The 1,128,925-nt window shown below is 33.1% G+C and overlaps 48 protein-coding genes, 6 long non-coding RNA genes, 1 other non-coding gene and 2 pseudogenes across 109 annotated transcripts; 28 read left to right on the forward strand and 29 right to left on the reverse strand.

Moving 5' to 3' along the window:
- The first annotated feature begins 424 nt into the window (after nucleotides 1-424).
- Nucleotides 425-43,503, forward strand: LOC125054119 (UDP-glucosyltransferase 2-like). 4 transcript variants are annotated; one of them, XM_047655836.1, is made up of 9 exons: nucleotides 425-971; nucleotides 3,527-3,670; nucleotides 3,901-3,988; nucleotides 4,117-4,309; nucleotides 4,895-5,092; nucleotides 9,534-9,753; nucleotides 9,859-10,078; nucleotides 10,696-10,915; nucleotides 11,237-11,820. In XM_047655836.1, exons 2-9 carry the CDS (start codon nucleotides 3,527-3,529, stop codon nucleotides 11,511-11,513), a joined length of 1,560 nt encoding a protein of 519 aa, XP_047511792.1. In that variant the 5' UTR covers nucleotides 425-971; the 3' UTR covers nucleotides 11,514-11,820. The 4 variants fall into 4 exon arrangements, with proteins under 4 accessions (XP_047511792.1, XP_047511794.1, XP_047511793.1 ...); XM_047655838.1 differs by lacking the exons at nucleotides 10,696-10,915; nucleotides 11,237-11,820 and adding exons at nucleotides 42,380-42,599; nucleotides 42,914-43,503 and having other exon boundaries at nucleotides 843-971; XM_047655837.1 differs by lacking the exons at nucleotides 9,859-10,078; nucleotides 10,696-10,915; nucleotides 11,237-11,820 and adding exons at nucleotides 41,655-41,874; nucleotides 42,380-42,599; nucleotides 42,914-43,503 and having other exon boundaries at nucleotides 845-971.
- Nucleotides 13,072-51,593, forward strand: LOC125054112 (UDP-glucosyltransferase 2-like). Of its 19 annotated transcripts, none has more exons than XM_047655812.1 (10): nucleotides 13,072-13,373; nucleotides 20,112-20,138; nucleotides 46,318-46,467; nucleotides 46,800-46,887; nucleotides 47,665-47,857; nucleotides 48,718-48,915; nucleotides 49,306-49,525; nucleotides 49,884-50,103; nucleotides 50,302-50,521; nucleotides 50,980-51,593. In XM_047655812.1, exons 3-10 carry the CDS (start codon nucleotides 46,321-46,323, stop codon nucleotides 51,248-51,250), a joined length of 1,557 nt encoding a protein of 518 aa, XP_047511768.1. In that variant the 5' UTR covers nucleotides 13,072-13,373; nucleotides 20,112-20,138; nucleotides 46,318-46,320; the 3' UTR covers nucleotides 51,251-51,593. The 19 variants fall into 19 exon arrangements, with proteins under 19 accessions (XP_047511768.1, XP_047511765.1, XP_047511762.1 ...); XM_047655817.1 differs by lacking the exons at nucleotides 13,072-13,373; nucleotides 46,318-46,467; nucleotides 46,800-46,887; ... (4 more) ...; nucleotides 50,302-50,521; nucleotides 50,980-51,593 and adding exons at nucleotides 22,147-22,296; nucleotides 22,530-22,617; nucleotides 23,340-23,347; ... (4 more) ...; nucleotides 33,399-33,618; nucleotides 34,124-34,733 and having other exon boundaries at nucleotides 19,920-20,138; XM_047655816.1 differs by lacking the exons at nucleotides 13,072-13,373; nucleotides 46,318-46,467; nucleotides 46,800-46,887; ... (4 more) ...; nucleotides 50,302-50,521; nucleotides 50,980-51,593 and adding exons at nucleotides 22,147-22,296; nucleotides 22,530-22,617; nucleotides 23,340-23,347; ... (4 more) ...; nucleotides 33,399-33,618; nucleotides 34,124-34,733 and having other exon boundaries at nucleotides 19,922-20,138.
- Nucleotides 51,594-52,224: 631 nt separating this feature from the next.
- On the forward strand, nucleotides 52,225-60,443 carry LOC125054117 (UDP-glucosyltransferase 2-like). Its single transcript, XM_047655830.1, has 9 exons — nucleotides 52,225-52,339; nucleotides 53,604-53,747; nucleotides 54,421-54,508; nucleotides 55,680-55,872; nucleotides 56,771-56,968; nucleotides 57,329-57,548; nucleotides 58,272-58,491; nucleotides 59,406-59,625; nucleotides 59,939-60,443. Exons 2-9 carry the CDS (start codon nucleotides 53,604-53,606, stop codon nucleotides 60,213-60,215), a joined length of 1,560 nt encoding a protein of 519 aa, XP_047511786.1. The 5' UTR covers nucleotides 52,225-52,339; the 3' UTR covers nucleotides 60,216-60,443.
- A 1,269-nt stretch (nucleotides 60,444-61,712) lies between these two features.
- LOC125054120 (UDP-glucosyltransferase 2-like) lies at nucleotides 61,713-70,112 on the forward strand. Its single transcript, XM_047655839.1, has 9 exons — nucleotides 61,713-61,835; nucleotides 65,412-65,555; nucleotides 66,287-66,374; nucleotides 66,503-66,695; nucleotides 67,288-67,485; nucleotides 67,829-68,048; nucleotides 68,154-68,373; nucleotides 68,989-69,208; nucleotides 69,523-70,112. Exons 2-9 carry the CDS (start codon nucleotides 65,412-65,414, stop codon nucleotides 69,797-69,799), a joined length of 1,560 nt encoding a protein of 519 aa, XP_047511795.1. The 5' UTR covers nucleotides 61,713-61,835; the 3' UTR covers nucleotides 69,800-70,112.
- Nucleotides 70,113-70,971: 859 nt separating this feature from the next.
- On the forward strand, nucleotides 70,972-78,105 carry LOC125054110 (UDP-glucosyltransferase 2-like). 5 transcript variants are annotated; one of them, XM_047655802.1, is made up of 9 exons: nucleotides 70,972-71,082; nucleotides 72,785-72,934; nucleotides 73,267-73,354; nucleotides 74,134-74,326; nucleotides 75,219-75,416; nucleotides 75,807-76,026; nucleotides 76,385-76,604; nucleotides 76,794-77,013; nucleotides 77,491-78,105. In XM_047655802.1, exons 2-9 carry the CDS (start codon nucleotides 72,788-72,790, stop codon nucleotides 77,759-77,761), a joined length of 1,557 nt encoding a protein of 518 aa, XP_047511758.1. In that variant the 5' UTR covers nucleotides 70,972-71,082; nucleotides 72,785-72,787; the 3' UTR covers nucleotides 77,762-78,105. The 5 variants fall into 5 exon arrangements, with proteins under 5 accessions (XP_047511758.1, XP_047511757.1, XP_047511756.1 ...); XM_047655801.1 differs by lacking the exon at nucleotides 70,972-71,082 and adding an exon at nucleotides 71,591-71,973; XM_047655800.1 differs by lacking the exon at nucleotides 70,972-71,082 and adding an exon at nucleotides 71,591-71,947.
- A 623-nt stretch (nucleotides 78,106-78,728) lies between these two features.
- On the forward strand, nucleotides 78,729-86,263 carry LOC125054116 (UDP-glucosyltransferase 2-like). Of its 2 annotated transcripts, none has more exons than XM_047655829.1 (9): nucleotides 78,729-78,852; nucleotides 80,097-80,240; nucleotides 80,438-80,525; nucleotides 81,092-81,284; nucleotides 82,173-82,370; nucleotides 82,721-82,940; nucleotides 83,656-83,875; nucleotides 85,160-85,379; nucleotides 85,698-86,263. In XM_047655829.1, exons 2-9 carry the CDS (start codon nucleotides 80,097-80,099, stop codon nucleotides 85,972-85,974), a joined length of 1,560 nt encoding a protein of 519 aa, XP_047511785.1. In that variant the 5' UTR covers nucleotides 78,729-78,852; the 3' UTR covers nucleotides 85,975-86,263. The 2 variants fall into 2 exon arrangements, with proteins under 2 accessions (XP_047511785.1, XP_047511784.1); XM_047655828.1 differs by lacking the exon at nucleotides 78,729-78,852 and adding an exon at nucleotides 79,468-79,884.
- On the reverse strand, nucleotides 86,207-100,174 carry LOC125054123 (UDP-glucosyltransferase 2-like). The gene is made up of 8 exons (XM_047655841.1): nucleotides 99,985-100,174; nucleotides 98,089-98,176; nucleotides 97,098-97,290; nucleotides 91,954-92,145; nucleotides 91,606-91,825; nucleotides 90,049-90,268; nucleotides 89,397-89,616; nucleotides 86,207-86,549 (listed from the first exon to the last, which is right to left on the reverse strand). Exons 1-8 carry the CDS (start codon nucleotides 100,123-100,125, stop codon nucleotides 86,279-86,281), a joined length of 1,545 nt encoding a protein of 514 aa, XP_047511797.1. The 5' UTR covers nucleotides 100,126-100,174; the 3' UTR covers nucleotides 86,207-86,278.
- A 1,393-nt stretch (nucleotides 100,175-101,567) lies between these two features.
- Nucleotides 101,568-103,367, forward strand: LOC125054124 (sucrose-6-phosphate hydrolase-like). The gene has a single exon (XM_047655842.1). The coding sequence runs from the start codon at nucleotides 101,861-101,863 to the stop codon at nucleotides 103,316-103,318; it is 1,458 nt and encodes a 485-aa protein (XP_047511798.1). The 5' UTR covers nucleotides 101,568-101,860; the 3' UTR covers nucleotides 103,319-103,367.
- A 196-nt stretch (nucleotides 103,368-103,563) lies between these two features.
- Nucleotides 103,564-105,076, reverse strand: LOC125054075 (sucrose-6-phosphate hydrolase-like). The gene has a single exon (XM_047655751.1). The coding sequence runs from the start codon at nucleotides 104,773-104,775 to the stop codon at nucleotides 103,564-103,566; it is 1,212 nt and encodes a 403-aa protein (XP_047511707.1). The 5' UTR covers nucleotides 104,776-105,076.
- A 419-nt stretch (nucleotides 105,077-105,495) lies between these two features.
- LOC125054115 (UDP-glucosyltransferase 2-like) lies at nucleotides 105,496-124,625 on the reverse strand. The gene is made up of 8 exons (XM_047655827.1): nucleotides 124,121-124,625; nucleotides 119,141-119,252; nucleotides 117,186-117,369; nucleotides 116,045-116,239; nucleotides 115,106-115,328; nucleotides 111,708-111,927; nucleotides 111,235-111,457; nucleotides 105,496-105,869 (listed from the first exon to the last, which is right to left on the reverse strand). Exons 1-8 carry the CDS (start codon nucleotides 124,265-124,267, stop codon nucleotides 105,605-105,607), a joined length of 1,569 nt encoding a protein of 522 aa, XP_047511783.1. The 5' UTR covers nucleotides 124,268-124,625; the 3' UTR covers nucleotides 105,496-105,604.
- A 3,336-nt stretch (nucleotides 124,626-127,961) lies between these two features.
- LOC125054114 (UDP-glucosyltransferase 2-like) lies at nucleotides 127,962-142,435 on the reverse strand. 2 transcript variants are annotated; one of them, XM_047655825.1, is made up of 10 exons: nucleotides 142,347-142,435; nucleotides 139,629-139,778; nucleotides 137,390-137,492; nucleotides 136,296-136,479; nucleotides 134,918-135,112; nucleotides 134,045-134,267; nucleotides 133,137-133,356; nucleotides 132,591-132,813; nucleotides 131,528-131,802; nucleotides 127,962-128,523 (listed from the first exon to the last, which is right to left on the reverse strand). In XM_047655825.1, exons 2-9 carry the CDS (start codon nucleotides 139,776-139,778, stop codon nucleotides 131,529-131,531), a joined length of 1,572 nt encoding a protein of 523 aa, XP_047511781.1. In that variant the 5' UTR covers nucleotides 142,347-142,435; the 3' UTR covers nucleotides 127,962-128,523; nucleotide 131,528. The 2 variants fall into 2 exon arrangements, with proteins under 2 accessions (XP_047511781.1, XP_047511780.1); XM_047655824.1 differs by lacking the exon at nucleotides 142,347-142,435 and adding an exon at nucleotides 140,786-140,855.
- A 13,798-nt stretch (nucleotides 142,436-156,233) lies between these two features.
- Nucleotides 156,234-167,451, reverse strand: LOC125054175 (apyrase-like). The gene is made up of 11 exons (XM_047655912.1): nucleotides 167,221-167,451; nucleotides 166,490-166,712; nucleotides 165,858-166,055; nucleotides 165,208-165,338; nucleotides 163,972-164,119; nucleotides 163,510-163,639; nucleotides 162,674-162,828; nucleotides 161,201-161,291; nucleotides 159,308-159,454; nucleotides 158,656-158,822; nucleotides 156,234-156,503 (listed from the first exon to the last, which is right to left on the reverse strand). Exons 1-11 carry the CDS (start codon nucleotides 167,310-167,312, stop codon nucleotides 156,360-156,362), a joined length of 1,626 nt encoding a protein of 541 aa, XP_047511868.1. The 5' UTR covers nucleotides 167,313-167,451; the 3' UTR covers nucleotides 156,234-156,359.
- Nucleotides 167,452-211,904: 44,453 nt separating this feature from the next.
- LOC125054076 lies at nucleotides 211,905-212,891 on the forward strand. Its single transcript, XM_047655752.1, has one exon. It carries the CDS (start codon nucleotides 211,905-211,907, stop codon nucleotides 212,889-212,891), a length of 987 nt encoding a protein of 328 aa, XP_047511708.1.
- Nucleotides 212,892-241,133: 28,242 nt separating this feature from the next.
- Nucleotides 241,134-260,270, reverse strand: LOC125054106 (synaptic vesicle glycoprotein 2B-like). Of its 4 annotated transcripts, none has more exons than XM_047655795.1 (10): nucleotides 260,151-260,270; nucleotides 259,205-259,429; nucleotides 258,525-258,687; nucleotides 257,896-258,080; nucleotides 257,056-257,240; nucleotides 244,731-244,897; nucleotides 243,087-243,246; nucleotides 242,320-242,594; nucleotides 241,904-242,031; nucleotides 241,134-241,215 (listed from the first exon to the last, which is right to left on the reverse strand). In XM_047655795.1, the coding sequence occupies exons 1-10, from the start codon at nucleotides 260,179-260,181 to the stop codon at nucleotides 241,151-241,153; spliced, it is 1,584 nt and encodes a 527-aa protein (XP_047511751.1). In that variant the 5' UTR covers nucleotides 260,182-260,270; the 3' UTR covers nucleotides 241,134-241,150. The 4 variants fall into 4 exon arrangements, with proteins under 4 accessions (XP_047511751.1, XP_047511750.1, XP_047511748.1 ...); XM_047655794.1 differs by lacking the exon at nucleotides 244,731-244,897 and adding an exon at nucleotides 256,312-256,478 and having other exon boundaries at nucleotides 260,151-260,269; XM_047655792.1 differs by lacking the exons at nucleotides 257,056-257,240; nucleotides 257,896-258,080; nucleotides 258,525-258,687; nucleotides 259,205-259,429; nucleotides 260,151-260,270 and adding exons at nucleotides 245,606-245,790; nucleotides 247,232-247,416; nucleotides 248,030-248,192; nucleotides 248,705-248,929; nucleotides 249,450-249,602.
- A 17,448-nt stretch (nucleotides 260,271-277,718) lies between these two features.
- On the forward strand, nucleotides 277,719-278,283 carry LOC125054190. The gene is made up of 2 exons (XR_007117675.1): nucleotides 277,719-277,970; nucleotides 278,043-278,283. It is a non-coding gene; the product is annotated as an uncharacterized LOC125054190 (long non-coding RNA).
- A 7,184-nt stretch (nucleotides 278,284-285,467) lies between these two features.
- Nucleotides 285,468-336,885, reverse strand: LOC125053606. The gene is made up of 9 exons (XM_047655032.1): nucleotides 336,694-336,885; nucleotides 311,488-311,591; nucleotides 310,685-310,844; nucleotides 304,096-304,207; nucleotides 302,473-302,552; nucleotides 301,977-302,110; nucleotides 298,759-298,961; nucleotides 292,855-292,951; nucleotides 285,468-286,454 (listed from the first exon to the last, which is right to left on the reverse strand). Exons 2-9 carry the CDS (start codon nucleotides 311,558-311,560, stop codon nucleotides 286,342-286,344), a joined length of 972 nt encoding a protein of 323 aa, XP_047510988.1. The 5' UTR covers nucleotides 311,561-311,591; nucleotides 336,694-336,885; the 3' UTR covers nucleotides 285,468-286,341.
- A 15,180-nt stretch (nucleotides 336,886-352,065) lies between these two features.
- Nucleotides 352,066-356,452, reverse strand: LOC125053608 (glutathione S-transferase 1-like). Its single transcript, XM_047655035.1, has 6 exons — nucleotides 356,320-356,452; nucleotides 355,822-355,977; nucleotides 355,188-355,246; nucleotides 353,756-353,897; nucleotides 352,662-352,852; nucleotides 352,066-352,272 (listed from the first exon to the last, which is right to left on the reverse strand). Exons 2-6 carry the CDS (start codon nucleotides 355,960-355,962, stop codon nucleotides 352,158-352,160), a joined length of 648 nt encoding a protein of 215 aa, XP_047510991.1. The 5' UTR covers nucleotides 355,963-355,977; nucleotides 356,320-356,452; the 3' UTR covers nucleotides 352,066-352,157.
- A 2,499-nt stretch (nucleotides 356,453-358,951) lies between these two features.
- Nucleotides 358,952-359,062, forward strand: LOC125054244 (annotated as a pseudogene).
- A 3,573-nt stretch (nucleotides 359,063-362,635) lies between these two features.
- On the reverse strand, nucleotides 362,636-365,948 carry LOC125053607 (glutathione S-transferase 1-like). Its single transcript, XM_047655034.1, has 6 exons — nucleotides 365,828-365,948; nucleotides 364,993-365,148; nucleotides 364,601-364,659; nucleotides 363,834-363,975; nucleotides 363,233-363,423; nucleotides 362,636-362,842 (listed from the first exon to the last, which is right to left on the reverse strand). Exons 1-6 carry the CDS (start codon nucleotides 365,828-365,830, stop codon nucleotides 362,728-362,730), a joined length of 666 nt encoding a protein of 221 aa, XP_047510990.1. The 5' UTR covers nucleotides 365,831-365,948; the 3' UTR covers nucleotides 362,636-362,727.
- Nucleotides 365,949-370,278: 4,330 nt separating this feature from the next.
- Nucleotides 370,279-375,086, reverse strand: LOC125053609 (glutathione S-transferase 1-like). Its single transcript, XM_047655036.1, has 6 exons — nucleotides 374,966-375,086; nucleotides 373,618-373,773; nucleotides 373,203-373,261; nucleotides 372,114-372,255; nucleotides 371,278-371,468; nucleotides 370,279-370,690 (listed from the first exon to the last, which is right to left on the reverse strand). The coding sequence occupies exons 2-6, from the start codon at nucleotides 373,756-373,758 to the stop codon at nucleotides 370,576-370,578; spliced, it is 648 nt and encodes a 215-aa protein (XP_047510992.1). The 5' UTR covers nucleotides 373,759-373,773; nucleotides 374,966-375,086; the 3' UTR covers nucleotides 370,279-370,575.
- Nucleotides 375,087-378,561: 3,475 nt separating this feature from the next.
- On the reverse strand, nucleotides 378,562-383,099 carry LOC125054077 (glutathione S-transferase 1-like). The gene is made up of 6 exons (XM_047655753.1): nucleotides 382,988-383,099; nucleotides 381,578-381,721; nucleotides 381,232-381,347; nucleotides 380,200-380,341; nucleotides 379,364-379,554; nucleotides 378,562-378,708 (listed from the first exon to the last, which is right to left on the reverse strand). The coding sequence occupies exons 2-6, from the start codon at nucleotides 381,704-381,706 to the stop codon at nucleotides 378,579-378,581; spliced, it is 708 nt and encodes a 235-aa protein (XP_047511709.1). The 5' UTR covers nucleotides 381,707-381,721; nucleotides 382,988-383,099; the 3' UTR covers nucleotides 378,562-378,578.
- Nucleotides 383,100-384,708: 1,609 nt separating this feature from the next.
- Nucleotides 384,709-425,243, reverse strand: LOC125054078 (annotated as a pseudogene).
- On the forward strand, nucleotides 415,102-415,220 carry LOC125054243. The gene has a single exon (XR_007117687.1). It is a non-coding gene; the product is annotated as a 5S ribosomal RNA (ribosomal RNA).
- A 6,554-nt stretch (nucleotides 425,244-431,797) lies between the features above and the next one.
- On the reverse strand, nucleotides 431,798-572,251 carry LOC125053603 (atrial natriuretic peptide receptor 1-like). 3 transcript variants are annotated; one of them, XM_047655027.1, is made up of 21 exons: nucleotides 572,159-572,251; nucleotides 547,043-547,294; nucleotides 544,740-544,929; nucleotides 522,338-522,521; nucleotides 520,946-521,151; nucleotides 467,966-468,080; nucleotides 467,154-467,301; nucleotides 466,008-466,206; nucleotides 465,059-465,150; nucleotides 457,698-457,836; nucleotides 455,519-455,600; nucleotides 448,365-448,488; nucleotides 446,926-447,252; nucleotides 444,805-444,964; nucleotides 443,727-443,885; nucleotides 439,882-440,047; nucleotides 438,596-438,745; nucleotides 437,511-437,703; nucleotides 436,616-436,790; nucleotides 434,719-434,909; nucleotides 431,798-433,280 (listed from the first exon to the last, which is right to left on the reverse strand). In XM_047655027.1, the coding sequence occupies exons 2-21, from the start codon at nucleotides 547,223-547,225 to the stop codon at nucleotides 432,675-432,677; spliced, it is 3,789 nt and encodes a 1,262-aa protein (XP_047510983.1). In that variant the 5' UTR covers nucleotides 547,226-547,294; nucleotides 572,159-572,251; the 3' UTR covers nucleotides 431,798-432,674. The 3 variants fall into 3 exon arrangements, with proteins under 3 accessions (XP_047510983.1, XP_047510982.1, XP_047510984.1); XM_047655026.1 differs by lacking the exons at nucleotides 520,946-521,151; nucleotides 522,338-522,521; nucleotides 544,740-544,929; nucleotides 547,043-547,294; nucleotides 572,159-572,251 and adding exons at nucleotides 476,081-476,291; nucleotides 483,822-484,015; nucleotides 484,222-485,086; nucleotides 514,425-514,572; XM_047655028.1 differs by lacking the exons at nucleotides 522,338-522,521; nucleotides 544,740-544,929; nucleotides 547,043-547,294; nucleotides 572,159-572,251 and adding an exon at nucleotides 476,081-476,291 and having other exon boundaries at nucleotides 520,946-520,965.
- A 7,323-nt stretch (nucleotides 572,252-579,574) lies between these two features.
- LOC125054214 (F-box/LRR-repeat protein 7-like) lies at nucleotides 579,575-649,873 on the reverse strand. Its single transcript, XM_047655974.1, has 8 exons — nucleotides 649,669-649,873; nucleotides 593,456-593,677; nucleotides 592,581-592,772; nucleotides 591,656-591,800; nucleotides 589,420-589,605; nucleotides 585,973-586,118; nucleotides 581,150-581,323; nucleotides 579,575-580,233 (listed from the first exon to the last, which is right to left on the reverse strand). Exons 2-8 carry the CDS (start codon nucleotides 593,669-593,671, stop codon nucleotides 580,021-580,023), a joined length of 1,272 nt encoding a protein of 423 aa, XP_047511930.1. The 5' UTR covers nucleotides 593,672-593,677; nucleotides 649,669-649,873; the 3' UTR covers nucleotides 579,575-580,020.
- On the forward strand, nucleotides 640,420-645,697 carry LOC125054215. The gene is made up of 2 exons (XR_007117681.1): nucleotides 640,420-644,849; nucleotides 645,192-645,697. It is a non-coding gene; the product is annotated as an uncharacterized LOC125054215 (long non-coding RNA).
- A 14,468-nt stretch (nucleotides 649,874-664,341) lies between the features above and the next one.
- On the reverse strand, nucleotides 664,342-666,908 carry LOC125053857 (3-hydroxyacyl-CoA dehydrogenase type-2-like). Its single transcript, XM_047655451.1, has 5 exons — nucleotides 666,741-666,908; nucleotides 666,504-666,668; nucleotides 665,971-666,135; nucleotides 664,869-665,106; nucleotides 664,342-664,603 (listed from the first exon to the last, which is right to left on the reverse strand). The coding sequence occupies exons 1-5, from the start codon at nucleotides 666,747-666,749 to the stop codon at nucleotides 664,410-664,412; spliced, it is 771 nt and encodes a 256-aa protein (XP_047511407.1). The 5' UTR covers nucleotides 666,750-666,908; the 3' UTR covers nucleotides 664,342-664,409.
- A 343-nt stretch (nucleotides 666,909-667,251) lies between these two features.
- Nucleotides 667,252-669,945, forward strand: LOC125053856. Its single transcript, XM_047655450.1, has 2 exons — nucleotides 667,252-667,669; nucleotides 667,812-669,945. The coding sequence occupies exons 1-2, from the start codon at nucleotides 667,568-667,570 to the stop codon at nucleotides 668,931-668,933; spliced, it is 1,224 nt and encodes a 407-aa protein (XP_047511406.1). The 5' UTR covers nucleotides 667,252-667,567; the 3' UTR covers nucleotides 668,934-669,945.
- Nucleotides 669,775-670,525, reverse strand: LOC125053858 (mitochondrial import inner membrane translocase subunit Tim16). Its single transcript, XM_047655452.1, has one exon. The coding sequence runs from the start codon at nucleotides 670,403-670,405 to the stop codon at nucleotides 670,025-670,027; it is 381 nt and encodes a 126-aa protein (XP_047511408.1). The 5' UTR covers nucleotides 670,406-670,525; the 3' UTR covers nucleotides 669,775-670,024.
- A 3,016-nt stretch (nucleotides 670,526-673,541) lies between these two features.
- LOC125053955 (zinc finger CCHC domain-containing protein 10) lies at nucleotides 673,542-675,351 on the forward strand. The gene is made up of 3 exons (XM_047655588.1): nucleotides 673,542-673,776; nucleotides 673,844-674,008; nucleotides 674,356-675,351. The coding sequence occupies exons 1-3, from the start codon at nucleotides 673,733-673,735 to the stop codon at nucleotides 674,555-674,557; spliced, it is 411 nt and encodes a 136-aa protein (XP_047511544.1). The 5' UTR covers nucleotides 673,542-673,732; the 3' UTR covers nucleotides 674,558-675,351.
- Nucleotides 675,352-676,561: 1,210 nt separating this feature from the next.
- Nucleotides 676,562-689,627, reverse strand: LOC125053736 (DNA replication licensing factor Mcm2). Of its 2 annotated transcripts, XM_047655256.1 has the most exons (16): nucleotides 689,391-689,627; nucleotides 689,037-689,200; nucleotides 688,624-688,790; nucleotides 688,083-688,272; nucleotides 685,971-686,103; nucleotides 685,332-685,691; nucleotides 684,614-684,817; nucleotides 683,205-683,436; nucleotides 682,780-682,871; nucleotides 682,356-682,441; nucleotides 681,133-681,300; nucleotides 680,163-680,324; nucleotides 679,155-679,302; nucleotides 677,783-677,882; nucleotides 677,199-677,338; nucleotides 676,562-677,074 (listed from the first exon to the last, which is right to left on the reverse strand). In XM_047655256.1, exons 1-16 carry the CDS (start codon nucleotides 689,391-689,393, stop codon nucleotides 676,787-676,789), a joined length of 2,637 nt encoding a protein of 878 aa, XP_047511212.1. In that variant the 5' UTR covers nucleotides 689,394-689,627; the 3' UTR covers nucleotides 676,562-676,786. The 2 variants fall into 2 exon arrangements, with proteins under 2 accessions (XP_047511212.1, XP_047511213.1); XM_047655257.1 differs by lacking the exons at nucleotides 689,037-689,200; nucleotides 689,391-689,627 and adding an exon at nucleotides 688,518-688,525 and having other exon boundaries at nucleotides 676,564-677,074; nucleotides 688,624-688,733.
- Nucleotides 686,174-687,502, forward strand: LOC125053737. The gene is made up of 2 exons (XR_007117619.1): nucleotides 686,174-687,247; nucleotides 687,367-687,502. It is a non-coding gene; the product is annotated as an uncharacterized LOC125053737 (long non-coding RNA).
- A 70-nt stretch (nucleotides 689,628-689,697) lies between the features above and the next one.
- Nucleotides 689,698-704,474, forward strand: LOC125053734 (eukaryotic translation initiation factor 2-alpha kinase). Of its 3 annotated transcripts, none has more exons than XM_047655254.1 (15): nucleotides 689,698-690,020; nucleotides 690,367-690,484; nucleotides 690,902-691,052; nucleotides 691,861-692,038; nucleotides 692,822-692,981; nucleotides 694,059-694,199; nucleotides 695,059-695,245; nucleotides 697,090-697,549; nucleotides 698,412-698,552; nucleotides 698,945-699,109; nucleotides 699,664-699,916; nucleotides 700,788-700,949; nucleotides 701,940-702,156; nucleotides 703,621-703,814; nucleotides 704,055-704,474. In XM_047655254.1, exons 1-15 carry the CDS (start codon nucleotides 689,875-689,877, stop codon nucleotides 704,190-704,192), a joined length of 2,811 nt encoding a protein of 936 aa, XP_047511210.1. In that variant the 5' UTR covers nucleotides 689,698-689,874; the 3' UTR covers nucleotides 704,193-704,474. The 3 variants fall into 3 exon arrangements, with proteins under 3 accessions (XP_047511210.1, XP_047511209.1, XP_047511211.1); XM_047655253.1 differs by having other exon boundaries at nucleotides 689,699-690,020; nucleotides 698,945-699,115; XM_047655255.1 differs by lacking the exons at nucleotides 689,698-690,020; nucleotides 690,367-690,484; nucleotides 690,902-691,052 and having other exon boundaries at nucleotides 691,995-692,086; nucleotides 698,945-699,115.
- Nucleotides 704,475-706,623: 2,149 nt separating this feature from the next.
- Nucleotides 706,624-712,795, forward strand: LOC125054203 (regucalcin-like). 2 transcript variants are annotated; one of them, XM_047655953.1, is made up of 6 exons: nucleotides 706,632-706,874; nucleotides 707,257-707,440; nucleotides 708,891-709,088; nucleotides 709,343-709,558; nucleotides 711,888-712,015; nucleotides 712,528-712,795. In XM_047655953.1, the coding sequence occupies exons 1-6, from the start codon at nucleotides 706,758-706,760 to the stop codon at nucleotides 712,774-712,776; spliced, it is 1,092 nt and encodes a 363-aa protein (XP_047511909.1). In that variant the 5' UTR covers nucleotides 706,632-706,757; the 3' UTR covers nucleotides 712,777-712,795. The 2 variants fall into 2 exon arrangements, with proteins under 2 accessions (XP_047511910.1, XP_047511909.1); XM_047655954.1 differs by lacking the exon at nucleotides 711,888-712,015 and having other exon boundaries at nucleotides 706,624-706,874.
- Nucleotides 712,796-719,791: 6,996 nt separating this feature from the next.
- Nucleotides 719,792-720,988, forward strand: LOC125054079 (putative nuclease HARBI1). The gene is made up of 2 exons (XM_047655754.1): nucleotides 719,792-720,312; nucleotides 720,448-720,988. The coding sequence occupies exons 1-2, from the start codon at nucleotides 720,095-720,097 to the stop codon at nucleotides 720,986-720,988; spliced, it is 759 nt and encodes a 252-aa protein (XP_047511710.1). The 5' UTR covers nucleotides 719,792-720,094.
- Nucleotides 720,989-720,990: 2 nt separating this feature from the next.
- Nucleotides 720,991-722,490, forward strand: LOC125054018 (putative nuclease HARBI1). The gene is made up of 2 exons (XM_047655668.1): nucleotides 720,991-721,420; nucleotides 721,556-722,490. The coding sequence occupies exons 1-2, from the start codon at nucleotides 721,203-721,205 to the stop codon at nucleotides 722,439-722,441; spliced, it is 1,104 nt and encodes a 367-aa protein (XP_047511624.1). The 5' UTR covers nucleotides 720,991-721,202; the 3' UTR covers nucleotides 722,442-722,490.
- Nucleotides 722,491-722,578: 88 nt separating this feature from the next.
- LOC125054019 lies at nucleotides 722,579-723,821 on the reverse strand. The gene is made up of 2 exons (XM_047655669.1): nucleotides 723,387-723,821; nucleotides 722,579-723,276 (listed from the first exon to the last, which is right to left on the reverse strand). The coding sequence occupies exons 1-2, from the start codon at nucleotides 723,667-723,669 to the stop codon at nucleotides 722,579-722,581; spliced, it is 981 nt and encodes a 326-aa protein (XP_047511625.1). The 5' UTR covers nucleotides 723,670-723,821.
- An 865-nt stretch (nucleotides 723,822-724,686) lies between these two features.
- Nucleotides 724,687-738,275, reverse strand: LOC125054105 (biotin--protein ligase). 2 transcript variants are annotated; one of them, XM_047655789.1, is made up of 15 exons: nucleotides 737,868-738,275; nucleotides 737,530-737,789; nucleotides 737,206-737,359; nucleotides 736,378-737,125; nucleotides 735,458-735,653; nucleotides 734,310-734,434; nucleotides 733,410-733,436; nucleotides 732,130-732,262; nucleotides 730,844-731,020; nucleotides 728,904-729,089; nucleotides 728,129-728,314; nucleotides 727,567-727,673; nucleotides 727,011-727,111; nucleotides 726,201-726,417; nucleotides 724,687-725,070 (listed from the first exon to the last, which is right to left on the reverse strand). In XM_047655789.1, the coding sequence occupies exons 1-15, from the start codon at nucleotides 738,001-738,003 to the stop codon at nucleotides 724,899-724,901; spliced, it is 2,925 nt and encodes a 974-aa protein (XP_047511745.1). In that variant the 5' UTR covers nucleotides 738,004-738,275; the 3' UTR covers nucleotides 724,687-724,898. The 2 variants fall into 2 exon arrangements, with proteins under 2 accessions (XP_047511745.1, XP_047511746.1); XM_047655790.1 differs by lacking the exon at nucleotides 733,410-733,436.
- Nucleotides 738,276-744,819: 6,544 nt separating this feature from the next.
- LOC125053842 lies at nucleotides 744,820-745,026 on the reverse strand. Its single transcript, XR_007117625.1, has 2 exons — nucleotides 744,986-745,026; nucleotides 744,820-744,906 (listed from the first exon to the last, which is right to left on the reverse strand). It is a non-coding gene; the product is annotated as an uncharacterized LOC125053842 (long non-coding RNA).
- Nucleotides 745,027-745,249: 223 nt separating this feature from the next.
- LOC125053846 (microtubule-associated proteins 1A/1B light chain 3B-like) lies at nucleotides 745,250-757,504 on the forward strand. 3 transcript variants are annotated; one of them, XM_047655436.1, is made up of 8 exons: nucleotides 745,250-745,428; nucleotides 747,544-747,599; nucleotides 748,173-748,307; nucleotides 749,122-749,260; nucleotides 750,294-750,355; nucleotides 750,758-750,892; nucleotides 751,678-751,821; nucleotides 757,110-757,504. In XM_047655436.1, the coding sequence occupies exons 1-7, from the start codon at nucleotides 745,347-745,349 to the stop codon at nucleotides 751,807-751,809; spliced, it is 741 nt and encodes a 246-aa protein (XP_047511392.1). In that variant the 5' UTR covers nucleotides 745,250-745,346; the 3' UTR covers nucleotides 751,810-751,821; nucleotides 757,110-757,504. The 3 variants fall into 3 exon arrangements, with proteins under 3 accessions (XP_047511392.1, XP_047511393.1, XP_047511394.1); XM_047655437.1 differs by having other exon boundaries at nucleotides 751,678-751,817; XM_047655438.1 differs by lacking the exon at nucleotides 745,250-745,428 and adding an exon at nucleotides 745,759-745,777.
- On the reverse strand, nucleotides 757,083-764,903 carry LOC125053847 (mediator of RNA polymerase II transcription subunit 29). The gene is made up of 5 exons (XM_047655439.1): nucleotides 764,538-764,903; nucleotides 764,298-764,359; nucleotides 763,581-763,665; nucleotides 759,226-759,321; nucleotides 757,083-758,000 (listed from the first exon to the last, which is right to left on the reverse strand). Exons 1-5 carry the CDS (start codon nucleotides 764,745-764,747, stop codon nucleotides 757,884-757,886), a joined length of 570 nt encoding a protein of 189 aa, XP_047511395.1. The 5' UTR covers nucleotides 764,748-764,903; the 3' UTR covers nucleotides 757,083-757,883.
- Nucleotides 764,904-764,999: 96 nt separating this feature from the next.
- Nucleotides 765,000-768,218, forward strand: LOC125053845 (DNA repair protein RAD51 homolog 3). Its single transcript, XM_047655435.1, has 6 exons — nucleotides 765,000-765,231; nucleotides 765,309-765,439; nucleotides 765,737-765,843; nucleotides 766,142-766,308; nucleotides 767,202-767,330; nucleotides 767,988-768,218. The coding sequence occupies exons 1-6, from the start codon at nucleotides 765,187-765,189 to the stop codon at nucleotides 768,195-768,197; spliced, it is 789 nt and encodes a 262-aa protein (XP_047511391.1). The 5' UTR covers nucleotides 765,000-765,186; the 3' UTR covers nucleotides 768,198-768,218.
- Nucleotides 768,219-768,849: 631 nt separating this feature from the next.
- LOC125053843 (annexin B9) lies at nucleotides 768,850-781,327 on the reverse strand. Of its 6 annotated transcripts, none has more exons than XR_007117627.1 (9): nucleotides 781,191-781,327; nucleotides 780,927-780,968; nucleotides 779,050-779,226; nucleotides 776,662-776,866; nucleotides 773,806-774,035; nucleotides 773,127-773,223; nucleotides 770,854-771,035; nucleotides 769,339-769,462; nucleotides 768,850-769,066 (listed from the first exon to the last, which is right to left on the reverse strand). XR_007117627.1 is itself a non-coding variant. In XM_047655433.1 (8 exons), exons 2-8 carry the CDS (start codon nucleotides 780,954-780,956, stop codon nucleotides 769,016-769,018), a joined length of 972 nt encoding a protein of 323 aa, XP_047511389.1. In that variant the 5' UTR covers nucleotides 780,957-780,968; nucleotides 781,191-781,327; the 3' UTR covers nucleotides 768,850-769,015. The 6 variants fall into 6 exon arrangements, 4 of the variants coding, with proteins under 4 accessions (XP_047511389.1, XP_047511388.1, XP_047511387.1 ...); XR_007117626.1 differs by having other exon boundaries at nucleotides 768,850-769,197; XM_047655433.1 differs by lacking the exon at nucleotides 769,339-769,462.
- Nucleotides 781,328-783,435: 2,108 nt separating this feature from the next.
- LOC125053757 (protein Pixie) lies at nucleotides 783,436-789,099 on the reverse strand. Its single transcript, XM_047655292.1, has 12 exons — nucleotides 788,977-789,099; nucleotides 788,533-788,747; nucleotides 788,223-788,438; nucleotides 787,924-788,131; nucleotides 787,319-787,505; nucleotides 787,019-787,140; nucleotides 786,664-786,764; nucleotides 786,362-786,539; nucleotides 785,265-785,386; nucleotides 784,578-784,774; nucleotides 784,033-784,267; nucleotides 783,436-783,598 (listed from the first exon to the last, which is right to left on the reverse strand). Exons 2-12 carry the CDS (start codon nucleotides 788,743-788,745, stop codon nucleotides 783,551-783,553), a joined length of 1,827 nt encoding a protein of 608 aa, XP_047511248.1. The 5' UTR covers nucleotides 788,746-788,747; nucleotides 788,977-789,099; the 3' UTR covers nucleotides 783,436-783,550.
- A 58-nt stretch (nucleotides 789,100-789,157) lies between these two features.
- Nucleotides 789,158-790,752, forward strand: LOC125054066 (PF03932 family protein CutC). 2 transcript variants are annotated; one of them, XM_047655741.1, is made up of 3 exons: nucleotides 789,158-789,277; nucleotides 789,722-789,924; nucleotides 790,164-790,752. In XM_047655741.1, the coding sequence occupies exons 1-3, from the start codon at nucleotides 789,196-789,198 to the stop codon at nucleotides 790,734-790,736; spliced, it is 858 nt and encodes a 285-aa protein (XP_047511697.1). In that variant the 5' UTR covers nucleotides 789,158-789,195; the 3' UTR covers nucleotides 790,737-790,752. The 2 variants fall into 2 exon arrangements, with proteins under 2 accessions (XP_047511697.1, XP_047511698.1); XM_047655742.1 differs by lacking the exon at nucleotides 789,158-789,277 and adding an exon at nucleotides 789,284-789,409.
- Nucleotides 790,753-793,868: 3,116 nt separating this feature from the next.
- On the reverse strand, nucleotides 793,869-868,127 carry LOC125053948. Of its 2 annotated transcripts, none has more exons than XM_047655583.1 (8): nucleotides 868,013-868,127; nucleotides 817,188-817,396; nucleotides 808,999-809,198; nucleotides 801,849-802,024; nucleotides 800,804-800,910; nucleotides 799,679-799,866; nucleotides 795,776-795,888; nucleotides 793,869-794,642 (listed from the first exon to the last, which is right to left on the reverse strand). In XM_047655583.1, exons 2-8 carry the CDS (start codon nucleotides 817,364-817,366, stop codon nucleotides 794,418-794,420), a joined length of 1,188 nt encoding a protein of 395 aa, XP_047511539.1. In that variant the 5' UTR covers nucleotides 817,367-817,396; nucleotides 868,013-868,127; the 3' UTR covers nucleotides 793,869-794,417. The 2 variants fall into 2 exon arrangements, with proteins under 2 accessions (XP_047511539.1, XP_047511540.1); XM_047655584.1 differs by lacking the exon at nucleotides 868,013-868,127 and adding an exon at nucleotides 854,116-854,223.
- Nucleotides 812,972-813,377, forward strand: LOC125053949. Its single transcript, XR_007117642.1, has 2 exons — nucleotides 812,972-813,058; nucleotides 813,303-813,377. It is a non-coding gene; the product is annotated as an uncharacterized LOC125053949 (long non-coding RNA).
- Nucleotides 868,128-876,576: 8,449 nt separating the features above from the next.
- On the forward strand, nucleotides 876,577-890,269 carry LOC125053913. Of its 3 annotated transcripts, none has more exons than XM_047655535.1 (3): nucleotides 876,577-876,688; nucleotides 886,707-886,902; nucleotides 889,938-890,269. In XM_047655535.1, exons 1-3 carry the CDS (start codon nucleotides 876,637-876,639, stop codon nucleotides 890,071-890,073), a joined length of 384 nt encoding a protein of 127 aa, XP_047511491.1. In that variant the 5' UTR covers nucleotides 876,577-876,636; the 3' UTR covers nucleotides 890,074-890,269. The 3 variants fall into 3 exon arrangements, with proteins under 3 accessions (XP_047511491.1, XP_047511489.1, XP_047511490.1); XM_047655533.1 differs by lacking the exon at nucleotides 876,577-876,688 and adding an exon at nucleotides 880,650-881,128; XM_047655534.1 differs by lacking the exon at nucleotides 876,577-876,688 and adding an exon at nucleotides 882,191-882,548.
- Nucleotides 890,270-897,892: 7,623 nt separating this feature from the next.
- On the forward strand, nucleotides 897,893-933,772 carry LOC125054046. Of its 2 annotated transcripts, none has more exons than XM_047655713.1 (6): nucleotides 897,893-898,045; nucleotides 924,851-924,975; nucleotides 930,923-930,972; nucleotides 931,558-931,738; nucleotides 932,290-932,520; nucleotides 932,704-933,772. In XM_047655713.1, the coding sequence occupies exons 1-6, from the start codon at nucleotides 898,018-898,020 to the stop codon at nucleotides 933,709-933,711; spliced, it is 1,623 nt and encodes a 540-aa protein (XP_047511669.1). In that variant the 5' UTR covers nucleotides 897,893-898,017; the 3' UTR covers nucleotides 933,712-933,772. The 2 variants fall into 2 exon arrangements, with proteins under 2 accessions (XP_047511669.1, XP_047511670.1); XM_047655714.1 differs by having other exon boundaries at nucleotides 932,293-932,520.
- On the reverse strand, nucleotides 907,002-907,484 carry LOC125054047. Its single transcript, XR_007117658.1, has 2 exons — nucleotides 907,334-907,484; nucleotides 907,002-907,178 (listed from the first exon to the last, which is right to left on the reverse strand). It is a non-coding gene; the product is annotated as an uncharacterized LOC125054047 (long non-coding RNA).
- Nucleotides 933,773-949,989: 16,217 nt separating the features above from the next.
- LOC125054230 (atrial natriuretic peptide receptor 2-like) lies at nucleotides 949,990-980,930 on the reverse strand. The gene is made up of 8 exons (XM_047655996.1): nucleotides 980,822-980,930; nucleotides 958,437-958,579; nucleotides 956,846-956,990; nucleotides 956,081-956,230; nucleotides 952,219-952,411; nucleotides 951,304-951,478; nucleotides 950,899-951,089; nucleotides 949,990-950,815 (listed from the first exon to the last, which is right to left on the reverse strand). The coding sequence occupies exons 2-8, from the start codon at nucleotides 958,570-958,572 to the stop codon at nucleotides 950,327-950,329; spliced, it is 1,479 nt and encodes a 492-aa protein (XP_047511952.1). The 5' UTR covers nucleotides 958,573-958,579; nucleotides 980,822-980,930; the 3' UTR covers nucleotides 949,990-950,326.
- A 6,413-nt stretch (nucleotides 980,931-987,343) lies between these two features.
- LOC125053828 (semaphorin-5B) lies at nucleotides 987,344-1,041,307 on the reverse strand. The gene is made up of 20 exons (XM_047655402.1): nucleotides 1,040,901-1,041,307; nucleotides 1,027,617-1,027,717; nucleotides 1,023,887-1,023,989; nucleotides 1,009,164-1,009,371; nucleotides 1,006,190-1,006,344; nucleotides 1,004,185-1,004,341; nucleotides 1,001,415-1,001,614; nucleotides 999,988-1,000,149; nucleotides 999,398-999,689; nucleotides 998,474-998,684; nucleotides 997,508-997,660; nucleotides 996,733-996,936; nucleotides 995,969-996,208; nucleotides 992,936-993,012; nucleotides 992,498-992,714; nucleotides 991,813-991,971; nucleotides 991,278-991,421; nucleotides 990,582-990,701; nucleotides 989,898-990,031; nucleotides 987,344-989,407 (listed from the first exon to the last, which is right to left on the reverse strand). Exons 2-20 carry the CDS (start codon nucleotides 1,027,714-1,027,716, stop codon nucleotides 989,180-989,182), a joined length of 3,264 nt encoding a protein of 1,087 aa, XP_047511358.1. The 5' UTR covers nucleotide 1,027,717; nucleotides 1,040,901-1,041,307; the 3' UTR covers nucleotides 987,344-989,179.
- A 28,809-nt stretch (nucleotides 1,041,308-1,070,116) lies between these two features.
- LOC125053833 (venom protease-like) lies at nucleotides 1,070,117-1,079,071 on the forward strand. Its single transcript, XM_047655411.1, has 8 exons — nucleotides 1,070,117-1,070,237; nucleotides 1,070,826-1,070,926; nucleotides 1,075,927-1,076,063; nucleotides 1,076,221-1,076,351; nucleotides 1,076,733-1,076,901; nucleotides 1,077,621-1,077,865; nucleotides 1,078,350-1,078,510; nucleotides 1,078,863-1,079,071. The coding sequence occupies exons 1-8, from the start codon at nucleotides 1,070,180-1,070,182 to the stop codon at nucleotides 1,079,022-1,079,024; spliced, it is 1,164 nt and encodes a 387-aa protein (XP_047511367.1). The 5' UTR covers nucleotides 1,070,117-1,070,179; the 3' UTR covers nucleotides 1,079,025-1,079,071.
- On the reverse strand, nucleotides 1,079,059-1,087,236 carry LOC125053829 (cysteine sulfinic acid decarboxylase). Its single transcript, XM_047655403.1, has 8 exons — nucleotides 1,087,055-1,087,236; nucleotides 1,084,706-1,084,893; nucleotides 1,083,611-1,083,833; nucleotides 1,083,052-1,083,303; nucleotides 1,081,979-1,082,043; nucleotides 1,081,182-1,081,371; nucleotides 1,080,193-1,080,426; nucleotides 1,079,059-1,079,501 (listed from the first exon to the last, which is right to left on the reverse strand). The coding sequence occupies exons 1-8, from the start codon at nucleotides 1,087,157-1,087,159 to the stop codon at nucleotides 1,079,310-1,079,312; spliced, it is 1,449 nt and encodes a 482-aa protein (XP_047511359.1). The 5' UTR covers nucleotides 1,087,160-1,087,236; the 3' UTR covers nucleotides 1,079,059-1,079,309.
- A 1,543-nt stretch (nucleotides 1,087,237-1,088,779) lies between these two features.
- LOC125053827 (adenylate cyclase type 10-like) lies at nucleotides 1,088,780-1,095,315 on the forward strand. Its single transcript, XM_047655401.1, has 5 exons — nucleotides 1,088,780-1,089,084; nucleotides 1,089,394-1,089,545; nucleotides 1,089,745-1,094,446; nucleotides 1,094,514-1,094,678; nucleotides 1,094,962-1,095,315. Exons 1-5 carry the CDS (start codon nucleotides 1,088,938-1,088,940, stop codon nucleotides 1,095,151-1,095,153), a joined length of 5,358 nt encoding a protein of 1,785 aa, XP_047511357.1. The 5' UTR covers nucleotides 1,088,780-1,088,937; the 3' UTR covers nucleotides 1,095,154-1,095,315.
- On the reverse strand, nucleotides 1,089,873-1,127,485 carry LOC125053830. Of its 6 annotated transcripts, XM_047655405.1 has the most exons (12): nucleotides 1,126,813-1,127,485; nucleotides 1,126,363-1,126,535; nucleotides 1,125,876-1,125,971; nucleotides 1,122,108-1,122,199; nucleotides 1,113,664-1,113,773; nucleotides 1,112,193-1,112,204; nucleotides 1,110,617-1,110,800; nucleotides 1,107,912-1,107,989; nucleotides 1,106,278-1,106,435; nucleotides 1,105,542-1,105,664; nucleotides 1,103,972-1,104,178; nucleotides 1,102,424-1,102,529 (listed from the first exon to the last, which is right to left on the reverse strand). In XM_047655405.1, the coding sequence occupies exons 1-11, from the start codon at nucleotides 1,126,978-1,126,980 to the stop codon at nucleotides 1,103,987-1,103,989; spliced, it is 1,386 nt and encodes a 461-aa protein (XP_047511361.1). In that variant the 5' UTR covers nucleotides 1,126,981-1,127,485; the 3' UTR covers nucleotides 1,102,424-1,102,529; nucleotides 1,103,972-1,103,986. The 6 variants fall into 6 exon arrangements, with proteins under 6 accessions (XP_047511364.1, XP_047511363.1, XP_047511361.1 ...); XM_047655408.1 differs by lacking the exons at nucleotides 1,102,424-1,102,529; nucleotides 1,103,972-1,104,178 and adding an exon at nucleotides 1,089,873-1,089,960; XM_047655407.1 differs by lacking the exon at nucleotides 1,103,972-1,104,178 and having other exon boundaries at nucleotides 1,099,275-1,102,529.
- On the forward strand, nucleotides 1,095,503-1,099,282 carry LOC125053832 (guanine deaminase). The gene is made up of 8 exons (XM_047655410.1): nucleotides 1,095,503-1,095,990; nucleotides 1,096,301-1,096,555; nucleotides 1,096,626-1,096,844; nucleotides 1,097,410-1,097,517; nucleotides 1,097,633-1,097,740; nucleotides 1,097,824-1,097,989; nucleotides 1,098,413-1,098,556; nucleotides 1,098,833-1,099,282. The coding sequence occupies exons 1-8, from the start codon at nucleotides 1,095,895-1,095,897 to the stop codon at nucleotides 1,099,060-1,099,062; spliced, it is 1,326 nt and encodes a 441-aa protein (XP_047511366.1). The 5' UTR covers nucleotides 1,095,503-1,095,894; the 3' UTR covers nucleotides 1,099,063-1,099,282.
- Nucleotides 1,127,486-1,128,925: the final 1,440 nt, after the last annotated feature.

Below are 1,128,925 nucleotides of genomic sequence, written 5' to 3' on the forward strand. Positions count from 1 at the left end.
AGCAAAATGGACGATCAAATTTTTTTCTGGTTAGATTTGATTTAATTTTTCAAGTAAATAAGTAAAGCATTCTTTAGACATTCTAAAATAACCATAACACACCCCATCTTCTTTTAGTACTTTCGCTTCGTTTTTCTTATACTTCGTCATCGATGGCAATTGTTATAGCTGCCAATTCAAATTGTGAAAATTGCATTATTACTTAAGCGTCAAGTCTATCGACAGATGAAATCACTAGCTGACAAAAACAGATATAGTCGTGCAAACACGTACGTGCGTACATCCAAACAGCCCGGTGTAACATGAATCACTGTCCAGGCCGGCGCACGGTGGCCGTGTCCCGGCCGAGGCCCGGCCCGGTCGCGACACGGTGTACCGTGAATCATCCTTAAATAGGGCGTGCCACTTCCTATATCCAGTCAACTAGTTGTAGGCACGGAACATTTCTTTAGCACGTGCACCCCTCCCCTTCTAGTTAAACGAGTTGGTAGTTTGGAATGTTCTTTCGCAGCGTTTTTCAGCTGTAGAATTAAATTATGCTCGCCAATTATGAGTGTAATACCCTGATGTAATATGGTAGATTTTTTTTTCTCGCTGTTGGCCTTAAGGGCCTTTCAGCTCAGCTCGGTTCTCTCTTTTTTAGATTGAATTTGAAGGCAGGCCTGGTCATCTGTGGGAGGGACAAAAAGGTGTGAATGGTGTACTGGAGTGTTTTGACGAAAGGGCTGCAAGTGAATCAGGGGTGTCAGGGCCAGTAGATCATTTGAGAAAAGAAGTCTCAGATGTCCATCGTAAATTTTTAGTTCTATTATTTTAGTGCACTTTTTGGTAATTCGAAGTATACGCCGTATTGTATTAAATTGTATATCATAATGAGGTAGGCCTATAACAACAATAAAATAATGTAGATAAGAAAACGACAAGTGAGTATCGTCAGTGATTCATATTTACCTCTCCGGTGCGGACGCAAAGTAAGTACAATTTAGGCATATTATTAACACTTGATTCACATATATCATACGAAGATAAGTTTATAATCCTTTTGATTATTGTAAAAATTCCTATATATTTTCCAAACTAATTATTTTTGGTCTATGATAGATAAAACCCGGTTTTAGATATACATTTACCAGTTTTTGTGTTTATTCAAATCTTACTTTTTGTACAAAAAGTTTGTAATGGATTTAATTGAATTTCGTACATATTACGTGTTATCTCACTTTTATAATGCATTATTTGAATTTAAATAATATGATAATAAAACAATGCTTAATCTATGTAACACGTTAAAATTATAGTATAGACAACAGGCTTTGCTACGTAATAATATGTAGGCGTGATTAATAATACTTAAAAAAAATTGCACTATAATTATATTTACCATATTATTCATTACTCTTCTTATGTATGAACCAGCTTCGATCAAGTGCTCAACGCATACTTGTGTTTAGCACATAGGTGCTGGGTGCATGATCCGGCGAGTGCTCCTGGATCTTTTTTAAATTGTTAATATAAAAATTCACATAAATCACCTATTTTATACTATTTTGATCATTGGTTTATACAAGAGTTTTTATTATATATTATACGACATATTTTGCATTATAGATAAGATGCATTTTTTTATAGTAGAGGCGGTTTCACTCTTATTCTCTCTGTGTCGATACAAAGATTATGTATATAGAAAAGCATAGACTTCATTGCATGGTTTTGTTCGATTTTATACTTGTGCGTTAAGTGTTTTGCAGTATTTAATCGCGATGTTTCACGACTCTTAAATGGTTTTATAATAACCATACAAACGTTAGATAAACAAAAATGTGATTTATCAAATAAACTTATAAATTTTATTAGACCTATTATATGTAACATAGAGTTACTACTTTACTTGCAATATAAAACATATAATAAATGAAAAAAAACACACTTACGTTACGAGTTTCTGAAAAATAATTATAATAAAATATGTCCATTTAATTACCTTACCCAATCTATCTGTTTATATTATTTATTCTCATTTGTAAAGTAAGTATAACATTAATTTGTTAACCACAATTCATTCTTATTCTAATAATTATATTAAATTATAGACGTCGATGACCACAAACTCCAATACAATTATTATTTTTTATTCTTGATAACCTTCAATAGACGTCTTTCATAATATATCGATATAGGTTTTATGTTGCTAATTGTCTACACATGAAAAAATATATAACTATTTTAACCTTCCGATTCCCAGAACCAACATTGGGTTTCGTGAGCCAAGGTAGAACACATACCTACTTGGATTCTGTCACTAATGTTGACCCTTTTTCGCACTCTTCTACTGGTTCATTTAAGAATAAGTTAAAACTATTAATGTCTAAGGGTCTGTTTCACAATGTACCATACATTAAGTACATAAGTACCAAATAGCTATGCAACAATAAATTATTTGGAAGATAAATTGTGCTATTTGACATTAATCGAACTCATAACTTATGATGGACTTTATGTGACGAATAGCGCTATCTGACAGTCGTGAAACGCAACAATAGTGTTTATCCTACCAATCTATATATATAAAAATGAAACCCGTTTTCCGCTGTCACGACATAACATGAAAACGGCTTGACCGATTTGTCTGATTTTTTTTATAATATACCTTGAAGTACGAGGATGGTTCTTACGGAGAAAAATTAAAAAAAATTGAGTGAAAAAGTCTAAAAACAACACTTTTCTATATTCCCATACAAAATATTCGTGATAATACTTAAAAGTCAATTTGAACTTTAATATCATAGCATAAAGTTCAAGTGTTAGTGGAGGGGTTCCGGGAAGGTAAATTTTTATTTTTTGACATAATGTATTTGTTGTCTTATCAATTTTCTTTTTTTTATCTTACTAGCTAGACCGGTGTCCCGAATAGCAGAATAAGTATTTTAAACAAATAAAGAATCGACTGTTAGGCGGTACGATGTTCGCCAGGCCAGGTAGTAAGTAATAAATAGCTAATTTGGAACTTATGTAGAACTTATCCGTACATTGTGAAACAGACCCTTAGCCTCGTATCTTCCTTGTTTATTTTAGCTACTAGATTGTAGTTCTCCTAATTTATAAATTTGCTGTCATGTTTTGTCTTGCTTTGCTTTGATTATATTTTTACTTTTTGTGGATATGTCCAATGTGTTTATTTTATGTTTTATTTTTATTTTATCTTAACTGTATAGAGATGTATCTGTTTAGTTTCCTAAATAAATAACAAACAATTTTACGTACAAAGGGGTTAAAGAGGTAGGTACAACGCAGAACTTCAACAGATATTTTTTAGTGTTCATATTATAATTATGTACATAAATATCATTAAAGTAAACAAGATATAGTACGATAGCGTCGATGTGGAAAAATAATATATAGATAATCTTTAAGTATAATCAGTAGGTACTATCAAACTTGGGTATCAATCACTATCAATACCATCTTATACATATAAAAAGGGTACTTGTTATAATTTATATATTCAAAGATATACTAATAATTTCAGATGTGGGTGTTAACATTTCTTCTCATTACACTAAGTGTAACTTGCAATGGCTATAGGATTCTTGTTGCGTTCGCGATGCCCTCAAGGAGTCATTCCATACTCGGTGATGGTATTGTAAACACATTAGCAAAAGCAAATCATGAGGTAAAGTATTAAATATTGTAGCATAGCATGTTGAAGTAGAAAACTCGACTATATTGCAATTGCATTGTTATATACTGCTGTACAGTATACACGGCTAAATATAATGTGCAGGCACCGTGCCTGAAGGCATGCTCGTGCTATATATAAATTATGTTAAATAATTGTAAATTTATAATAATACATAAATTGAATCCGGTTAAAAAGTTTTTTCTTTATTACTCTATTTTCAGGTTACTTATATAACACCATTCCCCAAAAATAAGCCTTTAGCCAATATCAGAGAGATTGATATCAGCGATAATCTTCAGATATCTGAAGGTAAGCACGTTTTTAACTTACCATAAATCTCGCTATAATTGTTGCATGTAATTTTTCTAACAATTTTAACTACGCACCACTAGTTATTTCTTTTGTTATAAATTTTAAAAATAAAAACATTATTACAGATGACGTAAGCAATATACAAGCAATAATGGATAAAAAAAAGGATATGCAAAATCTAACTGACTTCATTACTACAATCACGGAAGTGAATTCAAAGGCCATTCAACATCCAAACGTATACAAGGTCCTCACCGATCCAAAAGAGGAATTCGATGTTATTATTGTAGAATGGTTATTTTCTGAGCTACTGGCTGGGTGAGAACCATTTTTCTTCGAATTTATATTACATTATAAGTTCTCGCGCAGTGTTGCTTCAGCGTGCGACTTTCATATAACATTCACTCAAACGGTAAAGGAAAACATCGAGGATACAATAAGTTTACGGTGTGTGTCAAGCAGAAAAGATACAGAAATCTGAGGCCAGGCCTAAAAAGGTTTTAGCGCTACTGGTTTTATAAGTACATAAACAAAATACAAGAAAACTCATCAATTATATTAGAAATTAGAAATAGACAAGGAACAAATAATATTATCTATATTATATAGCTGAAATTAAAAATGCAAATTTGCATAACCTAAATATGAACTTCAAATTTTAACCTCACGAAGAGTATATTAAACAAATATCTTGTAAAGAAAATTATAATACAACTTAGGCATCATTGTCTATATTTGATTTGCAAAAATATTACAAACATTTTATTTATTAGGTTTAATTCTATTTTATCAGATAAGACAAAGATAATACGTGATAATAAAACACTCGTTTGATTGTATTTTAAATTAGATTTTATGCAACAAAAATTACTTATTGAAAATATTATGTAATTTTGTTTCCAGACTCTCAGCAGTTTTTAACTGTCCATTCATCTGGTTATCACCAACAGATCCCCATTCAAAAATTTTGAAATTGGTTGATGACATCGCTAACCCGGCCTACAATCCCGACGTGATTTCTTCCAACTACCCACCATTTTCATTTACTCAGCGAGTAAAGGAATTAGCTTTCATGTTGTTCGGATTAGGACTGGAACATTTGTAAGTACAGTTTTGTTTTCGGTCGTAGCCAAAATTCATAAAATCGTATTTAAAGTTGTTCATCATTTCGATGAGGAACCGAGATTGTCAAAATTTTAAAAGTTAACGATCGTCTTATATGTAAAATACTCAGAAACACCACCGATAGGTACACTTTATAAGCGGTACGATACCAGAACTCAAGTAACGTCCGCACGCCACGGCGGTAGACAGTCGACTGACCCCCACTAGTGTGCTTCGGTATACTACATCCCTTCCTTATTAAAATTTATAAAAACTTATCAAATGATTCGAAAATTAACTTTAATTTTGTTTCTTTTACATTTTAGGATGATAAGTCATTAATCTTCATTTTCGTTACCTCGTCGTCTGCGTGGTGGTTAATGATTTGTCACTCACCATTTTCAACCCTCTTAAGGTGGACAATATTTCTGCGGTATTCTTTGCTCGTTGAATTATTTCTTACCCTAATGTCTCCACCGTTACATCTGTTACCGTGTGAGACTCTGGACCACAATTAGGAGCCAATTTATTTTCTCTTATCATATTTTGAAGTCTAGATTTTCCCCAATTCCCAAATGACTATCCGCCGCTTTTCTCTTCATCAGCATATTCCTTTCCTTTTTCTTTATTCTCCCTATCTCTGTCTATAAAATCTGAATATATGACTTTATGTTCCATGTCTGTAGCCATGAGAATTTTATCTTGAAACTGTCTAGCTGTCTGTCTAAAAGAAGAGTTCAGCCGGGGTTTTTCCTATTACTGTATGAGGGGTGCTGTTGTACATTACAAGGTTTTCTAGAAGGTCCTCTTTCCAATCCTTTTTCCCAAACTTTTTTTACTTAACCTGTGGTCAATAGGGTATTGTATTGTAAATTACAATTCCGCACTCCTTACAAAACGCTTTGAAATTGTCACTTGTAAATTGATTGCCACTATCGGAAGTTAGGGTTGCAGGATATCCCAATCGAGCAGTAATGTTCTTCATAATTTTAATCTCCTTATACCTACTGTAGTAGTCTACTAGTATAAGTAGGTAATCGTTTGATGGCAATGGTCCCAAAAGTATACCGCCACATCAAGACAAGGCTCACTTGGAAGGTCTCGTCTTTTAGTTGGATGAGGTTTAGGTGATGAAACCAGCGTACCTTTACAGGTTTTAACACGACTTTCAGCATCCCTATCAATTTTAGGCCACCAAACCTTTGTTCTTAGACGACCTTTCATGGCAACAAAGCCAGGATGTCCTTGGTGAGCAGCCTCAAGAACTCGATCACGAAGTTGTTTAGGAATAATAAGTTTATTCCCTCTGAGGGCTTTATTACCTTATAACACTCACTTATAACACTCATTCCACTTATCTTTAAAAAACACCAGTTCTTAATGCTATTATTTCCCTGTCTGTTGCACTGGCTGTTTCAATTTCAACAAGTGGAACAGCTATCGGTCTGCTGTATTCTACAATTGCATTTATGTAGTTTTCATTGTCGAATGGAACTGGGTAGGCAGATTGACAAAGGCGTGAAATAGGGTCTGCGATGTTCTCTTTCCCTGATCGGTAGACTACTTTATACTTGTAAGCCTGCAGCCGCAGAACCCATCGTTTCGATGCGTGCGGCTTGGATCTGTTACCGAAGATAGTTTCCAAAGCCTTGTGGTCACTTATGGTCTCAAACTCTTTGCCCAGTAGATGAATCTTAAAATGTTCTACTGCCCATACCAGAGCCAGGGCTTCTTTCTCCGTTTGACAGTATCTCTTCTCGCAATCAGTAAGAATTTTATTGCCGAACGCAATTATCCGAGGTCCATGACGATCAATGTGTACGAGCACCGCTCCAAGACCAACTGGAGATGCATCTGCTATTATTTGCGTTCTATCCATCAGGTTGTAGTAGCCAAGTGTTTTTAAGTTTGACAGTCGTATCTTGAGGCTCTCAAATGAAGCGTCTTGAACGTCTGTCCAGTATTTTTTAATGTAAGTAGATCTACTCAATCTAAGTCTTATTATTTGCCAAAGGAGTTCTGTAAGTGTTGCCAAATTGGGTATCCATTTCCTGACGTAGTTAACGAGTCCAAGAAACTCTGTATCTCTTCAATGTTGGATGGCTTTTTTGAAGCCTGGATTGCTTGAATGTATTTGTCCAATGGCTTTATTCCTTTTTCAGTTAGTATAGATGTCCTTTCCAAGTCGTTTATCGTGTTGCGACTCATCAGATCCATGTACCATAATTTCGTCAGTAAAATTCGCTGTCCCTTCATAACCGAGCAACAAATTCTTCACCCACTTTACAATTGATAGTTAGTTGTGTCATCATCCATATGGAATACATAATCCACTTCATCGGTATCTTGGTTTGTTCCTTTATTAATTTTCAGTCTCTTTGTTCTATTGTATTCGTCATTTCGTGTATGTAATTTCCGTTTATGTACCTTAGTCTTACAATAATCTCTAAAATGGCCAACGATTCCACATATTAACATTTTTTTATCTATGGCTGGCCAATTATTATCAAATGTAAATGCTTGCTGTTGCCGCAACGAATACATGTTTTCACTGAGTTTCGAACCGTACGTAATTTCTTGCATATACCCGGTTAATTTCTGAATTTTCGTATCAAAAGTTTTACTTGATCCTTGCTTATCAAACGAATCAAGCTGTCTGTTAACCGTCTCAGCGTAATAGCAATTGTAATTACTTGTTGAAGTGTTATCGAATCTTTACCTGCCAGCCTTTCTTCCTTAATGCTGAGCTACGGCCCTTTTCTACGATTTGGTCTATTAAGTGTTCATCTTTAGCAGGAAACTGGCATTTAGTTACCAGCTTGAGTTCGCAACCGTAAAAGGAAAGTTTCAAACCTCTTCCCTTCCTCTTGTTAGATAGTCAGTCTAATAATATCCTTCGTAGTATCTGCTTTGTTTTGGTGAAAAATATTCATTTAATTTTTTGTATAGCTATTTCATAAACGTCAGCGCCATCGCTCTCATGGACATGAGCTCCAGGCAAGTTGTAATACACCTCTTGCAATGCAAGCCCACCAACGTGTAATAAAGAAGCTCGCTTTTTAATGCTTGAATCAATATTAGCGGCCAAACATTATGTGTCTAGCGATAAATACTCGGCGCGCCTAAAAGTTGACCCTTTTTCTGCGCGCAGCCATCGAAGCGTACGAACGTGTTCTTCTCAGAACACTTCGATATCGTGGCCTTACGATAACGCTAATAAACTGTTCTTTTCAGAACAATATTATCGTATCTTACGAAAACGTTTAACAACTGTCCTTTTCAGGACATATTATTCTTGTTTCTCGACAAAAACGTTTAACAACTGTCCTTGTCAGGACATATTACCGTGTCTTGCGACAACGATGAAACTGTTCTTTTCAGAACACACGACCGTATCTATTCTGATCTGTTCGTGTCAGAACACATCACTGTATCATTACGACACCGTATTTAATCACCTACAGGTTTATACCCGTATAAATATATCTTCTTTATTTACGAAACATTAATCACGCATACTTCGCACAATAATCTGATCTGAATATCAATGATTATTGTCACTAAACCAAATACGGTCTAATCTAATAAACCTTAATAATAAAAGTAGTCTATCAAATTGACTTTAAAGCATGTACTCGGAATTAGTCTATCTTATTGACTTTAAGAACGTTTTGGCCTATCATATTGACCTTAACGCCATTATCTTAGTCTATCTTATTGACTTTAAGAATGTTTTGGCCTATCATATTGACCTTAACACCATTCTCTTAGTCTATCTTATTGACTTTAAGAACGTTTTGGCCTGTCATATTGACCTTAACACCATTCTCTTAGTCTATCTTATTGACTTTAAGAATGTTTTGGCCTATCATATTGACCTTAACACCATTATCTTAGTCTATCTTATTGACTTTAAGAACGTTTTGGCCTATCATATTGACCTTAACACCATATCTTAGTCTATCTTATTGACTTTAAGAATGTTTTGGCCTGTCATATTGACCTTAACACCATTCTCTTAGTCTATCTTATTGACTTTAAGAACGTTTTGGCCTGTCATATTGACCTTACAAAACATCGATCTTTCATATTGATCTAACCATTGTCATCTACTAATCGTCAAGACCTTTCACATTGGCCGTGATAGCAAAACATGGGTCTCTCAAATTGACCTCACAAAACATCGATATTTCATATTGATCTAACCATTGCTATCTACTAATCGTCAAGACCTTTCATATTGGCCGTGATAGCAAAACATGGGTCTCTCAAATTGACCTCACACAACATCGATCTTTCATATTGATCTAACCATTGTAACTGTAACTAGAAATTTCTCTTTCACACGCGTTCCTTCCTTACATACCATGTTTCCTTATGTCGATTATATTTTCAGCAAAATTTATTGTTAATAATCAGTATTAATTGGTTATTCCAGTACATTAAATCCGATACAGTTTAAAGCTTATGAAGAACTCTTAGTACCAATTATACAAAAACGAGGCAACAAAGTCCCGCGTTTTGAAGATGTGTTGTATAATGGATCACTGATTCTTAGTAACTCTCATTATTCAGTGGGGAGATCTCTTAGGTTGCCTCAAAATGTAATTCCAATTGGAGGATATCATATCAGTCGTGAAGTCAAACCGCTACCAGATGTAAGCATTATTTTGTTACCTAATTGTATCTACTAACAGTTACAGTTCATAAAGACCTTTCTTTTTGAATTATAAGCATAAAAATCTATAATAATATCTTTACAGGATTTGAAGAAACTTTTAGACAATGCGAAAAATGGATTAATTTACTTCAGTATGGGAAGTAACTTGAAGAGTAGGCTAATGCCGGAGGAGCTGAAGAAAAGCCTACTTAAGATGTTTGGCACATTAAAGTATACAGTATTATGGAAATTTGAGGAAAACCTTCCTGGAACTCCAAGTAATGTGCACATCGTACAGTGGGCTCCACAACAGAGTATTTTAGGTGAGATAAATAAAATATTCTGTAAACAGAGTATGTTTTACTATTCATTGTTAATTTAAGTATTTCGTACCGAAACCGAACTCATTTAACTCCGACTGCGGATTGTCCGACCAACGGCTCGCCCTTGTTATTTTTTAGATGTGCGTAACTAAATTCGCATGTTAATTTTATCACAATATCATTGATCCGTATCAGATTTCTAAAAGTCAACGATTGCCAGGCATAGAAGGCAGATCAGGCACCTGATGAAGTAAATTATACTGAAATCTAAGGCCCATAAGAAATGTAGCGCCACTGGATGGATATGTTCATAAAAAATATTATATTTATTAAGCTATGTTAAAGTATTCAAAATTACAAGATATTGTATGAGCATGTAAAGTCTCATGGGTGCCCAGGTGGAATGTTTGTTTGTTTAATTTAAGAATGTTTTTTTGTTGCTAAGATATTACTTTTGGTATCATCTTACTTTTTAGGTGATCAGCCTTCATTATCTCCCAACCCAAAAACAATTGGAAATTTCTCGAAATCAAATTATCGTTTTCGATTAAGACTTATGTTACCCAAGTATGGGTAATTTACTCGATACTTCACATGTATATAAGCTATATTTTCAGCTCATCCAAACTGCATTCTCTTCGTAACTCATGGTGGCCTTCTGTCAACAACTGAGACAATTCACTTTGGAAAACCCATCGTAGCAATTCCAGTTTTCGCGGATCAATTTAACAATGCGAATAATGCAGTTAGGAAAGGATTTGGCATAAAAGTAGATTTGTCTTACACTATGGCTGATAATTTAAAAGTAGCTATAGAAGGCGTTCTCCAGAATCCTAAGTAAGTATCACTATAGCCATTTGCTATGAAAAAAATATCGTTTTTCAGAGTAGTGTCTGATTAAAATACACCTCATTTTTGGTACGAAAATTTTCAATGGTACGCCTAAGTTAGGAAAGAAGTTATCGCATTTTCAACACATTCTTTCTTGAGTTAGTACACAGCGCGAAGTGATCATTAAAATTTGAAGGTTTGTTTTAGGTTCATTAAAAATGTGATATTGTGATCAGTATGGATCAAACTTTTCAGTCGACAATCTTAATTAGTCTTAGATTTCCAGAAATAATGTAACGATTTTTATAAAATACTATTTTTTTTAAGATATGCAGCGAGAGCCAAAGAGCTTTCAATGATTTATCATGATAGACCGGTAACACCAGACAAGGAAATGGTGCACTGGGTCGAACACGTTGTCAAAACTCGTGGTGCCCCTCACTTGAGATCACCAGCATTGGACCTACTTTGGTACCAAAAATTGTATTTAGATCTCTTTGGTCTTTTAATCATACTTAAGGTGTTGTTGTATTATATTTGTAAAAAAATTGTTGGTCTTTTTTTGAAAGACAAAACTAAAGTTAGTAAGAAGAAGAGACAATGATTTGTTTGTGATATTTTATTAAAAATGTATAAATTGTGGAACCTGATTCTTTTTTTAAACCGATTCTTAATATTCATTTTAGAAATGGAATGTCATTTATAAACAAAATCATACCACGTTATTCCGTTTGTGCTTTGTAAAGTAACATTTTCTTACTAGACTTTTGTTAATAAATTTAATTTAGAATCCTTTAAGTTAGCAGTTTTGTACCCTGAATGCAACAAAGTATTATTAAATATAATGTACATGTATATAAAGTACCTTTATTTATAAAACATCATTAAAATAAAAATAAATTATTTTTTAATGAATGTGTTTGTAATTAATTGGTTTTCTTTATCGAGTGATTCCTTAGATAAGTTGATCAGCAATGTCCGCGTGAGGTATCCGATAGCAGGAAATACGACTATAATAGCAGCAAAGAAGTCGGAGTGCGTAAATATGGCGCCCCCCGCATCGTTACCACTTCCTCTATCCAATGAACTAATTCTACGCCTGGGGCTGCCGTGCGAGAGTGGTAGACACGGGACATTTCTTTAGCACGCGCACGATATCTCAAATTCAAAGAGTTCAAAATTAATAAATACTTTGTTAAGGCCTACACAGCTCCCCTTCAAGTTAAATGAATTGGTAGTTTGGAATGTTCTTTCGCAACGTTTTTCAGCTTTAAAATTAAATTATGCTCGCCAACTGTTGGTGTATGCCCTGATGTAATATGGTCGGTTAAGTTGCGGGGCTAGACTTCTCCTGCGCTTTCTTCAGTTAATGTCTAGGCAGGTTTGAGCCGGCAATTATTAATGATAGAGTGGAAAATTATTTTAAATGAGCATATTTTATCAAATCAGCTAGGAAGGTTTCGAGATTCATTCAAAGATTACCACTCATTGATTTACCATGTCTTCTTTAAGCGTTTACCAAAGAATCCATAGGTTCATGGCCGGAGTTTAAGATCTGGTTTGAACGCAGAACCTCAAGGTGTCGCTGAACACAATATGCAACGTGTTGTGTGTGAATTGTAATATGTACAGTGTACACGTGATAAGTTATTTTAGGAAAACATGGTTACTACAACTTAGGATAATGCTAATTTATTTTTTTTCGTTTTTTTCTTCATAGCTCTAAGTCAGATAATAAACAACACAAAACACAAATATTTTGTCAATATACTGTAAATACCATCAGTTATTTATATTTATTTGTTTAAGGATAATACTATCGATTGTAAGATAACGACTATAATACTGACATACTTACTAAGTTATGAGTGATGTTTCATATATTTATGGTTATTTAGTGTAAACCATTAAATATCGATAAATATTAAATAGATTATAATAGCTCTTTACAATAAATCTACGATAGAATTAGTATTAAATACGTATTTAAATAATATAGTCTAAGAAGTTTACGGATGAAACTGAAACAACCTACGAGTTTTAATCACACAAAACCTCAAGAGTGAAAAAAACTACTGTTTTTGCTGTCCCAAGCTGGAGGCAAGTCTAAATGATTTATGAATCATTGAAACGTCAAAAATCATTAAAAAAAAATTAGTTTATCTTCATTAAGTGCGAAGCTCGGTCATATGGCATGCAGACAAAGATTTGATATCGAACAAGACAGTCGCCATTTGGTGGTGATGTGATTCAAATAATAATCAGTGCGACAAGTGTCGGTGATTTAAATTCACAGAGTTAAAATTGAAATTAAATTTTCCATAATTTAAAGTTTTAAAAAGTTCGGTGACATTAGCTGCTAGAACTATTGAATTAACGACATTGGATTGGACTTAGTTTGCATTGGACCTTGTCTTTACCAAAGGACATCACCGACAACATTCAATACACACATGGTAAAGTAGTGAGCCAATAAGTTTATTTATATAGCTAGGTTCCTGCTTAGATACTTTAACTAAAATTACACATGAGTCATTTTGTTTCTAACGCGTCTATATTTAAAACAAGACCATTTATCCAAATTTATAACAGTGACAGATAAACTAGTAGCATTGTATTTTAAATAATTACTAGAACGAAGGGATTGATGAAGCCATTAATGACTACTACTACCTACAGTGTGACAAATAATTCACGTATTTCTACTAGTAATTCTATGTATATTTACGTTATATTTGTCTTAGCGTGATGATGATGGATCATAAACATCAGGTCAATATTTCAATAACCTAAAACTCAATTGTTTGGAGCTCACAGAATAGAATTAGGTAATTCCTTAAAAATAATTAATGGCTTGTGGGATACTTAAAAAGAATGGATATTGATTCTTAATAAGGGGAAAAACTGGCCGTCCTAACACGAGAGAGCATGTAGGTTAGGTATTTCTCGCCGTATTACAAGAGTGCTCTTTGCCCTGACAATCCTTTTTTGGATGCATTTGCCGCCTTACATTGATACGCCGTTTTAATTCACCGTGCAAGTTATTATTGAACACATAGAGATAAACTTTTGGTGCACAGCCTTAGTTCGAGGAGCCAATTTAAGCGTTGATTACCAAATGCTTAGTTGTGATAATTCTTTTATTCTCTACAGAAAATGGCTCTAACACTTCTTGGTTTAACATTACTAGTGATTGGTTTCTGCGAACCTTACAAGATACTGGTTATAAGCCCCATGGCCGGCAAGAGCCATGCTATATTGGGGGATGGTGTCATCAAGCACCTTCTGAAGGCCGGACACCAGGTGATACTCAAAGAGGAGTTCTTTAAATAGTAACTTTTAAGGATATTCAATCACTTTCACTTTCACTTTCACCAATGTGCGTCAAAAAAATCCCAGTTCTGTACCTGTTTCTATATAAGGTATGGCGGTTTTCTCGCGATGTCTTATTTTCGAACGTATGGCTTCTTGGTTGAGAGTCGAATGCAAAAGCCATATGCCATATTCGAAATGTTTACAAAAATAATAATTTTCTATTGAGTATAATAAACAATCCATAGTGGAAAATTTCTTAGTAAACCTTTTATAATGGGCTTAGTTTTTAACAATTTTTACAGGTCTCTTACGTAACAGCGTTTCCTGAAAGCAATTCCCACCCAAACCTTACAATCGTAGATGTCAAGGCTAATAGAGATATAATAAAAGGTATTTTAATATAATCATGTTATAAATTGCTTAGATGAAATTAAAATGTTACTACGCTTCCTTCTTCTTTTTCATTAGTCGCGTTCTTCATTACTGAAGGTCGTGCTGTTGTTGCATTTCTTCCTCTATTCCCTTTGTCCTTCCCTTTTTTGGATTGGAACCCCTGCGTGCTAAAGAAGCTCAGAATCTTTTGGTACCTAACACTCTGAAAAAGGGCGGGTCATCACTTAGTTGTCAGAGAATGGACAAAAACGTCCTTTTCCAGGGAATCCTAAGCATCTGCCCCCAACACCACATTTCAAGCTTCCTACTTTCGGATTTTTGTACAATGTACAATCCAAGTTTCAGCGCCGAGAAATGGGGAACATTAGTGATGTGATTCGACCAGTCTTTTTAGTTTTTACTACGCTTTAAATAAAGGAAAGGTTTTTATTTTAATGCTCGTGTTCTTACAGCAAGTTAAGCTTCCACCAAAATCGATATTAAGATTGGCGATTGGTAAATTAAAAATTATTTGTATTTCTGCAGATGACATGATAAGTTTGGACATGATAATGAATAAAAAAGTCGATCTACAAAATATACAACTTATTGTAAATATGTTCGTTGAAATTGGAAAGCAGACAATAGCGAATAAAAATTTTCAAAATGTCTTGAAAGATAAAAATCAAGAGTTTGATGTAATTATAGCAGAATGGATGTTCACAGAAATATACGCTGGGTAAGCAATTTACGATTCTATTACATATTAAGAAGTGACATGTTCTGTGCGGTCAGGGTAGTTCATCATTCATATCTTGATTTAATTTTGGATCAAGTATCGGAGACATGTTAATTCCCTTACCATGTTAATCATCAGCAACTATGTATGGTTATGACACAGATATGACATCCAGCTTGTGGTACCCAAATACCTTTTTGATATATTTTATCCTCTTTCTAGATTAATGCCTGTTTTTGACTGTCCTTTGATATGGCTATCCACTATTGAACCTCATTGGATGGTATTACAACTTATCGACGAAATTCCAAACCCTGCGTACACGCCCGACAGCCATACAGTTTATGCACCACCTTTCACATTTTGGCAGCGAGTTCAACTTTTATTACACGCAATTCTAGGACGGTATCTACAATATAGGTAATGTTAAGATTTTTATATTTATTGTCATATCACAATATTTAGATCCTTATGATAACATATATACTAATTATATATGTTATGAAATAGAAGAAGCTTCAGTTACATTAGAAGCTTAAATTGATAGTGATGTGAATTTGATGTACAACTTATAGACCAAAACTTAACTCACATTCTGTAAATTTAGTTCGCCGATTTCAAGTACCGAATTCCGCTCTTCCTTCTAACTTAATTTAAACGGTAGATACAACAGTTCTATATCAACTTGCATAAAACAAGAATCTCAAAGTCCGTTTCCATTATTTATCTTTAGAATCTATCACGCAATCAGATTGTGGTTGTTTTTAAAATTAGGATGATAATCTTTTTTAATTTCAGATATGTATATGGACCAGAACAAAAGACATATGAACAATTCATAGTACCTCATATAAGAGATAAGATCAGACCGGTACCATCATTAGATATTCTAAGGTATAATGCGTCCCTTATGTTTGGAAACTCGCATTATTCACTAGGACGAGCCACAAGACTACCTCAAAACTACATTCCTATTGGTGGTTATCACATTGATACTGACACGAAACCTTTACCAAAAGTAAATATGCTTGTAACTTTTCTTTTAGAAGATTAAGTTGGTCAAACATTTTCCCCTACGTACGATGGCATTTATTACAAATACCACTTCAAGGAAATGATTTGCTACTATCTAAATGCCACTATCTATATAGTAAAACAATGACTTGACAGAATTTATAATAGAAATGATAATGAACTATACTTAAATATTATTTCCTTACGTTTCCACATTTTTATCTATATAACGCGTCGTTGCTTTTTTACTTTTGTTAATTTTTAGGTATTTTTATGCATTTATGTTTATGGTGTCGAAAACGTATTCTAACATATTAGCTTATTTGATTAAATGTTAATATTTTCATTATTTAAGGATCTTCAAATAATTATGGATAACGCTAAAAACGGAGTTATTTACTTCAGTATGGGATCAAACCTAAAAAGCAAACATTTCCCCCAAGAATTAAAAGAAGGACTACTTAAGCTTTTTGGAGAATTAAAACAGACTGTTATTTGGAAATTTGAAGAAAAATTAGAGACTCGTCCAAAGAACGTACATATAGTACAATGGGCTCCTCAGCAGAGTATCTTAGGCATGTTTTATTTATTTATTTCATTTACTTCTGCTGCTGCAAATAAAGGGCATCACGACTTCATTTGCGTCTTAATGAGACAATTTCATAATTCCACAACTAGTTTATATCAATTTGTGTCAGATCTTCTCTCCACTTACTGCACACGGCGTTTTGTTAACGTAACAATATTATGTAATTTGTTTCATTTGCAGCGCATCCAAATTGCGTTCTTTTCATTACGCATGGAGGTCTTCTCTCTACAACAGAAGCTATTCATTTTGGGGTTCCTATAATTGGGATCCCAGTATTTGCTGATCAGTTCACGAATATTGAGGTAGCTGTTAACAAAGGCTATGCGAGAAAGACCCCTCTATCTTATTCGATGGTGGATGACTTAAGAGAGAGCATACGTGATTTATTAAACAATCCCAAGTAAGTTTTTACTCAATAAAAATAAAATTGTTACACTATTGATGTTGACATAAAATCAGATGTACCTACTGTCCCAAATTGACTTTTGTGTATAATATTTTTCCTGAAAAAAGAATAAATAAAAACCTTAGATATTAGAATACAATATTTTTGACTCATTGTTTAGCGATTCATTGCTTTCATCTTTTGTATTCTACACGGAACTTTAAGACTAACTGCGTAATTTAAAATATGACACAGTAGGAAACCTAAATATTTAATTATGTAAAAATGCTAATGTATCAGTATAATATTTATTTACTTTAGATATTAGTATTAATAAAGTATGTTTATAATTACTCATGTACTTGATTTTTGTAAATTACCTATACATCTTTTTCAACTCCAACCGATTCTAATATAGCTATTAGTAAAGAAATTGAAACTGTTTTCTAATAATGATTGATTCTTCTAACTCCTTTTCAGATACTCAGCTAAGGCAAAAGAGCTATCTCGTATCTACCACTCCCGTGTGGTGCACCCTAGCGTGGATCTCGTACACTGGACAGAGGAAGTAGTGGTGTCGCAGGGTGCGCTGTATCTTCGCTCTGCTGCGTTGCAAACGCCTCTATACCAGAAAATATATCTGGACTTGGCTGCTTTATTAATTATAATAATTTTAGTTTTTATATATCTTACTCGAAAAGTTTTACGAATATTTACTAAAAAGGCACATAATGACAAGAAAAAAAATTAAGATTTTAGCATAATACAAATAACAGAGATATTTATGACGTAGATTAACATTTCATTGATATTTTAGACACTTATGTGATCTGTCCTTTGTGCCACAAGAAACAATTGTTGTTTCATCTCAGAAAACCCATAAAATTCATGTTACGTTAACAAAAAGACGGTTGTGAGAATGACATAGCGTGTTTGTTGTATTACAAACCATTTTTGTATGTACTTAAAATTTAAATAATACTTAATTGTGTGTTTCGTTGGAAGGCCAGTGTGCTATCTTAAACAGAAATAAATATACGTTTATATAGATATTTTGTTTTATTTATCTTTTTAATATCTTAATCAATACATATACCTAAATGAAAGCAAGTAGCATTAATAGTTTTATTAATATTCGTATGACTGATTTTTCACCTTAAAACTGCGTAAGGTAAGGTAATTTATAATTTAGTTTAGAGTTTTATTTTGCAAGAGGTTTGCAACATAGCCTTAATAGTTATAATAATAAAGACTCGTGGGATCGTTTCAATTATTTTTGAGTTTTTGAGTTAGCAATATGTTGTCATTGATTGATTGATTCTAGCATGCACACGTACGTTTCCAAGGGAAATTTCGCCACTGCTTGCTTCAAAGATTTTTTAAGAGACTCAATGTCACCGTGTCATTTAGAGCTGCGATTCTGTAACTCACTTTTCGAACTCTCACGGCGGTTTTCGCAGCGGCGGTCGCGCTCAAATCCGTCGTGAAGCAGTCATTTTACGATTTGGCATTCTGTTAAGGTGGGAGCTTGTAGTTTATTGCTTATCAGAATGCTGGCTTTAACAGCCTTTGTAGTACAAAAAGCACGAGGCCGCTCCGATCTTTTCTGGTCTTCGACAGAAGAAGTGTTGTTGTATCGGATGATATACGAACATACGGCTGCAATCAAGCTTTTACAAAGAAACTATAGAAACTATGAAAAATGCAAAACGCAAAGCAAAAAGCACAAGTAGGAACGTAAACACAAGCATAAGCAGTATTATATATTTATTATATCTGCTTATTTATATTCAACTATACTAGTAGATAAACGGAGTCCTCAAGAGACCTAAAGGTCTGCAATTTACCGTACTGACCGCTAGATCAATAATAGGTAGGGGTTTAAAAACTGGTTTTTGAACGCAAAACCTCAAGGTCGTGTGTGCATTGTACAATGTACAAGTGATAAGTTATTTTATCAAAACACGGTTACTAACTTAGGATAATGGTAAATGATTTTTTTAGTTTTTTATATTCATTAAGCTCACGAGCTTGCTCATGACAGAAAATAAACAACACAAAACACAAATATTTTCTTAATATACCGTAAATACCATCAGTTATTTATTACTACTTATTTGTCTAAGGATAATGCTATCAATTTTAAGATAACGACTTTTATATAGTATACTGACATACTTACTAATTTATAAGTGATGTTACATATATTTATGGATATTTAGTGTAAACCATTAAATATCCATATATATTAAATAGATTATAATAGTTCTTTAGAATAAATCTACGGTAGAATTAGTATCTATTAAATACGTATTAAAATATTAAAGTCTACGGATAAAACCGAAACAACATTACGAGTTTTAATCACGCAAATCCTCAAGAGTGAGAAAACTACTGTTTTTGCTGTCTCAAGCTGGAGGCAAGTCTAAATGATTTATGAATCATTGATACGTCGAAAAAGATTAAAAAAATTAGTTTATCTTCATTAAGTGCGAAGCTCGGCCATATGCCATGCAGACAAAGATTTGATATCGAACAAGACAGTCGCCATTTGGTGGTGATGTGTTGTGTTGATTCAAATAATAATCAGTGTGACAAGTGTCCTTGATTTAAATTCACTGAGTTAAAATTGAAATTAAATTTTCCATAATTTAAAGTTTTAAAAAGTTCGGTGATATTAGTTGCTAGACCTATTGAATTAACGACCTTGGATTGGACTAAGTTTGGATTGGACCTTGTCTTACCAAAGGACATCACCGACGACATTCAATACACACGTGATAAAGAAGAGGCCCATTGGTGGCTTTATTATTAGGTGAGCCAATAAGTTTATTTATATAGGTAGGTACCTACTTAGATACTTTAAATAACACATGAATCATTTCGCTTGTCACGCGTCTATATTTAAAACAAATTATATGAACCATTTATCATTTAAATTTAAAACAGTGACAGATTAGCATTGTAGTTTAACTAATAACCAGCACGAAGGGATTGATGAAGCCATTGATAACTACTACTACATACTAGAATGAATGGCAAAAAAATATCTGTAACACGTGCTACACAACGTTGTGTATGAGATATGCTAATATAGATTTTCGGGTACGTTAATTTCTTCGCGGGTCGAAGCGAGCATGTTCTAAACGTTTAGAAGTTTGCATTATATGTATTGTTAATGGTATAAGTAATCTACTATATAAAAATAAGTCGGGTTTTCCTTCCTGACGCTATAACTCCAGAACGCACGAACCGATTTCCACGGTTTTGCATTCGTTGGAAAGGTCTCAGGCTCCGTGAGGTTTATAGCAAAGAAAATTCATGAAAAATTTCAACAGAAAAGCGGGATCACCAAACGAAATGTTATATAAAACGAAACGGAGGCGAAACGGAGTTCGCCGAGTTTGCTAGTCCTTTATATGTCTTTTTCACGTATTTCTTCTAGTAATTCAGTGTATATTTACTGTAACATGATGGATCATAAACATCAAGTCAATATTACAATAAGCGAAAACTCAATTGTTTGGAGATCACAGAATAGAATTAGGTAATTCCTTAAAAATAATTAATGGCTTGTGGGATACTTGAAAATAATGGGTATTGATTCTTAATAAGGGGAAAAACTGGCCGCCCTAACACGAGAGAGCACGTAGGTTAGGTATTTCTCGCCGTATTACTAGAGTGCTCTATGTCTTGTATTCATGAATAAACAAAAGTAATAAGGTATTAGACATTAACAGCAGTAATTGGTGTATATTGTTATTGGTATAAAGAAATATTTAAAATTCAGCTTTATCCGTAATTTATATAGATTTCATTAAGGATTATTTATCTCTTTTGTCCCTGACAATCCTTTTTTGGATGGATTTGCCGCCTTACATTGATACGCCGTGCAAGTTATTATTGAACACATCGACGTAGGAAAGCATATTTGCTGTAAGTAGACAAAATACCTAAAGTGACTTTTTACTGCCATTAGAATCAGAAAAAAAACCGCATCGAATGTCACGGGTTCTGTGCCTCTACGATGAAAAAAAAATTACATACGCCGTTGAAAACGCCCGTACTTATATTTATTTAGCAAGATTAAATGCTGTATGTAGACCAAAATCCAGTCATTTTAGACAATTTGTACTTACAGCAAAAGAAAAACTGAATTTTTTTCTTTACAAATACTTACTTTTTCCCATTTAAAAACTTAACGCTACTTACAGCATTTCTGCGGCGTGTGATTTTTACATTCGTTTACTTACAGCAGTTTTTTTTTACCATTTACGACATTTTATTTCAACCAAACATTACATTACCAAATGACCCACTGCATTTCTAGATCTAATCATAATTATAAAACTAATCTTACATCTTGAATTGCAATTGAAAGTACCCAAATACATAAATGTATTGCATACAGCATATTTACCGCCTGTAAATTGATAATATTTCCGCGCGTACATTTTTCTTCCTTAGTTACAGCGTTTTAAAGGTTTGTGATTTAAAAAACTGTTTGCTGTAACTAGCCAAACACGTACTTATAGTAACTTTTGATAAAAAGTTTACATTGCAAATGGCGACTGGCAGTTAAATAAATATATGTTTCAAAAATGGTAGCAATATCATGGATAGGTTCGACACTATTAATTTTTTTCCAAAATTAATTAAGTTTTTTGGCTCTGGTGAACAATTGCAATATGTCTACTTACAGCAAATATGCTTTCCTACGTCGACATAGAGATAAACTTTTGGTGCACAGCCTTAGTTCGAGGAGCCAATTTAAGCGTTGATTACCAAATGCTTAGTGGCGATAATTCTTTTATTCTTTACAGAAAATGGCTCTAACACTTCTTGGTTTAACATTACTAGTGATTGGTTTCTGCGAACCTTACAAAATACTGGTTATTAGTCCCATAGTCAGCAAGAGCCATGCTATATTGGGAGATGGTGTCATCAAGCACCTTCTGAAGGCCGGACACCAGGTAGTAATACTCAACTAGGAGTCCTTTAAATAGTAACATTTAAGGATATTCAATCACTTTAAAAACCAATGTGCGTCGAAAAAATCCCAGTTCTGTACAAGGTCAACACTTCTATTTCAGAATTCGAGTTTCGAAATGTTTACAAAAATAATAATTTTCTATTAAACAATACAAAGTGGAAAATTTCTTAGTAAATCTTTCATATTGGGCTTAGTTTTTAACAATTTTTACAGGTCTCTTACGTAACAGCGTTTCCTGAAAGCAATTCCCACCCAAACCTTACAATCGTAGATGTCAAGGCTAATAGAGATATTATAAAAGGTATTTTAAAATAATCATTTTATAAATTGTTATGCTTTGATGAAATTAAAATCTTACAACGCTTCCTTCTTCTTTTTCTGTTGTCGCGTTTTTCTTTACTGAAGATTGTGCTGTTGTTGCTTATCTTCCTCTATTCCCCTTGTCTTCGGCTAAGCGTCTGTTAGCTAAGGTATGTATCCTTTACTTAGTCGGTCCATCGAGAACAATTTGGAACCCCTGCTTGTTAAAGAAGTTCAGAATCTTTTGCTAACTAACTCTGAAAAAGGGCGGGTCATGACTTTTAGTTGTCTGAGAATGGACAAAGTCGTCCTTTTCGAAGTCCAGGGAATCTTAAGCATCCGCCTCCAACACCACATTTCAATCTTCCTACTTTCGGATGCTTGCACAATCCAAGTTTCAGCCGAGAAATGGGGAACATTAGTGATTCGACCGGTATTTTTAGTTTTTACTACGCTTTAAATAAAGGAAAGGTTTTTAATTAATGCTCGTGTTCTTAAAGCAAGTTAAGCTTCCACCAAAATCGATAAATAAAAACATGTGCACTATTTTACTTAAAATATTATGATTATTAGAATTTTGTTTTGTCTTCATAAAAATGAAAGAGTAAAATGGTACAAATTAACAAACTTATCTACATTTATCGATTAAATTTGACGATTGGTAAATCAAATACAAAGGTATAGGTACGATCATTCGATTTAAAAGTATTTGTATTGCTGCAGATGACATATTAACACGTTCACTGCGTAACAGGCCGATATCAGCCTGCCGCGGTATTTCCGCTGGTGCGGACGAAGAAATCTATGTCCCTCTCGCTGGTGCGTAACGATTATCTCAGGTGTTTGTAAAAATTCGACAGGGACAAATATATATTTCATCTTGCGGTCAAAATTGTAGGTTTTCCCCATCAAAACATAACGGCAGGCTTTTATCGACCTACCACGCACTGACGCTGCTTTGCATCCGCTGAGTGCGGCAGTGGGTCTATTTCAGCCCGCCCACCCAACAGGCAGCTGGCGACCCGATACCGCACAGAGCGCGCGCCCGACCAGTTAGTGTTGTGCTATCTAACTGATCTAACATAGCGTTCGGTATTATCAACGATGGCAAGCAGTACAAGAAAAATACAAATTTTGGAAAATAGAGTAATTCGCCTTGAGGTTATTGACAGTGATAGTGACAGCAGTGAAGAAATATTTTCCACTAAGAAAAATAAAAGTATTTCTGTTTCCAAGACAGGCATACATAAGTAAATAAATAAATTTTTCAGTTCCTTTAGTAGTAAATGTAAATTTACGATTAATTTAACTTGACGATTCAAAAGTGTACTTGGTTACCCACTTGAATAAAGATATTTTGAGTTTGAGTTTGAGTTGAGTTTACGATAATTCTGTTTTATTTTCGATATTTCTCTGTCCCATCACTACTAAAAATATATTCTAGTGCGGTTCAGGTCGATATCGGCCTGCCGCTTTTCCTGCTTTATTTCTCATTTCCTGTTTGCCAGATCCCGGGGCGAATCAAACCTAAGGAAGTTGGGTTCAAGGTCATTCTAACAATATAAAAAAAAAATGTATACATTATGTTTCCACAAAGTTATAGCAATTTAATCTATCCTAGTGCTGTTGGGTCTAGAAAGACCTGCCACGCACCGGCGGAAATATCATTGGGGGCGCATTTTGGCCCGCCGCCGCACCTGATGAAATATTATTATTTTACTTGCCGCAGTGAACGTGTTAAGTTTGGACATGATAATGAATAAAAAAGTCGATCTACAAAATATACAATTTATTGTAAATCTGTATGTTGAACTTGGAAAGCAGACAATAGCAAATAAAAATTTTCAAAATGTTCTGAAAGATAAAAATCAAGAGTTTGATGTAATTATAGCAGAATGGATGTTCACAGAAATATATTCTGGGTAAGCAATTTACTTTAAGCAGTGAGGTCAGGCTAGTTCATCATTCATATCTTGATTTAATCGTGGATAATGAACTCTACAATGCAATATTTTTGAAAGTGTTCAAGAGTAGATAGCGCGTTTTTAACTCGGCAACGTTAAAACATAAATGACTTAAATATGCACTAAAAACAAAAACAGCAGACATTCCAGGTTATATTTTGAAAACTGTTAAAATATAATAATTAATAATAATACTCGTAGATCGTATTCTCAAGTGAATTTTATATCTCCCTAATTGTCGAAATAATTTTAAAACTAATTATAACGGGGTTAGGGGGAATAAATTTGGATCAATTATCGGAGACATGTAAATTCCCTAACCATGTTAATCATCAGCAACTATGTATGGTTATGACACAGATGACACAGACATCCAGCTTGTGGTAATCAAATACCTTTTTTGATATATTTTATCCTCTTTCTAGATTAATGCCGGTTTTTGACTGTCCTTTGATATGGCTATCCACTATTGAACCTCATTGGATGGTATTACAACTTATCGACGAAATTCCAAACCCTGCGTACACCCCCGACAGCCATACAGTTTATGCACCACCTTTCACATTTTGGCAGCGAGTTCAAGAATTATTACACTCAATTTTAGGACGGTATATACAGTATAGGTAATGTTAAGATTTTTATATTTATTGTCATATCACAATATTTAAATCCTTATGATAACATATATAATTATATATGTTATGAAACAAAAGAAGCTTCAGTTACATTAGAAGCTTAAATTGATAGTGATGTGAATTTGATGTACAACTTATAGACCAAAACTTAACTCACATTCTGTAAATTCAGTTCGCCGATTTCAAGTACCGAATTCCGCTCTTCCTTACTCCTCCAACTTAATTTAAACGGTATATACAGTTCTATATCAACTTGCGTAAAACAAGAATCTCATTAATTATCTTTAAAATCTATCACGCAATCAGATTGTGGTTGTTTTTAAAATTAGGATGATAAGCTTTTTTATTTTCAGATATGTATATGGACAAGAACAAAAGATTTATGAACAATTTATAGTACCTCATATAAGAAATAAGACCAGACCGGTACCATCATTAGATGTTCTAAGGTATAATGCGTCCCTTATGTTTGGAAACTCGCATTATTCACTAGGACGAGCCACAAGATTACCTCAAAACTATATTCCTATTGGTGGTTATCACATTGATACTGATACGAAACCTTTACCAAAAGTAAATATGCTTGTAACTTTTCTTTTCAAATTAAGGCCATCAAGGTCAAAAAATTTACTCACTTATGAAGTGGCATTTATTACAATTCTGTTAAGTTTTTATAGGTATTTTTATGCATCTATGTTTATGGTGTCGAAAACGTATTCTATACGTATTTGATTAAATGTTAATATTTTCATTATTTAAGGATCTTCAAATAATTATGGATAACGCTAAAAACGGGGTTATTTACTTCAGTATGGGATCGATGCTAAAAAGCAAACATTTCCCCCAAGAATTAAAAGAAGGACTACTTAAGGTTTTTGGAGAATTAAAACAGACTGTTATTTGGAAATTTGAAGAACAATTAGAGACTAGTCCAAAGAACGTACATATAGTACAATGGGCTCCTCAGCAGAGTATCTTAGGCATGTTATATTTATTTATTTCATTTACTTATGCTGTTTCAAATAAAGTGCATCATGACTTCATTTGCGTCTTAATGAGACAATTCCATAATTACACAAATGATCATATTAATGTATCTCTCCACTTACTGCACGCGGCATTTCGTTAACGTATGCAAACAATATGTAATTTGTTTCATTTGCAGCGCATCCAAATTGCGTTCTTTTCATTACGCATGGAGGTCTTCTCTCAACAACAGAAGCTATTCACTTTGGGGTTCCTATAATTGGGATCCCAGTATTTGCTGATCAGTTCACGAATATTGAGGTAGCTGTTAACAAGGGCTATGCGAGAAAGACCCCTCTATCTTATTCTATGGTAGATGACTTAAGAGAGAGCATACGTGATTTATTAAACAATCCCAAGTAAGTTTTTACTCATTAAAAATAAAATTGTTACACTATTGATATTCACATAAAATCAGATGTAGTGTCCCAAATTTACTTTTGTGTGTAATATTTTTTCTGAAAAAAAAAATTAGAATACAATATTTTTGACTCTTGCACACCTCTTATGTTTCACGATTCATTGTTTTCATCGTTTGTAATCTACACGGAACTTTTAGACTAACTGTGTAATTTAAACTATATGACACAGTAGAAAATTTAAATATTTAATAATGTAAAAATTATAATGTATCAGTTTAATATTTATATACTTTAGGTATTAGTAATATTAAAGTATGTTTACAATTATTCGTGGACCTACTTGATTTTATAACTTACCTGCACATATTTATGCTTAGGCTTTGATTTATTATGAAGTAGGTACGTAGCAGATCTTAGGTTTGATGACCAAAGTCTCAAACATTTGCTTTCTATCTCACAATCGACCTTTTGAATTCTAAAAACCTTACTTAAAAGTAAATGTCTATAAAGAAACGGATTTTTGTAACATACTTACCTATACATATTATTCCACTCCAACGGCTTCTAACATTGCACTATTAGTAAACAAATTTAAAACGCTTAATCATTATTGATTCTCCAAACTCCTTTTCAGATACTCAGCTAAGGCAAAAGAGCTATCTCGTATCTACCACTCCCGTTTGTCGCACCCTAGCGTGGATCTGGTACACTGGACAGAGGAAGTAGTGGTGTCGCAGGGTGCGCTGTATCTTCGCTCTGCTGCGTTGCAAACACCTCTTTACCAGAAATTATACCTGGACTTGGCTTCTTTAGCAATTATAATAATTCTTGTTGTTTTTTATATTACTCGAAAAGTTTTACGGATATTTACTAAAAAGGCACATAATGCCAAGAAAAAAAATTAAGATTTTAGCATTTAGCACTAACTCATTTATAATAATTACAAATAACAGAGATATTAAAAGCGTAGATTTCTATGAAAATTTCATACTTTAGACAATTGTTGTTTCATCTCAGAAAACCCAAAAAAATCATGTTATGTCAACAAAGCAACGGTTGTGAGAATCACATAGCGTGTTTGTTGTCTTACAAACCATTTATGTACTTAAATAATACCGGATGGTGTGTTTCATTGGAAAGCCAGTGTGCTATCTTAAACAGTTAGAAAGAAAGATACTTTAATATAATTTGTTTTATTTATTATGTCCAAAAAGTATTAAACAAATGATGCAGCATTAATATTTTATTAATATTCGTATGACTGATTTTTCACCTTAAAACTGCGTAAAAGGTCAGTAAGTTTAACTTTACTTTGGCCGGGAGAGTCTTCCTCCTGGTGTGGATATCGTGAAAAGCAGTTCTCTTCCTACTTTGCCAAAGAGGACGAGTTGGTTTATTGTACCAACAAAGGTTTGATGGATAAATTTTAGATCTTATACGACCCAGCACAGTGGCGTATTTTCATCAATTCTTATAAAATAAACCTTAAAGCAGTTCTGCTTCACAATGGCGGTATCTATGCTTCCATTATTGACGGTCATTCCGTAAAACTCAAGGTTACCTACAAGAACTTGGAATCGGCTCTTTGCAAATTAAAATATAAAAACCACGGTTGGCAAGTGTGTGGTTATTTCAATATCTTGGGCATGTTGCTTCGACTAAAATGTGGGTTTACCACATTCCCTTGCTTTTTGTGTCTATGGGAGTAGAGACCGAGCAAATCATTGGACCAAATAGTGTTGGCCTCCGAGGGAGCTTTAAGTTGGCGACAAGTACGTCATGCAACTTTCGTGCCTCCTCATAAAGTTCTTCTACCACCGCCTCACATAAAGCTGGGATTAAAGTCACTTCCAAGGGATGGAAATTGCTTCAAATACTTATCATCAAAGTTTCCACGTCTCTCGGAGGAATAAAGTTGTTGAGTTGAAGTTGTTTTTTTTTTTGTTGGACTAGATATAAGACGACTTATGGCTGATCTACAATTCATTACAACCATGACGGACCCTCAAAGAGAACCCTTCTCTAGATTGAATTTAAAGAGGTCAAAAAGGCAATAACAAAGACTCTAACTACAAACAAATCAAGCAATCAGCAAGGTGAACATATTCATTAAGATATTAAGGATATGGAAAAAAGAATGGATAATGGCTACTATTGGACACTTCAGACAGACATTCCAGATGCGTCCCACAAGCGAAAATGTACTAAAAGCAGTCTCACTGGGAAAAAGATATGAGTTAGTGCTTACAAATGAATGTATTTTAGATGAAAAAAAAAGTTTGGATGCGCAGTTATAAATTTAAAAAAAATTTAGTCTTTTATCTTCAGCATACCCAAACCCTTAGGAATTACGCAAAAAAAAACAAAACAGCTCTCAATTTTTATTTTTTGCGGAATTGTGTTATTTATGAGTCATTGATACGTCAAAATGTCTTAAAAAAATATAGTTTATCTTTATGAAGTGTGAAACTAGGTCGAATAGCCTGCAGACAAAAATTTGATATCAAACAAGTCCGTTGCCAGATTAGATTATAGATTCAAATAATCAGCTCGACAACAGTACATGCATTATATGATTTCTCAGAATTAAACATTCCGAGAATTCATATCAATTCAATTGAAATTGATTTTTTTCTTAAATTAAAATTCTGAAAAAGTTGTACCTGTGGTGGCATCAGCTGTTAGTATTTCATAACGACCTTGGATAGGACTTGGATGGATTGCACCTTGTTTTCACCAAAGGACACACTACACACATGATATAGTAGACGTCCGTTGGTGGCATTGTTATTTGGTGAGCCAATAAGTTCTTTAAAAAAATTACTTTAGTTAATACATTTACATGCATATTATTTTAACTAAAACACATATGATTCAATTTGTTTGTTGCACGTCTACATTAAAAAAAAAATATATGGACAAGAACATAGGGTCTAGGGTGTGCCACCTTACATTGACACGTTGTTTTCCTTCAACGTGCAAGTTATTAATTAATTAGTACACATAGAGAGAAACTGATGGTGCATAGCCATAGTTCGAAGAGCCAATATCAGCGTTAAGGACCAAATGCTTAGTTACGATAATACAATATATAATATACTTTCGATCTTTACAGAAAATGGCTCTAAGAGTTCTTGGTTTGATATTACTGGTGAGTGGTTTCTGCGAATCTTACAAAATACTGGTGATAAGTCCCGTAGCTGCCAAGAGCCATGCTATCTTGGGAGATGGTGTCATCAAGCATCTTCTGAAGGCTGGACACCAGGTAATACTTAACGAGCAGTCCTTCAAATCTTAACTTTTGAGGATATTTAATACTTTTTATAGCATTTAAACCCAGTAGTGTACAACTTTTCTGTATATGTTTCGTGATCATTTTTCTTAATAAGCAAGTAGGTGATCAGCCTTTTGTGACTGGCACATGCCTATATTTAGGTCTAAGGTATGACTGTTTTCTGAAGATATTATATTTATCCGTACTTGCGGGTGTTAATTGCGGACATAAAAAGTGAGCTCCGTTATAATTGCACATCCGTGATTCGAACGTATGGCCTCTGGATTGAGAGCCGAACGCACAAGCCCCAAGGTCAACACTGCTGCTAAGGTATTCGAGTTTGGAAATGTTATCAAAAATAATAAATTTTCTATTGAGAGAGATAAACAATCGAGAGAGGAAAATTTCTTACAATGGTATTTGATAGTACTTTTTACAATTTTTCAGATCTCTTACGTAACAGCGTTTCCTGAAAGCATTTCCAACCCAAACCTTACAATCGTAGATGTCAAAGCTAATGCAGATCTTCTAAAAGGTATTTTAATATAATCATGTTGCTTCTATGTTCCTCCTTTCGGATGCCCTGCCCACACGAACCAAGTTTCAGCGCCGTTTAAGGAAATGGGGAACACTAGTGATTTGAACAATCTTTTTTTTAGTTTTTACTAAGCTTTAAATAAAGAAAATAGAGCACTAAAATAAAATTTTTTCGTTCTTAAAATTATATAATTTAATATAATTAGGTAGTAAGTGTTATAAATAAACACTTTCTTTAAAGTAAATATACTATTTGAATTTGTTCCCTTTGGAGTAGACTCTTGGGCCGTGGCGTTTAAGTGCACAGGCGCTAATTAAAGATTTAAGTTAGTGCCTGGTACCCCAGAGCTGTTGCTTTCCTCGCTCAATGAATAAGTACCGCAATACAGAGAGGAAATGCTGGCAGCGTTAAAGGTACACTGCCACAGGGACCAAATTTTTTAAATTTCTTCTAATTTTCTTTTATTAATTTTTAATTATTTTAATTATTACTCTATTCAACTTTAAATATTATAGTATTGCTAATGTCTGTGACTCGACGTAAGGAATATGATTTATACATTTTGTTTTGTCTTCATTTAAACAAAAAAGTGTAAAATGGTTAAAATTAACAAATGTATTAACGATTAGGATTGGCGATTGGTAAAGGCAATACAAAGGTATTTGATCATTGTATTTAAAAGTTTTATATTGTTGCAGATAACATGATAAGCTTAGACATGATAATGAATAAAAAAAACGATTTAGTAAATATGCAATTTATTGTAAGTCTGTTTGTCGAAGTCGGAAAGCAGACAATAGCACATCAAAATTTTCAAAATGTCCTGAAAGATAAAAATCAACAGTTTGATGTAATTATAGCAGAATGGATGTTCGCAGAAATATACGCTGGGTAAGCCATTTACGATTATTTTATTAAGAAGTGACATGTTCCGTGAGGTCACGCTCAGTTCACGAGTCACTCTTTTTCAGTTTCTATAAAAACTATAGTGATTTAATTGTTGATTCATTAGAGTATAATGTGCGTTTTTAACTCGGCAACCTTAAAGCATAAATGCCTTTAATGTGCACTAAAAACAAAAAGAACAGACATTAAAGGTAATATTTTGATAACTCTTAATTTTTTTAGACTTTTGAATCGCTTCGCCCAATACTCTAGCATGGTTTCTGTGCCAAAAGATCCTCTGATACTAATCTCGTATTTAAATTTTTTGGCTAATTAATTAAATGACAATTTGAGTACATGCGAGGCAGATCCAATTTATGACAGCCTCCATGTCTTCAGGCGTAAGATGCAACACAACAACAACAACGATGGGTGCACCATTGTTGTTCCGTCACCAATATTTTTATTGTATAATTTATTTTCTCGTTTATCATACTAATGTTTCCCTTTATGATATGACATCCAGCTTCTGGTAATCTTGAAATATCTTGTTGATAAATTTTATCCTCTTTCTAGATTAATGCCTGTTTTTGACTGTCCATTAATATGGTTATCCACTATTGAACCTCATTGGATGGTATTACAACTTATCGACGAAATTCCAAACCCTGCGTACACGCCCGACAGCCATACAGTTTATGCACCACCTTTTACATTTTGGCAGCGAGTTCAACTATTATTAAAGTCATTTGTTGGACAGTATGTACAATATAGGTAATGTTAAGATTTCTTATATTTATTGTCATATCCCAATTTTTTGGTCCTTATGACATCTATTACACATAAATGTTATGAAACAGAAGAAGCTTAAGAAAAAATTTCAGTGATGTCAATTTGATGTACAACTTTATAGACCAAAACTTAACTCACATTCTGTAAATTTAGTTCGCCGATTTCAAGTACCGGGTTCTGCTCTTCCTTAGAACTTTATTTAAATAATAATAAAGTTCTAATCGGTAGATACAACAGTTCTATATCAACTTGCATAAAACAAGAATCTAAAAGACCGTTCGCATTATTTATATTTAAAATCTATCATGCAATCAGATTTTGGTTGATTTTAGAATTAGGATGATAATCTTTTTTATTTTCAGATATTTATATGGACCAGAACAAAAGATTTATGAACAATTCATAGTACCTCATATAAGAGATAAGATCAGACCGGTACCATCATTAGATGTTCTAAGGTATAATGCGTCCCTTATGTTTGGAAACTCGCATTATTCATTGGGACGAGCCACAAGATTACCTCAAAACTACATTCCTATTGGTGGTTATCACATTGATACTGACACGAAACCTTTACCAAAAGTAAATATGCTTGAAACTTTTATTTTCAAATTAAGGCCATCAAGGTCAAAAAATTTGCTAACTTACGATGGCATTTAATATTAATGCATTAATGCAAATACTAGCTACACAATGACTAGACGGAATTTATAATAGAAATGACTGTGATGTGTCAATAATTTCAATTTTGATACCTTATACTTAAAATTTATTTCCTAAGGTTTCAACATTTTTTCTTTAAAACGCGTCTTTGCGTTTTTACATGTTTACGGTGCCGAAAACGTATTCTTTATGTATTTGATTAAATGTTAATATTTTGTTTATTTCAGGATCTTCAAACAATTATGGATAATGCTAAAAACGGGGTTATTTACTTCAGTATGGGATCGAACCTAAAAAGCAAACATTTCCCCCAAGAATTAAGAAAAGGACTACTTAAGCTTTTTCGAGAATTAAAACAGACTGTTATTTGGAAATTTGAAGAACAATTAGAGACTCATCCAAAGAACGTACATATAGTACAATGGGCTCCTCAGCAGAGTATCTTAGGTATGTTTATTTAATGTATTTCATTCGCGTCTACTGTTTCAAATAAAGGGAATCACGACTTCATTTGAGTCTTAATGAGACAATTTCATAATTCCACAACTAGTTTTTATCAATTTGTGTCAGATCTTCTCTCCACTTAATATACACGGCATTTTGTTAACGTATGCAAACAATATGTAATTTGTTTTATTTGCAGCGCATCCAAATTGCGTTCTTTTCATTACGCATGGAGGTCTTCTCTCTACAACAGAAGCTATTCATTTTGGGGTTCCTATAATTGGGATCCCAGTATTTGCTGATCAGTTCACGAATATTGAGGTAGCTGTTAACAAGGGCTATGCGAGAAAGACCCCTCTATCTTATTCGATGGTAGATGACTTAAGAGAGAGCATACGTGATTTATTAAACAATCCCAAGTAAGTTTTTACTCAATAAAAATAAAATTGTTACATTATTGATATTGACATAAAATCAGATGTACCTACTGTCCCAAATTGACTTTTGTGTATAATATTTTTCATGAAAAAATAATAAATTAAAACCTTAGACATTAGAATACAATATTATTGACATTACATGCCTCTAATGTTTAGCAATACATTATTTTAATCTTTTGTACCTATTCTAAACAGTAACGTTAAGACTAACTGCTTAGTTTAAAATATGACACAGTAGGAAACATAAATATTTAATTATGCAAAAATGCTAATGTATCAGTATAACATTTATTTACTTTAGATATTAGTATTAATAAAGTATGTTTATAATCTAATATTATAAACTCATATACTTGATTTTTGTAAATTACCTATAGGTACATCTTTTTCAACTCAACCTTTTTCAACCGATTCTAATATAGCTATTAGTAAAAAAATTGAAACTGTTTTCTAATAATGATTGATTCTTCTAACTCCTTTTCAGATACTCAGCTAAGGCAAAAGAGCTATCTCGTATCTACCACTCCCGTGTGGTGCACCCTAGCGTGGATCTCGTACACTGGACAGAGGAAGTAGTGGTGTCGCAGGGTGCGCTGTATCTTCGCTCTGCTGCATTGCAAACGCCTCTCTACCAGAAATTATACCTGGACTTGGCTGCTTTAGTAATCTTAATAATTTTAGTTTTTATATATCTTACTCGAAAAGTTTTACGGATATTTACTAAAAAGGCACATAATGACAAGAAAAAAAATTAAGATTTTAGCATAATAATAATATTTAATTATTATATGATAATAGCATAATGATAACAAATAACAGATATATTTATGGCGTAGATTTCTATGATATTTTAGACACTTATGTGATCTGTCCTTTGTGTCACAAGAAACAATTGTTGTTTCATCTCAGAAAACCCAAAAAATTGATGTTATGTCAACAACGCTTTGTTGTTGTCGCAACGGTTGTGAGAATCATATAGTGTGTTTGTTGTCTTACAAACCATTTTTGTACTTAAATAATACCTAATTGTGTGTTTCATTAGAAGGCCATTAATGTGCTATCTCAAACAGAAATAAAGATATACGTTTATATAATAAGTTTTATTCATTGTGTCCAAAAATTATTAAACAAAAGTTTATTACCGTAATCAATACATAAGGAATAAAAGCAAGTAGCATTACATTTTTTTTAATATTCGTATGGCTGTTTTTTCACCTTAAAACTGTGTAAATGGTCAGTGAAGTATAAATTACTTAGTTACGATTAAGCCGCAATGTATAGATCTATATGACGGCGTTATTTCATAATAGCTACTATAATATCATAACCATTTTGTCGTAATGGACTGTGCCCAAGCAATCATTGAAGCAATTGACAAAATTAAACTTTTTTTTTTCTACATGTGTCTTCACTAAGACATCATGGAACATTACGATCTAGCTAAACTTAAGACTAATAAGTAATTTAAGTCTAATCTAATTTATTAAAAAGCCGCCACTTGCCCATCTTTTTATTTAATTATGTTAAATTATTATATTGTAATGCAACGAAGTGTTAATAAATCTATATATATAAAAATGAAACCCGTTTTCCGTTGTCACGACATAACATGAAAATGGCTTGACCGATTTGTCTAATTTTTTTTTATATTATACCTTGAAGTACGAGGATGGTTCTTACGGAGAAAAATTTAAAAAAATTGAGTGAAAAAGTCTAAAAACAACACTTTTCTATATTCCGATACAAAATATTCGTAATAATACTTAAGTCAATTTGAACTTTAATACCATAGCATAAGTTCAAGTGTTAGTGGAGGGGTGTCCGGGAAGGTAAATTTTTATTTTTTGACATAATGTATTTGTTGTCTTATCAATTTTATTTTTTTTATCTTACTAGCTAGACCGGTGTCCCGAATAGCAGAATAAGTATTTTAAACAAATAAAGAATCGAATGTTAGGCGGTACGATGTTCGCCAGGCCAGCTAGTAATAAATAAAATAAATAAACACTAGCCGATAACAGCCGAACATACTAATAATAATTCTTATTATACGCCGTATTAATTGTATTAAATTGTATATCACAATGAGTTAGGCCTATAACATTGATAATCCTGTTACAACGAGACAGCAGTAAAATAAACTCAGAGCTCCTGTCGATAAGAAATAGACAAGTGAGTATCCGTCGATCGACAGTGATGCATATTGACCTCTCCGGTGCGGACGCAAAGTAAGTACAATTTAGGCATATAATTAACACATTGATAATATAATTAACATGATTCACATATATCATATGTAACTATATCATCCTTTTGAATAGTCTTTTATTGTAAAATTCCTATATATTTTCCGTACTAATTATTTTTAGTACATGATAAATAAAATCCGGTTTTAGATCTACAGCTACCAGTTGTTTGTGTTGATTCAATCTTATATTCTTACAAATCGTCAGCGAATCATTGGATTCAGTTTGTAAAGATTGAATTGTTTTGCGTACAAACATAATTATGCTTGAGCTGTTTACCGTGCCGTGTTATCACACTTCTTGAATGTATTATTTGAATTTGAATAATAAAATAACAAAACAATGCTTAATCTAGGTCGAATGTTAAAAATAAGGTATAGACAGCAGGCGTTATTTCTTATTCTGCGTGTTTAGTAATACTTTACACATAATTGCACCATAATTATCAGATTTTTATTAATTACTATTCTTAAGTATGTACAGGCTTCATTGTCTTAGCACATTAAAGAGCCTAATCCGGCGAGGGTTCTTGGACCTTTCTTTAAATATTGCAGGGTTGAGATGTGAGTTTTTATTATGTACGACATTGTTGATGAAAAGTTCAAAGATACATCTTCTTTATAGTCGATGGGATCGATCGATTTAGACTTCGTTGCATGGTTTTGTTAGTTTATAAATTAAGCGTTGAACATTTTTTAGATTATTATCGCAATGTTATACGGCTCTTAAATTGTATTATCATAACCATAAAAACGTTAGATAATAACAGTAAACAAACAAAAAATTTTATTTAACGAATATGCTTATAAATTTTATTGAATCAGTAATGTTAATAATTCATTAAACAATTATAATAGTTAAATATGCCCACTTAATTACCTTACCCGATTCATCTGTTTATATTCTTTATTCTCCGTTGTGAATTATCCCTGCATAAAAATGTAACTTTCTAGTGGAGTTTGTTTTGGTTAACCTTGTTGCAATGTCTTATGGTAATAACAAACAATCGTACGTACAAAGGGGCGGAAAGGTAAATCTTAGAACTTAAATATATATTTTTTACCGTTTATTTAAGTGTTCTTATTATAATTATATACACAAATATCATAACAGTAAACAAGCGATACGATAGCGTAGATGTTGATAAGTGATTATTATCTTATACATTAAGAAAAGGGAATTACAATGCACTCGCATATAATGCATATAATAAATAAAACAAATTTCAGATGTGGGTGCTAACATTTCTTCTCATTACACTAAGTGTAACTTGCAATGGCTATAGGATTCTTGTTGCGTTTCCCATGCCCTCAAGAAGTCATTCCATACTCGGTGATGGTATTGTAAATGTACTAGCAAAAGCAAATCATAAGGTAACTATAAAATATTGTAGCATAGCATGTTGAAGGATTAAACTCGACTATAATGCAGATCGTAACAATCTACGAGGTGTACAAGGCTAAATATAATGTGCAGTCACCGTGCCTTAATGCTCAAGGCTCTAGAGTCTAAGCCAGAATATCTTGATGAAAGACAAATGATATGAAAAGAAATAATAATAATAAAAACTTTATTCATGACAAATAGGTTGTGACAAAATTCATATATCGCTAAATGTTGTGGGTAACTAGATAACAATTAGTCAGTGGTATATGATTGAAACAGTTTTTTGAGAAAAAAAATGAATAATGGTTTTGAAATTCGCGTTGTGATTGGTGGTGTCTGTCACTGGACTAGAGATGCCGGTATCATGCAAAAAGAATTGTCCTGCATTGCATGGGACGGGACGTTATTATAATTATATAATATAAAATATAACTTTTAAAATGATAATATTGTTCCGATATTTTGTTTAGTAAACATAATCGAATTCATGCACTTATAATTTATTGACATGTGTCCTTCGTGAAACGTCAGTCTGTTATTTAATACTAGTTTGTTTATTGATAAAACATATTTACATAATATAATCGTTTTGACAATATAGGGACGTTTAAAAAATAGTTTTTTTTTCCACTGATATATTTTATTTATTGCTCTATTTTCAGGTTACTTATATAACACCATTCCCCAAAAATAAGCCTTTGGCGAATATCAGAGAGATCGATATCAGTGAGAATCTTAACTTATTTCCAGGTAAGCACGCTTCTAACTGGTATTAATATTAAGAACGATTTTTTAAATTGGCTAATAGACCAGTCAGTCAAGACAATTAATTCATAATAATTCCAAAAGTTTTCAAATTTTGATGTAAGGTCGGGAGTGGTATTAAAACAAACTATAAAATTTTGCAACCTGCTCTGCGGTCCGGAACATTGTTAAAAATAAGTTTTGGTCGTAAAAAAATTCCAAAAGTTCTGCAAACTTGGGGAAGTTTTCGATATAATATTTCATATCACGTATAAAATTTGCAACCAACCTAAGTGTACGGAACATTTTTTGTATTAAAAATTAATGTTTTTCTTTATTAAACTGAAGGAAAACGTTCCAAAAGTTCTGCAAATTTGACAGATATATCGAAAATAAAATAAATAACAAAAAATGTTCCGTACACTTAGGTTGGTTGCAAATTTTATACGTGATATGAAATATTATATCGAAAACTTCCCCAAGTTTGCAGAACTTTTGGAATTTTTTTCACGACCATACAGCAAAAATTAATTTAATTGCAATTTTAACAATGTTCCGGACTGCGGACAAGGTTGCAAAATGAGATTTATTGTCGTCCCAATGTACCATTCACTTGACCGAAGTTTGAAAACTTTTGGAATTATTATCAAATTTTCGATTTCGAATGTCTATAATGACTGGCCTATAACCCCTCTGCTGCGGAACAATTCTAATGAAGTGTCAAACCTCACTAACCAAATACTCCGATACCTGGATGTGAATTATTCTTCAAATACGTTTTTGACGTATAACATACTTAGTCCTAATTGTAAACTCTAAATCTTAGTTACTAGTCTATACTTTGCGCGAAGTGTAACAATGCAAAATTGATATCTAAATCTTACCCTAAATCTCGCCATAATTGTTGAGAGTAATTTTCGAACAATATTTAACGACGCACCACTAGTTATTTCTTTTGTTATGATTTTTTTAAATAAAAACATTATTACAGATGACGTTAGCAATATACAAGCAATAATGGATAAAAAAAAGGATGTCCATAATCTAACTGAGATCGTTACTATAATGGCGGAAGTGAATTCAAAGACTATTGAACATCCGACCGTACACAAACTCCTTCACGATCCAAAAGAGGAATTCGATGTTATTATTGTAGAATGGTTATTTTATGAGCTACTTGCTGGGTGAGCACTATTTTCCTTCAAGTTTTTTTTTCTTTCTAGTTTATATTTAATTATTACTTCTCGTGCAGTGTTGGCCTAGTGGTTTCAGTGACCACTGTCAACCTTGAGATTGTAGGTGCGATCCTCGGCTGTGCACCAATGGACTTTCAGTCTATGTGCGCATTTAACATTCACTAGAACGGTGAAGGAAAACATCGTGAGGAAACTTGCTTGCCTTAGAACAAAAAGCTCAACAGTGTGTGTCAAGCACAGCAGGCTGATCACCATCTTACCTATTAGATTGACAAACGATCATGAAACAGATATCTGAGGCCCTGACCTAAAAAGGTTGTAGAGCTACTAGTTTTATAAGTTCTAAAACAATAGGCATGCCTAAAAAATACAAGAAAACAAATCAATTATATTAGAAATAAGCAAGGAAAAATTTAAAAAATTATAAAATTTTACATAGCTATTTACAAATTATCTAACTTAAGTAGAAACTAACAATTTAAACCTCATGAAGTGAGAGCATATTAAAAAAATATCTTATTTTTTTTTTTTAAACTCAACTCAGGCTATCATTGTATATAATTGAATTGCAAATATTAGAACTATTTGATTATGACTTTCTCTCATTTTATTTTTTAAGTCTAATTATATTTTATCAGATAAGACAGAGATGCGATAATAAAACACTCGTTTGATGGTATTTTACATTGGTTTTTATGGATCAATTGCAAAAACTACTTATTGAAAATATTATGTGTACTGCATTTAAATTAATATATTCTATATAGTTATAGTTATATATAAGTAACAAATCCATAAATTGACTGTAAACAACTTTCTAATAAAAATATAATAATGTACTGCGAATGTGTAACATTAGTAAAATATTGCAATTTTGTTTCCAGACTCTCAGCAGTTTTTAATTGTCCATTCATCTGGTTATCACCAACCGATCCCCATTCAAAAATTTTGAAATTGGTTGATGACATCGCTAACCCGGCCTACAATCCCGACGTCATTTCTTCTAATTACCCACCATTTTCATTTATTCAGCGAGTAAAGGAATTAGCTTTCATGTTTGTCGGATTAGGGCTGGAACATTTGTAAGTACAATTTTGTTTTCGGTCGAAGTTAAAATGCATAAAATTGTATTTATGGTTAATCAACAGCTTTTTCGATGAGAGTCCGAGAAATTTACCATTTTTCACAAAATATTACAATTTTTTAATTTAAATTTTAAAAGTAAACGAATTCCATATTGAAATGATTTAGCGTTGTTATAAAAGTTAGACCAAATTTAATACGTTTGATGCGATATTTTTTCCATGTAAAAAATGGTATCCCTGATAACCAACTAACGTGGTACTTCGTTAGTCCATGTTTCAATGTCCGCAATCATGTTTTCAGCAAAATTTATCGTTTTCGTCACTCGTTTATTAATTTAATAATCATTAAATGTTTATTGCAGTACTTTAAATCCAATACAGTATAAAGCTTATGAAAATCTTTTAGTACCAATTATACAGAAACGCGGCAATAAAGTCCCACTATTTGAAGATGTGTTGTATAATGGATCACTGATTCTTAGTAACTCTCATTATTCAGTGGGGAGATCTCTTAGGTTGCCTCAAAATGTTATTCCAATTGGAGGATATCATATCAGTCGTGAAGTCAAACAGCTACCAGATGTAAGTATTTATAAACTACTAACTAACGTACTTTGATAGACATTAAACCTGGTTTACGCCGAGGCAACAACGTGCGACAGTGCCGCAAGCTTCACATTGCGGCATGCGGCACCATGCGGCATGCTACAAATAGAAAGTATTTGCGGCATATGTGGCATACGGCATCCTATTTTACGCCGAGGTTGCCTCGGCGTGCCTGGATAATTTCCAAAGCATTGTGCTGTTTATGGAGTGTTACTGGTCTGGTCTACTTGTTTCATGGAGGGGATACACCATTGAATATGGCTGATCAAGTAACTTGAGCAGCAGCTTATTTAGTTAGTACTTAGTCATGCAGCTAAACAACGGAAGATGGACTAGTTTACGAACAAAAATGAAGGCAGACGATGTTGCCTTATTTACAAACTTTACCAGAATGTCAACTGAGGACTTTCTTTTTAAATTTTTTTTTTTTAAGTCTCAATATTTTTCGTTACACCACTTCATGACCGATAATTCTCACTTTCCAAAACAAATACAAACAAAAACCACCTAGAAACTGTTTTGACGCACAAAAATGTCGCATGGAATCCATTGTGCTCGGATACAAGCTGCGGCAGTCTGCCAAATGACGCAAGGTGTTGCTATGCCGCACGGTTCTTGCCACAATGTGCGACATTTTTAACTTTGTAGCATTTTGTAGCACAGTGTTGCCCCTGTGTAATATAGCCTTAACAGTACATTAAGACATTTTTATTTCAATATAAGCATAAAAATCTATAATAATATCTTTACAGAATTTGAAAAAACTTTTGGACAATGCGAAAAATGGATTAATTTACTTCAGTATGGGAAGTAACTTGAAGAGTAGGCTAATGCCGGAGGAGCTGAAGAAAAGTCTACTTAAGATGTTTGGCACATTAAAGTATACAGTGTTATGGAAATTTGAGGAAAACCTTCCTGGAACTCCAAGTAATGTGCACATCGTACAATGGGCTCCACAACCGAGTATTTTAGGTGAGATAAATAAAATATTATACAGAGTATTATATGTTTTTTCATTGTTTAAATTAAGTATTCCGTACCGAACCTCACGCGTTTCTCAAGCCTCATTCAACTCCGACTGCGGGTTGTCACACCAACGGCTTGTCAGCCATTGTGATTAAAATTCGTATGTTAGTTTTCTAACAATACGTTGACCCATATGAAATTGTAAAAGTCAACGAGTGCCAGGCATTAAAGGCAGATCAGACACCTGATGAAGTAAACTATACAAAAATCTCAGAAATCAGGCCCATACGAAATGTAACGCCACTGGATGGATAAATTTATAAAAAAAAAATATTTTTATAAATATCTGTAAAATTAATAAAAATTACAAGATATTTATGTGCATGTAGTCTCATGGGCGCCCAGGTAGACAGCATGTTTTTTTGTTGCGAAGATACTTTTGGTACATACTATGGGTATATCATGGGTAATTTACTCGTTACTTACATGTTAACATAAGCTTTATTTTCAGCTCATCCAAACTGCGTTCTCTTCGTAACTCATGGTGGTCTTCTCTCAACAACTGAGACAATTCACTTTGGAAAACCCATCGTAGCAATTCCAGTTTTCGCGGATCAATTTAACAATGCGAATAATGCAGTTAGGAAAGGATTTGGCATAAAAGTAGATTTGTCTTACACTATGGCTGATAATTTAAAAGAAGCTATAGAAGGCGTTCTTCAGAATCCTAAGTAAGTGCCACTATAGCTATTTTCTATGAAAAAGATATCGTTTTGCACAGTAGTGTCTGACTAAGACACTCCTCATTTTTGCTAAGAAAATTTTCAATGGTTCGCTTAAGTGAGGAAAGAAGTTATCGCTATTTCAACACCTTTCTTGAGATAGCACCATAGCACGAAGTGATAACTTGAAGATTTATTTAAGGTTCATTGAAAAATGTAATATTATGATCAGTATGGATCAAACTTTTCACTCGATAATCTTATTTATTCTTATATTTCCAGATATAATGTAACGATGTTTATAAAATTCTATTTTTTTTAAGATATGCAGCGAGAGCCAAAGAGCTATCAATGATTTATCATGACAGACCGATTACACCAGACAAGGAAATGGTGCACTGGGTCGAACACGTTGTGAAAACTGGTGGTGCTCCTCACTTGAGATCACCAGCATTGGACCTACCTTGGTATCAAAAATTGTATTTAGACCTCTTTGGTCTTTTAATCATACTTAAGGTGTTGTTGTATTATATTTGTAAAAAAATTGTTGGTCTGTTTTTGAAAGACAAAACTAAAGTAAGTAAGAAGAAGAGACAATGATTTGTTTGTGATTTTTTATTAAAAATGTTATTGTGGAACGTGATTCTTTTTTAAACAAATTCTTAATATTCATTTTAGAAATGGAATGTCATTTCTAAACAAAATCATACCACGTTATTCCGTTTGTGCTTTGTGATTTTCTTACTACCCTTTTGTTAATAAATACGAGTATAATTTAGAATCCTTAAAGTTAGCAGTTTTGTACCCTTAATGCAAAAAAGTATTATTAAAGATAATGTACATGTATATAAAGTACCCTAGGTCTTTATTTCTAAAACATCATTAAAATTAAAATAAATTATTTTTTAATGATTGTGTTTGTAATTAATTGGTTTTCTTTATATCGAATGATTTCTTCGATAAGTCGATCAGCAATGTCCGCATGAGGTATCCGATAGTAGTACATACGACTATAATAGCAGCAAAGAAGTCGAGATAGTACTTCATGTATAGGCTGTTACCGAGTGCGGGAGAGCGTAAATAGGGCGCGAGTTAAGAGTACCAACCCTATTAATATATGCTTTGCTAGCACTAAGCCGAATGTAGGTCGTGCGTCAGCAACGACTAATACTTAGTAAGTAAATCTGAATGTATAAATTCACGAAGACATAGATATTAAGTTGATTATTGTTTAGTTCTTAATTAAGTGCTGTCACTCTGTTGATTTAAATAAATTATTTTTAAACCAAAAGTCCGTTGCCGTTCCTTTACTCGCGCCCTGCGACGTTACAACTTCCACGCGCACGATACCTAGAATTCAAAGAGTTCAAAATGAATAAATACTTTGTTTAGGCCTACTACACAGCTCCCCTTCAAGTTAAACGAGTTAATAGTTGGGAATGTTCTTTCGCAGCGGTTTTCAGCTTTTAAATTAAATTGTGCACGCCAATTGTGGGTGTAATACCCTGATGTGATATGGTTGATTAAGTAGCGGGGCTGGACTTCTCCTGCGCTTTCTTCAGTTAATGTGTAGGCAGGTTTGAGCCGGTCAATTATTAATTATACATTGGAAAATTATTTTAAATGAGCATATTTTATCAAATCAGCTAAGAAGGTTTCGATATTTACTGAAAGATTAGGTACCACGCATTGATTTACCATGTCTTCTTTCAGCTTTTACCAAAGAATCCCATAGGTTCATGGCCGGGATTTAAGATCTGGTTTTTGAACGCAGAAGCTCAAGGTCGAGTGTCGCTGATCACATGAATCATTGCATTGTGGGTGTGTGCATTGAACAATGTACATGTGATGTGATAAGTTATTTTAGGAAAACATGGTTACTAACTTAGGATAATAAGTTAGGTAATTGTTTTTTATATTTATGAAGCTCACGAGGTTGCTCATGGCTCTAAGTCAGAAAATAAACAACACAAAACACAAATATTTTCTCAATATACTATAAATACCATCAGTGATTTATTACTACTTATTTGTCTAAAGATAATGCTATCGATTATAAGATAACGATTTTTATATTTATACTGACATACTAAGTTATAAGTGATGTTTCATATATTAGTGTAAACCATTAAATATCCATAATATATTATTATGCATGCATTAGCATTAAATAACTATAATAAATAGATTATAATAGCTCTTTACAATAAATCTACGATAGAGTTAGTATTGAATACCTACGTATACAACTATACCTACGTTTTATAGTCTAAGAAATTTGCGGATGAAACTGAAACAACAATACGAGTTTTAATCACACAAAACCTCAAGAGTGAAAAAAACTACTGTTTTTGTTGTCCCAAGCTGGAGGCAAGTCTAAATGATTTATGAATCATTTAAACGTCAAAAAACGTTTAAAAAAATTAGTTTATCTTCATTAAGTGCGAAGCTCGGCCATATGGCATGCAGACAAAGATTTGATATCGAACAAGACAGTCGCCATTTGGTGGTGATGTGAATCAAATAATAATCAGTGCGACAAGTGTCCGTGATTTAAATTCACAGAGTCAAAATTGAAATTAAATTTTCCATAATTTAAAGTTTTAATAAGTTCGGTGATATTAGCTGCTAGAACTATTGAATTAACGACATTGGATTGGACTTAGTTTGCATTGGACTTTGTCTTTACCAAAGGACATCACCGACAACATTCAATACACACATGGTAAAGTAGTGAGCCAATAAGTTTATTTATATAGCTAGGTTCCTGCTTAGATACTTTAACTAAAATAACATATGAGTCATTTTGTTTGTTACGCGTCTATATTTAAAACAAGACCATTAATTATTCAAATTTATAACAGTGACAGATAAACTAGTAGCATTGTAGTTTGAATAACTACTAGAATGAAAGGATTGATGAAGTCATTAATGACTACTACTACATACAGTGTGACAAATAATTACCTGTAGCACGTGCTACACAACGTTGTGTATGAGATATACTAATAATAGTTAGATTTTCGGGCACTTCTTCGCGGGTCGAAGCGAGCATGTTCTAAGTTTGCATTATATTGATAATGGTATACCTAAGTACCTAATCCTTCATGTCTTTTTCACGTATTTCTACTAGTAATTCAGTGTATATTTACTGTACATTTGTCTTAGCATGATGATGATGGATCATAAACATCAAGTCAATATTACAATAAGCGAAAACTCAATTGTTTGGAGATCACAGAATAGAATTAGGTAATTCCTTAAAAATAATTAATGGCTTGTGGGATACTTGAAAATAATGGGTATTGATTCTTAATAAGGGGAAAAACTGGCCGCCCTAACACGAGAGAGCACGTAGGTTAGGTATTTCTCGCCGTATTACTAGAGTGCTCTATGTCTTGTATTCATGAATTAACAAAAGTAATAAGGTATTAGACATTAACAGCAGTAATTGGTGTATATTGTTATTGGTATAAAGAAATATTTAAAATTCAGCTTTATCCGTAATTTATATAGATTTCGTTAAGGCTTATTTATCTCTTCTGTCCCTGACACTCCTTGTTTGAATGGATTCGCCGCCTTACATTGATACGCCGTTTTCCTTCACGGTGGAAGTTATCATTGAACACATAAAGATAATTTTTTGGTGCACAGCCTTAGTTCGAGGAGCCAATATAAGCTTTGATTACCAAATGCTTAGTTATGATAATACTTATAATCTTTACAGAAAATGGCTCTTACACTTCTTGGTTTAATATTGCTAGTGATTGGTTTCTGCGAACCTTACAAGATACTGGTTATAAGTCCCATGCCCGGCAAGAGCCATGCTATATTGGGGGATGGTGTCATCAAGCACCTTTTGAAAGCCAGACACCAGGTAATACTCAACGAGTAGTTCTTTTAATAGTAACTTTTAAGGATATTCAATCACTTTAAAAACCAATGTGCGTCGAAAAAATCCCAGTTATGTACCTGTTTCTATATAAGGTATGGCGGTTTTCTCGCGATGTTTTATTTTCGAACGTTTGGCTTCTTGGTTAAGAGTCGAACCCAAAACCCACAAGGTCAACACTGCTGTTTAAGAATTCGAGTTTCGAAATGTTTACAAAAATAATAATTTTCTTTTGAGATTGATGATTAAACAATCCATAGTGGAAAATTTCGTAGTAAATCTTTTATAATGGGCTTAGTTTTTAACAATCTTTACAGGTCTCTTACGTAACAGCGTTTCCTGAAAGCCATTCCCACCCAAACCTTACAATCGTAGATGTCAAGTCTAATAGAGATATTATAAAAGGTATTTTAAAACAATCATGTTATACATTTTTATGCGTTGATGAAATTAAAATCTTACTACGCTTCCTTCTTCTTTTTCTTTAGTCGGGTTCTTAATTACTGAAGGATGTGGTTGTGAATATCTTCCTCTATTCCCCTTGTCTTCGGCTAAGCGTCTGTCAACTAAGGTCTGTAAGGACCTTAACTTGGTCGGTCCATCGAGTAGGGAATTGAGTAACCACAAGCTTCTCTAAGTTATTGTGACACCTGCGTGCTAAAGTAGTTCAGAATCTTATGGTAACTAACACACTGAAAAAGGACGGGTCATCAGTTTCAGTTTAGTAGTCTGAGAATGGACAAAATCGTCCTTTTAGATGTCCAGGGAATCCTAAGCATCCGCCTCCAACACCACATTTCAATCTTCCTTCTTTCCGTTGCTTGCACAATCCAAGTTTCAGAGTCGTGAAATGGGGAACATTAGTGATCCGACCAGTGTTTTTTTTAGTTTATACTACGCTTTAAATAATGGAGAGGTTTCTCATTTTAATGCTCGTGTTCTAAAAAAAGTTATTCTTCCACCAAAATCAATAGATAAAAAAATACTTACGTTAAAGTAAATTGCACTATTTTACTTAAAATATTATGATAATTAGAATTTTGTTTTGTCATCATCAAAATAAAAGTGGAAACTGGTAAAAATTAACAAACTTATCTACATTTAGCGATTAAGATTGGCGATTGGTAAATGAAATACAAAGCTATGCGATAATTTGATTAAAAAGTATTTGTATTGCTGCAGATGACATGATAAGTTTGGACATGATAATGAATAAAAAAGTCGATCTACAAAATGTACAATTTATTGTAAATATGTTTGTTGAAATTGGAAAGCAGACAATAGCAAATAAAAATTTTCAAAATGTCCTGAAAGATAAAAATCAAGAATTTGATGTAATTATAGCAGAATGGATGTTCACAGAAATATACGCTGGGTAAGCAATCTACGATTCTATTAACATATTAAGAAGTGACATGTTCTGTGAGTTCAGGCTAGTTCATCATTCAAATTTTGATTTTATCGTTGATAATGAACTCTACAATGCAATATTTTTTTAAGTGTTCAAGATTTTGGCAACGTTAAAACATAAATGACTTTAATGTACACTAAAAACAAAAACAGCAGACATTCCAGTTTATATTTTGAAAACTGTTAAAATATAATAATCTATATATATAAAAATGAAACCCGTTTTCCGTTGTCACGACATAACATGAAAACGGCTTGACCGATTTGGCCAATTCTTTTTTTATAATATTCTTTGAAGTACGAGGATCTTACGAAGAGAAAAATTAAAAAAATTGAGTGAAAAAGTCTAAAAACAACACTTTTCTATATTCCCATACACAATATTCGTAATAATTCTTATAAGTCAATTTGAACTTTAATACCATATCATAAAGTTCAAGTGTTAGTGGAGGGGTTCCGAGAAGGTAAATTTTTATTTTTTGAGATAATATTATATTTGTTGTCTTATCAACTTTCTTTTTTTATCTTACTAGCTAGACCGGTGTCCCGAATAGCAGAATAAGTATTTAAAAAAAATAAAGAATCGACTGTTAGGCGGTACGATGTTCGCCAGGCCAGCTAGTAAATAATAATACTCGTAGATCGTATTCTGAAGTTGAATTTTATATCTCCCTAATTGTCGAAATTATTTAAAAACTAATTATAATAAGGTTGGGGGGAATAACTTTGGATCAATTATCGGAGACATGTATGGTTATGACACAGATATGACATCCAGCTTGTGGTACTCAAATACCTTTTTGATATATTTTATCCTCTTTCTAGATTAATGCCTGTTTTTGACTGTCCTTTGATATGGCTATCCACTATTGAACCTCATTGGATGGTATTACAACTTATCGACGAAATTCCAAACCCTGCGTACACCCCCGACAGCCATACAGTTTATGCACCACCTTTCACATTTTGGCAGCGAGTTGAACTATTATTACACTCAATTCTAGGACGGTATCTACAATATAGGTAATGTTAAGATTTTTATATTTATTGTCATATCACAATATTTAGATCCTTATGACAACAAAAACACACAACAAAACAACAAAAAAAAAAACAAGCTAAACAGAAGCTTCTTTATGAAGCATTAGAAGCTTAAAATTAATAGTGGTGTCAATTTGATGTACAACTTATAGACCAAAACTTAACTCACATTCTGTAAATTTAGTTCGCCGATTTCAAGTACCGTATTCCGCTCTTCCTTCTAACTTAATTTAAACGGTATATACAGTTCTATATCAACTTGTATAAAACAAGAATCTCAAAGTCCGTTTGTATTATTTATTCTTAAAACCTATCACGCAATCAGATTGTGGTTGTTTTTAAAATTAGGATGATAAGCTTTTTTATTTTCAGATATGTATATGGATCGGAACAAAAGACTTATGAACAATTCATTGTACCTCATATAAGAGATAAGATCAGACTGGTACCATCATTAGATATTCTAAGGTATAATGCGTCCCTTATGTTTGGAAACTCGCATTATTCACTGGGACGAGCCACAAGATTACCTCAAAACTACATTCCTATTGGTGGTTATCACATTGATACTGACACGAAACCTTTACCAAAAGTAAATATGCTTGTTACTTTTCTTTTAGAAGATTAAGTTGGTCAAACATTTTCCCCTACGTACGTACGATTGCATTTATTACAAATACCTCTTCAAGGAAAATTTTTGCTACTATCTGAATGCCACTATCTATAATCTATATAGTAAAACAATGACGTGACAGAATTTATAATAGAAATGATAATGAACTATACTTAAATATTAATTCCTTGCGTTTCAACATTTTTATCTATATAACGCGTCGTTGCTTTTTTACTTTTGTTAATTATTTATAGGTATTTTTATGGATCTATATTTATGGTGTCGAAAACGTATCATATACGTATTTGTTTAAATGTTAATATATTCTTTATTTCAGGATCTTCAAATAATTATGGATAACGCCAAAAATGGGGTTATTTACTTCAGTATGGGATCAAACCTAAAAAGCAAACATTTCCCCCAAGAATTAAAAGAAGGACTACTTAAGCTTTTTGGAGAATTAAAACAGACTGTTATTTGGAAATTTGAAGAACAATTAGAGACTCGTCCAAAGAACGTACATATAGTACAATGGGCTCCTCAGCAGAGTATCTTAGGTATGTTTTTTTAATGTATTTCATTCGCGTCTACTGTTTCAAATGAGAGAATCACGACTTCATTTGCGTCTTAATGAGACAATTTTATAATTCCACAACTAGTTTATATCAATTTGTGTCAGATCTTCTCTCCACTTAATACACACGGCGTTTTATCAACGAATGCAAAAAACAACATGTAATTTGTTTCATTTGCAGCGCATCCAAATTGCGTTCTTTTTATTACGCATGGAGGTCTTCTCTCAACAACAGAAGCTATTCACTTTGGGGTTCCTATAATTGGGATCCCAGTATTTGCTGATCAGTTCACGAATATTGAGGTAGCTGTTAACAAGGGCTATGCGAGAAAGACCCCTCTATCTTATTCGATGGTGGATGACTTAAGAGAGAGCATACGTGATGTATTAAACAATCCCAAGTAAGTTTTTACTCAATAAAAATAAATATTGATACACTATTAATATTCACATAAAATCAGATGTGCTGTCCCAAATCTACTTTTGTGTGATATATTTTTCCTTAAAAGAAAATAAATGAAAACCTTGGACTTATTATTGACATTACACGCCTCTAATGTTAAGCGATACATTATTTTAATCTTTAGTACCTATTCTAAACAGTAACGTTAAGACTACTAACTATGCAGTTATAGTTTAAAATATGACACAGTAGGAAACATAAATATTTAATTATGTTAAAAAGCTAATGTATCAGTATAATATTTATTTAATTTAGATATTAGTATTAATATAGTTAATAAAGTTTTTGTAACTTACCTATACATATTTTTCAACTCCAACCGCTTCTAATATTGAAGTAGATAAACAAATTCAAACTGTTTTCTAATAATGATTGAATCTCCTAACTCCTTTTCAGTTACTCAGCTAAGGCAAAAGAGCTATCTCGTATCTACCACTCCCGTGTGGTGCACCCTAGCGTAGATCTGGTACACTGGACAGAGGAAGTAGTTGTGTCGCAGGGTGCGCTGTATCTTCGTTCTGCTGCGTTACAAACGCCTCTTTACCAGAAATTATACCTGGACTTGGCTGCTTTAGTAATCATAATAATTTTAGCTTTAATATATATTACTCGAAAAGTTTTACGGATATTTACTAAAAAGGCACATAATGACAAGAAAAAAAATTAAGATTTTAGCATAATAATAATGTATTATATGACAATAGCGTAATAATAACAAATAACAGAGATATTTATGGCGTAGATTTCTATTAATATTTCATTGATATTTTAGACACTTATGTGATCTGTCCTTTGTGTCACAAGAAACAATAATTGTTGTTTCATCTCAGAAAACCCAAAAAATTGATGTTATGTCAACAACGCTTTGTTGTTGTCGCAACGGTTGTGAGAATCATATAGTGTATTTGTTGTCTTACAAACCATTTATGTACTTAAATAATACCTAATTGTGTGTTTCATTAGAAGGCCAATGTGCTATCTCAAACAGAAATAAAGATATACGTTTATATAATAAGTTTTATTCATTGTGTCCAAAAATTATTAAACAAAAGTTTATTACCGTAATCAATACATAAGGAATAAAAGCAAGTAGCATTACATTTTTTATGAATATTCGTATGGCTGTTTTTTCACCTTAAAACTGTGTAAATGGTCAGTGAAGTATAAATTACCTAGTTCAAGTGTTTGGAGTTAAAGAAGTGAATTCGTGAATAAGCTTACGATTAAGCCGCAATGTATAGATCTATATGACGGCGTTATTTCATAATAGCTACTATAATATCATAACCATTTTGTCGTAATGGACTGTGCTCAAGCAATCATTGAAGCAATTGACAAAATTAAACTTTTTTTTCTACATGTGTCTTCACTAAGACATCATGGAACATTACGATCTAGCTTAACTTAAGACTAATAAGTAATTTAAGTCTAATCTTATTTATTAAAAAGCCGCCAGTTGCCCATCTTTTTATTTAATTATGTTAAATTATTATATTGTAATGCAACGAAGTGTTAATAAATAATAAATAAACACTAGCCGGTAACAGCCGAACATACTAATAATACTAATAATAATTCTTAATATACGCCGTATTAATTGTATTAAATTGTATATCACAATGAGTTACGGCTATAACATTGATATTCCTGTTACAACGAGACAGCAACAAAATAAACTCGGAGCTCCTGTAGATAAGAAAAAGACAAATGAATATCCGTCAGTGATAAATTTTGACCTCTCCGGTGCGGACGCAATGTAAGTACAATATAGGCATAAAATTAACACTTGATTCACACATATTACACGAAGATTATCCTTTTATTGTAAAATTCCTATACAATATTTTCCATACGAATTATTTTTAGTTCATGATAAATAAAATCCGGTTTTAGATCAACAGTTACCAGTTTTTATGTTGATTCAATTCTTACAAATAACGATTTTTTTAACGTTAGCGAATCATTGGAATCAGTTTGTAAAGATTGAATTGTTTTGCGTACAAACATAATTATGCTTGAGCTGTTTATCGTGCCATGTTATCACACTTCTTGAATGTATTATTTGAATTTGAATAATAAAATAACAAAACAGTGCTTTATCTAGGTTGAGTGTTAAAAATAAGGTATAGACAGCAGGCGTTATTTCTTATTATGCGTGTTTAATAATACTTTACACAAAATTGCACCATAGTTATCAGATTTTTATTAATTACTAGATATTCTTAAGTATGTACCGGCTTCATTGTCTTAGCACATTAAAGAGCCTGATCCGACGAGTGTTCTTGGACCTTTCTTTAAATAATTAATTTGAATATTAATATACATTGCAGGGTTTAGATGTGAGTTTTTATTATGTACGACATTGTTGATGAAAAGTTCAAAGATACATCTTCTTTATAGTAGAAGCGGTTTCACTCTTAATCTATTTGAGTCGATGGGATCGATCGATTTAGACTTCGTTGCAGTTGGTTGGTTTTAGTTGTTTATAAATTTAGCGATGAGCATTTTTTAGATTATTATCGCGATGTTATACGGCTCCTTAATTGTATTATAATAACCATAAAAACGTTAGATGATAACAGTAATTAAACAAAAAATGTTATTTAACGAATATGCTTAGGTATAAATTTTATTGAAACAGTAATGTTAATCATTACTAAAATAATTATAATAGTAAAATATGTCCATTTAATTACCTTACCCGATTCATCTGTTTATATTATTTATTCTCCGTTGTAAATTTTCCCAGCATAAAAACTTAACTTTTTAGTCGAGTTTGTTTTGGTGAACCTTGTCGCAATGTCTTATGGTAATAACAAACAATCTTAGAACTTAAATATATATTTTTTTAACGTTTTTTTTAAGTGTTCATATTATAATTATATACAGAAATATCATAACAGTAAACAATTGATACAATAGTGAAGATGTTGATAAGTGATTATTATCTTATACACTCAAAAAAGGGAATTACAATGTACTCGTTATAATTTACACATAATAAATTAAACAAATTTCAGATGTGGGTGCTAACATTTCTTCTCATTACACTAAGTGTAACTTGCAATGGCTATAGATTTCTTGTTGCGTTTCCCATGCCCACAAGAAGTCATTCTATACTCGGTGATGGTATTGTAAATGTATTAGCAAAAGCAAATCATAAGGTAACTATAAACTATTGTAGCATAGCATATTGAAGGATTAAACTCGGCTATATTGCAGATCGTAACAATCTACGAGGTGTACAAGGCTAAATATGATGTGCAGTCACCGTGCCTTAATGCTCAAGGCTCTAGAGTCTAAGCCAGAATATCTTGATGAAAGACAAATGATATGAAAAGAAATAATAATAATAAAAACTTTATTCATGACAAATAGGTTGTGACAAAATTCATATATCGCTAAATGTTGTGGGTAACTAGATAACAATTAGTCAGTGGTATATGATTGAAACAGTTTTTTGAGAAAAAAAAATTAATAATAGTTTTGAAATTCTTGTTGTGATTGGTGGTGTCTGTCACTGGACTAGAGATCCGAATCATGCAAAAAGAATTGTCCTGCATTGCATGGGACGGGACGTTATTATAATTATATAATATAAAATATAACTTTTAAAATGATAATATTGTTCCGATATTTTGTTTAGTAAACATAATCGAATTCATGCACTTATAATTTATTGACATGTGTCCTTCGTGAAACGTCAGTCTGTTATTTAACACTAGTTTGTTTATTGATATAACATATTTACATAATATAATCGTTTTGACAATATAGGGACGTTTAAAAAATTGTTTTTTTTCCACTGATATATTTTATTTATTGCTCTATTTTCAGGTTACTTATATAACACCATTCCCCAAAAATAAGCCTTTGGCGAATATCAGAGAGATCGATATCAGTGAGAATCTTAACTTATTTCCAGGTAAGCACGCTTTTAACTGTTATTAATACTAAGAACGATTTTTTAAATTGTCTAACCCCTCTGCTGGAACAATTCTGATGAAGTGTCATAGCTCACTAACCGAATTGTCCGGTATCTGGATGTGAAATATTTTTCAAATACGTTTTAGCCCTAATTGTAAACTCTAAACCTTAGTTATAGGTCTACCAGAATCTGATGGCAAAAATTTTTTTTAAAAATTAGCGATTTTCATATGGCAATAAAAGAAAAATTTCATGTGTCAACTGAAATTTCGAGAAATTGTTTTTGGTTTGGCTTCAAATTTCCTTTAAAAAGTGATGAAAATGTCAAAGAAACCTCTTCGATCGCAAGCAAGACATATTGTTTTCAATGTTTATCAAATAATACTTGATCAACAAGATGCAGAACATACATAATCATTGACATTGAGCCATGTGCAAGCGTTGACTGGTTAGTAGGAATGACACGTCTTGATACTTTGGTTTATGGGATTTTTCGTGTGTATTATATTATGTACTTATACTAAACTTTGGTTTATTTCAGGGGTTTCTTATACTACAAATAAACTTGGATAGTTTTGATTTAGAATTGATCAGAAACAAGATAAATGAGTTTTACACTGTTTCTTTCTCTCAAATAGGGATCGATGAATAGCGAAAATCTTGTGAACATGTAATAAAAATTGAAAATCAGTTCATAGAACAAGATCGGTTAATTGAGATGCAGGAGGAAAGGTTTATTATAAATACTACGTTGAAGACTTTTTTTATGGATGTGCAGTATTTGGAACCATTTTCAAGTTCTTAATTAATTAATAAACTCATGAACAGAGTAATTGGAGTTTTCATCTAAATCTCAAACCCGACATTCGCCACATTTTCAAAAATTATCATTGGATAAATTTTTATATATTTTGCATGTATCACACACAGAATCAGCCGCTATAAGGAAAAAAAAGTATCAAAACGTTTTACTCCAATTTCCCCAGTATTGCTAGCGTCAATTTCTTTTTTCCCTTTTTGCCATCAGATCCTGGTAGACCTATACTAGTCTAGACTTTGCGCGAAGTGTAACAATGTAAAATCTAAATCTAAATCTTACACTGAATCGCCATAATTGTTGTGAGTAATTTTTTTTGTTATGAATTTTAAAAATAAAAACATTATTACAGATGACGTTAGCAATATACAAGCAATAATGGATAAAAAAAAGGATATCCATAATCTAACTGAGATCGTTACTATAATGGCGGAAGTGAATTCAAAGACTATTGAACATCCGACCGTACACAAACTCCTTCACGATCCAAAAGAAGAATTCGATGTTATTATTGTAGAATGGTTATTTTATGAGCTACTTGCTGGGTGAGCACTATTTTCCTTCTAGGTTATATTTAATTATAAGTTCTCGTGCAGTGTTGGCCTAGTGGCTTCAGTGACCACTGTCATCCTTGAGATTGTAGGTGCGATCCTCGGCTGTGTACCAATGGACTTTCAGTCTATGTGTGCATTTAACATTCACTAGAACGGTGAGAAAACTTGCTTGTCTTAGAACAAAAAGCTCAAGGGTGTGTGTCAAGCACAGCAGGCTTATCACCAACTAACCTATTAGATTGACAAACGATCATGAAATAGAAACAGAAATCTGAGGCCCAGACCTAAAAAGGTTGTAGCACTACTAGTTTTATAAGTTCTAAAACAACAAGCATGCCTAAAAAATACACGAAAACAAATCATTTATATTAGAAATTAGAAATAAGCAAGGAATAATATAGGTAATCAGCTAAAATTTTAAAATTTTCAGATTTACAAATTTACCCAACTTAAATAGAAACTAAACATTTAAACCTCATGAAGAGACAGCATATTAAAAAAATATCTTATAATTTTTTATTAAACTCAACTCAGCCTGAGTTGAGTTTAATAATTTTAATATCATTGTATATATTTGACTTGCAAATATTAGAACTATTTGATTATGACTTTCTCTCATTTTATTTATTAGGTCTAATTATATTTTATCAGGTAAGACAAAGATGTGATGATAAAACACTCGTTTGATGGTATGGTTTTTATGGAACAATTGCAAAAACTACTTATTGAAAATATTATGTATACTGCATTTAAATTAATATATTCTATATAGTTATAGTTTTATATAAGTACCAAATCCATAAATTAACTGTAAACAACTTTCTAATAAAAATATAATAATGTGCTGCGAATGTGTATTATTAGTAAAGTATTGTAATTTTTTTTCCAGACTCTCAGCAGTTTTTAATTGTCCATTCATCTGGTTATCACCAACAGATCCCCATTCAAAAATTTTGAAATTGGTTGATGACATCGCTAACCCGGCCTACAATCCCGATGTCATTTCTTCCAACTACCCACCATTTTCATTTATTCAGCGAGTAAAGGAATTAGCTTTCATGTTTGTTGGATTAGGGCTGGAACATTTGTAAGTACAATTTTGTTTTCGGTCGAAGTTAAAATGCATAAAATTGTATTTATAATTAATAATCAGCTTTTCGATGAGAGTCCGACAAATTTACTATTTTTCACAAAATATTACAATTTTGTTATTTAAATTTTAAAAATAAACGAATTCCATATTGAAATGATTTAGCGTTTTAAAAGTTAGACCAAATTTGATACGTTTATTGCGATATTTTTTCATGTAAAAAATGGTATCCCTGATAACCAACTGACGTGGTACTTCGTTAGTCCATGTTTCAATGTCCGCAATCATGTTTTCAGCAAAATTTATCGTTTTCGTCACTCTTTTATTAATTTAATAATCATTAAATGTTTATTGCAGTACTTTAAATCCAATACAGTTTAAAGCTTATGAAAATCTTTTAGTGCCAATTATACAAAAACGCGGCAATAAAGTCCCACTATTTGAAGATGTGATGTATAATGGATCACTTATTCTTAGTAACTCTCATTATTCAGTGGGGAGATCTCTTAGGTTGCCTCAAAATGTTATTCCAATTGGAGGATATCATATCAGTCGTGAAGTCAAACCGCTACCAGATGTAAGTATTCATGTAACATAATTGTATCTACTGACATACATAAACAAACGTACTTTGATAGACATTAAACCTGGTTTACGCCGAGGCAACAACGTGCGACAGTGCCGCATCAACAGCTACACATTGCGGGATGCGGCAACTTGCGGCATGCTACTAAAGTATTTGCGGCATATGTGGCATACGGCATCCTATGCATCCAAAGCATTGTGCTGTTTATGGAGTGTTACTGGTCTGGTCTACTTGTTTGATCGAGGGGATACACCATAGAATATGGCTGATCAAGTAGCACCTTACTTCAGAATGGCCCACGGATAGTTTATGAACAAAAATGAAGGCAGACGATGGTGCCTTATTTACAAACTTTACCAGAATGTCAACTGAGGACTTTATTTTTAAATTTTAAATTTTTTAAAGTCTCAATAACTTTCGTTATACCACTTCATGACCGATAATTCTCACTCTTCAAAACAAAAACAACCTAGTAACTGTTTTGACGCACAAAAATGTCGCATGGAATTCATTGTGCTCGGATACAAGCTGCGACAGTCTGCCACATGACGCAAGGTGTTGCTATGCCGCACGGTTCTTGCCACAATGTGCGACATTTTTAACTTTGTAGCATTTTGTAGCACAGTGTTGCCCCTGTGTAATATAGCCTTAACAGTACATTAAGACATTTTTATTTCAATATAAGCATAAAAATCTATAATAATATCTTTACAGAATTTGAAAAAACTTTTGGACAATGCGAAAAATGGATTAATTTACTTCAGTATGGGAAGTAACTTGAAGAGTAGGCTAATGCCAGAGGAGCTGAAGAAAAGCCTACTTAAGATGTTTGGCACATTAAAGTATACAGTGTTATGGAAATTTGAGGAAAACCTTCCTGGAACTCCAAGTAATGTGCACATCGTACAATGGGCTCCACAACCGAGTATTTTAGGTGAGATAAATACATTATTATACAGAGTATGTTTTACCATTCATTGTTAATTTAAGTATTTGTACATAACCTCACGCGTTTCTCAAGCCTCATTCAACTCCGACTGCGGGTTGTCCAACGCTTGTGCTTGGATATGAATTGCTCCAGTATAAATAGGTAATGTGACTGAATCTTTTGGCTGCATCTCCAGACTCGGGGGCGATCATCAACATCCAAGACTGTTTTAATAAAAAGTGGGAACATCGTGATCCATGTGCGGGTTGTCTATCTCCCTAAAATATGGCGAGGGGGCAGATGGCTGGCCATGTTTTTCCATTCCATTCTACGACCTTCATTTGAGAACTGGCACTAATTGTAAAGTGAGAAGGATTTCATATACATTTATTTTTGTTTGACGTTCATAAGTGATTAAATGATTTTGACTTTTGACTTTTAACGGCTTGTCAGCCATTGTGATTCTTTAGATGTGCGCAATTAAAATTAGCATGTTTCTATTAGTTTCTAACATGCTAATTTTAATTTTGTTGACGAGTGCCAGGCATAGAAGGCAGATCAGCACCTGAAGTAAACTAGGTTGTGGTAGAAGTAAACTATACAGAAATCACAGAAATCAGCAATCAGGCCCATCAGAAATGTAACGCCACTGGATGGATATATTTATAAAAAATATTTTATTTATAAATCTCTGTTAAATTTTAAAAAATTACAAGTTATTTTATGTGCATGAAGTCTCATCTCTCATCTCTCTGTCATCTGAGGCGCCCAGGTGGACGGAATGTTTTTTGTTGCGGATATACTTTTGGTACATACAGTAGGTATAGAACGCCTACTTGAGGCGATCAGCCTGCCGTTATAATACCCAAATATGGGTATTTTACTCGATACTTACATGTTAACATAAGCTATATTTTCAGCTCATCCAAACTGCGTTCTCTTCGTAACTCATGGTGGTCTTCTGTCAACAACTGAGACAATTCACTTTGGAAAACCCATCGTAGCAATTCCAGTTTTCGCGGATCAATTTAACAATGCGAATAATGCAGTTAGGAAAGGATTTGGCATAAAAGTAGATTTGTCTTACACTATGGCTGATAATTTAAAAGTTGCTATAGAAGGCGTTATTCAGAATCCTAAGTAAGTGCCACTATAGCTATATTCTATGAAAAAGATATCGTTTTGCACAGTAGTGTCTGACTAAGATACACCTCATTTTTGCTAAGAAAATTTTCAATGGTTCGCTTAAGTGAGGAAAGAAGTTATCGCTATTTCAACACCTTACTTGAGATAGCACCATAGCACGAAGTGATAACTTGAAGATTTATTTAAGGTTCATTGAAAAATGTAATATTATGATCAGTATGGATCAAACTTTTCAGTCGACAATCTTAATTAGTCTTATATTTCCAGATATAATGTAACGATTTTTATAAAATACAATTTTTTTAAGATATGCAGCGAGAGCCAAAGAGCTATCAATGATTTATCATGACAGACCGGTTACACCAGACAAGGAAATGGTGCACTGGGTCGAACACGTTGTGAAAACTCGTGGTGCCCCTCACTTGAGATCACCAGCTTTGGACCTATCTTGGTATCAAAAATTGTATTTAGACCTCTTTGGTCTTTTAATCATACTTAAGGTGTTGTTGTATTATATTTGTAAAAAAATTGTTCGTCTTTTTTTGAACGACAAAACTAAAGTAAGTAAGAAGAAGAGACAATGATTTGTTTGTGATTTTTATAAAAAAATGTATTTGTGGAACGTGATTCTTTTTTAAACCGATTCTTAATATTAATTTTAGGAATGGAATCTCATTTCTAAACAAAATCATGCCACGTTATTCTGTTTGTGCTGTTAAGTAAAATTTTCATGAAAAAAATATATGTAAATATAATGTATACGTACATATATTTAAAGTACCTAGGTCTTTATTTGTAAAACAGTATTAAAATTAAAATAAATTATTTTTTAATGAATGTGTTTGTAATTAATTGGTTTTCTTGATATCGAATGGTTTCTTAGATAAGTTGATCAGCTATGTCCGCGTGAGGTATCCGATAGTAGTAAATACGACTATAATAAGAGCATAGAAGGCGAGATAGTACTTTATGTATAGGGTGTTACTGAGTGCGGGAGAGCGTAAAGGATGATTCACGCTACACCGTGTCTCGACCGGTAGAAGGGGCACGGCCTACCATTAATGATATACTTTTGTATGAAGTAATTCATGCCTGACCGTGGCTCGGCCGTGCCCTTACCGTGCGCCGCCGGGACTCGGCCGGGGCACGGCGTTGTAATGTCGGTGGGTATTGTTTCCCGGCTCCGGCACGGTTCGGCCCCGACACGTCGTAACATGAACGTAGGCGCCCGGGCACCCGCAGAGCAGTCAACGTCAAATCTTAGTGAGGTCTGCAGCTCAACAGCAAAATGGACGATGAAATTTTTTTCTGGTTAGATTTGGTTTTAATTTTTCAAGTAAAGTATAATAAGTATAAGTAATAAGTAAAGCATTCTTTAGACATTCTAAAATAACCATAACACACCCCATCTTCTTTTAGTACTTTCGCTTCGTTTTTCTTATACTTCGTCAACGATGGCAATTGTTATAGCAGCCAATTCAAATTGTGAAAATTGCATTATTACTTAAGCGTCAAGTCTATCGACAGATGAAATCACTAGCTGACAAAAACAGATATAGTCGTGCCAACACGTACGTGCGTACATCCAAACAGCCCGGTGTAACATGAACGAGGCCCGGCCCGGTCGTGACACGGTGTACCGTGAATCATCCTTAAATAGGGCGTGCCACTTCCTATATCCAGTCAACTAGTTGTAGGCACGGAACATTTCTTTAGCACGCGCACCCCTCCCCTTCGAGTTGGTAGTTTGGAATGTTCTTTCGCAGCGTTTTTCAGCTGTAGAATTAAATTATGCTCGCCAATTATGAGTGTAATACCCTGATGTAATATGGTAGATTTTTTTATCTCGCTGTTGGCCTTAAGGGCCTTTCAGCTCAGCTCGGTTCTCTCTTTTTTAGATTGAATTTGAAGGCAGGCCTGGTCATCTGTGGGAGGGACAAAAAGGTGTGAATGGTGTACTGGAGTGTTTTGACGAAAGGGGTGCAAGTAGATCATTTGAGAAAAGAAGTCTCAGATGTCCATCGTAAATTTTTAATTCTATTATTTTAGTGACACTTTCTGGTAATTCGAAGTATACGCCGTATTGTATTAAATTGTATATCATAATGAGGTAGGCCTATAACAACAATAAAATAATGTAGATAAGAAAACGACAAGTGAGTATCGTCAGTGATTCATATTTACCTCTCCGGTGCGGACGCAAAGTAAGTACAATTTAGGCATATTATTAACACTTGATTCACATATATCATACGAAGATAAGTTTATAATCCTTTTGATTATTGTAAAAAATCCTATATATTTTCCAAACTAATTATTTTTGGTCTATGATAGATAAAACCCGGTTTTAGATATACATTTACCAATTTTTGTGTTCATTCAAATCTTACTTTTTGTACAAAAGTTTGTAATGGATTTAATTGTATTGCGTACATATTATTTCCGTGTTATCTCACTTTTATAATGCATTATTTGAATTTAAATAATATGATAATAAAACAATGCTTAATCTATGTAACACGTTAAAATTATAGTATAGACAACAGGCTTTGCTACGTAATAATATGTAGGCGTGTTTAATAATACTTAAAAAAAATTGCACTATAATTATATTTACCATATTATTCATTACTCTTCTTATGTATGAACCAGCTTCGAGCACTTGCTCAACGCATATTTGTGTTTAGCACATAGGTGCATGATCGGCGCATGCATGCGGCGAGTGCTCTTGGATCTTTTTTAAATTGTTAATATAAAAATTCACATAAATCACCTATTTTATACTATTTTGATCATTGGTTTATACAAGAGTTTTTATTATATACGACATATTTAATAAAAACTTTCAAAGATGCATTTTTTTATAGTAGAGGCGGTTTCACTCTTATTCTCTCTGTGTCGATACAAAGATTATGTATATAGAAAAGCATAGACTTCATTGCATGGTTTTGTTCGATTTTACATTTGTGCGTTAAGTGTTTTTCAGTATTTAATCGCGATGTTACACGACTCTTAAATGGTTTTATAATAACCATACAAACGTTAGATAAACCAAAATGTGATTTATCAAATAAACTTATAAATTTTATTAGACCTTTTATATGTTACATAGAGTTACTACTTTACTTGCAATATAAAACATATAATAAATGAAAAAAACACACTTACGTTACGTGTTTCTGAAAAATAATTATAATAAAATATGTCCATTTAATTACCTTACCCAATCTATCTGTTTATATTATTTATTCTCATTTGTAAAGTAAGTATAACATTTGTTAACCACAATTCATTCTTATTCTAATAATTATATTAAATTATAGACGTCGATGACTACAAACTCCAATACAATTATTATTTTTTATTCTTGATAACCTTCAATAGACGTCTTTCATAATATATCGATATAGGTTTTATGTTGCTAATTGTCTACACATGAAAAAATATATAACTATTTTAACCTTCCGATTCCCAGAACCAACATTGGGTTTCGTGAGCCAAGGTAGAACACATACCTACTTGGATTCTGTCACTAATGTTGACCCTTTTTCGCACTCTTCTACTGGTTCATTTAAGAATAAGTTAAAACTATTAATGTCTAAGGGTCTGTTTCACAATGTATGGTTAAGTACCATATAGCTATGCAACAATAAATTATTTGGAAGATAAATTGTGCTATTTGACATTAATCGAACTCATAACTTATGATGGACTTTATGTGACGAATAGCGCTATCTGACAGTCGTGAAACGCAACAATAGTGTTTATCCTACCAATCTATATATATAAAAATGAAACCCGTTTTCCGTTGTCACGACATAACATGAAAACGGCTTGACCGATTTGTCTGATTTTTTTATAATATACTGATATCGTTCTTACGGAGAAAAATTAAAAAAAATTGAGTGAAAAAGTCTAAAAACAACACTTTTCTATATTCCCATACAAAATATTCGTGATAATACTTAAAAGTCAATTTGAACTTTAATATCATAGCATAAAGTTCAAGTGTTAGTGGAGGGGTTCCGGGAAGGTAAATTTTTATTTTTTGACATAATGTATTTGTTGTCTTATCAATTTTCTTTTTTTTATCTTACTAGCTAGACCGGTGTCCCGAATAGCAGAATAAGTATTTTAAACAAATAAAGAATCGACTGTTAGGCGGTACGATGTTCGCCAGGCCAGCTAGTAAGTAATAAATAGCTAATTTGGAACTTATGTAGAACTTATCCGTACATTGTGAAACAGACCCTTAGCCTCGTATCTTCCTTGTTTATTATAGCTACTATATATATAAATTTATAAATTTGCTGTCATGTTTTGTCTTGCTTTGCTTTGATTATATTTTTACTTTTTGTGGATATGTCCAATGTGTTTATTTTATGTTTTATTTTTATTTTATCTTAACTGTATAGAGATGTATCTGTTTAGTTTCCTAAATAAATAACAAACAATTGTACGTACAAAGGGGTTAAAGAGGTACAACGCAGAACTTCAACAGATATTTTTTAGTGTTCATATTATAATTATGTACATAAATATCATTAAAGTAAACAAGATATAGTACGATAGCGTCGATGTGGAAAAGTAATATATAGATAATCTTTAAGTATAATCAGTAGGTACTATCAAACTTGGGTATCAAATTTAGGGAATGCAATCCCGATCCCGCGAGATCTCGTGTCATTTTTCGGGATCAATCCCGAAGCATAATATGACGAGATCCCGTTCGAGATTGACGGGATTGGGAGATACTGATTAATTTAGTGCAGAACATACGTTGCGTTTCATTATTCGAAAGCTAGAAGACCTAGAAACTACTCTCTCAGAAAAGTTGGTCTCTTCGATAAAAAATCTGAAAAATCCGAATAATTTTCAAGATGATTTGGAGCAATGGAAAGGCAATGAGACTTTCCAATTGAATAATCCAACACTGCCAAGCAAATATCTAAATCGAAGAAATCAAAAAATATAATCACACTATTATAGAGATTAATAGAGAGTAGTAGTAGTAGGAACAAGTACAAATTAATATATAGTATTAAACGAAGATCACTTGCCACTTTCTATGATTGCAGAGAATTTAATATGTATAAATTCTACTGTTACACAAACTAATACATTACTTTAAGAGGAATTAGAAGATACTCTCCGAAACGCTAGCTTAGACAAATTAGAGTCAGTAATACAAAAATAAATGGATTTTTTTAATGTAGAGGAACAAGGGGGCAATTTTTGCAGTTTACATAATATAATTGCTTATTCACGTTGTTGCCAACCAGTGTTGAGTTGGAGTAAGCATTCTCAGCAGCTAGGTACATCGCAACGAACATTAGATGCCGGTTATCAGATAGCACTCTTGATACACTTTTTTTAATAAGTAACTTTCAAAATGTACCTGCTACTTTTTAATCTCCTTAAATAATATAATTTTTTTTATTTTGATATGTTAAGTTCGTAAAACTGTTAATTATTGTTATTAGTACTAAAGGCCTTTGTTTTCTTTCAAATAATATTTTGTTTTAATTAACCTCATTATCACAAACAAGCAGTTTTCAACATATTCAGTCATGTGAAATTCACATTTTTTAAAACATGACGAGATCCCGAAAATCTCGGGATCCCGCTGGATTGATATTTCTAATCCCGCGGGATCTCGAATTTACGATCTCGAGTCGGGATTGCATTCCCTAGTATCAATCACTATCAATACCAACTTATACACTTAAAAAGGGTACTTGTTATTATTTATATATTCAAAGATATACTAATAATTTCAGATGTGGGTGTTAACATTTCTTCTCATTACACTAAGTGTAACTTGCAATGGCTATAGGATTCTTGTTGCGTTCGCGATGCCCTCAAGGAGTCATTCCATACTCGGTGATGGTATTGTAAACAGATTAGCAAAAGCAAACCATGAGGTAAGTATTAAATATTGTAGCATAGCATGTTGAAGTAGGAAACTCGACTATATTGCAATTGCATTGTTATATACTGCTGTACAGTATACACGGCTAAATATAATGTGCAGGCACCGTGCCTGTAGGCATGCTCGTGCTCAAGGCCCCAGAGACTGAGCCAGAAGATCTTGATGAAAGACAAATTATATGAAAAGAAATAATAATAATTATTATTCATGACAAATAGGCAAACTTCATATATCGCTAGTCCCCACACTAGGGAGTCTGTGTTGTGAGTAACTAGATAACAATTGGTCAGTAGTACATGGTAGTTGGTACATGTAAAAATAGTTTTTTGCGAATAAGAAAAAAATAAAAATGGGTTTCGTTTTGTTGTAACGATTTGTATTGGTGGTATCTGTCACTGGACTAGAGATGCCGGTAACTTTCAAACATAGTTATCCCGTGTTCCATAGGTCTGGACATTACTATTTATAATATAACATATAAATTTTATTATATTATCGTTCCGATATTTTGTTTAGAAAACATAATGAAATCCCAGGATTCATGCACGAATAATTTTTTAACATATGTCCTTTTATCGGAAATGTCAATATGTAATTTAACACTAATTTGTTTATTAGCATTGCATACATTTAGATATTATTAGACTATTTATTTCTAATACAGGGACGTTAAAAATTTTTTTTTGTTCCAATGATATATTTTGTGTATTTCTCTATTTTCAGGTTACTTATATAACACCATTCCCCAAAAATAAGCCTTTAGCCAATATCAGAGAGATCGATATCAGCGATAATCTTCAGATATCTGAAGGTAAGCACGTTTTTAACTTACCATAAATCTCGCTATAATTGTTGCATGTAATTTTTCTAACAATTTTAACGACGCACCACTAGTTATTTCTTTTGTTATGAATTTTAAAAATAAAAACATTATTACAGATGACGTAAGCAATATACAAGCAATAATGGATAAAAAAAAGGATATGCAAAATCTAACTGACTTCATTACTACAATCACGGAAGTGAATTCAAAGGCCATTGAACATCCAAACGTATACAAGGTCCTCACCGATCCAAAAGAGGAATTCGATGTTATTATTGTAGAATGGTTATTTTCTGAGCTACTGGCTGGGTGAGAACCATTTTTCTTCGAATTTATATTACATTATAAGTTCTCGCGCAGTGTTGCTTCAGCGTGCGACTTTCATATAACATTCACTCGAACGGTAAAGGAAAACATCGTGAGGATACAATAAGTTTACGGTGTGTGTCAAGCAGAAAAGATACAGAAATCTGAGGCCCAGACCTAAAAAGGTTTTAGCGCTACTGGTTTTATAAGTTCATAAACAAAATACAAGAAAACACATCAATTATATTATTATATTAGAAATAGACAAGGAACAATTACTAATATTATCGATATTATACAGCTGAAATTAAAAATGCAAATTTGCATAACCTAAATATGAACTTTAAATTTTAACCTCACGAAGAGCATATTAAACAAATATCTTGTAAAGAAAATTATTATACAACTTAGGCATCATTGTATATATTTGATATGCAAAAATATTACAAACATTTTATTTATTAGGTTTAATTCTATTTTATCAGATAAGACAAAGATAATACGTGATAATAAAACACTCGTTTGATTGTATTTTAAATTAGATTTTATGCAACAAAAATTACTTATTGAAAATATTACGTAATTTTGTTTCCAGACTCTCAGCAGTTTTTAATTGTCCATTCATCTGGTTATCACCAACAGATCCCCATTCAAAAATTTTGAAATTGGTTGATGATATCGCTAACCCGGCCTACAATCCCGACATCATTTCTTCCAACTATCCACCATTTTCATTTACTCAGCGAGTAAAGGAATTAGCTTTCATGTTGTTCGGATTAGGACTGGAACATTTGTAAGTACAGTTTTGTTTTCGGTCGTAGCCAAAATTCATAAAATCGTATTTACAGTTGTTCATCATTTCGATGAGGAACCGAGATTGTCAAAATTTTAAAAATTAACGATCGTCTTCTATATAAAATTTAAAAGTAAAGGAGTTCCATATTAAAATGATTCAGCGTTGTTACAAAATTTAGACAAAATTTAATACCTACTTTGTTGCGATATTTTTTCCATTTAAAAAAATGGTATCCCTGATAACCAACAAACGTGGTACTCCTTTAGTCCACGTTTTACATCCACGATTATATTTTCAGCAAAATTTATTGTTAATAATCAGTATTAATTGGTTATTCCAGTACCTTAAATCCGATACAGTTTAAAGCTTATCAAGAACTCTTAGTACCAATTATACAAAAACGAGGCAACAAAGTCCCGCGTTTTGAAGATGTGTTGTATAATGGATCACTGATTCTTAGTAACTCTCATTATTCAGTGGGGAGATCTCTTAGGTTGCCTCAAAATGTTATTCCAATTGGAGGATATCATATCAGTCGTGAAGTCAAACCGCTACCAGATGTAAGCATTCTTTTGTTACCTAATTGTATCTACTAACAGTTACAGTTCACAAAGACCTTTCTTTTTGAATTATAAGCATAAAAATCTATAATAATATCTTTACAGGATTTGAAGAAACTTTTAGACAATGCGAAAAATGGATTAATTTACTTCAGTATGGGAAGTAACTTGAAGAGTAGGCTAATGCCGGAGGAGCTGAAGAAAAGCCTACTTAAGATGTTTGGCACATTAAAGTATACAGTATTATGGAAATTTGAGGAAAACCTTCCTGGAACTCCAAGTAATGTGCACATCGTACAGTGGGCTCCACAACAGAGTATTTTAGGTGAGATAAATAAAATATTCTGTAAACAGAGTATGTTTTACCATTCATTGTTAATTTAAGTATTTCGTACCGAAACCGACCTCATTTAACTCCGACTGCGGATTGTCCGACCAACGGCTCGCCCTTGTTATTTTTTAGATGTGCGTAACTAAATTCGCATGTTAATTTTATCACAATATCATTGATCCGTATCAGATTTCTAAAAGTCAACGAGTACCAGGCATAGAAGGCAGATCAGGCACCTGATGAAGTAAATTATACAGAAATCTAAGGCCCATAAGAAATGTAGCGCCACTGGATGGATATGTTCATAAAAAATATTATATTTATTAAGCTATGTTAAAGTATTCAAAATTACAAGATATTGTATGAGCATGTAAAGTCTCATGGGCGCCCAGGTGGAATGTTTGTTTGTTTAATTTAAGAATGTTTTTTTGTTGCGAAGATATTACTTTTGATATCATCTTACTTTTTAGGTGATCAGCCTTCATTATCTCCCAACCCAAACAATTGAAAATTTCTCGAAATCTAATTATCGTTTTCAATTAAGGGTAATTACCCAAATATGGGTAATTTACTCGATACTTTACATGTTAACATAAGCTTTATTTTCAGCTCATCCAAACTGCGTTCTCTTCGTAACTCATGGTGGTCTTCTCTCAACAACTGAGACAATTCACTTTGGAAAACCCATCGTAGCAATTCCAGTTTTCGCGGATCAATTTAACAATGCGAATAATGCAGTTAGGAAAGGATTTGGCATAAAAGTAGATTTGTCTTACACTATGGCTGATAATTTAAAAGAAGCTATAGAAGGCGTTCTTCAGAATCCTAAGTAAGTGCCACTATAGCTATTTTCTATGGAAAAGATATCGTTTTGCACAGTAGTGTCTGACTAAGACACTCCTCATTTTTGCTAAGAAAATTTTCAATGGTTCGCTTAAGTGAGGAAAGAAGTTATCGCTATTTCAACACCTTTCTTGAGATAGCACCATAGCACGAAGTGATAACTTGAAGATTTATTTAAGGTTCATTGAAAAATGTAATATTATGATCAGTATGGATCAAACTTTTCACTCGATAATCTTATTTATTCTTATATTTCCAGATATAATGTAACGATGTTTATAAAATTATATTTTTTTTAAGATATGCAGCGAGAGCCAAAGAGCTATCAATGATTTATCATGACAGACCGGTTACACCAGACAAGGAAATGGTGCACTGGGTCGAACACGTTGTGAAAACTGGTGGTGCCCCTCACTTGAGATCACCAGCATTGGACCTACCTTGGTATCAAAAATTGTATTTAGACCTCTTTGGTCTTTTAATCATACTTAAGGTGTTGTTGTATTATATTTGTAAAAAAATTGTTGGTCTGTTTTTGAAAGACAAAACTAAAGTAAGTAAGAAGAAGAGACAATGATTTGTTTGTGATTTTTTATTAAAAATGTTATTGTGGAACGTGATTCTTTTTTAAACAAATTCTTAATATTCATTTTAGAAATGGAATGTCATTTCTAAACAAAATCATACCACGTTATTCCGTTTGTGCTTTGTGATTTTCTTACTACCCTTTTGTTAATAAATACGAGTATAATTTAGAATCCTTAAAGTTAGCAGTTTTGTACCCTTAATGCAAAAAAGTATTATTAAAGATAATGTACATGTATATAAAGTACCCTAGGTCTTTATTTCTAAAACATCATTAAAATTAAAATAAATTATTTTTTAATGATTGTGTTTGTAATTAATTGGTTTTCTTTATATCGAATGATTTCTTCGATAAGTCGATCAGCAATGTCCGCATGAGGTATCCGATAGTAGTACATACGACTATAATAGCAGCAAAGAAGTCGAGATAGTACTTCATGTATAGGTTGTTACCGAGTGCGGGAGAGCGTAAATAGGGCGCGAGTTAAGAGTACCAACCCTATTAATATATGCTTTGCTAGCACTAAGCCGAATGTAGGTCGTGCGTCAGCAACGACTAATACTTAGTAAGTAAATCTGAATGTATAAATTCACGAAGACATAGATATTAAGTTGATTATTGTTTAGTTCTTAATTAAGTGCTGTCACTCTGTTGATTTAAATAAATTATTTTTAAACCAAAAGTCCGTTGCCGTTCCTTTACTCGCGCCCTGCGACGTTACAACTTCCACGCGCACGATACCTAGAATTCAAAGAGTTCAAAATGAATAAATACTTTGTTTAGGCCTACTACACAGCTCCCCTTCAAGTTAAACGAGTTAATAGTTGGGAATGTTCTTTCGCAGCGGTTTTCAGCTTTTAAATTAAATTGTGCACGCCAATTGTGGGTGTAATACCCTGATGTGATATGGTTGATTAAGTAGCGGGGCTGGACTTCTCCTGCGCTTTCTTCAGTTAATGTGTAGGCAGGTTTGAGCCGGTCAATTATTAATTATACATTGGAAAATTATTTTAAATGAGCATATTTTATCAAATCAGCTAAGAAGGTTTCGTGATTTACTGAAAGATTAGGTACCACGCATTGATTTTTTACCAAAGAATCCCATAGGTTCATGGCCGGGATTTAAGATCTGGTTTTTGAACGCAGAAGCTCAAGGTCGAGTGTCGCTGATCACATGAATCATTGCATTGTGGGTGTGTGCATTGAACAATGTACATGTGATGTGATAAGTTATTTTAGGAAAACATGGTTACTAACTTAGGATAATAAGTTAGGTAATTGTTTTTTATATTTATGAAGCTCACGAGGTTGCTCATGGCTCTAAGTCAGAAAATAAACAACACAAAACACAAATATTTTCTCAATATACTATAAATACCATCAGTGATTTATTACTACTTATTTGTCTAAAGATAATGCTATCGATTATAAGATAACGATTTTTATATTTATACTGACATACTAAGTTATAAGTGATGTTTCATATATTAGTGTAAACCATTAAATATCCATAATATATTATTATGCATGCATTAGCATTAAATAACTATAATAAATAGATTATAATAGCTCTTTACAATAAATCTACGATAGAGTTAGTATTTAATACCTACGTATACAACTATACCTACGTTTTATAGTCTAAGAAATTTGCGGATGAAACTGAAACAACAATACGAGTTTTAATCACACAAAACCTCAAGAGTGAAAAAAACTACTGTTTTTGTTGTCCCAAGCTGGAGGCAAGTCTAAATGATTTATGAATCATTTAAACGTCAAAAAACGTTTAAAAAAATGTAGTTTATCTTCATTAAGTGCGAAGCTCGGTCATATGGTATGCAGACAAAGATTTGATATCGAACAAGACAGTCGCCATTTGGTGGTGATGTGATTCAAATAATAATCAGTGCGACAAGTGTCCGTGATTTAAATTCTCAGAGTTAAAATTGAAATTAAATTTTCCATAATTTGTTTAAAATGTTTTAATAAGTTCGGTGACATTATCTGCTAGAACTATTGAATTATCGACCTTGGATTGGACTTAGTTTGGATTGGACCTTGTTTTTACCAAAGGACATCACCGACGACATTCAATACACGCATGGTAAAGTAGAGGCCCATTGGTGGCTTTATTATTAAGTGAACCAATAAGTTTATTTATATTGGTAGGTACCTACTTAGATACTTTAACTAAAATTACACATGAATCATTTTGATTGTTATGCGGCTTTATTTAAAAGAAGACCATTTATCCAAATTTATAACAGTGACAGATAAACTAGTAGCATTGTATTTTGAATAATTACTAGAACGAAGGGATTGATGAAGCCATTAATGACTACTACTACCTACAGTGTGACAAATAATTCACGTATTTCTACTAGTGATTCTGTGTATATTTACGTTATATTTGTCTTAGCGTGATGATGATGGATCATAAACATCAGGTCAATATTTCAATAACCTAAAACTCAATTGTTTGGAGTTCACAGAATAGAATTAGGTAATTTCTTAAAAATAATTAATGGCTTGTGGGATACTTGAAAATAATGGGTATTGATTCTTAATAAGGGGAAAAACTGGCCGCCCTAACACGAGAGCACGTAGGTTAGGTATTTCTCGCCGTATTACTAGAGTGCTCTATGTCTTGTATTCATGAATAAACAAAAGTTATAAGGTATTAGACATTAACAGCAGTAATTGGTGTATATTGTTATTGGTATAAAGAAATATTTAAAATTCAGCTTTATCCGTAATTTATATAGATTTCGTTAAGGCTTATTTATCTCTTCTGTCCCTGACACTCCTTGTTTGAATGGATTCGCCGCCTTACATTGATACGCCGTTTTCCTTCACGGTGGAAGTTATCATTGAACACATAAAGATAATTTTTTGTTGCACAGCCTTAGTTCGAGGAGCCAATATAAGCGTTGATTACCAAATGCTTAATTATGATAATACTTATAATCTTTACAGAAAATGGCTCTTACACTTCTTGGTTTAATATTGCTAGTGATTGGTTTCTGCGAACCTTACAAGATACTGGTTATAAGTCCCATGCCCGGCAAGAGCCATGCTATATTGGGGGATGGTGTCATCAAGCACCTTTTGAAGGCCGGACACCAGGTAATACTCAACGAGCAGTTCTTTTAATAGTAACTTTTAAGGATATTCAATCACTTTTAAAAACAATGTGCGTCGAAAAAATCCCAGTTATGTTCCTGTTTCTATATAAGGTATGGCGGTTTTCTCGCGATGTTTTATTTTCGAACGTATGGCTTCTTGGTTAAGAGTCGAACCCAAAACCCACAAGGTCAACACTGCTGTTTAAGAATTCGAGTTTCGAAATGTTTACAAAAATAATAATTTTCTTTTGAGATTGATGATTAAACAATCCATAGTGGAAAATTTCGTAGTAAATCTTTTATAATGGGCTTAGTTTTTAACAATCTTTACAGGTCTCTTACGTAACAGCGTTTCCTGAAAGCAATTCCCACCCAAACCTTACAATCGTAGATGTCAAGGCTAATAGAGATATTATAAAAGGTATTTTAAAACAATCATGTTATACATTTTTATGCGTTGATGAAATTAAAATCTTACTACGCTTCCTTCTTCTTTTTCTTTAGTCGGGTTCTTAATTACTGAAGGATGTGGTTGTGAATATCTTCCTCTATTCCCCTTGTCTTCGGCTAAGCGTCTGTCAACTAAGGTCTGTAAGGACCTTAACTTGGTCGGTCCATCGAGTAGGGAATTGAGTAACCACAAGCTTCTCTAAGTTATTGTGACACCTGCGTGCTAAAGTAGTTCAGAATCTTATGGTAACTAACACACTGAAAAAGGACGGGTCATCAGATTCAGTTTAGTAGTCTGAGAATGGACAAAATCGTCCTTTTAGATGTCCAGGGAATCCGAAGCATCCGCCTCCAACACCACATTTCAATCTTCCTTCTTTCCGTTGCTTGCACAATCCAAGTTTCAGAGTCGTGAAATGGGGAACATTAGTGATCCGACCAGTGTTTTTTTTAGTTTATACTACGCTTTAAATAATGGAGAGGTTTCTCATTTTAATGCTCGTGTTCTAAAAAAAGTTAAGCTTCCACCAAAATCAATAGATAAAAAAATAATTACGTTAAAGTAAATTGCACTATTTTACTTAAAATATTATGATAATTAGAATTTTGTTTTGTCATCATCAAAATAAAAGTGGAAACTGGTAAAAATTAACAAACTTATCTACATTTAGCGATTAAGATTGGCGATTGGTAAATGAAATACAAAGGTATGCGATAATTCGATTAAAAAGTATAATTGTATTGCTGCAGATGACATGATAAGTTTGGACATGATAATGAATAAAAAAGTCGATCTACAAAATGTACAATTTATTGTAAATATGTTTGTTGAAATTGGAAAGCAGACAATAGCAAATAAAAATTTTCAAAATGTCCTGAAAGATAAAAATCAAGAATTTGATGTAATTATAGCAGAATGGATGTTCACAGAAATATACGCTGGGTAAGCAATTTACGATTCTATTACATATTAAGAAGTGACATGTTCTGTGAGGTCAGGCTAGTCCGCTAGCTACATCATTCAAATTTTGATTTTATCGTTGATACACGTAATGAACTCTACAATGCAATATTTTTTTAAAGTGTTCAAGATTTGGGCAACGTTAAAACATAAATGACTTTAATGTGCACTAAAAACAAAAACAGCAGATATTCCAGGTTATATTTTGAAAACTGTTAAAATATAATAATCTATATATATAAAAATGAAACCCGTTTTCCGTTGTCACGACATAACATGAAAACGGCTTGACCGATTTGGCCAATTCTTTTTTTATAATATTCTTTGAAGTACGAGGATGGTTCTTACGAAGAGAAAAATTAAATAAATTGAGTGAAAAAGTCTAAAAACAACACTTTTCTATATTCCCATACACAATATTCGTAATAATTCTTATAAGTCAATTTGAACTTTAATACCATATCATAAAGTTCAAGTGTAAGTGGAGGGGTTCCGGGAAGGTTAATTTTTATTTTTTGAGATAATATTATATTTGTTGTCTTATCAACTTTCTTTTTTTATCTTACTAGCTAGACCGGTTTAAAAAAAATAAAGAATCGACTGTTAGGCGGTACGATGTTCGCCAGGCCAGCTAGTAGATAATAATACTCGTAGATCGTATTCTGAAGTTGAATTTTATATCTCCCTAATTGTCGAAATTATTTTAAAACTAATTATAATAAGGTTGGGGGGAATAACTTTGGATCAATTATCGGAGACATGTGAATTCCCTAACCATGTTAATCATCAGCAACTATGTATGGTTATGACACAGATATGACATCCAGCTTGTGGTAATCAAATACCTTTTTGATATATTTTATCCTCTTTCTAGATTAATGCCTGTTTTTGACTGTCCTTTGATATGGCTATCCACTATTGAACCTCATTGGATGGTATTACAACTTATCGACGAAATTCCAAACCCTGCGTACACCCCCGACAGCCATACAGTTTATGCACCACCTTTCACATTTTGGCAGCGAGTTGAACTATTATTACACTCAATTCTAGGACGGTATCTACAATATAGGTAATGTTAAGATTTTTATATTTATTGTCATATCACAATATTTAGATCCTTATGACAACAAAAACACACAACAAAACAACAAAAAAAAAAACAAGCTAAACAGAAGCTTCTTTATGAAGCATTAGAAGCTTAAAATTAATAGTGGTGTCAATTTGATGTACAACTTATAGACCAAAACTTAACTCACATTCTGTAAATTTAGTTCGCCGATTTCAAGTACCGTATTCCGCTCTTCCTTCTAACTTAATTTAAACGGTATATACAGTTCTATATCAACTTGTATAAAACAAGAATCTCAAAGTCCGTTTGTATTATTTATTCTTAAAACCTATCACGCAATCAGATTGTGGTTGTTTTTAAAATTAGGATGATAAGCTTTTTTATTTTCAGATATGTATATGGATCGGAACAAAAGACTTATGAACAATTCATTGTACCTCATATAAGAGATAAGATCAGACCGGTACCATCATTAGATGTTCTAAGGTATAATGCGTCCCTTATGTTTGGAAACTCGCATTATTCACTGGGACGAGCCACAAGATTACCTCAAAACTACATTCCTATTGGTGGTTATCACATTGATACTGACACGAAACCTTTACCAAAAGTAAATATGCTTGTAACTTTTCTTTTAGAAGATTAAGTTGGTCAAACATTTTCCCCTACGTACGTACGATTGCATTTATTACAAATACCACTTCAAGGAAATTATTTGCTACTATCTGAATGCCACTATCTATAATCTATATAGTAAAACAATGACTTGACAGAATTTATAATAGAAATGATAATGAACTATACTTAAATATTAATTCCTTGCGTTTCAACATTTTTATCTATATAACGCGTCGTTGCTTTTTTACTTTTGTTAATTATTTATAGGTATTTTTATGGATCTATATTTATGGTGTCGAAAACGTATCATATACGTATTTGATTAAATGTTAATATATTCTTTATTTCAGGATCTTCAAATAATTATGGATAACGCCAAAAATGGGGTTATTTACTTCAGTATGGGATCAAACCTAAAAAGCAAACATTTCCCCCAAGAATTAAAAGAAGGACTACTTAAGCTTTTTGGAGAATTAAAACAGACTGTTATTTGGAAATTTGAAGAACAATTAGAGACTCGTCCAAAGAACGTACATATAGTACAATGGGCTCCTCAACAGAGTATCTTAGGTATGTTTTTTTATGTATTTCATTTGCTTCTAATGTTTCCAATAAAAGGGAATTACGACTTCATTTGCGTCTTAATGAGACAATTTTATAATTCCACAACTAGTTTATATCAATTTGTGTCAGATCTTCTCTCCACTTAATACACACGGCGTTTTGTACTGCAAATAACATGTGATGTTTCATTTGCAGCGCATCCAAATTGCGTTCTTTTCATTACGCATGGAGGTCTTCTTTCAACAACAGAAGCTATTCACTTTGGGGTTCCCATAATTGGGATCCCAGTATTTGCTGATCAGTTCACGAATATTGAGGTAGCTGTTAACAAGGGCTATGCGAGAAAGACCCCTCTATCTTATTCGATGGTGGATGAATTAAGAGAGAGCATACGTGATGTATTAAACAATCCCAAGTAAGTTTTTACTCAATAAAAATAAAATTGTTACACTATTGATATTGACATAAAATCAGATGTACCTACTGTCCCAAATTGACTTTTGTGTATAATATTTTTCCTGAAAAAAGAATAAATAAAAACCTTAGATATTAGAATACAATATTTTTGACTCTTGCACACCTCTAATGTTTAGCGATTCATTGTTTTCATCTTTTGTATTCTACACGGAACTTTAAGACTAACTGCGTAATTTAAAATATGACACAGTAGGAAACCTAAATATTTAATTATGTAAAAATGCTAATGTATCAGTATAATATTTATTTACTTTAGATATTAGTATTAATAAAGTATGTTTATAATTACTCATGTACTTGATTTTTGTAAATTACCTATACATCTTTTTCAACTCCAACCGATTCTAATATAGCTATTAGTAAAGAAATTGAAATTGTTTTCTAATAATGATTGATTCTTCTAACTCCTTTTCAGATACTCAGCTAAGGCAAAAGAGCTATCTCGTATCTACCACTCCCGTGTGGTGCACCCTAGCGTGGATCTCGTACACTGGACAGAGGAAGTAGTGGTGTCGCAGGGTGCGCTGTATCTTCGCTCTGCTGCGTTACAAACGCCTCTTTACCAGAAATTATACCTGGACTTGGCTGCTTTAGTAATCATAATAATTTTAGCTTTAATATATATTACTCGAAAAGTTTTACGGATATTTACTAAAAAGGCACATAATGACAAGAAAAAAAATTAAGATTTTAGCATAATAATAATGTATTATATGACAATAGCGTAATAATAACAAATAACAGAGATATTTATGGCGTAGATTTCTATTAATATTTCATTGATATTTTAGACACTTATGTGATCTGTCCTTTGTGTCACAAGAAACAATTGTTGTTTCATCTCAGAAAACCCAAAAAATTCATGTTATATCAACAACGCTTTGTTGTTATCGCAACGGTTCTGAGAATCACATAGCGTGTTTGTTGTCTTAAAAAACCATTTTTATACTTAAATAATATCTACCTAATTGTGTCTTTCATTAGAAGGCCAATGTGCTATCTCAAACAGAAATAAAGATATACGTTTATACAATAAGTTTTATTCATTGTGTCCAAAAATTATTAAACAAAAGTTTATTACCGTAATCAATACATAAGGAATAAAAGCAAGTAGCATTACATTTTTTATGAATATTCGTATGGCTGTTTTTTCACCTTAAAACTGTGTAAATGGTCAGTGAAGTATAAATTACCTAGTTCAAGTGTTTGGAGTTAAAGAAGTGAATTCGTGAATAAGCTTACGATTAAGCCGCAATGTATAGATCTATATGACGGCGTTATTTCATAATAGCTACTATAATATCATAACCATTTTGTCGTAATGGACTGTGCTCAAGCAATCATTGAAGCAATTGACAAAATTAAACTTTTTTTTCTACATGTGTCTTCACTAAGACATCATGGAACATTACGATCTAGCTTAACTTAAGACTAATAAGTAATTTAAGTCTAATCTTATTTATTAAAAAGCCGCCAGTTGCCCATCTTTTTATTTAATTATGTTAAATTATTATATTGTAATGCAACGAAGTGTTAATAAATAATAAATAAACACTAGCCGGTAACAGCCGAACATACTAATAATACTAATAATAATTCTTAATATACGCCGTATTAATTGTATTAAATTGTATATCACAATGAGTTACGGCTATAACATTGATATTCCTGTTACAACGAGACAGCAACAAAATAAACTCGGAGCTCCTGTAGATAAGAAAAAGACAAATGAATATCCGTCAGTGATAAATTTTGACCTCTCCGGTGCGGACGCAATGTAAGTACAATATAGGCATAAAATTAACACTTGATTCACATGATTACACGAAGAAATTTATTATCCTTTTATTGTAAAATTCCTATATAATATTTTCCATACGAATTATTTTTAGTTCATGATAAATAAAATCCGGTTTTAGATCAACAGTTACCAGTTTTTTATGTTGATTCAATTCTCTTACAAATCGTTAGCGAATCATTGGATTCAGTGTAAAGATTGAATTGTTTTGCGTACAAACATAATTATGCTCGAGCTGTTTCCGTGTTAACACACTTCTTGAATGTATTATTTGTATTTTAATAATACAATAACAAAACAATGCTTATTCTAGGTTGAATGTTAAAAATATGGTATAGACAGCAGCCGTTATTTCTTACTATGCGTGTTTAATAATACTTTACACAAAATTGCACCATAATTAATATATTTACCCTATTATTAATTACTATTCTTTAGTATGTTCCGGCTTCGATAATTGTCTTAGCATTATAGCCTGATCCGGCGAGTGTTCTTGGACCTTTCTATAAATAATTAATTTGAAAATTAATATATATTGCAGGGTTTAGATGTAACTTTTTATTATGTACGACATTGTTGATGAAGAGTTTCAAAGATACATCTTTTTTATAGTAGAAGCGGTTTCACTCTTAATCTATTTGAGTCGATGGGATCGATCGATTTAGACTTCGTTGCATGGTTTTAGTTGTTTATAAATTTAGCGATGAGCATTTTTTAGATTATTATCGCGTTGTTATACGGCTCTTAAATTGTATTATAATAACCATAAAAACGTTAGATGATAACAGTAATTAAACAAAAAATGTTATTTAACGAATATGCTTATAAATTTTATTGAAACAGTAATGTTAATCATTACTAAAATAATTATAATAGTAAAATATGTCCATTTAATTACCTTACTCGATTCATCTGTTTATATTCTTTATTCTCCGTTGTATATTGTCCCCGCATAAAAACGTAACTTTCTAGTGGAGTTTGTTTTGGTGAACCTTGTCGCAAAGTCTTATGGTAATAACAAACAATCTTAGAACTTAAATATATTTTTTTTTTAACGTTTTTTTTAAGTGTTCATATTATAATTATATACAGAAATATCATAACAGTAAACAAGTGATACAATAGTGAAGATGTTGATAAGTGATTATTATTTTATACAGTCAAAAAAGGGAATTACAATGTACTCGTTATAATTTACATATAATAAATAAAACAAATTTCAGATGTGGGTGCTAACATTTCTTCTCATTACACTATGTGTAACTTGCAATGGCTATAGGATTCTTGTTGCGTTTCCCATGCCCTCAAGAAGTCATTCCATACTCGGTGATGGTATTGTAAATGTATTAGCAAAAGCAAATCATAAGGTAACTATAAAATATTGTAGCATATTGAAGGATTAAACTCGACTATATTGCGGATCGTAACAACGTCAGTCTGTTATTTAATACTAATTTGTTTATTGATATTGCATACATACATAGAATCGTTTTGACAATATAGGGATGTTTAAAAAAATTGTTTTTGTTCCAATGATATATATTATTAATTACTCTATTTTCAGGTTACTTATATAACTCCATTCCCCAAAGATAAGCCTTTGGCCAATATCAGAGAGATCGATATCAGTGAGAATCTTAACTTATTTCCAGGTAAGCACGCTTCTAACTGGTATTAATATTAAAAACGTATATATATATACTAGTGGACCCGACAGACGTTGTCCTGCATGATATTTCAGGCGATTAGTAAAGAAAAGTATGAAAGTACCGACTGCAGCGCCATCTGGCGGGCTGATTTGTGAATCTAAACCATTCCCAGATCCCCTTGAACATACACAAAAAAATTCATCAAAATCGGTCCAGTCGTTTGAGAGAAGTTCAGTGACATACACACTCACAGAAGAATTATATATATATAAAGATAAACGTATATTTTTAAATTGTTCTTAACCCCTCTGCTGTGGAACAATTCTGATGAAGTGTCAAAGCTCACTAAACGAATACTCCGGTACCTGGATGTGAAATATTGTTCAAATACGTTTTTGACGTATCACATACTTAGTTCTAATTGTAAACTCTAAACCTTAGTTACTAGTCTAGACTTTGCGCGAAGTGTAACAATGTAAAATCTAAATCTGAATCTTACACTGAATCGCCATAATTGTTGAGAGTAATTTTTTTTGTTATGAATTTTAAAAATAAAAACATCATTACAGATGATGTTAGCAATATACAAGCAATAATGGATAAAAAAAAGGATATCCATAATCTAACTGAAATCGTTACTATAATGGCGGAAGTGAATTCAAAGACTATTGAACATCCAACCGTACACAAACTCCTTCACGATCCAAAAGAGGAATTCGATGTTATTATTGTAGAATGGTTATTTTATGAGCTACTTGCTGGGTGAGCACTATTTTCCTTCTAGGTTATATTTAATTATAAGTTCTCGTGCAGTGTTGGCCTAGTGGCTTCAGTGACCACTGTCATCCTTGAGATTGTAGGTGCGATCCTCGGCTGTGTACCAATGGACTTTCAGTCTATGTGTGCATTTAACATTCACTAGAACGGTGAAGGAAAACATCGTGAGAAAACTTGCTTGTCTTAGAACAAAAGCTCAAGGGTGTGTGTCAAGCACAGCAGGCTTATCACCAACTAACCTATTAGATTGACAAACGATCATGAAATAGAAACAGAAATCTGAGGCCCAGACCTAAAAAGGTTGTAGCACTACTAGTTTTATAAGTTCTAAAACAACAAGCATGCCTAAAAAAATACACGAAAACAAATCATTTATATTAGAAATCAGAAATAAGCAAGGAATAATATAGGTAATCAGCTAAAATTTTAAAATATTCAGATTTACAAATTTACCCAACTTTAATAGAAACTAAAAATTTAAACCTCATGAAGAGACAACATATTAAAAAAATATCTTATAATTTTTTATTAAACTCAACTCAGGCTATCATTGTATATATTTGACTTGCAAATATTAGAACTATTTGATTATGACTTTCTCTCATTTTATTTATTAGGTCTAATTATATTTTATCAGGTAAGACAAAGATGTGATGATAACACTCGTTTGATGGTATGGTTTTTATGGAACAATTGCAAAAACTACTTATTGAAAATATTATGTATACTGCATTTAAATTAATATATTCTGTATAGTTATAGTTTTACATAAGTACCAAATCCATAAATTAACTGTTAACAACTTTCTAATAAAAATATAATAATGTGCTGCGAATGTGTAACATTAGTAAAGTATTGTAATTATTTTTCCAGACTCTCAGCAGTTTTTAATTGTCCATTCATCTGGTTATCACCAACAGATCCCCATTCAAAAATTTTGAAATTGGTTGATGACATCGCTAACCCGGCCTACAATCCCGACGTCATTTCTTCTAATTACCCACCATTTTCATTTATTCAGCGAGTAAAGGAATTAGCTTTCATGTTTGTCGGATTAGGGCTGGAACATTTGTAAGTACAATTTTGTTTTCGGTCGAAGTTAAAATGCATAAAATTGTATTTATAATTAATCATCAGCTTTTCGATGAGAGTCCTAGAAATTTAAATTTTTTCACAATATATTAAAAAAAAAAAATTTAAATTTTAAAAGTAAACGAATTCCAAATTGAAATGATTTAGCGTTGTTATAAAAATTAGACCAAATTTAATACGCTTGTTGCGATATTTTTTCCATGTAAAAAATGGTATCCCTGATAACCAACTAACGTGGGACTTCGTTAGTCCATGTTTCATGTTTCAGCAAAATTTATCGTTTTCGTCACTCGTTTATTTATTTAATAATCATTAAATGTTTATTGCAGTACTTTAAATCCGATACAGTTTAAAGCTTATGAAAATCTTTTAGTACCAATTATACAAAAACGCGGTAATAAAGTCCCACTATTTGAAGATGTGTTGTATAATGGATCACTGATTCTTAGTAACTCTCATTATTCAGTGGGGAGATCTCTTAGGTTGCCTCAAAATGTTATTCCAATTGGAGGATATCATATCAGTCGTGAAGTCAAACCGCTACCAGATGTAAGTATTGATGTTACCTAATTGTATCTACTGACATACATAAACTAACGTACTTTGATGGACATTAAACCTGGTTTACGCCCAGGCAACAAAGTGCGACAGTGCCGCAAGCTACACATGCGGCACCTTGCGGCATGCTACTAATGGAAAGTATTTGCGGCATATGTGGCATACGGCATCCTATGCATCCAAAGCATTGTGCTGTTTATGGAGTGTTACTGGTCTGGTCTACTTGTTTGATCGAGGGGATACACCATAGAATATGGCTGATCAAGTAGCACCTTACTTCAGAATGGCCCACGGATAGTTTATGAACAAAAATGAAGGCAGACGATGGTGCCTTATTTACAAACTTTACCAGAATGTCAACTGAGGACTTTATTTTTAAATTTTAAATTTTTTAAAGTCTCAATAACTTTCGTTATACCACTTCATGACCGATAATTCTCACTTTCCAAAACAAAAACAACCTAGTAACTGTTTTGACGCACAAAAATGTCGCATGGAATTCATTGTGCTCGGATACAAGCTGCGACAGTCTGCCACATGACGCAAGGTGTTGCTATGCCGCACGGTTCTTGCCACAATGTGCGACATTTTTAACTTTGTAGCATTTTGTAGCACAGTGTTGCCCCTGTGTAATATAGCCTTAACAGTACATTAAGACATTTTTATTTCAATATAAGCATAAAAATCTATAATAATATCTTTACAGAATTTGAAAAAACTTTTAGACAATGCGAAAAATGGATTAATTTACTTCAGTATGGGAAGTAACTTGAAGAGTAGGCTAATGCCGGAGGAGCTGAAGAAAAGTCTACTTAAGATGTTTGGCACATTAAAGTATACAGTGTTATGGAAATTTGAGGAAAACCTCCCTGGCACTCCAAGTAATGTGCACATCGTACAATGGGCTCCACAACCGAGTATTTTAGGTGAGATAAATAAATTATTATACAGAATATGTTTTACTATTCATTGTTAATTTAAGTATTTGTACCGAACCTCACGCGTTTCTCAAGCCTCATTCAACTTCGACTGCGGGTTGTCCGACCAACGCTTGTGCTTGGATATGAATTGCTCCAGTATAAATAGGTTATGTGACTGAATCTCTCGGCTGCATTTCCAGACTCTGGGGCGATCGTCAACATCCACGACTGTTTTAATGTAAAGTGGGAACAAACCGTGATCCATGTGGTATCAAATTATTTCAGTATAAATAGTATTATTATTTTCTTATGTAGCCAAGTTCACATTTTAAGGATCGTCATGCTCGCTTTAATGTCATTCCTTGTGGCGGGGCGTCCATGCGTCAAGTTGTCTCTCTCCCTAAAATATGGCGAGGGGGCAGATGACTGACCATGCGTCATACTCGTGAACGGGTGCTACTTGTGGTGTCTTGTCGTACTTGAATAATTCGTGTATGCGGTGATGTTAGTTATTTCGACTATGTATTTGCGTATTGTTCCCACGACAATGTAAGTGCTCCTATTTCAACATGCCTCCTGCTGATAGAGGACAAGTCTTTGTTTTTAATTAATGTTATTATTATTAATTACTTAAGATGTCATGTAATGGTCGCAGCTCCTTACAAACGTTGCCAGTTCTTCACTTCCATTCTACGACCTTGATTTGAGAACTGGCACTAAATGTAGAGTTAGAAGGATTTCATATACATGTCTTTTTGTTTGACGTTCATAAGTGTACCTACATTGTGTTACATATATGATTAAATGATTTTGACTTTTAACGGCTTGTCAGCCATTGTGATTCTTTAGATGTGCGCAATTAAAATTAGCATGTTAGTTTTCTAACAATACCGTTGACGAGTGCCAGGCATAGAAGGCAGATCAGCACCTGAAGTAAAGTAGGTTGTGGTAGAAGTAAACTATACAGAAATCACAGAAATCAGCAATCAGGCCCATCAGAAATGTAACGCCATTGGATGGATAATAGATATACATATTTATAAAAAATATTATATTTTTCAATCTCTGTTAAATTATTACAAATTACAAGATATTTTATGTGCATGGTATCTCATCTCTCATCTCTCTCTCATCTGAGGCGCCCAGGTGGACAGAATGTTTTTTGTTGCGGATATACTTTTGGTACATACAGTATAGAACGCCTACTGGAGGCGATCAGCCTGCCGTTATAATACCCAAATATGGGTATTTTACTCGATACTTACATGTTAACATAAGCTATATTTTCAGCTCATCCAAACTGCGTTCTCTTCGTAACTCATGGTGGTCTTCTGTCAACAACTGAGACAATTCACTTTGGAAAACCCATCGTAGCAATTCCAGTTTTCGCGGATCAATTTAACAATGCGAATAATGCAGTTAGGAAAGGATTTGGCATAAAAGTAGATTTGTCTTACACTATGGCTGATAATTTAAAAGTTGCTATAGAAGGCGTTCTTCAGAATCCTAAGTAAGTACACTATAGCTATTTGCTCTGAAGAAGATATCGTTTTTCACAGTAGTGTCTGATTAAAATACACCTCATTTTTGCTAAGAAAATATTCAATGGTACGCCTAAGTGAGGAAAGAAGTTATCGCTGTTTCAATACCTTCTTTCTTCACTTAGCACACAGCGCGAAGTGATAATTAAAATTTGAAGGTTTGTTTTAGGTTCATTAAAAATTTCATATTGTGATCAGTATGGACCTAACTTTTCAGTCGACAGACTTAATTAGTTTTATATTTCCAGATGTAATTAACTATGTTTATAAAATACAATTTTTTTAAGATATGCAGCGAGAGCCAAAGAGCTATCAATGATTTATCATGACAGACCGGTTACACCAGACAAGGAAATGGTGCACTGGGTCGAACACGTTGTCAAAACTCGTGGTGCTCCTCACTTGAGATCACCAGCATTGGACCTACCTTGGTATCAAAAATTGTATATAGACCTCTTTGGTCTTTTAATCATACTTAAGGTGTTGTTGTATTATATTTGTAAAAAAATTGTTGGTCTTTTTTTGAAAGACAAAACTAAAGTAAGTAAGAAGAAGAGACAATGATTTGTTTGTTTTATTATTAAAAAATGTATTTGTTGAACCTGATTTTTTAAAACAAATTCTTACTTCTCATTTCAAAAATGGAATCTCATTTCTAAACAAAATCAAGCCTTTGCTTTGTAAAGTAAAATTCTCTTACTACATTCATTTGTTAATAAATATAATTTAGAACTCTTTAAGTTAGCAGTTTTGTACCCTTAATGCAACGAAGTATTATATATAATAAAAATGTCTATACAGTACCTAGGTCTTTATTTGTAAAATTTCATTAAAATTAAAGTATTTTTTTAAATGAACGTGTTTGTAATTAATTGGTTTTCTTGATATCGAGTGATTTCTTAGATAAGTTGATCAGCAATGTCCGCATGAGGTATCCGATAGCAGTAAATACGACTATAATAGCAGCAAAGAAATCGAGATAGTACTTCTGGTATAGGGGTATACCAAGTGCGGGGGAGCGTAAATAGGGCGCGCCCCGTGACGTCACAACCTCCTCTATCCAGTGAACCAATTCTACGCCAGGTGCAGCCGTGCGAGAGTGGTAGATACGGGACATTTCTTTTGCACGCACACGATATCTGAAATTCAAAATTAATTAATAATTTGTTAATGCTTAGAAGTTTATCATGCCAATTGTATATAAGAAACGAACACTATGCACTATGCATATAATAAAAACTTGGTTGTCTTAATAATTTTTCATTCTAAGCATGATAGTGATTATATGACCATTTCTGATAGATTGAAAGGTTTTCGGGTTCCTCACGACATGTTCCATCACCGTAATATCGGGTTAAAGTCACGTGCATAGTTAAAATAATTGTAGTACTCGAAAACATGAAAGCAGAATATTGTGTATTGAAAAGTTTTTAGATAATAGTCTAGTCGACAAGTTGAAAATGGAACAAAATAGAGATACTACTCTTAAAATTATGTGCGATAGCTCATTGGATCCGGAATGACGTCTAGAAAAATGTGCTAAAAGCGTGTATTAGCACATAAAAAATTGCAAAAGTTATAGACAATTAAAGATGAAAAAAAAATGGCATTTAGTTTTTTGCCAATATTTAATAAAGTATTAATATTTAAGAAATTTCAAATAAAGATTCTGCTAACTCCCGGAACTCTATCTCCATTATTTATAATTTTAATTTAACGCTGAAAATAGGTCTGCGGGTGACATTTTTAGGATTCGCGCGTGACGTCAAAAGCGACTACGGCACATTAATTAATTTATTTAAGGCATTGAATATTTTTTTTAAATTTGAAAAAATTATCGTGTGTTCTGAACACTATAATTAATTTATTCCCGTTGAAAATTTTACTTAAAGTTAATTTTTCAACAAGTTAAATAATTGTTAACTCACGAAATTTTCTCGAACGACCGTCTTAATTGTAAGTGAAAAAAAATGTTTAAATAATGGTCGTAAAAATATTTCGCTTCGTAGAGCCTTTCTTACATACATACTTAACAAGATCGTGCCATAAAAGTTAAAAAAATATTTATACTTTGTTTATAACATTTTTTTTACTTAAACAAAAACTTAAAAATCCATGTAATGTTGTTAAAAAATTTTTTTTTTTCTAAATCATCATATAATCGTTTTTTTATTAATACAAGGTATTTATTGATTTGCAAAAAAAAAAATTCCCTCCATTTGTTGATAAATTTTTTTTAAACAAATTGATTAAATCAATATGTTTTTTAAAAATTTTAACACAACTTTATTACATTAAAAATTTTATGATTTTAAAAAAAAAATTTTTTCCTTAATAACAATTTTTAATTGTTTATAATCGTTTTTTTTAATTTTCTATTGTTTAAATAATTAGTTAAGAAATTTTTTTTTTCTAATAATCATAATTGACAGTCCTCTATAAAGTAACAGATTTTTTTTTAAATCAACAATTCTATTGTTTATTAACTTACCAATTTGTTATAAACAAATATTCAACTTTTTTTTATTTTTTTTCTAAAACTTCTAAGATTAACAAAAACAACCATATATAACAAAGTATAGAAAAAATTTTTTTGTAAATTTTTTGATTATCGTGAATATTACTTTTATTTAAAATTAAAAAATTTTTTTTAGTTAATAAACAATAGAATTGTTGATTAAAAAAAAAAATTCTGTTACTTTATAGAGGACTGTCAATTATGATTATTAGAAAAAAAAATTCTTAACTAATTATTTAAACAATAGAAAATTAAAAAAAAAAACGATTATAAACAATTAAAAATTGTTATTAAGGAAAAAATTTTTTTTTTAAATCATAAAATTTTTAATGTAATAAAGTTGTGTTAAATTTTTTTATAAAAATATTGATTTAATCAATTTGTTTAAAAAAAATTTATCAACAAATGGCGGGAATTTTTTTTGCAAATCAATAAATACCTTGTATTAATAAAAAAACGATTATATGATGATTTAGAAAAAAAAATTTTAACAACATTACATGGATTTTTAAGTTTTTGTTTAAGTAAAAAAAATGTTATAAACAAAGTATAAATATTTTTTTAACTTTTATGGCACGATCTTGTTAAGTATGTATGTAAGAAAGTCTCTACGAAGCGAAATATTTTTACGACCATTATTTAAACATTTTTTTTCACTTACAATTAAGACGGTCGTTCGAGAAAATTTCGTTAGTTAACAATTATTTAACTTGTTGAAAAATTAACTTTAAGTAAAATTTTCAACGGGAATAAATTAATTATAGTGTTCAGAACACACCATAATTTTTTCAAATTTAAAAAAAAATATTCAATGCCTTAAATAAATTAATTAATGTGCCGTAGTCGCTTTTGACGCCACGCGCGAATCCTAAAAATGTCACCCGCAGACCTATTTTCAGCGTTAAATTAAAATTATAAATAATGGAGATAGAGTTCCGGGAGTTAGGAGTTTTTTATTGGAAATTTCCTCCTCTTTCAGAATCTTTATTTGAAATTTCTTAAATATTAATACTTTATTAAATATTGGCAAAAAACTAAATGCCATTTTTTTTTCATCTTTAATTGTCTATAACTTTTGCAATTTTTTATGTGCTAATACACGCTTTTAGCACATTTTTCTAGACGTCATTCCGGATCCAATGAGCTATCGCACATAATTTTAAGAGCAGTATCTCTATTTTGTTCCATTTTCAACTTGTCGACTTGACTATAATATCGATAGTTACCTGGGCATATTTAAATGGTCTAACGCACATAAATTTATTCGTACCATCTATTTGTTTTGTTTTGATATAACTTTACAAATTGATACTTTATACACTCTCTTGCTAAATTGTTTGGTTGAAATCGATCGTATCGAATCTCTTATTTGCGATAAGCCCATTGCACTCTGTTTGATGTTTATTGTTTAGGTACTTGCATACAATTACGTTTAAATACAGTTTAAATAAATAAAACGAGGACTTACTTAGGATTTTCCGTTAATTCCTTAACATCATGAAGTAACTTTTCAACTGGTTGTTCTCCTATATCAAATCGTTTCGCATAACCATTTTTAACCGCTCTATTGACATTTGTGAATTGATCTCCAAACATTGGAATACCAATCAGAGGTATTCCTACACTAAGAATTTCATAAAGCGATAATATTCCACCGTGAGTAATAAATAGAACTGTGTTTGGATGTGCTGTAAAAATATTAGATTATATATCTTATACGACAGTGAAATGACTACATAGTAGTAAAATTAGAAAACTATTTTACATTCCAATCGGCTGTAACACGTCTTTTATTTTACTTTGTCAGACTAACGAGTACTTATGATAATATAATGTAATCTACAAACATTTTAATATTTATAGGTACATTTAATACACTATATTATCTAAACTCATACATAGGGATTGAACTTAATAAACAAAAGGGTTGGTTAAAGCATGCATGGCGTTAAAAGCAAATAGTGGACGCGGTTGCACATAAGAATATTGCTATTAAAATAGGAACTGAAATAACAGTATTTCGATCTATGGCAATAGACTATAGAAAATAAATACATGCTTTTGAATCGCAATCAAACATAAGGTAATACAAATTAGCTACTTCACATAAAAGTTCACACCTAGTATACTCGGTTGTGGTGCCCATTGGACAAAGTGAACATTCTTAGGTACATTCTTCAAAGGATCTTCGTATTTCCATATAACAGTTTGTTTTAATGTGCCAAAGGCGTCTAATAATTCTCTCGTCTTTCCTTCTGGTAGAGTGCTGCTCCGTAACATTGTTCCTAAGCTGAAGTAAATAACTCCGTGTTTTGATGAGTCCATTAGTTTTTGCAGATCCTAAAAAAAAATAGATGTTATGATGTTTCCGTATGTGTATATACACATTGTTCATTAGTAAATAAATGACTTCTAGTCGAGCACTTTTTTCGAGATGACATAAAATAAATAATAGTTTAAAAAAAATAAAAACACGCTTTTAAAGCACATCAAACTAAAAAAGCATGGGTTGCTCGATCAGAGCGCCCCACGCTTTTTCACAATAATACCAGTATTTTTTGTTCATTACCATTTTCAGCCTAAATTAGGAATTGTTTTTCACTTTTTAGTTTGATGTGCTTTAAAAGCGTGTTTTTTATTTTTTTTTAACTATTATTTATTTTTTAGTTAATTTTTTTTTATTTTTTTTTTCGCATTATTGCATTGTCATCGATCTTTGACAGGTGCGCAAAGTTTGAATTAAATCTGTCCGTTAAAAGTGGGTCAAAATCGAGTCCGAAGGAGTCGGTTACATACATACATACATACAGGTGAAGCTAATATAAAGTGTGTAAAAACGAGTGGAGCATGACGTACAGACTCGAGTGGTAACGCAAGTTCGGCTTTGTACATCGAGAGCAAACAACGTATACGGCGAGAGAACGTTGAGGTATTTGCCACCGTGGCTAAATGGTCTGCCCAATCAGATATTAGATTGGCTGACGCCAACCAACATAAAAAGTAAATTAAAAAACTACTTTTATATGCATTTGTCGCGCTCCTAAACAAGACTGCTATGGTTACATTATTACAAACCACAGGTTTTCTAATGTAAAAAAAAAAACATAAATTTTAATAAATTTGACGTGTGTCAAATTTAGATTAGGACATCCATGCATGTTAAATACTTGAAATGAAACCTACCTAAAAGGTGAATGACCTAAATCTTTATGTTAACCTTATAATGTTATCTGTTTATTCAACAGATAATGTAGGGTTAACATAAAGACAATAAGCGACAATAGCTTTGAGATAATAAAGGTCTTTAAACGTTTAATACAAGTACGGGCTACTAAGTGTTGTCTAGGATTTGAGTATTTGCACATTATACTATCCGGACAGTTGACATATGAAATATGTCTTTAGCAGTTTAGAGTCGATTATATATTGAATTAAATGTATGTGCGAAACACAGCTCACAACTGCTTAAGTGTAAACAATATCAGTAATAATAATTAATTTAAACGTTTGTATAATTTCTTTTATTTGACTATTCATTATAGTTAATATCAATCGTTCGGGAACTATAGAAAAAATATCTGGTTTCCAAAATGTTTTTGCAGTAATTACGAACTACAATCTTACTACGGAACATGATAAGTGTGTACATGTCTTTTAGTTATTAATCCACAACATACCTTTGGTAATGGTTCAACCTTCTCTTTTATATGATATCCTCCAATATTCTTATAGGCTTGTGGTAATGAGTGAGGGTCACCTGTGGATATATGACTGTTTCCCAACATAAGTGAAGCATTATATCGCACTTCGTCAAACGTAGGTAATGTTCTTCCTCGAGATTCGACAGCTGACTTAAACGACTGTTCAAACATCTTGTTTTCTATCGCTTTATATGTCCTAAAGTAACAATTGAAGTTAAGTAAAAAAATAATCCCCCTGGAAAAGACCTTAAATAGCTACCTACATTAATCAAAATTCTACTGATTTGAATTTTTTATTTTGCTACCGCAAAAGTTCTAACTTACACTCTATCATAATAGTCTTTGAACAGAAGCCATAAATGTCTTAAGCGGTAATAGAAGGTTGTAGAAAATTCTCTATCCCAAATATATACTGAGTAAGCGGGGTTCAGTCCATCACCAATAAGAGAAAGAATTTCCGAGTGGACCTCCGTAGATGTGGACCATATGAGAGGGCAGTTGAATACCGCTGACAGTCTGAAAGGAAAAAATATAATTGTTCACAAATTCCAAAATTTTGATGAGTTTACAATTCCGTTGTGACCAGGTACTATCAAATTCGTCATAGACAAGAGTCAATTGTTAAAAATATTTCCTGATTTACATTGTAATAAAGCAATAGGTACGCTACACACAAAAAATATCTGTATTCAATGCTATATCTAATTCAAATTCCAACTAATAATATCTTAATTTTTTCCTAGAATTTTAATACATTACTTAAAAAATTATATTTAGTAATTGTAATAAATAACTGTAAAACTCAAAATTAAAAGCATTTCAGAACGTGCCAACAAAATATCGATCCTTATTTTTTTTATATTGAACACAATTTTCAAAAATATTTATTTATTTAGTAAATTTATTAAAAAAATGTATGCTGATATCTCTCATAGTCAAATAAATTAGGTACCAAGTTTGTAATATTTTTCAAGTTTGTAATAATTTTTATGCATATCAGGTATTTACTTGTGAATATATAGCATGAGTTTCTTATTATATCCAGCGAAATTTTATATCAAATTTCACCTTGCGCCTTACCCTGCGCAATATCTATCTATCCGTAAAGTAATGACACATTTTTGTATTAATTACTTAAGTAGCACTCCAGCGTGTTTGAAACTAAACATATGTACGAACATGTATCATTTGAGTATGAGAACGAACATACAGTGTTATCTCTATATAACGACACTCAAGGGACTGTGCCTATTTTGACGTTACAAAGAGTTGCCGTTAAATGGAAAGAAAAATCTGTATTAGAAAAATATTAAATTAAATAAGTATTTGAACGCTATTGCGTTGTCTGTCGTTTTTGTACTGTACCAGTAGTTAGGTTGTATTTATTTTACTTATTTAATTCATATCTTGAGATATTGAGGCATCTTCGTGATAAAGCACATGCAAGCAGGCGGAATTTGTAAATAAAAAGAACGGATTCCTTGGAAAGTTCGGTACGTATGACGAGTACCGACAGTCGAGTTTATTTCTCGCTAGGACAATAAAGCGACAAAACAACGTACACAGCTGCGCAATTTTAACTAATTTCGGCAACTTAAACAGTACTGTTTAGTATTTAATTGCTGTCATTATTGAGGGTGGGTGTAATGCTATGTAGAGTGTATCATTGTATGGAAGACAAATGGAGCTAAACCAACCAAAGCCGAGTGATTTAGACGTCTGTCGAGTGACGTTACATGGAGTTTACTCTGTATTTTTAATAGTCAATACTTTCTTGGAGTCATAAAATATATTATCGTGTCAACGGATACTTAACGGAAATATCTTAAACTTTTTGCTAAGGCCTCAGCAGTTAAGTTGTTAAAATCTCATATTATTCTTATCGTAATGGTTGTGTATAGTAAGGATCTACCCTGTATATTTTAATAATGAAATCATCGCTAAATTAAGAACTAAAGCGCAGCTCCATTGGCAGTGGAAATTTCTTAATGATAATAACGCGTGTTTAGAATTTAAACGTCTTAGGTCAATCATTAAGAACGACATTCGCAAAGCTAACATTAACTATTTACATACCATCTCATTAAATTTGGTTAATAAACCTACGCAATTTTGGCAATATATTCGTTCTCTTAGAAACCCAAAAGCTAAAGAGTCTGCAATTTCTTATAATGATGTTGAATATTATGGTTGTGACGCGGCAGAGGCATTTGCTAGTCACTTTAAATCGGTATTTCTGGCAGATCACCCGAAACTAATTCCAGAAACTGCCAATCATAATCCAAAAGCATACTCTAATCATTTTGATATCAAAAATTTCGAAACAGAAGTTATTATGCGTAGTGTAAATAAACTAAAATCTAATACACCTCCGGGTCCAGATATGATTCCGGCTTATATAATTAAAGGACTGGCAGAATATTTAATATTGCCTATATCGCATATTTTCAATATTATTTTATATTCAGGGGTCTACCCAACGTTATGGAAGACATCCCGCGTGACCCCAGTTCCTAAACCTGATTGTAGAAGCAGAGCTGAAAACTACAGGCCTATCGCGATTCTGTGTACGCTGGCGAAGGTGTTTGAAATGTCCTTACACTCATTAATGTTGCCTAAATGCATTCCCCACATCACTCCTTGCCAGCACGCCTTTCTTCCACGCAGATCAGTTAATACTAATCTATTGACTTTGGCTGACATGGTATCGCGTGAAATTGATAGGCGGTGTCAGGTGGATGTAGTGTATTTGGATTTCCACAAAGCGTTTGATCGAGTAGACAACGACATTCTTCTCCAAAAGCTGGCCGCAATTGGGTGTGGACCTGTTCTGCTTAAGTTTTTTTCTAGTTACCTATCAAATCGTAACCAATATGTTAAATATGGACAATATATTTCGCAGCCTTATCCAACAATTTCTGGTATTAGCCAGGGTTCAAACCTGGGACCGTTGCTATTTTTAATAATGATTAACGACCTTCCAAGCGTTATCAAATATTCCAAAATACTATTATTTGCTGACGACGTTAAGGTCTTTAAAATAATTGAGACTGACAATGATCGTCTGTGTATGCAACTTGATTTGGATGAACTGCTGCATTGGAGTGAATTAAATAAACTCCAATTCAACTATGACAAATGTGAAGTGATGACCTTTAGTGCCTCTCCGAATAAAATACTCTGCGACTATAGCATAGGATCGAAAGTTATTAGGCGCGTAGACAGAGTCCGCGACTTGGGTGTCCTTTTCGTGCCCGATCTTTCATTTGCGGAGCATATTCGGACGATTACGGATGCTGCTTTTAGGAGATTAGGGTTTGTCCTGCGAAATTCGGTTGGTCTGACGGACACTGCCACTAGGGTGCTATATTCATCATTAGTAAGGCCAATTCTCGAAACCAGCTGCGTCATATGGTCCCCTTATGAAAGGTATTATGGGGATATGATTGAACGAGTTCAAAAGAAGTTCCTGAGAAATCTGTATAAAAGAAGATACAATTTCTTTCCTTACCTCTACCCGACAAAGTTCTTGATGGGGGTGTTAGGGTATAATTCATTAGAGCTTCGTAGGGATTTCTCGGTGGTCAGGTTTGGTTTGAGTGTAATTAAGAATGAAACGGAAAGCGCATACTTGCTGGAAGAGATCATGAGGCTATACGTCCCGGACAAATATTACCGCTGCCGGAAACATAACCTTTTCGCTGTGCGTTCGGCTCGCACTGTCCAGCGACAACAAGCGCCCATTCCCCGGCTACTCTCACTGCTTAATGGGTTTCTCGACTCTTCACCGGAGAGCGACCTGTTTGGGAAGCTTATGGGGGTGGTATACTGTGCTTTCAGAGTGTACCTGGAGGGGATAAGGGGGTAATGCGTTGTTAATCTTAATTGTATTTTATTGTATTGTTTATTGTGTTTTTTAGTCTAAGTTTGGCCATTGTGCTGTTATTAAATAAATAAATAAATAAATAAATAAATAGTATTATAGAGATTTTCTATAGAAAGCTTCATTTCTCTAGCTATAACAGTAACAAAGCGTTCTGCCAAGACAATGTTTTTTACTAATGTAGGGAGACCGGTGCTGGGATCGTCGTTAATAGTTCTTCGCTTGAACTCAGCACACCAAAGTGCAACCGTAGAATATGGAGGAGCATAAACACCTAATGTTGCTCTTAAGTCTTGATAAACCAGCTCCGTAGTCAGTGCAGTCAGAGCATTTTATTACAGCGCGAACACACATTTTGTCGATTCTTAAGAACACGTTCAACGTAAGGACGAAAACAAATGACTTCTTTTTGTTAAAAAACTTAAAATTATTAGTTAACACCGAACAGCTCGTATTATTAAAGGTTATAATTTTTTTATATTCAAGGTATCCTTATTGGCACTACAAAATGTAATATACAAGTAGTCTCTTGAAACCAGTTTCTCGTTTACATGCAACAGTATTTAAGAACTAGTTTTTAATATTGTCGAGTCTTAGGGCTAAGGGGGCGTCCATAAATTACGTGAGGTGTTTTTTTGAATTTTCTGTACCTCCCTCCCCCCCTGGTGAGATGTCGTGAGATTTTATTCAACCCCCTCCCCCATCCTCCAATCTCACGTGAGATTTTTCAAAATTTGGGTTTCTTACGTAAACGCGTTGGAACGCGTTATTGTAAAAAGAAAAAAAAATTGCTTCGTGCTTTTATTTAGGACTAAAACAAAATAAGTGAAATGTTGAGAGTTTAGGTATGGAGTTAGCAGGAAGTTGCAGAGATGGCCTTTAGGGTCAACCGTTTTCCTAAATTTTTTTTTCAATCAAAAAAAAAATTGCGTGATATTTGCCAAGACCCCCCCTCTCTCCATCGTAAGATTAAATGAGATTTGACTCGACCCCCTCCCCCCTTAAACACCTCACGTAGTTTATGGACGCCCCCTAAGTATGACTTCCGTATATTGTATTTCGAAAGGTTGATTAAAACCTGCACGGCGTACTGCGAGTGAATCGTCAGTGTCATTATATATTATTATGTTATAGGATTTTATCATAAAGGAGTAATAGCTTGCGCTAAGTCACAGTCTCAAATCGTAATCTACAATACCGAAATATTTATTTGACGAATTCGTAATTGATCTTAATACTCGTATATATAAACACAACACTATCTAAAGCAATAATAATTAATGGTAGCAGGATTCTCAGCGCATTATTGAGACTTCTCAAACGCCTTTTTAATTATTTATAAAAAATAAGATTTTCAAACTATCCTCTAGTTTGCGGCACAAATTACATGTAAATATTGGCCTCTATGACGGCCCTCAAAAGCATTTAGTGTTTTATTTAAAACTACATTTTTTTTACAGTGACTGTCAAACTGAGATTATTTTTGGTAATTCAATAAAAACAAAACCCGCCACTTAGAAGACTTTTTTAATCTAGTAACAAAATGCAGTGGAAAAAAAACATTTTTATTTTACATATAACTTACCCGGAACCGAGTTCTGTGTACAACCATTCTACAACAACGACATCGTATTGTTCTTTAGGGTCATGCATGAAGTGTTGCATTGTTGAACCCTGGAGGGTACCATTAATAAATTTACGAATCACTGATCGGATTATATACATTTCTTGAAGGTCTAATTCCTTATACATAAGCTTTTGAATGTCGAATAGGTGTCCTGGAAATTTAAAAATTACATCTGTACCTGAAGCAGAGAGACCTCTACAGACATCTCTACGCAACGTCAAGGGATCAAAGTTCTCGGAAAGTCAGACTATAAAGTGAGCGATATTTCCGTGAGATTGCCTTCCGTTGGACGGTGAACCCAAAAATCTGTGTCAGGCATTTACACGTAATAGCCTATTTAGTAAATAATATGAATTTGAATTTTTGTACTACTAGAGTCAACTGACTATAGCATTTCTAACTATATAAGATCCTGGTAGACCTATATAAGCGCCTATAGCTATAAAAAAGGGATTGTGTGGTTTTATGAAACCACGGTAAAAGTGAAACTTTTTTTCACATTATAAACATTTAACTAAATTTTTTTTGAATAATATTCCATTAAGCGTATAAAAATCGCTTTATTAATCTTAATTGTATACTTGGAAAATTGGAATAATAATGGGAAATAATAAAAGTAGACTAAGTCTCTCTCGTACTCTATATATGTATCTCGTATTATGTATGTCGTAAGACTGTGTCTTAGAGAGTACGACATACATAATACGAGATACATAATAACATACATAATACTTAACAATTATTTAGATTATATACACTACACGGTCAGCTGCTGCGAACTATAGGCGCCGCCATATTGGCCTTGGCTGTTATGACGAGCGTCTTTCACTTTATCTTCTACTCCGCGGCCGACCGTCACGCGACATGCGACACACAGACGAAAAAGTTTGAGACGATGTAATAAAAGTTTCAAGTTAAGGGTTGTGCATTTTTTTATACGAGTACTTACCAGGAAGTAAGCCAATGTTCTGTGATATATCTACTTGTCGCACTCTTGGCGGTGGATTCTGCATTATAATAGGAGTTACATACGTCACCTGTAAACAAATTACTTGGATATCGCCAACATTTTTAACCATTCGAACCAATAAAGTCCACTATTTTACTACTAACGTAAAGGTATTTAATGATACTATCAAAGTAGATGCACCGACAGACGCAATCTAATGTAAGTACGAAGTCGAGACGGATCTACACAGGTGATACTAACGGTCTCTTACACAATTCAAATTAATTGGAGAAGAAAGCGCTTTTGTGAATACAGTTTGATATTTAATAAATACCACGGTCGAAGTAATCTGACGAAGGCATCGTACTGATAAAACTGGTTTTATAATTTCAATAAAGCACAAATATGTTAATGTCCCATGTGGGCGTCATTACTTCTAGAAACCCAGGTCAATATTCCAAAAGCTTAGTGGTGGTCAGAGTTAGCAAATTAACCTAACTGCCATCGTAAGAAATATTATGTTATATAAAATATAGTATATAATATGCGTGTAATAACACGTTATATACGTAGGGACATTGCTAAACAATGGTCTCAAAATGATGGAGGCAGCCTGGGAAAAAATTGTGAATATCAAGTCAGCCAACGATGCATAAAAATCTAATTCAAGTCCATTAAATCACATGACAAACAGGAATATTGTCAAATTTCGATTCTCCCATCAAAAACAATATAATACAAATTATTCTTTGCCAACGACCGATTGCTTTAAATTGAAACATGAATTTTTATTATACCATTTAGGCTAATATGCTGACGCTTCATTTTCCATAATACCTCAAATTTTGTTTTGTGTGTACACAAACGAGGATACTACAACATGAGTGGTACTATCGAGTAAATAGTCACCAAAATAAATAAATTTACTGCCAACAATACAAAAAATATACAGGTCTCCCATACAGACCATAAAATTCAAAAATCATTTAATCATATGGGTAACACATTGCACACTTATGACTTGTCAGTAAAGAAATACATATTAAGTAATGCTTCTAATTTTACATTTAGTGCCATACAATAATTTTTGTTAAAATTATGCAATTAATGTTGGCGTCGTTAGCGGATGTTCAGTTAAAATAATTACAAGAAATTATATGTATGTAGAAGAATAAATAATATGTAATCATTACTAGAACTTTGACCTCTGTCAATGCATATGACATGTAACTTATTTAGTTTTTGTTTAATAATAGAATTTGTACGCGTAGAATAAAATATTGTTTATTTGCACTTGTGGATTTTAATCGATAAGTATATATAAGTCTTATCACGTACATTATTGAGAGTCAACACCCTGTTTATTGAAATGTTATTTCTTTGCCCATACAATTAAATATATGATATTAATTTCACAATTTTAATATATATGGTAATATTAAAAATATGAAATGAAAAATATATGTGAAAAATACTTTTTATATTTCTTGGAAAAATGCAAGACTAAGGGTCTGTTTCACAATGTACGGATAAGTTCTACATAAGTTCCAAATTAGCTATTTATTACGTATTGGTAGGATAAGCACTATTGTTGCGTTTCACGACTGTCAGATAGCGCTATTCGTCACATTAAGTCCATCATAAGCTATGAGTCCGATGAATGCAAATAGCACAATTTATCTTCCAAATAATTTATGTGTTGCATAGCTATTTGGTACTTTATCCATACATTGTGAAACAGACCCTAAGATGTGACACTAACGTTTTGTTTCATTTTATATTAGAGAATAGAGAAAGATGGAAACAATATACATATTCCTCACAGAGAAAACGGCCGGCCCAGCCCTATTAATTCAGAATAAAAATATTTTATAGTTCTATTTTTAAAAAACAAACCTCATGTCCAGCATTGCTTAAATAACGAATATAGCCTTCACCTAATATCGAATGACTCTTTCCAGGAACTGGAAAAAATAACAGTATTTTAAAACCATCACAAACACAAAACAAAACAAGTAAAGTCACTATTTTGTACATTATTGTACGACTGATCTGAACAGACTGTGATTTGTATAGCCACGGTTATTAAACAATCGAATATAGCTTAAGATTAATAGGGGTTGCCTACATTGCAAAAAATATTTCTTTTTGAGTTTTGCTGTTGTGCTGTGTGATTTCTGTTAAACCACATATGGAATTTTATATTCGCTTATCTAAACCTGTGTTGCTATTAACAGCAACTCAAAATCCGCTGAGTTCAAAGTCGACCCATTACATTTTATTACTTCGGTAACAAAAAAAAATATTAATTTATATGATTTTCTTTCAATTTTTCATATATTTTTATGTAAAAATTTCTTTATATTACTTTCACGATTCAAAAGAATGATGGATTTTATCAGATTTGATACGATCTTTTATTTTTATTTATTTGTTTATCAACAGAATGCATATATCGTCCAAAGGTATATGATAACAATATAATATGAAAAGTATTTTCTTTATCCTAGCAAAATTGATAGACACTCTTTCTATCATAAATTCGCTATTTACTCACGAAGTTAAAATGTCAAACGGAGATACGTCACTGATCACGTGACATGAGCTATCACAAGGCTTACTTACATAATTTCGGAATCTCGGCAGCCTTTATTTATTTTTATTTTTTTAAAGTTATACTTCTTTAGGCGCTTTATGAAAAATTTATGAGAGTGAAATTTTACGATGCGCGCGCACCGTGACACCAAATTAACACAATGAAGTTGCCCACGGAAGAAGCTACGGCATTGGACATAATTTAAAAACAACATTCGAATAATAATGGAATTTATGTAACACTCAATGTAAGAGAATAATAATAAATATTTATTTATTTAATTTTTCAAATGTAAACTGAACTTTATTGACTATAATGACTTCTTTGCCAGTCTTTGATTATTTAATTGTAATTAATTATTTACATGCAATCACAAACTACTTTTAATAATGCCAAAGAAGTATAATTTCTTACGCGCGTAGATAAGTACACGCACCCTTTTTTTTATTTGTTCTGTATTTTGTAATAATACAAAATAAAGCTGGATTTATATAACATAATATTCCATTTTCTCAGTTTAACATGTCAATGCAATTTAAAAATCATGCAGAAAAATAGATAAATACATAGTTATTTTGGCTAATAACGCAAGCTGGCTTCGCTAATCGGCGCATCAATTGGTTGTCATTGACGGAGCATGTTCCAACCTCAAACCCGTAAACGTATGGGTTCTACAGGGTTGTCCTCGATCCAGTTTTTTATCCCTGGTATTTTTATGTCACATCAAAGTGTTCAGGTCAAATAATTATTAACCTTAGCTTGAAAAATGGAGAGATCTGTTATTATGTTTATGGAGTGCACCAATCGACTCTAGTTTCTACGTGTCATTCCTCGTACAGTTAAGGAAAATAACCTTAACCTAAAGAAATAATTTATCAAGTACCCAAAAACATAAACCCAGTAGGTGTAAAGTGTTCTATGATGAAAATATATAGGGTCAAAACCTCATAAGGATTTCTAGCGCCACAAGTATGTAACGACAGTATAATAATAAAAATGCTTTAAATAATATCGCACTTATGCAAGATTAATATCTCTTCGATAAAACATGGCAGGAGACGATCTTTTTACGCCAACTGCCAAATAAAACACTTGAGATTTAATCAATATTGACGATATTGGGAGATAATCAAAACCATATAAATAAGAAATTTTTGATAGCTCCCTAAAACAAAAATGGCGCGTGCTGAGTTTCTTTTAGTCGCCTGTTTATTCGTAATTGCCTCTTCCTTATCTATTAGGCATAATGAAAGTGCTATCGAGGATTTGGAAGAATATATAGAAGTTAAAAAAGCGGAAATCGGACCTCGTTATCGATTACAGTACCATGTTTCACCACCAGTAGGGTGGATGAACGATCCCAACGGCTTCTCTTACTACAAAGGAGAATTTCATCTCTTTTATCAATTTTACCCTTATGACAGTGTGTGGGGTCCTATGCATTGGGGGCATTTCTCAAGCCCAGACCTTGTTCATTGGAATCAACTTCCTACTGCTCTAATTCCTGAAAATGAGATGTGTTTTTCTGGAAGTGCTGTTGTCGATGGCGATACTTTCACTCTTATCTACACTGGAAGAGAGGTAATTGAAGAAGAACCTTTATTTAAAGAAAGTCAATTCCTTGCATTTAGTGATAATGGTGTAAACTTCCATAAATATGAGAATAATCCCGTTTTAACGAGTAAAATTCCAGACTTCCGAGATCCGAAAGTGTGGAAATATGGAAATGATTGGTATATGGTAGTTGGTACTAAAACTTCAGATGAGTATGGAAAAGTTGAGCTTTATTCTTCTAAGGATCTTATAAGTTGGGAGTTTTTGTCCGTGATAGGAGAATCTACTGGTGAAATGGGTTATATGTGGGAGTGCCCCGATTTCTTCAATTTAGGTGGAAAGTTCATATTGCTGATGTCTCCTCAGGGAGTTCAACCACAGGGAGACCGTTATAAGAATACTTACCAGACAGGCTACATAATAGGAAGTTTTAATTACGACACATTTGAATTTATTCCTGAGGTAGGTTTCCAAGAAATCGATTTTGGCCATGATTTTTACGCCAGTCAAACGACAGAGCATAATGGTAAACGTTATTTAGTAGCATGGTTTAGTATGTGGGATGTGGAACACCCAGAAGATCTTGATGGATGGGCTGGAGCAATGACAATCATCAGGGAACTGAATTTAGTTGGAGATCGAATAACCGTAAAACCTATAGAGGAAATGTTGACACTACGACAGGAATCTATTAAAACGGGGGCTTTTGCTACCGATGAAGTACTAACTTTACCAAAGGCATCAGAATTGGTTATTGAAGGAGACTTAAACGAAAAAATCGAGTTGTTAATCGAAGGTACCGAAGGAGGAGGCAAGGTCTGGCTACGTTGGGACCCTGAAGTTGGTAAAGTTGTTGTGGATAGAGGCTCTGAAGATATAAGACAAGTAGAGTGGTTACCTATAGGAGAACAAATCTGGAGAGTATTTTTGGACACCAGTAGTTTGGAGCTGTTCTGTGGCGAGGGAGAGGTCGTTTTTAGTAGCAGAGTGTATGCAGATGGTGAATGGAAAATATCAAACTTAAGTCCGCAATCTTTATTAGTAGATGCTTACAGTTTAGCTAGAAGTGTGTCAGTTTAAGTGAATTATGATCTCAATTTCAATTAATAAAATGTAAATGCAAGAATTAGCATGTTGTGACTACTTATTATTTTACATGTTAAAATCTCAGATCAAATAGTGATAAAATGTTGTGTCTTCATACATCATTTTCATAAAAAAATGAACGTTCCACAGTATCCTAAAACTGTTTGTAGATGTGTAATTGTGTGTAAATCAAAATTTCGTTATTCAATTTGTCATTATGTCTACTATACGTATCGTAATTAATTACATTTCTCCCGTGGATCAAGCAGACTCCCAAAAGCCGCCATGTCCCAGTGCTGCAATTCTGACACCGAAATAATAACCAATTCTGATGCCTTTGGTAAAGTTAGTACTTCATCGGTAGCAAAAGCCCCCGTTTTAATAGATTCCTGTCGTAGTGTCAACATTTCCTCTATAGGTTTTACGGTTATTCGATCTCCAACTAAATTCAGTTCCCTGATGATTGTCATTGCTCCAGCCCATCCATCAAGATCTTCTGGGTGTTCCACATCCCACATACTAAACCATGCTACTAAATAACGTTTACCATTATGCTCTGTCGTTTGACTGGCGTAAAAATCATGGCCAAAATCGATTTCTTGGAAACCTACCTCAGGAATAAATTCAAATGTGTCGTAATTAAAACTTCCTATTATGTAGCCTGTCTGGTAAGTATTCTTATAACGGTCTCCCTGTGGTTGAACTCCCTGAGGAGACATCAGCAATATGAACTTTCCACCTAAATTGAAGAAATCGGGGCACTCCCACATATAACCCATTTCACCAGTAGATTCTCCTATCACGGACAAAAACTCCCAACTTATAAGATCCTTAGAAGAATAAAGCTCAACTTTTCCATACTCATCTGAAGTTTTAGTACCAACTACCATATACCAATCATTTCCATATTTCCACACTTTCGGATCTCGGAAGTCTGGAATTTTACTCGTTAAAACGGGATTATTCTCATATTTATGGAAGTTTACACCATTATCACTAAATGCAAGGAATTGACTTTCTTTAAATAAAGGTTCTTCTTCAATTACCTCTCTTCCAGTGTAGATAAGAGTGAAAGTATCGCCATCGACAACAGCACTTCCAGAAAAACACATCTCATTTTCAGGAATTAGAGCAGTAGGAAGTTGATTCCAATGAACAAGGTCTGGGCTTGAGAAATGCCCCCAATGCATAGGACCCCACACACTGTCATAAGGGTAAAATTGATAAAAGAGATGAAATTCTCCTTTGTAGTAAGAGAAGCCGTTGGGATCGTTCATCCACCCTACTGGTGGTGAAACATGGTACTGTAATCGATAACGAGGTCCGATTTCCGCTTTTTTAACTTCTATATATTCTTCCAAATCCTCGATAGCACTTTCATTATGCCTAATAGATAAGGAAGAGGCAATTACGAATAAACAGGCGACTAAAAGAAACTCAGCACGCGCCATTTTTGTTTTAGGGAGCTATCAAAAATTTCTTATTTATATGGTTTTGATTATCTCCCAATATCGTCAATATTGATTAAATCTCAAGTGTTTTATTTGGCAGTTGGCGTAAAAAGATCGTCTCCTGCCATGTTTTATCGAAGAGATATTAATCTTGCATAAGTGCGATATTATTTAAAGCATTTTTATTATTATACTGTCGTTACATACTTGTGGCGCTAGAAATCCTTATGAGGTTTTGACCCTATATATTTTCATCATAGAACACTTTACACCTACTGGGTTTATGTTTTTGGGTACTTGATAAATTATTTCTTTAGGTTAAGGTTATTTTCCTTAACTGTACGAGGAATGACACGTAGAAACTAGAGTCGATTGGTGCACTCCATAAACATAATAACAGATCTCTCCATTTTTCAAGCTAAGGTTAATAATTATTTGACCTGAACACTTTGATGTGACATAAAAATACCAGGGATAAAAAACTGGATCGAGGACAACCCTGTAGAACCCATACGTTTACCATAAATAAGTTGTTTGTACCGAATTAAGAAAAATGTGGAACAAACATTTTTTATTCTATTGTGATAGGCTTTCAACATAATACTTAGAATAATATCAATATGAGATTTAAAAAAATGGATAATTTAAATAATATTTAAAGTTATCTCGCACTAAAAAATAAGATTAATACATATTAGCTTTAATTAAAACTTAACATAATAAAGGTGCAAGCAGTATACAAGTCACTTTATTTACATAGAGAACCCCATAAAAGTTTATTAGTTACATTACTATAGTACAATCCCTATTTTCATACCTTTTGCACAACTTACGTCACCTTCTCTTTCTTTCTTTCCTTGACCAAAGAGATTAATCGTTTAATACCTGATACAAAAATTAATTGTAGTACTATGATTATAACAATGAGATCTAGATAAAGTTTCTTATAGAATGGTACGAATAATGCTGGTGATCTTAAATGAGGAGCACCTCTCGTGGCAATCACATACTCTATCCAGTACACCAGTTCCTGCGCTGGAGATTGTTGTCGATTGTGGTAAATTGCTGATAACTCTTTAGCTCTTCTTTTGTATCTAAAAATCATATATATATTTATCTTTACTATAATTGTAAGTGTTAATATTGCGGAGAGGAACTTATTCTCATAAATTATTTGACATAATATTTACAGGATTTCCATAATTTACCCGAAGCTAAATAATGTATTTAAAACTTCTTTGTACTTTACAAAAACAGGTAAGTACATATTATTTTTATGTAAAAAAGAATAAACGAATTTATAAATATATGCGATTATAAAGCTAATTAATTTTTAAAGTTGGTTAAATCCTAATGTCTACAACAAGTACAGGTTGAATTTGGAATCATATAGTCTGTCTATTTTTAGGAAAATGTACTCTTTATTTCTTTAATTTAAAATTTTACAAATATATGAAAGAATATTACATTGATGATTTTAACCGTAAATCTTTATAGGATCTTCGTTACCTATTGTGTCACTATGTGTACACCGTAATCTTATTGTTCTTAACGATAAGATTTCCTCCTCGTATCAAAGTAGTCATTTTAGACATAGTAGATAATCTGATTACAAAGATCAAAACAGCTAAATATATATAGTAAATTATATACTACTAGCTGACCTGGCGAACATCGTACCGCCTAACTGTCGATTCTTTATTTTTATAAAATACTTATTCTGCTATTCGGGACACCGGTCTAGCTAAGATAAAAAAAAGAAATTTGATAAGACAACAAATACATTATGTCAAAAAAGAACCCCTCCAGTAACACTTGAACTTTATGATATGGTATTAAAGTTGAAATTGACTTTTAAGTATTATTACGAATATTATGTATGGGAATATAGAAAAGTGTAGTTTTTAGACATTTTCACTCAATTTTTTTAATTTTTCTCTCCGTAAGAACCATCCTCGTACTTTAAAGAATATTATAAAAAAAGAATTGGCCAAATCGGTCAAGCCGTTTTCATGTTATGTCGTGACAACGGAAAACGGGTTTCATTTTTATATATATAGATTACGTGGCATTCGTCTTTGTTACTGTGTTTAAAAATAATTACGTACAAAAGATAAGTATCACGTATATTACATAAAACACCGACGGGTTAATACAGCAAAGGCCTTATGAAAAAAGGGAATTTTGATTTGAAATAATCCATTAAAAACTTTGATAAAATTACAAATATTTATTAAAAAAAATATCATATCTGTAACTATAACATATCAAACGAAATTAAGTTTTAAGTTATTTATTTGGGAAATACAAATATTTTTTAACCTTGAGTTAGAGAACTTATCCTTAGGGCCAGTTTTTTGATCCGTAGTAAAAAATGGTTTTACCATTTGTTACATTAACTATAGTTAAATGAATAACCATTGGTAAAATCGTAAACGCGTTTTTCAATGCCTTTTTTAACTATAGTTAATCTTAACAATTTGTCAATTTGTTGCCAGTGCAATGAGCAATGACATCCCAAAAAATATGGTTCTTTTTTGTGGGGAACATTTATTTTGTATGACAACACTAGACATATTGAGTGAATGAAATCCATTTTTGCCATTTTCATTCGTTATTTGCGCTTTGAAGAGTTTGAAGTGTCAAATTAATCTAAATAACACGATATAAATAAAGTTGTTTTTCTGTGTTTTAATACGGTTTACACTTTATGTCCGCAAACAGCCAACGGTCAAATAAGTAAGTAAAGGGTTTTTCAACAAGAACTTTGTTTTCTAAAACAAAATAAAACAAATAATTTAGAGGAAAATGAATAAAATTTTTATTGTATTACAAAGAGAAAAGTTTGGCAATTATGAATGAAAAATGATATCTGGCAAATGTCCACCACGACCACGCTGACAGATGTTGATTCTTTCATCAAAATTTTTAATCACTTTTTGGCAAAATGGAGGGTCTATTTCGTTAATGACATCACGGATTTTGAGTTTTAAGGCTGCAATCGATTCGATTGGCTCCGTATAGACTCTGTCTTTAACATAGCCCCACAAAAAATAATCCAGTGGTGTTAAATCACACGATCTGGCTGGCCACTTAACAGCTGAATTTCGCGAAATTATGCGCTCAGGAAATTTGGTTTGCAATAAATTGATCGTTTCATTGGCTGTGTGACATGTGGCACCGTCCTGTTGAAACCACATTTCAGTGATATCCATGTCATCAATAATAGGCCAAAATTTAGTGGTTAACATCTCGCGATACCGTGATCCATTGACTGTTACCGCATTTCCAGCCTCATCTTCGAAAAAAAACGGCCCAATCACGCCTCCAGACCACATAGTGCACCACACAGTAACACGTTGAGTATGCAAAGCCTTCTCAATAATTGCTTTAGGATTTTCAGAAGCCCAAATGCGACAATTTTGCTTGTTGACGTACCCTGACAAATGAAAATGGGCTTCGTCTGAAAAAATGATTTTTTCAGAAAAACCAGCAGGTTGTTCCTGAATGAACTGAGCGAATCTGCGGCGATTTGAATGGTCGATCAGCTTTAATTCCTGCACCAGTTAAATCTTGTAAGGCTTCAAAGCCAAATCCTTTCGCAAAATTCGCCATGTTGTGCTTTTGGATAACCCCAATTGTTGAGAACGTCGTGAAATTGACAAATTTTGATCTTCTTCAACACTGTGGCTCACGGTGGCGATGTTTTCTGTTGAACGACCCGGTCGAACACGTGTTGGTGTTGGCACATTTTGTACCGAGCCTGTCGACTCAAATTTCGCGACCAAATTCTTAACAGCGGTCTCAGAAGGACGATTATGCTGGCCGAAAATATCACGAATTTTACGAAATGTAACTTTAACAAAACCACCATTTTTATAGTGGATTTGAATTATTTTAATGCGATTTTCGAGCGAAATTGAATTCATTGTAATAATTGCCAAAGCACCTGCTACGAATACCGCCAAAAACTAAATGTCAAAACTATCACGTTCTCGGTGTTGCCACAATTGAAAAACAAACTTCTTGTTGAAATACCCTATACAAACATATTTTCGTGTTATTTATTCCGGTTTATCTTGTGTTTCGTAATAGAAAGTAATACATTTATGTTTTGTTAAAGGGACCAACCATACTGCTAACTTCGCCAAAAAAGAAACTGCCAAACTGGTGATGCTTCTCAAGGATTACACAGTCGTAACCTGCAAACAACTGATCACTGCAGCAATCTACAAAAAGATGCAGCTTGGAAATCTCTGTGACGTTTTCAACTCAGATGGGTCTAGACACCGAAGTGTTAAATTTAAAATACATTTAATGAAGGTGTAGGCACATATTTATATTTATTCTTGTATAGCTGTGTCCTACAACAAAAGGAAAAAATATTTTAACCCTTTGGAAACAAGGAAGCGGATTATGATCCACACGGATAAAAAAATTGAGTTTTTGAAACAAAGACAAATAAGAGAGGATGATTTGTTCAATTATGCTAAGGAAGAGCATTAAAAACATTTGCTGCACCAATGAGAGGCCCACAAAAAATCCATACTGCATAAAGAGGGGGTGCACCAAAAAGTGATGCAGCAGATGGAAGAAAGGCACAATAAATATATGTAGCAGCAAAAAGAGTTGCATCAAATTGAGGTGAAATGCAAGAAGAAACAATTAGAAAATATTTAATTGCTACTTTCGGGTTTCATATAAATTTTAATAAAAATGGTTTGTATTTAAGTTATAATTAAACAGTTTATTAATCAAGTCAAATGTTTTATTTATAAATTCTTGTAATAAAGTAGGTAGATGCTAACTCACAAATGTAATAAAAGCCCTAAAGAATATCATAGGTCCCTAACTAATGTGTAGCTGTAGTTTTTAGTATAAGTACATACCTACTTGTATGTACTTATAATAATTATAAGTTAATATTATTAGTAATATATAAATAATATTAACTCTAATTCATTATGTATTCTATTGCCTATAATATTAACTTATAATAATTATAAGTTAATATTATAGGCAATAAAACACATAATGAATTAGTAATATACTTAATTATATACTGCTGCGGTTCTGTAGCTAGTAATGAAGCAAAATAGGTTTGTATGAGCTGCTGTCTATATATACTCTTGTTCTTATATTTTATTTAATTATAATAATTATAAGTTAATATTATAGGCAATAAAACACATAATGAATTAGTAATATACTTAATTATATACTGCTGCGGTTCTATAGTTAGTAATGAAGCAAAATAGGTTGGTATGAGCTGCTGTCTATATATACTCTTGTTCATTGGCAGTTTAAGATCATTCCCAATTTCAGTAACAATCCAGAGCACTGTACCCTTCGATAGGGGGTAACAGTGACAAAAATCTACATCATCCCAGGTTTTTAATGGCGGATGACATTGCCTAAATATTTTTGGTCACTCATTAACACATTCTCATATAATATTATCGTCTTCTTCATCGTCTCATTAATTAAAGTATCTCAATATGTTTAAATTCATCATTAGATAGTAATAAACGTATTTATCATAGTTTGATTTCTGTGACAAACAGCTGTTACTATATAAATTACCAGCGGCCATCTTTTTTTTCATTCATCAAAATTCATTTCATCATTCCCTCCGATACTGAGTAGTTAACTTTTTTGACTAATGGTCAGACATTTTACCATTGGAAGCTCTTACCACGGATCAAAAAACGCATTTTGCTGATATTTAACTAATAGTAACGATTTTTTACCAATAGTTGAGTTAACTACGGATCAAAAAACCGGCCCTTAGTGAAACAAGTAACTCCCTGTCAGAAATTTGTTTTCAGTCTGTACATACGAAATGAGCATCTCGTAATACGTTGTTCTATCTAGATTTTAGCACGAATTACTGAAAACATCCAGGATCAAATGGTGTAACTCGAAGAATAATAATAATGTTGTATAACGATCTGTATCGAATCTTTATTTCCTAAGTAATGAATTTTAAAAGCAAGAATGAATTGAGTATGTTATTTTACATTATTCTAATTGCAGTTTTTTTTATTCTTTCAATTTTTCTTCAAGCTTCATATGTTTGTAATATGTTATTCAGATTTATTTGTTTTAAAGTAGATTCAATGCGGAACGCTCGTTTCATTGCATTAAAATAATAATATGTATCAACATGCAACGTTATCGTCCCAACAACTGTGTGTGTTTTCCAATTCACAGATAATTTTTATTTAAAAGGTTATGCTGAATTTTTCATGTCTCACAAAAAACATTTAGGAGGAGTAAAGCCAGGCGTTGAAGTCTCGGACAGAAGTATATTCTACTTAAAAAGCATGCAACAATCAGAAAATTCTCTACTATATGTCTATTATCAAACTGACAAAAGACGGCGCAGAAAGGCGCACCTAAATTGTCTCTGTTTACTGTATTAACACTAGTAGATTAATTAGGGTTAACATTGCTTACGTTGAGTTCCCTTTCATCTCCTCAATAGCTGTAAGCAAGTCTGAGGCCAAGTTTTCTTCCGTCAAATCCACTGTGATGCCAAACCCTTTACTTCTGATAGAGTGCATGTTCTGTACCTGGTCTGCCATAACAGGAATACCAATTACTGGTACTCCAAAATGTAGCGCTTCTATTGTTGATAGCTGTCCTCCATGAGTAATGAAGAATTTCAGGTTTGGGTGCGCTGGAAATGAATACAATAAACCTTAAAACAGAAACTTAAGTTTGGGTTTGTAAAGTGATAATGGTAGATTGGTTTTTATAGAAAACACTCAATGTTGACAAATACTATATTTAATGAACCTTCGGGGTTCGGCTTACGACCGTGGCGTGCATATGTTCAAGGGACCAAGTAATATGACACATATGCACACTTATAAATGTTACAGCAACGCTAGTGTACGTAGTAAGTAGTAAACGTACGCCAAACGTACCTAAAATACTATGTTGTGGCGCCCATTTCACAAAATGTACATTTTCAGAAAAATAATACAAATCATTTTCGAATTTCCAAATGATCGTTTCATTTAATTTGGCCAACATTTCTGCAAGGGAACTCTGCATATTTTTACTCATACCAATACTTTTAAGACTTGAACCCATGCTATAGTATATCACACCATTTTTAGCTTCATCCATTATTTTTTGAATATCCTGTAATACAAGGCTTTAGTTTAAATAGTAAGTAATGCTTACTTTTTCATCAAATTAAAACCGCGATTGGTATCGTGTGAAGTTGTAGGTATTTTATTTATTTATTTATTTATTTAATTATAAGTAATCTTACAGCTAACATACAAAATATTACAAAACAAACACTTATACAGTACAAAAAGCCAAAACAGATTACATAGATATACAATATTATATAAGAAAAATGTAACAAATAAGCGCATCAATAGAAAAAATATATGCAGAGAACTGAAATTTAATATTTAAAACAAAAAATAATACCAAATACAACCTAAACAAAATTCGAGTCTTCCCGCCCCTTCAAATATTTTCTCACATGTTCCTTGGTGAGGTGGAAAATATCAAATTCCTCATAATTAGTGTTATAGTTAGATAAAACCCGAAACATTGGTGAATTATGCAGGTAATTCGAGTTCGTACGAGGCACATGGAACAATTTTGAGTGTCTTGTCGCATATTTAGAAGGAATTTTAAAAGAAATTAACGACAGCAAATAGGGGCTATCGATCCGCCCATTAAGGATACCATGTAAAAAAAGCAGGTCTTGCTGACTTCGCCGACTTTCTAATGAGTCTAAATTAAAATAATTGCAAGAATGCGCATAACTATCGAAGCATTGGTATTTTTTAAAACTAAGAAATTTTACAAACTTTTTTTGTATATTTTCTATTGCTTTTTTATACTTAGTATAATATGGAGACCACATAACACTCGCATACTCCAGCACGCTTCTAACATAAGCAAAATATAAGCTTTTAATGCAATGTATGTTATTAAATGTCTTGCATGACCGCTTGACAAATCCTAGTTGCATATACGCTTTGCCTGTTATGTCATCGATATGTTGTGATAGGCCCATTTTTTCATCTAATAGTATTCCCAGGTCTTTTACTAATTTTACTTGTTTTATTGGGGTGTTATCGATTTTGTAAGTGTATTGAATTTTTTTGTTTTTACGCGAAAAAGTTATCTTATTACATTTGTTTATATTTATTGAAAGTTTATTTTGTTTATAGTATATTTCTAACCTATTAAGATCTTGTTGAATTTGATTACAGTTATCTATTGATTTTATTCTTAAGAAAATTTTTTGGTCATCCGCGAACATAAGATGTTTAGAAAAGTGAAAACAATATTTTATATCGTACAAATAAGCATTAAATAATAATGGGCCAAGTATTGAACCTTGGGGTACTCCTGATGTAATGTTAGTGAACATGCTTTTGTACCCGCATATTACTGTTGCTTGCCGTCTGTTAGTTATGTATGACTTTATCCATCTGTAAAGGTCACCACGTATTCCAAGGGAGAAAAGCTTATGTAACAGGATAATATGATCAACGCGATCAAAAGCTTTTTCTATATCCGTGTAGATAGCGTCAATTTGGTCACCCTCATCCATACCTCTCAGTATATAGTCAGTAAAAATAGTCAAATTAGAAACTGTTGAGCGATTTTTAGTAAAGCCGTGTTGTTGCTCCGGTAGTTGTTTAGTGATTAATGGACTTATAACATTATGTACTAGTTTTTCGAACAGTTTGCTAAAAGAATTAAGGATTGAGATAGGTCGATAATGGTCAATTCTGTTTTTGGAGCCTTTTTTATGAATAGGAACTACATGTGCTTCTTTCCATTTTAAAGGGAATGCACAGAATGTGTTAAGGGACAGATTATATATATGTGATAGTGGTGCTGCAAGTTCCTTACTACATCTTTGTAGGAAAACTGCTGGTATTCCGTCACTACCTGGACCCTTGTTTATATTTAAATTTTTTATAGCTTTAAAGACGTCGTGTTCCGTTATGTGAATGTTATTATATATGATATCTGACTCAGGTAGTTCAGGTAGGTCATAAGTATCGTCAGGAGAGTGGAAGACGCTGTTGAAGAATTTATTAAAACCCTCACAAATCTCAGGCTCCGATTTATATGACTCATCTCCAAGAACTAGCATACTAGGGTACCCAGATTTACATTGCCTCTTGTTTCTTAAGTATGACCACAACGCCTTAGGATTCTTAGCCATGTTATCTTGTACATGCTGTTCATAAGATAGCATGCACTTTTTGGATATACGCTTTTGCCTACTACGTAACAACGAGAACTCGTCATAGTCTCGCGGGTTCTTGTACATTTTCCAACGCCTATGAGCTTTTAGTTTTTCTTTTATGACGTGTATCAGAGACTTAGTGTACCACACGGGGTACTTATTATTGCATTTATTACGGCTTATTGGGACATTGTTTATAATAGTTCTATTCACAATATCATAAAATTTTGTTGTAACTTCATCTATAGTGTCTCCATTAAGATGCTGTGTCCAGTTGACCTCGCTTAGTTCCTGATTAATAGCTTCGTAATTACCGCGATAGAAATTATACTTTTGATATTTTAATGTGGCGGGAAAAAAAAAATTATATCTCTCGTAGTTTTGTCTAAATCGAGAGTATTAATATTAATCAACCTTTTTCTTACTTCTACTCGCAGCAACTACAGCTGGTTTACGAAAATCGTATGTTTGCTGCGTAACTAACGATCTTTATCACTTACGCTCTGTACAATCGGAGAACTCTAGCCGGTGTTACCTTCTTGCATAAATTGCTCAATAACCATATACAGAGCAGTGACCTCTTACAGGATATCAAAATTGTCGTCCCTTACTCATTCCCTGGGTTTAAAATCAACAATATCTTCCAAATTCCTTCTGCCAAAACCAACCTAGGAGTTCAGGCACCTCTCGTTCGAATTCTTCGCGATTTTAACGGATTGACCACAGCTTATCCGGAGCTGGATATATTCGGTAGTGGGCTGATCGGTTTTAGAGAAAGGTGCCTTTCTCGAACCTAATTTCGCTGTTTTGCTGATGATTTTTCTTTTTTTTCTGATTTTACTTTCTCTAAGTGCCAACAAATTTCTGTAATTTTATTTTATTTTGTTGTGTGCTTGTATTATCGTATAGGAATGTTTTAATTGTATTTTTTAATTTTTATTTAATTTTTTTTGTGAAACTTATGCTTACGTTAATCACACACATTTTAGATGTAAGATTTTGTAAAATAATTAGTAGATTTAGTACTGTGTGTGATGTCGTAAGCTTAGTAACTAAATAAATACGCGCCATTAACTATTTTGTGTATACCTTGGGTAAAGGTTCAACTTCAGGTTTAATGTGAAATCCGGCTACATATTTGGCGTTTTGCGGCAATCTAAAGGCGGTCCCAACTGTTGGGTGTGAATTTATTAGCATAAAGGAACCATTATAGATCGCGTCTACATATGACGGCAGAGTCACTTCCCGTTTTTCAGCATACGCCGAAAATATTGAGTAATAAGCAATCTTTTCATTTGGAGTCACGTAAATGCTGAAAATATAGATTTTGTTTAGAGTATATATAGTATTGAATAATTAAAAATCAATAAAAATAAAATTAATTTGGGTCCATGTGGTAGTGTTTCCTCGCTGTATTTCGTTTATTTATTGATTTAATTATAAGTAATCTTACAGCTAATATACATAGTATTATAAAACAAACACTAAGACAGTACAGAAAGCCAAAACAGATTACATAGATAAACAAAAATAAAACAAATAGGTACATCAATAGACAAAACTATATAAAGAAAACTGAAATTTAACATTTAAAACCACGAATAATACTCAGTATTTCGATACTTATTCGTTGAGCGAGGAAAACATCAGCTCTGGGGTCACCTGTACTGACTACCAGGAGCCAACTTAAATATTTAATTAGCGCCTGTGTACTTGAAACCCTCGGCCCAATGGTTTCTAATCCAAAGGCAACAAAATCGAACTTGGAGGAAAGACTCTGATATTTGAGATAGTTTTAATTTTGTTTAGATAGATATATAAAAATATGTGACAATCACACAAGGGAGCAATTTGCCTGCTTAAAAAAATGAGGTCGGGGCTCCATAAAATCTAAATATATGACAAACAAATATGCGCCCAACAAAATACTACATCCAAAGTAGTATGGTAACAACTAAGTATTACAATTGTTATAATAAAGTTTTTATTGCCTTAATAATAAAATGTAAATTAAATAATTATAAATACCCAGCCAATATCTTGCGCTGAATAATAACAGCGAGCTCTCTAAACCTCTGCCAGAAAGTAAAAGGTGTATGATTGTGGGAGAACAAATCGGCGTGGTACGCTGGGCAAGGTAATTCGTCGATTAGTTCCAGTGATTGCCAGTACGCTTCAGTTGTTGAACACCAGATTAGTGGACTCTCAAATATGGATGCAATGCTGAAACATCATCAATGGCGAAATAAGCTTTATCAGTATTCGAACTCATTATTATAATATGAGCTGGAGACAGCGCGTCAGAGGTTGTTCCTATTTAGTTTCATATTTGCTCAAAATAAAAGGTTTGAATATCAGCGCATAGGGATTTCGAATTATCTCATACCTGCCTTGCGATTCTGTAACTCACTTTTCGAACTCTCACAGCGGTTTGTGCAGCGGCGGTCAGTCAGTAATTTTACGATTTGGCATTCTGATAAGGAGGGAGCTTGTAGTTTATTGTTTAGGCTGTCAATGAATCTTGGTGTCGGAGTCTATTTCAAAGAAACGTATCGCTGTAAGTGTGCCTCTATCTATTACGCTTGCATATTCTAGACTAATGTGATTCGTAATTCGTAGCTGCTTATTTTTTGATTTTGACCGGAATTTTGCCAAATCTTCCATTAACTAAATTAGAAGTACAGCCAATTTCATAATATATTATATTCTTTGTTGTAGGTTGGGAGGTTTTATTAGTTTCTGGCGCATATTGGCAAGAGGGCTTTTGCTTCTAAAAATACATGTGCGATATTTAACCACGTTTTTACTGCTTTATGTAATATATAAGTAACATAAAAAAAATCAGTCGCGCTACAACCTCTATAGGTCTTGCCTCAGATGTCTGAATCTGTTTCATGATCATTTTTAAATCTAATAGGCAAGTAGGTGATCAGCCTCCAGTGCCTGACACACGCCGTCGATTTTTTGGGTCATGTCGGTTTCCTCACGATGTTTTCCTTCACCGTTCGAGCAAATGTTAAATGCGCACATAGAAAGGCCATTGGTGCACAGCCGGGGATCGAACCTTCGACCTCAGGTATGGGAGTCGCACGCTGAAGCCACTAGGCCAACACTGCTCTACTATACTACACAAGTTACATACCGGGAACTATAGTTGCTGTTGACTTACCCAGCTACAAAGTTAGAATAGCCCCATTCAACTATTACAGCATCAAACTTTTGCTTCGAATCACTAAATAGCGCTTTAACGTTTGAATTATGTAGAACTTGTTTATGAACTTCAAGCACAAAAGACATGACGAAAACAAGATCTATTTTTTGTCCTACAAGGTCCTTGATGGTAAAGCCATCCTCTGAAAAATAATTGTTATACTTACAGAGCCTTGTCGTAGAAGTACACAGAGTTTGCGTTTTAATCTAAAACCCAAAAACTCCATGATTCAAAGACAAACCCTTTTAGATATAAATATAGTTTAAAAAAACTATAAAACACGCTTTTAAAGCACATCAAACTAAAAAGTGAAAAATAATTCCTAATTTAGGCTGAAAATGGAAAACAAAAAATACTGGTATTATTGTGAAAAAGCGTGGGGCGCTCTGTGCCATATTTTTGACGTGACAACGTCTTATAATTCGATGGAGCCGGCTGCACGCACGAAAAAACATGACTCATGCGGCGTTACCTCGCTCTGAGGCGTTACCTCGCTCTGAGGCGTTACCTTGCTCTGAGGCGTTACCTCGCTCTGAGGTGTTCCATTTAAAATTGACATAATTGTATTATATTTATGCGTACAAATAATTAATGTAACTTGATCAATTCAATTGTGATTTCCATTTACCTCCTTCTCTATATCCATACAAAATACCTATCAAACAAATAAAATTTATTTTTTGGAGTTTACTCCTTAAGAAACGATTTGAGTTATAAGGCCCGGTACGGAAATTTTATGAGGAGTAAAATCAAGTGCAACACGAAAAGTTGAGGCGTTATGTAGAAAGAGACAAATATATATATCTGTAGGATTGAACGTGTAAAAGAATGAGATGGAATAATTACACAGACTTTTCTTTTTGAATTCACGTTTTGACAGCCACGTTACAACATTGTCAGTGTTGACAGGTGTAAAAAATAAAAGTAGATTGTCTGGCGTGCCATAGAGTTTTGTCAATAGTAATGGTCAGTGAAATTAAAACTAAAAAGAATGTTCATTCTTATTCTTCTCTTACTATAAAGGTAACTTTGGTCACAGAAAGAAAATCCTATTTGGGCATAGATGATGTAGGTACGTTTTATTACTACTACAAACATTTATATTATAAAAACATATATTCTTACCACCTTTAGTATGAAAATATGGTCGACAGCCACAGAACATTATCGCCATCTTTGTTCTGCAGTGCATTTGACACAAGCCGAAACTATAAGCCTGGGACAGCAGCTAACACCACAGCTTATAAAGTATGGAATTCTTTCGTGCCGTTTTGTATAGAAATCAAGATTTATTTTAAATAATAGACTCGTTTATTATTATTATTATTTATATTGTCTTGTAACATACTTTATGTAATACATACGCTTTATTTAAGTAATATAAATAATCCGAATAATTACAGATATTTTTGTTTCTCTCATCATTTTAGCAGATGCGTTCATTTACCCTTTTTTTCTATTCGATATATATCATAATTATCGTTCGTAAGGAGTAAACTCCAATCGTGCGTCGTAGCTGACATACACACACTTTTTTTTTGAAAAATGCAACCATCCCATCAATATTTTTTATGACGTTGTCACGTTCAACTATCGTCAGTAAACCGACTTTACAGACAACCGATTTTTTTTTAAACTATATTTATTTTCCACTTTTTAGTCCTAGCAGCAATACGTTTGTCTCGATTTAATCGTATTGCTTTGTGGATAAAAAAAAAATTTCATTGTTTTTTCGAGATAAACCTATGAAATTATTATATTGTCGCTGATTCTTTATAAGTGTACAAAGTTTGAATTAAATCTGTCCGTTTAAAGAGGGTCAAAATCGAGTCCGAAGGAGTCGGTTACATACATACATACTCGTACAGGTGAAGCTAATATAAAGCGTGTAATAAAAGTACAATGTGAATTACCATCATTTAGTGCAGCAGATTTCAGCCGTATACCAATTTCCGAAACATCGATGTCCAACGTAAAGTTTTCACTACGAACTTGATTTCTTGGAAAAGACGTTATATGTACAACCTAAAATATTGATTAAGGAATAAAATCTAAAATAACATCGAATATTATTACATTTCTATTGCTATTTTGATCGTATATATTCCTTTACTAAATTTAATATTGATGGACTTTGAAAGGCCCAAATATAATCCAGACGAGTTCAAGTGCGACAAGAAGGGACGGGTGTACTGGAGTTAAGTGATTAACATACTGCTCTGTTTCGTAATTAAGGTTTTCCTTATTCTAGAAGAATCTATGAATAAATACGTTTATGTACGCAAGATCCGCCCTTTGAGGATTATTATACGATAGGTAAATAAATACGCCGTATATATTACAGCTAAATATAGACATAGAGATATTACTATATTCTAAGTTACAAAACATTAAATTTATAAAGCAACACACCGGCTAACAAATCCAAATTCAAATATACGCTTGCTGTAATCGGAAATCGAATCAACACTTCGAGAATTATATATGTAGGATTTAGGTAGGACATTTTAATAAATTAAATGCCACTTAATTTTCAAATAATAATTCTATTTTAATCACTCCTAATTTACACAGAGTAATTAGAGTAATATGAGTCAGGGATAAGCTCGCAAGATACAACTAGTGCACCGAGCCACGCCAGAGCCGAGACTGCCCGCGTAAGGCCCGCTCCGCCATTTATAACGACAGACTCAGTAGTGGGGAGAGTGGGGAGACTTGAAGAACCGGCTGTGACGTGCTCGATGCAGGTGTTGTTTGCTATAGGCGCGTACGGCGGTACAGGCGCCGACACGGCCATACTGACATGCGTGCGTCCTCGCACGCGCCTCATCCCATATCTCGGTTACATCAGTTACATAAATTAAGGCGCATAATTTTGGTCTGGTTCAAAGCCCTGCAAAACCATAACAATTAGTCATTTCTGCTAGTCCGGAATTTACATTCCCTGTAGCCATAGCCATTGCATAATTTTGGTCTAGCTCAAAGCTCTGCAAAAATAAAACAATTAGTCATTTCTGCTAGTCCGGAATTTACATTCCCTGTAGCCATAGCCACTGCATAATTTTGGTCTAGCTCAAAGCCCTGCAAAATTAAAACAATCCGTATTTTTTTTTAACATGTGCCCTGCAACATTATTGGACCGGCATTAGCCCTTCAATAATATTGGACTGGCAACCCCTTTTTTTTTATCATGTGCCCTGCAACACTATTGGACCGGCCTTAAGCCCTTCAACAATGCTGGACTAGCAACCTATTTTTAACATGTGCCCTGCAACATTATTGGACCGGCATTAGCCCTTCAATAATATTGGACTGGCAACCCCTTTTTTTTATCATGTGCCCTGCAACACTATTGGACCGGCCTTAAGCCCTTCAACAATGCTGGACTAGCAACCTATTTTTAACATGTGCCCTGCAACATTATTGGACCGGCATTAGCCCTTCAATAATATTGGACTGGCAACCCCTTTTTTTTATCATGTGCCCTGCAACACTATTGGACCGGCCTTAAGCCCTTCAATAATGTTGGGCTGGCAACCTTTTCTTTTTCTTTTTTTTTTTTACTTGTGCCCTGCAACATCATTGGACTGGCCTAAGCCCTTCAACAATGTTGGACTGGTAACTTTTTTTTTTCCATAAACATAACAAGCGCCTCTAAAAGGACGGAACTTTTTCCGTTCTACTTCAGTCATTGATTTTGCAAAGTTCGAAATTAATATTTCCCGAATGCTCTGCCAGGTCATTTGATTAGGCTGTATAATTGTGAGGCATGTCGCGGCGCGACCTTTAAAACAGTGAATACCAGCAATAATCAAATCAACGCCTTCTAAATTCTTCTTGTCAATAATTATGTCATTTAAAGTGCACCAATTGGTTATGTCTGAATCGGTTTCATCCGGGTCAAATGGCACCAACATGATAGGTATTGATGAATCCACAGTTGAGAATTTAAACTATCTGCAATTTTCTTAAAAATGGCTTCCATGCCAGTAGAGAAAAGATACAGTTTGCGGTGGTCGGCCACCACCTCTCCACCCACTCTCGAACCGTACGCAGACCTGACTCTTACGCCATCTCTTAAAGAGACAGCTAATAACGACATCTATGATTGCATAAACGTAACCTCGCCGTCACGGTCACCCTGCCGCATCACACGTCCTCGTGTGCTCTCGAAAAGAAAATCCACAGGTCATCAATTCTCAGACTCGGTCATTCTGACCAAATAAAACGAATCATTAGAAATTTGTTAATGACACAAATCATCAATCACTAAAGGTCAGTACCTACACACGGTACCGGACTCAAACGTGTGTAGGTGACTGCGAGTGGCGCGAGACGAGCGTCAGTCTGGTATTGTTTATTGTAATTCTTCATATAGCTCTGGAGGCATCCTTAAATAATTGTTATAATCTTCAGGACATACACGTAGCTCTTCAATCAAGTTTACGTGGCTGTAATCAGAACGGCGATCTAACCAATGTCTAACCCGGTACCTCTTCTTACGTTTTTTTTTCTTTTAATTTTCTTATAAAGCACTGTGAGACTTGCTAAATACAGCCACCGTATCCTTTGTTGCACAGACATCTTTTGGCTCGAACGCTCCTTTATTGCACAGACATCTTTTGGCTCGAACGGTTCGGTGATACAGAACGGCGCGCCTCACTCGATAGATCAATGCTCAATGTGTGGACGAAAGCCTATGCCATGGTTTCACTCGATAGATTAGCTCGATCGAGCAATACCGCACGCGAGCACTGACCTTAAAAACGTGACGTTATATCCACGTTTACACTATCTGTTCTTTACACATAACAGCTAATAAAAATAATCGATGCGAAAATGCTGAAGGTCTATTATGGTCATTATCACGATCTTAACAGAATCAATCAAAATCAACAGAATCAACACCTTGCTTAATTTCAACACACACTGGCGTCACCAAACGCCATGGCAATGTACCTCTATCGAGCACAAGCCACCACTTCGGGGCACGCCTCCCTCGAGCATCCCCACAAAAATGCCTCCATCAAGAATTACACCAGTGCCTCCATCGAGCACTATTAAGCATTGTGTTGACTACCACTAGGCCCAACAGCCTCAACATCTACTTCGTTACATCACAATCATCTATCACAACTTGACCTTCAGACATTTCTCAAAAACGATCATGGGCGTACTTGAACGTCCGTTTAGAGTATAAAGCTTTAATAAGATAGCGATCACCATCAAAGACTTCAGATACTTTGAACGGCCCTTTGTACTTAGAGTTAAGTTTTGTCTGGTTAAGCTCTTCGTTTTTTTTTTTTTTAAACACTATGTCACCCTAACCTTGATCGAGTCAACACACGAGAATCTGCACAGTACTATTTACCCTAGGATATCCTATACCAGTCAAAGACAAGGTCTCGTGTGACCGCCTGCCTCTAAATTTCCAAGAAATCGTTTCTTTCATTCTGAACCCTAATCGTAACAAAATGAAAACTGCTCACCCGAGTGACTCAACCTTCCTAGGGGTGCTGCAACTTTGCACAGATCCACGTGACGCAATTTCAGTTGTAAACGCCAAATGTTGAACACGCGTTTCACATTGTGAAAGATGTGCGAGAACACTCGAAACGACTATTTCCTCGGTAGTCATATTTTTTCATCTTGCCATTATTCGCCATCTTTAGGTTTGGCGTTATTTAAATTTAATAGAAATGGGGCGGCGGTATCCTGACAGTCGTACCTTAAGATAAAAAGCGCCTTAAATTCGGTCCACCATTCCAGGAAAAGCCACTCGTGAAAGGCACGCTGATGCTTGACCTTTCAGAGCCTTGCTCAGGGCGATAACAAGAGAAGCACCTTGCATTTCTTCGCTCTTCCATGCACATTCTCGCTGTGGTAATCCATGTGCGGATTAAAATCGGGTAAATGCATCGCTTCGTTAAGTTGAGGGGTTTTCATGGTCTACAATAACGCCATGAAATTCTGTTTCTGAGCTTCCAACAATCACTGCCATTTTTCGTTGCCGTCACCGCCATGTGGGTCGTGTGGTTACATCCCACTTCTGATGTAGGATTTGGGTAGGACATTTTAATAAATTAAATGCCACTTAATTCTCAAATAATAATTCTATTTTAATCACTCCTAATTTACACAGAGTAATTAGAGTAATATGAGTCAGGGATAAGCTCGCAAGATACAACTAGTGCACCGAGCCACGCCAGAGCCGAGACTGCCCGCGTAAGGCCCGCTCCGCCATTTATAACGACAGACTCAGTAGTGGGGAGAGTGGGGAGACTTGAAGAACCGGCTGTGACGTGCTCGATGCAGGTGTTGTTTGCTATAGGCGCGTACGGCGGTACAGGCGCCGACATATATGTATACTAGCAGACTCGGCCAAGCGTTGCTGTGGCTAAGATTTTTGTTATATTACATAGTAGTAAACTATTCAAGGGAAACGATAGGAGATCACCAGTCATGGGGACCATCATGATTTAATGGTGGTTATGCAATTAAATTGTAGCTTATGTGAATCGTTGGTACTTTCAACACAGCGCCATCTGTTAGAATTGTGACTATTAAATAATAAACAAATATTTTGCAATAAAATAATATTGCGGGTATAAATTGAGATGTAAGCTACCCTATCTTTTAAGTAAGATTAAACTGCACACGGTGTGCAAATTTGATTGAAATCGGTTCGGTAGTTTAGGAGTCCAAAGCGGACAAACAACGTGACACGTAATATATATTAAGATATACAATACACAATGCATCAGTCGATCAATCCAGGTAGGGCAGTTACCTTAAAACACATGTAAGGGTCGCGACTTACCGCTATCTATAAATCCTGAATGTCTAAAAGTTTTAGATTGGACAAACATTAATGTAATTTTAGGGTTACTTACTTCATGCCCAGCCGCCAGAAGATTATCAACGATCGCATATCCAAGGAGACTGTGACTTTTTGAAGGCAACGGGAAGAAAACTAGGACTCGATGAGCCACGAATACACTTGCATATGTTAATAACAGAAATAATGGTTTATAAGCCATACTAAAATGTTGTAATGTATGTATTAACTGAAATATTAGAAACTCAAGCAATCACTACTTTCTTGCACAAATAGGATAAAATTATTATATGAAAACTTTTATATATAATAAATACATGGCGATAATATATCCTAAAGACCTGGCGCGAATGTGGATAAAATTGAGTGGGCAACAAAAGATTACATTTGCATCAAACTAAATTCATATGACCCAGACCTAGACCCACGAGTATAATGATGTAATTGCTTTTATAATTATTTTATAAACATTAAATAATGTATCGGTTTATGCTAAGGGTCTACAATGTACGGATAACTTCTACATAAGTTCCGAATTAGCTATTTATTACTTATTGGTAGGATAAACACAATTGTTGCGTTTCACGACTGTCAGATAGCGCTATTAGTCACATAAAGTCCATCATAAGTTATGAGTCCGATGAATGTCAAATAGCACAATTTATCTTCCAAATAATTTATGTGTTGCATAGCTATTTGGTACTTTATCCATACATTGTGAAACAGACCCTAAATCTGTTATTATTAACTGTCAAGTATAATATTCAACTGTCATGAGTCTAGTTAAAAATATAGTTAGTTAGAAAAAATATAGTAGAATTCCTTAGGATTTTTTATAATTATTTATTACTGTATTTTTTTTTATATAAAAGCAAAGGAATGTAATGGATGAATTAAGTTTAATGATAATTACACGACACTCACCTTTGATAACTTCAAGGATTAACAAGTATTACAGTGAAATTAGTCTCGAGAAATTTTTGCATATGTAGTGGTGTGTATATTACTCAGATCTTAGAGCGCGTTTCCACTATATCGTTCTGGCCTATACAAAAATGTTTCGATATCCTAACATTACTATTTAATATTATACTTATCCCTAGCAACACTCTGATTTTTGTTATCAATAAAAACAAGTTTTTATTTAAAAAAAAAGGTTTTGACTTTATAAAAAAAAGGTGTGTGCGCGATTCACACACGATAGAAGTGAAACTTCAAAGAGGAGAGACCGATATATATTTTTTTTTCCTTTCATCTAGGTTTTTAAAACTCCGGGGGGTCTACGGGGGGGTCAAAATTTATTTTTGGCCTAGGACGCACCGTTTCCGAGATATTTCAATCTAAAGCAAAAAATCGTCACTTGATAGTGGAAAGTGGAAACACGCACAAAACCAGAATAAACCAGTTTACGCTGTCCGCAGGTGCCACGTGCAGTCCGGCGTCAGTCGCTTGGTACTGTTAGAACATAAAGCACACATTTCATTCAAAAATTATAATTATTACGTTAATTGTTAAATTTTGTATTTGTTGATTGTTGTTATTGTTTGTTATTATTGTTATAATATTTGTTGAAGTGTTTAATTTGTGTGTAAGTGTTGCAACTTTATATTGTTAATTAAAAATGGCTCCAGTGTTAAAACATGGTCGAGGCAAGCCTTTGACTTCTCAAACTAAAGAAGTTTTGTACTGTTTGTACAAATATTTCGAAAATGAGTGTAATAACAACCCGAGCAGTATTATGACTCCCACTCAATTAGTTGCTAAATCAACGGGAATTTCAATAGCATCCGTCAGAAAGGTAGTATCAGAAAGCAAATGTCGACCTTCAGATCAGGAAGTAACATTTAAATCTCCTAAAAAGAAACCGAATCGTAAACCTACAATAGTAATCGATAACTTTGATCAGCAAGTTATCAGAAGAACAATTCATGACTTCCACATCACAAATAAAGAAATTCCCACTTTGAAAACTTTGCACGCAAAATTAAAAGAAGATATCGATTATAAAGGTTGTGTCAGCACGTTACGAAAACACGTCATGTCATTAGGTTTTAATTGGAAGCAAACAGAAGATAACCGGAAACTTCTTATGGAAAAACACGAAATTAGATACTTGCGAATTAATTATTTGATGAAAATTGCTGAATATCGTGAACAACGCCGACCAATTGTTTACACCGACGAAACATATATACATACATCACATACCCTCTCGAAATCTTGGTCAGATGGAAGCACTTCAGGTTTGAAGCAACATATATCGAAAGGCAACCGCTTAATCATTGTCCATGCCGGTGGTATGGATGGCTTTATACCAAATGCATTGCTTATGTTTAAAGCCAACCAAAAAAGTGGAGATTACCACGACAATATGAACTATGACAACTATTCAAGGTGGATTCAAACTCAATTAATACCCAACTTACAACCAAATAGTGTTGTTGTTGTTGACAACGCACCATATCATAACTCAATACAAAATCCTGCACCGAATAGTAATTCTAGAAAACAGCAAATGATTGACTGGCTGACATTGCGAAACATTGAGCATTCATCCACGTTGCTTAAGCCTCAATTATATGAACTGATTCTGCAAAACAAGGCGAGATTTGTAGAGTACAAGATAGACGAAATATTACGACAGCACGGTCATACTGTGCTGCGTTTACCACCATACCATCCGGAGTTTAATCCTATAGAAAATATATGGGGGATAGTGAAAACATATGTCGCAAAAAAGAATGTCGCAATGAATATGAAGGTTATAATGTCATTAGCTGAAGAAAAAATGAACGCCATAACTGTAGAGGAATGGAGAAAAGTTTGTCTGCATGCTATTGAGGAGGAAAACAAATATCAGGGTAGAGACGCAGCTTTAGACACAATATCAGAACGAATCATAATTAATTTAAATAATTCATCTGATGAAAGCGAGGATGGGGATGATTGTGATATGCCTGGGGTTGATGAATTATTAGAATAAAACATTTATGGCCGGAGAACACCTAATTCATACACGTCTTCACTGAAGTGAAAACCGGCATTCACTGCTTGTAATATTTGGAACTGGCTTATCTGCCTCATACAGTTCCATAGATTACAATGCAGTGGATACACATTTTCACGTCCGTATTAGTACGTAGTGCGTATGCTCAGACGTGTACGCATTTGGTGTGCTCCAGCCACAAACGTATATTACCTTTAAAAAAATAAAAACTAAAAATAAAATGTTGTTTTTTTTTTTATTTGCTGACCATACACTACTACAAACGCAAAAATTTCTCCAAGCTAATTTACCTGTACTTTATGGTATTTTAATTTAATTAACCGAAGTGTGTATTTTTTTAAGAAAATTAAAACAGTACTACCTGTTAGACACTTAAACGATGTAGAAACAATAAATTGGTCATAATTACGTGGTCGTGCAACAAGCGATATTATAACACATAATTTGTCCTGATGATAGTGGACTTTTTGGTTGTAGTTATGCTTGTATTTTTTAAAATCAAATTTTGTTTATTTATTTTCGCCTTTTGGGTAGTTTATATATATATACAGCCTTTTCTGGTTGTCTGTACTTAGTGCTAATTATACTACTCGTATAAAAATGAATTCTAATTTATATTCACACTTAAAAATGTAAATGAACTTGTGTTAACATTTTGACAGCTAATGTAAATCAGTAATCATTGTTAATTCATGCGTTTGCGTCGCCGTATTAGTATTCCTGCTGTTATTTAATATAGGTATTATTAAAATATTAAACAAAATTTAGTTTTTTTGTTATACAAAGTATCTATAGACCAAAGTCGATAATTTTTGAAACAAAAAAAATAATAGTAGGATGAAAACCATTGGAAAAGGAGGAGAATATTATAAAATGAAAGGAAAAATTATTTACGTAAAAAGTAACTTTTATTCATATGAAAATACACATACCTAATCCATTGAAAGCCAGCTTACATATTGTATAAAAATAAGCATTCATAACTAGTTATTAATTCATATTTAAATTCCTTTTTTATTCTTCAATGTGCGTGATGCACTATTTAATAATGAATTACCAAAAAGTATCGTCTGATGAACTTGCTATATGTTAATGCCATTTTCAAGGTTAATAAATATATTTTGCCACCTTTTAGTTAAATATAAATAAATTATGTCTATCTGAAGTATTTATTGCTATATTCACAAACAGGCACAAATAAAACTACTTGTATTAACGTTATTTGGCCATTGGCCATTGCTCTGACATATATATTTAAAAACGATGCAAATCATCTACGAAATCTAATACTTGATCAGTTAACAGTTGACTTAAAATCTAAAGCATAATTACTCTCTATACAGCGAACTAGCTCCCTACGTGGGATAACTAAATTAAAAAAAAAACAACAGCATCTATAGTATAAAGGCAATAAAATGGAGTTATTCCTTAAAGAGGCAATTTCCAAATATATTACTTTGAAGACTTGGAACAAATTGTAGAAAAATTCACAGATGTAGTAATTAAATCAAGTGAAATAGCAATTCCAAAAATTAAAACCGGCAAGAAAACAAAAATGGTTTGGTGGACCGAAAAACTACAGGTGCTCAAGAAACAGGTTGAGACTAGAAAGAGAAGGATAAGATGTGCCGCAGCACGCAGAAGGCAAGAGGTTGTAGGTGAATACCTTGCATTAAAACAAGAGAATGAAAACCGGATCAAACAAGCCCAAACTGAGAGCTGGAAAAAGTTCTGCGAGAAACAGGAAAGAGAGACAATGTGGGAAGGTATATATAGAGTGATAAGAGGGACAGAGACCAGAGTCCAGGATTTACCACTTCGCAGGGACGGTAGATACATTAGCGAAAGGGAGTCAGCGGAGACCTTGGCAAGAACCTTCTTCCCGGAAGACACTAGTGAGGATGAAACTGAAGACCACAAATTGATAAGAAGAAGAGCAAACACAGTAAATAAAGAGGGACATAACTTAGTCTATGATCCCCCTTTTACAATGACTGAACTCGAAACCGCCGCTCTCAGTTTCAACCCGAGGAAGGCCCCCGGAGAAGATGGCATAACGGCGGACATAAGTTGGCACGCGATAAACGCGGCGCCTAACTTATTCCTCACCGTCCTAAATAAATGCCTGGAGCTAGGGTACTTCCCCAAATTGTGGAAAAAGGCTACAATAATTGTATTGCGCAAACCTGGTAAGACAGATTATACAAACCCGAAGTCTTACAGACCCATAGGCTTACTACCTCTTCTAGGCAAAGTATACGAAAAAATGATAATCGCTCGGCTAAAGTGGCATCTAGTCCCGAAAACCTCGAAAATCCAATACGGATTCATGCCCCAGCGGAGCACTGAAGACGCCCTATATGACGCAGTCACACATATACGCGCAAAGCTGAAACAAAAGAAGATACTAACAATCGTATCACTCGATATAGAGGGCGCATTTGACAGCGCTTGGTGGCCGCAAATTAGAGTCCGACTGGCAGAAGAACAATGCCCATTAAAACTAAGGAAAGTAATGGATAGTTACTTACACGAAAGACAAATAAAATTAACCTACGCTGGACAAACGGTTGAAAAAGTAACTAACAAAGGCTGCGTTCAGGGTTCAATAGGGGGACCAACAATGTGGAATCTAATATTGGACCCGCTCCTACAGGACTTGCGAAATGGTGGTGAGTACGTCCAGGCTTTTGCGGATGACGTCGTTTTGATAGCGGAAGGAGAGACCGGTAGTGAGATCCAGCAGAACCTCAACCTAACATTGAACCGGATACATAGATGGGGTATCCTAAACAAACTGAAGTTTGCGCCACACAAGACCAAAGCCATGGTGGTGACGCGCAAACTGAAGTATGATACCCCACGGCTAAATATGAATAATGTACCGATACAGATGGATAACCACATTCGAATTCTCGGAGTTGATGTGGATGCTAGACTCACGTTTAACAGACATGTGGAGAGGGTATGCCGGAAGGCCATCCAGATATATAAGCAGCTGGCCAAAGCCGCGAAGATCGAATGGGGACTAAACCAGCAAGTTATCGCGACCGCGTACACTGCCGTTATTGAACCAATCGTAATGTATGCGGCCGCGGTGTGGGCTCCCGCGACAAATAAAATCTGTGTACGCAGAAAACTAAATCATCTTCAAAGGGGCTTTGCCCAAAAAGTAGCAAAAACTTATAGGACGACATCATTACACGCAGCAACCCTACTGGCCGGGATACTTCCACTAGACCTCCGTATTCAAGAAGCCGCTGCCTTATACGAGATAAGAAGGGGGGTCAGCACGGAAATACTGGAGGGCGAAGAATTAGAGAGGAGAGTGAAATACGTAGATCTCCCACACCCGGCGAAACAAACAAAACTGGACTACAAGATGCTCACCAATCCGGAAGAAATCGAAGGACACGGCGGCACCCAAATCTATACGGACGGCAGCAAAACAAGTATAGGAGTGGGTGCCGCTTGGACGGAATGGAAAGATGGAATGGAAATAAATAGCAAGATGATTAAGATGGCGCCCCACTGCACAGTTTTTCAAGCTGAATTGACGGCACTACGAAACGCGACTAGCCACATAAATAAAAATAAGCGTGACGCTAAAATATACAGTGATTCTAGGTCAGCATTAGATGCTATTGTGAGTGGACGATCTCTCGATCCCCAGGTAGCCGAGATCCGCCGGAGCCTGGAAGAGTGCCGCAAAAGAGGAACTCATATAAGCCTCTTCTGGGTAAAGGCGCACGTTGGTACGCCAGGGAACGAGAGGGCGGACACGTTAGCAAAAGAAGCGGCGGAAAGACTAAGGTCAAAACCTGAATACGCCGCATACCCCCTGTCATATGTAAAACATCAGATAAGGCAAAAGACTCTAGATGTATGGAATGAACGCTACCTGGGGGGTGAAACAGCTGGAACTACAAAATTATTTATCGCAAATGTTAGAACTGCGTACAAATTAATAAAAGAGAAGCGTTTCACACCCCGGATGGCGCAAATTCTTACAGGGCACGGAGCCTTTGCACATTACCTTCATAGGTTTAAAATTAGGACAAGCCCAGCATGTGACTGCGGCGATGAAGAACAAACAGTAGAACATGTGCTCATACATTGCCCTATTTTCGCATCGTCCAGGCACGACCTGGAGCAACAAATGCAGAAGACTGTAGACCGTAACGGCCTACAGGACATGTTAATAAAGCACAGATCGTGCCTGGAACGGTTCTGCGAAAAAATTGTGGAATATATAAAGGCGGCAAATAAAACCCCAAGAAGGGGTCTCGCGAGGAATTGCGTCCCGGCTCGCCCATGAATATTGTTAACAAAAATATTACAGATGTAGCCGGGGCGTCTTTCGCGAGACGTGTGATGTGCAAAGGTCCCTGGACATAATGGCAGGGGAGTAGAAAAGTGATATATTATATAAAAAAAAAAAAAAAATATATATATATTACTTTGTCTTTTCCTTCTTAACAGGCCGACGCCGACACCGCTTACAAATTATAGGCCGGAGTTTCTTCGTCACGAAGTACACAACTATTATAATCAGAGCTAATAAATCCAAGTAAAGCTTTTTATAAAGGGGTAAAGATAATCCTGGTGATCTCAAGTGGAGTGCGCCTCCGGTTGCAATCACATATTCCACCCAGTAGACCAGATCTTTGCCTGGGGTCACTTGACGGTTGTGGTATATTTCTGATATCTCTTTGGCTTTTGTCGTGTACCTATAATTTAGAAGAAAACGTACAAATATTTTGACGCAAAATAAATACGCCATTTCATCGTATCACACCCCTATCTGGACACACCGACATTATATAATAAAAAGGGTGCGTGTACTTATGTACGCGCGTAAGAAGTTATACTTCTTTGGCATAATTAAAAATAGTTTTTGATTGCATGCAAATAATTAACTACAATTAAATAATCAAAGATTGGAAAATGAGTCATTAAAGCTCAGTTTACATTTCAAAAATTAAATAAATAAATATTTATTAATATTTTTTAATATTGATTTAAATATTCAATTTAAATCACTTCTGATTATAATTCAGACGCACATATAAAATTCGCATTCATATTATGAAAACAAAATGGAAACACGTGTTTTAAATGTAGAAACTCAAAGCTTGTGGTCATACTCAAATAAATATTATAAATATAAATATAAAGTGAACAGAGGCGGCGACATGCATGCCAACATGCGCCACTAACTTCATACTGATAATTTTGTGTAACGGTGCGCGCGCATCGTAAAATTTCACTCTCATCAATTTTTCATAAAGCGCCTAAAGAAGTTTAACTTCAAAAACAAATGTCTACTTTACTATGTACATACAGTACAACGAAAATGATAATATCATAGGTAAATAAAATTGCTTTTATTCAATGAACGCCGTTTACGGTAATATATTATTTTATGTATGTCTTCAAAAAGAACACAATTATAAATAGGGTATGCCACAATTGTAGCCGTTACTATTTTAATTATTAAGTAAAAGTAAATACTTACATTGGATTTGTCTTTATCTCTTGAATCGCAGCTGTTAAATCAGAAATGATGCTATCTTCAGACCACTTTACAGTGATTCCAAAGCCCTTGTTGCTAACTGAATTCATGTTTACATATTGATCACCCATGATAGGAATTCCTATGACTGGGACACCAAAATGTATAGCTTCTGTTGTTGATAGCTGGCCACCGTGTGTAATGAAGAATTTGAGGTTTGGATGAGCTGAAAATATTAAGAATTTTGATGGTACGGTGATGATACGGTGGCTGGATTTGTTTAAACTTATTTTATTGCTGTTTAATGTATTCAATTCAATTCAATTTCTCACTTTCCATTCGAATTCCGAAATAAAGCGCACTTTTATCTGATTGATTTTGTAAATAGATAAATTCAAATCCATGTGATTCAAGCTATATAATCAAGCTATAAAATTAAACATCTTTTTGTTAATTCCCGTTCCCTACATTTTCACATTATCTTTATTCACTACACATATATGGCTAGGACATGATCAAATGTACAATCAGGCCAGGACATATACATACCTAAGATACTCTGTTGCGGTGCCCATTTTACAAGGTGGACATTCTTAGGAACACTTTCTAGGTCATCTTCAACTTTCCATATCACTGTTTCATCTAATTTTGCAAACATTTTTAGTAAACCATTTTTCATTTGCTCACTCATATCAGAACTCTTGAGATGTGAACCCATACTGAAGTATACCACTCCATATTTTGCGTTGTCCATTAACTTTTTCAGGTCCTGTGAAAACATAAATCCCTATAAGTTGAGTTGTAACAGTCAAAACGGTTAAATATTGGAAAAAACAATGTACATTAGATTTAGAACAATATTAAAATTTGATGTGTTTTCGTCACGGTTGAGTAGTATGCTTCTTGCCGATCGCATGACGTCGGGCAAATTCATGCTGCTTAGTTATATTGTACAAAAGTATTGTACGGTAAAATCTTAGGTTTTATTAACCTATCTCCATAAGAAAGTAATAATAATAATAATAATCATTATTCATTTTTCTCACAAAAACTTAGTACATAAACAAGTGACAGTTATATACTATTGTTAGCGGACTAACGCCATCTTGTAGCAGAAACCTATATAAAGCGTGACAACACCGGCGTTGACTCACTTTTATTTCGAGACTCGTGCGGAACGGACTTGTTACTAACCTAACCTCAGTAGATTTTACAAGTCTAAAGTACCTTCACGTTCTAATCTTTTGTGTTTACTAATACTATTATAAGTAAATAATTGTCTTTCTTCTATTTAGGGCCATTGCTAGATTATGTGAGACTGATGCCTGCTAAAGGTAAGAGTACCTGTGTTTCTGGTAAAAGTACATCAAGAAAAGTAAGTCACGCTGACAAACTTAGCGCGATGTAGGAGGAACCTATTTGAAACCCTTGAGCTAGTGTTACTCGTAAGAACTTACCTCTGGCAGTGGCTTAACCTCAGTACTGATATGATATCCAGCAACCAATTTGGCGTTTTGGGGCAGTTTATAAGGAGTTCCTATAGATGGATGGGAAGTAATTAACATCAATGATGCGTTGTAAACCGCCTCCTCAAAGGTAGGCAGCGTTACGCCTCGTTTTCGAGCTATTGACGTTAATGTTGACTCATAGATATCCTTCTCTTTTGGTATAATGTAATAACTGAAACGATTAATTTCGAAATGTAATATATTTTTGTTTTTATTTATGTGGTAGTGGGGCAATTGGGACAGCCCATGGACATTCCATTTTAGTGCGTTCTATTTGGTCAAAAGTGGAAAAACAATCTCCTTGATATCTTTAATAGATCAACTAATTACCCACAAAATTATACAGGGTGGTCAAAAAGTTGTGGATCAAACGCAAATAGGGGATAGATGAGGTCATCAGCTGCAAAAAATTGTTCTACGGGAGGTCTCTAAGCTCAACCCATGCAGAGTTATAATTTAATTTGTGTTTTATAAGAAAATTGACTTTTTACTATTTATAGTTCTTTATTGAGTGTATTGAAGATAATAATTAAGTTATACGATATAATTTTTTTTCAAATCAAAACTTTTTGTTTACTTCGGACCCCACTGTAAAAAAAAATTTACTCTACCGAAAAGTGACCCTGTATTACAAGTTTTGGCGCATTTCATAGGGATTCTGAAAAGGTATTACACATGGCCATGAGTGGCTCTAGTATCAGTATATTGTATTAATTAGAAACGATAGGATACGTCGCAAAAGTATAAAACTGCGGGGAGCATTGATTTATATTTTGTCAAAAAAATTATGAATGTTTTAGTCATTAAATGCATAGTGCATACCTGGATTGTATATATACCTTAACCATGGTATATAGCTCTTCAGTCCTTTGGAACAAATTAAGAGGAAGAGAGTTTGTCGAAAAGAGATCGACATTGTAAGCTGGGTTGCTTGGCCCATCAATCAGTTCTAGGACTTGCCAATGAGCTTCTGTTGAAACGACCCAAATCAGCGGTGCTCCGAATAACGGTGCAATACTGTAATTAAAAATTAGAGAATGTCATTAGACGTTTGTTTAAAGACAAAGTCAAAATTTATTAATTCATTAAAAAAGGAAAGACTCTAATTTAATGTAATTTTAATGTAATTTTTTTTACTAAAGTAGTGTGACTATGTTTGATGTCAAATATGCAATGATATAAATACATATCATGAGTAATGTATAAATATAATATAACCATTGATATATAAAAACCCAAGATGCACAGTCTCGAATAAAAGTAACGCTCGAAAGTGTCCCGAAACACTATTTCTGTCATTTTCTATAACAGTATGTCTATAACAGTATATGTTACAAACATATATTATTGCAAAATCAACCTTACGCGAATTGCTTAAAGTTGTTATTACAACGCATTGTATACGTACTTATAGCAATAAAATTTTACGACCGACCGTGGTCGGTAGGACAAGGTATTGAGTGGAGTCGAACATTACTTTTTTATTTACAACTATTTAACATAATTTTAAATTTATCCGACTTTTCGGGTGCTTTACAGCGTGCGTGGTCACGGTGACTAAAGACAAAAGGTGTTGGATGTGAAATAGTTGGAAATTTATAATAATACATAACTTTAATCCGGTTAAAAAGTTTTTTCTTTAAATTAAAAAATAATTTGTTAGTAAATATATTTGTCAAAAACTACACACAAAAAAGTTCAAAAGTACATAAATTTATTTATAAAAAAAACACAAATAAATAACATCGACTCCACTTATTAGAATTTGAAATGAGTGCACAATTTAGAATGTTGCGCTCATTTTTTGAGGACGTTTTTTAGACGTTGATTGTGCATCTTGGGTTTTTTATATATCAATGAATATAACAGGATTATTTTGGGTAGTTCTTGTCGTGGGGCATCTCTATGATATGGAAACGAAAGGAGAGCCGAGACGCGAGTCAGTTCGCGTTAATTCAATCGTTTAGGGCCTTTTAAAAGAGGCTTGCACTTTTAAAAAACCTCTTGCCTGTTATTAAAAGGCAAGGAAGTCGCGAGCCTTCTAACCTAAGGTGAGGGCCGTTGGCCTGCTGTCTATAAAAAACGACTTAGGTTAAAAATAAAACGGTCAATTTAACTAATTATTTGAGTGTAAAGTTTTCCTAACTTTTTATTTCCTATATATCAATTTGCTAATAAAAAAATTATAGGCGTTACATACCCCGCAACAAATTTGGAGTAGAACCACTCTAAAATGACTCCGTCAAACTTATGTTTTGGGTTTTCAAAAAGTTCTAACACGCCTGGATCTTCAATAACTTGTCTGTGCACTTCACACATAAATCCCATTAGGACAATAGGATCTAATTTCGCTTGCGCAATTTTTCTTATTGTTAGGTCTCCATCTGAAACAATGAAAATATAATTAATATGGTTGGAATATCTGTAATTTGATCGATTAAAAAAGCTGGTCACCACAGAACTAGGTCTAAGTATCTATTTAAAAAAAATTATCATACTTCTGTCCCTAACTATTATGTTGCCGATGTTCGGGTCTAAGATAGAGTCTCACGATGTTGTCCTTCACTTAAAAGGAAATATCCATTGAACCGGAGTTTGAACGCACCATCTTAAGGTTGAGACTCAGACTGGTATCGCTGAATATGCTTAATAAATATTATGCATTATAAATATTCTTAATACTCCTTAGTATTAAGAATATTTATAAACCTATATCGCCTGCATCATCAGCAAACCTTCACGTACATACCACACACAGCCACAGCAAAATTAGGTTTTACGTGTAAGATTTTTTTTATTATTTCCTTTTGTAAATGTTTGAACCTTTTTGTAAATATTATTTATTCCATCTTTGACTTTATGTTTAGTATAATTGATTTTGTTGTGTGTAATTTATGCTAGCTGTTAGTTTACAAACTAAATAAATGAGTGACCATGCTTACTTTAAATTCGGGTAACGTAAAAAGTACGCACTTGGCTTGCGAAGTGATAGTAAATGTAAATTTTGAATAAATTGAATATCTTTTCTTTTGACTTCCATAAGTGTACTTGGTTACCAATATGAATAAAGATATTTTGAGTAATTAAAACATAATGGTATAGTTATGATTTATGAGTATAGTTTCAAGCCTCATAAATAAAAGAAATGTTAATAGTAATCATTAGGTATGAAATTACTAAATTAATCAAATTTAATTTGAGATTTCACCTTCGCTTGTGTGCTTTTTTTGTGCTTCGTGCGTGAGTGGTTAAATCTACGTCATCTTTTTAAAATAATATAAAGACTCTACTTACGCTTGAAAAGAGATTTCTTTATCCTCTCACCTACTTTAGAAACATTTATCTCCAATAAATTTGGTACAGTTATATCTTTTGGGAAATGAGTTATATGCACAACCTGTAATTAAAAAAAAACATTGTAAGAACCGATCTTGAGCCGAAACTTTAAATTAAGAAGATAACACCCCTTAAAAGTAGTTCTTAATTGTATCAATCAATTTATGAAAATACCTGTACAGTTTTATTAGTTTAATTATATCTTAAATGGCCGACGCGTGCTTGCTACAACCATTATAATAAATATATATAAAACTTTTAAGCATTAAGCGATTAATTACTCATATTTTTTTTAGTTATTACGTTTAACTATTACAAAATTAATGAATATTCATAGGAAAATCAGCAACGACATCCCACATCATAAACTTTGCATATTTTGAGGACATAATCGCTTCATCTGCTTGGAAGTTTTTTATTGGTTCTACAAAAATAATATAAAGTCCTAGTTACGGACAATTAGTATTACAAGTAGTAATTATTCTACCCTAAATGAATGTTAATTTTAATTAATATTTACAATAACTAGTAAATCGAGACAAATACAGCCTCAATGGACCGGAAACTCTTAAATTACATAATGTTCGAATCCCAGCATAACTATTTTAACAATATATCTAAATAGTTGACTTTACATTTGGAGGTAAAATATTTGCCTTGCCTTCAATAAAAGAATGCACTTATTCGACAAAAAAACAAAAAGATAACATACATAAACACTTATTGAATAACTGCATTTGACAACCTTTATCTTCGAACATTTCTTACCAAAGATAGTATTTACAGTTGAGTAAACAATCGACAGTTATATAATCGTATAATAAACGTTAATATTATTTGTAGCTGTATTTTTTACTCGCTAAAACAAAACTAAGAAGTTTAATTAATAATTGCCGTTTGACGAAATGCTAGACTTGGCTTGGTAAAACCAATCTATTTCTGTACTTAAACTTGGTATTGCTTACTTTCCTCTAGTATCGTATACCCACGCTGCCCATAGGACATACAATAAAACTATAAAATCAACCATGGATAAAACGCAGGCTATGATCACAGCATAGCCAGTTGTGACCAGAAATATAATGTTTTTAATTATGAAATTGTTAACAGAGAACCTTACAATACCTGAATTGAAGTGAATCCGACTAATATTATAAACGCGAAAGTTTGTAAGTATGGATGGATGTTACTCTTTCACGTAAAAACTACTGAATGGATTTTAATGTAACTTTACAATAATATAACTTATATATCAGAATAACACATAGGCTACAATTTATATAGATATTTTGTAAATTATCCAAAATATCAATTAAGTAGGAAAAAAGCCCACCACAGTATATATCTTATATGTAAGCCATTATAGTCAAAATAGTGAGCCATAAATACAATAAATTGATAATTTATTTAAAATGCACATTTGGTATTAAGAAATTGATTCCTGTTTATTTTCATACTTTTTTTGCTTCTGGTTTACTTATATGTTAGGGTACAACTGTAGGGCTTAGGGATCCATAAAGTTGTTAGGGTCTTAGTTCTCACCCTCAAAATATATTAAGTTATTTAGAGCAGCTTGCTAATGCACACACTAAATTTACTACATAGATACTCCTGACACCTATCTATATAAATGAAAATTTATCGCAAGTATGCTGCTAAGCGCAAAACTCGAAGACGGCTGGGCTATTTTTTTTTGACTGGAGAAAAAATAATAGTTTTATTTTGCACTTAGATTTATATACCGAAAAGCGAAAAGACTCTATGGCATTGAATGTTCCACGTGTCCGTATGTAACTACTAAAAAGGCGAAACGAAGTTCCCGGGGGCAGCTACTTGAATAAAACTAAACATATATAGCCGCATGATCGTTGTTGGTAAACAGCCTTGATCAATCACGATGATATCACGTGATATTATATTTTTGCACTTTGGATACCATCCCTGGGGGAATAAAAGGTATAACAATAGCCGAACGATGGCGCATTGCCCGCGATTGCTATTAGTCAAATGAATAGACGAATTGCGTCTTTTACTAATGATGCTGTTGACTTTGTGATTTCTTTCTCACCACTATCTTTTTTGTAGGTGCTTATGCGCATATAAATCTTGATATCAAGATACTAGAGAGATCTATGGCTGCGCATCTTTGGTCACTCACTTCATATATATATATATATATATATTTATGTATACTCACTTCATGTCCTGCCGCTAAGAGATTGTCGACGACACCATGACCTAAAATACTGTGACTTTTTGCGTGCATAGGGAAGAACACCAACAAACGCAAAGCGTCACTATATGATGTAAATAACAATACACCAAGGAGGAAAATCTTTAACGCCATCTGAAATAATATAATGTATATACAATTTGTACAGAAGTATACAGCAGCAAAAACAGTACAAGCAATAGAGCAGCATAGCTCACAGGGCATAAGACAGAAATAATTTATTATAAAGAAATTACATTTAGTTCTTTAAATTATAAAGTTTTGACGTCGGGTGATGCCCATTAATATTGCAATATTTAATTCATAATTAATGCAAATAATTAAATAGAGATATTTTCTGCGTTGTTTAAAAAGTATGCAATAACTTTTGTAAGAGCAATGAGGTGAATGTTGTTTTTTGTCCTTAAAATTATTAACTGTGTTCGAGGCAGTTAAAATTGGGCCAAATCGCATTGATTTTACCTTGAATGATACCCAACGCATAATATGGTCTTTGGTTCACGCGAGTACTACTTTTACCTTTTACTTAAAGCTTCTTAAACGAATATAACCGCAATTATATTCTATATATAGAAATCGTTTTATATAAAGAATATAAAAAGGTACATACATAAAGTAATAAATTCACGTTAAATAAATTTTATTTAAATATCCAACACGGAACAACACAGAAAGAGAGACCTCTTATTCATAAAAACTTAATATGTCTAATAGCACTGTTATTAATACTCACTTGCGTGATAAACACGTCGTGCGTTTAAAAAAATATGGCACTTCTTTGAAGCAAATATCGTTGACGTGTGTCAGACACAAATGACTGACTATCAAGCCTATATTGCCTATCAAGAAAATCTATCGACGAAACTCAATAATATACTTATGTGGAAATGCGTAATGCCCCATTATTGGTAGTTATGACATTTTGAATTATAAAGCTTTGAACTATATTGGGCTATTGAATCAGAGAAACCACGTGTTTCAACTATGTGTATAAAATTAATCTTCAGTTTGTAATTACATTTCTTATTTCAATTCTATAGTAAATTTGCCTAGTAATCTGACGTATTTTTTAATCGTCGTCATAAATCTACCTAATCCTTATATAAAATCATAGTTTTTACCTCGATTTAGAAAAATTCAAATTACTTTATGTTCCTCACTTAATACGTCCTCAAATGTAAACAAATTGTTGCAACTGAATGCAAATACAAATTATTCGTTTTTACCGATATAAATTTTAAAAGCATTGATAAAGAGGTAAATGCTTCATGTTTTAAATATGAATTCAAGGACTCGAAGGAGCGAGTTTGGAATTCGTCGCGATCCTTGGGGTATGAAAACACAGCTTCACCGTCCGTGAACCAAATTTAAACTAATTAACAATTTAATACATAGTAAATCTCACACTTCATCCTTCTTAGGAAATTCATTCACGATCTCCGCCATTAAGTTGTGGAATACGCTGCCCGACTCCGTACGATTGGCTACCTCTCTATCATCTTTTAAAACTCTTCTGTATAATCATTTCTTAACCTTATCCTATCCTGATCAATCGTGACTTGTATAAATCTTATGTTTCCTTTTACAACACTATTTGCTGTCCATGTATTTGTAAGATTAGCTTTTAAGTTTTTAGTATGTTGTTAATATTTTTTTTTTGTATTACTATAGATTAAGGTACTATGTATATATGTATTTTTTTATATAACATTTGTTTCTGCACTTCTCGCACGAATAATGTTTCTTTTTTTTTTAGTTTTTTCTTTAACTAGGGTTGCCTGGAAGAGATCGCTTATTAGCGATAAGGCCGCCCGTTGCATCCCTTATATTTTTTTTTGTATTGTGTTTGATTTATTGTTTTTTGCAACGAAGTGTTAATAAATAAATAAATAAATTTGTTTTAATGGAAATTTTTGGGATAATGGCACATTTTTCTACCTGATTATCTCGACTTCCAGTTTTATTTTTATTTATCTGTATACATTACAATTGTCTGTTTTAAAATTACAGGAAAAGTTTACGGTATAATGCATTACCGCTGATTCAACGCGTAGGGAATTTACCTAGCTATATCACCTCATAAGTATATTTATCGGTCTTTGTTAGTGCATTGAATATAAGACGTAAATTACATTCGCAAGTTGTTCTACAAAACAAAACAATGGTCAATTTGACTTTGAAAACCAAACTGAATTTAAAACACATTTACCATTAAAAGTTACGTTATACTGACAAAATTGGTACTTCCTTAGACATTTCCATTCTGTTCTTCCACCGTCCGATCTCTTGTATTAAAAAAGTCTTAACTGTGTCTTGTATTCTAAACTTTTTTTTTTCGGAAATTTTTTACGCGTGAATATCATTTGAAAAAATATTTATTCCCTATTCCAAGGAAAAAGCTATCTCGAAAATAAAAGAAAACAAAGATTATCTTTTTGATATTGATTGTATTCTTCCTTGATACTAATTAAAATTGCACTTACATTAAGGTACATCATGAACAAAAAATATAACAGAAGCTTTCATTCTTCCTAAAGGAAAATAGTTATTAGTTACTACAGCATTAAAAAAATCAGTTTATGTACATTTCTTTTTTATTTATTTGCTACAAATGTTACTTATGCGTGCCGTTATATATCGGTTGAATTAACAAGAATGTGAGAAACAACATTAAGTACGTACCTTCTTTAATTTCTCAAATATAATAAAATTAAAAGGAATGCTCTTTTATATTTAACATCTTTTCACTTAACTTGTTTTAACGAAACAAACACATTAACTGTCTACATTTCAAGTAAATGTTGAAAAGTAACAAATTATTGTTGAGCGCCATCTATGAATAGATATAAAAACTACGCTCAAAACTTAAATTTATAAATTTAACGTTTGCTATGTTCGTAGTATTTTGAATAGATGTCACTTTTATAAGTCGTGAAGGATGACCCAAGATGTCATTCATTTAAGCATTATCCTTCTCTAGAAGATTTCTTTCTATAAGCTCTGTGAAATATATATTATTTATGTTAGAACGTCATTTAATAAAAAAAAGGAGATTTAGAATTCGGTGCATATGTATTTTTATTTAAGAAGTTTGTGAATTTTGCTATTAGCTTCGATTTTATAAATTATTAATTTTTAACATTTACGTGTAAAAAATTACTCAATTTGGCCATAGATTTGCAACTCTAATTAAATGGTTGGATATTTGCAATATTTCTTCTAGGGTGACAGTAATAAGAAGTCACCTTGTTTAATTAATCATTATATTTGGTTTTAATTATTAATAATAATATGTTAACAAGGCTCTCTTGTAAAGTTATAGCTTTAGCTTTTAGAAAACTGGAAGGACGATTGAAGATGTATTTGTTGTCTATATCCAAGATTAGGTAATGAATGCAGATTGCAGATGTTTCTAGTAGAACTCCATCATCGGTGGATCCTTATATTTACAACAATTCCTCTCCTGGTGATACAGCAAATAATGAATTCCTCTTCAAATCAAGGAGGAGCATGTTACAAAATTATAAAGGAACTGTTTTAAACAGTTATATTTCTCTTTTACTGTACAATAACTCAATCCCACGTACATTCCGAAACTTAAGAAAGTTAATTATTTTCAAAATATTAAAAAAAAAACACTCGCGACTAGACCCTTAAAATTATCGGCTGTCGTTTGATTATGATTAATGGCCTCATTGGCAAATGCACTGTTTTGATTAGTTTAGTTACGAAAACATGGCTGTATTGTACACATACTATTACTTTCTTTATATTGTGGTTAAATATACGATATACAATATACATATTTAATTCAAATGATTTTTTATTATTATTCTATGACCATTATAGTTTTCTATATTTTTTTTAATTACAATACCTATCGCATTAAAAATCATAAATTAGTTCAATAGAACTCAAGATGAATAATTTATTATATAATAATTGTCATACTTTCATTGCATTTCGGACCAAATTAAGTTGCGGTAAGTTTAAAACTAAGTTTAACCTAATACTCTAGTGTCAACTTGCTCAGAAGTTGGACAGCAAATTATAAATAATTTGACTTCATGTTTTTTTAATATGGTCGAAATTGTTTATTCTGATTTAAATAGTAAAATAGACATCGAGCTAAGATGCCGCCATGATATACCGAATTTAGAATATGCCATGATTTGGAAGAATATCCTTAGATTTTTTACAGGCCGGCAACGCACTCGCGAACCCTCTGGCATTGGGAATGTCCATGGGCGGCGGTTTCACTTAACATTAGGTGAGCCTCCTGCCCATTTGCCCCCTGTTCTATAAAAAATATGTCAAAATCAAATACGCTTTCGCTATACGGGAGTCAACTCTCGACAAAAGCTAAGGGTAATAGTGACAACGCACTGAAGTAGACTTGCAACGAATAGTATATTCGGCACTATACCGAATACTGAATATTCGGCGAGGCCCCTGATCGAATAGCCGAATATTAGGCAAAAGTATTCGGCTGGATTTTAGGGCCAAAAACTTGTACAGACGTGATTGTTTGTCAAAATACATAGAATCCTCCACTTTTCCGATTCAAAAGATGATTATGTACCACCTGTGTTATGTACCAATGACTACTTAAATGATTATAACAGAAACCATATTTCCGTATATATCAATCAATTTTAATTTTTCATTTTACCAATTATTTCTCGGTATTTGGCAATCGGCCTATTAATAATAGTAACCGAATATTCGTTGCAAGTCTACACTGAAGTATTAAGATGTTTTATAACTGTAACATTGTAATTAATAATTATCAAGGAACTACGCGCACACGTTTTGAATTTTCTGAAATAACCACGATCTATAGAGTAAACTTCATTACTGTGTCTTTAACTGCTGGGGCTTATTTTCTCATTATCAGTTTATGGCCAGCAAATGCTTCCCTGTTATAACCCATCAAACCTCTACGTGTCAGCTTTTTGGGAAAATGTAAGGAAGTAAACATGTTTAATGATTAAACAATAAATATAAATATATAACCTCAGTTTATTTCTGTGTCAATGGCTTAGGTATGAAGGGACATTACGTCACCAAACCCTCTTAAAATAAAACTAAACAATTAATGAACATTACCATTAAACAATAAATACTTACATTACTTTAAATGATTACGCTTAAATAAATGCAAACAGAACCTTAGTTATAAAAGTGACTTATTACTGACTAATTTTCATTAATTATGGGCATTAATAAAAATAAATAAGTTAATTTTAATAAGTAAAATAATGTAAGTATATACAATTAATTGTTTAGTTTTATTATAAGAGGGTTTGATAATGTAATGTGCGCTTAATATCTATCGTTTTCATCAATTTATTTAATTTAATGGTGTTTTTGTTATTAATTAAATATATTATAAAATACAAAAACAGCGGGAGTTACACGATCGTGAAATTTACTTATTAGCGAAAAATAGCATTTGTAAGGCATGCATGCATGCAATGCATGTAGCATGGTCGTACTTAGCATGACCGCAAAGCGAAATATTAAAATAAATACAGTTTAAAAAAACTATAAAACACGCTTTTAAAGCACATCAAACTTGTTTTATAGTTTTTTAAACTATATTTATTTTCCACTTTTTAGTCCTAGCAGCAATACGTGTTGTCTCAATTTAATCGTATTGCTTTGTGGACTTAAAAAAAATTTCATTGTTTTTTGAGATAAACCTATGAAATTATTATATTGTCGCGGATTCTTTATAAGTATACTAAGTTTGAATTAAATCTGTCCGTTTAAAGTGGGTCAAAATCGAGTCCGAAGGAGTCGGTTACATACATACATACATACAGGTGAAGCTAATATAAAGCGTGTAATAAGCATACGCATTGGGAAAATTGTGTAAAATTTTCATTGTATCGAAAATGAATAAATGAAAAACTTAAGTTTAATTTCAGTATATTATATATAGATATAATATATTTATATATAGAATAGAGTTACAGAAGAACTCCTAGACCAAGAAAAGGGCATAGGAATGTGGTACCTCTACATATTTTACTCATTTCTGAATTTCAGCATAAATTTACTTTTCAATTAAGAATAAATTTTCTATATTTTGAAGTTTGTCCCAAGTTTTTCTTTGACCGGAATTTTCAACTTCAACCTTATAAAAACAGTCGGTGAGCTTTCAACTTTATATCCTGCAGTGCATTCTGAATTACTCCAGAAACGAGTTTATGAGTAGAATTCTCTTGGGAGTAAAGTTTTCTATAAAGGAAAAACAGATAGACTTAAGATTCCCACTTTAAAATACTTGGAAGTATTTTCTGTTATCTCTTATCGTAGTATGGGAATTATAAACGATTTACGACTATTTACGTACTTAATCTAGACAAACTTAGTGTTAGCACAGATAATTAAAATAAATTACTTAAATTCTGTGATTTCGTAGAATTGTTTGTAGAACTTATAACATCGTAAAACAGCAATAGGTGTATAAAACTGCGTATGTACCGAAATACTATATTCTATCGTGTAACTCAGTTTTTTATTTATTTTATTTATTTATGATTGGACAATTCACACCAATTGACCTAGTCCCATGCTAAGCTGGTGAAGCTTGTGTTATGGGTACTAGGCAACGGATATACATACATATTATACATAGATAGACCTAACACATATAAATAAATATTTAAACACCCAAGACCTAAGCACAACACCAAATGCTCATCACATCGATGTTTGTCTCAGCCGGGGATCGAACCCGGGACCCATGGATTCGCAGTCAGGGGTACTAACCACTAGACCGTTTTTGATAACACAGTCCTGTTCTAATAACTAAACTACCTAAAATAACTCCTGTTATGCAACAGTTGCATAAACTTCAAGTTCAATAATATAATTTTTTGAAAGGGATCGATCATACACGTGTTTAGGGGGTGGCGGTTATTAATTTAAATGAATAGTAAATAGATTTCATCTTATCATTGTCTACAACATTTTGAATAATGTTATAGTTATTATGTATACGCCATATTATCACGTTTTATAAGCTTAATAATAGTTTAAGCGCAGGGTATACGACATAACACTTGAGGAGGCAGTTAATGTAATTAACTTCTAAGATAACGAAGCCGGCAACTAAGTAGACCTAATCCTATGATTAAAGTGACATCTTTTGCTCCACTACGCGAGTGATTTATTTTGCTTCAATTCCTTCATTTTGCTATCAATATTAGTACTTGATAGTCTAGAACTACTATATGGCAGTACTATTTACGTAACTCGTTTGAGTGCCTTAACAATGGTTAAAAAAATTCAAAATCATCTATTCATTTACTACATTAACTACAGTCATATAGTTGTATGTTGTTATGTATTGCCATTCTTAATAAAATGAAGTTTGTGTAATTAAAATGAAGCATACAGAATTTCATAATTTAACTTTACGATCTTTATGGAAATCTATATATATAAAAGAAAGTGGTGTTTGTTACAACACTTAAACACAAATATCGGATAAGTTATCGAATAACAATAAATTAATTAATTAATTTTACGAATTCAAAAACCATGATGTGCCATCTGTTGACAAAACTACGCATCATTTTACGTCGAATTCGTGTCAATTCAAGAAATTCCGATCTTGAGGTGAATGAGGAGATGCATAACCATGCTTTGATCCTGATCAAAAGATGTTGGATATCAGAAAGTGCTTAACATGCAGTATCGCCATATTGACGCTAGAGAGAAGATGCCTAATGTGTAAAACTGCCATTCTTCTTTCGCAATGGCAAGCAATAAAACATTTCTGTATTTGCAAAAGAGTTGTATTAATGTAATACTTAACATTAATGAAATCCTAAAATAAGTTAAAGTAACAACGATATTATAAGGTTGTAGGGCGGAACGAAGTTAGCCAGGTCAGCTAGTTATAATATAAATTTGCGACACTAAAGTGTTGTTGACACATATTAGGTTTGAATGAACAATACATTTCCGTTTTATGCCATGGTTAAACATGTAAAACCCTTAATCACATCGTATATAAGGCTCTGGTACCGTTGTAACTGGATTAAGGTTGTTGATTTTTTATCCTGCATTTTTATGGAATATAAAAAGATAACAAAAGGGCTATATGGTGAAGCTTTTGTACCATATATTTGATTTTATAAAGTTATTATAATTAAATAATTAATTATTCCTTTTTAATGGGGGTAAGAGTCAGAAACGAATGTCACCCCGTACGTCAAAATGTATTAGATTTTGAGTCTTGTATTGATTGTAATGTATTGATTTTAATTTTATATTAAACTAGCTGACCCGACAAACGTTGTCTTGCCATGTATATTATTTCTAGGAAACATTTTTTAATTTAATACAAATAACTATCTACTATAATAAAAAATAGGTGTTGAACGTAGAGTGGTGAAAATATGGATGGGGGTATGTATTGGTATGCTGTATCGTAAAAAAATAAAAACAATAGAAAATTGTCTAAAAAATTCTAATAAAATGTTAGGGGTAGACAACCCTTATCACTTAGGGGTATGAAAAATAGATAGTAGTCGATTCTCAGACCTACTGAATATGCATATAAAATTTGATAAAAAACGGTCAAGCCGTTTCGGAGGAGTACGGTAACTAACACGAGAATTTTATTTATAAGATAAATAGATCTCAAATAATATAACAAATCTGACATAATAAAACAAATCTGACACCATTCTTCATGGTCAAATTGTCAGATTCGTTATAAAGCACAGAAAAATCGAAAAACCGAGCCATCGAATTCTATTCGAAAGAGTAGAAAACTCATGCACAAAAATACTGTTGTATTGGAGTTTTTCAGGAATTTTGATGTGCCTTTGCGTTTTCATTTAATCGTATTCATTAAGGCTTAGGGAAATGTTGGAGAAATATAACCCAACGGTATAACCTAATCTCGTAACATAATATGCATTTTATGTAGGAATTTCACATTTATATCGAAACCAATATACAGTATTTTATTTTATATTCTTCTAGTATCCATATGTATTGATAATTTCCGAGAAGACCGCTCGCTGAAAAAATTACACGAAGCAAATCGTATTACCCACGCTGTGGTTTTGCATCGAAGACTTAAAACTATGGATATTCTATTAATTCGTTCAAATTATGTATCAAGGTCCTGAAATGAGTTGACTCATTCTTAAGAAAAAAGCAAAGTGTATTTTTGAAGTTATACTTCTTGGCGACTTAGGGAAATTGATGAGAGTAATTTTTTACGATGCGCGCGCACACCGTCACAAAAAACCGACACCCTGAAGTTAGCTATAGTCAACATTTTAGTTTTTTCTATTGTTAGTGTCGTTTTTTCTACTAACGTAGAATAAAATTTTTGTAAAGATATTTATCTTGTTACGCCGAAGAAGTATAACTTCTAAGGCGTGTACATAAGTACACACGTATTTTTTATAAATACCGTAACCGCCCAATGGGCTATACGATATCCACGGAGACATATATGTCAATTACGGATGTATTAACCAAAATTTCACTAAACTTTAAACACCTTTATATAAAAATATTTGTACTTGTATATGAAAACAGTTAATTTCTATGCATTTCATGACTGAAAATGTCTAGAAATTTATACCAATGGAACTCATTAAGCAGTCTCCGCACGTAGACAAGTTTGCCGGGAACAGTATGTCTCACTTATAGCCTTGTTCTTGTACCTTTTTCAAGAAATAATCTACACATAAATCGAGTAACGGTTTGTTATTGATTTGTCGTAAGAAATAAAGCAGAATAGGTTATCGTGGCAACACTTTTGTGTTAAAACTGAATAAGTGAATATATATTCCTCATTATTCATAAAAAGTAAAGTAAATCATTTTTGAAGTTATACTTCTTTAGGCGCGTTATGAAAAATTTATGAGAGTGAAATTTTACGATGCGCGCGCACCGAGACACAAAATTATCAGTATGAAGTTGCCTACTAACGGGCGCCGTGCGTGCGCGAGCGAGATGGGAATAAGACAATCTACAAGTAAAAATAAATATAATATGCGTGAAGTTAGCAGCTATGCCAAGAAATTTGAATGACCATAATACCTTTTAAACAAATAAAGGAGTTTTAATTATTTTTTCAAAGAAATTTAGCAATGCTTTTTCACAAAGACCTATTGTTCCTTGATTAAAAGGTTATGAAACATACCTAGTTATTAAATTGAATTAATAATATAATAAAATAACTAAGTATTATTATTAATATTAATTAATAATTGAATAATATACTACATGTTAAATATTTATTATTAATTATTTAATATTAAAAAAAAATAAAGAAAGCCAAAGAAGTATAACTTCTTACGCGCGTACATAAGTACACGCTCCCTTTTTTTTAATAACAACTTTAATGAAACTTAATATGTATATACGAACGAGATACACGTCGTTCTGATATGTATCTTTAATGCCCTTTTGAATTAGTTAAACGCGCTAATATTACGAATTTTAGACGGTATTTGATTAAATAATGGCACACCCTCATACTTAATATACTTCTTCAAATAATTTGTACGCGGCTTCTGCAAGATAAGCAAACTCGCTCGACGAGTATTGTGTGTGTTTGAATTTTTTTAAATAATAGATATTTTTTTTAAATTAAGATACAGGTGCTATAAACATCTTTCTTCTTCTCTTCTTCTTATTAGTCTGTGTTTAAAAATTGTATCTAAATAGTGCCTTTATTCATTTATTTTGTAGTATTTGTATGTTAGAAATTTTGTTATTAAATCATATTTCATCATGGATAAAGACCACGGCGACTCATCTTTTGTAGTAGTCACTCGAGTATTATGAATTTATGTTTGACATCTTAGTATTTTTTTTTTATGTAATAGGAGGCAAACGGGCAGGAGTATATATAGTATATATAGTATAGTATCGGTTCCACGTAGTAATGATTGGCTCCCAAATTTATAAACAGATCTTGTATAAACATATTTTAGTTGATAAAAATACAAAGGGTGAAACTGTTTAATCGAAGAGCGAATTTTGTTTACTGACCACGACATCGACCCTGTTTTAATTAAGCCTTAGTTTAACCGCTAATGTTGTGACCCGCAATTCTGTTTACTGTTTAACATTTGTATAAAATCCGTACGGGTTCGACAGTTATTAGGGTACTTTCGGCTTCTGGCATCTCTTGATTTTCGCTTTTCGCTAATAATTTATTTCAACTCTAAAAATTTAATCAAAGAAATGAATCCACAGAACAATAGTTAATTAATATGCTGGTAGAGGCATCACGCTTATGTAAGATGCATCTATTATGGAAGATGGACACTCTCAATGCCAGAGGGCTCGCGAGTGCGTTGCCGACCTTTTAAGAATTGGTACGCTCTTTTTCGAAGGACCCTAAGTCGAATTGGTTCGGAAATACTTCAGTGGGCAGCTGGTTCCACATAGTAGAGGTGCGCGGCAAAAACTGCCTTAAAAAACGCTAATTATTTTACGACTTTACTTACATGCATGCCACATTTCGAAATGTAATTCCGGCTTAAGAGTAACTAACCAACAGCAAGGTCAAGCCAAGAGTTTTCCATCGCCCCAGGAGGTTGAGGTCTTGGGTTTTTGACAAACTTTACTTAAAGTGGATCTTGTTTATTACATACCACATTGCCATTGCTCTCTGATCAGCGCCTGCGATTTATTTCAAAATAAAATCCAAATGTCGGATGACCATATTGATAACTCTCTGATAATATGTATGATGCATTGATTTTAATATATGAAACGCTCTTAGGATGGATGATTAATAATATTTTGCCAAAATTCGTAGCAGACGCTCCACAGCGTAGAATCAAGGGCAGTACAGTTGGCGTAGCGTATACTTTGGATTCAATTCGAGGTTACACGATAAATCGTAGCGCCAGCTGAATGCGACGAACCGTTCAGCGTAGGCGTGTCGTTTATACGGATAGAATATTATACCACAATAGTTGACCATTCATTTGTTTTGATCGAGCAGCACGAAATAATAAGAAATTGTAAAAGAGTACTCCGAAAGTACTGTGAAGGTGTATTTGGAACTTAAAAACGTTCATATATATATTAGTTCTATTACTTAGCAATTTGGTATTAGTCAACTAAACGATATTATAGTGTAGGTATTGATGTTTTGACGTGACAACGTCTTATAATTCGATGGAGCCGGCTGCACGCACGAAAAAACATGACGCATGCGGCGTTACCTCGCTCTGAGGCGTTCCATTTAAGGCTTGAAGTGCAAGCGAGAGGGCGGAACGAGCGACAAAGAGCCACAATCGGCCTCCGCGTTCCGCAGCTTTTTTCTTAAATACAGGCTTTTGTTCCTAGATCTTCTCTACCACGTTTTTTTTCATTATACGACTAATAATGCGTACTCCAAAAGTAAAATACACGAGACAAGGATAAGTATGTTTGAACGGCGAGCATGAGTCGAGCATTGCGTAATAGGCTGACATTGCTATATTTCTTACATAATATAAAGCTCATCATTAATAGAGCCTATAACTTTACGCTCCGATAACCGTTATTTACGTAATAGTTGTTTATGTGAACGACAAGCGTCCCTTTATAGTTACAACTTTAGTGGCTTCGTACGGTCAGTCGTAAAGATACTGAACATTATGACATGTAACTGTAGGCCCAAATTAAACTTTTTGATGACCACTACTGTACTACAAACTTTATACAAGCATCATCTAAACTACTGCAATACGACAAATACATATTGATTTATATTGTTATTCAGTTTCATAAGTATATGAAATTTAATTTAGTGTTAGCTTTGACATGTATTTGCTTTTGTGCGTCTCCTATACCCTTGACTTTTGAATACATTATACAGTGTAATTACATTGTACATAAAAGCCAAAAACGGATTACACATTCAAACATAAACAAAGCACAGTTTTACCTATCATTCATCTTATATCATTCATATTAAGATCATTCTAATATATATTTAATATAAGGGAAGAATAAAAGAGCCATTATTAATAAAGTATACCAGAGTTTTTAAAAATTATTTTTTAAACATTTTTTAGTTAAGTACATTAAATATATCTATTGGCTGGTAATTTGTGTTATAATCTAGAAGGTATACGATACATGAGTTACGTAAATAGTTTGTATTAGACCGAGGTATTTGAAAAAGTTGAGATATAAAGACAAATTAAAAAAAAATATGGTTATTTGTACCTAAAAGATAATCTCTACAATTACTAATCACATACGAACGAATGATCCTCATTCTTCCCTTATCTCGCCCAATATTCCCTTATCATTTAATTAACTTATTTTACGTGTATATGTCGGTAAGTTATTTCCATTTTGATTAACAACTTGGCCGTCTTGAGTAGCCTATTAGTCTTCTTGAATGCCTCGTTATTTTATAATTTGTAAAGTGTGAATTTTGCTGAGGCTTATTCATTTAAAAAAGTATTTCGACAATATTACGATTTAATTTTTTACAACGTTTTTGTATCTCTACTCAATTACATATATAAAACCACTAGCCGTTTCCCGCCCGCTTTTCTGAGCGAATTAAAATAGGAAATAAATAAAATTTTATGTTTCATAATTTTTTTTTTCATATTTTTATTATTCTTCTTTTTAACTTTCCGCTAAGAAAATTTAAAATTTAAAATGAAATTTTTTAATTGTTTATACCCTCCCCCGCAACCCCCTATGGGGTGAGCTATCGTGAAAATCATTCATAGACTATTTCTACATCTCTTACAGAAAATTTTCATAAAAGTTAAACAGCAATAAAAAATGAAGGAACGTTGGAATTTAAAAATATGTAAAAATAAATAGCCATAAACCATCTAATTTCGCATCGAATGGCAGTAGTTTCATGTCGATACGATCAGTGGTTTAGGCGTGAAGGAGCCTTAAACGAAGACCATTTTTCTTCTATATATAGATTACATACATCCCTCTAACCTGTCAACCATCTATACGATATTGTTAATGAATCCGTTTTAAAATTAATATATAGGGATTCCCCAAACAATGGTTATTAAATGGGGTCGTATAGTGTTAATAATACAACTCTTAAACTTATATAATTAATACAACCGCTTAGTCCAAGCTTTCAAAATGGCGACCTACGTCATCTATGCGACATTACACATTTTATCTACGGTTATACTTTTTATTGTATAATAAAAATCCCGATTCCGATAATTTCACGATATAGAAATATCATGAGTCAGTCAGTTTCTCAGAATAAGTCTGTTGTATACTGTTTAAGATTCGAGTCACGGGCGACCAGTTCTAATTAGACCCCTATTCGAAGTTCGCCAGACACGAGTTTTGCCTTGGCTTCGTGGAGTCCGGATAGATTTCTTAATCAGTTCCTTTTTGACTACATTTTGTGTTTGTTTTATAAAGTGTCTGCAACAATATTTAGATTATATATCATTGTATTTTTTAATAACAACATCATCGACCATTTCAGCCCAGCAGGGCTACTCCGTAAAATCGATAATAATAATAATAATAAAATCGACGGCTTATTGGTCTAGTGGTTAGTACCCCTGACTGCGAATCCAAGGGTTCGATCCCCGGCTGAGACAAACATCGTTGTGATGAGCATTTGGTATTGTGCTTAGGTCTTGGGTGTTTAAATATGTATTTATATGTCTATCTATCTATAATATGTATGTATATCCGTTGCCTAGTACCCATAACACAAGCTTCACCAGCTTAGCATGGGACTAGGTCAATTGGTGTGAATTGGGTCAGATTGCATCCGTTTCATTATTCAATTTTGTTTTATAGACAGTAGTTAAGCCTTCGGTCTGATACATGAAGTTGATTTTTGGATTTGAGACACAATGTTTTCTTTCACTGTACGAGCAAGTGAGATGAGAGTCGCACGCTGAAGCCACTAGAACAACACTGCTCTGTAAAATCGATACCTAATACAAATATAATCGACACTTAGTTAATTATATTAAATAAACTATGTACCTATTTTAATAAATATGACAATTGTAGCTAAATTCGAAATGAAAGTAGTTCTTTTGATATCCCGTATCGCTGATGTATTGTACTATATTATTATACCAGAGGTATGTTATTCTGAAATCACAAAAAAGACCACCGATGATAGTCTTGAACCTTAGACGACAGTCTCTAAATCAATTTCATAATAAGAATCAATCAGATTCAGCTCAAACACTATAATATACAATCAAAGTACGGACTACGTACATTCATAATAGGTTTAATACGAACCATTAATGAAAAAATATTTGTTCAAGAGAAAATGCAATAAAGTGGCCATACAAATTTAACTAGGATACAAAACAAGTGCTAGGTTTTACTGCAGTTTAATTTTAAACTCTTGAACGCTTTGCATCGGATGCAATTTCACGGGACATTGAGGCGGGCTGCAAGTTAAATTAATACCTCCAAACCATTTATCGCTAAGCGATTTTCTTAACATTTTGCATATTAACTATTTGAAACGTATTTTTGTTCTAAAAAGCGATTGAAGTTTACATTCAGTGTCATTACAACCATTTATGAGTGGCTTCGATCACAACATCTGTGAACATTTCATCGTTCGCCTTCTAAAGAAACAATTTACCTCTTCGTGTCTGCTTTACCGCTGTGGTGTCCAGTCGGCAATGAGTTTTAGTGCCTTAAGCTTAAGTTTCCTAGAAAAGCGGTGCCGTTATCTAACGGCCATAATGTAACGTTGGGTGACGTCACCCATACGTTGTCTATAAATAACATCGGAGTAGGTTTTGCCCACTCACTCTGTGCCCATATTTAATAAATACAATGAGTGGAAACGTGACTTGGACGAGCGAAAATGATTGTTTTTTTTTAATTATGTTAAAAAGTAAAGGCGGCTATTATTAACAAGCGTAAAATGAAGGCCGTTAGTTAACGGCACCGCTTTTCTAGGAAACCTAAGCTTTATAGTAGTTTTAAGCGGCCAGTCTTTGCGGTTTGCATTAGACTTTAATATAATGGGTTACTCATCTGTCTTGTAACGTAATGTAATAGGTACAGAGAAGTATTAAAGAAGCTATTCAAGTCTTGCAAGATGTGTCTTTATGAGAGAAACAAGGACTTCTAAATATGTGTTTTTATCGTAAAGAATTAAAAATAATTTAAATTAAGTTAACCCACGTACGTACGAAAGTCATTGTTAGCGCTAAGTCTCAACTTTAAATGTTACCCTTAGAACTTAACAATATATTGAGAACAAAGTATTTACTTATATTTGAAACGTAATTGCTAGAATTAAAACCTAACCAAAAATTATTGTTAGGGTAACATTCTGAGATAACTTGAATTGTTGCGGTCCCAATTAGACATGACTCAGAGTCATCCATTAACTCCTTTAAGAAAATATACACCCCAAACTGAACGAAAGTATCTTCTTATCTTAAAAAAAGTATAAAATAATAATATTTATCATCTGTATAAGTTAATGTAATACACGGCCAGGCAATTCTTTAGTCATTAATTATTTTAGTAATAAGTAAATAAATACAAGGCATTTTTTAAATTTACACTTTTATAAATAATTTTGCAGTTTAATGGCTTCCAAATTACAATATATCCACCGCAATCTTGCAGGTATTCTAATTATTTCTGAATTTCGTACATTTATGTATATATATTTTGTATTTAATTTCTATTGGAAGATCATCAGTTTTCGTTTTCGCAGGCATTCGTTATATGTATCCGTCCATCCTGGTCTCTGATAACGGGGAGTTCTCTCTCTAAGTAACTCATAAAGACGTCACTGTCTATACCAATGATTTCTCTCGGCCCACGATTTTTCGATATCATCTGAAAAATATAAATTTAATGTATAAATTGTTTCATATTAAAGCGATTTCAGTGGCCCATATAAACCGTGTACCTATGATTTGGAAATAACAAAATTGGTATATTGTTTGTAATATTAAGTGTGAAGGTTCAAGATGCCCTTCATCAGAACTCATCTCGTGTGATGTATGTGGGTAGGTAGGTAGGCGGGAGCAGAAATATCACAAGTCCTTGTTACAATAATTACAGTTGTTCAATCAGCACAGGGTTTAATAATCGAAATACACAGTCAAATGAGCAATGTACACTGTACAGTCTAAGCTACACGACATCAACTTAATTATAACACTAGATTAAACTATCACTCGTATGCAAAGCTATTCGTCACAAGCGTGGTGTGCGGGCGCCGTCTTGAACAGTGCGTCAAAATGGCCGCTCTCACAACCATCGACAATGACGCTTCGCTAGGCTGACTTTGACAGCTAAAAGTCAACCTGATATCTGATCACGCCGTCAAGTGAATAGAAAAATAATAAACAAATGGTAATACGACAGATATTTATTTAGTCGTGTAATTATACGTATACCGTTATTGACGCCTTAATTGGCTTGGCGTAGCACACATGATATAAATTATGAATTATATTGAATATATATTATAGATATATATTTTAATTAGTAAAACAGACCATCTATTTGTCTAGCTATGACGAAGAAAGCTCACGCCGTACCGTGCTACAATCTCGGCTTACAAGACAAAGGCAACTTCTACTGTTTCTGAACGTAAAATTGATTTAAAATTCAATTATCGTTAACACCATTATTTCCAAACGATTTCAGTTAAATCCATCGACCACTAAATCCTAAATCACGTATGCAATCACATAATAGGAAATGCAAACCACGAAGCAATACTAAATGCGAGTCAATTTGGTGGATTTAACGAGTATTTCATTTTAGTTAGCCGAGATTGAACCTAACTAGTCTGGGTTTTGGACTAATGTACTATAATTTTGATAACTGCATAGATTAAAGTGGGTTTCCATTTGTAGAAAAAGAGGCAGGACATGATGATATAAGAACATATATACCTACTTTTTTGGATCATTCAATTATTCATTTAAATAAATATTAAATAATTACAATTGACGACTTCTTTCAATACGGCATTTTTTTCTTAACTCTATTACTTTTATATTCTATCTGCATTTTTACTTATTTAATTTGTATTAGGTAAATTTCCGATACGTTAAAACTGTATGAAAATTTCTATATTGCAACTAGATAAGATTGTTTGCTTAGTTTCAATGTAAACTATGTACAGGTTAATAATATATAAAGGTGAAACGAAATATTCCTTCTATTTACTACGCCTGGAATCTAGTCTCAGAATACCAGAGTATAACAATTGCGCCAAATTGATAGTACCTACGTGTTTCGGAATTCAACATCAATGCATATTAAATTAATCTCGAACTAGCCATCCGGTTATTAAACTTATAAAGAATAACGCATGTTTAGTTAAACGTAACCCAACGCTTTTGGAAATTCATCTTTTACCAAAGATAAAGTGATAGAGATAATAAGTCTTAAATCATATAAAATTATTAGTATTTATAGTAAATGGACAATGTTATAGAAAAGTTTGCTGTTTCTGTAATATATAAAAATAATGGAAATTAATATGCATTACTCTTCGTTGTAAACAGTCGATTACATTCCCTGAATAGTGCATTTTAATTAAGTTCCATTAACCGAATGAAACTAAAAATTCGTACAAATAATTAACTTAGTTCTCATTGTTCAATTAGGCTGTAATTGTACTGTTCGCGCATCATTAAACATAATTAACAAGTATCGACATACATAATTTCGTTTATAATGGAACTAACACTAAGCTCCCTTTTCTATGATTTTTGTGATGAAGCATACAAAAATACATACAACCCTTAATTTTCACCCTTCTACGATCAAGCCCTATTTTTTAGATAGATAGTTATTTTTACTGAGCTAAAAAAATGTTTCCTAGAAATAATGTACATGGAAAAACAACGTTTGTCGGGTCAGCTAGTAGTAATACAAATGACAAATGAGTAAAAATAGCTCTTAAGATTTGCGTTCGTTTATAAATTGACACTAAAATAGCTTTGTGTTTGATAAAACATCCACTTACAGTAAACCCATCTCCTCCTTCAGCCAAGAAATTTTGTGACACGATTTTGTACGTCTTATTGGGGTCCAAAGGCTCGTAACGTGGCACTTCACATTCAATACATCGCACAGTCACATTGAGAACTCGCTGATTGAGTGGCCTAGAACCGTCGAAGTTAACGCGAAGACCTGGAAAAAGTAAGAGTAAAAAAAAGTGCGTGCGTACAAAGTACAAATGTCAGAAGTTGAACTTCTTTGTTAATGCAATTCAATTTAAAAAATCATAACGTAAATTAAGCCCTTATTGTGGTCACACAAGTCACCACTTAGTATTAAAGCTTTCATTTGGGCTTTGTATGTATATTCTAAAATAAGAATAGGTATTAATGGATATACCTATTATAACCCGGTGTACAGAAATTGTTTTATGTTTTGACACATGTTTTTTTATTAAGGAAGGCTTTTTACCACGGTTTATTAACGCAGATTATGTCGCGGCTGACATGTTTTTTATATATATCATACCTTGTCTCTCAATATATGCTATTGTATATCAATTCTTACGCCGTGTGACTTACTACAGCGTCATGAGCTCCACGAGCTATATACTATTTTACATTATCTTTATGAAAAAGATTTATATCTATGATGACAGAGATAAGTGATATACTAACCAGAGTATTGCAACATCCTTGCCCCAGGCCAAGGTTGATTAGCCACGCTGTATTCCAACATCTCCAAAACATGGTCTCCACGTAAGTCAAACACCTCAACATTATTCTCAAATGGCATAGACTGTAACATGGCTTCGAACGTTATGTCTGAAAAAAATAAAATAAAATAAGTAATAAAAAAATTAATAAACGAAATTTAAAGTTACTTTACACTACGTTTTAGTTATACGTATATATAGGCTTAATTTACATTATTTTAATATATTTATAATATTTCTACACGCTCTATTATTATTATTTTTTTTTTTTATATAATAGGGGGGCAAACGAGCTTGCGGGACGACCAAAAAGGGTAGTCCACGCAGCCCATAGACACCCATTTTAGTGGGTGCGTTGCCGGCCTTTGAGGGAGGAGTAGGCTCGTTTTTTAAAAATTTGGAGGTCGTATCTCTGAGGGAAGACCCCCCCCCGGGAGCCGATTCCACAGTTCGCTAGTTCGCAAAAGAAAATGCCTTGTGAAGCGGACTGTGGAAGACCTCCAACCATCAAGATGATGCTGGTGAAATTTAGAGGTCGTTCGGCTCGTACGGTGTTGAAAAGAGGCAGGAGGGATCAACCCAAACAATTCTTCCGAACACTCTCCGTAATAAATTTTGTAAAAAACGCAAAGAGACGCAATGTCTCTGCGTAGCGATAGAGAATCAAGCCGATCAGTAAGACATTGGAGATTGACAATTCGACAAGCCCTTCGCTGAATTTGGTCAAAAGGAAGAAGCTGGTATTTGGGAGCACCGGCCCAGAGATGCGAGCAGTATTCCATATGAGGTCGTACTTGAGCTTTGTAGAGCTGCATACGTTGCACCTCAGTGAAATACTGCTTAGCCCTACCCAAAACACCCAGCTTTTTGGAAGCCAGTTTGGCTTTTTCTTCCAGATGACTGCGAAATTGGACTTCTTTCGAAATGCCAACCCCAAGGATACTGAGGCTGTGTGACGAACTAAGGAGAGCGCCTTCAAATTGAGGAGATACGACAAAAGGATCTTTCTTGGCAGAAAACGAACAAACCTGAGTCTTTGTAGGATTAAACTTAACAAGGTTGTTACTACCCCACACAGAAACCTTCTCCAGAATCGACTCAATTTCGAGAACAAGTATGTTGCGACTCTCATCGACTTCAGATCGAGACATGTTCGGATGGCCGGAATATAATGTGTCGATGGTGCTGTCGTCTGCATAGCAATGGATGTTGTCGATATTCAACAGGTCATTGATATGCAGAACGAACAGGGTCGGCGAAAGGACACAACCTTGCGGAACGCCTGCATTGATGGGTCTAGGATTGGAACGCGCTCCGTCAACTAGGACTTTAATGCTACGTCCTACAAGAAAATTTTCCAGCCATCGGCATAAGCCATCGGGCAAACCGTATGACGGTAGTTTCGAAAGAAGCGCCCTATGCCAAACCCTATCAAAGGCCTTAGCTATATCCAAGCTAGCGGCCAATGCCTCTCCCTTACTTTCATATTAATTACTTTACTATTAATGTGGCAAAGAAACATAGTGGTAGTATAGTGTTTATTTATTTTATTGACATTCACAAGTGTAACTACGACCTACTCATATATGATAAATAAATTGATTTTACATGTTATAATAAATAATATAATTATTGTTTTTAATATTGGTTTAAATAATAGCGAAACATGTTACCATACATATAAAATAAAACAATGAAAACCTTGGAACTAAGGCTTCGAGGCACAAATAAACCTGAACAAAAAAATCTAATGATACGTAGTCTATTTAGATACATTATGCCGTGTCATAGGGTATACATTCCAGTAATCAGCAGTCTAGTATAGGCTTTGATCCATAGAGCTTAAGTTAGTTACCTCCGCTGACAATGTCACTCCGAATGGACCCTCTGTTCATAACACAGAAGCGAGCGTAATGCCAATTACTTCCTGTAGCTTTATTCATGACCTGAAAAGGGTCAAGGTTAAATAATTTTAATAGTAATCAGCGTTAAAATTTAATATCTCAATTATAAAATCCATAAACATTAGCAAGCTTTCAAAGCGTAGCAAGCTTTCAAACCTAAGTATTTGCACAAGTCTCTCAAAATAAAGCTTGTATAAATATCATAGTTTTCCGTATTTGTTTTATGTAAGAAATTGTTCCTTCTTTATAGTCTATATACATTTAACATGTCCCGCGAGCAAATAGCTCAGTGGCTGTTTCGTGATCATTTGCTTTTTTCTAAAAGGCAAGTAGGTGATCAGCCTTCTGGGCCTGACACAAGCCGTCGACTTTTTGGGTCTAAAAGATGCCGCTTTCCTCACAATGTTTTCCCTCACCGTACAAGCGAGAATTAAATGCGTACATAGATGTAAAGTCTATTGGTGTAGAGCCAGGTTCGAACTCCAACCTCGAGGATGTGCATTACACGCAAGAATGGGTCAACACTGCTTAGTGTTAAATTTCCATCGACACCATTTTAAAGAAATACAATTTAATAAGTAGGAACACGATTTATACCTGTGTTTTACCTATCGATTAATACCCATAGATAATATAATCGTACGATTATAATAATTTAATATAAAATAAAAAGTAAATACTACCAACGGCTCTTGACCCTCAAGAAATATTTTTTTAAGTTCTCGTATAAAGATTCCTGTCGACGCAGCAATTTTGTATTCCATTAAAAATTTCATTTCATTGTGACAGGGCGTTTAAAATAAGAACTTCGAAATATAATATAATATAATATAATATAATATAATATAATATAATATAATATAATATAATATAATATAATATAATATAATATAATATAATATAATATAATATAATATAATATAATATAATATAATATAATATAATATAATATAATATAATATAATATAATATAATATAATATAATATAATATAATATAATATAATATAATATAATATAATATAATATAATATAATATAATATAATATAATATAATATAATATAATATAATATAATATAATATAATATAATATAATATAATATAATATAATATAATATAATATAATATAATATAATATAATATAATATAATATAATATAATATAAGTTTATACTATTATACTCCGTACATATATTACTAATTGCTAGTAGTTAGTAAGTTTGACTGCAGATCAAAGTGATTTGACAGATTGTATTGGGTTTAAATCCTGGGGATTACCTACATGAAATACAACATCCAAGCAAATCTGTCTCTACGCACATTTATTTCTTCACTATTTTTGCCATCCAAACTCAATAGAGACAGGTCGCCGTAGTCGAAATTTATTAGAGAATATTATTATTATTTAAAATATTTATATGCTTACAGCATGCATAAAAGCATCACAAATTAGGTTTCCTAGATTACATTCTCCACAGCGACAGTCTGCAGAGAGGAATACTTTTGATTCACCGACTTTCCTTTTTGCTAGTTCGTTTATTCTTGGTAAATATTCGTTGATTTTCTCCATTACATCAGGAGCTGAAAGTGAAGAATTAGTTGTTTTTATGATATAGCATTGAAATCACTGTTTCAATGCAATATTCTTTAAAGTAGGGTAACCAGAATGTCGTAATTCATATTTTAATAAATAATTTCAAGAATAAGTAATAATTTTTTATATATTAAGTATATAAATCAGTGGCGCTACAACCTCTTTAGGTTCCTCAGATTTCTGAATCTAAAAGGCAAGTAGGTAATCAGCCTCCAGTGCCTGACACACGCCGTTGACTTTTGGGTCTAAGACGTGTCGGTTTCCTCACGATGTTTTCTCCGTCACTCACATAGAAAGAAAGTCCATTGGTGCATGGCCGTGAATCGAACCTACGACCTCAGGTATGATAGTCACACGCTGAATTTACAAGGCCAACACTGCTCAGTATAGATGCAAGTAATAACTAACATTAATAAGTAATTGATAGCAGTGTAAATAATTTTAAATAACCAACGGGTGTGATCCAATCCCAACAACAAATTTTCAATGGGAACCCTGTGAGATTACCTGTGAGTTATGCCATGCACTGGCTCTGAAGACCGAAAAATAAATGAAACAGGGCCTCAAGGCATGATCTTAAATATACCTTGAATGTCCGGAATAAATTATTAAAAAAATTGATTTATAAACAGTCAATCAATTGTTAAATTATTGGTAAGATGGTTTACCTTCTTTAACTTCCGGTCCTAGATAATGTGGATTTCCGGTCCAATCCGTTATATGACCGGCATCATCGAAAGTTAATTTAATTTCTCCCAGATATTCTGTATGCGCACCCGCTTGTACTATTAATACTTTCTGGAAATTATCACGCTGAATTTTTATACCTCTTGATTTGACGATTAATTATATGCGAGAGGTTGTCTTTCATTTTATTAAATAATTTTAAATCAATAATAATTAACAAAAAAACTATTTTTTTCGTTATTTTGTTTTTTACTTTTATGCCACTTTTAATCTACTTCAATAAAAGAGGACTTCGGAATTCTTTTTACGTATGTTCCCTAAGTACCCTTTTCAAATTAATTGTTTTATTATTCTTTTTTATATTAAAGCTTTTTAAAAACGATAGTGTGTAGTTTCCCATAATTATTATTAAAGTTTTATTAATAATGTCCTATTATACTTACTCGTTTAAGTTCATTTTCAACAGTTAGAGGGTACGGGCCATATGGGACGTAAGAAGAGTTTATAGGTGGTTCTCCATTATATAGAAGTGAGTGGCTATGCCCACCTACAATTATGTCAATGTGAGGTCCCGCACGACGAGCTATCTCTCTGTAAAGAAAATGCAATACATTAAAATTTGCATACTTAATGCAGTACTACACTTTTGTCAACGTGATACTTCAACGTGTCAACTTTTCGTGATCAAACTTCTGTGTTCGATACAAGTAAATTTTTGGATCAAAGACTTATGGCTGTTTTCTCAAACTTTCAAAGTGTAGCCAGCTTTCAAATCATAAGTATTTGCATAACTCTCTCAAAATAAATATTGTATAAATAGCATAGTAATAATAGCATAGCATAACAAGCTGTGTTCTTTCTTTATTATTTAAAGTCAATCGACCAAATAATGTGGCTATTGCATGAACATTTGTTTTTTTCTAAATGGGAAGAAATTGATTAGCCTTCTGATTCTAACACAAGCCGTCGACTTTTTGGGACCAAGGGACACTGCTTTCCTTACTATGTTTTCGAGGTAATATTAAATGCGTACATAGAATATGCGTAATGCGTAATAGAAAGAAAGAAAAATGTATCGGATTTAAACGCACCACCTCAGAATTGAGATTATCACGCTTAACCACTCTCATAAATAATATGTATGATATCCCTTTATCTTTATTAGTATTATAAAGATAAAAAATGGTATTATAACGAATTAACTCAAAAACTATCGATACGATTTACATTAATTAAGTAAATTTATTACCAAAATATCAGGTAATACTGTGCGTTCAGGCCGCTAGTGTAATAGATCCGGGAATGAGCATAAGGTGTTGAAGTTGTTAAATCTTATTAATATATGTATAGGGATTGTTAAAAATAATCTAATATATAAAATTCTCGTGTCGCGGTGTTTGTGGTTAAACTCCTCCGAAACGGCTCGACCGATTCTCATAAAATTTTGTGTGCATATTGGGTATGTCTGAGAATCGGACATCTATTTTTGATCCCCCTAAATGTTAAAGGTCGTCCACCCCTAAATATATTTTTTTTTTTCGATTTTTTTTTCTGTTTTTATTTTTTATGATACAGCATTAAAAAGTACATACAACCCCTAACTTTCACCCCTCAACGATCAACCCCTATTTTTTTATTATAAATGATGCTAGTAATAATATATAATTACGAATACATACTCATCAATATTTATACCACAGTGTGACAAAACGACAATAATATCCACGCCTTGTTGAGTCAACTTCTCAGCTTCCGCTTTTACTGTTTCTACTTCGTCTGTGAATTTTAGTTTTCCAGTCGAGGCTAACTCCTAAAATTAAATTTTATTTACTAACATATCTTTACCTTAAACCCCGGTTAAACCCAGAAATTCCCAATTATTTACAGCTGTAGACTCTTCTACTTTCCTCGAAAATATTTACAGGAATACGTCGCCATAATGTACCTCGGGGCTTATGTGAATCTACTTTTGGGTACTCTACTTTACAGAGGACTTTTACTAAAATTATGATAGCTTCTTGATTAATAGACGAAGTTTTTTATATAGAACTAGTAGACTCGGCTAAACGTTGCTGTGGCTAAGATTTTTGTTACTTATATTACATAGTAGTAAACTATTCAAGAGAAAAGGCAGGAGGACATCATTTTTTGTTTTTATTTTTTGAAAATGAAACATAGCTTATGTCACTCGGGAATAGTGTAGCTTGCCAACGGTGAAATAATTTTTGAAATCGGTCCAGTAGTTTCGGAGCCTATTCATTTCAAACAAACAAAAAATCTAACCTTTCCTCTTTATAATATTAGTATAGATAAATTTTAATATACTTACATGAGTACTTGAAATAATAACACCAATGATACCAATCTTTCTTCCATTCTTCTCCACCACAATACTTGGCTTATATAACCCCTGAATACTGGGCTCCTCATCATCTATTATGTTGGCTGTTACCACTTGATGATCAAGGTTTTTGAGGTAGGGAACCAGTTCCGAAACTCCATGATCGAATTCATGGTTTCCTAGTACCTGGAATATAAGTTTAAGTAGCTCATTCGACCATAGTACTAAAATTTCAGATATTTGTATTATAAAGTTTGTTATTTCAGATAGCTTCTACTGAGTTTTTAAATTATTTCTTATATAAAGTACGGTATTCAGTGAATTACCTATCTACCTCCGTTTCTACTTAATGTATAGACTGATTAGGTTATAATCTTCTGATTGTATGTATTTAATTAAAATCAGCCGATGTTGGCATGCTTAGGATGAAATGTTACCAATGTTATCTTCAAGATCCCTTTAATACTCAAGAAAAGACTAGAAACCATCGCCGGTATAGCGAGTCATTCCGATATTTTTACGTCCGATGACTTTACAATTGTGAAGTAAACATCGCTATCGCTATTAGGTTCCCAGGACAGTTTTTCTGTTAATACTGGTGGAAACTATAAGGTACATACATGAGCATCATGATACACCATATTCATAAAGTCTTTCGTCACGTTCCACTTCAAAAGATTGAACCAGATGGTACCTTGGAAGGTATCACCGCCGTTCAGCACCAGAGAGTTGGGCTGTTTTTGCACTGATTCTCGGATCTTTGTCGCCAGCCTGGCGAAGCCCCCAATGCAAGGTCCTGCAGCTGGATCACAAATCCTACCCGATTGACTAGTCTCAACGAACCTAAAAATATAAGATAGGAATGTCGTACCAGGAATCATGAACTTCATATATCCTTTTGTAGGTTTCCTTACAATATTTATCCTTACTAGGTTATTATAGCACAAGGAAAGAATCAATCGGCAATGCCTAGGCTCAAAAGTAGGGCCTTACTCTGAACTATCTATCTATCTTATCATAATCAAGGTCTGAGTTTGCTGGTATAATTCGCGTAATATAATAAGTTGTCGTAATTATAAGCGAGGAAATGCTGCCAGCATTAAAGGTACACTGCCACAGGGACCAAACTTTTTAAATTTGTTTTGATTTTAATTTAAATTATTTTTAATTATTTCTGTTATTACTTTGTAGGTTAAGAAAATTGTAAATACTGTATACTTGATTGTAAACAAGTTGTCTACTTTAGTATATATAATAAAACAAAAAAATATTTAACACTGTATAAAGGTAACTGTTTTAAAATGTATACAAATACTGAAACGTATCAAAAACATCACGTCTGAAAACTTACCTCGCATGAAAATCATTGTAATGTACAATATTTAATTCATAATCCTGTCCACTCACACAAATAACTAAACCTAAGAGAATTAAAACCAGCATTTTCGCGTAATCCACAACGATTAGTGTGAAATATGGTTGCTTGTGTTGTTATCTTATATCTAGCTTCCATCTGATAAGATAAATTGATATTTAATTTAATTTATGTTAATAATATAGGGACGAGAGAACTAAAATTAAGATTTTCACGATATTTCTTTACTATTTTCTCGAATCCATACGGCCTCGTGATGCATACTCAGGGCACGTTCAGATGACAAGCGCACAAAGCGCGTTTTGATAACGTGAGTTCTCAACTACATACATTTTATTGCGGCCGTACACATGCTAACACGAGTTTTAATATAGCGCGCAATGAACGCTGCGCTAGCGCTCGACTGTTATCAGGGCGCGTGATGCGCGGTTTGAGATCATTGGTTTTCAATGTTTCCGTTCTGAAATATTAATCAGTGAAATAGCGAACCGTTCTACAGTATAGACATTAGACAAGTAGCAACTATTGAGATAATAACTTAAAGAGACGGGCTTGGGAAAAACTCCGGTCCTCATATTCTGTGAAGGAGATAGCAATGAAGAAAAGGAGGAAATTTATGTGATATTTATTTACATTTATATAATCAATAAATGGTTTGGATTGGACCTCTGCGCGACAGCGTTAAGAAATGAGTTAATACTTAAATCAGTTGCGGTACAGATACCGGCAAACTTCTAAAGCATTAAACAAGGGAGTGGGGGAAAGTTTGCGCATCGCGTGACACAAACACCTACTGATTAACCAATCAGGCGATCGACATGTCACTCTCCCGCCGCCACTCACCACCGCCCGCCGTCCCTCCCTCCCATTGAAACCAAAAAATTGCTTCTGCGCAAGGACATTTGTTCAAGATGTTTGCCGGTATCTGTATCTGTGTATCGCTCTTGTCACTAGACATAAATACGCATAGATATAATTTATTTCACTTCTACCCCGCTTACGAATAGGGGTATATAATAAAGGTCACGGAAATCAACGCCAATATGATTTTGGTAAGTCAGCCATTATTGGCGCAGTCCTCGGATGCAATTTAAAACAGTCATTACATTGATAAGCCAATACGTCTTGCGGATAAAATCCAAAATCGTTGTCGTAATAACGAAATTAAATGTTGAGGTCCGTGACATGACTCTGTGCAACCAATCAATAATTAGATTCACTACATGATCTTTAGAATGTAAATTTTTTTCTATGTTACACCTACGACATTTTGCTAATCTGTTAGCACAACTATATCCAGGCAGCGACATCCCCAGGCGAGTTACATCGACCGGTCACCGGACCGACACTGAGTCACGCTGCGACATAGTGGGTCGGGCGTTTTGCCCGGCACAACGATTACAGCCCTGCGATTCTGTAACTCACTTTTCGAACTCACACAGCTGTTTTCGCTCTCAAATCAGTCGTGAAGCAGTCATTTTATGATTTGGCAGTCTGAAAAGGTGGGAGCTTGTAGTTTATTGTTTATCAGAATGCCAAATCATAAAATGACTGCTTCACGACTGATTTGAGAGCGACCGCCGATGCGAAAACCGCTGTGTGAGTTCGAAAAGTGAGTTACAGAATCGCAAGGCAGGTTCGAACGGCTTCGTCTGTTTTTCAAATAAACAAAATTGTGATTCAATGAATAATGCAGCAATATGTTGTGCGTATTATTATTTTACAAATTTTAACAATTCGGCGTTTTACGTTTCACGCTTAAACATTTTACGCAAACATTTATTTTATTAATGATAAAGAATCCTTCCCTTGCACTTAATTTTATAAAATTAGAACTGTGTGAATCACTGATTGTGGTTTTACTAATACATTTTGAATTGGTTGAGTCAGAAGTTATCAAGATTTTACGATTTTTGAATATTTATTATGAGCGGGTTTTATATTAGTGGAATTTGTTCGTTCTAAAACTTTACACTGCTCTCTTATATACATAAGTAATAGCGGATAATCAAGTAATTTTTCTTTCCTAAAATAATTCTCAAATGAAAAAAATTTTTCGATGTCTAATTTTTAAGTCCTAAAAATAAAAACAAATTTTAATTTATTAGGTATTTCTAGTTTTTAAAAAGCTGTGCTTGATGTTTCAAATTGAAACTATTTAAAACATCTGAAGAAGTACTTGTTAATGTTTTAAATTAAAAACCAGCGATCACAGTGAGCGCTTTTCCTGTTAGTTGCCCACGAAGATAGAACACCTTTTTAGAATTTTAAATTGATCCATTGTTAGCCTATAAACATTTAGTCCATCTAAATGATCATAGTCTTCGTAGAATGATGTCCAATTAATTGGGTCGCTATCAAATTGTGGTAATTCAATTGGAGGCAACTTTGATTTTGGATGATCTAATTTCTCCTCAAATATAATACTGTATGGTTGGGTACAGGTCCCTCAAAGCAGTCCTATGTATGCAAAGAAGAATTAATTGGGGATTATGCTTCATTTGCTCTATATTTAATCGAGATGCTAACATATTGAATTCACTACGAAGTGCTTGTATATTACGACATTTTAATTAATATTTATTTTCTCCTTCCTTACTTTTAAAGTTTATCGTCAAATCGTATAATTATTGAATCTTAGAATAATACGAATTTTGCCGTGCTTGCAATAATAATATGGAACTTGGTACAGATTGCGTGGATCAATCGCTTGTTGAACTTTCACCGGCCTTTGTTCTTGTTATTTTATCCATATTATTCCCATATAATAATTCGGCAACCTAGCGTGACGAACAAAATAAAAGATGTGAAAAAAATAATCTGCCTATATATGGGATAAGATACATATAGGGCTCGAAAAGGACCAAAAAGACTGTGTGGGCCTGGGTATCCGGAATCTGTATCCAGGAATCTTTTGGTAAAATAATATGAACTGGTTCGGCTGTCGCGTGTCAGTATATTTAAAATAGAAATCCAAGAATCGATCATCTAAAACAAGCACTTACCAACAACGGTGGTCCTAATCCAAGCACTTGATCCTTATTAATCCTTGTTCGAGTGTCAAAGTCAAAATTGACAATTGTCATCCTGCTTTGATTAACACCGATTTAGCGCAAACACCTACTATTACAAATTAATATATCTAGCTTGCATGTTTAGATGTGTCTGACCCCATATAATCATTTAAATATATATAGTACGACATCGGGAAATTTAATATGTTGACTAAGTATACTTAATATATTTGACTATAATATGTTTTCCTAGTCATTGCTGAATGTTTGGCCGAGTGTTGCCAGTGCGTTACGTTTGTTATAAAAAGGGTTTTAATACATTTAAATGAAGAATTAATTATTATTATTTGCCACCTACCTATAGAAAATACAAAAACACATCTTTAGTGCATTGACTTTTGTTACTGTTTTTTATATTATTAAATATAGAGGTTATTTATTTAATGCTTTATTCAATTATTCATCAAAGCGCTCGTATAATTAAGAATGTTATGAAAGGTGCCTTAAGGTCGTAATAACCGTTTGATCTATCAGTAGCCAATAAATTATGGATACAATATTATGGAAATTTCAGGCGAGGAGACTAGGACAGACTTAAAGTTGACTCCCACTAGATATCAATCATTCACCCACAATATTAAATGTACTAGAAAATTTTGACGAGGTTATTTTATGTGATAAAACAGATGTTAGAACCGTTTATAACTAAAAATGTATATCAAAATATAATATTTCTAATTTGAGAGCGTTTAAATTATTTATTTCCTTCAAGGGTTTCTTGCTGAAGTAACTTTTTTCCTTTTGTTTACCCACCTAGCCCTCTATGTTTCGGGTTTCGGGTTTACCTCATACAATCAAATTTATTATATTTTAATTTTAAATGCTGTAAACATGAATCAGTAATTTGATTTTTTTTTTGAATGAAAGTAGATGCGAGTGAGTGAATTTGTTGCGAGGTCGTTTTTAAATGGTTTTAAAGGGTTAAAATTTACATAGGCCAATACCGCTCACTGGACACTTAGAATGAAATCATAAATGTGACTTGTTCAGAATTCAATACCCTAGTCTACATTAAGTCCAACAAAACTTTCACTTGTAAAAAGTAAAATAATTTTCTCGGAAGTCAATAAGCTAACCACACATTCTGATGCTCATGAACATTATTTTTTTAATATTTAGGAAATTGCTTTTGCCATTTGAATAATAATATTAATACTAATCTTATATAATAAGAAGCTAATAATAATAATAAATCGTTTATTTGCAAAGAGGTTTCAGAGGACATTCAGATTGATTAATTATAAAAAAGGGTGCGTATACTTATGTACGCGCTTAATAAGTTATACTTCTTTGGCATTATTAAAAATAGTTTTTGATTGCATGCAAATAATTAATTACAATTAAATAATCAAAGACTGGAAAAGGAATCATTATAGTCAATAAAGTTCAGTTAACATTTGAAAAATTAAATAAATAAATATTTATTATTATTCTCTTACATTAACTGTAACATAAATTCTATTAGTTTTCGAATTTTGTTTTTAAATTATGTCCAATGCCGTAGCATCTTCCGTGGGCAACTTAATTCTGTTAATTTTGTGTCACGGTGCGCGCGCATCGTAAAATTTCACTCTCATCAATTTTTCATAACGCGCCTAAAGATGTATAACTTCAAAAATCCGCACAAACAGCCATATGAAAACAGTCATGCATATGTCATATTAATTATCATGATGTCATAATAATACGAACAGTTCTTTATAATTGTTGTAAAAATGTATGGTCTAAATACTCTTCCACGCTATAAAGGCACCTTGCCCTTTTAATGTGATTAAATTAATAATAGTCCTATGACTTAGACCTGCACTTTAGGAGGATTCTTACAAGACCGTATTCACTTCTGCTATCTCTGACTTACAAGCCGTGATAAACTATGAGCTTTTATAAATATAGTAAAAAATGTAATAGTAATTATATAGCCAGCCAGTTCTAGTGCCTACGCTTCTTAAACCTACACCAGTCTTAACCTGTACCATATTATCTCCAAAGGCGTATTTTCAACGGTTTAAGTTTTTTTTTTTAATTTTCGCAAATAGAAACTACTACACATAACACATTCCGTCACACCTCACAAGCCAATTAATTATTATTAGTACATAGTATATATGTTTAAATATTTTCTATTAAAAAATTGTAAATATAATTTATTTTTTTTAAACTGTAGATAATTAATAAACAGTTCAAAAATTATAATAAATAATTATTTTGTCATTATTAATGACAAGTAAACGTCTAAGTAATTTCCATTACATGGTAACCCTATTTTCGCTGCCAAAGTAAGTAGGATGCGTAAACATAGCTAATTGAAACTTTAGTTTTAAAACTTCTGCCGAAGAAACTTGCGCAGTTGTAATTAACTCATGAATGATATATTCTGAATTGGGTAGTGCAGGTTGCGCGTGTCAACACAAGTTCCGTATTTCTATTTCATTTAAAAATATTATTTGTGGAAAATAAAGTTCAAATATGTGTTTAAAAGTCATATATTAACACAAAGTAACGAGGACATACATAGTTAAGTGCAAAATCCGTCAAAAATAGACTCAAAATAAACTGTGAACAGAACAATAATTTATAAAATTTATACGCGACTAACTTTGTTCAAAACGACTATATTTTTTATAAAAGTGTGATTTCGGAAGTGTATTATTGTGACTATAGTGACTTGTGACACTATTGTGTTGTGGATTCTTTTTGTTGGTTATGAAAATCTATACCTAAATGACTAACAGAAGATGTATATTATAGTCATTCACGACAAACGTCACTAGAAAATAGCATCTATACCAATATTTCGAAGATACATACAATTAACCAGTTAGCCGATTGCGGAAGTCGTTGCCTCATCAAATAATCCCGAGTTCAAATCGGTGTTTTGTCTTGATCCTCTTTTCTTTTTTCTTTTTCTTTTTTTTTTTTTGTTATTAATTACTGCTAAAAGGATCTGTAAAATGAACTCTCAGAGTCGTGACAACGCATCTGATCGCGAGACTGAGCTCCCCGGTAAACAGAAGCGACTCGCAAATTATAATGTCGAGGAATTTGTCACATTCCGTAGAGAGATAAAAGACATGCTTCGCACATTCCAAAAGGAACAAAGCAAAAAGATGGACGATCTGCACAGACAGCAAAATAACCGCCTCGATTCTTTAGAAAAGTGCATGTCTGAAATATCCACCAAGATGACCACTATTGATACTACGAGTCAGGATATCGAAAAATCTATCGATTTTCTATCGGAGAAAATCGATATATTCCAAACAAAGATAGATAGCCTACAATCGCAATGGAAATCATTGGACTGTCGGGTACAAGTGATCGAAGAACGACAGGATTACATTACACGATCACTAAACAAAACCTGCGTGGAAGTGCGGAATGTTCCTAAAAATGGTCGTAATTCTAAATGCGAGCTATACGAATGTGTTATAAGTCTTTGCAAAAACTTGAATGTCCCGATTGATAACCATGACTTAAGGGACGTCGTGAAGGTGCCCAACCGCAAGGATTCTTCTATATCTAGCCTTGTAGTGGAATTCTCTAACACATTACGCAAAACCGAGATCTTAAGTGCTGTGAAAAAATATTACAAATTACACAACAACAAACCAATATCATCTAATCTTCTCGGTATACCCGGTGACGCGACGTCTATCTATGTATCTGAGTATTTATCACGGAAAACAAAAAGACTGTATCACGTAACCAAAGACTGGGCAAAAGCAAATGACTACAAGTACTGCTGGGTGTCTAATGGACAGGTCTACGTACGCCGTCAAGAAGGAGCCCCTTACAGGCACATCAACTCCGAAGAACAACTCCATCCGACTCAAGGATGACTAGTCTTTCTTGCATTCGCCTATATGATGTATCACACATACCAACACCAAATCATACAAATCAATTCCAGACCTCACTTAATATATTACGCATACTTTTTTTCAAACACACACTCCATACAGCAAGCACTGTCATACCTAATAACAAGCTCCAATCAGCCAACTCCTTTGTTTTATAAAGAGTACTACGTCTTCTACCGGCATATACCATTACTCACACACATAACTATTGCCTCTACTCTCAAAAATATACTGTCCGACCACAACAATTACTCGGGCTATTCCTTTTTACGGATTCATAAATATCTCTCTAACCCACCATCTACTTGTGTCTATAAAATTCGATAGCAATGATTTAATCCAGGCCATTGATGGCACGAAATTCAGCGATAGCGAGCTTTTGTGGCATCCTGAAGACTGCAAAAGTTTCCTCTGCAGGCCCAACCTATCAATCGTATCACAAAATATTCGAAGTATCCAGAAAAACTTCGACGCCTTTACCCTCTTTCTTGCCAGGCTCGGGTTCGATCCAGAGGTCATTGTACTTACCGAATGCTGGATCGATCAACACTTTGACGGACTCTGTTTGAACGGATATATCTGCAAATACTCAACACAATATATTAACAAATGTGATGGTATTGTTATTTTCCATAAGCCGGACATAAACGTCAAGATATCCGAACCTACTTTCTCTGAAAGCAATTGTCTAATCTTGACAATCGATGATGACATAGCAATAGTAACATTATATCGTTCTCCATCCTTTGTAAACATTGACAATTTTTTGGCATCGCTAGATCAAACCTTAAATCAAATTCAAAACAAGTCTACCTACATAGTAGGGGACATAAACATTGATATAAAAGAATCGTCAAGTGATATCAGGAAAGACCAATACTTAAACCTTATAGGTTACCATGGGCTTGCACCTGGCCACACCTTTCCAACACGAGAAGGAAACTGCTTAGATCATGCTCTTGTAAATTCAAGTCTCCTAGCTAAAGTGGCAGTTTGCCCTTCATTAGTGTCAGATCACCTTTGCGTTATTTTAGGAATTAACACCATCCCCATAGCAACACCACAGCCTGAGGCCATTAGAAACAAGACCCGAATCAACTATGAAGGAGCTACAGAAGAACTAAAGCTCACTGACTGGAAACACCTCTATGACATCAAAGAGATAAATAACGCAGTTGAAACCTTTAATGATACCCTAAAGAATGCCATCTCAAAACATACCGTCATACAACCAGCAAGAAACTCCAAAACCATTAGGAAACCATGGATGACCGCTGGTCTTCTAAATTGTGTAAGACGAAGAGACACTCTTCACAAAACCGCTAGAAAACATCCCAAAGATCTTGAACTATTGGATAAATATGTAAAATATCGAAACTTCTGCAATAATCTTCTAAAGAAACTTAAAGAAAACTTCGAAAAAAGCACGATTAGGCAGAACAGACATAACACCAAAAAACTATGGGAGTCAGTAAAAAGTATATGCCACATAGGTTCAAAGGAGTCGCATTCCACTGACCTACTTCAAATAACACCCGATCCTGTGGTAGCTCTAAATAAAGCCAACGACTTTTTTACAAACATAGGCAATAGTTTAGCGGAAAGGACTATCACATACTTACATACATCTGAGGAACAGCTAGCAAAAAATATAGATAAGCCATCCAATCCAAACTCATTTTTCTTACATCCAACAGACGAAGAGGAAATTCGTGCAACTATCAACAAACTTAAGGGTAACTCAGCTGGAGGTTGTGACAACATAGGAAGCGAACTGATAATCAGACTTAAAAACATCCTTGCGGCTCCTATAACCTACCTTTGTAACCTTAGCATTTCGACCAGCACCTTTCCTGAAGCTTGGAAGCTAGCCAATGTAACCCCAATCTGGAAGTCAGGAAACAAAATGGAAGTCTCTAATTACAGACCAATATCCCTTCTTCCAGTCATAGCCAAGATCCTAGAACGAATAGTGAACAAGAGGCTGCTCTCATTTTTAGAAAAGCAATCGCTCATTTCCTACAACCAATTCGGGTTCAGAAAACAAATATCTACTACAGACGCTGTCAGTAATCTTACTGACCATATAAGCGAGAAATTGGATATGGGGCAGGTATGTATAGGTGTCTTCTTAGACCTCGCAAAAGCCTTCGACACGGTCTCACACTGCATTTTGCTGCGAAGAATGGAACTGTTAGGAGTGAGAGGGGTGGCTCTGCAATGGTTTGCATCCTACCTTAAGGATAGGCAACAGCGTGTTAGTCTTAGGGGACACACAAGCCACAAGAAATACGTCAGATTTGGAGTACCACAGGGCAGTGCGCTTGCACCGACCCTCTTTTTAATATATATCAACGACCTGTGCAGTCTGCCACTGGACAACGGAAATATTTATTCATTTGCCGACGATACAGCTATGATATTTCATGCTAAAACTTGGGAACAGGTTTCTGTCTTAGCAGAGAAAGGTATAAATTGCGTCTCCAACTGGCTTCAAAACAATCTGCTTAGTCTAAATCTCAGCAAAACCAAATTTATGTGCTTCAGCATAACAGATCGCTCCCGCCCAACGACCCTACCAGTCATAAAACTCCACACGTGCTATAACCAATATCCATGCCAGTGTCCTGTTCTCGAATACACCGAAAAAATAAAATATCTAGGAATAATAATAGATCGACACCTTACTTGGGAAAAGCACATTGACGCACAGTCTTCTAGGATCAGAAAGCTTATGTTAATATTTAATCGGCTGAAACGAGTAGCGGAGGACGAAGTTATTAGAATAATTTATTTAGCACTTTGTCAGTCCATTCTCACATATTGTATACCGGCATGGGGAGGAGCGGCTGAATCTCTATTGCTTAAGCTGGAACGTGCACAGAGAGCAATCCTTAAAGTTGCCTATCGCAGGCCGTTTAGATACCCCACAGTCAAACTCCACCTAGAAACAAAAACCCTCTCGGTAAGGAAGCTTTACATCTTGGCGACCTGTTCAAGATATCATAGATTTCATGGGCTCACAATTCAGGACACATCTAAGAACAGACGTTTTGCATTCCCAACGCCAAAACGAAGGACTGTATTTGGACAACGCTCCTTTGCATTTAGGGGCCCCTTCCTTTATAACAAATTCTCCAAATCTATGGACTCTGAGATCGTAAAACTATCCAGATACAAATTAGCGAGTCACATAGAAACTACACTAGCCAAATTGGATTTCGAATCCACAGAGGCATTACTACATATCTTGGTATGACTTTGAGGTTTCATAAACACAGACACAGTGCACGATCATAACAACTTTCAGCTACATTCTCAAACACATGCGCAAACTCACCTATTCACACACTCACTCATTCACTTCATACGTAACACTAAATTTATAACTATTATTGGTATTTTTTATTTTTTATTATCATTTTTTCATATCACATTTTTAAACTATTTTTAACATGTATGTACCACGAAATAATTGTCTTCTAGTTACCCACAACACAGGGCCTCCCTAGTGTGGGGACTAGCGATTTCTGATTTCTGTAACAAACCTTTCTGTAATTAATAAAGTTTTTATTATTATTATTATTATTATAATTCAAAGTCAACAGAAGGACTTCGTTTCGACTTTTATTTCAGGTCAGTAGTATTTTGTATGATCATTGTAATTTTTTCATCAAAATTACTTATTGTCATTACTAGACAACAACTATTGTCTTTATAATCTCGTAATTTGAATTACGAATGTCAAGAGGATTATATAATTATTTATTATATGTGATATATAAAAATAAGTCGGGTTTTTCTTACTGACGCTATAACTCCAGAACGCACGAACCGATTTCCATGGTTTTGCATTCGTTGGAAAAGTCTCGGGCTCCGTGTGCTTATAGCAAATAAATTCAGGAAAAATTTCAACAGAAAAGCGGGATCACCAAACGAAATGTTACATAAAACGAAGCCATCTGGTGGCCAAACGGAGTACGCCGAGTTTGCTAGTGTGATATAAAAAAAGGATTGTGTGGTTTTATGAAACCACGGTAAAAGTAAAACTTTTTTTTTCACATTTAACTAAAAAATTTTGGATTAATATTTCATTAAGGGTATAAAAACCACTTTATCAATCTTAATTTTTTACTTGGAAAATTGGAATGATAATGGGAGATAATAAAAGTGGACTAAGTTACAAACTAATATTTTTATTGAACTCTGTGTCTTAGAGAGTACGACATACATAATACTTAACAATTATTTAGATCATATACACATATTAATAACAATTATTTAGATTCTATACACATATTAAATAATAGATTATAAATATAGTCTATAAACTACACGGTCAGCTGCTACGAACTATAGACGCCGCCATATCGGCCTTGGCTGCTATGACGAGCTCCTTTCACTTTATCCCTACTCGGCGGCCGACCGTCACGCGACTTGCAACACACAGACGATAAAAAAAGTTTGAGACGATGTAATAAAAGTTTCACTTTAAAATTATACAATAGGAAATTTCTATAAGTATACAATAGGAAAATGTACGCGCCGTAGTACTTTGAAACAACTTGACTGATTTTGTAACGATTTGCTAGGTATGGTAATTAGGTCGTAAACTATAATATCCCACTGGGTATTTAGGGCATACCATAAACATATAAAATAACTGTATAGTCGCTAATTATAGCGATAAAGATTATTAATTATACTTACAATATCCTAGCCTTGATGAAATATTAAAGCCCAATTGTGATATGAAATACGATGTCTATTACCACGAAGCTATTTGCAAAATTCCGTTGAAGAAATTCCGAGTATTTAATCCGTCTTGAAACCAGTTTATTAACATACCATATAGTACTCGCATATAATAAACTAAATATGTAAGACATGTTTCGTTTACATTAAAGCACTAGAACACTCAACACATTTTTGTAAGCTTTATCCCTTAGCGACAATTACATTTCTTTTTACGTATCGTATTGCAATCGTACGAAATTTGATATCACTGTTGTTTTTCCCTGATTGGGGACCTTTGTTTTTCTTTTATTTCAGAAATACTGAGCGTTGTGTCAATCTTTGTCAGATAATCTTGTTTATTATAATGAGTGTTTCAAATAAAAGCTACAGCGAAGAGATATTATTTTGGCCTTTACTTGAGGTGTCAAATGTTTTACACAGAAATAACCACATACGTGTCTCTGCTAGACGACGTAACACGAGGTTAAATTTCGGTTAAATAATTGTAATGTCGTGAAAGGCATTCATCGACACTTATGTAATAGTAATGCTTAATGAAACACCTGCAGCTTTGCTCCATAACCTATTGGGTAAAAGGGTATATTCTATAAAATATTATTGCTCTCGTATTAAGTGAAGTATCATTAAAATAAATACTTCGCGCGTTATTATCTTGTTCGATTAATTGTATTAGTAAGCTGGTGTAGTTCAACTGCGACAACTTCTACGTTAGTCACTTAGCCTTAGGGCCGATTTTCACTATCTTAGTGTTTAGCAGAGTGCTTTAGGATAGTACTTTAGTTGAAACATGTAAACGCTACTTGCTTCAGTACGGTTCTACTTGACTTTCAAGTTGAAACAAAATAGAATCGCTTTTTATTTTTGTTTCAAGTAATACCCCTCCCGCGCCCGCGCAACCCCCGAGATCTTCCCTCGTTGTGTGTAAACACGTAATTTAGTAAAATCTTTAGGACAGTGCACAAGTGCCGTGAAACGCGTGCGTGTTTTTTGATTTTTAAAGATGGCTAAATGGTCGGAAGATACAACTATCAAATTTGTGTCTGAATATGTTGTTCACGAATGTTTGTGGAACGTTAAAAACAATTTATACAAAAACAAACAGGCTAGGCATTCGGCATACACTGCCTTAAAAGAAGCTATTTTATTTATTATTTATATTTAGTTTATTTATTTCGAATAAAATCTCGTCCTCTATTTGTTCCATAACTACAGTTAGTATTTTGCGTAGAATAGAGCGTATTAGCCGACGTCGTTGCGCGTTCATTGTGGCGCTGTAATGATACTCTACTGGAAGAAATGTAAACGTTCACTCGCAACGCACTAAAGAACTTGCCTTTCAACTTGTACTAAAATACTCTCCTAAACACTAATATAATGTTAATCGGCCCTTATATTTATACTCCTGGTAGTAGTAGTAGTTTGAGATATAAATGATTAAATTTACTTACTTAATATTACATTTACATCTATGCCTTGGAATTGCTTGTGCCATTACTGGAAACATTTCTTTAACTACTTCTGGTAGCATATCGTTGCCAGTAAGCGTCCACACTCATTTCTTTACTCTTTTACCGAAGGACTCCCAACAAGGCAATGGCATCAACAGCGCGAGTGACCTATTTAGAGACGTGAATAAAAAATTATACATGAATTATAACATCTGCTACCAGAAAGACATAAGCCCACAATCTCTTACAGCCATATAAAATCGTATTTACGCTATCAGATGTGATTCAAAGGATACATTTAACGGAATTTGCACTTTATGGCGCCGTAAATCGCGATGCTGTTAAAATACCATTGTGATATCTTTGTTGCTTTATCTATCATTTTAAATCTGAAAACACCGCATATTTTATATTTTTTAATAGCATCGTTAACATTTAATTTGATCTACATTGATCTACTGGCATTGGCGATACAAGACTGACATCTGGTGTTTTGGCGGGAAATAAGTTTTGACGTTTTTCAAGAAATAAAAAAAATTGAAATAAGTAAATCAATTTCGGAAAGTGCTGCAATATTTAGCTGACAGGAAACTAAAACATTCATCACTTTAGAAAACGGAAGTGAAATAAAATATAGAGTATTGGATGTGTACTACAGCAGTTTCACAGATTATTATATAGAGACATGACGGCTCATTGGTCTAGTGGGTAGTAGTAGTCCCGGGTTCGATCCCCGGCTGAGACAAACATCGATGTGATGAGTATTTGGTGTTGTGCTTAGGTCTTGGGTGTTTAAATACCCATTACACAAGCTTCACCAGCTTAGCATGGGACTAGGTCAATTGGTGTGAATTGTCCAATCATATATATCATACATACATACATACCAATTCTTAAAAGGCCGGCAACGCACTCGCGAGCCCTCTGGCTTTGAGAGTGTCCATGGGCGGCGGTATCACTTAACATCAGGTGAGCCTCCTGCCCGTTTGCCCCCCGTTCTATAATAAAAAAATAAAATAAAAACATATATGATAACAAAACGGTAAGACATTAGACAATGCAATATTGGAGATGTCGCCATACTATTGTTCAAATCCTACTGTTTTGAGTTTTCTAACCATAAACATTTAAGGATGTATTTCGAAGACATTAAATTTTTTTTCGTTTCAAAACTACCTCTTAGTAACTCTTATACATAAAATTTTATTTTTAAAACGTAATAGTCTAACTAAAGTTCTCGTCCGCCTTTTCATCACAGCGTAAATACAATTTGTCAGAAAGAGACGAAAAGAGACCTATTTAAAAATTAGTTTATTGAAGTGAAACTTCTTTATCGGGGTTGGAAAAAAAAATAGTGTAACATTTTTTCGTTACGCGTCACATTTTTCTGTTACGCGCCATCTTTTGAAGACGTTGTTAATAACGATAACAATGATAGTAATACTAATAATTCTATTACTAAATTCTGTAAAAATCTTAGTACTACATTGTAGTACAGTAATAAGTTAAAATGAAATAATTGTATTTGTATTCATGTCTATGATAATAAAAGCCTTTTGTTAAACTTTATCTAATTTAACTTTATTTAACCAATTTCTGTAAAGTTGCATATAGTAGATCATTTTTCGAAAAATAAGGTGATAAAGAAGTTTCACTTCTTACGTGTGTACACCTAGTACACGCACACATTTTTTTATTTTTAGTATTTTAGTATTGGTTAAAGTCCAGTTTATTTTACGCAATGAAACAAATTTAATCATAGCTAATTTCTAAAATGTTGGACAATGGACGCTAATGTTGTCACATTCAATAAAATTACATTCAAAATGTTCGAGTTGGCTGTGATTTAGTATTCTGGCTGTACGCCATGAATATGAGCAGCTCAAATAATGCCTAGCTAAATACCGTTATTATGTTCGATAGTGTTGATTCTTGGAGAGGGACTAAGATTACCAAGCGATGGTAAGATGTTTGAACTTGAGACGTTTTTAAAGCAACCTTTCTATTTACTTCTTTGTTTTTCAAGTTTAGTTTAGATTATATATATCAATTAGGTACATGATTAGATATATCCATGTGAGATGGGCAAATCAATTCTTTCCTACGAAACTAGATTTAGGTTAAAAATATTATTATATTTTTTAGGTTATAAACACAAAAATTATTTTTTTTATGAAGTACAAAATTATATATTAAGGAATGCATAGGTCCTTAAAACTCCATCTGTTTCTATCTGGGGATAGACTGTGCCTGAAAAATGTCGTCTATTTTTCGTTTTAAGATAATGCCGTGTTTCTCAGGATATTTACATAGATGCAATCGGCATGGCACGCTGAATTCACACTTCTTACAGGGCTGGACGGGGGCGTTACACGGGGATAAATAATATAGTTTAATAACATAGTAGCTTGATACTTTATAATTATGTAATCCATGCTTACGACTAGATTTGATTGTGAAATAGAACTACTATTTTGGCAAAGCTCTTTATCAATGTCGTACCATTCCACATCCCAAGCAAAGCGGTTGAGGAAAACGTATTCAGATCTTAATGTTGGCATAGCAAATAAAAATCCATTTATTTCCCATAAATGGCTTGAGTATTGCTGACCTTACTGGGGACAGCAAATATTATAATCCTTATTCAGTACTTTTGGACAACAACTTACTCAGCGAATCTTGGGACGCGTAAATCTTATTTGTACATTGAAAAACTATTATTTGTTTTTTCTTTAATATGATCTAGGAAATGAAATATAGATTATGCCAGCTTCCTCACGATGTGTTCCTATACCGTACGAGCCAATGTTAAACGTGCAGATAGAAAGTTCATTGGTGTCACACCCGGGGATCGAACCTTCGACCTCTGGGGTGAGAGTTGCACCCTGATGACAATAGGTCTATTGTCTGGTTATATTGGTTTAATGCATGAATTTACAAGTACATAATAATTTTGTCACGCTCCAAAATAAACTATTACGCAATAATTAATGCATAATGATCATTTATCCGATAATGGATGGAATTTGTAACACATTTTGAAACATTGAGATAACGGCTTAAAATATATCACGGATTATTTTAATTCGTTCTGATACGAAACTATTGAATATCATTATTAAATATCAAATTATACATTAGTTTACTGTCGATTTATATTGTAAAAAAAATTCTTACACGATCAAATTATCATTTTGTTCTTTAATTTAGATTTTTTTTTAAATTTCCCCATAACTAAGCCTTGATTGCTAAATAGAAGTTAAGTATTTGTAAGAAATATTTTCATAAGTGATAACTGATTATATTTGATATTATATTTCTTAAAAATTTCCATTATTTTTTTATATTTATACCCCACCCCACACAAACACAAAAATTTGCTTATTAAAAACAATAATAAAAACAAATTATCTTTTGCTTATTTTATTAAATGGCACCTAAAATGTTAATTAAAATTAATCATATATTAAATGCAAACGTTAATCTTGAAGCCTATTCACGAAATAAGTCAGTAAGCTACATGAAAATATGGCGGCCGTTGGCTGTGTTCCAAAGTGCTTGATGCTGCTTTGAAAGATAGTAAGCTTAACGGAGTAAACTTCAAACCCATATGAAACCGACTGACTAAATCGCTTTTATTTACTGGACTCTTATCAGCTTATGTATTTAAGTAAGTATATTTCAATAGTATTTCTTAATTATATGGTATTGAATTTATTTCCGAACCAATTTGACTTAGGGTAAGAAGAGAGCGCATTTCTTAAAAGGCCGGCAACGCACTTGCGAACATCCTGGCAAAGTGTCCATTAACATAAGGTTAGCCTCCTGCCCTTTGCAGGAGATTTTAAGATTTTTAGATAATATTTGATCTCACTTATTCACGCTCTTTTAACTATTTCGCTTAAACAACATCGTATTGTCTTTTATTGTCATAACCTTTACACACACTATTGTCCTCTATAGAGGACACCGTGAGCCATTTTTGCCAAAACCCTCAATCTTTTAGTCGATACCAACTCCGGGGAAATAAATACGGATAATACAACTTTTTCTACAGTTGTGATACTTTTTGACATTAAACACCTTTTGTCTTCAGTCACCGTGACCACGCACGCTGTTAAGCACGCGAAACGTCGGATAAATTTAAAATTATGTTAAATAATTGTAAATTTATAATAATAAAACATAACTTTAATCCGGTTAAAAAGTTTTTTCTTTAAACAACATCTTTAATATCACTATTTTCTACAACTAGCTGTTGAATATAAAGGAAAATCACATATTACAGAGACGAGATTAAAAGAATGAAATCACAACTGCACAAGATGTTAAGTAGAACAAGTAAACTGAGTAAACAGGGTATACGATTTCTGCCTTTGAATTGATACTTTTAGACAGATATGAATATGGCAGTATTTCTTGCTTTCTGTCTCGCCTCGTTCAGATAACAAGCGGTTCAAAAATGCTTATTCTAAAATGGGCAACGTACGGATTGGCAGTTTTCCAAACTTGGCCATGATCCCCGTTATGTAGCGATTTGCTTGATTGCACATCCGGTTGGAGGTATTTTATTAACGATTTAAAAATTCGAATCAAAACGGTTTAGAAATGTTTTATAATGCCTTAGTAGGAGTCGAATATAAGTGAAAATCGCCTAAACTTATCGAAGAATGTTTTCATTGTCATTTTATTTTCATCATATACAGTATTTACAATTTTCTCTATCTACACAGTAATAATAATAACTAATAAATAATAGTTAAAAAAAACTAGAACACACGCTTTTAAAGCACATCAAACTAAAAAGTGAAAAATAATTCCTAATTTAGGCTGAAAATGGTAATGCGTAAATGTAATAAATGGAAAAAGCGTGAGGCGCTCTGTGCCCTCAGAATTATGGGTTGCTCGATAGACGGAAAATATGGCATTTTTATTTTTTAGTTAATTTTTTTTTATTGTTTTCATTTTTTTTTCGGATTATTGCATTGTCATCGATATTTGACAGGTGCGCAAAGTTTGAATTAAATCTGTCCGTTAAAAGTGGGTCCGAAGGAGTCGGTTACATACATACATACAGGTGAAGCTAATATAAAGCGTGTAAAAATTTATAAATAGAGAGTTAAATCAAATTAAAAAATTTTGGTCCCAGTCGCAGTGTACCTTTAACGCTGGCTGCATTTCCTCTCTGCATTGCGATATTTATTCGTTGAGCGAGGCAGCAGCTCTGGAGTCACCGGTACTATCTAACCGCCAACTTAAATCTTTAATTAGCGCCTGTGCACTTCCACCCCACAGTTCAAGAGTCTCTTTTTCAAAGGGAACAAAATCGAAGTTTGTCGAGTCTACATTCAATAATAAAAAATACATAAACTATCCTGACCTTCTAAAGGTTAGATCGTTTGGTTTTCATAAAAATGATTTTCTTCCGAGCTGAGGCTCGATTCACCCATTCTGCTATGGTGTCAAATATAAGCTGATAAAGCTCCCTATTCTGGTTGCTGTGTCATTTCATTTTTCAGTCATGATTTATTTATTTAACAATTGGTCTTTTACACGCTGAATACCCACCGTCAATACTAAACAATTATTAATAAAGAATAAAAATATTTTTAAAATAACAATTCATCGTATCGAATGTTTTAAACTAGCAATAGAGGTAAAACAATGTTCTGTACATGAAGTTGAGGTATAGGAAAATTTTATCCTTAGTAAGTAAATTTTCTGAAGTATTTGGTTGATGCAGACTAAACAGGATTGAATAATACATTACCATTAAATAATTCATACTAGATGTTTATTCAGTGGTACATAATACATCTCAATATATCCTTAGGGTTTATTTGTTATGCATCGATTTGTTAGGCAATTCAATCAATTACATATTCCGTAAGCTATAAACATAAGAAATATATAAATGCAACAAAATTATGACTTTATTGTGTATGTTAATTTTATTCAGCAGAATAAATACACAATAAATTATGAGCAGTGTTGGCCTAGTGGCTTAAGCGTGTGACTCTCATCCCTGAGGTCGTAAGTTCAATCCCCGGCTGTGCACGAATGGACTTTTATTCTATATGCGCATTTAACATTCACTGGAATGGTGAAGGAAAACATCGTGAGGAAACCGGCTGATGAGTGATGACTTAGAGCCAAAAAATCAACGGCGTGTATCAGGCACTGGAGGCTGATCACCTACTTGCCTATTAGATTGACAAATTATCATGAAACAGATTCAGAAATCTGAGGCCCAGACCTTAAAAGATTGTAGCGCCATTGATTTATTTTTTAATTTTATTCAACATAACGTGTCTTAAAATTATATAATAAAAATGCAGCAATGCAGCATCGGGAATTATTTCCAAAAAAATTGCTCAAATGTTCTATCGAACTCAATATCTATATACTCATAGGATATTCTGTTTAGTGTTACTTAGAAAGTACTAAGGCAGTTCAAGTTTGTACACGGCACCTACAAGGAGTATTTTATGTAAAACTACAAAATAATCGTAGTACTTAGTACGGAGAGGATTCCCATTCCCTTTTTTAAAACAAACAAATCCCTTAACATGATATCAGTTTATTGTAACGGTATCAGATCTTCTGTTCCAGTGATGTTTTCAAACAATATCTCTTATCGCAATAAAAGATGCGATAGGCCTTAACATTTTACACCTTCTCATAATTTTATGATGACGATATTTTTATGGGTTATAAAGTTAAGCGAATGCGGTTAAATATAAACCAATTGTCTCGTTTATTGGTTTCGTCAGGACCTTTACGACCAATAAGGTTTGGGTTGAGGGTTTTGGTTGTTCGACTTGTAACTATGTTAACGTTTTAGGTCAATCGAAGAAGGATATATATGTTATCTGGAATGAGTTGTTTCTTAGAACTTGACCAATAGCTCTATAACTACGCATCACCGTGCTTATGCAAATAAGAAAAGTTCTTTTTTTTATGTTTCGGGAAGCACACGGGCTCACCTGATGTTAAGTGACATCGCCGCCCATGGACACTCGCACTGCCAGAAGGCTCGTAAGCGCGCTGCCGGCCTTTCAAGAATTGGTACGCTCTTTTCTTGAAGGTCCCTAAGTCGAATTAGTTCAGAAATACTTCAGTGGGCAGCAGCTGGTTTGTATTCTGCTGTCTTGTAAGTTTGATCTACGAGTTATTATTAATTCATTAATATTTTATACAAAGTACTATTTATATTACATATACAACGGAATTAGTCAAACCCTGATTCTATATGAACAAATTTCAACCATATTCATGTAACTGGGAAATCCTAGGCTCCTGAAATACAATACAGTTTTCACTACATCAAGAGCTTGGGATACATCTTTTAATGTAATCAGGAACTGAATTATTATTATTATCGTGAATTTTTATAGAAAAATATTTATAAAAATTTTAGGATTTGAGCAAATAAAATTGTAGTTTGATTATAATGAGTTTTACTGGAAAATATAAATCAACGCGTTACATGGATTTGTCAGAGATCAAAACACAGCGAGAGAGGAAGGTGGCGAGATAGAAAACTTACTAGTGTTGCGTTCAATTTGCATCAAAAATCTACATCTATACATTTAAAATATCTGTATTTCAGTCCAAGTTCAAGAGCGTTTTAAGGCACTCGTGTACATTTCCCACATCGGTGCAATCAGCGAGACCATTGGCTGGCTTCCAAGGACAACTCAACCGTTTAGCACAGATTAATTGTTACTACTTTTGCCAAATGCACATTTTCGCTTAGATTTATGGAAACTCCTACTTTTTATTCGAAAGTTATCTACGATTCTTCGATTATATATTCACTGGTAGGGTAATTCACATTAAGTAGCACCGATGTTTTGAAACGTCAATTTTCTGTTTATTTATTTTTTTAAAACTATTGCATAGATTTTATCGCGGGCTTTCGGGAATCAAGAAATTCCGTAACGAAAATAAAAACCTAACACACGATGACGTGATAATATAGGTGCGTCTCACATCGGTCAGGCGTGATCGGTGACGTAGCGCAGGTACGTTAGAGTGGGATAGAACGCATACTGCGTATTCACATCTCTCTGATGAGATCGGTGACGTAGCGTAAGCGCGGCCGGTGCAGCTGGTAGAGTGGTAGATTGAATTAATATCAAAGAAAAAAAAATACTGCGTAAATAAAAAATAAATATTATAATTGCATTAGTTGATAAAAAATGCTATGCAATAGCTATACCGCGGCAGTCCTCGAGTGCCACGTGTTTTTTTATAACATAAGCTTCAAGACTGCGCTTGTGTCTTGTGTCATTAAGAGTATTGCTCTACAGAACTTAATGAAAGTCTATTTATTATCTTACCTAATTCTTAGCTTAAATTGCTTCTAATTTTGAATGCGAATCCTGGTGTAATAAGAATGGATTTAGAAACGGTTAATACTGCGCTGCACATTACGCTGTGTTATGTGTCTCTATTAACTTTCTTATAATCTTATGGCACACGGTGCATATCACTTATCGTGTTATACATTAAAAACAAGTTTTTTACAAACACATTTTTACATACACGTCAAATGTCATTGTTAACATCTGTCAGTAAATTTAAGTGAGCGCAATGCACGGTGGGCTGCGTCTAAATCGTCTACTGCCCAGCTCATACCAATATACAATTAATTATTTTTTAATATAAATAAAATATATTTTTTTTCTAACATGTTTTCCAGCTACCTATTAGGTTTATTTTATCGTTTAAAATATTATCAAGTCAAAGTATTTTGTGTAAGTAGGTTTAAATCTTAATTAAATCTTTATATATATAATTCTTCTGTGAGTGTGTATGTCACTGAACTTCTCTCAAACGACTGGACCGATTTTGATGAAATTTTTTGTGTGTGTTCAAGGGGATCTGGGAATGGTTTAGATTCACAAATCAGCCCGCCAGATGGCGCTGCAGTCGGTACTTTCATACTTTGCTTTACTAATCGCTTGAAATATCATGCAGGACAACGTCTGTCGGGTCCACTAGTATTTTATAAATTAAAGATTTTAAAACTACATGTCACAGGCTACAACAATACACTGTCCCAGCAGTTGACACAATTCAAAGTGTTTTTTTAAATATCGAACGATTTTTCAAATAACACAAGCCATTGTTTTATGTCCGTGTCGTGAACGTGGAATAAGTATATCCTCAACTTTACACCGCAAAACTTTCTAAACAGAATCGCTACCCAGCTCTAATTTATATTGAGGTCAGCGAGGGAAAGTACCTCGTATTTGTTTAATGTTTATCTAACAACGTTAATTTTAAATTAGCCAAATATTTTAACTGTTACTGGGTTCGTAACGTCGTATAATTTGAATGGTGTTCTGAATTAATTTATTTTCATTAAGCATAATGTTTGTATCTAGTCAACAACTTGTGGTGAATGAGTGTATGATGTAATGAACAACATGACCAGGGTTAGCTAGATTATTTCATTCTCAGCTTTCCCTGATGTTATTCCGGCCTTTTAATAATTAGTACACTCTTTTCTTGAAAGACCCTAAGTCGCATTGCTACGGAAATGCGTCCTTATGCAGTTGGTTGCACATAGTAGTGCGTGGTAAACGCCCAGTTGTGGAACGACGGACGTCGAAGTAATACGGGTGGAAGTTCATATTCTGCTTCAACGTCCGATGATGAAACTCTGCGGCCGATAAACCCGGAACACTCTCCATGGTAATTGGGGTAGAATATCCAGAAATAGACATCTCTACGCGACGCCACGAGTCAGGCCGCTCAGAAAGTGATTGGTCCTTAACGATTGAAAACGTTCTAAATTGAATACGGTCAAGTGAAGTTGGAGTTATAAGGAATGATCACGTCAGGGTACCAAGTTAAGAAGTATAAAGATAAAATATATTTATTCTATGAGACAAGCGGATACGATTTTAAACGATCGTTAAATTTCATCTTGGGTGTGCTTTAACATAACTACATCCCCTATCTTCTTAGATGACTCCAAGTCTCCTCATTATTTACGAACTTGAATATCATCAAACATATCTAATATATAAAATTCTCGTGTCGCGGTGTTTGTAGTTAAACTCCTCCGAAACGGCGTGACCGATTCTCAAGAAATTTTGTGTTCATATTGGGTATGTCTGAGAATCGGACAACATCTATTTTTCATCCCCCTAAACGTTAAGGGTAGTCCACTCCTAAATTTTTTTTTAATTTTAAGATAAATTTTTTTATGATACAGCATTAAAAAATACATACAACCCTTAATTTCACCCCTCTACGATCAACCCCTATTTTTTATTATAAATGATAATATACATGGCAAAACGACATTTGCCGGATCAGCTAGTTAAGATATAAAGTTGTATATATAACAGGAAATCATTCGTTCATTTTCTCTATACAAACGTGTTCGCGGATTTCCTCTAGGGATATTGAATGTACGATGTTTTTTCACCAATTAAGTTGCATTAATTATAGTTGCATCTCGACCATGACGAGAACATTAAATATTTTTTTTATCACATTAAGATTCGACTAAGTCATGATAATTTTAATTATTATTTTGTGTTCTTAAAACTCTGTCATATAGAATAGTTTGACCATTTGAAATCTTGGTATTGTTTTATTTTTACTTAAATAAATAAATCAGTGGCGCTACAACCTTTTTAGGTCTTGGCCTAAGATTTCTGAATCTGTTCCATGATATTTTTTTAAATCTAATAGGCAAGTAGGTGACCAGCCTCCAGTGCCTGACACACGCCGTCGAATTTTGGGGCTAAGACATGTCGGTTTCCTCACGATGTTTTCCATCACCATTCGAGCAAATGTTAAATGCGCACATTAAGCGCGCAGAAAGAAAAAGATTGGTGCACAGCCGGGCATTGAACCTACGACCTCAGGTATGAGAGTGGCACGCTGAAGCCACTAGGCCAACTCTGCTTATTTTGACTAGCTTCGACCATAAAAAGTTGTAACTTCGGTCTATTCTATGAGAATGACATAATAGGTACAGAAAATGACGGACAGAGTTATATGTCGAAACGTAGTAGGCGCCGAATGTATCTTGGCCCTAACGACGTTTCAAGGGTTTGGTTCTGAGAAGTTTGTATCCTTAATGCGATCTAGCGGAGTGTTGTAATACTACTGTACAATCTTTAATAATCTATTAATACGTGTAAGACGAAACTTCGACATATTTTTTGTTTAGTTTTCGCTATATGTTATAACAATTAAATGAATGTATAAAATTTAGTTTTTTTTCGTAATACGTATAAAAAGTATCAATTATTTTACCAATAATATTACCTGTACAAAATAAAGTTTGTATTAATAAAGTATTAACCTATTCAGGTAAAATTATTTCCTTAGAAGATTAGTATACATTTTAAAAATATATTACATATTTCCTTATGTCAACTTTAAATGACTTACAGTAGTTTATATGGTATAATTTACATTATATTAAATTTAATATTGATACGCTGGATATGTACGTAAGTACTAATGTAAGTTACGTCAATGTTTGGGTTTCTTTTGCTTTTGAATAATTTTATAAATAAAAGTGCCGCAGTGCAGTCAGTGCGTAGACATGATTTTTTAAGGCGATATTTCGTATCGGTTTTATAAACATTCCTTATTTTGATACAGCTTGTGTCATTCAACGTCAAAATTTGTAATCAGCTCGAGTATTACAGCTTTGCTATATCAATAGTTGGTCTATTTAATTTAATTGTCGTTGTAATTTCAATTCATAGAATTTCCGTCAAAAACTTAAAACAAAACATTTTCCTTCTTATATCTATATTGTTCAATTCCAAAGTGATACAGTACACTTCCATACTACCAAATATTCGATTTATTATATCTATTAATTTCACCTCTAACTTTACGGAAATGCCATATTCATAGTGTAAACTAGTGGATAATCCACTTGCCGTAGTTAAGCCGTTGTGGTCGAAGTGAGGAACGGCTAACTATGTACTAGTGAATTGAGTTAGGGTAGTAAGTGTGAGAATTGGTGCTGTTCTCCTGCTTATATCATAATGGCCGGAAGTTTATTTCTAACTATATACTAGCCTTTGGAATTTCTGTATTGAAAACGTGCTTATTACTTATTTGATTTTAATCAGATAATTTAAAATCTTTAGGGTAAAGAAAAAACTTTTTAATCGGATTAAAGTTATGTATTATTATAATCTTACAATTATTAATATGTGTAAAGGTTATGTCAATAAAAGACAATACTATCTTTAGAGTAGACTTTAGCGCGCTCGCTAACCTGCAACCTCAGACGCTTCTCTGAGGTTGCAGGTTCGATCCTCGGCTGTGAACCAGTCTATGTAACACTCGCTCGTACGGTGAAAGAAAGATCGTAAAGAAACCGGCAAGATTAAAAAAAAATATTACATGTGTCAGAAGGCTGATGAAACGGATGCAATCTGAGGCCAAGAGTTACCATATAGAGTTGGCTGGCTTATTATAGAGATATAAAGAATATTTATTTTTGAGTAACAAATAGGAGAAGTTATATGAAGCACCGTTGGTTCGATGCTTCATATCCAGCGACAGTGGTGATACCAACAACGAAAGATAACTCCAACATGCTTCTATACGAGACGTTTGATAACGCTTGGAAATTTTGATTGTTTGAAATTTTGAAAAGCCCTTAGACCTCATAAAACACGCCTGGATACTTATTTTATTGACACTCATTATATTTGCATATATATTTTTAATAGTAAACTGTGGAAAATACATTTTTATAAACGTTAATTATTTTTTTATGAATTTGTTACCATTATTTAATGCCGTTGTTGAAATATTTTTCTTATAAATATAAAGCATCAGAACGTCCTCATTTATGGCAGTTACAAGACAACACAAGATCTTGAGTAGGTACACCGTTTGCACCTATTATCGAGGCCACACATTGTTTCGAATGTGTATGTTTCTTTTCTTTTTTTTCTTCTGCGGCCTTGTTGGCTATAAATAAATAAATATAGTTGCTAATAAAAGATGGAATAGAGAAAACCCATAAATATGTCACAGTGACCGTAGTTTTATATAGCCGTAAACGTTTTATTATCTTTGACACCTATTCCGACCACGTATTGGACCCTTGTCTCTCCATCAGATTGACTTTAGGGTACCGCATAGTACTCTCATTAATGCGCCGGTAATTCTCAATAATACTATTGGCATTTCGTTTTACTATATTTATTATTAATTAATTATATATTTTTTGGTTTATACTATAAATTTTTGTAAACGTAAGTATCAGTAGAATGAATTTAATGTTCCAGAATTAAAGTTTAGCGCAAAGTGTATTACTTATGTCATTCCAGACAGACCGAATGTCAAAAATGTCTTGGATTTTGATATACAGAAGTCATACTTCACACTTAGTCAGGTTTCTGAATCCTACCGTATAGTTTCTTTGTGAGATTCATCAAAATTACATTATTCGCTTTCTTTATACGTAGTCTATACGTAATGTTTATAAGCAACAAGAAAAATATCAGATGACTAAATAAATATTATTGAAGTTATACTTCTTTAGGCGCGTTATGAAAAATTTATGAGAGTGAAATTTTACGATGCGCGCGCACCGTGACACAAAATTAACAGAATGAAGTTGCCCACGGAAGATGCTACAGCATTGGACATAATTTAAAAACAACATTCGATTAATAATAGAATTTATGTTACACTTAATGTAAGAGAATAATAATAAATAATTATTTATTTAATTTTTCAAATGTAAACTGAACTTCATTCACTATAATGACAATTTTTCCAGTCTTTGATTATTTAATTGTAATTAATTATTTGCATGCAAAAACTATTTTTAATAATGCCAAAGAAGTTCAACTTCTTACACGCGTACATAAGTACACGCACTCTTTTTTTTATTGTTGTCTATATTATACCCGAAATATTATGCTTATTCAATTAAACATCGAACCTGTGGTTGATAGACTTAACTAAACTGGCCATACGTTAATGACGCTAGTGTAAAAATATTGCAAATAAATATACGTAAATCCTTATACCGATTAAACGGTGTTGGACTAATGGATTCAACGTGCGACTCTCATCCCTGAAATCGTAGGTGTGATCCCCGGCTGAGCTCCAATGGACTTTCTGTCTATTTAACACTGGCTCGTACGGTTAAGGAAATTGTGAGGAAACCGGCATCTGACGCCAAAGCTCATACATCGTTGTAGTGCTACTGGATTATTATAATTTGCTAAGACTAATGAACAACAAATATATATTAAGTCAACGTAAAATTGTAAATACCGTTGCTAAGTACTGCTTACAATTTAACGTATTATTATTCGGTAGATTGTAATCTATCGTTTATCTATATGTTTACAATCACGCGAGATGGATCTAGCGGTATTTACAATTTTACGGTGACATCATAACACTTGAAATAAATGTTTTATTATTATTAATACGCCAAGACCTAATACAATACAAATACTTCTAAGTAAACTATGTCGTAACTAGTCGATCGTGTTGATGTAAGCATAATGAGGTGTTAAGCTTTGTATTATATGCATGAGTAGTTGCCATAACATTTGTTTATCGAAGTTCAGTAATTAAGGTGTGAAAAATAATTTTTAATTGCGTCCCAGTGGTACGAAGTACGGTAATTATAAATATAGTTGCAAGCCAGCATAAAATGAGGTCTGTGTCGTTTGTGCGGTTATTTGAATACATAACCTGATTTGGGTTTCAATATACGCATGGTATTTCAGAGATATTGACTATAAGTACAAATCGTAGATTCGAAAGCGAATTAAGTCGTTTTTTATATAAAATATCGCGTATTATTGATAGGACTTTTATTGTAGTAATCTCCGACAAGCAACATAATTCCACTGCTCGCAGTTCCTGCGCTATAACATAACTATACTACGTATAAACATTCATTATTTAATCGGCGTCTGGCACTACACAACGACTTTTTTCAACACTAGAAACATTTAAAGTATTATTCTTTGAAAGAGTTGCGAGGTTCTCCAAGAAGATATCCTTCAAACACTATCAGACATTTAATTACACTAAATCAAACTGATTTTAACAAACAGACTTCAGTTACACACACCAATACAAGCCCACACCCTAAACGCATTCTCCCTCATATTATTGTTAAGTCTGTAAACCTTCTAATTGGTGTTTTGATTTAAAAATTATTCTGTATTATACTTAAGTAAGCTGTAAGGTTTTTCTGAATAAATAAATGTATTAAAATACAGTTTATTTTACATAAAAGAGGTGAGAATGAAATAGAAAAAGCGGGAACACCACGCATGGAGATATTTTAGATAAAGGGTCTATTTTCAAAATGCAAATATCCACGCACACGCATTTAATATTTTATTTGTTTCGCAGTGTTTTGTAAATAAGTTAAGAAGATCAAGGTTTTATCGTATTGGCATAGCCTGTTAGGATAATGTATGTATTTCTGTAAATAAATATTTTTTCATATAAAATTCTTATAAGGTCTTTTCTACTAAGGCATAACGTAATTTCACAATTTCTGATAAGATTCTTTAGCTTGGCTTGATGGTAAGCCGTATAATCTTGAATGCATTTTTATCGAATATATCTATCGAACGCGAACCTTGCGCTGGCAGAATTATGGGTAGTTAATGGCCTCTTAAAAATAATCTCGATAATCGTGCTTTTCTCAGCTATCAAATCTATATATATAAAAGAAAGTCGTGTTTGTTACAACACTTATAACTCGAGAACGGCTGGACCGATTGCCATGGTTTTTGATTTGTTGGATTTGTTTCCGTCCCGAATAGCAGAATAATCAATAAAATGTCGGATAAGTTATCGAATAACAATAAATAAATAAATTAATTTTAAGAATGCAAAAACCATATGGTGCCATCTGTTGACAAAACTACGCATCATTTTACGTCGAATTCGTGTCAGTTCAAGAAATTCCGATCTTGAGGTGAATGAGGAGATGCATAACCATGCTTTGATCCTGATCAAAAGATGTTGGATATCAGAAAGTGCTTAACATGCAGTATCGCCATATTGACGCTAGAGAGAAGATGCCTAATGTGTAAAACTGCCATTCTTCTTTCGCAATGGCAAGCAATAAAACATTTCTGTATTTGCAAAAAAGTTGTATTAATGTAATACTTAACATTAATGAAATCCTAAAATAAGTTAAATTAAAGTAACAACGATATTATAAGGTTGTAGGGCGGAACGAAGTTAGCCAGGTCAGCTAGTAATATATATAAAAATTGTTACTTTTTAATGAATTTTTGGAGATCTCAAAGATATTTAAGCTTCGAAATTCCCTTCTCTTCAAATATATATATATGCGTAGGTCAATATAGGTTAAAATTTATATGAAAATTTATTTTAACAGAGCTTTTTTGTAATACAGATTTACCTAAATTGTATGTAAGCACAAACCGAAACCGAAGTGTTCTTCTAAATATGAGAAGATAATGATCTTAATATCCTTAATCATAAGGCTTACATTTCCATGTGACTTGCCTTAAGTTCCGATTCAAGTCAGACCTAGTTTTTGTTTAATTTTTCATACTAAGTTATGACAATCGTTGCAGAGATTGATATTAAATAAGCTACTATAAGCCAAAACAAAAGCAGAGAATAAAACATTTTAAAAATGCACTTATCAAGCCACATAAACTGACCGTTATTATCTACCGCTGACAACATGAGAGCTGCCTTAATTTCCTCCACGATAGTGCTCCACGTTTCAGCTTTACCGACTATAATTTTTCATTTACTCGCACTGCAACGCTGAATCACAGTATGTTAACTTCGCTTTGAAATTGTCATCTCTTAAATTTACCTTAAAAAAATGATAATATTTTTATTAAAAACTAGCTGGCCTGGCGAACATCGTACCGCCTAACAGTCGATTCTTTATTTGTTTAAAATACTTATTCTGCTATTCGGGACACCGGTCTAGCTAGTAAGATAAAAAAAAGAAAATTGATAAAACAACAAATGCATTATGTCAAAAAATAAAAAATTACCTTCCCGGAACCCCTCCACTAACACTTGAACTTTATGATAATATGGTATTAAAGTTCAAATTGCCTTTAAATATTATTACGAATATTATGTATGGGAATATAGAAAAGTGTTGTTTTTAGACTTATTCACTCAATTTTTTTAAATTTTTCTCTCCGTAAGAACCATCCTCGTACTTCAAGGTATATTATAAAAAAAATCAGACAAATCGGTCAAGCCGTTTTCATGTTATGTCGTGACAACGGAAAACGGGTTTCATTTTTATATATATATATAGATTGAACAGGAATTTATTTCTACATATCTCGGCGAATCTTTACAACGGTGGTTGAAGAACTTTTATTTAAATATGTACTATTTGCGTAACCCAAAGACATAATATACGTGATTCAATTTTATTTATTTATTTATAAAAGCTTGCCAACTCTCAGCACACTGGTACATTAATATAAGAAAAATAAAATACAATATTTAACGTGACAAGCACTTATTAGGCAAACATAACAAATACGAAGAGATAAAAAAACCAAACAATGAAATTATAATAACTAAAGAAAATTAATGAATCTAAAATCGAAATCACGTCTAAACCGGACTTAAAAGTGTATGTGTGTGTAGTAGTGTACGCAATATTTGCAATTGACTCCACTCGCGCTAATTGGGCTCTTCGAGCTTCATTGACTTAATATTTCATATTTATAATTTAGCAAAATTTAAAAAATATATTAGGAAAGTAGTCTTTTTGATCTTCGAACGATGTTTACGGGTTGAATTGAATTTTAAAGTTCATCTGTTGTGTAAAAAGACTGTGGTATGCGTTTAGTAGCCACTTTATTATACATTCTATGCATACTTTATTTCATCTATCCTACAATTTTAGATTCATCAAAAATGTATACAAAAATAAGAGTAGTAATTTACTTTAATACAACATCGTAAGATCGTAAGATTATTAATAAAACACGAGGCTCAGCTAAGTATGAATACGTATTAAAAAAAACATATTGAAGAAGTCCTACTTAGCGCTTTAGTCTCGACTCTGAACTTTGCCCTAAAAGCCTCTCACTTCACTTGTGTTATCACTTCACATTTAAAGAACAAATACATGCGCATTCCCCTTTATCGGCACGCACTTCTTGATTTCATACTAACAGCTGTCACGTCGTATTATTTCAATATTTATGCGGGAAGGCATAATAAATTTCCTATAAAACCTGAGTAGGTACATTCGAAACCCGAAAACAAGCAATTTATAGCGAAAGTTACAATATTTTAAGTCTACTTGTAAGTGAATTATGGCAAACAAGCAGTTGGCACGGAAAAACATTTTCCAACCACCCTAAATGCCCTTTTTGAATATTCCAGACACGTATTTTCTTGTGCAACTACATTTTCAAATGAACGAAAACTCTAACAATATTTTGCTTTGTTCCTAAGCCTTAATAAAGGTGTTCGGTAGCTTAGATCTTTATTGTTTAAGTTGTCGCTGTCAAGACTGAGAATTTAATGTAATGCCCAAAGCTTATCACTGTCATCGGCCCCTACTGAACAACCTTGGTCGTAAAGTAAAATCAGAAGGTGTCTAGTAAATTAAAATTTAATTTAAAATTTATTTCGTATTTTTTGGTTAAAGTTCTTTAACACCATTACGACCGTGAAAGAACTAGCAATAAACTCTCCGCTACTCTTTTTAATCGCCATTAGCTGCATAGCTGCAACCATTACACCATGTTCCATATGACATCCTAAGTAATTAATAATAATAAAATAAATTTAAAACAAAGATTTGTCCTCTATCAGCAGGAGGCAATAGGAGCGCGCACCTACATTCTCGTGGGAACAAGACGGAAATACATAGTCGAAATAACTAACATACACGAATTCAAGTACGACCAGTCACCACAAGTAGCACCCGTTCACGAGTATGACGCATGGCCAGCCATCGGCCACCTCGCCATATTTTAGGTAGAGAGACAACGCGACGCATGGACGCCGCCACAAGCAATGACATTTAAACGAGCATGACGATCCTTACTGAAATAATTCAATACCACATGGATCACGGTTTGTTCCCACTTTACATATCGATAGAAATGGATGGATAGAATAGGTCACAAACGTCTTGTGCACTATCAGATATGTCAAATTTCACACAGAAAATAGTTTGACAGCTTTTGAACTAGTTATAAGTGTGCATACGCGCCTAAGAAAATATCAGATATTTCTCTTGTCAGCCTTAGCCTTGTTTTATCTATGAACTACCACGCAGGACAAACCTTTGTTAACCTTATAAAAAAGGCGACCGTCATGTGAGAAAAATGAAGTTACTATGTCATGTCAGAGTTTCTAGATGTTCGTGTGTGATTCTGCTTTCTTTAAGTTTTGACATAACATTCAAACGAGGACAGAGTGCTTTAATTAAAATGTCAAATGGATTAAACATTTTTATTAATTGTAATCGAAACAATAGCAACTTATTTCCAAGCATACTAAATATTATTTTATTACGATGAAATAAAATAATTAATTTCTTAAGAAACTATTGTTACTAACTTACTAATCAATCGATGGACTGTATTTGTCTGATTAATAAAAATTATTATTATTATTATTATTATTATTATTATTATAGTATATCACATTTATTTATTAAAAGAGATGGACTTTGCTACGCCTTATTAGATCATTATCTGATAGCTCATTAGCTAGTTTGCTCTATAAGAATGAATTTTAACCTTACACAATCTCAACAAAAACAAAAGAGAAACCGCTCACCGCACGACACTAACGTATTAGGAACAATTTATCTTTGGTTTTTATTTAACCTGGAATTTACAATGTGGATCTAATTCCTTGTGGTTTTTCTCGAGATTTCTATTTCTGGTCGAGAGATTTGTACTGTGAGTAAAAATATTCTTTAACATATAAAATAGAATTTCTTATGTACACTGTTTAAATAATACATACGGATAGTTAACTTCAATCATATTGAAGCACTTAGGAAGGTTGATGAGCACAGTTGTTTCACAAATATTTTCTAATATTAATTAGTATTGATTTAATTATTCAATTTAAATCATTTCTGATTATAATTCAGACGCACATATAAAATTCGCACTTGTATAATGAAAATAACTAGGTATATAACCTTTTAACTTGAAAAAATAATTAAAACTCGTTAAAACTCCTTTATTTGTTTAAAAGGTAAATGTCATTATGGTCATTCAAAATTCTTGGCATGCTGCTAACTTCACGCATATTCTATTTCTTTTTACTTGTAGATTGTCTTATTCCCATCTCGTTCGCGCACGCTCGGCGCGCAATAATCACACTGATAATGTTCTGTCTCAGGTGCGCGCGCATCGTAAAATTTCACACTCATCAATTTTTCATAACGCGCCTAAAGAAGTATAACTTCAAAAATAATTGTATATCATGGGAACTTTTTTTATCTTGCCAACAGTTTTTGATAGACAAGATTTTCAAACACGTGGTAACAATTTTATGTAAATTACGTGTATATTCGTTCCCATGTTACGTTGATAAATGGTATATTATTTCTTTATCCACATTTAAAAAGACCGACTTTCGCTAAGACCTAAAACCAGGAAAACTCACTAAACGAACATTAATTCAAAGCTATTACGGCAATAACAAGTATAATGAAGTAGATTCAGTTATGCTGACGTCAGTACGCGGTAATTAGCCATCAAAGTTTGGGCCAAATTGCGGTTATACCCAGTAAGTGCTGTGTTGCCAACGTGATAACAATAAGTGCCTGAAACAGCTTACTGAGAGTTATAGTTCTTAGTCAAAAAGACGTAATAACTGAATGAAACACAAGAAGTATAAAAGTTTCACGTGTGTCTGTGTTTGTATGTCTACATCTACATATATATTTTTATTTTAAATTAATCAATATTTCTTGCCATTGGAATTATTTGTAAATTACCTTAGGGTGTAGATAATATAATAATCGATATGTGTTTTAAAGTATTTTTAATTAGTTCAATCTTCATTAGATAAAAGTCTTGAAATAAATTTTAATAAAGTGCTTAAAGTAAGCTGTAACGTTTCACTGTGGAACAATTGAGTTACCACAATAATATCCATCTTAGATTTAACACGACAGCAGAGCGCTGCGAGGAAATTGCTTTAGCTCGTGTTTACTCTGTAAATTTCACTATTGTGGCTGATTTAATAAAACTCTAGAGAGAAATTTTATCAAAAGTGGAAGAGTAAACGAGCCAAGAACGTAACTTTCTTAGCTAACGTAACACGTAAGTTTGCGGTGATTCTGCAGTGTTTTTTTTAATTAGCAATATTGGTATTTACTTTTACGAATTAGCGAGCTTTTGGCGAGGTCTTTCCTTAGCTCAGGTATCCCTTTCCATAGACCTAGATGACATTCGTTTACTTACGTATTGAGTTATATCAGTATATAATTTACAAACTATTCTAGACACTATATATAAAATGTCTTAGGGACTTTTTATTAAATTAATATTTCACCTGATAAGTTATCAATATTTGCCCATCACTCACTTCATCGATATTGTCATCGTCATGGGCGGGTTAGTGCGCGTTATGTGGGTAAAGAGTAAGTACAAAGGACAGGAATAATTATCGTACAATATTTAAATTAGATTGATTATAACACTACAAATTAGACTTTAGCTCAAATTATAACGAGGAGCATGTTCAAAGCACCGATCACACTTTTAATCAAAATCTACTAGAACCAACGTCTAATCACCAAAATGCTTCACTGAATATTCAATCAGATTGTAGAACTGTCCTCGGTTCCTTTACGCATTGTCTATAGTGAATATGGCGCATCGACTCCACTGGAGGCATTTGGTCTGCTCAGATTGTTTGTAACAATCGTTCTTTTATTCGTTAAGTAATTAAAAATACCAAATAAATGAATTAATGAAATTATGATTCTTATAAGTAATAGAAAAATTTCAATGATCTCTAAATCTCTCGATCTAAAAATCGACGGTAAATAAACTCGACATCATAAGAATTCCCCGATCCATATAAAAACCAATTACGTTAAAATTACTCAGCATATTTAATAATAATAATTTTTATTCATCAGACAAATACAGTCCATTGATTGATTAGTAAGTTAGTAACAATAGTTTCTTAAGATCTATGTTAGTAGAATTAGTAAAAATAAGATAAAAAGTAGTTAAACAAAAACTATCAGGTACAAAGCCCTGCGGAGATGTCGGAGCAGTGTCGTAAATAGGGGCACTCCATTCTCTATATACTAAGTTCGATAGAATTTTAGATTCAATTCCCAATAATTCACTAATTGACCATACATTTTTCAAGAATATTTAAAGGTATTTCATTTTGGTTTCCATTCTGACAGCAAAACGTTAACCTATATCGTGTAAGTGCAACGCGCATCCCCTTTAACTTAAAAACGGATTTAAAAGTTTCACTGAAATCCCAAAGCTTTATTTTGTTTGGTGGGCGTGACAATCCCAATGTAGCTAAAATCTTTGTTATCTTTTATTTACTCTAGTATTCAAGAAAGAAAATTCATTTTACCAGAACGTCTACATCAACTAATAATTGGGGAAGATATGATTTGTGAAACTTTAATGTTAATAACAAATTATCTTATCTGCAAAGATTTTCCCCTTGGTCTTTATAAAATACCCTAGTGTAAAGATAATATAGTAATGGTTATTATTTCATATTATATTTGTAAGGATTGCTGATTTCATTTTTATATCATTAATTTAATTTTTATTTACGTTTATAATATTCGTCTTTTGAAGAACGAAGCATCTTTTATGTTCAATTATCTAACTCTAATTATTAATGCATATAAAGCTAGAATTTACAATAAACTACCTTTTATATACACAGTCAAAGTACCTTTACGCCGTAGTATAGGGTACTGATTAAGCATATATAAATTTTTTTATATTTTTTTATATAAGTCTTTATCTTGCAATCAGTCAGCTAGACTATGAGCAGATGTGTTGAGAGCTGTTAGGCGTTCAAAGCAAAATCTCCATCGAGACTGCTCCTCTCTTTCAACCGTGTCTATCAAGACTTAGGATTTGTCTAATATATATATATGTATATTTGCATATATAAATAAAAATATTATATTTTTAATACTTTAGGAGTAACAATCGTACTGCGTTGTTTATTGAAAATTTTATGGTATCTGAACGTTTTAGTAAATATTATTTTAAATTGATAATCGACCGAACGGAAAGTTAGATCTTTCATTGTCCCATGCTTCTTTAAATCAGTAAACTTAATCGACAGTAAATTTTGTAACTGACTTGTACTTGTTTTTGTTGTTTGTCACTAAATAGTGATTATTTAAATAACAGTACTAGTTGTTATCAATATTTTATAAATTATAAAACAATAAGCAGGGCAACGGGTGGCTCTATCGCTTTCAAACGATCTCTTCGAGGCAACCTGTAATAATTTCATATACGACTGATGACTACGTAATTAGTAGATTAAGATTCTATAAAAATTAAAAATTTTAATAAGGTAGATTATACAAATTATTTATCTATAAAAAAACTTATTCGGTCAGTTGCTACTTGGAACAATCACGATTTTCATGAAATAGCCAGTCGTTGTCAAAATGGCATCTAATTCAAATAACGACAGTTGTACAATGTTACAATTGTTTTCTTTGTCACAAATGGGGGTACTTCAAAGTTATTGCGACTGTTATAACGTAATTGTCATGCCTAATTTCAATTTGAAATACAAGGGTACAAAACATTTTCCATTGAGACACGAATGAATTTATGCTTCCACCGTTTGGTTGCCATGGAAAAATATATATATATTTTTTAATATGGCGTTGGAAAATCTGCGGCTGATAACTGATGCCAATGTATATTTTTTATTAAAGTGAAGTATGTATGTTCTCAGTAATGTAGTCCCAAAAATATAAGACTTTATTCGTAATTAGCGATCATTATATAGGCACCTCTTGAACATATGTACTTTCGTTGAACACGTGAACCGCGAAGTCAAGAGCATAATCATTAATCCCTCTACCAATTAAAAAGCAACTATTAAGTTGACGTCGATGCTTTTGGTAAGCTTAATCGCTTAGCCAATAAAGCGGCCTGTAGGATGCCTCGACACATTTTAACGGATCCGCGTGATCCAATCACCGAAGCGAATAACAAATTAAAATAATTGCTAGCCGCCCGCTAAGGATATAAATACCCATCCACTCACTCCCAGTGAGTTTCCGTCCTGCCCTTCAGGCAATTGACCACCCCGTGACGGCCCAAGCCGAGTTTCGAGTCTCGCAGGCGATTCCCTTGCAGTAGTCGCGGAAGAAATTCCATTCCAGCCAAGCTACGCTCGTCAAAAACAGTCTGAGGTGAGCTGTCCAGGCCTAGGCCAACAGCGAGATTCCATAAAAAAGGCGTTCTTTATAATAGGCCGCATCTAACTAAATATTACGTGGGATAGCGGATACATTATTGTTACGAACGTAATTTACTTTTGTGTTAAAGCATAATATGTATAAATAAACCTTTATTTAAAAAGATTTGTCTTTAAAAAAAAAATCAGTGGCACTACAATCTCTTTAGGTCTTGGCCTCAGATTTCTGAATCTGTTTCACGATCATTTTTACATCTAATAGGCAAGTAGGTGATCAGCCTCCAGTGCCTGACACACGCCGTCGACTTTTTGGGTGTAAGACATGTCGGTTTCCTCACGATGTTTTCCTTCACCGTTCGAGCAAATGCTAAATGCGCACATAGAAACTCCAATGGTGCACAGCCGGGGATCGAACCTACGACCTCAGGTATGAGAGGCGCAGGCTGAAGCCACTAGGCCAACACTGCTCTTACCAAAATAAAATGCCGGGAATCAAAGCTCCATATTAAGCCTATTGAGAAATTAAAGTCATTCATCACAGACTTCTCTGTACATCGTATGTAATCTACGCAGGAAGCACGAAATTTCGACTTACGTTATTTATAGTCTGAGGTAAGTAGCTTCCTTTTCTCGTAACTCATAGTGCGGTAGGGACCGGGTTAATCTCACGTAAATAAGATGTGAAGGGTTAAACGGCTTCGGGTGAGAACTTAAATTACTTTAGGGTTTAATAAAGGTGTGAGTACATGAAGGTGTTTCCTAGACAACTTTTGTTTCATAATAAAACAATTTTTTACCGGATTGAAGTTATGTAAGTTACGTTACAAGTATTTTTTGTGCCTGGTCATGCTGTAAAGCACGCGTCGGTTAAATTTAAAATTATGAAAAATAATTGTAAATACATAACTTCAATCCGGTATAAAATTGTTTTATTATCTATTGTGTGAAAGTTATGTCAATAAAAGACAACTTTTGTTTCATTCATATTACAAAGAGTATATATATTATTTTATAGTCGATATACTCTATAACTAATTCTGATTTTCTTCAGATTGATGACTATTATAAAGTTCATCAGCGAGTGATGTTACCATAGCATATATTTTTCAAAATCACAACAGAGCATTTCTTCTGTATTTCGAAAATCAACATATACATATGTATCAGTTCACTATATTTAATCTATATTGCACAGACATAGGAACTCCGTAGATTACGTTAGATTTGCTCTATGTGTTTATCTTCCACATTAACTAGACTTAAAACTAGAACTCTTCCTAAAATCAATCAGGAACAATACGTAGAACCAATGTATGTGCCACCAACATGTGCTCTGCTAACTTCACAGTTCTTTCAGGTGCAGCTGAGGCAACGGTTAAGTAGCGAAATCAGTTGGTGACTGCTGGTGGAAGACTGTTCGTGACCTCCACTTAGACAGCAGGGCAAGCCTCCAAGATCTGTTCCATGAATACCATGCAAAGTAATTTAAAACCGCAGGCTAAATTGGTGGAAGACGCTAGTCGCAGATAAACTTACATTTAACACCTTCATAGAGCATTTACCAAGCATAAGATGATGTATAATAATAAAGGCATACATCTTCTGCGCCCGACTTTTATTATGATTAAACATTTTCCACAAAGTGAGCTGACATCATATCACACCGTTATAACATTCAATACTTCTTAGAATGCTTTGGTAAAACGTATGTAACGTGTCTATGTTCCTTTTCAATATAGTAACTGAAATCAAATTTTACGAAGGAAAATTTCAAAATGAGAAAGATGTTGGGAAAAGTGAAATTCAATTTTTTGTTCGTGTTCATGGGCAACTTTAAATTAACAGAATGAAGTTGCCCACGGAAGATGCTACTGCATTGGACATGATTTAAAAACAACATTCGAATAATAATAGAATTTATGTTACACTTAATGTAAGAGAATAATAATAAATATTTATTTATTTAATTTTTCAAATGTAAACTGAACTTTATTGACTATAATGACTCCTTTTCAAGTCTTTGATTATTTAATTGTATTTAATTATTTGCATGCAATCAAAAACTATTTTTAATAATGCCAAAGAAGTATAACTTCTTACGCTACTTATAAGTACAGGCACCCTTTTTTTAATGTGTCCTTTTAACTATGTCACCCTCCCCCAATAGATGCTTAAGTTGTGGAATACGCTGCCCGACTCCGTACGATGGGCTACCTCTCTGTCATCTTTTAAAACTCTTCTGTATAATCTTTTCTTAACCTTATCCTATCCTGATCAATCGTGACTTGTATAAATCTTGTATTTCCTTTTACTCACTATTTGCTGTCCATGTATTTGTAAGATTAGCTTTTAAGTTTTTAGTCTGTTGTTAATATTTTTTTTTTGTATTACTTTAGATTAAGGTACTATGTATATATATATTTTTTTTATTTTACATTTGATTCTGCACTTCTCGCACGCATCATGTTTCTTTTTTTTTAGTTTTTCTCTTTAACTAGGGTTGCCTGGAAGAGATCGCTTATTAGCGATAAGGCCGCCCGTTGCATCCTTTATAATTTTTTTGTATTGTGTTTCATTCTTTGTTTTTGCAACGAAGTGTTAATAAATAAAAAACAAAATAAATAAAATGCTTATAGGATATTCTATTCATTCAGATATTCTTTGGCAATTCGTTTAGGATATCCGCCATTGAGTTGTGGAATAGGCTGCCCGACTCCATACGATTGGCTGACATCTTTTAAAACTCTTCTGCATAAACATTTCTTAACCATGTCCTATCCTGCTCAATCTTGTAATTCTTGTATTTCTTATTCTACTGAAGAAAATGATTCTCCTAAATATATAAACAAAAATAAACAAAGGTGACAGTAACTTATAGCGGTGTTGGGTCCATTTATGGTTAAGTGATTTTGTTTTTAATTTTTATTGTGTCGCTTTAATTAAATAACATAAATTATAACTTTGCTAACCGATTTTAAACCCTATATAAGCGCAACAAGTATAAAAATCTATAAATTTTAAAAGAGGTTGTTAATGCCTTTATGACTATTATTATATTATAATTAACTATTAATTCAAACCACACAATAAAGTCTTTTTCGTGCAAGGCAGATGTAAGTGAAACTGGAAAAAACACAGTATTCTATTCTAAGCTTTATATTTCATATCTCTTCGGTGTTATAGGTGCCCACTATCTTTCTTAAGTCGAGATAAGCTACGAAATTGGAAGGTGAATGAAAAATATTCCGCATTTGAAGAACTTCGGGCACGTGAATTAACTAGTAAGATCAAATTACATAAGAATATTCAATTTACCGTTCGCTACAAATATTTTGATTCATTAAATTTAAAATTATAAAATATCAGATATTATCAACAACCATTATGATTTACATAAATCATAATCTAAATCACAAAATATTGATATATTATGTATAGTGTGCAATGTTGTTGAAGTGATAGACATTTTGTTTTATAATCATTTTACTGGAAATGGACTTAAAACTCAACCTACAATTGGATTTACATATAATTAGATAAATAAATAAATTGGTATATTATTTTATATGTATACAAAATTATAATATATTCTAATTATTGATCCAGTCTGTTTTATATTACTTTAATTTGAAGGTACTGTAAATAAAGTGGGAGGGGAGGTATTTTCTTTGCAGAAATAAAATTGATTGATTCTCTAATAGATTATTCAAGGGCTCATTGTTATAATGCTTTTATCTTTGAGGAAAAACGAGGAAACGTCTCAATTTTATCACAATCATTTTTCAATATTTTGCTTTGGGAACAAATTTGTTATTAATTTAACCAAAATTTAATGAAAATAATATGTTTTTTTTTGCATTTCAATCTCATGCACGTCTTATGGCGATCAATGTGGTTTTTCATCAAAAGATAGATTTAAAAAAAAAATCAGTTGCAAACATATTCTTAAATAAATATTGCGTAATATACATATGTTGGCTGGCCTATGCAAGAGGAACACTTTCATTTATATCATACAAAAATAGCTAAATTTCTGTCACATAGACAGCCGCACCAAATTATAGTAGTTCCATTATACAATTGAATTAAATATCGTAAGAATTAGCGCAAAATATCGCGTAAAAAAAACAACAACAAAAGTGACCGCGATTGGAGATAAAATATGTATACTTCTAGAAAAAAAAATAAGCGAAGACAATGCAAACATAAACCTACTGAATTTCACAATTTTGCTTGCCACTTGCTATTGTGGTGACTTTCGGCACTAAATCATTTATAGATTTAATATGATATACGTATATATTAAGGCTTTTCACGACAATTCCCTGCAATGCATACCACACAGAAACGAGTAATCTAGATAAAGTATGTAGAAGTTTCCGAGCATTCCAATGTTTCATTGTAAAATACTGAACCGAGTAAATTTTTGTTCTACTCGTATTGTGAATTCTGTAGTCAACAGTTATTTTAATAAACGGCTTTTTTACATACAAATAAATTCGACTAGGCACGTGTATGTTCATCCATGCGATACTTTCATAGAGTCGAGAGTGGAATTTTTATAGAAAAAATCGTTTTCCAATGGCTGATCTGTCTATCTGCAAGTTACAGTCTTGGCCCAATGATTTAGACAGACATTCCGATAAATGTGTACTGATTTTTGCAAATACTAAATGCAAATGCTTATACATTTATTTAAGATATTACAATGTGAAAATTATAAAACTGTTGCAATATTTTTTGACACTTGTTGATGGTAAAAAACGATAGTATAAAAAATTATGCTATACATTGCAGATTACCTTTCCTATTTTAGTAGAAACCTTATATTAAAAATCTTATAAATCGTGCGTTTGGTTTACGCGAGTTTACATTACATTGTATATACATTTAGGTACATAAAAATAGTTTCCTTTGCTTAACAATAATGGACGCCAGTCTCTCGCTGACTACGATTGATGTTGCCTTCGAAAGGTCTATTTATGTAAATATCGTAATACATTCGTCTACACCTAAAATTAATATGGTAAAATAATATGAATTAAAATAATTACAAAAAAGGGTGCGTGTACTATGTACGCGCGTAAGAAGTTATACTTCTTTGGCATTATTAAAAATAGTTTTTGATTGCATGCAAATAATTAATTACAATTAAATAATCAATGACTGGAAAAGGAGTCATCATAGTCAATAAAGTTCAGTTTACATTTGAAAAATTAAATAAATATTTATTATTATTCTCTTACATTAAGTGTAACATAAATTCTATTATTATTTGAATGTTGTTTTTAAATTATGGCCAATGCCGTAGCATCTTCCATGGGCAACTTCATTCTGTTAATTTTGTGTCACGGTGCGCGCGCATTCATTCACTCTCATCAATTTTTCATAACGCGCCTAAAGAAGTATAACTTCAAAAATGGGTTCCAACTTTTTTGTCCTGCAGTGTAAGCTGTAGCCCGCAGCACTTGTGATAGCGGGATATTTGCACCAATGAAACACCGGCCGGCTTGATTTACGGCATTTTGTCGACAAAAAGTCGAATGGCATTACTTGCGCCCATGTATGTGTCATGCGTGATATACCGTTTTAATGACAAAATATTTATACCAAATCTATGCATTGTTTCAATCTCTTTTGCACTACTATGAATACGAAAATTTATTAAATAATCGATGGAATTCCACTAAAAGCCGCACAATAAAAAATGTGAAGAATCTATCAAAATGTGACCTTGATAAGAACGCAAAGCAAATTTTTAAAGATAAGGAACTGCATATAAAATTTCCATACATGTTTGAGATTTTAGATTAGTTTCATAGAGTAAAAATTATGGGACAAGTGTGCTGTATCGTCTTCTTCGTAAGCGTTTTTATATATTTCCTTATATTAAGTATACCTGCCTCTACTTTCCTTATGTTAAGGAAAGTAGAGGCAGGTATACTATCCGCTGAGTCAATCCAAATTCGCTGACGATTCCACCCTCTCATGTGAAATAAACAAAATCCCTCACGTAGTAAGTATTTTTATTCCTCGCATTCCGTATAACATGTGTCGTATAAAATTATGACTTTTATCTCCGTCCCTTGAATGCTATAAGTCATGAAGCAGGCTTCCGTTAGTATTTTGTCGGGTTAGCCCACACTACTGAACGACATGCAAATAATGTGTCATATCACTATAGAATAAACTTTTTCATATTAATTTATCGAATGAACATGTCTAGTCCTTCAGACGGAATAAAATTCAAAGGTCTTAATAATTTAAATAAAATGAAATCTTAACTAAATGATTACATTTTATTTACATACAAATAACTTTTACTTTTTTTTCCCCAGAACTAACAATAAACTTAAACTGTGAATTAAAACATTCTGGGGCTGGGAGTAAAATGTCAATTGTGCGGAACACAAAGAAGTTATTATTTTCCGTTATTGCACACTCACTCACTTACAAAAATCTATCTGCATTTTCCTGCTGAAAATATTTGTAATATAAAATCTTCTACCGTAATGTCATCAACACTATTTGAGTAAAAATATTGTGAATAATTTTAAGACAAAATAAGTAGATAAAATTAATATTTAAAAAAAATGCGTAGTATGTAGTGTGCGTCAATCGTGCACTGCCACAGGGACCAACTTTTTAAATTGGTTTTGATTTCCTTTTTGAAGAAAATTTATAAATACTACTATACTTGATTGTAAATAAAATAAAATTTTAGTTATATATAAAACATAGTTTATATTTCTGGTTAAAAATCAGTAAAACTTTAACAATGAAAATGTATTTAAATGACATAAATAACAGAATTCGGTGTTTTAATTTAGTGCAATTTACGTTGTAGTTAAAGGTGTTAAAGGAATTTGACGGTTAAGGAGTAAGGACAGAAGTTACTACCTTATTTTATATGAAAATTAATCGAAACACGTCATAAAACGCGTCAACGCGAACTGCAACACGTCACGTGTTGCAGTTCTCGTCAAGCGTTGCGGCGTGCGGACGTGCACATTGCAAGTGAATCATACCTTTCGGATTTAATACCAGTTACAGTGATTCTCAATCATTGCTATCTATTTTACGCTATGTCTAACTTGTGTGGTAGCTGTGGTGTGGAGATCAGGGACGGAGCTTCCTGCTCTGTCTGCAAGTTGGATTTTCACTTTCAGTGTGGAGGCATTACTGAGGTAGGATATCGGAGACTAGGTGACAGAAGATTCACTTGGTGCTGTGCCAATTGTAAAATCTCTGCGCAACCTCAAGCAGTTTCGACATCCGCCTCTACATCACCTCTAGTGAAGATGCCTGTTGAATCGACTATTCTGGAGGAAATCAGAGCTGTTTCCTTAAAACTCGCCCCTTTAGAATCTTTGGTTGAAGATGTCAAATCACTCAGAAAGGAATTATCGGAGCTGAAGTCCTCTTTCAGTGAAATCAATGGAGTCGTCGGTGAGTTCAAAACTAAAATAGAGAATTTTGAATCCCGTCTGTCCAAGGTTGAATCTGACAATCAGAACATCGTAGAACAGTATGGTACTATCCAAACTAGGCTGGATAAGCTGGAGAGCGAAGCGGACGATAACGAACAATGGTCACGAATTAATAATGTCGAGATTAAAGGAGTTCCTCAGAGGGACAAGGAAAACTTACACGATATAGTTAATTCTATTGGTCAATTAATAAACTACACGGTCCAGAAAAATCAAATTAACTTTGTTACTCGCGTGCCAGTGCGAGATAGTACTCAACCAAAGCCAATTATATTGTGCTTCTTAAACCGTTACGCCAAGGAAGATTTCATAGCGGCAGCAAGAACCAAAGCCAAGGACCTAGCCAGATCAAATTCGTCTACAACATGTACCAATCTGGGCCTTAATGGCAATCATAAAATATTTATAAACGACCACCTCACTCCCAAAAACAAAGATCTGCTGAACAAAGCTCGCAAGGTAGCCAAGGATCATAATTTTCAATACATTTGGGTGAAGAGAGCTGTAATTCATATACGGAAGGACAACACCTCACCAATAATTTATATCCGCAATGTAAAAGACATTTCCAAAATAATATAATCATTATTATTTATATTGTTATTCATAAAGTCTTATTACATTTATTTTTCTCTGCACTTAACATGTTGAGAACAGCTGGCGGTGAGTGTGCGATGGTACGGCATGGTACGGTTTTTTTCTCATTCATTGTTAGACTGTGTTGTGGGTTGACTATCGAAACAGGTTTGAATTGCTTTTGCTTATTTGCTAATGGAGTGCATACCAGTAATGATTCTAACGCTATTTATATAAGATCGATTATTTATTATTTCAAGACGTTGCTTACGGCATTTAAGTATATCTATTGTCTCGCTAACGAAAAATATTTATTGAATAGAATTGTACTTATTTTAGTTTGTTTGAATGGCGAGTCGGTGTATTTATTGGTTATGTTGCTTTGTCTATCCTATATGAATGCTTCGATATATATAGGTAAATATATTGTTTTTATTGTCTGTTTCTTCAATGATTAAGTTCAAAAGTCTTATTGGTTACTATCAGAATGCTCGGGGGCTGCGCACTAAAACGAACGTATTTCTGGCTAACTTATTGTTAAATAATTATGATTTTATTGCAATCACTGAAACATGGCTTCTTGACAGTATTTTAAACAGTGAATTATTTGATTCTCGTTACATAATATGGAGACGAGATCGTGATTATGCGCGGACAGCGCAGAAACTAGGTGGAGGAGTATTGTTAGCGGTGCGGAAAGATCTAATGGTTGTTGAGAGGTCGGAGTGGAGGAGCTCAGCAGAGGACATTTGGGTGACAATCACTTTTAAACGTAGGAACCCTTCTATAAACTATAATATACATTTATGTACGGTTTATTTGTGTAATGAAGGAAGCGGCAATTCTTATAAAACACAGTTGTTAAATTTTTCGAATAAATTAGGTGAACTAGTATTGAGCCACCCCTCGGACGTATTTCTTGTAACAGGTGATTTTAATTTCAAGGATGACATCAATTGGATTAGGTCTGAGGGGTCTACTGAATTGATACCTATCGAATACAAATCTGATTATCTGAAAAATTTTATTGATATTATTAATACTTGTAATTTTTGTCAATATAACGCACAATCCAATATTAATCAAAGAATACTGGATCTTATATTCTCTAACTCACCTGTGAATGTTCAAGCGTGTATGTCACCCTTGGTTTCGGAAGATGAACATCATAAATCATTAATTTTAGATATAGAATTTGTTGAAATACATACTCTAGAACAAGTTAAAACCTTAAAATTTTTATATAACCGCGCCGACTTTAATTCTATAACATCAGTTCTCAATTCGATAGACTGGCATTCTTGCTTGTTTAACTGTACTGTAGACGAAGCACTGACTTTATTATACGATAAACTTTATGAGCTACGTGATAAGTTTATTCCGTCCAAATTTGTATCAAAATGTTTGTATCCACCATGGTATAGTTCTGCTCTAATCAAAATACTAAAGGAAAAATATAAATATCACAGTAAGTACAAAATTTATGGTAACATTGCGGATTACTTATCATTCTCAACTCTGCGTGAAAGGGCAATCACAGTAGAAAAGAAGTGCTTTGAGGTATATATAGACAGAATTGAGGCTTCTATAGTTCGCGATCCTCGTACCTTTTGGTCGTATGTAAAATCCAAAAAAATGTCCAACTCTTATCCCAATTTTATGTGCTACAAAACAACTGGTGCTACTGCAGATTCTGGTGTAGGTATTTCTAACCTATTTTCAAGTTATTTTGAGTCTAATTTTCTGAAACCTAATGACACTGTTAAAGTTAATAATTTCCCTGTTCGTTGTACTAGTGCCGTTAGCATCTCTACTGTGTCAGTTACACATGCGAAGGTCGAGAAACTGATTCGTAATTTAGATTTAAGTAAGGGTGGTGGTCCTGATCTCTTGCCCCCAGTCTTTATAGTCAACTGTGCGTCTGGCTTGGTAGTACCCTTGACCATTATATTTCAGCGTTCCCTCTCAGAAGGCATAGTACCGAAGATATGGAAGAGAGCGTATATTACACCTGTATTTAAGAAGGGCGATAGATCCAATGTTGAGAATTACCGCCCTATTTCTAAACTATGTTTATTCGCTAAAATTCTTGAAAAACTTGTTCACAATGATCTATATACGGCGCTTAAACCTTCTTTCGGGTTGGAACAACATGGTTTTCTCAGAAGCAGATCAACCGTCTCGAACCTAATAATAGCTAATGATTTTATTACTGAGGGAATGGACAGTGGTGGTCAAGTTGAAGTGATATACACGGACTATACTAAATGTTTTGATAGAATTGATCATAGTGTTCTGTTATACAAATTATTGGCTGCAGGTATCCATGGTGACCTTTTCAGATGGTTCGCATCCTACATAGATAATCGCTGTCAGGCTGTTGTACTGCAAGGATTCTTGTCTAATTGGGTCTCCATTCCTTCGGGAGTTCCTCAGGGATCGATCTTGGGCCCTTTAATGTTTATTCTGTTCACATTGGATGTGGGTGATTGTTTCCTCAATTCTAAAATATTACTGTTTGCCGATGACATGAAAATCTTTAAGTTTGTGCATAACACGGATGACATTAACCTACTGCAAGCTGATTTGAATAGGTTTGAGCATTATTGTGTCCTAAACAAGTTGGAACTCAATGTGTCTAAATGTCATCACATTAGTTTTGGCCGTAAACCTAGTCCATTGATAGGTAATCTCACCTTCTATAATCAGTCAATTTCTAGACTAGTAGAAGTTAAGGATCTTGGGGTCATCCACGACAATAAATTGCTATTTGATAGACACATTGATAGTGTTGTTTCCAAAGCCTCTAAATCCTTGGGTTTTATCATTAGAACATCAGCTGTATTCAAACATTTAAAAACTATTAAAATATTATATTGTTCTTTTGTGCGTAGTCACCTAGAGTATGCCTCACAAGTCTGGAATCCTCAATACCAGGAATACAAGACTCGTCTCGAAAATATCCAGCGACGTTTCCTTCGTTTTCTTGACTTTAAGGCCCGCCAGCGTTCTGATGGTTACCATCATCGTTGTCAACGTTACCATTTTTTGCCCCTTGAAAATCGAAGGAATATTTCCGATGTCTGTTATTTACTACAGATTGTTAGGGGGTTCGTTGATTGTCCGGAGATGTTAGCAAAGTTCTACTTGCGAACTGACTTGTTATGGTTCAGACACCGCCCCCTTTTCAAAATTCCTCCATTTAATACTAACTATAGAAAAAATACATTTATTATTCGAAGTGCACAGACCTACAACCAATATTCAACCCAGTTTGACATCGATCTTTTCTGTTCTTCCATTGACTCTGTGAGACGCACACTCACATCCAGCTATTTCCATTAGAATTTTCACTAGAATAGTCATACTTAATTACTTAATTTTTTTAATTTACTAAAGCTCTTTAATTGTTTCACAATGAAACTTCTTTATAAATTCATAAATGTTAACTTTATTCCTCCTTTCTCCTTAAGGTATATATAGATTATCTATAGGTGGAGATTTGTAATTAGTACTGACTTTATTTTATTGTAATCATAATTTACATTCTGTTAAAATACTGTAAATCTTCCTAAAATGCAATAAATAAATAAATAAAAAACGGCTAAGTATATAAACAATAAAGCACCGCAGTGTTCAAATACCCTTGCCTAAGTTGAATGTTTGTAGACAAGATTATGTTAGCATTCAAGTTTGTGTATTTCCTAAAGAATATGATAAAACGACTGCCAGTCTGTTAACTTTGTTGCGTGTTGATATTATGTAGCGTATAATTTTATAAATCCTTAACCAATAACATATAGTAAATACGTAAAAATATAATACTCTTATCTCGTTTCAAGTTGTAAATGAAAAATTATTGCCCTTGTATTCGGTTAACAAGTCATATTTTTATATTCAACTGATCAAAATATAAAATGCATTTTTATTATATACATAAATTCAAAAAATACACGGTATTTCAGAGTACAAGCCTTTTAATTTTTTTTGCAAATAACATTATGACAGATTACCATCATTGAACGTGGCCCAGCGTATGTCAATTGTCAGAATGTTTTTTATTAAAAATCATCGAATGCTTTCAGCTAACGATACATAAACATTTAAATTGGTAAATAAGCTATAGTATTTAATTACATAACAATGTAACTTATACAAAAAACCTATGATAAACAATTGTTTAATTTTAAAAATCGTTTGCATTACAATGAAAAAAGAACTCAACAAAACTATCTATCTACCATATCTATGTTTATGAATTTAATTTATCTGGAATAATTTCGTATACCTACATCTTAATAAATATACAACAATAGTTTTCTAATTAAAGTAGATAGTATTAATGTTTAAAATGACCTAATTCAAAATTAATTTGAGCTCAGTTCAGCAAGAACTTGGTTTTCCGAAGCCGCTGTTATTACAAGTTGTGAACTTATGAATGTGGGTTAGGATAATATCGACTCGAAGCGAGTATAGCAGAAAAACTTTAGATTTTGAAATAACAGTAGAATTTTGATACCATATAAATTCGATTAAAAACAGACAATTATATAGTTTATTGGTACCCCTATGTCCAAAAAAACTGGAAGCGTTTGAGATCTGAGTTTATCGACGTATGCTTAAAATGCAGACAGAATGCAGAATAACAAAGAAGTGCTTATGACAGTTAAGAAAAGGAAACTTGAGTATTTCGGACACGTTTTACGTAACTCCAAAAAATATGAGCTCCTTCAACTAATAATACAAGGTAAAGTGGCAGGTAGAAGGAGACCTGGCCGCAGACGCACGTCCTGGTTGAAAAACTTGAGAATGGTTTGGTCAAAGCACCAAGTCATTGTTTAGAAGCGCGGCATCCAAAATTAAAATCGCCATGATGATCGCCAACCTTCGCAAGAAGAAGATTGGTACCCCTTATTGGATGGCAAGTATTATGTAGTCCTATAACTGATATTGGGCAGTAGATATTTTTTGTTTGGTTTACCTACCGTGTCTACTAACCCAACAAATTATTGGGGTATACTTCTATAGGAAATTCAAAATGCATAAGGTAATTTATAACATTTAGAAATTTTTTTACATTAATAATTCTCGTGGTTAGGTTTTTCTCGGTAGTCACGTATGGAGAAATTGCAATATAACTCATGCTCCATTTAAATATAAAAATTGAGATAAATTGCGGAATAAGTATTTTACAAAATATCTTGTGTTCATTCTTAATATAAATTGTATTTATAAAGTCGATAAATTATAGCCACTCCGGTGTAGGCCCACACATTCCCAAAGGCATGCATGCCACTCTCAAACTCCGGACCACACACAATTTACATGCTAATAATGCACGTATTTTGATTTAAATACATAACAATTAGTTTTAGTTCTGCCCAATTATAACACAATTTGTATCAATATTCATTTCCTTTTAAAAGTTACAGCCTTTATCGTATCGTCTATAATTTAATAATGTCACAATACCGTCTATAAAAAACCTCTTTTTCGTCGCTTGTTATCTACACATTAAACTTCGCTGAGTTGCATCGTTTTATACACATATAATAATAATATTTTGTTTATTATTGCCGTCAATTTAATAGTCTCCGAGTTTAGCGGTCAGACTAAGCACGTATTTCAAAATTTCAAACTATAAGGACAAAAATTAACACTACACAATAAAACGCAAATTGTAATTTTAATATCTATTAACAGGGCTTCAATTTTCAGTTACCACTTACATACTATTTTGCTTTTTAATTGCGTTAATAATAAATGGAAATGTTATGTATTACATACCTCTAGGTCCTTTAACGTAGACATTTAAATATACTGAGGCAAGTTCCCTCTCATTGTCATTATTGACAAGCATGTAAACATCAACAATTCGATTCTTTCACTATCCCTTGAGAACACATTAGCAGGTAAGCATATTATCTATATTATATTATTATAGGCCCATAAACGTAATCCCAATACAATACTCGATCATGCAATTAGTACACAAATCATTCGGTGTGACACTGGTGTACTTGCAATATATACAAACGTCTACTAATTACTATGGTAATCAATAAATTAAAATTATTTTTAACTAGAACGAATAATTAATATAGAATTTAAGATCATTATAAACTGTCCTTACAATATATCGCATACATTTACAGCATGGGTTATGTGTCTAAAATAAAAAAGGGTGCGTGTACTTATGTACTCGCGTAAGAAGTTATACTTCTTTGGCATTATTAAAAATAGTTTTTGATTGCAAGCAAATAATTAATTACAATTAAATAATCAAAGACTGGTAAAGGAGTCATTATAGTCTATATAGTTCAGTTTACATTTGAAAAATTAAATAAATAAATATTTATTATTATTCTCTTACATTAAGTGTAATATAAATTCTATTATTGTTCGAATGTTGTTTTTAAATTATGTCCAATGCCGTAGCATCTTCCGTGGGCAACTTCATTCTGTTAATTTCGTGTAACGGTGCGCGCGCAGCGTAAAATTTCACTTCATCAATTTTTCATAACGCGCCTAAAGAAGTATAATTTCAAAAATGCTTCCAAATAGACAATATTTACAACTATGTTTGTATCTGGATAGATATAAAAATATTGATATTTAATAATGCGTCTTATCCGAGGTGTAATATTTGAGTTTGTTTTGGAATGTGTTCTTCACTATTGAATAAAGTAAATTCTGTTTTGCTCTCAAGCACATCAAAATATTTGAAATTGAGAAGACTTGTATAAAAACATAAACCAGAGACAAACACTATTTCTGAATTAGAAAGATCGCAGATTGAACCGCTTCGTTTCTTGTTCATCTTTATTTATATTGGACTTAAAGGAAGCTTTTAGGCAAAACGTTCGTTGTTTTGTTGATAACGTAAATGCCTGTTGGTTATGGTTCCTCTGAAAGTTTTAAACACACACACGGCATCTACTGCCGAGATATATTATCCATAAATTGTTTTGACTTTAACTCCACTAAGCGCCCATAAATCACAATGAAAGGATAATTGAACGCAACCTCAAAAAGTCACCTCCGTGATAACTCAATCAGGCTCACATAATATATTGCTGTGTTAGGGTAACTAATTTTATGAACATTTCTGGCACAGGAGAATAAAATTGTAGTGGTTAAACTGGGTTTGATACAGAATTACAAATACAGTTTCATACTATCTTTATATATTTTAAATGGCGTTCTTAACATGGTTGAATGATGAATCTTGACTGTTTTTCCAGACTCGGGGCCGATCGTCATTATTCATAAGTGTACGAGGACATCGTGTTACCAATACGCGTACAATATTTTGTTTTCTTTTTTATATTTATACAATTATACATATTACAATATTGTTATCATTTTCTCATAGAATCTTGTAGGTATAGGTAAGTAATAAATACCGAAACATTATTATTTTACCTTCATATTTTAATAAATTTATCACTATTATGCGTAGAACATACTGTGTAAATAGAGTGTTTCTAATAAATCTGAGCGGCGCCGCTGATAATATTGCACAATTTATCAAACGCTACTACGATGCACATTCACGATAGTATAATTAATTTATACCCACGCCTATATTTAATATACAACTTTTATAGTCGTGTTATAAATATATTCGCGGAAGGGTTGATCTCGAACCTCGAAGGGGCCTACACAAGACGAAGTCAATCATGAACTGGTACGCCTTTGGATTTTGGTCACCTAAAAATGTAAATTTTGATAACAAAATTTCACTATTGCTAACGAACGAAAAGGACTTAAGAAAAGCTTTGTAACGATGGAAAAAATTACGTACAAAATACGTCAAACAAACAATCCTAAACACACCAAATTTCATCAGCTTGAACGTACCCTTTGTCAAAGAAAATCAAGCAACCGACATAATTTCGTATGTGGTGATACATTAAAATACTTCTTTAATGGATATAAATAAAATGTATTACATTATTCTCACATCTGGACATTGTCAGCGAGTCTCTCTAAAGATAATGAGTATGCAAAATGCCTCATTGATTGAAGTCACTTAAAGCAGAGATTGGATTATTTAGGCATAATTCTATGCAAAAAGCGCTGCCAAGGCTGTATTAAATTAAGGAGTTTCACACTGGTAATAAAGAAGCTCGTTTTTCATAATTAAAAAAGGAGCAACTATGAAATAAGGAACATTCATCAAGTAACTACTTAGTATTCTTTGAACGCGAATACTAACGAAGAAGGAAAACTGCTTCACAACTATTTTATATAGTTTTAAGCATTACAACGTGATTAAAATGTTATTATGCTTGCTATTAAAAGCATATTACAAGAATAAGTTTTTTATGAAAGCTCTGAAATAATAAAGTTCTTATGGTCTTGAGCGCTAGAAACATATTGTAAATTTAGTATCGAGTAGGTATTAATATTATATTTTGTAAAGAATTGATTTTTGTTTGCACTGAACTACTCGTCCTTAATAAATTGGATAGCGTTTTATTTTTGTTTTTTAACATTTGATACTATTTCAAGTTCTAAAGTAACAATATCTTAAAAAAATATTATTATACAACTAAATAACAGAATATAAAAGTAATACGTAATAACCTTAAAAAATATAATATATTATTAAAAGGAGTCCGGTAAGGTTCCGAAGATACTGGCATCCCCTTTGAATAGCTAGACTAATTTTGTCCGAGGTAGCTGCCAGCTTTATTTGCAATTTCCTTAAAAAAACTTATAGCGCTAGGACCCCACGGACCAAGGGCTCGACACCGAATGGGACAAAATCAAATTCGGAGCCTAGACCCCTGTATTTGCATGTTTTAGCTTTTTCAGCCGCTTCACAAGCCGCAGCCGTTGAACAGGTTGCATCCCATACCAACACTCGGCCCATCTTCTATGGAATCAAACTCATACCGTCCGGTCTCTTGCCATCGTCTCTTGCAATACCACTCGGCTCAAGTAGACTTGGCACGTTCACGGTGGCAAGGGACAGGCGTAGGATATCGTTAAGTGCGTCATGTCTCGAGAAGCAGCCTGCACTTTTTTGGCATGACAGTCCGTGATGTCCTAGCTTTTCACCATCACTGCCACAGGGACAGAATATAATATACTGTGCATTTTATTGTACATTGAATATTTGTACTATTTTTATATATTCAATGTACGATGTTGGAATAAGGATATATTTATTAATTGGATTACATCCCCCTAGTTTTTACTTGATAGTATATAAATGATCTGTAACATTTATATATATTTCATTACATAAAAACATTTAAAACGGTCTAAAACAAAAACAGTTATAATTTCCAAACGGTCATCGTAATAATTCTCTATTTGAAATTCTGCCGTTAACTTTGCGACATGTACTGAATCGGAAATAAGCTCGTAACGAAGCATCGGGCAACTTCAGATGATGTACTTATTAAGTTTATGAAATTGGCTATTTGTCACTTTGAGATAATTTCAGCGTAATGTTTAACAGTTAAATAAGTTAAACATTCCATTTTTTTATTTTTCACCAAATTAACTGATTTTAATTTATTTTATATCTATATATATAAAAATGAAACCCGTTTTCCGTTGTCACGACATAACATGAAAACGGCTTGACCGATTTGGCCAATTCTTTTTTTATAATATTCTTTGAAGTACGAGGATGGTTCTTACGGAGAGAAAAATTAAAAAAATTGAGTGAAAAAGTCTAAAAACAACACTTTTCTATATTCCCATACATAATAGTCGTAATAATACCTACTTAAAAGTCAATTTGAACTTTAATACCATATTATCATAAAGTTCAAGTGTTAGTGGAAGGGTTCCGGGAAGGTAAATTTTTATTTTTTGACATAATGTATTTGTTGTCTTATCAACTTTCTTTTTTTATCTTAGCTAGACCGGTGTCCCGAATAGCAGAATAAGTATTTAAAAAAATAAAGAATCGACTGTTAGGCGGTACGATGTTCGCCAGGCTAGCTAGTTATAAATAATGATTTTGTATGCTTACAAGAATTATCAGATATTTTATATTTTCGCATTGTACGAGTATATTTAAGTGATTCGATTTATTGAAGAGCCTTATAATTGCCGCTGAACTTGACTCAGTTTAAGCAATAGCTAGTTTTAGAACTTTATCGATTTAGTGCTATAAATGTAAGATTATCGAACAAACAAAATAAAATTTTAAAACTATCTCACGTTCAGTGGGAGGTCGGAAAATTTATAAACTGCTCCAATTTTTAGCAAAACGTTACCTGAATATTTCGTTCACGAGAGATATTGTCGATATTGTCGATACCATATAAAAAAATAAGCAGCGTAGTACTAGAATTTTAAGTGCCCTAACTTGTAATTCCGGAAAGAAAGTACAAATGAATTTCATTTTTTTCTATAGTCTATATACCAACAATTACTTTTTATAAAAATAATAATCCAGTGGTACGTAACATTGGGCTCAGATTACATAGTACAAGTAGGTGATCAGCCTATGTCTGACATGTGTCGTCAGTTTCTGGATTTGAGACATGCCGGTTCCCTCACGATGTTTTCCTTCTCCATACGAGCGAATGGTAGTATATAGACGGAAAGTACATTGGTGCTCAGCCGGGTTCGAACCTACGAACTACGGATAAGTTGAGGAGGAGATGAGTCGCAAGCTACAGCCACTGGGCCAACCACACTAAAATTTACAGAAAAAGGTAGATGTGGAGTATGGCGTATACCATATATATATATATATATGTATATGTTTTGCATCATGATACTTTGAATTTAAATTAAATATTACCATATTATACCTCTTTCTAAATTCTCATTGAAATTTCGTGAAAATTTTAAATAAACGTACACCCTTAATATCTCATTTATATTTAAAACCTTTCAATTTAAAAACATTGCTCTTAATTTTCAAACCATAAGTTAAACTTGAAACTTACAGAATAATACAAAAGTCTTTTTGTTTGAAACATATTCGTAAAATTGCGAGGAAAATCTCTTGTCTTTTATTAAATTTCGACGAAACAATATCTCGAGTCATGCTTATTTCCACTTTTGTGTCGATATTTCTGACACAAAGTCAGGATTTGAATTTTAACTATTTGAAATAGGTAACTTGTAAACCGCGATTGGAATTTTTAATTTTTATGTATAATGCTTTAACGTTTATTTGATTTAAAGTTTATAGGGATATTTTTATGTTAACTTAAAAAAGCAAATAGCAAACTTTTTAGTTCAATTCTATATACCAATCTATACTAAAATAGAATAACATAAATAGAATTCATGCCTAGCTATGAGGGTTACCACGTGTGATACTTCTTGGTACGGAAAACAGAACTTCTCTTGACTTTTAAATTGTTGTTGCACACTTTATGTATTTTCTGAGAATCACGATAAAGCGAGTTTTCAAGAACAACACGTATAATAATACTTCCACGACATTAGACTAGCGTTCTAATGTACGTAATGTGAGCTTCTAAGGAAAATACTAGCACACAGCGGTAGCGATATTTTTATTTATCAGGAAACAAACAGATACATTAATAAAAACAGAAAGAATTCAAATAAAATATAAAGATTGAGTATTGTATGTATTTACAACAGTTTCACAGAAAAATAAGTATTCATTAAAAATATTGTGAAGCCAAGTAGACAATCACACATAAGAAGACAATAAAAATACAAATATTTATAACGATGCAAAAAGTACAAGGCTTAAGAAAAGTATAAATATTGTTATTGGAACGAAGTTCCTTATCGCGCGTTGTGAAAGGGGGCTAGACGGAAAAAATTCTTACGAAAAGTTGTCACGACACTTTTTTGCTATTTGCTATTGTAATACACCGGTTCTCGTCCGATCACCGAAGTTAAGCAACGTCGGGCGAGGTCAGTACTTGGATGGGTGACCGCCTGGGAACACCTCGTGATGTTGGCTTTTTTTTTTCGTCGTAAGATTGGTGTCGAGAAAATCTATCATACTGTTATGATACCAATTAACATATAAATTAATCGAAAGGAATTTCGTTCCATCCGGGTGTCCCTTGACACCTCTAAAGTTTTTTAATAACATTAGTAAATAGCCCAATACGTTGAAAAGTATAGTTTTCCTATAAGTATCCGCCAACTGGGTTATTGAATATGCTATGAATCGATTTTCAATTTGTTTCTTATTTCTTTTAATTAAACAATTTTTTTCATTTATAAATCATCTTCAGTTTTACAATCACAAACACATAGCCCACACTGTCCCATTTATTCATTGTTAGTATTTTTATTCACAATTTAAAAAGTAAAAACACAACCTTATTTCTAAATTTGATGTATTAGAAAGTAATTAAATTTAGAGCTAAGAATGTGAATGGAATGTGATGTGGCTGAATAAATATTACAATTTCTTTTCGTTATTTTCTTCATTCCCTAGTGGTAGCTATAAATTACAAATTCGCTATACAGAGCCAAAATTTATTTATTTATTTATTACATAAATACATTATATTCCAAATCGCTAGAGGCTTCCGCTTCTCGCATTTACCAGAATTGTGATCAAGCCCTGCGCATAACTATTACTAGCACTCATGTAGTTAAGTACACATGTGATTCTAGAAAACGTTAAAACTTTGGTTGGAAACAAGCAACCTATGAATGTCAGATACGGGTTCGCTGACTGATTGCGATGAATAAAATATAAGACAATAGAGACATAAAAATAAATATTTTATACAGTAGCGTGAGTATGAAAGAAAAATTTATAATTTGTCAATTTCTGTGTATTAATAACGGAGAAACGAATACTTCGGTAGACAAAAGACTCGGTAGACTCGATAGTTTGCATAAGTGTACAAATTGTACCTAAATGAATAATAACTTTTGAATTTGACTCACCCGTAATCTTTAAGGCCGTAAGTGAAATTGTTAAATAGTCTTATCCTTTTTCTGTACATTTTATATGAATATAACACATAACTTTTTAATATAACCGAGCTGCAGTAAACCAGAAGGGGCAGATTGAAGCAGTTGAAAGAGAGACTGTTTTAAAAGCACCTTTTATTGCGCAATCGAAGAGCAATCAGCAATCAATCAGATTTCTGTATATGTTTCATGATCATTTGTTAATCTAATAGGCAAGGCTGATTACCTACAGCCTTCCTGACGCATTCCGTCGACTTTTTGGGTCTCAGGCAAGCCGGTTTCCACACGATGTTTTCCTTCACCGTTTGAGCGAATGTTAAATGCGCATATAAAAAGAAAGTCCATTGGTGCACAGCTGGGGATCGAACCTACGACCTCAGGGATGAGAGTCGCACGCTAAAGCCACTAAGCCAACACTGCTCCTAGGCTAATCACCTACTTGCCTATTAAGAAAAATAAAAGTTTGTAGCGTTACTGGCTTTATTTGTAGTTGTGCAAAAGAGGAAAATATATCATAAAATATTATTACAGTTTTGACTCTGAAATCAATAATCGTTGAAGTATTGCGGTAAATTACAACTTTACGGATTTTAAAGTTATGAATTATTATCAAAGATTAATTAATAGGCTTATAACTTGCAAACAAGTCTATTTCAATTTTGTTTTCGGCAATAATTGGTTTAAAGTTTCCTATATAGTAGACCGAGGCGAATCGGATCACTTTTTCATTGAGGTTGAGTAAATCATACTAAAGTGCTATATAATGTTATTTTTATTGATAAAATCGTAAGAAGTAACAATTACCTATGAAATAAATATTTGAAAACTTAAATCATACATATATTCTCTTAATTAGCTATTAAAAACTAAAAAAAGGAAAATATCCGATTCGCCCCAACTCTCGGGGTGAATCGGATCGTGCACAAAATATAACAAAATTTTAAGGTATAGTGTTAAATAACTTTGGAATCAGTAAAAATATATAATAATAAGATTAATTTTAATTATTGGCCCATAATTCACATATATATTATGGTCCTTTTTTTCTGTTAGCTCGTGAACGGTACTGAAAAACTCTTAGCAGCTTTACGCAAGGTCAACTCTTTGTTCTGGACTTAATTTACAGCCTCTTTCATTTTTTCTTGACACCATTCTCCGGTGGTCATGAAATAAATATGAATCAATAACCTCAAACATTTAATAAATCAGTTTAAAAGTATCATCCAATTCGCCCCCTAAGGATTATCCGATTAGCCCCATAATTAAGACTTTTGAAATAAATATGTTAGACGTTAACCTCTAAGATTATACTTAAAAGCGAATTGGTTCTTCAATATTAACACCTTGCTTAACAATATAAACCAAAGTAGTTAAATTTTAAGACAAATCCGTCATATGACACAAAGAAAACGTAAGTACGTAACCTTAGATGAGCGCCAAATTGCGACACACACAAAAAACCGAGTGGCTGACGACCGGCATTGCCACTGATCCACAAACGCGATCGAAATACTGCTTATGTCGGGAGGTGCTCAGTAAATGGAGAGACACAAAACGCCGGTTGAGTGCGTTCTATGTGAATGTGATATTTGAATTATCAACACATTTCTAATTTTGATCCGATTCGCCCTGTGATCCGATTCGCCTCGGTCTACCCTACAATTAATTTGAAGTTGATTCTATGTAGCTTGTTAAATGTTTCGAGTTTACGATGTTGTTAGAGTAATTTGAGTTTACAAGTAATAAATTATCACACCGATATCCGTTTTTCCTATGCTAAATAAGGAAGTTCGCACTTATTTCTAGTTAAAAAAAACGTGTGTGTTGTACACGCGTTAGAAGTTATACTTCTTTGGCGTAATAATTTTCTTCGAGCAAGTGCTCGTTGAGGGACGTTTTCCTCTTCGAATTGCATTTTTCTTGTACATGGTCACTTCCAATCGAAACGATATAATATGTACTAATGATAATATTTTACAATAAACACTATATTTTTTATCACATTGGAACGGGTTTTCTCGTATAGAAATCATTATTTTGGTTTAAATAACATAAACACGACTCTGAAAAACACTACGCCATGACAGACAATGCAACTTGTCGATAAAACAGAGCAAGCGCCAACTAGCGGCCTAGACTGTTTTACCGACGTTTGAACAGATATTAAGGGTGTCGGTTTTTTGTGATGGTGTGCGAGCGCATTGTACAAATTTACTCTCATAATTTTTATCGTTACGCGCCAAGAGAAGTATAACTTCAAAATCTATACAACAATCTTATTAATAAACGTACTACAAATAGCTATTAAATGTTATTTTTACTAGAACATGTTTAAATTAAGGAAACGACAATAGAATCTCTTGGTAATTGAATAAGTTTAAGAAGAATTCTCAATTTTGTTATAATCTCAAATAGTTAGGATGCAATACTAAGTCAAAGTCAAAGGATAGCTAACTGATAAATGCCGTTTAAAGCAGCTCACTAACACATCCACGATAAATTCCTAAAAGGACCTCTACAGACGCGCCGACGTCGTAACTAAGATGCAAACGCGGGACCGTCTTATACGAAGATGTATGTACCATGTCAGTACAATATACGACATATTTTTTTAGTAAAGTGGTGTATATGTCACCGTAAAATTGTAAAAACCGTTAGATTGTAATCTATCTCGCGAGATTGTAAACTGTCGAAAGATTGTCAACTCAACATACTGCTTGCAATTTAACGTATTATTATTCGGTAGTTATATGAAATTGTTGGGAAGTAAAATTAATCTGTAATTGACCAAAGAAGTTTGAATGATAACTAAGTTAGTGTAGTACAATCTACCGAATACCGATAACCGATAACCGATATATTACAATCTAACGGTTTTTACAATTTTACGTTAACATATACAATATTAACGCTGTATCATGTATGTCACCTGTGCTTTGACTGCGCAAGGACAACGTGACAAATGATGTCCTGACGCCATGGAAGAACTCCCGAACTCGCAAAAAGTTACACTTTTAAGGTGCGTACAGACTATATAACATAACATGTTATACAACATTGCTATACAACATGTTTCAGATAATGTGGACACTGAATGTTATAAAACATGTTATAATAACATGTTATTGATATGTATGCTAGGACGAACCCAACATCTACGTTTTTTGTTTTTCTTTTGTTATTTAAAATGGTTATATAACATTGTTATATTGCATTGTTATTCTAATGTGTACAGTATTGTTTTATGTTATAATGTTGAATAACAAGGTTACATAATGTGGACGTGTTATAAAACACAAGTTATATAATATGTTACATAGTCTGTACGCACCCTAAGAGACTGCAAAGATATTATATTGTAAAAAAGTTATGTTTTTTCAACGGAATACAGACGACCTGGTACAATAGGTATGTGTCCTAAATAAAGCATTACGTTCTAGTTGACATTAAACAATTTCTAAGCTTTCTCAACAAATCAGTATCTGGGCACAGACTTATTAAATAAGTAGGATATTCTATTATTAAATTATTAGATAATAGTACCTTGAAAACCATCAAGCATGCAACAATAATAATTCAAGTAATGAAAAATTATTTTCGGCATTTTATACATATTACCCTGGTATACCATTTACATTTGCGATAACTGCAAGGAACTGGTGCATTAATTTGCAAATTGTTATCATCATATTGTGTAAAAAAAAAAAGTGTGTGTGTGTCAGCTACGACGCACGATTGGAGTTTACTCCTTACGAACGATAAAATGGCGTTAATGTTATGTGGCTGTCCATATATATGTGACCATATTTTCATACTAAAGGTGGTAAGAATATATGTTTTTATAATATAAATGTTTGTAGTAGTAATAAAACGTACCTACATCATCTATGCCCAAATAGGATTTTCTTTCTGTGACCAAAGTTACCTTTATAGTAAGAGAAGAATAAGAATGAACAATCTTTTTAGTTTTAATTTCACTGACCATTACTATTGACACCTGTCAACACTGACAATGTTGTAACGTGGCTGTCAAAACGTGAATTCAAAATAGAAAAGTCTGTGTAATGTATTCCATCTCATTCTTTTACACGTTCAATCTTACAGATATATATGTTTGTCTCTTTCTACATAACGCCTCAACTTTTCGTGTTACACATAACGGCTCAACTTTTCGTGTTACACTTGATTTTACTCCTCATAAAATTTCCGTACCGGGCCTTATAACTCTAATCGTTTCTTAAGGAGTAAACTCCAAAAATTAAATAATAACATCTTATAAATCAATGAACGCCGGCTGCACTCACAAAAAGACATGACTCAATGTCACGTTGCGAATTTTTTAACGTTATTTGAATTAATGAGTATATGTCAATTTATCGGATAAATTAAATTTTAAATTAACTCCTTTGTTTTATACAAAATAATGATAATTAAGTGATATTCATTCTTATGACGTTATCATGTAAAATTATCGTCCCTTAACCCACAGACAACCAAATTTTTTTTAAACTTTATCGTTTCTACTTCTGTTTCACAAATAACATTTTAAACAAGTAGGGAGTTGTGCTTTCTGTGCCTACAGACTAGAAACAATTATGTTTTCACTGGGTATCACCTAGGCCCTACGGGTTATATGCGTTAACCACTAAGCCACAAGGTGATTTTAATAGATGTTATTATTACAGGTAAGTTTTATGTTACAATGAGTTTAGTAGATAGCTATAGTATAAGAGTTTTAAGTGCTTTTATTAATTTCTACTGTACGGACCATTCTGTACAGAAGTTTTCTGTTCGAACCCACAAGAGAGTTTTATCTCCCACTTCATGCATAGCAAAGCAGATATTAACATACAGAATAAACCTTCCTATTCGATCATAATAATAATATAAGCTTTGAATAATGAACACATATCAAATTCATTTTGCTGAAAACTCTACAGTACACACTAATAAATAATATGAAAACACAATAAATACATCTCTGATACAACTGGCAGCTTTTTAATTTGCAATACCAAATAAAAAACTAAATTTTAATGATTAAATAGTACCGAGGAAACGCGAGTCATTGGCCACTTAAACAAAACAAAATTAAAAACGGAATACAAAAATATAAAATCACTAGTTGACCCGGCAAACGTTGTTTTGCCATGACGTATATTATTTCTAGGAAACATTTTTTAGTTCATTAACTATACTACACTAATAAAAAATAGGCGTAGATCGTAGAGGGGTGAAAATAAGGGGTTGTATGTATTTTTGTATGTTGTATCTTAAAAAAATAAAAACAAAATTCAAAATCTTTTCAAAACAAAAAATAAAAACGAACATTGTGACACGAGAATTTTATATACAATAGAGATTAATTGCAAGAGAAAACAAATCGTATATATACAATAATTATGAATAAAACACCTTAAAAAGATTTTTGTTTTATTTCTCAACTTAAGTTTATACTTTTCAATTTAGTTACGATGATAGTTTACATAGAAAAAAAAACAAAATCACATTGATTTTGCATTAACAAAATAATTTTAAAAGACCATAGAATGTAGAAATAAGATTATGAATTACTACGTAACTGCCGATATAATAATGTATATTCCGATTGAATAAATTCGCCACAAAGAATTCAAATCTTTTCAAACGAATATATATTCAATAGGATATTTTTAATTTCTCCCAGAAATTCTAAGAAGTCTTAAAGTGTCGCTTTGAAACGATTTCTACTTTGTGTTTGACAGATCTAAGCGTTGTTATAGACTAGCGGCCTGTCCCGACTACGCACGGTTAGACGATTATTTTTAACATTTAGTAAATATAAAAATGTCGGAGCAATGGCGCTGGTGTCAGCTGACACATTACGTGTCACATTAACAACTTCTAAGTCTTCTAATTATAGACCAGGGTAGATAATTTTTGAAACCAAAAAAAATTACAGTAGGATGAAACCCATTAGAAAAGGAGGGGAATATGATCAAAATGAAAGGAAAAATAAATTACGGTCGATCTGAGGTCGGGAAGGGGAAGAGGGGGGGGGGGAGTTTTAAGGGTAAAAAACGGTTTATCTCGATTTCCGGCAAAACTAAAAGTCCTATCGAAGAAAGTTAAATGGCAAAGTTGTAGGCAATAAAAAGATCTACAACTTTTGTATTTGCAGATTTTTCACATAACCTCAAAATTTAGGTGAAAAATTCAAAAAACCAAGTTTTTGGTTTTTTATTTATATCTTTTTCAAAAAAAAATTTTTTTCTACGAAATTTGGTGAAAACTTACCTTATTATGTCCCAAATATACTGTAAATTATTTGATTAAAATATTTATTTTTTCGCCTCATTTTAACATAATATCAAAAAAGCACCCTAATTTTCAATCGAAAATTCTGACGTCAAAAAGTTCAAAAAGTTTGGGGGCTTTCAGTTCGTTGAAATCTCTACTTTCCTATGGTAAAAAAATATATATACTAATAAACCTTTAATGTATGTGGTGTATTCGATTTGACAATAGATCTACAAATTAACGACTTTTTGATTGTCTATAGTAATAGTAATTCCATAGACAATTTAATATGTCGAAGCAATGGCGTCACTGTCAGCTGCCATTGTATTTTTGTAACAGAGCTCATAAAAAACATCAAAGTCAAATTAGTTCAAAACCGATAATATGTGTGGTTTTTCAATTAGCCAGTATTACTAGATCTACAAATTAACGACTATTTGATAGTTTATAGTAATAGTTATTCCCATAGTAATTATTATTAATATTTAATAATAAAATTCAGGTCGTGCTTTCTCGGTATTGTTACCTAGTTCTCCGTCACTGTCCACTTTGTGTGTCGTCTCTCTTTTCCCGTCGATTGCCTTTGTCATTTCTCTTGCTTTAATCTACTCAAATCGTCATATATATATAAGGAATATTATTAAGGATTTTTTCTAAATGAAAACACAAAATTGTTTCTCTGAAATACAAAGTTTTTATTTTATTTATCACATTTTATAATATAATGCACTTATGGTCTAACTATAATAATTATTCTTACCTGAAATACAAAGAAACGACATTTAATGTTCACTTATCCTTTAATCTATCTTTTTACACTATAATCCACTAAATTAATTTACACGTCATCCGCCATTTTATCGCGTGTCACTCCGACGCGTCAAATTCAAATTAATGAAATATCATTCCATTACATATATAACATAAAATTTAGCGTTGTAATAATAAAGATTTTAGAAATTGGCTCATTAGTTTTGATTTTATTCATAACAAAAGTACAATCTTTTCTTTTGAAATTATTAGTATAGACTATAGACGAATAAGAGAATAGTCATAGTCCAGCTAGAATTATCTTTCTTACAGATCAGCCTTATTACACTGTTTTAGCTAATGTGGTTGTTTGTACCAAAATATATTAATAGAAATCATTGCGTATCGTAAACTTGGTATCTAAAAATATTGTTAATAAATTATGGGGTCAGATTTTGTTTTTAACTTTGGGATATTTTTGTAATGAAGAGTAGAGTAGACACTTGCAAACACAGGGCAGATCGAGTAGCGCCAAATAAAAGCCTTTGAGTAAGTTCAAAGGAAAATACACCTCTCCGGACATACACGTGCTTTAAAGTTTTACCATTATTGACTAGTTCATTTAAAAGTTTTATGTTTAAAATAAATACTAAAAACATGTGATAAACGCATTTCAATCCTATCAAATAGGCATTTAACAAGTAATACAATTGCAAATAATAAATACCAAAATAATCTTCTAGTTTTACGTATTAAAAGTTTAGGAAATCTAGTTCTCGTAGCAATAGGAATAATATTTAATTAGTAGCTATTACAAGTTTTTTTCTCATTATATCAAAACAATATCAATATTTATATTTAAATAACATAGTGGTAACGTAACCAAATTTGCAAAAAATAGTTTCAACGTTTTTTATGACGTAATTTTATGATAAAGCTCTGAAAACCTCATCTCTGATAATCAACTAAAACATATTCAAGCTAACAATAAATTTTAAACCAAGTCAATTTCTAGCATTGTATTTTCACGTAAAATTTGTTCACTCAAAAATGGTTTACACAATATTTTGTGCCAAAAACTAAATAAATCGAAGCAGATTTACATATTATTTTGTTTGGAAAATGTGAAATTGAAAATAAAATTGTTTTGTTCTAGACGATTCTGTATTTCAGAATTGTGCTGTCGTAAACGCGTCGACTTTGCAATATGAATTCTGCATTGATATTCTTAGTTGGTCTGCACAAGCGGTTGACATTTTATAGTTTTAATATATTTTTACAGTATTAGAAATAATATTTTTTAACAAATTCTTTTATTGGTATTAAAATAATACAACTCCGTGGCATATCTACGTTTGTATATATTTTATTGATTATTTTCGATTTTCGTTACTGCATTATGTTCAAAGCACGATTGAGACGCACGCTTGAGAATTGCACTAAGGGTCCCCGCACATGGGCCACCGGCCACAACCACAAAACGCCGCCACTGGCATATTTACTGTAATTTTCATACATTTTATATGGACTCGCCGCACACGGTGGCGCCGGTGGCGGCCACACGCTACAAATCGTCGCAGCTTGCTTCTTGTGGCTCGCACCGGCCACTAAACGCCGACACAAAAAGCCGCCACACGCCACTCGCGCGATTCCGCGCCCCTCTCTCCCTTACCTCAGTTAACCTGAAGTCGACGGTAACGCACGCACGTAGTCTGTGTTTCATATAGGTAGATAAATATGGATATGGAATTATTTATATCAGAGATACAATCCCGTCCTGCGATTTGGGATTCAAAAAGTGATAGTTTTAGTAATAGAGGAGAAAAATTGTAGGCCTGGTAAGAAATCTGCTAATTGTTTGTGGGAAATTTTTCGAATACAACTGCCAAAGAAAAGAACATTGAAGGTAAGTTTAATAAAATAATATAAAACCATATATTTATATTCTATTTTCTTGCCACGGTATTGCTACTTTATTCATAAAATCATCTTTTAACGTATCTCTTGCTCGCTCGTGTTACTGGCCAGCCTGTATTTTGTATATTTTCGAGTCCCACTATTTTCAAAGTGTGACGAAAATTGAAACCATCCCTTTTGCGAATAAAGTTGTGCAAAATGCAACAAGATTTCACAATGTCTTCTGAGAAATGAACAGAAGTGTTTAATAGGCGATGTAATATTCTCCATTTGTTTGCTAGTACGCCGAAGGCCTCAATGCAACGTCTGGCACGGCTTAACCTATAATTGAAAACTTATTGTCTAAGTCCGAATATTTTCCAGAATATGGCGTCATCATATTTTCACTGAGGCCAAATGCTTCATGATGTATAGTTCAATGGTTGTCGATTACCGACCTGTCGTGGTGAGGGGATATTTAATGTCTTTCTGTGTATCCAATAACTACAGTTTCGTCTTCTACGACGACGTCTTTTTATCAAAAGTGGCGCAATTAAACCTTCTTCGTCAGAGTCCATTATGATACTGCAGGCAAGGGTTAAAAAAGGTAGCAGCCACCGACCGCAAGTGTCGACCACCGGCCACAAGTGGCTGTCGCGCGCTTCAGCTACCTTTGTAGCCGCTTCTAGCTTCTCGTGGCGGCGTTTGTGGCTGTGGCGTGTGGCCCGTGTGCGGCGACAGTAACCCATCGAGTAATACAGCATTTTAATTGAAATGTTAAACTATTAGATAAAAATTAATGACTGAAACTGAATTGAAATTTCTAGATTTCCTGTCTTAGAAATCAGAATCGTATTTCTATAAAGTAAGACAAATATTTTTATTATTCATTCATATCAAGACATAATATAATATGCCAAAGAAATATTTCTTAGAAATAAAACATGCCTATATAAAACTAAAATATGTATATGTTAGATACAATTATTTGCGGTCTTGCGTCATAGAATTCGGCAAAACTATGATATTATGTTCTTGAGGGTAGTTGATTATGAATCAGTTGTATGATCGCGTCGTTTTAATAAAAATAAGATGATGTTTTTTAAATTGTTTAAACTGAGTGAAAGTTATACATCTCTTTGCGTTTTTTACAAAGTTTATTACGGAGAGTGTTCGGAAGAATTGTTTGGGTTGATCCCTCCTGCCTCTTTTCAACACCGTACGAGCCGAACGACCTCTAAATTTCACCAGCATCATCTTGATGGTTGGAGGTCTTCCACAGTCCGCTTCACAAGGCATTTTCTTTTGCGAACTAGCGAACTGTGGAATCGGCTCCCGGGGGGGTCTTCCCTCAGAGATACGACCTCCAAATGTTCAAAAAGCGAGCCTACTCCTCCCTCAAAGGCCGGCAACGCACCCACTAAAAATGGGTGTCTATGGGCTGCGTAGACTGCCCTTTTTGGTCGTCCCGCAAGCTCGTTTGCCCCCCTATTATATAAAAAAAAAAAAAACATTTCATTGAATAATACCGGTTACATACTTGGAAGTATCACAATAACATTTTGCGCGCATCAGTCATATAACTACCCACCTAAGAAAAATGGAACACACGTGATCACCGTCAGACTTAAATGCAGTCAGGCGATATCCATTGACATTGGAGACAGCAATTCGTGTAAAATCCAGTTTATTGGGAAACTTAATAGATCTGGAAGGTTTCGATGTTATCAAACTTTTACCTTTGTCAAGAGGAAGACAAAGACGTTTTCGACATAGTTTTGCAAAAGTTCGAAGATTACTTAGATGCGTTTTGCACCAGAGTTGCACTCATAAGATACAAGTTTTATACTCGCAAGCAAGAGGAAGGTGAGTTGTTCAGTAATATGAGACGGCTTTTTAGTAGGCAATAATAGTGGATTTTTACAGATATTTTAGGAAAAGATCGTTTAGTGTGTGGCGTGCGAACAGGAAGGAGGAGAGAGCTTGTAGTTTATTGTTTATCAGAATGCCAAATCCTAAAATGACTGCTTCACGACTGATTTGAGCGCGACCGCCGCTGCGGAAACCGCTGTGAGAGTTCGAAAAGTGAGTTACAGAATCGCAAGGCAGGTGTCAGTAATTTACTTATTTATTTTAAAAAGGCATACTAATTAAATACACTAAAACTTACAGAGAATGCACGACATACAAAAACACAATACATGCATGAACACAGTGATAAGTGTGCACAACATTTAAGGGGAAACATTACTATGATAAAAGGGAAAGAAATTATACAATAAACTAGATTAAGAACGAAAATATAAAAATTTAAGATATTTCTACTTTGCATTTTTATATTGTTATTACTGGTGACGAAACAACAATGGTTGCACCATCTTACGCCTGAAGACATGGAGACCGTTATAAAATGGATCTGCCTTGCAGTCGTTTATCAAGATGTGACGACTTGACAATTGTAAAGGCAAATAAATTGTGTCAGGGTGTCCTGGGAATGTGATGTTAATATTTCAGAACAAATAAATTATTCCATTTCTAAAATGTTGAAAGTACTTCGCGAAACCTTAAATGATATATTATTATGAAACATAGATATATTATTGTGAAATCTTCTGGCAAATTGAAACAACAATTTAATAGAATCGAGACAGAGAATTGCATAGCAACCTTGTTCTGGTGAGGTAATCAAACCAATCTTGGCAGTGCACTTCGTTCCTCAAACATTTGCAGGCTTAGCCCACTACAGCCTTCGGGCGAAATAGGTTTTGTTACATAATTTCCTTGCATAGGAAACAACTAAACTTAATACGCGCTTGTCGCGCAAAACTTTACATTCGGGCATCATATTTGGTGCATTAAGTTAAGAAAACAAACAGTTGCCTAACAACAATTTGAATGACGCACTTATTTATACTTTTAATTATTTTGTAATACATAAGTTTTAAAGTTACGCAGAATTGTATTGCATACAGTATTCAAATCTTGTTCTTTACAAGTTTGTATCCGCAATTATGAAAATAAAAATTTCAAGAACGTATTATTTTTAATTATAATTTAACTTTTCGCCGAATCATAACCCCACCTCTTTTTAATGTTCTAAATAACAAAATTGATTGAAAATTGCAAACATTGAATGTGATCACTTTAGAAAGGTTTTTCTTTAATTTATAGTGTAAATTAATCATTTTTTCTTTTACGAGTTGTGATGCGTTATACCGGATTTTATTAGAGTTGGAGTTCAAATACAAAAGGAAAAGGTATATTTCTTTTTCACGAAATCGTATCTTTTATTTCTCGTACTATTTCTTACTAATAAAAATTGCAATCAATGTGCTCGTTACGTCTTAAACGAACGTTATGGATTGGTACTTAACGATTGGTTAAGAATTTAGCTGCAGTATTTGAGAGCTCTTGTAAAAAACCTAATACTAATGTGACGGTAATTACGAGTTAAGTATTACTTAACTAATGCGGACTTAAAACCTAAAGATTTTACACTAGAATGTAGGAAATTATGTCCAGTGCAATACTGTTACTATTCTATTGTTACTACTTTTAATTATCAATTTAACATGTGGTGGTTATTGTATGTGAAGAGACGGCATCCAGCCATATGGTGCAATGAGCGCAGATTTTATTTATATAAGAAAAAAAAATGTTTACTAGACAAACATTAAATACTTTAAAAATTATATTGTTGCATTTCTAAAAAATATTTGAATAAAATATAATTTCAAAATTTTCATTGCAAGGAAATAAAATTTAAATGCATTTCCCGAGGAATTTTAATCTACAGCTCAGTCGATATTGCATAGATATTGCACAGCGGGGATCCATTCAGGACCTTACCTGGCATATCGATTTTGAGAAGTTCACTTATTAACTTTGAAAGTTAAATTTTGTTCGAGACTATTTGGTATTTTTTACGTTTGACCCAGATGTTACAATAAAAATACGAAATGTTTTACTTGGAATAAAGCTGTTAATAGGTGTAGGTATAGTATATTTAGACCTCCATATAGTTCCAAATAGTTTTAAATATATTTTAAATTAACCATAATAACAGCAACGCGTAGTTTACCGTGACTATCAAAACCAGACTGGATAAGAGATTTAAGTAAATATTTGTATATATATCACGATAGTAAAGATAGTACAATTTAATATAATTTTAAAATAGTTTATTAGTGATAGACTCGGGCATATAGAACACGCCGTAATGTTCCGTTGACTCGACAAAATCACAAGTTGCTCCATTTCCCGAAGGCTGCCGTGATGTGAATCTGTATAAAAGATAAAGGAAAAACTATTTCCACGGCTAATTGCTTTCTCCCTGACTCGACTTACCGCGACTCACTGGGAATATAGAGCAACTTTATATTGATCTGTTGCTCAATACGGAAGCTGTTTAAAATTACCTAGATTGGTAGGATTTTAATAGGGAGATTTGAAAACGTTTAGTGGTAATAATCGTTATCATTTCGTGATTTTGTCTAACAATTGTTCTTGTGTGGCATAATATACTGATAGCCCCAATAGGCCAATACTATTCAATCTTCTTATTCACTGGAAGGTTCTTAATACTATGTCAACGCGCATACTTCATACAATAATTTCGTTGTTTATATAGCGTAAACGTGGGCATAAATGCATAACAGTAATAGAGATTTAAATTGCTATGTATCTACTTGAAACTAAAACAAAATAAATCAATAAATAAAGCGCTACAATCTTTTTAGGTCTGGGCCTCAGATGTCTGAATCTGTGTCATGATCAATTTTTAAATCTAATAGGCAATTAGGTGATTCCAGTGCCTGACACACGCCGTCGACTTTTTCGGTCTAAGACATGTCGGTTTCCTCACGATGTTTTCCTTCACCATTCGAGCAAATGTTAAATGTGCACATAGCAAGAAAGTCCATTGGTGCACACCCGGGGATCGACCTCAGGGATGACCTCGCATGCTGAAGCCAGTAGGCCAACACAGCTCCCAAATAAATAAAATAAGTTTTTTTTAATTCCAAAAAAACTAGTTTATATTTAGATATTTTCAAGTTTAAGCATGCCTAACCCATGTCTGTTTCCTCATGATGTTTGCCTTCCCTGAAGGTACTAGTATTAATTTGTATTACTGCTTAAACATTAAGGAGTACAAAAACTACTAAGAGGTTTAAACTAAAATTAAAACCGCGCACATATAAAGAAAAATCACAACACATTCATACAGTATATTATTCAGTAATGGTTCCAGTATGCGTAAAAATGACTTACATTCTACGGTTTATTATAAGCCTAGTCCACAAATCGTAATAATGATAACAGTATTGATAATAATGATATTAATTCATGCATAATATCTCGTAATATAATCCTACATTAATATCATTTCATTTGATCTATTATGAAAACCTCTTTTATCGGAATAATAGGTTTTATTCGAACAATAAACTTAATGAGAAATTAAAGTTTAACTTCGTTAAATGGAATGAATGAAAACGCTCGTTTTGGAAAAGCGAACGAGAAAATGAAATTTTTTAAAAAGAATTTTAAAACTTGCTTTCCGGAAAATAATGATGTGAAAAAATGTAGTGAGCGTGTCGTACTCTGTAAAATTGCGTTATTTTTGTTATAATAAGTTTCGGCGCGAGAGGAATTTAGGAATTTCATTTTATAACGACGGATTATTTCCACTGTTTTTGTGTAAATTCTATTTCAAGGTTTATTCGAAAAATACATACTAAATAAATTGTACACCACACCTGTACTTTTCCTTCGCACTTTATTAAAATTTATTATTTAACAAAAAATCATATCAAAATACACGAAATCTCCATCATACCGCTAAGTCGCCAGTAATTTATATTTGTTATAATCTCTTCATTGCTACGATTTATTCCTTACCTTAAAAGTTAAGTTGAAGTAAGCTTAATTGGAACGAAGTCCCTTACGGCAGGCTTGGAGGAGATAGGGATTTTGCTGCGCGACCGAACTGAAAAAATTGTGATAGTAAAACCGTAAGAAAAGTCCGTTAAATAAAACCGTTAAATGAGACGTGCGCAGGCGCGACAGTCGTATACACAACTCACAAGCGAGTATTGCGAAATATTTTTTAGTCTGTGTTTCGTCGGAAAGGAGGACACACGCGTGCACGCTTCCCAAAAATGGCAGAAAAAGATAATACGAAAGTTAAGGAAAGAGAGTTTATCGTTGTTTAGCCGTTGAAAAGGTAGTATTGCTTCCCTCATGTTTTGATTTTCGACTATAAATACAGCCGTAAAACAAGCACGGTTATACAGCATTAATTATACAGTTCTAACCAAAAATTGTCTATGAAAGAAAAATAGGTATTCATCTTAACACGCTATGCCATCTTATAGAAAAATCTAATGCTCTTCAGTATTAGTTATATTATAATAAAACAAAATGAAGATTTCATAAAATGTTTATTTATCACCAGTTTTGTTTTCTTTATTAGGGTCGGGAAGAAAATAAACCACGCTCGCTTGACCTGTAAAAATAAATATGAAATATATTTTATATGACAATTTCAATGTCATAAAACCAAATAATTCAAATATCGCTGTCCCTTTTTAATAACGTTTTTCATGATAGACGTTTTATGCAATCAGGTTATATATTGGAAGTTAAGTCAGTATATACGTAATAATTATAAGTAACCAACGTCTTTATATTTATTTATTATAATATATCTACATAAAAAGGAGTATATAGTTGTACCAAGCCATAGAAAGCCATACAAAACAAAAAGCCGTTGCAAAAACCTTTTATCGCTGACATATCCTATTCCTATACAGGGTGTCTGAATAAGGGTTATAATAATCCACTTTCATGTATAATTAAGCGCTGTTAGCTTCATAAAGTGGCAATTAAAATTTAATATTGCGTTTTGTTAAAACATTACGAAGCGAAGTTGGTAGCAATGTTGTACAGTAACAAACACTCTTATTATATCGTCAGTACGTTTGAATGGATTCAGATACTGTTTGGTCGGATATATTATTTTTTTGCTCTGAATTATAGTAAAATATTTATGTAATTTATTTAAAATTAATCGGCCATTTTGATCTCGTACTACTAAACGTGTGAATATTGTGTAATATATAATTAGATTAAAATTAAATATTGTTATTTGTAGTACATTTACAAAAGTTTATATTAAACATATTAACACTTACATAGTGAAGCAACTGATAAAGTTAAGAACGGGGCCATACATCCCTTCTCTAATAGAATAGGAAACAAAATATTTCCCAAAAGTGATCCCAGTCGACCCACTATCATTACTATTGAGAATGTTAGAGCTCTGAAAATAATGATTAACTTCTTTATAATTCATATTTTTCATAACAAAGCGATTATGGCTGTCAGCACGCCTCGGTCTTTAAACTACGAAATGTACTTTAATGATTTCACAGACAGATTATTATTATTGTATGTATCACTGTATAATAATATCTGTTATCGCAAAATAAACGTACATTGCCGAGGATTGAGAGTTGCTAGCAACTAGTGTGTGTTATGCACGCCGTGACGCAATTTAAATGTGATAAAATATTTCTTTAACATACAAAAATTACAAAGAATAACTTACCTTAATTTCGTGGGAAATATCCTTACAACAATATTGGATTGTAACGATCCATTAGCTTGCATAAATGCACAAATAAAAGATATGAGGAAGGCAATTTGTGTTGAAGAGTTCGTATAGTACAAACTGCTTGCGCATGCGGCGCATAATAATTGTACTACAAAGATCAATAGTCTATGTCCTACCCAGTGCACTAAAACACTGGCTACTCCAACAAAAACCAGTCCAGTTATACCCAAAAGCATGGAATTTATATACGTTTCGGAGCCACTCACTTGCTGAAATTAAAAATCTTTGTTTGAGTCCTGCGCCTGAAGCAATTAAAGAGGCATCAAAAACAGAAAAAAAAACATTTCACAAAACAACTTTAAAAAGCTATATGTATAGTATTCTAAAATGTATTTCCAAAACGACTGCTATTATACTTACGTATATAATATACATGGTAAAATTCACTTATTTATTGTAAAATCTTTAATATAATAAATTAGCTCCTCTTATATCTTAGCCGCATTTTATAGAGATAAATAATTGTTAAACTGAATATGTTCTTTAATAATTTAAAAAAAAAATTCTTAAAGAACATATTCAGTGAAGTACGCGTAAAAACCTTGTAATCTAGAGCCTTATTAAAACCCAATAGATTTTTGAACATCGTCTAAGATTATATCCAATTTTAATTTGAATGGATATCAGGTTAATTCTGAAATCATTGGAATTATCCTACTCGAAGGAGTAAACTGTCCGAAAAGGTAAGTTAAAGTTAGTACCGGCTCGCAAATATCTGGGTGTGTAACGTCCGCGTTGCTTATACTCTGATTATTTTTGTAATTTATCATTTCACAGAAGCGCGATGAGTGTCCGTGATCATTATAAAAATGTTCTACAGTCGTTGATATCTGTGGGTACCATAACCGCAGGCAAGTGTATCTGTAAATAAATACTAGTTCTATACGTTGTTAGATTAGATAATTATGTAATAACATAAGACAGTTGTAAGTGGGGACTGAACAAATGAACCGACTTTGTACACAAAACTTTTTACGGTAGAAGAACAGAGTTGCGAGATTTGTTTTTTTACAAGTTATGTTTTATGGTTGTTTGTTTAATTGTTATTGGTTGGTAAAATGTATTAGATATTCGAATGAGTACTGCGTAACATACCACTATACTTCCAATTAAAATTTAGTTCATAAAGTATAGGTAACATCATATTTTCAATAAAAGAACCTCATTTATGAGAAGTTTTTGGGAAGGAACTGGCTTTCTTAAAACAGAATTTTCCTAGCAAAAAACCCCGAACTAATCAAACAAACATAATTTTGGGCAATCATTTAGTCACATTGGACTCAACTTAGGCACAATAATTGTGTGAATTATATCATACTATTTGCACATAGCCACATAAGCGAGTTAAATGAAAATTTAACGGAAATAATAACACACTAGCTGTTTTAAAATTCGTTATAAACAAATTACGCCAAAACCACAGGTGACTAGTATATAAATTATAGTTTGTGTCAGAGTTATTTCAAATACAAACTGTCTTAATTAACCCCATGAGAAATCATTGATTTGTTCCTATTTGATAAACAATATTAATACAATTTTCGCAAAACATGAGAACTACTCCAGAATCAAAGTTCATTTACCTCCATAAAGTCATGAACTTGTAACCTCACTTGTCAGATGGTTTAAGCGATATAACTAACGTTGCTGTTAATGATTCATTCAATGTATGAAACATTAATTCAAGATTAGCTTTACATCTCATACTACATAGTTCCACTATAATCTATATATATAAAAATGAAACCCGTTTTCAGTTGTCACGAACAACATGAAAACGGCTTGACCGATTTGTCTGATTTTTTTTAATAATATACCTTGAAGTACGAGGATGGTTCTTACGGAGAATTTTTTTTTTTTTTAATGAAAACGTCTAAAAACAACACTTTTCTATATTCCCATACAAAATATTCGTAATAATACTCAAAAGTCAATTTGAACTTTAATACCATAGCATAAAGTTCAAGTATTAGTGGAGGGGTTCCGGGAAGGGAAATTTTTATTTTTTGACATAATGTATTTGATGTCTTATCAATTTTCTTTTTTTTATCTTACTAGCTAGACCGGTGTCCCGAATAGCAAAATAGGTATATTAAACAAATAAAGAATCGACTGTTAGGCGGTACGATGTTCGCCAGGCCAGCTAGTTGAAAATATTTTGAAACACAGCTGTACTCCACGTCTCTTTAATAACTTTTAAAGTTTTAATACTTATGAATAAATATGGGAAAAGGTGCTACAAAACTGTTTCGACGGTAATTGAATCGATAAGAAGGTTCTCGGCGTAAGACTTGTACGTATAAATTGTAAATACTAATATGTATTGCGACTGTACACATACTTACGTAGACAAACAAATGAACGTCATGCCACATATTAAAATGAGTCGGTAAACAACTACTTTATCGAAAAGATGCTTCACTTCAAACAAACTGTTCACTATTTGTTTCTTGAAATTGGTTTTTATATCTTTATCTAATTTATTTGGAATGTCACATTTTAAATGTTTTATCTGAAACCATTTAAGTTTTGTTTAATTATATTTAAATTAGTTCTTCCTCATAAATATGATATACCTGTCCAAGATTTGACCTTCCATATTTTAATCTATTGCATTACCTGATGTCCAAAATACTATCAAACTTCACTAGACATAGAAAATTTGATATTTTCCTTTTCCCACATAATAATTGCATAAATAGTTTTTAATCTACATAAAAGGCCGAAAAAGTACATTTTGTAGTTATGTGACGAGATAAATTAATTCCATCAAATACTCGGCCCTCTTACAACATAATTAAACATTAATTCCTAAATTACAGTTTTATGCATAATTATGAGCCTATATGGGAAACTTTATAATGGAAATGGAAAGTTTATCACCTATTTTGCAAACGTAAGTAGAATATATTTAAAAAAAAATCTGTGGCGTCAGAACCTCTTAGGTCTGGTCCTCAGATTCCTGATCATTTTTCAATCTAATAGGCAAGTAGGTGATCAGCCTACAGTGCCTGACACACGCCGTCGACTTTTTGGGTCTAAGACAAGTTGGATTCCTCACGATGTTTTCCTTTACCGTTCGAGCGAACGTTAAATGCGCACTTAGAAAGAAAGTGTATTGGTGCACAGCCGGGAATCAAACCTATGACCTCAGGGATGAGAGTCGCACGCTGAAACCACTAGGCCATAGAATATATTTAGAGAAACATTTTTTACATACAGGGAATGTATCAATAGGTTTCCCCGTATTTTCATGATATATATACTTCAGAACATCCAGTGCCTTTTCGTTATTACCGTCAGAGAGTAAAAATTTTGGACTTTCTGGTAATTTACAATACATGATAAAGGCTAGAAAACTCCATATTGAGCATACATATAGGTAAATGTTCCACGAATGAATTTCTGAAACAAATAAAACTAAATTTATAAATATATTTTTATAATTATGTTAAAAGGTTCTTTGTAAAAAAAATCTTGTGTTTTTATACTAAGAATAGTTTTTAGTTTAGTACAGTGTTTTAGTGTTTCGTTTTAGTTAATTTACTTCGGAGTTGTTAGGAAGATATTCCATTAGCAGGAAGATAGCTCATTTGCATACATTGTCTACACTTGTGATATCAATAAAGTGTTTATTTTATTATTTTGAAATACTGTAATCCAACTAAAGTAGCATACACATTTATTAGAGCAAGTAGGTACGCCTACCCGAAACAGTTATTGTTGAGCTGGAGACCAAAGAGCCTAATACACTAGGTTCCGTCCTGTGATCTTTACAAAATACCAATTTAAAATGACATTTATACCGTACCAAACACCACGTTTTATCTTAGAAATCGATAAAAAATTACACTACCAGATTGGAACAATGATTGCCAGTGTATATCACTGGCAATCTACTACGTACTTTCAATGTAAGGCATTCTTCACTTTAAATAAAATAAATTTAATGTCATGATAAGTAATAGTGGGATGTGACACTGTCCACAACAAAATAGGTTCAAAAGATTTTCCAATATAATTTAAATTTGTGCCTAAATCAAATTATTAGTGCAATAGTTATCTAGGTCATGAACTATTGATAAATCCGTCAATGGGTATCTTAACTAATTTCTAATATTGATTGATTTGCTTCATTTTGATCTCACAAAATATTTTAGATAAGCAGTGTTAACCTTAGAGCTGATTTACATAGGGTCAGTAACTGACTACAAATTCGAGGCAAGTCAGTGCTGACCCGAAAAAAACCCTGTGTAAACTGATTTGAAGTCAGTACAGTGGCTTGAAGTCAGCGCTGACTTGAATATTCGGACACGAATATTTTAAAGTCAGTTGCGACTGACTTGTCTACTGACCCTGTGTAAATCTGCCTTTATAGTCAATGCGTGTAAAATCAAGACACTGAGGTCCAGTCCAACTCTTTCCTTTATATTATTACTCTTTCTTTGATATGCAATTAAAACATGCAATATCAAGAACTGGAATTTCATTGGGCCTAAAGTCGACAATATGTGATATATAATATCAATAAAAATTAAATGTGTGAAGAATTCTAAGGCCAAGCCGCGCTATTGGATTATGGTTATTTGATACACAAATTTAAGTTTAGTATAAATATATAAATTTTCGTTAAATATATTTAATATATTTAAAATTGGCTGGAGCCAAAAATCAGCAGAAGTTGTAGTTTAATAACTTAATTGTGATAATTTAAACTATAAAGCGAGGTTTCATGTACCTACTTCAATACAGTTTTACACTTTTAAATTTAACGAAGATACTGGCGTCGATAGAGCAAATTTTATTATAATGTTCATGAAACTGAAACACGTATGTTATAACTCACCAAAATATCCATTCCATAAACTTATATTTAATTGTGTTTGTGGTAAAATTGCCCAAGACATTAGAGATAACACAATAATCGAAATAGACATGAAGCCACCGAAAAGTAATAAAATTCTGTCTCTCAATTCCTTCTGAATTAACTCTGACAGCATTGTTGATATTGCTGCATATGTTATACTCATACTGAAATAGAAAATATGTAAATACTAGATGTTGCGTCTGTAAACTGAATTTTAGAGTATCTATTAAAGAAAATTACTTTAAACATGCGAACAGAATAATCGCTAGAATTGCTTTTCTAGCCAGGGCAAATTTAAATATTTATCATTTATGTTCAGTACAGGTTGATTATTGACATTATTGGATAGAACATTAGGTACATGTTTTATTAAGTATCAAGGCCATGGAGCACATTTCCACTTCTGTTTTTCTTAATTAGGAGGAAAGTGCTTTCCAACCCAAAACACTTATTCACGCTGGTAATCACTTCCGTAACAAGTAAAAGTAACAAAGACGAAGTTAAAGGAAATTATGTTCAACATTAGGTTAAGAGGCATCTTTTTAGAATTTGCTGTAAAGGTCATACAAAGAGTAGTTAAAAGAAAACCGACTCCGACGACAACATATTCGGGGAATTATCTAGGAAATATTAAAAAAAAATCACTTCCGTAGCTTAGTTGGTTAAGATTCCGTATAACGAGGCACTGAAGGTTGATCACCTATTTTCTTAAAACGTATACATCAGACAGAGGATACATCTGCCCGGGGCCTATATATGTCCTAATAATATACTTACGCGATACCTTGAAGCATTTTCACAATCACAAGCATCCAATATGTCTGACTTGTCCCTTCAAGTAAAGCAGTTATAAATATGCCAAGATTTCCGGTTATTAGAAAAATACGACGACCAAATGTGTCTACTAAGAAGCCAACAAAGAGACTGACTCCAATTTGACCTAAAACATGTTACCTTTATATTCTGAAACTCCCGTTTTTGTGTAATTTTATTATAAAATGTTTCTTACATCAATTTATTATATAATATCAACTAAAACCGGAATTTGAGTCAAATAAAAATGGCATCGTATTTGTTTAATATAGCAATATAACAAAAATTTTGCTTGTTGTTACCACCACACTATAACTATAGTGTTTTTTACGTAAATATAATATATGAAATATTCTAATGTTAGGCAGCAAACTACGATTTTTTAATAAGTGGTTAAAGACAAAAACATTGATGTTGATGCATTGATGCCTCCGGCAGTGCGAGAGCCCAGCTCACAACACAAGAGCTCACAAGCGCGCTGCCGGCCTTTACAGAATTGGCACGCTCTTTTCTTGGACCTAAGTCGAAATACTTCAGTGGGCAGTTTATGTAGATTTCTATAGTTATGGTTAAATTCGTCGTTATAATATCACCATATCATAATTAACAAATAATGCCTAAAGTAATATTAGCACTTACCTACAAATGGCATAGAGTTTAACCATCCCTTTAGCATCATATCCATATTTAAGTCACATTCGGCAATTGGAAGAATAAACGAAGAGGTAGTTACTACAGAAATAGTGGCCATGATGGCGCAAAACGACGCAAATAAAAGTCGCAAATGGAATTTACCAAATTTACATAGAGTTAATGCTTCTTCTAATACTATCATGGGATCAGTCTGCTCTGAGTTTTCTGTAACTGAAAATATATTCTTTAATAGCCGCTTCTGTGGTTTTGCGGCCCCCAATGGCGATTTTTTTTTTCCTCAAAACAAAGTTAGATATAGCTCATGTGTGACCTGTGCTTACCAACGCGAAATATTTTTACTTTAGCCTCAAAACTTATATTGAATAAGTTTCTACCTATAATACGGAGATATCCTATACAGACGTTTTTGGTTTTTTTTCTTAATTGGAAATATTTAAATTTACCGAGAATTTAATCAGGCTTACGCTATACAATACGATAACCAAAAGTATAATTTTAATCCGTAATAATAAGTATCGTAACTATTGCGATACTCGAATATACCTAATTGTATATTCTATTTATTTATAATGATTATTAAACTAGAATACTATATTTAAAATAGATGTATATATGATATAATATTAAGCTAAGCTGTATATAACAATAAAATTATAATAAATAGAACACAAAAATAAATGTGAAGTTTGATCACTACCCTACACTACACGTGCTTACAAAATAAACTTACCTTCATTTTGACTTTCAATATTCAAATTCATTTTAATTTTTAAAAAAACAAAACAACAGTAAGGCAGTGCAAATTATACTGAATCTTGTCTTTTAACTTATTAAATAATAATGTCAATGTTTAACTGATAAAATCATTTGCTTATGTGACGTAACACAGTGTACATTACTAATTACTACTCCACAACGTTACATTTATTTCGTAATTCGTAGATTAGGTAGGGAAATGTATATTATGAAGTGACTAGTAGTCAAACCTGGCCTGAAGTTGAAGTATTGATTGTGATTTTATTTATATATTGAAAACATTGTCTTAAAATTAAAACAAAACATTTAGATAATGAATTTAAATCCTAGTGAACCAACCTTATAGAATTGGTGTGATAAGTTTGTAAGTTCAAGAAAAAAAAAAGAGTAAGGACTAGGACTAAAGAAAAGAAAGAAGTAAGGATAAATGTATTACAATGCTCTTTTGGAACCTGTATTCGTTAGTTTGGTGGTTTTAATTACACAAACCGTCAAGGGTATGTTGAAGATGTTAGTTCAGTGCCATAAAGTAAGTTAAATCGTACGACATTTTCATAAAATTGTACTTTGTAAATCAATCAAATCTAAACTTGATATTTCTAGTATTTGTACGCCAAATACAGAATTAAGATAAACATATTTGTAAATAAATTATACAAGTATTATAACATTGTATAATATGAGACAAAAATTACAAATTAATGTCTGCACATATAATTTATACCTTACCTCTAACCATAGACGAGTATTATAAATACGAAGTATCCTATATCGTATCCTTTGGAATGTGTGATTTAAAAGAAAATAAAATACATTGATTTGAAAAATAAAACCGCGTCGCTTATTTGTGATTATACGTTCTATGAGAGACACTTGGAAGGGAAAAGCACCATAGCAATTCGCAACACGATGGTGCATTTCGTTTGGTTGTCATTGGTCAAACGCAAAGGTGGATCGTGTCGTGTGTCACGTGATCTAATCACATGAGAAAATTATTACATGTCATGTCAATTTTATCTCAAAATTATGTCAAGATTTGACAGCTCGATTGCGTTGATTTTTTATTAAAAATGCATAGTTTACATGAACGACTACGGAAGAACGGAATGTTTTTCTCATAATCTCTGATATAATAGTATATATACTATAGTGAATGGAATTCGAACGATAAATATATTTTTAATTAAGCATAATTACAGCAACGCGTAGTGACTGATAAAATATTAAAGTAAATATTTGTATATATATCACGATAGTAAAGATAGTACAATTTAATATAATAATAAAATAGTTTATTAGTGATAGACTCAGGCATATAGAACACGCCGTAATGTTCCGTTGACTCGACAAAATCACAAGTTGCTCCATTTCCCGAAGGCTGCCGTGATGTGAATCTGTATAAAAATAAAGGAAAAACTATTTCCACGGCTAATTGTGTCACAGCAACTTTATATTGATCTGTTGCTCAATACGGAAACTGTTTAAAATTACCCAGATTTGTAGGATTTAAATAGGTTATGAGATTTGAAAACGTTTAGTGGTAATTATCGTTATCATTTCATGTTTAGTCTAACAATTGTTCTTGTGTGGTAAAATATACTGAGGCTATCAAATAACAATAAAGCAAGTGCTAATCTATCTAGAAAGAAAATTCCATTAGTGCACAGCCGTGGTTCGAACGCAGGATCTTGTAAGGGTCGCACGTTTCCGCCAATAGGCCAATACTATTCAATCTTCTTAATCACTGCAGGGTTCTTAATCACATACTTTATCAACGCGCATACTTCATACAATAATTTCGTTGTTAATATAGCGTAAACGTGGGCAATAACAGCAATAAAGATTTAAATTGCCATGTATCTAGTTTAAACTATTCGCGTTTAAATTTAATATATAAATAGATAAAATAAGTTTCATAATTCCAATAAAACAAATTTATATTTAGATATTTTCAAGTTTAAGCATGCCTAACCCATGTCTGTTTCCACGATGTTTGCCTTCCCTAGTACCTACAGTACTAGTATGAATTTGTATTACTGCTTAAACATTATAAATAAATAAGGAGTACAAAAACTACTAAGGGTAAAAACCCTTGGTGCCTTACATTCTACGATTTTTGTAAGCCTAGTCCAAAAATCGTATTAGTGATAACAGTATTGATAATAATGATATTAATTCATGCATAATATCTCGTAATATAATCCTACATTAATATCATTTCATTTGATCTATTATGAAAACCTCTTTTATCGGAATAATAGGTTTTATTCGAACAATAAACTTAATGAGAAATTAAAGTTTAACTTCGTTAAATGGAATGAATGAAAACGCTCGTTTTGGAAAAGCGAACGAGAACATGAATTTTTTTAAAAATAATTTTAAAAGTTGCTTTCCCGAAAATAATGATGTGAAAAAATGTAGTGAGCGTGTCGTACTCTGTAAAATTGCGTTATTTTTGTTATTATAATAACCGAAACTTATAAGTTTCGGTGCGTGCTCATCGACAAGCCGCCAGGATGCTTATAAGTCAAAATACAGACAACTTCCTTGCGGGCCCGACGAAAGCCATTTATGAACTTAAAACGGGTGCCTTTTACTTTTAGACGTCCATTTAAGCGTACAGTAAAAATTATTATTAATCTCAAATAATATAAGCAAGTGGTACACAATAACCTATTGCGATTTTTTACTGTTTCTAGGATAAAACTAAGCTATATAGAATCTAGATGTGCAGTTGATGATATTTTTGCGACCCGATTGCAAGGTATAAGCATAATAGTATGCTCGATTCTTACATATTAAATACAAACATTTCAGTCTTCCCTGGCCACGTCTGTACGCGATAAACTCAAAAAACTACGGAAGAGAGATAGTTGTTAAAAAATGATTTCCATAAACATTTATTATTTCACAAAAAATCTTGTCAAAATATACGAAATCCTAGTCATACCACTAAGTTGCCAGTAATTTATATTTGTTACTACTGTTATTTCTTACCTTAAAAGTTAAGTAGAAGTAAGATTAATTATTCGTTAATATATTATTATTGATAAAATTTATAAAAGAACCAATCTGATTCTTGAAAAAAAGTATCAATATATCGCTAATCGAACTTTCCCAATTACTGAGTCATAAAATAACTCAGTAATTTTACTATAAAAATAGAAACCGACTCTTTTCAAGTTACTATTATACCTATTTTAAGTTGTTTCAGATCAGTTCATAAAAAAAAAACTTTTATGTGATACTTTAGATTAAGTAAGGTTTCACAAAATCGGTTATCACACGTTGAGCGTTATCAGTTCCTATTTACCTATTTAGAAAAGGTCTAAATGCATTTAATCTGAAGGTATAAATCGGTCACTAAACTGTGTAGCTGAATTGCAATATTTGCATCATTATTTCTATATTCTACGGTTAGAAACGATTCGATGGACGACTATAAATACAGCCGTAAAATAAGCACGGTTATACAGCATTAATTATAAAGTTCTAATCAAAAATTAACTTTGAAAGAAAAATAGGTCTTAACACGGTATGCCATCTAATAGAAAAATTTAATTCTCTTCAGTATTAGTTATATAATAAAACAAAATGAAGATTTCATAAAATGTTTATTTATCACCAGTTTTGTTTTCTTTATTAAGGTCGGGAAGAAAAAAAACCACGCTCGCTTGACCTGTAAAAATAAATATGAAATATATTTTATTTGCCAATTTCCATCTCATAAAACCAAATAATTCAAATATCGCTGTCCCTTTTTAATAACGTTTTTCATGATAGATGTTTTATGCATTCAGATTATATAGGAAGTTAATATAGTATAAACGTAATAATTATAAGTAGCTAACGTCTGGATATTTATTTATTACAATTATATTACAATCTAATATATATACAATTCTCGTGTCACAATGTTCGTTCCCATACTCCTCCGAAACGGCTCGACCCATTCTTATGAATTTTTTTATGCATATTCAGTAAGTCTGAGAATCGGTTACTATCTATCTTTCAAACCCCTAAATTTTAATTTTTTAGATAAAATTTTTTGTTTTTATATTTTTATACAAAAAGACAATACAACCCCAATTAATTTCACAGAAAAACCTTAAAAGTTTTCGTTCCGGAAAACCGAGCAGTCTCTGGGGTCGCATACCAAAATGTTCCATGTATGGTATGTATGGTATGGTATGTACTAAAAAGGTAGGCTAAGTAAAATCACATTAAGGAGAAACGAAGTTCGCGGGGGCAGCTAGTATTTGTATATAAAAAAGGAGTTTATAGTATGTTGGAAACAAAAACTATACATAGTATTTCGGTCCACCGCGTCGAACTTTACAACTTATTAGCCAATAATAACATGTTATTCACGCAACACAACCAAATTAAAACTGTTGGCACTACACGAAGGTGCATTACAACCAAGCCATAGATATAAAACAAGTAGCCGTGGCAAAAACCTTTTATCGCTGACATATCCTATTCCTATACAGGGTGTCTGAATAAGGGTTATAATAATCCACTTTCATGTATAATTAAGCGCTGTTAGCTTCATAAAGTGGCAATTAAAATTTAATATTGCGTTTTGTTAAAACATTACGAAGCGAAGTTGGTAGCAATGTTGTACAGTAACAAATACTCTTATTAAATTGTCAGTAGGTACGTTTGAATGGATTCAGATGCTGTTTGGTGGGATATACTATTTTTTGCTCTGAATTATTATAGTAATATATTTAAAATTAATCGGCCATTTTGATCTAGTACTACTAAAAATGTGTGAATATTGTCTTATATGTAATTGAATTAAAATTATTTATTTATACTTAATTACCTTATTTTTGAAAAAGCTGCTAAAAACAATTAAATATTGTTATTAACAGTACATTTAAAAAAGTTTATATTAACACTCACATAGTGAAGCAACTGATAATGTTAAGAACGGGGCCATACATCCCATATCTAATAGAATAGGAAACAAAATATTTCCCAAAAGTGATCCCAGTCGACCCACTATCATCACTATTGAGAATGTTAGAGCTCTGAAAATAATGAGGTTTTCACTTCTTTATAATTTATATTTTTCATAAAAAAACCATTATTGCTGTCAGCACGCCTCGGTCTTTTAAACTACGAAATGTATTTTAATGCTTTCATAGATTATAATTGTATGTATAACTGTATAATAATATCTGTTTTCGCAAAATAAACATACATTGCCGAGGATCGAACACACCAGGTCACGATTGAGAGTTGCTAGCAACTAGTGTGTGTTATGCACGCCGTGATACAATTTAAATGTGATAAAACATTTCTTTAACATTCAAAAATTACAAAGAATATTTACATGACTTACCTTAATTTCGTAGGAAATATCCTTACAAGAATATTCGATTGTAACGATCCATTAGCTTGCATAAATGCACAAATAAAAGATATGAGGAAGGCAATTTGTGTTGAAGAATTCGTATAGTACAAACTGCTTGCGCATGCGGCGGAGGATAATTGTACTACAAAGATCAATAGTCTATGTCCTACCCAGTGCACTAAAACACTGGCAACTCCAACAAAAACCAGTCCAGTTAAACCCAAAAGCATGGAATTTATATACGTTTCGGAGCCACTCACTTGCTGAAATTAAAAATCCTTGTTTGAGTCCTGCGCCTGAAGCAGTTAAAGAGGCATCAAAAACAGAAAAAAAAAAACATTTCACAAAACAACTTTAAAAAGCTATATAGTATTCTAAAATTTGTAAACTATTTTCACTATTTTCTTGTAAAATATTTAATATATATGTACGGTATCTATACTAATATGCAACAAAGTGTAAATAAATAAATAATATCTATAGAAATAAGAGAAGCTATAGCTCCTCTTATTTCTTTCCCGCATTTTATAAAGATAATATATTTTAAAAGAATTTTTTTAAAGAACATATTCAGTGAAGTAAGCGTAAAAACCTTGTATTCTAGAGCCTTATTAAAACTCAATAGATTTTTGAACATCGTCTAAGATTATATCCAATTTTAATTTTAAAGGATATCAGGTTAATTCTGAAATTATTGGAATTATCCTACTCGAAGGAGTAAACTGTCCAAAAAGGTATGTTAAAGTTACTACCGGCTCACAAATATCTGGGTGTGTTACATCTGCGTTGCTTATACTCTGATTATTTTTGTAATTTATCATTTCACAGAAGCGCGATGAGTGTCCGTGATCATTATAATAATGTTCTACTGTCGTTGATATCTGTGGGTACCATAATCGCAGGCAAGAGTATCTGTAAATAAATACTAGTTCTATACGTTGGTAGATTAGATAATTATGTAATAACCTAAGACAGAAGGTCCCTTATGTGGGGATTGAATAAATTAACCGACTTTGTACAAACAACTTTTTACGGTAGAAGAACAGACTTGCGAGTTTTTTTACAAGTTATGTTTTGATGGCATTTTACATTTATACGAAAAACTTATATTGGTTGGTAAAATGTATTAGATATTCGAATGAGTACTGCGTAACATAACACTACACTTCCAATTCAAAATTTAGTTCATAAAGTATAGGTAACATCATATTTTCAATATAAGAACCTCATTTATGAGAAGTTTTTGGCAAACAGAGCCGTAAACATTTCTTTAATAGCTATTAACGTTTTAATGTTATTTAATATTTATTTATGATTAAATATGGGAAAAGGTGCTACTCTCTAAGCCCTAAGGTTTCACTATCAAGTAGCTACAAATACTGTTTCGACGGTAATTGAATCAACAAGGAGGTTGTCGACGTAAAACTTGTACCTTATAATTAATATATATTGCGAATTTAAACATACTTACGTAGACAAATAAACGAACGTCATGCCACACATTAAAATGAGTCGGTAAACAACTACTTTATCGACCAGATGCTTCACTTCAAACAAACTGTTCACTATTTGTTTCTTGAAATTGAATTTTTTATCTCTATCTAATTTATTTGGAATGCCACATTTTAAATGTTTTATCTGAAACCATAATATTTTTGTTTAAATTTAAATTAGTTCTTCCTATACATAAGTATAATATATTCATATTTTATTTATTTTTAATTATTTTTATTATTACTTTATAGGTTAAGAAAATTGAAAATACTGTATTTGTGTTAAAAAAAAAAATTTAATAAAAAAAGTATAATATATTCTAACACTTCACATTGAAAACTTGACATTTTCTTTTTCCCTAGTTATTATTGCATAGTTAGTGTTTAATCTACATACTTCAATAGCATCAAAAAAGTGTATTTTGTAGTTATGTGATGAGATATAGTATTTCCTTTAAAAAATGCTCGGCTCTCTTATGACATAATTATACTTGAATTCCTAAATTATAGTTTTATGGATAATTATGAACCTATATGGGAAACTTGACTAAGTTTAAATTAGTTTATAACCTAATTTGGAAATGTATATATTATACGTAAAATTTGAATTTGAATTTTGAATTTCAAATTTTAACTGACTAGACGTTTTGTTTGAATCAGTTTTTTTTTTTTTATTAAAATACAAATTAATAATACATTAAGAGAAACATTTAATTACATACGGGGAATGTATCAATAGGTTTTCCCGTATTTTCATGATATATATACTTCAGAACATCCAGTGCCTTGTCGTTATGACCGTCAGAGAGTAAAAATTTCGGACTTTCTGGTAATGTATAATACATGATAAAAGCTATAAAACTCCATATTGAGCATACATATAGGTAAATGTTCCACGAATGAATTTCTGAAACAAATAAAACTTAATTTATAAATATATTACATTTATGTTCAATTATAATATTACAATAAAAGGTATTTTGTCATAATTTCATGTTTTAGGTCATGAACTTTTGATAAATCCTTCACTGGACTTCTTCCTAACTAATTTCTAATATTGATTAATTTGCTTCATTTTGACCTCACATAATATTTTAGATAAGCAGTGTTAACCTAGTAATTAATGTACGTAAAATCAAGACACTGGGGTCCAGCGTTCAAACTCTTTCTTTAATATACTCTTTATTTGATTTTCTTTGATATGCAATTAAAACTTGCAATATCAAGAACTGGAATTTCATTAGGCCTAAAATCGACAATATACTGAGGCCAAGCCTCTTTATGATCTGTAGCGCTATTGGATTATGGTTATTTGATACACAAATTAAGTTTAGTATAAATATATTAATTTTTGTTTAACATAATATCATAACTGGCGTCAAAGACTAGCGGCCATTGCAATGGCATTTAATAACTCAATTGTAATTAATTTAAACTATGAAGCGAGGTTTCATGTAATTAAACACAGTTTTACACTTTTAAATTTAACGAAGATACTCGCGTAGATAAATCAAATTTTATTATAATGTTCAGGAAACTAAAACACCTTTGTTATAACTCACCAAAATATCCATTCCATAAACTTATATTTAATTGTGTTTGTGGTAAAATTGCCCAAGACATAAGAGATAACACAATAATCGAAATAGACGTGAAGCCACCGAAAATTAACAAAATTCTGTCTCTTAATTCCTTCTGAATGAACTCTGACAGCATTGTTGATATTGCTGCATATGTTATACTCATACTGTAATAAAAAATATGTAAATACTAGATGTTGTGGCTGTAAACTGTATTTTAGAGTATCTATTAAAGAAAATTACTTTTAACGTGCGAACAGAATAATCGCTAGAATAGCTTTTCTAGCCAGGGAAAATTTAAATATTTATCATATATGTTCAGTGCGGGTTGATTGTTGACATTACTGAATAGATACGTTGAACTAGTATAACATTAGGTTAAGAGACATCTTTCTGGAATTTGCTGTAAAGGTCATACAAAGAGTAGTTAAAAGAAAACCGAATCCGACGACGACATATTCGTGGAATTATCTAGGAAATATTTAAAAAAATCACTTCCGTAGCTAGTTGGTTAAAATTCAGTATAACTAGGCACTGAAGGTTGATCACCTACTTTAATAAAACAGACATCTGCCCCATGGGGCCTATATATGTCCTAATAATATACTTACGCGATACCTTGAAGCATTTTCACAATCACAAGCATCCAATATGTCTGACTTGTCCCTTCAAGTAAAGCAGTTATGAATATGCCAAGATTTCCGGTTATTAGAAAAATACGACGACCAAATGTGTCTACTAAGAAGCCAACAAAAAGACTGACTCCAATTTGACCTAAAACATGTTAACTTTATATTCTGAAACTCCTGTTTTTGTGTAATTTTATTATTAAATGTTTCTGACATGAATTTATTTTATAATATTAACTAAAACCGGAATTTGAGTCAAATAATAATGGCATCGTTTTTGTTTAAGATAACAAAAATGTTGCTTGTTGTTACCACCAAACTACAGATATAGTGTGGTGTTTTTTACGTAAATATAATATATGAAATATTCTTATGTTTGGCAGCAAACTACGATTTTTTAATAAGTGGTTTAAGACAAAAACATTGATGTTGATGTTGATGCTGAGCTCATAAGAGCTCACAAGCGCGCTGCCGGCCTTTTCAGAACTGGCACGCTCTTTTCTTGGACCTAAGCCGAATTGGTTCGGAAATACTTCAGTGGGCAGTTTATGTAGATTTCTATAGTTATGGTTAAATTCGTCGTTATAATATCGCCATATACCTACTATTCGTATATCATAATTAATAAATAACAGATTAAGTTAAGTAATATTAGCACTTACCTACAAATGGCATAGAGTTTAACCATCCCTTTAGCATCATATCCATTTTTAAGTCACATTCGGCAATTGGTAGAATAAACGAGGAGGTAGTTACTACAGAAATAGCGGCCATGATGGCGCAAAACGACGCAAATAAAAGTCGCAAATGGAATTTACCAAATTTACATAGAGTTAATGCTTCTTCTAATACTATCATGGGATCAGTCTGCTCTGAGTTTTCTGTAACTGAAAATATATTCTTTAATAGCGGCTTCGGTAGTTTTGCGGCCCCCAATGGCGAATAATATTTTTTTCCTTAAAACAAAGTTAGATATAGCTCATATCTGTGACCTGTGCCTACCAACGCGAATTATTTTTACTTTAGCCTGAAAACTTATGTTGGATAAGTTTAAATACCTATGATACGGAGATATCCATTACTGTGTCTGATGCATTTTAATAAATATCTTATACAGACGTTTTTTTGTAGCTTTTACTGTTTTTTCTATACAGACGTTTTTGTTTTTTTTTTCTTAATTGGAAATATTTAAATTTACCGAGAATTTAATCAGGCTTACGCTATACAATACGATAGCAAAAAGTATAATTTTATTCCGTAATAATAAGTATCGTAACTATAGCGATACTCAAATATACCTAATTGTATATTCTATTTATTTATAATGATTATTAAACTAGAATACTATATTTAAAATAGATGTATATGTGATTTAATATTAAGCTAAGCTAAAACATATAAATAATCATTATAAATAAATAGAATATACAAATACTATTTATTTATAATGATTATTAAACTAGAATACTATATTTAAAATAGATGTATATATGATATAATATTAACCTAAGCTGTATATAACAATAAAATTATAATAAATAGAACACAAAAATAAATGTGAAGTTTGATCACTACCCTACACTACACGTGCATACAAAATAAACTTACCTTCATTATGACTTTCAATATTCAAATTCATTTTAATTTTTAAAATAACAAAACAACAGTAAGGCAGTGCAAATTAAACTGACTATTGTCTTACTTTAATCAATAATAATGTCAATGTTTAACTGATAAAATCATTTGCATATGTGACGTAACACAGGTGGCCTTACTCCACAACGTTAAATTTATTTCGTAATTCGCAGATTAGGTAGTGAATTGTATAATTGTATATTATGAAGTGACTAGTAGTCAAACCTTCCTTTTTTATTTGTTTGTTTTAGCTGCTCTTTTTAAATTAAGACTTGCGATACCGTGAAGTTGAAGTATTGATTTCGATTTTATTTCTATATATAAGTAAAAAAATCATTTAATCATATAACATAATGTACACTTACGACTCGTCAGTAAAGAAATATTAATAGTTCTAATTTTACATTTACTGCCAGATTTGAGATCAAGGGCGTAGAACTCTTTTTAATCTCCATTTTTTTTACACAATGTTTGTAAGGAGCTGCAACCATTACACCATGTTCCACATGACATATCAAGTAATTTATATTATAACAAATTAAAAAAAAAAAAGACGTGGTCGTGGTGGACGTATCAGCAGGAGGCATGGTGAAATGGGAACACGCAATTGCATTCTCGTGGGAACAACACGCAAACACATACTCGACATAGTCGTCATTTAAAACATTGACTAAAAATTAGAACAAAACAGTTAGATAATGAATTTAAATCCTAGTGAACCAACCTTATTGAATTACAAATAAGTTTGTAAGTTCAAGAAAAAAAGTGAGTAAGGACTGGGACTAAAGAAAAGAAAGAAGTAAGGACAAATGTCTTACACATGATAAAACATAAAATGTATCATATAAAAAAATCCCATCTTGCGTAAGAGTCTCCTCTATTCCCTTATATTGTTGTCCGTGATTACTTGAGCGTTTTACCGAAGTAATCTATGACATCATCAGGCCACCTTCATCGTGGTGTGCCATCACTTTATTTCCCAAATTAGTATCAACTTCATCTTGTCATTTGTGTCTTCCACATTTGGCCTGTGTCTTTGAGATCTGCCCTTTATATTTAGGGTCTGTTTCACAATGTATGGATAAAGTACCAATACCAGTAGCTATGCAATACATAAATTATTTGAAAGATAAATGGTGCTATTTGACACTTCGTCAAACTCATAACTTATGATGGACTTAATGTGACGATTAGCGCTATCTGACAGCCGTGAAACGCAACAATAGTGTTTATCCTACCAATAAGTAATAAATAGCTAATTTGGAACTTATGTAGAACTTAACCGTACATTGTAAAATAGACCCTTAATATATTATATCGAATATAAAAACATATTTTTTTAATTTTGATACCGATCCGTTCATTGACAAAACGCACCATAAGCTTGTTGAGTAAAACCTTTTAATCATAAGTCAAAAGTTAACTCATTTACTTCTATTCATGAACTTGTTCCCGTTCCAAGATACTGAATTAAAATTTAAGTTTTAATGAATGCTCTTTAGGAACCTGTATTCGTTAGTTCGGTGGTTTTAATTACACAAACCGTCAAGGGTATGTTGAAGATGTTAGTTCAGTGCCATAAAGTCTGTTACATCGTACGACATTTTCATAAGATTGTATATTGTAAATCAATCAAATCTAAACTTTATATTTCTTGTATTTGTACGCCAAATACAGAATTAAGATAAACATTTTTTTAAAGAAATTATATAACTTGAATAACATTGTATACTACGAGACAAAAATTACAAATTAATATCTGCATATATAATTTATACCTTACCTCTAAACATAGACGATAGCCATGCATTATAAATACGATGTATCGGAGATTTCGTCTTGTTACTACATACATTATTTTGTTATGTACTATATTATTTTATTATTTTTTTAATATTTGTATATAGCTAAGCGTAATATTTACACTTGAAAACGTTTTACACATATTTTTTTAAAGCCACGAGAACATACAATTATATTCTATTGTATCCTTAATTCCTTAAACTTAAAAACATGAGAATATCGTGTCGTTTGATTTAAATCTCTGAATAATACTTTTTCAACACATACAGAGAACTTTACATGATCAAGCACCTCTGCAAACATCAAATGAGACCTAAATTAGTTTAGTTCTTGGCTGCAGATGCATAGTTTGCTACCCATCTCATAAATAAATGAACCACATTGACTAAGCTTTATCAAAGAAACAGAGTATTCCAGTAGTAATTTACTTCAAGGGTGGATGATATTAAATTTTAAAATATGTAAGAGCAGTGTTGGCCTACTGGCTCCAGCGTGCGACTCTCATCCCTGAGGTCGTAGGTTCGATCCCCGGCTGTGCACCAATGGACTTTCTTTTTATGTGCGCATTTAACATTCGCTCGCACGGTGAAGGAAAACATCGTGAGGAAACCGACATGTCTTGGTCCCAAAAAGTCGACGGCGTATGTCACGCACAGGAGGCTGATCACCTACTTGCCTATTAGATTTATTCCGAAATCTGAGGCCCAGACCTAATGAGATTGTATCGCCACTAAAATAAAATATGAATTTCAATTAGGTATATTGATATTTTTTTATTTTCTTATTTCTTTTGTATTTAATAATTAGTTTAAGTTCTTAAATACAGACCAAACATGATGATTGAAATAGAATCGAACGCGAATTCTATCCCATACATTAAACAGTTAAATACCATTTCTTATATTAAATCTTAAAAGATAACCAACAAAATTGAATGCAGTTAAATAATATGGTTCCATTATACAACACGCCAACCGCTCGTAACCGGTGGGAAATGTTCCATCACGTTGCAGAACTTATGCGAGCTGCATTACAACTTGGAGTCCCTGTTCCCAACAATATATAACAATAATAATGGCGCTACAACCTCTTTAGGTCTGGGCCTCAGATTTCTGAATCTGTTTCATGATCATTTTTAAATGTTAAGTAGGTGCGTGACACACGCCTCTAAGACATGTCGGTTTCCTCACGATGTTTTCCTTCACCGTTCGACCGAATGTTAAATGCGCACATAGAAAGAAATTCGATTGGTGCACAACCGGGGATCGAACCTACGACCTCAGGGATGAGAGTCGCACGCGGAAGCCACTAGGCCAACACTACCCAACAATATATAGGATGTTTTTGATTTTATATCGTGTAAAGGAGATAGAGCACGATTGACGACTACCGTGACCTATTAAACTTTAAATAAACATTTAAAATATAATAGAAGAGAAGATATCTTTTTTGGTCCAGATCATTGACATTATTTCGGTCATATAAATAACGACATAGCATAAAACAAGTTTCTAATAAGTTTTTGACTCACGGGAGTTATCCCGCTAAGTATGGAATCTGAATCTTTGGGCTTAGATTTTTAAAAAGCAACAGAATTTTATCAGACACCTTTGAGTTTTAGTTCCTTCAAGTATAAATGCAAGATAGATTTAAATATTTACCTAAATCGGTGAAGAGTAAAAGATAAGGTAAGAATATGCTAAACTATAACGTCAACCGCAAACGAGCGAACAAAAAGATTCGTCTACATCTTTGGAATCCTCACAATTTCAATATCACTCGCCTATTTACATGTGAATAACCTGGATGACGCTCACACCGTATCGGGCAAGAGACCGGTAAAAGTACCACGTAAGTTATAACATATTAGCGACTGCTATATATACTCCGTATTAAGGATTCCGTATTGCAACATTACGAGTCTGTAACATAGTGATTAACGTATAACCTGGATTTTCCAGGATAGATTTTCTTCTCCTTCTATTAAGGCATTATTGTGTAGAGGAAGGTGCAGCTCTTCTTCCGGCCTAAAGGGAGGATCCTATACCAGTCTTACCACTAGCCGTGTCTAAGGTCGAGTTGTATATATCTTGAGTCGCCAGTATAACTTTAGAGCGCTTCAGGGCATGTTGTCATCACATGTTGTAACCATAGAATGTAGGTATCGCTACAATTTTTAAGATTTATTTATTATTTATTAACACTTCGTTGCATTAACATAATATAAAAATAACATAATTAAATGAAAAAGAGGGCAACTGGCGGCCTTATCGCTTTCGAGAGATCCCTTCCTGGCAAAAATATGTATTAATGTAGATAATGTAAGCAAGAAGTGAAAAAATAATGCTTATAGTTATTAATACAAAACTTAATTAAAAAAAAAGGGTGCGTGTACTTATGTACGCGCGTAAGAAGTTATACTTCTTTGGCATTATTAAAAATAGTTTGGCTTTGTTCCACCTCCAGTTTTTGATGTTTCACAACGATAAGATGACAACTCTTTTTTTGTATTCAATTTAGTGCACTTACACTGATTCATCAATTGTTTTTTGTCTCTTGTCCTTATATTTGCTAGATTAAATCAGAAAAATTACATGTTTTGATTAAACAATATGGTCATTTTTTTAATCAAAACATTACTCGATAATAATAATACATACGGATAGTTAGCCTCAATTGTATTGAAGCACTTAGGAAGGTTGATGAGCACAGTTTTTTCACAAATATAAATTAGTATTGGTTTAAATATTCAATTTAAATCACTTCTGATTATAATTCAAAAAGCATTGCTAAATTTCTTTGAAAAAATAATTAAAACTCCTTTATTTGTTTAAAAGGTAAATGACAAATGTCATTATGGTCATTCAAAATTCTTGGCATACGAACTTCACGCATATTCTATTTCTTTTTACTTGTAGATTGTCCTATTCCTATCTCGCTCGCGCACGCTATAATCACACTCCTAATTTTGTGTCACAGGTGCGCGCGCATTGTAAAATTTCACTCTCATAAATTTTTCATAACGCGCCTAAAGAAGTATAACTTCAAAAATTACTTCCGCCTGAAATAAATCCATATTCTTCGTTTATCGAATCATAAATAATATTTAAGGGGACCTTTATTGGACTTAACAAAAGCTATACACTTTTTATCCAGGTACGCCATCTTGTAGCAGAAACCTATATAAAGCGTGGCAACACCGGCGTTGACTCACTTTTATTTCGAGACTTCGTGCGGAACGGACTTGTTACTAACCTAACCTCAGTAGATTTTAAAAGTCTGAAGTACCTACAAGTTCTAATCTTTTGTGTTACCTAATAATATAATCAATTTTAACCATATAATCGACGTCACAATGTATACAATATACATATATTATTACCGAACATAGTAACAAATTATTATTATAATTTATTCTATTATCATCGGTGTAATAGAAGGTCACATAAAAACTATACAGTAAATTCCCAAAAGACTCTCGGGCTGTGCAATTTCCCCTCGCGTATACTCAAGCTTTATTTTACAACTAAATGTTCTCCTTTCCTTATAAAACTTATTGTTTTTGGAAATGGTGGAATAGATTTTTAGGTGTATAAACTAATAACTGAAAACAGTATGTATAAAGCGGCAACTTAAAATATATATGTCACCGTAAAATTGTAAACACCGTTAGATTGTAATGTATCTCGCGAGATTATAAACTGTCGAAAGATTGTGAACCTCAACGAACTGCTTACAATTTAACGTATTATTATTCGGTAGTTATATGAAATTGTTGGAAAGTAAAATTAATCTGTAATTGACCAAAGAAGTTTGAATGATAACTAAGTTAGTGTAGTACAATTTACCGAATAATAATACGTTAAATTGTAAGCAGTTCGTTGAGGTTCACAATCTTTCGACAGTTTATAATCTCGCGAGATAGATTACAATCTAACGGTGTTTACAATTTTACGTTAACATATCTATACAAAACACGTTGACGTTTTGACAATGACACTTGAAAAATGACACAATGATGCCAAACAGATTAAGTAGATGTTTTTTTTTAGGAGTTTATGGCCTGGTATCTAGACCTTTAGGCCATGTCTTGAGTATTTTAGTCGGTTTATTATAATTTCACCCTTGTATTTTTGATGAATTTATATAGAGGCACGTAATAGGATCTATTTTTAACATATCACTCAGGCTTGCCTGTTAGACTTAAAAATGATCATGAAAGAGATTGACATGATCTGAGGCCAAGACCTAAAGAGGTTGTAGCGCCACTGATTCATTTTTTTATGCAAACTTAATAAGGATTGTAAGTGTAAGGGGGCCGGGCTGTAAAAGTATTATTAATATTGTCTTTGATTTACATAACCTTTACACATTTAAAGAAAAAACTGTTTAACCGGATTGAAGTTATGTATTATTATAAATTTACAACTATTTAACATAATTTTAAATTTATCCGACGTTTCGCGTGCTTTACAGCGTGCGTGGTCACGGTGACTGAAGACAAAAGATGTTGGATGTCAAAAAGTATCACAGCTGTAGAGAAAGTTGCCTTATCTGTATTTATCACCCCGGAGTTGGTATCGACTAAAAGATGGAGGGTTTTGGCAAAAATGGCTCACGGTGTCCTCTATTTTCGCGGATTGTTTTAAAATTATGTTAAATAGTTGTAAAATTATAATAATACATAACTTCAATCCGGTTAAACAGTTTTTTCTTTAAAAGTATTATTAAGTTTTATACATTAAGCAACAAAATTCATTAAGGGACCTTCAAGAAAACAGCGTACCGATTCCAAAAGGCCCTCAACACTCTTGTGAGACCTCCGACGTATATATCACAGTTTATAAATAATAATAAAAGGCAGAAAAATTAAATTCCATCAAAATGTTGAAGCTCCTAAAAAGCTTAAGGAAACTTTGCAATGTCTCTTTTTAAATAATTGTATTTTACTAATCTTGCACCCTCAACGATTAATTATTCCATTAACGATTTTAATTATAAAGAAATTTTGCATAAAAAGGACCTTTATTACCATGACGCCTCCTTTTTCCTACTACATTATTCATAAGTTTTCGAATGTAATTATGAGTAATTCTAAGTTAAGGGTTAAAGACTTTATTAAAATTCGAAATAAATGTTAAAATCAATATGGGGCTGATTGCCCGTACATACATTGAATTTTATCAATAACTAGCTGACCCGGCTAACTTCGTTCCGCCTTAATAATAATATCGTTGTTATTTTAGTTCAACTTATTTTAGGATTTCATTAAGGTGATAACTTTTTTTGCAAATGGAGAAATGTTTTATTGCTTGCCATTGCAAAAGAAGAATGGCAGTATTACACATTAGGCCTCTTCTCTCTATCGCCAATATTGCGATACTGCATGTTAAAGCACTTTCTGATTTACAACATTTTTTGATGAGGTAACACATGTTTTCGATCAAGATCAAAGCCTGGTTATGCATCTCCTCATTTACTTCAAGTTCGGAATTTCTTGAAGTGACACGAATTCGACGTAAAATGATGCGTAGTTTTGTCAACAAATGTCACCACATGCCGTGTGCATTCGTAAAATTAATTAATTTATTTTTTGTTATTCGATAACTTATCCGATATTTTATTACTTATTCTGCTATTCGGAGTGGAGAAAAATCCATCAAAAAAGACATAACTAACATCGGTCCAGCCGATCTCGAGTTATAAGTGTTGTAACAAACACGACTTTCTTTTATATATATAGATTTCACGTGTAGACACGATGTTAACAATGTGTGCGTTTATCTAATCTTTGCATAAACTAACCTTACTACATAATTTTTCAGGCAATATTGTTAACACATATACTAACAAGAATGACTTTCAATTATCATATTATTATTATTTTCTTCATTAAAATTTGTGAACAAATATGTTTCCAGCTTATAGAATTAAATGCGTTTATCAAAAGGTCGTTGATAACTTGCCATTTTTGATACAAATCGTATAAGTATGAAATCATCGGAAATTCGTCATCAAAGTTCACTTCGACGTCTGTCGTTCATTAACCACCATTATGTGAAACCCGCTGCCAACTGAACCGATCCAATTTGATTTAGGGCCCTTTAAGAAAACAGTGTACCGATTCTTAAAAGGCACTCAACGCACTTGCGAGCCCTCCGGCAGTGTTTGTGCCCATGGGCGACAGTATCACTTAACATCAGGTGAGCCTCCTGCCCATTTACCTACTATATAACATCCTGCATCGACACGAAATTAGTATAAAAGTCTGTATATTATAAGTGTTTCGTACACAAGTAAGTGTCGGTTAGTTGTCTAGGCTAAATCCAGGAACAAAAGCCGATCAAGAGTAAAATTGCTACTATGACCTATTTTATTTTATTAAATCTCGTAGTATGTAGGAAATACAGTTATAATTGTAAACACGTAGTTACAACTGTTTATATATTGAAATATTTTTAATTTAATCAATACTATCGTCCTAATATCGTATAATCGTTCCAAACATAAAATATGAAATGAATTATTACGAAAAATACATAGTCACGATAGTTTAATTTCCTTACAAATTTCTAAGGTTTGCGTTCTTTGATTTTACTACGTCATAGTATTGAAAACGTCACCTCGCCAGTCACGCACCTGTATTATTAAAAAAATCACTTAAATTAATTAAACCCATAGTTTTTCTAACAAATATTTGACAGTTTTTTGAAAACGATCAGTAAGTACGTCGTACTTTTTATGGAAGAGGAATGAAAAACAAGCATTTAGATAGCTGATAAAAATTACTAACTGCAATCCGTGGTGCAACAGCATCCAAAGACAAGGTATGCCTGCCTATGCATATTGGACTAGGTTGACGAAAAAAGCAAGGAAAAATTAACCTCCATCTATCTGGAAAATAGTCTACTGTCGAGAATACACACAAGGATTGTTAATGTCAAATGACTGTTTAATGTTTGTTTTGCCGATAATAAAAACAAATATACATTATCCCTCAAATTCGCTACAAAGTGCCTAAATTGTTCGTTCGTTCTATTTGGAGTTACTCCAACATAATAAATTAATTAGAATACCAAGGACGATACAGCAAGCAGCGTCGACCATAGCTCAATCTCTTATCATCAAGTCCTTTGTCTTTGTAAGATATAAGTCTCAAAATGTTTCATTTAAATGCGTTAATAAGTGTTTATATAATTCGTTTAATACGCATAAAACTATTTGTTATTCTATTGAAGTCCCTAAGATTAAGATAACAAGGGCGGCTGGGAATCAACAGTTGCTTACATAACTGGCGTTCAAGAGGATTCTAAATTTGAATAAAATGAATATTAAGTAATGGCAAACCGTACCTCGAAACAGTCAATAATAAACAATTTAAACAAACATACGAAATGATAAAGTTTCCTCTAAAATACCTGAAAATTCAATCCCCCAATTCCCCCAGTGGGGAGAATGATATTGTAATATTATAAGTTAAAGTACCTAATTGTACTAATTTTATTTTAAAAATCTTTAATATTCTCTAAATATGGTTTAACGATTCTTGATTTATTTAGTTATTATTATACATATACTATAATACATGTATATTGATTGAGACAAAAGTTGTAATATGTAAATGATAGGTGAGACTTTAAATAATTTGAAAATTTTCTGTTAAGTTATATTCCGTGTTTATCGATGTAAACCGATGACATATTTTTTTTATAAACGTTACGAATAATTCCGGGAAATCACCGGGAAACGGTTAAACTTAAACTAAACGGTCTTGCCTCCTTAATGAAGAAACAGATATAAAATTGTGCCCTACTTATCACGAAGTTACCAGACATCTAAGGGTGCGTACAGACTATGTAACATATTATATAACTTGTGTTTTATAACACATCCACATTATGTAACCTTGTTATTCAACATTATAACATAAAACAATACTGTACCCATTAGAATAACAATGCAATATAACCATTTTAAATAACAAAAGAAAAACAAAAAAACGTAGATGCTAGGTTCGTCCTAGCATACATATCAATAACATGTTATTATAACATGTTTTATAACATTCAGTGTCCACATTATCTGAAACATGTTGTATAGCAATGTTGTATAACATGTTATGTTATATAGTCTGTACGCACCTTAACAATAAAATTAAAAACAACTTTTATCATACGAGTTTACGTTTTTATATACGTTCCAAATTGTTGTAAATTATTTCTACTCGCGTAAATACACAATATATTTTAGCTTTATTCGTTTATATGTACACTATTGGACCCGACAATATCCTGTACAAACGTCATAGATACAAAAATTTCTGTATTTTTTGAATAAGACCAACACCAAAAAAGTTCTGCGTATATAATTTCAAATGAAAATGCCATTTAGGAAGGGTTTAATTACAAACACACGTACAGAAAAGTTAAAATAATATTAAGATTGGTTTGTGATTGTTATTATGTTATGTATTCATTCATCTTGTATGATTGAATTATTTAGAAATATGTAAGAGATAGAACCTTTGTTTTCCCATTTTCTTATCTCAACATACTGCCATTTTGAAAAATTTAAACGAATCATCTAATCTTCATGAAATTCGGGCTTAAAAAGAGAGCTTCATTTGAAGGCATTTTCCGTTTTTTTAGGAGTTAAGGTAAATTTGAGGTGGAATAAAGACTCAAGAGGCTCACGATAATGAGGGTAGTTCGCGCTCCGCTGCTCCAAATGTTTACCGCCTAGTTAAGCCTTATCTAACATAGATCTTAAAAAGTAGCTACCTCACTCCGTGCATGGGGAATTTTGTAATCGTCCATGGTAATGATATAACATTTTGGTAAAATTAATTAGAACATGAAAGCATGATTTTGTAACATGTTTGAATTTAGAATGCATAGTATGACGTGTTTGTATCTCCTAGCTGATAAGGGCGTTGCTAAGATAAATGTCAATCTATAAAGTGTCTCATACGTAAATTAGTCGGTTGAAACTACATTTTTACTATACTATTAAGATCTCTCGTTTATTTTAAACAGATTTTCGAATTTTTTTGTTCAATTCCAACAATTTTATTTATTTATTACTGACCCTTTCCTTACTTCAGAACTTTTAAGTTCAGGAAGGTGCTGTTTCTTACAATAATTTCTAAGAGCAGTGTACATTTTCGAGAATGTTTAGCAGGTAGAAAAGGTCCGAGTTACCTTTGGGGACAAATGAACAACTGCCTGAACTACGACTATTATTACAAACAAATGTTCAGTTTGGCCCTCAAATTGTAACATTTCAATGGACTAAATTGCTTTGTTGCATTAAGCTGAATCGAAATAGTGTATTATAGTAGAAAATACACTACAATAATTAGTATATTAGCAAATAAATACTTAAGAAGTGGGGTTGTTGGTTTAGGATATAGGATAAATCCTATAAATCTTCAAACAACATATCTTCTTAATAATTATATCATTGAGCCAACAGGTTAAACTAATAAACTAAAAACTATCAAAAACTTCTGCCGTTTAAAGCTGTAAGATTCACGTAATACCAAGTGGGTCAATTTATTCAGTCTCTACTTAAGGGACCTTCTGTCTCAAGTTATTACGTAACTAGCCAACCTAACAGTATCTTATACTGACTTTATCAATATTATAAATCTTTTATTTTTTTCTTCTTGATTCTAAATTTTAAGCTTCTATGTCTAGTAGAGGTGAGTGACAAAGTTAAAAAAAATGGTCGGTATAGTTCTTAAACTACTGGTTACATACAATCCCTGAACTGCTTCGAGATAAGGATAGTGCACAATCGTGCCGCATTTTTTCTCGACTCGGTGAGCACACGGGACTTCGAGATGATAAAAATAATAAAAAAACACTAGCACTCCGGGAGTGCCGGCAGAAGTGAAAACTTCAATATTAACGTTGTGTTTAATTATAAGTATAAAAGTACTATCATTTATGAGGTAGAATACAATGTTTATTTATTGCGCTATCGTACACAAATATGACAATTTATAATATTATATCGTCATTTAAAAAACAAAAAATTATATAAATTATTATTATTATTATTAGTTATTTTTGTTTTTAAAGCCAAGTAAGAGTTTTTCATCTAGTAATTTATAAAGTACTTACTCATTTTCTTTCACTACTTCATCATCACTTTTTTCATTAATAGATTCACTTTGTTCGATTTCCATAATTTAAACAATTCACATTTACGAATACACAACAGTGTATTTACTACACAACAGTCAAGCAATCAGCTGTCACCATCCTTGGATACGCGTGGGACGCTGTACACTCAGGCACGGTAGAAAGAGTGGGAGATACTAGTTCCTCTCCCTTCCCCTCGATCTTACGCTTTTTCGATCAGCATCACGTGACCCTGACGCAAGTTTGAAAGTTTTTACCCATACAAAAAAGTGCTCAGCGCCGCTAAAGAAGTTTTCACTTCAATAACAGAAAAATCCTTTTACCCGGGAATATCGATTTAAAATATGTGTACCATTAATAGGAATTCCTAATCTACACTAATGTTATAAAGATGAATGATTTAATTGATTCTTTGTTTGAATTCTTATACCATTAAAATCCCACATATCCCTGATCCGTATAAAAACGGAAATAAAAAAATATATCAATCAAAATCCCTATAACACGTACGCTGCGGAAGCTATTGACAATAGAGCAAAGTGATGCCTTTGTCAACATTGTAGTACATCTACTACAGTTTTATTACATTTAATCAAATTAATATCCAGCCATACGAATCCGGAACTGAACGCTGGTGTCTAATATTATGAGGTAGCTGTTTATAATTATCTGTAACTCTTGCTATGACGATTTTCTTTAGTCTATTGCTACAAAGAAATGGCGATGTACTGAAGACTTTCTTTGTCAATGCTACTTCAGAATAAATTAACTCATAACAAATAGTCGTATTAATTTAATTTAATATGTTTTCGTTATTCATATATATAATTAATAATATAACTGAGATAATGAATCGTTAACTTCTATTAGTATTCAACATATTTATAAATTAGTACGGAATTGCATCATACTTTTAAGTTTTAAATAGTTTTGTGTCTAAATTGAATTTAAATTACATATGTGAAAACTCGCGAGTGGACTGGCGTAGCCACTTCTCCAATAATATTTCTAATATATATATCTATATATATATAATGAAAATGGTCTTCGTTTGAGGCTCAATCACGCCTAAACCACTGATCGTATCGACATGAAACTACCACCATTCCGATTACCGAATTCTAACGTTCCTTCATTTTTTTATTGCTGTTTTACTTTTATGAAAATTTATCCATACGGACTTCACCGCGGAAACATTCGGGGAGGCTTCCTAGAACCTCTAAACGTCAAAATCTGTTAAAAACTCGATTTTCGAAATATTTCAATTTTCTTAGCGGGAAGTTAAAAAGAAGAATAATAAAAATATGAAAAAAAATAAAATAATGAAACATAAAATTTATTTTAATTCGTCCAGCAAAGCGGGCGCGAAACGGCTAGTATATATATATATATTATATCTATTCATATTTCTATATATTCATCATATTCAATTCATAGGAATAGGCGAGTGGCGCTTTTGTTGCGTGACGTATTTTAAAATTCTATTGAAATCTTCCACTTCCAATCTGAAGCTTCTTTATATTTTGGGTAACTGCTTGGCCCTTTATCTCTACCCTTTAATAGGTTTGTTGCTCCAGTTCGCATCCGGAGGCTCCGAATACTAGACATAGTCTGGCCATAAACAATGTAACATAAAATCTTTTTTTCAACTTTTTAATTATTTTGAATTTGGAACACGTATATTATTTTAACATCTTCTTTCGATTTTTACGATTTTAAAATTTCGTAGTTTTCCGGCCGTTCGAGGTTATCAACGTTGTGAAAATATACGCCTATATTTCGCAGGGTGTGGTAGCTCCTTAAATGATGTCCTCCGTGCGATCTTAATATCCTCTAATCCACTTGGAGATAATCATCTTCTGGTTTCATCGTATATTTGAAGTATGTAAATATTGTTCTTAGGCTGATGAACTCATGCACTAGTTAATGAAAATGTAATCTTCACTTAATTAAGCTATGCCATCAGTAACTTGCTTTGGAATACAGGGCAAACATTGTTTTCACGTGTTTCCCACGTGTCGACGATAATTAAAGAGGCCTATTGGGACTTGTTTGGTTTGTTTAATATAATTGTATCGACACTGGACTCCGTGAAATCTGCTGAATCGCATATATAGCTCTTCTGAAATACCCTCAAATACACGTTTGCAATAAATAGAAATTCTAATACGATTATCAGATTAATTGTTGACAATTGTTATAGACAAAACAGTTATTATCACGATTGAAAATTATTAAATGTGTAAAACCTGCTTTCGTTTTTCGGATAAATATTGAAATGGAAGTTGTAAGAACCTGTGTAAGAGCAGTGTCGGCCTAATGCGTTGTAGATTGTGCGTTCAAATCACGACTGTGGACTGTATCTTTCCTTCTACGTAAGCAATTTGTTGAGACGACTCATTGGTCTAGTGGTTAGTACCCCTGACTGCGAGTCCATGGGTCCCAGTTCGATCCCCGGCTGAGACGAACATCGATGTAATGAGCATTTGGTGTTGTGCTTAGGTCTTGGGTGTTAAAATATGTATTTATATGTCTATCTATCTATAATATGTATGTATATCCGTTGCCTAGTACCCATAACACAAGCTTCACCAGCTTAGCATGGAACTAGGTCAATTGGTGTGAATTGTCTTTAAAAAAAAATAACTCTTCCACCACCGTTACATCGTAAAAAAATCAGTCTTACAAAACCCAAAACATGTGTCAGACACAGAAAGTAAAGAAACTGATGCGGTCAAGACACATATTGGGTTGTAGCGCCACTGTATTATCTGTGTAACTACTCACACAAGCACATGCAACACGCATGACACAACCGCTTTTGCATTGTACCGGGACCTTAACGGTACGGCTTATATATGGATGTAACTACTCACACAAGCACATGCAACACGCATGACACGCATCGGGACCTTAATTGTACGGCTTATATATGGATTCGTCATTGTGTTAGCGAAATTTACGGAAGATGATTGTAATCCGACCTACCTTTAAAAATTACAATTAGAAAATATGGTGTATTGAACGCAATGGAGCCAACAATAAATTCTTTAAGATTCCGCTTATAGCGAGAAATATGAAATTATTATTTTAATACAAACTCCGCTCATTAGGTCATAATCTAATCCAGCAAAACTCGGTAATCCATTCGGATCTAAGATCCCGCTGATGATGCACAGGGATGTAGTTACATTTTTAATAAATGCTGTTGTCCCGTCCGATTATAGGCCCATAATAAACTTACCCAGTCAAATTGTACTCCTTTAACTAAAGTACTCTTTCTGTCAAATTGTGCTTTCGCTGTGATATGAAGAAACAGTACTGTACTTGAGTTAATACGTTGCAAATAGACTTTTGAAGTGATACTACTTTTGGCGCGTTAGGGAAAAATTATGAGAGTAAATTTTTACGATGCGCGCGCATACCGTCACAAAAAACCGACATCCTGAAGTTAGCTATAGTCAACATTTTAGTTTTTTCTATTGTTAGTGTCGTTTTTTCGACAAAGGTAGAATACAATTTTTGAAAAGATTTTTATCTTGTTACGCCAAAGAAGTATAACTTTTAACGCGTGTATATACACACACTTTTTTATTTTTGTCAATGGCATATTTCTCTATGTTTGTGATATAAAGTAAAATGCTAAACTTAAGATTTAAAACTTTTCGTATAACTGAGAAAAATGAAATTATAATCTTTATATATATAATTCTTCTGTTAGTGTGTATGTCACTGAACTTCTCTCAAACGACTGGACCGATTTTGATGAAATTTTTTGTGTGTGTTCAAGGGGATCTGGGAATGGTTTAGATTCACAAATCAGCCCGCCAGATGGCGCTGCAGTCGGTACTTTCATACTTTGCTTTACTAATTGCTTGAAATATCATGCAGGACAACGTCTGTCGGGTCCACTAGTTTACTTATAAACTAATATGGATATTAATTCTAACGAAATCTGGTAAGCGATCATATTATTTAGTATTTCATATTAGTGTCTTTAAAAGCGGGAATATAAAAATACTTTACCATGCGATATTAAATTATCTCTTGAGCGTACCCCATTAGCATAAATTTTTGACGTGACAACGTCTTATAATTCGATGGAGCCGGCTGCACGCACGAAAAAACATGACTCATGCGGCGTTACCTCGCTCTGAGGCGTTACCTCGCTCTGAGGCGTTACCTCGCTCTGAGGCGTTACCTCGCTCTGAGGCGTTCCATTTATGATTGACATAATTGTATTTATGCGTACAAATAAATGTAACTTGATCAATTCAAATGTGATTTCCATTTACCTCCTTCTCTATATCCATACAAAATACCTATCACACAAATAAAATTTAATTTTTTTTTTTTAAATGCAACCATCCCATCAATATTTTTTTATGACGTTGTCACGTTCAACTATCGTCAGTAAACCGACTTTACAGACAACCGATTTTTTTCTCATACTATAATATTATTCATGGTTGCTTGAAACTTTTAATTAGCAACGAATGTAAAGGAACATAAGATTGGTAATCATTCAAGCTAAAGTTAGCAATTAACGACTAAACTGTTAAATGCCATAAGTAATATACTTATTTCAAACTTGTCGAATTAAACTTCTAAATTATTGCCCCGGTCACTATGATGAGAGATTTTAATCTAGGATTCAGCAGGATCTTAAGCTCTTAATAACCAAACTTATTTAATCAACCCTGCTCTCGGGAATATATAAAGGGTGTAACAAGCAAATGCATATACAATATACGTTACCATACCATATATTGACATGTATAACATCTATTAAAACACATAAATAATCTATAAAAACTACATATTTAAATAATAAGTTGTCTTGTACGAGTATTCGCCTAAACTAGGCCTTACTAATTAACTTTATGTTGAATTTCAACTAACATAGTAATATTAACAATTAAAATAGAAAAATAAAATAAATTAAAATTTGGACCCTGTGCTGCTTTCTCGCTGTATAGCGATACTTATTTGTTAAGCGAGGTAAATACCAACTCCGTGGTCACCGGTACTATGTACCAGGCGCCTGCTTAAATGCTCGGACCTGTGCAATCACCTGCTGACAGATGTCCACAATAAATCCATCTTGTCCCAGTGCCTTTTTAGGGTTTAGGGCTAGTGAGCAGTATTCAGGAGTTCATTTTGTGTAATTAGTAGGTCAGGTGTCTCGTTTTACCCGTCCCTATTTACCATTTCTAATACTGTTCTTGTGTGTTATTTAAGATTAAAGAAAATAAAAGATATACAATTTTAAGGCTACAATTAATCTATAAAGACGGATTGCAGAAATATATACAATATAGATTTTCTCACAGAATTACCTCATATAAAGTTTTAGATATGAAACTCTCAAAGGCGTTAAGTCTGGACTGTCAAGCTTACAACCGAGATGGCTGGGGATTTTGTTCCGTTTAATTAAGAAAATCTAAATTATGTGATGCTTTACACATATACGGTCTTACTAATAAAAAATCACTATACATGCGTTATGACAAGGTGATAGTAATTCAGTGAATAGAGCTTGTACAGGGCATAAACACCTCTTTGACCAATAATCGATGTGTATTGATGAATAACAAAACGACCCTTATTTATTGTTACCCTGGCAACCCGCCGTGTTTGATTGACGTTTGATTTAATAATTTTGATACAACTCATAATTCTAATGTAAGTTGTATTTATTTTATCAACCAAAGCAATTATATACACATTTACTCAATATACTAATAACATTTTATTATTTGCAGCTAATAGAAACTCCAAAACCTCAGACAAAGAGGACTAGAATTTTACATGCGCGTTCTGCAGTACAAAAGTTAGAAGAGTTAGTATCAATGTGATAGAGAAAGGACTATTTCATTCAAAATCCCTCAACGATCATACTTAAATTTTTTAGGCATCTCAAATAGTGGAAAGTGCCAAACTCCGCAACACGGTAGTGTTCCAGTGTTTCCAGGAAGAGCACGAAACAAAACAAAGGCAGATGGCTGAAACACATGAGCTCAAACAGAAGCGACTCGCCGAAGCTCACGAAAGGGCTAGACAGAAGCATCTTCTAAGGCTCAAATTGTTACAGCAGCAATTAAATAAATAATTATATACTTATAAAAAAAATAAAACCCCCGTTTTAAATGAAATATAACTTTTTATTTATTTCAAGTCCTTAACTATCCACACCTATGTAAATAAAACATCCTTAAAAATATGTTTCAATAAAAGCAGCTCTAGCAGCTTGTCTAGCCAGATTGCTTGAGGGCGTCTAGGTTGGCCTTGGTTCTTCTGGAGCATTCTCAGTGTCATCAAACGTAACATCCAGGTCTTCTTTGATATCAATAGCAATATTGTGGAGGATTGCCAGTGCTTCTATATATAATTTGGCATTTTCTAATGACACTGAGAAGCCATCAAGAAGACACCTAAATCGAAAACCCTCCACCTCTAGTACTCTTTTCGACATCAGCTCGCACTCTGTCACAGATCTTCATAACATACTTCTTTGAAAAGCGGTATTTTGTTTTGAAATCGCCATGCGAAAGTAATAACGGATTGCACCGAGTTTGGTATGTTCTTTGACTTTCCTTGGAGGCGGCAAATCTTCAATCGTATGTATTAGCTGCATATCAATATTATCTAAATCTTCTATTTGATCTATAAAATCTATTTTCAACAAACACAAATATCTACTAACTTAAATCTTTCCTTGAACTAAACAGTCAAAAAAATGCTGTCAAACGCGAAATCAGATGAAATTACGCAATTTTTGTCTTATACACCCGTTAAACTAGGCCTCTGCGTTGTATAAGCATTGTACAAGTCTTCATACAAACCAGACACTTGTTATAACAGCAGTATACATCAACCTTGTCAATTCAGACATTATTAGTAACATTTTTCTTATAACAGGCTTATACGATGTGCTTAAATCTTTATTAGTAAGACCGATAAAGTGTAATTCATTCTTTATATCAAACAACTGGGACCTGCTAGCCAAATTTGAAAATGGAAATTAGACATTTTTGAAAGCACTTTCTTTGCTCGTATTCTATTGTTATAGTGGTGGTATATTGTGTGACTATCGTGATGTTTTTCATGTATTTCTGAGGAATTGTATAGTTATAATTTTTTGTATTTGTACTGAATTAGTAAATAATGTTTTATAAACATTCATTTTGTATGGATTTTACTGTCTTTTTATATGCAATAAAGCGAGTTTAACCTCATATTAGAAATATTTTATTTTCGTTTTATTTTAAAACGTCGTCATTATTTTATTTGAGAATACATATTTTAATTAGCTCTAGCATTCATTAAAACTAGCATAAATTATATCACACAATATTTTATAATATTAATTTACGAACATTATACCAATTAGGTAAATTTTCACTGTATTAAATGTACAAGTTTGAGCCACAAAATCCCCGAATATGAAACGTTAGGCACCGGAAATCAGAGCGCTCTATGTTTAATATGGATAAATTATATAAAGTTACATAGTTTATATTTTAATATCTATTTTTTATACTTTATGTAGCTTATTTGCTAATAATTTAATAACACGATGTTCACAAGTAACCTACCTACCTTAAGTTTATTTCAAATCTTCAGACCCACTACTTGCCAGATTTATTCTGTACCCAATTTTGAAGGCGATATACGAAACCCAAAATAAAACGCGATGAATAAAAGAAACAGTAAAAAAATAAAAATTCAAGATGTAAAAACACATACCAAATAAAACGGATTTAATTATCACAATTTATTTTGAACTAGCTGACCCGGCGAACTTTGTCCCACCTTATAGTCTAATAATATCGTGTTAACTTAAAAGTTAAACTTATTTTAGGATTTCATTAAGGTTAGCATTAATACAACTTTTTTTTTGCAAATACAGAAATGTTTTTTTGCTTGCCATTGCGAAAGAAGAATGGCAGTTTACATTTTTTGATGAGGTAACACATGTCTTCGGTCAAGATCAAAGCCTGGTTATACATCTCCTCATTCACCTCAAGATCGCAATTTTTTGAACTGACACGAATTCGATGATAACTTATCCGATATGTTTATACTTATTCTGCTATTCGGAGCGGAGAAAAATCCACAAAAAAAGAGATAATTAACATCGGTCCAGCCGATCTTGAGTTATAAGTGGTGTAACTAACACGACTTTGTTTTGTATATTTAGATTTTAATTTGTATGAGCGTTTTACGTGTTTTAAAATATGTTGACGGGTGTAACAATTTTAAATTGAAATTTCAACGTCGTCTGCTCCTGCTTTCCGTACCACTATCACGTCTTACCAGACGCAATTAGGAACCCCTAATAAATGTTTACGGATCTATGCTTAAAGCGATAACCGGAACAAACGACAAATAAATTGGATGCTATAAGGTTTTTATGTTTATTCATAGTACTAATAACACTAAAAACGTTTCTAGCAATTACGATGTTTTCGAATTTGGGTTTTCAAAAATCAAGTAAAAATGTTTGTGATACCCTTTGCCACTAAAGCATCCTGTATTTTATGTAAATATATTAGTAACAATAACACATTCGTAATTAGATTGTAGTAGATGTAGATAATCCTGGTAATTTTTTATATCGTCTATAGTCGAAAGCAATCTAGTAACCTCGACTCGGTTGAACGTCGACATTATATTCATTATAAAATACATATTACGTAAATTGTAAATTGACTTCTTCTACGCGAGGTGACGTCTTATGTTTCCAGTCAAAGAGTTTTGGGCAGCGAACCACCGCTCTGTTAAATCTACATTTTAAAGTATAAAGCTAAAAATCTAGTAGTCTTCAAGAAAAGAGCGTATTACATCCATGAAGATTGTCGACCTGTAAAATGGCATAGCAATTGATTGGTAACCAATAATAACATTTCACCTAAATTGTTACTATTGGTAAACGTTAATACATTTAACATAATATAATATAATTTATGTTTTTAAAGATGGTACTTTTGGTAATTTGTAAGGTTTTTTTACAATCGCACCAGCCCTCACATTTAATTAGATAATTTCAAGGTCTTGTACGATTGTAAACGATAAAAATTCAAGGTAAATTATGAAAAATTTCCTAACTTCCACAAAAATATACAAAATGTTTATCCGTGGATTTCATACGTAAGCAGGATTTAGCTTATTTTGAATGTTGAGCGTCTTGGGAAATAACTGTTCTCGTAAGAATAATATGTCCTCATCCATATTCTTGAAACTGTATTAACGAATGTTTGTTTTTATTTTTGGCTGGGAATTTCCCGACTAATTTGACGGAAATTAAAATGTATTTGATTTATGTTTCTGGTGGACAATGGAGCCTACGTCCAGAAATGGACCGAATAAAGAGAAATGATGATCTGTCTGGTGATTCCAGCTCTAGCCACATGTTCACGAAGTTTCATCGAGCCTATTGAATTATAGAAACATATACTATTACTAGCGGATCCGGCAAACGTCATACGTCGTTTTGCCATGTATATTATTTATTTATTATTAAAAATAGGGGTTGATCGTAGAGGGGTGAAAATTAGGGGTTGTTTGTATTTTTTAATGCTGTCTCATAAAAAAATAAAAATTTATCTAAAAATTAAAAAATAATAATTTAGGACTACCCTTAATATTTAGGGGGATGAATCATAGATGTTGTCCGATTCTCGGACATACCCAATATGCACACAAAATTTCATGAGAATCGGTCGAGCCGTTTCGGAGGAGTTTAACCACAAACCCCGCGACACGAGAATTTTATATATTAGATTTATGTGACAAAATATTTTTATCGGGCAATGTCGAGCTATATTACAAAAATATCTACTAATATATGCAAAAAATAATACGGTAAGGTGATTAGTCACGTGTATAATCCGCATACTTTATGTTTGTGTCTATTTGACGCCAGTTTCCTTACGATGTTTTTATATCATACAGGGAATTGTGCTCATACAAAGAATCAAATCACAGTCTACTCAAGCAACAAACACACATATATATCCTTCGTTATCTAAAATGATAAAGGAATTTCTCAGTTTAATTATAGAAAGCAAAATATTCTATTACCTTTTCATATTAAATTTTCTAATTACACGAAAACGGAACGCAAAGCGAAAAGCAATAAGTTTTATTAAAATAATATTCAAATTGAAGATCTTCAGAGAAATTGAATTAATAATGGACTAGCTTGTATTTAGGTATAGTATAATAGGTAAAATTTACGTAGATTTTATTATCTGGGCTAAAGTAGAACTACAATTTATTTAAAAAAAAATAACTTCAGCAAGAATTATTTCTTTATTCTTATATTTGATAGAAGACAACAGGCGGACTTTCCTTGCGTAATATTGTTATTTGTCCTGCGTACAATGTTCCCGAAATAGTAAACTAACTGAAGAACCGCGTGTGACTGTGACGACAGAACCGACCAAACGGTGGTTCATTTACTTGTTGACTGTGCTGCTTTTGAAAGGGCCAGGTGCGATCTGGAGCTCGAGACTGGCATGAGGGTATCCCGGGATGGGCTATCCGACATGTTGCTTGAGCACAGATCGCAGACTGGAAAAATTATGCGGCAAGATTGTTAAACATGTCAGTCACAATAATAGATAGCACTAGAGGTAGGCGGGTAGCGCCGGGCAGCTTTTTTCGGAGTAGTTGTCGCCCGGACCCGGCGTTCCTACCCGCATTTCTTCGTATGTGAAGATTTTTGCTGGCGTCGGGACGTGACGACACCATCGCCCACTGGTGAAATAACCTGTCGTAGTGGGAGTGCCATGCTGTTGCTTGGGCTGCAGCTACATGGGCAGGCACGGGGCAGTACCACTGTCTCACAGAAAACCGGCGTGAAGTGATGCAATAGGTTCATCTTATTGTACTCGCGTTTCGTGCGGTGAGTGAGACTCCCGGAGCCCAGGTTTCGATCTCGGAGCAAACGGAGAGAGTTTAACTAATTCCTCTTCCACCCCCTGTAGACATTCACTAATGTTAGGAGACTCCACTCTAACATCAACGAGGATCACCAGCATTTGAGGCTGTCTCTTCGCAGCCAACTTGACTTTGGATTTATTATTATATCTAATTTCTGGCCTGTCTACCAGTATTTATTTTTTCCAAGAAGAATTACTAATCACTATTTATTGATCATCCCTCGTGTGTATAAAGGAAATGTTAATATAAAACAGGATCCGTTTCTAAGCCTAATATAATATAAACAAACTCTCATACTACCAAAAGATTTTGCAGACACATACTTTATGAATTTTGCAAACAACTTTCATAACAGACTAGAAATTATAATTATTAAACTTCAACGAATATAAACGCGGATTTACATTATTATGATAGAATACAACAGGCGTTATTACGTTATTTACATAACACCTGTTATAAAATATATAAATATATAGAAATACACCCAAATGACGTCATTTGGGTCCTTCCTCCAATTAGTTAACGAGAGACTGAAATAAATTATTAAAAATTTTTATTAATTCATATTTTAACCTTAACGCGTAAACTTGTGCTTTCAAAGACGAACAAACTACCCCCAAGAGACCAATTAGAGTAAACTTTATCAAGCCGACTTATTATTAAGTCACGAAATAGACACAAAAATTTAAGGCCCAGACCTAAAAAGGTTGTATCGCTACTGGTTTTCGGGTTAAGGTTCATAACAAACAAAATTCATTTCAAGGATAGCATTTCAGATAACGCCTAGGTGTATTAAATAAAAAATCAATATTTTCAAATACTTTTATTAAAAATTGTATGTATCACATATTATTACATAATAAACATATAAAAAGTCAACTTAAGCACCGATATGTTAAATGATAACACAATATCTCATAAACTATATTTACATTTATTGAATGTAATATAATTATATATAAACATGCTATAACTTATTCCACGAAGTAAATATTTGATCACTTAATAGTATACGACGAATTTCAACTTATTTATAAAGCTTACATATAATTATGTTTATAGAACTCATTCAAAATTAATAGTAAAACAGTTTCGGAAATATATAAAAATAATCATATAATAAAGTAGTGGATGAAAAATAATAGTTCTGAACTCAGAAATGTAAAAGTTTTAAGTAATATTTTATGAAACTGTAAATTAAATTTCTTAATGGATTAAAAACTTATTAAAGCCTTTACTTAACGCTTCCAGTATACGTCAACTGTTAATGTCCGACTATGAGACCTGTGATCGAGTCTTAATATTTTTATTAGTTCTCTTTATATCTATAAAAACTCTTACGGTACGGGGGACGCTGTATGTTTCGGGTCGACATTTTACTTAATCGAGTACTCAGAAAGAAAGCTGCAATAAAAAAATATAAAACACACCTCCCCCCACCTCCCCCCTATCATCTGGCCCATTAACCGGTGCTTAGTGCATTCCTCTAATCCCAATACACATTAAAGGAAGCCGGAATAAATGTAGAATAGAATTGATTTCCAATTGAACTAAGGTATTTGAACATTGAGTCGTAGAATGTGGGACACGCTCGCCATCCCACCGTAATTGTTCAATCGATCGGACAGGTGAAAACGTTTCTTGGGTAATAGGAGATTAATAAGTTAACGAGAAGGTAAATGGTATGACGACTTGTAATTAACTTTTACTAGCGTCTGTATTGCCAATCGTATTATGCGAAAAAATTTTGAGAACCAAAGTGTGAGATGAAATCTTGAATTTTCTGTTTGATGTTTCTAGTTTTGGTTTATATCTACGAGATTGTTTTTAAAGTACACATTTATTACATTAAATAAAAGGCAACTTGTCTCGCAAACATAAACAAATGAAAAACACAGAATAAAGATACAAATAATTGTCTATATACTTAACACTATAATACCGTTACAATAATAGTGCTATTCCGATAGTAAGATATGTGAAGAAGATATTTTAGTGCAGGAAACACTTATTTAACATACATTTATTTACAAAATTAAATAGATCCTGGACGGGACACATAATTCCTAACGCAATCGTTTCTATATGATTCGGTTTCCATGGAAACAGTTTGAAACCTATAAAATAAATACAATGAGAAGTTATGTCATTTTTTTTTTCTTAATGGCTCTGGCACGATTTGTGCATTAGCCAGCGTCAAGTATAGGATTTTTTATAATTCGTGCTTGTCTTTTAGAAATTCGACTGTGTCCTCCATGTACGGTTTAGGCACTCGCCCGGTACCGCACGACCCTCCCAAAGGCCGAGAACAAATTTAAATTAAATTAAAGTTTGCCCTCGAACCGGGAATCGAACCCGGTACCCCTCACCTACATTTGTAGTTGTTGGCTCTTTAATATGAATATAATCACATTATTAAGGTAAGTGAAGTGAGCTAACAAAGTACATAATAGTACTATAACCAATTATTACACACCTGTGACTTCACGACACATGACGCATACACATCGCCAGTTCATCATCAATAATCGTATTTCTCTTTAAATTTTCAAGAGTTATTATTATGCCACGTAGACACGTGAAAGACACCGATATCGAAGAGGCAAAACAAAAAGTATATGACTATTTATGTTTATACTGTTCTATTTTTAAAAGCATTTCTTATCTTAGCTATACAAAACTTTAAATTATTTATTCTGATATGACTAAGTATTCTTAAATACATTATGTCGTAGGCTTTAAACCTTTTATTTGTGTACTTACTCCAATCAATAATCAAAACTTGTAATGCGTTTGAAGTATATTTCGATTATATAGTATCGACAATTAACGTTTTCCATTCACTAGGCAAATTGATGTGTTGTTTATTACAGTTAAAATCATCCGATATGCATTGGTTGTGATTTTTATTAAATACATCCCCTTATTCATAATATAATAAATTACATATTATGTATATGTATGTTTCTTTCCATCTCAGCGTAAACAAAATATGACAGATACGAAATACTACTTCAAGTTTAAAGAGTTCAATTAAACTGATTCAGGTTTTATGAATAAGTGGTTCATAGACTACTAAAAAACAATAGTTGTCACTTGTCTATTACAATATTTGGTATGTTAGAATTATTTTGAATTTAGAATTACGAATGTAGTTCAATTTGAATTTGGAATCCTTCAAACGCACTGTTTACAATAACTTGTTCCCATAAAAATTCTAGCGTTCCGTATCCATTGAATGTATTTTATATCTAACTAGGTCACCTTACGTCATGGTGTCGTGCTCCTAGAACAATTAATAATGACGTCACGAGGAGGCTTATGTAGCTTGTTGTGGTTTTTACGCCGCTTTGCAGCTCAGCCAAGCTTGAACCTGTTGAAGAAAGGTGGTATAAGATTTTTTTACAAAAATAATTTATCGTAAATTAAATTCTTTAACCTATAATGCTACGATTAAAAGAATACCAACAACCGGGATGTAAATATTATCGCTAAGTTCACTTGTCTTGAAATCATAACAAATTAATATTAATAGCATACAATTATTTACTTTTTCTCCGCTCCGATGTATTTATTGTATATTTTATCTATATAATAGGTGGGCTAAAAAGTTCGTAGGTTAACATATAAAATATGATTTGATTAATAGAGTTCCATTCGAGAGCGCTACAATAAATATACCAATGATAAAATATTTGGATACTTTTTTTTTTACGATTTGTCTTTATCCTCAAAATAAGATCAGCGCAAAGTTTCTGTCCAGCGAACATTCTCTTGAGATCTGAGAACAGGAAAAAAGTCGCTGGGGGCCAAAACTTCCAAAAAAAAAATCATGTGTCCAATTCACACGTGGTAGAAGTAAAACCTTCAAAAACAAAGTTTTTATAATTAAAATATGTAAATTAGACTTTTTCTCTATCTAAATGTAGGACCTTTCCTTTAAAAAAAAATATATTTTAATGTTAAATTTTTATATATAATTTTAATATCAATCTTTAATTTGGTATAAACTAAAATAATAAAAGTTTGAAATAAATTCACAAGATCCAACGTGGGAGAAAATGAGATAGGAAGCATTATATAGTGTATAAACTTTTAATTAAGTGTAGTAGGAAATTTTCACTTCAAAAAGTTACTATAACTAATGATTTGTAAATAAAATTTGATAAATAATCTATAATTAAACTACTTACTTGACTTACTTATTTAATTTTCATCAAATCTGTTTTTTTATTTCAGAAAATGTTCTAATACACACTAATTTAAAGTTTATACACTGTATAATGCCTCCTATCTCACTCTCTCTCACGCCAAATCCTATTAATTTATGTGTCTGTCTCTTTTTACTGTCACTTTTTCCGTTGCATCCGGTTTGAAATCACAACGATTCTAAAGAAGTTTCACTTCAAAAATCGGATGTACCTATTACGTATCTACATATTCAAACATTTTTGAATATTATTATGAAATAGGTACGTATTATAAAATAATTTAATTTCATCGCTAATTTTATAACGTTACAAGCAAAACAAATAACATCTAGATTCAGTATGGAAACAAGAAACACTTGTTCCCAAGACATTAAGGCATCCTTATCGCTTAAGTTTTATCGTCGGGTCGGCAACTTTTCACAATGTACCCAGCAAATTATTTTAGTTTCGCGTCTAAACACTGTACGCTTAAAGTATTTGTACACGACAAGCGAGCGAATTCAAAACATTAAATATATATCTGAACACAAAAAGTCTGTTCTCTTATTCATAAAAACTTAATCAGAATAGAATAGAATAGAATAGAATAGAATATGTTTATTTCCCTAGTTCTTATGTTACATTATGTCCACAGGTCGATGGTGTATTCGGCCTGTGGGTGTGTCAGCTACTTACAGACTACATATGTTTGTCTCGGAGAGATCTATATAAGTGTCGTGCAGTGTGTGCTGTGAGCTTGTTAAATTGTACAGAATAAATTTATAATGTTGTTATATATTGTCTTATCCTACTTACAGCTAATTATAATCTATGGGGACGCGGAGCGGTCGTTCGCTTGCTGAGCAGCCGACTCCTGTCTTTTTTTGATACATAGTCTATTTCACCTAATCTAGTATTAGTTAGTAGGGGGTTGTGCTGTCCGTATCCGAGGTAGGCTCCACCAGGGGTCTCTAGATCCTCGATGTGCATCTCACGGAGTCGACGCAGCATATCCTCGTTTAGGTCTTGTGCACGGAGATGCCATGGATCCCAATCTAGCATATCCCAGAGTATCGAGGTTTCTAGGCGTCTTGGGAATTGTCCGCTGGTTTTGAGAGCCATTCGATATTGGCGTTCAATTTTTAGTAAATTGCTCTTACTGTAACGTGAGAGCAATTGTACTACGCCATAATCCAAAATAGGAAGTAGGCAGGCCTGTATTACTGCAAGTTTAACAGTCATATCCGTTTTGGCGTGCCATCCTATGATAGGGGCCAGTGCACCACGAGCCCGTCGCGCCTTCTGCACGACATGATCCGTCTGTTTGCCCATGCTCATTGTCTTGTCGAAGTGTACGCCCAGATATTTGATGCTTCTTTTATATTCAATTATGTCCTCTTTAATTCGGATGGTTCTGCGGTACTTTTTCTTGTGAGTGAACATAGCACACTCCGTTTTGTCCACGTTACATTTTAACCCCCAGCGACGGTAGTAGTCGATGACAGTGTCGGCGGCCCAGCCCGCTCGTTGTGTCGCGGAGTTTGGGTCGGGAGACCTGTTAAGGATGCAAAGATCATCGGCGTATTGGGAGAGCTTGAGTCCGCCGATACGGTCCCGTTGGTCCCAGACGTCGTGTACGTACAGATTGAAAAGGACCGGACCCAGAATAGAGCCCTGGGGAACCCCGTATGGTACCAGTTTTTTGTCACTGTAAGTGGTTCTGAAGCGTCCGTATGTTTTGCGACCGTTAAGGTAATTCTCTATTATTTTGATGATGTTGTTCGGGACGTCAGCTATTTGGAGTTTCTTCGCTAGACCTTCGTGGTTTATTGAGTCAAAGGCCTTCGAAAGATCTGTCAGGACCATGCTTACACTTTCTCTCGCTTCCAGCGCATCCGTAATGAACTTTCCAGTGCGAAGAATCTGTGTGCCTGTTCCTCTGTTCTTGGTAAAGCCATGTTGGAACGGCGGTTGTAGTCTGTCGGCCGTCTGTCGTAAGCGCGACAAGAGTAGGCGTTCGTGTAGTTTACCCATGATGTTTAGAAGAGTGATGGGTCGGTACGATTTGGCGTCACGGTGATTCTTGCCTACTTTGTGAAGGAAGATACACTCCCCGATTTTCCATCTCTTGGGATAATAACCTGTCAGTAACAGGTAGTCAGCTATCACTTTGTACCTGGTGAGGAAAGATTTGCCACCGAGTTTGAGGGCGTCTGCTTTGATTTTGTCTGGGCCAGGAGCCTTCTTATTCTTAAAGCGTCTCAGCGCGAATTTGATTTCCTCTATGGAGGTAGGATCGAGAGGCTGGAACGGTGTGGTCTTCTCTGTGCTTTTATCTTCGTTGTTTATTTCAGCTTCGGTGACGATCGCCGCGTCAACCAGGGCGTCGATGGTTTCTTTCTCACTGTTGCAACCCTCAATGTGAGGGAGTCTCTGTACTGGAGCCTTTAGGTTGCGTTGAATTCGCCACATCTGGGTTCTGTTGTTTTGTGGATCATTTAATCAGACTGCAATGAGACTTTTAAGTAAAGTCTTTCGTCTCATTCTTTCAAATCGTGCTTACGCTGTTATGAAAAGAGACAGATGAGGCCTTGGATAAAACTGTTATTTTTAATAAATATGGGGTAGTATTACAAACGCATGAACTAAACCTTGCATTTAAGGCCAGGGATGCCTTTGTGCAGAGTTAATACTTTTTTGCGATGAACTAGGGTTGTTCCCCTTACCAATAAATGCTTCTCATCTTTAAGAGTCTCATTCATTAGTATTTTAATATTTTCCAACTAATAAACAGAATTTAAGGTTCAATGGGAATTAAGTAAATCACAAATGTAAATAAGCTCAGCCAGTGTTTAAACTTATTAATGATGCGTAATGTTAAATATTAAATTACGAATATTATTGAATGGACGGGATTTAAAAATTTAATATCAGAATAGATGTGTTAGACTTTTTAAACATTGTCGTTTATTTCAGTGTTTAAATATGTATTAAGGCATTTTTATAGGTAAGGTAAAAGGAAACCTGGTCTTAAACCAAGAAATCAAAGAAGTAGGCACAGGTTATAACGGACTTTTCGTAAATCGAATGCAGATTCATATTACCAAGAAAATTATGTAGTATATCTCTGATATATTTTATTACCAGCCCAAACATAATCGGGAGTAACATTTCAACTAGCAAATAAAATTCTATGTCATCTAAGCCGAGAGTCCAAGTTTGTTAAGTGAATTTCTTTTTCTTTCTTGAATGAGAGATGTCTCGTAGTTTCGTCTTTGTCGTTGTATAGAATTACTTATTATATAATAAATTTGAAAACAAAGATTAATTAAGCAGTTTCATATCAAATCCACAGATACGTCTTAATAATGATTACTCAATTTATCTACAGACACACAGTGGGACTTAGATTAAGAACTAAATATTTGCGTTAAGTCCGATTTAGAGGGTACTTCCCACACAATTTGGGACGCGACCATTATACCTAATAGCCAAGCGCATTATATTCTCACTGCTAATTAGAATTTAATTATTTTTCTTGATAAGGGTAATTAGTGTTGCTGAATGTTGTAATTAACACTCGTGTTGTAGTTAACACTTGTTTTATTTGTCGGAGCAATGGCGCTACTTCATATATCATATGTCAGATTGACAGTTCATAAAGACGGACATTAGTTCTGTGACATAATGACAATGCTATTAAATATACAAACATTTTTTTTATTTTTTTTAAAGAACAGGGGGCAAACGGGCAGGAGGCTCATCTGATGTTAAGTGATACGGCCGCCCATGGACACTCTCAATGCCAGAGGGCTCGCGAGTGCGTTGCCGGCCTTTCAAGAATTTGTACGCTCTTTTCTTGAAGGAGATATGATATTGCTTTTCATACTAACAATGACTATGGAATCACCATTACTATTGACTATCAAATAGTCGTTAATTGGTAGATTTAGTAATATTTGCAAATGTAATAATCCTGAAAATATTTACGGTTTTTGACTGATTTGACTTTGACGTTGTTAATTTATGAGCTCTGTGACATATAATGACAGTGGCAGCTGAAATTAGCACCATTAATCCGATACATTTCATTCTTGAAACAAAAGCAGTGATCTCTTTTCGTCACGGCACAGACAGCGTTAGACAGAAAGGGACGAATGAGTGCTTGTTGTGAAGACACGGGTCTACTAGACGGAAACCACTTTTCTTTAAGACCATGTTATGCGTCATGGGCGTTATCATAGAAAAGAAGATGGTAAACCTATTGCCATTTCATTTCAACATAGCTGTGCTTATCACATAATCTATGCAATTACTGTATCATGAGGCATTACGACTCATATTCTTAAAATTTCATAGTAATAACTAATATGTTAATAAAAATAATAAACTATATATGGTGTGTCATAAAACCGTAGTATGTAAAGAAAGGAATGATAAAATGACTTGATTATAAATAAATAAATATATATATCATAAACGTTTTCAGTACAAGTTCAAGCGCTATTTAAATTCAAAAGGTATACAAAGCCTTGTAAAAGCAAGGCTCAAGTTACCACGTAGTTACTAAGTTAAGAGCGCGGAGGGTAATAATCTATGAAAGTTTACTCCAGTTTGTGTAAAGTGAGATGCTTTAGTTTGCTATTTACGTTGACATACAATGCTAATAGTCCAATTAGATGAATTGAATAATGATTAACATTAAAATTAAACGGCCATTTAATAGGCTTTCATACGATGTTATAAAAAACTTACACGAAGAGTGAATTAACTTTATAATCTAAAAATACTACGTCGATCAAACTTCATAATTTTCTTCTTTATTTTTTTTATTTTTTATTATTTTATACCCACTTGTGCAAATAGAAAATGTAGAAAAGTAAGCTTTTAACCACACCTGTAACCTCGACCCTTAGGACGGGCGTCTATAACAGGTTCCTACAGAGGCACTTTGTACCGTAGTTGAAGAGTGAAAACGTGTGGGTACCAACACACATATATCTACCAATTTTTATGCCTAGGTTGAATTTTATTTTCTTTAGTACAAATAAAATTATTATTGTAATGAATGTCGGCTTCGGTAGACAGAAAAATAGTACCCTATTTTTAATCAATCTTTACATAAACTGTTGTACATATTTAAAAAAAATAACTTGTTCCAATTTGCTAAGATGATTGAATTTTGAAAAGTTCAATCATCATGCCGGTCTCACGTCTCAGTCTCACGACGGATCACGTCACGTCATCCGTCGTTCCACAACTGAGCGTTTTTAATACTAGCTGCCCACTGAAGTATTTCCGAACCCATTTGTCTTAGGGTAGGTCCTACTTCAAGCAAAGGGCGTAAAATTTCTTAAAAGATCGGCAACGCACTTGCGCCTTATGGCAGTGTGAGTAGCTGTGGGCGGCGGTATCACTTCACACTGAGCCTCTGGCCCGGCAACACTTTGTTCTATAAATACAGAGTGCTACCGCTAAACGGCCTTCTTCTAGTTTAAGTCACATATCTGCAAGCAAGGATCATCCTTGAGCCTTGTGTCGGTTTTTAGTTCTAATGCCTTCATAATAATTATTAATTATTACCTTGTAATACGTGAACTCTTGTGGTTGCTCTCATGTGCAAAGGAGCTTCCAGGGCACATGTGTAGTTACCAGCGTCTTCAAGTTTGAGTTGAGCCACCTGTTTTAATTACAAATAAAATTATTTCTAAATTTTAAAATTATAATACTGATAATTCCTCCCATCAGGACGAAAAGCGACCAATTTCCATACAACTGTTCATAATAGTTTTCACTAAACTACTTACGAAATACGCGTGTAGCATAAAAGTAGGCAACAATTTTTATAACTTGACAAAACATCTTTTGTAAAATAAGTCACGCCTTAAAGTGAAGGCGAAACTTTTTCCATACATTTTTAAGAAGCTTTTTACCGCATTATGAGTACAATAGGGCAACATTATGGCTGTTATATTTTCCAGTTTCATTCGTAGTTTTAATTTTAAACCGCTTCGTTTTAAAAATATTTTTATTCCTGACTTCCACATCAAAGATCGTAACGGTTTTTTTACGTAGTAGTATTACGTCAAATTTTAAATAATAATTATTAATTTTTATGCTAGTTTACGTGCCTTTCATATTAAGAATTTATTGTATATACGCAACAAACAATTAAGAATATTTAATCTAGTTCAGCTATTCGAAATTTGAATATATTTATTTGGCTTTATTTAAACTGGAAGCCAGCAACGAATGTTAAATTTATTACAATAATATGAAGCTGAAACTGAATTTAAAATATGTTTCAGTGGAAAAGGCTATTAAAGTTTGGATATATTAAGATATCTTATTACTTTTAAACTTACATTGAACTATATATTCCCATTTAAAATGCATTTTATATACTGTATTTTCCATGCGCAAACTTTTTAATTAAAAATGAGTGCAGGTAGAGAGCACAAAAAGTACAAACATGCGACTGTATTACTTTTTCTACGCGAAATATATTTTTGTATTCATTATAATATTTTTAGCGCATCGAGGCAAATTTTGTCTCTTAACAATGGCTTAAAATCGAATGTTCTCATACACTTGGTGATTGAATATGTTTGAAATTCGAAATTTGAATATCTAGACTGAGTTATACTGTAACCGTTACAAAGTTAGAGAGGTTAATTGTGGTTGGATATCGATATTCTCATTGATATATTCTGTTGTGTACAAAATAATACGCATTTTGGATGTTCGAATTTCAAATGTATGGAAAGGAATGGGCTATTTCAGAATCAGTCCTAAATACGGCGGAACGGTTTGCCTTAGCTCACTTAAACAGGCTACATAGCCATGTGAATGCTGTAGCAATCCAACTTCTTGACACGACAGGAATAAGAGTTAAGACGCCGAACGAGAACTAAACCTTTTGAGTTAATAAACCTAGTGTAGTGAATATAAGTGCAAGTGCGGTATCTCGGACACATGAACATAGTGTCAAAATGTTATAGAACACTAAGACTGTTAATGAACATTACCTTAGTTTAAGTTATAGTATTGTAGAAAATTTGGTCAAAATAATATTACTTATTAGCCATAATTATTGTATAGACTAGATTGTAATTCATGTAAAGTCGCACTCTTTTTTTTGTGAACTTTATTGTAAGAAAAAAAAATATTGAGAATATTTTTAAAACTATTTTAGATTATGATTCTGTAAAGCATGATGTCGTCTATACGAGGTACCAATTTTTTTCATACTGTCTTACGTATGTGACAAATTTGGCACAAAAAAGATTTTGCGATGAGACATTATTCATAATATAGTCAAGTTTATTGTTTAATGGGGCTGGGCTTACTTTCGATAGAGCAAAGTGATACCCCCAAAACATAGTACTTTTGTAATAGGAGAAAATGTTAAGACCCCACTTAGCCCAACAAATATATTACACCAACCTGAGTGCCGGGTTTAAATTACAGTCTTGGGTGGTGCAGGGTGTGGCTATAGTGAGAGCGATTAAACCAAAAGGACAAGAATTAAAAACTTTCTTAAAAGTAACTTAGTATGTGTGAAAATAATTAATACCTATGTATTATGAAATCATCTTAAACGGAAAGTAAAGATATTTAGAGGCGCATCAGCGTTTAAATTATTTTATTTTAAGATAAAAACTGTCTTAATTTCAATTCCAAGCTTCGTTTCCTGACAAAAGACCTACTTGCCAAGAAAAAAAAGGAAGAGTTGATGTTTATAACACTAAGAAGTGTTCTTTTAATAAAAAATATGAAATATTTTGAAATGGTTTCTTATTCTTCTGTATTTTTTTTATTCATTTATTTTGACGTGACAACGTCTTATAAATCGATGGAGCCGGCTGCACGCACGAAAAAACATGACTCATGCGGCGGTACCTCGCTCTGAGGCGTTACCTCGCTCTGAGGCGTTCCATTTAAGACTTGAAGTGTAAGCGAGAGCGCGAAGCGACAGAGAGGCACAATCGGACTCCACGCTCTTCAGCGTTCGACATCTGTCTCTCTCCTACTCGAGTGAGCGATTCGTGACGTTGTCACGTTCAACTGTCGTCAGTAAACCGACTTTACAGACAACCGATTTTTTTATAAAATAACTTATTTTGGAGTTATCTAGTCTGCATACTTATCTTTAATTAATAGATAATAATCGCTAAAAGTGTTCCCGCCCTACAGTGTACAGTGCAATCATAATTACGTAAATACTTCAACAATAAGTTACCGTCTCTAATTAACCGTAATTGCTAGTTTGCGTCCACGGCCTAGGACACCGAACTGTTTGTACTCGTACAGACCTTTGTAATGTTGCCATAACTTCTACCTCAAATGTAAATAATGGGAAAACTTCTGATTAAAACATTTTTCACACAAAAAATTAAATCTGAAATATCTTAATTTATCACTTAGTAGTAGATACAAAAGTTTTTTTTTTCAAATTGCCGCGATATCTTTATGCAAATATTCAATAAAGCAATGATTATTAAAAGTCTTTTTTATAAGAAATTTAACTTATAAAAAACAATTTTTCTTTTAATTAATTCTTAATTTCTTTTTAAGGTGATTTCACAAAATTGAGATTTTTTTATATTTAAGTCTAGATAATTAACTTACGGAGGTAGTAACAAAATATTATAAATGTTTCTTTATATCTCTTTCAAACCCAATTTATATGATAAAAAATATTAATGCATATATGCATACTTTTAAAAATTCACTCGAAAAGAACGCTTACAACTAAGGCGATTCTTTATTTCCGTAATTCTATTGGAAGACCATCAACCCCGGGGCCTGGGAAATTGCCTATTCGATTTTATGTCACATATACTTAAATACGTTTTTAATCAGCGTCGTCGGTCGTCTAAATGTCTATATAGTCTAGTCGACAAGTTGAAAATGGAACAAAATAGAGATACTGCTCTTAAAATTATGTGCGATAGCTCATTGGAACCGGAATGACGCCTAGAAAAATGTGCTAAAAGCGTGTATTAGCACATAAAAAATTGCAAAAGTTATAGACAATTAAAGATGAAAAAAAAATGGCATTTAGTTTTTTGCCAATATTTAATAAACTATTAATATTTAAGAAATTTCAAATAAAGATTCTGAAAGAAGAGGAAATTTCCAATAAAATACTCCTAACTCTCGGAACTCTATCTCCATTATTTATAACTTTAATTTAACGCTGAAAATAGGTCTGCGGGTGACATTTTTAGGATTCGCGCGTGGCGTCAAAAGCGACTACGGCACATTAATTAATTTATTTAAGGTATTGAATATTTTTTTTTAAATTTGAAAAAATTATGGTGTGTTCTGAACACTATAATTAATTTATTCCCGTTGAAAATTTTACTTAAAGTTAATTTTTCAACAAGTTAAATAATTGTTAACAAACGAAATTTTCTCGAACGACCGTCTTAATTGTAAGTGAAAAAAAATGTTTAAATAATGGTCGTAAAAATATTTCGCTTCGTAGAGCCTTTCTTACATACATATACATGTCAATTATGACTTTTAGAAAAAAAAAATTTTTTAACTAATTATTTAAACAATAGAAAATTAAAAAAAACGATTATAAATCATTAAAAATTGTTATTTAGGAAAAAAATTTTTTTTAAAAATCATAACATTTTTAATGTAATAAAGTTGTGTTAAAATTTTTTAAAAAAATATTTATTTATTCAATTTGTTAAAAAAAAATTTATCAACAAATGGCGGGAAGTTTTTTTTAGCAAATCAATAAATATCTTGTATTAATAAAAAAACGATTATATGATGATTTAGAAAAACAAAATTTTTTTTAACAACATTACATGGATTTTTAAGTTTTTGTTTAAGTAAAAAAAATGTTATAAACAAAGTATAAATATTTTTTTAACTTTTATGGCACGATCTTGTTAAGTATGTATGTAAGAAAGGCTCTACGAAGCGAAATATTTTTACGACCATTATTTAAACATTTTTTTTCACTTACAATTAAGACGGTCGTTCGAGAAAATTTCGTTTGTTAACAATTATTTAACTTGTTGAAAAATTAACTTTAAGTAAAATTTTCAACGAGAATAAATTAATTATAGTGTTCAGAACACACCATAATTTTTTCAAATTTAAAAAAAAATATTCAATACCTTAAATAAATTAATTAATGTGCCGTAGTCGCTTTTGACGCCACGCGCGAATCCTAAAAATGTCACCCGCAGACCTATTTTCAGCGTTAAATTAAAGTTATAAATAATGGAGATAGAGTTCCGAGAGTTAGGAGTATTTTATTGGAAATTTCCTCTTCTTTCAGAATCTTTATTTGAAATTTCTTAAATATTAATAGTTTATTAAATATTGGCAAAAAACTAAATGCCATTTTTTTTTCATCTTTAATTGTCTATAACTTTTGCAATTTTTTATGTGCTAATACACGCTTTTAGCACATTTTTCTAGGCGTCATTCCGGTTCGAATGAGCTATCGCACATAATTTTAAGAGCAGTATCTCTATTTTGTTCCATTTTCAACTTGTCGACTAGACTAATAGAGGAGTTTATAACTGAATTGCCAAATCTTTGCAAAGGAAGTTTCAGGGTGAAAAATATAATGATATAAAGAACAGATAGACAAATACAACAAACAAACACCTCCTTTCAGAATAATGCTTTTTGGCTATAACTCGATAACTGAGAGGAGCTATCGAATTTCGCTTGGCTTTCAAAAAAATTTACTTTGTTTTTTAGTAATCTATGAATCGATGTATGTTATATGTTATATTTTATTTCTCTTTATCCATCAATGTAAATGGTTTGTTAAAACCGTTTGAACTAGTGAATTAGTGTTAGTGCACGTTAGTATTAAGTGCTAAACAGTGATTGAAAAAAATAGAACACAAGAACAAAGTGTCTTCCCTTTAATAGAGACTGTAAGTAGTGTTATTGGACACTTTCTTATGTTAAATATCCTTTGTAATAAATTAGGTTAGACTTAAATTACTTATTAGTCTTAAGTTAGGCTAGATCGTAATATTCCATGATGTCTTAGTGAAGACACATGTATAAAAAAAAAAACTACCAATGTGTCAGTGTGTCCAGCGCTGGAAAGTTTTTGTTAGTAAAAAAAAATAGTTCAACTTCTTTCTGTACTAGATATTTTAATGCTCAAAATTAAAAGACCGTTGAATTTAAGTATTATTTTTATATTTATTATTGTTACCTACAGTTATATATTTGCGCGATTGCACATATAAGTCTCGTACCGTTTGTAAGGTCAGCCAAGACGAGCTAAGCGAAGCGCAAGTTTCGTTAGTAAAAGCTTTGCCTAACTATTTCTAGTAACTTTACTAGTTAGGCAAAGCTTTTACTTTTCATTTTAAAATCTGACAACTTCTTTTTAGCGCGTGCCATGTTGTTTTCTGTTAGAAACATTGTTCATGAAAATTCTTGGTGCAAAGTAAAATACATCCCAACTTTTATTCATAGCTTACGTACCTGAAGATGACTTGTCAATGTTAGTTGATCAGTTTCCACCAAAACGCCTCCTCGAACCTCATCCAAAGCGGTGGTATTATTACCCCTGTACCAGAAGAGCTCGGGTGTCACGTCTCCAGGGTCCAAATTAAAAACCATACACTTAAGGGATAGAGTTTCTCCAGTTTCTAAAAAGGTCTCTTTGCTGATTTTCATATCTGGTGCTGAAAATAAAACGTATGTAATTCATATATGCTTGTGTAAATAACTTTTAAAATTATTTCTAGCGAACGTACGTGACTTAGTCAGAACTGTTCTTATTTAGTCCCTTTGTAAAAAAATAAATAAATTTAAACAGGAGACGCCCATGTTACTTTCCTTTACTTTTAAATGTATTAAATAATCTCTACAAATATTATAAAGAGGATAGATTTGTATTTAAGTATGTAACGAATTGGTTCAAAAAGTACTGGACTGATTTTAGAATTTTTTTCATTATTAAAAGCTACATTATCACTGATTAATATAAGTTATTTTAATTGTTAGAAAAAATAAGGATCCTAACTAAAATTGCAATAATAAGTAAAAAAAATGCCTATAAAATAACTTTCATCGCACGCGCTGCGAAAATGGTTGATGATAGAACAAAAAATGTTCCACAATATTAAAAAACATAATACCTACAACAAATGTTTAAAGAATAAATGTCCAGCCAGCCGCAAGTTATTGTATTAAATTAAAATTAAGTGTTTAGGATCTAAGCAAATGCGTAGGTAACCCATTAACCTGATGTTTTCCCTACAAACACTTGTTTTCACCTATAAAGTACTGCCAACATTTCTTACTTTGATGAGAGTATTTCTTTAAATTGCCTACTATACCGTATTTTTTAAAATTGACTGTTAAATACAAAATAACTTTTTAAACTTCACCACATTTGAATTGTAAAGAATAATGATTATGAGCTTAAAGTGAATGGAGCTAAAGAAGTAGAGAAATAATTCAATCGCTATTCGCGAGCACACCTGTGGCTCTAAAGTAGGGGGAACTAATTGAAATATATTGTGCGCTATATTTCTTTTCAATTTCACAAAATATGTAAGGATAATAACAAAGTAATAAGCGTTATTTTTCAATCAAATCAAATCAAAATCATTTATTTATATAGTTAACACAGTGTACATTGTGAACGTCAAAAAATTAATATTTATTAAATGCTTCTAATTTGACATTTACTGCCGTTTCTCAAATTAAGAGCGTAGAACGGAAGAAAAGAACTGGCAATAAACTCTCCGCCACTCTTTTTAATCGCCACGTTCTTTTGTTTTACACAATGTTTGTAAAGAGTTGCAACCATTACACCATGTTCCACATAACATCTTAAGTAATTAATAGTTAATTAATAATAATAAAATAAATTAAAAACAAAGATTTGTCCTCTATCAGCAGGAGACATGGTGAAATAGGAGCACGGACTTACATTCTCTGGGAACAACACGCAAATATAAATAACTACTACACGTCGGAAATATCTGCGAACCTCGCTGGTATGGTATGGTCATTAAGCCAGGTTCGCAGATATTTCGATTGAGTAATAACATCACCGCATACACGAATTCAAGTCCGACCAGTCACCACAAGTAGCACCCGTTCACGAGTATGGACTTAACTGGACTGTGTCTTATTCTCCTCAGAATTAAAAAAAAAAACACCTTTATAAGAAGCATTTGAAATCTTCGATACTAGATATCATCAACCAATTATAGATCCACCAGAATCAAATCTTCAACCGTATTTGACGTAACAAATTCAGGTCAAATTCAATTAATGGATTTTAAGAATCAAGAAATGTTATTCATGTGTTACCCCAAGATGTATTAAACATGCAGACAGACAAACTAACTAAACTAGTTAAGACTTGCTTGTTTGAGTAGTGGAGCGGGGTTCAGCCATTTTGTATATTAATTACGTTAAATTATTATGAAGTTCCTCATACAACGATCTTGGGTTTGTATTTTTAGTGCGGGAGAAATTCCCATTATACAATATTAATATTACGAGTATCTAAAGAGTTAATGTAATTTAACGATAGTACATACAGTGCAAATAACCTGGGGACTCTTGGTTCGATTCCCCGGTTATCCAAATTGTTACTGTTTGGTAGAACTATTTATCAAAATGCAACCATTATAAATACAGTATGAAATGGTGGACCATCAAATGTTCTGGCTCCTGGCAATGTCTCCAAACAGGCGTTTCCGTTAGCGTCCGAAATTTAGAAGATGCGAGGTTACCGGATCTACCAGATGCCAGGGCTACATGTGCAGGTGAAATACAAAGTGACTGATGGGGCCAGTCGTTTGTGTGGATACGTTATTGCATTAAATTCTTACAAAACAGAACTGAATTCTAAGGGCCACAGCGATACCGACGGAATTGAAAAAAAAAGTGCGTGCGTACAAAGTACACAATACACATGTCAGAAGTGAAACTTCTTTGTAAATTCATTGTTACTAAGGCAAAAACTCCAATAGATGATCATGTACCAGTATATGATCACTCCATGTATTTATCTATATTCACACTGTATACGTGCTAATGATAATAATATAAATACATAAAAAATCTGCGTTTACTGCACAAGACGTTATGCGACAGAATTGCCATCTAAAGTTCTAATATGTAACTACTAAACGAATACACCAACCAATAGCGTGTATTTTTTCTCGATCTCCCTTACTCTCTCTCTCAATCTTTCTCACTATAGCTCTCTCTCACCTCTCGCTCCATGGCACTGTGCTTGATGCGACTTTCACTCTATCTCACTCTTTCTCGCGATCTTTCTAACTTGCTTGCTCCCTACTCTCGCTCCATGGCTATTTGCTTCATGCTACGTTCGCCCTTTCTCACTCTATCTCAATCGCTCTCTCCCTTTTCTTCGACAAAAACGCTGCATATTTTCGTGACGCTAATATTATTATTATTGCGTTTCATCCGTAAAAAACCTTATGCGCCTAAAGAAGTTTCACTTCAAAAATTTCGTTATGGTTCCTTCAATATTGATAAATGCTATCGCAGCATTAGGATCTCGTGGTATAGAATATCAACATTGAATTTAATACCGCAATAGCTATCGAAGTCATCAGTACCGCTATATCCCTGTTTTAAGTTTACCGTTTGTATCTTAGAATCAAGCATAATTATGATGAAAACTGTTTACTTGTTTAGTGATTAATTACCATGTACTTGAAGTCTAAAAACTCTTAACATAGGGGGATGAGTAGACACATGACACCAATACACTCCAGAATCTTTAGATTTTGCATCTGATAATGATAGCTTCCAAATCTCTCCAGCCAAATCTACTTTGTATCTGAAACATGATAGACATATTATTAAGTATAATTATAGTGTCATAATGTCTATAGTACAATTCATTTACAGTTGCCAGATTCCATTAATTATTTACACGGTTAAAGCGGTATTTTTTTTTAAATATGTAAGCTACCAAAAGAATGAAAGGACGATTTATTAGTAAGATAAGAAACCTATTATAAATATATTAAAGGTTATGAACACATTATAAACCTTGTTAATATAATTTAATATTTATTGATTAATTTATTTCGATTGGCACGAAGATGCTGGGTACAATTTCATAATTAAACCACATGACTGACACTTGCTTGTTGGCCTGAAAATTTGAAATTTAAAGCATGAATATTATGTGCTTACCTTGAATCAGCTGTGTAAGTTATTAAGTTTAACGTCAATAGTTCCAAGTTATTTTCATCTGAGACTTTTAGCCAGGATACCTAAAATAATTATCAAATAAAATAGTCACGTAAATCAAAGAGAATACAGCCCTGCGATTCTGTAACTCACTTCACAACTCACACAGCGGTTTTCGCATCGGCGGTCGCTCTCAAATCAGTCGTGAAGCAGTTATTTTATGATTTGGCATTCCGAAAAGGTGGGAGCTTGTACTTTATTGTTTATCAGAATGTCAAATCATAAAATGACTGCTTCACGACTGATTTGAGAGAGACCGCCGATGCGAAAACCGCTGTGTGAGTTGTGAAGTGAGTTACAGAATCGCAGGGCTGAAATATAATAATACCATTTCATATTATTCAATTAATTGAAATCAAAACTTTACAAAGATTCCCTATGATTACTTTATAATACAAGTAAAGTTTGCACAAACAAATAGAAAGTTGGGAATAGCAGCATGATTTTATACAGCTCAGAAATGTTCGATTTGCAACATCGTATAAAGTTAAAAAACAACGTGCGTCACGGTCGTGTAAGATTACGTATAATTCTCAAACAATTGGGATGTTGTTTACGCCTACATATTATTTCGAATTGCCAGTTTATCTGAATTTGCTACTCTTTTTTGTCGAAGAAGCTAAATAATTTTGGTATTTTATGATATTATTAGTATGCGAAGAACGTCACGTCGAATTTGTTATAGAAAACCTTCGTTCCGTTTCCGGTGACTTTTCGTTAGGTTCAATATTTAAATATTAAATTCAAACAACAATAAATTCGGCGTGTGAAAATGTTAACAGCTTGTTATTTTATAAGTACGTAAACGTATATGTAAAATATACAGTGGGAACTCGAATGAAACAAGACTCCACGCTTCGAAAACAAACCTAAATAAACTTTGTAAGTCTATTTTTTAAATAATCAATACCGAATTTGTTGAATTGTTTTATTAATGGTTTCACAAAACATCCACTAAGAGTTGATTGTTGGGCCTTTTGAATTTTTGACTCTACCAAGGGTTTCATATTTGTATGTGTGATAATGGATAAAAACTTAGTTGCGACGATGAACTATCCAACTTAATTGTCTCTTTTATGCTGTCATTTTTACTAGGTACTGTGGTCGAGATATAGATAAGCTAGTTATTGAATTTCCTAATTAAGTACTGTCACTCTACAAATAAATGTGACAAATTCGAAACTAACAATTCGAATTGAATCAAATCTAGTACTGTTATTAATAAAGAAGTTACGATGTAACACGTATATCAAAGTTTACCTTGCGGCTTCCCCGCACCCTTATTTCTTAATAAATGGACTACACATTACACAACCTGTAGGTCCTGACTTCTCTCTCATCCAAAAAAACAATCTCTTAAGTTTTATATATAAGTACACACTCCGCATATTAATAGGACGTATTTTCTAGTAATTTACTTACATTTTTATTGGAAAATAACCTTGACCCAACTCGAAACAATTAAAGTCCGCTAGACCCACGAAAGCGCAGACACATTAAATTTGCTAAAATATTTTTGGTACTGGGTCTGAATACTAAACAATTTACTGAATATTCAAAACATACCGTCTTGTCTCTCAAAGAGGAGACTTTGCAATCAAAGAGCACGGTTGACCCTGTGTCAGCATCCATGATTGTCTCCGAGCTTAAATCTCCTTCGAACGATGGTGCTTTTAATCTAGAACAATTTTTACAATTTACATGGCTTATTAAAATAAATAAATATGACATTTATCGTACTAACGTAGTATATAGTATTTGGTGGAAAAAGTTGTAGATATATTTTAAGTCCTTTTTGTCTTCATACATTATACATTCTATAATTATAAAATACCTACACTAAACGTCTCAAAAGTATTTATTAAAAAAGCTTAAAGTTTTAGTAGAAATACCGCAACACCATTAGTACGTCCCAAGACTCTCGCGTGCGCTGGGAATCCACACTATATTTACGTAAACGTATTGTTTTAATTAACCATAAATATTGAATTCTTTTTAAACCAGCATTTTACCGAGAATTCTTCAGTAATACAAACTTTCCTAAGTAATATCGTATGAAAAATTGAGACAATTCCTTATCTACATATTTTAAGTTACTAAAACTTAGGCGTTGTATATGGATTTGGAATGAGTTTTGTTTTTGAACAAAAAATAAAGCTGATGTAGATACATTTCTGTTTTTAAAGGACGTGATAAAAACATAACCCACTTAACGATTTTATTTGTACAATGTTTTTACTAAATCACTGTCTTTTTACAGCTAAAAAACTTTGACGTAAAACAATGCCATACACTATTATTAACAAGGTTAATTTACTTTCAGTGACTAGATACTATTAATTAATTGACAATACAGGTATTATATTTGTAAAAGCAAGTAGAGAAGACAAATGTAAAAGGCTTAATGACATAAGCTTAAGACTTTAAATTTACCTCACCAATGCTTTCAAGGGGAAGGTGATTACATTAGTAAAGACCATGCTTCTATAATGGGAAGCACTTCATAGATTTTGAGAAACTAACATAGTACTATAACATAAGAAATAATTTAATTGCTTTTAATCATAATTTGACATTTGCATGCTAGTTTAATTTTAATTGTTCGTCATAATATGTACCACATTCAAAAGGAGTAATTATTATTAATACGATTTCTGTTTTGTAAGGTATTTAATGTTGAAAGTAATCATTTAAACAACCCTTTACTAATACACTGCATGACTTTCGAATTGTGAAAACGAAACAATTATAGGATAAGCTGTTTATGTTGTTTGCTAATGAGAAAACTCCTAATTTAGAGAATGGCTGCGGCTGTTGAAATACATAAATACATACTTTATTATAAATAAACATCAATTCTACCCAGATGTCATTATCATTAACAAATATTTTGAAATAATTAAATTTCTGGCATTACCTTTTTAACTATAATATATTAGGTAAGTACTTCGTCTACTGTCAAATTATGTTTACATAACGTGCGTTTACGTGTGATGTAAATTAATGTACGTACGTGTAAGATGAATACTTTAATAATACTTTTTAAGACGTAATTAGACGGAGAGTGAAATGGGCAGGCCATATTGCAAGATTAAAGATGGATTAACTTCACCGAGTGATTTACGACACATAGAAATATAATTTCATAGACAAAAAGCATAAGTGCTGAAAATCGCAAGCAATAAGCTAATACTATATATTACTAGTTATGCATTATATGCAAATCCTGTATTTATAAATGTGTTGATTGTTCAACAAAATGTATGTCACGTAATAACTGGACTGCATAGCATTTGTTTGCCATTAGATTACGGCACGCTCGCACTGGGATGCCAATTAAACATCTAGGGCTGCGACCAGCAATAGCTGGCAAATAATAATTTACCGCCTGTTGTGTCTTTCCACAGCTATGATTTACATAAAGTTGTTAAATTAACATAATTTTAATCTAAATATTTTCATGTGTTTTAATTTGATACTTTGAAAAGTGTACCATTTGTAAGTCCTCGTACTTGAGTAGTCTTAGTAGATGAAAATACGATTTCTTTAACTTGTTTAAACCTGTGCATCAATAGAATGTTTTATCGCACTTATATGATGAAAGAAATTATCGAAGAAACAAACATGGTGGACACGACAAGCGTCACCAAAGGATGGAGTTAGGTTCCCATACTTGAAAAAAGTCAATGACTCGACGATGGAGCATTTTTTGACGAACATCGTGAGGAAACCAACATGAACTAAAATCAAGGATATCAAGGTGCACTCGGCTAGAGTATACATAATAAAGTTGAATCCCAAAACCTTACAGTTACACAAAAGCTTGGTAATGATAAAGATCTATATCGAATAGCTAATAATCATATCGCGATTAATTCACATAATATATTCATGCTTCCAGTACGCTGAAGATATGGAAGCGATCCGTTAGCATATTAATTGCCTAATGTTAATATGAATTGGAATAAGTTTATCTTAATTAAGTAGGCTATCCAGGTCACTTGATAAATTTATCAATTAGTTAACCGAATTCGCTTAAGCAATTAAAAGCAAATGTGTTACCCCTCAGGTGTGACCGTGTTCACAGTAGAGCATAAATTTATTATTAATAGACATCCAAAACAGACGAAACATAGTTTGCCATATTTAATTAAAATTATAAACCTTTTCTATATGTTCGTGGTTTTAAAAGTAACACCATGTTTTGGTTATATTCTATAGAGAAGGCAACTTTTAAATCCTTACTACACTACAACACACAAAAAGCCCCGTGATTGTGTCTGTAGCAGACATCTGTGTTGCTGCTGATGGTGCTCCAGCCATGGCTGCGATTTCGCCATTGTTGGGCGCTTTCTTCGCATACTTGCACGACATATTTTTACATATTTTTGTAAGTCTATCCAGCTATTTAGCTTTTTAATTTTGCTTACATTGAATCACGTCGGGAGGTCACCAGTTTAGTGTTTGAGGTACACCAAATGAAAACCGAAATAGAATTCACTGTCTTTATTGTCCTCTTACATGGCGGTTTTAGGGCTACTGAATAATCCACGTGCAAGTGGAATTACCAAATAATGATACGTAGACAATATTACAAATGGAATTACGAAATTTCGATATAAAAAATAATTACACCTCTACAAGATCATTGCAAATCGAATCCAAGACCTCTCACCTCAATAAATTACCATTCTTTAACCAATCGATTTAACATGGTGTGAAAATAGTAGGAAATTTACTCACACAATCCTGCTACAATAATATATAATTCTCGCAGTCTCTCGGTCACGACGGCAAATCTTAATTATAATATTTGACTGTGTTTGATATGCAATTAAGTTTACGTAGAACTAATATCAGATCCTGGAGGTGTTTATTTATTTAATACACATGCCATAAATTTAGTAGTACAATGAGACCTGACACAGCTTGAGGTAGAGAAGTCATAGAAATCCTAATTTAAGCTGTAGATATGATCGTAGGTAGCATTACTTTAATAAGCATATTTTAATTATTCCATATTAATTTGCTTGAGCTGATTACTGAAGTTTCAGTGTTAATAGTGGTGTTGAGTTTACCATTGAAAACATTTTTTTTCGTGTTGCAGGATTCAATAGAAGCAGAAGTTTATATTTATTTTGGTGATTAAAAAGGCCTGGATATCAAAGTATAAGGCTAATAGTACAGAAGGTTTGTATAACTTAAATTGCCTTTCCTTTAAGATTATGTTTGGAAACACACTGTTTAAAAAATCTTAATATAGCAGGACCTTACTTGATACGTGACCTTACGGAACCGTACGTGATACAATGTATTAATGTCTGATGAAAAGTAAATGGATGATTATAATTGGACAATTGTTCAATTCACCGGAGATTTAACAAAAACAATGTAAAAGTAAATGTGTCGTCGATCTGTACACAATCCCTCGTTTTAATGTAAATTGTGAAATTTATAAAATAAAGCCGTGAATTCGCATGCAAAATACTTTTCAGCGAAAAACTGAAACGAGCTCTGTTTTATTCAAAGGGGAAACTTTACAAACGTGACATGGATACAAATTAATTTACCGTCTGTTACACCGCATCGTAACATGTGGTATGCGATCGCTGTAAAATCCTGAAATCTTATTAAACATAGTGGCTTCTTTTAAATATTTGCAGCTATCCAATTAATATGGCAATTGCATTTGAGATTTCCGATCAAATTTTTGTAACGCAGCATATAAAATATAAAAACCTTTTTTGTAATTCAAGTACTGGTAGTAAATTTAAATTTAGAAGCATCAATTGTGTCACTAATGTTTATAAATATTAATTGTGTTGTTGACATGTGTACCTACGAGTACATGTATAAATGATATTTTGATTTTGATTGTTACTTGCATAAACCACAGAGAATATTGAATGTACATTGCATAAATGAATTATCACAAGTTTATCTATTTACGACAATTGTATTTTAAATAAAAAATGTCAAATTCAACTCGATTACGATGATCTTAAGAGATTAACGTCACATCGTCATTATACGCAAGAAGTGAAATTCTAACGTAGAGAAAAATTCATATTTTTCATAATGCTCCCGTCTCCGTAGTTCGTAGCACTGTCAAAACTAGGACTATCCTAGATTTGATTTCCGATTGTAGTGCAGAATAGTATCGAAAGGAGTATTCTAGGTCTGAAATTGAAAGCTAGAGTAAAACTAGCAGAGATAAACACGACAAAGATTAGAAATGATAATACTTCTAGTAAAATATTGAAATGAACAGGGCACATTATCTATGTGTATTATCTTCCTCAATCTCAAAATCATACACAGTGTATGATGAGAAGATAATAGACATCAATAATAAAGATACGACGGAATAGTTTCCTCGCTATGACAAAAGAAAACGAGGAAGACAAATAAAAAGATCAGAAGATGATATGCGAAGAGCAGCTGACCCTATGTGGCTACGTAGATCTATAAACAGAGAGGAGTGGAAGCTCTTAGAGGAGGCCTATATCAAAGGACAAGCTGTATAACAGAAATTAACCGGTTTGCCGATTAATTATTATTGTTTATTTTATTTTATTTTTAAGTGTTTAGGTACATACTTCACGTTTTTATGTACTAGTATAAGTAATTACAGCAATTAAGGCTTTTATTATTATTATTAGTATACCTACTGAAAATCGATTATCTAGTTGATAAAAGGGCCTGGGACTAGTGCTAGACAGGCTACTTCTAATTAATTTGCGATATTTGTTTTAAATAAGTGTTGTTTGATGATTTGCTGTTTTAAAAGAGTACCGAGAGTTTTTTACGCCGGCTTTTTCTCTCGGCCTACACCCTCTGTCTTCTTTGCCGATGAGTAGGGATGCCGACAAATTCAAATTTAAAGACGTGGAATAAGTGATACATGTATCTTATATTCCATAATAAACATATTTTATTTTATTTTAATCCTTAAAAAATCATTTTCTTAGGTGTTACGGCACTTCAGACATTTAAAACTAACCTAATTTTGCCCTGGTGTGATAAACACCCGGGTACCATACTGAAAGCTCTTCATTAAACTGGTAAATGAGATAACGTAGGTTTGTATTAATAAAATTAGTCTCATTAGCGCACTAAGCTGATCACTCTATTTGTAGCAGAAACAGCTTCATCGTCGTCGGATTATCATTTAAAAAAAACTTTGCTTACGCATCGTACTTTTTTTAAATATGTGGAACATCTTTGAAATGTCATAAACAGAATAAGTGAATGTTAGCGATGTTCTCTAGTTTAATATTTAAATCTTAAACGTTGATGGGTCTTTATACGGATATATATTATAGCATTAAAAACCACTCACCAATTATCACAACAATGTACTAGTAAAGTCTAGTCACATATAATCAAGTCATATTAAATGTTTGATTTCCTTTTTCAAATGAAGTCGCGAAAGAGAAATGAATAGTACCTAAACCGTCATAAGATACGTTGCTTTTTTCGTCGAATTTTGATTATGAAACGAACCAGTCTACAAGATCTGCGTCTCCGATTGCTGTATTTGTTTCGTTATCATTTGTTTTTTTTCTAATAGGCAAGTGATACGCCTTGTTTGCTTAACGTTCCAGTTTATTTATTTATTTTATTTATTTTTACTAAACAATATCCAAACAATTACATTGTACATAAAAGCCAAAAAACGGAACACATATTCAAACATAAACAAAGCACAGTCTGACCTATATAAACAAAAAATATAACAAAGTATTTATACGTAATATGTATTTATAATAAATTCTAAGTTCTAAGATTCATTGATCATTATAATATATATTTAATATAAAGGAAGAATAACAAAGCCATTATTAATAAAAGATATCAGAGTTTTTTAAATTATTTTTTAAACATTTTTTAGTTACATTAAATATATCTATTTGCTGGTAATTTGTGTTATAATCAGAAGGTATACGATACATGACTGAGTTACGTAAATAGTTGTAGACCGAGGAATTTTAAATAGTTTCTTTATGTTGTTTTCCTTCACCGTACGAGAGAGTGTTAAATGCGCACATAGACAAGAAATCGATTGGTGCACAGTTCGACAAAATTTTGCTAATGCACTATTATCAGAGGGATTCTGATGATTTCCTGGTTCGCTGTTCATAAGTAAACTTACGTATCATGAAAATGTTGTTTGCTTGTTGCGTAGGAGTCGAATATGTAGTTAAGCATCGGAGAGCCAGACTTCCGTCTTGTACCCGGTCGTGTCTTTGTTGTCATTGTATTGCGGAAAACTGTTGGCGGTGGGCTATTTGTTGTAGATGCTTCAGTAGCTCCTGAAAAACTTATTATTTTAAGGGTCTGATTCACAATGTATGGATAAAGTACCAAATAGCTATGCATCCCATAAGTTATTTGGAAGATAAATAGTGCTATTTGACACTTCATCGACTCCTAACTTATGATGGACTTTATGTGACGAATAGCGCTATCTGACAGTCGTGAAACACAACAATATAGTTTATCCTACCAATAAGTAATAAATCGCTAATTTGGAACTTATGCAGAACTTATCCGTACATTGTGAAACAGACCCTTAAACTGGAAGTAATTGCAGGTGAATTCAAGTACCAAAGTAATTTTAAATGCAAAAATTCTATTGTATATTGATGTGGTATGTTTTCTAACAAAGTAAGTATGAAAATTCAGAAGTATCAATAAATCAAAACTATATTCATTAAAAACACTTGGTAAAGCTGATTAAGTAGGCATTCATTGTTGCCATAAAAATGTACTGTTCAGAAAAAATAATATTCTAATTGATAGGAACTTAAAAAATAAAAAATATAAATACAATTATATAGTCGTACCGCCACGGTGGTGGTATATCGTGTACAATGGTAAAGTCTACCATATATCAACATCATATTTGCTTCATTCTGAAGAATATATATTTCTTTAGACCCTATTAATTCTTACCTGTGGTCGGTGTTATTTCAACGGCCGCGTTCGTAAGCAGGCCCATGAGTAACACGGCCGTCGTGCAGTGCATACCGCCGCATCCTACCCGCTCAGCAGGCACTCTGAAATGGAAGGTTTTTTTAAAACATCTATTTATTAATTTCTTTAATATTATAGAACACCTATTTCTATTGTTCCTTGTTAGTTTCAATTATTTATTGACATATATTTTTATTTGCTTAAGACAAATCAGGTCGACAGGATATCTAAGTCTACTAAGTATTTATATATTCCAGCGCCGTAAGAATTACAATAACAATAGCGATATTAGCGCAGTTACAGAAAAAAAATATTGAATCGATCGATTTCATTCAATAAGTAAACAAATCAATACTGTCAGTACCACTATTGAAAATATACACGCACATAAACCGCTTTTGATTTCTAAATTAAAAACTAGGACAAAAAACAACAATCAAATTCAATTTAATAGTAGTAATCAATACCTTTTAAGCTAATTGTAAGCGGGAGTAATGTGTTTGTATTGTCAGCTAAATAAAAGAAATAACATCTACATAAACGTCCATTTTCATTAAGGGAGGTGTGGTCGTAATAAGTTCGTGGCGGCTTTTGTATTTTTACACATTTATAGCGCAGTGCTACGCAGTAATTTGACTAGCGAATTAAATGTAACAAGGTGAAAAGTTTCATCAGCGTTATGGATATTTGATTTATTGAATGAACACTGTCACACTTTCGAAGTAAAGTGAGTTCGTCGTTAGATGAGACATTAAAATAATTTCTTAGAGTTCATTTAGAAGTGGGTGTAAGTACTCGTCATGCTATTCAAATCTTTTAAAATGAAATTAAAGTTGTAAGGATATATAGTTTTATATTAATAAAACAATTATATTTCAACAGAAAATTAAAAACCCATCAAAATATATAAGAATATGAACGATGAATAAAGGATTCGTCATTTTCATTGCCTATTACTCTTACTGTGTCCTATAAAGTAATATTATGCGAATTAATGGACAGCTAGTAAGTTATACATTTGTTAAATGTTACTACTTTGAATATATATAATAAATCTTATTACTTTGAATTTTCATCTATCAGATTGTAATAGTGCTGCCATTAGTTATATAATTCTGTTGGTGTAGTTGAGCAAAACGAAAAAGAATACTTAAATTTCAGGGTCCCCAAATCTAATAATTGTAATGCATAATTTTACTTATAACCGATAAACTTAAACAATAAATAAAGTTTAACTTAAAAAAAACTGAATATCGTAATTACTTTTTAATTAATGTTGTTATGCTGATATTAATATCAATAAATATATATAAAATTGTAGTCTTTAATAAAAGTATACAATTCCTCGCCCTATTCAAGACATTTCGGCCACACGTTAGTAGAAGTTACGAGTTTTTGCGCGTCACATTTGTCCAATGTGGCTACTGCCCCAAGGGACGGCCCAACCCTTTTAACTTATCGAAATGGAACGTTAACAGGGAAAAATTCACTTGCTAAAGTGCGTATTCTGTTAAGCTACGAGCTTTTCTTTAATTAAATACTACGAAAACTTACTTTGGAAAATGAGGTGAAATAATGTGTGCAGACGTATGTGCATTTTTTGTTACTAGAGTAAAAAGCATATAATCACAATAGTTTTATTTGATTTTAAACTTGGCTAAAAACAAATCAATGAAACAGATGCAGAAATGTGCTTGTTCCATGCCCCATATTAAAATAACACAACCTAGTATTTACAATTATTCTAGTAAAATAAATTGAAATATATATTAGTTTTATTTTGTATTCCGATTTCCCGTAAATAAAATATTGTTTCTTCAAAACTGTTCAAATGTTTTCACATACATTTGCATACAACGCGTAATGTACAAATATTCACGTATTTTTTTTTTGTTTAAAGGCATTTAAATCGAATATTAAGAAAAAATGAAATTATGAACGAAATATGTCCGTATAAATCATTATAAATGTCACAGTATAGAAATATAACGTGTGCAATCCCAGCTTTATATGGGGGAATACCCGTGTTATACGAGGGACATAATCGCGTTATAAGAAAATGCTTTATAAGGGTTCATTCCTATTTAAATGTAGAGTTCCATCTAAAATAGTGTATGAATTTTTAATTACATCAGAATAAACATTGAATCATTCCAGAAACTGTATACAATTTGAAAAGCGTATTCTTAAGATTAGAATAATTTAATAAATACGTTATATTACGCTAGTATAAAACGGAAATATTATTTACAGACGAAATTTAAATTGAGTACAGTTCATTAATTTTATCGGAGCGGGAGACGTACACCCAATCAAATAATTCCTAAATTAGTGTCGTTCAAACCAGCAAATTGAATATTTCTCGCAAGATATTCTTAATATAGAAAAATTCGATTTGCAGAGTCTCAATTTCATTTCTTCTTGTTGTGATTCTTGATGAATGAAATTTATATTAATTCTTAGAAACACGATATTATCAGATATATTTTTATGCGATATTTTTTTTTGCAATATTGCAATGATTTGATTATAATGAAGCAATATAATTGAATTGTATAGATATGTCACCGTAAAATTGTAAACACCGTTAGATTATAATCTATCTCGCGAGATTATAAACTGTCGAAAGATTGTGAACCTCAACGAACTGCTTACAATTTAACGTATTATTATTCGGTAGTTATATGAAATTGTTGGGAAGGAAAATTAATCTGTAATTGACCAAAGAAGTTTGAATGATAACTAAGTTAGTGTAGTACAATCTACCGAATAATAATACGTTAAATTGTAAGCAGTAAGCTGAGGTTCACAATCTTTCGACAGTTTATAATCTCGCGAGATAGATTACAATCTAACGGTTTTTACAATTTTACGTTGACATATACACACTTGAAACTATGTCTTTAGTATAAGAGTTATATATTAGGTCCTAACAATATGTGGATTGGCGTTTTGTATGGGAGGAACAATAAGTAGCTGTTTTTAAATAGAATATATTTAATTGCTTGAGAGCAGTGTTGGCCTAGTGGCTTCAGCGTGCGACTCTCATCCCTGAGGTCGTAAGTTCGATCCCCGGCTGTGCCCCAACGGACTTTCTTTCTATGTGCGCATGTAACATTCGCCCGAACGTTGAAGGAAAACATCGTTAGGAAACCGGCTTGCCTTAGACCCAAAAAGCCAATGGCGTGCGTCAGGCACAGAAGGCTGATCACCTACTTGCCTATTAGTTTACCAAATGACCATGAAACAGATACAAAAATCTGAGGCCCAGACCTAAAAAGGTTGTAGCGCTATTGATTTTTTTACATTTAATTGCTATCTATGCACTTTTGCCTTATAGGTAGTCAATTGATCCCTTTACTAAAAAATCTATTCGGAAGGGAATCAATAAAATCTTTAAAGGCGGTTTCGACTGACTCATCCAAATTTCGAAAAATTTCGTTGGTCCGGGGAGTAGGGGATGTCTTAGACATTCCAATTGAAGCTCCTCTAATTTGGTAGCAGTCTGTTGTGCAGTGTATCGTCAGCGTTGTCGTGAAGTAGCAGTTGTCTAGAGCAGTGATTCCCAAAGTGGTCTATATCGACCCCTGGGGGTCTATGACAACCTGCAAGGGGTCTACGTCAGCGAAAAAAATTTGGGGGTCCATGAAATGAAAATGGGGGTCCACGGTAGTGGATCTCAACACATACACTGATTGTACCTATTTACTTACATCATACTATCTTATAATATCTATACATATCAGATAAAAAAAAAATATTTTGAGTAGTTTTAATTTAATTTCAATTAATAAATGTATAGATTAACATGTGTTTTTACTTTAAGTTTTTAACACTAAACTTCACTTCAGTTAGAAATTTACAGGAAATTAATATCTTACCCGGTAGGGGGGTCTACCCAACACGGAAAAACATGGCAAGGGGTCTACGACACAAAGTCAGATGATATTACAAAAAAATGTAGTTACGCCGTAAACTTTAACTTCGACTATCGATTAAAAATTAAGGCAACAGTTTAATTAAATTTTCTTTATTTACGGCAAAGTTGAGGGAGTTGCTGGACTAATTTTAGTTTCGTCCTATACGACTACGTGACCTAAAAGCTTAGGTCAGACCGAAACTAGCTTAGTAAACCGAAATTTCATTAAACCACGCGGCCCGTGTTTAGGTTGTGTGATAATCTGTGTACTTCACAAATAAATTCATTACTCTACGTATTCTTAACTTTTAAAATGAATTTGACGCGTAAACATTTACACTGAATGTTATACATACAAAAACCAGTCTTATTCGGCTTGAGGTCCTTCAAACCATGACGGATAGATTTTTATATATTGATGATACGATAAAGTAATATATCGTGAAAAATACCGACACGCCTAAGATTCAATAATCAACGGTGTGTTTCAGGCACATATTATAATAGGGTTGTACTATTTTTTAATTCGAATTGATAGTTTTACCTATATAACTAAATTATACTTTGATTTTCTCTCGCGGCTCTGCCAGCAGTTAACCCGCAACTGAAAAAGCAACTTCTAAACTTAAACAGAACCAATCTCAAAACAATGATAGGGACAATTACGGGCCATAGTCTCCTTAACAAACATCTTTTTGTCCTAGGCGCGACAGACAGCCCCTTGTGCAGAGGCTGTTTCAGCGCAGAGGAATCAGTCACCCACGTAGTCCTGGAATGCGAGGCTGTAGCTAAACAACGTGCAGAAATCCTCGGAACAGTAAGGTCGCTCCGTGAAGTCTGCGAAGTACCCAGGAGGCTTCTGTACTTTTGGAAGGAGTTAGGCTGGCTTAGTTAGCCAGGACTTTACGCACAACGGAGCTACTAAGAGTCTAATTGCGGAAACTGAGTCCACAAACCAAAACCATAACCATATACTTTGATTCGTTTAAAAAATCTTACAGCCCTGCTGGATATACGCAAAACTAAAATTGAATACAAAAAATAATTGTGAACAATGCTTCATTATAATTCTAACATCGACCGTTTTAATTACGTCAACCACATCTCTCAGAGGAGGCTGCTACGAAACAATGTAGTTTTATTTTGTACAAAAGCACTTTGGATTTCTTTACTATTTATCTCATTGCTACCAGTTTTACCACATGGTTCAATATTACTAAGACTTGCCTTATTCATTTTTATTATGACGAAATGTTTTTAATAAACTTGACATATGGCTGCAAAACTTGGTAATTTACACCTAAAACAAAATACAAAATCGCCACCTATTAGCGAATGGAGCGAATGAGCATAGTTAAAGAAATGAGATATGATACGTCACACAAAAATAAGATTAATTACAAATACAATTGCCTTGAGTCAAGGCTGTAGTGGAAATGCTAGGCTGACCGGAAGTGGACAATAAAGGTAACTTTGTGGGAGGCTAAGGAGAAACAGGTATGGGAAGAAGAGATCAAAAGAATGTCTAGCCCAAACTAGAGACACATAGCACACGATCGAAGGAAATGGACATTTTTGGAGTAGGACTTTATATACCCAATGGGCCATTGTCGAACAAGAGCAAGATTATTACTATAATTTATAATAGTATTGTCTTTGATTAACATAACCTTTACACATTTAAAGAAAATCGCTTTTTACCGGATTAAAATTATGTATTATTATAAATTTACAACTATTTGACATAATAAAGTCACCGTGACCACGCACGCTGTAAAGCACGCGAAACGTCGGATAAATTTAAAATTATGTCAAATAGTTGTAAATTTATAATAATACATAACTTTAATCCGGTAAAAAGCGTTTTTCTTTAAATAATTTATAATGTAAAGTTATATAAAATAAGATTAATTATTACTATATTCTATGCATTTGTTATTTTACTATTGTGACATTTCAATATGTCAATTAAAGCAGGATGGTTTACAATAAGCAGCCGCAAGGTTTGCAGTAAATTAAAATTTTCCTGTAAATAAAGAACTGGCGATCAAAAAGAGCAAGTTTCTTGCCAGTACTTGTCACCCACTCCTCGCCCTTAATTTGGGCACGGGTAGTAGTTTCTTTTTATTTTTTTTTAAATTGTAAAAGTGTATAATATAAACTTGTGTTTATCATATACTATAATCATGACTTTAAATTACATTTATAAAATAAAATCCCCAACGAAGCATTATTAATATAGAAATTGAAATCATGCGTTAAACTTACTATAGTGTTATACGTAAAAAGAATGTGATGTGTAAACAATAAAATTCAGCCGAGTATTTTTGTATATTTTTTTAAGGAAACAACTTCTTGGTGCTACTACGTATTATTTCCATGAAAATCTCAATTGCCTGGAATTGGCATACTCTGACAAAGATCCGAACGAATGAACGAAATAACGAAATTTAATTTCGGTGTAGTTACTTTAATATCCAGTGACTCCCAGAATCAACATTGGGTTCGTGGGCCTCTTCACAGGATGTGTTCTGCCTAGGATTCTGCCACTAACATTGACCCTTTTTCGCACTCCTCTACTGCTTCATTTAGGAATAAGTTAAAACATTTAATGTCTTAAGCCTTGTATCTTCCTTGTTTTTTTTATAGCTGCTAGTTTGTTTGTCGTTCTCCTAATTTATAAATTTTGTGCTGTCATGTTTTGTGCTGTTTAACTTTGTATTGTATGTTTTATCAGTGAAACTTTTTGTGGATATGTCCAATGTGTTTATTTTACTGTATAGAGATGTATCTGTTTAGTTTCCTTAATAAACAAATAAATAGTGTTGATGTTCCAAGCATGTAATAAAGACTAGGACTTGGATCGCTACTAAAAACCTTCACTAAAATTACTTATCTGTAGGTGAATATATGACCTTTAGAGCCACAATATTTACATTTGAATTAACACTGGATATTTATAGATACTTAAAAAAGGGCAAAACAGACAAAGCAATTCATTTCCATGGGTAAAAAGAACATAATCCATACCCATATCCATCAATTTCAAGCTTATAAGCCTCGGTGACATAATGAGTCCTGACAACGCATTTGCTGACCCATTTCGAGTAATCACATATTTTCACACTTATCCGCACAGATTAGAGATAATGTAACTTAAGTATTTTAAAGCAATATTATTTGACGTAAACGCGAATTAGTTGCATTATTAATTAAATATAACCATATAATTCAAATAAAGATATTATGGCACGGGTTTCCCGATTCAAACTCAAACGCTCAGTACATGAAGGCAAATAAATATAATTTTATAATTATTACTATAATTTAACTAGAAATTGAAGCTCGCTGATGATTTTATTTAAATGTGTAGAACACGCGTAACCCAAAGAAATTATTGCTTCTTCGATCGTAATACTCAAATAGGACGTTCGTGCTTTTTATTAGTGTTACTGTTGAGGCTAGAACCCCCGAATGAGCCATCAGGGGGGGGGGGGGGGTTTATATATACATTTTCATGTATATATAAATTAAAACGAAGGAATATGAAAAATATGTAATTTAAAATGTAATAAAATGCGAAAACTTCGATTGTATTAACTTCTTCCTCAGACTTGTTAGGTAAGCATTATTATGTAAATTAATAATTTAAATTCAGTTTAGTATCACAAAGGACCGTATCGGAGCAGCTGTGATCGATGAGTAATGAGAAAAGATGCTATTCTTTTATAACGAGGTTTGATTAAATTATTTAAAATTTTTCTCGCCTCGTTTATTTTTGATCAAGAAGGACTATATTACACGACTACGTGGTCAAATCGTAAATTTTATAATTAAGATTATAAGTAGTGGGTTTTTTAATTTGCGACATGAACATCATTAAATACTTGTCAATTATTTTATTGCGTAGTTATTAAAAGTGGGCTTTTTACAACAAAAGTTTTCTTTTGCACTTGCAGATTTACGTCGTTTTTCATGAAAAATAATATAAATAAATATTTAATGTTGTAGAATATTATTCACTGGGAGTAAATAAATCTTTCTCAACGCTGAGAACATAAAAATAAATCTAATCCGCGAATAACCTAAAGGCATCAAAAAGTATTTTAGAACGGTGACCGGGTTCAAAGTTTTCCGATAAACAACATGTCAAACCGTCGCTTTTCAACCCGTGAATAGCGGCGGTTACTCCTTTGTGATATTTAACTTTAGCAATAACTACAAGACAAACGCGTTCAGGGCCTTTTGGTTTTGAGTTTCTAACTGAGGATTTCCCTACATATGTAAAACATAGCTTTTTATGAATACTTCTTAAAACAAAGAAACAAATACCCTATACTTGTTCAAATGAAATAATATTGCTAATCGTTTATATTCCGTCTGCACCGCATTGGACTGGATATTATGCAACTCCCAATAGCGATTGCCATTACAAAATTGCGAAATGCGTTGCGCGTCGGATATTAAGCGACCTAAATTGAATTTATATACAAAAACGTCTGGTACAAGAAGTTACAGAGTTCCGGCGATGGTCTATATCTTGACTTAATGATAAATTGTACGTGATTTCTCGTGTTGTGATTTCACACATCTTCTGAAACGTAATATAAAAATATTTTTGTAACTAAGTATAAACTTTAGTAACAAACTATTTTTGATATAAAAATTTCGTTTATAAACAAGACAGGTGTCTTCTTTATATATTTGGGTAATTTCAACTCATATAGTATTAGTTTTACTATCAGATGTGTGTACACTAAAACCCATATTTATATAATTATGTCAAAAGTGTATCTTAACTTTTATTCCAACGATATACTTGATCTCTATTTACACATTCTCAGTATGTATTCAAATACACATCTTTAAAATCACAGACGTCACGCTCATCTTCTTCAACTTCTATACTCAATTCTTTTCAATCCGAAAACCCCTTCTTATCTCAAAAATCACTTCAAATTCTTTGGTCCTTCTAACTTTATGTTACGTTCTTCTAATAGATGTTTATTGGAAATTCCATCCCACACTTCATCCTTCTTAGGCAATTCATTTACGATCTCCGCCATTAAGTTGTGGAATACGCTGCCTGACTCCGTACGATTGGCTACCTCTCTGTCATCTTTTAAAACTCTTCTGTATAATCATTTCTTCACCTTATCCTATCCTCATCAATCGTGACTTGTATAATTCTTATGTTTCCTTTTACATCACTATTAGCTTGTGTATTTGTAAGATTAGCTTTTAAGTTTTTAGTTTGTTATTAAATTTTTTTTTGTATTACTTTAGATTAAGGATTCTGCACTTCTCGCACGCATCATGTTTCTTTTTTTTTAGTTTTTCTCTTAACTAGGGTTGCCTGGAAGAGATCGCTTATTAGCGATAAGGCCGCCCGTTGCATCCCTTATAATTTTCATGTATTGTGTTTCTTTTATTTGCAACGAAGTGTAAATAAATAAAATAGCATAAGTTAGCAAACAAAGTCTATTTTAGAACGTAATACTCTATTCAAATACGTCGGAAATGCTAAGTTAAAGTAGTTTACGTTGAATTGAAGCCGACGTGAAAGATGCAAAATAAAATCCATTCACGACTCGATGCATCCGAGAACTTCTCAATGTAGTGTACGCGACAGCTACTTAAATAGATGGTGTAAAATGATCTATAGTCGGACCTTTCATCACCAGTTATTTCAGTCTATTCTTAGATCTTGCTCCATTTATTTGATCGCTCAATGTACCAATGATTTTATGAAAATTTTAAAATTTTAAAATATGGGTAATGGGAAAACAGTCGTGTTCGGATCAATTCGGGTTGGTTATTAAATAATTTAATCCTTCAAGAACAGAGCGTACCAATTCCTAAAAGGCCGGCGACGTACTTGCGAGCTAGAAGGCAATGTGAGTGTGACCACGGGCGGCGGTATCGCTTAAGCCGCATATCGCATCAGATGAGCCCCTTGCCCGTTTGCCTTATATTAATTTTTTTTAATTGATAAAATGTGAACTTGTGGTAATTTATAATATCTAATCAAATTTCACGTAAAATTTACGTAATTCTATACGTCATTTAAAAATTAAGTATATAGTCATTTAAGTACGTGCCCTCTGAGATGAAGCTAAGAAACTCGTCGGGTATTATTTCCCACAACGTTCCCCAACGTTTCCTAAATGATTGGCCTTTATGAGTAGCTTAAGTTTATGATTTCTATTTATTTATCGATAGTTCTTCTACTTCACGAGACATTACAAAAATGCGTATATGTAATGTAATTATGTGTAACCAAATTTTAAATTAAAAGGATTAATTTTTTCTAAAAAGGAAGGACAAGCAAAAGTGGATTCTTATTTTTATAAATGTTTTATATAAATCGACTTTCCCTCATTACTAAGGCCTAGATTCTAAATGACTCATATTACGAAATTTAATTAAAAGATTCGATTTTTAAATTTCGTGTCAGCGGAAATTATGGTCTCTAAGGTTTAGTGCTTAATTTCCGGCCACAACATTATATTTAGCTCTCATGTAAAAACACAAAATTGTTCGGCCACCCGCCTCAGCGAGCTTTGCTGTAATGAAAAGGAAACGAAGCTGAGCGCGAATGTCCCTTGACGATACATCGTTCACTAAAATAGTTTTCAAAAGCTCTTTTATGACGAACTTCATCCCAGCTGAGCAATTTACTGAATGATTCTTTTAGAAGTTTCGTATTTTGTTTTAGGATTTTCAACTTAACGACGCTTATGTCAATAGAAAATTGTGTTATTATATTAATTAACCTCAACACATCTTAAAATACCAAAATATTCAGAAACAAGGAGCCATTAAAAATTAATAGAACTTTACGCGTTTGTCGATCGGTTGCTATAACAACAACCATTCGCATTAATTATTGAACAAATTAATTAGGCCTCAAAGTTATCATCAACCATAAAATTAACACTGTTCGACACGTTCGATTTCAGTTTATGCCAGCATATACACGAAATGGTGCAATAAAATCGCGAAATGTTGCAACTGTTGAAGATAACGCCAACTATAACGGATGGTTTTGGGTTTATAGTCCAAGCGCCGGTTCCTGTCATTGTCAATAGTATTATTTTAAAGCATTTCAATCTCGACTATATTTATCGTGCGGTATAGAAATACATGGCTACTGACATATCTTAAATAGTCTAGTCGACAAGTTAAAAATGGTACAAAATAGAGATACTGCTCTAAAAATTATGTGCGATAGCTCATTGGATCCGGAATGATGTCTAGAAAAATGTGCCAAAAGCATAAAATAAAGAATCTTTTTTTGAAATTTCTTAAATATTAATAGTTTATTAAATATTGGCAAAAAACGAAATGCCATTTTTTTTCATCTTTAATTGTTTATAACTTTTGCCATTTTTGATGTGCTAATACACGCTTTTGGCACATTTTTCTAGACGTAATTCCGGATCCAATGAGCTATGGCACATAATTTTAAGAGCAGTATCTCTATTTTGTACCATTTTCAACTTGTCGACTAGACTAAAACACATTCAGCCATCTTTTAAGTATCTCGTCCATTCTTCACCCTTGATTTGAGAACTGGTAATACATACTTGTAAATGAAGAAGGTAAGTTGCTACCTATATGAAGGAATACAATAATATCGCACTTAGAAATTGATATTTTAACTTTATTTTACATGTTTCCTGTTCCTTTACGGGGTTTCGATTTAGTCTGTTCAAGGCATGAGGTTTAATGACTTTATATTCTTTATTTTTTTTATATTCTTGCATAAGAGGCTTAATTGGCCTATATTGTGTTTTTAATTAAGGAAAGGGTATATATACTATAATAACGAGTCAAATACAACCCTTAATAATTATTTACCGGTTTCAAAAAAAACAATTCTCTAGTCTTATGTCTAACCGCTTTAGATTAGACTAAGAACTAGATATAATCAGTTCCTATCAAATTTATTGTATTATGTTTCCCTAGCAATCTAAACTCCGTTTATAAAAGTCATCAGTAATCACTAACCCTAGGTCTACAACATTTGTCAATAGATACAATTGTATGCAGTTGCAAACATCTGAAAAATATTGTTGCAAACACCAATAACTCTTTGGAAAATACGAAATTGTGCGATATTTCTTTTCCGTTTTTCTAAAAGCCAAATCCTGCTCTTTTTCCTCTATAAACACAGGTACGTTTGTACGTATGTCGTCATTATTTGTTCGTTTAAAGATGCACAAATATACATACCGTCTGAAAGCACTTGACCTTACTGATTTAGGAAGTAGGAGATTACGAGGAAATCTCATTGAAACCTATAAAATCCTCACTGGCCACTATAATGTTCCAGGAATTGAGAAGCTCTTTATTTTAAGTGAAAATACACATTTGAGGGGTAGTTCTTTAAAACTTAAGACCACTCAACACAACACAAATTCCCTAAAGAACTTTCTCCCAAACCGTGTAGTGGCCGACTGGAATAGGCTTCCGGAGAGTTTGATCAGTGCACCATCTGTAAACACCTTTAAAAATAGACTGGATAAGTTTCTCCAAATCCCTTAATACACACGCATCAGCTTATTAAAAGCTGCCAGTGTGTTAAGTAAATAATAATAATAAATAATAATACCGCGTGCCTGATTGAGATGATACTAGATCCGCACACACTTAAATAAAATAGAATAACCAGCTCAGACCTTTTCGGTTTGGACTCCAGATTTGAGTATCTGTTTAGAGATTATATTTTGTACTAATAGCACGCTAAAATTATTCTTTTTACACGCTTTATATTAGCTTCACCTGTATGTATGTATATATGTATGTATGTATGTATGCATGTAACCGACTCCTTTGGACTCGATTTTGACCCACTTTTAACGGACAGATTTAATTCAAACTTTGCGCACCTGTCAAAGATCGATGACAATGCAATAATCCGAAAAAAAAATTAAAAAAAATTAACTAAAAAATAAAAAATTAATAATACAGTAGAACCTCTATAAGTCGAATATCAAGGGAGACGCCAAAAAATTCGAGTTATAGAGTTTTCAACTTATGGAGGATTGGACACCTGACACAAAGCAAGCAAACACGTGTTTCCATGTCATAAATTTATTATTGTATACTCCTAAATGTTTTCTAAGAAACAATAGTGTACTCACATTGTCGGCAAGTTCTTAAAGTCGATAACTTATTTTTGTTCGAACAATAGAGATAATAAATTCCAAATGATCAAGTTGTAAAGGTTGTAAAATAAAACGTTCTTATGTTCGAGATACAGAGGTCAAATTTAATTTTTCGAGTTATAGAGTGAAAATATGTACCAAAATGGCTTGAAGGGACTCGGTGATTATTTCGATTAACAGAGGGTCAAGATTTCCAGTTATGGAGGTTTTGGTGTTTTAAGGGAAGGGAACAAAATATTTTTTCGAGATTTGGAGGTTTTTGACTTATCGAGGTTCGACTTAACGAGGTTCTACTGTAGTTTAAAAAAACTAGAACACACGCTTTTAAAGCACATCAAACTAAAAAGTGAAAAATAATTCTCGGGCGCTCTGTGCCATATTTTTCGTCTATCGACCAACCCACGCTTTTTCACAATAATACCAGTATTTTTTGTTCATTACCATTTTCAGCCTAAATTAGGAATTATTTTTCACTTTTTAGTTTGATGTGCTTTAAAAGCGTGTGTTCTAGTTTTTTTAAACTATTATTTATTTAATGAAAATGTGCCGCACACACCGCCCTGCACCTTTAGGGTTACAGTATGGTAAAAGTACAATTTATCGAACATTTAAATTATTTATATATCACGTTCACTGCGTAACAGGCCGATATCAGCCTGCCGCGGTATTTCCGCTGGTGCGGACGAAGAAATCTATGTCCCTCTCGCTGGTGCGTAACGATTATCTCAGGTGTTTGTAAAAATTCGACAGGGACAAATATATATTTCATCTTGCGGTCAAAATTGTAGGTTTTCCCCATCAAAACATAACGGCAGGCTTTTATCGACCTACCACGCACTGACGGTGCTTTGCATCCGCTGAGTGCGGCAGTGGGCCTATTTCAGCCCGCCCACCCAACAGGCAGCTGGCGACCCGATACCGCACAGAGCGCGCGCCCGGTCAATTAGTGTTGTGCTATCTAACTGATCTAACGTAGCGTTCGATAAAATCAACGATGGCAAGCAATATAAGAAAAATACAAATTTTGGAAAATAGAGTAATAATTCTCCTTGCAGTTATTGACAGTGATAGTGACAGCAGTGAAGAAATATTTTCCACAAAGAAAAATAAAAAGTATTTCTGTTTCCAAGACAGGCATACATAAGTAAAAAAATACATTTTCAATTCTTTTATGACAATTCTGTTTTCTTTTCGATATCCCCTTATTTCTCTGTCCCATCACTACTAAAAATATAATCAAGTGCGGTTCAGGTCGACATCGGCCTGCCGCTTTTCCTGCTTTATTGCTCATTTCCTGTTTGCCAGATCCCGGGGCGAATCAAACCTAAGGAAGTTGGGTTCAAGGTCATTCTAACAATATAAAAAAATATATTATACATTATGTTTCCACAAAGTTATAGCAATTTAATCTATCCTAGTGCTGTTGGGTCTAGAAAGACCTGCCACGCACCGGCAGAAATATCATTGGGGGCGCATTTTGGCCCGCCGCCGCACCTGATTAAGAATTATGATTTTACTTGCTGCAGTGAACGTGATATACTAAAATAAATTGGAATTTAATAACTTTTTTACTTCGATATAAGTCTCCATTGTGTCTCCATAGATTTATTTACATAAACCAACTGACTAGTACCTAGTAGGGCAGTAGTGTATTAGTAGAGTAGATTATTAACTATTTTTTAATAAGGTTGCCTAAAGGTCCCTATTAGCGATAAGATTATCCAATATCCTGATTATTCGTGGTAAAATCAAATAAATAAAAACAAAGGATTGTTGTTTAACAAATTACATCAGTTTTTCTTATATAACGCAGGCTTTATACACACGTATACATATAAATATCGAGTATTCTTTTCAATCACATTACTCACTTCAGCACAAATAAATATTTTTTCACAAACAATATTATACCTCAATTCAATTTTTACGATACTCGCGTCAATATAGCATTTGTTTCACTAAAGAGAAACGAGAAAACCTTTATAGGGCATAGTGAGCGTTGGAATACCCAATCCCTTTTTAGATGCCAATTTACATAATCAAAGTTAACGCTGAAGCGTATTCATATTCGAAATTCAATTCAATTTACTGAAGAAAAATACGATACATTCTGTTCGAAATTCAAATCTTACGGAATCGACACCAGACACCCTAATGTAACAATCTCATTTGAGAGCGCCTTAAAATTGTTTATCTATGCGAAATTAAAATAATATTAATGCTTTAATTTTTGAAGTGAAACTTCTTTATCGGGGTTGGAAAAAAATTTAGTGTAACATTTTTTGGTTACGCGTCACATTTTTCCGTTACGCGCCATCTTTTGAAGTGAAACTTCTTTATCGACGTATGGGAGAAATTTTGTAGCAGGTTACGCCCCATGTTGCTTTTTGAAGTCAAACTTCTTTATCGGCGTTGGAAAAAAATTTACACACATTTGTCACATTTTTCGGTTACGCGCCATCTTTTTCTTGTCCCTACCACGGTTGATCCGAAGAGATTCGAAGCCATTAGTAACAAAAATATATAATAACGATAACAACAATAGTAATACTAATAATTCTATTACAATTAATGAAATTCTGTAATAATCTTAGTACTACATAGTAGTACAGTAATAAGTTAAAATGAAGTAATTGTATTTGTATTCATGTCTATGATAATAAAAGCCTTTTGTTAAACTTTATCTAATTTAACTATATTTAACCAATTTCTGTAAAGTTGCATATAGTAGATCATTTATCGAAAAATAAGGTCAAAAAGAAGTTTTACTTCTTACGTGTGTACACCTAGTACACGCACACATTTTTTGTTACATCAATTTCGTGTTTTACTGTCGCACCCTTCATTTCTGAATCCAATGAGGAGCGTCTCATGTGAATGCTGCAGGCGATCGTCCTCGTAGACGACGGTTTCACGATTCACACACGTCACACAGATTATCATAATTTTATTTGCGTAGATCCTCCCACAGCTCGTTAACACCTACTTCCCTCATGCACCTCGCGGATTAATGTGATAAGGCCTATAACGGCCTTAACTTGGTCGATTCAGGGAGAAGGAGATAACCAAATTGCCTGTGCTGAGTCAAAAACCCGTTGGTAGCAAAGTATCGAAATAATCTTACATCACTTTAAACTGGTTTGAACTGGTTTAGTATGGTTATATTTTGTTTGCAGTCCAATGAAATCCCAAGCATCCAAGTACAACAGGAATTAAACCTTAAAATAAAATCAGAGAGCTTACTATTTTTGCCACGAAAAGAAGAAAATGTATACCAACACTATCAGGAAGTAATAGTTATGAAACTGAGATTAGGTTTACTTATATTTACTTAACCCAGTAGCGATCTGAATATAAAATAAGGATAATTAATCAACACCTAACAAGTTAATCTAGTGAACGCGCCTTTGACAAGGGTAAGGTTTTCATTCAATGATTCGATATGAACAAAGCCACAATTACGCATAGCAAAATTGGACCGAATTTGGTAAACATAATATTAAAGGAGTCTACATTACGTATACATAAATTCATTTTTTCTTCAGTATTTTGTTTAAAGTAATTGAATGAGTACTATATTGTTGAATTTCGGGAAGTGATCTATTGTTTTTTTTGAAGTTATACTTCTTTATGGCCGATTTACATTATCTTAGTGTTTAGGAGAGTGCACCCTTCATTTCTGAATCCAATGAGGAGCGTCTCATGTGAATGCTGCAGGCGATCGTCCTCGTAGACGACGGTTTCACAATCCACACACAGATTATCATAATTTTATTTGCGTAGATCCTCCCACAGCTCGTTAACACCTACTTCCCTCATGCACCTCGCGGATTAATGTGATAAGGCCTATAACGGCCTTAACTTGGTCGATTCAGGGAGAAGGAGATAACCAAATTGCCTGTGCTGAGTCAAAAACCCGTTGGTAGCAAAGTATCGAAATAATCTTACATCACTTTAAACTGGTTTGAACTGGTTTAGTATGGTTATATTTTGTTTGCAGTCCAATGAAATCCCAAGCATCCAAGTACAACAGGAATTAAACCTTAAAATAAAATCAGAGAGCTTACTATTTTTGCCACGAAAAGAAGAAAATGTATACCAACACTATCAGGAAGTAATAGTTATGAAACTGAGATTAGGTTTACTTATATTTACTTAACCCAGTAGCGATCTGAATATAAAATAAGGATAATTAATCAACACCTAACAAGTTAATCTAGTGAACGCGCCTTTGACAAGGGTAAGGTTTTCATTCAATGATTCGATATGAACAAAGCCACAATTACGCATAGCAAAATTGGACCGAATTTGGTAAACATAATATTAAAGGAGTCTACATTACGTATACATAAATTCATTTTTTCTTCAGTATTTTGTTTAAAGTAATTGAATGAGTACTATATTGTTGAATTTCGGGAAGTGATCTATTGTTTTTTTTGAAGTTATACTTCTTTATGGCCGATTTACATTATCTTAGTGTTTAGGAGAGTGCTTTAGTACAACTTGAAAGGCAAGTTCTTTAGCGTAGCGTTTACTAAAGCAAGTAGCGTTTACATGTTTCAACTAAAGTACTATCCTAAAGCACTCTCCTAAACACTAAGATAATGTAAATCGGCCTTTAGGCGCGTTATGAAAAATTTATGAGAGTGAAATTTTACGATGCGCGCGCACCGTGACACGAATTTAACAGAATGAAGTTAGTGGCGCATGTTGGCATGCACGCCGCCTCTGTTATAATATTTATTCACATGCTTTGAGTTTCTACATTTAAAACCCGTGTTTTCATTTTGTTTTCATTATACAAGTGCGAATTTTATATTTGCGTCTGAATTATAATCAGAAGTGATTTAAATTGAATATTTAAAGCAATACTAATATTAATATTAGAAAATAATAATAAATATAATATTAATAAATATTTATTTATTTAATTTTTCAAATGTAAACTGAACTTTTTTGACTATAATGACTCCTTTTCCAGTCTTTGATTATTTAATTGTAATTAATTATCTGCATGCAATCAAAAACTATTTTTAATAATGCCATAGAAGTATTCTCACGCGCGTACATAGGTACACCCACCCTTTTTTGTAATTTTGGTTAATTTATATGTATAAACAATAAAAAATATATTTTGAAAAGTTTATGAAACTCTCATTAACGATAGCGATATTTTGGCCTCAGTTTAAAAAAATATTATATCGATCGATATAGTTAGCGATGATTATGTGATTATGGGACTAGTTTTAATAAAACAATTTATCAGCGTTCTTATTGAAGTAATGTAATATTTTTATCGTATTTCGTTTCCCTCATAGCCTATTCAATATTAATTTGTAAAATTTGTCAGAATGATAGATGTTTTAATAAAAATAGTACGTTTGTAATATGGACTGTTTAATATTAACGACGAATAATATAGCGGTTGAATTTTTAATTTAAAAAAAAATCGGTTGTCTGTAAAGTCGGTTTACTGACGATAGTTGAACGTGACGACGTCACGAATCGCTCACTCAAGTAGGAGAGAGACAGATGTCGAACGCTGAAGAGCGCGGAGTCCGATTGTGCCTCTCTGTCGCTTCGCACTCTCGCTTGCACTTCAAGCCTTAAATGGAACGCCTCAGAGCGAGGTAACGCCTCAGAGCGAGTTAACGCCGCATGAGTCATGTGTTTTCGTGCGTGCAGCCGGCTCCATCGATTTATAAGACGTTGTCACGTCAAAAAGAAAATAAACTTTCACAATAAAGTCACCTTCTTTGTTCACCATCACCAGCCTGTGTTTTGGTTCTTTTATTACAAAATAAAGTATGTAAATTATTTATGTGTGTTTATGTAAAATAAAAAAACATTTTTATTTACAAAAATATTATGATTAGAACTGTTTTAACGATTAAATTATTAACGTTGAAGTAATGCAGTAAAATATCAAAGTATGATTATATAAATATATGAACATTGAACATTTACGTACTATATACGATTAATTTGTGTGTATTATTGCACCGTGCAAAAAGCGATATTGGTAAGAGTTTTAATTTTCGTTACACGAATTTGATGATACTAATTATGCAGGAGTCTTGGGGGACCTTCATTGGAACGACTCCAAGTGATTCTTGCTGCCGGAAACGCGTCTAAGTATTAAAAAAAAATTAAGTTTTGTGTAATGTATTAAAATTTGTAAACAATCCACCATTTTCTACTTTTCTATTGGTTATAAGAGATGTGACATTCTCTTTAAAAAATAGCTTATAACCGTTGTTCTTGTGGTTTTTTCGTTTTGCCAATATTACTAGATCTTCAAATTAACGACTATTTGATAGTCTGTAGTAAAACTGATTTCATAGTCATTAATTGATTTCATTGTTATTAATGTTGGAGCAATGGTGTTAGGGTCAGCTGCCATTGTCAACATATTTTACTTACATCAAAGTCAAATTAGTTCAAAATAGTTAATACTAGTGGTTTATTTGGTTTGTCAGTGTTGCTAGAACTATAAATTAACGACTATTCAACGGTCGATATTAATAATGACCATAACTGTATAGTCATTATTATTAATAGTTGAATTATCATCAACAATTTATCTGCAAGCTCTGTTTTTCTAAAAATTTAGGTCGTGCTTTCTCGTTCTTGTGCCTAGTTCTCCTTCCCCGTCCATTCTGTCAGTCTTACTCTCTTTTCCCGAATTGTCTTTGTCACTCCTTTCGTCTTTAATCTATTTCCGTATCTCACTCTGTCATATACTAGGTATATTCCGGTTTGCTAAATGTTTAACGTGTAATAATTATTTAAGCGTGAAGCGTCTTAGAAATACCAGCGAAGAGTCAATATATCAACTTCAAGAACTAAAAGAATAATTTTCCCCCAAGTTTTCCAAGAAACAAATCTACTTGGAACAAATAAAAACTCAAGCATTTCAAACTGATCCTGGCTTCATTGAAAACTTTAAAACGATGAATGGAAAACTCAGTTGAGTCTTTGTGTCTGACTCATTTTTGCGAAAAGGTTAACCGATGAAGGATATCATAAAATAAAGTCCTTCGGCCATATCTATCTAATTTCTATTTTTTACGGTCACACGGTCATAGATTGTGTGAATTATTTGTGTATAATTTGTTTAACTTTTATTTAAATTGACTGTAATATGTATATATGGATAACCTGGGTCCATAGAGTCACAAACGATCCCGAGAACTCACATTGAACATTAAAAAGAAGAAGATAAGTTACTTGGGACATGTGTTTCGACACGAACGGTACCGACTTCTTCAAGTAATCATGATGGGCAAGGTCGACGGGAAAAGACGCGCTGGCAGAAGGAGGAAGTCGTGGCTCCGCAATATTAGAGAATGGACGGGAGTGACCAGCGTAGAACAGCTGATGCGCTTGGCGAAAAATAAGAAGGAGTTTGACGAGCTGACCGCCAACCTCCAGTAGTGGAGAGGCACTTTAAGAAGAAGTAATATGTATTGTTATAATGAAAAAACACATTTTTAATATATTGCCAAATACAAGAAACGGGCGAAGCTGGAGGTGGGGTTACGTCCCATGGTGTCATATTATGCATACCCGTCGTAATGAAGACCGTACACTTCGTAGTAACTTAGAAATTAAACATAATCTAGTTTTGTAAGAAAATTAACTGCCACCCGTTTGTTAATAAACTACGTTTTATTTTAATTAAATTCGTTTAAAGATTTTATTAGACACTTAATGTGTTTTGTTTGTTTGAAATATTTTAATTTATATGAAATTACATTAAGAATAGAAAATAAATAAATGTAACCTCATAAAATTTTCAAATTATATAGATCTTAATGAGATGTGAGACTTTTGAGGTTTTGTTAAACGTTTAGCTTAAATACTTCTAAAGAGTTAAAATCATGGTTAAGGCGACTTTTAATCCTAAAAAGTCCTATTTTGGTTGTATTCTTAGGGACTTTTAACCTAAATGCACAACCTTGTAAGGTTTATAACTAATTTATAACAACAAAATGTAAAGGTTCACAACCTTAACCTTACCTAACCAACTAAGCTCTTCCGTTCGATTTTCCAATTTACGCTGATAGATTCTTTCTACATGCGCAGTTACCTCACAGTGACACAGCCTTTAGGGGCGGGACCTCATGCGGTAAATAATGATTGCAAAAATTTAATTTTCGCATTTCATCCTAGAAAGTAGTTTTGAAGTAATATATATTTTCTTAACTGAATTAAAAATTACCATACATGGTAATTAATTTGCCAATATTTCCTTCCAGTGGTGGCCTGGAAGACATCGCTCGAAAGCAATACCGCCTGTTACCTTCATTTTTATTAATTTATTCTAATTGTACTGAGTTATTGCAGATTATAATATTTGAAGTTAATAATCTAAATTTGGTAAGCCTTTAATATTTGGAGTGGATTTCCCAGTTCACGTCATCATACTGTCACAATGCTTTATGCTAAAAATTTGGATATACGGCCGTAGCGTGAATGGACATTAGAATTTAGCATACGTACGTTTGGCAACTTAAAAAAATTGTCACAGACAGAAGTCAAATTCATTGGAAAAATCATGTGTGAAGATATAATTCTACTTTGTCTTCACTGTGCTATGATTTTAAAAATAAAGAACAAAAAATCTGAGATGCAACAGTACTCGTCTTGGCCTCAGATATCTGTATTTCTTTATTGTTTTTGACGTGATAACGTCTTTAAAATCATTTTAGTCGGGTGACATGTTCAGAAACTTGTGTCACACCAAAACCTCACGAGCGCGATCGCAGGTATAACGAGAGAGAGACGGACCGATCTCCCGTCTCATCTCGAGCGCTGCCAGTCATTCCGTGAATGTATGAAGAAAAATGTATATCATAGTCGAATAAGTAAACTTGTCATTTTACACCCGAAATTTATCATCAAAAGTGTGAATAAAACGATAGATGTAATTTAAAATTTGAAAATATTGTTATCTTCATTAATTCCTTACTTCCCAAAAACTTATATCACCAATAAGACGTTATCACGTAAACATCTCGATCGTAAACCTACTTTACAAACAACCAATATTATTTTTTTTTTAAACACCGATTGACCTAGTCCTATTCTAAGCTGGTGAAGCTTGTATTATGGGTACTAGGCAACGGATATCAATCTACATACTATAGATATATAGACATATAAATATATATTTAAACACCCAAGACCTAAGCACAACACCAAATGCTCATCACATCGATGTTCGTCTCAACCGGGGATCGAACCCGGGACCCATGGATTCGCAGTCAGGGGTACTAACCACTAGACCAATGAGTCGTCGAAGTTTTCTCCTTCATGTGTAAGTAACACACGCCATAACTTTTGCATCTTAGGCATGGTGATTTTCTCACGACGTTTTCCTTCACTGTACTAGCGAGTGTTAAATCCATTCATGCTCAGCAAGGAAATGAACATTAAAAAAAACTTGGACCACTTCAGTACTTTACATTCTTAGAGGTGTATTATTTAGTAGTCAAACCACATCCGATTCATACATAAAATATTCCTTTTTATATGAGATATAGAGGAATTTCCATGAATTTTCTTTGAACCTCCGATCCCGGTGAACATCTGATCAGCCTTTTATCAAGCCATTAGCATCGGCCGGTCGTGATCGCAATACTAATGCTGCGATTTTACTTTTATTGCTCGACATAAATATTTCCCTAACACAGTACAGTATTGTATATCTACTGTTGATTTAATCGATTTAGAGAATGTTTTTAAAGGAGTAAATAAAGTTTACTAGGCCATTTTTGGGAAGATCAACTGTAATGAAAATCTTTTTTGTTCATATAATTTATTTTGTCTGTTTCATTTTAAATAACTATTCTTGAAACCAAGGATAATCTAGTGGAATCTAATTTCTTTTAAAATCATCGAAATTATTTAATTAAGTTTACCAATAGTACAAAAATATATTTTTAAAACAAAACGAAATATTAAACGAATAAAAAAATTATCAAAAGCAAAAAATAATTTCACTTTTCGTAAGCAACTTTATTTGTTTGCATAGTCAAACGTTTGGAAATTAAATCTTATACAATTTCGTAAAGTTCACGTATTTTTTAATACCACACACATGACTGCTACTAAAATCACTTTCTAGTTTGAATTATTATCTACGTTAATTATTACATAAGTTCTCGTATGTACATTATTGGATGTTGCAGTATAATACTGTATACTTTTAGTTATTATTATTATGTTAGTCAAGAATATTGTATATTTGTGTATTATAAAGTGGAAAATAAATATAGTTTAAAAAAACTATAAAACACGCTTTTAAAGCACATCAAACTAAAAAGTGAAAAATAATTCCTAATTTAGGCTGAAAATGGTAATGAACAAAATATACTGGTATTATTGTGAAAAAGCGTTGGGCGCTCTGTGCCATATTTTTCGTCTATCGAGCCCCACGCTTTTTCACAATAAAACCAGTTTTTTTTAGCTATATTTATTTTCCACTTTTTAGTCCTAGCAGCAATACGTGTTGTCTCAATTTAATCGTAATGCTTTGTGGACTTAAAAAAAATTTCATTGTTTTTTCGAGATAAACCTATGAAATTATTATTTTGTCGCTGATTCTTTATAAGTGTACAAAGTCTGAATTAAATCTGTCCGTTTAAAGTGGGTCAAAATCGAGTCCGAATGAGTCGGTTACATACATACATACATACATACACACAAAAAAAAATTTGAGTATGGACCACAAGAAAAAAACGAAGAATAAATGTCGTAATAATTTTTGTCGATGACCATAGAGTTCTTTAAACTCTCGTTATCTTAATTTAACGGTTAAAGAGTCATATGTTTGACGTATACTTAATTAAATTATAAGCTCTCTTGCTTAAATTCTCTCGTCTATAAAGTATTAGTGGAGAGCCTAATCAAAAATGAAATGTTGTTTATTTTCCCTAATCTTATGGTATATGATTGAGGATTCTCCAAGAATTATTGTTTTGCTGTGTAGTTATATAAACCGCTTTTATCTCTTTGCCTAAATTTTGAAATGGTGAATGTGAAAAAAGAACTATGACACATTCGATATTAATATACGTAAGATAATTAAATGAATTTCTTATTATCCCTGGCTGGATCATACGAGTATCTTCGTCTTCTAGTAATTATGGAAGTGTCGGAATGAATAAAGGAGGAGGAGGATCTTCGAAATCTAGCCTCTAAAATTATTTAGCTATCCAGCATGTTACGTAGAGCGTTTCATATCCGAAATCCTTTTACAACCACTGTAGGGAATATGCAAACTTTTCTTCCTCAGATATAAAATGATTTATTTAATAGAAATAATCAATAATTTTTGTTACCTTATTTGTTCTTCTAACTAAACAAATTTGTGATATTTTATTGTAGTCAAAGTTTTGTCTCTATGCACATTTTAAAGCCGTTAAATACTTTGATAAAAGATTAACAGAAAAAGCATATTCCATAACAGAGATCATAAAATATACTTTTGTTTCACTGCGCAGTTTAATATAGTAAGGTTTGAAATAGGTTTGTCATTTGTTTAAATCGTGTATGTAATTTATTTAAACATCATTATCTAAAGACTAGTCTAACCTTCTTGTTAATAAAAGATGTGACTAAAGTCAATCATTTGTCTCTTTTTGTCACTTTCCTTTTACGTTGCGATGAAGAGAGACAGATAAGTGCTTTTGTGCAAATCGATTTAGATTTTACGAATAAAGAGTACAAGCTTTTAATTTACTCCATTTGATTTGTAACAAAACTGACCGGATCCGGCTTATTTAAGAATCAACGGCACTTTTGATAAGATTTTATATTGATTCTTAATAGCTCATTGCCACAAAATTAAAAATATCTTGTTATTGTTACATACTTAAATGATATGTTAAAATTTTAAGTACTAAATGACTTAACTAATTTTAAAACTAATTCTAATATTTAAACTACCTTAAATATACGTAACAATAAATGAAAAAAAAAATCACTACACTCATCCATGTATGTTTTATTAAAATAAATTTGGTAAAAACTACACAAACATTTATTATATTTTAAACTAAATTAAAAATATTAAAAAGTATTTACCTATAGAAATATAAGCATTATCAAGGTCCCACAAATTAAGGAAAAACTCGGCCATCACACAATTACATGTCATTCCACACACGCAACCACTAATGTGTCATTTAATTAATATAATTAAACTATTCCCAAATTCGCGTACTACTCGAAGTTTGAAGGGCGAAATCGCCTCCATTCAGCGCGTGTTTTCAGCTGGAACGCTGAAAAGGTACTGACTACTGAGATGGCTGTATATGTGACTTTTCACAATAACATAGGTAGTTATTTATCTATTGGCATACAAAGACCGTTTAGTTAGGACAAATTTAAAGTGATGTAAAGAAAATAACGCAATGTATATGCTGATAGCGTAAGGACAACTTTTGCCTTAGAAGATTTATGAATGCTTTAGTGAATTAAAGGCTTTCATTGTAATAGGTTTCATTGAACACTGTCAGAATGTCAATTGAAGGCTAGCTTTTATTTCGTAGCCCTATATTAATTCTAAAACTATTATAATTTTAAATACCTGTCCTATATATTATACATTATAAAAAATATTATTATTAAATATTTACTCTAACGTCTCCTGTAATGCAGTCAGTTTGAATTTGAATAGATTGGGTTAAATATCAGTAATAAATTCAATACCCCTTAATTCACTCGATTTATTTTGAAGACCTGCAACAAACGACATGATATCGGGGTTCGTGTAGGAGGATCTTATCGATCGATTAGTCTTCTTCTAGTACATAGGGCACTAGTTGCTGTTCTTACACGAAAAAAAATGTGTTTTAAATCAAAACATATAAACTTCTATAATTTATCATGGTGAAATATAATATTTATTTATTGATTAGTACTTCGTTGCATTAATAATTAAATAAAAATGAGGGCAACTGGCCTTATCGCTTTCGAACGATCTCTTCCACTTCTTTCACAGACAACCACTGTTTAAAAAAATATATTCAATTAGATAAGGTAATCAAGATATTGTGCGCGTCTTACAATTGAAATCTTCCTTGCTGACAATAAAATATATGCTATATACATTCCCTATAAATCAACGATCTATTTCCATACTCCATTCGAATTGTTTACGAGGGTAAAGGTTGCCCTTGTTTAGCATAAATACTGCCCAAGCCTTTATTAGATAGCCTTGGACGTTTTAATGAAGATGGAACTGCTATATATAGTATGTTAATGGTTTTACTGTCCAGTACTAGGAAAGTACAGAAATAGGAATTTACTCGAACAGGGAAGGAAACAGTGACGAACCCGACGTTCAATTGTTTCTTAGATAATGATTATAAACTGTATGTAAACATTTTCGTTTACCTTAAACTACTTTGTCGAAGCGGTCTTATTAAGTCGCAGCTAGGTGAGGGGTACCGGGTTCGATTCCCGGTTCGAGGGCAAGTTTTAATTTAATTTAAATTTGTTCTCGGCCTTTGGGAGGGTTGTGCGGTACCGGGCGAGTGCTTAAACCGTACATGGAGGGCACGGTCGAATTTCTAAGGCAAGCAGTGAGTATGCTACCTAAGAAAGGAGACTGTGAAGGCTTAGAACGTAGCAATACGTTCTAGGCCGAGGATGGCAAAATTACAAGTGCGAATTATAAAAATCTTATACTTGACGCTGCCTAAAACACAAACTGTGCCAGCGCCAAAAAAAAAAATTTGTAAACATTTTCGTTTACCTTAAACTACTTTGTTACTTATAATTAAATTCAGTATTTATGGATGATTAAAGTATTATCTCTATTAGTAAAACAACATTTTAAATGAAAGTTTAATATTGAAAAAAATCTGAAACAAATAAAAGGGTAAATAATTTAAGTAAAAGCCTTCGTGAGCTCGCTTTAAATCCAACCGCAGCCTGATATCGCACGAACCTTTCACAATTGGTAAAGATTCAACCGCGTTTAACAAACCAATTAGCGAAGTCCTTTATTTGCTGAGTTACCAAGTCAGGCGCCTGCTAGTGACGTTTAATGTCCAAATAAGTCAATGGGAGCAAAATTTAAAAATCTAATTTTGGGGAAAGTTCTGAACACTATTTTGTTCGAGGAGAGATAGAATTTTGTTCGAAATTTGATTTTAAGCCGTGAAGCCACTTGTGAAGTTTTTTATATTACATTTTAGTGTTTAAAATTATAAATATTTAATTTTGATTTTTAGCTACATTAAGTAATTTGTTTAATATAATAACAAATATAAAAAATTGCATATTTAATATTTATTTATACTTTAGACTTGTAGCCTCTACTACATATGAATATGATAGACAGATTTCTGTTTTTTTTATATTTTACCTTAACATAGTTCTGTACTCAAAATTTATCATTCAGCGACTGTCCGAGATAATTTTTTGTTTCGGAATTCGAACTCTAGATATACACAATAAACTTAAAGCACAAAGTAACAAAATAATAATGCGATAATAACATTATGGACATACGGACATGTTTTTAAACGTATTCAGTACATACTATTATAAAGAAAAAACTTAAATATCTTTCGAAAGGCTTAATTAATGTTGGTCTAATAGATAAAAACTTCCATCTTGGCAACTAACGGATATAAACCCGAGTCATGTCAATAATATAAATTAGCATTGACATCTGATAAAAGTTTTATTTAAAGGAATATAAATTGGTCTATATTTTATGTTACTGACACGTTTGTTGCTTATTTAAAAATAGCGCCGAATTAGAATGTTATTATGCACAGTAATCTGTGTCTCACAAACGTCAATGATTTCAGTAAATTGTCATAGAGCTAAATCACATAAATGCCTTTTACATAGAGACTATAACCTTCGCCCATCGACTCTGTTTATTTGAACAAACATCGATTGAACACTGTAATCACAATGGAATTGCATGCGCCATACTCGACAAATAGTGCGTAATTGTACAGTCTGTAGTTGCTTTAGTGTTTCCCCACGTTATACATTTTCTTATTTTATACAGAGCCTTATGCATAAAGTTATTGGACTTTAATCTTATCTTTTTACATTGAGCAAGTAGGATTTTTTAGCACTATATCAATACAGACACTTTTTTTTTCAAGATTTTTTTTTGAAATCGGTAAGTCCTAGATAATGCATAACCTATCTCTTAATCCATTTCCATCTCTTCCTCAGTAATTCAAAGGCATAATTCTAACAAGAAGATTTTAGTAAATCGGACTCCGGCTTGTTATTTGAATAAAACGCTTGTTAAATGTCATGATTATGAAACTGTACAGATTTGTTTTGGATTAAAAACAAGTCTGTAAAGTTTCAGTAATATGACTTTGTCTTTCTTTTATCTGTAAATTATAAAATCGTAACATTAGTCACTATAGGAGGCTTTGAAATTAATAATAACAATAATCTTTATTCATTTTTCTCACAAAAACTTAGTACATAAACAAGTGACAGTTATATACTACGACGTTTTGCCATGTATATCATTTATAATACAAAATAGGGGTTGATCGTAGAGGGGTGAAAATTAGGGGTTGTGTGTATTTTTTAATGCTGTATCATAAAAAAAAATTATCTAAATATTTAAAAAAAAAGTTTAGGAGTGGACTACCTTTAACGTTTAGGGGGAAGAAAAATAGATGTTGTCCGATTCACAGATATACCCAATATGCACAAACACAAAATTTCATGAGAATCGGTCAAGGCGTTTCGGAGGAGTTTAACTACAAACACCGCGACACGAGAAAGTTATATATTAGATAAGTAAATAATTGTCTTTCATCTATTTAGGGAAAATACTAATTTGTGTGAGACTGATGCCTGCTAAAGGTAAGAGTACCTGTGTTACAGGTCATCAGGCCTCCACCACTTCGGATCGACAGAAGGTCTTAAAAAGTAGAGAAAAATTTATTGTGAATAAACAATCATTATTACATAGGCATATATGCTTAGTATACTAAATTGGCAATATAAAAATCTTTTACATACACGAGTAAGACCTACAAATGAATACATTTTTTGTTGTGTTCTTTAAAATTCTAAACGGTTTTAACGAAACCCGAATGCGCAACGTTCGAACAGTCTTAAGGCCGATTTACATTATCTTAGTGTTTAGGAGAGTGCTTTAGTACAACTTGCAAGGCAAGTTCTTTAGTGCTTTAGTGCGTTGCGAGGGAACGTTTACATTTCTTCCAGTAGAGTATCATTACAGCGCCACAATGAACGCGCAACGACGATTCTCGGGGGGTGCGCGGGCGCGGGAAGGTTATCACTCAAAACAAAAATAAAAAGCGATTCTATTTTAATTCAACTTGAAAGTCAAGTAGAACCGTACTAAAGCAAGTAGCGTTTACATGTTTCAACTAAAGTACTATCCTAAAGCTTTCTCCTAAACACTAAGATAATGAAAATCGGCCTTTACTTCTTTATATATGGACACTACTAATTAGTAACGTGTAGCAGTATGATCGAGGGATATGCGACAGGGGTGTGAGAGAGGAGCAAATATTATGCTTACCGAATTATTTTTGTCCTTTTTCTTTCTCTCTCAGCGCTTCCTGCTGAAGAATTTAATTATGTGCCCTTTGCATTTAAAAATTCATTTTACCAAATCGAGTTAGGCCTTTGTTACTAAGGGTATAGTGTAGCGATATATTTATTACTTACTTTGATACTTTACAATCATTATTTTTAATGTCTATATTATAACAAACATCGCCGCCACAAAATTTTTATTTACAACTACCTACTTTTTATGTAACGTCTATTAGGTCAGGCTTTATTAGTAGTTGAGTTACTAAGAATATGGTAGAGAAAGAAAATGTTTATATAGAATTTATATTTAAACAATCTTTATTGATGCGCTGTAAAATTGTTAACCACTTAAAAACTTTGTTTACCATAGTAGCCTAAGTAATAAATATTAATATATAAAAATCTCGTGTTACAATGTTCGTTCCCATACTCCTCCGAAACGGCTCGACCGACTCTTATAATTTTTTTATGCATATTCAGTAAGTCTGAGAATCGGCTACTATCTTTATTTCAAACCCTTAAGTGATAAGGGGTGTAAAAACCATAACCCCAAAAAAATTATTTTTATTTTTAGACACTTTTTTAGTTTTCATTTTTTTATGATACAACATACAAAAATACATACAACCCCTAATTTTCACACTTCTACGATCAACGCCTATTTTTTATTTGGTTATTTAAAACTTATGACTTGAATTCAGAGGTTTATATAGAGAAAAATTCACAGAAAAATCTAGGGTAGCATAGCAAAATGTTCCATGTTGGTATATGTACAAAAAGGATAGGCTAAGTAAAACCATATTAAGGAGAAACAAAGTTTTCGGGGGCAGTTAGTATATTTCTATTTGGAACAAGGCTTTATTCAGTAACAAAGAGTGCCTCAGAGACTGTTTAATATTATCCTGTGATGTACTTGTAATGATGCACCTCAGGCGACTCGGCTCAGATTCATAATTCTGTAGTTAAGTTTATGCAAATTTTCAGCCAAATGTTTAGCAAATTAACTACTTTTTGAGTTGAATTCCTACGAAGTTTGGTATATTAAACCAATAACATCATGTCAATTGTCACAGCTATGACAATCGCCTGTCATATGTCAAGCCAACATTTGACGTTATTTCTATTTCAAATATCGTAGAAATTGTTCTATATCATATCATAATATGAAAAGAGACACTTTAACCAGCAGTGTTTTTGTAGGTTCTAGCGTTTTTGATACGTGGAATTAAATCATAGATATTTTGTAGGAAAAACTCTGTGAGATTTAAATTAACATATACTTTTAGTGACCGGCGTTAAAACATTATGTTTGGAACCTATTTGCTTTCTTTAGTGATTAGGTTTTTAAAGTCAAGGTGCTTTTATAGCGTGACCAAAAATTTAGAACATAAGTTTGACAATTACTTATAAATTACTTAGCTTCTTATCATGACATTTGCATGCCTATTTATATATGGATGATTGTGCAGATTTTTCTTGTTGTTCGATTTTTTTATTTTGTACCACAATCTTGGCAAATAAAGGATTTATTTATTTAGCTATTAAGAAAAACGCATGAGAATATGCATGAACAAAAAAAATCTACGACATCAGATAAATATTAACAATACGGGAAATAAATTTGATTGATTACCCGTATTTTTATATGGACATGACATCGCAACCATGATGAATCCAAATTTTTCTAAAAGGCCGATTGTATTAACACCTAATTCTACATTGGATAACAGCCGAATCGAATAACTTATACTAGATAAATTACTTGAGGATAAGTTCAAAGACGTTTTAACTTTGATTCAAGTAATAATTAACTCCCATAGCAATCAAATATGGGTCTAGGGTACCTGATCCAAATCTTAATACTCTCATATCGAATTTGTACTTTTGCTATGACAAAACATAAGTGACAATTTATTATGGTACTTCGAGTAAAACTTAAATAAAATAATTCCTAATTTAGGCTGAAAATGGTAATGAACAAAAATACTGCTTTTATTTTTCACTTTTTAGTTTGATGTGCTTTAAAAGCGTGTTTTATAGTTTTTTTTAACTATATTTATTTTCCACTTTTTAGTCCTAGCAGCAATACGTGTTGTCTCAATTTAATCGTATTACTTTGTGGACTTAAAAAAAAAATTCATTGTTTTTTCGAGATAAACCTATGAAATTATTATATTGTCGCTGATTCTTTATAAGTGTACAAAGTTTGAATTAAATCTGTCCGTTTAAAGTGGGTCAAAATCGAGTCCGAAGGAGTCGGTGACATACATACATACAGGTGAAGCTAATATAAAGCGTGTAATTAACAATGGAACATTCATTATAACATTTTTAATTATCTTGAGTTCGTTCTATATAAATTGATTAGGGGTATTTAATTAATATAATTAATTAAACGCAAACATTAACGGGAATCACTCAAGTGATGAACTGGCAAGTGAGAGACGTTACTAACGTCTTTAATCAAGGTACCAATCACACTAATTGATTCACAGATCTTTGCGGGCGTTATGAAAGCTAAGTGCATATTGAAGTGCATCTTAAGAAATAAATAATTTCATGACGAACTATTAAAAGATTTTCAGTATGAATATACACAGTGCAAACCAAAAAGTGGAAGTTGTAAACTGGTAAACGCGAAGTCAAAATCATTTATTAATTTAGGTAACGTAATGTACACTTATGAACGTCAATAAAGATAAACATCAAATGCTAAATGCTCTAATTTTACATTTACTGCCAGTTCTCAAATCTTGGCGAAGAACTGGCAATAAACTCTCCGCCACTCTTTTTAATCGCCAAGTTTTTGTTTTACACAATGTTTGTAAGGAGCTGCAACCATCACACCATGTTCCACATGACATCTGAAGTAAATTATAGTTAATTAATAATAAAAAATATTTTTATTTTAAACAAAGATATTTTGTCTATCAGCAGTAGGCATGGTGAAATACTGGCGAACGACTGATCAGTTTAACCTTATTTTTAAAATTGCCTGATTTTTATTACCTAAACCCCTTATTAATTTTTTTTGTACAAGCGAATTTCATTACATAACAGTGCGAACCAAAAAAACTACACAATTGACATTTCGTTCGCTCATGAAAATTTTGTTTTTATTTCAAAATGTATGTTTATGATACATAATCAAACCCTAAACGTAGTAAAAAGAAAACAGATACAATAGGGTAGGTATTTTAAATTTTGAATCGATTTCAAATTATTATAAGTGAATTTGATAAATCTTGGTATATTGTAAATTAGATTCCTGGAGATATATAATAATAGATACGGAAAATGTATTATTATACATTATATTTTTTTTTAAGTTTATGTTTAAATTATGTTCTACACAATTTGATTAAATATAATTTAGTTTATTAAAATAACTTATGCTACTTCCTATTGGAAAATGGAATTTTTAGAAAATTGATTACAATCAATATCGGCAATATAAATCTCAATGTTAGCCCACCACACAGACTTTTCTTACTTCATTCAAATGGATGTTTGTCTCTGACAAAGTACGCAAAAATTTCAATTGTTTACATTTTCGGTAACAATTTTTAATCAACTTACGTATTACGGTTAAAAACAAAGACGTTATTATAAAGCACCGGCAAACGTTTAGCAATTCAATATTGTTAGAACGCGGCAAAGCGAGAAGTGGCCACAGTGTTCCCTGTTATATGAAGCAGGGTTTTACTTGTTATTAGGGTTGACACTAAAATCACTTTTATATAATTTTGTGTCGTATTATTTACATCACGAATCTCATTATATTCACAAAATATTATTATTTGTCTAATAGGCAAGTAGGTAATCAGCTTCCTGTGACACATGCCGTCGAATTTTTGAGTCTATGTCAAGCTGGTCTCCTCCACATAGAAGGAAAGTTCATTGGTACACAGCGGGTGATCGAACCTACGACCTCAGGGATGAGAGTCGCACTCTAAACCCACTAGGCCATGCCTCTCGTTCTAGATGGTAACAAACCTGATATTAATAAAATCTCCGCAAATGGGGCGCTACACTTCTCCTTCTTCTTCTTTTGGTGCCTCTCCATTAGTGAAGCCTGCCCGTCAATCTCGTGAAGCGAGTCTTTTTATGTGCTAGACGCTAGATGCAGCAACTCTTCCGCATTCACAATACCCGTCCACTCCCTAACGTTACGAAGTCATGATTCTTTTCTTCTCCCAAAACACCGTTTACCCTGGCTTTTATCCGTTATAATTTATTGAAGGAGATGGTAGCGGTCATAGTACAACACGTGGTCCAGATACGCAACTTTCCGTAGTTTTATGTTCGCCATAAGATTTTTCGACATCCCAACTCGATTATGAATATGAATATCTCGTCTTTCTCGTCAAAGACCGTCTGGATTCAGCCTATACGAATCATGTGAAGAATACCACATCTTAAATGCTTCTTCCTCTAAGCGCATTACACAGACTCAAAAGAAAAAGTAATTCCTTCTTTTGAAGGATTCTCGATTTAGTAAGGTGATTTTACTTATACAACCTTTATAATATAATATAACAAAGGCGGTATCTTTCAACCCTATTTACTTTGTACAATCAGATGTTACGATATTATAAAATATAATCTTGTGATTTAGAGTGAGCACGTTAGAATATTGAGGTAGTTCCTGCATTCTGTTAATATTCTCATTGCGAGTTTGTACTGAGTTTGGGCTGTTTTAAATAAGACCAGCCCTGCGATTCTGTAACTCACTTCACGAACTCACACAGCGGTTTTCGCATCGGCGGTCGCTCTCAAATCAGTCGTGAAGCAGTCATTTTATGATTTGGCATTCTGATAAACAATAAACTACAAGCTCCCACCTTTTCAGAATGCCAAATCATAAAATGACTGCTTCACGACTGATTTGAGAGCAACCGCCGATGCGAAAACCGCTGTGTGAGTTCGTGAAGTGAGTTACAGAATCGCAGGGCTGTTTCAAAATTTCTAGCGTCTTTGAAATTACTTTTTATTATATGAAATGCTTCGAATTTGAAATGTTGTTTAAAAACTGGATTAATTTTGTAAATAGCGCAAAATTTTCCGTATAAAGTAGTATTTTGTTACATTTTCTAAAGCTAATCTTAATTGAAGCTTATTAGACTTTAAATAAGATTCAGATACCATTAATTTAAATAATTTTATCTTAATCAAATATTATATTTATTATATTTATAATTTAGATTATGACATAATTTTATTATCAAAAATGTTAATTTAAAAAAAATACTTGTTCATGTTCCCCTTCTCACTATTGCAGTAGTGCATATTTATCACTTAAGTATTTTATAGAAGACGTAAAAATTATCATAATGTCTGGTCATCACTAATATAATATAACAAAATAAACAACGTAATTTTTACATAAGAAGTAGGCGTAAGTTGGTGTAAAATCGGACAGCTCTTTGCCACGAGCCAATTACTTCAATACATAATTTCGACTCGAAAAAAACTCGAAAATAGATTACAACTAGAAATTAAAACCGCAAAAACTTGCGGTTTTTAAACGAACCAGCCGACAGATTGTGCTGACATTTTCATTTACTTTCATTAAGCTGTGAAGTGTGAATCGGCTAAACGTGGAGCTAACGAGACACTCAGACGGTATTCAAATTAAGTTTTTATATATTTTAAACTTAAACTTCTTAAAAAGTTGAATTTGTTGTACATGCTTGTATTGAGAAGACGCAGAAGTTTTTCTCTACGAGGGGTGTGTGATTTTTCTTTAATATGACTCGACTGTAGTATAGTTGACATGAAATTTCAGGAAAAATATTAAAGAAACGCTTAAAGCTTTTCATTTTACCTAGCGAAGCTTGTTACGTGTATTGGTCTATTACGTGTCTTGGCCCTTACTCAACGCTGGGTCAAGTGAGTTCAAATCGAAATCAATTTGAATCATATTTAAGATATTCAGATATAAGAAACCATACTGTTCTGAAACACAATGTTATTGTTTCAGAAAGCCTACTTCCAACCAACCTCCAAACCAATGAGGTCGTCAAGGTGTAGTATTAATAGGTGTAAAGGAACGCAGATGAAGACACAATAATAAATAACAATATAACAAGACAAACAGCCGTCGGAAAACTCTTCAGATACGCGTTACAAACGACGCTACAGATAAAGTAAATTCCGTTTGAATAAAATACAGCGTTGAAGACGGCATTAATATTAATGCGGAAGATAATACGCTGTTGACAGTATAATACTTTTTAAATAATAAACTAATGTTAGTCAGTAAACATGACATTATAAGAGAGTCGAGAGAGGTTTAATATAGCTATGGCCATGCCAGAGATTACGTGCGAGTAAAATGCATTTACTTTTAGTAAAAAAAAAACTAAAGACAGCATTGTCCATATTGAAATTAGCCTACTTGTTCCCTGAATAAAAGACTAGTTATGGCCTACAGCTAAAGAAATCTCACTATTCCGGGCGATTTCATTGCCATGGAGAGAAGAAAATGCCGTTTAAAATATGTAACATAAAAGCGGGAAGCACAATATGAAAATATAACATATATATAATATATATATATATACCGTTTTCCTTGAATATGTTATTACTATGTTATAATATAATAAAAACCTTAGCCACAGCAACGCTTGGCCGAGTCTGCTAGTATATATATAGTATATATATATTATATAGTCTTACGGAAATGAAATGAAAAAAATACCTTCAACTTCTCAGTTCGCAAAGTCAACTCACTCTCTAAACATTCATTTACATTGTAAACAAAAGAGCGAGTCGGTTTTATTTTTATATGTAAATTAAGTTTCCCTATAGCATTTTCACACCTTAACATAATCTGGGAACTAGTGAGAATCCATAGACAATGCAATGTAGAACCTCAAACTGCAGGCTCTGTTTGTTCCTTACAAATGCATTTCTGTGGAGGACGTTAAGATCGGGCAACGTCACAGATTAATTAACGTAGATACTCAAAGACACGATCGCATCGGATTTCCGTTGTATTAGAATTAGCCATGCCACTAATAAGTTCTAAATTTAGTATTACGCTTAAGTTTGAGAAAGTTTGTTTTATTGAGGTCCATACTTTAGTATGGACCTCAATAAAACAATATATAGCTTTTTATATTATCTTGTTTTCTTCTTACTTTACCTGAACTTAACACCCATTTCGTTTATTGTCCGACAGTACATTAATTTTCTTTATGAGTATTATGTATATAGTTTATATAGAGAGGTTTTTTAGTTTTTCTTCATAGAGATTTTTCCTCTTCACAATTTTTTTTAGGCCTTATACAAATATCGAGCACAATTTTATCCTGTTTGAATCATACTTAGCAAAAAATAGCATAATATTCATGCACATCGCATTTTTTAATGTAATTAAATTATCGAAAGTTTAAATTAAATACAAAGTCATAACAGCGAGTAGCAGTGAAATTGATTCAAGCTTTTTAATTAAATGAATATGAATATTGAAACAGATGAAAAATTATTTTAATTTTATTTCACAGAGACAATAAATTAAGAGAGCAGAGAAAGCATTAATTAATCTTGGTGCACCTTTTTTCTTATTGCTGTCTTCAAAGATTTATCTTTGCTTACTGTACTTACCTATTTTATTATAGATTTATTTCCTTAGACCATTCTCAGTATGGTTTAGTCGTGCGTCTCCTAATACCGAGACGATTTTGATGGTGAATGACAATATCGTATTAAAACCGTCTTAATATCAATGGATACGTACTTGAATGATTAAATAAACACTAGAAGAAAATTCGGTTTACTCGAAAAAGAGATCCTTAGTCATAAAAATTATGCATTATGCATGAAATATTGTGCCTTCAATATAAGTTGGTACCTGATTTCTGACATTGTTCTACTTTTAGCATCAAAAGTCAAAAATCATTTATTCATGTAGGTAGCACAATGTACACTTATGAACGTCTAAAAAGAAGTACATTAAATGCTTCTAATTTTACATTTACTTCCAGTTCTCAAATCAAGGGCGTAGAACGGAAGAGAAGAACTGGCAATAAACATTCCGGCACTCTGTTTAATCGCCAAGTTTTTTGTTTAACACAACCATTACACCATGTTCTACATGATATCTTAAGTAATAAATAATAATAAAATCACTTAAAAACAAAGATCTGTCTTCTATCAGCAGGAGGCATGGTGAAATAGGAGCACGCACTTACATTCTCGTGGGAACAACACGCAAATACATAGTCGAAATAACAAACAAATGAAACAGCATACACGAATTCAAGTACGACCAGTCCACAACTTATTTTAATCTAAAACTATGTAACACGGCTACTCTTAAGCGTTGCCTAATTAAGAATTAGGCCCCATTCTTATCTATCAAGAATATAATCGTAAACAGCTATAATTAAAAAATCACAAAAGCCAAATCACTTAGCAATGTATTTCAGCACGGAAATGCAATATATTACGAGTCCTCGTTGCGGAATGAGAGACGTTTTAACATGTAAATGACTAGATACTGTTTACTCCTGCTCCCATCTGTCGGTCTGTCATTAGCTTTGCTCTCGTATTTGCTAATGAACTGCACTGAGATCAGCTGGATTTGTACGAATACAATATATGCTAGGTTTGTTAACTATGTCAATTTATGTAGCTTTCGTCTGTTTCTATACGTAATTTCAACAACATCTGTTACCTTCCGTAGTTCTTAAGTCCAAAAGGCGGATAGCATGTTTGTTCGTACGAGAACTATTTTACAACTCGCTTTATATTATGGTACACTTTTCGATTTATATATATCGATAATATAAACATTTCTAGCAGCACAAACGTGTGAATTGTCGGAAAGAAATAATATTCGAATGCTATTTTAGTACCAAATAAGCCCACGTGGCGCTGCTCCAGATTTCATAGATTTTTTGTTTTTGTATGTTTCATATTGTTCGTAAAGGCTTTATTTTGTGTGACATTCAATAAGTAATATATCTATCTAATACTGCTCGGCTTTTTGATAATTATATATGGGCTTAGTAGGTGCAAGTTGTAAGATTTATAAAATTCTACATAATATAGTACAATTTGTTCGAAATTATTCTTGTACATTGATGTAATGTCGCAAAATCCTACCGAAAAGGTAATTTTTAATCCAATTCGCCGACGCTGCATATTAATTATATTCATTAAAAATATTTACGGGAAGCAAAAATGCCGCGATTGGTCCATTAATTATTGGAAAATGTAATAAGGAGCAATGTTGTAATAAATTTATGACCTTATGAAAGCGTAATGAAAAAATTATGAATGTAATATTGCGGTTGTTTGTTTTGGTCGATAAAGTTTTATGGCGCATATATAGATGTATCTTTTTTAACTATTCTCTTTTTTTTCTTTTTTTTGTACCTATATATATCAATAGTTTAGTGTTTTCACTTAAAGTCTACCTAGCTTATATGATTATACTATGATACAAAATTAATGTCGTTTTTCTCTCAAATAGGAAGTTACCTAAATACTGGAGACATTAGGTATTAAAAGTATTAAAATATAATTTTGTATGATATTTTGATGTTTTTTCTCCGAAACTTTACGTTTTCGTTTTTTTTAAATAACAGGAGGCAAACAGGCAGGAGGCTCATCTGATGTTGAGTGATACTGCCGCCCATACACAGTCTCTATGAAAGGGGGATCGCGAGTGCGTTGCCGGCCTTTTAAGAATTGGCAAATTGGTGCGCGGCAAACACTGCCTTAAAAAACACTCAGTTGAGGAACGACGGACGTGATACGGGTGGAATTTCGCATTCTGCCTCGACGTCCGATGATATGCTGCAGGCATGAATCCGAACAACTCCTGTGAACACTCAAGGTGCAGAGAGATCTCACATCTCTACGCCACGCCGATCAAGCTGCTCGGAAACTGGCTGGTCGTCGATAATTCGAGCTTTTACTGGTGAGCTCCTGCTTAGGTGTGGGGCTGAATTTGCGCTTTATACTTTATAAAGCGCAGGCTTGCTCGGAGTAAAGTATGGCTCCTCTCCGATACTAGCTGAGGCTTTGAGAAGAGTGTTTTCAACAGAGGGTGTTTTTTTTAGTGAAAAACGCGCTGACCATCGCTGGCCTTGGCCTTCTAGATACCTCAAGAGCTGGCCGTTAATATTGGTTTCTATTATTTTGGAAAACAGGGATGTTATAGCTATTGGGCGATAGTTGGACGGATCAGAGCGGTTGCCTTTCTTAGGGATGTATTGTAGAAGTATTCCAGCACATCGGGAGTATAGGTACCGGAACAGGCACGTTAGGGCCGCAGCCAACACTGAAGCACGTACCACAATTGGGGGTTGCTATCAGGTTCGTTTCGATGTAATTGAAACAACTGTTTAGGAGGAGTGTAATTTAAAAAACAAAAGATTAAGGTTTTGTTGGAGTAAAATTTGCTATCAACAGTATTTTCTTTAGTTAAATAATCCGTTAAAATTATTTAATACAAAAAAATTTTCCACTAGCTTGTATCATCTCGTTACAGATATAAGAAAAGTAAATTTTTAATCAGTGTATAAATATCTACATTTGTGATATAATAACACGACTTAATCAAATGAAATATTTCAAAATTTCAAACGAGGATGTACCGTACTCTATTAATACCTTTTTCCAACCTATTAGATATTCTTTGATGAGTGATCATACAAGACATATCCTTGTACTTCATTAAACTTCCATTTAATTAAATTTAAGTACGGTTAACAAAATATTAAACGTCCAATTTTTAAGAAAATTATATTTAATATGAAAGTACTGATTTGACTAAATAATTGTTTCGGGAAAGGAGTAGGTTCGTCTGTACGTTGTTTGTGAGAGAGTTGTGGTATAATAAAGGTGGCTGTAATTTTAAATAAAAACGTAAAACATAATATAATGTGCTTATTTATTTAGAATGTAAAATCTATTACATTTACTAAAGTTAAATGCATTATATAAAAAAAAACAAATAAGATATCTTATCCTAATTTGCTTCTGAATATTTCTCCCAATTCTTTGTTTCCGGGAGCATTCTTTGTCTTGTAAAGATCCAACTCTGAACAACGTTTCAACCAGGCATACAGGTGTGGATACCTGAAAAAAAAATGGCATATCTATCAGATTCCGTTCGACCTTGATTTTCAATTATTTTTACATTACGTCTGTAGTCTGAGTAGTCAGCATAATTTACAGCTAAACCAATGATTAATTCTTTATTCAGTATCATCAATGTTGCACTTTAAAAATATGAATATTTAATATTACTAAATGACTACTTAATTTACTCATAGTTCACAGTACTACGCTAACTATGACAGTTAGATGACTTTTTTGAAAATAGAAAAATAAACTAAGCCGCGAAAGAGTTTTTATCCTGAATAAAATAAGATTTTTTAAAATTGGAATTGCTCGTTTTTGTATGTATGTTTTCAATTGAAAGATTGTGTTCTCTATTTCATAGTAGAATTTTCATGTTGACTTACTTCTGAGCATCAATAGGAATCATTTCGTTCAAGCTACTAATATCAGTTACGCAGCAGATATCAGCAATTGTGAACTGTTCTCCTGCCAACCAGGTTTTGGTTGCAAATTTCTCTGTGAACTCGTACGCAGATGTGATCTTTTCTATGGCATCATTGGTCAGTTTTTTACCCCCTTGGAAGACAACTTGAGCCTGGAGTTATTAAGTTATTTATTTAAAAAAGGTTACACCACCTTACCCATTTTTTCCTCCTATAAAGTTCACAAATAAGAGTGTATCATTACATGCATTACAATCTAGCCTATACAATAATTAATATTATGTCGACTTAATTTTCTACAATACTAGTGAATAGTTTTAACAAAGGTAATAATGTTTATTAACAGTCTTAGTGTATACACATATACCATTAAAGTTAACACAAAAGTGATTAAAAATAAGAACATTAACACTGGTATTAAAGCACTATAAACTCTACCGTATTACTACACCGCAAGCAGAACAATTGAAATGCAGTATAACTACTGATACAAACGTAAAAAAAATGTAAACTGTTATGTTTTACAAAATACACAGTTACATCTATTGTAAAGTAAAGATTTACGTTATAATATTTACTTAGCTTTATTTAAGTACTTGATAAAGCTTTGATAACGGAAGGGATATAGCCGATTTATCAATAAAACAAAACTCATTCCAAAAGTAAAAGATTTTTGAGGAATATTGAAGTCAAGAAATTAAATATCTGCCTTGCGATTCTGTAACTCACTTTTCGAACTCACACAGCGGCGGACGCGCTCAAACAATAAACTACAAGCTCCCTCTTATCAGAATGCCAAATCGTAAAATGACTGCTTCACGACTGATTTGAGCGCCACCGCCGCTGCGAAAACCGCTCTGTGAGTTCTAAAAGTGAGTTACAGAATCGCAAGGCAGCAATGTTAACAAATAATAAAGCGAAGTAGTTGTGGTTATTATATGCTCATTAAAATTTTTAGTTATTCGCATTAACAACTGGGAGTCTGTAATCATTTTCATACAAAAAAAAACACTTACGAATGGTAGATGTAAAGATGACGAAGTTATTGTACTTACGAAAGAATACTTGACTGCTGGAAACAAGATACCGCTGTCAAAGTGTAGACGTTGGTCAACAATGGCTCTTAGTTTAGGTTCAGTGGGGTAGAGAGAGTCATCCTTCGCGTATTTGTTTATTAAATACGACGAAATAGCATGACTGAAATTTAAGAAAAAAAAACGTTAAATTTCATTGAATGATTAATACAGTCGCCGTATTAATTAGGCACTATATGACCCATATCTTCTAAATATCTCTAGCGAACAGTGTCTTTGTGATTGTCCAAACGGAACGACAAATCATATCGCACTGTGATTTGACTAAGTATGATATGAGATAATAAAACGAAGACCATTGCTTCGTCTTTTGTTTTACAGTCTCAGTCAACAGCAGAGGCTTTAAACACGAACAATACGTTCGACTCGAGCTGTTATCGTAGTCAAAATGTATCGATTTTCAAACAGAAATGTATGTCCACTTAAGCATCGTACGGTGTTATCGACATATACGAGTACTTGATCAAAGCATGGTTATGATTTTAAAATTGTATTTCTATTATTATAGGAATTATAAACATAACCAAGCTGGCTTTTTGAAGTTATACTTCTTTAGGCGCGTTATGAAAAATTTATAAGAGTGAAATTTTACGATGCGCGCCGTTACACAAAATTAACAGAATGAAGTTGCCCACGAAAGATACTACGGCATTGGACATAATTTAAAAACAACATTCGAATAATAAAAGAATTTATGTTACACTTAATGTAAGAGAATAATAATAAATATTTATTTATTTAATTTTTCAAATGTAAACTGAACTTTATTGACTATAATGACTCCTTTTCCAGTCTTTGATTATTTAATTGTAATTAATTATTTGCATGGAATTAAAAACTATTTTTAATAATGCCAAAGAAGTATAACTTCTTACGCGCGTACATACATGCACCCTTTTTTTGTACAATAACCAGTGATAGAATAAAGTTTGGAATCCAAACATACTGTTCACGAATATTTATTCATCGAAACGGGGATAAAAGCCCTCCCATGCATAAATATGAGCCGTTTTAGCTTTATGCAAAATATTTTTGTTAACTAATTTATCGTAATTGCTTGTTATAATGCCCGGGCGTAATCTCAGAACTGCAAAATTGCAGAATTCGTTTAAAATAGGGATATAATATTTAGTAAGCTAAGTTTGATTCTTTTTTAATTATATCTATGCATATGTGATTATCCTTCCTCTGTGTATAGCAATACATAAGGCTCTAAATATTATTTCTAAGTTTCAAATGCAAAAAATATAAAAAATTATTCAGCCTTTTTTAAAAACAATATATACTATCTACTACGTTTGTTTTCGTGGTTAAAATTTTAAAAAAATATTAACTATAGTACTATCTATAGTCCGCATTTTATAACACTGACTATTATATTTAATATATCTACCTGTCTCCAAGGATGAAATCGTCATCTTTTAACGTAGGCACCGTGTGTTGTGGGTTGATCTGAATATAAGAAGTAGGTCTTTAATTTTATTATTATTTGGTTGTATTTATCAATCACAATCCTTAGCGTGAATGATGTCCCCTTGACATGTGGAGATCTTGAAATGAATTAAAAATTAAAAAAATGTCATGACCACATAATTGCAATGTTTCAAACTTGTGAGCAGTGAACATGAGCGTAAAATAAGGATATTTTTTTCATGGTTCGATATTACCAAATTTTATGAAAACTTTTTTCTTTATTTTCCACTAGCGACCCGTCCCGGCTTCGCAGGGCATTTTTTATATGTTCTGTAATATTGTGGAACATTTTTTTTTTCTATCATCAAACGTTTTAGCAGCGCATGCGATGAAAATATTTAAAAGGCATTTTTTTATACCTTGGGTAACATTATTGTAATTTTAGTTTATATTAATCAGTGATAGTGTAGCATTCAAATGGTGAAAGAATTTTTCCAATCGGTCTAGTACTTTTTGAGCCAATTCGTTACAAACATAGAAACAAATCTTTCCTCTTTATAATATTAGTATAGATGTAAGTCTAGCTTAGTTATGTAAAACATTAAGAATATTACTTTTTTAAACTCCTCTGTATGTTGCTCTCCCTTCATAAAGTTCACGTCAACAAATTGTACTGGCAGCTTCAAGTGTTCAATCACCATCAGGACAGACCTGACAGGAGGGCTCAGGTCGTATTTATACAGTGTGAGGACCATGTTTGATAGTTTTATCTATGAAATACAAAAGGCTCATTATAAACTTGTAAATTACAATATTACCATAAACAGTCGAGATTTAAATAAATTAAATAATATAATAAACAGAGTTTATTTATTATATACTAATTTTCTTTAGAATTTGCGCACAAAACAGCGAATTTTTATATAAGCAACCGGTTTTAGATTAGAATGTTACATTTTATTAAATCTTGAATATACTGACCGATGGCTACTACTAATATTAATATGATGAAATATATAAACTATATAAAAAAATAATTTTAACTTCATCAATCAGTATGGCATGAGTTATTAATATTCTATAATCTTCAAAAAAACCCAATGAATACATACCACTTGTCAAACAGCCGTGAACAAACTAAATTCGTGTTGGCGACGGCCATTCATATCACTAAAGATAAACCGAGGTCATGGCATGTCATGGTGAGATTTAGATTCAACTGTTTATTTAAGCTAATTGCAAGTCATCTATCAGAAGAAATTTTTCAAATTGTAATATACAAACATTGATTTCAAATATGTCATAGTTTATCAGAAATTTCGAACTAAAATTAATAAGTAATCATAAATGGGTGAGGTTCAGTAAGCATTGCCTGCGATTCTGTAACTCAGTTTTCGAACTCTCACAGCGGTTTTCGCAGCGGCGGTCGCGCTCAAATCAGTCGTGATGCAGTCATTTTACGATTTAGAATTTTGATAAACAATAAACTACACGCTCCCTCCGCTTGTCAAGACGTAATATAAAATTGCTTAACAGAATACCATGAGATTCCAAAAATGACGTGAGTGACGTAGGGAGCGTTGTTAGTGCGAGGTGAACTCATGGATTAACAGAATCGCACGGCATATGTCACATTCATACATAGTACGGACTGGAACTTTAAGATCACAAAAATATCAATTAATATATAATGCGAACAACAATACAATTCTATTAGTTCAAGCTCTCCTCAATTTAACGGACGTCTCGGACTTCATCAGAGCTGAATACTGGCCATCGTCTAGTCCCGATCTTAATCCGCTGGTTGATTTATAGTCAGTTTTAAATAGTACGCCTTGCTCTGAACGCCATGATAATTTGGAGTCCCTAACACAATCCGTTTTGGCAGTGAAGAATTTTCCCATGCAAAGAGTGCGTGCTTCTATTGATAACTGGCCTCAACGTTTGAAGGGCTGTATTGCAGTCAATGGAGACCACTTCGAATAAGCTTTTTATATTTTAAATTGTTTTATATTAATGTATTAATAATACACTGTAAAAGTTATAAATGTTATTTGCAATAGAATTTTTCTGTTTTAGTATTTATGGCAATACTAGGTACCTATTATAATTTTGTTATTTTAAATTAAATTTATTTATAATATGCAAATATAGATACAACATTTATTACTAACAAAAGCACACACAAAATAACAATAATCAAAGAAAGTGCGTAATGCGTGTGTGCTGTGGTTGTAATTGGCCCTGGCTCAGCATTATGCTGAGGAGCAGAATGTTCCACAGCGCTGGTCATTCTCCCAGAGACCACAGCAGCTAGTTTGCGCCTCAGTCGCAAAAAAATAAGAAAAGGAACAACTACTTTAGCCAGATGGTCAGCAAAAGCATTTGCTTTTTCTAGTTTAGATCTAGCCTACTTGTTTCTACCTAGTCGTATAGGTGGGTTGATTCAGATTTTTGCACGCCTTCCAGAGAGAGTAGTCGGTGTTAACGACATCAGGTCCTCAATAGTAGCATCTAGATTTTCTTTTATAGCCTGTTTAAGGTGTTTAGCTTAGATGTTTAGTGCTGTTTAGTGTTTTGTCATCGGGATGACGACGATTGTGCCACACTCTACGTAATCTTCTCTTCTCCAGGATCATGTCCTGAATTTCGTGGGGTACAGAAAGCTGTCTGGTCTCTTTCTGAGCCATTCCCTCAGAACTCCTCCAGCATGCATTCTGCACCACTCTCATAAATGCCAAGACTGCACTATCTATTTCCTCCTTACTCTTTAGTGAAATCCGTAATTGTAGGGCGTCCTCAACGAGGTCACAAAACATTTGCCAATATGTTCTCCTGTTATATAGTTTTGGTTTCCGTTGGCACTCCAGAATATTGGTACTAATAGTTAATATCACCGGGATGTGAGTTGAAGAACCATCGAGAAAGCCATCAATGTGTTAAAAGAGTCGTAAGGGACCCTATTTAAGTTCATTAAATAGGAACTTAAAATAGAAAATAACGGTGCATTTAAATCTTTCACAATCAACTATTCTAAAAACAGATAACAATAAACTATTATAATATTTTATTTATCTGAAGATATAACTAATCGAATTATCATTACATTTAATTTATAAACTATTTACTAATTTTTTTCAACAGAAAAATCAAAGATTCTAATTATAAATTTCTAAGGTATCTAATTAATCATCTTCGTCATCACCCTGGACCTCCTTACTTCCTTAGTAAAATTAAGGTTTTTATCAAATTCATGATACTTTTGTGGAATTACCATTGTCACACAAAGTAATCAAGTCCTTGTACATTGCTAAAGCTATCGCAATTGGCTGTTTGTATAACTTCTCTAGTATGATCTCTTGCTCTTTTTTTGGAACGAAGTTCCTTATCGCGCGTTGTGAAAGGGGGCTAGACGGAAAAAATTCTTACGAAAAGTTGTCACGACACTTTTTTGCTATTTGCTATTGTAATACACCGGTTCTCGTCCGATCACCGAAGTTAAGCAACGTCGGGCGAGGTCAGTACTTGGATGGGTGACCGCCTGAGAACACCTCGTGATGTTGGCTTTTTTTTGTAGGGATAAGAAATGAAAATTATTTTTGGAATCATTTAACTAAATTAGTCTTGTTGGAACAAAGTTATCGAGCGTTGCGAAAGGGGGCTAGACGGAATAAATTAAGACCAAAAGTTGTAACGACACTTTTTGCTATAGTTGTTATATTTTACATTTTCGATTTAGCTATCGCCAACGTCCATACCACGTTGAATACACCCGTTCTCGTTCGATCACCGAAGTTAAGCAATGTCGGGCGAGGTCAGTACTTGGATGCCTGGGAACACCTCGTGATGTTGGCTTTTTTTTTTCGTCGTAAGATTGGTGTCGAGAAAATCTATCATACTGTTATGATACCAATTAACATATGAATTAATCGAAAGGAATTTCGTTCCATCCGGGTGTCCCTTGACACCTCTAAAGTTTTTTTTCTTGCTCTGGTGTATTTCAAATTGTTGTCACAAATCAGTTGTCTATAGCTAAAAAAAAGCATATTTAAATGCTAAAACTTCTGGACAGCTCCCTTGAATTTTAACTTCTCTTGTTTCCATTCCAAATAATTTTCTCAGAGTTCGTATATTTTAGCCAGTTGGAAACAAGATACCGCAAATTTGGTCATTTACAAAGATATCAGAGAATTGAGCAATCTTATGGCAAAAGAAGTACGTGGCGGAATTACTACAGCGCACTAAATGGAGAGAGAAATCTCCCAACTTTAATGTTGGGGACCTATGCTGGAGGTGATGTCGAGTGCAGCGGCTGATAAATGGCTTAGATGGAGTGGCCAGAGTGTCAGAGCTTAAAACAGCGGCTGCATAACATGTTCATTGGTCCGGCTGTGCAGGTTGCCGGTACAAGAAGAATAAATGAAGAATGTTGAAAGAGTTTCAAGAGCCGGGAGTATGTTGCGACATTGCGCAAGTTTTATATCAGGCGCATTTTCAAATTATAATTGTAAGGCGACGTGCGCCATCACTTCTGATTGTACCTACTTGACCAGCGAAAGGTCATATAAAGATTTTACATATTTACCGGCCCAGTCATTCCCCAAATGCCCAATACCAGTATGTTTGGGCATCTTACGAGAACTATTTTATAACTCAACTGATGTATTCAGTTCATATAGTGGTGCACTTTTCGATTTATAGATTTATTATGTCGATAAAATAAAAAGTTCTGGCAGCACAAATTAAAATTTTCGAAAAGAAAAAAAAATCGATAGCTATTTTAGTTCCAAAAAATGTGTGCGTGTACTAGTGTTCACACGTAAGAAGTGCTCCAGATTTCATAGATTTTTGTTATTATAACGTAAATGTTCGATTTCATATATGTTTCATATTGTTCGTACAGAAGGCTTTAATTTGTGTGACATTTGATAAGTAATATATATCTACCAAATACAGCCCTGCGATTCTGTAACTCACTTTTCGAACTCACACAGCGGTTTTTTGATAATTATATATGGGCTTATTAGGTTGTAGGATTTATAAAATTCTACATTATATATTACAACTAGCAGACCAGCCAAGTGTTGCTGTGGCTAAGATTTTTGTTATATTACATAGAAGCAAACTATTCAAGGGAAACTGTAGAAGAACACCAGTCATGGGGACCACCATGCTTTTTTGGTTGTTATGCCATTAAATTGTAGCTTATGTGAAACGTTGGTACTTTCAACACAGCGCCGCGCCATCTGATAGAATTGTGACTATCAAATAATAAACAAATATATTGCAATAAAATAATATTGCGGGTATACATTGAGATGTAAGCTATCCTATCTTTTAAGTTGGATCAAATAACACACGGTGTGCAAATTTGATTGATATCGGTTCGGTAGTTTAGGAGTCCATAGCGGACAAACAACGTGACACGTAATTTATATATATTAAGATTTCTTCGAAATTATTCTTGTGAAAAAGGAATCTAGGATTTAATACATTGATGTACTGTCGCAATATCCTGCCGAAAAGGCAATTTTTAATCCAATTCACCGACGGTACATATCAATTATTGGAAAATGTAATAAGGAGCAATCTTGTAATAAATTTATGACCTTATGAAAGGGAATTGCAAAAAATAATGAATGTAATAAATCTTGATGGACCAAAACAAAACAAGGTTATTTGTTTCGGTCGATAAAGTTTGAGTGTTTTTACTCAAACTCTAATCCGATAAATACATGATTAATGTCGTTTTTGTCCCGAATAGGAAGTTACCTAAATACTGGAGACATTGGGTATTAAAATAATTATAATATAATTTTGTATGATATTTTGATGCTATTCCTCCGAAACTAATTAGTTTACGTTTACGTTTTTTTTATATAACAGGAGGCAAACGGGCAGGAGGCTCATCTGCTGTTGTGTGATACTGCCGCCCATGGAAACTCTCAATGACAGAGGGCCCGCGAGTGCGCTGTCGGCTTTTTAAGAATAGTGGTTGTGCGCGGCAATCACTGCCTTTAAACGCATCCACGCTCAGTTGTGGAACAACGGATGATGAGGTGATAGGGGTGGAATTTCGTATTCTGCCTCGACGTCCGATGATGAAAATCAGCTGCAGGTTCATACCTGCTTTGGAGCGGATATGAATCCGAACAACTCCTCTCAACACTCTAAATGGTAAATACGGTTAAAGATGCAGAGAGACCAAACATCTCTAAGCCACGCCGACGATGAAACCGTTCGGAATGTCGACTGGTCGTCGACAATTCGAACTGCTCTTCGTTGAATACGGTAAAGTGGAAGGAGCTGGATTGGGGAGCTCCCGCGGAGAGGTGAGCACAGTACCCCAAGTGGGGCTGAATATGCGCTTTATAAAGTTGCAGGCTCGGAGTAAAGTATGGCCCGTCTCCGATACTCGCTGAGGCTGTGAGCAGAATGTCTTCCAAGAGAGGATTAGTGACAATAGGTGTTTTTTAGTGGAAACCTGGAAACCACCTTTGTGTAAGGTAAACGAGAAGGTCACGACGAAAGCCGTACTGACCATCGCTAATCAGCAAGTGGCCTTCTAGATATCTCAAGAGCTGACCGTTAATATTGGTTTCCATTATTTTGGAGAACAGGGAAGTTATAGCTATTGGACGGATCATGCCGATTGCCGTTTTTAGGGATGTATTGAAGCTGTATTCCAGCACATCGAGAGTAAAGGTACGCACCACAATTGGGGGACGCCATCAGGCCCGTTTAAGTAGAGAAAGCTTAGATTTTGTTGGTTTCCGTTCACTTAATTTACTTATTATATTTTTGTTCGACTTACAATAGGATTGAGGCCCAGATAATTTTGTATATACTTAGGTAACATCTAATGAGATATTATTCCGATTTTTAGGAGTGTAATTTAAAAAACAAATTTAGTATCGTATATAAAGATTAAGGTTTTGTTGAAGTAATATTTGCTATGTACAGTATTTTCTTAAGTTAAATAATCCGTGCAAACTACTTTAAAACAAAAAATAGCTTATATCATATTATTGTTAAAGATATATTTAAAGATAAGTTTTAAATCTTTAGTCAGTGTATAAATATATAAAATTGAGATATTATAATAACACCACTTCATCAGGTGAAATCTTTCAAAATTTCAAACAATGACTTACCGTTCCTTATAATCTTTTTCCAACCTATTAAATAGTCTTTGATGCTTTTCTTTACTTAATTAAATTTCCATTTAATTATATTTTAAGTGCGATTAACAAAATATTAAACGCTCAATTTTTCACAATATTTTTTATTATATTTAAATTGAAAGTACTGAGTTGACGAAATTGTCTAAATAATTGTTTCGGGAAAGGAGTAGGTTCGTCTGTATGTTGTTTGTGAGAGAGTTGTGGTATAATAAAGGTGACTGTAATTTTAAATAAAAACGTAAAACATAATATAATGTTTTTATTTATTTAGAATGTAAAATCTATTACATTTTCTAAATTTAAATGCATTATATAAAAAAATTCAAATAAGATTTCTTATGCTGATTTGCTTCTGAATGTTTCTCCCAATTCTTTGTTTCCCGGAGCATTCTTTTTCTTGTAAATATCCAACTCGGAACAACGTTTAAACCAGGCATACAGGTGTGGATACCTGAAAAAAAAGAAGTTGCATATCTATCAGATTCCGTTTGACCTTGATTTGCAATTCTTATTACGTTACGTCTGAAGTCTGAGCATTCAGCATAATTTACAGATAAACCAATGATTATTTCTTTATTTAGTATCTTCTATGTTGCACTTTAAAAATATGAATATTTAATATTACTAAATGACTACTTAATTTACTCATAGTTCACAGTACTACGCCAACTATGACAGTTAGATGACTTTTTTGAATATAGAAAAATAAACTAAGCCGCGAAAGAGTTTTTATCCTGTATCAAATAAGATTTTTAAAATTGGAATTCATCGTCGTTCAATTGTCTTGCAATTGAAAGATTGTGTTCTCTATTCAATAGTATGAATAGTCATGTTGACTTACTTTTGAGCATCAATAGGAATTATTTCGTTCAAGCTACTAATAGTTGCCACGCAACAGATATCAGCAATTGTAAACTGTTCTCCTGCCAACCAGGTTTTGGTTGCAAATTTGTCTGTGAACTCGTATGCAGATGTAATCTTTTTTATGGCATCATCGGTCAGTTTTTTAGCCCCTAGGATGACAACTGGAACCTGGAGTCATTTAGTTCGTAATTTAGTTAAAAGGTTACACCACATTACTCATATATACAATTTAAACTTTTTCCTCCAATAAATCTAACAAAAAAGGGTGCGACTTTTCATGAATTACAATCTAGCCTATACAATAATTATGGCTAACAAATAATATTATGTTGACTTAATTTTCTACAATACTAGTGAATAGCTTAAACTATGGTAATGTTCATTAACAGTCTTAGTGTTCTATAATGTTTTGACACTATATTCGTGTATCCATACAATTGAAATAGCTAAAAAAATTGAAAAACGTGAAATAATTACGGTCAACACAATAGTGAACATAAATAATAAGTATTTTCATGCAAAAAAAATTACACTTACGAATGGTAGAAGTAATTATGATGAAGTTATTTTGTACTTACGAAAGCATTTCTGATTGCTGGAAACAAGACTCCGCAGTCAAAGTGCAGACGTTGGTCAACAATGGCTCTAAGTTTAGGTTCAGTGGGGTAGAGAGAGTCATCCTTCGCATATTTGGTTATTAAATACGACGAAATAGCATGACTAAAATTAAAAAAAAAACATGTTAAATTTAACTAAAAGATGTAGACTGCATTAATTGCCCTCGTTTAACGTAAATTAATAAATAAAGCTTTTTATAAATTTGACTTTGGGACTGATTTGCTCCAATTCAAACAATTTTTATGACTCAAAACTTAGCGATTTAAAAGAGTAGCGCTCTACGCCCTTGGCTTGCAAATTGGTAGTAAATGTAAATTTACAATTAATTTAACTTTTTTTCTGACGTTCATACTGGTTTACCTATATGAATAAAGTTATTTTGAGCTTTAGTTTGAGTTAGGCACTGTACGACCCATAGGTCCTAAATAGGCGAAACAATGATGTTTGAAGAAAGAACGTAAAACAATGGCCGAATGATTCGGCCTATTTAAAAACTACACATACCGCGTTTGTTTTCATGTTTAGGATTAGTTTTATAAATCTATTTAAATATATAAATAGATTTTTGTCGGTATTATTGAAATATATATTTATACATAGTAATTGAATATGAATTATTGAATATATAAATATATATTGTAATAATACCGACGATTATATTAAATGATTGTTTAGAAAAAACATCAGCTATTTTTAATCATAATCAAATACAGAAAAGCCTATCTACCTGTCTCCAAGGATGAAATCGTCATCTTTCAACGTAGGCACCGTGTGTTGTGGATTGATCTGAATATAATAAGTAGTCATTAAATTATTTTATTATTTGGTTGTATTTATCAATCACAATCCCTAGCGTGAATGATGTCCCCTTGACTTGTGGAGATCTTAAAATGAATAAAAAATAAAAAAATGTCATGACCATATACGAGTAATTGCAATGTTTCAAACTTGTGAGCAGTGAACTTGAGCGTAAAATAAGGATAACTTTTTCATGGTTGGATATTATCAAAATTTATGAAAACGAGGTTTCCAGGTAACAATCACGAGACGATCTTTATCCTCTTTTCTTTATTGTCCATGGAAGTCTAGCTTAGTTATTTAAAAAATTAAAAATATTACTTTCTTATACTCCTCTGTAAATTGCTCTCCCTTCATGAAGTTCACTTCAACAAATTGAACTGGCAGCTTCAAGTGTTCGATCAGCATCAGGACAGACCTGACAGGAGGGCTCAGGTTGTATTTATACAATGTGAGGACCATGTTTGATAGTTTTATCTATGAAATACAATAGGCTTATTATAAACTTGTAAATTACAATATTACCATAAACAGACGAGATTGAAGTAAATTAAACAATCTAATAACAGAGTTTCTTATAAATACTAATTTGCGCACAAACCAGGTACTTTTTTTAAATAAGCAACCGGTTTTAGATTAGTATATATATGTCACCGTAAAATTGTAAACACCGTTAGATTGTAATATATCTCGCGAGATTGTAAACTGTCGAAAGATTGTGAACCTCAACGAACTGCTTACAATTTAAGGTATTATTATTCGGTAGTTATATGAAATTGTTGGGAAGTAAAATTAATCTGTAATTGACCAAAGAAGTTTGAATGATAACTAAGTTAGTGTAGTACAATCTACCGAATAATAATACGTTAAATTGTAAGCAGTACGCTGAGGTTCACAATCTTTCGACAGTTTATAATCTCGCGAGATAGATTACAATCTAACGGTGTTTACAATTTTACGTTAACATATACGTATTACATTTTATTAGATCTTAAAGTTGCTGACTTATATACTAATATTGACCTATATATAATATGATGAAATATATATATAGTTTATATATTTCATCATATTAAATAATTTTAACATCATCAATCAGTGTGGGATGTGTTATAAATATTCTATAATCTTCAAAAAAAACACAATGAATACATACCATTTAGTTAAACCGCCGTAAACAAACTAAATCTGTGTTGGCGACGGCCATTTATATAACAATTTTTGATTTAATCACTAACGATTAACCGACGTCATTGGCAAGAAATTTATAATTAATTGTAATTTTGAAAAGGGTTTCAAATGAGTACTTATAAATTTATCCGAATTTTAGAACGAAAATTAACTCCGCTTGCTTAACTCATGGTCACATTAATTAACATATTTACTTATAAACGAGCTAGGTCTGGATATACATAATTGCTGCCCTCACACTATAAAATGGATTTTTGTTTAATTTTCTGTAATTTGAATTTTTTCTTTGATTAGTAATTGTTTTCTTTTTTGTAATGTTTGTTATGTTTGTGTTGTAATAGGTTATAATCTCTATATATTTGTAAGTCATGTTTGCCTTTAAGTGCTTGTCACACTAAAAATTGTATTTTGTGTTTGTTTTTACCAATGTGCCAGTGTGCCGAGCGTTGGCAAGCTTTTTCTCAATAAAAAAAATTAATAGTACGGACTGGAACTTTCAGGTTCACAAAATATCAATTAATGTATGCGAACAACAATACAATTCTTTTAGAACAGACTCTCTTCAATTTAAAGAATTGATTTGATAACTGAACAGTAGTGGTCCATAAAGTATGCATAATTCATGATGTTAGCAATACAATTTTTTTATGGAATCTCGCTGTTGGCCTTTGGACCTTTACAGCTCAGCTCGGGCTGTTTTGGCGAGCATAGCTCGGCCTGAATGGGCGTTTTTCCCGCCACCAGAGCGAGGGCGTCTCCTGTGAGACTCGATAGTGGTCAATCGCCTGAAAGGCAGGATGGAGGCTCACTGGAGTGAGCGATGTACGCAGTAAAGGTCCTTGGCTTTCCCGGTAGTCCAATTTAAAATTACTAATACTACAGACTATCAAATGGTCTGCTAATTGGTAGATCTAGCAACATTGACAAATCAAATAAACCACAAGTATTAACGGGATTCATTTAATTTGTCTTGGAGGTTATTAAAGTATGTATAATGAAAATGGCAGCTGACACTAATAATCCGCTCCTACATTAATAATAATGACTTTGAAATTACTAATTCTACAGACTAATAGTGGTCTGTTAATTGGTAGATCTAGCAACATTGTCAAATCAAATAAACCACCAGAATTAACGGTTTTGAAATAATTTGACTTTGATATTATAAAAATTATATTGACATGAATGGCAGCTGACACATACGCCATTGCTTCGACATTAATATTAATGACTCTGAAATTACTAGACTATCAAATAGTCGTTATTTTTAGATCTATTATTATTAGCAAATCTAATAAACTAAAGTCTGGCTAATGAAAGAAGATAATTGAATTATTTGAAAACTTTCGGATGGCAACACAGAATGTCATTGAATTTGTTAGGTTAGTATGATTTATTGCCTTGATACTTCATGCAATTACTCATTTTATTTCTATGATATATTTTTTCCGAATAGTCAACAGGTATAATAGCCTAAACATTTAGAAAGTTTCATAATCAATGTGAGGGACAGTGATAACAGCAATGACTCTGATGAATCTATGCATATTGATTTTTTGGATTCTGATTTCGATTATTCCGAATAAAGTTGTGTTAGTTTAGTTTTCCATGCAATGGTAATCATTTTAAGTATCAATAGTAAAAGACTAAATACGTTACTATCAATGTAAAAAATAATAAAATAAAATCAAGTATCGTATTAGGTTTCGTTACTTCTTTCATTAGACAGACTCTACAAGTATTACCAGTTATAAAGTGACTGATTAGACGTTAATTTACGAGCTCTGTGACATATAATGACAATAGCAGTTGATACCAGCGCCATTGCTCCGACGTACATTATGTATTACATATTCACCATTATATACGGTAATTTAAATCCACTTCATACGATCCAATAATAAAATTACAGAACAGCACCCAAAACAGCAGCAGCAGCTTACAAAAAATAACAAGGGTAATTGATCCGAGGGCATGTTTTATTAGTGTCTAACTTCGTTCCGTCTAACAGTCTAATAATATCGTGTTAACTTTAGTTAAACTTAATTTAGGAATTCATTAAGGTATATTATGAATAACATTAAAATACCTTTTTTTTGAAAATACAGTGCGAAAGAAGAATGGCAGTTTTACACATTAGGCCTCTTCTCTCTAGCGCCAATATTGCGATACAGCATGTTAACGCACTTTCTGATATACAACATATTTTGATGAGGTAACACATTCCATCAAGATCAAAGCCTGGTTATGCATCTCCTCAATCACTTCAAGATCGGAATTTCTTGAACTGATACGAATTCGATATAAAATGGTGCGTAATTTTGCCAACAGATGGCACCACATGGTGTTTACATTCGTAAAATTAATTGATTTATTTATTGTTATTCGATAACTTTTCCGATATTTTATTACTTATTCTGCTATTTGGAGATAACTAACATTGGTCCAGCCGATCTTGAGTTTTAAATGGTGTAACTAACACGACTTTGTTCCTTCCTCTACTACAACATACAGGTTCTCACCACGCGGCCAGATTATTAAAATCAGTTAGACAGTTTTAGTTCGTCTCATAGAGATAATTTTTAAGACAATGTACAAATAATATTCAAGCATAATATGATGCTGTTTCAAACATAATTACCAAAAAAATTGCATAATATTCATAGCACATTGCACTTTATTTAATATAATTAAATTATAAGAAGTTTAAATAAAATACAAAGGCATAACAGCGAGTAGCAGAGACATTGATTCAATCTTTTTAATTAAATGAATTTTCAAGCATAATATGATGCTGTTTCAAACATAATTACCAAAAAAATACCATAATATACATAGCACATCGCACTTTTTTTAATATAATTAAATTATAAGAAGTTTAAATAAAATACAAAGGCATAACAGCGAGTAGCAGAGACATTGATTCAATCTTTTTAATTAAATGAATATGATTACTGAAAAAAATATTTTATTTTATTTCACAGGGACAATAAATTAACAGCGCAGAGAAAGCATTATTTAATCTAGGTGCAGCTTTTTTCTTATTTCAGTCTTCAAAGATTTATCTTTGCTTACTATACTTACCTATTTTATTATAGATTTATTTCCTTAGACCATTCTGTATTTATAAAGGATTCCCTATATCCAGTATGTATTAGTCGTGCTAATACCGGGTGAATTTTGATTGTGAATGACAATATTATGAGAAAACCGTCTTAATATACAAATTGGATGAGATGGTTTGTTTACGTACTGATTATCTACTTGTTCGAATGATTTAATAAACATGAGAAGAAAATTCCAACACATTTAGTCCATATGCATGAAATATTGTGGCTTCAATATAAGTTGGTAGATACCTGAATTCTCACACTGTGCTACTTTTAAGTAACACGGCTGCTCTTACTTGAGTATGCAGGCATAATAAAAAAAACGAATTTAATATTGCAGTTGTTTATTTCGGTCGATATAGTTTTATGGTTCATTTATAAATATATCTCTGTCAACTATGCTCATGCTTCATTGAAATATCAATACTTTATTGTTTTACTTAAAGTCTACGTAGCTTATATGATTAGACTATAATATATCAATAATATTGTTTTTATCCCGAATAGGAAGTACAATGACAGAGGGCTCGCGAGTGCGTTGCCGGTCATTTAAGAATTTGTTTAAATATGCAGTACATAGTCATGGAGGGTGGCAAATACTGGCTTAAAAACCTTCAGCTGTGGAATGACGGACGTTGAGGTGATACGGGTAGAATTTCGCATTCTACCTTGACACACCCGATCATGAAACTCAGCTGCAACCCAAACAACTCCTCTAAATAGTCTACCTAGTAAATGCGGTTGAAGATGCTGAGCTGTCGTTGAATACTTTACGGAATGAGCTGGAACTGGGGAGCTTCCACCGAGAGGTGAGAACAATACTCCATGTGAAGCTGAATTTGCGCTTTATAATGTTGCAAGCGGTTGCCCAGAGAAGTATGGCCCGTTTCGATGCTAGCTGAGGCTTGAAGGAGAGTGTCTTCGAAGAGAGTATTAGTAACAGAGTGTGTGTTTTTTTAGCGGAAAACGCGTAAACTTGTGTCTACTTGGATTTCCCGGCCAATTGAAGCAGGAGATCCAGTGCCATAATTTTTCCAGGAGCCCATAGGCTAGAAGTTTTGAGATAAGCGCTTTATAGCGCTTTTACGATGTGTATGATACACGAGAAAGTCATCTGCTGAGCGACCCGACAAAAGAATATCTCAGGAACTGGCCGTTAATAATGGTTTCCATAATTATGGAGAACAGCCTTGCGATTCTGTAACTCACTTTTCGAACTCTCACAGCAGTTAAGGAGGGAGCTTGTAGTTTACTGTTTATCAGAATGCCAAATCGTAAATTACTGCTTCACGACTGATTTGAGCGCAACCGCCGCTGTGAAAACCGCTGTGTGAGTTCGAAAAGTGAGTTACAGAATCGCAAGGCAGGGAGGTTAGAGCTATTGGGCGATAGTTAGACTGATCGAATTGTCTTAATAATTGTTTTGGAAAAGGAGAAGGTTCGTTTGTACGTTGTTTGTGATAGAGTTCCCCAATTCTACCAATACATACACCTACCTTTATTGTATATACCCCTATAATAAAGGTGGTTGTAGTTTTTAAGAAAAACGTTAAACATAATACAATGTGTTTACGTTTTTTTACAGTTAAACTTTTAAGTTTTCTTATGCTAATTTGCTTTTGAATATTTCTCCGATTTCTTTGTTTCCGGGAGCATTCTTTTTCTTGTAAATATCCAACTCTGAACAACGTTCTAACCAGGCATACAGGCGAGGGTACCTGAAAAAAAGAAAAAAGAAATATATATCTATCAGATTCAGTTTGACCTTGATTTTACGTTACGTCTGTAGTCTTAGCAGTCAGCATAATACAGAAAAACTAATAATTTTTTATTCATTAAGGGTCTGTTTCACAATGTATGGATAAAGTACCAAATAGCTATGCATTACATAAATTATTTGGAAGATAAATTGTGCTATTTGACACTTCATCGGACTCATTACTTATGATGGACTTTATGTGACGAATAGCGCTATCTGACAGTCGTAAAATGCAACAATAGTGTTTATCCTACCAATAAGTAATAAATAGCTAATTTGGAACTTATGTAGAACTTATCAGTACATTGTGAAACAGACCCTTAGTATTCTTAATGTTGCATTATAAATATATATATATATATAGTCGCCGTTCAGAGTACTACGCTAACTATGACAGTTAGATGACTTTTTTGAATATAGAACTAAGCCGCGAAAGAGTTTTTATCCTGTACCAAATAAGATTTTTTTAAATTGGAATTTTTGTGGGTGTGTTTTACAACTGAAAGATCTTTTCGGATTCATACTAGAATATTCATGTTAACTTACTTCTGAGCATCAATAGGAACTAAATTGTTTAAGCTACTAATAGTTGCCACGCAGCAGATATCGGCAATTGTGAACTGTTCTCCTGCCAACCAGGTTTTGGTTGCAAATTGCTCTGCAAACTCGTACGCAGATATGATCTTTTCTACTGCATCATCGGTCATTTTTTTACGCCCTTGGAAGACAACTTGACCCTGGAGAGATTTAGTTTTTTATATAGTTAAAAGGTAAAATTAGCCTGAAATACAATTTAAATATCTAAAAAAATGTTTAAGAATCTGATATAATTACCGTATTGGTATTAAAGAACAGTATAAACTCTACCGTATTACTACACTGCATGCAAAACAATTGAAATGCAGTATAAGTGTTGACACAAAAGTAAAAATATATACTGTATATTATCATTTCAAAACTAAAAAATCTTTGAGAAGATATGATAATATAATGATGGTTCCACAGGAGGAAGTATTTCCAAACTAATTCAACTTAGGGTCCCTCAAGAAAAGAACGTATTAATTCTGAAAAGGCCGGCAACGCACTTGCGAGCCTTCTGGCAATGTGACTGTCCATGAGCGGCGGTATCATTCATCATAAACCTCCTGCTCGTTTGCCTCCTTTCACATAAAAAAATAAATATTGAAGTCAACTAATAAAATATATGCAATAGTAGCAAATTGAAAAATTACTCGTTTCAAACACATTTCAACAGGTAATAAAGCGAAGTAGTCGTAATACACTTGTATGAACAATTTTAATAATTCGCGTTAACAACTGGGAGCGCTGTAAGCATTTTCATACAAAATATTTGACGTGATGATGAAGTAATTTTTACTTACGAAACCATATTTGGCTACTGGAAACAAGATACCACTGTCGAAGTGCAGTCGTTGGTCAACAATGGCTCTTAGTTTAGGGTCAGTGGGGTAGAGAGAGTCATCCTTCGCATATTTGTTTATTAAATACAACGAAATAGCATGACTGAAATGAAACAAAATATACATGTTAAATTAGGCACTGTATTAAACAATGATGTTAGAAGAATGAACGTAAAACAAATGGCTCGTTTCGTTTGTTTGTGATTGGCCAAACGGAACGACAAATCATGTCGCACTGTGATTGGACTAAGTATGATATAAGATAATAAAACGAAGACCATTGCTTCGTCTTTCATTTTACAGTCTCAGTCAACGGCTGAGGCTTTAGCACGAACAATACGTTCGACTCGAGCCACTAACGATAGTGATACATTTTGATTTCGTATAAACAAAGGCTTTTTTGGAACTAGACGAACGATCATGTATTTTCGAATGATCATATATGGGAAGTCGATACTTCTGAACTGTCAAAATCTGAAATTAACGTATTGACGTCAACGCATACTTGACCAATCCATGGTTATGTTTTAAAATAATTCTAGTATCGTTTACATAAACATAATCAAGATGGCAAAGAAGAAATAAAAAGTTAGTAATCCAAACATACTGTTCAAAATTATTTATTCATTGAAACGGGCATAAAATCCCCCTATGCATAAACATGAGATGTTTTAGCCTTATGCAACATATTTTTGTTAACTAATTTATCGTAATTGCTTTTTATGATGATGTCCGGGCGTTTTCAATGAACTGCAAATTTTGTTTAAAATAAGGATATATTGTTAAGCTAAGTTTGTTTTTTTTAATTATATGCATATATCCTTCCTCTGTTTTTAACAATATATAGGGCTCTAAATATTATATTCTAAGTTTCAAATGTAAAAAACATCAAAATGATTCGGCCTTATTTTGAAACTACAGATACTATCTACTACCGCGTTTGTCTTCATGGTCATCATAATTTTTTAAAATCTTAACTAAATCTACTACTACTATCTACAGTCCGCATTTTATAACACGGACTATTATTATTATATTTAATCTATCTACCTGTCTCCAAGGATGAAATCGTCATCTATCAACGTTGGCACCGTGTGTTGTGGATTGATCTGAATATAAGAAGTAGATGTTAAAACTAATTTTACAAAAGAACCTTTGGCTCACATTTTTTTTATTTGGCTTTATTAATAAATCGCAATCCGTAGCGTGAATAATGTCGTCTTGACTAGTGGAGATCTTAAAATGAATTATTAATAAAAAAATATCATGACCATATAATTGCAATGTCTCAAACATAAATTAAGCATTTATCGTAAAATAAGGATAATTTTTTCATGGCTCGATATTGCAACATTTTATAGAAAACATGGTTACCAGGTCATAAACGAGGGACTATCTTTAGTCCTCTTTTCTTTATAATCCGTAGAAGTCTTTGTTAGTTATTTAAATAATTTAATAATATTACTTTCTTATACTCCTCTGTAAGTTGCTCTCCCTTCATGAAGTTCACGTCAACAAATTGTACTGGCAGCTTCAAGTGTTCGATCAGCATCAGGACAGCCCTGACAGGAGGGCTCAGGTCGTATTTATACAGTGTGAGGACCATGTTTGGTAGTTTTATCTATGGATACACAATAAGCTCATTATAAAATTGTTTATTGGAATATTATTATCTACCATAAACAGTCACACTTTCCCAACACAAGTGTCTCTGACTACTTACGGGGGCTGTCTCAACTCATGTATTTAATGTAAAATTTGTGATACAATAAACATTTTAATTTTTTTTCATTTTCACATAAGAATATAATACTTTTCTTTAGCATTTGCGACTTTTTGTAAATAAGCAATAGGTTATAGATTTGATTGTTACATTTTATTAGATTGATTAAAGATAGATTAAAGTTACTGACCTTATATACTAATATTGACCTGTATATATTTGCTGACTTACTAACAATTAAGAAAATTATAATAAACTGTACCATTTAATGTATATCACTTATTTAATCACCCTAATCACCTCTAACGAAAAACTCTAGTCCTATCAGAGACAGTCGACATGAACTTCCGATTTTACGTCTTTTTCAAAGACGTAACAAATCGACTGTCATTTTTCAAAGACTTAAGAAATGACAGTCGAGGGAAATCTTACTTTTCATATGCTTTTACTACATTATGCATATAATATTATTTCTCTAAATGGGTACCTACATACAGTCGGCTTGATTTGTAGGTTAATGCATTGAGTATTTTTTTTAAAGTATGTATATAAAAGGACAATCCCACAAGATGTTATTTCTTATATACCAATTAGTTCAATATATCTCATAAAGTTTTTGTTGCAATTGTTCAATGCCTGGCCTGGCCTTGGCGCAATGGAACGTTCCATGAGATCGATAAAATACGAACATTATCTAAATAAAACTCCTTTATTACATAAATGACTAGATAATCTCGAACACGATTGTTAAACTAACTAGACGAACATTTATGTTAATAATGTTTTAATAGGTAAAACATAATAAAGTTAAAATAATAAAAATGGAATGAAAGTACGTAGTTATCACACAATTGTACAAATTATTACGATTTCATTTCTGATTGTGAATGTGATGTAATAATACTATGATAACTAAGATAACATTTTGAACATATATTTATATAGCTTGCGTATTAAAAGTAAATATATTTGACTAAGAACAATTTGATGTGCTTTACAAATATTAAAACTATTTATTTAAATTTAAAATAATTAACTTCGTCAATCAGTAACAAATGTTTTATGTTACAAATAACACAAAAATACATACCACTTAGTCAAAAAGCCGTGAACAAACTAAACTTGTGTCTGCGATGGCAATTCATATAACAGATTTAATCATCATGACAAACTATAAACCAAGGACATGTAGATTATGATTTAACTGGTTATAAAGGCAAGTCATTTATCACAGGTGACATAATGTTTTAAATTGCAATCATTTATGATTTTTTGTACTTGAGTTGAGTTGAGTTTATTATTAGAACGAACTTTGAACGTTTTTTAAAACGATTTCAAAGATAAGAAAATTATTAAAAATCATCATGTGGTTGGGGTTAAGCAGAAATGTCGGGTGCTTAACAGATGTTCACATTCATACCTCGCTGATACAATCGCATGAAGCATCAATGAAGGGTAGTACGGAAGCAAACTGGAGTGAGCGAAGTACGAACTAAAGGTCCACGCCTTGCCCCGGTGAAGGCGGCTTTTTACCCTAATCTGATTTTAATTTTCCTTTGCCTTTTCTTGGCTTTTAAGTTGTTTGAGTTGAGATGAGGCTTAGGCCGCTCTTTGGCGATTTGTGTTTTGGCTTGGCCTTTTGGCGAGAGTACCACCGCTAGCCGAATGTTTTTTCTTCCGGCCGAATCCCTCAGATTCGGAATAAGACTGCGATGACGATTTGTCGACCGTTTCAGCCAGAGCAGACTGGGTCTACGACGATGGAAGAACTGGTTTTCCCGTCTCGTCATCGCTCCCGCTTGGCACTTTAGGAAGTGGTAAGCGTGAGCGCGAGCGAGAGCGAGTGGTTGAAATAGGTTTATCTTTATGAATTTTACGCAATGCCTTCGCATTTTTCTTCGCCTTACGTGGCGAAGTCGGTCAAGGTGACGGCGAGCGCAGACAATCTGCGCTTACGGACTTTAGAACAGCCCGGATAGCGTCAGGAAAACGCATTTGAAAAAAGAGCAACAATTTGTTCAGGTCAGGGGGGAATGTGTACCTAAGCCTAAGTGTGGTGAAGTACCTAAGCTAGTTTGATTTGCCCTACGAGGGAATTATAATGCACATTTATAAATAAAGTAGCGGACCTAACAGACGTTGTCCTGTAACAAGGCTTAAATACAAAAAAAGTGCGTGCGTACAAAGTACACATGTCAGAAGTGAAACTTCTTTGGAAAACCAATTTTTTATAAGTCTTGTCATAGATCATTCATTTAATGAATTTAACTGTCATTAAAATAGAGTAGTGTCGAAAATTAATACCAATTATAATTTTTTTTTAAACTTATTTCTTCGATAGTAAAAATACGTTTCATTTTTATTTACAATTCGTCATTTATGATTTCAAAAAATAATTTTGCATAAAATATAAAATTATTTCATAAATTCTCTTTACGGTATTTTAATTTTAAAAATAACGTAATTCGCCCTTCTCACTCTCTCTCAATCGGTCTCAATCGCTCACTCCCTTTTTTTCGACAAACACGCTGCACATCTTCGTGACACTTATTGCTTTTCATCCGTAAAAATTTACCCTCATGCGCCTAAGGAAGTTTCACTAAAGAATTCCACTCCAACACACAAAAAATTTCATCAAAATCGGTCCATCATTTACAAGTTAAATAACACACGCTCAGAATATTGTTATGTACATATAAATATCAAGGCTTTGTTTGATATAATTACATCACTTCACTTGGTGAAATATTTTAAAATTTCAAACACGGAGGTACCGTTTCTTATTATAATATTATAATATATAATATCATTTTCCAACCTATTAGATATTCTTTGATGCTCATGGGTGATTAAACAATGCCTGTCCTTGTACTTCATTAAACTTCCATTTAATAATATCTTAAGTATGGTACAAAATATTATACGACTTAATTTTAATAAAATTATTTATTTCTCACAAAAACTTACAAAAACTTAGAACATAAGCAAGTGACAGTTATATACTATTATAAATAAATAATTGTCTTACTTCTGTTTAGGGAAAAAAGCTAGTTTTTGTGAGACTGATGCCTGCTAAAGGTAAGTAGAGTAAGTAGAGTAGGGGAGCGTGGGGCTAGTTGTAACAATTTTAACAAATAATTGAATATCATGAAGTGTATTGGCTAAATTACTACTAAATAAACTTTGATCGATACTCTAACTATTTATCTATGAAGTCTAATCGAAATATTATCAAATCTACAGGCAACTATCTCACAATTATTATTTTTTTGAAAAAAGGGAAGTGTTACAACTTACCCCGTGGTTGGGGCTAGTTGTAACATCTGCTGGGGCAAGGAGTAACAACAAAAATGACACCTTCAATTGTTTAATTTTTTCACATCTTGGATCATTTTGCTTTGTATATAACAAAAACTAACTAGATATTTCTATAATGTGTTTTTTTATGAAATAGTTAACTGGAAAAAAAATATAATCAACAAATTAAAGATTTAAGATTTTAACTATCTTTCTTATTCTGTACTGAAATATAAAGTGCCATGTTGACATGATATAAGTACCTTATATCATGTCAACATGCACTTATTATACATCCATGCAGTCTGTGCTCTGTTCACGTAGTTTTTAAAAGGGCCGTAGACTTTTACATCTCCTACAGGTTGCAAATTGTGGGAGCAATGGGAGGGAAACTATAACATGATAACATTGTTTTCTTTGGCTTTTTAGACAACTGCAATATTCACATGTGAGCCATGATTATCGAGCAGTAACAGAACTGGCTCTTTCTTGGTAGGTTTCGCGTCTTTGATAAAATGATCTACAAAAATAAAAAATTCTTTATCAGTCATCCACCCTGAAGAATTACCAGCTCCAATGCGATCTTGAGGTCCACCGCGAATGAACATTTCTGAGTATTTAAGCCGGGGAAAAATTAACATTGGCCGTCAGTAACTTAGAGCAATCTGGGGGCAAATTGTAACATGTTACAACAAACCCCGAGGTTTTGTTACAACTAGCCCCTTGATATAGTTCTTAATATTTATCACGATAACTATTAAATCAACTTAGTAATCTTGAAAACTGTTATACATCATCATAAATAGTTATATTTTAGCATAAAATAAAATACATAAAACTTCAAAGATACGAAAATAGTGAAACTAACCAAAAACTTACGTTAGTAAAATTATAGGTTACCTGTCAACAATAAAGCGTTTGCACACACCCACTCACTGAACCGCCTGGCGGGACCCTGGCTGTGGTAAAGTGGCGTGGCACGTTATAAGTTTAAGATTAGGTAAAATTCAAATTCCTATTAAAAAAGGTCTGTTACTATTTACCCCTGTTACAACAAGCCCCACGCTCCCCTACATGTGTTACAGGTCATTAGGCCTCCACCACTTCGGATCGACAGAAGGTCTTATACAATACAATATATAGTAGAGAAAAGTCTAGTGAGAATAAACAATCATTATTGCAATACTTATAGGAATACACATATAAGGAAACCACATGGGGTATGTGTGTATGCGTAAATTATGTGTATGTGTGTGGGTGTGTGTCTGTGTAATTTTAATTTTAATTAATTTTAAGAAATTGTCTAAACAATTGTTTCAGGAAATAGGTAGGTTCGTGTGCACGTTGTTTGTGAGAGAATTGTGGTATAATCAATTTGAAATAAAAACATAATAGGTATAATTTATTTAAAATATTATTTCTTGTGCAACTTTGCTTCTGTACACTTCTCTCAATTCATTGTTTCCAGGAGCATTCTTTTTCTTGTAAATATCCAACTCTGAACAACGTTTCAACCAGGCATACAGGTGAGGATACCTGAAAAAAAAGAAAATTATAGTAAGTTGCATTACTATCCGATTCATTTCGATGTTTTACATTACGTCTATAGTCTGAGCAGCAGCATAATTAACAGCCAAACCAATGATTCTTTATTAATTAAGTATCCTTAAATTATAAAAATATGTATAATTGTATATTTTGTATGACTGGATGACTATTTAATGTAGTTACCGTTCAGAGTGCTACGGCAACTATGACAGTTAAGGTGCGTATAGACTATATAACATAACATGTTATACAACATTGCTATACAACATGTTTCAGATAATGTGGACACTGAATGTTATAAAACATGTTATAATAACATGTTATTGATATGTATGCTAGGACGAACCCAGCATCTACGTTTTTTTGTTTTTCTTTTGTTATTTAAAATGGTTATATAACATTGTTATATTGCATTGTTATTCTAATGTGTACAGTATTGTTTTATGTTATAATGTTGAATAACAAGGTTACATAATGTGGACGTGTTATAAAACACAAGTTATATAATATGTTACATAGTCTGTACGCACCCTTAGACGACTATTTTAAACATAGAAATAGGAACTAAGCCGCGGAGTTTTTGTTTTATACAAATATACCAAGTGTTCATTATTTCATAGTATAAATCTTCATGTTGACTTACTTCTTAGCATCAATAGGAATTAATTCGTTCAAGCTGCTGATACATGCCACGCAGGAGATATCAGCAACTGTGAACTGTTCTCCTGCCAACCAGGATTTGGTTGCAAATTGGTCTGTGAGCTCGTACGCAGATATGATCTTTTCTACTGCATCATCGGTCAGTTTTTTACCCCCTTGGAAGACAACTTGACTCTGGAGTGATTCAGTTCTTTATTTATTTAAAAGGTTACACCACATTACCCATATATATACAATTTAAATAGCTAAAAAATTTTCAAGAACGTGATATAATTACGGTAAACACAACAGTGAGCTAAAATAAGAATATTAATATTGCTATTAAAGAACTATAAACTCTACCGTATTACTACACTGCATGCAAAACAATTAAAATGTAGTATAAGTATTGTTATAAAAGTTAAAAATATAATATACTGTATATTATCTACATCTACTGTAAGGTTACTATTTACATTATAAGATTTCCTTAGGTTTATGCAAGTACTACATGCGTAGACTTTTTTAACTCTTCCAGGGTTATGGCCTATTTATCAATAAAATAATAGTCATTCCGAAAATGAATGATAGAAGTTGTAACAATTTTCATACATAGTGGTGCCTAGAAAAATCAATCTTTACTTTTTCAAAACTATTTCAACAGGTTATAAAGCGAAATAGTCATGGTAATACATTTGTATGTTTTTTTTAGTATTGCGCGGCAACAACTGGGGGTACTGTAAGATTTTTACTGATACAAAATATGTGACGTACGTGTTAGCGTAATATCTTATCAATCTAACGGTCGAACTAATGATGACTAAGTTATTATATACTTACGAAACCATATTTCAATACTGGAAACAAGATACCACTGTCAAAGTGCAGACGTTGGTCTACAATTGCTCTTTGTTTAGGTTCAGTGGGGTAGAGAGAGTCATCCTTCGCGTATTTGTTTATTAAATACATCGAAATAGCATGACTGAAATTAAAGAAGATGTTAAATTTAACTAAAAATACTATCAATTAGACTTTTTCATATCATTATGTATTGGACGTTAACGTGCACTCTATGAGCCGTAGTAGGTCCTAAATATCTCTGGCGAAAAAATGTTCTTCGGAGGAACTTAAAACAAATGACGACACGATGGCGCGTTTCGTTTGTTTGTAGTCCAAACGGAAACACAAATCATGTCGCGATGTCATTGGACTAAATATGACATAAGGTAATCAAATACAGACGATTGCTATGACTTTCATTTTATAGCCGCAATCTCAAACAGCTGAGGTAGTAGCACGAACAATACGTAAAATCAAACAGATAAGAACAATAATAATAACAGATAAGTATCGATCGACAAAAACAATATAATTCGTTAGGCGTTTTTGAATCTGAACAAACGCATGATCCAAATAAAATTCGTAGGAAATTGTATGGTAAGTCGATACTTAACTGTCGAAATAAGATGTTAACGTATACGCATACTTGACCAAACTATGGTTATGTTTATTCGAGAGCTTCTGAATTCAATCTTAAAGTTTTGAATGCAAATAATTTTTCAACATTTTGTTCTTCAAACTATTATTTTATGGGAATCATAAACTTAATCAATGGCTATATTACAATAACCAGTTATAGAACTTTGTAATTTAAACATACTGTTCTCGAATTATTCATTGAAAAGGACACAAAAGACCTCTATGCAGAAACAAGAGATGTTTTAGCTTAATATACCATTATGTGTAAAACATCGTGACTATTATACTATCTACAGCCCGCTTCTTATAATACGGATGATTATATTTAATGTTCGTTCATAAAAAACATCAGCTATTTTTAATCGTAATGCAAATAAAGAAAAGCCTATCTACCTGTCTCCAAGGATGAAGTCATCATCTATCAATGTAGGCACAGTGTGTTGTGGATTGATCTGAATATAAGAAGTAGATGTTAATACCATTTTACAAAAGAACCATTGGCTCATATTTTTTTATTACTTGGTTTTATTTATAAATCGAAATCTCTAGTGTGAATGATGTCCCCTTGACTTGTGGAGATCTTAAAATATCATGACCATATAATTTCAATGTCTCAAACTTAACTTAAGCATTTATCGTGAAATAATGATTTTCAGGTAAAAAACGCGGGACTATCTTAAGTCCTCTTCTCTTTATTATCCGTATCTATGTTAGTTATTTAAATAATTTAAAAATATTACTCTGTAAATTGCTCTCCCTTCATGAAGTTCACGTCAACAAATTGTACTGGCAGCTTCAAGTGTTCGATCACCATTAGGACAGACCTGGCAGGAGCGCTTACGTCGCATTTATACAGTGTGAGGACCATGTTTGGTAGTTATATCTAAGAAATACAATAAGCACATAATAAAATTGTCAATTGCTATATTACCATAAATAGTCGAGATTAAAATAAATTAATAATAATCAGATCTATTATAAGACTATTATAAATTCTACTTTTCTTTAGCATTTCCACGCAAAGCAGCGACTTATTTGAAATAAGCAACAGGTTATATTTTATTAGATCTCAAAGTTACTGGCATACATAGTTACTAGTGGACCCGACAGACGTTGTCCTGCATGATATTTCAAGCAATTAGTAAAGCAAAGTATGAAAGTACCGACTGCAGCGCCATCTGGCGGGCTGATTTGTGAATCTAAACCATTCCCAGATCCCCTTGAACACACACAAAAAATTTCATCAAAATCGGTCCAGTCGTTTGAGAGAAGTTCAGTGACATACACACTCACAGAAGAATTATATATATATAAAGATATAGATTTGATGACGAGACTAATAATTAAAAACATGATACTAAACTACACTAAATGTATTTTTTTACTTAGTATAATCTAAATAAATAATATTCCGGAATTTATAGGTACATGACAATTACGAAAATCTCTAGTCTAGTTTGGAGGCGACACGAACTTCCGATTTCACGTCTTTGACAAATGACAGTCGAGGGAAAATGTTACTGCTCATAAGCTTTCACTACATAATTTATTTAATAATAATTTTCTTAATGTATACCTACAAACGTCGGCTTGACTGATTTTTATACTGATCTTTTATATTTCGTAAGAATATAAAAGAACAATCCCAATTTCTTATATGCCAATAATTTAATGTCTCTCATTAAGTTGCAATTATTGATTGCCTGGCGAGGGTTTCTACAATATATATTCAATAATACAAACATCATCTAAATAAAACTCCTTTATTAAATAAAGGACAAGATAGTCTCGACAAGGATTATTGAACTCGAAACGAACATTTAAAAAAATAATGTAATTATGTATATGTAATCATTAATAGTTAAAAAAAAACTATTAATTATTACATATAATTACATTATTTGCTTAAACGTTTGTTTCGAGTTTAATACAATACTATTAATTATTTTAAATTAATTATTTTAAAAAAAAATATATATATAATAATAATTAATAGTATTGTATTAAACTGTATATTAAAATAAATTATATTTTAAAAATAATATTCGCTGTGATTAGGAACTATTAAAACTTTTTTATTTAAATTAAATACTTTGAACATCATCAACCAGTAATACATATTCGATGGTAATAACTCCAAAATACATACCACTTAGTCACAAAGCCGTAAATAAACTAAACAAGTGTCAACGCCGGCGCCCGTATTTTTTGATATAATCATAATGACAAACTATAAAGAGCGTGTAGATTAGAACAGATTGAGATTTTACTGTTTTTTTAAGCTAAATGCAAGTCATTTCATCAGGTCACTGTCATGCGTATCAAATAGCAATAATTTATAAGCTATATTGTATGTAAGTTTATTATTAGACATTTTTAAAACGATTTCAAATATGTATAAGTTTATCAGAATGTTAGAAATAAAATTAATAAATCACATTCAACGGACTGAAACTTTTAGGTTAACAAAAATATCAATTAATGTATGCGAACATCAATAGAATTCTATTAGGTCTCTCTTCAATTTAACGAATTATTTTGATCACTGAATAGTAGTGGTTCATGAAGTGTACGTAATTCATCATGTTAGCAATACAATTCTTTTATTTACGACGTAAACACTTTTGTGAAATTGGAAGCCATTTTCATTTCGGAGTGAAAATTTCGAATCGGCAATATTTAAAAAATGGCCCATCGTAGTCAATAATTTCCACTTTTAGTGAATGCAATAAATTTAAGTTTTAATCGAAAACGCACTTACTGTATACATTAATCATTAGGTGTGTAATTTCCAAGATATTTTTTATCGCAATTATCCATTAGTTTTTTTAATAGTCGTATTTAAGTTGTTACCTCATTTATTCCCCAGGTAACTCAAATAGGACAAGCTTCGAAGATACTAACTAAAACCAAAACCTAAGACAGTAAATCGCTGCCTCTTAGTAAAGGTAAAGTTAGGAACTCTTGTCTGGGCATCGCGGTCAGCAAGGAGCAGCATCTGTCGACTTGGGTTTCGGTACAGAGCCTTGCAGAGGCTTGAGGCTGATGATCTTTCACGTTCTTTTTCATATTCTTTTGCCTGGACTGCGTGGAGGACGCATGGTATGGGACTTGGGTCAAGATTCCTGTTCTAGAAACACATAATATCAAAAGCATAAATACTTTACCATTCCCGAGCCTGTATTATATACGTAGAATCTGGCTTATACCAATCTCATTTAGGATATTATGATACCAATACCTCTATTCTTCCAAATGTTGCGTGTTGTAAACGTGTGACATAAAACTTTCTTGAAATAAATTATTACAAACTACTGTCGAATCGTCAATTGTCTAGGTGCTTGCAGCTTGGAGAGAAGGTTAGTAGGTTCTACCCGTATATTTTGTGTCCAGTTTGTGTTTCCACCACACCAACTACTTTCTATTTAAGATCATGTATATGATAAATAAATAAAATAAAAATAAATAATTTGAAACGAAATTTATTTATACTACACAAAACATTAGTCATATTAAAAAAAATGGGTTTCTGGCTAAGATAGGATCTTAGAAAACTCACCCGAGGAAACTATATCCTTCCTGATGGCATTTTAATATAAGTAATAAAAGTTAGTAAGAAAGTAAAGACACTAAAACTACGACAATATTTTTATTGTACAATACTAAACTATAAATTCTGTCCTTTAAATTAAATGGGTGCAGTGCCATCTAGGTAAATAACAAGAAACTGGTCTGTTTTAAAACTGAATGTCATTATAATTTCAATAACTAAATGTAGGTGGCGCTAAAATAGAAAATTATGGTTTAATAAAACTAAATTAGTATTCTGTTAAGTACTACATAATTTTCAATTCTGTGAGTGTATTTTAATTAATCTTCTTTGGAGTTTAATAGGGTATAGTAGCTGTAGGAGCCTTTCAGTATCTGTAACAAGTATTTTGAGTTATATTTTTATATGTGCGTTCAATAGTATTAATGTATTTTAGGAGACGCACTTAGAGTATTAAAATTATCTAATATAAAAAAAATCTACCAAGAAGGACACCAATATATTGTTTATTATATATTTAAATATTTTAAAATATGCTTTCTTTTCTTTTGGTTTTCAAAACTGTGCATGTATGAGATGGGTAGACCGTAGAGGTAGTCTTCTTTTATGGGCTACAGAGAAAATAAATTACTGTGTTGGTAAAATAATATTTGTTAAACCGATCAGGTTTCGGTACCTATTTACTCTAAAGCTGTTTCGCTAGAAATCGAAGCTACATTAACTGTCAATATGATATTACGAAATGTTTGATAAAAATATAATAACAAATTTTACGTCATATTTTACCGTGACGAATGTTGAAAGTGTTAGTCTTGTAAATGGACCAGCGGTAAACACGATTGTTTTATTCATTTGCCCTCCAAGCAATAAAACACTTCGTCTTATCTTCACACCATGAGACCACCAAGCACTTTCGTAAACACCGCCATCTAATTTCAAACTCTAAAACAAAACAGTATCTCATAATAAAGGTGCCTTTAATAGTTCTCCACGTTAAGGTAAATCATTAAAAATATAATAGATGGCTCTGAAGTTAGTAATTTAAAAAATAAATTATCTCAAAATTAAAAAAAAATTAGGGGTGGACTGGACTACCCTTAACATTTAGGGGACTGAAAAATAGATGATGTCCGATTCTCTGACATACCCAATATGCACACATAATTTCATGAGAATCTGTCAAGCCGTTTCGGAGGAGTTTAACTACAAACACCGCGACACGAGAATTTTATCTATTAGATTAAAGTCGTATTTTAATATCCAATTAAATGCAGCAAATTCCCTTGTCTGATAACGTTTATATTGTTACAGTCATAAGCCTCCGACTTTAAAAAATGCGCGAAGACGCAGATTTAATATGTGAAAAATAACCTCACAATTTTCAAAAAGAATTGGAGCACGTCGTTTGGACGATACATTTCTTTGTCGATTTTACTGATCGTAAAACAGCCCCTTCGCAATCAAGTTATCCTTCAATACTTTCCATACCAATACATTGCTTATGTGTAAATGTGAAACTGAAAAATGTTCACTTCCGACTTAAGTATTGAACTTACTCTATATAAAACAGTATTGCTATGCCAGCAATACAAAAACAGCTGAGCAATCAAAGCCATTAAATATTCCGCAATCCATATTCGTTGTACAGTTGTGGTGCCTTCCTGAAAAACAAAATGTATTTATTACTTGCGATGTTGCCTTAATTCGTAAAGCAGTGTTGGCCTAGTGGCTTCAGCGAACTGAGGTCGTAGTTTCGATCCCCGGCTGTGCACTAATGGACTTTCTTTCTATGTGCGAAGGTGTGGTGTGGTGAAGGAAAACATCGTGAGGAAACAGACATGTCTTAGACCCAAAAAGTCGACGGCGTATGTAAGGCACTGGAGGCTGATCACCTACTTGCCTATTAGATTGAAAAATTATCAAGAATCAGATTCAGAAATCTGAGGCCCAGCCCTAAAGAGGTTGTAGCGCTGCTGATTTTTGTTGTTGTCTTAGTTGCTTAACATCGCTTTGAGTAATTCTCGTCGCTCAATACTCCTCACCATCTTGAGCAATCCTTATAACTTGTAATTCTAGCCAATAGGGAAGAGTAACTAGTGACTAGGATTTAGAAATACATTTCCAAATAAAATCAAAACATCACATTGCAGTACTTCGTCTTCCTTGCAAAGTAAACCATCCGCTCTTATCTACATTACCTTTTAGAATCAGAAAGCTTTTTGCCAAATAATAACTTACCGTTGTTAATTGAACTGCACTCGCACAAATCATAAGTGAACAAATGATGACGTATAGAAACATTACTGGAGATAGGAGTGAGTCCAATAATTTTGAATACCTGTGAATTGAAATTGCAACAATGAAACTATTATTTAAATTTGTTAAAGTACTGTCGTAATAGAAAATCGTGGATTACTAAATACAACTGGACTAGGTGTCTAGCACTATAAGTTATTTGAAATTAAGTTAAGTTTTTCACTTAGTGTATCAAAATATATTTGGTGCACATATAAGTAATATGCAATTAAGAACGGCCAACCCGTCTATCTTTTCATACAAACGCTCGTACTTGATTATGGCGTTGTAACAAATATATCTTTGTAAAATGCCTATTAGTTCAAAAGAACTAATAGGCATTTTGTCCACTATATCTAGGTTTCTATTAAAACGCGAAATCAAAATTTTAAGAAACAAATTCAGTACAAACCACCAAAAATCAGCCTTTTTGCACAAATTTTATATAAAGTTTGGGCGTTTATAATGTACTCATAAATTGTAATTGTATTTATTGGAACAACTTTTATGAAATTTCCGCACACTATTTTTCTTTCAATGTTATCGCGTTCTCACTTGCTTGTTAGCCATTTTTATGAATGGCTCGCTATCTATCTATGCTATCTCTTTTCGCTTTACCTCTTGTTACAAAAAGGCCATGCTCGCGTTGCCGTTCGTCGGACGGGAAAGGGCGCTCTTAATTGAAAATCATTATATACTTACTTCACTAAATTGATATGATGATAATGACACTTCTTGATATTTGACACAGCTTCTTCATAGCTTACAACATTCATTCCGTCTCCAAATATCATACTACATTTGACTTTTAAAATCTCAAGTTGACCCGAAAAAAACGTCATCAAAGCAACTGAATTAGAATCATAAGTTGCAACAATACCGCCTCCATAGAAACAGATCAATGTATGCTCGATAACCATTATCCAATAGCCTAGTCCTCTCGACTTATCAAAGGGAGCCCAGGAGCTCATTATCTCTGGATACGGCGCACTTCCATTAATTATTCGTTCTCTATACATCGGAGACGAGAGAAAACTCACTAACGGTGCTAAAATCACAGTAAAAACGGTAGCGGCAACTAAAGACCAATAGAAATACGTCACAAGTCTCGAATACTTCCTATATTCCCGGCTTATATGCTTCGTTGACTTGTCTTTCGATTGACTCAATTCCGTCAAAGATACGAAGTTAATTACATTCCTCCAATCGTTCTGCCAATATACGAAAGTTCCAGCTTTAACAACGCACACGGTACTGAGCATCGATATAGACAAATTTCGTAAAGCCAAATCTAATTTAGACCGAATAAACCACAGCTCGACGAATTGGCTAATCACGAAAAGGGTCGCAAGAATGTGGACAATATTGTAGAAGACTTGTTTTATGCCTCTTTCCGCTTGCCACATACCCCAAGCCCCTAAACCTTTAAGTGTTGGACCTAATAAAGGATGTAAAGGATCTTCGAGCTTTGTAAGCATGTTCAGTATTTTGTTTGCGAAGGTATAAAGAAATGTGCTTAGCGTTTTCGGCCCAAGGCTTTTAAAAAGCTTAGTATAACTTTCGCCGCGTCTTTACCTAAACACATTATTTAAATTTTAAAATAATAAACATAATAGTTCAATGATAGCTTAAGTTATGGGTAATAGATAACAAACGTTACTTTATTTGCAAAGTATTTACTTTATACGAACATATATAAATCTTATGTTTGTAAAACTCCTCTTAAACCGCTGGACCGATTTAAGTAAATTCGAGAATGGTTTAGATTTACAATTATGTTATTTAATACATGTGTACAGGACAACGGGTTCGATAGTATCTTCAATGTCAAATATGAGTATCAGGCTTGACTTGCTAGACTTGTCCATTGCAGACCAAAGAATGTGCAAGTTGCACCTGAATGAAGAGATTCTATAAATATGCGATAAACGTATTTGACAAGCATTAAATTTTTCGATATTGATAAAGAAAATTACTTATAATAGGTTGGGCGGGCACATGTCAATATTTTTACTAGAATTTTTGTTATTTGTACTAAATGGTATGAAATTTAGCGCCTAACGTGTAATTTCCTTACACAAGGTAATTGCCAGTTTGCAATATTGGATAGGTTGTTTTGTTCAAATTGCTAGTCGTAAAAACAGTATTTTGAAATGAAAATAATATGGGATCGGATTGCTACGAAAATTTGTCTGGTTCAACATAGACGCGTTAAGTCAGGTTTTTAGGCATTTGTATCTGATTAGCAATAGTACTATTTTTTGCCATCTTTCACGTGTGTTCTTGAGTTTAAATGCGTAAATCGATTCAAGGAGGTACTCAGTATCGTAGGTTTTACTGAAAGTAATGAGTGGATGCCCCAATCATTATCTGCATCAAATCTGAACACAAAGTCACTGATTTAATCACAAAAATCAAAACAAATATTGACCAAAAAAATATTGTACTAGGTATTTTTATTGATATGAAAAAAGCATTTGACACTGTGAGTCATCAAAAGCTTTTACAAAAATTAAACAATGCTGGTGTCACAGGCACAGCATTGGATATGTTTACATCCTATTTAATAAATAGGTGTCAGGTTGTAAAACTAGGAAATTTCAAGTCTTCAATCCAAAACGTGCCATATGGTTGCCCTCAAGGCTCCATAATAAGTCCCTTGCTATTTTTAATTTATATTAATAACATTAACAAAATAGGGCTCACAGGTCATCTAACATTTTACGCAGACGATACTTGCCTATTTTATTTCGGCGAATCGATTAGTGATTTAATAAATAATGCTCAGAAGGACTTACAGCTACTCAGTGAATGGTTAAAATATAACTTATTAACTATTAACACATCTAAAACATCTCATATGATTTTCGCCGCAAGAAATAAACAGATTTCAGACTACCCACCACTAATAATAAATAATGATGCAATAAAACGCTCAACTCAAGAAAAGTATCTCGGACTAATATTAGATGACCAGCTCTCCTGGAAGTCGCATATCGATCATGTCAAAACAAAACTAATGTCATTGTTAGTTGCACTACGTAAGGTTGCACACTGCATCCCAAAAAAAATACGAACTATTATATACAACTCTTTAGTAAAATCAAATCTTGAATATTTAATTGAAATATGGGGATCAGCCGCGAAAACTAATCTAAATAAATTACAAAGGACCCAAAACAAAATTATAAAAGTTTTATTCCATTATAACCACCTAACTCCAACTAAAATATTATATGAAAAAACAAAAATACTAAATATTAGACAACTATATATATACTACACATGCATCCTAGTAAAGAAAATTATAACAAATTCCATCCAATCAAATATAAAATTACATAAAAAAACAAATACAAACCACTTGAGGAAAAAAAATAAACTTCAACTTATAACACCGCGGACTAATTACGGAAAAACAACAATATTATTCGAAGGAGCACAGTTGTTCAACAACTTACCAGAAGAATTGAAAATGTGCGAAAATATAAATGTTTTCAAAGGAGGTCTAAAAGATTATTTGCAATCAGTAATGTTTCCAACGCCCTAAAGAGACTAATATTATATAATTTTAGAATTAAGTACTACCTACTGTATCTCATTTTAAGCGAACTAATAGTTCTTATGAGTAATAAAGTTCTTTAAACCTAATTAATAAGGCCACACGGTCATATCGTAAGACATGACCGTGTGGCGCAAAAAAAAAGGCAGCAAGACATTAAGACACACACACAAGACACACTCACATTTTATTTTATTGTATACTAGCTGGCCTGGCGAACATCGTACCGCCTAACAGTCGATTCTTTATTTTTTTTAAATACTTATTCTGCTATTCGGGACACCGGTCTAGCTAAGATAAAAAAAAAGAAAGTTGATAAGACAACAAATACATTATGTCAAAAAAATACAAATTTACCTTCCCGGAACCCCTCCACTAACACATGAACTTTATGATATGGTATTAAAGTTCAAATTGACTTTTAAGGATTATTACGAATATTATGTATGGGAATATAGAAAAGTGTTGTTTTAGACTTTTTAACTCAATTTTTTTAATTTTTCTCTCCGTAAGAACCATATCCTCGTACTTCAAAGAATATTATAAAAAAAGAATTGGCCAAATCGGTCAAGCCGTTTTGTCGTGACAACGGAAAACGGGTTTCATTTTTATATATATAGATATTTTGATAACTAAGTTAGACAGGTCATCGCTTAAGCGGAGTAATTAAGAGTCACCGTGAGCCGACTTCGGTTGACACTTAGAAAGAACGCGAATAGTTTTGAGTTGATTTAAAATATTCACTGTAATTTCGGAGTTACGTTATTTCGCTTTTCTTATTTGGTTTACGGAGAAACGTAATTGCTCTAAAAGAAATGCATTTTAAGGCGCATTATCTACTTTGAAACGCTTAGGACATCATTTTTCTCGCCTTTGTCGTCTTTTTATAGTCATTAAAGCAATTTTCAAGAGAGTGTAAATATTTTCTTTACCTCGAGTTCATTGTAACATTAACTTCTTCCAAAGGGTATTTTTTACACATTCAAATGAAAAAAAAAGGTTAATCAAGAGATAACATCGCGTCTGCAAATTTATTTAAATAAGTATTTATTAAATTTAAATAGATACGTTTTGTTTCTCAATGCATGGTACCCGTCCAAATGAAATAATATAACATTATTATAATAATAATAATATACATATTTATTTTTTTATTTTATGCACAGAACAACAATCTAATGAAGAATATGTTATGCAAACTCTTTTCTACTTTAAAACTGATGTTACAATGTTAAAACGAATTTTTATTATATTTTAGGATTCCCTTTGATGACTTTTACTTTAATTAACAATTATGGCTTAAATCATAAAAACGTTAACTGTGTGCTCAGCATATTAATTATCTAATTAGCTAGGGATGAATACGCCTCGTTAAGTTTATTACTGAATATTTGATTGGATCGTAAAAGGGATTTAAGGGCAGATGCAACATCCCTGATAGACATTTTATTAAATTTTTACTACTAATTTATTTAATCACCACAATCTTAAAATTTATATTATCGCTAGGTATTTTAAATTATAACTCGTCGCGTCGCTAGTCGCGTCTGAGTGTCTGTTTATTCGCAACAAATCCAGGAAGGTGTGGGTATACATACATATAAGTTGTCAAGATTTGTCAAGAACGAAGCCGGGCGGGACGCTGTTTAAATTTTTAATTATTGACACAAATTGATGTATATTGCAAATTATAAAGTTCAAATAAGAAAAGATGAAATTGCGTTTCTCTTAAAAGCACAAAGTTTTATTTACAAAACTCGGATTACGTATTTTTTGTTTCCGAAAAGTTAATCTATTTATCCACAACAATTAAATCCTCTCACCTGTAACATAACCTGTCATTAATATCTTAATTCTCATTAAAATAAAACATTTCTTTACATACGTTTTTTAATGACTAATAAATACTATGTAGTTATAAACATGTTGAGCAAAAAAGCGTACCATACTTTTTATGAAGCTGTTCGGGCCATTTACATAGTAATGAAAACTAGAAGCCTGAATTTTCAGTTACCAAACAGGGATTGTATAAACACGGTATATTTCAACGAGTATAGATAGTACTAGTAATATATAATTTGTTATATTGATATCGTCACTATAAGATTTTGACAAGAGGTTAACTAAACCCAAAAATGACAAAGCAACTTCTAAACTTAAACAGACCTAATCTCAAAACAATGATAGGGACAATTACGGGCCATAGTCTCCTTAATAAACATCTTTATGTCCTAGGCGCGACAGACAGCCCCATGTGCAGAAGCTGTTTCAACGCAGAGGAATCACCCACGTAGTCCTGGAATGCGAGGCTGTGGCTAAACAACGTACAGAAATCCTCGGAACAGTGAGGTTGCTCCGTGAAGCCTGCGAAGTGCCCAGGAGACTTCTGTGCTTCTGGAAGGAGCTGGGCTGGCTTAGTTAGCCAGGCCTTTACGTACAATGGACCTATTGAGCGTCTAAGTGCTGAAACTGAGTCCACAAACCATAGAGGTTAGCTAATTACGTAATAAATTAATTAAATAAATACCTTAAGTAGAGACTGAATAAATTGACCGACTTAGCATTACATTGATCTCACAACTTTTTTACTGTAGAACTGCGTTGCGAGACTTGTTTTTTTTAATCTTGTTTTATGTTTTTGAAGGCATATATATGTCTAGCTCTCGTCCTCTCATTGTATATTTACGACATCTAATGCCGCGAAGTTTATTATGCCCGTCTGATTTCGGTATGTATTATTTACTAAGTTTTAATTTGTTCCCAACAGCATTCCGCTCCAGTCTTCTGCTTTTTAACTATAATAATATACTCGCATATAATACAATGACATATAATTTATTACTATAGTAATGTTTTAGTGTGTATTGCTCGTTCTAAGTTCTGCTGTTAAATCTAGTATAAAATTGCGACCATATTTCTAGTGCAGCATAAATTCACTAGATCGTTTTCTCAGAAATGTAAAGGCGAGATTTATTTAATTGCAATTGAAAGAATCCTTTTTAAGGTTGCTCGAACTTTATTTCTTAAAAGAGCAAGAAAATACTGTGAAACGAAAGCAGTTGGTGAGATTCTTCTGATGTAAAATAAATTACAGTGATATCGATACAGATACACACAGTTTTAATAATATTAATTTTCGTTAAAAAGTATGTCTGGAGGAACGATGGTGAGTAATTCTTCCGACCTATAGGGAGGACGATCAACTAGTGTAATCGCTGACTAGTCAACCCGAAGGAACTAGTGGTGGAAAAGTTGTATGTAACTTCGTTACCGCGTTTCAGGAAATGACGCCATCCCAATAATTACTACCAGTAGGATTGTAGGTATCGCTACATCCTATGTAATTTTTAGATTTCTAGACATGAAGCATCTATATTGAAATTGAGTATTGCCTAAAATTATTATTTTTCTACAACAACCTTGATTTTAACTTAAAGTTCACAAATGTCAATAAAACGTGCGAAACTTCGATTCAATTTGAAGTGTCGAATTGTAATTTAACATCTTCAAACTTTGCAAAATTAATTACCGCTTCGAGAGACTTCCCAACTTTACGGCCAAAATTTCAAAATATATATAGTTATGAAACTATTATAAACTTAAGATTTTACCGACTTAAAAGTTAACTGAATAATATTTTAGGTTAAATAATCTTGAATTATCATTGTGAACTGATTGAGATAGTATTTAGTATTCATGGTAGGATTTTACAGACTACCCTGTTTATTCATAAACGTAATTTAAGCTCGAAATTTTTGGTACTTTTTTAATTTATTTATTATTAGAATAATATAATAATACATTAAAAACCGCTGTGGTTTGTATGAATGTAACCATAGTCTTGTTTAGGAACGCAACAAATGCATATAGAAATAGCTTTTCAACTTACTTTTTATGTAGGTACACGTTAGCCTATTCAATAACTGACTGGGTAGTCCATTTATTAGCCGGGGTAGCAAATACCTCAACGTTCTCTCCCCATATATACCTTGTTTGCTCTCGATGTACAGAGCCGAACTTGCGTTTCAGCTCGGGTCTGTCGTCATGCTCAACTCGTGTTTCTGTGTCATCTCCAACCGTGACATCACTTAAACCGTGTTCTTTTCAAAGAAGTATAAAAATACTTCCTAACTAATCGTTTACGCAAAATACTTTTAGTTAGTACGTTTTTAAATAAGATGCTATCAAATAAAGAACGCTTTTGTCTCTGCGCACACACTTGTCCTAGAATATTTCCTGCGACAGAGGCAACAACAAAATTATAGAACACAGAACCTTCACGTAGAATTTACATCTGACAAAAAAAAAACATTTTACGATTATGGTTTAGCTTTAGAAATTCCGCTTTATTAATTAATTTTAGCGCTCTAAAACAACAACAATATATTTATATTTCGTGCGAGGGAAGTTGTCGTGAATGGCCAATTATGTATATAAGCCATGGGATCTGATCGGATTGTCCCTGATATAGGATTAAGAAGATGTATTGACATCTTCGTCCTAACGAAATTGGATGGGTCTTTTATCGTCTGTTAGAAATTGTGTACACAAAGCCTACCTTACACTTTTTGTGTAACCTTTTACGCTGCTCAATACCCTCCATATCACAGTGGTCTATTTAACTTTTATAAATAAATAAACTTGAAAAGGAATTCTAATAAAATAAATTTAGTTTAAAAAAACTAAAAAACACGCAACCATTTTGTTCATTACCATTTTCAGCCTAAATTAGGAATTATTTTTTACTTTTTAGTTTGATGTGCTTTAAAAGCGTGTTTTTTAGTTTTTTTAAAACTATATTTATTTTATTTTCAATTTTTTAGTTAAATAATTTTTATTTTTTTCATTTATTTTTTCGGATTATTGCATTGTCATCGATCTTTGACAGGTGCGCAAAGTTTGAATTAAATCTGTCCGTTAAAAGTGTGTCAAAATCGAGTCCGAAGGAGTCGGTTACATACATACAGGTGAAGCTAATATAAAGCGTGTAAAAAGCGTAGTTTAAATACTTTATAAAACAAAAGACCAAGTATAGCTCTATGTATGTAAATCTGTTTAAGACAGAACGATACAACAGTGTCAGCTTCTGACATCACAAAGGAATAGATTTACAACATATTTCGTACAATAACAGGAATAATATTCAAACGATGTTCCTGTATCTGATTATCGCGATGCATAGGTACTAAATGGGCATACATTTCTATTCAATATCGCGTATTAAATGTAACTTAAAAGTAACTTAAAAAATTTAAAAGTGTTTCAAATTAAAAAAAAGGGTGCGTGTACTTATGTACGCACGTAAGAAGTTATACTTCTTTGGCATTATTAAAAATAGTTTTTGATTGGATGCAAATAATTAATTATATTTAAATAATCAAAGACTGGAAAAGGAGTAATTATAGTCAATAAAGTTCAGTTTACATTTAAAAAATTAAATACTTAAATAAATATTTATTATTATTCTCTTACATTAAGTGTAACATAAATTCTATTATTATTCGAATGTTGATTTTAAATTATGTCCAATGCCGTAGCATCTTCCGTGGGCAACTTCATTCTGTTAATTTTGTGTCACGGTGCGCGCGCATCGTAATATTTCACTCTCATCAATTTTTCATAACGCGCCTAAAGAAGTATGTATAACTTCAAAAATATATGGTCTGAGTTAGAGAGAAAGCGAAGTTCTTCTATTGACAAGAATATTCTAAATATAGAAGCGAAAACTGATCAAGTATTCAATAGTCGTTTTTAAAAGATAGCTTCGTTGTGTATTAAGGTTCTTTCAAACATTCATTTGTTACATAGTATGAAAACGATAGTTGTGAAATTTATTCATTTTATTCATATAATTTACATTAAACTTACCACGTAGTGTAAGAAGTATGGCTTATATGGTAACAAATAATAAATAAAAAGTGTGTGTGTGTCAGATACGACGCACGATTGGAGTTTACTCCTTACGAACGATAAAATGGCGATAATGTTCTGTGGCTGTCGACCATATTTTCATACTAAAGGTGGTAAGAATATATGTTTTTATAATATTATAAATGTTTGTAGTAGTAATAAAACGTACCTGCATCATCTATGCCCAAATAGGATTTTCTTTCTGTGACCAAAGTTACCTTTATAGTAAGAAAAGAATAAGAATGAACAATCTTTTTAGTTTTAATTTCACTGACCATTACTATTGACAAAACTCTATGGCACGCTAGACAACTACTTTTATTTTTTACACCTGTCAACACTGACAATGTTATAACGTGGCTGTCAAAACGTGAATTAAAAATAGAAAAGTCTGTGTAATGTATTCCATCTCATTCTTTTACACGTTCAATCCTACAGATATATATGTTTGTCTCTTTCTACATAACGCCTCAACTTTTCGTGTTACACTTGATTTTACTCCTCATAAAATTTCCGTACCGGGCCTTATAACTGAAATCGTTTCTTAAGGAGTAAACTCCAAAAATGGGGAAGATTGCGTCGAACCAGATTTAAGAAGATTTAAGAATTATGAGAAAGTTTACGAGCTGGAAGAGGGTCGCCAAGGGTTGAGGCCAGTTGAGCATTACTGCAAAGGAACCCAAGACCCATAAGGGTGTACAAATAACATTAAGGATGCGATTCTCATCATCGTACGTTGCGCGCCAAAGAAGTTTTTATATGTGAACCATTACATTATTCGTATAGTGAAGAAAGACATCGTGAGAAATTGACATAATATATACAGTTAAATAAATTTCGTGACTTCAAACAAGTTCTGTTCATTATTACAATAATAGTATTTAAAATTAATATTTGAAGAAAAAGGAACGCGCTCGTGATTTATCTTATTGTTATTGGTCAAATAGAGAGATAGATTGTATCATGTATATGATTGGATACATGAATTATTAATCACGTTTGAAAAAAGTTTTGACCGTCCTATATTAAAATCTCTATATATAAAATTCTCGTGTCACAATGTTCGTTCCCATACTCCTCCGAAACGGCTCGACCGACACACCCTAAAAAAATTTTTTTTTATAATACAACGTACAAAAATACATACAACCCTTAATTTCCACCCCTCTACGATCAACCCCTATTTTTTTATCATAGTAGATATTTATTTTTATTAAACTAATTTTTTTTTTCCCTTAAATAATTTACATAGCAAAACAACGTTTGCCGAGTCAGCTAGTATCTTTATAATCTTCTAGCTAAGCTTGAATGAATTTAAACACAATCTAAGCTTAATTAAACAACAATATATTTAATATTACCACTGTTTTTCTATGTTCTACATGTAACACTGGCATAATGGGTTCGTTTGTGGAAATTGCTTCACTGATGGGATAAATTGCTCTTAAACGCAGCGGCGTGTGCAAGTTAGATTCACCTACATACAGAAGCTGTCTTAAGAAAATGTATGTAAAACTAGCAAAACTACTTTCCTAGCTATGTAAAGTTATACAATAGATTTTGCTACGTAGGACATGCTTATTTGGTTTATATTTTATCGCAGTTATCGCAATTGTATTCTTGTTATATATTTAAAATTGTTATCTGACGTTTAACGTGCTTTATGTTGTTATATTTTAAAAGCTAAGCCCATTGCCACAAATTGAAATATATTTACTTTAAGAAAAAAAATTGTATATTAATTACAAATTCAATCTTATTCATGCTTTTCTAAAGCATTATTTAGAATTTTGATCCGAGACGCAATTACTTAGACTTTTATTCAAATATATTAATACCGTTAAATTTATAATGAAGTAAGAAGGATTTAATATGAAAAGCCTCAACAATGTTTTTCTACAAGTAATTATTTCTAAACGATGTTACGAATGCGGTCAAGGATTCTCAGTCTCCCGATAAAGTATCGGACTGTAAAGCGTGTTCTTATGCTACATGAGAGAGAAGATGTGATTTATGTTTTACTGTATCTATTTGCACATAATTTAATTGAATGCTAAGCTTTGTTGACCTAGTGGCTTGAGTGGGTGGTTCTCAAACGCCCAACGCGTTCGAATCACGTCTGTGCACTAATTTGTCCGTCTATGTGCACATTTAACACTTGCTTGTACGGTGAGAAAAAACATCGTAAGGAAACCACCATGCCTTAGGCCTAAGTATTGACGGCTCGTATCAAGCACAGAAGACTGATCCTCACGAAATAGATTCAGATATTAGTTAATAGTTAATATTTAGTAAACCGAAGACTACAGGTTTACAAATGTTGTTTAGTGAATGTAACAACCGTATATGTATGTAATCAATCTGTTTTCTGTTTCTGTTAGTAAAAATAAAAAAATATCAAATACCTAGAGATTCTAGCACCACTGGTTTTCTAGTAGATGTAGGACTAGATCTAAGACACTTACTTGTGTAAAAAAGGTATAGAAATATTTTACATGAATATTTTCTTTATGCGCATGTATTTCTTTTTACAGAACGGGCACGTTTGGCAGGAATGATGTTAAGTGGTAGCCATGGATGCTCATATTGCTAGGAGGGTTGCGAGTGATTTGCTGATGTTTAAAAATTTGGTACACTTTGGGTCTGTTTCACAATGTATGAATAAAGTACCAAATAGCAATGCAACACATAAATTATTTTGAAGATAAATTGTGCTATTTGACACTTCATCGGACTCATAACTTATAAATTATAATAATATCTCGTTAATAATTACTTATCTATTCTAAATAAAACAAGTTTCAAAGAATCTTTCCTACATTCGTTTGTTTGGAGAACATAATGGTATCTTTATTGATATTTCATTGAACCATTTAATTTGACAAGTAAAAGTAATTTAGTACAAATTTTTAGCGAGCAATTTCCTGGAACACTTGGGATTAATTAAATTTCCGCGAAGTATACAGGCTGTACAAAATGAGGATTGTTAAAAATACAATTTCAATTATAAAGTACATGTGCTTTGCCCCCAAATTCTAAATTTTGTTTCTTTTGGTTGTTTAGAATATGAACAATTTAATAATTCTCCTAGTCCATTCTCCAAGAATCTAAAGTGAGCTATGTAGTATTTATATTTATGTATAAATACTAAACTAATTAAGGAAAAAAAAAAGATTTCGGGTTGGATCCTAAGGGTCTGTTTCTCAATGGAGAAGTTCCAAATTAGCTCTTTATTACTTCTTGGTAGAAAAAACACTATTGTTGCGTTTCACGATTGTTATATAGCGCTATTCGTCACATAAAGTCCATCATAAGTTATGAGTCCGATGAAGTGTCAAATAGCACAATTTATCTTCAAAATAATTTATGTGTTGCATTGCTATTTGGTACTTTATCCATACATTGTGAAACAGACCCAAAGTGTACCAAATTTTTAAACATCAGCAAATCACTCGCAACCCTCCTAGCAATATGAGCATCCATGGCTACCACTTAACATCATTCCTGCCAAACGTGCCCGTTCTGTAAAAAGAAATACATGCGCATAAAGAAAATATTCATGTAAAATATTTCTATACCTTTTTTACACAAGTAAGTGTCTTAGATCTAGTCCTACATCTACTAGAAAACCAGTGGTGCTAGAATCTCTAGGTATTTGATATTTTTTTATTTTTACTAACAGAAACAGAAAACAGATTGATTACATACATATACGGTTGTTACATTCACTAAACAACATTTGTAAACCTGTAGTCTTCGGTTTACTAAATATTAACTATTAACTAATATCTGAATCTATTTCGTGAGGATCAGTCTTCTGTGCTTGATACGAGCCGTCAATACTTAGGCCTAAGGCATGGTGGTTTCCTTACGATGTTTTTTCTCACCGTACAAGCAAGTGTTAAATGTGCACATAGACGGACAAATTAGTGCACAGACGTGATTCGAACGCGTTGGGCGTTTGAGAACCACCCACTCAAGCCACTAGGTCAACAAAGCTTAGCATTCAATTAAATTATGTGCAAATAGATACAGTAAAACATAAATCACATCTCCTCTCTCATGTAGCATAAGAACACGCTTTACAGTCCGATACTTTATCGGGAGACAGAGAATCCTTGACCGCATTCGTAACATCGTTTAGAAATAATTACTTGTAGAAAAACATTGTTGAGGCTTTTCATATTAAATCCTTCTTACTTCATTATAAATTTAACGGTATTAATATATTTGAATAAAAGTCTAAGTAATTGCGTCTCGGATCAAAATTCTAAATAATGCTTTAGAAAAGCATGAATAAGATTGAATTTGTAATTAATATACAATTTTTTTTCTTAAAGTAAATATATTTCAATTTGTGGCTATGGGCTTAGCTTTTAAAATATAACAACATAAAGCACGTTAAACGTCAGATAACAATTTTAAATATATAACAAGAATACAATTGCGATAACTGCGATAAAATATAAACCAAATAAGCATGTCCTACGTAGCAAAATCTATTGTATAACTTTACATAGCTAGGAAAGTAGTTTTGCTAGTTTTACATACATTTTCTTAAGACAGCTTCTGTATGTAGGTGAATCTAACTTGCACACGCCGCTGCGTTTAAGAGCAATTTATCCCATCAGTGAAGCAATTTCCACAAACGAACCCATTATGCCAGTGTTACATGTAGAACATAGAAAAACAGTGGTAATATTAAATATATTGTTGTTTAATTAAGCTTAGATTGTGTTTAAATTCATTCAAGCTTAGCTAGAAGATTATAAAGATACTAGCTGACTCGGCAAACGTTGTTTTGCTATGTAAATTATTTATAGGAAAAAAAAAATTAGTTTAATAAAAATAAATATCTACTATGATAAAAAAATAGGGGTTGATCGTAGAGGGGTGGAAATTAAGGGTTGTATGTATTTTTGTACGTTGTATTATAAAAAAAAAATTTTTTTAGGGTGTGTCGGTCGAGCCGTTTCGGAGGAGTATGGGAACGAACATTGTGACACGAGAATTTTATATATAGAGATTTTAATATAGGACGGTCAAAACTTTTTTCAAACGTGATTAATAATTCATGTATCCAATCATATACATGATACAATCTATCTCTCTATTTGACCAATAACAATAAGATAAATCACGAGCGCGTTCCTTTTTCTTCAAATATTAATTTTAAATACTATTATTGTAATAATGAACAGAACTTGTTTGAAGTCACGAAATTTATTTAACTGTATATATTATGTCAATTTCTCACGATGTCTTTCTTCACTATACGAATAATGTAATGGTTCACATATAAAAACTTCTTTGGCGCGCAACGTACGATGATGAGAATCGCATCCTTAATGTTATTTGTACACCCTTATGGGTCTTGGGTTCCTTTGCTGTAATCCTCAACTGGCCTCAACCCTTGGCGTTCCAGCTCGTAAACTTTCCCATAATTCTTAAATCTTCTTAAATCTGGTTCGACGCAATCTTCCCCATTTTTGGAGTTTACTCCTTAAGAAACGATTTCAGTTATAAGGCCCGGTACGGAAATTTTATGAGGAGTAAAATCAAGTGTAACACGAAAAGTTGAGGCGTTATGTAGAAAGAGACAAACATATATATCTGTAGGATTGAACGTGTAAAAGAATGAGATAGAATACATTACAGAGACTTTTCTATTTTGAATTCACGTTTTGACAGCCACGTTATAACATTGTCAGTGTTGACAGGTGTAAAAAATAAAAGTAGTTGTCTAGCGTGCCATAGAGTTTTGTCAATAGTAATGGTCAGTGAAATTAAAACTAAAAAGATTGTTCATTCTTATTCTTTTCTTACTATAAAGGTAACTTTGGTCACAGAAAGAAAATCCTATTTGGGCATAGATGATGCAGGTACGTTTTATTACTACTACAAACATTTATAATATTATAAAAACATATATTCTTACCACCTTTAGTATGAAAATATGGTCGACAGCCACAGAACATTATCGCCATTTTATCGTTCGTAAGGAGTAAACTCCAATCGTGCGTCGTAGCTGACACACACACACTTTTTATTTATTATTTGTTACCATATTATAAGCCATACTTCTTACACTACGTGGTAAGTTTAATGTAAATTATATGAATAAAATGAATAAATTTCACAACTATCGTTTTCATACTATGTAACAAATGAATGTTTGAAAGAACCTTAATACATAACGAAGCTATCTTTTAAAAACGACTATTGAATACTTGATCAGTTTTCGCTTCTATATTTAGAATATTCTTGTCAATAGAAGAACTTCGCTTTCTCTCTAACTCAGACCATATATTTTTGAAGTTATACATACTTCTTTAGGCACGTTATGAAAAATTGATGAGAGTAAAATATTACGATGCGCGCGCACCGTGACACAAAATTAACAGAATGAAGTTGCCCACGGAAGATGCTACGGCATTGGACATAATTTAAAATCAACATTCGAATAATAATAGAATTTATGTTACACTTAATGTAAGAGAATAATTTTATTTTATTTTTAATTAGTTTATTTTTTCTTAGAAACGAAGTCTATACTTATGAGGGTGTGCAATTGTTTAATCAATTACCCTCTAAAATTCTGTAATATTAGCGTGATTAATCAATTCAACAGGGCATTAAATATACATATTAGAATGAGCCTAATATACTAAAATTGGGATAGCTGATGGCGACGCGTGTCTCGTTTGTATATTTTTATTGTATTAAGTTTCTCATGTAAATAAAAATACATTTTTTGTAATAAGAAATAAAGTTCTTTAAACATTATATTTGTCGACGTAGCTCTAAACCTATAAATAAATAGAGTAGACTAGTCAATAGTCTCGACACTCGATGCGCATAAAAAAGTACTTCATTACTTTGAAAGGCGTATAGAGGTCAGTTAGGTTTTGCCAAAAACAAGACATTTCAACAACATCCTCACTTCTGGAAAAGTTCTATCAAGTACTTCCATGGACTGGTTTTCTAAAAATAGTATTATAATTTGTCTTCAGAAACATCAGTATGGATGTTTCTGAAGCGTTACGAAAAATTTTATGATCATGTGAGGGAAAACTTTCCGACTGAAAGATTGTTACGTTATGTTGATATCCAGAAAATCTGAGTTGTTGATGGATTGCGATGGTACTGAAAACAAGTACAATTACAACTATATTCAAAATTTGTTAATGTTATGCCTATTGCAATAGAATGATGAATTTAGACAATTTCATGTCGATATTAAAAGACAAATATTTTTTTCTGATCTAACAAATACATCATAAAGGACTAATTCAGTTACAACAATAATTTGTTGTCCAAACTATATACCTTGTTTGAAAAAAAAATACGTGTGGCACACGGGGACTGCCGCGGTAAAGCTATTGCATAGCATTTTTTATCAACTTATGCAGTTATAATTATTTATTTATGCAGTATTTGTTTTTCTTTGTTATTAATTCAAGTTTTTTCTTTGATATTATTTCAATCTACCACTCTACCAAAAGACAAAAACGCCTATATAGTCTGTCTCACTCTAACGCGTACCGGCTGCACCGCCCGCGCTTACTCTACGTCACCGAGAGTCAGAGAGATGGGTATGCGCAGTATGCGTTCTGTCCCACTCTAACGCGTATTTGCCGCACCTATATTACGTCATCGTGTGTTAGGTTATTTTCGTTACGTAATTTCTTGATTCGGTCGCCGCGCTCGATGGCCGCGATAAAATCTATGCAATAGCTTAAAAATTGGTTGTAACCCTCATTCTTTGGTTTTTTGAGGCGGCATGATTACAATTATAATATTTAAAAAGTTTGTTCACCTCAGTCAGAACACATTATATGCCGTAATTACGTACGTGAACTTATTACTACAGTTACCATACTACCAGTAGACTTCCTACCAGTAGAATCTTATCAATAATACAAATTTCTAACAAGTAATAAAGACTAGGCCTAGGCATTAATTGCAAGATATATATCTATATATAATGTAATCCTCGTCTGTTATCGTATTTTGTGAGAAAAACAACTTATCGTTTATTCAGTATAAATCAAACATAAGAAAGCTTTGTCAAAACACATTAATTTCTTACCTTACGTGAAACAAACACCGTAAAATAGCTCCGAACTTTTAGATATTTGGGTAAATATATGGTTGACGATATACCTCGACAACAAACATTTTAACGTACATTAATGTCAATATATATAAAGATAAAGAGCATTCGAAGAAATAAGTGGAGATGGATGGGACACACTTTGCGAGGAGCTGAGAAGTGGAGTAAAACTTGGTTCCCAGAAACTGCAAAAAATGAAAAAATTGTGACAAAAGTAATGACGTAAAACTGGTTACAGGCAGGTTTAACTTTAAGAGTAACCTAATTTACTAAAAAAGATATTTAACATAAGTAAGTGTCCAATAACACTACGTACAGTCTCTATTAAGGGGACACTCTGTACTTGTGTACTATTTATTACACTTGCCATGTTTAGCACTTAAAAATAACGTACACTCACACTAATTCGAATGTTTGTTTTTCAATCTTCTCACTAGGCCCACCACGGGTCAGATGACGTTATTCATTGTATGTAATATTATGCAATGACGAATGTTATTTAGTTTTTATAGTAATTTTCAAGTTTTACACTATCATATCGTTTGGGAGATATTCAAAGAAATAAACAAAAGGCACCCAGAATCCGGTTCAAGATTTAATGTCTGGTAAAGAATTATCGGAAAAGGAAGTCTAAACGGCACATTTGCATAAAACATGTTGGTTTTGTTTCAGCTAAGTTACAACTTTCTCATGGTACTGAGATGAATACTTTTCTGCTGTCTGATTTGGAAACATCTCTCGCCTAAACCAATGTCTTTTTAATCTTAATATATATGTCACGTTGTTTGTCCGCTATGGACTCCTTAACTACTGAACCGATTTCAATCAAATTTGCACACCGTGTGCAGTTTGATCTAACTTAAAAGATAGGACAGCTTACATCTTCATTTATACCCGCAATATTACTTTATTGCAAATTATTTGTTGATTACTCGACAATCACAATTCTATCAGATGGCGCTGTATTGAAAGTACCAACGTTTCACATAAGCTACAATTTAATGGCATAACCATCAAAAAAGCATGGTGGTCTCCATGACTGGTGTTCTCTGACAGTTTTCCTTAAATAGTTTACTACTCTGTAATATAACAAAAACCTTAGCCACAGTAACGCTTGGCCGAGTCTGCTAGTTATTTATATGTACCTTTACTAATAGAAATAAAAATATACCTTAAGTGCTTTTTCTGGATTCTGGATTTTATGAAATAAAAATGTTAGTATGAATAAGTAGGTAATATAATGTACATTTATGAATGTACCTAAAAATTCAATTATTCTATAGGTACCTCTCAGCTCTCAAATTTCGAATTTTAGCGTAACACGGCCGAGATGAACTAGCCAGAAATTCGAGTCCATTTTTTTCATCTGAAAGAAGAGCCGCCATGAAATTCAGTAGTTACTCATTCAAAGCCAAATATTTACTTAGTTATATTAAACGTCTATAAAGGAACGTAAAACGCTTTACGTGTTTAGCTGTAAGTGATCGTTATTGGGTCATTATTATGCTATAATATTTTATCACAGGTACTCGGCTGATAAGCGGCTACTATATCAAAAGGATTTCCGAGATTTCCATTACTATATTACCTACGTTATATAAACAACTTATTAAACTTTATTTAAGGTAGAATAGGATGACTTTGTATAAAAACTGTCCAATACTCTAAAAAGTTTATTTAATGTATGTAATGTAATATGGCAAGAAAGGTTATTTGAATATTAAATATTTACGCGATACTAAATTTAAATTCAGACAACTTGAAATACTTAACCACTTGTTCAATTTGTTATGTATAAAATACATCTCTTTTTACAATAGTACGATTTTATTAATATTAAGTATTGTATTTAATAATTTTACAATAAATATTTTTTTGCATCCCAAAGGATGTCGTATGTATATTCGCTTTTCTTAAGATTACTTGACATAGTAGCCTCTTGTAAGAAATAACCTTATTACATTTAACAGTACAATATCTTATACCATTTAGGGTTTTCATAATTTATCTACAACTTATAAGTTATACGTTCAAGCCGTTGCTCGAAATCTAGCAAAATATATCACATCGATTTCACAAATGCTTTAAAGTACTTTTCTTTATTGTCAAAGTTTCGAGACAGATTCCCCGCAATTTTCTGCGGTTTTAAAACTTATATTTTATATGAATTGAATCGACGATATTGGAAACTCATTTCTTGCGTAGATTTAATAAACTTCCATTCTAGTAGACAAACATCGACGATATCTGCAAAGCTTTTAAGAAGTTCTTCCCTATCTCTGTACTTGGGGAAAATTTAGCAAACATCGATCCCGCGATTGTATACATGAAGTAATGCTTTTATAGTTTCTTGCTATCTTTTGATGTTTAGTTTTAAGAAAACAAAACACATAGCATAGCTAAAGATGTATTTATGTAGAAAATGTCTACGTAAGGTCTTCGCCACGAATGTCAAACCTAACTTTGGTTTTTTTTTTAAATAATACCTATTCTACTCCCCTGCCATTGTGTCCAGGGACTTTTTCTATATCTAAACTTCACATCACACGTCTCGCGAAATACGCCCCGGCTACATAGGTAATATTTTTGTTTACAATATTCATGGGCGAGCCGGGGCGCAATTCCTCGCGAGACCCGTTCTTTCACTTTTGTTTGCCGCCTTAATATATTTGACCCTTCTGCTCAGGTAGTGAGGCTCAACCCACTCAACTCTCTTTCGCCCCAAAAATGGTTTCTCAGTGTTCGCTTATCGCATTTAAACCTGGGCATGTGCCAACATAGGTCCCCACACACACCCGGAGCATAATCAGAGCTGTTTGCTGAACTAAACTGAATATGAAACTTTGGCAGTTAATATTTTATGGTGTAAATATCCACTATAAACATTTCTAGATTTTCTTTAAACGCTGTAAAACGATATAAGCCAAGCAAATTTTTATGAAATACTAAGCTTAATTTTAAAGATAATTTTAGAAATGTGCCTAGTTGTTTGATATGAAAAAAAGGGTGCGTTTACTTATATACGCGCATAAGAAGTTATACTTCCTTGGCTTTCTTTATTTTTTTTTAATATAATTAATTAATATTTAACGTAAATTTAGTGTATTATTCAATTATTAATTAATATTAATAACAATTATTATTATTTATTATTTTATTATATTATTCATTCAATTTAATAACTTAGTATGTTTCATAACCTTTTAACTAAGTAACAATAGGTCTTTGTGAAAAAGCATTGCTAAATTTCTTTGAAAAAATAATTAAAACTCCTTTATTTGTTTAAAAGGTAAATGTCATTATGGTCATTCAAAATTCTTGGCATAGCTGCTAAGTTCACGCATATTCTATTTCTATTTACTTATAGATTGTCTTATTCCCATCTCGCTCGCGCACGCTATAATCACACTGACAACTTTGTGTCACGGTGCGCGCGCAATCGTAAAATTTCACTCTCATCAATTTTTCATAACGCGCCTAAAAAACTATAACTTCAATAAGTTAAATCTCTTGTTTCATACAACTTATAAATTCTATTTGAGTCTATCAAGCTTTCATTATTAGTGCAAAATTGATTCTTAATAAGGCTATTCGGTAGATACAAAAAAAAATAACATTCAAAGATATGACATTGCCCTAACAAATTCCTTTGTAAAGAACCATTGCTACAGAAATAACCGTGGGTTCAATGACCAGTTTAAGGTCTTATAGGACAAAATAAACATAACAACAAAAGCCTAGTAAACCTTATATGCTATTATTGGATTGAACCACTTGAGACACTCGGACCTTCAAACAATTCTCATCGTGCACTTAGAAAACACTTAACAAGATTTAACCAAACGGAACAATCCATTAGTGAACAAATCCTTATAGACGTTTTATTAAATGGTATTTACACTTTTATATCCTCCAGTACTGTTCTCTCAATTATAAATATTTATGTATTTAATTTTTCAAATGTAAACTGAACTTTATTGACTATAATGACTCCTTTTCCAGTCTTTGATTATTTAATTGTAATTAATTATTTGCATGCAATCAAAAACTATTTTTAATAATGACAAAGAAGTATAACTTCTTACGCGCGGACATAAGTACTTTACATACCCTTTTTTTTAATCGTTATATCTCAGAAACGTAGCTCGTCAGACGAAAAGTATTGATACATTTTTTATAGATAGTTTGATGACTTTCTCTCTCAATTAAAATTATGATTAATTCATCTTCTGATTTGGGCTCTCTAGCCAAAGGCAACCGAGATAATATGTAATCGATTAAGGATAGGCTGTATCCTTAGACAAACATTCTAAAAAGATGGAATAATTTGCCCCATATTCTGTAGTGCGGGGTGGGATATATTTATAATATTTATCAACTAATGGACAAATTACCAAATCTAAATAAGTTTCAGTTTAGATGGCCTGAATATAACGTGCACTATTATAATATAAGTTTTGTAGAAATTATAACTTTTTTTACTTTAAATTAGATAAATATTTAAATGTTATAATCATAATAATGATCCTCTAGTGGCATGGGTCTTGGCCTGAGATTGCAACCGCTTCTTTGATCATATTTATTTAATAGACAAGTAAGTGGCTTTCTGAGTATGACACACGCCGTCGACTTGGGTCTAAGGCATTTAAGTTTTCCTCACGATGTTTTCCTTCACCGTACGAGTATGTTAGAAGCGCACATAGACAAAAAGTCAATTGGTACCTACGATTTCATATATGCAATATTATCTTAAAATATTTAGGCTCTTAAATAATTACATACAACTCAAGAGTGGCGTCTAAGATACATAGTATGAATTTTTTCAGATGGCCCGCTATAATAAATAACCTAACAGGTACAACTAATCGTGTTGTTACCGCGGCCCGCTTTTAGTAGACTCATAAATATTTTCATGAAAGAATATAATTCTTAAAATTACTGAACCTTTTAAGATATTCTGTAAGTTTTTACAACGAATTTTATTCAGAATTTTTAAATAAAGCTTTTTAGCAAATTAGATACTTTTTATACATTCAGAATATGCCTTACTATTTTTAATTCTAGATCCTTTACTTAATACCATATAGTAACTAAAATTATATACAATGTGCATTGTAAGCTTTAAGTAAATACAAATTGCTTGTGCCATAACCCAGCTCTTCCCTAACTTATATGGTAATAAATAAATAAATAAATACGTGTATTGTACGAATGGCAAAAAATGTGTGCGTTTCCGTGTTCGTGTATCTGTGTGAATGGGTAATATATAATATGTAAAAATTCTCGTGTCGCGGTGTTTGTGGTTAAACTCCTCCGAAACGGCTCAACCGTTTCTCATGAAATTTTAAGTAACTTAAATTTGCCATTGGTATAATTGTTGCTGCAACCTATGCAGACTAAGCGGGTAAATATTATCTACTTTATTATGCAATATAACGGTTAAGTAGAAAAATAAAAAGTTAGTTTTAATAGAAAAAGTACCAACTATATATTTTCTCTTTAACTAAAAAGATTTCTATTAAATGAAACTGTCAGTCCTCAACAATGTGTGCAGATCGTAAAGCTTACGTACTACGTATACGGTGAGATTTAGAGAGGAGAGATCTAGATGTCAGAGACAACAAATTCACTACCATGATAAACAAAGACTGCTTGGATAGAGATTTAGATTATATTTGTACCTTAACGGTTGGATATTTTAACACATTAAATTTACTCGTATTAAAATATTTTACTCGTAGAATATTAACGTCTTTATGTCGACTTAACAAAACTTATTTAATGGATATAAATCACTTACAATTATATAACTCGGCGTTAGTCAACTTAAAGAACTCAGTATCTCTCATCAAAACATCTAAAACTCTGTGGGGTTTAGCGACACAACAATTTCATTTTTATACAATTTTAATACACTTATTAATAATTATTACACCAACATATTTCACACTAAGTTTTAACTCATGAATGTTTTCAGTAAACAACGTAAAACAAAGTTCTAGTATGGAAACATTTCCCGAGATCATAAATTTTACGTACGGAATAAATTTAATCATAAAAGAGATATAAAACATTTCTTCCTCGTAGTTTCAACTTCACAGATAAAAATGTTCGAATTGATCCTTTAGTAGGCCAAAAATACATGTACATAGTATTGTCTTTTATTGACATAACTTTTAGACATAGAAAAACACTTTTTTAACGGATTGGAAGTTATGTTTTATTATAAATTTTACTTTACATAATTTTTAATTTAACCGACGTTTCGCGTGCTTTACAGCTTGCGTGGTCACGGTGAAATTTAAAATTATGTAAAGTAAAATTTATAATAAAACATAACTTCCAATCCGTATACATGTATATGTTATTTTTCTCGTTTATTATAAATTTCGCATATACATAAATTGGCATTCGTAGTTACGCAGAAGTTGTAAGTGCGTCTTTTTTTCTTTTACTGAGTTACGTGCTGCTCGAGAAGGAACAACAGAACGAAATAGTGCTCCCTAATAATTCTATTACGATTAGAAGACGTGCAGAAAATAGTAAAGAAGATATGGTTCTGATAAGTAGTTAGTAGTAGTAGTACGTCATAAATAGTTATACCGCTGAGGCCCAGGTAGAATGCAAGCCCGGCCTAATAGAAGTTTCGGGTAGTTACCCCAAATGCCTTTTAATAGGTACTACCCACCCAGTTCTTGTATATCAGAGTGTCTGGTTTGGATTAGTTTGGGCCGGGTATTCGCATAGAGTTTCCCCAACAATCAAGCAAAGTATGTATTAAATGTTTCAATTACTCAGACGCAAAATACAGAACTGTATCTATTTGTATTTTTAATCCATCTCTAAACTTTGCAGATATAAATTAAATCGCTATATAAAGAATCCCAAATTCCCCAAGTCGCATAATTTAATTCAAAACTCTTAACACGGAGTTAAAGAAAGTTTTGAAATGTTTGACATCGAGAAACGGTTGCAGTTACAATACAGATATTTCTCACTTGTTCTCAAGATAACCATTTCAAATAAAAACGTCTCTCTTATTTTATAAATAATTATAATCTATCGCCTTTTCGTTCATTTCTGAACATTCTTGCTGTAAAGCATGCGTAATATCGGGGCAATTTTATAATTTTAAGAAAATGTAAGTGTGAATTAATCATATAAATTAGGATTTTATTTATTTCAATACGTGATATTCCTAGATTTATACAATACAGACAAGTAATCGTTTTTAAATATAAAAAAGTCGACCTTTCAAATGATACAAATATCCAATAGCATGTCCGCCGAAAAAGTACCCGAGGTACTCTTTTGTCTCTATCTGTCACATTGTGTTTTGGCTGTATTGAAAAAAAATAGATTATATGAATAAGGGTTATAATCTCAACTAACATTATATGGAAAGAATTCGAACATTCAGAGTTTGTTCAACGTCGTCGTAAATTAACGCACATACTACTAATTCGCTACATTTTACGAGAATGTATTGAGCTATTGAAAAATTCTCGCTATTGATAAATTTTCTCTAGCTACGCTTCAATAACTTAGAATCTCAGTGTAATACCTAGATATAGAAGGCTCATCTTCACGGAGTCAGCCACGTGTGCTCTGTCAATACTCAATATGTTCACGTCGTTTGAACCACAGAGTATAGAACTATGGCATTCTATATCTACAGATAACCGTCGCATATACGAGATTTTTAAGCCTTTACATAATATAAAGTTTATTTTAAAGCGTTCGTACGTCGTTTACGATAATGTCATTTTGCATAGCTTCTACGCATAGTCTAATCAAATGAATGTATGTCCACAGACCACATGTCAATATATTCATTTAAAAACTATACAACTTCATTATCATTAATTAACAGAATGGTAGCTTTTAGTTTTTAAATATCGTTTGTGTTACAGGTACGACGTGTGCAATAAAGTTTTCTGTAGATAAAACTACACAATTACGAGTGATTTTTGATATAACTATACCAGAATATTCACATATTTTTTAAGTAATCTAATATCTAATCTAAATCAAAAATAATTAGGTTATAAACTACGCATTAAGTACACGATACCAAACAAATATTATTATTATTAAGGTGTTTCCAAACCGATACCATTAGGACCCTTCAAAAAAAAGCCATTCCCTAAAAGGTCGGCTACACACCCGCTAGCTTCCATGCTTCCATGGGTTTCGGTTATCACTTATTCAGATAAAAAATAAATAAATCAGTGGCGCTACAACTTCTTTAGGTCTTGGCCTCAGATTTGAATCTGTTTCATGATCGTTTTTAAATCTAATAGGCAAGTAGGTGATCAGCCTGCAGTGCCTGACACACGCCGTCGACTTTTTGGGTCTAAAAAATTTCGGTTTACTCACGTTTTCCTTCAGCGTTCGAGCGAATGTTAAATGCGCACATAGAAAGAAAGTCCATTGGTGCACAGCCGGGGATCGAATCTACGACCTCAGGTATGAGAGTCGCACGCTGAAGCCACTAGGCCAACACTTTATTTAAAGTGATCTTTAATAATATAATTTAACGGGTACTGATTTTGAAACATCAACAGCTGTTTTTATTATATAAACACTTATTTGCAAAAGAAATTACAACATTAGGTATATTGAACTTTTTTACCTTTAACCTCGTATATTATATTCTTCACTAAAAAGTATATTTGACACTGTGGTTTCACCTTCGCTTTACGGTTAGGTTGCTGGCAACATTGACTAAAATTTTCAATATATTTCACAATGAATATCGAAAATCTGTGCCGAGGTCAGAATAATACTGAAACGAGACGACTGAACTTGATAAGTTCTATAACTTGTGACATTTCTATTATGAAAAAAATATTTTTAGACATAGACATAACATTTATTGCAAACGAAAACACACACACATAAACATACAAAATAACAATACTTAAAGAAAAAAAAGACATCAAAAACAATAAAAATTTAAAATTAAAATTAAAAATTCCCTTTTGCCATTCAGTTCGCTTCCAGTGTGCAATGTGTGTGTACTGTACTGTGGTTGTAATTGGCCCTGGCTCAGCATTATGCTGAGGAGCAAAAAGTTCCACAGCGCTGGTCATTCTGCCAGAGACCACAGCAGCTAGTTTGCGCCTCTAATAAAATAAAATTAATAATAATAATACCAAGTAGAAAAATAATAATAATAATATTAAAGTTAGAAATGTGACTAAAATATTTGAGCTTTACGTATCGTGCGATTATGCTAAAAGTTTTATTTAGTTACTAGCTGGCCTGACGAACATCGTACCGCCTAACAGTCGATTCTTTATTTTTTTTAAATACTTATTCTGCTATTCGGGTCACTGGTCTAGCTAGTAGGATAAAAAAAAGAAAGTTGGTAAGACAACAAATACATTATGTCAAAAAATATAAAATTTACCTTCCCGGAACCCCTCCACTGACACTTGAACTTTATGATATGGTATTTATTTATTATGTATGGGAATAAAGAAAAGATTTGTTTTTAGACGTTTTCACTCAATTTTTTAATTTTTATCTCTGTAAGAACCATCCTTGTACTTCAAGGAGTATTATAAAAAAAGAATTGGCCAAATTGGTCCAGGCGTTGTTGAGTTATGCGCTTACCAACACATTTTGCGATTCATTTTTATATTATAGATTAAGCTAATATTTAAAAAAAAATATATAATCATTTTTCTTAAGTTTTAAAACATATATTAACATTTTTGTAGATAGAATTTATTTTACGTCTTATCTGAAACCTGCCAACAAATTAAACAGAATATGATGAGTCTCAGTATCAGCAGGATTTTTGCAGGGCTGTATCATTAATACTTTAACATGAAATTTAATAATATGATTTTTCGAGTAAAAGCCTTTCCTTGAAATCTATAACCTAACACGTTTACCGTATTTGTTTTCACGATGCTTTTCTTTACGATACTTTCCTATATAAAATAAATGGTAACCATAGTACTAATAAGTCTAAATTCATGAAACTGCTTTCTCCACAAAGTAGTAAAAAATATCACAAGTAAATAAAATATTGAAAGTTATTACTGAAATAGAATATAAATAAAATTGCTTTTTATCTGTTTATGAGTAATGAATTATAAAAAAATTAGAAATATGTTTTTTTTTATAGAACAGGACAAACAACAGGCAAACGGGCAGGAGGCTCACCTGATGTTAAGTGATACCGCCGCCCATGGACACTCTCAATGCCAGAGGGCTCGCGAGTGCGTTGCCGGCCTTTCAAGAATTGGAACCTAAGTCGAATTGGTTCGGAAATACTTCAGTGGGCAGCTGGTTCCACAAAGTGGTGGTGCGCGGCAAAAACTGCCTTGAAAAACGCTCAGTTGTGGAACGGCGGACGCTTGCCTCGACGTCCGATGACGAAACTCAGCTGCAGGTAATAATCCGAACAACTGTAACATCTGTTAAAAAATTCTCCAATTGGAACGAAGTTCCTTATCGCGCGTTGTGAAAGGGGGCTAGACGGAAAAAATTCTTACGAAAAGTTGTCACGACACTTTTTTGCTATTTGCTATTGTAATACACCGGTTCTCGTCCGATCACCGAAGTTAAGCAACGTCGGGCGAGGTCAGTAGGTACTTGGATGGGTGACCGCCTGAGAACACCTCGTGATGTTGGCTTTTTTTTTGTAGGGATAAGAAATGAAAATTATTTTTGAATCACTTAATTAAATTAGTCTTGTTGGAACGAAGTTATCGAGCGTTGCGAAAGGGGCCTAGACGGAATAAATTAAGACCAAAAGTTGTAACGACACTTTTTGCTATAGTTGTTATATTTTACATTTTCGATTTACCTATCGCCAGCGTCCATACCACGTTGAATACACCGGTTCTCGTCCGATCACCGAAGCTAAGCAACGTCGGGCGAGGTCAGTACTTGGATGGGTGACCACCTGGGAACACCTCGTGATGTTGGCTTTTTTTTTTCGTCGTAAGATTGGTGTCGAGAAAATCTATCATACTGTTATGATACCAATTAACATATAAATTAATCGAAAGAAATTTCGTTCCATCCGGGTGTCCCTTGACACCTCTAAAGTTTTTTTTTAATGCTAATAATATGCAACAGATAATATTATGTACAACCCTACTTAAACCTAGTGATAAGAAGCCGCTTTAATATTGCGGTCTGCGAATTCGTTGATATTTTCCTCTTGTGAAAACCTTGCGAGGTCTTCAGCATTTTTTACCATCGTAATTTTACAGTGGTTCACTTGATCCTCTTTAAAAACTTTGTTAATAAGAAAATATATAAAGAGAACGTGTCATTACTATAGCTTTTATCTTATTTTATTATAGACCTATTTTCAGCGTTAAATTAAAATTATAAATAATGGAGATAGAGTTCCGGGAGTACAGAGTTTTTTATTGGAAATTTCCTCCTCTTTTAGAATCTTTTTTTGAAATTTCTTAAATATTAATAGTTTATTAAATATTGGCAAAAAAACTAAATTACATTTTTTTTCCTCTTTAATTGTGTATAACTTTTGCAATTTTTTATGTGCTAATACACGCTTTTAGCACATTTTTCTAGACGTCATTCCGGATCCAATGAGGTATCGCATATAATTTTAAGAGCAGTATCTCTATTTTGTACCATTTTCAACTTGTCGACTAGACTATTAGCCTTTTAAGCAATATCTATATTTCTAAAACTAAGGAGTTGACAGACTTCACTTCAGATAAACTATTAGCTTACCCAAATACGTGAGCAAAAACACAAATACAATAAGAAAACTGTAGAGGGCATCATTAATTTTAATCATCCTATGTAAGTGAACAATATGCAAAATAAATTATGTACTTAATAATAACGATTCTAATCATGGAAAATAACAAAATTACCTGATCACCCTCATTTATAAAGATTATACTACAAAGTTGCGAAGTCAAGTCTAATTAGTAATAGAATTACGCTGACACCAACTCCACAAATTGGCTATTAAAACTTTGTTGAAATCCGTAATAGGGGAGGAAATTTCGCCTTGACAGAGAGGAGTTGAAATTTTTCATTGCAAAACGGCTTATTTTTTATCATTGTCCGAGTCTGTTGTTTCTAAATTAAAATTATCAATATACTATAGATATAATAAGAGTCTCTCCCAACCTAAACTCAGAAAAGAACAAACGCAAATTACTTCTTACTAATAGACTACTATTGTTTTCATCGTATATGAGATGTAACGATTTATTTTTATACTAAATAAAAAAGTTTAAAAAGTTAAAAGTTTAAGTTTTAAAAGTTTTGCTTTGCAAAGTGAAAAAATAAAACAAAGAAAATAATTTCGTAAATAATTTACTGTTTTACTGAAGTTAGGACATTCTAAAAACGATTCATAAAAAACACTATAATATAATAATAATAATATATGATTGGAAAATCCACACCAACTGACCTAGTCCCATGCTAAGCTGGTGAAGCTTCTGTTATGGGTACTAGGCAACGGATATACATACATATTATAGATGGATAGATATATAAATACATGTTTAAACACGCAAGACCTAAGCACAACACCAAATGATCATCACATCGATGTTTGTCTCAGCCGGGGATCGAACCCGGGACCCATGGATTCGCAGTCAGGGGTACTAACCACTTGACCAATGAACCGTCAAATTATTATTTAAAAGTCGTGAACAAAAGTAGTTCATTGAATCGTTCAAAAAGGAATACCAACATCTAGAAGAAATTGCACATCTGTTATTATCGGATAAACGTCGCCCACATTCGCTGCAAAAAAGGGATAAAATACTTTTTGTTCAACATATCTCCATACAATGTCTTTCATTTTCCTAATACAATTTTACGCTACCGAATGAAGAGTGATTTCACGCAAGTAATGTTCCTGTTAGGCTCAATTTCTTGAGATGAATAATTTTCAGCCAATAGCGTTGAAATAATTGGGTTGGAACAAATTTGAATGTATTCTGGATTACATCAGTTAGACTTTGATTAAATTAGCGATAATTATGAATAAAGATTTAAAAAAATTGCAAGAATATAAGCGGTGTTTATTTTATACAGTATCTATAATATAACATATCCAGGTTTTTTGGGAACAATAGACATTTAAATGAATTGTATTTAAATGTAAAAGCTGCATACACATCGCTGTGTTATAAATTTGCCGTGATTAAAACCTAAGAAATATAACCTACCGCAGATCATACTACCCCGGCAAAATTCGGAATACTCTATAATTCAGAGATAAATTGTAAAGTTTTAATAAGTCGATACGAAAGATAGATCAGGATTTAAGGTTTTATTAATATTACAGAAATACATAGCTTTTGTATAAGACATTTTTAATCAAACTATAATATTTCTTAAAACGAGACTGTTGCTAAGGCAACTTCTTGTATGCCAGTAATCAGTATATACATACTTCACACCCTCTTAAGTTTTTAGAGAATATATGTATATAAATTCTTTAAACCCAATTGTAAGCAAAGTTCTTTTAATCTAGGGCCATACAATGGTTTCGTTAGCATATCGGCTAACTGTATCTCTGTGGAAACATGTTCTACTGTAAAGTCTCCATTGCTAACACATTCTCTAATGAAGAAATGTTTAAGTTTAATGTGCTTAGTACGCTTATGGTACTCATAGCGTGGATTTAGCGCGAGCTTTACAGTTGATTCATTGTCTAACTTCAATACTGGACTTTCAGTTTCTGTAAGTTGGCGAAGTAGGCAATTTAGCCACAAAATTTCTTGTGCTGATTCACTAGCTGCTATTAGCTCTGCTTCAGTAGATGAGATGGAGACAGTTGCTTGTTTCTGACTTCTCCAGCTAATTGCAGCTCCAGAAAATAAGCAAATCATTCCGGAAGTTGATTTCCCACTTGCTCGATCTCCACCATGATCTGCGTCACTATAACAAATTAAATGACCGGGAGATCTTCGTGTATAAGTTAAACCGTTATGTTGCGTGCCTTTCAAATAACGGAAAATACGTTTTACCAACATAATATCCTTTTTGGTAGGTGAATCAAGCTTTCTAGAAGCGACACCTACAGCATATGATATATCAGGTCTCGTGCCTACAGATAAATATGCCAAAGCACCTACTGCTTGTCTATACGGAAAGTTTATATTGATATTAACTTCCTCTTCCGTCTCAGTTTCTTTTATTATTGGTGTTGGTGCTGATTTACAATTCGACATTGCATATTTTTCTAAAACTTTTCTTGTGTAAGCCTTCTGACATAATGTAATGGTCTTGTCTTTGCATATGTCTATTTCTAATCCAAGAAAATATGTAGCAGGTTTTATTGTTATTTTAAATCTGGTTTGCAATTGCTTAATGAATTCATCACCCGCTGTGCTTGTGTTACATGCTACAAGTCCATCGTCTACGTAAAGACCAATGAAAAGTTTCGTTTGTCCTTTATTTCTAATATATAAACAAGGATCCGCTTCACTCTGCCTGAATCCTGATTTTTGTAAAAACTCAGCAATACATGAATTCCAACAACGTGGAGCTTGCTTGAGTCCATATAAGCTGCGTTTCAACTTGCAAACTCGTTTCGTGTTATCGGAATAGCCTTCAGGCTGTTTCATATAAATCTCTTCCTTTACTTCACCATATAGGAAAGCGGTTGAGACATCGAACTGCAATAATTTTAAATTTTCTTTAGCAGCAATTGCAAGTAAAGTTCGTACTGTAGTCAGACGAACTACTGGGCTAAACGTCTTATCATAATCGACACCAGGTATTTGGGAGTAACCCTTAATTACAAGTCTGGCTTTGTACCTTTCAATGGAACCATCAGGATTCATTTTAATTTTATATACCCATTTACAAGGCAGGGCTTTTCGTCCTTTAGGTAAATTACCCAGTTCCCAAGTTTGGTTGTCATTTAGTGAAGTAATTTCACTCAGCATAGCGTTTTGCCATTTTTCTTTATCAGTAGAATCCATCGCTTCTTTAAAGGTCGAAGGTTCAATAGGTTTGTAAATACAGTCAAAACCGGTTATAACGACATTGAAGGGACCGTATAGTTGCCGACGTTATATCCGATAGTCGTTATAAGCAATGTCATATATTATATATACACAAGTATAGTTCATATGTATGTACAATACATACAAGTTATATTATCATAGTTATCTATCTAGAATAGGTAGGTATGGGTTATAATATGGTATGTTAATATTGTAATATGTAAACGAGTCAAAAAAGAAACAAAAATATTTATTACGAAATAATTAGGTACAAAAGTAATCAGTCATTTTGGTCTGTTTTTTTTTTTAGCCCAGTCTCAAATATTTTTTGCATTTTACGTTTCATACTCCTCAAGGTATGAGTATCACCAGTATCAAACTGTTCGTTAAAGGCAACAAATTTTTGCAAAATTGTTACAGCGTTAAGAGCCTCCGAAATCGTTGTTGGCTGAAACTGTTCGTTGGGAGAAAGTGCGTAGATAATAATATGCCTAAATATTCATTCAACGTCTCTAAATAAGATTTAAAATCGTTTGTATTGTTTTGTTTTGCTGAGACAAGAAGCGGTTGGTCGTTATAGCCGATGAATATCGATAATATCGATTAAAATTTCGTCGTTGTAAGCGATATGTCGCTGTATCCGATGTTGTTATAAGCGGTTTGTTTACTGAATAGTTTACTAGGGATTCGGACGGGACCGTACAATCTGGTTGTAATAACCGATAGGTCGTTGTAAACGATGTCGTTATAAACGGTTTTGACTGTATTTTCAATTTCTTCCGCTGCGGCTAAGATAAAATCATCATAACGCCTAGGAGCAGTGATATTTGATCTACTTCTTAGTGACCTTATTTGAACGGAGGCGTTTTCTACATTGTCATTACTGTTTACTGCTTCTCCGACACCGTTTTTAACAGGGTCTTCAATATTAGTAGAACCAGAAAGTGAGTCGTAGTCACTTTCAATATTTGTTGGTCCCTGAATATTTTGTTCCAAAATTGTATTGTTATCATTTTGCGTGTCAACATTGTTGTCATATTTATCAATGTCATCAAGCGTCATAGTAAGTTTCTTTTGTAGTGTTTGTTGTGAAGACAATTGTTGAGGTTTTGCTGTAGACTCAATTTCATTAAAAAGTGTTGAAATTCCGTACTTGTTTTCTTCGTAGTACATGCATTTCATAACTCGAATATCTTTCGAAGTAATGATTTTGTTAAAATCAGCAGTCTGTGAACACATACTAGATAGGCCTAATCACTACATACGCTTTGACCAACCGAAAGTACTTGCGAAAGAGAAAAGATTCTTCCCAAGATTGGTACGCGAAGCCATTGAAATCAAAAAACACCCCAATTTCAATAGAGAAGACGGCCTAAAATTGTCAAACACCTGGGATCCAATAATATCCAAATTAAAATCTCAAAAAGAAAAACAATCCGCGAAAATAGAGGACACCGTGAGCCATTTTTGCCAAAACCCTCCATCTTTTAGTCGATACCAACTCCGGGGAAACAAATACAGATAAGGCAACTTTCTCTGCAGCTGTGATACCTTTTGACATTCAACATCTTTTGTCTTCAGTCACCGTGACCACGCACGCTGTAAAGCACGCGAAACGTCGGATAAATTTAAAATTATGTCAAATAGTTGTAAATTTATAATAATAATACATAACTTTAATCCGGTAAAAAGCGTTTTTCTTTAAATGTGTAAAAGTTATATAAATCAAAGACAATACTATGTGCAACAGTACGGACTGGAAAATGCAAACAAAATTAGACGACTGGAATTCAAGAAAACAAAGGCATCTCGTCTCCTAGCATCCATAAATTTTCTTAAAAGATGCAGAGACCACAACATCATCCCCAACTGTGTACGATTGGCTCCAAGAAAGGACATAGTTGGGAGCGCCAGTATTCTTGAAACAGCAAGTAGAAAATTGTTAATTAAACTTGTCGCCGGACATAGAACAGAGTATCAACGACTAAACGTTCAAATCCAAAATGAAACGGAGGAACTTCGTGAGATATTATCGGAAACAGATTGGAGGCAGTGCATAAACATCTTAAACACTCGGGCTCACAACAAATTCAATAACTGCAAAGTCACACAAATAAAAAAGTTTGAAAAACTAGCACAGAACATCAATAGACAATTGTCAAACGTCGCGACTTTAAATGACACACCCGATAGCAGTCAAAACGTCACTGTCATCAATCTGTCGAAACAAAATTTGGATAAACAAACCATTGAGGTACTAAACAAAGGCTTAAATTTTGCAACGGCACCGCGAAAAATCCCTCACGAAGAAATTGTTAGTTACGTAGAGGAATGTATATTCAAAAATACGATACCAAAGGATGAGGCTGAAACCATACGGCAAGATATCTCGTGCATACTGCGAGCAAGCAAACCGCCAAAAAGAAACCTCACCTTCGCTGAAACAAAGGCTCTCGCGGAGCTAAAGGCGAACGAAGATTTGGTAGTACTCCGAGCTGACAAAGGGAATGCAACCGTTGTTATGGATACGTCGGAATACGAAAGCAAGATGGCTCTCCTCTTAAACGATGTCAATACCTACAAAAAAGTCGATAAAGATCCCACAAACAAGGTAATAAAACAAACATCTAGCCTCCTTACTAAATATTCTGAAACACTGTCATTAGACGTCAAATCTTTAACAACAGCCTGCGTAAAACCTCCAAAAATGTATGGATTGCCAAAAATACACAAACACAACAATCCTTTAAGACCCATAGTCAGTCATATCGACTCACCCACATACAAATTAGCCAAACACTTAGTGTCAATATTATCCCCTCTCAGGGGGCACACTAGTGCTCATGTTAAGGACTCTTACCATTTTGTGGAAACATTGAGAGATCTAAAATTACTCCACAATGAAACCATGGTGAGTTTTGACATTGAGTCACTATTTACAAACTTACCACTAAATGACTGCCTAGATATCATTGCAAAAAGACTTAGGGAACAGAACATGTCACCAGATTATGTAGATATTGTAAAACACTGTCTCACATCAGGATACTTAATGTGGAAAGATGAGTTCTATGTGCAGGTTGATGGAGTAGCCATGGGTTCTCCAGTGTCACCTATAGTCGCTGACATCTTCATGGAGGACTTTGAGGAGAGAGCTCTAGCCAATGCCCCGGTTAAACCTCGACTGTACAAGAGATATGTCGATGACACATTTGTAGTACTCCCCAATGACAAAATATCTGCATTTCTAGCACATTTAAATTCAATACACAAGAACATTAAATTTACTGTTGAACAAGAAAACAACAACTGTCTGCCCTTTTTAGACATTTTAATTATACGCAAAGCAGATGGCACACTAGGTCACACAATACACAGGAAGGCAACCCACACAGATAGGTACCTCAATGGTGAATCCCACCACCACCCTTCACAACTGCTTTCTGTCGGTAAATGTTTGTTTCAGAGAGCCCAGCGTCTTTGTGATGATGCCCACCTCGAGGAGGAATTACAGCATGTCAAACAGGTGCTACACCGAAACAAGCTGCGCATCCCCCGGCTACATCACAAAAACAAAAACAAGACACAAACAGTTCCCCGCCAGCCAGCCTACTTGCCATATGTAAAGGGAGTTACAGATAGAATTAGCCGGATCCTAAAACGAGCTTCTATTCATACAATTTTCAAGCCGCACAAGAAGATTCAGCAATTCCTAAGACCAATCAAAAGTAACACCCCATTGCAAGATGCAGGTATATACAAACTGGACTGCGACTGTGGCCTGTCTTACATAGGGCAAACTAAACGCAATATGTCCAGCAGACTCAAAGAACACATTGCAGACATAAGACATAGACGACACACAAAATCAGCAGTCTGTGAACACATACTAGATAGGCCTAATCACTACATACGCTTTGACCAACCGAAAGTACTTGCGAAAGAGAAAAGATCCTTCCCAAGATTGGTACGCGAAGCCATTGAAATCAAAAAACACCCCAATTTCAATAGAGAAGACGGCCTAAAATTGTCAAACACCTGGGATCCAATAATATCCAAATTAAAATCTCAAAAAGAAAAACAATCCGCGAAAATAGAGGACACCGTGAGCCATTTTTGCCAAAACCCTCCATCTTTTAGTCGATACCAACTCCGGGGAAACAAATACAGATAAGGCAACTTTCTCTGCAGCTGTGATACCTTTTGACATTCAACATCTTTTGTCTTCAGTCACCGTGACCACGCACGCTGTAAAGCACGCGAAACGTCGGATAAATTTAAAATTATGTCAAATAGTTGTAAATTTATAATAATAATACATAACTTTAATCCGGTAAAAAGCGTTTTTCTTTAAATGATTTTGTTTTTCGAAGGAATGTAGATTCTGAAAGCTTTTGACGTTTCAGAGTATCCCACAAACATCCCTGGAATTGCTTTAGGTGCAAATTTGTGACCATTAGATCCCTTTTTCAAAACAAAAGTCTTACTACCAAATATATATAGATGATTTACACAGGGCTTTCTACCAACCCATCGTTCGAATGGTGTTCGATTTTGAATGGCATTGTTTATGTTTCTATTTGCCAAATAATTAGAAGTAGCCACTGCCTCGCTCCAAAGTTTCAATGGTGCATTTGCATCTATCATCAATGCTCTTGCTTTTTCTAATAGGGTACGGTTTTTACGTTCAGCAACTCCATTTTGGTGTGGAGTATAAGGTGCGGTAAGACGTCTTTGAATACCACACTGTTTTAAGTACGTGTCAAACTGCTTATTAACATATTCAGTGCCGTTGTCAGATTGTAAAAACTTAATTTTGTTACCTGTGTGTGTTTCCGCTAACTCTTTGAACTCTTTGAATTTTTCAAGTACTTCGCTCTTATTTTTCATTAGATAAACTCTACAGTATCGACTGTAGTCATCTATAAAAGTAACAAAGTATTTATTTTCGCGTATGGTGGGCGTATGAATAGGTCCACACACATCGCTGTGAATGATTTGTAAACATTCTGTTGTTCTTTGAGTTGTTTTATTATGTGGAGCAGGTTCACGATGGAGTTTTGCTTGTATGCATACTTCACAGTCATTCAAATCTTCCGATGCATCAAAATTTAAGCCAATTAAGTTTTCATGTCTACGCGCATATTTCAGATCTCTTACGTTCATATGACCCAGTTTTCTATGCCAGTCATTAATACTTGATAAAGTCGTTGATTCCTTCGGAGGAGAACTTGTGACCTTATCATTAGTGACCAAATAGTTCCTTTCGTGTTGATCTGGTTTCACATAGTAAAGACCGTCTTTTTGTTTATATGCCGTTAGTTTTATTCCATTTTTAGGGTTATTTACAGTTGCTTTATTGTTAGTAAATAGCACAGAACAACCAGCATCTGTCATCTTACTTACGGACAGTAAATTGGTGCAAAGGTTCGGTACGTATAAGGTGTCTTGTAAGCGCGTTATTGCCTTACTGTTGCCATTTTTAGTTATAAAGGAAACTATTCCTTTACCTTTTATCTCTGCAGTGTACTCGTCCGTCGCAAAGTTAAGTTTTCTGGATGTACTATCTATTGTTTTAAATAAGTCTCGTTGATAAGTCATATGAGACGTGCAACCACTGTCTAATACCCATATGTTGTTTTTAAGTTTCTTATTATTTGTAAAAAGGCACTGCATTATGTAATTATTTTTATGAGAAGAATCAAATTTCTTAGCATGTTTACCTTTATTTTCCTTCCAGCAGTTTGAACAAATTTTATGATGTTTGTGTTTAAAGATATTACCTCTTCGTTTACAAACTTTACACGATGCATATAAAGCTTCTTCTTGAATAGAGGATTCAGGTTCGTCGTCATTGGTTTTATTGTGATTATGGCGAGCTTCATATTCTTCGATTATTTTAATTTTCAGCTCTTCAGGCTTAGGAAGAACATCTCGTGTTTCAATAGCGACTCTGAAGTTCTCGTATTCTTTCGAGAGGCTGTATAGCATTAATATTGTTAAAAGGTCTTCATTGATAATTATGTCCATGTCTGCCAGTTTGTTAACTATATCCATGAATTTGTTTAGATGACTTTGTATCTCATGTCCATCTAATTTATTTAGAATTAGTTGTTTCAGTAAAAAAGCTTTACGGGCAGGTCCTTTGCTAGCGTAAATGTCTTGTAGTTTATTCCAAACGGCTTTTGCAGATAGGCATTTTTTAATTTGGTTAAGCTCAGAGGGAGAAATCATAAGAATTAGTTCCGATCTGGCTTGTCTGTCACCTTCTGTTTCAGCTGCACTGGATCCTTACTTAAAGGACTTTCAATGTATTTCCATAATTTGTTTCTTACTAGGACTGCTTCAGCCTGTATTACCCATGTATCATAGTTTTCTTTTGTTAGAGGATCTATTCTTGCGATCGACATTTTTTTTTATTTCGCTTTTTTTTTTTTTTTTTTTTTTTTTCTTTTACTAAACGCTCTGCTACCATGTAAAGTTTTAATAAGTCGATACGAAAGATAGATCAGGATTTAAGGTTTTATTAATATTACAGAAATACATAGCTTTTGTATAAGACATTTTTAATCAAACTATAATATTTCTTAAAACGAGACTGTTGCTAAGGCAACTTCTTGTATGCCAGTAATCAGTATATACATACTTCACATAAATTCTACGCTACGCCGTAGCATACAATGCTGTTTGTAGCTTCAATGTTCACATGAGTTTATAAAGTGATTGTTCATGACAATCTCCACCTGGATTTTATACTCAAGACTGTGCACCAATTTGATATCAAGAATTGTATTCACATAACAACACCTATATGTTACTTACTTGAGACAAATATAAACTTAATAATATATTTCATGCCGCCATCGTCCGCTATATATATCAAAGTTCATCAAACAAAATTTGCAGGCGACAAAATCCCTGCTATTATTTCCCGTATCTCAGGAAGCAGGCTGTTGTAAAGACTTTTTTAAATAAGTTGTTTCTGCGATCGTATTCGGTTCGATTTTAGGTAGATGAACATGTTTAGTTTCCATTAAGTAAATTTGTTTATTTATACGTTATGAATACGAAACTGAAATATCTTTCACCCAAACGGCGTATATCAGGCATACCTTTACGTGCCTATACAGAAAATATATGAATGATAAATGCAGTAATGTAGTAATAATAATAACAATAATAATTTTATTAATCAGACAAATACAGTCCATTGATTGATTAGTAAGTTAGTAACAATAGTTTCTTAAGATCTATGTTAGTAGAATTAGTAAAAATAAGAAAAAAGTATCTAAAAAAAAACTATCAGGTACAAAGTCCTGCGGAAATGTCGGAGCAGTGTCGTAAATAGGGGCACTCCATCCTCTCGACTATCATCCGTAAGAATCCGTAATGCAGTAATGTAATGCGAAAACCCATAAAGGTTAGAGTTATACTATTTACTTAAAAGCACCGCTAGATAAAGACAATATTTACCATGACTCATAGCAATTACCCGTATTTGGATTGTAAAACTGATCCCTTACACTAGTTTGGTCAAATAGAACGACTTTGACATTAAACGTCAGAAGTTATTTGTTTAAAGTAATTTGCCGTCTAGTTGTGGGTTAACTACGTATAACCAACTTAAACTTCAATTTAAGATAGTATTGTCTTTGATTGACATAACCTTTACACATTTAAAGAAAAAACTTTTTAACCGGATTAAAGTTATGTAAGTTTACAAATTAAAATCTCAAGAAAAGCAATCCGCGAAAATAGAGGACACCGTGAGCCATTTTTTCCAAAACCCTCCATCTTTTAGTCGATACCAACTCCGGGGAAATAAATACAGATAATGCAACTTTCTCTACAGCTGTGATACTTTTTGACATCCAACACCTTTTGTCTTTAGTCACCGTGACCACGCACGCTGTAAAGCACGCGAAACGTCGGATAAATTTAAAATTATCTTAAATAGTTGTAAATTTATAATAATACATAACTTTAATCCGGTTAAAAAGTTTTTTCTTCACCTTAAAATTATAAAAAATAAATAAAGTTAATGGGATATTTTCAGTCCGATAAAAGATTTAATATAATAATGATAAATTATTTATATTTATTTGATACCATTTGAATGCAAGCATAACATAAGCATATGCAATGTTTAAGAAAATGCTACATTTTAATTACTTTTATTTAAGTATATAAATTTGGCTTTTATTTTGCGCATTTTATATAAAAATTGCAACTGTTTAAAAATTAAAATCCAAAAAATATAGCGCCTCACATAACATTATTTTGTGACCAAACAAGCCACCCGGCCAAATAGTTTCAGATAGACTTCCGGAAAACATCGGACTTTCCTAACTATAAGGTAAATTCACACTATATACTCGTAAATTTCACGTCAGGTTTCGTATAACTTCTAGATATCACTATAAAGGTTTATAGGGTTGTGCGTAGAAAATTATTAAAGAAAATATGAGCAATGAGAAGTTACTTAGGGTGTTATGTAGTAACTTTTAAAAGAGAAATAAATACAGATCAAGTAAATTACTATTAATGGTAAACCGGACTTGTCAAGATATAGCTAAATTCGAATTTTGTATTTTATATCTATACAGACTTCTTCACGCCACTGAGTGAAAAGCTCGAACTTCCAAACGAGCGAACTTTAAGTTTATCGCTTAATTGTAGCAATTTTTCATTCCACTGATTCTTAAACCGAATCAGTAGATTCGTTCTAAACTTCACGAAACAGAGCTTTGATTTTATGTACAAAGATTAGACTTAGAGAAAAAAAATTAAATTAAATATTTTAGTCTTTAGTAATTTTTAATACATCTAATGCGGATTAGGTACCTGATAGGTGCTTAACTAGGTTTTTTTTAAATTGATCAACCTACCAACATCAGCTCTATAAGTAGCGTTAATTCCGTTTAATTATAGGCGTCTGCACTCCTAGCTTAGTTTTTCCAGTGGAATTTAGAAGATTCTGTTGACCTTGGGAATGAATAAGGGATGACAATGTTAATATTCTGTCAAATACGGAATAACCAGTAACCACTTGGTTACAATTCTGTATTTGACCATTTAACAGTTTGTGTAAGAATATAACGCAGGCTAGAAATCTCCGATCGTACAGTGCGAGCATTTTAAATTTCCTAAGCAATGTATAACCTACAACTTAGTGAGTATTGCATTGGACTCTATACACCCTTTGCCGCTTCTCGAAGACAAAAAAGCCTTAAGTTGACATATCGAATGACGTTTGAGCAGCTTGATACATTGGCGATGCGTAGAGATGTGGGGTCTCTCTGCATCTTCCACCGCATTTACCATGGAGAGTGTTCAGTGGTTCGGATTAATACCTGGAGCTGAGTATCATCATCGGACGTCAAGGCAGAATGCAAAATACCATCCGTATTACCTCGATGCCCGTCGTTCCACAACTGAGCGTTTCTTAAGGCAGTCTTTGCCGCACCCTACCACTATGTGAAGCTATCTATGTATTCGATACGATTTAGGGTCCTTTTAAAAAAACGCACTTGCGGGCCTTCTGGTATGAGATGTACGATTTTACGAATATTAATATTGGTTTTGTACGTGAATGGGACATTGTACAATGGGGTATGTAAGTGAACTGACAGTTCTTAGGCCCGAAAACGACTAGGCATTGACAAAAGCCATCCATCCATATATGTATTACCAATAATATAATTTCAATAAAACATGCCTCACTACAAAATATTATGTAGATAATGTATGCAATATTAATTTAAAGTGAAAACATTAAAATTTTAAGAACCTTTATCGTGCAACTAAATTTATTTGCCGCGTTGCTCAATTATGGATGTCTCTTACAAGCGAATATTATTTTTGATCCACTCATACTTACGATACTGAATTTACTGAGCCATGAAAATATAATATCATAAAATGTCACAAAAGACAACCCTGTGTCCATCAAATCCGATCGGAACTGTCGTTGACAGCTACATGAGAACCGATAGGGGATTATTCTGAGCCTTTTTTAGATAACAAGGTTTTTTGCTTAAAGAAAAATATTTCGTAATTTAGTTATACAGTGTTCCTATGAAACAACAAACCTATTATTTGAACAATGAGTAGTTTACAACGATAATTGACTTTTTTTTATAGAACAGGGGGCAAACAGACAGGACTCTCACCTGATTAAGTTAAGTGATACCTTCGCTCATAGACACTCTCAATGCCAGAAGGCTCGCGAGTGCGTTGCCAACCTTTTAAGAATTGGTACGCTCTTTTCTGGCAGGATCCTAAGCCGAATTGGTTCGGAAATACTTCAGTGGCCAGCTGGTTCCACATAGTGGTGGTGCGCGGCACGGTGCTACAGTTGGAATTTCGATCTGCCTCGACGTCCGATGATGAAACTCAGCTGCAGGTATCAATCCAAACAACTCTTCTGAACAATCTGTATGTTAAATGCGGTATGTAATTGCAATATGTAATTTGTCGTTATTATAGTAAGTCCCGATGAGGGACAGGAACATTATGAATCACAACCGTACCAGTCTTGCGATTCTGTAACTCACTTTACGATATCCTTACGAGTGTATACGTGCTTTACGTAACTCCAAAAAATACGAGCTCCTTCAACTAATCATACATGGCAAAGTGGCAGGTAGAAGGAACCCGGGCCGCAGACGCACGTCCTGGTTGAAAAACTTAAACTAGCCATGAAACTAGCGGCATCCAAAATTATACGTGATGATCGCCAACCTTCGCAAGGAGATGGCACTATAAGAAGAAGAAGAACCTTACGAGGTTTAAGAAAGCTGACTATAAACCCTATGTCATCAATACTCCATTAAGATGAATGCAGTTGTGTACTGTGAGATCATTATCGGAACGAGTATACCCGTATCCGGGTATGCCCGACCCCGTTCTATAGGTCGGGCTTTGTAACAGCCCTGAATCCTCTGTTAAAAGAGTGCTTTGATTGTCCCTGTCATCCTCAAGTCCACGCGTCAAGTACGAGTGGAGCCGCGAAAGCGCAATCCTTTGCAATCGTCCAATTAGGCGTTCAATCCTTTTTTTTGACAAAAAAAAAGAAGAAGGAAATCCCCAGGTTTCCTTAGAGTTTATTTATCAATACTTAATTTAATATTAATAGCGGCATTTTTAATGACGTTTTAACATTATAGCTACATAATATATCATGATCTTTTTTCGTGAAATCAATCTAAACAACTAACTGAAAACACACGAATTCGTGCCCCAATGTGATGTATTTTAGCTTCTGATTTACGTCACGCATGACGTGAAATTTCGCGTTATGATATAAGTTTTTACAGCTCAGCATCAAGCTTACACATGTCATTTATTTTTCCTTAGAAAGTTGTGTAGAAACTTTGCCAATTCAGATTTCTCAAGGCCCTTTGTAACGATAACTGCTGAGTGATTTTGAAATTACACTTAACAAATTTCGTATTCGTAAATGTGTAATAATATATTAAGTCTACTCTATGCTATATATCTTTCCTAATTACCGATGCGCCACGGAAGTTTATCCACTATGCTTCTTGACATTCTACCAATAAAATGTATGTTATTTACGTTATCATTATGTTAACATGGTTTTACTAGATGTTTAATTATGCCAATTTCACATATATTTAAGATAAATAGATTACTTTTACACATATAGTAGATCCAACGTTTTTTGGACGACTCATTGGTCTAGTGGTTAGTACCCCTGACTGCGACTCCATGTGTCCCGGGTTCGATCCCCGGCTGAGACGAACATCGATGTGATGAGCATTTGGTGTTGTGCCTTAGGTCTTGGGTGTTTAAATATGTATTTATATGTCTATCTATCTATAATATGTATTTATATCCGTTGCCTAGTACCCATAACACAAGTTTCACCAGCTTAGCATGGGACTAGGTCAATTGGTGTGAATTGTCTTAAAAAAAAAAAAACGTTTATTTTTAAAGTACGCGTTGAAAATATGACACCGCCCATATACGGAAATACGATACCGCCGCCCATGGATACTCAGATTGCCAGAAGGCTCGCAAGTGCGTTGCCGGCCTTTTAAATTATATAATTATAATAAACTCTCATTTGATCCCAAATCAATATCTGTGAATAAATGACACATAATTAAGTTCTGCAATTAATCAAGTTAACTGAATGATAATTGAGTTAATTTCCATTTTAATTAAACGTTATCGTGTGTATTGAAGAATGAATACTACAAATTATTGTGCTTACAAAGTGCGGCCATTTAATAATTAATATTGTATAGTCTAATTGTACAGCTACTATTATATAGTAAGTTATAATAATAATAATTAACGAAATCAATAATACAATAGCTCAATATTGAAATTGGAAACGCAATTAGTATTAGAATTTAAAGGTCGTCGTTTTATTGTATTAAACTTAACAAATGGGCTACTAGAGTTTTCCATAGGAATATTTATATCCCATTATGACGAATAGTATTTTTAGTTTAAAATCCGGGCTTTGTGGGGTAAGATCAAAGCATTTTATTCAAGGGTAATAAAACATCGTCTATCTCACTCTCGCTCTATTTAATAAAGTTTAAAACATTTATCAACAATAAGATCACATTGAAGTTTATAATAAATAACTCTGGTTACATTAAGTACTTTTTAAATGAAAGTTCAACCATTTATTTAAATCCCTAAATCATCTTTAAATATTTATTGGTTAGGTAGCAATCTCCCGTGCTATTATTTATAAATTAAATTTGTTTATCAACTAATGAAACTTGTTTAAAACTACAATTTATAAACTTCATTAAAGTAAACATCTCAAAGTGCAACAAAATCGAATAATTTGAATAAAATCATAACATTGATATTTTTCTACAACAATTACGCGCTAGACAACCTTTTACTACTTAACCTATTAAGCGGTTTTCAGAAATTTGTCATGGAAATCACAATTATTGACACTTTGAAAATATAATTCTAAAATAATATTTACAATTTTCTTTTGTAATAAGTTAAGACAGTACACCAGTTCGAAAATAAAACCTTATATTTACATATCTCTTAATTTTAGCGTTATAGGAATTATCTTTAGGCCATTTTGGCAAAGAAAATTCCCGGAAATGAGCAACACCAGTGTTTTTTGTCTGATTATTTTCTTTTACTTAAAACAAAAATACACTCATTTCGGCTTTTTGTGTTCCTTTTTAATGTAACTATCTTCCCCGGTTGGAACGTAAAAAGTTAGAATGATTACATACCATTTTTGCCACATATATCCACAGAATATTATTACAAATCAGAGGTATTGAAATAATCTATCAATGATATCACAAAATTGTTACAAAAAGGCTAAAAATACTTTTGTTCATACACATCCATATTAGTTTGAGGCATAATTAGAATCGATATTCGTTCAATGACTAAAAAACCCTTTCAAACGATGGAATCATTAAGCTTATCCGATTTGGACAACAGAGGAACGCTGCTATAATCTTTCAGAGACTGATTTCCCTTCCTCGTACCATTATCAAACGAATTCGCTGTCCCCAATTTCGGTATCCAATTATTATTACCTATTTTATTCGATAAATGATTTATTGGATTTATCGGAGCATCCTTCAATTTGACTTTTGGTTGGCTGTTCTGATTCAACGAGTTATGGTTTAATGAATTCACGTTGAGTGAAATGGAATTTGTGACGCTTAATTTATCATCATCGGTATGATCACCATTTGTAACGGGGTCTGTTGGATCTGAGAGTTGCCTTTGCATTTTTACGACTTGGAGTAATGGTTGAGCTTCCTTTTCCAATCTGGTGAGATCTGGTTTTTGCTGGAATATTCCAGAACCTCGTCTGCTTGATGACCTGGAACTGTGCTCCAACCGATGCTTAAATGGTGTTAAGCGGGACAGTGAGCTACTGTTGTTTGATTGCGTTTGCAGTTTGACTAAAGGTTTGTCTTTTGGTGGGTTATGATTCGGTTGATTTGGGTCGTAGATTTCGCCCAATAACCAGTATGTGACTAGAACTCCCTTGCCCTAAAAATAAAAAATCCATATAAATACATAACACGCTGTTTGATACTAGATAAAGTACAATTTCTTATAAATAATTTTCTAAACTTCTATTTCTTAAATGTCAAAAAAATATGATTTATTAAAGTCTCAAAAGCTTCTCGATTTATTTTCTCGCGTCGTATTTTTTATGGTAATGGAAAGTCAAAAAACAATTACGCCGAGCAACAGACATATACCGAACGCAAATTACCATAAATTTTACTTTAAGCATAAGAGATATGTATTTTGATAAATTCTGGAACGGCGACGAAATAGTATTGTGTCTACATTAGGTACTGCCTTTAAACTTGCTTTGATTACTTTATTAAAAGTTAAAATCGTTATCGTGAATGACATTTGACATATTAGCAAAAAAAATATACTATCGTGAATTTATGACAATATAAACTAGGTTTTTTGATTCTCGGTAGTTATTAACTGAATTCAAAAAACAGATGGAGGTTTATATCATTCAGTTTAAGTAAGGGTTTAGCAACCAGATAGTTTTAACTAACTCATGTATCTCATGAAAAACTGAAAACTTGCGTGATGAATACTCGCTTATAAAATTCATGTACGATTTTAATACCCATTATATTTTAATAAACTAACATTTTATATACCAATTCCCTTAGGCAATCAAGGTACCAATACAAGGTTATAAAAACTAATAAAAACATTATTACTTAATTGTTTTTAGTGCATGTCGGTCAAATTATTTATGTATATATTTGTGTATACAAACTGATTTATTTCAAAGTTTGTTTTAAGATTATAATAAAATACCGCAAAGAACAACTTATTTCGAAATCGAAAGCTTCGAAAAAGCCATTATACAATAGTAAGTCGGAAAAATGTTGTAAGAAAAAAAATACTATTGTATTGCTATATACTGAAAATAAATAAATATTCCTATATTCGTTATACGTTCCTACGTGGCAACGAGAATTGTGGACCCACTTACGACAAATACGATTGGATTTAAAATTCAAATGGCTAATGTAAGCGTCACTAGCGTGCTCGTATACGTTTTTATATTTTTTTAAACGTTCATTTCTTAAAAGAAAGCAAAATATTTATTTTTAGCTTTGTAAGTCCGTTTTGAGAATAATTTTAGAATAGGGAAATGAAAAAAGACGTCTTTTTTAAAAACCTGAACTTTAAGATTTTCTTAGCTTAGTAACATATATTGGTTCCTTTTTGATTCATTCATTCACACATTCATTATTTTATTTCACAAGGTTAGGTAATATTTGTATTCACCATAGAGAGTTTATGTAATGTATAAGATTTTTTGCTTTTTCTGTATCATTCATCCATCATTAATAATATATTCGCTATTGGTGAATAAAAGATCTTATATTTGATATGTTTGAAGATATCTTAACAAGGAAACAATATGTTTTAACAAAACTCTTACCTTCATAGCAACTTCTCCTCTGCACTCTAATTTAAAAGTGCCAAATGTGTCCAACAAAGCTTTGGTTGTGGGAGACACGTGTATCTTTAACGCTTCACCATTTGACTCCATTCTAGAAGCTGTGTTTACGGTGTCCCCGAATAAGCAGTAGCGAGGCATCTTCAGGCCTACGACACCAGCTACGCACGGACCTAAACATAATTATAAATCATTAATTAATGTCACCGGAGCTTTTTAGCAAGTATTGCCTTAAATTTCTTAGCTAGTTCCTTAGTCCTACCGCTAAATATCACTTTCGTACGTCAAAAACATATTAGATTTGACATATGGGTGTGATATATAGTGCATTCCAAAACTATCAAAGTATTTTAAGTATACAGTTTCTATAAAGACAATTTGTCAGCAAAGAAGTGCGTAGTAATAAAGTAAAATGCTAAAGCGGAGCGTTTTTATTACGGCTAACTTATAACTGACTAAGCTAACTTAACCTTATACAAAAGGGAATGAAAGATATTCCAGATGTACTACGTAGATACGTAGGTACCACTGAAAATGTTTAGAAGTGGCCAGTTAGAAACATTGCTAATGAAAACTTTTTTGGATTTCAATTTTAGAACTCTTTGGTAACCTAATGTAGTATATTGCATTCATTTGTCATTTGTTTTTGTGAATTGGCGGCAAATCTAAAACTCTTGTTACACGTGAAAATGAACCTAACGCGATAAAATTATCGGTCAATGATTTATTATGACTTTCGTTGTGGGCTTACTCAACAACAAAGCTATGATAGGCTGCGATTATCATTTCTTAATTAAGCCCCATCTCGTGGCACTATTTACAATTGGTTTAACGAGTTTAAGCGTGGACGTAGCAAACTCAATGATGATCCGTGTGAGGGACGTCCTTTAACAGCGACTACTGAAGATAACAGTGGTTTTCTCAGTGGTTGTACGATGCGACGATGTGTAGAGAGGAACGGAGAGTACTTCGAAAACAATAAAAGTATTGGCAACTTTCTACGTTAAGCCGTTTTTCATTTTCTAAACATTTTGAGTGTTACCTTGGTAACTGGTACTACTAAACAACGTTGAACACAAAACTGAGAAAGGTAAAAAAAACTTTAAATTTAAAAAGGCATATGAAAATGGCCAAAGGACTGAGGAAACATTATTATGCATAGACATATTAGCATCACCTTAACATGCGCATATGCAAAGATTGATGATATAACGCCATACATAAAATCAGCATAGTGTTAAAGGGGTACCGTATTTTTAAACAAAGTTTTGTGCATTTTTCCATTTTTTCATTTCATTACTATACTTTTTTGAGCTATCTAGAATACCTATATGTTACATAAACAGGAGTCACGAATTTCTATTACGTGAATGCAGAATAACAACGAATATATTTTGCAAATACTTGTATAGGCCAAGTGATTACGTAAGGCCAGATTCAGAGAATTTGCCAAAAAAATTTTTTTACTGTTTGAGCCTTTCACACACACGCATTACATTTATTTCATAAAGTTCAATTGTATACTTTTATTTGTTTTCATGGAGCTTTTTCACTCATTAACCTAATAATCTTATCATTATCACTCATATTTCAGGCACCAAGCGCTCCTTAGTGGTTATTTGGTGTTTTTGAACTCTTACTTTATTTATAAGAAATAGTAAAATAAAAAGAAGAAAGCGAATATATGAAATGCACCTACATCTGAACGAGCAATACAAATACTAGAAAATGCAATTTATATAAATTTTACGTAAAGTCAAAATGATTTCAACTGTAAATATAATAAATTTTCATACAATCACTAAGCTTAGGAATAAAATAAAATTCTAATATTTCACATCGCTATCTCTTAGGTCATAAGTTCAAGTTGTTTCCTTACCAGAATGCAATCCAATCCTAAGCTTCAGCTGATCCTGCGGCCGGTGCCGAATTCTAAAGCGCCTCACAGCGTCTAGCAAAGCAAGCGCCATCCTCGCGACTTCACACGCATGCCTTGTTCCATTTCGCTCAGGTAAACCCGATACTACCATGTAAGCATCCCCAATAGTTTCCACCTAGAGAAAATTTTACAGATATAACCTCTAAAAAATAAAATCAATGGCAAAATCTTTTTAGGTCTGGGCCTCAGATTAATGTATCTATTTCATGATCATTTGTTAATCTAATAGGCAAGTATTATATATAGCCTTCTGTGCCTGACGCAGGCCGTCGATGTTTTCCTTCACCGTTCGAGCGATTGTTAAATGCGCACATATAAAGAAAGTCCATTGGTGCACAACCGGGGATCGAACCTACGACCTCAAGGATGATAGTCGCACGCTAGAGCCTCTAGGCCAACACTGCTCTAAAACAATAATTATAAATAACAGCTCTACAAGCGCTAAATTCTAGAAACACAACACGTACTTCATATTGTAGGTGCTATTATGTGATAATAGGACATATATTTGCATTAATTCCACCTTGAGTTAATTCGAACCTTAACTAATTTATATGCTGATTGTTTTATAAGTTGTTCGTGTATAAACTTTATAAGACAGAAGACATATATACCGCCCTATATTTGGTTTGTTATATTAAGTTACCGTCCTTCATCTAGATATTAATATTTGTTTATCGCCCTAATTCTATTTAAAAAATTGAATTGAAAATTAATTTTGTCTTTATGTAGATAATTAAATTTCTTTGAAAAATGAAAGACTTGAAGTATTTTACTGACTGTTGCGCCTGCTATTTTTAATATAAGAAAATTTGTATTAAACAAAAAACCCCACCTTGTACACGTCGTAGTTCTCAACTATAGAGTCAAAACAGGTGTATAGATCGTTCAGTAGATCAACCACTTGCATTGGAGTTGAAGAAGCAGACAAAGACGTGAACCCAACTATGTCGGAGAAGTATATGGTGACTTGCTCAAACGTCTCCGCTACCACTGACTGACCGTTGATAAGTTGAGATGCCACGGATCTAAAAATACATAATTACCTATATTTTGGTAACTTTTCGAAAAAATTGTGGACAAACTCTTCCGAAATTTAGCATTCGTGCTTGGACGTCTTAAAAGGAAATAGATATGTACTCAAATACTATCAAATTCCAAGAATACATATATTTTATTTTTATTTCATATCATTATTCTATCTTTACAGTAATTACTAATTCGATAGAACGACACAACATTTATACCCACACCAATTAACCTAGATAAAAAACATTTAAAAAAATATATTTATATACCAAAATCTTATAACTAATAATATAGGAAGCAACTCTTGTGAACTCAGCCAGTGCACAAACAAATAGGTCTACCTTAACAGAAAATTTATTTATTATATGTATTACTCGCGTGAGTGGTGCTTCGCTATAGGTCGAACTTATAACCTCTTTTTTGAAGTCAGTTAAAATGTAACCTCAATTAAGGTGTGTACTACGATACAAACCGGGGTATACTTTTTAAATTCAAACTAACGATGGATCACTTGATGGTGATTGGTCAACCGTTTGACCAATCTCAATCAAGCAAACTGATGTTTTACGCCCGAACATAACCTATCTCAATCCATAATCCATACCATCTGAAATAGTAATCTTAATCCAAAAAATCCAGATTGTTTTCAATCTGAGAATGTGGATTGATTATTGGGTTCGGGCGTTAGAGAATTAGATTTTTAACTTCTACGGTTTATGTTAAAATCATCTTAGTCCCGTAAACGGAAACATTCTAAAAGAAAATAGTAAATTATAATAAGTATACATATACTCGTAGGTACATCTATTGTTAAAGTTCTCAAAGCGAAGCGTTTATAAATATTGTAACTTCACAGCTATGTAAAACATAAGTATTGTTAATTCAACTTACTTTGGTAACAACTGGTACAATAGTTCTTCACATTTCTTCTTTTCCTCCAAATAATCCTGTGTTCGTTCGCTAACTAATGTCTCTAAGTTGTTCGCGTATTGTTCCATCCGAGATAACAAGTTGTCGAGAATATTACTGCTTTCTTGAGACCTGAGAAATAATGATGTACTTATATAATATATTTTATTTTAATTTAATTAAGAAATTATAAATATGCTTCGTATATGTATCGGTTGTCCTTATTATTATTTTAAAGATTTACAGTTTTGACACCTAATATTATACTTGTTGTATATTAACTTACGATTGTACCTTACACATTTTTGTACCATATTCTTGCAATAAATAAGTTATTATTATTTTTAACAAAAAATTAAATTTTATGACTTGTAACGGTCATTAACAACAAAAGAACTTCGAATCTTCATTCTATTAACATCAAAATTTTATTAATATTTCTCCATCAAAATGTTATTAAGCTAATAATTAATTTTATTCATCTCAGTATTGTAAAGGTAAGAGGTTACTTGAACGAAATTGCCTGTTCAACTTGGCTGAAACAGGATTCAATATAAGTTAATATTGCATTTAATAGAATAAAGTTTCTTCGTAGCGAAGGGAGTTTCACTCAACTAAATCACTTCGCAACTCTGTTCTCAAGAGGAATTGTTATCTTTAATAGGGTCAAAGGTACCATTGATATTCTGGGAAATGTTTGATATTTAAACAATATTAATTGAAAGATTTCTCGCATTATTACAATTATTTATTACACAATACAAATAGCGAAACTCGCGATAATATTTTATATAAAGTACGCAAGTTTTTTAAGGACTTTTTCAATCGGTAATGAAAATGTCATACTTTTAAAACTGTACAATTGTATTGAAACAATAACTTTATAGGTGTCAAGGGACACCCGGATGGAACGAAATTCCTTTCGATTAATTTATATGCTAATTGGTATCATAACAATAGATTTTCTCGACACCAATCTTACGACGAAAAAAAAGCCAACATCACGAGGTGTTCCCAGGCGGTCACCCATCCAAGTACTGACCTGGTCCGGCGTTGCTTAACTTCGGTGATCGGACGAGAACCGGTGTATTACAATAGCAAATAGCAAAAAAGTGTCGTGACAACTTTTCGTAAGAATGTTTTCCGTCTAGCCCCCTTTCACAACGCGCGATAAGGAACTTCGTTCCAAAAGTGACAGAAATAACAACTACCTAAATGTTAAAACCAAAATTATGTCATATGTTTATATCAAAAACCTAAAAACTTACTTATTAAGTCGTCGTATAGCATGTTTCAAATGAGCAAAGTCTGGTCTCTCAGCTGGGTCTTCAGCCCAGCATCGTCTCATCAACTCTGTAGCATCATCAGCCTCACATGATCTGTATTGGTTTGTGTTGGGTCGGAAACCAGCACTGCGCACTGCCTCGATTATTTCTTTAAAAGTAAAGATCAAAAGCTTTAAATTTCAAATACGTTATACATTGAACTGAGAACGTAAACTTGCTTATTATGTAAAAATAATTTTTAAAATAATTTAAATACACATTACATAACATTTGACTTTGTAATCTTAGTTTTAAAAAGTATAATCTTTATTAGAAAAAATATTTAATATTTCTTTAGGCTTAAAGTACGTATTTGAAAAAATCTATTAAAATGTATATTAAATGTAACAACCAGAATATAAAAACAACAGCACACTCTCAAATGCGGTTTAAATACAATAAATCAACAAATTTGAATTATGCAAAAATTTTACTTGATTATCTTGAAAGCCAACTTACTACTAAAAATATTTTCCAAAATGAAGTTCTCTTCAAAATTCTTTGGCATTTTATATAATTCTGTTAATTTTACATGAGTTTACTTTTCATTTGCATTTAATAACACAAACGCATTCAAAACCAATAAACACAAACATTGCCAATATTGACACAATCTCGTACCAGGATTGTGAAACATTACATTTTATTTTATAGCTCATAAACTCTCTAATGTTCTTCTTTCCTATCTATGTAGACCAGGAACTCGGTACAAAAGAATTCCGTTGTCATAAACATTTTAAGATCGCGAACGACATTCCGCAAATATGGTTCTCTGTAATTTCTTTGATCATAAAAACTGTGTCTAGTCTTGATAAAATTTTATCTTCGCTTATATATGGGTTTCCTATAGACGCGCAAAGAAAAATGTAGTCCTGCGATATCAACCCCGAGGTCGGGCGTTTGAACCCTAGCTGAGAAGAAATATTTATTGATTTTATATACCCAATTAACTTTCGCTCCTTAAAAACCCGGTGATGAAAGTGGCTGATCATCTATCCATGAGAAACAGTGATCTAGAAATGGGTCCGCCTTTTGCCAAAATATATGTAACGCGCGATGATTAGAATATATGACTATCAACTCTTCACTGTATCAATACTATTCAACGCATTTCCCTTTTGTATCGTATTGAAAAGGATTTTATTTTGCATCCCGAGTATATTTTAATGGTTTTAACTACATTTGGATTTTATACGGAATAATTTTACCATTGTATTTAAGCATTGATGATATGTACGTATATAGTTGTCCCATGAGAGTATGAGTGTTATTGAATAGAGAGTTCTATTGTGTCACTATTATAAATAATTGGGCACTATTATATCTTCTGCAAACATGGTATGTCTCATTAGAGATAAGCCACCATGCCCAAATCGGCCTGGGTGACATTATTACTTTTACTGATATTTCTGTATGTATATCTACACGGAATTAAACGAAACCGTTAGATATTTTTAAGGATAATGTGATCATCACTAGACAGAATAATTAATTTTAACTTAGTATTTATTAATTTACATCAGGTTAAACAAAGTCATTTCGTAGTCATTATTGTTATTGGCGTGTTAGGATATATTAACAAAATTGATGTTGTACCGGTAAAATACGAGATTTCATTCCTTTTCAATTCTTTGTATGCCCAAGAAACTTTTACGTCTACCTTTATATTTCCCTGGAGGCTGATTTATTAACCTTTTCACGTTAACAGCTTTTATAAAGTTCGAAAGGTTTTTGAGTTTTTAAACACAGTACAGGCTTGAATATAATTTTATAAAGCTTTAGATCTTTTAAGTAGGTAATGTTTTTTCTTTCGTAATAATAATAATCCTTATATAGGCCTTAGATTACATCCATTTCTTTGATCATTTTTAGATTTTTCTCACGTGTTTGAGTCATGTTGTAATCACGTAACCCCTAATAGACACTGGAACAATTTCTGCATCGGTTTCATTGACAATATTTCTTGAGACAACCTTTGGTCAGTGATTTCTACCTGACTCTTGTGTCCCTCAATTCCCTCTCAATGTTTTCTTTACCGTAGAAGCAAGTATGAGTTGGGCGTAAAAATCTATTGATTAACTAATTTCATTTTAGATTTTATCCACACATTTGAATTTACACTACAACTACAAATAGAACTTTCACTACAAACATGTTAGAGAATATGTCGTTATCAATTACATATTATTGTTTATGATATTGTTGTGTTATTATTGCGAAATAAAATAAGGCAAACTTAGTATTTTTAAGACGAAACTTATTCATCGAACAATACCAGTGTTAAAACAACACTATTTGTTTTCAACATATAAAATACTGTCCAAATTTTTACTGAGAATTTTTACATAAGATAAATTTTAACAAGAGTGCGGTTGTCTTAATAATTTATTAATGTAACTAAATTTCCAAAGCTATTAATTATACTATTCAAATGGCAAGGTTTTAGATCAAAGTTCCGAGTTGATTAGTAAGCATGTCATGTGCCTCAGATTGCAGTCTGAAAGGCGACCTGATTACTGTAAATTACATTTAATATATAATAGGGTCGCATTAGACTTAGGGTCTGTTTCACAATGTATGGATAAGGTACCAAATAGCTATGCAACACATAAATTATTTGGAAGATAAATTGTGCTATTTGACATTCATCGGACTCAAAGCTTATGATGAACTTTATGTGACGAATAGCGCTATCTGACAGTCGTGAAACGCAACAATAGTGTTTATCCTACCAATAAGTAATAAATAGCTAATTTGGAACTTAAACGTAGAACTTTTCCTTAAACGAAACAGACCCTTAATGTTGATAAGTAAAATAATTTATTATAGAACAGAATGTTACGTGATACCGCCCGTGGAACTCAACGCCAGAGCGCTCGCGGGTGCGCTGCCGGCCTTTTATGATTTGGTACGCTTTCTTGAAGGTCCCTAATTCGCAAATTCAGTTCCGTGGCTAGTTGGTTCCTCATATTGCCGCCACTTTTTGTTACCACTTGTATATGGCGATTGTTATTAAAATACTTATTAATTAACATATTGAAGCATGGGCATGTTATTGCATAAAATTACGATAATAATGTTTAGAAATTCTGTATGGAAGTGTTTGAACGTTATTTTAACTCAAATTACATTCGATTACCTCCACTTTCATCGTCCCTTCAAAATCTCCTACTTAATCTTGTGTTTCTTATCCATAATGTAATGTTTTATGTTTGTTTAGCATATATGCCATGACATTCATTTATTTTAAAAATACCATTATTACCATACATTGCCTTAATGGTTCTTAGTACACTCACACTAATTTTTGAATTTATATTTTGAAGTTATACTTCTTTAGGCGCGTTATGAAAAATTGATAAGAGTGAAATTTAACGATGCGCGCGCACCGTGACACAAAATTAACAGAATGAAGTTGCCCACGGAAGATGCTACGGCATTAGACATAATTTAAAAACAACATTCGAATAGTAATATAATTTATGTTACACTTAATGTAAGAGAATAATAATAAATATTTATTTATTTAATTTTTCAAATGTAAACTGAACTTTATTGACTATAATGATTCCTTTTCCAGTCTTTGATTATTAAATTGTAATTAATTATTTGCATGCAATCAAAAACTATTTTTAATAATGCCAAAGAAGTATGTATAACATCTTACGCGCGTACATAAGTACACGCACCCTTTTTTTATACTTGTAACAGTCTATGTATAAAATATATTATTTATAAGTCAAATTATAACAAATAATAATTATTTTAAGTTCATAGAAATAACTAACCTTTAGGTGACATTTCAATGCCGGGTCCAAGCCAGAAAACTCCCTGGCGATTGACTATTTCATGCATAATGATAGCGAACGAATACACATCCCCTTTTTGCGTTCCCTCGGGAGGTGGGTCCGCCATTCTAAGCAGCTCAGGGGCAGTCCAAAGAAGACCTAGTTAACAATTTGTAGATTATATAATATGTTATGCTGAATGAGCCAAGACTACAAATTGATATTAAATAATTTGTCAAAACAAGTTTTATAACTTTAGTTAAGATACAAATATATATGTCGGCGTAATGGCGCTGGTATCAGCTACCATTTTCATTATTTAATAACTTCAAAGTCAAATCAGTTAAGATCTACAAATAAACAGACTATTAGGATAGTCTGTAGTAATTTAATAGTATGTTGAATCAATGGTGTTAGTGTCAGCTGTCATTGTCATTATTGTCATATTAAATGAATAACGTCAAAGTCAAATTAGTGCAAAACCGTAATACGAATGGTTTATTTTGAAACGACTATTCAATGTTCGATAATAATAATGACTCCATAGTCATTATAATTAACAATCATCTTACACTACAATAAATTGTAATACGTCAGTCTTGCTAATAATAAATGAAACCTTTAGTTTTTTATACACTCATAAATTCTCATAAACACACAATATAACATTCTCCTTTCCGATAATGTACAATAGGTCGACATCGCAATCCTTTATAGGTAATAGATATCATTTAGAAGAACACATAAATAAGTTACAGTTTTTGTTAGTCCAGCGTCGCAATCCCCTAATTTTATGCTAATCCCTTGTTTTAAACTATTAAAGTGAGTTGACACCTAGCTTGAAACAAAGTGTTTCATTCATTTGAGATATTAATTCAAATATTTTTAAATTTCACGGTGTCATTAGTGCATAGTTATACCTCCAAATATAGAATATAGGACGAATGTTGTAATTGCCTAAACGGATTTTGTATTAATTTATCAGTTGGTTTCAACATTATTACGTCTTCAACAAATCAAATTACTTGCGTTTGAGTTATTGTGTTAACGTGAAAATATAAATCTCTAGTTTACTTACGTGTCCAATAGCTATGGGCTCTTTTATCCTTCTCAGAAGTCCTCAAGGCGTTAAGGCCGAAATCCGTAATCTTCAGAACGAACCGGGAATCCACCACACAGTTACTAGACTTCAAAGCGCCGTGTGCGCGGATATCCGTGCCATGAAGGTAATGCATACCCTGAACAAGATAAGATTATGTGAAAACCTATACACGACAAGCGCTCCCAGCATTAACTATTCTATAGTTTAATCAGCTGTCAACAATGAAGATTTTTTAAATATTTAGGATTCAAAATACGAGATACTATTTCAATTATTTTTAGCTTCAAATACACTCTAACTCTCTATATGAAGCGCTATTTTTATAACCTAAACTTTTCTATTATATATACTGTTTTGATAAACTAATAATAATTAATACTTTATTTTCCCTACAAGAAAAAACAAAAGAAGACACATGATGTAAATGGACATATACCGCTATAGTATATTTTAGAGATAGATGTTTTTATAGGAGATGTGTAATAAATATATACTCGTATTAAGGACCAATGGGCATCTGAGTAGTGTGAAATGTAAGCGCGGATTTTTTTTTATTCGAATTCAAAGCCTCTACATTTAAATTGTTTTAACTTAGCTGCGGAATTTGATTTCCTCATAGTTAAATACTGATTTAAGGTAGCACAGGTTCAATATCCTATTTATCTATTGTTTAATAATTGTCTATTAACTAGCTAAGTAATTGTTTACTCTCAACAATCGCAATAATTTATTTTTAAATCCATATATTATTTTTATATTTATGTCAATAAATGTCGCATAAAACCATTGTTTTCTCTAAAGGCGCATACTTAACACAAGTTTCGCGTAAGCCATATTTAACGAACTCTAACAAAGTTATACCCAAAGCCGTAGCTACAAAGAATTGTTTTCGCCACAACAATACGTGTCGACAAGAGAATTAAGTTATGTTGTTTGCTTGAATAACAAATACAAAAGGAACAATTAATTTGGGAGCGCGAATGTATTGGATATTTCTTTCACAATGAAAATGGATCTAGATGAGAGTGATTTGTTTGCGGACTAAAATCCTATTGTATCTAGGCCAAGTTTTCTAAAGACAATATATTATCTATGTGTACAACTATTTATGGAAATATAGAACCATTTGTTTTGTATGTGTATTAGACATAATGTTCTCTCTAGCATTCATTAATTCCTATATTAAGAAATCTATCTCCCTACCTCTACGTTTAATGACAGAAATATTAATTATATCTTTGAAATTGCTAATAAATTTTAGAGAGAAAGAGCGGTGACACTGAAACGATTGATCCCAGGTCACAGCCACAATTAAAATAAAACGACTTGTCATTTTATTGAAAGGTTTAATTAAAGCATTTAAGGATCACTCTTGTATTGCGAAGTATAACTAGCTTATTGCTTGCATTTGTGGTAGAATTACGTTTGATTACAAGAGAGGGATATTTTCGTGGTCCTATTTAAATAAGTAGACGGCATATTTAATAAAGTACAACAACGCATTACAACATTACACAATCTAATTCTTGAAACTCCTATTCATAAAACTGAATTTTATCACTCCTCCTTTACTGTGCAAAGTATCCTGCTAGGGAATTCCCTACCAAAAGATATTAGACGAGCTCAGTCCTTAAATCTATTTAAAGAGCTTCTTTTTGATCATTTTCTTTCTGCCTCGTAATTAGCTCTGCTTATATGTATTAATTATTGTGACTCTGTTAACCTTCTGATTGTATTTTAAATTTTTGTTTCTACATATTTTTATTTATTATTATTGTTATTTTATCTTTAGATTTCACTTTATTTTATTTTAGTTATAGTAACGTGTTATTTTGAGTTTTTTCTTTTTGTTGTTAATAATTTTTGCATTACTTGTACTCTTCTACCCTCTGTAGATGTTTCTTTTTCATTGTTCCACTTTAGGGTTGCCTGAAGAAATCGCTTGTTAGCGATAAGGCCGCCCGTTGCCTTATAACTTTTGTAAGCTGCTTTTTTTTATTTTTGTTATTGTATGTTTTTGATTAAGGTAAAAAAGTATAAATAAATAACATTTTTTAACAATTTTAATATTAAATAGATATTTCACAACGTACTCACCCTCACAATATCGTGCATCAGGCTAACTTTGAACATCCAATCCAGCTTGATTGTATCATTTTCCAGTATATCTTGCAATGATCCCTTAGGACAGTACTCAGTTAAAAGGCAGCAATGTGGGGGATCGACACAAGCTCCGTAAAACCTCGCTAAATGGTCATGTTCAAGGTCCTTCATTTTCTTAAGCTCCAGGAGTAAAGGTCGCGTCAAATCTATGCGTTGTTTGTCAACCTTTTTAATTGCAACCCGACAACCTTTGTAAAAGGCGCAAGGAGCGTAAATTTGTCTATCACCAGCCAGTGACGTGCCTTCGTCTGAGTAAGCAGTCTGTGAACAGGTTTCAAGTTTAAATTTCGAATTATTTTTCGACAATCGAATTACAGAGGTTGTTTCAACAGGCCTTTAGGGCTAGTGGTCCAAGCGGTTGTCTGGATAATAGTGCTCTATCAAAATCAATTTTAGGCCCTCCGGGTGAATTTATAACAATTTATTGAGTAGCGTTTTATCCACAAACATTTTACGTAAGCTCATTTCAGTGTTTACTGTTTAAATATTCACTGAATTAATGGAAAGAACAGATTTTATGAAATATGCTTCATATCATCCAAGATTCATAACCATAATAATAGTCTGTAAGGCTTGATAGCAATTTTAAACAGTTTAATTTCTAAGTGATGAGTATTTTCTTGCTGTGTATATATCTTACGTAAGATAAGAATAACTTATATTTAAAAAACACTTTAGAATCTATTACAACATAATACGACGATATGGTTAGTACCCCTGACTGCGAATCCATGGGTCCCAGGTTCGATCCGCGGCTGAGACGAACATATCGATGTGATGAGCATTTGGTGTTGTGCTTAGGTTTTGGGTGTTTAAATATGTATTTATATGTCTATCTATCTATAATATGTATGTATATCCGTTGCCTTGTACCCATAACACATGGGACTCGGTCAATTGGTGTCTTTAAAAAAAAAAAACTATTTTCGAAGGGCGTGAGTTATGTAACCCAACATTAGTTAAGTTACAAATATCTATTTCAGTTAATAATTAGAAGCGCAAACCAAATTTTAGCAATCGTCGCATACTTGAAGCCAAAATGAGCCCTTTAGTTTTTCCCACATTCATAAATTGTCAATAATGTTGTCCGATCATGCCCATTAGGTTGACTACACTTATATTCTTAATAAGTTACATACGCGTCACTTAGATTTAAGAACCCTTAAATAAGCCAAGATAGTTTTATGTTAGCGTAGCAACCCCACTACCTCTAATGTTACGTTAGTTATAAGCTCATTTTTTAAACGATTAAAGCCAGTTGACACCCAGCTTCAAACAAAGAGTTTCATATAACATACATTTGAACATCCCTAGAACAACCGCCAACGAACTGAACTTGTGGTAATAGTTATTTAAATACTAAGATGACTCACCCCTGAGCTATACCTTCGAGCAAGGGAATGTAGACTGCCAGGAAATCTACTCGCACCAATGAGTACGTCACTCCAACCAACTCGCCACGTCATCATAGCTATTTCAGCTTCCAACTTGTAATGTCTGCAATACGTAATAAAAATAAATACACAACTCGAACTGTTAGTGTCAAATTTGATTGATCGAAGAAGAAGCCACCTCCGCAGCTTTACCAAGGATGTGATTTAATTTCTGTTAAATCTAAATCTAACTACTGCTAAGTCACATGGTTTTTAAAGTGGATGTTTTGAGTTCGATTTAGAAGGAAAGAACGGTTTTAATTAGCACGGAAAGCTTACGGTAGTTACTTAATAAGTTGGCAAAGAATTTGACACAGAGTTGTATCTGACCTTTGTTTCATTTAGCAGTATAATTAAACATATAAGATTTATAGACGTTCATTATATTGTTTGGAAGTTTACGAGACATAAAAATAAACAAATCTGTCTTATAAGAAAGCTTTATCACAGTAATTTTATATAAACGTTGATATGTTTATAATTTCATCTTTAGTAGTAAAATTTATATACATATATTGTTTACCGTAACAAGTTAAACAAAACATGGTTTTCTTTCTCTTCTAATCTATTATTATTTTAACTATTAAGATCATAGAGAGCAACTTTATAAAATTACAATATAGCCTATATAATAATCATGGCTAATAAGTAATATTTAATTCACTTAATTTTCTACAATACTGGAAAACAGCTTAAGCTTAGACGTTCATTAACAGTCTTAGTGTTCTATGTTATGGCACTATGATCGTGCGAGATACCGCACTTACATTCACTAGACTACTAGTGTTTAACTAACTCACTTAAAGAGTCTGGAGTTTTATTGTCTAACATTCGATAACGGCTTTTTTGTATATAACGACAGAAAAAAAGTGCATATAATCTTGAAATACTCAAGTCGCGTCATGTTTGGAACGCTACAATCGCGCGATCTGCTGACTCATGCGACCCAAGACACTTTATTTACATTTACATACACAGTTTTGAAAAAGGAATATTAAAAGAAATAGAATAGTTAAGACTTGCCATATCTAATCTTATTACTATGTAAAATACATTGTCCAAAATTTGTAACGTCTAGTCTCGTGTTTAGAAATTTATAATTCACGGTACACAGTATATCATAGTTATAATTTAAGGCATTGTCACGAATTTTTTAGCAAGATTTTCTTTGATGGAAAAAAGTTCGCACATATAGTATTAGCGGAATTCCATATACTTTAACGGAACTTGAGGTAACTTTGACACATTATTAGCGAGATTATTCGATTATTATTTATTCTCAATGGCGATCTTAAGTGCATTTTGTTAACGCGCAATAACAAGTTACATTTAAAGTAATATTTTATCAGTATGGCTTCGACTGTCATGGTAATCGCAAAAATGACAAAAAACCACTTACTGTTAATATTTTTAACGCGATTTAATCATATTTATTAATACATAACATTACAAGATATTTACGTGGAGGAGATAACTTTATTTACTTTTTTTTTAATGGCTCTGGCACGATTTGTGCATTAGCCAGCGTCAAGTATAGGATTTTTTATAATTCGTGCTTTGTCTTTAGAAATTCGACCGTGTCCTCCATGTACGGTTTAGGCACTCGCCCGGTACCGCACAACACTCCCAAAGGCCGAAAACAAACAAATTAAAACTTGTCCTCGAACCGGGAATCGAACCCGGTACCCCTCACCTAGCTGCCACTTAATAAGACCGCTAGGCTATGAGGCCCCCAATTTATTTACTTTTAAAATACCTAAAAATTTGCGCATCTATCGACTCAACCACTATAACTGGTACATAGTTAATATATTATAATCTGAATCACTAACCTGACTAAGAAATCTCAGTTATGTCAAGACTGTTAATGATTTATGCATTAAACTGCTATCGTAAAATCAACATCTATTATATCAATTACACAGTATAATAACAAACAATTTATGTCATAATTATTGAGATGCTATGCGGTAATGAATACGGAATTTGAATTACGATTTAATTAATACTATGTACATGCGTACATTCTCACTCCCGCCTCGAGCTAATGAAAACATGTAAAATTATTCTTCCTATTACTTTAAATTATTTTTACGCTTATTACACATTAAAATTATCTAACTTAAAAATTGTCTTTTAATAGTCTGGCTCTATAAAGTTTTTGAAATATTGTATTAATAATGAAATCAATCAAAAAAAAATCCGTTAAAGATTTTTATTGTATTAAATGTAATACATTTTATGAATAAATGGTTTGAAAATAACACATCGAAACTTAAAAAAGAACAAAACTAAATTGTATATCAGTCATTAATTGCTTAGCAATAATAATGTTACACTCGCTAGCATTTAAATAATAATTATAATATGATCAAATATGACGAAGTTTATAAATAATAGAAAATAAATATTATATTCTTACGAAACACTAATGTAAGCGGCGTCTGTACGATTAGGATAACATTTTAACATCTAAACAGCCTAAGCATAACAAATTTAATATTATGCCTGCTATTAACAGCCTGGCCACGGGACATTCGCCGATGCGAATATTCGCGCCATGCGAACGGCGAAGCGTCTAGCGACTGAAATAAACTCATAGCAATGTACTAACCACGCGCAACGGCGACCGGCGAATTGTACCGAGCGAACCGCGCGGGCGACTGGCGTCGCGACGGGCGAGCGAAACAAAGGCATGAATCAGTACGGCGCAAGCCACGGAGTCGAGCGGCAGTCGCGGCGAATAGAGCAGGGATTAAATAAGTTTAGTCGTTTTCGCGGCGAAAAATGAATACAGAGTTTTTATTATTGAAATACTGGCAAGACCAGCTATTTGGAAGTCTGGCCATCCACAGCATAAATTTAATAAACCTTAATGTCAAAAACAATTTTTCAGCGGCACTTAAAATTCTATTTGCATTAACTTTTTCTCCAATTCTGGTTGAATATTCATAAGAATATAATCATACTCATTCTGGTATACTCAAAAAAAAATTCTGGATATATCCTGTATTTCTCGTACTTCTTGTGGAATTCTCCATCTATACCTCGATTCTTATTTAAATCATGTACTCCACAATCTCTTCCAAATATTAGGCCTTGAACCAAAAGCTATTACTTTCCAAGCAATATGGAGATGATTTCGATAAAGACATTTCGCTGTCGAACATCCTTCTGGTCGCGGCTGCGAACGTGACTTGTGTGTGGCCTGCAAACGGCGCCGCGTGAATGGTCGCCTCGCCTCCCGCTTCGCCGTTCGCACCGCCGATCCCCGTGGCCAGGCCGTAAGTCTGGTATCTTAATTCCAATAATGCTAGTATCGATCCTCCTTGAGGTCGTGTAATCAAACCTTGGTTGAGTACCAATGGATTTCATTATAGCGAAAATATACCGTGAGGAAACTGGTATGTGTTTCACAAATATTTAATGGCATGCAATGCCTGATATAAAGACAGAAGGCTAATAACCTACTTGCCTAAAAATAATCAATGAAACAGACGCAGAAGACGTCTGAGTAGACCAGTGCCGATAATTTTTGAAACCAAAAAAAATTACAGTAGGATGAAACCCATTAGAAAGGCAGGGGAATATGATCAAAATGAAAGGAAAAATAAATTACGGTCGATCTGAGGTCGGGAAGGGGTAGGGGGGGGAGTTTTAAGGGTAAAAAACGGTTTACCTCGATTTCCGGCAAAACTAAAAGTCCTATCGAAGAAAGTTAAATGGCAAAGTTGTAGGTAATAAAAAGATCTAAAACTTTTGTATTCACACATTTTTCACATAACCTCAAAATTGATGTGAAAAATTCAAAAAACCAAGTTTTTGGTTTTTATTTTTATCTTTTACAAAAATTTATTTTTTTAAACGAAATTTGGTGAAAACTTACCTTATTATGTCCCAAATATACTGTAATTTATTTGATTAAAAATATTTATTTTTTCACCTTATTTTGAATTAATATCGAAAAAACACCCTAATTTTCAATCGAAAATTCTGACGTCAAAATTTCAGCTTTTTTCAAAAAGTTGGTGTGCTTTCAGTTCGTTGAACTCTACTTTCCTATGGTAAAAAAATATATATATATTACCATAGAAAATCTTCTCAGAAAATGCAAAACATCGTATGCAGTAACGCCCAGACCCGTCATACCCTTCCCTACTTCTCTATGAATCTTCTTTAAATTATTATCAGATGCCTATTTATTACTATTTTAAGATAACTTATATATACCTGAGTGACCTAAAAAAAAAGTGAAGCCTTTAGATGGGCTAAAATTTTCGTATTTCATAGAGAAGTAAGGAAGGGGATGACAGGTCTGGGCGTTACTGCATACTATTTTTTGCGTTTTCTGAGAAGATTTACTATGGTAATATATATATATTTTTTTACCATAGGAAAGTAGAGATTTCAACGAACTGAAAGCACACCAACTTTTTGAAAAAAGCTGAAATTTTGACGTCAGAATTTTCGATTGAAAATTAGGGAGTTTTTTCGATATTAATTCAAAATAAGGCGAACAAATAAATATTTTTAATCAAATAAATTACAGTGTATTTGGGACATAGAAAGGTAAGTTTTCACAAAATTTCGTAAAAAAAAAAAATATTTTTGTTAAAGATAAAAATAAAAAACCAAAAATTTGGTTTTTTGAATTTTTCACATAAATTTTGAGGTTATGTGAAAAATGTGTAAATACAAAAGTTTTAGATCTTTTTATTACCTCCAACTTTGCCATTTAACTTTCTTCGATAGGACTTGTAGTTTTGCCGGAAATCGAGATAAACCGTTTTTTACCCTTAAAACTACCCCCCCCTCCCCTTCCCGACCTCAGATCGACCGTAATTTATTTTTCCTTTCATTTTGATCATATTCCCCTGCCTTTCTAATGGGTTTCATCCTACTGTAATTTTTTTCACTTTTTATTTATTTTGAAGGCTATCTGCACTGGTCTAGAGGCCGAGCGCTGCTATATTTTTTATCATTAGGAACATTATATACGCTTCAGATAGTTGATTATCCCTGGCGTAAAAAAACTAATTTCACCGGCTATTTTCTCTGAACGGGTAAGTAATAATGTCATGATATATATTCTACGAGCCCGTTACTCGGGACCCTAGTTTAGGAATGATTTATCGCAGCACGGGCTGAGCTGAACGCCAATTTATCCGAAAAACAATAATTCTCACCCTTTTTTATCTTAAGCTGTATATTGAAATACATAAGCTACCCAATAACTTGTCTTTTGGAAACTTTATAGGGTTTATATCTTTCTAACAAGTATATGCAACTAGCTTTCGATTATATTTACAGCCTTTTATTATCTAGTTTGTTATACATGTTTTTTCGTAACTAACATCATAATCCTAGTTTGTGAATTAAATCTTATCATGGTTAGGTCTGGATCACACCTATAACCTAACCTCGGAGCCATGTGCTTTAAACCTAAGACCAACGAGGCTGTTAATAAAAACGGGACGTTATCCCGTTTTCAGCTATTGATATTATATTAAAACACATTATGTTATAGCGAAGACGTATTCATAAAACTTGAACTTACACAAATATCTCTTGAGACCCTTAACAGGACGTAAGTTGTCTATAAAAGAATTTTATTGTACAAGAAAAATGTCAGGAAAGAACGCCTTTTCATGGCCTTTTACCGTTTTACGGAATGATTTCCAAACAAATAAAGCTTTACTTATAAAAAATGCTCAAAGATACTGATAAAAAGTATAAATATGATTTAAAACCTACGGATAATTATTAATTCTCATTTATCTTCAAAACCCCTCTATCAAGCCTCAAATAATTATTTGAATTATTTCGATTCGATAGTATTTGTTTGATTTGTCATTCCAATTTACATATTATAACAATACATAACAGCTATCTAGATAAGAACGTCATAGGATTTACGGAATGATTTCCATACAAATAAAGCTTTACTTATAAAAATTGCTCAAAGATAATGATAAAAAGTATGGTTTAAAACCTACTGATTATTATTAATTCTCATTTATCTTCAAAAACCCTCTATCAAGCCTCAAATAATGGTTTGAATTATTTCGATTCGATAGTATTTGTTTGATTTTTCATTCCAACTTACATATTATAACAATACATAACAGCTATCTAGATATTCTTATCTTAAGATAACTAACTTTTTCTATGATGAGAACGTCACTCAGAACTTATATTACCTTAGCAAAAAATTATATTCTAATGCTTACTAAAAAATTTAGTCGAAGGTTATTGCCATATAAGTCTTGCGAACCAAATAATAAGAAATGAGCTGTCAATCATTCAAATCTCCGATGACAGACACAGGTGTGCGTCTCACATAGCATCGTAACGAGGAAACTGTATTTCCATATCAAAAGAATCCTTGGATCACTTTTTCATTTACTATATATGGATTCCAATAAACCTATATATTGAGGTTAACGTGGGTAATTCTGTTCGAAATAAAAACCTAATGTGTTTGACGTGAACTTCAGACTGTGAAATCAGTGAATATAAAAGATATTTGTATGTATGTGAAATGTCTTGTAATTATATACTGAAAAACATCACACAAAAGAAAATAATAAAGTTATTATTACAGAGATATCTTTTAGCTTTTGGCCGCGATTATATCAGCAAATGCAAATCATATTTCATGTGTAATATTTAGCTTCAAATATGCAAATAGCTATTTATAAAACCAAAGAAACGTTATCAGTACTTAGTCCAACTAGTATAATTGAACTGACAAAATGATTATCCTCCAGCCACTTCGAGAAATGTACGAAATAATAACACACAAATACATCAAGTAGTCCGTGACATTCAAATATCTAAATTTTATTTACATTAGCCAATATCCAGTTAGTGTGGTGAGATAGAGATAGACAAACTTATTTCTAGTGAGTAATTTAATAGAATTACTATGTTTTCAACGTATTACTAATAATTTATGTATTATTATACCATAATATTTCCAGGAAAATGTTACAGATTGTACAACCAATATGCAAGATGTCATAGTAACCATTAATTCTACAATTTGTATTTATCTATGCATAATTAATAATAAACAGCTGTTGTAAACTTACCTATAAATAAATACAGATAGAATTGCCAAGATGACTACTACGGAACTCAGAACTATACTGAGGATTGCGTAGACTGGTAACGCTGTAACAAAAGTATTTAATGATTCGATGATAGATTGATTGCGATGATTCGGTCGTCTGGTGCTATTTTTATAGCCTTAATGGACCACTCAACACCATATGTTTTCAATTAGACCCAAGAGTTTCTGGAGCTCACCAAGAGTTAGTGCCTTATTAATTATATTTTGTATGTATATTCAAGCATAAGGCCCTTCGTCCAACGATCATTTCGAGCCGCACAAATCCTTCACAACCCTCGTAAAATAAATAATAAATCAGTGGCGCTACAACCTCTTTAGGTCTTAGCCTCAGATTTTTGAATCTGTTTCATGATCATTAAATCTAATAGGCAAGTAGGTGATCAGCCTTCAGTGCCTGACACACGTCGTCGACTTTTTGGGTCTAAGACAAGCAGGTTTCCTCACGATGTTTTCCTTCACCGTTCGAGCAAATGTTAAATGCGCACATAGAAAGAAAGTCCATTGGTGCACAGCTGGGAATCGAACCTACGACCTCAGGTATGAGAGTCGCACGCTGACGCCACTAGGCCAACACTGCTCAGCCCTGCGATTCTGTAACTCACTTCACGAACTCACACAGCGGTTTTCGCATCGGCGGTCTCTCTCAAATCAGTCGTGAAGCAGTCATTTTATGATTTGGCATTCTGATAAACAATAAAGTACAAGCTCCCACCTTTTCAGAATGCCAAATCATAAAATGGCTGCTTCACGACTGATTTGAGAGCGACCGCCGATGCGAAAACCGCTGTGTGAGTTCGTGAAGTGAGTTACAGAATCACAGGGCTGCTCACAACCCTCGTACATAAATAAAATAAACACTTAACTCTCAGTAATACAAGGCTAAACAATAGAAAACTTAATTATAAGTATACCATTTTTTCTTGCATTTTAGAATCAATTGTATCTTTGAAACATCCTTTTAAAAAAATGTTAAATGTCAGTAATCTCGTCCATTGGAGATGAAGCACGTTTTTCATTTAATGAAATGTGCCTTTGAGAGATTTTTAATTGTTTCTTGTAAATGATGAATAAAATTTCTCTGTATATAATACAACATTGTTTTTATTCCCAACCGTACTTTAGTTATAACGACTCATTGGTCTAGTGGTTAGTACCCCTGACTGCGAATCCATGTGTCTCGGGTTCGATCCCCGGCTGAGACAAACATCGATGTGATGAGCATTTGGTGTTCTGCTTAGGTCTTGGGTGTTTAAATATGTATTTATATATCTATCTATCTATGTATATCCGTTGCCTAGTACCAATAACACAAGCTTCACCAGCTTAGCATGGGACTAGGTCAATTGGTGTGAATTGTCCATGAGAAAAAAGAAAAAAAATATATAATACAACATTGTTTTTATTCCCAACTGTACTTTAGTTATAGCCTTGAGTAGCAAGTTGTTTTCCAGACATGCAAATTTCTATTAAAATTCAATTCCTTAATTATGAAAATAAATCAGAGGTTATTGTAATTTGACTGCAATACTTCAAATATAAAATGTTTTCTGTAAAGCAGTTTCCCTTCATTATTAAATAAATAAACCTCTTCTTAACTAAATAAATTTAATTATACTGTGATAAAAAACTTTAGAGGTGTCAAGGGACACCCGGATGGAACGAAATTCCTTTCGATTAATTTATATGTTAATTGGTATCATAACAGTATGATAGATTTTCTTGACACCAATCTTACGACGATAAAAAAAAGCCAACATCGCGAGGTGTTCCCAGGCGGTCACCCATCCAAGTACTGACCTCGCCCGACGTTGCTTAACTTCGGTGATCGGACGAGAACAGGTGTATTACAATAGCAAATAGCAAAAAAGTGTCGTGACAACTTTTCGTAAGAATTTTTTCCCTCTAGCCCCCTTTCACAACGCGCGATAAGGAACTTCGTTCCAAAAAGAGAAAAACTATGTAGCAGCGAAGTTTTGTATTAAAATTTCTTATAAAATCTCAATACGAATACCTACTTCAAGTTCGAACGAATCTTAAGATGTAAGAGAATAAATGTTAAATTATCGAGTAAATAAAATAATTAATTCTGAATAACATATCGCAAAAAAATTTAGTCTAAATAAAACACGATAACTTACAAGTATCAGGACATAGAGATCCATCAAAGCCACATATCGGTGTATCAGGTGGTGGCGTATTCCGTCCGCCCGCCCAATGGATTGGGCGGTTTTCCACAAACCTTAGTGATGCGTTTGCCGCTATGTATGTTGCTACGACCTGGAAATTTCAATGGCATTATGCATATAAATTGAAATAATCCTACGTACGAATATAAAATTTGCTTTAATTAAATGTTCACTGAGCAACACAACAAAATAGACATTTTGTATAAAATTATTTATAGAATAATCAATCAATAAAAGTATAACATGATATTGATGGTTCAAAGTCCTATAATTTTTTAAAGTGTGATGACTGTATATTGCAGTATTAAATCAGAAATTCCTTTTTATTTATATTAAGGGATTAGAGAAAGTTCTTGTATAGTAAGAATGTTAATGATATATTTTAAAAGTTTATCATATATATACAGTAAATAAAAATGTTTAAAAGAACAGGTGGCCAATCAGAACTTAGAAATAAGTTGTCACTGCTACCAATGGTCAGGGGGCTCACAATACCTCGCATACAAACGCAAAAACTAATAAATATTGGTCCATTCGCTGCACAAAAGAATCTTGATTTGAGTAATATTTCTATAAATTGAATCATTTATCGAGCTAGTCCTAAATGTATATTACTGCCTGAACCAGAGGAAATTGAGACCTCGTTATTTCTTGATCAATTCCAGCGCTAATGGTCTTTTCCTGGTTCTGATTTATACAGCATAATAGGATTTATTAAGTAATAAGGGATGCTACTTATTGTGGCGGCCTATCCCAATAGTAATCGATTATTAATAAATATAATAAATCGTTTTCTGTGAGAGTAGCACAAAATTGTCAATCTAAATAAGATTCAGAATATCTTAATCGCGGTAAGAAAAATATATTTATCTTCTCTCCATTTTTGATTGCATGCAAATAATTAATTACAATTAAATAATCAAAGACAGGAAAAGGAGTCATTATAGTCAATAAAGTTCAGTTTACATTTGAAAAATGAAATAAATAAATATTTATTATAATTCTCTTACATTAAGTGTAACATAAATTCTATTATATATTCGAATGTTGTTTTTAAATTATGTCCAATGCCGTAGCATCTTCCGTGGGCAACTTCATTCTGTTAATTATATGTCACGGTGCGCGCGCATCGTAAAATTTCACTCTCATAAATTTTTCATAACGCGCCTAAAGAAGTATAACTTCAAAAGATCTAAACAATATGACAAACTAAAAAACATATATAAATATAGATGCCAGTTGTCTTTCCATACTTGTCTCATTTCCGGTACAAGTATATCTGCTTTACGTGTGTAGAATGTGCGCATAACCGCGCCACCTCAAAGACGTGCCGTGAGTGACAATATACATATGCACTTGGAAGGATGTGCGGGGAGCAAATTAATAACATTACTGCCATCAAAAACATAACTGGTAAATAAAAAAGTGTAACAACTCAGTTATTCTACCGTAAAACTTGTGAGATCCATGTAATATCAAGTCGGTTAATTTATTCAGTTGTCTTTAAGCCACCGAATCAATAGACCGATTATTAGCGGAATTAGACTTCTAGCTTTATCTACAACAAAGTTATTATAGGTGGGTCTAAAATGGCCTGAACTGTTTCGAGAAAAGAATGCTACGTGCCGAGCCGCTTTTTGTTTGACTTTTCGGGGGCACTGACGTGCTCTCATATTTACAAGAAACACCTTAATAGAACCAGGTGTAATAAGTCTGTGCCCGCTACTGTGCATAGTTGTCATACATTTGTAATTTATTTTAAACGATGTTGACTTAAGTGCCCTGTAAACGATCAAATTGTTTGTCAAATTTTACGTGTTTGTCAAATTATTTGATAGTGTACTGCTGTGTTTGAGGCGTTTGTCAAACAATCTACGTGTTTGTCGTGTTTGATGAAAATCTGGATTGATGTCGAGTTTGACAAACAGGTTTGAACGTGTACGGCGGTGTTTGTCAAACAAGATCTCATTCGTTGTATTGCCATCATGGAGGATGAAGCTATGCTCAGTGACGATATGAGTGGCTATATTACGAACAAAGAATTTACGTTGCATTTCATATCTGTTTATCGTGATATGCCGATGTTATGGAAAATAAAATCAAAAGATTATATGGACAAGAACAAGAGAATTTATCTCTTAATTTCAACCATTCTCGTTTCCATCGTCTTCTTTTTTTGTATTGATACACAGTGCTAGAGTCAATGCCAAAATATGTCATCTGAATTACTCATTGTAAGCGCTCGGCACGGCGACGTCACGTCATGAAAGGAGAAACCAGAATCTACTAGAAATTTAACAAATTTGTTTGATATTTGGTTTGATCGTCTAAGCTATTGTTTGATGAAAACGTGAAGTTTGACAAACAAATTTGTCAAGCAAATTTGATCGTTTACATGACACTTTAGTCATTTTCCTCTCCATTCAAAATATAATAGTAGCCACATCTATACGAGATGTTCTCTATTCGAATTATGAAATCCGTATGGTTATAAAAGATATCGTAGATGCTGGATATAAAAGATAGTGACATAGTAAAAATCCGCACATGAACATTTTAATATCAGGAAATGGTATTGCATAGTGATATCGTTCCATGAATATATAATACATTCACTATCACATTTTATTATAACCCAGGTGTTTTACTGAAGTATGATATTATTAATGGCTCAATTAGAATTACACATACAAAATATAAATATAATGAAGCTGTAATACACTATACTGATTAGATATCGCTGTTTTGGCAAACATTCATATTACATGGAATAGACCTTTTGTACTTTATCTAATTCAATGTTTTCTTCCTATATTATTTGATATGAGCAGTGTTGGCCTAGTGGCTTCAGCGTGCGACTGTCATCCCTGAGGTCGTAGGTTCGATCTCCGGCTGTGCATCAATGGACTTTCTTTCTATGTGTTTAACATTCGCTCAAACGCTGAAGGAAAACATCGTGAGGAAACCGATATGTCTTAGACCCAAAAAGTCGACGGCGTGTGTCAGACACTGGAGGCTGATCACCTACTTGCCTATTAGATTTAAAAATGATCATGAAACAGATTCAGAAGTCTGAGGCCCAGACCTAAAGATGTTGTAGCGTTATGATTTTATACGTTATGTACCTATTAATTTTCATTGACTGCCAGCATTTGGTTACCACGTCATGTTAACGCTAAAGGTTGATATTATTTCAAAATATAGTTAGGTTTCATTAAAGAAAATTCAATTCAATGATTACTCACAAGCCCGGTACTTTGAGAAACTTAAAAACAATATCTGCTCCACTGGTCTTACTTGTTTATAAATTTTGTTTATTTGAGTAGAACCCAGTCAAGTAAACTCAAGTTGCTATTTTAGGGCGAGCCTAATTAAATTTCGATATAATAGCAGACTTGGTGAATCTTTACAAATAGACGCTTCCTGCCATATATACGCTTAAATATTTTAGCTAACGGACTTTAATGACGTTAAATAAAAAAATCAGTGGCGCTACAACCTCTTTAGGTCTTGGCCTCAGATTTCTGAATCTGTTTCATGATCATTTTTAAATCTAATAGGCAAGTAGGTGATCAGCCTCCAGTGCCTGACACACGCCGTCGACTTTTTGGGTCTAAGACATATCGATTTCCTCATGATGTTTTCCTTCACCGTTCGAGCAAATGTTAAACGCACATAGAAAGAAAGTCCATTGGTCGGCTGGGGATCGAACGTACGACCTCAGGTATGAGAGTCGCACGCTGAAGCCACTAGGTCAACACAGCAATGGCGTTATTTGCAATAGACAATAACTCACTAGAAAGGTTTGTTTGTATAAAAAATCTAGGTAAGATATAAAAAAATTCTTGTTTACTGTATGCATGATGAATTTTAGATGATGATTCGTATTAGAATTTTTTAAGTCGCGGTGTTTGTGGTTATACTCCTCCGAAACGGCTCGACCGATTCTCATGAAATTTTGTGTGCATATTGGGTAGGTTTGAGAATCGGACATCTATTTTTCATCCCCCTAAATGTTAAGGGTAGTCCACCCCTAAATATATTTTTTTTTATTTTTAGATATTTTTTTCTGTTTTTATTTTTGTATGATACAGCATTAAAAAATACATACAACCCCTAACTTTCACCCCTCTACGGTTAACCCCTATTTTTTTATTATAAATGATATACATGGCAAAACGACGTTTACCCGGTCAGCTAGTTATATTATATAACTTACTTATCTTGACTTACACTACTGTGCGAACAAAGCGAGGGTAAGTTTGGAAATGGGCACATTTGATTGATAGGCACAAAAGTTGAGGAACAAATATTGAATAAATATGAGGGTAAAGGGGAAAAGGTTAAATCACTCATATTATATTTATTTAATGAAATTGATTTCTAATAGTAGGGTGAAATAGATAATAATAAGTTGTTTACTATTTTAACTAACTTTATTTATGGAACGTAAAATGAAAAAGTTTACAAAAGGATTTGTAAGCTTTAATTTAATTTTAAGCACTTTGCGCGAAATTTTGTTTGAGATGTGGAGGCTACATTCTACTTAGATAGGGTATGCAAAACCATGCCCCAATTTTGTTTGTTTTCCCTTACAAAGTTTAAAAAGGTTTTCATTGTTTTGTTTGTAATACTAACTGGTTCCTGCGACATCTAATATATAAAATTCTCGTGTCGCGGTGTTTGTAGTTAAACTCCTCCGAAAGGGCTTCATCGATTCTCATGAAATTTTGTGTGTATATTGGGTATGTCTGAGAATCGGATAACATCTATTTTTCATCCCCCTAAATGTTAAGGGTAGTCCACCCCTAAGTTATTTTTTTTAATGTTTAGTTTTTTTTTTATGATACAGCATTACCCCATAACCCCTAATTTTCACTCCTCTACGATCAACCCCTATTTTTTATTATAAATGATAAACATGGCAAAACGACGTTTGCCGGGTCAGCTAGTAACTTATAAAAGTAAAATATAAAAATAAAGTAAATATAAAAAGGACCCAAATACAATTATATTTAGTCGTTATGTCAGACTAATAGTTCTTTTATGGGACAAGAGCATACAAGGAGACGGGCCACTTAAAATTAAGTGCCGACCACCGCCAGAAGGCTCGCAAATGTGTTCCCGCTATAATAGAGCAAGATCCCAGGGCCGCCAGACGTCACGTATTTTCTGACGGATGAAATGTGGACGATTGGGTAGTGTTAGTATGTACTATGATCGTATGCCTACCTGCTAGCTTGGTCAAACGGCCAATTTCCAGGTATCAGGTAATCAAGGTACACAAAAACATTACTTACTTCACGTAAATTCTCATGGCTGATTTTATATATGTTTTCGAGTGTATAGTTAAAAATAAATTGTCAATACTCTCAGACACTTTCCGTCGGCCATATTGCTTAACAGACGCTTTAAGGGTCTCAAAATAATTAGTCAACTTCACGTAAATTCTGACGCTCCATTTTTATATATGTTCATCCGACAACTATTTTAAAAGCTTTGACAAGAAGACAGACCGATCCAAGGGGCCAATCATCCCCTAAACTAAATTTTAATATCTATATGAGTGGCAGAGCATTATCTACGCGCATGAGACTGAGTGAGACCGACTGCGCTGTTAAAACCATGAAAATTACTTGAACAGATATTTTATAATTTTTAGAACTTTTGTTGACAAGTAAATTATAGCAACAAAAATAAGAAAAAAATTGACACATAAGAAATAATACTAAAGTTAGCCGACATTTTTTTTTTTTCAATTTATTAATTAGAACTAAAAAATATTTTTTAAAAATACCACTTATATTTAAATAGCAGCATTTTTTTTAATTAATTATTTATTGGAAATTTGGAAACAAAGTGGCAAAATATTAATTCTTCAATATTTCTTAACAGTGGCTTTTAATCTTCATTATCATCATCATCAAATATCAATCTTGAAATTGAATATCTAAATCGTGATCGTCATCATCAGCATTATCCTTATTTTCTTCCTCTGTAAAAAACAAGTTAAACAATGAAGGTCTGAAAAAACTAAAAAGATACAAATAATATGAGAACCGAAAATAATTTACCTGATTGTTCTTCCAGCGACTCACTGACAAAACCCGGTAATTGATCTCCATCGAACCAATGAAAATCATATTTACCATCTTGTAGTGTCCAGCCATTGTTTTCGGGGTTGAAAATATTTATCATCTTCATACTTGCATTGTTCCAAAGCTCACTTTTACAAGGTGGTAAGTTACTGGCATCGAAGTTTTTTAAATTCTTTCGATTGAATTCTTCATTTATATCAGATACCATGTATGTAAATGATAAACAACTGTAGTCTGGCAGCATCTACATCAATTATTCCAGGAACGTTGTAAACATCACAGATAAATTTTTGTATTATGTTGAATTCACGTTCTTCTTCATCTACATCACCAACAAAATCCAACGTACCAAAACGGTGAAATGCTTGTTGGTACTCTTCATTTTTCTTCAAAATATTAAACGGCTTTTGCTTGCCCTTTTTGAATAATAATAATTTTTCAAGTAATTTTCATGGCTTTAACAGCGCAGTCGGTCTCACTCAGTCTCATGCGCGTAGATAATGCTCTCCCACTCATATAGATATTAAAATTTAGTTTAGGGGATGATTGGCCCCTTGGATCGGTCTGTCTTCTTGTCAAAGCTTTTAAAATAGTTGTCGGATGAACATATATAAAAATGGAGCGTCAGAATTTACGTGAAGTTGACTAATTATTTTGAGACCCTTAAAGCGTCTGTTAAGCAATATGGCCGACGGAAAGTGTCTGGGAGTATTGACAATTTATTTTTAACTATACACTCGAAAACATATATAAAAATCAGCCATGAGAATTTACGTGAAGTAAGTAATGTTTTTGTGTACCTTGATTACCTGATACCTGGAAATTGACCGTTTGACCAAGCTAGCAGGTAGGCATACGATCATAGTACATACTAACACTACCCAATCGTCCACATTTCATCCGTCAGAAAATACGTGACGTCTGGCGGCCCTGGGATCTTGGACCATAACGGTATGGTACGCTCTATTAGATTAGAGCATGCATACGTCTATGAGTACGTATTAGAAAATGAATTATATATTTATTTATTTATGCTTTATTACCTTATTCACATAACAAAACTACCAAAAAAAAACATGTTACAAAATTATAAGGCAACGAGCGGACACATAAACAATACATAAATAATATATATATTATTTATATAACATTTAAAAAGCTCTCTAGCTAGCTAAAATACTGTGTGGACTTATTTGATTATATATTATAACTTACCTCAAATTTACTAGTATTGGGGTTCATATCCAGCAAAGAATATGAGGCCACGCGATCTCCGTTCTCGTTTATTATCACCTCGCCTGTGATGCCTTGAAACAAAAAATAGAAAAGGTATAAAACATCAATTGATTCAATAGATAGTCTAGTATTCGTGCTGTATATTTCTATATGTTGTGGTCTCTTCTATTACAATTCTATTTGTATGTTACACAAAACTATAATAAAAAATAATCACTATAGCCCTATTCAGCATCAAAAATGATCTTAGATAAATTACGGCGAGGCTATTTTTATAGGAAACTACACTTTAAAGTAAGAGAGGAACGAAACAATCTAAGAATAAGGCTTTAAATTAGATATAAACTTCAATATATATTACCAAGAATTTTACCAAAAAAAACTAAATGAATGTATACGAATTTACATTTAATATAAACACAACATGAACGAAATCACGAATAGTCTTATAATTAATTTACAACCCACTTAATAAGTGATAATTACGTAAGTTGCAGTGAATGAAAAATTATTGGAAATTGCACAACTCACAATCCAATTTCATTAAACTAAAACGTACGAAAGATATATTATAGTAATTAAAAGATAATTGGAGATAATTTATAATTTTGAATCAATAAATATAAATTATCTTCATTAAACCTCACAGTTTCCTGATTTTTGGGACCTTTATGATCTTAATTACTTTAAAACCATTTTGTTGTTAATCATGAATTCCTGACAATTAAATCTACTTTATAATATAATTATTACATAATGGATTTATAATTTTTAATTCATTATTTACCTAATTAGTATTTTTAAAAGTAGTAACTCTACGTATAGATTTCATTACTTAACTACGAATATCAAATACAGAGATAAAAGGCTTTCCACAGGAAAGCACTAAACCAAACGTCTCGCCGAGAATAGATAATAAACTACAGACCTTGAAAAGTTCTATTCCACATGTTCCTTATAACAGCAGCGCCATCCAATTGCCCTCTGGGGTCATTAGCTTGTCGTAGCGTGTCGTTTAACGCCAACGCGTAGAGGAGTACAGCATCGTAGAAAGCTGCTACGAACGTAGACACAATCTCTTCTTTGCCAAACGTATAATTGTATTTCGTAGCAGCTAGGTCTTTGACCTGAAATATTCTTGGTTGAGCACGCAATAATTCGAATTATTAAATAAATCACTACTATCTATATGAAATCTCTTTATATGATTTTGGTCAGTAAAATAAACTATGAACGCGAAAAAATAAACCCGAGCACTATGCCCCGATATAAAAATGGTAATGGATAATTTCTGATACTACTTTCAATTTAAAAACGGAACGTGGGGAAAGATAATATTGAAATAAATAAAATAATTTAAACGACTATAATATATTTTATATTAATCGTGATTTTTCCTTTTGCAAAATGATTTATGAATGACCACATTTTAATTTCAAGGTTTATTACGCAACAATACATTTGTGGTGTTCCTATTTTCTATATACAATATAATATAATATGTTAATTATGCTATCCGTAAAGATATAACAAAACCATTTCAGATTGAATAACTAGAATCTATACAAATTATTATTTTTAATTTTGTGCTGAAGAAAGGTAAAGAAACGTAAAGCATTTTCACACCTTAATTATGTTTCTTAAATTACACAAATACCCACCCATATATGATATTTCGATCAAAACTAGTCTCCTACTCAGAGGCAGTATTTGGATAAGACAGGTGAAAATTGTATGTGACGTGATTGACCTATAAAAATCAATATTTTTAAGGGTTCTTTTGATATATTAAAGTTTTATACAGATTACTCTCAATAATACTATTTTTTTCATGCTGTCAAATACTCTATTGAATACATAAACTAATTATTTATGTGCATTCCTTTAATATTTTTTTGTATGTTTTATAAAAATATGTATAGCTTTTAATTTTGGTGCTTAACTACTGTGTCTTAATTCTTAATTGTCTGGAGTCAAGAGTTTAACTCCAGACAATCACAGTTATTTTCAGAAAAATTGCAGCGGTGCTACACCGAGTTGAGTCGGTACTATTTAATAACTAAACAAGTCTCACCTTATCAGAGAATTCCAGATATTCCTTCTTTTCAGGCACTGGACTGGTGACAGTAAGAACAGCACTATAGGCCCGTCGAGCTCTTTCATTTCTTTCGTCAGTATCACCTTCAACCTTCCACGGCTCTTTTGACGAGGCCGAGGCTAAGCTAAAATATTATAGCCCTTATTAAGTATACATTTTTCACATATTTTTATAGGCAAGTAAGATCAGCCATCAGTTCTTCAGTGAGTTATATTTGCAGTCGATATTTTTGAAGTTATACTTCTTTAGGCGCGTTATGAAAAATTTATGAGAGTGAAATTTTACGATGCGCGCGCACCGAGACAAAAAATTAACAGAATGAAGTTGCCCACGGAAGATGCTACAGCATTGGACATAATTTAAAAACAACATTCGAATAATAATATAATTTATGTTACACTTAATGTAAGAGAATAATAATAAATATTTATTTATTTAATTTTTCAAATGTAAACTGAACTTTATTTACTATAATGACTCCTTTTCCAGTCTTTGATTATTTAATTGTAATTAATTATTTGCATGCAATCAAAAACTATTTTTAATAATGCCAAAGAAGTATAACTTCTTACGCGCGTTCATAAGTACACGCACCCTTTTTTTTATTCACTGCTTGGGGCAATCATGAGTGGCGTAGAGTTTCTTACCAGTTCTTCTCTTTCCATATGTTTGCTTTGAGAACTGGCAGTAATTGTAAAGTAAGAAACGAATAGTGTGACATATCTTTTAACAGTAATCACAAACATTATTCATTAAACTGTAGTATACAATGTACATTTCCAACTCACTTTGAAAATAGTTCTATATTGAAAAAAACGTATTCTCCTGAAGACACCATATTGAGGTCATCTGCAGCAAGCATTATTTCACGTACAGTACTGGGATTGGCACAGAGTACAACAACTGTAACAAAAAATAAGTATTACATAATGTGGTTATATTTTTATACCAATTCTGTTCATAAAAGACGTCAAAGCTTTTTTGATAAATAAAAAACGGAACAGACGTGGTTATTACTGAGAGCAGGTAACAATGTTGTATGAATATTAAAACTTTAGCAAAAACTAAAACCATTTATGTTCAAGAACATAATGATCACCTAATTTTGAATAAAAATAATAACCAATGACAATATTTGCGTGTGAAGGTAAGTATCGGACACCCGGATGGAACGAAATTCCTTTCGATTAATTTATATGTTAATTGGTATCATAACAGTATGATAGATTTTCTCGACACCAATCTTACGACGAAAAAAAAAGCCAACATCACGAGGTGTTCCCAGGCGGTCACCCATCCAAGTACTGATCTCGCCCGACGTTGCTTAACTTCGGTGATCGGACGAGAACCGGTGTATTACAATAGCAAATAGCAAAAAAGTGTCGTGACAACTTGTCGTAAGAATTTTTTCCGTCTAGTCCCCTTTCACAACGCGCGATAAGGAACTTCGTTCCAAAACTTACATGCGTTCCACTTTATATTATTAATAATATTTAAAAAAATCATATTTTGTGTAAAAAAGCGGTGCACATTGCTTAGGTGCACCAAATCCAAAAGCGTAAATCCTCACATCTGCATAAAACAAAGTCGGGATAGTTACACTATTTATAGCTCGAGAAAGTTTAGACTTCTTATGATTACAAATCAAGGCTCATTCATTGACTGTACATATACAAATTTCGGGTAACGTTGTTTTGACACTTGTTCAAATCAGCTTGACTAATTATTATTAAACTGTACATTGTATGTACATGTATGTACATTTGATCGGTATGAGAATAGGTCTAATGTACTAGGTGAAATTTGTGCGCATTATAACTTGGAAAGCAGATAGAAGTATTAATGATTATATATATTTTATGTCAGGAAACAGGACGATCAGCGAGGACTTTGGGTCGCTGCACTGGCGGAGTAAATCTGATAAAATATTTGACTTCCAACTTCGTCGTTATAACACGTTTTTTATTAAACTAAATTTTTTTCAATAAAATTAAGCCAAGCGTTTGCCTGCAAATTACGCCTGTCGAATAAATTTCCGTTGACCTTTTTTTTAGAGATCGTCGTGTCAAATAACTCGTAGGGATGATTTCCATTCCTTAACGATGCGAATAAAATATATATTTTTTGTAAAAATAAAGTCGTTTTAGGCCACTTTTCAATTGCTTAAATTAAGAACATTGCATCGTTTATCTATAAAAAGTATTTTAATCATTAATCAGAAATTTAATGTTGGTTTAAGTCTTAAGGTTAATTGTAATGGATTCAAGTTTCCCAAATGGAAATTCTGCAATAAAGAAGCTTCACTTTAAATAAATGATGATAGTAAAAAATAATGTGTACGCATGGCAATTTTTTTTCCTACATGTTGAATCTATTGGGGTGCAAAAATTTGCAAACTAAATTTAACTATGCATATAAAATAATTTTCTATGACTAAACAATGAAAAGATTGCAAAAAACAAATATCAAATATTTGTCAATAGTTTTTCCTATCGTTTGACGTAAATAAAACCGCACGTGCCGGTTGTCTCCTGGTATTAACTTTCATAACAAAAACTTCAGCTCCTACTCAAGAGTTGTCACGTACAAGTGTCGGATATAGGCCGACTGACCCAAGATAACATTTACTCAGCTTTGAGCTATTTCGTGGAACCTGTATTCTTTTGGAACAATGGTTTCATGTATTCAGAAATTAAAAGTAACGTAACTGGTTATGTACGACAACGAAAGGTTCGGTGGCCGTATACACAAATTTATACTAAAATAAAATGTCCTGAGTATACACCTCGTTTCAATATATCCTTAACAAGAAGAAAGGCACACAATTATAAGTGGTGAGAATATAGAGAAATTATATTAGTTTGGGAACAATAGACTACCTAGGTTAGTTACCTACTGATACCTTCTCTTACAATATCGGGCGAGTTAAAATATTTTAGATCAAAATTTATGAAACTAAAATTATATACTATTATTAGGTTATATATACTATATATAATAAGTTTAAAATATCGATTAAGTTTTCACAATTCTTTGATGATGCGACTATTTATCCAATTTTTTTTTTTTCGTTTTAACTTAACTACCCTCTAACTTCTATCTCTTTTTAGCACAGTGGAAAGAAAAAAACAGACAAAGTTACCAGAAAAAGATAGAAATGTAAAAGTAAATGAAGAGTTAAACGAGTTCATTTACTTTGTTTATTTTTTTTATTAATAAAATCTCAATAAACCTATTATTGAGATTTTATTAATAACGACTAAACACATAAAATTCAACCTGAAAAATCACTGAATTTCATTTGCGTAACTGGATAGTTCAAATACAAGCGTAACTTATAAAATTGTAATAATTTAATTTTCATGAAAAAAGAAGCTGGTCTGGAAGAAATAAAACTGTCGTAAGTTTAAGGGTAAAAAGTAAAAAAATATTCTTCAATCGCGATACAAATGTTATTTCTAAAAGTTTCTGGTGTTTCTGGATCTATTTACAAAGCTATCGTTTGGAGACTCACTGATACTCGTATTCATACACTGAATAAACTTCTATTTGATTTGTGTATTTTGTTAGAGAATTGGGACGAAAATCTCTGATTTTTTTGACAATGAATACTATTCATTTTTAGATGATACTGTCTCAATAATGCCATCTATTTGCTCTCACGCGAGAATTTACTATAGAAACACCTCTTATTGCAATTTAGACATTTAAATATTCTTTCAAAGAATATAACATTGTAAGATTTTAAACGGCTGGGTAATGTTTGTGCATATACCGTAAACGATAAATAGTCAGAAGCTTTTCATTTATCAAAATAGTGAAAGTATGGAATTGCTTACGCTTGATTTAGGTCATTTAACAATCGGATAATTCAGATATAATCGCCTTGATGGTCTCAAGGTTAATGTTACCAACATCAAGTTACTAGTCAACGTTAATATCATAAAAAAACTATGAAAATATAATCTAATTAAAACAGCAACAGCTTTTACCTCATAAAAAGCGGATAATAAGGCACGTCTTGATGCATGTGTCACATACATCATCAGATCATATAAAAAAAACTTGCGGGAATCTCATAATCTATCTATCTATATACCGCACGATTTGAATCATCTTATAGAAAAAGCGACATTGTCGAACTCCAAGAGGTACGGAGTACCTGCCATATATAGTTGCGTATTCTACAATGGTCCATGCCACCATAACGTCACCTCGTTAGTACGAGTACAACGCCATATTCTTTAAAAAATCTGGAAAACATTACGTAAAACAACTGAATGGAACGAATAAATCTCCGTTATATTACTCGTTGAAAAGGTCAAAGGATCGCAAGCGTCAAATGCAGCGAAATTAAATCTATTCGAAGTGGAATGGGTTGGGTTAACGGCGACTTCAACGAATATAGACTAATATAGACAGGTTAAGAGCTAATTTCTAAAGTCGGGTAGACTTACTTCAGGTATTTTTATGTAGCGCCCATGCTATGGAAACTCATTTTAATAAGAAATCTATAGATATACGAATGATTTAATATTACACATTATTTTAGAAGAACAATTGTAAACTTGTATGTGTACTTTGATTAAACGGTAGAATGATTTGCAAATTTGAAGCACAAACATGTTGGAATTTAAAAAATAGTTGAATAATTGAATCTAATAAGATAAACAAATATTTGAATAGAACGATAATTAAAGACACACAAAATCCATGCCCTCATATTAAGTAAACAATGAATTAAATCATACAAAAATATTCTAAATTTGTTCTTAAGCCTAAAGATAAATATATCGAATGTTTCATATGGTTCAATAAATTATCAGTCTTGTATAGTGTCTATTAAAATTAAGTAAAAATTAAGAAAAAAATGAGAACACATTGAAAAATAAAAGGCGTTTTAAAAATATTTCCGTTTTGAAGGTATCTTAAGAATCTAAAGCCTTCCTCTTTTCTATTTTTTTTTGGGTCAAATTATGCTTACGCAATACTTTTTTTCAAAGTTTTTTTGTAAAGTACCAAAAATAAAATCACGTTTATGTAATTTATTTGTTTAACGGCTTAATATTATTGATCGTTAGTGTTGTCAGATCTTTTAAAATACTTCGTGTTACCATGCGAATAAACGCTTGCAATACCTAGTGAGTTATGTTTAATATCCAGTATTTTATATTCCCTTCAACTACATTTTAATGAACAAACTTATAATAAGTGGACCTCCACTCCATAATATACCATTCATAAAAAACTAAATTATCTTGAGTTATGTAACACACGTGTACACACAGGAATGTTTTTAAGAATTTTAAATTTATATCGATATTCTTAATTGTATAATTGGATTTCGTTGTCGCCTCGATTATATGCCAAACAAGGTCAAATTGTTAACCGTAACTCTCAAATTGTTTTTTTATAACCATTTAATATTATCCCAATACCATTAAGCTAACAAAGAGCTCATAAAAATTATTTTAAAGTTAATTTAAATTGAAACGTTAAAAGATAACGATTGTCATATTTTAAGCTTAAAAGCAATTTTTCAACCTTAATAAGCATCTTGAAATAAAAAAATTTACATAATTAAAACATTTAAAGAAATTTATATCACACTCTTGCTTACTTAATGTTTAAAACATATTTTTGGTAACTTGTCAAGTCACGGTCAAAATTAATAATTATAATTATATAAAAGGGACCGTAAAATTGTATTATATGTAATACACGTCAAATTGTCAGTGAATAAAACAAGGGGAAATCTCGTTTGACCATATTATGAAAAATAATTACAGAATTTGTAATTATTTAATGATTTCAATGTAATTTTTTCAAGTCGCGCCTTTCTTGAAGCCTATTTAAAAAACTAAACAAAACCGGAGTTAACTCGTTCGAAACTATATTTGTTCCTTTCCATTCCAAGTGGCCTCATCCGTGGTTTAATTACGTGGCCTGTAGATAGTAAATACTTGAGACTTCAAATTATGCAATACTCCTAGATCCTATCTCGCTATATACTTATATATAATCAAATCCTCATAATCAATGTAATATAAGTTTATGCCAAAATAACTTCATAAAAAAAGCATTGTATGAGTAAAAATAAATTCAAAGATGTCACATATGATGTACACATACTAACGGATCCGGATGATCCAATCACTGTAGCTAACAATAAATTATAAGCCGCCCAATTCAATATAATTCAAACTTTGCGCACCTGTCAAAGATCGATGACAATGCAAAAATCGATAGACGAAAAATATGGCACAGAGCGCCCCACGCTTTTTCACAATAATACCAGTATTTTTTGTTCATTACCATTTTCAGCCTAAATTAGGAATTATTTTTCACTTTTTAGTTTGTAGTTTGTGCTTTAAAAGCGTGTTTTTTAGTTTGTTTAAACTATTATTTATATTTTAGTTAAAAAAAATTTATTCTTTTCATATTTATTTTCGGATTATTGCATTGTCATCGATCTTTGACAGGTGCGCAAAGTTTGAATTAAATCTGCCCGTTAAAAGTGGGTCAAAATCGAGTCCGAAGGAGTCGGTTACATACATACATACAGGTGAAGCTAATATAAAGCGTGTAAAAATGGATAAAAAAGGTATCCTAAGGATATAAAGAGAAGCAAGGAATGACTAGGTAGTCGTTTAGCACGACGTAATAAGGAGAGTCGGGGTAGAATAGTATAGAATACCGAGGGAGAGCTCATAATGGCGACATTCGGAGGAGGCCTTTGTCGAGAGATAAGCTGATTAGTTGAAATGGTTTACAAAAATACTGTAAATTGTTTTTAAAAAAATGTCGACCAAAAAAGGTTATTTTATTTATATATACTCGTGTAACAATATATTTATACTGCCAGATTACATGAAGTTTTATTTTCATCCTATCTTTGTTATCTAAGTGAAAGAGGTACGGTCTAACATTTCAGTTACATTTGAGCGTGCGTTATAGTTCGCACCTTCCTCTACCACAGAACTTGCTGATCGTTGAATCGTTTAGCTAGTTTTGTCCGCATCGATAAGAAATAAAACCTTTTCTGTGTCTTTTACTGGTTATTTGTTTCAACAAGGGACAGACAAATGCTAATACTGATTACAATAAATGTGTATACTATGCTTTGATATGATAATCAACTTTTTACATTAAGAATTTATTTATCTGTAATAGTACATACTGTCGTTGGGAGTGAGTTAAGGGGTTTTGGCAGAGTAGCTTAAGAGATGATATATAAAGGTAAAGATTTAGAGACAAAACAAAACACAAACTATGACTCATTTTTGACGTACGCAATCCATAGTTTAGTCTAGCCTTCTTACCCTTCAGACGTGGGTTGATTAGCAATAAATGAGTTTGTTGGGTATAACATTCGCGGAGTGTCTTTAAAAAAAATAAACGATGCGATTTACTAAAAGTGCTCGTATAAAAGGTAATATATCGCTTAGTGATTGGAAAACTTTTGATCGGGAAAAAAATTAAATGCTTAGTTAAACGAACTAAGAACGAAAAGTTTCTTTGTTCTAATTAGAAATATGCTTCTGTAAAAATCTTTCAAACACTAACGATTAATGTGTGTAAGATCTTGACATGCATAAATAAATAAAAAGCCTGCCGTGTGGTCAAATAATCTTGCTTTATAGATTTTGTATATGTGTGAATAAAATGGTTCCAAAGTACCAATTTTGATTTACGTCCAAAATCCACCATCCAACCATATCATTGTGTATTTTACCTTATTTCACCGTTTGATTAGCATTTAATATATCGAATGCTTCCAACTAAGCTATGGTCAACCATTGCTTAAATTGAAGTTAAGATCTGAACTTAATTAGCGCGAGCTTTTTATGTTAATTTGAGCGAATATGACCGTTGCTAGGGAAATAAATATAATTAACAAAAAATCTTTATCTGGCACGTCACGGTTGGGAAATAAATTTATGTGAAATAGTAATTATTTCTGATAAGGTAGTAAAGCTCTAGTTAAGCCATAAAGTAAATTGTCAGTTATATGATGAAATAAAAAATAATTAAAGCAATAATTATCAACAAATTTATTAAATTATCGTAATTCTGATTTCAACGTTAAATTATTCTAGAGGGTATAATATATAATATTTTAGTGTTGATTGATGGCTAAGGTTACTTTCACAGTTAAAAAAGTAGTGAACAATTTATTACTTTAGGTTTTTAAGGAGACCAACGCGTTTAACACAATTTTACCAAACTTATTTGGGATTGAAAGTTTCAAAAACTGACGTTTTACATGCTTTATATCAGGCATGGTTCTCTACAATCAATAACTGGGATTATCGCGATTAATCCAGTAGTAAAAGCCAATTTTAAATGTTTTATTACCGCTGAATATTTATACAGTTTTTTTTTAATTATTATATAATGTACCTTTTAAAGTAATTAAAACTCAGCCTTTTTTGGTTTAAATTGGCCTTAAATTATTTAAGAAACAATTTACTACACAGCAATACAAATTTCTCAGAATCTGAATCGGTGGCTTGATCCCTTTGAGATACCTTTTTGGTTAAAAATTTTCTTTAAAGACTTTTTGGATGTACTTTTTTCAAAGATTTAAATATAAATATTTAAAGCAATAATTAAATAATAGTTTGAAGCTTCCTTTCACCGATCAAAGCAAAGATTGATTCGTCAGAATACGTCTTAATGATTACCCAATCGACTTTATGGTCAGGTCAGGGTTCAAATCTAAAGCACTCTTCGGTTATAACCAAATAGAGCTTATCGGTGAGTGAAATCAGTTATCATTTAACCGTTTAATTCATTCGATACTATAGATTAAATATACAGACGTAGAAATAGCGTATGTATACGGTTGTTCAAGACGCATAAATAAAGGAACTCAATAAAACACCTTTCCATTTACTCACTTCTCGTCTTTAAAGATAGCTTTTGTAGTATTTCCTTTAATTTCGACGATGTTGTGTTTGTTTCGTCGAACGGTACGATAGGTATTGTGTCGTCTCTCTTCTCCAATACCGTGAATATTGCGCTGAGAGTGAGAAAACAGGGGCTGTTCCCTTTTCCAGCTGACAATTTTGTGTTGTGGTATAGCATGCCCAGCTTCCGCCATTTAAACTCCTGAAACAAAAACATATGTAAAGATGTGTAAGTCGTAAAATTGAAGATAAAATCTATACGATGTCGTAATCATATGTATACAATGATGATTCATAGCGAGAAAGCATTTTACCCAAATTTTAATGGTAATCTGTAGTAGGGGTATATTTATCAAAACGATAGTAGTAATTAAAGTTTTTCTTTTTGATTGTACGTTTTTTGCCGTGTTCTCAATGGTGTTGTTACATTGGTACGCTGAGAGTTTACTACGAGTGTCAAATTAATACTGCGCACTTCAGTTGTTTATGGTATCAACTATATGTTATTTTCATACAATCATTATTATCAACTATATTTTTTGTATGTTTAAGTTTTAAATTTAATAATTACGTGTGTGTGTGTGTCTTTTTTAAATATTGCCACCGCTTCGTTAGTTGCGTAAAAGGTAATTAAATTATATTTTCTAATATTTCTATTTATATATTAAGAATAGTGCAACTAAGCTACGGAATTTAAATCCCGATTAGTTCATTCAGGAATCATATCACGATCTTGTTCACGACTGCGATAGACAAAATATTAAATTGTATTTTGTACATCTAATTATGTTATTTCTTTAAATAAAAAACATTCGGCCTTATCATAAAATGTAGACCTGCCTTGCGATTCTGTAACTCACACAGCGGTTTTCACAGCGGCGGTCGCGTTCAAATCAGTCGTCGCTGCACGCTGTGAGAATTCGAAAAATGAGTTTCAGAATCGCAAGGCTGTTTTGTTACTATTGTTACCATCTGTTTATTGTATGTGTTTGAAATTCGTCGCGCTTCTCCATTCGTTCCAAAATTCATTAGAACGACACATATTTTGTGTTATTAAGTAATAGTTAATAAGTTGGTAGGGACAGAAGGCCCCAAAAATATCGTTTTTGCGGAAATCAAACCTAGGACCACTAAAGTACAATTGATTCAGTAAGTTATGGAGGCGAGATTTTTTAAATATAAAACAAATACAATTACATATTAAAGAATTTATTAATCAGATGGATATTGAACAATATATAAATAGTCATAACAGAAAGCCGGTTATTAATAGATAAGAATGTATTGCAATGTGCAAGGCCATTGGATACTAAAGATTATGTGAATATTATACTAAACATTGTATTTATGTACGCGAGTATAACTGGATTAACATGTGAAGTAATTGATTTTTTAAATTTGAAGGAGAATAATAAACAAAAGACGAAATGGCAGGTTTTGTTTGATTGACATTGGTCGAATAAAACTACGGATCGTGTTTCGTGTCAGTGACTAGACGAGAGATGATCTCTTTCTAATCTCTTTTGTCTTTCCTTTGTCTCACCTAGTTCTTTCTAGACGCATCATAAGTGTAATCCTTTTCTGAATCTTAAATCATAAGCATATATAAAAATATTACTACTATGTATTACTATTTCGTAGGTTTAAAGTTTAAATTTTTGATGTCTTATGAATTATCCAAAATAAAGGTAAAGCGTATTGCGTAAACACGTTCTTATATCAATAATTATTAAGTGTTAATGCATATACAAACACGACGATATCGTTATAAAGACGAATATCTATACAGCATAAAGTCGATAAGATTTTAAACTTGTGTCTTTATCGGTTTTTAAAGCGAAAACCATATAATTTTTTAAATTATGTACCCTTGCAAGTTGGTTAGAAAAATTAATTCAATCTTCGAATAATTTACTAAGCATTTTACATGAAAATTGATATCATAATATGTGTAATCTTGTGTAGCGCGTAATACGATATTTCCTGTGATACGGTTAGCAAATAGCTATTAATTATTATTCCCTTATCTAAACCACTATTGGTTGCTGTTTAGATTTATATGCATGATGTTTACATACTTGATATTGATAATTGCTGTGATATTTTGCGTGATTAATTTTAACAACTATGTACATCAACTCATAACATGTTTGACGACGCCAACATCATCGAATTCATAAAGTGTATCAGGCTGAAATGGTTGGGACATGTGCACCGAACTCACAACCCGGTGGTTTGGTTGTCAAGGACCTCGAAACAATAGGGGTTCGAAGTTGGACGCGGGAAGCACTGGATAGATTGCTATGGCGAAGTGCAATTGTGGAGGCTTCGGCCCACAAGGAGCTCTCTAGCCATTGATGATCATGATGAAAAAAAAAATTATACTTGAGTTGGCTTTAAGCGAGAATGCTCGTTGATACAATGGTGAAGCCACACCCGAAAATGTTAAAAAGTAATGTATTTTAACAACACGTGAAAAGTACCAACTGAATTTACTTTTTTAATTTGAGGTGAGGTTATGCCATACATTATCAATAACTACGAGTACAACAGTTGTTTAAAGAAGGTAAACATAAAAACTATAAGACACAAATATGGTACCAAATTCAAATATTATGAATTTTATCAACACAATAACCTCAATAAGAAAACGGTGCGAATAATAATGTTTGTCAATCGTCGCGCTTTGTTTAGCACAGATTATAGGGAATCGAGCCAGTCCAAGTGTGCCAATTTATTATAATTTGTGCTATATAGCCACGATGATCATATGCATACTCTATGCATTGCGATCTGAATATTTTTTGGTAGTGGATCTATGGAGTTTCTAACCAGTGAGGCCGATATAGGCAGATATCATTATAGTATCATAAGTAAAATTATATAATAAACAATGTAGATATTATACAATAAATATTTATATATTTTATATTAGAAAGTCGACAGGAGCGTCAGACAGATAAGAACAATTTAATATGCATATATTATGCGAAAGTCGGAAAAATAAGCGAACAATCGACACATTTCATATAACTGAATACAATCTGGCACCTAAACAGGGCACGAAACATCGTACAAACACGAAAATATTTCTTTGCTGATTGTTCATTTCCCTTAAGGAAAGAACCCTCGTCAATTTGTAACATCAAACAAAAATTACTTCAGATAAACTCTTTAAAACAGAATTAGAATCCACCATCCATATCTCACTCATTTAATTTATAAGTTTCTCAAACAATATAAATTGTTTCAAAACGCAGCGAGTTGTAATTTATTTGTGAGTTTAAACTAAGATCAGAAATAACTATTTTGGATCAATCATTATATAAGTATGATGCACACAGTAGATGTGTTTTTAGGAAAAAATGCACATAATGAACCATTGTCAACCATTTTTACATGGAAAACAGATAGTAGACCAGTGCCGATAATTTTTGAAACCAAAAAAAATTACAGTAGGATGAAACCCATTAGAAAAGCAGGGGAATATGATCAAAATGAAAGGAAAAATAAATTACGGTCGATCTGAGGTCGGGAAGGGGTAGGGGGGGGAGTTTTAAGGGTAAAAAACGGTTTATCTCGATTTCCGGCAAAACTACAAGTCCTATCGAAGAAAGTTAAATGGCAAAGTTGGAGGTAATGAAAAGATCTAAAATTTTTGTATCTACACATTTTTCACATAACCTCAAAATTTATGTGAAAAATTCAAAAAACCAAATTTTTGGTTTTTTATTTTTATCTTTTACAAAAATTTATTTTTTTAAACGAAATTTGGTGAAAACTTACCTTATTATGTCCCAAATATACTGTAATTTATTTGATTAAAAATATTTTTTTTTTCACCTTATTTTGAATTAATATCGAAAAAACACCCTAATTTTCAATCGAAAATTCTGACGTCAAAATTTCAGCTTTTTTCAAAGGGTTGGTGTGCTTTCAGTTCGTTGAAATCTCTAATTTCCTATGGTAAAAAAATATATATATATTACCATAGAAAATCTTCTCAGAAAATGCAAAACATCGTATGCAGTAACGCCCAGACCCGTCATACCCTTCCCTACTTCTCTATGAATCTTCTTTAAATTATAATCAGATGCCTATTTATTACTATTTTAAGATATCTTATATATACCTGAGTGACCTAAAAAAAAAGTTTAGCCTTTAGATGGGCTAAAATTTTCGTATTTCATAGAGAAGTAAGGAAGGGGATGACAGGTCTGGGCGTTACTGCATACGATTTTTTGCGTTTTCTGAGAAGATTTACTATGGTAATATATATATATTTTTTTACCATAGGAAAGTAGAGATTTCAACGAACTGAAAGCACACCAACCCTTTGAAAAAAGCTGAAATTTTGACGTCAGAATTTTCGATTGAAAATTAGGGTGTTTTTTCGATATTAATTCAAAATAAGGCGAACAAATAAATATTTTTAATCAAATAAATTACAGTGTATTTGGGACGTAGAAAGGTAAGTTTTCACCAAATTTCGTTAAAAAAAAATAATTTTTGTTAAAGATAAAAATAAAAATCCAAAAACTTGGTTTTTTGAATTTTTCACATAAATTTTGAGGTTATGTGAAAAATGTGTAGATACAAAAGTTTTAGATCTTTTCATTACCTCCAACTTTGCCATTTAACTTTCTTCGATAGGACTTGTAGTTTTGCCGGAAATCGAGATAAACCGTTTTTGACCCTTAAAACTCCCCCCCCTACCCCTTCCCGACCTCAGATCGACCGTAATTTATTTTTCCTTTCATTTTGATCATATTCCCCTGCCTTTCTAATGGGTTTCATCCTACTGTAATTTTTTTCACTTTTTATTTATTTTGAAGGCTATCTGCACTGGTCTATAGGGCTTGGTCAAAAATATAAATTGACAGTTCGTGTCGACAAATCTAGTTTTCGATTTTCATACAAATTTAGTTTTCGATTTTCTACCTACAAGTCCAGGTGGCTATGTCCAGGTGCCCCCACGTCGCTATGTGTTAAGTGAACTATTAGGCATAGACTGCGCAATTTGCACAGATTTCGCAAACATCTACGAATTCAATACATTCGAGTTACAAGATGGAAGTTTGCATGAATGTTAAACATTGTAAAAAAATCGGTTGTCTGTAAAGTCGGTTTACTGACGATAGTTGAACGTGACAACGTCATAAAAATATTGATGGGATGGTTGCATTTTTCAAAAAATTAAATTTTATTTGTTTGATAGGTATTTTGTATGGATATAGAGAAGGAGGCAAATGGAAATCACAATTGAATTGATCAAGTTACATTTATTTGTACGCATAAATACAATTATGTCAATTTTAAATGGAACGCCTCAGAGCGAGGTAACGCCGCATGAGTCATGTTTTTTCGTGCGTGTAGCCGGCTCTATCGAATTATAAGACGTTGTCACGTCAAAAATGTTGTTAAACTTCTCAAATGCCACTAAAATACGTTGGTATATAAATTATTTAAAAAGAGTTATTTATCATATAGTTAAGGTGTAGAAAGGAGTAAAGAATTTTTAATATTTACAAGTGAAAGATTTTTAAATTTGTAGTGTAATAAGTACACAAGTGTTGTACGTAAAAAATATATGTAATTTATGCATTTCCCAATAGTTAAACTAATGATGTAAACGAAATAAAAACTAACGACCTTGACACGAAAGTAATAATAAAATCATTATTCATATAAATTAATGGTTATTGCATAACAAACTTATCACAAATTTAAGACTTAAATTTTTTTTTCTTAAATTTAAATATGTAGCACTAAAGATAAATAACAACTTTATTGTAAATAAAGGTAAAAATACTAAATCTATCTAACTCTTCTTATACCCAAATTTAAAATACTGTTTCAAAAAATAAAAGCAACGGTCCCTTGTTATTTATATAATTTCGTGGAATGCGTAAGGGTTTTTTTTTATGAGCGACCAATTAATTATATATAGCTAGTTATATACTATATTATATTGTTAATATATAACTAGTTTATTACATATTTAATGGAAGGACACATATTATGAAGATAAGTGAAGATGCATAAATTAGCCGAATTCTATCAATTTTAATGTAATTAAATACTTGTCTTCAGTGTCACCCAATCTGAATTAGTTTTCAGTAGTTTTCATTAAAACTAGGACCTCCAAGTGTTCTCACTTTGCGCAATCAAATAAACCATAGATGCGTATCTCTTTAAAAAATGAAGGTTTGTATAATACAGCCTCAATTTGTCAACTAAATCCTAAAAACCCCTCTCGGCATACTCACATTTTAATAACACTTCAATAGTAATAATTATATTGAGACATTGGTAGAAATATCAAATAATAACAGTATATCAATATTTACAGCCATCGACAACACATACATCGGTGCAAGAGTAAATAGTAGAATAGTATGTTTAATAATAAGTTACAACAATAAATAAAAAATAAATCAGTGGCGGTACAACCTCTTTAGTTCTAAGTCTCAGATTTCTGAATCTGTTTCATGATCATTTTTCAATCTAATAGGCAAGTAGGTGATCAGCCTCCTGTGCCTGACACACGCCGTCGCCGCCGTTTTGGGTCTAAGACATGTCGCTTTCCTCACGATGTTTTCCTTCACCGTTCGAGCGAATGTTAAATACGCACGTTATAACAATAATAATTTCAATACATGATTATAACAGTAAATTAATTCGATTGCTAAAGATAAAATTAGAAGATATTATGCTATTGTGAAACAACAACAATTAGCGGCCTTCCCCATCCTGTTCGATAACGTGACAGCAATCATTTTCCGAATTTTGTTTTAATATTGGCCTGATATTTATTATATTAAAAATATTGGTATAATTAAATGTTCAAGAAGGTTTCAGTAACAAACGGATATAAACGCACCCAGAGACAATATTTTTATTTCATATCCAATTATAATAATTCGATAAAAACTTGATCCTAATAATAACCTAAACTGTCTTTAAAAATGGAGTGATTTATCAAAAGGTTTAAATGCCAATTAGTAATTAATCCATAACATAGTGTAGCCTTTGAAATCCATAACAATAGAGTATTAATTATCCTCGTTGGTATACAATCACGTGCTATTTTGTTATTCAAGTTATGCAGACGTTATGTATTTACGTAAGAAAAATAATTTATTCCTGATTGTTTGGCCAAACAGCCAATGGCAAAAATAGTAAAACGATCTAGAATTGTGTATGACATTGGTGTAGTGTACTAAATTGTGATTTGAATTAAGAGACCATTATAAAAATGTAAAAATATTGTTTGCAACATTCCATTTAAATTGTTAATTTATTCTTACCTGGCAATTTATAAAAGATAATCTATGGCAATTTGAAACAGCTACAAACCTATAGATTAGGTGTACTTTTTTTCAAAAAGCAAATAAATACGTTCGGTTTTCGATTTTAAGATATTTTCATTGCTCCATCCCACGTTCCAGAAATACTAATTAATTTCACCTTTCACAAAGGTACTTTGTATTCGGGACAAATTATTCCTTCTTTAAATACCTATTACGTGCTAACGCTTTAAGCATTTTCTATTTCTGACTGCTGTGTAATATAATAAATTAACGATAGCTCCTAACCACACTTATAAATAGAACCGCGAGGACATAATGCAACATAGAAACAAAGCGGACAATTACGAAAATAAAACACACAATAGTTTAGAAACGTATTTTAAAATACAATCACAACATTGAGAGAGAGATTCAATTACCTCAAAAATTTTTCGAATTGCGACGCCCGCTTGGGTGTAGCTGCCCATCATTCTGGTCAAGGTCATAAAGGTCGGGACCTTGTAAGTAAAGGCCTCGGCTTGGGCACCGGCTGTTATTACTGGAATGTTCCACAGACCAGCGTACCTCGCCACAGGAGCGATAACATACTCGCATCCTGGTCCGATAAAGGCATCTGAAATGTTCCCCTGTGTTATTCTATATACATATTTTGTCAATGAATATTAGTTTAAAAGCTATATATACGACTGCGTTCTGATTTGCATAGAAGCTATTTTCAAACAATCAGTTTTAAATATATTATTTTCATTTTATATTTCATATCTAGAACAGAAATATCACTTACAAAGCCTCAAATTAAATTATATGATAACAACTTACCAGCTGATCCGTTCACGTAGAACTCAAACGCTGCCAAGGGTCCATCGACTGATGAACATCTTGTGTCCCGATAGTCAACCAATATTTTCCAGCCTGGTAATGGGCCATCATCAGCTGTTAAAGCTGGTATAGCCAATTCCACTATCGGCAAAACTTTAGCCAACGAGAACACTTCTCCAGAATCACCGGGTAATAGAACACCCAATTTCACAATTTTATCATTAAACCGATGCCTCTCCGGTCTAAGGTTGAAATTTGTGTGTTTTACACAAAAAGGTTTAGACGCTAGATCGTGAGGGAAGCCGATAGCGCATGACGAGTCATAGATGGTTCTATCTGTGTAATCACGATCAATTGTGAAGTTTGAATAATCTCTCTTATTTTTGTACCGGTTAGAGTATGCTTCAGTTGTTTCATCGTCCATAGAAATATTCTTAAGCTCAGCATTAAAGCTCTTAGATAAACGCGGACGTCGCAATTTACCCACAATTAAATTAACATTATGCCTATTAAGTTCAATATTTACACTTTTATTAACACTAACTTCACACACCGTTATCACATTTAAAACACATACATAGAAAACGAGGAATGATAAAAGCGTTGAGACTTTGACATTTTTTACTTTTCCATGATGGCTTTTAACCTGGTGTGTTTGAGCATCGTCCATATTTTGGAATTGTATTTCATATTGTCTGTCATGTATATTTCGTCTTCTTCTAAAATTTGCTGGATTTGCGCATAATTTCTTCTTACTTCTGAACGTTTCCACAAAATATGACTGGAGAATCGTCGTCACGATTCCCTCTGTCATTTTCCGAGTTATTTATCTCATATTTCAGTTTAATTTTACTTCCTGCGTCATCTGTTAGAGATATAAAGATTTTAACTCGAAACGGTGGTCGTTTACGATGGTCGTATTCTACATTCGACTGTATGAATAATTTCTGTTTCACGCAAAACTGGTAAGCAATAATTTAAATAGGATGTGGGTTATGTACGGGGTTAATAGTTTTAAGTATACATTTTGTTAAATTTAAGATAAATTCTTTATACGCTTATTCGTTATTGATAACTTTATAAAGTACTGCATAATTAAATGCTATGTTTTTTGTGTCTAGATTGAAAATTTTAATTTATTTTTGCAAAACCTGTTTATGAATAATTAGATGCGTCCTTCAGAGTTTTATGTGTCTGTTTTTAATATCTGTATGTTATCGTCACGCTCATAATGTTATTTTAAGGTTTAATTTAAAATATTAAATAAAACTTATATTTTCGGCAGTAACTTTTTGACGCATAAGAATTATACGATTGAATTTCAAACTGTGACAATCTTAACAGTGATACATTTTTACGAAAATATGAAAAGTGTGATAATAATACGTTTTCGATTCCGGTGCTGAAATAAATAAACGAAAAAGCGTAAACAAGTGTGGAAATACTACCTTTGCGCCTCATTCTATAAAAATATATTGTCTGTTTCCTATACCCATTTACAAACAGACGATTAAACCGAAACAATTCTCTTATACTTATTTAATTTTTTAATGTTTAAGCGTCTAAATTCAAAAATATTACAAAGACCCAAGGTTGACTTTTCATATAATAATTTAACCAAAGAATAATTATTTTAGTTAGATTTTTTTGTTATTACACAAAATAACTGATGTGCCCTTTAAATGATTTTGTTAAAAACAGTGAACGCTAGTGCCTCCAATGGGGCCGTCATCCTAACTCATCCTCAAATACACAATTTATTTATTTTTATCTTACTTTAAAAGTTAAGTAAGGTTCGATCTGGTTCGACCCCAAAGCCTAATTAAATCGGTTTAAAAATATCGTAGTTCTATAAAAAATTTATCGCAAAAAGTAATACCGACGAATAAAGTTTAATTACATTTGTTTGTATTAGATTTTTTACTTACATTTAGTACTCAAAATGCATGTAAAGTTTGTGAGTTTGTAGAATCTGTAGTAAAAATTACAGAGAAAATTTACCTTGTAATGCATGTAACAATAATCCAATAAAAAAACGAACGCAAAGCATCGTATACAACTGTTATCGTCTTTTGTTTGAAAGGTACGAAGGAGGACATGACCAAAAACTAGTTCTAAAAATATACATGATTTATTTTTAGACAAAACCTGAAGTCACGGCCATTTGAGTCGTTATAAGTAGTACAGTTTTTGTTTAATATTTTTTAGTATATATTGTGCTTGCATAGTTCATAGAGAAGTCATGGTTTCTTACTAATATTTCGTAAAATATTACACTTCTAAAGGGGTGTCTCTCAATCAAAGGTTAAAGGAAAAGCAATAGATATTTCTTTGTAAAGGTCAGTTAATTTAACTTTAATGTGTCCAAAACAAAAACATTTAAATGTTATTTTGGAGGATAATACATGAGAGATCCGGCAGTCATAAAATATCGTAACTTTATATTTATTACGTGACGTCGGATTAATCCACGTAGGATTAGTCTTATTCATTTTTTGTCACGTTTATTTGTTTGCAAAGTGACATGAGATTGATAAGGACAAAACATTGAAGCTTGTCAAAACCTAATTTTTATAAATGACATCTCGGCAGATGAGATGAGCCTCAATAACAAAACTTAAGGAACAAAACCTATTTCATACTTGCTTATTGGATTTATATCTAACATAGCAAGGACATCGTAAAAAACTTTGCGAATAACACATTTACTTCAAGCTTCGTTAATATTTATTTAAAAATTTAATAAATATTATTACAATTTTGTTCTAGTTGCGCTGATAATTTTGAGACATTACCTTACTATTAATTTATTAACTCCTAAATATATATAACATATTACTTAATACTCCATAAAAAAATATTACTAATGGTGATGTATCTTTTCACCTACTCAGTAATTTGACCGCCAGTTTAGTAGTACATTTCTTGATGTTGAAATAACTTTTATTCCTGTGACAGAAGCAAACATTCATTTGTTTTGTCTTGTTTATAAAAGTATTAATTATTATTTGACAAAACTATATAATTCTAGCTGTTATTTCTTTAACAGTTGAGTAAGTGCGTTTATTTACAGATTTTGACAATGATTTGGAACAAGGATCGTGATTTATAATTAGAACATGTTACTGCGTAATTGGATGTTGTTGAATTATTTTGTAAACCAAACTTGAGGTATTTTGTATCAAAACTATTGCATAAAAACATTCTGCGGATGTTTAACCATATTGCTCTGAAATCTAGAATCTGAAGCTGGAGAGGCAGTAAAAGAAGATAAGAGTAAGAGGAGATCAACGACCTGATAGGCGAAACTAATATAATTAGTGAAGCTAAAGTCTAAAGACTCCGTTGGACTGTCAACTTGAGAGAATGGAAGAAGATTTTTGTTATTTCTTTATTTTCTTGTTCCTAACTAGGGTTGCCTGGTCTCTACCATCGCTTGTTAGCGATAAGGCAGACCGTTGCCTCCTTAATAATACATTTCACTTGTAGTACAAGAAGTAAGTTAGCTAGTGCGAAAAGTATTACAACCTTTTTAATAAAACAGTATAATTGCACTGGCTTTACGATAGTACTCGTCCCCTTTCATCACAGCGTAATCAGAATTTGACAGAAAGAGATGAAAGAGTACTTTAGTTAAAAGAGTAGAGTAAGACTGATTTAGTTTTAACGAATAAGGCGATATTTGTATGAATAAATCGTTCGTGGTCATACATATGTATAAGAAAGATTAGACGTAATAAATAGTTATGTTCTGTTATCTCTGATTAACCTGAGGTTAAGATGTGGCCTCAAATATAATCTCACAGGAAAATAGTTTAATGAATGATATTATTCACTATCAAGATCAATGTTGTGTACGTTCTTTATTAGATAAGTTAAATATCCTATTTTTGTTAGACACATTATATTATAATATTAGTACTACTTCCTCCGTGATTTTGTTAATTGGTATTATGGGTTAAATTCACGACGAAACAATAACTATTTTTGAAGTGAAACTTCTTTATCGGGGTTGGAAAAAAATTTAGTGTAACATTTTTCGGTTACGCGTCACATGTTTCGGTTACGCGTCACATGTTTCGGTTACGCGTCACATTTGACCGTTACGCGCGTTGTTTTCTCGTCCCTACCACGGTTGATTCGAAGAGATTCTAAACCATTAATAACAAAAATTTATAATAACTATAACAATGATACTAAAAATTATATTACAATTTATGAAATTCTGTAATAATCTTAGTGGTAATAAGGTAAAATGAAATAGTTGTATTATTTGTATTCAAGTCTGTGATATTAACAGCCTTTTGTTAAACTTTATCTAATTTAACTTTATTTAACCAATTTCTGTAAAGTTAGTTGCATATAGATAATTTTTCGAAAAATAAGGTCATAAAGAAGTTTCACTTCTAACGTGTGTACACTAGTACACGCACATTTTTTTTTTATATTTGTAAGTTCACTTTGTATAATCTTTATTTATTTCTCAACAAAAACTTAGGACATAATCAAGTGACAGTTATATACTATTATTATTAAATAATTGTCTTACTTCTGTTTATGGAAAAAGCTAGTTTGTGTGAGACTGGTGCCTGCTAAAGGTAAGAGTACCTGTGTTACAGGTCATCAGACCTCCACCACTTCGGATCGACAGAAGGTCTTATACAATACAATATATAAGGAAACCACATGGCGTATGTGTATGCGTAAATTACGTGTATGTGTGTGCGTGTGTGTCTGTGTATATTTTATTACTTAAGTGTTAATCTAATAAAGCTAAACCTAATATACTAAAAATTTATTCCCTATTATTAACAAAGATTAGCATCAACTTTATACTCAACTATTTAATTATGGTAAGTAGGTAAGTACGTAAGTCAAAGTATGCCTGGCATACACTGATCACCAACTTAGAAAATGTCGTCTGCTAGACGGAACTGCAATAGCAATAGTCAACTCCAGTACCTAATGTACCCGAGACAACTAAGTACTGAGTAATCGGCGATTGTGTGGACGTGCACGCCATCATGGACAGTCATTCCTTTGATGTACCGACACAAAGGCGATTACGTACATTTCACACATTTATGCCCTCTACACTAATGTGATTTCCTTTAGTCGGACATCATGGCCCAATGTGAAGAGGTAAAGATCACACTTTACTAATTAGACCATCACGTATAGGCGGGCCCTAAGGGCCTAAGTGTAATATTGCATACAATGTCGTTTTGTCAAATCGTCGAAAAACTAATATTTTAAATGCTAAAAATAGCCTGCGTAATATCAGAATACCAAAAATAAAAGTTTAAAATCGTCTGATATTTTTCGCGTGCCGATTTATAAGTTACATATCTACTTTTGGTGAACAAAACAGGATTGGAACCTCATTATCCCTTCCGTAAAAGCGTTTATTCGCGTACACGTGATAAGATGTCGTCAAGGTGATAATTAACACTGTATGGTAATCATATTTATGTCCTTATTTAAGCTAATATTTGTTTAAACTTGAAATAAATTTTCTTGAAAGATATTTTATACATTTAATTTCAGATACGAAAAGGCAAAACGTTTGACAAAGAACAATCCCTCTAAAGGTATTTACATGTCCTTCAAATAAGAATTATGAATATATTGTGTAGTACACTTAGTACGCTTACGTTGAAATACGTTGCAAATGATAAAAAACACAACGCAATTTCAATAACTGTAAATTTAAAGTTGAATTTTATTTGGATTTTGACATTCTGTAGTTAAGTTTTACTTTATAGGCAAATATAAAGGCATCTATCAACAATTTGTATACATACATATTATATATGTTCTGCCTGTATTTAAAAAGATCCTTGGAAAAATCACATTGCCACAAACATGTTATTTGAAAGTGAAAGAAAATTTGCATAACAATGAAAAAATTCTCGCGTCTACAAATGAACATGAATAAATTCAAAATACAAACTAATTTATACTATTAACTTCAGTGTTATTTGGTATAGCATCAAGCTTGTACGATATTGTAGTATTATACTGGTTATTAATAAATTTCTCACGCACCTTATCAGCCTAATTATTGTATTTCATGTCATCTGAGTTATACCGAAATAATATATCGCGTAACTGATGATTGACCCTCTTTCCATGAAGCGAATGCCCTGAGTAGCTAAAAATAATTTTCGGAAGTCTGAATCTGTGGTAACGAGTTACTTTAAACGAGTAACGAGCTTTTTGCATCCAATATAGAATTTTGACGACTTTAATTAACCGTTATTACAAAAAAATCAATATAGAGGCGTCGGGGTATGGATTTCATGCGTAGAGTAATCCGTCCGGGTTCAATCCCGTCGAAATAATTAGTCGATTTTCTGTATATTTTTGTCATATATCTATTTGAATCAGTAGGGTCTGTAGCCAGAAACGTCTCATCGCCTTGCCTTAAAAAGATCGAGCGCAACTTTTTGGCTAACTCACTTGGATGCACCTTGCGCACGAACTCCAAATTTGACAGTTTCATATTTGATAGATAGATGACAGCTGTTGACAGGTGAAACTTGATATCGATTTGTAAAACTAAACAACTAAGGGTATGTTCCGATATACACTGCGACCACTGTACAGAGTACCGTCAATTTAGTATATTGTGAAACCGTTTCTCTATAGCCAGCTATACTGGTTACAATTTAAAACGGAACGCAGTCCAGTATACTAGTCAGCTTAGTTTTTCGACACAGTTTTCAAATGAGTGCACCAAAGTTTTTCAATTCAACAAGAAAAACTATTATTGGAGTATTATCGCATTAAAAAAATCTATATTAATATTAACTGTCAATTGAATTAATACTACAAAGAAAGTAAGTTAGAATTTTAAATGTTTGTTATTAAACTGTAAGTTATATCAGCCGTTAGGCATTCAAGTGGTTTTGATTGATCACGTGATCAAAGCACTGCGAGTACCTTACCTCGAAAACGCCAGTGCTCGCAGTAGAAGTATAGCGGGGATTTGTGACGTCATATATTTCCCTAGGACGCTGCGGCTGTATACTGGCGTCCATAGCGGAACGAATTTTTGAACAGTGGGAGCACTATACAGTACTCGCAGTGTATATCGGAACATACCCTAAATACGCTATCGGAAATTCGTCACACTATGTTAACTGTCAAAATGACAAATGACGGATTATATGATAACTCTACTCTTACTGAGTTAAATATATTATAGTCTAATTAAAAACTAGTGGTTAAGAAGTAAGATGAGTTTCCGGGTAACAAGCAATTTAGGCTAAATACAAAATCATTGAAATAATGGTAACGTTTGGTTTGGCATCTTTCTACGAACATTGATTTTAATTTTATGAAAATTGAAAAATTACAACATTTTAATGCATTTCGAACTGCAGATTTCTATAAATGCAATTAATTATACCGTTCTCTGTTAGGTCTTTGATTAAATACTTTGTTTTCAAACATGCATAATTGATTGTTTAAAGTCTAACAGTATTTTAACGGGAACGAATAAATCTTTTTATTTTTATGAAAGTAGCTTGTCAAGTTTGACAAGATGTGAGAATTCATTTTATCAAAGCATGCTTAATGCATATGGAATTTTTTCAGTATATAGTTTGTTATGATAAAAACTTAAATTAACCGCTAGAATTCATAAAAGGAACGAAATCGTATATATATTTTCAGGGCTAATTCGTTTGACAAACAGAATATTATAAATACTTTATCTATTCATATAGTTTTTATCGCATACTATTCTACTAAGGCATAAAACAGGCGTCTATAAGAACGTCTACCTCTTAATATTTCTATAGACCTGATTACGTTTATAATGTGTTTTAAAATAATTAAATAGCAGGAATTGCAGTGATACTTCCCCTGAACCTTCGCGTTAAGGAGGCCGCGGCCGCATACCTGGCGCGGAAGGCGGTGTCACCGCACGTAACATATGACAATAGAGACGCGACTGCCAAACACTGAGCTCACACTACCCGCCAAAACACTTAAAATAACTTACAAAAAACTAGACGTCTCGTCAGATATCGATAAATTTACTATGACTAAATTATTTACAGACGGGAACAAAACGTCCGAGGTAGTGGGAGCGGCATGGACTGAGTGGCAAGAGGGGACCGAGACTAAAAATAAAAAGGTGAGGCTGGCTCCGTACTGTACAGTGTACCGGAGCTAGCCACACTGAGGGACGCAGTGACATATCAGGCTGTTTAAAGAAAAACGCTTTTACCGGATTAAAGTTATGTTTATTATTATAAATTTACAACACATTGCAGACATAAGACATAGACGACACACAAAATCAGCAGTCTGTGAACACATACTAGATAGGCCTAATCACTACATACGCTTTGACCAACCGAAAGTACTTGCGAAAGAGAAAAGATTCTTCCCAAGATTGGTACGCGAAGCCATTGAAATCAAAAAACACCCCAATTTCAATAGAGAAGACAGCCTAAAATTGTCAAACACCTGGGATCCAATAATATCCAAATTAAAATCTCAAAAAGAAAAACAATCCGCGAAAATATAGGACACCGTGAGCCATTTTTGCCAAAACCCTCCATCTTTTAGTCGATACCAACTCCGGGGAAATAAATACAGATAATGCAACTTCAACATCTTTTGTCTTCAGTCACCGTGACCACGCACGCTGTAAAGCACGCGAAACGTCGGATAAATTTAAAATTATGTCAAATAGTTGTAAATTTATAATAATAAACATAACTTTAATTCGGTAAAAGCGTTTTTCTTTAAATGTGTAAAGGTTATGTTAATCAAAGACAATACTATATCAGGCTGTGCTCAGCGACTCTCGCTCTTCACTGGATGCCATCGCGGGTGGACGCTCACTCGATCCCCAAGTAGCCGAGATTCGCCAAAACCTCGAAGAGTGCCATGAAAATGGCATTAAAATTGAACTCTTTTGGGTGACGGCGCACGTTAGCACTCCGGGAAACGAGAGGGCAGACGCTCTCGCGGGGGAAGCCATTGGGGAGATGGGGACGGGAATAGGGTACGATGCGTATCCGCTTTCCTACTTGCGACGACTGACAAGACTCACAACTTTAGACACCTGGAACGAGCGCTATGTGGAGGGCGAAACAGCCTCAGTCACAAAAATGTTTTTTAAAGATGCAAATGCGGCCAAAATCAAGACAAGGTGTTTCGCACCTCACATGGCGCAGATCCTGACTGGCCACGGGGCTTTTGGACACTATTTACACAGACTCAAACTGAAGACAAGCCCCGCGTGCGACTGTGATGACAGAACCTACCAAACGGTGGTTCATTTACTTGTTGACTGTGCGACTTTTGAAAAGGCCAGATGCGAACTGGAGCTCGAGACTGGCATGTGGGTATCCCGGGTTGGGCTATCCGATATGTGTGCTTGAGCACAGATCGCAGCAGGAAAAATTCTGCGGCAAGATTGTCAAACATGTCACTCACAAAAATAGCACGAGAGGTAACGCTGGTAGCTCTGAGCAGCGGACCCCGACTCGCCCATAAATATTATGAGGATATTTCCGGAGCAGTTGTCGCCCGGGCCCGGCGGGAGACACCAACCCTTTAAGTTAATAAAGGGGAAGAAGAAGAACTTAGAACGAGATTTCAACACTCCCCTGCTGCTTAGCCACTCGGTCACATATCTGCCTGATTGCGTGCCTGATAGGCTAGGAGGTAGAGGTCCCTGTTCGAAAAAAAACATAATTTAATTATATGTTTAGCTAACTGCGGGCGTATACTTGATTCTGCTAGTACATTCTACGTAAAAACAGAATAAATATGTGAAGTCAGGACTGTGCTACTTAATAAATTCTCGTTACAAAGCTTTGAGTTTCCATGAAATTATTTTTTCTTTAAAATCAAAAAACATTCAGTAAATATTAAAATTATGCTTAAAAAACTTTATTCTCATTAACAACATGACAATTTTATTTCGTGAGAACTTAATTGAAATCGGACGTGGCCATCGGACAGCGGTTTTAATTTAATTTAGTCTTCAGGGTTCATAATATGTTAAATTTATTAAATATACATAGTAATAATACGAATTTTTCAAGGTAATCATAAAATACAATTAACACTACAATATAGCAAAAGTTACAATGATAGAATTAAAATACTTTGGTTTGGTAAAAGTTTGGTTTTTGTTCCCAACTTTCTAATAATTAAAATTAGTTATAAATCTGTGATATATAAATAGCTGCTCTAATCCAGCCAGTTGCTACATTTCTCGTTTATTCCACAGTAAAGGCCGTGTTCATAATTATAAAATTGTTAAAACTAAAAACGATTAGTGCAGTAATTCCCCCGTAAACGATGTTCTTATAATGATAAAATATTGTTAAAAAAACCCGAGAATTTTTAATTACGTAACACCTTATCGAAAATATTTTAACAGAGTGTGACTGAAACAATAGTCAATACAATTGAAAACTATTTATAGCCGTATTGTTAGCGATAACCGTACCTCGCTTTATATACAATGAAATATACATGAGACCTTCTGTTATTTGAGAGAACATCTATTTTACTTATTGTTAAAAAGATTTCGGATGCGTGGAATTTTAGTTACAAAATATTTCAAGGTTGATTCGAAAGTCAAATTCGTATTTGAAATTCAAATTTCATATTGATATTCTTATAATGTATGTAGTTCACACGTGTCTCATTACGCATTCTAAATTCAAAATACTTACCTAGGTATTTAATCAAATATTAATCCCTTCTTTGATTTTAGCCCATAAATCGTGACAGTTGGCTTAACGCAATTGCAATTAACTCAAACTGCATATAAATAATCATTCTCGAATTAATAATTTCACATGCCACGTGACATTATAAATAAAATACATTGCGTGATCGGACGTGGAGACGTCTTACGTTCGTTTGAGGGCGAGTCGAATACAACGCAAGGAACAAGATACACATACAGAGAAGAAAAATCATCTAATTCTGGAAAAAAGTAGATATAGGGTTTACGTGCAAAAACACATCTTTATGCGTAAATCTTATGTAAAGGCTCGCTACGGTCGCTTCTTTATATATTTATTCCCCGCCTTCTTAAATACAAGACCAGTAATATAACCAAAAAAATAACAGGCGCTACAACCTTTTAGGTCTGGGCCTCAGATTTCTGTATCTATTTTTTTTTTCATGATAATTTTTTTTTTCTAATAGGAGGTTGGAGATCTGCCTTCTGTGCTGTAATCGCCGTCGACTTTTTGGGTATAAGGCATGGCGGTTTCCTCCCAATGTTTTCCCTTACCGTACTAACGATTGTTATGTGTGGTTTGCGTACATAGATAGTCCATTTGTGCACAGCTGGGGTTCGAACCTATTCCAACTCATATATCAAGTTCTCACGTAATCTTAAAATTACTTGAATTATTATATATACTTCTCGATAACGTACAACCTATGGGATGATGATAGATAAATCAAATAGGTCCATATTTAGATTTTTTAAATTAAATGTCGGTCACCGTAAAATTCCATAAGGTTGTGCTCAAATATGGGTCAGTTGTTTAATCTGTTAGAGATAATCAATATGGATCATATACGAAAATATAATAAAATTACTGTACATTTGTTAGATTGAAAATTTCATAATGGCAGACCTATTTCAGGCTGATGTTTGCTAAAAGTAATGTATTTTATGATTTACCGTAATATACCACGTACTATGTTAAATTATTTAAGCACTTCGGCTTTATTTGAGAATCCTGAATTTCCGAGAAATTGTATTCCACATATTCGAATTCTAAAATACATATTCTCTTCTCATAACTAGTTATAAAAACACCTAGTCCAATCTCCATTAACAATCCGCGAAAATAGAGGACACCGTGAGTCATTTCTGCCAAAACCATGCATCTTTTAGTCGATACTAACTCCGGGGAAATAAATACAGATAATACAACTTTTTCTACAGCTGTGATACTTTTTGACATTCAACACATTTTGTCTTCAGTCACTGTGACCACGCACGCTGTAAAGCACGCGTAACGTCGAAAAATTTAAAATTATGTTAAATAATTGTAAATTTATAAAAACTTCAATCCGGTAAAAAAGTGTTTTTTTTTAATGTGTAAAAGTTATGTCAATAAAAGACAATACTAAACACCTAGTTGCTATACGGCATACATAGATACACATAATAACTTTAATTTACGATTCAATACGATGAACAAAAAGTTTTGTCTAGGTAGTTATAAAAGCAAAAAAAAAATCCTTAATCATACAAAAATTATTTTAATTACAAATTTGGAATGTACTCTACTAGACCACAAGCCCATGAACAAAAAATACCTGTGAAATGACCCAACCTGAATTACGCTTAGAAGGCTGTTACTATATCTGAAAATAGCTCTGAGCACTATGCCGTCATTTCTGAGCGGTACATGTGAGTACGTGAGTGAATGGACTTTCTCAGGTACAATGGGGGAATTTCGACTAATTATTAATGTACGGCTTTGTTATAAGTGTATAGATGATTAAAAATAAATGTCGAAAAACCTAGTGCCGTACAAAAGTGATGGTGCCGGAAGTCGGTGCAAATTTTTAATTCGACGACAGTTGCAGAAGCAATATAGATCATTTATTACTGTACGGCATTTGTGTGATTCCTTTTGGACACATATACAGATACTTTACCCGTAAACGCCGTACATATTTCCAGCGGAGCGGTCGAAAGCCAAGGGTCGGAACCCTACCCCTACACCCATATACCCTAAGGTCATTGTAAAATGTACGGCAACATGTTCAAAATATTATTTAACACGGACAATAATGTTTTATAATTATGCCGTCCAAATATTATAGTTAATATTTGTGTAATTAAATATTTATCGAAATTTCAGGATTTACCAAGTTTTTACTGCTGTAAGATCAGAGAATAATGTACGGCAACTTGTTTTTTTACATAATGTTACTAAATATTACCGTTGTACATTATAGCCGTTCATTATAAATGGTAACAAATAAAAATATTATGATAAAAAATATATGAAATTTCCGAAATTTAGATGACTTTTCAAATGCTCCTAGAGTAATATGGGGAGTAATATTTTCAAAGATTATTGTTATTTTATATGTAACAAATATAAATAAACAAAAAAAACCAGATGCCGTACATTTTACTCCAGATTATTCTTTACAGCTGATAAAAACTTCGACGACGTTTGAGGTGTCCCTTAAGGTCATTAATAACTGTACATATCTGAGTATACTACCATAAGGCTGTAAACTTATCGTACCAGCAGAGAGAGGTAAAGGAAAAATATTTTTAACAAAAATAAAAATATAATACAGGGCGTCCCAAAGTTATGAGACATGAAGGGAAAGTACCTTAAATATCGCAGATAGGGTATTTTACTAAAAGAAGACTTTATGTTATTTTTAAAAGTTAGTAATTCTGCATTCAAAGATTTTTTAAAAACTACTTGCCTCGTCTGGAAATTGAACCGGCTTAAATTTAAAAAAAAACACCCCTACTTTTATGATGCCAATCGAAAGAATGGCCAAAACCTAATAACTTTTCTAAAGGAACAGACTCGTAGGGGATTTTTTTAGGCCGAATACGATAGATAATGTTTTTAATTTGATTAAAAAGATATATTCACGCTGTTCCTTTCTTTAAAATACTATGTTACTTAAGAAGAGTTATTAGTTTTTGGCCATTCTTTCGATTGGCATCATAAAAGTAGGGGTGTTTTTTTTACATTTAAGTCGGTTCGATTCCCAGACGAGGCAAGTAATTTTTAAAAAATCTTTGAATGCAGAATTAATAACTTTTAAAAATAACATAAAGTCTTCTTTTAGTAAAATACCCTATCTACGATATTTAAGGTACTTTCCCTTCATTTCCCATAACTTTGGGACGCCCTGTATTGGTAGGCGGTGGTAGCGGACTATCGAAAGTGTACGGCATTTATCTTTTATTGAAGATTGTCTAAAGTATTAATAACCTGTGTTATTGCCGTACAGATAAAAGTCACCGGAAAATGACTCTTTTCTGAGGAAAGTAATTTACCCCATACACCTATGTGTTCCACAAAAAATGTACGGCATGCTGGAAAATTTTATCTATTTGTGAAGTACTCTCAAGATCATTTAATTTTATGTTGTTTCATATCATCATCACCTATATGCTAATCAGACATATGTTGCGACCCTTGGCTTTCGACCGCTCCGCTGGGAATATGTACGGCGTTTACGGGTAAAGTATCTGTATATGTGTCCAAAAGGAATCACACAAATGCCGTACAGTAATAAATGACCTATATTGCTTCTGCAACTGTCGTCGAATTAAAAATTTGCACCGACTTCCGGCACCATCACTTTTGTACGGCACTAGGTTTTTCGACATTTATTTTTAATCATCTATACACTTATAACAAAGCCGTACATTAATAATTAGTCGAAATTCCCCCATTGTACCTGAGAAAGTCCATTCACTCACGTACTCACATGTACCGCTAAGAAATGACGGCATAGTCCTCAGAGCTATTTTCAGATATAGTAACAGCCTTCTAAGCGTAATTCAGGTTGGGTCATTTCACAGGTATTTTTTGTTCATGGGCTTGTGGTCTATACGTCTGCTTCAACTGTTAAGCCCTTGTAGAGCGCATACTTCAGAAAGTAAGAAAGAGAAACTTAACTATTTATTACACATAATAAGTAATATAATATAGCACTAGGCCCCCACTAAGATTTCCTGTCCTTTTTTTTGATATCCGAAATGGAAATGCATTTGCGCATGCCCCAAAAGTTGTAGAAGTATGTAGGACTCGACCCACACCAGAATCTCTGCTATTCAGAGACTGGGTGAGCAATACCCACTAAAACCACCTCGAGTAGTTCCTACAAAGCCGCGTTACAGAGGTCCCGGGGTCAATCTTGCAATCGATAAAAACCTCCCAAGCTGTACACACTACACTACGGCAAATGTTTTTTATATTTACTCCCCGTCTTCTAACCCTAGGTTTCGACCTAAAGCACTCCCTCGTAGGATTTCCTGTGTCCTGGGCAGATAGTCCATTCGACATACTTATGATTATAGATAGGTACTTGAAGTAGTAAGGTACTTTGATATTATTACATATTTTTTTCCTATTTAGTAATAAAGCCCAAGATCTTGACCTTCCCATAATTTTAAATAAAAAATAAGCTATTTAATCTTTGTTTGACTATACCTATTCGAGCATATATCACATTCACTTTAATTATTTTATTCGTTAATTATATGGTTTATTTATTTATTTATTTATTTAATTATAAGTAATCTTACAGCTAACATACAAAATATTACAAAACAAACACTTATACAGTACAAAAAGCCAAAACAGATTACATAGATATACAATATTATATAAGAAAAATGTAACAAATAAGCGCATCAATAGAAAAAATATATGCAGAGAACTGAAATTTAATATTTAAAACAAAAAATAATACCAAATACAACCTAAACAAAATTCGAGTCTTCCCGCCCCTTCAAATATTTTCTCACATGTTCCTTGGTGAGGTGGAAAATATCAAATTCCTCATAATTAGTGTTATAGTTAGATAAAACCCGAAACATTGGTGAATTATGCAGGTAATTCGAGTTCGTACGAGGCACATGGAACAATTTTGAGTGTCTTGTCGCATATTTAGAAGGAATTTTAAAAGAAATTAACGACAGCAAATAGGGGCTATCGATCCGCCCATTAAGGATACCATGTAAAAAAAGCAGGTCTTGCTGACTTCGCCGACTTTCTAATAAGTCTAAATTAAAATAATTGCAAGAATGCGCATAACTATCGAAGCATTGGTATTTTTTAAAACTAAGGAATTTTACAAACTTTTTTTGTATATTTTCTATTGCTTTTTTATACTTAGTATAATATGGAGACCACATAACACTCGCATACTCCAGCACGCTTCTAACATAAGCAAAATATAAGCTTTTAATGCAATGTATGTTATTAAATGTCTTGCATGACCGCTTGACAAATCCTAGTTGCATATACGCTTTGCCTGTTATGTCATCGATATGTTGTGATAGGCCCATTTTTTCATCTAATAGTATTCCCAGGTCTTTTACTAATTTTACTTGTTTTATTGGGGTGTTATCGATTTTGTAAGTGTATTGAATTTTTTTGTTTTTACGCGAAAAAGTTATCTTATTACATTTGTTTATATTTATTGAAAGTTTATTTTGTTTATAGTATATTTCTAACCTATTAAGATCTTGTTGAATTTGATTACAGTTATCTATTGATTTTATTCTTAAGAAAATTTTTTGGTCATCCGCGAACATAAGATGTTTAGAAAAGTGAAAACAATATTTTATATCGTACAAATAAGCATTAAATAATAATGGGCCAAGTATTGAACCTTGGGGTACTCCTGATGTAATGTTAGTGAACATGCTTTTGTACCCGCATATTACTGTTGCTTGCCGTCTGTTAGTTATGTATGACTTTATCCATCTGTAAAGGTCACCACGTATTCCAAGGGAGAAAAGCTTATGTAACAGGATAATATGATCAACGCGATCAAAAGCTTTTTCTATATCCGTGTAGATAGCGTCAATTTGGTCACCCTCATCCATACCTCTCAGTATATAGTCAGTAAAAATAGTCAAATTAGAAACTGTTGAGCGATTTTTAGTAAAGCCGTGTTGTTGCTCCGGTAGTTGTTTAGTGATTAATGGACTTATAACATTATGTACTAGTTTTTCGAACAGTTTGCTAAAAGAATTAAGGATTGAGATAGGTCGATAATGGTCAATTCTGTTTTTGGAGCCTTTTTTATGAATAGGAACTACATGTGCTTCTTTCCATTTTAAAGGGAATGCACAGAATGTGTTAAGGGACAGATTATATATATGTGATAGTGGTGCTGCAAGTTCCTTACTACATCTTTGTAGGAAAACTGCTGGTATTCCGTCACTACCTGGACCCTTGTTTATATTTAAATTTTTTATAGCTTTAAAGACGTCGTGTTCCGTTATGTGAATGTTATTATATATGATATCTGACTCAGGTAGTTCAGGTAGGTCATAAGTATCGTCAGGAGAGTGGAAGACGCTGTTGAAGAATTTATTAAAACCCTCACAAATCTCAGGCTCCGATTTATATGACTCATCTCCAAGAACTAGCATACTAGGGTACCCAGATTTACATTGCCTCTTGTTTCTTAAGTATGACCACAACGCCTTAGGATTCTTAGCCATGTTATCTTGTACATGCTGTTCATAAGATAGCATGCACTTTTTGGATATACGCTTTTGCCTACTACGTAACAACGAGAACTCGTCATAGTCTCGCGGGTTCTTGTACATTTTCCAACGCCTATGAGCTTTTAGTTTTTCTTTTATGACGTGTATCAGAGACTTAGTGTACCACACGGGGTACTTATTATTGCATTTATTACGGCTTATTGGGACATTTTTTATAATAGTTCTATTCACAATATCATAAAATTTTGTTGTAACTTCATCTATAGTGTCTCCATTAAGATGCTGTGTCCAGTTGACCTCGCTTAGTTCCTGATTAATAGCTTCGTAATTACCGCGATAGAAATTATACTTTTGACCAACTTTTGGAGACATTTTGCGCAGAAGTAAGTCAGTTGCATCAATACTTAAACAGGGGTGGTGCATATCGGGCTTAACCAATGCTGTGTCAGCTCTGGTATTATCTAGAGAGACATTACTTAATATTAAATCCAACACATTGTTACAAATATTGGGAATAAAATTATGTTGTGTTAGGCCAGAAGAATTTAACTTTTTTATGAAATCTTCGGAGATTTCTTGTAACTGGGTCGTACCCTGCTTTAAAATAATAGGTCCCGTGGGAGACCAGTTAATGATAGGAAGATTAAAGTCACCAACAATTATGAAGTAATCATTTGGGTTTGATTCAATTATATGACTGAATGAGGAAATAAACGTCATAAGTCGTTGCGGCTGCTTAGAATCGGGAGGTATATAGACCAATCCAATATGAAGATTACGCCGACCATTAGCTCCAAGTGAATTTTCTGGTATAGTAAGCCACAAAGTTTCGACGTTAGTGCAGTTCCATTCAGGTCTTTCATAAGCCTGCAATTTAGGAGATATAAAAATTAACAAACCTCCCCCATATTTTTTATGTGATGTTTCTTTAGTTCTATCACGCCGAAACATAGTATAATTACCCCCGCAAAGTTCGCTGTCGTAAAACTTATCGCTTAACCAAGATTCAGTTATTAAAACAATATCAAAAGTAGATAAGAGTAGATTGCGATAAAATTCAGTCGTTTTCGTCCGTAAGCCTCGCACGTTTTGATAGAATATGGTTAGGGTTTTATCCAACATTTAAAGAAAAATCTAAACGTACCAACGTTTATGCAAACATTTTTATTTAGGTAGGAAGATCTCGAATTCTGCGTTACTATTAATGTGAAATTGTAAATCAAGAAACAAAGCGCTGCTAAAACCACTGAAAAATACACGAACGATGCCGTAAAATAATTAGTTAAATAATAAAAATACAAATGCAAAGTTGAATCTAAGAAATTTTTGATAAATCCCGCTCCGAATTTATTGTAATGGCTGGGGACTCTTCGTTTCTGCGTAAAAAAATGCAACAGTTTCTGACCCAAACGAATTTGTAACCTTTGCTCGTAGCCATTGTTTTAACCTCTTTTAGCAGATATTTGTTTTCAGGGGTCAGGTGCTCGTTTACAAAGAATTTCTTAGAATTACCAGCCAAACCAATATCAGACGTTTGAATTCCTCGCCTTTTTCGTAAACCGGACAAAATTTTATCTTTAATGTCGCGAGATCTGAGACGAACAACAATTGTTTTTGGCTTTCCTGGCGTTGATTGCTTCGGCTGTACGCGATTGGCGAATTCAATATCGCCCGGTTGCAATTCCACGTCAGCATGTTTTGCAATTTTTTGTATTAGTGAGCGTGTCGACTCGTTGCTAGTTTGAGGTAAACCTACAACCTCAATATTATTCATTCGGTTCCACTGCTGCTGCTTAGAAATTTGCGATTTTAGTTCACTTACAATGGCATTGCTATTCGAGAGATCATTCCTTAGTATATTTAATTCCTCCCTTAGAGATTTTGTTTCTTCAACGAATGGAATCATGAAGGACTTAATTTCTTCTCTCAATTCCATAATAAGAGAAGCTTTTAGAGTTTCGATCAGCTTATTCTGTATGTGACCCAGTTTAGCGTCGATTGCCTGGTTAATTCCCTCTGCAATTACCTTCTGCAAGTCATCCCTAGACAAGTGCTTGTCGCTTTGTCCTGGATCCTTTTTATGACGCCTCGTGGAGGCTTGTGGATTTTCAGGCGATGCATCAGGGCAGCGCCGTCCTCTACGCATGCAAGGAGGACATATCCAAGTGTCACTTGATTGTTCCACTGTAAGTCCTGTACAGTTACTGTGACAACCTCTAAAGCACTGTATACATTGAATCTGCGTGCTTATGTCTAGGTCCTTGGAGCATGCAATGCATTTGAGCATTTTATCTATTCCTCAAATTTTCCCTTCCTTATTATATAGAAGAAAAAGGAAAATATAAAACAAAAATAAAACCTATATGTGTCGACACTCAGGATCGAACTGGCTTCAGTTAGATTTTACGTTTAGAACTTTTGTACGGAGCCACAACGTTCGTGACAAGTGATCTGAATAAATCGTATAGTATGATAAATTTTAGTTGCGTGAATATCAATGACCTGTTTAAATAATATTTAATATTTGTATTTCTAGTCTCGCACTCACTTTGCCACTATTGACCTTGCACTAAATCACTTCATGTATCCACAATATCACTTATTGTAGGTAAATGATCTCACTGCATTCTTGGTGGTATCATGCGTCGCGTATTGTTGACGTGGTCCTAGAAGATCTTATACGCACTTTTTCTGCTTCTTCTGGGGCTGACAATATTTGACAAGGTAGTTCTTCAATAACACAGTTCGATTTTCACAGTTAATTTGGGATTTACCGCTTATATTTATTTTAAACATTAAACTTATGGATACGATTCGTCAACGTGTACGCTACCCTCAACGCGTTACTCATATAATTGGTTATTAGTACAAGCATAAGTTACTGAAGGGCATGTTTCGATATTTATTAAAAATTACAGTTTTCACGCCCACTACAGTGTTAATTGATTAAACATTGTCGAAAATAAAATAAAATTAATCGGACACCGGAAACGAAAATATTTATTGAAAGTTTTAAGCCATTACATACATAATTAACGATATTTTATGCCCGGATTCAACTTAACATATATCCCTTGTTAAAATAAAAGTCTTATTACTCTATTTTTACAAAAGCCCTGAATACAGAAGAATACATAGACATATTTTAGAGAATAGATACTATTGTCATAAAGATATCATCAGGTTGATTTGGCTATGGTGTCTCAAGTCTTTTGGGATACCATTCTTTTGGTCTTTTCTAAACAATTTGCGCAGGAGATATTATAGTTCATCACTTACATACCCTGATGTGACGGATGACTAATCACTTGGATCGCGAGAGCAATCTTAGGACCAACAGCTTTATGAGCTAATGGCCGTATTGCGAACTTCCTAACTTTGCCATTCATATTTTTGTTACCAATACCACAATGCAGTTTTTTTTCCGACCCAGAATACCACCTCATCACTTTCCTAAATAAACTGTTGTTTAAACAGTTTAGTATCGCCTTTTTACAATAAAATTGGGCGTTCTTAACATTACAAGTAACATACATACAAAGTTATTTACTTAGCTATTTTTTCGTTTCCAAGTCCTAAGAAAGCATGTCAATATTATCATATTATCCTGCATAATCAACTCAAAATACAAAAACAAAGCGTATTTCGACTTCTAGTTATTAGAATTACAAATAACATATTACAAATTATAATTGATTTGAGTCGGTCTGTTACCTAGACATTTAAAATGTTTCATTCTGTAGTTATTTAACCCCCAGATAGTGTAATTTTCTACCCGAAGCGCGCGGAGATTGCAATGCGCAATTAACAATCAATCTAAAAGAGAACCGAAGCATCGCATGAACACTGGCCTGACTTTTACGCCGACAACGTTGGCTTGGTGGAAAAAAAAACAAAAAAAAAGTTTTTACATACAACTCAAACTCAAAAGATCTTTATTCATGTAGGTAAACAATTACACTTATGAATTGTCAAGTTAAATTCATTGTAAATTTACATTTACTACCAGTTCGCAAGTCAAGGGCGTAGAGCAGGTAAGAAGAACTAGCAAGAAACTTTCCGCCACTCTTTTTAATCGCCAAGTATTGTCATACAAATTGTTTGAACTGGAGCAAATCAATCCCAAGGATTAGGATCATTTAAGTATTCCTCAAATTTATAAAAAGCTTTATTGATTAATTTCCGTTTAACGGGTTGGATGATCTTCTAAAGCTAGTTTTTAGAAGTTGGTGCCAAAAATCAATGTAACCACTACAATCGTCGTTTTCACTTTTGTGTTCACGATTCACGGATAGAGCTATGCGTGGACGCAAAGAACATGCGCGTGGAACTATACTTGTTTCTTGTTTTTAATGATTAACAAAGGATAACTTTAAATCTTGTCATGTAAACTGTTGCTAACTTTAATTAATTTAAATTACGTAGGAGTAAAAGTAACGGAAATGGTTAATACGAATAATTTGTTGTTTTACAGTAATTGCTACCGATACCAAATTACAAGTTGCCAAATATGGAAAAGTTTATTGTGAAATCGAAGCTCAATTTTATACTTAATTAGTTAATTAATTACATACTCTAGTCTGATAAATCTAATACTACATACATGCATCAACTTTTATACGAGTCTTTCTGTTTTGTCTACATTTATATATGTATGTACTTGTTGTAACCACTCAATATGACTTTGCTGTGGAATGGAAGCCTGGTTATCCATATCACAGGTTCTTGCCTAGTTTGGAAACCAGTCTCCCAATGCCTTCTCAACTGTAATCTTATTGTTTGTTGTACATGTTATATGGGAGAAAATAAAAATTATTCTTATTCTTATTTATGTTCCTTGACTCTATGCAATTTTCCTTCCTTTAATATTGTTACATTTGCATCAAACAACCGACAATTTATATTTGGTTCCAAATACTACATTGAATATTATTAAATTACTTAATTATTACATGTTTATTATGAAACTGAGAAGCATATAACGATAACATTATTTCAAAGCAGTTTCAAATTAATTCTAGTTCTTATTTTTAATTTTGCTTGGTTTTTCTATTACAAAATTCACGCTGCCAAATTATCTAAATATAAAAAGACTTTTTCTGCTTACGTAATGAAAACCCTCTTATTTGAGTTGAGAACATTGAATTTGAATCACAAATGAGCACCCTCTGTGTCCCTTACACCAATTGGTCACAGACACAAGCATCAATCTCAGCGAACACTTAGACAAAAGATAAGGATTTCGCCACATTTATGGCAATAGAATTGGCCTACATTTAATCTTCAAAAGTACTTTTTATAGTACATATAAAGATGTTTTAATGTGGAATTATTTTAAATATGATAATTATATTAAAGACAATAGGGCTTTTGTTGTTTTTTAATGAAGACTTTCGACTTTTATGGTAAAGTTTTATTATAACGACTTTAAAATGGCACATTTAGCAAAAACCTGAACCAAAGTTGATGAATTTATAAAGCGATGTTATAAGTGGAAGGAAATTGTAAATGCGATTTTTTCCTAAAGGAATATGTAATAAAATATATATTTAATACCACACTTATGCGTGAGCTGCGTTCGATGTTATACCTTACATTACAAGTAAAGATTACTAAAATTATAAAAGAAAGGAGTAAGAGAAAGGAGAAATGTCCAAAAGAATGGAAATTCATTAATCTAACAATATGTCCTATTTTTAATTTTAAAAACCGTATTCAATTATTTTTTTACTATCACCGAGTGAGTGAGTTCTACTAAGAAGGTTGGAAACCTGGCAGTGAGTTAACCAAAACCAAGTACATCAAACAAAAAATAGCACAGTTATTTAGCTACAAATCTTTACTTTAAAAATAGCCCTGGATTTCGAAAGTTCAATCCGAGAATAATGAATGAACAGAGGTCATTATACTGTACAAATTTATTAATTTTGTTAACACAAACGTCAGAGCTCATTAAAGCTGTCACTTTCCGAAAACTACAAACATATTATTCCGATCAGATATTGCATAATTTAAAACATAATTAATATTTTAAGGGTAATTCAGATTCAAGACTAAAGACTAAGTATGAGTTAACACTTACTTGAAAGAGATATAGTTCAACCTTTGATATTTATTGAATACCCATCACCTCTATGGATATTATTTTAGCGATTTTGATATTTGTAAACATTAAACACAATTGTAACTATTTGTAATTGGAGAGTTATTCTTGGAATGTATGCATTTCCAACTGTTCGTAAAATAACATGATTGATTGCCAAAACATCGCGGCTACAGGATTTTGTTTCAAAAATATGCAACAAATAATAAATTCTTATTACTACGAATTTTCACACAGTTTAAATTCAATAATAGTGTGTAATAAGCTTTTTAAACAGGAATTTCTATTGGTCAGTAATTCATCAATACGAATTTTTCAAAGAGAAAAGGTATGTATTTTTGTTAGTTAGCAACAAATAATCTGCACTGATTGCAAAACCTCTTTCACCATAAGGTTGACATACATTATTCCTGACTAGTTTAGGCTATATTTATTGCCGAAATATAAAAACTTCCAACTATGCGAAACTGGTATAGGTACATGATATAAACGAGTTCTTAACAAATATATAATAAAACTAGCTGACCCGGCAAACGCTACAGTACCTATATTATTTCTCAGTACAATAAAAATAACTATCTACTATAATGAAAAATAGGGATTAATCGTAGAGGGGTGAAAATTTTGGGTTGTATGTATTTTTTTATGGCACATTATAAAAAAAAATTTCGTCCCAAAAAATAAAATGTTAGGGATTGACATCCCTTATCACTTGGGGGTATGAAAAATGGATATTAGCCGATTCTCAGACCGACTGAATACTGAATTTGATAAAAATCGGTCGAGCCGTTTCGGAGGAGTATGGTAACTAACATTGTGACACGAGAATTTTATATATAAGATTAGACGTTCCAAATGTTCTAAGTGGCTTCGTTGGTCTTAGCAATCGAGTTTTATTACAGATAGTAGAATCACTTGGATCATGGAAATCTCCTTATACTCATGAAAGCTAAATTTTGATTAAGCTTTTATTAATAAAAAGTCTTTTAAGTAAAGTAATCTTTCATCTCTTTATTTTTGCTGAGACAACTCGTGATAAAAAGGTGCCATAATTTTACGTTTTATTTAATATATATCATAATATATCACATAAGTCTTCCATAACACAACTAGAATAAAATTAGAATGTCATTTTCCCATTAAACTATTTATTTCTTAACGTTATAAAGTGAAGGTCAACTATAAATAAACAAGATTTTAACATGTTTCGGCAAAGATTTTTATTTTAGCACATCCTGGCATTTCACAAGTTCTTAACATCTTAGAATATTCACTCATATATTTTTTTATAGAAGAGGGGTCAAGGCCTGGCCGATGGAATACTGCCGGAAAGCTCGCAAGTGCGTTAGCGGCCTTTTAAGAAATGAATGACCTTAAGTCGAATTGGTTCGGAAATACTTCAGAGGGTAGCTGGTTCCACATAGTGGTGGTGCGCGGCAATAACTGCTATAAAAACGCTCTGTTGTGGAAGGACGGATTTCGAGGTAATACTGATGGAATTCCGTATTCTGCCTCGACGTTCGATGGTGCAGCTTAACTGCAGGCATTAATCCGAACAACTCTTCTGCACACTCTCCATGGTAGATGCGGTAGAAGACGCAGCGAGACGCCATATCTCTACGTAACTCCAAGGGGTCAATACTAATATATAGATAATAATAATATTTAGTTAAGTCATTGTACATTTTTAATTTCAAAATTAGTTACTGAAAGTAAATAAATATGTATCGATCTAAAAATTACGAAAATATATTTTCTCATAGTTTTACTAAAAAAAAAATATATAATTAATCAATTTAATAATGGACATAATGCGGTAAGAAAATAAAATTATTTGTCTATGGGCTTACAATACTTTGGAACAAATTATGAAAAGGTGAAACAAAAATATAAGCAAAAATGTTGCAGATAATCTATATTGATATTATATAGATTAAAGATTCGTATGTTTGTAACGTAAAAAAAAACTTGAAATAAACTGAAAAATTAATGGACAGGTTTTTCCCGAAAATTTCTTTAACATTAGAATGCTCCAGAATCCCTGAGTGCTACTTATAAACCAGTGGCGCACAACGCTTGGTCTTGGCCTCAGATTTCTGTAACGTGATCGTTTGTTTTGTCTAAAAGGCAAGTAGGTGATCTGTCAGATCAGTAGCTTGATTTTGGGTTTCCTCAGGATGTTTTTCTTTGCCGTACGAGTGTTAAATGCGCACATAGACAGAAAAGTTTATTGATGCCAATCCGGGGCTTGAACTTCGACTACAGAAATGAGAGTCGCGTTGTCGAGCGACTAAAATTCATCACTGTTCTCTGAGAAGCATATACTGTATTAATTCTAAAATATTAAAGAAATTAATATTGATAAAGTGAAATCTCATCTATAATAGTAGTTACTTATTCAACAAGATTTATGAAAAGTGCGTTTTCATGTAATATTATCGATATGTCTGATATAACCAGGTTGGTAAAATATTCATGAAGTATTTCGTACGTGGCACGTGCAACTATTTGAAAATGTACAGTCTGCAAAATCGTGTTACAGATCTTAATGTGACAGATTTATTATACACAGACAGACTAAATTAATATAAAAAACGACGTTAATAGTAACGTTAATTATATTAGTAATTAGAGTTTAGAGCTATTCTGACCTGAATCATGTTTTCTTTTCTTGTCCTAAATATGACCATTCTTCCTTATAGGTATACTTCTTTAGTATCTCTCTCTGTTCCCCTTCCTACCAATTTTTTTTACTTCTTCGAGATTTAAATCCCCTTGTATATAGTATTATAAGTATGTTTATTGTAAATAATAACATTAAACTATAATTTTGATTTATTTTTCCCCTTATGTAACTCTTCTGATTTTTTTGTAAATTTAATTCGTTTTCAATCATTTATGTTATGTCGCGATTAGTTTCCTTCGTTTTTTATTATTCATAATCTGTAAATAATTAAAACAGCGAATTATAAAAATTTTGTACTTGACGCTGGCTAATGGCACAACCCGTGCCAGAGCCATAAAGAGGCAAAAAAAATTAGAGTTTAGAATTTATCAAAATTTTGTATTAGTATTTTAAGCCATTTTTTTCTATAAATATATTCTACACTGTTAAATTATTCGAACGACATGGATGTAGTTGTAAATATAGGTATATTTAAGTGTAAAAAATTGTAAAAAAATTATTGTGATTTTATGCTGACAGTACTTTACAGTAACGTCAACTATTCAACATACTGTTGTCATGCTTTGTACGTCGCATATCTAAAATATACGTATAAATAGATTTAGTTTTTTATAATAAATTATGATAGGTACTATAATTCCGAGTTCGTAGATTGCCTAACAATTAGGTTTAATAGTCAAAGTCAAAAATTATTTATTAATTTAGGTAGCACAATGTACATTTATGAACGCCAAAAAAGAAAAACATATTAAATGCTCTCAAATCAAGGGCGTAGAACGGAAGAAAAGAACTGGCAATAAACTCTCCGCCACTCTTTTTAATCACCAAGTTTTTTGTTTTACACAATGTTTGTAAGGAGCTGCAACCAATACACCATGTTCCACATGACTTCTTAAGTTATTAATAGTTATTTAATAATAATAAAATAAATTGAAAGAAAGATTTCTCTGCTATCAGCAGGAGACATGGAGCACGTACTTACATTCTCGTGGGAACAACACGCAAATTATAGTCGAAATAACTAACATCACCGCATACACGAATTCAAGTCCGACCAGTCACCACAAGTAGCACCCGTTCACGAGTATGACGCATGGCCAGCCATCGGCCCCCTCGTCATTTTTAGGGAGAGAGACTACCCGACACATGGACATTATATATAATATTAATTATAATCTATTAAATTAAACGCATATTAGTATAAATAAATAGTTATTTAATATCATAACATTTAATTTGCTGGGATGAATTACCCAATAAATTAATACTTCCGTTGGAATTATAAACTTTACGCGTTACAAATAAATGTTACTGTAGTTCTTTTTTAGTTTTGGTCCGTAAACATTATTATACCATAATTTATTATGAGACTAGATGACGCTTCTTATATTATAAATTAAAATAATTCAATCATGATTTTATGACGCCTTTAGGTAATGTCATTAGACATAAGGGGATCTTTTATGTCAAGATACAGTTTAACTGCTATGAATAATAAAAATTTATGAGGGAGAACCATGCATTGCATATTCAAAAGAAATAAATTTTATTAATTCCTGTACCAAATAGAAATTATTTTTTAGAGAATTTTGTTTTTCGAATAGCATTGTAAGCCTAGTGGTTAAGCGTACGCATTATTATACGTGTGCTCATAACATTGACTCGTACATAAAAAACATTAGGAGGAATCCCGGGTATTTTAAACCGAAACATCTTCGACTTGTCCGGCATATAGGCTGACCAGCCTTGCGATTCTATAACTCACTGATAAGCAGCGAGCTTGTAGTTTAATGTTTATCAGAATGACAAATCGTAAAATGACTGCTTTACGACTGATTTGAACGCGACCGCCGCTGTGAAAACCGCTGTGAGAGTTCGAAAAGTAAGTTACAGAATCGCAAGGCAGGTAATCCATCAGTAGTACCTATTTCAGAAGACAACAATCAAATGCTTGCTGATAATATGATTAATAAATTATGTCCGGTCAAGACTCGGTAAGGGCTGTTGTATTATTATTAAAAATAAGAATTAAGACAAAGCAATCCAAAATAATTACTGTAGTCCGAAATGTCGTAGATTTGGGCACCGTGCCAAATGGCCAGAAAAATAATATTCGTAGATTAGCCATTCAGTTTGAAGATGATAAATATCTACCCTTTTGTGGCGTAACGATGTCAGAAAAACCTACCTTTTGTACCAGATTTTTGGCTATAGATAAAAGGCTTTTCACAATATAAGCGAAGGCAAATAAATATGTACAAGATTTAATTGTGAGAGGTATTTATTATCTTTATATTTAACAGAACATTTACTATGGTAAAGAATTATGTTCTAAGTTAAAAGATTCATATTCGCTATGAAGATTACAGTGTGTCATTTTAATGCCATCTGGCTAGTTAGGGTAATTACCATAATAACTGCAGACAGAAAATTTTACTCAAAACTAACTTCTTTTTTTATACTTTTAATAATATGAGAATCTTACATTCATTTTACTAATAAAAATAACTTATTTAACTTGCACGAAGTATTAATATCAAATTATTTTTAAATCTTTAAAAATAATAGAGTAGTGTACCATGTTGTGTTGTTTATAATTACACTACATCTATAAAGATATAAATTTCCAAAAATAATGTATTTTCAAAGAAACGAAAATAATTAATTACTACTTTCATTTGAACAACAGGTTTTTTTTAAGTAGGTCACTTTTTATGTTATGGAGGCTAGTAACATGTCACCAAAAAAAGTAAAATGTGCACCGATCCCCAAGAGGTTTTTATAAAAGAAAGTGAAGGAATTAAAAAAAACACTTTAAAATACAGAATTGAACGAACGAAATTTAATATGCACACGTTTCTGGAATAAGTATCAACATGAGATCTTATTACAAAAGGCTCATATTAAAAAGCAAGTTGTACATTACTTACTTGATCATATTTATTTATAAGTTTAAATATGAGTATTAACTAGGTTCTATTGTTACAGTGAGCGATACGGGTATGGCAAAGGCGATGCTTGATTACTGTGCAATACCCACAGAAGCAATGATTGTTTGTTCTTATCACTGTAGTGTAATTTTGCTAATAAATAAATATATCGTATGTTTAAGTAAAATGGGTCAGGTTTTTTGGATAGTGGAAATGAAATAATAATAACCTCAAACTACAGAAGCGGGCGCATCCGAGTCCCCGGCTTTCTGAACCGCAGGATATCTGGATTGTTCTTTGTTAGTGGATCAGAAAATAAATAAGGGTTCGTGTAGATGCGAGTTTCAGTTACCATAATATTTGATTTTTCTTGGCGATTTCATAAAAATATGTTTTTACTAGAGCTAAAACAATACCTCTATAAATTGTGTTTTAATACTTTAGTTTAATTATTAGTAAGTAGAAAAATATTGACTCAATTGTCACAAATGTTAAAATCGTAACGTAAAAATATTTTAAATTATTACACGTTTATTGTTCTAAGAATATATGATAAATTCCTAATTATAAACTTTAATGCCATATCCTAATAACTTTATTTTGGCACACAGTATATGTAATAAGACACTTAAAAACGTGAGTAAAAAACAGTATAATTCTCAATTATTATTCAAAGTTCGTATAATTAATCGTGGTAATTACCTACGTATTACTATTATGTAACCTTGGGCCTAAAAATAAGTTTTAATGTAAGACCGTATTTCCTCAATAATAAAGAAATTATTTTTATAAAATTTTTGCTTCATAATTGACTTAACAAACAACTACACAAAATAAGCAAATTCGTTGTATGTTGTTTGAATTTCATGTTTGTTTGTTTGTTATTTTAAATCGTATATATAGTAAATTAAAAGATATTTATTTCTACAAAGGAAATAGTGTGTCAGCTATATGAGAGATATTTCGCAAGTATAAATAAAATACACAAAACTTGTGTAAAAACTATTTATACATAGGTCATCGATTCAATGACATAAATTACATCATAATGCATATTAATTAGGAGTACCAAATTTTGCTAAACAAAATTTAAATTTTATTTCAGTTTTTACGTCTGACTATAAATAATTCTAATAGGTTTTATGTAAATTTATAGCAAATACATTTTCTTTGTACAGCTGAATTTTTACCCGATAAACGACCACCGTTTCGCTCTTTAAAATTAATTCAAATAAAACAAACCACAAACCACTAGTAACACGTTTCACAACACTTAAGAGCACTCATTAAAAAGTTATTGTAATTTGTTTGACGACGAAAGAGGCTAAATTCGATTCTCGAATATTTCCCGCGAATTCACGCACTAGAAACGTATAACCTCCCGCGCGGCTTGAGATAGACTGACTGGCGATATTCGTAATTCGAATTTCAAATTTCTAGTTCCACTTGACGTATATGCTGCCGATATCAAAACCGGTTTTCACTTACTACCGCTTTGTAAATTATTAGTCTTATCTTCGAGTACACAGCGAGCCATCATGATTCATGAAGGATTTGCGGAGCTTTACGAAGATGTAAGGGTTTAAAAGGAACTTAGGGCAAATGTCTCTTATTTTTGTTCTTGCTTAGAAATTACAGAAGGGTGAGCGACTTTAAAACGCATCAGTTTCTTTGATATAATATAAGATTATGTATTTTTTTTGGTATTATAAAATTCTTGTAATGCTGTGATTATCAAAAAATATATTTTCAAATTTAGCCTCACTTTATGAGATATTAAATTCCATTAAACAAAATAAAAATGTATTTCTTATCTGTCTACTTCATTTAAATAATATCTAAGTTATGTATTAATTTTTTTTAATAATTCTGTCTAGAGTATTTCAACGACAGTAATTCATGCTATGAAAACTTCTATATCGAAAAATTTGACTTTCATATGAATCATAAATAATTATGTATTTTTTTTTAAATACATATAATGTTATAATTTTAACAACAATTTTTTTTTTGATGAGAGATGTTGATGACCAATCACAATCCGTCAAAAAATAATTATGTCTTTCCTTTTACATTGTTTTTTTTTTTTTTTTTAAACAGGGACCCCTACATCCTAGCCTATCAGCCACGCAATCAGGCAGATTTGTGACCGAGTGGCCAAGCAGCAGGGGAGTGTCAAAAACTCCCCTTTCTTAAAAAGGGACATTATTGCCTTAAAGGGTTGGCGTCTCCCGCCGGGCCCGGGCGACAACTACTCCGAAAATATCGTCATAATAACATTGTTACCATTCAGGCCTATATCATATTGAAAATTGTAAAAAATATTTCTCCGTACAATGCAATAAAAGCAGATACTATTTATTTTATTTATTAATACTTTCTTGCAGGAATATAATACAATTGACATAATGATATGAAAAGGAGGACAACTGGCGGCCTTATTGCTTTCGAGCGATCTCTTCCAGGCAAGCACTGTAAAAAAATATTAGATAAGGTAAGCAAGAAATGCAAAAATACATAAGAAGTGCATAAATCTTATAAACCAAAAAAGGTATATATATAAAGGGAATTTGTATTTGCTAGTATCTATATTTAATTTTTATTATTAAAATACATTATCTTGGTATAATATTAATTACAGTTTCTGCTTTGATGTTTGTGGTCGGTATACAAAGTCGAAACTCAGAATATAGGTCTGAATTTAAATGAAATCCTTTGCTATAGTACCCAGAGTGTCAGGGATGAACATTCTAATCTGTGCTATAGTATACTCAATGAAATAGGTAACTCTTAAACTGGCTAACAGTATATTAAAGTACTTTTAATCTATTCCATCGCTGCGTTACAATATAAGTTCAAAGAGAAAATTATAGAACTACTAAACAAAATTATGTTAAGGTACAAAAATTCAGCAACCCTCATTCGTCGTATAGAAATTGAACTTCTTCAGGGCAATAGTCACAGCAAACTACTATTCATTAGACATCAAGTCTACCAATACCAATACGATTAACGTCATTCCAGAATTAAGTTTTTGAAGTTATACTTCTTTAGGCGCGTTATGAAAAAAATTGAAAGTGAAATTTTACGATGCGCGCGCACCGTGACACAAAATTAACAGAATGAAGTTGCCCACGGAAGATACTACGGCATTGGACATAATTTTAAAACCACATACGAATAATAATAGAATTTATGTTACACTTAATGTAAGAGGATAATAATAAATATTTATTTATTTAATTTTTCAAATGTAAACTGAACTTTATTGACTATAATGACTCCTTTTCCAGTCTTTGATTATTTAATTGTAATTAATTATTTGCATGCAATCAAAAACTATTTTTAATAATGCCAAAGAAGTATAACTTCTTACGCGCGTAGATAAGTACACGCACCCTTTTTTTTATACATATTACAATGTGAGCATACGTAGTAGAGAGTTCTAAATCTAATTCTTCAAGATAAGTTGCCGGCCAGTTGCCCTCCTTTTCATTTAATTATGTTAAATTTTTATAATGTTAATGCAACGAAGGGTTAGTAGGCATTCAGATATATTAATTGTCATCGGCAACAATTCCGTTCCGAGTTAATTTAACCCATGGCCTTTAAAGGAACTTTTCACCAATCTCATCTGACACTGCAATCAGATCATTTCACAATCGGACGCGACTTGCGTACAGTCCATTTATTCTGAATTGATTTAAAATATAAACAAATCTCAGCGTGATGGAAAATCACGATTTAATTACTAACACACCTTTCTTTACGTATTAAGATTTAGGAACTTGGATATTATATTGACTTATAGATTTAATAAATAATAAATAATAAATAATAAATAATAAATAATAAATAATAAATAATAAATAATAAATAATAAATAATAAATAATAAATAATAAATAATAAATAATAAATAATAAATAATAAATAATAAATAATAAATAATAAATAATAAATAATAAATAATAAATAATAAATAATAAATAATAAATAATAAATAATAAATAATAAATAATAAATAATAAATAATAAATAATAAATAATAAATAATAAATAATAAATAATAAATAATAAATAATAAATAATAAATAATAAATAATAAATAATAAATAATAAATAATAAATAATAAATAATAAATAATAAATAATAAATAATAAATAATAAATAATAAATAATAAATAATAAATAATAAATAATAAATAATAAATAATAAATAATAAATAATAAATAATAAATAATAAATAATAAATAATAAATAATAAATAATAAATAATAAATAATAAATAATAAATAATAAATAATAAATAATAAATAATAAATAATAAATAATAAATAATAAATAATAAATAATAAATAATAAATAATAAATAATAAATAATAAATAATAAATAATAAATAATAAATAATAAATAATAAATAATAAATAATAAATAATAAATAATAAATAATAAATAATCTTCTATTACCGTTGGAACATCGTTAGAATGTAATCAATGAGCTATAGAGTGTGGAATGGTTTGTAATCTGTAAAAGTTTTTAAAATGTAATAAACCTTTTCTTATATTATTGTAAAGTTTATAAGAACTTCACAATACTACGATTTGGATACGATGCATACCTAAATCATAATACCTTTCGGAGTTAATAATGTTCATATACTAGTGGACTCGAAAGACGTTGTTCTGTTCACTGGTCTTAAACACAAAAAAACTAATCGTAGATCTCGTATTCACTTGAACACACACAAATAATTTCATCAAACTTTTTGTCAGGTTTATATATACGTATATTTTGAGTATTTTTTTCATTATAATATCGTTTGGTAAATATCATTTATAAATTAACCATAAGATTAAATTATATTTATATACTGTGCAACTACACAAGACCTTCACAACTCACCATTTCATTCTTACTTAGATTTCACGTTCCTTCCATATTCTGTGGCTTAATAATCTATGGTTTAATAATACGCCATATATGTTTAACTTTTAAATTAATTCAGTATAAATGAATCAGGGGCTTAGTTAAGATGCCTTAACAGTAGCGTATGTATGTACTAAATTTGTATGCAAATTTGTCGACACGAACAGTCATTTTCACACAAATTTAGTTTTCGAGATTCTACGTACTTCTGTAGTATTGATGTACAGACGGCGTAATTTCGGGTTTTTGGCACTCGTTTAAATATCCTGATTTGAGTGTCAACCCGTAACATGACAGCTTGATTTCATCTACTGCACTTTGAAACTAAATCTCGAACAATGAATAACCACAGCAAAGGCATCTGTACAAATTAAATGTAAAGGGATTCGATTCGGGCAAACATTTTAGCACATTCACTAAAAGCTATTATAGGTTTATTAATGTATAGATAGTTATTCGTTTTTTTACAGATTATATCTAATATATAAAATTCTCTTGTCACAGTTTTCGTTGCCATACTCCTCCGAAACGGCTTGACCGATTTTGATGAAATTTTTTGTGCTTATCCGGTATCTATGAGAATCGGACAACATCTATTTTTCATCCCCCTAAATGTTAGGGGTAGTCCACCCCTAAATTTTTATTTTTATTTTTTAGACAAAATTTTTAATTTCTATTTTTTTATGATACAGCATTAAAAAATACATACAACCCCTAATTTTCACCCCTCTACGATCAACCCCTATTTTTTATTATAGATGATATACATGGCAAAACGACGTTTGCCGGATCAGCTAGTAACATGATATAACTCGGACTTGTTAAATGACATTAAATGAAATAAAAAATGAATAATTATACTTCGTATTTAAATTAGTTTTATATTATTTTTCAATTTCAATAAAAATTAACTTAAAGACTTAAAAGGACAAAACTATTTGAACTAGTGAATTAGTGTTACTGCACGTCAGTACTACAGTGAGTGAAAGAAATAAAAATTGAACACAAGAACAGAGTGTCTTCCCTTTAATAGAGACTGTAAGTAGTGTTATTAGACACTTTCTTATGTAAAAATCCTTATTAGTAAATTAGGTTAGACTTAAATTACTTTTAGTCTTCATTTAGGCTAGATTGTAATGTGCCATTATGTCTCAGTAAAGACACATGTATATAAAAAAAAATTGGTTGGATGTCGGACCACGGAAGAGGAAACACAAAACTCCAAGATGAGGAGAGGAGGAGTAGGAGGAGGAAAGATCCAGTGTTTTTTAAATCCGTTAAAACAATTAGATAGATAATGTTATTCCTTTTAGTAGATACACTTACACTTCGAATATAACATAGCGCCGCAAGTACCTAAGCATTATATACCTTAAAATATAGATATACAATATTTAAGCCCATGAAACGTTGGGTTAACAAAATAAAGAATGTTTATAATAACGGGTTTTTATCTGGTAAATCTTTTAAAAATCTATAATTATATTTTTTATGTCCATAGTTATTATGAAAACCTGTTAGAAGGTTAAAATGGAATATTTATGTATTCATAACATATCATATGTTTTAAAATAAATCTTGGACCAAATTCTACTTTCATGCGTGTTAAATAATTTACCACCCATGTAAATTCGTAATTTATCGTTTTAATAAATAAAGTGTTTATAGTCAAACGAAATTTGAAATTACGAAAAGTAATTTTGAATGTTTTTTTTTACACAAGAAATCGATAAGAATTGAGCCACGCGAGCGCAGCCGGCGCAGCGGTAAAAGGTTATACCATTAAATTGTAGCTTTTGTACTTATAACAAATATTTTGCAACATAATAATAGTACGGGTATAAATTGTGATGTAAGCTATCCTATCTTTTAAGTTAGATCGAACTGCACACGGTGTGCAAATTTGATTGATATCGGTTCGGTAGTTTAGTCCATAGCGGACAAACAACGTGACACGTAATTTATATATATATTAAGATATAAAATTACATTAAATTTTAAGCAAGCACGTTGTAGGTTATTCAATAAAAATATTTTACCGTATCCAAATAGTACGACCTTGTATAAATAAATGTGTTTACTACACATAATAGATTCCTTGCTGTAATTTGTAATCTAATTTAAACTTAAATCGATTTTGGAAACGAAGAAAAATCGCTCAATCTATTCTAAACGCAGGATAAAGATTGTAAATTTGGTTTCGCTCTTGTTAAATTAGTTTGCAGGGAATTAACATGTTTCATGTTCATATAAAACTGGTTATACCTTATAAAATACCGTGAAGCTCATTCAAAACGTGCAAAAAACCCACACTGTGATAGTTGATACGAGTAAAATAATCTACACAAGCTTGCAAGTGCTTATAATAATTATATATCCCCTAATTAAAAAAATAAGCCCTCGTTGATACGGAAACCAAAAACTATAACACAGTGTTCAATCCCAAAAACCCCAACACGGACTTACTGCTGTAGTCAAACCCGACCCATTGTCTTAATGTTTCAATGGCCGGTATATTCCCTTGTAATTCTCTACCGAAAATGTGAACACCTTCTCGAATCATGTAGTCGTGAATAGTGCTAGCCAATAAGTGTCCCCCTCTAGCGCCAACATATTCAGTAAACGCTGATGTTTCATACAAAAGTGCTGCCCGATTCCACTTAAATCTGTTAAAAATTATTTTTTATAACGCCATCTCTCGGTATTATGTTAAACTACATCCTAATATTTGTCAAGACTTTTTAATACGCACCTATTTATATTAGCGCCCTCTAGAAAATAACATATGAACTACAATGTACTCAGATATTAAAATAATAACCTACACTTACTTGTATATTTATATCCGAGGTAAAATTTCAGATTTTCAGTATGATTTAATCCCCCGTCTGACGTTGTGTCCCATGGGGTATAAATGATATCTTCTATTTTGAGAAAGTTCGCGAAGGTTTTCATCATGAGATGGCATGTAGATTTTCCGGCGACGTCGACTTGTGCTTCGGGTTCATTGATGAGTAGCAGCTGTCGCCAGTCGTAACTAGATGGCGTAAAATGAATTTCATTTAGTGCAAACACACGTGCAAAATATAATATTCAACCAACTTGTGTAATAGATTTAATACAATAAAATACATGTTTTTCGAATTTAAATATGCATCAAGGAAAAAATAATAGATACCGTCATTATATATATAATTTTAGATTTGCAACAATAATTACCTAACAAATAGACTAAAATGATATCCGACTTTTATTACAATAATTTGTTTAAACATACATACTTAGTTTATATATTCAAAGAAAAATAAAATACAATAATAATTATAGTGCGTGCAAATAGTGAAAGCCCTTACCTTTTTATTCTCTTACGCACTTTAAACTATTTACCAAAAAAATAATATAAATAACTAATAACCACACTACCACCGAAATCCCGCAAATTACCTTTTGTTGGCGCCTTTATCGAGTCCTCTATAGCATAGTGGTTATTTGATGCCTGGGCACCACGGAATATATAATTAACAATGGAAGACTATTCATTATAAGCATTTCAGACTTTAATCATAACAGACTTTCCATAAGTGATTTAGGAGTCAAGGTGACGTCACTCGCTCTAGCTCAAGCTAGCATAGACACTTTCAACCCCATATGTATTCCGTAGCACCCATTTACTTTCAAACGAAATATTAAAAGAAATATTAAATGTATAAAGCCTTTATTTCTCACATTTTATTTTAAAAATTTAAAAGAAAAGCTGACTATTTCAATGAAAAGCTTCTATAGACTAAGTCGTAAAAGAAAAGCTTTCAAGTGCTTTCTACATCATGTGCGATTTGTAGTTTATAGAAGTATAAGAAATGTCAAAAAAGACATAGTATTTTCTCTTTTTTTTATATAATAGGGGGGCGCGAGCGACGAGCAACGAGCGTGCGGGACGACCAAAAAGGGCAGTCTTCGCAGCCCATAGACACCCATTTTTAGTGTATGCGTTGCCGGCCTTTGAGTGATTACACTCGATTTTTAAGCATTTGGAGATCGTATCTCTGAGGGAAGACCCCCACCGGGAGTCGATTCCACAGTTCGCTAGTTCGCAAAAGAAAATGCCTTGTGAAACGGACTCTGGAAGACCTCCAACCATCAAGATGATGTTGGTGAATCTACGGCTCTCTACCCTGGGTTCGCTCTTCATTGATATTAGGTTTTAGTATTGACAATATACTTACTGCCGCATGACATTTATAATGAAGTACGCCATGTCCTTGAAGCCAAGCGGGCTGGTCCGTACCAACATGTAGAACTCGTCCTGGCATGTCTGCTTTTGCTGTACGAAGTCGAACGTAAATCCACCAGTCGTAATGAGAGGTATACCCGAGTTACCCAGGAACTTAGTGATGCGCGCCACGGAGGCTGAAACAAAATAGATGTATTAAATATCAGTTAAAGAACACATATTTATATGTATTTAGGCTTTTTAAAGAAATTTCAAAAAGGTTAGTCGACATCACAGGAGACCGAAGATCTGGCAGCTACCTCGGACAAAGAATTAGTCTAGCAATTCAAAGGGGGAACGCTGCCAGTATCTTCGGAACCTTGCCTAAAGGGACTCCTTTTAATAATATATTTTAGTTATTATGTTAAGGTAATAACTAATATTTATTTCAATGTATTTTATGCATACACGATGTTTTAGAACTTATAAATATATGTAATTTTTATGTATATGTGGATGTGTAACAAACGAAATGTATTAAATATGAAATTAAGAAAAATGTTCTGTATATTATTATATTCTGTATTCATTTCACATAAAGCAGGCTAGAAAAAAACATTCTACTTTTAATTAGGTCAATTATAGTTCGATGCGACCTGAATTTTTTTTTTTAAATAGCATATTATGTTATTATGAACTCACAACCACGTCGTGCATTCCAATCCTGACATAATAATAGACTACTAATACGCACACGTACTAGTTCATACGGTGAACCAAAATATCGTTAGATTCAGCAAGAACAAGCACAGAAGGCTCATCACATCAAGAAGAAATATTATCAAAGGTACAAATCGACGGCAAATATTGGTCTAGTGGTTAGTACCCCTGACTGCGAATCCATGGGTCCCGGGTTCCATCCCCGGCTGAGACGAGACATCGATGTGATGAGCATTTGGTGATGTGTTTAGGTCTTGGGTGTTTAAATATGTATTTATATGTCTATCTATCTATAATATGTATGTATATCCGTTGCCTAGTACCCATAATACAAGCTTCATCAGCTTAGCATGGGACTAGGTCAATTGGTGTGAATTTTCCAATAAAAAAAATCTATAGAGCAATGCCTGTTTGAAATAAATAAATCGTTAAGAAATCAAGTGTTCCCATTCTAAAAAAAAGAAAAAAAATTGTAATATACCTCTTCAGTTAATCTAACCTGCTAAGCCGATTTTTATAAATGACACAACAAAGAACCTTATCATTGACTACTGTTTATCTTAAAATAGAAGTAACTATCGAAAATAATCTTTATTTTTAAAATTCGTTCGAAACACTTGAATAATATCGCGTGTTTCATCATAATTCAATATACAAACAAAATGATACAAATTCTTTGTGTCATTAGCATACACCCACCCACCTCATTAATTTTAATGGATCGTATTTACCATACATTGAATTAATTAAATACGGTGCTCCCCATTGTCTACGTTGCCTCGGTACAACATTTTCACTATATTATTTAAGCGATTAGAAAAAACATACTGAACTTCATTTGCGTGTCTCATATTTAATATCTTTGTCCTTAAATTCTACAAATTGACGTGTATATTTCTGTATATGGTAGCAGGAAACGAATGGAGAAAGAGAGCCATAGACAGAGTGAGTTGGAAAAAGCTGGAGGAGGCTTTTACACGTGAAAGGGTTCCGATCGACGGAGCTGAAGCTAGCTTGGATATAGGATTTATAGATAACAAGAAAAAAATAATGTGAAAAAAGTGCGTGCGTACAAAATACTCATGTCAGCCTTGCGATCCTAAAATGACTTTTTCACGACTCATTTGAGCGCGACCGCCGCTGCGAAAACCGCTGTGAGAGTTCGAAAATTGAGTTACAGAATCGCAAGGCAGAACTGAAACTTCTTTGGCAAACTAATTTTTAAGTCTTGTTCATAATTATACAAATCTAAAACTTTAGATTTCTGAGACTTAGAGGGAGGGAAAAAGGGAGATATGTTAGGAATTTCATTGTCATTAAAATAATAAATAAATTATAAATGTATTTGTTCGATAATAAAAACACATGGCATTTTAATTTACAATTCGTCATTTGAGATTTCAATATTTAATATTTTGCATAAAATATAAAATTCTAATTTTAAAAATAGAATTTCTGTAAGGTAATTCGCCCTTCTCACTCTCTCAATCGGTCTCAATCGCTCTCTCTCTTTTCTTGACGTTATTATTATATTGCGTTTCATTTGTAAAAATTTTACCCTTTAGAAAGAAGTTTTAAAGAAGTTTAACTTCAAAAATATTAGTCGGACATATACCTACAACGTGTAATTGAGTACTCAGAAAATCTCAAAGATTCTTAAAATTCAACTGAGTACAACGTGACGATTTTTACTAATAGGGCCCCATCAAAAGAATTTGCCACGGGCCCCAGATGGTATAGTTACGCCACTGCTAAGACCTTACTCTGTAACATCCAATAGTGATACCGACAGCAATCCTGATCACAATAATGAGTTTTTGTACTCCGCGATCCGCAGGTTGCGACATCAGCGATACAGATATTGAGAGAACTGAAGCGAACTTGCATAAAATGGGCGGGATTAAGATATTCAGAAATGGAACGCTACGTTTGGCTTTCGTACGTCAATTTTTTTTTTTTAATTTTATCAAACGGTAGTCATCGGTCGAATTGGGAGGGTATGACGTCATCGGAGTGGTGTCGGTGCCGCTCATTTGGATTATATAGTATTGAAAAATGTGATTTAAGTAGTTATTATTAATAGTCTTACTCTAATGTATGAATACAATAACCCAAATATTAGATAAGTTGAGACACAACGTGGTTTTAGTAGATTTTAAGTTTTGCGTTGGGTATTTCTAGTTACTTTTTTTTATCAACGTGAGCGCTTTTGTTTACCTAAAAAGGCGACAGCAGCGTTACACGTTTTAAACAACTTTTAACAACCAATTACAGTATATTTTAATTTTCGTATTTTGGCAACTTTGAAGTTGGTTTTAATTAACGTTCATATAATTAAGCTTTTAATCACGAACATCCACTAGCTTTAACATTCAACACAACCCTGTATAATCCATCTTCGTTTAATTAGAGAATGTTCTACAAAAGATGTCTGATAGTGTCATCCACACCCAGCCTTGTCGAACGGTATTAACTTACTAATTAAATAAAACAGAATGGCCTTTGTTATCGTCGTAAATTCTGTTTTACTACCGAATCATTCAGAATGTGTTCTGTTAAACATGTATGAAATAAATCCTATGACTTTGAAGATATTTATTTGCATGTCTTTCCATCGTTATTATGGATTATAACTTAAGGTCCATTTCTGGAGAAGAATTTCCTTATAATAAGAGGACTATAAACTATTGAACATAAACATAAAATAATCAGAATGAAGTTTCTGAGGTACTTAGACAATATATATATCGTTTTGTTAACTACATAACATTAACGATACGAAAAATGTAAACCAATGTATACTACAACGTACGTACTATACCTTCAAGATACCTAAATTAGAATAGATATTACCTCGCCTAGATTGTTACCAGAATAAATTTAAGATATTATAAGAAAATAAAAGTTTTTTGTGCTTACTTTGCTCTTAGGAACTTTACCGGTAATCAAGAATTGCCTCAATTTTTTTCGCTTATTATAGAACTAACCAAACTGTTTTCAAATATTTTTAAACAGCACAATTATATTTGGTACTAAATCGCTTACTATAAAAAGATATTTATTTGCATGTCTTTCCATCGTTATTATGGATTAGAACTTAAAATCAAACGATTGTGCGAATCATTCGATTTGATCTAGTTGTGCACCTAGTCCAATATACATTGACATGTGATATCATGCGTCATGTTATAACGTCATTTTGACCAATCAGATTCGAACGCAATGCGTTTTTCATTTTACATTCTCAGCCCCCCCAGGTCCATTTCTGGAGTAGAATTTCCTTATAATAAGAGGACTATAAACTATTGAACATAAACATAAAATAATCAGAATGAAGTTTCTGAGGTACTTAGACAATAAATATATCGTTTTGTTAACTACATAACATTAACGATACGAAAAATGTAAACCAATGTATACTAGCTAACCTTCAAGATACCTAAGAATAGATATTACCTCGCCTAGATTGTTACCAGAATAAATTTAAGATATTATAAGAACATAAAAGTTTTTTGTGCTTACTTTGCTCTTAGGAATTTTACCGGTAATCAAGAATTGCCTCAATTTTTTTCGCTTATTATAGAACTAACCAAACTGTTTTCAAATATTTTTAAACAGCACAATTATATTTGGTACTAAATCGCTTACTATAAAAATTTACAGCAATTGACTAAACTTAATCAATGTTCAGTAATTTTTTAACCTTAGATTTCCTTTATCATCTTTCAAAATGACATTTTCATATAATAAGGGGTTGTCCCTTGGGTCATAAAGAGAGATCTTACCGCATGACGTATTTTAAGAACTATTTATTATTATTATAACTATGTGTGCGTAAACCATATGCTTTGCATAACCATGCTTTCCTTAATAATTAAACAACGATACAGAATCGTTATCCAATCAATGGTGTACAAGAATTTTAAGTTTAAAGAAAGTTTACTTTATTGTTTTAAATAATCTCATTCGGTAATATTCTAATTATGAAATGAAATACAGACCTGTATTGGCATATTTTATTTACATACTTCTTTAAGAAAATTAAAAAATTAAATTAAAGCATTATTCTCCTAACAAAACAATGCTTTAAAAAAAATTTTTAATTATTAAAGTACAATGTGTCTCGAACTAGGTTTCAATTCAATTTTGGTACACATTATCTGTGGTGAGTGCAACGCGCTGGTTCGACCAAGCGAGCCTATAGACCAATAACAGACTTTTTCCATTTTGGCGCTATTTCGTACATACGAACTTGAGTAATATTTTGTTGTATAAAACTTTAGTAGCAAAAATGTCAAGCAACACCGACGATACTTATGAAAATTTAACTCCACCTGACATTCTAAAAACAGCTACGAAACTGACGAATAGTCTTTTGCCAGAAAAATCAAGAAAAGCGTACGACAAATGTTACCAAGACTTTATGACTTGGAAAATGAACAAAAAGGCTAACTCATCTTCCGAAACCGTTTTGTAAGCCTTCTCTCAAGAGTTATCGAATAACTTTAAGTGTTCGTCCTTATGGTCTAAATATTCTATAATCAAAAGTATACTGAGTATTTAGCTAACAACCAGTTTCACCAGAGAAGGTGAGAACCCTTACTTCGTTCTTCGGTCACTCCAATGTGCATTCGTTCAGCCCTTCAGGAGTGATAGTCATATGAAGTGAATATGAAAATGTGTTAAAAACATATCGAACCATTTTAAGGTGGGAACTGACCAACGTTACGAGGTGTAATGTAACATGTAATGTAATGTTACACAGCGAGTATTCCGTGCAGTCAGTACGTCGTGTTACGGGGAAAAACAACGTAACACGACGTACTGACTGCACGAATGCTCGCTGTACAACATTACATTACATGTTACATTACACTTCGTAACATTGGTCAGTTCCCACCTTAAGAAGAACAGAAGTTTGTAACGTAAATGTAACACATACGTTTAATCGTTCCTTGGAGAGAAAGATGCGCTCGGCACAATATAGTCAAGGAGGCACCCATCAAACTAGGTAATCAAAGTTAGGTACTCGAGGCATGTATTAAATTATCTTCCATCCAACTTTCTCAATTATTTACTCCTAAATCTTACTCAAGTTAGATTGTCTATTACTATGTGGACTAAGAGGCTTACCGATAGTTATTTCCGGTGACTACTGCGCCTGGACTGTTAATTCCGGTTTAAATTAATGCCTTCACTAAGTCAATTCAATTTTGTAGATATTCAACAGCTATATATGAAGTAAAACATCAAAATGAAGAGAAATTTCAAAAAAGATGAAACCGATTTGGTATTAAGATTGAACCACAAAATTTATAAGAAAGCATTTGTCGGTAATTAGAGAACCAATACAACATTGCTATAATTATAACAAAAGCGAAATATATTTATATTTTCATTTGTGATCATATTTAAAACATGATATCTACAACGTCGTTTTATTATTCCTTTAGGTAAATCATGTCTCAATTTACCAAGCGGATAATAATTTTTCGCCGACATCAACATTAAATAAGCAACGAAAGGTGGATGAGATTAGGAGTACTGAGAAAATCTTATCATTTCTTAAATTCATAAATATTTTCACTTAATTCAATAAATTGTTACTTACAAACATAATTGTGACGTAAAAATTTATTTATCGTATTTTATTCTGTGTATCAGTCTCTAGGTACCCAAGGCAACCTTTCGTCCCATTGGTCCTCCTAGAAAAACAAATTTTGGGCAAAACTCACCGACATCCAGATCCTGATGAATAAATCTTGGTCTCTCAATGTATAGTTTTTATAATTTTCAAATCGATGTCTTTTCTTTTCATTTGTGATTGTTATTCTTTCAACACTTATATAGTTATTCACTAATCATATTCAGTTCTGTGTTTTTTTCCTTTATGTACCAATGTATCGGTGTACCAAGCGTTGCCGCTTTTGTATATAAAATTGTTTAAAATTTGTTTCATCCCAAAAAACTTGGTAAGACAAAGTTTTATTTGAGTGGGTGTGGAATAGCGAAACCCGGGCATTGAACAGACTTTTGTGTCTGGTTCATTATAGTTTTCAAACAATATATAAGGCTAATACAATATATATATATACAATATATATATATATGACGGCGCATTCCTAGCGCGCATTGGAACGAGATTTGACAGTTGTCAAGTCTGGCGGAGCGTCGTATCGATGGTCAGCGCGGCCATGTTGAATCGTTTGGAGTTTTTCGAACATCAACGGCGAGCGCACCACGTCTGCGACGAATCGCTTTTGTTCTAAATAATCTGGTGTATTTTTGTAATAAAACTAATTGAAAGTGCTTGTTTAAGAGATTTCCTAATTAATAGTTAATAGATTTTGGTAAATTCATGTAAGGGAGATATTGTCTGATTAAATAATTTGTGATTGTGACTTTGGTGATTTCTTTTAAAGTTTGGTGACCAACATTAAAATTATTAAGACATGGCTGATTCTAATAATGAAGGGCATCCGCCCATATCAGAAGTGGGATCCCATGTGCTACCGACCGAGGAAAAACAACCACCTGACGAAAGTAGTGCCTTGAAGTTTTTAAGTAATATGGAAATTTTACTTACTCGGATGTTAGCGACAACGCAACCATCGGTGGCAACTGCTAATGCCCAGTCTAGTACAGTGAAACTCGTAGAGTTTAATCCGGAAGACGCAGACGCGGATATAGAAGGTTGGTGTAAGATTACAGAGCTCATAGTACTGACTAAACATTTAGAGGGCGTAGATTTACTAGTGGCTCTTACCAGTGCACTGAAAGGGCGCGCAGCCTCGTGCTTGAGTAAGTTAAATTTGAATGAGTTGACATGGGAGACTGTAAAACAAAGTTTAATAGCCAGATTTTGTAAACCAAAATTATTTCAAGACTACTTTGATGAAATATTACGTTTTCAAATTGAAACAAAAGAAACTGCAGCAGAAGCTGGCCTGCGCTTATGGAATATGATCGAAACTATACCTAAAACCCAAATGCCAGAAGATGTTATAACTGGCTTCGTCATATCGGTCTTATGTCAGAAGGATGGTTTGATACGCCGTGAGCTAAACGCATATACTGTCACTACCAAACCTCAGCTGTTTAGAATCTTAAGAGGCATATCTCTAAAGCGAAGATCGGAGGTTACTGAAATCCAAGAGCCTGATTTCAAGCGACCTAGAATTGCGGACGCAAGATTTTCTGGTAAATGTCATTATTGTGGAATCTCCGGACACCGGCTAGCTGACTGTAAAAAGCGTCTTCGAGAAGATTCTTCTAGGATGACTAAGCAGCAAGATCCGTCGACTGCAACACGTGCCCCCGAGAAAACTTCTACCGTAACCTGCTATATATGCGGTCAAGCTGGACACATAGCAACAAATTGTAAAGACAAGGGAAATCGCGGTGGATCTACTGCAAAGAAAGAGGTCAATGTCTGCGAACATCGGCTGTCGAGGGGCACCTTGAGGACGTCATCCGGTGAGTCAGTCTCCTTTTTGTTTGATAGCGGATCGTCTTGCTCGTTGATAAAAGAGAGCTATTCTACTAAGTTCCCAGGTACTGTACGCAATGATCTTGTGTATCTTGCGGGTATTGGTGGTGATGAAATAAAATCTACGTCACAGATTTCGAGTGAGGTTAATCTTGAAAATTTTATAAAACTCTTGACATTTCATGTAGTACCAGACTCATGTCTTACGGACCCTGTTATAATAGGTAGGGATATTTTAGAAAACGGTGTGAGCGTCAAAATTAATAATGATAATTTGATTTTTCATTTTGAGGAACAAGTTAATGTTTGTGAGTCGATTGCTACCCAGCCAGACTTTACTCGGATAGATACGGATTTGACAGCTGATGATAGAGATGCTCTTATTAGACTATTGGACAAATATGCCAGCAGTTTTGAGGATGGTGTTCCCCGTAAACGCGTGAACACAGGAGAGTTAGAAATTGATTTAGTAGACCCCCATAAAACTGTTCAACGACGCCCATATAGATTAGCACCAATTGAAAAGCAAATAGTTAGAGAAAAGGTTCAAGAGCTCCTCGATGCGGGTGTAATTCGAGAAAGCTCATCCCCATTCGCGAGCCCAATTCTTTTGGTGAAGAAAAAAGATAACACCGAGAGAATGTGTGTCGATTACCGGGAGCTTAACTCCAATACACGACCCGAACACTATCCTCTCCCTCGTATTGAGGAACAAATAGATCAGCTCAGTGGTGCTCATTATTTCTCATCCCTGGATATGGCATCAGGGTTTCACCAGATCCCTATTCACCATGACTCAGTAGAAAAGACAGCGTTTGTGACGCCAGAAGGGCAGTATGAGTATCTTGCGATGCCCTTCGGGTTACGCAATGCTCCTTCGGTGTATCAACGTTGCATCACAAAAGCTGTCCATCAGCTAAAAAATAAGCCTCTGATTTACATGGATGACGTATTATGCTATTCTGGTGGTATATCCGAGGGTCTTAAAGACCTAGATGAGGTCTTGTCTGCTCTCTGTACCGCTGGTTTCTCTTTAAACTTTAAAAAATGTAAATTTATGAAAAAGAAAATTGATTTCTTGGGCTATTCTATTCAGTGCGGACAGGTGGGTCCAAATTTACGCAAGATACAGGCTTTAATAGACTCTCCCCAGCCTAAAACTGCGACACAAGTCCGTCAATTTCTAGGCCTTGCGTCGTATTTCCGAAAATTTATCCCAGGGTTTACAAACATTGTTGGCCCATTGTATCCCTTAACAAAGTTGAAAGGTCCTATAAAATGGGAAGAAAAACATGAATGTATCCGTAACACCATCATACAGATACTTACCTCCGAACCAGTTCTGATGATCTTTAACCCGGACTTACCCGTTGAATTGCATTGCGACGCTAGCTCGGAGGGATATGGGGCGATCTTAATACAGAAAAAGAAAGACCTGCCCCATGTTGTAGAATACTTTAGCCGACGAACCTCTGAAGTAGAGTCCCGCTACCACTCATACGAACTGGAAACGCTGGCAGTCGTACGAGCGGTAGAACACTTCCGGCATTATTTATACGGCCGACGTTTCAAGGTTTTCACGGACTGTAACTCATTAAAAGCATCGAAATCTAAAACTGACCTAACCCCACGTGTTCATCGCTGGTGGGCATTTTTACAAGCCTACGATTTCGATATCATATATCGCGAAGGTCGTGGCATGGAACACGCGGATTACCTTTCTAGAAATCCCCTGCCGGACCCCAATAGCTTAAATTCCGAGTCACAAGTCTCTTCAAAACCTACAATTCAGATAGTAAATTTTGTAGAATTACATCAGGGTTGGCTTTCTGTAGAACAGAAACGTGATGCAGAGGTCCAAGACTTGATCAACAAGCACAATAATAACGATTTTCCTGAAACGGTTGGTCAGACATATGACGTTAGGAATGGCATTCTTTATAGGAAGGTTGTAAGAAACAAGATTATATCATGGCTGCCAGTCGTCCCTCGCTCCCTAATATGGACTTTGATTAATCACGTTCATAACGAGTTACAACATCTGGGTGGTGACAAAACACTGGACAAACTGTACGAACAGTACTGGTTCCCTCAGATGTCCAAGTGCGTTAAAAAATTTATTGACTCTTGCATTGTCTGCAAGGCATCAAAAGGTCCCTCAGGTGCTCAGCCTGTGCAGCTACATTCTATTCCAAAAGCTCCGGTACCGTGGCACACGATTCATATAGACTTCACCGGCAAACTAAGTGGAAAAAGTGACCGTAAGGAATATTGTTCAGTAATTATTGATGCGTTCACTAAATACGTATTATTAGAGCACACCTCATCATTAGACGCAGCTAGTGCGGTTCAAGCCGTTAAAAGTGCCGTTTGCCTTTTTGGAGCACCTAAGCGCATAATAGCTGATCAAGGCAGGTGTTACGTTAGCCAGGATTTCAAGAACTTTTGTTCAGAACATAACATTAAGCTGCATTTTATAGCAACTGGCTCCAGCAAGGCAAACGGGCAAGTCGAGCGTGTGATGCGCACTTTGAAAAGTTTGCTAACGATTATCGAAAATGATCCCAATAAAGCGTGGCGTGACGAGTTAGGTAATGTGCAATTAGCGCTTAATAGTACTAGGTCTACAGTCACCAAATTTACGCCAACTGAACTCATGTTCGGTATCCGTTCTCAATCTCTAGGTATGTCGAGAATTAGGTGTTCAAGTCCAGATTCAGAACAAGAACAGCGAATTGACGTAGAGTCAGCTAGGCAAGATGCGTCTCTTAACATACAAAGGGCAGCCGCATCCGATACTTTACGATTTAACCAGGGTCGAGCTACTATCAAGCCATTTTCTAAAGGCGATTTCGTATTCATCAAAAGTTGTGAACGCAACCAAACCAAGTTAGATAGGAAGTTTAGGGGTCCTTATGTAATAATCGCAGTATTAGATAATGACCGTTACGAGTTGAAAAGCATAACCGGTTCACATCGTACTTTCAAATACGCGCACGAGAACTTGCGTCCAGTACCTCGGGGTCATGACGGGTTAGTTGAAATATCTACTAGTTTGATGACTGAAGAAGAGGCCATGACGGCGCCGAACGATGTTGAACTCGATAATAGTCACCTCGACAGACCGAATGTTTGTGATATATTGACTGCAGGCTCCGATACACTGTCCGCAGGATCAGACACGCTTACAGCGGAGTCTGATACCCTAAGTAACATTACAGATCGCGAAATCTTTGAGCATGAGGTCCGAATTCACGCAGAGCAAGACAGTCCGTAACTTATAGGTATGTGTAATCTGTAAGCGCAGAAGTTTACTTAACTATGTTGGCACGATTAGTGAGATGAGTCATTGAATAATGTGGTGTGTGTGTGTGTGAAGGTGGTCGAAAGGATAATGTCGTCCGGGCCATGCAGCTGATAGCGGCTGGTCGTAGGGACACATTCATCCGGTCCAATCTTAAGTGTTCGTTGGTCGAAAGGATAATGTCGTCCGGGCCACGCAGCTGATAGCGGCTGGTCGAAGGGACACATTCATCCGGTCCAACCGTAAGTGTTCATTGGTCGAAAGGATAATGTCGTCCGGGCCACGCAGCTGATAGCGGCTGGTCGAAGGGACACATTCATCCGGTCCAATCTTAAGTGTTCATTGGTCGAAGGGACAGTGTCGTCCGGTCCATGCACGAGTGGCTGGTCGAAAGGACACACCCGTCCGGTCCAATCTTAGGTGTTAATTGGTCGAAGGGACAGTGTCGTCCGGTCCATGCACGAGTGGCTGGTCGAAAGGACACACCCGTCCGGTCCAATCTTAGGTGTTAATTGGTCGAAGGGACAGTGTCGTCCGGTCCATGCACGAGTGGCTGGTCGAAAGGACACACTCGTCCGGTCCAAATTGATACTGTGAGTATGTTTGTTAGTAAGAGTGTAATGTTTGTTAAGTGATTAGAAAAAGGTGCCGTCCGGTCCATGAGTGGTCGAAAGGACACACGCTTTTTTTATTCTGATAGTCATAGTTGTATGACAGTAGCATTACGTCTAGTAGTCATAGCTTGTCAGGTTGGGCGAGCGGGTAGATTTACTGACACCTGTCCGATTGATTGTGTCACTGTTACAGGACTGCAATCTGATGCGCCCGAGGACGGTCGAAAGTCAGTCCGGCCGTGACGGCGCATTCCTAGCGCGCATTGGAACGAGATTTGACAGTTGTCAAGTCTGGCGGAGCGTCGTATCGATGGTCAGCGCGGCCATGTTGAATCGTTTGGAGTTTTTCGAACATCAACGGCGAGCGCACCACGTCTGCGACGAATCGCTTTTGTTCTAAATAATCTGGTGTATTTTTGTAATAAAACTAATTGAAAGTGCTTGTTTAAGAGATTTCCTAATTAATAGTTAATAGATTTTGGTAAATTCATGTAAGGGAGATATTGTCTGATTAAATAATTTGTGATTGTGACTTTGGTGATTTCTTTTAAAGTTTGGTGACCAACATTAAAATTATTAAGACATGGCTGATTCTAATAATGAAGGGCATCCGCCCATATATATATATATATATATATATATATATATACTATACAGCGCTGGTACAATGTAACATACAATCGCGATTGCGATCACAACTTCAATGACGAGATTTTATCTCATGATTATAATATCAGTGATACGGATATTGCGAAAACTATCTCTAAGACGTACGCACTTTATTTTATCTATTTTATCAAGCATAACGAAGAATTAGACCTATACAATTATGTGCTATTTATTTTGCCTTTGGTAAATTTATACGCAGGACATTTTCACACAAATCTCTAATTTTTCAGCTCTTCAATAGAAATACACATTATTTTTCCAACTTCGAGATTTAAACAGTCTAAGCGAACATACCTAGTCGAATATATAACCATGTACCATAAATTAATCATATTGGTAACTATGTATTGAAAAGTACTTATTTCTTAATAAAATATGATATACAATGCAGATTTATTATATTAAATGCATTTTATGAATAAATGCCACACCATGTCAATTGTTAATACTATTCTAGTTTTATATAATATAGGGATAGTGTTTTGTATCAGGTTGTCCAATTTCATTATCGAATTTTTACCCTTTACCCGGTAAAGGTTGCAAGGTTAGGAAGTATGAAAAATTGTGTTAGCTTCATGTGTATATATAAGTGAAACACCGGGCTATATTTAATTTATTTGATTTCAGAAAAACAACATTAATTTTTTTAAATCTTCAATTTTTTTCTTCTCTTGTTTTAAAAGACCCCCTGAAATGACCGAGCAAATTGTGTGCTTATTATAAAATGAGGGTCGTAGATTTTGAAGACCTTTCTATCGGAAAATACTACACACTGAGCCGTATAAAGTCGTGGACTGAATAAATTATTTGCATATAGTTTTGTTCCTCTATAACGTTTTCTATCAAATTTCGAATATTTGACAAAAGCAATAGAGTATTTGCCATTCGCCTAATGCTACCGTGAGACGCAAAAACCACTCACCCGCGTGAAAACTTTGCGTTTGCTTAGGTTCAGACAATTTATTCGCAATCGGGTTTCGTCGATAAAATACAAAAGGTCTATTGATCGAACCAAATTATAAGCCATTTGTTTTTCCTATTTCAAATAACATTCATTTTAAATATCGGCATAGAGTCCGCGCCACCACTCATTACCGACGGGAACCCTGGAACTAAATTTGTCGTTACAGTGAAATATTATTTTATTCCTTTTAATGTTTTAACATTAGGAGCAAATCTTGGAGACTAGTTCACGAATTTCATATTAATTTATGTTACATTGGGGTGAAATAGCCTTGCACCTAGCACTCGCAACATATTATTACTACGCCGCGCTACTCGCTAGCGCCGCGTCTATCGGCATACAGTGGTGGCGCGGACTCTATCTCCATAATTTCGATCTGATTTGTTTACTCGTTGACGTGCCTTGTTTCTTATGTCACACGCAAGCACGTCAGCAGTTACGTCATTAATAAATTTTCACACCTACATCATCTTCAGTTGGGTTGGTAGTGGTAATTGGGTAACCGGTGGCCATTTTTTATAATGTACCAAAAGGAATTTGGAGACCCAAGTAAGGGTAACATACCGCACTCGCCAAGTGCCACTTTGCTTTTGTTTCGTGATATAAGATTTTCATCACCCTAAATCAAATACACCCGTGGATTTCTCCATATTATGTGAACAGCTGGAGTTTAAACGCATGACCTCAATAATTGGGCCTCAAGCAGTGCTTTCGAATCATTTAAATCTTTCAGCAATGGTGAGAAACTGTAGAAGTGATTACAAGTAAAAGTAAATTACATTTTAATAATTCTTAGTTTATATTATTATTTTAACCTAATTTTCTTCTCAATAACTACTGTGTAAATATTAAATCCGGAGTAAATTATTAATATGAAATTTTGTTTTTATTTTTTACTATACGCAATTGTGTTTATATATATTTAAAGCTTGTCAGTTATTCTTTAACGGAAATTGGCTTGTCTTGTTCCTGTCAAAGTTTTTCAAAGCACAGACGGCGCTATTTAATGAGAATTAAATTAAAACGAACGAAAGCTTGTTGCTATAAATCTTTTATGGAAATTACAAAAATAGCAAGCAAAGAAATTGCATCTTTACGTAAGAAACATAGTATGAGTAAAATTGGATTTATTTCTAGTTTAATGTATGACAAACGTAAAAGAGTAATCCTCAACCCCAATTTATAACCCTTCACTTAATTTAATATACCTATACAAACTAAATTTTTATAGACACAAAAATACAGTTACTGGCAATCGTTCTAAATTATATATCTTCTTTTGTTTTAGTATCTCATTTCAATTGCACATCTCTTGCAATATCGTAGAAATAAGCATAGCATATTCATACCACTCGACTTTAGTGTCATTGCTTGTAAAAGCTTGGGTGAATATATGAGTAATAAAATCCAATATAAAAACCCTACTCTAAGAATATTAAAAATTTAGTAACTATATCAGATATTCCATGTTTGCAGCACTGCCATTTATAATGCTACTTTACGACATAGTTTAATCATCTCTGAAACACACTCTAATTTAAAACATTATTTTAGATTGAATTCAAATACCTATAGCAGTAAATATCTAATTAGGACAGTAATTAGGGACAATCAGTTGAAAACATCACGAAAGACTAAAAAGGTGTTTTTCGACTATTATATAGTGTTCTGATATAATATATTCTAATAATAATTATAAAAGCATGCATTTGATAAGTACAATTTAAGGGAACGAGGTAGAAAATTTAGAATAGACGAAATTGAAAAACAATCGAGAGGCAGTTATATAATAAAGTGTTTAACTTCCGGATATAAATCAAATAAGTCAAATATATATGGATCCTTTTTAAATAGGATACACAACGAATATTTACGATTAATAAATTTAGTACGAGGCCCGAAATGAAAGTCATAAAATATAAGCTCCGGGATACCGCCATCAAATAGCGGTAAACGTCTTGGTTCAACCCGTTAAGTAATTCATATTGAAATATCTATTCAAAACGTATAAGTATGATAACTCATAGATGCTTTTATTTCGTCTTGCGATCTGATAATGAAGACGTTTTTTTATATAATAATGCAACATTATTATCAAAAACAAAGAGCAGCATTAGCGGTGGTATAGCACGCGACTCTGAAGTGATGCCTTCAAATCTCTGCTGAGCAAAACTGCATTATTTTCTAAGTACGCAATTAACAAATTTACGGCTTTTACTAAAAAACCGATGACATGTCAGGCGCAGTAGGAAATGTCTTTGAAATGTTAATGATGAAAAAACCGAAGCAATCTGAATGTAAAATTGTAGCGCATGGCCATTGAAATAACATTTAACGTACAATGGATGTAGATATAATTCAAACTTTGCGAAGGGCTAACTATCTCTACTAGGAGAGTACGATCAACCTTAATGTATAAAACATTACATTATTTAAAACGAAATTCCAAAGCTTTATCGTTATGAAAATAAGCCATTAAATATTTAAAAGGGAAATATTATTAATAGAATTCCAATTACGACCTGACAATAACGGGAGGAAACGTAAACAATTTAATAGGTTAGTTTTGCACAAAGAGATTAAAGGGCAGATGATTACTTGCAATGGGTATACACGCAATATTAACCATTATAACGTAACTATAAGTACTATTTTGCCCAGTAGAATATTTTATACTTACATCACTTCGTCCTATCGGTGGTTCGTTATTTTATATTCGCTCAATCGACTTCTCTTACGAAACGAAGCATTTCGGTTTCTCCGGAATTCAAACCGCGCAGAATGATTGTGGTTGAAAGTCATTCTTTGAACATTTTATTTTACATCTTTATTAAAAGAATACACGAACTTTTTTTAACATAAATTGAAACTAGCTTTACTCCCGGACACTAAGTACAACTTTAACTTTAATAGGCCTTATCAATAATTAGAACATGTATTGCTTGGATAAAAATCTCTACAGTATCTCTTAGTGTCTTTTCCAGAACGTGTTTCAGAACTTTATTTTAGTATTGTAAATACCATCAATCCTATTTATAAAGGCGAATTTGATGAATTATATAACCCACTCCTTTTAATCTAATCCCGTCCAAGGTTAAGAATATATAAAATCAACAAAACAGAAAGAAATCTTAGAGGAGAAAGAATCGTTTATATTTTTTCAATGATTTATTCTCCCTTCTCATTTATTCAGTATCGCTATTCAATTGTTTTGACAGAAATCGACTAAGAAATTTCGATTGTATTTTTGCGTTATCTGCGACGCTTCAAAAGCAATTCAAATTGGGATTGGTAATAGTCAAATTATTATTTGTCTTGTTTTGATAAAAGAGAGTCTTCAAACAAAGAATTCTCTTTTTATCGCAGCATAAAGACAAACGAAAAAGTGTGTACCTAAAAGATTACAATTATACTTATTTGTTTTTATGAATAAGGGGCCAGTTGTCTTTGTAGATAAAAAAAAATATTAAGCCATTTTATAATCATTAAAACATTAATTGAGTATCATTAGCTGCTATAGTTTAAATTTATATTAACACTAACGAAAACGAAGAGCATCTTAAGTATACACCAAAATAGGCCGTCTATTTGTTCAATACGTACATAAAACCCTCAGAAATGATTCCTCATATCTTATAAAGGTGTTTGTTCCTTCGTAGATGAAGTGTTGGAAAATAAAATGAGTCACCCGAAATCCTTGGCCTGATTTAACGATGTTTACACCAATTGTCACTTCATTGAGTAGATAAGTATAACAATACTTCACAAAGTTTAAGCGTCACAAACAAATTTACGCAAACATTAGACCTACTTTCGACTTATGGAAGTAAATTAATTCAAAGACAACGAATCTTTGGATAGAAGGTTGTTTTATAACTGCCTTGCTTTTCTTTATTTTAAAAAGAAGAAGTAAATTCTGTTAATACACGGTACGTTCTGAAATGTCCACTTCTACTTCTTCTCTTACCAGCCAAGAAGTGCCTTGAATTTTACATATGATTATAAGCTGCAATAAGCGCAAGACACCCGCAAATCAAGTTGTAAACAGCCCACCTTTAGCAATAAAGTGGCACCTGAAGATAAATACCTTTAGCTTAAATTAATAATAAGAGACAAATGAGTGCTGATTTAGTTTTTGTAGATCAAAGGTTTAGAATGTATATTTATTTTAAAAGTATATTTCACCGTATTTATTTATTTACTAAAGTTCACCACATCATACAGTACTAAATCAAAATGTATGATAATTTAAATAAACATAAGTGTTACAAAAAAAATACTATGATAAGCATACTATAAAACTACCAGAATTTTTTGGTAAAAAAACAAAAAAATCATCAGCAAAACAGCGAATTAGGTTCGACAAGAGGTTTCGTATTCTTTATTGCTAAAGGTCCGCGTCACTGTAAGGTGCCCGCTGCCTTGCTAATCATATATCTCCAATTATGTTCGGTCAGTAGGTTCTTCATCCCAGTTGTTATGAGGAGACCCGTGGGAATCGAGACTTGGTCACACCAGCTTGGGGACTAACCGCGGATTTTGCCTGCCACCTTGGCGATGTCAACCAGCCGATGTGACCCAGTGTTATTTTAAATTGCTAAAGAGGAAATTCGTTTCATAGGCGTTTAATCTATTTTATCAAACTTAGTAGTGAAAGAACTTGTAATATATTAAGTTGTAATCTAAGCCTAGTAATTCTAAAAAGTTGAAGAAATTGTTGAACATTAAAGAAGAAAGACTATTTATGTTTCGCATAAATAAACTCACAAGCATCAATTGCAATTGAGCATAGAAACTGACAAATATTTTTCTTTGTAACACGGGCATAGTTATAAAGTTATTTAAGTAAACCGTCTTTCCGGGTTCCGGCCTTTCAAAGTATCGTGTGTTCCCCTCATAGTAACTAGACACTGTACCATAATGGAGTGCTTTTATCGTGTTATACAGATGTTAAGATGTAGTTGAAATTAGTATTACTCAAAGGCTATTTAATTACAATAGCTCTGATAGGATACACGCAGACTTTGCTAACGGTATTTATTTTAGTCTATTACCAGACACTGACTAAAGCTAAATTAGGTCCCTTCGAATGTAGAAGAAACTAAAACTTGACGGATAGCTAAAGAAGGCGTCTTGACCCTAAAATGATTTCAAAATACATGTTTGTTTTTTTGAAGTTATACTTCTTTAGGCGCGTTATGAAAAATTGATGAGAGTGAAATTTTACGATGCGCGCCCACCGTGACACAAATGTGTGATTTAAAAACAACATTCGAATAATAATAGAATTTATGTTACACTTAATGTTAGAGAATAATAATAAATATTTATTTATTTAATTTTTCAAATCTAAACTGAACTTTATTGACTATTATGACTCCTTTTCCAGTCTTTGATTATTTAATTGTAATTAATTATTTGCATGCAATCAAAAACTATTTTTAATAATGCCAAAGAAGTATAACTTCTTACGCGCGTACATAAGTACACGCACCCTTTTTTTGATGGTTTAAAAGGTGTATCTATATGCTCTAATAGTATTTAACGACAGAACCATGGCGACACAAACTGAAATAACGTAAAATTATACACTGTTAACATTGAAAAACGTGTTAATAATTGGCAAATAACTAAAAATAGCATTACTTATGAATATCTATCTTTGTGCCCCGAATAATTATACGGATTATGACGACTGCTAAGTTACGAATCCTGTTGTAAGAGAAGTGTTGAACAAACTTAGTTTGTTGAAACCGGTGGACGGAGATAGTCCGGTCCAGATGTTTCCTTAATGACCACGACGCTACCGACCCAAGAGAGTACGTTTAGTGGGGTTTTGCAAAGTTTAGTTTAATCTGCATTATTTTCTATCACTTTGTCCATAAATAAAGGCACTTTAATGTTTAGATTTTTTGTATCCTACGTTGCTCCATTAAGCTTTTTAAAATAAATGAGAGCTTAATCGCAAAACGTTTAATATTGCTGTTTCACAATGTAATAACTTAATCATGACTCATAAGCAATTAGTCTGTTACAATTCTTAATCTTCCTGTTAATCTTACTTTAAGTAAAAGGTATATCCCCTTATCATGACCCGAAATAGTTTGGATACATGTTCATGTATATAAAAACTTATACTTCATTACTTTAGATCAAATTCGCGAAGTAACACAGAATAAAGGCCCATTTACACGATGCCATTTTCTTGCCTGTAGCATACAATTATATCAACGCAATAAATGAATTGCATAGTCTAAACAAAACGTAACATTCTTGATCAATGGGAAAAGTTTCCTTTCAAAACTATTATTGATGTAAACAGCACGTACAATAATTTCTTACGCAATTCTTGTACGCAATTATCTCTTCATTTGCAAACATGAGTGCAGTGAGTGAGGGTGTATTAAATTAAATTAAATAAATTAAAAATTAATTTAGTCTAATTTTTTTTGTTATTTCCTTCGGTCCGAAACCGTCAACTTCAAATTCTTGTTAAAATGCTGCGCTAGCAGCTACGTGCATCGGTTCTAATAATTTACATTTTCGGTATCCCAAAAACACTCATGACTGCGATAAATCTCAATGAACTTTATTATATCAGCAGAATTGAATTTAAACACCTTTTTACTCATATTCATAACTCTCTGTTGGATGGTTCTAATATTTTAAGGAGACTGAGCTCTGGTGGTGAGGGTCTATTTTAAAAAACAATAATTTATGTTAATAAAGAGCCAAAGATGTTACACTATCTGCGTCTAGAATAGAAGTACTAAAAACAAAAAAACAGAAACTATCTTTTTATATAAAATTCAAACAGGTATTCTTTATATTCTAAACTAAAACTTTTTCTTTACATGTGACAAGTGTTACCTGCCTTTATTACATTAATATTTACATATTCAAACTCCAATACTCTTCTAAAATATTTAAGACTTGAATGAAAAATTTGTCAATGCAAATACGTGCAATACTTGCACGAAAGCGCCATTAAATGGTATACGCACGTACAAGCCTGTGTTTAGACAAGTCAAAACTTGAAAGCAATAATCTCCTTAAAATAGTTGCATTGGTGTAAACAAAAGGCATGTGCAATTATTTCCTTGTCAATACTTGAATACAATAATTGTATTCAAGTTTTCAAGTGTAAACAGTTGCATACAATTCTTGAACGGCAATTATTGCGCTTCATTTATTGCATTCAATTATTGCTCTGGTATGTACAAGAAAATGGCATCATGTAAATGGGCCTTTATATTGTATGAAAAATAGTAAGATAACGGTCACACAACTTTATAATAGGTAAATAATTAAATTAAATGTTGATATTATAAATGTTTATAAAGGTTTTATTGTTACTATATTATGTAAAATACGTCTTATATATTTAAGTGATTAAGCATTTTTTTAAACTACTAATTAATACTTTTATATCATTTCGTAGCACCGTAGCGTTACGCAGTCGTTACGAGTCAGTATTCGTAACCAATACCTACATCGATGAATGCTACAGAATTACTACAATTATAACTGAAATTGTGTATTAGCTTGCAGTACTTTTTATATGTTTAAGTTTGAGTTCTTCATAAATAAACGCGTTTAATCTAGAAAAGAGATGTGTTAAAATGTTTTGTCCAAAAACAAAAGACGTATGTAGCATGATCAAAACGTAACCTCACCTAACCAAAGTCAGCCTAATCAACGGAATATGAAAATAAATATTATTTTCATAAAATACTACACAAATCCCACAAGCATCCATTGAAGAAGTTATAAACATATTAAACAGTGTTAAGAGAAAACAGCGTTAACACGAAATAGCAATTAAAAGGAACATGTTTTGGAACTCAAGTTTGGCCATGACTAATGATACAACTCTTCAAACATTATACAAATTAGGAAGACGGTTAGGGAGCACGTACTTACTTATCCTGTAAATAGTACAGTTCCTGGGTCAGGAAATTAAGAAAACAGGTTCTTTAAATAATTTACACCACTGTAATGCTACCCACGTCTAACCAAATAATTGGATGGTTATTGAATGCTATGCTAATTAATGAAGAGACGGCTTGCATCTAGCTATACTCTATGTAACTCCAATGATTTCGGTAATCACTACGCTTATAAAACTAGGGAAAGCTGTGTGAGCAAAATGTACAGGCTTGGCACGTGTAAAAAGCTTCATAAACTGAAATTGGTAAATCAAAGAAAAAACATGTTTAAATAAACTTAATCATCAATCAGTATCAGACTCCATTTTGTTTATTATATGTGCAATTCCGGTCTCGCGTATGATAACGCAAATCAACACGACACCAGTATCTGACATTTGGGATAGGTTATACTTATACAGGGTGGCCAAAAACTCGTGGATCAAACGCAAATAGATGAGGTCATCAGCTGCAAAAAATTGTTCTACGGGAGGTCTCTCAGCTCAACCCCTGCAGAGTTATAATTCAAATTGCAGAGGTTGAGCTTAGGGACCTCCTGTAGAACAATTTTTTGACCTGACCTTATCTATCCCCTAGTTGCGTTTGATCCACGACTTTTTGATCACCCTGTATATAAAAATACTAATGTCTAAGAGTGAAACCTTTTAACAATTATGTATGTACGTGTAATATCTGTAAGCATTTACTTTTGTAAATATCAACTCACCAAGAGCAAAATCACAGGCTGGACCAAAGAACACATGCGCGCAGTCATTGTAGGCATCTATAGCGGATATGACCGCGTAGGCAGCATCACAATCTGTGACATCATAGGTCGTCCATTCAAAACTGAGCCAAGGTGGGAATGCATTTCGAATGGCCTGCGATTGAACTGCAAGATCAAGGACCGGCTCCACCTGAAATAATACATTGCTACAGTGCTAATTTCTACTGTCAACATTTTTATTGTGAACTGTCTGGTTCGTTAGAGCCTATGCTTTTAATAATTCCTACGGAAAGGGGAACATCTCGTATAAAACGAATAAAATACAAATATCTCTTGAAATGGACAATCATATGTTATTTATAATACTGATAAGATTTAATTAGTTCAAGAATTTTATGTTTATATTTATTTGTAAAGTAACACAAAAATATAAATCAATTAATCAACATAATAATAACAAATTGATTTATATACAATGGTGCCATATCTATAATATGTTGACACGTTAAGCGAAAACAACGTAATATTACAAAAAGAACATAAATAATGAGAAAAGAGAGGAAATTCAAACTAAATTACAAAACACAAATAAATAAAATTGTTTAATTTATTTTAGATAACTTGAATTCATTATATCAAATTTTGTGTACATATGGTTAATTATAGGTATGGAATTTATATCGATGAAAATTCAGTGCTGGTACTCTGTTACTTTAATAATAAAAGGAATCGATCGCTATATAAATTATAGAGTATTACAGTATTACAGAGGCCGATGTAAAGTCATTAGTTTTATTCCTTTATCACGAAGATGAAGCTATCAAATTATCTAATTTTGTATATAATATTATACGCAAATGATTAAATAATGGATTAAGATTTATTCTCGGGAAAATTATTCAACCCTCATGGGTAAAAGAGTTCTCAACACATTCTTGAAACTTGATGTGCTAAAATATTTATTCACACAAAACTTACCCATTCCCAAGGCGTCAATAAGTTATCTATTCAAGTATTTGAGTCATATTCTTATACAATATTTATTTCTGAACTATTGTATTCATTAATAAATGAATACAATTAAATCAAACTTCTTTAAGGCGAGAGAGTCTGCCCAATTATGTAAAATGTAATAACTTGTGTTTTATGTTAGTTAATGTTTTATTTAAATATGTCGTACACGCAAACCATAGTCAATATTGAATGAATACAACATTAATAGTAATGAAATGATATATAAATGATAATGAAAATGATTTTATTTTAGTTTATTTTCAATTATAATATATTATATGAGTGATAGATGAACTGAAACTGATGATAAATACGATAGATTGCTATTAAAGTTATTCAAATTTTAGGACGTAAAAAGCATAATACAACGAAAAACTAGTGGTATGAAAAAAAACAATTGTTAGGCGATACGATTGGTTATTATAGAATAATGAATCTCTTCAGATTCGATCACAAAGCTTTCACAAACCAGTGAACTCATTAAGCTTCAACGAATTATAATTTAATTCCAGATTAAATATTTCAACGTCTACATTATAACAATAAAATTCCATTGGAATTTATATTAACATAGTTTCACGATTATAACATAATTTTTAACACATAGACTAAACATTTTGATTTTACTAACTATTGATGTTAGTGAGCAATAATAGCCTCATTTGCTAGGCTAGGCCTCGATTTGAGATCGTAAATTTGATCCACATTTTTCATGAGTACTATGAATACTTATTTATTTAAATAAAAATAAATAAGGTAGAGAAAGTTCAACTTCCAAGACAATAATCCAAAACACCACATTTCAATTGAATGACAATGAATATAAGTAGTGTTGTTAATTTTATAAAGGTTTCAATACTTTCGTTACATTTGAAATATAGACACAAAGTAAAATAAAATAAATAAAAAGCCTTTACAGTTTTGTACGTCATATGTTTTCAACGTAAAAAAATCTATGATAGTACCAAACTATTTGTCATTCCGTCGAGTACGGCTTTAGTATTGAAACCGCAAATAAAATTTGGAAGTTACTATTACATAGAACTATCAGATTCAGTGATATGAGGTTTTCAGGTATTATAACTGTTCGTAGTACGTTATGAATAATAATTGTTAGTCAAAAGTGTTGAGACGAGAAATATTACAACGACTGGGATACTATACATTATACATCTTTTTTACGCTTTTTAACAGGTAGCCGGTTATTCCCATATAGAATGTGTGATACAAAGCTGATGCTACCAAGGTAAGAACCTACTAATACCATACCACGACAGATATTAACTTACCACGGGTAAGGAAGCGTAGAATGTCGTGTTCTTTGGCAAGAGAAGCGCCGCTCGTATTTTACATTGTCCATTCTCATCGCAAACGTTCTCACAAGCCCTGGGCTTGAGTTCCTCTCCTCTACAATTTTGTGAAATGACACCACCCACTATCGATAACAGCACTAGCACAGCCCGCCAATCCATTTTAACGATAAAACTGATCACATCACTATTTTAACATTATCACTACATCTTAGTTCACTTTGTCACCATCTGAAACAAAGAAATATACTTTATATATATAAGACTTGTTGTTCTATGAAAACTGATCCCCGCAAAACAAATACACGTCGTATTTATATATTATTTATATCAGTTTTGACATGATAAATCTTTACTTCATTTTAACTTAAGTCAGTTGACAATGCAATTTTATTTATTATTTATTTATTTAATTATTTATCAACCTTTCGTTGCATACAAAAATATAATGCAATTGACATAATTAAATGAAAAGGAGGGCAACTGGTGGCCTTATCGCTTTCAATCAATCTCTTCCAGGCAACCACTGTGAGAATTTTTTTTAAATTAGATGAAGTAAGCAAGAAGTGCAAAAATACATAATTTTATGGTTTTATATGGTAAAAGGTAATAAAAGCTAAAACTTAAGACTTCTTAAAACTTCACGCCATGACATAAAACTGCGTCTTTAAAATGCATATTTATTATATTAAAACTAGGTCTACAGTTAAATTATTTAATTTGATTTTTACAATAGTATTCAATAAAAGATTTTGAAAATACACTTTTACCGAATAAATAAATGTTTATTTCAAAATATTGTTATAGTTAGTATATTTAAAAGGCTTCGGCCAATACAAAAATGTTTAAACAATAAAATTTTAAATGCTTTTAAATTATTTTCGTCTAATATTTATAACATAAAATATTAGACTTTTTATTTAAGAAGTATTTGTTTTTAGTATATATTTTTGTAGACAAAAATTAAAATACTTTTTTCTATTTTTCCAAAAACAGAACGGTTACCCTAATAAAACCTGTACTTTAAGATCGTATATCGTAAGAAGGGTCGCTATTAGTATGCAAACTTAATCCAAACCCCCCGTTTGAGGTAAACTATTTCAGCCCGAGTACCTGAATCTTATTTAAGTTAGGGTTTAATTTTGTGATTTGATGACGACAACTTCGCTTTGTGTAGCTTCCATTGTGCCGTATATTTATAACGGTCCATTATTAGACATGACTTTGGTAAGTTATATACTGTTATACACTTAGAATTCATTTACGTATAGGCGGAAATACGAAATAACTAGATATACTATCGAACCATTTGTAGTATAGGTAAAGAGTTACGGCTACATGCCTTGCTATTCTGTAACTCACTTTTCGAACTCACACAGCGGTTTTCGTATCGGCGGTCGCTCTCAAATCAGTCGTGACGTATGATTTGGCATTCTGATAAGGTGGGTGCTTGTAGTTTATTGTTTATCAGAATGCCAAATCATAAAATGACTGCTTCACGACTGATTTGAGAGCCACCGCCGATACGAAAACCGCTGTGTGAGTTCGAAAAGTGAGTTACAGAATCGCAAGGCAGGTTGTTTAAAAAATTCCATAATCTTATCAGCTTCTTATCTGAAGTTATCGAATTGGAGATTGAAATAGGAGCATTTCGTCACTTTGATAAATCGATACGGTAAAAATAGAACGACTCGATAAAATGACAATTGAAATAAAAAAGTTTATCTCGCATACAATACTTTCTTTGGTGTTATTACATTACATTTAATGGTGTTAGACCACATAGAGTATATCATTATGAATGCCTCTATTCATTTGATACTCTAGAAGTCGGTACAACAAACATCTACTGAAAAACATTCCTTGTACTTTTACTAGACTAAATATCTTCTAATGAAGACCATTTTGGGCATAAGTATTATTACTGTTTATTCGTTATTATAGAAAGAGAATTTAAACAGATAGATGGCTCATCTGATATTAAGTGATACCATAGACACAATACCAGGAGGTTCTAATTGGTACGAAATTTTCTTAAAGAACCCAAAGTTCGATTGGTTGGGAAACATTTCGACAGGCAATTGCTTCCACATAGTGGTGGTGCGTAGCATTCAATATATAGATAAGATTTTTTATATAATGGAAATGATAATAAAAAACTTTGACTGTGTAATAATATCAATAAAAACAAAAAGTCAATAAATAACCACTCTAGCCGTAACGCATTGTTAAAAACCCTACCGAACTATGTCCTCTTTTTTGTTACATAATAATAATAATAACAGCCCATTATAATCATAAAAAAAAATAATACAGCTTAGATTTTTTACACTTTATTTTTTTTTCTTGTTATCCTATATATCCTATATCCTAGCTACCTTCAGTACCGTTCATCGGAACCCCTTCATGGGTAAAGGTCTTCTCCAGCTTCTTCCAACTAACTCTGTTCATGGCATTCTTTCTGCTTTTATTTCTTCTATCCATCTATTTATGGGGCGCCCACTTCTCCCCTGGGTCCTTTCCATATTCCATATGTCTTTAAAGTCCACCTTTTGTCTGTATATCTTACTATATGCCCCGCCCGCCTATTGCCACTTTTACTGTTTTAGGGCATAATGTATATGTGTATGTATATTGTATGTAATACGATAACTAGATTCGATTTTATTCAGATTCGTTCAAAATGATAATTAGTATAGTAAAAATATATTTAAGGTAAAAGATAATAAATAATATTTGGGACGTCTTCTCTCTTACGTAGGTATGTTTAATGTAGCCTATACAGTGGATTCCAAAAATAACGCTTCTATATAATGATTATTTATATTGCTTTGAGGTTACTTCTAGGGTGTCGATTGAGTGAGACATGCCACTTGCTTACCGTTGAAAATCAATAATTTAACAATTTTTTTTATTATTTAACTGCCCTGCGATTCTGTAACTCACTTCACAACTCACACAGCGGTTTTCGCATCGGCGGTCGCTCTCAAATCAGTCGTGAAGCAGTTATTTTATGATTTGGCATTCTGAAAAGGTGGGAGCTTGTACTTTATTGTTTATCAGAATGTCAAATCATAAAATGACTGCTTCACGACTGATTTGAGAGAGACCGCCGATGCGAAAACCGCTGTGTGAGTTGTGAAGTGAGTTACAGAATCGCAGGGCTGGTAGGTTTGCACTAAACGAACTTGTTCCTTTATGAATTAAAAAGTGTATAATATGTAGATCCAATATTCACAAGTATAAGATGTATTAATGGAAATTGTATACTTGGCTTCGCTTGTCACTTTTAGATTTTACTTAAAAAAGTGACATATATAAGCCATATCTTAATATATATATTTCTTGTGTGCGTGTGTATGTGACTGAACTCCTCCTAAACGACTGGACCGATTTTGATGAAATTTTTTGTGTGTGTTCAAGGGGATCTGGGAATGGTTAAGATTCACAAATCAGCCCGCCAGATGTTAAGGGTAGTCCCCCTAATTTTTATTTTTTTATTTATAGATAAAATTTTATTTTTTTTATGTTACAGAATTAAAAAATACATACAACCCCTAATTTTCAACCCTCTACGATCAACCCCTATTTTTTTATTATAAATGATATACATGGCAAAACGACGTTTGCCGGATCGGCTAGTACTATATACAATCGTGATAATTGGCTTTGCAACGAATCACTTAAGACAAAATATACGTACATTTTTTTTTATTGAAAACAAATATTTTTATTTAAGCTTTACAATATCTATTAATAGATTGATTATATTGATAATTTTGTGATTTACGATAATGATATTATTAGTACGAGTGTAAAACACTTAGAGATTATATATGAAGGTGTATTGGCGAGCAATAAAATATAAATGAGTTATGTGTAATGAAATGATTATAACTTGTTATCTAGCACATGCTGATCACTATTTCAATTTATATTTTTAGACTGATAAATTATTTTGAATTAAAAAAATATGCTAATATAATAAACTTACGCAATTGTAAATTAATTCCTACGGATAAATTGGAACGGATGTCAGACACGACCCAAATATCACGAGAGCAAGCGTTTATTTGAGGCTTCGGGGATACTCAAACATCGTCCAAACTAAGGCGTACCCCGTATCATTGATAGTTTTCAATGTTTTTTTTTTTATAGGGTCGGGGGACAAACGGGCAGGAGGCTCACCTGATGCTAAGCGATACCGCCGCCCATGGACACTCTCAATGCCAGAGGGCTCGCGAGTGCGTTGCCGGCCTTTTAAGAAATGGTACGCTCTTTTCTTGGTGTCTACCATAACAGTAATTAGAGGATTAATTCTGCTCACAGTGCATCAGGATCGATACACGTTCATTTTCAAAACCTTGACTACATTACGCACATGTAATCAATGAACGATATCTGAAATAATGTGTTATTTTGATTCTTTTATTACTTTAGTGGGTGATTAATTATTTTTATAGCGCATCTATAATGGAGGCTCAAATGTTTATTTCTATGCGGAAGCAATTACTTTAAGTAGGGAAGCAGAGAAGTTTTTGAAATGTGCTGAAACGAATCGCGCTTTACGGCTCATTCCCACGAGCCGGTTTTTCGCCGGGCCTTCTCAAATTTCTCGTCAAGTTGCTTCTGAATGAGCGTATGAAATGCACCATGATCTTCTCTTTCTGTTAACATGGGAGGTACTTTTAGCTGTTTATACATGTACCACGCATGAAAAGAGCGTATGAAGGCGGCACCTCGATGAAACCGGGTCGTGTACAAACCGTCTTGTGTGCAAGCTCGGACGGTTTCTACCCGGCGCCGGCCAAAAACCGGGCCGTGTTCAAACCGGCTCGTGGGCATGAGCCCTTATGATGATATTTTATAATATCGAGTTTCAAGTGTACATAGTTTAAACATGAAAAAAATAATTTTGATTTGATTTATAACATACTAATTTAGTTTCTTTTCATTAGGTAAGTTTTTACAAACACAAAAAGAGACAATAATAAAATGTTGCTTAATTTCACAAACAACCAAAATAAATTATGAAGAAAATTATCAAAGTAACACTTGTAATCTGAGGCCAAGAACCATAAAGGGTTGTGTCACCATTGTATTGTTATTCATCCAAAACATCAAACCAACAGAACCGGCTTGATTTATTTCTAAAAAGTATGTATCATTATTGCTATATAATTAATGCCAAATCAATAGTGTAGTACTTAGAGTACTAATTGATATTCAAGTGAGATTATTATAGATGTCAGGCGTGACCCATAAACGTCATTTATATGGGAATCTCACGCTGAATTACCATTCCCATAAAAATTATATTGGCGCCAGTGCCCCTCAGCAAAATGTTTTTGTCTATGGATCCCGATACATATAGAGACCGAAGAACGAGACACAAAAGTTTCAACATCTCGCGTCACATTCCTGTCACTACCACTTACGTTACTTTATCTCCCCTTAACTGTCCGTTCAAGTTGTGTAACGTTAGCAATGTTCATTGTTCAGGGATAAACTCAGCATAATGTATATTAGAAAAATGTAATCTGAATTATTTAAATCATTGAAGAATTAGAACTATTTTCTTTTGCGTCATCGCCTATTTAATTAGAGTTTGGGTGATTTGAATCGTAAGCCGTTCGAATTCATTAACATATTCCCACTACACATATGTTTAGTTATATTGTAACCACGGTTTATGTTCTTGTCTATAATTTCTATGATGGAAATACCAGATATATAAATATAATATCATGAGGTAGAAAAAGGCAACCTTTTGTGTTTTTGGCATAGTAAGTACCATCTTAAACCATCAATCATTTGAATATTGTCGATCTCTATTTCCTCTCCTTAACTCCTTGTGTATTTTAATATTCATAGACTGATACAAAATTCGCCACCTGCCCTTAGCTGTTTCATTCATAAAATTCTACCGTTAATCATACCAGATCATGGTTCTCGGCATATTGTAATATAATAAATTATTCTTACATAAATATTTATAGCTGTAAAGGAAAACTTTATCGTGATGTTGGTTTCGTTTGAATGTTTATAATACAGTATTTAGTATTATTATGTTACTTATAACAAGATACTTAGATCTTTATAAAAGTAATCAATTGTTTATATTGCCTAGATAGCATTTCAAGAATTTATGTAAAATTAAATAAATTTTGGCAGAAGGATTTTAGTCATTATACTAATATGGTACATAAAATATATAGTAGCTAATAAACTAATTACTTAGTATTAAGTTTTAGTCGAATTAATACACATTTTAAACTCATATTAACATTTCAAAGTTACGTTGACGGTCTTTGAAGTTCATGATTTTCCACATCACAACCTATTGTGTAATTTAACTGAGATCCTACTAATATCATGTAAATAATTTAAGGTGAGGTAGTAAACGTTAATTATTATAACGTTAATTAATATTTTTTTTATGCGTGTACGTTTGGTTATTAATATTACTAAATTACATTTAGACTGAACTCATGAATATGTTTGTCTAAGTCTAACTCTAAATATTTTAATGAAATTTATTCTGCTGTCAAACCGTTCAAACTTCGAGCCATTTTCCTTGCTTCTAATAACGTTTGCTTGCAATCTATAGAAGACATTATTATAACATCGACAAGTGTTATTTTTGATAGTAAGTCAATAGTATATTTTCGTTCTAATAACATTCTTATAGTCACATGTAGTACACATGTTAAGACGCTTTTAACACTATAATGTTATAATCGATGACGGCAGTATTATATAATCTTCATAAAACTTACATAGTGTATATTGTACGACTTTGTTTAAATATATTAAGCCATATAAAGAAAGATGTGAAAAGAACATATGAACCTCTCTTTCTACAAAATAAACGTGACTAGTAACGTGTTCTATTTAGCTTAGCGGAAAAACTCCATGATTGCTAGATCATAGGATAGGGAGGATAGAGGATAGTTTTTAGAAAAAGAAAAATTATAAAAAAGGGTTAAGTAAAAAAATTATATAAGGCAAAATGAAATTCTTGGGGGAAGTTAGGTGGTAAAAAAATAATTCCTTACAAAATTGCCTACTAAAACTTATTTTACAATTAAAATTTTACGCCTTCTTTTTTATGTAGTCTGTAGATCGAGTATGATTGAGGTTTCTAATGGTTTAGTTTAGCGAAATTGACTACAACGAACCATAATAATCAATTTGTGTAATATATTTTACATGTTATGCAAGCAGAATATTATATCTATTAATTATATCGTCAAACAAAATACTTGGCGATTACGATGACCGGTTTTCTATCAGTTCCACATTTGTTCAACGATTTTGATTTAATTTTATTAAAATTCACCTACAACACAAATTTACATATAAAAGTAATTGTTTACACGATCTAATTTACACTATATTATTATTACTTAGTCGCGGCAAAGCACCATCATTCAAAAAGGCAGAGGTTTTTGTACTAATAGAAATCAACAAATTAATTCAAGTTATTTCATTACCATGCAATAGAGATAATACTTCATACAACTGTTTTAAAATTTAATGCTAGAATATATCATTCTTAAACTAATAGACAACCTGCAAGTCACGACAAAGCGAAAACAGGTGTTATTTTAACACCGACAGTAAACATAAAAGTTAAGCGAAAGATTCATGAATAGTCACAATAGTAAGACGAGGTTTGTTTATAATTAATATTGTTTTATAGTTCTTTAAATGAACGCTGCGTAAGCGCATGATTGTAACACGAAAGAATGTGTGATGTACTCTGAAATTTTTAAAGCGCTCAATCTTAACAATGTCTGCTTAGTAGCTGAGAGCACGAAACTCTTACTGGAGGTCGTATGTTCCAACTCCTAAATCAACCGATATTAAAGTCCCAACAAATCGTCAGTACTCGTAAACACAGAAAGCTAATACTAGATAAAAAAAAATAAAAAAAAAATAAAATATGTTTATTATGGAACATAAGATACATGTATCACTTATTCCACGTCATTAAATTTGAATTTGTAGGCATCCCTATTCATCGGCAAAGAAGACAGAGGGTGTAGGCCGAGAGAAAAAGCCGGCGTAAAAAACTCTCGGTACTCTCGGATAGTATTAGCATTCTGTGTCTAGTCTACCAGGTGATCATAAACATACTTAATTACAAAGAAAACAGATACAGATATCCCCAAGGGTGTATCTCCAGGTTAACAAGATATACTAAGAAATTTAACTATGTTGACATATTATTTCTACACAATCATAATTCAAAGCTCAACACTATAAAAAAGTAGTATAAAAATCAATTATGAAATCACCCAGAGTTATGGTCGTACAATCTTCACAAGCTTTATATAATTTTATAAGCATTCAATTACTGAAAACCCCTAGAGGTGTGTGCAGACAGTCATCAAACTCTCTTATTTTCAGGTGTCTGTACTATGTACATATAAGCACTGCATATAAAAATTTGTATTAAATGGCATTTCAGTCCTGAGGACCGTAACATAAATAAAAACCAATCGGAACTCAACGTTAATTAATCCAAGGTCACAATCTATAATATGCTCTAAGTCACATATGGGGGCAAGAGTCAGACACATTTGTGCGTATCTACGTGTACTTGTATCCTTGTTTGTATTTTGTGATCAACGAAAGATTGTTTCACCCGATATCTAATAAGGTAAATTATTGAGCCACGGAAGCGGAATATTCAACATAGTAAATATGTTCGCGCTATTTTAATTGTTATGTTATAAAGGCATAAAAAGGACTAGTGAAATTGTAGCTCGATTTTTGCAAAGGTCCCTCCGAAATACCTTTGCACGATTTCGAAATGAACGCGAGCAAAGCTTTAGGCAATTCACACCTTTTGATTTTGTGGAACGCTGTGTGCAATATTAGTTTTATCAGGGTATTGCTTTAGTATGAGCGACTGAACGGATGGAATTATTTTCTATACAGAATATTCTAGAAGTTTTTTTCCGAGCTTACGATCAACTTGTGTACAGGTATGTTAACTAAAGCTGGCGGCTTCAACACATTTACACTTTGTGCTTGTGTAGTGACTGTGAATAAGCGCGAGACGTGATGTCAAACTGAAATACAATCATAAATACATCATGAATAGACTGTCCGTCGTGTATGAGTGGACTAAAATGTATAGCATGGCCAGAAAATCATATTTTGAAACAAACTGTATGTGAAATTGCATTATTGTGAGTACTGTGAACCCGCCAGCTTTCGATAACCGACCTATACTTAAAATACTTAAAAAGTATGAAATTCTATCAACAATATATTAGGAATAGCTATTTTTCTCTCAACTGCTTTGTTATGAAAAATTTCATCACATGAATTAATCAAACAAACAAACACATGTCAAAGTTTCACAATTTCAAATTAAACTTTAATAATAGTGTATGCCCGTCCATGATTAAGGACAATGCATATGAAAAGATAAAAAATATATGATTCTGTGAGTCGGTGAATGTCTCAATAATTTAATAGTGTGCATTTTTCACGTAAATGTGTACCCAGACTAATTTAAATTATTGGATCCCGTCGGGTGAAATATAAAATACATAAAACCTTGTCTGAATTGAATCTTGAATAATGCATTCTCTGTGTAAAAAATATTAAGTATTCTGCAAGAAAATATTCACTTAAAATTGCATATTCAAATACTTTTATATTTAAAATTAGTATTAGAACAGCCAGTTTATTTTGTTCGCTGGTTTTGTGTCTATTTCATTTAAAAAATAAATTATAAATTTGTTCAAAATTTTGCATAGTAGACACTTATATTAATGCTCAATTCACTAGAAAATAATATTATAGTAAAATGTTTTTTTTTTTTTTTTTTTAATGTAATAGGAGGCAAACGGGCAGGAGGCTCACCTGATGTTAAGTGATACCGCCGCCCATGGACACTCACAATGCCAGAAGGCTCGCAAGTGCGTTGCCGGCCTTTCAGGAATTGGTACGCTCTTTTCTTGAAGGACCCTAAGTCGAATTGGTTCGGAAATACTTCTGTGGGCAGCTGGTTCCACATAGTGGTGGTGCGCGGCAAAAACTACCTTAGAAAACGCTCTGTTGTGGAACGACGGACGTCGAGGTGATACGGATGGTATTTTGTATTTTGCCTTGACGTCCGATGATGAAACTCAGCTGCAGGTATTAGACCGAACAACTCCTCTGAACACTCTCCATGGTAAATGCGGTAGAAGATGCAGAGAGACCCAAATCTCTACGCAACGCCAAGGGATCAAGCCGCACTGAAAGTGACTGGTCGTCGACGATTCGAACCGCTCTTCGTTGAATACGGTCAAGTGGAAGGAGCTGGTACTGGGGAGCTCCCGCCCAGAGGTGAGAGCAGTACTCCATATGGGGCCGAATTTGAGCTTTATATAGTTGCAAGCGGTGGCCCGGAGTGAAGTACCGTCTCGCCTTGCTGAGCACACCAAGCTTTTTGGAGGCTAATTTAGCCTTTCCTTCCAGATGACCGCGAAACTGAACGTTATTCGATATGTCAACGCCCAGTATTCCGATGCTAGCTGAGGCTTTAAGGAGAGTGTCTTCAAAGAGGGGAGTAGCGACAAAGGGAGTTTTTTTAGCGGAAAACGCGCATACTTGTGTCTTCTTGGGGTTAAATTGGACTAGATTTAGTCTACCCCAGTCCGAGACTCTACGTAGAAGAGTTTCGACTTCAGACACAAGTTTGTTCCGGTACTCATCGACAACAGCCCGAGAAATACATGCCCGGCCAGTGTAAAAAGTATCCCCAGTGCTGTCGTCCGCATAGCAATGAATGTTGCTAAGCTGCAACATATCATTGATATGCAGAATAAACAGGGTCGGGGATAGGACACAGCCTTGTGGGACACCAGCATTCACAGGTTTCAGGTCGGAGCATGCTCCGTCGATGACGACTTTGATGCTCCGATCAGCGAGAAAGCTGGAAATCCAGTTGCATAATTTCTCAGGGAGCCCGTAGGCTGGAAGCTTCGAGAGCAGTGCTCTGTGCCACACCCGATCGAAGGCTTTCGCTATGTCCAAACTTACCGCCAGCGCCTCCCCCTTGGACTCAATTGCCTCTGCCCACCTATGTGTAAGGTATACAAGGAGGTCACCAGCTGAGCGACCACGACGAAAGCCGTACTGAGAATCGCTAATCAGCTGGTGGCCCTCTAGATACCTCAGGAGCTGGCTGTTAATAATGGTTTCCATTATTTTGGAGAACAAGGAGGTTATAGCTATTGGGCGATAGTTGGACGGATCAGAGCGATCGCCTTTTTTAGGGATCGGATGTATCGAAGCGATCTTCCAGCACTTCGGAACAGTGCCGAGCGTGTAAAGGTACCGGAAAAGGCGCGTTAGGACCGGAGCCAACTCAGGAGCACAAGTACGCAGCACAATTGGAGGGATGCCATCGGGTCCGCTCGACTTATGGATGTCCAAGGAAGACAAAGCTTTACGGATAGCACGTTGCCGGAATATAACTTCGGGCATCGTAGTATCACACCGCAATAATGTCGGTGGTTCCTTCCCTTGATCATCCAAAGTGGAGTTCGACGCAAAGAGACAGCCTAGAAGATCGGCCTTCTCTTTCGCGGTATGGGCCAGTGAGTCATCCTCCCTATGCAGTGGTGGAATTGAGGGCAGACAGAAATTCCCTTGGACAGCTTTGGCAAGAGACCAGAAGGCTCGAGTTCCCGAAGGGAGGTGGGCCAATTTCTCACCAAATCTGGCAATGTGCTCTGACTTTGCTTTAGCGATTTCTCGCTTGAAGGACCTGGAGGCTGAATTGTATGCTTTTTTACGTTCGCCGATAGTCACATCACAGGATGTCACCGCTTCTGCCCAGGCTTTAAAGCATTCACGCTTACGGCGCAAAGCCGCTTTGCAAGAACGCCTAAACCAAGGCTGGGACTTGCCACCGACCGGCACCGCAGAGAATGGAATAAAGAGTTCCATACCCTGCAGGACCACCTCGGCGACAGAGTCAGCGACGGCATCTGGAGTACTCGACGAAAAGCAAATGGGCCCCCAAGGGTAGGACGCAAAAAAAGACCGCATCCCATCCCAATCTGCTGACTTATAGTGCCACACGCGGCGACAGCCAGTGAAGCTAGGCCGAAGAGGGCGCGTGAACGGCACAATGCTCCGGACCACACAATGATCTGATGAACCCAATGGCGGTTCAACAGAGACTTGGTAGTTCTCCGGATGTGAAGTCAGCAGAAGGTCCAACAAAGAGGGTTTATGACCATCCACATCTGGTATTCGCGTAATCGCAGGGACCATTTGCGTCAAGTCGTAAGCCAAAGCAAAGTCGTGAAAGGATCTTCCCGCATGATCGGTGGTTTCTGAGCCGAGCCAATCGGCATGGTGGGCGTTAAAATCGCCAAGTATCACGATTTCAGCGGTAGGAACCCTTTCGAGCAGGGAATCTGTAGCCATTTGGATGTGCTCAATGAGTCGGTCAGTTTCGGTATTTCCGCTATGGGACCTATACAGGCATGCGTAGAATCGCGGATGGTCATCGCAGTCTACGCGCAGCCAGAGGTTAGATAAAAAATTCAAAAATTCAAAAATCATTTATTCACGTAGGTAACACAATGTACACTTGTGATTCGTCATTAAAGATATAAATATTAATGCTTCTAATTTTACATTTACTGATAGGTCCCTTCCTTCAAGCGTCCCGAGGCGACGAGAACAGATATCCTCTCTGACGTACACGCAAACTCCAGCCCGCGGCACAAATGAATGTTCCAATTTGTACCCCGGGTAGGAGAGGGAGGAAGTATCAGCCGGGGGGGATATCTGAGTCTCGGTAAGAAAGAGCAAGGCCGGCTTCGCAGTCTCTAAGTGGTAGTGGACAGCGTTGATGTTGGAATTGAGCCCCCTAACATTTGTGAAGTCCACGGCGAGTGTGGACGGGGGTGCCTTTGTTAAATTGCTCCGTTTGCCCCGAGAACGATTAATGTTTTTACCGAGCGCAGAATTTCCCCCCCCAGAATACGAAGGGCAGCCTGTGCGTCCACCACCGGGCGCAGAGTGTCCCGGTGTTGGACGCCCAGAGGGAGATTCTCCACCGCGAGCGCGTGTGGTACCCCCCTGGGGTAGATTCTCTTTTTTCTGCACCTTCATATTTCATGGGGGGGGGGAATGGGCTCCGGGAGTCTCTCTCACCGCACGAAACGCGAGTACAATAAGGTGAACTTATTGCATCACTTCACGCCGGTTTTCTGAGAGACAGTGGTACTGCCCCGGTCGTGCCTGCCCATTTGGCTGAAGCCCGAAGGCAACAGCATGGCACTCCCACTAGGAACTCCCAAATGTAGACCATAAGTGCTCTATAATATTTTAATTGAATAATATATAAATCGCAGCATTGATGGCCTATTGGCGAGCGACCCCCGCCCCCCCCCCCATCCCTGAGGACCTGCGTTCGTATCGAATTTGTCAATATGCGAAGCAAGTGCGCACACGATGAAGGCAAAATCGTGAGGAAACCGCCATGTCTTAAACCTAAAAATCGATGACATATGTCAAAAAAAAAAGAAATGATAGAAGAAACGGATGCAATCTAAGGGTTTAGAGTTACAAGTTATGGGGTTGTAACGTCACTGGATGATTTTTATTAAAATATAAATCGATAGGGCACAAACTGACCCTAACATTGCCTATGGAGTACCTGCAGTACTGATTCCTAGTTTTTCTAGACTTTTGTACCTCTAGATAGAAGAAACGGATGCAATCTAAGGGTTTAGAGTTACAAGTTATGGGGTTGTAACGTCACTGGATGATTATTAATAAAATATAAATCTATAGGGCACAAACTGACCCTAACATTGCCTATGGAGTACCTGCAGTACTGATTCCTACACTTTTTCTAGACTTTTGTATCTCAATCAATTTGCTTCGAGAATTCAGAAGAAATACAAAGTTTGTTCGTATAAGTGGGATTACCGTGTTATCGACAACATGTTCTTTTAATACACCTTATCGCGAGACAGCCACTCGAAATGATAGTTTCATACTTGAATGTAAGCAAACTTCTAGTTGTTTTACTTATTTCGATGTGTTTTGTATAACAAGAATCAGTAAAGACCTAGGTTTGATTAAGTGTTTTTACTTAACATAAGAATTAAGTACCTCTTCAACGTACAAACTTTATGAATATTCAAGATTTAATCTGTATGGGCAATGTTTTTAAAAATATCATCACTTGGCACCATTTCTTACGAAAAGACTTAAACTTATACATTTTAATTTTCATTTACACTTCTTTTATCGTCTTTTGCTAACCATATTACAGAAAAGCGCTCGAACCGTCGAGTAATGTAAATAATATAATAATTTAGTTTTTCTCATTCTGAGGCTTTTCTATTCTTTACTTTACATTACAAAAATAATCAACTTATGACGTGTTATATATTATACTTTGATTAACACAAACGTATTATGACTGTTGCTATATACGTACAAGCATAGAACTTTTCTTGCTTTATTTTAAAACGCAGACTAAAGAGCGTAACCATGGCAACAGCCGTACATAACCGTCGTTAGTTTTACATAAGATAAACATTTATTTAGGCTGCAGGCGTTGTCACCTGCAGCCCTGATAAGAAAATACGCATTAACTTTATAGGAAATATAAAAAAAAAAAAATTTCTATACTTATTGCATGTATCTTATGAGGTTGGGGCTTGGAGAAAACGCACTGCCATCACACAGCCAGGGTTCTAAAGGCTCTTGACCAAACTTAACTATTGGCAAAAAAAATTGCAACAGACTTTTTCAGCTTCGTCTAGACAAATTATATTCAGGTGCTTGACTTACTTATTCTGGCAGACCCTTTTTAAAAAGTTACTTAATTAAATGTCCCTAAACAAAATTATGATTACTAATTCTTTATTACAGAAAAGGGGTATTAATGTTGGGGCTCAAATATTTAACATGACCAGAATATTTAATTGTATTTTTTATATTTGTATTTATGTAACTAAATATATTGTCGCACAGTGAATCAACGTTCATGAATCTAAAATATGAGTTCACAAATATGCTTTATAATGAAATTCATTTAAATAAGTAATTAATTAATTAATATTTTAATATTCAAGTATATACTTAATAACCAACGGAATTGAAATAAGAACTTTTATAAACTTTATTAGCAACATTGAATATTAAGCGTCAGGTTTGCTAAGTTGAAGCAGCTAATTGAAAAACTTTAATTGCCTTGTAACTTTATATTTACAGAAACATTTGTAAAATATGTATTTGATTAAAAATATGACGAACGATTTATAGGTAGGTAATAACACAATGTTTAAGTAAATTGCGTGTAGTTTTGATGTTTGAAAACCAAGATGTAATAAGGAGGTTTAATAATAACTAAACTGCGGAACTACTGGCATTGAAAAAAACAATAACAAATTCTATTTTCAAACAAACTCATTACAAATCTCTACGTTCATCACTGATCATTCTACGTTCAAACAAATCAATTCTAACGTTACATCGTCTAAAAATATTCGAAGTATTCTGCCAGTATTTATAATATAATTAGTTTTCTATTACGTGTTTACGGTTAGATTTTACTACAAAATACGATTTACTTTTTCTAAGAAATCGTGAGGCTTTTGCAGAACTTTGAACTTTGTATCTTTCTAAAACGCCATCTCACCTGTTTTCAGCGTTCAATGTAAAATGTCATCAACTTTGTTCCATTTTTTAAAAGTCTTTGAATACATTAAGCGCAGTACACACTGAGCCCGCCGACACAACCCGGCGGCCTGTATGAAAAGAATCATGTCGGCAACATGCGCCTGCGCGTGTTACCCGCCGACATGTTGGCGGCTTGGGTACGCCAACATCATACTCATATCAAGCCGCCGACATGCCGCCGACCAAATTTTCCGACTTGTAATAAGTGAAGCCCCCAACTAGACCGCCGACAAAAAGTTGCCAACATATGTCGGCGGCCCGGCGGGCTCAATGTGTATTGCGCTTTACGGATACAATAAGGTCGGTTAAATTCACTTATTAACTTTTGGTTTAAAGTGAAGTGGAAAAAGCCTATATGATAATTAATATTAAAAATATTTTTTTTTTTTAAAGACGTTTCACACCAATTGACCTAGTCCCATGCTAAGCTGGTGAAGCTTGTGTTATGGGTACTAGGCAATGGATGTACATACATATTATAGATAGATAGACATATAAATACATATTTAAACACCCAAGACCTAAGCACAACACCAAATGCTCATCACATCGATGTTCGTCTCAGCCGGGGATCGAACCCTTGGATTCGCAGTCAGGGGTACTAACCACTAGACCAATGAGTCGTCAGACTTATAGAAACGGAGTATTAATAAGAAATAAATATGTTAACCTTTCAAGGCTGTCTTAATATAACTCTTATCGCTATTCAAAATAATTTATTATCACCCAAACTGATTTTATAAACATGATATTCCTTATCCACGAATACGCTGATCATAACAAGAATTATAATTTTTCATTTCTATATACATTTCTGTTTCTTCACACCAGTCGCGGCCAGCGAGTTGCTAAAGCATTTTATTCAACCCAATGTGTTGTAAATTGAGCCAATTTTCGACAGAGATGCAATTTATCAAAGGATATAAAGGATTCGCAATCGTCAAAATCACCCCACGCCGTTACTCGGTCAAGCGGACATCAAACTAACACGGTCCCCTTAACAAGTCCCTTTATTCCAAGATTTTCCTGACAAATTACAATCTTTTGAGATTCGTATAAAACAAACGCTTACGCCAAATTACGTATTGAAATTTCATCTGACAAGGACTAAGCTAACAAGTTGTATGGTGCGCTTAAAATATGGATAGATAAAACTAAATATAAAAAAAAATGTATGCGTGTACTAGTGTACACACGTAAGAAGTGAAACTTCTTTATGACCTTATTTTACGAAAAATGATCTACTATATGCAACTTTACAGAAATTGGTTAAATAAAGTTAACTTAGATAAAGTTTGAAAAAAGATGGCGCGTTACCGAAAAATTTGACAAATGTGTGTAAATTTTTTTCCAACGCCGATAAAGCAGTTTGACTTCAAAAAGCAACATGGTGCGTAACCTGCTACAAAATTTCTCCCATACGTCGATAAAAAAGTTTCACTTCAAAAGATGGCGCGTAACGGAAAAATGTGACGCGTAACGAAAAAATGTTACACTAAATTTTTTTCCAACCCCGATAAAGAAGTTTCACTTCAAAAAACAGACAATAATTTACATTGATATTCACCTTTGAAAGGTGTTTTCAAATGTTGTCATATGAATACACCATTCTATGGGGTTTTCGTACTAAAATAACTACTTGAGTCTGAAGAATTCTAGTATGTTCTTTTAATTTGCAAGTTTTATTTAAAGGAATAAAGACGACTTAATAATATTTTTTGTATTTTTATTTGGTACTGACCCAGTAAACTTCGTATCACCTACGTACACTGTAAAACGTCTATGAAACGGACTAAAAATATTTGACAACCATGTGACAATTTGGTATTTCTATAAAAACAATAGACCTTAAAAACAAAAGACACAAATGTTTTGAAGCTAGAAACGAATTTTATTGGAAAATTAAATTATTTATGCTTATGTTTCTCACCGTTTAAACTTTCCCTGAACTTCCACAAATATTTCAAGAACAATTAGCCAAACAGGTCTAGCTTTCCGAGTTTTAGCGAGACAAACGTATTCATTTTTATACAGAAATAGAGTCGCAAGGTGTTTCACTATTCCCTACTTAAAATTCACGTGAATTGTAAGTGCGCCTTGTAGCGTTGTGTTATTGCTATAACGTTCACTGAGCCCGCCTAATTTGCGCATAAATTATATTTTTCAATACAGTTTTTTAATATATTTACTAGTATGAAGTGAAACTTTTGCAAATTATTCTGGCAGTTATAAAGCAGTTAGGTATCGGAACTATTAAAGTTTAAATAATGAAACAATGTTAAGTTTCTGTTCATTGTTTCTCAAAAGTGGACTTTATTATAAGTACCTATACCTTAAGAGTACTTCTATAATAAATATATTATAATTAGATCTAGTGAGAGTTCAATTTCTAGAGATAACTTTGTTAAGTTTATCGATGATCTAAATAAAACTATTTCCTTTAAACTGGGCTAGAATAAGACAAAGTTTCTTATCAAGAAGCCCCGCACAGTTTTACCTGTATCGGGTGATTCAGATAATTGATTGCCCTCCTTTTTACTGCCCTATTTTTTATTTTATTTTAATTAAAAACATTAGGCGTTTGTCATATTAAACACAAATGACAAAATATATCTTTGTAAGAATATTACACGAAAGACGAAACGATCGTACACTTCGTTCGATTTTGATTGGTCAACACCAGCCTAGTGGTTTCAGCGTGTGTCTCTAAACCTTGAGGTACTAGGTTCGATCCCGGCTGTGGACCAATGGACTTTCTGTCTATGTACGGTGAAGGCAAACATTGTGAGGAAACCGGCAGGTCTTAGACCCATAAAGTGAGCAGTATGCTTTGGGTGCAAAAGGCTATGTACTTGTATTTTAGAAAACTAAATCACGAAACAAATACAGAAATCTGAGGCCCAAAAGGTTATAAGGCCACTGGTTATTTATAAAGATTATAGTTTATACAAAGAACGAAGCGTTACTATACAAAAACAATGGACTGACCGAATTTGAAAATTATTCCAATTTAGTTATGCAACACGATTTGACTATTAACACTGCGTATTTGATGTACCTCGGTTTTTACTGCGTAATTTGATTGACTGGCTAATACAATTCAGAATGTCACGTCCACACGTGATTATGAATCATGTGGCAATTAAATATATTATATACTTAACCATGTGGTGTAATACTAATGAGGAATAAATGTAAAAAAAAAATTAAAAAAAAATGTCTAAATGTCTAAATGAATAGACCGCTGGATAAAAAACCGCTCCAGACCTTGCTAACCACAACGCGACGTTCAGACATGAGACTTCTGCATTGTATTATTCGCCATACGAAATAAATAAATAAACCAACGGTACAACAATTAGTTTTTGCTTCTTTGAGAATGTTTCGTTTGCAAGTACTAATCAGTCTTTCTTCCTTGAGACACCTTGTTTTAGAACCTAAAAATAATGCCGATTTTATCGTATTCTCTTTACCGCACGTGCCGGAGTTTGAACGCAAAGAGTCATGCGCCTGGCCACTAGACTCCTGCTCTGCCCCTGAATCTTGAGAAATATAGGATTTCTTAACATTAATAATCTACTATATAAAAATAAGTCGGGTTTTCCTTCCTGACGCTATAACTCCAGAACGCACGAACCGATTTCCACGGTTTTGCATTCGTTGGAAAGGTCTCGGGCTCCGTGAGGTTTTTAGCAAAGAAAATTCAGGAAAAAATTCAACAGAAAAGCGGGATAACCAAACGAAATGTTACATAAAACGAAGCCATCTGGTGGCGAAACGGAGTTCGCCGAGTTTGCTAGTTGTATATAACAACCAAATTATTGAAATTATCATGCTATTTAAGATGTTCTTGTTGTAAATACATTCCAATATTTAAGGTATGACAGATGACACCTATTAATATATTTCGTAATTTAAATATACTCTTATATATATATACATAACTAGCAGACCGGCCAAGCGTTGCTGTGACTAAGGTTTTTGTTATATTACATAGTAGCAAACTATTCAAGGGAAGCGGTAGGAGAACACCATTCATGGGGACCACCATGCTTTTTCGGTGGTTATGCCATTAAATTGTAGCTTATGTGAAACGTTGGATCTTTCAACACAGCGCCATCTGTTAGAATTGTGACTGTCAAATAATAAACAAATATTTTGCAATAAAATAATATTGCGGGTATAAATTAAGATGTAAGCTATCCTATCCTTTAAGTTGGATCAAACTACACACGGTGTGCAAATTTGATTGATATCGGTTCGGTAGTTTAGGAGTCCAAAGCTGACAAACAACGTGACACGTAATTGATATATGTATATTAACTAGCAGACTCGGCCAAGCGTTGCTGTGGCTAAGATTTTTGTTATATTACATAGTAGTAAGCTACTCAAGGGGAACGGTAGGAGAACGCCAGTCATGGGGACCAACATGGTTTTTTGGTGGTTATGCCATTAAATTGTAGCTTATGTGAAACGTTGGTACTTTCAACACAGCGCCATCTGTTAGAATTGTGACTATCAAATAATAAACAAATATTTTGCAATAAAATAATATTGCGGGTATGAATTGCGATGTAAGCTATCCTATCTTTTAAGTTGGATCAAACTACACACAGTGTGCAAATTTGATTGATATCGGTTCGGTAGTTTAGGAGTCCATAGCTGACAAACAACGTGACACGTAATTTATATATATTCAGATTAGTTTTAGACCAGTGCCGATAATTTTTGAAACCAAAGAAAATTACAGTAGGATGAAACCCATTATAAAAGTAGGAGAATATTATAAAAATTAAAGGAAAAATAAATTACGGGATGACAGGTCTGGGCGTTACTGCATACGATTTTTTGCGATTTCTGAGAAGATTTACTATGGTAATATATATATATATATGTTTACCATAGGAAAGTAGAGATTTCAACGAACTGAAAGCACACCAACTTTTTGAAAAAAGCTGAAATTTTGACGTCAGAATTTTCGATTGAAAATTAGGGTGTTTTTTCGATATTAATTCAAAATAAGGTGAACAAATAAATATTTTAATCAAATAAATTACAGTGTATTTGGGACATAGAAAGGTAAGTTTTCACCAAATTTCGTTAAAAAAAAAATATTTTTGTTAAAGATAAAAATAAAAAACCAAAAACTTGGTTTTTTGAATTTTTCACATAAATTTTGAGGTTATGTGAAAAATTTGTAAATACAAAAGTTTTAGATCTTTTTATTACCTCCAACTTTGCCATTTAACTTTCTTCGATAGGACTTTTAGTTTTGCCGGAAATCGAGATAAACCGTTTTTTACCCTTAAAACTCCCCCCCCTATCCCTTCCCGACATCAGATCGACCGTAATTTATTTTCCTTTCATTTTGATCATATTACCCTCCTTTTCTAATGGGTTTCATCCTACTGTAATTTTTTTTACTTTTTATTTATTTTAAAGGCTATCTGCACTGGTCTATTTATACTTGGCAAGATTTTAAAAAGCAATTTTGGCGATGATACTAAGGAACTAACCAATTTTGTTAGAATCAGGCAGATATGTGACCGAGAAGCTAAGCAGCAGGGGAGTGTCGAAATCTCCCCTTTCTTAAAAAGGGACATTATTAACTTAAAGGGTTGGCGTCTGCCGCCGGGCCCGGGCGACATCTACTCCGGAAATATCCTCATAATATTTATGGGCGAGTCGGGGCCCGGGGCTATCCACGCTCGTGCTGTTTATGTTAGTGACCTATTTCACAATCTTGCAGCAGAATTTTTCCAGCTGCGATCTGTGCTCAAGCAACATGCCGGAAAGCCCATCCCGGGATACCCTCATGCCAGTCTCGAGCTCCAGATCGTACTTGGCCCTTTCAAAAGCCGCACAGTCAACAAGTGAATGAACCACCATCTGGTCGGTTTTGTCGTCACAGTCGCACTCTTCAGTTTGAGTCTGTGTAAATAGTGTCCAAAAGCCCCGTGGCCAGTCAGTATCTGTGCCATGTGAGATGCGAAACTCCTTGTCTTGATTTGTTTGTATGCCGCGTTTGCATCTTTAAAAAACATTTTTGTGACTGAGGCTGTTTCGCCCTCCACATCACACAGTCACACACTGTCTTGAGTCACACAGTCATCGCAAGTAGAAAAGCGGATACGCATCGTACCCTATTCACGTCCCCGTCTCCAAGGGGTCTCTTCAATTTTATTGCCATTTTCATGGCACTCTTCCAGGTTCTGGCGAATCTCGGCAACTTTGGGATGGCATCCAGAGAAGAGCGAGAGTCGCACACATTAACAGTTATAAATATATGGAGCATTATTGTTTAATGAAAATATACAAATCTTCTGTGCCTAAGTTTATAATTAAAGTCCTAATTAGTCCAAATTAATCAAAATTCTTGATATTTATCAAGTTCAATTGCCGCGAATTTTTACCAAAATCGTATTAATTATAATATACTACTACGTAATACATAATTGAGTTCAAAAATGTTTTCACAGAAATGTTTTCTAACTTTATTAAAACAATTCTTACAATAAATCATTCACGTAACTCGTTGCCTTAACTCCTTGATTTCATTAATTTAAAGTCTATATAACAGCTGTCTTGAGTCAAAAAGATTCTTCAATTGAGTTAATACCATTAAAACAGTGTGTTCCTTATTTCATATTGATAGGAGTTAAAGTTCGGATCAAACTAACAAAATTTTCTTAATGAATTAAGGTTAGGTAACCTTAATTCTGATAGAGAGGTCTCTATCATCTTTTAAAACTCTTCTGTATAAAAATTTCTTAACCTTATCCTATCCTGATCAATCGTAACTTGTGTAATTCTTATGTTTCCTTTTCCTATTGCACTAACTTCTACACGTGCAGCCTATGGGCCAGTTTTACTCGACAAACATACAACTCGCTTCGGGTGCAGTATAATAACGCATTTAGGATGTTGCTGGGGCTGCCTCGCTTCTGCAGTGCATCAAGAATGTTTGCAGAGGCGCGGGTGGATTGCTTTTTCGCCACTATGCGAAAGCGGTGCGCTTCTTTGGTGCGCCGGGTGCGGGGCAGCTCCAGCAACATCTTACGGATGATAGTCGAAAGAATGGAGTGCCCCTATTTACGACACTGCTCCGACATCTCCGCAGGGCTTTGTACGTGATAGTTTTTATTTAACTACTTTTTCCTTATTTTTACTAATTCTCTAACATAGATCTTAAGAAACTATTGTTACTAACTCACTAATCAATCAATGGACTGTATTTGTCTGATTAATAAAAATTATTATTATTATTATTATTATTATTTTCTTTTGTATTGCATCACTATTCCCTGTTCATGAATCTATAAGATTAGCTTTTAAGTTTGTTATTTTTTTTGTATTACTTTAGATTAAGGTTCTATATTTTTTTTCTGCACTTCTTGCACTCGTCATGTTTCTTTTTTTAGTTTTTCTCATACTAGGGTTGCCTGGAAGAGATCGCTTATTAGCGATAAGGCCGCCCCTTGCATCCATTATAATTTTATGTATTGTTTTATTTGTGTTTCTTTTATTTTTATTGCAACGAAGTGTCAATAAATAAATAAAATAAAAAAATAATTTAATAAAACTTAAACAAATAAATAATTTACTAAGGCTAGGGAGAGAAAAGCGCCAGCTTTGTGGTCCCCGGAGCTAGCGAGTAAGCGCCTGCTCAGGTATAAAGCTCTTGTACTGTGAGTTGTGACGTAAGTGAAAAATCGCAACTTTCCTTAAAACCTTGAACATGCCTGTAATTGCATGCATACCTGTTAATTATTAACAAACAAATCAGTTTTAATAAGTCCTCGAGATTTAGGACTCGGAGCTAATTAAATTTAACAAAAGCGTGACAATTAATATTAATTTTGAGTATAAAGGAAAATTACTTTACTATTTTTTAAAACTCCCTATAAAATGTGAGCCTTAAAAAAATGTACGCGATTAGAAATAATTATCAATGTTTAGTATATTTAGTTTTGAATTAATATTCATATATCTTGAAAGGTTTGTGTATGTATTATTAAACAGACTCTGGGATTTACTACTCCTAAGCTGTATTCTAAGCTGAGAACTGTCAACAGAAGCTCGTTGAAGCTTTGAGAACATATATCTTAAGTTTATAAAAGCTTTCCGAGAATTAAATATATCGTTTTTACATAATGTATGTCATATTGATACAATAATAACCATTGCATATTAATTATTATACTTGTTTATTGTTATGATTTATTTTGTTAATTTCGTGATAATTTTTTGAATATATGATAATTAAAATTTACGACTCAGTAGGTACATTCGTCCGCAATATGAATTAAAAACAACAAAAAGACTCTTAAATTAACCTACATAGTAATAATGATAATATAGAAAATAGATTAATAATAATATAAAATAGATTAATAGAAAATATGTTGTATGTCGTGATAAGTGTAAAAGCCATTGTTCCGATAATTTAGGTCGAGATTGTAATTAATAACCATATGACGTGACTTAAATAATTTAATAAAAATCAAATATACGTCACTAATAAAGGATTTAGAAAATTCGAAAACTTATTAATCTGAATTTCATTCTATTGAAAAAAATAATGATGCTGTCAGAATTCCCTCGCTTCGACTTCTATGTTCACTCATGTGTTAATAATCCTTATTAAAAATGAACGCCTCAAAATGTGAAAACAAAAATGTAGCTTATATTATTGTTGTTCCAAGATTTTGGGCTTCTATTTGAAACGAAAAGAATTCGTTCAACTTTTTTTTGTCATTTGGCACACGGGGCCAATATTTCTGTTTTAATAAAAGGCTTTTTTGTCGAATCAGTTTAGTCCAATTAGAAACGAATAATTGTACCTACTTCAATAACGGAACCACTTACTTAACTACTAAACTACTGTAACACTTAAATATTGTTAGTACATTCATTAGCGCAACAATATTATTATCGACATTTTACATTTGACATATTATGCTAAATTGTATTTACATTTTGTGTAAACAATTATGGCTAAAACAAAAATTTTTACTGAATTAGAGCAAATAAAAGATAAAAAGTTTGATAATGGACTTCGAGTTAGCAAAATTTGATAAGATGTTTAAATACATCAATGAAATAAAAATCTTTACAATATTTTATTACAGCTTATCTTAAGTAGATAATTATATTAGATTAAGTCAAAGAAATTAATCTGTGACCGATATTCATTTATTACGAATAATATTAGACTGACTGTCCAAACTCGTAAGCACAATTTTGTACTATACGATACAATAGACAAATAAAAAAAATGATGAAATGAAAGCAGATTTATTTTAAAGTAATAATAAATTCATTCGTGCTAAAAGTTATACCGAAACGTCAATGTTCACGTGAACTTACCACAGATTTCATTCAAAACTGTAACATACACTTTCGCAAAACAAATTATCGCGAACGCGAGCGACAAAACGCGACTTGACGCGCCAATATCACGCTACAAACTGATAATTCTCAAGCCCCGTGCAACTAAAATATATTTCAAAAGAAAATCAATTGTTATCCACCGTGGAATGTACAAAAATACATTTTGGTATATAGATAGGATAGTACTTTGATAAGATAGTCAATTAATATTTTAAGAGAATTAATATATAGATAACGTGGTTTAATATAACTTATCGATATCGAGTGGCAGATACTGAATATTTTTATGCGCACTGTGATTTATAAGTGTTTGTTTTGACGTAACTTTTTGACACAATATTTGCTTATTATTTCATCGCGTCTAAAATAATAATTGAATGTTAGGTCATTCTGTGAAGTTTGTCACGAATCTATTTTATCATTTTTGACCGCTTCAGCTTATCAATTTTGGTCATACAGTCAAACCTGGACAAGTGAGAGCTCAAGGGACTGCGATCTCATTTTCTCTTAGGGGGCCATCCATAAAGTACGTCACACGAATTTTACGACTTTTGAACCCCTCCCCCCGTCCTTGTCACAGGTTGTCACATTTTTATAACCCCCCTCTTGATGTGACGTCACACATTTTTTAAATTTATGTATGTATTTAAAAATAATCGTTGTAATAACAACTTTAAACAATTCGCGGTTGACTAACGGTTGAACAAGGTTGATTTTGCAATAATATATGCTTGTAACTTGTAGAAAGAGACAGAAATAGTGTTTCGGGACACTTTCGAGCGTTACTTTTATTCGAGACTGTGCATCTTGGGTTTTTTGTATATCAATGGTTTTAGTATTTAAAATTTTAACATATAACGTCACAAAAGTATTGACCCCCCATGCCCCTTGTCACACGATGTCACACTTCGGTGATACCCTCCCTCCCCATTAACGTGTGACGTACTTTATGGATGGCCCCTATATAGGGGTTTCTCACTAACCCGAGTTTCTAGCTTACAGAGTTACAGAAGGGGTCTGTCTAACATATTTTATTTATTTTATTTTAAGCCTTTTCTTATTTCCTAATACAAAAATATCCAATTATCTCATGTGTTAGTGAATATCTTTTACAGTTAGTAAGTATAAGAAACCCTCTTCGGTAAAGGCCTCCTCCAAGGCTTGCCATCTTTCTCTATCCCGAGCTATTTGGACCCAGTGAGGACCCGCGATTTTTTTAATGTCTAACATATAGAGGTATAAAACTATAGAAAACAAAAAAGACGTACACTTGGTTTGAATTAAATAAGAGTCCCTCGAAATTAGAATGAGTCATAAATAGCAAAATTTTTATGCGTTTAACTGTTGCTTAAGGCCGATTTACATTATCTTAGTGTTTAGGAGAGTGCTTTAAGATAGTACTTTAGTTGAAACATGTAAACGCTACTTGCTTTAGTAAACGCTACTTGCTTTAGTACGGTTCTACTTGACTTTCAAGTTGAATCAAAATAGAATCGGTTTTTATTTTTGTTTCAAGTGATACCCCTCCCGCGCCCGCGCACCCCCCGAGATCTTCGTGTGTGTAAACACGTAATTTAGTCAAATCTTTAGGAGTGTGCATAAGTGCCGTGAAACGCGTGCGTGTTTTTTGATTTTTAAAGATGGCTAAATGGTCGGAAGATACAACTATCAAATTTGTGTCTGAATGTGTTGTTCACGAATGTTTGTGGAACGTTAAAAACAATTTATACAAAAACAAACAGGCTAGACATTCGGCATACACTGCCACAAAAGAAGCTATTTTGTTTATTATTTATATTTAGTTTATTTATTTCGAATAAAATCTCGTCTTCTATTTGTTCCATAACTACAGTTAGTATTTTGCGTAGAAAAGAGCGTATTTGCCGACGTCGTTGCGCGTTCATTGTGGCGCTGTAATGATACTCTACTGGAAGAAATGTAAACGTTCACTCGCAACGCACTAAAGCACTAAAGAACTTGCCTTTCAACTTGTACTAAAATACTCTCCTAAACACTAAGATAATGTAAATCGGCCCTTATAGAGGTATAGGCAAGTATCAATCTCACTTATCGAGGTTCACGCGTGAAAAATGACCGTCCTGACTGACCTGTATATGAACAGGTTTCATGTTCGACTTAGAGGTTTTAGGAGGGCAAAATGACGGGTAAATTTAATTATCATCAAAAATGTTTGTAATACATATTTATCATAATAAATTAAATAGAATTATCATAATATAGCTAGGTTGGGTTTCAAATTATATCCAAAAGAAAACCCTAAGGGGAAAGCGACTGAACCTTTTTTAAGCTTTGTAACCCTTACAATTTCTGAATATTTTCCCTTCCTTTGTGTATCTAGGGGTTTAATCTATGCAGTAAATTATCTTCATAAACGATTATCCTATAGGGTCCCGGTTAAACATACATACGATTATCGAGTTCAGCAGTCACAGTTGCTTTTGAAGCAAAAATATTTATCTGAGAATTTCGTATAGTCAGTTTGTGAGTATAAGTTTATTTCTTGCATGTCAGACGTCAGAAATAGGATGTAAAATAACATTTCCTGAGAACTGTAATATTCTGAAGTATACTCCTAAATCACTCTTATATAAACACCAAACTTTATTTGGGTACATATGGATATAAGATATTCAGATCATTTATTTGGTAATTTTTAGTGGTGAATATTTTCACAAAGTTGTAGTTCTACTCCATCATATTAAAAAAAAGGGTGCGCGTACGCGCGTAAGAAGTTATACTTCTTTGGCATTATTGAAAATAGTTTTTGATTGCATGCAAATAATTAATTACAATTCAATAATCAAAGACTGGAAAAGGAGTCAATAAAGTTCAGTTTACATTTGAAAAATTAAATAAATAAATATTTATTATTATTCTCTTACATTAACTGTAACATAAATTCTATTATTATTCGAATGTTGTTTTCAAATTTTGTCCATTGCCGTAGCATCTTCCGTGGGCAACTTCATTCTGTTAATTTTGTGTAACGATGCGCGCGCATCGTAAAATTACACTCTCATAAATTTTTCATAACGCGCCTAAAGAAGTATAACTTCAAAAAATTACCTTCATTATCACAAATTACAACTATATAGGTTACTTGCTTTATTATATTATATATTTTGAAATTCATCTCGACTTCACAACGATACTTCGCATATGAAGTAATTTGACTTGATTAATACCTTTCGATCTATAGACTTTTTTGTACTTCAGCATTTTAGTTGGCTCCTGGTAATAATAACACAGAGCTGCTGCTTTCCTCGCTTATAGCTAACGAATAACTATCGCAATACAGCAAGGGAGTACTGCCAGCATTATAGACCGAACTTTTTGTTATTTTTCTTTAGTTCTATTTATCCATTTCGAATTATTAATTACTGTTTCAAAGGTTTGATTTGATTGAGAAAGAATTGATTATAACAATTACTTGCAAAAAAAAACTAATAGAATTAAATTGAAACTAAAAGTTAAATACTAGTAAGTAATAATAAGGCCTAAATATCTTTGATTTGGAATTTTAAGAAATACGAGCTTTAAAGGTTGTGTTAGTAAAAGGAATGTTATTCCGGCGAAAATTCCAGTGTTTTATTGCTCGATTGAAGCACTGCTATTTTATTCTGTTTTAGTCATTATGTAGTTTTTAGAGCGCGACCTTTTTATGCTCTTGTTTTTCCTGGTATTTTTTTGATGTCATTATATGTAGATAACCTAGTGGCTTTGAGTACAACTCATACCTATGTCGTGCGTTTGAATCACAGCTGTGTAGAATTTTCTATTATCACTTGCTCTTACGATGATGGATGATGATGAAACCGGCATGTCTCGAACCCAAATTAATTACGAGTGTCAGACACAGAATCTAATATTATTAAAATGTATACATATTTATTAGGCTCAGCAAAAAAAAACAATTCTATTCGAAAAGGCAACCTTTGGATTTTATACAGTCCTTTAATCTGTTTGGCCACGAATCAATGGATTTACGCACTGCCCTGCGATTCTGTAACTCACTTTTCGAACTCACACAGCGGTTTTCGAATCGGGGGTCGCTCTGAAATCAGTCGTGAAGCAGTCATTTTATGATTTGGCATTCTAATAAACAATAAACTACAAGCTCCCACCTTTTCAGAAGTGAGTTACTGAATCGCACGGCTGAATCCAAGGCAAATTTCGCCTCTGCTTGCTCCAAAGATTTTTAAGAGACACAATATCGCCGTGTCGTTTAGAGCAGGCTATGTCCTCTAAAACTGACCATGATTTGAAGTCTAAAGGATCTGGGATAGATGAGGGCCAGTCTTCAGTATCAAAAAAACCTCGCTGACACAAGATGATGACCACGTTGTACCTTTCCGACCATATGAGCAGCTTCTTAAGAACTGTGAGCGTACACTTTATCATTTTACTAATTGAAATGATCTTCAATCGTGAAAATGTTTTAAATGGTAAAGAGATTTTCAGACAGAAGGCGTTTTGATCGATTCATTCTCTTTAATACGCGACAGAGTCCTAGCGGGAATCTTCATTTCTCGCAATAAGATTTAGCTTCCTAATGGGGTTTCGACGAATTCTGGCTTTAACAGCATTAACAGCCTTTGTAGTTCCAACAGCACGCGGCCGCCCCGAAATGGCGCAAAATCGAAAGAAGTTTTTATCTAATACTAGCTGACCTGGCGAACATCGTACCGTCTAACAGTCGATTCTTTATTTTTTTAAATACTTATTCTGCTATTCGGGACACCGGTCTAGCTAGTAAGATAAAAAAAAAGAAAGTTGATAACACAACACATACATTATGTAAAAAATAAAAATTTACCTTCCCGGAACCCCTCCACTAACACTTGAACTTTATAATATGGTATTAAAGTTCAAATTGCCTTTAAATATAATGACGAATATTTTGTAGTGGAATATAGAAAAGTGTTGTTTTTAGACTTTTTCACTTAATTTTTTTATTTTTTCTCTCTGTAAGAACCATCCTCGTACTTCAGGCAATATTATAAAAAAAGAATCAGACAAATCGGTCAAGCCGTTTACATGTTATGTCGTGACAACGGAAAACGGGTTTCATTTTTATATATATAGATATAAAATTCTCTTGTCGCGGTGTTTATGGTTAAACTCCTCCGAAACGGCTAGACCGATTCTCATGATATTTTGTGTGCATATTGGGTACGTCTGAGAATCGGACAACATCTATTTTCATCCCCCTCAATGTTAAACGTAGTCCACCCCTGATTTTTTTATTTAAATTTTAGATAAAAAGTTTATTCTTTATTTTTTATACAGCATTAAAAAATACATACAACCCCTAATTTTCACCCCTCTACGATCAACCCCTATTTTTTAATATAAATGATAAACATATAATAGCAAAACGACGTTTGCCGGATCAGCTAGTAATAATATACGTGCTCCAAATTCAAAGTTGAAAAAAAAAGTTTTTACTTTTTATTATTATGTAACAGTATTAACGGCCAGACTAGTTATAGTGCATCTTCTCTTTCTGTTAAAAAGCGATTATTATACCATCGATGGCTATTTTAAACTTGATTTCCATATGAATCTTGGTATAAGTTCTCGCTTTTTTCAGAAAAAGGCGGTTTACGGTTAATTACTACATACTTTTAGGGTTTTTAAAGTAAACTTTATGTTGTTCCACATACAAATTTACCTATATATCAGGCGGCTGACGAAGTAAAAATAAATGACTTGGCAACGAAACACTTTGGCCTAGTAAATAACTCACCCTTTAAGAAATCACATTTACATAATCTTTTCTTCAATCGTTCGAGACCTTTGATTTATATTTTTTATTTTAGATATTGGGGTCAGGAAAGTATAAAGTCAGTGTATAAATTATAATTTATTGCTTATTTCGTATAACAATGGCAATTTTTATACAATAACTAAATGTACAAGTTAAAATACCAAATACTATACACCATTAAGCTTTTCACATGTTTACATAAAAATCTTACTTAGCTATCGATACAACTTCACAACTACGACCGTGATTGTATCTTTGATAACGACGGATTTTTATACAAAGCTTAGACATTTTAAAATTACACAATATTGCTTATTAAGTAACTAAAAAAAACAACAATAATAGAAAAGGCCTTCAACAAAACATCAAAAGTCAAAATGTTTAATTTTAATTCCGTTTAAGGTTTGCAGTTATGAATTTTAATTTGATAGTATAATCAGTTCTATTATGGAATTAAAACTGACTATTATGATTCGTACTATAATACGGTGAGTACATAATGAAAATAAGTGTACATAATGGCTTCTAAACCACTTCGGCAAGACCTCACGAGATCGGCTGAGAGCGTGTACATAGTACTCTCGTGTGTAGCAGCTATATATTTGAACATTATTATTACCTATTACCTTTCATTGTTTCATCAAAAAGAACAAGGAAAAGATTGCTGGAGACATGTTTGTTTACACCCCATTGGCGTTTAATATAAATTATATATTTTGAGACGTTCTTAACTGTACAATTGTTATCTACATTCAATGCTATTTTGACATTAATAGTCTGTTATTTAATATATACAGAACTTTTACACCTATGCTAAACACGGGACAGAAGTTGTAGTCAAGATAAAATTTTGATACGGTATTTAAGCAGCACGTTGGAAAAATTTAATATGTAAATTATAATTTCCGAAAAGGGAAGGCTTGTTATCGTAAAAATTTATCAAGCTATGATTACCTGACCCTCCTTGCTAACATTGTTATTATGAGGAAAATTTTGCTTTCACGCCAAAAGTTTCACTCATTAAATTTGTTTTTTACTGTACAAGGGGCAAACAGGCGGTAAGCTCATCTGATGTTAAGTGCCGCCCACGGACATTCAATTCCAGAGAGCTCGCGAGTGCGTTGCCAACCTTTTAAGTATTGGTAAGTTTGTTTCTTGAAGAAACCTGAAATCGATAAATTATTACCTTACCTTTGAATTTCCTTAAATCACTATTTACATAATGTATAAAACATTTGTTTATATTATCGATAAGGTTAACCAGATACAAAATCGACTATCATAAAAGAAAAGTAATAATTTTTGAAGTTATACTTCTTTAGGTGCGTTATGAAAAATTGATGAGAGTGAAATTTTACGATGCGCGCGCACCGTGACACAAAATTAACAGAATGAAGTTGCCCACGGAAGATGCTACGGCATTGGACATAATTTAAAAACAACATTCGAATAATAATAGAATTTATGTTACACCCAATGTAAGAGAATAATAATAAATATTTATTTATTTAATTTTTCAAATGCAAACTGAACTTTATTGACTATAATGACTCCTTTTCCAGTCTTTGATTATTTAATTGTAAATAATTATTTGCATGCAATCAAAAACTATTTTTAATAATGCCAAAGAAGTATGACTTCTTACGCGCGTACATAAGTACACGCACCCTTTTTTTGTATGATAAAATATTTGAAAATATTTGGAAGTAATAGAAAACTATACAGATTGTATGAAAAGTTAATAATAAATACAAAACAGGACAATTCCAGTCTTTCAATGCGTTATTCATATGGATATATGGCAAATGAATAAAATTGTTTCTATATATCCGACTTTAACACAGTTAAAGAAAATATTTTATTCACCCAAAAATATCTCATTTAAAAACCTTAATGTTTAAATTTTCATAAATATTGTATTATTAATATACATATATACTTAAAATTACATTTACAAATATTTACAGTTAATACTTCTACAAAAATATAATACATATAGACAAATAAAGCACCAAGTATTTCACAATAAAACGTTCAGAAACATTTGTTAACAAAATCCGGGATTCGTATGTTCAATAACACATCGCTTGCAGTACTTTTTCACTGCCCTATATCCGCGTAAAGTCACGGGAGTGTCCTGTATGTTGAGTTGTGTAAGACCACGGCAGTAATAGGCCACCGCTTCTAAGCCATCATCTCCTACCAGCTCGCAGCCTCGAAGGGCGAGTTTCTTGAGGTTTGGACAGCATCGGGCCAAGATCTGAAACATTGTTTTTGTAAAAACATCATGTAGTTATAAAAAAATGTGAGCCGTCACGCCTGGCAGATGTGAAACATCGACATTATTTTGTAAAAGTATGCAGAAAAGAACAGATTGTGATAGGAACTTAATATGTCATAATGATAAAATAAAATATTACGATTTTTTTCCAGATAACGATGACTATTTATTGAATAAACATTTATTTTCATTAAACAGAAAAATTTACGAATTTATTTGAAATCGTGACTACTTAATTCGTTTAATCAGTGACTTCGAAATACACACACCGTACACACTACTGCATATAGACTGTATATATCCACACATAGCGTGGCGACGCGTCGCCACGCCATAAATCGGTTTTGCGTGCGGCTATAGATGTTTCACATCAAAAACCCGTGAGACTAAAGCTTCTAGGGCTTGGTTTCAGATTCCTGTATTAGTTTCGTTACATTGTTTTTATTAATGTCTACGTAGGTGATCATCTTTCTAGTAAGTCTGTCTTATTATTAATAGAATAGCTGATAATTCTGTTATTCACGCTTTGTATCATATAATAAGTTTTTTGAAGTTCAATAAAGTGATGATATTTTATAAATGAATATGGAAGACCAATTTGTACATTGCCTAATGCTTACATCGTAAAGTGGCTGAACACAAAATACCTTTCTATTAAATGTCATAACTCATAAGAACATATTTCGAATATGACATAATTTAAAGAACAAATTACTTACTAATAGTTATTTTAAAACAATTTGAAGTAATAATCAAGTAATAGCAAGTAATAATCAAACGCTTGCTAAATCAAATTAAGTCAGCCTTTGTTAATTCACGAAAATGAAAGCCGTAACTAGTACGAAACGTAAGTTTAACTCCAAATTAACCAATTTCTATAAATTGCTTATAATACCTGTAGTCCATTTTCAGATACGTCAGTAGCCCCCAGATCGAGTGCTCTAAGCCTGGAACAGCCCCTTGCGATGGCTTCTACTCCATCATCTCCAAGGGCACCACATCCTCTGGCATTTAAATACCGCAGCTTATAACACCGCCTTGCCAATGTACGTATACCCGAATCTGAAACCTATTTACAGACATTGTTTTATATAATCCTAATAGAAAAGTAGTATGAAGGGCTCAGGAAAATTCATACTAGGTTTCTATTAGGATCACATAACTTAACTTGAAAGATAAATTAAAATTTAGTAGTTTATATATTTCAGTATTAGAGAATTAATGAGTAACAACATTCCGCACTTGCTATAATATAATGTTAAATTGTGAGAGAAGTGGGTATTGCCATCTGTCGCAATTCGCTTATTTAAACGGGCATAATTTATTATTATTTATTTGTGAGTGTCCATGGACGGCGGTATCACTTAACATCAGGTGAGCCTCCTGCCCGTTTGCCTCCTATTACATAAAAAAAAAGGGACCTGTGAATATATGACTTTCTTTTAATTTTCATTTTCTTTTCATGTTTTAAAAATATTAGAATGAGATAGTGGTATTTCTTGGAATCTCCTTGGAAATCAGAGGATAAAACTTATGTTTTAATTTAAACTTAGCAACTATATCGAAAAACCCACTTTTCAAATGTATTCACACGAATATAAGCATATGTCACAGTTAGGGATTTATGATATAAAGATTTTGTTGTTTGGCATTGGTACTTGGTACTATTTGTGCATGCAATTTATAAACAATGATATTATAAATAATATCATATATAATAGTCATAATTGATATTATAGGACGATCTCAATGTAAAAAGAAACCCGTTGCTACATTTTTAATAATTGCTCCGCTAACATTCGTTAATCCGTGAATTCTCCGAAAGATTGACTACCCAACATAAAAAAATCAATTCAAAACAGTAGATAAGATTAATTCGTTCAACCAAAATCTTGATAAGTATATGTTAGTAGGCGCAATTCATTTACAAACTTTTTTCAGATATACAGTCAAACCTGGATAAGCGAGAGTTCAAGCACAATCTCATTCTCGCTTATAGAGATTTCTCACTAACACGAGTTTCTCGCTAATCTAAGCCGGTACTTGGGTAGCATTTCTCTCTTATAGAAGTACGCAGCAATAACAAGTCACAGCAAGTACGTATGTAGTAAATATGTAATATGATAAAATTATGTGCATAATGTGCTCAACATTATTATGTACATATATATTTTATTTTATTTAGAACTTATCTTATTATTTATTTACACTTTAAAAAAACCTGAATGAATGAAAATGTCAAATTTGTAATTTGTTACTGTATGTGTGTATTTTTTAAATAAAGCTCGACTGTCGCTTATAGAGGTATAGATAAGTAGCAGTCTCACTTACGGAGGTCCATAAGGGAAAAACGACTCTCTCTTAAAGAGGTTTCTGATTCTCGCTAATAGAGGTTTTGGGAGCTTCAAATAACGGGTCCCGGCTATTACTATCACTTATAGAGTTTTCTCACTTATCCAGTTCTCACTTACCCAGGTTTGACTGTACATAGTATACGTCTTTTCATTGATTGAATAAATAGTCCAACTCATATAGCAGCTTAATCACGAGACCATAAGAAATAATTTCTTTGTATATTTAATAATATTTTTGAGTAAGAAATGACAATTAACATTCAAAATATTATTTGCTTTATTCTTGAATACATGTATATTGTATAAGCTTAAGCTATGATATTATTACGTTCGCCTGCAACACTTTGCTATGTAATTTACAAAAGGCGTCATATTTAAATTGTAATGTGATCAAGTTAGAATTGTTATTGATTTCAAATGGATAGTTAATACATCTACTTTATTCCATTTTCTGCGGTGCCGATCGGTGGCAAGTCTCAGCCCTGGTTTAAACGTTCTTGCAAGGCGGCCGCGCGTCGAAAGCGAGAATGCTTTAAGGCATGGGCGGAAGCGGCGAAATCTCGTGATGCCAATACCAGCGAACTTAAAACAGCATATAACTCAGCCTCCAGGTCCTTCAAACGGGAAATCACTAAGGCAAAGTCAGAGCACATTGCCAGATTTGGCGAGAGATTGGCCCAACTCCCTTCAGGGACTCGAGCCTTCTGGTCTCTCGCCAAAGCTGTCCAAGGGAATTTTTGTCAGCCCGCTATTCCACCACTGCACAGGGAGGATGACTCGCTGGCCCACACTGCGAAGGAGAAGGCCGACCTTTTAGGCTGTCTCTTCGCGTCCAACTCGACTTTGGATGACCGAGGAAGATCACCACCGACCATTTCGCGGTGTGATTCTTCGATGCCGGAAATCACATTCCGGCAACGTGCTGTCCGCAGAGCACTATCTTCCTTGGACATTCATAAGTCGAGCGGGCCGGATGGTATCCCCCCAATTGTGCTGCGTACTTGTGCTCCTGAGTTGGCTCCGGTCTTAACGCGCCTTTTCCGGTACCTGTACTCGCTTGGCACTGTCCCGAAGTGCTGGAAAACCGCTTCTAAACATCCGATCCCTAAAAAAGGCGATCGCTCTGATCCGTCCAACTATCGCCCAATAGCCATAACCTCCTTGTTCTCCAAAATAATGGAATCCATTGTTAACTGCCAGCTCTTGAGGTATCTAGAGGGCCACCAGCTGATTAGCGATTATCAGTACGGCTTTCGTCGTGGTCGTTCGGCTGGTGACCTTCTTGTATACCTTACACATAGATGGGCAGAGGCAATTGAGTCCAAGGGGGAGGCGCTGGCGGTTAGTTTGGACATAGCGAAAGCCTTCGATCGGGTGTGGCACAGAGCACTGCTCTCGAAGCTTCCAGCCTATGGGCTACCCGAGAAATTATGCGATTGGATCTTCAGCTTTCTGGCTGATCGGAGCATCAAGGTCGTCATCGACGGAGCATGCTCCGACCTTAAACCCGTGAACGCGGGGGTCCCACAAGGCTGTGTTCTATCCCCGACCCTGTTTCTTCTGCATATCAATGATATGTTGCAACTTAGCAACATTCATTGCTATGCGGATGACAGCACTGGGGATACTTTTTACACTGGCCGGGCAGGTATTTCTCGGGCAGTTGTCGATGAGTACCGGAACAAACTTGTGTCTGAAGTCGAAACTCTTCTACGTGGAGTCTCAGACTGGGGCAGACTAAACCTAGTCCAATTTAACCCCAAGAAGACACAAGTTTGCGCGTTTTCCGCTAAAAAAACACCCTTTGTCGCTACTCCTCTTTTCGAAAACACTCTTCTTAAAGCCACAGCCAGCATTGGAATACTTGGCGTTGACATATCGAACGACGTTCAGTTTCGCGGTCACTTGGAGGGAAAGGCTAAATTAGCCTCCAAAAAGCTTGGTGTGCTCAGCAAGGCGAGACGGTACTTCACTCCGGGCCACCGCATGCAACTATATAAAGCGCAAATTCGGCCCCACATGGAGTACTGCTCTCACCTCTGGGCGGGGGCTCCCCAGTACCAGCTCCTTCCACTTGACCGTATTCAACGCAGAGCGGTTCGAATCGTCGACGACCAATCCCTTTCCGAGCGGCTTGATCCTTTGGCGTTGCGTAGAGATGTGGGGTCTCTCTGCATCTTCTACCGCATTTACCATGGAGAGTGTTCAGAGGAGTTGTTCGGATTAATACCTGCAGCTGAGTTTCGTCATCGGACGTCGAGGCAGAGTACGAAATTCCACCCGTATCACCTCGACGTCCGCCGTTCCACAACTGAGCGTTTCTCAAGGCAGTTTTTGCCGCGCACCACCACTTTGTGGAACCAGCTGCCCATTGAGGTATTTCCGAACCAATTCGACTTAGGGTCCTTCAAGAAAAGAGCGTACCGATTCCTGAAAGGCCGGCAACGCACTCGCGAGCCCTCTGGCATTGAGAGTGTCCATGGGCGGCGGTATCACTTAACATCAGGTGAGCCTCCTGCCCGTTTGCCCCCTGTTTTATAAAAAAAAAAAAAAAAAAAAAAAATGACAATTATCCTGAATGTGATAGTAGATTTGGCTGGTGCTGGCTTTAGCAAGACGATTTTATTGGCTACTTTTACACCCAAATCTAAGCAAGTCGCCGTAGAATCGTGGATTTATAAAAACCTATTTTGGCAAACAATTTATCACGACTGTCGTATTTCATCTTAATATATAAAACAAAGACGGGTTTGTTCGAACACATATAACTAACTGAATTTATTAGATGTATTTATCTCCGTCCTGAATAGCAATAATAACTATTGAAAACATTGGAACATGGACGACAAAGTATAATAAAAGAAAAAAACAAGTTCATGGATTTCGTAATCGTCAAACATTTTAAGTTCATTTGTCGATACAGTAAATTCTATTCTTAAATTAAAGAACCTATTTAAATAATGGTTTATATTCTGTTATTAGTATCGACAAGTTTTATCCACAACATTCGAATAATGACGTATTTAAAAATGACGAATATTGAAAATGATAATTAGATATTGCTTTATATTGCTTGTCAAATATTTATGCGTAATTCTGCCGCTTATTTCTTTTTGTGTTATTAATTTCTTATTAAAGAAGTGAACTTAATATTTATTTTGTGTTTATTGTATTACTTTAATAAAATCATAAATTAAGTTCAGCTAATCTGTAACACAACGTTCATTGTCTTTTAGGCGGTATTAGGCACTTTTAGGCATTGTATTAAAAACCTAGTCAAACTCATCCTAAAGCAACTATCTCTGTTGAGACTCGATGATGGATATTATTATGATGATATCGATACAAACGTAAAAACAAATACCTGGGAACATTTGGCAACAGAGAGGTAGCGCAGTGCTTGGCCAAGCTTAGCCAACTCGTACAAGCCGAAATCTGTCACACCCGTACAGTCAGACATGCTCAATTCTTTCAAAGCGCAATATGATGGCACCCACCGCACGCCTGCGTCTGAAAATGTTGATATAATTAGTCGCATTTGGCTCAAATTCATAATTAAATAATCAATTCACAAAGATTGCATTATTCATAATTTGTTATATTTTTTTTAGGTTTTATGTTTTCTTGTTTTGTTTATATAGAAAATTATGTTCTTATATAGGGCTTTGTATTAAAAAGTGTTCAATTGTATTAGTATTAAGTTACTGTAAGAATAGAAAATAAGGCAATTCAATACATTTGAATATTAAAAATTTAGACATGGCTAAGAAAATCTAAATTGTTGACAAATGTAGTTCACATCGGAATAAAATTTGGTAATAAATCGCAAAATCGGCGTATTTTCTTCATTAATTTCTTCTTTATAATTTGCACAGAAGACATAATGGCTATCGAACATGTACAATAATTAAATTCTACGCAACCGAAGCATTAAATATGTTCCATAAACACTATATGAAGACATAAGATCATTAAAAAATAAATCAAGCTCATGTCATAATAATTGAGACAGTGCATTTCAATAGAATACATTAACCTTTGATATTTCGGCAAAGGTCAGTATTGTCTACAAATCATATTTTAGCAGTCAAATTTAATTGGAAAATGGTTTTAATATTTTGAACCTCATGGCTTCTTTGACCCCAATAAATTTGTTTCCTCTTTCTCAATTATTGTTTGCAAGTCTGGCTCGTAAGGCTGGTATATAATATAACCTATTTATTCATCTTCAATGGAGTTAAAAAAATAATCAATCACAGGAATTAGCGAAAGACACATACATTGTTTGACAACGTGTTTGTTCAAATAATCAAACTCTTTTACATTTTCAATACCGTTATACTTATAAATTATAAACTGTCACGTAGTTCTGTGTGCCTCTTGGCTTAGATTTGACTACCATTTTTTTTTTTTTTCGTGTGGAAATGCGTTACGCATACCCTCCCGCGGCACGGTTGACCTTGGTGGGGAAGGGTTATGTGGGACTCGCACAACAGTGCATACCCACTAAAACCCCACGGCGCCACCAGCAATCGCCCGGGGCAGGACACGGTAACAGCGTAGCCTTGTCCGCATCCAACCACGCGATCAGCCGTTAGTATCACGGTCCTCTACGGCCACGAATGATGTGGAATGGACCTTGACTACCATGACTACCATTTTGCCAGCTCTGACTTTTACGTCGTCTTTCCACCTCGTTGCTTGGGGTGCTCCACCGCATTTCCCATCCGTGAGGGACCAGAAACGGCAGAAATGCTATTGTTCCCTCACATTTTTTTTTGCGAATTATATAGACAGTAATAAACTTTGGACAAATACATTAAGAATTAATATCAGTTCGTGCCGTGTTGATACTGAATATTGACTATAAAATAAATAAGGATGTTTTTAATTGCAAATGACTTAAGTCGTATGTTTGCTAAACAGAATATAAATATGCTTTAAGAATCCATCCATTGCAATCGCTCTACAGCCATCATAAACAGAGAATAAGGTCCAGCGCACACTTATAAGAAATCTCTCATATCGACGGATCCTTAACACAATTTTAATACTTTGGAACAAATCGTTCCATATGTTTCAACGTTTAAATATATCGAAACTGTAACTTCTGAAATAAATAAATAATCTAGTAACATTGTTTTTAAAATTTAATCTCAAATAAGATTAAATTCTGAATAAATCTTTGAATGATTTATAAGAATTCGATAAAAAGATGAGATTTGAGACTGAAGATTGAAGAATGGGTCACGTTTCAGTTCGCTACTCTATATTATGAGAGTGATTCATATTGTCAAAGAGCTGTTGGCGGCATATAATATTGCCACGAGATTAGGGCATGATATTTGGTGGTTATTTTTGTGTATTTTTATATAATAGATAGCTTTTAATGTTTTAAGTAAATGGTCAGTTTTCATAATTGATTAGACTTAGACGGCTTTACTATAAAACGCAAAAAAAAATTATAAAGATATTAAATACATACTACGTTTATTGCCATGGTAACGATACTTTAACCATGAAAAAAATAATGGTAACCAAGGTTACATATATGGTAAAATCTTTAGTCAATGCTTTACAGTATAGATAAAATTATTTTCTTGCAATGAACAGCGTGAGAATTTAGAGAATATTATTACATTGTTTTTATGTAAAATATTTGTACGGTTTTTATGTAAACTTTTTTTACGTTCTCTATTCATATTAAGCACCTGCGAGCAACAAACCCAATGTTCCTTAAGTTATTGAGTGTCCACCGGCCCTTATTCTAATGATAGATACTGCATTACCAACCATTTGTAGCTCATTTATCATCATGTCATCATCATTATAGCCTACTTGTTGGGCTCGCATGTGTTCTTTGCTTTTTACAGGGTCAGCCGGTTTTTACCTTGTCCGTGCATTATATATATATATATATATATATATATATCGCAGTGTACGTGGATATGTCTACGGTTTAGGACAACAATTAATCACGCTATATTTGAAAAACCCTCCCGATTTTATACAGCTCTGCGGGGTTTTTTTTTCATATATTTAAAATATTGATAAAAAATTTTATATTACAAAAATACAGCATACAGTACAGCAATAAAATTTCTGAAATACAAACTAACGTTTCTTACCATATAACGCCGAATTATACGCAGTACCTTCAGTGGCTATACTGTAATTTTGAATGGAACACACAACTATGAACTACGTGCTCAAGGTCAGAAAGGTGGTGCTTGGTTCCTATAACTCATTAGCTTACTATTATATTCTACCACTATGAAGACTATTATATTCTACCACTAAGAACCAATGTCACAAAATCTACGAATCTTAGCAATTACAACTGTATTTTTGAAGTGAACTTCTTTAGCGGCATTGTACACTAATTGTTTGGAATGGGTAAAAAATGTTAAACTCGCGTCAGGACACGTGACCTGATCGAAAATTCGTAAGACGGATCGAGAGTAGACAGCTGGCGCGGCGTATTTAAGTTTGTGTACGATAGCGCAATAAATAAATATTGTATTCCACCACATAAATGATAGTACTTTTATACTGGTAATTAAAGCAATACGTGCAAAAGTATTCCCTAACCATTCCAAAATATCAAAAATGCACAACGTTAATATTCAACTTTTCACTTCTGCCGGCACTCCCGGAGTGCAACCCGTTATTTTTTTCTATATAGAAATGGGAAGTAGAATACCTTTGTTTCGGTAATAATATCTGGTATAAAAGTCGGTCAATTGGTTTTGTTTGGGCTCGTAGTGAGTGGTTGCTAGACTTAAAATTCCCTACTCTGCTGATTTCTTACCTGTGACTAGAGTACACCTCCTTAGATATAAGTACTGAAGAGACGGACAGGTGTGAAGTAAAGCGCACAGGCCAGCATCTGAGACTGAGCTGCAGTCAGTGAGGTCTATGTATTCCACTGGAGGACGTCGCGCTGCTAGTCGACTTTCTAGCCACGCCCATTCCGGCCAGTCGACGTTTAGGCATCCTAGAAATTGAAAAATATGGCATTTCTGAATTGAAAAATCTTACAATAACCCGTAGCTCTTGATTTGGTAGCAACTAGATTGGTACTGTATTAAATATAAATGTTTCTTATATATTTTACTAATAATGGCTTTGTTATTCTTCCTTTATATTAAATATATATTATAATGAACAATTAATCTTAGAACTTAGAATTTATTATAAATACATATATTGCTTTGTATATTTTTTGTATTTGTATAGGTGAAACTGTGCTTTGTGTATGTTTAAATGTGTATTCCGTTTTTTGATTATGTGTACAGTGTAATTGTTTGAATATTGTTTAGTTAGTAGCTGTAGGAATACCGTTGAGCAAATAAATAAATATAAAGCATCGATATGCGAGTTTTAAATGACGTAGGCGAAATTAATATATTAACTTTTTGCTGGTATCTACGTGTTATATAAATTATCACATTTAAATACATAATAAAAATATCTCAACTTCTTCGGTAGGTTTATACATGATTTTATAACGTGTGAGTTCAAATTAAATGGATTATTCAATTAGCATATTAATTGGCATAAAATCAGCATTTCATTGATGCTCGTTTTATAAGGGATGTTTTACAGACTACATATGGTTTATTAGTGTCGTTAGAATAATTAATTTCCAATGCATAAGTAATCCTAGTACCGGGATAAAAACTCGTCTATGGAATCACATCGGTTAAGATCACAGTTAATACATTCTGAATTATAGACACTGTCAACTATTTGAGTTATGTATGTAATCTTGTCTATGACCATCCGAGAAGTTTAGTATGAAATCGATGCTGGACTCGTTCGAACCTAGGCTGTGCAATGGATTTTTTACATGTAATAAACACTTTCTACTGTTATTACGGTGAAGGAAACATCTAGAGGAAACAAGAAACAATACTATTGTCTTTTATTAACATAACCTTTACACATTTAAAGAAAAAACTTTTTATCGGATTAAAGTTATGTATTATTATAAATTTATTAGTCGATACCAACTCCGGGGAAATAAATACAGATAATGCAACTTTCTCTACAGCTTTGATACTTTTTGACATCCAACACCTTTTGTCTTCAGTCACCGTGACCACGCACGCTGTAAAGCACGCGAAACGTCGGATAAATTTAAAATTATGTTAAATAATTGTAAATTTATAATACATAACTTTAATCCGGTAAAAAGTTTTTTCTTTAAAAGAAACAATACTGCAGTCATAGAAAGCTAAGCATCTATTAATATAAAGATAAAGTTTTATTCAACAGATTCAAGTATGTCTGCTGAAGTGTTACCGCTTCATACTAAAAATGTATTTGTTTTTAATTTACAGCATCGAGCAAACTGTTTTTACTCGTTGATCATTCCTGATAATTGTCATTATGCAACGTAGGAACGTTAATTGGATAAATTAAAATAGGCCTGTTGTTCGAAGTATAGATTCCTTTGCATAATATTGTCGTTATGCGAAATAGGAAGCTGTGGAAATACCTCCATTCTCTGGGAGATATACCGCCAAATTAAAAAAAAAGAGTGTATGTACACGCGTTAGAAGTTATACTTCTTTGGAGTATGGAAAAAAAATAACTAAAATGCAGTAGTGATTAACGATAAATATTAAAATTAATCAATAAAATTATTATTAGTAAATACTATCACCGTCGTATATGAAATTGATTTAATAAAAACACCAAAATAATATTTATTTATTCACACTGTTTATTGTACTGTTACGAAACACGTGTTCTAAATATAAAATACTAGAATATACAACTTGAACATAGTTATTATCGATTTTAATGCCACCTAGAACTAACTTCATGCTGTTAATTTTGTGTAACGGTGCGCGCGTATCGTAAAATTTCACTCTCATCAATTTTTCATAACGCGCCAAAAGAAGTATAACTTCAAAAAGACCATTCTCCTCCTAAAAGGCCGGTAAAGCAGTTACTAACCATCTTCGTGGGATGTCTGTTCCGTTGGTAAAAAATAGCTACCCTGCAATTTAAAAGTTATGTTTAATAATGACAATCACCAGTAAGATCCAAATGCCGCAAATCCATCAGATCCGTTATTAGCGGAGCTAATGATCTCGCGTCCATACTCGTTGAACCGGTGAGTGCCAGATGTGTCAGATTTCTAAACGTAGCAGCCACTAATTGAGCGCCCGCTACTGATACCTGAAAAAGAAATAAAACCTCAGTGCAACAAGCTTTATAGATGATGTTATTAACTAGCGATGAACTTACATAACAGAAGTCAATCGATTAACAGCGATGATTAAAGCAAATTTGTGACCATTGAGGCTTAGTTTTAAAGTAATTTAATTTTAATTGGTGTGAATTGTCTTAAAAAAAACTATAGTTCAATCAAAATAACTCTCTACTATAATAAAAATAGGGGTTGATCGTAAAGGGGTGAAAATTAGGGGTTGTATGTATATATGTTGTATCATAAAAAATAAAAACAAAAAAATTGTCTAAAAAATAAAAAATATTTTTGGGTAGATAGGGCTTATAACTTAGGGGTTTGAAAGATAGATAGTAGCCGATTCTCAGACTAACTAAATATGCATAAAAAATTTCATAAGAATAGGTCGAGCCGTTTTGGAGGAGTATGGGAACGAACATTGTGACACGAGAATTTTATATATTAGATTCAGTCAGCACTAGTTAAGTTTTCAAGGCAAAAAATGTTCTATAACGAAAATCCAATTTTTCGAAAAGCATTTCTAATGATTAATAAATGTTATAACTTATAAGGTATGCTTGCTGTAAACAATGCGAAATTTATTTATATTTCATTCGCTGTTTTTTTTTTAATTTCTACAAAAAGTTTTCAGAAATTGTAATTCAAAATACATTGTCATTTATCGAGAACCTCTAACCCAATTTATGTACGCGATACATTGCGGTCTTACTTGGAAACCACGTTACAAGTTAGTCAATGAAATATCCTACCGCAGTATTTTTCATCCTCCATTCTCTAACAGATCCAGCACATAAGCCAGCTCTGGCTCCAGCACATCTGGCAGCAATCTCTAATGGACCAGCTGCACGGATTCTCCGCCAGGGTTCAGGTCGAGCCAACAGTCTGTTCACGAAACGGGACCATCTCCGACACACCCGGGACATTCGGCATAAGTCTGATACCTTAAGTGATCATGTTTGATAAATAAAGTATGGAATGTCAAATGTTTATAAAAACTTGGAAAATGATGTACGAGGTTAGAAATGTCAAACAAAAACGTACAAGTAATTAGGTCTCTCGGTATCGTTCGGCGTAAAATGATTATTAAATTAAATGGAATTATATAGAGATGAACATATTACGACGCACATTGTAAATTATGATGATATTAATTTAACCCTAATGGGAAAAGCAAAGGACTTTACATTGTAAAATAAATAGACTTGACAGTTGACATGTCAAATTTTGCTCGTTTCCCGCGCTTTGGGCTAGAAACCGAAATACCAAAGACAAAAGAACGCGTCGTCTCCATTTCAAGGTCTACTATACAGAAAACATGGTGGATATATTTAATGGCAAATTTAATATTCACGTAACAATTATTAGTTATTTAATTCATATTTAAATACCATAAACATTTATAAAGATATTTCTAATCACTGTTGGACTGGCATTTTATGTAACTTTTTAAGCTTGTCAACGAAACACAACAACACGGTAAACTTAAGATTACAATATTACCCACCACCAGTTAAATTTGACTCATCACAATCCAACGAAACGCACGGTCGTCTTTTGTTTCACATTCAAAGCACAAAACGAAAAATGTAATTCGTAATTTATTACATTACAGATTGTAAATTACCTCTAAATACGATAATATCTTCATCCAGAGCGCATCACTCAAGCTATTATCCCGCCGCCGTCTGGGTGGGCCGCAGTCAGCTAGGGTATGGTATCCCTGATCTAGACTCAGCTCGCTCAGGTCTGCTGCCAGGGACAGCGCCGGCTCAGGAGGTGGGGGCGGCCTTCGTCTCGCTCCCCCACAGATTCCCGGGCCTGAACAGCTGCCCGTTGACATGGTGACCTGCAAAGGAACGACAATTACACTTAAAGACGAAGAATAAAACGGAATTCGGGACAGCTGTGTCAAGAATATTGTGCGCTTCGTAGACGATTAATTTTCCTTTTTCAGTAGTACGGATATATTACTGAAATATAGGCTACTAAGTTTTATATATATTAAGGTATAATTTTAATATCTTATACAAAACAACAGTGATGGTAAATTTAATATATTAAATTCGTTACACATTTTTCTTTCAAACAACGTGGAGAACTTTTAAAATGGAATACAACTATAAGTTACACACATTCAACAAATGTTTAGTGTTCCATTTTCAAAAAGTAAATAGAAACTTTTTAGATATACTCATGAAATGGCACATAATAAAAAATAAATCTATTCGACGGTCCCATAAAGCTGTCAACATAATGAATTCTACATTCAATTTTAATCTAAGCTTGCATGTACTCATTGACCTTATTTTGCAATTAAATCCACAATAGCATATAAATCAATCAACTAGACTCTTCAATTGAACTTTTATACAACTTTTTACTAGGTAATAGGGGGAATAGAATAAAGTATAAATAATTCAAGAGAGGCAAGCTGAGTCTTTGATAACCTTTTGTTGTATTATGGTAATAAGCCGTTGAGAATTCAAAAGAACCTTGGGTGATTTTTATTAAAAATTGCGATTCTATTTGACGAACGCTTATCGACGATACTTAAGGACATTTTTTATACAAAATGTTAAGTAAAAACCGACCTAAAATATTTGTAGGTATCTAACACGATTTGTGTCAAATGTCAAAAACCTTGATGTTATCTTATTAAGTTTATAATTTTATTGTAGGTATCTAACATGATTTGTGTCAAATGTCAAAAACCTTGATGTTATCTTATTAAGTTTATAATTTTAGTATTATATAGTCTATGATTCATTTTATCATCAAAAATCGTTAAAATTAATTTGTCGTAGAGTCCCACGTGTATATTGCTCATTAATGAACTGGTTTGAAATTAGGAAACGGAAATCAATTTGTTTTTACATTAGTTAGCTACATTTATTTCCTCGTATGATGATATACCTTCAAAAACCTTCATTGGCTAAATATGTTATTTAAATTAACCAAAAATAATAATGTAAAGTGAATTTTAATAATTTAATTATTTATAGTTCGTTTCCAGCGTTTTTTACACTCTTGTTTATTTATTATTATTTTAGTATAGATCAAGGTGCAAAGGGGCAGGTGGCTAATCTGATGATAAGAGATACCGCCGCCCATGGGCATTCTTAACGCCAGACGGCAGTCGCCGGCCTTTTAAGAGTTGACACGCTCTTTTTTGAAGGGAAGAGTTCTGAAATACAAGAAGAAAAATAAGATTGAATTTTCTTTTATGTTAGAACTTTGTAATGCTATCGTCAATTCGATAAATCTTAAGCAATTAAAACCTCCATTTATCAGTTGAATTTCATAATCGAATATTTAAAATCAACCGTGCCTTGGCGAACATAAATTTAAAAAGATTTATGCTCTTAGATAAAAACTGTCCAGAGCGCGCCAATTAAAATCGTACCAAAGTGCGAACTGAATTCCTATTTTTGGTATTTTGTATTATTTTCCTACTATATAAAAGAAATCAATTTAAAAACCTTTCAAATATTCCAGGTGCTATTCCAACTACACCTAAACACTACTAATAATAAATATGTCACATTAAAGAACACAATATTACCTGATTACAACGTATAAACCGATTTTACGAAATAAAACATTATGTGCAACTAAAAGGCTTGGTTGGCTTTAAATGGTAGCGACCTTCATCTCTGATCTCGTGGGTTTACCAGCCCCAGCTGTGCGCCAAAAAACTTACGTGGTATGTGCGCATTTAACACTCGCTGGTACGGTGGATAGAATTAATAATAAAATCATAAGAAACCACACGAAAATTGAAGACGTCACAACGTGGATACGAAGATTGAAATGGAAATGGGCTGGTCATTTAATAAGAGGTATAGAAAAGTGGAACAAACAGATCATACATTGGAACCCAAGAAATAAAAAAGAAAACGAGGTAGACAGTTTCGAAGGTGGGAAGACGAAATAAAATCCGTAACTGGGAACATATGGACAAGGAAACAGAACAGAGCGGAGTGGAAAGACATGGAGGAGGCCTTTGCCAAAGTTGGGCAAACAGATGGGTTGTCGGTGTCACCGACTCACTAGAGATAATAGTTTAAGTTAAAATTATGTAAAATTTTCTGTCTGAATAAAGGCTTATATTATTATTATTAGTACGGTGAAGGAAAACATCGTGAGGAAACCGGCTTGCCTTAGACCCAAAAAGTCAAGCGCGTATGTCAGGCTCAGAAATTGATCACCTATTTCGATATGGACGACTGCCCAGACCTAAAAAAGGCTGGTTATTTAAGGTGTTGTATCGTTTTTAGCGTGTACTTTTTTAAACTTTAAACATTGCAAATATAAGATAATTTAAACTTATATTTCAATTAACTCCACACGTTAAATTATTTTAAATTCTTTAAACTTCTTCATTCTAATATTTGTTTCTTTTAAAATTATAATCGGTAAATCTAAAATTTAATGTATTTTATCAATCCTGTTTATATACAAAACAAAAATTTACTAAGAAATTTATTTTTGTTTTAAACATATAACACGGATGAGCTAGTATCTGAACAATTTTGTAAAAACCCTATGTAAACAAGAGTTTACATTCAACTATATATTTTGAGTGTTACATTATACGAAAAAAACCAAAATAAAATCTTAAAACAGCTATCAAAGTTCAATATAAATCACCTTTGACGTGAAGCACTTAGTGAACAAACTTTTAGCAGATACTCTTTTTAACAATCGGTTAAACCGTGTTGACGCCTACGCGTGTCTTTTCGCAATTTATGCCTGTGATTCCGCCTGGAATCAAAGTTAAAATATACCTGGATTGTTTCTATAGGATTGATTTACGGATAGGCAAATATTTGTGTGAGTGTTTTTAATATCTTTAGAGAAACAATGGGGAAGTGCAGATATCGGAAATTGTCTTTTAAATTTCACCTTGTTTCAGAAGAATATTTTTTTCACATCTAATTACACAAAACGTTTAAAATGGGTTAATAAATCTATGTAGTTTCTACATACAATTCTTCCACTCTTTAAAAAAAAAACATTCCAAAAAAGGGGAACGATAGACAACTGTAGACAAAGGTGATTCGACACGTAAAGAATATTCAAGGTTAATTTATATATACATTATCTATCCGACCGAAGATAACCCAAAGTCATACATTATTTTCCATCCATTTGTCTATATGTAAATTCGGAATTAGGCTGCTAAAAATATTAGTAACGGTATAAACTATTATATAGATTGGTTTTTAAATGCAAAGGCAAAACATATATTTTCAATTGGAAAAATGATACCTAGTTTTGTATTCAAATCTATAAGCATTATATCACGTTAGACAAATTAATCGATAAACAACCGATTAATCGATTCAATTAACCGCTAAACTTATCGATAGCACCGATTAGATTCGATTGACGTGTTCAGTTTGACATTAGACTATTTAGGTTAATGCAATGCCTAAGGGTGATTACGATAGTTGGGTCGAGAACCGACACAAGAAAACACGACTAGACTAGATATTTGAATCTCATAAAAGTGGTGTTAGTTAATCCTAAATGTCTTAAAAGGTAATCTGAAATAATCAACTCATAAATTAGAACCTTCATTGATATAGTTGACAATTATTAAGTACACGTTTACACTATTTACACGTTGGCAATATATCATATTTGAATAATTGTCAATATATCATTGCCAACATGAAGACAACAGAAATGGAATGCTTTAAGTTTGTCCAGCCCGCCTCTGATGTCAATGGCGCCAAAAGTCCTGCTTGAATTTGAATAGAATTTATCAAGTTGTTGATAATGTCGTAATCTCTGGCGATTTGCCCGATTCCTTGAATTAAAAATAACGACGTGTGGATCCTGAGATATAACGGTAAACGATATATAATTTAGATCTTTAAATAATAATAATAATAAGCCTCTTATCCTGAACTGTTTCTTTGACTTTGTGGTTGACTCTTATCTTTAATTTATAAAATATCTCTGAGTTCAGTGTGCCTCTTGGCAAAGGCCTCCTCTAACAATTTCCATTGTACTCTGTCTCTTGCAACCCTTCTCCATTTTGAGCCTGGTGTTAATTTTAATTCGTCTTCCCATCTCTTGCTTTGTCTTCCTCTGTTCCTTTTCCCATCTCTAGGGTACCAGTCAGTTATGATGTTGCTCCACTTTTCTTGTTTATCACGTATCATGTGCCCAGTCCATCTCCACTTCTAACTATCTATTCTAGTGAGTATGTCTGTGACTTTTGTCTTACTTCTTATGACAATGTTTCGTATCTTATCTTGTTTCTTAATACCTATCATACTTCGTTCCATAGCTCTTTGGCAGTGTTCTAGCACTTCTCTCTAGATCTTTAAATATAAGACTCCAAACTTACATAGCCATTATTGGCAAAATATTTTGTTTTTACTTTCGTCAGCCTAATTTAAAATAGTCTATTCTTCCAAAAAGTACTCCTAGATACTGTCTGGAGATGGCAAAGATGTCTTTCAGTAACCGGAGGTCATATAATGAAAATACAATACTGTCACAGCCTCCAAATTGAATGTTAGAACACAATATACTTCATTTCGGCGCAATACATTCTGACACGCCACAGCCAGTGTCGAACTAACCATTAAATACTTAAATATTTGTACCAAAAATCCATAAATTCTTTCTTTCTAAGTCAAGTTTTATACTTATCGTATCGCTTTGGTTACCTTTATTGGAAATATGATAGGCGAGATTGATGGACTTAAGATGATTAAAGAGATATTAAAAAGAAGAAAGATATTAAAAAAATAAGATAGATTAAACGTCAAAGGGCTCGATAGGAGTTACTTCGGCATTTTGACAATTATTTGACGTGGTTAACCGATAGTTACTTCTTAAATAGTATCTGAAATGCAAACTAATAGTATACTATTTAATATCAAGAACTCTTTAAGCTATGTTGGAGCTATGTCGACCAAGATGTTCAGCGTAAACGATATATTTCAAGGGCCCCACATAGTTTCAATCCAGCACTGGGCACATCAGACTCCTTTATTGGAATCTGTTCAATACATGGTTTGTTAGCCACGTATCCAATACTCTTCTGAACCAGAGCTAAATAGAATTGAACATTTTGTATTTCTTTTAAGTATTAAAAAGTCACAATATTTTATCAAAATATATTATAATATTATTCGCATTTATATCATCATTTGTAAACATTATAAAAGATTTAAAATTATTTGGTGTGTAGAAAACAATTAAATTCATTTTTTTACACTTGAACATGCTATTTGGATTTTTTTTTCTTGGCCTGCACGGTTTGTGCTTCAGCCATTGCTATTTTGTTTTGTGGTTGTAACTTGCTCCCAATAACGACTCTTAAGCTATATCGAATATAGTTTACCAGGCCATAGATAATTTAACCGATAGCTAAGTGCTAATAATTCTAGCTTTTAGGACAAAACACACTCCTTAATTAAATGCAATGACAAATCGGCGCCAACATTCACCAAACCCACACTTTACCCTTGACGCACCTAGCTGTATTGCCCCTAATTATATGAATGTCAAACTTTGATTAATAACAACGCAATGTTGTCTATGTTACGCAGCTATGTTTAGTATGTTAATATTGTTTTTCGTTTACCCTACTACATATTAAAATAGATATTCTTTAACTAAGAAACATACGAATTAATTTCATTATAAATAACTTAACTCGGCGATTCGAATGCACTGGCACAACTGACACAATGGCAAAAGTCTGCTGTCTGTCTACTTATCACTCACTGCTAGGCTCTCGTGTATAATAATTTAATTTTTACTATTTATTTACAATTCGTTGCAATAACATACATATAAAAAGCAGGTTACATATGTAAGTTATTAGGCAACGGGCGGCCTTATCGCTTGTTAGCTTATTTATTCCTGGCAACCCTAGTATGGAACAATTAAAAAAACCACAGAGTAATGTACAAGAAGTGCTTAAATAATTAACAAAAAATAACATAAAATAACATGTAACTCTAACAAAAACAAACTAAAATCTAAAAAATAACAATAATAATATAATCAAAAATGTAAAAGCTAATCCAATTGTTAATAACTCACAATTAATATTATGTATATATATATATAATATAATAGCTAAATTACGAGGTAGAAGTTAAATTATCAAAAAGACGATTTTTAAATAAATTTAAAGACGAAGGTAAGGAGTTCCCTTTTTAATACGCTATAGAAGATTTTTCTTAATATGATAAACTTTGAAGGAATTTACGTAACAAAAATATTTCAATTTGAAAGCGGTGTTTCTGAAATCCTCATGAAATAGAGCTCTTAGTCACAAATCTGTGGATCCAGAGACCAGAAATTATTCAAACATTGAAAGTAATGGATGTAATAATAAACATGCCGTAACATATTGCACCGTGATACTATATGTATGATGTTAATCCTTGCAAATAAACAAACTCGTCTCGATTATAATATTAATAATAATAATTTATTTCCGAAAACATTGTATATTATGGTGGTACAATCTAAATTTCGCATATTCTGCCACACATAAGTGTAGATATAAGGAGCTTTGGAGTCTTAAAACAATTTTTATTGGATTCTAAACAAATCTTTCGGTAATTAAAAGGATTTTTAAGCAAATATTTCTTAGAATTAATAATTGTATTTACTACTTAATTGCTTTGAGACTTTGATGTTTAAATTGGTAACAACATCAAATTTTCCTTTGATGTAAAAGGTTTAAAAAACATAAGAAGCTTTAAATTAAGCTTATTTTTCTACGCTAAATAAAAAATGGTAACGATCTAAAAGCTGTCTTATAAATTGGGAGTTTCAAGAGTTCAAACGCTTTGAACTTCTCTTAAATATCGAGTAATATATAGATATATATATAGAGGACAAATGTTTTCAACACACGTACATAGCAAAGCTTAACCTTTCATTCGATAAATTCTCGACGCATTCCAAAGACTGTTGAAATATTCGAAACGTGACAATGCCCTAATGAATTCTGATAAGATCCTATCGTTAGTTAAATGTGCTAATTGTGGGTACTTATTTACGCCCATATTGGTTCTCACATTAGATTGCGGTATTCGAGGTGTCAATTTACTTCACACTGGTTATTGGTGTGAAATCAGTGGGTGTCGATTTCGTAATTGCGCGACGATACTTTTTCTATCGGATTATATGTAATATTAATTATATATAGAAGCTTTCTATTAAACAAAAATAAATCTGTGGCGAATTAGGTAGTGAGCGAAGGCGAAAGGGTTTTTAAAAACAAGTGGTATGTGTTCTCTGCTTGAAGAGCAAAGCAAGACTGATCTTTATTTATTATTCAAACTTACATCAAGACTTATCTACTTAAATGAACAAAGGGTTATATCTTAATCGTAATGGCTTCCTGACAAATACCAGGAAGTCATGTGTACAGTAATCTTATTACCTAATTATTCTAAGTAACAAAGGTGGTCCTTATGTAGTGACCTTGTTATGAGGACATAACTCCTCCCCCCTTAAGATGGAGGCGTAATGAAGGCTGCGACCGAAGCTGGACTTCTTCAGGTTCAGGTTGGTGTTGAGCCGTGATTTTCGCCGATCTAGGTTTCCACCAGAACTTGTAAACTGCTATTCCAATTCCAGTGAGGAATACTAGGACGTACATCGTTATAGATGGCCAGCTAGGTATTGTAGGTATGGTTATTATGTCTTCTTCCGGGATGTTGATTTCTTCCGAATTTTTTATAGCATCCTTTAGGTTGTCTAGCTTTATGTTGTCTAGTTTTAATTTAATTGGTGCCACGTATGGTGTTTGGTATGCTCGGGGTAATGGTATGGTTTCTCTAAGGTTGATGTATCTCTGATGAGTTGCTAAGATTCTGTCTTGAATCTGAATTTTGCAGTTACTGTCGGTTGTTATTAGAAAAACACCTTTATTTCGTTGGTATTGAACATCCTTGTTGCAGATGGTTTTTATAACTTCTTCTTGTTTCATGATTACTATCCAGCTGTTATCTTTAATTTGTTGAATGATGTTATTTTCGTAACTTGCTGTTGCATAAGTGCAGTTATGCGGCTCCTGATGTTGTATTAGTTGAGCTATGCAATCGTTGGAGTGTAATAAGGTTTCCCATTCAAGATGCTTGCAGATTACTTCGTTTTCTGTTATTCTGCTACAGGGTTCGTGGGGGTATGCAAACTCGTTATTTCCCAAGATAAGGTAAGGATTTTTGGGTATGAGGATAGTGTTGTTATTATTAGGAATAGAATATAGGTGTAGGAGGTTATATGACTGTTCCGCCACTATAGGTATGTCCAGAATAAAGTTTAGTGTTTCGTTAGTGCTATAGGCTTTTACTTTGATGGCTTTTTCCCACAAATGAATATTGTTAATATTTGGGGCGAACGCTAAATTACCATTAATTTCATTTTGTATTTGATTGAGTTCTTCGATTAAATACGAAACATCGATTATACTGGGGTGCATTTTTTCTAAGTGCGAGAATGTTATGGCATTTTCTAGGGTTTCTAGTCTATCGTAAAGTTGCTGAAGTGAGCTTTCAATTTGATTAAATATAGTTACTGTTAAGAAATTGGTTTCAAATTCCGTCCTTTGTGCAGAGTATCTATCTATTGACCTGTAGATTTTCTTTTGATTACTTTTAATTATGTTTAGATTATTTTCGTAATCTTTCATGAAATTTTGCATTATATTTATGCTCTTGCGCTGATTTACTTTATTGTTATTTATTGACGATTTTATTAGTCTTATTTCGTTATCAAGTTTGATAGCATCTTCTTGGTCGAGGTTTCCTGTGATAGATTTTATAACTGAACCTAAGCCGTTTATTAAGCCACGTTTCTGGCGGTAACTTGACTTGAAACCTAAGGTATTAAATCCTAAATAAAGTAACTTATTTTCTATGTTGTCTATAAGGTAATCTATTTGTTTAAAAATATTGTTTAGGTCTACTGAACTATTTTGTTTCAGTTTTAGCGTATAATAATTGCTACATATCTCTAGGTATATATCTCTGATTTTTGTTGTATTATAAATGACTGCTAAGTGATAGGTGTCGATCTGATATTGAGCTTTTGCTTCTGTTAATACCAGAATACCATTATGGTTATCTATTGGCTGTATGGTTGCTGTTGTTGTGGCGAGCTGGAGTGCTGCGAGGCAGGCGATGGCGTTCCTGAAACATTTTCCGGGCGCCTTAATAAGCGGAAGTGGACTCTAATTGTTTTAGCGTTTACATGTTTTCCTATGATTTCCGCGATTTGCTCTGGGTGTATTCGTACAATCGTATAGGGTCCTAAGTACTTTGGTTCGAGCTTGTTATTTCTAGCCGTTTTCGCTACTTGTTTATATACTATGTCGCCTACTTTAAATTGTGCTGTTTCTTTATTTTTGTTGATTTTTTCTATTACTTGTTGTTTTTCGGTTAATAACTTGTTGTTTATTAATTGTTGTGTATTTTCCATGATTTGTTTATGTTTAGTGACATATTCTTGGTAGAATTCTTTGGGGCAGTGAAGTTCTAATGGATTTCTACTGTCTGTGTGTCCGTATAGTAGTTCAAAGGGCGTAAACCCTGTGGCTGAATGAATCGTGTTGTTATAGGCTATTATCGCGTATTTCATTAAGTTGGTAGATTCGTCTTTGTCTGTTAAACGTTGTATTCTAATGATTTCTGCTAGTGTGGAGTGTAATCTTTCTATAGGTGAATTAGAATTGGGGTTGTAAGGTGTGGTAAAATGTATATGTATATTGTGTATTGCACATATGTCTGTTATTATTTCATTGTCAAATTTTGAATCGGAATCTGTTGTAATCTTTTTGGGTACTCCTATTACTGAGAATAGACTCAATAGGGCCTCAGCTATGTGAATGCTGGTTGAAGCGGTTAGAGGTATTGCTTGGGCGTATTTTGTGAAGTTATCTATGATAGTTAAAAATGTTGTACCTCCGCTACTGTACAAGTCCATAAACATATGTTCCATTGGTTTATGCGGTGTGTCTGTTAAAATAGGGGAAGTTTTAATGGGTTACGTTCGTACTTGCTTTTTAAACAGCTGTCACATTTATTAATAAATTTTTGAATTGAAGTTAGCATATTAGGCCAGTGATAGTTTCTATGAATATGTTTGTATGTTTCTTGAATTCCTCTGTGTCCTCGTCTTACCTTCGTGATATTTTCTGATCAATTCTATTTGCTCGGGAATGTTCTCGATTAGAGTGACTCTATTCATGCATCTTATTAATTTCGGTCCGCGATTATTAAATATAGTTTTGTATGCTTCACAAAATATTGGAAAGTATTCCTCGTGATGAAAATAACAGTGGAAAATTCTATCTGGTATTGTGTGTTCTTTTAGGAATTGTATGATTTGCTCTCTTGTATTGTTTATTGGGATCCATACATCTTTAATTACTATTTTTCCTTTTGATCTATCGTCTATTCTATATGTATCTCCCGGTGTTTTTCTGATGTGAAACTGTTTTAACTGTCTATCAATTGCGTCATCTATTTTTGGTATGTTATCTGTGATTGTTTTATTAGTTTTCGATTGCGAGGGTTGTATTTGTTCTTGATGCGGTATTATAATGTCAGATTGTGTTTCCGTTTCCTGTGGTTGATTTGTGTTATCGGGCGTGATTGGTATATCTAATAGTGTTCTAATGTCTATGTTTTCCAAGTCTATGTCTTCCGCTGAAGTACTTGGTTGCGGGTTATTAGCATTTGTATCTAATTGGTTATGGTGAATTATTTGTACTCTTGATAGGGCGTCCGCGTTTGTGTTGGCTTTGCCTTTTTTGTATTGTACGTCATAGTTATATTCTGCAAGTCTTAGACGCCAGCGTGTGAGCTTTGAGTTGGGGTCTTTTATGGACATTATCCATGTTAACGGGCGATGGTCTGTGTATATGGTGAACTTTTTACCATATAGGTAAGGGCGAAAGTATTTTATTGCCCAAACTATACTTAGAAGTTCTTTTTCTATTGTAGAGTATTTTTGTTCTGTGTCTGATAATGTTCGAGAGGCGTAAGCTACTGGTTTATCTGTTCCTATTGTTCCTTGTGATAGTACTGCGCCTATTGCTACGTCTGATGCATCTGTAGTGAGTATAAAAGGTTTGTCGAAGTCCGGATATTGTAATATTGGTGCGTTAATTAACACCTCCTTGCATTTTTCGAATGCTTGTGTGTATCCGGGCGTTAAGTTGATTTTACTACCTTTTTTTAAACATTTGGTTAGTGGTTTGGTTAATTTTGCAAAGTCTTGTATAAACTTTCTGTAGTAGCCTACTAGTCCTAGAAATGATTTTATTTCTTTCTGTGTTTTTGGTATTGGAAATTTTTTTACTGCCGCTATTTTATCTTCGTTTGGCATAAGGCCCTTGTTAGTTAACGTGTGTCCTAAGAATTTTACTTGCTTTTGTAGAAATTCTGACTTATTTAATTGAATCTTTAAGTTATGGGATCTGAATCTTTCAAATACCTGTTTGCATTTATTTAGGTGTTCCTGTAAGGACGTCGAGTAAATAATTACGTCATCAAGGTACGTTAGTACGTTGTCTATGCCTCTTAGTACCGAGTCCATTAATCTTTGAAAAGTGCTAGGGGCATTTTTTAGCCCAAACGGCATTCTCAGGAATTCATAATGTCCTCGATCGATTGTGAATGCGGTTTTTTCAATGTCCTCCGGATGCATTTCTACTTGATGGTAGCCAGACGCTAAGTCTAGAGTTGTGAAATACTGAGCTCGTCCTAACTTATCTAATATGTCATCTATGTTTGGTAATGGGTATTTATCTTCTATGGTTTTGTCGTTTAATTTTCTATAGTCTATTACAAGTCTGTACTTTTGTTCTCCTGTTGCGTCTGGTTTCTTGGGTACGATATGTACCGGGCAAGACCATGGGGAATTACTTTCTTGTATTATGTTTTGTTCGAGGAGTTTGTTTATTTGCGTTTTTATTTCCTCTTTTTGTTTTGGTGCCTGTCTATAATTTCGTACATAGATTGGTTTATTATCAGATAATCTTAATTGATGTTTTATTTCATGTGTGAATGTTAATGGGATTTCCTCACAGTGAAATATGTCTCTATAATTATAGCAAAGTTTTTTAATTTCGCGGTATTCTTCCTGGTTCATGTGGGTCGTTCTGAGTCTTTCTAGATTTTGTTTTAATAGTATATCTAAGTTTTCATCGTTTTGTTTGTATTTATGGTTAATACACTTTTTGTCTGAAGTAAGGCGTTGCAGGTTTACATGATGACTGTTTTTAAGGATAATTTTGTTTTCTGAAGAGTTAATTACTGTTGTTATGGCGTTTCCGTTTTTGACTGTTACTAACGCCGGTGGAAAAATTAGGCCACTTTTCATGGTTTTTCCTTTTGAGTAGTATTCACCTTCTTTATAATTGCATAGCAAGTTTACGACTTGTTCGCATTTGGGTTCTATTTTGCTGTATGCTTTTATATCGTCCCTAATAGGTATTTTAGTGGTGTCTGTGTGCAGTGTCATGTTTTTTATGTCTATTTTACAGTTTAATGGGGCTAGAAAGTCTAATCCTAATAATCCTACAAAGTCCGAGTCAAAATTAAAAATAAGAAACTTATGTGTTATCTTTTGTCTGAATAATCTTTCTGGTAGGGTGATAAATACTATTTGGTTGTGTTTTGATGTAGCGTGCGCTGTTTTAATGAAATGGGTTTCTTTTTTTATTTTATAGTCAAAATCTGGGTTGTTATGAAAGACTTTTGGATTAATTAACGATTGTGACGCGCCTGTATCTAGTAAAAATCTGCCACCTAGTTCGCTTATGTAGATATAAGGAAGTTTGCTATAACTTTTTATATTGTTCATGAATACTATATTGTTAGTTGTTTTAGTAGGTCTAGCTGAAAATTTTCGTCGCTATCCTCTGATTCGCTGTCGTTATTATCCGATTCTTGTTCCTCATCATCATCGTTTTCCTCCTCTATTTCGCTTTGAAAATGAATTTTCTTTTTATTTTGTTCGGGGTTAAACGTTGTCGTTTTATTTTTATTAAAGCTATCTTTATCATTTTTTGTAAAAGTTCCTGGTTTACTATTGAATTTATTTTTGGACGTTGTTTTAACGGGATTATTTTTATTAAATTGAAATCGTCTAGCTCTGAGGTCTACTTCCTCCTGTTTGGCTAATATGACGGCCTGATCTAAGTTCTCTACGTGTTTAATTTTTATTGATAGGGACGTTATAGGGTTTAAACTGTTAAGGAACGTCTCTAATGCAATTTGTTCATAATGCGTTTGTTTATCTGGCTCTGCTGTGATTAGTGCGCTCATTAGTACCCTAATTCTATCACCAAAAGCTTTTAATGAGCTGTTGTCTCTTGTGACATGCGTTAATGCGTGTACAAGCTGAGTTGTCGTTCTAAATTCACCAAATTTTCTTAAAAGTACTTGTTTGACTTCTATCCAGGATGTTGTGCCTGGTTTTTCAGAAAGTGCTTCAGCAGCTTTACCTTTTAATTTATTTCTAATTAAACAAGAAATGCTTAAGTCATCGGCATTATGAATGAGTGATAACGCATTTTCTACGTTTTCTATATAAAATGCTAATGTTCTCCTGTTCCCATCGTATGTGGGCAGGAGTTTCGCGAAAGCAGAGTATTCGGTCTCCATTTTCTTTTCTTCATATACAAGGGATTTGTCATCGACCATACTCTTTCCTTGAGCCATTGTAATCTCGCGGATTGAAATATGTTACTATAACGAATCAGCAATAAGGTATGTTACTTATATAACACAATAAACCTTCACACTAGACACACCTTAAGATGCTTTGGATGTGAAAGGAAAATAATAAAAAGGATCTCGGGAATAAACAGAGTATATGCTTACCCCACGAGCATTGCCAATTTTGAGGCTTGAGTCTGCCTGTTCTTCAAACTGCTTTTGCTGCTGCTGTTGGTGCTGCTGCTCTTCGTCAGGTTATTCACTCACTGTAGGTTCTTTTTTCGCGTCGCGGATACTTGCTTTAAAAGATACGTTTTAAAGCTTTCAACCGTTTAGATCACGACGTACCGACTGCGCCAATTAGGTAGTGAGCGAAGGCGAAAGGGTTTTTAAAAACAAGTGGTATGTGTTCTCTGCTTGAAGAGCAAAGCAAGACTGATCTTTATTTATTATTCAAACTTACATCAAGACTTATCTACTTAAATGAACAAAGGGTTATATCTTAATCGTAATGGCTTCCTGACAAATACCAGGAAGTCATGTGTACAGTAATCTTATTACCTAATTATTCTAAGTAACAAAGGTGGTCCTTATGTAGTGACCTTGTTATGAGGACATAACTGGCGCTACAACCTATTTAGTTCTAATAGATTTCTGAATCTGATCATTTTTAAATCTAATAGGCAAGTAGGTGATCGGCCTCCAGGGCCTGACACACGCCGTCGTCTTTTTGGGTCTAAGACATGTCGGGGTTTCGTCACAATGTTTTCCTTCACCGTTCGAGCAAATGTTAAATGCGCACACAGACAGAAAGTCCATTGGTGCACAGCTGGGGATCGAACCTACGACCTCAGGTATGAGAGTCGCACACCGAAGCCACAAGGCCAACACTGCTCTATTATACAATTAACAAAAATATAATGCATGTAGGTACTTACAGTATTTGTGCTACTGTACGATATTAGGGCTGGTCAATAAAATTCGATATTTAAATTGTCCCATTATTTGGTATAATTCACAGCAGGCCACCATAATGATCACGCCCCCAGTCACCAAAATTTTTTTTTGATTTCTGTGTGTGTCGTATAAAATAAAATACTTTCTTAAAACGGTAAAGCGGACTTCCGTCAAGAGACATCAGTACGAAGACGGCCAAATGCTGTTCAGGGATAAATTTAATCCTGACAAATCGAAAACAAGTTGACCAGTTCAAAAGACCAAGTTTATGGTAGACCCAGGTCAACAACTTATAGGTAGGTATGTATGTAGTTACAATTCAATATGGCGGAAATAATGCCTTTGATAGCCGTTATAAAGTTTTATACAGCTTGGTGCTAATATAAAAGAAGCTGTAATTAATGTAATATTGCCATAATAACACTAGTGTAATATGAGTTATTATATTATTATTACTAAACTAAACTATAACATTTATACATAACTTAAAATATCGCTGTTTTGATTTAGATACTAAGGTACATAGGAAGGTACATTTTTGATGAACTTGTTTCTAAGAAAGTTTATGTCAACAATAATTTATTCACACATAGTAAGCGTCACGTATAAGCCGGAGGTCCTGCGTTCAATGTCTGGCAAATAATAATTAATTAAAAAAACATAAGGCTAATCACCTACATGCCTTGAAACAATGATAAATAAAACAAACGAATAAACATGTATTGCAGGATTACCAGTTGTCAAACACTATATGGGTGATTCTCTTATAAGAGGTAACTATGGTGGCAATCTATTTAAAAGTGGTTTTTTAATCTATATGTTGCTATTTTGTGCAATGAATCACTTCTCTTAAATGTCTCATTAAAGCATATTTTTGTAAAACTCGTTATATAGTCTAAAAAAGTCTCTACCCTGGCCTGTCCCCTTACCGGTTTCAGCTTAACTAGCATACAATACATACAATATTTGTATTATTTGCTGAAACAAACTATGTTTACCACAAACGTAATTAAATATACTTTAATATTATTAAAGAAAAATAGAAAAATATTTGCTTATTTTCAATAATTTTTAAAACTTAATTGTTGTCCCGCTTTTTTTGTGTATCTATCCTGGCAATATTCGCACGCTGCTACAATATAAAATATAAGACGGCCACATTACCGAACTCGCTCATTGACAATTAACAACGTGAAGTTCGCAATACTAAGCACAGAAGCGGTTAGATCGACGCAATTTGCCAGTTTTTGTGTCACGTCCGTGCGATGTAACGGTTTCGCAAGGTCATTGTGTCTCTCCACTGGTAAGTGATAAAAGTTATAATAATCATTTTATTTATTTGCAATTCCTGTCGTAATTTAGTAATACTGTAATAGTCAAAGCTTGCTTTATTATTCATTGAAAACTTTCTTGGATAAACCAAAATAATGTATTATGTTATGAAAACGTCTTTCCCCTGGCGTCTTTCCCCTGGTAAGATTACTATCAGGGGAGATACTTACTGACCAGGGGAGATATGTATCATAGTAATTGTGCCACCTATTTAATGTCTGTGTGTTGCACACGCCAATGTGGATCTGATTCTTACGGCACTATTCCAAGCCAAAGTTACATCAATATCAAACCATCAAAATCTTCTTCAAATTTGTTGCAATAGGTGTAACGAACAGTGTCTATCGCGAGATTGCATTGTAAAAATAATTATCTACGTGATTTGATTATACAGTTAGAAGACAACTTGGAGTATTTTCTTCACCATGAACTGAATATAGTCCACCAACATTCTGCTTTTAAAATTAATAAGACAAATTTGACAGTAAGAGAAGCTGTGATTCACGTGAACCTTAGTGACTTTAAACAAAATACGCAGAAGAAATTCCATTTTGGAGGTGCACGTCAACAGATAAGTCTGTACACAGTTGTAACTTACACGAAAGAAGAGGCATCAGGTGAAGTAAAGACAACATGCTATTGTTCGATGTCACAGATTTTGTTACATACGCCTCCAGCTATATGGGCACACTTACAGCCAATTTTGAACAGCTTGCCACCAGAAGTAGAGATCCTCCATTTTTGGAGCGATGGACACAATATCGCACTCATTTAATAGAAGTTTACCCAGCTCTTACAGACTTTACCTGGAATTACCATGAAGCTGGACACGGTAAGGGAGCTTCAGATGGTGTTGATGCTGTTTGCAAAAGATCAGCCGACCTATTGGTAGCTAGTGGCAAAGATATAGCATGTCTAAGCGATTTGTCAGATGCTATTCAGAAAAACTGTCCTGGCATTAATGTTTTCGTTATGACAAAGATATTTTAGACAAAGACGCTTTGCTTGCTAGTGCTAAAACACTCATAAAGACTTTTGCTGGTACTTTGCGCGTCCATCAGGTGTCATGGAACATTGAAGATCCGACAACATTGAAAATGAAGTCTTTAAGCTGCTTTTGCAATGAAGATATACATTGCGATCATTCTAAGCTCAGTGTCATGACATACTCGTCTAATAAAAAATCTCGTCTCCGAGTCAAAGATGTTTACGTCCCTGATTCAGAGTCCGAAAACGAGACTCATTTTGACATTGAACAAATAATAACTTCAAAAGATCGCAAGCACCAAATAAAAAATATTCAACAACCGTTGACATCCAAAGAAACGCTTAAAAACGGCGCATTTAGTCTGATTAATAATAAATATGATAAAAAAATGTTGCCTGATTATAAATTTCAAGAACAATCTTTGATAAAAGTTGATTATTTCAATTGTATTCTTTGTTTTATTGCTTCTAATTATCTCCCCTGGTCAAATACGTATCTACCCTTATCTTCATGTCTCTACCCTGCCCGATGTATTTACCCTGGCCCTCTAAAAAGTGACAAAATATGTTTTAAGTAACTTGCCCTTACGTGAGTAGATACACAAACGAGCCAAAAATCATAATATATATGTATAATGGATAAACTCCAACTTTTCTCCTTGGCCGTCTCCTCCATACACGAAAAACCTCTTATATAAGAACTACCCATATAATAATGGAATCAGTTTAAAATGTTATTGTTTGGTAATAATTGCCTCGAAAATATCGTTTGAAATCCTGTTAAGAAATAGCATAATATAGTACGATGTATGTATTTTTTGTATAGAAAATTAAAAAATAATATAAACAATCTTCTACATTATAAAAACAAATATGAATTGGAGATGATTTTCACTCTTGTCACGTCTCGTAACGTCATTTTTCCACACAAATTGTTTGCGCAGCAACGCTAAAGCTTCAAAGGCTTTTCTCTAATGGGGTTTGTCAATTGTCAACACAACTGGGGCTTTAGTACTTAGACACTCTTGTTGTAAATGGATTTGACACTTACTTTAACAACGGTAACTAAATGTAATAGAAAAAAAATAAAATAAAAAATAATTGATGATCATAATTTTATGTACCTATATGATAGTTAATAAAACGACTCTTATGCTTTGTGTTTTAGAATACTAATATTAGACTTCATGGCATAATACAAATTAATAATTGCTGAAAATAAATACAATTAAGAAGATAACACTTATTTGATTATTTTATCGTAAATTTAAAACATTTGATAAATATTACATGAGTTTATGCTTTTGGGAATATTGCCTTAGCTTTGTAATAAATGTTATATATAAGATTGTAATATTTTCATACAAAATGCTACTTCCTCATACATAATGACCATCCTAGAGTCCCGATTTATGTCACGGTACTTAGGTCTTAACGATAGTCGTGATCGAGTCGCAATCGAATCGAAATCGATAATTGTATTCGCATTAACGCGATCGTAATTCACAGCAATAGACATAAATTCAATCGAGCAATAAACGGAAACGGCCGCGGCACATCACTAGCCTCCCACGTGAAGACGGTTTTTCGTTGTCTTATTTAAAACACAAAGCCTTTACTAAAGATTTAAAAGAAGCATTTTCTATACTTAATATTGAGTTGAATAAATTATATTTCAAACTCAAACTCAAAATATCTTTATTCAAGTGGGTAACCAAGTACACTTTTGAATTCTCAAGTTAAATTAATTGTAAATTTACATTTACTACCAGTTCGCAAGTCAAGGGCGTAGAGCGGGTTAGAAGAACTGGCAAGAAACTTTCCGCCACTCTTTTTAATCGCCAAGTATTGTCATACAAATTGTTTGAACTGGAGCAAATCAATCCCAAGGCTTTTGACCAAATAGCCAAACAAATGCAAACAGTAGCAATACATTTCTTGTAAATTATAAGGAGTGTTCAATGGTTAATCGGGAGAATCTGAACTTTAATGTCGTGTTATCGAAGCTTGGACATGTACGTCCCTTAGTAGTGTCAAGAAAACATCGATAAACTTGCCTATGAAGAAATGGTAATAAAGTAGATGTTAAACAAAGACCCATGGATTTTAATTAATAAAAATAATTAGTCCTTCTAATTTATTTGTTATTACGAAACACCTAAATAAAAATACATTTACAATTTTAATTAAAGCAGTTGTTAGTAGATGTTATTTAATTAAAACAATCACGGAAAAGCTTTCTCTGAGATCTAGACTAAATCTATTATCTAAATTCAATTTACGTAAGAAATCTAAAATAGTTTAAAGCGTTAGTAGTAATTGGCGTAAGGCGTGGCTGGTGCAATGTTTCTCTCACGGGACAATGGATTACGTGAAAGTAATGCTAGTTAGGAATGTAGGCATTACTATAAAAAGGTATAAAGTTGGGTTATTTCAACGGGCGTAAAGATACGAATGCGAATCTAAGGTTTAGAAAATTAATCAATATTTGGCCGTATTGAAATACAAATAAACTACTAGTACATACAGGGTCGCCAAAAAGTCGTGGATCAAACGCAAATAGGGGATAGATGAGGTCATCAGCGGCAAAAATTTGTTCTACGGGAGGTCTCTAAGGTCAACCCCTGCAGAGTTATGATTTATTTTGGTTTTTATATGAAAATTGACTTTTTTTTAGTAATTCTTATTAAAATTATAAAATATCTACATCTTTCTCATAATATCCACTAGATTGGTAATGATGAGTTCTTGCGTTAGACATACTATTTATAGTTGTTAATTGAGTGTAAATTAAGATAATATTAAGTGATACAATATAATTTTTTTTCAAATCATAAATTTTTCTTTACTTCGGACCCCACTGTGAAAAAAATTACTCCACTGAAAAGTGACCCTGTACTACAAGTTTTGGCGCATTTAATAGGGATTCTGAAAAGGTATTACACATGGTCATGAGTCGCTCTAATATCTTTCTGTATATTAACCACAATCAAATATTACTTAAGAACAGGCATCTGAATCTTCTGAATTCTTGAAAGTTCTGAATGGAGGGACAAATGAGGGGGGAACGCGTTTGGGCCATATCCAGATTGAGCATTCTGATAAACGAGCTAGTTCTGGATATCTATAGTTACCCCTCCCCCTCTAACTTTGAATCTATATCTTTAGATTTTCTATTTATGAATCGATGTATTTTTTTTCTCATTTTAGCAAGCTTTTGTAATTGAAATAAAATAAGAACCCATCAAGTATCTCATGATTCATGAGTCATGAATAATATCTTAAGTTCTAAAGTTTCGATGTACCTACAATCTTACAAATTCTATCCATAGAGATATAGATATATAATATATATATTATACAAACTATGGTTTTCTTGTTTGCAATCCATTACATCAGCTACTTAAATAAAGCTAAGTCACATCTAAGACCACAAACATCGACAGCGGAAGTTAGATACAGGAATATCAGGTAAATATTCATAATTTCATTTGTTTACAATAGATGGCGTTGTGCATGTGTAAAACGCGATAACAAATCGACGCCATATCTTTTATGGTGGCTGTACACACTCGGCGAGACCCTCTCGCCGAGAGTCTCGACCGAGAGGACCGAGAGAAGAGCGCAGCCTGTACACACTCGTTACGTTATTTGTATTTAAAACACCGTTAATAATGGACGTGGAAACCGCTGCTGCTGTTTGTCATCGTCAATATATACACCTTCAGGTACCATTGACGTTTACGACATTAACGACGAACTGATTTTACCAGGTTCATGGAGGAATGACATTGAAGATACGGGTGCCATCAGACCTTTACAACAAATAGCAAGAAGATCATCACTGAATGCAAATGAAATTAGAGATGAATTTGCAACATATTTCTTAAATAGTTATATAGCATAATTATTAATATAGTTTACATTATAGTGATTTCCATACAACTTAAATTATTTAGGTATACCTTAATAATAATTTTATTTAAGAAAACTATATTTTTGTATAAGCCTGCCAAAAACTCTAATTCGCGTTCGTTAGACCACATTGTGCGATACGTCCTGTCACAACCACAGTCATCGAGCAAGTGATTGAACGAGTGTGTACAGGTCGCTCTCGTTTTACTCGCGAGACCCTTTGACTCGTGCGCAAAAAACCGACAGGCGACCGAGAGAGGCGAGACCGACTGCGAGGAAGCGAGGCGAGACGAGAGCTCTACTGTACACTCTCGCCCTCGGCCTGTCTCGGGGTGTCTCGCCGAGTGTGTACAGCTACCATTAAAGTTTTCAAAGTGTGTTCATTATTATAATCCTATTCAGGCTAAGCTACGCTCGTCAAAACAGCCCGAGCTGAGCTATAAAGGCCTTTAAGGCCACTCCGACTCAGAAGTTGTATTTGTAGACTACATAAACTTACTATGGTTGCGACTTATATATTATACTTCTAGTTCTCTCTACTTCATTTAATGACTCCAATTAGATGGTTATGATGATGATGATGAAATTGACTGTTCAAAATTTCAATAAGATTTACTTGTATTTGAATCTGAGAACTGGCACTAAATGTAAAATTAGAAGCATTAATATGTATTTCTTTACTGACAAGTCATAAGTGTATAATGTGTTATCTATATGATTAAATGATTTTTGAATTTGAATAGGCCTTGAAAATTAAAAATAGTAATAAATGTGCAGTGACTTAGGTTGCTCGGTATTAAAAGACATTCTCGTCCTACTTACAAATGGAGATTGTGGTTTCATATCAATCAGTTGGGACATATTTAGGTATGTAATTCTCGTTTGGCGTTAAAATTGCCTTATCTACCGGTTATTTAAAATATATTTATCCTAAATTTAAAGAACATTTGAAATGGTCCCATAACAAACCTGGAATAACGAATGTTTTAACACCTAACGCAGTACATCGAGAGAATATTTGGAGTATGAAAAATCATTTTTTTTTTATGTGGCTTCCGTGATTCGTTGTGTTGTATTTATCTAATACATATTAATATTCTGAATAAGGCTCTTATGTTACAGTAAAACTAAACAGGTTTATAATGAGCTCCCGTCAAACACAGCAAGACAAAGTACCGTTGACCGGCTGACCGCGTCAGTTCCAACAAGCCTGGCTAGGTCTTACCATCAGCGATACAATGCGTCATACATAATGACTAAGATGCTCAAAGCTTCAAAGGTAATCCTTGTTACGTCCGGGTACGAAATTGTACTATTTACCTGTTGAACTCGGGAGTTGCTCAATTCAAATCAAACTTAGCCACTGCACCTCTAGTTCATCACAAACTTTTTTTTTCAGTTTAGATGCGTTAGGGCATGCTTATGAATGTCAAAAACGTTTAGTAAATTCGCGAAAGAGCAAGACTACGCCATCCTTTCGCAAAACTACCAGGAGGCCTTGTTCTGAGAAGAACGGGCAAGAAACTCAGCAAGTTTTACCCTCGCTCTACATTACAATTTTTAAAAGGAAAATGTCATAAACCACAACGTCATTAAAGTTACATCAGTAAAAAAAATTAAATCTATTCTGTGATTTACCACAAGAATATACCTATCATTAAAACTAAGATATAGGTATATCATTCCAATAACATGTGTATGCAACTGCTAACACTTTTTTCAAAAAAATAAACCTACTATTGAAGTTTTAAATGTAGTAAGAACAATTATTAATACTAATAATAATATACAATAGTAAGTAGGTTTTAATCGATTGTCCCCCAGCAATCAAAGAGTTTGAACACCTCTGTCTTAGGTTCTACATAAACAAGAGCGTGGGTTAGTGCATGAACCATAGACTGCGTGTGAATCTTCTTGAAATTGCTAGGTGCCTAATACAATTAGTCGTAATTTCAACGGAGGGTTCACTGTTCACATTCCTATACACAGTTGCCTGATATAGAATCTTCAATTCTATGAGGTCCCGTAATATCCCAAGTGGTTGTGTTATGATTATTTTTCTCATGTTATCATTGATCAACCTTCTATGCCTGATACACGTCTTTTTTGGGTCTAAGACATGCCAGTTTCCCCACAATGTTTTCACCGTATGAGCGAGTATTTTGCATACAAAATAAATCAGTGGCGCTACAACCGCTTTAGGTCTTAGCCTCAGATTTCTGGATCTGTTTCATGATCATTTTTAAATCGAACAGGCAAGTAGGTGATCAGCCTCCAGTGCCTGACACACGCACAATTTTTTGAGTCTAAGACATGTCGGTTTCCTCACGATGTTTTTCTTCACCGTTCGAGCAAACATTAATTGCGCACATAGAAAGAAAGTCCATTGGTGCACAGCCGGGGATCGAACCTACGATCTCAGGTATGAGAGTCGCACGCTGAAGCCACTAGACCAACACTGCTCAACGTATTTTGCATTCATAGGAAGAAAAAAGCATTGCTCCACAGGCACGCTAGTAGGTGGTCATTGGTGATACATAACCCAACGTATTTGTAATTGATGTAGTTCTCTTTAGTGCTGTGCAGCACTGAGGTCCAGATCGCTACAGCCAATTGGAGTTATGGAGTATCTACGTTGGAATTCGAATGTATGTACTTAGCAGAAGCTTAGTATTATACTTAGTTATGCTAAGTTTAATAATTGTCTATATATATGTTAACGTAAAATTGTAAACACCGTTAGATTGTAATCTATCTCGCGAGATTATAAACTGTCGAAAGATTTTGAACCTCAGCGTACTGCTTACAATTTAACGTATTATTATTCGGTAGATTGTACTACACTAACTTAGTTATCATTCAAACTTCTTTGGTCAATTACAGATTAATTTTACTTCCCAACAATTTCATATAACTACCGAATAATAATACCTTAAATTGTAAGCAGTTCGTTGAGGTTCACAATCTTTCGACAGTTTATAATCTCGTGAGATAGATTACAATCTAACGGTTTTTACAATTTTACGGTGACATATATAAATATGAAACCCGTTTTCCGTTTAGACCAGTGCCGATAATTTTTGAAACCAAAAAAAATTACAGTAGGATGAAACCCATTAGAAAAGCAGCGGAATATGATCAAAATGAAAGGAAAAATAAATTACGGTCGATCTGAGGTCGGGAAGGGGTAGGGGGGGGAGTTTTAAGGGTAAAAAACGGTTTATCTCGATTTCCGGCAAAACTACAAGTCCTATCGAAGAAAGTTAAATGGCAAAGTTGGAGGTAATAAAAAGATCTAAAACTTTTGTATTTACACATTTTTCACATAAGCTCAAAATTTATGTGAAAAATTCAAAAAACCAAGTTATTGGTTTTTTATTTTAATCTTTAACAAAAATATTTTTTTTTTAACGAAATTTGGTGAAAACTTACCTTTTTATGTCCCAAATACACTGTAATTTATTTGATTAAAAATATTTATTTGTTTGCCTTATTTTGAATTAATATCGAAAAAACACCCTAATTTTCAATCGAAAATTCTGACGTCAAAATTTCAGCTTTTTTCAAAGGGTTGGTGTGCTTTCAGTTCGTTGAAATCTCTACTTTCCTATGGTAAAAAAATATATATATATTACCATAGTAAATCTTCTCAGAAAACGCAAAAAATCGTATGCAGTAACGCCCAGACCTGTCATCCCCTTCCTTACTTCTCTATGAAATACGAAAATTTTAGCCCATCTAAAGGCTATACTTTTTTTTTTTGTCACTCAGGTATATATAAGTTATCTTAAAATAGTAATAAATAGGCATTTGATTATAATTTAAAGAAAATTCATAGAGAAGTAGGGAAGGGTATGACGGGTCTGGGCGTTACTGCATACGATGTTTTGCATTTTCTGAGAAGATTTTCTATGGTAATATATATATATTTTTTTACCATAGGAAAGTAGAGATTTCAACGAACTGAAAGCACACCAACTTTTTGAAAAAAGCTGAAATTTTGACGTCAGAATTTTCGATTGAAAATTAGGGTGTTTTTTCGATATTAATTCAAAATAAGGCAAACAAATAAATATTTTTAATCAAATAAATTACAGTGTATTTGGGACATAAAAAGGTAAGTTTTCACCAAATTTCGTAAAAAAAAAAATATTTTTGTTAAAGATAAAAATAAAAAACCAAAAACTTGGTTTTTTGAATTTTTCACACCAATTTTGAGGTTATGTGAAAAATGTGTAAATACAAAAGTTTTAGATCTTTTTATTACCTACAACTTTGCCATTTAACTTTCTTTGATAGGACTTTTAGTTTTGCCGGAAATCGAGGTAAACCGTTTTTTACCCTTAAAACTCCCCCCCCTACCCCTTCCCGACCTCAGATCGACCGTAATTTATTTTTCCTTTCATTTTGATCATATTCCCCTGCCTTTCTAATTGGTTTCATCCTACTGTATTTTTTTTCACTTTTTATTTATTTTGAAGGCTATCTGCACTGGTCTAGTTGTCACGACATAATATGAAAACGGCTTGACCGATTTGGCCAATTCTTTTTTTATAATATTCTTTGAAGTACGAGGATGGTTCTTACGAAAAGAAAAATTAAAAAAATTGAGTGAAAAAGTCTAAAAGCAACACTTTTCTATATTCCATACATAATATTCGTAATAATACTTAAAAGTCAATTTGAACTTTAATACCCTATCATAAAGTTCAAGTGTGAGCGGAGGGGTTCCGGGAAGGTAAATTTTAATTTTTTGACATAATGTATTTGTTGTCCTATCAACTTTCTTTTTTTTATCTTAACTAGACCGGTGTCCCGAATAGCGGAATAAGTATTTAAAAAAAATAAAGAATCGACTGTTAGGCGGTACGATGTTCGCCAGGCCAGCTAGTTTAATATAAAAATAGTGATAGGACCGTAAAAAACTGACAAGCCAGAGCAATATTAAGAATATTCCTCTCCATATATTTTTTTTAAATTAATTAATTTATTAAGGTTAACTAACATTGATTTTCCGGTCCTTAGTCACGTCCTATTTTGTCTTCAAATAATTAGGAGGCTTCTCTTAACGACTTAATTACAACAAGGTTTTGCTTTTAAGCGTAAAATATTTTTCAAATTAACATTGAATTTTTTGTTTTGTATTTTTGCATATAAGGCCACATTTTATCAATTAGACATTATATTAAATTTATTACAAATAAATATTGTATTATTTTGGAAAAGCAATTATTAATTACGAAAAACTAGAATCAAAGGTCTTATCGCTATAGAATAATTAACTTGGACAAAAAAGACATAAAATCCTTGACGCCTCCATATATATAATGTATATATAAATGAAACCCGTTTTCCGTTGTCACGACATAACATGAAAACGGCTTAACCGATTTGTCTGATTTTTTTTATAATATTCCTTGAAGTACGAGGATGGTTCTTACGGAGAGAATAATTTAAAAAAATTGAGTTAAAAGTCTAAAAACAACACTTCTATATTCCCATACAAAATATTCGTAATAAAACTTAAAAGTCAATTTTAACTTTAATACCATATCATAATGTTCAAATGTTAGTGGTGGGGTTCCGGGAAGGTAAATTTTTATTTTTTGACACAATGTATTTGTTGTCTTATCAACTTTCTTTTTTTTATCTTACTAGCTAGACCGGTGTCCCGAATAGCAGAATAAGTATTAAAAAAAAATAAAGAATCGACTGTTAGGCGGTACGACGTTCGCCAGGCCAGCTAGTAAATAATATAAAAATAGCATAACGGTTTCAGCTCGCTATATAAATCACAAAATCAATGAAACGTCTATTCGATCGAAATCGGTGAAGGTAGGAAACGGTTAGACCAATCTCACCAAATATGGAAGCTGCTTGCATTGTTTGGTTGTGCAATGTGCAAGCTTATGATATTCTGTTGATAGAACGTTCATATTATATATAGAAAATAAATGTATTCTTATTAACAAATACTAAACGTGCTTTTGTAGACCTGCAAGTTGCAGATATGTCTAGCTAGATGGATCATCGCCTGCATGGTTTAGGATGACGTATAGCCATGAGATCCTGGGTTTGATTCCCGGTGAAAGGATAATAATTTTGTGTCTTAGATACTAAAGCTGATATCCTACTGGTGTGCACGTAGATATTACTTACTTTATAAATATTTCATTATAAAAATAAACATTTAATATGTTTTATTATAATGTGTAATATTATTTTAATGTTACCTGTTCTAAGCGCTCATCCTCATTGGGATACTTAAGAGTCAAGAAGATGTTTGACATTTACCTGACTTCTTACAGCATTAGAATAGTTTCCCAAATCAATGTATAGAATGTTGATTATAATCAACATTCTAAGTAGTTGTTAGTTATTGAAGACTTCGGTTTCTATTATTTTTAACGAGATTTTAATGTGAATTTGATATTAGTTAAATTAACTAACAAATGGATTGTGATAGATATATATATATATATATCATTATATATAATATAATCCACATATACAGAGCTTGGTGTAATGGCTGCATGTCTTTGGGCACATTTTTTAAAATAAAAACCAGCTACAAATACTGGCAAACTTCTTGAGCATTAAACAAGGGAGTGGGGGAAAGTTTGCGCAGCCCAGGACACAAACGTCAACTGATTTACCAATCACGCGATCGACACGTCACTCTCCCGCCGCCGCGCACCCAGTGATACCTAAAAATCGCTTCTTCGTAGGCAAGGACATTTGTTCAAGATGTTTGCCGGTATCTGTATTAAAAAGAATAGAGAAATTAATGGATTCATTCCAGCCCGGTCTACGCTTTTGATTAGAGAACGGACAGTAAATGTACATTCAGAAGATCTTTCATGTGAATAGCCGTATGAATAAATAACAATTTTGTATTTTTTATAAAATTAAGGAATAATTTCACGTTCTTTTAGTGTCTTCTACCTCATGATAAGGCATCGGCTCAATTTATTTGGTATTTCTATACTTAGAATGATTATAATAATAATTAGTGGCACTCCAACCTCTTTAGGTCTGGGCCTCAGATTTCTGAATCTGTTTCATGATCATTTTTCAAATTTTTCAATCTAATAGGGAGGGTAGGTGTCAGCTTCCTGTGCCAGACACACGCCGTCGACTTTTTGGGTCTAAGCTATGTCGGTTTCATCACAATATTTTCCGTCACCGTTCGAGCGGATGTTAAATGCGCACATAGAAAGAAAGTCTATTGGTGCACAGCCTGGGATCGAACCTACGACCTAAGGTATGAGAGTCGCACGCTGAAGCCAACACTGCTCACTTAGAATGATTATACTTAAAGTATTATCATACACAATCACATACCAACACTACTTTATACTGAATTTTTTGAGCTTTAGGAAAATAGGTCTGACGGGAGTTTTCGTTTCATCGGTCCCAAACATTTCACACTGAATAAACTTGATCAACGCACGTAGGCGAAAATAAACAAGAATATAAAATGAATCTGCAGAGTTTAACTTTAGATTTTTATTGCCATACTAGTTTGTCAGAACCAATTCTCATATTAATAGCAATTCACATTCAAAATGCATATTTTATGCATACATTTGTTTAAATGTGCTTCTAACCGTCTTAAATATACTGAGAATTCCTTATATGATGCAAGTCAAATACAGAAACTGATTCGGTTCAAAGATACTTTATTTCTCAAAGAATTACATTCACTTAGTAAGAAAATTTAGAGTAGGTTAGTTATGTACATTGTGTTATTAAGTTATTTGAAAATAAGTTACAGTAGAGTCCGTTTATAATGACATCGAAGGGAATTGACAAACACGTCATAATAAGCGGACGTCATACATAGCGTTTTGTGAAATGAAAAACCTTTTTTATGTAAATATTTACATATGTATGTACTTAAGTATTTTAATACAGAAACATAGTTATTATGTACATAATATGTATACAATATACATACAAGTGTATTTTTAAAAATAATCTGTAATTTTTGTCTGCTTTTGTTATTTCATTTTATTATAAAAACAGTCTCTAATACTTTTGTGTATCGAAGACATAGCTATGGTCAAATTATCATTTTCAATATTGCTGTGAACAAATCGTGATAATAATTCTGCAGCTTTTAATGCCTCTTCTGCGGTAGGTAATGGTGCTTCCTCGACTTCCTCTTCCCCATCACTTTCGAGTTGTGCCTTATTAGCACGTGCCGAACGTCGTCGGGAATCAACGAACATTACCGGAGGTGTAGAGAATCATGTCGGTCATTATAACCGGACATAATCTATTAAAAATGGGTCATAATAAGCGACATGTCACTGTAAGGGAAGTCATTATATCCGACTTTTTTATAAAGAATTTTATATGAAAACCAAACTTCGTAGTGTAATTACGTCATAATAACCGGTTGGTCAATATAGGCGGAGTCATAATAAACGGATTCTACTGTATATAAAATAAAAAAATTAGTTTCTAACAATACGTACAATATTTTTACAAAACTGATTAGGCACCTATAATCAATATCTTCTTCAGTTCTATGAACCTCCAAAATCTCTTTTGCCCTTATCAATTCCGTAAAAGAAAATGTTTCAATAATTACTAAAACTCTGTATTTATTAAGTTAGTTAACCTCTTTATCTATAGTATTCTATCATGATCTATTTTATTCTTCCGTGACTGTATGCCTCGTGGTGCGTACCATATCTATGTACCAATGGGACTTGTTGTACAATGAAGAACAGTATCAGGTAACTGGCTCGTATTAGACCCTGAAACCTACGTATGTCATTCAGAAGTCAGACAGAAGACTAATCACCTCCTAGAATATAACGAAAGAAATCATTGAAACGGCTGCATAAAACATAGGCCAAGACTCATAAATGTTGTTACGTCATTGAATTTTTATTCTAATAGTCTTAGTATTTTTTTTTCAGTAGAAAAACATAGGATACCATATTTTTCAGTATTTAATAAATAAATCGATCAGAACCATTTGAAGTCCAAGATCCGTGTTAAAAGTGGGAATAACATCTTAAAACTACCTAATTTACATTTTTCATTTCAATATTACAAGTTTATATTTCCTTCAAAATGAACCGGTATGAGTAGTAAGACTCTACCAACGTTACTTTTATCTGTAGATCATACCTACATAATACCATAAAGTTAGGAATTTATTCATAGACAACACTAATCTATAGTCTTATGACTCAACGTTAAAGTTACGAAATTCTTCGTGTTTGTTTATGACTCGACTCTAGATTGACTTGTTTATAACCAATCATATTGTTATTTGTACGTGCTTCTATTTAATATCTAAAGATATTGTAGGAAATATATAATATGGGAGATAAAAATTAGAGAAAATCTGCTAATGGTTTTGGCAAATATACGTTATGATAGGCATCTACATTATGGCCGATTTACATTATCTTAGTGTTTGGGAGAGTGCTTTAGTACAACTTGAAACGCAAGTTCTTTATCGTAGCGTTTACTAAAGCAAGTAGCGTTTACATGTTTCAACTAAAGTACTATCCTAAAGCACTCTCCTAAACACTAAGATAATGTAAATCGGCCTTAACATACATAAGTAAGTAAGCAAATCGTGCTTGACTAGACGGAAAAATTAACAAGAATATAGAACTTACTGCTTGGAAAGTCTATCAAAATCAAGAAAACTTTTTGATGACAGTGAACATTAACTAAATAATATTTCGATATTGAAAACTTGGGTAAGTTGTATTAAAATGAATCCTTAAGCCTATTTTTGTTTATTATTTAAGGTCAAAGACCGCTGAAGCAGTTTCAATATGACCGGATTATAGTTTCTAACAAGGTCCCACTCCCGCGCCGCTGCTATTTCCATTTGATGTCTTTATTACTTTACGCAATTATTTTACTTCTCGCGTTTCAAAGCTGTTAAATTATTAATACACCAGGTTCATTTAAATACAAATACCTACTTTGAAAATCTCTAAATCTCCTTATTATTTATATAGTTGTTAAATTTTCTTATTATTTATATAGTTAGTTGTAGTTCAATAAAATAATTTTTAACTTCTTACACGAAGACGATGTCGTCTGCGCAGAATTAGAATAATAATAATTTTCTATTCGTTATTTAAGCGTTAAAACCTTAGTTAAGTAGTACAATATTTCGTTAATTCCCTACACTTTATATTATTATCAAAAATTGCAACTCATACCTCATTTCTTTTTTTAAACAGTTGTACCACGCTCATAATATAAACACCAGTCCTTTTAAAAAACCCTCAAAGATATTTACATGACTCTCTATCTGTAGTCACGTAACAAAAACTGCTTTTAGATGAATCTTTACTATAACATTCCTCTGAATTCAACAGTAAATGGACCAGAATTCATGAAGATATTTTGTAATCAAGTGAATGATGCCGTAGGCAAAGGCAATACGTTAATATATGCCTGTATTGGCTTCCAGGCAAAAAATATGTGGGACTTAATCACCCATCATAATAGCCGCTGAAAACGTTGCTTCGAGCTATGAACAATTACAAGTCTATTTTTATGTGATCACAAATTTTTAGTCAAATATTTTTTCTGCTAAAGACAAAAACCGTGAATTTGTGGTTATTTTATGGATTTATATATTTATGCTTTGGTGTGTGTACATCTATTTTATCTAGTTTGTAAAGGAAACGGAACAGAATAGCAAACCACCCAACACTTTGACATGTCGTAGCTTTATAAAAGTCCTTTAAGATACCGTTATGTAAAGAACGATAAATGCCATATTTAATATTTATAGCTATGCTTCAGAGGTTGAGTCACATGGCCTCCCGATTTCGATACCGGTGTAACAAGAACTGTTCAGGCACAGAAGGCTGCTTCAAAAAAGAATAATGAATACATACATGCTTGCTCCATACTGGGCTTCGGGAATCTAAAAACTATCATGCAATCAAAAATAGATGAAATCCCTATACAGATTAATTCGAAATCTTAAAAAATCTCACACGCCAAAGATCATTGCGTGACTGTATCGCATACGATAACACTTTAAAAATACGTGTTTTTTTAATGAACTCAATTGATAGTATCAACAAGCCGTATTTTAATTGTTTAATGTGTGTAGTAAAATCTATGGGCATTAAAGTATCGCGTGAGAGGGAGTCGTAAATTAAAATTAAAACAATAGTGTGTATTTCATTTTTAACGCACGTTTGACCGCTGGCCCATGTGCATTTAACTTTGCGTACACCTTAGTTGACACTGTATGAGATCTTCAGATAACGTAATAACCTTTTAAATATATGTATGATATGTTACTAAAACATTTCATATGCCGATTAAATTATACTATTTTATAAAGAGAAGACACATTTATATTAGACATATTAGTTAGAGTTGTGGTAGTTGAGGGTATGTGGCTACGGGATGGCACAATAAATTGCTATATAATTATTATAATGTATGCAACAGCTCGGTGCAATATATCCATCATCAAGTATTTAATAAATTGATTTGAATTTATAAACGTGTAACATTATTTACAGACAAATATTCATGGGCAGAGTATGTTATGCATATTCCCATGTCTTTAAGAAATTATTAATGCAAGTTCGAGATAGTTTATAAAATAAAATATTGACAGATCTGATTTTAAAAATGGCAACTCAAACAAAGTTTAAGACCAGAGTGCGACAAAACAATAATTGTTTAAGGGCGGTCATAGTAGGTTGATCTACTTACAAATTAATGAATTAAAAAGCATCAAGTGTCTGACCCAGTCTCAAAAAAGAAATAAAACTACCCTTAAATCTTGAATTTCATTTTTTTTTAATTTTAGTGTTCGTAGTCGATTCCCGAATAACATAAAATACCTAAAGGCCGATTTACATTATCTTAGTGTTTAGGAGAGTGCTTTTGGATAGTACTTTAGTTGAAACATGTAAACGCTACTTGCTTTAGTAAACGCTACGCTAAAGAACTTGCCTTTCAAGTTGTACTAAAGCACTCTCCTAAACACTAAGATAATGTAAATCGGCCTTAACACATTTCCAATGTAACCTATTGGATCTAAAAAGGTTGTAGAGAGACTGTGGTAATTTAATTTGCGGGCAATAAGTAAAAAAACCTTCGTACCTCGCACATATTTTCTTGCAGAAGCAAAAAATAAACGCACAAAACCTCAGTGTTGCCAGAAGCCATACGAATTAATACACGTTGTTAAACAGGTTACAATAACCCTAGAAATATGCAGATATGAGTGTATATTTTATTATAGCAAGAGCGGCGATTTTGCACACATTGAGTTCCACTTATTTTCGAAGAATGTTAATTGAAGTCATCGAAAAGTTATGTTCTCCACATACAAATTGAAGATTTTTTTTGTTACATTTGCTAGTTCACCATCAATTTGATATATACTGTTAAACGATTACCTCTATGTCAATTATAAAAACCCTACAGCGCCTGATGTTACCAGAAGCTCATCTATACATACTAATATTATAAAGAGGAAAGATTTGTAAGTATGTTTGTAACGAATTGGCTCAAAAAGTACTAGACCGATTTTAAAAATTCTTTCCCCATTTGAATGCTACATTATCACTGATTAATATAGGCTATTTTAACTGCAAGAACAAAATAAGGATCCCTACTGAAACTACAATAATGTTACCCAAGGTGTAAAAAAATGCCTAAAAAATATCTTTCATCGCATGCACTGCGAAAACTATTGATGATAGAACAAATAAATGTTCCACAATATTAAAGAACATGTTAATATCTACAAAAATGTTTAAAAAATAAAAATAAAATATGTTTATTATGGAACATAAGATACATGTATCACTTATTCCACGTCAATAAATTTAAATTTGTAAGATTCAATTCATTTTGTGTATTTGAGGCAGACCTACGAGTATGTCAGAATCGCGTTCACTTAGTCAACTCATGTTACAGATATAATTTCATATTTATATATTTGAATTTCCCAATTTACAAAAGTCCCATTAACCCAATTCATTTTTATATAAACTGTGTTACAAAGCTGTTCCTGAACGAATGTATTTTAACCAGATTTTTTTTGTTGAATATTTAAGAAGCAATCCCACGTGGGAATAAAGAAAATGGCTCGTAAAGGCAAATTGCAATACTCCAATTTATATCATACTCCGCTGTGACGATGTTTTTTATTGAAACTTGTAATTTTATTAAGATTATGTTCATACTATCCTGTCGCAACTTTGGTATTTGGTAGTCATACAAGGACAGTCAGTGGGCTCCAACAATTCTTAACCCTATTTATAACCCTAATTATATTTAATAATTATATAGGCTATAAAAATAGTAATACATCATAATTGTAGCAATATAGAAATCGTATTTTAGTTATCACCACTACGTTTAGGGACTAGAATGGTACAGTCGTACCAGCGTGCGAAGAATGGTGCCAATATTTATTCTTATTTTTTTAGATTTACCGTTTTTATACGTATTAGTTAATAACTCAGGTATTTTTATTGTTATATATTCAATATGACAGTACATTGTATTTATTTTAATCGCTACCCTTGAAATTGTATGAAGTATTTAAAAATATAGTTTTTGCAGTGACTGTGTCTTGTATATAAAATGTATGTTTGTCAGTTGACCCTTTGTGTGTTAAACTTTCAAACAATTAAGCAATATGCGCTTTAGCCAATAAGCCATCACATAATAACATGCTTAAATACTCCCACGCACGCCCAGATACCTTAGAGCCATCTTATTGATGCTCACTCGTAAAGTGCCCGTTAAACAAATATTTAAAATATGGTGCTGTCAAAATGATGACCAGCCATTCATGTAGCCTGACCCACAGGTCGCATACCAACTAAATGACCCTTCCAAGACAATGCATCAACTGTAAACCGATTTGCAAACTCATAGATCAGTACACTACTCCCAATATATCACTACCATCATTTTAAAATACAATTTTCGCCCTTATTTTACTATGATACAGCATAGTTTTCTGTACACTTTTAAATTAAATACACAGATTGTGTGAAGCGAATTTGATGTTTGTGTAAAAGGTATAGAAATGATTTTAGCTAAGCGACCTTAGAGCTATCACCTGTCAGCTTTAAAAGACAGGTTTAGAGATTAAAACCCTGCTTTATATTTGAAGTTGTGAGATTTACAAGCAATTTACTCATAACTTTTATGAGAACTCAACTGTCTCGAGTTAGAAGAGTTATTGTTTGGCGCCGGAACTGATATTTATTTATAATGGAATTTAAAAAGGTTTTATTTCTACACCTAACTATATAGTATAACTACCTATTTCTTATAATTTTTCCTATTTATTTTTGAAGTTATACTTCTTTAGACGCGTTATGAAAAATTGATGAGAGTGAAGTTTTACGATGCGCGCGCACCGTGACACAAAATTATCAGTATGAAGTTGCCCACGGAAGATGCTACGGCATTGGACATAATTTAAAAACAACATTCGAATAATAATAGAATTTATGTTACGCTTAATGTTAGAGAATAATAATAAATATTTATTTATTTAATTTTTTAAATGTAAACTGAACTTTATTGACTATAATAATTCATTTTCCAGTCTTTGATTATTTAAGTATAACAGTTAAGTATAACTTCTTACGCGCGTACATAAGTACACGTACCCTTTTTTTTTAATTGTTCGGTAATTTTTACCTAAGAATAATCTAGGATTTAACTTGGAATTTCGTACAGTAAATTACATCAGAAAAATACTATATGAGTGGAAAGATATGAATTTACAGAAAGCCCAACTAAAGTCAACGAAAATAAATACTAGTTTAATTAAATAAAACATATAATCTTTATTCATGAGATACGAAAGACAAATTCTAACAAAAACCAGTACAAATTACATTAAGTACATATAAGTATAAAAATAAATCAATCTACGCATATGTGCTCTGTGAAATCACACGGCAGGTTTCATTTTGTTCCCATATAGGGTTTATGGAATTAAAAACCTAATGGTAAAGAAACAACGGTGTTAGTAAAATGTTTTTAATTTCATAACAGTATTGCATATAACTATTAAATTGTTAACACGCGTTTTAAAAAAAATACATAAGCCAGTGGCGCTAAAACCTTTTTAGGTATGGGCCTCAAATTTCTGTATATGTTTTATGATCATTTGTTAATCTAATAGGCAAGTAGGTGATCAGCATCCTGTGCCTAACCCACGCATTCGGCGTTTTGGGTCTAAGGCAAGCCGGTTTTCTCACGATGTTTTCCTTAACCTTTCGAGCGAATGTTAAATGCAGACATAGAAAGAAAGTGCATTGGTGCACAGCCAGGGATCGAACCTACGACCTCAGGGATGAGTCGCACGCTGAATCTACCAGACTAACACTGCTCAACGCAATGTTTTATATTCTGCAAAAATCAATGTCTGAAACGATTAATAATAAAAATGATAATAATTATAACATACTAATTTTTCAAAATTTCTCGTTCTTTTATAGATATATAATTAAGCAACTAAAAACGAGTTTGTTTAGTGGATCATTCAGAAAACTAAAATCCGACATCGTAAATCAAAGTAAAACATAAAAATGTCCACTTTAATACGCTTACGGAACCTGATAGGTGAAAGAACTCGCTTTTTGCGCTATCTGTGTGATTTTGTCGCCGGTGACGATGTAATTGATTGCAAGTTAGAAGTGGGGTTGGCATTTTTATTGAGCTCCTCAATTTCTAGTTATAAATACCGAAGAATTTTAATTAAACATTACATGTACATTTTACGCTCGTATATCTATTCATATCTCATTGATATTAAAATACTGATAAGCTAAATTAATTTGTAATTTTAGATGACGGAAATAGCGATATACTTATTAGGTGCCTTTCTTTCTACTTTACTTTACTCTATTTACATGGCATGTCTGAATTCTTGTTAAGGTACACAATAATAATAATAAATAAAGCAGTAAAAAAAGGATTGTGTGGTTTTATGAAACCACGGTAAAAGTGAAACTTTTTTTCACATTTAACTAAATTTTTTTGGAATCATATTCCATTAAGGGTATAAAAATCGCTTTATTAATCTTAATTGTATACTTGGAAAATTTGAATAATAATGGGAAATAATAAAAGTAGACTAAGTCTCCAACTAATATTGTTATTGAACTCTGTGTCTTAGAGAGTACGACATAAATAAAATAAAATAAAATAAATAAATAAAATAGCCTTTATTGCTGAACTTATTTTTACAGTAATTTTTCTTACAAATACGTTTATAACTTTTAACAGTTTCTTTTCTTTTCATAAATCCGGTATCGGTAAACGGTCGTTTCTACATTTCAGCTTGTCTTTCGACATAGGCCTCCTCTAAAGATTTCCACTCTGTTCTATTTTTCGCTATGCGCGTCCATATTGGGCCCGCCACTTTTTTGATGTCGTCCTCCCATCTTCTAGTCTGTCTGCCTCTGTTTCTTTTACTATCTCGTGGTTGCCATTCTGTTATTATTCTCGTCCATTTCTCCTTCTTCTCTCTTATCATATGTCCAGCCCACCTCCACTTTAAGCACCTGTATGTTGTGTATGCATTCTTAAATTTTGTTTTGTTTTTGATACATTTTAGTTTAACTCGGTCTTTTCTTTTAATTCCTATTGTGCTTCTCTCCATTCCATTCTGACAAACTTTTATTTTCCTTGCTTGTTCTTCTGTCAATGCCCATGTTTGGCACCCATATAGTAAGCATGGTAAGATACACATATTGTATATTCTCCTCTTGTTCCTCATAGACATATCCTGGTTCTTCATGACTTCACTGAGTGACCAATATCTCTTCCAAGTATTAGTTATTCTTCTTTCTATTTCTTTTTGCATACATTCCTCAGTAGATATTAACTGTCCCAAATACACATACTCCTTTACATACTCTATTTCTTCATCATTTACTGTTATGGACTCTGTTTGTGAGGAGTTAGACATTACTTTTGTTTTCGTTAAGTTCATTGACAGGCCTGCCTTCTTACTTTCTTCCGCTAACTGTTGCAACATTTCCTTTAGGGTTTTCGGGTTTTCCGAAAATAAGATTAGGTCGTCTGCAAAGCGTAGGTGACTCAGATTTTCGCCATTTATATTTAGTCCTTTATTCGTCCAATCCAGATTTCTGAATATCATTTCCAGAACTGCTGCAAATATTTTTGGTGAAATTGGGTCTCCCTGGCGTACACCTCTCTCAACCGGAAATTCTTCGCCTATAGATTCTAGTTTTACTTGTGCGGTGCTTTTTGTGTATACGTTTTTCAGTATCCGTATGTATTTTGCATGTACGCCTTGATCTTTTAGTGCGTCCCAGATAAATCTATGTTCAAGTGTGTCGAATGCTTTGTTGAAATCCACGAACCCTATGTAGTAAATTTTGTTATATTCTTTAAATTTCTGGAGTATTTGTCTAAGGGCGTGTATGTGGTCTATTGTTGAAAAATGTCTACGGAATCCAGCTTGTTCTTTGGGTTGATTTTCTTCAAGTGTGTTTGTGATTCTAGATAATATTATTTTTGAAAACACTTTGTAAATATTGGACATTAAACTGATTGGTCTGTAATTTGCTATATCTCCTTTGTCACCTTTTTTATGTAGTAGTATAATTGTAGATTTTGTCCAATCCTCTGGAATGTTTTCCGTTTTGATAATTTCATTAAATATATCTGTAAGTCTTGGAGCTATTACTGGTAACGTTGCTTTTAGAAGTTCGTTTGTAACAAGATCAGATCCAGGGGCTTTATCGAGTTTTTGTGTATTTATTGCTTTTATGGTTTCTTCCTTCATTATTTCTGGTATATATTCTTCATTAGTTATTTCGTCGTTTTCTTTTATAGTGTCTTTCTCTTTTTGACTTCGGTATAAGTTTCGGTAGAATTCTGTAGCGATTTTTAATATTTCGAGTCTTTTACCTGTATTATTGCCATCTTTCTTTCTCATACTTGGTATCCAGTCCTTTTTGTAGTTTAACTCCTTCAATGCCTTTTTTATTCCTCCTGTCTTTTCTATGTAACTTTTCATTGTATTAGATCTTTTAGTTTTTCTTTCTTTCCTAAGTTGTTCACTGATCTTTTTGCTTACTTCTGTTACTCTTTGGCGGTTTCCTTTAATTTCCTTTTGTCGTAAAAGTTCTTTTCGTTCTTGTAATAATTGTTTGATTGTAAGTGAGACTTCTTTCTTGATACTTTTGTTTGTTTTTCTGGTTACTGTTTTTAGTTGATTTAGTAATAGGTTGTATTTTTCTTGTATCGATGGATATTCTTTCTTCTCTAATTCCGCGGCATCTAGAGATGTTTGAAGATTATTAAGTAATAGTTTAGGGTCACCTGAGTATTGTACCGCTAATTGTTTATTTTGAAATCGTCTTGTTTTCTTGAACATTCCTGACATCGCAACTCGAACCATCCTATGGTCTGTGTGGAAGTTTAAATTGTTTATGATCGAAATGTTCTTGAAGGCTTTTCTATTATTAGACATAATAAAATCGATTTCATTCCTATATTGTCCATTGGGTGAGATCCATGTCCATTTTTTTGATGGTTTCCTTTTATAAAAACTGTTTAGAATACTTAATCTGTTTTCCAGTGCAAAGTTTACTAGTCTTGTTCCGTTTTTGCTTCTATTTCCATACCCATAGTTTCCTATGGTATTTTCTTCCCCACTATTTTGAATCCCAATTTGTCCATTAAAGTCTCCCATCACGATGACGTTTTTGTGTGCGTTATCAATAGCGTTTTGGAGATTTTCATAGAATTCCTCAATTGTTTTTACGTCCTCTTTTTTATCAGATTCAGTTGGTGAATATGCCTGTATAATAGACCATCTCTCTTCTTTATCTCCGTTCACGGGCAGTTTTATATTAAGGATTGCAATACGTTCCGAGAATCCACTAAGTTCTTCTATGTTGTTGACTAGATTTGCTTTCACCATGAATCCAACTCCATACAGCCCGGGCGTCTCCCCTTTATAATGTAGTACGTATTTGCCATGGTTTTCTATACCTTCTCCAAATCTGCGCATTTCGCTAATACCTATAATATCCCACTTTAACTCTTCTATTGCCAGCTCTAGTTCTTGGAGTTTTTCAGGTGTTCTAAGAGATCGACAGTTAATAGTTGCTATGTGGATGTCATTTACTTTGTTTTTCATGTTAGTGTTATTTTTCATGTTAGTGTTATTTTTTTCCTTTAGAGGGTCGTGGTCATTTTTCCCCACGATGACCAGTCGGCTTGGGGAAGTATTTTGTTTTGTTATTTTATGTTGGTTCATGTTGAGCTGTTTATTTTTCCGTTTACCGACAGTTAATTGTTATTCTTTGTTAGTTGTTGTCTTAGCGGGAAAAGACGAAAGAGAATTAGCTCTAATCCTCATTACGTCGAAAGCATTTGGTCTATTGTTAATCGGCGGCATTAGAGTTTGTTGTTTCCTTGGTTGAGCATTGTTTTGTGGGGATGATGATGTTTCTCTTTTGCGCTTTTCCTTATTTATGTTAGTATTTTTTTCTTTTACTACTAGTTTGTCAAATTTCAGGTACGCGATATTTCCCTTTTCTCTCTCCTCTTTTAGCTGCGCCTGCAACGTTTTCCTTTTCTCTATTACTTCCTTTGTGTAGTCTTCTGTAACATATACATTTTTGAAGTTTTTCTTCTTTCCCATAACTTCATTCTTCTTCCATTCGCTCGTAAAGGAAATCAGAATTGGTCTTGGTTTTCCAGAAGACTTTCCCTTTCCTAGACGATATATTTTGTTTATCTCATGTTCTTGTAATTGTATGTCAAGGTCAGTTTTGAAAATATGTATTGTATTTTGTATTAATTCTTGTGTAGACCTTTCGCCTTCATTTACTCCAAACATTATCAAATTGTTTTGCTTCTTTCCTCTTTTTAAACTTTCTACTTCCTTTTCGAGATTTTCTACTTTTATTTTTAAGTTTCTATTTTCTGTTATAATAGGTTGAAGTTTTTCGTCTAATCTCTCCATTATATTATTTGTTATCGAATCTTTCAATTCTATTGTTTGGTTCAAGATTTCATTCTTCATTTTATCAAACAATAGTTGAAACTGATCCTCCATTCTTGTAAACTAAATCTGCGTGTTATGGAACGTAATTAGTGGTAGTTTTTATTTACTTGCTCTGGCAACACTAGTTAGCTGTTACTGTGACAAGTGTCAATGTCATTGATCTTTTGTCTATGCTCAATATGATTGGTGAATTTCTAACCTCTAATTATCACTTTTTGGAGATACTTTTGTTGAAATTCAAGAACTTACGTGATATTGTGTGAAATCGGTAGTTCCACTACACGGACGACACTTCGATTTGTGTTTTGTGACGTCGCAGTCTCAAGAACAGTGTACGAAATTATTTTTTAGCACTCAATATTACGGAGCTACACAATTACGATGTTTACAGTATGACAGCCGGAAACGGAATTCCGTTTAGTACGACATACATAATACTTAACAATTATTTAGATTATATATACACATATTAAATAATAGTCTATACACTACGACTACACGGTCAGCTGCTGCGAACTATAGGCGCTCGTCATAGCAGCCAACGCCAATATGCACTTTCACTTTATCCCTACTCCGCGGCCGACCGTCACGCGACATGCGAGACACAGACGAAAAAGTTTGAGACGATGTAATAAAAGTTTCACTTTAAATACATTTTAAAAAATTTAAAAGTTTGTTAGAGCGAAGGACGCACCCAACTATGGGGTTACCGGTAGTGTCTACCAAGCGCCAACTTAAATCTTTAAATATAAAAATATCCATACTCCAAAGGGAACAAAATCGTTTGAAGAAGGTAATCCTCTTTATTCTTATCGCATATAAAATAATTTACACCCTACACTTAAGTGTTTAATATATACCCATTTAACGCAATAGAAATGTTTAATACAGAGCCATATTGTTTATTTTCCTGAATTCAAATATATTTCCATTGAAACTCAATTTAAAAATAAACCATAACTTATTCGAATAATCTTCGCATACTTAGAAACCATTATACCATAAAGTATGCTTCGAGATAAGACCGTTTCCTCACAAATAAATAAGAAAGCTTATTTATGTTACTTCAAGTTCCGTCATAACATACCATAGATAGTATTTACATATCTCCATTCGTTTAGAGAATGTTATACAGTTACATTATTCTAATGCGTTTACACGTGTTTTAATAGTTTCGTAAATTATCAATTTAGGGAAGACTGAGAGGAATGTTAAATGTTTTTATTTTTTAAGTGGTTATTAAGATGTTTGTAGCTTAAGGTAGTGAGCAGTGTTGGCCTAGTGGCTTAAGCAACGACTCTCATCCCTGAGGTCGTAGGTTTGATCCCCGGCTGCACACCAATGGACTTTCATTCTATGTGGCCATTTAACATTCGCTCGAACGGTGAAAGAAAACATCGTGAGGAACCGGCTAGCCTTAGACCCAAAAACATCGACGGCGTGTCTCAGGCACAGGATTACCTACTTGCCTATTAGATTGACAAAACAATTCTCATGAAACAGATACAGAAATCTTCGGTCGAGACCTAAAAAGTCTTTAGTTTAAGGTAGTACATGTAGTATATGTACGTATATAAGTTTCTATCATTATTTTATACTCTAGATAAGATCGGACTGCGTTGGACCCGATTTACCTCAGCTCTGCAAACCAGGTCGAATGGGGTATTCTTGTCCCAAGATCCATCCTACATCATAAATGGCAGTTGAGGGTTGTGGCTTGAACAACTGAGCGGACAAGGCTACGCTGTTACCAGGTCCAGCCTTGGGCGATTGCTGTTCTTGCCATACGAGACACGAGACATACATAAAAAAATATCGCTTCGTTCATTAAGGAGTTAAAATACTTCACAATTTAACTAATTAAATATCATTAATTTATAAGAAACTTATTAAACTTTAGGGATTTGACTATTATATTTTTTTACCTTTACCGCTAAAATAAATAGATGCGCGCGTTTGTACTGAGTGAATTAATGAGTGAAGAAGTCCATACTACTCGTATATACCAGCACTAGTAAATCATTTATTATCAAGGACACGAACCGTAATGCAGTAAAACAAATTGTTGCCTTAAAAACAAGAGAACCTAGCAAATCATGCTACTTCGAAATTAAACTTAGCATGCTTCATTCCCACAGTTTTACGTCGGATTATACTAGTAATTCGAGATGTTATTTCCTCTTATTAGGATCTCAACATTTTATTTCTAATTAAGATACGGTTCACTGGACCAAAATATTCTTAAAGTTAATTATTATTTGAATTTTTATTGCCATCACATGAGTCTTACAGATTCGTACGTTATCACACTCCCTTATTCATAAATATGTTTTGATTAAAACGTTTACACAGTTTAATAGAAACTAGAAGTAGTACGTCTTACTTCAAAATCATCTTCCACATGTTCTAACTTCTTAATGAGTACTTTAGTTACAATATTATATTCAGAACTATGATTCCTACGGACATATAATTAAAGTGAAATGAATTTAGCCGACTGAACACAAGAAAAAAAATAATTTCAGCTGACTATTATTAATCGTATACTTTTTATTATTTTCCTAGTGTTATAAACATCACTTTCTTACATTTCCATTAAATATTAATAATAAATATTTAACTTGTTACAATTTACTTTCCAAGCTATATATGCTATATCGCTAAAATACAACTAAGAAATTAACATTATTTGAGCTCTGAAATATGAAAGAAAGCTAGTATATTAATGAAGTTAATTTATATAACTTTTTTCGTACAAATTAGAACAACCTTGTAAAAAGTTGCCTGTAATTTGTGCAAGTAATCAAAAGTTTTTAACTTTGCCAATTAAGACTTGTGTAGATTGGACAAAGAGACAGTTACTAAATGATTGTCTCATTTACAACTGGCCTGAATTTTAAGAAAAAAAGTTAAGTCTTTAATGCTGGTAAGGGAGTACTTTAGACTAGTTTAAACTAGGGTATGATTCACGTTCGAGACATAGAATGGCAAATGGATTGATTTAACATGAATAATACTAAGCGACGAGTAAACTTTCTTCAAGTTAACTAAACTATTTTTTAAATTTTTCTGACCGTTATTGACCAAATGCGTCCGAAAATTCCAAAATTCAGTAGATGCACTTTTCCCAGTTTCAAAAGAAAATTCGCTTCAAGAAACGAATATTTGACATATTACTCACAAACGTAGGCCATGAAAAGGCAAACGGACACATCCTGTTTTCAATTAATGTCATAAGAAGTTAATAAAATCAGAAATTTAAGGTAGCAATTATAAATTCCGTATTTAATTTATAGAATACACTTCATTATTATATTTATAAACAAAAAACCTAGTCAAAATTACCATATTGTAACCCATAGCGATTACTTTGGTACCTATTCTTGTTTTCTTTCGTACCTTAAACACTAACAAAATCCCAAATACACATTACAGTAAGTAAATAAATCTAGTGGCAACCCTAATGCTATAGAAGTTTCCTAATTTAATGTGCTTTCACGCGTGATAGAGGATAATCCCCGATTGGTAGCGAATACAATGAAAAGCGATTTCAAACATGCGTATCAGATGAAAATCTAACAATGTAACGTTTTCATGTGCGAACTGTTAGGGCTATCAAAGACAATAGCTTATCCTTATTTCTTACTAAAATTGTAGAAAAGTAGTAAAACCTATAACAAAATAATAATATTATATATTATTGAAATGAAAAAACCCTATAACCTTTTTCTGACTTCACAAAGTATAAAACAGTGTCGCTATGTGCTGTTTGTAAGATAAGATCTTTTATGCTACGCAATGGGTTTGGATTACACAAGAATGATTCAAAAGAAACGCTAATATATACTATAAAACAAATTCGCTTCACGCAGTTTCTTAAACTACCCTCTTATGTTAATATGCGAACGAATCTAGTGAAAAAAGTAAATAATAATGAATGATGAATGATAATAACATGGCCATGGACAAATGTTATCTACATTAAGTCTCATTCTATTTTATTAAATTCTCTAATGTCGTAACCCTGTTTCGAGATCAAAACGTGCGCTCCCACGAAGTTAGCAACGTTGCCTCTCTTAAAAAATAATCACATTGAGAACATGAATGGAATTTAAAACTCCGTTAATATTGTTCTCATTATGTCTGTATCCTTAAATAACTAACTATTAACAATACGATAAAGCCTTTAAAAAATACTGTGTCGGAAAAAACGTCATAAAGCTGAAGAATATATCCTTCTTTATTCTTTATATATAAATGTTCTGTGCACGTTTGTAATTAATCTCCTCCTAAACAATTTTGTTGAACTTTTTTTTTAATTTTCGAAATATTTGTATTTATGAAGTGTCCCGACACTTCATAAATACAAATATTTCCACTAGTCATAGAAAAACTGTCATGTAAAATTCGAAAATTGCACGATCGTTTGTACTGAACTGAGTTCTTAAGCTCACCAGACGTACGCAAAAAATAAATAAAAATCCCCGAAAAGAATAGATGAAACAGATAACTTATAAATAGCAAAGATAATTCAAGTAATACGAATCTATAACCCCGTTATGGGAAAGAAGTGGGCGCAATTCTGTGTTAGTTCCATTGCTGATTTTATACAGTGTATTGCTTTCTATGTCTACCACTAAAAGAACACACATCTAAAAGAATATTTTAACAGAAACGAGAGAGGTTAAACGCCTTACTGGTTAACGTTATATTTACGCAAATTTGTGGCATGAAATTAATGTAGAATGTTTATATTAACTTACTTTCGTTTATGTTGTAATTAATTAACGAACCGACGGCTACCGGAATGGCACGATTTCGGTACCATTAATGTATGAGATTAAATACTTTTAAACACCGATAAATTTACATTTTGCTGTAATGATTACATTTAAGACATTGAAGAAGTAAATAATAAATTATAGTACTTTCGAAATTTTGGTGTATATTTGGTTTTAATAATATTAGAATTGAACAACAGTTTGAGCTTTATGTACACCGTGTATTAGAAACAGTCTAAGATTGTTTATTCCTAAAATTGGTACTGATATTATTGCGAATTTACATTTAACGTCTATTTATAAAATAATTTGTGCTTTTCTAACTTTTAAAATACATTTTCTATAAAACTAAGGGATTCAAATCTTTGTGTAATTAATATGTGATTTATTAACTAAATAGAACTAGAATATAGAATAACAAGTAGTAATTTTTTTTATAAAAAAGTAAAATAATCTAAGCTGCGTCATATAATTTGTTTTTGTCATGATTGGAAATAAAACGGGCTTTATTATTATTGACTAAATTACTTAACTGCGTAGAATGATTCCAAACAATCTGATATAGTGTTGTAGTAGTGATGTAGTGTTAACAATAAATAAAAAGTATTAAATCACTCGCGGTCTGGTTTCACGACATGTTCATATGAAACCGCGGGAAAACATTTATAATTATTTAACTTAGCTATAAGGTGTAAAAGTGTTCAGACAAGTTGTTATACTTCCTCCGATTTCATACCAGTTTTAGAGAAAATAGCAAACTAGTCTGAACTATTTTCAGTATTGATTCACTGATAATATAAACTTAGCCAAGTACCTACGCTTTGATCTATTTGAATATCTTTATCTTTATATTATAAGCAGAAATTGCAGTAGGTAGTTTCGATACCCAGCCGCCTTTTATAAAAGAAAGGTCTCAATGTGCGGGGGGCTCATTTGTTGCTCGGACGTAAACGAGTAAGGTGGTTGGTATCGAGGCCGCATACTGTGAGTTCGTTCTATGTTATTTTTATTCGGTGGTTTCTGTGTAATAGTTTTAAGGTTAACGGTTGTTTTTAAAATACCCAAAGTCGTGTTGTTTTGATTGTATAAGATTAATTTTAAGATAGATTTAGTGTGATTTCGAATATACCGTGTTTTGTTCTTTGATAAAGTTATTTTTGGTTAAATCACTTCTTACGTTATTTCGAATTGTTTTCCTTTATTTGATTATTACTCCTGATTGCTAAAATCAGAAGTGGGATAGGATTTCGCTCACAAATAAGCCTTGTAAACAACCGTTAATTTTAGAATAAGTTGCCACGTGCTTCCCGTGAACGGTCAATTAGGACGAAGCCGCCTCGCTCTGATATTAAGCGTAGCCGTCGAAAGCGGTCTGTGCGAAACAATAGGCAGTGTTCAAGTCATGGTGGAGTGTGTTCATATTCGCGTCGCAGCAGGACTCGTTCTCATTCGTGTCACAATAGTGTCGTGACGGGTCGCTTTCACGTCGCGTTAGGTTACGTTCGCGTCGCGTTAGGTCGCATTCGCATTCGCGCCATGGTAGGTTAACCATTGGGACGACTATGATTGCTTCTCTCGTGTGGATAATTGCCTAAGAAGTGACGCAAAAGCCTGGTTAAACGAGTGGGCTACTAACGAGCGTTCATGGCCAAATTTCGTTAAAGAGTTTAGGTTCATGTGTCCGCAAAAGGTGAACTACGCGCAAATTCTCCACGAAGTTATTAACTCGACGTCAGAAAAGTTTCTGTCATACGCAGAATACGCGCGTTGTTCGTTGCGTTTACGCCATGTAAAAGGATTAAGTGAAGAACTTATGGTCCAAATCGTGATTTTTGGTATTAGTGATGTACAAGTGCGCGCCGAAGCAACTAACGCCGACTTAACGACAGAAAATCTGGTCTCATTTTTAGCCACGTATGTTAAGTCTATCCGCAAATTAGATAATCGTTACCCTGATAGCCTGAAATTGTTCAATTCTAGCTAAGCACTTAATGTTTTTATTTTTTAATATCATCTGCGGTAGTAAACTACTTTCCTGGTCCACGCAGACCGATTAACTGTTTATTGAAGGGAATAGGTGACAAAGAGTTTGTCGCTCGACAAATATATGACTTTGACTATCGAACTACGTAATATCTCGCTTGAAGTTGATTTTCTCATTGTACCTGCGTTGTATATGAATACGCCGTTCATAATAGGGACAGACGTTCTCAATCGTGATGGCGTCACGTTTATTCGCACGAAACGTGAACAATACCTAACTCACACACCAGATAGGGTACTAGTAGTGAATGCTGTGAATGCTGTGAATGCTAACCAATTTGACAGCATAAATACGCCTCTCGAAGGTGCGGAGTGTGCTAAGTTGATGGCTGTCATTAAAGAATTCTCTCCGTTTTTAATATCCGGTACAGCAACTACAGCGGTGACTACGGAGGCTGGTAGTGTGCTTATGTACATTGACGACGTTCTTATTGTAAGTATGTCTAATGACGACGGTATTTCTCTATTACGCGATGTCTTGAAGAATGACAGAAGCTGGATTCTCTGTCAATTTGCGAAAGTGTTCTTTCCTCACAACTAAAATAGAGAACTTGGGTCGTGTTATCAGTTATGGTCAGGTTAGGCCGAGTCTGCATAAAATTGAAGCGTTGGTTAATTCACCTACTCCAACTAACGTTAAGCAGGTACGTAAAGTTTAAGGTTTAGCTGGATACTTCCGGCGTTAAATTGAAGGCTACGGGACAAAAACCGCATGTATATCGCGTCTCACTAAGAAAGACGTCAAATTTGAATGGGAACCCGAACAAGATCAAGTCAAACAAGAGTTCTTAAAGCAATTAACCAAAGAGCCTATACTTGCGATTTTGGACCCGAGCCTTCCCACTGAACTAAACACCTAGCGTCTAGCAGTGCAGGATATGGTGCCGTGCTTATGCAGGCCCACACGGATGGTAATAAACGAGTGGTAGCCTATTTTAGTAGGGTTACCCAGGGTTTGGAGCCCAAGTACCATTCATATGAATTAGAAACGTTGGCGGTCGTCGAGGCTCTGCAACATTTTCGGCATTACCTGGTTGGTATAAGTTTTAAGATAATCACCGATTGCAATGCCTTGAAGGCCACCGAACGTAAGAAGGATCTTCTTCCACGAGTTGCCCGCTGGTGGGTATATTTACCAGATTGTAATTTTACTTTTGATTATAGAAAAGGGGTTTTAATGCAACAAGCTACGTGTTGAAGTAGGCAACAAAGGTTTCCAGTGGTCCGACGTGCTGTGGAGGATACCTACAGCTCACTTTGGAGGAATATCTCCAAGCAAAGTACCATGCAGACTTCACCACTGCAGTTACTGGTCGGTATCGATATGTGATCTGTGGAGTTACTGGTCATCAGATCGTTAGTGTGAGATGTGGCAATTACTAACTCTATTCCCAATCGGGAGGCTCTCTTAACTCTTCGCAGGTGGCGAGCTTCCGAACTGCTTGCAACCGGTCGATGGTGCCGGGATGCCTGCGTTAGCGGAAGTCGACGGTGGCCGCACGCCTTTGCTGTCGGAGACTTTGTTTGTGAGCAAGACTGCACAAATCACCGGTGAACTGGACCCCGGCATGCGTGGGCCTTACAAGGTTATTCGCGCGCTACCGTGCCACCGCTACGAGTTAGAGCTACTAGCTGGTTCCTGATGTTGTGGCAAGGCGAGTGGACGCCGGATGCGTGCACATTTTCCTTCGAGACTTGACTTTGTGGTGCTAATGTGTTTAGACCACTTTGAGAACATACAAGCGTATGGGTCTCTGTTTTAAACTTTTGTTGTCCTAATATGTTTAGACCACTTGGAGAACATGCAAAGGTATGGGTCTCTGTTTCATATTTTTGTGGTGGTAATGTGTTTAGGCCACTTAGAGAACATGCAAAATGTATGGGTCTCTGTTTTAACAAATTTTCGCTTAGGAGAGCACTAGGAGCCACTGTCGTTGTGACAGTGTATTGCAAATATACTGAGTTTTATCTTAATTCGTGCTAAGTCTGAAGCTATCTAATTCTGTAATATTTGGTTTTTGATTAGACCTTATCTATGTGCGCTTGAGTGCACGCTTGCGCACATGGTTCTGGTAATGGAGAAATAGAGATAAATGTCATTTTTCGTTCCTACAATTCAAGATATACGCTTCAGGCTATGACACGAAGCTAGGTAGATTACTACAAGTTCCCTTACAGAGACTGCGCTAGACAATTATGAGCAGGTTGCAAGTGATGCTGCGGTCGAGGACGCTGCACTGTCAGAAACGGCCATCTTAGAAAAAAAAAATCCCAACCAGCAAACCGGACGGAGTATCAGGTTATAAAAGAGGAGTGGAACAGCGGATTGGGGGTATTCTACGTTTGGCTCAGATGTGACGGCCGTTTCGGTTGTATTTAGCGGTTATTCTCTGTAGGTATTAGTTTCGGTCTTTAGTTGTGTTAATTATTATTTTTGGTCAATTATTATTTTAGTGTTGTAGTTAGTTAAATCATTTTGTAAGGAATGGAACTTTAATCAAATCAATAACATAGAACGGCCCTTGAACTGGGCGCAGATGGCTAAATCAGCTGACTCCGAGACCGCCGATCTCATACGTAAGCTCGGAGAAGGTAATTTAGACCCTAGACGATACGTATGTCAAAACGATGTGCTCTATTATCGTTGTTCACCCCTTGGTGAGGAGCCGCGTTTGCCTTGTTATATACGTAATAGTCACAGGCTTAGCTTACTGAGGGTATTCCATGACGAGCATGAACATATCGGGGTTGACAACACTTATGACCTAATTTTAAAACACTTTTGGTTTCCCGGTTTAATGCAATTTGTTCGTAAATATACGACCCACTGGGTCTGGGTGCATTTCTAAGAAACGTATCCAAAGAGCCTCACGTCAACCCATTACATCATGGGAAAAGTACGGTGCCCTGAGAGTTGTGCCGCATTTTTCGAAAGTAAGTTTCAACCCCGTTACTAATATGTTATTTCCTTATGTTAAAGATGCGCGCGTGATATGTTGCCTTGCGTGCGAGTGTGAGGCAACTATGTGCCTTGCTGGTTGAAACGGACTGCCAATGTGGTGCGGTCATGGTGTGTTCCTGGGGCCAGCAACCTTGAGAAGCGGGCCTCGGCAGACGTGCATCCTGTGCGCGTGGCGGGCGCTGTCCCGGAAGATGTGTTCTTTGAATACATATCAAGCGCAGTCCTAGCAGCCTTAGGGCTGGTGCTCTTTTGAGAGTGTTACGGGCGCTGTCCCGGTTAGTGTGTTCTTTGAACGCACTTCAGGCGCAGTCCTGGCAGCCTTAGTGCTGGTGCTCTTTTGAGAGTGTTACGGGCGCTGTCCCGGGTGGTGTGTTCTTTGAACTCACTTCAGGCGCAGTCCTGGTTTATGTTGCTAACGGGGGAACTTGTACAAGTTCAAGTATGAGAATGTGTGAGATGTTTTGTGAGATGATGTATGCATACTTTTGAAAGCGAAGTGTTTTAGCTAAAGTTGTGGAAGTGTGCTTTTGTATCAGGGCCTTGGATGAGTGATGAATGACAGACTAGGCACTAACGTAATGTCGTCGTGATTAACTAACAGAATAATTGATGCACAGATTGCGATGACGAATACCCCGATGACGTTAGTGAGCCTTCAGCTGCGTGTGCTAGTCCTGCTGCTTCCTCAAGAACACTCGAACCACATATGGGTGAACATGGTGACCAAGATACCGTCATGCCTTCCACCAGTTCTTCCAAAGAAGAGATCAACAGTGCATCCGAGGACGGTGCACAGTCAGGAGAGGCCGTATAAGCAGAAATTGCAGTAGGTAGTTTCGATACCCAGCCGCCTTTTATAAAAGAAAGGTCTCAATGTGCGGGGGGCTCATTTGTTGCTCGGACGTAAACGAGTAAGGTGGTTGGTATCGAGGCCGCATACTGTGAGTTCGTTCTATGTTATTTTTATTCGGTGGTTTCTGTGTAATAGTTTTAAGGTTAACGGTTGTTTTTAAAATACCCAAAGTCGTGTTGTTTTGATTGTATAAGATTAATTTTAAGATAGATTTAGTGTGATTTCGAATATACCGTGTTTTGTTCTTTGATAAAGTTATTTTTGGTTAAATCACTTCTTACGTTATTTCGAATTGTTTTCCTTTATTTGATTATTACTCCTGATTGCTAAAAATATATATAATTCTTCTGTGAGTGTGTATGTCAGCCCGGCAGGTGGCGCTGCAGTCGGTACTTTCATACTTTAATATCCTAATAGCTTGAAATATCATGCAGGACAACGTCTGTCGGGTCCACTAGTTACAGTATATTTATTTTAAAGAGACTAATAAAGGTACAAATATAATAGAGTAATATCCGTCTCGGTAACGAAGTTGGTTATAATCCACACGGTCCGATAAGACCTTGCACTCGGAGGTCCTCGAGACAGATTCGATTTCCGGCGACATAATTGTTTCGGATTGGCAAAAGGTTACCTACTTATAGTATAGTAGAGTCTGGGCTATCTGGCTGGCGGTAGCGGTTGCGTTCATTAGTGCGCATCCTACCTGTCCAGGTAATAATCCTGAAGAAAGCATTTTAAGAAGCGTAATGTTTAATTTTTCGTTTTTAAATAAGATACCTGACATACTTTTTTTATTGCCAGACATTTTTGACAATGCTAACTATGTGCCAGACGCGATTTTAAGTTTTTTTTTTTTTTTTCAGTTTGTACAAAACGAACGTGTGAAAATCTGCCATATTCTTCATTCATAGAAGCGAATATGAAAGAACACTACGCAAATCAAGGCATTTATTTACGTTTGCCAGGATTTGGGAACTGTTCACTTTTAATATATATAAAATCTCATACAAATTTAGTATTGAACTGCGCTACTGCAGTTGCTATCGCTTGTATAGTCACAATTTTATTACGGGTTCGCGGCTTTATGCGCCCAAGCATAACAATACAGTATAATAAAGTTATTGTTTTATTAGCCTGGTTGTGGTTACCCCTATAACGTGTTCATAACTTTTTATTGCATTTCCGTGTTAAGTTTGAGATATTATTATTATATTATTAAAGGTTTTTTATTATTAGACGTGTTTCACGAAGTTTTATTCTTGGTCTATAGATGTAGAGAGAGCAGTATTGGTTTAGAGGTGTCAGATTGCTACTCTCATACATGAGGTCATAGGTTCGATCCCCGGATATGTGCGCATTAAACACTCGTTTGTATGGAAAACATCGTGATTAAACCGGCATGCATTAATTAGATCCAAAAAGTCGACAGCTTGTGTCAGGCACGTAAGGCTGATCAATTACTTGTCTGTTATAAAAAACAAAGGATATCGAAATAGATACAGAAATCTGAGGTCAGACTTTAAAGGTGATTTTTCGCTAGAATTGAATTTAGTACCTGTTTAATATCAAGGGGAGAATGTATCCGGATCCTACATAGGATAAATCATGTATCTATAGTTTTTTATGCGAGACCTATGAGGAAAAATTTAAGTCTCGATAATACACAATTACTTCATAAATAAAAAAATAACGCAATTTTTATTAAACGTCAGTGGCCAATCATTGTGCATTTTTTTTTTCTTTTTTTTTTTAAAGACAATTCACACAAATTGACCTAGTCCCATGCTAAGCTGGTGAAGCTTGTGTTATGGGTACTAGGCAACGGATATCCATACATATTATAGATAGATAGACATATAAATACATATTCAAACACCCAAGACCTGAGCACAACAACAAATGCTCATCACATCGATGTTCGTCTCAGCCGGGGATCGAACCCGGGACCCATGGATTCGCAGTCAGGGGTACTAACCACTAGACCAATGAGTCGTCATTTTAAAATAAAAAATATTGTTATAAGGTAAGTAAAGAACTTAGTTTTCTAGTCCGTTAAACACGTAAAAAATATTTTTATACAACTGATACTGCCTAATACAACAACGTCTGTTCTGCCTCATAAGACTTACGCACCTTACTTAAGGTAAGTAAGCCTTACATACTACACTTACATACAATTATATCCAATTTAAATAACAAATAACTATTCTTCCAACGTACATCATTAAGCACACGATTCGATAAATATTACAACTTGATTCAAATAAATATAAATAACTTTTTCATTTTAAAAGTGAAGATTTTAAGTGTTGCTTATTAACTCCTATTTATTTTAATATTCGTTTCATTGAAGAAAATTTGCCTTATAAGATAATTATACCTACTCGTTAAAATAATACGCAATTATAACTAAATATGATGTATTTAAACGGTACATAACTTTTATTACAAGAATTTCTTATGACGACATTTTGTAACGAGATAACAATCGCCAATACAGGTTTGGAACCTTCCAAAGATGACTAAAAAAGCGACTTATTAACAGCAAGTCTGTCGAGCTTAATTTAATCTTTGTGTTTTGTTTGTGATCGAGACAACATCGTCTCGCGAGGGATGACGAGGAGCAAATGAGTAGACCAAACAGTCTAGTTCTTGTCATGTTTCGTGGAACCAGAGACGGCGAAAGACAAAAAAGCTATTTTAAGTTTTTTATCTATTTATAGTTCCCTATTTTTATACAATAATTCATTAGTTAGCGTATGAAATAGAAATTCACGTCGTAATTTTAAAAGGGCTGTAACACAATCAATATCTAGTAGATTTATTTGGTGTGATTTGATTAGGTGGAACCTATTAAGGATTGTTAATATAATCTAAAATAACTTTCACATTAAATATAGAAAGCGCCTTTAATATCCGGATGAACCGGAAGGCAAAAATATCTAATCACACACGCAATCTGCGTACTATGCATCATCAGAAGTTTTGGCCGACACTGTTAATTACTATAAGCAATGGGCTTTGAACCAAAAGTGGACGACACATAAAGATGATCACCAACTTATAAAAGAAAATGATCAAAGTAATCCATGGAACAATATTGGCATTAATCGGCTTTAGTATTATTTTTCGTCTATTACATTTGGATTACAGTAACAGTAGATTAAATGTGGACTACCATAAAAAACTGTAAATGTAGGAAGTCTTTAGCGAATAATAAAATCTAAAGAATCACTGATGGCTTTGAAAGAATACATTTTGAAGAAAAACAGATTTGCTCTCATTTTATATATTATTTCAATTATTCGATATACGATATATGATTTTGATTGAGTTTTGTATGAATTGATTGATGATTACTCTCAAAGAACATTTTATAAGTCAGATTGATAGACTGATATGATTACGAAGATGCTGTACCATCTGTAATCTGATAATACGAATCACAAAACTTGATATTACCTACTATATATTTCCACTTTTGGCAGTAGCTTGACTCCTAGTTGAATCGTCTAGATATTATAGCTTCAAATTATAAAATCGTGATGACTAAACGCGTTTTAATCTTATAACTATATAAAAATGAAGTAAATATAGTATTGTTTATTTATATAGATATGTAGAGATCTAGTAGAAACACTTTTAAACTAAACCAGCCAATGGAATTAACCCGTTAGCTACTGTAAAGAATCTGGTTGAGACAAAAAACTTGTTCATCAAAAGAGTGCCAGAGCTATAGCAAATGAATTTTGCTAATGGAATATATTTTATAACACTGCTTACACTATCGTGTGAGGAATACTTATAAAGGAATTGAAATAGTTTTTGTAGAGAAGGAAAGGAATCACGTGTTGCAAATTTCTAGTACATTTGATTAGTTTCTGTTACATCAAAAGTAAATCCGATAAATAAACGATTATCAAAATATTGTCCAATGACATGACAAATACTTAAAGATATTACGAATTATGGCACATTTATAAATATACACAAAAGACATAATTTCATTAAACTTAACACGATAATGTTCATCAAAGGCTTGTTATATCAGTGCTGTAGAATGTAATAATGAAAATATTACAATGCTTGCAACTTGGTGCTTGAGAGGTTAGTTCATAACCGTTCATAGGAACTTCGCCTTGGTAAATCAAATCGAATCCAGTCTTTAATCATATACAACACTTTCATCTGTTAATCTAGATCACACATAATAATCTACAAGCTATGAAAAGACTTACCTAAAGCTTTTTTCTCACAGACTTCGAGAAAAACTTATCCCACATTTTCCAAGGCACATCACAACACTCACACACACTCATAAACACATCCTAATACACAAAGCTATACATAATGTTAAAAATTTGTCACACAGGGTCGCTATAAAACGAATGTTGACCCTAAAAGCCGATGTTCAACTGCTTACTGCAAAGTTTCTATGCGCGAGCGCTGTCGGTATGCGCGTTAGGTTGTGTGGGTGTATGTGTATTTACGCACACGAGTAAAGGCTGGACGGTTTTTGTCGATGTCCACGGGGCAAGTAACCGCAGAACGACAAAGTTGTAACTCAAAAATCGGAACTGAGTCTTAAGTTGTCTGTTTTCACTTTAATTAGACATTTACGTTTGATTTTCGAAAATTAATGAAACTTTTATGAACAAACAAAAAAATATAAATAATTATTAATATAAGTAAAAACATAAATACGGCCATGTGTTACGAAGTATTTATCTAGGTAAGATTTTTGGTACAACAAAATAAAGGTAATTTTAGAAAACTAATTAAAATACGCTTTAGCATAAATCATGTTTTCCCAAGTTGCAATATTGTTACCACAAATCGAGGTTTTTCTGAAAGCTGCTGGTCGATGTCCCGCTAGCAAGCCTCGAGCTTTACATCTTCCGTCTTTATCTAACCATTCAATACGGCTTCATACGTAAGAGATAGATATACATTTCGATATCCTTTGTAAACTTGCAGAAGTAAAGGTTTGCTCGGGAATTATTAACGATCAAAATTACGGTCATGTAGGTAAAAACCGGATCATTTCAAAAGGTGCTTAAAACTGTGCTTAAGTCAACAAACATCGAATACGTTTTTTGGTAGTATTATTCGTGTTACCGTTTGTAGTAGGCAAATTATTCTACAGCAAAATGTGCAATACCAACACTATATGATAAGTGCGAGAGGATATTGATAATTTTTTATAGTCTTCTTTTTAAACACGAATTTTAGGAACTATAAAATTAGATACTTTAATATTGTGTCGTAAAAATATAGCAATTGATGGATCGAATATTAATATTTCAAAATTAATAATTCGTTTTAAGAATATAAGAAAAATAAGCGTAGTTCATTCATAATTAAAATGCGCCTGAGTATTTCAACAATTCTTTTGTTTAATGCACACGTTTAACTTAATTAAGGTAACAATTTTATAAAACTAACAATTTCCAAGTACGTGGATGACTGGTGACTTTCTTTGAATAATAATGCTCGAGTTGGTACGGGACATTCTTTATTACCTGTCTTGCTCAACGTCGCGTAATCTCATATGAGTGAAAGAGAGATATATCGAAGGAAGTGTGCCCTTATCGTTCATTCCTGGAATAACTTTCCCATAGATTGTTCAGTTGAAGGGTTATAAGTTAGGAATGCAAAAAGTGTGCTCGTACTAATCTTAGACTATTTTTTTATAAGGTCTTTGATGCCGATGTCAGTTCCTTTGATTATGAAGATATGCCGAATGGGTGGAGACATTCCAAACATTGAATTCTGAAGTTTATAAAAGTTCCTCTCGGGTTCTACATCAGAAATACCTATCGTACCAATGATACAATTTCTTTTAAGATTTGACAACCGTTGTTTTCCTAATACTGGTCTGTAAAATCCTTCGTATAGAAGTTAGATCAACCCTTTATTTTACCTGATATAAATAAAATACTAATTTCATTCTCTTATACATTTGAAAGAGACGTACCTCACAACATAATAAGCTTGATTCTTTCAGTAAATATTTGACAGACCTATCATCTTACATTGCATATTGTTCAATTGCATTCATTTATTAATTTTCTTGTCAAAACAACAAGAAAACGACCTATATCCGTTTTACATTAAACATGACATGTCATCGCTCAGGCATTCGTACCCTCGGATAATTACCTCGATTTAGCCTTTGATGTTTAAACTGCACCGATAAATACGAATATATTTAACAAAGATAACCCGAGACTGCTCTGGTTTCAGATATATTGATGCCTTAAAGGCCACAACCGAAAACGGTGAATTATAAAAATATCCGGAATAAATATTAAACTAAACAAATATTTATTTATTTATTCAGAAGATTAACATAATACAGAAATATATGTATATATATAACATTAGTGGGCCAATTAAAAATCTTCACATATTGTTATTTTTTATAAAATAAGAAGGTAAACATTCCAAATATTTTGGTTGTAAAACAACAAAGAAAATTATTGTGTATTATTATTAGAAAATTATTATTGTTGAATTAAACGTTCTTAAGTTGTATTCGTTCAAGTGAAACCAACAAGTGAATATAAATTAGCAATAAAGGTTATCCACGCCGTTTCGAAGGACCAAATTAAATAAACAAAAGTAAACAGTAATAAAACGGAACATCATAATTACTTTTTTTATAAAAATTATTTTGACGCCATTTTAAAAAAAATTGTAGGCATTTTTTGCTCATTTGTAAGTGGTATATATTTCTTACATATTTTAATTACCAGCACATTATTTGCGTAAAAAAAATTCAAAGCGCATAAATTCGATCACAACATTTTGTATTTAATTAAACGCATACTTTTAATTACCCAAATTGGTAATATCTTAAAACTGTCACCGCGGTCGACACTTTGCCTTAATGAAAATTAATCAATATGCTTTATCGGTCAACTTAAAGCTCATATTGCTATGAAATTGCAAAGCGTCGGGGCCCAGAATGCATATCCGGTTAGGTATACATATGTCAATGACCTTTAATTAATCTAATCCATCAACATTTTAACGCTGCTACCCGGCCGTAGCATCGGTAGGAAGCTAAGTAAGCAACTGAATTAATTTTTATGTAATGACAAACCTCAGACCTCGAAGCTGTCCTAACTAAGTACGGGTGAGACTCATATACGTCAATATTGTATTGGATTTTGACATACAGAATTCAGGATTAAATCTCGCTTCTGAATCTCGTCCTAACCCTGCAGAGAGACAGCATGCATAAAGTATATATATCTTGTGAGACAAATGTCAATCAAATTATACTAAAGCGATCATTAAATTAAACACTGACGTCATTCTGGATAGATGCATTTCAAAATTTGTCAAATAACGCTAGAGGAACTTAAGCAAAACTGTGTAGTAACAAAAACTATTTTTTTTTTCGTAAAAGAATGCATACCTTTAAAACCAAATTTTATTCATATTCGTACTCCTTAATGTTTTAAAAGCTCATTCCTTACATATAGACGAGATCGCTTACTAAAGATATTGCCGCCTGTGGCATACCACAATTATGAATGTTTGTATATAAATAGATTAATACCCACGATACTAGTTAAGTGTGCACTATCAGTAAATACTCTAGTTATGAAAGTAATTGCTTAAAGTAATTTTGATTAGATATTGCGTTATTAACTCCACTAGTCTACCGCCGGGATTTTATTTCCGAAATACCAGTCGTGATATGACTGTATAGACGTAAGCATAGTAAACAGTCGTTTAGATTGGGGTTTGAGAAAAGAGGGTACTTGCAATTTCCGAATTTTATTTCATATAATAATATTTTTGTCGTAAAATGAGTCATAACTCAGATAATCTGACCTGTAATTGGCGCTTTTTTGGCGAGTGGAATGCGCTGCATGACGAAGGTTAAAATACAGAAATACTATTTTCAGAACTGCTGAAAATCTTTCTAGATTTTTACTTTATTAATATTCTTTAACTTATCTTTTTCTACACGACGCCACGGTCACAGCTAGTTTTCAGTATGTAAACAGCCTCCGTAATGTTTATGCATGTTCTAGATATCGTCTCGTTAAAGTGTTTTCTTAAGTATTTGACAAGTTTTGTAGTAAGTGGCATATCATTAAATGATCATGTTATTGGTACATTATCTTAACGATATCGCGTAGAATAAACGGATACATGTTTAACTTATGTTACATTGCTTAATGCTACCATGGGCGAGTAATTTATTCATAATATTATGTAAATATTATTCAAAATAAAAAAGAAAGTTACCCATTACATATATGGGATACACTAAAATCTTGTCGTTGTATTACTTTTGAAGACAACCTAGGCCTTAATGTAAAATGTAAGTGAAAAAAGTATCAATACACTTACTTTAATTAGTTTATGATTATAAAAAATACCTTGAATTTAAAATGCCGTGACTCCCTAACATATATTTATTGTTATATGTTATTTGTACTGTATTTTAATACAGTTATCCTGTAGGAAACCCTTATTTAAAATTATGTGTGGCAAACGAAGCGCGTCGATGTCTTTTGTACATGTGTAAGTTTTCATGAATTGATTGATCTCGTGTGGCCTATTAATTTGATTGAACTAATATATTATTTCAATACTAAAGCGCTTTATAATGCTTGAGAAGGCGAAATAATTATAAAATTAGTTATAAATATGTATGAATATTGTGAAAACGCCATAACATAAAACAATAAAATAACCCTTCGAATAACAAGTCACCTATTGATTATTCATAATTAACACAGATCCTAAACAAACGTATGTTAAAACTCGGCTGACCTTGTCGTAAGTTCACATGGGATAAATAGATCTTAAATAATTATTTTGAACTAACTAGTGAGTAAAGAGAGCGATAGTGGATATTATTTGATAATTGGCGACGTAATAAAAAAAACTTAATGAGAATTTATCTTTAATTATTAAAAAGTAAAAATTTACAAGTTTATAAATATAATATCTTTACATATATAATTCTTCTGTAAGTGTGTATGTCACTGAACTTCTCTCAAACGACTGGACCGATTTTGATGAAATTTTTTGTGTGTGTTCAAGGGGATCTGGGAATGGTTTAGATTCACAAATCAGCCCGCCAGATGGCGCTGCAGTCGGTACTTTCATACTTTGCTTTACTAATCGCTTGAAATATCATGCAGGACAACGTCTGTCGGGTCCACTAGTAATAATATACGTTTTTGTAGAAATAACTTTGCTTTTGTTTCCACTTCTTAAATAAGTGTATACTTCTGCCCTAATTATCGTGGTTCACTCTAAAGGTTCCAGAAAATTCTTCAGACATCTTATCTACGTAGAATCTGTCCATTACTTTGGAGTTCATGGTGTAGACAATCTATAATTATTATTATTTTTTTTTAATTGGTTCGGAAATACATCAGTGGGCACTTGGTTCCACATAGTGGCGGTGCGCGGCAAAAACAGCCTTAAAAACGCTCAGTGGTGGAACGATGTGATACGGGTGGAATTTCATATTCAGCCTCGACGTCCGATGATGAAACTCAGCTGTAGGTATTAATCTGAACCACTCCTCTGACCACTCTCCATGGTGAATGAGCTGGTACCGGGGAGCTCCCGCCCAGAGGTGACAGTACATTTGTTACAATAGAGATTACATAGTTATACATTATATGGATATATTTGTAGATCTAGAAAACACCGAAACAATAATAAACATTGAATTTTGAAAAGAAAACATTACTTGAAAAAGATGTTCACCCTATTTAGACTGAGGGAACATAAACAAAGCTGAGACGTGAATAATGACCAGTTTTGAATATCGAATGCGAGATATAATGACTTGTTGAATTTAGCAGAGTGCAGCTATACGGATGCCTCTCTCTATTGCCAATCAATCTTACATAACGTTTATTTGTATAAAAAATATTTATCATGTTGTATCTTACAAAATTTGAAATTTACGACGGTAAAACACGCTTAAAAAAATGTGCATTGAATTGAAATAAATATCCAATACTATTCAATTTAACTAGAGAGAAATGTATGTATGTATGAGATAAAAGTAAGGATTTGGACTATTGTTTAGAAACTAGATTAATATTTTTTTAGATTAACTACGAGTTCCCAGAACCTGTGTAAACTCCCGGTAACATTAATTTATTACAAAAATTAATTATTTTAAGTAGCTAAGATTTTAATAATAGTTGAACTTTTAATACAAACTCGCGACACTTAACATTATGGCGTTTATAAAAATAATAACCTTTTAGAAACGTTTCTTGAGAGTATTATGCAATCACAACAAAAGTTCAGGCGTCGGTAACATACGGGCATTTTGTTCAAGGAACAAACGTTTTATAACGAACAAACTTTTAAAGAAATAACAACACCTGTTTTAGGTTACGTTAATATCATTTTTAAGTACAGGCACTAGTGTTATTCCCTTACCTGGTTACTCTAAAGTAATTTTTTTTAACTAAGCCATGAAAAACTCGTGAATGACGAATTATCAGTCGAATTCGTAAATTAAAACTATATGTTAATCATTAAAGCTTTTTTTGTCTCAAGTATTTTCTTACTTTCACCTTTCATTAAAACTTTTTTGTTTCAACACCGGAGTGTTTGAATAATTCACTTTGACACATACACATTGTGTAGGTATGAAGACTAATTAACCTTTATTTACTCTTTAAAACTTAGTCGCAAAAATAGTACTTAAATAAAAAGGAAATACCCTTAAAACTACAAGTATAAATTGCATATCAAATTGGAAATCAATGTACAAATTGCAATAATAGTTTAGCTCTTACTTCGGCCTCAAACGTTTAAAGTTATAGGGCGCCATACAATGACCCACTGAGAAGATATTTATAACTCAGTATGTCAGATAACTTGCATTGTTTCTCTTACAATAATACAATCACAACGACGTATCGATATAATCAATAGATTTTAAAATAAAGCTTTAAACACACGATTTAATATTACAAAACCAACTTCAGTTACGCCCAAAATGTATACTATGAACGTTTTTTTTTAGTTGTAGGAAGAATTATTTTTTTTATTTATAAAATGTTGCTGCACATTTTGGCTTATCTATACTAGGAGGAAAGATGTGTAGTTTCGTATGCGTGTCGCGAATAAACTGGGCTAATTGTAGTAAAAATCATTCACTACTAGAATGATATATGAGTAACATAGACTATATTTGTTGCCAAAATTTAAAGAAATAATAAAAGTTTGTTGTACTTTGATTATGTATAGGCGAACTAAAATAATTACGTTAATTTTTTTTCAGAAATAATTAAAAGTATATTCGGATTTGATTGACACGGTCTTTGGAACAAAAGTTAATAATTAGTAATGGATTTTGCACATATTTCTTATAACTCATATATAAAATTTGTACTTAATACAAACTAAAGCACACTAGAGTGAAATTTTTATTGGTAACGAAAAGACGATTAACTATAACCTATATTTTTACATTATAATATTGAATGTACTATAACCTTACATTTAATGATTATCACGTTTCAATTTACGTTTAGTGTCAATTAGTACAAGAGTAACCTTTAAACTGCCACCATTAAATGATCATTTGCATTTAATACTGCTGTTTTACTAATTAGACATTATAGCTTACTAAAATTGCGAAAGTTAAAGGTCAGTATTATATAGCTTTAGTTTCATTTGCTCAAAGTAGGCATCGCATAGGTTACTTAATAACGTCAAACACATAGGGTTAATGATTAGCGTAATTTTTAAATTATAATTTTTGTAATATAGTGCATGTTAGGCATAGATTTTACGTAGATAATGTTTTTTTAATGTCAATTGTCCGTAACTTGGTGAGCTTTAAAAATGTTTTATATAAAAGTTACTGTGCGCTCTTTTATTAGGTAAATACGCTTTATTTTTATTCATAAACAATACGAATAAGTAACATGTGTTGGTGTATTAAAAGTAACTAAATAATTTTGTGAATTAACAGATTTCACTTGAAAAAAGATCTAATTGCTTCATACAAACAAAAGATATAAGACCTTTAAAAAATGTATTGTCCACAAAATAAAAAAAAGATAAATGAGATTTATAGATGATAGCAAGTTATCGTCAAGCCTGCCACAAGTACGAAATGTGATAAGTTAATCATACTTAATATATACATTTAACATATTGAAAATGAATGGAGGTTTTCAAAAGCGGGTGTATGTAGTAAAAGTTCGAAAGGCCATTTATAAAATAGTCACCGATTTCCTTCTATATTTCACACAAATTAAGACCATCGCAGTTCCGAGTAACAGATCAAAACTACTACGTGGAAGTATTTTAATTAGCTGAAAGTTTTTTGGCGAAGCAGGTAATTTGAGATAAAAACATAATACGTCTAAATGTTAACAAGCGGGCAATTTATTTTTACTTTATGTATTTAATTGTTAGCAATGAGAAAATTAGTTAACTACTTTAATGACGCGCCGTGTGTGGTAATAGGAATGTTATGTTGTGTAGGTACAAGGTATGACGTATATTTTAAAGGCAAGAATTTGATTTTGACCAACCTTATAACGTTAACGCCGCTGTGGCTTTCAGATACATAGGCTTTGACTCTAGGCCCCCAGAAAATTATTTTAGGCTGTTAAAAGTTTAATAAAAACGACGCCGTAATGTATCTATTGTTACTGTATTCGTAAGTGATTCTTTATAGATATACTAGTGGACCCGACAGACGTTGTCCTGCATGATATTTCAAGCGATTAGTAAAGCAAAGTATGAAAGTACCGACTGCATCGCCATCTGGTGGGCTGATTTGTGGATCTAAACCATTCCCAGATCCCCTTGAACACACACAAAAAATTTCATCAAAATCGGTCCAGTCGTTTGAGAGAAGTTCAGTAACATACACACTCACAGAAGAATTATATATATAAAGATTTTCGAGATTCTCAAAACTATTTAGAAACTGTTACTTATTATAAAAATAATATTAATTCTCTAAATATAAAAGTTGTTTCCCGCTGTCTGGACGCGAGATATTATATGTCAAACATGAGCTCGTATACAAATATTATAATGTATTCATATTCTACGGTTATCAAAAAGTATAATTTTTATTCATGGATCAGTGGCCACTACCAAACGTGTCTAATCAAGTTAAATCTTTCTTAGATAATATGATATGAACATTTAGGGGCCGTTCGGATATCATTTCTCATAAGTTGTTCCGCTCTGGACAATACTATACAAAAATATTAACAAATGAACATATTTATTTCAATTGGCCGGTGTCTTGGGCGGTATATCAACGTATTTATTGCTTTATCTCCTGTCAAAGTGACGGTGGCTGCTCCTAGGGTTGTCTCCACGTCCAAAACATAATGGACACTTTTTTTTTATATGCGAGGTGTTTAGCGAATCCCCTGCCCTCAAAAGTTGCAGGGGTATGTGGGACTCAACCCACGCCAAAATCTCTGCTATTCAGAGACTGGGTGAGCAATACCCACTAAAACCACCTCGAGCAGATTCTACAAAGCCGCGTTACAGAGGCGCCGCCTTTTTATATATAATCTGAAATAATATGTAGTTTTTGTTAGGGTTAGTAACAATTCGTGCTTAGTGCAATGGATACCAACAACATTATTGAAAACGATTCCTACGGAAGTATGGACGTAAGATTAAGATTTTTTTAATATTTCAATTAATTAAATCAAATAAACCTGTTTATATGTTAATAAAAATCTTGTATATAACAGACACGTGTCAAATAAAACACCAACTGACTAAAAACAGGTATAACTAAATTCACTCAAAATTTTAGTTCAGCAGCATTGTTTCTTAGATTATCCAGAATGTCACTTGTGTCAACCCTACCAGCCACGCGTCCGCAGCAGGGTGCCGAGCGATATTTATTGTGAAGACTCCAGCTTCAGACGGGCGTTTTTAAAATCAATGGGCTGTAACCCTTGTTTATTTTGTAGCTGTAAATATACGTTACGATACCGCGGCACCAGCGGTGCACAGTTTGATAAGTAAGTACTTAATAATGCTTAAAGAGAGAGAGAGAGGGAGAGATATTTTATTGTGCTTTCTAATGCCATATAAGTAGTTGTAAGTGGCAGCTAGGTGAGGGGTACCGGGTTCGATTCCCGGATCGAGGGCAAGTTTTAATTTGTTCTAGGCCTTTGGGAGGGTTGTGCGGTACCGGGCGAGTGCCTAAACCGTACATGAAGGACACGGTCGAATTTCTAAAAGACAAGCACGAATTATAAAAAATCCTATACTTGACACTGGCTAATGCACAAATCGTGCCAGAGCCATAAATAAAATAAAATAGGTAGTTGTTCGGATGAAATATAAATCACGAAAAGTTTTAAAGTTTTACCCCTTTCATTTTATCCCCATTCATTCAGAAAACAAAAACATACAAAACGCATCTATGTATTCTCACGCTGTGTAAACAATATTTGACGGAAAGAGACGAAAGATTATTTTAAAACAGTGCAATTGGACTGATTTATTTATTTTAAATAAAGGCAACCTCCTATATAGTGTATCATTAGTATGATGAAACACGTGATTATTTTTACAACAGGTTACACGAGAAAGTTCTTTAACTCAAAACATTTTTGATCTTTTTCGCATAATCCCCAGCCTACTAATAATTCGGGTACTAACAGAAAAAAAGTATACTTTAAAGTGAAAGTCAAAAATCATTTATTCATGTAGGTAACACAATGTACACTCATGAACGTCAAAAAGAAATATACATTAAATGCTTCTAATTTTACATTTACTGCCAGTTCTCAAATCAAGGGAGTAGACGGAAGAGAAGAAATGGCAATAAAAAGTTAACTTGGTTACACGTTGTGGTTGCTACTCCCTGTTTAATGTGCATGTAGAAATCACTATCACAAATAACATAAAATTTATTAGGTTTAAGTAGTTTCATTTCTAACTTTCTACTGCTTATTATATTTTTTGATAGAATAGGGTGCAGAGGGACATGGACACTCACCTTGCCAGTAGGCTCGCAAGTGCGGCCTTTTAAGGATTGGTACGGAATCTTTTCTTGAAGCAGCCTAAGTCGTCGAAGTTATTGGCGCGACATACAATAAAAAATATGAAACACATTGGAAACCTATACAGTCTTATTACACTATGTTAACTATAGCACTAATTTGTTCTTCTTCATTATGACGTGAACACTTTTTGATAGAAATAGAAGAAACGTATCTCAAAATAATGATAGCATAACATTCTCCTCTCATCTCCCGATAGACAGTCTCTTTTGCTGAGGCTGTTTCAGCGCAGAGGAATCACCCACGTAGTCCTGGAATGCGTGGCTGTGGCATTCCAACGAACAGAAATCCTCGGAGCAGTGAGGTCGCCTAGTGCAAAGGAAACTTCTGAGCTTCTGGAAGGTGCTAGCCTGGCTCATTTAGCCAGGACTTAACACACAACTGACCAAATGGGCGTCTAAGTCCGGACACTAAGTTCACACTACACTACACTTTAGTAAAGATTTTTACTTCAATAATTTAAAATAAATCAATTGCGTCGTCTCTTCAACGACCATTACTTCGTATAATTTATTGTATTACTTGTGCACGGAAAGAAAATTTTCAGAAATTTAGCGTCAGCTGTAAGTATTATTTGAATATTCTATTGAAATGAGTTTCTATCAATTTGTTAGGAATGTCGCAGAAATAACGGGAAACTATTTTCGTACGGTATCTAGGTACATCTGAGTAAATTCCTATTGATTTTATATATGAATCTGCTAAAACTCTTTAGGAAAAAAACTAACACCTAAGGAAATTAACGTTCTAAAGTTAATTAAATTTAATTTATGTGTCTGACGTAGTGCAAATTGTGTAAATCGTTAAACAGCCAATTTTTTAATACATTTTTGATGATTTTTTTTAAAACATGTATAGGGCCAAACAATAAGAAGGTGTCGGCAATAATGATACATTGGTCAACAGCATCTCTAGTTCAATACGCGTTGACACATTATAGTGAGGTTTTTTTTTAAATATACAGGGACCCCTACATCCTAGCCTATCAGACACGCAATCAGGCAGATGTGACCGAGTGGCTAAGCAGTAGGGGAGTGTCGAGATCTCCCCTTTCTTAAAAAGGGACATTATTATCTTAAAGTGTTGGCGTCTCCCGTCGTTCCCGGGCGACAACTACTCCGGAAATATCCCGCTGCCCGGCGCTACCCGTGTTACCTCTAGTGCTATTATTGTGACTGTCATATTTGACAATCTTGCCGCAGAATTTTTCCAGCTGCGATCTGTGCTCAAGCAACATGTCGGATAGCCCATCCCGGGATACCCTCATGCCAGTCTCGAGCTCCAGATCGCAACTGGCCCTTTCAAAAGTCGCACAGTCAACAAGTAAATGAACCACCGTTTTGAGCTATATTGAGGTTATGCAAGCTTGCTAAGGCTTGCCCATGCACATAAATGGCGACACATCCCTAATTCACAATTATTAATCCAATTTCAATTCTGTCAACCTTTGCAAACGCGTTCGAGTCTTTGTTATGTCCGGTAATAAAAAATTATATCAAGCAATGACTGTAGCCATCGCGACATGGTTTCGTCGCTAGGAAGTCCACAGCCACAAATCTTTTGAGGTTCACTGACATTCTTAACCAAAGCCATATACTTCAGAAGACAGTGCGATTTAATCCAGACTTTGGCAAAGCGTTTGACATACACTTACATGTGACTTATTGAAAATCTGCACAGCTATAGGTTTCCGGGAACATTATGACGCGTAATATACTATGTAATTAAGTAGCCTAATTCATCTTTGAGATCGAGCTTTCTACATTGCTCATAGCTTTAACTCGATTACTCACCGCATTACTTATGGGGTATCGCAAGGATCACATCTGGAACCCGTTCTGTTTAATTTATTTATAAACATTACAAATCTTTTTATAAATAGTAAGCCTTCTCTATGCTGATGATCCGAAACTATCAACCGCTATAATAACGTAGGAAGATGATTACACCTGAAGAAGACATAAAAAAGCTAGTGCAATGGTGTAATTATAATGAAACGACATTAAATTAGTATTATTATTGCTAGTTCTTCTCTTCCGTTCTACGCCCTTGATTTGAGAACTGGCAGTAAATGTAAAATTAGAATTTAATGTATATTTCTTTTTGTTAAGACTAGAGAGAATGGAGAAAAGCTTGTTTGGCATAATATTATAACCCAGGTGTTTTGTCTTCGTTTTTACATTGCTTGCTTACTCTCATCATTTTGAAATTTTGTTAATCACAGGACATCACAGTTACCTATAATATATTAAATTTTCTGAAGCCACATCGATAGTCCTCTTTTGCCATTTCCTTTCGTCCGTCGTTAAAACCGTCGTAGATTTTAACTCCGCTATTCCGAGGATGTGTAAGTAAGCTAAAAAAATTCTCCTGAAATCTACATTCATCTCACATAATCAGTTTTGGATCAGGGCTATCGTTTATATATATCGCTTTATATATATATATATAATATATATAAAAGAAAGTCGTGTTTGTTACAACACTTATAACTCGAGAACGGCTGGACCGATGTTAGTTATCTCTTTTTTAGTGGATTCTTCTCCGCTCCGAATAGCAGAATAAATAATAAAATATCGGATAAGTTATGAAATAAAAAAAAAATAATAAATTTTACGAATGCAAACTGCATGTGGTGCCATCTGTTGACAAAATTACGCATATTAAATAAACCTATCACTTTGTTCTTGCGCCGGATAACAAAAAAAAATGTTGTAGGTGTATCAAAAAGTACTTTAACATGCAGTCTCGCATTATTAGCTCTAGAGAGAGGAGGCCTAATGTGTAAAACCGTCATTCTTTTTTCGCAATGGCAAGCGATAAAACATTTCTGTATTTGCAAAAAAGTTGTATTAATGTTATTACCTCAAATAAATCCTAAATTAAGTGTAACTATAGTTAAAACGATATTATTAGAATGTTAAGCGGAACGAAGTTCGCTGGGTCCGCTAGTATATATATATAACATGCTGTGTTTTTCTGTTAAAGAATGTACAATCCTTTTTTTACGTCCGTTTGACCAATCATATAAGAACGCAACGTTGTCTTGCATCTTTCGTTTTACATTCTTACTACCCAAGTTGTCACGTTACAGAAAACAAAGTTTGAGGCTTAGAGAATGTAGATACATTAAATTATTAACTGTATTGAACTCAATAACTATAGTTGTACTACTACATTACTCTTTCCAGCATAGTGTAAACACAGCTTGCCAGAAAAAGACCTATGAGAGCTTTAACAGTATTTTATTATTAAATAGTTGGTTTTAAATTACACAATTATTATGGTAGTCATACACCTTCAACTATTGAGAAATGTAACTTATTCCATATATGTATAGTTTTTTTTTAAATTTCTTTAAACCGCTGTGGTTTATATTGATGTAACCATAACAATCTTGTTTAGGAGCGCGACAAATGCATATAAAAGTAGTTTTTTAATTTTCTGTTTAAATATTGGTTGGCGTTAGGCAATCTAATATGTGATTTGGTAGACCATTTATTAGCCGCGGTAGCAAATACTTCAACGTTCTCTCGCCGTATACGTTGTTTGCTCTCGATGTACAGAGCCGGACTTGAGTTACCGCTCGGGTCTGTACGTCATGCTCCACTCGTTTTTTTAAGTCATCTCGAAAAAGTGCTCAACTAGAAGACATTTATTAACTCTTTCTGATACGGGCAACATTTTACAGTGTTTGAAAACTCCTTTTTCTTCATTTTATATGAGTCGAGCACATTTCTCGAAACAACGTGTTTGAGGATTCGCATTTGGAGGTTATGTATTCGGCTGAGATAAAAGGTTAGTAAGGTAAGGTATAGTTCTGTTACATAAAGATACAAACAGACTAAAATAAAGTATATTATAACTAAGATTATCTACAAACTACATACATATTACAGTCTTACAATCTATAACGGGAACCAGCGTTGGGCGCCATCTATACGTATTACTTCACCATTTAGCATGGGATTTTCAATTATACTTGTGACTAAATGTGCGAATTCCTCCGGTTTTCCTAAGCGTGAGGGAAATGGCGTCATCCTTTTGATAAATTCTATCATTTTTTCTGGTAAATATGAAACTAATGGTGTTTCAAAGATACCTGCAAAAATATTTATCGTAATGTACTTGCCATATTTATATTTTTATATTATATTCTATAATACCAATAATTTTCAGGTCTAAGCATATTTAATATTAGTATGCATATATAATTTATTTGTTTGGCCATGTATTTTTGAAATAGTATTTTGTATAATGTTGTTATACACTATGACAATTGTATGGAAAATTTAAGTGCTGTCACTTGAACGCAAATGGAAGTAAGGTTGTTGCAAATAAAATAACTATCATATAAATAAAATTACCTGGGGCAATTGTCATAACTCGGATTCCTTGGGATGCTAAATCCCTAGCAATTGGTAATGTCATGCCTATAACCGCAGCTGTTGACGCTGCATAAGCAGCCTGTCCAATATCTCCTTCCATGGCTATTGTTGATGCTGTGTTTATTATAACACCCCGTTGGCCACTCTCAGATGGTTTATTTTTACCCATTAACCCAGCGGCTAGCCGTATTGTGTTAAATGTGCCTACAGTATTAACCTGTAAAAAATTTAACACAAATCTTTTTAAAACTGTCTTTTTACAGATATCCTGGTGCCTTTAAACTTTAAACTTTGAATATTCTATGAATCATAACTATAATAACTGACACTAAGTTTTGCCTCTGGTAGAAAAATTATCAAATTATCTTAATTATATATCATAAAAAAATTATTATTGTATGCATAGTGCCATAGACGATTATATCTATAAACATTATAAAATTGATGTTTGTCACTAAAGCGCTATGAAATCCAAGCAAGTATAATAATAATTTATTTTAAAGTTTCTTCATTGACACACAACAGGTATAACCTTCTAAGAGTCATAGGGTTATTTTATAGGTTGCTAGTTTGTGAATAATAATTAAATTTGCGAGTCTAATGTACAATAGTTCTGAATGGGATTGTTTGAGTGGGTTGGATTGGTGAAAGTAATGCCGTAGTGTGAAAGGCACAGAAGGCTAGTGATCTTATAAAACAAAGAACAAATTGTGTCTGCTCCACACCAAAATGGGTGATTGTGGACAACTAACAAGTTATGATAGACAGGTAAATAAATATGACAAGAATTGAAAATGTAGTCTGTAAAGCATGCAACTTGTACACTTATAAGCGTGACAATTTTATAAATCGTCAGAGTTACGCCCCAAGATTATAGCCAGAGGTAGGCACTATCTTTGACTGTTACATTGCATTCATTTATAACATAGCAATTAATATTTCATTATTTCGCTCATATTCTATTGTTATATGTGAGTGGTTAATAAAGAGTAAAACAAAAATCTTCCATTATTTAAAGCAACCCGACCCAGGAACCGGACACAACAAATAAGAGAGAAATTACTAATAAGTAATGACTTACATTTATGCATTTTTCAAAATGTTCCAATTCCACACATTTGTCTTTATGAAAATTATATATTTGATGAGATACAGAATAACCAGCACAGTTAACTAAATTATCTAAACGTCCAAATTTTGTTTTGGCTAAATCTAGTGCTTTTTTAACATCTGCCTCTGAAGTTACCTGAAATATATTTTAAAACATCATAAAATAAATATGCGTTAAACACAAAGGGTTTTTTATTACCATATAATCCCATCAGACTGATTGGGCTTGAAGATCTGATGATTTGACAAAGTCTAGCCTTAAGCTTTTTGCCAAACCGACATTCAGTAAGTAATTTTTAGGTCAAATTTACTTTAGGTGATGCGGAATTCGAAGTAAAAGTTGTGGAAATTAAGTTTTGGCTGACAAATACCGAATTAACACAACAATAAGAGCATAAATATAAGTTACTTGAAAATTTATGAAGTAGATAAGAAGTACTTTAGAAAAGTTTATTTAAAAGAATTTAACATGACGATAAAGAAATAGAGCTAAAAAATACTTACACAACCAGTAGATACTAAAACATTTTCACCTATGGATTTGGCAACAATTTCTGCTCGGGTTCCTTGAACATCAAGAATAACAACATTTCCACCAAGTTTTGCCAATGTTTCAACCGTGGCCTTTCCAAGTCCTGATGCTCCTCCAGTTACCAAACTTACCATTCCCTGAAATGTTTAAGGTTATGTATTTGTTTACAAATTGTTATAAAAGCTAAATTAAATAAACAATGTATAAACCTTCAACATTTTTTATCGATAATAATTTATTTTAATTTGATTATTCCAAATAATGGAATATCTAATACATTTAGTATTTAAAATTATCTCGAAGTCTATCAAGTTTTAATTTTTGATTCAAACCGCTCTGTCTGTACCCTACCACCATGTTCCACAGACTAACTCTCGTTGTTCTAAGTTCTAACGATAGGCCTTTTAGCCTCATTCTTACATCGCAATTATTTTATATTGTTAATATTTTTTTAATATGATTGTCAAATAGGCATTTTAATAATAAATAGGAAAATACGTAATTTTAGGTTCCTTTTAAACTCAGAAATAATTTCCAATTGTTAATTTCTGTGTAATTTTATTTTTTTAGTAATAATAAAATAGGAACACTAGAAGTCGATTGAAAAAACGCGTATTTTACACAATATGAAATATGATTTCGAAAATTTTAGTATCTTATGTACTAAGTTCTTCGTCAAAGCTATACGATAGAAAAATTATTTATGATATTTGCCACTAAATCATCTCAACAATCGACGAGGCCAGGTATTGTCCTCTTGCAGTAGTCTAATAGACTTCTTAATCTATGGTCACTTCATAGTTAGTTTCCCCCAGAAAGTGTTTCCTTTTCCGGTTTTCCAACCCAAGCTCGGGAAACGAAGAAAATCAATAGGCGTAATAGTAAATACTATGTAGTCAATATTTATTTAATTCTTTGTGTAATAAGTTATGAAAGTTTCAAAAGCAGTGGCTCAAAGTCGTCAAATAATATTACTACGAAATAAAATTCTTACCTATACCAAGAAAGGTCAGTTTTTAACACAGCCTTTATAAGTATGGCTAAAGTAGAGCAACCATTGTTTATTTTACCAAAGAAACGAAATGGAAAGAAGCTAAACTCAATAGGTGGGCATGTTGACCACATCATCACTGTTCAGGTACATAATACTTATATTCATCCCTTATAAAATATCCTATATTTTTATGTGTTTTTTTTACTTTTAATGTTGTATGAGTTGCGACTTCAATATTATTATATTATCCTTTTACATTATCCTAACAATATTTTTCTTTATGCAGGGAGCTACAGATACAGACATTCCATCAAAATACCAAAATGGGTTATCACCAGTATCTGAACATGTTGCTAACGGGATAATTCACTCTACAATGGAAGGCCTCAAATCAAACATGAAAATTAACTTGCCCATCATCAATGATGTTAATGATGATGTTACAGAAATAATCACTGAATCTAAACCATGTCTGCAGAAAAATGGCTACCAGCCTTTAACTTTGAATAATAGTAGAGAAATTATTGATCTTTCACCTATCTATGAAAACTCTTCAGATGCATGCTCTAGTCATGCAGATTTGAGAGATGACAATGATGTGAATGATGAAATACAGAAAAGTTGCAGAATTTTAAATTCTGACACTAATGAAAGTGCATGCCCAACTCCTAATACCCTTTCTCAAACTCATTCAGAAGTAAGTTTGGAAATGGGCACAATGACTGATAGCCTCAAAAATAGTGCTAAGAAAAAGAAGAAAGTTAACATTATTTCTGGTATTACCGAGTCAGAAAATATAGAAACAGAGATCACAGCCTTAAGAGTTGATTCCGAAGCATCTCTTACTACTGACTGCTCATTATCAGAGAGTAAAGATGGTTACTTGACAATGACTGGAACAATAAAACGTGGTAAGAAAAAAGGTCAAAATGTTGATGTAAAACTAAATATATCTCGTGAAGAATTGGAAATTATCGAAGCATCAATTGTTGCAGATGAGTTAAGTAAAATGGATGTGTCTAAATGCTCACTGTATAATGGTCCACATATATTTTTATTCAGCCTCCTCATTGTACCATTTGTTGTCTGTATTTCTGCTGGCTATTCATTTTATATGGGTACTCTGGCTTGGTACAATATTTTTTCACATATTACTGAAGAGTTTACATGTGTTAAAAAGATGTTTTTGGCACCTATAGTAATTTTATCATACCCATTTCTAATTGTTATATTTACAATTGGTTTAGGACTTTATGCAGGTATAGTACAATTGACATTTAGTGGAGCAAATTGGTGGAAAGATGTATGTGACTTTGAGAAAGGTTTTTATGGTTGGTTATGTAATGTATTGGGCATGTCCGAGTGTAGTCCATATGAGGTTGTAATTCTAATGGATGTCAAACCATAACAATGCTCAAAGAGTTAGAAACTTCACTTGATGAGGTGACCTACCCCATTGATAGGAATATGTTAGACAAGCTTTGTGGTGAATACAATACCAAATATACCCATTATATAGAATTATTACTTATCTAAAAATATGTTTATTAACATATGAAAAAAAAAACATATAAAGAACTTAATTTATTATAAAAATACACTGCCATTGCTTATATAAATTTTTAAGGATTCTTACGTATAGTATAATCTTTGACTTAATTAAGAATAATTTTTAAAGTGGGAGATAATGTGGAAATTGGGATCAAAGTATGTTGAGATATCTTTGGAATGTACTTAATATATTAATCACATCATGCATTTCTTTAAAAGGTCTTGCCTTATATGAGACAATTTTTAAAATCTTCCTACTCAGCTTCCATTTTATACCTTATACTTTCTATTTACTATTGATCTAATAATTTAGGAATATGTAATCAATATTGTCCATATCATTAATTAGTTATTATCACACAGTTTTCACACTGGGTTGTGTTTTTTTTGTGATAACATAAAATATATAATACTTATATGATCTTGAATAAATATATGAAGGAAATAAAAAAAAAATATCTCAATTCATGAAAATATCTTAATTTAAGTAAAAGTACTAAAATACTTATATTATTTCAGAACTTTTCTTTTAATATATTTATTCAATGTATTTTACGCACAAAATATATAACTGGAATGTCAAATTATTATATGAATAGCTTTTTGCCTAATGTTACATATATTGTCGTGTTTATCGAAGCTTGAAGCATATAAATTAGGCAGATTACATGATGTAACCAGGAAAGAAAAGAGTATGGTATTGCTTATCAGATTTATTGATCTCTTTACATACCTGTTTATGCTATAAGTAGTAAGATGTCAAAATTTTGTAACTATACACATAATCAACACATCATTTATATGAAGACTGATGTATTCTAGTCACTATTGTGTCCATTTTCTACAAATAAATATTTTATAAAACCAAATTTGTTTCACTAAACAAACAGTCTACACTATCTAATATACAAATAAAAATTGGAACTATTTACTATACCCAAACTATTTTCATGATGGCTTTGCTGAATTTTCGTTATCTGGAGGTTGTTTAAGTTTAATTTCTGTGTCTAATCTTTCTTTTGCTCGAACTATTTTAGATTGCAAATAAAATGATCCACCTTTTGCCTTATCATTAACACTGAACAAATGATCGAAATTTTTATTGAGTTTCTCTGCATCTATTTTTTCTAAGTTTAGAATTTGCATTGCTTCCTCTAATGTGAGGCCTGATGAAGCGTTAGCTGCTGCCCGTCTAGCGCCCTGAGGTCCACCACCAGCTCTTTTTGCTGCTTCTTGTGATGCAGCTATCTCTTGTTTCAAAGCTCGAGCGAAAGCTTTTCCGACCACTTGGGCACCCAAAACGATTATTTGAGCAATATATTTGGCCATTTCTTTTTCGTATTATTAAATACTAATGTTATATCTGTTCTCATTACGGCACGGCAGATCGCAATTTATTTGCCGATTGAGGTTATAAAAATAAGTAAAAATATTTATATTATGACAATGACAACTACGTTTTTAACTTGATCAGAATCATAGAGATCTATGGAGAGGATTGTCACCAATATATTATTTTTCTATCAGGCATTAATGGTTCATGAGGATGATATAATTTTGTCTCTTTATTTACAGTGCAAGTTGCATTAGCTGGTTTTAACTTCTACCTAATTGTAAAAATCTTAAAATTGTCAAAGTCTGTCCAACCGGAATCTCCTGGCATAAAACTAAAATATATTAAATATTCATATGACAACGCTGCTGAGATTTTGTGATTATCTCTTAGAAATTAGTTGTTTTGTGAAAATGTCGAAAAAGCCACCTCGATCTGAAGCGTGAAATATTATTTAGATGTTTATCGTAAAATAAAGGAGAAGACGATTTAAATCAAACTCAATCATTGCTTTTGAACCGTGTTGTAGAGTTGACTAACTAGGGTTTTGTAAGTTGGACTGAGTGGTTTTGATACTTTTAGTTTATTTTATATTTTTCTTCGGTACTTAATTGTGACTTCGTTATAGGGGTTCCCAGTACTACTATACGGTGAATCGTAGCTGAGGGCCATCTTATGATGGTGTGTTTTCCACGCCTGTTAAAAAAAGAAGAGGGGGGAAGAATAAAATCAACTTGGAGAGTTTCGATTTACAGTTGATTGGGAATAAAGTAAAGAAATTCTATACAGTTTGGAAGGAAATTTCAATAGTAATGAAGCTGTTGCAAATTCTTCGACAAGATATTGATTTCCACGGAGGACAAGAATCTATAAGGTTAGAAAAATATTAAGTAATACATAATCCCTCTCACTCTCACATTAAATCATACTTCTGCCCTGCACTGGGATGTATATAGACTGATGATGATGAATGACTAAAGTACCGTTTGAATAACATAATAAATGTTACTATTTTTACAGACTTATACTTAATTAGATCGGTAATGAATATGTTAAATGCCAATAAAAAAGAACCGTTTTCAGGGAGAGGGATGACGTAAAACTATAAAGATGGATGCGATCTATTAAGACGATTCTTACATTAACCGTTCATGTTCTGTGAATAAGTGATTGCAAAGCAAAGACATTGCAGGTCCATCTAAAAGTATTTCAGTTGGAGCGAGGTGGATCATTGTAAACGCTGGTGGAGAAAATGGCTCTGTTCCAAATTGTTGTCTGGTGTGCAGGTCAACAAGTGTATCTGCTCACTACTTTTTATTTTTTTTTATTTTATGGTCTGCTCACTACCACCTCGATATTAATAAAGATAATTTTACAAAATGGGTGACAGAGAAGCTAATCTCAAATCTAACAAGACTTTCATAAATTGTTATGGATAATGCTGGTTATTCCGTACATTTGAACAAACCGCCTACACAAGACCATTTGGCTTTGCCCTATCACTGATGTAAAAGAATGGCTCCGTGCAAATTATTTACACTATGCTGATGTTTGGCTAAAATGTTAACTTCTTCAAGTAGTGAAACAAAACATGTCGGCGCCCTTACATGAGATAGATGAAGTAATAAAATCACACTATCATGAAGATTTAAGACTCCCATTACACATTGAATCCCTTATCCGAATTCCCTCTCGAATTTATAGAAATGATTTGATATAACGAAGTAAAAAGTTGCTGATAAAAATGTAAAGACCTGCAAGTGTCAAAATTATTTCTCACAAGCTTTCTCACAAATTGGAGTTCTTGCAATTGTTTTCTAGTTATGAATGAGGTTTAAGTTATTTGTATGATTGAAATTATATATAATAAATTAGTACATAAAGTAATTTACGATTGATCTTTTTGACATATTTTCCTATCTTAAGAACCTGTTGCATAGCAACATTCTTCATACAAATTACTAATATATGTACTTCATTAATTCATTTTCATTAATAAGTACTAAAGTGAAATAAAAATGTAACATTATCAAGAACATTTAATCCAATTTCAAAAAGAACACGTTTAACACGTTATTTCTATATAGGTACCATCGAAATAACGTGTTAATATGCCAGACGAATCGATACATAAGTCTTTTATTTTCCAAGTTAACTGTTGTTAAATTTAATTTGTAACATCTTAGGTAAACATAATTTGACTCAAAAAATGAATCTTTTTATTTCGAATCTCAATTAATAATACTTTACTTTTTACATTTACAATGACAATATAGAATATAGCTAAAAAGACCGTAAGCATCGTGCCAACAGTTATCGTCTACAAACAATTTACAACTGTCAATTTTGTTTTCACGTTTGGTAATTGGTTATTGACTGATGACTGATGAGCAGCGCTTCCAGATACACTGTAATTACAGTAGATTTACTGTATTTTAGACTTTTCTACTGTATACTGTAATGATAAAATACAGTGTATGAAAATACTGTATTTAATTTCCGTTCATATAAATTATCAAATTAATCAAATTTAATACGTTTTACGTATTAGAAAATACGAAATATAAATTTGCAACCTAATCTAGAACCCAGAACCACTGACCTTTATCTATAGACAATGTAGAGTAGGATTGTTACCTACATATTATAGTTTACGTGCGGGGAATTCCCAATGAATCAGAACTAACGCTTAGCAAAAACTAACCGTCTAGTATTATCTTTGCCTCACTCAAACGCTGAGGTCGAACGCAAGTTTAGTGAAATTAATAATATAAAAACCAAGCAGAGGAACTGTCTGATCACAAATACTATTAAAGGAAATATGTTAGCTCAGCAAGCCATTCGTCGAAATTCTGAAAACTGCGTCAAATTTAATCCCACTAATGAAATGATTTTGAAGATGAATGCAAATATTTATCAAAATCATGAGGAAATTATTTTAGAATAACTAACAATGATATGTATTTACAAATAAATTAATACAGCATCTTATTTTTCTTTTAATATTTAAACAAACTTTTACTGTAATTTTACTGTAATCGAATTTGGAATCTGCTGTATTGTTTTAAGAAACTACTATATTTTTTAGCTGACAACACTGTAATTTTACTTTTGGGATCTGGAAGCACTGCTGATGAGTGACGATTATTGCACTTTATTTTTCAAACTGTAAGTTAAAGTTTGCAAATTTTCATCATTCACATTTGCGGAACTAGGAAACGCAGGACGTGGTAACTGTTACTTCCAGTTAATATAAAGTACCTACCAACGTCGTATTAAATTTTGCACCTGCACGCGAAGCTGCTAAACGCAATAGAATCAAAATGACTTTGGGAACTTACAACAGGCATCAATCAGTAAAGAAGAGGTGATTTTTTGCTTTTAGTAGTAATTTTTTTTAGTTTTCTTTGGATTCTGTAATCTTTTCTCCACAGGCAAGCGAAACTGGCAGCAGCATTTCCTCAAGGGATAAGATGCCAAAAATGTCTGGAGTATGGGCACTGGAGCTATGAATGTACCGGAAAACGCAAAATTCTGGTTCGACCCTCCCGCACTCAGGTTTTGAAAAAAAATTTGAAGGCCAAAAAGGATAAGTGCAGGTAAGCTTCGAGAAAATTCATATTTTTATCTACCCACATTTTAAAAATCTAGTTCTAGAACATTCAATTTTTTTCGATTACCCACTTCTAGTTTATAAAATATCCCATTTCAGTGTTAAGTACATGTCTTTCTTGGGGGTATTTGCTTATTAGATTTATAATATTTTAGATATTCTATAGGTAGCAGTAGATAACTCCATATTTATTCTTGCTCTTTATTTATATCACGCTATATTATAATTGAAAGATAATAAGATTGATGATTTGTTGAATTATTTTACTATTTAATGTACAAGATTTTAATTAGCTTTCTAATTTTGGATTTGTAAAATGTGAATACTTTACAGTGGTGGCAAATGTGATCTTCCTATTAAAAAGAAACGCAACAATTACTGTCAAGACTGTTCAGATGATGACTCCACATCAGATTCATCATCTAACAGCTCATCATCAGACAGCGAGTCAGACAGTGGCAGCGAGGATGAAAGTGGTAGCAGCAGTTGCTCCGACAGCAGCAGCGGATCAGAATCTGACTCTGGTAGTGACTAATTGTATGTAAAGTTATAATTCTATATGAGCAGTGTAATATGTCATAATTTTTTCTTTATTAACATGTTTTATAGACTTTATATTCTTTATTTAACAAAAATACATGAATAGTCATTTCAGTTTTTCATTAAATTAATTTGGAACTAAAATTGAGAAAATATTGGACTAATCTGACATATCAGTATTATCATGCTAATATATTAAAAGATCATTTTGAGGAGATTTTCTTTAATTATCTGTTTCAAATAACATTTCATTTCTTTCTTACTATTTCTTCTTATTTAGACATTGCTCATTAGTTGAATAATGCTGGTCATTTAAAGATATGGATATTTTTTTATTTATGCAGACTTGATTGATTTATTATATTTAGAATTTAGCATGTTGATGAATGTTACCTGATTTAGTGTTTATTGTTTAATGATTGTATTATAATGGCTCTAATGATGGCGTAGTTTTGATAATAATGGGAAAATTTGAATTTTCTTCCATGAGAATAAATGCAATTTGTGTTAAATCTTATGAAAAGTTTTTTGATTGTAAATTATTGTGTCAACAGTTCTTGTAGAAAGGCACAATGTACAGTAATATTTATAATTGATGATATGAGTCTCAATTAATTTAAAAGTATATATGAATGATTTTAGAGTTTAACTCTGGTAGTGTAAAAGAGGCTTTGTAATTAATGCTAATTTTATTTTGTTAAGACTGTATGTGTAAATTTCTTAAGATAAATTTTAGATTTTAAAGCCATACAATTTTGATGTCGAAATATTAAATAAAATAAATGATTTCTAAATGTGGTTTCATTTAACATTTTATGAAAGTGTTCATAAGCCCTGAATAGTATTTCAAACAAATGTTTGGTATCAAGACACAGTTTCTATGATCTTTCAGAAACAGCGATAGAAGTTTAAGTATTTTAATTTTTCATACATCATAAGCCTAAAGGGTTTTGAATATAATAAAATAGAGCTGTAGTAAAAAAAAACATTTTATTCATCACAAATTTATTTTGAAACACAAAAATAATCTTAATACTAAAAACTTAAAATGCTTAAACATACATACCGAAAGTGGTAGAAGGCACAATTTAAAAGGTGGGTATGTTCAACATATTTAATTTTGTACTATGGTGCCAGGTGATCGAGCCTGTCCAACAATACTGTGATGTAGAATCAAGGCGGTTGTACACATCATAGGCTCAACACCTAGACTAAACCAACTCAAATTAAAAAAAATTGATAGTGAGAATTATGTTTTGTGTGAATTAAAAACCAATGTTTTACAAGAAAATAATTTACCAAAAATTATTTTCTTGTTTAAAACCATGATTTAAAATATAACTATACAATATTGAATAAACACTTAAAGATTGTTGAATTAATAATCTCCTAATTTTCTTTTTTTGTCAGATTATTAAAAATTCTGTTACAACTTAAATTACTTTTTAAAGCACAAGCTTTTATTTAGATAACTTTTCCAGGGATTGATAAGAGAATCAATGAAAGACAAGAATGATGAAGAGTTTATTTCTTCTTGTCTGTTCTACGTCCATGATTTAAGAACTGGAGTAAATTAAAAACCAATAATTTACTGAAAATAATCAGTGTGAATCAAGTTACCTACATGAATAAATGATATTTGAATTTATTAATTGGGAAATCCTTTTTGTAGTGTATTTGTGATGTAAGTATGAAATGAGTCTTCATACAAAAATTCCTATGACAGCTGTTCAACTAGGTTTTTTATTAACATTTAAGAATGTGGTACTTAGGGAGCGTTCAAGTATTACGTAACGAATTTCGGAAGGGGGGGGGGGTCATTTTGTAAAAAGTTACGATGCGGGGCGGGGATTGAATTACACGTTATTGTTAATATTATTTTCGACTTACACCACATAATAGTAACTGAAGAGTCACTAGGTGGTCACGAAACGTTTTACTATACTTGGGTACAGTACTGTACTCGGGTACTGAAAAACGTTACGGCGAGTTACATGGGGGAGGGGGGTCAATAATCTCCAAAAATTTTACGTAACGCAATTTTTGGAGATTATTGACTTGAACGCTCCCTTAGGCTGTGTCCATATTTTGTTGAGTTTTTGACTAGGTGATATTGTATATTTGGCGAAATATTTATCTGGTCAATGGGTTATTATATTCTATTTTAGTTTCAGAGCCACTTGAACTTCTATTAAAGTCCATGGATGCCAAATTACTAGCACTTTTATGTACTCGTAGGTACTTCTGGCAATAAATGCACAATGACTTTTCTTTTAGCATCGTAACTAAAGTTATTTAGCTTAAATATCCGACTATCATAAAAGGGTTTGAGGTCTGTGATGTTTATCTGTCTCGCTCGTTCTAAGAGGTCTCTTTCTGATATTTCTATGGTTGGTTGTGTGTAATTGTGTAAACCACGCATATAGGCTAGTTGGTCTATGGTTAGTTGGCGAAGGATGTAGTATAGTAGCTCGCTGTGGTCCTTCTTGTATGAGAGGTACTTCTGGAATGTCTGAAATAACAATATATATATTAGCGCTTCTATAACCACGTTATTATTTATGTACACAGGGGTTATAGACTTTGTGATTTCTTTTTACTACGACTATTTATGGGCCTTAATAAAAATAATATACCTGTCTCATAGCCCGCATGACACTGTATTTCTGTGTATCAACAAAGCTCTCGAGCATAGAACGAATGGCTAAGTTCACGTCTTCTTCATTCACTTGACCACGTAAATGCATACGTGCGTGCGCTTCACTCATACGTATCACTGAAATTCATAGATCTTTAACTATTGTTAAGAATATTTATATCGAAAGATAATTAAAAAATATTTGTATATGTCACCGTAAAATTGTAAACACCGTTAGATTGTAATCTATCGAAGTGAAACCGTCAAATTACAATCTTAAAATTGTCAAATTAAATAAAATAATAATACGCTAATACTGTTTACAATTTAAGCAGTACATTGAGGTTCACAATTCGCAAAATAGATTATAATCTAACGGTGTTTACAATTTTACGGTGACATATATATAACAAACTCATTGTTATTGTAATAATTGTATAAAAAATGTTTTTTGAGAAGTATTTTTTTAAAGAGCGGCTTTAAAGATTGAATTGCAATTGTTTAGGTATTGTATTTAAAAACATATATTTATAATCAATTCTAAATTTTCGATTTAGTTTTCTAAAAAATTTCAGCTCTTACCAGATTCAATATGTCTGACGGTAATGGGGAGACTCCCAGTGGCCAAAGACTCTTGACGCAATTGACTGTACATTTTGGCGACTTTATCTTGGTCCATGTTCTATAAAAATATATTACGTTATTTATTTTATTTTCGATATATCTGTCAAATTTGCAGAACTTTTGGAACGTTTTCCTTCAGTTTAATAAAGAAAAACATTAATTTTTAATAACAAAAAATGTTCCGTACACTTAGGTTGGTTGCAAATTTTATACGTGATATGAAATATTATATCGAAAACTTCCCCAAGTTTGCAGAACTTTTGGAATTTTTTTCACGACCAAAACTTATTTTTACAATGTTCCGGACCGCAGAGCAGGTTGCAAAATTTTATAGTTTGTTTTAATACCACTCCCGACCTTACATCAAAATTTGAAAACTTTTGGAATTATAATGAATTAATTGTCTTGACTGACTGGACTAATACGCGGTTCTAAGCGTGTAAGCGTTAAGTACTTGTTCACGTTGACTCGCGGGGGCGGTGGCGGGCGCGGTCACGAAATATCAAACATATGGCGTAATATTCAAGTGTTCACATGCGAAACGCACGTGTGGTCTAAGTAGCGGGCAAGGCAGCGACAGGCGCCGCTCGCGGCAATATTAAACGCGTGAAATGTTTGTGTGTGTTCACGTCGAACTAGCGGCGGAGCGCGGTTTACACGCGACGTCAGGTAAGTTCAACCAGTTTGAACTTGTCGCTAGAAACGGTAGTACGTCTTCAGCATGTCTTTCAATACAGAAGAGTTTATTTGTGCTGAATCTAATATGTAATCAAAACAGTTGACAGTCATCCTGGTATATACAAAAAATCTTGAAGGATGTCTCTCAAATTACTATATAAAGTATGGAATTCACCATACCGTTCTCTTTCTTTATTAATTTCGTGCACACCAATTCTATTTTTTATCATCTCCCACTTTAGATAAGAATTTTCGGTTAAAAATAAAAGAATGTCGTCCATGTTTACAATCTGTGACAACAAGTCACACTCGCTCAAACGCCTGGCGGCCAATGTGAACACGAACTCGCCACTTCTCCGCGCACGTACCCGCCGCCGCGCCTGCGCTTTCCAACGTGAACAAGTACTAACAAACTCACTTGGTATTTATAATATTAGAATTTCATTTTTCTTGTTTGGACTCTTCACTAAAGGACACACACATCTTTTTATATAAAAAAAAAAACAAGTCACTTCATGTAAATGAATATATGTATTGTTTAATAATATTAAACATAAGAATCAGCCCATCCGTTTAGAGATTCAATTACAAACACACTCATAGAATATTTATAAATAAATTAGTATAGACAGAGTAGGACAAAAAAACATACTTGTAATTTCGGATGAACGTTTTCCCTGGAATACACAATATACTTTTTCAGTAGATCCTGTGGTAATGTGTTCTCATTTTCAGTGGCGTCCTCTAGCGCAGTACCACGGTGGGATGGATGATGTCGGATGTGGGAGCTGACAACGAACCTACAATAGAAATGTATGGATGTTCTTTAGACCGATTCACCCGTGTCTCTATTGACGACTCATTGGTCTAGTTGTTAGTACCCCTGACTGCGAATCCATGGGTCCCGGGTTCGATCCCCGGCTGAGACGAACATCGATGTGATGAGCATTTGGTGCTGTGCTTAGCTCTTGGGTGTTTAAATATATAGTTATATGTCTATCTATCTATGTATGTATATTCGTTGCCTAGTACCCATAACACAAGTTTCACCAGCTTAGAATGGGACTCGGTCAATTGGTGTGAATTGTCTTTATAAAAAAAAAAAGGGTACGTGTACTTATGTACGCGCGTAAGAATTTATACTTCTTTGGCATTATTAAAAATAGTTTTTGATTTCATGCAAATAATTAATTACAATTAAATAATCAAAGACTGGAAAAGGAGTCATTATAGTCAATAAAGTTCAGTTTACATTTGAAAAATTAAATAATTAAATATTTATTATTATTTTCTAATTTTATTTAGTATTGATTTAAATATTCAATTTAAATCACTTCTGATTATAATTCAGACGCACATATAAAATTCGCACTTGCATAATGAAAACAAAATGAAAACACGTGTTTTAAATGTAGAAACTCAAACCATGTCGATAATATAAATACACAGTGAACACAGGTGCGCGCGCATCGTAAAATTTCACTCTCATCAATTTTTCATAACGCGCCTAAAGAAGTATAACTTCAAAAAAAAAAACCATGACCGTGATGGCATAGTGAGCTGAGTTTGTGCGGCAAAGCGCGCGTTGCTCATAATAATAAAGCGTTCGTTTAACGAATGGCGTTATAAAGAGTTTACACTATATACGAATATTTCTTACTTGGCCAAATGCGCGTCCTGCATTGGATCAGCTTCATCTCTCACAACACAAAGTACATCGAAACGCGATAAAATCGGCTCCGACAGATTCACATTCTCACTGAACGTTAATGACGCGTCATATCGACCGCCGATGGGATTGGCTGCTGCTATTATTGAGCACCTGTTAAAGTATAATAAAGTATATTTCAAACAAATACTGGGAGACTTAATAACAACGTTTATGATGTTTTAAAATTTTGATCTATCATCTTATTACGTATATAAAATTCTCGTGTCACAATGTTAGTTACCATACTTCTTCGAAACGGCTTGACAGATTTTTATCAAACTTTATATGTATATTCGGTAGGTCTGAGAGTCGGCTTCTATCTATTTTTCATACCCCTAAGTGATAAGGGTTGTCCACCCCTAACTTTTTATTTTTAGGTCGAATTTATAATTTTTTTATAATGTGCCATTAAAAAATACATACAACCCTTAATTTGCACCCCTCTACATTCAAGCACTATTTTTTATTATATTAGATAGTTCTTTTTATTGAACTAAAAAAATGTTTCCTAGAAATAATATACATGGCAAAACAACGTTTGCCGGGTCAGCTAGTCTAATATATAAAATTCTCGTGTCACAAGGTTCGTTCCCATACTCCTACGAAACGGCTCGACTGATTCTTATGATTTTTTTAATGCATATTCAGTAAGTCTGAGTCTTTAATTTTTTATGATACAGCATACAAAAATACATACAACCTCTTACGATCAACCCCTATTTTTTATTATTGTAGATAGTTATTTTTATTGAACTAAAAAAAAATTCCATGGGGAAAATACCCAATACGTCACATCAGTAAGTCCAACTAACCACTTACAATGAATATAAAATGCCGTTTTAATTAGTACTAGACTATTAGAATAAGTATACAAATTACTTTTATAATATAATCCTTTTAAAACTGGAATAAACCTTACCTCGCATGTAGTGATGTAACAATTCCAGCCTTGGATATCGATATCGATTGCTGCTCCATAGCTTCATGTATGGAAGTCCGATCTTGATCGTTCATCTTATCAAACTCATCAATAAGACACACCCCACGATCAGCTAGAACTAACGCACCTGCTTCTAAAGTCCATTCCCTGGAAGGTATTCATAGCAAAAATCACATTTTAGCTACAGCGATGGTACTCTAATAATTTTTCACAACCTGAAGCTAGGCAGCTATCGTACCATGGCCGTAAAATGATTGTATTTTGGTTATTTTGATCAAAACGATGGTATGGGATTATTATGTAGCATTTACTTTATAATTGAAATCTTGTAAACTTCTGTTTTTGAAGTGAAACTTCTTTAGAATCGTTGTGATTTCAAACCGCATGCAACGGAAAAAGCGACAGTAAAAAGAGACAGACACATAAATTAACAGGATTTGGCGTGAGAGAGAGTGAGATAGGAGGCATTATACAGTGTATAAACTTTAAATTAGTGTGTATTTGAACATTTTCTGAAATAAAAAAACAGATTTGATGAAAATTAAATGAGTAAGTCAAGTAAGTAGTTTAATTATAAAATTAGATTATTTATCAATTTTATTTACAAATCATTAACCATCAACTTTTTGAAGTGAAAACTTCGTACTACACTTAATTAAAAGTTTATACACTGTATAATTCTTCCTATCTCATTTTCTCCCACATTGGATCTTGTGAATTTATTTCAAACTTTTATTATTTTAGTTTTTACCAAATTAAAGATTGATATTAAAGTTATAAATAAAAATTTAACATTAAAATATATTTTTTTTTAAAGAAAAGATCCTACATTTAGATAGAGAAAAAGTCTAATTTACATATTTTAATTATAAAAACTTTGTTTTTGAAGGTTTCACTTCTACCACGTGTGAATTGGACACATGATTTTTTTAAATAAAAATAATATAATTAAAATCAAAAACTTAAAATAGCTCGTGGCACTCATCACTACAGCCGCCACATAGTAGGTATCGGCGCTGATCTATATTTACCACAAATAGGTTAAAAAAGACTACTTAATTTAATACAACTTTTTTTATGAAAAAAAAATATTTTAAAATTTGGATGGAGGTTTAATTATTGAACATCTGATGTCATTACTTATTCATGTAATTTAAACGGTAAAAAAATCAAAGATCTAATTTCACTGGCATATTACTTACCTAGTTGTAGGATTTTTCCTAACATAGGCTGTGAGACCGACTGCACTAGCTCCCTGACCTGTCGTAAACACCGCCCTTGGGGCTATCTGTAATCATTTAATTATTATCTTTGATTTAAAACAATTAAAGCAACTTTAAATAACTCTCAACTTTATTAAAGCATTTTACCCAGTAAACCCATATCTCCAAAACTACTCAACAGATTTTGATGAAATTTGTATTTTTTTAAATAAATTATGATGATTTAAATCGTTATTTTGATATGAAATTTAAATTCCGATAAATTTATGTACAGACATATATGCATACAATAATAAATCATCATCGTCGAACTGATTTTTTTTATTATATATTATAAAATATTATAAAATATCGTGTAGTTTTATATTTTCGTTATTACAATTTTTAATATTTTTTAACTTACCTTTTCAGTGTATTTCAAGAATTGTGACTTAGCTGTTCCGGGATCTCCACATATCAAAACATTAATGTCACCTCTTACTTTGTGTTTATCACCTAACATACAATAATTTTATTATTAGTACTAAGTCATATAATTGTAATTAAAGTATTCTATTAGATAAATTTCCTATATTAAACCAACCAATACAAAATAGAAATATTTAAAATGGCTAATGGCTTAATTGTATGACTTAGAGGGGCCAAGTTGGCCTAAAAAATCATAAAAACCATTTGAAAAAGTAATTGCAAATACACTTCTGCGTGAGAGATTCATTGAATTAACGAAAACAGCATTTATTTAATTTCTAAAACTTTGCTCTAGTCTTTTCCATAGACTATAGTTAACCTTAGCAATTTATATTAGTATTGGTTCAAGTTTAAACTTACCAGGATTCTTAGGTTCTCCTCCGAACAAGGCCAAAGCCAGACCCCTCTTGATATTATCATGTCCGTATATAGAGGGCGCTATACTTTGCACTATACGCTCTCCAATTTGTGGGTCCTTTGATAATTTATTAATATTAGCCACATCTTCATCTGTGAGTGACTCAACAATATGCTTACAGTCCTTAACTACTATGTAGTTCGCTATTACGACTGTTGCAAATACTGGGAAACCCTGAAAAAATATTATCTGTTACTAAAATAATAAGTAAACACAGTAACTTGTACTGTTAACAAGATAGTTTTATTATTAACTAGCTGGCCTAACAGTCGAATTTTTGTTAATACTTATTCTGCTATTCGGGACACCGGTCTAGCTAGTAACATAAAAACAAATACATTATGTCAAAAATAAAAATTTACCTTCCTGGAACCCCTCCACTAACACTTGAACTTTATGGTATGGTATTAAAGTTCAAATTTACTTTTACGTATTATTACGAATATTTTGTATGAGATTATAGACAAGTGTTGTTTTTAGACTTTTTTACTCAATATTTTTAATTTTCTCTCCAAACCATCCTCGTATTTCAAGTAATATTATATAAAAGGAATTAGCAAAATCGGTTCTGCTGCTCTTGAGTATTGAGCTTAGCAACACATTCAGCGATTCAGTGTTATATTATAGATTGTTGTCTTCAAAGGCGATACAAGCATTCAAATCAGAACACTATATCAAACAATTGAAATACTTTAAAAATGTTGCCCACGAGGGGTACATTTTTTATCATCTCCATGAGAGAATAAGAAGTGAAACTCTTGAAGATTGACATTTGCTAATTATTATCTTAAATATATTTGAATGTTGTTGTTGTTGACAATAAGAAAAAAATATTTCGCACGTTTTTATTATACAGAGTTTTTTTTTGGATTGCGGGTGAATTATTCTTTGACAGCCAGGAGTGCTTTCATAGAGTATTCGTTTTAAAATGTGTTTCAAACATTTGAATGTCTTAAACATTCCAAATTCAAAAAGTATTTAATAGCTAGAAATAAAATCTATATTCTATCTTGGTTTGAATAGATGAAATAAATATATATATTGGATGCTTGATGGATTTTAAAAGAACATAGACAATCTAAATTCTTCAATACTATTTCTGAAGGTCATGTTCATCAAATCTTCGATTAGTACGAACTTACAACTTTTATTTTATAAAAAATATTCTTTTTTTACAAGAGAACCTGTATTAATTTTATAACTTAGACTTCTAGACTCAGAATGTATACTCTTAAGGCTCATTTAAACATATTAAATTTTGTAATATTGCTTTGCTAGGCTATCTACAACTAATTTAAGTGTTTAATTAAGTAATTATTTGAAGAGAGAAACATATCCCTATCTGAAATACCTGTTCAGTGTTTAACGATCCATCATAGTTATTAGTATAAATGCCGGTAAGATCCACCTCATCACCAGGTTTACAGCGGTCACAAAGATCAGCCAGAAGTATGCAGTCCTTACTCCTGGGTATACGACCAGCTGGGATTCTACCAGGTGACTCCTGTATGGTCACCTTTTGATAATTACGGTACACAGTTTGTTCCATGTTTACCTGAAAATATGCAAATAATCATTGTCCCTAATGAATTGTAACATAGAAATTCAATATGTAAACAGAAATACAAAAATAGTTCAAGAAAAGATATTTAAGCTGACATGACATAGGAGAAAACATTTCTTCTCTCAACTTTCATGTGTATGTGTATGTTTTGTATATGTATGTATGTATATGTAGCTAATAATGCTAATTGCTAATAAAAGGCAAGTAAATTACATCTATTTCAACATCTTGCTCGGGAATGATTTGCTTCAGTGTGGTTAAATTTGCTAATAATAATCTCGAGATTAATAAAAATTGTGTTGAAAAGTGTAATGTGTAAATGTTACTGCGTAAAAAATTACTAATTTAAGAAATAATAAATTTCAAAAACTCATGAAGTACAGGTTGAAATTGAAAAATACTTCTTGCTGGAAAGTCTATTTACTAAGAAAGGCTATAGAATCAGGGCAGATAAAACCACAGGGTACGGTATCTCACTAGATTCATAAAAGCTGTCAATACTTACCATGAAGGGTCCAGAACTTTGACACTCGGGACAGGACCCAGGCTTGACTTCAGAATTCTGTGACTGTACAAAAGGCCCCAAAATATACCCACACCTGTTACAGTCATATTTGACTACTGATAATTGAGGTAAAACTCCAGTTGTAGCGGTTATAACTCCCACAGTTCTGACTAACTGGTTCAAATGAAGTTTCCGGAATGTTCTTAACTCCTCAATCAGTGGCAAGTCTGATATACGAACATGAATCTCCGAGGTAACTCTCTCATAACTAGGGAATATTTGAAGGACAATGTCTTTTGCAACTTCATCAAATATTTGTAGCATTTGAAATGGTGCTTCAGGTAGAAAGTAGGCCAACACCTAAAGATAAATAACTTTTTATATAATGACTAATTAATTGTAGAACTGGAATATGTCTCATGATCATGCATTCCCACAAAAATTAAGAAAATTAATTTTTGCAGGTCTCACTCTATTCTAGAAACAATTTCCCAATCCCAACATGTTTCTTAAATATAACTGATTTAATAGTATAAAGCCTTGTTTAAAGGTACCATTAATTATGATCATACATAAAAAATTTATCTGTTTTTCTGGCTGGTAGTTTAATACAAATTTTTTATGACATAACATATTAACCTGTTCTCGTCTAGCCAATACATCAAATTCCACATGGAACGAAGCTTGGTTATGTTCGCACATGCGACGAATACGATCTTTGTATACATATTGTCCTTTATTATTAGTGTAGGTACGGAGAAAGTTTTTAAACCTGAAATGAAGATAATCAATACATGAAAATGTTCAGTATGTAAGTTATTATTACAAATTACATATAGCTGGAGAGCTAGTGAACCCTGGGAGTAACGGTCTCCCTGTAAGGTTAGAAATTTGTATACTTACGATTTATGACATGCTAAGAGCAATAGCCATGACCTGGCAGGCGTCAGCCCTGCACGTCATCAGCCCCTTTATTTTTTGGACTGTTAAGTAAATTGAGTTTCAAAACTTGTTTCTGTAAATTTGAAAATTTAATAGGATAAAGTTTATTTATTGTACATCTTAAAAAAAAATTGACAGGCGATTACAATAAGCAGAAGTATATGACAGATCAATTAGAAAACGTAAAGTTGATGAGGTAAAATAAACTTTATCCTGTATACTTAAAATTTTTATATGTTTTCAAGTAAACGTCTCAGAGTAAATATGTACAATGCCAGGCGGTTTTGAACAGCATAAGACCTTGACAGGCGTCAGGCGTTAAGGGCGTGCGAGTGAGAGGTGTTGCGTGAATGCCTATAGTGCGAGTGAGACCGTTTATCTAATACGAAGGGACGTATACCTGCTCTCGAGCAACAATGTACAGAGAAGAATTTCGTCAGTTGTGCCAATGATTTTTACTTGTGAAGATGCTTTGAGCTATAACATTTCTTATGTTGAGTGATTACGAATTTTTAAATTAAATATTATTATCAATTGTGCAGTGATATTGTGTATTGTGGTACTTAATATTAACATTTCAGTAAATAGTGTGCAAGATGGAATTGGAACACGTGGTTTGTGTGATTTGTAACGAAGACACTGACGAAAAAACTGTACGATTTACAGAGACTACGTTGAATAAAAGTAAATCAAAGTAGTAAGCTATGATTCATCGAATTTACCACCCTGCAATCGTGAACTACATCAACAATTATTGAGAACTGCCTACATTACAAATGTATGGCGAAATTGTAATTTAAAAGAACCAACAATTCTTACACCTGAAAATAACGGTTGGAACTTAATTGATAGTCGTTACGAATTTAATTGGTTTGAGGGGAATACGGTTCCATCTTCTATATACGACATACTTTTACAAGGACCTGCTGATACTGCCACAGCACAATCGACTGAAACTGAGGAATGCATCTCAGGTAACATACAACTATTTTATTCCGTAACATTTAATACGCAGTCCTATGTAATTGAGCTTGATATTTAATTCTTAACAACCTTATTGATTCATTAAAATATTTTTTTTTACTATTTTCAGATGAGGAAAACATTGTTAAAGAATCAGATGATGATGAAAACAGTGCTAGCGAAATTTCGGATGATGCTGAAGAAAATGAATGTTAAAAATAATGTAGATTGCATAAAACCCAATAAAATACATTGCATTTACTGTATGCGTTCATGTAACATTTCTTATTTGCACGCCCTTAGCAGCTGTCCCCTCGCCTGTCAAGGTCTTATGCTGTTTGAAACCGCCTGGCATTGTACATATTTACTCTGAGACGTTTACTTGAAAACATATAAAAATTTTAAGTATACAGGATAAAGTTTATTTTACCTCATCAACTTTACGTTTTCTAATTGATCTGTCATATACTTCTGCTTATTGTAATCGCCTGTCAATTTTTTTTTAAGATGTACAATAAATAAACTTTATCCTATTAAATTTTCAAATTTACAGAAACAAGTTTTGAAACTCAATTTACTTAACAGTCCAAAAAATAAAGGGGCTGATGACGTGCAGGGCTGACGCCTGCCAGGTCATGGCTATTGCTCTTAGCATGTCATAAATCGTAAGTATACAAATTTCTAACCTTACAGGGAGACCGTTACTCCCAGGGTTCACTACCTCTTGGACTAATAAAAATTATACCGAAATATTCTTTTTGAGGGAGGAAAATATACAAATCTGTCTTTTATTTAATAACTACTACTACTAAATTTGCATTGTAATACAAATAACCAAATACAAACCTATTTGCTATCTCCGTACGAGGCCCCAGCATAGAGACCCATTCTTTAGTTGTGTATCCTTTTGTATCCTCCAAGTTCTCTATACTTTCTATACCCTCTTCCACCTGATCCTCAGCACCAGTGGCTGCTTTTTCTGCTGCTCTACGACGTTTAGCCCGAGGTATATCTCCACCTTCTTCATCCGAATCATCTTGGAACACAAAATTTTACTTAAAATACAATTTTTTGGTACTGTACAAAAGTTATTTACTATTGGGCAATACCATTATATTGCCCAACCTGATAAAGAAGGACACTTTACTAGTTACTCTAATACAAATTTGCAGGCAGCAATCTAAATCTGTTACTGTAGAAAAAGTGTGAATACAAAGAGTAGTAACTAATATATAAATCATAGTTATAGCTGTTAAAAAGACTAAATAATGATTAACATACCTTTAATTCTTGTAACAGGAGGGAAGAGTGAAAATAAAACATTTTTTATCAACATTTACAATACTAAACAAATTTAATTCACCATTCAGAAGAGATTATCACTTACCATACAGCAGTCCTCTATCATCCCTTCTTATCCTTCCCTCTTCGCGATCTCTTCGCTGCAGCTCCCTTTCAGCTGCCACACGGTCCCCAACTGACATTGAATCATAGTCATCATCATCCAAATCCTCAGCATCATACCGATCCAATGCCGGCATTGGACGATAATCTCTAAAAAATTTAAGAAAATTGCAATGCTCATGAATGTTATTACTACATTAATTAGTTTTAAGATTAGGATATAAATATACAAGCAGTGTTGATATTGCCTACCTGCCTATAAAAATAATATTTATATAATCAGATGCAATCAAAGTTCAATCCACATATGCCACAACTAACATAAACATAAAATAAAGTAAACTGAAAAAATCAAGAAGATTACTAATCTAGTTATACTATATTGTTATTACTTACGCCTCCATGTTGTCATTGAATAATTCTTCTCCATCATCTTCTTCTTCTGCAGGGTTGTCTCCAAGTATGGCCCCTTCATCTTCAAACATCTCATATTCACGAGCGGGAGAAGTCATTCGAGACCTAGCATCATCACGATCTGGTGTTTCGGGTATAGGGGAACTCTAAAAACAATATATTAAGAATGTATTAATATTATATAAGAAAGAGACTACTTGTTACCATTGTTATATAGTCATGAAAAACGTTAATAATTACTAATCCAATTAAATACAAAAACTAAGCTTTAACGATAATAAATTGTTGTATTTTTTGGTTAGTTAGCAACAGCTCATTACAGTTACACTGACTGACCATTATGCACCGAAATTAGTTCTGCTGATGTACTAAAATAGTTGCTAATCGCTACAAAAAATTGCTTATTTATAGGTTTACAACATTAAATTACAAACAAAATAAAAAGTTTTCGCTACGCTACTCCGAGCCGCGGTCGTTTATTTTGAGTTTTGACATTTGTATTAAAACCCGCGGGAATGTAAATTACGATAGGTTAAAAATAATTGCAGACAAGTGTGTGACATGATTAGTCGTAGTCTATGGTGTATAAATTCTGGGCATACCAGTTGTATGAGTCATATTTTTGACAGTAAGGTCTGATAGTTTACACTTTACGTGGACCTGTGTGAGTGTTCAGCAATCATCTGTGTTGTTTGATTTTTTCAAGTCAAAACTTGTTTTGTATTACTATTTTTTAACGAAAGTTTCGTATAGTAATTTGAAAAAAATTAACACCCGTACGAAGGGTTGCGATGTCCAAATATAATTTTGCAATAATAATATGTCGGACTGGTATTGGCGGGTGATTGCCTTTAAGGCGGCTTTCGTACTTACATGTTTTGTTTCATACCTTAAAGCTGATGATACCATACAAAAATTGCCTTTCTGTAATCCTCACACCGCTAAAGATGCACCGGTATATGATGAGTAAGTAGCTATTACCTAAGATACGTAGTTATTTTCAGATTTATATTGTCTATATTCTCACCTTATTTATTTATATTTTCTTATAGAATTTGGTTTAGTAGTCAATTTTTTTGAAAAGTCATGTATATAAATATTATTATATTTTTGTTTTTAAATAAAGGTATGGTCAGCTTAGCTAAAAATGTCTGGTAATTTACGCTGAATCTAATACTAATAGGATTACAACTGACCTTGATGGATTATCTAACAATGCATTCTCCTCTATTTTTATTGCTTCCATTGAGACTCTGATTTTACATTTAATTTTACTTGAACTTATTATATTAATTTTAAGAAATAATTTTAGCTTAGTGCTTGTGAGTACTATAGATGGTCGCTTGACTGCGTTTTCAACTGATAATGGAAACCAAGCATGGGCGCTGGATACTCAACCTCTTTTATCATCTACTCTTCATCATGTGGAGGTAAGATACTTCAATGTATTTCCATTAATAAGGTAATAATATTTATGATTAAGAAACAAATTACTTTAATAAATTTTCTTGGCAAATAAAAAGCTTTCTTAGATTTTCTAGAACACCAAACATTACATGGCTCTTATTGACAGACTAAGTGAAAGTTGTTAAATATTCAACCTCATTAATACTGAGTCTATATGTTTAACATACCCTATATAAGACAAATTGAAATATATTATATGAATAATTTATATTTTTCTTAGCTTATAATTTAGATATCCTCACAAATTTCATGAATCAATGAGTTTGTGGGAAAATAAAGACTTATTTGTTAATATGTATAATATATTTTTCTCTTCTATAATCACTACACAAAAAATAAATCTTTCGTTCGCATTAGTAATCTGAATGTATATTTTTTAGCTTACATCTGGTGGAAAATGGGTACGGTTAGTGCCATCCTTACGTGGTACTCTGTACAGTCTAAGCGGTGACACACTGGAGCCACTGCCATTTGATGCTGATCAGTTGTTATCATCTTCGTTCAAATATTCTGATGACCTAGTTATTGCTGGTATGATTTTTATTATACTTCTAGTAAATAATAATTTTTCTTCTTTGCTTTTAGTAAATAATATTTTTTTTTTTAGTAAAAATAAACAATAAAATATAGTATTAATTCTCTTTATTATTCTGAAAATACCAATATTCTGAAGTTTTGTATTCTGAAGATACAAAAGTGCATTGATATTTGTTCATGTTTGCTATTTTTAAACACGTCATTGTTTTTCACACTTGATTTTTAAATTGACCATAAATAATTGCCTTTTATATGGTGACTAGTACATAGCAATATGATTAAGATATGATAATTCATATTATATAGATAAAGTTATACAAATATCTATAATCAGTTAAACACATGCAATAATTAAGATATAATTTAAATGCAAAAGGTAAACAATATGTTTTTTAACATTAGACAAACATAAAGACGTTTTTTAATTTAAAATCGCCATGGCACCACATTTATAATCGCCAAGTAAATAGTATTACGCCAGATCACAATAGTATATACAGATAACTCTTGTAGTTTAAGATATAATCATATCCGAAATCACTTACTTATTTAAATAAAGTCACGTCAGTATTTAGAAAGTATTATGTTTAATAAAAGTCCATTTCATAATTATCAAATAATGACGCTCATTAGCAATGCTTACTACTAACTGAAAACCAACCTACAGACTACCAATAACCTTATTAAATAATCAAGAATTGTGCCTTTATACATATTCTATAATAAAATTACAATTACAAAAATAAATAAAAAGGTAGATGCAATTTTATAAATTAAGATTTTTTGTAAAATTTTTCAACAGGTGCGCGAGAAACTGTTTGGTTGGGTATAGATGCCCACTCTGGTGCAACCATATATGAATGCGGTTCCTCCGGCTGTAACTCAGAACAGCAGACAGCCAGTAGTGGTCGAGATATCCTTATACTGAGACGACACTCTAATACTGTGAGAGCGTTAGATCCACGGAGCGGTACGGAGAAGTAAGAATTTAATTGCAGTTCGCATTCTTGAAGTTAAGATAAAACTTGGTTGGTTGATTGGTTAATAGTATTGGAAATTTAGAAAACAGTGTTACACACTTTTGTTGTTACAAACACACACAAAAAACGTTTGTCCCATTGTAATACTTATCAGTGGGACTAGAAATATATTCAATATTGTGTCTCAATCTAAATAGTATGTTTTTATAGTCTTATCAAGCTAAAGATCGTATTTTGTTTATGATTATGTTTTGCTATTCTATGACTACTTAATGGTAAAGATAGTAACAATTACTAATCCCCGTGTAATGAGTATTGTCAGATTTACGTTAGATCAGAATTTAATTCGTATGTTAGTATACGATACTTGTATTAATATTTTTTCATTTAGTTACTATAAAATAAAAAATAAAATAAAATATGTTTATGACGGAACATAAGATACATGTATCACTTATTCCACGTCATTAAATTTGATTTGTAGGCATCCCTACTCATCGGCAAAGAAGTCAGAGGGTGTAGGCCGAGAGAAAAAGCCGGCGTAAAAAACTCTCGGTACTCTTTCGCGCTAGGTCGCGTTTCTGAATCTTACCCTAGGATACTTACCGCTTGTAAATCATTAAAGTGTTGGTTGTTTAAATATACCGTGATGTACAAAGATCCTCAAAATTATATTGGTGGTGTGTTATTTAGAAAACTTATTGAACTTGTTTTGTGTACATAATTCAATGCAAATTGATATAAATTTTAAATATGTATTGAATTTTTTATTTATTTTACTAGATGGAACTTCAGCGTAGCAGAACACCAACTGGCAATGAGCAGAAGGGAATGTGTGGGTAAAACGAAACCTTCTAGCTCTTTAGCTATCGCCGTAGCATTACCTGAAGGAGTTGTAGCTGTCAGACATCCGGAATCACATATTTTGATATGGCAACACAAGGTACACAACTACTTTTATTCCGGCTAGTAAATAAATAAAAAAAAAACTACTTTTAAATGTGTTTAAGAATATGTATATGAAAACTATTTCTAATTTAACCATCAAAGCTTTTTCAAGCATACTTGAGTTTAATTCGTCAGTCTAGGCTCCGCATGAGACGAAATACTTTCTCATGTTGGAGCGCATTCAGAATAAATTTACACGGTTTTTACACGCTTTATATTAGCTTCACCTGTATGTATGTATGTATGTTTGTAACCGACTCCTTCGGACTCGATTTTGACCCACTTTTAACGGCCAGATTTAATTCAAACTTTGCGCACCTGTCAAAGATCGATGACAATGCAATAATTCGAAAAAAAAAATTAAAAAAATTAAAATAAATTTAACTAAAAAATAAAATAAATATAGTTAAAAAAAACTAAAAAACACGCTTTTAAAGCACATCAAACTGTGTGTGCTTAGTATATATATATTATACCAACAGCTTTATGATACTTATCCTTTCTACCCAGCATTGTTTGTGCTAATGATGGTTGGATACAAGCTAGAAAACGACTGGAGTAACAGCTTGCTTGCTGTTAAAGTTTTTCGGGGAAATATTAGTAATGATGTAATGGTTCAGCTCTTTACAAACGTTGTGTAAAAAACATGGCGATTAAAAATAGTGGTGGAGAGTTTATTGCCAGTTCTTCTCTACCGTTCTACGCCCTTGATTTGAGAACTGGCACTAAATGTAAAGTAAGAAGCAATTCATATACATTTCTTTTTTAACGTTCATAAGTGTACATTGTGTTACCTATATGATTAAATTTAACTAAGTTCATTTGAACCATACAGTTGAGACGGCAGAAGATTATTTGATAGTTATATAAGTATTTAGGGGCAGAACGAATTTGTGGCACCAGGCCCTCTTAACAAGGTGTTGCGAATGATTAATACTGTATCGCATAAATGACATTAAATATACTATGTTACGGTAATTAAGTTACACAGCTATCGTATTGGCTATTAGCTGTAAGGGTCTATTGTTATAAGTAAATAAATGAATATATTTATGTGCAATTACTATTACAGCTAGACGCGCCAGTGGCCAATATGTGGCGTGTTCAGGGCGGAGTAGTACAACACATGGATGTATTATGGCAAGCCGCTCATGCTGTAGCCGATGCTAAGAATTCAGCACCGTCCTTATACTTGGGAATACATAATACACAGGTATTAGTTCTTACAGCGATCCACAACTGAGCGTTTCTTAAGGCAGTTTTTTGCCGCGCACCACCACTATATAGAACCAGCTGTCTACTGAAGTATTTCCGAACCAATTCGACTTAGGGTCCTTCAAAGGCCGGCAACGCATTTGCGAGCATTCTGGCAATGTGAGAGTCCATTACGGCGGTATTACTTAACATCAGATGAGCATTCGGCCCGTTTGCCTCCTATTACATAAAAAATAAAACCTTAGTATTAGTATTTTGTAAAAGTTAGTTAACTTTATATTTAAGGTTTAGGTTTAAAGACTATTTCTCAAAAAGACAAAAAAATTCACTTACATGAGAATAATACTTTAGATTAACATAACATTGCAGTCGTTCTTAAAATAATCACAATAAAAGATAGCCGTACATGCAATAAACTTAAAAATAAAAGTAACCAAAGAAATATGGATTAAAAGTAATTATAAGAAATGAATTTAAAAGTAATTTTGTTTAACATATTCACTTAGCTTCGATTTGAATGAATTGATAGAAGTAATATTTTTTATATCTGAGGGTAGTTTATTCTACAAAAATGCAAGATAACTCGTTCGACACATACTTCTATGAGTCACACGTGGCGGAAAAGCTAGACTAGTGTGGAGAGAACTTGTTATAATTTTTTTGACAAGAATACATGTATTATAAATATAAAGTTGTTTTAAATTCATTAAGTTTGTGTCTCGATATATATTTATGGTAATTGCAAGAAAATTATACTGGTGTTCCATTTTGATAAATATTTTACATAATAGTTATACATAAGACATTGCTTTACAGAAAATATATACTTGGTCAAATAATACATACAACTCTTGCAGTTATACATCCAAGAAAGCGCCCTCTATGCTGAGAAACTGGCAACCTCTGTATCCACAAAGCCGCTGCCGTGGAAGGTGAAGCAATCCAGACCACTCTTAGGGAATGACAAAGCGTTACAGCCCTTACCTGATGCTGACCAGAATACGCTGTCCATTGTCACTTTGTATGGCAACACAGGAGTTCAAGGTAATTTATATTGTGCCAATAGACTTTGTATCCGGCTAATAAATAAATTAAAAAAAAAAAAGGTAATTTATATTGTGCCAATGGACTTTGTATCCGGCTAATAAATATATAAAAAAAAGGTAATTTATATAGAAGCTGTGTCATTTTATATTTGTTGAACCTCTTTGAATATCCATAGATTATTATTAGTTAGTGACATAAGTAGGGTAATCACTTTCCCTAATATATACAGTGTAAACTCTATGTAACGTCCTTCGATTTAACGACAAACTCCCTAAATCAACAAAATCACTCGGCTTTGGTTGGTTTAGCTTGTTTTCCATACAATTATACACTCTACATAGCATTACCCTCAATAACGACAATTAAATAATAAAAAGTACTTTTTAAGTTGCCGAAATTAGTTAAACTGCGGAACTGTGTACGTTATTTTGTTTGGTTTATTGTCCGTAATAAACTCGACTATCGGCATTACGTACCGAACTTTCTAAGAACGGATTTCTTCTTTTCTTTACAAATTGGAATTACTTGACCGTGTCTCACGATGCTTCAATATCGCAAGAGATAAATAAAGTAAAAAAATACAACATAATTTCTGGTGCAGCAAAAGACGTCGACAATAACAGATTATACGCAATAGCGTTTAAATAACAATTGTGTTTTATGTTACTACTAACACTAGTCTGAAATAAACTTGTTCTTTTTCTAATACAGATTTTTCTTCTTTCCATTTAACGACAACACTTTGTAACCTCAAAATATGCACAGTCCCGTGTGGTTATATAGAGTTTACACTGTATATTTATAAATATAGCTTATTGAAGTTATACTTCTTTAGGCGCGTTATGAAAAATTCATGAGAGTAAAATTTTATCGGATGCGCGCGCACCGTGAAACAGAATTAACAGAATGAAGTTGCCCACGGAAGATGCTACGGCATTGGACATAATTTAAAAACAACATTTGAATAATAATAGAATAATAATAAATATTTATTTATTTAATTTTTCAAATGTAAACTGAACTATTGACTAAAATGACTCCTTTTCCAGTATTTGATTATTTAATTGTAATTAATTATTTGCATGCAATCAAAAACTATTTTTAATAATGCCAAAGAAGTATAACTTCTTACGCGCGTACATAAGTACACGCACCCTTTTTTGTAAACTCGGTAAAATTATTGTTATTTCTTATTAAGTTTCAACACAATTATAAAAGTAAAATATTAACTGCGCCGTTAACATTTAGCGTGGTTTATGCATCTAGGTTGATTCAGATTTATGAGTAAATATTCAAAATTTATTAAGCTATTGTTGCTAAGCGTTTGTTACTTTATTATTTTAATATTTTCTTTCAATATGTCAAGTGATGGCGTAATGGTGGCAGTTCCTTACAATTTCCTTGTACAGCAAAACTTGGCGATTAAAAAGAGTTTCTTGCCAGTTCTTCTCGCCCGCTCTACGCCCTTGATTCGGAAACTGGTAGCCAATGTAAATTTAGATCTTCCTTTTTTAATATATACATTCATAAGTAGATATTTACCAATATTCTTTTTCATTTTTTTTATGGCTCTGGCACGGTTTGTGCATTAGCCAGCGTCAAGTATAAGATTTTTATAATTCGTGCTTTTTGCCTTAGAAATTCGATCATATCCTCCATGTACGGTTTAGGCACTCGCCCTGTACCGCACAACCCTCCCAAAGGCCGAGAACAAATTTAAATTAAATTAAAACTTGCCCTCGAACCGGGAATCGAACCCGGTACCCCTCACCTAGCTGCCACTTAATAAGACAGCTAGGCTATGAGGCCCCCAAATTTTCATTTAAAATTAATAATTGCAGATAACCAGGGTTTCTTCTTATACCTGCAAGAGACTTGCGACCAAGCAGTTCAAGTATCCGAAGATGCCCTACCCGGCCCTGACATAGTTCTTCCGAACAGCAGTGACGACCAGCTAACTCATCACCACGTGCACGTCCACGTCTATTCTCTCTGGTTCTGGTGGAAGGAGGTCCTACTCATAGCGATCAGTTCAGCGCTTTTAATGAACTTGCTGATATGGCCGAGGTTCTTCGCAGCAAAAATCAGGCCAATAACACCATTACCGGTTAATCAGGAAGTGATCGTCGTGGAGAGGCACTATGAGAGACAGACTCCGGTGGTGGAGTATTCTGGGAGATACGAAAACGACTTTACACCTTTGCGGTGTCTCGGAAGGGGTGGATTCGGTGTGGTTTTTGAGGCTAGAAATAATATCGATCATTGTTCCTATGCGGTTAAGAGGATCACGCTGCCGAGGAGGTAGGTGTTCTCTATAGTATTTTTCTATTATTCATTAACATTCTTTAAGCGACAATATTACAAAAAAAAAACGATGGGTTGCACTCCGGGAGTGCCGGAAGAAGTGAAAGTTGAATATTAACGTTGTGCATTTTTGTGATACTTTGGAATGGTTACGGAATAATTTTGCACGAATTGCTTTAATTATCAGCATAAAAGTACTATCATTTAAGTAGTAGAATGACAATTTATATTACATTTAAAAAGTCCGCACCAGCAGTGTACCCTCCATCCGTCAAAATTAGTATTAAATAATTCAATTAGGAAAACTCACTATTTTTTAAGTTGTCATTTTTTATTCGCGTCAGTCTGACCAAATCGTTAATAATAAAGCTTTAACCGTTCGCAAAATTTAACCTTGATGTATTGACTTAAGGTGCAATATCACATGCATCAATGTATCCGAGGAAAGAGACAAATGAATTAAAACCACTATATAGCACGAACGTTTATAATCCTTTAAAAAAACATCCGTCTTACGAATTTGTGCTGACGCGAGTTTAACATTTTTCACCCATTCCAAAAAGTGTACAACGCCGCTAAAGAAGTTTTCACTTCAAAAATATCTTAATAATTGTTAGTCTGGACAAAAAAATTACTTTATTCACCATTGATTCAGAACGAATTTTTAACTTAAGTATTTGGTAATATTCTACATTATCTTAGTACTACAAGTTTTATATTTATTATAACTTGCGAATGTTTGATGAAAAGCAAAACGTCGGGGAAAACGTTACATTTTGATGTAGGCAGCGTAAAAATTTTACTAAATTTTTATTTTCTGTCAACAATATTGAAATTTTAATTCTTGTCCATTAAACAGAGAATCACGTCGCGAACGTGTATTACGAGAAGTGAGAGCTCTCGCTAAACTGGAGCATGAACATATAGTGCGTTACTTCAACGCGTGGCTCGAGGAGCCGCCACTGAGATGGCAGGAAGAAAGAGATGCTTACTGGCTACGGTAAGTTTAGCCACGTTGAAAGGCAAGGTATTATGATAACTACAAGTAGTAGAATCTGGTTTGTAGATTTCCATTGATCGATTTTCGTTATAACCTTCTGTGCCTGGTACATTGTTTTGGGTCTGAGACATAATTTCCTTATCACGTTATCCTTTGGCCCGAACGCCCTACCAAGGTTAATTAATGACTTTTAGTTTAGTTTTGTCTTAGTAAGTTAATATATAATAGTCGACATCTTCGAAACAAACTAACTGAATATGGTCATTGGTCATCGATGAACGTATCAGTGCTATTATAGAAAAATCTAACTATTAAAGAAACCCGAACCAGTGAGTATACAATTTGACACAATTTTTTTTTACATTTATTGAGGGTAGTTACATAATTTGTAGGGAATTGGGAGGTGTTTCACTGGGCATGACTGAAGACTGTACATCTCCATTGCCGAGAAAAGACAAGTCGTCAAAAGGTGATGCAGTTACGCTAAATATCCACAAGAGCATAGATGATTGTGTGGATGCACTTGATTATGAGAAGAAACTCGGTGAACCAAAGAGGTTGAGGTTTGTTCATACTATTGCTTTTTAGGAATTTAAATGTTTTTCTTTATTAAAAGTTATAATATTATAAATTGATTTATAATTTACTCTGTCTTAATATATATAAATTACGTGTCACGTTGTTTGTCCGCTATGGACTCCTAAACTACTGAACCGATTTCAATCAAATTTGCACACCGTGTGCAGTTTGATCTAACTTAAAAGATTGGATAGCTTACATCTCAATTTATACCCGCAATATTATATTATTGCAAAATATTTCTTTATTATTTGATAGTCACAATTCTAACAGATGGCGCTGTGTTGAAAGTACCAACGTTTCACATAACCTACAATTTAATGGCATAACCACCAAAAAAGCATGTCGGTCCCCATGACTAGTGTTCTCCTCCCGTTTCCCTTGAATAGGTTAAGTCTATGTAATATAGCCTTAGCCACAGCAACGCTAGGCCGGCTCTGCTAGTACTATTATGAATAATAAATTGCTTTCTTAATAAAAAAAATACCTACAATTTATTAATTGAATCGTAAAAATAATATATTGTTTAAAGGTCACTAAGCTGCAATGATTCATTCAGTATAATATTTGACGACAACGCATCTAAGGACGTGCACGTAACAACGACCACGCCCAAATCACGCGAAGCCACGCCCACTTCCAAAAAAGCAACTGATGACGATTCTTTCATTGTATTTGCGAATTCAGAACATTCGAAAGGATTATCCGAGGCTAGAGATATCACGAATAAGAAATTGGATAAAATAATGGAGAGTGATGGATATTCGAAGGGCAGAAAGAAAAAGGTGATTTTACTATATTTTTTTTTAGATTTTATTATTTAACAATGTTAAGGAAATTAAATAACGGATAACTAAATAAGGACAGTTTTAAAATAAAGATATACTGTTATAATTATAAATTAGCAAGAAATTCTTGTAATTTAGACGTTTCTCGTAAACAGCAAAGGAGTGGAAATCCTATCCCCTTTCATTCTTCTTCTTCTTTTATCTTTCCAAAATAGTGTACAATGTACATGTATAAACATGAGTTCATAAAAGCGGCGGTTATATAGGCATACACTGGACTGGCGTGCCCTCCAAAAGGCCGCATCTCACTTAACATCAGATGGGATTGTGTTCTGTATAAAAAGTAAAATAAAAAATCTGCTCACTTCTATATTTTCGTTAAACTTTAAACAGTAACATTTAAGTTTAGTTTTTGAAGTTATATTTTTAGGCGCGTTATGAAAAATTGATAAGAGTGAAATTTTACGATGCGCGCGCACCGTGACATAAAATTAACAGAATGAAGTCGCCCACGGAAGATGCTACGGCATTGGACATAATTTAAAAACAACATTCGAATAATAATAGAATTTATGTTACACTTAATGTAAGAGAATAATAATAAATATTTATTTATTTAATTTTTCAAATGTAAACTGAACTTTATTGACTATAATGACTCCTTTTCCAGTATTTGATTATTTAATTGTAATTAATTGCATGCAATCAAAAACTATTTTTAATAATGCCAAAGAAGTATAACTTCTTACGCGCGTACATAAGTACACGCACCCTTTTTTTAAAGGTTAAGATATAAGTTATTATATGTATTTGAGTTTTAAGCGTCTTAATTAAAAAAAAAGATTAACAACGTCTTTCCTTATAAAAGGGTCATACACGTCACTGGTCCCTTGACATGGTAGTCCGGAGCAATGACGAAACACCTCAAGGCAGTAAAATGTACCTCTACATACAAATGCAGCTATGTCTGCGAGACAGTTTGCATGACTGGTTACGTAATAATCGGACCTGGGAGTCTCGAAGGGATAAAGTGAGTTCTTTATATTGCATTATTAATTATTTACACAATAATTTACGACGATTTGTTAGAACGAAAAAATAATTGTAAATACATAAATTATTTGGAGTAATCTTTCCGTAGTATTGTAATTATACAGTTACTAGTGGACCCGACAGACGTTGTCCTGCATGATATTTCAAGCAATTAGTAAAGCAAAGTATGAAAGTACCGACTGCAGCGCCATCTGGCGGGCTGGTTTGTGAATCTAAACCATTCCCAGATCCCCTTGAACACACACAAAAAATTTCATCAAAATCGGTCCAGTCGTTTGAGAGAAGTTCAGTGACATACACACTCACAGAAGAATTATATATATAAAGATTATTTATGTTGATGTTTAATTAAAATCACAGTTAAATTACACAAAGGAAACAATATTCCTTACCTTATAATCTAATACATATATAAAATTCACGTGTCGCGGTGTTTGAAGTTAAACTCCTCCGAAACGGCTTGACCGATTCTCATGAAATTTTGTGTGCATATTGGGTATATTGAGAATCGGACAACATCTATTTTCCATTCCCCTAAATGTTAAGGATAGTCCACCCCTAATATTTTTATTTTAATTTTTAGATAATTTCTTTGTTTTTATTTTTTTAATGATACAGCGTACAAAAATACATACAACCCCTAATTTTTCACCCCTCTACGATAGACCCCTATTTTTTATTATAAATGATATACATGGCAAAACAACGTTTGCCGGATCAGCTAGTAATATTATAAGAAAAAGAATGTGACAATTATTAACTTTTTGGAGTTTATATATAACTTCTCTGCTTTATCGATTTCTAGATTTTCTTATTCATGTACAATACAAGCCTCAAATAATAAAGAATGTTCTGTCATGTTTATTTGCAAACTTATATGAAAAGTGCTAAATGTTAATTAATTCGTGTATCATAACTACAAAAAAGTTTTAACTTTAATCAGTTAACAATATTTTTATAATTTTAGGTCAAAACGCTATTTTGTCAAATAGTATCTGCAGTGGAATACGTGCATTTAGCGGGTTTAATTCATCGAGATTTAAAACCCAGTAACATTTTCTTTGCGCCGGATGGCAAAGTGAAAGTTGGGGATTTTGGCCTCGTCACAGCTATGGGAGATAATTCACAGGATGGCGAAGGAACTGAACAAATGAATATGCACGCGCGACATACATATCGAGTCGGTGAGTTAGAACTACCGAATTGCGAGAATTTTTATCCAGAAATGCAATCGTATAATAGGGACACGTAATCCTTAAAAACCATGTAATATTTTATTATCTAAGCGTTTATTAATATACAGCATATAAAATTTAATAGTTACAAATTCTATGTGATATCGATAGTAAAGTAAAAAATCATTTAATTATATAGGGAACATAATTTACACTTATGACTCGTCAGTAAATATTAATGCTTCTAATTTTACATTTACTGCCAGTTCTCAAATCAAGGGCGTAGAACGGGAGAGAAGAACTGGCAATAAACTCTCCGCCACTCTTTTTAATCGCCTAGTTTTTTTAATACAACGTTTGTAAAGCTGCATCCATTACACCATGTCCCATGTGACATTTTAAGTAATTAATAATAATAACAAATTAAAAACAAAGACTTGTCCTCTATCAGCAGGAGGCATGGTGAAATAGGAGCACGCAGTTACATTCTCGTGGGAACAACACGCAAACACATAGTCGAAATATTCGTCTTAAAGAGCCCGTCCTAATTACGGGGAAAAAAATTGTGGCGTAAGAAACAGCACCTCAAATAGCATAAGCCGTATGGTGGTAACAAAACTTCTACAAATAGTATTCTTAAATTTAAAATTGCTTTTGATTTCGACTTAGTATCAATAGTAAAAAATAGCTATATAAAACTTGTGAACAGGGTGAAATGTGGTTATTAGGTAGAAAAATACATTTAGGTGTGATTTAGGTAACTACGTTGTAATAGTATGAACCCCTGATTGGAAACAATTTAATGGAACCGAGGCACATAGAAGTTAGCACATAGAGGCAGGTGTGTTTCCATATGAAATATAACTGACTGCATCATTTTATCGTTTAATTCTCCCATAGCACTTACACCTTTGGGTATATTCTCAAACTCAAATCTTTATTGCATTCCTTATGTACATAATTTATTACAATAATGAATAAGGATCTTGGCTAGGCACAGCAATGATGTGAGAGGGCATGCTTTATTATAGTTCATGATATTAAACATTTCTAGTCTTATAAGATACATTATTTAATTGGTATATTTACTTTGGTTTCACGTTGCGAAAAGGTACTTAACATTATTTATAAACTTAACTTTTATAAAGAAATTAAAAACTATCAGTCAGATACTCAGTTACAGTGTAATAACATTTCTTATATAATAATTCCTTTAGAAATTCGGTAAACCTCAGGTTATTTGTTTCATTCTTCAAATTTTCTGGTAATTTGTTATGTATTTTTATGGAGGAGGTCAATGGTCCTGATTGATGTAACTTTAGTCTGGATGTAGGTAGAATCAGTTGGTTTTTACGAGAAGGTCTTAGTGAGTTAAGGGATTTTATATCTTCCCTTTTTTTTTAATTAGTTCGGGATTGAATGTTTTTAGTCCAAAAATAGGCACGATACGTATACGTGTTCATACATTTTCAGGTACTCATCTATACATGTCGCCCGAACAACTTCTAGGGCTGCCGTACAGCTACAAAGTGGACATTTACTCGCTAGGACTCGTCCTCTTCGAGTTGTTGCATCCTTTTGGCACCGAATCTGAGAGGGTCTCCTGTCTAATGAGGCTGCGGGATGGCCAGTACCCCAATCATTTTCAACAGAATTATCCTAATGAGGTAACGCCCAACTGAGGATTTCTTTTATCTTTAGTGCGACGATCAGTTGGTATCTACAATAATGGTTTGTAAAACGTTACGATGCGGGGCGGGGATTGAATTACGCGTTATTGTTAATATTATTTTTGACTTTCCAGTACTTTACAGCACATAGTCATCCAAAAATTGCGTGACGTAATATTTGAACGCTCCCTTATTGCAATAATTACAAAACAATATGTATTTTATCATAATTTTCAGACGGAGGTCCTAAAACTAATGTTAAGCTCGGACCCGAACCAGCGACCCACGGCGAGCGGTGTTAAAGCGCGTGCGCCACTCTACCAAGCGACGGACGAACAGTGGCATTTCACTTTACCCACTCTCCTCTCCGGGTAAATGTCTAAAAAATATCCAATTACCCGCGCGATAAGAAAAGCAATATATGAATTAGTATTTAAATAATAATTACTATTATTTTGGGAAGGGCTTGTGCGATTGCGGTTTCGCGTTTAACCGCACGCGGTTGTCACCGCGTTATTAATGGGTGTTGAACTTTATTTTTAACAACATAGTATAGTATTTTAATAATTAATCAATAGACTGTTTCCGTTTTGCATTTCCTGAGTTACATAAGTGTTTTCCTGTCACAGACTTTGTCCATTATCTATGTCTATGTTTATAATCTTTGGTCGCTGACACGTTGACAGTTTATTTGTTAAAATCAATTGAATTGAGCATATAAAATTAAAATAATCTGTCATCGGCTAAGGGAGCGTTCAAGTATTACGTAACGAATATTGGGGGGGGGGGGGCCTTTTGTAAAACGTTACGATGCGGGGTGGGGATTGAATTAAGCCGTTATTGTATATATTATTTTCGATTTTCTAGTACATTACACCACATAATGGTAACTTTTAGGTGTAAAGAGACACGTTTTACTATACTTGGGTACAGAAAAACGTTACGGAGCGTTACATGGGGGGGGGGGTCAATAAACTCCTCCGGGGGGTCTAAAATTGCGTGACGTAATACTTGAACGCTCCCTAAGTTAGATTGTCAAATTCGTTGATAAACACTTTCATTTAATAGCTTTTAATTACCTATGATGTTTCATTGTTACTATATTAAAGGACCTATTTAATGAGGTCTAAATAAGTAGAGATTAATAGTCTACTTTTTTAAATCATCTATTTTAATTTTAAAATTATATTTTAGCCAATAGTAATTACGGGAATGATCATTAAGCCAAATTCTACTGTCTAGTACATTATTTTTGTATGCGTAATAATTTCTTAATGTAATATGATAACATTAGAAAAAGATTTTCTATCAATTATTTTTATTATAGTGTGGCTATAATTAATATTTTGCATATCTTTAACCAGTTAAACTATCACAATAGTGTTTAAGTTAGAAATTAATAATTAGCAATATAGTGCCAATTGCTAAGCAAATCAGCCGTCTTTAGAAGTATTTGAGATGTGAATGTATTTTACGTGTTCAGTGAATTTCGTAATCCATAAGTATTTAACGTTATTTCATACATTTGTATGAAACATTTACGTGGTTACGCGGGAAACTATTTTTTTTTTCGACCACAGGGCAGGCTAAGGTAATTCGACCACAACACCTTGACGTTTTACACAGACCTAAAAAATTGTTTCATGACTGGCTTACAGTATTGAAAATTACTATGGTTTTGACCTTGAGATCTTTAAATCATCTAATCAATCACACCTAAAGACGTTTGTATGTTGCTTACGCACTCACACGGTCTATGATATAAGTATTAAGATGAATAAGACTGGTTTCTAAAGGAATGTTGGTCTATATTAATATTAATGTAAACATTGTATTTTGTATAAAAAGTATGTAATACTTGTTATTTATTAGTTAGGTTACTTAGATCAACAAAGGATTTTTTGCTTTTTTTAATGTATATTTAAGAAATTTATGTGTCATTTGTGTTTTTAGTTTATTGCTTAGCAAAAAGTCGTCTAACCTTATAACCACATTAACTGAATTATTGTTTATGAAGACTTTTTGCTGATCTATAGCGACTATTATAAGTACTGTGAGAGTCCTAATAAATGATATTAAGAGAACATTACAAGTATTTTTATTATAAATTATGTTGAAAAAATATTCGAGTATACATACTTGTATAGAATGAGAATACTAAAATAATAACTACAAGGAAAAAGAAACATATGTTCTATTATAATAAATACCCTTTAAAAATAGATTACTATTATTATTAGGGTCTGTTTCACAATGTACGGATAAGTTCTACATAAGTTCCAAATTAGCTATTACTTATTGGTAGGATAAACACTATTGTTGCGTTTCACGACTGTCAGATAGCGCTATTCGTCACATAAAGTCCATCATAAGTTATGAGTCCGATGAATGTCAAATAGCACAATTTATCTTCCAAATAATTTATGTGTTGCATAGCTATTTGGTACTTTATCAATACATTGTGAAACAGAACCTTAATAAGATATATTTCTGAATAAAGAAAAAAAAATTCAGCATTAAAATAATACTAATGACTTCTAAATATATATTAGGATACCTAATTTAAGAGAGAGAGAGTGACACGGTTGACTGAAAAGAGACGAGACCAAAGGTATGAGTTTGACATTTGCCAATTAATTCAGCGTTGAACAATTAAGAAAAAGAAAAAACACGTCTGACGGCAGAAAATAAGATCTAACAATTGTTATATTTACTTTGGTTTTAAATCCCTCTCTCTCTCATAGATCAGCTTGTACCAACACGAACAAGCTTCCCGCGTTTTAATGCTATACATGTGTAAAATCGCTTTGAAGTTTAAAACAAAGACAAGTTAACATAACTATTGATTGTCACGCTCAAGAGAGTAAACGCACCATATCGCTTATAGTGAATTTTAATTTCCTCGTTGATGTTAATTTAAATAAACTAGTTCACGGCGTCATGGGTGTTTATGCGATTAATTATTTCAACACCGGAGAAGAACGTATAATGTCTTTATGTGAGGTGGTTTTGGTTTTTGCATTTTTTCATACAAGCGAAATATTGGCACAGCAAAATGTAAGTTTAACTATAAATGATTTAATCAAACCTTATAATTTATGTAAATAAAACTGAGCTTAGAGAAGAATATTTTTATATTATATATATTTTTATAGCTGTTTAGGAGGAATTTACAAATACATACAGAGAGGGTTTATATATAGATATTATTTTATAGATATGGTTGAAATATATTAAGATTGGAATTTCAAGTTTCAGTCTCCACAGAATTGTTCCCCATAAGGACTGTAGCTATTAGTAAGCTTTTAAAAGCCTTGCTCCCTTCTATACGATTGATTTTTATTTGAGGAACTTTTTCTGAGGTTGCACAAGTTGTTTAATAGAGTATAAACAAGAGTTTACAAAACAAAGAAAAATAATTATATTTTTATTTTTTTAGACAACTGACTCTCGAAACCATAAGCTTCACTATCATTTTGAAGCGCTAGAATTCACGTCTGTCACGGACGCTAAAAGCCCAGTATGGGACCATGATGCCAACATTCTCTACTGGGTTGATGCTCTAAATCAGACTGTGCACGCACTAAACTACACATCTAAACAACATTCGTATAAGCATATAGGTATGGACATATTTATTTAGAAATAAATAAATAAAAAATCATGTGTCCAATTCACACGTGGTAGAAGTGAAACCTTCAAAAACAAAGTTTTTATAATTAAAATATGTAAATTAGACTTTTTCTCTATCTAAATGTAGGATCTTTTCTTTAAAAAAAATATATTTTAATGTTAAATTTTTATTTATAACTTTAATATCAATCTTTAATTTGGTAAAAACTAAAATAATAAAAGTTTGAAATAAATTCACAAGATCCAACGTGGGAGAAAATGAGATAGGAAGCATTATACAGTGTATAAACTTTTAATTAAGTGTAGTACGAAGTTTTCACTTCAAAAAGTTTCTATAACTAATGATTTGTAAATAAAATTGATAAATAATCTAATTTTATAATTAAACTACTTACTTGACTTACTTATTTAATTTTCATCAAATCTGTTTTTTTATTTCAGAAAATGTTCAAATACACACTAATTTAAAGTTTATACACTGTATAATGCCTCCTATCTCACTCTCTCTCACGCCAAATCCTATTAATTTATGTGTCTGTCTCTTTTTCCGTTGCATCCGGTTTGCAATCACAACGATTCTAAAGAAGTTTCACTTCAAAAACCTTTATTAAATTAAAGCTCACATACCACAGCAACTTAAAACTGAGTTGAGCTTTAAGTTTGACACTAACAGTGGCGTAACAATAGGGTGGCAGGGCTGGCAATATGCCACGGGCCCCCGACCCTAAGGGGCCCCTGCCCAAGAGATATTATGTTCTATGGATGAATGTGAAGTCTCCAATACGCATTGGGCTAGCTTGGGGACTACAGACCATTCCCTCTCGCCTAAGACAGGAGGCCTATGGCCATTAGTGGGACACAAACAACGTGTAATTGAGTACACTAAAAATCTCGAAATTAATTAAAATTAAACGTGACGATTTTTACTGATAGGGCCCCATCAAAAGAATTTGCCACGGGCCCCAGGTGGTATAGTTACGCCACTGGACTATGATTTTCAGTGGCCCCGTACTATACTATCGTGGCGTATACATTTGGCTGTACATACGCAAAATTTAAGATAACAGATGTTTATTAAAGACCCAAAAACCCAAAACAAAATTTCAGTTAAGAAGTCGATCATTCAGAATAAATTTTATTACGAAATAAATTACGTCTCTGACAACTTGATTATAAAGTACAGTCATCGACAACACATAAATAACTTCTTCAAGTACTTGCATCAATTTACTAAGATTTTAGTGGTTAGGTTATTTAGGTTTAGTTTTAAAATTGAGTTTTTTTTAATTCACTTAATATAGGAAAATTTCCTAAGTAAATTATGTACTCTCTATATTCTAATATAATTAATTGTGTATGTGTGGAAAATTTATTGTGACATATTTTCTTGTATTTTCTATATTGTTTTAGGACTTATAAACAAATTTAAGTTATTTACAGGCATGGGTGAATTAAACGTAGTACTGCCAATAGCAGGAAGTAAACGACTTCTGCTTGGCATTCAGTCTTTTGTCTATCTCTTTGATTGGGATGAACCGTGTCCATTTTGTTTGAAGTACATAGCTGCATTGGATAAAGGCAGTCCTGGCAACATCCTCAATGAAGGAAAGGCTGACTCAAGGGGCAGGTTTTGGGGAGGTAGGTCTTACGTATCAAAGGATATGGTAAGAAGGTATATACAAAAATATCCTTAATAAGTTAATATTTACGAACAACTTTTTATTCATTAAAGTATGTATATTGTACATATTTTATAGGAAAAAGCGGATACAAATATGATGACAAGTTATGCTTTTAAAATACCCATCGTTGATATCGGTATCCGTAGATAGCGGCAATTGTCTATTGTAGTAAAGGTACTGCTCTATGGTAAATATTTCTTTATATTCAAGGTACAAGAGGTCCTTTACATGGCAGTTCTATACTCCAGGATCAGGGCGCACTCTACAGTCTGGAACAGCCAAAGTTTGAACCTACAGTCCAGTTAAAACCAGTATCAGCAACTAATGGAATAACCTGGTCGCTTAATAATAGTATTTTATACTTCATAGACTCAGAAACCAAGAAAATAGATGCGTTTGATTTTGATGCAGCCAAAGGAAGGATAAGTAAGACTTACAATGTATTTATAAAATCTGCGTAGATTCGTTTCTCTATAATCTGCGTTTAATTTAAAGGAATTTTTAAACTCGTAACATGCCTTGTCTTAGATATTTATATTTGCTTTGTGTGAATTTGTGAAACCAGTGAGCAGTGTTGGCCTAGTTGCTTGTAGGCTCACGAAGCCTCGCTTCATCGTGAGGAAACCGGCTTGCCTGACTCCTACTTAGGGTGATGGGGGCAAAGTGCGCCATACTTTTTTCATAGTTGACTTTGGTGCAATATTACTTGTGCTTAAGTTCACGAGTGACACTAAATCATGGTACCATAAGGATCTGTGATGTTTTGCAACAACAACTAATGTCGTGTCATTAGAATCTGACGGCAAATTAATGAATTTTAGCATAAAATTTGAAAACAGTCTGACCCGGCGCACTTTGCCGACAAATCGGGGAAGTGCGCCTAGTATTAATAAAACGCAATAATAAAGCATCAGAATAAAAACAGCCCTATATTATTTTAAGAAAACAAGCAACAAAACGCATGCCATTTTTTATTTTTTCGTAGCCACATTCTAGAAGAATCTATGTATTTAAAACCAAATTTCGGCTAAATGCGCCATACAATCTTAAGTCAGAGGCTATGAACCTTTTTTTTTAAATATTGATAATCGAGTGTCAAGTATATTTTTTCTTTTATTTACGATGGGAATACCATGGTTTGGAACTACTTATTTGGTATCAGTATTATAAAGGGACTGAAATAAGAAGTTAGTCATTGAAATTAGTTATTAAGTGTAATATTTATTATAAATTCTTAACAAAACTAGATAACGAAAATAAAATCAATGAGAAACATCTTCTAAAATATATTAGTTGTAATTATTCAAAAACATTAATCAAGCAAGGCTTGTTACCCTTACAACTTAATAACTAAAGTGAAGGAGATCGACTTTCCAGAGGATGATGTAGTCCGAGTCGATGGAAATCCCCTAAGACCTATGACTTTGGTTTTTTGTGGATCACTGCAGTAACTGGTTTCATCCAAATTTTAAATTCGCTCAGGCTTGTCCTGAAGCCCTAAGTCGGCAATCACTCTGTCTAAACTATCATAAAATTCTTGGATGACAAATGGGTCTGCGGCATTCTTACGAGCAACCTCTACAGCCTGCAGTTTTTTAATTGATAACTTATAACGCTTTTTGAAGCTTGAAAGGTGCTTTTAGATCGTTCTGATTGACATATCCCTTAACAATATCTAGAAATTCTGTACGAGTCAGGCCGAAGCCATTTTTTTCCATTATAGGCAAACATTTTCCTTCCATTCCATCATTTTGTCTCATATTTAAATACTGGTGGTCTGCCTAGACTTAATGATTTTTGGCCCCTTCGACCTGTGACTGATAATAGTTTTTCTTGGGATAGCATAGGTTGATGCGGCTGCATACCCAGACATTCTATCCGATCGAACAGCTTCAACTGCTTCATTCAAAGCCTCTCTGGACCATGAAGGACCTACAGTTTTTCTTTCATAGCGCCCCATCTTAAACAAAAATCATAAATAATAATGATTTAATAATTGTGACTTATACTAGTCTATTGTAGACACATTTTAAAAAGTTTGTAACCTCTGGATTGCGGCGAAGTGCGCCATATAATAAGTCAGTATGGCGCGCTTCCCCAACTATATAAATTTGAGGTTTGAATATTTAACTTGCAAGAAATATATATATTTTACTAGATAGGAGTGAAATAAAGTCAGAATCTAAAAGCAAAATATTTAAATTGTGCACTTACCTCACTCGTATATCGGTAAAAACTCGATTTCTTGAGATTTACGACGATGATCACGCCATAGTCATCTCTCCTCACCACTTTGAATATCAGTGAAAATAAAATGGCTCGTATCTCAAACTCACATGACTAGAGCTATATATGAGTTTAACCAAGAACTATGATTTAGTTTGTAGCATCGATATAAGGTGTCACTACTAGTATCAAATCGGTAGTTTTCGAGATATTTGTGGTAGGTGCACTTGCCCGGTAGGCGCACTTTACCACCGTCACCTTATCTATTAAGATATAATGAAACAGGTACAGAAATCTGAGGCCAGGACTTAGATTGTGACGTGACTGGTGATTTTGTGTGAAATAATTATTAGCAACTTTGAATTACTCTTTTGTTCTCAATATGTAAATTTTATTTAAAATTGAATATTATTTAAAGAGAGTTGGTAATAGGTAAATAAGTTATCTATAATAGAATATAAAAATGCTAAATAGTCCGACCCTTTAAGTAAAGATTAAGTTTTAAATAAAATTTAACAATTTCCTGCAGGTAAACGTCGTACAATACTAAACTTAGCCGAGTACAGTTTTATGAAAGCATCAAGTACGCCTGTAGCACACTCTGTGACCATAGATAGAAACGGATATCTTTGGGTCGCTCTAATGCATGGTGGAGCAGTAAGTTCTAAAAATTTCAAACCATAGAGCGTAAGACTGGCGATTTCATAGATTTTATTTGAAATTAATGTATCTAAATTCAGACTCTTAAGCTGTCTACACACCGAAGCCGCCTCGGTATTAACGATGTTGCCGGCGGCTTGCGCCCGCGCGATCTACCCCGCGGCACGCCCCTCTCCGCTCTTCACCATCGGTTGCCCACCGGCTTTTAAGAAATAGTGACGTGTCAGTGTTTTTTATCGACTAAACATTATGGAATCCGTTAATGAAGAAAAGAGCAAAATAAAAAATGTAACAAGTCACTAGCAAACACTTGGCAATAACTAATTATTGTGAACACTGCATGCCGCGACTCTCGTGCCGCCGGGAAAATTGTCAGGCTCGCCACTTATAAAGCCGCCGGGTTCACCCGCCGGGTTCGTGCCGGCGGGCCGGCGGCTTCGGTGTGTAGACAGCTTAACTGACTTAATTCTAATCCAGGAAGGTTTTTTAGTGTAGTAAATATTTTTTAGGTAATCAAGGTCAATCCAGAAACCAAGAAAATTGTGGGAAAATACAAATTGCCTGTATCTCGTATAACGGCATTGTCGTGGGCGGGGCCAAATTTAGAAGAATTAATTGTGACGACGTCTCAACGGAATATGGAAAAGGAGGAAATAGAAAAGGAACCACTGTCAGGCGCGCTGTACATTTTACACAAACTTGGTACTGGAGGCGTGCCCGATCATAAACTTAGTTTTAATGATGCTGATAATTTTTAATGCAACGTAAACTAGAAAATATTTCGACCAAAATGTTGAAAATGTACCTATTATCCAACAATAATGTTCAATCTAAATATTAGTTAATAAATTTTGACATTACATCATGCGACGATGACGCATGAAGACTTGAAAATATACTTGTTTTTTTTTTACTTATAAAGTATTTTTCTGAGGTCGTAAGTTCGACCCCCGGCTATGCACCAAAGAACTTTCTATCTATGTGCGCATTTAACATTCGCTCTAACTGAGAATGTAAACATCGTGAGGAAACTGGCTTGCCTTAGACGCAAAAAGTCAACCGCGTGTGTCAGGTATCCTGATCACCTACTTGCCTATATGACCTATATGATCATGAAACAGATATATACATAAATCTCCGACCCAGACCTAAAAAGGTTGTAGCGCCACTGATTTTATAAAGCATTTTGAATTAATACCGCATGTGTTTGACCTCGTTTCATAATTCATTTCCTTTGAATTGTTTGACCCTTTTTTTTTTTAACTATTAAAAAATAGTTAAAAAAAAAGGGTGCGTGTACTTATGTACGCGCGTAAGAAGTTATACTTCTTTGGCATTATTAAAAATAGTTTTTGACTGCATGCAAATAATTAATTACAATTAAATAATCAAAGTTTGGAAAAGGAGTCATTATAGTGAATAAAGTTCAGTTTACATTTGAAAAATTAAATAAATAAATATTTATTATATTTGTATTTATTATTATTTTCTAATATTAATTAGTATTGATATAAATATTCAATTTAAATCACTTCTGATTATAATTCAGACGCACATATAAAATTCGCACTTGTATAATGAAAACAAAATGAAAACACGTGTTTTAAATATAGAAACTCAAAGCATGTGGATAAATACACAGTGAACAGAGGCGGTGTGCGTGCCAACATGCGCCACTAACTTCATACTGATAATTTTGTGTCACGGTGCGCACGCATCGTAAAATTTCACTCTCATCAATTTTTCATAACGCGCCTAAAGAAGTATAACTTCAATAATATTGTTCGTATACCAGAACTAACTTTGACCTTAGTCTTATAAAATGATACCTCAGGTAACTCAAAAATTAAACAATAATTGATGACAAATATTTTATTGATTTGCATTTACAACAAGATTAATAACAGGAAACTTTAATAACGGTAGACTTCATCAATAGACAACAGAATACACAACAGCGAAATATAATTAATAAATGTGAAATAACATGAAAACATACTTAAAAACCTCAAGTCTAAAAACATTACGTTAAAATCGTGTATTAAAAAATTATTATATAACTTCAATAGCAATTCCGATATCAATATTGACTTTTCGTAGTTTTAATTTAGTATTACGCTATGGATATTAAGACTTCATCAAAATTTGTTTTCGTACTGATTAATTACCTCGGTTGTTAGTGCCAATTCTAGACAACTATTGAAATCAGTTTTACAAAGAAGCGATAAAAACAGTAAACTTAAATGGTAACGTTCTTACTTCTTAGTGACTACCGTCATTATGAACTAAGTTATGTAACTGTATGACGTCAGAAGAATACTTAAGCATTTGACATTTTTATTGCACACATTTATGTCGTTGCATTTTAAAATAGATACCAATATTGCATGTATTTATAATCGTTTGTGTCGCAATCACGTACCAAAAGACGCTGTAGTAATTTTTGTAGGGTAGTTATATATATATATAAATATCGCAACGTAGCAATTATATTAAAGCCTATTGGAGGTTTTCTACCAAAGCAAAAATAAATTCTGGTAATATTAGGTTTTTCTGGCTGCAATGATTTCTTTTAATTGAATAAAAATTATCAAACATGGGTAACATTTGACTTAAGGTTTACTAAGCGATTCATTTATTCATAAACATTTTAAATCACATAAAAATATTTTAACTCTAGAAATATATTGAAAAAATTCTAGAATATTTAAAAAAATCTACCACCTATATAAATTGAACATATTAGGCACATTTCAATCTATCTAAACCTAGGAACCATCTATTTCACCAAGCAGGCATTAATGTCAAAAAAAAAATCAACCAATGCTTATAGACACTAAATTCTCATATTTTCATCTAAATATTAAGGGCCTGAATTCTATAACGTGTCTGCCTTGAGCAGTGTCATAAATTATTTTGGAAAACGTATTTAGATTTGATTTTCATTAAAAAAAACAGTTTTTTTTTAAATATATTAATTCCGCTAATGTAATATCTGATAAATGAAAACTTTTGCTACTTTTCACTTCATGTTGGTGCTACGCAATTGCTTTTTATTACCAGACCCCAATAACAAATACGCATTTCCGGTCAAATTAAAATAATTCCATGAAGGAATCGGACGCATCAATATGCAACTCACTAACACCAATGCATATTTATTCAACTTCAGACAATGCTATACAAAATGGACGAATACACACATGCACACATTACACACATATATGATAACAAGATTATTTAGAATATTAAATGTACTTTTTAACAATATTAAGACTTAGAACTATTCTAATGGGAACAACAATTCTTGTCACTCTGTTTTCTTAAAACGTATTTGTCAATGGCTGCTGTCAAATAAATCAACCAAATCACTTTAAAATCATACCTAACAGTTGTAGGATATTATTGACAGACTATGAATTAACAATTCGATACGATAGAAAGAGAACACCTCACAAACCGTCATCTAGCCTTGTAGCTTTCTCTTTCTTATGTATGACTGATGATCACAGCCTATGTTTTAAGAAACCAGAGCATTATCTATATTATCTATAGCTTTTTAAAAGTTTGGAATGGTTTTGACAAAATCAGTCTATTTCCATATAATATTAGCTTTATATCAAACTACTACTATAAATGAAATGAAAGATATCATAAGATAGCAATATGATAAAAAAAACTTAAGTAAAAGCGGAAAGTAATTTTCATTACTAAATAAATGCGTATAAAATGCGACAGTTGTTACTGTCCATTAATAAATATTTAAAATGAATTCTAAATCGTGACAAATTATAAATATGTATGTTAGGGTGGTCCTTATTTTTCGACTTTTGAATTATCCTCGGGGCACTTTCTCATTTGATTATATACCTCTAAATATGAAATACGTGTTTTTTTGTTTTTGTTTTTGGTAAGATTTAGAGGTCGCTACCAGCTGTCAAAATTTTTAAAAATAAAATCATTTTTTATAATATTAACAGTCAATTAGATACCAGTCTTGATGTCTCTTAATTGAGTGACAGGCAAGTAACTATGGTCGTGACATCTACTTTGAAATGTGCAGGCTGTGGTCCATCAGAATTTAATGTCAATAGATCTACTATGCGTCGGTAATGGGTCAAAAATCACAAAGCTGTTGCAGATTCGCTCAAAAGTGAGTTTAAACCTAATTCGTCATTAACAATCCATTGGGTCGGTAAACTTCTAGAAGATATTACTGGACACAAAACTAAAGATCGGCTGCCAATTTTGACATCAGGATATGGAGTTTATCAACTACACGCTGTTCCAAAATTGGAACGTGGAACAAGCGAAGCTTGTGCGTCAGCTGTCTATGAAGCTATAAAGTCATGGAATTTGAGCTATAAACTAAAATGTTTGACAATGTATTGACATTACTGCTGTAAATACCGGTTTAAGGCGTGGAGTATTCGTCCTTCCGGAGCGTAAAATGAATAAAACTAAGCTTTGGTTTGCTTGTTGTCACCACATAATGGAAATTATGTTGTCAGCTGTAGTGGATCAATCGCTTGCCCCATCTAGTGCTCCTGATGTACAATTATTCAAAAGATTTAAGAATAGTTGTAACACTATTGACCAAAGCGACTTCAAATCAATAACAGCTGATGACGCTGAGGCAAATATTCTTGCAGAAGTGGCCGCAGACAGGATTTCGTTTGCATAAAAGCAACTTCAAGTACATGAACCTCGAAATGACTACAGAGAACTGTTGAATGTTACTATGATTTCCTAAGGAGGTGTTCCTGACAAAAGCGTTTCATTTCGGAAACCTGCTGGTCTTCATCGGGCTAGGTGGATGACAAGAGCCTTGTACAGTTTAAAAATGTATTTATTTAAGCATCAGTTTAAGCTAACGAAGAAGGACGAAAAGGCTATGTGAGAAATATGTATTTTCACGGTGATGATTTATGTCAAATATTGATCAAGCCGTCTTTGAGTCAGTCAGCATCAAGAAACGACTTACAATTATTAATAGACCTTAAAGCTTCAACAAAAATATAGCTACTGATGCGCTGATAAAGATTTTAAATCATTTGTAATTTGTCATAGTTTCGCTTGCGTTTTCCGATGACGAAGTTTCAGTTCGAGGGAAGAAAAAAATGGTAGAAGTACTCAAAATTTAAGGCACAGAAGATTGCTTAAAACGAATAAACCTTGACATCGCACATATCGACAAAAAAATAGAAAACTTCGTGAGTAGTCATTCCTTAAGATTGTTCCAGACCCTAGATCTCTCATCATGTTTTTTTTAAAAGACGTCGAAACCTGGAACGGAGACGATGATTATATAGCTGCCAAAAATATCGTTCATTCATTGCGAGTAGTGAACGACATAGCTGAGAGGAATGGAAGAATATAAAAAATTAATTAGCACAAATGAAGAACAATAGCAATATTTGCTTTTGATGGGTAAAATAGTATAGGAAAAAGTACCCTAATACTAACAATTCAACCCTTGTATCTTAAAAATAAACAAATCAGATATCTATATAATATCTTAATTAATAACAATAACAATAATTTCGTAATATTTTTAAGACCTGGGTATAAAAATAAAGAATTCTAACAAACACAGATTTTCAATTTTTATTTAAAATTCAAACCTTGGTAGCGACCTCTAAATATCATTTAAAAATTTTCAAAAAAATACTGAAACACTTTTTTATGGTATATAACCAAATTACGTGGTGCCCCGCGAAATTAAAGAAGAAAATATTTTTTCTTAGGAATAAGGACCACCCTAATGTATGTACAAGCATTACACATTGTATAAAACTGAATTCTGTAAAAAATACGAGTTTTTATAAATCCAATCCAAAAAATCCAAAGGCTAAATATCTGCCGGCAATTTTATGTTTAAGATTCAAAAACACGTTTAATAAGAAGCACCTGTCAAATGCTCATTTGTTGACAGAACTACTTCGTAGATGTTTGTGAAACTCACTGTGTCTAAAATAGTTTTAGATCTAACCTTTTAATTTTTAAAAACTAGAAAAATTTAACAAATTTAGATGAATAAAAATCATCAAGCAATAAGCAAGCATCTAGAGAATTTTAATTTTTTAAATTTAATTCAAACATTATCACTGGCAGTGGTGTGGCCGACTAAGTGATATGAAAGTTCCTAAATTTTAAAACCCTAATGTATGAGAAATCAATACTTGAGTCATGCAACCTTGTATTATATTCAATGTGCAACAAAAATATATGATCTGTTTATATCGGGGTCTATACTCTATAGCATCAGAAAGGGTTCAATATTACTTTGAAATAGCTTGAAGTAACTTTATTACTCTGTGATATGACTTTAAAACGGAATTTATGGATTTCGGTATTGCCATGAGCACCTTTCTTGTAGAAAGGTGATTATTATTATACGAGTATCTTATATAATATAAAATTCTCGTGTCACAATGTTAGTTACCATACTCCTCCGAAACGGCTTGACCGATTTTTATTAAATTTTATATCCATACTAGTTGATCCGGCAAACGTCGTTTTGCCATGTATATCATATATAATAAAAAATGGGGTTGATCGTAGAGGGTTGAAAATTTAGGGTTGTATGTATTTTTTAATGCTGTATCATAAAATAATAAAAAAAAATTTTTTTATCTAAAAATTAAAAAAGTTTAATTTAGGGGTGGAGTATCATTAACATTTAGGGGGGTGAAAAATAGATGTTGTCCGATTCTCAGACATACCTAATATGCACACAAAATTTCATGAGAATCGGTCAAGCCGTTTCGGAGGAGTTTAACTACAAACACCGCGACACGAGAATTTTATATATAAGATTCAGTAGGCCTACTACTACCTATTTTTCATACCCCTAAATGATAAGGGTTGTCCACCCCTAACATTTTATTTTTATTTTTTGGACAAAATTTTAATTTTTAATGATACATCAAACAAAAATACATACAACCCACAATTTTCACCCATCTATGATCAACCCCTATTATTTATTATTCAGTCTATATTTTATTGAACTCAAAAAATGTTTCCTAGAAATAATATACATGGCAAAACGCTTTTGCCGGGTCAGCTAGTTATATATAGTAAGGTATTTGGTATATAAGTATTTGTATCAGACCCGAGATTGCTCATACGTTTTTGTTGCACATTATAATTTTATATGGTTAGACTCCTAATTACTACAAAATATGTTTAGATCGTTTAACAATCACCAATGTTATTACTATTTCTTTAAAATACAACCTAGTTTCAACCGCTATCTTTGGAATTTTTCTTCCTAACTACACAATATTTAAGCTAAAGTGAACGAAAACGTTTCCCGCCAGATGTCACTCTGGCAAATTTTTCATAATTTTATTTGTTTAATGAGATTCCCAAATATATTATATTTTAATAAACCAATGCCTAAAATATATACCCTGAAAAATTGTCACCCCTGAAATAAGTGTTCTTAAAAAAATCTACAAATAATATCACAAACCTAAACCCTTCTTAACCAACAAAAAAATAACGACTAAAATAACAAAACGAGTATTCGAAATTCAACTTTAGAAAATCAATCTGCTTCTGACAGTTGACATACGTTCAATATTTCAAATTTCGAACGTGTTCCCTCGTCGATAAATAATATGATTAATAAATATAATAAAACAAATAATAAATTGGCTTAGTCTAAGCTATCTAGTATCTATCTACTATTTGTAACATTTAAAAGATAGTCATTCCACCAATTCAATTAGTTTAAATATTAATAAATAAATGTGAGAAAACATACTTAGGGCTAATTTCACCAAACTCAGATAAGTTTTATTCCAAGGAATTAACCCTGGAATAGCAAATTTTACATTTCACCAACTACTTAACCTGAGAATAAAACGTTATTCCAAGGATAAGATTTATACGCCCAATTTTGAACGAATACGGAGATATTCCTTGGTTAAAAATGGCCGCCACGTCATATCAGCTGTCAGGATTCATAGAACACAGACATTTTGTTTGATCCCGAGTTTGTTGTGGTTGTTCCCTCAGAGTTGTTCCTGTTTTCTTTCCTTGATCTAATTATCACAACTATAGATAATGCAACGTTTAAGAAGAATTATTTACGAAAGTGACAGTGATGATGATAGCGAAAACGAAAACTATGCTGTTAGGCGTCCAAGATGGATAAAAGAAAGAAATGATCATTTCAACAACTACGACGATGAAGACTTCAGGATAAGATTTCGGTTATCCAAGGTCGCAACATATAATTTATTGGTGAAAATTGAAAACCGTTTAGAATTCATATCTGAGAGGTAAGTTTCTGTAAAATAAACAACAATTTGCATCAAATATTTGATAGGTTCCTAACCTAACTATCTATTTTTAAGGTATTGCTATGGATTTATCTGTGTTTATGTAGCTAATTAAGCCATTTTTTTTGTTTACAGGAATCAATCAGTTTCTCCAGTCAACCAGCTTTTAGCCACCTTAAGATTTTATGCCACAAATAATACACAACTGACGATAGGTGATTTCAGTGGGCTCAGCGTACCCACAGCGCACAGGATAATACATAGAGTTAGTGCTGCCATAGCATCACTTCACCATGAATACATAAAATTTCCAAACACGCAACAGGAGATTCGACAAAATCAACAGGAATTTTATCGTTTAGCACGATTTCCTAGAGTGATTGGAGCAATGGACTGCACACATATTCGTATTTCTTCACCCGGAGGCGAACAGGCAGAACTGTTTAGAAACCGTAAAGGTTACTTTTCTATTAATGTCCAGACCATATGCAATGCAAATTTGGAGATTATAGACATTGTTGCAAGATGGCCTGGATCAGCACATGACAGCCTTATTTTCAACAATTGTTGCCGTAAAGCAAAATTTGAAGCTGGTGAATATGGTGAAGGAATTTTGCTTGTTGATGGTGGATATGCAGCCACATTCTATTCTATGCCTCCACTAGAAACTACTTAACCTGAGAATAAAACGTTATTCCAAGGATAAGATTTATACGCCCAATTTTGAACGAATACGGAGATATTCCTTGGTTAAAAATGGCCGCCACGTCATATCAGCTGTCAGGATTCATAGAACACAGACATTTTGTTTGATCCCGAGTTTGTTGTGGTTGTTCCCTCAGAGTTGTTCCTGTTTTCTTTCCTTGATCTAATTATCACAACTATAGATAATGCAACGTTTAAGAAGAATTATTTACGAAAGTGACAGTGATGATGATAGCGAAAACGAAAACTATGCTGTTAGGCGTCCAAGATGGATAAAAGAAAGAAATGATCATTTCAACAACTACGACGATGAAGACTTCAGGATAAGATTTCGGTTATCCAAGGTCGCAACATATAATTTATTGGTGAAAATTGAAAACCGTTTAGAATTCATATCTGAGAGGTAAGTTTCTGTAAAATAAACAACAATTTGCATCAAATATTTGATAGGTTCCTAACCTAACTATCTATTTTTAAGGTATTGCTATGGATTTATCTGTGTTTATGTAGCTAATTAAGCCATTTTTTTTGTTTACAGGAATCAATCAGTTTCTCCAGTCAACCAGCTTTTAGCCACCTTAAGATTTTATGCCACAAATAATACACAACTGACGATAGGTGATTTCAGTGGGCTCAGCGTACCCACAGCGCACAGGATAATACATAGAGTTAGTGCTGCCATAGCATCACTTCACCATGAATACATAAAATTTCCAAACACGCAACAGGAGATTCGACAAAATCAACAGGAATTTTATCGTTTAGCACGATTTCCTAGAGTGATTGGAGCAATGGACTGCACACATATTCGTATTTCTTCACCCGGAGGCGAACAGGCAGAACTGTTTAGAAACCGTAAAGGTTACTTTTCTATTAATGTCCAGACCATATGCAATGCAAATTTGGAGATTATAGACATTGTTGCAAGATGGCCTGGATCAGCACATGACAGCCTTATTTTCAACAATTGTTGCCGTAAAGCAAAATTTGAAGCTGGTGAATATGGTGAAGGAATTTTGCTTGTTGATGGTGGATATGCAGCCACATTCTATTCTATGCCTCCACTAGAAAATCCCAGAACACCAGTGGAGCACCTTTACAACGAGTCGCAAATAAGAACAAGAAATCCTGTAGAGAGGTCTTATGGTGTTTGGAAAAGAAGATTTCCAGCACTATCTTTAGGGCTACGAGTGAAGTTAAACAAGGCCTTGGTTATAATTATGGCAACTGCTGTTCTACATAATATATTGCGTCAACGAGGAGAAGCAGTCCCGCCTGATGATCCAGAGGTGGAGCTTCCAGCACCTTGGGAGGTGCTCTTACAAAATGGGCAAATAAGATATGAAAATGAGGACTCAGGAACTCCTCGAGGAAATAGAGCTAGAGAGTTACTGATAAATAACTACTTTAGAAATCTTATGTAGTTTATTATTTTAAGATAAAACTAAACAATAAAGAAACAACTTTTTCATTTATATTTGTTTTATTAACTACAATTTTATTAAAGTTAAGTCTGTAATATAACATAACAATATACTTAAATCTAATGAGATAACCTATTTTAGGTTGGTTTTCTAATTATTCTTCGATGTTTCATTTGTGCAAAAAGATTTCGTGTTTTGATTTTCTCCCGTTTTAATATTTCATTTTTAATTTTTATTTCAACTTCAAATATTTTTTTTCCTTCCTCTCTCTCCTCAGCAGCAAAATTCATTTGCATTTGTACAGCTTTTATTTTAATTTTATGTAACTCTTCTAAAGTTGAAGAAACCGGTAAAGTAGGTCTGCGTCTGCTGCTCCAATTTTTCTTTTGAGTGAGAGGGGTATTTCCAGCATCCTCTACAGATATTAAAGCACAGTCATCAATATCCATATCCAAGGCAAGAGGCGTAGATTTAGCTGGCTGAACCACAGGCTGAACTGACTGTGCACGCAGCGGAGCAGATTTCTGAGATTTCAGCATCTTTGGGGTGTAGTCTCCCCAATCAGCAGCACAGTCACCTTGTGATTTATCATTATCGCAGGTAAAATTTGCAGCATCAATATCCAAGTCAAGAGGCGTTGACTTGGTCACAGTGGTGTTCGGCACAAATATGCCTGATACATCTGGAATTTTAACTGTAGCCAATGTTTCATTTTCTTTTAATATAAAATTATCGCAATCATATGGATTTTCGAGTCCAACAGCAACTGTTGAAATAAGACCCAAGATCCGGGTAAATAACGGGTCGTCAGATTTAGGCTTTGCAGGTCCCCCACCTAAACAAAAAATCAAATATAGTTAAGAATGTCACAGTACCACCATAGGTTTATCATGAAGATGCTTTTAGCTGCGAAAATAAGCATGTAAAATGATAAAATGATTTTACCTGTTTGAATCATGTACTGCCTTGCAGCAGCAGATTCTTTTTTGGTGAATTTTTTTAAGCTTTCCCATTGTGCCTTTAAATTTTCCGCGGTTCTGTGGCTGAAACTGGTTTGCGAATTGAATTCATTGGATATTTTAATCCACTCAGCATTTTTTTCTTTCATGGTTACTGCGTCGGTACGCTTGTTTTCCACTATCTTAAAATGGTCAGTTATCAGATCTACCAGTAACATCTTCTCTGGCATTTGCCAGTTAGGACTTCTTTTTCTATCGGTCATTATCATGAACGATATTGTTTCTGTTATTTATTTTCTTCTTTCAAATCAAAACCAAAATAAACACTCAGGCAAAACAAAGCTTCTATGACATGACCACAGATTACAAAGTAGGTTCCATGACAGCTTCAAACTGACGTATAATCCAACTAAAGTAAAAAGTTCCAATTAACCTTCATGTTCTTTAAAGAAATTGCACATTTAATTTGTTTTTATTATACACTCATTCGTTCGTTCACTCAATATACACTTCCACAGATAAGCAACACGGCTATTCCAAAGAATAGCTAATCTGAGACTAGTTTATCGGATGTTTTACATGGTGAAATGTAAAGTGAGTTATCTGGGATTAAATTCAAGCGAATATGTTTATCCTTGGTATAGCTATTCTCGGATAACTACGACATTGGTGAAATCAGCCCTTAGTATGTAGAGGCTTGAATAAGATCTTAAGATTTGCACTGGAATACAATTTCTTTATTGGTTCTCCTATTCTAGCAACGATAGAACTTGAAGGAATGAATTTGATGATAATACAAAGCAGGTAATGTTTATTTTATCATGCAAGCATTACGGTAAACTATGTAGCTTGCCCATAAACTTTACCTAGTTTCCGATTTAAAACTAGGTATTTAGTTGAATATTTAACTTTATTTGATTGATGAACATAATTTTGAAAATTGTTGCAATACTATCAATGTTAAATTAGGAGATAGGAGTCACACTGTTTTTTTCTTAATTGATCATGTATACGCCATTTTGAACTTCACTTAATCTAAATGACTAAAGCTTAGGTTTCATAGAAAAGCGGTGCCGTTAACTCACGGCCGTCATTTTACGGTTGTTAATAACGTCTTTACTTTTTAACATAATGCAAAAAAACAATTATTTTCGCTCGTGCAAGTCACGTTTCCACTCATTGTATTAATTAAATATGGGCACCGCTACACGCGAAAAACGTTGAACTAATGTGTATCACCGGTATGACGGCCGTCATAGCGGTGACACTCAACGTTCTCTAGAAAACCTAATCCGATGTTATTTATAGACAATGTATGGGTGACGTCACCCAACGCTACATTACGGCGGTTAGATAACGGCACCGCTTTTCTAGGAAACCTAAGCTTTGTCCTTTATGAATTCAGAGTCGAGGCATACCGCTAGATGACTATCCAACACAATTTGACACACTTGCCATACTTAAATCTCGACTCTTAATTACCCGTATCTTGTCCCCACTAAAGTTTAGGAGCAATAAGGCCGCTCATGATATCGAATGTGTTTCCGTCCGGTTGCACTCTCACATCGCCTTCCACTGTACGTACTATCAGCCAACCGAACTCGTCCAAACCGGATATCGTCCCCGGTACAGGACTGCCTTCCCCGGATTGTATACGGATTTCTTCGCCGCTAAAATGAAAAAGCTAAAGTAGAAATACCAATAATATTTTCATGTTCTTATTATGCAAATCAATAGACGAAATTATTATATCACCACAGGCCTGATACAAAAAAGGGTGCGTGTACTTATGTACGCGCGTAAGAAGTTTTACTTCTTTGGCTTTTTTTTTAAATAATTAATAATAAATATTTAATGCTAATAATTTGATAATATTTAATATTTAGTATATTATTCAATTATTAATTAATATTAATAATAATAATTATTTATTATTTTATTATATTATTCATTCAATTTAATAACTTTTAACTAAGTAACTAACTAAGGTCTTTGTGAAAAAGCATTGCTAAATTTCTTTGAAAAAATAATTAAAACTCCTTTATTTGTTTTAAACGGTACTACAAAGGTCATTATAGACATTCAAAATTCTTGGCATAGCTGCTAACTTAACGCATATTCTATTTCTTTTTACTTGTAGAATGTCTTATTCCCATCTCGCTCGCGCACGCTCGGCGCCCGGATGTTTAAAAACTTAATACCAGAAATTTTGTGTCACGGTGCGCGCGCAATCGTAAAATTTCACTCTCATCAATTTTTCATAACGCGCCTAAAGAAGTATAACTTCAAAAAAAATATCCACAGACAAAGACTAAGTGATGTGACCATACGTTCACATAAATATAAATGGACACTAATGTTTAGCTGTCCCTTGGAGATGCGATAAGCTTGCCCCATCATCACAAAATAGCTATGATGAGGTGCCGGTTTACAGCGCGTCTACGTCTTTAAGGTTATGTTAGCGAAACAGTATTTCAAAAAGACGGAAGTATATGAAAATCAAATAAGTTACATTGCGCTAAAAAGAACAAAGGATAATATAAAAAAAATAGTATTTATATAATAATTAAATTATGAAGCAATTATAATAGGAGCTTAAATATAAATTATACGCGACCAAAGCTATTCCCGCAACTCCAGCACAAGTTCATATTTGAAAAGGCGCTTCGACGCGCTAATCGCTTTGCAGTTGGAGGAGTAAGCTTGTTCCAGCTTTGGTCATATCATAGAATCTACAGAATAACTTTTTCATTATGTATATTTTTTTTATGTATTTACGGTAAACAAATAAATTACTTACTCATGAAGCCAATACTCGTAATATTCTTTAAGAAAATTATCGACACCCCTCTCGGAGATAAGATTATCGATAATTATTTCTAGTTGCGAACAATACCGGGCCAGGAACTTCTCTATTGATATCGGCGCTAGTGACGCGCCTTCTCTAGTGTTGTACTCGCTTATCATATCGTTTACACATGTCGTTGGGACACTGTTTGATATGTTTACGCCAGTTCCTGAAATTTTTCGTAATTATGTACACAAGTTTAATAAATAAGGTAAGAGCCTTTCGAATAGTAGCCTTTCTTTTAAACCGTTACATAAGAGGCGATTCGACTCGTGCTTGCAAATGATATGTCTGAATGACAATTAACAAACTAAAACGTTTGTTTACGTCGCCATCTTGCAATAAACTCTTTTGGCGGGTTATTAAAATGAAAAATATGTATTTGATTTGAATTTTTAAAGCTAATACTTTACATAATTAAAAAATATATAATTATTTAGGTTCCAGTCACTAATGGAAACCTACTATGGTTTTGCTGCAATTTTCAAAGACATTTAGTTTAATTTAATAAATTTCATCAAAACAACATGACTGACGTACAAATATAAAAAAAAATTAATGAACTTTTCGACAAATTATTTATACAAGTTACTTTACTCCATAACGCTTTTTAAAGCCATGTTTTATACTTTCAATAACACATTTTCATATTGTCTAGTTTGACAAAACAGTTATTATTCGACACCCTCCATATTATATAACACAAGTTGTATTTTATTTTATGAAATCGACTTATGTCACAAATATACTCTAAGTACATACCTATATTAATAATGACGTCATCCCCAATACAATTCGCAGTAGTAATGACCCCGCCAATCTTTACGTTCCGTCCATAGTAAATGTCATTCGGCCATTTTATTCTGTGAAATATGGTATGCAATATATTTTCCCTGTTCTCTGGTTCATAGGAAACAAATCTTGTATAAAATATATTTAGATCGTGGTACTATTTCGAGCAAAATAATTTTAACTTCAGGCACAGAAAATTTAGTATTTTTATTTTCTTAGTAAAAAACTAACTTCTTTAAATAGTTAGCTCTGGCAACCAAATAGTATTTATTGTTTTGTTATAGTTCTCATTAGGAAGTCAAATTGTTGAATTGAAAGTAAAAATCCTGGGAATGCTATATGGGTTATAATAGTTTATTTTCAAGTTGTAGTCTGCGCCTGATAAATGTCGTTAATTTTTAAGACGTGCCGGTTTTTTCACGATGTTTACCTTGGGTGCTAAGCCGGGATTTTTGACCATGTTCTGTTGGTAGTGAGTGGTACTACATAATATAGTTTAAAAGGTGTTTTATTAATAAATACTGACCTTATATCCAAGTTTTGGTAGGGCGGATCTGAGCGTATAGCTCGCACCAGAGCGAGCGCAGTCGCGTGTTGTATTAAGGGAATTGTAGGGTTCATTTTTTGCCATACCTAGAAATGTGTAGTTATTTATTTAAAATATAGACGTTTAAAAATACAAGATGAAGATCGTACCATATAGAAATTCTATTTTAAAATTAAAATTTCGTAAAGAGAATTTATGAAATATTAGTATTTTATATTTCATGCAAAATAATTTATTGAAATCTCAAATGACGAATTGTAAATTAAAATGCCACGTATTTTTATTATCGAAGAAATAAATTTATTATTTGTATTAATTTTCGACACTTTAAATATTTTAATGACAATTAAATTCATTAAATTCCTAACATTTTCCTTTTTCCCTCCCTCTAAAGTCTCGGAAATCTAAAGTTTTAGATTTGTATGAACATGAGTTAAAAATTAGTTTGCCAAAGAAGTTTCACTTTTGACATGTGTATTTTGTACGCACGCACTTTTTTATTAAAGTGCACTCGCTGTTTTGCAATGTGAAAAGTACAAACCTGTAGCGACATGACAGCCTGCCCATTAGGTGATATCCACTTATTATTCCCCCGGCCTCGACCAGAACTTTGACTCCTCGCAACTGCACCCACGCCGTGACCTAACGAGCCTTCGATGATATGTTGAGTGGACGTTAACACATCCGCGTATATTAACACGCGGCCTATGTTTTTAGATGTTAGGTTCTGAAATAATAGACAAAATAAATATTCTATGGTATTCTCCAAAGGTTGAAAAATATGTTTAATTCATAAAACCTCATAACCCGATGTCATAACATTTATAGGCGAAAGCCGAACATCATTTAAGCATATAGGTAACACAATGTACACTTATGAACGTCAAAAAAAGAAATATACATTAAATGCTTCTTTTTTTTTAAAGACAATTCACACCAATTGACCTAGTCCCATGCTAAGCTGGTGAAGCTTGTGTTATGGGTAATAGGAAACGGATATACATACATATTATAGATAGATAGACATATAAATACATATTGAAACACCCAAGACCTAAGCACAACACCAAATGCTCATCACATCGATGTTCGTCTCAACCCGTCGAACCCGGGACCCATGGATTCGCAGTCAGGGGTACTAACCACTAGACCAATGAGTCTAATTTTACATTGACTGCCAGTTCTCAAATCAAGGGCGTAGAACTACAAACTCTCCGTCACTCTTTTTAATCGCCAAGTTTTTGTTTTATAATCGAACAGAATTTCGAAAGGGTTTGTTTTAATTATGTTAATCACAAATAGTTTGTTATACTCACATCAAAATAATCAACAGTTGAGAAATTTTCAGGGCATTCATATAAAGAAACAGGTAGGAAAATATCCGAAGGTTGGTCCATTGGCTTCTCGTTCCGTATACACCACTGCACACTCAGGTTACCGATACTCTGCACCCGTTTGCCGTCCTTCAATGGACACCAACCTTCAACTAGGGACATTTTGTGCTGCACCAAAACAATATAATTAGAAAAACATATATATAATATCGAAATATGAAAAATTAGCAGCCAATTATAAAAAAGTAATTTTGAAGAATACATGCGACAGTAATAAATTTTAAAACCGTGTTAAAACGAAAAAAATAGCAAAATGAGTTATACATTTTTGACAGAAATTTTGTATATTTCGCTAGCTTTTGTCTGCATACGATTGTCCAGTATTCTTTATGTTATATATCTATATATCTAGTTACATTATCAGCAAGCGTCATTTAAAATAATTTAGCCGTTGGGGAGAGCGGTGAAAGCAGATCTAAAAAGAGCAAGCGTGGTTATATTATTAAGAAATATATGAAAAAGCGAGAATTTCAGGATTTTGTCTTTATACGTAGGTACACTACTCAGATTAAAAATATTCGCAACCAAGTAACCACGCATTACTTACTTTAGCATATTGGCAAAATTATTCGAATAACGACGCATGCCTAACTTTAAGACACATAATATTGTGGTAGAAGTTCGTAAATTGAGCATAATTTGGTCCTACGAGCCGGAAACCTATCACTTTGGGGCACCAACATCAAAACCATGAAATCTCTAGTTTAAGCACACAATAAACACAAAGCACAAGCGAGGTAGGCCTCACCGGGCATCACACGGTCACGTGGCCCGGGCCTCTTCGACACGTCGACCACGCGTCCTACCAAACAATATGTATTTTTAACTTATTCATACCATTTTAATTTATATCATGACTAAGGATATGGAAAACTAAAAACAAACGTTATGTATCGGTGGCGTTCGGTATCTGTTGGTGTTTTGCGTAGGTGGAGGACTTTTTGAAGGTATACTTCTTTAGGCGCGTTATGAAAAATTTATGAGAGTGAAACTTTACGATGCACGCGCACCGTGACACAAAATTAACAGAATGAAGTTGCCCACGGAAGATGCTACGGCATTGGACATAATTTAAAAACAACATTCGAATAATAATAGAATTTATGTTACACTTAATGTCAGAGAATAATAATAAATATTAAATATTTAATTTTTCAAATGTAAACTGAACTTTAATTGACCATAATCCAAATAAATAATAATATATCTATAATAATATATCATACATCCTTTTCCAGTCTTTGATTATATAATTTTAATTAATTATTTGCATGCAATCAAAAACTATTTTTAATAATGCCAAAGAAGTATAACTTCTTACGCGCGTACATAAGTACACGCACCCTTTTTTATTACTGTGAAAGATATTTTTTGATAACTAGATATTTATAGTGACGTAAGGTTATATTGCTTTTAAAAATGGCTAAGTGAAATCATCAATGGGAATTATAATAGTTTTTAACTCAAGTTTATATTTCTACATAATATATATCTCTTCACTGGTTTTATTTTCAATATCATTTTGCAATCCCGAAGAGTGTAGTGTAATTTTAAAACTAAATGACATATGACGGTGTGCCTAAAAGCAAAATAAATATAAAACCAAACTACTTTTTGCACATCACAACTAAGTAATTCGTTTTCATAAATATCAGACGATTATATTTTTTCAATGGAACGTTACGGAAGGTAATTGAACTTTAAATTAGTTAATTAATACGGTAATTTGAAGTCTATTCTCTTTTTAGGAAATATTTGTCAAATTTTATAACTATGGTATAAAATATAATCATCTAAATTGCGATTCCTACTATGACCGAAATGGGGATGCATTAACACAAATCAATATCTATTTTCCTTACCACATGATCTCCAAGGAAGAATCCTCTAGTGTATTCAATTTTGACAAGTTCCTTAGGGTCTTTCACGTGGAGGCTCAGTATATCTCCAAGAATTTTATGAAGGATTTCCAATCTGGCTTCATTACTTTTTATACCTTCCTCACCGAGGTAGTCAGTAGGATCAGACTCGAGGTGAATCTGCAAACAATATTATTGTAGTATATAATATAAATTACATGTCACGTTGTTTGTCCGCGATGGACTCCAAAACTACCGAACCGATATCAATCAAATTTGCACACCGTTTGTAGTTTGATCCAACTTAAAAGATAGGATAGCTTACATCTCAAATTATACCCGCAATGTAATTTTAATTGCAAATGATTTGTTTATTATTTGACACAATTCTAACAGATGGCGGTGTGTTGAAAGTACCAACGTTTCATATAAGCTACAATTTAATGGCATAGCCACCAAAAAAGCATGGTGATCCCCATGACTGTTGTTCTCCTGCCGTTTCCTTTGAATTTACTACTATATAATATAACAAAAACCTTAGCCACAGCAACGCTTGGCCGAGTCTGCTATTTGTAGTATAAAACTGTTGGATGTGGTATAAAACTCCTGGTAAAAAATATCGAATGTATAGGACGTGAACCCTCTAAGATGATATGTCAACGAAAAGGAATGCTTAGGTGGTTTGGCTATAATAATAATTTATTTTCTCTCATATAACATTTACACCAAAACAATAAGATTATAGTTGAGAAGATATTGGGAGACTGGTTTCCAAACTAGGTAAGAACCTGTGGAATGGATAACCAGGCTTCCATTCCACAGCAAAGTTATATTGAGTGGTAACAAAAAGTACATACATATATGGGTAGGCAAACAAATTTAACGTTTTAAATAAGGAAAGAAAAACAAAACAAAACAGTCAACTAGTTAGAAGTTAGTAGAAATAAAGTTGTATGGGTGTATGAGAGGGTGTGTGTATGTGAGTGCGTGTGTGTGGGTGTGTGATAGTGGGATGTAGAAAGGATGAATGAGATACGGCGGATAGTGATATCGAATCGAGTAGGCCTTTCCGTACATATCTGGCCAAAATCCAGGACGTACCAGAGAAGGGACAGGTCAAAAGTACCCGACGAATAACCGACGAGCAGGCATAGTAAATGTCATGAAAGTGGATGAAGCGAGAGAGGTATATTAGCATCGTTGCATGTAGAGATCCATGGTCTCTGCCTACCCCTTTGGAAAAAAGTAAAAGCCATATACTATTGTTTGTTAGTGTCTCACATATATACCTGCGAGAAAATCGCGGCACCATGATTAGTAAGATCTGTGGCCTGCAACAGGGATGGTGTTCGCCAAGTTTCCTCTGAAGCCAGAACTTTCACGTCCAACTCATGTCCCGGATGACCGGTGTATTTGGACGGCCTAAAACATGTTATTGTAAAGTTAATCCCGCCCATTTAATCGGTAAAACCGGGACTAATTCACAAAGATAAAAACGCTAAATTTAAGAAAGTATTGTAAGTCGATCAAAAAATTAAGGTGTACTAGGACAGTTTAACAATGTTCCCAATAGAAGTATTTTTCACTCCAATTGAAATTTAAAAAATATAAGATACTGCCAACTCGATAATCCTCTTTTTATAATTTGAATCATTCTTCCATCTCCGGCTTAGTACACCATATCCTAATGCACTGTCAAAATACACAAAATCTAGTTGTGATTGCGTTTAATGCCCGAACCCAATAACCTATCTCAATTCATCTGAGATAGTAATCTTAATCCAAATGTTACAACATTTCAAGTGTGCCAATAAATAATAACAAGTAAGCCAATAACCAATCGACGGCTTGTAATAGCCATCTGTCGATACAACTATCATCAACTATCCATGGGAGATCGGATCGGTGTCTGTGGATAGACCTTTGTATGAAAATGACAGTTGACGAAAGCTCGAAATCAACAGTTAATTATTTTAACAGATTTTAACTTACACTAGTTTTATAAATAATTAAAAAAAACTGTTTGTTATGTTTTAAACATACACATGTATATTTTAATGTTATTTGTACGCTTTTATTTACTTTATTCGGTTTACATTGATTATCAAATATGAGTGTAAACTCGATAAATGGAACGCATTTTATCCGTCGCCAAAAATGGATTGTCTTCGTAGGCCCCGAAGGGTTTGGTTATTGGGATGCAGATAGGAGATCGATCGACTGTCACGGTCTGATGAAAACAATCTGAGATTGTGTATTAATTATTGGGTTCGGGCGTATAACTACAATACAGTGACAAATTATATTTATGTATTTTAACAAATGCTTGGTGTGCATGCAGAATTTATAAAATAATGATTAAATAAGACGCAACATAAATTTTAAAAAAAGAATATTAACATATTTCATCGATACCCTCGCTAAATTATCAGCCAATAACACAAATAATAATGATTCTTCAATGTCAAATATTCGGCAGTGCGTATGTTACCAAAAATATATAAGTTACAATAGCAAATAATATTCTATTTTCTAAGAGCATAATAACGTCAAGATATTAAATTCGTACCAACACATATTGGCATCCTGACTGGCTCTGTAAGAATTTAGGTTATTAAACTTTATACATTTTTATTGCTTGTATTTGATGTATATATAACCTTCATGCATTTTCTAAATTTATTTCTAAAATAAATTGAGTTAGGTTGCAAAGCCCTATAATGAGCTAGGTGAGGGGTACCGGGTTCGATTCCCGGTTCGAGGGCAAGTTTTAATTTAATTTAAATTTGTTCTCGGCCTTTGGGAGGGTTGTGCGGTACCGGGCGAGTGCCTAAAACCGTACGTGGAGGACACGGTCGAATTTCTAAAGACAAGCACGAATTATAAAAAATCCTCTACTTGACGCTGGCTAATGCACAAAAAAAAAAGCCCTATAATGACACTCCGTAATATTTAGATTGAATATCAGCGGTAGTGCTTCGTAAATATTTACTTGTACACAGACCAGATCTCCCCTAGTATATAGGGTTAATTCATAGTGGGCGTAAGAGCTATATATAGCTTAAGGTAATACTGATTTATACCTGAGAATAATCAATGTACGTCATAATAGTATTGATTATATAAGTTCACTGGTAGTTTATTGTAAACAACCATTTGGAAAACGGCCAGAAAGTTGAAAGTGGGTTCAGATTAAGCATACACGGAGTATACAGTAACGGAAAATTGAAACAAGTTGTCTCAAAGTACTTGCTGTATATGTACGACTCGGCATTTCAGTAATAAATTCGAATGACTCAAAAGCTATACAAAATTAGGTGCATATATACGTACATTTATTTTACAGTTCGGTATATTGAATACTAAATATACTTTTTTTAGTATTTATTTGAAAACTTGCAAGAGTTAATGTATTTTTTAGTATAGTATTCCCTAAATTCGATACTACACAACTTTATGTTAAACTTACTGTCTATCGCTCTCAGTAGAGAATTGTTTCTTTGCTGGCGATGCTTGATAGCAGAAAATATGATGTTTCATTTTCACGGCTTTCCATTTGTCATACGAAAATTGTACCACTTCATTTTCTCGTATCTGAAAATGATACGATATATCTATATGTATACGTCGCAAACCTAAAATCGTATAAGTATTTTCCTTTTTTGAATTTTGCTTTTTATTCAATATGAATTTTGCTGTTGTGAATATTACTGTCCACATCACGCAAAAGTAGGCTAATCTTCAACATCCCGATAAAAGCGATTTTAAATTCAATCAACGTTAAAAGCCAGCACTGCAGTTTGTTATATACCAACCTATGTATTACGATTGTTAATTTGTTTATAGGTATAACTACGCTCGACTATGGCTTGTTCGTCGATAGATGTACAAAGAAATCTTTAATTACGCCTAATTTATGCAAAATTATAGAAAACTATAATATTGATTTAAAAGTAGATAAAAAGTATAACTCGGTGGAGTTTATCTCCTTACGAAGGGTGAGTTTCAAGGTCAATCATTGTCGCGGCGGATTTGCATAATCGATACATTGCACTTGAGAACGTAGATGGTCTCTTTACTTAGCAGATGAGTCTTAGGAAATATAAAAAGTTGAGAGCCAAAACAAATTCCGCATCATTAAAAATAAATACCATAGTATGATAAACAACGTTATAAAACGTTTTTGTTAGTTTTTTTACTTTTTTTTTTTTCTAATAAATAAAGACAGCCAAAATTCACACAGGTGTATGATGTATGATCATTTTCAGCAGACATAGTCTTGTACATAATATAGAAACCAGCAATGAAATACAACGTTAATGCAAAAGGTAAAGACACCCATTCAAAATAATGTGTTGAGGGAAACGCTGTGGAATTTGACCTTTACGGAAATAACATTTTACGTAATAAGAAAATTTGCTTATAAAATATTCAGAGTATAGTTGTTATGTCTGATGTAACATTGCATTAACTCCATAGACTCTCTCGTCTGCGAATGAGTTATATAAAATAATTGGGTAAATTAATTTAATAAAATGAATCTAAAAAAAACGTCAAAAATACCAACAATATTTTTTACGTTTTTTTTTAATCAAATCCATGCAATTTAATACTCACCTCAGCAGTCTTATAATGCGGCAAAACCGTATGCAGTAGGTCGGAGCATATTGCTAACAATTTTCCCCCATCTAACAAATGGGCAAGCAGTAAGGGTGCCGCCCGACCAGCGCAACCCGCAACAGCGACTAGTGCCGCCCGCCCACGCCAAGCTCCACCACATAAGGCTTCGCGGGAAACGCTATATACTGTATACCTAGTAAAACACCATAGTTCTATGTTTACTTGTCTAAAATTAGTAAAAAAAAGTACGAGTACAACAATATCTAATAGGTATATATATAATTCTCGTGTCGCGGTGTTTGTGGTTAAACTCCTCCGAAACGGCTTGACCGATTCTCATGAAATTTTATTTGTATATTGGGTATGTCTGAGAATCGGACAACATCTATTTTTCATCCCCCTAAATGTTAATGGTAGTCCACTCCTAAATATTTATTTTTTATTTTTAGATATTTTTTCTGTTTTTATGATACAGCATTAAAAAATACATACAACCCCTAACTTTCACCCCTCTACGATCAACCCCTATTTTTTTATTATAAATGATATACATGGCAAAACGACGTTTGTCCGGTCAGCTAGTATTAGTATATGAATGATAAAAATTATCTCATAACGGCTGCTTAAGTATCAATAATATGTTATGCTTACATATTATTGTATTAGTAAATGAAATGGTAACAATTATGTAAGAATAATTGTTACCATTTCATTTACTGTAACAATACAAGATATGTTTCAAAAGTCTCGGGTAAAAAACCAAATTTCTGCTTGTTTATTTTCATAAATAAGATATGGCAAGTATCTGAAATGATTACTGTGTTGTTAATAATCAAACATGTCTTGGTTTGCAAGGGTGGCTTATATTATCTAGTGGGATGCAAAATAACTAAATTACCATCTACCATCTAACATACCTATCACAATCAAGAACTTTCTTCAAGGATGCTTCCAAATTATCCCTAGCTACAACACTGTCAGAGTATATTAAAACATTTGGAGACTTTGTATTTACTAGTGGACGGGAACTCTTTACAGATTTTGGTGTAGACATACAAGGGCTCTTAGGAATCTCTTCCATATGTTGGGAGCATAATTCTGCTTGAGGAGCTTTCTTTGGCCCTGTTGTACTAACAATTCTCTTATGTGTTGTTATTGATTTAATTTGACTAGATATATTAAGGAGAGATGTTGACATTTGACTAGTTCCTTCTTTTAAATCAAGCTTTAAACTTGCTTTCTTTGGTATTATATTATGTTGTATTTCGACAGTGACATTTTCAACAACTACACCACTATCTAATTGATTTAGATCTGTTTTAGCAGGTATTTTCTGTGGTGATTTTTCTACTTTCTGGTCTGATACTTTTTCAGGAGAGTCATCGTCATCAGCTGATAGAGATTTTGTTGTTATAGTGCTTACGTCTGTTAATGTAACATTCCTTCTACCTACAGATGTTTCAACCTGTTCACTACCTCCATTCATTACAGTTATACTTCTATCTGATTTAATATCAACCACTTTTGATAGTTTCCTGAGCAGTGATGCATGGATAGGCCATTGAAATTCCTCATTGGCCAATCTTAAGCTATGTTGAATTTCACTACGGAGCCCTCTCATTGATAAATCAGTTGCTTTATTTGGTTCACCCGAAAGTTGTACAGCTACACAAAGAAAATCAATTTTACAATCCATTCATATTAACAGAAGCATATAAATGTTTTTGGGAAACTATCCAACTTACTTTGTATTCTCACAACTGGTAGCTTATGATCAATAATGAATTCCCCACCAACAAATTGAAAACCAATAATACTGAGATGTTCCATGTTAGTCTTCAAAACAATTGCCAAATGAGACCCAGCTTTCCAAGCAATTGGTTGGCCCATTGATTCCAACTAAAATTATAAGGATAAAGGGTCAGAGAACTGTTATATGAATTACATTAACTTCACACTGCTATTGCAAAACAAAACCATTGATACCTCATAAGAATATCTTATTTCAATCAAAGAAAGTTTTAGGCTGTTGAAATGGACAGATTGGTCTTTACTGAATAAATACTTACTGACATAATATCATAAAATGAACTATCTTCATGTGGATCCATTTCACACTCAAATAGCACTTCAATATCAACATCTGTGACTGGTGATGAATCATATGTCCCCAAAGGTAAGCCACCAGCACATGTAACCCAATCTCCAATATCAATACATTGAGTAGGTTTCATACTACATATCCTTGATGCATTTGTGTAATCCAATAGGTCACATAGATGTGCATTCTTAGGATTAGTACACAATTTTGAGCTTAATGTAGGTGTTTCTAAAATGGAAAGATGTAGGTATGTTTTAAGTTATATAAAGAGGTATTTAATATAAATGTAGTGTGAAATCATCTTACCAGCAGCATTTTCCGGTACTTTACAAAATGCGACACTGGTATTCCCACTTAAGAATTCCAAAAGACGGGCTCTAAAAGATCGAATTCGCCAGGTCTTGATGAACGTCATTGCAATGTAAATAGGGGTAAAAAGCATGATTAATTATTGTGAGAGGTCACAAGATCATCATATCAATTTGTATCTATCGAGTCTAATTCATGAGATCTACAAGAAAGAGTTACGTATTGATTCTGTAAATCATAACAGTGGTCAACGTTTAAGACGAAGGCTTCTAAATTGTTGGCTTCAAACCATAGTTTAAACACTGGTGTAGCTAAGTGCGAAGCATTCGATATAGCCGATAAAAAGTGTAATATTTATATTTCAGGATCTTTTACGTAAATCGTTCAGGCACAAATAACCCGACTCACAAGACACAAGTGAACAATCACTTAACAACTAATTTTTTTTTTTTTTTTTTTTTTTTTTTTTAATGGCTTTTATATGTGCCAACTGGGCACAAGGTACTTCGCCAGTGTCGTGTAGATGGAGAAGGCACGATGGAGATTGATCGGTGAAAATAATAATTAAGTTAATTTTGAATATGCACCTAAACAAAAACAAAATAGTTGCAATTCGATTGTTAGTTTTAAGACTGCACAGACAACACAAATATGAGTGAGTAATAATACCATTATTAAATACTGTTTCCTCTTTATAATAATTTTTATATATATATTACACTTTAATTTTATTGCTTTCTATATATTTACATAAAAATCTACAATATGGACTAAACACAAACATTAACAAACATTTAACACTTAAAGGACGGGGGACTTTACGGGGAAGAACGTCATAGAGAGGATAGGTTAGTTTGGGACAATTAAATAGAATGTGAGATACAGTGCCTTCATCCAAGCCACACTCACAGATAGAGTGATCCCTTATCCGGAGCTTGGCTAGATGAACAGGGGTGCAAGCATGACCAAGACGAAGACGTGAGATTGTGGATGTAATCCAGCGATTTGCATTCCGATAATGACAAAACCAGGGTTGTCTTGGTATGTTTGGTTGGATGGAAGCATAAAACTTACCCTTAACCGATTTGGAGTCATTCCAAAATGTCTTCCAGGTTCTGTCCAGATATGTCTTTGCAAGAGTACAAAGATCCTGTGCTGAATTTTCAAAATGATCTAGAGAACCTGACTCAACAGCTGATTTGGCACATGAATCAGCAGTCTCGTTTCCAGGGATACCTGAGTGGCTAGGAATCCAAACTAGTATGATAGACAATCCTTTTTGATTACAAGAGAGCAGAGTCTCCCTGATTTTTAGAATAATGGGAAAACGTGATTTGCTGCGAAATGGGTTTTCTTTAATGGACATTAAACAACTAAAAGAATCTGTCAAAATAGCTGTCTGTTGTATGTTATGGGAGTGTGCAAACAGGATTGCCTCCAATAGAGCAGTAGCCTCTCCTGTGAACACTGAAGATTCGGGAGGACATTTAAATTTCAGGATAATTCTATACCGAGGAACCCAACAGGCAGCACCAACACAGCCGTCTGGAGACAGCTTTGATGCGTCAGTGTAAATAAGAAGATGATTTGGCCAATTTTGATTAATATAGCTTTGTAATTTGATGTTGGTATCTGGGGATCCTTTGATCAGACCAAGGTCTGTGATGATGGGAGGTTTGTATACCAGGGCTTTATAAGAAGTAGAATACAGGGGATTTATTGGAAAAGATATCAGGGGGTTAGGGAGGCTGGTGAACTTTAGATAACTATCTAGCAGATAGGAAGAGGAGTTGCGGGTACAAGGAGAATGTGATAGTTGGGATAATCGATGCCAAAGAGGGTGGGATGATAGCTGTAACATCTTGCTAACAAAGCGGTCACATAAATACTGCCGGCGGATGTGTAGAGGAGGATCAACACACTCAACCTGCAAAGCATTAGTGGGGGAGGATTTCATTGCACCTAGAATGATTCTAAGGCACCTATATTGAATTTTGTTTAGTTTCTCAGCAGCTGATTTGTTAAAGGGATCCAGAACAAACATACAGTAATCCATATGACTACGTACTAAGGCATTATACAATAACTTTAAAGAATAGGGGTGAGCGCCCCACCAAACTCCCGCTACTGCTCTTAGTACGTTAATACCTTTTTCGCATTTTTTGATAATGTGATCAGAATGGGCAATTCCGTTCAGCCGGTTGTCTAAATAAATACCTAAAAATTTTGCTTTATCTGTCAGGTTGATTGCTTGATTTTCAAATGAAATGAGTAGAGTGGGAATGTATCTCTTCCTTGTAAACACCACTGCCTGAGATTTGCCCACTGACAGGGACAAGCCGTGGTCAGACAACCACTGGCCTAGATAATACAAAGCAGAATTGATACGACAGGATACTTCCCCTATACTGCCTGAGCTGTGATAGAGGACAATATCATCAGCATATTGTAAAATATTGCAAAAACTGGTAACAGACAGTTCGAGGTCATGGGTATAAATGCTATAGAGCAGAGGGCTGAGAACTGAGCCTTGAGGGAGACCTTTCCAGACTAGTCTAGGGGGAAGAGAGGTATTCTGATGCTTTATCAAAATAGATCTGCTAAATAGCAGATTACATATGAGATGTACCATCCTCGAAGAAACACTCAGCTTAAGCAGTTTCTGCCTGAGCGCTGGAAGTAGGACACTGTCATATGCAGAAGCAATATCAAGAAACACACCCACAAGGTACTCTCCTTTTGTAAAGGCTAGGCGAATGTCTGTTGTCAGTATACTGAGGCTGTCTGTGGTACTCATACCCTTCCGGAACCCAAATTGGGATGAGGGGAGAATATTTCTACTTTCCATTAACCATTCCAGTCGGTTTTTAAGAAGGTGTTCCGTTACTTTAGCTAAAGTAGATGACAAAGCTATGGGACGATAAGAATTTGAATCTGAAGGGTTTTTTCCAGGTTTGAGAATGGGAATGACTATTTGAGATGTCCAAGATGTCGGTATAATACCAGTTTCAAAACTTTTGTTGATTATTTTTAGATAGTAAAGTTTAGCTTTGTCATTTAGTCTAGTCAGGAAGGAATATGGAACGCCATCTTCCCCTGGAGTTGAATCTTTGAGACCATTAAGAGCGATTTGAAGCTCAGAGAAAGAAAAGGGAGCATCCATTTCATTGTTAGCCGGAGCTGGCGTAGAACTTAGAAATGAGTCCACATAGGGAGCGAAAGGTGGAGCCAGTTTATCTGCAAAGTTGTTAAGCCAGTCAGAAGGGTTATTTGAAGAAGGATTAACATGGTTCAGGGAACGACGGAATCTCCTCACATTAGACCACACAATAGAGGATGGAGAACGAGGGCTAAGGGATTCGCAAAATTGTATCCAACTACATCTCTTCTTCCTGGATACCAACCTTTTAATTTTAGCATCAAGCTTCTGGTAATTAATAAAGTTCTCCTGTGTCATACTGGCTGAGTAGGATTTCTCTGCAGCCATTCTCTTATCAAACAAATCGCTGCATTCATCATCCCACCAGGGAGAGGAAAGCAGCTGATTTTTAGGAGAGTGCTTTTTGGGGATCTGGGAATCGGCCGAAGATATGAGAGAATTTAAAAAAAGATCATAGCAAGACAAGACATTTTCTTCGCATTCCAAATCAGGCAGAGTGTCTACCATGCAATCAACGGATTGAGCATAATCTTTCCAGTTTGCTTTTTTGAGTTTATATTTTAAAAGGGGGTTGTGGTAAGAGGGGGGTAAGGATTTGTTATTTAATGAAATAATTACAGGAAAATGATCACTGCCATAGGTGAACTCAAGGGCGTTCCAAGTTAGTTGCGAGGCTAGGTTAGGGGAACAGAGGGTGAGATCCACTGCAGATTTGGGATTCTGATTAGGGTATACCCTGCGAGTTGGAGAGCCATCATTGAGGATGCAGAGATTGACATCGTCGAGTAAGTCAATCAGCAGTGGAGCAAACCTATCACTAGCATGGCACCCCCACATAGTGTGATGGGTGTTAAAGTCACCCATGGCTATGATAGGGCTGGGAAGGGATGATAAAATTGATTGTATCTCAGGAAGAAGAGAAGGAGAAGGGTGAGGAATATACAAAGATACAAAAGAAATGTCTAAGGTACGAACAGCAACAGCATTAATCTGATCGCTGTGGGTAGGGAGAGGAATTTGGGAGAATGGGAGGGAATGCCGTACAAAGACAGCACTGCCCGCATACCCATCATTCCTGTCATCCCGCAGACAGGAAAAGCCAGGCACCCGAAATCGGGAACCAGGTCTCAGCCATGTCTCCGAGATGGCAACAATCGTGGGTTTATGGAGGTTTATGAGGGAAATTAATTCATGTTTTTTTGAACGTAAGCTTTTACTATTCCATTGAATTAGGGTTATTGGGTCCGTTTTGTAGTAATTTAAAAAGTTGGGATAGGTTTTTGGCAACGTTGGGCGGTAGGGGGATTTCGCTACATGGAGCGACAATACTTAGAAGAAATTCAGAAATAAATTCTAACATTTTTCCCTGAGAGGGAAGGGTGTCAACATTATTGTTGAGAGCACAACCATTTGGGAGGGATGAGGAGCACTCACCAACAATAGTCTGGTGAGCTGTTCTATCGTACCCCTTTGCTAGAGGAGCTTGGGGACGAGGGGAGCGATAAAATGTTTGGCGATAGGAGGCATTGGTAGGAGTTTGGGCTTTTTGAGTAGATTTTAGAGAATAGGCAGGAGGGGTAAACATTTCTTTTGTCATCTCAGCATATGAACGTCGGACAGGAGGAAACTTAATTGCTGCTTCAACGTATGAGATGTTGTCCTGGGACATCACCATTTTTATGGATTGCTGTCGAGTAAATTCTGGACAGCCCTTGTCAGAAGCAAAATGTTTGCCTGAGCAATGTAAACATGTGGATTTTTCTAAAGTGACTTCACACGTATCACCTGTATGGGGCTGAGCACACCTGTAACATCTTGGCTTAGATCGGCAAATCGATTTGATATGTCCAAAACGGCAGCAGTTCAGGCACTGTATGGTTGGGAGTTGGTAGGTTTCGACAGGGAGGGAAGTGTGGTAGGAGTAAACCTTGGCAGGGAGCATTTGCCCCCTGAAGGTAAGGACGACAGATTGGGTAGGCACCCAGGTGGTGACACCCTCAGTGACTGTTTTTCGGTTCAGTCGCCTTGATTTTAATACTTCACCACATCCAGGAGGAAGCTCTAATGAAATCACGAGTTCGTCCATTGACCAGTCCACCGGTACACCTCTGACCAACCCCATTCTGGTAATGTTGTAAGTGGGGATAATAGCTTTAAACTTGCACATACTAAGAACCGGGTTGACCAGAAAGTTGTTGGCAGCTTCAGCAGAAGAGAACTCAACGGTGATTTTATTACGGCCTATATTTTTTACACCATCGTGTATGATAGAATTAATTTTGTGCTTATGCATAAACTGGCCGAATGTTATGGCACGTAAAGAGGCTCCAGAAGATGGGTCTTCTACTTCACGGGAGACTTGGACAATGAACGGACCTTTATCTTCATTAGAGTAAGACCTAGGTCCATCGGAGAAGGAGGGGTGGACATAAAGGTGTTGTATAGACGGGTTCGCCTGAGCGGGATCCGTAATAGTTTTTTTAAAGGATGGTTCATTTCTCTCCTCTCCTTGTCGTTTGCGAGACGTAGAAGAGGTTCCCGGGTCAGGAGGCTCTGGGTCAGGATCTAGATCCATATTACTAAAACTGCAGCAACTATATTAATTTAAATTTTATACTTTACCAGCACCAATAGGGTTAGTTTTATCTAAATAGCACAATAACAACTATTTCAGCTTAGGAAAATCACAGAAACTCCGAGAAAAACACGGAAATCTCACTAACACGTGCGTCAACCAAAGCTAACGCGAGCCGACCTCTAACAACTAATTTAAATTTTTGTTAAATCTATGGAAATTGTACCTAGTAAAATTGACAATTTGGCTGTCAGTTTTGAAATTTGCTAATTTGACATCTGACAATTGTACAAACTAGCCTAGATTAGTCGTCCTAGTCTGTAGCTTTAACGTAAGATTTCGTTAAATTTTTTTATAGCTGAATCTCACCTTTCCTTCGCCAGAAAGAAGCCTTAGAAGTATATCAATGTGGAACGTGTTTTATTTAAATCTACTGTTTACTTGTGTTACTAGAGCCACAGGGTGTGTCTGTGAGACAGACTATAAATTCTACTCTATCTGGCATATTAAAAATTTTGTAATTTTACTAGCTAGAACAAAAACTTACTAATACTCAATATCCTAATACATAGATACTTTTAACTTACTAGTTATATTTAAGAAAAGTTAATTTTTATTTCCAAGTTTTAAATATACGTGTACGTATACCAATATACCATGCATCGATGAGCAGGAAGTTGGTTTCGTTCTCACATTTACTTAATAATGTATACTTATCTTACGTTATAAATCTGAATTTTTGTGTGTATTTGTTTGGTTGAACGGGCTTATCTCAGGAACAATAGGTTGTAATTGAACAATTGTTGTTATGTTGGATGGTCCCTTTATAGAAAAATCTTGAGAAATGGAATGGTTCAGATCTGATTGAACATCAATGAGAAATGTTACTAATACGGGGAATTTTTTACCTAATTTAATGTTTCCATTGCGTGCGCTGCATAGACTGCGAATTACGTAAAAGCAAATATACCTAATACAAATAATTTGTAACAAATAACAATTATTGTTATTTGTTACTTTTGTTAAGTTAAAAAAGTCCGAGACAAGGTAGGTTTATCATTTAAGGTTGACATTCTATAACCTTCTCTACTAAATTAGTTTTGAAATAAAACATTATTTGATTATACACTATTAACTTTATTTTATAAACATGATATTAATCTTTATTCGTATATCGCCTTTTATCAAGTGCTTAATTTAAAGCGAAACCACCCTTGACATAATTTGGTTTCAATAAATAACTTAGGATATCATAGTTCTAAAATAACTCTGCAATAAAATAATGGTTACATACCCCGCATCTGTAACGTTCAAAATAAACAATGAATTAATTGATGTAGAGCGTGGGTATAATATAGGTACATTTAAAAAACAATTTACCTTTTTTTCTGTTTATTTTTCTTTATTCTTTAGAAACGCCACGTAAACTCAACGTTTTGAGATAATCGTATATTGTTGACCACGACATTAAGCATTCGAAACTACTTAAGCCAATGTAAAAAGTGGATATCCGTTACAAAAGTATTATTTATAAGACAACATTACTTATCAGGCATCGATAGATGTTATGTGCATCTTAATGCATATACACGATTTGTATTATAATATAGTACAAATGAATATAGTTACCATGCATATGTGACAGCTACATAAATGGTAGTGTGGCCTTAAACAGCGCTGTGAACAGACGCCCGCGCCAAATAAAATTATCGACAGTCCAGTGTCGGAGCCGGTGAATAAAATGGAATTAAATTTTTTAACACTTATCAAACATGATGTGAACCACAATGTGAAACAGTGCTTTAAATCCAAAAAGAATTTCAGTAAGTATTTATTTACAATAATTCAAATATGAAAACAACAAGTAGCTGGTATATATATATATGTGTATATCTATTATATACTAATATAGAAACCAATGAAGAATATTTAACAAAGTTTATTGATTTTTTTATAAAACTTGTTTGCAGACGGTATAAGTGTCCCATACATACTACCTGCACTTTTTCTATGGGCACATTCCACATTGACTTGTAGCGAGTAAAGTTTTTTTCTTAAAATATAAACAAATATTGAAAGACAAAACACTATCGTTGAGCATTCCTACAATGATTAAAAGAGGACTCAAACTGTTGAAAATAAACGCGTGTCAACGAAATGAGAAATTAAAGTGTGAGTTTATATCCTTCTTAACAACATGTTACGACAACTTGTAAAGTGATTATGTGGTAGAACTAGGGACGTTTTTGGTACTCTAATAAACACTACGTTTCTTACGTCATTTATTTTATTATTGATATCTATATTAAAACAATTGTGTAACCTATTACTACATACTGATTACAACGGGGCTAATGTAGTCTACAACGATTTCAGAAGCTTTTGCGTGAAAATTTAAGCGTCTCCATCAATAATTAATATTTTATAACGTAGCAACGAAGTAAGAATATGGAATTGACGCATTTTTGTTAATTAAGACTTAATATAAACACGATTATTAATGTAAAGCCTAATAATTTGATCACAAAGTTTTAAGTCACCATTAGAAACAATATCAGTAAACGGGTCAAGTATATTATCTATCATTCAATATTTACCTAATTACGAATTGTATTTGTATACGTGACCCACGTCATTCTAACTAAATGGGAAAATTCATAGCATTGACCGATGCAACAACGGTGCAACCGGTTGTAGTTTCTAGTAATATTTGTTGTTTAAGGGTGTTAACGTTTATATTGAATGATTGGGAAAAAATACATAATAACATGAAAAATTAGTGAAAATAAAATAGTTTTCGATAAGCTTGATGTGGTAAGAACAAGGGTTTTTTGTAATTGAAATTCACGTGTCCCTTTAGTGTTTTTATTGTTAACACTTTTACACTTACACTTCTTGCTCTTTTACTCTTCTTGGTATTAATTATATAAAATGCATGAACTGTTGTCCTTAAACAAAATGTTATATTATTAAGTAAAAGTATGAAATAAATTTAACTTAATTCCGATACTGAACTTGCGTAGCCATTGCTAACTGTCCAAATTACCTATAATCAGTACATACAAAAAATATCATTATAATCAAACACAAAACCTATTTAAAAAATAATAGGCATTAATGTACTTTACTAATCACTTAAATAGGAATAGGTTAATTAATATATCAAATACATGTGCATGAACTCATTAAAACTAAGGATGCATAAAATATTCCACTTTTTATTTGGTATTTGTCAAACAGCAATTAGCAATCTAATTGTTTCATTAATGTTTTAAATAAGTGTTATACAAAGCAAATTCAGTCTGTCCCTGTGTGAACGTGTCATTTTTTTTTTGTTGGCCCATAACCAACTATAACAGTGTCCCAAATATAATTTGTTTCCATCAATATATAAAATATTGTCAAGGAAATAATTAATTGAACTTTACTATAAATTAACGAGCGGAACTTTGACCTAAGTATGTTTAGTTAAACTAGGTAATATCAATCAGCAAATCAACGTAGGTTATGTGTTGCAAGTATTATGATAACAAAGTTGCTTATAGTACTGTCTATAGATAATACTAGTATTAGCTAGTTAATTGCACTTAGGTCTAGCGTTGAAGTCTTTTATACTAGATTTTTATAAAGAGTTAATACTCTCTGGGTTGATTCTAAATATATTCCTTTATAAGATATAATGATACTTACCTTAATCAATCTTATATCTAAGTTTCTATAATAGTTTGTTTAATTATTAATACTTTGTAAGTTAAATTAGCTAAAATTAACAATAAGCGACCTGTTCCGGCATCGCTCACTGTCACTTGTAATTTTTTTTTTAATATTAGCCTACGTTACTCAGGGATAATATAGTATTGTAAATGAAGTTTTCAATCTAGTCGTTTAATATTTTCGTTACAAAAACGTCTTTTCTCATTACAATTTAATTGTTGCAGTTAGCAGAAAAGAAGAAGTAATGGCGATTAAAAGTAAATTTCCGACAAAAGTACCGGTAAGTTCCAATTTTTTGTTTTTTTATTCCGCTCTTGACAAAATTTAGTTTATATCATATAATGTAGTATAAAATAAATAAAGTCTCATTTATTTTATATAACAGGGGGCAAAAGTTCAGAAGGTTCACCTGATGTTAAGTGATAATAAATAAATCAGTGGCGCTACAACCTCTTTTGGTCTTGGCCTTAGATTTTTGAATCTGTTTCATGATCATTTTTAAATCTAATAGGCAAGTAGATGATCAGCCTCTAGTGCCTGACACACGCCGTCGACTTTTTGGGTCTAAGACATGTCGGTTTCCTCACGATGTTTTCCTTCACCGTTCGAGCAAATGTTAAATGCGCACATAGAAAGAAAGTCCATTGGTGCACAGCTTGGGATCGAACCTACGACCTCAGGTATGAGAGTCACACGCTGAAGCCACTAGGCCAACACTGCTCGATGTTAAGTGATACCGCCGCCCATAGACTCTTACATTGCAATAAGGCTCGCGAGTGCGTTGCCGGGATTAATAATTGATTATTATTTCCACCAGATGATGGAAACGATATAACATGTGTTTTTTTTACAGTTAATCGTAGAAAGATATCACAAAGAGCGCAGTTTGCCAACGTTGGACAAAACCAAATTTTTAGTTCCCGAAGATATAACAATGTCACAATTCCTAGTTATTATACGCAATAGGATCAAAATTAAGCCTAATCAGGTAAGATTTTACTACTATTCACTCTACTGTCTCTCTACTTAGAATTCTTCCCAAATATATGAAAATTTTGAAAGACTAATTAATCCTTATTATAATTTAATACCTATGTATTTAATGGAAACTGTTATTTTACTATCGCGAAAGGTCAGAGATATTATAAATTTTCACTTGGAATATTTTAATGTAAACAGTAGTTATTGATATTTAATAGGCTAAGATAAAAGATAACTATGTTACGTATGGAAACTATTCAGCATATATATATATACCTATTCTATAAGCGCAAGTAATTTTTGATTAAAGTTTCAAAAAAATAAAAACAGCAGCGCTACAAACTATAGCTTTGGGCCTCAGAGTATTGTTTTGTGATCATTTGTTTTTTTTTTCTAATAGGCAAGAAAGTTATCAGCCTTCTGCCTTCTGTGTACCTTGTGTGTATGTTTAAGTACAAAAATTACAGTAAAACTTATTATATTATACGGGCCTTATATAGTTTTATCTACCTACTATTCAATAATAAAAATCAATTAGAAAACTTCAAAACTAATCCATAATGATAATACATATATACTATTTGCCGAAAACATATAAGAAACCTTATACAATCTCAATTTCCTTCCATTATGAAAGACTCTCTCTATGGGCAAACCAAATCCTCTAATCACGCATGGAGTATGTATGTGATTAATAAAACAAATGATTGCGTAGTAAATTTATAGCATAAGTTATCCCGTAGACGTTTCATCTCTGTCATCTCATGACACACCATGACTCTGCCTTTTCCATACTTAAACGTCACTATTCTCCTTGGCAGGCGCTTTACCTCATAATCAACAACCGATCCATGCTGAGCATGAGTCTAACGATGGCACAGGCGTATGAGACATACAGCGATGAAGACGGTTTTCTCTACATTACATACGCTTCCCAAGAAGTTTTTGGATATCAGGACGGTGAGTTTTCTATATTTACTAACGCCCGAACCCAATAATCAATCCACAATCTGACCGTGACAGTCGATCGATCTTCTATCTGCATCTCAATAAACAAACCCTTCGAAAACAATCCATTTTTGGCGACGGATAAAATGCTCTTTGTCGTTCCATTTTACCGAGTTTTCACTCATATTTGCTAATCAATGTAAACCAAATAAAGTAAATAAAACCGTACAAATAACATTAAAATATACAGGTGTATGATTAAACCATAAACAGTTTTCTTAATTATTTAAAAACTGGTGTAAGTTAAAATCTGTTAAAATAATTAACTGTTGATTTCGAGGTTTCGTCAACTGTCATTTTCATACAAAGGTCTATCCACAGACACCTATCCCATGGATAGCTTGTATCGACAGAAATGGCTATTACAACCCGTCGATTGGTTATTGGCACACTTGTTACAACATTTGGATAAAGATTACTATCTCAGATGGTGGATTACGGATTAAGATAGGTTATTGGGTTCGGGCGTTAATAAGGATTTAAAATCGATCGATTTTTATAACGGCCTCTCATGGACACCTGCATCATCAGATGTCTTGAAAGCGCGTTACCGTCCTAAATTAACAGAGTTCTTATATATATTCAGTGAAGCAATTCTTGACGTGTTACCCCATATCTGCTGTGCCCAAAAGATGTTAAATTTTCAGTCAGTAATGCCGGTTTCTTTACAAGGTTTATTTTCCCCGTACGAGTGTTTTTGCACACATAACAAGTATTGGTGCACGAGGTTCTCACAACAACACAAGAAAAAATGCTTAAACTCCTTAATATGCTTTTTTTTAAACGTCAGGGAATTTAATCGGATACTGAATGAACCCTGCATATTAATGAAATAAGTATTTCGTTAATGCAGAGACAATAACCAGATATATCCAATTTCTAGTAGGTAGATATAAATATTGTTGCATCCGTCTTTCTACTCTTGGCGATAAGGCATCGTTTATATAATTTAATTAATATTATGTTTACCAAATTATTTGTGCAGATATGACGGGGTCAAACAAAGAGGTTCAAGTCATTAGAGACAGATTTCCAAACAAGATTCCGGTGAGTTTTTTCAGATTGTACCTATATGTCAAGGGAATTGACAGCTCCTAATTTAATTTCCTCACCTCTTCTAACAGAAGTCTTAGGGTTGACTTACGGCAAAACAATGTTTGATAAAATATGGACAAGACATAAATATAGTTAACCATAATTAATCATAGTATTTAATTATATTGTTAACAATGTTATAACTTAAGATTTACGAAGCTACGTTATTAGGCATTTTTTTTAAAGACAGTCTTCACTTGTTTCACTTCATTACAACTAGAAACATTTATTATAAACCTATTTATATTTGTATGTAGAAAAACACTTTACTTAGTTTATGTTAAAATTTTAATAAAATAAATCTTTGATAGATTTAATTATTGTTTTTAGTTTGAGTTCTAATTTGTGTTTTAGTTGTACGTGGAAAGATACGCCAGAGAGAAAGAAGTACCAGTGCTCGGAAGAAACAAATTCTTAGTGCCACAGGAGCTCACGATGTCCCAGTTCCTATACATCATCAGGACAAAAATGAAATTGAGAGATTCCCAGGTATACCCATTTATTTACTACTTACTTCACTTAAATTAAGTTCAAAGAGTATCCAATACTGAGTTCGTTTCATGGATCGTTTTTTTTTTGTTAGACGGCTCATTGGTCTAGTGGTTAGTACCCCTGACTGCGAATCCATGGGTCCCGGGTTCGATCCCCGGCTGAGACAAACATTGGTGTGATGAGCATTTGGTGTTGTGCTTAGGTCTTGGGTGTTTAAATATGTATTTATATGTCTATCAATATATAATATGTATGTATATTCGTTGCCTAGTACCCATAACACAAGCTTTACCAGCTTAGCATGGGACTAGGTCAATTGGTGTGAATTGTCCAATAAAAAACAATAAAAAAAACGTTCTTGTCCTTATTTCCGACCATTGTTTGGCCGTGGCATTTTAATAAATTCAATAAAAAAAATATCTTTTGTTATGCTAAGTAAAAATAAGTACATCGGGAGGGTCGCTGGGTCCCTGTGATATAAAAATAATCGAAAGGCCGCGATATAAAAATAATTTATGATACTGATAAGCTGTTTTCTTTATTTTAAATGGGGCAAGTGATTAACTAGATAATTTAAATTGTCTTTCAATTAGCACAGTAATTACTAAACTATTGTAAAAGAATATGATTAAAGGTATTAAAATATTTAAATGATAAAACAGCAATGAAAGAAGATAATTTTCAATAGTTTCCAAGAAACTTTATTGTAGTGGCACTGCTTTGAAATTGAAATGCGACAATTCGATATTTCGAAAAATGTATATCTATCTATTTGTTTACAGGCGCTGTACCTATTAGTCAACGATAAAGTGCTGGTTAGCCACAGTATGACCATGGCGCAGGCTTATGAACAGTTCCGTGGACCGGACGGCTTACTGCATATCACCTATGCAGCGCAACAAGTCTTTGGCTGAAAGCTATTGTAGGTAGGAACTATAATTTCATTTCACAACTGTATCCCATGACAGCATCACCAAAAAGGTTACAATCTAAAATGGTGCCGCACGAGTTGTCATGTCAAATGTCATGTCTCCCTAGAATCATGGATTATTTTCTATTAACAATTTAAAGAAAATTTTGAAGTGAAACTTCTTTAACGGGGTTGGAAAAAAATTTAGTGTAACATTTTTACGTTACGCGTCACATTTTTCCGTTACGCGCCATCTTTTGAAGTGAAACTTCTTTATCGACGTATGGGAGAAATTTTGTAGCAGGTTACGCGCCATGTTGCTTTTTGAAGTCAAACTTCTTTATCGGAGTTGGAAAAAAATTTACACACATTTGTCACATTTTTCGGTTACGCGCCGTCTTTTTCTTGTCCCTACCACGGTTGACCGAAGAGATTCGAAGCCATTAGTAACAAAAATATATAATAACGATAACAATGATAGTAATACTAATAATTCTATTACAATTAATGAAATTCTGTAATAATCTTAGTACTACATAGTAGTACAGTAATAAGTTAAAATGAAATACATAATTGTATTTGTATTCATGTCTATGATAATAAAAGCCTTTTGTTAAACTTTATCTAATTTAACTTTATTTAACCAATTTCTGTAAAGTTGCATATAGTAGATCATTTTTCGAAAAATAAAGTCATAAAGAAGTTTCACTTCTTGCGTGTGTACACCTAGTACACGCACACATTTTTTTTTCACATTATATCACATGAGATCAAATAGACTTGAGGCATACTAACTTAACACATTTCGCAACGTGTTCTTAGTCGGAATACAAAAAATCATACCCTACTAATAATTTACTACGTATCTTTATATACTCGATAATGTAATCACATTTATACCTTCATTAGAAAGCTCTAGAATCTATCATATAGACAGGCACGAATAGATACCGTCCCGGACGTCCGTAGATAGCATTGGCGATAATTTCCAAACATTCTCCCACGATGCACCGGTTATAGATAAATAGTAATCAAGTAGACAAAACAATCGAACAACGATGTCTTTTTGTTAGATAATTTTCACTATATAGATAAATAATATAAACAAAATACAAGATAACGAATCCATAGATAGCATAACATAAACCAAAGAGTAAGTTGAAGTGCACTACGACACGATAGTAAAACAAAATGTCAAAATGAATCGACTAACAAATAAAAAGTTCAAAAAGTAAATAAGTATAAACTTATGTACAATTTGAATGTGAGACGATATCAGAATGATAGCGATTGCCGATAACTTTGTCTCAAAAATATATTTTATCAACATTGTGTTTACATTTTATGTCTAATTATAGACGTGTACAGTCAAAACCGTTTATAACGACATCGCTTACAACGACCTATCGGTTATTACAACCAGATTGTACGGTCCCGTCCGAATCCCTAGTAAACTATTCAGTAAACAAACCGCTTATAACAACATCGGATACAGCGACATATCGCTTACAACGACGAAATTTTATCGATATTCATCGGCTATAACGACCAACCGCTTCTTGTCTCAGCAAAACAAAACAATACAAACGATTTTAAATCTTATTTAGAGGCGTTGAATGAATATTTAGGCATATTATTACCTAAGCACTTTCTCCCAACGAACAGTTTCAGCCAACAACGATTTCGGAGGCTCTTAACGCTGTAACGATTTTACAAAAATTTGTTGCCTTTAACGAACAGTTTGATACTGGTGATACTCATACCTTGAGGAGTATGAAACGTAAAATGCAAAAAATATTTGAGACTGGGCTAAAAAAAAACAGACCAAAATGACTGATTACTTTTGTACCTAATTATTTCGTAATAAATATTTTTGTTTCTTTTTTGACTCGTTTACATATTATAATATTAACATACCATATTATAACCCATACCTACCTATTCTAGATAGATAACTATGATAATGTTACTTGTATGTATTGTACATACATATGAACTATACTTGTGTGTATATAATATATGACATTGCTTATAACGACTATCGGATATAACGTCGGCAACTATACGGTCCCTTCAATGTCGTTATAACCGGTTTTGACTGTATTTCCAATAGATAACAGCTCATCTTTTAACAAACCTTTTTTTTTCCTTTGATCTTTTCTCGGTCTTTTCGTGGTAAGCCTGAGCTGTGAGACTTTTAGATAAGTATCATAACAGGCAATGTAATTTACCTCTGATTAAACCACTTTTCTAAACATTACAAATCTTGTTTATATCTAGGCGAGTGATAATATTATGAATATTCAATTTTTATTATACAGAATTAAATACAAATTTGTATTATACAGTTCTTTAACCCTCTGCAACAATCAACTTGTTTTTTTATCTCACTTATCTATGCTCAGAATATAAATAAATATTACAAAGAGTTATATCACACGTTATTATATACACTTAAAGATAAAAATACGATCGATGAACTGAAGTTGTTTATGGATTGTTTTTATATGCGTTTCCTACTTTGTTAATAACTTTTATTGTAGCTGTAGTATTTATTAACCGAGTACATTTTTAAGTTGAAAACTGATTGTCTTACACGAGTACTACTCACTTATATAAAACTTTACGGATATGAACACAAATTTATTACATTTACGGGTTTATTTCTGACCAAGACTGCTGCAAAGCACTCGAAACGTCGAATTATGCAAAAAATTCATATACATAATATGTTCCTAAATTCCATCAATCTTCTCTGAAGGTGTCTATCTATATCCGCGAAATAAATAGTTATGGATGGAAGGATAATGTAAGAACGAAATGATATAACTGGAGTAAAAACGGCAACACTGGTTCTAGTAAAGTTCTACCAAAGGTCTAATTATATAGTGTCTTTCATGCATTGTTTTACTGAAGTGTAGTTAAGCAACGGAAAAATATATAGAGAAGGTTTTAGTTTAGTCATAGTGACAACGAACTATTATTTCTATGATATACATATAACAATTATTATTATATAACGATGGTTAATTAAATGATATAAAATCTTTTATGGTAATGTTTACAATAGTATAAAGTACCGAGGACCGTAAACTGCCTGCATTAATAACAAAATATGATCGATTTATTAACTTGTTATTCCCTGATAATTGTATCTATGTGAAGTGGACACATTGTTGATTGTAAGCTATAATAATTATTCTTAGGCAATTGGCAGAGATTAAAGATTGTTAGATCATCAAGTGCTGTAAATTTATAACTAATTTTTAAATATCGCGTTAATTTAACTTACACTTATAGCTTGAGACTCATTTGCTCACGCTTTGTCACGTGACCATTTTTATACATATCGTTTGACATTAGTGGGTCACGTCTGTAGATTTTGTCTCAAGCCCCAGTTGTTACATAAACATACCGACAGTTCTAGAATATACGAGGTAAAACTACAGGAAGATCTTTACTGGAAAATTATAACATTACATATACTTAAATTGCGAGCAATTACGAAATTAGCTTTTGAACTATTAGCAAAGTTAGCATGTGTCATTTCGACGTTTAATCCGTAGAATCGGTATGTACTGATATAGTATTGTCTTACGATGATACCTTTAGATTACGAACGCTTCACAACACACAGACTAAAAACAAAATCGAAATATTACATGACCGTTTTGTCATTAATGCTGTTATAGATATCTTATATCAGTTAAATATCTTCTAAAACTAACGGTCACTTATTCGACTATGCATAGATAGTCAAATGTTTATTAGGGGCAATGCACTCCTTAAATTACATAGCCCTTATCGCTAAACGTGTTTGATATTTAAGTTAATTAGCAAATTCGATACCCTAGTTGCAAATCACAAAGGCATATGCTTTTGGCGACATTTTCAGTTGCCAAGGATACTATCTGTTGTGTAATATAACGGGTTGTTGCCCTTGTAATCACTTGTTAACTATTGTTTCCATGCGAATTGTGCGGAGGTGTATCTAATTTCAAATTGTTATCTAATATTATGTGGGTTGTACAATACAGTGTTACTAGTGGCATGATCGTGCTACGTGACAAACTTTGGGTTTCTATGCGGTCGTACGTAAAAAATTAACAACCGTAATTTATAAAGTGACTTAAATATTTGCAAAGATGTAATTAGTTATTTACTCTGTAGACTTTCTAATTTTGAAATATTTATCTGTAATTTGTTTACTTATGATGCTACGTCTACAATCCCTCGTCTATCTTGTCTTGACTATACTACTATAGTTTATGGAAACTTGTCTATCATAACTGTCCCTAATGGACATATATTTTTTTAGCGGAGTCCAGGTTTATTTAATAACTTTGTTATTTTAAAATACTACTTTCCGTAATTGTATAAAATATGTTTATCACGTATTATGCCTGTATTATTCCACAGCAGTGGACATTTTATTTATGTCACAATAATAACTTTATCATGGGTCTTATTCGAACACATTCGAGGCTTGTGAGATAGCAGCGATTTATGTTCTTTCTACTGTCTACCCCCAAGGGCTGGGCTATAAATCAGTACGGTTGATAACGATTCTCCGTAGACCAAAGGGCAACAATATTCATTGTATTTTAATCAAGAATGGGTAATTTCCAATTGATCTAAAACGAAACTATTATTACTTTGTCATATCGAAAACAATATATCTGGGATTTATGTATACAAACTTCATGCACAGTGAGGTCATATGTCAGTCTAATACCACAGATTTTTTTTGAAGGCAAGACAAGTAGGATATAGGATAGGTCACTTATTATAAAATTTAGAACATACCTATGGAACATACCTTGAGGGCCCTCAAATCCTTACCAGAAATCTCGATCAAACTGAAATTTTGGAAATTTCTCCCATTTTCAAAATAAATATGACAGGTTGCAACCCCACTTTAATCATGACAACTTAGTTGAGAGAAATTCAAAAGTTATGCCTAGGGAATTCCCCTAAATTCTTTCTGTAGGTTGGCAGTGTCGTCAATTTGACGGATAGTGATATGTGCGTTTTGGAATTCGAGATTGGATGCATTTATAAGAAAGAATTAAACAACACAGTTGTTCGAGTGCCCTGCAGTGCACAAAATAGCTTAGCATTTTTTAAGAATTTGTATATTCATACTTTTATTTGATAAAACCTAATCAGTTTACACAGCAGGGGGCCCCATTTTTCAATTTGCCCCAGGGCCCTTGGTTGCCTAGCTACGCCACTGCATAGAGGCTATATCAATTGAAAATAAACTATTTATGCTAATATTTAAATGTATTTTTTTTATTTCAGATGTTCATGGGCGTCAAGTTATGTCGATCAAAGAAATATGATATAAAGACTGATAGTATTTTACGATTTTACAATTGTGATTTTAATATAAGTTTTAAATTATAACCATGCTGTAACTTCTCTAAAGGCAGGTCCGATTAGGTAAGACCTCATTAACAAAGATTGTAAAATAAAATATGTACAATTTTTGTTAAATGGGATCTGATGAATTTTATATAAATATCATAAATATATATGATCTCAAAGAACGATCTTCCAGTTATTAAATGACATAAAAAATATATGAATTTGATTAAAATTAAAATAGTGCCATTGATGTATGAGTGGCAGAGAAATAAAGATGTAATAATGTAAGACATTTTATTAATTTGTCCTAAATAAATAATTGATAAAAGCCAGTTTTTTATTTGATAGATGCGTACAGTACAACTTTTCTACCGTTTTGACTAATATTCTTATTAAGGGCGGAGCGTAGCTTATCCTTGTTGCTTTACTAGTATATTACAAATGTGTAAGTTTACTCATTCATAAAATCTAAGTTTTGACATATATCCACTCTTGTGTCAAAACGATAGTGTTTCTGTTGGATTTCGGAGGTTCATCTGTTTTTTTTACGCAGAGCTCACGATTTCCTTATACAATATATAGTATCTATTATATTGTTTAAAGACAGAACATTTTACCCGGGTTGCGCCTTTCGAATATTTAATATTGTATCATTTTAGGTTTTGCTTACACAATATATATAATATACCTATATGAAAACCATATATACTATTCTGTAGGTGATATGTTTTGTGCAGCAGCAACAAGAGTGTCGTGTATATCTTTCGCATATGCGATCTGAAGTCTTACAGTGTTCAAATATTGAGGGTAGCTGAGTGTTGTTTCCTGAAACAAGTATTTTTAGTCAGTTCAAGTTACAGTAACGTTATATAAATAGCTAAAAACAAAAAGCGTCGAATTGTAAACGTACTTCTACGGGTTTTTAAACGATTAAAATTTAGGAAAAAAAGTATAACTTGTTCGTACAATGAAGCACAGGAAAAGTGGCGTAACAATAGGGTGGCAGGGCTGGCAAAACTCCACGGGCCCCCGACCCAAGAGGGCCCTTGCCTAAGAGATATTATGTTCTATGGATGAATGTAAAGTCTCCAATACGCATTGGGCTAGCGTGAGGACTACAGAACATTCCCTCTCGCCTAAGAGAGGCCTATGGCCTTAAGTGGGACATATACAACGTGTAATTGAATACGCTGAGAATCTCGAAGTTTATTAAAACTAAACTGAGTACAACGTGACGATTTTTACTGATCATCAAAAGAATTTGCCACGGGCCCCAGATGTTAGTTACGCCACTGTGCAGGAATGTCTCATTTCTTGGCCACATCCTCTATGACCAGCAGTATCGACTATTGCAGACTATAATGATGGGCAAAATTGCGGGTAAACGCAAACCTGGTAGGCGCAAAATGATCTTGGCTAGGGAACATTCGAGAGTGTATTGGGGTCAAGTTAGTGTAACAACTGTTTAAATTGGCAATGAACATGATTTCGGAGATGGACTAAGTTAGTTAGGGGGCGTCCATAAATTACGTGAGGTGTTCAAGGGGGGGAGGGGGTCAAGTCAAATCTCATTGAATCTTACGTTAGAGAGAGAGGGGGGTCTCGGCAAATATCACGCAATTTTTTTTCTGATTGAAAAAAAAACTTGGAAAACGGTTGACCCTAAAGGCCATCCTGTAACTTCCCGCTAACTCCATACCTAAACGCTCAACATTTCACTTATTTTGTTTTAGTCGTAAATAAAAGCACGAAGAAATTTTTTTTTCTTTTTACAATAACAATCCAACGCGTTTACGTAAGAAACCCACGTTTTGAAAAATCTCACGTGAGATTGAAGGATAGGGGAGGGGGTTGAATAAAATCTCACGACATCTCACCAGGGGGGGAGGGAGTCACAGAAAATGAGTAGTAAAGTAGTAATTTATGGACGCCCCCTTATAAGAGAGGCAAGAAGAAAGACAACTATAAAAATAGGATCATTTTTTCTTTGCCCTGTTTCAACGATAATTGTAAATGTTCCTTTGAAACGAAACACAAATAATAATCTTACTTGTACGGGCCCCGAATCCATTCTAGATGGTATAACAGTGAGGGGAAGATAGTGCGCTGCCGACTGAGCTTGTTGAATACATGTTGTCGCTGTCCTCTGAAATAAAAAAACAATAATAAGACCTAATACTGACAAGGTATGTGTTCTACATTACCTATCAAATGCGGGTTATAAATAAATATTTGATAAAATAATATTGGTTGTAAAACTTTTTATATCAAAAGAGGTCCTCGTAACTAAACGAAGTACGAGAATATGTTTACATTTTATCTAAAATAAAAAAAACAACAAAATTTTAGTCCAGTGACGAAGGGAGCGTTCAAGTATTACTTAACGAATTTTAGGGGGGAGAGGGTCCTTTTTTGTAAAACGTTACGATGCGGGGCCGGGATTGAATTACGCGTTATTTTTAATATTATTTTCGACTTTCCTGTACTTTACACTACATAATGGTATATTTTTGGGTATAAAGAGTCACAAGGTGGTCACGAAACGTTTTACTATACTTGGGTACAGAAAAACGTTACGGCGCGTTACATGGGAGGGGGTCAATAATCTCCAAAAATTGCGTGACGTAATACTTGAACGCTCCCAAATGTATTCCGTCCGTAGCTACACAATACAACTTCTCTTACCAGAAAAATAAAAATTTGCATTGAGCTGATAGGTCTAAGGCAAAAGCGATATATGTATGAATGTCAAACCATCAAAAAGTTTCAATAATGAATTGCTTTATAAACGTTGTTTGAAAGCTGTAAAGATCTCTAATAAACGGAACAATTTCCTCATCTGATTCTTATCAGGCAATTAGGGAAGCAACATTTTTGCTAATCATTTAAATAAGTCAATATTTGTAAGTGCATCAAAAAGTTTCCTTTCGATAAGATCCTTTTGTGTTATTGTTGCTATTTACGTATGAATGTGTTATCAATTAGTTATTGATAAAATTAACTCTATACAATCGAATGATGAGCATCTGACTGTATAATTTTACAAGGGTTACGCGTTGAAGGATTTTGAACTCTATTTCTATATATTAAAGACTAAATCGAATGGAATTTCTTGCGTCGTTAACGCAACCTTATACGTTAAGCACAAATATGCTGCAGCAGTGACTAGTAGCTTCAGTGTGCCCTGAGGTAGGTTCGATCCACTGTACACCAATGGAGTCTTTATGTCTATTATGAGGCACATAAGGCGCCTACTTGTCTATTAGAAAAAAGAAATCGGTTGTCTCTAAAGTCGGTTTACTGACGATAGTTGAAAAGAAAATACTGATGGAATGGTTGCATCGATTATGCCTCTTTGTCGCTCGTTCCGCGCTCTCGCTTGCACTTCAAGCCTTAAATGGAACGTCTCAGAGAGAGGTAACGCCGCATGCGCCATGTTTTGTCGAATTATAAGACGTTGTCCCGTCAAAAACAAATGATGAAACAGATACAGAAGGTTGTAAGCGCCACTGGTTGTTTTTGGGGATTTCTGGCATAACATCTCTGTGGATGTGGAAATTTAATATATGAAACTCAAGTATCTTCTTCCCCCATTGGACAAAATTACCAGGCGTATGTAACATTAAAGATCTATTTGGTCACATGTCATGTACTACTTTTATTACGATTCATATTGGTTTTATGATTATGAACAAAGGTTAATTTGATAAAGCGTCGTGCATAATGATCTTATTTTTACTTTATGATAAAAAATAAGATAGTAGAAGTTTTTGATTACAAGTTACGTCAAATTACTATTTCATCACACATCCAATCAATCGCTTACTAGACCAAAGTCACATATATAACTAAAAATTACAAGAGATTTGAATCTAGTTAAAAATAAAGAGTTAATAATATCTTTATTCTCTAGCGCAGCATTAATTTCGCTTGTTTCTTATTATATTGGGCACATAGAAGAAGTTTGGTGTGCGCAGCAAGGCGAGACGGTAATTTTTCCGTGTAAATAACTTGCAACTCTATAGCGCAAATTCGGCCCCACGTGGAGTACTGTTCTCAAGTGTGGTATGGAGCTTCCTAATACCAGCTCCTTCCATTTGACCGTATTCAACGAAAATCGATTGGAATCGTCGACGACCACTCACTTTCCGAGTAGCTCGATACCTTGGCGTTGCATAGAGATGTAGGGTCTCTCTGCATTTTCTACCAAATTTACATCCGATGATACGTCAAGGCATAATACGAAATTTCACCCGTAACACCTCGACGTCCGTCTTTCCACAACTGAGAGTTTTTAAGGCAGTTTTTACCGCTCACCACCACTATGTGGAACCAGCTGACCACTGAAGTATCGTCGAACAAATTCGACTTAGGGTCCTTCAAGAAAAGATCGTACCAATTCTTAAAAGGCCGTCAACCCACAAAGAAATACCTTCGAGAATTTATTTAGTCTCTATGAACATCGCTCAATTCCGGATTGTTGTTAGTTCCAATAAATGGAATAAGCAAAGGCATTAGTGATATCCATGAGTTACTGAGATAGATGAGGTCAATAGTTTAATGGTTGCTTAGACGTAACTAAACATACATGTTTACTGCTACGTTACATAGTAACAGATAGGTATATAGATATTTACTTGTTTGTATGAATGCAATTTGAATAACAAACCATTAGTAGTTTGTAAAATAGAACCTCGAACTTAAAATAGAACATTATATTACAGATAAATATTTAAAAAACTATTACTTTAAAGTATAAAAGTCAATAAACTCTTCAAGTACAGTACTGTTAAAGTCAGTAGAAGCTTTTTAGGAAAGCAGTTAGTTTAGTGTCTAGGCCCAGAATTTTCAACCATCTTGCGTTGAACTTAGGTGCGCAATTAATAGGTGGGGGAAGACATCGTTATTTAATTAACGATGTGCTATAAACAATTATAATGAAAACAGATACAAAAATCTGGGTACAAAATTGACAGTTATTGCACCACCGATAGCTATACAGGGCGTCCCAAAGTTATGGGACATGAAGGGAAAGTACCTTAAATATCGTAGATAGGGTATTTTACTGAAAGAAGACTTTATGTTATTTTTAAAAGTTAGTAATTCTGCTTTCAAAGATTTTCTAAAAATTACTTGCCTCGTCTGGGAATCAAACCGACTTAAATGTGTAAAAACCACCCCTACTTTTATGATGCCAATCAAAAGAATGGCCAAAAACTAATAACTCTTCTTAAGAAACATAGATATCTATTATCTATTTTAAAAGAAAGGAACAGCGTGAAATTAATCATTTTAATCAAATTAAAAACATACATGAAACTGCCGTAGTCAATTAAGTGGGTATTTCACCCCTACGGTGGTTTTTTTTTACATTTAAGTCGGTTCGATTCCCATACGAGGCCAGTAATTTTTAGAAAATCTTTGAATGCAGAATTACTAACTTTTAAAAATAACATAAAGTCTTCTATCAGTAAAATACCCTATCTACGATATTTAAGGTACTTTCCCTTCATGTCCCATAACTTTGGGACGCCCTGTATATATAAAAATACACATAGGGAGATTACTAATATAATAACAAAATGTAAAATACCTATAATGGACCATTACATAATTCAAATAATACTAGTGAGATATTTTTGGAATGTGATTGCCTGTACAACATAGATGTGTTAACTATATAATATATAATCAAGAAAACCTATTTAATTTAATTATGTCTTATCTAAATAGGATAATTTAATAATCGCCGATGACGTTAATCAAAGCACATTATATTTTATCTAAAGGACAAGCAAGTTCATGCTAAGTATGGTTGGGCTAGGTTAATTCAGGCTGTTTCCGCCACAGCGGAGATAGAGACGGATCGAGTACGGTCAGTCTCGTGGAGTTTATGACTTACAACATCTATTGTCAGAGCTTTCGATTTCATACTAATATAATTCAAAAATCTAGGTGGTGAGATTTTAAAACGAAAGTCGAAACAGAGTCAAACGGAGATGGATCGTGTCGCATGCGATTGGATTCTATTGATAAGAAAAAAAGTACAAATAAAAGGTTACTGAAAATGTGTACAGCATTCGGGAGCCAAAGCAAGAGATCCTACATGCTAAATTATGTCAATGCAAAGGAGCTAACAGTGTTTGCTTTTAATAAGGAGAATAAATGACTGAACTAAGATCATGATTTGATCAATGTTCAAGACATATTAAGGCTGCAATATTCAAAATGTTTCAGAGTTTGGAAAATTTGATTTGTTACACATTTTCCTATGTTACTAAGCAAATTTTCTGTGTCCAAAATATGTCACATTTTTTGTTACTTAATACACTTGAAAAAAAGTTTAATACTTTATATTCAGTTACTTAGTTAACATAAACTAAACCAGTTTGAAATAATACTTACCAAATGAAGCTCCATTTGATCACAGAGTGAAAAAAATTCTTCTAAATTTTTATCAAACCTTGCTCCTGGAGGCTCGTTGCTTTTTCTGAAATAACATTTTAAAATTAAGAAATAAGTAATGCTCAGAGCCAAATAATATAGACCTGACTCCAAAAAACAAAAGTATTAGTTGGAGGCAGACAATACACAAATATGTTTTTTTATTAAAATACAAATATTTATGTCCTATCATAAATTTTATAACCTAAAGTTTGTCTACTATGTGATGAAATGAGCAGTAATCATCAGGAAGCAACAACAGGTTGCCCAGAAGATGTAACATCAATATTTTAAAATATAGGTTAATAATAATTTCACTTAGGCAGACAGCATGCCAATAATGCTTAGGGTCTGTTTCACAATGTATGGATAAGTTCCAAATTAGCTATTTATTACATATTGGTAGGATAAACACTATTGTTGCGTTTCACAACTGTCAGATAGCACTATTCGTCACATAAAGTCCATCATAAGGTATGAGTCCGTTGAAATGCCAAATAGCACAATTTATCTTCCAAATAATTTATGTGTTGCATAGCTATTTGGTACTTTATCCATACATTGGGAAACAGACCCTTAATCTGAAATTATTGTTGATTAAAAAATCTACAACAGTTTGTTTAATTAAAGAATTTATATTCCCATTAAAAACTGCAACAAATATAATTATATACTCACTGAGTATTTGAGTCCACATTGTGATTGTGATGCAATATTTGGGCTGCTGATTTTAATGTCACCTGGAATATTAATACACTCATAAGTTGAAGTTTTATTAAACCTATAATTGTTGTAAGATTGCAATAAAATAATATTTGAGTTCTACAAGGCACGAAAAAGCATTCATGCCTTTCTACTGTTCATAGTTACTGGTTAAGTATTGATACAGAGCAACCATTATTAAGAAGGTATACTTACAGGTAGACATTCTCTCAAGGAGCTCATCAATGTTTTAACCTTTGTAATATTATCCATTTTGTCCTGTTGGGTTTGCTGTGGCATGGGAGCTGGTGCCATTTGATGCGGAGGCTGCTGCATTATCTGACCACATACTGGCATTTGCATGGGCGGTGCAGCACCCATAGGAGGACCAGGGTTCATGCCACTATGCATGTTCATTTGATTCATTTTATACTTTTTAATTCATAAAGTCACAGTAAACAATGTTAAAGTAATTTTCACTTTTTTAACTAGTCGATATGGTTAACTTTTATCAAAGTAATTTATATGTTGTTTTAAATTTTATTGTTTACTAAATATTTCAATAATATGTAAAGTTGCAAAATTATTTAGTATTGACTATTGGCTATTATAAAAGTCAGTTCCATTTGTCAGTTGTCACATTGCTCTGAAATCTACTTGCTCTGTGTCTTTCACTAACCACTAGTCTCAACTTTTCTGTGCCACATGTCTGTCACTATAACCCGCCAATCGTCATACTTTTAAACTTTTATATGAAATAACAATAATATTGTTTGTTTTAAGTATTACTATTAACTTCTATTTTGTTATTATAGTTCGGTCACTAATTATTTCAGTTTCATTACACGTATTTCAACTAATTGTAATGACCTCTCAGTTTAAAATATTAAACGCCACGGAATTTTGGCAAGTAAGTAGCTATTTATGTGTCTGCTTTCTTAAAGTAAAATTAGTTTATAATATGTAATAACCGCTTAATTTTTTTAGAAAGAAAACAGTTTTCCTGCAATACCTACGTTTAGTCAAAGTCTTGATAATGTACTTGGAAATAAAGGAATCCAAGTGGGATCTATAACAGAACTATTAGGACTTCCAGGCTCAGGAAAAACTCAATTATGGTCAGTTCAATATAAAGAATGTAAAATCAATACAACTTATGTAATGTAATTTGCAAATTTAAATTTTATTGATTTTAGCGACTTTTATTGACTTTATTTATTCAAATATATTGAGGCTATAATATGCCTGTTGACTTACTACTAAAACTGAGTGACTAAAGTTACTTATGCATTACTAAAGAAACAGCTGTATAATCAGTCAGCTCATGCTAATTAGCTGACAGTGTCTTATATTAATCCCTAAATATATATTTTTTTTAAAACCTTGTTGAACTTTATAATTCATGAACTTATTAGTTTACAGCTATGTGCATCAGTTCAAATACCAACGGAGCTCGGAGGTTTGGATGCTGAAGCTCTTTATATTGACACTAACACTAATTTTACTGTAAATAGGTTTAAAGGTAATAAAACTATTTTTTTCTTAATTAACAAGAAATTTATATTATGTAAAGATAGCACCCACTGTATATAATTTATAGTATAGTGTACAAGACGAAGTTAAGTATGTAGTAAGTTAATGTATGTTAACAGTATTATAATTTAACATACAAAAAGGGTGATATGATACATTTGTACAATGGTAAGATTTGTAACGATGTACATTTTTGATCGAAAATATCAAATTGATCACAGAATAGGCAATTCTAATATCAATCTTTAAAAATATAATTGGTTTATAATAAATATTATTAATTTCAGAAATACTCTCAGCAAGTATGGAGAAATGTGGAAACATATTAAATACTGCAAAAAGTAACTGTGAAAGTGATCATTTGAAAAGATTGCACTATGTGAATGCATTTGGTCTGGAAAAATTTTGCAGTTTGATATACACTTTACCACAATTAGTTACTGAGAGACAAAATGTAAGTTTTTTGGAATATGTACTAACATTTGGTAAATAAACTAGTTTGATGACTTATCTAATTTTGGTATTTTGTGCATGTAAGCAGTGTTTTGAACTGTGGATTAATGGGTGTTAAACAAACTGAGAAATAGGATGAATTTAAAGTTTTTTTAGGTAATTAGGTGATCAGACGTATGTGGAAACTAGTCACAATTAATGTACCTGTATTACTACAAAAAAACAGTCACAAGTCCTACTTAAAGGGTAACCAATCTTATTTCAGTTACCTTAGTTTGGCATTTGAAGTGTGTTTATACTAAAGTACAGTAAAATTCATAGTGAGAGAATTGACCATTCACTGCAATCAAACTCATCATCATATATTTTGCCAAGACATAAAAAATCAATTTAGCAAATATTATTCATATAGGTAACACAATGTACACTTATGATTATACTGCCAGTTCTCAAATCAGGCGCGTAGAACGGAAGAGAAGAACTGGTAATAAACTCTTTAATCGCCAAGTTTTTTGTTTTACACATTGTTTGTAAGGAGCTGCGACCATTACACCATGTTCCACATGACATAATAATAATAAAATAAATTTAAAACAAAGATTTGTCCTCTATCAGCAGGAGGCATGGTGAAATAGGAGCACGCACTTACATTCTGTGGAACAACACGCAAATACATAGTCGAAATAACTAACATCACCGCATACATGAATTCAAGTCCGACCAGTCACCACAAGTAGCACCAGTTCACGAGTATGACGCATGGCCAGCCATCGGCTCCATCGCCATATTTTAGGGAGAGAAAACAGCATGGACGCTATTCTATTTACCATAATTGTTGCACATTCATGGACATTTTCACTATTAAACTTGCATGATTATATTTATTTGTTATAGGTGCGGTTAATCATAATAGATTCAATAACGTTCCCATTCAAAGATGGTATTACACTCAAGCAGCGAACTGGCGTCTTATTTAGACTATCTGCAGTGTTACATAAGATTTCTGTAGAAAATCAAATTGCAGTAAGTTAATATGTTAACTTTCGTGGAACATTAACCTTGATAAAACCTCTTGGGCTATAGAATATTGTTTTGTTAAATTAATGGTGAAAGTCCGAAGGTCCGAATGAGTCATGGGACGCTGGCAGATCGGAGCATTTCCAGTTATATTATTAAGTTTAGCCGGGAAGTGAACCCAGAACGATCGGTTACTGCCAAGTAGCTAAGTAGTCAGGAGGTGCTACATTAAGTAATGATAACAATAAAGTTAATATTCAACTGTTCAAAGAATTTTATTAATGTGTAAGTTTTACAATACATATTTTTATAAATGAATTGACGTCTAGGAAATAAGAATTATATATTTTTATAACTGTTCTCTTTCTGTGCAGACTCTTGAGCTTAACCTGTATTTGTGATATTGTTGGGATTGGTTAGTAAATAACTATGATCTGTATACGGTAAAGCACCAATCCTAAATTTCGAAAGTGTTTTTTTTATCCGCAAATTTAGGAAGTCATATGGGGACGATCCGTTTTGATTTATATCAATTATATTTAAAGTTAAGAGATAGGCCTTTGGTATTTGTTAAATTTATTCACCCTCAGCAGAGTGATATATAACAATAAACTAGTATTTTAATGTTTCTTTAATGATAAAAATGATTATTCATATTTTTAGATAGTAATAACAAACGAAATGAGCACTCGAATAGGTTTGTCAACTGGTTCTCTAGTTGGCGCATTCGGTGATGCATGGGCGCATAGATGTAATAAGCGGGTCTTGCTATCAGCGCCGAAACCTTTAGAAAATGAACGATTCGCAGCCCTAGTGAAGAGTAATAACTCACCAGAGGCGGTTGGAAAATTTCAGGTAAATAATATTTTATAAAAGTTTTATCTATCACACACCGTGATTTATTTGTAATTAATTATCAGTTTCTTCCAGACAAAGAAAATATCCCTGATAGCTAATTTATACATTTGCTTAGTAGTGAAATCATAATACGTACCAAAATTAAAAATGTATATGTTAACGTAAAATTGTAAACACCGTTAGATTGTAATCTATCTCGCGAGATTATAAACTGTCGAAAGATTGTGAACCTCAGCGTACTGCTGACAATTTAACGTATTATTATTCGGTAGATTGTACTACACTAACTTAGTAATCATTCAAACTTCTTTGGTCAATTACAGATTAATTTTACTTCCCAACAATTTCATATAACTACCGAATAATAATACCTTAAATTGTAAGCAGTTCGTTGAGGTTCACAATCTTTCGACAGTTTACAATCTCGCGAGATATATTACAATCTAACGGTGTTTACAATTTTACGGTGACATATACATGTCTGTAGTTTCTAAGCTCATTTTTAGTACTATATAGGAAATAATTCTTGTTGCAGATTACGATCGAGGGTATTAGAGATACTAATGGATAACTTGTACGAACAAAACAAAGAATTATAATCTTTAGGTGAAATCTTTACAATATAAGAAATTAGCTGAAATAGTTAAGGGTAGCTAAATAAAAATACTTTTACAACATACATAGTTTTATTTGAATGAATCGGTATATTAAAATACATCATAAACAAAACTACAGCACCAATAAATATCTCATTTTCACAAAAATATCAAGCAAATATATCTTTAACATCAACATTAAGGCAGTTTCATACTGAAATTAGATCTCTATTTTTCTTATGAGACAAGGGTGAGTAACACGCGTTTGTAGTCCCCTTTAGTATCATCCTGCAAAATATTACATTATTCCAACGATTTATAAAACATGCAAAAACATTAGATTTTTTTTAAATAAAATTTTGCAGGATTTAAGCACAAAGTGTGACTAGCACATTCCTGAAGTCACCAGTTAGGTCTTCCTGCAATATTAAAAAAAATACTATACTACAGCAAAATAAGTAGAAACTGGCCCATAATTTCTATAGACAAACACGTGCATTCGAATTTAAAGATTACAATACAAAATATATTATTTATAGATATCTAAAAATGCAATGTACCAAAAGTAACAAGGGTACTATCACTTAAAATCGAGCTTAACGGGGTTATGACGCTCGGTATGTAAGGGATGTCTTAGTAACACATAGTCGATAAGAGATGACCAAGCGGACCTCCTATGTCCTCCTGAAAAATTCACAACTACTTGTAAAAACAAGCTACAAGCCTCAATCCCAGCCCCGTGCACGATACTAAGCGGTTACTACTACTGTGACGTGTGCTTAAGTAAACATAGATAGTGAAGAAGCAAAATATACAGATCTTTAAGAAATTTACACCGACTTGACATTTGTCTATGGTGAATTTGTTTAGCCTAATCTGTAACCTAACAATTGACGAACATAAAGTGGTTATAGGATAGCGTATTCGTTGACAGTCCTTTATTCAACAAGGGTCAGTAAGGCCTTCTTGTAATCTCCGGAAGTGTCACCCTGTAAGCAAAATTTATGGGAATACTTAGGGGTTTATTCGCATTTTTAGACAAACCAAATTTTAAAACTTAATTTGTTTGTACAGGAGTCGATTGAATTACTCTTTTAATCATACAATTTCTTAAGCAATAGAAGCGTTTATTCATGCGTTCTTTTTTTTCAGTATAATTACAATTATAGTAACTGCCATATATAAAAATATATTGGAGGGAACTAACACAGCTTAAAAATTTGGTAGATGCGAATATTTTTTTCTGAAGTATGTATATCTACGTACTACGGTTTCGTTTTATCGACAGTTATTTACAATCTTTACACAACTATTATATACAACTTGGACGATAACAAAAAAATGTTAATCACGTTTATTTTCTGCAGTCGTGGATATAATATAGATCTGTATATATTTTTCTCATACAATAGACGTAAAATGATGATCTATGGAAATAACAAGCAAAGATATAGAATGTCTAAGAATTTTTGGTAATGAGTTTTAAGATAATTACATGCCAATATATTTTGCTATAGAAAATATGGGTCAGATTCTTATATGTATCATGCTGTTAAATGGGGTTATTTTACGACACAATATTAAAAACTGTTAAATAGCAATATAATGCAAGCAAATACTTAGGAATATATAATATTCTAAGTACCACAAAAGAGAATCAAAATAAACAAAAATTATAATTCTCCTTTGTCTAATATATCGTCATTTAATAAGCGATTTTTCATTATTACACGTGCTGTTGCGGTCTAAATTCGATGAAACGCATTGTCACATTAAAAACAATAATTTAACAATTTATAATTTTTAAATGGCATAATAATATGTATTCGATATTTAAGCCGTCATTTTTTATCACGCCTGCTAGGACTAGTGATTCCGCTCACGCGCATTCTAGATCTACTTTTTTTTTATCATTTTTTACTCAGTCTTGCGGCCGTCATCACACTTTGTTTACACCAAAAACCTTGGCTTTAGACTGTGAATTATACAACACTTTGCCATTGTTCGTATTAAGATATCGCTTATTTAATGACTAAACTCACAAACATCACATATACAAAATTTAAAAATCTTACCGCAATCCAGTCTTCCAAGGGCTTCTCGTATTTCTCAAGGAATGCCTGTTTGATGTCTCCAAGGTCGATTTCAGACCGGCTGACCACAATTCTAATAAGAGTCTTGTCGTTTGTTCCCATCCCCTTCATGGAGTAGTATAAACGTTCAGCAAAGAAGCCTACTTTGCTCTTCACGCACTTAACTGTAATGTTAATTGGTTGATTTTAAAACTTTGCATTTACGATTTTAGATAATTAGTATGCTGTTGCTTACTTGAGTCAAATCATTTATTTATATCAAAAATTTTTAATAAAGAGGATTTTTAGACCTTATTAATTATAATATGTATAAAAAAATATTTCTTTAAAATATCATACTATTTTTTATGGAACATTTTTCTTACGCCCACTCCTGTTGTGGGTTCAAGGTTGTAAAGTTCAAAGTCTAGACACGTATAGTGCTAAGTATACTACCATTTTTAACATATACTCATACTTAGCGCATTATCTCGACTTTGTGCCATACTCTAAAACTTCCGCCTCACGTTTTTATCGTTTCTTTCTCGATATATGCTTTATAATTTAATTTCCGACAAAACAAATTTCGTTATGATTCAGCTATTAAGGCTTTTAAAGACAGACAAAGGTTCACGGTAAATTCCAAGGTCGTGTAACTTCCTTTTGTGCGGATAGCCTTCACGTAACTTAATAGCCGAGTATGATTCAGACAATATATACGCAGAGAAATAATTAACAAACCGATTGTCTAATTGTATCACGACCGCGGGCAGACAAGTTTTTAATTTAATTCATTTAAATTTTAATTGTATATTTGTAAACAGCAGGGTTGGAAGGCACGACCTATGTGTTGATAATCCCACTGTTAACATTACTCATTCCCTAGGTTTAAAATCAACAATATATTCCAAATTCCATCTGCCAAAACCAACCTAGGAGTTCAGGCACCTCTCGTTCGAATTCTTCGCGATTTCAACAAATTGAACACAGCGTATCCAGAGCTGGATATATTCGGTAGTGGGCTGATCGGTTTTAGAGAAAGCATTGTGGGGTGCCTTTCTCAAACCTAATTTCGCTGTTTTGATGATGATTTTTCTTTTTTTTTCTGCCCTAAGTGCCAACAAATTTTTGTATTTTTTTTTTTATTGTGTGCTTTTACTATCGTATATGTTTTAATTGTAATTTTTATTTCTATTTGGTTTTTTTTTTGTGAAACTTATGCTTACATTAATTGTCACACATTTTAGATGCGAGATTTTTTGTAAAATAATTAGTAATTTTAGTACTGTGTGTGATGTTATAAGCTTTATAACTAAATAAATAAATAGCACTTGTCTGCTTACAGCAATGTTTTTTTACTTTATCAATTAATTTAATACATATTGATAGTGACATTAAAACATAAACAAATCTATTAAAAGACCACAATCACGGAATTATTCTTTTGGTGACTGAAATCAGGGCACAGTTATAATTTATTAAATACATAACGAATGTGACAGATGCACAGATTTTAATACCACACTATTCTTAGGGTCTGTTTCACAATGTACGGATAAGTTCTAAGTACATACGTTCCAAATTAGCTATTTATTACTTACTAGCTGGTCTGGCGAACATCGTACGATTCTTTATTTTTTTAATACTTATTCTGCTATTCGGGACACCGGTCTAGCTAGTAAGATTAAAAAAAGAAAGTTGATAATACAACAAATACATTATGTCAAAAAATAAAAATTTACATTCCCGGAACCTCTCCACTAACACTTGTACTTTATGATATGGTATTAAAGTTCAAATTGCCTTTAAATATTATTACGAATATTTTGTATGGGAATATAGAAAAGTGTTGTTTTTAGACTTTTTCACTCATTTTTTTAAAATTTTTCTCTCCGTAAGAACCATCCTCGTACTTCAAGGAATATTATAAAAAAAGAATCAGACAAATCGGTCAAGCCGTTTTCATGTTATGTCGTGACAACGGAAAACGGGTTTCATTTTTATATATATATATAGATTGGTAGGATAAACACTATTGTTGTGTTTCACTACTGTCAGATAGCGCTATTCGTCACATAAAGTTCATCATAAGCTATGAGTCCGATGAATGTCAAATAGCACAATTTATCTTCTAAATAATTTATGTGTTGCATAGCTATTTGGTACTTTATCCATACATTGTGAAACAGACCCTTAAATTAGTTTATAGACACGCGTCGCAAGTTGTGAAATATATTTTGGACTATTAATTATTGATTTTCTTCCTTCAAACTTACCAATAGCAAGCATTCCCTTTTCTACACTTCCTGAGAATTCCTTTTTGATGGTCTCCTCGATGTCTTTGCCAGCGAGAGCTTCATACTCAGCGAAGATCTGGGATTAAATTACCGTTTTAACAAATGATTAGTATTGAGCGGTTTAATTAGAAAAATGCCAATTGAGTATTATGAATCACCGGAAACAAAAAGTATTTCTATCTCTTTCAAGTCACATTATTCCCTTCTTTTACATTATAAAAACTGTTATAATCTCATTGACAGATCTTGATAATAGATTTGACTTATGACCTTTATGAACATTGTAGTTGCATAAATTGTTAGTTGTTTTTATCAAAATTATGATCTACAAGGTTAGTGAAAAACAAAGTTATGAAATAAAATATAACAACTATTATTATTATGTACCTGATGTGTACAACTATTTCTTGTAAAAGATTGTTCGGTAAGAGCTACTCTTTGCTTTGTGTCGCTTCTTAAGCGGGAAGATGTATTATAAAGTGGTTTTAAATACAGCAAAACTCATTTTTTAATATTTTCTGATGACGCCGTTCCCAGAAAGAAATAACCATAATACATCTTCCCGCTTAAGTAGCGACACTAAGCAAAGAGTAGCTCTTACCGATCAAAATAATATTTACTAAGAAATGAAAGGAATTACGTCAAATAAATAACAAACCTGTCTCAATTGCTGATAAGAGCGTGTAATTAGGATTGAGTTGAAGACTGACTCATCAGTTCCCCACTGGCCTTCACCGGCAGCCGCCAGGTTTTCCGCGTCAGCTTTAGCTGAACCTTCGTCAACGCCTTGGTTCTCGTCACGGTTGGCCATGCACAGAGACACGCAGAGGCGTTTAAAGTGGCCAGAAGTGTCGCCTTTGAGGTCAGACTCTAAGCTCTTGCCGTATACTGCGGGGATAAATATCAAATAAGATTGTAAAGGTCTAGATAGTAGGTCTGACACACGTTATACATGCTGAATTATTAAAGGTTTGGGTTGAATTATTAAGATCCTCTCTAAGTAGCAATTTTATTTGATTTCTGATGAGAAGTTAAATATATTTTGATGTAAGAAGCTGTGTACAATCCTCGTTTTTAGGACGCTTAATAAGTGGGCATACAAACGTGTGTCAGCCCTATAAAATAATCAATAACCAAGGTGGCAACATTATTAAGTCGTTAAATGTGCTATTATCTGTGGAAAGTAGACTTAACAATAACTAGGTGCAAATGTTACCTTGGTTCAAAGGTGTCGCTAATTCTAAAGGGAGTTCTATACGTCAAAAATTGCATATTATTGAAATATTAAAGTGATTTATTTGTGACATGATACGTGATTATTTGCGATGTAAGGCAAGAATAATATGAATCAAAGTTTATTCCGTTTGTGTCGATGATAAAAAGGACAACTTCAATGCATCAGTGATTGACTTATTGTTAGCAATTTGCAAGCATTCTCTAACAAAGAATGACAAATTTAGATGTAGTTCTTTCAATATCCGTAGCGCGGCATCTTGGAATTATCTACGAGGTAAAAATCAGTATCCTTGCTGTTTAAACACACAATTAGACGCTAATACAAGTTCGTGAACATAATTTAATAATGAAAAAATATTGCTAATAGAGGCTATGGTCTAATAACATAAGCTATGCTGTAATATATTCAATGGCCCACAGTTCAATTAACAAAGGCTCTACAAACTGTGAATAATAATGAAGGTTCGGTTTGTGACCTAATAATTCACGGCCATATTGAGGGAAATCAAACACTAGTTTCTATAAGGATATTTGTTCTATATAATAAAGATTGAATTGTACGTCAAAAGTAGACCATTGTATGATTATGTGCTGAACTATAAGCTTTATGGAGCGTTGAAGGGACAATATTTTCTCGAAACACAATTATGAAATAAATGTATATTTTACATTGTTTGATATCAATTAATAGATCCATTGAGACACGCAACTATACTTTGTCACTTGTCATTGCAACGAGGCGACAACTTTTTATTTTTTAAAGTTACTATACTAGGTACTTAAAATACTCATATAGGACCAATTATCACCCCTTTCCTAATCTTTTATATAATCATATATTGAACTTGCAATTATATACTCTATATGATGTATTTGTTTTAAATGTGTGTGATGACACGATATTGTTTATCTATATACAAAAGATACTTGACGTCTAAGTACACTAGTCTATAAGCTAGTTCTAGGTACATGCAAAGGTTTAAGTTACTTATTATAATTACGCTGGAATGCATTCTAAACTCTAAATCTACACGGTTTCTACATACTAACCACATAATGGTAATACGAGGAAAATATTTTAATGAGGTATTTTGATACAAGTTTTGCATGAACTGTTTTAGATAGCAACTATCGCATGCCGCAAGCTAATAATGGACAGAAGTGATGTTTATCATTACTCTTACTAATTATACAAATTTTGTTTATAGGATAGTATTTATAATTTAAAAAAGAACTTAGTGCCTCTTTGATTGTTATTTTTGTCATTCGTTCCATATTTAAAAATACTGGAACTTTGAATTTAGTTCTTACCTACTATTAAATACTGTGGCTTACTACTGCCTAAGAAATCAGGGTTTCATGCTAGTGCCTACGTCATTCATGATAACCTATAGGTAACTAATAATACCTAACTCTGTTATCGCTTAAAATTGTTCCACTTGTTTCCAACTTATATTAAAATCGATAGCTGCAAACAAAATAACGCTAGCATAAAATAACTTAAATGTATCATAATATAATATAGCATTTAATTTTGTTTAACTCATTATCTATGAAAATAATTAACGGAAGTAGGGCGTGGCGAACTACGGCTTTACGGCTCAAAATATAGCTTCATAAATAGACTAATAAAGTTTAATGTAATATATTCTTTGGTAAATTAAAGACTTTTGACTTGTTTTAGGCTAAAAATACTTTCAATACATTTTATTTATTGGGAGCTGTCTGACAGATGCCGTCGATTTTTGGGTCAAGTACGTTTTAGTTTCCTCACGATGTTTCCCACAGTTTCAGTATAATTGCGCATATATAAAGAAAAATCCAATGGCGAATTTCGAACGCCCTAAATGTTAAGTACACTCGCTAAGAAAGCTTTTATATACTGTATTTTGCTTTAAAAAGTCAACTCACAGTGAAGTGTAGAACAGACACATTCATCAATTTCATGGTTATTGAGAGACAAGGCTGGACAACTAGAACAGTCTTTTGCAGTGGCGTAACAATAGGGTGGCAGGGCTGGCAAAATGCCACGGGCCCCCGACCCAAGAGGGCCCCTGCCCAAGAGATATTATGTTCTATGGATAAATGTGAATTTTCCAATACGCATTGGGCTAGCGTGGGGACTACAGACCATTCCCTCTCGCCTAAGACGACGCTACGCTAAACTCGAAGTTTATTAAAATTAAAATGAGTACAACGTGACGATTTTTACTGATAAGGACCCATCAAAAGAATTTGCCACTGGTCTTTCGTAAACTTAATACTGGTAAAAACTTACATTGTTCATAAAATGCAGAAATAGTACGAATCCCGTAGTTCGAGAGAGTGCAGAGGATTTCGATGATGGCTTCCTCATCGGTACCAATTCCCGCGACGGCGTCGTGTAACTCCTTGGCGTAAAAGTGGGGTAGTGGTGTCATCAGAGCAATGATCACATTCTCCAAGTTGCCACTGAGCTCGCTCTTGAGTTCGCTGATAAGGTCCTAAATAAACATTTAGATAAAAGATATTAATATCAAACTAATTCACATAACTGCTTTTAACACCGGTTTGGAAGATCTTATAAGGCAAGCTTTTCATTTTTTTTAATAACTTAAAAACTAAAACCTTTTTTATGTTTAAGTACTCTATTGAAATGGTTGTAAGACGTCTGAGGTAAATGCTGCAATATAGTACAGGGCTCGGTGGTAAACAAATAAAACCCGATACGCAAATAGAGGCAGAAAAACTGATACTCTGTTTCGCTCGCACTTAAGTATTTCACGTTAATGCCTTCTCTCTTTAGTTATTATTGTTATTTTAGAAGCTCATCTAGTTCTATACTCTATCTACGTACAGTTCAAACTCTTTATAACGTCCGTCGTTGTAACTAAAGACTGTCTATAACGAAAAAAATAGTTACATTTGTTTGGTTTAACACAAAACCCATACATTAATTCACTCTTTATAAGGCAATGCTCTATAACGAAGAAATATTTTCATATTTAGACATCAACAACATAGTTAAGTGTAATTGTTTTTATAATCAGCATACAAAACTAAATTTCTTTTTAATTTTTAGACTGTCAAGATGGCCAGTAAAAGAAAAGCGTTATGTGTTTAGAATAATTTACCTATTGATAGTAATAAAATTAGAAATTATTGTACTTCGTTAAATTTGTTTTTTTTTTCCATTCACTGCCTATAATAAAATTCTTTAAAACGAAAGAAAATGCTCGGTCCCTTGAAATTCGTTATAAAGAGTTAACAGTATTTTCAAAAAGTCGTATTATGACGCCGCCTTACGCCGAAAGCAAAATATGTACCAAATTTCAAACCAAAAGCCTAAATGTAGTAGTTTAGATATTCCTTAACGCACATTTAGTTCGACGAACCACAAGCTATTAAAATTAGGAACCAGTCGGAAGGTTCCTTGAAGGTCAATTCATTTGAATGGTCGGACGCAATGTGTCGAATACCTTTATTCATGCATTGGAATGCACCTGCATTGGTGAATCACGCCACAGTTTATTACTAGACATAGTAATCAATTAATTTCCTAGAAATAAAACTAAGCTATTGTATCTACGGTTTCATTGGCCTTGGCTGAAACCTAAACCTAAACGCAACATACTCAATACGATCAAACTTTTTAAAATTAAATAATTTTGCGTTACCTATTCTTATATATTGTCGATTTTCTCAGGACATTTAATGAATTAGGTTGTTCACTATTTCAGCCGATTTGTCGAGTGTTTATTTATTTAGGGTATAAGACTAGAGTCACAAGATCTAGGTTTGTCTGTTATTAGCAAATATGTCACCGGTGCAAACACACGATAAGATATGACATTAATGACATCTAGAGGGCTTCAGTTCATGTATTATCGCACTAAGAATTTTTTTTTCGTTTACGCTGATTGTACACACAACTATAATTAATTTTTAGTAAATACTCAAAAATATATACTTAAATGGAAGCATTGATTACTCCAAATATAACACTAATGAATCAGCTGTGAGATGAAGTCATAAATAGCTATGCGATAACAGGTTAAAACTAACTGGTTAGTCATTATTTTGAATAAAACGCGTTTATCATATTAATTATCACAAACACATTCAACACAGCATTCAAATAAGAATTAAACGTATTTTTTATGCTTTAGTTTTGTAATCACAGTTATTATTGTTAATTAAAAATGAATGCGACGTTAACATAAAATTTTTACTTAAACGGTATCATCGGATCGTAACATCAAACTTAAATCTAAAGTGGCAGCTAGGTGAGGGGTACCGGGTTCGATTCCCGGTTCGAGGACAAGATTAATTTAATTTAAAATTTGTTCTCGGCCTTTGGGAGGGTTGTGCGGTACCGGGCGAGTGCCTAAACCGTACATGGAGGACATGGTCGAATTTCTAAGGCAAAAAGCACGAATTATAAAAATCTTATACTTGACGCTGGCTAATGCACAAACCGTGCCAGAGCCATAAAAAAAACTTAAATCTAGTTTAAAGAGCTGTCAAAACATTTTAAGAGGTTTGACAATGCACACGAGATGTAACCTATAGGAATGCGGATCTTAGAAACCCTGGTACACACTACATTTTTGTGATAAATAAATATGTATTCTAAAAGTTTCGATTGACGTCGGCAAAATAAAATATAAGTAAAACTAGATCTTACCTTTCCATAGTTAGTTTTGAAGGTTTCGGCGATCTCCAAACGCTGGACGATACCACGACGACAGAGAACGTCAATGATGGCCTTCTCATCTGTGCCGAAACCTTTCATAGCCTTGCGAAGGGTCTCCGCGTCAGATGCGGGGTCAAAGGGCTCCGCGGGGTACACCGTTGGGGTGCACTAGAAGGCCAAATAAGTGTTCAGATTATTCATGGGATGATATGTCATATAATTTATAAAATACGATAACTAAAACGTTTATTGACGCAATAACTTAGCAATATGAAATAAAAAATAAATTGCAAAAAGGAAAACGAAAATTTCAATAGGTATGTAACGCGATTAAATCGTAATAAGCAATATTAAAGAACAAATGATACAAAATTTTATCTTTCAATTCACTCATACACGCCTTTTTTACATGCGTACAACTAGGTATATACTACAAACGTGCATTTGCAAAAATATTTATTGACGTAAGCTTAATTAATAAATATCTTGCTCTATCTACTAACTTAGGAGTATCTCTGCAAGATATTTATTAATATGCGACCAATAATAAAATAGTTTTGATATTCGATAGTTTATGATTTAATAAACTGATCCATGCGATCTTATACATATATTAAAATATAAAAGATTACTAGGTATGTACCAAAATCAATATATTCGACTTTATTGGAATTTATAGTTCCCGGAAATAAGTTGGCCATGATCGTTACATGCGCAGAAGACTTAAGGGCTCGTATTCCAGAACGTTTAATATTTACAATATCTATTAAGGCCGATTTACATTATCTTAGTGTTTAGGAGAGTGCTTTAGTACAACTTGAAAGGCAAGTTCTTTAGCGTAGCGTTTACTAAAGCAAGTAGCGTTTACATGTTTCAACTAAAGTACTATCCTAAAGCACTCTCCTAAACACTAAGATAATGTAAATCGGCCTTTAGACCATTTTTTTATTACCAAAAATAATATTTGGAATACGAGGTTTATTTTACTTTTAGTACGAATTCGTAAAATCTCAGAAATTCTGGCCAAGTTACATGCCGAAAAGTGTTAACTTATTTTTTTTAAATCAACAATATACCTATGTAAATACAATAATTATAAGAATATTATAATTGTAATAAAATTTATTTTATTAAGCAAAGATAGAAACAGTGCAAGGAAAATCATGCTGTAATAATATATTTCCAACCTTAAATTTTTCCTTCAGAGCGATTGGAGGGCAACAACGGTAACATTAATTATTTTAATAGTTTGAGAGTATTTGTACCAAGGTCCCTTACGTAAAAATTGCCTACTAAGCGTATGTAGTTTGACATCGTTTTACATTACACATGAACAAAAACTAATTGATACTACCATGATCAAAAAATTGTTATTTTTTATTTTAAAATTATGATATTTATTGATTGGCACAATATTAGACACAATAACTGAGCAACAGTCACCCGCTGCTAACTTTTTACAGACAATTCATGTACAAATTTCATTAGTAAATTAATTCTAGGAAAACCTAACTATTAGATCGCGTGACTGCATTAGGTTAAAGCTTTTAATAAATATTTCTATGCACTTACTACCTACCCACTAATTTTATTAATTTGAAAAATAATAATTGCTTTCGGTACATACATCGTCACCAACCGGTTTATGCATTCTATACGAACGTAACTCTTGAGCTTGGAGAATGAACACTCTTAGCAAACATTCAAGTAGATCATTTCCGCTGATTCAGTTAATTTCCCCACTAAATTTAACCTGTTTACCTATTAGATCTGCTAATAAAACGCTTTCATAAGAACAACCTTGCGCCGAAAAGATGACATCATCCTAAGAATCGATCGAAACACTCAACTAAAAATGTTATATTTACCTTGTAGGGGTAATACTGTTGTCCGCTCATGATGGAAAAGTCCTAAAACAAATGGAAATACGTGAAAAACATTTCATATCAAGCACTCGAGTTCTAAAAATATCACACGTCAAACACTGAACCGGCTTTTCGATTTGCAAAGAACGCCGGCCGCTACGCAATTTTATGACTTTACATTATAAATATTGGAAAATCTGATGAATTTTATATGCGTTTAACTTAACGTTTATATTTTTATTATATATCTAATTAAAATATACATACTTGTTATTTTATTACACGACACACCCAAACTACTTAAAAGCGAAATCCGAAATAAATCGTGTCGTAAGATCGGCACTCGGTGAGTCAATGAGGTCGGCCGGTTCCGTTGCGTTTTGTTTCGCCCTCTCACTCACTAACGTGTAAACCTTTGGTTAAAATTATTACATTAATACTTTGCGTTTACTGCGTCTAGCTTAGATAATAAGTTCTTATTAATTAATATATTTTACTTGATATTTATGAATAGGAAAATAATAATCATATAAAGTTTAAAATTATCTACTATATATTATACTAGGGGTATCATATAAAGCGAATTTCAGTCTTAAACAGAACTTCTGTTAAGTATATTAAGTACGTTATGATTTTGTATTGATTGATTTCGAGCCCTTGATTTATAGTGCCTTTTTAATTAATAGAAACCACACATTTTCTTAGAAAACCGTTTATCATTTACTCCAATGTAAGCAATTTAGCACACATTCAAAATCTTTAGTTACCGTACCCGTTTAAATTTTACTGGCACATATACCAAATGTTTCCTATCCCTAGTCCACGTAACCTCCCAATGATGTCATCGGCAACGGCGCAGCGCAGCGACCCGCGCCAAACGCTGCTGCTTAAACTTACTATATAAAAATCTCTATGGTAAAATATAATATTTTGAGTTGTGTCTAAGTTAAATAAATATATTTATTTTGACTTTTGATTTAAGTAATTGTTAATCATTTTCCTTATTTTAACCGTATGCCATTTAGTAAAATTTCAATTGTATGCATCACATGCGGAAAATTCATATTTTAAATTAAACATAAATAAATTTAGTAATAATATTGGGCCGATTGAAACAGTTCGAAGTTGTATCGATAACCAATTGCATATGATTTTAATGAAATAATATGAATATGTATGCCTACCACATACTAATTTTATATATTGTGTAATGTATGATGTCGATTTTTTTTTATTATAGTACGATAGTCATTGATCTTATTCACTAATTCTTAGATCATCAACTACAAGTTATGAATCATGTTGCGTCAACAAGGTCTTGTATGTATAACTAAATATTCTATAGGTACATGTTTTCTACGTAACTTGTGACACACGTAATCTTCCAGCAATAAAATAACATTTTTCCTATTATGCTAAACCAAACAGCTATCGAGTGTGTTAGATGGCTATACTTAGCTGGGATAACAAGTGTCATTTAAGAAACAGGCACGATAAAGAACTCGAGCGCCGCATCACCACATCTTGGAGTATTGGAGCTTAAAAGAAATCCTCAAACTTCCACAGTTCCACTTAAACTAAAGAAAGAGGTGGTGGATTCGTGCTTGCTGCCATGCTTTACATATGTGGCAAAACCATATTCCCAAAACGACTCATTGGTCTAGTGGTTAGGGGTACTAACTGCGAATCCATGGGTTCCGGGTTCGATCCCCGGCTGAGACGAACATCGATGTGATGAGCATTTGGTGTTGTGCTTAGGTCTTGGGTGTTTAAATATGTATTTATATGTCTATTGTCTATCTAGGGTAGAAGGGTAGAAGGACTCCTTTCTCCGCAATTAGACTCGTGGTTGGTCCGTTGTGCGTACGAGTCCGAGTCCTATATTGTCTATCTATCTATAATATGTATGTATATCCGTTGCCTAGTACCCATAACACAAGCTTCACCAGCTTAGCATAAGACTCGGTCAATTGGTGTGAATTGTCTTTACAAAAAAAAAAAAAACTAAATTACGTTCGTGCTAGCGTGCGAAGGAAAGAAGCATTCCTGGAATTAAACTAAGTAAATGTATCCGCAGAAAAACGAAAATAGTTGTTGCAACATTCCCTACAACTCATATGCAAATGGGCAGGGCATGTAGCCCATTATACAGATGGCAAATTGTCAAAAACGGTAACCAAATGACTTAAATTGTATATATTTTTCTCTTTGTATAATGTATGTCAATAAGATGTGGATAAATAAATGCTTATTTTTATTTAATCTTCACATAATAATAACTCATATCGACCTTTTTTTTAAATATTAAAATCAAGTCAGATGATAAAAGTATGAAAATGTGCCATTCAAAACAACTGGACAATTTTATTTCTAGTCCAGTATTGAAAACTCAAACTTTGTGTCGCCTGCTTGATTATAGTGTATGTAAATGCAAGTTTCAAAAGTACTTTTATTTTTGCTTTGTAGCAAGCCATTGATTTTCATACGATAGTATTGTCCATAATAAAAACCATTTTATTGTATAAAACCGATTTATTACATTAATACATTAGGTTGGAATACACAGATGGCTGTTGTGACTATAGCAATAGCTCCAATATACATAAATAATATTTCTTTTAAATTGTTTAGTCTTCCAAGAAGAAATATTGACCGGCTCGCTTTTGTTCAATATCCTGTAAAAAATATTATTTTTAAATATTTGTTTATACAATTAAATTAGCTCTGTTTTAATAGGATTTAATGATTAACAAACAGAGAAGGCTATAATTGACAAATGTTTATGTCTTGATCAATAGTTATTAGGGAGTAGTGCTTTAAAAACTATTTTAGAAAGAAAATACTTCCAAAAAAGTAATTGAAAACCATAGAACCCACATTTTGTAATGCAAGCAAAACATTGGCAAATACTATAATTTTTTTATAATATTTATAAAAATATAAGAAATACAATGATATATTTCAGTTGTTACACTGCTCAAGTTTAAGATTTTATTAATATAGAAGACTTTAAGTAAGATAGGGATTATAATACATATATGAGCACATGCACCATTAATTATATATATTTTAGGTTCACCTTAATAAATCAAATACAAATAAAACTTACCTTAACTGAAGAATGTTTATTAATCCTTGGTCTAAAGTTATTAGGGTCTCTTCTGAATGTAATACCAAGTAGTTCTAAGAATCTGTTCATTCCATTCAATAATGATTGAGGTGCGTTGGCTGTTGCATGCTCAGAAGGTACTCCTTCAAACACTATGACTCTGTCTGCTAGATATGTAGCCATAATAAAGTCGTGCTCTACTATGAAACCAGTACGCTTAGCATGTAGGATAAATCTAAAACAATAACAAGATAGCATAATATTATAACTTTTTATGATATTTCATTTAAAAAAAAGTCTCTGTAAAAAAATCTTATTAAATAAGAAATACTGTACAAATTGCTATTTGAGTTGCCTAAACAAAGATGTTTATATTTCAGTAAAGTAGGGCCCATCTTTTAGAATGTCAGTCAAACTAAAATCTAGGTTCAAGAGTTGTAAAACCATGTTTTCTGTATGAAGTTTGACATATTCGACAAAGCTTAAGACAAGATTGTGATTTGAGACATGAATATAGACCTAAGAGTAACCAATAAAATATTTACCTCTTAATAACTTTAGCTGCGACTAGACGCTGCTCAGAGTCAAGATAGGCAGATGGTTCGTCAATAAGGTATACTTCGGCAGGTTTCCCAAGACACAACACAAGAGCAACACGCTGCAACTCACCACCAGAGAGGTTCTGGACTTCTTGATCCATAATTTCTTCAATTTTCATTGGTTTCATTACATCAGTTATGAACTGGAATAAAATTATACATGATATATGTCTTGGTTAATTAATAATAAATGAATACTACTACATTTTAAAGTCAACAATATTACTAAGGCTAAACAGCCCACAGTCGAGGCCAAGACAACAAGAACCTCCATAGAGTACTTGGTATTGTATAGTATGTATACCTAAAATTTACAAAAACAAACAGGGCAAAAAGCTCCTGTCGCACATAAGGAAAACAATCAATGACACATTGTATATTTATAGGACACATTGTAAATAGGGCAATTGTGCATCATGCACCTTATAAACTTCTCCAGGATGCATAGCAAGTAAAGTATGCACACACATCTGACTAAAAGAACCTGCGACAACTGATCATAGTTTAAACTGTGTAAAGAATCACAAGTAGCCATTTGGAATTAAAGCAGTACTAAGTAAGATATACAATTATTTCTTTTATATAAAATAACTAGGAACAACACCAAATTAGTAATATATTTGTAAGGAATACCTGTGGATGTGTGTAAGCATCTCGTATTTTATCATGGAGCAGGTTTCGTACTTGACCCTGTGATTTAGGAGAAATCTTCTGAGGTTTATAGCTTATGTGCAATTGTGGTAACTGATTTGGACCTATGTCAAAACAATATTTTTGTTTAATAACAGATTAATTAGTAATAAGGAGTGTAAAATTTCTCTACTAAATTGAAAAAATATATGCTCATAAAATGTTTCTTTTATGATTACTTATACGAGTCATTGCGACAAGAATTTATCGTATTTTGTAATTATTTGTAACGATGATATGTTTGATTACAAAATATTAATATTATTATGAAAAAGATTAAGAATGTTGAGTGTCCTTTACCTTCTGCTGGAATGGATGCTTCAGCATGTTTCAAACATTTTTGAAATACGGGATGAAAAAACAAATCAAATAATTCCGTTCGAGCCATTGCAAATGTTTATAATTCGTTAAAATGCATAGAAATAGTATATTTAGTTAAAACCACCATAACCTATTTGTCTCACAAATTTTAATGGAACACGGACACATAATAAATTAACATGACATATAATAATTGAAAATAATATTATCGTTCTTCTTTTTAAAATAATGTAATGATTAAATTATTGAATTGTTGTAAAATAGCTTTCCCTTTTGCTAAATTCATCTGACAGTATACATACTCGACACTGACAACTTGACGTATACGTAGATGACGTAGATAACAGTAGAAAAATATTGCCAGTTTCTTTTAGAAATATACAGAGTATAAAGCATATTGGTTTTTAAATTCAAAATTTTAGAAAAAAGTACTACGAATATTATATTTGTTGTTTGTTTTTTTTTAATGTAATAGGAGGCAAACGGGCTGGAGGCTCACCTGATGGTAAGTGATACCGCCGCCCCTGAACAGCACATTGCCAGAAGGCTCGCAAGAGCGTTGCCAGACTTTTAATATTGGGTACGCTCTATTCTTGCTGTTATTTATATATTATAAATTATGTTTATTATGTTTTATAAATTATAGTTTAATCATCTTGAAATTACAATAAAATTACTGTTTAATTTACCCTTTGCAACTAATTTGTTAATACACATACCTTCATCAGGTTCTAGGTTTCCAGCTAACATTCTAATGAACGTAGTTTTTCCAGTACCATTCTCCCCAAGTAGCACTAAGATTTCGGAATCTGAGAATTCACCTTGCGTCACACTAAGGTGGAAAGCCCCCATAGATTTTGTCATTTCTGGGTATTCATAATGATTCATTCTTTTGATCTGTTAACAATATTATCTTTCATTTAATGTAACAGGCAAATTCATGTAAATTTTATATCCTTGAATTTACAGCTTTCTTCTAGAGATCAGCTTAGTTTTTAACTAATAAATTTGATTTACTCACCTCTTCCTCTGTAGCTGACTCAGCTACTTTAAATACAAGAGATTCAGTTCTGAATCTCATGTTTTCAGTGGGCACAAATCCATCCAGGAAAATATTTATGCCTACAATAGAAGAATTCATTACATACCCAAAACAATGTGACATTAGAAATTTTTTGCCTGCGCTTTGAAATTCTTTGAAGTTCAAAATTGATAGTATTTGTTACATGTATATATGTCACATGTGTTTACAACCATGTTCATTGTTCAGTGTATACACTATACATACATAACTAATATATACATGTTAATAAATTATAAATATGATTTAAGTAATATTTTGTTACTTTTATTAACACTTTTTTAATATTTATTACCTTCTCTCACTGAAAATGGCATAGTAACTACACCATAAGCACCAGGCACTCCATACAAACAACAGATAAAATCAGACAAATAATCTAACACAGACAAGTCATGCTCCACAACTATGATAAATCTGCAAAAAAAAAGGAAAAAATTGTTATTACAATGTCAAGAAAATAATATACATACATACAAATCAAGATGGCGAAATTTACAGTAACAACAACAAAAATGGTATCCTCAAAATGCAATCTATAAATAATGCCATTATTATATTTAAGCAAAAACTAATGCATGAATCTTAAACTCACTTATCAGGATGTATAAGAGATCGAATAGTACGGGCAGCATTCAACCGTTGCTTAACATCCAAGTAGGAGGAGGGCTCATCAAACATGAAAATGTCTCCATTTTGTATGCACACCATAGCACAAGCAAATCTCTGAAGCTCCCCTCCCGACAGAGCAGCAATTTCACGGTCACGAATGTGTGACAAATCTAATTGAGAAAACACTTAAATGAATAAACATACAATAGAATATAAAACTTAATAAAACAAAGGCTTTTTATTTGTTTTTTAAAGTACCTGGTTCCATTTTAAATACAGGCATAAAATATCATAGGTTTATATCAGGTAGGATGTAAAAATAAAATATTGCAATACAGATTTTAGTTCATGCTTAACATAAATATTATAATCCCTATCCACCTTACTTATTACATTTTAGTATATACAATATACATATAATATGTAAAGTACAGGACTGTGAAGTCCTGTAACTCTGTTTTTGTTGAGTTGAGTTTCAGAGTTGATTACTTTGAAAATTCCTTTTGAGGAGTTTGTTGAGGTTGATGACATTTCAAATTCTACAACTTTAATAGCATCTTTATGGAATTAAAAAAATGAATAGCATACCTAGCATGTCACATATTACTTTCTGGTTTTTCCTTTCATCTTTCTTATCCAATAGGGCTCCTACAGTTCCTTTTACTGCCTTTGGGATTTGGTCCACATATTGTGGTTTGATGAGGGCCTTCAAATCATCTTCTAGGATCTTAGTAAAGTAGTTTTGTAACTCAGATCCACGGAAATGCGATAAAATCTCCTGCCAGTCTGGGGGGTCCTAGAATAAATAGTCAATCCTATAATCAAAATGCTAAACAAAGAGAAATTTAGCAGATTATTTGATCTATTATAAAACAATAACAACATACAACATATCTACCCAAATTGGGCTTTTGTTTCCCGGCAAGGATCTTCAGAGCAGTTGACTTTCCAATACCGTTTTGACCAACAAGCCCCAGAACTTCGCCAGGACGAGGGATAGGAAGTCGATGTAACTTGAAAGAGTTCTTAGAGTAACGGTGAGTAGTATGCTTCTCCAAATTTGATGGAATATTAATTATAGTAATAGCATCAAAGGGACATTTCTGTAAAATAATGTGAATATTAGCAATTGTACTTATTTAAAGACAATATCACCATAAAATTATGATGAATTATTATGACTTTATGGTAACTCACCTTGACACAGATACCACAACCTATGCACAGTTCTTCAGATATGGTGCATATTTTATCATTAGGAGTCACTTCAATACACAGCTTTCCCATACGCACGACAGGACAGCTTTTTTTACATTCTTGTCTACATCTTTTGGGTTTACAACGATCAGCATTTACAATGGCAATACGAGTAAGTTTGTCGGTCTCTTCGGTAGCTTTTTTTCGAGACATAACTGTAAACATTAAATCCTAATGACACACAACTACTGGAGGGCTATTTCATTACATAGGTCAAGATTTTCTCTTAATATGTAGCACATATACACTAGAAATGAAAAATAACCTCCAAAAACCTCATAGAATAGATTTGAATATTTGACACAATATTTTATGAATTATTTTTGATTAATAATAAATATAAATTATTTTATTTTATTCTTTAAGTTATTATTAAGTAAATACCTAACTATGAAAAGCGAACGTGGACAAATCTTTGCCTACGTTCGCGTGTCCGAGATCTGGAAATGTCAAAAGGCAGAATCATGAAGTGGGTTGATTATTTTAAAATATATCAGTCACTGGGCATTCAATACTGACACTTGACAGTGACAATAGGTCAATGTTTATTTGTACCATAGCTACAAAATAGATGGAGAAGAGAGTTCACCCTTGTTTTATACTATGAATTTAACTAATCAACTGTTAACACGTAATACAATAATACATTATATTCTCTGTGGAATTATAGTGGGATCTGTAAGACGTAAGTTAGTAAATAATAATATTTAATATTTTTTAAGAAGGAAGTTGAAGGAACTTTTAGTCTAGGTAGTATTTAGGAAGACTAATATTATGTCTTTAAAAGACAGTGTTTGCGTTTCAAATCGTTCTAAAAGTAAGTATATACTGAACAGATATTCTTTCCTTAAAATTAAGTAATCTTTCTCTATAAAATCAAGAGTGGGGAATATAATAAGACTGTCAATCAATAAGACTGAGATTATAATTATTATCAGATTATATTAAACAAAAAACTCACTTTGTTAAAAGTTGGCTGCTGGGGTGACATGGATTTTCGCTTATTCATATAACTTTACACCTTCCATATTACATTATTTTCTATTTTGCTAGCTAGCTATGATATTCAACATTCCGGCACAGTTAGTGTCAATTATATAATATAATTATATGAGTTACATTTTTCTAGGAAAATTAGAAGTTTGTATTGACAGCTTAGAGTCTGCAATAAATGCAATAGGTGGAGGGGCTGATGAATTAGAAATATGCAGTTCTTTGACGGAAGGTGGGCTCACTCCCTCACCAGGTCTTTTAAATGAAGTTATTGAGGTGTTCAAACTTAATGGAATATGTAGTAATTCTGAAGATGGCCATCAAACAACAAATCAGCATGTACGTTGTTAACAATATAACCACTATCAATATTATACATATTAGTTGGTTCGCTTTCAGTGGTAAAGAAGTTCACAATTTCTAAATATAGTAAATAAGTATAGGTATAATTCAAAAGACCTGAAGTTTTCATTATTTGAATTGAATTATTCACTACTTGTAATCAAAAGCAGTAAGTAATTTATTGATTTATTGACTTAAACTGGGTTCCCTGAAAATAAAACTTTTATTTATTTCAGGTAACAAAATTAAACATCATGATACGTTGTCGAGGTGGTTCTGACTTTTGTTATAATCAAATGGAGATGCAGACAATGCTTGCAGATATTAGATATTTTAAGAAAATGCAAATAAATAGATTTGTCTTCGGTGCACTAACAGACAAGCAAGAATTAGACATACAAAATTGTTCTCTTATTATATTAGAAGCTTCACCAATCCCTGTAACATTTCATAGAGCTTTTGATTTATGTAACAATCCTTTTGATGCAATGGAAAAAATAATACAACTGGGTTTTGATAGAGTTCTGACTAGTGGCCAAAGAATTACGGCAATTGATAATGATGCAGTTAAACTGATCGAGGAATTGAATAAAAAATTTGGCACTAAAATAGAAATTATGCCGGGATCTGGTGTGAATTTAGATAATGTTACAAAATTTATTGAGATAGGGTGCAAAATAGTACATAGCTCTTGTAAAGTTAAGAAAAATATTGTTGAAGTTAAAAGAGATCTTTGTATGGGTTACAGCAGTGTATATGTGACTGATGAAAGAATAGTGAAGTCTATGGTGGAGATAATTAATAAATAAAATATTTGTAAACACATTTCTTTTTTTAAATAATTATTAGTGGTAATATATTCTGCTCTAACATTATAAAAAGGAAAGGTTTTGGCCTTAGACTTAAGATTACATCCTTATAAGATCCATAAAAATCAACCAGAACTACAACCATTGAAAAATTTACTGTGAAACTTACTGTAAATTTACTGACAATGCTTCAGCGCACTCCACAAAACGGACTGTTGAATATTTGACTATATACAGTCCTGACCTGGCGCCCTGCGACTTTAATTTATTGCCAAGAACCAAAGACAAAATTCGAGGTATTCGCTTTACGAGCCGTGAAGATGCGGTGAAAGCGTACGAAAATGTAAAAATAGAAGAGATCCCTAAGGAAGAATGGGCCCCTGCTTTTCTCAGTGGTTCCATCGAATGCGACGATGTGTAGGGAGGAACGGAGATTACTTCGAAAAACAATAAAAGTATTGCAACTTTCTACATTAAGCCGTTTTCCATTTTCTAAACATTTTCAGTGTTACGTAGATATATAAGTCTTTCCTACCACTTCGATTTTGTTCACTTCGAAGTACACTCTTGGACCGTGGGGTTCAAGTGTACAGGTGTTAATTAAAAATTTAAGATGGCGCTTGGTAGATACTATTTACTACTAGATATTACCGGTGACCCCAGAGCTGGTGCTTTCTATGCTTAACAAATAAGAATCGCAATACAGCGAGGAAATGCTGCCAGCATTAAAGGTACACTGCCACAGGGACCAAACGTTTTAATTTTCTATTAATATTAATTTTTAATTATTATAATTAAAAATTAAATTATTATTACTGTTGATTAAGAAAATTGTAAACTTTATATTTGTGTGTTGAACATAACACTTACATTTTATAATTTGAGGCAATTGTCAATTTGCAGTTCATATTGCAGTCTTAACGACAAACGGAAATACATATTACTTCTTTTCTGGAGTAAAAACAACGTTATATGTAATTTACGACTAAAGTCTGTGTTCAAAATAAAATAATGCCTTTTGGTTCAGATGAAGGTAGCTCAGGAAAATATTATATTATTAGGGAACAACGGAACCCTAATATTTGATTCAATAAACTCATTTCTTTAAAGCTTCTTTGAGGTCGTTCAATTTGTCCTTTGAAATCTGTCTTGATTTAAGTTGATTAATGACTCTACTTTTTTTACTTTTATGAAAGGACTGTTTGTAGCGACATTAATCATACAATATATTTTGAATTTGTCTCCATTTTGAGCTTTCATCGTAAGGATATGAAAGATAACTTGATAAAATTAAAATATTGCCTGCTATATGTGATGAGTGTCTAATATTCTATTTTGATCTTAAAATAAAAAACAAATTATTTCTATAACAAAACGAAGTAAGTTGTAAGAAAATATTTTTAAAAATAAAGTCTTGGCGCTACAGCTCGCCTTTGCTTCAAATTTCTGAAGTTGCTTTCTTTTTCTTGATCATTTTACGCAAACGCAAGTAGCTTTTTGTACCGTAACACACCCCCTTTAATTTTCGGGTTTTCTCACTAGCATTTCCTTCTAAGTGTAAGAAGACGAGCAAGGCATGAGCAAATGCCTTCTCATATAGAAAAAATCCATTGGTCCCGTTATATTACAGCCGGCTCAAACACCGCAGACTCAAAACTTCGGGGTTGAGACTCACGAATCTCAAGTGGAAGATATATATCGCCATTCATAAATATAAAATGTAAATATCAAACTACCCTTCAATATGTTACACACGTAAAAATCCCAAAGGTAAGACACTATGTGATTTCTATAGTTCTTACACTATTCTTTATGTATTCTATGACGGATTAGCTCGATTAGATAAGGCACTCACTTGCGGGCATAGCATTCACTAGGTTCAATTGTTAAAATGTAAGGTGGTTGATAACAAAAAGTCAATTCTATTAAATTCTTTATTCGGTGACTTTACAATAGAATAAACTATACCTAAGGTACAAAATAAGGCTATACGTAACGTGAGGAGACTTACATTAAGGCAGTTCTTGCTTACCGTGTTGTGCACGTATTTATTCTATTTACACTTATCTAAATTATTAAATACCTAAAGGCGTATAGATTGGTCAAGTTACCAAAAGATTAAAGCGTTTCATTTCAATTAAGCAGAATTTAAAAGTAGGATAAGTCGTTTGAGTGACGTGTTTTTGTGGAGCCAACAAACTAGGCCGACCAAGTAATCTAGTTTTTTGATATTTAAGCAAAAATTACATAGTTCCGGTAAATTGCCAAATACAGCCACTTAAACCATAGACATCAGGCGTACTTTAGGCGTAAATTATAGCATAAAAATACACCACTTCTATGGACGGTGGACAACATAATATGCGTTTTTGATACTATGGACTGTTCTTTTGCTAGACTTAAAAACAAAGCAAAATTTTTTGAGTCTATTCTAAGCTATATATTTTTAGATGTTTTTTCTTTATCGGGAGTACAAGAGAGATAGGGTAAGTGTAAAAAATATCTGTTTAAATAAACGAGAGCTATCTTTCTCCTAAAACTTTTTAATTCAATCAATGATATTGATATTTAAACTTTGACTGTATAGTAAATAAACAAAGTGTAATTTTCTTCAGAACCTTACTGAAACGTAGAAAATTGATTAACTTCACTTAGGATAGTAACAAATATAAATAGCCAAGGGATTGTAGTTTTTCATACTGTTTTTGTACAAATTACATGAAATCTTTGTCAGTGTGTTATAAATTCTTAATCGTACATGTGTATAAAGCATGAAACCCCTTATGTGTATTACAGATATTTCTTTATAAAATAAAAATTCCACGAGATTAGTATGACTCATATAATCTTTTTTTTTTCATTGTGTACAGAGACTTGTTATACCAAAATTTTGTAAAAACATTTGTCATCTAACACAGTACATATAAGACAGCATATGATCGGCAAGCTTACCACTGTACAAAACCGTTTACGATCACATCACCAAGTACGAAAATTCAAATTTTCGTACTACGTACAGATACCGGCAAACTTCTTGAGTATTAAACAAAGTTTTCGCATCGTACACATAAACGTCAACTGATTTACCAATCACGCGATCGACACGTCACTCTCCCGCCGCCCACCCTCCCAGTGATACCTAAAAATCGCTACTGCGCAGGCAAGATCATTTGTTCAAGATGTTTGCCGGTATCTGTATTTGTAATTTTTTAATTTAGCTATGGAAAAATTACATCGCAATTGGTTATCGTAACATTCGTTAAGAGTTTTTGTTTATCAGCTTATTGTTAACTAATTATTGAGTAAATCAAATCGATATATCTATCACGTAGGTAAGCTTGTGGAACATGTGGAAAAGCGTAGAAGTTTGGTTTTTGACATGTCGCATGTACTCACTATCATCCACTACCATATAAGTTATGCTATTTAGTAATGCGAGTACCACAACTATAAAAGAAAATACATAATTTTTTACAATTAAATTTACTGGATATAATTGTTCAAGATGGTCACCTAAAAGATATATGTATATCAACAATAACAAACAATACGCAGGCGATTTGAAAAGAATAAATTTAAATACTTTTTAAATAATTCTTATACTCAATCCCGGTTAACTAACCTGGTAACACTGTATTTTCTTTTTAAGAGCTATGACGTAACACATAATTTCACATCAACTTAAACGATAACAGAGTGTCGATTAGTTTTTTTATCTGGCGCATATGGTTCTAACTTGCCAGGTTCTGTGTTTAATGCGCTATAGTCTACGGGAAAAGGCGGTTGTGGGAGGGAGTCCTTTGAAGGGACAAGCACCCACTGTCCTGGACCGTTGGGATTCTTGCCCATGAGCCAATTTATGTAACAGTGTACGAAGGTGCCGTAATCCAGGATTAGATAGCTATTCTGAAATAAATTAGTACCATTTATCAGTTAGTTAAATAATAAAAGTTTTCAACAACATCTGGGCTACGGACTAGATATGGGTAAAATTTCCTGCGCTTATTAACTCGACTAGAAGTAATAGACAAAAGACTAGAGAGCAAAGTAATGACTGGCGTAAAAAAGATATTCAACTATCTTGTGAAATATGATCAGATTTCGGTACTTTTCAACCCGCAACATTTTCACTTAGGGAATTTTAGGGGGAGGGGGTCCTTTTGTAAAACGTTACGCGGGGCGGGGAGTGAATTACGCGATATCGTAAATATTATTTTCGACTTTCCAGTACTTCACACCACATAATTTGTAGCTTTTAGGTATAAAGAGTCACTAGGTGGTCACGAAATGTTTTACTATAGGTACTTGGGTACAGAAAAACATTACGGCGCGTTACATGGTGTGGGGGGGGGGGGGGGGCAATAATCTCCAAAAATTGCGTAACGTAATACTTGAACGCTCCCTTAGGCAATGTGTTCCCGCTCATTCTTAACCGCATTCAAAGAGCAGTGTTGGCCTAGTGGTTTAAAAGCGCAACTGTTCTTTCTGTGTAATTAACACTTGCTACGACGGCAACAGTTTGAGGAAATTTAAACCAAAAAATCGAAGACATGCGTCAAGACACAGAAAGCTGATCACCTACTTGTCTATAAAAACGTATCATAGAAACAGATCAATGCAATTTGAGGCCAAGACAAGGTAACGTCTCTAGATTATTTATTATAATTATTTACCCTGTTTAGTACAGGCTTCCTCTTCTTTCGGATAAAGGTCTTATGTCTGTCTATGATCAATTATAGAAGAATATTGAAGGAAACATTTGTAATACGTACTAAAATTATTAAAATTTATATACTGGGTGGCGCAAAAGTACTGGCACTAAAGAAAATTTGTTTATTTTTTTGTGTACCAAATGTAAAATACACTGAAAATAAACATGGACCGTTTTACTCCCCAAGAACGTGGAATAATCGTAAAAGTATTTTACATTTGTTCACTACACAATTTTCAACAACAGAATGACAGGAAATGTCATAAAAAAAAATATACAAATTTTCTTTAGTGCCAGTACTTTTGCGCCACCCAGTATTTTTACTCACACTCGTCATCCGGTCGTAAGCAGTATCTATGATTTCTTCTATTCTTTTCGCTGGTAAACCAATCACTGACCGGTAAAATGATGCAAGGGCATCCTTTGTTATTTCTCCAACACCTATGGAAATATTATACGACTCTACAAAAAAATTTTCGTTCTTTGTCCTAAAGTTTATACTATTATTTTCCAGTTAGTTATGCACAAAAACGAAAAGAAAATACCTTTTTTCGGTATAAAGTTTGCTTTTGTGATAGTTATAATAATAATACTCATTTTTCAATTTTTTCATAAATTTTAATTGATTTTAATATTTTTAAAAAGACCGCGCGGTGAGAGTGGATTATTAACGTTTACACTGTGCCGCTAGATGGCACCCGAGTGATAAACAACCATCAGGTGTTATTTACAAGCCCAGAATAACTTAAAATGTCGTCACGAAAGTGCAAATACGATGCTGATGCATTTTGTTTTATATGTGGTCAATATTTTTTTTTTTATGCTCATTTGGATAAATTTTAAAACAATATGGGAGCCTATTCCGAAGAGCAAGGAGAACGTTTCCATCAGGACATCATGAATTTTGAACAACGCTATCAAGGCCAATACAATGAAAACATGATGGGCGACTATATTTGGGGTTTATTGAGAGAAAGTAGCTATGAACATAAAAGAAAAAGTAAAAGTGTGCACTTTTAAGTTATTTTCCACTTTTCTGTAAGCTAATTTGATAGTAAAACTTAATAAAAATAATAAACATTTTTGGAACGAAGTTCCTTATCGCGCGTTGTGAAAGGGGGCTAGACGGAAAAAATTCTTACGAAAAGTTGTCACGACACTTTTTTGCTATTTGCTATTGTAATACACCGGTTCTCGTCCGATCACCGAAGTTAAGCAACGTCGGGCGAGGTCAGTACTTGGATGGGTGACCGCCTGGGAACACCTCGTGATGTTGGCTTTTTTTTTCGTCGTCGTTTAACATATAAATTAATCGAAAGGAATTTCGTTCCATCCGGGTGTCCCTTGACACCTCTAAAGTTTTTATTTCAATAGTTTTATTTTCAATCAAAAATTAAAATCCGAGATTTTTAAAAATTTCGTTCAATCAGTCTTCTAAGCACAAAAGCAAAGTTTTTCATGCCATATATTTTTTTTCCGTCTTATTACGACCTAAACTACCGAAATTTAATGCTTTGCAATCAAAGTCAAATTTCATGTTTATAGTTTTTTTTTTTAATGTAATAGGAGGCAAACGGGCAGGAGGCTCACCTGATGTTAAGTGATACCGCCGTCCATGGACACTCACAATGCCAGAAGGCTCGCAAGTGCGTTGCCGGCTTTTCAAGAATTGGTACGCTCTTTTCTTGAAGGACCCTAAGTCGAATTGGTTCGGAAATACTTCTGTGGGCAGCTGGTTCCACATAGTGGTGGTGCGCGGCAAAAACTGCCTTAGAAAACGCTCTGTTGTGGAACGACGGACGTCGAGGTGATACGGATGGTGTTTTTTTTTTTTTTTTATTTTTTTTTTGGTTGATTATCTATGAATACGATATACAATAACAGTAATTTAGAAATATTAAACCGACTTTACTACACACCTCCTATCCAGAAATGCATACGATTTTGATGAAGCTTGCACTGCTACCTAAGTTTGAATATACCTAGTACTTAAGTCAAAAATAAATCGAGAAACTGAATATGTGAACTAACATACACACACATACGAAATTTAGAATACACACACAGGTAAAACTAAAAACCTCATTTTTTTAAGTTGGTTATAAGGGAATGTTGTGTATAGAAGTTCTAAGTTGTAGTTCACTGAGATACCTCTATCCATTACTTATTCTAAAATTTAGAAATTACAATTTACTCAAGCTCGTTTGAAAAAAACGGTTAGTTTAAATACTTTTAGAGTTTACCTCTTAACATATATTGCGATATTTTATAATATCATCACGAAAATTTAAGATTTTTTTGAATCCCTTTAGTTTTAATTTCATAATTCACGAATTTTACCGATTTAATATAATTAAACATCATATTATGATCATGCACTACTATTTGTTTTCGAGTACGCAAAATGAGTTTTAAAATGAATAGCATTTTATATGCCTGCCCTGCATTTGGCAGTACATCGTGTGTTTTATATTTTATTTTGTGAGCAGCCGTCGAATATAATATAATAGGAGTCGCAAGAAATAGGAACGTACGAAGTAGGATTTTGGCTTGAAATTTCAATTCAATTGCCAACTCTGAAATCCCTTGAAATATCACTGGAAACGGAGATTTCAATTATTTCTCTATTCTAACATTTTTGATATGGATATCAAAAAACGCTTTTTCATTTAATAGGTTTTTAGGGACGAATACAGAATGTATATTTATTGTGGCGTTATTTCCGCATTTACAAGCCCACTATGCGACTGTTATATATTTTTGCTATCCTTCGTGCTTCTTTTCAGCTCTATACTGTCAAGTATAGGTTCCTAAATTATGTTTTATTTTATTCATTAAGAAACAAACACACACATTTCTATAGTAGAAACAAAAAAAGGTCAATAAAAAGAATATTGGAAGTATCCTAAAACAGTTTCACAGAAACAAAAATAAATTATATAATATATAAACACTAGCTGACCGTGCAAACGTCGTTTTGCCAAGTATATCATTTATAATAAAAAAATTGGGGTTGATCGTAGAGGGGTGACAATTATGGGTTGTATCATAAAAAAATAAAAATAAAAAATTAGGGGTGGACTACCCTTAACATTTAGGGGGATAAAAAATAGATGTTGTCCGATTCCCAGACATACCCAATATGCACACAAAACTCCATGAGGATCGGTCAAGCCATTTCGGAGGAGTTTAACCACAAACACCGCGACACGAGAATTTTATATATTAGATGACAGCAGAACGGAAAAATACAATATAATATTTAGATGTTATGTTTTCGTTATACTATGTACAATTTCCTTACGATGTTATAATAAAGATGTTAGTTAAAAGCTTTGTTAAATGATTATAAAAATAAAGATAAATCACGAAAAGTAGCAAAAATAAATGAACTTCGTAATGTAATAAAAATGATTGCGTAATTAATTTTGTAAAAAAATTATAACGTTTATTTTTGCTTCGTCAAAGTGAAGGCTGTTAATTGTTCATCAATTTTCCCAACAATTTTTGGTTCTTATATTCAAATGGTTTGTACAATAATGACTTTTATTACAATGGTATACAGCCGTTATTACTGTGATTGTGGACCATAATTATCGTATTTCATTTCGTAAGGCTCCCGACAGGTACACTTACGTCAAATTAATCCTATTCATCAAGCAGTTTTATCAAGATCACGTAGATTTATTGAACCTTGGTTTATTTAATCACAGTGTTTTCTCTGTTTATTTAATATATAGGTAACAGTAGACTTAATAAAATTAAAAGCTTATTTTTTGCTTGCTATTTTTAACGTTTTCTATGTATATTTTTAATGTCCGTTTTCTTTTTCAGTACTTATATCATGTATTATTTATTAAATAAAATAAAATAAATATTGCGATCTACAGTTCTTCGTTGGTACTCCGCGGGCATGAATGACCCTTGATACGGCAAGTCATTCCCAAATCGCCTCATTTAATATATTAAGCTGGGGCAGGTCAGCTCCAGTGCTTGCAGCTATGAAGTAAAAGAGGCCTACATCACCTCTCCAATGACATCAATTGATTGAGTGTTTTACTCAGATATAAAGACGATTTTACATTTCCCTTTGGTAATATCGTCGTGAGGTATATCTATGAATTAATTATAACGCACTAGTAATAGTTACGTAATTTAGCAGAACTATATCAATTAATTTTCATTCGATAGGCACCGCAATTTTCACGGTATTTTCTTTTATATGACGTACCTGTCCTATCAATAATGTGGAACAAAATCTTGCAGAAGTACTGCAAATACAACGGTAAATCTGCAAACTTGTTTGGTTCACTCAATAGAAGCGCCCATCTAGCCAGCCAGCCTTCAAGTGTCGTCCGTCCGGGTAAACCTCCAGCTTCGGGACCACAAACGCGTCTGTAGTAGGGTAATTCTGCAAATCTAACCAGAAATTGCACGTTTACATTAGAAAATACGTGATTTAAATTATGATCAGACGTAGAAAGTCGTGTTTTTCTCCACTTTACCTTTTTATTTATTTATCCAAGACCAACAAAATACATTAAATAAAATATCTTAGGGGTAATTTTAGTGTCGTCATTGTATTTTTATCTTGATCTGATTTGACACAACAAATAATTTGTGAAGATAAAATAGTTCGTGGCCAATATGTGCACAGATTTAATATTGTCTTTAATTCGAGTTAAGAAAATGTACCTATATTACGTCAAACAATTATTTAATTTTTATATAGAGGTAAAAGCGTTTAACTTTACAATTAGGAAAATAATTAAGTCGAATAACACATAATATCGGCCAAAGAACACATGTATCATTGGAACAGTTTTTTAAATTTAACTTCGGTAAAAGTGTATTTTATTTTATATTCAGAACGTCAATTTCCTCACTGTTGATATCCTCCAATCAGGTAAGTTTATACTCGAACTATTTCTAAGGTTAAGGAAACTTGGTGTCACGTATAACCTTTATCTCTAATTTACCTGAAAGTGCTATTTCCGGTCCGATCACGTACTTCCTATCTTAGTTTTTTTGCAAAAAGGTTTTATGTAATGAGAATAAATTATATTCTACGTACAAATGCGATAACAACAAAAACCCTGCTGAAATGATCTTTGAAATAGATGCTGAAATATATAACCAAACCAAATATAGTCCATATTAGTTATATTACATACATTTCATTTCTACAGTGGCTTTCAAATGTAATATTCTATATTTTTTTTATTATTCAGTAAAAAAAATGTTTAATAATTAATGTTTTGAAGAACATCCTTAAGCTAATTGTATAAATAAATACTTAACAATTGAAAACAATGAAAAGTTACAACGCAAACAAAAGATGGACCAGTCAACTTACTTGTTGGGCAACGGGTCGAGAAAATGTTCGATGAATTCTCTCTTCACTTCCAAGAGTATGTGAAACTCCGACGAGTTGGGCGACCAGTCCGCAAAATGGGCAAGCTTCTGTAAATTTCGTTTAATTGTCCCTATTTCTTTACCGAGCAATATAAACTTTTATTCCTACATTTGTTAAGTCATTGTTATGGTTATTTTTATTTTACCAAGCCGAGCGGGCGTCAGCGTAAATTAAGCTTTCATGAAGTTTAAAAAGTTGTATGTAATTGTGCTTTTAAAATGTAGTCCCTATATAATTGGTGTTAAGACTTAATCTAACTCAATCCAAACAACATATTTGGTCTTAATTTAATTTTTTATTTTTTTGTAATAAAAATATCAGTGTTGGTTTGAACAAAACATACAAACTATTAAGTTCGATAGCTTAAAATATTAGATTATGGCGTTTTCAGGCGTCATAAACTATAATTTCCCTTGGGAAATAAGTGAAGTTAACTATGGTTCTGTGGAACTATTTCAAATGTATAAAAATATGACATATAGGAATAATTGAAACGACTTAATAACTTAGGTTAATGGAGCGGATCCAATGTCATTGTAATTCAATGAGTTAGATTATCTAAGCATTAGCTCTATGGTAACTATAGTCTGATGTCTTAGATATGAAGATATTTATTAGAGAAACGTAAGTTTGTAATATTATTATAATTATTTCTATACTTTTGTAAATAAACCTCTGGCGAATTTACCTTAGATCATACATTCAAAGTACTTTCCTTATTTTGAATATCGGCGATGTACAATATCAGCTGAGTGCGTTCTTTAAAATAATTACATTCATCCTTTGGAAAATGTAATAAATTTTATGTAACAAAGGAGTGTTAAGCGTTATGAACCTTATGTAAAATAAAATTACCACTTTGATAGATATTTCAATTTTAACAATGCTTTTTACAGAACTCCATTCGAAATTATAATTTATTTAAAAATTATATATAATAAAGGAAATAAACATTTTTGTTTGACGAACTTAATTGCGTTGTTACCTCAAAAAAATTATCAAAATCTTGGTCACAGATGACGTCATCTCGGTCATGGTCCAGAAGTTCGGTGAAGAAAAGTGTCATCTTTTCATTTTGTACGGTGCTAAGCTGGGCCAAAGGCTGTTCTTCCTCTAAATCCAGGCATTCCAAGTCTTCACTACAACGATTTACCCAAGTAGCTGTTGAGATAGAATGATAAAATTAACTTAGATGATGGGTGATGGGTAAAAATACAGAAAAAATAGTAAAAACAGAGCATTAAGTCGATAGACGCTACAAGCTTTAAGCTTAGGTTTCCTAGAAAAGCGGTGCCGTTATCTAACGGCCCTAATGTAGCGTTGGGTGACATCACCCATACGTTGTCTATATAAATAACATCGGAGTAGGTTTCCTAGAGAATGTTAAGTCGCGGCCGTCGGTGCGGTGATAAACATTAGTTCAACGTTTTTCGCGTGTAGCGGTGCCCATATTTAATTAATACAATGAGTGAAATGTGACTTGGGCGAGCGAAAATTATGTTTTTTTGCATTATGATAAATACTAAAGACGGCCGTTATTAACAACCGTAAAATGACGGCGGTTAGTTAACGACACCGTGTTATTAGGAAAGCTAAGCTTTAACGCACATTACAACGCGTCGTCATTTTTCAAGAAGCAAATTTTGAAATGTCTTCGCGCTTGTTTCATACAATTCCCGATCTTATATAAGATGCGTGAAAGCCCAATCTTTGCTGGAACGTAAGTAATTCTAACCACTTTGCATACTCTAACAAACACATTACACTGGCGTGATTAAACGACATAATCGTGTTCCTTATCACCATTTCACTGCGACTTACTAATTACATGAGCTTATATTACAGCGTGAATATTATTTTATTAATCTGCTCGGTTTGAACGGTAAAATTTTCAGTTGATACTTAACAGAGACAATTTACAATCAAAGATATTATGTCACGTATCGATTGATTGTGATTAGTCAACAATATTTGTCCAATCACAGACACGCGACACGATCCGTATTTTGTTTAACATTCACGTAGTAGAATTATGCTCAAAGAATTATATTGTCTACTAGCTGACCTGGCAAACGTCGTTTTGCCATGTATATCATTTGTAATAAAAAAAGGGGTTGATCGTAGAGGGGTGAAAATTAGGGGTTATATGTATTTTTTAATGTAATATCATAAAAAATAATTTAAAAAATAATAATTTAGGGGTGGACTACCCTTAACATTTAGGGGGATGAGAAATAGATGTTGTCCGATTCTCAGACATACCCAATATGCACACAAAATTTCATGAGAATCGGTCAAGCCGTTTCGGAGGAGTTTAACAACAAACACCGCGACACGAAAATTTTATATATTATATGATTACCGTATTTATCCTATTAGTTAATCACTATAATAGTGCACTGTAGATCACCGCTACGTTTTGGCACACCTCATTTAAAGTAAGTACCATTGATTATGTTTATTCTCGCAGATATTGTCTAAGTTTTTGTATGAGTAATGAAAGTAGCCCGCACGTCGTTACAGAATCTAAGTAATAGTAACCATTAAATTGCGAATGTATTAAACGATCAATTTCCTTATGATGCATTTAACTAATGGAAATCCCGTACTATACGAATGGGCAGATAGGTTCATTCTGTTGTTAAATACTGACACATTATTAGATAGATACATTCACTCTGAAAGTTTGTTAAGCAATTTAGATTATTTTCAATTATATTTATTAGCAATATTTTATATATAGCAGACTTTTTTGGAAACAAATACCCACCGCACCGCATCAAACAAAACGCAAACTCATATTTAAGCAACCCAAAACTCGCACTGTCTTCGCCCAACGCTTTTTCTCCTTCCGAGGCCCTTTCATCTTTAACCACTTCATTAAAAACAAAATTATCACACTAACATTTCAAAAATCACATTCCATACATTTACTAAACATCTCAAACGATATCTTGTTAACCTGTCGTATTCTGATACTAAAAATATTCTTATTGTACAAAAATAGTTTTAATATAAATGTGTAGAAATAATTAATATAGCTTATAAAATACTGTTTTCATGTCAAAAGGAAGAGACTGGCTGCCCACAACACAGGGAATCCTAGTGTGGGGGCCAGTGCACTTTACTTTATCTAAATACCTTGTATATTGTGCATAATAAAGTTTTCTTTCCTTCTTTCTTTAAAAAAAAAATATAAGAAAGAGGTAATCTAGATTATTTAGTATATTCTTCAGTTAATATTTACGAAGTTAGATTTACGAATACACGTTCGCAGGCTTCCACTAGAGAAATGCCAGTAAACACTAATTTCCTATGAGTGCACTACGTTCAACGCTCTCACTGATTAAAACACCAATGATAAGATGTATCAATTGTTTTAAAAAACATTGCTCTTGAACTATAGAACTTCTAGTCACTAATACATTTATACGGAAAAAAGTAGAATGTTAAACAGGAGATCGAGATATACTGATAGTAATTCGTCAGATTGAAATTGACGCATACGAATTGACAAAACTGTTGTAATATCAATTCAATGGGTATAACGTAGACGGACTATGGTATAGACCAGGCATCAGCGTACAGCGTGTGAGATAGCGAATGATCGACATATGTCGTATGTACAGTTTTAATTCATTGAAGATTGCTTATTATTGATCAAAATACACATTCGAATGTCGTGACAAAATAAGCTACTTACCTATGAAAGGTTATGTTTGGTTCTTTTCGTTCACTATAGCTTTTACAGCCAATTATGCAACAATTCACCATGACTGACACTTTAAATACACCTCTTATAAGGATAAAGTCTTTAAATATGGATTGACTATTTATCACAGATTTATCAGTAAGCGGTGAAAACTTGTTCACCACCAAGGGCTCGGTGGTAAACAAATAAAACCCGATACGCAAATAGAGACAGAAAAACTGATACTCTGTTTCGCTCGCACTTAAGTATTTCACGTTAATGCCTTCTCTCTTTAGTTATTATTGTTATTTTAGAAGCTCATCTAGTTCTATACTCTATCTACGGGGTATAAAAAGAATTTATTCATAAAAACTAAAAAAGTCGAATAGTCCCGCTTTAACTCACCTATCTCTATTCACCGCAGTGTAAACACAAATTTCCAGAAAGACACGATTACATTCTTCCAATAGACTGATTTATTATGTATGTATTTATTGAGTTATTATTAATAATATACAATTAACACATTGGTGTTCAGTAATAACGAGTCAATTACCATTAATTATTTTCATTTGTATTTACAGAACAAATATTTAAATTTAAATCCATCGAATGATGCGTTTATTGTTTCGAGCAATAAATCAATCGGGTTAAAGGAATTTTATGAATGATTTATGCTCTTTATAAAATTGATTTTATGATGAAAGTTTAAGTGAATCATTTGCAGACAATAATAATGTTATCATAACTCAAACAATTCGTACTAATGCCGTTTAACACATGGGCGCACCTTCAATACTATTGCATGTGAGACTATATATTAAATTGCACACTGTCTAAATTCACAAGGATAGCCTGATTCATAGCTTAGAAACCTATAACCAAATACGTTTTGGCTATAGATTTTCACATTTTGGTTTTACTTTGTATTGCATTAGTATTAAGTTATTTTAAGTATAAAGCCAAAAAATCCAGCGTATACCTATCACACCTGTCCCTTAAAAAAATCGCTTCCCGTTACTACGTTGTCCCGACGACATATACCATCGTCTCAAAGACTAAATCACTGAAGACTTTTTTATTTTATTTAGTTTTTTTTTAATTATAAGACTACTATTTATAGGCGTGACTACTGGCAATACATAACAGTGTAAATTCAAAAAGCTTTAAAAATAAACATTGCACCGTGACGTATTTCACTTGGCAAACTGCAGTGAATACTAAAATTTCAAATTTTCATAGTAAAATGAAGAGCTTTTCTTCCTCGTCTCAAAGAAACCGCTGGCTTCTTCTTGAGTCCTTTGACTTGGTTTAATATTACAGAATAATATCATCTTATTTCTGGTGCGCTTTTATTTAAATTTAATACTGTACGAAATTAATATAATATAAATTTTCTAAGGTACGAGTATGTTTAAGAAGTAACATTTTATTTATACTCAAGTTTCTGGATAATTGTCGTAATCATTTATTATCAATTGCCGCTTCAGTCGCCTTTTATTTAGCTCATGGATTTAGCGTATATAAATAAAAAGATGGCGAGTTTTAATACTACCATTACTTTATATAAAAATCCCCCTTATTTATAAGTGGAATTTAAGGAAAATCTTTTAAGATGTTTTCGTGTTGCATTAAGAGGAGGTAAAGTCGAAATACTTTAGCCTGTCCACGAAATCAGCGAAAGTACTGTATCAATTGTCAAGGCTTCAGATTAGACTATTGGTTTAGGTTCTGCATTAAAAATCATTTAGTTCCAGCAGTAATACTGTATGTAATAGGAAAATACTGAAGATATAATCGCGTGCTAAAATGTCAAATATAACTTTCGGTTTGTGTTCCCGTGTGTTGTAATAAATCTGGCGATTCGGACAGTTTTCAATAAAGTCAGTTTTTGTGCCAGTGCGTTTGATGTGTATTTAATCTATATATGGGTCGAAAAATCAACGACAAAAAGTGTTATTCCAAACAGAGAAAGCCAATTTTTTTTATAAAACAGGAGGCTTATGGGCAGGAGGCTCATCGTTGCCATCATTGCCTTTTTAGAATTGGTACCCTCTTTTCTTGAAGAAACTTATATAACCTTAAAACTTTTTACTTTTAAACTTTATATCGAAAAATGTTACTGTAGTACATTTATACTAAATAATTAAAATTACCTAATGTTTAGTCTTTTATATAAACAGTTATATTATGTAATCATTTATATTTAATTATATATGAAGATCGGGGATAAATCATAAATTAGTTGATAAATCATAAAATTTAAGTAAAGTCGTTGTTTTTAATATATGAACAGTAATTAAATTCACTTATTTATTAAGGTGTTATATCAGGCAGATCACGTGTCAGGCGAAAGAAATTATAACCCTTTATTCGAAGAACACGACAGAATAATAATCTTGGTAGAATACCGACGAGACCCCAAACTTCGTTATTTGTGGCAGTGACTTAGAGATGATGGATAGACTTTTGTGAGTCCCATGCTTTGTTCGAAAGCCTTTCCTTCATTTTTCTTTCATAATAAAGGGTTTAGAAACACTTATATTCATTAATTGCTTATGGCATTTTATAAAAGAACTTAAAACACAACTCTAAATACAGCAATAGTAGTCATACAGTAATTTTCTTTCTATCACATCCACAACGTAGAGAAAATAGCTTCGAATAAAAGAGATCGATCAAACGAAGTTCGATTAATATTTCATGAATGGAAATACAAACGAATCAAACGTTAGTTGGATTTAAATATTTCTCTATTCACATCCGGTTTGAGCAAAGCAAAGCTCTTCCTATAATAATTTAGGGCCATTAACAACGCATTACCAACTGTTAATTTCGAAATATGTCCGCGCAATTCAGAACGTATAATTAATGCTTAGTTGCTAATTTTGTGGCAATCACTGTAGTTATTGTCTGTTTAGTAACATATTTACTTAATGTTACTACAAATTCGGCTTCTTTTGTCATTTTCTATGGCAATAGGAAGTAGTACTCACAGTACAAACTTCCTGTACATTATTTGACAAGACGAGAGATTTTAATACTGGCAACAACCATAAGTAGCTGATTCAAAGAAGTTATATCGTTATATTTTTTAATTTCACAATTACATTATAAATGTGTCAAACTATACCTTCAAACACTGCTAAAAACAATAATTTTAGCGTTTGTAAATCTTAGTTTTAGCCGTCTTTCTAGGCTTGAGTCTCTTTTGATTTTCTTGTATAGATAGGTTTCTTGCCATCATATTTTTGAATTTATAAAACCCTTCCTCTTTTATATTCGACCTTCTCGTTATGCGTATTTGATCGGGTATCTTTTTGGTTTGTTCTTTCTTTTGCATAGTTATTGTAAATGAATTCGTAATCAACATGGAAGCTAAGCCAACGTGATTGTAGTTTCTGTGTCAAGAATAAATAGAACAAACCTACTTTTATTACGTAAGTTTTTATTCAAAAGTATTAAAAACAATGCATATGAGTACGATTATACTGTTTTAATTTAAGCGCTGATTAGTGTGACTATCCACCTTTATTTGATATAGGAAGAAGAATAAATTCAATTGAATCAGTGTAATACTGATTTAGTAAATATAGGTATTAACAGTAAATATGTATTACGATAAATAGATATTCGTAGCGGATGTACGGGGAAGCCTCTACAACGCTACGAATCCCTATTAAATTCCCTATGGGTTCGCATCGCCGCACGATATCAGATATTTTCAAACATATTGTGTTTCGTATATTTTATATAGGAAAAGACACATAGACAATCTGGCTTATTTTAATGTAAATTGGCATCCGTATAAATGATTCGTGGCATATACAGCCTCGATTAATTGATCCCCACTTACTCATCTTACATGTGCGCGTGGTACTTGATCATTATTTTGTTGTGTAGTTAATATAATATTAGTTTAATAAAACTACTTAGCGTTTTCTAAGGCAGTTTTTGCCGCGCACCGCCACTATGTGGAACCAGCTGCCCACTGAAGTATTTCCGAACCAATTCGACTTAGGGCCCTTCAAGAAAAGAGCGTGCCAATTCTTGAAAGGCCGGCAACCCACATGCGAACCTTCTGACAGTGTGAGTGTCCATGGCCGGTATAACCACGGTACCACTTAACATCAGGTGAGCCTCCTGCCCGTATATATATACATAAATAATTAAAACTCCTTTATTTGTTTAAAAGGTAAATGTCATTATGGTCATTCAAACTTCTTGGCATAGCTGCTAACTTCACGCATATTCTATTTCTTTTTACTTGTAGATTGTCTTATTCCCATCTCGCTCGCGCACGCTATAATCACACTGACAACTTTGTGTCTCAGGTGCGCGCGCATCGTAAAATTTCACTCTCATCAATTTTTCATAACGCGCCTAAAGAAGTATAACTTCAAAAAAAACCTTTATACTGTAGTGTAAAAATATAAATACCTACTCCAAACGTGTACGCTCCATCCGTGCTTTTCTTCCTCGCTGCGACCGGGCTCTGACATCTGTGCAGCTTCACCTTCCGGTAACGTCTTCCAACGCTTCAGCAGTTCTTTCGTTTTATCTTTTGTTTTATCGCAGGCTTGTTTCCAATTAGTGAAGTATTTGCGGGGAACTTTTGGGCTTAGCGATGATCTGGAGTCCTGTCTGTGAAAGTGAAAATATGAAGTAGATTTATTGTTAAAATGTACTAAAGAATCTTTTATACTATACTTTTAAGTTGTATACACTATGTAAATACAGCAAGATTCTAAAACTATTTTACTTCGAAATGGAAAGCTGAATTCAAAAGAAAGAAATCGGCAATAGATTTCTTGATTTTTTTGTGAAAATAGAATTGTGAATGAAGTTTAAAATATTTTTATAAATTTATTTTCTATTTGCGTTACAATTTCATTGATCGAGTTTTAGGCTACTATTGTATTGACCTGTAAATGTGAGTTAATTCAGCAGACGCAAACCCCAATCGTTATTAGCAAATTGCTTTCTATTTATAAAAGGCGAAATGAAAAGATAGCTATATTTGAGTAGCCTTTGTGCATTTAGCAACGTTATCCACAGATTATATAGTACATACATTCATCGTTCAAAATAAACTGGTTTACGAGTATATGTTTAGATTTTTAATGAAACCATTATTTAATGTAAACACTCTGAAACCCTTGAAGGATACTCTTCATCACCGAGTTTATAGGAACTAATCGTAAATTTTTACCTTCGGTGTTACATCCACATTAGGGTTAAGTACCATGACAGTATTAACACTTAACAAGTGCAAATAAAACAGTCGCTATAATACAGATTTTACATTCATCTTCAATAAGGCCAGATTGAGTATGGATGATCATGTATTAACATATATCACAGTCCAGAGAAAATCAACATATAAAAAAGGTCAAAAGTCGTATGATAAATTGGACTAGAAATAGAAGCCTATCGATTCTTCTATTGGTTAGTTGGCGTGCCCATACAAACAGTTCGCGGCTCAATCGAATTCACTTCGATGGAATTTCTGAGTACCCTCAGTATTCACATAGAACGAATGCTAATAAAAATGATAAAAAGTAAAATCTAACATTTGTAGATAGCCAATAATAGAAAAATCTTTGGTACATTATTCTCAATGAATAGTTTACCTAATACGCTTTATCGACGTTTAAGTTTAACCATTAAGGTAAAAGGTTTGGAAACGGAATACGATCCATGCATCAATAAATGCAAGATCGATATTGTGAATTAGTAAATATTTCGTAATTAATAATAGTAGATTTCACAATATTGTTTGTTTACATACAATTACAAACATATTTATATATCTCTAGAGCTATTCAGTTGGGTGCTTTAGTTTTTCGTCGATAACATATTCGTTGCTCAAGTAGTTAGCAAATTCGTCGTTAGCATCATATAAAACGCCTTTACGACCGTGTCGGACACAGGAGTTAAATGAAAAACAGTAAAATTTCGAATCGTTGTTGTTTTTTCGTCCTAGAAAGATATTAAAGCAACTCATGGCCATGTGTAATACCTTTTCAGAATCCCTATTAAATGCGCCAAAACTTGTAGTATAGGGTCACTTTTCGGTGCAGTAATTTTTTTTCACAGTGGGGTCCGAAGTAAAGAAAAATTTATGATTTGAAAAAATGTTATGTCGTATCACTTAATATTATCTTGATTACACTCAATAAACAACTATAAATGGTATGTCTAACGCAAGAACTCCTCAGACCCAACCTAGTGGATATTATTAGAAAGATACAGGATGTAGATATTTTCGAATTTTAAGAAGAATTAGTAAAAAAAAGGCAATTTTCATATAAAAATCAAAATAAATCATAACTCTGCAGGGGTACCTTAGAGACCTCCCGTAGAACAATTTTTTGCCGCTGATGACCTCATCTATCCCCTATTTGCGTTTGATCCACGACTTTTTGGCCACCCTGTATACTTTACTATAATACTATATGTTGGACAAGTAAAGGCGCGGTTTTGTTGACCGAGTAAAGAGTATAGGCCATTTTTGTTTAATAAAGTGATTGTGTTTGTATTGTTCTTTATATACATATGTGTGCTGTAATCAAATAAATGGTTTTTTCCTTCTTTCTTCAAAACATGATTTTATCTTACTAAAGCCGTATCACACCTTCAGTTGATTTAAATTAAATATAATTCACATAGCATTAGTACCTACATTTGGGAACGTCAATAATGTTTTTAAATTAACATTAACAGCCAGTTCACAAATAGCAATACAAAGTATGAGGAGATATCGTAATAAGGAGCTGCAAGCTAATTTGCTTTACATGACATAGAATTCATTATGTTTCAGTAAAAAACAAAGTTTACCCTCTACCATTAGTGGGTATGGCGATCGGACTTTACAGTGAGGACTACAGGCATTTGTCTATTAATATTGATTAGGTTTTTTATAGACGTCTATGTGTGTTTTAATGGCTTTTTTTTTCATTAAAGGAAAACATTTTGTTTACCCGAAACAATGAGTCGCTAATTTAAAATATTACTAATAATAAGATAATTTTATTAAGTTTTTGTTTCATCAAAATTGGGCCAGGATTTCTAAAGTTACAGCGTTGTAAAGGTTCACCGCTTTTTTTATATTTTGCGTACTACTGCGATTACGTCACATTGCAAGTGTCATGTTCGATTTTTTATTTATGAGTGACTTTCAGTAGCGAGACAGCGAAATTTTTTTATGGAAGTGCGTTACCGGCCTTTAAGGTGTACGCTATTCTCTTGAAGGCTCCTAAGTTGTAATGTTTAACACATACCTGGAACAAGAGCTGGTTCTATCTCGCTCTGTCATGGGACAGACACCAATGTGGAACGGGTGGAATTTAACATTTAATCCGAAGAGTTCTTCAGAACACACCCCAGGATATATGCGATAGAAGATGTAGAGAGAGAGAGAGTCTACATCTCTATGCAACACCAATGGATTCATCCATTGAAAAGGCGGTTAGAAAGAACTAGGTCGTTAATTCACGCTGCTCTGAGTAAGATTCGGTCAAAAGGGTATTGGGAAGGCTACTGGTATTGGGAAACCCATAGCCAAAGGGAAAAGTACTCCGGATTTGCACTTTATCGAGTAACAAACGTAGCCCAAAGTGAAGTACTGTCACGCTGAGCACACTAAGCTTCTAAGAGGTTAAATACCATTAGGCCCTTCCACTCTATGGGTTTATGGCATAGACTTAGTATATACTGGCGTATAGACCAACAAAGCGAGCGAGGGAGAAGAAAATCCCTTACGGAAATTTGGCAAGATAGAAAAGGATAGCGAATCCAATGAAACTGTGACTGGTTTTGAATGACAGGTCATCACAAGTCGGCACGCGGAGAAACAACCCCTTAGTATTTTGGATTTTTTGCGTACATCGTGGTTTATTTTCAGTAAATCTAATTGTATTCAACAATGGTTACATGTTCTGTGAGTGATTGTGGTGTTAATAATAGAAATAATCCTGAAAATTGCACATTTCACAGGTAAATACCCAAATCGTCATCACTGGCATGACGCGTTTATTTTTGGTTAAAATTTGTCTTTTATCCTATATAAAATATAAAATAATGCCAATGCTTTTGTTTACTTTCATATTTTGTATATGTGGAAGTCCATTTGTTGATAATTTACATGATTTTAGTGGATAAATATTTCATCAATTAATTTTACATGTACGCTAGGGATTGACTCAAATTAATCGATAGAATTATCGATATTTTATCTTGAATGTTACTTATGAAAATAAATGCTTACTTACGTTTACCGTCTCGTATCTGAACCATTTTGCCCAATTTTGTATTATTTGTCCAACAGATTCCCTCTAGATACTATACTAAGAGGAAAATGGTTGAGATTAATTGGGCGCGTTGGTTGGAATCCAAAGAAGAACTCTACCATTTAGAGCAAACATTTCCCGGACGAATATAAAAGAAAAAGACGAATAAATACAGTTTTAGTTAAAGGAGCCATTCCAACTTTATTTGTACCAGTAAGCATATTGCTATTTTACGAATATCAATAACACCTATAAAAACATTGATATACGCTAGAATTGGTGAAATTTTAGGGCCTATTGCGCCAAACGCGTTGCCGGTTTGTTGGCGTTGATCGCCTGGTTCATTTTAAAATAATTGTAAAAAATACCAGATTTTCATCCAATACCTTTTTATTCTAATTTTATGAAGTTTATTTTTTTATTAAATAATGATGTATTTTTTTCTTCACATTTTCAGGGACATATAAAAGAGAGAATCCCGTCATCGTATATCAATCGGGACATAGCTCTACCTTCGATATCACAAGCTCCAGAAAAAAGTGTTCAGCTCACACCAAGAACAAAAAAGTTTATTAGCAAAAACGACAAACTGAAACAAAAGCTACAAGAAAAACAAAAAAAAATACGTAGATTAGCAGCAAAAAATAAAAGACAGGCTCTAAAAATAGTCACCCTGAAAGACGTTCTACATGAAATTCGTTCAAGACCGGGATTGAAAGATCACTACAGTGATGTTACTATGGCATGCAGTAATGAATTAATACATAATTTAATTAACCGGGTTAATGACAAAAAATGTGGTAAAGTGCAGTCTTCGTGTAAAGAAGATATAACGATTCTATCGAACTCAAAATTGACTACTGACCAGCAAATTAATACATCTTTGACATATAATAAAATAACAAAGGAGTTTTCATTATCTCAAGAAACCGAAAAAGAAAATGATTTTGATGACTTATATATACCTCACAATGAAGACACACTATCAAAAACTATAAAAAATGTCGTAGAGTATATAGCAGGGTTTGTCGTAAAAAAAATTAAAATAAAAATTTCTTGCGAAGAGTGCTGCAATGCGTTACAGTCCTCCCGTCAATGTAGTAGCCAAGAATCCTTCATAAACAAAAGAGACTTTTCATCTAAGGCTGATCAAGGCTTTTTAACATACCCTTCAAAAGATGTGATACAACTTTGTCTAAAAATAGAAAAATTTATTCGTGAAAATAAAAAAATCACTCAAGCTATTGGGAAATCTACAATTTGCAAAGCGGTACTTCTTATATTAGAAGATAATTCCGGCTTATTTTCGAGTTTGGAAAACCACAATTTGGACCAAGATATTTTAAGTGGTCATAGGTATTTAATAATGAAATACGTTATAGAAATTTACTTTGACATTCGACTTACGTATGAATGTAAACTTAATAATTTAGGAAAGGAAACTGTAAGGAACCAGTTTAATAAGATTGTTCTGTTTAAAGGTCAATAAATTAAGAAGCAATGAAAAAAGTTGTTTTTTTTATTAATGCATTTTTTTTACATAATGTCATAATTATAATCTGGACAAAAACAGTCTATGGAACAACTTTCTCCAAGAGTCGAACATCTAACTTCAATAAGTTATCGATAGTCCTCCAAAGTAAAAGGTACATCACTAGCTAATGCACACACTGACAAATCAAAATTGGTCACGCTTTATCGAGCTGCCAGTTCGTCTATTCGCCAGTATATACTAAGTCTATGGTTTATGGGGTATATGTCATACAGAGTCGAGACTAACCGCTAAGTATAACTCCCGTAATTATCATAAACTAAAATTACTTACTTTAGTCAAAGGAACGTTTTTACCGATAATTATATCATTTATGCCCACTTTACTTAAAAGCACTTTGAACCAACTCTTGATTATTTATGCACGAAACACAAACGTTCGTGCTTTTATATATCTGTTTGTTGGTGACGAGTATTTTTGTTTGCGATAAAATTATCAGTAAGCAAATTTTAAATGATTAGAACGTAGTGACGTGTCTACACACCCACCGGCGTGCTACACATATGAACAATTAAGGCATAAAATATGTATAATATTTCTTTAATAAAATAAAAGAGGTATTATTTGTTTTTAATATGAAACAAGGAATTAAAAATACAATATAAGAATAAATAATAAAACCTTTTTGGTATTTGTTCTATATTGCATTTATGATGATTTTTTTGAAATTTGAATTACATTTCTTTACAAAGATAGTATACAGCCATTATTTAGTTATAGAAGTTGTTTTCTTAAGTTATACAATAAATTGTACATTATTTATTATCTATATGTTTGGTAAAGTTAAGCACTCCTTAGAGTACACAGACGGAATCTAGGACTCTCTTGGGAGTGCTTATTTCAGAATTTGAGTAATGTAGGTAAACGCTCTACTTTATATCTAAAGCTAAAGAAAACGTTTTATAGAGTTAGAGAGATAGTTAGGTAAACTGAACATTAAGGTAAAACGTAAACATGGAATCATCTAGATTCCCAGCAAAGTAATAATTGTTTTGAGTTGGTATGCATACTAAGCTGGGCACATGTGAAAATATGAACCATGGACCGTGTTGGTATATTGGCGTCAGCGTGCGACTGTCATACCTGAGGTTCAAACCCCGGATTCACCTATGAACTTACGGTAAAGAAAAACATCGTGAGGAAACCAGAATGCTTTAGACACAAAAAGGTGATCATGGCTAGTATTCGAAGTGTACAATGAATTTAAATATACCAAATATCTTTTTTTCCCGGTTCGTAAAACAGTACGGATTACCGAACTATATATACGAATAATATGAAAAATAAACCTAATTTCATATGTGGATATGACTTTAGCTTAGCAATAATATTTGAACGAAATATTAACAACACTATTTTTATTACGACATTAAATGTACCTACGTAATATAGCTGAAATTTATGTCAAAATTTTTATTAGGTTTGAATAAGATGATTCACTCATAAATGTTTTAAAACCTCTCATTAAAATCGTGCAACCACGTTGGTATAAATGCCTTTTTAGTAATATTGATTCGTGTGTTATGTTAACATGTATAAAAAAACGCGTAAAATAAATAATAATCCCGAAACCTCATATGTGTCCTGTCCTCAGTTTGCTTCCGATTTTTGAAGTTATACTTCTTTAGGCGCGTTATGAAAAGTTGATGAGAGTGAAATTTTACGATGCGCGCGCACCGTGACACAAAATTAACGCACGTGACGCAATGGACATAATTTAAAAACAACATTCGAATAATAATAGAATTATTTATGTTACACTTAATGTAAGAGAATAATAATAAATATTTATTTATTTAATTTTTCAAATGTAAACTGAACTTTAATGACTATAATGACTCCTTTTCCAGTCTTTGATTATTTAATTGTAATTAATTATTTGCATGCAATCAAAAACAATTTTTAATAATGCCAAAGAAGTATAACTTCTTACGCGCGTACATAAGTACACGCACCCTTTTTTTGATCATTAAATTATATATAGCCTTCAGTGCCATATCGTCCATTATTGGGTCTAAGACATTTCACCGTATGATCAAGTGTTGATTTCTTAGCTGTTTTATTGATATTATATTTAAATATATTTTTATGAAACTAAAATAATTAGGTATATCTCAGGTATGTTATCTTCATTTATCTTATTTCACTGTTATGTTGTTTTGAAAATACTTATCATTTGTAAAGGTCTCATCAATAACACGATAAAAACGTCATATCAGTGTAATCATTTAAATCCAGTTTTTGATAAAATATTTGTATACATAATTTTGTATTAGAATAAGAGATCGTTTATATCAAGTTTTATAACATTATTTTTATAAGAGGAAAATAAATACACACAAAGATTTGATAAACAAATACTGGCTGTATTAAGTTTCAGCCAACAAGTTGGCAAAACCCGACTATATTATATTACTATAGACGATATATTTCTATACATCATCAATAATTGTTGTCGTTACTTAGTATAAATTTATCTTGTTTTATGTTATATTAAAAGTAGTTGGTGCAAATAAATAAATATTGAATTTCTGTGTAAATTTTTTTAAAACTGTAGCACAAATAAAGTTTCTATTACGAGTACCTCTGTAATCTAAAAACCTAAGAACTTCCTCACACGACGAAAAATCTTGCCATTTTACTGGCAGAGGCTTATATTATTTTAATGATTTCATGTTGCAGCGGATTAGCAAGCCTCAATATAGCTTACAGAAATATCTATGTTCGTACAATATAAGTATAATAAATATATTATTTCAAGAGTTTAAAAACTTTAAACTCCTAGACTACCTGTCTAACGTGCCCTTAGAACTTTCGCTGGCCCGTGACAAGCGTCGTTGCTTATCATCACTGGGTGATTTCTCCGGGGGCAGCTTCAACTCCTTTTCCGACCTTCCAGCTCGGCCTTCCTCACTCCTGATCTTCACGGGCGACAAGCTGCCCGGCTTATCGTGTCGTTTCATCTCCATATTTCAGTGTTCGACCACATCGTCGCTGTCCTGAAATAATATTGTCATTTAACAAAGTTCATGGACAAAATCAAATTGGTTGCTGATTTTTTGCTTTAACATATTTTTGTTATTTTTTTTAATTTATAATGCTACAATTGTAATTATTTTGTTTTATCTCACACACTGTTTTATTGTGTTTTTTTAATTATTTTTATTACTCTTTAATGTAAATATTCTACGGATTCGATATTTGTAAATATGTGAGGAACATGTATATGTAGGATTTGGGTAAGACATTTTAATAAATTAAATGCCACTTAATTTTCAAATAATAATTCTATTTTAATCACTCCTAATTTACACAGAGTAATTAGAGTAATATGAGTCAGGGATAAGCTCGCAAGATACAACTAGTGCACCGAGCCACGCCAGAGCCGAGACTGCCTGCGTAAGGCCCGCTCCGCCATTTATAACGACAGACTCAGTAGTGGGGAGAGTGGGGAGACTTGAAGAACCGGCTGTGACGTGCTCGATGCAGGTGTTGTTTGCTATAGGCGTGTACGGCGGTACATGCGCCGACACGGCCATACTGACATGCGTGCGTCCTCGCACGCGCCTCATCCCATATCTCGGTTACATCAGTTACATAAATTAAGGCGCATAATTTTGGTCTGGTTCAAAGCCCTGCAAAACCATAACAATTAGTCATTTCTGCTAGTCCGGAATTTACATTCCCTGTAGCCATAGCCATTGCATAATTTTGGTCTAGCTCAAAGCTCTGCAAAAATAAAACAATTAGTCATTTCTGCTAGTCCGGAATTTACATTCCCTGTAGCCATAGCCACTGCATAATTTTGGTCTAGCTCAAAGCCCTGCAAAATTAAAACAATCCGTATTTTTTTTTTAACATGTGCCCTGCAACATTATTGGACCGGCATTAGCCCTTCAATAATATTGGACTGGCAACGCCTTTTTTTTATCATGTCCCCTGCAACACTATTGGACCGGCCTTAAGCCCTTCAATAATGTTGGGCTGGCAACCTTTTCTTTTTCTTTTTTTATACTTGTGCCCTGCAACATTATTGGACCGGCCTTAATAAGAAGCCCTTCAACAATGCTGGACTAGCAACCTATTTTTAACATGTGCCCTGCAACATTATTGGACCGGCATTAGCCCTTCAATAATATTGGACTGGCAACCCCTTGTTTTTTATCATGTGCCCTGCAACACTATTGGACCGGCCTTAAGCCCTTCAATAATGTTGGGCTGGCAACCTCTTCTTTTTCTTTTTTTTTTTTACTTGTGCCCTGCAACATCATTGGACTGGCCTAAGCCCTTCAACAATGTTGGACTGGTAACTTTTTTTTTTTTCATAAACATAACAAGCGCCTCTAAAAGGACGGAACTTTTTCCGTTCTACTTCAGTCATTGATTTTGCAAAGTTCGAAATTAATATTTCCCGAATGCTCTGCCAGGTCATTTGATTAGGCTGTATAATTGTGAGGCATGTCGCGGCGCGACCTTTAAAACAGTGAATACCAGCAATAATCAAATCAACGCCTTCTAAATTCTTCTTGTCAATAATTATGTCATTTAAAGTGCACCAATTGGTTATGTCTGAATCGGTTTCATCCGGGTCAAATGGCACCAACTTGATAGGTATTGATGAATACACAGTTGAGAATTTAAACTATCTGCAATTTTCTTAAAAATGCCTTCCATGCCAGTAGAGAAAAGATACAGTTTGCGGTGGTCGGCCACCACCTCTCCACCCACTCTCGAACCGTACGCAGACCTGACTCAAACGCCATCTCTTACAGAGACAGCTAATAACGACATCTATGATTGCATAAACGTAACCTCGCCGTCACGGTCACCCTGCCGCATCACACGTCCTCGTGTGCTCTCGAAAAGAAAATCCACAGGTCATCAATTCTCAGACTCGGTCATTCTGACCAAATAAAACGAATCATTAGAAATGTTAATGACACAAATCATCAATCACTAAAGGTCAGTACTTTCACACGGTAGTTTTACTCGAAGTCGAGCAAAAAACAACGTGTGGACCGCAAAACTCACAGCTCGAAGGCTTGCACCGAGCCAGCTCGTAGGAATTAATTGAAAGTAATTTCCTTCTACCCTACTCGAAGCGAGCCGTCAATCTTGACTCGAACGAGTGTACGTGACTGCGTGTGGCGCGAGACGAGCGTCAGTCTGGTATTGTTTATTGTAATTCTTCATATAGCTCTGGAGGCATCCTTAAACAATTGTTATAATCTTCAGGACATACACGTAGCTCTTCAATCAAGTTTACGTGGCTGTAATCAGAACGGCGATCTTACCAATGTCTAACCCAGTACCTCCTTTTACGTTTTTTTCTTTTAATTTTCTTTGATTTTCTTATAAAGCACTGTGAGACTTGCTAAATACAGCCACCGTATCCTTTGTTGCACAGACATCTTTTGGCTCGAACGCTCCTTTATTGCACAGACATCTTTTGGCCCGAACGGTTCGGTGATACCGAACGGCGCGCCTCACTCGATAGATCAATGCTCAATGTGTGGACGAAAGCCTATGCCATGGTTTCACTAGATAGATTAGCTCGATCGAGCAATACCGCACGCGAGCACTGACCTTAAAAACGTGACGTTATATCCACGTTTACACTCTCTGTTCTTTACACATAACAGCGAATAAAAATAATCGATGCGAAAATGCTGAAGGTCTATTATGGTCATTATCACGATCTTCAGAATCAACACCTTGCTTAATTTCAACACACATTGGCGTAACCAAACGCCATGGCAATGTACCTCTATCGAGCACAAGCCACCACTTCGGGGCACGCCTCCCTCGAGCATCCCCACAAAAATGCCTCCATCAAGAATTACACCGGTGCCTCCATCGAGCACTATTAAGCATTGTGTTGACTACCACTAGGCCCAACAGCCTCAACATCTACTTCGTTCCATCACAATCATCTATCACAACTTGACCTTCAGACATTTCGCGAAAACGATCATGGGCGTACTTGAACGTCCGTTTAGAGTCTAAAACTTTAATAAGATAGCGATCACCATCAAAGACTTCAGATACTTTGAACGGCCCTTTGTACTTAGACTCAAGTTTTGTCTGGTTAAGCTCTTCGTTTTTTTTTTTTTTTTAAACACTATGTCACCCTAACCTTGGTCGAGTCAACACACGAGAATCTGCACAGTACTACTTACCCTAGGATATCCTATACCAGTCAAAGACACGGTCTCGTGTGACCGCCTGCCTCTAAATTTCCAAGAAATCGTTTCTTTCATTCTGAACCCTAATCGTAACAAAATGAAAACTGCTCACCCGAGTGACTTAACCTTCCTAGGGGTGCTGCAACTTTGCACAGATCCACGTGACGCAATTTCAGTTGTAAACGCCAAATGTTGAACACGCGTTTCACATTGTGAAAGATGTGAGAGAACACTCGAAACGACTATTTCCTCGGTAGTCATATTTTTTCTTCTTGCCATTATTCGCCATCTTTAGGTTTGGCGTTATTTAAATTTAATAGAAATGGGGCGGCGGTAGTCTGACAGTCGTACCTTAAGATAAAAAGCGCCTTAAATTCGGTCCACTATTCCAGGAAAAGCCACTCGTGAAAGGCACGCCGATGCTTGACCTTTCAGAGCCTTGCTCAGGGCGATAACAAGAGAAGCACCTTGCAATTTTTCGCCCCTCCATGCATGCTCGCTGTGGTAATCCATGTGCGGATTGAAATCGGGTAAATGCATCGCTTCGTTAAGTTGAGGGGTTTTCATGGTCTCCAATAACGCCATGAAATTCTGTTTCTGAGCTTCCAACAATCGCTGCCATTTTTCATTGCTGTCACCGCCATGTGGGTCGTGTGGTTACATCCCACTTCTGATGTAGGATTTGGGTAAGACATTTTAATAAATTAAATGCCACTTAATTTTCAAATAATAATTCTATTTTAATCACTCCTAATTTACACAGAGTAATTAGAGTAATATGAGTCAGGGATAAGCTCGCAAGATACAACTAGTGCACCGAGCCACGCCAGAGCCGAGACTGCCTGCGTAAGGCCCGCTCCGCCATTTATAACGACAGACTCAGTAGTGGGGAGAGTGGGGAGACTTGAAGAACCGGCTGTGACGTGCTCGATGCAGGTGTTGTTTGCTATAGGCGTGTACGGCGGTACATGCGCCGACATATACTAACTTTTTTAGTATAGTAGTTTATTTAAGAGTACATTGTCTTCACATATAATTATTTAAATGTAAACAAAATATTGTAAACCTAATATTTTAAAAGAGTAAGTGTGGAGTTTCTTGCCCATACTTCTCCACACGAAACTACCTTTTTGAAGGGGCAACTAGAATCTTCTTTGTATTTTGTTTGACGTTCAAAAGTGCCATTTTAGGTGGTCTAATTGAAATAAATGATTTGACTTTGACATAGATATGCATATGTAAAATTAATTTCTGTACATTGTTTCATGAATTTATAACGACATTGTTTCCAAAGTATTTCGGCGCGGCTCGTCGCTCATACGATTTTTTGGGAATTAATCTGATTTTAATTAGTAAAGTTTTCAATTTATAGGAAGTTTTAATACTTATGGTTAATTCCGACACGGTTCTATATTGTATTGTAAATGGATTATTTGGTAGTTTACATGTTTAAGGCAAGTTATAGTAAACATATAAAAAAAATCAGTGGCGCTACAACCTCTTTAGGTCTTGGCCTCAGATTTCTGAATCTGTTTCATGATCATTTTTAAATCTAATAAGCAAGTAGGTCATCAGCCTCCAGTGCCACACGCCATCAACTTTTTGGGTCTAAGACATGTCGGTTTCCTCACGATATTTTCCTTCACCGTTCGAGCAAATGTTAAATGCGCACATAGAAAGTCCATAGCCGGGGATCGAACCTACGACCTCAGGTATGAGAGTCGCACGCTGTAGCCACTAGGCCAACACTGCTTGCTGCTTATAGTTAACATATAGTACCATTTACATTATTAATTTTATTCAATTTTTTCTTCAATTTGAACGACGAACATAAACACGACAATATACTTAAAGCTTTAAATTTTAAACGTATCCTAAGCGGGTTTAGTAGGAGTCCACTTAAATAATAAACTCTGGCAGATTGCGGCCTGAATTATTGATACTTCGACACTGTCAGCTCACACAAGGGACTGGAATAACAGAGCATCCAAAAGTTTGATAAGGTCAAATTCAGATATTGTAGGGCAACACTGTTAGTGTCTTCAATGCTTTAGAATTTAGATTATCCAGAAACATTAGTATATCTCTTGATTATGAATGTGTAAATTAAAAATACATTACCGTATTTTTTTATAACAGAAGTGGCAACGTTTAAATTGTTTTGTTATCTATTAAGGCTTATAAATATTGGCGAATAAGGCAGACAAATATGTCTGTATAATAATGTTTTGAAACAAATAGGTCAAAGGCAAAACTTTTTCGATCTCAATATAATACTTTCTTGATTCAAAGTAATGAGTCACAAAATATATATAAGTTTACGTATCTCTAACCTTCACGAGGTTTTTCTGACTGCTTTGAGTGATACAAAAGCTATATATCGTAAAAAAATTGCCAAATCATCAAAAATGAAATTTATGTTATAAAGGTTCTATCGTAATTACTTAGCAGTTTTTATGTTTCAACTTAAGAATTAAATTTAAAATCGCACCGCTGTAATAGGCACGGTTTTGTCTCATAAATTATGGAAATAAGAGGGTGGTTCCATGTTGGTAACATATGGTGAATTCCAGTGCTGCAAAACAAAAGTGTACTATGTCGTTTTTACTGCTTTATTATGCATGGTTATAAAGGATACGCCGAGAAAATGTAACTTGGTTGTATGAGAATGTATTTCGGGTTCCTATCATAATAATTTACCAATGTTATATTCCTTTATTCGCTTTAAACGTCGTGGTTAAATATCACTGCAGTAAGTAATTATAACAGTTTAGGTCATTATAGTATACTAGTTAATATTTAGAATAAATTCAACAGTTGTAGTAAAGTATAAAAATAAACTGTTTTAGATTTCTGTATTTATTTCGTGATCATTTGTTTTTTCTAATAGGTGCCGATCTGATTCTGCAGCCTGCAGCCTGCCGACACACGTCGTTGACTTTTTGGGTCTAAAGCATGCCGGTTACCTCACGATGTTTTCCTTCACCGTACCAGCGAATGTTAAATGCGCACATAGACAGAAAATTCCATCGGTGCATAGTCGCACGCTCTAGCCGCTAGGCCAACGCTGCTCTTGTATAATAATGGATTTTCTTTCTATTAGTTTTTCAGTTTTATAACGGTTACACACGTTTAAAACAATTCGATCTCTTTTTAATATTAAACCGAAATTAAGGCAAATAAACATGAATAACATTCAAATTGTGTTTGTAGAATTTCTGAACGTCTGTGTAAAAACAATTTTATTTAAATCACAAAAAATGTATCGATAGTTGAATGGCTTGAATGGCGTAAAAATAGAATTGGAAAAAGTTGTTGTGAGAATGCTTTAGCACGCTTAATTGGAGACCATAACGTACTAGATTAATATACTTAACCGTCCGTAGTTCACTGGTGAAACACCTAGTTCAATACATATAAGTTTGTGTGAAATAGTTTAGTATGAACCTTAGTATAGTATTATATCTAGGTCCTAGTTCGATGGATATAAGGATGTAATTTTGTTTGAATGATACAGTTTGACTTATTAACGCCTCATTGGACACAATAAAACAATTACCATAATCACAAAGACTCAGAGCAACAGGCCTTATCGGTTATAGGATATCTTTCCAAGGCGACCCAATTTCATTGCCTAAAGACTGACTTTACGTATGAAGCCAAATATAGAAATGTAACGCGGATACTACTTCAATAAGACCCGTACGTTGTAGCAGAAGTATAAAATTAAATTTGAAAACGTTTGAAAATTTCATGTTAAACTTAGGGTAACACTTTCGTTAACATGACACTTCTTGCCTTTCACGAAAGTTTGAGTTAGTTGAATACATTTTCCATTTTACTATATTCAAGTTTTCTCATTGAAGACAGGAACATCTATGTAAGAACTCTTATCTTACATAGATATCTTCTTCAAGACTGTGTATTTACGATTCTTCGAATCAAAAATTTCTGTAATTTCTTATGCATAGTAAGTTTTTCATTTGTTTTATAGGTAGATCTTTTGCACTTTAACGCACAAAGTTTTATGATTTTTATTTATTATCATTAGGTTCCCGTTTGTAACCGCGGCGTCCAAATCGCTACGCGATTTCTCTCAGGCAACCAGGCCTTATAGTTATCTGCGTAAAGTTCGCATGTTTTATATGAAAAACAAATTGTGTTTCGATAAAATTGGTTTCATCTAAGCGTTATCAACTAATTCGAATTTCCTAGATATTTTAAATATGGCAATAGGGGAAAGTTTTAAATGCTTTTTACCGCTGGAGATTAAATTAATTGTACAAGATTAATTTACAATAAAGATAGGAATACTTATATCGAAACATCAAAATAAATTCATCCATTCTACACAAAACTTGCTAACTACTTTATTACCATAGTATAATTATAAGCAGTTTAATAACGCCAAGAAAAAATGGGTCACGACTCGAGCCGTCAACTCATTCAGTAGGTATTATTCTCATTGTTAAACTATAAAGGTGCCACAACGTAACGACTTGGTCCCTTTTTATGTCACACCCTAAAGGACTTGATTTTACGAGGTCAAGTACTGTCTTTTTTAATTAGAGAGAAAAGATTTAAGATGATTATTTCTTGTAAGGTCACAATACTCTTGATAAAAATAAATAAAATGTGACAACTCTTAGCAGGCACAGATTATGCCAAAGTACATAGATAAATACAACATGGTTCATTATCTTGTTTAACAGAACTGTTCTGTTTTTAAATTGTCTATGACTAGGATTGTATTTGGGATGATGTCGCCGGCTAGTAACTTGTTAATAAATTATAAAGCGCGTAATAAAGGTAGTAAGTACTCTGTGAGGTTCAGTAATAGTTTTAAGTTACGTAACCCATTTAGAAATTGTTGTAATAATGGCTTTCTCCAACAATTTCGCCCCCGTTGAGTATTTTGCCAAGATTTTTGCGAACTATTCAACAATAATCAAAATACAGCCAATTTACATAAAACAAATTGAATCACACTATATTGGTGTAAACCGTACAAAAATCCGTTCGGTGGTTTTTGGGTTTATCGCGTTTACAGACAGACAAACGTGGACGGGGGACTTCATTCACTATAGAACCAGACGGTAATTAATAGTAAAAGTAGTAGTAATTAAAGATTTTTCACGCCTTAACTAATCAGGCTAAATTCCGTAGGTGAGTATCACTGTTCAAAAATATGTAATTTTATTAATTCATCAATGGTTATAATCATATCTTAAACTCTTTTTATCGTAAATCCTATTAAGATTTCGGAAATTATCGCTTCATATGTGCGATATATCAGAGTAAATAAGCTGCTTGAGGATATTTTTCATTTATTTTGACTGCCAAAATGAATCTTTTATAACCGTGAACAAAGTCAATTCGCTGAACTATAAAACTTCAGTTTTACGCTCCAGATATTAACAAAATGAATTTTTATTTGTTGCGTATATTGTAGATGGAAACATAATACTCGAATAGTGCAATTCATATTCATATCTGAGAGAGCAATTGTTTAGCTATTTTATGATTAAAATAATATTTATTATTTTCATATAAGAGAATAGTTTCTCACGCCATTACTAAAGATTTCAATTATTCAATATTTTTTTTAGATTTCATATATCCGAGAAATGATTTCGTACCTGTCTTGTAGTTCTATTATATCTTTATATATGGATTAATCAATCAATCTATCATTAGAGACTAATGGACGATTCTAAGTACGACTATATTTGTATTATTCAAACTTTTTGATGAGCGTTGTTCTTGAGAATTTTCTACCTAAATTAATTGTAAAGAATTTTTCGTAACCTTTGTGTTAGTACTGTTGTGTTTGGCTGCCGAAAAACAAAAGTAGCACTGAGCTACAGACGCGGCCAAAACGTAATTTTTTACGGTTCCATTTCTCTCAGTACTAAAACTCTGAAATTATATAAAGTAACCTATAAGCTCGTAGCCGCAACATTTTTCATTCCTTGGATTTGGAAATGCGCTTGCTTGAGTGACGTAATAACCGGGCACTTACCTCCTAACGTTATACGATGAAGCGGTGAAGGGGTTTTAAATTTGTTAGATATTTTCCACAAAATTTAGAAGAGTTCTAAGCACACATCAATAGAGCGTATCGGCAGACCTTTGTTGAATTAATTTGCGTACTTTCGGAACCAGCTTTCAGCTTAATACAATATGCGGTCGATTTGTCTATAAGTTCCCAATAGCTTAGTAAAGTTAAATATAAGCTGATAAGCCGAAGCTGCCTTTTGTAGATTAAGATCCTTATGGATAAATATATAAGGAGGCTTTTAATAAATTTATGAACAAGATTGTCAAAAAGATTTAGTTTTGGAAGAACATATTGTTTTTTTTTGTGTAGGCATTAGTATCTTTTATATTAAACATTAATGAATATGGCTATTTCGATATAGGTATATTAATGGTTTACGTAATATAAGAAAAAACATCACACAACCCTTGGTCAAACGTACAAGCAACTTTGTAATCAACTTGGCTGATGCCATAGACATTTTTGCCCATACTCTTTACCCACATAATAAATTCCTGAAAGTACAAATTAACAAAAGGGGTTTAGTGAAGACAGTAAGTATGTAGGTCGACGCTTGACCCGACTACATGCAACGTTTATGGCTTACATTCATTGTCTCCTGTATACCTAGTCCATAGACGATGTCTTGTTTAAACGAGGAATGTACATAGACAATAGAGCGTACCGCTATTTGCGCTTCCAAACTATTATACACTGTGGTTTGCACTTCTAACGAATATCTGTGTCATGTTATTGATACTAAATGTTAAGTTATAGTGCTTTTCATGAAAGAAGTCCCGCGGTGATTTTTGGAACTAAATTTGACAGGTCGGCAATGTTGTCATTAGTCGATGTTATCAAGTTCGTTTGTTGTGGTAGATTTTTGTGAATTTTTAAGTAGCTTAGTGCATTTTCAAGATTGATTACAATGCCAAAAGTTGTAAAATGTTCGGCTCGAGAAATTATATGAGTTCTGTGAAGCGGAACATAAGAATCAAGGTGTTTTAATACCACTAAACAATGTTCGGAAGAGAGTTGGCGCCATAACAGGTACTTTTTAGAGTTGCCATTTAATAATTTTTTGCTGTATTGATGGGACTTTTATGATCTAAATTCGTTTTTGCGACAAAATTGAATAAATATATAACGTGATGAAACTAGGTAACTGAAATTAAAACATATATTACATAAGCATTATAAACTTAAAGTTACTATTATTTTTAATTGTTCATAATTTAATTGCAGGTGTGTCAGAGAAAACTGTAACAAGAATTACAAACGAACGTATAACAGCGGCGTGTATTTCGAAAAAAATTGTAACTCAACAATTATGCATTAAAACTCTGAATAAAAATTGTATTGTTTTTATTTACCCTATTTTCTCATCTTTTCCCTGTAAGTAGGTAGAACACCGATAAAATAAGTAAATAAAAATATACTTTTTACATAGGTAACAGAAATATTACTTCATCGAAGTATGCAAATAGTATTATTTGATAAATTACATCTGCTAAATGTAAATAAAGTAGGTAAATTTTTTACTCATAAATGGCAACATTACGTCATGCGATTGCAGCGCCGCGTCTGGGGGACTTCTTTCATGAAAAGGACTATAAACACAATTTCCATAAAAATAAAAACATAAAATTCTTAACATTTTTCATACTTTTTAATCATACCTACTATTTTAGGTGATTGCCATTTGATTCTACTATCGTTTGTAATATATGAACTTTTTATAAATAGGTTCAAAATATGTTTTAGGGTCATGAAAAAGGGAAAAATATCTAAAATCCTCAATAAATTTATACGTCAATATATCGTTTCGACCTTAAATTCCCTAAATAAACAGAGACATAAGATGTTTGGGCGTTATACTACGCCCCTACAGCCTTGCATCCCTTAGAGGTAACCCAGCTTGGTATCCCTTAGTGTGGCCATAGACGGACCGCATGTTGCAGTCAAGACCGACTGCAATATGCGGTTTGCTCAGGAACTGCTCGAGCGGTCCGTGTATTGCGAATATGAATTGAGTATGGAAACTGCAGATCGCCGTATACTCCGCCGCTTAAGAGGTATGTACTTCAACGATCACTACCTAACGGAACAAAAGATAGGCCGATGGGGAACTGAATCCTGAGTGTGGATCACAGGTAGTAATTAAGTTAATTAGGTATACTTACGTACTACAAGACAACAAGCAAGCTGCAAACACTAGAAACAAACCATTAAGGGGCTGATCAATTGAATGTCCAGGGCCTGCATTCATACAGTTATATCGCTGATATAGCAGTAAATATACATTAAAGTATTAGGGCAAGCTTTAATGTCCTCTGTCCCTCGCCACTAAGCAAATATTTTAAGTCTCATAAAATGTGGTGGGGCTTTTGTTACGTAACGGATTTTACAGTTCCCTATTACAACATATATAAAACGAAATAGTTATTACATACTAAAGTCCTCTCTAGGACGTATATAGAGTTATTCCCGCTTTTGTATAAGAATAAATTAGTGGAATTGTACTCTTTCAACTATTTTACTGTCAAATTGTGAGTACAGTAAAAAGAGACATACTCATATATGTGTAGACGGTACTTTAGTTAGAACTGCTATTAGACTTCTGTGTCTAGCAGAATTCGTCATCAGTCTAAGCCCTCAGGTATGCTTCCTTGAGATGTATTCCTTCATAAAAAATATGTAATATTCTTTTTAGGTCTGAGCCTGAGATTTCTCCACCCGTTTCACTATCATTTGTCAATCTAAGAGGCATCTAAGAGGGGTAGGTGATCTGCCTCCTGTGCCTGACACACGAAAGAAAGTCCATTGGTGCACAGCCGGGGATCGAACCTACGACCTCAGGGATGAGAGTCGCACGCCGAAGCTAACACTGCTAACTGCTGCTGCTTTCTTGTAATAGATATACAAATAATTATTAAAATAACCCCCGATATTAATCTGATTAATAACAAGTATAAAGTACTCTACCACAATATTAATCTCTGATTGAATGGAAATTGTGAAAACGGATTACCCATCGATTTTGATAATAGCCAATCAAAAGTTTGAACTGAAGCGTTCGTTTGAAAAATGTTCATATTATTAAGATTAACGAATAGAGCTTTAAAAGTTGCACGTGAAAGGTTTTTTAAAAATATTATTCTTTAAACGAATTTTTGTAGTTATTTTTCTTTAGGCGCGTTATGAAAAATTGATGAGAGTGAAATTTTACGATGCGCGCGCACCGTGACACAAAATTAAGAGAATGAAGTTGCCCACGGAAGATGCTACGGCATTGGACATAATTTAATAACAACATTCGAATAATAATAGAATTTATGTTACAATTAATGTAAGAGAATAATAATAAATATTAATTTATCTAATTTTTCAAATGTAAACTGAACTTTATTGACTATAATGACTCCTTTTCCAGTCTTTGATTATTTAATTGTAATTAATTATTTGCATGCAATCAAAAACTATTTTTAATAATGCCAAAGAAGTATAACTTCTTACGCGCGTACATAAGTACATGCACCCATTTTTTTACTACATATATGTAATGTATGTCTTCGGCAGTAGTGTACTAGGAATATAAAGGCGCGGGTCTGATCTCTAGGATTGTAAGTTCAATCCCAGACTGTGCTAATGGTTTTCCTATATTTGTCCGCAATACTTGAGAAGGAAACCATTGTGGGGAAACCAGGACAGATATTATTATCAAAACACGTTCTGCTAGGGTAAGATTCAGAGTCGAAACTAAGCATTCAATAATTCCAACACATTTTGTGGCACCTCAAGATGAAAATGCTAGTACCAGAGTCTTTGTTTATTTGTTTATTTGCTTAATGGTATTCCTACAGCTACTTACAAGTACTATACAATATTCAAAAAATTACACTATACACAAGAGCCAAAAATGGAATACACATTTAAACATACACAAAACACAGTTACACCTACACAAATACAAAAAAATTACAAAGAATATAATATGTATGTATGTAAATTCTAAATTCTACGATTCACAGTTCATAACAACATATTTATTATAAAGAAGGAATAACAAAGCCATTCTATCTAATAAAAGATACTAGATTCTTTATATCATTTCTTAAGCATTTTTTAGATACATTAAATATTTCTATTTGCTGGTAATTCCTATTATAATCTGAAGGTATACGATGCATGACTGAGTTACGCAAATAGTTTGAATTAAACCGAGGAATTTTAAATAATTGCGTTTGCCTTGTATTGTGTGAAGAAGGGGCGTGAAAACGTAACAGCGGCAATAAGAGACATTTTCCCTCTTTCGTACCAGTGACTTGAATTTTTAGTTCTATTATTTCAATTTATAATAGTATAGAAATAGCCTTTAGTTGAAGTCAAATTTACGCTTAGTATAAAAAACTTCCAAGCGGTCCCACTACCCTCACCAATCATTCTCTACAAGGATCGATCTCTCGCTTTTCTAATCCAAGATGATCCAGCCATTTTTCTAACATGATTATCCCAACTACAATATTGCTATAGATTATATATAGTCCACTAAAGAATCGTTTAATACACTATAGTAGCATAGTAGTTGAGTACAAAATGTAATTGCCCGAAAGGCAAATTACGTTCAACAAAATTGTTCGTCAGGTTTTAGTTTGAATGATTTACCCGACATAATAATTTGAATTTTTTTAAAGCTATTTAAAGACGGCAAACAATCAAAGGCCATTTTATATAAAATATTTAAGAAATGGGCGATATGAACATGTCAAATTTAAGATATTTGGGTAGTATTAAATATTAAATCATAGTTTTTCTTTTTTTAAATAGTAGTATAGTTTTTCAAAAGGAGAAAAATATGTGATGTGAATTTCCTATATAAACTTTGTATAGCAAAAGAAATTGTTTTATTACGTAAATTGTTTAAAATAAACTATGTTAAATATCAATTTAAAAAACTTTTTTATAGTTCTTATTATGTTAATAAATGGCAACAATATTAAGATCAATGACGTAAAGAGAAATGTGATAGGATAACCTAAAACTGCTACCCGGTTCAGAAGGCTTATGAATGAAAGAAATGGTGGAGGCCCTACATCTGTGCTATTCTTACTAGAGAATAAATGAGAAATAATTCAAAAGGACAATAACGTGCACAAGAACATACGAGTATATCTGTCGAATGCACATACTTCTACTTTTAAGTAGGCTTTTGGCAAATTAGTATTAATAGGTTTATATTATGACGACTCATTGGTCTAGTGGTTAGTACCCCTGACAGTGAATCGATGGGTCCCGGGTTCGATCCCCGGCTAAGACGAACATCGATGCGATGAGCATTTGGTGTTGTGCTTAGGTCTTGGGTGTTTAAATATGTATTTATATGTCTATCTATCTATAATATGTATGTATATCCGTTGCCTAGTACCCATAACACAAGCTTCACCAGCTTAGCATGGGACTAGGTCAATTGGTGTGAATTGCCTTTAAAAAAAAATGAGATTGATGTTTTTAACTTAAAAACAATTATTTATTATAGGTCGGTTATCGAAAGCTGGCGGGTTCACAGTACTCTCACTAATGCAATTTCACATACAGTATGTTTCAAAATATGATTTTTTTGCCATGCTATACATTTTAGTCCACTCTGGTTTTAGTAAGGTTGGGTGGATTGTAAATAAATAAAAATGTGTCAAATACATATAAATATTAGGTGCATACGAGGGTGGATCCAAAAGTTCTAAGCCAGACCAAGAACGTGAAAGAGTAGTTCGTATAAATAATTTTTCATTTTTCGACATAAGCTCCATCTAGCTCAACACACTTCACTTTTACTTCACTAACTATTCTTTCAATACTCCTCTTAGAAACCCCAGTCGCATCTGATGTCAAATTAAATATATTTTTTTTTCATTAAACTGTTTTTATTAAGATGCTTAAAATAATTAAAAACATTGTGCACCATTTCACGAGATTGCCCTGGTAATGTTTGAAAAAAGATCAACATGTATAAAATAATAGTAATATAAAACAGTACAGCCCTGCGATTCTGTAACTCACTTCACGAACTCACACAGCGGTTTTCGCATCGGCAGTCGCTCTCAAATCAGTCGTGAAGCAGTCATTTTATGATTTGGCATTCTGAAAAGGTGGGAGCTTGTACTTTATTGTTTATCAGAATGCCAAATCATAAAATGACTGCTTCACGACTGATTTGAGAGAGACCGCCGATGCGAAAACCGCTGTGTGAGTTCGTGAAGTGAGTTATAGAATCGCAGGGCAGATCAACATAAACAGTAGCAAAAGAAAAACAATAACTGTCTCTTTTATACTCATAAGCTTGACCGAGCGCGAGAGAGACGGACAGTCTTTTCATGATGTATTTGTGATTGTATTTCAGTTTGACATCACGTCTCGCGCTTATTCACAGACACTACACAAGCACAAAGTGTAAATGTGTTGGAGCCGCCAGCTTTAGATAACATACCTATTACCTATAGTAATCATAACAATATATACATTATATTATTATATTTTTACCGAATTAAATTCAAAGAAGTGTCACAAACACACACACACACACATTTGATTTTTCTCAAATTAAAATCGTGATAATACATAGAACAAAACGTAAAACTATCGTATATATGAAGATGACACTCATAATGATTGTCATCAACCACTGATTAAAATATTTTATAATATAAAAAATTACTAAAATTATATTTGGCAAGAATGTCTGATGTATAGAATTACAAGATCTAAAAAATGTTGTACCTACATCGAGGGAATAAAGCAGAAACAATGTTAGATTCTGTCATGTTTTTATAATGAACTCCTGAATACTTAAAATGTTTTGGAACAGGACACTGTAAATGTTTCATGAAGTTTCGTAGATTTCACTCGGCGTGAAAGGGAATTTTAGCATTTTTTATAAAACGAGTTGTAAATGCAACGATAGCAACGATTTACAGTCCTCCATTTGTATTAATATTGTAATAATAATTTTACTCACCGTTATAATACACATCCAGTTTACTAGTGTACACCACATACAGCGGAGCTATGTCTGGGCATAATTCTTTATGCCTGTGTTATTTTGTATTCTGTATATTTCCTTAATTGATTAGTAACAGATTTTGTTTATGTAAATTATATCTACAGCGTCGTGCAACTTAGCTATGGCCTAGAATATATTGAGAAACGAATTGATTGTTATAATTGGTTGGTTAGATTATTAATTTTATTTATTTATTTCGTAATCCTACAGCTAACATAAATTATATATAAAAACAAACATTTACACTGAAAATATAGCCAGCCAGAAATGGAATACATAATACATTTTACTACAAAAAGGTTAAAAAATTTACAAAATCAAACAAACAAAAAAAAAATTATTTAATACATTCAACTAAATAATACCTAATTTGGCTGTGTTGTGTGATGGTGTAAGAGTGAGTGTAAGTAGGTGAAGGTGTGTATGTGGGGTGTGCTTATGATGCAGGTGATTTTGCGCTATGGATATTAATGAGATATAAATTGACCAATCAGTGGCGCCGTCATTCACTTTGTTTTCACAAGTGTAACGGGTTTGAGGATCTCTTGTCTGAAGTCCGATTTTGACATGCCGGAGTCATAGTTCGCGCTAGAGACTACTCAGCAGCAAGATAGAGCCCCATTTAAAGGAATTTGTTAACCGTATATTAAAAACGTATTTCTTATTATAGGTATCATAGAAAGAAGATTCGAGTGAATTTAATACTAAGAAATTTGGACGTTTTTGTATGTACCTACTTCAATTACTATGGGGCAGACAAATTTTGATATGTCTGTTATTGATGATATTTAAGCAAACAGGTGATCAGCTTCTGTGCCTACCAACCAGAAATAATTATTGTTACGCCGGGAATCGAGCCCAGGTCCACCGGGGCGTGTAGGCGATTAACATGTAAGTTGAAATATAAAATGGAATCAAGAATACTAGTTGAAATCTAATAAAACTATTTTAAAATGGAGACTCAAAACTTAAACTCAGCATTTACAGCGACTATTTTAAATTGTGTCAATGTATGCATTATCTCGTCTTTCCTTTAGTCTGTTTTATTTTAAATCAGGTCAGTTAATTTAGTGCAGATTCGATAGCTTGGAAATATTACTCTATTTGAGTGGATCTAGCACAAAAGGTAATGAAATATTTTAAATTATTATATCAGATATAGAGATGTCTTCTGCACTAGTTATCGTAAATAATATATATTATATGGTATTGTAAAATACCATAACCACCTGTTATGGTATTACATTTATTCTAACAAAATGGCTTCCGTCCACATCTTGACCTGTGTAGATTTCCTGTATTTTGGCAAAAATAATACGTCTAAACATTTCTTAAGAGTGACTATAAAACTAATATTTTGAAAGGGGAAATTGAGTCTTTATATGAGCTATAAAGTTTACAAAACAGTTAATTAATGTACATATCTAAGGGTGCGTACAGACTATGTAACATATTATATAACTTGTGTTTTATAACACATCCACATTATGTAACCTTGTTATTCAACATTATAACATAAAACAATACTGTACACATTAGAATAACAATGCAATATAACAATGTTATATAACCATTTTTACGTAGATGCTGGGTTCGTCCTAGCATACATATCAATAACATGTTATTATAACATGTTTTATAACATTCAGTGTCCACATTATCTGAAACATGTTGTATAGCAATGTTGTATAACATGTTATGTTATATAGTCTGTACGCACCGTAAGATAAGAAAGAGACCTCCTTGACACTACTGTATATTTCTTTTGTCAGGAGAAAATATTAAAATGGCGCAGGGATTGCGGTGGTCGGTCTGAAAGATGAACTGAACTGTGTAGGGGACACAATAAAACCCAACAGCAACATCTACTCCCGACAAGTACGCCAGTTCAACTTCCAATTTGCTACGATCAAAGCTCATAGTGGAGTGCATACGTAATCGCGTCCCCGTGCATTCTTTTGCGTTGACGGTCAGCATCTGGGTTACCCTCTCCGCGTCCTTTTTAATACACTCTATTTCATCTAGCCTAACCTACGTGGAATCAGCTACCCATCGAAGTATTTCCGAACCAATTCGAGTGTGATTCTTGTTAGTAAGGTATCTGTGATCTTCTAGTCTGCTTGTGCAGCGTAAAAAAGCGCTAGGTATATAAAGTCTAAAAGCGGTAGATTGGTTACTCTTTGATAGCTTTTGATCGCTGTGTATGCATTAATCCATTTACCGGTAGCACTTTGTGAGCTGTTTACAAAACCTGCCCATTGCCCACTGCTACGATCTCGGCGTACATCAATCTAATTGCATTTTGTTAGGGTTGTGGCTAGTTGCAACTTCATGGTAAAATGGTAAAAAATAATTAAATTATCCTAATCTTTGGGATTGATTTGTTCCACTTCAAATATTTATGGCTGCTCTACCTATGAAAAATGGTATTGTATTACTCAAAACCTGGCGATTAAAAAGAGTGGCGGAAAGTTTCTTGCCGGCTGAAACCTAGACTTGCGATCTGGTAGTAAATGTAAATTTATAATCAATTTAACATATTTTCTGTGGACGTTCATAAGTGTACTTGGTTACCGATATGAATAAAGTTATTTTGAGTTCGAGTTCATAGGGACAGATATACAGAGATAAATAATATACTTGAACACAAACCCCGAAATAGATGACGTATAAATCAATATAGTTGTGTTAATGGCAATATTTGATTAATTATATATCTTCCATATATATTTACTGAAATATAACAACATATAAACATTGATCCCTAGTAAACTGTGCTATTTATGAAATGTAGTTCATTAACAAGCATACTGCAGCGTTAACCTGTTTAGCTAAACCATTTATGATGCAATTTAGTTACTTTATCGCAGGGGAATTGATATAGATGATATAACGTATGAGCTTATTGAAATCTGAAAGTAAAGCTACTATTAGCAAGACTGTTTTGTTTGAATTTTAAATAGAATGTTGACCTATTACAGATTAATTGTACCGAAGGCTCACAGGAAAATATAGCATTGCATCACATATTAAAAATTAGAGGATTCGCGAAACTGTGTACTGATTTTAATTGCTAACAAAGCTTTAGCGTAGTTGCTTTTCTATTACTCTGTTATTTCTGTGGTAGCCAAGTATTAGATGAATACGAAAATGAATTGTGCCATAACTGAGAAGATACTAAGACAGAGCATGGCTGATATATTACTTTTATAATTCATCATAAGACAATTTAAAACAAAAATGCTTCAAAAATGTACGAGTAAAATATTTAAAAATCAAGCCTAGAGTAGAGATGGGTTTAAAACCAAATAATGCATTTTACAAGTACCCATCATACATATATCACGAGGGCAATCTGTTGCTTGAAACATTTATAAAAATTAGCATAAAACGCGCTTTAGTTAGGTACATAATGATAAATTATAATAAAATGAATTTTACGTAACATTCTTATCAAAGCGGCGTAATAGCGGATGCCATTAAATTGATGTATAGCTTAAAACCTCTTGAATAAGTCATAAATTTTATAAAATGAAGATGATGTATTAATTTTTGACGCAGTTAAAATCTACTCTGGATTCATAAATTTTAAAATAAGTATTATAAGGGATACTTAATAATAATAAAATAAAATATTAATGATAATTTCCGTTTAAAAAAAGAATAATGGATCGTTTCGAAAAACGAAACTTTCTTGGAGTTCGCGTGTAAATAATGCTTTGATGCTATATTCTGTACAAATGTAGGTATGTTATCTACGCTTACAGTAAATCTTTGGCATCTTACAAAATGTATATTGTTATCTGTAAAATATTCATTCATTCACAAATCTCTTTTGCGACTTTTCTTATAATTTGCCAGAAATAGGTTTTAAAAAGTTCCGTCTGAATAAAAGTTGATTAATCTAAAGGCTCTGGCTTCAATAATTAATTGAACATTATCTTTCAATACCTATTATATTTCACTCAGCAATGCACATACGAATTGATGTTGCAATTAGAAGGGAGTTTCTGGTCACTAAGAGCCTCCCTTCTAAGCCGTAAGCTTTTACTTGTACGTCCTATGTGTGTGTATATGTGTCCTATGTGTGTGTATATGTGTCCTATGTGACCGTAAGCTTTTCCTTGTGGCCGTATGTTCTACACACAGATGCACTTTAACTCAAACAGTGATTATTATTACTCCAATGACACTTCACAAATAAGTAAACGAGACAATGTATTATTCAAATTAATAGTATTACAGATTAGACACTATTTGATATAAATTCCAACCGTATTATTTATCTATGATTCTCTGTGACTCTATTGATTTTGTACTTTCCTATAAAACTGTAGCATAAGACACAAAGCTATTAAAATAAGCCTAGCTATATTTTAACCGCGAACTGGCGCATTTTTACTGCATACGGTACAGACTGCCTATTTGAAACTTTCCACGTAAAATTGGAGTTTATAAAACGTATTTTTTTAAGAAGCCTTTTCGGCTTATTCTCTAAATATTATATCCGCCATTAGTAAGTTAGAAAGGTACAGTGTTTTATCCATAGATTTTGAGTCGATTTCCGGTGAAATCGTATTCAGGTAGTATTTGCCCCTTGTCCCGATGTGCTGTAATATTCCAATATAAGAATATTCGACTATTACAAACCATTTTAAATGATAAACAAGTAAAAAATATTACCGAAATAAGCAAAACAAAAGTAGGTTAAATTGAAAACCGAAACAATGTTAATAACATAATGTAGGAAGTTCTTAAAAATTTAATAGAATTTATCAAAAAAAATCAGAATTAGAATACTATTAGTATTCAAATAAGAATCTAGTATAAATTGACTATAATGACCCTCATTACTCGTTGCTATGACAACCATATTGCGTGACCTGCCTCCATTACCACGGCTTTGTAAGCATTTTGAAAGAAATGAATACTTGAAATCAAATATGACGGGTATAGCTTACTTCCCCAAGGGAGATAAGGGGCTTCAGATTTTTCTAAGTAAATGCTTTTAAACGGGGCTCTAGTTTAAATACATTTCGAAATATGTTTACAATACACGAAACATATAGCGAATAAAATAAGTAAAAATAAATGTAAAATGTTTTAAAATTCCTACCAATTTTTTTAGCTTAAAGAAAATCGTAATTAGCTCCGAGTTTCCCATTTCGAATATCCGTGATTGTTGATTCCAAGGTAGAGGTTCAATCTAATCAGCTAATAGTGTATACGAAAATTATCAATGAAAAACAGACAGACATTTGAACAGAATATTTGTATTTCATTATGAAAAATGATGTAATATTGTAGAACGAAGAAGAACTTGTCTAGTGGTAGATTAACCGATTTGAATCGTTTAATCTACAGTTTAAATACAGAATATTTAAATACCCACTAAAAAGTTATTTTGTAACAATATTTATTAAAAATTCGTTATAAAGCGTTACCATCCGCCCTTGCGTCTTAATAGGATTAAGCCAAAAAGTAAGTAAGCGTATCCCCAGGGCCTAATTTCCTGTAAAGTTTTTGCGTAATGCATTTAATACATCCATTAAGAATTTGGTATAAGTGTAAAATTCAGAAGGCCTGATAACATAAGCATCACAGAAGAATCTCACCACAAAGTAATGTTTCTTTTATTATTAATGGACTACAGATAATAATTATATTTTCGTAAGTAAAGGTCTTTTACATTTAAAAACAATTAAATATGGTTTAGGTATTACTTGTGATTTAATAATTGAACATAAAATTATAGAATTTCGGATATTCCTTAAATATTTTTGAGGGAAAAATAATGTTTTAATAATTAGTCGACTATGTATATTGTATAGGTTATGTTTCTACCACATAATAAGATTATTATTTATTTTATCAATTTAGTTTTGTAAACGGTCCACTTTTAGACTCAATAGCGACCAAGTGAAGTAGGTCCATCAAATATTTATAGTATCGATTCTCTACCACTTTAAAATATCAATTATTCAAGACGGACAAATTGAGTCGATTTTATACTAAGGTTTTTTATTTTAAATTAGAATTTGATTGTACAGTTATTTAAGCTAATTTAACTTTGCTCGACGACGTGTTTGTGTTTTGTTCTCATGTAAGTGCGTGCTACGTGCGAACGAGTATGTCGAAGGAGGAAGGTGCTGCTCTTCTTCCAACCTAAAGGGCGATCCTTGACCAGCCTAACTACAGACTGGCCGACCGGCTGACAGGCCCCAGTGGGTAAGATCGAGAAGTTTATAACTTTGTAAGCGCGTTTCAAGGTATGTCGTCAGAGGAGGTCAGAGGTTCGAAGTTCAAATCTGGGCAAAAGAAATTGTTTCGACATTCCCCGTGTCGGTTTGGATTACGAATATTTGAAACTCTATACCGGGCATCAGCTAAAATAATTGCTGATTATAAACTATAAATAATATTATAAAAAATATTATTGCCAAATATTTTTTTTTACATTAGCAACTGTAAACACACAAGAAATAATTGTTGTCTTCTATTGTAACAAACATTAGTCTTGTTTACAAAACCCTTCCAAATTCAAATCTCTTATCGCATTAATTTGTGAATAATGTTTATATTACGATTATATTTTTCAATTTCATGATTTTTTCCTTGCTTTAAGGTACACCTTAAAAATACATTTTGTATCCATTGTAAGTGTAAGCATTATGCGGGTATATCATAAACTCTTTTGCTTGATTTATAATTTGATACATTTTAGTCTATAGTTATTTTGGGCTGGCGATCTGAGTGAGTTGTTGCCCCACATATTTTTATGGTGCCACTGGCGGTATTGTTTTGTACCGGGTTGTGCAGCTCCCTCAAAAATGGTTGAGCTGCATGAGCTATTCGGGACATCCTTGCCGTCTGCTGGCACAGGCTTGCTCAGATCGATCTGGTTCTTTCTTCCAAAGACCAGTCCAGTAAATACTCTGCATTTGTTTACACCAATTTATTAATTTGTTATTGTATTATCTGGACTATAAAAGAGACTAAGACCCCCGAGTTTGTTTCGACATTTCTTCTCAGGGCAGTCAGTTAGGAAATGTCGACTTCATCTAGTTTAGGAAGACATTGTAAAAATGATTTATATAGTCCTACTTGCAAGAATAAACTATTTCATTTGATTTCATTTCATTAAAACCTCGTTGAGTAAAAACCGATCAATTGTACATCAATAATTAGTACAAAAGTCACAAAACATATTGATGATACCAATATCTGTAAATACATAGCGATGCTTTCGCTCAGAACAATACATTGAGAAACAAAGGATACTAACACAATATGCCGTTATGTCATTAATAAAAAGAAATATTTCAGAAAGCTTTCTTATCTTCTATTGTTTATTAGTAAAAATTACTATTTTACACGCTTTATATTAGCTACCTGTATGTATGTATGTAATATGTACCCACTTTAAACGGACAGATTTAATTTAAACTTTGTACACTTATAAAATCAGCGACAATATAATAATTTCATAGGTTTATCTCGAAAAAACAATGAATTTTTTTTTTCGATTAAATTGAGACAACACGTATTGCTGCTAGGACTAAAAAGTGGAAAATAAATATAGTTTAAAAATAAAACGATAAAACACGCTTTTAAAGCACATCAAACTAAAAAGTGAAAAATAATTCCTAATTTAGGCTGAAAATGGTAATGAACAAAAAATAATACATAGCCTAAATTAGAAATTATTTCAATAAGACTATCACGTAATTCCCAATAACATTAATATCCTGTTTTGTCCACTTTAAGGTGACGTCATTTGTTTTTTATGAGAGTTATGAAAAAATTAAATCAGTTAATGAAATCCAGTTAGAGAAGACGCCTAGACTAGGCGTGTCGGAGGTCTAGATGGTCCTTTGACCCTAAACCCAAAAGGCTTGTTTCGACAAGAATCGGACCCGAAATCGGTGCTTGATTGCTCAATACAATAAGAAAGATTATATGAACATATGTACCGTATAAATCTAACATCATTACCATAGCTGTTTGCTTTATAATAGTATTGATATTTATTTGCCTCTAAATATTACAAAATATACAATAAATATGCATTCTATACATTTTACTATAACCTTTTTTCTACCATTACAGCAAGTTACAACATCCATTTCATAGAAAATAAATAATCGAAACCTTTTCATAACAAGTAATGGAGAATGCAACTCTAGGAAATACTGTTGGTGGGAAATATATCTGGAGGCACAGCAGAGCGCCCGCCAAGTCGAGTAAATGAGCGGTACGGCCGTACCATCCTTTTCTCGAAGCAATCCAGGCCAATTTCGATTTGGTTGTGGATAAAATTATAAGAAATTTCAGTTACCAAACAGTGATGAGACACGCTATATTTCAAATTTCATTCAATTTGAATTTATTTAAAACATAAAAGATTTGTAATATAGATACGGTTAGTATATGATGTTGTTAGGTTAGCTAATTACGTAAAACCTTAAGGAAAAAGGTCCCTTAAGTAGGAATGTAATAAATTAACCGACTTGGTGCTACATGGATCTCACAACTTTTTACGGTAAAAGAACTGCGTTGCGATACTTGGATTTTTTAGAAGTTATGTTCCTAATGGCATCGTTTTATACAACAACAACTTATGCGTGCATTGTGCACATTTAATAATGTTCACTCTGAGGCCGTTTCTCCACTGCTCCGGTCCGGCAAACGTTAATTACCGATCCGATTTAGAAACTCACAACAAACAGTACTTACGTTAGTACGGGAGGTAGCAACGTTTTCGAGAAAGAATTTCAGTTCAGCTGATTTTGTGATATGTCTTCCTTCTTGCACTTCCGGTTAGAGTCTGGGCAATCTGGCTGGCGGTAGCGGTTGCGTTCATTAGTGCGCATCCTATCTGTCCAGGTAATAATCCTGGATTTTAAAAGCATTTTAAGAAGCGTAATTTTTGATTTTTCCTTTTTAAATACGTCTACCTGACATACTTTTTTTATTGCCAGACATTTTTCACGTTGCTAACTATGTGCCAGACGCGATTTTAAGTTTTATTTTTATAAAAATTTCAAAGCATTTTAGAATGTCTGTAATTTTAATATTATGTTATTTAAATATAAGGAAAACTGAAAATGAATTTGCCAGACATTAATTCGGTTGTTAAGTCTTGAATTAAAATGATAAAGTTTTGCAGTATGATGAAGCATTGCATTTTAAGAAGCGTAATTTTTGATTTTTCCTTTTTAAATACGTCTACCTGACATACTTTTTTTATTGCCAGACATTTTTCACGTTGCTAACTATGTGCCAGACGCGATTTTAAGTTTTATTCTTATAAAAATTTCAAAGCATTTTAGAATGTCTGTAATTTTAATATTATGTTATTTAAATATAAGGAAAACTGAAAATGAATTTGCCAGACATTAATTCGGTTGTTAAGTCTTGAATTAAAATGATAAAGTTTTGCAGTATGATGAAGCATTGCATTTTAAGAAGCGTAATTTTTGATTTTTCCTTTTTAAATACGTCTACCTGACATACTTTTTTTATTGCCAGACATTTTTCACGTTGCTAACTATGTGCCAGACGCGATTTTAAGTTTTATTCTTATAAAAATTTCAAAGCATTTTAGAATGTCTGTAATTTTAATATTATGTTATTTAAATATAAGGAAAACTGAAAATGAATTTGCCAGACATTAATTCGGTTGTTAAGTCTTGAATTAAAATGATAAAGTTTTGCAGTATGATGAAGCATTGCATTTTAAGAAGCGTAATTTTTGATTTTTCCTTTTTAAATACGTCTACCTGACATACTTTTTTTATTGCCAGACATTTTTCACGTTGCTAACTATGTGCCAGACGCGATTTTAAGTTTTATTTTTATGAAAATTTCAAAGCATTTTAGAATGTCTGTAATTTTAATATTATGTTATTTAAATATAAGGAAAACTGAAAATGAATTTGCCAGACATTAATTCGGTTGTTAAGTCTTGAATTAAAATGATAAAGTTTTGCAGTATGATGAAGCATTGCATTTTAAGAAGCGTAATTTTTGATTTTTCCTTTTTAAATACGTCTACCTGACATACTTTTTTTATTGCCAGACATTTTTCACGTTGCATGAATTATTCATAACTTACATTTAGTAATTAGGACAATTTAAATAAAGTGTTGATTATTAATTTTAATCTAATTTTATATTCCTTTTTATGCTCGTACTACAAGCATTATACTGCAATACTTTTTCATTTTAATTCAAGACTTAACAACCGAATTAATGTCTGGCAAATTCATTTTCAGTTTTCCTTATATTTAAATAACATAATATTAAAATTACAGACATTCTAAAATGCTTTGAAATTTTCATAAAAATAAAACTTAAAATCGCGTCTGGCACATAGTTAGCAACGTGAAAAATGTCTGGCAATAAAAAAAGTATGTCAGGTAGACGTATTTAAAAAGGAAAAATCAAAAATTACGCTTCTTAAAATGCAATGCTTCATCATACTGCAAAACTTTATCATTTTAATTCAAGACTTAACAACCGAATTAATGTCTGGCAAATTCATTTTCAGTTTTTCTTATATTTAAATAACATAATATTAAAATTACAGACATTCTAAAATGCTTTGAAATTTTTATAAAAATAAAATTTAAAATCGCGTCTGGCACATAGTTAGCAACGTGAAAAATGTCTGGCAATAAAAAAAGTATGTCAGGTAGACGTATTTAAAAACGAAAAATTAAAAATTACGCTTCTTAAAATGCTTTTAAAATCCAGGATTTTTACCTGGATAGATAGGATGCGCACTAATGAACGCAACCACTACCGCCAGCCAGATTGCCCAGACTCTAACCGGAAGTGCAAGAAGGAAGACATATCACAAAATCAGCTGACCTAAAATTCTTTTTTTTCAAACGTTGCTACCTCCCGTACTAGTACTTCTCCACTACTCCGGCATCCGGTTTTTTAACGATCCGATAACTTGCTAGATCGGAACGCGGTGTTTTATCGGTCCAAGTATATCCAAGTATCCAAGAGGTTATAAATTATTATTCACAGGTTTATTTATAGTTTCCAAATTATGTTGCTATTTATTTATATTTTTATACCATAGTATTAGTGAACTATTTATTAAGTAGATTATAATATTTTAAGATTAAGGGCAATAAAATATTCAGAATTTAGTTTAACCCATATACTTTATTTTATTAATGAAATAAAGTATATATGTTTTAGTTAATATACGTGTTGCATGATAAATATACAAGTATCGATTATTGTCGGATCGGATATAGTGGAGAAGCGCAATCCGGCCTTCCGATATTTTTCTCATGACTCATTCCGGCTTCCGACGCCGGACCGGAGCAGTGGAGGAAGGGCCTGAGCAAGTTAAGTGCGCGCCGGCGGCCCAGCCAGCAATGGTTGCCGTTTCCCATGCCTAGTGTTCTAATCGGTACTCGCAGCCCCAAACCTCTCTAACACATCATCATATGCTCTATTAGATTTCAAGAGGTGTTGATAAATATATATAATATACGTACAATACACGTATAACATACACTACACTACATTGTTAACTATATATTGTAAAGGTTTCACTGCTATTGGAAATTATTAATTTAATTATCATTAAAGAACGTTTGGTTTGTAAAGGGCAGCCAGCCGTAAATTTTGTACGCAGTTTAATTATTCAGCCATACAATTTTGGGGAAACTTCATAATTTCCTTGTGTAATCACGATAATTATATAAAGCGAAAACCTGAAATCGAATTTTCATAATACGCAAAATCTATGCTAACTATAATTCGTTGTATTCTGTCGCTGTATTATACAACCTACAAATTACCAATGTGCCAATTGAATTCTTGATACGCGGATTTGATATTTGCTGCTATGCAGAACAACAAACCAATAAAGGTTGCCTACCAACCGGCAAAGAAAGTTGCATACTAAATACCTTGAAATATATTGACTGGAAAATAAAGATTGCATTTCACGGGTCTTGAAATGGGTGTATTTATTTATATTTCCAACAGTTATTTTTTTTATTTTTATGGCTCTGGCACGATTTGTGCATTAGCCAGCGTCAAGTATAGGATTTTTTTATAGGCCCAAAAGCCGAGAACAAATTTAAATTAAATTAAAACTTGCCCTCGAACCGAGAATCGAACCCGGTACCCCTCACCTAGCTGCCACTTAATAAGACCGCTAGGCTATGAGGCCCCTAACCAGTTATTTAAAGATCAAGAAAATAAAGGTTACCGACAATGCATAATAATAGATTTAATTTTATTTCGTACTACCTGTTTTGAACTGGAAAACCACTAATAAAATATATATTCGAGTAACATCATTCTTCATTTAAGCTCAGGTTTTACAAAGAATTGTTATAAAAAATCATATAAAATAAAATAAGATTGATACCATGTAGTTTAAATCTCATTTGTAACTTAACCTATGCCAATGAAGGCTGTATAATGAAGTTTATCCTATTCGAACGCATCTTCATAAAAACCAATGCATGGACCAGACGCATTTCTTCTGCATCTATTTTGGTGATAATTCTTTAGGCAACTAGCTTTCTGCATTAGTCGTCATCAGTCTAAGGTATGCATCCTCGAGATGTATTCCTTGATAAAAATAAATCAGTGGCGCTACAACCCTTTTTAGGCCTGGGCCTCAGATTTCTCTATCTGTTTCATGATCATTTGTCAATCTTATAGGCAAGAAGGTGATCAGCCTGCCTGATACACGCCGTCAACTTTTTGGGTCTATGCAAGTTTTTCCTCACGATGTTCTCACCGTTCGAGCGAATGTTAAATGCGCACATACAAAGAAAGTACATTAGTGCACAGCCGGGAATCGAACATACGACCTCAGGGATGACAATCGCACGCTGAAGCCCAACACTGCTCATTCTACAAAATAAAAAAAAATCGTATATATTTGTAAAACATTTCATAAATTTGCATTATTTCAGCAATTTCATGGAATACTGAATAGGGATCTTAACAAGAGTGAAATATCAGAGGTTACATTCATATTTAAGCAAGTTCAGAAGTCTGGGCTAAATGAAGTCATTGACCCAGTATCAGCTATGCTTTCTATATAATACAGATAAAAATAAACATATGAACCTAAAAAGAGTATCACCAAAATAGTTTTTCGATATTCCAGAGACAATAGAACTTTGTTACCGTGAAAAGCTATTCTTTTATTTTGAAATTCGAACCATTATTCAAAATTGGAGTGTGTTGTTCTAGATAATTTACTAGTAAACGGCCATAAATGTTAATGTATTAGAGTGCTTCTATTAAGCCAGAGTTATTATAAAATTCGCTAATATTTATATTAATTAAAACATGTAAAGTTGCATTTTAATTTTATTTAAATAAGTAGTAGCATAGATCAATATATTATAATGTTATTACAAAATTCTTATTTAATACCACTTTTTAATTAACTAATAAACTCCGCCGTTATTATTAAAATATTAAACCAATTTTATTCCGACAAAGGCCATGAAGTGATTTAACATTTAATACGCGAAAGATGAATCTAAAATATATAAATGGTACTTTTAAAATGTTGCCTTTTTACCAAGTATTAGCCTGGATAAAAGGGAATACCTTTAGGCTATGATTTAAAAGGCACAAAGTGAATACCTTTATAAAATATACGTACATGTTATTCTCAATTGGATTTGGGATTTTGTTATAAATTACTCCTTATTTCATGTAAATAAAATTAATAGCCTTTATATTATAGCCACTGCTTTCGAGATATTTAGTTATAATATATTTTTATTATTTTGTAACTTAAAACAATATGAAAACTCCTTTCATTATCCAACTATCCAATGATCAAGTTATAGGTTTAGCTCTTATATTTGCGAATATAATTGATATGTTTCCAGTACAGGAAGTATGTGAAAGTTCACATACGGCTTCATTTGCGCCTGCAACGATTTTGCAAATTTTGACTCTGAGTCGTTTCCTCTGGATGGCTATTAAGACATTTTTTTGCATTTAGAACGAAAAAGCATATGGCTAAATCAAAGTATATTTATTAATACCTATGTTCTAAAACACGCTTAAAAAATCAATAAAACGCAATAAAAATCTCACCCTTAATAAAATCTTAAACCTCATTAAAAGGATAATAAACAAACATACATGTGAGTGTATGCGCTGGGGTTTCAATGCAACACTTTAGGATAACTTACCCACTAGACTAACACTGCTTCTTACTCTTCATATACTAAGTCTCTTTAAAAAAGTCAAATGTTTTGCACCCTAATATCTCTATTAAGTCAAGACGCAGATATTTCTATTTCATAAATCCCATCAACGAACGGAAAACCCCTTCCCCCATTATCCCTCTTCCACGAAAATCCACGATACATGTTATTATATTTGCGTAATGCAAATGCAATTATCTTTGTAAAAAGTAAAATAAACAATGTTTATTTGTAAAGTAGAAAACTTATATTGTTTGGTTTTCTCGTGGAAATTTTTAATGCAATGTCGAGCATTGTACTAATTCAACTTTATGCTTTAATTAACTGTAGTGTTAAGTTCGAGTTTGGAGTAAGTTTTGCTTCACTGCTAATTCTGTTGAAAAGCATTTAAGTAAATAAGTATTTGCAAACATGTCTGAGTATTGCGTTAATTTAATCAGATTTTAAATGTAATTTTAAAACGCAAAATTAGAATAAAGGGCATAGTTAGTTAAGTTCTTGAAGATTAATTTTACTTATAGATAAATGAATTTGCCAATATGGCATTTAATTTGTTTAACATTTTTAATTATTGTCATTTATACGAATTAATCATTGTTTTAGCGAGATTTAAAACTAGGATCTACAGTTTATGCCATGTGTTAATTTAAGAAATGGTTCCAAATTCAATTTTGGACTTCAAACTTCAGATATGACACATTTTTGAAGGCTATAAATATATGAATGACAATTTATTTCTAAAAAGACTATTTAAGAATAATTAATAATATTTACGGTGTTTATTGGAAAATTCAATTTCAATTATGTTTCCCGCCGTTTAAACCTTCCCTGAACTTCCACAAATATTTCTAGACCATAATTAGCCATTCTTGAGTTTTAGCGCGACAAAAGAAAATACATTTTTATATATATATATAGATAGGTGGCACTAGCTGCTAATTATTAAGTGATAGTCAAATTGCGTGTCGAATATTAGTAATTTTAAATCATTGCACAGACTGTTAAGCTTGGTTAACAGGAATTTAATTTTTATATTTTAAAACGCCTAGCATTTTACACGAGAGATATTTTAAATTTCAGCTGAATTGCAGCCAATTTCTAATTTCATTACTGCAACCACTCGACTTATATTTGAAGAGCTTGTTTTGCTGTTGATAAAACGAAATTTCATCTGGCCTTTTAAAATATGAAATTACCTACATAATTTGTATATATACCATAATTTCATGTGATGGAGTGAAAATATATATTTACAAGATATTAGTTTCATTGATAGTTTTTAGTCTGCTGTGCCTATATCGCGTAAACTGAATCAAGAAACTCCATATGTAGTACACATACAATCACTAATGAAGACGATAGAAAACTGAATCTCTTTTAGAAGTAAAGCATCTTGAGATTTTGTATCACGTTAAATGGATTCTGTTTTTTAACGGATAAAATCGTGTATTTGTTCGTCTTTACGAAAAGAATTTGTAAGTAATATGTAATCGCAAACTTACTGTGTAATGAATACCTAATAATAGGTACATTGTTATCTAAGTTATGATGTTTCTTATCTGATATAAACGTGATGTATTATATAAATCTCAATTGATTTTGGTGACCAAGACAGAAAAAGCATTATACAATAAACAATATTAAAAAATCACTAAACTAGTATCTCCATTAAGTACGCAAAAAACAGATACAATATTCAAATATATTTCACACTTGGCCGATTTTTATGTATAGTTCCACATGTTCTATCAATTCCTATCTGTTCGGTAGGACTGAGAATTGCGAGATTTCTTATATCCCTAAGTGAATAGGTCTCACCCCAAATTTTATTTTTTGGACATGAAATCACCCGTCAACCCGTTATTTCTGGTAATAGTACCATCAAAATAATAACCAGAAATATTTTTATGGCAATACAACGTTTGCGTGCGGAGCATCAAATAAATGATCTTGGAATACATTCATTCATCAACAGATTCGCTCGACTGGCAAATTGATCGCAATCAATCGCAACCATAGTATAAGGAAACCGATTTCAAACATAGAATATATATATTAAGGTGTTTAAGGGGGGGAGGGGGTCGAGTCAAATCTAATTTAATCTTACGATGGAGAGAGGGGGGGTCTCGGCAAATATCACGCAATTTATTTTCTGATTGAAAAAAAAAATTAGGAAAACGGTTGACCCTAAAGGCCATCTCTGCAACTTCCCGCTAACTCCATACCTAAACTCTCAACATTTCACTTATTTTGTTTTAGTCGTAAATAAAAGCACGAAGCAATTTTCTTTTCTTTTTACAATAACAATCCAACGCGTTTACGTAAGAAACCCAAATTTTGAAAAATCTCACGTGAGATTGGGGGTTGGGGGAGGGGGTTGAATAAAATCACACCAGGGGGGGGAGGGAGGTACAGAAAATTTAAAAAAAACACCTCACGTAATTTATGGACGCCCCTTGTACAGAAACTTGTTCATTAATATATTTTACTATATTATAAAACATAATAGTATAAGTTTGTATTAGGGTAATAATATAAATAACACTATCTTTTTTCGTAATTAATTAATTTTAGTTTAAACTTTACTATTTTTACAATTTATATTACTTTGATTATTATTACATTTCTTATAGAAATATATAGTTTTGTCTTTATCTTAGGAAGGGCGGTTTTGTCTAATATTTACCTTACATTTACTAGAAAAATACTATGTCTATAGCAAATACGATATAATTTATAGAACGTGTTTCGGATATATAGTACCAAAACACACTAATAGATGGCAGCACACGTTTTGCAATTAGATAATTTTAAAATAGGTATAGTTTTGTTATTCAACATTGTAAGATCTCGTAATTATTTTTTTTGGTTCTATGGATTTCGATTATGCTCCGCCAAACTAATATTGCTATTTGTTAATATTATAGGCTGTGTGGAAAGAGGTTGGAGGTTATGTGAACGAATAGAATTATTTATTTTCTATTCTTTCTTTTTCGACTAGTTTTTCTTTCGTATTGTAGCCGATGGAGTAAAATATAGTTGTTGACAGTTCACAACGCACTACGTTTAGAGAAGGATTCAAAATATAGTTTATAAGTAAACTAGTTTATCTGATTACGTCAAAATACGACCAACACTAATTTATCATAATGTACACTTTTTAACATTAAATACTACTAATGTTTGTATACTTTTGAATACTTAAGAATTATAGACAACCAATAGGTATATATTGATAAGGCTAAGTTATTCGAGCATTAATCTGCATACATGTATTTAGAACACGGGAGATGTCATCGTCACGGACTTACATGGAATTGAGGTAAAATAAAAATAAAATATGTTTATTATGGAACATAAGATACATGTATCACTTATTCCACGTCATCGGCAAAGAAGACAGAAGGTGTAGGCCGAGAGAAAAAGCCGGCGTAAAAAACTCTCGGTAGTTCTTATCATTAGTCTATACCTTAAAGTATATAAATAAAGTGGTGTCATGATGCTTGATGATTCATTAGAAGACTTCGCAAGAAACATTCAGCTAAAAAATTACAATTTTCATAAATACTTATTTGTATTTTACACTATAGTCTAAGTGATTTTCTTAGCTCTGTCCCTATATATATTATGTATAGATTAATATAGAGCTTGAAACTAGAAGAATTTAAGGCTAATAGCTTAATAGTTACTACACCTACTTGTCCACTTCAGAAATTTAGCAACCATAAAGGATTATTGCGTCACTGGTTGTATGTATATGTTATAGTCAAATCTCGAAGCTTTGGCGTTCCTAGGTTTGACTAGTTCATACTCAGGTCTGACTTGAAGTCTTAGTTAAACCCCAAGAAGTTATTTTGGCCTCTGACTTAAGAACTTTCGTCCAACTTAGAAGAACTAAATTAGGCAAACGAAACTCAGTACAATGAAATCGGGGTTTGACCAAACAAATTTCAATCAAGTACCTATTAGTCTTAGTTTGTTAGATTAGGTATTATAAAACGTAATTTTTGTAATTTTATAGTTTTGCTGTTTTCATAATTAAAAAAAAAATGTCTTCATTCATACATGGTAAGGCATTATGCCATTTAGAATTGCACAATACGTTTGATTTCTTTCATTTACATAATTTGAAGGGAATTTTTTGTTGCAATGACATTTTATAAAGCCCCCTAATTTAGAATGGTTTGCTCTTATATTCGAGACAGCTTGTAACTTAAAAATATTACAAGTACAGTCGGTCGACGTTTGACCAACTTCGCCAGTCCCTTCAAGCATTGACTAGGCTAAGCTTGAACAAATTATTTTACTTTTGACTAAAAAGTTGGTAACTTCTACATTTGAATAAAAATATTTAAGTCAGAGGGCGAAATTTGAATTTATTTCGCAGTTTTCCAAAGGCTTTGGTCAAACCTAGGATAAACCAGACATTCGGGAAGAGACTGCATATCGACCTTTACTATGACATATAGACCAAGACTGAATGTGAACGCAATAACGGTCTACTAGACTTTGGACCAATTATCTCGTTTACAACGGGCCAATCAAAGACAATGATTAATGCCCAAGCCTCAGGTTTGGTGCCTTGACATACAAGTTATATGATATATACAAACATAACATACTTGCATTAACTTTAACACAGTTGATAGTAGTAGTCGATATATGATCAAACTATTGTCATATGTAATGCTTCTAATATAATACAACTAAGGCTGCTGCCTCGAATTTTGCGGGCAGCGGGGCGGCGGCGGCCGCGGCGCGGGAGCGGCAGGATATTATGCGTAAAATCAAATGGACCGGTTCTCGAAAACAGCGGCGTGGCAGCGGCGCGGGGGCGGGTAACGAGCGGTGCAATCCAGTCAAGCGGTGACCGCCCGCGTTGCGCGTATGCATTGTAGTATAGTGCTGTACATATTTTTTGTGACGTATCAAAATGACCTCGGACGTGCAAGAGCAAATTATTTCAGCAATCTTTGAAAGGAGACCCATATGGAACTATATTTTTGCATATAACATATTTTTGCCCACATTAAATCGAGCGTTAGGAATAAATTTGAATCAAAAAGATGTTGTCGCCGTTTTTTAGACATTTCGTTCGCGAATAAAAACAAATATCTCGACTACACAACCACGAACACAACACTACACCGCTATAGTGCCGCGCGATCTGCCCGCTGGTTTGGAGAACATGTATGCGTTGGCCGCCTCGCTACCGCGCCGCAGCCGCTACCGCCCCGCTGCCCGCGAAATTCGAGGCAGCAGCCTAAGCTATTATTGATCAAAGATTTTTTTCCGACTCAAAATACTATGTGCATTATATAATAATTAGTGGTGGGGCATACCGTACAATGAGCTAATGTGCAAACGTGATAAAATAATAAAAAGCCTACGCCGACTTTAGGATTGATCGTATATAGTAAAAGCTTTGTGTAGAGATATGATTTTGGTCACGTGACAATGCTGTGTTAATAAATTCCTTTTAAATTCATTGGGTGATACCATCATGCAGTTAAAGTTGTTTGTCTAGACAAACTACACTTTTGTGAGAGTTATGTAATGTATCTAGAGAGTAGATATATACCTTAGTTTCGGAGTAAATATACGATTTCAAATATAACAATTTAGATGAACGATTTCACCAAAGCTTTGCGAAATTTTAAATTTACTCCTAAAATTTTTTTTAACCTAATACTGTACTTTTATGCTCTGTAATTTTTTTTTAAATTTTAGGTTAGTTTACATATAATTTCGCAAGGGAACAGTAATATCACACCAATAAAACTTATTATATACACTATAATACTGTATAGTACAAAAAATCTAATTGGTAATCAATGATGGTATCAGTGAATCCTAGAGAGTTTTAATGATGATTACGTTGAACATTTATAATATAAAGTTGTTACATACAATAATTGATATTTTATGTATTAGATAGCAACGTAAATTCAACATCTGCTATACTTTTGATAGAAAGATACGAGATATTTCCGCGCCTCAGGGTTATACAATATACATAGAGCCGAAAAATGTCTTTTATTTCCTACATATAAAATACTTTCTATTATGTTTATTAACAATAACGAAAAGAAAAATAATGTCGTCATCTTGTATACCTCATTATATGGGTGATTATTTTATTTTTAACTCCAAAGCAATATTTACAAAGTTGATGATTAAATATTTAATAATTGTCAACAGAACTTGAACTCACCTGAATTTCATACCGCGTACCCATACAATTTAAATTCACTATCAGTTAATTGACTTGCTTAAAAGTTACGTGTTTTAAAAAAATACAGCGTACGTCTTGCCTCTGCGAAAGTTAAACCACGACTGCGGTGTTTTCCGGAAAAGCCAAAAGCTTTTCAAAAGCTTTGACGAAGTTTTTGACACCTGCGGTTATTTGTAAAGAATTCACGATATTCTGTGCTCAAGCGTTATTATATGAATTCTAAAGCTTAATTGAAAGCAAACAAATGCGCTAATTATTAAATTACAAATTATGCAACAAAACTATACGAATCTATTAAGGTTTCGAAAATAAAAATTCACCAGTATCATAGTAGGCATTTTTAACTTAATTTATTTTATTCATATCATTATAATTATTAATAAATTAATAAAACTAAATTTTTAAATTTAAACTTAATAATTTCTAGTTTGGGTCCTTCAAGAGCGTAGCATTTCTAATAGACCGGCAACGCACTCGTGAGTCGTCTAGCATTGAGTGTCCATGAGCACTTAACATCGGATCTCACCTGACCGTTTGCTCCCTGGTCTTTTTTTATTTTTATATATTTAGAACGGGGGGCAAATGGGCAGGAGGCTCACCTGATGTTAAGTGATACCGCCGCCCATGGACACTCTCAATGCCAGAGGGCTCGCGAGTGCGTTGCCGGCCTTTTAAGAATTGGTACGCTCTTTTCTTGAAGGACCCTAAGTCGAATTGGTCTTTTTAAAAGTGTTGTATACACAGTAAATTAGAATATAAATAGCCCTCACATATTCTTCATTCACATTGAATTGACGGACATTTACAAAGTTTTACGATCAGTTAGACGTTCTAGCAAGCCATAAACATCAGGGAAAACCCTTTGGCTAGAGATAAATTTGAAGAGTTCATTTTCCGAGTTAGAAGCTTTGGAAAGGTACTTTATAACTTGGATAAGGTCATAAGGATAAGTATTTGTGCGAAACACAGGAGAATAAAGAGATAGGTTTATGCAATAGTGAGAAAATCATAAGTTTTTATAGATTTACGTTTCTGTGTTTATAGTTTTAATAATTGATATTGATGTATTAGATTATGTAAAGTGTCTTAGGGAGCGTTCAAGTATTACGTCACGCAATTTTTGGAGATTATTGACCCTCCCCCCCATGTAACGCGCCGTAACGTTTTTCTGTACCCAATAATAAAACTTTTCATGACCACCCAGTGACTCTTTATACCTAAAAGTTACCGTTATGTGGTGTAAAGTACTGGAAAGTCGAAAATAATATTAACAATAACGCATAATTCAATACCCGCCCGCATCGTAACGTTTTACAAAAGGACCCCCCTCCCTCCAAAATTCGTTAAGTAATACTTGAAAGCTCCCTTAATAAATTTGAAACTAATCTTAGCTGTTATACTACCCATTTAGTTTTTTTTTGTGATCCAATCAAATTGTTTATAATCTATAATTTATACTCTATACTAATGTTATAAAATGAAATAGTCTGTTTAATTTAACGCGTTAGTCTTGGGTACTTCTATCACTCAAATTCTTTGTGTTGGATAGTCAATTTATCGACTGAGTTTTACAACCTCACCTTAAGGATAAACCGCAAAGTATGGCTAGTTATTATTATATTTTATGAAATAAACCATAACCGTTTTTCGAGTAAAGCAGAGCAGAGCCTAACAGATATTATAAATAACCACAACCACAAATTGCTGTTCCAAATTAAAGTTGCAGTTGAAAATAAATTAACAGACAAAATTAATTAAAATTCAAATTAAGCTGCTGGGATCTAACGTGGCGCACTTTTCGCTTCAAAATCAGGTATTCATTTTGGTCAGATAATGAAAGAAAATGCGGTGAATTAAATTGGTGGGTGCTCGGCATTTTGTCGAGTGTCTGATTTTAAGCCGTGAATTGAAATGAGAGGGCTAGGTTTATTTATTTATATGTAAGAAGATTATGTGCTACATGGTCAATGTTTGCGTGAGCAGGCACGTAAGTCAAACCTGAGGTGGAGTATTTGAACATTGGTACTTGTTAAAGGCAGGAAATAAAGACATCTAAGACCCATAAACCGACGCCATGTGTAAAGCAAAAATATACAGAACGCTAAATCTAAGGGTTGTAGCGCCATTGTGATTTTTATATTCATGCCAAAAATTTATTATTTGTAGGTGTTTTTTGATGTAAGCTTTGAATTAAATTTATAAATCTACGTAGATTGGTTGCGGCTCACTAAATAAAAAAAATAAAATATGTTTATTATGGAACATAAGATACATGTATCACTTATTCCACGTCATTAAATTTGAATTTGTAGGCATCCCTACTCATCGGCAAAGAAGACAGAGGGTGTAGGCCGAGAGAAAAAGCCGGCGTAAAAAACTCTTTTAAAATAGCAAATCATCAAACAACATTTGTATCATCACTAGATGGTAAAACACTTTACATAATTCCGTTATTTTGTTGTAAATGTCGTTATTATCTTAAATCTTATCTTAAATAAGTCCTTAATATCGTGTCAGTAACATACACGAGAATTAGTTTTTGGTACCTTTTTACTTAATGACACTTCGGATCTAAAAAGATTTAGATGTAGTTAAAAATATCAAATTGTACATATTTGAAAAGAACACCGAGTTCTTATTATATTGTGTTCTTTTAAAAATGTACCGTTATCTGTATCTAGTATGTGATAATACACAAATATATCTTTGTACCCTTGAAGAAAATATCGTACCTCTGGGAATCTCGGGTAAAATTGCGGTTGCATCAATAATGATTTAGTTTTCTATTTACATATATCCATTATTCATTATACAGTTTTATATTATGATCAATAGTGGTACAAAATTATTAATAAAAAAATTATTTCTATCGTTTTAACTCATTCATTTGTTTCATTATAGCGTAAACACAATCTGACAGAAAGAGATGGAAGAATATCTTAGCCAAGAGTGCATAAATACCAAATTATTAATGAAAATTTGTGTTAAATTTCAACTTTTGTTTAAGACTGCGCAACATACTATTCTTATTATATAACTGTTACATTATCAAACCGGAGTGTTTTGATTTAACTTTTACATTATATCTTCATCTTATACATATCTATACAAATCGGGAAACAGTCCCTAATAAAATATGTGAAAATCCTTTCATATAGACAGCAAATACAGATACAGACAAACAAAATGATTTATGCATAACCCTTTCAGCAAAATACTGTTGAATGCCGGGGTAAATGATGTCATTTCCTTTCAGTCCTAAGTACCCGTTTTACTGGACGGAAGTTTTACTAATGTAGATCAAAGAGGGTTGAATAAATATATAAATTGCACAAAAAAGTTAAAAAAAACTAACGGAGTACATTTATAACTTACAAAGCATCTGTTGAAAACTTTCTGAAATGTGCTACTCGTACGAACGCATACGAATAACTTTACGCATAAACACCTCAGGCAAGCGATATGCCTGCAGTTAAACAGTTTCAACTGTTTCAGTGAAACTTGAGAGATATATGAAACAACTAGTCGAGTGTAATATTATGTACGTGTTAATTATACATAACTGTATATATTTCCTAAAAATTGGTAAAGGATTACGAGTGGAGAAGGGAAAGTAGAAAGTCAGAGGAAGTAATAGTAGAATCGTAATATTGTCGTTTACACACAGAAAGGCAGAAGCAGGAACTGATTGATTAAGGAACAAACGAGAACTTGAACAATTACTAGAAAGAACTGAACTTTACAAAAACAGGACAGGATAAATTATTGAAGAATTAAACTAAATTTCATATTTTGTGCGTTGAAGCAATGGTTCTCTGATCGGCGAGTACGCTGTCCATTTAATACTTTTATAAGCTTCAATTGTAACAAATATAGGTATGACAGTTTAGCAATTTAACATTTGTATACATTTTCTATTCATTACTAGCTGACCTGGCTAACTTCGTTCCGCCCTACAACCTTATAATATCGTTGTTACTTTAATTTATTTTAGTATTACATTAATACAACTCTTTTGCAAATGCAGAAATGGCAGTTTTACACATTAATCATCTTCTCTCTAGCGTCAATATGGCGATACTGCATGTTAAGCACTTTCTGATATCCAACATCTTTTGATCAGGATCAAAGCATGGTTATGCATCTCCTCATTCACCTCAAGATCGGAATTTCTTGAACTGACACGAATTCGACGTAAAATGATGCGTAGTTTTGTCAACAGATGGCACCATATGGTTTTTGCATTCGTAAAATTAATTAATTAATTAATTGTTATTCGATAACTTATCCGATATTTTATTGCTTATTCTGCTATTCGGGACGGAAACAAATCCAACAAATCAAAAACCATGGCAATCGGTCCAGCCGTTCTCGAGTTATAAGTGTTGTAACAAACACGACTTTCTTTTATATATATAAATTATTGACTATAAAATAACACCCGATTGGAAAAACTATCATCGTAAATATACACACCTGGGACCTATGCATACATAATATATAAGATTATGTATACACATGTTCTTATGAAAACGTCCATAAGCGTGGAGTTATTTACGAACTGAATATTGTTTACGGTAACATAAAATTTATGAACTTACACTTATATATTTGTGTTTAATAATAGTTATATTATTTTCTTACGCCATGTTCGTTTACTGAGCTACTGCTTAACTGTAACATGTAGGTCCTGGGTTCATTGCCACATTTGGTTGGCCTTGGTTAGCTGATGGCCTTGAAAATGTCAAAGATATGCCGAAAATTTCCTGCTCGATTCACAACTTGTGTCAATAGCTTGGTAAGTGGAATGTCAAACCAAATGATCAATATAATTACTTGCATACATCGGAATTATTAAGGCATAAGTAAAACTTGCAATCTTTTAATATCGCGGCTGGGCAATCACGAGTCTAGAAATATCAATACTGAACGTTCCTTGAATATCAACTATTTCATTGGATTCACAATTTTCTTTATGTTATGACGTTCTATTGAAAACGTCGTCGAATGCAGGAATGGCTTGGAAGTAATGAAATGTAAGTAACATTAAATAGCTGTTTATATTTAAAAATATATTAGTAATCATAATAATAAAGTTAAATTGTTAATGGTTGTGAAAGATAGAAATATTCTATCTATGTGCCCATTTTACCCTTGTTCGCTGAAGGCAAATCTCGTGAGGAAAGCAGCTTCTCAAAAATTTACAAAATGTATCAGGAACAGTAGGCTGATTTGATTTATTTATCCACATAACTATTCTTTACAGTTATGAACCTTTTGTATTAATTGGTTTATATGATGGTTAACTTATGGTTAACTCATGGTTTCAAATTATAAGGATTTCAAGGATTCATAGGTATTATGTACATTGTTTATTTTTTACAATTTAATAATTTTCTGAATTTTATAAAACGCTTGTGTTTAACACATTAAAAATATCTTGCAGAAAAAAGCGTAATCTCGAGATAGTTTATTGTTACCATGGTTACGGGTTGACAAATTCAAACGACGAATTAGACAATAGTGGAACCTGGGATCAAAAATAAAATATGTATTATTGTGACCATTAAATGCAATTTAAAACGGATAGTTTTCCTACTCAATGTAAAATAATTGTAATGATAACTGCTATCATAAATACACTTGATCTATATCACTCTCTAGGTATATAAAACATTCAATTAGACACTAAATACACAACATATAAATTATTAATCAATCATACGTATAGTATGTAAAATTTGAACATACATGTGGTATTGAACACAAGTGTGCCGATATCATAAATCGATAAAAAACTTCCCAACGCTGACCTATAAATATTTCATCGTGATCGTCTAATATTGGCCAATTGCCTACAGGGGTGTGAGCTGATTACAAAAAATTACCTTTCCTACTTTTGAAATTTGAACGAGTTCACTGGCTTGAAATAGTGACTAAAGAAATTTTGCACAAAGTAGTTTAAAGTTACGAGTTGGTATTCTTATTTTATCAGCAAATAATATAAGGTTTATATTTTTTTATATTAAGGCAAGAATAGTATATCTGTAAACCAGGCAAAACCCCTTCACTTATTCACGTACAAATCAAATTGTAAAATTTTCTCTTCACTAAAATTTTTGGAATTTGAAATAATTCCTAGAATTATCGTGTTGTTTTCTGTTTCTTTTTATACATTTTGTTTCCGCAATCTGAAGCTTTTCAACGACTGATAACTGGTCCATACTTCATGCAGAATACATTTTTTCTTTGCGCACTGAAATTATTGTTTTATAACTTAAGTAACATACTTTAGTGATTTAAACACACAGGAATGAGTAATTGTTAAAGAACTGTATTTATTTGTCTTGATACTTCTTTGGACAAAATCAAAGTATTAGACGGGAAAATATAAGTAGTGAATTGTAAATAAGACGGCGCAAGATGATGCGCATGAGTCGTTATTAGGTTTTATTCTTACTAAAAGTACATGTGTGATTTCCCGCACCATCCAAAATCTGACAAAGTTGCAGGCCAAGACATTAGTCTTGTCATTACTTGAGTTATTAAAGTAATTTGCGTTTTTCTTATGTTTACGATGGATTAAGTTATCTTTGATGTAAAAGATCGTCAAATTCCTTTGAGTATATAAGAATCAAAAAGGCGAGGGATTTGGAGAGACAGGTCAAGGAGGTCCGTGGTTTTACCGTTTGAAAAACAGGCGTGAGTTAAATAAATAAATAAAATGATAAAGATATCTTAATGTGGAAACTCGCTGGACAATTCAGCCTTATTATGACTAAGCAGTAAAGCTTACCGAAGACACGACAGAAAGGAGTCTAAAAATAGATTATCTTAAAAATACGCAGTCATAGGCATAACATACATCCATTGCTCAACGTGTAAAAGTTTTCAAATAAAACATGACAGTTAGTAATTGATGGATTTCATGTTGTTGATACATTAACAAAAAATCCCCCGTTGGTAAGCAGGACACAATATATTATTATCACCATATTTAGTTAGATAGATAATCTTAATTTTGCGGGGAACCGAACCCACGAAGAGGAAGAGGAGGACTTATAAGTGATACACGTTAACGATGCTACGGTACGCAGTTGCTATATGTTTATATTATTTATTTCTCAAGTATTCAGTGTATTTAAATCTACCTTTTTTTAGCGCGGGGAACACATATCCCGCGCGGCGCCTTTACTTGGGGCGGAGGGTAATGTGGACATAACTTGCAGACAAGGCTACGCTTTTGCCGTGGGGTTTTAGTGGGTATGTAGAGCAGCGAGTCCCACATAACCCTTCACCACCAGTCAACTGTGCCGCGGCGGTATGCGTAACCATTTCCCCACGAAAAAAAAGAGGGTTTTGTGGGACTCGAGACGTGTGCATACCCAAACACCACGGAGTCACAAATTAACGCACTAGGCGGGACGCATATACAGCGGAGCCTCGCCCACGCCCACGAAATCTACCCCAGATAGGAATATATTAACATTACGTGTTTTCATAGTTATCTACTATAGTTAGTATATTAATGACACTTCCACGCTTAGAAAACTTAGGAAACTTCCAATTTTAAAAAACAAATTTATAAATTCTTAATGAAAGCTTTTAAGAATGTTTGTGAAGTTAGTAACGTTAACAAAAGAAATATCTTCTGTGTCTTAAAACGAAGACAGCTTTGTCTAAAGATTTTTCATCAACATCAAAGCATCTTTCAAAATTATCGATGAATGCATTCGCAAAACGCAGATAGCCTTTCTTTTCTTTTCGAATTACAAGAATAATTTTGACTAAACCCGTGGCTAAGTTGCTTCTAGGTTACAGCAAAATTCCTATAAAAAAAACTCGATAAGGAGGATACATACATTTTGTGAAATAGATAGAAATATATTAAATCGATAGTCTACCCACTATGGTTTTCGAGCCGTCACCACAAACAATTTCGATTAACATAATTTATAAGTCCGTGATATGTAATCAGTTTAGCCGTAGGGTTTGAACTTACAGTCACGGTAAAATCAATATCTTGGGGCTACGACCGACTGTCACGCGATCAGATCTACGTTCTATTTTTAAATAAAAATACTATATTGAGACTGTGTAAATTTAAAAAAAGATTCAAGAAACGAAACACAATAAAGGTTCTATCTAGGAAAACATTTAATTAAATTAAATAAAATCTTCAATACATAATTGTTTAGGACAAAACCATTCGAATTAGTGAATTAGTATGACTGCGAATTAGTTAATATAGGTACTAAACAGGGGTAAGTGAAAAAAATATTACACAGGTACCGAGAGTCTTCCCCTTAATAGAGACTGTAAGTAGTGTTATATTGACAATTTCTTATGTTAAATATTCTTTTTAGTAAATTAGGTTCGTTTTAAAATACTTATTAGTCTTAAGTAAGGCTACTGGCTAGATGCAGATCTATTTAAGGACTTAGATTTATAAACCTTCATTCACCTGATCCATATTCTCAGAATCTTTGAAAAGCCGTCAACGCATTCGCAAACCGTGTCGTGATCATGGGCGGTAGGCAACTATATCTCCTAACATTACGTCAAAGAGGAAAACGTATCTTTAAAAGCTTTTTAAATGAGGTTTTAATTAAGCGGTAAGTGTAATAATTAATAGGGTAGGTGTGACACGCTGACACAGTTGGAACTAAAGGAATCACAAATGAAGACTGAATTATGTACTTCGGGTACTGGTCACTAGCATATGCAAGATCTGCATTAGAGTGGCTCATGCGGTTTCATAGAATATAATCAGTACCAAAGTATTAAAGTTAAAACTTATCAGTACTAGAAATTTTCCCAAATTCAGATTTTTTATGAAACAGATGTCTAACATTAATATTGACCAACTCTTCATTTTCTGCGTTTGTGATTATTTTTAATTGCAAGTTAGATTAGCCTTTTACCTATGACACATGTGGATTTCTACGGTGGAAGGTATGCCGGTTTCCTGGTGATTTGATTCACCATATGTAAAGTATTTATTTTATTTTATTTATTTATTTGCTCAACGGTATTCCTACAGCTACTTATTAAACAATATTCAAACAATTGCACTGTACACAAAAGCCAAAAACGGAATACACATTTAAACATACACAAAGCACAGTTTCACCTATACAAATACAAAAAATATACAAAGCAATATATGTATTTATAATAAATTCTAAGTTCTAAGATTCATTGTTCATTACTTATAATATATATTTAATACAAATGGAGAATTTTTAAATTATTTATGTTTTTTTAAATTATTTTTTAAACATTCTTTAGTTACATTAAATATATCTATATAAAGAAAAAATATTAGTGCACAACCCACGACCTCAGGGTTTAGCATTAACAATGCTCAATACAATAATGCAAAATAGAAATCTTAATTCTTGAACCGTATTAACATGAATCAGTGAACTTATTGAATCTCGGCTTAATACAAAGTTAATTAGGGAATAGTTGCCGGGAAGCGCGATCTAATTGCACCAGGAATTGTTTAATTTAATCCGTTTACGATTTAATACTATTTGTTTATTAGTGACTAAGTGATTAACATACAGCTTTATCTGTGTTCGATTCCCAGCCAAAGATTCGTTAGTTAGTTAACATAACGCTTTTATTTTCTTTGAAAAACTATTAATAAGACGCAGAAATGTATCCATAGTGATAGAGAGGTCACCGAACAATTACGTCCTGAATTCATCTCTTAAATAGCGTAACGACTAATGACAAGTTAAAAAGCATTGAGCTTGTGCTACGAAGAGAAGTTCTTTAACGATTTCGCACTCATTTCCTGTCTTCAATGTACAGCTCTTAATAAGTTTACCGTTGAAAGCGTTCATTAGATCAAATGAAAAGTAAGATCTTGATGGTTTTTCAGACTAATACGTAATTGAAACATCACAACAAAACTGTCTAACACTACCGCCTAACGATTTTAACTTGAATCTTTCGTACAAAGTTGTTTCTGAAATTATTGCAAATTTTCACTAGGGACTAAGCTTGGCTAGTCACGTGAGCCATACTAAACATTTTTCACAGTGTCTGTACTGGTAGGTAGCCAAATTCGCAAGAATTGGATCATTCTTCAACAGCAGGGCTTCGAATCCAATATACAATCGTAACTTCTACGTGTCGTATATTTTCCGAAAATACCGCTTAAATGAACGAAAAAATATCCGGCTTACGCAAGCACTTCATTTTCATAAGAAATTATAGTTTCCAGTTGCTAAATAAGTTGCCTGAGTAGTTAGAAGCACAGGAGTAGTTTATAGTCCAACTAAAACTAAATGTACGACTTATCCTATACACAAAATGTTGCCAAGTTACATCCCCTAGACCCGAACGATTATAACAGTTGTAACATTATCATAGCGATAAATATTATGATTATAATCTAATTGTTTATAGAACGTAGTTAACGTTAAAATGCATGTGTGTATGTTCTTAAGTCCACGAGATGAAAAAAGGATAAGAGGAAGACAGAGAAAGAGATGGGCAGATGATATAAAGAGAATAGGAGGCACAACTTGGACCAGAAGAGCTAACATTAGAAAGGAATGGAAGCAGCTGGAAGAGGCCTAATGTGTCACAGGACAGGCTGATCACCAAAACCGGCACTTCTGCTGTATTAGATTAAGTTAGGTTATATAACTTAAACAAGTGTTTATATATATTATACGGAGTGCAATAAAGGCTTAATAATAATAATGTTCTTTAGTCTCTTTATAGAGCATGGGGAAGACATATTTTTGATTATGTTATGTAATTTACACACGTCGTAAATTTTTGTTAAATGATAGTAATTTTATTTCTTGCCAAAAACAGGTTACATAACAAACACGTGTTTGTTATGGCTACGTAGCCAGGCTCCAGATGTACTCAAAAGTGAATTTCATGAGCCTTCGACTTCCCTGTTACATGTGTAGCAATATCGAGAATTAATTACAATAATTTAAATAAATCAAAAATTGATAAATGAAACTAATTACATATATTTATAAGCTAATATAAGAGTCTTTCCATTTTCCTTTTGGAGTAGAGACTCTTGGGCCGTGGGGTTCAAGTGCATAGGCGCTAATTAAAGTTTTAAGTTGGCGCCTGGTAGATAGTACCGGTGACCCCAGAGCTGGTGCTTTCCTGGTTCAAAGAATAAGTATATAGCGAGTCTGCCAGCGTTAAAGGTACACTGCCACAGGGACGAAACTTGTTAAATTTGTTTAAATTTTCTTTTTAATTATTTTTATTTGTAGGTTAAGAAAAGTATAAATACCGTATACTTGATTGTTATGATTACTAATAAAAATTTATAAGCTAACTTAGCTTTAACACTGAAGTAAATAAATTTTTAAAATTACATTTATTTAATTTATTACATTTATTTCAGTAGATTTTCCACTCAAATTGGAATATATGGCTTAAATTATTCAGTTTGTATTCTACAGCAGCCCAACATTACTACATTCTGCAGTATTAACACGTCTGTCATCAATCATAAGATAGCATTGCTAGCAAATCCCGTACAAGATACTAATCGAAATAGCTAAACTTGAGTTAATTTCGTAATCAAGAACGCTTAGCTGTGTTCAGTATACTGTTATCTTATTAAGAATCTATATAATATTTATAAGCCAACTGTATGTTTTTCAGGCCGATGCGGTCGCGGCTAATATTTATTGATACTGGCCATGTTTGTAGGTGATATGAAAGTACACATGTGTGTGCGCAGGGACATCATTTCACTGTCTATTTAATAACTTTTAAATACTCCGATGAGATTGATGTCAGACACTACGGCGGCTATTACAAGGGGGTTTACATAAACATCTAAACAAAGGGCTACCAACTATACTTCTTTGAAATATATTGTATAAAAAAAACTGTTTATTCATTTTAAGTACATATGCATTACAATGTGTAAGATTTGGGAACCCTTTTAAGTAAGAAATACCTGTGTCAGGGTTCTCAGCTCTTCCATAACAAACTTAAGTATAAATTCCTTCAAATATATTTATATTTAATTTAATTACATCTTTTATTGTATTTACTTTTCAACTGTTGATAACAGTATAATATAAACACGCCTGAGTGCATGAGTGAGTGAGTGGGTGCAAATATGTAAGTGAGTGAGTGAGTCAGTGAGTGAATGAAAAAAGTATGCGGCATACGTTGCAAAGCTAAAGGCCGGTAATATTTGTGAAGTTTTATAGTTGCAGTTTTGGAAGAAGTCTTCGCCGGTACTCTGCTAATACCGTCACTAATAATTTAGGAACGTGACCTTATTTTTATTGTTTGTATGTTTCAAATTGCTTTTATTATAATACTTGTATGCAGTGAATACAGTAATAATAACAAAACCTTATAATCAAAGTAATAAGTACTAATAGTTATTGATTGATCGATTGTATCGGCTGACCTCAATCTTGAAATAGCATGAGTTGATATATTCAGACCGATTTCTGTGGGATTTATTTGAAATACGCGGTATTGTGGTGGAAAAGTTAATAATGTTGAATCTCACCTATTCAAGAGCCTAGGGAACTAAATAATGAATTTTAAATAACTAACTATAAAAGAATAAGAGCATAAATAGTAACATTTACATGTATACAAATCATGCTATTTATAAAAGACGTAATATATAAAAGCATAATCATCTATTTTGCTACAAATTACAGTAGAATACAGATTATGTAAAATTTCAAATTAAGAAGCATAGCAACTGAGCAATGAGTATTGTTAGTTTTAATTATAAATTTTATCTTAAACCTTCTTTACATATACAAAGAAGATATGTTTTACTATCTAAAACATCTCCGGTATAAATAAAAAACGTAAAGGGAACAACATACCTATGTCCTCGATCTAGTAAATCTAAGATAGATTGCTATATAAGTCTGGCACGTGTTTATTCGATGCGGAAAATTCAACAGCAAGGGATTTGCACCTATTCAACTGAGTATTCGTATGATATTATTATTAAGCTGAACTAGACTATACAAATGTTTCGTGGCCTGATCAAAGATTCAGTCAGTCATATTAAAACTGAAGAGTCGGTTTGTCTTTCGTTGAAATCAGTTCTTCTATGAACTAAAATTTTGTGATGTTGTACAATCTATTAATCGAGGAAGGATATACGCCTATGGAACATAATACAACGACCAATATGATCGAACCATCAATGATAAATGTTGCAGTTACATTTAAAGCTACGCAAACCAAGGAAATTTTCCCTTTAAAACTATTCTTTTATCTATTATACTAATAATTATTGTATTACATTAATGCATTATTTGAAAAGTGGGTAAGTGTTTCATTTTGAACATCATTTCATTTTTCATCATCTGATTACGATGAGTACCTTATGAGACCATATACCAAACTGTATTACCGTAAATCAAGTACTACGCGCGGAGTTATGATGTTGTCATGTTAAATTAACATGAGTTAATCGCAGAGGACAATTCATAAAATGGTTGTCAACTATTTGTTGAAATAGCCACGCATGAAATGACCAAATGCCATGAGTCTATGCTAGGTTAATGCCAACGTGGCTTAGTTGTTGCTTAAGGCTTATATAGGAATAGAATACTTATTTATACTTATTGGGAATGAAGTTTTGTACGTAAACTCATAGGTACAGTTATACAGAAGTTTCTTGGTTCGTAATTTAATGTATTTAAATATCGATTCTCTTATACTCTCCTCAATTCTCATGAGACAATATCATAGAAATAGGTAAATTGTATTTGTTATATTAATCGTAATTGAAGTGTGAATTGTTTATGAAAATATATTATTCTTAATAGACGATAATTCGTCATTATACTTTTGACGTATTCAAATTTGATAGCTATTATCTTACCTTAAATCATGAAAGTATCCGTACACTACGACTATAAACTACGACCGCGGCGTTTTCATATTTACATTTCGTATATCGCAACACGCGAGCTTTCTCAACAAAGACCTGTCGCCGACTGAAGCTCAAAGCACTTTGCTGTCCGCAACAGCCTGAAAGCTTGTGGATTACTTTTAAGCATTATTTCGAGTTTTAACTACAGTAAGAACATTTCAATAATTCGATGTTTTGTGACGACTGCATATAACAAATGCATGAAATGTCACGAATAAATGTACTAAGAATTATTTGAAAAGTAATCCAGTGGCGAAACGAGCCTTTAAAAAACTGCACATCAGAAATCTGAATTTGTTTCATTAATAAGTTTTGCAGGCGAAAACATGATAAATATTTATGTTGATAATTTTTATGTTAACCGTACCGTACGACCTTATGGTTGAAAATCCACGATTGACCACTAAGCTAACACTGCTTGTATAATTTGTTTCTAATATATCGAATAATAAGACATAACTCGTGGATTCAGGTAACAGTTATCTACAGAAAACTTAAAATCAGTAAAACCTTTTTAGGTCTGGGCCTCAGATTTTTGTATCTGTTTCAAGATCATTTGTCAATCTAAAAGGTAAGTAGGTGATAAGCCTCCTGTGCCTGACACATGCCGTCGACTTTTTGGGGTTAAGGCAAGCCAGTTTCCCCACGATGTTTTCCTTCACCGTTCGACCGAATGTTAAATGCCCACATAGAAAGAAAGTCCATTGGTGCACAGCCGGGGTTCGAACCTACCACCTCAGGAATAAGAGTCGCACGCTGAAGCACAACACTGCTCCTTTACGTAAACAATTTTTTTTAGGATAAGCGTATGTATTTAGGCCGCATAATTATTAATGATATCTTGTTATGATGTTAATTAGAGTGGAGTGTTTTGCCTAACCCTTATCCAGTGTCACTTACAGACACGGATAGAGAATGCAAATACTCTGAATCGCTGAAGTAAATAATTGTTTATCTACATTAAAATACCGTTTTAACTAGTTTAAAATGTATGAAAGTATACGTAGAAAGACACTATGACCGTACAGCCTTGGCGTGGTCAATTTCTTTGCCACAATTTATAATACAATACTTTTCTCTTCCACAAGCATGCTCAAAATTATAAAAATTAATAAAATAAACAAAAGATAAGAAGCATTACTAAAGCTACCGATGCCCTAAACTATGCTCTATAGCTTAAATGAAGAGCAGGGCATGTAGCAAGACTGTCAGACGAGCGAGGGACCTTAAGGGCCCCATAACAGCAACCCGGTCGGGAGGTCCTATTGGGAAACGATACAGAGGAAGACCACTCACGAGATAGGCGGATGACATAATCAAAATGGCTGGCTCGAGCTGGATGCAGCTTGGCCATGACAGAGATAGCTGGAGAGCCTTGAAGGAGGCCTTCATCAGCGAAGGGGATCTTGCAAACTAATTAGAAAATGGACACGTACAGATAAAAATTAATGTAATTTAAAAATAAAACTAAGTGCCTTGATTTTGCAAGAAATAAAAGGCTTTTTATTATTTTGTCCAATTACTTTACACTTCATTGGAAATTGCCGCTGCTAGTCATCCGACATAACCAACTCCAGACAAGTTAACTTTGTTGCCTCAAAACAATTAATGTTGTCACAATAATACTTTAGCTCTCATTTCTTTCAAATGTAAGCTTTTATACGATTATACCGTATATACGGCTTGAAAAAGTTTGAATACTTGTAATCCCCAACGGAGAATGTCGCTTGTTGCGTTCTCGATTATTTTCTTAGACCAAGATCTATTTTCATTTACCCAAAATTATTACTGTTTTATCGGGAGTACACCATGTCATTACAAATCGCTTCAAAACCTTTTAAATTCAATTTAGGTCTGGAATCAGGAATACTGATTAATTTCCTGTGAATTAAATCAAGCAACACGTTAATGTGTATTTTCATGCTATTTTCTCGTCAGGAGTTTCAAGTATAGATGCTCACTTTTCGAACGGACAAATCGTAAAATGACTGCTTTACGACTGATTTGAGCGCGACCGCCGCTGTGAAAACCGCTGTGTGAGTTCGAAAAGTGAGTTACAGAATCGCAAGGCTGGTGTCAGTTCTTGTTTGTTGATCAATAATTTATTGGGTATAACGTGGAATGCCTTCCGAGCAACCATTACAATTTACTGTAACGAACATGAAACATCCAACTCTTCGCGCTTCTTTTTAACATGGACCTTCCATCGGAGTTTGGTATCCAGCGTCATGCTTGGGTAGCTGAATTTTGAAACGGCTCTATGGCGTTATCAATACAGTAACAGTGTTGTTTGATGATTTGCTGTTTTAAAAGAGTACCGAGAGTTTTTTACGCCGGCTTTTTCTCTCGGCCTACACCCTCTGTCTTCTTTGCCGATGAGTAGGGATGCCGACAAATTCAAATTTAATGACGTGGAATAAGTGATACATGTATCTTATGTTCCATAATAAACATATTTTATTTTTATTTTTATTTAATATACACTGGCTGGTAATTTGATGTGTTGTTCGTAATGTTTATGAGACTGATTTAGTCGTATCCGCAATTGTTTTGGTCCACAAGCCTAGGCAACGTGACTAAATTTATTAATCTCGAACATTAATAAATCAAAGAAATACAAAGCAAAAATGCCTCAGCCCCGTTATGTAGGCCGAAATCGTTTCTTACATGCCTCATAATAAATTCATAAGGGATTCTGTTTTTGTGATTCGCAATATTATAATGGTATGCCTTATTGCAATATGGTTTTTTCTTTTCTTCTGTGAGCAGTGTTTATTTATTAGATTTATATATATGTATATGGTGGTGTCAAGAAGTTAAATAGCCTCGACATTCACGTAATGGTAGAGCCTATGTTCGTGGCCTCTAGCAGTCTTTTATTTGTGTTGACATCCTCTACATTAAGGTCCCGATGGAGGTCGTGATTGCGAATGTACCAGGGAGCTGACTTTTTCCCTGAGCACTTTGTTTTGGAATTGTTGGATTATTTGGTGGCTATTAGTGGTACAGCTTGCCAGCTGTCATCCATAAGTCCATACAGCCTTGCGATTCTGTAACTCACTTTTCGAACTCACACAGCGGTAAGGAGGGAGCTTGTAGTTTATTGTTTATCAGAATGCCAAATCGTAAAATGACTGCTTTACGACTGATATGAGCGCGACCGCCGCTGTGTGAGTTCAAAAAGTGTGAGTTACAGAATCGCAAGGCTGGAGTCATATATAGCGCAGTCGCTACTCCGAATGTAACTCTTTTAGTAATCAGTCATAATTAAGATTGTATCATCAAATATTATCATTTTGCCCATTCATTACAATTAGCAATATTTTAATAAGTGGACTAAATGGATTGGTGGATAGTCTTTAATTAAAAATGTTAACCATGGTAAAAATCACGGAGTATCTATAATCTACGTTTAAAGTTTTGTTTTATTTATTTTTTATATGTGAGATACGCCCATAGTTGCACTGAATTCTTATTTTAGCAAAGATTTGTATGTGTATCGCATAAAAAAATAATAATAAAGAGACAATGAAAAATAATATAAGAGATGATTGTTCTCCCTAATTCTAAGTTTATGTTTCGGTTAGTTAAGGCTATATTTATAAATTATTTAATGAAAAAAAAACCGTACTTATAGGTTAAAAAACTTTTGAAAATCTGTTTCAACTTGACTATTTAGCTCGAAGACTTACATTCGAATACAGAAATCATACAATATCAAACAGTTTTTATGAACCCAACTTAACGGTACACTGGCCAGCATTCTGCGGCCTCACGCAACACTTTTTGCTCCAGCGTCCATGACCAACCAGCCAATCAAAACCCGAGACCTGAAACACGGTAACAAAGTTATTTCAATCGTTAAGTATATATGAAACTTATTCTTAAACAAAGCGGGGAGTCCGATGTCGCCGTAAGACCGGCTTTGGCGAGGGGCCGGAATCAATCCTCGCTGTATTTCAGTTTGTGGAGTGGCCTCTGCTTCGTGTATTGGCTTGTTAATATTAATCTCGTGTAGTTAAGTTAACCGTATGTATGCGTTAAGATTAGGGACCCTCTTCTTCACCGTAACCGGTCGGCGGCATGTTTGACTTCCTTTTTATTTCACTAATTCTAAACATTTCTATTCGAAAGTTCATTCTAAATAAATGTATAAGCTTCTTAATAATAATACACATATTTTTGTATTACCTGGGGGCCTCATAGCCTAGCGGTCTTATTAAGTGGCAGCTAGGTGAGGGGTACCGGGTTCGACTCCCGGTTCGAGGGCAAGTTTTAATTTAATTTAAATTTGTTCTCGGCCTTTGGGAGGGTTGTGCGGTACCGGGCGAGTGCCTAAACCGTACATGGAGGACATGGTCGAATTTCTAAGGCAAAGAGCAAGAATTATAAAAATCAAAAAAACTCAAAACTCAAAATGTCTTTATTCATGTAGGTAAACAATTACACTTATGAATTGTATGTAATCTTATACTTGACGCTTGCTAATGCACAATCCGTGCCTGAGCCATTTAAAAAAAAAACATCTGTATTCGAAAGTTCATTCTAAATAAACGTATAAGCTTCTTAATAATTATACACATATTTTTGTATTACCTAAAATCACGTGAAAGAGAAATTTCGAGAATGCTTCTCAGCCCCTTGTATAAATAGGCTTATTATCAAAGTTCACACGTACAAGCGAGTACCTTGAACAACAACACACAATGCTATTTTTTATTACCTTAGGCAAATCTTGAGGCAGAACGCGAAGTTGGTCGTTGAATTCACTGTTAATAAATTAAACAATTATCATTAAAATGGTTAAAATATTACAAATTTATGTAAAAATGCAGTACGGATTTTAAAGCAGCTTTTTGCAGAGTGTTGTAAAATAAAACAGCGAGCGAAATGTAAAACAGTTTGTACAGAAATTTTTATTACTTTTAATTACCAGGTTTTAAAGCCGTGCGTGTTTTGGAATAATGAGGGGTTCAGCGGGGATTTAAAAAAGTTAAAGACTAGACTATCACGCGAAAAGTAATTTGGCTTGTCTGTCTAACATAAGCTGTATTACATATTTAGATTAGGATTTAATGTAGCGAGTCTACAGTTTTTATTAGTATTCTGTGGCTGACACAGATTACTAAGGATTAAGATTTAGATTTACCTTCCGGTAAATATCATGAGTTGATAGAGAACTATCGAAGTAAGAACTATGTTCTTAACTTCTTTGTACGACTGGGAATATATAGGAAAACACGATCTCAGGGTAAGGAGTTGTAAGCTTGGTTAGACTTATGAGGCTAAAACTGGTCTTGATATCGTTTGTTAATCATTTTACTTGATTTTTGCTACATTGTTGTTACGGAGACATGAGAACTTAGAATTCACTCTTACTGTATTAATACCAAAAGCTTGAGTATGGAATTTAGTTCACAAAATATTTTTTTATTAGGCCTTAAAAATCATAGATAATTACAACCTATATGCTCGCGGTAAAAAACATGGTGATGATTCCGGTGAAAAAAAAAAAATCTTTTGTTATTTCATATTAGAGTTCCTATATTATATTTGCTTTTTCATACATATGGCAGACGTTTATCAAATTAACCTGATATTTTTCGAAAAATATAATTAAGAGACAGAATTAAATTCGTGTTATTATTTATTTTTAAGATTGCTTAATTTAAAAAATAATGCAAAAAAAAAAAAAATATTAATAGCTACTATTCCTATTTAGCGCCGACAAAGTGATTCTAGATACTTTTTATAGGATACTAAGTAGCGACCAGCAATAATGTTAAAAACTATAACGCGTAATCTGTTAATCATTTCATTTGAGCAAACTATGTCAAACAATTCATGTTTAGCGTAATAAACAGATCAAACAAACTTCCCTCATAGTTGTTTGTACGTGGAAAGTTTTGCACTGCTCCGTTTCCGCTTTAATTGGTATTAGCGTTTACTTTTTACCGACTTAATAAAAGAGGACATTATTCCGAAACATATTTATCATATGATGGTCATATGGATCTATTGATATCTAACAAAAGTCTTAACTCAATAGTCAATCAATTTATTTTATTACATCTTTCTTTTGTTTATTCAGCACGTATACTGTCAAAGGGTTCATAATTTTGAATGGTTACATTTTTTGTTACCACAAAACAGCCGGTAAAAAACTGGGTATTTTATATAAAACGAAAATTTTGCAGAGTCACAGCAATTTATTAACAATACCAGTCCCGTTTTCCGCATTCATTTTTCAATATCAGAACCCAATGAGTTGTAAGACCAAAAGTTACAGAGCGCGACTGTCGACCTAAATTATTACGTATATCGTTACGTACTTACGCGTAATACACGCAATGTACAGTCAAGTAGAAAAAGGTTAAAATATCGGAAATGTTTGGGAACTTATGAAACATATGTTAAGGTAGTATTAAGGCATTAAGGCAGGCATCGTGCAAAGCTTTACTTTGATGTTACTTTGACGTAGGACTAAAAGTGTAACATACACTTTCAGGTGTATTTAATTTAATGTTACCATAATTATTTATGACGTAAGCAGTATGGCATAAAAAGAACAAGGATACGATAGGGAATGCTTAGGTGGTTTGGCCATGTTGGATGAATGGGAAACGGCTTATAAGTAGAATATAGAAGGCAACCATGGATGGAGAGATCGTATTGGGAGGGACTTTTCGTACATACCTGGACCATATTAAGACTGTACTCGAGAAAGGACAGGTAAAAAGTACCTATCACTGACGAGCATCCATAGTGAATTCTCAAGCTCATAATTAGCTACTACTTAATATATATTAATTATTGTGACTAAGTTAACCTTTTGATTGGCTTTTAAATTTTGTTCATACATATTTTTATTTATTATTATTTTTTCTTTGGATTTTACTTTATTTTTATTTAGTTATAGTTACGTGTTATTTTGAGTTTTTTTTTGTTAATTATTTATGCACTTCTTGTAGGTACTTTACCCTATGTAGGTGTTTCTTTTTTATTGTTCCATATTAGGGTTGTAACCTGCTTTTTTATTTTTTTATATGTATGTTTTTGTATAAGGTAATAAAGTGTAAATTAATAAATAAATAATGTCACTATAGGGATGAAGCGAGATAGTTATGTAAGGGCCGAGGTCTCTGCCTACCCCTTCAGGAAAAATGACTCAATCTACAACTTTAGATTAAGGATTAATTGTTAGTTCACTATTAATTTGTACTGTTGTTTCTGTATATAGATGTAATGTGTGACCCTTGTAGCCGTCCCCTGTAAAATCCATGTGAGTTATTGTCATAAAAAAGTATTATATTATAAATGTGAAATCGTAATTTCTTTGTGACTGTACATTACTATATTGTTAACTGTAAAATGATCTATTCCTTATATACACGTAATTTATTAAAAAAGTTATACAATAATCGTAATAATTCAGGTGTAAACAAGTATTCGTAAATTAAGGTATTTGTGGAATTGTAATACATTTGTGGGTGTCCCAAAGGTGGCGTTTGACTCATACTCGTATATGTCAAAAATATATTGGATTTTACGTATATAAGTCGTACTTATTATCATATATTTGGTTTTATTTGTCATAGTGTTACAACGCATTAAGATATATTAAGGACCAGAAAAGAGTATTAACCAAGCTCAGGCTTACAGAAACAGAGGAAAGCAAGTGTATGAGTCAATGGTAAAACATTCTTGTTTGACTTTAATCGATTTATTACGTGTTTGTTGTGTGTAGCCTTGGTCACGCAAGTAATTTAACTATTTACAAATGCGAGGAAAACTGTTGAAGCAATTTGGGTTATAAGAAAGAAATTGTTTTAATTACGAAACATATTTGGTTCTGATTGGGGTATTTAGGTCATAATTTCGGTTCATTTGTAAGTTTAGTTGCCGGCAATAAAAATTCGCTCAAGAGTCATTCAAATATATGATGACATCTAAAGTATGAGGGAATTGTGAGATTTCTCTATCTAATCTGCAGCTCAGACATAATTGGAAATTAGGAAACAGAATTTAAACATAACTCAAAAATGAAAAGAACTTATACATTTTCTGTTAGCCACTGCATTAAAAAAAAATCAACGAATTGCAGTAATATCGACTGGCTTTGATGTAGATCCCGGACTAGAAGGTAGTAAGTGAAGACCTGAGGCAAACTTTTAACCTCTTTTTATCTCTTATTATTTCAAGATAAGAGCGTAACAATTCTTAAAATGCCGGCAGCGCATTTGTTTGTGAAACATTCTCCATGTGTCCATGGTCGGGGCAGTATCACTTAAGAACAGGTCAGCCTCCAGCCATTTGCCCCGTGTTCTATAAAAAATATTGATATATATGAATATTTTATACGTAAAGAAATAACAATATTTTTTTAAACTTCACCCAAACTATGCAAGCACTAAGCATCGAGAATACTTTCCATTGCTTTAAACCTATTAGTAATCTTTGTTACATATGAAATCGACTCTGTCACAATGTGGCCTCAATGAGATTTCGTGAGACTGGGATTATAATACACTCAGACACTGTACGAACCAGTGTGCCGTAAAATATTTAGTGAAATGGGCAGTTTAAGTGCTGTTTTAGCTGTATTGCTGATAGTGGCGGCGTCTGGTATGCATTTTCGTATTAATATCCATTATAGTAGGCTATTTTCGTAAAACATTGATTCTTTGTGTTTAGCCGGCAATCGAACCTAGACCATCTAAGTTATACGTAATGTTTCTTAACGGTCATCCTATTAAGACAGACATTAGAAATGATTTGATCCTATTTTTTCCATAAAAGTTACCGGATAGCTAGCTAGTTTATGTTACATTGTATTAAATTAAAGTTAAACAACCCAGTTATAATAAAAATGTATATTTCTCTTCGTGTGAAATCTAAATTTCCTAAATAATAACACAAAATCGATGAGGTATTTACATAAATACTAATTATTCTATCATAATTATTTATGTTAATATCTGGATGTAAAAAATAATATAATAGAAATATTCTAATATTTTTTGATTATTTTGTTACTATTACCCAAAATAGCTACAATATATGTACGTATTTATAAAATAACTTGATAACTAAGATATCATATGTTAATTTTCTTGGACCTATCTATATATAATATTTAAAACATAAATCGTGTACATTTTTCAATACTCAAGTGCTGGAATTATCACATAGAAAATTAAATCTTAAGTTTCTCTTGGACTTGAGATGGGAGCAGTTAATTAGCAGAGTTGATTAAATTTTTCTAAGTAGCCGGTGGAACTCTATATTATGTACTGTAATTACTTTACACTGTACGGCTTTATGTATGATACTTATTTTCTAATATAAGTTTTTCTTATAACATGCCAAACACATGGCACATTTAATTAATTAATTATTTATGCATTTTTCCGGCAACGCACTCGCGAGCCTTCTGGCATTGAGAGTGTCCATGGGCGGCGGTATCACTTAACATCGGGTGAGCCTCCTGCCCGTTTGCCCCCCGTTCTATAAAAAAAAAATTACATTTTTAGTAACGGAATTTAACCGACACCAACATCTATTAAAGTATCTCCTATGATATAATTTTTTTATTTATTTACACTTTGTTGCTTTATAATATAAAAATTAAACATAATTACATGTAAAGGAAAGGCAACTGGGGGCCTTATCGCTTTCGAGCGATAAGGCCCCCAGTTAACCAATGTGAGAAAAGATTTTTTTTTAATTAAATTACATAAATAATTACAAAACGTATAAAATGTTACATATATATTATACTAACGGTAAAAATCTAGGAATGTTTATAGCTTTTGATTGAAATTATGATTAAAATATTAAATTTCTTTCCGCCGATTATTATTTATGTTTTAATAGTAATTGTTCAGTACAAGTAGGTCAGCCTTCTAATTATAACGCAGCGAAACAATCGAATTCGAGACGTTAAGTGCTATAATTAATCCACAAATAAGTTACCCCTACTACTAATTGAATTATTTCTTATAATATTTTTGTCATGTAAGAACAATTACTAGAAGCCAGCAACCAAATTATATTTTTATTATTATTCAAATCTATCATTGGCTGTATTTATTTTGCTCTTTATGCACATATAACTTTTAAAATAATAATAAAGAACTGAAAAGCAATTATACTGTGCAACAGACGGTCGTATCGCGAACTATAAGCTATAAGCGATCTCTTCCAGACAACCAGATCGTTATTGCAGTAAGAAGGTTTTTCTGTGTGATGTAATTTTAAATTCTAATAACGAGGAGTGAACGACAACTTAGCCCTTATCGTTAAATATTCAGTTTGACCGCAAAGACATACAATATGTATGTTGGTGGGAAATCTTACATATTGAGGTCATGTACAGGCCTTTGTGGTCTAACAAAGACAATAACCATCGGATCCCACAACACACAATGTTATGTAATCACAGATCATACATTCCTAATTTACATATATTTTTTGGCATTATTTAAATTATTATATTTAAAATACATAAATATGTGTATTAAACAAAATACAGCATTACATTACAAGGTTTAAAGAGAACTAAACCTTTTGAGTTAAAAAACATAGTGTAGTGAATATAAGTGCAAGTGCGGTATACACGAACATAATGTCTAAACATTACAAAACACTAAAACTGTTAATGAACATTACCTTAGTTTAAGCTATTTATTAGTATTGTAGAAAATTAAGTCAACATAATATTACTTATTAGCCATAATTATTGTATAGGCTAGGTTGAGTCGCACTCTGTTTTGTGAACTTTTACTTTTAAAAAAAACATGCTTTAGAATTGTATAATTACTAGCTACCCCCACAAATTTTGTTTCGCCTTAATATATTTTTATACTTAGCCTATCCTTAAGAAGCTATATACCATCGCTTTTCCGGAATAAAAACTGGTTTTAGGCAATTTTCTCTCCATAAAAACCTTCCTCAGAGTTCAAGGAATAAATAAAAAAATACTCGAATCGGTCCAGTCGTCTTCGAGATTTGCGGTTAGCAGCATTCTGCGATTCGTTATATAGTTGTTTAAATTTGGTTTTCAAAAAAGGAACGACCGCTTCTTGTCGGCTCTTCGGTAGCTACTTTGGAAAAATATATAAGTTTAAAATTGTTTTAAATAACATTAGCCTTGACTTGACAATTGTGATAAATGGTAAATTTTATTTTTAAGTAGGTATTTAAACATAACATTTACCTTTGGTTGGTAAGGTTGTTATTGTTATCGTCAACAATATTGCGTAATATAATCATTTTAAACGATTCAAGATAAGAATAGTTATCGACACAATTATGTACTAACATCATAAAATTTACCTTTATTGATGGTTTTGTGATGGCCTGTTTTCTCGTTTTATGTCTCCGTTATTGCGGAAGACCTAAGTTATTCGTTTGTATGGTATCGACAGAGTTACGTACCTTTTTACGGAAGTATAATTGTTCTTTGTTCTCGTTAAAATTTTTCCATCAATCTCTTTAGACTAAGCTATAAATAAAATTGTTTTATTAAGCCATTGTAAATAATATACTTTGTCCCTTTCTGTCAGGTTGTGTTTACGCTGTTACGAAAAGATTCAATACTTTTGTTATAACGGTGTAATGACGATTATGATTATGGGGTGAGAATGTTCTGTAACTTTTGCTTTTAGATTTTTAGAAGCTTATTTTTTTGTAATTGGTTTACTACACATGTAAATTAAACTTCATAGATATAAACGCGAATTTAGGACATATTTCAAAAATCGGTTCTCTGTAAAGTCGGTTTACTGGCGATAGTTGAACGTGACAACGTCATAAGAAAATACTGATCGAATGGTTGCATTTTTCAAAAGAAAACTTTAATTTTATTTGTTTGATTGGTATTTTGTATGGATATAGAGAAGGAGGTAAATGGAAATCACAATTGAATTGATCAAGTTACATTTATTTGTACGCATAAATACAATCATGTCAATTTTAAATGGAACGCCTCAGAGCGAGGTAACGCCGCATGAGTCATGATTTTTCGTGCGTGCAGCCGGCTCCATCGAATTATAAGACTTTGTCACGTCAAAATTAATTACTCGATGTTTTGAGGAAAGCTCGGTCATAGTCAGCTGAACAACTAACTGTACACCTTAACAATTATAATAACATTAATTATCTACTGAAATTTATCTTATAATGAGAAAAATAAAGCCTTAAATTTAATACTGATACACTTCGCTGATTTTTTAGTCTTGTTTATTTGAATCCAGTTAGTTACGTTAGGTATATATGTCTTCACGTTACGTAGTATATCGGTTCAACTGTCAAATGGTTAGGTAATTTCTTGTTTAACAATCTAGTACTTTCCACAGACAATAGACAGTGGGGTTAACAATTTTAGTACTATCAGTTGGTTTAATGACGTTTTATTAAACGCATGCGTTTTGTGCATTTTGTGCGCGCGCGAAATTTTGACATTGGTTGCTACTCAATTGGTAGTTTATTAAAAAAAGGTTTTCGTTGTCAGTTTAGTTGTTAGTTTTTTGGATCTAAATAAATATTTTTTTTATTTTATATTAACTTATTATGTAAGTGGCTTAACGCTTAACTCAAGTCTAAAAATTAAACTGATTGAGCATACATGATTTTTGTCACGTCATCGTTATTTAACGGTCCTTGACAGATTAGGTTTGTCCTGACGAAACAAGTGACAAATGGGCAGGGTGATTTAGTAATAGATCATTAGATTACAACATTACAACAAGTAACACGCAGTTAGGTATGGTCAGTTAAAAATACACCACGAGCCTGCAACGCCGTAAAAAACTTGTGCCAATACCGAACAAACTAAATTTAAATTTCGAACTTTTTTAAAGTCGGTGTTAACTGCAAAAATGGAGCTATCGAAAGTTTTTTATCTGTGGACAGTGCTAACTTTTTTAGTGCTACATTGTGTGATGGTTGGCACGGAGCAGAGTCCTTTTGAACTGCCCGTCCAATTAGTTGGTTTTCCATTCATAATAATGGCTGTACGAGTTACTTCTTTCCTCAAGAAATTGTCGTACGCCCTCGATCCAGGTAAAGTTTTTAATTAAAGTGACCCATATAAATACTCACTTAGTGTTTCCTCTTATGAGGAATTTATTGAAATTAATGTAAATGTGTTAATAATTAATTTATTTTAAATATTTCTGCAAGGTTGTGCACAGGTTGGCCTCTACCACTTTACTTTCTATTACAATTTGATCTAAACTTTGAGCGATTATTTATTTATTTGTGTAAAACTTATTATTTTATCTTAGGGTATTGTTAAAACGGGAAAATATCAAAACACTTTTTTAACTTTAGATATTATAAAAAGACTCTATTCAGTAAAATACTTAAACTTTCAAGAATATTCAAGCAAATACAGCAACTTTGCAAACTTCACTCGTAGAACAAAACCTATTTAACTTTACACTCTAAAGGGGCCGCATTTAGAACAAATTTTTATAATATTTTCGAAAATAAATTTAAGAAAAAGTATTAATCAAGAGTAAAAAGTTTTTATTTAAGACCTTTTTTTTTGTTTTTGTAGTTTAAACCTAATGGTGTGTGACCTTCAATATGTAGGACATTGAGTTATGAATTTATTTTTTATACACTAAGAGAAAACGCCTTCATGGCTTAGGTAGGCCTATAACATAAGTCGATCCTAGGTAAAATTATCGGAAAGACAATAATTAATTAATAACTTCTTAATAGACAAAGGAAACTGATCAGTTATTGACATGTTTAGAAATGGGGTTAGGATCATTAAAAGAAACGCAGAAATATGTGTGTATGGATTAAGGTTACAAGAATTCATACGCAAAGAGTTCAGTATAAACAACTTACTTTTAATAACACAAGAAATGTAAAAGGTGTATTAAAAGTCCAAACACATTTTATTTTACAAGCGTTGCTTTTCTACTATTTACGTATTTTAATTAATCTATGTAAGGTATTAATAACATGTAAGTGAATCTTAAGTACGGAAAATCCAAAGTGTAAGTGAGCACAATAACCTACTTGCGTGATGACATAACTTTCCGATTGACCAACAAGACGGGGAAGCCGTGTCGTTCGCAGACCGATACCATCATTACCAGTTATTCTAGCCGAACTTAAAGCACGTACCAGCTGCCTCTAAGTTTTGACAATTAGCTCGTCTGTATAACACGCGCGCAAATTTGAATATGGAATATTGATCGTGTTCTGTAATTTTTGAATTAGTTTCTACAAAAAAAGGCGCGCAAGTTTGAAAATAGAATATTAAACACATCGCAGTAAATTAAGTGCGTAAAAATGAATTTTAATAAATTATGCTTTATAATGATTTTGTGCGTGAGTTTCAATGAAGTTGCATGCGAGGATTCGCCGTTCGAACTTCCGGTACAATTGATCGGATTTCCTGTTATTTTGGGCAGCGTACGATTAACGAATTTCTTCAAGAAGCTGGGTTATTCATTAAGTCCTGGTAGGTTTTATCTTTATTTAATTTTGTAGTCAGTTAGTTACATAATCTCCCTAAGGGACATGTAATAAAATCGTTTCTGCGTCTGTTTTAAGCCTAGTAAGTAAGATCAGTGATGTGCCAAGTATTAAATCGTAACAATAACTTTAAATCGAATTTGGAACCTCATACAAAATGAATATAGAATTTTTGATACTTTCGATTGCGTTAACTACAAACAAATCAATAACATTATTCTGTGCATTTCATTGTTCAGAAAATATGTGATATATTATTATTTGATTGTTCCGATTGTTCTGTTTGATATGGAGGTTCCGGAAGTAGTCTGCTTAGCAAAGGCAATCACTGGAACTTTAAACAATTCATACAAAAGAAAAAAATATTTTTAACAAATCTTCTAACAACGTAATTATAGATATTTTAAATGTATAGATTTCACGACTTATAAACGGTGTACTTAATGCTCAAGCCGTCCGCGCCCATGCTCGAGGTTATATCTTAAATTAAGTTTCTATGTTTTAATTAATTTTTATTGTCGCACCCCGTGCACAGTTTAGTTTATTTTTAAACTCAAACATCACACATGTTACAAGGATTAGATACTCATGAAAATATTTTATAGAAAGGATATACGTGTGTGAAAATAACATGAGAACTTAATGATGGCGCACTGCTAACTATGCAACTTCCTCACAGTCGAGTAGCCCGCAATATCGCAGCACACAACTCACGAGGGGACTATTTGTATTGAAGAAGTCGCATGGGTCCGCCAAGCATTCGCAAATATACACTGTAAATACATTAAATAATAATAGCAAATAATTAACACAGTTTAAAGTCAATAAATATATTATATTTGCTCCTATACCAAAAACCATATTGTCTTTTCTCCATGTCAAGATGCGTCAATACGAGAGCGTGAAATATTTTAAAACGTGAAACATTCAAAACATATTTAAATGGTATTTGAATAGATTAGTGAATGGTTAAATTCAAATACAACATTTTATCGCAATTTGTGTAGCAGAGCTCATTTGAATATTAAACTATATGCATTGAATCTAAATTTTGTTAATAATGAATTATTTGAACGTTGTACACTACTCATATGTTGACTGAATACCTATTTTTAATCTGTTATGTTTCTTTTTATGAATCCTAAAAGCCTCTAAACACATTTAAAAAAATCTTTTCAAATATTTTTGTTTTCTGTTTACCATATGAACATATCAATACATATATGAAATTTTGATTGTTTAATCAATTATATTTTATACGCGTCCAGCCTTTTTCGTGGTCCAAATTCAAATTTGCCATAATGAGAAAAAGTTGAGAGTTCGAATTGAATAGCTACTTTTACTAATATTATTTTAATACGAATCCCATTAAGATCGTATTTTTCGGGAAAGCGCCCGCTTTGCTGCGGTAAATGATAATGATACATAAAATATTATGCGCCGGTAAAGACCAATATTTAATGGAGATAATATTTTTCCAAAAAAAACTCGCGTGTAATTTAGTTTTTCTGTCATTTGAAATGTCGTAATATTTTCCCAAAATTACAAAAAAACTTATTATAATGTAATAACTTTCATATTTATAATAGTAGTAGTAATAGTTAGAACGATTGAATTAAATGACAAAAGAAAATACACTTTTGTGTCTCAAACAACAAAAAAACAATCCTCAAATGTAAAAAATAAGACATAACTTAAATATATTATATCAATAAATTAATGACCCGGTTAACTTCGTATCACCTACATTCATTTGTGTCAAAACTTAATACAAAGTTTTTAAAATAGACCAAATAGATCGGTCCTCATTCTACAGCTATGAAACAAGAATTTTTATTTCTAAAAAGATTATATAGTCGTATTTAGCGTTTTTCTTTACTTATTATTTATGTTTTCCACCGTTTAAACCTACCCTGAACTTCTACAAATATTTCAACATCATAATTAGCCCAATCAGTCCAGGCATTCTCGAGTTTTAGCGAGACAAACTAATAGCAATACTTATATAGCACACAAAATCGTTTCTACAAATGCGTTTATAATTATTAAAATTAAACTTATACTATATAATTTCGTAACCACAATATAGAGTATTCGAGAAATAATACATCAAATTAAATTTCATTGTAAACACTGAAAACTGAAAATCGTGACGCTGCATACATAATTTAACAGACCTCCATTTACAGGCCATTGTTTGGTTTCATATGCTTTTCTGCATACTTTTAAATATTTTATTGCAACTGAATTCATAAAAAGCTTGTATAACAAGAATGCTACTCAATCTTATTTGCTTACAGTATTTGTAGAGGACTCTCAATGTCCACGATTGCTGAAAAGCAATCTAAACGTCGAGTTATGTAAATAATGTAATTAATGAGTTTATAACATTTAAATCCATTTTATTCAAAGTATTTTATGGTTCTTAAGGGCCTGATCGACGGACGAGTAAGACCGCGGTTTTATGGCTCGTCGGTAAAGCTCGCCGGTGTATCATTGCAAAACCACGGTTTTAAATACCGCCGAGCCTGGCTCGCGGCTCGTCGTCATGTTATATTTTTTACTCGGCTCGCCATGCAAAACCACGTGTCGATCACGGCCGGCGAGCCGAGCCGTCACTTTTCGGCGACAGCCTTTAGAGACTGTCCCTGTGTATGGCAAACTAAATCAACCGAGTATAAAAACAAAGCAAATAGGCTTGCAGCATATAATAAACTCGTGGATATTGCAAAAAAATGTGAACCAAACTCGGATATAACCGATATTAAGAAAAAAATTCATTAAAAATTAAAATAATAAAAAAATAAAACAAAAAAAAATAAAAACATAAAATTTATTTATGCTATGGCGAGATAACACAAGGCTTCAGACTCGGAACAAGACATGTTTGCGACTGTTTTGCTTGCTAATCGATCAGCACCAACGAGCCGCGAGCCAGGATCGTCGGTATTTAAAACCGCGGTCTTACTCGTCCGTCGATCAGGCCCTTTAGATGGCGCAATTACTTTAATTGAACATTTATATATAAAGAAGCAACTTTCTCTTTCTGCAGTGAGCAATGTTGTCTTAATCGTGCGAATCTCATCCCTGATATCGTAGGTTCGACCCCGGCTGTGCACCACGTACTTTAAAGTAAAGGAAAACATCGAGAGGAAACCGGCATGTCTTAAACCCTTAAAGTCGACGGCGTGTATCAGGCACATAACTAATGATCACGAAATAGATACAGAAATCTGAGGCCTAGGCCCTAGGTTGTAGCGTCACTAATTATTTTGCCTCAACCTGTCATATCTCATTAATTTTTGGATCTGATATATGCTGGTATTTCAATGGTTTACATCACAAGAAAGTTTAACTTTATTAATAGTTACGAAATGTCAACGCGGATTAAAACCCCAGCAAAGTAATTCGGAAGCATTTTGTTCCTTTAATTTGTATATTTAAGGTACGTATTCTACTAAACGTTCGCGTTCTTTGATTAAAGTAACACCTGCGCCCTGACTAGTAACTAATGACTAGCATTTTGATGGCGCATGCACATTTAGGATATAATTTATCGTTGAGACAGGTAGGAGTGATAGTTTTAAGACAAGTGTTTTACAAAACACATATTTCATATCTTTAATGTGAGAAACAATCTTTGTTAGTAAAGTTTTGTTACGGGTACAAGGCAATATTATACGTACCCTGATACATATGAATCTTTCCCCAATGCTTTATAAAATAAGTGTTATTGTATAATCCTCATAGGTAAGGAAGAATACTGCCTTGCGATTCTGTAACTCACTTTTCGAACTCACACAGCGGTTTTCACACCGGCTGCGGTCGCGCTCAAATCAGTCGTGAAGCAGTCATTTTTTGATTTGGCATTCTGATAAACAATAAACTACAAGCTCCCTCCTTATCAGAATACCGATTGCTGATTTATATTTAAATATCTTTAGGTCTTGGAATGTACGTATTTTTACACTCTAAGTTTCCCATAAACTTATTCATTATTTACTATAAACTATAGTACTATATGTACTATGTTATAGCGATATAATTCGTATTTAAAACAATATTATATAATTTTCAGTTGTATTTAGTACCAAAAACATATTTTTACTGTAATTTGTGACTTATCAATATATTTATTTTGCAGCAACGTACCGCTCCAGGAACAGACGTCAACTGACTTTTGCAAGCGATCCAGAGAATTATGACGTTCTAGATGTGGAAAAATATATCGTTGGTGAATTCGGCGCCCGCGCATGTGTATTTGAGAGAGTGTGCGCACACTATGCGGCGAGGGCCAGGATTCAACCGAAGCCTCAAATGGATTGGCCTGATGTTTTTAGGTATGCATACTGTATAGTATATATAAATGGGTTTTAAGCATCAAATATTCACAAATATATATACTGTTAATATGTATAGCGCGAAATACCGAAACCTTTTATTATAATAATTCAAATGGCACGCCTTCGTTGCCATTTGAATTATTATACTTAGGCATAGATTGACGAAAAAACAGAAATTATAAAGCGGTATTACGAGAAATATTATCTTCAATACACTCAATAAACAACTATAAATAGTATGTCTAACGCAAGAACTCATCAGTACCAATCTAGTGGATATTATGAAAAAGATACAGGATGTAGATTTTTTCGAATTTTAATAAGAATTAGTAAAAAAAGTCAATTTTCATATAAAAACCAAAATAAATCATAACTCTGCAGGGGTTGACCTTAGAGACCTCCCGTAGAACAATTGTTTGCCGCTGATGACCTCATCTATCACCTATTTGCGTTTGATCCACGACTTTTTGGCCACCCTGTATAAGAGGGGGGTAAACGAGCCTACAGGACGGCTCTGTTACGTCTGTTCTTGTCACGGGATGTTAGTGGGTCCGTTGCCAACCTTTATTTAGTTAGCTTGTGTGTATCGCTGTTATCACGTGACAAAACGCGAGAATAATTTTAATACTTCAATTAACTGTTTCAATATTCTAATCTTTTCTTTCAACTTCATAACCTTTGTATAGGTAATCTAGAAACACTTTCAAACTCTAATTTGATAACTTTGACAATATTGGAACACTTCAGTGTCTGGGCTGGGCATGGAGCCAAGCTTAATGGATTTAGGATGGATTGGCCTGCAGCTAACAGATGACCCTAGTACTTTAGTTATACGATACGAGTTTTAAACCAAGTGTATACTGTTATTTAGGGATGAACGTTGATACGGAATCGCTTTATACTCGTATATCTTGAGCAGCGTAGCTATTAGCACACGCAATATAAATACACAATACCAGCATATGTAATGTCATCTTTCTCATCTATCCACTATTAACTGGTATTTGTACTACTATTTTATAACCCACTACTGTCATTGATTGGTAGTACACTTCTACTGCATGACGTACACAATCAAGAACAAAAGCCTGCGATTTAGTAAAGAAGTGTATACAAACAGAACATGGTTGCCAACACTATTTCTGCTTGAACAATTAATAACTTATATTTAATACCAATATATTTTTGTCTTTGTCTCTCTCCGCAGAAACATATCAACGATTTTATATGTTACATAAAGTTTATAGTGTTTGCTTAAGTAAAATGCCAGCGAATAGAACACATATAATAATTGTTGACATCATATTATGTTATTTAAGGACAAAAACGATAAAAACAACAATTAGATACAAAAATTTAATAACGTTTGAATGTTAGAGCGTTGCCAACATATGGTTCTGTCGACAATTTGTGGCATACACAAATACAATACAAATATAATTTTTGCCCCAAAAAAATTTGAGAACATGTTTTTTAAATTAGTAAAAGAAATAAGGCTGTAAAACTCTTTAGCTCGATGATGTCTTTAAATAATGGAATTTTTGGATTACGGAAACCAATTCCAGTATCAAAGTTATGGACTTTGTTGGCATATAACAGTGACCAATTCCGAATAATTCGTGATTGCCGGTTGCGTATGCGTTGATGTAACGCGGCCCACTTCTGGTCACTGCTTGTGCATTCACTGCCCCCAATACGTGGCCTTGGAAGTCGCAATCGAAGAAACCAACGTGTCAAGGCTGTTTCATTGTTTTAGTTGAACTTTACCTAATGAATAATTTATAATTGCAATTTCATATTTTCTGTTTATGGGCCATCCATAAAGTACGTCACACGTTAATGGGGAGGGAGGGTATCACCGAAATGTGCCATCGTGTGACAAGGGGCATGGGGGGGTCAATACTTTTGTGACGTCACAAGTTAAAATTTTAAATACTAAAACCATTGATATACAAAAAAACCCAAGATGCACAGTCTCGAATAAAAGTAACGCTCGAAAGTGTCCCGAAACACTATTTCTGTCTCTTTCTATAAGTTACAAGCATATATTATTGCAAAATCAACCTTACGCGAATTGTTTAAAGTTGTTATTAAAAGGATTATTTTTAAATACATACATAAATTTAAAAATGAGTGACGTCACATCAAGAGGGGGTTATAAAAATGTGACAACCTGTGACAAGGACAGGGGGAGGGGTTCAAAAGTCCTAAAATTCGTGTGACGTACTTTATGGATGGCCCCTTATACTCAAAGGAATAAGACAGACTTAGTTATATATTTGAAGGCCTTCCCTTAATGGTTTTGAGTTTGACCAGGCGAATTCATTCGCCGAGTATATAAACCAGACTAATATATTCTTAGGATTATAATTGAGTAGGTGAATTTTTAGTTATGAAAGAACCTTAGCTTATTTATAGATCACGTTATTTGATGCGTAAATTTGGATAAAAGCGTGGTTAGAATGAGACTGAGGCAAAAAGCAATAAAAAATAGTTCACTTAAGTAGGACCGCGTTCATAAAAAAAATCGTATTCTATATGATATATTTTTTTAATGTTATTGTAACTCGTAAATACGTCATTAGGAATACAGCTTAGTAGATTTATACAGTGCTTGTGTTGCATAACACTGCGGCAACTTTCACTTATCTAATCACACTCCCATCCATTCAAGCTATTACTATGGAAACAGCTATGTACCTTCAACACCACGTATTTTCCTGTACAAATCATCATAATTAAATTAATTGTTAAACCAGTATGCATTATTACACAGTGTCTCTAAACATAGTAACTTCATACTCACTTCATGCTTAATTGTGGAAGCGCTCAAATAAAACGTAAAAATTTAAAGCATTTGAAAAACTAAAGGTTGGTAGCGATTATGTATTTAAAGTGTGCGCAAACTCTCCCAATGACAAATGATCCCCTATACTACTTTAAAATGTCTCCAAAATCCACAAGAATAAATCGAACTGAATTTTGTTGCCGTATTAAAATTCATGTCTTTTAATCTTAATTATGTTTTACAGCCAGTACAAACGTTCTCCTGACCAGGCCAAAGAGTTGTACCTTCTCAGCGTGTTCCTAGGAGATATCGTGGGGTCACCGCAACTTTGTCATCAGCTGGGCAAGCGGCGAGGCTGCGATGATTCCTTACTTAGATAGTACCTATATTAACTAGGTCTAATAATCAATTAAGTGTTATGTGATTTAAAGCATACTTTATGGATTAAAACGTGTTTAAACACGTTTTACAATTGACAGCATCCATTAAGTTAGCCCGTGGCGTCAATGTAATAATTATTGAAAGTATAATTCTACCTATTTCCGTTAAAAATTAAATTTTAACTTCGTTTCCAATAAACGCATTTTGTATTTTCTTTAAAAAAAAAATAATTTAGTGATTTCTTATAAAGCCCGATTGAACTAGAATAAAGACTTAGTAAAGATACTTTTTATTGGAAATGCCTTAATAATCTGTTTAAAATAATTAAAGATTGTGATTTTAACATACGCCTGCCTCGTCCAAATTTATATACTAATTTTTTTATAATGAAGGTATTGTTATGGCATAATACTTAAGGTACTTGTTAATTAAAATAATTTTGCAAAACTTGTACTGAGAGTATGCGGTACATTTGTTAATTGTTAATTTGTTTAATAGTTTATAAGTAAAAATGTTACCACATCAATTTATGTGATTATTAGGTTGTTTTAACATTTAGTTTTATTTGTTAGAATCTTTTATTAAAAAATTAGTTGTGTTAGTTTAGTTTTAGTTTTTATTGTTTAAAATCCGGACAAGATTTTTAGATGAGTCACTTGGAAATTCGAATTTTGTTTAGCAAGAAATGAACCGGGTTAGCCGCCATGTTGTTTAGCCATTCCACGGAGGCGTTTGATTTAAATTAAAAGTATACAATGATCCTGGTACTAACTTATCTTGGGGTTAATTACTTAATTGCATTAATTAATCAATACAAGCTTATCTCGTAACTTTAATAGCGATTCCGATTTCATTATTGAGTTATTGTATCATGTTTCTCTAAGTTTGCAACATTAGCACAACGAATAATGCAAGAACAATAGTTTCGTCGAGTTCTTTGTCACCTTATTGAGACCTAAATTTAAATCTTAATTGAAGATATGTGATTGGCTTGCTGATTAATTTTTTTATAGTAAATATAATACATAGTTATTTTATAAGTAATTAAGCTACGCGCGTAATAAGTTACCTCTGATGATAAATTATAAGAAAATTCTGAGATTAGTAATAATATCGGTTATTTAATGAAATACAGTTTGTACCGGAAGTTATTATTTAACTGTTTTTATATTAAATATATTTGGTATTCAGTAAATATTTACAATCATAGAAATACCCAAGATTCTGAGTCAAAACTGGAGGTGAACTTTCGTATTTCAAATCCAATACGGTTTTGGTACAGAGAAATCAAACTTAGCGCTAAAGTCTCATCTTTGAAAACCTAAGGGATTTCTATGTTTGTAAATGTTTCTCTCAGTGATGTCTATCAAGGTTCCCGTAGGATAAGTTCAAGGGCGGATTAAGAGCCCCTTATGACAACCATCAGGACTTATATCATAAAATGATGTTCAGTTAAATTTAAGCTTTTAAGCAAACAAAACAAACAAATGAAAAATATCTAAAACAATGTAAAATAAAATCTAATTGATTATTTTGATCATTATACATTTGTTATTTTATAGAATTATTACTATGAACCCTGTATGAACTGTATTTTGTTATTATATCTTTTAATGTGTCGTTTTCCGTGAATTCTTTCTTTGAGTTGCCAATTGCAGCAAGTTATGGGTGCAAGGTTTTTTAAATGGTGAATGTGAAATACATGGAATAATTATACAATCTTGTTTTAATTTATGCATATTTTCAAATAGAGAATTTATTGTCGCTTAACAATCACAAAATAACAGAAAATGGCATCCCTACAGAATGAAACTGTCATGCAGGATCACCTTAATGAAGAGTGCCTAAGGTTTAAGAAAGATTTATAACTAGTTACTCCAAATAAAAATGTGAATAAAAAATATTCTCGACGGAGAATACACCTGTTTTCTCATCTAATACCATAGAAAACCCAATCATAGCCACTAAATTTTAAATAAACATATGTAAAGAAATAGGTACGTATTTGAAAAAGGTACTATACAATAAGGAATGCCACACCAATAATTTTTAGATTTTCTTTATTCGGACCAATCAATGTGTGAAAAAATTTAAGCGAAATGAATACGCTTTACATTTCCTAGTTAAAAAAATTGTCTTAGTTTTCAAATGTTACTTACGTTATCTTAGCTTAGCTCCAACTGTTATAGTAATCTATCCAATGAATATAAATACCAAAATAAGATATCGATTAAGAATAATTACTTATTTGCGCGTAAAATTTTTAAAATTACTTTTTTCATCGTAGAGTGTCATCTGTACGATAATACTGTAACTAAGTCAGCATAATACTACCATCGCTAATAAGCGTTACCTTTAATATTATCTGGATGTATGTACATTGGTATCGTAGTTTTACTGTTCCTCAACAGATGGCGCTTGTAAAAGTAAGTTTACCTTTTCATTTTGTCGAAATACCACTATAAATATGGCGTAGTAATCTTATTATTTTGCAACAGGTGGCGCTTATAAGACTTATAATAACTTCGTATCTTTAAACTGATTGACAAAATGCTGAAATTTTTTGGATTAGTTCTATTGTTTTACAACAGATTATAAGTGTAGTTATTTAACTCGATTACTTTTATAAGTCACTTCCAATTCTTATGTATTTATTTATTTATTAGTAGCCGCCCGAAAATGGCCACACAACAAAAAACAGTATAGAAGAAGTTATACATTTTGCAACCAATGTGTGTCCTTGTTAATAGATGCGAACGGGGTGTCTATATAAGTAAAGACACACACACAAACATACACACATAGGATCACAAAACAAAAGACGTCAAATTACAAAACATAGCTAACCGAACAAAGTGATAGCATAATGCCCTTCTTGTAATCGGATGGGCGGTCCGAGAAAATATTGAGATTGTTCGGTCCCTGCAGCCGATTGCACAGTCTAACCATTATATTTAATGGTGCGAGGAACCCCAAGTTAGAGCGCTTAGTGGAGATAAAAAATGTATCCACTCGCTTGCAACGTCTCAAACTTCTAGGAACAGAAAAGCTCAATTTAGACAAGATATGATGTGAGTCCAGCATATTGTTACACAGCTTAAAAAGAAACAGCATCCACCAGATCCCTGAGTCGATGAAGTGGCGTTAAATTGTAATGTTCTAGAGTCTAGGCGATCGCCATACGAGGTTTTCATTTTGCAAGTGTATCTATAAAAGACAAGTGCCAAAGAAAACGCTTTTGTACACCCTTTTTCTGTGGAATTCATAGTGGGGGCTCCACACGACTCTACAGTATTCCAGAGCGCTTCGCACAAGAGGATTGTATACAATCATAGTGCTGTATTCTTAAAAGATTTGCAGTTGCGTAAGACGAAACCCAGAGTTTTATAGCTATTCCTGTTAATGTTGTCGATGTGTAGGAGGAAGTTTAGTTTACCGTCTAAGCCTAAAGGTAACCCCAGGTCACGAATGTGATTAACTTCGCTTAGAGCATTACTATCGATGTAGTATGGTCTTAGGTTCTTATCGTTAAAATTGTTTTTTTAACGTTTTAATTGGGCTGCTCTCAGCTTATTTACTACATCTATTTTGTGTTAAAAAATCTATTGTGTGTGGCTTATTGACATATGATTAAGGAAAAAGAAATTAAACTCAAACTTAAGAAGAGAGAAGAAAATAAATAATTAGAAATAAACTATGAGTTTATCGTAGGAAGTAACTTGAAACATTAATACAATCGGTGAATCAACCAATTCTAAGTTTACCAAGAACGTTTTTCTACGTTCATTGTATAACTTTAATTAGAAAACCCAAACAATTATCTCTCCACTATCACGAGAGCAATACATAATATCCGCTTAACACTTGCCACACTAACTGAATTCTTGCCGGTGGAAGGAAGTGTCCACTGTCATTAAACCTACCGCTTAACCACCATACTTAACTTCCTCAATTAATGTAATTCCTTCTAGTTTTTCTTTATAACTATCACTTGTGTTACGTTGGGTTTGATTTACTTTGTAACCATTTTGTGCATGATATTTATTAACTTCTTGATTTCTTTATCTTTAAGGTCTGTTTGAACTCCCATGACACTTAACTATTTAAGGAGGTGTGCCTAATAAAAGCCGTCGATTTTTGGGTGATATTTAGGATTTACGAATTTCTACTGCTCCGGGGTTCGAACACGTAACCCTGAGGTCGGATGAGAGGAGGTTAAAGTAAGATTTCCCGTATGTTAAAATTTCTTCTACTTTGACATAGTGGTAGCTCGCGCCGTCTCAATGCTAACCTACCCTTACCTATTTATACACAATACATATACTTTCAGGTATAATACATTTTGGGACAGTAATTATTTCAGTCAAATGATGCTCCATAATATTAATATTATGATAATTACGTACGACTTTGAAATGGATTTTGAAAATGAGAAAAGATGTATTCGGTTAATCTTCAAAGCAGTTGATTCTGTTTGATCAATCAATTGCTTGATAAATGTTTTTTCTCATAGCCGATATACTGGTGTAATCTTGCTTCCATCACGTTATATAAAGGTTTGTGCAAGATCGTGATTGTTTGAAGGAAATGTTTTTGCAATCGATAAATAATGTTTGTCTTATGACCATCAATCACTTGTTAAACTTACATTTATACATTTATTACATTTTTCTTCTTATTTAAGTCACAACGGGTTGAATTGCATTCCATTTTTTTGACAGTCCGAAGAAGGTTTTGAATATTTTCGTGTTAGCCTACAGGCCAAGGTGCGAAACTTCAAACCTGACGTGGGTTCGAACCAAGACCAACATAAGTTGATGATTTTCTGAGTTTGAAATACTTTCTTATACGATAAAGAAATGTTTTGGCCAAGATTTAAGTTGTAGCGACATTAGTTTTTTAGGCCATTAACTTAGCTCTACAAAGTCTTAGCCAGAATTAGAAGTTCTTAAAGTTCTTAAGTATAAGTAGATTGTTAATTTGTGAGAAAAAAAACTTATTCGTTAGCTTGAGAATTAGTGATAAGATTGTTTCATTAAGTTATTGTGCGAAAATAATTAAACAGAAATATGATGGTATGATTAAATATTTAACGTTACGTTTATGTTTCAAAATCGTGAGTAGTATTTAGAACGGAGTGTGCGCACTATTAGCAAGATTAATGGTGTCTTTATTTCATTGATGTGAATTAATCTAAATAATATATTAATGATTTTATATAAAATATTAAGACAGGATTATTGACAAAAATATTTTTTTATGTTTTTAATAGTTACGTCCGAAATTACTTCAGTTATAGTATTAATATAAATTAGTTAATCTATATCTATACTACTATTATAAAGAGGAATGATTTGTATGTTGGTAAAGAATAATCTCAAAAACTATAGGACCGATTTCAACCGCCTTTCACCATTAGATTATCACTTTAATTCCGAGTAACAAAGACTATATTTATTTCCAAAATATTCTTCTTCTTTCTTCCAGTTCGTATTCTTTTCCATCACTCTAATTCGTCTTCGTTGCAATCTTTCCATCTCTTCCTGGGCCTGCCTCTTGTTCTTTTCCGTTATGGCTTCTACTGAGTCATGATTTTACATGCCGTGGTCTTCTATATTAAATAAAGGTAGCCGTCCAAAGTAGGGACTGGCCGGTAGTCTTTCCATAAAGACGATTTAATGCTATGACCGTAAAATGTGTTGCAATAACATCGTAACACAAATAAACATTACCATACATTACGCTTCTACATCTTGAACATCTGTAACCTACCTAACACTTATCGGTAATGAGTGAAACAGAGCGTAATTATACACTAATCATTAGGTGCTTGTGGTTTCTGAAATCTGAATATAATGAAAAGTTGATGAAACAAGCATGCTACAAATATGAAAACTACTTTTTAATACTTTAAGGTATAAATGTTATTTACCATAGAAATTAATTTGGTTTTATTTCACGGCTTCTAAGTGTTAAAAGCGTCGTTTGAAACACAAGTTTAACTAAATAATGTTTATAATGCGCAGCCAAATAAGCCAAAACCTACAAAAGAATTTATTTAACACAATAGAAAGTTATACAAATAGCGGTCATAGTCTATATGAAATATTTAATAATAACCCTTTATTTCAAGTTAAAAAGTTTCCGGTCAGTTAACAGTGTTGCCTACCCGCATAGGCCTCCATTGGTCTTGCCGTTCTACTGTTCTGCGTATTTCTCGGCCAAGTAAATCCCGATATTTCGTACGTCGTCCTCCCTTAGACGTTCTATGGCTCTCAAATATATTAAAGTTCCATAAATTGTTATTCATATTGTCTTAAATACTACGTATCAGCATCGTAACACAGTGAGGATATTGTTACGGGATAAGTGTACTCTAACATTGGTATTCAGAACTTATCTGTGTTTCAAACGTTGTGTTGCCATGTATATTATTTCTAGGAAACATTTTTTAGTTAAAAAATAACTATCTACTATAATAAAAATGGGGTTAGTCGTAGAGGGGTGAAAATTAAGGGTTGTATGTATTTAGATCAAAGATATAGATAAGTAGGTACTAGAAAGTTCCACAGGTGTTTGTAATGTTTCTCGTATTACATTTTTGATGCTATTAAAATCGCCTAGTTCAGTTTCAGAAAACACTCTCAATATTTTTCAAATCTTCTATTTCGGTTATTATAAGTGAATGTATTGACGAATAAATCGAATTGGAATTATTTTATTAATGAATGTATGACAATAGTCAAGTCAAATATAACATAAAAAATATACATTCAGAAATTCATTTTTTTTTTGTTACAGGAGGCAAACGGGCAGGAGGCTCACATGATGTTAAGTGATGCCGCCGCCCATGGACACTCGCACTGCCAGAAGGCTCGCAAGCGCGCTGCCGGCCTTTTAAGCCTATATTTATGTTCCTTCCATTTATACATTAAATTTAATTATGTAATTTCTGTTCTAATATAACTGATGTGTGTAAAATTTGTAAAGTCTTATATTTTAGATGCATGCATATTTGAGAATTTAAAAATAAATATACACTATAAATTTGTCGTCAACATAGATACTAGTAATTCAATTTAATATAGATACAAAATAAAATAAACCTTTCCTATTACACGGTTGAAATACTTTACTCAATGAAGCGATAGTTGTTTAGATCAAGACATGATTGGAAATCCAGATATCAAAGCTTTATTTAACGGGACATTTAACTTCGTTCTGTTTAGTTTAACAAGACAATTAATTAGTATAAAATGCCAGTTGAACAAAATATTGTTCATGCATTAATAGATATTAGACGAATTTTGACAATTCCATTATAAGCGTCAAACATAAGGTTCGGTCATAATTTTAGGTATCTTTATTTAATTTTCCATTTTTACTTAATGTTGACAGATACTATTGTTAAATCAATGATCTTTTTAGTTCCTATTTCCGTTGTTACAGTTAAACAAGAATTTTTTTAAAGTCTCAGATGTGGTTCTTACACGTTTCGTAAAAGTAAATATTTATGACTTTTTGACCAGTCATTCATTATATACGTAATATTTATTACATACACTATCACTATACTACGCCAAAAAAATATAATTAAATATTTTAAATTTAATACATAAGATACACAATTTCGCTACTGTGAATATACCTACTCTGCCCACATATAGTTATTTAGTAGTTTATTATTGTTAACTAAGAATAGTTAACAATGATAAATTACTTTTGGCTTAGTCACGACCTAAAAGGCCTTAGTACAAGAGTGTTCCTAAATCAGCCCCTCTACGTAGAAAGTGAATGCGCCAGCGCTGGTCATCCCGAAGCAAAAGGCAAGCACATGCGGCTTGGCGGTAACGTGCAACGTACGCTGCCGCAAAAATTCCAATTTTGGACTTTAAAAACCGAATTCTTTTTCTTTTTCTTTTAAAAGTGCCAGTGACTTTAAAATGGAAACGAAGGTTTTACTTATTCTCGGTAAGTACTTATTTTTTTTATACGGAATTATTTAAACAGATTGATCCATTTTTAAATAAAAAGTCTTTTTATTTATACGGTTAGTTAATAAAAAAAATTAAGACTATGTTCAACCATGCGTCGCGCCTACCTCAAAAAATCGACGAGATGTAATATGAAAAAATTTCAAAGCATCGAACAGTGACGAGATTTTGAAAAAATAACACCAACAAATTTAATTAAAATATAACCACAGATTAAATACTTTCCTTTTTCAAAACAGAGTAATTAGGACAGCGTCGATCAAATCGAGTGTGTTCAATCAGTGGAAAATGTGCGGGAAAGTTGGCAAATTATCTAAATTCTACACTAGAGATGTAGCCACATTTTATTCTATTCAATTAAGATTTGTTATGAAAGTTATATCTCCTTCACCACATAATTAACTTTACTGCTGTGTATTTGCATATTAATTTTGTTGTGTATGGTATTTTGTGCCCATTAAACGCCTAATCGCGGGCCTATGGGTTCAGTATGTTTTCAATTCGTTATTTTTTTTTAAATATCTTTGGCTTAATTTTTATATCGTTATTTTAAAAGAAACCTTTAAGGATTAATCCATAATAAATTATTAAAATCGGTGTATAATAAAAATAATATAAATTAGGAATGACATGGGATTGCGTAACATTTCAAATAATTTTGTAATACGTTAATCAATAATAAATAATACAATAATAATAAAATAATACTTTCACCATTGATTAAATGTTATGAAAAAATTAATAGTTATATAAGTATAAGAATATAAAATGCATATATAACACAATCCTTTACTATTACTTCTTTTTTCAAAATCTTGCCAACTCAATAATTATTTTTAAATTATATTGTAGAAATCCTTTGCAATATCTAATAGTTGTCACAAATAACATAAATACCATATTCAATAAATTATCCGATGATTCCCAGTTATTCACGGATGTGCGGCTCCGTGTATGTAACAGTGAAAACGAGAATACAGATAATTAATTATGTGGTTTTTGCGTGATTCACGTGTTTAGACGAAAGTTATATTTTTAGTCTGTATCGGGATTCTAACGAGCAAGGAAATTGCGTGGCAACAATGACAAGTTACTGTAGAAATGACAATCTACTTCCAAAGAGAATGTTTGATGTGTTTTTATTGAATAAAGCATTTTTTTTTATTGGCAGCAGCATTTTTGAATTTTGCTTATAGTCCTTTTCACGAAAGAAGTCCCCCAGACGCGGCGCTGCAATCGCATGACGTAATGTTGCCATTTATGAGTAAAAAATTTACCTATTTTATTTACATTTAGCAGATGTAATTTATCAAGTAATATTATTTTCTGCATACTTCGATGAAACAATATTTCTGTTATGTAAAAAGTATATATTTATTTACTTATATTAGCGGTGTTCTACCTACTTACAGGGAAAAGTTGAGAAAATAGGGTAAAGAAAAGCAATACAATTTTTTATTCAGAGTTTTATTGCATAATTGTTGGGTTACAATTTTTTTCGAAGTACACACCGCTGTTATACCTTCGTTTGTAATTCTTGTTACAGTTATTTCTGACACACCTGCAATTAAATTATGAACAATTAAAAATAATAATAACTTTAAGTTTATAATGCTTATGTAATATATGTTTTAATTTCAGTTACCTAGTTTCATCACGTTATTTATTTGTTGAATTTTGTCGCAAAAACGAATTTATATCATAAAAGTCCCATCAATACAGCAAAAAAATATTAAATGGCAACTCTAAAAAGTACCTGTTATGGCGGCAATTCTCTTCCGAACATTGTTTAGTTGTATTAAAACACCTTGATTCTTATGTTCCGCTTCACAGAACTCTTTCACCTTTAATATCATTTTTTCGAGCCGAACTTTTTACAACTTTTGGCATTGTAATCAATATTTAAAATGCACTAAGCTAGTTAAAAATTCACAAAAATCTACCACAACAAACGAACTTGATAACATCGACGAATGACAACATTGCCGACCTGTCAAATTTAGTTCCAAAAATATCCGCGGGACTTCTTTCATGAAAAGCACTATAGATTTTATTATGCCTGACAGGCACTATTGTAATAGGACACGATAAATGAAAAAAAAATTGTAAAAATCGTAACTATGGCAACCAACACTACAGACCTAGTATAAATACTATCACAGTATAATCTTTATTCTATTCTATCTTTAAAACCAGTTTTTTCTTCTTCTAAACCAGCCAGTGCTTGAAAAGCCTACTAAGCAGGTCATATATGTAAATAGCAGCTATGGTGCGTGAAATATATTGTAATGTACGGCCGATGTAAATTTTAAAGCTCTACTTACCTAGTTTTAAATCTTATCACCCAAGTAGTAGATAATATAAATATAGGATTGTATATCATAGATTTTACTAGAAGGCATTTTTTTTGAGAGTGACATCCGGCCTCCTTCGCTTAGTTAGAAAGAATAAAATAAGAAATAAAAAAAAAACGTTCATTTCTTAAAAGGACACACACAAATCAAACAATCACTTTTTCCAAAATAACCTCAACTCAGCTTTAAGTTTCTGTCACCAGCAAGACTGATTTTCACTGGAGTGATAGAACAAAACAAAATTATTATCAATTTGTATAAAGAATAAAATTATTGAAAAACTGTTACTAAGTAGTAATTTCACAGGTCAGTACTTGGCTTCTGGTACTGAAATAGATCAGGTTCGCAGGTTTCTGCCAAATTATGTATGTATTTAATCTATTAATCGATATATTTATTGTTTATGTCTTTGGTGTACATTACATACATTATCTATTAAGCAAGAGTAATCACCATCAATATGGCCGCCTAGCTCTATTAAAAGTCTTTTATATTATTTACAACTTTTAAGTTACTTTGAGGCATTTTAGTATCGTGCAAGTTATTTAATTCCCTTCGTATGTACAGCCGCGGGGCAACTGTTAGTTTTAAATAAATGTCAAGTACTTGCGACTGCGGGATCTTAGAGATAAATGCTTTATTCGATTCAACCATTGTTAAGAGCGGACAATAGACAAAGTTTAAAGAAATCCTATTTGATTGTTTTCACTTAATCCACTGTTGTATTTTTCTGTTGTATTTTTTATGTTAGCAAAGTTGATAAGTTTGCACGAAATAGCAAGCAATAATTCTCAATTAGCGATAACAATCAATAAATCAAAACCAGAATTGTTTTCAATATCCACGACACAAATTTTCCCGTATCATCTCGACGTCAATCTTTCTGAGCGTTTTACCACCAACATCCAGCTGCCCGAAGTATTTCCGAACTAATACTACTTACCTTCAAGAGTAAAGCGTACCAATGCTTATAACCTGTTCTAAAAATTAAACTTGTTCTGGATTCATAAGGCAGGACGTTTATTTTTGTTACTTGAATGCAAAAGCGAGCAAAAGCGAAACTCCTTTTGCGAGGAGGTATTGCTCACCCGGCTCTCAGAGCAGCATAGAGGAAGCCTGGTGTGAGTCGAGTCCCACATATATTGGTACCCATTTAAGTGTGAGGAATGCGCATAGCATTTTCTCTTAGGTTATCAAAACAACTATAATAATAACGGGATAATGTAGCATTATATAGGTAAAAGTTTTTTAATCTGTGCAGTATAGTCGAGTTTATTCGTTACAATACAAATAGTTCACTATAAATTATTTTAGTATAGGTTAAATACATATCTACTCACTAATTTCGTTCTTGTACAGTAAGTCAGCACGTGGTTAGAGCAATATTAATAACGCTGTCCCGTGGGCAACATCACGTGGAGTGGACAAATTGGAGTAATTGCTCACCTGTTACCTTAAATTTGTCTATCATATATTAACAAATTGTGTTTTATTAATGTAACATTATATACAAGTTAATCAGAAAATAATTGTGCTAGACTTAAAAATAAGAATAATATTCTTTTTTTTGCATCGTGTAAGTAAATTTCTGTATTAGTAATTCGTATACAGCAATTATCTACCAATAGTTAGCGGTTAGTAGTAGTAGTACTACTTAGGAGTTAAGTCTTAATGAAGGATTGTTATGATTTCAAGCTATCGTAAACTACTTCATTATTACTTTGAATGTATAGTAATGCTGTTTTTATTATTTTGTGTCAAGCACAAAAGTTTTGTAAAGAGTGTAAGCCAGATTAAGATTGGGTTGCATACTGAGAAGAGGTTCAAGTATAGATTATAAAGGAATAAATCTGACAGTTAGGCAATAATAACTGACAGAATGAGCCAAGAAAGATAAAACGTCTAAGCTTTATTGTTCCCTTTATTTAACTTATCATTATTAATATCTATATTAAATGTGTATGTTAACGTAAAATTGTAAAAACCGTTAGATTGTAATCTATCTCGCGAGATTATAAACTGTCGAAAGATTGTGAACCTCAGCTTACTGCTTACAATTTAACGTATTATTATTCGGTAGATTGTACTACACTAACTTAGTTATCATTCAAACTTCTTTGGTCAATTACAGATTAATTTTACTTTCCAACAATTTCATATAACTACCGAATAATAATACGTTAAATTGTAAGCAGTTCGTTGAGGTTCACAATCTTTCGACAGTTTATAATCTCGCGAGATAGATTACAATCTAACGGTGTTTACAATTTTACGGTGACATGTATATGCAATGTATTCATAAAATATTATTCCGACTCATTAAATATCCATTGAGCACAATTTTGTCATTTCCTCAATATTCCCTGAAATTCCGAAAATCGTACAATATCCTCGGGTCGTTATTTCGACGATTTCCAATAATTCAAATATATCCGGTTTCAATTTCGTAGCTCTTCTTTGTATTTTGGGGTCACATAACATTTTGGTTTTATATTTGTGTTTCATATAAAATATCTTTGAAAATGTACGATGAATTGTAGGTATTTTTCGATAATCTAATATATAATTCTCGATACTCTAGTGATTGTATGATAATATAAAATTTGATAAACTATAATTGAAGTTCTAAATTTACTAAAAAGACGTATCGCAAGGTTTTAGCGCCACTGATTTTTTTTTATAATTTTTAATTGAGCTTTCCGATTGCCTCTAAAATTTTAAGAAGAATAAGATATCCGGGCTTTATGACATCTGGGAAGTACTCTTTTAAACAAAAAAGTCCAAATGAAGGAGATCATAGTGGAACATACTTTTAAAAATCCACCAAACTTTAAATTTAGAATTGAGCTAAATGTATACATTAAAATGAAACGGCAATTTTATATAATAATTATAAGCTGAGAACGAAGAGGTTAGCGGAGTTGGGAACGTCTACACTATACGACGAAAATCGATGGATCAAAACCAGATCGCAAAAACCCAATTTTCATATAATCCACATCATAACCGCCCAAATCTCGGGCAATTTGACATGTCAAATTATATATCTTCGATGGTATATAATGGTCTCTATATGGTAACAGGGCAAGCCTAGATTATTCCACCTTCAACTTCTTTGAACTGCTTCCAACTGGTTTAGCTTACAATCTTTGGTTTTGGTATATTTATTTTACGATCTCACGGGTTAAGAGTCTCGCTCTAAACCACCACTCTCAGCCATTATCAATGCTCTAATAGACTGTATTCTGGGATATAGAGGGTAAAATTATTCAATAAATTCTTGAAGTATGCTCAGCAACAATATAAAGACCTCGCAAATCTAATCGAAATTTAGATCACAATGATCTTTCACACATAATTATATTTCCGTTAGGAACAATGCAGGTTGGTTTACTGGTACATTGTATGATAGCGATCGTTCCCATAGCGGGCCTTACGCATTGTGAAACCGAGTTCCTGTTTATGAAATTTGTTACGACTTTCGGTAATTTGCTAAAATTACTAATTATGAACACAACACCGTATTATGCGGTCCTGTTAAAATGTTTGTTGAGAATATAAACGCAAAAGTTTTGACCACTCGCCTTTAAAGGAATTAATGAAACGGATAATAAACACATGTTTGGATCATTCATTTCAAAGGTTTACGACATTTCGCAATCTCAATCAAAAATGTAACTCATTAAGTATCTTAAAATTAATGAATCGTAGAATAATTGTAATAACTGTAATCGTATTGATAAATTTATTAATGAACTATTAGTCCTTTTTATAGAAGATACATGTTAAATTCATATTAAATTGATAAAACTCCGTTATACATTTTCTTAATAGTTATTTTTATATAAGTTTACGACGATATTTAATATTATATCCAATTATAATTAACCTTTGTCTTTCAGCGTAGGCTTCTACTACTTATTGAATAACAGGCGTCTTATTATAAACCTCTTTTGAAATTGTTAGAAATGTTACGAAACAATAACGAACAGAAGCTTTAGAAATTTAAAAAAAATATCTTTCCAAAAACCGTCCCTGTCTGTTAAAACCTCAAAAGAGGGTTACATTCATGATAATATTTCATTCAAACATTTACATTGGGATTTTAATTATCTTTTGTAAACTAAGTTTTAATTAATGTTTCAAGTTATATAGAGCGGGATATAATATTTGACTAAAACAAGTCAAATAAATGAGGAACATGAAATCATTTGAGTACTTCTAAAGGGTTCATGTATTTAAAAATGTACAAAGCAATCCAACTGTCTGTACACGTCATTGTGAACCTAATAATGTACGAATATAAAAAACATTTTACGAGCAAAAAGTGAATGAAGAAAAATTCTCACGAACCAAATAGGAATGTCTTAACGCTCGGGATGTAATATAAAGTGGTAATAGACGAAAGGCTGTCAGAATATTCATTTCGCGCCTTTACAGCTGAAGGACACGTTAATATATTTCGGGTAAAAATATCACATAAGTCACGCGGCGTTTTCCCGCGATTTACTGTGAACATACCTTAATAAATAGGTAAGATATATGTTGATACAAATAAAAGGACATTTTTATTACAGACTTCTAGAGCGTTTGAATCTTTTACGTCAGGCCTTTTTTTTTTCGTCTCTCTCAGCCAAATTGTCGATTTACGCCCGAACCCAATAATCAATTCACAATCTCAGATTGAAATCATTCTGAGATCAGACCGTGACAGTCGATCGATCTCCTATCTGCATCCCAATAATCAAACCCTACGAAGACAATCCATTTTTGGCGACGGATAAAATGCTCTTTGTCGTTCCATTTTACCGAGTTTTCACTAATATTTGATAATCAATGTAAACCAAATAAAACCGTACAAATAACGTTAAAATATACATGTGTATGTTTAAAACATAACAAGACAACATAATAAGTTAAAATCTGTTAAAATAATTAACTGTTGAAATCGTCTGAATTGTCATTTTCATACAAAGGTCCACAGACACAGATACGACCTCCCATGGATAGCTTGTATCGACAGATGGCTATTACAATCCGACGATTGGCTATTGGCACAGTATTACAATATTTGGAGTAAGATTACTATCTCAGATGGTGGATTATGGATTGAGTTCGTTCAGTTATTGGGTTCGGGCGTAACAATCCTAATAAAATCACAAAAAAGGATAGATTAGTAATAACAGTGTTATTATCTAAAATAATTTTATTGTACGTAGGTAGTTCAATGAGTTGGACTTAGTTCTGTTTCAATTATTATTATGGCCGAGTAAGGTCACTTAGCATAATAACTTTTGTTTACTCGAACCACACTTACCTACTCTACGGCCTGGTTCGACGGAATTGTAACGGTTTTAGAATGTTGAATAACACTATATGATAAATTTATAATTAAACATTTTAACCCGTTTAAGCATTTGACACAATTCTGTGAACAATTTGGTTCCTAACAAGAAATGGAATTCACGTGGATTTCAGAAAAGCATTTAATTAAACGAATTTCTCCGAATTTATAATTGTGACAATGAAATTCAATTCCGTTCTGAATTAACAAAATTATACAATACATAAATTAAAATTATAACCTTCATTTCAATTTTAAGGAACTTCACAGGAAATACAGATACAGCTAATTCGTAGGTTGCAGATTCGATTTCCGGTGAAAAAACCCTTATGACATTTCTAAAACTAGTGATGTAGAAGTTTGACTACTGCCACCAAAGCTTTACTTTATTTTTACAAACAGTGTTGGCCTAGTATATAGTGTCATAAGCGTGCGACCCTCAAACTTTAGGTCCTCCCTTCGAATGACGGCTGTCAATGGAGTAGGTACACAATTAAAGTTGCTCCTACGGAAGGCAAACGTAAAGGTACTGTATTGTCTTAAACACAAAGGTAAGGTAAGCAAGGTTCTAAGAGCTTTACCTTCTTTTCTATAAAAAATATCAAATTCATTCAAAAAATTCAATTTCATGCCACGATTATTATTACATGTATTATGAAATCACGATGTAGGTTAAAAAGAAATAACTACAAAATAACAAACAATTATTTTAATAAACAAATTGTAAACCAGTTAATAGGTTAAAGTTGAAGGAGGATTTAATCGAGTTCAATTACATACAAACCTATCGGCATTGAATCTAAATGGAAACTACGCCTTTCAAATTTAACTACACATTTAGTATAAAAAACCTTAAAATTTGATTTGGTTAATTTTACTATTATTACATTTGTATAGAGAAACGAAATTTATTTTATTTCTTTAAATATATAAACTATTTCATTTTAAAAGTTTCAAACACCCGAAAGATAAACAAACTTATTATAGGAACGAAATTTATTATAGGAATAACATATTTAAATATTAAACAATAATTTTAAAAAATCAACTAAATTAATTATTAAATAATGTTTAACCCTAGAAAGATAATCATATTTTGTAATACGGAAAAGATAATCATGCGTAAAATTTACGCAAGAATTTGAATTAGTTGTAGGTCTAGGTTTAATAGTTTATTTTAATGAATTGTATGTTATTATATATACACATATATTAGAATAATTAATACTGCAGAAAATTTTTTAAACTCCTTTTATTTTTACTTAAAAAAAAAGAAAACTTTAAACGTGGTCCGCTACTTCACTGTCGGTGTCCTCACACGGAAGCTCGTCATCACTTTGCATAAGAGCGGCCAGGATTTCGTGTTCGTTGAAATTGATACTCCCCATTGTGATATATATTTGCCTCAATATCTTTAGAAATGAAATTATAATATTAGTTATGATATAAAGTATTAAAACAGTACTAAAACTGTCATATAAGCCAAAATCATAAAAGTCACGATAAAGATAATCATGCGTAATTTTGACTCACGCGGTCGTTATATTTCAAAATCGGTGGCACTTACCTTATTGACACTTACGTCACGCGGCAGCTCCCAATGACGAATGAGATGTCCTAAACGCACAGCTATGGATTCGCGCTAATTAGAAAGATAGAGCAATTATTCGAAAACGCATGCGTAAATTTTACGCAGACTATCTTTCCAGGGTTAAAGAACTTTAACATGAATACCTATAGTCGAATTTTTAATTAGACGAAGTCAACTGACGTTTACGGTGTTGTCAGTTTTTGATGAAATAAAAATAGTGTTGTGACAAAGTAAAAACCCGTGAATTAATGATCGGTGATGGCACTAGTCGCCGCGCCGCGCTTTGTAATAAGACGTCAAAAAACTGATTGTAGTTACATAGTACTAGTACCAAACTTATATCAGAGCACTTTTATACAATTTTGAAATAGAAATAATATTCTTTTATTGTTTGAAATGATTGACTATTCACACTCATTGTTCATTCATCTGATTGAACAAGAACTGAACGCATCACTATTACTTTAAATATGGCAACATTAATTTACAAAGTGACATTAGCTACTGTCAGTTGGCTTCGTCTAATTAAAAATACGACTATAGTTACAATTTTATTTTCTTCTGAATTAAATTATTATTGCACGTCACCGTCTAATTTAGTCTTCTGGATTATTAATGTGTGATTTCAAAGTCCTTTTAAATTGATTAAATACATTAATGTTTTTAATTTAATTTTAATAATTGCTCACCCTCATAGTTTACAAATTATATAATATATTTAATTTATGAGCGGCTTTGAATAAACACATGAAACAATTAAATTCGGACACAAATAGTAATCCTATTACCAGTTCACACAATGGACAAAGTATGAAAATTATGCGTGCGTAAATAATAGATCCCGGTGAAACAATAACTGTTTCAGGCAACTTGTCTTAAGTACGCAGAAATTTGTCCCATGCCCCGTTGAAGAGACCTTTTAAATCACAATAATATATTTTATCAAAATACATTTTCTAAAATTATTACAAATAAGCTCCTCCACTTCGACAATTCATACGATCTCTCTAATAAAAATTTATGGAAATGGCGTGAGTCATTGTTACTTTCAGATGTATTTAGTTTGGATTTAAAATATTATGTGTATAATATAAGCATTATGACTTTATTTTATAATTTGAGACTTAAAAACATATTATATTAAACTAGCGAACCCCAAATATGTCACATATGTCTTAAATACAAACATTTGAAACTTAAAAAAAGCTTCTATTTCTAAAACACAAAAAATTTCATAAAAATCTGTCCAGCCGTCAATTTCTGCTAAACACACGCACAAATTATTTATATATTTAAAGATATACAACAAATTATTTACAGGAATGACTTTCCTCTGCGTATGCAAATATTTACTCTAGTACAAGAACCGTTTATCAAATTTTATAACAGCATAATATATAAACCTAATAAATAAACGAGAAAATAAATCTATTTTCCATATCTCGATCGAAGTTAGTTCATACGTAATATCCTATGGGGCAACGTCAACACAGGCTTCCTTTTACTTTATAACACAGCCTTCTATTAATACGTCGGCTAATGCCCGCAAGCTACATTCATTCAAGCTATATTAATAATATTTTTTAGATTCCAGGAATTATTTTAACCTCTACATCCAGAGATAGTCTATAACATCTCTCTGTATCCGTACACATTCTCTATTTTTATACCTTAAGCATGCATATTGTATCATATGAATTAATCACGACTATAAAACAAAGTTAATATCATTCATTAAAATTGGAAGAAATTTTAAATATTTTAGATAGTATTTTGTACTGAGAGACTCTGTAAGGTAAAGATAGCTGATGAGTTGTACTTGCTTCTCCTGCATATATTACGCAGTAAATACACATAAAGGTTAATTTTAAAACTTATTTAATTAGATCCCGTCAGATAAATGATAATTAATTTTGTTTGAAACAAAGGGTACGAAACGTATGGATTTTAATTTCGATTTAGGATCATCCCTTTACCAAAGTTAGGATGAATTTAACTTGTTTCTCAAATAAAAATGAATTTTAATTATATGTTTATTTTTTTTATACATTAATAAAATCAGCGTCAATTACAAGTTAAATTACAGAAGTTTTTGCTCACAATTTTTTTTAGTCACGTGACCATTTCTATACAAATACAAGCCAGCGAGACACGCAAGTGAAAGAAGGTGGAAAAAGTTTGACTAGTATTTTTGTATTATAATGTCCAAAGTCTATTAAATCTGTAGTAAGATGCTAAATAAAACGCAATTTGATCTTTACTAGACCACCAACGTTAAAATTACACATTATCGCGTCGACAAATTTCACAGTCCGTCCCATTTATTGAAATTGACTTCAGAAGTGATTTCCGAAAGGTTAATTATATTTATTAAGGCTTGATAAAACTTACGACATGATTCGTTAGGAAACACTCTTTGACAGGAGTGAACCAATTAGGAAATTGGCAATTAAGTATAGAACATGGCTTTTAATGTGCTTATTAAGACTGGGGAATATCATAACACTTAGATATGTATAAAATTAAAAAGTCTTTTGACATTTTTATCGGTTCAACGACTACATAACGCTGTTTGAATAAGGTACATATGAACCAAATTACTGTTCGTGTCGCTTGTGTTTCTAAGGACGCCGTTGACCAATCAGAATTCAGCGAGCGACGATTCGATTTTTAAAAGTGCATTATGCATTATCCAGGCGCTTGCAAAGAGTAAAGAGAACTCATTATTTTAAAATTGGAACAGTGTATAAGAAAAATTGAGAATTAGTATACTATATTGATATCATCTTCCGATGTGCTTATTAAGACTGGGTAATTTCATTGCACTTAGATATGTATAAAATTAAAAAGTCTTTTGAAATTTTTATCGGTTCAAGCAACTACATAAGATATCAACGCTGTTTGAATAAGGTTCATATATGAACCAAATTACTGATCGTGTCGCTTGTGTTTCTAAGGTTGCCGTTGACTAATCAGAATTCAGCGAGCGACGATTCGATTTTTAAAAGTGCATTATAACTATCCAGGCGCTTACAAAGAGTAAAGAGAACTCGTTATTTTAAAATTGGAACTGCGTATAAGAAAAATTGAGAATTAGTATATATTGATAATATAGCATATATTGATATCATCTTCCGATTTCCACAAAACTAATAACATAGTTTCGATTTATTCGCCGGGAACAACACTCATGTGTGTCATATAACAGGTTTCCTTGATTCTTTTACGTAACTAGGTTTAAAATAACTTTATTTCTGTACTATTTATTTAATAATAATTTACTCTGTTTCTACTTATTTAATAATAATCGTTATCATTATCAATGGCTGTATAGCTCCTTATGCCTTAGCCTCCGTAAATATCTTTTGCTATCGAAATCTATCGCCTGGTTTTTCGTCCAACTCCCAACACCTATTTCTTCGAGGTCCTTGACAACTCTATCCCATCAACGCATCCTCGGTTTACCGGGTTTTCTTTTGCCGCCAGGATGAGAGTTCGGTAAGGTCCTTGAGCCTGTTGCATTTTATGAATTAGACGATGTTGGCGTTGTCAAGGATGTTATAAAGATCTTCATTGAAGGGAATATGGCAAACAACGGTCTGATTGCGACGATGGTATCATAATCACTGTATTAATATAATTTGATAATACAATAATAATACTGATACATAACTTTGCAGTAGGTATTGCACCAATTATTTCATACATTGACTACACATTTTATTATTTGAAAGATTTATAAAACAAAAATTACTTCTGTATGTACCAGAAATTGCATAATAAACCCGAAGATCTTTTATAAAAACAAATTGTCCCTCTATATAGTAATTGAATGTTGCAATCCTACTTTCATAAAAATAAAAATCACACTAAAATAAGGGTTCGAAGCTTTCGTGAACCCATCTCATAATCTTTAGTCCATAAAACGGACTCTTTTGATCGACGGATACGTAACTTTTAAAGATCTATACGTTTTATGTCTCTCGTAAAGAAAGTTAATGTTCCTGCAATCGTTTTGAAAACCACTCCTTAGTTACCTTGACACACATTAAATACTAGTAATAGTACTTCGTGTCCATTTGATAATATGCGTTTAATGTTTATTTTTATATATTTTTAATTATCAACCAGACTTATAAATAATTTAGTATTTTATTTATTATTTAACACACCAATACAGTATTTTCTTAACCTACAAAGTAATAATGAAGTAATTTAAAATAATTAAAATGAAAATCAAAACAAATTTTAAAAGTTTGGTCCCTATGGCAATATACCTTTAACGCTGGCCGCATTTCCTCACTGTATTGCGATACTTATTCGTTGAGCCAGGAAAGTGCCAGCTCTGGGGTCACCGGTACTATCTACTAGGCGCCAACTTAAATCTGTTGATATGATTTCATATTATTATGAAAAAAAAAAGCTAAACGTTTAATCGAGAGTCCAGTGCTATCCTAGAAGTCTCTCGGGCACGTCTCACGCCTTTAATGGTACACCCTTTTTTGTATTAGATAGCAAAGATGTTAGAAATTGAATGTCTTTTTATAAAAATGTATTAAAAAATATTCTAGTTAAGATTTCAATGTATTCTTTCCGGGCTTCCACGCAACATTTCTACTTTGTTGGAGCAATGTTAATACTATAGTATTAAGAAACGCATGACTTGCTATTACGCTTGATTAATCTGATAGTTAACGCATGCTTGCCCCTTAAATCCATACCGATTAATTATATTTACAACAACGTTGACATATACTTTATACTGCTAATTGGGATATTGTAATTTACATAATTTTAAACATAAAAAAGCGCCGCGTTAATGATATGAAAGTCTTTTAAGAAACTTCAAACATCAAGGTATCTAATTTGAATAATAATTTCTTCAATTTGTCGAACACAGCCCGTGTTACAATCCTATTTTGACCTCTACATTTGTAATTAATTGAATTCACATCATAATTCAAATTTCGAATTTCGAATTATAATTTGACTTGTCAAAGGTATTCAAATATCGAAGCAATTTGGTAAATAGAGCGGACGATATTACGATCACAGAATTAATTAAGAAAAGTTATATAATCTGTCACTTGTTATATATGAGTCAAGTTACGTATTTGACAACTAACATTCTTCAGCGGTTTTTGACATAGCTATTCTTCTCTACTTTATCTATATCGGCATATAAAAGAAATGATGTTTAGTTACAGAAAATAGTACGATGTCTTTGGAGTTGTGTCCATCTTTAAACTTAGTTCAGTGTCGAAGCCTGTTTACTTGAGGCAAATTTAGATTCGATTTCTCACAGATAATACCTATCTTTTCTGGCCTTGAGATGTGGGCTAATGTGTGTGAGAATTGGTACAATGGTAGCGACCTCGTTGTTACCATTGTTTTGTGTACGAATTCCTTCAAATTAATAATTGCAATGTAATTAACAGAAATATTTTCATGTTATTAATTTTGCGATCGTTAATTTACTATTGTTAGGTCTAACGTAAGTCTTTTGTGTCGCGTTTTTGCAACCTTAAAAAGTAAGTTGACAATGAAGTAATATAGTATATAACTTTTATAGTTATGTTACTTTATTTTATTGTACTGGAGGCGATTCGTATCTGACTGCTAGGAAACAAAAAGACCAAAGAAAGAGTGAAGACTACCATCCACTGGAGGCATTAACCCTGACAAACAGGGCTACCTGACAGTGGATCTCTTGGCAATAATGCAGACGAGTGACAAACAGAGGATCCAGAATGTTTCCGGCAAGCCCGTACCTTACCTTGCCCTACTCGCAGGTGCTGAACTGACCAAAGATCCACAGAACTCCAAAATCACCGTTGATCGCAAAACGCGTACCGCAGCCAGTCCAAAATGGCACTGCTAGCAGTAAACCCGCCAGTGTCAAAGCGACTTCTAAACCTCGACTGAATTAATCTCAAAATAATGATAGGTACAATTATCTGTCCTCGGCGCGATAGACAGTCCCTTGTGCTGTTTCAGCGGAGAGGAATCAGTCACCCACGTGAAACCACGAGTCCTGGAATGCGTGGCTTCCCAACGAGCTGAAATTTTCGGAGCAGCGAGGTCGCCCGTGTAGCCTGCGAAGTGTCCAGAAAACTTCTTAGCTTCTTCTTTGGACTTAACGCACAACGGACCAAATGTGCGTTTAATTGCCTATACTGAGTCCACACTACTACGAGTATACTATACTATGTACTAGAGGCTCTTTATTCAATCTTGTTCTTCTGTTAGCAGCCATAAAATGTCAATGTACAATACAGAATTGTAATAACTTCAAATAAGTACACGTTATTACTTGTTTATTCTCTTATTACTACTATATACTTACTATAACTTCAGTATGCAGAAACGGAAGATAAATTTTACCTACTTTATAAGACGAATAAGGGCTGTTACATTTAATATATTGGTAAAAAATTATATAAATGTACAATCAAATCGAGTAGCGAATTACCATCGGGTTCATTGATTGATTTTTCAAGTGATGCTATTGCGACCCTTCTGTGCGTCATAAAGATTGTGGTTATACTAGTTATTAGTAGTAGTTATGAAAACCATAGAAAAAATAAGGGTTAGGAGGAGATTTAGAGGCATATTTCGGACTATTCGGACATTTCAATTCAATTTTAGAATATATTTTTTAATTGTCTGGTCTGGTATCAACCCTGGTAAATTGGATATTTATAGCCAGATTCGAACAACGCCCATTTGTTTTGTTCGGAAAAGGAAAGTAATCAATTAGAGTCCTGCCTTGCTTGCAAATTATACGTAATAAGTAGTTAAACATGGCTCCTTTTCTTTAATGCGATTCTTAGGTGTTCTGTGTGACATCACTGGACATCCAAATAGTACCTTATTCTCTTTATTCTTAGGTATAATTGATAACTCAACCGAAACAAATAATTTTGACAAAATTCGAATTAATTCGTTTCGTTTATATGAAATTTGCCTAGCCAAGCGTGTAACGCTGTTCTGTAGTTATAATTATTGCTAAAAGTTGTAGGAAGTATATATAAGTATTAAGGCCCTTAGTTGGTTATATTACAATTAAAGATATAAAGTATATTCAATGAACCTCTCATAGAATATACTAACTAAACTACTGTCTCAAGATACTGTGGTCGTGTCAGTCATCCGTGCCATCTTAGTGTAAGAGTTATGGAATAGAATGTGAACTTGTGTCCCAACGATGACAGTATATCTCCCGTCTCTCAATAGAAATAGTACCCTAGTTAGGAGATCCATAATATATAGTGTGAAGCTACAAATAATGTAAACATACTTTCGTGTTCACCCTTCAATAAGCAAATATTTCATTACTATTCAACATTGATTTAAACTTCGAATCATGTGTAAACCCCATGTAACGTTCCTGGACAAACCCCCTAAAGCGTCGAAATCACTCGGCTTTGGTTGGTTTAGCTTGTCTTCCATACAATGATACACTCTACATAGCATTATACCCACCCTCAATTACAACAACAATTAAATACTAAAGAGTACTTTTTAAGTTGCCGAAATTAGTTAAAACTGCGGAGCTGTGTACGTTGTTTTGTCGCTTTATTGACCTAGCGAAAAATAAACCCGACTGTCGGTACTCGTCATACGTACCGAACTTTCCAAGAAATCCGTTCTTTTTTTTTTACAAATTGCGCATGCTTGCATGACGTGCTTTATCACGAATGAATGAATTAAAGAAGTAAAAAAAATACAACCTAACAACTGGTAGAGTACAAAAATAACAGACAACGCAATAGCGTTCAAATACGAATTGTTTTTATGTAATTATTAACACTAGTCTGAAATAAACTTTCTTTTTTCTAATACGGATTTTTCTCTCCATTTAACGGCAACTATTTGTAACGTCGCAATAGGCAAAGTCCCTTGAGTGTCGTTATATAGAGTTTACACTGTATATCTAAAGTCATTAATTTTGGACTAGAGTGGATTTCTTTTTTCAAATAAATACTCTTATCTATAGCATAGCACTACCACGCTTGAGTGATTCATCTTATCTCCACTAATGAGATGTTATCAGACTCTCTATTATTGCATCGATATTACGCAGCAATTTTCTTTTATGCCTACGCGGGCTCTTGAGAAATGTGCTCCGATCAGGCAAGATTAATACCTTTTATACGGTACGAAGGTTTTTGAAATAAAATTAATTCAGCACAGACTGTGAAGGAACGCAAAGTAAAAACCTCGTTTTATATTATGTAGAAGATAGTTATATACCTTTATTGTATATGGCCTGAGTTCTTATATAACCAATGCATGGAAAAAGTGTTTTGTCTCTTCTCATAATTTAAAATATATTTTTTCCAGCCAGGTGCGCGCAGACTGTAATTTTCCCACATTCGGTCGTTTGTTATATAAATTGGACATATAATTGTGTTTCACTTGACCGCAATGACACTTTCTCTGTTTATACGCTAGGCTAAATAATAACAGTTTTGTTTATGGCAATTTTAAAAATGTGACGAAATCATAAATTGATCATTACGAAACGTGAAAGTTTTTTTCACATTTTGTTTGAGTTATATATGTTAACGTAAAATTGTAAACACCGTTAGATTATAATCTATCTCGCGAGATTATAAACTGTCGAAAGATTGTGAACCTCAGCTTACTGCTTACAATTTAACATATTATTATTCGGTAGATTGTACTACACTAACTTAGTTATCATTCAAACTTCTTTGGTCAATTACAGATTAATTTTACTTTCCAACAATTTCATATAACTACGAATTATGTGTTTCTCTGTGAAATTTTAAGTAAAGATTTTGTCTGGGTTTAAAAAAAAGCTGTAACATTAAAAAGCAAACACTTTTGTACCACTTAAGTATAAAAACGGTAAAATCAATCTAAGAATTCTTCAAGTCATATTCATAAATAACATTCATTGAAAGTAAATATTTTAGGCTAATAGGCATATTATTACGCAGAACCTAATTATAATTTAAATCCCCAATGACCTTATTGAGAGTTCCGCCATCTCCAAAGATCTTATAAACCAGTGAATCTAATTCAATTTGCCAAAACACTTCACAAAGGAATGTTCAAAGTTATACGGAAGTTGTGATTTGCAAGTTTCAAATCGGTCATTGACATTCGAAAATCAATTGAAGCTTACAAATTAGGACAGTGACTTGCGTAAAACTATTTTCGATTGATCCCATATAAATTTTGTATATCTCTAGCGTCCTTCGCATGGTCAACCGTGACCATTGACAATATATATACCTTAACCTTTTTGTATGAATCATTCAAGATATTGGTGAACCGCAATAAAAAAAAAACTGCATTCTAGTACTACATAATCACGATTACATTAAGTCCATGTAATTATGTTTCACAATAGTACACGACCTCCAGGAAAGTGAAGGACTATCTAAATTCCTCCAATTGTCTCTCACCCTCGCCACCATTTTCCAATCCTTCCCCGCTATCCCTTTTATCCCAGGATTCTGGTAGGCGTCTTCTCTTATTTATTATTATTTCGTCTTCTCTGGATCATTCCAAGTAAGGGTCTTTTTCACCCATCTGTCATCACAAACGTGGGCAATGTTCCGTGCAGTAGTTGTTGAGTATATCGCGAACATACAGACAGATACACTAAGACTAAGACTTATATAATATTAAAGTCTATGACTATTTTTGTAGGCATTATTAAGCTATAGAACTCAATCATATATCTCTCATCGTTAAGGCAGCGATCGTCAGAAAGGTTGTCGTTGGATCGTTTTCTCTCTGCCTCACTTTGCATGTTAGACTACAACAAAATTCTTAATTTTTCGGGTTAATATAGTCTATGACAGTCACTAATAACGTGGCATTCTATTAGTAAAATAAATTTCAATTTCGGTTCAGTGAATCCAAAGATTACGACCGATTTACGACCTCACAAAGTTTCTTTCATCTATAACATTAGTTTAAATTGTCTTTGCTTAAAAACTGATGATTTAGCTAACAACAAATTATGTATGTTATCTTTTACAAGTATATTTAAATCTTAGTTTTCATTATTGTTTCAGATTGTTCTTGTATAAATTATATTATTGACATTGACTTCATTCTAGAGTTTGCCAAAAAGTTTTATAAGATATTCTGATTATTTTTGTCTCAAGGCTGTCTTATCTTTGAATAATAAGCATTTCTTTACAAATTGTGAGTATACTCTCGTCTCATGCGTTTCTATTTTTTTTATTAATTTTAGCACAGACTACGAATACTATATGTTCAAATAAAATATCTTCTATATATAAATAGTAATTTACATAACATGTCTCTCTGACCACAGCTGCATAAGATATACATAAGATGTAAAAAATTTCTAACGTTATACGTGCAAAACAGAAGAAAATGTGATCGGTCAGTTTTTTCTTTTTTCTAAATATAGCCTGAAAGCTTCAAAGAAAGCCACTCAGTTGTTGTAGTGGGCTCCATAAGAAGATACCAATACTGATATTATTCGTTCCACTGACAAAAAAGGAAAACGAAAATAAAATTCATTAAATTAAATTGATCTATAGTTTGTAAACTCTACTTCATTAAAAAAAGTCAAACAACACAAGCTAACAGTGTTCTGTGGAAGACAATTGTCATAGAAACTCATTTCCCGCCTTATGAGAGCATTGAACACAGAGGGGAACAGATTCTAAATTTAAATATATGCTTCAAATATAACAAAAACTGTGACTCCGTAACACAAAAACGCGAACGGCCAAGTGAAATTAACATGACCTTCACATTGACATCGCGTACCGAATCTCATGTAGCCGCATAATTGGCCATTTATTTACCAGTTGCTGCCAACCTTTTAATATTGTTTCGTTGTGTGTCGAATTTACATAGAAATTGTTAGATTATTTGCGATATTTATTACTGGGGCTTGAATTATCGGGAAATAAAGAAGCAAATTATAAAGTAATTATAGTAAATCGAAGATGAAAAAGGCCTTTATTATCTCCAATTCAGTATTAGAAAATTAACGACATGTATTTAAATCTTTCTTTTTGTTTATTCTGTGAACCAAATTATATTTATGTGTGATAAATATGATGAATAAGCTAAATTAACAGCCGTGGCGATGCATATGCTATTTAGAGCGACACTAATATGAAAATTAAAAGTAGTGCGTGCCAAAGGTTTGTTATCGCTGACTTATTGTGTCGAAATGATAAGGAAATGTTAGTTTTGCGGCACGCAATACTTTCGACTTTCGGCGTCGACCGCGTCCATGCGGTCTTTGAAAGTTTATTTAAGGAATAGACAATATACAATTAAAGAAAAAGCAGAATTGCGATCTATTTTTTAAAATTTCTAAACAGTTTGTCACGTTTCTGTTTCCTGTTTAACTTTCTTAACGTTTAAAATTAAATTATTTTCTATACAATCTAAGTATGTAATTGCTTGAATAAAAAAAAAATGGTTTGACTCTACGCAGAATAAATATGTGGTTCAAAACGCGGCCAGAATTCTGAATTCAGAATTCTTGAAGGAATAGCAAACTAAGCAATTCCTTCAAGAATACTGACTACATGATTATTATAAAAAAGGTAACACATACTTTTACAAAAAAAATACAAATTGTGTTTTCAGACTTGTTTGTATATAGAATGTAACATAAGAAATAATATATTATGTCAAAAGATTTAGGCGCGAAATCGAACTGCCCTGCGATTCTGTAACTCACTTTTCGAACTCACACAGCAGTTTTCGCATCGGCGCGGCGGTCGCTCTCAAATCAGTCGTGTAGCAGTCATTTTATGATTTGGCAGTCTGAAAAGGTGGGAGCTTGAAGTTTATTGTTTATTAGAATGCCAAATCATAAAATGACTGCTTCACGACTTTTCAGAGCGACCGCCGATGCGAAAACCGCTGTGTGAGTTCGAAGAGTGAGTTACAGAATCGCAGGGCAGGACCCTATACAATGCGAGTTAAAAATTACGATAACAAGGAGAAACATAAATAATTACTAAAGACGACAGTTGAATTTTCCAATAAAACTGCTTCTAGTTAGAAAATGTTTTATGTTTTTTATCTTTTTAGAAATTATAAAATTGTCACTTGCTGGTCATATATTTATAGTTGCTTTCAGAAATTTGTGTTTTAGCTGTAGTACCTAGTAAAAAAATAAAAAAAGGGTGCGTGTACTTATGTACGCGCGTAAGAAGTTATACTTCTTTGGCATTATTAAAAATAGTTTTTGATTGCATGCAAATAATTAATTACAATTAAATAAGAAATGAAATGAAATAATGAATGAAAGGAGTCATTATAGTCAATAAAGTTCAGTTTACATTTGAAAAATTAAATAAATAAATATTTATTATTATTATCTTACATTAAGTGTAACATAAATTCTATTATTATTCGAATGTTATTTTTAAATTATGTCCAATGCCGTAGCATCTTCCGTGGGCAACTTCATTCTGTTAATTTTGTGTCACGGTGCGCGCGCAGCGTAAAATTTCACTCTCATCAATTTTTCATAACGCGCCTAAAGAAGTATAACTTCAAAAATGCTGTATTAAGTTTTGACACAAATATATGTACGAAGTTCACCGGGTCATCAGTAATAAGAAAAAGAAAGCATTTATTCCTTTTTCGAATACTGGTCGTTTGTTTGATGTCATTGAAAAGCAACATAAATCGAGTTTGTTGATTGCATCGAGAAAGTAATCAAATATGCGGCGAGATAACTACATTTAGCTTGAGAGTCTGACACCTATATTAAATGTCCTGCTTTTGTCACACAAAAATATCAGTAATTTTTTACTATTTTTGGACAACCATTTTAGACACGCGAGCTGACCTAGCGCGGGCACTCCCGTTCGTCCATGAACAACGGCATTATACACTATACAGGCCCTTTAGAGATCGCGCTTTGGCCCTTACTAATCTCGGCGTTTAACCATGACACAATTACACTATTATGTTATCTTTCTTATGCTGCTCTCACCCTCTATAAATATAGCATTCATTACTAAAAATCAGGGGCGCTACAAACCTTTGCCTTGGCCTCAAAATTTTTTTTTCCTTAAGTATACATTCAGCCTTTTGCCTGACAGACGCGTTTGTTTTTTGGGCTTAAGGCATGTTAGTTTTGTCCTCTCCCCACCACTTTTGGTTGTCAAAATGTTCTCCTTCAGCGCTTGAGTTAGTGTTTAAAGGTTTAGTACAGCGCAGGACGCACGAACTCAAGGTTCAGAGTCTCGCCTTCAGGCCAAGACTGCTTGTAGACATTTAAATAATATTCATAGTTTATGCATTTATTAAGTTTCTATAAGATTCTTATCACTTTAATCGTTTTGTTTATAAACCCTACTAGTAGAAATGACTGGCTTATATTACAGCATAATTTGGACATGGCTAAATTTTTTTTTATAAAATATGTTGTTATTGCTAATCACCTTATCCCAGTATATGACAAAATTAAGTCCCTCCGAATGCATTTATTAGGTTTTTGCTTTGTGATCATAAATTTGACTTTTGGTTATTTATTATTATTACAACGATTATTGTTAAAGAGGTTGCAAAAAATCTTGCCAAAACATAACTTTTGTTACACTATTTTAATTATAATAATAAAATGTATTAAAAAATTCAATAATTAAATAATTTAACAAAATTGAATGTAAATTTAAGCGCTTTAGTAAAAATTGTGGACTTCATGAATTTTAATTAAAACACATCTCAAGGCCAAAACAAAAAGCAGTTTATTGTAAATCTTATTTGCATTACGACATTGCACTTTAAGCAGGTCATATGGATGCATTCAAGTCGTGAGAAACTACATCGGAAAGTTTGTTGTAAAAAGAAATCTATACATTAACTACAGTAACCAGTACTTTAGTAAAAATCGAGATGGACTGTACGTCTTACTTCCGTGGTTTCAGTGTCTTCTTTTATGAAGTGCTTTGAGAATATTCCTTCTTCTGTTTTAGTTGAGTTGAGTGTATGTGCAGTGACAGTACTAAGTGACACTAAGCTTAGCGCTAAGTATGACTCCAGTATGTCAAATCCAATAAGTTAATCACAAACGGAAATCAAGGCTATCTCTCGACTCTGAATCCAGATGGTTAATAATTAGGCTTAACAATCAAATTAGTGAAGTTATTATTTTTAATGCATGAGTAGAACAGTTTTTAATGTCATACCTAAAAAGCTCTAGGACCCTTAGATTCTTGGCCTTAGTATCTGTTTCGTGATCATGAAGGATAATGTCAGCCTTTTGTGCCTGACACACAACCGACTACTTGGGTCTAAAGCATGCCGGTTTCATCAATATTTTCTTTCACCGTATGAGCGACAGTTAAATGCGCACATAGACAGAAAGTCCATACGTGCACAGTAAGTGAATCTATGACCTTAGGGATGAGAGTCGCACGCTGCAGCTATTAAGCCAACACAAGCACTTTTAAATTATTTACGTGCAAGGAAATTTACCCACATTTTGGCAAATGATTCATGTCGCGGTACAATTCTCATCATATATCTTACGGGCTTTAGGTTTGCTGCAAATATTTATTGTAGGACAACTGTGCTTAGAGTCCGCAAACTGCCATTTGCACCATTTATACAAACATTACTAGGTACACATTATACATTAATATTATAAACGCGAAAGTTTATAAGTATGGATGGATGTTTGTTACTCTTTCAAGTAAAAACTTCTGAAGGGATTTTAATGAAACTTTACAATAATATAGCTTATGCATCAGAATAACATATAGGCTACAATTTATTAAGACATTGTGTGAATTGTGCAAAATATCAAGTAAGTAGGAAATATCTACCATCTACGAACTATTTTGGCGTGCGCTGCCAAAACCGCTAAAGTTACACATATGTAATGTATGATGGAAATGTTTATCTTCAATAGTCCTACAAAAAATCCCGCCACAGTATATATCTTTGTCTTATGTGTAAACCATTATAGCTAAATAATTAACCATGACTACACTAAAAATTGATAATTTATTTCAAATCCACATTTGATAGTAATAAATTGCTTTCCAAACGAAAATAGATACTTTTATCGCTTCTGGTATTTAAAGTAAATAAATTATGTCTTTCATGCTACATAATTCGGACAAATATTTTTTTTAATCCTTCGCAGTCGAAGTCGCGGGCACCAGCTAGTTATACATATATTAATCTTAAATATTGTCTAATAATATAGTAGTCATTGATGAAAATAACTTTGTGATTATAAAAATATATATTCTGAAATGAAATAGATCTCATATCTCTCGGACTATTTCATGTAAATGGCGGAATTTCAGTTATAATGCACTTTAGTTTTAGCGACGAGATAGTAATATTGCGTTAACGATTCGTTAAACTGAAAATTGAGCTGTAGCTATTGAAAATTAATAGCGGATTTCATTTTATTATTACGTATTATATTTAAATTAATCTATATATATAAACTCTTTTGAAAAACGGGCACCTAAGGAAAATTACGTTCTAAGGCTGATTTGAGTTGATTAAATGAATTTTCCGACGTGGTCTGTATACCAATAATCGTGTAAATTAATACGCATGTGAATTCTGGCAATTTTTAAATAATTTTTTGTAATTCTCTAAATCCGATTTACACGCCCAAACAATGAAGGCAAGAAGATATTTACTTTTTTAAATGAAATAAAGTTACAAATGTAAATACTTAATATTAAGTATATATATGTATAATACTTATTAGTAATAACGAGTATAAGCTCTTGCCAAAATCACAGCTTGAATCTTTCTTCTGCTTTCCACGATGATTTCAATAACGTTTTGAGGGATACTTTCCCACTCTTCTGCAATGATTTGAAGAACTCGCAAACTTAAGTACCTCGGCGGCCAATTGTGAATCGTTCAACTGTCCAGAGGACAACGGTATCAAGAGACCAGTTTGGTCAAATAAAGACCCGGTTAGGGAAGAAAACGATGCACTGAACCAACAGACGAGCCTTGAAGAAGGAAGAGGAGTAGAAGTTAGGTTGTGGACGGTTTTTTCCGAGTCCTGTAGTCTCTCAATGGCGCATGAACATATTTATTAAAAAAATGGGTTTAAGAATAACTTTATTTCCCATAAGAATTGCATACATAATTCACTTACTGAGAAACAATATGTAAAACTAAGATTAATAATTAGAGCGCACAGATGTACGTATATAAAGTAACAAAACAAAACAGCAACAAAAATCTGGGTAGACATAATAAACTCGATCAGTCAACCAAGCAAAACATAGGTGTAAATGCAAGAAGGTCACATTAAATATCACCATGTTTATTGTTCCGACAGTAATAGAATCGCATATCGAAAGATAACATATATTTTAATAAACTCAAACACTACTAGATGTATTTCAAAAGCTTTTTCGTCATGTAACATATATAATCTTAATCCAAAGTCAGGCATCAGTTAGTATACAGTAATCACTTTTTGGCTTTAATCCTCAGTAAAGTGAAATAGCCATTCCTTGTTTGCCTCACTTACAAAGTTTCCTTCGCTTAATCTAAGCTTATGGCAAAGGTCAGCTTAGCGTACAGTCGATTTAATCTTCGGTTCGTAAACACCGGAAATTTTAATTAGCTTTAGATTTTCTAGCCATCACTATTCTATTATGTTTTTTTAATGTACAAACATAATATAAAGATCAGAGTCGAGACTCGCTTATTATGAAAAATGTATTGGATTTGACATACATGAGTAATATTTATTGCTCATGTTATGTCTCGCCTCTAATATAAAACTCAGAAACGAGATTTAGCGTTAAGTGTCCAATACATTTTTGACATACGAGTCATAGTTCCTGGTAAGTCTTTGTGACTCTGACCCTAAGAGTATAATTAATAAAATACTAATTAATGTAAGATGACAATTATAATCTTCATTTAATTGTGCTTTGTACACACAAAGCTCTAATAACGCCACTACAACCTACACGTATTCGATAAATAATGAACACCGTAACTAGAAGTTGTCTGGATTTGTTTAATAGCTTTAGGAGAACGGATCATATTACTCATCATTATAAGCTCTATATCAGTGTGTACTCAGTGTATTTTATGCAAATCCATTAAGATACAACTATATAATAATAATATACATACGTCATACAATGGTAATATAGATTGTAGGAAAACCTTTTATGACTGTTTAAACAAGCAATGATATTGATAACTTGATATTCAAAAACAAAAGACAACACGATTCGTTTCGTTTGATTGTGATTGGTTAACAGTATCTCTTGTTCAATAAGCGTTGATACGTATGGCGGCTACTTTGTTTATGTTATGGAGATATTAATATACTAGTATTATATAACCGAAAAGAAACTACTGGTTAAATAATTATGTAGGTTTTTCGGTACTAAACGAAGTAAAAGTTTAAAAGGAAATCTACGGTTTGAGCTGTCAATGTTATTAATGATTAAGAATATTCGATTAAATTTTGTCTTCTATTTGTTACAGCTCTCGCTCTAAGCGCATCTTGTGAAGACACAAAGAAAACTAAAGATGCCGAACAAACCAAGGACAAAAGACAAACGCAAGATGTCGGCTCACCTCAATATTACTACAGAAATGCAAGGAAACAGGTATTTAATACTCTTTTACCATTAAATGATTATAATTTCATATATGAGACATTTTAACCTTTTAAGCAGTTGCGTTAAAAAACAAATAATAAAAACGTTAACTGGAATAAAGCGCATCACTTATAGCCAAGGGTTATACAATTAAACTATAATGATTGAACAAATTGTCGCGTTAAATTTAATTAGACGCTCATCCAGTAAAAAATACTAATTATCATTTGGTGTCGCGTAATTTATTTATCGAAATACTATAAAATTTTGAGCAACTAAATTTGCTTTAAGAATAAAAACCGTGTATTATATGGGACTCGCTATGATTATAGAAAAAGGAATGAAATAAGATAAAAATAAGAAAACTGAAGTAATTATTTGAAGATTTTTTACTTTTATGCTGTTAATTTTAAAAAGAGGTTTACTTATCGACTTTGAAGAAATGAGATAAATATATAAACACGATCTCGATTAATAACCGCAATCTGGCCAAAATTAGCATTGTACAATTTCCATTAATTTATCACCTAAAAACACTCAATATTTTAAAAGAAAATTTGTTCCTACGTTAATTACACATACATATTTAACCCATTATTATTATAATTCCCATGACCAAGCTTTAAGCTCGCATTAATTTTAATTTAGCTAAGTGGTGTCGAGTTATCCCTTTACCCATATAAATCAAATATATCACATTGCCTTTGGTCATTGAACTGTCACATTTCTGTCTCATTGATGTTTTGTTTTTTTTTCCTCATAAAGTTATTATATTTATGTTTACTGACCCGACACAAATCCAAGGATAATATTAGATTCATTCAGAAGACCTAAAATTACATCAGTGATAAATGAAAAAAATACATACTTTCCACACACAAATCCTAGTTTCTAAACCTCCCTATTTTTTAATTAATTATTATATATCTAAAATGTTTAGTATTTTCGAAACTCCAACTCACTTTCAAACGGGCAAAGGTACATATTATGGAAGATAAATATGATTGAAACAGACCAGTCAGATTTTACGCCTAGTCTTATTAATCCTATTAATTTAATATTATAATATTTTTTCCTTAACCTATTTAATCATATCTAAGGGCCGATTTACATTATCTTAGTGTTTAGGAGAGTGCTTTAGTACAACTTGAAAGGCAAGTTCTTTAGCGTAGCGTTTACTAAAGCAAGTAGCGTTTACATGTTTCAACTAAAGTTCTATCCTAAAGCACTCTCCTAAACACTAAGATAATGTAAATCGGCCTTAAAGAACAGATATACCATAATATAGTTTAGAAGTGTTACAGAGTAACTCAGCTCCTTTCACTTCGTCCCAGATTTCGTCACAGTCCCTTCCTATTACAAATACATTCCATCCAGATATCGTAAATGTCATTATAAGATTACTTTACTTTTTGCTTATTACTGTATAACTGCAGTAGATGATCAAGACTATGACAATACTATCATATGTGTGCCATGTTACATGAATATTATGATTTACGATATATGTATTTTTTTTTAAATCAATGTTTGAAAATAATATATGAATTTACTGATAAAATTCTCATTTTCATCATCACTTTATATTCCCACTTTTTGACTTATATGTGCCACAAAGCATTTGCTACTAACCAGCTACAATATCAGTCCCAATGATTGTCTCATTAAACAAAAACAAGAACGATCCGATTTTAGCACTATACTGACCCGATTTCAATGTATTATAAAATCATAATCTTGTATTATATTAAAGTTATGAGCGTCAAGGTTTGGTTACGATTTAAGATACATAAAAACAGTTCTTGGCTCACTTGAAAGAAAGCAGGCAATTTATATGTTTTGCAATTAATACAGGGAAGTTAATCTTTTTCAGTTAATTACTTCACACGTTACCTGAACGAATTTATTATCGCAAATAGTGCAATTACCTCATATTATGTATTCGTTGCATATAACGTGATTAGCGGAACAAATAGACAATGCACTGTTCAGGAAACCGTCATTTTTATATTATCATACATAATAACCAACTTTAAGAAAGGGTCATAACTTCATTAGAAACTCTAAGTATTAAAAAATATTTTTTTGTAAACAGCACCTTTGGCTTCATGTGTTACTAAGATAACACCTGTTGCATTGATTATATTTTTTTAAATATATTACTTAACTCTTCAAATATGCCTAATAGGCATTTTAAAAATGTAGTCTTAAATATTTAATTTTTAGAGTTTTTAACAAAATAAAAAAAAAATTGAATTAATACAATAAACACTTATAGTACCTACTATGTATAGTCAATCCATTCAAACCGTTTGAAACATGATTCTTAAACCAGGTAGGTGCCACCTACTCTTATTACCACTCATGGAAGACCATTGAAAAAGCCTTTCTCAAGACGGATTAAGACTCTAACTTAACATTTTATTTTATTTTTTATGGCTCTGGCACGGTTGGTGCATTAGCCAGCGTCAAGTATAAGATTTTTTATAATTCGTGCTTGCCTTAGAACTTCGACCGTGTCCTACATGTACGGTTTAGGCACTCGCCCGGTACCGCACAACCCTCCCAAAGGCCGAGAACAAATTTAAATTAAAACTTGCCTTCGAACCGGGAATCGAACCCGGTACCCCTCAACTAGCTGCCACTTAATAAGACCGCTAGGCTACGAGGCCCCTAACTTAACATTATAAGTTAAAACATTCAAAAAAAGAACACAAAAGGAGTAATTTAAAATTGATTGACATTTGACAGATGGACACATCGTTCCATATTTGAATTCGCTGGTTTAATGACGTTTTCTAACGAGGAATACCTAGAATTTCTCAACTAATTTGATACCGAATTTCAACATCGACATTAGAACGGCACGAAGTAACTGTTTATTTGCCAATGTTACGTTGTTTGAGACACCAGCATGAAATGTCCTCTTATTTCGTAATAATTACCTGTAATTACTTAAAAAGTATGACAGAACAAGCTTATTATCTCTTTAGCAAGCTCTGTGTACAATCTCAATTGTCTTTGCACAGCCAGCAGCAAATAATTAACAGTAACACAACAATACACATTCAAATGACTTCTCTGTTTACAAAAGTACAATTTCGAGAGCTTACTCACTCGGAGTATTATTATAAACGTACGACTACAAATGTAATCATGGTAACCATTATTTTCATAGATAACCGTAACCATGTTAACAAACCTGTCTAAACAAAAAAATAGTCCACATTTTATAATAAGGCCGCTACTCTTCTAAGAGATAAAAAAGCGCTTTTAAAATGTTGTCAGAAGTATTTTCTTGCTAAATATTCTATGAAAGTTCGACGTTAGAGCTCTCAGTAAAATAAATCATACAGCGATTAGACTGGCAAAGGTGGGTCCAGAATATGTTATTAAAATATCTGAAAATAAATTGAAGTTTTGAAGTAAAAACTTCTTTAGCGGCGTAGTACACTTTTTTTGGAATAGGTAAAAATTTTAAACTCGCGTCAGGACAAATTAGTAAGACGGATGGAGAGTAGGCAGCTGGCGCGGCGTATTTAATGTAATATAAATGGTCATGTTTGTGTACGATATCGCAATAAATAAATATTGTATTCTACAGCAAATAAAAATTTAAAATATTGTATTTTAAAGCAATTCGTGCAAAATTATTCCCTAACCATTCCAAAAAATCAAAAATGCACAACGTTTATATTCAAGTTTTCACTTCTGCCGGCACTCCCAGAGTGCAACCCGTCGTTTTTTTATGTATTTATGTTTTTATGCATACAATTTTCCATTATACAATGTTAACGATCAGCAAATATATTTAAACACCTCTAGAATAAATAATTTGTAACCTGAAGTTATATAAGCATCACCCAGGCCATGTTTACGTCTGTCTTTATGTGAATGTTACAAAAAGATACAAAACAAGATATAACTCTTAACTTTGAATGATATACAAAGACGATTTTACGGATCATTAAAATCACAAATTATATTTCTCTTTTATGGCTCAACAAACAAAACCTTTCAAATATACAAGTTTGTGCATTTATATTTGCAATTTACAACTATCATAAATGTTTGAGAGAAAAGTTATAAGTTCGGTTGTATAACTATTAAGTACTTAGTATTGGAAATAAATAAAATAAACGTAGATCGCATACATTTTTCTTCCATCTACGATTATGATATACGTGTATGTCATTGTTATTTTTTTTTTCAATGAATGACGGCTATACACACCTTACGGTCTTAAACAGGCTTTCATTAAATTATCAATAAAATAACCAATTTTTATGATACTTACTAGCTGACCCGGCAAACGACGTTTTGCCATGTATATTATTTTTAGGAAACATTTTTTTAGTTCAATAAAAATAACGATCTACAAAAAAAATTAAAATTAAAATTTAGGCGTTGGACCACCCTTAACATTTAGGGGGATGAAAAATAGATGTAGTCCGATTCTCATACTTACTGAATATGCATAAAAAATTTCATAAGAATCGGTCGAGCCATTTCGGAGGAGTATGGGAACGAATATTGTGACACGAGAACTTTATATATTAGAGATAAAATATATTCTATATTATTCATATAATGTATGTCATCAAGATTAGTTAAGTTATAAGTAATATCTGTAAGTTGATCAATAAATAAACAACGACGCAACTCCGATTTATTGAAGCATCAGGTTCTTCACTCATATGAACAACTCTGACTACCAGCGTTGAAGAAAAAAGAAGTTCTTTGTAAAAGCAAAGAAGTTTTCATAACATTGTATGTTTATTAAAACATTATTAGAAAGCAAATCGGTACTAATACGGCAAATTTAAAATTATAGTCATTAAGGCCATCTACATTATCATTTATTGAGACTATGCAAAATTGAATTAGGTACACATATTAAACAGGGTAATTTACGATTCAGTTATTAGTATTTGCTCTCTTGCATTATTCAAAGCGTTTAACCTAATCCAGGGTTGGAACAGCTAACCTTCTGGGGTCATTCACCCTGAGATTCATAGTCAAAACTTAGCGCGAAGAATGATTTCCGTACTTCAATAATCTATTGGGTTTTTATATACGGGATTCAAGTCTTGATTGTAATCTCGCCGTATGTGTTACTATGCCTGATGGGTAAACGAAATATATTTAAGGGACACTGGACAGTTTCTATGAAGATCAAAAATTTAATATAATTGTAAATTAAAAATAAATAATTGTTGTAAATAGTGTAAGCTTGTATTATAATAAATATATAATATAGTACTGTAATTGTACATGAAGCTTCCTCGTATAATGTATTTTTCTACAGCAATATAAACAATTGTGTATGTCGTGTTGAGTTCAGCGGCATTTCCTACACTTTCTCTGTTGCTCATGTTATTACAACACAGTATGTTGTCACATGGGCAATTTGACAATTAACCACGATTGTTAGTACATTACTTCCAGGTTTAGATTATCTGGACATAACTAATCGAAAATATGGTGCATTCCTAATTGTAGATTTATAAAAGTACAAATTAATTAATATTATTTATATTAATAACTAGCTGACCCGGCAAACGTCGTTTTGCCATGTATATCATTTATAATAAAAATAGGGGTTGATTGTAGAGGGGTGAAAATTATTTCTTGTATGTATTAATTATTGTATGTATTTTTTAATGCCTTATCATAAAAAAACAATATATCTATAAATAAATAAAAAATTAGGGGTGGACTACCCTTAACATTTAGGGGGATGAAAAATAGATGTTGTCCGATTCTCATACATAATCAATATGCACAAAAAAATACATGAGAATCGGTCAAGCCGATTCGGAGGTGTTTAACTACAAACACCGCGACACGAGAATTTTATATATTACATAGATAATTAATAATTAATCTTGGAAACTTTTTACCGCTTTTCAAACAGACTTTTGAATTATTTAACTAAAAGTGAAAACAATTACAGGAACCAGTCGCGCCTGTAGAAGAACCTCAGGAGGAAGACAAAGCTTTAAGGTAAGAGACGTACCTACTGAGCGTAAAACATAAAAAAAACAACTGAAAAATAAACCGGTCAATAACTACACAATTTAATGTTATTATATATATTCATATTAATAGCATTAAACACGACATTTCATATTAGATTGAATTCGTATCTTAAAGCTTTTCAAATCACCAACACCTGCTGAAAGGGTAATTGGCTCGGTCGGGTGCCTTCTGCGTTGATTCAAATGTTTATTGGCAATTTAGAGAGGAAAAGAAAAGAATAAAACATCAGTTAAATGCTTACTTGATTGAGGTTATTAACCTTATATGTTTTTTTTATTTTTTATTTCTTTGTAAATTTGACTGAAAAAGATGCCTGAACGGGATATTTCACAATGAAATTTCTTAAATCAATTATAGGAATATTTTGTCTTGATGTATCAAATTTTAATCTACTTGATTTATGATTTATATTAAATATCATGTTCAACAAGAGAAGTTTATATTATTAGAAAATTACTAATAATATAATTTTAAAAAATTAACTACACGTGTGACTTTTGAACTTATTAGATCGTCATTTGTATTAATTGTTTTTAACTCTCCTAACAGAGATGAACGATATCGCCCAGGACAAGTAATCTCACTCAACGCCCAGGAACTCATTGACCTCCAACCAGAGAGAAAAGCCCCTACAACTAGCCAGCACCTGCAGCAACTGTACGTTCCACAACAAGATCAGAAGCAGAGTCTGCAGCAGTTTTACTACGTCGACCCTCAAACACAGCGGCAGGTATGTCGTCCTATTTATTAGTAATTATTTGGTTAATGCTATAATAATATAATAAATATAGCCTTTATTTTCCGAAACTCTGTGATTCTTTAATATATTTTCACTACAGTATATCTCGGAGGTCAGTGTGCCTCTTGGCAAAGGCCTCCTCTAACCCTTTCCACTGTTCTCTATCCTTTGCCACTGTTGTTGTAAGTTGATGTTGTAGCCTGCTGTTAGTTTGAGTTCATTCTCCCATCTTTTGCGTTTTTCGTCTCTAGGGAACCGTTTCGTCAATATTTTACTCCATTTTTATGGGAGCTCCATAGCATATGACCCGTCCATCTCCATTTTATTGGTCTATCCTAGTCTGTCACACCTGTTCCAGCTCTTATGTCTATGATTCTTTGCTTGTCTAATTTTCTTATACTCTGCTATGCTTCTTCTTAATAATATTGATAGTTCTATATTATGTTACGAATAATACACAAACCACGGCTACGCTTCTTTATACAATATATTGTAGTTCTTTTGTTCAGAAATCTGATTTTTACAAAAATATCACATTTCAGCAGCTACAACAGGTGGTGCCACCATCACACGCAGTGATTGCCAGACCAAACTATTCAACCAACGGTGGAGAAGCATCTGTAGGTGTTGCTCTATCTGTGAGTGACACGGGTTCCAATTCAGCTGAGGCGTATGGACAGGATCTCTTGGCTCTTCTGGGTCATCCCATTCGATCCCAGGCTTATCAGACACAGGCGCCACCGGTCCAGACTCCAGCTCCTCAATACCAACAGGTAAAAATAAATTGATAAAGATAACCATGAAGACCAATATTTTTTTATTCAGCAGATTCAGTTCATAATTACACAAGTTGTGTTTGTAAACAATTAAAATGTAATTTCTATTCGCATTCATATTAATTTTATCTGGAAGTTAATCTTTTAGAAATTATATTAACTCGGTTACTTTTGTTTTAGATCGAACAATACATTACGAAACCAAGCAAAAAGGCTACAAAGCTTCGCCCTAAAATCCACGTCGCTCCCCAACCAACAATAGCGCCTCAACAGTACCTGATTGAAACAACAAACGTACAGCAACAGCAACCTCTTCAACAGCAATACCATCCTCAACAACGTGTCCCACAGACTCTCCGCTATGTGACTTTACAACCTCAAGCTCTGCAGGCTCAGCAAGCCGTTCAGCAACCATCGTACGAACGACCGGAAACCCAAGGCCTTAAAGTAGTTCCAGCTCCAAACCTCCAAAATCTTAACCCATACCGCTCCCCACAGTACCAACAGGAAAACACACCAAAACAATTTAGAATCCTCGATACTCCAAGATTTAGACAAGAACAACCACGTGTATTAAACGACAGACCTATTGCATATCTGAAACGCTTTCCAGAACCAGAAAAAGGTCATCCCAATGTAGAACAGTCCCTCCAAGAAAGCCTTTCAATCCAGCGACCAGTACAACCTGAACAATATTACTACCGATCAGTTTATAGACCGAACGAAGGACGAAGGTACGAGGTTACCTCTAAGGAACAACCTCGTGTTATCGAAGGAACGAAAACTCCCCTCTCGGCAATTTATGTAAGCAAGAATATTGCTCCTAAGAAGACAATCAGACCAGTGATAAGATATGAACAGCCCAAGCCCGAGCAGTTAAGAGAGCAACCGCACAGATTTGAACAAGCTTCAAGTTCAGAGCAGGTTCATTTCCAACAGGGGCATCAGGATGAGCAAAGGCCACAGCTACCTCCTCCAAAGAACAACAAAGCATATACTCCCGAAGAATTTGCTGGTTTGGTAGCTGCGGGGTATGCTGTAACTCCAATACCAGTAGGACATGAAACACCGACTCAACCACAACAGCAGGCTCAATCAAGATCTTTGGGTGAGCCTATTTATCACCGTAGAGCTTACTACAATAGACGCAACCAATATCTCCCTTTACGAGGAGATGACGCACCCTGAACAAATGAACCGTGATATACTAATTTAGATATAATTTCTAGCAATAAATAATTATAGTAAATTGTTTTTTTATTTATCCTTACAATGGAATATGTGTATCAAAAGATATACTAAGATTCGTTACTGATACAGAAAGACACTAAAACCATTAGTACATAATCTGGAGCTGTACAGCCGATTCATTCTTTGTCTTGCTAGAGCTTTTGCTGAATATCATACGATAATCAGTCTCGACCGATTTCAAAAATTCTTTCACCGTTAGCAAGCTACACTATTCCCGAGTGACATAGGCTATGTTTCATTTTCAAAAAAATTAGGGATGCTTACTATAACTTGAATAATAAACCAAGGTGTAAAAAAATAAACAAAAAACTTCCTTCAATCGCGTGCGAAAACTATTATGTATTTCAATTTTTCAGGACACATCACTATCTATAAAAAATGTCGCGACAGCATGTCTCTATCTTTTATAGTTACGTCACAATAAGTGTCCTTTTATTAATTTTTTTTAATTAAATTACCACCGCTAGAAAAGGCTCTTTATTCGTACCTAGGTATTGATCCCTATCAAAATAAATACCAACGTTTCACATAAGCTACAATTTAATGGCATAACCACCAAAAAAGCATGGTGGATTGGTGTTCTCCTGCCGTTTCTCTTGAATAGTTTACTACTATGTAATATAACAAAAATCTTAGCCACAGCAACGCTTGGCCGAGTCTGCTAGTGTTATAATATAGTTATTGTTATGTATATTAGTACTAAATCCTTTTTATGAAACTGTAGCACAAATGAGAAAGAGACAGGATCCATTATTATCACGTCTTAAAATCCTTATCATCTATTTCTTATTAGTGAATCTTTGATACCTAGGTCTAAGCCGTAAGCTTAAAGATCACAAGTTTAAAAGCAACTAAGAAATTAAAAAGCGAGCGAGCTAATTTTCCGCTCCACACGGCTTACTTGAGACTTCGTAGGTAATAAAAGTAATTGCTACAGTGTCTTTGAGAACGTCGGAAATTCAATTACTAGAGGAGTGGAAACATGGTATCTTTCTTATTAAAATCTTTGATAGGTTTGTAATAATGAAAATAATTATTGGAATAGGAAGCAAGACATAAACTTAAATATAGTTTATTATTACTATTAAAATAATCTGGTATTTTTATAACTGATCTTGATACCTTTATTCCAGAAAAGTAATTAAAAGTTGTATAGGTTTTATAGGGAAACATTAGTTTCCACATTTAAAATTAAAAATTATTAAATTAGAAAATTATCTGTAATACAAAATACTGGAAACCAGTCGGGGCATATACGTAAATAAACGCTGATTTATGATATTATCTTTACAACTGGATGATATTCGTGGTTTTCAGCCATAGTGTAAGTGTAGTATAGTAGCAATTATAAGTAAGACCCAAATATCTTACAGTACTAAAACGAAAAATAGCTTTCTATAGGTCAGGTTTCTGTGCTGAACTGAATCGGAAACAATTTATGTCGCGCCGGAACTCGAACTTTGGACCTGTCCTCTGGACTTGTCCTTTTTGGACTTTTAAAACCTTTATTAGAATTGCCAACATTGCGTAATGTCTACAAATAGTACGGACATACATTATATAAACCAACTTTATAAAATAATATATATTTGTATGAAACTACATCTCTTAACAGTGTATACTTACCTACTCCTTCCAATAGCTCAAAAATCTTCAGGGCGGATTACAAGCTTCTCGGAGTGACGTCACCAAAGATCTGACGATTTATCTATGGATCGACTGCTACCTCACGTTTCAAGGATTCCTCAAACTTGAGGGTAATGTGGGAGACAGAGACAGAGCATATTATAACAGCCCTGCGATTCTGTAACTCACTTTTCGAACTCACACAGCGGTTTTCGCATCGGCGGTCGCTCTCAAATCTGTCGTGAAGCAGTCATTTTATGATTTGGCATTCTGATAAACAATAAACTACAAGCTCCCACCTTTTCATGCGATGCGAATGCGATGCGAAAATCGCTGTGTGAGTTCGAAAAGTGAGTTACAGAATCGCAAGGCTGTGCTGTGAGCAGTTTCAAAACGTTATGCACAGGTTATGAAACTAAACACAAAATAAAACTAATAACGAAAAACTGTAAAATCTACCAATTTATGTATTCGGACAAATTGAACTCCAAGACTTAAACAATATTATGCGACGGAATTCATAGAATGTTGTGTGAATTGTGCTAAGGAATTATGAGAATTAATCTTTGATGTGGTATGCTATGTACGGGAATTAAGGGTCTTGTCTTATGTAAGTAAGGTTTCACCCACAAGTTTAATTAATATTATTTACAATTGTATAATTAATACATTATCAATATTGGCAACGCTACTACGCCCTCTGGTTAATGTGCATTGGGCATCCAAAAAAAGTATAATCCTCCATAACAGACCAGCAACGCACCCACTAACTGCGGTAGCGGCCTTTTATGGCTGTTCCGTTGGCTCGTTTGCCCCTCTATCATACAAAAATCACTTTACATAGTAATAAAACCATTGTTTTTAGTAACCATACAAATGTACTTACGAATAATATCAATACAGCATAACTAGTCGGTTTGTGACGTTCAAAGGTTTATATTTAATTAACTTTACACTAAAAATATGCATAATAGTATTCCTTTACATTACATAAGCAGTTTTCTATAAAAACTCTTAACAAAAACCTTAAACTATATATTATATACAATAGCTTCTTGTTCATTTTATGAGTTCCAACACTTTATAAATAATCCATATAACCAAATAAAAAGTTTTGGGCAAAAAGTCTACGGCGTGTGTCAGGCACAGAAGGCCGATCACCTACTTGCCTATTAGTTGACAAATGATCATGAAACAGATACAGAAATCTGAGGCCCAGACCTAAAAAGGTTATAGCGCCACTGATTATTTTTTTATTAAATCAAGAAACGAACATTCAGGTATATTTGCGTAACTTTAGTTCCAAATTATTTCTTGGTAAACTTCACCTTCCCTAAATTTCAAGTTTTCTCGTTAAATTGACAAACCAACCCGAGAGAATTGAGTTTTCACTCTTTTTTATTATGATTGATTCATTTTCAAAGGGAAATAAATTTATGAAATTGTTTATTAAATATATTTTGTAAAGCTTTATTTTGATGATGATAAACGAACTTGTTTAATATTCTGTTTTATAAAGAACAAAGATTTGTCAAAAGTAATTGAATTATAAATGTTTGTCATCAAAAGTAGTTTTTTTTACTTTGACATTTTCAACTATGTAGAAAACAGATTGTAATGGGAAGTACGATTTCGATATTTTTTTTTGCATTATCTAGATTTTATTTTTGTATCTTCTATGTTTTAAAAACGCTTGTGTCGCTTATATGTCTACACTTCCATTCTTATCTCGATTAATAGTTTTTTTATAAAATATATTAACGTTTCAACGTTTTAAAATAGACAATGATGTAATTCCCTGTTGAATTTTAATGGCTTTCCATTTTCTTTGATAAATATTGAATTGTTTACAAATGAACGGAAGCACCTTTGTCTATTTTTATATGGAAAATTTATTTCAACTTCAATATAAACACAATAAAATATAACAAGTCGTAAAAGGTAATATTCTCAGACTTTCACTATCATTATTACAGAAGCAGGTAAATAAAATAATGGTTTTACAAACGTAATAGTATTTAAACCTTTTTATTTATTTTCTTACTACTATCACAATTAAAGTCAAAGTCTTAATAATCGAATTAAAATAACATTATTGTTCCAAAACATTTTCTCGATTTCTACATTTTATAAATAGTAATTAGATTTAGATTTCATTTAGATAAATCCAAAGAATGTAGTTTTGTAAGTCTTTCGACTATCCTAATTATAAAAATAAATAAATAATTGGCGTCCATGCGTCGGGTTGTCTCTCTTCCTAAAATATGGCGAGGGGGCCGATGGCTGGCCATGCGTCATACTCGTGAACGGGTGCTACTTGTGGTGACTGGTCGTACTTGAATTCGTGTATGCGGTGATGTTAATTATTTTGACTATGTGTTTGCGTGTTGTTCCCACGAGAATGTAAGTGCGTGCTCCTATTTCACCATGCCTCCTGCTGATAGAGGACAAGTCTTTGTTTTTAATTTATATTATTATTATTAATTACTTATGATGTCATGTGGAACATGGTGTAATGGTTGCAGCTTTTTTTTATTATTAAAAATAAAACAAAAAAATTTGGTTGGACACCCCTTATCATTTAGGGGTTTGAAAGATATATAGTAGCCAATTCTCAGACTTACTGAATATGCATAAAACATTCATAAGAATCGGTCAAGCCGTTTCGGAGGAGTATGGGAACGAACATTGTGACACGAGAATTTTATTTATTACATTAGATACTCAAATGACTTCAACTTAGCAAAACAGTATTAAAACTAAAACTCCGTGCTACCAATTGAGATCTCAAAGCATTTAAGGTGCTAAGTTAACATTCCTTAACTTTAAAAAGTATCCAAAGTAGCCAGATAACCTTTTACGATAATTATATTTATATGATTCTCGTAAAGATGTAGATCGAGGACTGATTAACTATGTATTGGGGTAGCATTCGGAAGTTTCTGTTTAATGCCATTTTGATTAAGACCGCTAATTATAAACTAAAATGTTTAAGCAGCAAGGTTAACTTTATTTCCATACTAATTTTACAGATTCAAATTTAAAAATAACTATAATAAATCTTTATAAAGACAGGCAAATTTTTTTTTATAACATCGTCCATGGACACTCAAATTGCCAGGTGGCTTGCAAGTGCGTTGCCGGTCTTTTATGAATTGGTACGCCCATTTCTTTGAAGATCTTTTTCGAAATTTTAATATACAGCTATTAAAGTAATGCCGTCTTTACCTTACCCACGCCGACGGATTTAAGACGGTTTCCTAACGATGCATTTCTTCTGTGTATGAGCCAGTACTAATTGCTTACACAACTTAATTTGCCGGGTAATGGACGCGTAATCTCCGATTTGAAAACGTGCATTAGCCACTAGTGTTTTACTTAAATTACCGCATTAATTAGCATTTAATTACCTAAAACCTAGTTTATTTTACTACGTGGAAACAGCCTTCACATAATACTGCACTGGTGCAAAACCGGGTCGTGTAGAGGTAATCAATCAACACCCGAGATCCGACAATGACTGATGTTTTGAGTCTCAGCGCCCAAACATATTCACAACATATTCAAACTTTATAACGAAGATATTGGACCGGCTATTTATTTACGGTCTTCCTTTATTGGTTGTTTTACTAAGCTAGAAGTTTGGAGGACTTAACGTAGTATTTACTGGATTATGGTTGATTATTATTATTCCATAATCTTAATCATCAATCCGACATCACCATATTGTACTTTCTGAAAGCAAAAATTGTCTGTATACTCGTAGCTACCTTTAACTTAGCAGTACCCTAACACCAACACAAGTGGTTTATATAATCTTTTACTTCTGCTACAGTTTAAAAAAAAATTCAAGAGCATTTACACAATTGTCAAGTAAAGCCCTAGTTATACTTACTAGTGGTTACGTGGTGTCAAATTGTGCATACACGGCGTAATAGAGATCGTGGGTCACCGTTTAGTTTCAGTTACTTAGAATAATCTATAGAATTTACATATTTAACTAAACGCGCAACATCGAAATCCCACTTTGTAATTACATTATAAGTTTTATTTTAGTTAAATTTAAGTTAACTAAACCGATGGCTAATTTACACATAAATTAAAACAATACAAAATAATACAAACATAATGTCATCACAACACAATGTGGGGGGTAATGGGGGAGAACGGATTTAACATCTTTCCGGCCCCAACTGTCAACCTCACCTGCACGCGCGGACAACACATCATCCGCGGCGGTATTCCTATACCGTGGTCCCCCTGCTAGATAACAGACGAGGCAATGGCGACCGAGCAGTGGCGGTATAACCACATACCTGACCAGAGGTCAGAAGAGGCTACAGCGGCCTTGGGGTTCAAATAACCCCTAAAAGAACTGGTGCAGAAGGCAACGGGAAACCACTGCAGCTAATCTCCCGAGAAAATCGTTATGGAAGTGGACACAAAAGAATCACGACTGCCATGCGAACCGCCTAGCCAGCGGCGCCGCGCCGCGTCCGGGGCGAGCGGTGGGAAATGGACTACCGGCCATGTTGGAGTAAGAGACCAGGCTCCACGTGGAAATAATGCTACTGGAAACTCCGTCAAGTTACGAAAAATCCAGAAGATAGGCACGTGGAATGTTCGCGGGTTGCTAAAGCCCGGTAAACTTAATATCGTGGAGAGGGAAGTCACCAGATGTGGTTTATCCATTTGCGGTCTAACAGAAACGCACTGGAGAAGCAACGGGCACTTCTTTACCGACGCCCATGCTGTTTACTTTTCCAGTAGCGATGACAGTAGCCAAAACGGAGTAGCGATTCTAATTCCTAAGCATCAGAATAACAGTGTGATAGGGTATGAGGCAGTTAGCGACCGCATTATGTCTATGAAGCTCAAAGCGTCACCTGTAAACTTGAACCTAATACAGGCATATGCCCCCACTAGTGAAGCTCTACCCCTCGTACTGGAGAGTTTTTACCAAGATTTACAAGCAACAATTGCCAAAATCCCTAATAGAGAGTTACTTATAATAATGGGTGATTTCAACGCAAAAATTGGCGCAAACTCTGCCCAGTACAGCAAATCAGTGGGAAACTTCGGACTTGGGGTACGTAACGAAAGAGGTGAAAGACTCATGCAGTTTGCAGACGAGAACAACATGGTAGTGGTGAACAGTCTATTCCAACACCATCCCCGTAGACTGTTCACCTGGACGTCACCTGGCGGTAAAACCAAAAATCAGATCGACTACATACTGATAAGATCACGTTGGCGCACCTCTATTCTTAATGCCCACACGCTTCCTGGGGCTGATTGTGGTTCCGATCACGAACTCGTTATCGCAAAGATGAGGTTGAAGCTCAAAGCCGCTCGATCCTCCAAGAAGACAAGACGGATTGAAGTAGCAGATAACGAGAAATTCACTACAGCCATTGAGCGGAGTTGGACAGATTGGACAGTTGTAAACCACACCGAAGCTACACCAGACACGCTATGGAATAAGGCTAAAGAACTCATCCAAAATGCAGTCACGGAGTCTAGTCCGGGATCAGAAACGCGCAAACGTCAACACTGGATGACGGACAGTACCCTTGCCCTTATAGAAGAGAGGCGCTTTAAGAAAGCCGCAGGAGCAGACATAAGAGAACTGAATCGGCTGTCTGCTAACATCCAAGCCTGCTGCAGGCGAGACCATAATTCCCACCTTCATAGCATTTGTGACGAACTTGAAAAACATGCTATGAAGCACGAGTCTATAGACCTTTACCACAAAATTCGTCTAATTACTAAATCTCTACCTGCTAAAACCTGGGCTATCGAGAACGACAAAAATGAAGTGGTAACAGAACTCGAACAGATCTCTGAAACGTGGAGGAGCTATTGCCAGTCATTGTTCCTGGATCCGCAGTCGCGACTGTCTATAAGCACAGAACCAGAGCCAGAGAATTTGGAACCAGACATCCTTTTGTCCGAAGTAAGAACTGCCATAAAACACCTGAAAAGCAAAAAAGCAACTGGCAGAGATGCAATTCCTATAGAGACAATTAAAGCCTTAGGAGAACGTGGCGACCAGATGTTTCATCTCATCTGCAATAAGGTGTGGCAGACAGGAGTTTGGCCTTCAGAATGGACACACACTATATTCACACCCCTGCATAAGAAGGGCTCAACGAAGAAATGTAACAATTACCGCCTCATTGCTCTGATACCACACGCTAGCAAAATATTGTTACATATTCTCAACGAGCGCCTGAAAGCCTACCTCTCTAAGGAGATCGCTCCGGAACAGGCCGGTTTTGTCAAGGGGAAAGGCACTCGGGAACAAATTCTTATTTTACGCCAGATCATAGAGAAGTCAAGAGAATTTAATAAGCCCGTGTTCATTTGCTTTGTTGATTTCTCAAAAGCATTCGACTCTGTGAGATGGCCGGTTCTGTGGAAGACTCTGCTAGACATGGGTACACCAAAACATCTTGTGCACCTTTTGAGACGGCTTTATGAAGAAGGCACAGCTTCAGTACGCACAGATGATGTCCTATCAGGTGATTTCCATCCTAGTGCTGGAGTACGCCAGGGTTGCATAATATCACCGCTCTTATTCAACGTGTACACGGAGCTAATAATGCGCATCACTTTGGAAGACTGGACAGACGGTGTAACAATTGGTGGATACAGAATTGCTAACCTGCGTTACGCGGATGATACCACTTTGCTTGCATCCAGTTCGCAACACTTGGAAGAGCTTCTGTCAAGGATGGAACGAGTGAGCCATGAGTTTGGACTAAAGATAAATCGCAGCAAAACCAAGGTGATGATTGTTGACCGTGCCAGAAATAATTCGCCTCAAGTTACTCAAATCGCGAAATGCAACGTGGTCCAATCTTATGTTTATCTTGGGGCTCAGATTTCAAGCCATGGCGGATGCATCGATGAGGTCAAACGACGTATGGGCATCACAAGAACGGCGATGGACAAGATGAAAAAAATATGGAGAAACAGGAATATAACAAAAGCCACGAAGACCAGGCTCGTGAAGACACTTATATTCCCCATATTTCTGTACGCAGCTGAAACGTGGACCTTGCGAGATGTGGAAAAGCAGAAAATAGACGCTCTGGAAATGTGGTGCTGGAGGAGAATGCTTGGGGTTTCGTGGACCGAGTTTCGTACAAACGTCTCGATACTTCAAGAACTCGGTATTAAGCAGCGTCTGTTTTCAACAGTACAATCTCGCATCCTTACATTCTTCGGTCACGTATCTCGGCGTGGTGATCAGTCCATCGAACGCCTTGTCGTCCAGGGGAAGGTGGAAGGCACTAGACCGCGCGGAAGGTCACCTACGCGTTGGACTGACCAAATTAAGTCGGCCGTAGGAGACTCTGTCAATCAATGCAACAGGATGACCAGTGATAGGCGACGATGGCAAAATGTCGTAAAACGCATCACATCTGCCCCTACTACTACAACTACTTCCTAGCGATCACGACCGCTCTGTCAAGAGTGCACCGAATAGGAAGAAGAAGAATGTCATCAATGAACGAGAAAGTCTCTTAAAGTAAAGCGTAATAATTTATAGTAATTTTATTTTATGTAAAAAAATTAATTGCAATTTGCCACTGTATCTATATTGATTGACATATTGATTATTACGTTAAAAATGCTAAACCGATTCTGGTATACTGATGATAGAATAGATGTCTGATGAACAAAGCAACGTAATTCTTATTTAGAATAACCGAGGGTACACGAGGACGCGTGGGCTGAACATTAAAATAATTTCGAGCCTCAGGCCTCTTGTTTAGAAATAATGAAGGAAAAATTCGAGACTAAACTAATATTAAAATGTATTCTTTGAAGAATGTAATTGAAATTAAATTCGGAGGTTAGAATTAATAAAAAATAAACAATGTTGTACCACAAATAACGGTTTGGTGGCCGTTTATACACAATTTGTCTATTAAAGTTATAAGTCCCTATCTCGTAAGTACATATCTCGTTTCCATATATTCTTAACATGAAAGGCACAGCAAAAGCCAAAAGTCAAAAATCATTTATTGATATAGGTAACACAATGTACACTTATGAACGTCAAAAAAGAAATATACATAAAATGCTTCTAATTTTACATTTACTGCCAGTTTGCCACTGCCACTGGGCGTAGAACGGAAGAGAAGAACTGGCACCATTGTCAGTCCTAAGGTTAATAAGGAAATTAGTTTGTGAACAATAAGAGAGGTGATATGTTCCAAACCAAAAAAGGTGTGAGGCAGGGTTGCATCTTGTCATCTGCACTATTTAACATATATGGAGAGTACATTTTCAGAAGACCATGGACAATTGGAAGTCGTTCAAGAACAGTTCTTCTGACATGTCTTCTATCCAGGAAGGTTTGGAAGAACTGTTCCAAAGACTTTAGCTAGAAAATAGGAACATAGGCCTCGCAGTGAACAGAGCAAAAACCAAACTGATGTTAGTAGATCGAGCCAGAAAGATTCCATGTGTCACTTGCAACACTCCTGGCATCAGTATCGTTGATCGCTTTATATATCTCGGATCCCAAATATCTAACTACGGCAGCTCTGTCCACGAGATAAAAAGCCGAATCGGCATGACTAGTTGGCTAACATGACACGTTTGGCAACATCTGGAAGGAAAGAGGAATTGGTATCAAAACCAAAATAAGACTGATCGCTCTAATAGCCCTATCTTCCTGTATGGATTAGAAACGTGGACTATCTTGGCTCGAGAAAGGATTGATGCCTTAGAGATGTGGTGCTGGCGGCGAACGCTAAGAATACCGTGGATAGCGAAGCGCACTAATACAAATATCCTGACCCAACTTCGAATACGGACCCGCCTGCCAACAGCCAATTGTATCTTATTACGGCTTTACAATGTGCAGAGGCGATGAAAACTTGAAGAAACTGAACGTGGTCGGTAACACAGAAAGCAAAAGATCACGAGGCCGTTCACCAACCAGATGGACCGATCAAGTGAACGACTCATCGTCCTTAAAACTATACACTGTCATAAGAGAGTAGCTGGACAGAAACCGGTGAAAACAGAGATCCGCTCCAGATGCTTCCTTGCTCAAAACGAGCTGCCGATTGAAGAGAGAAAGATAATTGGCAAAAAAGCAAGTCAATTTAAATGTGACTACAGAATCGCAAGGCTGTACGTTTTTTTTTTCTTTTATTTAATATAGGTAAGCCAACACATTTGCACCATATTTACGTACTTTGCACAGCACCGATGTCATGCACGGTGTAGTCCACACTGGAGACCACGAAACGTTTTTTTTTAATGGCTCTGGCACGGTTTGTGCATTAGCCAGCGTCAAGTATGAGATTTTTATCATTCGTGCTTTTTGCCTTAGAAATTCGATCATGTCCTCCATGTACGGTTTAGGCACTCGCCTGGTACCGCACAACCCTCCCAAAGGCCGAGAACAAATTTAAATTAAATTAAAACTTGCCCTCGAACCGGAAATCGAACCCGGTACCCCTCACCTAGCTGACACTTAATAAGACCGCTAGGCTATGAGGCCCCCAAAAAGCCTGTTTTAGTTTGAAAGATTTATGACAATTTTATGTTAAATATTATCTATGTTTACCGCATTATGAACAATATTCGAACCAGCCCTGAAAAGGTGGGATCTTGTAGTTTATTGTTTATCATAATGCCAAATCATAAAATGACTGCTTCACGACTGATTTGAGAGCGACCGCCGATGCGAAAACCGCTGTGTGAGTTCGTGAAGTGAGTTACAGAATCGCAGGGCTGCAGTAAAATGCATAAACACAGATGATTTATTAAAACACATTTAGTGTTTGGTGGGTTCAGACATTGTTACGCAAATAAAATAAAAACTATATAAATGAACTAGTGAAGAATACTAAAATTATCTATCTCCATAAATAACTCAATAATAATAGAACCAAGCTAATCATATCTGTGGCGTCACAGCAGCGTTGATCGATGACGTCACCGTGTAACCTAGATTGCTTAACTTTGTTACTCGTTTACGGCCTAAAGTTTATAACGTCATTTCCAGTTTATCACTCTTGTAATACAATCTCACGATACATTTAACTCTCATCACATTTTCAATCGTAAATTGTGATAAAAGATTTTTAAATGTGGTTAGTAAATAAGTTCTCTATTAAGTTTCTTCCTTTGACCGACCACTTATCACTAAAGTAGACGTAGACCTATAATGCCCTATGGTCTTAGCTCATGTCTCTTCGGTTTCTTTGACTGATTTTCTTTTATATATAAGTAGATGAATGTGGAAGTGTTAATTGTGGACATTCACAAATCTATTAATGCGCAGTTGGGATTTGGGCACACAACCGCAGGGTTGAAATTCGCCAACTCAAGCCCCTATGCGAACCCCTACCGTAAAAAAACAAAAGAACATAGGCGATTTAAAAAAGGAACAGAGAATTTATTGCCAGTTCTCGTCCGTTATACGGTCTGGATTTGAGAACTGGCAGTATTGTTTATATATATATTGAGTTATCTACATGGATAATGTATATTTCGATCTGATTTATTTTGGGTATATAACAGTACAGTGCCTCCGTCCGACATAAATCTTAGATAGATTGGTGAAGGTATGTGAAGTTGCAGTTGTTTAAATATCTCATTCGTGAATTACTTGATCTTTATTAACACCGCAGTGTTTCTATAATCTGTATCTTTTTAAAGGATGCATCTATTTTTAACTTTCTAGAAAGGCGTGCCCCCGAAATGAGAAACATCTAACGCTCCCTGTCCTGTGCCACCTCGCGCCAATTGCTAGCTTTCAGCTGCAGCAAGTCTTCCTGAGAACTGGCAGTTGATAAAACTTAGATTCGCTTTGTTTTTGTGTCTATTTGATCCGTACATTGTGTTACCATCCGTTACACAATTGTTTTTCTATACTTTAATGTTATGAAGGATCGATTTTTAATTTGAGCAACATCAAGAACTTTATATAACAAAAGATAATCTGAGAAACTAAGCTTATGTCCACAGTTTATATAAAAGCAATAGCAGTAAGACAAACGGTCTTCCTTTTTTATTCAGGAGTGCACGTGTTCTTGATTATGTGTTTTATACACTTAATCAAATATAACACTCTATGGTTACTAGACTGTCATAAATAAGATATTTTGATGTATTTTGGTCATTTTAGTCACAGCGTTGATAATATAAGTAATACAATTAATAAATTTCTCTGAAACGAAGTTTATTTTAAGAACCACTGAATTCCTTAAACTGTGGTTTGCCTTAGCAGACCACGGTAATCCCTCGGGAGACGTTCCTTTTAGTTTTCTAGAAAGCATTTCATTGCATTTCGCTGCAACGCCAAAAGTTATATCCGAGTTTAATTTGATTCAAAAAAAAACTATTATCGTTGGAAAAGCTTTTTTTATAGAACAAACGATATATTATTATTATAATCTTGACTTGCCAGAGTCTGGACTCAAATCGGACTATGGGCCTAAATCAGAAGTAAAGTCCTTGTCTGGCCACAAAAAGTAGCTACATAATATGTTATTCCAAGAGCACACTTTTGACTAAAGAACGTTCGTCTCTTGTTTTTTTGTGCTCAGATTAAGAGACAGCCTTTGATTTAATTGACACACGTATATCGATTTTTTTCCATAGAAACAAAAGACAATCGTTCTTTGCGATCACTTTACGATACTGAAATTTTTCATAACTTTGTAGACGGTTGGCTCAAAATAAATAAAATCAATAATATGCATAATATTTATTATAATTTATATATCTATGTGACCATTTGTGCTCGACATGAAGGAACTTCAAATAATATCTTATGTAACGTTTTTACAGCTCAACATATAAATAAATATTAAAATATCACCAAACATCTAAACATCTATATACTTATACATCTAACAAAACATCTCTTATATACAATACATAAACAGAAATAGGTGATGAAATAACACCGTTTTCATATAGGTATTTTTGCCATGTACCGAAAAACCTTCTGAAGGTTACAAACAATACGTAAAAACATATTTAACTTAGGTATATATCTCTTTAAACATCCAATTGCAATTAATTACTATCTTAACAAAAATATTCCTACTACAAAGTTGCAATCCCATAACTTCCCAATGGGGTAAACTGCAGATACATTGCGTGGGCTCGTTAAAAATTTTAAGTCAAGTAAGAGACATCACGATAACTCAAATCGCAACTAGTCATCAAATTGAATCAATAATGATTCAGATTAATAGAAAATATTGCTTTAAACATCATGAAACAGACAAAGAAAGGGCTAGTGTCTATTAGCACTGGTGGGGTGTTACTGGATCCCAAACACCTGCCTTGCGATTATGTAACTCACTTTTCGTAATTCTAAAGCAGTCATTTTACGATTTGGCATTCTGATAAGGAGAGAGCTTCTAGTTTATTGTTTATATAACCGCTGTGTGAGTTCGAAAAGTGAGTTACAGAATCGCAAGGCTGACTAGAGATGACATTTACTAGTTTATAAATGTATAAGGAAATCTCTACAAATTACCACTTTAGGCTTTTATTTAATAATAAAGAACTGGCTATAGTCGTCAACTTTATATAAACTGTAATTCCGCGATGTAGTTCTAGTTCGTCGCAAATCGCTTTTTTTCTGGTCAAAGCATTGTTGTTTAATAAATAGATTGTCAGAATCAACAGTACAGTTTGTTTCGTACGAGACCAAATAGACCAGTGCCGATAATTTTTGAAACCAAATAAAATTACAGTAGGATGAAACCCATTAGAAAAGGAGGGTAATATGATCAAAATGAAAGGAAAAATAAATTACGGTCGATCTGAGGTCGGGAAGGGGTGGGGGGGGAGTTTTAAGGGTAAAAAACGGTTTATCTCGATTTCCGGCAAAACTAAAAGTCCTATCGAAGAAAGTTAAATGGCAAAGTTTGAGGTAATAAAAAGATCTAGAACTTTTGTATTCACACATTTTTCACATAACCTCAAAATTTATGTGAAAAATTCAAAAAACCAAGTTTTTGGTTTTTTATTTTTATCTTTAACAAAAATATATTTTTTTTAACGAAATTTGGTGAAAACTTACCTTTCTATGTCCCAAATACACTGTAATTTATTTGATTAAAAATATTTATTTGTTCACCTTATTTTGAATTAATATCGAAAAAACATCCTAATTTTCAATCGAAAATTCTGACGTCAAAATTTCAGCTTTTTTCAAAAAGTTGGTGTGCTTTCAGTTCGTTGAAATCTCTACTTTCCTATGGTAAAAAAATATATATATATTGCCATAGTAAATCTTCTCAGAAAACGCAAAAAATCGTATGCAGTAACGCCCAGACCTGTCATCCCCTTCCTTACTTCTCTATGAAATACGAAAATTTTAGCCCATCTAAAGGTTAATTTTTTTTTTAGGTCACTCAGGTATATATAAGTTATCTTAAAATAGTAATAAATAGGCATCTGCTTATAATTTAAAGAAGATTCATAGAGAAGTAGGGAAGGGGATGACGGGTCTGGGCGTTACTGCATACGATTTTTTGCGTTTTATGAGAAGATTTACTATGGTAATATATATATATATTTTTTTACCATAGGAAAGTAGAGATTTCAACGAACTGAAAGCACACCAACTTTTTGAAAAAAGCTGAAATTTTGACGTCAGAATTTTCGATTGAAAATTAGCATGTTTTTTCGATATTAATTCAAAATAAGGTGAACAAATAAATATTTTTAATCAAAAAAATTACAGTGTATTTGGGAGATAGAAAGGTAAGTTTTCACCAAATTTTGTTAAAAAAAAATATTTTTGTTAAAGATAAAAATAAAAAACCAAAAACTTGGTTTTTTGAATTTTTCACATAAATTTTGAGGTTATGTGAAAAATGTGTGAATACAAAAGTTTTAGATCTTTTTATTACCTCCAACTTTGCCATTTAACTTTCTTCGATAGGACTTTTAGTTTTGCCGGAAATCGAGATAAACCGTTTTTTACCCTTAAAACTCCCCCCCCTACCCCTTCCCGACCTCAGATCGACCGTAATTTATTTTTCCTTTCATTTTGATCATATTCCCCTCCTTTTCTAATGGGTTTCATCCTACTGTGATTTTTTTCACTTTTTATTTATTTTAAAGGCTATCTGCACTGGTCTAAAATTGCTATTTGCCTATATAAAAGTTTTAGGCTAAATAGTAATTTAAAAGGTCTAACGAAAATTAATACGATTTTGATGAGATATTTTCGCCCGTTTCCAAATAAATTGATTTTGCCAACAGTGAAATATCCATGCATTATATACATTTTGGGCGTTATAAATCTTATTTACAGAGGTAAAGAAATATCAAAGGTTGGTAGAAATTCTACAGGTCTAATACAATAGTATATCTATACATAATCAATTACTTTAATACACATCTCACTACAGCCCTGCGATTCTGTAACTCACTCTGGCATTCTGATAAACAATAAAGTACAAGCTCCCACATTTTCAGAATGACAAATCATAAAATGACTGCTTCACGACTGATTTGAGAGCGACCGCCGATGCGAAAACCGCTGTGTGAGTTTGTGAAGTGAGTTACAGAATCGCAGGGCAGCTTTCTGAAACACCATAAGTTATATGGGATTCGGACAATTTGTAATCTATTAGAAATTTTAGTGCCTACGAAGGAAATATCTAAAATTATATTGACTAGATTTGGTGCTTTGCACTACTTTAATACCATATATATGGTTTATATATGTGGGAGCTCATTGTTATTGGTCAAACGTGTAACATAGATTTTTGATGTTTTAAAATGTTTCTACGCTCTCTGGATGTGAAGCTCTTTACTATTAATTTTACACAGAAATACGTCATTTTTAACTACAATTAATAACAATAAAACTATCATATATCTAATAATACTTGAATCCCTAATGTATCTTTTAGACCGTCTATTTATCTTCCTTTGTTTTCGAAATATTTCCACTTGATGTGCTATTAAATCTGTTCACAACATCTCTCACCTTCCCTTTATTGATTACGAGTTCCTTATCATACGTCGGTGTTATCATCTCTTTTCCATTTCCATTACACATTTTATTTGTAGCCGTGTTAAAAGTTGCGCTTTGGGACAGCTTTATTTCACGTACGGCATTATCTATGTTGTTGATAAGATCTTTAGCAACAAATGAAGCTATTTCGTGCTTTATGCGATTTCTTTCATTCAAAATTTCAACAGTTTTGGCGCGATCCTTTGTTTCCTTTGTCCCATTCCGTTTGGGGCTGTCACTATGTTGGGAATGGGACGCGGGACTGTCGGGCGCTTGAAAGGTTATACTCGGATTTATAATGGGATTGTCTCCATTGTTAGTCTGCTCGTATTGTGTTTCATTTTGATGCTTCTCGCCTCGCAACCAATATGTTGTCATTTTCCCTTTACCCTGATTGAAAAGAAAATCACAGTTCATAATAAACCTTTAACGTTATTGCTTTTATTATATGTATGATACATAATGTACATTACCTTCATCGTGATTTCTCCTCGGCATTCCAAATCAAAGCAATCATATAGATCTAAAACCTCTTTTGTTTTTGGGCTGACGTGGATTTTAAGTGCTTCACCGTGAGATTCCATTCTTGATGCAGTATTTACTGTGTCTCCAAAAAGGCAGTATCTTGGCATTTTTAAACCCACAACGCCGGCAACACAAGGTCCTGTAGACACGGAATGAATTATCGATTCGTTTATAACGACACTTTAATGTCATCTATATATTTAAAAACAATAGTCAATGTCTTAAGGTTATAATATATAAGGCTAGTAATAATCTGTTTAGAAGAAATACCAGTTTTTGGGATGAATGTATAATATCGCAGACATTGGTTGTTTTTATTTCGCCGTTCTTATTTTAAAACGTTTACTATTTACCTGTATGCATTCCAATCCTCAAAAGCAATCTTTCGCCTGGTCGATGTGGTACGGTTTTTACCCTGACTGCATTCAGGAGTGCTAAAGACATTCTTGCTATTTCTGCTGCATGTCTGTTGCCATTGCGCATAGGCAGACCGGAAACTACCATGTAGGCATCGCCAATTGTTTCTACCTATAAGTATATGTGGTTTATATTTTATCATCCTAAAGTAAGGAAACGAAACCATTTTATATCATTACCATTTTATTTCATCCCAAGTAATTATAATTTTTTGGTGACTACCCACATATAGTCTTTAGTTTTTTTTTATTATTAATACTCTACTACCCTGCCATTGTGTCCAGGGACTTTTTCTATCTCTTAAATTAAAAAAAGCTACAATATATTAATTACAATAAACTAGTTCACGAATGGTGTGTTACGCATCTCGTGAGATATGCCCCTTAGTCTTTAGTTTAAGCACTCTAAATGTCGAAAAATTTAATTAATGTACAAAAATCACGTTTATATCCCTTAAAGAATTGTATTTAAATACCCACATTAAGATTTCTTCAACCACGGAAAAGTGAGATATTTTTCAAAAGTAGGTAGGCTAAGAAATGTCATTACTTGTGTATACGACATAAGTTTAAATTGTATAAATTACGAGACCTCTATAATCCCAACGAATTAACAAACAAATATGGTGGCGCGTGGCATATTCCGTTCAACCAATCAGCGCGTTAGGTGCGATCCGTTTCACAATTTGACGGTTTCACTTCGATAGATTACAATCTACCGAATAATAATACGTTAAATTGTAAGCAGTGCGTTGAGGTTCACAATCTGTCGACAGTTCACAATCTCGCGAGATAGATTACAATCTAACGGTGTTTACAATTTTACGGTGACATATATATAAAGTAACTTACTTTATAGACGTCAAAGTTCTCAATTATGGAATCGAAGCTGGTATATAGATCGTTAAGTAGGTCCACAACTTCAAGTGGCGTTGACTCCGCCGATAATTGTGTGAAGCCAATGATGTCGCTGAAGTATATTGTCACTTGATCATACGTCTCCGCCATTACTGGTTGACCCATTATTAGCTGTGACGCAACTGACCTGCACAATATTTGTACTTATAACGATAGAGTCAACTAACAATTTAATTCGTAATTAAATACGCTAAAATAAATTTATACTTATTTATGTACGGTAACACTGTATGACGGAATACTTAGCGCGAACTATGACTGCCGTATGTTTAAATCCATCACTTAGGCCTCTGCCTCACCGGGACGCCAAGTCGCCAGCGACGTCGCCAACAAGTTCATATTAAGATGTATGCAGGCTAACTCACTTGGCTACCGACTGGCGACGTCGCCAAGTAGCCAGCGTAGCCAGAGATGACCGCTCCGCATGCGGCGACTGGCGACGCTGGCTACCTGGCGAATTAGCACACTATAGCACTTTTTTGCTTTTTCATAGTCTCTTAATTATGTTTTTTACTTAGGGATACCTAACTTTACTTTCAGGATACTGAAAGATATTGTTAGTAAGGCTCCTGCTCTCCTAATTATTAATATTTTACATAATAATGATTTTAAAGTTTGATTTAAAATGATTACATAAAATAATAATTATTATTTTATTGATCGTTTAATTAAAATTTATTTTTGATTTTGATTTTTGAGTCGAGACAGAAATGAATTGGCGACGCGATGTGGCGACTCAGTCTGGCGACGCAGAGACGCCAGTCGTAGCCATGGTAACGTCGCTGGCGACGTGGCCATAAATTTATAATAATTAATTTAATATAAGTTTAAAATTTAAATTTTCCTCTTCTATTTGATTTTGATGTTTTTGCAACATATAATTTATGACGATTTGGCTTCACAGATTACCAAAATGTTTTCTTTGTAATCAGTGCAAAAACAATAGAAGCCAGACTTAGCGATGTTTAAACAAAAGAATGTTTTGAATACGGCTTATCCCTGAATTCGGTCGTCTTTGAATCTCATCTCTTGAAATATAATTACAATTAAGTTTATGGCCCACGCATTTACTTAAGTTTTTCAAAGAAATAACATCAACAAAGTTTAAAATATATGTAATTTTAGCCGCGCGTTTAGATATGCCTTAAGCTCCAAAAACGTGGAGTTTTAAATCGCGTCTTGAATAAGAAAATATATTACGTAATCTGTAAGTTTCCCGACACATATACCTAGTAGTAGCGTAGCGACACCTAAAATCTTCGCTTACAAATCACTGCGATGACGTCATACCCTGAAACTCGCTAACGGAGTTATTCCGGCCGCTGTCACAGTGGATTTCGGGTCGGCAGTCAGTGGGAAGACTGATCGAGAGTCCTCCCTTTAGATAGGGGAAACAGTACACCCTATTTTCTCCACAGTAGCATCACTACTAAGCAGAGTAGATTGATGACCACACGTCATTAAGAACTATCTAAACCTCAAACGTCAATAAGCAACAACTCTCCATCTTTTAATAAACCATAATATTATATGAACTCAAAAGAAAAACGACGTAACAGCCAATGATTTTATCCTACGGTTTTTACTACGAGATTTCTTGTCGCCACACTAACTTACCATTTCCTTCTCTTGTTAAAGGTCTCCAGGGGGTCCTTTTACTAACAAATAAAGACCCTGTGTAGTTTATACGCCCGCAAGGAATTATCCTGAGTTAGCAAACCATTTTTCACGTTCGTCCTCTATTCGTGTAGCCATTACTTTAAGGAAAAGGAAGTATTTATATACTTAAGTGATATATACTGTACGTTATACGTTATTGTGTGTTATCGATTTGATTGAAGTTTATTTTCTAATGCTAGGAAACGTTAATATTTAAGTTTTTTTTTATGGCTCTGGCACGGTTTGTGCATTAGCCAGCGTCAAGTATGAGATTTTTATAATTCGTGCTTTTTGCCTTAGAAATTCGACCATGTCCTCCATGTACGGTTTAGGCACTCGCCCGGTACCGCACAACCCTCCCAAAGGCCAAGAACAAATTTAAATTAAATTAAAAAGTTTTAAATTCCCGGTACCCCTCACCTACCTGCCACTTAATAAGACCGCTAGGCTATGAGTCCCCTATATATTTAAGTTATAACAAAATTATTTTTAAACTTTTATTTTTTCATCGTATCTCATTTTTCATTTATACAACTACCCACTATACTATGCATCTGCTATGCGGCTATTAAGTACAAGCGTTGTTTTTATTAAATAAATGTCTTTAACAAATAACATTAAAACCTCATTTGTTATTTAATAATGAATTTAGTGTTCGTATGCTCTTTTGCCTCAAGCCATGTATAATCTGGTCACAAGGCACGAACTACACAAGCCTGGCTTGAAACAAACTTTCCGGACTTTATAAGAGCTGAAGACTCGCCCTCATCTAGCCAAGACCTCAACCCTTTATTCTTCAAATTGTGGTCACTTTAACCTGCTCTAAACGACACGGCGACATTGAGTCTCTTAAAAAATCTTTGGAGCAAACAGAGGCGAAATTTCCCTTGGAAACAGTGCGTTAATCCATAGATTTGTGGCCGAACAGATTAAAGTCCTGTATAAAAGCTAAAGGTGGCCATTTCGAATAGAATATTTTTTATTTTTTGCTGAGACTAATAAAAATACGCAGGTATACATTTTAACAATATTACATTACTTCATTAAACAAATGCATTTTAATTTGTAAGAGAACTTATAGCTGGACTATGTATAGGTAACAAATATGTATTGTAATTTTTATTACGTATTATAATATTTGCTCCACTTCTGCCTAAGCCATGTCTTTATCTTATTCTCTACATCCAAAACGCTAAATTGTAAGGAAATTTTAAATGGTAGCTGCATGAAAAGGAAATTGCTTTCAAACTGTGCGAACCAATTTATTGTAACACGAAGTTGGTCTGTACATTGGATTAGGACCTCCGTCTATGTCGACAAAATTAGATATCATCTCAACTGACGTACTCGCTTCACAAATGTCAGGGATTAGGCGAACGGAAATTGGAAAAATGGACTAATAAAACATATTTCGTTATTGGATAATATACAGTATACAGAAAAGCTTTTAATATATTTTTAACTGTAAGGCCGACGTTTTAAAATAACCAGGATGATGATTTACCTCATCATCAAATTTTCAACAATCAACACAAATTTTAATTTAACATACTGATGTAGTAAGATGTTTCTAGGGTAAATAAGTAAGCTTTTTTGGTTAATTATGCTGAATAATGATTGGTGTGCGCGAAATAAATGACCGTGAGGCTTTGTTTTTTTAAATGAATTTTTCATGTTTCACTAATTCGAACGAAATTTAGAAAAAAAATAATTCTTTATTCGTAGTGCAAAGCTTCCTAAATAAAAATGACTCAAATGAACGTCGCAGTCGAACACAGTCAAGACTAAGCGCTAAGAGCGCGGCCACACGACGCGGCAAGGGTGCGGTGCAGCGCCGGAGCGGTGCCGCAACGTCATCCTACATACAAATTACGATACCATGTCACACGACGTTTTAGTGCGCCGGAGTTGTGACCTGCGAGACGAGGCAGGGAGTGGTAAAATATATTGCCACACGCCCGTGTGGCACCCTATAGCTCGAAGTAATAGCGGTGCGGCGCCGCACCGCTCCGTTACCGCATCGTGTGGCCACGCTCTTATTAAGTCTAAAAGCGTATTTGATTTGACATACGGGAGTCATACTTAGTGCTAAAATTTGAGCCTTAATCTTAACCCCAATGTCAATTGTTATACATACTTGGGTAGTAACTGGTAAAGTAGCTCCTCACATTTCCTCTTTTCTTCTAAATAATCTGATGTTCTTTCTTCCACTAGTGTCTCTAAATTGTTTGCATATTGTTCAACTTGTGTCAACAAAGTATCCAGCCGTGTCGAGGTTTCGCAGTCCCTAAAAGAGTACTCTAAATAGGATCCGTTTAAAAACAAACAGATTATTCGAATTTATATTGTGAAAAATGTGCAAATATTTTATTCATTTTTATATGACAATAAAACCGTTTCTTTACAATATGACGATGTCTTGAAAGTCGACTTTACGAGAGTAAGTCCATTCTCAAGACTTCGTTCGTCATTCAGGGCCTTATTCAGCTTTATTCTGAAGTGGAAAAGAGTAAGTGTCCTTAAAAGCAGGAGTGCTTTCTTCCACAGGCATTTCCAGCACAGAACCAATTTGTTTAAAATCGCATCATTTGTCACCACACTTCATTGACATAAGCAATGTAATTATAATAATAATCCCTCTGAATCTAGTTTAATACTGCCCCTTGTTAGATTATCCCATCTTAGATTGTTTAGTATTTTTGTCTAATTATTCCTTTCCAGACAAGTATGGGGACCATTTATGCCTTATCGTGGTTTCGATTTTTTTAGTCAAAAACATACTTTCTTTTTTATCGTTTTTTCACGATACTTTACTATATAATTGGGAATAATTTATTCATAGTCATATTTAGTGTACTACAGGCTAATTCTACAAAAGAATTAGGAGGATAAATTTTCTTACTTATTGATCCTATGAATGTTTTCTTTAAGCGCGGAGAAATCGGGGCGGTCGTCATCTGGTAGAGTCCAGGGTGGTTCGCCTGTTAGCGACTGTCTTGGTGACACCGACAGTGGTGATGTGCCTCTGTTGCGCATATCTGCATTACCTAGAAAAGCAAATGTTCTTATAGGCTGTACAAGAAAAATATTTATGATAACATATAATAAAACAATTGAATATGAATCGCGTCGCAACAAATTTCTTTCAATACATTGGATTTACCCTATTACTTCCTGCGCCTGTAACTTTTTTCGCCTAAACAGAAAAGGGTACACAAATTAAGTTATAAAAAAGGTAACTAAGTTTGAACTACTTGTGCAGTTAAATTGTATTTTTCTATTCATACAATATCCGCTTTATACTGAATTGAAAAATGTTTCATGTATTTTTTAAATTTTGAAGTGATCAAACCTATTTATATTAAAACATAATTTATAATTACGTTCCAATGGTAACAAATCAAGTGACAGTACAGCGAAACAAGTTTACTAAATTTTCAGGAGTTAATTTATTTCTAAAGTTTAAGTTAAAGTTTCATAACGCTACTTACAGCTTCTACGAAATATATGGCAGGCATACCTATTTTTTTTTTTAATAATACAATACTAACAAAATAGTTAATATTAACAGGAATTATTAGGAAATGTATTTTCAAATAAACTGAAATGTCACCGTTTAAATTTTCTAAAAGTTACATTCTCTTTGGTTTAGTAGCGTATAACTCATCCAATTCTGTAGATAGTAGATAGATAATAGATTCTAGGTTTGTTACTCTACGACACAATGGGTTTATTGGCTCAGAGGGCCATAAAATCTAATGATTAGTTCTTAGGGACTTAGAGTCCCTCATAATGCATTTCGATTACTTAGGTTATTTGTAAAATATTATTTGTATTTTAGGGATCAGATTAATAAATTCGTCGCTTAAATGAACGGTACATTAAAGACACGAAACTCCTAAATAAAAGGTAGAAGCTATTCATACAGTTCTGAAATGTACATTTTGACGGAACTATTTTTCACTTTTCACATATCAAGTGTAAGTGACATACAAAATTGTTGTACATTCTCGGAGTTGTTCATAAAATTCTTTTTGCAAAGACGTATTTTTCACAACGTAAAACATTTATTTAAATATAGCAAAGGGGCCTCATAGCCTAGCGGTCTTATTAAGTGGCAGCTAGGTGAGGGGTACCGGGTTCGATTCCCGGTTCGAGGGCAAGTTTTAATTTAATTTAAATTTGTTCTCGGCCTTTGGGAAGGGTTGTGCGGTACCGGACGAGTGCCTAAAACCGTACATGGAGGACACATGGTCGAAATTCTAAGGCAAAAAGCACGAATGATAAAAATCTTATACTTGACGCTGGCTAATGCACAAACCGTGCCAGAGCCATAAAAAAATATAGCAAGACAAAGTTAACCTACTTTCATAGATCGCAAATACTAGGACGACAGATAACAGAGACACTATACTATACTAGACACTTTAGTTCTTTATTTTCAATATATCTATAGAAAAGAGGTTTCATACGATATTAATATAATCACTTACGCCTGAACTTATCTTCCAGTATAGCTGCGCAGTAGTCACACGCAAGAGTACAGTGCGGTCTTCGGGACTCCAACAATGGGCTGACGGCGCGACGTGGACTTGGGGAGTCCGTGCCTCCGGGTGGAACTAGCGACATTGTAGCTCTGAAAAATTTAGATTTTTCAAGAGGGTACGAGAGAGTTCGGGTTTACTGAAGGCAACCACGATAAGCGATTGGGCCGTTGCATTACGTAATTTTTATTTAAAGTTGTATTGTGTTATAATTTTATGTGCTCATGTAGTTGAGAAATAAAATTAAAATATCATGGTAGCGTTCAAACTAAATAACTAATTCTGTACTTAGTAAAAACATTTCAGTACAAGAAATGTTAAAGCAAATTTTAATTGAAGATCTCTTGACAGCCCTTGGATCAGACTCCGGAATACGAAACAAGTTTTCTCTAATTACATTATTCTTCAATTTTGTATGACGTAACTTAAAAAACTTCTGTATAAAAACCATTGTTAAAGCTAAGCATCAAAGTCTGCACAAAAACTGGCACTGCAGAGCAGGCGGGAAATATTAAACAGCTAAAAGAGTCTTTTCTCCAACTTTGATTTTGTTCCCTTTGGAGTCTCTTGTCTAAAGGCTCTCTTAAAGATTTAAGATGGCGCCTGGTAGATAGCACCGGTGACCCCAGAGCTTTCCTCGCTCAACGAATAAGTATCGCAATACACAGAGAAAATGCTGTCAGCATTAAAGGTACGCCACAGGGACCAAGCTTTTGAAATTTGGTTTTCGTTTTATATTTTTAATTATTATTACTATGTAGGATAAAAATATTGTAAATTCTCTATTAAATTAATTAAAATTCTCTATATATATTTTTATATATGAATTAAATTACAATAAAGAATATTTAGTCCATCAATATTAACATAATCATAACATTTATTTAAAATTACACCTATACACACTACACATACTTAATTCATACCCTTTTATGTTTAAATATTGCAGTCGCTTAAATAAAACCTTACAATTAAATGTACGCCAAAGATAATTATATATTAAAATAAACGGCCATAGTGTGTACGTGTGTAAGTCCTATAAACAGTCAGTGGAGTAGTACACATTTCTGAGTCTTCTGCTGACCTTTTTATCATTAGCCCTCGTGATAATGTGTTCCAACACCAGAAATTATTTCTTCTCTGTGAGTCGATACAGCTTTTCGATTCTGTAACTCAGTTTTCGAACTCTCACTGCGGTTTTCGCAGCGGCGGTCGCGATCAAATCAGTCGTGAAGCAGTCATTTTACGATTTGGCATTCTGATAAACAATAAACTACAAGCTCCCTCCTTATCAGCTTCACGACTGATTTGAGCGCGACCGCCGCTGCGAAAACCGCAGTGAGAGTTCGAAAAGTGAGTTACAGAATCGCAAGGCAGGTGTGGAGGAAGGGAAGGTGTACTGTTTCGCTAATCTACGGGGAATGTTCTCGACATGTCTAACAACTGCCCGGCCCGAAAGCCCCAGTTGTTGAGGTCTAGATGTTATTCAAATGCTAACGGAAGGACTTTAGTAGCGTGATTCAAGGTATGACGTCATTGTGGTATTTAGCCGCAAATTGGAGGTCACACACAGACATTATGCCTTACCAATTATCCGAAAACATGTGGCTTATATTCCGTTATTACAAACTAATTAGTAGATTTTTTCATAATTTCCTTTTTATTACTCAATTCCTTTTTGAATAGTAAAAGTTCCCTTAGTATGCAAATGCAAAGCTTAAAAGTCACTCTCGAATTGAAATTGGCCTTTCGAGGAAACGAAAGACTGGATGGATGATACTTATTGTTTGGAATTATTTATCTAGGTTAAGTTAAGTTAACATTTGCATTTTAACTGAGTTTTCGTAGTGCCTAAGTGTTGTTTATTTATTTCTTCCGTAGATGATTTATTCTTTATAAAAACAAATAAAGGAATAACTTTAAATTATTTACTGCTATATATTATATCCGTACTCGATCTAAGGTCTTGTTAGTATGCAAATCTGTTTAATTATTTTATACCAATATAAAATAGTAAATAAATAAACCTGTTGCTATAATTACTGTTATACAATAGTCACTATTAATAACTATTACTTTAAATTTTGGTGAATGTAAGCATCGAGGATAAATGTAAAACGTATTATTTTCTGTTTCATCATTGAGGAGTTTTACAAGCTATTACTTCTGAAGCATTATAATTTTTCTCTCAATTTATAAATATCGAAACATATCTAATATACATATATAAAATTCTCGTGTCGCGGTGTTTGTGGTTAAACTCCTCCGAAACGGCTTGACCGATTCTCATGAAATTTTGTGTTCTTATTGGGTATAAATGAGAATCGGACAACATCTATTTTTCATCCCCCTAAATGTTAAGGGTGTACACCCCTAATGTTTTTTTTTAATTTTTAGATTTTTTTTAATTCTTTTATGATACTACATTAAAAAATACATACAACCCCTAATTTTCACCCCTCTACGATCAACCCCTATTTTTTATTATTAATGATAAACATGACGTTTGCCGGATCAGCTAGTAATATATAAAATTGACCTACATAACTTGTCCTCTAGATTTATAGTTCAAAGCATCGGAAAAAACAACCCATCAGAAAAACAAACTAAAGATAAAAGCAACATTTCGTACGAAAAGCGATATATTTTGGCAACACTATGTCACAATAAATGTTTGTTCCCCTTTATATCTTGCTTAAAGCGAGATCGAACTCGATTTTCTTGTGGTAAGTGTCACTTCACAAATATGACCTAGTTTATGAAGCTTCGGGCGTCCAGTTACTCTATTGTAACCCACTCAATCGAGATATCAGCTAATATAGACTTTTTATAGTAAGTAGACATAAAATCATTATTTTTGATACTAGTATTGTACTTTAACGAGCAGAGTATTATCTGTTACTAGACCATTTAGCAGGTCTATTTTATAGTTATTCCTTTAAGTAATAAATCACTACCTAACGTAATAAAAATAAAATAAAAAATAAATCAGTGGCGCTACAACCTGTTTAGGTCTTGGCCTCAGATTTCTGAATCTGTTTCATGATCATTTTTAAATCTAATAGGCAAGTAGATGATCAGCCTCCAGTGCCTGACACAGGTCGTCGACTTTTTGGGTCTAAGACATGTCGGTTTCCTCACGATGTTTTCCTTCACCGTTCGAGCAAATGTTAAATGCGCACATAGAAAGAAAGTCCATTGGTGCTCAGCCGGGGATCGAACCTACGTTCGTGTTATATTAACCTTCTCACCTCGGCGTCGTTCTACGAAGTATTTGAAGGTAATTCTTGCTGAAAAATGTGGAACCAGCTATTCTCTGAAGTTTAGACCGGAACTAAACCAATTTGACTTTCAAGAAAAGAGCGACCTTATTTTTAAACGGTCGGCAAAGCAGTTGCGAGCCTTCTGATAGTGCCACGGGCTATGACATAACATTGGTAAAGCCTCAACACTATAGAATTGAATATATAATTCCGCTAAATGTTGGTAACATTATGTGTATGTCAAAGATAAATACAAAGTTTAATTGATGTACTGACAAACCTGCAACAGAAGTTGGTGAAACTTTTCTCTCAATTGTTTGACATTCTCGCATTACTGGAACGCTCAGAATGTTTTAAAGCTTGAACTTTGAAAATGGAACACTCTGGAAATTAATATTTTTCAGCCATCTTGTCTCGGGTTTCTAAACGTCATAATTAATACAAATCTCATAGGTCGTTATAATGCTAGCTGTTACTTCGGATTATAATATAATAGATAAAAAAGTGCGTGCGTACAAAGTACACATGTCAGAAGTGAAACTTCTTTGGCAAACTAATTTTTAACTCTTGTTCATATTTATACAAATCTAAAACTTTAGATTTCCTCGAGTTGGAGGCCCTCCCTCCCAAAAAGAAGGATATGTTAGGAATTTAATTGTCATTAAAATATTAAAAGTGTCGAAAATTAATACAAATAATAAATTAATTATTTTTAATTTTTTTTCTATAATAGAAACACGTGGCATTTTGATGTACAATTCGTCATTTGAGATTTCAATAAATAATTTTGCATAAAATATAAAATACTAATATTTCATATATTCTCTTTACGAAATTTTAATATTAAAAATAGAATTTCTATAAAGTAATTCACTCTCTCAATCGGCTTCAATAGCTCTATCCCTTTTCTTCGACAAAAACGCTGCATATCTTCGTGACGTTCCGTAAAAATCTTACCCTCATGCGCCTAAAGAAGTTTCAATAATACTAAAGTGTGATAAAAAATACTTAAAACCTAACCGACTCGAATTAATGCCGAATTTAGATGTAACCCAGCAAGTGTTTACGAAGTTTTACGACCAACCCTTCCGGTCCTACTTTATTATGTGCGTAATGGACACCCGTCGTATGCGAAACAGGGTTTGCCAACTTCACTCTATAGACGCATTATCCCTATTCGTACTCATGTACTTTTGAAACGAATTTGTTTAATTGCTTGACTTTATTTGTTTTCATAATTTGTATTGTGTATTAATTATAACTTGTTTAAGCATAGTTGTGGATTTCATTAGCAATTTATAAAGTGAAAACTTCTTTAGCGGCGTTGTACACTTTTTTTGGAATGGGTAAAAAATGTTAATCTCGCGTCAGGATACGTGACCTGATAGAAAATTCGTAAGACGGATGGAGAGTAGACAGCTGGCGCGGCGTATTTAATGTAATATAAATTGTCATGTTTATGTACGATAGCGCAATAAATAAATATTGTATTAAGATTATTCCAAAATATCAAAAATGCACAACGTTAATTTCAAGTTTTCACTTCTGCTGGCACTCCCGGAGTGCAACCCGTCGTTTTTTTATTCGAGTTTATATCACAACAAAGTAATAGCAATCTTGAGAAGCTAAAACGTCACCATAGCTAATCAGTTCTACCTGATAATGCACTTGCAATAGTTTTTACACCATTTCAAAGGTAAATTTACAAAAATAGCCTTAGAGCAATATTTAAAAGCCACAAACATAATAATAGGTCATAATTGCAATATGACCTAAATTATGAATTGTTTGCAGCATAAACCGCAAATCCTAATCAGACAGGCTTAGTGCCCTGGTTAGATCACATCCAATTCGACGGCAGTACAGTTGAAATAATGTATAAAGATACATTCTGTTTAAGTATAGTTGGTATTGAAACTACATTCATAAATCTTATTGCGAATGTAAGATATAATATATTTTTATAATATCTATATTTATTTCGGCGAAAACGAAATAGAGCAGCGTTTGCCAAGTGACTTCAGCGTGCGACACTCTCGTAGGTTAAATCCCGATCCCAATGGACTTTCTGTCTATGTGCGCATTTTCATAGTCGCTCGTACACGGAAGGAAGACATTGTGAGGAATGTGGCATGCTTTAGACCTCAAAAGTCGACAACGTATGTCAGTCATATATAATGCTAAGTACCTACTTGCTCTTTAAAAAATAATAAATGATCACTAAACAGATACAGAAATCTGAATACCTTAAAAGCTCAAAAAAAAAAAACAAAATACGTTTATTCAATTTAGATGCTTCTTAGAGCATGCTTATGAATGTCAGCAACGTTTACAAAATTCACGAAAGAGCAAGACTACGCCATCCGTTCGCAAAACTACCGGGAGGCCTTGTTCTGAGAAGAACGGGCAAGAAACTCAGCAAGTTTTGCCCTCCCTTTACATTACAACTATTTAAAGCTACATCCAGTAGTTTATATATAAATAAACATACACATATATATTTGTGTGTTAGTACTTTTTATGAACTATGGACACAATCAAAATTACAGAAGCAAAAACAAAATGTATGCGACACATAAAATAATAAAGAAATAAAGACAAAACTTTGAGTAACGACGAAAAACAAATATAAATTAAAAGAATAATTTATCATGTACTAAGTAAACAACTTTGATAGCACATACTTCATAAAACTTGTCACTGTAAACAAGAGACGGAAGTTTTTGAACAACCGCAAAGTTTTTCCCAAACAAAGAAATAAATTGTGCCTCCAAAGGCGTGTTTATGGTTTATGAACGTTATATCTGAATTACTACTGGTATTTATAGCTGCTACTATAAAATTTATAACTAGCATTGTATCTTTGTTTGTGTATATTAAACTCCACGGAAAAGCAAGCAGCAGCGTTACTCGTTACATTCTTAATACTCTTAGAGGAAAACTACGTGCTTGCTTTCTCACCTTATGTCACATGGATGATGTGACAGTTGACTAGATGTGACATTGTTTGCTGAGGGCTGACTACCTCTAGTCATTCCTTTTGCACTTAGGTGCTTGGATACGATGCATGTGTCGTGTCTCAAGAATACATTATAATCTTTATCGTGATATTGTCAACTGTCAAAAAATTGTGACTTGTAATGCACAATTTAAGGCATTATATTTCAATAGTATAACTATTTTTTAAACTTTAATATATCCCATCTGAACTTGGTTGGGTTGAAGAATTTAATTATTTACTTTCTATAATATCTATAGAATTGAACAAAACTAACCGAATGCAATTTCATCTACGTTAATTCAACCAAAGCGTAAAGAAAAATCTATTTCGTAAAATCAGCACATCCAAACACAGAATATTTTAAGTTTTAGTTCTAATAGAGACGTACACTCCAAATCGGTCTAAAATCCGAGTACTGTTGAAATATTAAACTTCAAATATCAATTGAATATGCAATCCGCTAGATTCAATCACGAGAGATTTGAGCTTCGGTGCTCACCGAATGTGGTTTATGTTTGAAATAACCTATATGTGGAATATTCTGTGCAACGACCGATAAGAATTTAACGTTCCAATAATAACAATACAAAAACAAAATCTGATTCCGTTTTTATAGTAATCTTTTTTCGACAATTGTCTTTGTTTAGCAGTATTAGCCACTAAGGCTTCAGCGTGCGACTCTCATCTCTGAGGTCGAAGGTTCGATTGCCGGCTGTGCATTAATAGACTTTCTGTTTTGAATGAAGGAAAATATCGCAACCGGGCTTGCCAATGCATAATGTCGACGGTGTCAGACACAGGAGGCTAATCACGTACTTGCCTATTAGATTTACATCCGACATTATTTTTTTATTATACTAATAAATATAACAAAACATTTATCTAGGCTTACTGTGCGTTCTGAACAAGACAGGTTCTCGGACGTGAAGAGACGCCCCGAATGTGTTTTTCTGGATTTTTTAAAGTTGATATAACACACAAATCGTAATTGAAACGAACTATATCTTAATATATATAAATTACGTGTCACGTTGTTTGTCCGCTATGGACTCCTAAACTACTGAACCGATTTCAATCAAATTTGCACACCGTGTGCGGTTTGATCTAACTTAAAAGATAGGATAGCTTAGATCTCAATTTATACCCGCAATATTATTTTATTGCAAATTATTTGTTTATTATTTGCCAGTCACAAATCTAACAGATGGCGCTGTGTTGAAAGTACCAACGTTTCACATAAGCTACCTTTTAATGGCATAACCACCAAAAAAGCATGGTTGTCCCCATGACTGGTGTTCTCCCTTGAATAGTTTACTACTATATAATATAACAAAAATCTTAGCCACAGCAACGCTTGGCCGAGTCTGCTAGTAGTTTATAAATACTACTTGCAATAAATGACAAAATTTATAAGCTTTTAAACAATTATATATTATAGAAACAAAGTAATAACATTCAGGCGTCATAAAATCTAATCAGATCAACCATATACCGCACGCCTCACCACAAATAATGTATGTGCATAACTTATCCATTAGGAGACTGCTTTGCAGCTAATGATTATCCGTATTACTTATATACATCCTCTATTTACTCAATATCATTATATAATCATTGCTGTTAGTTAATGTTTCAAGCTGTTGTATAATAGTAGATATTAGAAAACAGTGTCCTATTGAATTAATTAAAAAATAACTAAGCAATGTGTTTGTATTTGTTTAATATTTTTCCTGTTTTTTTTAATAAACCCTTCATTTATACACACATTTTTTAAAATAATAACAATCTACTTCGATAACTATTACATAAATGTAATAAGTAAGAATGTTGTCTATTTCAATTAAGACCTTTTTAATTTCGATATAACGAAAAAAATCATCGTGAAAATACAAAAGAAATTTTCCAACTCGAACAAAAGCTTATAATCTCTTTCTTTTAAACATTTAAACCACTTACCGAATTTTCGCAGGAAAAAATATTCAATTGTTAAAAGAAAGTCTGAACTTTTAATTTCTAAATCGGCCTTTTCAAACATATACTTACTGAAGAACGCCTTTTATGGAATTCAAATTTAAGGAAGTTTTATTTTTTATGTAAATTTTTTTCTAATAGTGATTGCTGTAACTAAAAAACTAGATTCACTAAACACAAGAAATCAACTGATTTGCATCTGTTACGATTACGTTTTATAATAATAAAACAATATAAATGCACTTGTTTAAAAAAGCACTCCTTCGTCTCTCTCTCTCTATTTATGTTTACGCTATGATGAAAAGAGAAAGAATACAAGATCACAATTAGCTGCTTTATTTAATTTCTAATGACGGGAGGATTGATGACAAAAGCTAGTTTGAAAAAAATTGTGACTAGATGAAACAAAATTATTTACTGGAATATTTTTGTTAGCTCCCGCGTCGACATTTTCAATTAATAAAACACGCGCCGTGTTCTCCTACAGAATAATGATCACATTTTGAAAGCATACATAAATTTATTCATTCGATTATTGGTTCGAAACTAGCGAATACATTTTTATATATAGAACAGAGGGCAAACAGGTATGCGGCTGAACTGATGTAAAGTGATACCAGAAAGCTCGTGGGTGCGTTGCGGCCTTTTAAGAAATGGTAAGCTTTTTTCTTGAAGGACTCTTAGTTGAATTGATTAGGATATACTTCAGTGGGCAGCTGGTTCCACATAGTGGTAGTGGTGATATGGGTGCAATTTCGTATTCTGCCTCGAGGTCCGATGATGAAACTCAGCTGCAGGTATTAATTCGAACACTCTCCATGGTAAATCTAGTAGAAGAAGCAGATAGAGCCCACATCTCTACGCAACGCCAAGGGATCAAGCCGCTCGGATAGGGATTGGTCGTCGACGATTCGAACCGCTCTTCGTTAAATAGTTCTTTAGTCAATCCTGATAGTTTGTGCTTTAATGAATCATATACAATTTAACCCTTGTTTTATGATTGTCTAATCATTATCTATTACGGGAGGCACTCTATAATAAAATAATTGGACATACAAAAAACATACCGATAAATATTTGCAGTCTAAAGCACAATAATAATAAATAATTTGACATAAAACAAGGCTCGACTTTCGAATAGTAAAGGCTCTTCTAAATTTATTTGAGTGTAGTTTGAAAGCATTTATTTAAATGGACGTACTTTAGGCTTAATTGCTGCGGATAAACGCTCTACTAATTTATATATGTTATATGTGTGGCCTAAAGCCTTAAATTATTTAAGTATATACGTATTATACGTATATGTATTATTATTATACTATTACTTTTTATTTTACTTTTTTTAATTCTAAGTGCTGTTTGTGTTTGAATAAGCTTATAAGCTAAACAATTATGTTACACGGAAGAATAAAGATACAAGGAAGAAGTGGCTATTCGATGCCTTCTTCGTTCCTTGCATCTTTGTAGCTTGTTAAAATTATTACGCTTGGGTGTAATATTATGCTCATTAGTTAATTAGTCGAATATCTTTATACAATATATTAATAAATTAATTTTATTCCAGCGGGTCAGATTTTTTTTATCTATTTGAATTACATGAATTATATTATAAAGCTATTGCATAGCACCGAATCAAGAAATTCCGTAACGAAAATAAAAACCTAACACACGGTGACGTAATATAGATGCGGCCAATACGTGTTAGAGCGGGACAGAACGCATACTGCGTCTCACATCGGTCTGGCATGATCGGATACGTAGCGCAGGTGCGTTAGAGTGGGACAGAACGCATACTGCGTATTCACATCTCCGCGCCCGGTGCAGCCGGTACGCGTTTACTGGAGTACACCGAAGAAGGGTCGAAAATACTAGGTCGAAAAAAATTGTTTTCTTATCGTTTACCCACGCTCAAAAAGTGTAACTTGATTTCCAAGGTCTTGGTTTGATCCAAGAAAAAAATACTGCATAAATAAATAATTATAATTGTATAAGTTACCAAAAATGCTATGCCGCGGCAGTCCCCGAGTTCCACACGTTTTGTTTTTATTATTATTGCCCCATCTTATAAATTTTATATATGCTTGTGTTTATACATATAATAGATCAGACAGGATTAGAGTATATTTTGTTTAAATATTAATTAATTTATGAAAATAATTTATATATTATTATATAATATTTAAACAAAATATAACAAGCCCATGATGTTTTCGTTTGTTTCGCGGAACGTACTTACATGTTCATTGAATATGAATATCGTATAAAGATGAATACCGTAAGAACTGGTTTCGTCTTAAACTCAACAATTATAATTACAGGCACAGGCTATTAACTATATATTTTATTATTTATTAAAGTATCTTACTGTAACCGTTACCAAAATCGGCCCCAAATAGTCATATAAAATGTGTCACGTAAACAGTGAATTGGGAAATATGACCGATTTAATGGACCATAAAATTCGGACAAATGTTTATACAAATTAAAACATCGATCCTATTTTATTTTTATACACATTCTATATTCACTAACACAGATGAAATTGTGGACAGCACTAGATAATAAATAAAATCTCATGTAGATAATAAATTAACCCTTAAATCCCGACTGTTGTTATCAATCTCTGGCACAACGTAGCTCACGTATCTTTCGACGTCACGTACGCGAGGATATAGTAATCCTCACAGGCACTTAGAGAGGTACAGTCAGATGGAACATGTCGAAAACATGCTCTTGTATTCCGAGAATCAGGTTCGCTTATACTATGGTGTAATAAATTATTTAAAGCATCCTGTTCCCTGGGCTACAGGTGTCTTTTTTTCGTTATAAACAAACAACAGAAATCCTCGGTGATGAGAAAAAACGATATAAAAAATTTACTATTGTGTGGGTGGTGTGTGATTCTGTGATAGGCAAACGAAGTGACATTACCCGCATTTGTGTATTGAAGTGGAGATGCAGTGAACCAATCACAATCAAGCCTATCGCATAATCGGAAAAGCCTCAACAACACTAGAGAATTACGTCTTTAACTGAAACTGACAGCTACATTCTACGGCTACAAACTGTGACGTCATAACCAGAAGCGAACTAACAAAGTTGTTCCGACCGCTAAGAGTATATACGAACTTAACCACTTGGGCTTTCGTGCCTGCCTGTCAGTGGTTACAATGATCGAGAATCCTCCCTTTAGGTTGGAGAAACTGTTCATCATCCTTCATCCACAGGATCATGCCAGCCAAGACATTAAAAAAAATCTGATAAACCCCAAAGACTAAAGACCACTACTGTCTAAAAGAGCACAAAGAGAGAATTAATAAATCAAAAAGCTGCGCAATACTTTTATAACTACAATTTTTACAAGTATGAAATTTAAATTTCACAAATTTTAAAACTTTTCAGACCATCACGCCAAGTTTTAATTATTCGTTAAAAATGTTGCATGTCTTTGTAAATTAAACGTCGTGTGCGACAACAATATTTTTGTGTACTTAATTAACTCCCGTTATAAATGAATTATTTAAATTTATTCCTACAAATTTTGCATACAAATGGTGCAAACATTTTTTGTTCTTCAATTAAAAGATATAAGTACTTATATGAAATTTAAGTTTGGACAAGAAAAAAAGAAACTAACTGGTTCTTAACAAAATAAACGGAAATGTTATTTGCGCGCCATTGTATTTGGCAGACCTTACGTTTTTGTACCATAGTCATGCAATAAATTATTATTATTATAGAATAAACAAATAAATAATAAAGCAACAGTATGCTTCATAAATATAAATAAAAAAATACTAGCAGTACATCAACACAACATTATAATCTTGTTTACAGCATGTGTATCCGTGTACCTTTCTCTCGCGCTCGCACTTACCTGGAGCGAAAATCGAATTGAAGCCATGGCAACCTCTGCTTACGGCCATTTGTTAACTGACAACCATGGATTATCGTATACACAGGAAATAGAATATTTCTATTAAAGTTAAATAAAACAGATGACTGTAAATAATTAACAAAAAATAACTGTTTACAACCCTGTTGGCAACCCTAACGTTGCGGCTGGCTGAGAGCTGGCAACCATTTATTTTCTATTCTTTACATTATTTTCTTTAAAATGACATATTAAAAAATATAGTTGCAAATTATATCAGCAAATTAATTACGCGTAATTGTGGGTATTCTTTTATAGGCAGGTTGCCTATCTATTGCATACTCACTCAACATTATTTTAAAATTAATTTCATAAAAAAAAAGAAAGCTGCTGATTCTAGCAGTAGGATCTTAGTCCATAACCAGTTTCCGAGGCCCAACAGTATTTCTTTAAATAAGAATTAAATTACGTGTTTTATCACAATTAAGTTTTACAAACACGATTAATAAGTTAGTCTAAATTTAGCAATCAGGCTCGTAACCTAGTAGTGTACCTAATAGGCATAGGGCACTTTACCGTTACATACCTATTCATTACGTTATAGTATAAAAGATTTAATGATGATGTAACTAACATTATATTAGAAATAAAGATAATGTAGATCCTAACAAAAGGCTACTCAATCCACGAAAAGAGATAACGTCAGACGTAAGATCAAATCCGTAGAACAATAATCATTACGTAGACCCACCGCAATGAAACCTCTATATACGAGCTACGATAATGCTACGGTTAGCGATACGATTCCGTCAAGTGACCCAAATTCATTCCTCAATATATAACTTAAGCTGAACTATGTATTTGTCTATAATACAATTTACTACAGTGTAAATTACAATCCAAATATATGATAATTATGGTAGACATAAAATTTACAAAACATATAACATAACACTTAAAAATGGAAAAGAAAAAAAAGTGCGTGCGTACAAAGTACACACGTCAGAAGTGAAACTTCTTTGGAAAACGAATTTTTGACTCTTGTTCATATTTATATACCTAAATCTAAAACTTTTGATTTCCGAGACTTAGAGAGAGGGAAAAAGGAAGATATGTTAGGAATTTAATGAATTTAATTGTCATTAAAATTAAAAGTGTCGAAAATTATATACAATTAATTTTATTTTTTTTAATTATTTCTTCGATAATAAAAACACGTGGCATTTTAATTTACAATTCGTCATTTTCGATTCGTCGATTTCGATTCGTCGATTTCAATAAATTATTTTGCATAATATAAAATTCTAATATTTCATAAATTCAAGTTACGAAATTTTAATTTTATAAATATAATTTCTATATATGTATATTCGCCCTTCTTACTCTCTCTCAATCGGTCTCAATCGCTCTCTCCCTTTTCTTCGACAAAAACGCTGCACATCGTGGTGACGTTTTTTTAAAAAATTTCACTTCAAAAAAAATTAAGATTTCACTTAATAATTACTTATTTAAAAATACTTTTCGTCTAATGCGGATCACTTTGTACCAGCTCTTTACTGTCTGTTGACTTATTGTAGCAATTCATCAAACAGAAAAACATGAGAAAATTTATCATCCACGAGTCCCATTGTTAGGGGGTAATTACAAAAGCTCATATCAGTAACTGAGTCCAAGTGGTCTCTAATAAATTGCCCAGAATTCTAAAACGTAACGTAACTCAAAACTGAGATTAACTCATGATCTATTAAACCATTTTTAATACGGTTTTAAAACAAAGAAGATAATTAATTAGGATATTATCACTTAATTTAATCGAGAAACTGCTGCCGGCATTAAAGGTACACGGTTACAAAGACCAAACATTTTAAAGGTTGTTTTAGTTTTCTATTAATGCATTTTTTAATTATATGTATTACGATGTAGTTTAAGAAAATTGTAAATCTAATATATAAAATTCTCGTGTCGCGGTGTTTGTAGTTAAACTCCTCCGAAACGGCTTGACCGATTCTCATGAAATTTTGTGTGCATATTGAGTATGTTTGAGACTCGGACAACATCTGTTATTCATCCCCCTAAATGTTAAGACTAGTCCACCCCTAAATTATTATTTTTTTAATTTTTAGATTATTTTTTATGATACAGCATTAAAAAATACATATAACCCCTAATTTTCACCACTCTACGATCAACCCCTATTTTTTATTATAAATTATATACATGGCAAAATGACCAGGTCAGCTAGTACTTTATATTTGTGTGTTTTTACACATTTATTTAAATTTAGTAATGATCTTTTTTAATCAGTTATCGCACTAAAATTTACAATTTATGTCTAGATTTAAAAGTACTGTTATTGCACCACGATAACTTTAAAGTTATTATCAGTAAGTGTTTCTATGTGTCTAGACGATAGGATAAAGCGATCACAGCATGATCCATTACAAATAATTTATTAACAAACTGTTTAAGATAAATACAAAGTCTTTAGAAAAAGCAGACCTTTATAAAACTGTATTACCGTTCTGTATGAAATTAATTAAAGAAGTTTTAAATTACTTTTTTCCTCTGCTTCGGAATTAGTTTATGCTCGTTGAACAGAATGTCTTCAGCTACTTATGGCCAAAACTTTATTCTTGATCATTCGAAATCTTAAAATCACATGACGGTAATTATATTTACTTACTAGTAGACCGGCCAAGCGTTGCTGTGGCTAAGGTTTTTGTTATATTACATAGTAGTAAACTATTCAAGGGAAACGGTAGGAGAACACCAGTCATGGGGACCACCATGCTTTATGGTGGTTATGCCATTAAATTGTAGCTTATGTGAAACGTTGGTACGTCACAGCGCCGCACCATCTACTAGAATTGTGACTATTAAATAATAAACAAATAGTTTGCAATAAAATAATATTGCGGGTATAAATTGAGATGTAAGCTATCCTATCTTTTAAGTTGTGCAAATCGGTTGATTGATATCGGTTCGGTAGTTTAGGAGTCCATAGCGGACAAACAACGTGACACGTAATTTATATAGGTATATTAAGATTTCACAGAGACCAAATTCTATTTGCTTATTTCACAGTTCACTATAAAGCAATTCTCATTAAACTTAGTAGACACATATGCAAGCTCATCACACAGATTGCATCGCCGGTCAAAGATCGAAACATTCAATACGTCAATCCATTGCACTAAATCTATTCAATGTCGAAACGAAAATGGCCGTATCGGAGTCGAAAAATGCAATAATCCTAGTGAAAAATACTGAAAACAAGTTCTTGACATTTTAACTGAATATTCTGAATGCAGTATATGTTATTTCAATGTTTTTTTGAGATACTTTTTTTGGAATATAATTTGATTTTATATTTTACAAATGTCAGCTAGATTTTCTGCTTGTTTATCTCCTCAACGAATATTATTTACTTTTCATAATATCATTAGTAATAAGAAAATAATAAACGGGTCAAATAATTTTGAGTTTCTCTTTTGGGAGACTTATAGAGTCTAGACCGGGGACCTCAGAGCTGGTGCTTTCCTCGCTCAACGAGTATAGCAATACACCGAGGAAATGCTGCCAGCATTAAAGGTACACTGCCAATGTTTACGAATTTATTATAATTTTATATCATTCAATTTTTAATTATTATTATTACTTTGTAGGTAAATATTTGTGTGTTGAAAATAAATGAATTAGTAATAGGATAGATATGCTGCACTGCTGTCTTATAAATACTAAATTTGTATGTTCGCAAATATTTATTTGTTTTCTATATCTGAGTACAACAGGCAAAGTCCCAGGCACCAACTAGCTTGTTCGTAAATAGTAGTCATTTTTATTCATCTGGTCATTCATATTTTCAAGTATGCAATTAAGTCGCATAATATTTGCATACAACTTGTAATTCAAAAGTTCTTTAATTAAATTATTTTTAATGAAATAACGAATGGAAATTATTATTTTCAACGGAATGTGAGTACTAGTCTTATTATTTAAACTTTTCTTTGATTTTGTAATGCGCTATTCGTATAGCCTGGAAGATTGGGTAAGATTCCCAGAAACTATTATAGTTTCGGAGTAAAAGGAACAATCTCCGTATTACCAAATTATTTGGACAAAAAATAAATAAAATATCAAAAATATCAACAAAAATATTTTTATACATATACATAACATGTTCCATGAAAACTGTTTAAAACTAAGGAAGTATTATTTAAACCTCAAAATTTTTTAATGTCTTGACCAATCTTAAATTAATTCGAAATTAAATAATCAAAAACATCTATTTTTATTTGATTCTATTAGTGTCGATATAATAAATCTTAAACTCAGAATTTAAAATGTTATAAAATCACTAGAAATGTAAATATCTTACGAACATTTAAGAGTTTCAGACGTAATTAGAAACTTTCAACTTCATTTTAAACTTTAAACCTGAAATGTTCAAAAGCAACTCGCGGTGAAAACTCGTAAGTATAGTTCGTATTCTCAAGTTTTCAACAATTTAAGGTAAAAAGTCAGTTCTTCACATTAGTTTGAGACATAAACGATTTATGTGTTTTTGTTTACAGTAAGTACTCTTGCATTGTATAAAAGTTTAGGTTATATAGATATGTATAGCTATTAATAACCAAATATGGCCGTTTGGGTCTTTGATATGCAATTAGAAACATAGTTGTTTTTGATAATGTCTTCACAGTGTTTTGTTACCGTAAGAGTTAGAATTGAATGCGTACCTTGAATGAAACCAGGGACAGCTGGGGTATGAATGCATGACTGACATGACATGACATGGTTGAAAGGCGCTAGGCTAACCATTCAATTATTGTTAACACAATGTAGTACACAAATGTTATTAAAATTAATATATTGTGTATATCGAAAATGAAAATAAAACAGACTGACTTGAATTACTGACTGACATGTTCAACATGATAATTTTATCATGTCATCGTATATGTTGTTCGACTGAATAATTTTTGTGAAACAAGAAACCTTCTCAACCCAAATCGTGACGTTTTTAGTCGTTCTTAACAACTCATTATGTACAAAATCTTCAAGACAACTAAAGAAAAGACACAAATTAAATGAGCCATAATCAAAATATTGATTGTTTTTGTATGGCTCTTCAGCTATTGGGATCAGACAAATATATTGCCGACAATTTGTTGCAATATCATGTTAAATAAAATATATGCAATAGTTTGTCGTCAAAAATATTATTAGTATAATACTGTTAAAATTACAGAACCATATCGTAGTTCATCTGCATTGATATCCTTGATCATGTATCGTCAAAAGCACGCGTACAATAAACTACTAAACTGAACTTTGCGCTTCATTAATATAAATGTTATTCATAGTGGTCTAAGATCCCGATATACAACGACCTTCACCGAGATCGTTATTTAATTAAACGTATTTTATATTTAATTTAATATGTCAATAAATATAATCCATATGGGTTGCCTAGCAAATTTCAGTCCAGAGTATTTTAATTAATATTAAAAGAAAAGATTTTTTTTTTAACATTTCACCGGTATGATTATTAGAAAAATTCTATACCAATCGAAAGTATGAAGCCCATAGAATATGCAAACGTTAGGTTGATATATCAATTAATTATTTATGTGTATATTTTTTATGTGACACTAAAGTATATATACATCTTTAGTAAAAAAGAAAGTTATAGTGATACATATATAATACTACCCTGATTAAAAATATTGATTGAAAAAAATTTAAAAAATTTACTACATGCAAATTATAAAAAAAAAATTTTTTTTTAATATTAATTAAACATACTCTGGACTGAAATTTGCTAGGCAACCCATATGGATTATATTTATTGACATATTAAATTAAATATAAAATACGTTTCATTAAATAACGATCTCGGTGAAGGTCGTTGTATATCGGGATCTTAGACGACTATGAATAACATTTATATTAATGAAACGCAAAGTTCAGTTTAGTAGTTTATTGTACGCGTGCTTTTGACGATACATGATCAAGGATATCAATGCAGATGAACTCGATTATATTTATTGACATATTAAATTAAATATAAAATACGTTTCATTAAATAAGCATCTCGGTGAAGGTCGTTGTATATCGGAATCTTATACTATAGTAATTTATATTTGTTACTTGTGAATTTATAGCTACCATATTCGGTCTTAAGATATTTCCAAGTAATATCAAACTTTGTCAATATAAGCTTTGTATGTTTATGTAACTATCCCAAATATATATTAGATAAGCAATAAAGATTATTTAACTAGGTACTATAAATTCAAGAGCAATAAACAAGATCTTATCTTAATAATGTGCAAATACTGTATACCCTGTAGATTTCTATAGTAATATTGTTTGACGTCCCGTAACCCGCATACGCCTAAACTAGCTAGACACATTTCTGCATCAATTAAATTTGTCTGTCTGCTCATTATTTTAACTAAAGTTGGGCAAGCTAGCAGTACAACATGAAGATTGAAGACAGCTTTTGTAATAGGTTTATATGAAAGCAATTTTGTAAGCCTACAAAGGAATATTTCTGTTTTTGAGACATCGTTTACTAATTTGTATATAATTGTGAAAAATGCTAAAATTAAGCATGTCATATGCATTATTTCCATACGTTCGTGTTAAAAAAATATACAATATATTTTAAAAGTGGTACAATGCTTACTTTAGTTGAATGTAATTATAAAAAAAACTCGCGTCGTTAAAGATATCTAGGTCTATGGTTTATTTCTTATATTATTATCTTTCTAAAATCTTTTCACTTTCAATGTCAATCGCATTTTTTAAAATCTGAACATATTTCTACATTTTCTTTTTTTTAAGCTATAATAATACATAATTTTGGAGATTGTTTCCCCATATAATATTAATTTGTTTTGTATATTTAACCATTTAAAAATATTTATTTTTTCTTTATATATAAAAGCTTTTAGAATACAACCTTCAGTAAAGCACACTCTGAAAGCTTTATAACGTCGGAAGATTTATCTACTAAACAGAGAGGTCGTTCACTCCAAATTTGTTAGAACACATGCCTTACTATCATAATAATTTAAAAGTTCTGAGAAAATTTAACATTTCTTTTGCTCAGATTAACTTATGAAAATACTTTTGTAGTAGAAGTTTCTGTATACATAAATGAAAACTTAGGTTAAAAATCTCCCAATTATACCTATCTCTATAACCCTAATTAAACATTACCACACGTAATTAATTGTGTATTAAATGTGTATACAAATAAAAAAAATTCATACACCCGCAACGCTTTTATGTTTGTTATACTGCATTGCTATTAAGACTCGAAGAAATCAATAAAACCTAAGCGAAGCATTAATAAAGTAAGTTCTCGTGTTTCCGTGGGTGGAACACAATCATTTGTTTAGTTAAGTTTTCTTTTATTATCAGCTTTGTATATAAACGATTAGATACATTATGTATACAATAATATCATTATAATTTTTTCACAGATGAAATGTGGCACCTTCATACATTTTTGGGTTTTAGACGGTTTCTTCAAGAGGTTTTACTTTTAAACTGCTCACAGAAAGGACAATCCATTGCGCAAGCGGGATTAAAACTGGGGACCTCGTTTAGACACGCACACCTTGCCTTACCAACACTGCCTTACAACAGATAATATACTAGTATAATCATATTATATGTCATTTTGCAAATAAATATAACGACAATATCTAACTGAACCTTTTACCATTGGTTTTTCCAACGTTGTTATCAAGTTAATCTTTACCATATCAAAAAAACGTAGAGAAAAAAAATTAAATTTTAATTGTAATAAATACAGTATAGGGAAATAACATTTACTAATATACCTCATGTATTTACTTGACTTACATTAACAAAAAGTTACTTACAGTGAAGGATATTAAATTATGATTTAAGATATTAAAATCGTTTTAAAATAAAAAAGAAACCATTGTGAAAAGTGGTGTATGGTAACTGTTATGTCTATACGCATTCAGGGATTTCATATACCAATCATCATATTTATTGATATGCCATATTTAATTCCATAACGACTTATAAAACCAATCAAAAGATTCTAAGGAGCATTTATATCGAGATGTCTTTATCTGACGAATGCTTTGGTCGGTAAGACTACTCGTAATGCTATCCTAAAAAATCCTAAAAAATCTTTCGATTAGATTGTATTTATAAATCTTCTTACTCTTAGTACGGTAAAGATGTGATTTATTTTTTTATTGATGATCTTTTTTACTTGATAAGGTTTAAATCTTGAAACCTACATAACTTTCGATATCACGGGAATAAAACATTGAAAGTCATAAATAAAATATATGTGTATTTCTTAAAACAGTGCTTACATAATCATTGACAATACATCATTGCAAGTTTAAAATGCATCATTGTCTCTTCTTGAATTATACGTAGCGTTAACGCGCTTAGTGTAAATATTTTTTAACGAACAAAGAAAAAAATGGGCGTAAACAGGTCACAGAATCACCTGATTTTAAGAAATACCGCCGCCCATGGATATACACTGTCTCAAGGCTCGCAAGTGCGCTGCCGACTTTTGTATATGCCTCATGATATTAGATTATCAGGATATCATATTACTTTTCAGATTTAAGAATTTCACTTTTCTATACTGAAATCTATACTAATATTATAAAGAGGAAAGATTTGATTTTCTGTTTGGATCGATTTCAAAAATTCTTTCACCGTTGGCAAGCTGCACTATTCCCGAGTGACAAAGGCTATGTTTCATTTTCAAAATAGGGATGCTTACTAAAACTTTAATACAATCTAACCCAAGGTGTAAAAAATAAACAAAAAACTTCCTTCAATCGCGTGCGCTGCGAAAACTATTAATGATAGAACAAAATGATGTATTACAATTTTTCAGGACACATCACTATCTATAAAAAAATGTCGCGACAGCATGTCTCTATCGTTTATAGTTACGTCACAATAAGCGTCCTTTTATTAATTTTGTTTTAATTAAAATACCACCGCTAGAAAAGGCTCTTTATTCGTACCTAAGGTCCTATCCTTATATAATTAATCATATAATTATATAATTATTTATATAAAATGATCATATAAATATTTAATTCAATTTTCTATATTAAATAAAAGTAAGTTTGTTTATGGCGAAGGAATATAGAAAACAAACCTTGACGAAGTAAGAATATAGTTTCTACACAAGGTTAGCATTGATTTCATTTTCAATTCATTAGGTATTCGGGTGGCGTGTCCATTTTTCGGAACCTGTATTCTATCAGATGGCCTTTACCGGTCCGGCAATAAATAATAAGTTATTGTACTCGTAACATGCGATTTCTTTTACGTTCCTTAAGTTCTTCAGCTTTTTCTTTAGTCAAGTCCTTTTAAAAATGTAGTGTGATTCCATCCGTATACCATTAAATAAAAATCACGTATTGAATATGGATGACTAGGTATTCCCATACGATTTTCTCAAAGAATAACGTTGCAAGAAAAATGAACAGCGATTTTCTTGGATGAAATGCGTCTCGGAAAAACTATTTGATCAGAGATGTGGATTCGTATATTTTACTCGGGGGAATTTTGAATTATTTTTAACTAGTTTGTTTGATAAATACTTTAATAGAAAACTACAAGTTCTAATTAATATTAGTTTTACCTGGTATATCGAAAGTGAGTTTGAAAATAGCATTGCCATATCTTCTTCATAAACAGTCGTACAAAGTATGAAATAACAGTTATACTTTATATAAACTAAGTGTTAATGCCACAGTTTGAAAACACAATAAAGTTATATGTAAATATGCATACATAAATTACAATGGAAACGTCCATTTTAAGTGTGACAAGAAGGATTAATTATTCGTGTGCTCGGTGTGAACAGAATTAGGCCGTACTTGCGAATACACACAGTACTAAAATGTGATACATAATTTTTTTACGCGAACAGTAACTTTTATGAATGTTAACGCAAAATTGTAATTAATTCTCTTCCTATTATTTAATTTTGGTAAAAGTCAAACATTATTTATACTCTTATTAAAGAAACTAGAGCTTAAAAACATTTAAAGCATTTTCGTGCAATGAACTAAAATGTGCGAAAGTATACAGAAAATCCAAGCTGACGACTTAAAGAGCTCTAATTAAATGACATACTTAACACAGAAACATAAATGAGAAGAACATAATCCAAAAATACATTACAACTTACATTTAAAATGCCCTAAGTTTGTAAGCACTTCACAAAACACACTTTATTATAATATACCGCGACAGTAAGTTGTTCGTAGATGTGCTACGAGCGTAGCGTTCTACGGCTGTAGCGCGACTGTCTCATAGAGCCTACAGAGGCTATGCAGGATCTGATCAATGTGACTTTAAAGCATGTTTGGGCGTATTTACGATATCATCAACAAAGTGATATGTTTTTATTTGATCATTTCTATTACCAGATGTCCGTTGGGTAGTTTAAAACAAACGGAGAGCCTTACCTATTATTAAAGATCTTTATTGTGATATTGTGAGTCTCCATATGCATTCTCTTCTCATTTGCTCCAAATTTTTTTTAAAAACATTAATCATCTAGAAATAAACACAACATAACTACGATATGTATGATTTATTTGATATAAACATGTTTTCAGCCAGAATAGTATTACATTATGGAATAAAGTTTCGAGTTTACAAGCTGAAATATTAATCAGCTGCCATATACCTATGATAATTAAAAATTAGAAGCATAATATTTAATTGCATGTTATTTTTTGGCTATTGTTTTAACTGAGTGTCTAGCAAATAAGACTGCTTTACTTATAAAGAATCCAATTATCCAGGAAATTAACAAATACATCCGACTTTTATGTCAACATTATATGAAAAATAAAGCTACGCCATTGCTCTGACAGATATATATATTAAAAGTCAATCATGGATTTTTATAAGTCATAATTATAACACATCAGCCTTCAGTTCATAAACATTTATGTCTAAGTTTAATTTTAAAATAATAAATAAAACAGTAGAACCCATTAAACCTTTATTTCATTGAAGTAAGTTATCCAATTTATCTGAATAATTTCACGAGATGCGGCGCAAAGGGTAGAAGATTTTTATTAATAAATAATGCGGTTATTTATAATTCATGAGCCGTTATTCCAATATTCTTTGTGGGAATTTCCGTTCGAAAATAGGGAAACGGATATGATTATTACCTGTTATATTTAACTCGTTTATGTATACTAAAATCGTATTTGTTTATGTATGTATTTTCTTATTATTTTTCTTTGGTCTAGATACCGCTAGGAAGACGACATGGAGGAAGCGGTGGCGCGATCGGTAAAGGTCGCTACGCCAGTGGGCTAGTATTTTCTTAACAAATTTACTATTTACTAGGTTTTTTACCAATATTTACCAGCTAAGCCGCTGGACCTATACTTAGATTATTTAGAATTCTAAATGACCTGACATAAGTCAGATAAATACTAAATACACTGGAACTCTGACCCAAAGTTCACCGCAAAATTAATTAAACCATAAGATCCTTCCAAGTTAAATACTCCGAGATTATATTACAATTTATAATTATGAGGCCTCCAACATCGCCGGGATTTTGCTACGTATTTAATAATAATGATGGAGCCTACCAAAATATTACGTTTTCTTGAAGGTTCATTCACTCTGTTATTAATATTTTTGCGGCTTTCATGGGCTAAGATAAATTTTACCAGAAAAAGATTTTCATACGTTGGATGTAATAAATCAGTATTTCTATTTTTCGTTATGTGTACACATTTTTTATAAAGAGATCTATTTTTTAAGTGCATACAGGTATATAGGTTTCACCACCAGCCACGTTGAAATTTTGAGTCACGATGTTTCCCATTCAAGTTCTACACTCAAGTGTAGCTGAAATTCAAAAGGTCACGCATTTTTAGAGCTTTTGAATTTCAGGACGAAGGAACCTATTACCACTAGACTTAGTTATGCTTACTATGCTTGTGACAAACAATTTCCCCATATACCACTATTCCAAAAAACACTAGGTCCAGTATAATTAAAGTGAAACTTTTATCACATCGTCTCAAACATTTTCGTCTGTGTGTTGCATGTCGCGTGACGGTCGGCCGCGGAGTAGGGATAAAGTGAAAGGCTTCTCATAGCAGCCAAGGCCAAAATGGCGGCGCCTATAGTTCGCAACAGCTGACCGTGTAGTGTATAGACTATTATTTAATATGTATATATAATCGAAATAATTGTTATTAATACGTGTATATAATCTAAATAATTGTTAAGTATTATGTATGTCGTACTCTCTAAGACACAGAATTCAATAAAAATATTAGTTTGAGACTTAGTCTACTTGTATTATTTCCCATTATCATTCCAATTTTCAAGGTATAAAATTAAGATTGATAAAGCGATTTTTATACCCTTAATGGAATATCATTCCAAATTTTTATAGTTAAATGTATATAATGTGAAAAAAAGTTTCACTTTTAACGGGGTTTCATAAAACCACAAAATCCTTTTTTTTATGAAAAAACTCACTTTCGATTTAATAACATTCCTTAATATATATTTACCTTAACAAAAATTCAAACGTAGAAATAAAAAATACAAAATTTTTGTTCAATGTTGACATGGAGAGAAGACAGACTGTAATTCACTTTTTCTTAAGTGAGTGAACCCAGGTAGTGCCAGATTTCATGATTTATGGGGTTATTGCCCTCTGTTTGCCATCCAATTGGAACTCTGCCAACAGCAATACCGAGCCTTTACCTAAGTTGTGTGAACTTTTAATGTGGTGATATACAATAATTTTGCTGAATATATATGAATTAATCGCTGGAATTGCCAAGTTAACAAAATTCAATGTAGGCAAGAAAATTATGTGTAAAATATAACAAAACACATATTCAATAAAACAATATATTATTGACGTTCAGTTAGGCTTAAGCAATATTAAATTTTAAATTTTATAGAAACCACTAGCTAAAGTAATCGTCCGCTCATAAAAAATACATAAAATTGCTAATAACTTATGGTTTAACTTCATAATATATACGTTTAAAAGGGCAAATTCTACTATGGCAAGGACGGCCCATTAGCTACACTCGCAAAGCGAAATTTAAGATGAGCATGAATTTTAAAAAATATATAAATTCTCTTATATGTTAGTATTATGTGTACATTAGCGACTCTTGCTTCGCACCGTTGCACGTTTTTAACGATGTGCACTCGAGATGTGTCGTAACTAAATCTAAATGGTGTACTGAGAAGGAACCTACCTAACGTTAAAGAAACACTAGATAAGCGTGAATGAATTACAGTAATAGTATATGAAATTTTGCACGCACGTACACAGTTTTGTATAACTAAAGTTATTGTTTTAAATACTTTTAAAGTATTTTTACATTGAGAGTCTGTGTTAAATATTTGATATTACTACAAAATCCATTATTTTGGAAAAATTATTATTTTCCTCTGACGTCTAAATGGAAATTGATTGCTCTTTAGTTATCGCTCTTAATATAGAACAACCAAATTACAGAATATAAAAGTAATAGTTAATAACCTTAGAAAATATAATATAATAACTAAAAAAAATAAAATTTATATGAATAAAGTATGAAAATGAAACAATGTCGGTGTTCAACTTAAAATATGGTTATTTGATTAAATAAAAGTTCAAACAAAATGAAAAATAAGACTATACCTTCAATTTTAAAATAAACTTAATTTTGCCTCAGTTACGCGGCAAAGAAAGATAATATTGATAATAAATTGAAATTGATTATAAAGGACGACTATAAGTTAAAAAAAAATTTCGATATTTACAATAGTGTTATATATATACACAGTAGAATCTAACGGCATACTCTCCGTAAATCGAATTGCAATCCAGGTTAATAGCAACAAAGAATTCTCTAGCCGAATTTATTAGTTTAATCGAAACGTCAAAGTCTAAACTTTAACACTAGACTTCACAACTTCTGGAAACAGCGAGGTCGTGAGCTTGCATAATCACTGCAGTAATATCTGGAATGGAAACTCGTTTATTTGTAAAGCTTAAACAAGTCAATACTAAATTATTGCACCGGTATCTCGGGACTTGGGTCTTCAACTAAAACATATTAAAGTCAAATAATTGTGTTCTTGAACAATAGAAATAGTTATTTAATATTTAATCATATATCAAGAGGCAACTGGATAAGTAACCAGCAAGTCTCACGAGATACTATGCCTTTTAAGAAACAGTATATTCAATTTTTGAAAGACCATTTTATGTGTTCAAGAGGCGAAACAACTTCGACGGATAGATCGTTCCACATAGTGGCGGTGCTTTTTTTAAAAAAAGCTTCGTAATTTTTTTATAGTAATTTTTATAGTAAGTAGTATGCATCGTTTTGGAAATTATTGAAGTGAAAAAAGTAAAGTAAAATCTATTATGTTTAGTACTAAATTTCCTGTATTAGGAGCTTGAAAGATTCCTGTTGAAGTATCATTCTACAACTGCACGTCGAAAATGTGATTCTCTAGTATTTAGTATACAAATCTTAGTGTCTGATAGAATCTCAATGGTTACTTAAACACTCGGGTAGACAGATTTCGTCTGATGACTAAGGCACGTATCGTCTAGACTGGCGCAATATAGAAGCTGTTAAAATAGTATCACTTTCAATTTAGATTTTAGCTAGATCTCACATCCCATCGTTAAGGCTTAGAGGAACTTTCTTTAAAATAGGGAAGTAATACGAAACGAAAGATCAAGAACTAAGTTTTTTAAACTTTAACGTTTAAAAAACAGTACCTATTTTAGTATTAAAAACAATTGCCATTACATTATGTTTTTACAGTAGTATTGGCAATCGCAAATCAAACTAAGGGATCTGCCTGTCATGGGCTGTTTTGTCAGAAACAAGAACTGTATTTTCAGTTCATCAGTCCGATTTCGCGAACCATCACCCCGTATTAGATTCAGGGCTTTCGTAAACATGTTTTGATGTGGTAATAAACGTCAACTAAAGTTACGTCGACCAAATGGTTTCTGAATAATTTTAACTCATTAGATAAGGTGTTATTTATAGAAATCGATTATTTGGTACACCTTATGAATAAATTTGTAAGTAATGCGTTCCGACTTTCGGAACACAATATACGAGATATGTTCCTATGAAGTTATTTCAGTGAAAATTACATCATAAGAACCAAGGTTTTGAATGGGATTTTAATTTTGTTCAAAACTATAATTTAGTTACGTTAATATCTAACGTAAGATAAATTTTCGTTAAGTATATAAAAATATTTATTATACACATTGATACTAGACAAAAACGCGGCAAGATTTAACTATACCCAGCGTAATTGATTCAAATCAACAAAAATATTGTACCTACGGGTCATAAAAGACTTTAAATAAACGAAATATCAAGTGTAATAGATTTGTTGAAAAATCTAATAATGTGCGAATATATATATTTCTAGATTAGCGTAAAACCATTTACTATTAGTTTGTACATCCATTATACTATTAATTTCAGTCAGTTACAAAGCGAAATACCACAAAGGAATGTGACAAAGGCACCCCTTTGGCAAGTTACGTGCAAAGGAAAATTTTACAAAGTTGTTTTTGCAAAAATTCAGCTTACCTAAGGGGACTTTGTTTTAGTCGTGGTCAGGATACTTAGCAAATACTTAGGGATTTTTTATAAGAACGGCACCTCAGCATTATATACAAATTCACAAGTTTCAATATCTGTAAAATCATTTTTCTTAATGAAGAAATTACAAAGCGTTACTCCAAATTTGGTTTTAACACTAGACCCATTTTTTTTATTAAGTACATCGTCATGATCGTGGAACAATGTCGGATTGGAAAACAATCCAAAATCCACTTTTTATCATATTTTGATACCTACTTACTACATAGACTAAATATTACGAATACATACAAAAAATCCGTCTTTTTAAATTTCAAACTAATCAGTCGGTAAAGTGACGGATTTGATAGAAACATGTGATTTTTCTAGAAAACTGTGTAATTTAATGTTATTATTTTTATTTTGTTTCAAAACAAACCCTTTCGTTTGCTTTTATGCGAATTTTCATAGGAACAGAATATGAATTAAAATAGTTATGACAAAAACTAACATGATTATATTATTTTGAAATGGCTGCCCTGTAAAGCTTACTATTTGTCAAACCCGTCACTAATCTACGACTATGACGACATAATATTCAGTATTTGACATTTTGAAGTGCTCAAGACTAGATTGTAACTTGGAGTTCGAAATGTTAGCCAGTGTTTTTTTGCTGCGTAATGTTTTATTACTTTTATTGGTTTTTTCTCAATAAAAATAATCTAATATATAAAATTCTCGTGTCGCGGTGTTTGTGGTTAAACTCCTCCGAAGCGGCTTGACCGATTCTCATGAAATTTTGTGTGCATATTGGCTATGTCTGAGAATCGGACAACATCTAATTTTCATCCCCCTAAATGTTAAGGGTAGTCCACCAATAAATTATAATTTTTAGATATTTTTTTTTATGATACAGCATTAAAAAATACATACAACCCCTAATTTTCACCCCTCTACTATCAACCCCTATTTTTTATTAAATGATACTTTGTTAATACTTTATTAGCTAGTTTATTAATTACTATAGTTTTCTAAGCTGTAGCTGTGTTGTATGCAACTTGTGGCAGTAGGCAATTAAAAATCAAACACAAAAATAATACGACAGTCTTTATTTTTAAGTAATAAGCCCGTTTACATAATTGACGGAGTTCAGGAATGAAAACGTTTTCGAACATTAAAAAATCACAATTAATTTCCCAAACATCGGTGAGTTATATGAGAAGCCTCCTTAAATTTTCTAAACAATAAAAGTACAATAACCTTAATCATAGGAAATAATAAAACATGTTTAAAACGTAAATCTTTAATTTTACGTTTAAGTAGTCGACTCTTTCATTATGGCTCAAATAATAAAAGACAGCAATACAAGTGAGTATACACTTATTCTGATTTTTCTAAATTTATAATCTATTACAATAGTGTTCCAATTTCAAAAAGTATATTTTATAAATAATGACGTCACGGTTACGTATAATATTATCGTTTTCATATCCCATGTCTAGCTCAAAGCTCATTCAACATTATCGTATAAAATATGGTTTTACACGACCCAATCGATTTTATAACAAGCATTCAAATAAAACTATGTATATACATTTAACATACATTGTATATCATCCAATAGATGGCGCGATACAAAATTAATATTTCCTTCCTTAATAAAGACAATTTTAATATCAAAATTAACTATGTAAACTTAATTATATGGCTCAATATGAGCCAATAATAACGTCGAAATATATTCAACAATGCATACAAAAATATAAAATAGATTTCCAAATAAACTCTACAGCGCCTCAAACACCGATAATTATCTCTTTTTATTCGCAAAACCGCCTAACAATGTTATAGCATTATGTATATCATTTAGCGCCATCTGTATTTATTTCAAGGAAACATTCGTATACATTAAGGCACCTCCAATTTTAGAAAATAGAAAATTAATAAATTGATCATTTAAAAAAATTATAAATTTAACATAAACATTATTTATTTACACTATTATTTACATAAATGCTTATTCATAATGGACCGGGGATTAATATAACAGTCGCTTAAATGGCACAAGCAGCTTTGTTACAGTACCCATATATTTAACTTAAAATATCTAAAATAATAATGGCACTAAATTTCTTTATATGTAGCATCAAGCTAATACTAGTTTTATAAGCATGTTCCATATTCAAACACAGAATAGATAAAGGTACTGCAAATGGGAGGCGTCAAAGTGGCAACACTGGTTCTAATATAATTCCAAAATCCTGGCCTAAAGGTTTAGATACCAGGCCATAAACTCCAAAAAAAAAAACCATTGTAGTATATTTGTCTATTCTGTGGATAGGTGGGCTGGGCCATCTCATCAGCACATGACTTGGGCAAATTTTGTGTAGGAAAATTACTTTATTGAGATGGAAAAGTTCAGGTCAGTTCGGTTTGTTGTATAACAAAAGAAATTATACTATTAAATTAAATTTACAAAATTTTCCATTGAATTTTAACTTTAATATTATTAACTGAAAAACAGTGTTCTCTTGAACAGATTTAGATTGTTTTTGAGATCTAAAACGCATAGAGATCGATAAATTTCTAACCTTCTTAATAAGAAAAAGGAATTTGAAATTTTCCAGTAAAATTAGGTTAAGAAAACTATAAAACTGAAATAGACCAATATTGGAATTGATAAATTTTCAATATAATAATAAGTTTTAAGGTTGTAGATTTACAGCCTAAAGAATATAAAATTGTATCACTTGTATTTCATAATACAGATCTTAATACATAGACAAATGGCCATCTGATATCGTACACAAATCTAAGATTTCTAGTACTCATATATCGTGTTCTACACGAAGGACATAGCATTAGCGGCCCTTTCAATAATAATTTCTTACCCAAACGGCAAAAGTCATAAAGGCTTATTTCCTTTAATCTCAATAGAATTTATCCTCTTCAATATCCAGGTTGTTCTTTGTACAGGGCTGGTTTGAATGTCTTCGCAATGTGCCCATAGAGTCATATTCGTTTGCGATGGCCTTAGGGTACAATTTAGGGGTAGTGGCCACATTGTGGTTATTGGCGTTTGATATGTTAGTTGTTTTTAATAACATACTGTTGCCCCCGATACCAGAGAATGATGGTTGCCGTTTTGGTTTGCGAGGCTGAAAATTGATTACATATTAGAAACTTACTGAAACTTTAATGTTCTTTTTGAAACGCGGAACTCATATTTAGTTCAAGACTGTCAAACAGTTTTCTATACTAATATTATAAGAACGATTTGATTGTTTGTTTGCATCGAATAGGCTCTGAAACTAAAGGACTGATTTGAAAAATGATTACACTATTTGATCTCTACGTTACTTGATTAACATAGGCTATAGAATTTTTTTATAAAAGTTAAGGTTCTGTATGAAATTGCGATATTATCGTAATTTTATCCTAGGTGAGAAAAAGACTAATAAAAAACCTAGAAACGCTGCGAAAACTATGGAAAATAGAGCAAAGTGATGAACTACAGTTTTATTAAGCCAATATCTACAAATAGTCCATGATACCATGTGTCTAACAAAAAAGATATTTTTACATTTAAAAGTCTATTTAACGAGAAAAGCTGTGACTAAAAAGATGTGACTAGGGAATTTAACTCACCCGATCCAAAGGTACAGTCACGTAGCTGTTCTGTTTCGCAGTAATATAATGTGGACTCGACGGTACACGGGACGATCTGTTCCACGAACCACGACGCTGTAGGAATATCACCACGCCCAGGCACACTAGACATCCTAAGATAAAGAAATTATTTTAGTATACAGTTAATTTAGTTAAGTCATAGTTTTTAAGAATAACAATAGCGTGAAAGTAGAATTGACGTTTTCATGATAAAACAACAAAAAAAAAACTAGTGTATTTCTTCAAAATGAGTAAGTAGAGGTAAAAGTTGTTTGATAGCCAAAACGTACGCTACGAAATTTCTTTACTATACTAATACCTATTGATTTAAACTAAATAAGTCAGTTCTTCAACGTATTAATGAAACCTATTTGTGGCGCTACAACCTTTTAAGTTTGGGCGCTCAGATATCTTTATCGGTTTTGTGATCATTGCTTATTTTAATAGGCAAATAAGTGATCAGCCTTCTGTGCCTGACACACGCTGTCGACTGTTTGAGTTTAAGTTATGCCGGTTTCCTCACGATGTTCTCTTCCTACACTATACGAGCGCAAAGTGCGTACAGCATGTGCTGCCATAGTTACCATTTGTTATACGCAAACAACATCATATATACTAACTTTAATATGTTCAGGCCTATAGCCTGTATTGAATCACACTTACCAATAACAAAAGAAGCAACAACGCATCCGATTATCCCACCAAGGCTGAGCGATTCGTTGCTCATAGTCACAAAAGACGCCATCTCCACTCCTTGACTGTACGCTGGCAATGCGTTTAATTCTGAAAGAACATTATGTTCTATTGCACAATTTGATATGATTTTTTTCTAAAATGTTCCGCATGTTGTAGATTGTTTTTGAGAACTAAAAACGCATAGAAATATTGATGTGAACGTTTTTTTCTTAATGAATAATGAATGAATTTCTTTTTAGTTTAGTCATATAAGCATACAATACGGTATTCTTGTCCAAAAACAATACACATTATACTATCATAACAGAGCCATCTATGGGCGCAATAGGTAACTGTGTATTAGATTGCAATTGATCACAGCGACATCTAGGTTAGAAAGTCGAACAGTGGACCAAGATCAAAAGTTCTGCTACAATATGCTTAGGGGTCGTTGATAATGTTTTTATTTTTTTTATTATCCATTTATCATCACTTCTTATAGTGCCATCTCCATCGAAAGTTGGCGATTATTATGGCTACTTTAATTTTGGTGCTTTGACCAAACCATTGTTTGACAAAAATCACACATATCACGTCTAATAATACAAATATACATATTTCTCAACATCAAAAATAAACCGCTTAAACAAGAAACATTGAAATTTTAACAAAATAATAACTCACCATTATCCATATTGTTATCATCACATCGCGCCACTTGTAACTGTGGACCGACGCAGGCGCCACTCTCACAACTTCGCCGTCTCACTCTTTCTCCTCCATCGCATTCACTCCATTGGCCCCATGATCCCCAGCCAGTTTCAGATTCTGGAATGGAAAGTGGTCGATAGAAAACATGGATATTTTAAACGGAAAATATTTCGTGCTAATCTCAGGATCTGAGTTCGTCTATAAAAAAATTGGTCTATTTATTGTGAAACAAACGCGAGTGACACCGTAGAGTAAAGCTTGTATACCATAAAGAAATACAAATTATTTGTGAAATAAAAGATCAAAATGAGTGTCCATGGGCGGCTGTATCACTTAACAACAGGTGCGCCTCCTGCCTGTTTGCCTCTTCTATAAAAAATATCCCTAAGATACACACAAAAAACACACGTTTTCAACAATTTTAGAGTACAGAATTTAATGTTTTTATTAATATCTACATTCTTAGCCAATGTAAACACAAAACATAGTAGGAAAATAAAAAATATACCTGCGCATTGATTAACACAGATTCGTCTCTCGAGCGCAGCACCAGCGTCTGCGCAGCCCTCGGGCGAGAGGCACAATCGAGTGCGCATTCGATGTCCCGTTGCACCACTATCACAATTGCCATTGCACTCACTCCATTCACTCCAACAAGACCATTCACCTGAAATATTAAAAAAAAATATTACTCAAAATTATATTATTCAATTGTGGCTTTAATGAGGTCTCTGATGGTCAAGTTTAATAAATCTCTGTCTTAAATGATACATGATAAGGAAAAAACATTAGCACAAGCTTCATCACGTGACCATTTTCATAGGAATTCCTTTGACGCGCCTGTCGCAAAGTAAGTCTCCTGGCTCTACAAAGAAAATTTAAAATAGATTCATTTTTTGACACAACAATTTTCTTCTTTAGAGCGACATTAGCAAGAGCAACCATATGGCCAAGAAATTTGTTTGGCAATAGTCACGTGGTCAGCATTATCACTGGTTATTTATTACAAAACCTATACATGAAAAGTCACAGCCGAAGTATAGCACAAAAATAAATAAAATACTGTACACCATAAATCTATTTATTTATATATATATATTTCATATTAATAATAACTTTTAATACCATAATATATTTGTGAATCACTATATATATGTGCTAGTCAATCTTCACCCTGTTCCTCGTAAACTTACCATTACAAGCGTGAGTGTTACAGGCTCTAAGCATATCATCGGGTCCACTGCATGGGGGTCGTCGACATCTCCTAGAACGGGCTTGTTGGCCCCCTCCACAAGGGGCAGAACAGGCTTCCCACGGACCCCAACCTTCCCATCCATCTTCTTCTGGGGGTGTACTGCTACATGCCCCTTGGGCGTTGCAATATCTCTCTTCTTCACGGGCTAGAGACAACTGGAAAATAAGATTTTATAAATATTAAATGCCACCATTTATATATTATTAAGCAATTACATTAGTTATTAAATATTATATTTATTGGGTTGCTTCTTATTTTGCAAATACGCCTATAATTCAAAAATACTTAATGGTATCGAAAAAAAAACTATCAGATATGGGTGTAACTCAATGTGTGTATTAAAGAGTTAATCTGAATTCAAAGTATATATATTTACCCTTATTTGTTCCGGTGTAGGTGCCTTACATAGGAATTTGAATCGCTTTTCAGTGTAACTGCCATCAGACGCATTACCTGTAAAAATAATGAATCATATCATCATGGTTTTTACTTCAAAATATTACCATAATCTAAAAATTATAACAGTCAAATATTTTTTCATTTGGATTTATTATATAACTAGTAATTTTAAGCTAATTATATTTTTGTTAACTGGGTCATTCTTCTTTTTAACCTACAATTAGTTGTCTCCACCAATCAGTGAGAAAATAAACAAGGAAATTACTATTATTTTTTTCTTAATTGTATTTCAACATGCACTGTACTATATGCATAATGGCTATGCACGATCAAATAACAAATATATTGAATAATTTAATTGTAAAAGTACGTGACAAAGTAGTAAAGCGTGACAGAAGTGTATATCATACAAATTCCCTATGTCTCCCGCTACCTCAGCTTGCGTTTAATCCATAATATTACGAAAAAATTATATGATGACACAAAACATAAAAATATCTTATAGCTCCTAAATATATTGCCTATCATGCAATAGCAACCATTATTTTTTATCACTTTTAATAAAATATTTAAAAAATATCAAATACTTGTCTCCTACTGCCTGGTGTTTTATTTTGTAAATTCTGTCACGTGGGTTGTCCTTCGAAATACGCGTTTGTGCCGCTCGTCTTTGTGGCCTGTGATTGAAGGTTTAGACCTCCTTCCCCCCCTTGGTACACTTTCCCCTATGAGATCAAAAGTCAGCGCGTCAATCGCTCGAAAGCTGTGACAGAAGGTGTGTGTTTTTATTCGGCTACCGCTTCGTCACGTAAGTAATGGATTCAAAATATAGTTATTGTTGTTACTTTTTGTTGTCTACTCTTACGTTATAAGAAATATTTTGTTGTCAATGAGTAAATTATAAATTATATGTCAGCTTTTAAATGTTATCGACTTAGCAACAAGTTTTTACCCCTACGTCACATGTCAACTCTGTCACACTTTTACCTAATGGCAAACAATTTTTTCGAAGATTATGGGTTTCGCCAAATATCCTGGAACTTCTTTGAATCAGGGCATGGAAAAGGAGCTTCTGATGGTTGGAGGGACAATGAAACGCCAAGGTGATGCCATAGTAGGTAGAGGAAACTATAGCAGATGTTCCAATTCTTATCCACTTTCAAGATGCCAACAAATTTAAACGGTTCATTTTGACAGACTAAGACTTAGAAAAGGTAGCAACAACGATTCCAAATAATATTGTGCCCCTGAAAGGAACAAAGCAAGTCCACCAAATGTTCACGGAAACTCGTCTTAAACCATAGGGTATTTAGTTGTTGCTGTGAACAATTCTGTTCTTACGACGTTGTTTTCTTATTCTAAATTTATCAGCCTCTGCCTATATATATATATATATACTGTGGGCGTGTTCTTATCTAACGAAAAAGAAGACGATATAATTCATGATGTGGAAGATTTCATGCTCACTGATATTATGAACACAATTAAAATGCCCCGAAAAAGATTTTACGATATTATGTATACATAATCCAGCCCAGATGAATCAACCAATGAAGGTCAGCCTTTCGCCACGCTTAAAACGAAAGATCCAACTGATCAAACTGCTGTCTGCGGTACTACTTACCAAACACTCCAGGCTCCGAATGTTAATAAAAAGGGAAGAGACAATATTTCTAGTTCGAAGAGCCACTATCAATATTCGAAAAATAAGACTTTCTATCAATGGCTTAATGATTATTTTATTTTATATTTTTGGAAACGTTAATTTGATGTTAAGCTATACTAGACTTTAATTACTTAAAACGAATGAGTAGTCATTTAATTTACTAAAATATGAATCTCTTATTCTAAAGGTTCTCAAATGTGATTTCAATAATTATCTAAGTTCGATCTCATGTTATTTTATATGACAATGATGAAGACTGAAAAGATGTATAACAAAATAAATTATTTTAGAACAATAAACCTGTTTTATACCAAAACGCAGCCTGGTATCCCCTAGAATATCAAACTCCGTCACGATGTTGTCTCCTGATAGGAAAATTATTTTTGTCTTTTATATATTTTGTTATGACTAGTGCAACATTTAAAATTTATATTTATATTATTTGATTATATTGCTATCTGTGATATTGGTATTTATTTTTAAATGATAGTAAAAATTGATTTATAGCAAAAAATTCATTTATATTAGCAGAAAATGTGACGGAGTCGTATTAGGTCACGAATAAAACATATTTTATACATACAAATGTATTATATTAATATGTTTTCTAAAAGCTCATTTAGTTAATTAATGTATTACAAAAGTAGAAGTTATTTGACAAAGAGTATTCGATAGAATAAAATAAAAGATTTCGTGCCGAAATAGTAAATTTTTTTGTCGAATTTTTCTTTCAGGCCTAGAAAATCGTACAAAAATCTGTAAACATCTCGGCAAACCACTTTTTCCAATAGAATAGAAAATCCGCTATCAGAATATATATATAAACTGACAAGAAAGCTTTATATTTTTATTTTAAAAATTGAGCTAAAGCTTTATCAAATTGTAGGTTTAAAAGAAGAACGACCCAACTGCCTTTTGTAAATTATATCCTGTTGTTCATACAGACGCAAAATACAAAAAACTTTGAATACTGTTGGGAATAAAATAAATAAATCAGTGGCGCTACAACCTCTTTAGGTCTTGGCCTCAGATTTCTGAATCTGTTTCATGATCATTTTAAATTTAATAGGCAAGTAGGTGATTCAGTGCCTGATACACGCCGTCGACTTTTTGGGTCTGAGACATGTCGGTTTCCTCACGATGTTTTCCTTCACCGAGCAAATGTTAAATGCGCACATATAAAGAAAATCCATTGGTGCACAGCCGGGGATCGAACCTACGACCTCAGGTATGAGAATCGCACGCTGAAGCTACTAGGCCAACACTGTTGGGAATACATAAGAATTTGGAATGCACTTCACAAGACCAAACTAAAATAAACTATTATCACACAATATATCTTACCAAGCATTTGCACCCACGGAGTCCAGGCAGTTGCCTTCCGAACCTCACAAGGTCGTAAATCACAAGGCAGCCTCTCGTATTTTGGTCCTTCGCAGTCCGAACCGCCATGTTTGGGTGCAGGGTTACTACAATTTCTGCGTCGTTCTTTAGCCCCTGAGTTGATTCCACACCCAACTCCTGAGCATGGAGACCAGGCACTCCATGATGACCAGCCTCCATCAACTGGAGCTAAATTGGGGTCTGAAATAATAGATATAGTATGATAAGTATTGTTGATTATGGAAAATACATTTAATAATTATTTTTTTATTTGAATTAATTGCAACATTTTTTTCTTTTTTTGCATTTGATTAGTTGCAACATATAGCCTTTAGAGCAATAATTTATATATGAATGTTATAATGGATCCCTAAACATGAGGTCGTAAATTCTCTTAAATATAAAAGATTAATTTATTAATATATTATTTCTATTTGAAGTCGCATCAACGCCAAAGCTTTAGATAATAAAATGATAGATAGTATTGTCTTTGATTGACATAACCTTTACACATTTAAAGAAAAAACTTTTTGACCGGATTGAACACTCCGCCCGCACTTTTGACTGTGACCACGCACGCTGTAAAGCACGCGAAACGTCGGATAAATTTAAAATTATGTTAAATAGTTGTAAATTTATAATAAAACATAACTTCAATCCGGTCAAAAAGATTTTTCTTTAAAAAATGATAGATATTCCATATACATGTATATAAGGTTATTTACCAGGACATGGAGGCAAATTAGCGCAGTACATATCGCTAACATCCAGACCGACGCAGACTCGTCCACCAAATTTGGGTTCAGGGGATGTACAGGTGCGTCGCCGGGACTTGACTGCGATGCCACAGGTGTTTGAACACTCGGACCACGGAGACCAGGCTGACCAACCACCATGAACCGTACAATTTGCCACTGCTATACTTGCACCTGGAAAAAAGTGGTTATCTTTGCTTACTAATAAATAATATGAGGAATTATCTGGGTTTTTTAATGAGCTATTTAATTTTCTTTCACTGATGGTCATGGACGTTTAAACAATGCTTGTTTAAAATCTCGTAATCCGCAATGAGGCATGGGATAAACATATTTCTGGTCAATCGTTCGCCGCAAATCAAACCTCACCTTCAAGTCTCAGACGCGGTATATATGTCGCAGTAAAGTAGTTAAATCAGAGAGTTAATTGAATCTCTAGATATTCAATTAAATATCGATATTCAATCAACTCGCTAAAATTCGGTCAGACAAGTGACTGAACGAAACGCTTAACGAGTTTCCTAAACGTTCCCAGACAACAAGACGCATTTCAACTTTGGTAGGGTGACAAAGATTGTAAAAAAAATCATATTTTTATATTTTCCTATATATATTTTCGTTTAATATTTCTTTATTTAGGAAAATGAATAGCCAATAAAAATATTTTTTTTTTGTTTTATGTTTCTTTAATTAAAAAAAAATATAATAGAAAATTCGAGTAAAATAAAAAAAATCATTTATTTACCTGCACACTTCTGTCCCCCATTCGCTGGTCTAGGGTTGTCACATCGCCTGGTCCGACACATACACATGTCGGGTTTATCATCGTAAGTGTTTCTAGGTGTTCCGTCCTGCATACAAGGCTCCCAGTCTGACCAAGATGACCAACCGCCATCAACTTAAAAGTTAAAACAGAAAGTTATTGACAAACTTATAATTATTTTACATAATTTAAAAATTTTCCCGACGTTTCGCGTGCTTTACAGCGTGCGTGGTCGCGGTGACAAAAACCTGGCGGTGAAACGTCGGGAAAAATTTTAAATTATGTAAAAAAATTATAAGTTTATACATGGCTTCAATCCGTTAAAAAAGTGTTTTCTATAAAAGTTATTGACATTTTTGTAAAGAAATATCTATATAACTAAGTAGCTTTGGTCTATTTTTATCAAAGTGAAGTTCTTTCGAATAACTTTAAATAATAATAAACGTAGAAATATTCAACACCAAACGGTTTCTAAATCTATATATATATAATGAAAATGGTCTTCGTTTGAGGCTCAATCACGCCTAAACCACTCATCGTATGAAACATGTACATGTACATGATCGTACATGAAACTACCACCATTCGATGCGAAATTTTTCCTAGATGGTTTATGGCTATTTATTTATTAAATTCCACCGTTCCTTCATTTTTTTATTGTTGTTTTACTTTTATGAAAATTTATCCATACGGACTTCACCGCGGAAACATTTGGGCAGGCTTCCTAGAACCTCTAAACGTCAACATCTGTTAAAAACTCGATTTTCGAAATATTTCAATTTTCTTAGCGGGAAGTTAAAAAGAAGAATAATAAAAATATGAAAAAAAATAAAATAATGAAACATAAAATTTATTTTAATTCGTCCAGCAAAGCGGGCGCGAAACGGCTAGTATGAAATAAAAGGTGCAAATAGTTATTTAATTAACAAACTAGTTTTATAAACCAACCAGGTGTGCTGACAGTGGGACACGTAGCCGTGTTCTGTATAAAGTAAGTCTGGTGTAAATGAGGTGGAGCCCGAATACAGTTTTCCCTGGCATCGTCCCACCCGCAGTGTGGGTCTGTGGCACCCACGCAACTTGACCTGGTCTTGTATCTGGAACATCGCTCGCTTCCCAGACGAAGTACACCCGTATCACTACCTATGTAGAGCGACATCTGTGGAATAGGTTTTTAATATTACATTATGTTCCTTTTCTTTCACTATGGAAAGTCTTTTTGGCCTTTTTCATCTAAGCAAAGGGGCCTTCACAAATGTTTTCTTATTTATATACACTCGTTTTATGTTAATTATATTAAAATACATACATAAAATACTTAGTCTCGACAGTTAAAATAACTAAAAAAAGGGTGCGTGTACTTATGTACGCGCGTAAGAAGTTATACTTCTTTGGCATTATTAAAAATAGTTTTTATTGCATGCAAATAATTGATTACAATCAAATAATCAAAGACTGGAAAAGGAGTCATTATAGTCAATAAAGTTCAGTTTACATTTGAAAAATTAAATAAATAAATATTTATTATTATTCTCTTACATTAAGTGTAACATAAATTCTATTATTATTATTCGAATGTTGTTTTTAAATTATGTCCAATGCCGTAGCATCTTCCGTGGGCAACTTCATTTTGTTAATTTTGTGTCACGGTGCGCGCGCATCGTAAAATTTCACTCTCATCAATTTTTCATAACGCGCCTAAAGAAGTATAACTTCAAAAATTAAATATTTTAATTTAAATAATTTTTTGCGTTGTATGTTGTTTCATTCTTCTGTTTTAGTAGTGTTAGAAAGAGACATGCACATTTCAACAGAGTTTGAGAGTTTAACAGATATTTTTTTTTTTTTTATTAACAGTTAATTATTACTTACAGAATCCTTAACAAACTGCATAGTCTGGATATCGTATCCACCATTGCCATCCTTCAACTTCCAAATTTCGACCACGCATGCGCCCTCATACCGCGGCAGAATTGCCAACTTTATAATACTACTTTTCTGTGTTGCCACAAACACGACCAGCTGCTTTCCAACATTTTTAGTGTTGGCAACATCGACTGTAACGTGAGTGAACCGTTCTAGAGTGGCTTTGTACACTGGTCCTCCAGAGATTGGTTGTATTGCGTCGTACATTAAGTGATACCGGTGGTATTCTAATGCGAGTCTGAAAAATATGGTATTCTGAGAAATGAAGTTATATGAAATAAATTTCAATATTTTTTAAAACATTTTTAATGAATTTTTTTATCTGTTTTACTATTTTTGCGGCTTACTGGTAACTTTTTTTAATTGAACTAAATGGTTTTATAACATATTTAATATATGGTTCTTTATTTTCGATGTCGGAAAATCTATTGTAACAAAGTTTTAATTTGTGTGTATTTTTTTTTTAAATTAAAATATTTACATTCTGAATAATTTATACTTATATATTTAAGTTTGTGGGGTTACTATATTCTTACCTTGTATCATTAGCACATCGGAAATGTTCCCTAACTTCTTTGGAAGGAGACTTGGGTTCCCACGTAGAAGTGGGCGAGTCTTGCACTTTGTATGGCCCTTCGAATGCTGCATGTATATCTGACATATTGTATATGCACACAGCGCTGCCAGCTATGCTGTTTCTATAATACAAATTACGGTGTTATTCATAGTCATTATACTATGCATTTAGTACGTATATGGAGTTAAACTTTAGTAGTTTCAAAATAAGAACAAAAATTTGTATTTGCGTTGAAATTATTGTCTTTGAGGACATAAACAATGTCAATCAGATTTCTGCTACTCGTTTGATTAGATTCTTTAATAATATTGTCTTTGATTAACATAACCTTTACACATTTAAAGAAAAAACTTTTTACCGGATTAACCACGCACGCTGTAAAGTACGCGAAACGTCGGATAAATTTAAAATTATGTTAAATAATTGTAAATTTATAATAATACATAACTTTAATCCGGTAAAAAGTTTTTTCTTTAGATTCTTTAAGTGATTCAACACTGCTAGATTATTTTATATGGGGTTTTGTTAGAGAACCGAAATGATTGCAGCAGTGAAAAAGAACCACGATTTTGTCAAAAGGCGATGAAAAACCTCGATGAAAGATTCGACGTGGTGGATATTTATCAGATATAATTTTTCATCACCTTACAGTTTTTATACAATAAAGATATTAATCATTGTCATTTTAAAACGTAGTTAAAAATCAGCGTTAAAATTATTGTCTATAAATGTTATGTATTGTTTTATTTTGATTTACAAAACTCAGGAATGAGAATCGCACGCTCAACCCACTAGGCCAATACTGCTCAAAATATTCCGGTGTTTTAAGTAATAATAAGCATGATTTTCAAAATGTCCCTCTAGTATCAATATCAATAATTAGAAAATCATTCAACCAATTTAATGTAGTTCATTAAATGAAGCGTCGAAGACGCAAACATGGTTACACGTTACAATTCAATAGCAATAATGATTACCTTATATAGTAATCATTATTGCTATTGAATTTTTGGGTTTTCAAACGTTAACTACTTTCGTACGCTGATTTTATTATCATTATGTCATTGATCATTATGTTGGTGGAAACAATAATTTTGATCCAAGATACGATAATTTTACGGTCCTGGTACGATAGTCCAACTATCTACTAGCCGTGCGATTCTGTAACTCACTTTTCGAAGTCGTGAAGCAGTGATTTTATGATTTGGCACTCTGATTAGGAGGGAGCTTGTAGTTTATTGTTTATCAGAATGCCAAATCGCAAAATGACTGCTTCACGACTGATTCGAGCGACCGCCGCTGTGAAGACCGCTGTGTGAGTTCGAAAAGTGAGTTACATAATCGCAAGGCTGGTTTTTAACACTGGTAAGCACCAGCCACACTTACGTAGGGGTACTGAATACAGCTACAAGTAATTTCTCCTGAGGCAGGTACTCCATACTTTGCACTTCGTCGTAGTTGAACGACACGTCACCGGGCACTGAACATTTCAGGCGAGCCTTTATGAACGTACTCCAGTTGTCTTTCATCACTAGATGTCCACCTAAGTCGTTTTTGCACACTCTGGCGACCCGGGAGTAAAAAATCTGAAAAAAAAAAACAGTAAATTTATTAGAGATGGCAAAAAAAATCTATATAATAATTCTATGTGCCGTACAAATACTTGAATTTGAATACTAAAAAATAATTTTACATGAGGATTATATTTAAATGTACTATATTCCTATTTCTATTCCTTCCTATTAGATTCCAGGGATTAGCCTAAATGAACTGGGTTCGATTCTAAGCGAAACAATGTTAGGAGTGGGAAGCACAAAAGGCAGTACAATTGAGTAGTAGCTGAAGGCACAATACCCTGAAACGACGGTACTACAATTGAATCAACTTTTTAAATAGAAATAAAATATTATCTGGCTTATCCTTAAGTAACATGTTTTATATTTACTCTCCATGTTGGTTATTTGTCTTTATTAATATTAAGATTTCATATTATTTTTTGTTTTATTACTATTTTGTATTGTAAATTAAGTTTCGCACTGTTGCACTTCTTTACAATTATTTTAAAGTTTTCTTTAATTATGGTTTCCTGGAAGAGATCACTTGCCAAAGGCTGCCAGTTGCACCATGTTTTTTAAGATTATTGTTAATATTATTATGTAATTCCTGTGCAAAGCAGTGTTCATATTTTTTTTTTTAAGAACCAAATTCTTGAGAAAGTGATCTTAAGTGTTACACGCAACAAAAATTTTCCTTATAATATTCTTAAGTATTAACTTACGGCCATATGGTGTTAATGGTCCTAGACATTAAAACCCTTTTATGGTCAAGTAAGAAATACTTCAGCACTATAACACCTGTCGTGGCTAGTTTATTATCTAGCCCGGAAAACGATAAGGTAACTTAAAGACATCGCTTGAATCCTTAAATATTTAATATGCACTTTGAGTAACAGAAAGCTTAATCGTTTTTTTCTCTACGTTTCTTTAACTTTGATAAAATTACTTTGGGTAATAATACTCATATTAAGACTGCCTTTTAACGTCTTAAGTTTTTATACTGAAAAGGGCATTAAAGATACATTAGAATGAGCCTAGTAGACTAAAATTGGGATAGCTGATGGAAACGCGTATCTCGTTCGTATATTATGTATATTAAGTTTCTCATGTAATTTTTTTTTTTTTGTAATGAGAAATAAAGTTCTTTAAACATAATATTCTTAATTATTATTAGCCGAGTCGTTAGTTTCTTTTAAAAGAACTTTAAGCGATTTAACTATTACTTAATAATATTAAAAAGAAGAAAGATTTGTATTTCTTGATATCTGTAAAGAATGCAATCAAAACTAAATGGACCGATTTCTTAAATTCTTTTACTATTAGAATACTACATTACTATATAGGCTATATTTATTTTCCCAGAGAAACATGCTACAATTGCATTAACGTAAATTTTACAACAAAAGTATATCAACAAGCGCGTAATAAAATTAAGTAATTCAACATTTAATTTAATATTCTCTACATTCTATTTAAAATCTACGCTTCGTAGAAATTACGTCTTGTATTTTAAAAATAGAACTCCGTCTCAATCAATCACAGATAAAAGATAAATTCAATATATATTCAATCCAAATTAGCTATTGAACAGCAATGTTTACGCACGATTGAGTCCATAAAAATGTAAATACCATTCACAATATACAAATACTTTGAATTGTAAAATAATTTCCTGGCAACGATTTAAAATAATCTAAGCCTTATTACTGAGGAATAGGAGTGAAGCTCGTATAATCATAAGTTATGTCACTGACGTATTGCAAGCTATTTAAGGTTTTAGCCTGATACAACTGGATTACTGTAATGGGTTTATTTTTATAGCTATTTTTGAGATAACTGTTGCCTTATAGAACACTTAACCAAAATTCCAAAATTGCTATTTATGTATTTACGTTGTATATTCGCGGATGCTTGGCGACTTCTTCGATTCTAACATATTTTCAAATGTATTTGGTTGGCCTCATGCGTGATGTTTGAGCTTAAATAAAAATATATTCATGCTTACATTTCTTTAACTATTATTTTATTATCAAATATTTTTTTACTTTTAATAAAATTATATTTTTATACGAAGAGTCTATATCCAATGTTTTGTAAAAGCAAAACCTTCGTTACTACAATTGTTACTGTGGCTTTCTATATGAACATTATTATAACAAATAAGTACAGTCTTTTTTTTTCTATATTAGGACAAATCGGATCTTTTGATAATATAAAAATATCGTTCGACGGATTTCTCGTTAAACGGAAATTAATCAATAAAGCTTTTTATAAATTTGAGGAATACTTAAATGATCCTAATCCTTAGGATTGATTTGCTCCAGTTCAAACAATTTGTATGACAATACTTGGCGATTAAAAAGAGTGGCGGAAAGTTTCTTGCCAGTTCTTCTTACCCGCTCTACGCCCTTGACTTGCGAATTGGTAAATGTAAATTTACAATTAATTTAACTTGACAATTCATAAACACTTGTTTACCTACATGAATAAAGATATTTTTCTATACATACTACTATTGGTGAAATGTTTTAAATAATTATTTTGTATGCATTCAGAATATAATTTGCAGGCAACACAATTTAATTTCGTAAAGTAAATACCTTTCCACAGTTCAAATGTTCGACAGCCACTTCTCTGAATACGAAGTAAACGAAGTGGTCATCTTCGAAACTCCCTACAAATTGTGGTTCGTTCAAGGAGTTTGGATCGTACTGGGTCGTACGCAGCATTCCTGTGTTGCGAGAGGCACCGTGAGTCCTGAAAATAATATCTATATTCAATCCGCAGTCTTAAAAAAATAGCTTTTACTTGGCTCACTAAGGACAGTTGTAGATGGTTATATATAAATATTTTAGACTTAGGGCCTGTTTCACAATGTATGGATAAGTTCTACATAAGTTCCAAATTAGCTATTTATTACTTATTGATAGGATAAACACTATTGTTGCGTTTCATGACTGTCAGATAGCACTATTCGTCACATAAAGTCCATCATAAGTATGAATCCGATGAAGAGTCAAATAGCACAATTTATCTTCCAAATAATTTGTGTTGCATAGCTATTTTGTACTTTATCCATACATTGTGAAACAGACCCTAAGTTATAATATCTTATTAACAAAATTTAATTTTACTATGTTACATAGTTATATTTGGGCTAAGTAAATTTGTTTGACGTCCTAGTGGACCGGAACACTATATCTAATTTATGCTTCGATCACACATTAAAAACTTAATTTTAAACTTTTAATAATAATTACGACCTTATTATCGTAATACAGTTTATTTGTTGCCAGGTTTTGATCTCAGTAATAAATTTGTGGTCTAATTCCGAGCTTAAGTAAACATGTTTTCATTTGTGTCCTCAAAAATAAAACCTATCGCTTTTTCCTTTGTTGCATAAATGGTAATTAAAGTCAACCCAAAAGGTTTTTACTCTATATATTTATATCGTTCTGTAGTGGACAAATAGTTACAAAAACGACTAAATGCGTAAAGAACGATCACTTTGTTGCATAAGTTGTAATTAAAGTCAACCCACAAGGTATTTCAGTGTAAATACAAATAAGGGAGCAGATGACAAAAAAATATCCGAGAGTACGTCTTCCATGGTCTCCAGAAGTAAAAATCCAAATACTGTTTAATTAATTATTTAGAATAAGACAATTTCGTTCAAACAAAAAACTATACAAGAGCTCCAGTATTAGTAGTTTTAAAGTTATGATGATAATTGATTTTGTCTATATATGTAAAGTAATATAATTAGATAATAACAGAGCAGGCAGAAAATAACAAACGGCACAAATATAAGAGTCTTTCCTCCAACTTCAATTTTGTTCCCTTTGGAGTAGAGACTCTTGGGCCGTGGGGTTCAAGTGCACAGGCGCTTATTAAAGATTTAAGTTGGCGCCTGGTAGATAGTACCGGTGACCGCAGAGCTGGCACTTTCCTGGCTCAAAGAATAAGTCTCGCAATACAGCGAGGAAATGTTGCCAGCGTTAAAGGTACACTGCCACAGGGACCAAACTTTTTAAATTTGTTTTAATTTTAATTTTATTTATTTTTAATTATTTTTATTATTACTTTATAGGTTAAGAAAATTGTAAATACTGTATTTGTGTAAATAAAAAAAATAAAAAGTAATAAACTTGCCAGGGCAATAAAATATTAGATAATTATATTAATACTAGCTGATCCGGCAAACGTCGTTTTGCCATGTATATCATTTATAATAAAAAATAGGGGTTGATCGTAGAGGGGTGAAAATTAGAGGTTGTATGTATTTTTTAATGCTGTATCATAAAAAAATAGAAATTAAAAAATTTGTCTAAACAATAAAAAAAAAAGTTAGGGGTGGACTACCCCTAACATTTAGGGGGATGAAAAATAGATGTTGGCCGATTCTCATAGATACCGGATAAGCACAAAAAATTTCATCAAAATCGGTCAAGCCGTTTCGGAGGAGTATGGCAACGAAAACTGTGACACGAGAATTTTACTATATTAATATTCATACAGAATAGTAAGGAGCATGTAATATTTAAAATCATTTCTAAAAGTGTACTTAGTCTAGGTTAAATTGAAGGAATTTTGAAAATCACTTACCGACATATGGCTGTATCAGAACCAGTGAAATCAGTAGGTGTTCCAACATAGTACTCGCCAGTGGATGATATAATAGCAGTGACGTTCGAGTGAGGGTTGTGAGGACAATTTGGAACGCCCGACACCCATTCAGATATCAGATTCAGCGATTCAATCTGCAAAAAAAGTTCTAACTCAACACTTTGGTACATATTATACATACACACAGGTGGCTGACAATTCCTGACTGAGCTGACCTGATCATCGTAAATGAAATATAGTGTTGAGACGCGATTCTCCTTAACATAATACTAAGTTATATGTCTTCTATTATAACACGAAACTAGTAAAAAATATGTTTCCTAGGCCCCTGATGTATTAAGAGCTAGTGACTTGAGATACATTCACTGTGTAGCAATAAAATAAAAAAAATATCAGCGGCGCTACCTTTTTAGGTCTGGGCCTCAGATTTCTGAATCTGTTTTATGATCATTTGTTAATCTAATAGGCAAGTAGGGTCAGTCTCCTGTGACACACGCCGACTTATTGCGTCTAAGGCAAGCTGGTTTCCTCACGATGTTTTCCTTCAGCGTTCGAATGTTAAATGCGCACATAGAAAGAAAGTCCATTGGTGCACAGCCGGTGATCGAAACTACGACCTCAGGGATAAGTGTCGCACGCTGAAGTCACTGCTCTTGTGTAGCAGTAGAAAAAAAAACAATTTATATTTAAAACATTAAACAATTTAACATTTTTAACTAATGTTAAACGTTAGATACTTTAAAAATACAATAATTAGTTTTTCATTATCATAGTAGACATTACCTAAGTTGGAAAAATCTGAAGTACAGGTAAAGCGTGAAAGGCAGACCAAATTAATGAATTCAATAAAGAGACAAAAATGTCTGTCGTTTTTATTATATTTTCATATAACATACTCTGTTATAGTCTGTGTGAATGAGAACTGACATAGCGGTAATTCGACCTAGCACCAGGACAGTATAATTCTCTGCTACGCATCATTTTATCTAAGTATCAAGTTGATTACTGTCGAACTATAATGACATCAGAGTGTTATCAACATAGCAAAAAAGGTAATTTAGCATTACTGCGACCTTAAATCTCATGACGGTTCTATTTCCGCACAGACTCTACACTCCTATTTTGCCTCTATTACGTTTCCGCCACTGTACACAAGCAAATGTTCCATTTTTGTCTTCTACCAAACTGTACATCTTATATATAAATTACGTGTCACGTAATTTGTTTGTCTGCTATGGACTCCTAAACTACCGAACCGATATCAATCAAACTTGCACACCGTGTGTAGTTTGATCCAACTTAAAAGATAGGATAGCTTACATCTCAATTTATAGGCGCAATATTATTTTATTGCAAAATATTTGTTTATTATTTGATAGTCACAATTCTAACAGATGGCGCTGTGTTGAAAGTACCAACGTTTCACATAAGCTACAATTTAATGGCATAACCACCAAAAAAGCATGGTTGTCCCCAAGACTGGTGTTCTCCCTTTAATAGTTTACTACTAAGTAATATAACAAGAATCTTAGCCACAGCAACGCTTGGCCGAGTCTGCTAGTCATATATACAATTTAAAGGAAATAATTTAATTCTTTCTTAGCCGTTCAAAGCACAAACATCAGCGTTATAATTAAAGCATTGACACAGCCCACGGTGACCTACTTTTATTCATTAGGAAATACGGCAGAAATATGGTAGTTCATTATCGTGGTTCGCCTAATTTCGTTATGATAAGATAACTGTACGACCTTGTACTTTGATTTACAACGCAGTTTTCTTCATGAAGTATTCATAGAGTATGACCATTTACATGACTATATTCGGATTATTGCTTCATGTAATTTCATGTATAGGTAGATAAATCTATAAGAATGTATGAAAACTTGGCTAGTATTAGTAATTTTTAACATTACTCAAAAGCTGAGGGAGACTAGATTTGCAAATAAATTCTCTTTTAAAACTAATACAATATTTAGATAACCCAAAGCCCTGTTTATTATCGTCTCAAGTCTTTATATATATAATTCTTCTGTGAGTGTGTATGTCACTGAACTTCTCTCAAACGACTGGACCGATTTTGATGAATTTTTTTGTGTGTGTTCAAGGGGATCTGGGAATGGTTTAGATTTACAAATCAGCCCGCCAGATGGCGCTGCAGTCGGTACTTTCATACTTTGCTTTACTAATTGCTTGAAATATCATGCAGGACAACGTCTGTCGGGTCCACTAGTATAGGTAATATATTTATCAACATCAAAGAAAGTTGCGACCACCGAATAAACACTTATTAATTACTTGACCACATTCATTTAGGCAGCTACTAGTAGTCACAAAAAGTTAACAGTTTAATAAGTATCAAATACTATAATATTGTCTATTAAATGTTTTTCAATAACTTGGGAATTTAACACCTGTGAAAACTTCAGAATTCTTAAGTGCGACGTATTGAATGGATAATATGGTAGCTGCGTTTAGAAAAATATATTTTATGCTGAACTAAAGTCCTTCGATTTTCAATTTTCATATTCGACATTTTCGAAATTTAAAACTCCGAAAATGTCAGTTATCAGCAGGTAATTTATTTACTACGCCACACCGTGTATAATAATTCTGCAATTGCCAAAGTAAGGATTTCGATTGGAAAATTCAAAAGTTTATACTTCTACATTTTAAGAACTTGCAATCAAACGTAAGAATAATATTCCTTTCCTAATCTTCTATGAATTTAGTTCCAGTTTTATCTAGATAAGTTATATTAAAGAATAACGTTAAACTTCAAATAAAAAATATATGTTATTGTCCTATCTCATAAAAACATAATAAACAATGTAAACTGCGCTTCTCGTAAAAAAATCCAAAGTGCCATGAATTTCCTCCGCGAGTAATAAAAGCCATACCGCCAATCTCACATGAGCTGACATTAACCTAACGATATTTTAATTTCACTCACCTCACGCCAACTGCATACAGGGCTAAACGCATTTGTCCCACAAGCGAAAAGCTTATGCCCGTACGAGAGCAGAACCTTAATGTGGTTATGGCAATCCTCTTCCGTCTGGCCTTTGTCCTGGCATAGTATGGCTTTGTCTGCTGGTGCGGGCCAGTCTGCTCTCTCTAGTTGCCGCAGACCACGAAGTGAGAGACGGTACATGGTGTCTCTGTAACAAAGATAATTTGAACATAAATATTTTTATTATGTTTCAAGTAATAACCAGAAAATGCTATTGGTGATAAGGTAAAAGAAAAAATAAAGCTTTTACCATAAACAATATTTTTATATAAAACAGGTGGTAAACGGGCAGGAAGACCACATGAATTTAAGTGACTCCGCTGCTCATTGACACTACTACATATTAGAAATCGGTACGTTCTTGAAGGACCCTAAGTGGAATTGGTTCGGAATTACTTCAGCGAGCAGCTGGTGTGGAATATAGCGGTGGTGCACGGCAAACGTGCCTTAAGACAGTTGTGGAGCGACGGACGTCGAGGTGATACGGGTGGAATTTTGTATTCTGTCTTAACACGCGATGATGGAACAACGGATTATACTGTCGGAGTTGTGTAATATAACTATAGGTATTACTGTGAATATGTAGAGGTACATATATATAAGTATATTTATATTTAACATAACATAGGTCTACTTTACCACAATATGTAACGCCTATATCATTTCGGAAAGCACTTTAATCTTTCACAATACATTAACATTATTTTCATATAAAAATGCTATGTCACAATCAGCCCACATACTTATGTATAAATCTACCAACGCACTAACCTCGTACATATGTTCAAGAGGTTAGAAGTACTATAATAATTATAAAGGAACAAGGAAATCATTAGACTAGTAAGTTTAATTGTTTAATAATCTTAAACCACGAGAATAAAGAATCTTGAATTCGTAAGTTCTTCCGGAAAAATTTGGTACGATTTTAGAATTTACTGAAACACTAATGCATACCAAAGGGCCCACGTTTTACGAAAACTACGGACTGTGTCCTTTCACATACTTAAAGAATAGTTGCAGAGACGCGTTTTAGCTATTTCTGGTTTATTTGTATCTTTATTATCTTCTCGTGTTATCGCAAATAGATTTATTCTAACAAACTCTAATAAATTTATATTAAAATAAACACAGTATTTTTATTATTATTCGCAAAGAGACAAAACTGCTATTAAACAAGTTTAAAGATTTCAAATCTACAAAGGTTATGTTTGCTTAGTTTTAGTCTAAATTCAAATATAGAGGTTAACGGGTTGAGTAAATATATTTTTTATCTACACTCACGCAAACCACTTCCTTTAAAAACAAACGCGTCTTTAAACCAGCAAATTATTATTGGTTGTTAAATATTATTTCAAAACTAGCTGACCTGGCAAACGTCGTTTTGCTATGTATATCATTTATAATAAAAAATAGGGGTTGATCGTAGAGGGGTGAAAATTAGGGGTTGTATGTATTTTTTAATGTTGTATCATAAAAAAATAGAAATTAAAAATTTTGTCTAAAAAATAAAAATAAAAATTTAGGGGTGGACTACCCCTAACATTTAGGGGGATGAAAAATAGATGTTGGCCTATTCTCATAGATACCGGATAAGCACAAAAAATTTCATTAAAATCGGTCAAGCCGTTTCGGAGGAGTATGGCAACGAAAACTGTGACACGAGAATCTTATATATTAGATTTGACCTCAAAATAGGTAATCACTAACTCGACACGTTTGGCCTGGAAAAACGTCTATCAAGTACGAAACAGGAACGCCGTGTTTAACGAAAAATTACACTTCGAATTGTAAGCATTTGAAGTTTTTCAAAGTCAAACTAACACTACACGTGGCCTTGAGCCACGCCTCTACTTACGCCTAATTTCTCATTAAAATAACAAGCATAGTCTATTACTGTATAACAGATGTTGTTAATAGAGGACACCCGAGCTTATATACGTACTATGACCACTATTTGCAGGATTGTTTTTTTAATAAATAATTAAGTATTATTTTATTAATTATGATTACCATTGTAACATCTTTTTACTAAAGGTGTATTTTACGATGCGCCAATTTATTAATACATAATAGGAAGGTTTGGTGACTTTGAGTTTGAGACTGAACGTAAGGATGTTATGTTTTGATCACTGATGAAGCACATAATACTAATTCATGTACAAGTTCGATGTTTGCTTCTCAAGGAAAAGATTTTCGACTCTGCCCTGCAGTGGCGAACATTCAACGCATACAAGAGCGATAAGCAACCAAAAACTTCGCACGGTGAAGGAAAACATCGTGAGGAAACCGGCTTGCCTTAGACCCAAAAAGTCGACAGCGTGTGTCAGGCACAGAAGGCTGATCACCTACTTGCCTATTAGATTGACAAATGATCATGAAACAGATAAAGAAATCTAAGGCCCAGACCTAAAATGGTTGTAGCGCCACTGATTTATTTGTTATATGAATATGTTAAAAAAACGTTTGATTTTATTCTCTCTGTTTGTTGAAATGTGTGATTGTATTTAACTTATTTTATATATTCTTTAGTACTTCAGACCCCAAGGTCCCTTAGTAGTTTTGTACTCCTACTTTATTTAAAATGTAATAAAAAAACATATCATGAAGTTTCTATTCATTTAGCACGGTTTTATGAATGGTATCATTACACCAATTTCATGACATTTTTGGTCACATCAAGTGATCAGTTTTACCCGGCATCATTTGGTTATATATACTTCAAGATATTGCTTAAGCGATTAGTTCTGCATCTAAATGCTTATTAGTGCATAATCTTTGATATTGACTACGTGCAAGTTGCATAGTAAACATGTAACCGGTTTCTTGTTACCCAAGTATCGAATAAACATACTCTTAGTATATGAAACTTAATACATTTGTGAATACGCAGTATAATAGGAGATTACGAATAAGCTGTGTAAGTAGTTTTGTAGCCACCTGGACTGTTTGTATGTATAAAAGAATGTTCTCCTTATCTATTAGACTGCTGTGAGGAGGGTGTTTTTGTCTTACATTCGCTCACTAGTCGACGGGTTATATGCATTAAACAGAGAAACGGATTCACCTAGCACTACACTCTATAAGGGTGAGAATGTTCTACCTCAACTATCATGTCTGTGACACGGTCCGTCTTTCCGTTTGGCCATTAGAATGGAGTAATATGCCATCGTTACAGTTTAGCTTAAACATTTACTGGTTAAAAAAATATTGAAATGGAAAGGGAAATTTTTTGACAATCCAAATTTACTCCGTTTTACTTCAACTTAAATTAATTTCGTAAAGGCGTGAAAAATGAGACAGATGTATATTTAAATAAGTTTATGAGCAATCTCATAATGTGTTTTATCACTACAAATAATATAAGAATTGACTAATTGACATGACTCATAATGTACCTTCTATGTAAAATTCCTTTTAAGACAAATTTGCACGCCATGTGGCAGAATATGCGAACTTTCGATTGTACCACCATAACCTTTTTGTACCATATTCTTGCAAATAAATTATTATTATAATTATATAAGTGTAAGCAGTTTAAATTTAGTCAATTGATTTATTACATATAAAAACTTTTTATACTTTTAGAATCCTAGGTATGGCGTATTCCGTCACTATGTATAGATTAAAAATACATACCGACAGTTAAATTACTCTACTTACCTTACAAATTACCAATCCTTAACATATTTCATATCTCTAAACTCCTAAACATTTTAAAGCACTTTCATTTCAACTTGTTTCTTTAGTTAATATCTCATAAAACATTAATTTAATTAATAGAATATTAAAGCGAGAAAAACTATAAATTCGCGTTAGACTTAGAAAGTGAAATATTCAAACTCTCGATAGCACCTTGCGATAACCCCGTGATTGCGAACATAAAACACTCGATCGGAAACCGCCTTTTCTCTTCCTAACTGACAAATAAGGAGAGTCGTTGAGCTAAAATTTATTCGCGCTACTGCCTTTATCGACCTGCCTGTCATTATAGGGACGCGGATGTAACGACTGGTAATAGTGAATGATGCTTTGTTTTTCTAAATGTACTGATTTATTAGGTAAGACCATATATTAATAATAATTTAGAAGCACTACAGCCTTATATGTCTTGGCCTAAGATTGTATGCAAAATATGTTGCTATGCTCAAAACTCTAAGGCTGGACGAATTTATTTAAAAAAAATTTTAATCTTTGAAATCTGAAGAAGGTTTTTATCGAGTTCTCTCTAAAATTTAGGAAAACGTATATAAAACAATAATATTATGGCGAACGTTCGCGGGGGCAGCTAGTTTCAAATAAAACTGTTAATCAAATTCCGATGCTGATAGGCACCTTGACATTCTAATACAATATAATGTAGGTATTTAGCATAAGACATTGTATAATTGAAATCTGTGGAATATATAATAAGAAACGATTCCCTATTCTACTTTCGTACTTGAACTAGCGAAATAATCTTTTGTCGCGTTCATTTATGTACAAAATTATACGAGAGCGAAAGAGACAATACAATTAATAACTATTGCAAGAGGCCTACAATTCAAGGCGAGAGCGAATAATACTCCAAAATGTACTGATGTATTCATCGAAGTATGACCGACCATAAATTACAGAATGTTTGTCACATGCTTCTAAAAATAAAGTGACGTTACAACCTTTTCAGTCAGGGCCTCAGATTTCTCTATTTGTTTCGTAATTATTATTAGTAGGTGATTAGCCTAATGCTGATGAGGCAAGAACAATAGGTTGAGCACTGAATAACCTGTTGTGCCTGACACACTGTCTACTTGAACACCGAAAAAAATAGATGAAGGTCAATTGGTGCACAGCCGGGGTTGGAAATACAACCTCAGGGATGCGAGTCGCTTGCTGAAGTCACTAAGCCAACACTGCTCTTTGTTTGTCACAAGCTACGGTATAACCTCAAAAAAGCGTGCAACATGCTTATTGTTTATTAAGCACAATAGACCTATTTTATAAAATAAAGTACATACATATATAAATAAAATAAACGCTGTTTTATTTGAAATACATATCCAGTCTTACTGTTAATTCTGTTCATTAGAGTAATCATTAAATAGTTCATAGACAATAGGTATCTGCTAGGATGAAATTACAAGCGCTAATATATCTTACAAACACACAAATATATACCATTACACGAAACCACAATCTTTGAAATAACATTTGATATCTAATTTCAGTGCAATATAGTATTGTAGAAACAATATCAATATACAATGAGAAATCCAAGATATCGAAGGTCATGCAAGCATAAATATTACCCTAGTACAAATGAAAGTACGCGGATTCGAAACGAACAAAGACATGTACTCGTATATATTAATAAAAATGAATCGCAAAATATGTTTCTAGGCGCAAAAATCGAAGACGGATGGACCTATTCAAGTAATTATTTATTCCTTGAACTCTAATGAAAGTTTTTATGGAGAGAAAAAATTGAAAAATAGTTTATTTTTGTTTTTATTTAGTACTCAGGTTTCAATTCCGGAGATAACAGTATCTGTAGGGTAACATAGCAAAATGCTATTTTATATGTAGCTATTAAAAAGGTAGGCCATGTAAAAATACATATAGGCGAAAAGAAGTTCACGGGCAGCTAGTACACGCTAGTTTTTGTGGGAAACGTAAGTACTTCCAGCATACGCAATGTGAAAAACCCGAAAAAAAAGTCTCGAATCATAACAATGGCATTATCCATGGGGTTTAGTTTTAGGAACCCAAGCTCTACATTATGGGTCATTAACCACTACAAGGTCATCATCAACTACAAGTTGACCTATCAGTTCAGTAACGATATACTATGGTTTATTTATATGAAGTTGAACATGTATGTCAAAATCGTTCATTTTTGACGTAAGGATAAGACTTAGCGCTTTCTCGTGTCTGAATCATACTCTTACTTCTAACCTCTATGCAATTGTCGATTTATACGTATTTTAATTTGTCCGAGCAATACCGTATTGCATAAAATCTTCACGCTAAGTATGAAATATTGCGCATGGGGCTTTTAATAAATCATTTCATGGTGTATAATATATGAAATGTATTATTGTCAGCGATGCTGTGGGTCTGGTAATATAATATATGTATAGGCAAAGATTAATTTACGCTTTTTGTATTGGAAATAAGTTGATAGAAGCTGTTAAAGCTTTACAATTATTGTGAGATTAATAGACACAAGATTATTATTAAAAACCGTACCGTAAGACACAAATAGTAATATTTTTTTTCGGTTTTGGTTAATTCTTATTCACGCCTATAAAAGCTACGATTATGATGATACGATAAACTAAATTTTAAAAATATAATTTTAAAATATCAAAGATTATTAATAAGACCGTATTAACTATTGCGGTCTAAAAAGACGAAAAAAATTCTATAAAACTATGTAGATTATTTGATTCTTCAACAAAAATATCACCAAATCTCAATAAATATAGCTCATGCCACTTGACCAAACACTATGTTTTAATAGGTGGTCGTTGTTTGAACCAGACATATGGTAATACATGATATGCGTAACACGTCATTCGTTTGATGCGCCCGCGCCGCTTTATTGCTTACAGGATTTTAACTTCAAAAACGAGTTAACTCTTAACAGTGAATTGCCAATTCGACAAACTGAAACGTAGATGATACTATTTTGGTACCAATGGTAATATATTTTTTGTTTATAAGTATAATTTACAATTCTCGTGAACTATAATGGTATCTTCATAGATTCATGTTAAATTGTATTTTATGTACTTATCACAAATATAACAGCGTGTCTTTACAATAGTTTTGCCTGCGATGCGGGAAATAGTAGTACATATTAGACACTTTCTGAATATGCCTACAAAGTTTTTTGGTAGATGTAGTGATAGCTTACGACGTCTGCGTGTTATATTTTTCCTTTTTTCTGTTGTATTCTTTTAATCTATGTACTAATTATGAATATGACCGTCTAACATCATTAAGATATGTCTTCAGATCGCCTATGATTTTTTTTTAAATTTAATCCTGGGTCATGCTTTAACTAATGTAAAAATATAATGTACACAAATCATTATCATTTGCGTATAACGAAAGAATAAAATTATGCTAAAGAATTAAATGGTAGGTACTAATGCTTAATAATTCATTAAGAAGCTGAAGAGAGTGCCGTCGGGTTATACTCTCGGAGCGTAACTCTGATTGATAATCGCCACGTTTAAAAAACTAAGAAAAAACTAAGTTAGCTAAATTTACAGACTTGACACGTACATTATATTCCTGTTTTCCATAATTAGGGTTGCCGGGAAGAGATGGCTAATGAGAGATTGCATGTAATGAATTTTAACTTAAGTGAGAACTGTTTATGCAAAGCCTCTGAATTCTAAAGTCTTTAAATGAATATAATTGTTTTCACAATGCTGTATTAATACACCAAGTACTTAAACGATTACCTATGGAAGTTGTTGATATAATTATTTAATGGTCATATGTAACACCACAAAAATCGTTAATTTATTTAAAAAATGACCCAGATGACCATAATTATCTTATAATTTATGCATATCGAATCAATAAAAATTAACGATTCAAAGTTGTGAAATCCTTGAATATGTCCCTTCACTAAAGTAAATACTTCGACAATATACATTTACTATTTGCATTCATATGAATAATTTAGGGCCCATAGTTTATTGCTAAACTTTTTTAAACCAGTACGTTTACATTACGCTACGAATTGAACTACATCGAAATGGTTTTCCTATTTGGTGTTTTTTGGATAATATTATTTATTTCGCAATCCTTCAGCTACAAAATTGTATAAAATAACAAACAATTACACTAAAAATATAGCCAATGATGGAATACATAATATTTACCTACTAAAAGGTTCAAACTTTTACAAAAGGAAAAAAAAGCAATAAAAATTATTCGATACATTTAACTAAGTAATACCAAATTTAGCTGTGTTTTGTGATGATGCATGTGATTTGTGCTATGGATAATACTCCTTTTTATATCATGGTTAATATTCATTTAAGAGAATTGTTGAGCTAATTAAACTGTAGAAAAAGAGATGCTAATATATTAGAATCTTAGCAGAGTTGATATTAGCAACATATTATAAAAAAGACCAACGCCCTTAATCTGTAACTTCCAATACTGATACCGATCGCGACGTTTTTGTATGCAAGTAAGATATAAATATTTATTTACATTACGTTTCACTAATACAGAAATACAGTACAATTTAAATAATAAAATAAAATGGAGGGCAGCTGGCTGCCTTATCTAGCGATTACTTCCAGGGACTGTGAGAAAAAAAAAACTAAATTAGTTAAGGTAGGTAAATTACTTATACAAAAGGAATGGAACAAAGAAGCTAGCTATTATAGGCTCCCATAAATTTGAAATCGTTTTTAACGTAAGGAGTTTTATTGTCGAACAGGGTGAAATAGATGAAATAGAGATGGAGAACGTAAGAATCACGCCGTTTAGAAATAGATAGCCTCCTGCCCGTTTGTCTCCTATTACATAAAAAAAAGTATTTACAAACTATGCAAAATCGAAGTGAGAATGAAATAGTTTTCAGGCTTAACAGCTAATTATAATCCGACGTAAATAATCATTGCAAAATATTCGAACCAATGAATTTACATATATGATTCGAAATAAACATGTTGCATTTGCATTTAAGCCAAAGGGTTAATAAATAATCAAAGTTTCACTTAACAATAATTTAAAATCTGCATTATCGTTAAGGCCTTGATAAACTGTAAGTTATTGAGGAATATAATAAGATTTCACAAATATTACGAATTTTTGGTGAACAAAATAACACAGTAAAAAAACTGTAAATAACATTTTAACAGCTTGGTGCTAACTAAAAAGAGTAAAATATATGACTGTTTTATGTTTGACTTTTGGCTCTTAAGACTTAATCCAGATAAATCCTTTTACTTTTTTCGGTAGAACAAATTTTCCACTTTAAAAAAAAACGATTCTACTACGAGTTTTGGGTGAAAATAAAAGTAAAAGATATATTTATATAACACTGGCGGACCTGATAGACGTTGTGCTGTACACCGGTCTTAAATAAAAAAAACATCTAAAACGATTCTCGAATCAACTTGAACACACAAATTAGTCAAAATCGGTTTAGGACTTTAATTACAAATTAAAGATATACAGTAACAGTTAATGAAAACTTCAACGACACTAACAAATCAATATTTTATCTATAATATATTTGACAGCAAAACATTAATATGATCAAGGTTTTGGTTTTTTTTTTTAATTATATTATACACGTTTTAAAATCGGTCCAGCCATTCTCGAAGTTCAGCGAGACATACGAACAGCAATTTATTGATATATAGATTTCAAATAAGATTTTAATAGGTTATTGAAATGAAACAAAAAAGAGAACCTTTTTGATTTGTCTTATATTTATGGCTTTTAATTCAGTCTTACCGACTCTCTTCCTTCCTTCTAATTGAAAAAATTACGATTAAAATGGTAGCATGTCATAAAAAAACTTACAGCAAAATTAATGTAAAAAAAACCAATAACAAATGAACAAGTTACAACTATTTTTACTTCGTATACTTTCAAATAAATTGTCAATATAATAAAGCAAATAAAACAAATCGACAAGTCGTGGGACTACTGCCTAAGTAATTAGTGATTGTTATTTTTAGCTCGTATAGGTGCGGCACTGTCATCTCGCACATTAATTATCTCTATCACGACGTAGGACATACCGACAAATTAACACGCAAAGAGTTCGTTTACCTATCCCTTAAGAGGTGTTTATAGTGCCCTTAAATAATGAAACACCTTAAAACCTTTTTTAAGTTTTTTTTTGTTGTACTCGTAGTCCTGTGAAAGAAAACTTAAATACATGAAACTATTGTAGGATTGACAGTCTTCGAAAAGGGATACGCTTCTAAATTTAAAAAAAGGGAATTCCATTTTTTTCTTTTTTAATGTGAACAAGTTTAGTTAACTTTGTCAACAGCCAGTGTTTGTGTCAAAAAGTTTTATACACACAGACATAAACTTATGCAAATTCGTTATTCGGTCTTGTTTGTTTTAATTAGTTAAAATCAAGTTTGGTTAACGAATATTGAAGGTCGGTTCAAGAAACGTATGTAACCCAGGTGAACTTTATCGCTACATCTACGCAATAAACACGTAACTATTTTATAACAATAAACTGCTTCATAAAATAGGTATAAGAATTACAATAACGTAGCCAATGGTCGACTCTTTGTGTATAAATAAAAGCTTACGCAACTACTTCCACATTATTCCATATAAACAAACATTTCTCCTTTAGTTTCTATAATCAATTTAGGTTTAAGACATCGTTTTCTTCACCGTACGATCATAATTGCGCACACAAAAATAATGACAAATTCCCTGGTAACAGGGTAATTAACATCAGGGTAAACCTGAAACCTAAAACCCCTGTATCACTAAGTTAATATCGTACTTATTCATATATATAGGTTGTTTCTTCAATGTCATATCAATTAGATAAATATACTTGATATATCATTGTGCTCTCATTAAAAGGAGACATGTACAATGTGAATCATTATTACTCTAATACAATAATGCTAATAAGCTTACGATACGATTTCCGTTTTGATTTACGGATTAGGTACAGAACTCATTTCAGGTTAATGTAATTATAAAAATAAATAAAGTTAATCAGTTGCGTTACAACTGATTAACTTTATTTATTTTTATAATTACGTCTACGTCTGGGCCTCAGATTTCTGTATCTGTTTCATGATTATTTGTCTATCTAATAGGCAAGTTCTGTGCCTGACACACGCCGTCGGCTTTTTGGGTTTAAGGCAAGCCGGTTTCCACACGATGTTTTCCTTCACCGTTATAGCTAATGTCTAATGCGCACATAGAAAGAAAGTCCATTCATGCACAGCCGGGGATCAAACCTACGAACTACTCAGGGATGAAAGTCAAACGCTGCTGCAATGTAATTATACGATAATAAATAATAATAAGAATGAATTAATAAGGTTTAACTTTTAAATTTTAATGACAAAAATTTCATTCTTAGGTTAGGTGACATGTCAGAACTGAGATTACGCCCTAAAATGGGTATCATATTGCATTATTAGCACATGAGTTAATTTAATTTTCTCACTTATTTCAGTTACACGGGATAGAAATAATTGGACGAATTCAACAGGAACGAAACGATAAATAATAAGGTAATTTAGTTGATGTTTTCATTCAAAGACCACTACTTTTTGAAGTTATACTTCTTTAGGCGCGTTATGAAAAATTGATGAGAGTGAAATTTTACGATGCGCGCGCATTAACAGAATGAAGTTGCCCACGGAAGATGCTACGGCATTGGACATAATTTAAAAACAACATTCGAATAATAATAGAATTTATGTTACACTTAATGTAAGAGAATAATAATAAATATTTATTTATTTAATTTTTCAAATGTAAACTGAACTTTATTGACTATAATGACTCCTTTTCCAGTCTTTGATTATTTAATTGTAATTAATTATTATCAAAAACAATTTTTAATAATGCCAAAGAAGTATAACTTCTTACGCGCGTACATAAGTACACGCACCCTTTTTTTGAGCTACATCTATTTTCTGCTAATACTAAAAATGTAGAGAAAATCTACGAAATGCTTGTCTTGAAATAATTTAAAAGTAAATAGTGAAATTACATTTTATCACTGCATTAGTACTATACACGAGATAAGATATCACAAACAGGTGACTCAAAACTTCCCGAACATGAAAATTATATTAAGATAAGAATTTAACGACCATAACGTGTATTATATTTCATTAATGTTTAATTAGATTTAAAAGTATTTATGGGTTTTAATATTAAAATGCATTTAATGATTTTTTTATTTTTATTACTCATCTCCGGGTAAAACAGATGATGACAACTAATTGAAATAGCTATTAATGTGTAATTTATCTTTTTTGGGCAATTAGGTGACTTGTGACAAAAGTTTTTGGTGCAAGACGGTTACCTCGCGATGTTTCACCGTACGAAAAAAACACGCGAACGTAAAAAGAAACTACAGTGAAAGTCTGTGACCTAATGCAAAATAAAGTAAAATTAGGACATTCATCTTAATTCATCCCTTAATTAGCTATTTTTGCTATTACATTATTAATACGGTATCTTTTCACACTAAAAATTTAACCTTTAATGATAAATTAATTTTATTGCTTAATGATTCATTCATTAAACAAATTTTTTTTTATAAATTAGCATGGTCATCATTGAGAATACTATAATTATAACTGAGAAAGACAAAGAATATACATTTATCCGTTAGGCATTGAGATCCACTTCTCATAGATAAAAGAGGACAATAACTGTACCAATTAAGTCCACATCACAGCACTTGCCTCTAGTGTATCAGTTTTCTACCCATATTTGTACCTAATTGAATAGCAGTCTTGTTCTGGTTGGAATAAATATAAAAAGCCTATGTTGTGCCTTATAGGCTGTTTATCTAACATTTTCCTTATTACAATCCGTCCCTACATTATAATGATTAGTGTGTAGCACCCGAACATCTAAGTATTAGCGGTAAAATGCCTTAGTTAAAATGTTCATTAATAAATAAAATTGTTTATGGTACTCGGGTGGGACATTGGGGAGTAATCCTACATCAGTTAGTAATAGTTTTTTGTCATAAGAAGGGGAGAGGATCTCTGTTTGCCTTAATAATCAACATCGCTTGCAAATGGATTTTATTTTAAATTAGTCAACAATTTAGCCTATAAATAGTTTGAAGTGTAGATGCTAGTAACTAATTAATTATCCGAAAATCAAACTCAGAACCTTCCTGTGCATTAGCAAATAAGCTACGAAGGGTAATCAATATCCAATACTTATTTCCCTACTATTCGTTTTAAACTACGTCGCACTTAACAGTGTTCAGCCAGACGCGCTTCCTCCCAAGGTTGGATTCCCAATAAAAACATAAGTTTAATATTTTTGTTTATTTAATACATCGACCTTTTGATATAATTAAATCTGATTACTACTTTTGATACTTAAGATTCCATATCAAAACCATATGGCTAGATACTATAAATCGCCTTTCCCAACGAGTAATTTAACATGTTTACCTTGTTGCAAAAATAGCACAATAATTACAGAAACATCGATAAATGCGTATTTTTTTTATGAATTGCTCGAAAAGCTTATATATTATGTTATTAATACAAGTAAATAAAGTATTAAGTATTAAGAGCAGTGTTGGCCTAGTGGCTTCAGCGTGCGACACTCATCCCTGAGGTCGTAGGTTCGATCCCCGGCTGTGCATATTTTCCTTATATTCCTTCCCTATAGATTTTGGAAAATATCTTCTGTGAGAACATATGTTTCTCTATTGACATAACTCCGCAAATTTTTTTTCGCGTTTTTAGTTTATAACACGGTTGAGAAGCGTTTATTTCGACGTATAAATATGTAGATAATGGATGAAAAACATATTGCATAAAGATATACAATAAATTTATTTCATATTATTTTTAAATTGACATCCGGGTTTTGTTGCCGTAAAATATTATAAAAATCTTAGTTTATGGTCTGCGTAGAAGATAAAGTTAACTCCCACGCATTTACATGGATATGCGAGCTGACATTATCAAGATTTAACTAGGTTGCTTCTAGCTCGGTTATAATACCATTGGGTACCTAATGTCAAGAGAAATTAAAGGAGCCAATACACTATGGCCAATGCATAAATATTTCTCAAAATTTTCGAATAACCATTTTGGGATTCAATTATAGAAGTATTTTATTAATTAATTATAGAAAATATATCCAGTTTTATTTATTTAAACTTCGTTTCATTACAATAAAACAAATAACAAATTATTAGGGCCACATCTAGCGGTCTTATCGCTAACAAGCGATCTCTTCCAGGCAACCATAGTAAGGAAGAAAACTAAAAAAAACTAAGGGTAGTTTATGGATATCCACGTATTTCTGGAGGGGATATGTATAATATAGGTGCCTAGGTAAATAATGTCGGCAGGTTTTATAAATTTCACTAAAGTTTTCCATATTTTCTTGAAGTACTTGTGTGGAGTAAGTACACGATGACTTTAAAATTATGTTTAGTTTAATTTACCATACGAATACTTAAAAGCGAAAGAAGTGCTTACTTCCGATTTTTTGTCTACATACGCCCACGGAACGCATACAAATTTAATATTTACTATGCTTTCACGATCAATATTCGACTGCACATGTTATACAAGTTTTTCACTTGCATTCGACGGAACATTACGCAGCATCAATGCGGCTTTATCATCAAACGTAGAATGTCGAGGCAGAATACAAAATTACGACCGTAACACCTCGACGTCCGTCGTTCACCAACTGAGCGTTGGTTGCCCTACCAGCTGCTCGCTGAAGTATTTCCGAACCAATTCAACACAAGGTCCTTCAAGAACAGAGCGTACCGATTCATAAAAGGGAACTCACTTGTGAGCCTATGCAAGTGTCCATGAACCTCCTCCCGATTTGTTATATATAAAAAAAGTAACAAACGATACAAAAGCCTAATCTCATAGAACGCACAAAGCCGCAAATATCAACAAGTGTTAGTAAAGACACCTCACCTTGCACCCACAATGACTTGGTCCCTTGCAACATCGAACAGCAGTTGCGAAAACGCTCTCGCATCCTTATCTTCGAAAATATCGCTGTCCGCCGCCAGCAAGTCTGAAAATATATGAAATCACATATCTTATCGATGCATATGTTGGTATTTTTTGTACTTATCAGGGTATGATCTAATCGAACCGTTTAAAATGTTTTATCATGAAGGACGTGCAGAAACCACATAAAAAATAACAAACACATAAACCGCAACTGGTTGTCATTAATATTAAATATAAAAAAAATACTTATTTTTATTTTATAATGCATATAAAATAAAACTTCAATTCCATATGGAAAACAATCTGAGAGTCATTATCGATATTACTGTTTTCATACCTTACAATATGTAATAATAAAAATAATATAATCGTACAATTTTAAGAGCTTTGTGTTGAAATATATAGGTCCAATATTTTTATTATTGTGTTCCTTTGCGAGTTATTTTGCTATGACAAATTAGATAGAAATTGAATGCAGGTAATATGAAAGCTTCTACTCGGGTCGCTTCAAATTAAATAAATAATAATAATTACAAAAAAAAATATTACAACGTTGAAAAGGATCTTTAGAAAGATATAGCCTATAGGTATTATACTAGATAATATATATAATACTACCTATTCATTCTCAAAATCAGGCCAGTATAGTTTATTGATTACAAACTTACACATCAATTCCTTTGACAACATTTCTGTACTTTACTATTGTAAAATATATATAGACTTCTACATGACCTTCACAAAACAAAATGTTCTCGTGCTGGTTGGGAAGTTATAACAGAGGCCAGAGTCATTATATAAGGCTTACAAACTTACCGGTTTATAGTAAAAATCAATTGTCTGATTTAATTACCTACGCTTTCATATGAAAACCTATTTTGTTTTGATTTGAGTCACTATTGAATTACTCATTTTCTGTACCGAAATATGATTCCTTCTATTCATCATTAATGTGAAATATAATATACTATAGAATCAAATTTATTTGAATTTTTATATTTATACTAAACTGATTGTATCAGACATTAATATCGTGAATTCTCTGAAAATCAGCACATACAATAAAACACAAATTATGAACGAATCGAATCTATTGGTGAGATTCAGAAACTTCGCGCCATTCTGCCATATGTCAAATCCAATACATTTTTATCTTACGGATGGCCAACTTAGCTTTTATGAATCTTTCCCTATGTGAAGTATACAAGCCATTAAAGAAATATTTCTTTAGATACATTTTAATCTGACGACTCATTGGTCTAGTGGTTAGTACCCCTGACTGCGAATCCATGGGTCCCGGGTTCGATCCCCGGCTGAGACGAACATCGATGTGATGAGCATTTGGTGTTGTGCTTAGGTCTTGGGTGTTTAAATATGTATTTATATGTATATCTGACTATAATATGTATGTATTTCCGTTGCCTAGTACCCATAACACAAGCTTCACCAGCTTAGCATGGGACTCGGTCAATTGGTGTGAATTGTAAAAAAAAAAAAAAAAATCTAATTGAAGATAAAATTTACAACTTCTACTATCTAAACTATTTTTTACAATTTGTTTTCCATGTTTTTTTCTTAGTTCCAATAACGTGTTTATTGAACTAACATAAACGCTGTAAGATTTTCTAAACACGCAATTTACATTCACTTACGTTTGAATGTAATTATCAGTACTTTCTAAATAAAACTTTACGTAAATAAAAAGCTTGTATAGTTAATTGATGTAATGTCAGTGATGCATACGCCCACATGCATAAAAGACAATTATTGTCTCTGGCACCGATTTGTCTGCTGATATTTACCCCTAACATTAGTTTTATGTAAAAAATATTCTAATTGTTGATAGATAGACACTAAATTTATATCACTTATAGGTACGGCTATATTCAATGGATATTGAAGAAATATAAATTAGGTACAATAAGAAATTGTACCTCGACACTTGGCACAAAGCGAAAAGTAAAAATAGTGTGGGTACCCACACCAATTATTATTCCTTACAATAATGTCTGTGGTATTTATAAATAAATAAAATAAGGTAATAAATCTAGCGTGTTTAGCAATTACTTTGAGTTAATACAAATTCGATACTTTTTATTTAACTAACTTCCGATCAAAGTCAAAGGAGATTTTATTAAAATAAAAATTGTTAGTCAAATATAAATACAGATTGGACTAGAAACATATGAGTATTTATGCTTCTCTGATAATTTCATAATGGCATCGCTAATTATATTCGTTTCCTTCCAAAGACATTTTTCTCCACATCTCTAGAAACTAGTAGTAGGGGTAAAATTGTACTATAATTATCTAAGTACTACGAGCTAAGTTGTCTCGATCTTGTGTAATGTCTATGAGCGACATCCTGCAACTTCCTGCGTGATATACCGCGGGTAACTGATTTAAATTACTGTTATTTAGATTGTTGCTTACTATCTTAATATTTCCCCTGAGGCCGAGAGAGTAATGGTAGTAAGGTTGCTTTTTGTAGTATTTTCTAATGCGCTAACCACTTTTCTTTATATCGTAATAAATCTTATTTTATTCGAAAACAAGGTGTCGTTGTGATAAGTTAATTGTTTATTCTATGTTATTCCATATCTTTCACATAGATAAAAAATCAATGTATTATACATTTTTTATTTGTACTTATCATGTATAACAACCAAATATTGCAATTGCAAAATTTATGATAGATAGTTTAAGGCAGTTTATGCTGCGCACCACCACTATGTGGATCCAGCCGCCCACTGATGTATTTCTGGACCAATTCGACTTAAGGTCCTTCAAGAAAAGCGTGTACGCAAGGATTTGCGAGCTTGCTGGCAATGTGAGTGTCTATGGGCGAAGGTATCACTTAAAATCAGATGAGCCTCCTAACCGTTTGCCTCATACAAGACAAAGCTTATTTTGTCAATTATCTAAACCTCGTCAAATTAACAAAAAAAACCCGAATTAAAAAAATATATTATATTGATTTAAAACTAATCGTAAATAGTTCGAGCGTGCTAAATGTAACTAAGTTACCACAGAGCTTTTTTATACAACCTATTACCAAATCAATGACTTGTCCAAAATCGTAACAAAAACTTAGACTTCTCAAATCTCTTGCGGTCAATCGATGTCATTGAACTACAATCTAGTTTCTAATTCATCAATATTTTAAAAGTTTCTTATTCGTTTATCGAACACTTTTATTCGTTTTAATACATTAGGTACTTCTTTATCTACTCTACTAGTATAATCAGATAAAAAACCAACTAGTATTCAGAAAGGTTTTGAAGGCATCACTTCAGACTTGTGCCGCGCGCATGTCTATTTTACTCTTAAGTCTGTTAAAACATAACTGAATAGACTTCAATATAAGAGTCTTTCCTCCAACTTTGATTTTGTGGTGGAGTAGAGACTCTTGGGCCGTGGGATTCCATTGCAAAGGTTCTAATTAAAGATTTAAGTCGGTAGATAGTACCGGTGACCCCAGGGCTGTTGCTTTCATCGCTCAACGAATAAGTATCGCAAAACAGCGAGGAAATGCTGCCAGCATTAAAGGTACACTGCCAAAGGGACCAAACTTTTTAAATTTGTTTTAATTTTCTATAGGTTAAGAATATAGTGAATACTGTATTTTTGTGTGTGGGAAAGAAAAAAATATACATATTTAAATTAGATTTCAATAAAATAAAATTACCCTGTTTATTTATTATCCTGAAGTCGTCTTCTGGCAGCTCTCCCCTGGTCAGCACGAATAGAGTAAGAGCGATGAGCCTTAATTCCCACATTGTGATCATACTGCAACAGAATAACAATTCATTTATAATACAGAATTAGGTCGCAAAGCTAAAAAACATGACATTTATTCATGGCATTGTATAGACTGTATTAGTATCAACCATGGTAACCACGGTCCATCATCCGAAAACGACTACTTTTTGCCTTTGGCCGAATTGTCTACCATATTAAGCTTTGGAAATTAAAGTTTTCGAGTATCCATGGGCGGTGGGTTATTTTTTTTATGTAATAGGAGCCAAACGGGCAGGAGGCTCATCTGATGTTAAGTGATACCGCCGCCCATGGACACTCACACTGCCAGAAGGCTCGGAAGTGCGTTGCCGGCCTTTCAAGAATTGGTACGCTCTTTTCTTGAAGGACCCTAAGTCGAATTGGTTCGGAAATACTTCAGTGGGCAGCTGGTTCCACATAGTGGTGGTGCACGGCAAAAACGCTCACTTGTGGAACGACGGACGTCGAGGTGATGCGGATGGTATTTTGTATTTTGCCTTGACGTCCGATAATGAAACTCAGCTGCAGGTACTAGACCGAACAACTCCTCTGAACACTCTCCATGGTAAATACGGTAGAAGATACCCCACATCTCTACGCAACGCCAAGGGATCAAGGGTTATAGAAGAGAACTCGTCTAAAGGAAAAATCTTTATATATATTCAAGTTAAATGATAAAATAACACAATAATTAGCAAGCCCTAGATTTACAAAGGACGGAATTTGTTAATGAATAGTCATTGTTATTAATGTTATTAAATCGTGTGAATATGCGTCAGTACTGGAACAAAAAATATTTGTACAATGTTATGAATGTAAATGTAAACAAAGTAGAAATCTTCAGTCAGAGAGAGTATGCTTGCCTGTTTGCTTGTTAGCTTAGTTATAACAACTTTACAGAAGGTCCACTTCCAGCACGCAAAAGTGAGGCGTGGAAATAACACCTAAGCAACGTGTACGTTTTAGATTCCTATAGAGCCTAATTAATACCTTAGTCAACGCATTGTTTCATTTGAAAACTCCCGTGTATTTTTGTTCTTCATTTTGAAGTGAACAAATCTAATATTGATTGATACTTCATAAGTACTTTAGTTTAGTGTAAAAATATATAAAGATCGTAACGTGTCGATGTTCTATGACACAATTTTATTTTATTTTTGAAGTTATACTTCTTTAGGCGCGTTATGAAAAATTGATGAGAGTGAAATTTTACGATGTGCGCGCACCGTGACACAAAATTAACAGAATGAAGTTGCCCACGGAAGATGCTACGGCATTGGACATAATTTAAAAACAACATTCGAATAATAATAGAATTTATGTTACACTTAATTAATGTAAGATAATAATAATAAATATTTATTTATTTAATTTTTCAAATGTAAACTGATCTTTATTGACTATAATCACTCCTTTTCCAGTCTTTGATTATTTAATTGTATTTAATTATTTGCATGCAATCAAAAACTATTTTTAATAATGCCAAAGAAGTATAACTTCTAACGTGCGTACATAAGTACATGCACCTTTTCTTTTGTATTTCAGGTATCATCAAAAAATATATGCCTAAAGAGATTGAATTACGCAGGGCATATGAAATAAGTTCATACAATTGAAATGCAAATACTTTTGCACTAAATTCATACACAATTAATCAACTCCTAAAAAGAGTAATTGACTTCATAAAGGAAGGACCCAATTCGTTCGAATTAGTTACCTCAGAACTTCAGTACCAACCGGTTTCTAATTTCTGAGTATCCAATGGTTTAATTCGTATAAATTAAGTATTATTTTTATTTGTTGTAGGAGCCTGTTTGAGCATCCCACCAGTCCTGGTTTAGCTTTAAGGTAAAATACATTAGTGCATAAATGATAAATTATTAGAATGTATTTGTATAAAAATATTTAATTTAAATAAAAATAAGAAATGAACATACTACTAACCTTATTTATATAATAAACTAGCTGACCCGGCTAACTTCGTTCCGCCTTAATAATAATATCGTTGTTACTTTAGTTAAACTTATTTTAGGATTTCATTAAGGTGATAACTTTTTTTGCAAATAGAGAAATGTTTTATTGCTTGCCATTGCAAAAGAAGAATGGCAGTTTTTCACATTAGGCCTCTTCTCTCTATCGCCAATATTGCGATACTGCATGTTAAAGCACTTTCTGCTTTACAAAATTTTTTGATGAGGTAACACATGTTTTCGATCAAGATCAAAGCCTGGTTATGCATCTCCTCATTTACTTCAAGTTCGGAATTTCTTGAAGTGACACGAATTCGACGTAAAATGATGCGTAGTTCTGTCAACAAATGTCACCACATGCCGTGTGCATTCGTAAAATTAATTAATTAATTTATTGTTATTTGATAACTTATCCGATATTTTATTACTTATTCTGCTATTCGGAGTGGAGAAAAATCCATCAAAAAAGACATAACTAACATCGGTCCAGCAGATCTCGAGTTATAAGTGTTGTAACAAACACGACTTTCTTTTATATATATAGATTTATTTATTCATTTGCAAAATGACACGAGAGTGACAAGGAAAAAGCAATATTTCGGTACAATACTATTTAATTCGAAAATCATTCCGCGAACGCAATACCATTAAAAAGCTACTCTTCATACATAACAACACCATAAAACATAAAATATTATATTCATTAAACCAGTCATTAAATCCAAGATAATAAGAAATATCTCGTTTAGCACTACGACACTCATTAGTGATACCTCATAGTTTGTGATAACAGCTCATTAGATTCTGCAAAGCTATCTTTATAAACATGATAATGTTTATAAATTCAAGAGATAGTTCGAGTATGCTAAATAGAGCGGCCTACATTGGTGTACTCATCAATAATATTAAGCCGTGCCTACACAATTTGAAAACCGTTATCGTCGTTCATATTTCTTTTATTGACATAAGATATATTTTAAAGTACATAATAATAGCCGAACGTGAATAGAGCTTAGTAGAAAAGATTCGAATGTGATTTTACAGGCTAAGTCAGTATTGGTTCTTACCATAAAACTTCCCGGACTGCTATGAAAACGAACCAGATACTAAGACAGAAGCAAATACAACCCCTCTTTCAACCGACTGATACAGACTTAAAAGTCGTAGTTTTTTCTATGAAAAGGAAAGGCCGTCTAATTGGCTTTCTGAAGAAACTACAACGTCCGGGTCTTGTAATGTACAAAAACTAAACAATAGATCGTAAAGCCGCATTTACATTTATCTGACGTGTTGTGTTGTGATGCATCAGAACGGTATCAGTTTCATACATTTAATATGGAAGCGTTCACATTTATTCAATGCGGTGTGTTATGACGGCTTCTGATGTGTCGTGTCACAGGCGATCCCGGTCCGCGTCAGAAAGGGTGAGGTGCGGGGGGCGGTGCCGTGAGACGTCATACCGCATCAGACTAGTGTGCACGCGCCAGTGTTGTGTTATTACGCGTCAGAAATGGACGAAGAGCAACTAATTGAATACATAAGACAATTTAAAGTGATTTATAATCCAAAATGTAAAGAATATAAAGATCAAGTTATGAGAGCAGCTATTTGGGAAGAGATAGGAGAAAAAATTCTTCTTCTTCTTTTTCTTTGTTTAGTTAGAAGCGTTGCCAACGCCAATAATTCCAACTCTTCTTCAAAATCTGAATCTGAATCGGATGATTCTTGAAAAAACATTGCATATGTGTGAACTCTCTGGGAGTCAAGACGGAACTGATACAAAAAACCGTCATAATGCATCATAACACGTCATATCAATGTGAACAGTAGCCATCACGACAGAGAGCATCACAACACAACACGTCAGATAAATATAAATGCGGCTTAACGCTTGATTGACCCAGAGCCTGTTAGTCAATCACACTGAGGCTTCTACCACGTCGAGTTCCAAATCAAACGAAGGTGATAATGTAATGTTTGATTGTGATTGGTCAATAGTATCTCTAGACTGACACACGTCTCGTATGACGTCACGATCCAATATCCAATCACAAAAAAGCGATTTCGACTTCCGTGACGTTCTCACTATTCGAGTACTTTCACAGTTCGAAATTTAAAATAAATTGTTATAAAGGGGTTTCATTTCGTTATTCCATATTAACTATTATTAAAAAATATTACACCAAAGTTATTTTACAGACACGTGTTAACAATATAGCCAGTATATTTTTTGTAGTCACAAAGCATAAAAACCTAATGTACAACAGTAATGGCCGAACCAATTTTGTATTACACAGATAAATTAGAGCGTAGTAACCACGTAGGTTCCGGCTTCAAATTGATATTACTTTTACTGCCTTCGCAGTTACATTTTTTATTACCTAGAGAAATTACGGCAAGACTTCAAAGAAACACATTATAGTTCTAGACAAAACATGTGTGTACTTTTGAGTTCATATTTCAATGTGAAAGCGGGTCTCTTTAAAGTATTATTTTTGAAAGACAACGGGTCTATGTTGAATTCAAATTACTTACGCCAAGGACTAAAACTCAAAGCGATTCAGCTATTAAGTTCACACGTAACATTTTGTTTAATACTGTTCCGTCTCTGTCTATCACATCGAAAGCATAATTTGACAGAAAGAGACGAATGAGCGTATTACATTAGCGTAAGAAGATTTAGTTTTTATGAAAAGGGAGTTTTGACGTCGTAGAATGAACATTGTTCACAATTTAACTGGTTGATAATATAATCTATATTTCAAAATTAGAAATCGATATAGCGGTAAAAAGGAATTGAAAGTTATTCGAGGAAAAAATGCTTGTAGACGTGTTCTAGACAACTTTAATCTCGGATACTTCCGTTGTTGAATTTAAGGTAGTTTATTCCAATAAAATATTGTTTTCGTAAATTTATTATTTTTTAATTTAAATTGATGGTTCTCTCTTTATGTATTACTAATCATAACAATCAAATATACAGTATTTACAATTTTCTAAACCTACATAGTAATAATTAAAATAATTAAAAATTAATAAAAAGAAAAGTTTGGTCCCTGTGACATTATATTTCTTTTATTGTAGGTATTAATTTTTTTTTAGTTTAATTTATTGAATACTGATGGCTTGAGCCAGGTCTCCTTCTTTTATTTTTTTCTTTTTCCACTTCTTCGCGTAGAGACGTTTTATCCAGATAAAGTTCCTAAATATGTAAACCCAGATATAAATACAATATTTTCTACCATTAAAGCTACACACACACTATGTAAGTTGCTGTCATCATTCAATAGAAAATAACCAGATACAATTATCCGCCAAATATATAGTAGTTGGTTACAATTACAAATGATGTATGTATGCATTTTAATTACATAGTAACACAAAGTTTCAAGTGGCAAGGCGTGCCTGCAGAAGCTTTTAACGATAACACTATTTTGATACGATTGCGATTAAGCGGTTATTTATTTAGATAACCTGCGTCCTAATTGTAGTTTAAAGACCTTTGAAGGGTGGGCAGTTCTATTGCGTTATCTTGAAATATAAGCGTTTTAGATGTTTAAACTAAATTTATCAATAAATATTAAAGAACACCTTATCGGATTAAAATGAAATAAATTAGGATGATATGACAATTATTGAACCCGTGACTATTAGCATTGTCGCTTGCGGAAAAACACGCGAAAATTCGGTACGTTGGATAATAAGACTGGGTTCGATTCCCAGTAAAGTCCTGAACGATGCATTATTCAATAATGATGATGATGATATCCTGATTACACTCGTGCCCACTATTATAAATATTTAATGCAACAATTTAGTTATGCCAAGGCTCGTATTCCAAAAAGAATAAGTCACAGTCATGTCTTGAGCGCTGTCAAATATGTCAAACATCTTACGAAAAAACAGATTTGGATAAAATTAAAAATTAAATCCTAAGATTCAAGTTTTAGATTATGAAATAGATTTCGTATATACAAAGTAATGAAAAACTCGAATAGTAAACAGCCACAAGTGCACAGATAATCAATGTACACATTCGAAAGTGATAAGGCATCACGCCGATTGACCTGTATTGATAAAGTATTTACTCACTGGTAGTAAACTGCTTAACTGATAATGATAAAACTCGAGTAATTACTCAACTGATATCTGATACAGATCCACTTGTCGGCTTGGATAGGTTCTTGAACTACATGAATTTAATTCTGTATTGTATACCTACGCCATATACCCATAGAGTGCGATAGGAAGGTGTTTCATATCTTACCATAAACACAATCACAGCTTAAAGAAAGTAAACAACCATATTTGCATATGTGAAACGTTTTTGTTGCACTTGGTCATTAATAAAATTGTAAGGTCGAAGAATAACTCTTATAAAGTGTTACTAACAAGAACAATGCTCACACTACTTCCGGTTCAAATGACAGGTATATTTTTTTAAAATTGGAATTCTCATTTTGAACACTCCAAAACAATACTTTCTACATAACAGTACTAAACGCACAATTCTATTAGAAGTCAAGTAAAACGAGCAAACGGCCCTACTTCGTCAGCAAATTACCTCGTTAACATATTTGTTTAGCTTTTCTCCTCGACAGTACTGGCTACGTGCTTGCAAGCATGTTGGTCATATCGCTGAAACCAACTACAGTTCACAAACAATAGCTCTCTGTATGAAAACAATACAGTATTTCTGAGAATGTACTGCCGAGTACAGATGCTAATTATTAAGCTTTGTTAAGAAAAAGCTCTCCACGATATCGCACACATATACATGAAGTTCTTGGTTATGGTCAGTTGAAGGTTGGAACATTTTACATGACCTTGCATTACTTCAATGACATATTCGAACATTGTATCAAATTATATAATGAAAGTAAAAAGCGGAAGACGGAATATGGTGGATAATTAACATGGACAGATTTTACATGAGAAGTGGATTATTTAATGTGAATTAAACTCGAGAGAAAGAATTGTAAAGTAATTACATAAAATGTAATACGCGCCAACATATCATTTTTTTTAACTTAATTACATGTCAATCAATTGGTGTGGTAGTGACTGTATTCTTTATTATATTTCCCTTTATAACACAATTTAAATTCAATTTTAAGGACAAACTTTGTGGTAAGATTTTATTACCAAAGTAATAAATCTAGCTTTTAATCTATTACACTTGTGAACCTTTTCTCGCCGCTCGTAAAACAAGACAGGTATCTAAATTTCAAAAGAAACGTTTTCGATTGTATTTCTTTGAACGTGAAGCAACACCTTCTATTTTGGAAATCGACGTATTATCATCATATTATAAATACCATAGAAGAAATAGAAGCGGTAGCAGGAAACGAATGGAGAAAGAGAGCCATAGACAGAGTCAGTTGGAAAAAGCTGGAAGGAAGCTAGAATATAGAATAACAAGCAAAAGAAAAGTAAATGTATAAAAATTTAAAATAATCTAAGCTGTGTATAATAATTTGTTTTTTTTGTCATGATTGGAAATAAAACGGGCTTTATTATTATTATTATAAATACCAGACCATTTTGACTGTTCTATGATGACTATTAATAGGTGAACCCTTCTGTATCAAAATACGTAAAATAACCCCCTTATTCAACGGTGTTACGGGACAAAGGACGAAAGTATAATACCATAAAATCCAATAAAACCGCTTTATGAATATTCTGCACAATTTTGAAGCAAGGAAATGTATTACCCGAATAAACGAATGAATAATATTGGTACTTATAAAGTCTTGAGCCTGTAAATTGATCGCTACGCGTGGTTTATTATTGGAATATAACAAACTCATTATACTGAGATAATGTAAGACATAAAACATTCAGCCACTAAACCCCGGTAGTAGTCTAGTCGACAAGTTGAAAATGGAACAAAATAGAGATACTACTCCTAAAATTATGTGCGATAGCTCATTGGATCCGGAATGACGTCTAGAAAAATGTGCTAAAAGCGTGTATTAGCACATAAAAAATTGCAAAAGTTATAGACCATTAAAGATGAAAAAATAATGGCATTTAGTTTTTTGCCAATATTTAATAAACTATTAATATTTAAGACATTTCAAATAAAGATTCTGAAAGAAGAGGAAATTTCTAATAAAAAACTCCTGACTCCCAGAACTCTATCTCCATTATTTATAATGTTAATTTAACGCTAAAAATAGGTCTGCGGGTGACATTTTTAGGATTCGCGCGTGGCGTCAAAAGCGACTACGGCACATTAATTAATTTATTTAAGGTATTGAATATTTTTTTTTAAATTTGAAAAAATTATGGTGTGTTCTGAACACTATAATTAATTTATTCCCGTTGAAAATTTTACTTAAAGTTAATTTTTCAACAAGTTAAATAATTGTTAACTAACGAAATTTTCTCGAACGACCGTCTTAATTGTAAGTGAAAAAAAATGTTTAAATAATGGTCGTAAAAATATTTCGCTTCGTAGAGCCTTTCTTACATACATACTTAACAAGATCGTGCCATAAAAGTTAAAAAAATATTTATACTTTGTTTATAACAATTTTTTTACTTAAACAAATACTTAAAAATCCATGTAATGATGTTAAAAAAAAATTTTTTTTTCTCAATCATCATATAATCGTTTTTTTATTAATACAAGATATTTATTAATTTGCAAAAAAAAAAATTCCCGCCATTTGTTGATAAATTTTTTTTAAACAAATTGATTAAATCAATATTTAAAAAAAAAAATTTAACACAACTTTATTACATTAAAAATTTTATGATTTTTAAAAAAAAAATTTTCCTTAATAACAATTTTTAATTGTTTATAATCGTTTTTTTTTAAATTTTCTATTGTTTAAATAATTAGTTAAGAAATTTTTTTTTCCTAAAAATCATGATTGACAGTCTTCTATAAAGTAACAGAAAAATTTTTTTTTTTAATCAACAATTCTATTGTTTATTAACTTACCAATTTGTTATAAACAAATATTCAACTTTTGTTTATTTTTTTTCTAAAATTAACAAAAACAACCATATATAACAAAGTATAGAAAAAAAATTTTTTAATTTTAAATAAAAGTAATATTCATGATAATCAAAAAATTTACAAAATTTTTTTTTCTATACTTTGTTATATATGGTTGTTTTTGTTAATTTTAGAAGTTTTAGAAAAAAAATAAACAAAAGTTGAATATTTGTTTATAACAAATTGGTAAGTTAATAAACAATAGAATTGTTGATAAAAAAAATTTTTTTTTCTGTTACTTTATAGAAGACTGTCAATTATGATTTTTAGGAAAAAAAAATTTCTTAACTAATTATTTAAACAATAGAAAATTAAAAAAAAAGATTATAAACAATTAAAAATTGTTATTAAGGAAAATTTTTTTTTTTTAAATCATAAAAATTTTAATGTAATAAAGTTGTGTTAAAATTTTTTTTAAAAATATTGATTTAATCAATTTGTTTAAAAAAAAATTATCAACAAATGGCGGGAATTTTTTTTTTTGCAAATCAATAAATATCTTGTATTAATAAAAAAACGATTATATGATGATTGAGAAAAAAAAAATTTTTTTTAACATCATTACATGGATTTTTAAGTTTTTGTTTAAGTAAAAAAATTGTTATAAACAAAGTATAAATATTTTTTTAACTTTTATGGCACGATCTTGTTAAGTATGTATGTAAGAAAGGCTCTACGAAGCGAAATATTTTTACGACCATTATTTAAACATTTTTTTTCACTTACAATTAAGACGGTCGTTCGAGAAAATTTCGTTAGTTAACAATTATTTAACTTGTTGAAAAATTAACTTTAAGTAAAATTTTCAACGGGAATAAATTAATTATAGTGTTCAGAACACACCATAATTTTTTCAAATTTAAAAAAAAATATTCAATACCTTAAATAAATTAATTAATGTGCCGTAGTCGCTTTTGACGCCACGCGCGAATCCTAATGGGGCATCCACACGCTGGCTGTTTGTCACAAACACCGCAAACAGCAAACGAAGTCCCAAACACCAACCACAATCACCCAACACAAACAGCCATCCACATGCTTGGCGAACGTTCATAACATTCCGAATCGGCAAACATGGCGGACGACGAGCTTGTGGCAGCTATTACTTTCGGGTTGACATATTTTTATTATAAATTAAAGCAAGAGAAAGAAAAAAGGAAAAAGAGAAGAAAGCAAAGACGATGGTGGATGATTAAAATACATAGAAATCGTACAAGGTACTGCTTTAGACCTATTATTTGGGCTTTAATTGAAAAAGTGTAGCAAGTAAATACGTCCGCCTCCCGCAAGCTCGCGCGCATACTGATCGCTGCCAAACGTGTGGATACGTAGCAAACTGTTTGCCAAACATCCTTTGATCTGGCTAGATAGACCGACACCGATGCCGAACACTGCCCCACACAAACACAAACAGGCAAACAACGACAAACACCCATCCACACGTCCGTGTTTGCTGTTTGCTGTTGGCTGTTTGCCATTGTTTGTCAAGCGTGTGGATGGGGCTTAAAAATGTCACCCGCAGACCTATTTTTAGCGTTAAATTAACATTATAAATAATGGAGATAGAGTTCCGGGAGTCAAGAGTTTTTTGTTGGAAATTTCCTCCTCTTTCAGAATCTTTATTTGAAATTTCTTAAATATTAATAGTTTATTAAATATTGGCAAAAAACTAAATGCCATTATTTTTTCATCTTTAATGGTCTATAACTTTTGCAATTTTTTATGTGCTAATACACGCTTTTAGCACATTTTTCTAGACGTCATTCCGGATCCAATGAGCTATCGCACATAATTTTAGGAGTAGTATCTCTATTTTGTTCCATTTTCAACTTGTCGACTAGACTATAGTGCTTAATCCGAGATAGTGATCGTAAAACCATTTATTAGTTTGTAGATTATTGATATTTTTAAATTTAAAATATATTACTAATGATTTTAGTAATAACAACAAAATTATAATAAAAACAATAATGCTTTGGCACCTTCGTAGCTTATCCGAAAGGAACTCTTGTACCATAATTTATTATTTTCCATATTTATTTTTGAAATTATACTTCTTTAGGCGCGTTATGAAAAATTGATGAGAGTGAAATTTTACGATGCGCGCGCACCGTGACACAAAATTAACAGAATGAAGTTGCCCACGGAAGATGCTTCGGCATTGGACATAATTTAAAAACAACATTCGAATATTAATAGAATTTATGTTACACTTAATGTAAGAGAATAATAATAAATATTTATTTATTTAATTTTTCAAATGTAAACTGAACTTTATTGACTTTAATAACTCCTTTTCCAGTCTTTGATTATTTAATTGTAATTAATTATTTGCATGCAATCAAAAACTATTTTTAATAATGCCAAAGAAGTATAACTTCTTACGCGCGTACATCAGTACAGGCACCCTTTTTTATATTCCAGTGGGCACACCAGCTATCCTAAAAAGTATTCAATAAAACCATAAAGAAGTGTCCCATGCCCCGTAGAGTACAGGACAGAACTTCTAAAAACTAGATAATTCAGTTTTTTAATTATTTAGGAACTGGTTTCATAGATACATTTCGCGGTCGATGTTTAATGCATATAAACAAATTTCGTCCGCGCCATTGTCTACGGACATCAGATTAATTTGAATTCTTTGTAACGAGTAACAGTAGTCATGTCTTGGTTCAAACAGTACTATTTAAACATTCATTAAACGATCATTTCTCGCTATTCCAGATTAAAAATACTACGTAGAACTGTCGTCTATGTACCTAATCACGTTGAGATAAGAAAACCCCTTAAAGCTCTTGAGAAAATCACACTTGTGTAAGTCATAAAAAATTGTCCGTAAATACTATAAATCTCTTGTGCTTTCTGCTGACGGTAACTTTATCCGTAATGGGTAACTTGACACCTAGCTACTTGGTTTCTAAAACTTATCAACGGCTTCGATTTAAATCACATAGCCGTTATAACTAAAACAAAATGCTGAATTGTTGAACTTAGTAGTACCTACCTTAGTAGTGTTAAGCTATATACCTATGTTATTAGTAAATATATTTTTGTGTTGTACGTGAATTCAAAGAACTAAATACGCACGATGATTATGTAGCATAAATGAGGCTGGAATTGCCGGGAATCAAACTACGGTTTAATAAATTTCTTTACTACGCCACGGAGGCGTATGAGACTATTATACAGTGAAAATTCTAAAATAACAAGCCTTAATCATACTTTCTGTGGTTGTTAAAAGAAATATAAAGAGTTTAATTCTCAAAAGCGTCGAATCGAATTTAATATTTAGCTTGAACGAATTTTTTAAATATACAAAAATGTATGAAAATTATTATTTACGTTGGGCATGATAATGAAAATATCACAGTTTATCATCTAAGATTAATAAAAATAAATTTAACATAACCAAAGCACTAACACACAGTATTATACAAAATTTACAATCATAGTTCACAGGAATTTATATTATAATAGTTTCCAATAATTGCAGTATATATAGTTGGTTATTTTAAGTATTCTGCTCATTTCTCAATTGTAGTAACACTCATTGATGTATGCCCAATCATTAATTTGGCCTCTTGCATTACAATTGTAAATTGTAATAGGTACCATTGTATTCATTCAGTCAATTTGCATTCAGCTCTTTGTTTATGAAGACATTAGAATAACCTTTCTGTTTTTGTACATGTGTAATTTGTTAAACTGTGTAATTTCGTACAATAGTTTGCAAGGAACTCTTTCCATAATGAAAACAAATCTGTCACCATTTTGTTTTCAATATGGCAAAAGCATAGCAAAAGCTTTTGGAATATGTAACTTATTTTAAATTAGTTATACTAGGTTTTTGCAGGTTTAAAGTAGCACACTCTAATAACTATTTGTTAGCTATTGGTTTGTGTTTTAAATAAAAATTAGATTGAAATGTATTTAAACAGGAATATGCAATCGAACTACCGACATATTCCCAAACTACAATATAAACATTAGACTTTTTATAACACAAAATTATGTTCAGTTTAAATTCTATTTTACATTTTAGTAGGTAGGTTTTCACTTTATCACCACCCACAATAAGATTACATATTTATACAAAAGTGCAGTTTTAATATATGTCATATCAAGATTGGAGGATCCAAAAAGCACATCTGCGATGCCCATTTGTGAAAAAACTCGCTGTTACGAAACAAAACACGAAACTTTTTCTTACCATAAACGTTATGTGGGTCGAAATTCAACTCGTAATTCGCAATTCACCGCCCATTCTCCTTTACAAGTTTAGCATATTGTTTAATTCATCACATTTATGTTCCAATCACAGTGTTCGGCACAAATTATTAGGCAAATTGGGCAATAATTGGTCTCAACTCCTCAACTTGTGTCACTTTTCACACCGCGATTTATAACTAAAAACTTGTTCCGAAGTTCAAAAACTAGTAGAGAATAACCACTAAAGTTCACAAATAATAACAGAAACAGGTAAGCGTACGAGCGGTCGGAAGGACGAAATAAAAAAAAACAATATAAAAGTAACAACCCGTGAGCAGACCAAACACTCCACAAGGCACAAACCAACACGCAACAGTGTGCGTGAATGAATACGCGTAATCCGACCGCCGACGCGCGGTACGATCGTTGGTTGGTTGAGATTTTAACGCTCTTCTCGGAACGCGATAATGTTGCTAGTACATTAGAAATTTTCACCCCGTAACATTACTTAATTAGTTTAGCGTTTAGTGTTTCCTAAGTCTAGAATGTTATTATTATATGTTAATTTAATATAGTTATTGATTATTGAAAGCATTCACAAAAGTTTAAAAAAAACGAAATTATTAATAAATATATATGATACTATTATAATATCAGTTTCTCGTTGATAACAGTGACAGTACACATGTACACAGATTATTTATATTCTGCATTCAAGAAATTACTTTTAACTTCAATTAAGGAAGTTATAATAAACTGGCAACTTTATCGTCAATGTCATACCCCGCCAAAAGTCAAACATGTTTCCGAAGGCGCACGAAGATATCCGATGACTACACGCACACAGCGACGCGTGCTTGATTGCCGCCCGCGCTCAACGTCCTTGCGGCCAGCGACCGCTAAGCTCACCTCATGGCTCTTACTACCGTTTTCTTTATCAAAAGATAAGATGAAAAGAAAGTTTTGTACATATCCAACGCACACTGACGAATACTTGGTTATCAGATAACCACACGCTAACCTGCAATGAACGAGAAATGTTAATTTTTATAATCATTTCGCTTAATTATTTTATTTAGAAGTCGTGATTGTCTGATACTATCGGCTATCAACGATCTAAAAGAGGTGAATTCGTAATGGTTTCATTATAAAATAACAAATCGTTTCACGTTTGTACCGTAGTAAAAGCAACTATTGTTGATATTTGACATAAATAGGCTAATCAGAGTGTTTGAGATATTAACTGAATCAGTTCCAACATCTTAGAGTAAAATCTGAATTAATTCGTATGTATAAAAATAGCTCTTATACGTGACAATTAAAACGATGCGATCTAAACAAAGCATAGGTATATTCTAAATAAAGCTTTCCGTTATTATAAATGTCAATAGTCAACACATTTGCCAATTTGCTTTTAAAAATTATGCTACTTAACTTGTCTTATACTTAAGAAACACACAAAAGTAATATGACATTAAACTATGATGCAGCTGACAAAGTAAAAAATTATCTAGCCCTTATGCACCTTACTTTTCTATAAACATCAAGCGAATACTTTCCTAAAAGGGTTCTTCAATTAAAAAAATCAATTTTTTTTAAATTTTGAAGTAGGAAAAAATTTTCTATAATGTCTATGTTGTGATTTCTTTTTCATCTATGGTTTTTAAATGCATAACAATTAGGTTGTAAGGCGTAAGTTGTTTTGATTTCTATAGTATTTTATAATGTTTTATTTATATTTCCATTTTCGAATATCTACCGCCTCTTGCAGCTTTTTTGGTGTAAATACATAAAAGCATTTCATTTTAGTTAGCGTCAACACAATGTGTCAGACGTAAAAAACTATTCACTATTGTAGTTTTAATTTTTCTTTTTTATCAATTACTTCTGATAAAGACTACTACTACTTAAAGACTTATGATAGTACAATGTATAAAAATAAGCTAGGGCTTCTTATGTTTATTTTTCAGCCAGTACGATAGTTAAATGAATAAGGTTTTACTATAAACAGATAAACAGAACCCTTAAGTTAAAACTATTTCCATAATATAAAAAAAACCCTAAAAATAAATACTAAATGTTATCTAAATTCTTCGAAGCAAGGTGCTACAAATGTCATACATTTTCGTGTGTTCATACATTTGATTAAAAACAATTTAATTAACTTGTACAAAACCTGTCTTAGCGTAAACGGTGTCAGTACATGCTAATATGGAATTTTTTAATTTAGCAAGTAATTCGATTCGCCTAAGTACTTTATACCATGTAACCGTATGGCATATTAAGAGAGAGTACATCGCTTAATTAAACGCATACTGACTATTTCAATATAATATAATTTTTTAATCTTAAGAATGATTGGAGACTGACTGTTAAACTAGTGTTGTAACACAGTTTTGAAAAGATTCTTATTTTAAAAATCTTCACGATTTAATTCTCGTGTTGTGCGTACTTGAAGTTGTGTTCCAGTGAATTTGTATGGACCTCAATTTATAGAACTAATTGCATTTATACGTGACTAGCTGTGCTGTGCGGTTCCACGCGCATTCGGTCGTACCACGATGTTTATAGCCTTTTCTCGGTAAATATATTTGAATGCAAAAAGATTATTTTTTTGTCAAACACATGGTATTGCGGACAGTTTTGTAGATATTAATGTCGTCTAAAAACTGTAGTACTTACATGACTTTGCTCTATTGTCAATAGTCTCCGCAGCGTATGTCATTTAGGAATTTTTATTGGTTTTTTTATTGGGTTACAATCGTTATTTCAGAACAGAACAGACCCCAAACTTTAGTATATATGTAGTATATATGCATCAGGGATAACATAGGATCTTAATGGTGAATTAATTTTACAAATTAGTCCTATAGTTTTGGAGCCATTTCAATGCAAACATACAAACAAACAATCGAATCTTTATAATATGAGTGAAGATAAATCTTCATGTGATAAACTGTTTGCGACTCTTTAGTTAGTAACTTCTGTAAAAAATGTTTTGTCCGGAATAGAATTTAGGAGAACCAAGTACTAATCTTACCAACTTCACGAAACAAACTTCACAATATACAATTTACATAATCTGTATACATCTACCGCTTCTCATACCTTCTTCTATGAAAATTACAGATATTGAAATTTATCGTTTCTTGTATGTACTGGCAAGACTTCTCTAAAGGATAAAAATATTTTTCTCCATGACTCACATAAATGCAATAACGAATATTATTAAACAAGTGGTTACGGCAAACCGAAAAGATGTTTTTACTTTCTTTACCGGTTTCTTATCTCTGTCACAATCACATCTCTGTAAGATCTATGACAACATCCATAGATTATGTAATAAAAATATTGTAACTGTCAACTACGAAATAAAATTAAAAATAACTATGACTTTGGGGGCCTCATAGCCTAGCGGTCTTATTAAGTGGCAGCTAAGTGAGGGGTACCGGGTTCGATTCCCGGTTCGAGGGCAAGTTTTAATTTAATTTAAATTTGTTCTCGGCCTTTGGGAGGGTTGTGCGGTACCGGACGAGCCTAAACCGTCTATGGATATGGTCGAATTTCTAAGGCAAAAAGTACGAATTATAAAAATCTTATACTAGACGCTGGCTAATGCACAAACCGTGCCATAGCCATATAAAAAAAAACTATGTCTTTACTATAAAAACGATACACGGTGTAATTGTTCTTGATTAAAACGTATAAAAGGCTTATCTGTAATATCACATATAAATACACTGATCATCAATAAAAAAATAATTTTCGTATCATTTAAATAAATTGGAAGCGCGTATTAAAATCCTGTTCCACGTGACATTATCTATCTGTATTTCAGTACAAAATCTGATCTTTTTTATCTATGCAGTAGACATTATACCCGGCTTATATTTCTCGGAAATCAGTATTATGAGAACTAGATTAACTGCATTATTTATAGTCCGTAAGCGATATTTAATATCGTACGTTGAATAAATAAACAGTTACAGATAATACAAGTGTGTCCTATAATTCATATTGAAAAGTACTTTAAGCTGAAAAATATTCATAGTAAAAAATTTCTTTATTTTAAAGAACTATTATTTTATTATTAGAATAATTACTAGTTTAATACAAATTAGCAAGTTAGAAGAATTTTCTAATAAACAGATCCTCGATTCACCAAGCTCGTAATATAACCACTCGCGCAAAAAGCTTTGAAATGTGGAGCTTTCTATAAACAAACTTGATATTTTCAAAATTGATAACCTAGGAATTTCACCACCGGCGAGGTCAGAGCATGTTGAGCCTCGTGCTAACAATCTGTATTTACAGCCGTATGACGTTTAATAACAAGGTCCTGGGAACATGCCATTGTTACTAGCGACCTGAACATGGGGGCTAAACTAAGGGCTTTTGTTACAGAGCTTTTTGTTTGAAATTCCTTTACAAGCTTTAATACAAGTGACCTTCACTTTAACCTAACCAAATTCTAGATGAAATAAAAGGGTCTTTTTAAAAATAGTTTTACAGTGACCATAATGTTTGCATGTGATATTACATAATCAATAATACTTCAGGCCTTAATGATAAATAACTAATGTTCGATAAATTGATCAAGATTATTGTGTATTGTACGCAGTAATCTTGACATTCCTAGAAGGTTTTTGTTTGCCTTGATTGCATTGTTTTGAATAGCCACGTATGAAACACAGAATTAAGAATCAAAATATAGATGTTTTTAAAATAAGATTGGGAAGGACTCTTTTCTATATCAACTTTTTCTATCAAACCTTTTTTTAAAGTTTTTAGTCTAAACTTTTTTTTGCGATGATGATGAAGCAGTAGGTGATCTGCGTATCTCCCTCTCCAAGGGACCGCTACACATTAATGTATTTACTTTTATTATTCACACCTTTGTCCCTGTGTATTAAATATTTTGTTTTTAACATCATTGACATTCTATTGAGCAGTGTTGGCCTAGTGGTTTCAGCGTGCGACTCTCATACCTAAGGTCGTAGGTTCAATCCTCGACTGTGCACCAATGGACTTTCTTTCTATGTGCGCATTTAACATTTGCACGAACGGTGAAGGAAAACATCGTGAGGAAACCGACATGTCTTAGACCCAAAAAGTCGACGGCGTGTGTCAGGCACTGGAGGCTGATCACCTACTTGCCTATTAGATTTAAAAATGATTATGAAACAGATTCAGAAATCTGAGGCCAAGACCTTAAGAGGTTGTAGCGCCACTGATTTATTTTTATTTATTTCTTTTAAACACACTATTTTTAAATGTGTGTATCTGTTTCGAGCATCTTACCCGTACATAATCAGCCTTAAAGAAAGCTAGCTCTAGGCTGAGCCTAGTAACAAACCATATTCTATAACGGAACTTCACATAGGCTGTCACTTATCGCCCGATGGCCGACTTGCTATACTCGATTTAATAAACAACGATACAAGAAATACTAATTGTTGGATAAAGGGATCCTTTGTGAGTTACAACAAAGGATCCCTTTATTCATCCTATATCTATAGATTATAGATCCTATATCTTCAAAAGTACCTTATATGCAAAGTTAATTTTAAATGATATATATTTAGCTTGAACTACGACATCGCTAAGATTGAGTATAATACTATATACTTGAACTTACTACAATAAGCCCGCATTGTTTTATACCCCTCGCAGATTTACTAACATATCTTTTGTTTATTTTTTTGTAAGTAAATAAGCCATACTATACCATACTGTAATTTTATTGGACAATTAAAAAGTATAGTCTTAGTCATATTATTTTGTCAGTTCCATAACTTCAGGGTCATTGTAGCTAATGCATTTTTGGGCACCCACCATGCTTAGCTTACATCAAAGTATATGTATATTTTTGTTATTTTATTAGGAAAAATTTATACAATACTATAAAAAAGAGAAAATATATAATGCATCCTAGATCAGTTTCATAAATAAAAAATACCAGTGGCGCTACAGCATTTTTAAGTCTGGGCCTCAGATTTCTCTATCTGTTTCATGATCATTTGTCAATCTAATAGGCAAGTAGGTGATCATCCTCCTGCGCCTGACACACGCCATCGACTTTTTGAGTCTAATACAAAGACGGTTTCCATACGATGTTTTCCTTCACCGTTCAAGCGAATGTTATATGCGCCAATAAAGTCCAATGGTGCACATTTGGGGATCGCACCTAAGACTTCAGGGATGAGAGTCGCACGCTGAAGCCACTAGGCCAACACTGCCCTTATTCAAAGTCAAAGTCAAAATAACTTTATTCGTATAGGTAAACAAGTACACTTATGAACGTCAGAAAACACAAAGAAAATATATTCACAAATTACAAAGAAAAAAAGACCGTTCAGATAAGTAAATCATTAAAAAATACTTATAATTACAATAATGACGATTTGCGAGTAATTTAACAAAGTAGTAATGCACAAATCCTGGTAATAGTAACACTATTATAATATAATGTTATAGTTCAGGTGATTTTAAGTAGGTAACTATTCAAAGTTCTATCTATACTACTACGAGTATATAGATGAATCCAACTGTCCATTCCTATCGATACATAAAATTGCATAATAATTTAAGTGACTCTCTACTAATATAGTTGTTATCAGTTATCACCTGAGCTGTCCACTATTATCAGTTGGAGCACAGAATATATTATAGCACTAAGTACTCGAACTAGGAAGAAAATGATGATCTCACTTATTGCAAGACGTGTTTTATCGCGCTTTCTAATATTTAGCGCCAAGATTAACTGGTATGAAACAAAAAGTAACTTTAGGCATCGCTTCTGTACTATTTTAATCTTTAATCTTGTTTTAAACAACGACACTGGAATGAGTAACCCATAAACGTATTTGCAGCTACTTGTCTTGGTCTTAATATCTGGTAACCACACAAAAGCGACCACAGAATACATTTGTAAATTATGGTACGTCACGCTTTTCACATAGTATTCATAGTAATGCTCTACCAAAGACAATTTCCCTCAATTGTCTTTTTTTTTTTTTGGAGTTTATGGCCTGGTATCTAGACCTTTAGGCCAAGTCTCAATTGCCTTTGTTTTCACAGTTTCCACAGATACAATTTCATTCACAAGACCCAGATTACTAAAAACATAGCGACATGTATTCCTTTTTCAAATTGGAATTTCAGCGCAAATCTTATCCAATAAAATAACTTTTAAATACTATAAACAACGAGAAAATCGACGCGATTTCCTCATTTAAATGTAATCTAGGTATTATTGTGCATAATCTAAAGATCTCTACTAATAATGAGTATTACAAATAATCGTAAATGACAACCGCGAAGAACATACAAGATAATATTATACTTGAATATCGATTATCAAGTAATCTAAGTATCAGTTTCAATACAATTATAGGTTGAGAATTATATTCAAGAAATATAATATTTTCTCATAAATTACCTTATCGTATTGAAAGTACGTACTTACTATGTTGGTGTTCTATGCAGTAATTGTTGTAAATCGTTGGGTGCGGCTTGATAAACATATAGTCGTGCTAATTCTGATAAAAACATCTATAATAGTCGCATCCTGTTAAATCATATTATGTTATAAAAATAACAAAATTCAGGATAATATCTAATATTTTTCTCTTATATATTTGATATTATCTTCCAATAAATCTGAGACTATATATAATCTGGAATATCCTGACTAACTTTAATTCTACGCCAAACAACGAATTTTCAATATTTCTCGGTTATATCACTCCCAAGGCAAAAATATAATTGTTTTGAGCTTTGAACGATATCAATTAAGCAGTATTGAATAATACGATTAACCTGTAAAGGTTTTTGGAATTGTATCAAATTTAGTATAAAAATTTACTCAATTTAAAACCAAACTTCAGTGCATAACTGCACTTTGCACTTTGTATAGCCCTAAGTACCCTACATAAACTATTAGCTATATAAAGTGATATAGACACATCAACTATTAATTTACATCAACGGTTAATCCATCTACTATGCACTTAGCACTAGATATTATCAACCTTGTTAATTATTAACGCCAAAGAATCTAGATGCTAGGTGACGTTGATTTAACACGACATTTTTTGTTCAAAGGAAACAAGATAAGTTTAGTTATGAGTACATATAAATCACAATCCATCAGTTTATTTGGTATTCCTCTTCACATTCGCTCTGTTTAAAGTTTTACAAGCATTTATTTGCAGCCCCCAATTCACTCACTACAACTAACTAAAAGAAACTACTTAGCCTGAATATTAATGCAGTAGCACACATATCTTAAGAACAATTATAATCTTTGGCCCACCCAAGACTTACATCACATTTCCTGTGTGTATCAAAATTCCATTTGCATGTAAAATGTTTACGCAAGCATAAAGTTTCCTTCAGTCCATTTTGGACGCAATAAAATCAGATATTCGACACCAAAATCCAAATCCAACACAAAAGCTCTTTTATATGTTTTTGATAGTGCAATAAAGCTTACCAAAGCTTCACCTACATGCTAAATGATCGCTGAGGTCACGCGATATCGATATTAGATAAGCATTAGACACGGTGCACAATACCTATTCATTACTTATAATCATTGTTTAAATCCTGAGAAAGTAAGGCAAATCTGATTCAAGAAACAAATGAAGGTGATGGTGATCTATTAAATAGAATCAATAAATTTGAAATTTCATAGATAAATATGTTTTAATTTACAATGTCGTATTGTAATACAACTAACAAATTCATTTACTTACTACCGAGATAAAAACAATATTTTTTATCTTTATCTTGAGTTGTCTAAGTTTTTTGTCGTGCTGTGTATTTAATGTATTTATTTATGTTACAGTTTCAATTGCCGAATGTTATATTGCACTTACTTATACGAGTATTTTTTAGTTTACGAACTACCTTTTACGGTCCGCCTTTTAGTAATAAAAAAGATGTTTTCATAAAAGCATGTAATGTAACTTAAACAAAAGACGAGATGGGTTATAAAAGAATACAATGCACGTTATTGCATCGTTTTCCGTTAAGAAATGTTTTACGCAGTTTATTCTGGTTTTTTTCATGTCGTGTGCCACTTAAAGTGGTAGAATACATTTAAAATCGATCATTACAAAAATCACCGTCCATTGATCTGTATTTAAATGTATTTATTCGGAATCTTGTAACAAGAACATAATCTTAATATATATAAATCACGTGTCACGTTGTTTGTCCGCTATGGACTCCTAAACTACTTAACCGATTTCTATCAAATTTGCACACCGTGTGCAGTTTGAACTAACTTAAAAGATAGGACATCTTAAGTTATACCCGCAATATTATTTTATTGCAAATTATTTGTTATTTAAGCTACAAATTAATGGCATACCAACCAAAAAGCATGGTGGTCCCCATGACTGGTCTTCTCCTTCCGTTTCCCTTAAATAGTTTACCACTATGTAATATAGAACCTTATAAAATCTTAGCCACAGCAACGTTTGGCCGAGTCTGCTAGATTTTCAGAAAATAAAGATTTTGTTACTAGATTTCGACCAAATAATATGGTAATATAGTCAACTACCGTTACGCTTGTGCTTAAATTAGTTCCTTTAACTTGAACACTTATGGCATATTCCATTATGAAATGTATCGACTTAAGAACACGAAATCACATTTGGGTTGATAATTAGCGTTTCGTGGCCTAAAGATACAGAAACAGAAAACTAACTCTGAAATTAAAGTTCGGTCCTATTTACTCCTTTAATTAAACTAAACTAAAAGCTTGAACTTTGACCACCCGACTTTTTAAAGTGCATTTTCATATTAAAGATTCCTTGTGAAGTAATCATATGGGATGATTGTTGTCCTAATCGATGGAAAGTTGCCGATGTTAGCTAGCAACAGTTTTTTCTCTAAGGCCATTTGTAAATCTGATTGAACTTGATTGCGTGGTCAAATATCAAATCAAACTTTCACTTATCTATCTAAGTGGGAAGATAAAAATAATATCAGCCCATTCCTACGTATTTATGTTGTCTCTTTTGTTACCTGTTAATAAACGATTCCATTTTTATGGACGACAATGCTTGCCCGCACCGTTCTGTCAACGTAGAAGTGTACATGCAAGTTGGGATCCGTCGTTTAGATCGGCCAGCTCGAAGTCCTGACCTCAATCCAATTGACCAAGTCTGGCATGTTCTTAAGAGACAAGTAAGATCAGTGTAACTTGCTCCACGAAACATCAGTATTCCTCAAAAGATCATTAAAAACCGTGAAATGCATGCCCAAAAGGATTCAAGGTGTAATTTTGGCAAGAGGAAGCCACACTCGTTATTTGGTTTTTACATTTGTAACTTTTTCAAATTCAAAAATTGCCGACCACTTCTTATTATTGCGCCGTGTACATCGGTTTTAAAGAATTCATCAAAAATTCATAAAAAATAGCCAGAATTAGCTAGCGATATATGAATTTTGTCACAAACTATTTGTCATGAATAAAGATTTTATTATTTATTATTAATTTACACGATTATAAGTATACCTACAGACTACGGCTGATAATTGAATTTCATTTAATTAACTAAAATCGAGCTTGGAACGTAAATTTCTTTAGGTGCCCGTTTTTTTTTGTTGCAAATATATATATATATATACCTCAATAAATTCATTGGTTTTTGAAAGCATCACAAAAGCTCACTTGTACTGATAATATATTAACTATATTCCAATTGTTACGATGAAAGCTTAAAGAAAGTTTCACTTCTGTGTGCCGCGGGGGAATTCTTGTAGGTGCCAGCTTAACCTATGGCATAAATGTATATTCAAATATATTTTATACCTAAGCAGCGGCATATTAGTTCCTTAAAAGTATTTAAAATGTGTGTGAAGTCCCAGCCCCCACAGTAAGGGCGGACTGATGAATGATGAATGAATGAATTTGATTTGATTTGATTGATTAAGATCGACTTAACTTAACCGCGATTTTTGAGACGTTAATTTTTTTTTAAATTATTTAAAAATTACCCTTTATTAACAAATATGTTAAGAAGATTAGCGTTAACGTTTTAGCGTCACAAATAAATCAATAAAACAATCGCGAGGTTAGAGTCTGTAATTATTTGTCCAAAGAAGAGGATGCAGCCTTATTGAGGCATAGAGTAAACACGATTTTGTGTTTGACTATCGATCATTAAGAATATTAATGTTTAATTAACTGTATATCTATCACAGTTTTTTGTTTTTCAGAAAATCTAAGACCTTCAAAAACCAACGAGCGCGATCTATACTTAATAGTTCCTTTTATTACCTCCTTGTCTAATAATGTCTTAATTCCATAAGCGTCCCTTGGCGCTTAGGCTATTGTGTAATAAGACTTAATTTATTTTTTAATTACACAATTTTGTGTTCACATAAAAAGCGTTCCTAATGAGCACACCAATAATTCATGTAAAAATGCAGTTGTTTCCTGTGCTACATCCATAAATTGATTTAGTAGCCTTTAAACACCCAATTAGAACATTTAAGTATGCTTGTACTTAAGTTAATTTTATACAGACCTTACTGTATAAAGGGCAACGACACTTTCGGATCCCTTATAGTAATCTAATACTAGGAGACAGGATACATGCCATGAGGTTTGGGTATGTAATTTTAATTTAGAAGAATCTATTCTAAAAATTAATACTTTAGACGTAAAAATCAGACAGATCACACAACGTCAAATGATTAAGACTAAGTAATTTCGATTTCACTTTCCGTCAAATTAATAAAATTTACATAGGTACTAAAACACACGTGTTGCGTATCGGACGAAATATATAGTTTATTTTATAGTCTGCAAAATGTTTATCATGTCTATTTCTTAATTAAAATCTGTTGAATCAAAATATGCTGTTTAGTCTTTCTGTGAAAGAACTTCAAATATTTAACTTCAAGAATACCAGAGAATTCAAGAAAGCATTATTGTGTGGTGTGGAAATAATGGTAACAACATAACTAAATGGAAGAATAAAAGAGGTCTTTTAATTTCTTTGTTGTAATTAAATTATTCTGATAAAGACTTCCCTTAGTATTTAACTGTGTAGATAACTTACCATACAGATATAAATATATTATTAAGGGTGTCTCAGCGCCGATTTTAAGCATCTACTAGAAAAAAAACAAATTGTATTGGTAATATTATAATTGCAGTAAATTATAATGTATTAGCTCGGCTTCTATGTACGGAATATTGCATCATCAAAATGTCTTCCATCACGGTGAATGCACTCTTCAAAGCGGTGGACTAGCGAATTTGCAGACACGCCGCAGGACGTCAACTGATATGGCTCTCACTTCTGTCGTTATTTTATTGTCAACTGCCCAAAATTCGTAAGAGGGGTATCATAAACTCTAGCGAACCCTCTGGCATTGAGAGTGTCCATGGGCGGCGGTATCACTTAACATCAGGTGAGCCTCCTGCCCGTTTGCCCCCGTTCTATAAAAAAAATGTGCGTGTACTAGTGTACACACGTTAGAAGTGAAACTTCTTTATGACCTTATTTTTCGAAAAATTATCTATAATATGCAACTTTACAGAAATTGGTTAAATAAAGTTAAATTAAATAAAGTTTAACAAAAGGCTTTTAATATCACAGACTTGAATACAAATAATACAATTATTTCATTTTACCTTATTACCACTAAGATTATTACAGAATTTCATAAATTGTAATAGAATTTTGAGTATCATTGTTATCGTTATTATACATATTTGTTATTAATGGTTTAGAATCTCTTTGAATCAACCCTGGTAGGGACAAGAAAAAGACGCGCGTAACGGTCAAATGTGACGCGTAACCGAAACATGTGACGCGTAACCTAAAAATGTGACGCGTAACGAAAAAATGTTACACAAAATTTTTTTCCAACCCCGATAAAGAAGTTTCACTTCAAAAAAAATATCTCTCCAAAGCGGCTTATGATTTTTCCCGAAAACAGTGTTTTAGTGTGTCCATGGAGACCCTAGCTGTGGGCTGTGGCCCATCTTGCTGAAACCGTAGAGACTGACTTTTCATAAAGCCGCTTTAACCGAAATTATAAGTTAATAGTATATCGATATTAAATAAACATTTTTACATTAAACATAAACCAGTGAATTACGTAATTGAATGCAATTAACTTGTTTACTTTTCGGCAATTACTTGTTTAATTTAAGGTGTTATCTGTAACACTAATACTTATTTTTACTTCGAATTAAGGTTCAGTTGCAGTATGTTTAAAGATTCGTAATGTATTTAAAACGGGTTAAGTATAATAATGAACGGCTCAAATATTCTCTCGTCTTTTCTCCAACTTTGATTCTGTTCCCTTTGGAGTAACTCTAGCGGCGTGGGGATCAAGTGCACAGGTGTTAATTAAAGATTTCAGTTGGCGACTGGTAGATAGTACCGGTGATTCCAGAGCTGGTGCTTTCCTCGCTCAACGAATAAGTATCGCAATACAGGGAAGAAATGCTGCCAGCACAGTTTATTATTATTATTATTACTATGTAGGTTAAGAATATTGCAAATATTGTATGTATAGATGAAGATACTACAACACGAATTGTTCAACAGTTTTCTTTCAGGTTTTTTAAAAGCTCAAGTAAAAGTTATTGGTGTCATAATGGCTAAATCACAAGCAATATTTTTGTTAACTGAATCATTCAAACTTTGATCTCTATGATACTTGGTGTTAAAAAAACGTTTTTATTGTGTTGCTTGCGTTTGATTATTTTAATAATTGTTAATGTAAATTCTTTAAAGTTGTAAAAAACTATCTGCAAGGGCCAAGGCTACCACAAACCTTCAAGAGAGGTTACAATCCCGATTTAAATTATAAGTTTCCCATGTTTACATCACGCAATAAAGGTAAGAACTACATCGGACTTGGGTTAAGATTGAAGTCATTGGCTTATTATCCTTTACAGAGTAGCAGGGCTGGTTTTAAGATATTTATTAACATTTAATAATACACTTACACCGCTGACACTGCGTACCAAAAAGTGTATTGGCCTCTGAAACGAGTGACCTGTGCCACCTCCCGCCAAGTGCTGGCTTTCGGCTGTACCAGGTTCTCCTTTACTCTGTCGATCCAGCGGTACCTGGGCCGGCTAAGGTATGCTTCCTGTCCGATCCCATGCGTTCTAGGTTCCCCGGCCAATGTAGTCGATGGGTGTTATTTTTGTCAGTTAACATTATTCAATGGGGGCCTCATAGCCTAGCGGTCTTATTACGTGGCAGCTAGGTGAGGGGTACCGGGTTCGATTCCCGGTTCGAGGGCAAGTTTTAATTTAATTTAAATTTGTTCTCGGCCTTTGGGAGGGTTGTGCGGTACCGGGCGAGTGCCTAAACCGCACATGGAGGACATGATCGAATTTCTAAGGCAAAAAGCACGAATGATAAAAACTCATACTTGACGCTGGCTATTGCACAAACCGTGCCAGAGCCATTAAAAAAAAAAAAAAAACATTATTCAATATTAGCATTGCGTAACACAAAAGGCTGAAAACGTTTTACGATCGCCGTAATAATCCTCATGGCCTACTAGCCAAATGATTCATTTAAATTATGCTAATTCATAGAAGTTATAAAAATGTCAGACTTGGTTCGATATTACTTTTGACAGGCTATAAATCTTCAGATTTAGGCTTGAGGGAGTCTTCACTTTTAACCTTCGTACTCCTCTGCATTTGGTTTCTAAAATGTTTAGAAGATACAGATGATAATGGCCTGCGAAAAACTCCGTAAATTATCAATATAGCGATCTAATATTAACTGTGGTTTACTACTTTATTACGTACATCTTCGGTTCGATTTACGACGTAACAATGGATGTTTATATTTATTTGCTTAAATTAATAGTCAAAACAAATGACTAGTTAACCAAACATATATGTATAACACAAAACGTGTACTATTTCATTTTTAAAGTCTACTTACGTCATTATAAAATATTAAATAAATGCGTATAATGTAATTAAGTCATTAAAAATATTGTGTAAAACCCAGTTCATTTTACTTTTAAGCTACGAACATGTTTATTGAGACCCCGTTTGGCGCCAGCATTCGTCACAGTGCGTGTGAGTGGAAAACCATAATTAATTACAATCATTATTCATGGCTTTTAAATCACAAATTTGTCACCCGATAGTATCACTAATCTATCTCTCTTTAAGCTATTAATTAGGGCTTGTCATAGATAATGTTTTGCAATAACAGCACGTATTTCAATTAATTTCAACACCACAAGGAGTAGAGATGGGTAACGGAGATTCATTGCGTTGAAATGGCTAACTGCGCCGCGAATTGCCCATCCTTAAAACTTGACAGATTGCTGTTGACGTTTGACACTTCTCACTGACTGATTAAACCATGTGTTGGTAAGTAAATTGCTTTACCGCTAGTCAATTGTCTTACTGAAAATTTTATTAATGTATTAGTAAATTGTGTACTAATTATATTTATAAATTCTAGCAGAGTAGTAAAACTAGTATTATCTATTTATCAATGGTAGCGAGTAAGCGCAATGACGCCGAATCAAGTCAAATGGTAAAAAATATTTAATTTCAACAGATCATTCACGACAATCTTATAAATATCTATTGAACAATCTGTTGAACGAGGGTCGCATTTAAATATCGTATTATTTTGTACATTTAAACTGTTATTATGTATACAAAGTACAAACGTTGATGTATAGTTGACGCTTGATGAATTGAAATAGGCAATTCAAGTATATATTTATTCCGCATAATCTGTGCCAGCTTTAGGATTCGTGACGAATGATTGGAACTTAATTTACTAAATGTGTACGTCGAAAAACCTGAAAATATTAAATATATTTACTTTGAACTGTATTTTTGTCGTGCTTCTTTATTATAGGTCTTGCATAATGCATTCGCCTCGCGCTTTTAGGTTGTGTGAGAGGACAATGTGTGGGCTTACAATTAAAAAGTTTTTTAATTGTAAGCCCATTTTAATTGATGATTACTTTTTATCTAGCAAGTTTTGTTTTAATGCAATCTTTCATATTTCAACAAAAATGTAGTCGGATACAAAAGTAACACGGCACTTTTGATTCTGTTAATCCATGAGTTCACCTTGCACTAACAACGCTCCCTTCGTCACTCACGTCATTTTTGGAATCTCATGGTATTCGGTTAAGCAATTTCACATTACGTCTTGACAAGCGGAGGGAGCTTGTAGTTTATTGTTTATCAGAATGCCAAATCATTAAATGTCTGCTTCACGACTGAGCGCGACCGCCGCTGCGAAAACCGTTATGAGAGTTCGAAAAGTGAGTTACAGAATCGCAAGGCTGATACAGAAGTGTATCGAAAAGCAGCTGAACATGCTTCGTCTTCTTGGGTGCTGTGATAAGCTGTTACCCGGCTCAGTCCAATAGCGAAGAGAAGACACCGTGGGGTTATTAGTGAATAGGCTACAGTAACTGAGTCTCCAAGTCTCCGAACATGCAATCGCAAATGTTAAGCTAAAAATATTATTTTATTACGATTAGTAACTGTTGCTTTTGCTATGGAGGACGTACTTCGCAGGTGACAATGCTATTGGATAGATGCAGAAACCTACTTTTAATACGCCACATTGTATTAATTACAAACCCATTTTTTTTCATAAAACTTTACTAAATAAACTTTTACATTGTTACATTTTATACAGACTTTTGTCCTGCTACTTTCGACCTACGTAAGCCAAAGTGATAAATTAAAAAAAAATTTACCTACCTAACCAGACATCAAATACAAAATGTCACTTAATTATTGTCTCCTACATATCGAACTGTAAACGAATGTAAATTTTCGAAGTAACATTACCGTAATAGGGACTTCATTTATCCGTTTTATTCTACATGGAGGAAATCGCGTTGAATCATGTTGAGTTTTCCGAAGAAACTTTTTGCTAAATGACAGAATGCTACTAAATAAGGTGAAGTAGCTGTAAGCTTAAGATACGCTTAGAAAAAAGGTTTTATACACACTCACGACTTTATAAGACACTGTATTTTTGGAACGTTTTCAATGTCCTTTGCTCCAAAAACTATATGCACAGACACTTCATCTGACAAAAATAGTACTTCTAGAAGCCGAAACATGCCTATACAATTCTTGGTGCAGAGAAATTAGATTATATTTCAAATTGATTTATTTATTACAAATAATGTAAAACAAGGTCACATTCGAGACGAAACTTTCATGTATTCTAATGTATGTACTTTCTATTCTAATTGACATAAAAATAAAAAACTACCGGAAGAAACTAAGTAGGTACAATCACAAATTCGCATTTAGAAATCGAGTTTGTAATCTGTTTTAAAGTAATGTATGTTGTCGTCTGTACCGAGAAAAACACAGTTCTTTATATGAATTAATAAAAGGAAATATTCTACTGAATATTTTTCCTTGGAAAGTGGATGATATAACCGTCATTGAAAGCATGAGGCCAAAATTAAGTTTGCATAAGGCCAAATAAATTTATTACCAAATTAACTTTTGTTTCGTATAATAAGTTTAATAGGTACCTATGCAAATTTTTGAAAGCGACATACAAACAGTTTCGCTAAAGGTAGTTTGCTAGCTTTTGCGACATTTAGCACTATTTTTTCAGTTTATTAAGTGAATAAACTTTCAAACTAAATAAAATAAAAAAATTTGGTTATATTAAATTAATGAATAATATGTATGCGGTAAACGGTGGTCATGGTGGATTATAGGACTGCTTCGCGTTTCCGGTAGCACGCGTTGTTTAAAGTATTACATATAAACAATTACTTAATCCTACACCGAATATTATACTATAAATATTTCATATTGGTAGGTTTAAGTAAACCCTTTGCTAGCTGATTCTGATAAATTTTGGTTTTAAGCGTACATTGAAAAACACCTTTCTTTAATCATAAAGTGTTAAATTACCAATTAAGGATATTGCATATTTTGTCACAAAACACATTAAACGCAAAGTAATATTAAAACAGAACAAGTTTATATGGGATATTATAAATTTATTTTGTCTTATCTTGATTTTGTTTACAATGACAGCGCTGCTGTTTTAAAACTTGTTTTAATTTTATCTCGGTATTGCTTCAGATACGCTTCACTATGCCCAATAAAAAATATAGAATGTTGCCGAAGTATTTTTGCAATTTAATTGACGTTTTTAAACTTAATGACTTGGGAGCGCGTGGCAACGTGATTCTTCTCAATGAAAACATAAAAAGCCTTGGATAACCGCATTGGACGATGAATTACTGGTAAATCACGATTATGTTTTGTTTTAACACGATCGTGTTTGTTTTGTTTGTTCGTGAGCAATGGATTTATAATAATTTATCTACTTCTATTATTAAGTTTATTTTACAGGGCTTCAAGGCAACATTAATAATCTACATTTATTATGAAACAATATTCTTTTAATAAATAATTTGTGAATGTTCGTTACAATATGACGTAAACGTCCGCAACAGTTATAATAGGGTCCAAATTATAATAATATAAATAATATGACATATTCCTGTATCGTTTTTAATTCAAATAATTATTTATTTATCAAATAGTAATAATACAATACAACAATAATAGCAGCAACTCAGAAGAGGACTACTACCTCAAACTCAAACTTAAAATAACTTTATTCATATTAATAATAACTTTTGTTGCACACCTATGTATCGATGGGGATTTAAAAAAAAAATTGTAATGAAAAACGCTAGCTCTCCACCAAAATTCCTCTTTGCGGGAATTTTTGTTATTTGACCACTATTTTATGTCTAAATTTACCGTACTATACAGGTAACAGGCAAGATGTTAAATTGATTCTAAGTTGCCTGTATTTTTAACTCCTATAATCAACATTTTAATTGACCCGCCAATACCGTACGATCCCGTCTTATTATCTAAATTCTTCGTCATGTCAATAACAGGACTAAATAGAAAGCGGATAGTGGACGGATCAACGGCACAATATTGATGCATTCCGGGGGTCGGAGCCAGTCTCCTTGTAAGGAAACCGCCCTGGACGGTAACTGTACACAGAGAAAAACCACTCTTTTAATTACAGACAAACTATTGACCGCTACGTCCTTATTCCGGACAGCGATGTTTTTGTTTAGACAAACAAGTTTCAAGCGCCTTAATCTTTAAGACCGGCCGGACCCACAGACGTCAAATGAATTTGTATGGGAATGTCATTAGTTCACGCGTCACGTGACCATACAAGGTCTATGTTTGAATGTCTTTTTAATGAAAAAACTGCAATAGCGACTGGCGTCTACTGTGATATTAATGGGTGTAAAAAATGAGTTTTATTTGCTATATTACATAGACAACCGATGCAGAGTATACCCAGGTACGATGGAAAAACTTTTTGTTGTTTGCAATTCAGTTTCGTGTTGAATGAAATTTTAAATACACATTATAAAATTTTTAAAAATTATATCTATATAAAAATATTGGTTCCTAAGAATTCTGTTTTATAGTTTTGATATGTTTTGCCTTGATGACTAAAAATTAAGGTTAATGTCTAAAGTCTTAGAAAGTAAGGCATGGGAATGTAACGCCTAAAACTTCTCAGATATTTCCTTTTAAGACTATTAATTTATATTTATTGATACAAAAACATTTGCAGATTTAAATTTGTATGTCATTATCGAATATACACAGTAACTATTACAGTACAGTTAAATAAATAATAATATAAAGGGTATTTCAACAAGAACTTTGTTTTTCAATTGTGGCCACACCGAGAACGTGATAGTTTTGACATTTAGTTTTTGGCGGTATTCGTAGCAGGTGCTTTGGCAATTATTACAATGAATTCAATTTCGCTCGAAAATCGCATTAAAATAATTCAAATCCACTATAAAAATGGTGGTTCTGTTAAAGTTACATTTCGTAAAATTCGTGATATTTTCGGCCAGCATAATCGTCCTTCTGAGACCGCTGTTAAGAATTTGGTCGCGAAATTTGAGTCGACAGGCTCGGTACAAAATGTGCCAACACCAACACGTGTTCGACCGGGTCGTTCAACAGAAAACATCGCCGCCGTGAGCCACAGTGTTGAAGAAGATCAAAATTTGTCAATTTCACGACGTTCTCAACAATTGGGGTTATCCAAAAGCACAACATGGCGAATTTTGCGAAAGGATTTGGCTTTGAAGCCTTACAAGATTCAACTGGTGCAGGAATTAAAGCTGATCGACCATTCAAATCGCCGCAGATTCGCTCAGTTCATTCAGGAACAACCTGCTGGTTTTTCTGAAAAAATCATTTTTTCCGACGAAGCCCATTTTCATTTGTCAGGGTACGTCAACAAGCAAAATTGTCGCATTTGGGCTTCTGAAAATCCTAAAGCAATTATTGAGAAGGCTTTGCATACTCAACGTGTTACTGTGTGGTGCACTATGTGGTCTGGAGGCGTGATTGGGCCGTTTTTTTTCGAAGATGAGGCTGGAAATGCGGTAACAGTCAATGGATCACGGTATCGCGAGATGTTAACCACTAAATTTTGGCCTATTATTGATGACATGGATATCACTGAAATGTGGTTTCAACAGGACGGTGCCACATGTCACACAGCCAATGAAACGATCAATTTATTGCAAACCAAATTTCCCGAGCGCATAATTTCGCGAAATTCAGCTGTTAAGTGGCCAGCCAGATCGTGTGATTTAACACCACTGGATTATTTTTTGTGGGGCTATGTTAAAGACAGAGTCTATACGGAGCCAATCGAATCGATTGCAGCCTTAAAACTCAAAATCCGTGATGTCATTAACGAAATAGACCCTCCATTTTGCCAAAAAGTGATTAAAAATTTTGATGAAAGAATCAACATCTGTCAGCGTGGTCGTGGTGGACATTTGCCAGATATTATTTTTCATTCATAATTGCCAAACTTTTCTCTTTGTAATACAATAAAAATTTTATTCATTTTCCTCTAAATTCTTTGTTTTATTTTGTTTTAGAAAACAAAGTTCTTGTTGAAAAACCCTTTATATATTAAATCAATAATTTCTTAGTTCTACAGTCGTTGATATGATTCAAATAAAATAATTTCAACCCCAAGCGTCATTGTAACACAAAAAGCTCAAATAATTCATTGTGTGCAAATCGGAATAATACCTATCGTCGCATGCGCAACTGCGGAACTACGTTATGTGGTCAACCGGGTGTTTTTCATCGAGTACGTGCTCAGACAGTGCAAAACCAGTAGCCGTATAAATGAATGAGATAAACCTGTTTAAATTCTACATTTAAATTCAACTAAAAACCTCGCCTCGTCAATCGACATTGAATTACAATGGCTGTATAATTTGGCTAAATTAATGTCGCTAAAAAACTCATTCACTAAGATAAGCGCCGAGACAAACTGAATATTACTTAATTTGGGAAATTATAATGAGGTGAATCGGTATTTCGTGTTAAAAACTTGCTGTTTTAGTCACGTAGTTCTCTCAGTGGTTTAAGAGTGCGTTCCTCAACCCTGAGATCGGGCATTCGAGTTACAACTGTGCCAATGGAACAGTTGTGTACCAATGGATTTTTTATAAACGCAATTAATTATAAAATTAAGTGTCCGACAGAAGGCTGATGACCTACTTATAAATAAAATTGAAATGATCGAAGAAACTGACGGCATCTGAGGCCAAGATAGGGTTGTAGCGCCAATCTTTTTAATATTTTAGTCAATGTCCTCTCTAGAATGTCGTTAATATTATGTGCGAAATTCTATCTAAGTAATTATAATGATATTACTAGTCTATCCTACTAACAAGTTTATAAAGCAAATGAACCTACCGTAGTGGAATTTGAAATCATACCTCATTCGCGGGACAGAGAAAAAAGTTCGTGGAGGTTAAGTTATTCGAGAATATTTTTAAGATAATCCATAATAATATATGCTTATAGCGTACCTTGCGATGCGATTTATTACAAAAACACTATATTAAATATTTTAACTTGCTATCTTACTTTTTACTATTATTTTAGCTGTAAATTTACAATAAACGCAATTTATCCTTAATATAACAAAAATTTAAATTGTGTTTTTTCATTATTACAATGCATTATAATGTTAAAGATTTGGTTACCCTTTTAAGTAAAAATATCTGTCTCAGGGTTTCCAGCTCTTCCAAAACAAACTTAATAGATAATCCCATTACAAAGTTAATACTTGGGTGGGTGCATGTGTAACTACATCTTAGGATTCAGTATCACCTCCAACTCTGCATAAGGTGTGTTCAGAAGCCTCTCCTTTAAGCTTTTTTAATTGTGGACGATTTCCCAAGCAGCCAATTTAATTGATTGTGGTGTAGGCTGCCTGCATATTGCGTCTGGCGAAGTCAGTCCTTACTGTCAGACCGACGACAACATCCCTAATAACTTTGTTTGAAAAGTAAGTGTATAAAACACGAAGCACCGTAGAGTTTTTTTTATGTGTACACTTAAATATATAAGATTGTTTGTTTGAAGAAGGTTTACATGAAATTGCTGTTGCTGCAAGGCAAATACTTTCAACTAATTAGTTTTATTTATCACAATTAATTAAGACACATTTATATCCTTTACCCTATAAATAGGTGATTCTAGTATGCCCACTCAGATGTGACAACGAAAAATATATACCTGTTGAGTGGGAGAAATATTTCCTCATTTATCTATAGACTTCCGTCGCGCCATCTGTAAATAAAAAAGTAGGCTGAATCTAGCTTTGAATTATTAGACATTGACAATTAAAATAATAAAACATTACTTACTTATTTGAGGCTTAAAGATTAAAAAGAAAAGATTACATTTAAATTTAAAAACGACAGTTTTTTCGAAAGAAAGGTCTAGGAAATATTTTATATCACTAACTGAGAAGCTCTATTTAAAAGGTAACCAAACTTTGACGCTAAAGCTGCATTAGGCATGCTTGTGAAGCCTAGATGAGGTCTGTTAGGTCAAAGGCCACAGACGTGGTCAGGCCATCAGGAATTATATCAATGAAACGTGATCTTGGGATTTCTATGTTAATCCATAACCAATTATAAATGCAATGACTATTATAATTTCTACTGGATAGGATTTAATTTGCGTTTGATTGATGACAGGTCTCTATTATAATTAGTTATTAAGAATCATCAAGTCATATTGGCCGTTCAAAAGCTTGCAGAAACAAACTTAAAGACAACATCCGTATCACCTCGACGTCCGTCGTTCCACAACTGAGCGTTTTCTAAGGCAGATTTTGCCGCGCACCGCCACTATGTGGACCCAGTTGCCCACTGAAGTATTTCCGAACCAATACGACTTAGGGTCCTTCAAGAAAAGAGCGTACCAATTCTTGAAAGGCCGGCAACGCACTTGCGAGCCTTCTGGCATTGTGAGTGTCCATGGGCGGCGGTATCACTTAACATCAGGTGAGCCTCCTGCCCGTTTGCCTCCTATTTCATAAAAAAAAAAAACATTTCTCGCGGCTATTCAACAACCAGATCAAGTGAAAGAGCCGTCCTTAAAACTCTATACCGTAATGAGAGACGGAAACCGCTAGGGATAGTCAGCTGCAGATGCTACCAGAGATTGGTATATTCGGTAGAGGGCTGATCAATTAAAAAAAAAAACAATTGAAGCGCTCATCGGATAGCTAATCCGCATTGTTAAGCGAATAAATATTTTTAGTTGGAAGTATATTATTTTTGTGAAATTTATGTTCACCGTAATTGTTATGTATTTTAGACTAGATAGATTGTAACTTATACTCTAGAAAATGATATATATGATGTGGTGAGAGAGATTGAATTTGAAATTAAAAAAGGTTTCGTTGTTTACTCCATTATTCGTGAAAAATAAATTGTTTTTACCTAAACCCTGTGATGAAAACAAACATAAGATTACTTTACGATTAACTAAATAGACTGATTTAGTTTTTATAAACAAAGTGCTTATTTTTAGATAAATAAATGAGTGATGTCTAAACAGTCGCAACTGCCCTGCGATTCTGTAACTCATTTCACGAACTCACACAGCGGTTTTCGCATCGGCGGTCGCTCTCAAATCAGTCGTGAAGCAGTCATTTTATGATTTGGCATTCTGAAAAGGTGGGAGCTTGTAGTTTATTGTTTATCAGAATGCCAAATCATAAAATGACTGCTTCACGACTGATTTCAGAGCGACCGCCGATGCGAAAACCGCTGTGTGAGTTCGTGAAGTGAGTTACAGAATCGCAGGGCTGTATTGTACAATTATTACGAATTAATTAGCGAATTCCTTTCATTACTCAAAATTGGCAGGATCTATTGTTTTATGGAAGCTCATTTATTACTGAAGCGTTTTAATCAAGTTATGTTAATGCAGCTATTAAAATGTTTCTTTTTTAAATAGATAGAGCAGTGGTGGCCTAGTGCCTGCGATCCTATGTTTACAGTCACGGCATCTCGGAGTTATCTTTTTGTGTGAACAATTAACACACGTACGGTGAAGTAAAACATCGTGAGGAAACCGGCATGCCTTAGAACCATTAAAAAGTACCTATACCGCGTGTCAGACACACGCTGATCACTGCTAAAAAAAGTAATAACGAAACAGATCGCCACTAATTTTAAAAAATTACTACTGCAAAACAATATACAGCTTATGGGCGAAGGGTTTAAATAGTTGAAGCTATTACAGTTAAGTTTATTAATGATATATAGTCTCATATAAATAATATTCTAGCTATATAAACGTTGAAGCTTAACAACTTTCAATACGATGTTATTAAAATGTCCAATCAGTGAGTACGGTGAAACAAGACGTTTACCGCATTAATAAGGTATTTACAAGAACATATGGGCACTATAGATATTTTCTCGTCAATCAATAACTTCAAGATCTTGTGAGAACTGGGGCATTCTTGTATAAGACTTTCTATAAAATTAAACTTATAATACATTTTAGGAAATAGAGGAAACCTAATGGAAGCTTTCAGCGGTCTTCCCAAATGAATCGAATGACTTCAAGATTGATCCACAGACGGAGGAATCACCGGGGATATACAAAAATGTAGATGTTGTTAAACCTACTGGATTTCAAATTTCTATATGTAGATCTATTTTAGTGATATGTAATGACTTCAAGGATTACCGGGGATGTACAAAAATGTAGATGTCGTTAAACCTACTGGATTTAAACTTTCTAGATGTAGACCTATTTTAGTGATTTCATTGAAGTCATTACATTCAAGGAGGATAGAGGAGTGTGTAGGGATGCAAGTCGACGTATTGGTAGTGACTTCAAGACAGGCACGACCAGTGGCGTCATTATAGCATCTGGGGCCCATGGCAAATCTTTTATCGTGGCCATTCTTTTGATGGGCCCTATAAGTAAAAATCGTCCCTACTCAGTTTAATTTTAATAAACTTCGTGATTTTCAGTGTACTCAATTACACGTTGTATATGTACCACTAATGGCCATAGGCCTCCTCTCTTAGGCGAGAGGGAATGTTCTGTAGTCCTCACGTTAGCCCAATGCGTATTGGAGACTTCACATTCATCCACAGAACATAATATCTCTTGGCCAGGGGCCCTCTTGGGTCGGGGGCCCGTGGCATTTTGCCAACCCTGCCACCCTATTGTTACTGGGTATGACCTTCAGTAATGAAGACTACAAAAAGAAGAGAATGACTTCTAATTCTATATGTACTTATACTACAGCACCAAAGTGTTGTTACTTATAAAACCTCCTTCTGAGCGTAGTTGTTGTAGGGTTGTACTCAGGATTCTGAAGTTTTATTTCCGTCAATAATACATCTTTCAATTTGTTCAGAATCAGTGGAACACATACACAAATGTGTGTCTGTACCGAGCTCCTGAATATTGAACTCTGACGGATTTTTTGTGTATACCTAAGATTGCTTTATTATGACTTCTTTGGCACTATCGTGTCAAGACATAAAACTGGCTTTATAGAAACGAGGTCGGTAAAGAAAACATTGTACTTCAAAATAAACGCTGCACGATTATCAATGGAAGCATGATCTATGGATTATAGGCCGCCCACAGAGTAACATCGTTGTTCTATCAAAACACGGTTTTTAACTTTCAATCCTTATCATTTCACTGGGAGATATTTAAAAATATATTTGTATAAATACATTCATTTACACCTATTCGAAGTAGAATAATGAAGATGTAGTTGCGAAGAAAGAGAATACCATATTTATTGTATTCTCAAAGCAAAGCTACCAAAAGGTTTGGGTTTCCATTCATATTCCATATACAAAGGGACTGGACTGAACCACAGACGCGATACTATGGCAATATACCACACTACCAGTTCATTATGTAAGACAATGTAGTAACGTGTCGAATCGTAATCCTTCAGGTTTTTTGAATTCGGAAAAATAAATATTAGTGTAACTAAAGACTTTCTGAATTTCTTATTTTGTTTAAGGTTGCGTTGATTACACTTGTAACTTATTAAGAGACAATCATAGACTTGTATTTCTGAAGTATCTATAGACATCAGTCACATTGCAAATGCAGTCGAAACCTACGCGTTCCCTTCACTTTTGCCTACTGTGTATATTACATAAATATGAAGTAAATATGTTACGATAGTAAAATCAACTGGAATAATTAATTTTCTCTACTTAATACCTTGGTAGGTATTAAGTATAATCACTTGTATTGTGAAATCGCCAACTATATAACTATGTTTTTTAATATTCTCTATTATATTTCGATTCAAAATAGCCTAATTATATTGAATGCCTGTGGCATTAAGTGGATGAAAGGGGTTCGATTTGCGAAAAATAAAATTATTTTATTGGACAATTCACACCAATTGACCTAGTCCCATGTTAAGCTGGTGAAGCTTGTGTTATGGGTACTAGGCAACGGATATACATACATATTATAGATAGATAGACATATAAATACATATTTAAACACCCAAGACCTAAGCACAACACCAAATGCTCATCACATCGATGTCTTGTCTCAGCCGGGGATCGAACCCGGGACCCATGGATTCGCAGTCAGGGGTACTAACCACTAGACCAATAAGCCGTCAAGGCATTAGATGGCCCAAGTCTTACTCGTACATTACTTGTTTCTTACGGTAATATATTAAGCAACTACTAACATGAATTTAAATAAACATTTTAGATTTTCACATGTAAATTATCATCTTGAAAAGAATTCATGTGATTCCTATTTTTTGAAAATTTTAATTGAGACCAAATTCTTTTGAATAAAATCAATACATACGAAAAAAGTCGAATCCAAAAATACAACAAAATAATAAATAGTAAAATTACTATTTCATCAAAGTTTTAGAAAGTTTGATTCAAGTTAGTGCTTTTTTGATTAGTGTGAAATTATAATAAAATAGGTGTATATTAAAAAGATAACTATTAGTTAAGGGTCGTAGATTTCTAAGAAACATGGTTAAATATCAAACAAACATTTGATTCGAGAGTTTTCGGTCTCCAAAGGTTGCATGTTTGCAGTATTGGTATTTCTATAGTATTATTTGTAGACAACCTTAAATTGTAGGTTTCAAGTGCTGACTAGATTCCAACTTGTTTGTTAATCATGAGTGCGCCATGCCCCGTCGCTAGAGGCACTTTACTCATTATAATAAAGGTTCTAAAACCGCTAGAATTTGCAAAAGGCCTTGTGATCTGTCCACCTGCGCTGGCGCCGTACCAATTTATTAGTACTATAATTAAAATTATTGTAACCAAACATTTATCAAACTTGTGTTATATTTCACTGATAATATTGATTTCGGGCTTATTTTTCGATAAGTTTACTATGAAACACTAATTATATTTAAATTAAATAAATTATTAATTGCTACTGCAAGGGCAGAAATATGTTAAATGATAAACGCGCCGTAAATATGGTACTTTAATAGTTAAGGATGAAGAGGCACAATATCTAATGCATATGTCGTGGCCTGTCGTACAATAGATCACGTATCATCACGTATAGTCTTTTTATCTTATTCTTCCCTTCTTCAGGTTGGCAACAACTTGAATTGCCGGGTATCTTGCACTAGTCTAAACAGCCTTGCGATTCTGTAACTCAGTTTTCGAAGTCTCACAGCGATTTTCACAGCGGTGGTCGCGCTCAAATCAGTCGTAAAGCAGTCATTTTACCATTTGGCAGTCTGATAAATAATAAACTACAAGCTGCCTCCTTATCAGTCAGTATCTTACCGTCGCATGCTTTGCATGAGCTGGATAACAACACATTTCAAAAGCTTCGAGGCGCCTTTTTGTGTTTATTTACAATTTTTCAAAAATAAGCTTACCTACTCGCGAACAACGCTACCCTCTCACCTATGCCTTTCTATAACCTATGTTATAGGACCAACTATTTCTAAAGTAATATATTTTACAATGGGCCTAAGACTATGTGCCTGGATTATATTAATGCTATCTATTTGCAACACTTCAAAATGGACATAAATAGCGCAATAATCTCTAAAGAAATAATTTACCAGTACCAAATATATAATTAGGCGACATGCGGCACCTTGTGTTCTATTTATAGAACAAATCGTCCTTAAATAAATCATGAATTTTCGCACATTTATTTAATGCACGCCAAATTAGCCCGTAATAACATGTATAGTGATGTCAAATTGCTAAAGATATTGCGATAGACCAGCCGCCTACGTACGTAATGGGCGTTGAAATATTCAAATAATGTTGCTTGGCCCAAACAATTACTATGGAATGTAAATGTATTTTGATTTCAACACGCAATTATAAGTTATTAGATGTTAAATTGAATAGTATTACGTTATCTAAGATGTATCTACTTATATGTGATGTACGTACCTGTTAGACGCGAATCGAGTTCGTGCAATGAGGAGGAATTTTTCTCATTTCAATAACATTCTAAAGTATAATATATCATAATATTACTAAACATACTGAGCATGACAATGTGCGTCGAAGGTAAACCTACCTTTTCTCTAACCTATTTAAACTATTTAAACACCATATTGAAGTAAGTCCATTAATAATAGCATAATATTCTGAATAGAATTTTATATATTTCTGGTGAGAATCTCCAAAACTTTTTTAACAAAACAATGTATGGAGTTGCTTCTATCATATATTCAAATTAGTTTAATCGTTCAATTGTTTAAATTTTTAATGATAAAAAATACCATAATGCGAAAAAAAATTTCGCTATCAAGCTTCCTGCGGATAATTAAATCAGCGAAGCATCCGTTGTCCTAAATAATAATATTAATTAGTTAGAATAATTCAGTCATGCTGTTGTTTCTACTGCTGTCTGTGGTGTGTAGTGTTCAGGGGAATAACTTGATTTGTGAGTACAGAAATAAAGATATAAAATGTATTGAACGTGGAAGTGAAAACATTTATTTATTGAAAATTTTAATTTATAAAACTAACGGGGCAAAACCAAATCACAATTACATAACACATGAGATAAGCAATTCGATAGGGTCTTCCAAGCGCACCAATTATTAAAAGTCCGACAACGCACTCGCGAGCTCTCTGGCATTGGGAGTTTCATGTAAGATTACTTCCCGTTTGCCCCCTGTTCTATAAATAAATGAGAATTGTTTTTTTTTTGTTTTATTACTTCTTTATTTAACCTTACAGTCCATAGGGTTATTTTTGTTTTACTTACAATATTGTCCAAAAATATATAAGATGCAAAATTTCGCTACTTCGAATAGAGAGACATCCAGTAGGTGTAACGTTTTTCTTAACGGGGATCTGTGCAACAGACTAGTTCTGGCCCATGGTATCGTAATCTTTCTTCTCTCTTTCTGTAAATTTGTGGTTGTGATAAAATAAATTTATTTTAAATCAATAACTGGGCTATTAAACAGTAGTTAATAAAACAATATAAAATAATGTATGTATTTTAAAATTTCGTCTTTCTTAGCTGATGCGTTGGATCCATCATGGAACGACCTATTGGACGCCGGCGGTATGCACATCGGACACGGTCGTACAAAGAGATTTGTTGAACTAAATCAAAATCAAGTAAGTCTTAATTCATTATAATGCTTAAGATTTGGGAACCCTTTTAAGTTAAAAATACCTGCATTAGGTTCCCAGCTCTTCCATAACAAACTTAATAGTTCATTACATTTTATTTTTGTTTTTTTCACTTACAAAATTTTATACGGTTCTACCATTTTTTTAACAAAGAACAGTCAACGCGTAACAAAAGTAAGTGTGTGGGTGCATGTGAGTGTATGAGTGAGTGTAATGTGTTAGGTCTCAGGAGCATCTCCAACTCTGCGTAAAGCCAAGGCTACACGGGCGGTTCTCCCGCCGCGGAAAACCGCTTCTGAACCGCACTGGACACAATTTAATATGAAGTTGTATGCTGCATACTACACTGCGCGGTTTCCCGTCGCGGCTCACAGGCGGTCGAGCGGTTTCCCGCGGCGCGGCGGAACCGCCCGTGTAGCCTTGCCTTAAGGTGTGTTCGGAAGCCAGTTCTTTAACCTTTTTGTACATTGTCTTCGGTAAGCGCGTAGATATTAAGTAGCCTATTTAATTGAAATAATTGTTAAAATGACTACTTTCTTTGAGTCTATTGCCAGTTCTTCTCTTCCGTTCTACGCCCTTGATTTGAGAACGGGCAGTAAATGTAAAAGTAGGCATTTGATGTATATTTCTTTTTTGACGTTCATAAATGTACATTGTGGTACATATAATATGAATAAATGATTTTTGACTTTGACTTATTCCCTTGACTTCACAATTTAATTAGGCTAGCCTAATTGCTCGTTCAGACACGGCGGGAACCGCGCGATTTCAGAATCGCATGGAAATCGCGCGGGTCTTATTTGTATGAGTTATTAAGTAATCGTTCAGACATACCCGTGCGGTTAATCAAACCGCGCGGTTTCCGCAACCCAACCGCCAGAAAATAGAATCGCGATACTCCCTCGCGGTTCTATTACTATGAAGATCTTACTCAGCGTTCATTAGCATTGTGGGCACCGCGCGATTAACACGTCATAACAAGAGCACCGTGAGTTATTTATTGATGAAGTGGAGAGTTTTTCTTCTGATTACACGCTTGCCCTCATATGTGTTTCAGAGCTTGAAATATCTTACCTGATTAGTTCAATGAGTTCATCAAAAGATTTTATTGACATTCTCAAATAGTCAAAAAAAATTCGCTCAAACATTCTTAAATTGGGATATAGTGTTACTATCCTCTTAAGATCCTCTCTGAATCTGCCTTTTCTTTATCAACCACAGCCACGTTAGTTACTCTTCGACTTCCATCTTGAAACTGATCGCTAACTAACCGCCACTGTCTGAACAGTCGCCATTTTTGCGGTTCAAACCGCACGATCTGACAATCGCGCGGTTCCCGCTGTGTCTGAACGAGCACTAAGAGTTCCTTCAATAAGTGGTGTATTGGGAGGGGAACGCGGTGGAACGACGTTCCCTTACCTTTTTTCAGAACCGGAACGCGTTCCAGTACTATTTTAGAAAATTATATTTTAAATTGGCGAATTTGAAAAACATTAAAAAAAATATGTTAATTAACAGAGTATTTATTTTGCTTTTTGTGTTTGGTTTCTTTCCCTTTTCAATTAAATAAACATAATGTGGTCTATGTTCGCTAAGAATAGTTTGCTGAAAATAGGACTTTTTCCTCCCACTATACGTTGCCTTACTTCTTATTTTACCAATACATCACTGCTTTCAATGGCTCGAATAATTTAGACAAAGTATAATGCATATATTTATTTATTTATTTGCTCATCAGTATTCCTACAGCTACTTATTAAACAATATCCAAACAATTACATTATACACAAAAGCCAAAAACGGAATACACATTCAAACATAAACATAAAGCAAAGTTAACAATTCTTAACTACAAAAAAACAAAAATAATATGTTTATAAAAAATACTTATTTATGTTGTGTTAGCGATTTTTACAACATATTTAAGAAAGTCGACAGAAATTCACGATTCTTAAATTATCACTTAATTAGAATAAATTAAACATTTGCCAGCTTCGGCGCCAATTGGCATAAACAAGTTCTATATGGTAGGGGAGCCCAAGAGGGGATTTCGGGATTTACTAAAGCGCGGCAGATTAATATATAGGGGGATACCTTGTACCCGGTTAAGTACCTCCACAAAATATGAGGCCCATATATAAGGCCGCGCGTGAAGGAGACAGGATCAGATTAGTAAAAAAAAATTGACCATCAGAAATTCCCGAGCGCGTCAGATTAAGGTAGGGTGAGTTAATTATATCCTAAAAAGTGTATATTCCACTAATCTGACAATTTGAGAGTGACGGAAAAAAAGGGGAGGGCAACAAAGTTGTAAAAAAAAACCGTCATCTCGACATTCTCGAGCGTAGCTAATTTTTTTTTTATTTTGAAGGAAATAATTCAAGAATAATGAAAAATATATAATCTGACGATTTCCGCAAGCCGAAATAACAAAAAATCGTCGATAAAGTTAAATGCGTGCAGCTGCGTGATGCCTACATTTCCTTTAACCGATCGGAATCAACTAAACGGCGTTCTAAATATTTCCCTCAAAATTACATTTCCTGTGAATTTGAACCGATTCGGACCGATAGATTTTGAGAAATTTTGAAAAATCTTAAAAAAATAAGAAATATTTTTTTTTAAAGTGGTTTCTTTATTGATCAACTTCAAACACTAATCCGCCTTTGAGCTTGAAAAACCACGTCGACCGCCACCAAGCTCGTCAAAAGCGGTTGATTAGTTCGAGAGATATCGTGAACGAAAGAAACCCGAAAAAGTGTTTTTTCGGGATTACTCCGAAATTTGTGGTTCTATCAATTAAAATTGCAATATTACTTATGATGATGATAAAACTGCGTCGAATGCCGCCAACTGCGTGAAAATTGCTTGATCCATTCAAAAGTTATTGCGGTTTGAAAATTCCAAAAATAGTGTTCTATGAAAATTCTATCAGACTTTCGAGCTGGGAGAGCTCAAATGCATAGACATGTTATTTCTTTGAACTCAGCGAGCTCAAAATATCAATTTTAAGCGCCCAGGAATGGAAGTAGCGGGAAGTTGCAGGAATCGTTTTTCTAAATTTTTTTTGTCAGATCAGGTGAATCCCTCTAGATAATCGTCAGATTATGAGACAGTACGTTTAGAATATAGAGATGAACCACATGTATCTTAATCTGACGCGCTTGAGTATTTCAAAATTGCGATTTTTTTTTGCAAATTATGAAAATGGCCGTGGGTTTGCGTCCCATCGAAATCGTCAGATTAGTGAATGAGAGCTTTTTTTTGGTGCACTTAACACTCCCTTAGAAAATCTGACGCGCTCGATAATTTTTATTTTTTTTTCATTTTCAACCCTTAAATACAACCACCCGCATCATGCAAACGATCAGATTAACATACGTACATTATTAAAAATACGTAGGGCATAGATGCTATCAATATCTGACGCGCTCGAGGATGTCCATGCAACAGTTTTTTTTTACATATTTAACTATCTATAGCCGCTTCCCCCACCGATGAAAAGGAATTTATCATATAACATTTTTTTCTTCTTTTTATCTAAGCTTTGCATCCCAATAGGTCTCTACGACGCTCGAGTAAATCCCCATTTAGCATCGTGGGCTCCCCTACCATAACATCATCTTTATTACGTTGTAAACGTCATGTTAAAACAGCGATATACTGTATAATCAGTAGATCTACTGAAATTCCCAAGTGCCACAATGCTATTAAATAAAAATATGTTTTGCTGTAGATAAACTTCGATCTCTCTCTTCAGCCAGTAGCTCATCTCACTGGTTTCAATTCATCAATTTTTTTCGTTTTGATACCAAATCCTCTTTTCCTTCAGATGTTGCTAAAACGTGGCATCTTTAGCCATGCACTCGCCGTTTTATTTCGGGGACAGTGCTGCCGTCGTTAGAGAATTAAACTTCGATACGATAGTTCAATAGTGGATTTTGATTGCTCTACACTTTCGAAGCAATTAATGTAGTCAAGGTTGTCCTCAAAGTAAAAAAAAATCTATACCTACCTACCGTAATTTTAGGTGCAACACTGTATTTTCCTTTCGCGATTTGGAAGCACTGTATTACTGCATTGAAATCGGAGAGAGTAGGCAATTCAATTTTGTACGATTGGGTTCACGAGTGGCGCCCGCGCGTCGCCGCAGTCGCCCGCCCACACATCCATGTCCTAATTTGCACAACGTCGTGTTGCATTCTAAAATCAGCGCTCGTTCAATTGAAATTCAATTTAAGTTTACAGTTCACTGGCAATTATAGATCTATAGATGTAACTATAGTTTATTTACATTAGCTACTTGGATAAAATCCATCCAAATTAGAAAGGGTTTATATAATTTATATACAATAATAATTAATATTTCTTCGGACACGTATCTTGACGTGGTGATGAGTCCATAGAATGCCTAGTCTTCCGTGGGAAGGTGGAAGACACTAAACCGCGCGGAAGGTCAACTACGCGGTGGACTGACCAGATCAAGTCTGCCGTAGGAGTTTCACTCAATGAGTGCAGCAGGATGACCTCTAATAGGCAACGATGGCAAAACATCTTGAAGCGCATCACATCTGCCCCTTCTAATACTACTACTACATAGCGATCATGACCGCTCGTCAAGAGTGTACCGGATAAGAAGAAGAATCAATATTTAATTAACACACATAGGTGTTAATCGAGTCCATTGCTATAGTTATTCCTGTAAAGTTCCAATACTGTCATATTTCTGTAAATTACTTTCTATGGATTTGATAAATAAATCTAATGGAATAATAAAGAAATTTACAGAATTATGACAGTATGAAATATATTCTAATAAGAAGCATTGAAAAAATCATGCATTTTTAGCATTTACGTACTCTTATAATATTATTATGTACTCGTATAATCATCGCACGAAATCTTGTCATATAGAACACTTTTAAGCTCTTACAATGCCCTCATAGTATAAGCGGCTTACGGTACAAATTATGTTTATGTTCTAGCCAAATGTGCCGTACCAGGCTTGCCTTCTGCCAGATGGGAAGACAGGACATTGCCGCCACTTACACTATTGTGTTCAGGATGAATTCAAGAGGGATTTCATGAAGTTTATGGACTTCCTTTGTATCATACAGCATTCGTAAGTATTATGTTTGAATGTTTGCATGTTGCTAGTTAAAACTACAAAGTAGTTGATGTTCTTATATGACTAATGTTTTATTAAACTCTAGTTCCCGACGATTTGTCTGTTGTAATCACTAAAATCAGCTTCATAAAGGCCACCATTTTTTTCCCAGGGCTATTGGTGTCTGCTGTCCAGACAGTATGGCGGAAGGTTCAGCAGACGCGTTGGCTGGTGATCTTCCTGCTACAGCACCGCGGGATGAAAATGAAATTACCCTGAAGATCACTCGCGCTGAGAACAGAGGTGTGTCTGATTAAACATTTTCAGTATCAACCTGTGTTTCATTTATATCCTTTTCAAGAATAATCCTAGTTTTAAAGATATTACTTGTTAAAATTAAAATATAGATAAGATATTAAATGTAAAAAAAATATATTTTTTTTTTTTATCATGATACAGATTCAGAAATCTGAGGCCATGACCTAAAGAGGTTGCAGTGCCACAAATTTATTTTATTTATTACTTGGTAAAATTGTATTTAGTTTGCAGAAATCAAACCTTTGAATCTGTTTCAATAGCGAGTAAATAGAAAGCAAAGGCTAATTTTCACAGGCTTTCTTAACAAGGAAAGCTTTCATGTAACGATAATTCTCTTTAATAAAGGTGTGTTACAATTATTATCAGGTTGTGGACTCAGTACGCGTGTCCAAGGCCGTGTCACCGGCGCCAGGCCTGCTAACCCACGAGAATGGCCGTGGATGGCTTCCATTACACCTTACGGCTTCGAGCAGTACTGTGGTGGAGCCTTGATCACAGACAGACATGTGCTTACAGCAGCACATTGCACTAGACGGTATATTGTACATGGCAAATTAAAATCGTATATTTGTGTTTGTTTAGACTTTAGGTGAACTTTCCTTAAACATTTATGGTGATGCATGCATTATTTTACTTAGTGTATATAATACCTATAAATATATACCTTTTACAGTCTGTATAAATCTCAGGTTAGTAAGTTAATTATCCAGAATTTATAATATATACAGGATGGCCAAAAAGTCGTGGATCAATCGCAAATAGGGGATAGATGAGGTCATCAGCTGCAAAAAGCTCGACGCCTGCAGATTTATAATTTATTTTGCGTTTTATAAGAAAATTGACTTTTTTTTTACTAATTCTTATTAAAATTCGAAAAAATCTACATCCTGTATCTTTTTCATAATATCCACTAGATTGGCATTGATGAGTTCTTGCGTTAGACATACTATTTAAAGTTGTTTATTGAGTATATTGAAGATAATATTAAGTTATTCGATATAAATTTTGCCCCCCACTGTGAAAAAAAATAACTCTACCGAAAGTGACCCTGTATTACAAGTTTTGGCGCAAGTAATAGGGATTCTGAAAAGGTATGACATATAACACATTAAAACAATTATTATTAATTATTTAACTTTGTGTCGACGAGTAGACTTCTAGACAAGGGAAATTGGACAATTCTGTGTTGAAAAAACATTCTTGTCAGTATTATTTTATCTCTGTCACAAACTACAATAATACCTATACCTTCAGATGGAAGGCTGAAGACCTATCGGTACGTCTTGGTGAATACGACTTCCAAAGAACAAACGACTCCCGCTCATACAACTTTAATGTAATCGACGTTCGCCAGCATGAACTATTTGATTCCTCGAACTATCATCACGATATTGCTATTCTGAAACTGCACAGGCCAACTGTATTCAACACGTATGTCTGGCCTATTTGTCTGCCACCAAGGGGTTTGCAATTGGACGATAAAATTGCTACTGTAATTGGTGCGTATATAATACAATGTTGTTTATTCTTAAATATAAATTAGCAAAAGGTTCATTGCCTTCTAAGAAACTGTCTGCAATAATCATATGTTAGCTTAGAACCGATGTTTTTTTAGTAATCGTTTACTTACTATTTAACATGGTGTTAGCTTTTAATATTTATTTAATTAAATTCTAAACATTTTTAGTAAAAATATTCTTAAGAATCTTGCTACAAGTGCGCATGTGCCATAGTTGATCCTTTGACTCTTTCGGTGGTTGATGAATTACGAGTATTACGAATTGACGTCAAACATCTGCCCGAAGTGGGATGGTCGAGTTGTGTCACATGGGCACGGGCAATTCCTTGGTATAAGTTTGAAGTTATACATTTTATGTAAAGTCAGTGAAGTGAATTATGTCATTATTGGAGTGTTTGATTTCCTACCCTAAGAACTAAATCAACTAGCTCTTACAATGGTGTATTGATTGATTGATTCACCAGGTTGGGGTACCCAGTTCTACGGCGGTCCAAACAGTGATGTCCTGATGGAAGTATCAATACCGGTGTGGAAGCACGAGGAATGCGTCAGATCTTTCGCGGACTCTGTATTTCAGGAGACGCTGTGCGCGGGTGGAAAGGAAGGCGGTAAAGATGCTTGTCAGGTATATACGCCCAGAATAGACGCATTTGTTTATGTTTATGATTTTGTTTAATATATTATAGGTCAGTGCTCCAAGGACACCTTTAAAAATGCCAATCCCCTTCTTCATTAGGGCATAATAGATTATGTAGCAATAAACCCTTAATCAAAGCCTCAAGCTAAAGAATATCTCACACTTTTAAAACCGACTCATAAGAAAACCAGACAGAGGAAGACATATATTTTTGACATTTTGTTTCTTACTGTGAACTGATGAGTTTTTCAATACTATATACCTCTGTTAATGTATTTCTACTTTGTCCATTGAACCTACTTCTGCTGTATATTTTTTTTTATACGTTAAATTATTGCAGGGCGATAGTGGCGGTCCTCTTATGTACCAAATGTCAAGCGGTCGTTGGTCAGTTATAGGAGTCGTGTCTTGGGGCGTTCGATGTGGTGAACCGAAACACCCCGGTTTGTATACGAAAGTGGATGAGTACTTGGAGTGGATTTTGCGTAACACTGTCTTCTAAATTAAGTACGTCATGAGAGCTGAATAAAATCGCATTTTATTTTGAAAGCTTTTATTTACCTTAATCAATCATTATTTGTGTTTAATATGGAAACTTTTAACTCTATGTGTTTTTGGTCCTTCGGGACAGAATGGGTTTTTTAAACACTATATCCATTTATTATATAATCCAATACTTTATTTTATACAATATAGTTTATCTTACTTTATTTGAAAGCACTGAAAGAAGAACGTAAATCTTAAGTTTTTCAGCAATTTTCAATACAATGCGTTATTGGCGATATATTTACAAATTTTCAATGGTGATCATTTCTCCGCAGTCCTCTATCGCCTGTAACATTTCTATTATATCTTTATCTTTAAGTTTTGGATGAAAGGTGAAGGCGAGTCGGAAGAAGTTTTTGTGTTCTTTATGAGGGGAGTAAGCAACCATCATACGTGAGCTTGTCATCAGGATTTCTTTGATTTTTGGCGTTATCTGTAAAATAATATTTGTGATATATACACTAATTAAATTGTTAATTTATATACATTTAGTGATGAATATGTGTAAAAATAAAAGCAAACTGTTTGGATTAGAAGCAGTAGGTATTATAGATACAGCTAAATTTAAAATCTCGACAACAAAGTTTTTAGTATAGAACTAATTCGTATGAGAAGAATCAAAGAATATCAATGTCCACGTCTGATAGAGAAACCAAGTGGCGCTACAACCTTTTAGGTCTGGGCCTCAGATTTCTGTATATGTTTCGTGATCCTTTTTTTCTAATAGGCAAGTAGGTGATCAGCCTTCTATGCCTGACGCACGCAATCAACTTTTTGGGTCAAAGGCTGTTTGCTCACGATCACCGTTCGAGCGAATGTCAAATACGAACATAAACAGAAAGTTCATTGGTACAGCCGAGGTTAAATACTACGACATCAGGGATTGTCATCCCTGACTTCAGCTCTAAGCTTCTCTCTCTCGCTCTAAATTTTATATATTAAGTAATAATATTTATGCAGTATACTACATGTAAACAACGGTGCAGCTACGTAATTTAATGCCTGATTAGATGAAATCTGATATAAGGTTGTTTACGATTGAATCTATGAGTCTTACTAACATTGACTTATAACTAATCATTTTCACAACTAAGTATTTTAGTAGTAGCTTTCAATATATTTACCTTATGCATCAGTCCCCACCACTTCTCATCCTCAGTTTGGTGCCGCATAAAGCTTGGTATATACCAGAAACATACGTTAGGGCATTGTAAAGGAGCAGACACGAGACGAAATCCTGGTCTAAGGGCCACAGTCTCCAAACAAAACTCAGCCAACTCCATGACATAGTCTGTCATTTGGTTCAGTCCCTTATCACCACGCGCCTTCCAAATCATCCACAGCTTGAATGCGTCTATCTATATATAGAGTTATATTAGTATTAAAGATATAGAGATATGTAGAGTAGTTTTAAGAGTATCTATCGAAAAACCAGCATAGGTGTTTTATAATTAACAAGAGGAAGATCGATCTCTACTATAATATTGAGTATATTGTAACACGCCATTCCGAGTGTACAACATTAGCTACGGATATTATTATAGGGAACTACCTGGGAGCAAAGCTAAGATTTTTCATACATATATTTCACGAAAATCTAAGCGTTATTTTTACTAATATGGAGCTACCGCAAGATTAAGGCTTAAAGAAGGTAGTTTACTATATTTTTAATTTCATCAGACTTTTATAACAGTTATAGCTTTAGTTATTACTTAAAATTGGGAAAGATATAAGCTCTATGATTATATTTTTATTATGAAAGGCAAAGAACAGTCAGAAATATGCATGTCTAACAAGGGCAAAGACAATTTTTTCGCTATATTAAAAGTAAAATTAAATGATAATAGTACGAACATAAATCTATTATGTGTTTCCTGTTCCTATTTTTAAATCTGTGTATCTACTTGAAAGATATTATGCATTTGCATATAAAAAATTGGATTTTCACAAATCCGTACCAACCAACAAACATAAAGTATAGGAGCATATATTATAGCAAGTATATATTATTGGTTAAGTAATATTTATTGCGAAAATAATATACTTATGTTAGTTGTTTATCTTTGCCAATAATTTTATAATTATTAAACTTTTATAAGTGTAAAGTCATTACCTTTCTTCCACACTGTATACTCTTGTCCCCTGTATCGTAACGGACATCGTAGAACTTATCTTGTTGGAAAAGGTACTGCGCTGCAGCTGAGTTTGCTTCATGCAATAGTCCTCTCTCCTTCAAAAGGAATAAGGAGCACTGCAGAGGAGCACCAGCCATCTTATGCGGGTTCCATGAAATGGAGTTTGCTCTGGAATTTAATATCACTGTGTTCGTTAGAAACATCTAGTAAAACAAAATAATACTAAAAAAATTGTTTATTTAACAACAATTCATTATAATGTGTGAGAATTCATCTATAATAGAACAAATACGCTGCTTGATATCTACCCGCTCACCGTCTACACCGTCTACGCAGTGTTGGAGATTCTACTGTGACCTAATATGTAGCTAGTTCCGTATTTCACTCACACACTCACTCACATGCACCCACACACTAAATCAATAACATGCATCTACACACTCACTGATGCACACAGGCTTGTTGAAAACAGTTGAAAAAAACAGAAATATGAAAAAATATGTAATTAAATTATATATTTTTATAGAATTTACTATTACGTTTGTTATGGAAGAGCTACCTGAACCCTGACACAGGTATTTCTTTACTTAAGTTCCCAAATCTTACACATTGTAATGAATTGTTGTTAAATAAATAAACAATATTTTTTTTTTTTAATAGTAATAAATCTATTTTTAATGATTACTTAATTTCTTCACTTCGGCTTCCGTGGCTAAGTTGGTCTCGCTTAATCAGGTTCAACGCCTTTAGCTTAGGAACTACATATAATGCTTACCTCTCAATTCCTTTTAATTTCGTTCGAAACTTTTGTGATAGCATGAGACTGCCTCCCCAACATGCCTGAAAGGAACATCAGTACTAGCGTTGCATTAATTTAATTATTGTCCATCATCTATGAACGTAACATAATTAAGACAATAAACTTAAGTGAAGATTCAGAAACCAGATTAAGCGCTGTTGCGCTGTTGATGGCTGTTGAAGGAGGTACTATCAAAAGAGACATTACGAGTAGTCTCTGAAGCTTTACTTCGTTGAGGCATTTTCAACGAACACGTTCACAACAAAAACATTTATTGGAGCAAGACATTACCAAACGTGACTAGCAAGTATCGTTCATAGATTTTTAACTTTATAACGCGTAGGCTATAAAAAAATATATATATACTAGCAGACCGGCCAAGCGTTGCTGTGGCTAAGGTTTTAGTTATATTACATAGTAGTAACCTATTCAAGGGAAACGGTAGGAGAACACCAGTCATGGGGACCACCATGCTTTTTTGGTGGTAATGCCATTAAATTGTAGCTTATGTGAAACGTTGGTACTTTCAACACAGCGCCATCTGTTAGAATTGTGATTATCAAATAATAAACAAATATTTTGCAATAAAATAATATTGCGGGTATAAATTGAGATGTAAGCTATCCTATCTTTTAAGTTAGATCAAACTGCACACGGTGTGCAAATTTGAATGAAATCGGTTCGGTAGTTTAGGAGTCCATAGCGGACAAACAACGTTACACGTAACTTATATATATTAAGATAAATACGTTGATTAGACAGAGTACTAGATACATTCGTACTTATATTAATGGCTTTTTTATGATTGGACAATTCACACCAATTGAACTAGTCCCATGCTAAGCTGATGTAGCTTGTGTTATGGGTACTAGGCAACGGATATACATACATATTATAGATAGATAGACATATAAATACATATTTAAACACCCAAGACCTAAGCACAACACCAAATGCTCATCACATCGATGTCTCAGCCGGGGATCGAACCCGGGACCCATGGATTCGCAGTCAGGAGTACTAACCACTAGACCAATGACTCTACTTACATCAACATGCATCCAAACACCATACTCAGCGCAGATATCAGCTATTTTGTCCAGGTTATCTATGGCCCCCAAAACTGTAGTGCCAGCAGTACCATTCACCATGATTGGTACTTTATTACTATTTATGTCATTTTTCAAAACCGTTTCAAGTTCTTCTATAACCATTTGTCCACATTGATTACTTTTAATTAGCCGCACACTTTCCGTGCCAAGACCAAGCCAATGCGCAGCTTTCATTATGGAATAATGACACTGAAATTTATAATGAAAATACAGTTATATCTCATTGTACCTGCTTAATAAAGAAGTGTGGGCAAACAAGCAGGAGATATGCCCTTTTAAATTTTGTGGCAATCTTGCCACACTAACATGTAACTAATGCATTGACATCACGAGTGCGATGTCGCTATTTATAATTCTTATGTGAAGACTAAACAGTATGAAGGGTACTCTGTTGGAGGTAGACTTCAAAAGAAAGTTGTACAACGCATTTTATTAAACTTTTGTGTAAAGAAATTCTTCACTTATTTAGAACCACTTTAATATATAAACAACTTACGCTTTCCGATGAATACATAACCATTTCTGGCAGATTCCTAATTCCCTTTGATTTTACTTCTGGGAAGGCTTTGAACCTAGCTGCAACTATAGCATACAGCATAGATATACTTCCACCGGGACTGAAAATGCCGTCACCATCAGGGAAACCAAATAACTTGAGAATGTGGTTCAACATTTTGTTTTCTATCAAAGTGAACACTGGGGCCACTTCGTATGTGTATCTGAAATTATTTAAATTTATAATTGTATATGTAACCGTAAAATTGTAAACACCGTTAGATTGTAATCTATCTCGCGAGATTGTGAACTGTCGAAAGATTGTGAACCTCAACGCACTGCTTACGATCTAACGATTCGGTAGATTGTAGAAGAAGTGAAACCGTCAAATTGTGAAACGGATCGCACCTCGCGCGCTGATTGGTTGAACGGAATATGCCCCGCGCCACCATATTTGTTTGTTAATTAGTTTGGCCACCCTGTATATATATGTCTACCAACCATAACATAAGTATTGAATTTAATTTCAAGACCTGACAAATGACAATTTTTTACTGTTTCATTGTGTTCAGACTGATTATTTAAGGTAAGTTTTGGATTGAAGCTGAAGTTCTACATCAATGGTTTTCTCGTATATTAGAATGTGTTACACCCAAATAATAATAATCAGTGGCTCTACAACCTCCTTAGGTCTGGGCCTCAGATTTCTGAATCTGTTTCATGATCATTTTTAAATCTAATATGCAAGTAGGTGATCAGCCTCCTGTGCCTGACACACACCGTCGACTTTTTGGGTCTAAGACATGTCGGTTTTCTCACGATGTTTTCCTTCACCGTTCGATCGAATGTTAAATGCGCACATAGAAATAAATACCATTGGTGCACAGCCGGGGATGGAACCTACGACCTCAGGGATGAGAGTCGCACGCTGAAGGCCAACAGTGTTCTCTTTACAAAAGATCTACAAAAATAACGACGGAGACGACGAAATAAACGGACTTTGAAACCCGTTAACTTATTAACGATAGCGTCACTGAATCATTATTTCTTTGGAGAAGGCTGTATTGAATGCTACATAAAAGCTAAAACCACTTACTGACTAGTATTAAAGGCCTCAGCGATCCAAGTCCCCGCAAGGCCATACGGATCAGTCCCGCCATACAATTGGTTTTTGAAAGTTGGTTTATTGGTTTTCACACTATAGTGTAACACTTTTCGCACAGACTCCTCCAGTTGTTGGTCAGATACCGGGTCAGATATGCTTATGTCATCTTTGAGTATTTCCTGGAGATAAAAGATTAATTGTACAAAAACCTTGATATCGATATGTATACGTATATTATAGATTAATTTTAAATGCCGAGTAAAATGCGAATATTTTTCACATATACATGTTAAGTTAGTTTTTAAACCGGACAGTTGTTTATAAAGCAAACACAATTATGGAAAATTGTCTTTGGCCAAGTAATACCTAGTGAAATCGAGGACATAACCTTTTTTAATACTTTATAGCCCTGAAATGTATACTTCATTTCAGAATCAAATTGGACAGCTTTGGCTTATATCATATCTGCATTTGCTTAACAGGGCCAAGTTATAATGATTGAGATCAATTGAATGAATTGAAGCAATAAACGCAGTATGCCTTAATAGGGAAATGCACTTATCAATGTGTAAAATTATACGTTGAATTCATAATTTCTCCCTTGCTTTTTAAGGTCGTTCGTCGGTCGAGTTTAACGAAAATAAGTAACCACAAAAGGCTACAGTCTAAAGTTAGCATGTGAGCTTTTTAAGGTTGTTATAAACCGAGCTTTTGATATACTGTAGAATGGAGAAAGATGGGAACTCAGCAGACACTTTTTTTAATTTTTAAATAGCAAGCATCAGCTGATCCAATATGATCGGTAATAAATCCAACATATCTTCAATAAAGAACTATCGTATTTGTACGGTTCCTGGATCATCAGGGGTTCGAAATAATAGAATAAATTGAACTTACTCTATATTTATCACTCGCGTTATACAATAGAATATGAGCGGAATAATAACTATTATGTTAATTGCTATATAATAAGTGCAATCTAACAAACAGAGAGAGTGCCTACGTCTGGCTATGCTCCCGGGGTGAAACTCCTATGACTTAGTTAATTACGAATGACTGCATAGTAACAGTCGAAGAGAGTGCCTGCGTCGGGCTATACTCTCGGGGCGTGACTCCGACGATGTAGGAAATCGTCATGCTTATAAATGATCAAACTGTACAGCCAGAGCACGTACTTACATAATAAAAACATCACGCTCGTGGATGATTGGAATGTACGAGCCCTGGCACGTACTTACATAGGAAATAATTAAGCTTATAAACTAAGGAAGCCTGAGCGAGTAAAATGTACAGCCTTGGCTCGTACATACTCCCCCAGGCAAAAGAGCAAAATGTACAGCCTTGGCTCGTACAGTATTCATGTCATGAATTTCCATCCTCATTCAATGCATGTACGAGTACTCAACGGCCAGACAGATATTTATTTATGTATACTTAATTGCCACATACACATAATTATACATATAGAAAAAAAACAAAAAGTAAGTAGGTTACATAAGTTATTAGGCAACGGGCGGCCTTATCGCTAACAAGCGATTTCTTCGAGACAACCCTAAAATGGAACAATATTAAAAAAACACCTACAGAGGGTAAAGTACAAGAGATGCATAATTAATTAACAAAAAGATACTAAAAATAACATGCAACTATAACTAAAATTAAATAAAATAAAATATAAAGAAAAGGTATAAATAATAGTATGTATAAACAGACACGTAAAAGCTCAGCCTAAGGTTAATTGACTCACAATTAATATAGAAAGTAGTAGCTAATCACGAGGCAGAAAAAGATATATGGATAGGACAGACATATTTTATAAAAAAATCCAATCTAAACCCGCAGAAATCCCCGTCACCGCACATATTTTCCACAATAAGTGTTACGCTGTATCCTTTCGTAGTCCTTAAATTTAAGTATTGTCCAACATGTTGATAACACCAAGAATTACGTATAGGTACGTATAAACCTTTTAGCAGTTAAATTCTACGAGTGTTACCTGACCTAGATCGTAATGGAATCATTTAAAACTTGTTTCGATAATTTCCATAGGTACTATTAAATTAATATTCGAAATCATAGTTTAGTAAAAAAAAAACATTTTGGTTTATAAAACATTTTTTTGGGGCTTTGAATACACAATCACCAAATTTGTATGGCATGCAATATATGTCCAAACAGATACAGCAAATACACCCAGAAATTACGACTTTGCGTGAAATTATATTTGATATAGAAAGGTTTTTTAAATAAACCCCTACGTACCAAACATACTCACACACTCTTTGTTATATGAATTATTTAAATTGCAAACGACCTAAAATATATACAAATCAATCCTACCTCTAACTCCTTCGGGTGTCTGAACTCGATAAGTGGTACATTTGGAGCTGTTTCATCTTTGACAATCTTCAGTACTCTGTCAAGAAAGCTTTTCTGCTCCATCATTCAACATAGGTGTTGTTTGGTCAAACTACAAACGCGTACTGAATTTTCGCGCATTATTTACCGTTACGTATCATATCTCTGTTAATAAATGCACTTAAGGGCCTCATTAGAATTGTTTCCGTGATTGTCTTTTGTTTTGCTCAGCTATGTATCTTAATTGACTATTACATTAATCAAAGAAACAGTTTTGATATAATATATAGAATAATACTATATCAATACTTCCAATAGTATAAAGAGAAAATATTTGTCTGTTTGTTACGAATAAACTCGACAATTTTTGGACTGATTCCAAAAATTATTTTGAAAATACAGCCGAGCTAAGTTTAGTTTGGTAAGGAATTTTCCAGGCCTTAAAAAGGCATAGGCATGAGGCAATGTAGGTTTCTTATATGTAGATATAATATATACTGAACAAATAAATATAGTTTGTTTATATTATTATTATTATGTACTTAAACAAACTAGCAACTTAATATGCTGATGCGCGCGTATTTGGAGATTTGGAGAAACCGGAAGCCTATTAAAGTCGGCCATTACTCGGTTTGGAAGAAAATCCTTATATGATAATAGTAATAATAATCATAGCACAGTGCAGACAGTAATGGCGGGATTTGGAGCAGGCCTTTGCCAAAACGAGCACACGGATACTTAGGAATGAATAGATGACAGAAATATCAATGTATTATTAAAATGTAAAGTATCTGAAATAAAAGGCTTTTATTATTATTATTAATGATAATCCAGTGGTGTTATTACCATAAATGGGTCAGATTGCATCCGTTTCTTCAATCATTTCTATTTTATGGGAGATCAACCTTCTGTCAGACACTTGTGGTTGAATTTTGGATTAAAGGCATGTTGGTATCCTCACGATGTTTGCCTGCCATAAGAGCGAGTGTTAGATGTATCTAACACTATTTAACACATTTTAGCGCAGTACATTCGTACACATCCGGGGATCGAACCTACGACCTCAGGGTTACGAGTCGCACGCACACTTTGTTTATATGACATTCATTAAATATTCTGCAAGTATTACCATTTTCTTGCCACATACCGGCCTTGAAAAGCAACGTATTTCCTACAAATGTAGGAAATATATACATAATATTATATAGTCATTTGAACTAAAGTATTAATTTCCTTGATTAGTTACTGGCACTGTGTATCTATTATTTTATCCTTAGAATATATTATAATTCTACATATTATTTTAAGCACAGCTTTCAATATTAAAAAAAAAACTTCATTTATTAACAATATACTAAAAGTGTTGGCAGACCGGCTGAAATTGTAGGGGAACGAATTATTATTCGTTTTAGACATAGATAAATTAAATATAAATTTTTATTAATTACATAATTCATTTTTTACAATCGGGAAGTCATTGAATAAAAAAAGAAGAAATAAGTCATGCTCAAATACTTGGCAGTTTCGAACGCAATCATGTTGACAAGTGACGTTATACTATTTTTTTTTTCTGTATGAATCTACAATATGCAACACATATATACGTCATCTGAATACGTCTAATAACAATTCTAGCCATATCATATTTTATAATTTATTAATCCCTATTTATTTAAGGAATAAATGTGTATTCAACATTTAATTTTTATTTCTATTGCTAAGTAGATGTCCTGAAAACTAGTTGACGATGTTTCAGCGCGCGACCAATAGGATTCATTACTAAAGTAGATCTCCATGACCTTCTAGACAATCAGGCATATTTACTTCAATGAAAGGTAATAAAATTTAATGTAAACAAATTCAGGATGAACTTCCGAAGGCCGCGCACACGTTCTCGACGGAATTCCCTTAATTTCATAGTCAATAGTGAGAAATGGAGAAATCACGGTAAAAGGATATCGCGAAGAGATGATGATTTCTTGGAAGAAGACTCGGAAGATGATATTGCACAGGTATTTTTACTACATACTCTGAAAGGTACAGCATTGTACCGTTTCTCTTATGTTGGTCCTGGAATTAAGTTGTTTAAACAAAGTTCATTTTTTGAACGCAGAATTACCTTTCTAAGGTTACGAGACTACTCAATATGTTTTTTTTATTTATACCCCACTGCAAAAATACGCAATTTATAGACGACATTTTCAAGGAGGCTTATTCCTTAGGGTTTTGTTACTAGTAATGTCGCTACTATTTAGGCTTTTCTCCTAACACCTACCTACTAACATATCTCCAGCAGCCTGATTGTACCATGAATTTTTTAGGCTGGTGAGCTTAAAGATTGGGTGGAACGGTTCTATGTCCGCAAGAGCGTGTGCGTGGACAAGTCGGATCAAGATGTAGAGGTTAAATTGAACAAAAAACAAACACTCATTCTTTCTACATTAGTTCCTGATGAAATTCTTCTCATAGATAAGTAAGTAATGATTTCTTTAAAACTAATTTTACCAGAAACTAAACACTAGGGGGTAATTTATTTAAAAGAAGATGCAAGTACTGAAATCCCTTTTGAAAGAAATTTATACAGTCTATATTAGATCTTCATTTTGCTTAGCTATTTTTATTACCTACGATTATAAAGTACCTAACTCTTATCTACTATTCTATTTTTGCAGATTCAGTTCCGAGGATTCTACTCGATTTGTAGGAGTTCTCTTAATGGCCGACGTATCCGGATACACTGCTTTATCTGAGAAATACAATACCTACGGCAAAGGCGGCACATACAGACTTACAGTCACTCTAAATACTTACCTTGGGTCTCTCATAGAAATAATTTACAGTCATGGTGGCGATGTTATAAAATTTGCAGGCGATGCATTTCTGGCACTCTGGAAGACAGATAAGAGAACATTCATTAATCATACAATACATACTGCCATTGCTTGTGCTCTAATTATACAGCACTCCTTTGGTTCTTACGAAACTGATGTTAAAGTGAATCTCAAAGTAAAACTGGCTATATCGGCAGGCAACCTAATTTTTTCTCCCATAGGAACCGGTATAGATATGAATTATGTTATATTTGGATTGCCGGTCCTAGAAGCAAAAGCTGCTGAGAGCGCATGTGCCTCCGGTGAAGTAAAATTAACACCCTCGGCATGGGGGCATTGTTATTCTCGAAATTATGATCATGTTGTTGATGCTAATGGTTACGTAACTATAAAAGCTATATTATACGACCCTCACGAAAAAGATGTCACCAAACCCTTCCTAGGATTTGGTCCTTTAATACGACAAATAAAAAAACCATTTATTTCTATCGAAAGCCTTCCAGAATTTCTTTACATGTCACCCAATGAATTAAGCGCGGCTGATATATCAAAGCGCAATGAAATACTTAGTCTACGTAAAGCAATATTGCAAGCGGAAGATAAAGATATTGGTTCAGAGATCAGAAAGTTTATGATTAGACCTATACTTACGCAAATTGACGCCCATCAGCCCTTAGAATATTTAACGGAAATGAGACAAGTTTCAATTCTTTTCATAACCTTAAAGCCGAGAGAGTGTCCCTTTTCACAACTTATAACAATAATAAATAATTCTTATCAAATTACGTGTGAAATTGTGTATAAATCAATGGGATGTGTAAATAAAATAATTTTATTTGATAAGGATGTAATGATTTTAGTGATATTTGGATTAAGAGGCTTTAAACATGAATCAGAAGCACAGGCAGCATTGAAATGTGCTTACAGCATTAAGAAATCTGTATCGGCATTAGACGGTGTCTTGGAAGTGTCTATAGGCGTAACAACAGGTCAAGTGTATTGCGGAGTAGTTGGACACCCACTGCGTAGGGAATTTACAGTAATTGGGGCTGTAGTTAACAAAGCTGCGAGATTCATGTGTGGATTTCGGAATAAGATAACGTGTGATGAAGCCACTTATGTAAAAAGTAAACTGTCGAGTAATGGATTCACTTTGCAGCCTTCAATAGAACTAAAAGGGATAAATACTCCTGGTAAAATATATGAGTACACAGAAGAAATAAGAGTTAAAGAATTATTTGAAATTCCAATTATTGCGCCTTTATTAAATCGCGTTGATGAAATGGAATATTTTCAAAATTGGATTAAAGATTATCACCTACCATTTCGGGATTTTGATGCATTATTACTTATAGGTGAACCTCGTTTAGGAAAGACAAGGTTGTTAGAATGGATGGCTCGTTATGCGAAAAGTAAACAGTTTAAGGTTTGCTATTTAACTTTGACCTCAGTACATTCCGCATCACAATATTTAGCAGTAAGTCAAATCATAGATCTATTGTTAGACATTAAACATCCTGTCAAAGGTTTTGAGAAGGAGGAAAGAATTGTTAAACTGTTAAAGTATTATACAGACGACTTTTGTTACTTAAATAATATCCTTAAATTGCGTTTCGCCTACCATGAAGGCGTAAGTTTACAGAATGATGAAATGCAGAACGAAAAAGCCAAAGAGATATTCAAAAAATTACTTTTTTCTATCGCCGAACCAGTTGTGATATTTATAGATGATCTTCAAAATTTAGATCCACTATCTTGGGAGTTTTTATCGATTTTCTTCAGCTGTACGAAAATCTTTGTAGTTTTTACTGTAACACGTGGTAAATTTAGTACTATTCATAGCTGGCTCTATAGTGTTTTTATTAGCACCAACATTAGGAAAATTGTTTTAGGCCCGTTAAATTCGACCTGGGTAGCACCTCTGGCTTGTCAAATATTAGACGTCGATGCTGTGCCAAATGATCTTTGCAATGCATTACGTATCAAATGTAATGGAATGCCTGGTTTAATTGAAAGTTTCATAATTCATTTATTTTCTAGCGGTTCGTTAGAAATTAAAAGTATTAAAGATTTAGGTGAGTGGAAAGAAGAAGACCTACAGTTTCCAGAAAAGTCTGTATTACATCCAATAGCTTTGAATGACACTGACCAGTCAGAATTAGACCAGTTAATACAAGATAATACCACAGGAGATATAAAGATATGTGTCGTATCAAAAAAAGAAGAATTAAAAACTGATGTCAATGTTCAAAACATGGATGTTTTAATAATGATACAAATAGATTCACTAACACCATATCAGCAATTACTTTTAAAAATCGCATCGGTTATAGGCAATGTCATTTCAAGGGATTTATTAGAGAATATAATGTATGAAAACGACCCAATAACAACAGCAAAAGCTGTAAAACGACTTTTTGCAATGCGAATTTTTACGTGTGGAAACGCAAAATACAGATATAATCGAAAAACTACATCGACTTTAACTATAGGATCAGATATTTCCTTAAGAGGCGACTTAACATGTGACTGTTATTTTGAATTTGATTCTGAAAATATTAATAAACTTCCAAAATACGCATTTTGTAAAGTAATGAAATTCAGAAATAAAAATTCCCGAAAAACATGTTATGAACTTTTACCATTAAATCAGAAAAAGGAATTTCACTCTCGTGTAGTAAATTATTTGGAATCCCAAAAACAAAAATGCTCCGACTGTGGAGGTACAATTATTATTGTTCAGTCTATCGCGAGCTTGTATAATGACGATTATCACAAAATCAGAGAGAACGAAATCCAAAATGAAAGTTTAACTGATGAAGAAAATGATGAAATTGGAAGTAGTAAGCAAAATACAAGTAAGCACTCTACTTCCCTTTCAATCATACCAGAACTGGCTCAAAATTCAAGCCATAATAATGAACCCAAAGGAACAACAAGTGAAATATTAGCTAAACGAGAATCTATTCATAGTCAAACCCAACAAACAAATAGTGCGCAATTTACGTCTATATTAAAAACTACTAAAAGTGTTGATGATAGTATAAAACGAAAGTCAATAAAACGTGTTACTATGTCCAATCTCGTTTTTAGAGATATAAGTATAGACACCATAAAAAGTTACGCTGTATTCGATATGTTTCGAGCTGTTATGGAAGCCAGTAAAATTAGCGATTGGAAAGATCTAGGAATCATTGACGACGAAGATAGTGACAAAAATAACGACAAGAAATCGTATAAGTTAAATATTGAGAAAGGGGTATCAAAAACCGATTTTAACAAATGCACTTGTTCAGATTTGAACATTATTATTTATGAGCAACTAATACATCACGCTACTGAAGCCGGACTAAAATGCAAAGTATTAGAGTTTCTTATTAGATATAGTGAGTTGAGTATTCTAGCAAATAATTTCGAAAATGCCATCCCCCAACTCGAAACAGCTGAAAAAATACTATTATCTGACAAGTCTATTGATAATTTAACCAAGTTTGACAGAAAAAAGTTTATAGGTAAAATATATGCTTTACAAGCAGCTTCTTATTTGATGAGCAATAAATTGATGGCTTCGAAAATTCACATAGAAAAAGCTGCAAAAATTTATAATATTAACTTAAGAAAATTATCTGACTTGACAGATTTTCGATACATTTATAATTATATCAAGTCTAAACGACCCAAATATCGGTTACAAGATTCTTGTTTGAAATCAGACTCAATATTTTGTTTAAACGTGGCTACCATGCTTTTTTCTACATTAGAAGATTTAAAAACTGCTAGAGTCGCAGCTCTACGAGCTTTATATTTAGTACAAAAAGTTGACTGCAATAACATTGATTTATGTGACGCATTCACCAATGCTATTCAAATTGAACTCGACAATGGAAAACCAGATCTTACAGAAAATATCGAAGGCATAGCTATTACGACTTTAAAGAATCTATCAAGACCTATTCAAGCCGATGAGTTATTTGCCTTAGGCAAAATGTTTATGGCTACGTTTCGCGCAAGAACAGCACGAGGTAAACTTGCAGCTGGAATTCGTTCTGGATTTCGTGCTTTAGTCATCAGCCGATTCCTACACGCTGATAAAATATCTTTAGATATAATACCGGATTTATTTTATATTCTTCTGTGTCGTAGTCGTATAGAAGAAGCTGTTGATGTTATGAAACTTTTACTGGAATTAAGTCAAACTCATAATTCATTAGAATGCGAGACGTGGTACTACGCCCTTGCTATTGATATGATTTTGGATTGTGGCTTCCAGATAGAATCCCCTCAAGAAATTAGTCGTTTTGCTGAATATGCAATAAGCGTTGGAAAATCAGCTGGTATTAGTAGGAGACGACTCGTAGTTGGAATATGGACGTACTGGCTTCGCGTGGATGTAGAACGTAAAGCAAAACGTTTTGAAAACGAAGCATTAAATTGGTGTGGAAATGAAAATGATGATGGCTCATTAAAAACTTTATTAAGTGCCTTACGATTAGCCGAGGGCATGTTGGAAAGCTTGGCAAAAAAAGTTGATGACTTAAGAAAAGTAGGTATGATCTAACTTTTACCATTTCTTAATACATATTTTAATAATACAAACATATTCTATTTAGGTTGTTGATTTGATGGAACTGCGATCATTAGCTGACAAAGAATTGATGCGGTTGGAACAAGACACGAAAGTTTTGAAAGCTATAGGACCCAGGTGGCTTTTACTAAAGGCAAATTCATTAAATTTATCTGCACGCTGCAATGCTGCCAAGGCAACTTTTACACAGGTAAATGAATCTGCCTGAATACAATATTAGTAATATCATAAATTCTGACGTTACCTAAACGCCGGTACAACTATGTTTGTTTACAATTCACGTAGTTAATTGTATGTATATATTATTTTTAAGGCAAAGGTAGGTAAGTGGCAGTGACGTTCTCCGTCGAAATTCTCATCTATAAGGGATCATTTTATGCTTTGGTCCGTTAGAGTTACGCACCCAAAGACGAAAATAGTTTTTTAAGTCAAAATATATAGGTAATAAAAATTTGCTTTGCCTGTCTTTTCAGGCATTAGACGAAGCTCGTAAAATAAACAATCGCTTGGAAGAATCAATGATTCTAGCTGCTCTTGCAAATTCTCAACTTTGGATACAAAGTGGCAAAGCTGGAACATTCCTAGAATGGTGGACCGGCGCCGACAACGCACGGTCTTCTTGGCATCAGATTATGTATAAGATAAATAATACCACTCGACAATAAATCTTAAATCATACTAAAACATACTTTTACGTCCCAAATTTCTAATACTACTACTTTCGTACTTTCAGTATTCCATAGCACGAAAATCTTCTGCTAGTAAAAATTTTCTCCGTCTCTGAATAAATTATTAAATTTTCGATAAATATAAGCAATATCTCTAATATAAATCTAATGTAAAGTAAGTGGTAAAGGGGTAAAATAATTATTGAAAAACAAACCGAAAAAGTGCGTCAAGTATGAACTAAAAACTATCACTGTCAAGTGTCAAATATTCGATGGACAAACTACGTAACGTAAACAAAGAGTTGTAATTGGTAAACATTATCAAATTAGACGAAAAATGTTAATTTATATAAGTGTGATTTTACCATCGGTTTAAATTTTTATAACAAAGTTTTTTATTATTGCAAATTTACTTAGTACAGATGTTAATCTGGCTAGTCATCTAGTTTTCTTTATTTATCGCAGTTAACCAAAATTATGTGCGTACCTATTCGACAAGGCACAATGTAATGTTTAACTGGAGATAAGAGATTAGCCAGTCATCAATGTATCACAATCTCAGTTAAATAGATATAAGACCTATTTATTCCAATTGTATTGATAACTTATCTAAAATACCTACATGGGCCAAAGAGCTTGTACTAAACAATTTTTATCAATGTACTATCTATTTTATTATGCTGCTATTCATTTTATTCACGACACGACTGTTGTTTAGTTAGTTTAGAAATTATAAAGATGTCCCAACTTGTATTTGTCGGAGTAATAGCATCAGCTAGGTCTTTAAAAGATCTCAATGCTTTTACTGGATATTTAAGTGTTGAAAGTGGTGTGGTAAGTAATTTTACTAAATACATACTTTCTTACTGTCTCTAATTTAACATAACCTATCTTAATGTTAGGTATGAAATGATTAACTATATACATATGTTATTTTTGTGTTTTAATTTGTAAGTACTGTGTAGATATGAAGTGTAGTGTGAAGTAGCCCGTATAAAATTTCAATTCAATAATATATATAGAAAATTTATATGAACAGAAAAATTTAATTATTTTTTTATATATCCAAAGCTATATTATTTGTGTACTCTATTTTGATATTTCCTTTGAATATGCCAGTTAAATTTTTTTCATACTTTTTCAGATAACCAGTATAGGCACAAAAGAGGAATTGGATAATCAAAAAAATAAATTTAAGGATTTTAAATTTATACATCTGAAATCAAACCAGTTTTTGATGCCTGGTCTTATAGATTGTCATACACATGCTCCTCAATTCCCAAATATTGGTCTTGGCTTAGATCGACCACTGCTAGAATGGTTGGACAAGTATACATTTCCACTAGAATCTCAATATAGTAATATAGATTTTGCTTCTAGAGTTTACGACACAGTAGTTGTAAGTTGAAAAACTTAATTTAATTTCTTATGTCTTTCAATTACTATATAAAGTACAATGTTTTTTATAGCAACGTTTGTTAATAAATGGAACCACAACAGCATGCTATTTTGGGTCTTTACACAAAGAAGGTTGTTTGGAATTAGTCAAAAGTGCCATTAAATATAAACAAAGAGCTTTAGTTGGCAAAGTAAGCATGAATATCAAAAACAATATTGGCTATTATAATGATACACAAACAGAACTGAAGCAAACAGAGGAATTTATTCAAAGTGTTTTGGAATTTAAGGTATTTATTGTATATCATACAAAAAAAACTTGCTGTCTCTTGAAACTTTGCCATTTGAATGATGTTCTAGAATATGGGCCTTAATCTGTGCTTACTGAGAATGTTAAAGTGATGAACCCATTTAAAAAAAAGGGTGCGTGTACGCGCGTAAGAAGTTAAACTTCTTTGGCATTATTAAAAATAGTTTTTGATTGCATGCAAATAATTAATTACACTTAAATAAAGACTGAAAAAGGAGTCATTATAGTCAACAAAGTTCAGTTTACATTTGAAAAATTAAATAAATAAACATTTATTATTATTCTCTTACATTAAATGTAACATAAATTCTATTATTATTCGAATGTTGTTTTTAAATTATGTCCAATGCCGTAGCATCTTCCGTGGGCAACTACATTCTGTTAATTTTGTGTCACGGAGCGCGCGCATCGTAATATTTCACTCTCATCAATTTTTCATAACACGCCTAAAGAAGTATAACTTCAAAAAAATTAACGATACTTTTAAAAATAGTTGTATGTATATGTAATTATACACCTAAATTATATCAAAAACAATATTTCAGAGTGAATTAGTATATCCAATAGTAACACCACGATTTGCTGTGAGCTGTGATCATGAATTAATGTGTGGCTTGTCAAAGATTGCACAAAAATATAATTGCAGAATACAGGTAAAGCTTTTAGACTTTAAAATGCTTATACAAACATCCGATGAACCAATGTAATAAAATCTATTTGTTTTTGCTTATAATCTCACATCTATGCATTACAAAATTATTTTTGCAGAGCCATGTATCAGAAAATACAAAAGAAATAGAGCATGTGCTAAAATGTTTCTCGGAATGTACAACATATTCACATGTTTATGATCAATGCGGCATTCTTACGAAAAAGGTGAGTTTGTTTTACAACAAAAATTTAAGAAGTATAAATAAACTAAAAAAACGTTTTTTAAGAACGAAATATAATTATTTTAGTGTATAATGGCACACGCGGTGCACTTAAGTAAGAAAGAGATGGAACTATTTGCTAGTAAGGGTGTCTCTGTCGCACACTGTCCTGCTTCTAACACTAGGCTCAGGTCCGGACTCTGTCCAGTTAGAAGGCTTATTGATAACGGTGTCACTGTGGGACTTGGGACTGGTAAGATAATAAATATTTATAGTATTCTTTATACCATAACAGTTAAAGCAATAATATAAAGGAACATAGGAAATGTAATCCTAGGTTTAATTTTTATTATATAGATTTTACTACATAAAAATATTAATTATTATTTACCAAGATATGTATTTACAAAATGTTGAAAGGTTTATTTGCGCAATTTCAATAAGTAAATGAAGAAAGCAAAATTTTACACTTATAATTTCCACAACTTTCTGAAGTAGGGGCGCTAGAAACACACGGTTGGTACAATTTGGTTTAACTTATCTATAGTGTAATGTGATTTGAATTTTGACTAATTTTCGTTTCCTCGGGAATCTAACCTAGGAGTTCTGGTTTTTAGGCAGTAATCGCTTAAAAACAATTATAAACACATGAGAAATAGTATGGCATTTTTAATAGATGTGGCCGGCGGTGATAGCGCAACAATTTTAGATGCAATGCGACGAGCAATGGATGTATCAACACATCTTGAACTACTTGGGAATGAGGAAGCTATCAATTGGAAAGAAGCATTCTACTTAGCTACTTTGGGAGGCGCTAAAGGTAATAAAAACTTCATCCATCTCTATCGTTATTTCCTGGATTCAAACCCAGGAAATAACGATAGAGATATCTATAATAAGCTATGCAGGTATTTTCGCCTTTTGTTTCACATGCTCGTGCCCGAAATGACATAGGCTGTCATCTTGACAATGACAAGCTGTTAGAAATAAACATGACACGATTTGTCTTTACTACATAAAAGCTGTATACCATATTTGCGTTTTTCTATGATTAATTAAAATACTTACAAGTGAATAAAAAGGTGTTTGTTTGCAGCATTGAATCTTGACGAAAAAATCGGCAATTTTGCAGTTGGCAAGGAGTTTGACGCGCTTGTCATTGATGCCTATTCGAAAAATGGTCCAACTGACGATTATGTTTACCCATTACCTGCCGATGATGAAGAGCATATTTTAAACATTCTTCAACGGTTTTTGTACGTAGGGGACGACAGAAATATCGTTCAGGTATATGTTAAAGGAGAGATAGTTAAAGATAATCTGTGATTATATTTTATATGAAATAAAATATATTTATTTTTATTAAATTTTTGGTATCATAATCAATATCATATTATTATATTTTTCTTGATAATTAGCGGTTATGATTATGAGTCTATTAAGCTGGTGCTTTTAAACCAAAGCATATTTATAACAATTACGTAAATAAATTGGAATACTACAGAATATATAAGCTATAAGTGTAATAAAACATCATATTTATTAATTTCGTGTAATTATTTTTTTATATGGAAGTGCAAATACAATATAATAACTGAATTTACAAAATCTAATACTAAAGATAACAAATTTAGTACAGTGTAGTTCAAAACAATTTAAACAAAACGTGAACTCTCCAACAATGCATTCTCTTCAATGTCAAACTTATATCTAAAAAAAACTGGTAAAGTCGGTGGAATGATAACGCGACATATTCAATCAGATAATAAAAATACTAAACAGTCTTATAAAATCAATTCATCTTATCAAAACCAATAAATGTGTGATGCTATGATTTATCGCCACTACATTGACTATTGCGTATACAATTACATAATTAATTTAAGTGGGTCAAACAAATATTTAGAAAATTAATACTAACATTTGCCCCTATGCTTGTAGTATGAGAGTAGCATATACCCCATTCAACGTTAGATTCAATTTCATAACTGTATAAGGAAAAGTAATGAAAATTTATTCATAAAAGGTAATTTAAAAAAAAGTTTTTCTCTTACCATTTACAATATTAACCAAGTTCCCAACATAGCTTCATTCAATATACATACAGTGTTCGATATTGAAAAGTATGCGGGTATAATTTTATTACTGACGAAAAACCATAGCCTCGCAATTAAAAGTTCTATATAATTTAAAAGCTAAATTACCAAATAGGACGCATTTGAAAAACCGACAAAAAATATAACGTTAAAAAATAAATTTCGTAATTACAAATTGTAATTTGGAAAAAGCAAAATTGCATTTCCATGTACCATAAGAATATATCTAGCCGATGAACACAAACTTGGACTTAATCCAAGATAATCTATAATATATAACATCGAAATGGCGAGAGCCTCTAATAAACACTAATAACTAGTATATAATACTATAGAAAATGCGCAAAGAATGATCGGTACACCGAAACCACGCTTGACAACGAAAAAAATACTTCTTACAAACCATAATGCTTGGAAACAATGAACACAATTTTCCTTGAACGTAGTTTTTAATCAAACTTCACTAGGGACTGCCATAGCGTGGCTTTGGCAATCATAGATGTATCCCACAACCACACTTGAGCTGCCATTAACTTAACAAAATGTACTCGCAACGTAACTTTATTTCAATAACCTCAAGATTTTCATATAATAAAAGTTATGCGCTAGCCGAACTAAAATCAATTAGCTCAAAAGCAGTCTTAAAATTACAATAATGAGATACTATTATGGTAATGTGCGATAGATTATATTTACAATTCTTTTGAATTTAACACAGTTAATATTCACTAGAATCGACATCGCATAATGGGCCCGTTCCTACGTTCATCTTCCAATCTACGAACAAAGCTGTTCTGGAATAGATTAACTTCTTTTAGCGACTTCCTAGATGTGCTTTTTCCTCCCTCGGCTGTTTAATGTAACAAAACAGCCGTATTGGAGAAAAAGGACTATCAAATTACAGTCTGTAAACTGGTCAAATAAATATAGGAACAGGCAAGTGTTCTTCTACGATACATTTTACACCTAACAATTTAAATAAGTAGTACATAATCATAAGAAACTTCACAATCATCTAGCACCTATACAAAACGCTGGAGAAGTCAGCAAACTCGTTTAACATTTTCACTGTGCAGGTTTTCAAAAATTTATAAGTAAGATTTTTTGCAACTACCCACTTGACGCACAGAACGTAATACTTTCTTAGAAAACTTCTAAAGACGTAATTTAAATTCGATACTGTTTGATGGTATTTGTACTATTGCTTAATAGACATTAAATACCTGATTGTGTCTTGCTATTATATAAATGAAAAGGAAATCAGTCTTAACGTGGCTTCATAAATAATTTAATACTATGTGATGTATAGCCACGATTTATAAGGAAATTATAATACGAGGTAGAGAGAAATGCTGATATATTAAAACTATTTTATAACATACGACAACGTAAGTGACACTACTCCTGTCGATACTAATATTAGAAATAAACTAAACATTTATAAATTCATAATACATATAATTCTTAACATTCGTGGTGTTGCTTACGTTTTTATCATACGATCAGTACATACAACAATAATTTTATAACTACCAATATATACAGGAATGTTCTTTTAATATGTCAAATCACGTTTTTTGTTCGATAAGACTCCCTAAAGTAAAGGAACTTAAAAGTTTTTAGTCAAAAATGGCACATCTGTAAAGCTTTCTTCCGTTCATATAAATTTTCAAGTCCAAAAAGTATGTAGTATTAAAATTAAAACTATATCAAATTTTATAGATCTTCAAATAATACTTCTCTATGGTAATAAATCACTTAGAAAAGTCGTTCGTTAGTATACTCAAAATAATTTATTTACTAATTGATTATTTAATTTTTCCTAGAACCATCACAATGTGCATTGAATAGAAGTTGTACGTTAGATCCTTCGAGCCAGTTTTTTTCTTTAATCTATGGCTAAGGATAAATATAGCAGCTTTTTATTTGCTAATTGCATTGACATGATTACAATAGTGACAATTAATTAATCATTAGAGTACTATAGACGTCTAAGAGTAATATAATAGAGCGACTATGTTACTTATAATTTTCTATAAGGACTAAATAACAATTAGACTAAAAATTTAGCTCAAATATATTTGATTCTAAAAGTTTATCATAGAAAACTCCATGATGACGATTCGTAGAGTTTCGGTCGTAATACAAATTATGTGATTAGTTTTAATATAAACACGTGCTTCCTATATGTTTTCGTTTCTTACATGAAAGGACTGTATCTAAAAAAATCATTAACCTAGACATACATTCCATCGAACAAATACAAGATGCAGTGTTTAGAGTGTGATTTGCCACAGATCTGGTGACATGAGTCTTTTGCTTCAATTCTAGTCACCACCGTGTTAGGCGATGATTTGGTGCTAAGGAACAAATCAAGTATAATGTAAGCAGGGCCGAGGGGTATTACATATTTAAAGATTTCTACACTAGACCACACTTGCGATTTAATAAAGCAAGATGAACATTAAATAGACTGTCCCAATTCTGACGTAAGACCTTATGCTGCTTACATGATACTTAAACGGTCCTCAAGCCGTGTGAGGTGCTAACGCGTGCAGTGGCATCGCGGACAGGCGTCGGGTCAGGCGGTCACTTTACGAGGTTGGAGAGCGAGCGGGATTTCAGTGTCGGAGTGCGTGAGCGCACGGCACAGGCGAGCGCGCCGCGAACGTCGCCGCGAACCGCGACGCTCGCCGCCTGCGCGGGGGGACCATGTTAGTATTCACATTTATAGACGAGTATCACAGTTTTTGCCAGGGGCCTACGTAAACATTTCAAACGTTTGCGTACCCCTGGGAATGAAATCCAAATTTAAAAGAACGCGTTTGAGCCCACGGCTGCGAAAATTTAGTGTTAAGAAAATAGTGCTAGATAATTTAAATTTCAAATTCAGCCGTGGGCTCAAAAGCTTTAAATTTCCAATGACGAAAATTGTTGCGATAAAAAGCAAAACTGTCTCATTCTAGTGGAACTATTGTAGAACAACAAATAAAAGAACACAAGTTAAAAGATCAGTTTTACTCCTTACATAAAATGCATAAAGTACCAATTCTATAAGCTTCTGTCATGATCCACTATAATGCAAATCAAATATTAGTATTAGGATTATATTACTGAGTTGTAAGGTAATAATGCAAATATTGGTTTACTCCGCTTAATATGATTTAAAACTGAAATCATATACAGCAAGAAAAGAACTTGTTCGATTAAATTGCTCATTATTAAGGCAGTATTCAAATGAGGTATAATATGTTTAGACACAAGTAGGTAACTCGTATTCGTTGACCAACTAATTCTAACCAATTACCGTAATATTTATTTAATCGAACAAATTGCTGTCCGTCCCATTATCAGAATAAACCATGCCTGAACTAAAGAACCTAATGACAAAACTACAATGTCAAACTTACCCTTGACAAAACACAGACAACCAAGGCATTCAAACAATCAGTTAAAGAAAATATACAATGTGAAGAAACGAGACCTAGTTAAAATCCTTGAAGAGTGTAAAATACATGCGCAAGCGCACAAAGAATTGAAGGACATTTGACATAAAGCGTGACAATTAGATACATGCATACGTGAACCAAAAAAACAGAGCCAAAGCTACACCCTTAGCGTAAATACTGTGTCAGTAAAATATGAAGGCATTTCACCTATTTTATATAACCTCATTTGTTCATAGTTCCTTATTACTTTCTAGATTGGATGTGTTTTTAGTGATGACAGTTTCAATTTCATTTAAAATGTGTTTGTATTAATTTAAATTTATACTTCAATTTCAATATCGCAAAAAAAAATAGTAAATTTACACTTTCATATTTTTTATAAATCAATATCTTAAAGTTTTTTTTTTAAATATAATAGGGGGGCAAACGAGCTTGCGGGACGACCAAAAAGGGCAGTCTACGCAGCCCATAGACACCCATTTTTAGTGGGTGGGTATAGGTGACCGGTAAATAAGTCAGCCGGTATCGTTAGATGCGCAGAAGTAATAGGCTTTTTTAGCACATGCGCCAAATTAGCCCACGCCAAATCTGGCTAAGCTATCACGTTAACAGTAAGCGAGTTGTTTATTAAAGGTAGAAATGCCTTCAGCCATTGTTAGTCCACCGCACCAAAACACACTAGCACAGTACCGTTACGCGAGGGCGTCAAAATAAGAACTCTAGGCAGGCGACAAGCACGTAAAGTGCGGTGCTCTCTGATTGGCCGAAGGTCGGAGTGGGCGTTTCGGGGTTGTCGGGGCGGGGCGTACCGGGGCGCGGACGGGCGTCCAGCGATGCCGCGGGCTGCAGGAACCACTCCGAGCGGGTTTGCATACGCGCACGCTGCCGCTCGTGGACCTAACAACACCCGTCACCCGTCACCGCCGGCTCAGGCTACGGAGCTGTACGCGACTGCACTTTGTATGTACCATTGCGTGTCCGACCACGTGTCCACACACACACAATAAGCGTTTTGTGCAATTATATCGAATACAGATTTTGTAAAACAGATTATTATAAAGTACCTTTTTATACCAACTACACTTGGCGATAGATGAAGTTTAATAACCAATTATTATGGCGATAAAGAAAAATTACATTGAAAAGTGAAATTTTATATTCTTTTGGGATTTCACTGTCAGCCTACTGCTCCGTAGTTCATACTGTATACATAGATCGATTAAACTACATACATGAAGTAAAATATTTTAATATTTATAACTAAGCTTATATTATTTAATCGATCGGTGTACATAGCGCCTGATACAATTAAAAGATATGTGTGTTGGCAGTAAGAACTGTCAACTTTTAACAAATATGTTTAATCAGAAATATAAACCTTCACCATAATTACAGTTTCTCATAGTGTTATATTTCTGATAAACAAAATTGAAAACAAATCTCGCTTGGCAACTGTAAAATCAAATTCTGTCAAATACATCTAACCTAACTTAAACACATTCGAGTTCAAAAATCATTCATCAAACTACAATCGAAAAGGAACTATACCGTTAATTTGTTAGCTAAACACAGAAATGTTAGTCCTGTTAATCCTTTCCCACGGTTAGTAAACAAATCGACAGGAAAAAAATACAAAAAAAATCTTTAAGCGACTGAAATATTTGTCAACCCTGAACTAAAGTTGCTGAGCAATTCAACGAGTTGATTACAACTGAATAAATAGCAACAGGACCTAAATAATGCGGACAGTTATTGCCATGCGAAGAATAACAATCTTTTATAAAACTATACCATTTTATAAAAGATTGGTAGGGCAACACAGATTGAAACAGATCCATTGTGATATCTACAGGGTATCTACAGTCAACGTCACCATTTAAAATAATATATCCCTCAGTGTGCGCTAGAATTTAAATATAGAGTTAATATATCCCACACTGAATTTATTATACATGTATACAATATACAGATTTCAATTCATCTATAGAAGCAGTTTTATTAAATTCATCTCGGATCTAGTATGTTTATAATACCATTATTTTAATTATATAAAAAAATCTTTATAAAAGTATATGTAAATTAATTTCTATATCAACAATTTCAATTGAAGTTATTTCGTAAACACAAATGTGACTCGCACGTGCACGATTACGTATACATTCGTATACGTTCAAAGTTAATTCGCTATTTCAATAATATTTATAAATCACGTTAAAATTCAATTAATATTTTTCTTTCTTAATATGTCTTTTGATCTTACCTGAGGTAAGTAGGAGAGACTTTTAGTGCTCTCAGCGTACTTGTTGATAACTCGAAGTTCTTCTAATGTCATGTGCGGGCTAGAGTTGCTACACGATGACTGAGATGATGAACTGACTGACACCTGAAATTTGACAGTAAATTCTTTGAGTCGTTGGGGGCCTCATAGCCTAGCGGTCTTATTAAGTGGCAGCTAGGTGAGGGGTACCGGGTTCGATTCCCGGTTCGAGGGCAAGTTTTAATTTAATTTAAATTTGTTCTCGGCCTTTGGGAGGGTTGTGCTGTACCGGGCGAGTGCTTAAAACCGTACATGGAGGACAAAGTCGAATTTCTAAAGACAAGCACGCACGAATTATAAAAAAAATCCTATACTTGACGCTGGCTAATGCACAAATCGTGCCAGAGCCATAAAAAAAATATCTTTGAGGTTCGTCTGCGAATCAATATAAGAACTGTCGAACTATTTAAAGAAACATGGAAAAGAGGTTGGAAGATAAAATCAAGACAAAGAAAAGCAGACGAATAGATAAGACAAATTGTATTCAAAACTAAAACAGCTTTACTGACATTACGGGCTATTTTCTGCGCAGCGTTCTGTCAGCTAACGTTATATGATCTTGACGCGGAAAGTAAAACAGACGGCCAAATATTGGAATGTACCATCTATCGATAAATACAGAAAACATTCAGCGTTTTTAGCTAACAAAATATAAATCATATACAGTTTAAAAAGTTACCTTAAACACGCTTTCCTCAAGTGATATCGATAGACGAGTGCAGGAGTCCAACAAACTGTGTTCGGGAATTATTCCGAGTCCAAGAGTACCCGCTCCACCGGTACCCACTACGCCAATTAACGCAGGCATCGATTGGCATTCTTCGGACTTTGATAAACCTGTAATCATTAGAATTGTGTCATGTATTTTAACGAGGCACCCGTTATATATGATATTTTATTATTACACTAGTTTTAACATGAAATAAGCTCGTATACCGCTGGTACTAAATGTATTAAGGGTATATACATAATGCGCTGCCATGAGGGCGAGCTTGCGGTCATCAGTTAATGTATATTCTACAAGAAATTAGAATCGTAGGTGAGTTCTGTGTTTATACTATAACAGGAATGTAATGAAATAAATATAATTTATTAGAAGTAAATAAATATAATTTATTAAAAGTCAATAAAAAAAACAACTCTTTTATGGCCACAATATACTACACCACAACTAGTTTTAGTTTTGTTGAATTAAAATCTGAAATAGTGAACACTTTGCAAGAGATATGAAATGTGAAACAATGATTGAAATAGCTAAAATATGTTAATATATGAGCAACTACTGAGTACATCAAAATATGTAAGGTGAACTCGTATTATACAAATCTGTCAAGATATAATAAACAGAAAGAAAGCAGCGTCATTTCTGTAAGGTTTGAGGGTAAGATTCAGAAACGAATCTTAGCGTGAACAATGCCTCCCAGATGTCAAAAACCATATTTTTTCCTAAAAATCCTAAATCTTATTTCTGACTCTTCGAAGAATATCTTTGTTAAATTCGTATTTACGCCATTTAAGTCCATACAATAAGCTATTCTCGCTCGAACGGCTTCTTTATCGCATTTATTAAGGAGTATTTAACAATGCACATGAATCGAATTGATGTTTTTTTTTTTTTAAATATTATGGCAACAGCTTCAACTTTATGCCAGTTTCAAGTAAAAAGGAATTGATGTTGTATGAATAGCGCTGTTACATATGTAGTAAGACTTGATGTACTTTTACATACTTTTATTTTTAAGTTGCATATTAAAAGGTTCTTTTGTAAAATATACGTTATTGGTAACTTTGTTTTAAGCGCCATCTAGTAGAAGTTCGAGGACTTTACTTGTTGTAATAATAAAGGCATTTCGTGTTATATTGTTAGACATAAACATATTATTTTTACTATCGAAATTTGATAAAAATACTGCCTCTGAATACTGAATATTAGTAATAATGAATGTGATATGGATACTACCTACAGTGTTGCCCTCAACCTTAACCCTTTGTTAAGACAATACTTGAAGACTCACCGAAATACTTTATACAATTTTTACATAGAGCACGTTATGAATTTAACATGTATCATTCACTCGACCTGTGGAAAATATTCTATTCAGTGCAAATATGACACTATCCCAAACTAAATGGCAGGATTGTATCGAATACATTAATATAAAGATGGAATATGTATCATTTCGATAAAATTCATTTTTAATTAGTTGTGGTCAATGGGAATGCTGTATGCATTTGAGTTATGGAAGTATTTGTTAAGGATTTAACTTACCTATATTGTACCAATATAAAATAAAAATAAAAATCGTTATTTACCTTCCAAGTTGTATTTGTTGCCCCAACGATCGCATTCGCATTGCAGCCATGTTTTTTCCGCCTCTAGTGATAATTGCCCTAAAATTTTATTTTAAATATTCATAACATAATCGATTGATTGGTCACGATTAATATAAACACCATCAGGAAAACCTTTTATACTCTTTAAGCAATGGATAGCTCAAAGTAATACTCAAAGGAAACATTATTTTTACAATGAAACAAAACTACAATGTGTTTTAATATTGTGTCTACCCACAGACAATATACATACAATAAAAGTTAAACCTAATAATAATAACCTGTACTTTAAGGCATCAATTGCTACGGATGGTGTAAATGTCAAACTTAATAATTCATCTTATTTCTACATACGTTGGTCCAATCACAACCAAACCATGACGAACGCAAAATCAAACTAAACTTTCATCCTTCGTTGAATTTTCAGAGAAACTATGAGAGTTACATTTCATTTTATTTAATTTTTTTACCGGCTTTGCTTCTTAGCTGGGTTTTGTATTGTTTTGTATTATTTTCTAACAACTGTCTCAATCTATATATATAAAAATGAAACCCGTTTTCCGTTGTCACGACATAACATGAAAACGGTTTGACCGATTTGTCTGATTTTTTTACATAATATTCCTTGAAGTACGAGGATGGTTCTTACGGAGAGAAAAATTTAAAAAAATGAGTGAAAAAGTCTAAAAACAACTTTTCTATATTCCCATACAAAATATTCGTAATAATACTTAAGTCAATTTGAACTTTAATACCATAGCATAGAGTTCAAATGTTAGTGGAGGGGAAGGTAAATTTTTATTTTTGACATAATGTATTTGTTGTCTTATCAACATACTTTTTTCATCTTACTAGCTAGACCGGTGTCCCGAATAGCAGAATAAGTATTTTAAAAAAAATTAAGAATAGACTGTTAGGCGGTACGATGTTCGCCAGGCCAGCTAGTATTGTATAAATAAGGGAAGCGAGCCAACCCCAACACAAGTGTCTCTGACTACTTACGGGGGCTGTCTCAACTCAACATGTATTTAATGTAAAACTTGAGACACAATAAACATTTTTTTTTTCGTTTAAATTCTCACCACACTAGTCAATCGTCAAATTATATTTATTTATTCTAAACAAGTCTAATTAGCATTGGCACTCCTTCTTGCCATAGTGTAACCCTATTAGACAGAAATAGACTCAAAAGAAGAGTAATTAATTTTTTGTCAAGACAATTTTCAAATGACCTTAATTAAATTCAAAATAAACAAAGATCAATTCGAGTATCGAATGAATCTTGTTTTTAACCATTGTTTCAACAAATTAAGTAGTGGAACCAATGACAGACAATTCTGAGGTGAACAAACCATTAATAGGAAGTCGATGTTTTGCACGTAAATATCAACTAAGCCGTGAGAATTTTTCGCAATGTTTTATGAAACCAGTTTACTGTAATGTTAACTGCCTTTTGATGTTGCAATTGTGTGAATTAAGATTATATTTAGATTATCATTATTCATAATCTTTCGCAAAGGTTAGGAAATCATTTGCTGTTCTTAACAATCTTCATCTATATATATAAAAATGAAACCCGTTTTTCGTTGTCACGACATAACATGAAAACGGCTTGACCGATTTGTCTGATTTTTTTTATAATATCCCTTGAAGTATGAGGATGGTTCTTACGGAGAGAAAAATTAAAAAAAATTGAGTGAAAAAGTCTAAAAACAACACTTTTCTATATTCCCATACAAAATATTCGTAATAATACTTAAAAGTCAATTTGAACTTTAATACCATATCATAAAGTTCAAATGTTAGTGGAGGGGTTCCGGGAAGGTAAATTTTTATTTTTTGAAAATATAATGTATTTGTTTTCTTATCAACTTTCTTTTTTTTATCTTACTAGCTAGACCGGTGTCCCGAATAACAGAATAAGTATTTAAAAAAAATAAAGAATCGACTGTTAGGCGGTACGATGTTCGCCAGGCCAGCTAGTTATTTATAAAAATAACAAAGCGCTACGAAAGAATTGTTAAATACTGCTTTGGGTATTACTGTTGATGATTTACATTTATATCTTTAAAAATATAAAGCAGTATTAAACTTGTTGAGTATTCCGACTTGTATTGTATAATATATTTGGTTTTTTTTTGCATGTTGTTCCCACGAGAATGTAAGTGCATGCTCCTATTTCACCAAGCCTCCTGCTGATAGAGGACAAATCTTTGTTTTTAATTTATGTTATTATTAATAATTACTTAAGATGTCATGTGGAACATGGTGTAATGGTTGCAGTTCCTTACAAAGGTTGTGTAAAACAAAAAACTTAGCGATTAAAGGTGGCGGAGAGTTTATTGCCAGTTCTTCTCTTCCGTTCTACGCCCTTGATTTGAGCACTGGCAGTAAATGTAAAATAAGAAGCCTTTAAGTATATTTATTTTTTGTCGTTAAGTCGTATACGTAGTTTTGTCGTTCGTTTTCGTCAATGTACACATTGTGTTACCTACATGAATAAATTATTTTTACTTTGAATTTAAACTTCCATAGCCTTCCTCGATAAATGGACTACCAAACCTACGATGATTGTCATGTTGTACCAGCAGTTCCCGTCATTAGCGCGTTCGGTTGAACCTTTTGGTAAAACAAAAATCCTCTTAACCTATCACATTAGTATAGATTTTAGTATAATCTCTTACTTGCATAAGCCTCCTGATCTCGGTGATGTCTGGGTGGGGGCGGGTCGCGAAACGAGCAAATCCATTCATCTTTAACGCGCAGAACTCTCCCAGTAACCCGGGCATAGTATTCATAGTTATCTCGTCCGAAAAGATCGCCGGCGCTAAATTGTTCGATCAGTTGTCGCATTATTCGTGTCGCCACCTACGGTATAAACATATATGTTTGATACTGGACAGGCTAATCAGATACATTTCAGTGCGATCAATTACAAATCCTGTAGTGCACATCCAATACGTTTTTAACATAGGGGAATCTCCCCTTCATCAAAAACAATAATGTACGTTTGAAGTAAGGAGAGCATACTGTCATTCGCAATTGGTCGCACTATATACAAATCACATTTTTCTATATAGCAGCACTGAAAGAAAAATCTACGACTGGTGACATTCTACGATAACGGGCACAGATTAGAGAACTGACTAAAATTCATATATACCAATATTTCTCAGAGGACAAAGAAAATTTGTGACTATGAGACAATTGTATAAAGACTAAATATGGGTTTTAAGCGTTAAACTGGTTTATTTTTAAAGCTACTTTATTTACAAGTTTATACCGAAAAAAAAGTGCGTACAATTATAGCCATATATATTCTACACATAGCAGCAAGCATTTCAGCTATCATTTTTATGACTTAACATAGAAATTATATACACAATAAAAGCAAATAGACACTGAGTCATAATTGAAAGCAGGATGTGAGCAAGAATTTGTGAATTAAGTCCTTATCTTGTATGAAGTTGAAATTCGACACGTGTTTGGTCCTCACGTCTATGACAATGGGATATTTGACACTGAATCAACATGGCAAATTGCGTAAAAGACCATTAGCGCGAACAATACGATCGAATAATAAACGTAATAGGGTAAAAATATTATGAGAAATTTGAACAGCGGTAGGACACAGGCGCAAATATCGTTCGAATATTATTCCTGTAGTAAACTAAATGTATGGAAGATATATACGTTCGTTTACTCAGAACCTAATAATAACTAATAGATTTGTTCTAACGTCTTTTTAATATCAAGTCCTATATGCTATATTATTGACCGCTTTGTTCGCTAATATATAACTATACAAATGTTTATTTCACCTATAAATATTTTTGAGAACTGGCATCTAATGTTTTTGATATCTAGCATCTATGTACGATTTTTAGCCTTATTAATACTTTTTAACAGGTAAGTGGTCTTGTGCAATCAAACTAGAAGACATTTAAAAGCAAGGCTACAATAAAAAAACGTGGTATGAGCAAAAAATAACTAAATTTGAATACTAGTCCCGGTTAGCAAAAAAACATGGCGATTAAAAAGAGTGGCGGAGAGTTTATTGCCAGTTCTTCTCTTCCGTTCTACGCCCTTGATTTGAGAACTGGCACTAAATGTAAAATTAGAAGCATTTATATGTATTTCTTTACAGACAAGTCATAAGTGTACAAAGTGTTACCAATATGATTAAATGATTTTTGAATTTTTTAGCGCCAGTTTTAGTAAATAGTTTATTGAAATCTACTACGGTAATAAAGTACTTACACACACTTCAGCCTTTGGTTGCATGTATAAACAATTGAGTGTTGTTAAAGCTATTTACACCAAGCACTTAATAATAATTACACCAGAAACGTTATATTGAAATAAGTATTATAAAGTACATATGTGTATTCAATGTAATCATTAAATAAGATTTGTATTACGTACTTACTTTTGTTTAGACGGGATTTTACTAACTTAGGTTTGCTCGGTTTATATATCCAACGAGTTGTAATTGCTAGCAGTAGAACATTCTAATGCATACTTTTTATTGTCTATACAATAATCTACGACTCTTGTTGATTATAGAAATGGAGCGCTAATAACTTTAGTAATAAAGATGAACTTATTTCGCTTAGAATGTTTGGTTTTAAAATTTATTAGTATGTCACAATTTTTTTTTACAATATGGTCGCTTCCGTAATTTAGACCTATCCTGTATAATCCAAAGGACCTGAGTTCGTTCCAGGGAAAACAATTGACCGTTATTTGGTTCAGTAGGCAAAGAAAGATGACCTTATAAGAATAGGTGCATAAAATATGTTCTATGATTGATTATCAAACAGACAAAATCAAGAAAGCATGTACCATTGTTCAAACACAAGCTTTATATTCCTTTTTTTTTTATATACGTTGTCTCGGATTCAAACTATCGGAACGGTAGTTTTACTGTGCATTGTTGGCCGATAAGACTGATCTTGATAAGCGATTACTAAACGACCTTACTCACGTTTTACTATGAAATAACGTTGTTAGATTAAAGTTTCGTTCAAATATTTCATCATTAAATCATCTTTAATTTTCCACAGCACGTAATCAAATATGTGGCTTTCGGCGTTAACAGAGGTAACAATATTTTGAAAATGCAACTGTCAAAAATAGTGTAATTAAAAAACACTTTGCGAAATAGTTTTGTACCCAACATAAACCTTTAAACTCCAGTCACAATTCAGTATTAATGTTGGAAAATGATTAATCTAACTTTTAATTCTACAAATTATTTCTTTTATTTTTTTTTAAAAGACAATTCACACCAATTATCCTAGTCCCATGCTACGCTGATGTAGCTTGTGTTATGGGTACTAGGCAACGGATATACATACATATTATAGATAGATAGACATATAAATACATATTTAAACACCCAAGGCCTAAGCTCCACACCAAATGCTCATCACATCGATGTTCGTCTCAGCCGGGGATCGAACCCGGGACCCATGGGTCTATGTTTCAAAAATAGTTTATTAAACATACCTCATTATTTTCCAAAGGCAATTTTTTTCTTTACCAATAAACAACTAGATACTAGAATAATTTATTAGTGCGGATATTGTAGTTAGTATAGAACTATAGTTATATTGAAATACTTTAATAAATAAATAAAATATATACGTGCTTCACTACACGCCCCTCATATTAGACATTAGAATTACATTCCCCTACACAAAGCATTTAATTGAACAATGATGCTGACCTTGAACCGTTGCACATCCTCCATTGTCGCAGTCTTGCCATCTGACACGCAAGAATGGAAGAAAGATGGCGCCACGGATACACCGAGAGCCTCTGACGTCATTCCCGTACCTGAAAATAATTTGACAGTTAAAAATAATTTTAAATAACAATTCTTTATTGGTATTTTTTTTCTTTACACGCAGTGTCTTCTGTGCCTGACACATGTCAACAATGTTTGTGTCTATGATATGACGGTTTCCTCACGATGTATTCCTTTATCGTACGTGCAAGGAATTAACTGTTTGAAAGACAACGGGTTTATTATAAATACTCAATAATTACACCACTGTTTGTTTTTGCTTTATTTGCAAATATAAATCATATATTCGCCATCGGTTAAAATATTAAACATATACATTCTCAACAATTGTTCGTTAGAATTAGGCAACCATAAATACGCCATAAACTATAGAACGGAAGTACCCACACAACGGGAACCACCATAATAACGATTTACACTCAATTGAACATGCATAGATAAAAACGTTAATTTATTAACAGCGGAACATAGTGAACGTAACGTACGGATGAATATTTGTGGCAAGGTTGGTACGTTATATATTTTAGAAAATCATAAAAGCTAGCTATTAAGCAATTATTTAGAGATTGTATGTAAAAAAATTAAGTCTATGATTTGATCTTAGTAAATAATATTCCACAGACAATCCTCAAACCTCATATAATCTATCAACAGTACAGTACTATATTATTTATGGCAACCATTGTTTAAAGAACTTTATTTCTCATTACAAAAATTATTTTTTATTTACATGAGAAATTTAATATTAAGTATATACGAACGAGATACACGTCGCCATCAGCTAGCCCAATTCTAGTCTAATGGGCCCATTCTGATGTGTGTCTTTAATGCCCTTTTGAACAGATCAATCATGTTACGAAGCTTAGACGGCAACCGATTAAACAATTGCACACCCTCATACCTAATAGATCTCTTTAAATAATTTGTGCGCGGCTTTGGCAAGATAAGCAAACTCGCTCGACGAGTATTGCGTGTAGTGGTGTATTTGATTTTATTAAATGATAAGTTACTATGTAGAGAGTTATTTAAAAATTTTTTAATAAGGATACAGGTGCTATAAACATATAGTTGTTTAATCGTCCTAATTTTAGTTTCTTGGTAGATTTTATTAGTAGGTGTTAAAAAATTGTATCTGAATAGTGCTTTTATTAATTTATTTTGTAGTGTTTGTATTGTAGAAATTTTGTTTTTGCATGCTGTACCCCATATTTCAATTAGGTATATGAAATGTGGCTTGACTAAACAATTATAGATCAAATGACGTACAGATTGCGGAATGCATTTAGATATTGACCAAAATCTGCCTATAAGTGATTTTAGTTTGGTAATTATGTGTGATATATGAAAGTTCCATTTTAAATTTGTATCCATTCTAAGACCCAGATATTTCTCCCATTTTTTGTTATTGATTTCAACGTCTTGAACTTTAAGCGGTTGAAAGATAGGAATGAGTTTATTTGTTGCCTTGAATATTACATAAGATGTTTTTGAAATATTAATTGTTAGAAGATTTTGTTGAAACCAAGAAGATAGAACATTTAGGTCTGATTGAGCTTGAGCAACCATAGTCTGGATATTTGAACCAAAGTAAAATAAGCAGGTGTCATCAGCGTAGAGAGTGATTCGGCCGTGTAAACCGAGTTCGTGAATGTTGTTAATATATATTAAAAATAACAATGGACCTAATATAGATCCTTGTGGGACGCCGCATGTTATTGGTATTTCTGAACTTTGAGCATTACCTATTTTTACTATCTGGGTTCTGTTTGATAGATATGATTTGAATAATTTTAGTGCACGATCTTTTATTCCTATGCATTCTAATTTTTTAAGCAATAAGTTGTGGCTTACGGTGTCAAACGCTTTTTTCAGATCAATAAAGACACCCAGCACCATTTTCTTAGAGTCAATATTTTGTTTTATGTCGCTAACGAGATCGGCTGTGGCTGATAAAGTGCTGCTTTTTGATCTAAAACCATATTGGCGTTTAAAAATGAAATTGTTAGTTTGCAAGTAAGTGTCATGTCGTGAGTAAATAATCTTTTCTAATATTTTTGATATTGTAGGTAGAATAGATATTGGTCTGTAATTGGCGGGTTCGGTTTTGGGGCCAGATTTATGGATAGGAGCAACTCTGGCCTTTTTAAGAGAATCCGGAAATTCACCATTATGCAGCAGCTTATTAAAGCAGATCGAGAGATATTCAGAAATATGATCAACTACGCATTTTATTGTTTTAGTATTGATCCCATCTATTCCACTACTACAATTCGTGTTTAGTGTTTTTATTATATTAGTGATTTCAAGTGTTGTGCATGGATTAAAGTTAGATAGTTCAGAGTTAAGACTTTGAGGAAGTGCTAGTGTAAAATTAATGTGAAATTGTGTTGGTATTTCATTGGCTAGTTTTAGCCCTATGGTAGAAAAGTATGTATTAAAAGCAGCACAAATATCGGTTGTTTGAGTTAACTCTTTAGTGTCTATAATAAGTTTGGAAGGTGTGCAATCTTTATTTAGCTTGTTACTAGCCAATTTATTTATTAGACTCCACATTTTTTTAGGGTTTTTAGCGTGTTTAATAAATTCGTTGGAGAAGTAATTATCTTTAGTTTCCCTTATTTTCCTTTTGACCGTATCTCTTGTAGTAGTATATTGTGCTTGAACAACTATATTTGTAGGATCTTTTTTCAGTTCAGCCCATAATTGGTTTCTAAAGTGAATTGCACTAATGACTTCTCCACTTATCCAATCTTTCTGAGGTGGATTAAGTATCTTTTTCTTTACTTGTTTGCATTTCCTTACACAGTCCTTAATCGTATCTTCTAGTAAAGAATAATCAAGTGTTGCTACATCTAAATTGTAGGTCGTGAATAGTTTGTTAAATTTAGCATAGTCAATGGCTTCATATTCAGAGTATATTAACTGCGGGGCTTTGGATTTTTTTAACTCGATATAAAGTTGCCTATGGTCGGACATTCCTGTCTCAATAAATGCCATATGAAAACGGTCACTTCTTAAATTTGAGCACACGTGGTCGATTATTGATTTACGTGTTTTCGAGTCACGTGTACAATATTTTTTCCTAATTTTATTTATGATGTTATATCCAGCCTCGTCCATTACATCCATATACTGCTTAGTTTGTTTTTCATTCTTTTTCACTAGATCTATATTAAAATCCCCAAAGACTACAGCCCTCTTTCTTTCTCTTAGTTGCAAGCGAAGTTCTTCCAAAAACTTTGAGAAGTTTGTATCTCCAGGATTATACACAAGTCCAATTTCGGTGGCATATCTGTCTAATTTGACCCATAGGTAGTTGTTGCCATTTTTATATGTTGACTCCGACAAACTATGTCTAATACTGTTATGGACATAAGTTGAGACTCCACCACCTCTAAAATCCGATCTATAATTGAAATAATGAGTATAGTTTGGTAGACTCATCTCTTGGGCCTGAGTTTCATTAGTGATCCATGTTTCTGTAATGAGTACGATATGAACAGTTTTAGAAATTGTTTTTAAAATGCATTTGAGTTCATTAAATTTGCCTTTTGCTCGGATACTCCTAGCATTAAGGTATAAAAACGATAAGCGTGACTTGTGTGGTTGTAGCTGATTATGGTTTTGCAAAACTTCATAGGTATTTGTATCTGTGTTGAGGCGTTTGGTTGTATTTGTTACTTCGAGTTTTTTGGAGACATTTTGGTAATAGTGGGTATTCCAGATCTGTATTTAATAGTGATGTCAGTATCTCCCGCAGCCTGACGTCGCACTAGTTCATTTTTTAAATTTTGCAAATATTTTTGCTGAGCTGGAGTTAAGTCTGAATAAATTTTAATGGCTTCTGGAAATTTAGACTTGTTACGTAATAAGTATTTAGCCGTAGTATTTGTTTCGTAACAAACTTTGATTCTACGGTTTTTGCCTGGATTAAATTTTCCTATACGAAAGACCTTAAGGGGTTTTGGTAGACTGGGGTTTATGGTGGAAATCAGTTGTATTATCTTATCTTCATCCTTTAACGGTCCTTCCTCTGCGTTGATCGCTATTTGTTCAGGTATACCTGCAATAATGAGGTTTTTCTCCCTTTGATTGCGATCTCGAACCTCATTGATCAGATTTTCATTAGAAAGATGCTTGTCGATAAAATTGTTTGGCAAAGATTCATTGTTAGCCGTTTGATCTTCCACTTGCGACAGTCTGCCCTCCCAGGTACTCATACGAGCTTCAAGAGAGATTATGTCATCCCTAAATTTCCGCGTCACTTCGAAAATTGCAGCGTTGAGGTCGTCCCGCCATTGCTGCCTCAGATCTGCGAGTTTAGTATCCATATATTTTGTCAGCATTTCAGTATCGACGTTTAATGATGATGCTAAACTTGTTTTCGGCGACACGGATGAAGTAGGAGCAACTTTTTGCTCTTGCACGCCGAGCACTTCCACTTTTTCCTATTCATCGGTAGAATTTTTTTAAAATCAGCTTCAGATAGATCAGCGCAGAAGAAATGCAACACCGTGAGACAAGATGTGCATTTAATCAATTCAGTATCAGAGGCATTTTTTAGGCATTTACCACAATCCATCTTGGAAAATTATAAAATTAAAAAAAAATAAAAAGTATTCGTTTCGTAGGTATGTGCGCGCCAGGATTTGATCCACAATCGACAGTGTGTATGGTGTTCCTAACAACTTGTTACAAGTGCTAACCAATTCATTACTTGACTTGCGAATAAATCGTATATAACACAATTACGATTTGTCCAAAACAGTGTTTAGGTTTTATTTTAAAGTACTTGATTAGCACAAGACACTTTTAAAAGTCACTTCACTATTTTATGTCAGTTTTTTGCAACAATTACTCTGATGTTTAACCCCAACCAAACGAGAAATGTCCATCGCGGTATGGCGGATAACAAATTGTTCGATCACGACTAACGAATCACTGTTTAATACATTGTTCACAACTTATTACGTGAAACTGTTGCTTAAAATGTCATAGTTCCCGTGTTTTAACCTCTTTTACACACTAGTTCTATTTTTAATTTAAATAAATTTACGGAGGTAATGTTAACTGTGATGCGGTACCCGCTATGACGGCAAAGCGCTAATGCCACCATCCCAGCAACAACCTATTAAAAATAGTATTATACCAAACGGAAAGGTCAGGCCAGGTTATAGAGACATAGATTGCCAATGCAAAGAGCACATAAATGTTTCGTGTTATACATAAAAGTATATTTAAAATAATGCGAGATTATCACGCTCAAATAAACAGACCGTAATGTTATTGTAATATTACAGTTGTCGGTACTGTATTTTCATAGTTCTATACATATTATATATCTAAGAACTATTTAGTATTAAGAAGTTATTTATTGTTTAACTTTGTAATAATAGGTTAATTATATCAAATACATATCTAAAATGAATGTAGATGGAGTAATATCTCTAACCATCTTAACAATATAAGGTCTCATGATCTTAAATAGGTCAATTATGACACAACGAGGCGTAAACGGAAGTAATAAACGTGCTAGAATAAATATAGACTATATAGATATATAATATATGGAATATATGGAATAACATGTAGGGGAAATTAAAACTACATTATTTCCTTAAGACGGATATAGGATGGAATTATGTACTGCATTCATTTAATAATGGAACGAAGTATATTTTCAATATACCCTCTTTTTTATGACAAAATAATCTGTCTATTTAAACCGCTTTTAGAATTTGCGGGGTAGGTAGGCACATGTACCTTTATTAGGAAAAAAACTAAAAACAACTTCTAAGCATGAAATGAATATCTTAATTTTCAAGATACTGGAAGAATTGCAATTACAATAGATATGGCGCGTTAGACCTTATTCAAATTACATTTAGACATCTAAAGTTTTATCTATGTAATTAAAAGTTAATGAAAATCGAACATATCGATTCAGATCAAAGAAAGCAAAACAATTTCTTTACTGTGGTTAAAAAAATTAAACACTTATTATCCAATATTTTATGTTTCGAGATGATAAAAAACACAGTAATTCCAAAATTAAGACGGTACCGCTTGCATCACATCGACGCTGCCCACGCGCATGTAATTGGCGAAATTACCACTAATTATTTTCGGTTTCATTGTTCCAATTTTTTGCTCTGAGAAACGTAAGGTCATGGACGGATGAATCTTAGAGTTATAAAATCATGCCCACAACCTTAATGCCTTAATGACTTCTACTGACACTAGATGCTACTTTTTATAAATCCAAAATTTAAGTATATTTTATAGAATAACTCATATTCCAAGTGAAATCAAGTAGTTTACTTAATACGATAGACGTACTTTAATTAATGTAAAAATAAAATGGATGAAAAAGCTAATTGGCCCTGTAAAATATTAATACAAAACACGCATAAAGATTCCTTATGGCTCGTGGCTGTCCATTATATTCATAGACAAAGCAAATAGACGTCGCGTCGAATTATAAACCTTTTCCCCTAGGGTTTTTTAACACATTTATTGTCAATGGTAGGGTAGGGCGGGGCTAGTTGAGCAATTTTTCACTTGCTTGGGTATAGCTCCTCAATGATAAGTCTCAATGAGTTGTTATGTGTCCTGATGGATTAGTAATTTATCCCTTAACAAAAGTGTCCATAGTATTTTTTTGTAACAAGTCCAATATAATAGCTACAGATGTTTAAATGCAGAAAGTCAAGTATGCTCAATGTACCCCATAGGTGGGGTAAGTTGAGCAAGGGTATGGGGCAAGTTGAGCACTAAGAATTTCTAGGCCAAACCATGGGTTCTATGTTAACTTGAGATGAAATAAAATATATGTTAGACAGTCAGCTTTTTATTTATAGTCTTTTATTGACAGAACAACATTTTCGGTTAATTATACAAAAAAATTTTCTTTGTATAATTAACCGAAACTAGAATCAACAAAACATGAGCATCCATATCTATCCATTACTTCCGATAATTTCTAAAAAAGATTACCAAGGCTGGTGGGTTCTGGTTTATGTATGGATAGCTACGATTTTTTTGTTTTTAAAACATCATCAACCATTCTTTTCCGGAAATCTTTTTTGCAATTCAGCTTGGTGGAATTTCAGCACACTCTTAGGCAAGGCGACGGACGTCTTTTGGAGAAAAATGCCATTTGTAGCAAGAATTTTTTCAACAGTTCTCTTGTGAGAGAGGATATACTTCCCTCGGTGTTGTATAGCCCATAGATGAATCATCATCTTCATTTAATTTATTTAAAAGTCAACCAATACCGAATTCTTTAGCGGCGGTATTCACACTTTTTCCCTCATCTTGGACAGCCTTTGCAGCATTATTTAAGTATTCAGTAGTGTAAGAACATCTTGTAGTCTTCCTCTTGTAAGTCCGCATCCAAACAAAAATAAAAGATTCATTACTCATCAGTTGTTTAAGTCGTAGAGTTAGTTGAGCTATAGTTGCTCAACTTACCCCAACCCGGAATTTTAAAGAAAAAGTAGGATTGTAAATAAATGCCTAGAATTAGACCCAAAACCTATTTACAAATCAAAAATACAATAATCTTCTGAAAGATTAACACTCTCCTGATTGAAAACAGAGAACATTTGACAAAGACAGACGAAAACTTGCGATAAACAATGTTTTTACTTTTTGGTCACAAAATAAACAAAACGCCGTGACACTTCACTCACTCGTCGAGCTGCCACTAGCTATCGTGCGATGATTACCTCTCCTACGACTCCTTCTTTTCGCTATTTGATACTCCCGCGTAAGGTGAATAGTTTCCGAGATATTTCGATTGCCCAACTTGCCCCTATGCTCAACTAGCCCCGCTCTACCCTACTGATAATATAGTATAAAAATAAATCAGTGGCGCTACGCTTTAGGTCTAGGCCTCAGATTTCTGAATCTGTTTCACGATCATTTTTCAATCTAATAGGCAAGTAGGTGATCAACCTTCAGTGCCTGACACACGCCGTCGACTTTGTTTAAGACATATCGGATTCCTCACGATGTTTTCCTTCACCGTTCTAGCGAATGTTAAATGCGCACATAGAAAATAAAGTCCATTGGTGCACTGCCGGGAATCGAACCTACGACCTCAGGGATGAGAGTCGCACGCTGGACCCGACAGACGTTGTCCTGCATGATATTTCAAGCAATTAGTAAAGCAAAGTATGAAAGTACCGACTGCAGCGCCATCTGGCGGGCTGATTTGTGAATCTAAACAATTCCCAGATCCCCTTGAACACACACAAAAAATTTCATCAAAATCGGTCCAGTCGTTTGAGAGAAGTTCAGTGACATACACACTCACAGAAGAATTATATATATAAAGATAGTAACGTCAAAATTCATACCAGCTTTATCAGCATTTGAGGCCATCACGCGAAATGTGCCGAACAGGAGAACAAGAAGTCTTTGCGTGCAGACTGGTAGCGACATAAGTAATCTGTTGACAAACACATTATTAAACTTTTAAAATTTAAAATTACCTCTTTGAAAATGAAAAACATTTATATATATACTTAAGAACCAGTTAAACAGGGTTTGCCTTTACGAAGTGGTTAGTGGTAGAAGGTATTTTGAAGTGTTTGTGAACTAAAGGTTATTGAAGAGGAATTACAGAATCACAGAATAATGTGATGACACAAACACATGTTTAATAATTTGCGTAGCGTACGCCAAATCCTGTATTTACTTTTATAAGTGTACCTTTGGAGTAATGTGTACAAAATTTCGCAGTTTTTTGTATATCCACGTTTAGGAGAAACTACAACTCAACGGAGAAACCGTTGAGTTGACGATATTTTAATCGTATACGTTATATAAACTAATCAATACTTATAGATATAATTCTCCTATTAAAATCAATATCAATTCAAATAAGAAAAAATATCTAAAATTAAATACAGCCTCAGTAACTATACCTTTTCCAATCATCCGCTTCCCTTTTCATTGCATGATTCGAAATTTAAATACACCTTTGTCTATTTCCCTGAACATTATTATCTTAATGACCTAATTATAGAGGAAAATGAATACGAGGTGAATGACCTGTATTGTTACGATGATGATTACGTGAAGTTACGGATTAATAACATAATGTATGTTTTAATACAATATTTGCGCCGTTTTATACAATAACACAAAGTTTCTGACATTGTGTTCTAATATTTTGTGAAATTTTTATTACTTGTTCGAAATGTTCTACCGGGAACTACAATAATACATTTACAGTTATAGACATACAAAAATTAGGCTCGTAACCCCTTTAAAGAAAACTAATCAACACTTCATACATTTCTCATAAAATCTCAGTTTGCATGACGGTTTTACATAAATACTTCTTCGTTCGTGACCCACAAGAAAAGACAATTAATTATCCTTAGATGTTTAAGGTAAATATTATCGATTAAGTCATATTAAAGGATAATAATAAGAAATATTAACACTTTAGTTCATATTGGAGTCGGTTATTTTTTATAGATAGGTTATCGCTTTTAATATTGCGACGCTTTGAACTTAATTCAACAATTTAAAGATGATTATCTGTGAGTAAAGGTATTTAGGTACGAACCTAACTCAGTACAGCAGGTTCGATGTGCCGTTTCGACCGGTTTCTGTTATTGATTGCCTACAATTTTAATACTGCGCCTGTACATCTCGTATTATGTAGTTTTGACGTTTCAACGCGAGTCCATCATAAAAATGTTAAATGTTACAATAAAATACCTTGTGACATTTTAAAACTAAATGAACGAAAATTTTAATGTTTTAATAAAAGTACACTTTGTAAGCATATTACAAATTAGAGGATTATATTCAAGATAAGAATGCTTGGAAACATGTCGGTCCTGCTCCATAGGACAATCATAGAGCCTGGACAAAATCAAATTGGTTGCTGATTTTTTGCTTTAACATATTATTGTTATTTTTTATTTATTTATAGTACTACAAAATGTAATTATTTTATCGCACACACTGTTTTATTGTATTTTTTTTATACTATTTTTATTACTCTTTAATGTATAATATTCTACGGTTTCGATATTTGTAAAAATGTAAGGAACATGTATACTAACTTTTTTAAATTTTTAGTATAGTAGTTTTATTCTAAGAGTACATTGTCTTCACATATAATTAATTAACTATTGTAAACAAAATATTGTAAACCTATTTTAAAAAGTAAGTGTGGAGTTTCTTGCCCATTCTTCTCCACACGAAACTACCTTTTGGAAGGGGCAACTAGAATCTTCTTTATATTTTATTTGACGTTCAAATGTGCCAGGTGGTCTAATTGAAATAAATGATTTGACTTTTACATAACGAAAAAAAACCCTCATAAATCGATACAGTTTATCGAATTTCAAATTTTATTCAGAGAGCAAACAGGCCAAGATCAAATGCAAGAAAGGAATTGGAACGATCTTTCCTACAGGAATGCTCCCGTTCTAAAATAAAAGTTTATAAAACACAAGAAGTGTTGGTCATCCGCATACATGAGCAATTAAAATTAATTTGTCAAACAATAGGAAATACTAACATTACGTTTTGTGTTCGCGGAAGGGTTATAATTAATTCAAATATGTTAATTTTCTTTAATTCCTCAAAGTCAATTTGTAGCTCTCTTTATGTCTTGTTGTTTCATTAATCAATTTAAAAGTTAACAATAAGTGATACTGATGAAGGTAGACCACAAATCCAACAAAAACCAGTGGTGCTACATCTTTTTAAGGTCTGGTCTTCATAATTCTGTATCAGTTTAGTGGGTCTATGGCCTAGAGCCGTAAATAATCATATAAAAATCTGTAAATTTGTAACTTACAATGTAATGTAAAGTATATATACATTTTGAAATATATTACACTTACATATTATGCCTATAACAAAGTAGTATTACACATACGTAAAACTTAATTGTTGGTTCTTTACACAGATAAGACAATGGGCGATCTTATCGCGATAACAGAGTGCATTGAACAATTTATAATGCTGACATGGAACAATTAAATATTTTTTTGTAATGGCAGGAGGCTCATCTGATGTTAAGTGATACCGCCGCCCATGGACACTTTCAATGCCAGAGGGCTCGCGAGTGCGTTGCCGGCCTTTTAAGAATAGGTACGCTCAATAATATGTTTCATCTAATACGGAATTACTCCTTTTTGGTTTAACATTTTAGAAACTCACATAGAAAATAACTTTTGAATAAATGTATTTGAGACGTAAATATTATATTTTAAACTATAGCTGTAAAAGTTTAAATACAGTAAAAATATTTCTTATTTTCTTTCTATATGGCCATATCGCATAAATGAAAGAAAATAATGTAATAAGTATTTATGTATACTATATAGAAATATATTAATCTACTACAAATGCATATTTCGTAAGGAGACATTGAGATTTAAACTGACAGAATGTTTATTTATATAATGAAAGAATTTTCAATTTGAGTTTAGAAAACTAACAGCCTAAAAATCTACCATAACCCACAAATTGTCAGCGCACTTTCGACTTTGCTAGCTGAAGCAACGTGATAAAATTCGTTTCTAAAACTAAATTACATGGCAACAAAATGCGATCGCATGCGATCAAAAGTATTGTTCGCTATGTGGAAGTGACGTTAGCTACCATTGTGGGTAACAATGAAACCATTGACTAATCAAGCGAAAATTATATTGCTTCCTTAAAGGGAACCATTCATGTTTGGTCGCTATGACGGTCGCCGCGCATCTATTTTTATTTACGTGTCTCATCAGGTTTTCTTCTATTAAATAAGATGGTAGAAGGGACCACCCTAGGACTTGCCAAATCGATAACCCGACAAGGGCCCCGACTTCGATTTGGCAAGTCCCCTTTAAAAAATAATAATACAGTAGCGCAACACACCCTTATAGGTTTTAATCTCAGATTTGTCTTTTCTCACAATGTTTCCTACAATCAAGTATTAATTGCGGACATAGAATAGACATTTATGAATAGACAGGGCTGAGTAGCAACAATAGAGTGAGAATCGAGCTTATAGCCGCTATGATTACACTGCTTTGAATAGTAAGTGCAAGTGTATCATAAAACGTTTCCTTTTGACACCAATTGTATAGGTTAAAAAAGCTTCATAATACCTTCGTATAGCATCAACCTGTTGTTCTTGGGGCAACTCAACAGCTGCAAATAGCTGCATTTCACCTTCCCGTCCAAACACTCCACCAGGTATTTTCCTAAGGGAAATATTTTTCCATTATCTATTTCCTTGCTATATCTCATGGTCTATAACTAATCCAGTGACTAAGGAACTTATAACCAACTTTAATACTCATTACCTTCTTACATAGAATACAAAGAAATCTTATATTAATTTAAAAAAGTTTTACTACATCATATAATTATTTTAATTTTGGAATGTAAGAAATTGGACTCTTCTGTAAAATAAGTTAAATAAATGTGATTTATCAATTTTTTTCTATAATTTAGTTGGAGAGCTTAGTGTTAATACTTACTTGCGTATAAAGAACAGATCAGTAAATAAATTTATAAAAATAACATAATTTCCTAGTTTTTTAATTATAAAATGAGATATATAGAATCTAGTTAAATATATATTTTATTTACCTAAGAAACTTCTTCAGGACACTAGCTATAGTGTATACTGAGTAGTTATCAACATTGACTAGTCGTCCAGTTTGTAAAAAATGAATGAGCTTCTTCATAGCGCCCTGGTGACCAGGAGCACGAAATACATCTCGGCGAAGAGGTGCTTCCTTATTTAGTTTTAGAATTAGGACCTAAAATTACTTTAGTTATAATGATTTCATCCAGGTAGTTTTTATATGCCAACAATCAAATCAAACAAAAAGCTTTACTGATTTTATAATATGATAAGATAATGTTTATTTTACTTTGTCATAAGACCCTAACAAACATCATTTCTTTAAAACATTAGAGCGAAAAGACAAGCCAAACTAACAGTATAACTAAGAATAAGGAATTTTTAGGATTCAAGACTACTTTATCATAAAACATTATATATAATATCTGGGTAAAGTGCAAAGGCATACTTACAAGTAAAGGGCCAGGAATGTCTTCTTTGCAAACCTCATGGAGAGGGGCACCAAACTTTACTTTTTCTAATCTCCTTGGATAGGGCAATGAATTGGGATGGCCACAAGACGTTACTACATTACTTAGCGTAGCAGCTCGCCTATGCATCCTTCTTGCCCAATTACTCATTTTAAAATATTTCAATTTTCAATCACAACTCGATTCAAGCCGAAATTAGGCACAAGGCGACTGCCGGGGCAACGTTTTATGTAAATCGAACATAGTACAATGTTATTGTTTGAAATTCAATTATCAGTTTGACTTAGACAATCAATTTTTTCAACTTTTTGTTTTTATTTCTTCAATAAATACAATGTTGCTATTGCCGCAAAAAAATTACAATTTTAAAATACTGAGAAAGTAAGAGTAAGAAAATACTTCAAGTTTAATTTCGGTCAAAACCCGTAGTCGAGCCATAAATCTAAGTCAGAAAGATGGACGGTACAGGTAGGTCACGTCGGAGAGTTTCGCACTTCGCAGTACCTATTGCTGTTGTTTGCTCGCCACCTTCTAATCTCAATCCTGACCAAGTCACCAATCCTCCGTCCTCAGACCTCGCAGTTTAATTCAGTATTCACCAGTCACCATATAGACGTTCAACCGGTCAACACTCTTCCCTCTATAAAATAATAAAACACATACACAGACTACGTCTAGAGCACACAGGAAACGACTGTTTTTACTATTCTGTGCTATATTCTCATTTCTCACATCGCCGTCATTTTTTTGCCACAGATCTATAAAATATTATCTATACCCTTAGATAAATTACTCATATATGTGAGCACTACGTTGCTGACGGTAATACAAATATACTAAATATTTATAGTATATTTGTATTACCGTCTATATAAGGTAAAAGAGAGGTCTCTTTTTACTTAAAGAGTGCTCAATAAAAAGTAAAAGTTCAATGTTAATACTTGAAGTGAAATGTTTTACTGTGCAGCGGGAGAGTTGTAATTGGGAGAATTCAGTAGGAAAAATAACATCATAAGCAATAATGAAATAATTTATAACAAAGCAAACAAGATTTCTACAAGACTTCGCAATAGTAACAGCATCAAAAAATAAATAACAACCGTTACTAAGGTCATATTATATATGAAACAGGTTAAAATACGTTATATTTTATTTTAAAACCTCTCGTTGCAGACCTATTTTTAATGATGAACTGTCTTAGCCCAGGCACTGACTTTGTGCTCCTGTGAAACTCGGGATTTTGAGCAAGTTTTAATGCAGCTTCCATTATCTATCCGTAAATTGAGCAAATCTCTTCGTAAAAAAACCCCGAACAGTTTAGTTAGCCACACCGAGTCCCTGGATTCTTCACTAGCAGCCACATGTGCTGTGCATATGCTATATCGTGGCTAAGTCTTCCTTTAACTAAGCCAGGATATAGCTCCTTCAGCATACATGCATCGTCGTATGGCATGGTCGCATGTCATCACTGTAACATTCAAATATTCCTATTTTGACATTTCTTTTATAACAAAAGCGAATGTCTGGTGTATACTGTAAATACCTTAAAGTCCTCTTAACCTTTAAGCTATCTGTATCTGTTGACTTTTCCAAGCTTCTAGAAGCTACACTTACAGCATAAGCTATATCCGGTCTTTTGCCAACCATGAGATATGCCAGAGCACCAACTACTGTAATTTTGAAGTATCGCGTTGTACAGCATTATGTGCAACTTTTTCTTTGTTTATGGTCGTGAAAATTAGTATACAATTTACACTCTTTTATGCCGAAGCGTTTAAGTATCATTTTTAAATAAGATGACTGTCTAATAACAATAGCAACTTCACCGGTTTCAATCTCAAAACAAGGTAATAAGAAGCTGGTTTAACCGGCATTTAAAACTCATCTTAAATTTCATCAAGAAATTCGTCAAAGAGTTCTTGGCTTGATGTTACAATAAGATCCTTATCCACGTAAGAAGCGACAATATTTTTTTTTCATCTATCTCTCGTCTAAACAAAATGGGATGAGCCTCACTTACTTGGAAATCACGATCCTTAAATAAATCTAAAATTCTTTTATTCCAACACCTGCCCATTTCAATCTATAAAGACTC

Source organism: Pieris napi, chromosome 11 (assembly GCF_905475465.1).
Source record: "Pieris napi chromosome 11, ilPieNapi1.2, whole genome shotgun sequence".
NCBI classification, from domain to species: domain Eukaryota; kingdom Metazoa; phylum Arthropoda; class Insecta; order Lepidoptera; family Pieridae; genus Pieris; species Pieris napi.

Bases quoted from the DNA above. Each gene is read 5' to 3' on its own strand.
- LOC125054119 (XM_047655836.1), top strand. From the start codon at position 3,527: ATGTGGGTGTTAACATTTCTTCTCATTACACTAAGTGTAACTTGCAAT. The intron at 4,310-4,894 runs GTGAGAACCATT...TTTTGTTTCCAG, and splicing joins TTTTCTGAGCTACTGGCTGG to ACTCTCAGCAGTTTTTAACT. The intron at 9,754-9,858 runs GTAAGCATTATT...ATATCTTTACAG, and splicing joins AAGTCAAACCGCTACCAGAT to GATTTGAAGAAACTTTTAGA.
- LOC125054112 (XM_047655806.1), top strand. From the start codon at position 13,658: ATGATGATGGATCATAAACATCAG. The intron at 33,203-33,398 runs GTATGTTTATTT...TTTTATTTGCAG, and splicing joins TCCTCAGCAGAGTATCTTAG to CGCATCCAAATTGCGTTCTT. The intron at 33,619-34,123 runs GTAAGTTTTTAC...ACTCCTTTTCAG, and splicing joins GATTTATTAAACAATCCCAA to ATACTCAGCTAAGGCAAAAG.
- LOC125054117 (XM_047655830.1), top strand. From the start codon at position 53,604: ATGTGGGTGCTAACATTTCTTCTCATTACACTAAGTGTAACTTGCAAT. The intron at 55,873-56,770 runs GTGAGCACTATT...TTTTTTTTCCAG, and splicing joins TTTTATGAGCTACTTGCTGG to ACTCTCAGCAGTTTTTAATT. The intron at 56,969-57,328 runs GTAAGTACAATT...TGTTTATTGCAG, and splicing joins GGATTAGGGCTGGAACATTT to TACTTTAAATCCAATACAGT.
- LOC125054120 (XM_047655839.1), top strand. From the start codon at position 65,412: ATGTGGGTGTTAACATTTCTTCTCATTACACTAAGTGTAACTTGCAAT. The intron at 65,556-66,286 runs GTAAGTATTAAA...CTCTATTTTCAG, and splicing joins TAGCAAAAGCAAACCATGAG to GTTACTTATATAACACCATT. The intron at 66,375-66,502 runs GTAAGCACGTTT...ACATTATTACAG, and splicing joins TAATCTTCAGATATCTGAAG to ATGACGTAAGCAATATACAA.
- LOC125054110 (XM_047655798.1), top strand. From the start codon at position 72,232: ATGATGATGGATCATAAACATCAG. The intron at 75,417-75,806 runs GTAATGTTAAGA...TTTTATTTTCAG, and splicing joins GGACGGTATCTACAATATAG to ATATGTATATGGATCGGAAC. The intron at 77,014-77,490 runs GTAAGTTTTTAC...ACTCCTTTTCAG, and splicing joins GATGTATTAAACAATCCCAA to ATACTCAGCTAAGGCAAAAG.
- LOC125054116 (XM_047655828.1), top strand. The intron at 80,526-81,091 runs GTAAGCACGCTT...ACATCATTACAG, and splicing joins GAATCTTAACTTATTTCCAG to ATGATGTTAGCAATATACAA. The intron at 82,371-82,720 runs GTAAGTACAATT...TGTTTATTGCAG, and splicing joins GGATTAGGGCTGGAACATTT to TACTTTAAATCCGATACAGT.
- LOC125054123 (XM_047655841.1), bottom strand. From the start codon at position 100,125: ATGTACAAAATAGTGACTTTACTTGTTTTGTTTTGTGTTTGTGATGGT. The intron at 92,146-97,097 runs GTAAGTTATATG...TTTTCCTTTCAG, and splicing joins TACACAGAACTCGGTTCCGG to ACTGTCAGCGGTATTCAACT. The intron at 90,269-91,605 runs GTATGTTGTGGA...ATTTTTTTTTAG, and splicing joins AGGTTGAACCATTACCAAAG to GATCTGCAAAAACTAATGGA.
- LOC125054124 (XM_047655842.1), top strand. From the start codon at position 101,861: ATGGCGCGTGCTGAGTTTCTTTTAGTCGCCTGTTTATTCGTAATTGCC.
- LOC125054075 (XM_047655751.1), bottom strand. From the start codon at position 104,775: ATGGCGCGTGCTGAGTTTCTTTTAGTCGCCTGTTTATTCGTAATTGCC.
- LOC125054115 (XM_047655827.1), bottom strand. From the start codon at position 124,267: ATGGCTTATAAACCATTATTTCTGTTATTAACATATGCAAGTGTATTC. The intron at 111,928-115,105 runs GTATACACAAAA...CTTGTATTACAG, and splicing joins AAGTTGAACCTTTACCCAAG to GATATTCAAAAAATAATGGA. The intron at 111,458-111,707 runs GTACGTTTGGCG...ATTCATTTCCAG, and splicing joins GCCACAACATAGTATTTTAG to CGCACCCAAACCTGAAATTC.
- LOC125054114 (XM_047655825.1), bottom strand. From the start codon at position 139,778: ATGGCGTTAAAGATTTTCCTCCTTGGTGTATTGTTATTTACATCATAT. The intron at 137,493-139,628 runs GTGAGTATACAT...TTTTAATTACAG, and splicing joins TCTTAGCGGCAGGACATGAA to GTTGTGCATATAACTCATTT. The intron at 131,803-132,590 runs GTAAGTATTTAC...TCTAAATTATAG, and splicing joins GAGATAAAGACAAATCCAAT to GTACACGACAAAAGCCAAAG.
- LOC125054175 (XM_047655912.1), bottom strand. From the start codon at position 167,312: ATGCTGGTTTTAATTCTCTTAGGTTTAGTTATTTGTGTGAGTGGACAG. The intron at 165,339-165,857 runs GTAAGTATATTA...ATTTAATTTTAG, and splicing joins TTATTATTTCAAGTACTCAT to GAGTTAGCCTCGACTGGAAA. The intron at 162,829-163,509 runs GTAAACCATCTT...CTTCACTTTCAG, and splicing joins AGGACCGGAAGTTAAAGAAG to CTCCTGATGTAATGGAGAAA.
- LOC125054076 (XM_047655752.1), top strand. From the start codon at position 211,905: ATGTCTAACTTGTGTGGTAGCTGTGGTGTGGAGATCAGGGACGGAGCT.
- LOC125054106 (XM_047655795.1), bottom strand. From the start codon at position 260,181: ATGAATTTGAATATTGAAAGTCATAATGAAG. The intron at 242,032-242,319 runs GTAAGTTATTCT...CATTATTTTCAG, and splicing joins ATATTTCCCACGAAATTAAG to AGCTCTAACATTCTCAATAG. The intron at 241,216-241,903 runs GTAAGTGTTAAT...TTATTTTTACAG, and splicing joins TTTATCAGTTGCTTCACTAT to GTCAAGCGAGCGTGGTTTAT.
- LOC125053606 (XM_047655032.1), bottom strand. From the start codon at position 311,560: ATGCACTGCACGACGGCCGTGTTACTCATGGGCCTGCTTACGAACGCG. The intron at 304,208-310,684 runs GTAAGTTTACTT...AAATTGTTCTAG, and splicing joins AAACAACATTTTCATGATAC to ATTAAAAGCACCATCGTTCG. The intron at 292,952-298,758 runs GTACGTAAGCTA...TAATTAAAACAG, and splicing joins CATTGACAAGTCATCTTCAG to GTGGCTCAACTCAAACTTGA.
- LOC125053608 (XM_047655035.1), bottom strand. From the start codon at position 355,962: ATGGTCCTCACACTGTATAAATACGACCTGAGCCCTCCTGTCAGGTCT. The intron at 355,247-355,821 runs GTAATATTCTTA...TCTTATATTCAG, and splicing joins ATACAGAGGAGTTTAAAAAA to ATCAACCCACAACACACGGT. The intron at 352,273-352,661 runs GTAAGTCAACAT...TTTTTTTTTCAG, and splicing joins ATTCCTATTGATGCTCAGAA to GTATCCACACCTGTATGCCT.
- LOC125053607 (XM_047655034.1), bottom strand. The intron at 363,976-364,600 runs GTAGATAGGCTT...TTTTAATTTTAG, and splicing joins GATTTCATCCTTGGAGACAG to TCATGCTATTTCGTCGTATT. The intron at 362,843-363,232 runs GTAAGTCAACAT...CTTTTTTTTCAG, and splicing joins ATTCCTATTGATGCTCAAAA to GTATCCACACCTGTATGCCT.
- LOC125053609 (XM_047655036.1), bottom strand. From the start codon at position 373,758: ATGGTCCTCACACTGTATAAATACGACCTGAGCCCTCCTGTCAGGGCT. The intron at 372,256-373,202 runs GTAGATAGATTA...GTTTCATTTCAG, and splicing joins GATTTCATCCTTGGAGACAG to TCATGCTATTTCGTTGTATT. The intron at 371,469-372,113 runs GTAAGTAAAAAT...AAATCTCTCCAG, and splicing joins CAGTAGCCAAATATGGTTTC to GGTCAAGTTGTCTTCCAAGG.
- LOC125054077 (XM_047655753.1), bottom strand. From the start codon at position 381,706: ATGGTCCTCACACTGTATAAATGCGACGTAAGCGCTCCTGCCAGGTCT. The intron at 379,555-380,199 runs GTAAGTATATAA...GAATCACTCCAG, and splicing joins CAGTATTGAAATATGGTTTC to AGTCAAGTTGTCTTCCAAGG. The intron at 378,709-379,363 runs GTAAGTCAACAT...CTTTTTTTTCAG, and splicing joins ATTCCTATTGATGCTAAGAA to GTATCCTCACCTGTATGCCT.
- LOC125053603 (XM_047655026.1), bottom strand. From the start codon at position 485,035: ATGACAGAGGGAATCGTGACGACGATTCTCCAGTCATATTTTGTGGAA. The intron at 447,253-448,364 runs GTGAGTCATCTT...ACCTGTTCACAG, and splicing joins CTCGAAGGTATAGCTCAGGG to ACTGCTTACTCAGACGAAGG. The intron at 433,281-434,718 runs GTAAGAGTTTTG...TTTTATTTTTAG, and splicing joins GAGGAGAAGTTGCTATGAAG to GGCAAGGGAGTTCTAGTCAC.
- LOC125054214 (XM_047655974.1), bottom strand. From the start codon at position 593,671: ATGTCAACGGGCAGCTGTTCAGGCCCGGGAATCTGTGGGGGAGCGAGA. The intron at 591,801-592,580 runs GTAGGATATTTC...TTTCTTTTTCAG, and splicing joins GGAGGATGAAAAATACTGCG to GTATCAGTAGCGGGCGCTCA. The intron at 586,119-589,419 runs GTAAGAAATCAG...CAACATTTTCAG, and splicing joins GAGGTGTACTCTAGTCACAG to ACGCAGGCGTGCGGTGGGTG.
- LOC125053857 (XM_047655451.1), bottom strand. The intron at 665,107-665,970 runs GTAAGTCATTAC...AATTTTTTACAG, and splicing joins ATTTTGAAAAATGCATAAAT to GTTAATACTGTAGGCACATT. The intron at 664,604-664,868 runs GTAATTTTATTT...ATATTTTTGCAG, and splicing joins AGTTATGACAATTGCCCCAG to GTATCTTTGAAACACCATTA.
- LOC125053856 (XM_047655450.1), top strand. From the start codon at position 667,568: ATGGCTAAAGTAGAGCAACCATTGTTTATTTTACCAAAGAAACGAAAT. The intron at 667,670-667,811 runs GTACATAATACT...TTCTTTATGCAG, and splicing joins ACCACATCATCACTGTTCAG to GGAGCTACAGATACAGACAT.
- LOC125053858 (XM_047655452.1), bottom strand. From the start codon at position 670,405: ATGGCCAAATATATTGCTCAAATAATCGTTTTGGGTGCCCAAGTGGTC.
- LOC125053955 (XM_047655588.1), top strand. From the start codon at position 673,733: ATGACTTTGGGAACTTACAACAGGCATCAATCAGTAAAGAAGAG. The intron at 673,777-673,843 runs GTGATTTTTTGC...TTTTCTCCACAG, and splicing joins CATCAATCAGTAAAGAAGAG to GCAAGCGAAACTGGCAGCAG. The intron at 674,009-674,355 runs GTAAGCTTCGAG...AATACTTTACAG, and splicing joins GCCAAAAAGGATAAGTGCAG to TGGTGGCAAATGTGATCTTC.
- LOC125053736 (XM_047655256.1), bottom strand. The intron at 685,692-685,970 runs GTTAATATGTTA...ATTTATCTTTAG, and splicing joins TATTGGCTAGACGAGAACAG to GTGTTGGCCTACTTTCTACC. The intron at 679,303-680,162 runs GTAAGAAATATT...TTTCTATTGTAG, and splicing joins CAGGACGCGCATTTGGCCAA to GTTCGTTGTCAGCTCCCACA.
- LOC125053734 (XM_047655253.1), top strand. From the start codon at position 689,875: ATGTCGGACTGGTATTGGCGGGTGATTGCCTTTAAGGCGGCTTTCGTA. The intron at 698,553-698,944 runs GTAAGTTTAGCC...CATAATTTGTAG, and splicing joins AGAGATGCTTACTGGCTACG to GGAATTGGGAGGTGTTTCAC. The intron at 700,950-701,939 runs GTGAGTTCTTTA...TTATAATTTTAG, and splicing joins GGGAGTCTCGAAGGGATAAA to GTCAAAACGCTATTTTGTCA.
- LOC125054203 (XM_047655953.1), top strand. From the start codon at position 706,758: ATGGGTGTTTATGCGATTAATTATTTCAACACCGGAGAAGAACGTATA. The intron at 707,441-708,890 runs GTATGGACATAT...AGTTATTTACAG, and splicing joins ACATTCGTATAAGCATATAG to GCATGGGTGAATTAAACGTA. The intron at 712,016-712,527 runs GTAAGTTCTAAA...AATATTTTTTAG, and splicing joins CTCTAATGCATGGTGGAGCA to GTAATCAAGGTCAATCCAGA.
- LOC125054079 (XM_047655754.1), top strand. From the start codon at position 720,095: ATGCAACGTTTAAGAAGAATTATTTACGAAAGTGACAGTGATGATGAT. The intron at 720,313-720,447 runs GTAAGTTTCTGT...TTTTGTTTACAG, and splicing joins TTAGAATTCATATCTGAGAG to GAATCAATCAGTTTCTCCAG.
- LOC125054018 (XM_047655668.1), top strand. From the start codon at position 721,203: ATGCAACGTTTAAGAAGAATTATTTACGAAAGTGACAGTGATGATGAT. The intron at 721,421-721,555 runs GTAAGTTTCTGT...TTTTGTTTACAG, and splicing joins TTAGAATTCATATCTGAGAG to GAATCAATCAGTTTCTCCAG.
- LOC125054019 (XM_047655669.1), bottom strand. From the start codon at position 723,669: ATGATAATGACCGATAGAAAAAGAAGTCCTAACTGGCAAATGCCAGAG. The intron at 723,277-723,386 runs GTAAAATCATTT...TTTTTTGTTTAG, and splicing joins GCAGTACATGATTCAAACAG to GTGGGGGACCTGCAAAGCCT.
- LOC125054105 (XM_047655789.1), bottom strand. From the start codon at position 738,003: ATGCTTTTTACCCCTATTTACATTGCAATGACGTTCATCAAGACCTGG. The intron at 737,126-737,205 runs GTAAGTTGGATA...TTCTTTGTGTAG, and splicing joins ACCAGTTGTGAGAATACAAA to CTGTACAACTTTCGGGTGAA. The intron at 725,071-726,200 runs GTAAGTAATTTA...TTTTCATTTTAG, and splicing joins TACGAGTATTGGCTTCATGA to CGGCGAAGAAATCCGTATAC.
- LOC125053846 (XM_047655436.1), top strand. From the start codon at position 745,347: ATGGAATTAAATTTTTTAACACTTATCAAACATGATGTGAACCACAAT. The intron at 747,600-748,172 runs GTAAGTTCCAAT...TTTTTTTTACAG, and splicing joins AATTTCCGACAAAAGTACCG to TTAATCGTAGAAAGATATCA. The intron at 750,356-750,757 runs GTGAGTTTTTTC...TTTGTGTTTTAG, and splicing joins GATTTCCAAACAAGATTCCG to TTGTACGTGGAAAGATACGC.
- LOC125053847 (XM_047655439.1), bottom strand. From the start codon at position 764,747: ATGAATCAAATGAACATGCATAGTGGCATGAACCCTGGTCCTCCTATG. The intron at 759,322-763,580 runs GTAAGTATTATT...TTTTTATTTCAG, and splicing joins ATCAAATGGAGCTTCATTTG to AGGACAGCGACAACATGTAT. The intron at 758,001-759,225 runs GTAAGATTATTA...TACTTGTTTCAG, and splicing joins TGGATTCGGGGCCCGTACAA to GAAACAACACTCAGCTACCC.
- LOC125053845 (XM_047655435.1), top strand. From the start codon at position 765,187: ATGACCTCTCAGTTTAAAATATTAAACGCCACGGAATTTTGGCAA. The intron at 765,232-765,308 runs GTAAGTAGCTAT...TAATTTTTTTAG, and splicing joins ACGCCACGGAATTTTGGCAA to AAAGAAAACAGTTTTCCTGC. The intron at 766,309-767,201 runs GTAAGTTTTTTG...TATTTGTTATAG, and splicing joins TAGTTACTGAGAGACAAAAT to GTGCGGTTAATCATAATAGA.
- LOC125053843 (XM_047655433.1), bottom strand. From the start codon at position 780,956: ATGAGCGGACAACAGTATTACCCCTACAAG. The intron at 774,036-776,661 runs GTAAGTTTTTAC...TTATCCCCGCAG, and splicing joins TTCTGCATTTTATGAACAAT to TATACGGCAAGAGCTTAGAG. The intron at 773,224-773,805 runs GTTTGTTATTTA...ATTTAATCCCAG, and splicing joins CTTATCAGCAATTGAGACAG to ATCTTCGCTGAGTATGAAGC.
- LOC125053757 (XM_047655292.1), bottom strand. From the start codon at position 788,745: ATGTCTCGAAAAAAAGCTACCGAAGAGACCGACAAACTTACTCGTATT. The intron at 786,540-786,663 runs GTGAGTAAATCA...TATTGTTAACAG, and splicing joins AGTCAGCTACAGAGGAAGAG to ATCAAAAGAATGAATCATTA. The intron at 784,775-785,264 runs GTATTCCTTACA...ATTTTATTCCAG, and splicing joins ATGCTTACACACATCCACAG to TTCATAACTGATGTAATGAA.
- LOC125054066 (XM_047655741.1), top strand. From the start codon at position 789,196: ATGAATTTAACTAATCAACTGTTAACACGTAATACAATAATACATTAT. The intron at 789,278-789,721 runs GTAAGTTAGTAA...ACATTTTTCTAG, and splicing joins TATAGTGGGATCTGTAAGAC to GAAAATTAGAAGTTTGTATT. The intron at 789,925-790,163 runs GTACGTTGTTAA...TATTTATTTCAG, and splicing joins ATCAAACAACAAATCAGCAT to GTAACAAAATTAAACATCAT.
- LOC125053948 (XM_047655583.1), bottom strand. From the start codon at position 817,366: ATGGAGATGAAACGACACGATAAGCCGGGCAGCTTGTCGCCCGTGAAG. The intron at 795,889-799,678 runs GTACGTCATATA...ATATTTCCATAG, and splicing joins CCACATTATTGATAGGACAG to GTGTTGGAGAAATAACAAAG. The intron at 794,643-795,775 runs GTGAGTAAAAAT...AATTTATTTCAG, and splicing joins CTTACGACCGGATGACGAGT to AATAGCTATCTAATCCTGGA.
- LOC125053913 (XM_047655533.1), top strand. From the start codon at position 880,945: ATGGAGCTATCGAAAGTTTTTTATCTGTGGACAGTGCTAACTTTTTTA. The intron at 881,129-886,706 runs GTAAAGTTTTTA...TTTATTTTGCAG, and splicing joins GTCGTACGCCCTCGATCCAG to CAACGTACCGCTCCAGGAAC. The intron at 886,903-889,937 runs GTATGCATACTG...TATGTTTTACAG, and splicing joins GATTGGCCTGATGTTTTTAG to CCAGTACAAACGTTCTCCTG.
- LOC125054046 (XM_047655713.1), top strand. From the start codon at position 898,018: ATGGAAACGAAGGTTTTACTTATTCTCG. The intron at 898,046-924,850 runs GTAAGTACTTAT...TATTTGTTACAG, and splicing joins GAAGGTTTTACTTATTCTCG to CTCTCGCTCTAAGCGCATCT. The intron at 932,521-932,703 runs GTAAAAATAAAT...CTTTTGTTTTAG, and splicing joins CAGCTCCTCAATACCAACAG to ATCGAACAATACATTACGAA.
- LOC125054230 (XM_047655996.1), bottom strand. From the start codon at position 958,572: ATGTCGCTAGTTCCACCCGGAGGCACGGACTCCCCAAGTCCACGTCGC. The intron at 956,231-956,845 runs GTAAGAAAATTT...GTACTCTTTTAG, and splicing joins AACATTCATAGGATCAATAA to GGACTGCGAAACCTCGACAC. The intron at 951,090-951,303 runs GTAAATAGTAAA...CCGTGTCTACAG, and splicing joins GAGGATTGGAATGCATACAG to GACCTTGTGTTGCCGGCGTT.
- LOC125053828 (XM_047655402.1), bottom strand. From the start codon at position 1,027,716: ATGATCACAATGTGGGAATTAAGGCTCATCGCTCTTACTCTATTCGTG. The intron at 993,013-995,968 runs GTAAGATATATT...TTATTTTTACAG, and splicing joins TCCGTGGGTGCAAATGCTTG to GTAATGCGTCTGATGGCAGT. The intron at 990,702-991,277 runs GTGAGTTATTAT...ATGTTCTTTCAG, and splicing joins TGATAACAATATGGATAATG to AATTAAACGCATTGCCAGCG.
- LOC125053833 (XM_047655411.1), top strand. From the start codon at position 1,070,180: ATGCTGTTGTTTCTACTGCTGTCTGTGGTGTGTAGTGTTCAGGGGAAT. The intron at 1,076,352-1,076,732 runs GTGTGTCTGATT...AATTATTATCAG, and splicing joins CACTCGCGCTGAGAACAGAG to GTTGTGGACTCAGTACGCGT. The intron at 1,076,902-1,077,620 runs GTATATTGTACA...CTATACCTTCAG, and splicing joins GCAGCACATTGCACTAGACG to ATGGAAGGCTGAAGACCTAT.
- LOC125053829 (XM_047655403.1), bottom strand. From the start codon at position 1,087,159: ATGATGGAGCAGAAAAGCTTTCTTGACAGAGTACTGAAGATTGTCAAA. The intron at 1,084,894-1,087,054 runs GTAGGATTGATT...TTTTATCTCCAG, and splicing joins GACACCCGAAGGAGTTAGAG to GAAATACTCAAAGATGACAT. The intron at 1,083,834-1,084,705 runs GTAAGTGGTTTT...AAATAATTTCAG, and splicing joins GAGGCCTTTAATACTAGTCA to ATACACATACGAAGTGGCCC.
- LOC125053827 (XM_047655401.1), top strand. From the start codon at position 1,088,938: ATGAACTTCCGAAGGCCGCGCACACGTTCTCGACGGAATTCCCTTAAT. The intron at 1,094,447-1,094,513 runs GTAGGTATGATC...TATTCTATTTAG, and splicing joins AAGTTGATGACTTAAGAAAA to GTTGTTGATTTGATGGAACT. The intron at 1,094,679-1,094,961 runs GTAAATGAATCT...CTGTCTTTTCAG, and splicing joins CCAAGGCAACTTTTACACAG to GCATTAGACGAAGCTCGTAA.
- LOC125053832 (XM_047655410.1), top strand. From the start codon at position 1,095,895: ATGTCCCAACTTGTATTTGTCGGAGTAATAGCATCAGCTAGGTCTTTA. The intron at 1,097,741-1,097,823 runs GTGAGTTTGTTT...TAATTATTTTAG, and splicing joins GCGGCATTCTTACGAAAAAG to TGTATAATGGCACACGCGGT. The intron at 1,097,990-1,098,412 runs GTAAGATAATAA...CATTTTTAATAG, and splicing joins CACTGTGGGACTTGGGACTG to ATGTGGCCGGCGGTGATAGC.
- LOC125053830 (XM_047655405.1), bottom strand. From the start codon at position 1,126,980: ATGAGTAATTGGGCAAGAAGGATGCATAGGCGAGCTGCTACGCTAAGT. The intron at 1,122,200-1,125,875 runs GTATTATGAAGC...GTTTGTCAACAG, and splicing joins CAGGTTGATGCTATACGAAG to ATTACTTATGTCGCTACCAG. The intron at 1,113,774-1,122,107 runs GTATGAATTTTG...AATTATTTTCAG, and splicing joins CTCAAATGCTGATAAAGCTG to GTACGGGAATGACGTCAGAG.